This window comes from Elephas maximus, chromosome 24, assembly GCF_024166365.1.
Source record: "Elephas maximus indicus isolate mEleMax1 chromosome 24, mEleMax1 primary haplotype, whole genome shotgun sequence".
NCBI lineage: Eukaryota > Metazoa > Chordata > Mammalia > Proboscidea > Elephantidae > Elephas > Elephas maximus.
Window position 1 is genome coordinate 4,590,054 of NC_064842.1, and position 967,864 is coordinate 5,557,917.

The window sequence follows — 967,864 nt, forward strand, 5'->3', positions numbered from 1 at the left end:
TCGCTTCACATTTAAATACTTATTAAGCAAACCATCCTTAGATTATTTGACACGCTGTTTTGCACTGGAAATAAACTAAAATTCATATGTGACATAAGTTCCTTATTACTAACTTATTCCACCCAGCCTATGTTTTCTTAACAGGTTCTTCAGGTTGAATTACTTTTAGATTGATGCCCAACACAGTGTTTAGATCAGTATTAGATAGAAGAGATTCATGCTTAGGTTTTCCATGCAATGGAAATAACAAGTCATCTAGAGACACAGTTCTTAGTAGATCTTATAAAAACATCACTATGTACTGTTACCAGTTAATACTAGGAACAACAAAACATGGTAGTTCTTACAGTGAGTTGAGAGTATGGTCTGTACAAGTGATAAGACTCAGAGAAGCTTTAGAACAGATTTAAAGGGATTCATGAGAAGTGCTTTCGTTGACTTGACAGGGGAGAAGTGCTGGACCACTGTGTAGTCCTCCTTCCGGTTTGCTTTCCATCGCGGGGCCTTATCACAGGAGCACCTGGGACCTGCTGAAAGCACTGATGTGCCAGCCTGGCCCCAGGCCAGTTGAATCACTCTCTAGGGGTGGGTCTGTGGTCTGTGCGATGGAGGGTTGGCACACAAGATCACTTAAAGAAGCAAACCAAAATCTTAGTAGTCTTCTCTGAAATACCTACAAGTCAGGTTAGGCTGGGAAACCCTGGCGGCATAATGGTTAAGTGCTACGGCTGCTAACCAAGAGGTTGGCAGTTCGAATCCGCGAGGCGCTTCTTGGAAACTGTCAGGCAGTTCTATTCTGTCCTGTAGGGTCGCTGTGAGTTGGAATCAACTCGATGGCAGTGGGTTTGCTCTTGGTTAAGGTTAGGCAGGTTGGGGGAGGGCAGTGTTTGAGACAGAAGCCAGGGCTCCTGTCCATTCTGAGCTGTGAGATCAAAACGTAAAAGGTGAAACGAGTCCATGTAGTAACTAACTAACTGTCTAACTGGGTGATTAAGTGGGGAATGATTTCAGACAAAGTCCCCAGCAGTTCTCTATTTTGTTCTTTTTGTATTCTTTTAAAATTTTATAAGACCAAACCAAACCCGTTGCCGTTGAGTCCATTCTGACTCATAAACAGTGATAAAGGTTATCTAGTAATTTTCCAAAAATGAAAATGAGTGCAGTTGCCTAAGTCTTCCTGTGACTAACAGATAGATGTTTGCAGAAGAGTAGGCCGAGGATGAGGGGGCAAGTTCGAGACGTTGGAAAAGAGCACTGACTTCTTCCCTGTGCACCTTAAGTAGCTTGCTGGAGGCAAAGTTCGGCCTTAACCCTGTTTGTGCTTGCGCTAAACTTAAGGGGCCCAGGATCAGCAAGTGGGAATAAAACCCGGCAAGCTAAAGTAGCCAATCCCATTTTTTCCATTTCAGAAAGTATAAAACTTGGCGAGAAAGACATCTGTTTTTTCAGACTTGTAAGTCCACTGCCAGATGTACACAGTTACTTCAGATTTGTTGGCTTAGAATAATTCCAAAAAGGGGGAGGAACTTAGGCAGAGTACTGGCTTGTGCTTAGACACTGAGGACTGGCAAGATTTGTCCGGGAGCCAGTCCATCTAAGGAGCTGTCTTCCACGGATGTACAAGCAGTGTCACAGCCCCAGAACTTTACAGCCTTTGCCTGTTGGACTGTGGGGTAATTTGTAGTTTTCAAGCAGAGTAATTAAGGTTATCCCTAACTTCATAGGCTTTTGCCAACTCAGCTTTGGGAAGATCCACCTGGCTCTGCCTAGAAATCATAAAATAGTGTCATGTCATTGTGCATGATGCAGACCGATTCAAAATAACTCCCCAGGGTCACTGAGACCTTTAAGAATGAAGGAAGAAGAGGAGTTTTCTATGTTATTTTCCATGAACCAGTTTAAATATCTTTAATTTTACGGTGATGACTTGGGAAAAAAAAGTGTCTTGTGGTAGGACTTTGACGAATGACTTGGCAATCCAAATAGAGCAGATGACAGAAATGTTTGTACCATGGAAACTGGTCCTGTTGCATTATCATCTGCCCTTGGTGATTCTGGGGCAAAAATAAGGAGTGAGCAGTTGTTTGCAGTAGAGGGGTGTAGTGCAGAGCTGTGTCTCGGTCTCTATTTGTAGCTATATCTATATTTACACCAAACCGGTCTAGTCAGTGACCCTATAGGACAGGGTACAACTGTCCCATAGAGTTTCCAAGGCTACAGTCTACGGAAGCAGACTGACACATTTTTCTCTCCTAGAGTGGCTGGTAGGTTCAAACTGCCTTTCAGTTAGCAGCCAGCTGAGTGCATAACCACGGTGGCACTGGGGCTCCTCAGATAAAATTTAGAGATGAGGAACCCTGGTGGTACGGTCCAAATCAAAACCAAACCCAGTGCCATCGAGTCGATTCCGACTCATAGTGACTCTGGTAGTTGTTAAATTACCCCCTCATTTCATAACAGCCAGACGTGTGTGTTTATGTGTGTGTACCTACATGTATGATCTTGTAGCAAGCACAAATAAAATTTCTGTATTTAATTCCATGTGGACTAATGAAGTACCACAAAGAGAACAGTAGTTTCCATTTGAGATCAGCTAAGTTGAAGATGTCAGTGTTCCCTAGTATTCAGTTTATTGACAGAATTTTATGAAAATAAAACTCCAAATTAAAAATTTTGGAGTTTCAAACCATGTAAAATATGTGAAGTGGAAACACTGATGACTGTTAAGTGGAGATGTTTCTGTAAATGCTTTTATCCTTGAAAGGTATAAATTCGCTGTATAGTCCTCAGATTTTCAGGTGATTGGTAAATGCAAGAGTAGACACGCTTATCATAAGTATAGGTGCTCTGTCCAAAGGGTTGGTGAAGACTTAACCCTGGACATTGTAATTAAAGAGAACCTTCAGCCAAGTGTGTAACCTTGGTGCAGTTTTTGTGTTACTCGTTTTAGCCTGAAATTGGAATTTTACTTCGCAGCTGTGAGCACGAGAATCGCTGTGACAGGATTGTGTCAGCCGGACGGAAATAGGGGACTGTAAGGAGCAGCTAAGACAGCAGCAGAGACACCTCGAAGAAGGGTCGCTCAGTTTTCCAGCCACACACCTCTCTTTGCTGACTAGTAACAATCTTGGGCTAGCTTCTCATGGCCACTAACTATTCATTTAACCAACGACATCACTGCCAAACAGAGCCAAGTGAAAATTACATGCTTCTTTATCGTCCACAAGATAAATATTTTGGTATAAATATTATCCCCTCATTTTATACAACCTGAAAAATAACATATCTTAGGCCTCCATTAGGGAGGAACACTTTCAGAAACAATCCTCATGGCTTTAAAGGATGGCCCACCGAGTAACGATGGCTTCACAGCATTTATGTGTCAGTCAGTGATAACAGAGAGGAAACAGCGCGTAGCCTGTGTTCCAGCTTCCCTTGGTGCAGCTACAGATGGGTGTCGGCGAATGTGGTGTGTTCCTTGGTCACTGAACTGAAACCCTTGATGGCATTCATCAGGTCTTCTTCATCCATGTACTGAAAAATAAGCCAGTTGTCATTGCGCAGGGTGTTTACTATCAATTATTAGTTTTATCAGGTTAAGGTAAGAAGTAATCAGTAAGTACTTATTAAGGGCTAATACCACATGCCTAACACCGTAAGGTTTGGTTTAAGGTAGTCCGTGGCCTAAGTTTGTCTTATTGAAAGGATCGCTTCGCATGCACACATGACTTGTATGTGATTTGAGTGTTATATCATGCCATATCTCAGCCTTTGTCAGCCTCAGTTTTCTCAGAGGTAAAATGGGAAGATTATGTGTGTGTGTGTGTGTGTGTATATATATTCATGTATATTTTTTAAGATGTAGTTCAAAGAGTAAGCAGAAGAGAAAAAATGCAAGCTATTATGCTCTATTGATCCCCACTCTTACTGTATTTATTGATTAGGGCTAGTAATGTTGATTATGTTATAGTGAACACGTAACTTGGTAACTGTTGCCATCGTTGGAAGCCTTCATTGTAGTGAACAGGTAACTTGGTAACTGTTGCCATCTTTGGAAGCTTTCATTATACTGAACAGGTAACTTGATAACTGGTGCCATCTTTAGAAGCTTTCATTATAGTGAACAGGTAACTTGGTTACCGTTGCCATCTTTGGAAGCCTTCATTACAGTGAACAGGTAACTTGGTAACCGTTGTCATCTTTGGAAGCCTTCATTATACTGAACAGGTAACTTGGTAACTGGTGCCATCTTTAGAAGCTTTCATTATAGTGAACAGGTAACTTGGTTACCGTTGCCATCTTTGGAAGCCTTCATTACAGTGAACAGGCAACTTGGTAACCGTTGTCATCTTTGGAAGCCTTCATTATACTGAACAGGTAACTTGGTAACTGCTGCCATCTTTAGAAGCTTTCATTATAGTGAACAGGTAACTTGGTTACCGTTGCCATCTTTGGAAGCCTTCATTACAATGAACAGGTAACTTGGTAACCGTTGTCATCTTTGGAAGCCTTCATTATACTGAACAGGTAACTTGGTAACTGTTGTCATCTTTGGAAGCCTTCATTATAGTGAACAGGTAACTTGGTAACTGTTGTCACCTTTGGAAGCCTTCATTATAGTGAACAGGTAACTTGGTAACTGCTGCCATCTTTGGAAGCCTTCATTATAGTGAACAGGTAACTTGGTTACTGTTGCCATCTTTGGAAGCCTTCATTATAGTGAACAGGTAACTTGGTAACTGCTGCCATCTTTGGAAGCCTTCATTATAGTGAACAGGTAACTTGGTAACTGTTGCCATCTTTGGAAGCCTTCATTATAGTGAACAGGTAACTTGGTAACTGCTGCCATCTTTGGAAGCCTTCATTATAGTGAACAGGTAACTTGGTAACTGTTGCCATCTTTGGAAGCCTTCATTATAGTGAACAGGTAACTTGGTAACTGCTGCCATCTTTGGAAGCCTTCATTATAGTGAACAGGTAACTTGGTAACTGTTGCCATCTTTGGAAGCCTTCATTATAGTGAACAGGTAACTTGGTAACTGTTGTCATCTTTGGAAGCCTTCATTATAGTGAACAGGTAACTTGGTAACTGTTGCCATCGTTGGAAGCCTTCATTGTAGTGAACAGGTAACTTGGTAACTGTTGTCATCTTTGGAAGCCTTCATTATACTGAACAGGTAACTTGGTAACCGTTGCCATCTTTAGAAGCTTTCATTATAGTGAACAGGTAACTTGGTTACCGTTGCCATCTTTGGAAGCCTTCATTACAGTGAACAGGTAACTTGGTAACCGTTGCCATCTTTGGAAGCCTTCATTATAGTGAACAGGCAACTTGGTAACCGTTGTCATCTTTGGAAGCCTTCATTATACTGAACAGGTAACTTGGTAACTGTTGTCATCTTTGGAAGCCTTCATTATAGTGAACAGGTAACTTGGTAACTGTTGTCACCTTTGGAAGCCTTCATTATAGTGAACAGGTAACTTGGTAACTGCTGCCATCTTTGGAAGCCTTCATTATAGTGAACAGGTAACTTGGTTACTGTTGCCATCTTTGGAAGCCTTCATTATAGTGAACAGGTAACTTGGTAACTGCTGCCATCTTTGGAAGCCTTCATTATAGTGAACAGGTAACTTGGTAACTGTTGCCATCTTTGGAAGCCTTCATTATAGTGAACAGGTAACTTGGTAACTGTTGTCATCTTTGGAAGCCTTCATTATAGTGAACAGGTAACTTGGTAACTGTTGTCACCTTTGGAAGCCTTCATTATAGTGAACAGGTAACTTGGTAACTGCTGCCATCTTTGGAAGCCTTCATTATAGTGAACAGGTAACTTGGTTACTGTTGCCATCTTTGGAAGCCTTCATTATAGTGAACAGGTAACTTGGTAACTGCTGCCATCTTTGGAAGCCTTCATTATAGTGAACAGGTAACTTGGTAACTGTTGCCATCTTTGGAAGCCTTCATTATAGTGAACAGGTAACTTGGTAACTGTTGTCATCTTTGGAAGCCTTCATTATAGTGAACAGGTAACTTGGTAACTGTTGCCATCTTTGGAAGCCTTCATTATAGTGAACAGGTAACTTGGTAACTGTTGTCATCTTTGGAAGCCTTCATTATAGTGAACAGGTAACTTGGTAACTGTTCCCATTTTTAGAAGCTTTCATTATAGTGAACAGGTAACTTGGTTACCGTTGCCATCTTTGGAAGCCTTCAGTACAGTGAACAGGTAACTTGGTAACCGTTGCCATCGTTGGAAACCTTCATTACAGTGAACAGGTAACTTGGTAACCGTTGCCATCTTTGGAAGCCTTCATTGTAGTGAACAGGTAACTTGGTAACCGTTGTCATCTTTGGAAGCCTTCATTATAGTGAACAGGTAACTTGGTAACCGTTGTCATCTTTGGAAGCCTTCATTATACTGAACAGGTAACTTGGTAACTGTTGCCATCTTTGGAAGCCTTCATTATAGTGAACAGGTAACTTGGTTACTGTTGCCATCTTTGGAAGCCTTCATTATAGTGAACAGGTAACTTGGTAACTGTTGTCATCTTTGGAAGCTTTCATTATAGTGAACAGGTAACTTGGTAACTGTTGTCATCTTTGGAAGCTTTCATTACAGTGAACAGGTAACTTGATAACTGTTGCCATCTTTGGAAGCTTCCATTATAGTGAACAGGTAACCTGATAACTGGTGCCATCTTTGGAAACCTTCATTGTAGTGAACAGGTAACTTGGTAACTGTTCCCATTGTTGGAAGCCTTCGTTGAATCCCTTTGCACACTGTCCACTACGAGTACTGTGAAACAAACAGAAGTGGCTATATGGTGTAATAGCTGTGTACCAGATGATATTTTAAGATCCCAACTCCATGAAAAAGTGACTTAGTAGCAGTGTATCCTTAGGTAAGTTACTAACCTGAGCCGCATTTCCTGGTGTACTACTGCAGACGATAGTAGTACCTGCCCCCTAGAGTTTGCGAAGATTCAGGGAAATCGTGCATGTAAACCCCCAGTGCAGGGTGCTGAACCTTACGGCATTGCTGTTGTGCATGTCAGAAACGATCAACGAACAATTCCGTGTGTTTCAACCTAATACAATTATTCCTGCCATTTAGAAACGAAATCTGAAATGTAACGCATGGAACTCAACAGTCAGAAGCAGGCCCGTGATTTTCGAAATGCAGTAGAACATCAGTACATATTTTTTTATGTATAAATAACCATCGTCATCTGAACAAGCAAGAAGGACCGTGGACTTCAGTTTGTAATGGTGATACGGAACCTGGCGTCAGGAACTTGCTCATTGCTTTCCATGAGTCAAGACAGGCTTCGTGGAAGTCATCAAACTTCCAGCGAAGAAAAAGTGAGAGCTTGAAAGAGAGACGAGTGACAGAGCCCAAAGGCAGAAGCAGGATGGTGGAGCTAAATTCTTTTTTTGGTAATTTTTGTTGAGCATATACACAGCAAAACAGACAACAGCAGTTTCTCCGTGTACCATTTAGTGACACTGACTACATTCTTTATGTAACTGTTCTCACTCTCCTTTTCTGAGTTGTTTCTCTCACATGAACATAAATTCGCTGTCCCTGAAGGTTCTTATCTAGTGAGTTATTAAGCTAAGGTCTTAGCTGGCTATTGTTTATTATCTAACTATCCCAAAGGCATGTGTGTCAGCAGACATCTAGGTAGTTGGCATAACGGAGAAGTTTGGTGGTTGGGAAACCTCCACTTCGATCATCTCAGCCAGCTAGGGGCTCTGAACGAATACGAGGAACTGATGAGGTGAACTTACAGAGTCTGTGTTTGCACCCCCTAGACTGAAATCATGGCAGATGGAGTCCATAAACACTAACACCCTGATTTTTCATGAGTTCTTAAGAGTTCCTTGCCGGCTGAGAGAAAAAATAATAATAAACCAGGAAGAAAAAGGTGATGCCCCTCATTTTCTAGTAACACACGTGCTCATATTTTATGCTGACTTTTAGGCCAGTTCCAATGTTTCCACTCACCTTTTGCCCCAACTTAATGAGGTGTGGCCCATTAGCTTCTTCACTGATTGATGTATTTAAGTTTTGACCATCTATTGTGTTCCAGAAGAACAAGACCCAGTGCTGCCCTGCTCAATATCCAACCCTTCAAAATTTTTTTTTTTTTTTTTCTAGTACTGCACACTGGTAAACCAGTAGTCACAGAAGCTTCGGGTACCTGCCCAGAGATGGTCACCAAGTGCTGTGGGCTGCATTCAGTGAGCTACACGGAGCCTGTGCCCTCTCTTTACCGATACTCTTTTGGGGTGGTTAGCAACTGTTGGTGAGGGGGAAATCAACTCACCAGTCCACTGTCATGGCCCATGATGGTTTCCCACAGCGCATCATCAACCAAGGCTTTCTTGTCTTGGATGTCCATGAGCTGGCTGACGCTGTGGTGGAGGGCTCCTTGGGAATAGGCTTGGCTGATTCGGCTTTGACTTGGGATTTGCAGAACTGACATACTCCGGGTGCTCCGGATACTCACAGGTGTCCCAGACCGAGGAATTCTGGTGCCAGCTAACCCCTGAAAGGAAAGGTACTGTTGGTAATTAATGTGTCGTGAAAACAGATTGAAATAGGACAGAAAACTATCTCACACATTTTCAGTGAAAGGAAGAACTGTCTCTTGCCCTACTACAGAACTTAGCCACCTACCATGAGCTCTCTTGGAATGCTGTGGCCCCTGGTGTCTTGGGAAGGGTGAGAATACTCTGGAGGCCTTGTTAGATGGCCAGCGCAATTAGCACCCTAGAGAGGTCAGGAGCTGGTGCCATGGCTGCGTTTCCCTGTGGGCTAAGGGCTTGTTGCACTGCAGTGGTGGTACAGGGCCTTAAGGGGTCAACGAGGTCGTCCCTTCACGCTGCCTGTCAGCAGTCTGCAGAGCACTGCTTTCAGAGCAGTCCAGTTTAGCAGTGCTCGCTTATGCTGACCCACTAAGTGAGCACAGTGTGTATTTGGCTTTAAAATTCCTAGACCTGTGTAGAGAAATTGGTTCCTCCCTTTTTTTTTCATTCCATATTGTTCCCCTCATTATGGGATTCCCGCCTCCAAGATCAGTCAGGTCTGTTGCTAACATCAAAGAGAGAGCCACTCCACAGTTAGGACCTAGAATGTGGCTTCAGATAAAATCTAGCTTCTCTAAGCCTGCGAGGGCTCCGGTTTGGCTGGTTCACCCCAAGAAACGCTCCTGCTTTTCATCCGTGCAGCCAACAAGCCATGCAAAAGACCATGCATTCGTACAGCACACAGGTACCTCAAGGTGCATGGTGTAGCCTTTTAGGGTGACGTTGCTTGACACGTCAGATATATCAGCCACAGAATCAGACTGAGAAAAAATTGGGGTGTCAGTCAGTGTTTGGAATATTTTTAAATGAGTTCTTTGTGTTCCTCCAACTATACATCACAATCATGTTGTGTGCTGTCATGTCGATTCTGAATCCTAGTGACTCCGATAGAGTAGAACTGCCCCTGGGGTTTCCTAGGCTGTCATCTTTATGGGAGTAGACTGCCAGGTCTTTTCTTCCGAGGAGTCCCTGGTGGGTTTGGACCACCAACCTTTTGGTTAGCAGCCGAGCGCTTAGCCATTGTGCCACCAGGGCTCCTTATAATCATACCAATACCCTAATACTATCCTCATTGTATGTGTGTGTGTGTGTGTGTGTACACCTGAAATATTTATATTTGAAGGGGTTGCAATTAAAACTACATAGTGAGTGGAAACTAATTGCTTAGTGTCTTAGGTGAGTTTCGCTTGTATTGTTTGCTTAGTATCGCATAGAATAGGAGGACCTTCAAACCAGTAATTAAGATACAAGTAAGACCTGCACTTAAGCTGTATGCTGTGTGACCATGAAAATGTTGATAAAATACAAAAGACTCATTCCCGGGCACCTCTGCCTTGTTTTTCTCTGTTCAGAGTGGAGCCTAAAATTCTTTTGCTGGTTTGGGTCAGGCGTTCGAGGGCACCTTGTTGAGAGGGCTGGTCTGCCTGGGACAGGATGACAGCAGCACTGAATGACAGCAGCACTGAAACCAGGGTCGCTTAGATGACAGGCAGGAGCGGGGTGGGGTGTCAGTGCCAGCATGCTCCTGTCTGTCAGTCCCAGCACGCTCCTGTCTAGATGCCACCCTTGATGCCGAGTGGCCGTGGAGCTATGGACATCAGCAATGGGTCTTCAGTTTGCTCTGCTAATGCAAATTATAGAAAACCCCGATGGCGTGGTGGTTAAATGCTACAGCTGCTAACCAAAGGGCTGGCAGTTCCAATCTACCAGGTGCTCCTTGGGAACTCTATGGGGCAGTTCTACTCTGTCCTGTAGGGTCACTGTGATTTGGAATCGACCCCTACGGCAATGGTTTTTTTTTTTTTTTATATACTAATTATACTCTTGGTTTGAATGGGAGTCCCTGGGTGGTGCAAACAGTTAACATGCTCATCTGCCAACCAAAAGATTGGAGGTTCACATCCACCCAGAGGCACCTTGGAAGAATGGCCTGCAGATCTACTTCTGAAAAACCAGCCCCTGAGAATCCGATGGAACACAGTTCTATGACACACGTGGGGCCACCTTGAGTTAGGGTAACTCGGTGGCAGCTGGTTTGGCTTTGGATATACACAGTAGTATGTTCCCCCAAGTTATTTCAATATACAGCTCTCCACCATCCCTGACTTCCATGCCTGGGTGTGCACATTAGTATCATTGGTAAGTTAACAACAATGCTCAAACCCCACCCCAGACCAAGGAAACCAGCGTTTCTCACAAGAGGTCCAGGCAATGGCATTTTCAAAGCTTCCCAGTAGAAGCTTTGAAGTGTAGCCAACGTTGAGGACACTGTTGTAAGGCTTTGACGTGTAGCTGACGTTGAGGACACTGTGGTAGGGCTAACCTCCCTTGGTGCCCACAGTTGGTCAAACATAACTGCCAACTGACCCCTTATTACCAGGGCTAAAAAATGTGTCTCCCCTATATGAAATCAAGTATTGCAGCCCAGAGATAGGGAAATGGGCCACAGCCTTAGCGACGTACCACGTGGGATCCCCCTGGTGGGTAGACACTCAGCGGAGACATTCTCTTCTGAAGCGGAACTAAGGGTGGTCTCTCTCTGACATATGGCTCTTTGTGGATCTTTCTTTGTAGTATCAGGGACAGAAAAATGGCCAGTAGGATCAAGCCCAGGATGGCCATTAACACAATGAACCACAGCTCGCTGGAGAACGCCCTGCTTTTGCTCCCTGACCCCTTCTTTTCTCCAGGAGTTGTTAGCACCAGGCCTGCAAAACCCAGGGAAAGAAAAGGAAAATGTTATTTCAGAAGGCAGTTGTGTGATCCATTGCCCTGTTACTTTGCAGTAAACTGGAAAGAAGTCTACAGCAGTGTGTCGCATGGTGTTTGGACTTATGTTCTGGTAGGGGTCATAGTTCAGGATGTCAGTGGATTATAAAGAGAAGCTTACAGTCTTCCAGAAACCTCCTGCCATTGCTGCTCAGGTTGGAAATCACCGCTGCCTTTGCAAGCCCCTGGAATTGTTTAAAGGGGTTACCAATGTCACCTTGAGGATGGCCTATTTCACTGCTGTGTGCACCAGGAGCAAACGCCTCTCCCGAGCAGTGCTTTTCATGAGGGGCTGGGCCCTGCTGATCCTGCTGCAGAGTCTCCTTCACGGGTGCAGGCAATGCTGCGGAGATATGCGGGCTCCCCCACTTCATGCCACAGCCCTGTCCCTAACAAGTTGTGTGCAAACTGGGTCTTGAGGCTCCAGACCTGTTTTCCATTGTGATGTGGACTGCCCAAGCTTACTAAAGTCTTGTCTTGATATCCCTTGTCCTGTGGCCTCCCTGTTAAATAGCAAAAGCTCTGCAACATACTGCTCAAATGTGCTGGGTAAGCTTTCTACGGAAAGAAATCCTTTTGCAGTGGGGACACTTACCCTTGGTTCCCATTCATGTGTTGACAGTGCCGTCAACGTGACTCTCTGCACTTGAAGCTAACCACCTAATCAGCTGGGCTCAACAGGAATGAGCATTTTTTCAAGACTATGCTGAAGGAGCCCTGGTGGTGCAGTGGTTAAGTGCTTAGCTACTAACTGAAAGAACGGTCTGAATCCATGCAGGGGCTCTGTGAGAGAAAGATCTGGCCATCTGCTTCCGTAAAGAGTAAACCAAAAAACAAACTCATTGCTGTTGGTCGATTCCAATTCATAGGGACCCTATAGGACAGAGTAGAACTGCCTAATGGGTTTTCAAGGCTGTAATCTTTATGGAAACTGACGGCCACATCTTTCTCCTGTGGAGCGGCTGGTAGGTTCTCATTGCCAACCTTTCAGTTAGCAACCATCTCATTAACCACTGCACCACCAGGCTTATGGGGCGGTTCTACTCTCACACAGAATTGCTATGAGTAGGAATCCAAATGACAGCAAACCACCACCAGCAACCTATCCCCACTTCTGTTCCGCTCTTTGGTTAAAAAAAAAGTTCACTTTGTTCCCAATCTCTAAAAGGAGGGGCTGGAGTCAAAGCTCTGTGAACAGAATTCCCTAATTAGGACCAAGTATTTGTCAGCTGATTAAAAACAAACAAACCTTAGTTATACGTTAAAAGAATTATGTTTTCTGTGTGTGGCAAGGGCTGTAACTCCAGAAACCGATCTGACGTGCGTAGTAGACCCCTTGCTTGGGAGGACCCAGGGGAACGGAGAACAGTCTGCCTGAGGGAAGCCTCTAAAGGGAAATAGCTTTCAGAACCCCACCCATTGCTGCTGAATGGACTGTCACCGTGACCCTGAGGAACGGTCTGAGGAAAATCACGTCTGTGTGACTTTCCTGTTTGGAGGCTGCTTTCAGGCAAGAGAACAGGAACATTTTAAAAGTTGTATCATAAAAATTAGAACTGACTGAGGATATTAGCTGGGCAACACATCCTGGTATTTGCCCTTGCGCCGCACAGTCCCTGAGTTCCTTCTGCTCTAAGCCGAGAGTCCAGCCTCCAGATGTGCTTGGACCTCGGCACTGGAAACCTCAATTTGTATTCATGAACCAACTGGAGATTTCTCCTCTTTATGGAGAGCTTGAAATCGGGATGATGCCTCTTTATGGAGCCCTTTTTTCTTTTCAAAGCACCCTTTCACCTCAAGGGACTCCTCCTTGCAGCCAGCCAGAGGCTGATGCTCATGGCTGGAACTTTTGTGGCTAGAATTCAAGTCCAAAGAAAAACCCAATTCCAGACCCAGCGGCAGTGTAAATCCCTCCCTGTTAATGGCCTGCCTCACGGGAACACACACCTCCCACTGACCAAGGTGACTCAGCTGGCGGGGTTCAGTGGAACAGTCCACTTACATGGATGGCATTGCTCAAAGTGTGCACTAAACCGCATGCATCAGGGTAACTGTGCCAAAAGTGCAGATTCCCCGGTGGTGCAGTGGTTAAGAGCTTGGCTGCTGACCAAGACATCAGCTGTGCAAATCTACCAGTCGCTCCTTGGAAACCCTGCGGGGCAGCTTTATTCCGTCCGGAGGGTTGCTATGAGTCAGGATTGACTCCATGGCAACGAGTTTGGTTTTGTTTGGTTTACTGAGTCAGAATCTCCTGCTGGGGGCTTGGGACGCTGTATATCAAACAAACACATGCCGCGGTTCCTAAGCAGACTGAAATTTGAGAACCATAGCTAACGAAAAAGAAGTGGGACAGGAGTCAACAGAACCACTTTCAAGTTCTAGTTTTAGCAACAAGCCTGTAGAGTTTTCCTGGGTAAATTACTGTGTCACTCAGACTTCCATCTGTCCACCTGAGGAAGCCTTGGAGTTGCTGAAAGAATGTCAAATGAGGTCTGTTCTATGCCACAGCTGCTGTGAAACAACGCAAGGTAGACATGTGGCAGGAATCGTGTTAGGTAGTTTAATTACATGGCGTCCAGACAGGTGAACTCTGAAAATATAGATAATATTTCATTATTTTTACAGACTGAAGCTGTCATTGATGGCATCATGTTCATTCACCTGTGTTCTGGAATTTTTGGACATTCTTGCTTTTCTAAAAACATTCTGTGTGTGTGTGTGTGTGTGTAAATCTGAAATAACATTAATCACCAGACTTCGAACAAGGATGACAGTCCCAATTCTGTCCTAACGGAAAAGCCTGACATTTCTCCATCTTTCCCTTTGAAATTGTAGAGTATCACATTTGTTAGATTCAAATATTATGGTTACAACTCAATTTAAAAGATTCTCCTTAAAAATTTACAATTTTATCTCTTCAGCTAAATTTCTTGGTAGTAACAGTTGCTCATGACTTTTATGGAGGACACAGGACAGACATTTCCCAAATTCACCATTTTGGACTCTGAATCCACGATACATCATTACTGTCAACACAAACTGGAACGGGGTGTGTCCCCCCTCCCCGGTCTCTCCCCCCTCTGACTTTCCTACAAATCACCATTTTATGCACAAAGTCACTCAGCTCTTAATAGACAGGATGTGTGATTAGGGGAAAGGTTTAAGCAGATGTCTCTGGGCCTTTTCACATTTGTGATTCAATGATTTGGCATTTTAGGGATATGTTCTAATTATGTGCCTGATGTAAGCTCCATAAGGACTTTTTTTTTTTTTTACACCACCTAACACAATTTCTTTCACATAGTCTCTGCTAATAGATTAGTACACATCCGTACAATCAAACATATGCATGTTTTTGTAGGAAAATGAGTAGGTGCTACACGGAACATAATGTGAGTTAAATGTTTACCAAGCCCAATGGAGGTATCATATTGGATCAGAGGTGTCCTCACACTTCCTTCATCTGTAGTGCAGATGACCTGGAAAAAGAAGGCTAGACAAAGGAAGAGCTGGTAAGTGATCAGTCATTCAAGACTTACTAATAGTGGGCACATTTTTTTCTTAATATACTTTATTTTTTAGAGGAATTTTAGTTTTACAGAAAAATTGTACCAACAGTGCTGAGTGTTCCCTCTCCCCTGCACACTCTTCCTGCTATTGTTACCATCTTGTGTTGGAATGCTACATTTGTTACATTTGGTGAACTAATATTGATACAGTTTTAACTGAAGTCCATAGTTCACATTAGGGCTCTCTGTGTTGTACAGTCCTGTGGGCTTTGACAAATACATAATATCATGTGTCCACTATTACCGTACCAAAGAGAATAGTTTCACTGCCCTAAAAATGTCCTGTGCGTGACTTTTTCATCAGCTAGGCATATTAAAATATATATATATATATAATAGCGTAAAAAAGCCTGAAAACAGGATTCCCGAGGAAGTTGTGAGATTTTTACTTAACATGCAAATTTAATTCTAATTAAAAAATTGTCAAGACTAAAGCTATAATTAGTGTAACAATATCTGTAAGTAATGGAGCTGAAGAAGCTTAGAGCTTCTATAGCAAAGGAAGCTTGTATACAACCTTAAAGCTTGTCTAGCGAATTAACAGAGGAGTAATAGAAAGTCCCTAGGTGGAGAACAGTTTGTGTTCGACTACTAACCTAAAGGTTGGCAGTTCGAACCCACCCAGCAGCACCACAGATGAAAGTTTTGGCAATCTACTTTCATAAAGATTACGGCCAAGAAAACCCTGTGGAGCACACATGGGGTCACCATGAGTTAGAACTGCCGGGATGGCAATAGGTTTGCTTTTGTTTTAGAATGGATAATATGGCAGCATACCTTGTTCTGCATGTGGTCTAAACTCATTCTTTAAAAATTGCAGTTTTACCTCCTACTAAGAAACCCAGAGTTTCTTACTGAACAGAAGAGCTCAAAAGGGGTCTTTGAAACACATGGTCTAACTGCCTGTCTTGATAGCCAGGAACCTGGGGAAAACAAGGCCAAAAGGTCACACAGATGAAAGGTCTTCCTGTTGGCCGATCTTCCCATCACAACAAGCTGCCACAGGTGACCAGGCAATGCGACTGTGAAAACTTATAGCTGAATTGTTGTGAAAAGGTTATTATTAAATTTCAAGTAGTATAAATGCAGCGGATTCCCTGCAGGTGCAATGGCTGATGCACTGGGCTGCTAACCAAAAGTCGGGGTTAGAGTCCACCCAGAGGCATTTCAAAAGAAAGGCCTGGTGATCTACTTCCAAAAAGTCAGCCCGTGAAAACCCTGCGGAGCACAGTTCTCCTCTGACACACATGGGGCCGCCTTGAGCTGGAGTCCACTGGACTGCAACTGGCTCATTAACCAACAGGGAGAAGAGACTTCAGCTACAGAAGAAAAAGAGATGTGACTTGCAGGGACAGATACTGAGGGAGCCCCTTTCTCGGGGTCTTTAAGAGTTGGAGGTGGCCATTTTCTGATGGGGCTCTGCTTGGAGGCTGGGGGTGTGTCAAGAAATTCTCTGAAGGCCAGGAAAGTGTATTGTTTTAGAATACTGATCGACTACATCCGGGCGCTGCATTTTCTTTGCGAACACAAGCTGCCCGCCTTGCACCTTGTTCCTCCGTGGTGACACTCATGTCCCGTGGAGGCTGCACTCTGCCCAGGCCTGCATCTTCGCTGCAACGCACGAGGCAGCAGACGGGAGGGGAACCTTGTCTACTCGGCGCAGCGGTTTTCCCCAAGAACCCGCTGCCGACCAGTCGCTGCCCACTCTTTGCGACCCTGCAGGACCGAGTAGAACTGGCCCAGTGGGTTTCCAAAGCTGTACTCTTTAGGGAAGCAGGCTGCCACAGCTTCCTCCCATGGAGCAGCTGGTGGGTTCAAACCACCTACTCTTCGGTTAGCAGCCGAGAGCTTGACCACTGCGCCACCAGGCCTCCTTGCTTTTCCACAAGAAGCAGGCACTTAACCCGAGACCTTTTCCTGCTGGACCTCTGCTGGCCCCCTTTCAGGCTGAACCCCCGGTGCAGCGGGCAGCAGAGCGCCGCGCGCACGGAGAGCCGGGCCCCAGCGACTAACCTCGGTCCGCAGTCCTGGGCACGCAGAGGGCCGTGTCCAGGCCGCTGTACACGCGCCGCCCTGCGTCCAGCAGCGCGTACTCCTTCAGCGGGCCGTTCAGAAGGAAGGCGCTGGTCCAGTTGACACACACCACAGACACATTGCTGGCCACGGAAAATGGGGCTCGGTACTGAGGTGCTGTTGGGAGAAAGGTCTATGTTCTAAAAATGGTTACCTCTGTGTGTGTGGATGTATTTTGGTATGAGCCAAAATAAAACAAACAAACAAGGCATTGCTGGCACCCTTTACTTTTCCTCAGTGTTAAAAAACTGGCATTGGGGGAGGAAAGAAAACCAACGGCAACATGTGCGAAATGCTCTCTCAGCAGCTTCACAGCTGCTTTGCAAAAAAAAATCAATGGAGAGTGGTGTTTTATGAAATAAAACTATTAACATACAATGGTTCTGCTCCCCGACATAACCCTGCAGCTCATATTTTGTTGCATTTTCCCACTTTTAGCAGGTAAAGTGTCCTTAACACTATTAACTACAGTAGATAGCTATTTTTCATATCAAATCAATATTTATTGCTACGAAGCCCCAAGGACTAGATGAAGTTAATATATATTTTTTTTCTCCAAACCAAACTGCTTAGAAGGTAAATTATGTCCTTTTGGCACCCATTTATTTTTAAAGCTTTTCTCCTGGACTGTTAGCTTGTTTTCAAAGATAGTTAAAAAGCCTTGCAAACAGCAATTGGAGTATAATAATTCATTGCCCTGGCTAATCAGTCAATAGCATGGTACATTAGTATATAATCAAGCTCAGGTCTCCTAAATATTATATCAGATACAGAAGCAGCTCTGTGTGCATCTTGCAGGCATAATTCCATTTCATTTTTCAGCTCTTTATAAAACAAAGAATAAAAAATCACTAAATCAGGCTCATCTTTTAAATGACTAATTTTTGTAGAAATAAATGAAGGGATACCATATCATCCAGCCAAATCAGAAGAGATTTATTTCGTCAGATCTAGTTTCTCCAAAATAATCAATACATTTGTAAGAGCATTAAGATCCATCTATACACCGAATTGGCTTTTAAGAAAGGAGTGAGTGAGCTGTGGAAATAAATCGGTTATCTTTTTTTTTTTCTGTAAAAATATGTTTATCTGTTACTTAGGGAAATATAACAAAATAGAGAATAATTACGCTTTTGTGTTCTTAAAATTCAACTCTAAAGACAAATACGACTCTTACCTTTCAAAATAAAACATTTTCATAAAGCTATAAGAAAACTTTTCCCCAAATAGCAAAACAAGAGCTAGCAAGCCCTCTTTAAATCTTTATGCTTTTTCCAACTTTAATCTCGGCTAATATCACAATGGACCACACTATTCTATTTCTCTGTGGCTTCCCTCTGCCACCCTAATTCAAGAGATTGCCATTTCTCCGCTATTTCCTAACAGTGCAAATAAAAAGGAGACTTCTAAGTAGTGTGAAAATAGAAAGATAGGAGCCTTATTTTCTTGCAGGATTGGAGACCTTCTTGAGAAGTAAGAATAAGCAAACAACTAAAATAACCAGGAATAACAAGCTTGTGTAACCTCCTCAAATGAGACTGAGAAAATGATACGAGCTACTATGCCCCTAGCATTTGACATACTTGAAATCAACCACCGTGGGAGTATTTACACCATGGCAATGGGCAAACACTCCCAGTCAGGATCCTTTCCCTCTAGAGGATGGCTGTTGGACATTTACATGTCACCTCTCCTCTCCTGCTGAAGATGTAACTTAGGCAGAGGGAATGATCACCTTGCTAATGCTTCTCTAGGCCAGTTTTTGAGTGTATATGACATTGGGTTCAGAGAAAGATGAAAATACAATTTTGAAATTATCTTCTGGTTTGCGTTCTCTGATCCGCTTTTCTCTCTTCTAGTGCATACAAGGAGTTAACAGTAGCATAAATGGTATAAGAACTCCTGAGTCAGCTATTCATTGTACTTTCCCGGGTCTGTGGATCCAGTAAATGGACTAAGAGAAGCCTTTCCCCCTTTGTGCTAGCCTAGCTTTCAGCCACTTCTCCAATGTGAAAGGAGAACAGAAAGGAAGGAGATCTTAAATCTGTTTACTTCTTTCAGCACAATAAAATGGTAAAATCTGTCAGTAGCTACACTTCATGACTGAAGAGAGACTTGGCTATAACACTGCAAACCTCATGTTTCTGTTCTGGCCAGACCTCCTGGCCGATATGCACTAAAGACTGGAGTAATTATTAAAATCGGGAGAAATGCTCATGGCTGTATGTTGTTGCATGCCACTGAGTCAATTCCGACTCCTAGTGACCCCATAGGACAGAGAGTAGAGCTGCCCCATAGGGTTTCCTTTTTTCTAAATCTTTACGGAAGCAGACTGCCACATCTTTCTCCCTTGAGTGGCTGGTAGGTTCAAACTTCCAACCATTCGGTTAGCAGCCAAGCGCTTTAACAGCTGTTCCACAAGGCTCCATTTATGGGTGAATTTCCTCAGTAAAAGAGTGGAAGACCCTCAACGAGATGAATTGACACAGTGACTGCAACAATGGGCTCAAGCATAACGATTGTGAGGATGGCACAGGACCAGGCAGTGTTTTGTTCTGTTGTACACAGGGTTGTACGAGTTGGAACTGACTCCATGGCACCTAACAACAACAACAACAGTAATTGCTTGTTTTCTTAAGAAAGACGATGATTACGCTTTGCACCTATTCCTGTATATAGTGGCATTTTTTATTCTTATCAAGTCAAAATTTATTTTACTCTAATTCCATCTAAGGAGTAAATGTGTGTCTCACATTTCCCGTTGTGTTTGTGAAGCGGGGCGGGAGGGGGCATGGGAAAAGTAGTCAAAGAGGTAACGGAAGCTACACAATGAGACAGTGTGCATCGTGAAGGACCCTTACGCCCTGATTGGATTACAGCATGGGTCCCCAAACATGCAATAAGCGTGAGACGTTTTAGGTGCATTCACTCAGTCCTTCAACAACATTTTCGGGTGTTTGAGTCCTTGCGCCTGGTGCTAGGGATAAAGCTGAGAAAGCAAGGAGTACGGGAGGAGCAGATTTAAGGGGAAACATGTCATATTTAAGCTGGTTAAAAGAAGCTCAAAGAAAAGCTGATGGGCTCTGGACTTCAAAGCAGAGGATGTGGGTAGGAGGCGACTGTTTGGGAGCCAGTCTTTGTAACTGAGGCCTTGGATTCCAGGAACTCACCAGAAAGGGAAGAGGAGATGGTGGAAGAGGAAGAAGAGAGGGAGGGAAGAGGAGGGGAGAGAAAGTTTAGGATAGAAGCTTGAAGACTGGCTAGCGCAAGACCCACCAACAACGCTGACTGAGACGAAGACCCAAGAAGGTAGTAGGGTAACCAGAAGAGGCTTGTCAGGGAAACTAAAAGAATTGACTCTTTTTTTTTTTTTTTTTTTTAAATGGATTGAGGGTCCAGCTGCACTGAACATTGCTGAGAAAATAACTGCTGGAGAAAAATGCCTACTGGATTTATCAATACGAAGGTCAAGTGCAAACTTAGAGAATTTCATGCAGTGATAGAGTGAAAACTAGTTTTAAAAAAACAAACTATACCTGTTGCTGTCGAGTTGATTCCTACGCACAGCGAACCTACAGGACAGAGTAGAACTGCCCCATAGGGTTTCCAAGGAGCGCCTGGTGGATTTGAACCGCCAATCTACTGGTTGGCAGATGAACACTTAATCATTGCACCACAGGGCCCTGAAAACTAGCTGGGAGGGAGTTAAAGAGGAAGTGGGAAGAGCAAATGGGCAAAGCGCTCGTAGATCGCTTTTCAGAGTTTTGCTGTGAGAGGGAGGAGGGGGAATCATTGGAAGAGGAAGTGGAGTTGGTTTGTTCTAACGTTAGAGAGATATAAGTAAATTTGAATCCAAACAGGAAGAATCTCCTCGAAAAGATACATCGAAGGTTAAGGAGAGATTAAAGGATAATTGATGGCACGTAGGAGACCCGGGTTCAATTCCCAGCCAATGCACTTCACCTACAGCCACTACCTATCAGTGGTGGCTTCATGTTGCTATGATGCTGAACAGGTTTCAACAGGACTTCCAGACTAAGAGAGACTAGAAAGAAAGGCCTGGCGATCTACTGAAAATCAGTCAATAAAAGCCCTGCAGATCAAAACATCAGATCCTGCTGTGCATGGGGCTGCCAAGAGTCAGGGCAGCGAACCACAACAATAAGGGATGATTAGTTATAAAGGATTCCTGAGAAAACTGAGGGGACGGTACACATAGCACAGGAGGCAGGTTCACTTCCCGTGGGAGGACCACCTCTTCCCGTTGCTGATGGTGCAAATGCAGGCAGGTAGGTTTGCCTGCGGTGGGAAGAAGGGCACGTTGCTGACTGAGGACTCCTCCTTCCTTGGGGGACGACGATGCCAAGAGCATTGCAGGGAACAAGGCGGGCAGGCAGGGGGTGAGGACGCTTGTGAGCGCGCAGGGAGGAAAGGTGAGACGTCTGAGGAGGGTGGAGAAGGCTGAAAGCTTTATTACAGAGAAGTGGAAGCGACTTGACCAGGGAAACTAAGGGTGCAGCTGGCCTCGGTGACCATCAGCTTAGAGCCACGCTTTCACTTACTGGACGTGGAAACCTGGCCGAGCTACGTAAGCTCTGGTCACAGCTCAGAGTCACCTTGCTGTATAAATCCAGGGGCATGAACTCATGTCCTGGTCTGTGTGGGTGGTATCCTGGAATCGTAGTGCACAGTCCACAGTCCTGCCTCAGTTTACCCGTCTATAAATTGGGATAATAATAGTACCCCCTTCACAGGTTTGTTGTAAGGATTACTTGTAAAACGTTTAAACAATGCCAGGACCAAGTCCTCTATAAAGGTGGTGGTGGTGGTGGCGCTGGGTGCTGTCGAGTTGATTTTGACTCAAAATGACCCCACGTGACAGAGTACAACTGCCCCATAGGGTTTTTTGGTTGCAATTTTATTACGTTTTATTATTATTATTATACTTTAAATGAAGGTTTACAGAGTAAATTAGTTTCTCACTTAACAATTCATACACTTTCGTTTTGTGACTTTGACTGCCAACCCCATGGCATGTCAACCCTCTCCCCTTCTCTACCTTGAGTTCCCCATTACCAGCTTTCCTGTCCACTCCTGCCTTCTAGTCCTTGCCCCTGGGCTACTGTACCCCTTTAGTCTCGTTTTGTTTTATAGGCCTGTCTAATCTTTGGCTGATGGGTGAACCTCAGGAATGAATTCAGTACTGAGTTAAAAGGCTGTCTGGGGGTTTTATTGTAATTTTTATGGGAGCAGATTGCCAGGTCTTTCTCCCCAAGAGCCCATGGGTGGGTCTGAACTGCCAACCTTCCAGTTAGCAGCTGAGTGCTTAACTGTTGCACCACTAGGACTTGTGTATAAAGGTGACTTATTACTACTACCCTGCCATGTTGTTGCCTGGACACATTAAGATGCTTGCATGAGGCATCTGACTTTAATGAATGTGTAATTTTAACTTTTAAAATAGGTATACGGCTCATTGCTGAACACTGAAGGTGAGATTGTGATTTCGTGTGATCTTTCTGGAAAGCAGATTTGCAATAATCAACCAAAGATTTAAAATATTCAGATACTTGATGCGTTCCATGTGCTGAAATTTAAGAAGATAACTACATATTCAGACAAAGACCTGTTCAGAGAGATTTTTCTTATCCCCATTATCTGCAAAAGGGAAGTAGTAGAAACAACGGAATTCTTTAAAAAAAAAATCATGATGGAATGTTATATAGACTTTAAACTTGGTGGCTAAAGAGTTTTTAACTCCGGGGGAAATGCTAATGATATAAAGCCAAGTATAAGCAGCAGATTATGACGTTTTAACTCCAGTATTATATCAGCTATGTAATAAAAATGCTGCATCAGAGGGGATTAAAGGAAGGGATTATGCCAAAATATTAACTGTGGTTAGCTCCGGGTGGTGGGATTATAAACAGGACAGGCTTCCTGGGCACATGACCTGGGCAGACGCAGAGGGCCCTGCACTTTGAAGAGGCCCACACGTAATTGAATGCTCTGCTATTGCTGTCTTGAAATTTTTAATGATTTTTGAACAAGTAGCCCCGTATTTTCATTTTATACTGGGTCCTGCAAACATGGAGCCAGATCTGATTATAAGCACTTATTTTTAATACTTCTTGTATTTGCCATTATAATAATAAACATATATATCTTTTACAATTTTAAAAGAAGTAATTTTATAAAAATATAAGGAGGCACCAAATTAATTAGATAATTGGCCTTTTCTGCACTCAGTTAACCTTTTTTGTTTCCTGACAGTGCCATGTCTCGACACGTTCCGGAAGTGCTAGAGATTATGCCATGTAATTGGAAAAGAAAAGAAACGGCTAAACTTCTTTGAAGAATGGTCTTCAGGTGTTTGCCCATGGTCTTTCTTCCTGTTCAGTCAGGGATGGATGACCCAATAAGCACTACACATGGGCTTACTTGTGCTTACTAATCTGTAGGGCACAACATCACCTGTTTTCACCACATGTGAATAACATAACAGACATGCAGATGAAATCGTGCGCTACAGCAAGTAGTGAGTAGTAGTAAGTAAACACACGTGAGCCCTGCTTAGCTCGCTTAACGTGAGCCCATGTGTATCTTGGTTACTGGTCGACCCACCCTGTTCACTGTTTCCCAGTTGCCGTTGAGCCAATTCTGACTCAGGGTGTGTCAGAGTAGGACTGTGCTCCATAGGGTTTTCCACGATTGATTTTTTGGAAGTAGATTGCCAGGTCTTTCGTTCGAGATACCGCTGGATGCAGTCTAACCTCTAATCTTTTGGTTAGCAGCCAACCACATTAATCGTTTGTACTACCCAGGGACTGTTCACTGTTTAATGTCCTCTAAATTACTTTTAATCCCATCACTCGTGAAAAATCCTATGTAGTTCACCCTTGACCTTCACGTTGATAAATCCAGTAGTATTTTTCTTCAGTAGTCGTCTTCGTTGATGTCTGGGTTGCATTCACTGTAACGGGCACTCAATCTTTTGAAAACAGTGGTTCCCCTACTTCCGGTTCCCCTACTTCCGGTTCCCCTACTTCCGGGACAGCCTACCCTGAGGGCCCTCAGGCTTCTGCGGCCTAGGGAGGCAGCCCCCTCTACTCACGCTCTCTGTTGGTGGTGAAGCCGATCCATTCGGAAGCGGCACTGCCCACCTCGTTGTACGCCAGCACTCTCAGCCGGTATGGGGTATAAGGCTGGAGACCCCCAAGGCTGGCTTGCCGCCCCGGCCCCGTGTACTTGGTCTCTGTTGGGCCGGGAGTGCAGGGCGGGGCTGCGTCGAGAGGGCAAGCCACGTAGAGTTGGAGCTCGTAGCTAGAATGAGAATGGACATGTAAAGAAGAGATCATGGGATAGGTTTAACTTTCTCTTTTAGAAATGGTTATACTTTGTAGGAAGACATTTTCTTTTCACCAAACTACAAGCTCTTTGAGATCTCCGTTCGTAGGAAACTGCTCTCTGAACCATTTCCTGTAGTGCCGGTAGGTGTTACCAGGAAATGCTCAGACAGGTCACCACATGTACCCATGAGGCCGTCCACCCAGCAACTAGTAATTCTAGTCACCACATGTACACATGCGGCTGCCCACCCAGCAACTAGTAATTCTAGTCACCACATGTACACATGCGGCTGCCCACCCAGCAACTAGTAATTCTAGTCACCACGTGTACACATGCGGCTGCCCACCCAGCAACTAGTAATTCTAGTCACCACATGTACACATGCGCTGCCCACTCAGCTACTAGTAATTCTAGTCACCACATGTACACATGAGGCCATCCACCCAGCAACTAGTAATTCTAGTCACCACATGTACACATGCGGCTGCCCACCCAGCAACTAGTAATTCTAGTCACCACATGTACACATGCGGCTGCCCACCCAGCAACTAGTAATTCTAGTCACCACGTGTACACATGCGGCTGCCCACCCAGCAACTAGTAATTCTAGTCACCACATGTACACATGCGCTGCCCACTCAGCTACTAGTAATTCTAGTCACCACATGTACACATGAGGCCATCCACCCAGCAACTAGTAATTCTAGTCACCACATGTACACATGCGGCTGCCCACCCAGCAACTAGTAATTCTAGTCAACACAGGCACACATGCGGCTGCCCACCCAGCAACTAGTAATTCTAGTCACCATAGGCACACATGCGCTGCCCACCCAGCAACTAGTAATTCTAGTCACCACATGTACACATGTGCTGCCCACCCAGCTACTAGTAATTCTAGTCACCACATGTACACATGCGGCTGTCCACCCAGCAACTAGTAATTCTAGTCACCACATGTACACATGAGGCCGTCCACCCAGCAACTAGTAATTCTAGTCACCACATGTACACATGCGGCTGCCCACCCAGCAACTAGTAATTCTAGTCACCACATGTACACATGCGCTGCCCACCCAGCTACTAGTAATTCTAGTCACCACATGTACACATGCGCTGCCCACCCAGCAACTAGTAATGCTAGTCACCACATGTACACATGTGCTGCCCACCCAGCAACTAGTAATTCTAGTCACCACATGTACACATGCGGCTGCCCACCCAGCAACTAGTAATTCTAGTCACCACATGTACACATGCGGCTGCCCACCCAGCAACTAGTAATTCTAGTCACCACGTGTACACATGCGGCTGCCCACCCAGCAACTAGTAATTCTAGTCACCACATGTACACATGCGCTGCCCACTCAGCTACTAGTAATTCTAGTCACCACATGTACACATGAGGCCATCCACCCAGCAACTAGTAATTCTAGTCACCACATGTACACATGCGGCTGCCCACCCAGCAACTAGTAATTCTAGTCAACACAGGCACACATGCGGCTGCCCACCCAGCAACTAGTAATTCTAGTCACCATAGGCACACATGCGCTGCCCACCCAGCAACTAGTAATTCTAGTCACCACATGTACACATGTGCTGCCCACCCAGCTACTAGTAATTCTAGTCACCACATGTACACATGCGGCTGTCCACCCAGCAACTAGTAATTCTAGTCACCACATGTACACATGAGGCCGTCCACCCAGCAACTAGTAATTCTAGTCACCACATGTACACATGCGGCTGCCCACCCAGCAACTAGTAATTCTAGTCACCACATGTACACATGCGCTGCCCACCCAGCTACTAGTAATTCTAGTCACCACATGTACACATGCGCTGCCCACCCAGCAACTAGTAATGCTAGTCACCACATGTACACATGCGCTGCCCACCCAGCAACTAGTAATTCTAGTCACCACATGTACACATGCGGCTGCCCACCCAGCAAGTAGTAATTCTAGTCACCACATGTACACATGCGCTGCCCACCCAGCTACTAGTAATTCTAGTCACCACATGTACACATGAGGCCGTCCACCCAGCAACTAGTAATTCTAGTCACCACATGTACACATGAGGCCGTCCACCCAGCAACTAGTAATTCTAGTCACCACATGTACACATGAGGCCGTCCACCCAGCAACTAGTAATTCTAGTCACCACATGTACACATGCGGCTGCCCACCCAGCAACTAGTAATTCTTGGTGGTAGAGAGATTTTTCTCTTTTAAAAGGAGAGTGATATAATTGCTCTCTTTTTTTTTTTTCTGTTTAGTGTAAAGAAATGACTTCTTTGTTTTTCAGATAGTAGTTCATTTAAACATTTTAAATTGGATCAAGGCAATTCTGGCTTAACAACCAAAAAAAAAAAAAAAAGGCAGCTGCTGAGTTAATGGCTCCTGGCAACCCATGTGTTGAGAGTAGAACTGCGTGGTCTCCATGGCTGTGAACTTTCGAGAGCAGATCACCAAGACCTTGTCTTCTGATGCACCTCTGGGTGGACTCGAACCACCAACCTTTCTGTTAGTAGCCTAGCACTTACCCGTTTGCACCACTCAAGGAGACCTGACTTAACAACAGCAGTTTCTTATTTTCAACCAAGGCCTATAGCGTGAATGGTTCCATAGAGTCCTGAGGAGGAGAATATTCTTTCAAGGAACACAAATGCATTGCGTTTCTTACTTAAAGATGATTTTGTTGTTCACCTTTCTATCATTACTTGCTTTTATGACTTAAACGCTTTGCAGGCAACACTACACTCAGACCAAGTTGTCTGTTTTGCTGTGGGCAGCCACTCAGTAAGCAAACTCTCCTGTGTCCTGCTGTGTAACTCTGTCTGCATGTGTTGGTTTGGTTTCTTCTACCTCTGGCTGGTCCACTACCTTTGAATGACACCATTGGGGGACAAGGGGGGACTCCACTGGAAGGAGGCCGTGCTCGAGGCCAGCGTCTGGATTTGGGGAGAGGGCAGTCCCGAGGGGGGGGCAGGCTGAGTCTTCAGTTCAGCCGTTGGTCCTCTGCTGCAACAGTTGAAGCAGGTGCAGGCCTCGACGCCGACGGAGTAGGCGGTGAAGGGCCGCAGGCCATGCAGGGTCTGCTGGGTGGCCGTGCCTTCAGACAGCTGGAGGAGGAGGAAGGAGGCCAGATGAGGCACAGAATCTAGACAATGGGTGACTGCTTATCAGGCAGCCCACCCGCTATGACTAGAGTGCTATGCTAGGTACTCTGGGAGATGAAATAGCATTTAGCATGGTATTCGCCCTCAAGGAGTTACCAAGCCAGGTGGAAGGATACAACTTAAACACAAAAAAGTAATAATGTAACAGTTAGTAGAAGTCTGAGACAACAGAAGAGAAGGCACAAAGCACAACATAGTCCATTATCTATTACCATAGAAAGACACTAGAAAATGGCATGGGATAGCCAATAGTGATCAAATTCTATGACCCTCAGAATGTTGCCTTCTTAAGAGAGGTCTGTATTTGGGTTCTATTTCTACTCAACATTCACCAAGGTCCACATTCTGCCACTGGGTACTTGTACGTAATATGTGGGTCAAAAAAACTCCTCAGGTTCATGTTAGAGTTGGGTACAGATATTTAAGAGCTTGACGGTTCATCTATTTCTCTGAAGGTCTGGGTTTATACTAAATATTATAGTTTTCTCTCAGCCACCTTTTTGGATTATAAACTTTGTACTTTATTTGGAGCAAACTTTTGACCTTGTGGTTTTAGTAAGAACTCTCTAGAACAAAAACATTCTGAAATTGAAAATGAACTTTCACGTTGAAGTAACATACAATTAGGAAGAGCTGTCTGTAGCTAAATACATATATATACATGCACTTCAAATATAAATTATTTTAGTTTATATTATCACTTTGTAAGCATAGATAATCAAGAGTTGATTATATTTACATCATCTATATTTATTGAATACAAAGCCCTGTGGAATATATGCTAATATTCCTTTAACATTCAATACAAGACTTTTTGTGTGTGACTTATCTTTTGAAATTATGATTTAATACTTTGCACTCTAGTCTCAGAGGGTTTCTCTACACTCGCCCAAACTGTTTCCTAAATCGGCCTAAATAATTTGTAATGTAAAACCTGGATCTGCACAACCTCTCTGAGGTTGGTGTGAACAAAGTGTTATACTCTCCACTTCTTCATGAGAAACGTGAAGGTAACCTAGCTGTGCTACAGGGTCAAGCTACTTCATCCCACAGGGTCTTCGTCTCACTGAAATAATGCAAAAACTGGCCTGTTGTGAGGTGCCCTCAAATCGGCTCTGACTCGCAGTGACCATAGGAACAACAGAAGGGAACTGGCCTAGTGGAGCCTTAGTATCCTTTGCAGGAAGTGGCTTGGTTAAAACACAGTGTTAGAGCTGATTGCCCTGAAAACCTTGTCATCTGTCCCTGTTGTTCCCCAAACACGTTAATAAACCAACAGTGGAAGTAGAGCTGAATGAACCATGATGCTGTCTTTTACAAAGGACTAAACTTTCTAGAATTCACCAAAGACTGAGTTTTCGATGTGTCATCAGAGGTTTTTGCATGCCAAAATGGGGATTCCAAGGACAGTTGCTCTATTTTTCGTGTTTTGTTTTAACTTTTACACCATCACCAGTGATGACCTAGTGACTCCTTACCACATGCCTTAACTACGCTCAAGTGCTTGGCATACATTTTCCAATTAAATTAATTTAATTTGATGAGCTTACAACATTTGTGGAGTTTTTAATACTGTACTACTTTTAGCATTTCTCTCTGTGAGTGTTTACATATTTTCTGTACATTTTCCTAACAGCTCACTTTTTCTTCCCAGAGGCATCCTTGTGTTCAGGGACCGCTGACCCAGTAAGCAAGGTAAGCAGGTGCTTAGAGCTTCAACAAAACAGGGGCATCAGCTGTCCAAAGCAAAGACCCATAGCTGCCGTGCAGACAGGACACAAGGAAAAGCGAGTGCAAAATAATGATTCAAGAAAGACTCAATTCATTATCCTCGTTATGTGTGGAAGTAGATATTGTTTGGCAGCTTAATTGTGATGAAACCATGGAAGAATTTGTAAGAACAAAGAATGGAAAGAAATGTTGTTAATTATAACATGTTAGAGATGAAAGGTCATTTATAATTATAGCATTTATTATACAACAAGCATCAAAATAGAAGTATGAGCTGTTTTAAGCAAAATGGGTGAAAGTCCATTTTTCGTTGTGGAAGGTCAACAGAATTGTACATTGGTCGTTGAAATAACTAAGTTCACTGACTCATTTTCTTCATTGTAGAATATGTGGGATATTCTTTTTGTAGAAAATGTGGTCTATAGTCAAAATCTTGCATACACTAAAAATGTTCTGATCCAGTGCATCTCATTCTGCTAAATGGCACACACGGCTTTCTCATTCAATTGCTAATATTATTATTTAAAAAATTATAAAAATATTATTATAAAAAAGTTACATCATGGATAGCTAACTCACACACACACATATGTGTAACTCATGTATCTCATTTGAATGTGTGAGTAAGCAGAGGAAGGGGCACCACAGACTATCAGTGTTTAGGGCCCTCACATGCCTTCATCCACCCCTGTTTGTGTTCCTTAGTCCACCAGAGGGCATTTGAAAACAGAAGGATAAGATGGATCAAGCAGAAGAAAAAGCAATGGCACTGTGGTAATGATTTAAGACGACAAAACAAGCCTGGATGTTTAGTTCAGAGAAACCTGCAGCTCACCAGCATCTGGGCCCCACTGGTGGTGTTGGAGAACAGCCTGTAGAGACTGATGACCCCGTTGGGTTTCACAGGGGCGCTGATGTTGACCACTGCTTGGGTAGAAGAGACGGCGTGGAACCTGGGGGCTTGGAGACCTTCTGGGGGGGCAGGCCCAGTTTGACACCATGTCCAGCTACTGGGTGCTCTTCCTGCTGAATTCACTGCCCACACCTCCAAAGAGAAATCAACAAGACCCAAGTCAACACAAGACACCCTCGACACCCTCAGGATGAAAGAAAAAGTTGGCAATAAAAAGCAACTAAGCACAACAGAAGGAGACACACTGTGATCTTACAGCCTTGTAAGCACAAAGAAAGGAAGGCTCTTCCTCTTTTTTGCCTCTGGCTGCATGAGCACAAAGAAGGAGGTTTAGGAGCCCCGATTTCAGAACTCAGAAGGCTGATAGGACCTAATTAAAAACTGCTCCCCTCTGGGTGGGAAGTGGAGTGATCTTGTCAGCTTCTCCAAACTGGACGGATCTGCAGACTACATAAAACTCAGCAATTATTAAACACCATCCCAACCAAATCTGCATTAAAATTAAATTTTCCTTTCATCAAGGAGGGAATAAACATATGGAAGGATGTATAATCTTATTTATCAAGCACCATTTGTATAATTAAACACGAATATCCTAAAAGGTTGCCTCAGGTTGTCATTTGCATGAGTAAGTAATTTGTAGGATGTCAGGTACAATAGACAGAGTAGATGGATGTGTGAGTGGATAGGGTTAAATTAGGACCAATAACAGCCAACCACACAGTGATCAATCAGAATGATAGATCTAAATGGCAATACAAGAAGACTGTTTGCATATTTAGGGAGGCCTGGTGGTAGCCCAGTGGTTAAGCACTCGACTGCTAACCGAAAGGTCGGCAGTTCAAACCCACCAGCCACTCTGTGGGAGAAACATGTGGTAGTCTGCTCCCACAAAGACACAGTCTTGGAAACCCTAGGGGGGAGTTCCATCTGTCCTGTACGGTTGCTATGAGTCAGAATCGACTCTATGGCAATGGGGGTTGGGTCTGCGTCTTTAAAAAAAAAAAAATTTTTTTTTTTTTTTTTTTTTTTAGGAGCAGGACTATTCCTTAGGAAGCTTTCTCGTGGTCTAAGTCTAACCTCAGGAATTTTTTTTTTTTTCATTTAGTGTCTTCTACGATATCTTTCTTTCAAAATTGGCATTGAGCTTTTAAAGACAAGGCTGAAAATCTTGTTTGATCCTTTAGTACACATGTTTCAGGAATGCAGAGTGTCAAAGTCACGAAGAACATTCAAAAATAGGAGATACTTAGAAAAAAAAAAAAAAACCTGTCAGAGAGTACTTTGCAGGGAGAGTCTAGTCTTGGACTTGTTTGTTTTGCCTTTGCGTTAGCAATACCTTCACCAGAAGAGACAGGAGAGAGGGTCAGTAGTGAGGCCAGCTCCTATCCGTGTTTCCATATGTTTTTGGTGGATTCCTTTGTGAAAGTAAAATTTCAGTTGTTGAATTACTCTCAGATTGCTGTCAAATGCAAAGCTCCAGCCCCTTGCTGATAGGATTGCCAGAAGCCCCATTTTTAAAAGAGAAAACTAACCTACTTACACAGCAGAACCTGCTTTTTTAACAGGTTAGGTTCGTTTCTCAATCATTTGCATAATAATCGCTCACACTTGTATAAGCTCTACAGTTTACAAAGCTCCGTAACATACGTCCGCTTACTGAGTCCTCACAACACAACCTTGTGAGGTAGGGGGAGAATGGATTATAATCCTATAAGGTCACTCTGAGTTGGAATCGACTTGATGGCAATGAATTTGGTTTTTGCTTTTACATTTGAGGAAATTGAGGCTCCAAAAAATGACACTATCTCGTCCAAGGGGAGAGAAGTTACAACAGTGGAAATGAGGATTCTGCTTTCCAGTGCTCTTTCCAATAAACTGTGCTTTTGACACCGTCTGTCATCTCTACACATAAATGATATAGTCAGGATCATGAAAATAAAATACCTTGTCCATAGACAGAGACCTGCATATCTGGATTAGGTAGGGTGTCTTAGGTTGCGTGGTGGTGAAGAGCTACGGCTGTAAACCAAAAAGTTAGCAGTTCGAATCTACCAGCCACTCCTTAGAAACTCTATGGGGCAGTTCTACTCTTGTCCTATAGTGTCAATATGAGTTGGAATCGACTCAACAGAAACAGACTTGGTTTGTTTCTTATGCTGCGGTAATGGATAGACATGCTCAGATTGTCCCAGGTGATGGAGGCTTCTTTTAAGAATACCAGTACCAGTTGCCGTCAAGTCGATTCTGACTCATAGTGACCCCATGTGTGCAGAGTAAAACCGTGCTTGGCAAGGTTATCATGGTTGTGACCCTTCTGAAGCAGATCGCCAAGCCATTCTTCCAAGGCACCTCTGGGTGAGTTCAAACCACCACTTTTTCAGTTAGCAGCCAAGCACGTAAATATTTTACCCCTCAGGGACTCCATTTTAAGGATAGACAGAAGCAAGGAGCAGAAAACTGTCTTAGTGTTGGGGGTGCTAGGCTTCCTGGGACTAGAGCCCAGGTCTGACTGAAACCACGGATCATCTTGTAACCCCCTCTGAGATAACCACAGCTCGTCTCACAGAAGGGAGGGTAGGTGCAGGAGGTTGTTGATGGAGAGGCCAGGTTTCAGGGCTGATGAGGAGGGCCCCTGGCTTCTCAGTCTGCCCCAGACCATCCTTCTTTACTACAAGTATCTTTTGTGGGGGTGGGTGGGGGACTTTTTTTACACAGTGTGTGACAAGGCTTGGAGCCCTGGTGGCATAGTGGTTAAGAGCTTGGCTGCTAACCAAAAGGTGGGCAGTTCGAATCTCCCAGACACTCCTTGGAAACCCTGTGGGGCAGTTCTACTGTCACTATGAGTTGGAACTGACTTACAGCAACAGCTTTTTTTTTGACAAAGTGTGAAAAAAAAATATGAGGTGCAAACATTGACATCAAAGTATTTTGCAAAGAGCAGGGATTCAGTAGGTGGCTTGAGGGCATGTAGAATTATATATATATATTTTTTATTGTGTCTTAGGTAAAAATTTACACAGCAAATTTGATTCCAATTTAACAATTTTTATATGAATTGTTCCATGATATTGGTGACATTTTCTACAATATGTCAACATTCTCATTACTTCCATTCTGTTTGTTCTTTTTCCTTTAATTTAGCTTCCTTGCTCCTCCTTATCTTCTCATCTTTGTTTTAGGGTAAATGTTGATTGTTTGGTCTCATATAGTTGGTTATTTAAGGGAGCACAGTACTCGCGGGTGGTATTGTTTACTTTGTAAGCCAATCTGCTGTTTGGATGAAAGGTGGCCACCAGGAGTAGCTTCAGTTTCAAGTTCAAAGGGTATATCTTAGGGCGATAGTCTCAGGGGTCCTTCTAGTCTATATTGGTCCAGAAAGTCTGACCTTTTTAGAAATCTCAGTTTTCTTCCAAATTTTTCTCCCTTTCTGTGTGGGACCTTCTACTGTGTGCCTGGTCAGAACCGTAGGTAGTGGTAGCTGAGCACCATCCAGTTCTTCAGGTCTTAGGCTAGATAAGGCTGTGGTTCATGTGGGCTACTGGTTGTATGCATTAGTTTCTTCTTTGAGTCCTTGGTTTCCTTCATTCTCTTTTTCCCAGACTAGTAGAGACCAATAGTTATATCTTAAATGACTGTTTGCGAGCTTTTTTAAGATCCCAGATGCTACTCACCAAACTTCAATATTTTCTCTGTTTATTGTGGTGTTGCCTATTGATCCAGTTGTGAAGAATTTTGTATTCTTTATTTTGAGGTTTAATACATACTGAAGCTCTAGTCTTTGATCTTCATCAGTAAGTACTTTAAGTCTTCTTCATGTTCAGCAAGCAAGGTTGTGTCATCTGCATAACACAGGCTGTTAATGAGTCTTCCTCCAATCCTGATGCCATATTCTTCTTCATATAGTCCAGTTTCTTGGTTTATTTGCTCAGCATACAGATTGAATAAGTATGGTGAGATGATACAACCATGACACACACCTTTCCTGATTTTAAACCATGCAGTATCCCCTTGTTCTGTTTGAACAACTGCCTCTTGGTGTATGTACAGGTTCTGCATGAGCACAATTAAGTGTTCAAATACAGACTAGGTGTAATAAAAATTCAGCAAGTTGTCAATTAATTGCTGAACACCAGTAGGAGATAACAGTAGTGCAGGCATGGCTATTAACAAGAAAGTGAGACATAATTTATAGTAAGTGCCTAGCATAGATCTGGCTCAGGGTTATAAACATCAGCTTGTCTTTACTTCTTTACTTGGGTGTAGAATAATAAACACTATTAAAGCTTTTTGATGCTGGTGTTGGCAAACAGAACTAAACGTCCTACCTTCTTGCATTATGTGAGCTTTCTCTAGATGGAGTCCTGTTTCCAAAATGTGATTTAATACACGGTATTTTAAAGTCTGGAGCCCCAATAGCATAGTGCTTTGCTGTATTTCTTTATATATGCTCTGTTAAAGAAAACTGAGCGATTACAAGAGTGTCTATCACTTGGAAATGTCTTTGGTAGGAGACCTTCATGATGCATTACTATCTTTCTTTTTAGTCTTCAATCAATTCGAGATCAAAATAGCATTCAGATAAATCAACATGCTTATGCAAAGCAGGATCAGCCTATTTACATGAGCTACTCAGAAAATGAAAGCCGTTTCAATGAAGATGCAGCGGACTGAGATAATGAGGCATTATGGATTTCATAAAACTTGTACCTCAAGGCAGTGTCTCTGGTACACCAAAATGACCAGAAGAAAGGCAAAAAATATCCACCCATGATTCTCTCTCCGTGAAAAGTCTTCTATGCAAAAGTCACTACAGGTTTCTGTCTATTCCCAACTAAGCAAGCGATAAAGGACCTGAAGTGTAGTTCAGGGTTCAGAGTAAAAATATGAACAGGTTATGTTTATGATTTCTGCAGAAAAACCATGACTCCTAGATTTGAGTCTATCCTTGTAGGGGAGGAGGGAGAAGCAGCCGAGATCTTGGGTGGGAAATTTGGAGCAAGACGTCCAGATTTTTCGGTTTTAATGAACCAATATAAAAATCAAGAAATGAAATGTCTTGTGAACACACATGGAGTTGCCTACTTATTCTCTCTCTCTTTGTTCTATTGATGTAGCTCCTATCTACCCACCTACCTATCTACCCACCTAACTTACCTCCCGCCTAACTGAGAAGCCCATCCATCTGGTCCATATCCTAAGATTCTCTAACTTGATCCTTGACTACCTAAACAAAGTGTGTGGGCTGTGCAGAGAAAAGACAGGACAGTGTCGGGGGAGGGGGGGAGAAGCAAGGCTTATGAACTCCATGGGCAAGAGAAAAAAAAAACAGTAAGGACACCTTTCATCTTTGATGTACGGTTAGTCCCTGGGCGATGAACGTCCGGTTTATGGACACCTCTTACCATGCTCTCCTTGCAACAAATTCTCCGCCACAGTCGCCTTCACTTGTTGCGTGTGCAGCTTTTAAATCACTGGAAAGGCTCCCAGGCTTTTTGTGTGCTACACCCCCCCAAAAAACAAAAACAAAAAAACCAAACCCACTGCCACTGAGTCGGTTCCAACTCATAGCAAGCCCACAGGACAGAGCAGAACTGCCCATAGGGTTTCCAAGACTGTAAATCTTTACGGAAGCAGACTGCCACATCTTTCTCTTGTGGAGCTCATGGTAGGTTCTAACCGACCCTTTGGTTCACAACTGAGTGCTTTAACCACTGTGCCACCAGGGCTCCTTCTTGCACTAAAGTAAGTCTAAATAAGAACCGTGTGCACCTGTTCCGACTTACCTACAAATTCTTAAAGATACACTTAGGAATGGACCTGGTTCGTAACCTGCAGACTGCCTGTATTCGGAATACCCTTATACCTGCAGTGTCCAGAATGAGTATATTTAATCTTTACAGTAAAAAATAAGGACGATTAAAGTTTCCACTGAAACACTTATTTGGGTTGGTTGATCCATCGTGCATCCTCCCCACACACAACCACAACCACACCCACACCCCTCACACACCCACACACACTCACAGACTCATACACCCTCACACATACAAACTCACACACCCCTACACACACACACCCATGCCTACTCACACACCCACACACACCCCCCACACACCCACCCACCTACACACACACACTCACACACACGGCCTCCCGCCACACAAGGACTATAAGAGCTAGGAGCTCTCCCAAAGAAAGGGCTGTGAAAGTGGGGATAACTGAGGACTGGCTGAGGGAGAGGTTTTTTTTCCTCAAACATTTCTGTTTTAACCATGAAAACATGTAAGACGTCAGTGAAAACCCTAGATTAACTACTTGAATAAATATAAAACAACTAAAACATTTTCGCCACAAAGCCTATCATTGATTTGCCTATTAGAAAATTAATATGTATATTTACCTTTCTCTTGTCAATCTAATTTTTTACTTTAACTAGTGACTATTACCGTCTTTATACCTGTCAGATAAAAGTTATTTTACTAACTTCTTTCCCCCTAAAGGACCAATTACTATTGTTTTGCCTTAAAAAAGTTGAATTGCATAAAGTGTCAGCATCTGCCACCAAGCTGCCAAGTCCGGCTGCTGAGGAAACAAAGCGTCTAATCTCTCGTTGTCTTCCTTTGTCGAACACTAGCTCTTAGAAATCTCCTTTCCCCAGAGCCATCTTGGCCAAAATGTGTTTCTTGGCCACTGTCACAAAAATCATTTTGGGTATCTGTATTAGAGTTTCTGGTGAGAGGACCTGGGAATTTGCCTTTTCAACCCCTTTCCAGGCTACTCTTGTGCCCAATACTGTCTGAGAAACACAGAGAGCTATTCTCTGTAGAACAAGGTATAGAAATCTAGGCACTATACCGTAACACATACAACAACATGCTTAGCTCAACCACGTACATGAGACTAAATGGGCACACCAGCCCAGGGCGAGGACGAGAAGGCAGGACAGGACAGGACAGGAAGGCTGGACGAATGGAAGTGGGACCCGAAGTCGAGAAGGAGAAAGTGTTGACATGTCATGGGGTTAGCAACCAATGTCACAAAACAATACGTGTATTGTTTAAGGAGGAACAGATTTGCTCTGTAAACCATCTAAAGCACACACACACACAAAAATTACCAAAAAAAAAATCTAGGCACTATACATTTTCAATTTCTGTTCATGTTATGTCTATTTAGGGTAGTGATTTGGATTACCTCTGAAGTAAGCACAACGCATATTTCTCTTTAAATACGTTACAATCGCAATAATCGGCATGGAGTTTGTTACAGTGACCACCGTTCCAAACAACAAAGAAGATCATAACGTTAAGGATCAGCTGCTGCGGAGTCAGCTCTGACTCACGGCGACCCCACATGTGTCAGAGCAGGGGCGTGCTCCACAGGGTTTCCCATGGCTGATTTTTCAGAAGTAGCTCATCAGGACTTTCTTCCAAGAAGCCTCTGCGTGGACTTGAACCTCCAACCTTTCATTTAGCAGCCTAGTGTGTCAACCCTTTCCACCACCCAGGGACTCCCCTTAGTTCAGCTTTACAGAACCACCTTCGTAGAACTCATAGGGTGCCCGGTTTCTACCTCAGGAACTAATCCTTAAAACCCTGATATCTCTGGAATTTTCTGGGTCTGTTTTTTCCCTTGCAGCCCAGATGAACATTATTCTAAATGACTCCAATTACTCTAACTCAGCATTTGCCCTTTTAATTTCATTCTGGGAGGAAAACGAGAATCTGTGAATAGAAGCATTTGTAATAACTTTTGCAAAAGAGAAAGAGAAGGAACCACCACTTTGTAGAGGTGGGAGAACAGGAGAGGTATCACAGGTTCTCGTGAATGGTGGTCGTTTGGGTACCTATATAGTTATTCTTTAGCACAATGTCCACACAGAGCTGGAAAGTAGTTTTCACTTTAATGGTTTATCTCATTCGATGGTTCATAGCTTGCTGAAATAACAGTTCTGAGAACTGACATTTTGCAAATGTAGTTTTAGTGCTGACTCGACGGCACCTAACAACAAGTCTTAGAGCACAGAGAAATTCTTAACGTAAATTTCAGGAGAGGATTCCTGATGTGGTTTTTTTCTTCATCATATAATTGAAAAACAACTCTCCGTAAGTGTAAACAGTGTTTTATGACCCTTTTGACTGAGGAAATGCCATAGGTCTTGTTAGGACTGGTGGACGTGTCCTTAGTGACGCTTCGGATACTGTCAGCACCCAGCTGACGCTCATTTGGTTTTGTATCTGTTATCATCTCGCCCCCAAGAATGGGAAGAGGAATCGCCAAATTCAGCCAGTGATTTTTCACAGAAAGTGTCTATTCTGTTGACTCCTTGTCCTTGTCCTTGGAGCAATCTGAGATTTTGTTCTTTTTCTAGGCTGCTTATTCTAAGAGTTGTGTTATAATGTTACCCACAATGGACAAAAAGATGGCGGAATTTTTGAGCTCTCTGCAACTTCTGTGATATTCTATGAGGTTTCCTTGTGGAATAATGACAACCTTTTGACAAAAAAAAAAAAATTAAACAATTCTGAGGATATATTCCTATCGAGCAGCACTAAAGCAGGCAACATCATTGTTTATAAAATCTGGAGAATGTAAATATATTTGATGATAATTCACATCAGAAATAAACAAAAACCCGGTATGAACAGCCATGCCTGTAATTAATAAGTCAAGTAAACAGGTTGCGCGTTAACAGGCAAACAATTAAATTATTTGTTTCCTAGGGGCATGTAATGAGATTGTGATCACAGTCCCATGAGAGAGACAAATAGATATTAAAAAGGTCTTTCCAATACCTGTATTGGCTAAGGCCAACAGCTAATTCAATAGATTCGATCAAAATCACCCTTCTTTCACTGCTCCTGATTTATGGCTTTGGCGGTAGTTAGTCATCACTCATTGCAGTTTGCTGTCCAGTGCTCATAAATTATGCTTCATAAATAAAAAGATACAATCAAGGAAATCATATCAATTCATCTACATCCTTGGAGTATGTATTCCCATGACACGCTAAAGCCTTTTTTTGTGGTGGGTTTTGAATATGTTAGACTAGTAAGAGGCCAGCACGGACTCTGCCAGAATTGTGGTTAGAAAGACTCGTGGCTAAAAAGAGAAGGCAATAAGCCTCAAATTACAGGCTTACAAGATTATTTTATTTTATGAGCAGTCCTGCAGGTTGTACTCAGGAAGGACTAACTTGCTGGCAAGCTCAGGGTAGCTCTTTATTTAACTATCTACCTATCTGATTTTTTTCCATCCTCAAATGGACTTTCTTCAGCACTGGTGGTGTAGTGGTTAAGAGTTTGGCTGCTAACCAAAAGGTCGGCAGTTCGAATCAACTAGGTGCTCCTTGGAAACCCTATGGGGCAATTCCACTTTGTCCTATATAGGGTCGCTATGAGTTGGAATTGACTGGAAGGCAACAGGTTTGAGTTTGGTTTTTTTGGCTGTCTGCACGGTACTTTGCAGGGTGTATTATAGTTATACTTTTACAGGTATAGTCTCTGGATTCCAGGTTCCTTTCATCTGAAACACTTTGGATCAGGCAAGACGGAACATGATTTTAATTGAATTCTGGAACCCAGGGGAAGAAGGGGTAGAAGTGCATAGTTGTCCTTCCTGCTGGCACTTTTGAAATGCGGAGACGAGGAGCTACTAAGGGAATCTTGAGACCTACGGCCATTTCCTCACTATAGATTGGTGTCTCCTGTCCCCATCACTTAGCACACTGCCTTGCCCCGTGGAGTTACTTAGAAAATAGATTTTGAATATGATTCTTCCCTAAAGTATCAGGAAGGAGAATCCAGCTTGAATCAGTGTTAGTGTGAAATGCTGACTGAGTCTTAATTTGCTTTAGGTAGCTATATTGAAATTTTGGAATTTATCACGTACTAATTTTTATCGTTTGTATATGTTCTCCCCAAGGGGAAACAGAAACCAGACCCAGTCCTCAAAAGATGAATAAAAGTGGTTAGTAGGTGCATTGAGCACTTATATTTTATGTTGTTTTTGTGTGCCATCGAGTCGATTCTGACTCATAGAGTTGCTATGAGATGTGAATATATTTTTATAAGTTTATTAAAAGCATTAATTTATTTAAGCCACCCAGCAAATCTATGAAGTTGGTACTATTATTATCTACAATTTACACATGAGGAAGTTGAGGCACAGAAAAGTTGTGCAACTTAGCAAATGGTAGGGCCAGACTTCAAATGCAAATACTTGGTACAAATCCCAAACCGTGTACTTCTGCTCTTTGTGTGTTTCTATCTAAGGCCATTGAAGAAAGGTCTGGCATACCTTCTCAATGTTTGGCATCCTGCCCTGGGCCTGTTGTAGAGCCCTATATGGACTGGCTGCCTCCGCAGGGGACAGCCCTAAATTCAGATGGCGGGAATTGCCAGAACAAGCATGGCATCCACCCCTGAGATATTTATCACGATACAAATAATATTACGTAATTCACAGAGGCAAATACTACTAACCTGACTGTTCAAAACATGTGTACATGTACCGAAATTCCATTATGTTAACTAAGATAGTAACCATACCCTGAAGGATATAACATTGGAAATAGATATTTTCTCCACAATAAGTTGATAGGACAAACTAAGATCATGGTGACAAATTATGACTAATGTCTCTAGGAATGAGAGTCTAGTTAACTAGCGTCTTACTTATGCAGCACTGCTGTAACAGGAATACCACAAGTGGTTGGCTTTAACAAACAGAAATTTGTTTTCTCACAGCTTAGGAGCCTAGAAGTCTGAATTCAGGGTGCTGGCTCTAGGGGAAGGCTTTCCCTCACTGTCAGCTCTGGGGGAAGGTCGTTGTCTCTTCAGCTTGTTTTCTGGTTCCTGGGATATCTCCATGTGGTTTGGCATCTGTCTCCCCCCATCTCTGCTTCTCTCAGCTTGTTTAATCTCTTTTATATCTCAAAAGAGATTGATTTAAGACAGACTCTACCCTAGTCCTGTCTCATTAACATTACAAAGACAATTTTTTCCCAAATGGGGTGACCACAGGCATAGAGGTTAGGATTTACAACACACATTTTAGGGGGACAGAATTCAATCCCTAACAACTAGGTAAGATTATCATTTATTATTTCAGCAGATGTTGACTGAGCCCCTACTATGTGCCAGGCACTGTTCTATGAGCTGGGGCTACACCAGCGAAGGAGGCTGGAGTTAATATCCTCGTGAGGAGAGACAATCAATAAACCCAAACCAAAAACCAAGCCCATTGTGGTCCAGTAGATTCTGACTCATAGTGACCCTATAGGACAGAGTAGAACTGGCCATAGGGTTTTCAAGGTTGTAAATCTTTACAGAAGCTGACTGCCACATCTTTCTCCCATGGAGTGGCTGGTGGGTTTGAACCACTGACCTTTTGGTTAGCAGCAGAGCACTTAACCGTTGTGTCACCAGGGCTCCTTAATCAATAAACACAAGTGAAATAAACAGGTAACCATAAGTGCTAAACAGAAAACAACGTAGGTGACAGGGTAGAGAATGGCCAGGCTGCCCGGGAGGTGCTTTCAGGAGGCGATACTCAAGCTGGGGAGTAATTGGCAAGAAAGAGGCCACCTTATGAAGCCCTAGGAGAGAAGCCTTCTGGGCAAAAGGAAGAGCAAGAGTGAAGGCCTCAAGAATGGATTTTCAAGGAGGCTGGTGTGGTTGGGCTTGGTCAGTAAGGGTTGGAGGGGCATGAGATGAGACTGGAGGTGGACAGGAGCAGACCAAGTAGAACCTCATAGAACTGCGAGGAGTTTGCATTTTATTGTTGCCGTGGGAGAGTTTTCAGTAAAGGAGCAACTTTATCTGATTTTCAGTCTAAAAGGATAACTGGATATTGAACATTTTCTATGTATTTATATATTAAAATTTTAATTTTATATGTGAGTAAGTGACGATGTCTTGGCATTTAAATTCTCTCATTTAAACTTCACAGCAACCCTACTGAGGTAGACCTTTCTATCCCAAGTTTACAGAGAAGGAGCCTGAGGCTTCCAGAGGATACAGAGCAAGTTTTGCAGCCCAGCTTATATCTATAGCAGTTTGCCTTTACAGGGTCAGGAGTCCACGCTCCTGGGAGTGCTGGTGCTGGAGTGAAGAAGCTGTGTCACAGAGCGATCGCCAGACTTGGGGGTCAGAAAAATCGGACCCAAGTTCAGACTCGGCCACTTTTTAGCTGGGGAACTTGCTATGTCACTCAGATTTCTCCTTTATACAGAAGGAACAGCAGTGCCTACCTCTCTCACGGCTATTCTGAGGTTTAAATGCAATAATATTTCTATAAATTTCTGAGGAATGGGGTCAGGGTACATAAGTTTATAAATATTTTATCAAGATTTTGAAAGCTTCAGAGTGTATACAAATGCAATTTGGAGGAAGCCATGGGGGTGAATTTAAGAACACAGTCTTCAGAACCTGAATCTCCAGGTTCAATTTCAAGTTCTTCCAATTAGCAGCTCTATATCCTTGGGCGTGTTACCTCAGACTTTCCACCTCTAAAATGTTATTAGGAATAAAAAAAAAAAAAAAAAAAAGCTTATCTCAAATACAGGTAAAGTGCTCAGCAAAGCCCTTAGCACATAGCAAGCAAGAAATAAACAAACAACAACAACAAAAACCCATTACCGCTGTTGAGTAGATGCTGACTCCTGGCAATCCCATGTGTGTCAGAGTACAACTGTGCGCCACAGGATTTTCAAGGAGCCCTGGTGGTGCAGTGGTTAAGCACTCAGCTGCTAACCAAAAGGTCAATGGTTCAAACCCACCAGCCTCTCCAAGGATGAAAGATGTGGCAGTCTGCTTCGGTAAAGATTACAGCCTTGGAAACCCTGTGGGGCAGTTCTACTCTGTCCTGTATGGTCGCTATGAGTCAGGATTGACTGGATGGCAGTGAGTTTTGAAACTTTCTGAAGTAGAGCCCTTTCTTCTGAGGTATCTGTGGGAGGGTTCAAACAGTCCACTTTTCAGTTAGTAGTCAAGCGCTCAACCATTTCCGCCACCCATAACCCATTGCTGTCAAGTCCACTTTGACTCATAGTGACCCTATAGGACAGAGTAGAACTGCCCTGTAGGGTTTCCAAGGAAAGCCCAGTGGATTCGAACTGCCGACCTTCTGGTTAGCAGCCACAGCTCTTAACCACTACGCCACCAGAGTTTCCTTCTGCCACCCAGGGACTCCTAAATAAACGATACTGATTGTTACAGTATTATTTGTGTGAAAAGACAGGACATTTTGGATGAAAGAATGGGACTTGATAACAATTCAGTAAATCATTCCTGGGTTCCCTCCAGCAGCTGTGGAGCAATAACAGATTTGAAAATTCTTCACAGCACATTCTGAGCTTAGCCCACATCTCTATCTGTACCTTTCTTCCTGGTACTTCTCCACTCTAGACTTTTGAGGGTTAGAATAAATGTCTGTCTCTGCAGAAATATTGCTCCTGTAGCAAACTTCATTGATTGGATGGTATTCTCTACTTTGTCTTATTATTAATTGAAATTTCTTGGAAGAGTCCCAAAGGATGAGCTAAAGAAAACATTGGAGCAATTCAATGGATTTTTCAGAGAAAAGACTTTTCTTTCTGGTTTCCATTATTAAGATGTCTATAGGCATCAAGAAGAGAACTGTACAGTTTCTTAGATGCTTATAGACATCTTAGTAATGATCGGATCCATCAACCAATAGATAAATCAATTAGCAAGAGAAAGTCTCACCCGTCTTCTTAAGACTCCAATTGAAGGCAACTGCTTTAATTAAATGTGTTAACATTTCGTTTCTACCTGTAGAACGGACCAGCCATTTTGATTGCTTCCTATAGGCTAAGACATCTAGAATTTAATGAAAAGGTCCATTGGTTCAAGTACTTGAGTGCAATCTTCCCTTGTTGTTGTTGTGTGCTATCGTGTCAATTCCTACTCATAGCAACCCTATAGGACAGAGTAGAACTGCCCCATCGTGTTTCCTAGTCTATAGTCTTTACGGAGCCGATTGCCAAGTCTGTGTTCCTGCAGAGCTGCTGGTGGGTCTGAACTGCTGACCTTTTGGGTTAGCAGCCAAGCGCTTGACCACTGCACCACCAGGGCTCATTGCAATCTTCCTTAAGCCTTCATATTTACTTAGAGTTATCACTAACCATGGAGTGGCAAGCCAAAGGCTGCCAGGCAATCCTTTAACACAGACAGGATTCTACTCAAGGCGATGTGATATTGGGTGAGAAGCAGTGCCAGTCTGAGTATGGGGGATGGGCTGGTTATTCTCCATTTGCCCCTAGATTCATTCTTTGCCCTTCTCTCCCTACTCTGTGCCCAGGAGGCTGATTTCCAAAAACTGCCTCACCTGGAATCTTCCCCTCTGGCTTCCCATTGAGTTTGATCAAAGGGCTGGGAGAGAACTCAGGTTTTTATTTCTCATTCTTCCTCTCTTTGGCAGCACAGTTTGGCAAGCATGTGTTCCTTTTCTATGACCACAGCTTCCATGGGACAGTCCTCTCCACTGGACGTAGCACTCTCTGACTTCTGGGAATGGCTTCTTCCCTTTGACCCTGAGGTATTGAGGATAATAGCTTCCAGCCATTGCTAGTCCCTGAGTACTTAACATCCCTTTTTGATTCTCTCAATCCTGCCCACACCTCCATAAATAGTCTCTTCATTAAGTTCTGTTCATATATCCCCTTGAGTATGCCATCTGTTTCCTGCTGAGATCCTGATTGATACAGGGAAGAACATTTCAAACCATTACACAGGTACCATTAGTGGTGGGTGGGCTGACAGAGGCATTTGATCAGGAGGGGGAAATTTGGAAGAGCATTTTTTTTGTGAGACTGGAGAAATATCTCCTCATGTTTCCGTAGAATGATTTTTTTAGTCAAGTAGCTTTTTAAAACCAAGGTATCAGGTTTGCTACCCACAAGCCCATTTGGCCAGAGAGCGGACATGAGGTTTTGGTTTGGAAGCAGTGCTTTGATGTGCTGTTCCTTGAAATAAGGAGGCCTCTTCTTCTTCCCTGGGTCTGTTGTTCCATTACCCAGATCTCTCAAACATCTATGTTCATAGCTGATACTCTCATCCTTGTATCTATACGACTGCACTACTCATGGGTGTGTTTCTTTGTCTTATCAACTAAAATCTAAGTTCTCGAGGGGAAGAGTCCGTGGTTTTTAGCCTCCTGCCCAGTCTTAGGAGTCCCTGGGTGGTATGAACAGTTAATGCTCTTGGCTGCTAACTGAAAGGTTGGTGGGTTGAGGCCATTCAGAGATACCTCAGAAGAAAGGCCTGGTGGTCTACTTTCAAAAAACTAGCCATTTAAAGACCTATGGAGCATAGTTCTGCTCTGACACACATGGGGTCACCATGAGTCGGGATCAACTTGACGGCAACTGGTTTAGTGACTAGGTGTACACTTTGAACATAAACCCACTGCTGTCGAGTCGACTCCGACCCATAGCAGCCCCACAGGACAGAGTGGAACTGCCCCATAGGGTTTCCAAGGCGCAGGTGGTGGATTCACATTTCCGACATTTTGGTTATCGGCAAAGCTCTTCACCGCTGCGCCGCCAACACTTTGAACATAGTGGGTGTTTATTAATGACAAGTTATTAAACACTCAACTTATAAAAATACTTCTCACTCTTTCCTGGGTGTTTTTGCAGAACCTAAGTTTGAGGTGCCTTTGAAGCAGCCTTTATTTGCATGGCCCTGACTGCTTCATTGGAACGAGAACCGTTCATGGAGAACCATGAAGGCAGGTTGGAATTACACAGCGTTTGCATTCAATTGGAGAAAATCTGGTTGCATTTCACATTTCATGTCCAGCAAACAAGCTTCCAGCACAGAGACAGTAGGATCAATATCAGCTTAAGTGAAAGATAAATCTGGGTTTCATCAGCACGAGAGTGAGTGCCAACACGTCTTCAGATGAATAACTTGTCTGAAAGGCAACGTAAAGATCACCAACAAAAGCTTAAGAATGAAGTCCTAAGGAATGGTACGAGAGCCAGAAAAAGTACACAAGAACTGGAGCATGACCCTGAGTGTGCTCATGTACATGAACAGAAATGACCTCCTGGAGGAGGAACAAGATGCCCATGGCAAAAAATGATTCGGCACCTGCTCGGGTGTAGAATGAGTTTTCAGACATGGAAAAGTCCTGGTGGCCTTCAGTCTAAGCAGTAGCACTCAGGCCCTAAAGCTTCAGAACAAATGCACTACCTGAGTCAGACAATATCAATAAATCATTTAAAACCTTAATCTGGGGGGATGCGGAGCTTAGTTCTCACAGGAGAAACAACCAAACAAAAGCCTCCATGCTGGTCAGAAATACCTTAGTGAGATTAATACCTAATTAAATGCAAGTCCAAAGCCAAACATAAAACATGTTCAATACTTTTTCTCTAAATGTGATACAGAAAATGCTTGGGAAAGAGACAGGGGAAGGGTAGAGTCGACAGAAAGCCAGCAATCAGAAGCAAGTAGGTAATGAGAGAAATCCAGAATCAGGTTACTAGGGTTGGAAGGAATTTGAGTCCTAGGTCTACTTGTAAATTATTCTTTCCCTGAGCAGGGGTAGCAAGGAGAAGAAAGGGGTGAAAACCCTAGTAGAAAGGGCATTACTCTCTCAGAGCTTACTTGGCTCTCCATCAGAGATTTTTACATTTTGCTCTGGTGGTGCAACAGTTAAGTGCTCGGCTGCTAAATGAAAGGTTAGAGGTTTGAATTCATCCAGCAGCTCCACAGCAAAAGACCTGGTGGTCTGCTTCTGTAAATATTATAGCCTATAGCAGTTCTATTCTGTCTCATGGGGTTGCTATGAATTGAATCAATTTAACAACAAACAGCAGCAGCAGCAGCCAGCAATATTTTGTAAATGACTCATCAATACAGACAAAACAATTTTCCTAACCTGGCACTTTCCCCTCTCTATCAGATTGACTTGGCGTTTTGGAAGAGAGAACCTTCTTCTTTTAAGCTGGGGGATGGGGCTTAGGTGATGAGGAGCTACTATATAGCAGGCATCCTGCTAAATGTCTTAGTTGTCATGACATGCCCATTTAATGAATGAGAACAGTGAGGCTATGGAAAGTAATTTGCTCAGGTTGTGGGATCTTTGGGGCTCTGGTGGTGCAGTGATTAAGAGCTTCACTGCTAACCAAAAGTTCAGCTGTCAGATCCCCCAGCTGCTCCCTGGAAACCCTACTGGGCAGTTTAGTTCTGTTCTGTCTTGTAGGGTTGCTATGAGTTGGAATTGACTTGGCGGAAACAGGTTTGGTTTCCTGGTTTTGGTGGGATCTTTGTTTCCTTATCTGAAAAACAAGATGGCTATGATCTTCCCGTGTGAAAGAGCATAGGAATAGTTCATACTGTACAAGGGTAAAGTGTTTGATTATATGGTTGGTGTGTGTAGTGTACTGGGGCGCCCATTGTTTCAGGCTGAAGACATTTCCCACATGCCCCAAGGAGCCCTGCTATAGTCCTATGTCCAGGACCACCAAGTCCTGGTCCTCCATGCCTTGAACTCAGTGGTTGGTTCATGTGGAAGCATGTGGTTCACGAAGCTCAGTCAGAATACTGCTCTTGGTTGACCTATGGAAATTGGGAGAGAGAAGTCCTCTTTTCCGCCCTAAGGTGGAAAGGATAATAATACCTTGTATGAGGCACTTCCCTAAGCCTCTTTGATGTATTGACTTGTTTAACCTCAAAGCAAGCCTATCCATATTTTAAAGCCAAGGGAACAGAAGCACAGAGAGAAAAAGCATCTGGGAGCAGCAGTGGCTGTTTTCTCTGCTACCTGGAGAGTGCCTAGTGCAGAGAAAACCAAACAGAGACAAGTGAGATGAGAGAAGGAGGGAGAGAGAATGGATCGGACAGTCCTGGGTCCTGTATCCCAGCCTCTGCAGGCCTGATGTTCACAGCTTCTCCTTTGTTTGAAGGAATTATTTCAGTTCTCTTCCCAAACAGGTGAGTAGAAATAATTTCTTTTCTGTTTGAGTTAATTTAAGTTGAGTTTCTATGACTTGTAGTTAAGTAGTCATAATAATACCTTATTGATGGCATGGGATTTCTCAAGCCAGAGGACTTACATGAGGCTCTCATACATAGTATAGTAAATAAATAAATTAGATTTCAATAAGAGTCATGACTATTGATATTTTGATATGTCCATTTGGGTGATGGATAACCATGTAATCATTTATTGCCTCAAGCTAATCTTATACGCTCACTTGGATTGACACAACTTAAAGCTAAATACTATTAGAAAATCACATTTCTTTGGTCCAGCATTTGTTGTCAAGATTCAAAATTGCAGATCACAAAAGACAATCAAGAGAAAATAAAGCTTGATTACATTTTATTAAAGTAGTATGACTGTATCTTACTCCTACTTGGGACCATAGGCCTTAGGACTAGAGGAGCTTTTATTTACAGATAAGAAAAGGCCCAAAGAGGCTGATTGCTCAAGGATCTAGAAATAGTGACAGAATGACTGGAAGCTGCTGCCTTTCTCCTTCCTTCTTACAAGGTCATCACCCACAATTGGTAGCCTTCTTTGGGGGTGGATGTAGAGAAGTCCCCACAGTACCCTCCAGAAGTCTCTAGTCAACAACAGGCAGTATGGTTCCCCTTCTGTGCCTCCTTTACCATCCTTCTGTCCAACTTCTTCTGCGTAAATTCTCAGACAGAATTGTCTGGGGGCAGTGTAGGTCTCGTCAGAAGAACCAAACCTGTTGCCTTCAAGTCAATTCTGACTCATAGTGACCCTATAGAAATGAGTAGAACTGCCCCATAGGGTTTCCAAAGTGGTGGATTTGAACTGCAGACCTTTTGGTTAGCAGCCATAGCTCTTAACCACTATGCCACCAGGGCTCTCAGAAAGTTTAAAAAAAAAAAAGAAAAGTTAAAAAAAAAAACCACTTGCCATTGAGTTGACTCCAACTCTTAGTGACCTCACGTGTGTTAGAGCAGAACTGTGCTCCCTAAGGTTTTCAATGGCTGTTTTTTGGAAGTAGATTGCCAGACCTTTCTTCCAAGGTACCCCTAGGGGACTTGAACCTCCAGTCTTTAGGTTAGTAGCTAAGCACATTAACTGTGTTTGCACCATCCAGGGCATCCTGTCAGTGGTAGGTTGCCATTCCTCTGTGGACTGAAGCACTGGCCCTAAGATCAGGCCCACGCAGGAGTGAGACACAGGGATCCCTTCAAGGCTGGCCTGCCACTTCTCAGACACCCAGTTGGAGTCCCCAAGTGTGTGTGGGTGCTTATCTTGAAAATCTGTCAAAGTGGAGAAATTTCAGGGAAACTAATTAAGTTACTGACAGCGTGATTCAGTGCAAGTGGGAGCCTTGGCAGGTGGTGGCAAACCTGTGGTGAGTCATTGCCTTAAGCGAGAGTCTGAATAAGAAAGCACAGCTACTGGGGTTACTCTTCAGGCTTGGCTCACTCCCCCGACATGGAAACGAAAGGGCCTTTTGGAGTAGAGTGCCCCCAGATCCCCCTTCCGAGCCCTGCGGAGGGACTACTTATCTTAACTGCTTGCTGAACAATTCAGAACTTCCCCACATAGAGTTTGGAGGCTTGTATTGTATATATCAGTACAGCCCAAGTTTGAAAGTGTTGAAGATAGAAATGCGTATTGTTTATGAAAACTCTCATATCAGGTTTCTCAATATTCTGTAGCAGAGCAAGCCTGCCATGACTGCTGAAGGAGAAGGTCTGCATACCGGAAGAATTGTGTTTAGTATAGATGTCTCTCTTTCATGTATGAACCACAGATTTAGAGAGTTGTTGGAGAATTAGGTTTTGGTAAACGACATTGCATTTGAAATTCACTGAGAATGCTTGGTGGGACCCTGTTCTCTGTCAGGCCCTCCCCTGTGTCGTTCTGCAAAGCCACCATCCTTGTGAGGTAGAAAACCCACTTCCTCATTTCCCTGATTTTCATTTCAGGTCTGACATTTCTCAGCAACGTGGCTTGTATGTCATCTAAACTGCTTGTCACAAATACAGATTCCTGGGATTTTTGCACCCTCTAGCGCCGAGGAATCTGCACTTTTAGCAAGCTTTTTGGATAATCCTTTTGTATCCTATACACCGGGAACCACTACCTTCACCGAGTTCAGTATTGAGGGATTACTGAAAATTACAAGGTGCTGTAAAGTCACATGGCTTCTGTTCGTTACCAGATTGGTTATGTGAACTGTTGTGAGGTTACGTGTCATTTGCTGATCTGAATTCCACAGTCTTCTGCAGTGGTTCTCTCTGCTTTCAGTGAGTAGCCCTTTCTCCAGGTATTCCCGACTCCCTGCCTGTCAAAACTTTCCACATTCTATCCTGTTAGCCCAGACCTGTATTGCTTGGTCAACTGATCTGATGATTTAATCTAGACGAGAGAAGGCTGTCTTTTTCTTCCCACATAACAACTAAATTCTAGCAGCTGCCTTCAATGAAAACTCAAAAACAGAAGTGAAGTCAATGATGTCCGGCAGTGTAGGGGGTGGTGGGAAGTCATATCTGACACCCTCACGGCATTTGTGTAAATGGCCCTACCCATCTCAGGTCATCATGACCCTTCAGACTAATAGTTCCACAGCTCTGGGCAGTTTCTAAGATTATGCCCCCTCCTCTTTAGAAACACATGGATTTCTTCAAAAATACAGTCCTCTGCAGAAGAGTGAAATGATTGCCAGGTGCTGGGTGAACAAATGTGTTTAGGAGAAGACCGTGTGCTCTGAAAGACAGCTTGCAGATGAAGTAACCCTCAGATAGGCTTGTGAGCGATGCAAGTTCATCTTACAGAGAAAATCGTCTTTTGTTAAAGGGGAATCAACTCTTTTAGTACACTACTTCTCAAAGGACTTCTGTAGGATTACTCAGGTTCTATGTAGACACAAAGAAGCCCTGGAGGCACAGTGGTTAAATGCATGGCTGCTAACGAAAAGGTCAGTGGTTCGAACCCACCAGCTGCCCCACAGGAGAAAGATGACGGTCAGCTTCTGTGAAGATTATAACCTTGGAAACTGTATAGGATAGTTCTTCTCTGTCCTATTGATTTGCTATAACTTAGAATCAATTTGATGGCCACAGGTTTGGTTTTATACAGACTCAGTGTTGACACACCCTGGATAAATCCAATACTTTAGCATACTTACGGCAACATTTAACCTGTATTTTTCAAAATATCCTTTTCTGTAAGAACTGGGATTTGGGGCTGATAGGCTAGATTTTGTTTTTTCTCCTCTCTGTCCTTCTTATGTTGTAACAACATGGGATTAGCTAGTAAATACACACTTGAAATCAGTTTTTGTCATGAAAATGAAACCAAATGCTTTCCTTTGGGTGGAATGAGGACGGAAGAGGAGATCACAAAGCCATGAGTGAGAGTTACAAAAAGAGTCGGCACAACCTGAGGCCTTGATTCGCTTCCCCTCTGAAACATGGGCCCCTTGGTTGCTGGTAGGAGCCCTGGTTGTACGGTGATTAAGTGCTCAGCTGCTAACAGAAAGGTAGGTAGTTCAAATCTACCAGCCACTCGGGAAAAAGATGTATCAGTTTGCAGCTCTCCTCTGTCTTACAGGGTCGCTGTGAGTTGGAATCAACTCGATGGCAATGGGTTTGGGTGGTTGTTGATGGTCCTTAGTTCCTGGTGAGAAATCTGACTAGAGGCATGACACTTGCTTTGAGTTTAACATTTCTTAGAAAGCTGGAGAAAGGAGCCCTGGTGGTGCAAAAGTTAAGTGGTTAGCTGCTAACCAAAAGGTTGGTAATTTGACCCCACCCAGCAGTTCTGTGGGAGAAAGACCTGGTAATCTGCTTCGGTAGATATTACAGCCTAGAAAACCCTATGAGGCAGTTCCTCTCGGTCACATGGGGTCCCTATGAGTCAAAAATTGACTCGGCAGCACCTAACAACCACAGAAAACTGAGATGAAAATTCTACTGATCATGTGGTCAACCGTTTAACCCAATGACACAACACGGTGCCAAAGGAGCTATAATCGCTGGTTTGCTTCCAGTATTTATGAGTCATTTAGTTTTGTCTAATTAGAGGCCAAAGCTTTCATGTTGATTCCATCCAGCTATCTCAAAAGGTGTGATGTATTCATAAGGAAGACTCGATAATTGAGGCTAGAGGGGTCTTTGATAACTTGTCACATCTCAGTAAAGATAATGACAAAAGCTCAAAAGGAAAGCCATCGATGTTCTACCTGTTTTCTAACAGTATTTGGATTCCAGCAACGGCATCAATAGATATTTTTTTCCTTCATGACAGGGGCCACAATCCTTATCTGAAACCCTTGGGGCCTGATGTGTTTTTAAATTATTTTGTTTTTCAGATTTTAGAAAGGTAATGAAGTGCATGTACTGTTTACTTGATAACACCTGCAGTAGGATCTGGGTAGCCACTTTGTAATAAACTACAGTATATCTGGAGAAAAATGTATAAACAGTCATATAAAGTGGGATAAATAAATACTACAAGTAGTCCCAAGTCTGTTCAGATCAGGCGCTGCCAAATGAGTTGTGTCAAACTTAACACAAAAACAAAAAACATTTGGTTTTTAGAGATTTTTAGATTTGGAGTTGGAAATAGGAGATTGTGGATTGATATCTGGAAGTAGCTTGAAACCATTCAGAAATCTGCATTTTCAGTTCTTACTGACTTCAGTGGGTAATTTATCCCACACGTCATTGGCCTAAAACATCTTCTTTAACACTGAAAACGTTACATCTAATATGTATACTCGTTAGTTTGTCAGCATGCTCCTGGTGACTCAGTGACTATTATTTCTGGTTATGGGAAGCTTCTGAAGGCTCACTTTCCGATTTTAGACAATTGCACTCGACATTGTGCACGGCACTTAGAAAGTTCCTTTGATTGCAAGCAAGAGAAGCAGATTCTGACTTAAGCAGAAAGGGAATTTATTGGGAGGCTACGGAATCAAAGGAATTGCTGAGGAGCCATGCTTGGGACCAGCAGGTTCAGGGAAGCTTGTGGATTGAGGTTAGGAATATTTCTTCAGGACTTCGCACCTCCACTCCTTTTCATTCTGAGTCACTGTGCTGAAGATCAAGCCCCGGGCAAGTCTGAGAGGCTGAGAGACGCCTGTGCCCACCACTTGCCAGTGACAGCCTCACACTGAGACTAACACTCCCACCCAGCCTGAGAAAAAGGTGGGGGTGGGGAGAATCATTCCAAGACAGGAGATGAGGCTGCTGTTACTGCAAGAGCACAAAGGGACCTGATGACAAAACAAAACACACCTAACGAAAGGCCTCCTTAGATGTCAAAAAACATTTTCAGGGTGCCATTCTGAATCCTTGGCTTTTTGTTGTTAGTTGCCGCCAAATCGGCTCTGACTCATGACGACCCCACACGTGCGGAGTACAACTGCTCCGTGGGGTTTTCAAGGCTGTGACCTTTTGAAAGCAGATAGCCAGATCTTTCTTCTGAGGTTCTTCTGGGTGGGTTTGAACAGTCAACCTTTCAGTTAGTAGTCCAGCACGAAACCCTGTGCACCACCTAGAGCCTCCTTCCTTGGATTTTTAGGGGCGTGCAAAGTCCAATTTTTGAGGCCTTCCTCATACAAAGCTTACTTCATCCGTGCACAGGTGAGTTGCTTTCTTCTAGACTTTTGTCAACATGCTTGAGTGCAGGGGCTGGAGTTGTTTGCCCTTAGATTTTATTCTGTCTTGGTTCAGTTACTGAGTTATTTTCAGAGTGATCATTTAACGAGGAGTGTGTTTCCTACCAAGGCAACCCTGACGGGGGAAGCTTAGCAGCAGAAACCAAGTCCTCAATAAGAACATCCAAATAAATATTTAGATTCTCTGCTAAAATCAACGTAAAAATGACAACCATGTATCACATGGATCAAGAACCAAGAAATGAATATGGTCTTTGCTCCTTCATTTACTGCTTAAGCTTTTAAAAAAGAACATCACTAAACTCCTTAAGCCCCGTGTTTCTTTAAGTGGCTTTTCAAATGGCAAGCAGTTTTCCCAGGCAGGCTCCAATGTGTGTGCACACAATCTCCGTTTGAATGGCTCATGACACACATTCTTACCTGATACTCGTATTCTGTGAAAGGCAACAGTTCAGAGTCAATGAAAAAGCTCGAGCTCCCGTTATAGGTTAGCACTGGATTTGATTTTCCAGGCTGAGTCGCTATTTGCCTTCGGTACAGTTCATAATACAGAACTTTTCCATTTGGCTGAAGCGGTCCTGCCCACACGAGAGAAACAGTGGGCCGGAGTCCTCCTGGAGCCATCTGTACCTCTAGGTGGGGCGGTGGCTGCATCAGAGGTGGAATTTCAGGGGTCTCTATGGGTGCCCAGTCACTGGACGCACATCCCAGCATGGTGCACGCTCGGATGCGAACTTCATACCTTTAGGACACAAGGCAGAAATCACTGATTATCAGCAGAACAGATTTTCATGGGAAGAGTCTTTAAAAGCCCAAGTGTTTTCAGAAAAAAAAGAAATAATTTTAAATAAGTTTATTTGTTATTTATAACCTGTTGCTTTTGAGTAGCTTCCAACTCATGGCAACCCTGCGTGCGTGCGTCAGGTGGAACTGTGCTTCATAGGGCTTTCAGTGGCTGATGTTTTGGAAGTAGATCTCCAGGCCTTTCTCCCGAAGCCCCTCTGGGTAGACTCCAGCCTCCAAACTTTTGGTTAGGAGCTCAGCACCTTAACCTTTTGCACTACCCAGGGACTGACCCTTTTGAAGAATAACGAAGTCCTGTGCCCATCGAAGTCTTATATTTTAAATGTTCCTGATTTTCCAAACTAAAGGGAAGATTCTCATCTGTCTGGAATAGGTGGGCACAATTCTTTTCCTAAACAGGAATGTATGGGGTGAATAAACTCTCAGGATTCTTTCCAGTGTGAAAATTCTGGCACTCTGTGGAATTACTTAACATGGTGATGATGAAGGCATGGCTTGGGGAGGATGTGCTGGGTTTTGGCTGCCCTAGGCTCCTCCCACCACTGTAGTTGGGCTAAATGATTTCCCGCAAATATGTCCAGGTCATGAAGGACCATCATGGAGTGAAGGTCTCAGTGGTGATAAATCCCCTCACCTGATACCTGACATCTTAAAACGGGCCCTCTTCTACCACATTAAGACCTTTGGGGGCCAGAGTTAACTCAGCTACACTCTGGATTATCAATCATGGAGACACCTTATCACCACCCAGTTAAACTCAACCAATCAATTATGTTTGCCTCAGAGCTGGTCTGCCACGTGGAAAAGTCTATTTACATAGCAGGGACATTTACCTTCCAAAGATGGGGGCTTTCCTTACTAAGAAGTGCCTGTGGCTGAAAATGAGAGCTTCCTTCACTGTTCCCCATGCCCTAGAGATTTTATGACACCCCTAATTTTCCCTCAAACTCCTAGACTCTCTCCCTTTATCTCGTTTCTAGCCCCTTCCCCTTCATTTTCTACCTTCTCTCTTTGCTCCTCTGATCACTGTTTTCTGTTCTCTTGCTTTATTTCTATTTCACATTTCCCCCTCTCAATTACACTCCTGAATTCCTTTGCAAAAGGCGCCCTGGCGGCGCACCCGTTAAGTGCTCGACTGCTAACCCAAAGACCAGTGGTTGGAACCCATCAGCCACTCCGCAGGGGAAAGATGTGGCAGTCTGCTCTGGTAGAGATTACAGCCCTAGGAACCCGGTGGGACAGTTCTGCTCTGTTTTATAGGGTTGCTATGAGTTGGAGTCGATTTAACGGTACACGACATTCCTTTGTGAGGACTCCTGGTGGTGCAAGGGTTAAGTGCTCGGCTGCTAACTGAAAGGTTGGCCATTTGTACCCATCTAGTGTCTCCGCAGGAGAAAGACCTGGCGATTTGCTCCTGTAAATAAAACCAGGAAACCCTATGGGGCAGTTTTACTCTGTCACATGAGGGTCACTATGATCAAAATCGACTACCCGATACCTGAGAACGATGCTCCTTTGTGACGTCCCTCCCCACTTCTGCTCCTCCCTCCTTCCCTCTCCTCTTGTGCCCATCTCCTCTTGGTCGCCAACTCTTCATCTCACCAAGCTGAGGTCGGCAGCCTCCGGGGGGCTGAGCCCCACGATGTGCTACCAGTCCACTGGTGAACAAGCCGTTGGCTGCGCAGGGCACAGCTGACCACCAAGCAATCCCATGAAGTCAGAGTTGGTTATCCACGTGTGGATTATTGATTTCCTGGATTATTTGTGGTGGTTTAAAAATTCTGGATCAGCTTCCTTCTGCTATTGAGGTTATTCCCAAGCTACTCCTTCCTATGGACAAGTTGGGGGGCTCCAAGGAGAACAGAGCAACTTGCAATATTTGTTTGATATTAATCTGTTTTTAAAAAAAGACTACTAAAAAAAAAAAAAAACCAACTATGTGATCTATGTAATGGATTGAATTGTGTCCCCCAAAGATATGTTGAAATCCTGACCCAGAGTCCTGTGAATATGACCTTGTTTAAAAATAGGGTCTTTAAAGATGTTATCAGCAAACATGGTCCTAAGCTAATCTTTGTTGTGTCTTATGAAAGAGAAGAGACACAGAAAGACAGACAGAGGGAAAACAGCATGCTGCAGTCATATGCCAAGGAATGCCTGGGGCTACCAGAAACTGAGAGAGACAAAAAAAAGGCCTTTCCCTAGAGCCTTTGGAGAGAACAAGGTCCTGCCGCACTGAATTCAGACTCCTAGCCTCCAGGCCATGAGACAACAAATTTCTGTTCTTCCTAAGCTCCCCAGTTCATGATATTTGTTATGGCAGCTCAAATCCCAACTTCCGATAGACATAGTTCTGTTTGCCTCACCAGTCACGTACCTTTAATGAGAATGAATAATGAAGAGACATCACTCACAGCCTTACGTGTCATTGCTAGGTTTATCAGATAAAGCAAATATATATTTTTCAGCCTGAAAAAAGGTCCCTCTCACATCTGGAAGACCCTTGTATTCTCTAAAAATCTTTTTGAATAATGATTTCAAAGGGGAGCAAATTGATATGATTTTTAAAACTTGCAGGCAGAGTCAGGTAAAACGGAGGCAGCATAAAATGTACACCTCTGCAGCCAGGCTGGGCCTTTGGTACGCTCCAAATCAGGGCAAGATAAAAGCCGGTGTGTATACCTCGCATGGGGATTAGCTATGGAGGATACCTACGGAAGTTTTAATTACTGTTTAATATTTAATACGACCCTAAATAATTATCATGAGTAGATGCACAGAACCATGAATGTTTCATTTAAACAGCACTATATGTCAGAGATAATTAAAGGAGGGATCGAATCTGCACATCAGTAGATTACAGTAATAGCTGAATTTTGCCTGCCATGGTTGGAAATCAACATAGTTCTACCCTTTAATTCTATTAAGTGGTTCTGTTCATTTTACTAAATTTTAAGCATAAAGTGTCTTTTATTACTCTTCTCTCTGGGCATGTAAGTCACTTAAAAATGTGATGGGGAAAAATACCAAGCAATCCTTTGAATTATAGGAAGAGGAGGCAGTGGTAAGATTCCTTTGTATGGAGAGCAATACACTTTCATGCATGTTGGGAGGTCCAGAGGGGAGAGCCGAGAATACCTGAGTTAGCAGAGAGAAAGCCTGAGATCAGAGTGGGGGAATTTTGAGGGGGGTGAGTGTGTGTGTGAAGACACATAGTCCGAGTAGCCTCATTATCTCTAAAAGAAGAGCTGGATTCAATGAGAAGGGCTCTCTCCAAGACATATTTTGGTTCAGTCCAACTCTGGCTGGTAATAGCTGTCACCGACTGACACTCTTTTCATGCTTTAAAATAATGTTTCATTTTCTTCGCTGCCTGGGTCACAAGACCCCGTCGGGGCTCTTAGAACTGTTGAGGGACCTGCATGTTTCCAGAAGGGTCTAGACTGAGAGAGCTGGCCCCATCTCTACACTACTTGTTCCAGACATCATGGTGAATCATAAATATTTCTGAAAGGTTGACTCTCAAAATGTCACCAGCCAGAATCTTTCTCTCCAGAAACTATGCAAACCAGCTTTGCTGGGTTGGAGTGTGCTTCATCCACTGTTAATGGTTAAGTGGATGGGGTTGGGGACATGTTCCCTTCTTGCTTTTACAGTTATCACTAGAACTGCCTGAACACTCATGCAGTAGAAATGACAGTGACTCACAGTTGGTTACCTACCTCTGAAATGGCTGTAGCTGGCTTACGACGAACGACCGAGTACCAAAAGAATCATGAGTTGTGTTTATGTGTACGATTTTTGTTTCTCTTTCAAACAGCTCACGGATGAAGAGGGTGTAGTTGACAATCTCGCCATTCATCTTCACTGGAGGGTCCCAACTCACTAAGATCTCGTGAGAGTCCTTGGACTGCAGTTTTGGAGGCTCCATCCCTGAGGGAGCTGAGGGATTGGTTCGAACTTTGACGAGCGGACTCAAAATACCACCTTGGCTGTTGCTGGCAGTCACTGTGTAGCCGTACTCCACACCCGGGGTGAGGGTAAAATCATGGTAGTGAGTTTCCAGTCCAGTATACACAATGGCTCCATCCCTCCTAAGTTCGTAACTTCTGATTTGGCCATTTGGGGTTCTTGGAGCTTTCCAGATGATTTCTATTGATTCTGAGCCTGTGACTTGCAATCTGGGAGCATCCATGTTCTGTGGCGGGGCCTCCAATGTCCAAGTAGATATGGACGTGGTAGCTGTGCATCCACCGTTGGTGCAGGCTACCAGGGAGAAATTATATTGGGTGTAAGGCTGCAGATGAGAAACCAGCAAGGAGTGGCCCTGCCCAGCGTGGTGTTCCTTACCATCAAATATAAGCAGATATTTAGTGATCTTTCCATTTTGAATTGATGGTGGTGACCAAGATACATTTATTTGAGTGGCACTGATGGCCTGAAGAGCTGGAGGGCTGACCCCTTCTGGAGCAGCCTCGGGAGTTTTGATGTTGGTGGGTTTGCTGGTGGAGCAGCCTTCAATTGTGCAGGCTATGACTGCGTAACTGTATGTAGAAAAAGGAAGTAGGTCTTCATCTGTGTACTTGAAAGTCACAGCATCAAAGCTGAAAGGATATAGCATTCCATTCCTTTGAAGCCTATAGGACTGGATAATACCATTAGGCTGTTCTGGTGGGATCCAGGAAATCAGCAGTCTTGGGGGATGCGTAGACACATAGGATATCTCAGGTGGAGAGGTGCCTTCTGGAGGCGCTTGTTTAGTCTTTACCACATTCCAGGAGCTACAGGTATGGCCTGCTGAATTCCAAGTGTTGATTTTATATTCATACTGTGTCCATGGCTGCAAACTTGTGTCATTATACATAAATGTATTCCTTTCAGTATTATATTCTGTGAAAACAATTTTCTCATCGGCCAGGATTGTCTGGTTCCCCCAAGCTTTTCCCTCGAAGCATCTGCGAATCACTTCATAGCGAATTATCTTTCCATTTGGGTTAACAGGCTCAGACCAGCTCAGCTCAACACTGGTGGACCCCACAGACTGAACTGTGGGAGCCAACTGAGAGCCGGGAGGGGCCTCGCCTGTCCACAGAGGCTGGGATGCTGAGTGTGCACAGCCTGCCGTGGTGCAGGCCTCCAGCGTCAGTGTGTAGACAGTGAAAGGGTCCAGACGACGGAAGAAAAATTGACGGTTGAAGCCAGTGTACTCCAGGATACCGTCACTGAAGACGTTGTAAGTCTGAAGGAAGAAGAGAAGCAAAGGGTATAATTTACAGCATATGCCTTCATGGTGTTGCTAGTTTGTGCCTCTTAACCCTTTCTCCCCTTTCATTCCTTATCTTGATGACCCTAATCCAGAAGAAGCATTCTGAGATTAATTTTGGGAATGTGATTTTCTCCAGTTAATCTAAGATCTGCAGAAAGGGGAATATTGACTTTTTTCTCCCTTCCTCCTTCCCTTCCTTTCTCCTTCCCTTGTTCCTTCCCTCCCTCTCTTCCTTCCTTCCTTCTTCCTTCTCTCTCTCTCTCGCCTTCCCTTCCTGCCTCCCCTACCCCACTTTCTTTCTCATTTGGATAATACCTAAGCATTTTTCTAAAAGCTAAAGATTATTGAGCCTGATTCTTTGACTTCAACAGTTTTCATGGACTTTCTTCCTTTTTTTTTTTTAAAGCAGTGAATAGTACTCAAATCTCCCATTTTGTGCTTCTGATCTTATCCCAAGTAAGGGGAATAGGGCCTGTCTACAGTGTCCATCTCCCTCAGCATTAGCTGGGACCTGGGATTCTAATGCTTCATCTTTTGTAACAAGGTTCCAGGGCTGAAAACATGTCTGTATGTATAATATAGTATATAATATAAATAAATATATATTTATCCTTTACATAGTATTTACAAATTCATTTATAAAGTAAATAAATTTTATTAATAAATTTATAAAATAAATTTTTATTTATAAAAATTCATAAATATTATTATATGAATACATAATGTAAACTGATTACTAGAAGATGGGGGGGTGGAAAAAAAAACACCCTGTTTTCTCTTGCAAGTCATGGAAGAACCGATTGCTCCTTTGTGGCCAAGTATTCTTTTGTTCTGGTGAAAAGAATCTGAACAGTCATTATACAAATGTAGAGCAAGTTTTCATCCCTGTATTATTCTCTGTTCTTTGGGAAAAATGGGAAACACTGAACTTGAATGCAGGCGTTTGTGAAGAATGGTCTTCCTCTCTCTTCCTGCTTCACCGCTCCTGAGAGATATGGCACAGTCCTGATTACGTCAACGACTGCCTGTACATGATAGTGACTCTCAAGGCAGTACAGGGCACGTAACAGAGTCCCTTGGGAAGCGTGATTAGTTTGAAACATCCCCACAGGTGGTTTCTGGAGAAGCTTAACTTGGGCTGTGTTGTCAATAATACTCTAATGTTATTTAAGATTAAATAGCCTGGACTTTTGGAAATTTACTTATGTTTTGCTATTGCACTTGTGATTTTTCTTCATGGGGTCCCAGGGTAAGGCCATACCCTTGAGGAGGGCACCAGGTGTCTTTAAAAGGGAGCTTAGATTCCATAATCAAAACTCAAGCCTCTCTCTGCCCATCGTTTTCACCTGGAAAATCTCTTAACTTAGGTTAAATGTAGCTCTCTATCTGTACCCAGCTCTTAACTGGCTTCAAAAAAATTACCTAACCAGGCTGTCTAGTCTCACTTTAAACCTCTTACCATAAATTTTAAATACATGGTTATCAATTGTAATCCTACTCTATTTCCCCATATGTTTGCTGTCTCATTTTCCAAAATGGTTATTTCATATGTTTTATTTTTCCCACAGGAGCCCTGGTGGTACAGTGGTTAAGAGCTCAGGCTGCTAACCAAAAGGTCAGCAGTTGGAATCCACCAGTGGCTCCTTGGAAACCCTATGGGGCAGTTCTACTCTGTCTTATAGGGTTACAATGCGTCAGATTCGACTCAATGGCACAACAGTAACAACAACATTTTTCCCACTAGCCACTGATACCCTCTTCCCTTCTTCCCGGTTGGTTGTTGACATAACCACATATTTCATTCAGAAAATAGAAGCAATCAGAAGCAAATGTCTTCATATTATATATTATCATCCCCATAAATGTGTGGTAGTAAGAATTTGGCCTTCCCCAAAGAGAGGTCTAGTCTTTGTCTAGGTCCTGGAAGAAAACCTCTAACCCCCTGGAATTTGACAGGAATGCCTTTATTATCTATGGTTAGCCCCTTGGACCACACCTGATAGTTTACGCTAATGAGGTGATTCAGGGTGGGGATGGCCATTCCCCATAGTCATAGGATGGGAGCTGACCATGCCAGAAAGACCAACCATGTGATTCGAGGGTGGAGGCTTCCAGACTGACCTTGGGGGAGGGGAACTGTAGATTGAGTTCAGCTATGTGGGCAATGAATCAATCAATCACGCCTTCTAAATGAAGCCTGAATAAAATTAAAGCTTGGGTGAGCTTCCTGGGTTTGCAATACTGTGTCCTTAACCTCACAGTTTGGCTAACTTTGCGTGAATTTGGACTTACACTACTTGCCTTCCCTCCTTTTGCTATAGATGAATTATCTCTGTCCCTGTTAAAGGCCACTGAGTGCTGGATCTCATCCTCCTCCTTTCTAGGGACTTCACTCCTGCAATTATTCTCCTTGCCTTCTGCATCACCAATTTATCTCCCAGTGGTTAAGAGCTTGGCTGCTAACCAAAAGGTTGGCAGTTTGAATCCATCAGTTGCTCCTTGAAAACCCTATGGGGCAGTTCTACTCTGTCCTATAGGGTTGTTATGAGACAGAATTGCCTCAGTGGCAATGGGTTTGTTTTCTTTTGTTTTTTACTGGGTTATTGCCATTAGCTTATTTATACTCTAGTGTTTTCCACTGATTTTAAAATAAAACTTCTCTTGATACCACACTTTCCCAGCTAGTGCTCCATTTCTCTACGTTCTTTTCATCTCAACCAAATCCTTTGCAGTCAGGTTGATTCTAATGCATGGAGACCCTATAGAACTGCCCCATAGGGTATCCATGGAGTGGCTGGTGGATTCAGACTGCTGATCTTTTGATTAGCAGCTGAATTCTTAACCACTGTCCCACCAGGGCTCCATAGCAACTTCTCTAAAGAGTCCCCTAATTGCTCTCGTCACTTCCTCACTTGCCTCCCTTCTCTCCTCCATCTCCCTCAACCAGGCTTCCTGTGCCACCACTTGGATGAAACTGTTCTTGTCAAGATCACAATGACCTCCTCATCCCCAAATTCCAGCGTTACTTCACTGGCCTCATTTTACTTGATTGTTCAGCAGCATTTGACATATTTTCTCTTTACTTCTGGGACATCCCATTCACTACTTATCTATCTGCCTCACTGGCTCTTCTCAATTTCCTTTGCTGACTCGTCTTCCTCATCTTGATCTCCAGATTTTAGTGTGCCCAGGGTTTGACTTTAGGTTCTCATCATCTCTATTTACATTCTCTCCGTAGCTGATCTCCTGCAGCCCCATGGGCTTAAATAGCACCTATATGCTATTTCCGAATATACAACTCAGTGAATATACATCTTATGAATATACTTGTCAGTGAAGAACTGTCTCCAGAGTTCTAGACCTACACCTTCAGCTGGCTACTTGCCTGGTCAAACCTACTTATCTTCCAATTCTCCCCTTCCCAGATAATGGAGCAAGGCCAAAATTCAGAAGTCACCCTGAAGTGCTCTGTTTCCTTCATGGCTCACATCCAGTCCCTTAACAAGTCTTGTCAGCTCCACCTTCCAAATACATCTCCAATTCACCCGTATTTCTTTACCTTCATGACTCCCACCCTACTTCAAGCCACCACCGAGTCTGCCCTGAATTTTTTCAATAGCTTTCAAGCTCTATTGGTCCCTTATAATCTATTTTCCACATAACAGCCAGAGTGATCTTGAAAAACATAAATCTGATCCTACCATTTGCTTAAAGCCTTCAGTAATTTTTCATTGCACTTAGAAGAAATTCCAAACACCTTAACACAGCTGACAAGGTGGGGCAAAACCTGGCCCCGTCAATGTTCTCCAACCTTTCTAGTTGCATCTTTACCCCCCTCCCAGTGCTTCATCCACGCGGGCTTTCTTTCCTTTCCTTGAATACACCAAGTTCATTCTTGGCTTCAGGCCTTTCATTTGTTGTTCATTTTGTCTGGAACATTTTGCCCACATATCTCCACATGACTGACTCTGTCTTGTCGTTCAGGGCTCGCCTCAGATGTCAACTCAATTCAAATGTTCATCCATTCTAAATTAGCCTGAGCCAGGCATAATTACATTACCCTGTTTCCTTCTTTCTTTCTTTATTTTTGTAGCATTCATCACTCTGAAATTTCCTTGTTTGTTTATGCACTAGCTCACCATTTGCCTCTCTGTACTCCCAGCGTTCACATTCTTCCACACAGTCACTCATACGTGCATGCAGACACCTCAGGTCTACGGAGGCAGAGATGTTGCCTGTCTTGTTTACTCCAGAATCAGGACTTGACACTTAGTAGAAGCTCAACAATACTTGGTGAAATGTAAATGAAGGAAAAAGGAGTCTAGATTTCTGTTGTCAGTCATGCTGGTATGAGGCAGTCTCTGGGATAGGAAACAGACGGGGTAGGGGGGTGCGGTGCTTTGACGGATGTAAAAGGAGAAACTCTTTTTTCTGATGAAGGCCTCAGTGTTATGGCTTGAATCTCCAGCCCCAGGGTAGGGGATGTCTGGGTGTCACAGGGAGGCCGGCTGGTGGAGACAGACTGGCTTGTGCTACCGTCGCAGGCCTGGAGCAGGCAGAGAGGCAGCCGCTGCATAAGCAGTGAGGCGGCCTGCAGGAAGGCCCGCGGGGACAGACCTGGGCCTGCTAGAGTTCTAAGTCATTGTCATGATTTTCTTCTGTTGGCCCTCTCCTAGGTCTTTCAGGAAATCTTTATTAAAAGTTACACCTCAGTCTTAACTATTGTATTTGAGATTAATGGGGGAGACTGCCACTTCGAGGAGTAGTGAAGGAGATTCATAGAGTTTTCGTTGGCTGCAATCTTTATAGGAGTAGCTCTCCGGGTCTTTCTCCCACGGAGCTGCTGGGTAGGTTCAAACTGCCAGCTTTTCAGCTTCCTAATCTGTCTTAGTCTGGAAGGTCTGCTGAATCCTCTCGAGTATCATAGCAACATGCAAGCCACCACTGACAGATGTGTGCTGACTGCGCATGAGGTGTGTTGATCAGGAATGGAACCCAGGTTTCTCGCACGGATGGTGAAAACTCTACCACTGACCCACCAGTGTCTTATGGTTCCACTGGGCACGGAATCTTCTCGAGTCGGGAGCTGACTCGGTGGCAGCTAACAACAACCTCAGTGAGGGAGGGCAGCGTGTTGACAGCAGCTGCAGGCTGGGGGACCAGAGCAGTGCTCCAGGGCCAGAGGAGACTGTAGGCAGAGGCGGAAGTACAGGTTGACAGGTGAGTCACCACATCCTTGGGGAGGACCTTCAGGAAGGAGAGGAAGCCTTGCTTTCATGCAGGTGGGGCTCCAAGCACCAAGATGTGGACGATTAGTAGAAATGCGGCCTCGTTTGTACTCACAGCTGGTGAAGCCTGGGATATAGGTGAGACATTTACAAGGCTGTTTCTAGTGACTACTATAGAAGTTAGGGAGTTAGCAGAAGAGTGAGACTTCCTGCCTTTTGCTTAGCGAGCTCTGTTCAAAGCTCAGATTAGGCAAGACTTAATTAAACAAATAACTGGGTAGGGTAATTCAGGAGGCAGGAAGAACACAGTTACTTAGAGTTCAGCTCTGGCGTGACTTCCTAGCTTTAAATGTGAACTTGGGCAGTTATTTAACCTTTCTAGGCCAGGCCTGGTGGCACAAAGGTTAAGTGTTTGGCTGCAAACTGAAAAGCTGGCAGTTTGAACCTACCCAGCAGCTCCATGGTTGAAAGACCTGGCGATCTGCTCCTATAAAGACTGCAGCCAAGAAAACCATGTGGGGCAGTTCTACCCTGTCACACAGGGTCACTATGAGTTGAAAATAGACTGGATGGCACCTAATAACAACAACATGCCTGCTGAGGTTTAGTGGTACCCACATAGTAGGGTTGATGAGAAGATTACATGAGATATACCTAGAGAACACCTAGCCCAGTGCTGTATCGGGCTCACTGGAAGCATAGCACATGGGGGCTAGTTTTCTCTATGATTAAGTGCCTGGAGGAGCCATTAAGGAGAATGACACAGGCTGTGAAGGGTGGTTCCCCACAGTGACCTGACGCCATGTCAGAGCTCATCTATGCAACAGAACAACACCAAACACATGTTCCTATGTAAGGGAGACATTACCTTAATCACACCATTGGCTCTTGTAGGCTCTGACCACTGTAGTAACAGCGCTTGGCCATTCTCTTTCCGTTCTACTGTAAAGTTGCTCAGTCCACTTGGGGAAGATTCTAAGGTCTGAACCGGAGTCCAGGGGCTTGAAACTTCTCCCACCTGGTTTGCAGCCACAACACCAATGTGATACGTTGTGAATGGTTCTAACCCAAACAGGTGGGCTTGGTAGCAGGTTCCCTGTAAGAAAATTGACAGGTTAACTTTCTTTCGGAAGTTGCCAGTAATTGCTGGAAGGTCATTGTCTGAACTGCATGCCAAGGGGTATCAGCACAAATACTTACAGCAGCTTTTGAATCATCATTAAGAAAAACTGTTTTTTCTTGTTCTTGTTGGCCTTCTGAATATCTTACCCAACGGTGTGTGATATAAGACACCCAGAGAGTATGGATTGGATAGGATCCTTGCCTTTTCACAGCTTGCAACCCAAAGGATGTGGCGTATGAACACAAAAAGCCTCTGATGCCTCAGATCAGTGCTGCCTCCAGCTCAGACTGGCAGCCACTGGTGCCAGTGTGCATGGCAGAGAGTGCTGTAACTGCCCACCAGGTTGGTCTTAAGGTTGGGAAATTTATCCAGAATGACCACAATTCTCTTTTATTAATCCTTAATACTATTTGTTTACGTGTAAGACTCCATCCCCCCAATTCCCTCTCATTTTCTTGGTGCGTGTTTATGTCTTACAAATGCAAACACACAAACACAAGAAAACAATGACGTAACCCAACTGAAATATAAATATACAAACACCTTCAGGGAAACCTACTATTCGTATATATGTGAAAATATTCTCATGTGTTAAAAGCACCATAACTAAAACCATGACATTCACCAAAAGTTATTGTGACCTGGACTTTGAGAATTTGACCTTTGTCGATTATATTAAAACAAACAAAAAAAAAGTAACAGCCAATTTTTTTTTTTTTTTTCCCCTGCTTGGAGAGTGGCATTTAGCATATTTTGCCTCTCTAAACTGGGGCTGAGAATCCTTCTGTTTTGAAAGGCCCCAGGGTGCTCTTTCCACATCTGGGCTGGACGGATATGCCTGTTTACAGATAAGAATTATGTTTGCAAGTGGACTAGTAACCTGTATGTAGCTAGATACACATGCACCCGTGCACACACACACACACACACACGCACACTTTTTTGGGTACCATACCCATTGGGTGTGGACAGTCATGAGGACATTTTGACTGGTTTAATAAGATATTTACATTTAATGGTGTGTGAGATCAGCTTTGTTTTACTAGATGTTTAAACGTGATCCATGGCCTTTAATTGTCCTCTTTTCTTGGTGGGCAGGGGAGAAGGAATGCGAGGTGGGGAAGAAGTAGATACCTGACATCATCAAAGTTCTATGTAAGGAGTGGCTCCTTATTAGGGGACAACCAAATACCATTTTCAATAAACTCTAAAACAAGGTGACAGGATTGAACTTTCTTCCAAACAAACGGGTCAGACAAAACCAAAACCCACTGTAGAAGTGATTTTTGACACTGTCCTCACATTCTTGGTTATAGGTTTCAACCATGTTAATGTTTCTTATTATGTGTTAACCACGGGCAGAGGAAATACAATTTCCTTCACCTATCAAAAACTTGTGAAGTCAATTTTCCTCTTTCAATGAGTCCCATTATGATATTACATGCTAACCTCTTGAGGGCTTTTAATATTTAAACATTTGCTAAGCGACCAGACTCTGAAACAAATTTTACAGAAATACTAATTTCTCTTTTTTAAAATATTAAAAGTTAGATCATAAATATTTAAAACTTATTTCCTCACAACATTGGATTGGTCTTTTAGATAAATATAGCACAGAATCGGGATGATCTTAATGAATATTAAATCTGAAGATGCTACAAGTCTCGATTACAAACATTCTTTTCTGATAAATGATTTCTTTTCCGTGGAAATAGGGCAAACATGAGCAAGATTAATAATGCAAAAAAGAATAATTCTTTGTTCAGAATATTCAGTAATAGATGCCAAAAAAGCACAGCGCCAAGGCAAATAGTAATCACCTCTAACAGATTACATAATAAAAAAGGTAGGCTGTTGGGGGACATTTGGAGATAGCTTTTGTCACAAGAAACATGAAAAGCATGTGGGCTCTAAAGCAAAAACATATGTATATTGTCAATCGCAGCACCTGCTCAATTACAGTTTATTTCAGAGCCGAGAATCCCGCTCAGCCCCTAGATGGCAATACTACCAAACCCTTTTGGTAACTGAGCACTTAATGATTCACAATTGCCAGTCAGTCATCCAACACACTCCAGGCAACCATTAAAAAAATAACAAGACTGATTTCATTATAGATTCTTTTCATAAACATTTATGGCTCAGACCCTTGAAAGCAGAAGGATTCAAAATGCCCTGGTCCCTAAACCTCCGCCATCTATTGCAGAAATATGACCTGCAGGTCTCCAGTTGAAGTTCCTGCGTGCCTGGTACAGAAATTGTTGAAAGGTGTGCTCCTATGAAGAATAGTTACAACAGTTGTTTTGCTTAATCTGGTTTGTAGTAACCTTAAAAAAAAAAAAAAGAAACAACCACATATTGGGGTATAAAGGAGAAATTCTGCACCCTAAATTCACACTGAGGAAGTGTTTCCACATTAATTTGTTATTTCCAAAGAGCTACAAAATAATAATAATAATGTATGCATATACACACCCCTTCAATAAACTGCTTTTTTTTTTTCAATAAACTGCATTAGTAGCCATACTTTTTTTTTTTTAATTGTACTTTAGATGAAGTTTACAGAACAAACTAGTTTCTCATCAGTTAGTACACACATTGTTCTATGACATTGGTTAACAACCCCAAGACATGTCAACACTCTCTCAAACTTGGGTTCTCTATTACCAGCTTTCCTGCTCCCTCTTGCCTTCCAGTCCCTGCCCAGGGCTGGTACGCTTCTTTAGTCTTGTTTTGTTCCATGGGCTTGTTCAATCTTTGAGTAGCCATACTTTTCGTGAATCTTTAGTTAAGACCATACTTTAAAAAAAAATGAAGAAATTAAAAAATGGCAAAACAACCCTGACCAATGTATTCTTCCAACACCTTAGGAAAAATTTTAAATCATTGTGTCCTGAATGATCTTCAACACCAAAGTTCACAATTCATAAGTTTTAGGCTCCTGGTGTAAAATTTGGACACAGTTCCACTTTGTGGAGTTAATTTGGGTTTTGTCTTGTTTATTAAGTTACTTGCTTTGTTCCTTAAGTTCAGCATATTTTCTTGTGCACCGTGGTTGTAATTTTCGATGTTTTAGTTTTAATTCCTCCCTTTGGAGATGTACCATTCTGTTCCACTGATGGGAGAATCCATCATGAAAAGTCGTTTTCCTTCTTTTTTCCTCCTCTGTTCCTGCTTTCTTTCTTCTCCTCCTTCTCCTCTCTCTGCCTCTACTCCTTCCTCCTCCCCTCCTTACTCTCTTTCCTCTACAGAGACGATCCTAATTCACACTCTAACATCTTCCTCTTCTTTGTCCTCATTCTGCTGTTGTCCTTCATTCTTCCATCCACCCGTTTCTTTGGAGGTATTTTGTTGTTGTTTTTGTTATTCCCAGACTATAATTGTGGTTAAGAGCTTGGCTGCTAACCAGAAGGTTGGTGGCTTGAATCCACCAGCTGCTCCTTGGAAACCCCATGGGGCAGTTCTACTATCTCCTGTCGGGTGCCTATAGGGTTGCTATGAGTTGGAATTGACTCGACGGCAACGGGTTTGGTTTATTCTATATACATGCCCGTAATTTTTTTCTTTTTATAGCATTCAGATTTTTTATTCTAGAAGCCTATTAGCTATCATTGTTAGGCAGCAGATTTGAGGAAGCATTTAAAAGAGAAGGACTCAACAAAGGAAGCAATATTTCACTAGGAGATCATCCATTCTCTGAATCTAATACTTCCAATGAGATTTAGCCTCTCTGGATTTAAACATATATGCGTGAGTGTCCGAGCCTGGACACAAATTAGTGCATCGATATTTTTATGAGGTATAAAGACAAGACTGCCTGGAATGCCCTGCCAGTTGAGGGTCTGCTGGCAATTTGAACTACATTTTAACCTCTCAGCTCTGCTCCTGGGACACGTGAAACCACTTGGGGTCTTCAGCAGTCTGACAATTTTACACCATCTTCTCTGATTATTTTTGATGACTTCAAGTGCCCCAAAGGTGGCCATGAGGTCAATAGGTTTATGTAGGTTGAAAATGATCAGAAATTAGCATTGATCTGTAGCTGTCAATAAAAGGCTTCATGGGGAGGCTCCCGGCACAAATGTTTAAACTGCATAAAGCTTGCTAACTTAGTCATCTTTGAGTCTATTGATCTCATGATCCAGCACATTCCAGAGATTTCCCTCTGGTCTTTGTGATGCATTTTCATTGAGCCCAGTTACGTTGGCCCTTAGAAGCCTTTTCACTCTGCTCCAGGTAATGAACCAGCATAGTCATGCATCAGCACTTCTGTGCTTTTCAACAGAGCATTCTGTGTGCTTACTATATCTGAGAAAGGGTTAATCTCCCCAGTCACCATCAACTTCATTCCAGCTTCATTCACTGATGAGCATTTTTCTGTCGTTGCCTTTAACTTACTCTTTCCCCTTACCCTAGACCCCTCATTCTAAAATGGTGAATTCCGGCTTATAAATCCTGACTTGGTAGTGAGGTGAATGGCAAGACTCAGAGAGTAATTCACACAGAAACTTTGACTTTTTTTCTCAGACAGTGTTTCAGTGGGATCTAGATTTAAACATATCAACTTCTGTCTTCCATAGTTGAGCCAGTCAGCTGTTTCTTAGTTTCATTGTGTTATATTTTACTTTGTTATGTTCTTGTTGGGTGTCGTTGAGTCAGTTCCGACTCATAGCGACTGTATGTACAACAGAACGAAACACCGCCTGGTCCTGCGCCATCTTTACAATGATTGTTATGCTTAAGCCCATTGTTGCAGTCACTATGTCAATCCATCTCATTGAGGGTCTTCATCTTTTTTGATGACCCTTCATTTTACTAAGCATGATGTCCTTCTTCATGGACTGGATACAATAAAAGAGTGGCTATAGACAAGAGTCCAGGTTTCTGGTTTAGATTACAAATCAAACAGGAGAAGTAGGAAAAGCTCTCATTTACCATTACCTAAAAGCCATAGCACTGGCCTGAGTCCCTCCAGCCAACTGGATGACTTTTGGATAGATACATACATTGTGATGCTGGCAAATTAACACCAAAAAAAAAAAAAAAAAATTATTTTTATTTTTTTATTTTTGTAGATTTCTGAAAACCAGATAATTTGAGCCATGGATTCTGTAGAACTATTTTTCCTTTCCATCTATAAAGATAATTTTTGAGTTCACCAAATGTTGATCAGCACATTTATATCTAGTATCTACTTGTGCAAAAATCAAATCAGTCTTGGAATAGAGTGGGATAAGTCCTATAACTGAGTGTCAGAAAAATATTGAGGGGATACTTCAGATTGGGAAATGAGGAGGTGGGGCACTGGGAAAGACTTAATTGGAAGGTGGAATTTGATCCTGGCCAGAAAAGACAAGTACAATTTTAGTAGAGGATACTTAATGAGGGGTTGAAAGAAAGAAGGAAGAAAGTACAGGATATGCTTGGGAAAGAGCTGGAAGTTGGATGTAGTTGAAGCATGGTGGGTGTAGAATAACGAGAATTAAGGTTGGAAAGTGTTTACAGTTATATTGCAGAGGGCTTTGAATTGCTACCCTAAGTTTTCGGACTGCATTTAGTAGGAAATTTTAAGAACTAATTTTGTGTAAAAGGTTCTGCAATGCTATTTGAAGTAATAATGGAAGAACACTTATTTTGTCCTGTTGTGGTATCGGTCATGGTCAGTGATAAAAAAATCAGCCAAGAATTAATTCATTCACTTATTTAATTATTAATGAATCCAGTAAGTATGTATTGCATTATGTAAAATGTAATATGTTGTTGTTGTTAGGTGCCATTGAGTTGGTTCTGACTCGTAGCAACCCTATGTACAACAGAATGAAACACTGCCTGGTCGTACGCCATCCTTATAATCATTGCTATTTTTGATCTCATTGTTGCAACCACTGTGTTGATCCATCTCACTGAGGGTCTTCCTCTTTTTTGCTGACTCCCTACTTTACCAAGCATGATGTCCTTCTCCAGGGACTGGTCCCTTCTGATAACACGTCCAAAGTACATAAGATGAAGCCTCACAATCCTCGTTTTTAAGGAGCGTTCTGGCTGTACTTCTTTCAAAACAGATCTGTTCAGTCTTCTGGCAGTCCATGGTGTATTCAATAGTCTTCGCCAACACCTTAATTGAAAGGCAACAGTTCTTCTTCTTCAGACTTCCCTATTCATTGTCCAGCTTTTGCATGCATGTAAGGAAGTTGAAATTACCATGGCTTGGGTTAGGCACAGCTTAGTCCTCAAAGTAACATCATCGCACTTTAACGCTTTAAAGAGGTCTTTTGCACCAGATTTGCCCAGTGCAAAACGTTGTTTGATATCTTGACTGCTGCTTCCATGGACATTGGTTGTGCATCCAACTAAAATGAAATCCTTGACAACTTCAGTATTTTCTCCGTGTATCATAACATTGTGTATTGGTCCAGTTTTGAGGATTTTTTTTTCTTTATGTTGAGGTGTAATCCATACTTTGATCTTCATCTGTAAGTGCTTCAAGTCCTCTTCACTTTCAGCAAGCAAAGTTGTGTCATCTGCATATCCTAAGTCGTTAATGAGTCTTTCTCCAATCCTGATGCCCCATCCTTCTTCAGATAGTCCAATTCCTTGGATTATTTACTCAGCATACAGATTGAATAAGTATAGTGAAAAGATACAACCTTGACCCACACCTTTTCTTATTTTAATACATGCAGTATCCCCTTTTTCTGTTTGACTGAGTCTTGGTCTATGTACAGGTCCCACGTGAGCACAATTGTTCTGGAATTTCCATTCTTTGCAAAGTTACCCTTAACTCGTTATGATCCATATAGATGAATGCCTTTGCATAGTTGATGAAACACAAGTAAACATCCTTCTGGTATTCCCTGCTTTTGGCCAGGATCCATCTGACATCAGCAAGGATAACCCTTGTTCCACATCCTCTTCTGAATCTGGCTTTCATTTCTGGCAGTTCCCTGTTTATGTACTGCTGCAACCACTTTTCAATGATTTTCAGCAAAATTTTACTTGTGTGTGATATAAATGATATCATTTGATAATTTCCACATTTTGTTGGATCACCTTTCTTTGGAATAGGCTTGCATATAGATTTCTTCCAGTTAGTTGGCCAGGTAGCTGTCTTCCAAATTTCTTGGCATAGACAAGTGAATGCTTCCAGCATTGCATCCATTTGTTGAAATATCTCAATTGGTATTCTGTCAATTTCTGGAGCCATGTTTTTCCTCAATGCCTTCAGTGCATCTTGGATTTCTTCCATCAGTACCATCCATTCTTGATCATATGCTAACTCCTGAAGTGCCTGAAGGTCGACCAATTCTTTTCGGTACAGTGACTCTGTTTATTCCTTCCCACCTTTGTTCAAATTTTTGCCGATAGAATCCTTCAATATTACAACTCGGGGCTTGGATTTTTCCTTCAGTTCTTTCAACTTGAGAAATGCCAAGCGTGTTCTTCCTTTTTGGTTTTCCAACTCCAGCTCTTTTCCTATCTGATTACAATACTTTACTTTGTCTTCTAGAGCCGCCCTTTGAAATTCTCTGTTCAGCTCTTTTACTTCACCATTTCTTCCATTCACTTTAACTGCTCTATGTTCAGGAGCAAGTTTCAGAGTGTCTTCTGACATCCATTTTGGCCTTTTCTTTTTTTTCTATCTTTTAAATAACCTTTTGCTTTCTTCATATATGATGTCCTTGATGTCATCCCACAACTCATCTAGCCTTTGGTCATTAGCGTTCAGTGTTTCATGTCTATTCTTGAGATGGTCTCTAAATTTAGGTGGGATATACTCAAGGTTGTATTTTGGCTCTCATGGACTTCTTTTAATTTTCTTCAACTTCAGCTTGGACTTGCATATGAGCAATCGATGGTCTAGTCCCCATTTGGCCCCTGGCCTTGTTCTGACTGCTAACATTGAGCTTTTCCATCATCTCTTTCCACAGATGTAGTCAGTTTGATTCCAAAGTCCTCCATTTGGCAAGGTCCACATGTATAATCGTCATTTATGTTGTTGAAAAAGGTATTTCCAATGAACAGGATGTTGGTCTTGCAAAATTCTATCATATGATCTCCGGCATTTCTATCACCAAGGCCATATTTTCCAACTACTGATCCTCCTTGTTTCCAACTTTAGCATTTCAATCACCAGTAATTATCAATGCTTCTTGATTGCTTGTTTGATCAATTTTAGACTGTATAAGTTGGTAAAAATCTTCAATTTCTTCATCTTTGTCATTAGTGGTTGGTGTGTAAATTTGAATAATAATTGTATTAAATGGTCTTCCTTCTAGGTGTATGGATATTATCCTATCACTGGCAGAGTTGTACTTCAGGATAGATCTTGAATTGCTCTTTTTGACAATGAATGTGATGCCATTCCTCTTCAATTTGTCATTCCCGGCATAATAGACCATACGATTCTCTGATTCAAAATGGCCAATATCAGTTCATTTCAGCTCACTAATGCCTAGGATATTGATTTTCAAACATCCCATTTCACTTTTTACAACTTTCAGTTTTCCTAGGTTCATACTTCATACATTCCATATTCCAATTACTAATGGATGTTTGCAGTTTCTCATTTGGGTCATGCCATGCCAGCAAATGCAGGTCCCAAAAGCCATACTCCATTTACATCATTAAGGTCAACTTTACTTTGTGGGTGCAGCTCTTCCTCAGTCATATTTTGTGTGCTTCCAACCTGAGGTGCTCATCTTCCAGCACTGTATCAGACAATGTTCTGCTGCTATTCAAAAGGTTTTCACTGGCCAGTTTTTTAGAAATAGATCACCATGCCCTTCCTCCTAGTCTGTCTTAGTCTGGAAGTTCCACAGAAACATGTCTACCATGGGTGACCCTGCTAATGTTTGAAATATTAGTGGCATAGCTTCCAGGACACAGCAACAAACTGACAGATGAGTGGTGGACATTGTAATATAGGAGAGTATTTTCTTAGGAATAAGATTTTAAAAAAAGTTTCTTGAATATTTTTTCTATTTCAGAATTTGTAATTATTTTTAGACACAAATGTTTTTTTTTTCACAATAAAAGTGTGCATTATAACAAATGAACATGAATTTGACACTGTCTTCTGTCCTGACCCAACATGGAAACATGTTTATGTGGAGTCATCTACACCCCTGCCCCAGTCTCTTATACTTATCAAACAGCTATGAAGAGGCTGAAAAAGGGTAGGAATATCACTGGTGATTGGAAAACAGAGTGAAGGTAACCAAAAGTACACGTAAGTGTTAAAGCATTTTTAGATCTGGGTTCTAACTAATGTTATAGAATTTAATTTGAGAGATTTCAAGACCCTAAAATACATAATCTCCCTTCAAGTAATTTTGATATTACTAGCTACTTAGTAATTGATTATAATTGATTAACCAGGATTATAATTGACCAACTGGGACCTTCAAGAGGAAAACCCTCAAAGAGATGTACTGAAACAATAGATGCAACAATAGACTCAAACATACTAAAAACCACAAAGATGATGCAACATCGGACAACTCGTCAATCTGTTTTACGTAAGGTTGCCAGGAGTGGAAACCACGTGGATGGCAACCACCACCGACAAAACCAGGGGCCGTTTATTCTAACAACTGTACATTTAAGAGTCAAAGTGCTGAGGATGGAATAATCGCGTGCGTTTTAGCACCTTTACTCTAACAGATATGTATACTCTGAAAAGAACGACATGTAAAAAGGGGGTTTTAAGTTTTTTCTTCCCATTGACGTAAATCATTCATTTTGTAAGTACACTCAATTTATAGACATTTTCTTTGTATATAAACTGTTGTTATTTGTTGTCCAGTTGATTCCGATTCATGGCGACCCCATGTGAGCAGAGTAGAACTGCTCCATAGGGTTTTCAAGGCTGTGACCTTTTGGAAGCAGATCCCAAGACTGTCTTCTTCTTCTTCTTCTTTTTTTTTTTTTTTTATTGTACTTTAGATGAAGATTTACAGAACAAAATAGTTTCTCGTTAAACAATTAGTACACATATTGTTTGGTGACATTGTCTGCCAACCCCATGTCAACACTCCCCCCTTCTCAAACTTGAGTTCCCTATTACCAGCTTTCCTGTCCTCTCCTGCCTTCTTGTCCTTGCCCTTGGGCTGGTGTGCCCATTTAGTCTCATTTTGTTTTAGGGGCCGGTCTAATCTTTGCCTGAAGGGTGAACCTCAGGAATGACTTCATTACTGAGTTAAAAGCATGTCTGGGGGCCATACTCTCAGGATTTCTCCAGTCTCTGTTACAGCAGTAAATCTGGTCTTTTTTTTTTGTGTGTGTGTGTGAGTTAGAATTTTTTTCTACATTTTTCTCCAGCTCTGTTTGGGTCCGTCTATTGTGATCCCTGTCAGAGCAGTCAGTGGTGGTAGCCAGGCACCATCTAGTTGTGCCGGACTCAGTCTGGCAGAGGCTGTAGTATTTGTGGTCTATTAGTCATTTGGACTAAACCAGGACTGTCTTCTGAGGTGCCTTTGAGTGGCTTCGATCCACCAACCTTTCAGTTAGTAATCTAGTGCTTAACTTTTGTACAACCCAAGTACTATATAAATTGGCTGTGCTAGTTTAATCTATACAGCAAAAACTAAAGTTCCTGCAAAACGAGCAATGAAGCCTCATTTGCTGTAAAAAAAATTGGGGAAAAATGGTTTTGAAATGGCTCATCTTTCAAGAGAGAAGAGGAAAAAATTAAATTTGTGATAATTAAATTTTAAAGTGACAAATCAGCCACACTGAAATATTAAAAAGCGGTACTTCTGATCGATCAAAATTAAAAATGTGCACACTCTGTGATCCAGCAATTTCACTCTGGCAATGTTTTATGGAAATACTAGCAAAATAGTACTAAAATATATTTAAAAGAATAATAATTCCCACATAGTTTGTGTTTCTTCAAAGCTTGATTAAACACATATTTATTGAGGGCTTACTATGTGCTAGGCACATTCCTAATTTCTGAGGACACAGCAGAAATCAAAGGGGACAAGGGCACTATCCCTCTGAATTTTATATTAGAATGAGGAAAATGGACAGTATACAAGCAAAAAAGAAAGAAATTGTAGTAAGATGAAAAGAATAAATTAAGTGATGCACTAACTAGTGTTTGGGCTTAGGTGGGGAAAACAGTGGAATTCTTGGTTTAGAAAGGTAGTTAGGGAAGGTCTTTGAGGAAATTGTATTTAGGCAAGAATGCAGAAGAAACCATCCGTAAGGCAAACCAGGGGAGAAACTTTTAGACAAAAGAAAGAACAAGAATAGAGGCTCCAAGGTTGGGGAACAAACTTGATATTTTTGTTGACAGAAAGAAGCCAGTGTGATCAGGTCCCATGAGTAGAAGGAGAATGGCACTGAGAGAAGGTCAAATTAATGGGCAGGAGCCAGATGGTGTAAATCTTGTAGGTAAAGAATCAGAGTTTGATTTCAACTTCAATGGAAAAATACTGCAGGACTTTAAGCAGTGGAGTGACGACATTTAAGTTAGGTTTTAAAGGGATCATTTTGGCTGCTGTGTGGAGAATATCTATAGGGGGTCAAGACAGGGAGTGGAAGATGTTAACAGACATTTGCAGAAGTTCAGGGAGGGGTGACAGTGGTTTGGACAAGGGCAGTAAAGGTGAAGATAGAATCAATGAGATGGATTTATATTTTGGAAGTAGAGCCAATGGAATTTTGATGGATTGAATGTAGAAAATGAGGAGAAAAGAGGAATCCAGGAGAAATCTCGAGTTTTTGCCTTGAGAGAAAGGACGCATGGTGGTACCATTCAATGAGATACAGAAGCTTAAGGAGTTAACAGATTAGGGGAGGGAGGGAATAATTTTGAACATGCTAAGTTTGAGATGCCCAGTAGACAGATCTATGAATTCATAGTACTGGTAGAAGACTGGGTTAGAAATACACATTTGAGAATTGTTGAACATCTCTTGAAAAATCCAGACTCATACCCGACTTCTTTTCAATCTCTCCATTTGGAAGTCTAATAGACAGCTCAGACTTAACACAGCTCCATCTGATTTCTTGATTTTCCCTCTGTGGTAGTTGGGATTATGTGGAATTAGTTAGGGTGAAAGTATGTAAATCAGAATCCTCTTCTGTGGCAGATGTACTCTAAGAAGACTCTCTGACCTCCCCTCCCCCGTGTGTGCATGGGACCAGTAACTTGCTTCTAACCAAGAGAATATGACAAAGGTGACTGGATGTCACTCTCTTAATTACATGGCAAAGGTGATAGGAATCACATGAATATGGTCTGGTATATAAGACACCATCTTAGCAGACTGGAGGGTGAGATTTTCCTGCTGGTCCCAAAGAGTAAGTGTGAGAGGGTTTGTGAAAGAGCCACATGGCAGGGAACTGTGGGTGACTGGTAGGACCTGAGGGAAGCCTTCAGCCAAGAGCCAACAAGAAGCTGGAGTCCACTGTCCTACAACCACAAGGAAATGAATCTGTCAATAACCTGAATGAGCTTGAGGGTAGATTCCTCCCAATTCAAGCCTCGAGATGAGAATGCAGCCCAGTCAACACTCTGATGGCAGCCCTGTGACACCTTGGGCAGAGTACCCAGCTAAGATGTGCCTGGGCTTCTGACCCACAGAAACTGTGAGATAATAGAAGTGTGCTGTTTGAAGCTACTCAGTTTGTGGTAATTTGTTATGCATTAATAGAAAACTAATACCTCTTTCCTGTGTGATTCTGGGTTAAAGTTGACCCGAAGAAGAAATGTCATGAGCTTTGAAGGGTGAAAGCAAAGCAACAGCCGTTCCTCTCTGAAGGCCACTGAGGTTATGTGTGGAGATGAATAGACACAGAGGTTCAGGTGGCTCCTCTCTGAAGGCCACTGAGGTTATGTGTGGAGATGAATAGACACAGAGGTTCAGGTGGCTCCTCTCTGAAGGCCACTGAGGTTATGTGTGGAGATGAATAGACACAGAGGTTCAGGTGGCTCCTCTCTGAAGGCCACTGAGGTTATGTGTGGAGATGAATAGACACAGAGGTTCAGGTGGCTCCTCTCTGAAGGCCACTGAGGTTATGTGTGGAGATGAATAGACACAGAGGTTCAGGTGGCTCCTCTCTGAAGGCCACTGAGGTTATGTGTGGAGATGAATAGACACAGAGGTTCAGGTGGCTCCTTTCTGAAGGCCACTGAGGTTATGTGTGGAGATGAATAGACACAGAGGTTCAGGTGGCTCCTCTCTGAAGGCCACTGAGGTTATGTGTGGAGATGAATAGACACAGAGGTTCAGGTGGCTCCTCTCTGAAGGCCACTGAGGTTATGTGTGGAGATGAATAGACACAGAGGTTCAGGTGGCTCCTCTCTGAAGGCCACTGAGGTTATATGTGGAGATGAATAGACACAGAGGTTCAGGTGGCTCCTCTCTGAAGGCCACTGAGGTTATGTGTGGAGATGAATAGACACAGAGGTTCAGGTGGCTCCTCTCTGAAGGCCACTGAGGTTATGTGTGGAGATGAATAGACACAGAGGTTCAGGTGGTTCCTCTCTGAAGGCCACTGAGGTTATGTGTGGAGATGAATAGACACAGAGGTTCAGGTGGCTCCTCTCTGAAGGCCACTGAGGTTATGTGTGGAGATGAATAGACACAGGTTCAGGTGGCTCCTCTCTGAAGGCCACTGAGGTTATGTGTGGAGATGAATAGACACAGAGGTTCAGGTGGCTCCTCTCTGAAGGCCACTGAGGTTATGTGTGGAGATGAATAGACACAGAGGTTCAGGTGGCTCCTCTCTGAAGGCCACTGAGGTTATGTGTGGAGATGAATAGACACAGAGGTTCAGGTGGCTCCTCTCTGAAGGCCACTGAGGTTATGTGTGGAGATGAATAGACACAGAGGTTCAGGTGGCTCCTCTCTGAAGGCCACTGAGGTTATGTGTGGAGATGAATAGACACAGAGGTTCAGGTGGCTCCTTTCTGAAGGCCACTGAGGTTATGTGTGGAGATGAATAGACACAGAGGTTCACGTGGCTCCTCTCTGAAGGCCACTGAGGTTATGTGTGGAGATGAATAGACACAGAGGTTCAGGTGGCTCCTCTCTGAAGGCCACTGAGGTTATATGTGGAGATGAATAGACACAGAGGTTCAGGTGGCTCCTCTCTGAAGGCCACTGAGGTTATGTGTGGAGATGAATAGACACAGAGGTTCAGGTGGCTCCTCTCTGAAGGCCACTGAGGTTATGTGTGGAGATGAATAGACACAGAGGTTCAGGTGGCTCCTCTCTGAAGGCCACTGAGGTTATGTGTGGAGATGAATAGACACAGAGGTTCAGGTGGCTCCTCTCTGAAGGCCACTGAGGTTATATGTGGAGATGAATAGACACAGAGGTTCAGGTGGCTCCTCTCTGAAGGCCACTGAGGTTATGTGTGGAGATGAATAGACACAGAGGTTCAGGTGGCTCCTCTCTGAAGGCCACTGAGGTTATATGTGGAGATGAATAGACACAGAGGTTCAGGTGGCTCCTCTCTGAAGGCCACTGAGGTTATGTGTGGAGATGAATAGACACAGAGGTTCAGGTGGCTCCTCTCTGAAGGCCACTGAGGTTATGTGTGGAGATGAATAGACACAGAGGTTCAGGTGCTGCCAGCTTGTCCTCACTCCCCTCTGCTCCACATCTTACTCTTCTTTCCAACTGCTGACTCTTTGACCAACAGAGGTCCTACACCCACCACCTAATGCTTAGTGTTAGCCCCACAGAAGGGTTCATGGACTATACTTTGAATACTGCTCAACTACTCTATATCTTAGTCTCACATACTTTGGACGTGTTATTAGGAAGGACCTGTTCCTGGAAGGACATGATACTTGGTAAATTACGAAAAGGAGGAAGACCCTCAATGAGATGGATTGACACAGTGGTTGCAACAATGGGCTCAGGCATAACAACGACTATGCAGGATTGGACAGTGTTTCATTCTGTTGTACATAGAGTCGCTGAGTCGGAACTGACTCGAGGGCACCTAACAACAACAACAACAACAGCACTGTATCCCCCCTTAGTCAGCTCCAGTTAAAGATTAATCAAAGATTTGTTTTAACTTTTATGCAGTGAAGAAAGAAGTGTTATGCTTCCAGCTTTTGGTAGACACATTTGTAATAGTTGTGGCTAAATATGAAATATCATGCATAAATAAACTGTATTAGTAAAACTGTTAATCAGGGTTAAAAAGTAAAAAATATTCTAACTGGATCTTTACTCAAACCATCTCATTTTACTGTTAAACCTAAAGCTCAAAGGGCCCAAATAACCGGTACAAGATACAACAATCCATCAATGCCAGAATTGCAACTGGAATCTAGGTTTCCAACTCATGTATACACATTCTTTTCAATTAAAATTATTTGGTTAAAACAAGGTGTTCCAAATGTTTTGTCATAAGCATTGCTACCTGTGAGAGATAATGGGTTTGAATTTACTCATAGGTCCACTTTCATTTCTTGATGGATCTTATACTGTATTACATTTGTTTGTTCATTTGTTTGTCTCTACTACAAAGTAAAATTTTTACACCAGGACTGTATCTTAACTTCTCTTTATCTCAGTTGCCTCATCTTTAAAATGGGAATAGTAATAGTACCTACTTTATTGAGTTGTATAAACTTTAGCGAGGTAGCCTTTAGAATGGTGCCTGACACATTGTGAGGATTTAATAAAAACCAACCCAAACCAATTGCCACCAAGGCAATTCCAACTGATGGCAACCCCATGTGACTCAGAGTAGAACTGTGTTTCATGGAGTCTTCAATGGGTGTAATTCTACAAAAATAGACTGCCAGGCCTTTTTTCCACCATGCACTGGGTGGTTTTGAACTACCAATCTTCTGGTTAGTATCTGAACACATATTGTTTGCATCAGCCAGGGACCTAAGCATTTAATAAGTCCTAGATCTTGTTATCTATCATGCGATCTCCTGAGTCATTTATATCACCAAGGCCATATTCATTGGAAATACCTTTTTTCAACAACATAAATGGTGACTATACACGTGGCCCTCACCGGGTGGAATACACAGAAATCAAATCAAATATATCTGTGGAAAGAGATGATGGAAACACTCAATATCATCCGTCAGAACAAGGCCAGGGGTTGTCTGTGGAACAGATCATCAATTGCTCATATGCAAATTCAAGTTGAAGCTGAAAAAAATTAGCGCAAATCCTGGAGAGCCAGAATACAACTTTGAGTATATCCCACCTGAATTTACCGACTATCTCAAGAAGGCTAATAATCGAAGACCAGACAAGTTGTGGGATGACATGAACGACAGCATACATGAAGAAAGACCAAAATAGATGTCAGAAGAGACCCTGAAACTTGCTCTTGAACATAGAGTAGCTAAAGCAAAAGGAAGAAATGATGAAGTAAAAGAATTGAGCAGAGGATTTCAAAGGGTGCTTTGAAAAGACAAAGTAGAGTATTATAACGAAATGAATAAAGACATGGAGTTAGAAAACCAAAAGGGAAGAACACACTCAGCATTTCTCAAGCTGGAAGAGCTAAAGAAAAAATTCAAGCCTTGAGTTTCAACAGTGAAGGGTTCTATGGGCATAAAAAAAGAAAAAAAAGATGGACGGAATACACAGAGTTACTGTACCAAAAAGATTTTGTTAATATTCAACTATTTCAGGATGTAGCATATGAGCAAGAACTGATGGTACTGAAGGAAGACATCCAAGCTGCAGTGAAGGCATCGGCAAAAACAAGGCTTCAGGAATTGACAGAATACCAATCAAGATGTTTCAACAAATGGTTGCAAAGTTAGAAATGCTCACTCATCTAAACCAAGAAACTTGGGAGACAGCTACCTGGCCAAATCTATAAGAGATCCATATTTGTGCCTATTCCAAAGAAAGGAGATCCAAGGAAATGTGGAAACTATCAAACAATATCATTAATATCACACACAAGTAAAATTTTGCTGAAGATAATTAAAAAATGGTTGTAGCAGACATAGACAGGGAGTTGCCAGAAATTAAAGCCAGATTCAGAAGAGGACATGGAACTAGGGATATCATTGTTGATGTCAGATGGATCTTGGCTGAAAGCAAAGGATACCACAAAAATGTTTGCCTGTGCTTTACTGACTATGCAAAGGCATTCGACTGTGTGGATCATAACAAATTATTAGTAACATTGCAAAGAATGGGAAATTCCAGAACACTTAATTGTGCTCATGAGGAAACTGTATATAGACCAAGAGGCAATTCTTCAAACAAATCAAGGGAATACCACATGGTTTAAAGTCAGGAAAGGTGTGCATCAGGGTTGTACTCTTTCACCATACTTATTCAAACTGTATGCTGAGCAAAGAATCCAAGAAGCTGGACTATCTAAAGAAGAATTTGGCATCAGAATTGGAAGAAGACTCATTAATAACCTATGATATGCAGATGACACAACCTTGCTTGCTGAAAGTGAAGAGGATTTGAAGCACTTGCTGAAAAAAGACTACAACCTTTAGTATGGATTATACATCAACATAAAGAAAACAAAAATCTTCACAACTGGACCAATAAGCAACATCATGACAAACAGAAAACACTGAAGTTGCCAAGGATTTCATTTTACTTGGATCCACAATCAACACACATGGCAGCAGCAGTCAAGAAATCTAACGACATATCGCATAGGACAAATCCGCTGCAAAAGACCTCTCTAAAGTGTTGAAAAGCAAAGATGTCACTTTAAAGACCAAGGTATGCCTGACCCAAGCCATGGTGTTTTCAATCATTTCATATGCATGTAATAGCTGGACAATGAATAAGGAAGACCAAAGAAGAATTGATGCCTTTGAGTTATGGTGTTGGTGAAGAATATCGAATATGCCATGAACTGCCAGAAGAATGAACAAATCTGTCTTGGAAAAAAGTACAGCCAGAATGCTTCTTATAAGCAAGGATAGCGGGACTTCATCTCACGTACTTTGGGCATGCTATCAGGAGGAACCAGTCCCTGGAGAAGGACATCATGGTTGGTAAAGTAGAGGGTCAGCAAAAAAGAGAAAGACCCTCAGGGAGATGGATTGACACAGTGGCTGCAACAATGGCTCAAACATGGCAACAATTGTGAGGATGGTGCAGGACCGGGCAGTGTTTCATTCTATTGTTCATAGGGTTGCTATGAGTTGGAATTGACTCGACAGTACCTAACAACAACAACAACAGCTTTGGTTATTATTATTCTAAGCACCTAGGAATATCTTCCACACGTTAAGTAATCAATAAGTATTCTGGAATGTATGAAGTAATAGAGAATGTAAAACAATGGCTAATTTATGAAAGTTTCCAGTGCACAGAACCCTGCCCTCTATAGGGAATGTATGCAATGATATTTTGAAAGCAGCCGTAGAGTCTCGTGAAAGTAGCACATCTTTTATGTTAAATTTATAAACAATATCCTTGTAAACATTTGTTGTGAAGATATAGTAGATGTTCAATAAATAGGTATTGAATACTTGAGTAAATTTTCCCTTGTTAATGACTTTAGATGTTTGGTCATTAGAAATTTATTTACACACATACATAATCTTGATCATATAACAATATTCTGATTTGTGCTTTTACCTATTTAAAAAAAAAAAAAACCAGTTGCTGTCAAGTCAATTTCAACTTATAGCAACCAGCAACCCTCAAGGACAGAGTAGAATTGCCCCATATTGTTTCCAAGGAGTGGATGGTGGATCTGAACTGCCAACCTTTTGGTTAGCGGCCGAGCTCTTAACCACTGTGTCACCAAGTACAATTATGATAGAGTTATTGTATTCTTACATACTCTGATATTGGAAGTGGGCTGAAAAAAATTTATATATTTCTCAGCAGAGAGTAAAACTATTTGGTAGTATAGGAAATTTGTACAGAGTTTTTGTTATAGATCCCAAAATGGTATTTTTAAAGGGTCTGGGGTACTAGGACGGCAGATAATCGTTCAGTCTGGATTGTTCAAGTTATTATTGGAAATGAAGAAGGGTAAACAATTTTATGTCAATAAATATAAAAGTATAGATAGGATAGGTCATCTAGAATAAGAAAATATTGCCAAAATGGACACAATAATAGACTGAGGCACTTTAAAACACAACCTTGAAGCTCTGGTTACCAGTCCCCTACTGCCAAAAAGTTCAGGACTAGAGAGTTTAGCCAGTGATGTCTGTTGTTATTTTAATTAAATCCATGAGTAAGAGATTATTGATATTATATATAAGGTGTTCCAGATGTTAGTATAATCAACATTGCACAGTAACATAACTAGAAAAGTATATTATAGACTGAAATCTCTCATGAAGATAGATGAAAAAATCATAAATAAAATACTAGCAAACAGTATCCAAGAGTTTATTTAAAAAAAGATAGATGACCATACAGAGCTTAGCCCTTAGAGAAGTTGATTTACATGTGATCATCTTAATAGACTCAACAAAACTCAACATCCAGTCATGATGAAATACATTACCCAAGTGAAAATGGAAGATAATTTCCATAACCTGATAAACAGTGTATCCTAATATCATATGGCCAAATCATACTCAATAATAAAGCTTTAGAAGTCTTCTCATCAATATAACAAACAAGACAGGCTGCCCTCTATTCATTATTCTACTGGCAATTCTAGGCAATGCGAGACAAGGAGAACATGAGCGGCCTGTGTTGGAGATATATGAGTGCGCATCAAATATCTATATGCTTTTTCACATCTTCAGCTTCCAGGTATGTAAATGGGGTTTTATGACTAATTCTTGTCATTGGAATATGGGCAGAAGTGATACAAGCCACCCTCAGACCTGGTCTTAAAGACATCTTGCAGGACCTTCAGCGTGCCTTCCCCTGCCATTGTCTCACATTGATACAAGTTAGGGACAGAAGGCCAAATCCACTTTTGACTTTTCCTACGTTTATTGTGTTAAGCACTGAGATTTAGAGTTTCATCTGTTACCACAGCTTATCCTGTCCTGTCCTGTCCTCTTCTCTGCTGTCTTCTCCTATCCTGACTAATACAAGGTATGTGGGTTTGGAAGGATGAGAAATATGGTTACTGAGACTTAAAAACACCAAAGAATCTAAAACAAACAATTATAGAGTTCAGCAATGTTAGGATCAATACTCAGAAATCAGTTATATTTTGCCAATAAGAAATATGACAGCCAGATGTTAAAACTTACAATTTCCAGTGACAGCAAAGGTTGGAACTGGCTTAGTCCATGTTCTAGCTTTAGTTACAAGAAACAGAAGCTTGAATTTGGCACACCTCTCAGGAGCTGCATCTCTGTCTTCTCTGTCTCTGAACCTGCTCTCTCTTTACTTATTGCCCCCCAAAAAACCAATTCCAAGTTTAAGTAACCTTACAGCCTTATTATCCATGACCACCTGACCACTAAATCTGTGTATCTTTGGAAAGAGAGGATCTGACTGGTTAGTTGGGGGTGGGTTTGCTGGCCTTGGGTCAGCTGTTGTGGAGGAGGTGAAGGATCAAATGACAGAAGCCTGTGTACCTAGCTCTCCTTTAATGGCACAAATTCTAGGTGGTGGCAGATCTCAGCGAGAGGCTTCCATGGGCATCCTGAGACGCTTTCAATGCAGGCAACATCTTGGATATTAGAAGTCACCATGGCTCTCTACAAGTGACTCTAGAAAGACGCCTCTACTTGGCAAAGGCTAGTTATTGATCTGACTACTACCCTGTCTCTTAGTTTAGAGGTAGTCTGGAAGTCTTTACTTCAAATGAATGCTATTTATTTAAACAGAGAATCTATTTATTTAAATCCTAATGTTAATGAATCGCCACAACATTTTGGGCTACACTCTGTTTTCTGTAATCCCAGTTCTGCTGTTACATGGGAGGCCCACATGTTGCTTTCAGTCCGTTTTTTCCCAGCCACATTCACGAACCTTCTAAGAGAGGAAATCACAGCTGCTTTGACAACAGTAACGGTTGCCATCCAATTGACCCCTTCTCGTGGTGGCCCCATGTACGTCAGAGTAGAATGACGCTTCACAGGGTTTTTAACGGCTGACTCTTCAGAAGTACATCCCAGGCCTTTCTTCTGAGGGTGGATTCGCACCGCCAAACTTGGTCAGCAGCCTAGCATTTTAGCTGCTTTTACCACCAGAAATAGGCAACTTTCTGCTTCAGAACTTCCGAATGTTTTCCGATATTTCTTACCTGCTCTCCTATGCTCTACTTCATCGCCATAGTCAAGTGGAAGACTCCAGTTCCTGTTTTTCTAATTTGAATGCCAGAGGGATACCATAGCCTAGATCTGGTTGGAAAATATTCCTGGTTTGGACTGACTGTCCCTACTAGCTAGAACTCCTGCAGCCTGCCTGTCTAGGCTCATCCTCTGCTCCCCATTCTCTGCCCTGTTCATAGAGCCCCGCGCTCTAGCCACGTGACTCAGAGGGTCCTGGTTACAGCCCACTCTTCAAAGCAGGCTTGCTTTTGCTCAGGATTTCTCCTCTGCTCAGAACGCCCTTCCATGCCTGGCACCTCCTGACCATCCTTAAGAACACAAATGAAATGTTACCTCTACTTGGAAGAGTTTCCTCACCCCCCAGGCAAAGGTGCTTGCTCCTCTTCTCTGCTCTCATGTCGTCCCTGCCAGTTTTGCTTTGCATTGTAGTCATCTGGTTAGGGTACCTTTTCTCCCTTCTAGGCCTTCAGCTCTCAGAGGACAGGGACGGGGGATACAAAATGTGTTTGGCACCATATGGGGGTGTTCACTGGTTGTCTGCTAAGTGAATAAATTATCTCTTATTTAAATACATTATCTTATTGTTAACTTGCTGGCTGCTTTTAAAAAGTACTTATTGTGAAATATACCTCTTTTCTTTGAATCCAAGATTCCATGTATTGTAAGACACACTGTTATTTCCTGTATCGCTAAGAAAAAAAAAAAAAAGCTTCCAACTGAGTGATGATACAATGCTTTTTTACTACTTAGAATTCTTTATTTTATATTGTTGAGAGACTTCTTTAGACTTGTATAGGCAGAGATTTTTTTTAATCATATATTAAGCGGCTGCTTCTGTGCCTTTCTGTGTATACAATAACTTTTCATTTAAATGCCAAATCACAGTGCAATCTTTCTGCAGATGTTTTAAGTGGCAATGAAACCCCACATGTGAAGTGCCAATAGTGCACATAACCCAGCTTAAGTGACAACAGCATGAATGGCATTCACCTAGCTTGTACAGGCACAGGACATGACAAGCATGCGACGACTGCCGCCTACAGCCATGGAAAAATTGCAAGATGTACCTGGATTTCAGAGATGGCAAAAGTCAACGAAATTTCCATGCTCTGTTTTCCTAGTACTCTTTCCAAGTCAAAAAGAGTATTTTATGGTAAAAAGCTAAGGAACCCTGGTGGTGCAATTGTTAAGGTTGGCGGTTTGAACCCACCCAGCAGCTCTGCAGGAGAGAGACCTGGCGATCTGCTCCCATCAATATTACAGCCTAGGAAACCCTATGGGGCAGTTCTACTCTGTCACATGAGGTCGCTATGAGTTGACATTGACTCGATGGCACCTAACAACAATGTGGCATAAAGCTAGGGCTTACTTCCTAGTTCATCTACTCTAGCATAGTGAAATGACTTGTTCTTGGTGACAAAAATAAGGGGACCAAAAAGACAAAGTTGGCCTCGTTAAGGGGTGGCCACCAGGCTACAGTGGAACTTGCGATGACACAGTGAAGAAGGCCAGACCTAAGGACCCACAATGGTGTGTGAGGGTGGGAACAAAGGGGACACATTAGGACTCTGGCTGAGCACACCTATCTATTCTAAAGGATACATGTGGCTGCTACGTTTGGTCTCAGAATTATTCTTCCCGTAAAGTTTTCATGCTTCTTTTCTTAAGGGGTATCTATCTCAAAGGATTATAACAGTGAGTGCTTACTATATGCCAGGCACTTCCCAAGTTCTTTATATATATTAAACTGCTTAATCCTTAAAACCACCTCACCAGATAGACACGACAGTTACCGTCATTTTTCAGAGAAGGCAATTGATGAAAAGATGGTTGAAGCAAATTGCTCAAGGGCATATAATTATAAGGGGCAGAACCAGGATTTGACCAGAGAAAATCTGACTATAGAGTCTATGCTCATAAACTTGGACCTGTGCAACTCTGTCAGATTCAGCATTGAGGGCTTTGTTGTGGAATATCTATTGACTCATGCTTATTAACTTCTAAGTCCTCTAGTTTTAGACTGTTATTTATTGATTATCTGCTTTTATTTGCATTTGAAATGAATAAACAAAAAGAAATGATCACGGTTTATTCATTACTGCTTTTCACCACCTCACTATATGTCCAGGCTTTGGAAGGTAAGGCCAGCCCACATCATACCATTTCTTGATCTAGGTAGCTTCTCATTGTCTTCCTCTCATGGAACCAGGAAGGGTTCTCCTCTGCTCCTTGACTTGAGCCTGACTACTGTTCTGCGTACCAAGGAGTCACTGCTGATTGATAACCTCAGGGAAGTAGAGGGATGGCTTTTCAAATAAAAACTTCAATAGTTTGGCCATAAGCCAGGAAAAGTAGACACTACGTGACTAAAATATGATGACAGTTGAGGCTAAGAGAAAAGCTACTGGATATATAAACCACTGAGAAATTTGACTCTCACAAAGGGGTTAACTGGCCATCAGCAATCAGAAGCCAGGTCGGTTAGGTAGACGGTGCTGGCATACTTCAGCAGTTATGGCAGGGTATTGAGTTGTTGCTTTGAAAACATTCTGATAGAATAAGATTTTAATTTTCCCCTTTTCTTTGGATTTTTCAGTTAGTATTGGAATTAAAGCATTAAGTCAACCAGCTTAGCGCAAAGCAAATTATGTCAGGTTCAGCTTTGAGGGCTTTGTTATGGAATATCTATTGACTCAAGCTTATTAATTTCTAAGTCCTTTAGTTTTAGATTATTAGCTATCGATTATCTGCTTTTATTTGTGTTTTAAATGAATAAACAAAAAGAAATGATCATGGTTTAGTCATTACATCTTAAGAGAAAATGTCCTTAAACGTACTTAATTTGAAAAATGAAACAACTCTATTTGTTCCAAGAGCTGAAAGTTGTGTTCTTACTTCCATTTAGGTAAATCAAAGATTGTTTTTAATTTTGCACAATTGTTTTTATTAGGCAAACATTTAGACAAAACAGGAACAAAGTTCTCACTGAGAAAACTGTGCTCTGAGTTTGTCATTTTGAATGCATTATTAATTGTTCTGCAATCTATTATGTTGCTTGACTTGTCTTACCCTGGAGGCAAAAACGTTCATGAGTTGTTCTCATGTTCAGAAAGACAACTTCTATGGGAAACCATGGGACCAATGTCTGCAGAATGAGAAGCCCTATGGGAGTTCAGGTGCTTTAATGAAAACAGCAGTAGACTGGAATCAGGAGACCTGAGTTCAAATCTGGGCTCTGTCACTCATACTAGTGGGACTTTAGGAAAATGGCATACTTTTTCTGGGTCTCATTTTCTAACAGCTAATGCTATTCTCATGGGGTTTTTGTGAGGGTTAAAGGAGGCGACCACGGTGGAAATGCCTGGCACATAGTTGGCACTCAAGAAAAGTGCTGTGAATGTAATCCTTGCTAATAGGAGCAGCTAACGAAGCATATACTGGGGATTTGTTGATTCCAAAAGGTAATTGTTTGAGTTTAATCTTATGTTTTTCTTAGAGCTCTTGGGAGAGAAAAGTGATGAGATTGCCTAGTGGTATGATAGTCAAACCTGGAGTCAAGTATTTATTTAGCATCTACTCTTTCCCTATTGGTTAATGTGCTCAGCTGCTAGCCAAAAATTCAGAGATTCAAGTCCACACAGCAGCACCTCAGAAGAAAGGCCTAGTGATCTGCTTCTGAAGAATCAGCCATTGAAACCCTATGGAGGGCAGTTCTACTCTGACACACGGGGTCGCCATGAGCTGGAATGGGTTCAACAGCAACTTTTTTTTCTCTTTCCCTAGCATGGTGTTAGGCACTAAAAAGGGAGTGTAAAAGAAGTAGAAAGCATATAAATCCTGGATTTTAGGAACTACCACCTTTAGGAATATAGGACTCACATTCATGAAACTACTACAGTAACACATGGCAACTAGCTCTAGAAGTATAAATGTAAGAATTCCCACGGCCTTCAGTAGTCACGGAAGCCTCGACACAAAGAATGGCCTTTAAAGATCAGCATGTAAGAAACGCACTAGACATGTGATAGAAGAACGGCGTATCATTCATTGCAAGCGTTCATTAAAACAAATTAAAACTCACAGGCTCTTAGTGTCAGAAGGGAATTTATAGTTAGCATCTGACCTTCACGTGATACAGAAATCCCAGGAGACAATGGGTAGAAGGGTGGGGAGGGGAGGTGTACGTCCACACACAATAAAAGCTAAAGAGCAATTTGCAAACGCTTTATTTACTATAACTGAGTCTCTAGACTCTGCTGATTTACAGATTTTGGAGATTATGGTCCCACTGAATTGAAAGTAGAAAATTGTTGCCATGCCACTTGGGTTATCTTATACCACTAGGCAAAGTTGTCCATCCGTTGCTTCCAGCAGAAGAGTTGATGCCTCCATTGCACCTGTTTTATGCAGCTCTCACAGCCACGTCCACCTGTCTGTAAACATACCTGAGAAGACCAATGGGATGCGGAGTCCCTGAATCTGCCACAAGATAATGCAACACAAGTCATGTATCGTGCTCATGCCTCGACAAAGGAGAGGCTGGGGAGGCTTGAAGACTCATAGCCCCTTTCAACAATCTCAGGACAGAGCTGGAGTAGTATACTGATCTTATGTTATATATACATCTCCATTCTTATCCTTCTGGAAGCATTTACAATGAACACCTGCTGGGTTCACTGTCCTTGCTTATGATCAGAATGGTCACCATTTTTCTCTGAGAAGCCTTAGGTTTTCACAGTCTCCTGGACCAAGAAGTCACTGTACAATGTAATTGGTCTCTTCATATAGAATCTTTTTTCACCATTTTAAGATCAAAGGGAAATTCCCTTCCCCATGCCACCTCAAATTCAACTACTAGATCAAAGATCTTGTTAGAAAAAAAAAAAATTTAATGAAGCTGTTGTCTACGAAAATGAACTCAGCATTCTTCTTACCCCTTCGGCGTTGTGCCTGGTATAGACCTACCACAAATTAAACGTAGCGCTCTGTATTTCTTTGTTTTTATTACCTCATTTGAATTATATTGGATTTTTTAAAGCAGTTTCAGGAAACAGAGAACCATGACTTAGATTCCACAACTTCACTTATTTCATATACTTTTGATAGCTGTGTTTCCAACTGATAAGACTTATTGATTACATCTGTGATACTGAAACGTTGTTTCATAATACTGACAACAGAGTAGTGTACTGAGTGTGTGTATGTGTATGCGTGTGTGTGTGTGCGGGGACGGTATATTCTCCTTCTTTGCGGGTTTTATATTGACCTAAGACGGACACCAGGTGTACAGAGCAAGTAGACTCCTGCTTCCATTCAAGGAAGATGTCATTACCTGGTTTTACGAGAGGGTTATGGACCCAAAGAACAGATTTGGGAACTGGGAAATTGGTTCTACTACAGACCTCATCTGATGGCTGAGTCCTGTCTTCCCCATCCTGGCAGAGGTGTCAACTGGATGTCAGTAGCTGAATACATTTTCAGATGTCAGTGGGATGAAGGTCACTGCATATGTCGATGAGTCCTGGGGGTTAACTGAACCCCCAGGAACCAAATCCAGACATCTGAACTCCAAAGTTTAACTAACATCCGTAGTTTCTGAACTAAGATTCTTCTCCCAGATAATTGCATGATTTGTTCATTTTTTCCTTGAGCTCTTTGCTCCAATGCCACCTTCTTATGAGGCCTTCCCTGGCCTGCCTATATTAAAGAGCACCCCTCACTCAGAATGGCTAACAGCCCTCTCCCACTGGGCAATGCAGACCCCCTAGTTTCCATCCCAGCCTTTATATTACATACATGGTATTTTAACTTACTCATCTTGTTTGCTTCTTTATTGGCTTTCTCTCCCCACTAGAATAAAAGCTTCAAGAGGGAAGGATCTGTATCCGGTTTCAATACTGTATCCTCAGTTGGCATATATTGAGTGCTCAATAAATACTAGTTGGATGAGTGAGTGAATGAAATCCTGGCTCAGCTCTTGGAAAGACTCTTGATGCTTCCTGCTGAATGCCTATGACATACTTCCTTTATCTTCTCTTAACGCCGTCTCTTGGAAACCTCATATAATAGGCTTCAGCTATTATTTGTGGAAAGAGTGAATAAATGAGCTCCTGAAGGACAGGAATTATGGCTGTGTGAAATGAATTAATAAATACTTACATGGATGAATGAGACCTTGTGACCTGGTTTCTAGTTCTAAGCCTATGAGGCTCAGTCAATAAGCAGTGGAAATGATGGCTCTGAAATTGCTAATGTTTGGTCAAAACAACTGATGTAGCTTCTCTAACAGGTGGTATAACCACTGGGGATCTACCACGCCAGTTACGTGGCCTTAAGCAGAATTCGATTATGGAGATCAGCCCGTTACTGCTATTTGTATTAACACAGGCCATTTTTCTAGCCACATAACTTGATGTTATAAAAAGATAACTCATCTATACTATGTTTTGTCAAATATACAAATAAATCACTTAGTCTTGATATATCTCGTTATCCTAAACTGAGAAGTCAGTATCTGGACTTTACTTTTTTGAGAATTTGCATCATGAATTTGCGTTGTACATCCACACTGCCCTTCACGTAAAGATGTTGTTTTTCATTGTCTTATTTCAATGAGCTCTGAGTCAGGGTATACAAAATGATCTACTGGAACTTACATGGGTACTTTTTCTCCAAAAGGAAGAATTAAGCTCTATTACTATTTAACATAAAAGCGATGCACGCATCTTTGCATGGTGTATCAGATAGCCACATGTCATGTAAGGCACGGAAGTATACTGAGGGAAGAATGGGAGTTTATAACATGAAGTGGCTGGCTGTATTAATCTCATTTTTTTTGTTACTTTTAGCATATAGTGATTCATTGCAGTTCATGGTTTCATGTTAAGTGGGCTTATGGATTATATTAAAAAAATTTTTTTAATTTTTTTAATATAGATTATATTACCTGGTTTTAACTAAACTATCTCTTGCAATATGGGTGACTTTCGAGATTCCTGAAAGTCATGATTCAAATGTAATACTAGTAACACAAACATAAATAAAGAACAAGTAAATGGCTAGTTTGATACTTTTTACTTATGATGAGAGCTCTTTATTAGTCACAGTTTGAGCTATAAATAATGTTGGTCTGATCATCTTTGACCAGAAGCTGACACAAAATTTTGAAATTATTAAGAGAACCCCTTGGAAAATGAGTTGACATCGAGTATCATTAGCGATGAACCTTTCAGTAAGCCTTCACCGTGCCTTGAGCTAATGATAGTAAGATCTGATGATTAATAAACTACTTTATTGATATTATCTATATATACTCCTAAAATTTCTATTTTATAGTATAGATAACATTAGTTTTTATGTATTATTAGCTATAACACACTATGTAATTTATAAATAAGCAAATATACACAGAACGGGGACGAGTGCTCCAAATTTATTGCCTGTGGGAGTGCACACCCCAAAAAGGTCAGAGACCACTAGCCTATTTAACATTTGCACTCTCCCTTCAACAGTCATTGTTAAGAAGGAAAACAGAACAAAATATTTTTCCTCTCTGAAAAATAAAACAGAATCTGATCTTTCTTTTATTATGAATGTAGTTCTAAAATAAGAACGAGTAACTCATTAAGGTTGTTGCCTTGGCATGGACAACGTCCAGGAATTGTTTTTGGAAGATAAATGCTTGAAGATAATTACAAGAACAAAACCAAAAAACTCATCCCCTTGACTAATTTCTCAGTGGGAAGTACTGTCCATTATTGGTAAAAGGAGACCAATGGTCATTGCCCAGGTGGCATTTTGAAGAGTGTAGTTGGGGACAAAAAAAGCTCTATAAAACGTGCATGTCACAAAATCATACTAAACCTCTATTATGCATTGGGCTATTTCAACCAGTTACAGTATTGCATTTGTTAGTTCTTTTGACTATTTATCAGGTTGAACGATTTGATTTTAATTCTCTGTTAAGCTTAAAGACTAGCCTGAAGAAGACCAAGGCAAATAGAAGCGGTTTCAGCAAGGTATAAAACCTTTACACTTGCTCTCAGCCCGTGTTGCTTACAAGATGGCAAGTGATCAGTTACCCTGCAGAGGTACCGTGCTGGGTGGGAAGCAGGGCGCCACGGGAACACAGGGAAGTCCCCATCCCAGGGAGGTGATGCTCGATTATCACGGTGGCTGTCATCTTAACAATTGAGCAAGTGCATCGTTCACTGTGGGTGACTAGAACAGATGAAGAGGAGCTGAAAAATGGAAGAACTTTCCTTGTCTCGTGTCTCCCTGATAGCGAGGCAGACTACAGAGCATGAAAGATGACGGCTGCCCAATTCAAACCAGAGCACGTAGTCACCATCTGGGCATTTTAAAAGTAGGACATGTGAAATGCTCAGATGTACCTCCCAACGGGGGATTATACAGCAGTAAAAAGAAAACGACAGTGAACTGCCGCCACTTCTACATTTGCAACTGTTCTAGTGTAAGAATGGGCAAGAATTGTCCAAAAAACTTTGCTCAGGTGGGTCTTAACTGCTCCCAGGCTTGACGCTGAGAGGGTTTCAGGGTACTAGCAAAGGGAAGTGGTATATAGACATGTCCACTAGAGGGCACTCTCCTCATGGAGAGAAAGGAGCTCGGGACCTTCTGCTTGAGCGCTTAGCTTGAGGGCTCACAAATGAACGTACTCATTAGACCACAAACACTAAAATGGCCATTTCCTTTCAGAAGCTAAAGCAAACAATGACTTTTAAACGATATATTTGACTTTCAAGGGAGCACCCAACAGAGCCGATTCTTCTAGGTGCTGCCAGACACAGACACTAAGCTTTCTGAACAAGAATTACTAAGCTGTCCCGAACTTGGGAAACAAAGAGCAGCACCATCTTTTCGGATCTTTGAAGGTGAGAGTTCAGAACTTCTTATTTCTGGAAGCCTCTGTCAGCTTTTATACCTCCTCAAGGCATGTGATCTGAACACCCTGCACTGCTGCATGAGTTTAAACCGAAAAAAACCCACCGCCCTGGAGTGAGAAAAGCCTCAAACCCTCACTTTCTCCAGCTTCTTCTGATGAACATTTTGCAACAAGAGCCACAGCGCATCACTTGTAGGAATTGACGTCAGAAATGCAGAAGCACCCAGATCTTTGCACGGCCACAAAAATGAAAATGCATGAATTACTATGTATAATTCATACATTTTAATGGCATTTTAACTATATAGATAGATGGTTTTATAATTCCTTCTTAATTCTTTCATATCTGCAAAAGTGAGCATTCACAAGATCACGTAAATTCATAAGCTTTTTCTTGGCTGGGTAGTGGCTTGGGACGAATAGGCAAACTAGCAAACGGCAAACAAGGAAGGAAAACGCCTGCTAGTGGAACAGGCATCAAGGCCCCCGCCTGAGACTCATAACTGCTGGAGGTCGTTTAAGTCTTTCTACTTCTAGACAAAGACAAACTGTAAGAAAATACAATTGAGAGAACTCAAGAAAATACATCGGGAAGAAAATGCATACAATTGCCATTTAAACTTCCACTTAGGTTTCTTTGCTTCCAGTTTAAATTCCTGATATATTTAAGGGGAAAATTTCTTCATATTTTTGTGGAATTCTCCGAAGTTTATTTATTTATTTATTTTTGGTCTCTCCTCATGCATGCATCACTTTTTATTCTAGTCCTTGCTAAATTCTTTTTTTCATTTTGTTGTTGTTTTTGAGAGTATACACAGCAAAACATACACCAATTCAACAGTTTCTACATGTACAATTCAGTGACCCGGATTACATTCATGGAGTTGTATAACCATTCTCACCCTCCTTTTCTGAGTTGTCCCCCCTCATTAACATAAAGTCACTGCCCCCTAAGACTACCATCTAATCTTTCAAGTTGCTGTTGTCAATTTGATCCCATGTAGTTTTTTTTTTTTTTTTTTTAGATAGTTCTTAGAAGAGCATAATGCTCAAGGAAGACATTTTTTGCTAATTAAACTATTGTTTGGTTTTAAGAAGACTTCAGGGGATATTTTTGGTTGAAGGTTTAAACGTTATCTCAGGGCAATAGTTTCAGGAGTTCATTCAACCTTCAGGGCTCCAGAAAGTCTGGAGTCTATGAAAATTTGAAATTCTGTTCTGCATTTCCCCCTTTTGATCAGGATTCATCCATGGACTATTTAATCACAATGTTCAGTAATGGTAGCTGGGCACCGTCCAGTTCTTCTGGTCTCATGGCAAAGGAGGCAGTTGTTCATGGAGGCAATTAGCACATGTTCCGTACCCTCTTTCTATTCCTGACTCTCCTTTTTCCTCTGTTGTCCCAGGCAAGTAGAGACCAACTGTTGTGCCTTAGACAGCAGCCTGCAAGCTCTGAAGATCCCAGGCACTGTGCATCGAACTGGGAGGAAGGACAGAGGCACTAAACATGTTATTAGGCCAGTTAACTGGTTTGTACCATGAAGCCATGACCCTAAACCTTCAAAACAAGGAACCAAATCCCATGAGATTTTTGGTTGTGCATAAGCAGCCTCGGCAGCTACTCTTTTTTTTTTTTTTTTTGTAACTGTATCTATCACACAACTTTTGCCAACTTAACTTTTTACAGGTGTACAACTTATTGACAGCAGTTACAGAAATCAGCTGTGCAGCCCTACCCTTAATCAACGCCATATTTCCATCATTGTTAACCTCCCCATACCCCTCCTCCCACCCCTGGTAACCACTAATAAACTTTGTACTCAACACATTTGCCTTTTCTTGTCTTTTTATATAAGTAAGGTCAGACATATTTGTCCTTCTGTGATTGGTTATTTCATTCAGCATACTGTCTTCCAGCTCCATCCACACTATAACATGTATAAAGACTTCATTTCTCCTACTGGCTGAATAGTAGTCCATTGTATGTATGTACAACACTTTGTTTATCCATTCGTCTATTGATAGGCTGGGTCATATTGCTGGGTCATATGGTAGTTCTACTTCTAGTTTTCTGAGAAGCCTCCACACTACTTTCCACAACAGCTGTACCATTTTGCATTCCACCAGCAATGGATAAATGTTCCAATTTCCCCACATCTTCACCAACATTTATTATTTTAATTTTTTACCTTAGCCATCCTACTGGGAGTGAAATGGTATCTCATTGTGGTTTTGATTTGGATGTCTCTGATGGCTAATGAAGCTGAGTATATTTTCGTGTGTTTGGTGGCCATTTGAATGTCCTCTTTCGTGAAATGTCTATTCAAGTCCTTTGCCCATTTTATGATTGGGTTATTTGTCTTTTTGTTGTTAAGTTGTCAAAGTTTTATATGCATTTTGGTTATTTGGTTATATATATATATTTGGTTATATATTTTGGTTAGTAGATTCTTGTCGGATATATGATTTCCAAAGATATTCTCCCACAGGAGAGGTCAACACAACTGGACTAAACCAAAAGCAAAGAAGTTTCCTGAATAAACTGAATGCTTCAAAAGCCAGCGTAGCAGGATGGGGGTTTGAGGACCATGGTTTCAGGGGACATCTAATTCAATTGGCATAATAAAATCTATTAAGAAAACATTCTGCATCCCACTTTGGAGGGTCGCATCTGGGGTCTTAAACACTAGCAAGCGGCCATCTAAGATACATCAATGGGTCTCAACCCACCTGGAGCAAGGAAGAATGAAGAACACCAAAGACACAAGGTAATTATGAGCCTAAGAGACAGAAGGGACCACATAAACCAGACTACATCAGCCTGAGACCAGAAGAACTAGATGGTGCCTGGCTACAACCAATGACTGCCCTGACAGGGAACGCAACAGAGAACCCCCAAGTGAGCAGGAGAGCAGTGGGATGCAGACCCCAAATTCTTGTAAAAAGACCAGACTTAATGGTCAGACTGGGACTAGAAGGACCCTGGAGGCCATGGTCCCCAGACCTTCTGTTAGCCCAAGACAGGAACCATTCCCAAAGCCAACTCTTCAGACAGGGACTGGACTGGAATATGGGATGGAAAATGATATTGATGAAGAATGAGCTTCTTGGATCAAGTAGGCACATGAGATTATGTTGGCACCTCCTGTCTGGAGGGGAGATGAGAGGGAAGAGGGGGCCAGAAGCTACCTGAATGGACACGAGGAGAGAGAGTGGAGGGAAGAACTGTGCTATCTCATTACAGGGAGAGCAATTAGGAGTGTATAGCAAGGTGTTTGTAAATTTTTGTATGAGAGACTGACCACATTTGTAAACTTTCACTTAAAGCACGATAAAAATTAATAAAATAAATAAATAAATAATAAAGGCTAAAAAACAAAAAAAGGTATTCTCCCAGATGGTAGCTTGTCTTTTCACTTTTTTGATAAAGTCTTTTGATGAACAAAAGTTTTTAATTTTTATGAGGTCCCATTTATTTCGTCCTTTGCTGTCTGTGCTTTTGTTATAATAGATAATACATTGTTGAAAGCTAGGCCTGACAGCATTGCCTCTGCTTTTTCTTCTAAGAATTTTATGGTTTTAGCTTGCATGTTTAGGCATCCATTTTGAATTTGCTATTATGTGTGGTGTGATGCATGGACTCTCTTTCATTTCTCTGCATGTGGAAATTCAGTTTTCCCAGCACCAGACTCTTCTTTCCCCATCTAATGGATGTAATACCGTTGTCAAAAATCAGTTGACCACAGATGTTTGGGTTTATTTCTGGGCTCTCAATTCTCTTTCATTGGTCTATGTATCTATTGTTATAAGTATACCAGGCATTTTTTTTTTTTAATTACTGTAGCTGTATATAAAACCAAGCCAAATCCATTGCTATCAAGTCGATTCTGACTCATAGCCACCCTATAGGAGAGAGTAGAACTGCCTCATGGGGTTCCCAAGGAGCATCTGGTGGATTCAAACTGCCAACCTTTTGGTTAGTAGCTGAATGCTTAACCACTGTGACACCAGGGGTCCATCTGTAGCTGTACAGTATGTTTTAAAATCAGGAAATACAAGTCCTCCTACTTTGTTCTTCTCTTTCAACATTGCTTAAGCTATTTGGGGCCTCTTGCCATTCCTATAAAGTTGAGGATTGGTTTTTCTATTTCTGTAAAAAAGGCTGTTGGAATCTTGATTGGGATTGTATTAAATCTATAGATCACTTTGCATAGCATTGACATCTTAACAATATTAAGTCTTCCAATCCGTGGACATGGAACATCTTTCCATTTATTTAAGTCTTCTTTAATCTCTTTGGAGCCCTGGTGGCACAGCAGTTAAGAGCCTGGCTGCTAACCAGAAGGTTGGCAGTTCGCATCCACCAGCTGCTCCTTGGAAATCCTACGGAGCACTGCTACTCTGTCCTATAGGGTTGCTATGAGTCACAATCAACTTAATGGCAATGGGTTTTGTTTGTTTTTAATCCCTTTCAGCAGTGTTTTATAGTTTCATAGTATAAGTCCTTCACATCCATTGTTAGATCTATTCCTAGGTATTTTATTCTCTTAGATGCTACTGTGAATGAAATTGTTTCCCCAATTTTCCTTTCAGGTTTCTCATTGCTGGTGTATAGAAACCCAGTTGATTTTTGTTTGTTGACCTTGTACTCTGCAGCTTTGCTAAGTTATTAGCTCTAGAAGTTTTCTTGAAGAATTTTTGGGATTTCTTATATATAGGATCTTATTATCCATGAGTAGAGATAATTTTACATCTTTTCCAATCTGGATGTTTTATTTCTTTTTCTGTTTTATTGCTCTGGCTAGTCCTTTTAATACTATATTGAAGTGCTGAGAGCAGACACCCTTGCCTTGTTCTCAGTTTCAAGATGAAAGCTCTCAGTCTTTATAATGTTGGTTGCTGGCTTTTCATATATGACCTGAATCACATTGAGAAATTTCCCTTTTATTTCAATCTTCTTTAGGGTTTTCATCAAGACAAAGTGTTGAATTTTACTAAATGCCTTTTCTGCATCCACAGAGATGATCACCTGGTTCTCTTCCTTTGTTCTATTGATGTGGTGTATTATGTTGATTGATTTTCTAATGTTGAACCATCCCTGCATTTCTGGAATAAATCCCACTTGGTCTTGGTGTATGACTCTTTCAATATGCTGTTGGATTCTATTCACTAGTATTTTATTGAGGATTTTTGCATCTATGTCCATAAGAGACACTGACCTATAGTTTTCTGTGGTGTCTTTGTCTGGTTTTGGTATCAGGGTTACGTTTGCTTCAAAGAATGAATTAGGGAGTATTCCTTTCTTTTTTATCTTTTGTAAGAGTTTAAGGAGTTTTGGTGGCAATTCTTCTCCAAATGTGTGGTAGAATTTCCCAGTGAAGCCAACTGTTTCAGGACTTTCTTTTGTTGTTTTGGGGAGGTTTTTGATCACTGATTCAATCTTTTCACTTCTTATAGGTCTGTTGAGACTTTCTATTTTCTCTTGAGTCAGTTTGGGTAGGTCACGTGCTTCTAAGAATTTGTCCATTTCATTTAAATAATCCAGTTTATTGCAATACAATTGTTCATAATATTCTGTCATGATTATCTTTATTTCTATTTGGTGAGTTGTAATGTCCCCTCTTTCATTTTTATTTTGGTTATTTACATCTTTTCTTTGTCAATCTAGCTAAAGGTTTGTCAATTTTATTGATCTTTTCAAAGAGCCAACTTCTGGTTTTATTGATTCTCCCTATTGTTTTTCCATTTTCAATTTTATTTAATTCTGCTCCGATCTTTGTTATTTCCTTTCTTCTGGTAGGCTTAGGCTTAGTTTGCTTTTCTCTCTCTAGTTCCTAGAGTTGTTGAGTTATGCTGTTTATTTGAAATCTTTCTTTCTTTTTTTTTTTTTATGTAGGCAGTTATTGCTATGAGTTTCCCTCTGAGTGGTGTCTTTGCTGCATCTCTTAAGTTTGGTATGTTCTTCTTTCATTTTAATTTGACTATAAGAAATTTGTGATTTCTTTCTTGACTCATTGGTAATTAAATACTGTGTTGTTTAATTTCAATATGTTTGTTTATTTTCCATTTTTTAAGTTACTGATTTCTAGCTTTACTCCATTGCGTTCAGAGAAACTACTTTGTATGATTTCAATCTTTTAAAATTTATCAAGACTTGCTTTGTGACCTAAAATGTGGTCTATCCTGGCAAATGATCCATGTGCATTGAAGTAGAATGTACATAGTGCTATTTTTGGGTGGAGTGTGTTATATATATGTCTGTTAAGTCTAGTTGGTTTATAGTGTCATTTAGGGCTTCTGTTTCCTTGTTGACCTTCTTTCTAGATGTTTTGTCTGATATTGAAAGTGGTATATTGAAGTCTCCAACTATTATTGTAATACTGTTTCTCCCTTCAAATCTATCAGTGTTTGCTTTATTTATTTAAGTGCTGCAATGTTGGTTGCATGTATATATTTGATTGTTAAATCTTCTTGATTAATTGACCATTTTATCACTATATAATGTCCATCTTTATCTCTTCTGACAAATTTTACCTTAACCCTTTGATGGATATATATATTTTTTTTTTTGGAATTTTTTGGTGATGCCATGTTTTTCACTAATGGAATGGATACTAAATCATTGTTTGTTGGTAGTTTTTTATTATTTGAAAAAATGGGGTGCCAATTCCTAGCAGGACATATCAGTCCCATGTTCCATGAAGCACATCACACATGCGGGACTTATCAGTCCCATGGCACATCACACTTTCTGGTTATACTTGAGCTATAAAATATCTCACTCAACTTTCAAAAAATACACATGAAATACTAAATAAACATTGTACTTGCTGCACATAATTGTTATCAGTTTGATTCAGAGTTGGCTATATCGGTACCATGTTCCATGAAGCACACCACACATGTGGGACGTATCAGTCCCAGGGCCCAGGAAGTGCATCACAAACTGTTTTTCACCCCCAAAATAATTCATTTACTTGAATATTTCTGAACGTTGGAACTGTGCCTTCCCAATAATACTATAATACTTGCAAGCCTTATCTTGCTGTACAGAAGCCAAAAGACAAAGAAGTTTCACATAACCGCTCCTCTCAGAAGTATCCCCTCATATGAATGGCTTTCGGCACTCAAATGTGGCACAGACCAACTTCCCTGTTATATACACTTGTACCAGTACCCCCCACGATGCCAGAACATACTAAAGCAGCTCAAATGCCTGCCAATAAACCTCTAGAGGTGGAAAATGTAACATGGACATATATACCCCATGGTCCATGAAAGTCTACTTTGTCTGATATTAAGATTGCCACCCCGGCTCTCTTTTGGTTATTATTTGCGTGGAATATTTTTTCCATCCTTTCACTTTCAACCTATTTGTGTCCTTAGGTTTAAGGTGTGTCTCTTGTAAACAGCATACAGTTGGATCATGTTTTTTAAATCAATTCTACCACTCTCTGCCTTTTGATTGCAGCATTTAGTCCGTTTAGTCCAATTCATTGTAACTACTGGTAAGAAGCGACTTACTTCTGCCGTTTGTGTGTGTGTGTGTGTGTGTGTGTGTGTATCTTAAGCCTTCTTTGTCTTTGTCATTTACCACTGCTTGCTTTTGTGTTTTGTTGGTTTATTGTAGTAAGTATTTTTGATTCCCTTCGTCTTTCCTTTCGTGTATGTTTTTTAATATATTTTCTTAGTGGTTACCATGAATATTACATTTAACAGCTTGTATTTATAACATTCTAAGGTAGGTTGGTACCATCTTAACTTCAGTAACATAAGGAATTCTGTGTCTATACCATTCTCCTTCTCACTTTTTGTTGTCATCGTGAATTATGTTTTTATATTTCTTATGCCCTGCAACATAACTTTATCCTTGCTTTTAACATATTTGTTATTAAAATACATAAAGGACAAAACATTTAGAGTCATCAAGCACAAACACCTTATTACTAGCCCTTACGCTTGTACACACATTTCTCTTTATTAGAGATCTTTCTTTTTATGTATAGCTCTAAATTATTTCCTAGTGGTGCTGAGAATTCTTATTAGCCAATCTAACCATTCAATTTATCCAGCTTATTTTGTAATGAACAAATAGCACATACTGTTAATTGGCCACCTGGGGTTCAAAGAGGGGAAATATGGAGTTGATGTCTGAACTTTGTAATGTGCTGACAACATATTGACCACACTCTTTTTCACAAGATTTAAAGTCAAGCTTCCTTACCCTATTCATCTCCCCTTCCACTCATCCCATTCCTGACCGTCTGTGAGACTAATGTCATTTTTTAAAAGTGATTTATTTCTAACAGATGTGGTCATCCAACCACAGGGACCAATGTGCCCAATAACTTTAAAATCTGGATATAATAAGCATATATTCCACTAATAAATAACCCTTTCTCTGTTAAGGAAAAGATGCCAATGCTTGAGCTACTATGGCCAGGTACTTCTGGACAGAAGGGACAAGTAGAGGTACTATCTGGAGACTCTCAACTATGCTAACCTGAATGAACTGATGATTTTATTTCTAAAATATGGTATGTCAGGAAGGAAGGAGATCAGTCCTGGTTTAATGTATGCAGCAATATTCGTTTGTGGTACAGACCTCTCCCAAAAGCCAGCTTTGAACTTTTTAGCCAAAAGTGATCATTGTGATTTTTTAATCATTTATAAATTATTTTCTACATTTTTATTAGGCTACTAATCATAAGTTACTAATCATAGCCAGCTATCTGGCATCTTTTATTTTTGTTACCTTGAGCTGTAATTTGTGGTTTTCATTGATATTTAGCTTTTTTAAAATAGTATCTTGTTTCCTTTTGGCTGATAACTCAAGAAGCAGACTGGGTAGTAGAAAAACAGACTTTAGAGCCAGAAAAACCTGCCATTGAATCAGCTCTGCAACTAGCTGTGTTACCTTGAGCATGTTACTTACACTCTCTGAGTTTCTGTTTTCTCATTAATAAAGTGCAGATAGTAATATTCACCCCATGGAATGATGCAATGGCATTTGCAAGATGCACTCAATATGCTTCATTTAGAGAGTGTTCAACAAATAATTGCTTGCTTATAGATTGATCTTGGAACATATAAAGGTTCTATCACAATTTGGTTCAGCTGTGAGTACAAGAGCTCCTTTTAGACTAAATATAAAGAATTATCAAATTACTAAAAAAAAAAAAACCCAAACTAAGGTATGATTATAGTGTGGGTAAGAATCAGAAAAACAATGTAAGTCAACTCTTGCTCATTAGAGGTTTCATTCATTCACTCATTTCACAAATGACTGAAAGTGACATTGTTTTAGGTTCTGGGGATAAGGGAACATAGTAAATAAAAATCTCTGCTCTTATGGGACTTGTATTCTTACAGGAGAAACAGACAATAAACAAGCAAAATACATAAAGCTAGATAATATTTATGGATTGAATTGTGTCCCCAAAAATATGTGTTATAAACTTTAACCCTTATTCAAGCCTCAAGTTGCAATACTGAAGGATTCTATGGTGAAAATATTAAACGACACAGGAAGCATCAAAAGAAGATGGAGGGAATACACAGAGTCATTATACCAAAAATAACTGGTTGACGTTCAACCATTTTAGGAGGTAACATACGCGCAGGAACCAATGGTGCTGAAGGAAGAAGTCCAAGCTGCACTGAACGCATTGGCAAAAAACAAGCCTCTGGGAACTGATGGAATACCAACAGAGATATCTCAACAAATGGATGCAGCACTGGATGTGCCCACTTGTCTATGCCAAGAAATCTGGAAGACAGCTACCTGGCCAACCGACTGGAAGAGATCTATAGTTATGCCTATCCCCAAGAAAGGCGATCCCACTGAATGTGAAAATTATCCAACAATACCATTAATATCACACACATGTAAAATTTTGCTGAAGAACGTTCAAAACTAGCTGCAGCAGTATATCAAGAGGGAGCTGCCAGAAATTCAAGCCGAATTCAGAAGAGGACAGGGAACCAGGGATATCATTGCTGATGTCATGTAGACCCTGGCTGAAAGCAGAGAAGACCAGAAAGATGTTTACCTGTGTTGTATTGACTATGCTAATACATTTGACTATGGATCATAAGAAATTATGGATAACATTGAGAAGAATGGGAATTCCAGAAAACTTAATTGTGCTCACGAGGAATCTATATGTGGATCAAGAGGCAGTTGTTCGGACAGAACAAGGGTATATTACATGATTTAAAGTCAGGAAAGGTGTGCGTCAGGGTTGTATCGTTTTACCATACCTATTCAATCTGTATGCTGAGCAAATAATTTGAGAAGCTGAACTATATGAAGAACAGGACATCAGAATTGAAGGAAGACTTATTAACAACCTGTGTTATGCAGATGACACAAGCTTGCTTGCTCAAAGTGAAGAGGACTTGAAGCACTTACTGATGAAGATCAAAGACCACAGCCTTCAGTATGGATTACACCTCAACATACAGAAAACAAAAATCCTCAAAACTGGACCAATAAGCAACATCATGATAAACAGAGAAAAGATTGTCGAGGATTTCATTTTACTTAGATCCACAATCAACACCCATGGAAGCAGAAGTCAAGAAATCAAAGATGCATGGCATTGGGCAAATCTGCTGCAAAAGACCTCTTTAAAGTGTTGAAAAGCAAAGACGCCACCTTGAGGACTAAGGTGCGCCTGATCCAAGCCATGGTGTTTTCAGTCGCCTCACATATATGCGAAAGCTGGACAATGAATAAGGAAGAGCGAAGAAGAACTGACGCCTTTGGATTATGGTGTTGATGAATACTGAACATACCAAGGTCAGTTTCTATTGTATAGTTTAGAATTGGTTACGTCTCCCCTCACTCGGTTCTGTTTTGCCTTGTAGGTGGGAAGGGCTTGGTACACGATGTGTACATAGGTCCACTAGCAATTGCGAAGCTTGGCTTAGAGAACAACACAGTCAGTACAGAGTTAGGATCAAGCACTGGATGGGGCTGGAAAACTTCCAGAGGGGACACTGCTCTTGACATTACAGAGATGAAGAAGAGAGTTTTCAAGACACTTTTCATTTCCATACGAGTTCTTTTGTATGCTGGGTTGCCTGTCATTATGTTTATGTAATTCTGACGGTGTTCTTAATGACACACTAACAGATTGTAAAACACGCTGCTGGCATTTACTTGTTTTTTATATTTTTAAAACAATGTCCTTCATGTAACAGTAGTTAAGCGCGGCAGAAGGACATCATTAGGACCGTGGTTAAGCTGTAATTTACACCATTAGGAAGGCAGGAGCAATTTTTATTGCCTGGCAATTTTCTTGCTGAAATATTTGGACCATATGGCTCAATTTGTGTAATAACCTTAATTTCTGCACCCTTCAGGTCTGCCTTCATCTCCTACAGAATGGTAAAATGCGGTTTAGCAGGAAAGGCAACTGTCTATACTTACAGAGTTGAGATTAATAACATGTCACGTCCTGTTTTTGGTGAAGGAATTCGAACAGCAGCCAGATGGTATCTCTACAAATAACTGTCAGGGGTCTTGATCTAATCAATACAATGTATTAATACATCTCCCTTTGCCGTTTCTCCAGGGTCTGGTGTACAACATCTGGAAGGAAAAGGGGGGCCCGCCAAGTAGAAAGCCAATTCTTTTCAGAATCAAACTGAGCCCAATTAATTTTTCATGTATCCTTGATAACTGTTTCATAATGAGCTATGCGTCTTGACGGATTTGGGGTTGGCAGAGCAGGCAGCCCCTGCTTTCTATCCCCATTCAGTCCACTTATAGAAACCAACCCATTAATCAAGCTATCTGGCATAAAACCTGAATCCCAGCTCAGCAAGAGATCAATAACCATCCTAAAAAAACACAAAACCAGCCACTAATGGGCACAGGTATCCAACCATGACATTAGTAATTGCTTTAACGAAAATAAAACTCTGTATCGTAGTCACCCAATAGGAACTTATATGATAAAATTCATTACTTGTGTCTTGTCAAAAAGTAACATTTACATCCGTTGCAAATATACTGTCATTTTACTATCTAGACATGAGCATTATCTTTCAGAGTTAGGCAATGTACCTTTTGAAAGGATTAAAACTCTCTGGTTTTGTAATGTGAATATTTAATAATCCAAGTATCACATAAAATGCTTAAAAATGAGTTATTGCACTTATTTTAAATTCAGAGGACCTGAGGGGCTCCTTAATACAGTCTGTAGCCCAGCTGTATATGACACGGGGGAAGGTGCTGTGGGAAGAACTTTGATATCATGTCAGGTTGGTCAGATTTCTCTACTCTTCGTGGACTTAACGGCAAGATTTACAATTCAATTCAAAAATTCTTATCCCTTTCCCAACGGTCTCATTTCAGACTCTGGCTTTTTCATCACATTCAAGGCAATCATTTTATTTTTCAGCGAGCAAATCGCTTTTAGCTTGGTGGGGATTTCTGTATTTTGGTTTCTGAAAGAGGCTCAATGACTTTATATATGGAGAGGAATTTGGGACAGAGATGGGGAAATGGAGGAAACCCATTAACTGCTTGGTAAAACATTCCTTATTGGCTCCCTGACAACAGGTGGAAACCTGTTTCGCCCTTATGACAGTCTGAGATTTTGATTAGAAAAAAAGTCTTGGGAATTGCTGCTATAAAGATAGTCATTCATTGGCTGATCATCAGATCAAGCCCTGCCAAGATGATAGAAAGGTCTGTGGAATCATCCGGGAACTTTAAGGTGATGCTACATTTATCTTTTCTGACAGCAAGACTAAGAATCATCATGCCTATGTTTGTTCTGTCAGTGGTTTGTGGGTAGGTAGGGTGAGCGCCAGGCTTGGGTCAGGGGTGTGAGTTAGGGTCCCCCCAGGTTCGTTTAAGAATTCATAAATACAGTGGATGCCTATATGTGTTCAACTCGTTGCTTTTTTTACCGCATTGTAATTAGTCTCTTATTCTGCTGCAAACATGGCGTGAGTCCTAGAGAGAAGAGGCTATTTTTTTTCTTTGTAGCTCTTGTAGCTTCTGAACACAGCAGATTCTTGCTATGTATGGATTGAATTGTATGCCCCCAAGATATGTGTTGGAATCCTAACCCCTATACCTGTTGAGCCAGAAACCCTGGTGGCATAGCGGTTAAGTGCTACGGCTGTTAACCAAAGGGTTGGCAGTTCGAATCTGCCAGGTGCTCCCTGGAAACTCTATGAGGCAGTTCTACTCTGTCCTATAGGGTTACTACGAGTCGGAATCGACTCGAGGGCACTGGGTCTGGGTATACCTGTTGATGTAATCCTGTTTGGAAATAGGATTTTCTTTGTTATGTTAGTTAGATAATACAGAGTAGGGCGGGTTCTAAATATAATCAGTTCTGAGTTTCAAAAGAGCAGGTTAGGTGGGGGAGGGAGGGAGGGACACGCCATTAGATGATTGTCTATAAGCCCAAGAAACCAAGGAACTACCTAAAAGGAAGAAATCAAGAGGGCCGAGATCCTGATTTGGACTTTTAGCTTCCAAAACTGTGAGAAAATACATTTCTGTTCTTTAAAACTACCCATTTGTGGTAGTTATGTTGCAACAGCACCAGGTACTAAGACGATTTCCAAAAGAGAATCATAGAGAACAATTAAGTAATGAAGAGCCCCACGATATTTCTTGGTCTTGATCACCCAAATAAGACTGTTTATGTGTCTTGGTCCTCAATTACTATTAACTCAAAATTTTCATATTTACGTGGGTTTTCAGAGAAGCAGTTGCCAAGGTTTTTGACTTCCAGTTTGTTTGAGGATGTCCAGTGTGGATAAACAGAAAACATCCCAACAATGGCGTGTTTGTAGTGGAGATGCATAACACCGGACAAGAAAACTATTTAAACAGCTGAATGGCATAACTTAGTAGAATCTGAAATTTGGGATCTACAACACATAGCATCCAGAACTTTCTGTGACACTATTACCAAAGTATTTAACTTATATAAACTTAAACCCTCTGTGACAAAGACAGATGGCTGCCATTCTGGGGCCTCCAGTTCATAGACGTGCTCAACACTATCAGCAATTCCAGTTTAGTGACACCCACGCACAAGGACGAGCAAGCTGTTTTACCTGAACAGTTAGGCAGAGATAAAAAGATTCATTTGCAAAGCCATCACATATGTATTCGCAGGTGGTGGGTGTGGGTCATTGCGTTTGGATTAAAAAGCAAATGTCTCTCTCTACATGAGAGGTCACTAGCTTGTGTAAGGTAAAACCTTTTCACTGTTCGGCATAATTAAAATATTCCAACAGTGGTTTTAATAATTTGAAAATCACAGTATTGTTGTAATATTTTTCTAGGCTTCAGGAGCTCACAACTGTTTGGCCAAATCAAATCTGGGAACACTAGAGGAGTTATCACCCATCAAGGTAATTACTTTCAAGTTGAAATAATTACTCTATCAATGTTAATGGTCTTTCAACTTCAATAAAGCACTCACCTGCCGATAATCACAGCTAACCTCTTGCTCTAATGCAATTCCCTCTCTATTTAGTAGGTTATATTACAGCAGTTACAGTGGTCACTTGTCCTGAACAGCTGCTGAATTTCACTTTGATCGGCTGTGAACCATAAAAAAATTGGTCATCTGTGTATGATTTTCCTGTGACCCATAAGCCCTTGCAGAGCGAAGGATATGATCTCTTGGCTGTAATAGGGTACTTGAGGAGCAGCCATCTTGTCTCAGGTAGTGGCTGCTTTCTCCTGGTGACAAGAGCACAGTAGTTCAATTAGCTTCTGCCCTCCACTGCCATTTATAGTTTGCTGTCTCTGCTACACGGCATATATTCTAAATTTATGGCCTGGCCTTGTTATCATATGGACAAGTTCGTTTACATTTCATATGTTTCTAACAAGGCTGTGTGAGATTTTTGGATGACTAAATAGAGTTTCCTCACAGCTCAATTAAAGGCCAAAAATTAACAATACACTTGACTCAAAGGTCAAAGAGTGTCCTCTCCAACTGCCCTTCATACACTGATAATCTGCTCTTTGGTGTCAGTGAAGTAGGCAGATACCAATTAGGTAGAATCTGTGCTTTGGGAAGTCGTGTGTGTGTATGTATGCGTGTGATCTATGTGCTCTGCTGATCTATGATCCCAGACGTGGGCGTAGCAGGTTCATAGGGCTTCATGTAGAGCAGAGGAGGGTTCTTAGATGGCAGATATGAGGTTCTATGGTTGTGTGTGTGTTGGCAGGTGGAGATGGGTCAGTACTAAACCTCAGGGGTGCAAAAAGCATGATTTTACTCTAGGAGGGCAATAGAACATAATCCAATACTTGGGAGATCACCTGGGAATTGCCAGTATATTATCAGAAAATATTTAAATATGTAAGCTCAGAATTTTGTTGCAAGGTAAGGGACATTTTTGACCAAATTAGTACAGTTTCCTTATATAAACCAAAACTTTATCTACATTTGCTAATTTATTTAAGTCCCTGTTATTCCCAATGGTAGGACACCCAAGCTTTTACAGTCAATTCATATTGACGTTTACAGTTTCTAAAGTGATTTGCATCTGTATTAATTTACTTAGACATTGTAGAGTTCTGTGAGGTAAGTAACATTTAGATTCAGACTTGACTACTAAGAAGGAGGGTTGATCCATTTGCAGTTTAGGGGCACCATTACACCAGAACAACATGTGTGAAACCCTAATGTGGTCTTCAAATGGAAGGATTCAAGATATATTTTGGAAATAGAATCTATAGGATTTAGTGAAGGACTGGATATGGAAGTAAGGAAAAGGGAGCAATCAAGGGTGACCTGGCTTGAGTTACTAGAAAGAGGATGGGTCATTTAGTTATGTAACAAGATATGAAATGGGATTGCGTATAGGAATAATGAATCGAGCTTTGAAGCTTAGAAAAGTAGGCGATAAGTAACTCTACTGGAACTGCTAGATGTATCCTTGCAGAATTTAGAAGAAAAAAAGCAGAAGCAGTCTCACAAACTTCAAGCCCCATCCTCTTCCAAGAACCTGTAGAAGAAAAGATGTAAGTTCACAAAAAAGGAGTTAAAGAAGGGAATTCAGAAAAGTAGGAGTTTTAACTATCTCCTTCCCTCTTATGGGAAAAGATGGGGTTCTCCACACTCGCCTCTCAAGCCATGAGGGATATTCAAGAGAATGACTTGAAGAAATTGGGGATGTCTGCAAGAAATGCAAGGTGGACATTCCACCTGTTACAAGAGGCTTGCTGCTGAGTTGAAGAAATTCACAGGGCAATCTCGATGCTGGTACTAGGCTGGAGAGGGGTCTTATGAGATCCTGATAGGAGTACAGGAGTCTGGGATCATGATCTAACACAGAAGCTGATACCTGCTTCTTACTCAATGAATTCTGAAAGTCATAGTCTGTCTTGGTCTCACCCAGCATGGTAGATCACGTGGAGAAGATAGCACTGGGCAAGTTGTACTTTCATTGTTTGATGGAACAAGTTTTCCCCAGGCCTAGTGAATGCCAAAGCAATAAGAGTTTAGGCAGCGTGATAGGACCTGAAATTGGCTGCTTTCTTTGGAGAGGGAACCCCAGAAGTAAAAGAGGTTATGGGTTGGATCTTCAGGGCAGGAAAATTAGAGGTGCAAGAAATTAGCTACAGAATGTATTGCATCAGTGAACTGAGAAGCACAGGATTTTCTATGGGGGAACCTCTACATAACCCACAAAGAAAATCCCATAAGGCACCTGTCCAACAGAGGGTAATGGTAGATGGATTAGAACCATACAGATGGTTAAGACTCTTCTGCTCTTAATATAATCCTCTCTTTCCTGCCATGATCCTGGGGAACCATCAAGAGGCAAAGAAGAGGGAACTGAGAAAACCCAAACCCATTGCCATCGAGTCTATTCCAACTCTTAGTGACCCTATAGTGACTGAGAAGTGTGAAGAAAATGATCATAATCTTTTTTCTCCACTGCAGATCCCTAAACGGAGTCAGGCTTTGAGTGAGACTAAGACTTTTATTTTTATTACCTGAATTTATTTTTATTACCCAAATTGGAGTGGTTCTTGCCACTGAGAGTAGCTGGAAAACCACTGCATCCATCCTAGATCTTACCAATGGGTGAGTAAGGGAGTCCTGGATGGAGACTGTTGGAAAAGAGTGGTTAGAGAAAAATAAAGCTCTTTCAAAAGAAGTAGTTACCTGGAGTTCAAGATGACTTATATGGTTTTCATCCCCCCAAATCAAGTAAAAAGTAGATCGCCAACATATATTTGTGATCTGTAGGGTATTATTAGAAAGAATGGACAAAGATAACGTAAGGCTAGTGTCCTAGGCATTTAGTGCAGCTATAACAGAAACACCACAAGTGGATGGCTTTAACAAACAGAAATTTATTCTCTCACAGTCTAGGAGGCTAGAAGTCCAAATTCAGGGTGCCAGCTCTAGGGCGAGGCTTTCTTTCTTGGTCAGTTCTGGGGGAAGGTCCTTGTCATTAATCTTCCCCTGGTCTAGGACCTTCTCAGCACAGGGACCCCGGGTCTAAAGAACACATTCTGCTCCTAGAGCTTCTTTCTTGGTGGTATGAGGTCCCCCTCTCTCTGCTTGCTTCTCTCTCCTTTTATCTCTTGTAAGATAAAAGATGATGCAGGCCACACCCCAGGGAATTCCCCTTACTTTGGATTAAAGATGTGACTGAGTAAGGGTGTTGCATCCCACCCTAATTCTCTTTAACATAATCTTGCCTCATTAACCACAGGAGAGATTAGGATTTACAACACACAGGAAAATTACATCAGATCACAAAATAGAGGACAACCACACAATACTGGGAAATACAGCTTAGCCAAGCTGACACATATTTTTGGGGATCATGAATCAACCCATGACAGCTAGTAAATGAAAAGCTATTGTCAAGCCAAATACATCATTAAAATAAAAAATGAGTTACGCCAATGAGCATTCATTGATTTGTGTAACTTTTACCTAGACATATTTTTGACACAGTTACTGTATTTTCTTTGGTAATAAGTTAAATAAAGCTAAAAGATAGTCACCAAAGGGGCCACTTTAGATAGCTAGATCACCCAGAGCAAATGTGTGGTCTTATAAATGGGCCTGGGGAGGAGGGTCTAAGAAACATCAAATTTCTGGAGCTACAATTCATTTAAGGTAATATGTGAAGAGAAAGGATATTTTATATTGTACTAAACCGGTACTAAAATGAGATTAAAAATGAGTCACAAATTTACGCACAAATTCTTCATAATATGGGGATTATGAAATATATTTATAGATTTTTTTTTATGTATTTTACATGTATATCTACATTTTTTTTTTTTGGCACAAAGATTTGAAATGACCACAAGAGGACATTTTGAGTATCTCCTCCTTGACATTGGGAAAGGGAATTTGGCAACCAGAATCTAGAAACTAGAGTTTGTCATTCTGGATTTTATTCCCAGATTGGAAGCCAACTTTTAGTGACCCATGCAATTTGCTTACCCACTCGGTACCTTATGCTTGAGTCTGCACACAGAGTGAAGTACCATCTATCTTTCAGGGTACTGGGCAAATGTGTGATCTGGGCTTGAGGTTTTACAGCCCTGTGGGGTAAGCAGGGATGTACTTAGAGCACACACTAACAGGTAAACCACCTTTGCCTTTGAATCCCAAGTTATATCTGCCAGTGCTATAGCAGGTGCCAGTGGGAAAAAGCAAACAAACCCCGAACGGTGGCAGCAGTAACGCCAGCCTCGCCAGGAGTGTTCCCTGTAAGTACCACTATGGAACTCTTCCATGCCAAAGAAGGTTAAATACAGTTTCTCTTCTGACACTGCACGATTCATCATGGATCTAACTGGGAAGGGAGTTTAAGGACTTCCACTTAAAGCTTTTTTTAATAGAGAAGGGTGTTGGTCCAAAGAGACCCTAAGAATCTATATACCTCTTTTGTCCCCTTTGGAAGGGCCTAAGTAGCCCCAAAGGAAGATGAAACTTTTCATGCAGTTGGGAGAAAAGCTGGTGAGGCATTAAAACCCACACTCTTTCCGTTTCTCCTCTCCTGCTGCCTCTGCTGCTGCTGCTGCTCCTGCCAAGACATATGTTCCCCACCCCCATGGAGGGCCCCCACTGCCAGTCCTCCATCCACTGCCACCACCAGCAGGATTCATGCCTCCATTGCACCTGTTTTTGTGGCTCTCCCAGCAACATCCACCTGTCTGTAAACAACTCTGGGAGGACCTTACAACCCGCTAATGATGGCACTAAGACTACAGGCAAGTCACTGGTGCCCCCACTCGCTGAGATGGAATCTCAGTGAATAAGGGACTAAGTAGTGGGCATTAGCGATGCCTTCCGCAAGTCTGAGGATTGAGCTGCAATCCTGCAATTGTGGGGATGGACCTCATTAATGGAGAATGTGGTTCCTTTGTTCTGGAGGAATTTCAGCCAAAGCAGTAAATGAAACAAAAACTTGAAAAACTGCCTAGGGCAGACACAGAAAGGGGAAGGAGCCAGTGAAAATGTTCAGCTGGTTCAGGAATTAGAGAAACAATAAGCGAAGCCAGGAAGGCACTTGGAGAACGACTTAAAAGAGACTCTTCTAAATATGAGCAGCAGAAACAGAGATGCTCAGAAACCTGAAATGTCCATGATTAATAGCCTATGCTTCAGACTTAGTTACTCCCCTTCTTCCCAACAGTCTCTGCTGGCCCAAGGGCCCAGTCTCATGGCTGACTTCAACAATACAGCTGAATGTAGTATTGGGTATTGATGCATTGAATATAGCACTCATTGACTATTTGCCAAATTGGATTGACCCTGAAGGCCCATTGAACTAGTATATAGAAGTCATGCTGTTCAGAACAGAAAGTGATGGACTTAAATTATAGGAGGAGGGATTTGGCTAGGAGAAAAGGAGCATTCTTCTCTGGTGGTAGGGAGTACAAAGCATATTGGAAATAAGTGGTAGAACCTCCATCTTTACGTATCTTTATTAATAAACGGTCGATCACAGTCTCTTGGGAATGTAGCAATGGACAAAGCTCAAAGACGATGGTGTGTTTTCCTGATGACCTCTTTCAAAAGTGTTAGTCCACAAAGAGTCATAGTGACCTGCTGTCTTGGAAACTTGGTCTAGTGACCAGAATGTCTGACCACTGGTCCCAACTGCTTTGTGGCTGATGAACTTGATTGATTCTAAAGCTCAAACTGGACCTTTCCTGATGAACACAATGAAGCTTTCTTGTAAGACTCTCAGGGCCACAGATCCAGATTTTGGGGTGGAGGCACTTTGGGCACACGTGCACACACACACACAAGCACACAAAAGTAGGATACAGGAATATTATTGTTTCTTGATTATTCTGACTGTTTTCTTTAGCACAAGTATTAGCCTTGCAGTAGAAGAGTGCAGAATTCCTGGGCTGTCAAAACGGAAGATATGTCGGGGAGGGCCCAGTGTGAAAAGGGCCCTGTGAAACTTAAAGCTTGGGGCCGCAGACTTTCTTCTTTTTCAGGAACTTTTTAGTGTGATGAAAATAGTCTAGCAAATCAAATAAAGGGCAGAACTCAGGGGTTCATTGGATTCTTTAAGTCTCGTGTTGCAAAATGGAATCGGCTATTTTTTTTTTAATAGGATAGCTCACAAGGGAACTCCAATAGGACTGTTATGGATTGAATTATGTCCCCCCAAAATGTTTGTCTCAATTTGGAAACCCTGGTGACATAGTGGTTAAGTGCTACAGCTGCTAACCAAGAGGTCGGCAGTTCGAATCTGCCAGGCGCTCCTTGGAAACTCTATGGGGCAGTTCTACTCAGTCCTATAGGGTCGCAATGAGTTGGAATCCAGTGGAGAGCAGTGGGTTTGGTTTTTTCGGTTTGGCTGGGCCATGATTCCCAGTATTGTGGGACTTTCCTTTATGTTGTAAATCCTGCCTCTTTGGTGTTAATGAGGGAGGATGGGCGGCAGTTGTGTTAGTGAGGCAGGACTCACTCTACAAGATCGGATTGTGTTTTGAGGCAATCTCTTGAGATATAAAAGACAGAAGCAGGCAGAGAGATGGGGGACCTCATACCACTAAGAAAGCAGTGCTGGGAGCAGAGTTTGACCTTTGGACCCGAGGTCCATGTTCAGAGAAGCTCCTAGTCTGGGGGAAGATTGATGAGAAGGCCTACAGAGAGAGACAGACTTCTCCTGGAGCTGGCACCCTGAATTTGGACTTTTAGTCTATTTACTGTGAGAAAATAAACTTCTCTTTGTTAAAGGCATCCACTTCTGATATTTCTGTGATGACAGCAGTAGATAACTAAGACGAGAACTGATTGGGGAGATTATATAATTAGGCTCAGATCTCTGAAAGCCATATTTTAAAATATGAAAAGTTTAATCATTGTAATACTGGTACCTTCAAAAAAATGTATACATATTAATTAAGGTGCTTCACTCAGGGAGCTATCGTCAACAGTGTTTCAGTATTTTCACGGAAATTCTACTTTCAGTGTTGAAGCTTAGAATGTGAGTTCCAAGGGTATGGTGAGAAGTAACATGTCCCTCCGTGGATCTCATATCAACTGAAAAAGATCTTCTAATACTATTAATAAGAGATCTAGAAGATGTGTGATATGCAAGACCTAGTATATAAAGATAATTAAATATCAAAAAGTATAAATTCTGAAATAAATAAAAATGGAGATTTTCTTAATATTATCCCTTCGTTCACATGTCACTTATCTTTTAGCCATGTAAGAAAATTAACTGTAAGGATAGCAGGAAAACACTTTTTAATTAAACTGTTCATTTAAAGGATTCCTCTGGAGTTCCATTAGAAATACACTTATCCAGAATTACTTAGGTATTTTGATAAATGTTGTAACCTTCATGTATATTGGGCTAACTAAACATGAAACACAGAAATGTAGTTTAAACTTTGAAAATGATGCTCTATGTTGCCTGTTTGCTTTGTTCTTATTTAGGAGGGATTTTCATATTTAATAAGATCTTGGTACACCTTGAAATCTTATGTTTTTAACTCCTGTGGCCACAAAGCTTTACCTTCTCTGTGAAACACCTTCAGTATGAGGAATTCTTGCTGCCTCTCCAGAGTGCTTCTTGTCTAACACATTTTGGTATATGATATTATTCTCTCTCTTCTTGTGGTTTATAGCTAGGAAGTGGTGGTGGAGTTTGGCATCTGAATCCTAGTGTGTGGATATTATAAGCTAAAATATTCTATTTCTCTAATATTTTTATTATGTGCAGTTTTCATCTCTTCAATAGTATAAGAGAGAAAGCTTCTCAAAGCAGGGACTATTCTATTTAAATATCTCCCATAGAACATCAGGCTATGCCAAGCATAAAGAAAGTGCCCAGAAGATACTGGATGAACTGAAGTAAGTTGTGTTAATGGCCAGAGGCAGCCAGCCTAGAAAAATCACCACTAAGTCATAGTATATGTCACTTTTCCCTGATATGTATATGGTATCATTGGGTCATTGATAACTGAAAAATTGAACTACTCTGTCTAATTTTATCTAAGCTTCATCCCCGTGGGATATAAAACCAAAACCAAACCCACTGCCGTCAAGTCAATTCCAACTCATAGTGACCCTATAGTAACATACAGCAACCCATGAGGCATAAAAACCAAACTCATTGCCAGTGAGTTGACTCCAACTCATAGCAGCCCTACAGGATTGACTAGAACTGCCCCATACAGTTTCCAAGGAGCATCTGGTGGATTTGAACTGCCGACATTTTGGTTAGCAGCCATAGCACTTAACCACTATGCCACCAGGGCTTCCATGAAGTATAGAGGGACACATTTAGTGACGCCCATTTAACAGATATGGAACTCAAGTGAAAAATTCACTTATTGTCTTGAGGTAATACAAACTAGTTGTGGTTCCCAAAATGGTATCCAGTATTCTCTACACTCAGCGCAGTAACTTATCTACATGACCACAATGCTTCTATTCACTTATGAAAAAATTTCATGTATTTAAGCCTTAAGTGAAGACTCAGAGACTACAGTCTTCAGTGCAGATTACACCTCAACATAAAGGAAACAAAAATCCTCACAACTCGCCCAATAAGCAACATCATGATAAACAGAGAAAATACTGAAATTGTCAAGGATTTCATTTTACTTGGATTCAAAATCAACATCCATGGAAATAGCAGTCAAGAAATCAAGATTTTTTGGGCAAATCTGCAGCAAAAGATCTCTTTAAAGTGTTAAAAAGCAAAGATGTTACTTTGAGGACTAAGGTACATCTGACCCAAGCCATGGTATTTTCAATTGCCTCATATGCATTCAAAAGCTGGACAATGAATAAGGAAGACAGGAAGAATTGGTGCATTTGAATTATGGTGTTGGCGAAGAATACTGACTATACCATGGACTGCCAGAAGAACAAACAAGTCTGTTCTTGGAAGAACTACAGCCAGACTGCTCTTTGGAAGGGAGGACGATGAAACTTCATCTCACGTATTTGGACATGTTATCAGGAGGGACCAGTCCCTGAAGAGGGACATCATACTTGGTAAGGTAGTGGGTCAGCAAAAAAGAGGAAGGCCCTAAACAAGATGGACCGACACAGTGGCTCCAACAATGGGCTCAAACACAGCAACGATTGTGGGAATGGCTCTGGACGGGGCGGTGCTTCATTCTGCTGTACATAGATAGTGTTGCTATGAGTCAGAATCGACTCCGTGGCACCTAACAACAACAAGTGAAGAAAAATGACAAGAAAATGAATTTCAACATAGTAACCAAATAATATTGAAGATTTCTATGGGGGAAATATTAAACAGCTCAGGAAGCATCAAAAGAAGATGGAAGGAGTACACAGAGTTACTATACCAAAAAGAACTGGTCAACTTTCAACCATTTCAGGAGGTAACATACAAGCAGGAACCAATGGTAGTGAAGGAAGAAGTCCAAGCTGCACTGAAGGCATTGGTGAAAAACAAGGCTCCAGGAATTGATGAAATACAAATTGAGGTGTTTCAACAAAGGATGAAGCACTAGAAGTGCTCACTCATCTATGCCAAGAAATTTGAAAGACAGCTACCTGGCCAACCGACTGGAAGAGACCCCTATTTACACCTATTCCCAAGAAAGGTGATCCAACTGAATGCAGAAATTATCGAACAGTATCACTGATATCATGTGCAAGTAAAATTTTGTTGAAGGTTATTCAAAAGTGGCTGTCAGAAATTCAGGCTGTATTCAGAAGAGGACGAGGAACCAGGGATATCATTGCTGATGTCAGATGGATCCTGGCTGAAAGCAGAGAATACCAGAAGGATGTTTACCTGTGTTTTATCAACTATGCTAAGGCATTCCACTGTGTGGATCACAGCAAATTATGGACAACATTGAGAAGAATAGGAAATCCAGAACACTTAACTGTGCTCACTGAGGAACCTGTACATAGATCAAGAGGTGGTCATTTCAACAGAACAAGGGGATACTGTGTGGTTTAAACTCAGGAAAGGTGTGCTTCAGGGTTGTATCCTTTCACCATACTTATTCAATTTGTATGCTGAGCAAATAATCCGTGAAGCTGGACTATATGAAGAAGAACGGGGCATCAGGACTGGAGGAGGACAACTCATTAACAGCCTGTGTTATGCAGTTGACACAGCCCCGCTTGCTGAAAGTGAAAGAGGCCTTGAAGCACTTACTGATGAAGATCAAAGACCACAGCCTTCAGTATGGATTACGCCTCAACATAAAGAAAACAAAAATCTTCACAACTGGACCAATAAGCCACATCATGATGAATGGAGGAAAGACTGAAGTTGTCAAGGATTTCATTTTACTTGGATCCACAATCAACACCCATGGAAGCAGCAGTCAAGAAATCAAAAGGCTCATTACATTGGGCAAATCTGCTGCAAAAGACCTCTTTAAAGTGTTGAAAAGCAAACATGTCTCCTTGAAGACTAAGGTGTGCCCGACCCAAGCCATGGTGTTTTCAATTGCCTCATATGCATGAGAAAGCTGGACAATGAATAATGAAGACCGAAGAGGAAGTGATGCCTTTGAATTGTAGTGTTGGTGAAGAATACTGAATGTACCATGGACTGCCAAAAGAACAAACAAATCTGTTTTGGAAGAAGTACGACTAGGATGCTTCTTAGAAGCAAGGATGGCAAGACTATGTCTCACATACTTTGGACATGCTGTCAGGGGGGATCAGTCCCTGGAGAAGGACATCGTGCTTGGCAGGGTAGAGGGTCAGCAAAAAAGAGGAAGATGCTCGTAAGATGGACTGACGCAGTGGCTGCAACAATGGGCTTAAGCTTAACAAGGATTGTGAGGATGGTGCAGGACCGGGCAGTGTTTCGTTTCATTGTGCATAGAGTTGCTATGAGTCGGAACTGACTAGATGGCACCTAACAACAACTACAACCAAATAATATAAGAATCAGCTATTATTATTATTTTTTAAACTCTTACCAGTACTGTGAAAGCATGCACGGTAGAGATGTTAAATGTTGGACCATCTGGTCTCTCTTGGTAGACCACATGGTACTGGGTAATAATGCCATTGGGAGATTCTGGCTTCGTCCAATTCAGCAGAACTGAATGAGCACTGGTGGCTTGAGCCCAAGGAGCTGGCAAATCTTGAGGTGGGGCTTCTAGGGTCCGTGTTGATGACCACAGACTCTCCACTGAGCCCCTGGAGTTCTGGGCTCTGACGCGGTATTCATAGACTGTGAAAGGCCTCAGAGTATTTGAGGCATCGGTGAATTCAAGGGCTCCTTCTGACCAGACAAACAGAAGTGACTCCTCTTCGATGCCAGCAGGACGTCTGAAAGGAAACCAGAAAGGCAACCAGTGACAGCTGCAAGGTTTTAGATGGGGTAAGGAATTGCTTTTTAGAATAATTTTTTATCAGCTCAATTTCTCAACTGTCCCTTCCTGGTGTCATGATGAAGAAAGACCAGATGGCAGAGTACACCAGAGGCCTGACTCAATATCATTTTTTAATACAGTTTATCTATCTAAATATAGTCTGCTTATAAAAAATACTTCATAGAAATACAGAAGAAATAAAAAAATTAAAAAGTGGTACAAAATCACCAATAATCACTTTTTTTTTTGCATTACCTTCCAGACTTTTTTCTTTAAAAAAAAAAAAAAAATACACAAGCAATACATAGAAACAAACACAGTATTTAAAATTCTAGGAATAAAGAAGTATATGTGTAAACTCTATTAACAAATTATTGTGCATTTTTTAGATCTTTGTCTACAACTTTGTGTGAATGTGATCACAAGCATGCACATACAGTTAGTTATCCTGGAGTTTTATACTATAAACAACTATAAGAGACTGATATTACTGGGAGTCTTCACCCTTCGATGGTGCACGGATTCCAATAAGGGTTCCAATTTGCCCAAGTTTCCCTGTATACGTGCCTTTCCTAATGTGCTCCCAAACTCATTCGGGTCTTGGCCATATGACTTTGTTTTGGTCAATGGGACAGTAGCAAATATGGGAATGCAGAGACTTGAGAAGTGTTTGCACATTGAGGCTGCCTCACTTGCTGGTCTCAGAGCCTTTAGATCGCCACGTGACAAAGCCTAGACTAGTCTACCAGAGGTGAGAAACTCTGGAGAGAAGCCCGCAGTTCTCTTTTGTCCTCATGATGTTATAAAAGTATTTTAAATTCATTCCCATATTTCCATTTCTTTGAATTTTCCCTTTAAGTAAACCATAACCCTTCAAAAGTAAGGACTATTCTCTCTTGTGTTATCATCAAACCTTTATTGAGTGCTTATACATTAGGCCTTGTACCAGGAGCGGAGGTACAAAGATGAACATACTCCTTATCAGGAGCTCATGGCTGAGTAGAGAAGACAGACATCTATGCAAATTAGTGCAAATCACATGAGTCATATAATAGGAATTTGCATTAGAGATCTTAAAAAGTTCAAATTCCTTTTAGATATCTTCTCCAGAACCTAGGAAAATACAGAATATGCTCGAAAACATTCTTTCAACTGCCTTAGAATGGGATTATTTAGTCTTATTTTTAAATTTTATTGCTATCCAAACTAGGGCCTATACATACTCTTTTGGTATTGAATACATAAAGCATTAAAAAACCAAGTAAAATAAACAAAATCATCAGTTTGGATGGCTCCAAATATTTGGATATTTCATTTGGAACAGTTTTTTGCTCATCCAGTTGTAAAATCATGACCTGACCAGAGGGCAAGTCTTTGAGGAATTGTGGCTGGCTTATCTCTGCATCTTAGCCCAGCAAGTGTTCAATCATTTCTTTTTGCATGAATGGTTACAAGGCATATAATTCCATGGTTTTTCTGCGTCTTTGCCTCATTGTTATCAAAGCTTATTTGCGATTAGGGTAGTATTTTAGATTCGGGAAGAATGTAGCCAAGAGATAGACCCTCTCCTCCTTTGGCTAATTCTCTAGCTGAGGAGAGACTGATGAATAAATCGAGATTTTCCAGGCTGTTAGGAGTACTTATTTAACACACTCTTCAGATGCTGGGACAGTCACATGCTGTCATATCTGATTAGCCAGCTCCATCAACAAGTAAAGGGTTATTAAGATAAAGTCAATGACAGTATCTTTCTCAAAAAAGCAGAATATTAAAAACCCTTGCCTTTGGGAATTTGACAATTCCCAATTTGATAAATCACTATGACCTAAGTGTAAGCTATGATGAGCTTCCTGCTGGAGGCTATGGAGGCTTTATAGATACCACTCAGTGACCTGTAATTATGGTTCCACAACCCACCTCGTTATTACCCGCTGTCGTGTGTGGACCAGATTCTCCACTCAGTGTAGGTTTGCAGGGTTTGGCCTTTGTACTCGCTTGCAGATATCAGGTACCAGGTGTGTCACTGGGAGGGATCCATTCTAATGAGAACCTCAGGGCTCACAGCCAAGGACTTCTCTCAGTGATTTTTGCCAGAAACATAATACAACAAACAAACATGCAAACTTCCAGGAGGAGATAAATTTTCTATTTTGTCTGGCTTCAATCTTTTTGTGTTAATTCAATTAATTTTTATTACACTCTCAAGAAGTCCCCAATCCAGGTGAAGCCATGTTTTCATAAAATTGGCATTCTTAAAAAAAAAATTGCACGGAAGTATGAATTTTTATAATCTGTACTACATAAGAGATTAAGTATAATGATAGCCTCAAGTTTACCTGTCAAAACAACTAAAGGATGTAGCCTGGCTAATTATTTCTTATCACTATTGAATGTTTAATGAATTAAAATTATAGTGAGGTAAGCGTTCTATCGGTGGTGCTAAAAAATGGAATATCTTTTTGTGTGAACAAACTTTGAACAAAAGTGGTTGGGTAGACCACAATTATTTCTAATCTACTTAAGATGTAGGATGCAACTGCTCATTTAATTGAAATATTTCCTCCAGAACATTCAATGTTTAGGGAAATTATACTCTCAGTTCTTTTTGAATAGCCAAGTGGTTATTCTTAAGGTCCTTTGGGAGATGTTTCTTCAGTAATGCATTTTTCAACTAGAGCTAATTATATGTTGCCCAACACTAAAAGGGAAACAAAAATAAGAAGTATTAAAACTAGGAACTACATATTTTAACAGGATTCTTACTCTACACTGTCTCAGTGTAGTATAGTATTTTTAAGAGTTCCTAATCAACCCATCCCCTGAAATTTTCAGTCCTTATCTTCAAAAGCAATTAAAACAAAAATTCATAACACAATTGATTTCCCATGACAAATTTAGCATTATGAAAATGCCACGCCCACCTCATGAAGAATATTAAGAATTCCCTCTATAAATAAATAGCCAGAAATACCTGTAGTCAAAGGAAATAGTTTCCAGGTCCTGGCTCTGCCACTTACTGGTTGTATGACTTTCGGTAAAATCACCTATGTTCTCTAGTTTCCATTTCGTTTTGCAAACTGGAGCTCATAACCTCATAGAGTGTACTGACTTTGCAAGAATTTTTATAAGAATGAAAACAAACACTGCACAAGAAAAGCAGGGGTAAAGGGTCAGCATGTTGCAAATGAAGCTGTAGGGATGATCTCCAAAACTGTGCTGAGGAGGGTGAATCGGGCACCATGTAAAGGCTGCATTGAACAGGGAGTGACCAAGCTGTTCACAAAATGAGGGGGTCATCACAACAGTCCAAATGAGAATAAATGTGGATCCAGAAATAAGTTGACGGTACAGGAAATGAAAACACAGGTGTTATGGATTGAATTGTGTCCCCTTGCCCCCTAAAAAAATATGTCTTGTAAGTCCTAACCCCTATACCTGTGGATGTAATCCATTTGGGAATAGGGTTTTTTTTTTGTTCTTAATGGGCCATATCAGTATAAAAACCAAAACCTATCACCATCAAGTCAATTCCGAGTCATAGCAACCCTATAGGACAGAGTAGAACTGCTCCATAAGGTTTCTACTGTGCACCAGGGGTGTGTTTTATACCAGTCGTTCTGATATATAAAACGAGCACATCCGTCTCAGAAGAAAGCAGATACAGGGGAAGACTAACACCGTCTGAACACAAGGGAGGCAGACCAGCCTACAAGCCCAGGAACTCTAAGGACTGCCAGCTAGAGAGGCTGATACAAGGATTTTCCCCCAAAGAGGACAGAAAGAGCCTTTCCCTAGAGCTGGTGCCCTGAATTCAGAGTCTAGCCCCCTAAACTGTGAGAAAATAAATATCTGTTTGTTACTAAGTCACCCTCTTATGGTATTCCTGTTATAGCAGCACTAAGAAACTAAAGACAATGGGTGACCTGCAAAATGCTTTGTGAGGGTTGAGTCATCCAGCTTTGTGGGGTGATTGATGCTCTGGTGTTGTGCTAAGAGACTCCAAAGATTTTCCAAAAATTTCAAGACTTAATCCTGCTTGAAACTCTTGAGGGATCTATCCACGCAAGTGTCCTATGTTTACCACCCACATCCCCATTCTGTAATTTCTCTTCCCGTTTTATGTTCCAGTTACAAAGGAATGCTTGCCTACACCAAAACCAAAAACCGAACCCACTGCCGTGGAGTCGATTCCAACTCATAGCAACCCTATAGGACAGAGTAGAACTGCCCCATAGGGTTTCCAAGGAGTGGATGGTGGATTTAAACTGCCAACCTGTTGTTTAGCAGCCAAGCTCTTAACTAACCACTTTGCCACCAGGGCTACAGCTGCTTGCCTATAGTTCCCTAATATTCCATTAATATTTCCAATAAGTCCCTAATATTTCCAATATTTCATGCTTCCATGGCTTTGACATTGGTCTCTTCTTCAATGTCTTTTCCTGTCCTCTTTCCTTTGCTGCTTCTTTTTATAAGCTAAGCTTTCAAATCTCTATTCTCAAGGCACCTTCTCCAGAAAGTCTTTCTCTTGCATCTCTCTCAAACAGAGTTATCATATTCACCTGCGTGCTTTTTTTTTTTTTACTGATACGCTTATCACATTATGTTGTAATATACCTTCCATTTTACTCTCATGCCATGTATAATACTACAAGCTCCCTGAAGGCAAGGCCTCTGTCTTACTCACCTCTATATTCTCAGCCTCTGATGAAGCATGCTACACGGCATCGTACAATAAGTACTTTCTGAAGCAATGGCTGGGTGACCAACTGAAAAGAAGAATCCAAGATAACTCGAAACCTGCTTAACTAGAAAAATGTGCCTGTTATTAAGCTATTGTCTCTCAGGCCTAAACCTTCCCTTTTATATTTCACTTTGTTACAGAGCTGGACTCTGCAAACCGCATTTCTGCTTCCAGCTGACCCTGTGTTGGGCTTGGCCAATGGGGGGGTGGGGGGGTGGGGGGGGTGTGAGAGGGAAACCAGGAAGCTGGAGGGGGAAAGCAGGAACTTGCTCCTTCCTGTTTGTTTCCTGTTTGTTTGCTGTTTATGTGACCTTCTTCCCAGGCAGCAAGGATTCTTCACCTTGGAAGTAGTAGCTCATTCCCCCTTAGGAACAAATGATTCCAGTTTGCAATGTTTCCAACACTTGGAGAACCACGTTTATCTCATCACCTTACCAAGCCCTCTCCAGATGCCTGCATGCCAGCCCCACGTAGGTCCTCCTCTAAGCTTCTAAGATCTAACACCTCCAAACATTCTCATTTGTTCTTGCTGCCCTATGGGTGGTACCTGCTTCCTGAAGCTGTCATCTCTTCATATCCTCTCAGTCAACAGATTTATAACTAGTTAACAATTCTTTATATTAAGTTATCTCTGTTAAAATAACCGGTATGGTTTCTTTTTCCTGACTGGACATTGATTGCTACAGAAAAAGGGAAATAGGAAAATCATAAAGAGGTAGAGGGTGATGACAGGTTTACATTTGGATTCACTAATTTATTGTTTTTACTACACCATATCGTATAAATATATAAACAACATATTGTATGTATATACATATACACATACATACATCATATATGTATGTGTACAACCAAAAACCAGACCCATTGCCATCGAGTTGATTCCAACTGACAGCAACTCTATAGGACAGAGTAGAACTGCCCCACAGGGTTTCCAAGGAGTGGCTGGTGAATTTGAACTGCCAACCTTTTGGTTTTGTTTTAATTGCTTTTGAAGGTAAGGACTGAGAATTTCAGGGGAGGGGTTGATTAAAAAATACAAACAAACAAATTCTTTTCCATCGAGTTGATTCCGACTCATAGCCACCTTATAGGACAGAGTAGAACTGCCCCATAGGGTGTCCAAGGAGCGGCTGATCATTTTGAACTGCCAAGCTTTTGGTTAGCAGCTAAGTGCCTAACCACTGCATCACCAGGGCTCATATATATATATGTATGTATGTATGTATATATATATATATAATATTATTATTATTTATATATATATACACACACAACCAAAAGCCAAACCCATTGCTGTTGAGTTGATCCCGACTCATAGAGGACCTATAGGACAGGGTACAACGGCCCCATAGGGTTTCCAAGGCTGTCATCTTTACAGAAGCAGACTGCCACATCTTTCTCCTGTGGAGGGGCTGGTAGGTTGAACTACACACGTTTCAATTAGCAGCTGAGTGCTTTAACCACTGCGCTACCAGGGCTCTATGTTTATACGTACATATACACACATATAAAAATTTTTTTTATATGTATATATGTGTGTGTGTATATATATATTTAGAAAATACATATGAACAAAAACAGAAGTATTTAAAATATCTATAATCTATCATCACTTGGCCACAAGCACTGCTAACATTTTTTTGGTGTTTAACATTCCAGGCATTTTTCAGGTACATGTAAATGAAAAAATTATATTATATTTTAAAAGAAAACCGGAATCATAGTAGACATACTGCATAACCTGCTTCTTTTATTATCACGAACCTCTTTCCTTCTCTTTAAAGAGACATCTTCAGCTGCCAGATTTGTCTTCCTAAAGCCTGGATTTGAACAATGGGTCCAGGGTAACTACATTTGTATCAGGTTTTACATTTAACACAGTACCTTTCACATACAGTATTTCATTTAGTTCTCAAAAAACTCTGGGAGGCTAATTATCCTCCTGGGAGCCCTGGTGGCTCAACTGAAAGGTTGGCGGTTTGAACCCACCCAGCGGCTCTGCAGAAAAAAGACTTGGCCATCTGCTACAGCCAAGCAAATCCCATGAGGCAGTTTTACTCTGTCACATGGGGTTACTAGGAGTTGAAAATGAATGGGACAGGACCCAACAACAACAAGTATTCTCTAAGATGCCCAGGTGGCACAAACGGTTTGTGCTCAACTGCTAGCTGAAAGTAGTCATCAGATTTTTTATTTTTAAGACCTAGTTCAAACGCCATCAACTTCATAAAACCTTCCATGAATACTCCAGGCAGAAAGTACCTCTTTCCACTCTAAACCTTCTGGTAAATATTTCTATTTCTCACATTATATGGCAGGTTCTTGTTTTGTTTTGCCTTTTTTATATCTCCTGCTATAGTGAAGTTCGTTGGAATAGGGCTCAAGTCTCACACATCTTTGTATCACCATCAGTAGATACGTACTTATATGTATGTGTCTATATCCATATCCAGGAGCCCTGGTGGTACAACGGCTAAGTGCTTGGCTGCTAACCAAAAGTCTGGTGGTTTGAACCCCCCACACAGCAACTCAGAGGAGAAAGGCCTGGCGATTGGCTCGCATAAAAATCACACCTTAGAAAACCCTATGGGGCAGTTTGGCTCTGTCACATGGGGTCGCTATGAGTCGAAAACAACCCCATGGCATCTAACAGCAACCCAAATTGAATTCCATCAAAATTTCTTTGACTTGATTCAGTGACCCCTCTTTGTTTAGTTTCCTCAATCAGCTTAATTACCCATTCCAGAAAGTTATTTTTTGTAGTTCTCTGCTTGAAATAGTCTTCCATATCTTTCATCTTTGAAAACTATCTCAGATTCTATCCTCCAAAACATTACCCCATACTCAGAAGGAAGGCTCATCACTTTTTTCTGTTTCTAAGTGTTTAGAGGGTGTTTTGTGTATATTTTTGTCTTTTATTGCAAGTTGATCAAATCATTTTACTTATTTAAAGAGACGGTTTATGAGTATAATAAGCCCTATGCAATTTTGTTTCTATTTAAAATGGAAGCTCAAGAGACCACTTTATTGTTTTGTAAAATCCTAAGAAAAAGTGTTTGATGGATTTTGTAGATGGAAGTGATGAGATTCTGCCACTTACAAGGTTACAGACATAAAATAAAAGGAAAACGTGAAAGAATCTTTATTATACAAGGGAACTTATTATTAGGAGAAAGTAAAAGCCCCGTATGGCCTTCCTTGGGAATCCCTTCAATACATGATTACAAATCTGCTAACATAAATATTGCCCTTACTTGTCTTCAGGATACTCTGTAGGAAACCTCCTCTTTTGTGACTCCCATATACTCAACAAAGTAACCTAAACAAAATATCAGATTGATAGGTAAACTACATGGAAGCAATCATATTTATAGTCTTGTTCTTACTAGTTTTTTTTTTTTTTTTTTAAGTCATAAACATCTCATCTCTCTATTAGGGTGAACACTTTTTAATAAGATGATATCCAGAATCAATATTTCAACAATAAAAGAGAATTACCAAGGGAAAATGGTTTGGAGGGTTGGTGGGAGCAGGGTGGCAAGCATTTTCAAAATGAGATTTCTAGGCAGGCTTCCTGCAAGTTAAGGAAAAGATTTGCATAGGCCAATTCACCAAACCGGCTTTGCTTTGAGCTAAGTGTATTTCCTTTGGTGGTGATAGAAGAAAGAGGAGGCAAATGATGAAGCAGAAATTACATGCCATAACCTCCCCCAGAAATACTGCAGGCTGTGGCCATACCTATATAACGGGCTCTGTGTAGTCCCAGAATGAAAAAGAACTATGTGTCTACATTCTATTTCTGTCCTTAGAAATTTCTGATTTTTTTTGCAGCTATCTAAGAAAAATTTGATATTGTTGTTGTCTAAGCACATTTAAACTTCAGCTGGAATAACTGCCAAGTGATTCATGCCTATGTAGGTGAATATAACGATTGTATCTGGAGCCCCAGTGCGCCATTTTCATTTCACTTTAAATAAAAAACAAAATGTATCTGTGTCAGTCAGTGCCCTTCTGCTGTACTCAGAGGTATCAAACAGGCTACAATTATGATCGTGAAGTGATTGTGTCGCATTGGCGGAAGGTTTATTGCTTTCGAGTCTGCTCAGCAGTAACACATTCTACTTCATATTACTCTTTATATCATAGTTGGGCTGTGACTAGAATAATCAAATGCCATCAAGTGCTGTCAAATTCAATTTACAGTATTTTTCGTTGAAGCGGGCTTTCTGCATTATATTTCCTGTTTTCCTTCTCTATAGCTGCCACGAAGTCACTGTAATCACAGGCTTTATTTACAAAACCAACAGGGTGAAGCCATGTCCTGGTCTGTAACAGATACTTTATTTCCCTTTATTCAGAATAGGAATTTGATGAGTTTTCTCATACAATGAGCATTAAGTAGATGAAAGAAAACTATTTCAAGAGGATGGGCATTTTAGAGCCTGCACTAATGTGCTTAGCATAAAATGTAAATTCACATTAGCCATTTTTACGTGTTCATGTGTGTTTGAATCAGAAATATTATTCTTCAAACGAATGTTTGCTGAGTAGAAATTTGGCTTGCTCATTTTTGGTACTGTCATTTACATAACCAGAAATGCAATAATACATTCCCCTTTTGTAATTTTCCTACAGCTCCTCAGCTCATCACCAAAGACTGATCTGAACCAAAGGGTTTCAGTATTTAAAGTTAAAAGGAGCCTAAACTAAGTTCCAGTAGGCATCCGGGAAGTACCACCAAATAAGGGAAGGAAGGGAAGGAGCAAGGCTGCTCTGGACGGACTAACAAAGGGTGTTGAAGTGGAGGATGAAGATCTGAGAAAAACTGGGCTGTGCTGGAACAGGGTTTTCAATCTGCAAATGCTTTATGCCTGCTGGCATCTGGGTTTTCTGTCTTTGAAAGCAAACTCTCGGTTGACAGCTTCTTTCCTTTCTTGACTCTGTGCTTTATTTCCCTCCCCTCCCCTCCCCTCCCCTCCCCTCCCCTCCCCTCCCCTCCCCTCCCCTCCCCTCCCCTCCCCTCCCCTCCCCTCCCCTCCCCTCCCCTCCCCTCCCCTCCCCTCCCCTAGCTTCCCTCACTACTCTCTCCGCACTGTCTCCCTCCCTCCTCCATTCCTTCTCTCCTTCTTTCTTGTCTTCATTTGAGGTGGATTAAACATAATAAATTCAGTTCAGGATGGTGAAAACAAGCTGCATTAACACCACCTACCCGGCCCAGTGGAGACTCATTAAACCAGAAGAACTAGAGTAGAGCCACTCTTCTGCATATGAACAGCAACATCTTCTGAGGAAGAGAAGAGGCTGTTCCAACCTCCAAGGTAATACCAAAAAAACAAAAGCAAACAAACGAACAAAACCCAAACCCATTGCCATTGAGTGGATTCTGACTCACAGCAACTCTATAGGACAGAGTAAAACTGCCCTGGTGTAAACCCTGGTGGCGTAGTGGTTAAGTGCTACAGCTGCTAACCAAAAGGTCAGCAGTTCACCAGGCACTCCGTGGAAACTCTATGGGGCAGTTCTACTCTGACCTATAGGGTTCCTATGAGTTGGAATTGACTTGATGGCAATGGGTTTGGTTTTTGGTTTTTTGGTAGAGTTTCCAAGGGGCTCTTTGTGGCTTTGAACTGCCGACCTTTTGGTTAGCAGCCACAGCTCTTAGCCATTACACCACCAGGGTTTCCTCCACATAATAAGGGGATGGGAAATATTAGAATTCTCTTCCCAGACCTGGTTCCTCCTCCTCAAAGACTATGTTCTCTCGGCCATTGAGCCTCTGCAGGATTGCTCTATCACTTTATCAAATGTAAGGAAGGCTTCTAGGAGCTAAATTATGATGCCTGGTCTTTCAAACACGTCTCAGCCAAAAGTGTTATGTGGTAGCTATGGCTTTTTTTCCTTGCACAATATGTAAAAGTGCTCAGTGCCAGGCTTAGTCTCTAGTAGGTGCTCCAAAAAAACATGAATCCCCATACATTGTCTTATGGAAATGGAAAACATATTTAATTCTATAGTCCTGCAGTATTACACATTCTCAGCTAATTAAAAACAACAATAATAGTCTTACCTGTGAATGAAGTAGCTGAGGATGATGCCATTTGGTTTTTTAGGTGGTGTCCACGTGAGCTCTATGCAAGCTGGCCCCAGTGCCTTAAGAGCGGGAGAACTAAGATCCATTGGGGCTGCTTCAGATGTTTTACCAAACATCCTGCTGCTTACTCCACAACCTCCTTCAAAAAATTAGACCTTTTTAGTAGTTTATCAAACAGGGCAAAGAGTGGTATACGCGTGTAGAAGAGTAAGGATATAACACAGATCAATTTATCTGAGTACATATTCTTGGCCAGTACTATACATCTCTATAAGGTAAATGTTTACATAGGAGATCACTTTTGGAAAACCCATTAATTAAGCATCTATTCACACAGACCTTGGCAATAAAGCATGTGCTTGTCTTAAGTGAGGCCTCTCTCATTTAGTGCAGTCGCTCTAGCCAGAAAGTGAGAACGTGCTTAAAGTTCACAAGTCGCGTGATCTACACATCTTGAACACGCCTGGTATTTTATTTTGGCCAATATTTTAAAATAATACCCATTCTCCAAACACTTGGGAACTCAAACAAGTAGTTTGAAACATATTGTACCTCTACGGCACAGATTCCGGGCACAGTGACACAGAAGCTGACTTTACATTTAAAGCAAGGAAACAGTACTTGAAAGCTTTTTCCACGTTGATCAGGTGCTGGCTAACGCAGAAAAGCAATACCTTTCAAACCAAAATGCTGAAGGGCTCGTTTAGTTTATGGATAGAAATGGAAAAATTGACTTGGATGTGCTCCCAGCTCCTCCTAAATTCTGAGATGAACCATAGGAAAACTGGAAACCCCTGAAGTCTTAACCAACTCTATGGGAAGTAACATCCATTTGCAATTGGAAGTTCCTAAGGACATGGTAATATGGGAGCTTTAGCTAAATGTTAAATATCCAAAACCCATTGCTGTTGAGTTGATTCTGACTCATAGCAACCCTACAAGACAGAGCAGAACTGCCCCATAGGGTTCCAAGGCTGTAAATCTTTAAGGGGGGAGACTGCCACATCTTCTTCCCCAGAGCAGTGGTGGGTTCAAACCATCAACCTTTCAGTTAATAGCTGAGTGCCTAATTACCACGCCACCATGGCTCCTGCATGATAAATATATTAAAAACCAAACCAAACCCACTGCTGATGAGTCGAATGTGACTCATAGTGACCCTACAGGACAGAGTAGAATTGCCCCATAGGGTTTCTAAGGCTGTAAATCCTCATGGAAGCAGACTGCCACGTCTTTCTCCTGCAGAGCTGCTAGCAGGTTTGAACCAGCAACTTTGCAGTTAGCAGCCAAGCACTTTAACCACCGTCCACCAGGGCTCCTACATGTTAAGTATAAGATTGGTAAAATTTTTTAGTTTAAGACAAAGCAATTTGTACACCAATGAGAGTTACACATTATTTTCTCTTAATAATTGGGCTTATGTTTCATTTCATATATATATACATATATATTGGCGAAGAATATTAACTATACCATGGACTACCAAAAGAACAAACAAATCTGTCTTGGCAGAAATAGAGCCAGAAAGTTCCTTAGAAGCAAGGATGATGAGACTTTGTCTCACATATTTTGGACATGTTGTCAGGAGGCATCAGTCCCTGGTGAAGGACATCACGCTTGATAAAGTAGAGGGTCAGCAAAAAGGAGGAAGACCCTCAAGTAGATGAACCGACACAGCAGCTGTAACAACGGGCTCAAGCATGACAACGATTGTGAGGACGATGCAGGACTGGGCAGTGTTTCATTCTGTTGTCCACAGGGTCGCTATGAATTGAAACCGGCTTGACAGCACCTAACACAATAGGGAGCCCTTGGATTGAAAATGGTTAAGCGGTCAACTACTAGCCAAAAGGTTGGCTGCTCGAACCCACCCAGAGATGCCTTGGAAGGCAGGCCCAGCAATCTGTTTCCAAAAGGTCACAGCCTTGAAAACCCTATGGAGCAAGCAGTTCCATATAACAACATCTATTTAATGTGTAACGGTGATAACTAAGATAATTAATGTGCAGCTGTCTTGATTCTCTGCTCCACCCTCCTAAATCTTAGTTTACATTTGAACCATTGTCCGTTTGGAGGGATGAATGGAACGGACAGGCTCTTCTGTGTGTAAGATATTGCAGATAGAGGATGGTGATCTCACTGGCCACAAGCCTGTACCATGAAACTCAAAAAGAAGTTTATATCTGTGAGATAGCGTTCAGGCAAGCACTGTGAAAAATGTGAGGTTCATCCGGGTGTAGTTCACCTTCTAAATAACTACCGCCTGCCCCCTCCTGAATACAATTTAAATAAAACCAAGATGAAAACATTTTCTGTGGAATTTTTGTAACACCCATTTTGTTTTACACTACTGGTGACTCCTTTATGTGAGCTAGGTGTTTTTCTTTTAAAAACTAAACTAAAAAAGAAAGTGCCTTATAAAACAAGACTTTGGAAAACCAACATTTTCATATATTTAAATATTCATGATTTGATGTGCAGAATTGCATAATGCTTCACTCAGTGCTGGGTTCTGGTTTTTCTGGGTAAACAGTCCACTACAAATAAGAAATTGAATGTTAGTCTTTTTATTTGAATTGAGAATCTATTCCTCTTTGGTGGAATTTTTTTTTATGAAACACCTTTTCAGCCCAAGTCAGTGTATAAAAGACACTCACCATTTTGACAGGCTTGGAGCCGTATCTCGTACTGCGTGAAGGGGGCTAAATTTTCCAGCAGCGTGGAATGACGGTGACCCACGGGGGAGATGAGAGGTGCTTCACTTCCAGCATTGATTACGATGTTGTACTCCACAGGCATTTGGGGGATGAGAATCCCTTTACAGAGAGAGAGAGAGAGAGAAAGAGAAAAGAAAAAAATGTATGCTCCACAGAATGGCTGAGAAATGGTTGTCCTTTTACAACAACATATATTTGGAATTTTGTAATGGAGAGATTATTGCTTAAATGGTAATTAAAAGCTGTATGAAACTTAAGTTGGAAAATAATATAAAGCATATTCTAGCTCTTAGAAATCTGCATGGCCCATTTTCGATAAATACAAAGTATGATAAACCAAACCATTGCCATTGAGTCAATTCCGACTCATAACACTTCTATAGGACAGAGCAGAACTGCCCCATAGGGTTTCCAAGGGGCATCTCATGGGCTTGAGCTGCTGACCTTTTGGTTAGCAGCCATAGCTCTTAACCACTACACCACCAGGGCTTCCATGAAGCAGAATAGTTCCATTTAAAGGTATACCCTTTTGTCAAATATAAGTGAAGGCGTGATTTTTCATTTTTTAAAAGACACAAAGAAATTAGAAATGGGGCCACATACTTTTTCTAGGCTTACTTATTCTTAAAGTACATAAACAACAATGCCAATTTTGCTTGTGACAATAATTTTTCTGTAGAGCACTGTGTATGCATCCTGTCTGACATAGATCCTTGACATAATAACCCAATGCCAAAGAGGCAATTCCGACTCATAGCAGCCCTATAGGACAGAGTAGAATAGCCCATAAAATATCCAAATCATAGTTTACCTAGAGAATTCCCAGGGCATCAACATCAACTCAGGACAGTCCACTCTGTCAATGAGAATTATGGATCTAAATCCACATGAAATTTGAGTACAAAATTGTCATTTTTCACCACTGCTTTGTAAAAAGAGATGGTCTAGGCATTTTGGCTACTTTACAATTTATTTATGACATACTGCATTGGGCAAATCTGCTGCAAAAGACCTCTTTAAAGTGTTAAAAAGCAAAGATGTCACTTTGAGGACTAAGGTGTACCTGACCCAAGCCATGGTGTTTCAATTGCCTCATATGCATGTGAACGCTGGACAATGAATAAAGAAGACCGAAGGAGAATTGATGCCTTTGAATTATGGTGTTGGTGAAGAATATTGAATATACGATGGGCTGCCAGAAGAACAAACAAATCTATCTTGGAAGAAGTATAGCCAGAATACTCTTTAGAAGTGAGAATGGTGAGACTTTGTCTCCTGTACTTTGGACATATTATCAGAAGGGACCAGTCCCTGTAGGAGGGCAACGTTCTTAGAAAATAGAGGGTCAGGGAAAAAGAGGAAGGCCCTATATGAGTTGGATTGACACAGTGGCTGCAACAATGGTGTTAAATATAGTGAAGATTGTGAGGATGGTATAGGACCAGGCAGTGTTCATTCTGTTTTACATAGGGTTGCTATGAGTCGTAACCACCGCGTAGGCACCTAACAAAAACAATAACAAAAATCTATGTATTTAATTAAATACCTGTAAGTTTTATTTAAGGTCCCTGGGTAGTGCAAACAGTTTGAGCTTGGCTGCTAACTGAAAGATTGGAGTTTTGAACCTACTCAGCATCGCCACAGAAGAAAACCCTGGCAGTCTGCTTCTATACAGATTACAGTCAAGGAAACCCTACAGAGCTACTCAGTAACACTTGGGGTTGCCATGAGTTGGAATTGACTGGATGGCAATTTTTTTTTTTTTTTTTTTTACTTGGCCATGAACAACATTGACTTTTCAACTGGGGAGATGAGCATTGAATGAATAATGGAGTTTCCATTAAATTTTATCATCCAGCTGGTAGCTTTTAACACTTGTAGGCTTCAACACTTACTTTTGTAGTACATCAATAAATTTGTTTTTGCTATAAGAACAATGGAGTCCCTGCATGGTGCAAATCACTAACACACTTAGCCATTAACCCAAAGGTTGGAGGTTGGAGTCCAACCAGAGCCACCTCAAAAGAAAGGCCTGGCAATTTACTTCTGAAAAATCAGCCATTGAAAACCCTATGAAGCATACTTCTACTCTGAGACACATAGGTTTGCCATGAGTCAGAACTGACTTGATGGCAACTTTTTTTAAATAATGAAACATACATACAACATCATCACTGAGAAGACAGTTCAGGACTCAGTGACCCATTAGAGATAAGCCTAGAGAATGAGATGTGGTTCTTCTTTCTATAGATGTAGCTCCAATTTTTAAGGGCCAGAAGAGCTAGTCCAAACCAAAAATATTCAGGATTTTGTGTGGGATAGATGTCAGCAAGGCTTTTCTGAAAGAGAGATGTTGACTGTAGTCAGAGAAGCTAATCAATTATTTCTTTTCAGAGGTGACATACTGTGCTGAATTTAGAAATGCAGATTGAGAACCAGGAGACTGGTGCAAGATGGCACATGAGCCAACCCACAGAACAAGAGGCTTCCTGGAGGAGTGCAGTGCCCCCAGGTACTTATAGGTGGAGGTAGGCCTGCTGACCCATGGAGTGAGACAGCTGAGTATCTTCCAGCCAAGGCTTACCTTCGGAGAGAGGTGCCTTCTGGCAATTATCAGTAGAGCTAAAGAGCTTTGTAACACTTGCCCAGGTAGGACAGAGGCTGGGCTGGCCTAAGAGGCCTGAAGGGCTGAGGGACCGAGAAGCCGAGGAACCAGAAAGCAGAAGCTTAAGAGACAAGGAGCACAGGAAGCAGAGCTGCCTTGGTCTCAAAGGGTAGGGCTACAACCTCTGTGGTCTCAAAGGGTGGAACTATGGCCTGCTGGGTCTCAAAGGGCAGGGCCAAGGCCTCTTGGGTGTCAAAGGCCTTCACTAACTCAGTTCTGGAGAGTGGGGTTCCAGGGGGATGGGAATGGATCTGCTTCCCAAAGTTGAGGGGGTAGGACTGCCATGCCCAAGGGGCAGAAGAACAGGGCCTGCCAGGGCCCAAAAGGGCAGGGTTGCTACTCAGGTAGACTAGAAGAATGGGGCTGCCCAAAGCTGAGGGAGCAGAGTTGCCTTCCCAGTAGGCCTGGGAGGTGATGCTGAATCTGGAGAGTGTGGCCAGCACCCAGAGTGTGGAGGAGAGGACCATTGCGTAATGGTCTCAGAGAGCAGAGGATTAATTTCAAGCCTTGATAGCTAATGTAATGTGTTCTGCTGACTTGCTTGGTGCCTGTTATCCTTTATTTCTCTCCAAATTCTTCCACTGGTAACGGAAACGTCTAGCTTGTGCCTGTTCCACCATTGTACTTCGGAAGCAGACAACTTGTATTCTAGATTTCACAGACGAAGAGGAATTTTGCCCCAGGATGGAATCTGGATTTTGGGGATGATACGATCGGGTGAGTGTGTTTTACGTGTGGCAAGGACATAAATTTTGGGTGGCTGAAGGATGAAATATTGTGGATTGAATTGTGTTCTCCCAAAATATGTGTCAACTTGGCAAGGCCATATTTTTTCCATTAATTAAAAAAAAAAAAAAAATCACAACAAAGGGTCAATACCTTGATAAGTTAATTCATTTTTTGCTTTAACGGTGTAGCGAGCACACACAGTGGGCTTATTTAGAAGATATCCTTCAAGGCCTAAATCTCAACTGCTGAGAATGTTTTTACTGCTCCTAATAAGACCTTTACAATTAAAATGAAGTTTGAGAGTTGGAGGAAGAGAATTGATTCCGGGGATCATTTGAGACTCTCAGTTGATTTATGAGTGAGGAAAACCTAAATATTACAGGTAAAATAAAGAGCAATAAAAACAGTCATTTTTCCACCCCACTAACGACATTCTTAGGAGAGTATTGCTGGAGGTAGTAAAAGAGATTGAAGAATGAATCACACACCTTCTCTGTCATGGACTGAGTTGTGTCCGCCCAAAATACATATCAACTTGGTTAGGCCACGATTCCCAGTATCATGTGGTTGTCCTCCATTTTGTGATAGTAATTTTATGTTAAACAGGATTAGGATGGGATTGCAACACCCTTACTAAGGTCACATCCATGATTCAGTGTAAAAGGAGCTCCTCTGGAGTGTGGCCTGAACCACCTTTTATCTTACAAGAGATAAAAGGAAAGGGAAGCAAGCAGAGAGCTGGGGACCTCATACCACCAAGGAATAAGCACCAGGAGCAGAGCACATCCTTTGGACCTGGGGTTCCTGTGTGGACAAGCTCCTAGTCCAGGGGAAAACTGATGAGAAGGACCTTTCTCCAGAGTCGGCACAGAGAGAGAGCATTCCCCTGGATCTGACACCCTGAATCTGGACTTCTAGCCTACTCGACAATGAGAGAATAAATTTCTCTTTGTTAAAGCCATCCACTTGCGGTATTTCTGTTATAGCAGCACTAGATGACTAAGAAACTCTTAGTTTGCAATCCTGCCTTTCAGTAGGAAGATATGTTTACTGAAATTCCTGTCAAGAGTATCCTGCAATGGGCCAGCATTCTACCTCAATTTGGGCATTTCTCCTCATTAGTACCATGGCACCATCTGTAAAGCAGTGGGAAAAAGTTTGCTATTTGTACCCACATATTTATGATAAAATGCAGAGAGGCAAACATCTGGGCATTGAACCTGTTATTGGGCTCAGCTTTCTTCAGACTGATCCAATATCTGGAAATATAAGAGTGGATCATTCTTTAGCCAATTAAATTAGTAGAAAACGTTCCCTCTGAGTTTTGAGTTATTTATGACATTATTTTTGGGACGAAGGCAAACATATTGGAATAGAATGCCAAATTTTCAAGAATCTTTACGATAAAAAGCAAGACCTTAGAGAAATTGCAAGTTTATGGTGACTGCTTCAGGGATAGCATGGCTATTCAGTGTTCCTTGTTCTAAGGCAGATTTAGCAGCAAAGTTTGACAAACACGCATTTATGAACCGTATGCCATCATTCTTGTTGACCTAGACAAACCACAGATAGGGTCAGACAGATTGAATCCCTCCTTTGCCTTATTTTCCAAGTTGTTGTGATTTTGAGTTGAGAGTAGAACTGCCCCATAGGGTTTCCTAGGCTGTAATCTTTACAGAAGCAGGTTGCCACATCTGTTTTTCACAGAATGGCTGATAGGTTTGAGCTGCTGACCTTTTTTGCTGAGCAGCCTCGTACCTAACCATTGTACCACCAGATCTCCTTATTTCTGGAGTACCACTGGCAAATTATCCAAACTCTGTGAATGCCAGTCCCTTAATCTGTAAAATGGTGACAATAATAGTTATTCTTTATTATAATTCTTGATTTTTCCTTATTATTAATAAAACTCATAAAGAGTTGTAAGGATTAAATTAGAAAATGTATGCAAAACACTTAAGTACATTCTTGCAACACAGAAAGATTCCTCTACAAAACATAATGAAATAAAAACAACCATGACACTGTTTTCACCTGCCCTCAAACACTTCTGAACCCATCTCTCATATGAAGTTGTTATTTCAATTACAAAAACGTGCTATATTCATTTAAGTAAATGTCTCTGTGATGACATTTAGTTATCTAGTCTTATTTTCTGTGTACCCTTGGATATGATCTAGTTGTATTGTGCATTCTCAACAGCCATTGGAATGGTCTTCTCTTCAGTCAGTCTGACGTTGCAGGTTACTGTATATCTTCAGTTTGCACCTACTAGTCTGTTTCCAGGCTTTATATTCTTCAAGAGAAAACTTCTGTGCTGAAAAGGACAGGACTCCCAGGGGGTCAGGGAACACAACTGCACTTCCACCACATTTCAAATATAGATGTAATCTTCATCTAGGTTTAAACATGGCTGGCCAAAGCATGAACCTGGAAAACGTATTTTTCACATCTTGGTTAATAGGAAATAAATGCCCTTTACATATACCTGTGAGGTGTTGAAACAGAAAATGCTTCTCTAAGCTGTGAACATGTCAAACAATGACATGCACTTAGGAAGGAAAGCCCTTTCCACTATCATAACTTACAGGGCTGTGACATGGAAGCCTCTGGTGTCCCTGCAAACCCTCCACCATCTGCAATGAGTCTGAAACTGCTGAGCCCCCTGGTATTCTGATGACTAAATGGAATGAAATGGGCATATTTGTTAAAGTCAGCTGGGAGGCCACACGACTTGGTTAGTTCGCGAGTTCATAAATTTATGTCAAAGCAGGAGGAGCAGTGGAAGCTCAAGTGAACCAATTTACCCTAAGTACAAACGGCAGTTTTGTTATTTGGTGTCAAAGTTACCAGTCGCACAATGACAAGCTGCCATAACACATTTTCTTGTTCACTAAAGAACAAGGACTTCGTTGGTTAATATTCCTCGCAATGCGCCTTTTCATAATTTACAACAACTAGATGCTGATAGGTTATTTAACATTTATGAAGTTAAGATGTAATCAGAAAAACCCTGATTATCTTTACAAATAAAAAAGTTAAATTATTCAACTTTTTTTTTTCTCAGTGGCTTTATTTTGCGGCAGGTGCATACTTTACAGTGGGACAAGTCAATCAAATAATCCTTCTTAAAATCTTTTGTTTTCAGGAGCTAGAGCAGGAACAATTCTAAGAGGGAAACTATTAATTCAGTTTGATAGCCCCATTTGCTTCAAAAGACTGCTTGCACTTAACATAATGCTTTTAACAAGTCAGCCAAAATTCTTCTCTTTATAGACAGGGGTACCTTGGTTATGCCCTTTTGTGGGCGTGGAAATGAAATGGGCCCTTCTTGAATAACCATCTCCCTCACATCCTGCCTTTGATCAAGGTGGATGACTGCAGGTGAAAATAAATTGGAAACTCCGAGGAGCTTGTCAGCAAATCTACAGAAGGTCGGTGAGTCTCTGCTTTGATCTAGAACTTATAAGAGATACCAGCTGGAAGAGCCTTCAGCCAGGTTCTGGGGAACCCTAGAATCTTGAGTGGGAGTAGTGGGGAGTAGGAGCGGGAGGGCCTGGGTAGATTAGGAACAAAGAAAATTCCAGGAAAATAACTTCAGAATGAAATGTCAGTTTAGGAATAATATCAGCATTATTGAATATGTAGTCTCACCTCTGTTGAGATGCGTCAGAGTTGAGGAGAGGACTTTGTGTGTGTGCATGCAGGTATGGATAGATAATGAAGGTGCTACATGCAGATTTAAGGGAAGAATCACTGGGAGAGGATGGCTGATTAATAAAAACCTTTTAATCTATAATACCAGTGAAGAAGTGTTTATGTTGGGTTCAACCATGAGAAATTGCCATTTTTATTGGACAAAATGGTAGACTATCAGCAGTTTCATATGAGTCAAACTAATATATTCTCAGAAGGCCAAAAGAAGAGCTCAAAGCTTTCTTTATTTCAAAGTATTTAACTTATAGAGATTTAGTTCTTTTTTTTCTTTTCCTCTGTAGCTCCAAAGTCCAGAACAGTGCTTGACACACAGTTGCTCAATAAATATTTGATTTAATAGAAGGATGATCTCATTTAACATTCATACAACCTCATATGCATTCGAAAGGTGGGCAATGAATAAGGAAGCCTGAAGAAGAATTGATGCCTTTGAATTATGATGTTGGCATAGAATATTGAATTATATCACCGACTGCCAAAAGAACAAATGAATCTGTCTTGGAAGAAGTACAGCCACAAATCTCCTTAGAAGTGAGAATGGCGAGACTTTGTCTCACATACTTTAGACATGTTACAGGAGGAACTAGTCCCTGGAGAAGGACATCATGCTTGGTAAAGTAGAGGGTCAGTGAAAAAGAGAAGACCCTCAGCGAGATGGATTGACACACTGGCTGCAATAATGGGCTTAAGCATAACAATGATCATGAGGATGGTGCAGGACTGGGCAGTGTTTCATTCTGTTTTACATAGAGTGGCTATGAGTAGGAACCAATTCGATGGTACCTAACAACAGCACAACCCTGGGAGGTAGACTCTATGATCATCTCCATTTTACAGCTGATGAAATAGAAAGATTCAATAATTCACCCAATGTCCCATAGCTAATAAGAGGATTTGAACCCGGATCTTTCTGGCTTTTGCACCAATATTCTATCTGCTACTTCTCTGATCCCAACAAGTGAAGGGAAGCTATCAGGTATTTGGTGGATAACTGATCTTGATCAGCTGATAAGCTGGTTTTCTTAAACCTATTTGTGCCCTGGAAGTTAAGTAAAGTTGATCTGAATGGGGAAGAAAACCCCAACTGGAGGTCTGAATACATAAGGGTCAGCAAAGCTGCGATATTTGCCAAGACTTTTCTACCAGATGATCACTAAGGTTTACAACCAGCTTCCTGCAGGGCTAACAGGGTTGAGTGTCAAAGAACTTCAGTTTAGGACTGTCTGGCAGGCTGGCCAGAGTCATGATTTGTCAAGGGGAAGAAAACAAGCAAAAAAGGTCAGAGAGTGGAATGAAGTTAAGTATACGTTCCACATAACTTATTAGATAGAAAAGGCAGTCAGTGAAGAAGAATGAGCAGACCCCCCCTCCAACTGTCCCCCAAACCCCTGGTCCTACCCACCACCTCTGCCATTGCTGTCAGAACCTGTCATCACTGTAGTTTCCTGGGGTTTGTCCAAACAGATAAAGATTGAACAGAGTTCTTTAAAAAAAGTTCATATAAGCACTCTCAAAATTTCTGTCACCCTCACGTCACGGTGATTTCTGACCACTAAATCCTTCGGTATCTAAGTTTGCTGTCTATGTGTCTGTGAACAAGAATACAGCCTAAGTCCTGTGGGTGCAGGATGAAATGCAGACATCACTTCCTACCCTATGCTCTGTGTTACTTGTGTGTGCATCCATGGTTCCAGGCAAGCTGGTTGCTTTCCTGCTCTCACCCCTGCCATCCCGCATATCGGCTCCTCTCGCCTGAGGCCGAAATGGTCTTCATATCCTGAATAAACTCAAGCTCTCTTTCAAGATCCAGTTCAATGCTTGCTTCTTCCTTACAGCGTTTTCTGACAAGCTATCCCTCTCCCATTCCCTGACTTCTTTCTATTTACTACTTTTCTATCTACGTACGTAACATATATTGGTTTGTTTGATAGTTAATTTTTTATGTGTCTACGTTCCGGTGGTGCAGTGGTTAAGAGCGTGGCTGCTAACCAAAAGGTCAGCAGTTCGAATCCACCGGCCATTCCTTGGAAACCCTATAGGGCAGTTCTACTCCATCCCATAGGGTCGCTATGAGTCTGAAACCACTCGCAGGCATGGAGAGTTTACACTTTGTCTCCTCGACAAGCCTGAAGGGTCATCTAGTCAGTGGTGTTTGCTGTTGTTTTGTTTGCATTTCCATAGTGTTTACCTCATTATTCTGCACACAGTGACGGTAAATAAATTTATCTGAATCATAGCAACTTTAAAGAATACGTTTTAGAAAGGAGTGAGAGTTGTGTCGACCACTCGTAGTCATTAACGTGATTAGAAAACTTTTCCTAAGATACAAGGGGGATATAGAAAAAGGAAGGGATGTGGCAGATGAATCCCTGAGTGGTGCAAATGGTGGAAGCGCTTGGCTGCTAACTCAAAGGTTGGAAGTTCAAGTCCACCCAGAAGCATCTCAGAAGATAGGCATCGTGACCTATTTTCTGAAAAGTAAGCCACTGAAAACTCTATGGGGCACAGTCCTTTTCGGACACATATGGGGTCGCCGTGAGTCAAAGTTGACCCAACAGCAAATGATTTGGTATCACATAAACAGAAGAGAGGCTGCACCTTTAAACAGTTTAGGACATCATAAAATGAAGGGATGAACATGGAGGCACGGATGGAGTTTTGTGAGGTTAACACTGCATTTTCATCAATTCATTTAATTACATCTTCATTCCTTCACTCAAATTTCATTGAGTACTAGTTTGACAAGTTATGAGGTACCACATATCTTTACAGGCACTTAGAATACCAAAATATTATCTAGCCTTTGTCTTTGAGGTGCTTATAGCCTAAAGGTTGGGAGAAAAGGCAAGTAAAAAGCAAACAACCAAACAGAACAGTGGAAAGGGGACAAGTACAGGAGGAACAGTTGACCCAGAGCAGGAGATTCAGTGGAGGTTTTCTGGTGGAAGCAACATTTAAGCTGAGTAGGAGTTAGCCAGGCTTGGAAATGAATAGGAAGGAAAGGATCCAGGGTTGTTTCAGCAGAGGACACATGGTTGGTCAAGGCTTGAGGGAGGCAGAGAGCATGATCTGTTTAAAGCAACTAAACTTTATTTAGTCTCCTTAAATAGAAAGTGAAGAGCACTTGAAGCACTTACTGATGAAGATCAAAGACCACAGCCCTCAACATGAATTATACCTCAACATAAAGAAAGCAAAAATCCTTACAACTGTATAAATGGAGAAAAGGTCGAAGCTGTCAAGGATTTCATTTTACCTAGATTCACAATCAACAACCATGGAAGCAGTATTCAAGAAATTAAACAACACATTGCATTGAGCAAATCTGCTGCAACAGACCTCTTTAAAGTGCATATGAAGTGATTGAAAACACCATGGCTTGGGTCAGGTGCACCTAGTCTTCAAGGTGACATCTTTGTTTTTCAACACTTTAAAGCAGAAGATTAACACATACTAGCACTCTATAATGTAAGATAAATTTCTTACTAGGCAAAATAAAACAAAAATCATTGAAGGGACTTGTACGTTTTCTTCTGACACTCATCTTTGCTCGTCATTTAGTTATTGTACTTGTAAGGTTAGAAAATCCAAACAGTCTATGCGGAATCATCCCAATTAATGCAAGGTAAATCCTTAGAAAGCTTAATGCCAGTTTTTACTTCAAATGACTTGTTTCTGATCTAAATACACTGCAGCTGACAAACTTACTGAACACCAAGATGTCTAATGTCTGTCAACCCAAACCCGTTGCCGTCGAGTCAATTCAGACTCATAGTGACACCGCAGGACAGAATAGAGCTACTCCATAGGGTTTCCAAGGAGAGGCTGGTGGATTTGAACTGCCAAACTTTTGGTTAGATGCTGAGCTCTTAATCACTGGGCCACCAGGGCTCCCTAATGTCTACAGATGGGCCATATTGTGGCTAGCTACTCTCTTATCAAAACTTGACTAACAGAAAGCATTTATGTTCCTCAGCAATATTAATTAAAATGATTTTTCAGTGGAAGAATTGTTGTCGATTCTTTTCTTTAATGGAGTAAGAGACAGAGGTGAAAGAAAAAGCACCAGCATTCAATATTATGCATTAAACCTAACTAACTCACAATCCTTAGTGAGAAAATGTGTGTGCTGAATGCAGCGGCAATGTTAATTAGAACATGATTAAGGGCTATAAGATAGTTCAAAATATAGTCATCACCTTGATAAATTAGAAAGGCTCATTATTATCTTCAGAGTTTAGATAATTTTGAATGTTTGGATTCTCAAACAGCAGGGATATCTATCTCCACTCTTATTCTGAGTAAACTATTTACGTTCCTTAACTATTTGCTCCTTCATTTCCTGTGATTTTTCATTCATTAAGGTAACATATATCTTTTGCTCTCTTTAAAGTGAATGTGCAAGTGTTGACCCAAGGTTTCGAGCTGGAGCTCCAAACAAGCAAGGAGGAATGTCTAGGAATAAATGAACCTGGTTTATACTGCATGCAGATTGAATAATCATACCCAGCATCTATCTAGTTTCCACGAAATGTTTTACCATATTATCTCATTTACTTCACATAATAACAATGCAAGGTAAGCATTTAATATTCCCTTTTACAGATGAAAGGAGCACTGATGGCACAGTGGTTAAGTGCTCTGCAGTCTGAACTCACCAGCTCCTCTGTGGGAGAAATACATGGTAGTCTGCTTGTTACCAGGTAGAAACCCCGGTTCTTACTTGGCGTGAAATGAGAGACCGAGGTGGGAGAACAGGAAAGGCACCTTTATTTTGTTGTACAAGGCAATGGAGTCAGTCGGAGCTACTGCTGCCAATACTGCTTACCAAGGCCGGGCAGGTAAGTTACTTTTAAAGGGGTTTACAAGTAAGGAGTTCATTCAAGTTACATCAGCACCGTTCTTTTTTTTTTTTTTTTTTTATTGTGCTTTAACTGAAAGTTTACAAATCAAGTCAGTCTCTCACATAAAAACTTATATACACCTTGCTACACACTCCCAATTACTCTTCCCTCTAATGAGACAGCCCGCTCTCTCCCTCCACTCTCTCTTTTCATGTCCATTTCGCCAGCTTCTAACCCCCTCTACCCTCTCATCTCCCCTCCAGGCAGGAGATGCCAACATAGTCTCAAGTGTCCACCTGATCCAAGAAGCTCACTCCTCACCAGCATCCCTCTCCAACCCATTGTCCAGTCCAATCCATGTCTGAAGAGTTGGCTTCAGGAATGGTTCCTGTCCTGGGCCAACAGAAGGTCTGGGGGCCATGACCACTGGGGTCCTTCTAATCTCAGTCAGACCACTAAGTCTGGTCCCTCAGGGGTCCTCTGTTGTGTTCCCTGTCAGGGCAGTCATCGGTTGTAGCCAGGCACCATCTAGTTCTTCTGGTCTCAGGATGATGTAGTCTCTGGTTTATGTGGCCCTTTCTGTCTCTCGAGCTCGTAATTACCTTATGTCCTTGGTGTTCTTCATTCTCCTTTGATCCAGGTGGGTTGAGACCAATTGATGCCTCTTAGATGGCTGCTTGCTACCATTTAAGACCCCAGACACCACTCTTCAAGGTGGGATGCAGAATGTTTTCGTAATAGATTTTATTATGCCAATTGATTTAGATGTCCCCTGAAATCATGGTCCCCAGACCCCTGCCCTTGCTACACTGGCCTTGGAAGCATTCAGTTTATTCAGGAAACATCTTTGCTTTTGGTTTAGTCCAGTTGTGCTGACCTCCCCTGTATTGTGTGTTGTCTTTCTCTCCAACTAATTAGTGAATACCCCTCTCCCACTCTCCCACCCTCCCTCCTTTCGTAACCACAAAAGAATGTTTTCTTCTCAGTTTAAACTATTTCTCGAGTTCTTATAATAGAGGTCTTATACAATATTTGTCCTTTTGCAACTGACTAATTTCACTCCGCATAATGCCTTCCAGGTTCCTCCATGTTATGAAATGTTTCACAGATTCCTCACTGTTCTTTATCGATGTGTAGTATTCCATTGTGTGAATATACCATAATTTATTTATCCATTCATCTGTTGATGGGCACCTTGGTTGTTTCCATGTTTTTGCTATTGTAAGCAGTGCTACAATAAACATGGGTGTGCGTATATCTGTTCGTGTAAAGGCTCTTATTTCTCTAGGATATATTCCGAGGAGTGGGATTGCTGGATTGTATGGTAGTTCTATTTCTAGATTTTTAAGGAAGCACCAAATCGATCCCAAAGTGGTTGTACCATTTGACATTCCCACCAGCAGTGTAGAAGTGTTCCAGTCTCTCCACAGTCTCTCCAACATTTATTATTTTGTGTTTTTTGGATTAATGCCAGCCTTGTTGGAGTGAGTTTCATTGTAGTTTTGATCTGCATTTCTCTAATGGCTAATGATCGCGAACATTTCCTCATGTATCTGATAGCTACCTAAATGTCTTCTTTAGTGAAGTGTCCATTCATATCTTTTGCCCATTTTTTAATAGGGTTATTTGTCTTTTTGTAGTTGAGTTTTTGCAGTATCATGTAGATTTTAGACATCGGACACTGATCGGAAATGTCATAGCTAAAAACTTTTTCCCAGTCTGTAGGTAGTCTTTTTACTCAGTAGTTTTTCTTGAGGATTCTTTAGGGTTTTCAGTGTATAAGATCATGTCATCTGCAAACAGAGATACTTTTACTTACTCCTTCCTTGCCAGTCTGGATGCCCTTTATTTATCTAGTCTAATTGCTTTGGCTAGGACTTCCAGCACAATGTTGAATAAGAATGGTGATAAAGGGCATCCTTGTCTGGTTCCCGATCTCAATGGGAATGCTTCCAGACTCTCCATTTAGGGTCATGTTGGGTGTTGGCTTTGTATAAATGCCCTTTATTATGTTGAGGAATTTTCCTTCTATTCCTATTTTGCTGAGAGTTTTTGTCATGAATGGGTGTTGAACTTTGTCAAACGTCTTTTCTGCATCAATTGATAAAATCATGTGATTCTTATCTTTTGTTTCATTTATATGGCGGATTACATTAATCGTTTTTCCAATGTTGAACCATCCCTGCATATCTGGTATGAATCCCACTTGGTCATGGTGAATTACTTTTTTGATATGTTGTTGAATTCTGTTGGCTAGAATTTTGTTGAGGATTTTTGCATCTACATTCATGAGGGATATAGGTCTATAATTTTCTTTTCTTGTGGTGTCTTTACCTGGCTTTGGTATCAGGGATATGGTGGCTTCATAGAATGAGTTTGGCAGTATTCCATCCTCTTCTATGCTCTGAAATACCTTTAGTAGTAGTGGTGTTAACTCTTCTCTGAAAGTTTGGTAGAACTCTGCAGTGAAGCCGTCTGGGCCAGGGCTTTTTTTTTGTTGGGAGTTTTTTGATTACGTTTTCAATGTCTTCTTTTGTTATGGGTCTATTTAGCTGTGCTACCTCTGTTTGCATTAGTTTAGGTAGGTAGTGTGCTTCTAGGAATTCATCCACTTCTTCTAGGTTTTCAAATTTGTTAGAGTACAATTTTTCATAGTAATCTGATATGATTCTTTTAATTTCAATTGGGTCTGTTGTAATATCGCCCATCTCATTTCTTATTCGGGTTATTTGCTTCCTCTCCTGTTTTTCTTTTGTCAATTTGGCCAGTGGTTTATCAATTTTGTTGATTTTTTCCAAAAAAACAGCTGTTGGTCTTGTTAATTCTTTCAATTGTTTTTCTGTTTTCTATTTCACTTAGTTCAGCTCTAATTTTTATTATTTGCTTTCTTCTGGTGCCTGTGGGTTTCTTTTGTTGCTCTCTTTCTATTTGTTCAAGTTGTAGGGATAGTTCTTTGATTTTGGCCCTTTCTTCTTTTTGGGTGTGTGCATTTATTGATATAAATTGGCCTCTGAACACTGCTTTTGCTGTGTCCCAAAGGTTCTGATAGGAAGTGTTTTCATTCTCATTGGATTCTATGAATTTCTTTATTCCATCCTTAATGTCTTCTACAATCCAGTCTTTTTTGAGCAGGGTATTGTTCAGTTTCCAAGTGTTTGATTTCTTTTCCTGTTATTGATTTCCACTTTTATGGCCTTATGGTCGGGGAAGATACATCAGCACCATTCTTAATCATACTACGCAGGCTCAATGGGGTTTACACATAACCTCCAAGCAAAAGCAAGATTCAGTGCAAAGCTGGGGTGTGGGGGCAGCAAAGGAAATGATTTTTCAATACAACACCTCAGGGGAGGAAGCCAGGGAAAGAATACAGCACTGTGGGGGCTCTGCCTCACGCTTCCTTAAAGATTACAGCCTTGGAAACCCTATGGGGCAGTTCTGCTCTGTCCTATAGTGTTGCTATGAATTGGAATTGACTCGACAGTAGTGGGCTTGGTTTGGTTTGGTTTATAGATGAGAAACTTGAAGTTCAGAGACATTCTGCGACTTGTCTAAAACCACAGGGCAGTTAAGTGGTGGGGTCCATAACACATAGGAACGAATGCCTAATTTTCTGAAAGAAGTGAGAAAACATGCATCCGTAAGACAACATAGAGTCTTTGAGTGGTAAATTTTTTAAACACTCACTATCTTGTTTTTCCATTAATTCAGCAAACATTTCATAAGGATATCTTGTTTTTGTATCACTCGATTTGGAGGTATAAATGATACACAGAAGAGTAGAAATTCTGATTTTCTAGAGTTTGAAGAGTTTTGATAATATTACTACTAACACATATCAAGTAATAATGTAGTAAAGTCAACCAAGATTTACTTGGAAGGTATGTCTACCAATAATTTAAAATAGTCTTTGATAACCTCTTTTAGATATTTGAGAAATGACTATATTTCCCCCAGCTAATTAAAATCTTCCTGCACTGGGAATTTTGCTAACTCATGTCTTATTTCCTCAGGACTTTTGGATCAGTAAATAAAGCTATCTGGTTACTAGTTCTTTCATGCCCCAGGTGATAAATATTGCCAGGGGATATTTTCCCTTCAGGGGCTTGCCATTTTCCACAATGAATTCTTCTGGTCTTGACATGCCCACCGAGACATTATTCTCCCAGGATCATTTGGTTTTGCCAACCCCTACCTCTATTTTAGGAGCCCTGGTGGCACAGTGGTTAAGTGCTAGGCAGTTGGAACCCACCAGCTGCTCCGTGGGAGAAAGATGTGGCAGTCTTTTCCCAGAAAGATTACAGCCTTGGAAACCCTGTGGAGCAATTCTACTCTGTCATATAGGGCCACTGTGAGTCAGAATTGACTTGATGGCAAGGGGTTTGACCTCTGTTTTTGGACTTTTGGGCTACTATTTCAAAAAACCATAGTTGTTCCATCATAAATCTGAGACATCTTGAGCAATAAAAAGAAGTTTGATTTGGATTTAAGAGTTAGGCCAAATATAGGAAGGAATAACCCTTAAAAGGCAGTAGTCGAGGGCAGACCAGAGTTTGAACTCTGGCTTTGCTGCGTGACCTTGAGCATATTATATTATGTCTTCAATGTTCAAATTTCTTATCTTAATATGGGGGTGATAATATTACCTGTTTCCTAGGGTACATAGCAGGGAAAATGCTTATCAGTGTGCTTGGCACATACAACAAGTAATATGAATGTATGTACAGGCATACCTCATTTTGTGCCTCACAGATATAGTGTTTTTTACAAACGGAAGGTTTGTGTAACCCTGTGTCAAGCAAGTCCACTGGTGCCATTTTTCCAACAGCACGTGCTCACCTTGTGTCTCTCTCATGTTTTGGTAATTCTCACAATATTTCAAACTTTTTCATTATTACTATAGCTGTTATGATGATCAGTGATATGTGATCTTTCATGTTACTATTGTAATTGTTTTGGGGAGCCACATATAAGGCGGTGAACTTAATCCTCTTCTTATCCTCCTTCTCTCTCCTCGGGCCTCCCAGAGTCTCAACAATATTAAAATTGTTGTTATTGTCAGGTGCTGTCGAGTCAGCTCTGACTTATAGTGACCATATGCACAACAGAACGAAACACTGCCCGGTCCTGAGCTGTTCTTACAACCATTGTTATGCTTGAGCTCATTGTTGCAGCCACTGTGTCAATTCACCTCGTTGAGGGTCTTCCTCTTTTCTGCTGACCCCGTACTCTGCCAAGCAGGATGTCCTTTTCCGGAGACTGATCCCTCCTGACAACATGTCCAAAGTATGTAAGATGCAGTCTCTCCATCCTTGCCTCTAAGAAGCATTCTGGCTGTACTTCTTCCAAGACAGATTTCTTCGTTCTTTTGGCAGTCCAAGGTATATTCAATATTCTTCGCCAACACCACAATTCAAAGGCACCAATTCTTCTTCGGTCTTCCTTATTCATTGTCCAGCTTTCACATGCATATGATGCAATTGAAAATACCATGGCTTGGGTCAGGCGCACCTTAGTCTTCAAGGTGACACCTTTGCTCTTCAACACCTTAAAGAGGTACTTTGCAGCAGATTTGCCCAATGCAATGCGTCTTTTGATTTCTTGACTGCTGCTTCCATGGCTGTTGATTGTGGATCCGAGTAAAATGAAATCCTTGACAACTTCAATCTTTCCTCCGTTTATCATGATGCTGCTTATTGGTCCAGTTGTGAGGATTTTTGTTTTCTTTATGTTGAGGTGCAATCCATACTGAAGGTTGTGGTCTTTGATCTTCATTAGTAAGTGCTTCAAGTCCTCTTTACTTTCAGGAAGCAAGGTTGTGTCATCTGCATAATGCAGGTTATTAATGAGTCTTCCTCCAATCCTGATGCCCTGTTCTTCTTCATATAGTCCAGGTTCTCAGATTATTTGCTCAGCATACAGATTGAATAGGTATGGTGAAAGAATACAACCCTTGCGCACACCTTTCCTGACTTTAAACCAATCAGCATCCCCTCGTTCTGTCCAAACAACTGCCTCTTGATCTATGTAAAGATTCCTCATGAGCACAATTAAGTGTTCTGGAATTCCCATTCTTCGCAACGTTATCCATAATTTGTTTTGATGCACACAGTCGAATGCCTTTGCTTAGTCAATAAAACACAGGTAAACATCCTTCTGGTATTCTCTGCTTTTAGCCAGGATTCATCTGACATCAGCAGTGATATCCCTGGTTCCACGTCCTCTTCTGAAACCAGCCTGAATTTCTGGCAGTTCCCTGTCAATACACTGCTGCAGCTATTTTTGAATGATGCTTGTGTGTGATATTAATGATATTGTTCTATAATATTAAAATTATGCCAATTAATAACCCTATAATGGCCTCTAAGTGTTCAAGTGAAAGGAAGAGTTGCACGTCTCTCACCTTAAATCAAAAGCTAGAAGTGATTCTTAGCAAGGAAGTTATGTCCAAAGCCAAGACAAGCCAAAAGCAGGGCCTGTTGCGCCAAACATTTAGCCAAACTGCGAATGCAAAGGAAAAGTTCTGGAAGGAAATTAAAAGTGCTACTCCAGTGAACACCTGAATGATAAGAAAGCGAAACAGCCTTACTGCTGATATGGGGAAAGTTGTAGTGGTCTGGATAGACGATCAAACCAGTCCCAACATTCCCTTACACCAAAGCGTAACCCAGAGCCAGGCCCTCATTGTCTTCAATTCTATGAAGGCTGAAAGAGGTGAGGAAGCTGCAGAAGAAAAGTTGGAAGCTAGCAGAAGCTGGCTCCTGAAGCTTAAGGAAAGAAGCCCTCCCCATAACATAAAAGTGCAAGGTGACACAGCAAGCGCTGAAGCAGAAGCTGCAGCAAGTTACCCAGAAGGTCTAGCTGAGGTAATCGATGAAGGGCTGCACTACACAACAGATTTTTTTTTTTATTGTACTTCAGATGAAGGTGAACTGGATTCTCATTAAACAATTAACATACATATTGTTTTCTGACATTGGTTGCCAACACCACGGCACGCCAACACTCTCCCTTTCTTGACCTTGGGTTCCCCATTACCAGCTTTCCTGTCCCCTCCTGGCTTCTTGCCCTTGCCCCTGGGCTGGTGTGCCCATTTAGTCTCATATTGGTCTGTTGCCAGATATATATGCCTGAGTCTATTCACTATTCTTTTTTTTTTTTTTATTAACTTTTATTGAGCTTCAAGTGAACGTTTACAAATCAAGTCACTCTGTCACATATAAGTTAATATACATCTTACTCCTTACTCCCACTTGCTCTCCCCCTATTGAGTCAGCCCTTCCAGTCTCTCCTTTCGTGACGATTTTGCCAGCTTCCAACTCTCTCTATCCTCCCATCCCGCCTCCAGACAGGAGACGCCAACACAGTCTCAAGTGTCCACCTGATATAATTAGCTCACTCTTCATCAGCATCTCTCTCCCACCCACTGTCCATTCCCTTCCATGTCTGATGAGTTGTCTTCAGGGATGGTTCCTGTCCTGTGCCGACAGAAGGTTTGCGGACCATGACCGCCGGGATTCCTCTAGTCACATCCAGACCATTAAGTATGGTCTTTTTATGAGAATTTGGGGTCTGCATCCCACTGCTCTCCTGCTCCCTCTGGGGTTCTCTATTGTGCTCCCTGTGAGGGCAGTCATCGATTGTGGCCGGGCACCAACTAGTTCTTCTAGTCTCAGGATAATGTAGGTCTCTGGTTCATAAGGCCCTCTCTGTCTCTTGGGCTCTTAGTTGTCGTGTGGCCTTGGTGTTCTTCATTCTCCTTTGCTCCAGGTGGGTTGAGACCAATTGATGCATCTTAGATTTTTTTTTAGATGGCCGCTTGTTAGCTTTTAAGACCCCAGACGGCACATTTCAAAGTGGGATGCAGAATGTTTTCATAATAGAATTATTTTGCCAATTGACTTAGAAGTCCCCTTAAACCGTGGTTCCCAAACCCCCGCCCTTGCTCCGCTGACCTTTGAAGCATTCATTTTATCCCGGAAACTTCTTTGCTTTTGGTCCAGTCCAGTCCAGTTGAGCTGACCTTCCTTGTATTGAGTGTTGTCCTTCCCTTCACCTAAAGCAGTTCTTATCACCTAATTAATCAGTAAAAAACCCTCTCCTGCCCTCCCTCCCTCCCCCCCTCATAACCACAAAAGTATGTGTTCTTCTCAGTTTATACTATTTCTCAAGATCTTATAATAGTGGTCTTATACAATATTTGTCCTTTTGCCTCTGACTGATTTCGTTCAGCATAATGCCTTCCAGGTTCCTCCATGTTATGAAATGTTTCACAGATTCGTCACTGTTCTTTATCGATGCGTAGTATTCCATTGTATGAATATACCACAATTTATTTACCCATTCATCCGTTGATGGACACCTTGGTTGCTTCCAGCTTTTTGCTATTGTAAACACAGCTGCAATAAACATGGGTGTGCATATATCTGTTTGTGTGAAGGCTCTTGTTTCTCTAGGGTATATTCCAAGGAGTGGGATTTCTGGGTTGTATGGTGGTTCTATTTCTAACTGTTTAAGATAACGCAAGATAGATTTCCAAAGTGGTTGTACCATTTTACATTCCCACCAGCAGGGTATAAGAGTTCCAATCTCTCCGCAGCCTCTCCAACATTTATTTTGTGTTTTTTGGATTAATGCCAGCCTTGTTGGAGTGAGATGGAATCTCATCGTGGTTTTAATCTGCATTTCTCTAATGGCTAATGATCGAGAGCATTTTCTTGCTGCCTGAATATCTTCTTTAGTGAAGTGTGTGTTCATATCCTTTGCCCACTTCTTGATTGGGTTGTTTGTCTTTTTGTGGTTGAGTTTTGACAGAATCATGTAGATTTTAGAGATCAGGCGCTGGTCGGAGATGTCATAGCTGAAAATTCTTTCCCAGTCTGTAGGTGGTCTTTTTACTCTTTTGGTGAAGTCTTTAGATGAGCATAGGTGTTTGATTTTTAGGAGCTCCCAGTTATCGGGTTTCTCTTCATCATTTTTGGTAATGTTTTGTATTCTGTTTATGCCTTGTATTAGGGCTCCTAGGGTTGTCCCTATTTTTTCTTCCATGATCTTTATCATTTTAGTCTTTATGTTTAGGTCTTTGATCCACTTGGAGTTAGTTTTTGTGCATGGTGTGAGGTATGGGTCCTGTTTCATTCTTTTGCAAATGGATATCCAGTTATGCCAGCACCATTTGTTAAAAAGACTATCTTTTCCCCAATTAACTGACACTGGTCCTTTGTCAAATATCAGCTGCTCATACGTGGATGGATTTATATCTGGGTTCTCAATTCTGTTCCATTGGTCTATGTGCCTGTTGTTGTACCAGTACCAGGCTGTTTTGACTACTGTGGCTGTATAATAACTTCTGAAATCAGGTAGAGTGAGGCCTCCCACTTTCTTCTTCTTTTTCAGTAATGCTTTGCTTATCCGGGGCTTCTTTCCCTTCCATATGAAATTGGTGATTTGTTTCTCTATCCCCTTAAAATATGACATTGGAATTTGGATTGGAAGTGCATTATATGTATAGATGGCTTTTGGTAGAATAGACATTTTTACTATGTTAGATCTTCCTATCCATGAGCAAGGTATGTTTTTCCACTTGAGTATGTCCTTTTTAATTTCTTGTAGTAGAGCTTTGTAGTTTTCTTTGTATAGTTCTTTTACATCCTTGGTAAGATTTATTCCTAAGTATCTTATCTTTTTGGGAGCTACTGTGAATGGTATTGATTTGGTTATTTCCTCTTCGATGTTCTTTTTGTTGATGTAGAGGAATCCAAGTGATTTTTGCATGTTTGTTTTATAACCTGAGACTCTGCCAAACTCTTCTATTAGTTTCAGTAGTTTTCTTGAGGATTCCTTAGGGTTTTCTGTGTATAAGATCATGTCATCTGCAAACAGAGACAATTTTACTTCCTCCTTGCCAATCCGGATGCCCTTTATTTCTTTGTCTAGCCTAATTGCCCTGGCTAGGACTTCTAGCACGATGTTGAATAAGAGTGGTGATAAAGGGCATCCTTGTCTGGTTCCCGTTCTCAAGGGAAATGCTTTCAGGCTCTCTCCATTTAGAGTGATATTGGCTGTTGGCTTTGCATAGATGCCCTTTATTATGTTGAGGAATTTTCCTTCAATTCCTATTTTGGTGAGAGTTTTTATCATGAATGGGTGTTGGACTTTGTCAAATGCCTTTTCTGCATCAATTGATAAGATCATGTGGTTTTTATCTTTTGTTTTATTTATGTGGTGGATTACATTAATGGTATTTCTAACATTAAACCAGCCTTGCATACCTGGTATAAATCCCACTTGATCATGGTGAATTATTTTTTTGATGTGTTGTTGGATTCTATTGGCTAGAATTTTGTTGAGGATTTTTGCATCTATGTTCATGAGGGATATAGGTCTGTAATTTTCTTTTTTTGTAATGTCTTTACCTGGTTTTGGTATCAGGGAGATGGTGGCTTCATAGAATGAGTTGGGTAGTATTCCGTCATTTTCTATGCTTTGAAATACCTTTAGTAGTAGTGGTGTTAACTCTTCTCTCAAAGTTTGGTAGAACTCTGCAGTGAAGCTGTCCGGGCCAGGGCTTTTTTTTGTTGGAAGTTTTTTGATTACCGTTTCAATCTCTTTTTTTGTTATGGGCCTATTTAGTTGTTCTACTTCTGAATGTGTTAGTTTAGGTAGGTAGTGTTTTTCCAAGAATTCATCCATTTCTTCTAGGTTTACAAATTTGTTAGAGTACAATTTTTCATAGTAATCTGAAATGATTCTTTTAATTTCATTTGGTTCTGTTGTGATGTGGTCCTTCTCGTTTCTTATTCGGGTTATTTGTTTCCTTTCCTGTATTTCTTTAGTCAGTCTAGCCAATGGTTTATCAATTTTGTTAATTTTTTCAAAGAACCAGCTTTTGGCTTTGTTAATTCTTTCAATTGTTTTTCTGTTCTCTAATTCATTTAGTTCAGCTCTAATTTTTATTATTTGTTTTCTTCTGGTGCCTGATGGGTTCTTTTGTTGCTCACTTTCTATTTGTTCAAGTTGTAGGGACAGTTCTCTGCTTTTGGCTCGTTCTTCTTTTTGTATGTGTGCATTTATCGATATAAATTGGCCTCTGAGCACTGCTTTTGCTGTGTCCCAGAGGTTTTGATAGGAAGTATTTTCATTCTCGTTGCATTCTATGAATTTCCTTATTCCCTCCTTGATGTCTTCTATAACCCAGTCTTTTTTCAGGAGGGTATTGTTCAGTTTCCAAGTATTTGATTTCTTTTCCCTAGTTTTTCTGTTATTGATTTCTAGTTTTATTGCCTTGTGGTCTGAGAAGATGCTTTGTAATATTTCGATGTTTTGGACTCTGCAAAGGTTTGTTTTATGACCTAATATGTGGTCTATTCTAGAGAATGTTCCATGTGCACTAGAAAAAAAAGTATACTTTGCAGCAGTTGGGTGGAGAGTTCTGTATAAGTCAATGAGGTCAAGTTGGTTGATTGTTGTAAGTAGGTCTTCCGTGTCTCTATTGAGCTTCTTACTGGATGTCCTGTCCTTCTCCGAAAGTGGTGTGCTGAAGTCTCCTACTATAATCGTGGAGGTGTCTATCTCGCTTTTCAATTCTGTTAAAATTTGATTTATGTATCTTGCAGCCCTGTCATTGGGTGCATAAATATTTAATATGACTATGTCTTCCTGATCAATTGTCCCATTTATCATTATGTAGTGTCCTTCTTTATCCTTTGTGGTAGATTTAAGTCTAAAGTCTATTTTGTCAGAAATTAATATTGCTACTTCTCTTCTTTTTTGCTTATTGTTTGCTTGATATATTTTTTTTCCATCCTTTGAGTTTTAGTTTGTTTGTGTCTCTAAGTCTAAGGTGGGTCTCTTGTAGGCAGCATATAGACGGACCCTGTTTCTTTATCCAGTCCGAGACTCTCTGTCTCTTTATTGGTGCATTTAGTCCATTTACATTCAACGTAATTATAGATAAATAAGTTTTTAGTGTTGTCATTTTGATGCCTTTTTATGTGTGTTGTTGACAATTTCATTTTTCCACATACTTTTTTGTGCTGAGACGTTTTTCTTAGCAAATTGTGAGATCCTCATTTTCGTAGTGTTTGACTTTATGTTTGTTGAGTCGTTACGTTTTTCTTGGCTTTTATCTTGAGTTCTGGAGTTGTTATACCTCTTTGTGGTTACCTTATTATTTACCCCTATTTTTCTAAGTAAAAACCTAACTTGTATTGTTCTATATCGCCTTGTATCACTTTCCATATGGCAGTTCTATGCCACCTGTATTTAGTCCCTCTTTTTGATTATTGTGATCTTTTACATATTGACTTCCATGATTCCCTGTTATGAGCATTTTTTTTTTTAATTAATCTTAATTTGTTTTTGTGATTTCCCTATTTGAGTTGATATCCGGATGTTCTGTTTTGTGACCTTGTGTTGTGCTGGTATCTGATATCATTGGTTTTCTGACCCAACAATATCCTTTAGTATTTTTTGTAGCTTTGGTTTGGTTTTTGCAAATTCTCTAAACTTGTGTTTATCTGTAAATATCTTAATTTTGCCTTCGTATTTCAGAGAGAGTTTTGCTGGATATATGATCCTTGGCTGGCAGTTTTTCTCCTTCAGTGCTCTGTATATGTTATCCCATTGCCTTCTTGCCTGCATGGTGAGTAGTCTGAACTTATTCTTATTGATTCTCCCTTGAAGGAGACCTTTCTTTTCTCCCTGGCTGCTTTTAAAATTTTCTCTTTATCTTTGGTTTTGGTGAGTTTGATGCTAATATGTCTTGGTGTTTTTCTTTTTGGATCAGTCTTAAATGGGGTTCGATGAGCGTCTTGGATAGATATCCTTTCGTCTTTCATGATGTCAGGGAAGTTTTCTGTCAGGAGATCTTCAACTATTTTCCCTGTGTTTTCTGTCCTCCCTCCCTGTTCTGGGACTCCAATCACACGCAAGTTATCCTTCTTGATAGAGTCCCACATGATACTTAGGGTTTCTTCATTTTTTTTAATTCTTTTATCTGATTTTTTTTTCAGCTATGTTGGTGTTGATTCTCTGGTCCTCCAGATGTCCCAGTCTGCATTCTAATTGCTCGAGTCTGCTCCTCTGACTTCCTATTGTGTTGTCTAATTCTGTAATTTTATTGTTAATCTTTTGGATTTCTACATGTTGTCTCTCTATGGATTCTTGCAACTTATTAATTTTTCCACTATGTTCTTGAATAATCTTTTTGAGTTCTTCAACAGTTTTATCAGTGTGTTCCTTGGCTTTTTCTGCAGTTTGCCTTATTTCGTTTCTGATGTCTTGAAGCATTCTGTAAATTAGTTTTTTATATTCAGCAATTCAGTCACATCCAGGATTGTATCTTCATTTGGGAAAGATTTTGATTCTTTTGTTTGGGGGGTTGTAGACGCTGTCATGGTCTGCTTCTTTATGTGGTTTGATATCGACTGCTGTCTCCGAGCCATCTCTAAGATATAGTAGTGGTTTATTCTATAATTGCTCACTGAGTCGTATCTTGTTTTGTTTTCTTTCAATATACGTGGATGGGCTACTAGATTGTGCTGTCTTGTTTGTTGCAGCCCTTGACTTACTTATGACCCATTACCAGCTGGTTTGGGCTGTTGCCAGATATATATGCCTGAGTCTATTCACTATTATTGAGTAGAATCTGATTTTGTGTCATCAAGTGTGTGCTGCACCCTAACACCTATCCACCTCGAGAAGTAGTGGTGATAGTTGTGTGCACCAGATTCTATTAGCAGCTGGGGTTCACCCTCCGGGGGGCAGGATGCTGACAGGCTTCCCCCAAGTGTCAGTGAGGTAGGTGTGTCTCTATTCCTATAGCACCTTGGTGGGAGGGCACTGCAGCTGTACCTTAGGCCCTCAAGGCAAGTACCTCTACTGATTGGTAGGTGTCACCCTCCTGAGACCCCTAAGGCAAGAGGCTAGGTGGTCTGGGGGGAGCTTCAGCCCTTAGTTCCCTGTTGTGGGTCAGTTAGGGCTCTAACAACAGATTTTTAGTGTAGAAAAATAGCCTTATATTGAAAGATCTCATCTTGGACTTTCATAGCTAGAGAGGAGGAGTCAATGCCTAAATTCAAAACTGCAAAGGACAGGCTGACTGTTTTGTTAGGCGCTAATGCAGCTGGTAACTTTAAGTTGAAGCCAACGCTCATTTACCATTCAGAAAATCCTTGAGCCCTTATGAGTTATGCTAAATCTACTCTGCCTGTGCTCTATAAATGGAATAACAAAGCCTGGATGACAGCATGTCTGTTAACAATATGGTTTACTGAATATTTTAAGCCCACTGTTGAGACCTACTGCTCAGAAAAAAGATTCCTTTCCAAATATTACTGCTTATTGACAATGCACTTGGTTACCCAAGACCTCTGATGGAGACATTCAAGGAGATTGATGTTGTTTTCATGCCTGCTAACACAACATCCATTCTGCAGCCTCTGAATCAAGGAGTAATTTCAACTTTCAACATCTTATTATCTAAGAAATACATTTTGTAAGGCTAAAGCTGCTGTACATAGTGATTCCTCTGGTGGATCTGAGCAGAGTAAATTGAAAACCTTCTGGAAAGGATTCACCATTCCAGATGCCATTAAGAACATTTGCAATTCATGGGAGAAGGTCAAAACATCAACATTAATAGGAGTTTGGAAGAAGTTGATTCCAACCTCACTGATGACTGAGGGGTTCAAGATGTCAGTGGAGGAAGTAACTGCAGATGTGGTAGAAATGGCAAGAGAACTAGAATTAGAAGTGGAGCCTGAAGATGTGACTGAATTGCTGCAATCTAATGATAAAACTTTAACGGGTGAGGAGTTGCTTCTTACGGATGAACAAAGAAATTGGTTTCTTGAGATGGAGTCTACTCCTGGTGAAGATGCTGTGAACATTGTTGAAATGACTACACATTATTTAGAATATCACATAAACTTAGTTGATAAAGCAGTGCCAGGGCTTGAGAGAACTGACTTCAATATTGAAAAAAGTCCTACTGTGGGTAAAATGCTACCAAACAGCATTGTATGCTGCAGAGAGAGAAAGCTTTTGTGAAAGGAATGTCAATTGATGTGGCAGACTTCATTGTTGTCTTATTTTAAGAAATTGCCACAGCCACCCAAGCCTTCAGTAACCACCACCCTGATCAGTCAGCAGCCATCAACGCCCAGGCAAGACCCTCCACCAGCAAAAGATAATGACTTGCTGAAGGCTCAGATGATGGTTAGCATTTTTTAGCAACAAGGCATTTTTTAATTAAGGTATGTATATTAGTTTTTCTAAACATAATGCTATTGCACACTTAACAGACTACAGTACAGTGTAAGCACTGAGAAACCAAAAAATTTGTGTGACTTGTTTCGTTGTGATATTCATTTTATTGTGGTAGTCTGGAACTGAACCCGCAATATCTCTGAGATGTATGATATTACCTGTACATGATATATACATTATCATAGTTACTCTTACCCCTGGATATTGTCATATATTCTCTAGACCTCGCTCCTTTTAACTAGAAGTGTGTCTAAACATGTACTATGACAATCCAAAGGCGGCAATGAAACAATAATTTGAAAATTACAAACCCAGTTAATTACCTAGGTAATTTTTCTGTTTCCATACAGGGGTCAATGCTTACATAGACTTTTTTTTTTTCTCCCCGTAACTTCCCTGCCTAATGTCATGCTGACCACAAAACAAATTACAGTTAGTATATCAACTATACTGGCTTTAGACATTCAAGTGAAACTGGTTTGACTTATCTTTTCAGACAATTATTATAATTAACCACTTTTCTTGATCTGTGAGATCCAAGGTTACTAAACTTGGTAGTGCTTCAAAGTCATCTGGGGAGTTTTAAAAAAGATCTAGATTCCTTGACTACATCCCGTGAGACTCCGGATCGGTAAATTCAGGCTTGAGAATCTGTCTTGGCACAAGCTTACCAGTTGATTCTTAAAGCTTGCTCAGGTTTGGGAAGCATAAATATGGACTGTTCAGCACATTATTTGACTCTGCTCATGGTGTAATCATTCTGTAATATTAATGAAATATGGTGTATACCTAGAAAGCTCTTGGATGTAAGTAAATAAACCACCTCCGCTTATAACAAGTTTGCCTTCTTTCTGTTTAAAATATATACTTGTGACTATTCAGGAATAGAAAAATATTTTTACTATCCAAATCAAAACTCAGCATGAGGTATTTTCCAATAAAATCAACTGAAGATTATACACAACTCAAAATCACCTGCCTCTTTACTGAGTTCAAAATCCTTCTAGGCACGAGGAAAAAAGTTTAATTTAAGATTTTAATCTTTCCATATATTACAGGGTCTCTGTAATGGATTTTGTGCATCTGAAAGTAAAAGATTGACAGGCCTGGATATTATAGATTTATTAACCATTGGTTAAATGGTCAGAGTTAGTGTGTAAAGCATTTCCACAATATCCCCTAGGCTGGACTAGAATGACAAAGCTCTACAAAGCCTGAGGTAGGCAAGAGTTAAGGTTATATATAGCAAGCAAAAATTGTGTTTCACTCTACAATGGTCCTTTTCTACATGGAAACATTAAACATAAAATATGATGTTGAATTAAAAAAGAAAAAACAAAATATTGAAACATTTGAAAGAAGTCTTGAAAATTTGCTAACCCCATCCTACAGAGACCCTAGCAAATGTTGGCACAAATACATTTAAAAATGAATAAATAATGCAAGGCAAAATAGGCTCTCTAGAAATAATAATCTCTATCTATAGGATATTACACAGAATCAGGTAATGTATGCCAATTATTTAAATTACCTCCTTTAATCTTGAAAACTACTCTACTTGTAGGTACTATCATTATCTCCTCGTTACAGATGGAGAAAACTGAGGCCCAGAGAGAGAAGCTGACTTGTCTAAGGTCAGCTCATAAGTGACAATACTGGGATATCAATCTTGGTTTTCTCTTTTCATCTTACTTTGGTTGCCTTAAGAAAAAGATGTTTTCAAATCTGCACTGAGGGTAAAGTCTTTGGATTAGAAAATGCAATTTATGTGTATGTAAATATCAAAATAACAGATGATTTGATAAACCATTGGACTTCCTGGTTGCATGGTTAGGAAATCACCAACTTTGCTTATCATCCTGGACTTTTGCTCATTGTTCTTTGAGGGTGTGGATTGTAGAAGGTCCTGGTGTGAATCTGGGACATATTTGATCAGTAGACTGAGTCTCATCTCAGACTGGCTGTATCTAGCCTCATTTTACTTCCTTGAGCAAATCCACAGTAGTGTTAGAAAACTATCACGGAGAAATATGCTAAAAGGTTGCAAGACAGCAATATTATTTCATGGAAGTAGAAATCGACTGCAAGGAGGGACGTGAGTTTGTCTGTTTTCCAGGAAAACAAGTGTTGTGTTTTCCCCCATTGAAATTAAGAACAGAGTTCAAGAATACCTATGTACCTAAACCTTAGATAAGAATTATAGCACTTTATGATACATTCTAGAACTATTCATTATTCCTTTCTGCTTGTCTAATTTAATATGTTGTATTTTTTTAAATAAAGGTGAATAGAGTCATTTATATTTAACCTCTTAAAGCAACTTAAACTTTACTTACAAAATTCAAGCCTCAAGTTGCAATAGTGAAGGATTCCGTGTGGAAAATATTAAATGATGCAGGAAGCATCAAAAGAAGATGGAAGGAATACACAGAGTCATTATACCAAAAAGAATTAGTCGATATTCAACCATTTCAAGAGGTGGCATATGATCAGGAACTGATGGTACTGAAGGAGGAAGTCCAAGCTCCTCTGAAGGCATTGGTGAAAAACAAGGCTCCAGGAATTGATGGAGTATAAATTGAGATGTTTCAACAAACAGATGCAACGATGCAGGTGCTCACTCGTCTATGCCAAGAAATATGGAAGACAGCTTCCTGGCCAACTGACTGGAACAGATCCATATTTATGCCAATTCCCAAGAAAGGTGACCCAACCCAATGTGGAAATTATAGAACAATGTCATTAATATCACACGCAAGCAAAATTCTGCTGAAGATCATTCAAAAACAGCTGCAGCAGAACATCGAAAGGGAACTGCCAGAAATTCAGGCCGATTTCAGAAGAGGACATGGAGCCAGAGATATCATTGCTGATGTCAGATGGATCCTGGCTGAAAGCAGAGAATGCCAGAAGGATGTTTACCTGTGTTTTATTGATTATGCAAAGGCATTCGACTGTGTGGATCATAACAAAGTATGGATAACACTGTGAAGAATGGGAATTCCAGAACACTTAATTGTGCTCATGAGGAAACTTTACATAGATCAAGAGGCAGTTGTTTGGACAGAACAAGGGGATACTGATTGGTTTAAAGTCAGAAAAGGTGTGCGCCAGGGTTGTATTCTTTCACCATACCTATTTAATCTGTATGCAGAACAAATAATATGAGAAGCTGGACTATATGAAGAAGAACGGGGCATCAAGATTGAAGGAAGACTCATTAACAACCTGCATTATGTAGATGACACAACCTTGCTTGTGAAAGTGAAGAGGACTTGAAGCACTTACTAATGAAGATCAAAGACCACAGCCTTCAGTATGGACTGCACCTCAACATAAGGAAAATAAAAATCCTCACAACTAGACCAAGGAGCAACATCATGATAAACGGAGGAAAGATTGAAGTTGTCAAGGATTTCATTTTACTTGGATCCACAATCAACAGCCAGGGAAGCAGCAGTCAAGAAATCAAAAGACGCATTGCATTGGGTAAATCTGCTGCAAAGGACCTCTTCAAAGTGTTGAAGAGCAAAGATGTCAACTTGAAGACTAAGGTGCGCCTGACCCAAGCCATGGTATTTTCAATCGCATCATATGCATGTGAAAGCTGGACAATGAATAAGAAAGACCGAAGAAGAGTTGATGCCTTTGAATTGTGGTGTTGGCGAAGAAGATTGAATATACGATGGACTGCCAAAAGAACGAACAAATCTGTCTTAGAAGAAGTACACCCAGAATGCTCCTTAGAAGCAAGGATGGTGAGACTGCATCTTACATACATTGGACACGTTATCAGGCATCAATTCTTCTTCAGTCTTCCTTATTTATTGTCCAGCTTTTGAATGCACATGGCTTGGGTCAGGGGCACCTTAGTCTTCAAAGTGACATCTTTGCTTTTCAACACTTTAAAGAGGTCCTTTGCAGCCAATTTGCCCAATTCAATGCATCTTTTGATTTCTTGGCTGCTGCTTCCATGGGTGTTGATTGTGGATCCAAGTAAAACGAAATCCTTGACAACTTCAATCTTTTCTCTGCTTATCATGATGTTGCTCATTGGTCCAGTTGTGAGGATTTTTGTTTTCTTTATGTTGAGGTGTAATTCATACTGAAGGCTCTGGTCTTTGATCTTCACTAGTAAGTGCTTTAATTCCTCTTTACTTTCAGCAAGCAAAGTTGTGTCACCTACATAATGCAGGTTGTTAATGAGTCTTCTTCCAATCCTGATGCCCTGTTCTTCATGTAGTCCAGCTTTTCGGATTATCTGCTCAGCAGATAGATTGAATAGGTATGGTGAAAGGATACAACCCCGGTGCACACCTTTCCTGACTTTAAACCAATCAGTATCCCCTTGTTCTGTCCAAACAACTGCCTCTTGGTCTATGTAAAGTTTCCTCATGAGCAGAATTAAGTGTTCTGGAACTCCCATTCTTCCAAATGTTATCCATAATTTGTTATGATCCACACAGTGTGTCACTGTGATGCTGGAAGCTATGCCACCAATATTCAGATATCAGCATGGTCACCCATGGTGGAGAGGTTGCAGCCGAGCTTTCAGACTAAGATGGACTAGGGAGAAGGATCTGGCAGTCTACTTCTGAAAAGAATCAGCCAGTGAAACCCTTATGAATAGCTGCAAAACATTGTCTGATATAGTGCTGGAAGATGACCTCCCCAGTTTGGAAGGCACTCAAAAGACAGCTGGGGAAGAGCTGCCTCCTCAAAGGAGAGTTGACCTTAATGACATGGATGGAGTCAAGCTTTAGGGATCGTCATTTGCTGATGTGGCAGGACTCAAAATGAGAAGAAGCAGCTGTAAACCTCCATTAATAATCAGAACTTGGAGTGTTAAGATGTATGAATCTAGAAGAATTGGAAATAGTCAAAAATGAAATGGAACGCATAAAGATCAATATCCTAGGCATTACTCAGCTGAAATGGACTAGTATTGGCCATTGTTAATTGAACAATCATATGGTCTACTATCCCGGGAATGACAGCTTGAAACGGTGTGGCATTGCATTCGTCGTCAAAAAGAACATTTCAAGATCTCTCCCCTGAAGCACAGTGGTGTCAGTGATAGGATAATATCCACACACCTACAAGGAAGACCAGTTAATACGACTATTATTCAAATTTACGCACCAAACACTAAGGCCAAAGATGAAGAAACTGAAGATTTTTACCAGCTTCTGCAGTCCGAAATTGATTGAAAATGCAATCAGGATGCACAGAAAATTACTAGTAATTGGAATGCAAAAGTTGGAGACAAGAAAGATTGGTAGTTGGAAAATATGGCCTTGGTGATAGAACGATGCCAGAGATCACGTGATAGAATTTTGCAAGACCAATGACTTCTTCCCTGCAAATACCTTTTTTCACCAACATAAACAGTAACTATACATATGGACTTCACCAGATGGAATACACAGGAATGATATCGACTACACTAAGGCATTTGACTTATATTAAAAATAAAACTACATATTTTTGAAGTGCATTTAACACCTTAATCAGTTTTAAATTTTACTGAAACAAAATCTCCATTTGCCCCTATGTTAAAAGAAGAGCAAGCGTATCTTCACTCTAATGCTTACTCCACAGTGTTAAACAATCAGGATTTTATCTACTTACATCAAGATACACTAATGCACTAAATAACAAGAGCAACCGCCACTGACTAAATGGCTCATTGGAGGCTACACAGCTTAAAAAAAAAAATTTTTTTTTTTTTTTTACAGCTTAGAGAGGCAAAATCCAGCTATCATAACCAGTCTCAGCTCAAGGTTCACAGGCAGAGAGGGTTATAGTCTTTCCAAATTCCTCCTTTACAATATTCTGTAGAGGCAAGGATACAATGCCAATGATTCAATCTAGAGTCCTGTGCAAATGAACGTTCAAGGTAATTCCAACCTGTATGACTTGCCTTGGATATATATGCGTAAGAAGACAGATTTTTAGGAAACCCTGGTAGCACAGTGGTTAAGAGCTACAGCTACTAACCAAAAGGTTGGCCGTTTGAGTCTAGCAGGTGCTCCTCGGAAACTCTATGGGGCAGTTCTACTCCGTCCTATAGGGGCCCTATGAGTCAGAATTGACTCAACGCCAACAGGTTTAGTTTTTTTTTTTTTTTCATACTCGAAAGAAAGCATTGCTTTGATAGAAAAGGGTGTGTATATGTGTATTCATGCATTTATACACTCGTATTTATCCAGGAGACAGACAATATCCTTCTGATTTACTAAACTCACATTTCCATCTTTATCTCTAATTTCTTCTAAAATATTTCACGCACACACACGCACACACACACACACACACAGAGGGGGAGTGAGAGAGAGAGAAAGAGAGGTTTTCATTCTTTACCTGGTGGGGTCCAAGCTACAAATATGGAATAAGGTCCATGTACTGTTACATTATAGGGAGAATGGATTTCTTCTGGTGTCCATACAGGTGTTTGTACAACATAATCGTCACTAGTACTGCTGCCACCTTCTGTCTCGGCTTCTAAATTGTAAACATATCTATACATTAAAAAAAAAAAAGAGTTATGATAAGGCAATGTACAAGAGTCTTGAACAAAGATTGCTGGCTTTTCTATCTATTGCTTAGTCCTAAATTTCTGGCAAAACGTCAATCCTTTACTCCCTGTCCAGAAACCTCATGCTAGACTTCGTAGTTTTTCCAGCACAAGACAGTATTCTCTCTAGACCATCACTATTTCTGCCCCTCTCGACTTTATATTTAACCCTAACCCTGGTGGCACCATTGTTAAGCATGTGGCTGCTAACCCAGACATTGGTGGTTCGACCCTGCCAGCCACTTCTTGGGAGAAAAGACCTGGCGATCTGCTCCCATAAAGATTACAGGTTTGAAACCCAATGGGGCAGGTCTACTCTGTCATATAGGGTCGTTATGAGTCAGAATCAACTCATTGGCACATAGCAACAACATCAGTAATTCACAGCTTTTCTTGAAGGTTTCAGGAAAGTCTTGGAATGTGCAAGAATATTTGTGGAGGGAATTCAGGTTAACTTTCTGTTTTTAAATGGGTCGGAGTTCAGGGAATTCTATTTAGAAAAATGTGTTTCTAAATTGATCTGTACTCTCTACAATAAAACTAGATTGACCTCTACTCTCTACAATAAAACATGTGTTGATCTAAAATATATTTTGTTTCTGCTGAGAAATGAATGGGAATGAATTGCAAATATATGGAACTTTTTTGCCTAAAACTTCTCATGCGTATATTTAGTGCAGCAAGTACAGAAAATGTTATACTAGACAAAAAGATAGCAAATGTTAAACAAAACTCTGTCAATCTCTTACTGCTAGAGATAATCTGATAATTTTTCAAGTTTAATACTTTGTATATTTTACATAAAAATTCTCATGACCCAGTGTTTAATTCACATGTTTTAATGTGTAGTTACATTTTTAAGGAATTCGATATAATCTGAAGGTTACTTAACGGTTTAGCACCTAGTCTTTGACATCTGAAACTGATTCAAAGATCTCATCGGTTACAGAATGGCTAAAGAATGAGCAGACTGATTGACTGATCAATGGGTTTATTGATTTAATATTGTTTCACAGGGAGATGTGCTATTTTTCAACCTCCTCAAAGATCTAAAAATCTCAGTGGATGACTGGTAAAGTTTTCTTTTAGTTCACCTGCTGTTGGGCTCCAGGTTTTTGTCAGTGAAATTCTGCTCCTCGCTGCCACCCAGGAGAACCAAGGTCCCATTACGCCTCAAGTGATACCGAGAAATGAGGCCATTGGGCTTTTCGGGCTGACTCCAGTATAATTCCACTGTTGTAGGATTGATGATAATGTGTCGTGGTGTCAGCCAAACTCCTGGGAAAGACAATACAACAAAGTTTTATTGTTAGGATAAAAGTCACACAATTACCTCACAAAACTAAGATGTTTGTACCTGTTCATAGAAAACATCCCACTGAGCAGCCAAAATACATTTTATTTACTTTGGAAGTGAAATACATAATTGGAGATACACATATTTATTTACTTATTGCTTTAGTTTATTTTTGAATTATCTTTGCAAAGTGAATGTCAGGCAACTTGGAAATTTCTCCATGTCGGCTATCACTTGGAGGATAATTTAAATCAAGGCCTGGGAGACTATCCAGGGATATCAAACTCTAATGACTGGTTACCTGGAATTTGTGGAAGTAACTATAATCTAGTATTTGCCTGAATTATACAATTTAACAAGTAAGCTTTCTTTCACTTTTCTTCTGGAACACCTTGTGCTCTGCTTGTTTTTTTCCCTTTCTCTCTGACTACTCCTTCAGGGCTCATTTGGGGCTCCTCTTCCCCTCCTCGACCTCAGAATGTTACAGTGCCTCTGGGGCTTATGTTCTCTCCTCTCTCCTCTTCTCCCCTCCTCTCCTTTTCTTGCTTCTCCTCTACCATCCAACACTGTCTTCTTGGGAGAGTTCGATTTAGTGCCTTAGTTTTAAGTATCTTCTATACGTGTTGCTATGAGTTGGGATCAACTCAATGGCAATGGGTTCGTATGTGGAAGCCATCACCCATCTGTCAGTTTGGTGCACTGTGGAGGCTTGAGTGTTGCTATGATTCTGGAACTATGCCACCAGTATTTCGAATACCAACAAGGTCACCCATGGTAGACAGGTTTCAGCGGACCTTCCAGACTAAGACAGACTAGGAAGAAAGGCCTGGTGAGTTACTTCCAAAAATTAGCCAGTGAAAACCCTATGGATTACAACAGAATGCTGTGTGATATACAGCTGGAAGATGAGCCCCAATTTGGAAGGCACTCAAAATACAAAGTGGCTACAACAGTGGACCAGCAATCTTGAATATGGCGAAGGACTGAGCATCACTTTGTTCTGTTGTATGTAAGGTCACCATGAGTCAGAGCCAAATTGACAGCAACTAACAACAACATATGTTGAAGACTCCCAAATGCATCTCTAGACTAACACTCTCTCCTGAGCTGCAGGATCATGAATTCCACCAGCTACTTGACATTGCCATCTCTCCTGCTTCAATACAAGGTTAGCTCCAAGAGGGCAGGGGTCATCTCTGTCTTATTTGTCAATGCACCTTTATGGATAATGCAATGCCTATTAAGTGAATGAATGCGGTTATTGTAAGTATATCTCCTGCAAAATATTATGTTAAGCACTCTAACCTGTTCTATAGAGTACAAAGATGACTTAGATATGGCTCATTGACTCGAGGAGTTTACCCTTCTGTATAACAGATAAAATATACGCACATGTATCTGCAATTCAAGGTTGGGCATTCAAATACTCTTCTAGATATACAATCGTATTGTTGGAGAACCTAGAGATGTGAAAGCTGAACCCTACCACTTTATGATGTTACTTAGGTATGCTTTGAATAGACACTATAACTCAAGTCTGTTGCTTCTTAAAACTCATTTCAATACTGGGTTCCCTGTAACCAATAGTTTTTGGTTGATCGTATCTCAAGTGTAAGCTACCCTATAGGGGTAAGCTTTTGCCACTTTCCGAAGAAAAAAAGTTCATGGCGTTCAAATGTAATTTATTCAGTAGAATCCTAAAAGAATCAAGATAAGCTTCTAAATGGCCCCAACTTACAGACATTCTAAGGAGCAACTTATTCCTGAGGAGAAGGTGGTTCACTCTGTTCTAAGAGGTTGCTTGATGCTAGATGCTTGGAAAAACCCACAAATCACAGTATAAGTGTATATAGCTTCCTCTGCCAGCAGCTGCCAGATAACCAACTAATTAGAGCTCTGATTTAAATATGATATTAATTTGTGGATTCAAGAGATAAATATAAAGTTTAAGCTCATAATCTGCTTCCTGTAGTCATGTCTTTCTCACCTTGAAGGATGTATTTCAAATCACCAAGGCTCTAGAAAGGCTTTCATTTAGTTTCTAATTTGAACCAGTCAATGCAGCCTACAGACCCAGAGTCAAGTTGGGGAGTTAATGAAATAAAATGACGCAAATTTCGGGTTTGCTTCAAGTTTTAAATAAAAGTTGGGGTTCACATTTATACAGGGCGGCGAAAGCTCCGTTCATGGTGGTAATAACTCTGTGTCCACTGGTTTGATTGAGAAGATAAATTTCAAAATGTGTAAAATAACTGATAAGTGCTCTATTTTACTTGCGTAATGACATGGAGATGCTGTTTTCTTGGCAGTTGTGAGAAATCTTTGGTAGGGTGAGACCCACCTTTGGTGTGAGGCCTTAGTGTGTCTCCTACTGGGGAGTCTGCTCCAGCTCCACCAACCTGAGTCTCAGGTGGGCACCAGAAAACCTATTCTGCATGATAAAGAGGCAGAGTCCAGGCCGTTCAAGGGAAGGCTATGGATGGCAGTTAATGAAGTAATCTAGGAGGATGGTGGTAAACTAGCTGAGAGCCATGAAGGGGAAGGTCAGATGGAAAACCCTGGTGGGCCTCACAACACAATAAAAGAAAAACCAAACCAGTTTCCGTAGAGCGAATTTGGAATACTGGTGATCACAGGTGTTGCAGAGTAGAACTGTACTCCACAGGGTTTTCAAGGCTGCGATATTTCAGAAACAGACCACCAGGCCTTTCTTCCTGGGTACTTCTGGGTGGGTTCAAACCACCAAAGTTTTGGTTAGTAGTCTAGCACTTAACCATTTGCATCACCCAGAGACAATAGCTACTGGAAAAGAAACACGCCTACTGGAAATACCTTAAATTGATCTTGAGTGCCATGCAATATTACCCACTTTCTGTGCCCCTATAAATCTTCATTCCAATTGAAAAATCCCAACATTCCTTGTGGATTGGCTTTCTCCTGGAATCTGATGGAGGGACCAAGTTGTGCATCAGCTGATGTCAAGGATGCATTGGCTTTCAAACTAAATACTATGTGTTAATTCATTCATTTAACATTCACACCATTTTGTGGCATTTACTGTATTGGTCACTGTGGGCATGGGCATAAAGAACGTAGTCCTCACCCTTCAAGGCGTTCACAGTGTCATGATGAAGGAAGAAGAATAAAGAAAAACTTACAATCCTCTATGATAAATGCTATGAGAGAAGGAAGCAGAGTGTGCTATTAGAGCATTTAGGAAGTTCTGGGGGATGCAATGAGAAGAGGCAGGAAGTGGAAGTGGTGGTCACAGGAGAAGATTTTCACAAGAGGGGATGTTTGAAAAAGTGGGAGTTAGCTGGGTGAGTGCAGTGGGTTGAATAGTGTCCCCTAAAAATCCATATCCACCTGGAACCTCAGAATGTGACCTTTTCCGGTAAAGGAGTCCTTGTAAAAATAATCAAGTTAAGATGAGGTCATACTGTATTTGGGTGGTCCTAAGTCCAGTGACTGGTATCTTTATAAAAAGAGGACTGGCACATGAGAGAGACACAGAGAAGGAACCCATGTTTAGATGGAGGCAGAGATTGGAGTGGTGCAAGCCAAGGAACAAGGAGGATTGACGGGAGCCACCAGAAGCTAGAAAAGGCAAAGAAAGATTCTTGCCTAGAGCCTTCAGGGGGAGCATGGTCCTGCTGACAACTTGATTGCAGACTTCTAGCCTCCAGAACTGTAAGAGAATACTTTTCTGTTGGTTTAAGCTGCCTGTCTGTGGTACTTTTTTAAGACAGCCCCAGGGAACTCATACAGTGAGAATGTAGGGGAAAGGTACCTAGACTCAAGACAGCCCACCAAAGACCCAGATATAAGAGAGCGTGGTGGATCTGCAAGGACCTCGGCATGGCTGTGGCACTAGGTATCATGTGGGTGATATGGAAGACTTGACAGATAGGCAGAATTTAAAACTTGAAGGTGTGTCTTGCCTAACTGATTTTTTTGTTCCTTGAAGGAAATGGGGATTTTTCTATGGAGGTAATTACTGTCAGATATGCCTATTTTGGTAAAACAGGAAAAGGACTTAGGAAGAAGGATACGGGAAAGAGAAAAATAACTAGAGTCAGGAAAACCAGTTAGGAGGACCCAGAGGAATTATAGGAGCCTGGGGACTAAGGCAATGACAGATGGAATGGAGAGGAAAGGCAAAAAAAAAAAAAAAAAAAGAAATCCTCAAAAATTGTAAGATTATACTACCCGGCTTTCAGCAATCACTAGGCAAATTTTAATTTATTCTAGAGAATCAGCCTCTAGAATGAAATAAAATCTAAATAATTGTCAGGAATTTCCCTAAATGTCTACAGACAATAAGCATAAAAAAAGATTATATGATTATATGGCCCACTGCACACTGCAGTCTAAGGAAAAGTGAAGCATTAAGAATGTCAAATTTGGGAGGCAGGGCCAAGATGGTGGACTAGGTGGACGCTACCGCGGATCCCTCTTGCAACAAAGACTCGGAAAAACAAGTGAATCGATCACATACATAACAATCTACGAACCCTGAACAACAAACACAGATTTAGAGACGGAGAACGAACAAAAACGGGGAGGCAGCGATTGTTTTCAGAGCCTGGAGCCAGCGTACCAGTCAGGCGGCTTCATTAACATCCAAATAGCCTGAGCCAGAGGGAGAACTCTGATAGGGATCTGACTGCATTTTTTTTTTTTAGCGGATTTTCTGGAAAAACTAGTTTCCCAGTGATGGCTCGGAGACAGCAGTCCATATCAAACCACATAAAGAAGCAGACCATGACAGCTTCTACAACCCCCCAAACAAAAGAATCAAAATCTTTCCCAAATGAAGATACAATCTTGGAATTATCAGATACAGAATATAAAAAACTAATTTACAGAATGCTTAAAGACATCACAAACGAAATAAGGCAAACTGCAGAAAAAGCCAAGGAACACACTGATAAAACTGTTGAAGAACTCAAAAAGATTATTCAAGAACATAGTGGAAAAATTAATAAGTTGCAAGAATCCATAGAGAGACAACATGTAGAAATCCAAAAGATTAACAATAAAATTACAGAATTAGACAACGCAATAGGAAGTCAGAGGAGCAGACTCGAGCAATTAGAATGCAGACTGGGACATCTGGAGGACCAGAGAATCAACACCAACATAGCTGAAAAAAAAATCAGATAAAAGAATTAAAAAAAATGAAGAAACCCTAAGAATCATGTGGGACTCTATCAAGAAGGATAACTTGCAGGTGATTGGAGTCCCAGAACAGGGAGGGGGACAGAAGACACAGAGAAAATAGTTGAAGATCTCCTGACACAAAACTTCCCTGACATCATGAAAGACGAAAGGATATCTATCCAAGACGCTCATCGAACCCCATTTAAGATTGATCCAAAAAGAAAAACACCAAGACATAATATCATCAAACTTGCCAAAACCAAAGATAAAGAGAAAATTTTAAAAGCAGCCAGGGAGAAAAGAAAGGTCTCCTTCAAGGGAGAATCAATAAGAATAAGTTCAGACTACTCAGCAGAAACCGTGCAGGCAAGAAGGAAATGGGACGACGTATACAGAGCACTGAAGGAGAAACTGCCAGCCAAGGATCATATATCCAGCAAAACTGTCTCTGAAATATGAAGGCGAAATTAAGATATTTACAGATAAACACAAGTTTAGAGAATTTGCAAAAACCAAACCAAAGCTACAAAAAATGCTAAAGGATATTGTTGGGTCAGAAAACCAATAATATCAGATACCAGCACAATACAAGGTCACAAAACAGAATGTCCTGATATCAACTCAAATAGGGAAATCACAAAAACAAATTAAGATTAATTAAAAAAAATAACAATACATGTAACAGGGACTCATGGAAGTCAATATGTAAAAGATCACAATAATCAAAAAGAGGGACTAAATACAGGAGGCATTGAACTGCCAGATGGAGAGTGATACAAGGCGATATAGAATGATACAAGTTAGGTTTTTACTTAGAAAAATAGGGGTAAATAATAAGGTAACCACAAAGAGGTATAACAACTCCATAACTCAAGATAAAAGCCAAGAAAAATGTAACGACTCAACTAACATAAAGTCAAACACTATGAAAATGAGGATCTCACAATTTATTAAGAAAAACGTCTCAGCATAAAAAAGTATGTGGAAAAATGAAATTGCCAACACACATGAAAAGGCATCAAAATGACAGCACTAAAAACTTATTTATCTATAATTACGCTGAATGGAAATGGACTAGGTGCACCAATAAAGAGACAGAGAGTCTCGGACTGGATAAAGAAACACGATCCATGTATATGCTGCCTACAAGAGACCCACCTTAGACTTAGAGACACAAACAAACTAAAACTCAAAGGATGGAAAAAAATATATCAAGCAAACAATAAGCAAAAAAGAAGAGGAGTAGCAATATTAATTTCTGACAAAATAGACTTTAGACTTAAATCTACCACAAAGGATAAAGAAGGACACTATATAATGATAAATGGGACAATTGATCAGGAAGACATAACCATATTAAACATTTATGCACCCAATGACAGGGCTGCAAGATACATAAATCAAATTTTAACAGAATTGAAAAGCGAGATAGACACCTCCACGATTATAGTAGGAGACTTCAGCACACCACTTTCGGAGAAGGACAGGACATCCAGTAAGAAGCTCAATAGAGACACGGAAGACCTACTTACAACAATCAACCAACTTGACCTCATTGACTTATACAGAACTCTCCACCCAACTGCTGCAAAGTATACTTTTTTTTCTAGCGCACATGGAACATTCTCTAGAATAGACCACATATTAGGTCATAAAACAAACCTTTGCAGAGTCCAAAACATCGAAATATTACAAAGCATCTTCTCAGACCACAAGGCAATAAAACTAGAAATCAATAACAGAAAAACTAGGGAAAAGAAATCAAATACTTGGAAACTGAACAATACCCTCCTGAAAAAAGACTGGGTTATAGAAGACATCAAGGAGGGAATAAGGAAATTCATAGAATGCAACGAGAATGAAAATACTTCCTATCAAAACCTCTGGGACACAGCAAAAGCAGTGCTCAGAGGCCAATTTATATCGATAAATGCACACATACAAAAAGAAGAACGAGCCAAAAGCAGAGAACTGTCCCTACAACTTGAACAAATAGAAAGTGAGCAACAAAAGAATCCATCAGGCACCAGAAGAAAACAAATAATAAAAATTAGAGCTGAACTAAATGAATTAGAGAACAGAAAAACAATTGAAAGAATTAACAAAGCCAAAAGCTGGTTCTTTGAAAAAATTAACAAAATTGATAAACCATTGGCTAGACTGACTAAAGAAATACAGGAAAGGAAACAAATAACCCGAATAAGAAACGAGAAGGACCACATCACAACAGAACCAAATGAAATTAAAAGAATCATTTCAGATTACTATGAAAAATTGTACTCTAACAAATTTGTAAACCTAGAAGAAATGGATGAATTCTTGGAAAAACACTACCTACCTAAACTAACACATTCAGAAGTAGAACAACTAAATAGGCCCATAACAAAAAAAGAGATTGAAACGGTAATCAAAAAACTTCCAACAAAAAAAAGCCCTGGCCCGGACAGCTTCACTGCAGAGTTCTACCAAACTTTGAGAGAAGAGTTAACACCACTACTACTAAAGGTATTTCAAAGCATAGAAAATGACGGAATACTACCCAACTCATTCTATGAAGCCACCATCTCCCTGATACCAAAACCAGGTAAAGACATTACAAAAAAAGAAAATTACAGACCTATATCCCTCATGAACATAGATGCAAAAATCCTCAACAAAATTCTAGCCAATAGAATCCAACAACACATCAAAAAAATAATTCACCATGATCAAGTGGGATTTATACCAGGTATGCAAGGCTGGTTTAATATCAGAAAAACCATTAATGTAATCCATCACATAAATAAAACAAAAGATAAAAACCACATGATCTTATCAATTGATGCAGAAAAGGCATTTGACAAAGTCCAACACCCATTCATGATAAAAACTCTTACCAAAATAGGAATTGAAGGAAAATTCGTCAACATAAATAAAGGGCATCTATGCAAAGCCAACAGCCAATATCACTCTAACTGGAGAGAACCTGAAAGCATTTCCCTTGAGAACGGGAACCAGACAAGGATGCCCTTTATCACCACTCTTATTCAACATCGTACTTGAAGTCCTAGCCAGGGCAATTAGGCTAAACAAAGAAATAAAGGGTATCCAGATTGGTAAGGATGAAGTAAAGCTATCACTATTTGCAGATGACATGATCGTATACATGGAAAACCCTAAGGAATCCTCAAGAAAACTACTGAAACTAATAGAAGAGTTTGGCAGAGTCTCAGGTTATAAAATAAACAGACAAAAATCACTTGGATTCCTCTACATCAACAAAAAGAACATCGAAGAGGAAATAACCAAATCAATACCATTCACAGTAGCTCCCAAGAAGATAAAATACTTAGGAATAAATCTTACCAAGGATGTAAAAGACCTATACAAAGAAAACTACAAAGCTCTACTACAAGAAATTCAAAAGGACACACTTAAGTGGAAAAACATACCGTGCTCATGGATAGGAAGACTTAACATAGTAAAAATGTCTATTCTACCAAAAGCCATCTATACATACAACGCACTTCCGATCCAAATTCCAATGTCATATTTTAAGGGGATAGAGAAACAAATCACCAATTTCATATGGAAGGGAAAGAAGCCCCGGATAAGCAAAGCATTACTGAAAAAGAAGAAGAAAGTGGGAGGCCTCACTCTACTTGATTTCAGAAGTTATTATACAGCCACAGTAGTCAAAACAGGCTGGTACTGGTACAACAACAGGCACATAGACCAATGGAACAGAATTGAGAACCCAGATATAAATCCATCCACGTATGAGCAGCTGATATTTGACAAAGGACCAGTGTCAGTTAATTGGGGAAAAGATAGTCTTTTTAACAAATGGTGCTGGCATAACTGGATATCCATTTGCAAAAGAATGAAACAGGACCCATACCTCACACCATGCACAAAAACTAACTCCAAGGGGATCAAAGACCTAAACATAAAGACTAAAACGATAAAGATCATGGAAGAAAAAATAGGGACAACCCTAGGAGCCCTAATACAAGGCATAAACAGAATACAAAACATTACCAAAAATGATGAAGAGAAACCCGATAACTGGGAGGTCTTAAAAATCAAACACCTATGCTCATGTAAAGACTTCACCAAGAGAGTAAAAAGACCACCTACAGACTGGGAAAGAATTTTCAGCTATGACATCTCAGACCAGTGCCTGATCTCTAAAATTTACATGATTCTGTCAAAACTCAACCACAAAAAGGCAAACAATCCAATCAAGAAGTGGGCAAAGGATATGAACACACATTTCACTAAAGAAGATATTCAGGCAGCCAACAGATACATGAGAAAATGCTCTCGATCATCAGCCATTAGAGAAATGCAAATTAAAACTACGATGAGATTCCATCTCACACCAACAAGGCTGGCATTAATCCAAAAAACACAAAATAATAAATGTTGGAGAGGCTGCGGAGAGATTGGAACTCTTATACACTGCTGGTGGGAATGTAAAATGGTACAACCACTTTGGAAATCTATCTGGCATTATCTTAAACAGTTAGAAGAAATAGAACTACCATACAACCCATAAATCCCACTCCTCGGAATATACCCTAGAGATACAAGAGCCTTCACACAAACAGATATATGCACACCCATGTTTATTGCAGCTGTGTTTACAATAGCAAAAAGCTGGAAGCAACCAAGGTGTCCATCAACGGATGAATGGGTAAATAAATTGTGGTATATTCATACAATGGAATACTACGCATCGATAAAGAACAGTGACGAATCTGTGAAACATTTCATAACATGGAGGAACCTGGAAGGCATTATGCTGAGCGAAATTAGTCAGAGGCAAAAGGACAAATATTGTATAAGACCACTATTATAAGATCTTGAGAAATAGTAAAAACTGAGAAGAACACATACTTTTGTGGTTACGAAGCAGGGAGGGAGGGAAGGAGGGAGGGAGGGAGAGGGTTTTTTATTGATTAATCAGCAGATAAGAACTGCTTTGGGTGAAGGGAAAGACAACACTCAATACATGGAAGGTCAGCTCAATTGGACTGGACCAAAAGCAAAGAAGTTTCCGGGATAAAATGAATGCTTCAAAGGTCAGCGGAGCAGGGGCGGGGGTCTGGGGAACATGGTTTGAGGGGACTTCTAAGTCAATTGGCAAAATAATTCTATTATGAAAACATTCTGCATCCCACTTTGAAATGTGGCGTCTGGGGTCTTAAATGCTAACAAGCGAGCATCTAAGAGGCATCAATTGGTCTCAACCCACCTGGAGCAAAGGAGAATGAAGAACACCAAGGTCACACGACAACTAAGAGCCCAAGAGACAGAAAGGGCCACATGAACCAGAGACCTACATCATCCTGAGACCAGAAGAACTAGTTGATGCCCGGCCACAATCGATGACTGCCCTGACAGGGAGCACAACAGGGAACTCCTGAGGGAACAGGAGATCAGTGGGATGCAGACCCCAAATTCTCATAAAAAGACCATACTTAATGGTCTGATTGAGACTAGAGGAATCCTGGCGGCCATGCTCCCCAGACCTTCTGTTGGCACAGGACAGGAACTATCCCCGAAGACAACTCATCAGACATGAAAGGGACTGGTCAGCGAGTGGGAGAGAGATGCTGATGAAGAGTGAGCTAATTATATCAGGTGGACACCTGAGAGTGTGTTGGCAGCTCTTGTCTGGAGGGGGGATGGGAGGATAGAGAGAGAGGGAAGCCGGCAAAATTGTCATGAAAGGAGAGACTGAAAGGGCTGACTCAATAGGGGAAGAGCAAGTGGGAGTACGGAGTAAGATGTATGTGAACTTATATGTGACAGACTGATTGGATTTGTAAACGTTCACTTGAAGCTTAATAAAAGTTAAAAAAAAAAAAAGAATGTCAAATTTGGGGTTCAGGTGATTAGGTGGATGGTGGTACCTGAGGGAGGGAAAAGGCCAAGCTGAAGGTAGGGTGGGGGTGGAGATGAGATTATTTAAGTGTTGAAATATTAGCATAATATCTAAATATAAACATCCACTAGACCAGTGGATACGTAGGCCTGGCATTCGCGAATGTGGCCTTGGCTAGAGCCGTAGTGTTCCATGTAGCCACGAGCCTTTATGTAAGAGTTAAAGCCCTTATTTAAGAATTCCAACAGAGACTGGGTGAGTTGGTAGAGCAAAGAGTGCAGAAGAATCCAAGAAAATATCATCAATTATAAGAGGGGCAGAGGAAGAGCCCTCCAGAGTGAAACTGGGAAAGATTTGTCTTCTTTTCCACATCATCAATGTTAGGGGAAAGCATACCTATAGTTCTGCATAATTTACTTCTAAAATAGGTTAAGCCTCTCAGGGACAGCAGTGACTCTAAAGAGAGTGATAATTCAGCTGCACCTCTTCTTGCCGTTTGACTAAAGCCACCCAACTTGAGAATAAAATCGTAGAGAACTCTTTCCAACTCATCCAATGAGGTGGTGATGTGTATTAACTTTTTTTTTTTTTTTTTCCTTTTGTTTTTAGACAGAAAATGAGAAAACAAGCAGTGTTCAGAGTGGCTATCACGAATATTTCCTTTAATTCTCTCAGTATCCAATTAGGACACTCCAATGTTAGACCTTCAAACTATGTCTGATTCACTTCAAAGTTCCATTTTACAATTAGTTATATTGGGTTAGTAATTTGAAATGATACGTTTATTTTCACTTTACGGTAACACAACGGAAACCCTGGTGGCTTAGTGGCTAAGTGCTATGGCTGCTAACCAAGAGGTCAGCAGTTCGAATCCACCAGGTGCTCCTTGGAAACTCTATGGGGAAGTTCTACTCTGTCCTGTAGGGTCACTATGAGTCAGAATCAACTCGATGGCACTGGGTTTGGTTTTTTTGGTTTGGTAACACAACAGAACTTAATGTTACTGCTGTTTTATCCCCTTTCAAGGCCCAAGCTAAGTACTCAGACTATATTTATTTTTACATATCAGTTATTCACAAATGACACTTATACAGTCAGAAAATGGATTCTAAACCCATGTTTCCTCTGCAGAGGAAAGCCCAGTTAGTTTAATTTTCCTTTGCATAGTTATTTGTGTGAAAGGGAAGGTACATAAAGTTAAAAAAAAAGAACTCGAGACCATTTCTCATCTCAGACTCCCTTGCACTGTTGAAAACTATGATTTGTAGGTCATAAAATCTGAGCCCTTTCAAGAAATTTTGTTGGGGAAGTGGGAAAATAGACACATATTTTCAAAGAATTTAAATATCTGGATTGGTGGAGTAAACCAGAGAAAGAGATCCTGCTATTTTATCAGACTTGAGTTTCAGCCAAAACTGGTTGATAGATCCTTTAGAAATTATTCATTATGATCAAAGTATCCATTGGATAGTTTACGTTTCCAAAAAATCCACTGCTGGTTTCTTCCTTTCAAAGGAACACTAAGCTTTTTGACATGAAACATTCTTTATATAGAAAACATCATTAGTGAATTCCTGGTGAGGAGCCATATGCCCCATATGTGGAATTTTCCATTTTATTCCCCATTTACTGGTAGGAAATTCAGGTCTAATATTCTGAGGTACGTCAACTTCTTTCGTTAGAAGAGTAATGGACAGGGAGTTCAGGACCCTACTGTGGAAATTAGCATCATATTACTGTTTAGAAACTTCTATATGCCTCAGTTTCCCCACACGGAACACAGGCAGATGATGAGTTAACAAACTAATGAGCACATTTTTCTCTTAAATGTAAATGACAACATGCAAACCTAGCTCCCACCGTGAAGGTGGCCGTTGATATCAGCTGCTGTGTACACAGCGAGAATTTTTTCTGTGCACATGTCTGTATTCACCTAGAGAAATGAATAACATTTTCTGTGTGCTTTTTAATACATAAAAGGTAATTGTGAAAAACCCAGTTGCCGTTGGGCGACCTGCTCCGACTCGTGGTTCTGACCAGTTGCCGTCGGGCGACCTGCTCCGACCCGTGGCGGCCCGTGTGTGTGTCGGAGCAGAGCTGTGCTCCACGGGGTTTCCAGCGGCTGATTTGGGGGAAGGAGGTTGCTAGATCTTTCTTCTGAGGCGCCTCTGAGTGGACTTGAATCATCAACTTTTTGGTTAGCAGCCGAGCGTGTCAACCGTGTGCACCACTCCAGGACTCCACATAAAAGATGACATTCGTTAAATACATTTCCACAACACCCGCTTTATATTTGGGTTAGTTATCTCAGTTTTAAAAACTGATTTGTGAAATTCCATAACGCGAGTGTGTGTGAATTTATTTAGCAATTCCGCTACTCGCGGACATTTAGATTGCCTCCAACTTTTAGCCAAAGTGCTTCCAATGATGCCTCATTAAACATCCTGTTACACGCCTCCTTGTGAAGTTGTGGGAGTGTTTTTTTCTGGCATAGATAGTGCAAATGGAACTGCTCTGCCATGGGAAATTTGCGTTTTGAATTTAATAGACATTGCCAACTTGCCTTAGAAGATGCTGGTTCCTCTTCACATCCCCTCTCCATATTTCAGAGAACACCTATTCCGTCGTTCATCTGTCAAAACCCTTGTTCCTCACGCTCCATCTTGACAGTCATCTGCTACCTACAAACTTTCCCGATGTCCCCAGTGGGCTGAAATCTCTCCCTCCTCTGATTAACCTGAATATTCTGTTCGTTTGTTCTTCCTTAACACCACCTTTCAGATTTCGACTCTTCAGAAAGGTTTTGTATACTTGTCATATCACTTCTACTTGACTGTAAGTTCTTGAAAGCAGGAAATATTTTAGTCAACTACAGCACCTAGCCCAGTGGTTGCTATGTAGTAGGTGCTCTGTAGATATTTGTTTCAAGTCCTAGGAATTTCATTTACAAGTAGACAGTGAATTTTTCCCACAGAAAACAAAATTTAAAAGTTCTAAAGAATCGAAAGCTAACTTACCTTGGGAGGCTACATTTAGTTCAAGGAAGACTGAGGAGTAGGAACCTAGAATCCTTTTTTTTTTTTTTTTTGTACCGATCAACTTTATTCCTTCTTTCTCGTTTCTTATGAGAAAGCTTATAGCATTCACTTCAAGATGGTATACAAAAACTCTTCCCCCATCATGAATTTTTTTTTTCATTACCTTGAGGGGCTGCCTGCAGTGTCTGACCCAGAAAAGATTCACTTGAAGTACAGCCAGCAGATGTACAGGCTGTAATTGTGAAGCTGTAGTTGCTGTATGGCTGGAGACCTAGAAACGGCCAACAAGAAAGCACATCTTGAGAGGGTTATTTATCATCAACTAAGTACCAGAAGTAACACGCAGAGTTGAAGAAATGATATTAAAAAAATTTAACAGCAGAAAATATCCCTTAATAAACATTGGAGCATCATAAGCAGTTTAAGTATTAACGAAATTTCTTTTATCACTGATAAAATAATAAACTTTCAGTCTTGAAAGAGACCTTACAATTCCTGTAATCCATCCCTCCATCTTTGTCTTGATTCTCTGCCCAAGTTGTCATTGGAGAGGATGTCCCATCTATGTGACCTGGAGCACGCCTCCCAAAGAGTCCATTCCATCTTTGGAAAGCTCTAGAGTCTGCCTTACATTGTTTGAAAATCCTTCCTTAAAGTGTGGTGAAATCTTTCTACCACTGCTACCTCTGGGGACATACAGAACAAATCTATTATCTTTTCCATATGACAGTTCTTCAAATATTTGTAGACAATTATCAAATCCCCCCTGAGTCTTCTCTTCTCCAGGCTAACCCTTCCTATTACTGCAACTGCTTCTTATATGGATAGAGGCAGAAAAACAAAACGAAGTTTAGAGTCAACATTTTTGTTTAGCCTAGACACGTTCAACTCAAATTATCGTCAACCAACACTTTTTTTTTTTTTAAACTCTGCACTTATTCATTTTGTGTGCCCTTATGTGTACCATCTCACACTTCTCTAGTTTTGGTGGGTTGGCTGGTTTTGTCTTTATACATAGACCAGACTCAACTTGATGAGGGGATAGCACCTCTTTTGTGTTAGAAACATGATGCAGCACAACAGCAACTCAATAAGGTCTCAGGAAAAAAAGAAGGAATCATCTATTTACAAAAGAAGTTGTATACCGTTAGACGTGACCACTCTGGTCGGTGACCACGGGCAAGTTACTCAGCTTCTCTTCGTCTTGGACAAACCAGTTGCCGTAGAGTTGACTCTGACTCATGGTGACCCCATGCGTGTCAGAGTAGAACGGTGCTCCACGGGGTTTTCGTTGGGTGGCTCTGGGTGGACTTGAGCCTCCAATCTTTTGGTCGGAAGCCGAGCACATTAGCTGTTTGTACCACCTACGGACTCTGATTTGTTAAATGGGGAATCACTACAGCACCTAGCCTCGCAGGCTGCTGAGAAGATGGAACGGGTGATCTGGAGCAGTGCTTTGTTTAGCAGAAGCAAACTTAAGACTCAGAAGCATCCAACAAGGAATTTACGGAAGCTAACATGACATTTCTTCCCTTGATTCTTGGGAAACATTTTTTTAAAGAGTAGGATATAGTCTATGTTTGAGTTATGTCAGATAATCGAGTCAAGTCAAAACAGGGACCCACAAATTACTGTACTTTAATTTTCATGAATTTTGAACTACATTTCCACATATTTTGTTCTTTTGGTGCGGTGATTCTCCCACCAGATGTTCATGTCACTCTATGCATATTTCTCCTCAAATGCTACATTTTCAAAGATTTTTACCACTCTGTCTAAAACGCCACACCCATCGTTCTTCATCCCCTCACCCTACTTTCTTCTTTCATAGTCTTCCATACTAGCTGATGTTTTATTATGTATCTATTTATTTTTGTTTCCCCTTAATATGATGTAGGCGCTCTGGTGGTGTAGAGGTTAAGAGCTATGGCTGCTAACCAAAGGTTGGCAGTTTGAATCCACCAGTTGCTCCTTAGAAACTCTATGAGGCAGTTCTACTCTGTCCTATAGGGTCACTATGAGTTGGAATCAATTCAATGGCAATAGGGCTTATATGATTTAAGTTCCACAAAAAGCAAGGACTTTGTTTTGCTCACCACTTTATCCTTAGAATAGTGACTGTCCCAAAGTAGGTGCTTAATAAATTGTTGTAAAATGAATGAATATTTTAATGAATCGATTCATTTAGAATCGGGGCTGTGGTCTGGTTCCTTGCTAAAGCAATAATGTTCTGTGGCTGGAGCTACTCCAGGATTCTGCTTCAGAGCCCTTTGTGTTTTCTTATCAGTTTGGTGATGAGACGCAGGTACTTATTTGATTATAATCTTCCATGTGGTTGCTATGGAGGATTTACATAATTTTGATATTTATATGATTTATAGAGGAAGGCTATAAAGGAAAGATCTAAGCCATACCCAAGCCACATAGGTTTGATAACAGCTTATGGGAAAATGCTAAAGATTATAAAAATATGGAACTTAAAAGAAAATGGAAGGAAACATCCTAGAATCAAGATCAGAGGTTATAGTGACAAGCTGATTTAGCCTGCTGATGTTCCCCTTCACTTCCACTACTGAAAAAGGGGGTCTTGCCCCTGTAACATCTTTACACCTGGTCAATCTCTTACTTTCTCAATTAGAATATAAGACTTTTGAGAGTAGGGATGATATTGTTATTTTATTTTATTGCACTTTCTCTATAGTGGTTATTTCAGATGTCCAGTAATGTTTGTTAAATATTGTTTAAAGAAGAGAGAGCACATAAAAGTGCCCTTCAAGGATGGCAAGGCTGTGAAGCTATCATGTCCATCACAAGTGTGACCTGAACAAACAGGTCCTTCTTCATAATTCCATAAGCATCCTTGCCCACAGCATATATTACATTGAGCAGATTATTCTCTAGTTGCAAAATATTAATAACATAATAATAAAATTAATACAATTTGTGAGCAATAGATATTTTCTAGAATTTTCCAAATGGCCAACTTAATTATAGCTGGTAAAAGAGGAGAGATATTTATTTTTTCTTTGGAAAGTTCTTACAAATAATAGACTCCATTCTCTTCCTCATTTTGTGTTCTGTCTGGTCTATTTCAGACATGCATTGACTATTGAAACAAATTTTAGGATGGATGTTTGGGTGAAAGAAGAGAAAATTCATCATCACAGATGTGTAATAAGGCTAGTTGGATGGCTGAGGGTATTTGCAATGAGGATAGTGGCTAAAAGGCAATTTAATGTACATAAAAAATAAAAGAAATTGTCATTTCTTTACAGAATCTCTCTGGAAGCAAGTCAAGTGGCCTCCATTTTACACATAGCCCAGAACACTAGAAGACAGCTGTTTAGAGATAATACAACAGCAGACAGGTTGTCCCCTTAGGAATTGTTGATAGACTGAGGAAGGCATGTCAAAGGAATTTGTTACCGATGTTTAAATTGGATGGGCTGGGTTGCCTCAGCAAAGTATGGAACCAAGAGGAAATGTGTATCTCTTGAAGGTATTGGGGATACAAACATCAAAGCAGAATGCAGAATCCAGCATTGAATAGAAAACCTGGGCCAGGAAGTCACAGGAGTTTGTACACACCATCAAACCAACAGGACTGGTTATGGTGAACTGGGGAAGGGACGCAAGAATTAAAGAGCCAGAAAGACCAGAGTGAGAGGCATGCCGCCACCAGTGAAGGTGGGAAGGGAGATAGGTTCATTCTAATTCCTGACAATTTATCCTTAAAAGCTTTTGTCTTCTCCTGACATTGTGGCATGTGGATGTGCTGATCACAGTCAAAGGGCCACATATGGCAAAAGGTAGAAACGCTTTGGCTCATTTCAACCGTGGTTTGTTGAAGGATGTCACGTAACTCCACATCTGCTATATTTATCTTCAGGGTCCATTTGCTTTTCTTTTTATGACAAAATTCATTTTTTTCTTGGAGAACCCAGTCTTTGGCCACTATCAGGCTTTGCGCTTTATTTAGAAGTGTTTAGAGGTGACTCCCTACCCAGACTGAGAAGTGTACCTACGACCCGGGCCTGGGAAACCAGAGCTCCATAGTCTTTTTGCCATGTCAGCAGCTTTGGTCTTTGGCCGAATTCAGGCCCATGCAAGCTAGACCTAGAACAAGAATTTTTGTTTTAACAGCTGATAGTTTTTTTTTTTTTTTCTTTTTTCACCACATAGAGCTTGAGAATGGAGGAGAGCTGAGAGATAAAAAGGAATTGGGTCCTGAAAACAGCATTTGGTATCTTTGAGTGAACTGTGCCTAAAGTCTACACCTGACTTTTTAGTTTCATGAGCCAATAAATGCCCCTTTTTGTTAAGCTCATGACTTACAAGAAGAGCTCTAGATGATACCATCATTATAGTTATTGTTAGTCTCACATGTCTAAGCACAGGCTGAGAATCCTGTATGTTACATGTGGGAACCACAGCAGCTGGTGTTACCCTGTCCTAGGTGATCTCCTTTCAAAAAGCTAGAAAGGGTTACAAGATGGCGGGGAAGAGAGTAACAACAACGGGAATATTCCTTTGCACATGTGGACAACAAGCCCAACACTCGCCATTAGATAAGAACTACAGCCAAACACATTGAAAGTACTCAATGACTGCCTTCCCTCTGAAGATTACACAGCATCTGAAAGATTTAAAAAATGGTAGAAATCCTTGCAACTCCTTTTAAAGTGAAAGATACGTACTAAAAGGATTTAGTTCAAGCATCAAGTCAATACAAAAACTATAAAGTAGGAAAAAAACTCCGGCTTTTTGGTTGTTTTTGCTGTTTTATTTTAACTCCTTTTTCAGTTTTCTGGACTCTATCGACTAAATATACTTTATGAGAAATATGGTTATTTTTAGGGAAGTTGGTTACTAGATTTCATAGCTAACATGGTAGTTGAGGTTTGTTGTGTACCTACTGCTTGCTGGTCCTCTTCTGTGCACTTCACAAACGTGAACACAATCAATGCCCACACCTTTTGCTGAGGTATGTGTGACTGTCTGCTTGGTTTACACATAAGCAAGAAAAAGCGCAGAGAGTTGGAGGGATTTGTCTATGACCACAGAGCTAAGGAGTGAGGTCTGGATTCAAATCTGTGCGGTAGAGCTGAAAAATGTAGCCCAGAACAGATGGGTCAGGCTCCCAAGCCTGGTCAGGAAAACACACAGGAAGCCACAAAGGTAGCTCAAAGTCCTGTGAAACGTGCAATAATTAAAACAGAATGCCAGGGGAAATATATATTTAAATATCTTCATTTTGAACATTACAAGAAGCCATGTACTGAGACAGGAGAGTGTGGTAGTCAAGAGAGCGGAGTCTGAAGTTAGTCTATTTGAGTTCTAATACTTACCTACTTAACAACTACGACCATGAGAAACATTGTTGACCTCTGGGTGCCTCAGTTTCCGTGTCTATAAACTGTAGGCATGATACTGGAGACGGTGGGCTGATAGTGGGCTGCAGACTACCTTGAGGGTATTCAGGCAATATCCAAGTCTGTAATTTTTTATATTCTATTTCTTGTATTTTTCATATGGCTAGAGGACTGGATTACCGATAGGCTGGGCTGGAATAGTCTGCAAGGAGAGCACCGACTATGATTGGGCAAAGATGATTTACATGCCCTGGATGACCTTCCGTATACACGACTCTGTGAAACTCAATCAAGTCAACACGTTTCAATGGGGATTTGCTGTCATTTTAAGGAAGCCCCTATTGGTATTATTATTATTTTTTTTTATTGGTAGTCCTTAAAATGAGACATACATGAAATATTAGCAACAGGCAATGAAAAGGGCACACCAATTGAAAACTACTCCTGAATTGATCAGGACGAGAAGCGAGAAATAAAGAGATGTCTCAAAGGAACTGTTCTGACTGTAACTTAATCCTAAAGTCAAGAGTAAAAGGAGAAAAGAAAACATCATTCAAGCGCTCAGCACTGAAGAGTAGGAAATAACGGTTGTAGAGCAGAGAAAGGCGAATGCATGGAGAAAAGCCAAGTATTTAACATTTCGGTTTAGTGGAGATGACTGTGGCTGCAAATTACCTGAATTTCCCTATAGGGAATCGTGTTCTCTTTTAAGGGAAAGAGGCAGACTATAACCAAACTCATTACAATTACACTTTCAAGTAACAGCCCTTTCAAGAGTAAATGTGTGTTAAAAAGGGACTGCAAAAAGTCTGCCTATGGATCATAAAAATATGATTTGGAAAACAAAACTCAGGCTTATGCAAGTTACATTTGATGCACACTGTAACGAACAGCTTGCTTCTAATTCCTCATCTTTGGATAAGTAGCCGGGAGAAGGCACTTTGTCCATTATAATTTCAGATAGCAAGTGCTGCTTCAAAGGATTTAGCCAATTACCCTACAGCATCATCTGCAAACAGTCCTAAACAATATATAATTCCATAAGTCCTTCAGTCAGCATGGTTAGTGATTGACTCATGTGCTGAGAGGCTGGGTTGCTTTAAGAAGTTTTTGTTAGGCAGATATCCAGTATTATAAATCATCACCTTGTAGGTGAGCAACTTGTCCGGACACCACTTTATCCAAACTGGATGCTGGGCTGGGCAGACCCAACCCAAAACTGCTGCCGTGATAATGTCGTTTGTTGTCATTAGCTGCTGTCAAGTTAATTCCAACTCCTGGTGACCCCATGTGTGCACAGTAGGGCCGCTTCATAGGTTTTTCAAGGCTGTGATCTTTCAGAAGTGGATCACCAAGCCTGTCTTCCAAGGCACCCCGGGCGGGTTCAAAATGCCCACCTTTCAGCTAGTAGTCGAGTGCTTAGTCATTTGTACCACCCACTGGCCTGAGATCTCACTAAGTGATCCCCTTTAGAGCATCTCTGCCCATGGAGATGCCCAGGAAATTCCGGCATTCACTGGCAACCTTAGTTGTGACGTTAGAGTTAGCTGTGACGTTAGAGTTAGCTGTGACATCAGGCTTCCGCCACAGATGAATCGGATTCTATGTGGAAATATGGATGTTCCCGGCTGATACACTAAGGCACCACAGAGTTATTTCAGAGACAAGGTGCATTTAAATAACGATTTGCTTTATAAAATTTGAGTAGAAGTATATCAGGAGTGCTGATGTTAAAGGAGCCCCCTTTTTTTGATAATACCATCCATCAGATCTCAGCAGCTCCCTATCCCGCTTGGCCAAACCAACTTCTTGCTCCTCCATGAGCAGCCACTGTCCCTGCCTTTTTTCTGTATCCAGGTTCCCAAGCATGAATTCCCTCGGTGAATCTTAGCATTGCCACCTCCCGTGGCTCTGAAGTCAGAACATCAAAGTGAAGGGACCTCTGCATTGCACACGGCGGTACGGTAACATCACGACTTTCTCTGGTGACCACTTGCTGCAAACTTATTTGCATTCTGAATTCTCTATTTCATGTGAAATACTAGGTCCCGGCTTAGTCCCATAAACCCCGATATCTTGGTAATCAGTCTCAGCCCAAGAGGCACTTCCTAAATGAGTTACAGCCTTAGCGGATGCCCTTTCCAAATATGTCAATATCAAAGCTATTGTTAAGACAGCCATCAAGGAAAGTCACTTGCTTTTGATTTTAGTTACAACCTATTAAAAAATATCTTCCTTCTCTGGAGTCCAGCGGTATACTAGACCAAGGCCTCTTCTCTTCTAAATATTCAGGCAGAATTTTCTTCTTTAGAAACAAAATGTGGTATCAGGTGGAGGCAAAGTCTGATACTGCTCAAATACACGACCACAAGGCCACCTCAGAGAGAGCAGAGATTGGCGGAGACTGTGGAGACAAACCAGAACTAGCCTGGGAAAATGTGGGATTTCAGGGAAAATTATTTCTCTCTAAATATTAGTGTCTCAGCTGCATCTAGAAACGTTTAAAGAAAGGGAGAAATAGTGGTCGGTGTCTTTTTTTTTTTTAGGCAAGTAGTCAGGCACAAAGTTAGTTTTCCTCAGCACTGGAAAAATGAAAATAATCGCCTTACCTATTTTCATAGGTCTCATTCATGGTGGTCAGTGGTCGGGTAGTACCCAAAACCAAAAAAAAAGAAAAAAAAAAAAGCATTGCTGTCGAGTGGATTTTGACTCAAAGTGACCCAATAGGACAGAGTAGAACAGCCCCACAGGGTTTCCAAGGAGCAGCTAGTGGGTTCAAACTGCGGACCTTTTGGTTAGCAGCCGAGCTCTTAACCATTGTGCCGCCAGGGCTCCACTGGGCCGCCAGGGCTCCACTGGGCCGCCAGGGCTCCACTGAGCCGCCAGGGCTCCACTGTACCACCTGGGCTCTGATTAGGTAGTAGGTGGGGGAAATAAGGGCCGGAGCAGGTACACGAAACTACAGAAGTTCCAGGTCTGTTCTGAGAACGTGATCGCCATTCTAGTTTTCCTACTATCAGTTTCAATTGAAAAAATGCACCATCAATAAATCCAGATTGCCTGAGATCGAGGCTGGCTCCATGGGCATGTGTTCTGTGCAGTCACAGAGTCCTGAGCTGAGAAGGACCCCGTGCTTGGTGTAGTGCTCTGCTGTTGCCTTCTTGAATTTCTTAATGATTTTGTTTTTAAATTGTGCTTTAGATGAAGGTTTACAGAGCAAATTAGTTTCTCATTAAACAATTAATACATGTACTATTTTGTGACACTGGTTGCCAACCCCACGATTTGTCAACACTCTCCCCTTCTCGACCTTGGGTTTCCCATTATTAGCTTTCCTGTCCCCTCCTGCCTTCTTGTCCTTGCCCCTGGGTTGGTGTGCCCATTTGGTCTCATTTTATGGGCCTGTCTAATCTTTGGCTGAAGAGTGAACCTTAGGAGTGACTACAGTACTGAGTTAAAAGGGTGTCCGAGGGCCATATTCTTGGGGTTTCTCCAGTCTCTGACAGACCAGTAAGCCCGTCTTTTTTTGTGAGTTAGAGGAATTCTTAATGATTTTTGAACAAAGGTCCCCGCATTTTCATGTTGCATTGGTCTCCACAAATTACGTAGCCAGTCTGGCCTGAGATGTCGCTGCAGTTGACACTGGAGTTTTTATCTCCAGTGGAAACAGAATGTAGTCATTTAGAACCAAGTTTACTATTCAGTATTCACTCATTCAACAAATATTTTTTGAACATCTAATATACGTTAAGTACTGTGATAAGTACCAAGGATTCAATGGCAAACAAGGAGTTATTGTCTCTATCCTTAAAAAATTTTACCTACTAGTTGAGGATCAGAAACAAGAAAAATGATTTAACAATAAAATGTGAAAATATGATGAGAACAAAATGTGGGATGCTATGCGTACACATAGTTTTTGTTTAGTTTGTCCTATACCCTTAGGTGATTTCTACTCATGGGGACCCCATGTGTTGCAGAGTGGAACTGTGTTCCATAGAGGCCTTTCTTTCGAGACACCTCTGGGTAGACTCAAACCACCAGTCTTTCAGTTAATAGTCAAGAGCTTGACCATTTGCACTACCCAAGGACTCGGAAATGTAAAATCCCCTTATAAAGAATGTCTACATTTTGTTATAACGATGGACAGATTATGTTCTCTTTTTTTCCAGAAGCAAGGTGCTGGATATCCACTTCAGTATAACACTGGCATTATGTTTTCTGCTACAACCCCATCCTTAGAGTTTAGGCTACTTAGCACACAAGCTTTTCATGGGCTTCCAAGAGGACAGGAAAGGAATATTGTCCTCTCTGTTCATTGACTTAATGCTGGTGGGCATTTACTTTGAAGTGAAATACAATGATGAGAACTTTAATTATTTTGAAAACATTTTCCCCAGAGTTAAAAGACACATGGGCCCTTAATGTACCTGCTGCTAAAAAGGACATGCTTAATTCATTTTTCTCTCAGTGGCCCTAATTATTTAGTTAATCCTTTTACCCTCTCCTCCACCTTACTGCCCTTATTGGGAGGCCCATCTATAAGGTAGGGGTAACCTGAAGGGAAACGATGCCATAACCGACACCCAAATTGCTCTGTACAGGACGGTGAACATGTTCAGCAATAAATGATACGAAAGGGTGTCTTATTGACAAGCTGACACACACTGTTTGCATTAGTGAATTTGAGAAGATGATGGCTGCCGCTCCATCATCCCCACGGTATTCAGCTCAGTGAGATAGTAGAAAACGCTTCAGTTTACTTAAAGCATTGATAACACCTCTAAATAATTAACTGAGGACTTCCTGTCTTCAATTACTTAATGCTTTTTTTAACATCTTGAGAGGGTTATAAGCAATTTATGGATTTCACATGATGAGTGCATTCGCCCCAGCTCCCACAAGCATTTACAGGATCATGTTTCTAAAGCTCTGATGTAATTAAAAACACGCATGGAGACAATGGGGCTGAGGCGCGGTGCCCAGCTCCCTTTGTCACTTTGAGGAGCTAGGTTTGCAGGCTCCAGGAAGACTCACGCTACAGCTTCATTAGTGTGCTGCCATCACTTAGGGGAGGCCAGCCTTTTGGAATTGAGAAAATCAAAACAGTTACCCTAGGGGTTCAGGCAGGCTCTTTGATCAAACATCCAAGATGGAATGTGAAATAGATTTGATTATTTTAGTTCATTCCATAAACTCAGTAGAACCGTCATTCACATTATCAAACACTTCTGAGCTGAATTTGGTCAGTCAGCTAACCAGGGAACTGAGCTCGTCTGGCAGAGAAAATGCTCACCTGATATGGACCTCAGGTTTTAGATTCTCTGATGCCGAGCACCATTCCTGCCCCACTGAAACTGCCTCGAGGAAGCTGTGGGGGTTTCAGTCCTCATTCAACAAAGAAATCCCTGTTTAGGACTGTATTACCCAGCTGAAGTATCCTCTCATCTATTTAAGATGGAACAGAGTTTTATGATTTTGTAAGAATTAAAACTTTAACATACTTTTTCTAAGAAAAGAGGATTGCTGCCATCAAGCTATGTGTGTGAAATCCTCCTGACATGAAAAGATCCATTAAAAATGACAGTGAAAGGAAGAACTGGTGGAGTGAAAGTGTCTAAAGAAAACATCTTGTCACTATTTTATAATTATTGAGGCTATCAACCGTGTTCATGATAATCATGATAAAGGGAGAAAAGATTGAAGTTGTCAAGGATTTCATTTTACTTGGATCCACAATCAACAGCCACGGAGGCAGCAGTCAAGAAATCAAAAGATGCATTGCTTTGGGTAAATCTGCTGCAAAGAACCTCTTTAAAGTGCTAAAGAGCAAAGATGTCACCCTGAAGACTACGGGACACCTGACCCAAGCCATGGTATTTTCAATCGCGTCATATGCATATGAAAGCTGGACGATGAATAAGGAAGACAGAAGAAGAATTGACGACTTTGAATTGTGGTGTTGGCAAAGAATATTGAATATACCATGGACTGCCAAAAGAACGAACAAATCTGTCTTGGAGGAAGGGCAGCCAGAATGCTCCTTAGAGGCAAGGATGGCGAGCCTGCGTCTTACATACTTTGGACATGTTGTCAGAAGGGATCAGTCCCTGGAGAAGGACATCATGCTTGGCAGAGTACAGGGTCAGCAGAAAAGAGGAAGACCCTCAATGAGGTGGATTGACACAGTGGCTGAAACAATGAGCTCAAGCATAACAATTATTGTAAGGATGGCTCAGGACCGGGCAGTGTTTCATCCTGTTGTGCGTAGGGTCGCTATGGGTCGGAACCGACTTTACCGCACCTAAAAACAACAACAACAATAAATCAAACATGTTCGTTTGAACATTAGAGTTGAATGTGGGCTGTTGGCGTATAAATGCCAGTTTCTAAAAAAATGCAAATCAGTGTGTCAATGCCAGATAGATACTGTAAGGCAACAGACATTTCCTCAGCCTTGTGTCCCGGTTTATTGTGAAACCTTTACCAGTACAAAGTCCTAATGTGCATTAACTGGGCTTTGAAAACTCTGTAATTAACTTTCCTTTGTCCACTCCCAACCATTCTCTTGATTTACACCACTGCGTCTTGTCCAGAGCTTACGGATTACACTCTATTCACAGCTCTCGCTTTACTTGTCAATGCTCTATGTGACTGATCCAGAGCAGACCCATGGCTGTCGAGTCGATTCCAACTCACCGCAACCCTATGGGACAGAGCAGAACTGCCCCATAGGGTTTCCACGGAAGGCCTGGTGGATTCAAACTGCTGACCTTTTGGTTAGCAGCCGAACATTTAACTACTAGGCCACCAGGGCTTTCGCTGTCTGGTTAGGAACGTTCGAAGAGCAGGAATCTTACATTAGAGCACTTACTATAGTAGCTATGGAGTTCCTGGGTGGTGCAAACTGTGAAGTGCCTGGCTACCAACCAAAGGTTGGCAGTTCAAACCCAGCCAGAGGTGCTCGAGAAGAAAGGCCTGGCAATCTGCTTCCAAAAGGTCACAGCCATGAAAACTCTATGGAGTACAGTTCTACTCTGCAGTACATGGGGTCGCCGTAAGTCACATTCCACTCAACGGCAACGCTTGGTTTGTAAACTGGTGTCTAGAGCGGCAAGCAGGAAATACTTTTTTTTTTTTGAAGGAACCAGGATTCTGATTTTTTTACAGAAGGACACCCTGGAGTAGATGAGTTGTTTTCTCCATCTCTCTAATGTTGGCATTAGAGACAGCCCTCACTTGTCTTACAGGGATGTGATGAGAATCAAATGAGTAAAAATGCAGTTATTTACAATTATAAAGCACCATAAACCGAAAAGTAAAAAAAACCCACTGCTGCAAGTCAATGCTGATTCGTAGCGACCCTATAGGACAGAGTAGAACTGCCCCCATACAGTTTCCAAGGCTGTAATCTTTACAGAAGCAGACTGCCACATCTTTCTCCCTCGGAGTGGCTAGTGGGCTCCTACCACCATCCTTTGGGTTAGCAGCCGAGCCTCCAGACCTCCTATAAAAAAAAAAAAAGCACCATACAAAGGTAAAGTTTTATTATATAAAATATTGTTTCATTCACTTGTGATGATTTGCACTTTAACTGAAGCATGATATAAAGAACAAACGTAATCATCTGAACTGATTACGGCTCTCCCCATTCCCATTATCAGTGATTTTACTCCGAATCTAGAGAAAAGGGAGGCCACGTGCTAGTCCACAAATGTTCATTAAGCCCCTTCCACAGGCTTAGGGCACTTTTGGGAAAACACTGCAGATATTATCAATAAATGCTTGCTGTGTGCCAGGAAACTGTAGAGTTTCAGAACAAAACACAAATTTATTTTTCCACCTGAGTCGTATAGCCTAGGAGCTCTGGTGGTGCAGTAGTTGAGAACTTAGCTGCTAACCAAAAGGTCCACGGTTCCAGTCCACCAGCTGCTTCTTAGAAACACGATGGGGCAGTTCTACTCTGTCCTACAGGGTCACTATGAGTCGTAATCAACTCGAAGGCAACACTTAATTGATTAATTAGTTAATCAATGAATTAATTCATTAGTATAGCCTGTGCTTCCTTTTTGGAAAAAAAAACGGCACTCTTTTCTAGGCCTTTCTGCAGTTCTGTGTGACCTCCCTTATGTATGGTATTGATATCCTCTCTAAGGCGTGGGGTCCAATGGAAGGCTTCTCACTCAGGAGGCCTTGGAGGGAGGTGGTTGACAACAGCAAAAGAGTACAATTTCCTAATATCTGAAATGTGTCCTCAGAACCTAAATTGATACCACTGTTTGGGAAGATTTGATAGACCCCAAAAATGAACTAAGCTCCTTAATCTTTCCAAGCATTCTTTTCGGTAAAGCAGGAGTAATAATTCTGCCTACTCACTCCATAGTAGCATGCCTACTCCATAGGTTCATGACGAGAATTACAGCAAATTACACAGTGCGTGCAAAGTGCTTAGGAGAGTATTTGGCACATATTGAACTCATTTGGTCTATAAACAGTTATTAAGCACCTACTGATGTGACAAAGGAAACCCTGGTGGCATAGTGGTTAAGAACTATGAAAGGTCAGCAGTTCAAAACCACCAGGTGCTCCTTGGAAATCTTATAGGACGGTTCTACTGTACCCTGTCCTACAGGGTTGCTATGAGTCAGAATTGACTTGACAGCAATGGGTTTTTTTTTTTTTGGTTGTGACAAGGACTTTCTGAGATACAGTAGAGCTGTGATGGTGTGGTGGGTAAGAGCTCAGCTGTTAACCAAAAGGTCAACAGTTCAAATCCACCAACCGTTCCTTGGAAACCCTATGGGGCAGTTCTACCATCTCTTATAGGGTCACTATAAGTTGGAACTGACTTGACGGTAATGGGTTTGGTTTTTTGGTTTAGAGATACAGTATTGGGTGAGGTAGACAAGGTCCCTGGTCTTCTGGATCTCAGATTCTAGTGGGAGAAGCAATAAAAAGACAAATGAAAAATAAAAAGGAAAATATCAGGTCATGAAAAAAGTAAAACAAGATGAAGTGGCGGTGCCTTAGGGAATCTTCACAAGTCCGTGGCTTCAACGTTCCATGTAGAACTTTCTAGCAAACTCCAGTCACTTCTTAATCCAGTCTCACACTAGACATTTTCACTTAAAGTGCCAAATAACATCTGCTTCCCCCACCTTTTCGTGATCTATTTCACCTCTTTAATTTTTTTTGTTATTTTATTTTTAACTTTTTCCTCTTGTTTTTCACTTGCTTTCAGAAAGGCACTCTTATCCATAAAGTGCTCAAGCTTGGTATGTTGAAAATATCGTTGGCTCTTTCCTTTTATTCCTCTACTTAAAACTGAGTGTCCTGTAGCTTATGTCCCCCAATATCTTTTGCATCTTTCTGATTTTCTCCATTCCTACCCCTGATGCTTACGTCCGGGTCTTCGTCACTTCTTATCTAGTTTATGGAAGTAGCCTCTGAACTATTTTGTCAGAAAAGGCTTCTTCTCAGAAGTGACATTTAAGCTAGAACACATTAACTAATATTATAATCACTACTAGTAAATATCTAACATATTATTACTAAATTATGCTATTATACTGTACTATTATATTGCTAAAACCAATGATAATAAGTAATGTTATTGGTTAAAACAATACAATGACTATTAATTACTGTTAATCATAATAACAAACAGTCACATCCAGTCAATGTCAACTAGCTCTGTGTATTAATTACTGACTTAGCAGACAAACTTTAGCCCCTGGCTGGATTTTCCCCTGCCTTCTAGTATATTCTTGTCTATCCTAGTCCCGGTATCTATCAGTATATCCTTGGGGAATAAAAATGCATTTTACTGTTTGTCTAAAAAAAAAAAAAAAAAAAAATTCAGTTTGATGCAAAAACCCTACACTTAATGCATGTCAAAGCCAAATATGTACGATCTCTGAAGTTATCTGCTGTTGTGGCTTATTGCTGCCAGTGTGGGCTCTTCTGTTAGCATGGATAAGTGGGACCTGACCATATGTCAAGAGAACAATCCTTTCCAAGTGACCTCATATATCAAACACACACCCCTGGGATCCATTTCCCCACGAACCACAGTGACAGGCTCCTCCACTAGGTTTCTCTTTTTTTTTTCACCTGTGACCGTATGCTGCCTCCTGTCAGTGGCGTCAGTGTGGATGAGACCTTTCCCAGCCTGCCTGAGCTGGTACTCTTTAATGACACCATTTGGTTTCTCAGGGATGCTCCAGCTCAAATGCAAAGCCTCCGCACTTTGGGCTGTGATTCTTGGTGGCAGGACGCTCTCTGGAACTCCTTGGGTAGTGGCTGCAACTACCTGAGCACAGAGGGATTAAACAGCAATTTATTGTTATAGTACACCAGGTATCCTGATCAATGAGAATGTCACTTCTGTTTTAAAATGCTGTTGTCTAGCCTGGCGTATCATTAGCAGGGGCTTGGAGAAGCAGTCCTCTTTTTTTTATTCTTTCCCTCCCATCCTATTTAAACAATGAAATCTGACCTTGAATACATTACATAAGTCTCAGACTACCATTTATCACAACAGGTTCAACAACAATTCTGATGGCAGAGCGCAGCCTTCAGCTTTAAACAAGCAAAATCTGGCCGGCAGACTGTCTTACTGGAGAACTCTTGAGAACTCTCTTCCAGATGGTCCATCAGTGTCTTTGCATTTTAACAGCCTGATTTTGTACATTTTAAGCACCAGTAAATATGGAGCAAAACCTACATCTGAACTTGCTTGCATATAATATGCTTTGAACAGAATAAATGAGTGGACATTTCTGTACTCTTCCTGTGATGCCCAGGATGACTTTACAGTTTCTGAACCTATGTTCTAGGGAAAAAATCAAATGAGAAGAGAAAAGGATAAATCAGCCAACTACTTATTCAATATTGTCGAAATACAGTTTTGAACGAAAATTGCCTGGATTCCCCACCCCCCCCAACACACACACAATGAACTTTGATTTCACTTTGTAACCTATTGTTTTGGCCTCTGTAGGCATGAGCTGTGCCCGTGCAAAAGGCACGAAGTCGTTCCAGGACCATGTAGACCACGACTTTTAATAGGGCCAATCCACTGCTACCTGTCCAAACGGTGGCACATTCAGAGATGTTTCTGGGGCCTGTTGGATAAAAAGCTGCACCCATCCACTGTGGCTGATCATTTTGACTGAATGGTCCGGTCCGTTTGGAAGGTTCTGGAGCAGTGTGTGAAGACGCTGCCCTTCCACAGTCGTAGCTGCATGAAGAGAATCAGGGCTGTTGTGTGTGAGCTTGTCTCCTCCTGGGCTTCCCCTGACGAGGTTGGCGACTGTGAAATGGCTCTTTCCTTATCTCATTCCTAAGTTGTTGCAGGGTTTCTTCCCAGTCTCATTTGTAGGTTTTCTTTCTTCATCTAGTAGTGTCCCCCAACGTTCATTAGTCTATGATCTTGTGTTTTTGTCATCCTGTGTATTTTCCTTATTGTTGTTAGCTGCTGTTGAGGTGACCCCATATACAGTGAAAGGAAATAACTGCCTGGCCCTGTGCCATCCCACGATAGTTGCAGATTGGTATTGTGAGCCATAGGGTTTTCATTGGCTGATTTTTGCAAGTAAATCTCTAGGTCTTTCTTTCTTTCTAGTTCATCTTAACCTGGAAGCTCTGCTGAAACCTGTTCAGCATCAGCCTCCACCGACAGATGGGCAGTTGTAGCCCATGAGGTGCATTGGCCAGGAATCAAACCCAGATCTCCTGCATGGAAGTTGAGAATTCTACTACTGAGCCACCATTGCCTCTCACGTATTCTCCCTGATGACTGTTATGGGTTGAATTATATCCTCCCAAATATGTGTGTATCAACTTGGTTAGGCCATGATTCCCAGTATTCTGTGGCTGTCCTCCATTTTGTGATTGTAATTTTATGTCAAAGAGGACTAGGGTCACATTCTGGATCCAATGTAAAGGGAGTTTCCCTGGGGTGTGGCCTTGCACCACCTTTTGTCTCTTGATAAAAGGGAAGCCAGCAGAGGGGGGAGGCCTCATAGCACCAAGAAAGCAGTGCTGGGAGCAGAGCGTGTCCTTTAGACCTGGGGTCCCTGTGCCTGAGACACTCCTTAACCAGGGGAAGATTGATGACAAGGAATCGTCCTGCAGAGCCAAAAGAAGGAGAAAGCCTTCTCCTGGAGCAGACACTCTGAATCTGAACTTGTAACCTGCTAGACTGTGAGAGAATAAATTTCTCCTTGTTCAAGCCATCCACTTGTGGTATTTCTGTTATAGCAGCACTAGATGACTAAGACAAAGACCATTCTCAACTCCGTTGCTTTGACTTCCCATGTGGATCTTTCTAGCAAATTCTAGAAACTTCTTAATCCAGCTTCACACTAGACATTTTCACTTAAGCCAAATAATATCTGCTTCCCCCATCCTTCCTGTGATCTATTTCTCTTTAATTTTTTTATTCCTTTATTTTTAACTTTTTCCTCTCAGTTTTTACTTGTTTCAGAATGGCACTATTATCCATAAAGTGCTCAAGCTTGATATCTTGAAAATATCATTGGCTCTTTCTTTTTATTCCTCTACTTAAAGCTGAGTGTCCTGTAGATTCTGTCTCCCAATATCTTTTACATCTTTCTGATTTTCTCCATTCCTACCCTTGATGCTTACATCCAGTTTATGGCAGTAGCCTCTGAACTATTTTGTCTTGCCAGTCTTTTGTCATTTTCTCCATTGTCAAGGGCAGGCGGTTTTTGGTACAATATCTAAATAGGAACCCATATTCAATGGAGCAATGGCTTGGGAATTTTTATGGACTTAGAGGAACCAAAAAATAAAAACCAAACCCATTGCCATCAAGCCGATTCTGACTCATAGTGACCATGTAAGACAGAGTAGAACTGCCCCATAGGGTTTTCAAGGAGCAGTTGGTAGATTCAAACTGTTTATCTTTTGGTTAGCAACTGATCTTTTAATCACTGTGCCACAGAACTCCAGATTTACAGAAAGTCACCTAAAAATCATTGGTAGGGGAGAAGTGTGAAAGAGGATTATATTGGTTCAAGTTTTCTCCTGAGTTTACTAATAAAGGATAGATATTTGGATAAATCTTGCTTTCAGTGGTATCTGCATAATGATTGGCACCCAGAGGAGGCGACAGTTGAACACCCTACTTAACACCACTTTGAGGGGGATACTTTTTTTTTTCCACTGGAAAAATCACTCCCAGCCTTGACATTAGTACAGTCTTCACATTGTATCTGTCTTTCTAGGGTTTCAGGAGACTCCCATTACCTCGCTGCTGGCAGTACAGCCAGCAACTGTGCATGCTTTCAGCTGGTATGAATATTCCTGAAATGGCTGAATTCCCTTTGTATCCGAGAAGTTCAATGACAGTCCCCGAAAGCGTTCAAATCCATTTCGGAGAAGAATGTAGTAAATAATTGGACCTAAAAGAGCCGGAGAAACTGGTTATTTTTAGTATCATTTTTTTTTTTATCAGATCAAATATTTGCAATCAATTTGTATGCCTTAGTGGTCTGAAGAAATGGGATATTATAGTATTACTTAATCTTAATTTGCTATTATGTTGCTAATCTCAAGCAGCTCTTAATTATTCTCAGTATTTGGAGGAAATGGATTAGTGACATAGATAATCAAAGTCATTTACGTTTATTTCCCCTATCACCAAACAAATTTATTTCTAATATTAAAACTATGCTGCCTTCTCTGAATATCTTTTGCTTGGTTTAAAGTGGCTCAGATTTAAGCTGAAATTCAAGGAAGTTTTGTTTTGCGTTGGTTAAAATTCATGAGAGCTGTTCCACAAAGTGAATGAACAGTTGGCACAAAACTAAAGTTTCCTTTGATTGAAAATACTTTTTCATGGTTAGATGCATGCCAGTTAAACGTAGCTTACACTCATTTCAATTTCCTTGTAGGTTTTACAGGGAGGTTGGTGGTGGTGGTAGTGGGTGGGTTACATTATCTCTATTTTAAAAGTAGTTTTATACCATTTGGTTGTATAGGTTTCTTCCAGTTTAAGACTATTGCATCTTCGAGATTATCCATTTTGGCCCACCTAGGGGGACTCACTCCTTGGGGCACATCTTCTTTTGTGCTGGCCCTAACAGCTTTGCTGAATCCTTGCCCATAGCCATTCCATGCAGAAATCCTATACTCATACGTCATGTAGGGCTCCACGCTTACATCTGAAAAGAGAGAAATCAGACAATAAGTTTTTTTTAATCATCAGATAAAAAAATGAATACAAAAAGTCTAAGTATTTAAAGATAAATGCATAGAACTCTAGCCCTCTTGTATATAAATAAAACTCTAATGTCTTCATTTTCTACGCAATAAAAACCACTCTAAGTGTTTATTAGGTGTAGAGATAAAGAACTGCAGAGAACAGAATTTACCTTTTCTGAACAGAAAAATATGGATACATTAAAGAGTGAAAAATAAAAGCACCAGACTAATGTCCAGTTAGACGTTCATGGTACACAATCCATGTACCCTCTGCTTCTGCACACGGCAGGATTGCCAACATTCTTTTATAATTTTATTATGACAAACTTTACCAATTATTGCTTTATTTTTGTTAGTATCACTTTATTAAATTGTTATTATATGGATTATAATGTCAGGTGTTATGAGATGCAGGCCTTGAAAACTTATTTTATGGTTCCCTGTTAGTAAACTGAGCCCTGGTGGCAAAGTGGTTAAGAGTTCAGCTGCTAACCAAAAGGTCGGCAGTTCGAATGCACCGGGTGCTCCTTGGAAACCCTATGGGGCAGTTCTACTCTGTCCTACAGGGTCGCTATGAGTCGGAACTGACTCGATGGCGATGGGTTTTTGTTAGCGAATAAACAGGAATGCTCGTGCACTATGCACTTCCTTTCCTCTTGCACAAAAAGCGAAACTGAGCCCCAAACCAAACACAACCAACCTAAACAAAACAGCATAACCAGCCTGCTTAGCTTTGGGGCTGCCCAAATTATGTAAGGTGGTGGTCCCTGTGATTCCAGGGTGTCTTAAAAGTCTTAGAGAAGTTTTAAGTTTAATAACTTCAGAAGCATTAATGCTACAAACGTACAGAAAATGTTACCTGAGAGTTTAATCATTTACACTTATTTTCCACTTACTTCATTTTGTGGTATTTAAATAATATGTAGTATTTATTTATTCATTCTTTCATTCATTTTGAGGTGACCGTTTCCGATGACTTCCTCAGACTGAGCATCATTAAGAGAAAAAAAAAATCCTCCTGTTCGGTTATCTGGTCACCTGCTTTATTTCCATTGGACATGGGGCTAATTCTCAGCCCAGCCACTTAGATGACTACAGCTACATTCTCCTTACAAGCATCTCCTCATAATAAACCCTACCCTGCCTACTTTACAGAATTAATATGAAAATTAAATGCAATAATTTGTTTGACAGACTTCAAAAAGTGTAAATTGCTATACAGATACAAGGAGTTGTCACCCATCTCCATTTTCCCTGGAAAGGGGGTATGTGCCACATGGTATCTGGAAGACCACCAGTGGGTCCCCAGATCTCCCATTTTTCCTAGTCGGAGGACTCCTGGTTAGAGACTATGCTTTTCAACTTTTTCACAGCTTGGTACAGCACATGACTCAGTTCTCCACAATAGAATGAGTGTGAAAGTGATGCAGGCAACTTCTGCATCATCTTTTTTAACAGCAAATTGCTCGCCTTCCATTTCTGTTCTTATTCCCTTCAAATGAGCTAGAACTAGGATGTTGAGATAACCCAGGCTGTGGCACACAGATGGCAGTAGCAACCTAAGCATGGTGAGCTACAAAACGGTAAGAATCTGGATCCCTGAATGACCTTGTGGGGCTGAGGTGCACACCAGCCAAAAAGATGGTCACTATATTTTTGTTATCTTTGCTAAAGCATATTAAACTGTTCATAGCTAAAAACTGTTTTTCTCCATCCTTCAAGTGCAAGTCATCATTTCTAATTTCGGTTGCTGCTGTTCTCCTTGCTGCATTCCTTATTCTTTCTGTCACTGATTTTCTTCCTTCCTTCCTCCCTCCCTCCTTTCCTTTCCTTCTTTCTTTTTTCCTTTCCTTCCTTCCTCCCTTTCCTTCTTTCCTTTCTTTCTTTCTCTCTCTTCCTTCTTTCCTTTTTCATGCATTCATTCATTCATTCATTCATTTTCTTTTCATGCTTTCATCTCTTCTCCATGTTTCTTGGTTTTCCTGTGAGGTCTGGTCGTTCAAATATGCTCCCACCTATAAAAGCATTTCTTTTGCTTTACACATAAGAAAATGTTTGTTGAAATTTTGCTTTTCCCTTAACAATATTTCTCACTTCTCAGAACTCCTTTTTCTTTGCCAAAATTGCCAACTCCTCTTTATATTTTTTAGCTTCCTGGCTCAAAATCATTCTGTATGTCATGTGGGGTTAGTCTTCCAATAAATTTTATTTATTTATTTATTTTTTGGTATGTTTGTTCAACATTTACTTGTTAATTGCACCATGTCCCATATATATTTGTCTTCCTTCAATCATTTCTTCGAGAGCTGAAAGAGTAATCTGTTAAAAATGCATGTATGATTGTTCACTCCATTGCTGCATGAAGTCCGAACTCCTTGATGTGGTGTAAAAGTCCTTTGTAGTCAGATACCTACTCTTTGACCTCACTTGCTCATCACTTTCTCTCTCCTTTGCTGTGCTGCATTCATTCTGAGGTACGTGTTATTTTCAAAACTTGTTGGACTTTCTGTTGTTTCCTGGGCTTTGTACATGTTGCTCTCTCTGCCTGGTCTATCTTCCTCCAATCTGATAGGCTCCTACTTGTACTGCAGTTCAGCCATCCTCATATAACTTGCTCTACTTTTCTAGTAGGTATCTGTTGTCCTTCAGTGCTCAGATCAGGCATTATAACATTCTGGAAGTCTCCTAACCTCTCCAGTCTGAGTTAGGTGTTCCTGTAATACTCTCCAAATACATATGTATTTTTATCATAGTACTCACCTGCATACTATTGGTCACATTACAGTATAATCATGTATTTTCTTCGATGTCTTTTCATAGGAGCTCCAAATTCCTTGTGGAAAGGACTATTTCTTGTTTATCTATGTAAGTACAAGTCCTAGTATACTTCCTCTCTATTTGTAGGTAGTTAACACTTTTTGATAAATGAATGATGAATTTTGTTCAGCACTGGTATTGTTAGCCTCCAATTTTGAGTTTCTAAAAAAGGCTGAAATTTCAGTCTAAATTGGTCTCAGTGGAATTTGTCTTAGCACAATTTGAGCGCTTCATTTTTTTTTTTTTAATGAGAAAGAAAGATTTGTTATTTCCCACATTCAATTTATAGCATTTTTTGGCAGGGAAAGTAGTCTGAAATACAGATTTAAAAACCACTTATAACATTATATTAGTAGGTGGAAATACCCATTTACTTCTGGAAAGGACTAGTGTAAGTATATCTTAAAAGCCCTGCAAATCCTGACCTTATTTACGAGGGGCAGACAAAAGTAGTGAAGTCTTTTAGACGAAAACCCAATGAGTTTACGTCCACAACTTAAACCTGTGACTGGGAGTGGGAAGAAGTTGGAGGGCTAGACAGACTGCCTTCTATCCAGAGGCCTTGCCTAATTAACCTCATTCCAATGAATATGCTTTTTGTTTGCTTACAGTGTCCTCAATCCAAATAATGATATGAAGTTCAGTAAGGGTGTCCTAGTCATGAGGATATTTCCATTTAATAGGAGGGGTAGGAAAATGTCCAAATGCATATGGCACATGGGAGAAGTAGGGAATACTGTAAGCATGGGTCCCAGCAGTGGAGAGGTGAGGGGATGGCACCTGGGAGAAGTGGTAGACACTGTAAGCACATGTCCCAGCACCTGGGAGAAGTCGTGACCGCTGTGAACATGTGTCCTAGTACCAGCGAGAAATAGTGACCGCTGTGAGCACATGCCCTAGCCCAGGGGAGAAGTAGTGAACACTGTGAGCACGTGTCCTAGCACATGGGAGAAGTACTGAACGCTGTGAGCACATGCCCTAGCACAGGGTAGAAGTGGTGAATGCTGTGAGCACGTGTCCTAGCACATGGGAGAAGTAGTGAACGCTGTGAACACATGCCCTAGCACATGGGAGAAGTAGTGAACACTGTAAACACGTGTCCTAGCACATGGGAGAAGTACTGAACGCTGTGAGCACGTGTCCTAGCACATGGGTGAAGTAGTGAACACTGTGAGCACATGTCCTAGCACATGGGAGAAGTAGTGAACGCTGTGAGCACATGCCCTAGCACATGGGTGAAGTAGTGAACACTGTGAGCACATGTTCTAGCACCTGGGAGAAGTGAACACAGTGAGCACATGTCCTAGCACATGGGAGAAGTAGTGAATGCTGTGGACACATGTCCTGGCACATGGGTGAAGTAGTGAACACTGTGAGCACATGTCCTAGGACCTGGGAGAAATAGTGAACGCTGTGAGCACATGTCCCAGCACAGGGGAGAAGTAGTGAATGCTGTGAACACGTGTCCTAGCACATGGAAGAAGTAGTGACTGCTATGAGCATGTGTCCCAGCACATGCGAGAAGTAGTGAATGCTGTGAACATGTGTCCTAGCACAAGGGAGAAGTAGTGAACGTGTGAGCACATGTCCTAGCACAAGTGAGGAGTAGTGAACACTGTGAACATGTGTCCTAGCACATGGGAGAGGTAGTGAACACTGTGAGCACGCGTCCTAACACAGGGGAGAAGTAGTGAATGCCGTGAACATGTGTCCTAGCACAGGGGAGAAGTAGTGAACTCCGTGAGCATGTGTCCTAGCTCATGGGAGTAGTGAACACTGTGAACACGTGTCCTAGCACATGGGAGAAGTAGTGAAAGCTGTGAGCACATGTCCTAGCACAGGGGAGAAGTAGTGAACGTTGTGAACACGTGTCCCAGCACAGGGGAGAAGTAGTGAACACTGTGAGCACGTGTCCTAGCTCATGGGAGAAGTAGTGACTGCTAAGAGCAAGTGTCCTAGCAGATGGGAGAAGTAGTGAACACTGTGAGCACGTGTCCTAGCTCATGGGAGTAGTGACTGCTAAGAGCAAGTGTCCTAGCAGATGGGAGAAGTAGTGAACACTGTGAGCACGTGTCCCAGCAGCACAGAGGAGAGGGGGATAGGCTTGGGAAGCCTGCACTGAGGACAGGAATCTTGACCTGGGCCATGATGAGAATGGTAGAGAGAGACGTTGCAGGTGGGTGAGCAGTTGGAGGGTGTTCTGGGGCACTCTGAAAGGAGCTCCTGTACCACAAGGAATCTTCTACATCCACCCCTTTCTGAAGATGGCATGATTTGCATCTGCACACTTTAGCACAAGCTAACTTTCACAGTTCTGACCCTCAGTGTTCTCCTCTGTTAAATGATCATATGTCTATGATTGATTGGAGGGTAAATTTAAGTAAGGTTTTAAAGCACAGCACCTGGACTAAATAATGTTCGATAAACCTTACCTCCATTCCTTCCTTTCGTCCATAATCTTTCCCCTCTCACCCCAGTGTCCTGCCTCAGCCTTACCTTCTGCATCCTTGAGGTTTGCCTTATTAGCCAGCATTAGTTGGGAAAAGCAGAATGATCAGTTATGATAAAAAGTGTATTTTTGTTTGTTTAACCTTAGCTTACTTAGCTTCACTTAAGTGGATTCTATTTAACTCTGGATGATGTATGGCATATATACATACCTGTATCTGGAGCCCTGGTGGCACAGTGATTAAGAGCTCAGCTGCTAATCAGAAGGTCGGCAGTTCAAATCCACCATCCACCCCCCTCGGAAACCCTGTGGGGCCACTCTACTTCGTCTTACAGGGTCACTACAAGTTGGAATCAATTAGATGGCAACAGGTTTTGGGTATATCTATATAAATATGTGTAGATATCTATACATATAACTCTTTATTCTTTATATATTTGTTTATCTGATGTTTTTCAAAATATAGACACAAATTTTGTAGGGGCTTAAGTAAATGAATAAATAAGAACAATTTATAAAATGGCAGAACTATATTTTGGAGTTAATCCCAACCTTTACAGTGTTTCTCACACATGGCTTAGCCAGGACTAAGAACCACTATTTTGGACTAATTCAATAGGACCAAGATGGTGCTCAGATATTAATATTTTTAATAACTGTGATGATTATTTCAAAGAAGGTCGGCCATCTTGCAGAAACACCACCCTGGGCTTCCCTTCGTCTCAGAATAATGCTGCTAGGTTTTACCAGTAATCAGACAGGTTCATCCTCCTTTCTGCTTGCAAGTACAGCAACATTCATTCATTGCAGTCATTAAACGTCTGCACTTGAACTTGAGAAAGAAAGTTGGGTTCATTCTAAATTAACTGGATATACCGGAAAAGGGCCTAAAAGTCGTGTGTTTCTCTGTTCTTTATTCTCCACAGATTAACTTAAAAACAGAATTCATGCTTGTTTAAAGTTAGGCTTCAAACATATTTAAGTTACTAACTTTGAACAAATCCAAATTATGCCTTTAATTATCTTGTAACTAGCTGGTCCCAAAGTATAATGGAATCAATTGATAAGGAGAGGGATGATGTCCAGAGTGAAACGAATCTGCATTTATGGTACCTTCCCACTACCCCTACTAACCAGTAGGCAGACAGCTCACACGTTCTCCTACCTGTGAAGGAGTATATGTTTGCATTCCCTGTATGAACAGTCTCTTCAGCAGAGGAGCATATTTCTTCATGTGATACCTTCTCTGTGGAATTGCGAGATCCCTTTACCACAGTGCAGATGTGGCTGCTGAAGTTGAAGTCACACCTGCCACAATGTGCAGTGGCTTCCACAGATGCTGGGCACAGTGTCCTGCATTGATTGGTTTCCTAGGTCAAGCGGTAGGGTGAGGAGAGAGGAAGAAGGCTATTTTAAAGATTTATTAGACATATGTTATATACTGTACCCATTGCTGTCACATCAATTCTTACTCATAGCAACCCTACAGGACAGAGTAGAACTGCCCATAGGGTTTCCAAGGAGTGGCTGGTGGATTTCAGCTGCTGATCTATTAGTTAGCAGCCAAGGTCTGAACCACTGCACTACCAGGGCTCCATACTTACTTAGACATATGTTGGGTAGGTCTTTATAACTTTCAAATGAAATTTTCTTCCACATAGTTCATGAGTGACTATTTCAAAATTCATATAGAGAAATGAAGGTTGTTTGTATACTAGAAAGGGCAGTTACTTTGAAATGACAGAGATTTGGTTTCAAAATCCAGTTTTGCAACATCCTTGTTCTGTGACCTTGAAGAAGTCATTTCTGCTCTCAAAGCCTCAGTTTCTTTATTGGGAAAACAGAAATTAAATTTATCATGTAGTTTGTTGTGTGAATCATCTATAAAAGCCTTAACCTTAGTAGATAACATCATAAAAAAAAAAGTCACTGTTTTATTGTTGTTACGTTGACACTTTCCTAACAGAGTTTTAGAGAAAATAAAGAATGTGATATGTGAGAATCTGCACTTTCTGTGTTGCTGAGAAAGCTGCACTCATGGGGGATTTTGGACCATAAGGGATTCCTCAACCAAGCTTTAGAAAGTTGAAGTATTTCATGGGGTTTCATTATAATGATAACAATTTATATTTATAAACCTTTTCTCTGATGAATATTTGGGCTTTCTATAGTTATTGGTAAGTCCCAGTGTGCTCTAATCTGAAAAAGTTAAATACTTAAACATTCCAAATTATAGTAGATGTAACAAAGACAATATTTTTACAAAGCAGAGATCTACTTCTCCTTTCTTTTATATAGGTAGCATGGCACATTTTACACACATTTTGCTATTATACATTTATCTGCAGTCAACCTTTCTCACATAAAAGAAGTTAAACTATTCTCAAAAAGGTAGTTAAAATAAAGCTGCTTCAGGAAAATATGGTAGAACTGCCATTAAAAAATAAACAAACAGTTGCCTTTGGGTTGATTCTGACCCATGGTGACCCCGTGTGTGTCAGTGAGGAACTGTACTCCGTAGGGTTTTCAATGGCTGATTCTTTAGAAGTAGGTTAAACCAAACCAAACCCAGCACCATCAAGTAGATTCCAATTCATAGTGTTACCAGAGCGTTATTCCAAGATAGCCTCTGGGTGGATTAGAGCCTCCAATCTTTCAGTTTATAGCTGAATCTTAACCATTTGCACCACGCAAGGACTCTAAGACTTCCATTTAAATATGGTGAATTAAACACTTGCATTTATCTCCGCTTCCTCTTAAGGCCCAACCAATGACAGTGAAAAATGGTTTATATACTGAAAGACTAGGAAAAATGGTGTGCGTCGGGGGGATAACTGCACACAGGACAGCTCAGACATTTTTGACAATTGGAACGTAGGCAGACGTGGCAGACACAAAGCCATGTGTTCAGCAATGTCTATTTTTGCCTTTTGTCCCTGGAAGGACTTGATTTTCAGCTTAACCCAATAGGAGGAGCCTCATGACTAGATACCTAGCACGACCAGTGTGTGGAAAGGATGCACTCTGCATGCAAGTATGGTTCACAAATGTGAAATTATCAACTCTCTTCCTTTCACTGTGAACTGAAGACTGTGTGTGCAGTGTTACGTGATGGAAGGAGCCTGTGTTTCTGAGGCACTGCTAGAGGACAGCTTCCTGGCTCCCACTGGACTGTAATGTGGAAAATAATCCCTTTGGAAGAGCCAATACATATTTGGGTACATTTGTTACCTAGGATAGTCTAGTGAACCCTAGTTAAACACAAAAACATAATTTTGTACCGTGAAGTTGGAAGCTGCCATAACCAAAATAAAAACAACTCCAACATTTGGCATTGGCTTAGTGGTTAGGCAGGGAGTGAGTGGGAAAGACATAGATGTTGGAGGTTGGGACACTGGGGAGCTCTCAGTACCATGTAAACTCTCAAAATACATACTTCCACACACCTTTGGAAACCCTGGTGGTGTAGTGGTTGAGTGGTACAGCTGCTAACCAAAAAGTTGGTAGTTTGAATCCACCAGCTGCTCCTTGGAACCCCTATGGGGCAGTTCTACTCTGTCCTATAGGGTCGCTATGAGTTGGAATCGACTCCAAAACAATGAGTTTGGTTTGGCTTTTTATGCACCTTTTCCCAGAAAGACAATCCTCCAACAGGGGGGAGTAATCCAAGAAAGAGGAAAACTTGGAGTTCAGAACCCAGGGACACCAACACAGAAAAGGGGTGGAAGGGATTCCCGAGATGACAGCTGAGGGAAATTGCAGAAATCCTACAATAATACAGTCCAGTTTGGAGCAGATCTAAGTCCCCAGGAGAGAGGTCTTCAGAAAGCAAAATGGAACCGACAGCTTGAGCTTTACCTATGCCACATTGCTTGATTCAACATGGCGAACTATTCTCCTGGTCTTAACAATTCAAATATGAATTTTAAATACGACTCTTAACTGGACTTCACAAAGTCAATTCAAAAGATCATGGATATAACCTGAACACCCTCCTTAAATAATGGAAGCTCTCTATCACTGAAGCAGGTCCTTGGGTAGCGCTGATGGTTTCTGCTCAACAGCTAGCCTGTTGGTTTCAACCCACCCAGTGGCAGTGTGGAAACCCTGGTGGCATAGTGGTTAAGAGCTACGTCTGCTAATCAAAAGGTTGGCAGTTGGAATCCACCAGGCACTCCTTGGAAACTCTATGGGGAAATTCTACTCTGTCTTATAGGGTCGCTGTAAGTCATAATTGACTGGACAGAAACAAAGTTTTTTTTTAGTGGCACTGTGGAAGAAATGCCTGGTACTCCACTTCTGTAAAGATTACAGACAAGAAAATCCTATGGGGACAGTTCTACTCTCTAACACACGGGTTGCCGTAAGTCTCCATGGACTCAGTTGCAGCAGGTTTGTTTGTTTTTCTCATCTCACTGAAAACAAAATGAGATGCCTGACCCACTCTCTGGGTAACAAATGTGGGGAGAACGATAATGAAACCTACAGTTGGCGAGCAACAGGGTCGTTTCTGAAACTAACATGATACCTAGCTCCATTTTCAGATATACATGGATGCTTCCTGACTAGTCATCTTGAAGACCTGTTCTTGCAACATTGCCGGTTTCTGGGGCCAAACAACACTATGTATTAAGAAAAATGTCCAAGTCCAAGCTTCTCAGAGAACTGGCCTCAAATAAACTTAAACTTTGGAAGAAGAAATCACAGTCAGGTTTCTTTCATTAATTGGCTGGTTAAAGTTGTGAACAAGTTAGACAATTTTTAAAAAGGATTTTAAACAGATAAACAACTATTTTTGTGGATATTCTATACTACAATTCATTTCTGGAGTATTCTTATTAGCAACCTTATGAATTATCTTATTAATCCATTATTACAAGGTGCTCACTGGGGCTTTAACGATCTCATGGAGTTATTTTACATCCCAAAATGTATCCCCACATAGGGATTGTGTAGTTGCCTCGCTCTGTACCTAACATCCATTTTTAGCCAAATCCTGATGATAAATTACTACAGAACATGGTAGGGCCCTTTCTTTACAACGGTATGTTTCTGGAGGCCTGGGTCAAGTACAATGCTAACAAACACGGCATGGTTATAGGTGAAGCATCACAGCATGTAAACATGAATGATTACACCCACGGACCTATTCGATTTTGTGGTTGACAGAGACTTTCGCTTATCTTGTGCCGCCCCCAAGGAACGTGATATAAACACAACTAGGTGGATTTGCTGTAACTAAGGTCTCCATCAAAGGAAAATGGTTTATGGTTAGTGGGGTGAGAGGGAGGAAGGCGGAATTTCCCCCAGTCTCCATCCATAGCACCCCGTGACATGAAATGACATTCATGTAGAGGCCCTGGAGTATTTGTGCTAGATCTTCTGACACACAGATTTGCAGTTCCTGTACTAACCTGAAGTGCTGGGTGTAGCTTCCTGAGAACAGCTGATCATTACTAATTCCTTTAGAATCATTGCAATAACATCGATCACAGCGAGCTCATTCGGTATTAACATGGATGTAATGTGAAAATGAATAATGCACACAGGAGTTTTTATATTCCTATTTTAGAAAAATAGATAGGAACGATGTATTTCTCCTCCCATGGTCAAACCAGTGCCTCTGAGAGGCTTTCTGTCAATTACCTTCATCATCATTCCAGCTGAAATCTTGTCAGAGCAAACATATTTCAAAGGATTATAGCCAACTCCATTACAGCATTCCTGGCTTTCTGGAATAAGCTCAGTCTCACAGCATTTTACTGGCACTGGGTCCTTCTTTTTAACATGTGCTTTAGACTCTCCACTGGAAGCTGAGCAGCATATGGTATCTGACATATTCACATAATCCTGCCCACAACAGAACATCCCTGCAACAATAAAACATTATATATGAATATGAAATTTAAAAACAAAGAGGGAAGAAAACTGAGGCTGCTATGAAGTTTGGTGTAAAAATGTCAGACTCAGGCAGTTGCTGAAATGGCATAATACCTAAAGTAGAGCTTCCTGACAAACCTGATTTAAATGTGCAGTAAGGGGTCCATCTTACCAAAAGCACTAGACACTAATTAGGAAAAGAACGCACACGGGAAAGTGCTCTGAAATCAACTGCTGAGCCAAAATTCTCTCATGCACCATAAAGAAAAAATCTGATTTTTTTAATAAAAACTGCCTGTCCATTTTGTGATGATAACACACTGTTGCAAAAAAAGGTTAGTTTGACTACAGGGTCTCATAGAAGGTTCTAGAAATTCAAAAGGGTTGAGAGAGGGAGAAGGTCGCTTGAGCACTCTGGGGATAGCAGACCAGGCAAAATAGAGAGGTAACACCACCCTTGTAAGTCTTTGTCCACCTTTGCTGTTGTCGAGGAGCCCGGGTGGTGCAGCGGTTAAGGGTTTGACGTGAACAGAGTGGTCGGTGGTACAAACCTACCAGCCACTCCACAGGAGAAAGACACAGCAGTCCGACTCCATGCAGGTTTCAGCATTGGAAACCCGATGGTGCAGTTCTGCTCTGTCCTACAGGTTCAGTACAGTCATTATGGAATCCACTCAGTGGCAATGGGTCTGGTTTCTGGGGGGTCCGATCTGCTGTTCCTCGGTGCTGCAGGGTTGATTTAGACCCATAGCAACACTGTGTGACAGAGCAGAACTGGCCACAGGGTTTTCTAGGCTATCATCTTTTCCAAAACAGATCGCCAGGTCTTTCTACCATGGAGCCACTGGGTGGGTTGGACCTGCCAACCTTCCGGTTAGCAGCTGAGTACTTAACCATTGTACCACCAGGGCTCTTTGTCTAGGGTACAAATATTTGCTTCTTTTGAACCCAGTAGCAACGGTAACCATTCTTTCTCTGTGAGATACATTTGGTATCCGGAACTGGCTGAGCATGTTCGCTGATCAGGTTAACCAATCAGCCACTATTTTTGAGCCCCACTTTGTTCTAGAGCTCGGCTGCTCTCCCAAAGGTTGGCAGTTTGAATTCACCAACCACTCCTTGAAAACCCCATGGGCAGTTCTGCTCCGTCCTGTAGCGTCACTGTGAGTCGGAATCGACTTGATGACAATAGACTTGCTTCGGGTTTTGTGCTCTAGAACTATCGCCGGACATGGGAGAGGTTAGGGTAGAGGCAGAAAGACCATAGCGGGGATAACTGATCTCCACACCCGATGAAAGGTACATGCACCCCTGGAACCAGATAGACTCTTCAGTCCTGTCAAGTTGAGTTTAACTGCCTGTGTTTACATCACTGAGACATACTGTCACAGAACATACACAGCAGAAATTTAGACATAAAAGCATGAATCAATAAACAATACCCTGGGGTCAGTTAAGCTAGAAATTCAGGTGCCTATAGCCCCCATCACAGTGCTCTCGTGTTAGGATTTCTATTCAGCTATGTAGCAGCACAGCATGATGAATGATTTATTTTAATTAGAATTTTGTTTATTTATTGTTAGTTCCGGCTGGTACCATAATGAACCTCAAATTCAAAGTGCCCTGGGGTCCTGAATTGTTTAATCTGGTCCTGTCCAAACACCTACATTATGAAAAACACTCCTAATAATAGAGCAACGAGTTTTAAGCACTTTTCTCCTCACTGAAAGTAGGCATTGGCTGGACACATGTCTTGAGAATAATGTTTATCCACATACAACCCCAAAGAACCCTCTCATTGATTTGTCCACTTTGAAAAACATATTGTCTTCCAATATGTTTTAAATTTTCATTTGTGATTAATGAAATACACTGATTATAACTGAGCTTCGACATGCCACATTTATGTACGTGTGATCACTATTCAAAGGAACTAGCTTAACAGTATGCTGTTTGGGGGGGGGCTTTTATTAATAATTTACCTTGTTCTCACATTCCCAGGAAAAGTTCTCTCCAATAAATACACACAGCAGGGCTATCATTGTAGGCTGAGTCTTGGTTAGAGAGGGTATATATATGTTTATATGGAGCCCCGGTGGCACAGTGTTAAGAGCTGAGCTGCTAACCAAAAGGTCGGCAGTTCGAATCCACCAGCCACTCCTTGGAAACCCTATGGGGCAGTTCTGCTCTGTCCTATAGGGTTGCTATGAGTCATTATCAACTCGATGGCAGTGGGTTTTGTTTTGTTTTTTATTTATATAGATGAAAAACCCATAGCTTCGAGTTTCATTTTATCTCAAGATCAGACATTTAAATACAACCTTGAATGCTTTACCGTCATTTTTTTTTCCTCACGTAGCTTTCTTAAAACAATTCATGTTTCTATTTTAAAAAGCAATCAAAATCTGAAAACTGGCTCTTTAGGGAGCAGAATGTACTCTCCCCCCCCCCACCCCCAAATCACTTTCTGGTTTCACCCTGCTTTTAGGATAAAATCAAAATGCAGACATTGACCTAATTCGAAACTCCTAATCAGTCATCTGATCGCTCTGAGGGACTTTTGACAGGTCAACTAAAATTTTGATAATGAACTGTTTTTGCACGCGGAAAAAAGAAAAAGAGGATGCTTTCTTTCATGAAGAGCTTCATCTTTGTTTAACCAAATTACAATTTTCAGCCAAGATTTCCCTCACATAACAAGAAGTGACTCCCTTTCTAGTTTCTTTGGTAAACCATTACTTCTTTAATTATTATCAACCTTGTTCCAGTGTGATAAATTGCTAATTACTTAATACCCTAATCAGCGTTCATTCTTTGCACAGATAAACTGTGACAGTGCCATTAATTTAAATAGTAATTTCACTTAATGGCCAGAACGGCACACCAGATTTTTATGCAGCATTTTCTGAAGCCTGCATCCATCACTGCGCTATCCTGACATAAAGATGTCTGACGTGCACTAGCTCACTTAGCGAGAGCAGATGTTGCGGGGCAGCGTTTGGTAGTAATTCCCATAGTGCATCACTTCAGCATGAACGAGCTGCAAGTTCTCAGACAGACCACCCTCTGAAACTGCACGGCAATAACTTTTGACCTCTACCTAATTCATCGCATGTAGCGCCTGACTTTTGAACTTTGACACACAGAGTGCACCACTTTAAATATGCCCAAAGCAAAACAAAATAGGTCATGTATTATTAATGGATGGATCTGTTCTTCCAGAGGTTCTTCATTAAATCTGTACAAAAGTGGAGAGTCCCTTGGAACGAGACGCAGATGTTACACTGAAGCGGCCCAGTGCACGCGGAACTCTTAGATGCTGTTTTTCAGATCAGACGGAACACACTGTCTCTCCTTGGGTAGCTTCCGCTGCATCAAACACAACTGAGGGAGTAATAGAGGAAAGAGTTCTTTACTCATAATGTTAGGAATAGATCCAATATGTCACCAACACTTATTTAGTGTCCAGCACTGAAAAGGAAAGAATTTATAAACACAGCTGTCTGATGAATCTCTAAACTGTTAAATATACAAAACCGGTACTCTCTTTTTCTAAAAGAAGACCAAGAATCTGGAATAACTATTTTGAAATAAAAATAGTACAGTTGTAAAAAACAGAGTTGAGACTATGACAGATCACTGTGGAACTCTGGAATTGACCATTGGGACCACAATTTATGCCAAGGGATTATGCTTTAGGCCTTGAAGAATGGCAAAAAACAAAACAAACAAACAAAAAAACCCAAAATCCAAACAAAAAAACTTACAAAGATTTGTGATTCATCTCTCTTAGGACAAACTTATAAAATGGGTGGAAAAGCATGAGAGAAAAGAAACACATGCCTGTCTTTACCAGTAGATGTCTCTCCGGCTACCACCACAAAACGGAGAAAGAAGGGTAGAGTAAAAATGCCCCCAAATCACTGCAGTATATGTTATAGCAGCTATACACCACACTTTTCAAAAACTCATTATGTAACATGAAAATCTTCAAGGTTCAGTAGAACTCTAAAACCACGGATTCATGCAGCTATCTTTTTTTTCCCCCCCCACAAAGTTCCCAAATTCTTAGGTAAAAAACAACGGCAGTCGTTCATTCTACTGAAGGCAGAGTCTAGGATGTGGAACTCTCTTCTATTTCAAAGCAGTCTCAACCTGGAGTTTCACATCAATGCGAGCGTGGTGAGATTTAGAACAGAAACAAGGCACCCGTTCCAAATGTGTATCATGGTCAGTGTCTCGCGGCTAACAGAAGATCCTGTCCTCTTTCAGTGATAGAAAGGCTTTAATTTTCATCTTTTAATACCAAAGGATATAATCAAGTCCAATCCAAGATTAATGGCATCTATATAAGCAAACACAAAGAAAAAAGAAGAGTAATAAAGAAGTTTAAAATATATTCAAAGAAAATGGTTAAGAATACATAGCCACCGGAACACGGAGCCTGCCTTTCATCCCGAGGTACCTGTATAACACTCCTCCACAACTCATCTGCCCGGAGAGAGCACTAAAAGCATAAACGCTACTCCAGCACTTCTGTTCCAACAGCATCTGTTAATTCACTCCATTTATAAAATACATATTGACAAAGACAACTGAACTGGGACCGGGGAGATTTGATTTGGTGTGAGAAAGTCAATTCAATGTGATTTTGTTAAAGGGCTCCTGCAGGCAAATAAAAGAGTTTAAGTAATAAAGAACATAAAGAGATGCTTTACGAGCCAGCCCGGTCTCGTGGCAGGCACACAATGCCAGGCAGAGAGAGAGGCCAGGCTTAGGAACGACATTATCAGACACAAACCCTTGTGTAGCAGGTCTGGTGTTGCTCAGCTGAGGAGAAAAAGGGCCATATGGATATTCTGGAAGGTCACTAAGGTCACAGTCATTAGGGGCGACAGGAGGGAGAGGCAGCTGAGAGCGAAAAAGACATGTGGAACCTGTCTATTTTCAAGTGAAAGCTGCCGGAAGGTCAAGAGAATAAAAAGTTTTTTTTTCCCCTCCTTTTTAAAAATACCATTGCTTCAGTCCATCATGATTACAGGGTCAGGGGACTTGCGGAATGTCATGAAGAACTCGGGTGCTAACTCTGGTGTCCCGGAGTTGAGGAATGTCACAATTTGCTTAAAAAATGTTTGACTAACATGGAGCATCATACTGAAGTAGACAAAGACGTGGTTCTGAAACGTGGGTCCAAACATGGACTTCAAGAGTGCTTGAAACTGTAGGCAAATGTTTGTGCGTATTCTAAGCACTTTTTTTTGGGAGGAGGGTCTGTACTGAACACGTTCTAAAACGGGTCCAAAGCCCCAAATGATTAAGAAGTATCATTCTAGTGGACGGTAACCTCTGCTGCCTTTCTTAGGTCAGGTGTGTGCTATTTTTTTGACAAATGTGCTCTAACTAGTTTTACTGACTTCTCTTTTTTCTCCTTCACATTCGTTCTGCTGCCTGAACCTGACTAATGTCCTTAAGTAACAATTCCCATAATCACACTGACTCTTCCCCGCTCAGGCTTATCTCTCTATTTTCTTACACATAGTGTATACTGCCAATAAATCCAAGTGCTCACTACTACTTGGACATTCTTTGCAGAGTCCTAATTTCACATGTTAGCTAAAGTTAATCCCTTTATCTAGAATGTCCTCCTTCCAACCACACCTCCCAAAATTCTACCCATTGTTTGAGGTTCAAATCCAGCGGCCTCACTTCACTTAGCTTTCTTCATTGCCTTGACTGGAGTGATCTCTCACTCTTAAGAACTCGGCATGTATTCAACCCTCTCTGATGGCCTATGTATAACCTCATTGGTACTTTTCTCCTCCTCTAGATTGTAAGTTATTGAGGATAAAAACGGAATCTTAGCCATTTTTACACTCACACGCACCTAGAATGATATTTGGAATACAGTTACCACACAATACATATTTGTTGAATTGTGTGGTAACTATATTCCAAATATCATTATAGGTGCGTGTGAATGTAAAAATGGCTAAGGTTCCTCGAGTGAAGGAATATGGCAATTGACTATTTTTTTTTTTAAGCTACAAATAGAGACACTAAAATGAGACATTTTACTATCATCTTTTAGCTCTTTCTGACCCGTTACGGAATAAGGAAGGCAACAATTTTGCCTCCCTCCCCTCCTGCTTCTTTAACAGACTCATTTTTAGTCACTTCACCCAAAGGAGGAGGAGCTTATTCAGCAGGGTAACCATCTAACTGCTGTGATTTTCTGATAGATGTGGTTGCTATGTCCTAAGGCAGTGGTTCTCAAACTTTTTGGTTTCAGGACCCCTTGAAACTCTTGCAAATTAATAAGGACCCCAAAGAGCTTTTATTTATATATCTGCTGATATTTCTGCTGTTAGTAAAACTGAGACATTTTTGAACTGTGTATTAACGGTGGGTTTGGTTTTTTTTTTTATTATTTCATTTAGAAATAATAATTAATGACATGCTAACATAACTAATGTATTTATGAAGATAAATATATATTCCAAACAAAAAAAATAGGGAAAAAGCTGGAACTGTTTTACGTTTTTGCAAGCCTCTTTACTGTGTGGCTTAATTGAAGATTGCTGAATTCTCATATTGGTTTTTGTATTCAATCTGCTGTAATATCACATGTTCTGTAACTTCAGGAAAACTCCATTGCACACTCATGAGATAGAGAGTGAACAAAGGCAGATAACAGCTTAGTATTATTATGGAAATAGTGTTGATCTTGCAGACCACCTAAAAGGGTCTTCTTGGGGACCCCCAGGAGCCCTGAGCCATACTTTGAGAACCGCTGCCTCATAGCCTAACAATCATACACAGCACCTTCCTTCTAGCTTCTGAGTGCATATGGTGAGCAGTCCAAGGGCAGACTTTATAGTGTCTCTTGTTATTCTGGCCATCCAGAAAACGCTTGCAATTTGGTGGTTATATTATTCTCAGCCTGCTCATCAGGCTTGATAAACACTGATTTGGGTTGATTTGGGAAGCGTTTAACGTTTATCCAGGTATCAACCAATTTATAGAGGTTAAGAGCGTGGACTGTAGCCTTTTGGATGAGTTAGAATCCATTCTTGGCCACAGCAATCGTGACTCTGGGGCAAGCCTCTCAGTCTCCTTTTCATTTAGGTGTGGACAGAAAGCTGAGTCCTAACCAACAGAATGTTGATAAAAACACTTGCCATTTCCAGGCCTAGCCAATACAAAACTCCTACACATGTTCTCTCATGCTCTTTTCAACTTCTGGCTGCAGGAATGGACAAGGATCCTAGGTCACATTAAAAGCTGTTGAAAATGGCAGAGTTCCAACAGCCAGAATGGATGTGGGAAGGAGAGCTGACCTGCAGATATGCTCATTACCTGAGCTCTATTACATGAAAAAGGAATCGCCTTTATTATGTTTGAGCTTTTATAAATTTTGAGGTTCATTTATAAGAATAGTGTTACCTGAAGCAATACAACCACTTACTAGCTGTGGGATCTGGGACAAGTTATCTAACTTCTCTGTCTTCGTGTCTCTCTTTTCTCATTGGTAAAGCGGTAAACTGGTAAACCTACTTCATAGGGTGGTTGTGAGGAATAAACATGTTAACAAATATAAAGCACACAGAACTTAGCCTGGCAAATAGTGAACATGGAATGTTGTCTATCTGCTTTTGTAGCTTTTCTGAAACTTGAAATAACAGGTTTTTTTAGGGGGGTGGTCAAAGAAAGAGACGAGCCTTTCCCACATTGAAAAGATTGAAATTTAACTGCAAATAACTTAACCTAACATTCTGACTTCCTCATTGGGGGGTCTTCCTCTTTTTCGCTGACCCTCAACAAGATGGATTGACCCAGTGACTGCAACAATGGGCTCAAGTAGAGCAACGATTGTGAGTATGATGCAGGACTGGGCAGTGTTTCGTTCTGTTGTACATAGGGTCGCCATGGGTTGGAACTGACTCAACAGTACCTAACAACAACAACAACATTCTGCCTTATTTAAGAGATGTCACAATACTGACAGTCTAGTATTTTGGTTAAGAAACAAGACTCGGACACACCTAGTTTTGATATCTTGTCTTATTTGGACGGTTGGCTTTGTTACTGAAGTACTCTTCTTAATGGTTTTCACCAGACTTTGCACAGAAAAGGATGTGTTGAAATATACAAACACATGGTATTTATCAATAGTACTATAATACTAAATTTGAACAATTGTTACTTGTATTATAGGCAATTCTTTTTGGAAAGACAAAAAAATTATGGAAAGACAGTAGAGTTCATAGTTGATATCCATCAAGATATTATGGTGTCCTGAAGTAATACTCAGATTGGGACTGGGGCTTCCACACTAACTAGTTGCAGGGGTAGATTTATCATGAAACTAATGAAACTTAAACTTCAGAGCTCTTTGCTTGCATGTACCCCTTCAAACGCACACATGGTCATACGGTTTTATAAAATTTACGAAGTATGATATTTAACTACAATTTTTTAAGACCACTGTCACTTACTCCTTTAAATTGCCCTCTGTCATATTTGATCTCGCATTGATTGGGGTTAGAGTGGTCATGGACATTTTTGGAATCTAACTAATGGGAAGTCGAGTTGGGGAAACATTTAATTTGGGTTCAGTAGCTACATTTATGTTTTCAATCACTTCCATAAAAATGTGAAATCTTGAATATGTTACTTTAACCAATTCGGAAAGATAACGAATGTGAGAAATTACAGACCCCTAATTTGTGTATATATAAAGGGAAGTTTGAAAGAAAGAGAAAGATCAGGTAGAAAAACTAATGAAATATATAACAAAAGCTGTAAGTCTGAACAATAAAATCAGCTGAAATTATTCTGACACCAAGAATAAAATCAGAACAAAATGAATTTCCGCTAATACCAAAAGCAGAAACTATTAAAGAAAATTACGGATGTAAAATTGAAATAATGCTTGAGCAATTTGATTGTTTGATAATACAAGTGGTGAAGAACAACTCATGAGTACCTTGGAAGAATATATTTCTTGCTGACTTTACATAAAATACTGACATCTACGTTAACATACAAGTCAAATTCAGCTACACAAAAAGGAAATTCATGAAAACCTGTTAACGATGCTGCCAATGCACTGAATATTTAAGACAAGTTATTGAAATGCCCTGAAATCTTACAGAAAGAAACTTGGTAGAGATTATTCCAAATTTAATGATAATTCAAAACATTTATATTTATACAACAGTACAATAGTTAAGTTGTAAAACCTAAAGCTACTTTTCTAATGTCTAAATAATTAAACAATTTTGATTAACCATGTGAAAAGAAAGACTGAGTTTCCTGCTCTTTCTGTAGGTGATGGTGGTACAAAACCACTGTCACGAGAAGGGGTAATCAAGTGTATAAGCTGAAAATGTCGAGGGAAACACTACAGAGGTATGTCAGGACTTATACAGTACACATACGCTGCCTTTAGTGTTAGTGAGATTTCCTAGTTTTTTATATTCGTAACTTTTATAATTTTATTCTCCCATTCCAAATAAACATTCATTTTTATATTTTGTTTTCATAATTAGCACTCTTTTTTTAAAGAGGACCCCCAAATTGTATAAGCTTCAGGCTGCACAAAATCTAGATCCAACTAGGTGTGTGATCTTGGGCAAGTTTCTAATCTCTGTGCCTCAGTTTTCTTATTCATAAAATGTGGATAATAACAGAACCTATCATGTAAGACTGTTGTAAAGATTAATTGAAATAATACTTATGAAGTATTTAGCATAGTACCAATTAGAGATAGTAAGTGGTCAATCAATAATAATGATTGCTATTAATATTAATAGTTTGCACTCAACTACTAACCTAAATGTTTGCAGTTCAAATCCACCCAGTCTACAGAAGAAAGACCTGGTGATCTGCTTTCATAAAGATTATAGCCAAGAAAGCCCTATGAAGCAGTTCTACTCTGTAACACATGGGGTCACTCACCATGAGTTGGAATCAACATGAAGGCAATGGTTTTGACTTTTTTTTTTAATTTCATAGCTACTGCAGGGCAGGAGAGTGAAAGAATAATGACACAGTGTCATCATAATTTTGTCTGCTGTGAATATTCGCTGGGAAATAGCATCTTGATCAAGAAGCACTGCGTTCACGTGTGGGTGGTTATTTTTTTTGAAGGCCATAACACTTTCCAAGTTCCTCTTGGAACTTGACTTTAATTTTGATCTGTGTTTAGGAAATGAGTTAGTTGCACATCAAAAAAGTGAGATTAAATTTGTATTTGTTACACAACATGTACCTAATTGCTGCACTGGTATAATTAAAGTGAGTTTAATTACTTTTTTGTTTGATATCAAGGGCTAATTTCTCACCGTCTTCACTCTTCAGTCCCTCCACCTACCGAAAGGTTGACAAGGGCTCCTTACCTGGAAGGCGAATGTATACCACACCCTCTTCTTCTCCGCCACAGCATTCTAGATCTTTGTTCACAATCTGCCCACCACAGCACTGCTGGCCATGGCCATCATGGAGCCTCCCTGCACAGCAAATCTGGTGTCCTGCGGTGGAGTAGGGCATTCTGCCGCAGCAGGCGTCGCCACGGCCAACAGAAACCCGGTCGTGCCGTTCATCTGGACAGCATACTTCACCTGCCAATTCAGGACAGTAGTAATCATTGCCTGGGTTTAAAAACCTGCAGTGGCTCACAACCAAATTTTATCATAATCATCTTGCAGATCCCAACTGATTGATAGAATTACTAGGAAGGATATTGTCGTATTGGAGTTGCGAAATCTCAGTAAGATTTCATTTTGTGTGTGTGTTAAAGTTACATAAACACGTATGTACATACAAATACCAACTTAGAGTTAAGGGTATGTTGCCTATGTCCTCTCTTCTTCTCTAAAATCTAAACACATTACATCTGGTGACATGGATTAATGGACATCACAAAATAATTGGTCTAGGAATACTTTTCTACATTTAGTGTTTTTTTTTTTTTTTTTTTTTGAAAATGTGGATGGATTCTGAAACCAACCAGTGATACATTTATATTGGCTATGATTATAATTTCTTTAAACAAACTATATATTTTTTTAAGTGAGAAGAATTAAAAACACTATATAGTCTAGTCGGCACACTAGTTCTCTGCCGGACTGTGGTAGACGCTGAATTTCATGACTGTCGTTACTCCCACGTTCCTCTTCACATCATCTTTTGGCCTGAATTTGTTGTTGTTGTTACGTGCCGTCGAGTCAGTTCCAACTCATAGTGACCCCGTGCACAACAGAATGAAACACTGCCCGGTCCTGCGCCATCCTCGTAATCATTGCTGTGTTTGAGCCTATTGCTGCAGCTACTGTGTCAATCTATCTTGTTGAGGGTCTTTCTCTTTTTCACTGAGGAATCACGATGTCTACTTTACCAATCATGATGTCTTTCTCCAGGGACTGGGCCCTCCTGATAACATGTCCAAAGTATGTGAGACGTAGTCTCACCATCCTTGTTTCTAAGGAGCATTCTGGTCATACTTCTTCCAGGACAGATTTGTTTGATTTTAGCCATCTACAAAGGAGTACTTGCAGAAATCAAGTATAAGCCATAGCTCAAGCACAGACAGTGGGCCTCCAATTGGTAGAGAAAACTTAAAACCAGGCTTCTAGACCTTCCACCTCAAGGTTAAGAAAACAGAAACTGGGTCATCTTAATATTTTTAAGACAAATGGCTACTCAGTACTGGAGAAAATAGCAAAAGCTACTTGGAAACCTCAATTCAAAGTTGTTATGCCTTCGTAGAGTTTTCCCCAAGACCAAAGATAAATCCATTCTTTAAACCTTTGCTGCTAGAAGTACAGTCTGTGGAGTAGCACAAGGAGCTTTCTTCAGAATAAAAATCAACTACATCACTGTATACCTTGCTTTGCTCAATTGACCTTTTTCTTTTTTTATGGCAAAACTTTCTCAGTGAAGAAAGCCATGCGTTAACTTACATTCTGGTGCACGCTTCTCATCTTGTTGTGGACTGGGAAGCAGCTCTCAGACTGGCTAATATGAGAAGCACTGTTTTAAATTAACAAAAATACGTCTCATAGGTTAATAATTGTTAACATTTATTGCATGCGTACTACGTGATGGCAACAGGTTTGGTTTTTTGGTATATGTTGGTGTTCTGTATTGAATTGTGTTCCCCCAAAATATGTGCTGTAAATCCTAACCTCTATGCCTATGGTTATAATCCCATTTGGGAACCGGTTGTCTTTGCTATGTTAATGAAGCAGAATTAGTGTAGGGTGTGGTCTGAGTCAAGCTCTTAGGAGATATTAAAGGAGCAGATTAAGCAAGCAGAGATGGGGGAAGATAGATGCCAAACCACACGGAGATCTCTAAGGAACCAGGAAACAGAAGCTGAAGAGACAAGGATCTTCCCTCAGAGCCGACAGAGAGAGAGAGAGAGGGAGAGGGCCTTCCCCTAGAGCTGTTGTTGTTGTTAGGTGCTTTCGAGTCAGTTCAGACTCATAGCCGCCCTGGGTACAACAGAATGAAACACTGCCTTGTCCTGCGCCATGCTGACGATTGTTTTTATGCTTGAGCCCATTGTTGCAGCCACTGTGTCAATCCATCTTGTTGAGGGTCGTCCTCTTTTTTGTTGACTCTGTACTTTACCAAGCATGATATCCTTTTTCAGAGACTGATCTCTCCTGACAGCACGTCCAAAGTATGTAAGATGTAGTCTCACCACCCTTGGTTCTAAGGAGCATTCTGGTTGTACTTCTTCCAACACAGATTTGTTTGTTCTTTTGGCAGTCCGTGGTATATTCAATATTCTTCACCAACACCACAATTCAAAGGCATCAGTTTTTCTTCTGTCTTCCTTATTCATTGTTCAGCTTTCATATGCATATGATTCAATTGAAAATACCATGGCTTGGATCTGGTACACCTTAATCTTCAAGGTGATATCTTTGCTCTTCAACACTTTAAAGAGGTCTTTTGCAGCAGATTTGCTCAGTGTAATGCATCTTTTGATTTCTTGACTGCTGCTTCCATGGGTGTTGATTGTGGATCCAAGTAAAATGAGATTCTTGACAACTTCAGTCTTTTATCCGTTAATCACGATGTTGCTTATTGGTCCAGTTGTGAGGATGTTTGTTTTCTTTATGCTGAGGTGCAATCCATACTGTGGTCTTTGATCTTCATCAGTAAGTGCTTCAAGTTCTCTTCACTTTCAGCAAGCAATATTGTATCATCTGTATAATGCAGGTTTTTAATGAGTCTTTCCACCAATCCTAATGCCCTGTTCTTCTTCATATAGTCCAGCTTCTCAGATTATTTGGTCAGCATACAGATTGAATAGATATGGTGAAAGGATACAACCCTGACACACACCTTTCCTGATTTTAAACCAAGTAATATCCCCTCGTTCTGTCTGAACAACTGCCTCTTAATCTATGTACAGGTTCCTCATGAGCATAATTAAGTCTTCTGGAATTCCTATTCCTCACAATGTTACCCATAATTTGTTATGACCCACACAGTTGAATCCCTTTGCATAGTCAATAAAACACAAGTAAACATCTTTCTGGTATTCTCTGCTTTCAGTCAAGATCCATCTGACGTCAGCAATGATATCCATGGTTCCGTGTCCTCTTCTGAATCTGGCCTGAATTTCTGGCAGTTCCCTGTCAATATACTGCTGCAGCTGCTTTTGAATGTCCTTCAGCAAAATTTTACTTTTGTGTGATATTAATGATATCGTTGGATAATTTCCACATTCAGTTGTATCACCTTTGTTGGGAATAGGCATAAATATGGATCTCTCCCAGTTGGTTGGCCAGGTAGCTGTCTTCCAAATTTCTTGGCATAGACGAGTGAGCACTTCTAGCACTGCATCCGTTTGTTAAAACATCTCAATTGATATTCTGTCAATTCCTGGAGCCTTGTTTTTCGCCAATGCCTTCAGAGCAGCTTGGACGTCTTCCTTCAGTAGCATCGGTTCCTGATCATATGTTTCCTCTTGAAATGGTTGAACATCGACCTATTCTTTTTGATATAGCAACTCTGTATATTCCTTCCATCTTCTTTTGATGCTTCCTGCATCATTTAATATTTTCCCCATAGAATCCTTCACTATTACAATTTCAGGCTTGAATTTTTTTCTTCAATTCTTTCAGCTTGAGAAATGCAGAGCATGTTCTTCCCTTTTGGTTTTTTATCTCCAGCTCTTTGCACATGTCATTATAATACTTTACTTTGTCTTCTCGACCTGCCCTTTGAAATCTGTTCAGTTTCTTTTACTTCTAGAGCTTGTGCCCTTAATTCAGACTTCTAGTCCCCTAAACTGTGAGAAAATAAATTTGTTTGTTAAAGCCATCTACTTGTGCTATTTCTGTTACAGCAGCACTAGATAACTAAAACAGTCCGTCATACATACTCCTCACAAAAACCCTGTGAGGTAGGAAAAAATATCCCCATTTTATAGATGAGGAAATTGTGAGAGACACTAAAGGGTGGAGAATTTTCCCTGTGACCCTTGCATGTCCTTGTCCCCAGCAGCTCTTCCTCCCCACTCCATTTTGCACGTGGCTTTATTCCCTCACTGTTGCTTCCACAGCTCCTGATAAAACCCGAATTGCCCAAAGCAATGGTTGCTAATCTGCAAGAGCAGTACTTTTCTCTTGAGAATCACCCTCGACTGAAACTAGATGAGCTTCAGTGACTCACTCCTCTTAAAGCCCTTTGCAACAGTGCACCCTCCTTCCCTAAGTTAAAATGCTGCTTCATTCCTCTCAGGCCAGGCATTCTCACGCAAAGGCTTTTGCTATAAGTGCTCTGGCTGATTTTCTTTCACAGCTTTTGGTGCCATGACCTGGATCAAGTCTGGTCCTTGTGCTGCTCAGCCCGGAGCCACTTGGATGAGGACAGAGCAGAGGCCCTTCGTCATCTACCTTCCTTGGAGTTCCAGCAGTAGATAGTCGAGCAAGTCCTGTCCCTGGTGAGTGCTCTACTTCCTCATTGTTGAAGCACCTCCTAAGCCTTTATTCTTTCTCTTCATTGTCCTTAATATAAGACTTTTGATTTGATTTGTTCCTTAGAATTTTCACAGATGAAGTAGGGAAGCTAGTGCTGAAAACTGAGATATCTGGGGGTTGGTTATTTGTTTCTTGTTTGTTTTTGACATTTAAATATGGGCTTAAAGTTATGGTGCCAATAACATTACACCTTTGAAGCTGTGGCAGGATTTTACCAAGCAAAATTTAGAACTTCCATGGCCACTCCCAGGACCTTGGGATAAGAATAAGGCAACAAAAAACACCAAATGAATAGCTCTTTGGATCAAGTAACTAGATAAACCCAAGAACAAGGACAGCTCTATGCAGACATCTGTATTGTAAGGAAAATGGCACTGGAAGAACACTTGCTTTGGCTTATTTAGAAAGATAGAAACAAAACAGGAGAAGAACAAACTTTGACTGAATGACCTCTCTGTGGAATTAGCTGCTCCTGTCTGTCCACTCCTGTCTGTCCACAACTGCCCTTAACACAAAGTGGAGAAATTCCCACACAGCTGAAAGGGAGAAATTTACGTGCAACTGAAAACGGAGACATTTCCATGCAATTGTAAAAAACAGATCTAATTGACACTAGGGCTACACTCTCTAACACAAACTCTCCCACCTTTCCATCATTCCTTCCTTTTTTTTTTTTTTTAGGAATAACCAAAAATCTCTCAATGGCAAAAATTTCAAGTATCTCTCAGACACTTCATGTTTTTCTTTGCTGTTTTTCGAATCAGCACATTTTCCTGATTAGTAATCTACTCTACTGAATCTTTTGGGATGAGATCCACTTTGTAAATGGCTGCTACTATTCAATGTGGACTAGAAAACCTCTTTTTGGGATTTCCAGGACAGGGATCACAAGTCTATAATTTGATGATGGCACAGATTGATTACCGTCTACCTGATGCCTTTCAGATCTTGAATCTGGCTTCATGATCCTCTGTGCCAAAGACAGTTCAGATGTGGGACTCTTAGAACAGTCTAAACTCTTAAAGATCTCTATTTGGGTATTTCTTTCTTGAAATTAGTCCAAAGCCTGCTAAAGAAGGAAGTTATTAAATAACTGCAGTGCATCATATCCACACACCTCAAAGACTTGCTATCCCCTGTACTAGCCTTTGTAATACCCTACTCTTTCCATCAAAAAGATGAACGAGCTTGGATTCTACTTTGTACAAGATTTAAGGGCCATTCACAAGTTGTGCTTCCTCCTTCCCTGTGGTTCCCAACTCTAATACGCTTGTATCTCTAGCCCCTGAGACAGAAGCTTAATGTAGAGCTGTAGATCTATGCTCAGGAGTTTTTGTATAACCTTGCACTCAGGCTCACAGTCATCTTCTCACATTCACTTGGGACAGTCACATCCCACAGCTGACAGAAGTGCCCTCTTAGTTCTCACAACTACTTCACCATAACTTTAGTGTGGTAGGCAAATAATGACCTCCCAAAGATGTTCATGTCTTAATTCCTGAAATTCGTGATCCTGTTACGATGCCCAGCAAAGGAAGATTACGGTAGCTGATGGGATTAAGGTTGATAATACAGGGTAAGAAAGGCTCAACTGGCCATTGGTGACTCTGAAGATGGAAGGGGTTCTTGAGCCAAGGTATGTAGGTTACCTCTAGATGCTGGAAAAGACAAGAAAAGAGCTTCCCTCCTAGAGCCTCCAGAAGGGAATGCAGGCCTGCTGACTCCTTGATTTTAGCCCACACGGAATTCTGACCTTGAGCATTGAAGAAAAAAATAGGTGTTGTTTTAATCCACTAAGTTTGTGGTAAACTGTTGCAGCCACAATAGGAAATGAAGATACTTAGAGATACTTGGTTTCTGCTTAGAGACTACCCTCTTATGCAAAATGTATGTGCTCTTATGCTATGCTTCCCAGATAGAGTCCTGAAAAGCTGATTCTTCTACCTGTTGACAGTAGCATAAAAAACAAAACAAGGGAAAAAATGTCTCCAAACATCAATTTTGTCAAAACCAAATGCATCGATTCTAGATCCTAGACTATGATATAACGTAAACAGAAAACCTGTTGACCTCTCAAAGTTGGAAGTAATTTGTGACTTTCTCTGCCCAATTACCAAAAGTCAACTTAGGAGGTTTTTTGTTCTCATAGGATACAGTAGACATTGGATTCCTAACTTTTCTGAACTGGCTGTCCTTTTATATGCTCTGATGAACGTAGACACACCTGAGCCATTGCTATGGATAGGTTTATTAAGGGCTGTCTTCTGTCACTTAAAGGACTCCCATGAGTCCCCCTTTACCAATGTTCTCCTCCATTCCTATAAACCTTTCTATTTGTACACAGAGAGTCATACAAGCTTTGGGGATTCTAACTCAACAGCTCAGTGAACATCAGAGACATTAGGGGTTCTGGGTAATTTACTTAGTTAAGTAGCTTAATGAAGGTCAAAGAACTAATAAATGAAAAAAAGCGGGGGGGGGGGGGGGCTATGAGCCAGGCAATCTAACTCTGAAGTCCATGATCTTATCCACTAATTACTCAGCACCAAACCACCTAAATACTATGCACCAACTTTTTGTTTCATTAGAATGTAATCACAAAAACAGCATTTGAACTAGAGTCTAGTCTCCAACTACGACATTTTTGCTTCCTTTCTTTCTTTTTTTTTTTTTTTAAGTAGGAATTGTCTGTCATAGTAATTGTGATGGAGGTATATCTGCTTACTTTCTGTTCTACTTAAATACAAGTCATATAAGAAGTAAAGTTATCATGTTAGTGTGGGCTCAATCCGTTACTTAATCATGAAAATTTCCGATGATGACTGGTTGATTTGGCCATGTTCCTATGTCTTACCTTTCCTATTTGCAAAATGGAAACAGAAGCTAAGGCATGTTATTGCTGTTAGGTGCCATCGAGTCGGTTCCGACTTGGAGTGACCCTACTTACCACAGAACGAGACACTGCCTGGTCTTGCTCCATCCTTACAATCTTTGTTATGCTTGAAACCATTGTTGCAGCCACTGTGTCAATCCATCTCGTTGAGGGTCTTCCTCTTTTCCACTGACCCGGTACTTTACCAAGCACGGTGTCCTTCTCCAGGGACTGATCCCTCCTGACAACATGTCCAAAGTGTGTAAGACGCAGTCTTGACATCCTTGCTTCTAAGGAGCATTCTGGTTGTACTCCTTCCAAGACAAATTTGTTCATTCTTTTGGCAGTCCATGGTATAATTCAATACAACACCACAATTCAAAGGCGTCAATTTTTTTTTTCGGTCTTCCTTATTCATTGCCCAGCTTTCACATGCACATGATGTGATTGAAAATACCGTAGCTTGGGTTAGGTGCACCTTAGCCTTCAAGGTGACATCTTTGCTTTACAATACTTTAAAGAGGTCCTTTGCAGCAGATTTGCCCAATGCAATGGATCTTTTGATTTCTCGACTGCTGCTTCCATGGTCACTGATTGTGGACCCAAGTAAAATGAAATCCTTGACAACTTCAATCTTTTCTCCGTTTATCACGATACGTGTTATTGGCCCAGTTGTGAGGATATTTGTTTTCTTTATGTTGAGGTGTAATCCATACTGAAAGCTGTGGTCTTTGATCTTCATTAGTAAGTGCTCCAAGTCCTCTTCACTAGTGTCCAAGGCATAGCTTTTTAAAATTTTATCTTTAAAACATCTTTCAGTAAAATTGACTTTTTGTGGGTACAGTTCCATGGATCTTAATACATGAATACAATCAGGATACAAAATAGTTTCATCAGCCTCCAAAACTCCCACATGCTATTCCTTTATAGCCACACTCTCCTCTTGCCCACAGCCCTGGGAACCACTGGATCTGTTCTCCATTATTATAGCTTGTCTTTTTGAGTACATCATACAAATGCAATCTCACAGTTTGTAACTTTTTTTTTTGAATTGTACTTTAGATGAAGGTTTACAGAACAAACTAGTTTTTCACTAAACAGTTAACATTGGTTAACAGCCTCACAACATTTCAATACTCTACCTTCTCAACACTGGGTTTCCTATTAGTAGCTTTCCTGTCCCCTCCCGCCTTCTAGTCCTTGACCCTGGACTGTTGTGCCCCTTTAGTCTCATTTTGTTTTATGGACCAGTTCAACCTGTTCAATCTTTGGCTGAAGTGTGAACCTCAGGAATGACTTCATTACTGAACTGAAAGTTTGTCTGGGAGCCATACCCTCAGGGTTTCACCAGCCTCTGCCAAGCCAGCAAGTCTGGTCTTTATTTTCGAGTTAGAATTTTGTTCTACATTTTTCTTCACCTTTGTCTTTTTTTTTTTTGGTCTAGGACCCTCTATTGTGATCCCTGTCAGAGCAGTCAGTGGTGGTAGCCAAATACAATCTAGTTGTACTGTACTCAGTCTGGTGGAGGCTGTGGTAGATGTGGCCCATTAGTCTTTTGGACTTATCCTTCCCTTTTTTTTTTTTTTTCATCTTTAGTTTTCTTCATTCTTCCTTGCTCCCAAAGGAGTGAGACCAGTAGAGTATCTTAGATGGCCACTCACAGGCTTTTAAGACCCCAGATGCTATGACAGTTTGTAACTTTTTGAGACTGGCTTCTTCAACTGAACACAGGCCTTTTGGGCCTGTATCAAAAGTTTGCTCCTTTTCATCCCTGAGTAGTATCCCTTTGTATGGATGATGATAGTTTGTCCTTTTACCCAGTGAAGGACATTTAAGTTGTTCCCAGTTTTTTGGTATTTAAGAATAGAGCTGCCATAAACATCCATGTACAGATTTTAGTGTAAACACAAGTTTTTATTTCTCCAGGGTAAATGCCCAGGAGAAACACTCAATTTTCTTCTAAGATATGGATTCCTCGAATTGGAATTTCAGTGAACAAATGGCTTAGTCAATTGGTTTTGAGAGGATTCTGCAATGTGGTGTTTATAAATAGAAGGGAACTGTAAAAATGGCAGCGTGTAGCAGGTGCGTCTGACCTCCTTTTACTTCATGAGGGGGAAAGAAAATCAAGATCAAAGGCCCAAGGCTAATTGCTATGAGGTGGAGGTCAGACATACATCCTCTCTTCACCTTTTAAACAATTCTGACACCAGCCATCCCTCCCACGGCACTGTCTGCTTCTCTACTGGGTTCAGTGATTCATTGCAATGGCCACACAGAACTCACAGTTATGAGGCTTATTCAGGAAGTAACAAGATACAAATCAGAATCAGGAATGACTCAGGATACAGTTCTTCGATCAGGACAACCTCTCCTCAGCCGTGCCCAAAGACAGGCCTCTCTCTGGCCCTTGGCCCCTCAGCTCTTGGGCCTGGTCTCTGCCCTGCTTAGGCAAGTGTTATAAAGTTCTTTAGCTCTTTAGCCAGTGAGTGCCCAGAGGCACTCCACTGCACCAGTAATCCTCAGCCTGAAGGCTCTCAGCTTTCTTGCTCCTTGGGTCAGTAAGCCTAGCTCTGCCACATTCCTGGAGGTACCCCACTCCACCAACAAGCCTCCTGCCCAAAGGCACTCAACTTTCTTGCTCCGTGGGCCAGAAAGCCCGCCATGCTGTCTCCTGCCAGTCTCCTGGTTTTGCTGCTTCTGCTGCTGCCATTTCTTTGCCACTGCTTCTTGTTGCCTTGCCCTTTCCAGTGTTTCAACTCTCTCTCTGTCCCCTTGGTCTAGGAGAGTCTCAGCACGGGAATCCAGGGTTCAAAAATGCTCTCTGCCCTCATCTCTTCTTCTTAGTGGTAGTCAGGTCCCCCCTTTCTGCCTCTAGGATGGCTCATTTTAAGCCTAGCAGGATGGCAATACTAACCAATCCCCTTGTTAGGGTTCCATGCACCTAACTTGCATGGTCCCACCCCCACAAGGGTGCCATGCGCCTTATTTTCATTATTACCAAGCTAGCCAATCCTGTTGGTGGGCCACAAGCACCTTATCTGCATAGTCCCACCCAGTCATTTGGTGAGAGTTACAAGACCATGGTGAGAAAGGCCACAGGAAAGCAATCCCTCACGCTGTAGGAATTTGGTGAATTTTTCTTCATGATGGTACCAGAAGCCAATGAAAGAGGAATGAGCTTATCGTAAAGTAAAATTACTGTATTTGTTACATTTTGCTGGGTAAAAGGATCTTCCTGTTTAGCCTGAAATGTAGTTGCCGTATTCCTCAAATCGTCACAGCCGGAGAGGTTGGCAAACTATTCTTTGACATCATGTGCCACACCTACAGGGGCAACATCCAGTTTAAATTAAACACTACTCAAGACAAGGGTGGAGTCCCTGGGTGAGGTAAACGCTTGCTGTGCTTGGCTGATAACCAAAAGATTAGCCATTCGAGTTCACCCAGAGGTGCCTGGTTAGAAAGGCCTGGTGATCCACTTCTGAAAATCAGCCACTGAAAACCCTCCTCTAACACACGTGGGGTCGCCATGAGTGGGGGTCAACTTGACAGGTGGTAGGACAAGGGTGGGCTTAGAGAAAACAGTATTGGGGAAAGCCAACAATAGGGGGAAAAAAGGCTATTTTGAGTATAACAAATATTAATTGGTTTAGATATTTTAGCCGAATTCCCCTAAATGCCTCAGACTCTTATTCAGTTACTGACAGAAAAAAAAGAGCCTCACAAAAGGAGATGTGGATTATATCAATTAGAAATAAAACTGATTTTTCTCTGAAAAAAGACACTATTAGACATAAGATACAAGGATCAGTCACCTTCTCATTAACCTCTCAAAATGAATCTATTTCAGGCCAGGCTTGAAAATGTTTTCTCTCTAAAAGCTGTGGTTAATTGTTATTCTTATCAAAGAATGACCCACATTAACATTTAGCTTGGGGTCATTAGCATATTTATAAAAAGGGGGTGTGTGATGAGCATTCTTTGCTCTGTAGCTCTTTCTTATGGGGTGCTATGCAGGAAAGTAGTGAGGAAAATTGGAGGTAAATATAATTAACCAATATTTCCAGCTCACCTATAAATATCAGAATGCCTACGCTCATCTCAGCCTTGATTTGGCAGACTACTGACTGAACTTTAATTACATTCAGATACAAGATGGTTTGGGGGTCACTGTGCTTTCTTTCCTGAAGTAAACAGCTGATAAACCAGTTAGCAAAGACATTGGCTGAGGAGAGAAGTCACAGTACAAACTCTTCATTTAGGTACATTGAGATTAATGATCAGAGCAAAACACCGCCTCTGATTATTCCATGAGATTGTATTTTTTTTTCTCTGGACACCATGGTAAAATATGGTGAAAAATGAACTACTTGAAAGGAATTCAAATGTGGGGTTTGCTCAACAGTTTGGTAGAATTTAAAACACTTCAGGACTGAGTAAGCATGTGCCAATATACAGACAATCCATGTTTTTAAACTACTGTTTTTAAAAATTAGTTATTGAAAAGCTTGCATACTATTAATAAACCACCTCTGGACTTCCATGGCTTATTTCATGGATGTTCTTACTAACATTAGGAAAAAATATTGAATTTTATTTTGAAATAGAACAAAAGTAGTTTTTTTTTTTTCTTTTAGTCCAAAAGCTGCCACTTTGTGTTAGGATTGATTGAGGTGACAAGTTAATCTCCTAAGAATTAAAAGCTGTGATAGAGGCAACCAAATATTTTTCATGAATTTTAAGGGAGAGGAGGGTATTTTTCAGAGTTTGAGCAGTTAGTTGCAAATCACAAATTATCAAAAATTTTCATGTGACTTAGAAATGAAAGCACTAATGTTTAGTTATATGTTAGACGCAGAAAAGAGCTGCCTAATGCGGTCTGTTGGGTGTGCAGAACGGTCAGAATGCATTCACAGATTTCCATTTCACCTATGTAATTATAATTCTTAAAGTGACTTTTTGCAGGAGAGGAAAGAGATGAGCTATTGTTGGAGACTTCCCAAATATAAGTGCTTTTGAGAGAGTAAAAACATTTGACAATATTTGATTAGTTACTAACACTTGGTTATAGTATAAAGACATTAACACTTTTCTACAAAATTCTTATTTTTACCAACATTGTATTTTCTCATTTGGAAAATCTGGTTGATTAGAAGTTAGCCAATTATGAAAGTATTTTTGCCTTAGAATCAGAAATAAGGCCACTGCTATAAGTAAGAGAAAATTATGAAGAGTGAAGGTACTCTGCTTTGAATAGACTTACATCATATTTAAGCACTTCACGGTTCAGTTTTGTTCCAGTGTTTTGCAGAACAGACACTGGGTGAGATGATTTCTCAATTTACATGCCTTGGATGGATATATTTATAGCAAATACAAAGTACACTTGAACAGCTAATGCCTGAATTAACCAGATGTTTGGTGTAAATTCCAAGTTAAATTCGATATCTCTAAGTATTCAGCTTTCCTAAAGTTTTCAGAAATCTTAGCTTTCTTCTTATCCTCCCATTCATTTTCTGAATGTTAAAGAAGACATTAATATCAAATTTAGGTGGCAAAAAAAAAAATCTACATTCTCAATGACTTTTCCAGGATAAAGAGTCACTGACAATGGCACCAGTGAAGATGTTCAGAAATCCGCAACAGCCATTTAAAAGAAAAATGTCAGCACATGTTAACACACTTTGGTTATATAAATGGCAGTAGAGTGCTCAAGGAGTCCTTGTGTGGTACAAACGGTTAATACTCTCAGCTGCTCACTAAGAGTTTGGTGGTTTGAGTTCACCTAGAGGTGTCTTGGAGCCCTGGTGGTCTCAGAAGAAAGAATTGGAAATCTACCTCCAAAAAGTCAGCCACTGAAACCCTATGGAGCACAGTTCTACTCTGACACAAATGGGATCGCCATGAGTTGGAGCCAACTCAATAGCAACTGATACTGGTTAAGTACTCATAAGAGCACTGATTTTTGGAGAGACACACCCAGATCAGCACTATATGAATCTGGGTATGCCACCGATCCTCTCTAGACCTGTGTCCTTATTCATAAAATGGTGACACAATCCCAGGGTCTGAGAGTTGTGAAGAATATATGAGGCATCATATGTCCAGTCTTTTAATACAGAGCATGTCAGAGACTTTGAGTTTCATAGATGCTTTACCATCGTTATTATCAATTCTTGTTTGTTATTATCACTGTTCTCAAATGCATTCACTCAACATTGCGTGTGGACTGGACACTTGGAGAGAGATGGCACGTTCAGATGACTGACACATAGGACAAAAAGAGAAGGAAAATCCTGTTTGCTTCTTCTTCCTGTATCCCTCCTTCTCCTGGTCAACCTAGAACAATTAGAGGATACAGACCGTAGACTAGAATTCTCAGATAAGTGGAGCTTGTGGTTATAATCCGCCCAGAGACAACACATGCATGATTCAGAGCAGAAATCGAGGGCCTGGAGAAGAGCTTCATGGAGTGGAACATTAAGAACGTCACAGGTTCGATGGTGAAGATACTTAGCCTTGTGAATAAAAGAAAGCTACAACATACACGGAATGACCCAGCTATCAAGGAGCCCTGGTGCTGCAGCGTTTAAGCGCTTGGCTGTGAACCTACAGATCATCAGTTCGAACCCACCCAGTGGCTACGCTGGAGAAAGGTGTGGCAGTCTGGTTTGGGTTTATCCAGCTATCCAGCTATACTTCCTTATGCAGCAGATCCGTAAGTGTCCTGTGTCCCCCCTTTCTTTCACTTGTACCCACCAAACCAACCAAACCCATTGCTGTAGAGTGGATTCCGACTCATAGCAACCCTACAGGACAGAGTAGCACTGCCCCAATAGAGTTTCCAAGGTTGTAAATATTTACAAACCACGAAGCTTTTGGTTAGTGGCTGATTAGCATCTGAGCACTTAACCACTGTACCACCAAGTCTGCCTGTACCTAGCCCTACTTATGTTTCAACAAAGCAGAGAGAAGAAATGATATTTACAATGGCTATGTGGTAGCAAGTTCAGTTTTTGATGGTAGGTGTGAAATAGCTGACTGACATAAGCCATGCTCTCCTATTCAAGTTCCCACCATCGCTGAGCCACCTGGAAAAGGTCCTCACCTGGTAGAATTCTGGCGTAATACCCAGAGCAGCACTGATGTTTTGGTTGTGCCTCTCGTATTCGGCCACCACAACAAACTCCAGTTGAGTTCAGAGCAAATGGGAAATACTTCTCTTCACAACAGCCGTATCCAGGCTGGGGGTTATAGAGAACGCCATCACAACAAACCTGAAAGTCAGAAATTGGTTTTCAAAGACTGATCTGTTTAATTAAGAGTACTATACCAGCTTAATCACATGCGAGATAATTATTTACTCATAAGTCCTTGATATGAGACCAAATGCAGCATATCCATTGCCGTTGAGTCACTATCGACCCATAGCAACCCTACAGGACAGAGTAGAACTGCCTCACAGGGTTTCCAAGGAGCTGCTGGTGGATTTGAATTGCCAACCTTTTAGTTTGCAGCTGTAGCTCTTAACCACTGTGCCACCAGGGCTCCAAATGTAGCATATTACTGAAAAAAATAATAAAATTTCCAGCATCATTAGAATTCTATAAATGCCATCTGATATAATGCAACTTATTTTAGTCCTCAACTATGCCTTCCACTCCATTATAATACTCTGTAAATATGAATTATCTTTTGAATGTCAGTGCTTCCAGTGTAAAGAACATTTAGAATTGTAAATGAACAATTTCTTTCATACATATGTTTTTATTTTAGTGCTTATTTAATTTGAAAACACCACATCTGTGGAACCCTGTTTTCACGGATTCTTCTCCTTTTTTTTTTTTTAAATAAATTACATTTTCCTTATAATTTATATGATCATTTATTTATGAACCCAATCTTCAGACAATGCAAGCTCCACAGAGTCCAGTTTATATATACAGAGCATAGGCCACCACATTTCAAAAAAATGAAATTTATATGGAAATTAATTTTGAAAAGCTCTTGTTACTCTGTGTTTTCTCCAGGAGCTGTGGAAGAAATTATGTGCTTGAACAATCAAATAATTATTTGCATGCTCACTTGAGGTCTGAGAGAGTGACACTCTGTCTATACGACAAATCAAACACTGAATAGTTGCTGAAATGTAGTCTTAGAACCTGCACTCGGCGTAACTTACATTAATTAGAGAGACGCTTCCTGTGGCAGGCAAAAATCAACCGTGATTTACGAGATGTTTTCCTTTTGGTCACTGCTGCTTCCAGCATCGACACTTGAACCAAACTCCACGCGGGAGCAGTAGAATGTGGAATTCCTAAGTCTTCCAAAGGGACACCAGCTTAGTCTTCCATTCAGTTTTCAAGTTATCAAAAAGCAAAGAACTTAAGCTCTTCAATTCAAAGCCTACTTTTGGGTTCCTTGGGTAGCCCTGCTAAGCCTATTGTAATGAATTTCTTTTACTGTGTTTATTTATCAGCAATGAGGATTCAAAATTAGCCTAATTCCAAGTATAAATTGGGTGACTCTACTCTTCAATGTCATATTCTGGGTGAAAAGTAAATTTCTAAATTGTTTAAGTCAGCTTTTAAGAGTTAAGCAAAAAATCAGATTGATATTTTCTCTATAGGTTTATTTGGAATCTAAGAATGCTAGTCATTTTTGCTTTTATGGAAAAGTGGCAAGTGCCTCCCTCTTGTTTTATGACACTAACCGAAGTCTTGTCATTTGTCATGTGATTTTAAAGCACTGATTAAAGTCCCATCCGCATATACTGTGTTTCTGAACACAGTCCCTGGATGGTGCATATGGCTAATATGCTAGGCTGTTAACCGAAGGATTAGCAGTTCGAGTCTACCCAGAGATGCCTCAGAAGAAAGGCCTGGTGCTTTACTTCCGAAATCATCAGCCGTTGAAAACCCTACGGAGCACAGCTCTACTCTCACACACGTGGGTCGCCACGAGTTGGGTTTTTTGGTTATGGTGTTTCTGGGCACTTAAGCGCACTTGTTCTTTTCCTTCAGCAACTTTATTCGGTACTCGACTCTTGTCATGCTCTTCTGAAACTCCTCCAGATTTATCCCCCAAATATTCATTTAGTGATGGGCCATTAGAACTGGCTTACTCCCATTCTTTCATTATTGATGCCATTCTCAGGTGGCTTCAGCCACTCAAAACCTGGGCCTTTCTTTTAACCCATCCTGGTTTAGATCAGTGACAGGCCTCAAAGGGGATATTTCCAAGCAAATATTCTCTTGGGAATTCTCCATATAAACAGAATATTTACCGATCTTCTAATTTGGTGTTTATATATTAGTTTTCTCAGATAACATACGTGGAAATTTCAATAACTCCAGCTGATAAGTGTGTGGCTAATTTTTAAAAAGACAGTCTTTTGTTACCTATATATTTACCACAGTAAAATTTTTTTAAAAAGGGAAGGAAAGAAGACATGAAAAAACAAAACAAAACAAAAAATTTGCTCGAATGATTTTAAAAATTATTAACTTCCTAATAGATTGACCGGAGATAAACAAATACAACATGAAAAAATAAAATAAAATAAGGCAGCCTTTTCCTTATTTTACGGTTTCCAAAAGTGATTCTAGAATCCATTTTTCAAGTGCGGTCCCTGGACCAGCTGCAGAAGCATCACCTGGGAGTGGGTCAGAAACGCAAATTCTCGGGCTTTCCCCAGAACTTCTGGACTGAAGCTGTGGTGATGGAACTCTGCAACCTGGGCTTTAACAAACCCTCCAGATCGATGTCTTCTCCAGTTTGAGAACCAGGGCTGTGATCACACGGCCAACCTTCGGCAAACATTTTGGGACCCCCTGATGTTTATAGCGATTTAACCACAAGGTTCTAAGACTCACAATAAAAGTGTTTTTTATCTTCCCCTAGTCTCCCATTTTAGGAAATACATATTAACCCCAAATATAAATTTACAAATAATCTTTCCTCTTGAGATTTTAGATTGACTTCCTTTATTCTCTTTCATCTTAATACATGTGTTGTGCCCGTAATCCTTAAAATAAAAATAAGACTTTGGCGCATCATTGAAAATCATGTCACTTTTAACAATACATAACATCTGCATTGTAAGAATAGAGGAATATGATGGTTTCTTTTCAAGAACATTAGATGAGATTTGTGTGTGCCAGTTTCCTAAAGGTTAAATGTTTGCTTCATTTCCCTCATACTTCAGTGTTTTTTCAGTGTACATTTACCCATTGCTCTGTAAAAGACGACATGTATCTTTTTCTCTCTCTTCTTTGGTGGAGTAGTGGCTCACGCCTTTTTTTTTTTTTTTTTAATATTCTGTTCTGAACCAAGCTTTTATATCAATTAATAATTCATCTAAATGGCTGTTTGTTTTTCTTGGAAAATACTGAACTTAAGAATTTTGCACTAAATAATCATTTATTTGCGTGTAAAGATTTATTAAATTTCTTCAAAAGCTTACCCAAACCAGCCTCTGAAATCAAACTGGAAAGCAAGGCAGAAGAACTTCTATAAACAATTGAGCGCAGACACACAGGCATTTTTGACTAGTAAGCTCTGTGTAGATTGTGACTGTTTTTTCTTCATCCCATGACATGCACATTTTAATGTAATGTGGCCATATGAAGAGTAGTTCACTTTTGATGTTTTAAAATAAAGTTTAAACTGAGACATTAGCTTTGCTAGTTTTATTCCTCTTTGTTCTACTTTCACCACTGAAGTCTGGAGCTGAAAATGCTATCTACTGTTTTATATAAACCAAAACAACTGTGATAGTTTCTGGCCAAAAAAAAAATTTTTTTTTTTTATGTTGGGAAAACACATTTTCTCCCTTACTGGAAAAACTGTAAATCTTTGATTCATATGTCTAAACAATTATTCCCTACCTTCCAGCTCCTCACTGGGTAAAACTTATTAAAACCACAGAAGCAAACAAAAACAAAAGATGTGGACTTAATGTTATATTTTGCCTAACACTTTTCAAAGTTATATGTCTTTCTCCTGTAGAACATTTTTAATGGGCAAGTTTATTCCAGAAATTTTTCCTCTTGGAAATATAGGTTTAGTTTTATTTTATAAAAGTCTGTTCATCAGACAGTGTGCATTTAATGACCTAAAATGATGTAAAACTTAGGCATAATCACGATTTTGGAACCTAAGTGTGTGTGTGTGTGTATATATATATTTATATATATATACAAATACAAATGTTATTAGATGAAACCCCTGCTAAACTTGTGCCAGCCATAATAACTTGTATTTTGTTCCAAATTGTTTCAATAGCTCACTTTAACAGCTGTGTCTTTTCTCAGTGAATCTGACAAATTTAGTAGTAGCTTTAGTCATTGATTGTATGATGGTGCTGTTGACAAATAGGAGCATTATTTCATTAAATGAAATCTTACCTTCAAATAAGGATTTCCTGCATCATTTGTCAATAAAAACCATTTATAAACCCCTCTGTCTGGCTGTATTATTGATCTGATTCCTAAACTGCAACTAATATGAACATTACTCTGCAAATGACCATAATATAAAAATATTTTTGACTAACCACAAAAGGTCCTGTCCACAGTTACTCATCAGTGTCGTGTAAACAAACACACCAGTTCATAGCTGAATGGATTTGTTGTAGACAAAATTCAAGTCACTCAATCAGATAAGAATTTGGGAGGTTCCTTATTATCCCAATAAACTAATATTTCCTGTGAAGATGATGAAGTATAAGAGGGCTAAAATGCTCATGAGGCTGACAGGATTTTTATAACCATGCTTCTCCATGGGTTCTTCTTGACAGACCAGAGGAAATACTGATTATGATAAATGGTGGTTTAAGAAGCAAGTGATTTTACCTGGAGTGCTTAGTGAAAAAAGCATATTTCACTGGCTAGTTTTAAAAGATTTACCTTGGATTCAGGAGAATAGCACATATGTCCACAGATATCTTTAGGCTTGTGACATTCCACCGCCTTGCAGAACCCACCACCGTGGTCCTTCGTTAACTTCTGTGTTTTAGGGCATGACCGCCATGTTTTCCGTAGGAGATCATATCCAAGAATGATGCCATTTGGCTTCCCTGGAGACACCCAGTCAATTTGAAGGGATCTGCAGCAGAGAGAATAATCAATACTTCTGGAAAGACAACACTTAACATTGTTGCTATCAGCTTCATCTACTTTTCAATTAATCTTCTGGATTGGTCATAAGGTTTGTTTCATCAACAATTTCCTAATTAAAAAGTGGAAGCAACATGATAGTTTCTGGTCAGAACAATTTTTTACGTTAGTGAAACACATTTTCTTCCTTACTGGGAAAACTTCACACACACACACACACACATACACAAAATCAACGAGTAGCTTTAGCCAATAAAACACAGGTAAACATCTTTCAGGTATTCTCTGCTTTCAGCCAGATCCATCTGACATCAGCAATGATATCTCTGGTTCCAGCTCCTCCTCGAAATCTGGCTTGAATTTCTGGCAGTTCACTGTTGATATACTGCCACCTCTGCTTTTGAATGATCTTCAGCAAAATTTTGTTTGAATGTGATATAATGATATCGATTGATAATTTCTGCATTGGGTTGGATCACCTTTCTTGGGAATAGGAAAAAATACAGATCTCTTCCAGTTAGTTGGCCAGGTAGCTGTCTTCCAAATTTCTTGACATAGAAGAGTAAACATTTCCAGCGCTGCATCCAATTGCTGAAACATCTCAACTGGTATTCTGCCAATTCCTGGAGCCCTGGCTTTTCACCAATGCCTTCAGTGCAGCTTGGACTTCTTCCTCCAGTATCATTGGTCCCTGATCATATGTTACCTCCTTAAATGGTTGAACATCAACCAATTCTTTTTGATATAGTGACTCTGTGTATTCCTTCCGTCTTCTTTTGATGCTTCCTGTATCGTTTAATATTTTCTCCACAGAATCCTTCAGTAGTGCAACTTGATGCTGGAATTTTTTCTTCAGTTCTTTCAGCTTAAGAAATGCTAAGCATCTTCTTCTCTTTTGGTTTTCTATTTCCAGCTCTTTGCACATGTCATCATAATACTTTATATTGTTTTTTCGAGCTGCCCTTTGAAATCTTCTGTTCAGCTCTTTTACTTCGTAATTTTTTCCTTTAACTTTAGCTACTCGACATGCAAGAGCAAGTTTCAGAGTCTCTTCTGACATCCATTTTGGTCTTTTCTTTCTCTCCTGTCTTTTTAATGACCTCTTACTTTCTTCAAGTATGATGTTGGTGATATCCTTCCACAACTCATCTAGTCTTTGGTCATTAGTGTTCAATGTGTCAAATTTAGGCTGGAGATTGTCTCTAAACTCAGGTGGGATATGCTCAAGGTTGTACTTTGGTTCTTGTGGACTTGTATTAGTTTTCTTCAGCTTCAACTTGAACTCGCATATGAGTAATTGATGGTCTGACCCTCGGTCAGCCCCGGCCTTGTTCTGACTGATGATATCAAGCTTTTCCATTGTCTTTTTCCACAGATGTAGTCAATTTAATTCCTGCATATTCCATCCGGCAAGGTTCATGTGTGTCATTGCCATTTATGTTGGTGAAAAAAGGTATTTGCAGTGAAGAAATTTTTGGTCTTCCAAAATTCAATCATGCAATCTCCAGCATTGTTTCCATCACCAAGGCCAAATTTTCCAACTACTGATCCTTCTTCTTTGTTTTCAACTTTTGCATTCCAATCACCAGTAATTATCAGTGCAACCTGATTGCATATTCAATCTATTTCAGACTGCCAAAGTTGGTAAAAAATCTTCAGTTCCTTCATCTTTGGCCTTAGTGGTTGTGTGTAAATTTGAAGAACAGTCTTATTAATGGGTCTTCCTTGTAGGTGTGTGGATACTATCCTATCACTGACAGTGTTGTACTTCAGGATAGATCTTGAAATGTTCTTTCTGACAATGAATGCAACACTATTCCTCTTCAAGTTGTCATTTCCGGCATAGTAGACCACATGATTGTCTGATTCGAAATGACCAATACCAGTCCATTTCAGCTTACTAATGCCTAAAAATGCCTAGGAAGTAGATATTTATGCATTCCACTTCATTTTTGACAATCTCCAATCTTCCTAGGTTCATACTTCGTACTTCTTGGTTCTGATTATTAATGTATGTTTGCAGTTGTTTATTTTCATTTTGAGTCATGCCACATCAGTGAATGAAGGTCCTGAAAGCCTGACTCCATCCAGGTCATTAAGGTCTACTCTACTTTGAGGAGGCAGTTCAGCCCCAGTTGCATTTTGAGTGCCCTCCAACTAGAGGAGCTTACCTTTTGGCACTATATCAGACAATGTTCTGCTGCTATTCATAGAGTTTTCACTGGTTAATTATTTTCAGAAGTAGACTGCCAGGTTCTTCTTCCTAGACTGTCTTAGTCTGGAAGCTCAGCTGAAACCTGTCTGCCAGGGGTGACCCTGCTGGTATTTGAATACAGGTGGCATAGCTTCCAGCATCACAGCAACACACATGCCCCCACAGTACAACAAACTGACAGACATGTGGGGGCATCTATCTATAGAGCTATTTAGAATTATTATAAGACTCTGTGGTTGGGTGTTTTGTTACTTACAGCAAAAATAAATTCTCAGTTTGATAAAATGTTTAGTATCATTAACTTTCTCCAAATACATTTCACATTGATATATCTTAATTTTTTTTTAAAAATAATTGTGTGTGTGTGTGTGTTTAAGGAGAAAGTTTACACAGAAATTAGGCTCCCACATAATAATTTCCTAGACAAATTATTCAGTTATATTGGTTACATTTTTCACAACATGTCATCATTCTCATTTATTCCGTTCTGCTTGTACCGTTTCCTGTACTCTAGTTTTCCTTCTTTTCTTTGCTTTAGAGTAATTTTTGACCACTTAGTTTCATACAGGTGATTTTTAAAGGAAATCATTATTCTTGGGTGATAGTCTTTATTTTATGAGCCAATCTCTTATTTATGAAATGTGACCTTGAGGAATAATTTTGGTTTAAAGTTTATAAAGATTATCTCAGGGTGGTAGTTTTGGGGTCTTCTAGTCTCAACCAGTCCAGTAAATCTTGACTTTTTAAGAATTTGAGTTCTGTTCCACCTTTTTTCTCCTATTCTAACAGGATCCATCTATAGTGGCCCTGATCAGAACAGTTGGTAGTGGTAGCCAAGCACAAACTAGTTTTTCTGGTATCAGGGTAGATGCGGTTCGTGTAGACAGTTAGTCCTCTAGACTACTTTTTACTCTGAGTCTTTAGTTTCTTTCTTTCTTTCCTGTTCCAGATGAGTAGAGACCAATAGTTGTATCTTAGATGGCCACTAGCAAGCTTTTAAGACCCCAGACACTACTCACCACATTGAAATGCAGAAATACATTTTATGAAATATATTATGCCAATTAGCTGAATTGTCCCACAAAGCTGTGGTCCTAAGCCTTCAAATCCCAAAAACCAAACTTGTGAGGTATTTGGTTATATCTAAGTAGTGTCTGTAGCCATGTCCCCTATGTAGTTTATTATACGTATAGATATACATGCATGCACATACATATCTGCATGTACATACGTCTGTAGATACATCTAGCTGTGCACACATATGTACCCACATAGTCCTACCCTTACACATATATACCTATACACATATATGTGTAACCTCACATATTGTTTTTGGTTGTTTGTTGGTATTGTTGCAAAATTATATTTGTCATATCCTTTACCAAAAATATCCTTTTGTCCTGTGAACTTCTTAGTGACATCATTTACGTTGGTCAAACTATGTGCACGTCACTCATTTTTGATGCTACATTTCCCATCACCAAAAATAACAAATGTCTACTATCTCAGGTATTTAGGATGAAGGATCTGGCGGTCTACTTCTGAAAAGAATTAGCCAGTGAAAACCTTACGAATAGCAGTGAAACATTGTCTGAAATAGTGTCAGCAGATGAGCCTCTCAGATTGGAAGGCACTCAAAATACAACTGGGGAAGACCTGCCTCCTCAACGTAGAGCTGACCTTAATGATGTGGATGGAGTCAAGCTTTTGGGACCTTCATTTGCTGATGTGGCATGATTCAAAAGGAGAAGAAACAGCTGCAAACATCCATTAATAACTGGAGCACGGAATATATGAAGTATGAATCTAGGAAAATTGGAAATTGTCAAAAATGAAATTGACCACATAAACATCAATATCCCAGGCATTAGTGAGCTGAAATGGACTGGTATTGGTCATTTTAAATTCAACAATCATATGGTCTACTATGCTAGGAATGACAACTTGAAGAGGAATGGCATTGCATTTATCCTCAAAAAGAACATTTCAAGGACTATCCTGAAGTATAACACTGTCAGTGATAGGAAAATATCCATATGTCTACAAAGAAGACCCGTTAATACAACTATTATTCAAATATATGCACCAATCACTAAAGCCAAAGATTAAAAAATTGCAGATTTTTACCAACGTCTGCTATCTGACATTGATCGAACATGTAATCTGGTTCCATTGATAATTACTGGTGACTGGAATGTGTAGGAAACCCTTGTGGTGTAGTGTTTAAGTGCTACGGCTGCTGACCTAAAGGTTGTCAGTTCAAATCCACTAGGCGCTCCTTGGAAACTCTATGAGGCAGTTCTACTCTGTCCTATAGGGTCGCTATGAGTCAGAATTGACTCAACGGCACAGGTTTCGGGGAATGTGTAAGTTGGAAACGGATCGGTATTTGGAAAATATGGCCTTTGTGACAAAAGCAATGCCAGAGATCGCATGACACAATTTTGGAAGACCAACGACTTCCTCGTTGCAAATATTTTTCAACAACATTAACAGTGACTATATGTGAGGACCTCGCCTGATGGAATACATAGGAATCAAATCGACTACATCTGTGGAAAGAGATGATGGAAAAGCTCAATGTCATTAGTCAGCCCAAAGCCAGGGGCCAAGTGCAGAATAGATCATCAAATGCTCATATGCAAGTTTAAGTTGATACTGAAAAAATTAGGAGCAAGTCCATGAGAGCCAAAGTGCAATCTTGAGTATATCGCACATACATTTAGAGACTATCTCAAGAATAGATTTGACATGACAAATACTAAAGACTGAAGACCAGACGAGTTGTGCAGTGACATCAAGGACACCAAACATGAAGAAAGCAAGAAGTCATTAAAAAGGCAGGAAAAAAAGAAGACCAAATTGGATGTCAGAAGAGACTCTGAAACTTGCTCTTGAACGTTGACTAGCTAAAGTGAACGCAAGAAATGATGAAGTAAAAGAGCAGAAGAGAAGCTTTCAAAGGCCAGCTCTAGAAGTCATACCCAGCACCCAGTGCTGTCGAGTTGATTCCGACTCCTATAGTAATAGTAAAGTATTATAATGATATGTGTAGAGGCCTGGAATTAGAAAACCAAAAGGGAAGAACGTGCTCAGCATTTCTCAAGCTGAAAGAACTGAAAAAAAAAATTGAAGCATCAAGCTGCAATACCTAAGGATTCTGTGGGGGAAATATTAAATGACATAGGAAATATTAAAAGAAGATGGAAGGAATACACAGAGTCACCGTACCAAAAAGGACTGGTCGACAATCATCCATTTCAGGAGACAGCATATGATCAGGAACCGATGGTAGTGAAGAAAGAAGTCCAAGCTGCACTGAAAGCATTGGAGAAAAACAAGGCTCCGGGAACTGACAGAAAACCAGTTTAGATGTTTCAACGATCAGATGCAGTGCTGGAAGTGCCTATACCAAGAAATTTGGAAGACAGCTACCTGGCCAACCAACTGGAAAAGATCTATACGCGTGCCTGTTCCCAAGAAAGGTGATCTAACCCAATGCAGAAATTATTGATCAATGTCATTATATCACGTTCAAGCAAAATTTTGCTGAAGGTCATTCAAAAGCAGCTGTAGCAGTATATTGACAGGGAACTGCCAGGAATTCAAGCCAGATTTAGAAGAGGCCCTAGAACCAGGGATATCATTGCTGATGTCAGATTGATCCTGGCTGAAAGCAGAGAATACCAGAAAGATGTGTTTTATTGACTATGCTAAGGCTTTCAACTATATGGACCATAACAAATTATGAATTACATTGCAGATAATGGGAATTCCAGAACACTTAACTGTGCTCATGAGGAATCTGTGCATGGATCAAGAGGAAATCATTTGAACAGAACAAAGGGATATGGCATGTTTTAAACTCAGGAAAGGTGTGTGTCAGGGTTGTATCTTTTCGCTGCACCTAATTCAGTCTGTATGCTGAGCGAGTAATCTGAGAAACTGGGCTATATGAAGAATGGGGCATCAGAATTAGAGGAAAACTCACTAACAACCTGCATTATGCAGATAACACAACCTTGCTTGCTGAAAGTGAAGAGGACTTGAAACACTTATGGATGAAGATCAAAGACCACAGCCTTCAGTATGGATAAACTCAACATAAAGAAAACAAAAATCCTCACAAGTGAACCAATAAGCAACATCACGATGAACAGAGAAAAGATTGAGGTTGTCAAGGATTTCATTTTATTTGGGTCAACAATCAACATCCATGGAAGCAGCAGTCAAGAAATCAAAGCACACATTGCATTGGGCAAATCTGCTGCAAAAGACCTCTTTAAAATGTTGAAAAGAAAAGATGTTACCTTGAAGACTAAGATGTGCCTGACCCAAGCCATGGTGTTTTCAATTACTTCACATGCATGTGAAAGCTGGAGGATGAATAAGAAAGAACGAAGAAGAATTGATATCTTTGAACTATGGTATTGGAAGAGGATATTGAATAGACCATGGACTGCCAAAAGAATGAACAAAACTGTCTTAAAAGAAGTACAACCAAACTCTCCCTAGAAACAAGGATGGCGATACTATGTCTTTCATAATCTGGACACGTTATTAGAAACTATCAGTCCCTGGAGAAGGATATCATATTTGACAAAGTAGAGGGTCAGGGAAAAAGAAGAAGACCCTGAACAAAATTGATTGACATAGTGGCTACAACAATGGGCTCAAGCATAATGGCAATTGTGAGGATGGTGCAGGCCCAGGCAGTGTTTTGTGCTGTTGTACATAGGGTCACTATGAGTTGGAACTGACTTGATAGCACCTAACAAAAACAACTATATCAAAAGTGCTCCCCCTTCTCTCTTCTCAAGGTTGTAATCATCAATGAGTATCAGTCTCTGTATATATATGTTCTTTTCTTCTTACAATGTGTGATTGCACAATATTTGTTTTGTTTTGATTGACTTATTTTACTTAGCATAATGTCCTCTAGACTCATCCATGTTGTCTTCTGAGGACTCATCATTATTCTTCATGACTATGTAGTATTCCATTGTATGTACCATATTTTGTTTATCCATTCATCTGATAATAAGCACTTAGGTTGTTCCCATCTTTTATATTGTGAATAATGCTGTCTGTTCATGTTTCTTTTACTAGATCTCTAGGGTATATACCTAGGAGTGAGATTGCTGGATCATAATATACTTCTATTTCTAGCTTTTTGAGGAACCACCGTACCATTTTCTATAGTGTTTGTACCATTTTACAGTTCACCAGCAGTGGATAAGGGTTCCATTTTCCGCACAACCTCACCAGAATTTGTTTTCTGATTTTTCTTTTTTAACCGTGTCATTTTTGTAGGGGTGAGATGATATCTCATCGTTGCTTTTTAAAAATTTTATTTATACTGTTGTTGTTGGGAATATACACAGCAAAACATACACCAATTCAACAGTTTCTACATGTACAATTTAGGGATATCGATTACATTCTTTGAGTTGTGTGACCACTGTCATCCTCTTTTTCTGAGTTGCTCCTCCCCCATTAACATGAACTCACGGCTCCCTAAGATTCCTATCTAATCTTTTAGTTGTTGTTGCCAATTTTATCCCATATAGATAGTTCTTAAAAGAACATAATGCTAAAGGCAGACTTTCTTACTAGTTAAGCTAAACTATTATTTGGTCTTAAGAAGACTTCAGGGGATATTTTTGTTTTCAGGTTTAAAGATTATCTCAGGGCAATATTTTCGGGGTTCTTCTAGCCTCCATGGCTCCAGAAAATCTGGATTCCATGAAAATTTAAAATTCTCTTCTGCATTTTCTCCCCTTTGATCAGGATTCTTCTAAAAAATATTTGCTTAAAATGTTAAAATGTTCAGTAATGGTAGCCAGGCACCATTCAGTTCTGGTCTCATGGCAAAGGACACAGTTGTTCATGGAGGCAATTAGCCACACATTCAATTTTCTCCTCCCATTCCTGACTCTGCTTCTTTCCCTGTTGCTTCAGGTGAATCCAGACCAATTGCTGTGCCTTGAATGGCCACCTGCAATCTTTTAAGACCCCAGGAACTATGCATCAAACTAGGAGATAGAACAGAAGCACCAAACAAGTTTTTAGGCCAATTAACTGGCATGTCCCATGAAACCATGTAGTTTTGATTTGCATCTCTCTAATCGCTAAGGCCACCAGGCATCTTACATGGAAGTGTAAGTTGACGCTGAAGAAAATTAGAACGAATCCCTGAAAACCAAAATACGACCTTGAGTATATCCCACCTAAATGTGGTGATCATCTTGAGAATAAATTTGATGTATTGAACACTAATAACTGAAGACCAGAAGAGTTGAGGGGAGACATCAAGAACATCATACATGAAGAAAGAAAAAGGTCATTAAAAAGACAGGAAAGAAATAAAAGGCCAAAATGCATATTAGAAGAGACTCTGAAACTTGCTCTTGAGCATTGAGTAGCTAAAGTGAACAGAAAAAATGATGAAGTAAAAGAGCTAAACAGGAGATTTCAAAGGGTGGCTCAAGAAGACAAAGTAAAGTAGTATAATGAAATGGGCAAAGACCTGGAGTTAAAAAACCAAAAGGGAAGAACACACTTGGCATTTCTCAAGCTGAAAGAAGTGAAGGAAAAAAATTCAGTCCTCGAGTTGCAATACTAGAGGATTCTACAGGGAAAACATTGAATGACCCAGGAAGCATAAAAAAAGATGGAAGGAGTACACACAAAGAATTGGCTGACATCCAACCATTTCAGGAGGTAGCATATGATCAAGAACTGATAGTATTGAAGGAAGAAGTCCCAGCTACACTGAAGGCACTGATGAAAACAAGGCTTCAGAAATTGACGGAATACCAACTGAGATGTTTCAAAAAATGGGTGTAGTGCTGGAGGTGCTCACTTGTCTATGCTATGCTATGAAATTTGGAAAACAGCTATTTGTGCCAATTCCAAAGAAAGGTGATCCAGTAGAATTGGGAAATTATGAACAATATCATTAATGTCTTATGCAAGTAAAATTTTGCTGAAGAGAATTCAGTACTTCGACAGGGAATTGCCAGAAATTCAAGCTGGATTCAGAAGAGGACATGGAACAAAGGATATCATTGCTGATGTCAGATGGATCTTGGCTGAAAGCAGAGAATACCATAAAGATATTTACCTGTGTTTTACTGACTATGCAAAGGTATTCAACTGTGTCTATCATAACAATTTATGGGTAACATTTTGAAGTATGCAAGTTCCAGAACACTTAATTGTGCTCATGCTAAACCTGTACATAGACCAAGAAGCAGTCATTCGAACAGAACAGGGGGGTGCTGCATAGTATAATATCAGGAAAGATGTGCATCAGGGTTGTATCCTTTCACCATACTTATTCAATATGTATGCTGAAAAAATAATACAAGAAGCTGGAAGATGAACAGGGCATCAATATTGGTGGAAGGCTCATTAACAGTCTGTGATATGCAGATGATACAACCTTGCTTGTTGAAAGTGAAGAGGACTTGAAGCACTTACTGATGAAGATCGAAGACCACAGCCTTCAGTATGGATTACACCTCAAAATAAAGAAAACAAAAATCCTCACAATTGGACCAATAAGCAACATCATGATAAATGCAGAAAAGCTGGAAGTTGTCAAGGATTTCACTTTACTTGGATCCACAATCAACACCCATGGAAGCAAGAGTCAAAAATAAAACGCCATAATGCATTGGGCAAATCTGCTGCAAAAGACCTCTTTAAAATGTTAAAAGGTAAAGATGTCACTTTAAAGACTAGGGTGTGCCTGACTCAAGCCATGGTATTTTCAGTCACCTCATATGTATGCGAAAACTGGACAATGAATAAGGAAGACTGAACAAAAATTGCTTCATTTGAATTATGATGTTGGCGAAGAATATCATATATACCACAGACTGCCAGAAGAATGAACAAAGCTGTCTTGCAAGAAGTACGGCCAGGATGCTCCTTGGCGAGACTTTGTCTCATGTACTTTGGACATGTTATCAGGAGAGACCAGTCCCTGAAGAAGGACATTGTGCTTGGTAAAGTAGGTGGTCAGCGAAAAAGAGGAAGGCCCTCAACAAGATGTATTGACCCAGTGGCTGAAACAATGGGCTTTAATGTAGCAATGATTTGTGATGATGGCATAGGACCTGGCAGTGTTTCATTCTTTTGTACACAGGGTTGCTATGAGTTAGAGCCAACATGACGGCAGGTAACAACAATGGCTAATGATTGGGAGCATCTTTTCATGTGTTTGTTGGTGGCTTGAACGTCATCTTTAGTGTACTGTCCATGTCCTTTGCCCATTTTTTAATTGGGTTGGCACTGGGTTGCTTGTCTTTTTGCTGATGAGTTGTTGAAGCTTCCTATATATTTTAGAGATTAGACCCTTATCAGATATTTCATTCCCAAAGATTTTTTCACAGTCTGTAAATTCTGTTTTTACTCTTTTGATAAAGTCTTTTGATGAGCATAAGTATTTAATTTTAAGGAGGTTCACGTTACCTAATTTGTCTTCTGTTGTTCAGGCATTTGTAGTTGTGTTTGATAAATCTTTTTTTTTTTTTTAATTTCCATAGTTTTGTCCCTATGTTATCTACCAGGAATTTCATAGTATTAGTTTTAACACTTGGGTCTTTGATTCATTTTAATTTAGTTTTTGTGTATGGTGTGAAGTACTTACCCTGTTTTATTTTTCTGTGAATGGATGTCTAGAAGAGACTGTTTCTTCTCCACTGAATGGACTTTGACCCTTGCCAAATATCAAATTTTTTTTTTTTTTGTCTATAGATGGATTTATTTCTGGGTTCTCGGTTATATTCCATTGGTCTATGTGTTTATCGTTGAACCAGTACCAGGCCATTTTGATTACTGTGACTGCATAGTATGTTTTGAGATCAGGAAGTGTGAGAACTCCTACTTTGTTGTCAATATTGCTTTGACTATTTGGGGCCTCTTTCCTTTCCATGGAAACCCTGGTGGCGTAGTGATTAAGTGCTACATCTGCTAACCAAAGGGTCAGCAGTTCGAATCTGCCAGGCGCTCCTTGGAAACTCTATGGGGCTGTTCTACTCTGTTCTATCAGGTCGCTATGAGTCAGAATCGACTCGACGGCACTGGGTTTTGTTTTGTTTTCCTTTCCATTAAAATTGGTGATGAATTTTTCCATTTCTGAAAAGGATGTTGTTGGAATTTGGATCAAGATTGCATTATATCTATAGATAGCTTTGGGTAGTATTGCATTTTTACAATTAAATGTCCCAATCCATATGTGCTGATTTTCTTCCATTTATGTAGGTCTCATTTAGTTTCTTTCAGGAGTGTTTTATAGTTTTCATTGTTTATGTCATTTACATTCCTGATTAGGTTTATTACTAGGTATTTTAGCATTTTGGGGGCTATTGTAAGTGGTATTGCTTTCTTGATTTCCTTTTGGAGTTCTCCTTGTTAACAGAAAGGAATCCAACTGATTTTCATGTATTGATCTTGTGCCCTGCCACTCTGCTGAATTCTTCTATTGGATTCCATAGCTTTCTTATAGAAATGTATCTTAATTTTTAGCCTGTATAGATTTCTTTCTACAATAACTTTTTTAATAGTATGGCCAGATATGTTTTGTGGTTAGAACTATAGGAAATGATGATTTCTAAAACATCATCATGTTCTTAAAGAATGTATATGATTCTCTAAAACTGACTCACAATCTCATCCTAAATGTAACTATACTTTTTTGGGGGTTAATTATACAATGAGGACATAACATCTGACTAAAACATTACTGCATTTTCAATGATCTATTAGTATTTTATTTGCTATAATGAATGAGATCATAATATAAAGCTGTTCGGAGAGGAGACAACCCTGAATAAAGATTTACTCTCAGGTTAATGTCATAGAACTTTAATTCTGCACATGGGTCTACTTGCCAGAATGACACAGCCTAGATCTCACACTTGTACTATCTTTAATAATTTCTCAGTAAGCTCTATAAGCAGAAACTAGTTAAAGTTTTTAATATAGCTCGAGAGATTTGGACATGACATATTCTTGCAGTTTAGTATGGTAAGTAAAGCCCACTGTTTGCAAAACCTTAGGCAAATGTAAAATAATTATTATTCTTTTCTCATTGTTTTCCAGAAAGAAGGTAGAACTCTGACACTCATGATTAATTTCCGTTTTGTAATTCCAGAATTTCCAAGCATAACAATTAGCCAGTCACACATAGTTGTAGGGTACCTTTTACATATAAAACTTTCCAGTAGGTACTTTGGATGAAAACAAGTATATCTGAGCTTTGTTTCTATATTTCAAAGATCTTAGTATCAAATCCTCATACTACCTTGTGTTTACCACTTTTCTGCTATTGTGTAAAATAATATCTTTGCAACACCTTTCATTTTAAAGAGAATATATCTTTTCTGGCTGGCTGGACATTACCAGAATTTCAAGTGACAACACGTATTAGGAATTCAATTAAGCACAAACATTTCCATTAAAAAGCAGCAGTCAAGGTAAACCTTGACATTTTAATAGACTACTAAAAAAAAGGAAAATTATTATTTCATTTTATTGTGGGTACAAACATAACACATTCAGTAATAAAACTCAAGATAGGAAATTAATGTCACCTACAAGAGAAAAGTTTCATAGGTGACTTGTGTATTCATTGCTATTATTATAAGGTCTTTAGCCAACTCTCAAAATTAATTCCTCTTTTGTATTCATAGTATAATCAACTACAGAAAAGGCTACATTTAAGTGACATGAAAGGGTCTGAATTATCCACAAAGCTGGTGAACTAGTAAGGTCGAGAAAACACAATGTAGAGGACCATGCCGATATGACTTCTCTTTCTCGCAAAACAGTAACTGAAGTGAAACAAAGTGTTTTTAGTGATAATATGAACAGTTTTGCTCTTGAGTGTTGTAGTCAGGCATATGAAGGTAAATGATCAGAAATGAGTAGAAAGTTTAACACCAATACATCTTTTAATAAAAACATGGCTGCAACATTTGGTTACTGACTGTGCACCCTCGATTGAATCTTTTTTGTGGATTTTTTTCTGAAGTGACCAGTAGAGTTTATTTAGTTCCTTGAGCACTAGAGACTGAAAGTTAAGCTACCTTAATAAAGTTTCTGATAAAAGTCATCATGTCTTCACACATTTTGGTATGTGGACTCATTGAGTTCAAACTCATTGAGTGGTCACACATTCTAGTTGAAGCAATTTCTTTTTAACTCTGTTGCATTGTTACTACATACTACTGTGGCCACCACCATTATCATCATCACTTCTGACTGTCACTTCCAGGTGTACAATAAAATTGAAGACTGTAAGGAGTATGGGAAAATCACTTTTTATCACCTGCCTTTACACTGGCAGATATCAAAATGATATTCAGGTCAAACAGAATTTTTATGAAGAGTTAGGATTCCCACGGACGCTCTTTAACATTTCATCTTTTGTTAGCTGTATTTTCCTCCTGTCTGTGATTTGTATTTTCATTCACTGATTGTGCTTGTGAGATGGTAGAAGCTTTAAACTAGATGTGAGTTTTCTATTTTGTTGGATATGGGATAAACTTTTTAATACTTAATCCTGAATCTTAATTACCAAAATGAGGCTGAAAACTAAAAATAATTCCAAAGCCATAAGATATCCCTGAGATGGTGTCAAGAGTTGAAGAAGGAACAGCCAAAAAAGTATGCTTAAGATGGTAGTAGGAGGAAAGGAAGGAGTTCCTGGTTAGTGCAAACGGTTAACATGCTCAGCTACTAAGGAAAAGGTCCACTCAGTGTTGTCTCAGAAGAAAAGCCTGGTGATCTACTTGCAAAAAACCAGCCACTGAAAATCTTCTGGAGCTTAGCTTTATTTTGACACTCGTGAGGTCACCATGAGTCAGAACTGACTCAGCGGTAAGTAGTTACGAAAAAAATAAGCCCTATTCCTCTTCGTAGCTCACTGAATTAACAAACTTCCATAAACTGATTACATAAACTTTAAATGATGAGAGCATGAATTTGTAGGCAGTGGTGGAAACAGGGAAGAAGCAATACATATGAGAAGATGCTCCAAGAGAAATTATCCTAAAACCGATGCTTACTGAACTCAAGGGATGAAAAAAAATCAAAGATAAATGTTCTTGATGGTATGCAGAACGGTGGTACATCTGCAGAGTTTGATGTTGGAAAAGATAAATTAGATATGAATTAACTTTTGAGGCTCGAGGTTATGGAAAAGATGGGTGGATATGAGAGCAGACAAGCAATTGGCAACTGGAGAAATGGGACTAGAGAAAGTAGAGACATTAGCATGACAAAACTCGTGAGAACGAAATATCTGAGCAGGAGGGCGAGCCTTAAGGAGTGCGTTTGGAATGCAACCAATAGAAGAAACCAAGAGTGATCAGAGAGTAGAGATAAAGCGGCAATTAAAGGCCAAACTGAATTAGGAGAGGAACGGTATTTTGCTGAGAAGCATTCCAAGGCTACTTCAGCACCTGAGCTTCTCCTGTGGGAGCTATGGGAGGAGAGGCCTGGGAAGAGTTTGGGAAGGAGGTGGGGAAATGGAAGTAGTATGGCAGAGTCTCAACAATCAGATCAATATTTTCTAAAATCTCCTAAATCAAACAATGAGTTTGATAATCAAAACTCATTGGCCATGAAAACAGTATTTCTTGAAAGTAATTTCTTGAAAGCAGTTACGATCCTAATGCCATTGTTGGACCTGTACAACAGTACTGAATATGCTGCAAATTCTCTAATTCCATCTCCTTTAAAGATTCAAGCAGAAAATCCCACTCCAAAATAAGAGCCCGTAATTTTATTCAAATGCACATTAGGATGCTACCATTAACACCTCTGATTTTCTGTGTTGTTGAGTGAGGGAATTCAGAGTATGAGTGAAGAAAAGGTGACCTGACATTGTACAACCTGCGGTCCAACATCTCCCTGTTAAAAAAAAATGGCTTTTTAAAAAACATAATTGTAAAATGACTACTTCAAAGCACAAGCTATGAGCCACTGAAAAAATTAGGGAGGAAAAATCAAGGCTAGAAGTAAGTCCTGATGTCTACTTTTATGGTATAAAAAATAGGGCCTCACATTTTCACCTCAGATTTGGTGAGAAAAAGGGGAAAGCTTTTTTTTTTTCTCCCCAAGCTGTGTCCTCTTGTGCCATACTAAACCCCAAGCTAAGTCATTTTCAAATACAGGAGGATTTAAGAACAATGATAGTAGTTTAATCTTCATTTACAAAGGCTTGGCCTGGGCTGCCATCATGCATAAAGACTTCTGAAAAGTTGGTGTGAAAAATGCTGTTTAGGTTATTCCGTCCTTGAGGCAAATTTTAAAACAATTATTTGTGAATGCTATGAAGACACTATACCTTAGACTTCTCATCAATAATACAGCCCCAAACTCAGAAAGCTGCCAAGGCTCCAACTGAAGGCAATGAAAGACATGATCTGCGTTCTCTCTCTGCTTTCCCTTGAGCCTCATGCCTGGAAATCATGCATTTTGGAACACTAGCAGTAATGTCACAAAACCTCTTCCTTGTTTATGTTCTTTTTTAGCTTATCCATTTATGGAAAATAAATAAAATTCACAGGCAGGCCAGTACCCAGTGAAGCTGTCAGCTGTAGTGTTTGTCATATTTCAATCAAAGCCTGAGCCAGCCAGCCATCTTTATCCAGTGCAGTCTCTACGTTCTCGAGGACCAGAATTAATGAATTAGCTATTGATTAAATTCCACTCTAGCAAATCCACCAAGGCAAATAAATGAACTACCAGGGCACGTGTAGGCCATGGCCAGACATGTCTGGGCTATTGATCAGTAGTTAGTATTCTCTGGGGATATAAAAGTAGCGGATGATAATATGACAAGTATAAAAATGCAATGTAGAAACAGAGTTTGTTCCTGGATGAGCAGCCTATAAAACTAGAAGCATCCACCTGATCTTTCTGCATTTGTGTGCTATGGCATCTTTGGTTAAGGTACAAAGGAGAACTATGCATAATTGTCTGCACTTCACACAGTATCGTCACAAGCAAGGCATAGGTTAAGACCAAAGGTAAGTTGATGCACCCCATGGGTATAATCAGGCTTACATGCTACCTGATATGTTATTAAAATACATGCATGTAAATTTCACTGACTACTGGATTTCAACAAAAACAAACAAAAATCTAAAGAATACATGTCATAATAGAAACCAAATAACTTTAAATGCCTTAGAAGTAAAAGTAAACCCAGTCTATTGACATTTTTCTGGAAGGATTTCGCATGTTGCTAATATAAAAGAGATGTTTTAGACCAAAGTAGAAATATACCTAACAAGTATACATTGCCAGAAGTATGATGGGATTACACAAACAATAATGTGCACACAGGAGGCTAACTACTTTGGTGCTGGTGTAATTTTGATTAATGGCTTGGCAGCCCATACCGGCTCGTTAGAGTCTTGCCTTTGGAAAATGTTACTCTGCTACGATGGATCATTTTAATAAAGGAAAGATTTTATATGCCAATATTTGGCTGTGAATGATTTCTATCAAGTTTTTGTTAGGTCTTCGACCAAAAAAAGAAAAAATCACCAAAAGCGTTGGAATAACATAAAATATGGTGTAGGGGGACTTCCTGTTCTGGCCAAGATGGAGCGAGCCCATTACCGCCACTCTCTCCCACTGATTGCAACTAACATCTCTGGACAAAGTACAAAAGCAACTACCTGAGGACTCTGAAATGTTCACTGTGGCAGACCGATCAGGAGGGGAGCCAAAACTTGAAGAACAAACCTAATAGGATGTGTTTCCCATTTTTTCCCCCTCTTTTATGCCTCAGCTTTAACTCAAGAGCAGCCCCAGTGTGGAACTGTGTTCTGGGCAAGCAAAATCTGGCAGAAACCGTCTTTCTGGCCAGAGTACCTGGAACAAAAAGGCCTTGTAAGCCAGAGCATGTGGGGGAAACCCCCATTTTGTTTTGTTTTGTTTTCCCTTTTTCCTCTGGCTGCTGCTCTGAGGGTGTGCTCAGTCACAGGGCTGCACTAGGGCAGATGTGGCTGTGTGGACAACTAACACTCCCCTCCAAAAACAAGTCAAAGAACCAAAAAACCAATGTTCTATTCAGAAGAACCCAGACGAGGGGCTCCTGTGGCCCAAAGGATGTGGGGGCTCTCACCTCATTGCCCCAAGGATTGTTTCAGTTGTGCAAATTGTGATACAACCTAGAAGCCAAAATTCTGAGAGAAACCATGGGAAAGGAATCTGAGAAAGGATGTCCACGAAAGCTGGAAAGTATGAGAGGACTCTGAAATAGGAGAAAACTAAGAGAGCCCCCAATTCTGTGTATGAACCAATGCAACACAAGGCAAAACATATCTAAAATTAACAAAACAAAACAAAACAAAAAACCACTGTCATACAAGCTCCTGCAGAAAATAGAAGAGAGAGGAACACTTCCAAACTTATTTTATTGAGCCAAAATTACCACAGTACCAAAAGCACACAAAACCGTTATAGACCAATTATCCTTTATGAGCAGAGACACAAATGTCCTCAACAAGATAACAGTAGATTAGACCCAGCAATAGGTTAATAAAATAATACATAACAACCATTGGGTTTATCCAGAGAACAGAAAGCTCATTCAATGTTTGAAAGTCAATCACTGTAATTAGCCATAACAACAATTAAACATGTAGAAAAAGTATTTGACACATTCAATATTTATATATGATTAAGACTCTCAGAAAAATAGTAGTAGAAGGGGAATTCCTCAACCTGATAAAGGAAATCTCCAAAAAATTAATAAAAAATTAATAGTAACCATCATATTTGACATATTTTAATGGTAAAAAACGGAAAACTTTCAGAGATTGGAAACAAGTCAAGGATATCAGTTTTTATCACCTTATTGAAGTATCCAGTGCAACAAGACAAGAAAAAGAACTAAAAGATGCAGATTGGAAAGAGAGAAAACCGCTCTTTTCACAGATGATATGATTTTCAATGTAGATCATAGGAATCTGCAAAGAAGCTTCTAGAACTAACCATGAGTTTAGCAAGGTCTCATGATAAAAGGCCAGTATACTAAAACCAATTGTGTTTCTTTTCACTAGCAATGAGCAGTTGGATTTCATTTTTTTTTTTAAGAACCACGAACAATACCAAATCAAAAAAATAGACAGTAACACCTCCAAAAAGAAATAATTAGGTATAAATATGATGAAATATACGCCATATCTGTATACTGAATTTCACAAAACACTGATGAAATAAGAGAAAGAGGATCCAAATAAATGGAGTAATATGTCATGTTCAAGAAGCCCTGATAGTGCAACAGTTAAGCGCTCAGCTGCTAACTGAAAGGTTGGTAGTTTGAAAGCTGCTCAGTGGAAGACCTGGCAATCTGCTTCCATTCCCCAAGAGTATGGCCCCCACGTGCCCTTTTAACTCTGTGCTGAAGTCACTCCTGAGGTTCACCTTTCAGCCAAAGATTAGACAGGTCTCTAGGGTCAACAATAACACACGTGAGGGACGTGCTTCATAGTTCAATCATGTACACAAGACTAATGGGCACACCAGCCCCAAAGCAAAGATGAGAAGGCAGGAAGGGACAGGAAAATTGGACAGATGGAAAATGGAACCTGGAATGGAGAAGGGGAGAATGCTGACATAACGTGGGGTTGGCAGCCAATGTCACACACACACACACACACACACACACACACAAAGATTACAGCCTAGGAAACACTATGAGGCAGTTCTATTCTGTCACATGGGGTCACTATGAATTGGAATCGACTCTATGGCACTTAACAACAACATAACGTGTTCACGAACTGGAACACTTGATTCTGTTGTCGTTTCTTCCCCAACTGATCTACAGAGTCAACGCGGTCCTAATTAAAATCGTAGATTTTTTTTGTAACAAGCTGATTTCAAAGTTTATATTGAAAGGCAAAGTAATGAGAAGAGCCACAGTAATTTTTTTAAAAGGAAGGTCAGAGTTGAAGGTCTCACGTCATATTATCTCACAGCTTACTACCAAGCTATAGTAATCAAGGATGTGTGATATTGGTAAATAAACACACACACAGATCAAAGGAACTGAATAGAGTCCAGAAATGATTTACTCTATGTGTTTAACTGATTTTTGACAAAGATCCAAAAGCAATTCAATGAAGAAAAGATAGTCTTTCCAAAAGATTGTACTGGAAAAGTTGGACATCCATTTGCCAAAAAAATTAACCTTGACCCATTCCTCAGTTTATACAAAAATTAACAAAAAGGAATCACAGGCTTAAATGCAAATTGTAAAAGTGTAAAAAGGCCAGAAGAAATGACAGGAGAAGCTCTTTGTGCTCTTGGATCAGGCAAAGAGTTCTTAGACAACAACAAATGCACAATCCATAACATTTAAAAAAAAAACGATAAATTGAACTTTACTGAAATTTCAAATTTCTGTTCTGTAAGACACAACTAATGGAATGAAAAGAAAAGCCAGATTGAAGGAAAATATATACAAATCACATATCTAACGAAAGACTTGTATCTGAAATATTTTTAAAACTCTCAAAACCAAACAATGAGATAACACATAATCTAATTAACACATTGGTAAATTATTTGAATAGGCACATCACCAAAACAGATAAACAAATCTCAGATAAGCAATGCAAAGACGATTGATATCAACAGTCATGAAGGAAATGTAAATTAAAACCACAAGGAGACACCACTACACACCTATTAAAATGGCTGTGAAAAAAGTGGGAAAATCCTTCCAGCATCTCAAGTGCTGGCAAAAATGTGGGGTAGCTAGAACTCTCATATAATGCTAGCAGGAATGTAAGAAGTTTGTCAGTTTCATATAAAGTAAAACATAAAATTATGATATGATTCAGCGATCCCACTCCTATTTACCCAAATAAAATGAAAACTTACATTCACACAAAATCTGAATCTGAATGTGTATAGCAGCTTTATTCATAGTAACCAGGAACTGGAAACTACCCAAACTGTATACAAGTCGTGTAATTTTGGAGCCTTGGTGGTGTAGTGGTTAAGAGCTTGGCTGCTAACCGAAAGGTTGGCAGTTTGAATCCACTAGCTGCTCTTTGGAAACCCTAGCGGTCAGTTCTACTCAGTCCTATACATTTGCTATGAGTCAGAATTGACTCAATAGCAATTTGTGTGTGTGTGTGTGGCATATTGATAAAAATGGAATATTACTTGGCAATAAACAGTAACTACTGATATGTACAATAACATGGATGAATCTTAACTGAAAGAGGCCAGACTTAAATGGCTACATATATGACAATTATATGACAAGGCAAAACTACACAAGTGAGAACAGAGCAATGGATGCCATGATTTGGGGGGTAAGGAAAAGGGGTTGGCTAAAAAGGGAATATTTCAACATAATAGAACTGTTCTATATCTTGATCTGGTAATGTTTACACACCACAACTCTATGCATTTATCAAAACTCAGAACTGTAGCAAAGAATGAATTTTCCTGCATATAAATTAATAACAAATTTAAAAAGTTTAAGGGAATAATTGCAAAATAAACAAATTCATAAAACCCAGAATCCTTTCAGAAGTTTATTTACTTCATTATTAAAAGTAGGCTGTTCTCTTCACAGCCTTGTCAGTTTTTAGTAGGACCTGTATTTTTTCTCTTTGCATGTAATAAATTGCCTTTATAGTAATCTCAGATTTAATTAAAATTGCATATGGAGTTTCAAGACGAAAAGTTTTTTTTTGTCGTTGTTGTTTTGTTCAGTTCAGAATTTTGAAGGCATTGCTCCATTGTCTTTTAGCAGTGAATACTGCAGGCGCCATTCAGATTTCCAGTGCAGCATGTACAGGGTCTGTCTTTTATTCCTGGAACTTTTTTTTTTTTTAATTTTTATTGTGCTTTAAGTGAAAGTTTACAAATCAAGTCAGTTTCTCATACAACTTATATACACCTTGCTATATACTCCTAATTGTTCTACCCCTAATGAGACAGCCTGCTCCTTCCCTCCACTCTCTCTTTTCATGTCCATTCCACCAGCTTCTAACCCCTTCTGCCCTCTCATCTCCCCTCCAGATAGGAGATGCCAACATAGTCTCAAGTGTCTACTTGATCCAAGAAACTCATTCTTCACCAGCATCTTTTTCTATCCCATTGTCCAGTCCAAACCCTGTCTGGAGAGTTGGCTTTGGGAATGGTTCTTATCCTGGGCCAACAGAAGGTCTGAGGGCCATGACCACCAGGGTCTTTCTAGTCTCAGTCAGACCATTAAGTCTGGTCTTTGTACCAGAATTTGGGGTCTGCATCCCACTGGTGTCCTGCTCCCTCAGGGGTTCTCTGTTGTGTTCCCTGTCAGGGCAGTCATCAGTTCTGGCCAGGCACCATCTAGTTCTTCTGGTCTCAGGCTGATGCAGTCTCTGGTCTATGTAGCCCTTTCTGTCTCTTGGACTCATAATTACCTTGTGTCCTTGGTGTTCTTCCTTCTCCTTTGGTCCAGGTGAGTTGAGACTCATTGATGCATCTTAGATGGCCACTTGCTAGTGTTTAAGACCCCAGATGGAGAGGCTGGTTCTTTTTTTTTTTATTATTCTTTTTTTTAATAATTTTTATTTTGCTTTAAGGGAAAGTTTACAAATCAAGTCAGTCTCTCACACAAAAACCCATATACACCTTGCTACACACTCCCAATTACTCTCCCCCTAATGAGGCAGCCCCCTCTCTCCCTTCACTCTTTTCATGTCCTTTTCGCCAGCTTCTAACCCCCTCCACCCTCTCATCTCGCCTCCAGGCAGGAGATGCCAACATAGTCTTAAGTGTCCACCTGATCCAAGAAGCTCACTCCTCACCAGCATTCCTCTCCAACCCATTGTCCAGTCCAATCCATGTCTCAGGAGTTGGCTTCAGGGATGGTTCCTGTCCTGGGCCAACAGAAGGTCTGGGGGCCATGACCACCGGGGTCCTTCTAGTCTCAGTCAGGCCATTAAGTCTGGTCTTATGAGAATTTGGGGTCTGCATCCCACTGCTCTCCTGCTCCCTCAGGGGTTCTCTGTTGTTTTCCCTGTCAGGGGAGTCATCGGTTGTAGCCAGGCACCATCTAGTTCTTCTGGTCTCGGGATGATGTAGGCTCTGGTTCATGTGGCCCTTTCTGTCTCTTGGGCTTGTAATCACCTTACGTCCTTGGTGTTCTTCATTCTTCTTTGATCCAGGTGGGTTGAGACCAACTGATGCATCTTAGATGGCTGCTTGGTAGTGTTTAAGACCCCAGACTCCACTCTTCAAAGTGGGATGCAGAATGTTTTTGTAATAGATTTTATTATACCAATTGACTTAGATGTCCCCTGAAACCATGGTCCCCAGACCCCTGCCCCTGCTACGCTGGCCTTCGAAGCATTCAGTTTATTCAGAAAATTTCTTTGCTTTTGGTTTAGTCCAATTGTGCTGACCTCCCCTGTATTGTGTGCTGTCTTTCCCTTCACCTAAAGTAGTTCTTATCTACTATCTAATTAGTGGATACCCCTCTCCCACCCCGCTCCCTTCCCCCTCATAACCACAGAAAAAGTTTTCTTCTCAGTTTAAACTATCTCTCAAGTTCTTATAATAGTGGTCTTATACAATATTTGTCCTTTTGCAACTGACTAATTTCACTCAGTATAATGCCTTCCACAGCAGTGGGTGGGTTTTTATTATGCCTTCCAGGTTCCTCCATGTTATGAACTGTTTCACAGATTCCTCACTGTTCTTTATCAATGCGTAGTATGGAATAATTTTTAATGTACCTTTTTATCCTGATATTGTGAAATTTCCGATAACATACCTTTATATAGCTCTGTTTTCAGTCATTGTGTTGGTATCTATGGAATTTTTTAATCTACAGACCAGTGACTTTGGTTCTGGGATATTTTCTTGTCATCTTTCTTTGAAGATTTTCTTCTCCTTCCTTGAACTCTCATTATTCAAACATTTCACTTCCTGGATTTCTTTTTAATTTTTTCAATGCTTTTCTTTCTCTCTTCTTTTTTTGACACCTTTATCTTTTAATGTGTTTTCGGAGACATGCCCTCAAATTTTATTCCAAAGTTTCAATTCTGCTTTCACATTTTATTTTCCAGAATTTTTTTTTTTTGGAAAACACTTTGACTCTTTTTGAAGCATCCTGTTTTTGTTTTCTGGATAGAGGATCTACTTTTATCTCTTTGAGGTTATGATACTTTTTCCTCCCCCTTGCATTTTCTGTTCTATTGAATCATTTCATTCTTTTGTTGATTTTAGTCTCCTTTTTATCTTTAAAAGTGATGCACCAGAAATAGTTGACTATAAGTTTTATGTAGATAGTTAAGACTTGTTGATTTGTGTACTTCCCTACTGGTGACCAGGTGGAAAAATTTTTTCTCTTAGGTGGTCCTATGTGCTAGTGTCTGGAGGTACTTTATTTGGGGCCATTCAGGCTTTTCCAGAGAATAATGTCCAATTTCCTGTCTGTAGGCATTTATGACAGACTACTTGTTAATGAGAGAAGAACTGGGAAAGCAGCTGAGGCTTCCACCACTCAGGTTGTATTTGTCACTTTATCACCATTTTTACCTCTGTCTCTCATCCCACCTTTCCACTGTGCCTAGTCATTCAAATTTCTAAATGTCTCTGGTTCAGTTTTTCAAAAGAAGAAACTTTTGATGCCCTGGTGGGTGGAGTTTGCCTCATAGAAGAGGAACAATAAATACCGGATGCCTAGTGTAGCCACAGAAAACCTTGAGTTTCAGCCACTTATTTTTAGACTTTCAGGTAATCCCCTGATTTCAGTTTAGAAGCTTACACCATCTCCCTGCTCTTCCCAATCCTTAAAGGTTCTTAGTGCTCAGCCTCTCAGGGTCTCTGCAGGGCGATGAGCTTGATTCCTGTCATTATCACTCTCTGCCAACATACTGGTTATAAATCTTTCCACTGTACCAAGTCATTTGCCTCTTACTGTCAAATATGGCTTCCGAAATGGTGTTGACATCTCTTTTTCTGTTGTTGTCTTCTCTCTTCTTACTTCCTCTTGTTTTTTTAAATAGCTTTTAACATATTTTTGCCATCAACTTAAAATGTTTGGGGATAAGCAATCTTTAACCGGACTGAAAAAGACTTGTCCTATTACCATCTGCAAGGGTCTTCTAAAGGAAAAGATACCCGAGAGTCAAAGGCATTACAGACATTTGTTTAATTTCTTATAAAGCTTAAAGATTATTTTTAGTTACGTATATATGTAATCCAAGATATACTCCTCTATACCATCACCTGGGCTTGAGTCATGGGGCTGCTAACAGACAAGAAATCTGACAATATCCACCTACCCAAGTATAATTCTTCCTGAGTTCTTCAAGGCTGAACTCAAATGTCATATCCTCTATGAAGCTTTCACAGATAATCCTGGGTAGAGTTTGGTATTTTTCTCTTTATGCTTTTCCTGCACATTTCAAACCTCTAATGCAGTATTTTTCATATTGTTCTGTAATTATTTGTTTAGGGCAGTGTTTCCCACAGTAGACTGGAGTGACCCTATAGAACAGAGTAGAACTGCCCCACAGGGTTTCCAAGGAGAGGCTAGAACTTCCAGTCTTTTGGTTAGCAGCTGAACTCTCAACCGCTGCACCACCAGGGCTCCTTGCAAAGTTAGGAACCATGTTTTATACTTCTTTGTATCATTTCTGCCTTAATTATAGCCATAAATGTATTTGCCGAAAGAATAAACAAAGGTCTCTGGCGCCCATTTAACTTGACCACTTCCCTCTGCATAGCAAGTAATCTTGCTGACAGGTGATGATGAACCAGCTGAAAAAAAAGACTATCAATTACACAGAACATCAACAATTAGGTCAGCATCTATCCTGTGTGGAATAAAGGAGGTGCTCCAGAAGGTAAGGTTTTACCCTGAACAGCTAAGAACCTAGTTACTGGGGTTTTTCTAATTATTTTAATCACTAGGGTCTCTATAAGTCGGAATCAACTTGACGGCACTGGGTGGGTTTTTAGTCTCTAAGATCAGTACAGATATTTTTGTTATCAATTAAAATTTAAAAAAAAAATGAAATTTCATTATGCCACAGAGGAGTCTTTCAGAATTTATGTATTTTATTATTTTTAGTAAGTGTGTGTGTGTGTGTGTGTGTGTGTGTGTGTGAAAAGCGATTCCTTTGTCTAGAGCAAAAGTATGATGTGGGAGCACTCAGATTTCTTTCTCTAGCCTCAACTTGATGTAGAGGAATGAACAATTATCATCACATTTTTAGCTTCGGAAATTTGACGTTAAACATTCTTCTTATTGCTAATTTTGAATTGTAAAGGGACTCGCTTTCAAACTATGGTCATTTCTCAGTAACAAAAGAATACAGAAAAATAAACGGATTCTACCAAGACTCTGATAAAATTGATAATGTTGATTCAAAGATTACCTCCCCTGTTTATTTTACAGGTATTTCTAGCTTCAGGGCAATCTGATATATGTAAATCCAATTTTTTTTTCCAAAGAGATTAAGTTAGAAGGCAGTCATTCTAATTAAAATTGTGTTCTTTGCCTCATAGAAGGATTCACTGAAGGACACATTTAAATAAAAAGGCTCTTTAGTGCATTTAAGTATTTGCTCATAGATTACTAAGTAATGGGAAATGAAGCTGGGTAGTCAGGGAAATCCAAGCTTAAATGTTCAGGGAATCTGGCCAATGAAGATGAACACCTGTACAATAATATCAAAAATTTGATTTACAAGCATATTTAAAGCCACTTAAATAAGATTGTCATGGCTGGGAGAATACCGTTGGTTTCCATTTTCATTGCTTAGGATCAGCGTTCTGTACCTTGAGGTGATGCCATGAACTGTGGGTGTTGGTATATCATCCGGAGTATCTTCTACAGTGGTGATTTGGGTTCCGTTGCTTTTCACACAGGCGTACATTGTGCAGACCTCAACCTGCAAACATTAGTTTAGAAAAGAATAAATCCAGCCATTTTCAAATGCAGACTGATGATGGGCCGAATCCCACCCACGCTCACTTCATATGAATCTCTTCTAGTGCTCTACAGCCTCTTGGGGTTTAATAAATATTCAACTTTGATGTTAATTGACTCCAGTGGGACAGGCTCAGAGTAGAGTGCAGAATTGGGCTCAGAACAATTGATTTAGCGGCTAAAATGGCAAGGCTTGGTCTCTGGTTCCAACCATTCAGAAAAAGACAGACATATTAATCTACCCCGTGCACAGTCAAGGAATGGAAGGTGCCTAGGAGACAGTTTGCAAACAAAATAGGTTATCGCTGTATACGGCTCCCTAGATCTATACCCAAGCAGTGTAATGATGATATCTTCTGGAAGTTGTGACACCTTACAACAAATAGCCGAAATGCTAATGTGTAATAGAAGAAAAATGAGGGCTAGAGAAGGCTTCCAATATGGTGGAGCTATTTTATATCCATTTGTTCCAGCATCAATTGTGTTTTTACCTTAATCACAGCAGAAAATCATCATTCATTCCTTTAATTCTGTCACCTAATCTGAATAAAAAGTAAGTAGGGTGGAATAACTAGAGATTAGAAATGGAGATCATCAAACATGAGTAACACAAAAGGGTTATACTCAGCAAGAGGGAGGGGAGACAAATGAACGTACGAAAGATTGCTCATGGGACATCCTCGAAACTACATCATTCTGCTCTCAATTAAAGGAGAGACCAAAGAGGAGCTGTACTTTTTCCAGTGCTAATTTATTTCCAGCATCTAATACATAAATGCAGGAGGGAAACGGGATACTGTGAATCTTAAGTACTAATGCTGAGCTTTTAAGTGAAGCAGTTCTCTTGCTTCATTGGCATTTAGGAAAGACAAATGTGATTCTTACTGTATTTATTTATAGATGTGACATTTTATTCATAGGGCAGTTTGCACCTGAATGGGAGTTGAGGCATATTTTTATAATGCTGGTTAAGCATGTCATTTACTTAGGCCATAGGTTATTTTGCTGTAATACTTAGTAGATATTTAAACTCTTTCAAGACCCTCTGCTCTGAGTATGACCAACTAAACTCCAAATAACTTAAAGGCAGAAGAGCATAAAATAGACTTACTATAATACAATTAAGGAAAATAAAATATTACACATACTGGAAATAGTTGACTATCTGATGCATAATGGGATAGCTCACAATCAACTTAACTGAATGTATTGTGTAACTAATACGTGCCAAATACCATGGTAGGTGCTTGCACAAATTATTTTATTGAGTCCTTACAACTCTATCTGCACAAGTTTGTAAATTGGGGCTCAGAGAAATCAGGGCATATGATCAAGTTGGTAATATTTGAGATAATTAATTTGAGGGCTATAATACAGCCTGTTGCCTTATCATCTGAATGTTAAGCATTTCTAAGTGCTTAATATAAACTATTTAGCTGTATTCAAATATTTCTCCAGAAAGCTTTTTTTTTTTTTTTTTTTTGACATCAGAGAAATGTGTCAATATTTTTCTCAGTTTTACTAAAATAATATTCCAAGACTTCATCTTTGGAGCATATTTCTGGTACTAAAGTTGTTTTGCATAAAATGTGAATGAAACACAAATATGAAGGTTTACCATGTTCATATTAAAGAGAAATAAAATTGAACCAACATTAAAACTTGATCTTTTTAAAAATATATATGTAAAAGGATTTATTTAAAAAGTAGCTATTTGGGTACATTTATGTGTCCACTTTACAATTAGTAGTTCTTTTACAGAGGGGGTTAGAATGGAGAATCTTAATTCTAAAGTATTAGGCATTTCAAGTAAATGCATATTTTAAACGAAGTCAAATTATCTCTGATATCATACTGAAAATCCTTGAAATTTGATAGTCAATTTTCCAGAAATGCAACTGTTATTTCAGGTGTAGTACTCCTCAACTGGGAAACCCTGGTGGCATAGTGGTTAAGATCTATACCTGCTAACCAAAAGCTTGGCAGTTCAAATCCACCAGGGGCTCCCTGGAAACTGTATGGGGCAGTTTTAGTGTGTCCTTTAGGGTCTCTATGAGTCGGAATTGGCTCAATGGCAACAGATTTCATTTTTAATTTTTATTCTTGAACTGTGAAAAGTTCACAATAGCACAGTTTTGGGGAATAGGAATGTCTTAGTCACAAGTAACAAAATTCATATATTGAAATTAAATTCAGTCTCATAGCTCCTCGTCTGTTTCCATGTCTCAAATCTGATCAAAATCCTACCACTAACACAAACCAATACGAATGAACAGGTCTGAAACACTTGAATATCAAACCTTGCTCCACGTCAAAAAAGGAGTGGGTCATGCCCCCACAACCCCCAGGGAACTCAGCCCCAGGTTGTGTTGTGAGTCCTAAAAAAGCAATATGGGGTCTTCATGAGTCAGAACAGACTGGATGGCACCTGACAATGGATAACAACAACAAAGCAAACGCATCGGCAGCCTTTTGGGAGCTCAGCCTGATTTCTCCACGCCCATCGCCATCATCAGGTCCATTCCGACTCACAGCAAACCTACAGGACAGAGTAGAGCTGCCCCATATGGTTTCTAAGGAGTGGCTGCTGGATTCAAACTGCCGACCTTTTGGTAAGCCCTGAAAGAGGATAGATAATACGGCAAATCCTCTGTCAATTTCCTATGCTAACCTGTTCTCAAAACTGTATTTCTAATTATTTTGAGTATGATTGTTACTGTGTAATTTGATCTATGTTCCATGTACACACACAGACTCACTAAAAGAGCAATGGTCATAAACAGTCTACATACCCCAGGCTAACTCAGGTGGGTTAATGGGAATCATGGAGTGTGATGAAAAACAATAAACACACCTTTCTTCCCTATCACACATCTTCTTAGTTTTCTCAGAAAGCAAGCACTATGCGTGGTAGTAGAGGAGGCTAATACATTCACTGTAGTCAAATGGTTATGTATGCTTTACCTTCAAATGTGGCAAAAAGAAGATGATGGGGAGATGAAGGAGATGGCATTACTAAATAAACAGAGCCAGTGAAAAATTTCTGTGGTTAAATAAAATTTTTGTGCTTTAACATCTTCTTGAAAGTTATTTACAAAGCTTTTTGCAAAAAAATTATTTACAAAAACTTTAGGAGTTTAGTAAAAAAAAAAAAAATTACTAAACTGCAGCCTTTCTCTATAAACTTCAAGCATCTGAAGACTCTCCTTTTATCACTTATTTGCTCATTTGGCCTTGTTATCTTTTATGTCTTAGCAGGCTAACAAGATTTCTGACTCCGTAAGGATATGTTTCTTGTTTTATATGCCTTATTATTCTCTTCAGTTTTTCTGCTTTTAAGGTTAATAGACCCTGAAGAAGGTCCATGAGGTGGGCCTCGGATGGTCAGTACATTCTCTGAAGTTAAGTGTTAAATTTTGTCACGTATGTGCAGAAACATTTTTCTAGGGCAGGGTGCACTTACTCCATTAGATCCTCAAAGAGGTCCAAGGGGCAAAAAGTTTAAATACCTCAGCGCTCACATAGGTGGGGATCATTGAACATTCGCTGGAGGATGAGTGGATACATACTTTTATCCTTGGATAAAACCTTTTACTATTTGCTCGTCTGCTAGATACTCATTTATATTTTCTTGTTGCATTTAGAGGATCCTGGTGGCGCAGTAGTTAAGAGCTCAGCTGCTAATGAAAAGGTCAGCATTTCAAATCTACCAGGCATGCTCTACTCTGTCCTATAGGGTCGCCATGAGTTGGAATCGACTCGATGGCAATGGGTTTTTTGGTTTTGTTGCCTTTAGAATCCCAGAATACTAGAGGTGGTAGGATGTTTTAAGTCACCTAGTCCATTGTACTTACAAAAGAGAAAATTGGGGCCTGCTGAGGTTATATAACCTCCCTGAAGTTGTTAAATTAGTAAGTAGCAGACAGAGGAATAGAAAGAACGTTCCAATATTCCTAGGCTGATTCTGATTTTAATAACAGTGAAAAAAACAGGAAAAAGGCACACTGCTTGGCGAGGCTTATTCTGAATGTGTGATTTGCTTCATTTTGTGGGTTAGAATATCATTATCATCCTTATCACCGTCATTTTCCATATTATCATGGTCTTCTCTCCAGAGACCCACGTGTTTGCCCACAGCAAACGGATATAATCCTGATCAATTTCCCTGTTCCGTCTCCCCCTGCCACCAAATAAATAATCTCTAACCAAGTTTTTTTCTTTTTTTTTAACCAAGATGGAAGATTCCACTTAGAGAAGTCACCAAGCATGTTTTATTTAACATACCCATAAGCTTAACCATCAAAATAATAATAATAATTTTAAAAAATCCAACGTTCTAACCTGAATGTCATAGATAGTGAAGGGAGACAGGCCTCTCAGGACGAACGACCCAGGCACATCCATTCCAGTCTTGTAGAGCTTATTATTTACATAGATGGAACACTCAGTGACAACACCATTTGGGTTTGAAGGAGATGTCCAGATGACATGTACAGCTGTGCTGTTGATGACGACAACCTCTGGAGGAAGCAAGCCCTGAGGCTCTGGAATTAAAGGAAGAATCTGAATAAACTCCAGCTGTCTCTGAAAAAGCACTTGCTAAGCTAAACGCAGATCCATACTTAGGTTTAGCGAAGGGTTCACTGCTTATCTGCTGGTCTCTGATGAAGTCATCACAGTCCGTAGGCCTCTGGAAATTGGCTTATTACACTCTCAGTTAGAAACCATAGGAATTGGTGGCGAAATGTTTTATACCACCAGCATAGTGCTAATCTTCAACCCTATGTGACCAGTGGGATATGATGATAAATTATTCACTCATCTGCATCGCTAACACATATCTATTATTTGCCTCTTCTCCATCCTTTCACTCCACACCTCCCATAAAGAAAAAAAAGAAAGAAAAAAATTGCTCCTTAAGCAAAATATAAAACTTAAATGCACTGAGGCTGGTGGAACGTGAAAAATCATTTGATGTTACTAGCTTGTAACTCAAGCTATATGAAGCAATAATGCAATATTGTCATTATGTAAATGATTTTGAATGTTGATTACCATAGGTAATGATGAAATCTCACATTAGAAAAAAAATCTTGCTTAGCGTTAAATTACACAATTATTCAAGCTTGTCAGAAATAACTCTGCAGACATCTATTTTTATCATAAGAACCCATCTTAACTAGTTGAAGGATTGTCCTTGTAATCCGTTCTATTTTATAAACAAAAGGTGCTGACCTATTGCACCAGGAAGGGAGATGGGTTCCACACTTAAAGTGCGCTCCTAATGACCTGGAAGACTTGCTTGGGAGGTAATGACATTATAATGTTTATAATGAGATTTTATAAAGCCAAAAAGATTAGAAAGACCATTCCAAACACATTTCAGATTCACAAGTTGCTTCCCTTGCTTCCTCCCCCTTGCTAACGGGCTTAGAAATGAGTCATAGGCGATTTTTCTCAGTGGCTGAACTTCCACCTACAATTTCTGGTGACTCAGGGAGGGCCCTCACTGCTTGGCTGTCATTTTGAAAAGCATACTGCTTCAGAGAACAAATCTTAAAAAAAAAAAGTTTCTAAATGTCAACATTTATGGATGTGAACTTGGCTCCAAACTAAGCATACACTGAAAAGAATAGGAACAAACGGGGCTAATACCCCATTATTAGAGCCTTGTGCTGCTGTCTCACTGGGACCACTTACTGATCTGTCACTTGACAACAGCAAGCACTTAAGCATTTTAGCCCGCCTCCCTGTCCCCCAACCCGGAAGTTTCATAATGGAGGATGACCGCTCTCGCCCCGACAAGAATTAATCAATCTCATTCACATTTCTGAGGCTGAGCATTCCTTAAAATCTGGACTCACCCCCGTCACCAGTGGTCGCGTGCACGACTTCACTGTTGATGCTGTGGACGCCATTGAAGACCGAGATAAAAATCCGATACTCTGTGTTTGGGTTTAAGTGGCCAATGACATGGGAGTTTACATCTTGGAGGATTTTTAGAGATTCATTTGAGGTAGCAGAACTCCAAAAAAGTGTGTAGTATTCAACACCGCCCTGTAGGTCTTGAAGAGCTGTTAATGTTAAATGCAGCACAGTGTAAATATGACAGATTTGAGAAGTTTTTAGGGGAAAAGACAAACAAGACATTTTATCATGAGCTGGGTGGTGCAAACAGTTAACCCCTTAGGCTGCTAACTGAAAGGGTGGAGTCCACACGGAGGCACCTTGAAAGAAAGGCCTGGTGACCTACTTCCAAAAAATCAGCCACTGAAAACTCTACGGAATATATTTCTACTCTGAAACACCTGGGGTTGCCATGAGTCGGAATCAACTCGACGGCAACTGGCTTTTCTTTCTAGAATGAGAAATGAAGAAAGCTTATGGAATGTTCTTTATGGTGATTGCGGTTGGGATGGTTTTTATTTATAACAAAGTTCATTTTTTCCCCCAATCTCATAATTAGTTGGGTATCCTCCCTTACCTTATACAGGAAAGTGAGCTTTTTAACTCCCCCAAATGCTTTAATTATGCTATTTATAATGACTTAGCTAACCTTCAAAATTTTGATATAATATTTATGAAAGAAAGAGCATCATAAAAATATACAATACATGGAACCGCTTCTGTTCATCAGTTACATAATCCTAGAGAGAAGCCTATGCTAATATTCAAGAGGGCATCTCCTGACCCAGATCCCCGAATGTGAAGCGTGTTTTAATATGCTAACAACACTTTCTAAAGTTTCATCTTTAGAAGATGTTTATGTTACACATGGGTCATTGTATCATGTGCCCTTAAGGAGTGGCCAAGTAGGATTCTGAGATGATAGTCAAATTTATGTCAAGGCTTTCTTCCTTTCTCCTAGTTCAACATGCATATATGATATAATCAAGCTCTTGAAGAATGCCAAAATCAATCATTTACCATTTCACATGTGTTGTTGTTGTTGTGCACCGGGGAATTGATTCTGACTCATAGCGACCCCATGTGACACAGTAGAACTGCCCCATAGAATCTTCTAGGCTGTAATCTTTATGAGACAGATCTCCAGGTCTGTCTCCCTCCGAGCCACTGGGTGGGTGTGAACTGCCCACCTTTCTGCTAGTAGCCCATCGCTTAACCGTTTGCACCGTACATAACTCATCAATTTCTCAAACCTTTTCCTTTCAAAGGCCAGTCTATTGTTTTCTTTCTCCGCTTCCACCCAATTTCTCCACTTTTAGCCCTATGTTCTGCTTCTCATTAACTTCCCACAATGATGCTTTGAAAAGAAGTCATAAAAACAGCCATATTTTCTGAAGTAGGAAGTAGTATACTGCTCTACTTATGTCGGTATTTTTTAAGGGTTTTAAGCAGGAACTATTACTTTGATTTGTATTATTGGTGGACTGGCATGTTGGTTTACAAGCTTCCTGAAACTGTATGTAAAAAGATGCTTGAAGACCAGTTCAGCAGCACTAATCTAAGGATTGGGAGGAAAGAGTGGCGATTGTCTTCTCTTCTGGTCATTGAAGGGCAGTGCCTCTAATACAGGAGATCCCAGCACATTGCTAAGTAAGGAATTATGGCACTGGGAACGGTATGGTTTTCTTTTATGATCTCTTTTCATTAAGGTCTTAGGGGTCTTGTATAAAAACTGAATGCTAGTTCCCCTCTCCCCGCCCCACTTAAGAACACTACTGCTTTCACTTTATCTTTTACAATAATTAAAAAGTTGAGGCACACCAGTATAGCTGGAAGATTTTCTTAGCAACTAATTTGTAAAACTCTGGGCTTTGAAATGTTTCCTTTCTCTGATGCCACAAAATGTTAGCATGTTTAATAATGAGATAAGTATTAGCATTAGCAGGAACTGGCTGTTGATGTCCATTAACACTGTCCTAAATGATGAGAAAAGCCATTGGCTGTGTGAATGCAAAAGTTCCTTCTCTCACTGAAATATTTTCTACTGGCTTATGGTATTATTACTCATTCACTTATGGTAGCCAAGGTATAATGGCAAGTATACGAGATACCTCTGAAGTTCAGGTTGTGTTTCACAGTGAGTTGAGTAGGCTGCTTCGAAATTTAAGCCCTAGATATATAATACTAATAAAAGTGCCTTTAAACTCTACTTACAAACATAAACTCTACTTGCTTACTTAATTTATTAAATGTGCCTGATACCTCTTCTACCAAGTTCCAATTAGTATATCTATGTACATACATTAAAAATATTGGGACTAGCATCATAAGTTCAAGGAGAGGGAAGACCTTATGTTCAGTGGCTCAATGAAATCCTATTAAATGTCCATTTTTAGACACACACCATATGCTAGCCCCTCTGAACTAGAACAGAACCACGGTAGGAAAAGACAGCAATGCAATTCCATTATTTATGTCTAATTCCAGGATGTAGAGGCTCTGGCAGCAAGAAAACAGGCAGCATCTTTGGGCAACATGAGCCAGATTTCTGTACTGCTCTGTTGACACTTGTCTTTCTTCATCATGTAGATGTTACAGGTTAGAGCCCCAAACACAGAAAGATGGTAGGTATACATTATATCACACTATTCCTAGTCATCATGACAAGTTTTGGCTGCAGTCCATACATGGCAGTATGCTTTTATTGTTTAAATAAGGTCTTTAAACATCAAATCGGCTCTTCCTAAGCTGGTGAACTGTCTAAGAAAGACAAGATACATCCCCAGTTCAGTAGACCAGGACAAAATTGAAGGCTGCTGACCCTGAGTTTACCTCTGCGAGTGGAAAGCTATTAGAATTGAAATAGCAAGTATGAGGAGCCAAGTAAACTCCACCCGTCCTGTCTATTGTCAAAAGGTGGAATTGAATGTATTTCCCCCTGTTTAAAGAGGAAAACATAAATTAAAAGGCTTCTTTATAGCATAAGGTAAAGGAAATATTGTCTAGAACCTTCAAAACAATAATTTTTTTAGATATTACTTTTATGAGAACAAGCTAGAGGTTTTATAAGACATTTGCATGATGTCCTCAAAAAAAAAAAAAAAAAAAGGCAAGCCTTTATGAAAAAGAAGGCTGTGAAACAGATGCCTACATTAATGAAAAGACAGACACAAAGTCAGGGACGAAAGGGATCTGCTTTAAAGAAGAAAGGAAAACAAGGAAACTTAAAAAGCAATGTCGGAATTAAAATCTAAATGGAAAGCAGAAGTGAGCAAGTGAAAAATGCATAATATCAAAGAATGAAGAGGAAAATGACTAAGAAGAAATCTATGAAAGTCAAAATTATAGACATTGAGGGCAGAGAATAAAAAAAAAATCAAATTGAATGAAATAAATAATTGCAGATATAAAATACCCTATAAAACCTTGCCTGAAATGATGTATGTCTACAAATTAAATATACTAATACAGCTTTGGTCAACATAAAGACAATAGATTTAAGCATAGACATATAGAACATTAGGACATTTCAAGGGTGAACTGAAAATTAAAAGATCATCTACAAAGGAGGAAAAAAAATCAGACAAGTTTCAGACGTCTCATCTGCAAAGTTAAATGTCAAGACAAGGGAACAATTACAACAAGTTTTGAGGGAAAATATTTTGCTCTAAGAATTTCATGCATCTCCACATTACCGTGTGTGTGCAAAAATCAAGAAAGAATTTCTCAACAGGCAAACATTAAGAGCATATACAGCTAATCTATTTAATTTACTTATCTTTTCTGATAACATTATCCAATAATATCCTACAGGAGACCCAGAGATGAATCAAGATCAAGAACTCAAGAGTGGAAAAGTTTAAGGTTTAATGATAAGGATTCGGATCATTTAGAGAAAAATAATTGCAAAAAACAATTAAATATGCATAAAAAATTTTATAAACTAACGCTGAAAATAGTAAGAGAGAAGGGCAAAGAAAGTAATAATACACTGAATTCTTTATCATAAATAAAATAGGAAGATATGGAAAATTAGAGAAAGACATCACTAATAACTAATAGGATTGTAAATTTGTACCTTAAAATCCACTACAGAAGATAAAATTGTAATGAAGATTCCTACCACTCGCAGTTAATCATGGTTTTCCTTCCTTGTTAAATAGCTAGACTTCATACCCTAGGCACCTTGCACCTGGATGAGGTTATGTGAGCAGTTTGTATCGTTTTTGGACAGAGGCATTAAAGAGCAATTACTCATCTCTAATTTTTTTTTGATCGTTTGTCTAGAGTTTCTAGGCATTGCAAACAGTTAATGCATTTGGCCGCTAACCAAAGGGTTGGAGGTTTGAGTCCACCCAGAGGCACCTCAGAAGAAAGGCCTGGTGACCTACTTCTGAAAAACCAGCCTTTGAAAACTCTCTAGAGCACCGCGCTGCTCTGACCCACACGTGGTCACCGTGGCCTGGAGTTGACGCCACAGCAACGGTAAATTATTTGTCTCTGTTTTTTTCCGCCTAGAGGAGATCTCCGAGGCTTTAGGGACTAGAGGGGCCGCTGGGAGGGGTCTGGGTCTTAAATGACCCACGTGAATTTGGAACGTGATCAAGAAGAGTGATCTCTCAATCTCAGTTTTGGTTTCTGTGTGAAGCCCATTAAACAAGATAGAAAACATAAGAGGAATGATGGAATGTCGGCTTTGGAACTTGTTTCATTTGGGACTTCTTGAGTTCGCAGTATTCTGTGGCAGCCAGATGGACTTAGAAATTAAACTGTGAACATTTGAGTCATAGTTGTATTATCTGGAGTTTACATAGGAATAAAAAAAAAATACTAGCTCGTATTTACGGGGGCATTCTACTCTGTCCTACAGGGTCACTAAGAGTCAGCATCAACTCGACAGCAATGGGTTTGGTTTTCTTTGGTTTACGTGTAACCCATGCTTTGTAGACCATATAAACATCCGGGATTATTGCATAATCAAGTTCATTTCAATGAGCTGAAGAAAAAGGCTGCAGCCTCTGGAGATGATCTTTGCTGTAAGATCCCATTTTGCATGATGATCTTCAATTTTCGTTCAGAAATGTGATCTTAGGTGGAGCAAGTTCTCAAAAATAGAACAGGTCCCTCTCCTCCGTAACGGACTCCTATATAATTTAACACTGCTGTTAGATACCCATTGCCTTCGGGTCGATTCTGACTCAGTAATCCTATAGGACAGAGTAGAACTGCCCCATAGAGTTTCCAAGGAGCGCCTGGTGGATTCAAACTGCCAACCTTCTGGTTAGCAGCCGTAGCTCTTACCACTATGCCACCAGGGTTTGCTGCTGTTAGATGGACTAGTTGAAAGTCCATTCTGCAATAGCAACTAGATGATGCTCATGTTTAGAGGTCATTTCTTGGCTTACTTTTTAAAAGAACAGCTTAATATTAGATATGTCTTCTAGATCTTTAGCATTTAGATCAGGGGTTAGCAATACAGCCCATGGGCCAAACCAACCCAAGAAGTGTTTTTACATTTTTATATGTTAACAACAACAAAAATCAAAGAAGAATAGTATTTTGAGACATGTGAAAATTACTTGAAATTCAAGTTTCAGTGTCCATACTAAAGTTTTATTGGAACACGGTCACGCTCATTCACTTAAGTGTTATCTATGGCAGCTTTCAGAGGCAAGAACAATCACTGCCTTTGAATTGTGGGGTTGGCAAAGAATATTGAATATACTATAGATTGCCAGAGGAACAAACAAATCTGTCTTGGAAGAAGTATGGCCAGAATGCTCCTTAGAAGCGAGGATGACAAGACTTCGTCTCATACACTTTGGACATATTATCAGGAGGGATCAGTTCCTGGTGACCGGAATCACGCTTGGTAAAGTAAAGGGTCAGCGAGAGTGAGGAAGACCCTTAACGAGATGGACTGATACAGTGACTGCAACAATGGGCTCAAACATAGCAAGGACTGTGAGGACGGTGCAGAGCCTGGCAGTGTTTTGTTCTGATGTACATAAGGTCGCTATGAGTCAGAACTGACTCGATGGCCCCTAACAACAACACTAAGCATTAGTTTCTATCTTATAGCCCTTTTCTGAGGATTGCATGAATGATTTAAGTGAAGATGTTTTTGTATCTCTGCTTATAAAAATCTGATTTTCACCATCAATATAGTTTGCCTTCACTGCGTTTCATTTAGGTAGAAATGTTTTGTTTCATTACACAAAGCAAAGATAAGAACCTCAAATCTCCATAGGGGTCAGGAAGATGGGACTGGGTCAGATGGTGAACACGTCTAAAGTGGGAACCACTACTCCGTGTCACCTGATTAAATTTCTCTCCAGCAATGTGGGAATAGTTTTGTCCAATTATTTGATTTTTCAAATGAATAAAAAAAATTATCATCTTTATGTGAAATTTTCTGACTATTAAATGTTCATGAATTATTATTGTTTTCAAATAATTACTTTCTTATTATTAAACAAAGCATAGAAACCAGGGCAAAACAATGCATAGAAGCCGGGGAGGTAAATAGGGTCTATGTCCGCAGTTCAAATCCACCAAGCACTCCTTGGAAACTCTATGCGGCAGTTCTACTCTGTCCTGTAGGGCCACTATGAGTCGGAATCGACTTGACGGCACTGGGTTTGGTTTTGGTTTGGTCCTGCCAGTTTGCAGCATCTACTCTAAAAAAAATATTAAAGAAATGGAGTGATTGTTAGTGGGGACTGGAGGTTGGTACATGCTTTTATCTCACATTATATCACATATGTAAGGCTAATGTTAAAACTGGCCCTTCTAAATTTTTTAATAGCTTATCCTTGTTAATCTGTGGTTGGGAAAAATGTACCAGAAACATTTTGCTATCAAGATGATATACACATATAGAGGCTCATAATGAAGACAGAATATGTTTTAAAATAGATATACATATATAATTGTTTTTAAACTTAATTTAATTTTAATTTATTTTTGTTGTTGAAAATGTACACATCGAAACACACCAATTCAATGATTTCTACACGTATGACTCAGTGACATCGATTACATTCTTTGAGTTGTACAGCTATCATCACTTTCCTTTTCCAAACTCTTCTTCCTCCATTAACAGAAACTCACTGCCCCCTAAGTTTCTTATCTAGCCTTTCCAGTTGCTGCTGTCATTTGATCCCATATGGACAGCTCTTTAAAAGAGCACAATCCTCCAGGCCTCTAGACCTTCTTTAATAATTAAGCTAAATTATTATTTGGTATAAAGAAGTCTTCAGGGGATGTTTTTGGATAAAGTTCTTTTTAATAAGCAAATATTTACATATATATTCATGTGACTTTCAACCACAAGGCACTTTTCATCTATAACTTTGTGTCTCTTATCATATTAGATAGACTATGTACTGATTTTATCTTACCTATCTTTTTTTTTATCAAGAGATCAATTTGAAATTAAAATTGTAATAAAATAGGTGACTCACAGCGTAGTGACTAGTTAATTTACTTAGGGTAGCAGGGTGCACAGAGGAAGAAAATGATAATGCAGCAAGCTTTCGAAGAGATGACCCTGTTCTGAGAGTTAACCTTTGTGCTCACAAATAGTTGCCTGAAAATTTTCTAAGGTATGAATGGAAATAACAGCAGATTGCATTACCTACGTCCAGAAGGTCAGAGGTTCAGATAACCAAGGTAATGAAACTTCAGCGAGCTGCTTCAGATCTATTAGGTTTGTCAGTTTTTATAAGCAAGCTTACTTCAGGCATGCAATTTTAACATAAAGGACCTATATTGGTGAAAAGTCAGCAGCCGGATCTTAAGAGAAGTATTCAAATGTCGTAGGAATGGGGAGAGCATCCGCCTTCTTGAGTAGGTTGGCATTTCTGTAAAAACTGGCTGGTCTGATGGGAACGGCATTCCCAATCCCAGTGGAATGAAGGAAGAGAGAGAAGGTCCAGGAAGGTTATAGAAGTAGGAGAGAGATGTTGCTTCTCAAGAAGGAAGCTTGGCTCTTTATTGTTTGTTTGTTTGTTTTTTTTTATGTGTACAGTTGCCCATTCTTAATTTGAGTACCCATCAAAACGATACGTTCAAGTGCTAAGCTCTGGTACCAGTGACTATGACTTTACTTGGAAATAACATTTTTGTAGACCCAATTAGTTAAGTAAGCATGAGGACATTCTGGAGCAAGGTGGGTCCTAACCCAATATGACTGGTGCCCTTCTGACAGAAATAGACACAGGTACAGAGACACACAGGGAGCACCCATCCGATGACAGAGGCAGAGATTGGGGTGATACGTCTGCAAACCAAGGAACACCACGGGCTGCCGGCTGGCGCCACACGCTAGCAGAGAAGCATGGCACAGATTCTCCCGCAGACAGATTCTCCCTCAGAGTTCTCAGAAGGAACCAACTGTGCCAACATCTGGGTTTCGGACTCCTAATCTCCAGAAGAGGGAAGGTTTTTTTTTTCCCTCATTTTCAGCCACTCAGTTTGTGGTAACTTGTTACAGAGGCTCTAGGAAGCCAACACAGGTACTAATAATACATTCAGGGGAAACGAAGGCAGGAGCAGCTTACTTACTTGGCTTAGTCCATTCCACGTCTACAGCCGTGTGGTTAAGGACACGTGCAGTGAGATTGGCACCTCTCTGGGGAGGACCAGCTAATGTCGTCACAGCTGCCTCCTGGCTTGGTGTAAAACCCACGCTGTTGTGTACAAAGACCTTATACTCGTATGTTGTAAACCTAAAAGGTTGTTGTGAAACAGTCATAAATAATTTTCTATTTTACAGAAGCCAAAATGCATGATTTACTTTTTCCTCACGATATACAGGATTTCCTTAATGCACGCTTCCCTTTTTGTTTCCCACAGAATACATTATTTTCTTTTCTCTCCCTCCATAAAACATACCATCATTTTTGTATTTCTCCAGCTTTAACCAAAGCATCAGGAAAATATTTTATCAGGAATGCCAAGCAAATACCACTATTTAAAACAAGCGTGGTTTATCGTTTTCTCATTCTTACTGTTTTCAGAAGTGGTGGGGATTACAGCTCAATTCCAGATGCAATTACAAACCTGGCAACCTGCCAGCTTTCTATCTGAATGTGATCCAGAGAGTTCTATGCTCTTCTCTTGGGAAACTCGTCGGTTTTCAAATATCAGAATCCCACATCCTCATTTTCTCCTGTAGCTCTGCTTCTCTCCCGTAATCTCGTTGGCAGACAGATAACCCCGAAATTAAATCGTAACTGTGACCAAAGTGAACAGCATTCTCCCCATGAGAGTTTTGCTACAGTGAGCTGTATTTTGCTGTAGTATGAACACATTTACATGAGTCTATACAGAGGAAACTACTGCTTTGCAGAAGGAGAAGCCTGGACACGATGAGTTGATAGGATGGGGGCTTTCCAAGTCATGGATTACACTGTTGATAGAGTAAGGCTGCCCAGTCTTCATTCCTTGTGGCTTTCTCAGGTAGAAGGCTATCAGACTTTCTTTGGTTCAAATTGCCTGAATAGGAAAGTGCTATTTATAGACAGTTAGGCTTTGACTGGACAACAGCTCAGAGCAAGAAACTCGCTAAAGACATTGTGGTAACACATGATTGTGCCAAGGGCACCTAGGACTCAGACAAACAGCAGTCTCAGAACATCACTGACTAATTTGGGTTTAATAGATCATCAAGTGTACCTTTAAAAAAAAGAAAGGAAAGAAATGTATTTGTAGAAAGACATTACGTTTAAGGGTTTCTTTGCCCAGTAATCAGCCACAGTTACCCAGTCCTGGTCTCAGAGAATTGAAGCCCCCCCACCCTCAACCTCCAAATGCAGGGACCAGAGTATTTGTGTCAGTAAGTCACAACCTGAAAATGGTTTGCCTTTAGTCCTAGTAGCACAGGGCTCTGCTGGTCATGGTGCAAAGGGGAGGGTACCTTTCACAGGACTGTGCTAAATAATTTCACCAAAAAGCATGTCAGGATTCTCAGAGCAGTTTGCTACCACCTATGTGGAAATCTGCTTGCCTCACCCTGTTTCTTACTCATGGCCCAAAGATATGTGTTTATCAATGTGTTTTGCAAGACTCTGCCTCAGTCACACTTAAGAGTGGTGGTTCTGTTGTTGTAGCCAGAGGTGAAGACTCAGTGACTTTTTGAAGCTGTTTATCCATTTTCTCTACATGAGTACTACTATCTGATCTGAGGACCTTCTATATCTTTCTGCTTTACCATTTCTTCTCGTGTCTTTATATTCTTTCTTTCTCTTATTTCCTTCTTTCCTTTTCTTTATTTCTTCTTTATATGCTTCTTAGCAAGTGCTATATTGGTTAAGAACTATGGCTGTTAACCAAAAGGTCAGCAGTTCGAATCCACCAGGCACTTCTTGGAAACCATATGCAGCAGTTCTACTTTGTCCTATAGGTCGCTATGAGTTGGAATTGACACGATGGCAATGGGTTATATAGTCCTAAGACCAAGAACACGCAAAGATAATAATAATAAAAAAATAAATAAATAAAAATAATAATAGTTAGCATTTATTAAGTACTTAATATGGGTCACTACCACCAGTCTGTAAGTTTGTTGCATGGTGGGTACTTGCATGTTGCTATGATGCTGGAAGCTATGCCACCAGTATTTCAAATACCAGCAGGTTCATTCATGGTGGTCAGGTTTCAGTGGAGCTTCCAGACAGACAAGGAAGAAAGGTCTGGCAGTCTATTTCTGAAAATTAGCCAGTGAAAACCTTACGGATTGCAACAGAACATTGTCCGACTAGCTTGCTTTGGACATGTCATCAGGAGGGATCAATTGCTAGAGAAGGACATCACGCTTGGTGAAGTAGAGGGCCAGTGAGGGTGAGGGAGACCCACGGTCAGGGTGAGATTTCCATGGCACAATAGACAAAAGGGTGGACTGGAGCCTGCCTTCAGTCGTGAGGATGACGCAGGGCCAGCAAGTTTTGTTCTGTCGTATACAAGGTCACCATGAGTCAGAGTCAACTCGAAGACAGCTAACAACAACAATATGTGTCAGGCATTATTCTGCATGTATTAATTCATACATTACTTAGAACAACCCTATAAGGTGCTATTATAATTCCTGTTTTGAAAATAAGAAAAAAGCTAATAAGTGGGGGAATTAGGATTCAAACCTATGCAGTCTGATTCCAGAGCAGACTCTTTTAACTACTATGCTACCCTGCCGACATAATAACGATGATGATAATAACAGTATAACAGCGATGGTAATGACAGTCTGGTGTCTCCATTCTTGGATGATGTCACATCGCTAGGGCTTGACTTTTGAGTTGCTTTCTTCCAGTGGGGATAGATTTTCACTTATGCTTCCAAACAGTCTTGCCAAATTTCCTTTGTGACCACTAGTATGAATTTCAAGGATGGTGAGTCAGGGTGAAGAGGATAACAACCTTGTGACAGTGAAATGAATCGAAGCTAACGGCTTGCAAGGGAATTGAACCAGCAACCTTCGGTTCATTATCTCTCTCCCAGGGTAAACTACTTATAATTGTGTTTTACTTTGAAAATGGTTTAAAAGAAATTTAGCACCTGGAAGTCTTATCCCCCTCCTATAATATTTGAATTTTTCTTCAACATGTCAATAATATTATATATTTAATGGTATTTATGGCTTTAAAGTGACACCATTTTTATGGTTCTTCTCTACAAATGGAATTAACAACATCAGATGGCAATAAAATGGTTAATTGTAAATAATCTCTGCAAGGGCTTTGCTCTTATTATCCTTTAAGGGATTTTATTGTAATTTAGGTACGGTGGCGTGTACAATTTCTGTCCGCGTAGAAGAAACTTAGGCCACATAGATACAAAGGCAGTACTAGAATTTTAGGGTAAGGGATAGCCTTAGGGTTTATCTGCTTCAAATAATAAAATATCTGCTACATTTTACAGATAAGAAAACAAATTGAGACACTGAGAAGTTAGGTGACTTTGCTCAAGGTTGCTCAACTAGCTAACAGGGCTGGCTGGGTTTCTGATTTCTCATTTCCAATATTAAATTCTTTCCACTGTTCACTGTTTTATTTAACTGAGAAATCACCAGGTATTGATTTGGTGTCATGCATTTGAATTTTCATTTTCAAGTTAAATTTTTAAAGAAATAAAATCTTGAGTTCTCTTAAATTCTATGAAATACTAAAACATACTTTTTTCATTGCACCTATAAGCTACTCTCTATGTTAGTAAGTATATGTGCCTATGAGTTGCCTACGTATAAGAGTTTGTATTTCACCAATTCATGTCAAAAAGAATGTGTTAGGTAGCTTCAAGTGGATTTTATATGTCCTCTATGTACATTTTTTTTTTTTAGATTGACCTAAGCGTTGATTGAAGCCCTGGTAGCACAGTGGTTAAGAGCTCAGCTGATAACCAAAAGGTCAGCAGTTCAAATCCACCAGCCACTCCCTGGAAACAGTACGAGGCAGTTGTACTCTGTCCTATAGGGTTGCTATGAGTCAGAATCAGCTCAATGGCAATGGGTTTGATTTTTTTTTTTTTTTTGGTTTTAAGTATTGATTATCTTGATTATTGATATTGAATGAGACATTCCCTCTAACAATAAAAGAAAACTTTTGAAAGAAAAATGTTAGATCAATTGACATTCTATACTAATGGTCAAACTTACACATATCAATCAATTTCTTCCCTAAATACTAATTGTCTTCACTAGACATGCCCTAAAAAAAAAAAGGCACCATCTCAAATTCTGTAGGAAATAGCTTTTGAAATCTGCAAAGTAAACGAATACGCACATTGAATCTATACTGTGGCCACTAAAACCAACTGTCTGTAGGTCAGTTTTTCCCTGCATGATTAATTCTTTTGAGACCATATTCTCTCTACCCCTTGCAAATGGTCAACTTTGTTGTCTATAGACAAGACTATGATATTTTTCCTGTAAAAGGAAATATATATTAAAATCTTACCTATGGAATGATTTCAATTTTCAGTTTTTTTCACTTAAATGAATTAGAAAATTAGATTCTATTTGGATGATACAGTTTTTAATCTGTTTATTACCAAATAATTTTATAAATAAATGGAGAGCTGTTTCATAGTTACTAAAGAACTCAGTCTCATAACTTTCAGTGCACTTACGTGACTTTTCAGGTTACAAAAAACAAAACCAAGCCCATTGCCATTGAGTTGATTCCAACTCATAGTGACCCTACAGGACAGAGTACAACTGCCCCATAGGTTTCCAAGGAGCAGCTGGTGGATTGAACTTTCAACCTTTTGGTTAGCAACTGTAGCTCTTAACCACTATGCCACCAGGGCTTTGATTTTTAAGGTTAGCAACACACAAATTTACCTGATAATGATCCCCTCTGAAGCTGTGAAAGGTGTTTCTTTATTAATTATATTTAAAACAAATTAAATTGCTCTTTCATGTTTGATACACCCCCACTTTCCATTTATTCAAGAAATATTCATTTATCACTTACTATGTGCCGGGACCAGGCAGTGTTCCATTCTGTTGTGCATAGGGTCGCTATGAGTCTGAACTGACTCAATGGCACCTAACAACAACAACATCAACATGTGCCAGGTGCTATACATAATGCACATGAGAGCCGCTCTCCTGGAGCCATGTCATGTATAAGTTTTTACAGAAATATGTTGTGAAACAAGAACATTAAAATACTTATCCATTTATTCCTTTTTCTTTGAGCACACATCAGGCAGAGCATCTAACTTAACCTGACTTAGTCAGGGACATCTTCACAGAGGAGGTAACATGTGGGCTAGGTTTTGATAACAAGTGACATTTTATCCAGTGAAGGCACAGAAAGGCATACTCCAGGTCAAAGTGTATGCAGGCTCGTATATTGAAAGGGTCTGATGTATTTTAGGAACCAATAAAATTCTTCAGCATGCTAAAGAAGGCCTTGGATTATTTTCATCAGAATTAAAAATGTGTCAGCTTTATTGTTGTAGTAACAGAAACAGCACAGCGGAATTCAGTAAGGAGGCAAGTGGCTGTGCAATGGGGCCCAAATCCCCTGCTGGCCTAAGATGTCCATAAGAGCAAAGCACAAGTGTTTTTGTTTGAATTGAATTATCTGGGTAAGTGACCCAATATTCTGCTCTGTACATGCAGATATAAAGGAAAAGTGTAACTGCTGGAATTAACTGAATTTCAGAATATATTACTTTTTAGATAAATCTGGTATGGTTTTCTACATATTGTAAACATATATGTAACCAAAATAGCTCACTTGACTAGGGAAGTTGACTTTAATTTACATTTATTATGTCACAGATGGAGCCCTGGTGGTTAACCGTTCAGCTGCTAACCAAAAGGTTGGCCGTTCAAATCCACCAGCCACTCCTTGGAAACCCTGTGAGGAAGTTCTGCCCTTAGGGTCCATAATTACAGAAAATTATTTTTCCCTACTATTTTCCAAGGCAGAGTCGGTGACTCCATAGTTAACCTTGATGATAACACTTAATATGTATATAGCACTCTGCATGTGTGTATGCATGTGTGTGTGTGTGTTTGTGTGTGTGTGTGTGTATTTAGTGCCTCCTCCACTAGACTGTGAGCTCTTTGAGGCCAAGCCTTCTGCTATACTCATCATTTGTTCCTTTTCACAGCATATATTAAGCAAAAATGAGTTGTGGAAGAAGTAAAACTTATAGTCTTAGAAGGATACTGAATTAAGCAAATAATGAATCAAAAATAGCTGAGAATAGTGTATCAACTGTGACAATATAGATTGAATAATAAGGATCTGCTAATAATTGACCCCAACACCTGTCTATCAGTTTGTCGTACTGTGGGGGCTTGCATGTTCCTTCCATGCTGGAAGCTACGCCACCAATATTTCAAAAAGCAGCAGGGTCAACTATGGTGGACAGGTTTCAGCAGAGCTTCCAGACTAAGACAGACTAGGAAGAAAGGTCTAGCAGTCTACTTAGGAAATTATCCAATGAAAACCTTACGGATCATAACAGAATGTCATCCAATACAGTGCTAGAAGGTGAGCTCCTTAAACATGAAGGCACTCAAAATATACAGTGGATACAATGGACTTGAGCATACCAATGATCAGAAAGATGGTGCTGGACTGGGCAATGTTTGTTCTGTTGTACATGGGGTTGCCATGAGTCAGAGCCAACGTGAAGGCAACTAACAACAGAAAAAACAATAATTGACCATCTTTTACTTACAAAAGTGGCAATTTCATATGGTTCACTCTAATGCTTGGTTAGATTTACAAGTTACACCATAATTTTAAAGGTGTGAATTCTTCTTTGGTCTGCCTTATTCACTGTCCAGCATTTGCATGCATATGCGATGACTGAAAATACCATGCCTTGGGTCAGGCACACCCGACTCCTCAAACTGATGTCTTTGATTTCAACACTTTAAAGAAGCCTTTTGCAGCAGATTTGCCTAATGCAATACGTCGTTTGATTTCTTGACTGTTGATTCCATGGGTGTTGATTGTAGATCCAAGTAATATGAAATCCTTCACAACTTCAGTCTTCTTTCCATTTACCATGATGTTGCTCATTGGTCCAGTTGTGAGGATTTCTGTTTTCTTTATGTTGACGTGCAAGCCATACTGAAGGCTGTGGTCTTTGATCTTCATTAGTAAGTGCTTCAAGTCCTCTTCACTTTCAGCAAGCAAGGTTGTGTCATCTGCATAACGCAGGTTGTTAATGAGTCTTCCTCCAATCCTGATGCTGCATTCTTCATCATATAGTCCAGCTTCTCGGATTATTTGATCAGCATACAGATTGAATAATTATGGTGAAAGGATACAACCCTGATGCACACCTTTCCTGATCTTAAAACATGCAGTGTCCCCTTGTTCTGTTTGAATGACTGTCTACTGGTCTATATACAGGTTATAGTGGAAAAATTGGATATTTGAAAAGTTTTCATAAAAGAATATCCCTATTTAAAAAAATAGAATACATTGCTTGGGGTATAAAAAGTATTTAAGTCATGTAATCTCATCCAATCTCCTCATTTTATAGACAAAGTGAAGCCAGAGAAGTTAAGTGACTTGTCCAAGCTCACCACACTCGTCCTCTGGCATGGCATGAGCAGAACTGGGGTCCCCTATCTCCGTGTCTGCCCTGCAGTGCTCTGTCTGCTATTGCCCATTGGCCTGTCTCTTGATGTGTCTGGACTCTACATTAAAGTCTTCCAAATCCCAAGCTTGTTTACTGAATAATTTTGTAGACTGAATCAATGATTTATAATCAATTTCTTCCCAGAAATAACAAGCATTTTACTCTTATTCAGTAATATTCCCACTCTTGTACATGTTGACTTTTCCAAATTCCTCTACTAAGTTTTCATGTCTGGGTAGAGCTGTGACAAAGGCAATAGGTTGAAGCTTAAGCATGTAAAAGCTCGACTTCAAAGGGCTGATTGTAAGCACGTAGCTAAGATGGCAAACACTGAATGTGCTGACTGCTGCAGTTCCATGATTAATGCTGGAGATAATAACCAAACATGTTTTACTGCATAACTGATAACGTGCTCACACAATGAAGACAGTCAGAGACTTTGAACTATTCACCATAGCTAAAACTAAATGCTGGCATTTGTTTTCATAGTTTTTGTAATCTCACCTGCTAAGACTCTTATCTTCATAAAACCACTGAGTTCCTGAATAAATATTGTGCCACAGATTTAAATCTTCTGGGGGATTTGATGCAAGTGGTTGCAGGGTTTTACGTCTCAGAAGCTCATATCTAAAGTAAAAGACAAGCAGGAACGTCAGGATTATCTCAAGAGATGTTATTCCCAAAATTCAGGTGGTTTTGTGGTGTGTGTGTGGTGTATGCATGCAAACGTAAGGAAAACATCTTCTGTGTACAATTACACAGGTTTTTTTCCAGTAAAACATTTTTCTGATTCCAGTTTTCATTTATTCTACTATTTTGAAACAATCTGTTACATTCTCATTTTATTCTAACAGCAAGAATTATAACATTCTAGGCTTTTCTTCTATATGAGATTTGCCAAAACTTTATTGGCAGGTTCACAAAAGGTTGCGATATAAAATACTTATGAAGTTAATGATTCCCTCAGACTGCTACCATCTACACTTTATAAACAATGATAATATTATCAGCTCCGTAGTCTTGGCTAAGCTTTAAGTTCAGGCTTTCATAAAGCCATTTCAGAATCACAACTATTTTATCTTAACTCTAGCCCTGACCACATTCCTTAACATTTCCAAAGAGTAAAAATAACCTGCCAAATTAAAAAAAAAAAAACTGTTGGGTTAGTTTTGGAATTTTGAGACATAGTTATGTAAATGTATCATTTAGAACATGTATCAGGTTTGCCTAATATACAATAAAAACAAGCTTTGAAAATCAAGTGAAGGACTATGTACACAGACTCCTTAGAGAGTCTGTGAGTGTTGTTTTAAGGATTTTCAGTTCTTCGTAACATTTCTACCTTGGTGAACTTCTATGGTTCCATATGAGTCAAGATACACAATATGAAATTTAATGGACGTCATGAGTGGGGGGACATCCAAAAAGGAAGCAGTCCTACGTCCATGTTGTTGTTGTTGTTAATGCAAGAGCAATTCTCTCTCCATCCTTTTGGGAGAGATAAGGCCACAGCTCCCCATGTGTCTGTCAGTTTGTCATACTGTGGGGGCTTGCATGTTGCTGTGATGCTGAAAGCTATGCCACCGGTATTCAGATACCAGCAGGGTCACCCAGGGAGGACAGATTTCAGCTGAGCTTCCAGACTAAGACAGACTAGGAAGAAGGACCCAGCAGTCTACTTCTGAACAGCATGAGCCAGTGAAAACCTTATGAATAGCAGCGGAACATTGATATAGTGCTGGAAGATGAGCCCCCCCAGGTTGGAAGGCACTCAAAAAATGACTGGGGAAGAGCTGCCTCCTCAAAGTAGAGTCGACCTTAATGACGTGGGTGGAGTAGAGCTTTGGGGGCCTTCATTTGCTGATGTGGCACGACTCAAAATGAGAAGAAACAGCTGCAAACATCCATTAATAATCCCAACCTGGAAAGTATGAAGTATGAATCAAGGAAAATTGGACATAGTCAAAAATGAAATGAATGCATAAACATTGATATCCTAGGCATTAGTGAGCTGAAATGGACTGCTATTGGCCATTCTGAATCGGACAATCATATAGTCTACCATGCTGGGAATGACAATTCGAAGAGGAACGGTGTTGCATTCATCGTCAAAAAGAATGTTTCAAGATCTATCCTGAAGTACAGCACTGTCAGTGATAGGATAATATCCATATGCCTACAAGGAAGACCAGTTAATATGACTATTATTCAAATGTACACACCAACCACTAGGGCCAAAGATGAGGAAATAGAAGATTTTTATCAGCTGCTGCAGTCTGAAATTGATCGAACATGCAATCAAGATGCATTGATAATTACTGGCGATTGGAATGCGAAAGTTGGAAATGAAGAAGGACCAGTGGATGCAAAATATGGCCTTGGTGATAGAAATAATGCCAGAGATCGAATGATAGAATTTTGCAAGACCAACGACTTCTTCACTGTGAATACTTTCTTTCACCAACATAAACGGCGACTATACACATGGACCTCGCCAGATGGAACACACGGAAATCAAATTGACTACATGTGTGGAAAGAGACGATAGAAAAGCTCAATGTCATCAGTCAGAACAAGGCCAGGGGCCTACTGTGGAACAGACCATCAATTGCTCACATGCAAGTTCAAGCTGAAACTGAAGAAAATCAGAGCAAGTCCACGAGAGCCAAAATATGACCTTGAGTATATCCCACCTGAATTTAGAGACCAGTTGAAGAATAGATTTGATTCATTGAACACTAGCGACTGAAGATCAGACGAGTTGTGGAATGACATCAAGGACATCATACATGAAGAAAGCAACTTGCTCTTGAGCATCGAGCAGCTAAAAAAAAGGAAGAATTGAGGAAGTAAAAGAACAGAAGATTTCAAAGGGTATCTTGAGAAGACAAAGCAAAGTATTATAATGACATGTGCAAAGAGCTGGAGATGGAAAACCAAAAGGCAAGAACACGCTCAGCATTTCTCAAGCTGAAGGAGCTGAAGAAGAAATTCAAGCCTCGAGTTGCAATAGTGAAGGATTCCATGGGCAAAATATTAAAAGACGGAGGAAGCATCAAAAGAAGATGGAAGGAATACCCCACTACCCATTGCCATCGAGTCAATTTCGACTCACAGTGACCCTATAGGACAGAGTAGAACTGCCCCATAGAGGTTCCCAGGAGTGCCTGGCAGATTTGAAGTGCCGACCTCTTGGTTAGCAGCCATAGCACTTAACCACTACGCCACCAGGGTTTCTGATGGAAGGAATACACAGAGTCATTATACCAAAAAGAATTAGTCGATGTTCAACCATTTCAAGAGGTGGCATATGATCAGGAACCGATGGTACTGAAGGAAGAAGTCCTAGCTGCTCTGAAGGCATTGGCAAAAAACAAAGCTCCAGGAATTGATGGAATATCAGTTGAGATATTTCAACAAACAGATGCATCACTGGAGGGGCTCACTCGTCTATGCCAAGAAATATGGAAGAAAACTTCCTGGCCAACTGACTATAAGAGATCCATATTTATGCCTATTCCCAAGAAAGGTGACCCAACCGAATGTGGAAATTATAGGATGATATTTTTTATCATTACTATCGCAAGCAAGCAAAACTTTGCTGAAGATCATTCAAAAATGGCTGCAGCAGTGTATCGATAGGGAACTGCCAGAAATTCAGGCTGGTTTCAGAAGAGGACGTGGAACCAGGGATATCATTGCTGATGTCAGATGGATCCTGGCTGAAAGCAGAGAATACCAGAAGGATGTTTACCTGTGTTTTATTGACTATGCAAAGGCATTTGACTGTGTGGATCATAACAAACTATGGATAATATTGCTAAGAATAGGAATTCCAGAACACTTAATTGTGCTCATGAGGAACCTTCACATAGATCCAGGGGCAGTTGTTCAGACAGAACAAGGGGATACTGATTGGTTTAAAGTCAGGAAAGGTGTGCGCCAGGGTTGTATTCTTTTACCATACCCATTTAATCTGTATGCTGAGCAAATAATACGAGAAGCTGGACTGTAAGAAGAACGGGGCATCAAGATTGGAGGAAGATTCATTAACAGCCTGCGTTATGCAGATGACACAATCTTTCTTGCTGAAAGTGAAGAGGACTTGAAGCACTTACTAAAGAAGATCAAAGACCACAGCCTTCAGTATGGATTGCAGCTCAACATAAAAAGAAAACAAAAATCCTCACAACTGGACCAATGAGCAACATCATGATAAATGGAGAAAAGATTGAAGTTGTCACGGATTTCATTTTACTTGGATCCACAATCAACAGCCATGGAAGCAGCAGCCAAGAAATCAAAAGATGTATTGCATTGGGTAAATTTGCTGCAAAGGACCTCTTCAAAGTGTTGAAGAGCAAAGATGTCACCCTGAAGACTAAGGTGTTCCTGATCCAACCTATGGTATTTTCAATCGTGTCATATGCATGTGAAAGCTGGACAATGAATAAGGAAGACTGAAGAAGAGTTGACACCTTTGAATTGTGGTGTTGGCAAAGAATACTGAATATACCATGGACTGCCAAAATAATGAACAAATCTGTCTTGGAAGAAGGGCAGCCAGAATGCTCCTTAGAGGCAAGGATGGCGAGACTACGTCTTACATACCTTGGGCATGTTGTCAGGAGGGATCAGTCTCTGGAGAAGGACACCATGCTTGGCAGGGTACAGTGTCAGCGGAAAAGAGGAAGACCCTCAACATTGTGGATTGACACAGTGGCTGCAACAATGAGCTGAACATAACAACGACTGTAAGGATGTTGCAGCACCGGGCAAGGTTTCGTTCTGTTGTGCATAGGGTCGCTATGAGTCGGAACCGACTTGATGGCACCTAACAGCAACAACAGCAACAACAAGGCCACAGCAAGATCCAAAAGCATAGTCACTTTCTCTTACCTCAGGTTAGGTCCATTTGGCTTGGATGGTGGCTGCCAAGAAATCCCAACATATGATTCACTTAGTGGAACCACCGCCAATGGGCTGACACCCTGAGGGCAGGTGGGGTGGGTAGTGACATAGGTAGGCAAGCTCTCTGTGCATCCTCCTAAGTACCCACTGCCCCCTGAGCAAGCCACAATGGTGACAGAGTAGTTAGTGAAAGGAATCAGCTGAGTAATTGTTTCAGTTAACACCGAGGAAGTAATATTGGTTATTGTGATACGAGGGTCAGGCATGCGGACCTCATAGCTAAGTATGTCTCCATTCTGGATGAGAGGGGGTAACCAGGTGACCTGAAACAAAAACTTAGAGTCAGTATGACGGTATAAGAACAGAGCAACTCAAGCTCACACGCCCTAGAATTTTGCTCTGCCTAGTTTTCAGTTAAGTCAGTTTGTAAATGCCTACTTTCTACTTAGCCCTTTTGCACTAGACAGTAATGGAGGACTTGGGATCAATTAGCAGTACACCAGGAACTAAATGGAACAGTGTTCCCTGGGTTTGGCTTTGAGTCTTGATACTTTCTAGGACTGTCAGACTAATACACCTTAGTGACTCATCTCCACGGTGGGTGTTCTGAAGGACACAGAGCAAACACATGGAGAAAATTCACACACTCACATGCATCAATAGGGCAGCAGCAGGATCCGAGAGCTGTCTTGTTTATAACTCAATTAAACAAAGCATCAGAACTCCTTGCTCTGCATTGTCAGTGTACATTCTAAATATGTCATTGCTTTCTCTTTTTTCTTTTTTGCAGGAGAGCAAGAGGAATCCCTATTTGCATTTTCTGAGATGCAAAATATTTGGTTCTCGAACCCCTCTCCTGCTTGAATGTAGCAAGTAAAGCAGTAATAACACATTCCATTCTCGAGGACCAGAGCTGCATGGTGACCTTTCCCAAGAGCCAGCAAAGGATGGATTCGTTTAACCAACGCGTGGACGTGAGTGCCCGGAAGAGGGAAAAAATAGCAGTTTATAATGGAGTACCGCAAAGAATCCGGTTTCTTTTCTTTTCTGGCTGAATTTTGCAAGAGCATAGTGGTAACACACATATGTTCTTGTGGAGGAAAAAGGACCCTAGAAAAATGTGACTAGACCATTAAAAAAACACTAATTTCTATGCCATCCTGGTTCATCTTTTTTATTGTTGCTTTGCAATGTTCATTCAAGTTTAAGGTATGTATTTCATCTCCCAAATCGTTGTAAGGTTCTGGATAAACCAAGGAAAAAAAAAAGCATTTCCGTCGAGTCAATTCTGACTCATAGCGACCCAATAGGACAGAGTAGAAGAGCCCCATGTAGTTTCCAAGAGTGGCTGGTAGATTTGAACTGCGGACGTTTTGGTTAGCAGCCTGTGCTCTTATCCACTGAGCCACCAGAGCCCCAAGTTTCTGGATAGCAGCATCTAACCCGAATACTCATTTAATGCCATGTACACAGGTGGAGTTCAGTAAGCAATTGCAGACATGACCTTTTAGATTATAAATATTTTTCCCTTAACATATAGTTATACTGAATCTTTAAAAATTGGATTTCTACATGGTGATAGATTGGTATTTACATTTATAACTCTATACTCTAGTACTCAGAAAGGAGTACTAGAAAAATTAGAGAAGGGCTGACCAGAATCTTCTGTCTCAAAAAGTGTCCTCCTGAAGGCATATAGCCTGAGACTTGCCAAAGAATATTCTTACTATGGATGGCACAAGCAGTTAAGCACTGGGCTACTAACTGAAAGGCTGGCGGTTCCATCCCACCCGGAGGTACCTCAGAAGAAAGGCCCCGTGACCTACTTTCAAAAGATCACAGACATGAAAATTCTATGGAGCACAGTTCTACTCTACAACACATGAGGTCTCCATGAGTTGGATTCAACTTGAGGACAACTGGTATTCTCAAAATTGGTGACAGACAGGATCTCAACACCTGTCAGCAAGGCCATTGCTTGCTATCTACTGTGATGATTTGTAATTCACAATGGTCCAATATCTACCCAAATTTTACCACATATCTTGAAATCATTACTAACTTTAAAAAGTTCTTGGAGAATTCCTCGCTGTGTTGGGATGCAGAGATGTTTTAGGTGTGTCCCTTATGAGCACAGAGGATTTGCCCAGATGTAAAAAAAAGACTAGATAAACTTACAGCAAGCAAAGGTTTAGAACAGACACAGCTTTCTATTTGTTTTGGAGGGGCAATACTCTCTGCAGATTTGAAAAGAAGAGTCAAGGTCAACCTGGGGCTTTCTGGCACTTGTAATGTGAATGCAAAATTAAAGGGCTACCAGAGCTAAATTCCACATGACTGTCTATAGTGTGGAGCCCTGGAGGTGCAGTAGTTAAGAGCTCCGCTGCTAGCCAAAAGGTCAGCAGCTTGAATCCAGCAGCCTTTCCTTGGAAACCCTGTGGGGCAGTTCTGCTCTGTCCAATAGGGTCGCCTTGAGTCAGAATCAACTTGACGGCATCAGGTTTGGTTTGGTTTGGTCTATAGTATGGAGCCCTTGTGGTGCAGTAGTTAAGAGCTCGGCTGCTAGCCAAAACGTCAGCAGTTCAAATCCACCAGTCGCTCTTTGTAAACCCTATAGGGCAGTTCTACTCTGTCCTATAGGGTCACTATGAGTTTGAGTCGACTCGATGGCAGTGGGTTTTGTTTGGTTTTATCTACAGTATACCCACTGCAGAACTGTCCCATAGGGTTTCCAAGGCTGTAATCTTTATGGAAGCAGACTGTCACATCTTTCTCCTGTGGAGTTGAGTGCTTAACCATTGTGCCACCAGGCCTCCTTATCTGTAGTCTACCACCTCCTTACTTCCAGAAACAGGATATACTGAGGGTTCAGTCAGAGCTTGGCAGGGCTTGAGAGGAATGCAACCTGGGAGGGTCTATGTCAGTAGTGGAGCTAACAGTGAATTGATTTGGAACTTGGTATTGAGGGCGTGAAAAAGGATTCAGAAGATAAAACTTGAATGAGATATCTACCACAAGAGATTAAGAGGTTTGAGGTAATAATGCTTGAGACAATCATTTGGAGCTCTAAAAAACCCTTATTTTCTCTACTATAAATGTTTACATCCAGAAATGAGCTATTTTTCCCCATTTAAAATGTGACAGGCTTAGAAAATATATCTTCCTGATAGTAGCGAGTTGGAAGGCATGGATCTGCTTCTATGGAAAATTTTAGAAGGAATGTATAAAACACCCTTTTATAACAAGGTGGAGAAGACATTGTCATTAAAGTCGGTAGGCTAACAGAAATGGTATCTAATTTGATCACCCTCCTGAAAATATCCTGGAGCCATTATTAAAAATAAATGTGTCCAAGATTTGTAAAAAGCTAGTTAGCTAAATATTTTATTCTTTTCTTTCCTATGCTTAAGAGCACATTTGCTATAGTGTGGCCAAAACGTACGAGATTAAAACTTTCAGTCAGTGCAGTTTCCCACGACCTTTTCTGTATCCATTGTGCACGGAGGGGCTCTGAAATACTTGCATCCGGAAAATTCAGAACAAAGAGCATGTTCCTAGCCTGAAGAAACAAGAAATATGTCCTCTAAAGCATATTTTTACATTCAACCCTTTAAAATAGTATTGTAGTTTCTGGCTGGAAATAAAGTATTTATTTCAGAGATGCCTTGTCTATCATAATGATTTTTTTTTTAATTAAATGGTTCTTAATGGAATGATTTCCATTTTCCTGTTTGGTTATTATACATCTTTCTGAAAATAGGCTAGTTAGGTAGCTGGTTGGGTGCTTAAGGAGCCAGTAACTTTCACAACTCTTTCAGATCCTAGAAGAATAAAAAAAAAAGAATAGCCTTCAATAATCAAAGAATCAGGGCTCCTTTAAAGATTCCTGTTTTAAGCAAAAACTTAAGCATGCAGCTTAGTTGATTTGCTTCAAGCCTGAAAATAGTAGCATGCTTAACTAATCACTGTAATCCATTTACTTCTCTTTAATTCCATCAAACTGTACTTGAGAACTTTATTAATAAGGGTATTTATGAAGCTTGATATAATGGATTGAGAATGAACTAAGGATAAATGTCCCCAGTGTTTGATCCAGGCTATGCCACTTGAGCTGTGTGACTTTGAATAAAACACTTTACCTCTCTGGACCTCTGGTTCCTCATGCATAAAATGAAGAGATAACTGCTACCCTCATGTCTAGATACACAATTACGTAATTCTAAGACTCCTTGATCTATACAAAATATGAATGTATCACAAGGAAAGAGTATGTGGAAATATTTGACTCTTATATAGCAATTCCTTTCAATGGCAGACTCCCTGGTAAAGCTCCTTTTACATAATACGTGTGTAATAAATTTTTGTTAAAATAAAATTAAAGCTCTCCTTCTAAATTGCCTCTTTTCCCCTTAAAATTTGTTGATATTAATTTTTTAAATTACAAATATTGTATTTTCATTTTGCAATCAGGGAAACAGTACAAAGATCTGTAAAGTAAAATTAATTACAGAACCTTCCTTCTTCCTGTTGCTCTCCATTGTCACCTCTGAGGGTGAAAAAATAATAGGTTAGTATGCACTTTTCCACACTTTCTAGTATGATCATACAAGCAAAGCAAACATATCTACACACATGTAAAGTCTCTCTCAATTTTTTATACAAAAGAGATTACATTACACTCATTAAGCTGCAACTTGCTTTTCATACTAGCAACGTATCACGGCCATATCCCATCACTTCTCGCTGTTGTAAAATATCTCATTCACGGCTGAAAACAAATTATTCAGTTATCACCCTATTGAAAGACATTCAGTGATTATCCTATTCATATTACTTTATTGCAAAAACTATATTTGAAAAGGTATGCATACATACCAATGTATTCATTTTGTATTGAGTAGATTGCCAAGAATTGCTACACCAAAAGGTAAACGTATTTTTAATTTGAATCATTACTGATGTGTTTCTTTTTGAAAATGTAGGCTCACAAACAATGAAAGTGTCCACGATCTGTGTCTTCAAGAGCCCTTGAAATTACTACTCCTTTTAATTTTTGCCATTATTATTTACATTTCCTTAATTAAGGTCCCTGAGTGGTGCAAACGGTTTATGCTAAAGGTTGGCAGTTCAAACCCGCCCAGAGGCAACAGGGAAGAAGGGCCTGACACTTTGCTTCCAAAAAGATTAAAAAAAAAAAAAAAGTTTACAGCCTAGAAAATCCTACGGGGCTCAGCTCTACTCTGTAACATATGGGATCACCACGAGTCAGTAGCAGTTTGAGGGCAATGGGTTTGGGTTTTTTTTCCCCCTTAATTTGCATTAGCCTGGACTTTTTGTGAGGTAAAATCTTTTCAAATGTTATTGACTATTTGCATATCTTCTTATTTGAATTGTTTATCCATATTTTAGGCTTTATTTTCTATTGAGTGGTTTGTCCTTTTATTATCAGTTAGTAGAAGTTCTTTTTAGATTATGAGGAAATAACTTGTCTGTAATGTGTGTTACACCTCTGCTTTCCCAAGTTATCTGTAGAATTTTAACTTTTTGGGGGGGGTGGTTATTATGTCTTGCAAAAAAAAATCAAATTATTTTCTAACATGCTTTTTATTTTAAGGCTATTGAGATTCTTTTTTTTTTTTTACTTTAGAAAGAGCTCCCCATCTATAAAATTCTCCTTTATTTTCTTCTAACTTTTCTATTTTAACATTTAAATGTTTAATGTACTTGGAGTTTAGTTATAATATGATAGAGGGATCTATTTTATTTTATTTTTTCATTCATATGATTGCCATTTACACTAGTATCCTTTTTAAGCATAATCACCCTCTCCCAATGAAATAAAATGCCACTTCTACAATACGTCAAGTTCCAACATATACTTGTATCTCTATCTAAATTCTGTAGTCTGTTCCAGTCATCTTTTGTTTCTTTGTATGCCAATTTCATACTGTTGTAATTCAGAGGCTTTAGCATAAATTTAAGTATTAGGGAAGTTGTCATCTCACTCTTCTTTTCTTCCATAACTTACCAGAGAATTTAGAAATATTTAGTTTTCTCTTTATACTTTAAAATCATCTTATCCACTTTGAAATAAAACAAATGAATCAATATTGTGTTTATATGGTAAATTTGAAAGGATTGACATTGTTACGGGATTAAGTTATTGTTACAGAATTAAGAATTGTTGTGGAATTAAGTCTTTCCATCCAGAAACATGGTATATTATCCATTTATTTGGGTATAAAGAACTAGAGAGGAGCATGGGGTCTGGGACACACTGCCTAAGTGTGAATCCCAACCCTTAACTTCCTTATTCATTGTCTCCATCTTTTCATGCATGCTAAAGCTGGACAATGGATAAGGAAGACCAAAATAGAACTGACACCTTTGAATTGTGGTATTGGTGAAGAATATTGACTACACCAATGGACTGCCAAAAGAACGAACAAATCTGTCTTGGAAGAGGTACAGCCAGAATGCTCCTTAGAAGCAAGGATGGCAAGACTGTGTCGCACCCTGGACATGTTATCAAGAGGGATCAGTCCCTGGAGAAAGAAGTCATGCTTGGTAAAGTACAAAGTCATTGAAAAAGAAGACCTTAAATGAGATGGCTTGACACGGTGGCTGCAACAATGGGCTCAAGCGCAACAGCCATCATGAGGATGGCACAGGAGCAGGCAGTGTTTCGTTCTGTTGCACCCAGGGCCCCTGTGAGTCAGAACTGACCCGATGCCAGCTAACAACAACAACTCCTGCACAATCTTGGGCACTTTACTTGCTCTCTCAATTGTCAGCTTTCCTGTCTGTGAAATGGGAATAATAACAGCATCTATCTGATCGTTACTTGATGGTTGTAAGGATTAAACGAGAACCATGTCTGGAACATAACAAAACTCAATTAAATTAGTTGTCGTCATTATTCTACACCCTTTGGTAGGATTTTATAATTTTTCTTTCTTTGTGGTTTGAGTTAGGGTAGACAACAAAGACTTCAAAAATTGAAAAAAATCACAAAATATTGGTGAGAATGATGACTCAGACTTAACTCTGTTTAGGTAGGTTTATTGTCAAACCTGCAGATGAACAGTTTACCAGAGGTGCTATGTGTGGATGCCGTCCCAGGTCCCGCTGCTGAGCCTCGTGAAGCACACACTGAGGTCGGCGGTTCCAGCCTCCTGAGCAGTGAGGACTGTGCGGCCTAAGAGGCCTGTTCACTCTCTCTCTTTCTCTGTGTGTGTGTGTGGATGGGGGGCTGTGGGTGAGGGTCCTGGAGACCCGGTTATGCAAACAGTTAAGCACTGGGTGCTAACCAAAAGGCTGGCGGTTCAACCCATGCAGTAGCTCCGTGGGAGAAACACCTGGCGATCTGCTTCTGTAAAGATTAATCCATTGCTGTCGAGCCAATTCCAGCTCACGGCCACCCTACAGGACAGAGAGGGACAGCCCCATAGGGCTTCCAAGGCTGTAAATCTTTACAGAAGCAGACTGCCACATCTTTCTCCCGCAGAGAAGCCATGGGTTCAAATCACCGACCTTTTATTTAGCAGCCAAGCACTTAAACATTGTGCCACCAGGGCTCCTCCGTAAAGATTGAAAAAAACAAAAAACAAATCAAACCCATTGCCATCAAGTAGATTCCGACTTATAGAGACCCTACAGGACATAGTAGAACTGCCCCACAGGGTTTCCAAGGAGCGGGTGGTGGATTCTAACCGCTGACCTTTTGGTTAGCAGCTGAGCTCTCTTAATCACAGCCTAGAAAACACTGCTGGGCAGTTCTACTCTGTCACACGGGGTCACTATGAGTCAGAATTGACTTCAGGGAAACTAACGACAACAACAATGACAAGGTGAGCATGTGGGGCTGTGGGTCAGGGCATCAGGTGTCAGAGGCCAGTGTGATCACCAGAAAAGAACATGTTTGCTGCATCACAGTTACATAGAAATGTCTGCTTTATTTCTCACTAGTCCTCAATTTTACTCAGAGCTTCAGGGCAACAGTCTTAAAAGTAGACTTTATCAAATTTAAATTCTTTCTTTCTAATCTGATTTTAATTTGAATTTTTGTTGCCAACGGCTGAATTTTACAATTTTCTGCATTTATTGACAATTTTTCTGCATTTATTGATAGAACGTATGGGTTTTGTCTTTTAATTGGTTGATGTAAGAAGTATGTTGATAGATCTGATGTTAAGCCATTTTTACATTTCTGGAACAAAACCAAATTTGTCCTGGTATATCATGATTTTGGCTTATTGCTTAATTCGATGTGCTAATTTTATTTAGAAGTTTTGTATCTACATTTACATATGAAATGTTCCTATAGTTTTACTGCACTATCTTATTCCAGTTTTAGTACAGTGTTTTTTACCAACTTTTTAAAATGAAATGAATTATTTTAAGTGACTAAATATGACACAAAAGAGCATGGCTTTCAGTTTTTCGAATGACACAGCTTCTTTGGCATCATATATTATTTATTTTCCTGTAATCGAATAAGATTTTAAGGAATATGACTTTTATCCATGCTGCTGTGTTCTCCATTTCCTTTCTTAATGCTCATATCTATGCCACGTTGTATCACGTCTCTTTGTACTTATGATATATTACTTTGAAATTGTTCTCTAGTCGTCTTAAGTATGTGGAGTTCCCCTCACTTTCTCAATTAGACTGTAAATTCTTAAAAGTGGCGTAGTGTAGTGAAAAGAACATGTGGCAGAAAATGAGAAAACCTGGGTTAAACTCCCAACTCTACCCCTTTTTATCTCCCACCCCATGAGCTGGCATTCCTTCTTCCTCTCAGCCTGATTTAATTTCTCCCCAAGTCTTCGCCACTTTCTGGCATATCAAATATTTATCTGTAATCCCCAAGAGGGTAGGACCTTTGTTTTGATCTGTGCTCTATCCCCAGTGCCTGAAAGAGGCACTCATAAAGGTGTGCTCATGCTCAGTAAATTATTATGGTTGTTAATGTTACAGGGGTGCCCGGTGGCACAGTGGTTGAGAGCTCAGCTGCTAACCAAAAGGTTGGCAGTTCAAATCCACCAGCCATTCTTTGGAAACCCTACTGGGTAGGTCTACTCTGTCCTATAGAGTTGGAATCGACTCAACAGCAATGGATTAATATTATCGACACTTTCCTTCATCCTAACACTTGAAACAACTCCATGCAGTGAATGTGGAATAAATTTCTTAACCATTAATGACTGTCCTTTAGTTATTCCTCATAAATCTTTCACTTTTGCAATTCTGACACTTAAATCTTATATTTTACAAACAGAAATCAGTGTATTGCCATCCCATGCCTTGGTTTATCCGATAAGCTGTTTCACTAGAACGTGTATGTTGGCAAAGTCTTAAGGACTTTCTGAATGTAATTTGAGCCAATGATATTAAAGCACAAATAGGTCAGGTTATTTTAATGTTATTTAAATAGACATCATGAAGTCTTAGATTCAGTTAATATTCACGCAGGTACTCTTAGTTGGTAACTTTTGATTTCTTAGCTATAAAAAGAAAATTAACAAAAGTCGTGAATTTTTTGAAGTGTACTTCTAGTGTACACTGCGTATTTTGGGCACCTCCCTAGAGACTTTTATGTTCCTGACCTGGGTTAGGACCACAGGACTCGGGGGTGTCTATGAGCCCAGCTCTCCAGCCAAGTTACGAACCTTCAAAATCTACTCTGTAAGTAAGAAACCATGTTATTCCACTCGTGGGGTGAGGTTTAAAAAAAATCAAAAGAGGAAATAGTAAAGTACAGAAACAGGCAGCTTGTTGTGGACAATTCTGATCATGGTTTACACGCTGAATTAAGTGGAACTGTGCATGAAGCTATTATTCTACTGAAGATATTTGTTCTTTTTCAGCTCTGCCACAATCAGCAATGCCTAGTTATTAGACTTTGTTTGGAAGAATCCAGAAAAATGTCTATTATGTAGCTTTGCCTTTGTGAAGGGGCGATGTTTGTTACGTTGCATCGTATGGATTGGAACTGCTGCCAAAGTTTTGCAAAATTCTTCCAGGATTAAAAAACAGTCATTTCTGGAACTCTAGGTTCCCCCCCCCACCCCACCCCCCTTTACTTTGAATGAAAAGCAATTCTTAAGATTGCCTAAAATCATTAAAAAAAAAAAAAAAATCATTAGTGGGCTAAAATTCTATCCAGGTGGCTAAGCAGCTGATTCTGCCATACTCATATAATAAACTTTGTACATCAGGTACTTAAAATTCTTTTCCTTTCAGTGTTTAATCCACAGAGTTCTATACACTTTTGATATTTCTATAGTTCTGGAAGAAAGGTGCATTCCTTTGATCAGTTTCATATTAAAACTAATTACAAATCTTTTTTTTAAATAGCTTTTGGCTTAGTAGGTTAAATAAAATTTCCTCAATAATTTATACTAGTTAGCATCACCTAGTGTTTGTTTTGGAGGTGGGGAGAGAATACACAAAAGAGAGCCAAATAATAACGTCAACAGATGAACTCTGCAGTTATGCAAATGCTTTTTGTTCTGTGCTCTGGTGAGCAAGCTACGAAACCAATGCTTCTGGCATCAGTACAAGACTGAATCCATGGAAGCATGTGTGTATTTACACAAAAGAGGCTTCTAAGCTACAAAACTCCCTCCTGTTTGGTTACACTAATTTCCCTTGAATGAAGTTTGTATGCAAGCCAACACAATGGTAGTTATCCTGCCCTCCGGAGTTCCTTCCCAGTAGAGTGAGGAGAATAATTGAACACCTTCTAGATCATCCAGCAATATGCTATTTTTATTTCTTTCCCTATAATTTGGATCCTTTGATCATTAAAAGAAAATCAAGATACTGGTAATTGGAACTTTTTTAAATATGCTAATCCATCCCTCAGCATTTTCCCATCTCTTCTCATTTTCTGATCTATTTGAATCTGACGTGGTGGTTAAGCTAAGCATCCCATTGTGGCACTCAAAGTGTTTCAGGTGTGTGAGTCAAATGGAAGCATCTCAACAATATAATTAAGGGGATACAGAGAGAAATGAAAAACTGACACTGAATTCAAGGCAGTTTGGGCCAAAGGCCAAAACCCAGTTTCTCCAGTGAGTGCCTGAAACAGCAGATGTGAGAGTTTTGTCAGTAGATGGCTCTGTTCAACACAGAGTGGATCCAGGGTAAATTCCCTGGCCAGCAAAGGAGACAAAACACTCATTGTCTTACCTTGGCTGCGTCAGGTCCTAGCACGTGCACCATGGGTGGCTGTACCCCAGCAGGTCGTGAGGGTCTCGTGGTGACTTCTGCCCAAGAACTACTGTTCGTGCCACCACTGAAAGTACTCATCAGTACTCGGTATTCATATTTTGTCCACGGACTAAGAGCAGAACTGTTGTCGATAAACCTCATGGGATGATGACTTGGGAGAGTTACCAGGGTAGTAACTTCTTCCTTCCCTTTGGCTTTTCTCTCAACTGTGAAGTTCTCCACTATACCATTGGGATGAGTAGGGGGTTGCCAAGATATAATCACAGATGTTGGTGTATCAGAGAACAGCTCTGGACTTGGGATACCTTCCGGGGCATCTGGGAGAGTCCACACAGTCTGAGACTCTGGTGAAAGGGAACATCCTTTTGAAGTACAGGCTTCTACCTGAAACTGGTAGGCAGTATATGGGCGTAAACGGACCGCCGTGCAAGTAGAGATATTTCCAGGAGTTTCCAAGTAGAGACGACCATGCTGGTAAATGTTATAATGGCTAATAACCCCATTGCACGTCACAGGATGCTGCCAGGTGATCAACATCATTCTTGACTTCACGTCTCGAAGAACTGGAGGGTCTATAGGTCCAGGTTCTACAAGACAGAATAAATCCAAGGAGTGATACCTCTTGGAAACATCTAAGGAAACTTCCCACATCTCAAAATAAAGCTGAGTGGTAAGTCACCTACAAAAACCAAACCAAACCAGCTGCAGTGGAGTTGATTCTACTCACAGCAGCCCCATATGCGCTGAGTAGAATTGCTCCACAGGGTTTTCAAGTCTGTCACCCTTTGTAAGCAGATCGCCAGGAATTTCTCACCCAGAGGGGTAAGTTTGAACTGCCAACCTTTCGGTTAGTAGTCCAGCACTTAACTGTGTGTGCCACCCAGGGACAACTCTCCTCTAAGGGTATGAAAATGGACCCTTGGTAAAGGCCAATAAGTAAATAAATAAGTGATGTAAAGAACCACAACTCTACTGCTCATAGACTGGAAACACTTGTTGGATATTAATGAACTGGAATTGGCATTTTCCTTTCTGAGGTGGCTTATCAAAATCATGTTTTTAAATTGAAGTTAATGTTGAAAATATCTTGAGGACTATTTTTGAAATAAAGATATGAGAAGAGATATATATAAGAGGACAGTTATAACCAGGGCTTCGAACCGGTTTGTTCCAGTTCAAACCTCTACTGAGAATCTGCATGTCTAACAAGTTCCCTGCTGAGAATGTGCATACGCTAAGTCAGAATTGACCTTTTAACAAGATCCCCAGGTGATTCTTATGTATAACTTCCTGGGAACTTGTTAGAAATGCAAATTCTCCGCAGGGGTACAGAACTGAACCAAACCGGTTCGAAGCCCTGGTTGTAACCAAAGTTCTAGCTTCCGACATGTTTTTTCTAACGCCCCAGGAACAAATTACAATCAATAACACCATCATCACAAACCTGTATATTTTACAGCCCAGTAAAATCCTTCGGCATCTCTCATTATATATTCCATATTATGCTGGGTTCTGTTTATCATTCTAATCCATGTTTTGCAATTTATCTACTCCCTGTTAATATTATAGGTGATTTTTTACTGTGACTGTGACAGAAGCTGCCGTTTGAGCTCTTTCACCTACTGATAAATAAACAATGCACAGAGCTGACCTTTAGGTTAACAGGTTTTATGCTTGCTCCACTCAGCACTCTAACTGATTCAATTACCATAAAGGTTCAGGAGCCTCCATGAATACTGAAGAAGGCCCGCCATATGCCTGCGTGGGTGTTGTGAAACAGCAAACATTCTGCAGCCCTCCAGAGAAATTCCTTAATTGTAAATAATTTCAGCAGGCGACACAATCAAGTCACCTTGAATGCAAACCCCTCAGCCTGCGGAGGCAAAGTGTTATTTAAGCTTTACTGGGCTGCGTTAAATTCTGCAATTTGAAGGGCTGTTAAGTTTTTCAATTGAAATTTCATTTAAAATGCAGGTGCTTTTTATTATATTGAGGCTTTACTGCTCTCTAGGTACAAGCAAGAACATGGTGCAATAACACAAATCTGGCCCAATCACTGATCAGTAGTAGCTATAATTCCAGAACATTTAGCATTCTTATAAACCACGGCCTGAAATCTATAAATTGCTACAACAGATCAAGAAAATACTATATCCCCCTTTTCTGCCCCCAGCCATTTTGACATTTATGAGAGTTTTTTTTTTTTTTTCCTGTGAATGTTAGATTTTATTGAAAATCTTTTAAAAAGATATACTTGGATTTAGTAATTGTTTAAAACGGCGTTGGTTGTGTGAGCCTGTGTGGCTTTTGGTGTTAAACCAAAGGTTTAAACTTTAAATGCAGCCACTGCTTCACAAAGCCAGCAACAACACCACCGATAGCTGGTTATACCAGCACGCTTCCACACGATGGGATCCACTTACTCGACACCAGCTGGACTGAGGGTAGGAACCTAATGACCTTTGGAGGGGAAAGGTTTTACAGCACACTAACCTGACATCAGGCCATTTCTGACGGTTTGGTAACGGGGCCCATTTGAAGAGAAAAATCCTAAAAGTACAGGGATCTTGATATGGGTCACACTTCCCATCTCAATCCACTGTTAGCTTTCGTTTCAAAGCTTTCTTAAAACCACGGTGACATTTCTTATTTCTGCTCTCTGGTATATAGTAGCAATAGCAATTATTATATTAAAATGAGGATACAGAGACTTTCTTATTTACACTGGTCATCTAGATTCAAGTATTCCCCATAAAAAAGCAAGTGCAAGCCTTGTAAGATATCAATGTTGTTTTGGAAAACTAAATCCTCTGAGATTTGCGGTCCGAAAAATCAATAGTGGAGAGTCAAGTTTTGGATGTCTAAACTTAGCTCACCCTCTCCCCTCACCTCCTCCCCCGAAAAAGAATTAAATACATTTGGAAATCAGAATTTTTCTATTGAGGTTTTCACCAGGGTTTTGCATAGTTATTCCTCATACTTGAACTATCAAACTGTGAGCTTCTTCAGGGAAAAGAGGCAACAGTGATGCTGTTTGTTCTCTGTTAAGATGGGGATAAGCCTTTTTTTCTCTCTCGTGCCTGCAACAGTACTGTTACAGGTGAAACATCTGTGATAATGACATGAACTTGCCCTTCAAACTCCCACAGAACACAGCCTTTCCTTAAAGATGATCTCTTATCTTGAGAAAGAAGAGATGTTCAATGTCAATTTCATGATATTTTCCCCCGTAAAAGCCAGCTCACATTTTATTAGCTTCCCGCTCTAGCTTTCGCACCTGCTGCAGGAGGGCCCTTGCGCTTGTGTCATTCCGGAGAGGAGGCTGCTAGCAGCTTAATTAGCTCCTTTGGTCAGGGAAGTGTTAAAACCTGACTCCTGGCACTCTTTCAATTTAGCGCTTTCAGATGATAAGCGGAATCATCTAATTCTATTTACAAATCAACTGGCAGGCGACGGCATGGTTGAGAGGGTCACCACGATTATGTAAAACATGAGTAATAACTATAATTGGGGCAGTTTGCTAATACAATAAAAAGGTCTGAACATGAGAAAAGTTATGCTCACAGCAGTAGCTATCACTTTCTAAAGTAAGAATTCATGGATGAAATGACATGAAAAAGATGGTTATAAAATTTTAATGGAATGATAAAAGGCAAAAGTCAGCCTCTCAGCTGAATTCGTAAAATCCCCATATATCACAATCAGCTCCTTAACTGTAAAATCAATGTGGACTATAACATGTTGTCAATGCAGCTGTCACGGGAGGGGAGCCTGGGCAGATGACAGCCACACAGCTCAGCCGGCCAGTGAAGAAAATACACCCAAGCAGCCCCCTCCGTGGGTGGAATTGTTGAGAGAACTCCCTCCTGGAGCTGGGGACAGGAGCATCCTTTCTGTTCAGATCACAGATTCGTATTTCAAGCCATTTCATTACAGCACTAATAATGGAAAGCAGTTTCATTGTGGCAAATGAAATATTCTTTTATGGGAGACTGTTTTCCTCATCAGCTTCAAAAGTTCACCCTCAGCCTAAGAAGAGAGGAATAAAATTGTTAACGGAGGGTTTGCTTATTTACTTTTATACTCAGCTGTGTGTCTAGGGGCGGGGGAGTACATGTGTGAGTACGAATAAGCAGGCTGAATGGCTCACAACTTGAGAGTCCGTATAACTTCCAGTGGTTTTCCCAGGTCTTCTATTCTTGTTTGCCAGTAGAGTTATCTAGGATTGCTCCAATTTTGCCGTTGTTATCACTGTTGCCCTAAAGCAACTTTTGGCCATTCTAATTAAAAACTCACTCAGATTAAAAGCTCTTTCCAGTAATCTTAACTCCTTAAATGAATACCCCCTAAATTCACTAATGAATTAAAAATCAAGGTGACAAATATATGGCTATATAATTATATAGGCAATATATTACAGGCTAATTGTTAACGCAGTCCTTTGATATTCACTACTGATATGTTAGCAAAAGAGTAGAGTGATGGATTCTATCTTCTCTTTAATCATGAATTCTTTTTATCAATTTATTATTTATACCCGAACTACTTCCCAAAAGGATTTTTGACAGCTCGTAATAAAAGACCCAACTGTAATGGGGCCAATAAAATAAAGATAAAGAAATATCAATCTTGTGATGAAGCCAGTATATTGTTGCACCCAAAAACAAATATCAAGAGTGGGCACTGCACAAAAATGAATTTCCAGCTTTTTAACAACTGATAAAAGAGGAAAGGGGCTGTGTTACATAGGCACCGTCATTTAATAGAAGGAATATCTGAAGACTAGAGGCTACTGGGTTAAGAGAATACTATTTGACTGTCTGTAATTAGGAGGACTGATATTGGTGATCTGTTTTTCTCCACTTCTCCCAAGATCAGAAGAGTAGAATACAGGTTTGGGAGAATTTTTTACATCTAGAACTGTGCATATCGTGTGATGAGTGCCTGTGCAATCTTCCTTGAAAGTTTGGGCCAGAAAATATAACGTGTCTATGTGAGAGTTCAGAAGAAGTTGAGGTCAATTGATTCACCCCTTATCTTTAGGCAAAACTCCTCTTGGGTTATTCCAAATATACCCAGGGGACTGGCTGGCCTCCCGCAGGAGCTGAACAGCCTTCCTCTCCTTTGTGTTTATTTATTCAATCTTGGAAAACTGGGGTTTCAGAAATATTATCAAATGAGTAAGATAAAATGATTAAAAGTATCTATATTGTCTTTTTTTTATATTGTCTTAGGATTATAAAACATTCTTTTTTTATATGCAGGTGCTATATAAAATGCTACTTTATATAGAAAATAATTATGGTCAACACCCAACTTTTAATAACTAGTAGTTTTCAGGTAATTGGACTCCCCCATCAGTTTCAGATTTGATACACTTAAAACTAAACAAACTAGGGAGCCAAGATGGCGGACTAGGCAGACGCTACCTCGGATCCCTCTTACAACAAAGACACGGAAAAACAAGTGAATCGATCACATACATAACAATCTACGAACCCTGAACAACAAACACAGATTTAGAGACGGAGAACGAACTAATACGGGGAAGCAGCGATTGTTTCCAGAGCCTGGAGCCAGCATACCAGTCAGGTACGGCACAAGCACAGAGACCTGCTCCACCCCCCTGAACTAACCCCGGGAGGGGGACTAGCCGGTTCCACGGGCGGCGTGGGACGCAGCCGTTAGGAGAAGTCCCCGGGAGGCAGTGACTGATCTTGGAGCAGAAAGAGTAGCATCCGAGCCGGGGAACCGTCCCACAGGGATTTGGACTGCACGCAGGTACGCCATAAACACGGAGAGTTGCTCCACCCCCTGAACTAACCCCGGGAAGGTGACCATCCGGGTCGCGCGGGCGGCGTGGGACGCAGCCGGTAGGAGAAGTCCCCGGGAGGCAGCGACTGGTATTGGAGCGGGGAGAACAGCGTTCCAGCCGGGACACTCGGTCACGGCACAAGCACGGGGAGCTACTCCACCCATCTGAACTAACCCCGGGAGGGGGCCCACCTGGTTCACGGGGGCGGCACGGCCACGCGGCTGGAGGGATGAGAAGTCCCCGGGAGGCAGCGACTGATTTTGGAGTCAAGAGTGCACCGTCCCAGTAGGGGAGCCTTGACGCTGGGCGTGGGGCTGGAAGCGGAGGATCTGACCGTGACTCCAGCGGGCCAGACCCCCCGGGGGCAATCTCCACACAGACAGCACACATAGGCGACGCGCCCGCGGGAATCTCAGATATAAGAGTCATTCCAAGCAAGACAAGCAACTCTGGCTATATTCTGAGGTGCTACTCTCCTATCTCTCTGTTCCCTCCCCCACCCTCCCCAGGCGGCTTCATTAACATCTGAATAGCCTGAGCCAGAGGGAGAACTCTGATAGGGATCTGACTGCAGTTTTTTTTTTAGCGGATTTTCTGGAAAAACTAGTTTCCCAGTGATGGCTCGGAGACAACAATCCATATCAAACCACTTAAAGAAGCAGACCGTGACAGCTTCTCCAACCCCCCAAACAAAAGAATCAAAATCTTTCCCAAATGAAGATACAATTTTGGAATTATCAGATACAGAATATAAAAAACTAATTTACAGAATGCTTAATGATATCACAAATGAAATTAGGATATCTGCAGAAAAAGCCAAGGAACACACTGATAAAACTGTTGAAGAACTCAAAAAGATTATTCAAGAACATACTGGAAAAATTAATAAGTTGCAAGAATCCATAGAGAGACAACATGTAGAAATCCAAAAGATTAACAATAAAATAACAGAATTAGACAACGTAATAGGAAGTCAGAGGAGCAGACTCGAGCAATTAGAATGCAGACTGGGACATCTGGAGGACCAGGGAATCAACACCAACATAGCTGAAAAAAAATCAGATAAAAGAATTAAAAAAAATGAAGAAACCCTAAGAATTATGTGGGACTCTATCAAGAAGGATAACCTGCGGGTGATTGGAGTCCCAGAACAGGGAGGGGGGACAGAAAACACAGAGAAAATAGTTGAAGAACTTCTGACAGAAAACTTCCCTGACATCATGAAAGACGAAAGGATATCTATCCAAGATGCTCATCGAACCCCATTTAAGATTGATCCAAAAAGAAAAACACCAAGACATATTATCATCAAACTCACCAAAACCAAAGATAAACAGAAAATTTTAAAAGCAGCCAGGGAGAAAAGAAAGGTTTCCTTCAAGGGAGAATCAATAAGAATATGTTCTGACTACTCAGCAGAAACCATGCAGGCAAGAAGGGAATGGGACGACATATACAGAACACTGAAGGAGAAGAACTGCCAACCAAGGATCATATATCCAGCAAAACTCTCTCTGAAATATGAAGGCGAAATTAAGATATTTACAGACAAACACAAGTTTAGAGAATTTGCAAAAACCAAACCAAAGCTACAAGAAATACTAAAGGATATTGTTTGGTCAGAGAACCAATAATATCAGATATCAGCACAACACAAGGTCACAAAACAGAACGTCCTGATATCAACTCAAATAGGGAAATCACAAAAACAAACAAATTAAGATTAATTAAAAAAAAAAAAATACACATAACAGGGAATCATGGAAGTCAATAGGTAAAAGATCACAATAATCAAAAAGAGGGACTAAATACAGGAGGCATTGAACTGCCATATGGAGAGTGATACAAGGCGATATAGAACAATACAAGTTAGGTTTTTACTTAGAAAAATAGGGGTATATAATGAGGTAACCACAAAAAGGTATAACAACTCTATAACTCAAGACAAAAACCAAGAAAAACGTAACAACTCAACTAACATAAAGTCAAACACTATGAAAGTGAGGATCTCACAATTTACTAAGAAAAATGCCTCAGCACAAAAAAGTATGTGGAAAAATGAAATTGTCAACAACACCCATAAAAAGGCATCAAAATGACAGCACTAAAAACTTATTTATCTATAATTACCCTGAATGTAAATGGACTAAATGCACCAATAAAGAGACAGAGAGTCACGGACTGGATAAAGAAACACGATCCATCTATATGCTGCCTACAAGAGACACACCTTAGACTTAGAGACACAAACAAACTAAAACTCAAAGGATGGAAAAAAGTATATCAAGCAAACAATAAGCAAAAAAGAAGAGGAGTAGCAATATTAATTTCTGACAAAATAGACTTTAGACTTAAATCCACCACAAAGGATAAAGAAGGACACTATATAATGATAAAAGGGACAATTGATCAGGAAGACATAACCATATTAAATATTTACGCACCCAATGACAGGGCTGCAAGATTTATAAATCAAATTTTAACAGAACTGAAAAGCGAGATAGATACCTCCACAATTATAGTAGGAGACTTCAACACACCCCTTTCGGAGAAGGACAGGACATCCAGTAAGAAGCTCAACAGAGACACGGAAGATCTAATTACAACAATCAACCAACTTGACCTCATTGACTTATACAGAACTCTCCACCCAACTGCTGCAAAATATACTTTTTTTTCTAGCGCACATGGAACATTCTCTAGAATAGACCACATATTAGGTCATAAAACAAACCTTTGCAGAGTCCAAAACATCGAAATATTACAAAGCATCTTCTCAGACCACAAGGCAATAAAACTAGAGATCAATAACAGAAGAACGAGGGAAAAGAAATCAAATACTTGGAAAATGAACAATACCCTCCTGAAAAAAGACTGGGTTATAGAAGACATCAAGGAGGGAATAAGGAAATTCATAGAAAGCAACGAGAATGAAAATACTTCCTATCAAAACCTCTGGGACACAGCAAAAGCAGTGCTCAGAGGTCAATTTATATCAATAAATGCACACATACAAAAAGAAGAAAGAGCCAAAATCAGAGAACTGTCCCTACAACTTGAACAAATAGAAAGTGAGCAACAAAAGAATCCATCAGGCACCAGAAGAAAACAAATAATAAAAATTAGAGCTGAACTAAATGAATTAGAGAACAGAAAAACAATTGAAAGAATTAACAAAGCCAAAAGCTGGTTCTTTGAAAAAATTAACAAAATTGATAAACCATTGGCTAGACTGACTAAAGAAATACAGGAAAGGAAACAAATAACCCGAATAAGAAATGAGAAGGACCACATCACAACAGAACCAAATGAAATTAAAAGAATCATTTCAGATTATTATGAAAAATTGTACTCTAACAAATTTGAAAACCTAGAAGAAATGGATGAATTCCTTGAAAAACACTACCTACCTAAACTAACACATTCAGAAGCAGAACAACTAAATAGACCCATAACAAAAAAAGAGATTGAAACGGTAATCAAAAAACTCCCAACAAAAAAAAGTCCTGGCCCGGACGGCTTCACTGCAGAGTTCTACCAAATTTTCAGAGAAGAGTTAACACCACTACTACTAAAGGTATTCCAAAGCATAGAAAATGACGGAATACTACCCAACTCATTCTATGAAGCCACCATCTCCCTGATACCAAAACCAGGTAAAGACATTACAAAAAAAGAAAATTATAGACCTATATCCCTCATGAACATTGATGCAAAAATCCTCAACAAAATTCTAGCCAATAGAATCCAACAACACATCAAAAAAATAATTCACCCTGATCAAGTGGGATTTATACCAGGTATGCAAGGCTGGTTTAATATCAGAAAAACCATTAATGTAATCCATCACATAAATAAAACAAAAGACAAAAACCACATGATCTTATCAATTGATGCAGAAAAGGCATTTGACAAAGTCCAACACCCATTTATGATAAAAACTCTTACCAAAATAGGAATTGAAGGAAAATTCCTCAACATAATAAAGGGCATCTATGCAAAGCCAACAGCCAATATCACTCTAAATGGAGAGAACCTGAAAGCATTTCCCTTGAGAACGGGAACCAGACAAGGATGCCCTTTATCACCGCTCTTATTCAACATCGTGTTGGAAGTCTTAGCCAGGGCAATCAGGCTAGACAAAGAAATAAAAGGTATCCGGATTGGCAAGGAAGAAGTAAAGTTATCACTATTTGCAGATGACATGATTATATACACAGAAAACCCTAAGGAATCCTCCAGAAAACTACTGAAACTAATAGAAGAGTTTGGCAGAGTCTCAGGTTATAAAATAAACATACAAAAATCACTTGGATTCCTCTACATCAACAAAAAGAACACCGAAGAGGAAATAACCAAATCAATACCATTCACGGTAGCCCCCAAGAAGATAAGATACTTAGGAATAAATCTTACCAAGGATGTAAAAGACCTATACAAAGAAAACTACAAAGCTCTACTACAAGAAATTCAAAAGGACATACTTAAGTGGAAAAACATACCTTGCTCATGGATAGGAAGACTTAACATAGTAAAAATGTCTATTCTACCAAAAGCCATCTATACATTTAACGCACTTCCGATCCAAATTCCAATGTCATATTTTAAGGGGATAGAGAAACAAATCACCAATTTCATATGGAAGGGAAAGAAGCCCCGGATAAGCAAAGCACTACTGAAAAAGAAGACGAAAGTGGGAGGCCTCACCTTACCTGACTTCAGAACCTATTATACAGCCACAGTAGTCAAAACAGCCTGGTATTGGTACAACAACAGACACATAGACCAATGGAACAGAATTGAGAACCCAGACATAGATCCATCCACGTATGAGCAGCTGATATTTGACAAAGGACCAGTGTCAATTAACTGGGGAAAAGACAGCCTTTTTAACAAATGGTGCTGGCATAACTGGATATCCATTTGCAAAAAAATGAAACAGGACCCATACCTCACACCATGCACAAAAACTAACTCCAAGTGGATCAAAGACCTAAACATAAAGACTAAAACGATAAAGATCATGGAAGAAAAAATTGGGACAACCCTAGGAGCCCTAATACAAGGTATAAACAGAATACAAAACATTACCAAAAATGATGAAGAGAAACCCGATAACTGGGAGCTCCTAAAAATCAAACACCTATGCTCATCTAAAGACTTCACCAAAAGAGTAAAAAGACCACCTACAGATTGGGAAAGAATTTTCAGCTATGACATCTCCGACCAGCGCCTGATCTCTAAAATCTACATGATTCTGTCAAAACTCAACCACAAAAAGACAAACAACCCAATCAAGAAGTGGGCAAAGGATATGAACACACATTTCTCTAAAGAAGATATTCAGGCAGCCAACAGATACATGAGAAAATGCTCTCGATCATTAGCCATTAGAGAAATGCAAATTAAAACTACGATGAGATTCCATCTCACACCAGCAAGGCTGGCATTAATCCAAAAAACACAAAATAATAAATGTTGGAGAGGCTGCGGAGAGATTGGAACTCTCATACACTGCTGGTGGGAATGTAAAACGGTACAACCACTTTGGAAATCTATCTGGCGTTATCTTAAACAGTTAGAAATAGAACTACCATACAACCCAGAAATCCCACTCCTAGGAATATACCCTAGAGATACAAGAGCCTTCATACAAACAGATATATGCACACCCATGTTTATTGCAGCTCTGTTTACAATAGCAAAAAGTTGGAAGCAACCAAGGTGTCCATCAACGGATGAATGGGTAAATAAATTGTGGTATATTCACACAATGGAATACTACGCATCGATAAAGAACAGTGACGAATCTCTGAAACATTTCATAACATGGAGGAACCTGGAAGGCATTATGCTGAGCGAAATGAGTCAGAGGCAAAAGGACAAATACTGTATAAGACCACTATTATAAGATCTTGAGAAATAGTAAACCTGAGAAGAACACATACTTTTGTGGTTACGAGGGGGGGAGGGAGGGAGGGTGGGAGAGGGTTTTTTATTGATTAATCAGTAGATAAGAACTGCTTTAGGTGAAGGGAAAGACAACACTCAATACATGGAAGGTCAGCTCAATTGGACTGGACCAAAAGCAAAGAAGTTTCCGGGATAAAATGAATGCTTCAAAGCTCAGCGGAGCAAGCGCGGGGGTCTGGGGAACATGGTTTGCGGGGACTTCTAAGTCAATTGGCAAAATAATTCTATTATGAAATCATTCTGCATCCCACTTTGAAATGTGGCGTCTGGGGTCTTAAATGCTAACAAGCAGCCATCTAAGATGCAGCAATTGGTCTCAACCCACCTGGAGCAAAGGAAAATGAAGAACACCAAGCCCACATGACAACTAAGAGCCCAAGAGACAGAAAGGGCCACATGAACAAGAGACCTACATCATCCTGAGACCAGAAGAACTAGTTGGTGCCCGGCCACAATCGATGACTGCCCTGACAGGGAGCTCAGCAGAGGACCCCTGAGGGAGCAGGAGAGCAGTGGGATGCAGACCCCAAATTCTCATAAGAAGACCAAACTTAATGGTCTGACTGACACTGGAGGAATCCCGGCGGCCATGCTCTCCAGACCTTCTGTTGACACAGGACAGGAACCATCCCTGAAGACAACTCATCAGACATGAAAGGGACTGGTCAGCGGGTGGGAGAGAGACGCTGATGAAGAGTGAGCTAATTATATCAGGTGTACACTTGAGATTGTGTTGGCAACTCTTGTCTGGAGGGGGGATGGGAGGATAGAGAGAGAGGGAAGCCGGCAAAATTGTCAAGAAAGGAGAGACTGAAAGGGCTGACTCAAGACGGGGAGAGTAAGTGGGAGTAGGGAGTGAGATGTATGTAAACTTATATGTGACAGACTGATTGGATTTGTAAACGTTCACTTGAAGCTTAATAAAAGTTATTATAAAAAAAAAAAAAAACTAAACAAACTATTAAATACCGATGTGTGGCAATTAGTATTTGATCATCTTATGCAGTACACTGATAATTTTAAAATCTTGACTGTAATTATTTTAAAGCTAAAGAATGATATTGTTTGGTGAACGGTCCTCCACAGGCCTGTCAGTTTGTCATCTGTGGGGGCTTACACTTCTGGTTAAATGAGAGAAGGGATATAAAGTTCCCGTCAAACTGCCCTGCACATAATAAAACCAAACCAATACTGTTGCTGTCGAGTTGATTCTGATTCATAGCAACCCTATAGGATAGAGTAGAACTGCCCTATAGGGTTTCCAGTGAGTGGCTGGTGGATTCAAACAGCCACCCTTCTGGTTAGCAGCCAAGCTCTTAACCACTGTGCCACCAGGGCTCTCTTGCACATAACAGGCATTCAATAAAATTGAAAAAATAATAATTACATAGGGTAGCTATGGTAATATTATTCTTATTAATCTCCTGAACTAAAAACAGGCAAGGCTAGAAAAAAGCTTGATTTCTCGTTACTTTCACCTCCCACTGAATTACCAACAATTCAAATATGGAAGAGCAGTGTGCTTTCTGTGCCCAAAAGAGAATCAAGAACCTAAGAGGTGGATACAATTTTACATTAATCAATCCATCCTTTTGAAGGGTTTTCTGTTGCTTACTTTTAGCTTGGGGAAGTTCCTTTTAATCTTAGGATATAAAAATAAAATTTAAAATTAATCATAAATATAGTTTTTTTAAACAATGCTGAAAATGCAAGAATTTGGAGGAAAAAAACCAATGTAACACGAAACAAAATATATAGTGACATGTGTGGAGAGCTGTTTTGCCCTCACAATATATTGCTTTGATCATGGATCTTCTGTCATGTGTAAAATAGATACCTGCATCCCTGCTGGAAAGGACAAACATGTCGGCATCAGGGGTTAATATTTAAAACAGTGGGGAAAGGTATTTGGAATGGAGAAAGCAAAATAATCTCAAAGCACCACTGAAACTTGTAGTGTATGTTTATTCATTAAATAAAATAAACTCTATTGCTATAAATATGTTCCACCCTCATTTAAAAATGGTCCTCTTTTTCTCTTTGATAGAACACTCTTATCTTAAGGGTGCAGGCTGAGACTTTAAATTCTACAATACACTAATCATAAAAGGATGTTTTCAATTCAATGTTGTTCTTAAAAATTTAAATACTCTTAAGGGCACAGATGCACCTATTAAATGATTTGGAAAACCCTACTGCAGAATTATCGAACAATTTATCAGATTTCATAGCACATTTTTACTTCTTTTCCCTGTCACAATGGCTCAGAGTATTTTACAGTCATTACAGTTTTTGAGACAAAGAATGAGAAAGATTGTTTTCCTTTCAGAGTTTTCTTTCTCTATATCCCCACCTTCCTTTTGAAATAGCACACGGCTTTCAGCTAGCAGAGCCCCCTTTAATTCACTGTCCTAGCTAAGACATCTAAAGTTGAATCAAAGGGACAGCCGGTAGCTTGCCTCTCACCAAGGTAAAGAACAAGGGTTGCTTTGGGGATTTCGCTCCTCTCTGTTTGCCTTTCTCATCCTCCTTGTCTCATACTGAGAGGCTGGCATCACTGACAGAATACCCTGAAATTCCGCTACACCTAAGTCTTGTGTGTCTGTAGACAATTCCTATAGTAAGTGCTTTTCTCACGTTCTTCTAGATGACCAGTGATGAAGTGAATTTGAAATCTGATGTGAAATAAGGTCCACAGATCAATCATTGTTACTCCTTCTCCCAGTCTTCTCCTCCAGGAGAGCTTTCTTGACACCCATGTCAAGTGCTCTTCCTCTGGGCTTGCTCTCTATACCTCTTAGCTCTGTATACTCTAGCATGGTAGCTTAGGTGTCCCCCTTGCTAGACTGCATACACCTTAAGGAGAAAACAGTGTCTTATTCATCCTTGTAACTCTGTGTCTCTTCCAGTGCCTGGTACACAGTCGGTATCCAGTTGGTGTTTGCTTTGTTGAATTTTTGTGAATTTGCTAGATGAGATTCTCTTTTTAATCAGCCTTCAACTAACAGTTTTTGGGCACCTGCTCTATACCAAACTCTCTGTTAGGCTCAGGGCATACATATAGCCCTAGGTCTGGAGAAATTATGGTTCAGAAAGGAATACTGATGACGCACAATAAATATAAACCAAAGTTCTAAGGAAGCAATAAGAAGGAAAGGCTACACAAAGGAGGTGACATTTGAGATGGGGCTTGAAGAATGAGTGAAATTTTGCCATGCAACAAAGGAAGAAGAAGTGTGTTTTGTGAGATTTAGATTTCAATTAACATTGCAATGTGTCTGTCTTACTGTGGAAGAACCTCTGTTCCTTTGTAGACTCCTATGAGAATCTCAAAGATGAATGAAGGGAGAGATGGCCCAAGATGCCAGTTTAGTCAGGTATACCATGCCATCCTCCTACAGCAAAGATATGAGAAAACAAATTAAACAGATACAAGTGACAGTCTTGGAACTTCATCAAGTTCACTTCATCAAGGCAGGATAAAGAATTAGATAAAATGCTGAATGGAAGGAAAAGCTGAATGAAAAGAGTCAACAAGGGATTTTGGATTGTAGGCACCCTGCCAACCAGCCTGTCACAGTATGGCCATCTTGAGACAAAGCAAGCAATGTTCCTGGGTGAGGAGCACAGCAAGGCAAATTCACAAAATTCACAATAGGGCACAGAGATACCATGTAGACAAATCTGGAGTAAACAAGGTAAGCAGAAGATAAACTGGATCTAAGGAAGGAAAGTGCAAGAAGGCAGGCAACAGCTCCAGGGATCCAGGTGGCTACAGAGTGGGGAGGCAGCCAGAAAATATGGAAATAAATACTTACCAGCAATGGCCCCTCATCTTTGGCCTGAAGGCTCTTGTGGAGGGGAGGATCCACGGAGTCGTGGCTGGAGGTACCAAATTTTGGACAGCCCCCACCCCACCACCACATTTAGTCACAGCTGAGCTATGATCACCAGCTACGATCAACAGGTAGTGAAAAGAAGTGTCAACCCAAATCAAAAATCCAGCAAAATTGTCTTTTAAAAACAATGGTGACACTAGAACATTGACAATATGGAAAAATTAAGGGAATATGTAAAAACCAGACCAGTCTTATAAGAAATATTAAAGAGAGTCCTTTAGACAGAGAACCAATTACATCAGACAACAACCTGAGATAAAGACATACAACAGCATCACTCAGATATCAACCCAAACAAATACTTCACAAAAGTAAAGTAAAGCTATAAAACTGATAACAGGGAAAAAGAGATGTTGAGCTGTAAATGACAACAACTTAAAAACAAAAAAGGAGGAGTATATGGTATAGTTATAGAACTTTCATACAGAGAGGAAGTCAAGGCAATATCAAGACATACTAGACTGTTGATTTAGGAAGATAAAGGTAAATTTCAGAGTAACCACAATGAAAATTAATAAACTTAATCACCAAAATAAAGAAGAAAAGCCAAAAGACTCAGTAAAGGTAAAAACAACAGCAATGAAGAAAAAAAAAAAAAAAATCCATATCCAAAAAGAACTCAGCACAGAAAATTAAGTGAAACAAAGATACCGTTAACACCACACCAAAAAAAAAAAAAAAAAAAGCATAACAAAATGGCAGCAGTGAATTCATGCCTATCAATAATGTCACAGAATGTAAATGGATTAAATGTACCAGTCAAGGCAAAGAGAGTGGCAGAATGAAAACAACAACAAAAAATCACGACCCATCAATATGTGGCCTACAAGAGACAAACTTTAGACACAAAGACATAAATAGGTTAAAAATCAAAGGATGAAAACAATATATATATCAAGCAAACAGTAACCAAAAGAGAGCGGGAGTGGCAATAAAAATCTATGATAAAATAGACTTTAACCCAAAATCCATCATAAGAGACAAAGAAGGGTAGTATAAAATGATTAAAGGGTCAATCCACCAAGAGGACATAACAATAATAAGAATTTATGCATCCAATGACAGAGCTCCAAAATATATAAAACAAACTCTAAGAGAATTGAAAAGAGAAACAGACAATAATAGTAGGAGACTTTAACACACCACTTTCAATGATGGACAGAACAACTAGAAGGAAACTTAACAAAGATATAGAAGATCTAAATGTTACAATCAAGCAACTTGATCTCACAGACATATACAGAACACTGCACCCAACAAGGTCTACATTACACAATCTCCAACACACATGGATCATTCTCTAGAATAGGTCATATTTGAGGGCACAGAGCAAGAATCAATAAATTCAAAAGCATTAAGATAATACAAAGCATCTTTTCTGACCATAATGCTACAAAACTAGAAGTCAATAACAGAAAGAAGGGAAAAAATTAAATACATGGACACTGAATAACACTGGGTAATAGAAGGAATTAAAAAGAAAATTTAAAAATTCTTAGGATCAAATGAGAATGAAAACACAACATACCAAACCTTTGGGACACAGCAAAAGCAGTACTCAGAGGAGAATTTATAGCAATAAATGCACACATTAAAGAAAAGAAAGGGCCATAATCAATAGCTTAAACCGACAACTTGAACAAATAGAAAAGGAGCAGCAAAAGAAGACCACAGCTACCAGAAGAAAGAAAATAATAAATATCAGAGGAGACATAAATGAAATAGAAACAGAAAAACAATAGAATCAGCAAGATTCGAAGTTGGTACTTTGAAAGGATCAATAAAACTGACAAACCACTGACTGAATTGACAAAGGAAAAAAATGAGAAGATGCAAATAATGAAAATAAAAAATGAGATGGGTGACATTACAATAGAACCAACTGAGATTAAAAGGATCATAACAGATTATTACGAAAAACTGTACTCCAACAAATTTGAAAACCTGGAAGAAATGCACAAATTACTAGAAACACACTACCTACCTAAACTAACACAAATAGAGGTAGAAAATCTGAGTAGACTCATAACAAAAGAAGAAATTCAAGACGTCTTTAAAAAAAAGCAAAAAACCCAACAACGACAAAAAATCCTAGCCCAGAGGGCTTCACTGGAGCATCCTACCAAACATTCAGAGAACAGTTGACACCAATTCTACTCAAACTATTCCAGAACACAGAAAAGGAAGGACTACACCCACTCCTCATGTGTAAACACAGTTTGCCTCTAAAGACCAGATCATTATGCAAAAATTGGTGTTATGTGAAAATGGAGGTTGACCACATCAGATCACAAAATGTAGGATGACTACATCAGTATAAAAATGCCAAATTACATTAATGTGTAACTGCCTAATTACATCATTATATAACTGACAAATTACATCATTGCATAACTGCCAAACCACTGAGAATCACGGCTCAGCCAAGCTGGCACATAGCCTTAGCCATCACAGCCAGCGTTACTCTCGCCTCACACTCACCATTTATTACTGCCAGATGTAATGCGCAAAATAGTTGGTTAGTAGATTTTTTACTACAGTAAATGCAAAATATTGGATAACAAGATAGTTGGTACATAAGGAGTGAGTGTACTCCCTAATTCATTCTATGAAAGTAGCATAACTCTGATACCAAAACCCAGAAAAGACACCACTAAAAAAGAAAATTATAGACCAATACCCCTCATGAATATAGATGCAAAATGCTCAAAGAAATTCTAGCCAACAGAATTCAACAATATATCAGAAAAAGAATATATCATGATCAAGTAGTGTTCATGAAGAAGAATGGTGCGTCAGGATTGGAGGAAGACTCATTAACAACCTGTGATATGCAGATGACACAGCCTTGCTTGCTGAAAGTGAAGGGGACTTGAAGCACTTACTAACGAAGATCAAAGACCACAGCCTTAGTATTGGTTATACTTTAGTATAAAGAAAACAAAAAACCTCACAACTGGACCAATAAGCAACATCATCATAAACGGAGAAAAGACTGACATTGTCAAGGATTTCATTTTACTTGGATTCATAATCAACACCCATGGAAGCAGCAGTCAAGAAGCCAAATGAGGCATTGCATCGAGCAAATCTGCAAAAGACCTCTTACAAGCGCTGAAAAGCAAAGATATCACCTTAAAGACTAAGATGTGCCTGACCCAAGCTATGATATTTTCAATTGCCTCGTATGCATGCAATAGCTAGACAATGAATAAGGAAGACTGAAGAACTGATGCCTTTGAATTATGGTGTTGGTGAAGAACACTGGATATACCATGGACAGCCAAAAGAATGAACAAATCTGTCTTGCAAGTACAGCCAGAATTCTCCTTAGAAGCAAGGATGGTGAGATTACATCTCACATACTTTGGACATGTTATCAGGAGAGATCCGTCCCTGGAGAAGGAAATCATGCTTGGTAAAGTAGAAGGTCAGCAAAAAAGAAGACCCTTAGGGAGATGGATTAGCACAGTGGCTGCAACAACGGACTAAAGCATAACTTGATTGTCAGGATGGCACAGAACCGGGCAGGGTTTCATTTTGTTGTACATAGGGTCGCTATGTCAGAACTGACTCTACTGTACCTAACAACAACAACAAACAGTAGTCATACCAGAGCAAATCAATCAACATAATTCACTACATAAACAAAACAAAGGAAATGAATCACATGACCATATCAATCGATGCAGAAAAGGCATTTGATAATATTCTACACAATTTCCTGATAAAAACTCAACAAAATAGGAATAGAAAGGAAATTCCTCAACATAGTTAAGGGCATATGTGCAAAACCAGGAAACCCTGGTGGCGTAGTAGTTAAGAGCTACAGCTGCTAACCAAAAGGTCAGCAGTTCAAATCCACCAGCTGCTCCTTGAAAACTCTAAGGGGCAGTTCTACTTTATCCTATAAGGTCGCTTTGAGTCGGAATCGACTCAACGGCAATGGGTTTATGCAAAACCAACAGCCAGAATTATTCTCAGTGTGAGAGATTGAGAGTATTCTCCTTGAAACAGGAATGAGACAAGGATGCTCTTTATCACCACTTTTATTCAATATTGTACTGAAAGTCCTAGACAGAGCAATAAGACAAGAAAGGGAGATAAAGGGCACCCAGATTGGAAGGGAAGAAGTAAAACTGTCCTTATTCACACATGACATTTTCCTATACATAGAAAATCCAGGAGACTCTACAAGAAAGATACTGGAACTAGTAGACGGATTCAGCAAAGTACAGGGTACCAGGTCAATACACAAAAATTATTTGGGTTTCTCAACACTAAAAAGGAAAACTCCAAACAGAAAATCAAGAAAACAATACCATTTACAATAGCCCCCCAACGGATAAAATAACTAGAAATAAGCCTAACCAGAGACGTAAAAAACTTAACCCACCAAACAAAACCCAGTGCCGTTGAGTTGATTCTGACTCATAGCGACCCTATAGGACAGAGTAGAACTGCCCCATAGAGTTTTCAAGGAGTGCCTGGCAGATCTGAACTGCCAACCCTCTGGTTAGCAGCCATAGCACTTAACCACTACGCCACCAGGGTTTCCGTAAAAGACTTATACAAGGAAAATTATAAAACACTACAGCAAGAAACCAAAAGAGATTTACATAAATGGAAAAATATTCCATGCTCATGGATTAGATTTAACATTGTGAAAATGTTAAATCTACCCAAAGCTATCTATAGATATATTGCAATCCCAATCCAATTCCCAACAAGTTTCCTTAATGAAATGAAAAAACTATTCTCCAACTTTTAAGGAATGCAAAGAGGCCCCGAATAGCTAAAGCAATATTGAAGAAGAAGAACAAAGTAGGGGGACTCACACTTTCCAATCTTAAACCTTATTATACAGGCACAGTAACCAAAACAGCCTGGTACTGGTCCAACGACAGACACACAGATCAACGGACTACAACTGAGAACACAGAAGTAAATCCATTCATTTATGGGCAGCTGACCTTTGACAAAGTGCCAAGTCTATTAAATGGGGAAGAAGCAGTCTCTTTAACAAATGGTGCTGGCAAAAATGGTTATCCATTTGCAGAATAATGAAACAGGATCTGTACCTCACACCATGTGCAAAAATTAACTAAAAATAGATCAAAGACCTAAATGTTAAAGCTAAAACTATACAGTTCTTGGAAGATAACATAGGAACAAAACCGGGGGACTTAATTTTCAGCATAAATAGCCTATTAAACACAACTAAAAATGCATAAACAGCAGAAGATAATTTAGATAACTTGGACCTCCTGAAAATTAAGTATTCATATTCATCAAAAGACTTTAACAAAAAAAAGAGAATCTACAGACTGGGAAAAAATCTTTGGCAACGGCATATCTGGCAAGGTTCTAATCAATACAATATATAAAAAACTTCAACAACTTAACAACAAAAAGACAAATAATCCAATCAAAAAATAGGCAAAGGACGTGAACAGACACTGCACCAAAGAGGGCAGCCTGACAGCCAACAAATACATGAAAAGATGCTTGTGATCCTTAGCCATTAGTGAGATGCAAACCAAAACTATGAGGAGATACCATCTCACCCCTGTAAAAAGGGCGATGATCAAAAGCCAGAAAACAACAAATGCTGGTGAGGTTGTGGAGAGACTGGAACTCTTGTACACTGCTGTAGGAACTGTAAAATGATACAATCACTATGGAAAATGGTATGGCACTTCCTCAAAAAAGCTAGAAGTAAAGATACCTGTGATCCAGCAGTCCCACTCCTAGGTATGTATTGAAGAGATATAAAAGCAGTGACATGAAGTGACATATGCACACTTGTGTTCATCACAGCATTGTTCACAACAGAAAAAGATGGAAACTACCTAAGTGCCTATCAACGGATGAAAGGATAAACTGTGGCACATACATACAACGGGATACTATGCAGTTATAAAGGATAAATTGAGGAGGGCCACAAAACATCTTATAACATGGATCAATCTGGAGGACCTCATGCTGAGTGAAATGAGTCAATCACAGAAGAACAAATATTGTATGGTTTCACTATAATAAAAAGTCAGGAATAGATATATACACAGAGAAAGGTTCTTTGATGGTTATCAGGGATGGGGGGAGGACAGGGAAAAGGAATCACTTAATAGAAAGTAGACTCTTGTTATTTTGGTGATAGAAAAAGCTATACCCAATGTGGGTGAAATCTGCACAACTTCACCAAGGTAAATGAAGACACTAAGAAGTACACAAGTAAAAGAAACAACTTTGGTAAATGCTGTAACATAAAAAATTTTACAACAGTGTGGTTATATAGGGAGATGTGTACGTATGTGTAAAGACAGGCCTGTGTGAGTGCATTTGCAGGTATAGGTCTATTTGTAGGCCCATGTAAATACATGTTGGTGTGTGCTTCATACATAACCATATACATAATAAAGCAAATAGGGGGCACAATTACCGAGTTTTCCTAGACATACCCAGACAACTTGAGGGATTCGTTTAGACTTAGGCCCACAGTCTTGTGATATAACTATCCAATTGGCATAACATAGTTCATAAAGTCAATATTCTACATCCTAGTTTGGTGAATAGTATCTGGGATCTTGAAAGCTTGTGAGCTGCCAAGATAGAGCTATTGGTCTTTACTTGTCTGGAGCAAATGAGTATGAAAGAAACCAAAGATTCAATTAAGAAATCATGACCTCTTCTAGACTGAGACCAGAAGAAATAAATGGTGCCTAGCTACCACTACTGACCATTCTGACCAGGAACAAAATAAAAGGTCCCGGATAGAATGGGAGAAAAGTGTGGAGCAAAACTCAAATTCCTAAAAAAGTCCAGGCCTACTGGACCAATAGACTAGAGGAACCCCTGAGACTATTGCTCTAAGATACCCTTTGAACTTGGCACTGAAGCCAGTCTTGGAGGTCATCTTTCAGCCAGATAATAGATAGGCTTATAAAAAATAAACAATATCACCTGTGAGTAATGTGTCCTTAAAACAATCAACTATATGAGACCAAATGGTCAACATTTACCCATAAGCAAAGATAAGAAGGCAAGGAGCGGGGGGCAGGGAAGCTAAATCAATGGAAACAGAACAAACAAAATGGAAATTATGAGAGTGCTAACACCTTGTGAAAATAGTAACCAGTGTCACAGAACAATTTATATAAAAATTGTTAAATGGGAACCTAATTCATTGTGTAAACTTTTACCTGAAACACAATTAAAAAAAAAAAAAAGATGAGTGAAGGCTGCTGAGAAGAAAAGTACATTGGGGACCCAGATATGGGAATAATTCCCCTCATTGGCCCATCTTTTCTTCACAGTGCAATTCTAAAGGTGGAAAAAATAACAAGATCAAATGTAATGAGTAAACATCGTCGTACTTGAATTACAAGGGGGTGTAGGTAATAAGATAAAGGAGCTCTACAGGTGCAGTGGTTAAGTTTGGCTGCTAACTGAAATGTCAGCAGTTCGAACCCACCAGCTGGTCCATGGGAGAAAGACATGGCAGTCTGCTCCCTTAAAGATTACAGCCTTGGAAACTCTATGTGGCAATTCTACTCTATCCTATAGGTTCTCTGCAAGTTGGAATTGACTAGATGGCACCAGGTCTTTAGGTAATAAGATGTACTTCCTATGTCTTAGCATAGCCTAGTCAAAAATTATAAACAATCAGCCTGTTAGCAAAGTAACTAACACATTTAAAAAAACTATGTAATTCCACAGGGGGAAAACACAAAATCTACAAATTATATTTATTAATGCCTCTTTGATCAGTGCTTAAAACATAAATGTGGAATTTTTACCTACAAATTTGGGGAAATGATCAAAAATTTAAGGTCTTTTTAAATATACGTGACAACTAAACAGTCTTCTCTATAGCCAATTATTATTATTTGGAAGTAGGGGAGTCATCCTCAGAAAGCAAATTTCATTAGGTTGATCTAATTTCATGTTTATGCCATATATGTTTGTTATTAAAATGACTGAAATAATCAGTCATCTGTATTTCAATCTTGTTACCTGGAAAACCTTGAGAGAAGCAGATTAAATGACTCTTGTTGGTCTAGCAAATCCAGCTATCTAAGGAAAAGCAGATTATCTTATATCCGACACAGTAGACAAAATAGTAGGCCCATATTTAAACTGTGATCGAAAGAAACGTCCCTTCTTCACCAACTACAATTTCTACATGCATATACCGTATAGAAAATTCTTGGACAAAATACAGGAAACAATAGTCTAATCAGGAGCAATGGGTATTCCTGGTTTAAAGATATCAAAGATTTCAGCTGCTAGGTAAATGTCTTCATTTTATTAATCACATGTTCCCAAATCTAACACAATTTTAATGTAGTTTTGCAAGCTACAAACATGCCAGGTGCTTGGACTACTAGCATCCAAAAAAAAAAAAAAGTGCTGTTTGTATTTACCTGGTTGCCACAGTTGAAGACTACACTGACCAAGTCTGCTGGAACAACCACCTTTTATTAACATACATTTAACAGGATTTAAAATATTCAGAGGAAATGTGCATTGTTATTATTTGGCATCAACACATGAGATTTTTAAAAAGTACATAGAATTGGATATTGGTGGCCCACAGATGTAAATGACAAATTATTTGAAAAAAAAAAAAATCTATTAAGTTCCCTCACAGCCTTTATTTCCATCCTGGAGAACTTCTCTTTGCACCCAGACATTTGCATCTCTGGCTGTAGTTCATTTCCTGCCTAGGTTTCTCCTGATGTTTTCAGCTGTGTCACAGGCTGGACAAAAATCACTGTCTTGAAATATCAAAGTAAAAATATTGCCATGGATGACCCACTTGGGCACAGGGAAGTATCGAGGCTGTGGCTGATGCAGAAAGGTGCCTGCTGATGGTGTGGAATTCAAATGTGGGCATGAGGTGACGTCTCTGTTTCATTCTGTAAGATGATATGTGAACTTTCTACACTGGAAATTGCACTTTGGTGAGCTGGAGGTGCTGGTCAGGATCAAGCATAAAGTGCAATTCTGGCAAGAAGCTGTCAGCATGGGTGGTTTTATAAGCAATACTTTGAAGTCTTGACAGAAAAACTGCTTGTGCCCAATGCCAATCATTCAGTCTTTGTCAACTCGATTGCACATCCTCTCAGAGATGGCATCCATCTCCACTGACACCCAAAATATAGAGCACACTGTCACCTCGTCTCGGGGGTGAGCCTGCACTGGTAACTTAATCTGGGAGGTCAGGTGGCCACCATCTGGCTCTGCTAATGTGGATGACTGCAATGCATGCACACAAAGCAGGGGGAGGGCTAGCTCATCAGTTTGAGGGAAAGTATTTAAATAAAGGAGTCCCTGGGAGGTGCAAATGGCTAAAGAACTCAGCTTCTAACTGAAGGGTTGCAGGTTCAAGTCTACCCAGAGGCATCTCAGAAGAAAGGCCTGGAGATCTACTTCTGAAAAATCAGCCACTGAAAGCCCTACAGAGCACAGTTCTACTCTGACACAATGGGGTCACTATGAGTCAAAATTGACCGGATGGCAACTGGTTTATTTAAATAAAATGAAGGTTGGGTTTCCTGAGTTAATACATCCTAAGTAATCCAGGGTTACTAGCTCTTACTTGAGGAAGATAAAGGGTTAATACTGCTCACTTCAAACCCAGGATCCCCAAATCACAAGGATGGCAGTGTTCCTGGGCATGAAAATTCTAGCCACATAGTTTCTAGTTTGTAAATTTTCCCCTTTGGGTCCATGGGTGGCTCAGATAGTTAAGTGCTCAACTACTAGCCAAAAGGCTGGCAGTTTGAACCCATGAAGAGGCACCTCGGAAGATAGGCCTGGCTATCTGCTTCCAAAAGGTCACAGCCTTGAGAATCCTATGGAGCAGTTCTACTTTGCACGCATAGGGTCACCATGAGTCGGAATCAACCCTACAGCAACTAACAATGACAACAATGAGAAGAGTTCTTTTATGGTAGGTTGAGATGCGGGGTAAGTTGCTCATCAAAGGATGCTGTGCTAATTATTCTTTGCAGTGTTTTGGACTTTGTTTATTATGTGCTACCATCTTGCCTGTAGATAAGAGGTAATGGCCCCCATTCAAAGAAAATTGTGGCCAGATTACCACTGAGGAAATCCAAGTGTTGCCCATTCTCCGTAGGGATGGATATTGCAGGTGCCAAAAAAGGAGAGCCTTTCATGCTTTTTCAACCTGGCATTCTATGGAGCCATCACTTCTACAGTGGGCAGAATAATTATTTTTAGTTAGCCTTTATTGAGTACCACCAAACACGCTGGTATAGCTAAGAGGGAGATCAAAAATTTATCTTCATCTTGAACTGGTGAGCAATGGTGACTGTGCACGTGCCATCCTACCACCTACCCCTCACAAGTTGGTGAGCAGTGGCAACTGCGTGCAAGTGCCTCTATGTACCCACCACCCACCACTCACCCCCGACGCAGTGAGCAATGATGACTGTGTACCCCCTTGCCACACCTCCCCAACCCTGTGAGCGATAATGACCATGCCTTCTGCTTGGCCACCATACCCACCACATGCTACTCTATCCACTCAGTGAGTACCTTCACCTACTCCTGTGCCACTAGATCAATGACAAATAGCAGGCAACACCCACCCAGCCCACCCTCAGCTGCCCCACATGACCAGCAAATAGAGACCTGCACTCACACTCCCAGCCACTGCCCAACCCACCCAGAATCAGGGGCGAGCACTCCAGTGCTGCCAGACTAGTGACCAGAGTAGCACACCTGCTCCTCCCACCAGGACATAGCAAAACGGACAAAAAATAGGATGAAGCAGACAAACATACAATCCATAAACAAATATAATAACACCTTAATGCCTTGAAGACAGCTCACAATATCAAGTCACGTGAAGAAGCAAGACAAGATGGCTCAAGCAAGTAACCAAAATAAAGGGGCAGAAAACCTTCTCGAGGAAGAAATGGTAATGTAACGGTAAGATAAGGAATTCCAAAAACTTATATACAGGACCTTCCAAGAGATCAAGGAAAACAGACAAAAGAAGGAAAGCACAGACAAAACTCTAGAAGAATTCAAGACAACAATACAAGAACAAAATAACAAAATAAATGGAAAATTAGAAACCATACAAAAACAGTAACTAGAAATCCAGAAGATTAACAATAAAATTTTAGAAATAGATAACTCAGTATAATGATATAGGAGTAGAATTGAATCAATGGAATAGAGAATCAGTGAAAATAGAGGAAAAACACCTTGATACAGATTTGTTTGAGGAATATTCAGAAAAAAAGAATGAAGCAAAATGAAGAAAGGCCTAAGAGTTATGTGGGACAGTATCAAGAGGAATAATTTACACATGATAGGAATCCCAGAACAGGAGGAGACCAAAAAAAAAACAAAAGCACAGAAAAATTTTTTCATATTTGCTGGCAGGAAACATCCCTAATATCATGAAAAATGAGAAGAAATCCATCCAAGAAGCTCAATGAACCCTGTACAGGATAGACCTCAAAAGAAAGTCACAAAGACATATCATAATCAAACTTTCCAAACCTGAAGACAAAGATAGAATCCTGAGAGCTGCTCAGGATAAATGAACTATCACCTACAAAGGGGAACCAATAAGATTAAGCTCTGATTTCTCGGCAGAAACCATGTTGGCAAGAAGCAAATGGCATGACATACATAAATACCTTAAAGAAAAAAAAGTTGTCAATCAAGAATTATATATCCAGCAAAATTGTCTCTCAATTACAATGGCAAAACTAAGATATTTCCAGATAAACAGATCTTAAGGGAATGTGTAAAAATCAAATCAACCTTACAAGAACTATTAAAGGAAGTCCTTCAAACAGAGAGACAACAACCTGAGACTAAGACACATGATAACACCACCCAGATACCAACCAATCAAGACAAAGAATTCTCAAAAATAAAATAAAGTAGCAGACTGAAAACAGGGAAGAAAGGTGTCAATCTGTAAATGACGACTATTTCAAAATAAAAAGTAAAAAGAAAAAAAAAGGGGGGATAAATGGTGTAGCTACAAAACTTTTATATTAATAGGAAGTCAAGGCAATATTAAGATATAACACACTGTTTTAAACTTAGGAAGATAAAGGTAAACTTCAGGGTGACCACAAAGAAAATTAATAAACCTACTCATCAAAATGGAAAAGAAGAAAACCATAAAGACTCAGTAAACACAAAATCATCAACAACAAAGGAAACGAAAGGAAAATCCATAAACAACAAAACTTAGTTCAGAAAAATAAGTGAAGCAAATAAACTTAACACCACACACACACACAAAAAACGCACAACAAAATAACAGCAGTAAATTCATACCTATCTATAATCACACTGAATGTAAATAGGTTAAATGCATCAGTCAAGAGACAGAGAGTAACAGAATGGATTAAAAAAAAAAATGACTATCAATATATTGCCTACAAGAGACATACCTTACATACAAAGGTAAAAATAAGCTAAACATCAAAATTTGGAAAAAAAAAAAAAAAAAGTAGCCAAAAAAGAGCAGGAATGGCAACATTAAACTCTGATAAAATAGATTTTAAGGCAAAATCCAGCATAAAAGTCAAGAAATGGCACTATCTAATGACTAAAAGGCCAGTTCACCTAGAGGGCATAACCATAATAAATATTTATGCACCTATCATCAGAGTTCCAAAATACATAAGATGAACTCTAACAGTATTGAAAAGAGAAACAGACAGTTCACAATGATACCCAGAGACTTTAAAACACCACTTTTGATGAAGGACAGAACAACTAGAAAGAAACTCAACAAAGATGCAGAAGATCTAAACATCACAATCAAACAACTTGACCTCATAGACATATGCAAATATTCCATACAACAACAGCATCACACATATTCTTCTCCAATGCACATGGATCATTCTATGGGTAGACCATATTTTAGGCCAAAAAGTAAGCTTCAGTAAATTAAAAAATATTGAAATATTACAAAGCATCTTCTCTGATCACAACACTATCAAATTAGAAATAAATAACAGGAAGAACAAGGAAAAAATTAAATACATAGAAAATGAATAACATTGGGTAATAGAAAAAATTTAAAACAAAATTAAAAAATTCCTAGAATCAAACGAGAATGAAAACACAACATACCAAAACCTTTGGGACACAGAAAAAGCAGTGCTCAGAGGTCAATTTATAGCAATAAATGCACACACTGAAAAGAAGAGGGAGCAAAATCAATACCTTAACTCTACAACTCAAACAAATAGAAAAAGAGCAGCAAAAGAAGCTCACATTTTTATCTAATAAAAATTAGACAAAAGATAAATGAATCAGAAAAAGAATCGAAAGAACCAACAAGACTAGAAGTTCGTTCTTTGAAAAGATCAACAAAATTGTCAAACCACTGGTAAAACTGACAAAAGAAAAGAAGTCGATGCAAATAACCCAAATAAGAAATGAGATGGTGGCATTACAACAGAACCGGCTGAAATTAAAAGGATCATAACAGAATATTATGAAAAATTGTACTCCAACAAATTTGAAAACCCAGAAAAAATGGACAAATTCCTAGAAACACACTACTTACCCAAACTAACATAAACTGAGGTAGAAAATCTAAACAGACATAACAAAAGAAGAAATTGAAGAGGTAAAAAACAAAACAAAACAAAAAAGTCCTGGCTCAGACAGCTTCACTGGAAAATTCTACCAGACATTCAGAGGAGCTGACACTGCTATTATTCAATGTATTCCAGAACACAGAAAAGGAAGGAATACTCCCCAATTCATTCCAGGAAACCAGCATAACCCTGATACCAAAACCAGGCAAAAACACTACTAAAAAGAAAATATAGGTCAATATCCCTCATGAATATACACGCAAAAATTCTTGACAAAATTCTAGCCAATAGAATTTAATAGCATATAAAAAAAAAAATACATCATGACCAAATGGAATTGATACCAAAAAAAAAAATTTTTTTTTTTTTATGCAAGGATGGTTACACATTAGAAAATCAATCAATGGAATTCACCACATACGTAAAACAAAGAACAAGAATCACATGATCATCTCATTTGATGCAGGAAAGGCATTTGATAAAGCCCAACACCTGTTCATGACAAAAAACTCTCAGGAAAACAGGAATAGAAAGGAAATTCCTCAACATAATTAAGGGCATATATACAAAACCAACAGCCAACATTATTCTCAATGGAGAGAGACTTGAGAATGGGAAGCAGACAAGGATGCCCTTTACCACCACTCTTATTCAATGTTGTACTTCTGAAAGTCCCAGCTACAGCAACAAGGAAGAAAGAAATGAAAGGCATACGAATTGACAAGGAAGAATTAAAACTATCCCTATTTGCAGATGATATGATCACATACACAGAAAATCCCAGAGACTCCACAAGAAAGCTACTGGAACTAAGAGAAGAATTCAGTAAAGTGTCAGGGTACAAGATCAACACACAAAAATCAGCTGGATTCCTCTGCACCAATAAAGAGAATTCCAAAAATCAGGAAAACAATACCATTTACAGTAGCCTTCAAAAAGATTAAAAAAACAAAAAAAAAAAACAAAAATCTAACTAGAGATGTAAAAGACTTATACAAAGAAAACTACAAAACATTACTGCAAGAAACCAAAAGAGACATACATAAATGGAAAAAACATACCATGCTCATAAATAGGAAGACAACATTGTGAAAATGTCAATACTACCCAAAGAGATCTAGCAATATAATGCAATCCCAATCCAAATTCCAACAACATTCTTTAATGAGATAGAAAAACAATCACCAGCTTTATATAGGAAAGGAAAGAGGCCCTGGATAAGCAAAGCATTATTGAAGAAGGACAAAGTAGGAAGCCTCACAGTCCCCAATCTCAGAAATTACTATACAGCCACGGTAGTCAAAACGCATGCTACTGGTACAATGACAGGCACATAGACCAACGGAACAGAATTGAGAATGCAGAAATATACCTCTACCTATGGACAGCTGATCTTCCACAAAGGGTCAAAATAGGGAAGAGAAAGTCTCTTTAACAAATGATGCTGGCAAACTGGATATCAATTTGCAAAAAAATGAAATAATATCCATACCTCACACCACACGCAAAAAGCTAATTCAAAATGGATCAGAGACCTAAATGTAAAACTATAAAGATCATGGAAAAAAAAACATGGATAAGTTTAGGGACCCTATGGCATAAAATGAATATCAAACATAACTAAAAATTCAGAAACATCAGAAGATAAACTAGATAACTGGGATCTCCTAAAAATTAAACACTTATGCTCATCCAAAGAGTAAAAAAAGAACTTGTTATTGTTGTTGTTAGGTACTGTCAAGTCAGTCCCAACTCATAGCAACCGTACGCACAACAGAACGAAACACTGCCCGGTCCTGAGCCATCCTTACAATTGTTGTTACGCTTGAGTTCATTGTTGCAGCCACTGTGTCAATCCACCTTGTTGAGGGTCTTCCTCTTTTCCACTGACCCTGTAATCTGCCAAGCATGATGTCCTTCTCCAGGGACTGATCCCTCCTGACAACATGTCCAAAGTATGTAAGACACAGTCTCACCATCCTTGCCTCTAAGGAGCATTCTGGTTGTGCTTCTTCCAAGACAGATTTGTTCATTCTTTTGGCAGTCCATGGTACACTCAATATTCTTCGCCAACACCACAATTCAAAGGCGTCAACTCTTCTTCAGTCTTCTTTATTCATTGTCCAGCTTTGACATGCATATGATATGATTGAAAATACCATGGCTTGGGTCAGGCACACCTTAGTTCTCAAGGTGACATCTTTGCTCTTCAACATTATGAAGAGGTCCTTTACAGCAGATTTACCCAATGCAATGCGTCTTTTGATTTCTTGACTGCTGCTTCCATGGTTGTTGATTGTGGATCCAAGTAAAATGAAATCCTTGACAACTTCAATCTTTCCTCCATTTATCATGATGTTGCTCATTGGTCCAGTTGTGAGGATTTTTGTTTTCTTTTTATGTTGAGGTGCAATCCATACTGAAGGCTGTGGTCTTTGATCTTCATCAGTAAGTGCTTCAAGTCCTCTTCACTTTCAGCAAGCAAGACTGTGTCACCTGCATAACGCAGGCTGTTAATGAGTCTCCCTCCAATGCTGATGCCCCATTCTTCTTCATATAGTCCAGCTTCTTGGATTATTTGCTCAGCATACAGACTGAATAGGTATGGTGAAAGGATATAACCCTGACACACGCCTTTCCTGACTTTAAACCCCTTGTTCTGTCTGAACAACTGTCCCTTGATCTATGTACAGGTTCCTCATGAGCACAATTAAGTGTTCTGGAATTCCCATTCTTCACAATATTATCCATCTGACATCAGCAATGATATCCCTGGTTCCACGTCCTCTTCTGAAACCAGCCTGAATTTCTGGCAGTTCCCTGTCAATATACTGCTGCAGCCATTTTTGAATGATCTTCAACAAAATTTTGCTTGCGTGTGATATTAAGGCTATTGTTCTATAATTTCCACATTCGGTTGGCTCACTTTTCTTGGGGATAGGCATAAATACGGATCTCTTCCATCCAGTTGGCCAGGAAGCTGTCTTCCATATTTCTTGGCATAGACGAGTGAGCACCTCCAGCGTTGCATCCGTTTGTTGAAACATCTCAACTGAATTCCATCAATTCCTGGAGTCTTGTTTTTTGCCAATGCCTTCAGTGCACCTCTTCAGTACCATCAGTTCCTGGTCATATGCTACCTCTTGAAACAGTTGAAATTAACGACTCTGTGTATTTCTTCCATCTTCTTTTGATGCTTCCTGCGTCATTTAATATTTTCCCAGAATATCTGTCAAGATTGCAACTCGAGGCTTGAATTTTTTCTTCAGTTTTTTCAGCTGGAGAAACGCCTAGCATGTTCTTCCCTTTTGGTTTTCCATCTCCAGCTCTTTGCACATGTCATTATAATACTTTACTTTGTCTTCTCTAGATGCCCTTTGAAATCTTCAGTTCTTTTACCTGATCAATTCTTCCCTTTGATTTAGCTGCTTGACTTTCGAGAGCAAGTTTCAGAATCTCCTCTGATATCCATCCTGGTCTCTTCTTTCTTTCCTGTCTTTTCAGTGACTTCTTGCTTTCCTCATGTTTGATGTCTTTGATGTCATTCCACAACTCATCTGGTCTTCGGTCACTAGTGTTCAATGCATGTGGTACATACATACAATGAAATACTATGCAACAATAAAGAATAATAATGAATTTGAGAAATATCTCAGAACATGGATGAATCTGGAGGGCATTACGGTGAGTGAAATAAGTCAATCACAAAAGGACAAACATTGTATGAAACCACTATTATGAGTAGTCAAGAAAAGGTTTACACAGAGAAAGAAACATTTTTTGATGGTTATGAGGGGTGGCAGGGGGAAGGAGGGAAAATCACTAACTAGAGAGAAGGCACGCATTAATTTTTGAAGGGAAAGGCAGTACACAATACGGGGAAAGTCAGCAGAACGTGGCCAAGGCAAGGGAAGACACAGAGAGGCATGCAAGAAGAAGACATTGACAGTAAATACTGTAACATATAAAATCCTGCAACAGCAGGAATAAAAAAAACAATAATTTATGAGTGGACACATAGGTCAATATGTGCATTGAATAGGTGTGGAAGGGTGTATTGGAGTATACTCACGTGCATATATAGGTTTGTCTATGGATATTTCTACATATACACGCGTATGTGCAGCATGAATATTTGTATATATAATAGAGCACATGGGGCACAGTCGTAGAAACATCCTAAACATAACCAAAAACTCCAAGGGACTGAGTTACTGGGCTTGAAGGCTAAGGGCCATAGTCTTGGGAGACATCTAGGTCAATTGCCATTACGTAGTTGATAAAGACAATGTCCTACATTCTACTCTGGTGAGTGGAGTCTGGGATCTTAAAAGCTTGTGAGTGGCCACATAAGATACAACTACCTATCTCTTTATGTCTGGAGCAAAGGAGAGTGAAGAAAACCAAAGGCTCAAGGAAAAAATTAGTCCAAAGGACGAATGGACTACAAGAACCACAGCCTTCACTAGTCTGAGACCAAAAGAACTAGATGGTATCCAGTTATCACTACTGATCACTCTGACCAGGATCACAATAGAAGGTACTGGTTAGAGTGGGGAAAAGAAAGTAGAACAAAATTCAAATTCATAAAAACGATCAGATTTACTGGTCCAAGAGAGACTGGAGGAGCCCCCAAGACTAACTTGGAACTGAAGCCATTCCCGGAGATCACCTTTCAGACAAATAACAGACAGGCCTATAAATACACAATAAGACCCATGAGGAAAGTATTCCTTAGAACATCATCTCCATGACACCAAAAGGGCAACATACCTGCCCAAAAGCAAAGATGAGAAGGCAGGAGGGGGCAGGAAAAACAGATGAATGGAATGGGGAACTCAGGGTGGCAATAGGGAGAGTGTTGACACACTGTGGGGATTGCAACCAATGTCACAGAACAATTTGTGTATAAACTATTGAATGGGAAATTAATTTGTTCTGTAAATTTTCACCTAAAGCACAATAAAAAAAAAAAATTATCTTCAGTTGTTTAAAAAAAAGTTCCTTAAAAACTCTCTTTTGAATTTATGATCTTTAGTTCATTAATCTGAATTATGGTTGGTGAACACTGTATGAGATTCATCAGAGTGTAAGTAGCATTGCCCTTAAAACAAAGGTGGAGGCCTTGAGCCAGTTTCTTTCAAGTTGGTTCTGACTCATGGTGACCCCATGTGTGTCAGAGAAGAACTGTGTTGAATATGATTTTCAATGACAGTGATCTTTTGGAACTAGGTTGCTAGGCCTTTCTTCCAAGGCACCTCTGGGTGGACGTGAATCACCAACCTTTCAGTTATCAGCCAAGTGCTTCACCCATTTGCATAATGCATTAATGCTTGCTAGACCTCAAGTGCTGTTTATTATACAGTTTACCAAATGGTACCTTGAGATCAAAATGACTGGATGTGCCTTATAAAGTGCCCAACTTGCTCCCCAGAGTGTAAGTTGGGCACTTGGGAAGAAAGGGTTAAGAGTTACATATGATTTTTCTATATTAAAAAAAAATTTAGAAAAAGTAAAAAGTTCTATTATGTCTCACTTGATGTCTTATCTTCACTAAAATAATACAATTAAGGACACTGTAGAAATAAAACAATTTATTTAATATATAGTCCATATAGTTTCATATTCATAAGGTTTTCACTGGCTAATGCTTTTCAAAAGTAGACTGCTGGGTCCTTCTTCCTAGTTTGTCTTAGTCTGGAAGCTCAGCTGAAACCTGTCCTCCATGGGTGACCCTGCTGGTATCTGAACACTGGTGGCATAGCTTCCAGCATTACAGCAACACGCAAGCCCCCACAGTACGAAAAACTGACAGACACGTGGGGGAGAAAAGACTGAAGCTGTCAAGGATTTCATTTTACTTGATCCACAATCAACAGCCATGGAAGCAGCAGTCAAGAAATCAAAAGACGCATTGCATTGGGTAAATCTGCTGCAAAGGACCTCTTTAAAGTGTTGAAGAGCAAAGATGTCACCTTGAAGACTAAGGTGAGCCTGACTCAAGCCATGGTATTTTCATTCACATCATATGCATGTGAAAGCTGGACAATGAATAAGGAAGACCGAAGAAGAACTGCCGCCTTTGAATTGTGGCGTTGGCAAAGAATATCGAATATACCACGGACTGCCAAAAATAACGAACAAATCTGTCTTAGAAGAAGTACAACCAGAACGCTCCTTAGAAGCAAGGATGGTGAGACTGCGTCTTACATACTTTGGACATGTTGTCAGGAGGGATCAGTCCCTGGAGAAAGACATCATGCATGGCAGAGTACAGGGTCAGCAGAAAAGAAAAAGACCCTTAACGAGGCGGATTGACACAGTGGCTGCAACAATGAGCTCAAGCATAGCAACAATTGTAACGATGGCTCAGGACCGGGCAGTGTTTTGTTCTGTTGTGCATAGGGTCACTATGAGTCGGAACCAACTCAACGGCACCTAACAACAACAACATAGTTTCATATACCACGTCTTTTGATTAATATCCAACCTTTCAAAAGTTACCTAGGGCCTCATTGGATACAGAGCCAGCATGAAAACTGGGCAACAGAGCAAAATCTTTTAAGAAGCCCCTGACTAATAGACTTGACAAAATGAACCCTAAAAGCCTCATTGTTCAAAGACACAGGGTCCCCTTTTCTTTGTCTCTTGATTCAATTTCCAACTTTCAAAAAAAAATTATACTTCCATACATATGCTTTGATTTTATATTTGTATAAAATCAAATATTATGGTCATGTATTTACTTTACATATGTAACCTAGTAAAACATATATATGCAAACATAACTTTTCAGTGAAAATCTAGAAAATTATCTTTTTTAGTTGAATATAGCCATCATGATCTAGTTTTCGTAACACATGCAGAATCATTGCTGTCAGACTGTACTTCCTGCTCGAGGTTGGCTCTCAGGTTCACATAAAAGTACAGCAGAATCTGTCTCCAGGAAACCGTTTAATGTCACTTCAAGCATCTTCCCGAAACGAGGTCCACACCTCACTTTCTCCTACCTGCCAGACTTCCTCCAAAACAGAGAACACCGTGACGTTTGGTCACAGAGGAGAAGATGACAACCTTTCTCCTTCAGGGTACCTAGGTGCACCTTGACGGATAGATTGGGGCCGTATCATAATTTATTGTGAATTACTTCTTCCTGTCTATAGGCCTGATAACTCTCAACGCTCCAAGCCCATGTTTTTCTTCCATCTGGATATTTCCCCCATTTCCCCGAGAAGAGATTTTGTGCTAAAGATTAAGGAAGTAGAGAGGCTCATTTCTTTGCTTTGGAAAAACTGAAGACGTTTAAGACTCCCCAGTATAGAGGGCATTCGGCTGTATGTTATTCCAGGCACTTACTGTCCTCTGTGGTCATGAATGGAATCCAAAAACTATGCGTACTGCCAAATCCATTGGAGGCAACCAGCCGAAACTCATACTCTGTGTACGGCTGGAGATCTCTCACTTCATAGCTTAACGATGCAGAAGGGCCGGAAAATAACCTATATGGAGGAGAGATGGTAATTAGGAAGTCTTAGACGTTCAGAGATAAAAAGACAAACAAAATCTCATGTGAAAGAATTTTCAGAGAATGTTAACATACATTTAAGTGCTGGAATTTTGTGTCGTCGAATGGTATCTCTTTTTATTAAATAAGTGGCCATTTGGCTGAGGGTTTGTAATCTTGTGTTTATGTACGATACAAATTCTGCAGTATTGAGACACAGATTGCCATGTGGAATCTGTATAGGTATTACAGTATTCTAGACACAGCTCATGCAACATTCTCTTGGGTTCAAGTGCATCTCTGCTTTGTTCAATACATATGCTCGTGAAAACTATCAAGAAATCTTATTTTAGATGCTAAATAGATGGAAAAAAAAGTATATATTTCTGTAAAGCAAATGATTATCCACTAGGTTGTTTGCTTGTTTTCCTTTTGTTTGAACTCTTAAAAGGCAACCTATTTTTGTTGCAAAGGAGAACTGACCTATTCTTCAAAAATTAAGGTAATGCAAATTAGGTCTACGTTGTACACCCAGATAACAGCTAAGAGGATGGACACTAAAATGGAATGCTCACTCTAGAATTTCACGGGCGGAGTGGCCAGGCCTCATCTGGAGCTGGTATCTGGGAGAGCCGGGGGCGTTGTTATGAACTGGTGTAGACCAGACAACCTGAAGACTGGTTGGAGTGGCAGCTGAAAGCCTTGGAGGCAGCACGCCATCTGGAGCTGTCGACAACCACAGATGAATTAGAGCAGAGAGAACTGTGGAGAACATATGCTGCCTGGGATGGAAATGCTCCATATACTGGAAAAACTGTTCCTCGGGATCAACAACGATGTTAAACATGGTCCATTTAATTTAACATTTTCATTCCTGAACTACTGTACTTCCTCATTGTTCATTTCAACACAATTACATTATTATTCCAGTCTTCAAAGCCAGTCCCCAAACAGCAAGAAAAATGAATACGCAGCACATTTCACCTGTACTTCTGTTTACCGAATTGAAAACAGGTAGGGGGATTTAGCCAAGCAAGTACCTTTGAAAATTAACTCTTTGTTCAACAGACCAAGCAAGCTAATATTGAAATAGTTCATCCTATCTGTATCAGCCATTAGTCATCTTAATCACACCACCCCAATGTGGGAAACCCAGGTTCGATTCCCAGCCACTGCACCTCAAGCTCAGTCACCTCTTGTTTCTTAGTGGAGGCTTGCATGTTGCTGTGATGCTGAACAGGTTTCAGCAGAGTTTCCAGACTAAGAACAGGAAGAAAGGCCTGGCGATCTGTTTCCAAAAATCCACCTGGTGTGTGCGAGGTCCCTGTGAGCACGGGGTCCCATGAGTTGGGAGCTGACTCTGGCAGCTAACAACAACAACACATAAAGCAATTTGCTGCTGCTGCTTTTTTTTCTTGAGGAAGGGAAGTTTGCTGAAATCATGTTTTCTGAATGATGAATATACATGATTGGCTGAAAATAGCACATTCCAGCCTTAATCCTCACCCATGAATATATGACAAGTATACTCTTTTTCGAGAAGCCCTGGTGGAGCAGCGGTTAAGAGCTTGGCTGCTAACCGAAAGGTCGGTGCTTTGAATCGACCAGTCGACCCGTGGGAGAAAGATGTGGCAGTCTGCTTCCAAGAAGATTTGCAGCCTGGGACGCCCTGTGGGGCAGTTTTACTGTGTCCTACTCGGTTTCTATGAGTCGGAATTCAACTCAACGGCAATGGGTATGGGTACACTCTCTTCCTGTTGAGTTTTATATAGTCAGTTGTTTCTTCTCACTGTGCCCTCCCCTTATTCAAATAAGTTACAAATTGGGGCCTATATGTCACTTTTGGTAGTCTTGCTGAACCTCTTGCAAATCTCTCCTTAGTTCAGCATAGGTGCTTGATAAAATCTGTCAGGGTAATACATTCGAGTAGTTCTACAAAGCCTCACTGTAACAAGTGAATCTAAATCCTGTTCTAATTTTTAACAAAAATGACAAGATGACTTTGGCTATTGAATGAACTCTTCCAACAGGTATAACTTGAATGAATTTGTCATATGAGCACTTGTCCCAAAACTAATCAGAAACTCAAAAGCACAGGCTTTGGAGTTAAAGAAAGCCCTATGGTTTTAGAAAAATTACCTAGTGACTCTGCAGCTGCTTTCTCATCTTTAAAATGGGAATAATAATATTTCTCTTGTTATTGTTGTGAGACAATGTAAGCAAAATACCTTATTTTTGGTTGTAGTAATCATTAAGTAATTATTATCTATTATTTTTTTGAAGCCTTGGTGGTACAGTGGTTAAGAGCTTGGCTGCTATCCAAAAGGTCGGTAGTTCAAATCCACAAGCTGTTCCGTGGAAACCCTATGGGATAGTTCTACTCTGTCCTGTAGGGTCACTGGTTGGAATTGACTTGATGGCAATGGGTTTGGTTTTTTGGTATTATTGTTGTTAATAGCTAGCAATTACTTAACAGCTAACAATGTTAATTAAAATCAGTGATTAACATCATTAATAGCTAAGATGAAACTAAATACAGGGTTCATTTTCAGCTCTCTTCATACATAACCTCATGTATATGTGAATTTTATGTATTCTCCAATTCAGGTGAACCTGTCTGTGAACAGTGAGGCTGATGAATGACCAACAATGAGAATGGAAGACTAGAATACACTTTTCAGCTATCAGTTTTACGTGTTTCTAGTTAATAATTCACTCATTCTTTCAATAAACATTTATTGAGCGTCTATTCTTTGCCAAGGGGTGTTGTAGGTGTGCAGGAATAATGTCGCTGAAGAAAACAGACACAGTCCTTGTCCTCAAGGAGCTAACATTTAAGTGGTGGAAGCAGGCAATAAGAAAACAGATACATGAAACACTGCCAGGTGGTAATCAAAGCCTTGAGAAAAATACAGCAGCATAAGGGAAGAGAACATGACAAGGAAGCTTGCAATTTTAATTACTAGATAATAATTTTGGCTAGATAAGATCATTAGGTGACACCTGAGCAGAAAAAATTGAGGGAGGTGGCCACGAGAATGTTTGCAGGAAGAGCAATACAGTCAGTTCAAAGGTAGTGAAAAGGAGGAAGTAGTCATGTTTAAGGAGCAGTTAAAAAGCCAACATGACTGAAACGGACGGAGTAAGGGTGAGAGAGGAAGGAAAAGAAGTCAGAGGGATAGGCAGGGTCCAGATAATGAGAGTCTGTGAAAGTCATAGTAGGGGCTTTGGATTTTAATCTAAACAGGATGGGAACCATTGAAGGGTATACCAAAGAAATGGTACAATCTGACTCTAAACTTATAAAAACCATTCTGCTATAGGAGGGTAAGCGTGGAAAGAGAGACATCAACTATTGAAATACAGGCAACAGATGATGGGACCTTAATTTCAACTAATAGCAGTGAAAGTGCTGAAACATTTTGCTATTCAGTTGACTGTAGTGTGTATGGATAATAGAAAAGAAGATAGTCAAAGATGGCACCAATGTTTTTGGCCCAAACACCCAAGTAAATGGTGGTTCCATTACTGTGATAAGGAACAATGAGGGGAGAAACAGGTTATGGGGCAACCAAGAGTTCTGTTTTGGCTGTGTTACACTTACAAGTGTATTATGCATCTTAATGGAGATATCAAGGAAGCAGTTACAGATGTGAGTCTGGACGTGAATTGTGGTATTATATTTAAAGGCTGAGACTTGATGAGATAACCTAGGGAGTCAGAGTAGATGGAGCAGAGAAGAGGTCTAAGACTCAAGCCCTGGGATCCAACTAAATTCGAGGTCAGCAGGATGATGCTACAGCAGAGGAAACAGAAGGAGTGGTCAGCGAGGGAGGAGAAACACAAACAAAAGGTGACATCTTGGAAGCCAAGTAAAGAAGGCATACCCAAAGGGAAAGACTAATCAACTGTGTCTGATGAGTGCAAGTAAGAAGAAGACTGAGAGTTGAACTTTGTGTTTGTCCACGCGGAGGTGTTTGGTGACCTTGCCAAGAGCAGAAGCAGTGCAGTGGTGAGCAGGGCAGTCTGATTAGAGAAGGCTGAGAAGAGAATGAGATGGGAGTGAGTGGGTATACTGTCCACAGAAAACTCTTTTGAGGGGTCTTGTTCTAAGGGGGTGTTGAAAATGGGGGGGGGCAACTAGAGAAACTCGTGGTATCAAAGGAAGGGTTTCTGAAAATGGGAGATGTGGCAGCAGGTTTGCGTGATTACTGGAATGGTCCAACAGAGATTGGTTGAAATGACAGTTTAGAAGAGAGAACAATTCTCAGAGCAAAGTCTTGGGTGGCAGGGAGAGAAAGGAGAGCCTGTGTACATGCGGAGGGACTGTCCACCAGTGCCCAGAAGTCAATGCAGAAATTGACGGTTCCGATTCAGAAAGTTGGGGAGATTTAATGATGGGAATATAACAAAGATCTCTTACAAGGGTTTCCATTTTCTCCATGAACAAAATAAAAGCAAAGGCATCAGCTCGGTGCCCAAGTGTGAGGGTGAATTGGACGCATCAAAAGAGAGAAAACTGTACGAAATATTTCTCTCAGTTTGTAGAACGGTGACATGACAAAGTAATGCAATATGATTGTTGTCCAGAGCAACTATCACTCAGTAGTTCTAACTTTAAATCTTTGGATTATAGGACATTCATTGCTAAATACCAAGTATTGATATTTTATCTGTGAGCTCAAATAGTTTTAGTAATGGTAATTTCTTATTTGATACATATCTTTGATTGATTTATAACAAATGCACACACACAAGACCAACCAAAAAAAAAACCAGACCCAGTGCCACTGAGTGGATTGTGACTCATAGTGACCCTATAGGACAGAGTAGAACTGCCCCATAGAGTTTCCAAGGAGCACCTGACAGACTCGAACTGCCGACCCTTTGGTTAGCAGCCGTAGCACTTAACCACTACGCCACCAGGGTTTCCCACACAGAAGAAGAGTACTGCAAAACAAGGGCAAAAAGTCGAGAGCAGTGTGCATATAACGTAGAGAATATAAAACCATGTCCACTTGCTTGATCGCTTTTTGCCTGATCTATCTGCAACAAGGAGTATAACATCATCGATGAGTCGAATTCTGAGTGAAAATCAGTTTCAGTAAGTCATCACCAGGAACAAATTACAGTTCATAATACGTATACAAAATTCCCTTCTTCTGTTCAAAACTGCATTGCCATGCTATTAAGAAAAGAACAGAGGAGTACCCAAAAGTAGGCTCCACAACATGAATAAACCACCATGGATTATCTTCTGAACAACAATAAAACATCTATTTGCTCCATTAAATTGGACACACTGATTATTTAAAACTGCAAAATATTTCCAAACAGAGTCATCATCTTCTTCACATATAATTCCTCATTTTGTATGCTTTCAGCAACACAAAATTCTAGAAACCTTTCTTTCCCCTCCGTTTAACCCCTTTTATCCTAGACCTAGTCCTCAGAGGCTCTTTAGCACCAAAGCAATACCTGGGAGCCAGCCGTAATTCCACCCCTGGCTTCTTAACAGAAGAGCCATGTATCTCTCAGCTTGATATATTGTCTCCAAGATGCTATGTGGCTCAAAAAGCCTCTCTCAGATTTAATATGACCCTCGTGGGGCAGGCACTCCACAGACAACCTCCTGAATCAACAAATCTTGTCCAGTAAATACTAATTCTACAAGGCAACTGGATAAAACAGCTATCCCCGTCTATAAATTCAAAGGAAGGAATTTTTTTTTATGAAATTTCAAATTTAACCTTCTTTCTAAGGCAAAACTAATACAAAACATTAAGCAATTTTTGGACTGTATGTTTTTATTAAGCTTTTAAATGATGCATATTTCAGATGCTTCTCTACACACACACACACATACACACACACACACACGACAGAAAATGAGTTACAAATGACCCAAACCTTTGCTCCATAGAGGTTTATAGAACTCTAGGGGTGAGCTCTAAAAAGCAAAAATAGAGGCTTTTTTTCCATCTGACATAAAGTTGATGGCTACTAAGAGTGTAGGGGCCAGAAGAGAAAAGTTATGGGGAGAAAGTGTCTTAATTGTGATCCCCATAAGCCCCCGTTTCTGTCTCAAGCCACTTCACAGAATTGTTACTATTGCAGTGTGTTTTTTGCATGTGCCTGCGTGTTTCAAGATAGTAGAATAAAACGTTGCATTAAAATATAAAAGAAGCCTATGATTTTTGTAAGAAGCCCAATTCTGTGATTAAACCTACTGAGTACTACTATGCATGAAGCACTTTGCTGGGGCTGGGAAAGGAGAGGACAGGTAAAAAGGAAAGAACAGGTAAGAAGGGAGGATAAGGCCATGTGCTTGATATTTAACACAGAGAAAAAACATGACTCAAAGACCTGTAATGGGAAACAATGTGTGCACAGCATAAGAGAGGTATAAGTGCCTTGGGGGATTCAGAAGTTAGCAGCTCACATCCACGTGTGTGTTAAACCCAGCCTTTTTGAGGGCTGTGCCTTTAAGTGGCACTGTCACGGGGGACTGTCAGCTGAGCGCATCTGGGTTAATAATGCTCTCAGCCTAATTCCAGTGCCTAGTGTCCCGTCAACCTTCCTGTGCTCATTCCACTTAGATGTGATGCTTCCAGCTGGGTTCACTTGGAATCTGACTCTGGACCATTCCAAACTACCCTCTCACTTCAGAGATTAGATTTCTGGCATCCTTGTTTATCTTGTGATGAACATAAGCATTCTGACTGCAGCTCAGTGCCTGGCACACATTCAAAATTTTGAATTACATATTTACTTATCATATTTTGACATAGCGAGATATGGGCAAGGATTTCAAATTCTAGTTTCTAGAATGGAAAACTAAAGTTCAGATACATATATTGAGCCATTGAGTCATGAACAAATTGAAAACAGAAGGCAAGACTCAATTCCCAGCCACTAAACCATATGTCATTAAAACAGATATTAATTTTGAGGAAGACACAGATGTGCTAACAAATGGACGGTCAACCTTGAGCACAAGGATGCACACACAACAGAATTAAATAGGAACAAATAGGTTAAAGTATATTTAATGTTCTCAAAACAGTCCCTCTTAATAGTTCATTTTTCAAACCCACACTGGGTGCCAACTTTTTTAGCATAATTGTTTCCAATCCTCAGAATTACGTGACAAAATGATAGTTGGATATCTCTGTAGTATAGAGTCTGAGGCTCAGGGAACTTAAAAGTTTTATTCAAAGTCACAACACTGATAATTGGCAGAGGATTCAAACTAGAACTGTTTAAGTCCAAAGACAGTGTTTTTAATTCTACACCACAAAAAGTCCGTTATAGCAAGCCATTTATAATATTGAAAAAATATTACATATACTAAAAAGTTTAAAGGCACATAATTTACAATATTGAATAAATTACTCTTAGGAAAGCTTGTATTTATGTTCTTTCTAACTCGTATAGTATACACTATCCCACTGACAGCATTGTACTTCCAGGCAGATCTTGAAATGTGTTTGGGACAATGGATGCGATGCCATTCCTCTTCAATTTGTTATTCCCGGCATAGTAGGCCATATGATTGTCTGATTCAAAATGACCAATACCAGTCCATTTCAGCTCACTAATGCCTAGGATATCGATGTTTATGCATTCCATTTCATTTTTGATAGTTTCCAATTTTCCGAGATTCATAATTTGTATATTCCACATTCCAATTATTAATGGATGATTGCACCTGTTTCTTCTCATTTTGAGTTGTGCCACTTCAGCACATCAAGGTCCCGAAAGCTTGACTCCACCCATTTCATTAAGGTCGGCTCTACTTTGAGGAGGTAGCTCTTCCCCAGTCATATTTTGACTGCCTTCCAACCTGAGGGGTTCATCTTCCGGCACTATATCAGACAATGTTCTGCTGCTATTCATAAGGTTTTCACTGGCCAATTTTTTCAGAAGTAGACTGCCAGGTCCTTCTTCCTAGTCTGTCTTAGTCTGGAAGCTCTTCTGAAACCTGTCCACCAAGGGTGACCTTGCTGGTATTTGAAATATTAGTGGCAAAGCTTCCAGTATCACAGCAAACTGACAGATATTTTAAGGACTAAGTTGTGCCTGACCCAAACTGGTGTTTTCAATTGCCTCATATATATGCAAAAGCTGGACAATGAATAAGGAAGACTGAAGAAGAATTGATGCTTTTGAATTACGGTGTTGATGAAGAATATTGAATATACTGTGGACTGCCAGAAGAATGAACTTATCTGTCCTGGAAGAAGTACAGCCAGAATGCTCCTTAGAAGCAAGGATGTTAAGATTTTGTCTCACATGTTTTGGACATGGATTGGAGGGACCAGTCATCAGAGAATGACATCATGCTTGGTAAAGTAGAGGGTCAGTGAAAAAGAGGAAGACCTACAATGAGATAGACTGACACAGTGGCTGCAACAATGGACTCAGGCATAACAATGACTGTGAGGATGGCACAGGAGTGGGCAATGTTTCATTCTGTTGTACACAGGATCGCTATGAGTTGGAACTGACTTGACAGCACCTAACAACAACAACAACAACTCATATACTTAAATAGTACTTCCCCGGTCTTATTTCTTTATCACAGCAGCAAGGACTCTGTCTCCTTATCATTCCACAATGACCCTCACATAGAACAACTAGTGTGAATTAGTCATATCTAAGGAATTCACCAAAACCCACAGAAATTCAATAAAACTCAAGTCTATGGATTCCTAAGAGGAAAAATATTTTAAAACATTCAGTGCTATCTACGAGTATGTCATGGAATTGATCTTTGATCATATGATGTTTAAAAAAAATAGCATCTTAAATATGGAAGTCAGATAGCTTAAAAGTCGCCAACTTTAACTTCCCACCAAATAAAGCATTCTTTCTAAAACATACCAGACAGGTGATCCCTGAACGTCTGCTGTTCTTTATCAATGACAGGAAAAGAGCTGCATTGTAAATTGCCCCCGTACATTATTGGACAGTTCTTGTGGGTTGAACAGCTCTTTCTGATGTAGAAATAAAAACTGTATTACTTCTACAAATCTTAGGGTGAACATAATCTTTTTTCAACACTGAACCCCTCTGAGAGTGAAACACGGTACCTTAAATAAATGACAGGAGTTAACCGAGTTGCAGCAGGAATAGACTGGGATTTTCTTGGGCAATGGGTGCATATGGTTGGTCAGGTTAACAACACCGGCCTCTTTAAGACTGGCCTCCTTACCTGGGTCCTACTACTTCCCGAGAAAAAGCCTCCTCTATCATTATTGCCCAGAACTTCAGGAATTTTAAGTACACCCACCTCTCAGTTATTGGCATAGTTAAGTTCCAAAGGCCTTTCATTACTCGAAAATCACAATTATGCAAAAACGGGGGATGGCCACAACAGATCACAAAATGGAGGATAACTACATCATTACACAACTGCCAAGTTATATCATTACATAACTGCCAGGTAACATCATTATATAACTGCCAAATGACATCATTACGTAACTGTTGAACCACTGAGAATCATGGCCCAGCCGAGGACCCACAGCTTTGGCCACCACAGCCAGTGCTTCTCTCGCCTTACACCCTGACGTTTGCTACCAGCAGATGTACGCTGTTAACGCGCAAACTAGTTGGATAGCAGATTTTTTTTTACTACTGTTGTAAATGAGAAATGTCAGATAACAAGATAGTTGATAAGTGAGGAGTACTGTCCTCTGCTGTGTTTCCTGTTCCCTCCAACTATTTTTCATAAAATGTGATTTCTCAGCCATTAACTGGCTGTTTTTTTTTTTTTTTAATCTGATTTGGCTGTGTTCCCAGTTTGATAATGCCCATTTAAAAATATGATGCCCTATACCTAAACCAAACACTCTTTGTGCATTCAGACCAGAGCACCACAGGGAGACTCTGACTTTTTCTTATTGAGGTAAAATATGTATCATAAATATTTGCTGTTTCAACCAGTTTTAAGTGTACAAGTCAGTGACATTCATCATGCTATGCAACCATCACCCACTCTCCATTTTTAAAAATGTTTTGTTTTATCCCAAACAGAAATCCAGTTACCCTAAGGCAATAACTCTCCATTCCTCACTCCCCCTTCCCCAAATAACGACAGATAAAGATTTTTATCTATGCATTGCCAGTTCTAGATATTTTGTTAGTGGAGTCATACAGTATATGTCCTTTTGAGTCTGACTTACTTCACTCAGCAGAATGTTTTCAAGGTTCACCCATGTTGTAGCATGTATTAGAACTTCATCTCTCTTTAGCGCTGAAAAGTATTTAATTATACCTATGTACCACCTTTTCCCCCGTGTGTCTGTCAGTTTGTCGTACTGTGGGGGCTTGTGTGTTGCTGTGATGCTGGAAGCTATGCCACCGGTATTCAGATACCAGCAGGGTCACCCATGGAGGACAGGCTTCAGCTGAGCTTCCAGACTAAGACAGACTAGGAAGAAGGACCCAGCATTCTCCTTCTGAAAAGCATTAGCCAGTGAAAACCTTATGAACAGCAGCAAAACATTGTCTGATATAGTGCTGGAAGATGAGCCCCCCAGGTTGGAAGGCACTCAAAAGATGATTGGGGAAGGGCTGCCTCCTCAAAGTAGAGTCGATCTTAATGATGTGGACGGAGTAAAGCTTTCGGGACCTTCATTTGCTGATGTGGCACAACTCAAAATGAGAAGAAACAGCTGCAAACATCCATTAATAACCGGAACCTGGAATGTACGAAGTACGAATCTAGGAAAATTGGAAATCGTCAGAAATGAAATAGAATGCATAAACATCGATATCCTAGGCATTAGTGAGCTGAAATGGACTGGTATTGGCCATTTTGAATCAGACAATCATATAGTCTACTATGCTGGGAATGACAACTCGAAGAGGAATGGTGTTGCATTCATCATCAAAAAGAACGTTTCAAGATCTATCCTGAAGTACAACGTTGTCAGTGATAGGATAATATCCATATGCTTACAAGGAAGACCAGTTAATATGACGATCATTCAAATTTATGCACCAACCACCAGAGCCAAAGATGAAGAAATAGAAGATTTTTATCAGCTGCTGCAGTCTGAAATTGATCAAACATGCAATCAAGATGCATTGATAATTACTAGTGATTGGAATGCAAAAGTTGGAAACAAAGAAGAAGGATCAGTAGTTGGAAAATATGGCCTTGGTGATAGAAACAATGCTGGAGATCGAATGACAGAATTTTGCAAGACCAATGACTTCTTCATTGCAAATACCTTCTTTCACCAACATAAACGTCGACTATACACATGGACCTCGCCAGATGGAACACACAGAAATCAAATCGACTACATCTGTGGAAAGACACGATGGAAAAGCTCAGTATCATCAGTCAGAACAAGGCCAGGGCCCGACTGTGGAACAGACCATCAATTGCTCATATGCAAGTTCAAGCTGAAACTGAAGAAAATCAGAGCAAGTCCACGAGAGCCAAAATATGACCTTGAGTATATCCCACCTGAATTTAGAGACCATCTCAAGAATAGATTTGACACATTGAACACTAGTGACTGAAGACCAGACGAATTGTGGAATGACATCAAGGACACCATCCATGAAGAAAGCAAGAGGTCACTGAAAAGACAGGAAAGAAAGAAAAGACCAAGGTGGATGTCAGAGGAGACTCTGAAACTTGCTCTCGAGCGTCGAGCAGCTAAAGTGTAAGGAAGAATTGATGAAGTAAAAGAACTGAACAGATTTCAAAGGGCCTCTCGAGAAGACAAAGTAAAGTATTATAATGACATGTGCAAAGAGCTGGAAATGGAAAACCAAAAGGGAAGAACAAGCTCAGCGTTTCTCAAGCTGAAAGAACTGAAGAAAAAATTCAAGGCTCGAGTTGCAATAGTGAAGGATTTCATGGGGAAAATATTAAACGAGGCAGGAAGCATCAAAAGAAGATGGAAGGAATACACAGAGTCACTATACCAAAAAGAATTAGTCGATATTCAACCATTTCAAAAGGTGGCATATGATCAGGAACCGATGGTACTAAAGGAAGAAGTCCAAGCTGCTCTGAAGGCATTGGTGAAAAACAAGGCTCCAGGAATTGATGGAATATCAATTGAGATGTTTCAACAAACATCATACTGGAGGTGCTCACTTGTCTATCCCAAGAAATATGGAAGAAAGCTTCCTGGCCAACTGACTGGAAGAGATCCATATTTATGCCTATTCCCAAGAAAGGTGATCCAACCGAATGTGGAAATTATCCAACAATATCATTAATATCACACACAAGCAAAATTCTGCTGAAGATCATTCAAAAATGGCTGCAGCAGTATATCGACAGGGAACTGCCAGAAGTTCAGGCCGGTTTCAGAAGAGGACGTGGAAGCAGGGATGTCATTACTGATGTCAGATGGATCCTGGCTGAAAGCAGAGAATACCAGAAAGATGTTTACCCATGTTTTACTGACTATGCAAAGGCATTCAACTGTGTGGATCATAACAAACTATGGATAACACTGCAAAGAATGGGAATTCCAGAACACTTAATTGTGCTCATGAGGAACCTTTACATAGATCAAGAGGCAGTTCGGACAGAACAAGGGGATACGGATTGGTTTAAAGTCAGGAAAGGTGTGCGTCAGGGTTGTATTCTTTCACCATACCCATCTAATCTGTACGCTGAGCAAATAATACGAGAAGGTGGACTATATGAAGAAGAAGGGGGCATCAGGATTGGAGGAAGACTCATTAACAACCTGCATTATGCAGGTGACACAACCTTGCTTGCTGAAAGTGAAGAGGACCTGAAGCACTTACTAACGAAGATCGAAGATCACAGCCTTCAGTATGGATTACACCTCAACATAAAGAAAACAAAAATCCTCACAACTGGACCAATGAGCAACATCATGATAAACAGAGAAAAGATTGAAGTTGTCAAGGATTTCATTTTACTTGGATCCACAATCAACAGCCATGGAAGCAGCAGTCAAAAAATCAAAAGACGCATTGGACAAATCTGCTGCAAAGGACCTCTTCAAAGTGTTGAAGAGCAAAGATGTCACTCTGAAGACTAAGGTGCGCCTGACCCAAGCCATGGTATTTTCAATCACATCATATGCATGTGAAACCTGGACAATGAATAAGGAAGACTGAAGAAGAGTTGATGCCTTTGAATTGTGGTGTTGGCGAAGAATATTGAATATACCATGGACTGCCAAAAGAACGAACAACTCTGTCTTGGAGGAAGTGCAGCCAGAATGCTCCTTAGAGGCAAGGATGGTGAGACTGCGTCTTACATACTTTGGACATGTTGTCAGGAGGGATCAGTCCCTGGAGAAGGACATCATGCTTGGCAGAGTACAGGGTCAGCAGAAAAGAGGAAGACCCTCAATGAGGTGGATTGACACAGTGGCTGAAACAATGAGCTCAAGCATAAAGATTGTGAAGATGGCGCAGGACCAGGCAGTGTTTTGTTCTGTTGTGCATAGGGTCGCTATGCATTGGAACCAAGTGGACGGCACCTAACAACAACAACATGTACCACCTTTTATTCATTCATTCATTCATTCATCTGTTTAACATTTCAGATATTTCCACCTTTTGACTATTGTGAATAATGCTACAACTAACACTGATGTAGAGTTATCTGTGTCCCCACTTGTAATTATTTGGGGGTATTTACTGAGGATTGGTATTGCTAGGTCATATGGTAGTTCTACGTTTATTTTTTTGAGGAAATACAAACTGTTTTCCATAATGGCTGAACCATTTTACATTCCCACTAGCAATGGGTAAGTGTTCCAATTTCTCCACATCCTCTCTCACACTTGTCATTTTCCATTTTTTATGATAATAGTCATCCTAGTAGGAGACCTGGTGGCACAGTGGTTAAGAGATTGGCTGCTAACCCAAAGGTTGGCAGTTCAAATCCACCAGCTGCTCCTTGGGAACCCTATGGGCAATTCTACTCTGTCTTATAGGGTCGCTATGAGTTTTGGATTTTTTTTTTTTTTTTTTTTTGAGTAGGAGTGAAGTGGTATCTCATTGTGGTTTTGATTTGTATCTCCTTAATGACGAATGATGTTGAACATCTTTTCACGTGCTTGTTGTTTCTTGTGCTGCATCATCTTTGGTGAAACGACTATTTAAGTACTTTGCCTATTTTTTTTTTTTAATTGGGTTGTCTTTTTTATTGTTGAGCTGTATAAGTTCTTTATATATTCTGTATATTAACCTTTATCAGATGTATGGTTACCAAATATTTTCTCCCACTCTGTAGGTTCCCTCTCATTTTTTCCATAAAGTCCTCTGATGTAAAGAAGTTCTCAATTTTGATGAAGTCCATTTTATCTATTTTGTCTTTTGTTGCTTATGATGCTTTTGATTTCATATTTAAGCATCAATTGTCAAAACCTAGGCCCTGAAGCAATGTTGCTATGTTTTCTTCTAAGGCTTTCATGGTTTTAGTTCTTACACTTAGATCCTTGATCCAATCTGAGTTAATTTTCATATATGGCGTGAGGTATAGGTGCAATTTCATTATTTTGCATGTGGAAATCCAGTTGTCCCAGTACCGTTTATTGAAAAGACAATTTTTTTCTCCATTAAATGGACATAACACCCTTGTCAACAATCAATCGATCATAGATGTATGGGTTCATTTCTGTATTCTCAATTCTATTCCGTTGACCTATATATCTATTCTTGTGCCAGTACCACGATGGTTTGATTATACAGCTTTATAATATGTTTTGAAATCAAAAAGTGTAAGTTCTCTTACTTTCTTCTTTTTCAAGATTGTTTTGGATATTTGTGGCTCCTTGAATTTTCATATGAATTTGAAAATCAGCTTTTTCGTTTCTGCAAAAAGGGTGTTGGAATTTTGTTAGGGATTGCATTGATCTGTATTGCTTTAGGGAGTATTGACATTCAATGTTCTTAATGCAATGTCTTTCCATTTTATTAGGCCTTTTTAAATTTCTTTCAGCAATGTTTTATAGTTTTCAGTGTATGTCTTTCATATTCTTGATTAAATTTATTCCCAGGTATTTTATTCTTTTAGATGCTATTGCAAATGGGAGTGTTGATTTCCTTTCAGATTACTCATTGCTGGTGTATATGCATGTCACGCCTGACCCAAGCCATGGTATTTTCAATTGCATCATATGCATGTGAAAGCTGGACAATGAGTAAGAATTGTGCCTGGAAACTAGAAAAACTCAGTCAATACGATTTGGATGCGTAAGAGTTGAACAAAGCTTAAAGTTTTGGTTAAAAATTCAAGTTTTTTATGTTAAGGGTTATTAAATATACAACCTTAATAATTTTGATTAGCTGCCCCTTGAATATGCTAACATCTCTATATGCATTTGTAAAGATAAAAAACAAAACAAAAAGACTTACTGCTGTTGAATCAATTCCAACTCATAGCGACTGTATAGGACAGAGTAGAACTGCCCCATAGTGTTTCCAGAGTGGCTGGTGGATTCCAACTGCCAACCTTCTGGTAAGCAGCCAAACACTTAACCACTATGCCACCGGGATTCAAATACCTGCATTAACACTGAATGTATCCTATATTCCAGGCTCTGGACTAAATGCTGTGTGTTATTTCGTTTATTTCTTGTGATAGTCCTATGTAGAGAGTAGGATGGGTCCAGGAAACTGAGGCTGAGAGAAGTTACATGACGTGCATAAGATCACGCAGCTACCACGTGGTTGACCTGCTGTTTGAATCCAGCAACCTGGCTCCAGAACTCGAGCTCCTGTTTTTTTAAGCTATGCTGCTGAAATATGACCTGACAGGTGAGAACCTTGGCCCTAGTCATAGGCACAGAGGTTGGCTGGGCTCCTTTCCTTGCCTCGTCTGTATTCTCCCAACAGGAGACTATGGAACTGACTTGGGTTTAAATCCTACATTGAGGAGTGGAGGAATCTCACAACGAGGAGTTTGGGAAGAAAAAAAGGCATTTTCGAAGTTTTTTTTTTAAATTGTGTCACTGAAATCTTGAGTTTTGGGGTGGGGAGTAAATCGACTGCATAGGTTTGGTTTATTTTTTGGCAAGGTTGAAGAAATTGTCTTTCTGAGTCTGTCTGTTTCTGCCTCTCTCACTCTCTTTGTTTCCTGATTTTTCTCTCTCTTACTTGTAAAGACACATTTGATTCTGAGAGAGCCCAGAAAAGGCTCCAGAGAAAATAGAGAAAAAAGGCGCAAGGGCTGCGGGCTTTACAGATGTAGGTTAGAGAAACCACGACGTTTTCTTCAAGGCTGTCGCCAGTACAGGATAGAAATTTTTGGGACAAAAGTCCTGTCTAGGAAGAAAGAGTGTGCATAAAATAAAAAATTTTGTTAAAAAATCCATCATTTCCTTCTCATGTCGGGGCAAAATAAAATATTTTGGAGCATGTTACTGAAATAAAACCTGAAGTTGGCAAAACATTTGTCTTGGGTCTTTACCGAAACTTATCTGGGTCTACATTTCCGAGTAGAACCCGAAAGTTCAGCAATATTTCAATGGTGTGAGAATATTATCAGTCAAAATTGGTGCAAATATTTGTCAAAAGTTATACAAAGCCCGATTGGCAGATTTTACTACCTCCAGTAATTATTCTTCATAGGATGAAAAATTGTCCCTGTGTGCACTAAGAATGCTTTAATTGGAATGGAAAAGAAGGAAGGATATCCCCACTTACAGTATATAATAGGAGTGATACAGAGAGGGTGGGTAGAGGTGGGTCAAGGCCACCAGAATAAAAAGCCACGACTGAATACTAATTGCTATTGACCATTCTGAGAAATAGAAGATTCCACTTCACATTTGCATCCATAGGGCCCAGGCAACACACCCTACTCACACCTTTCTTTGTAGTTTAAGATTAAAGCATTGCTTAAAATTAGCCTGCAAGATCATCTCAGTGAATTTGTTAATCAGGAAATACTGGGTAGACTAAAGCTATCTGTTGTTAATTTTGAAATACCCCAAAGCTGTGAATTACGTAGCTCATTGTGCTCGGAGAAAAACAGGGATTTTGAATTTCATTAGTTACATTATTTGTTCAAGTAGAATGTGGAACTGTCACTTTGTTAGACTAATTAGAGGCCCTGAAGTTGGTGGTTGTAATGCCCAGAATTTTTTTTTTTTTTTTTTTTTTTATCTCAAACCACCAACCAAATTCCATCCTTTTCTCCTTATGGAGATTTCCTAGTTTCAGACACTCTGTGTAAGGCTTTGCTTTTGACATTTGAATTCCTCTTAGTATTCCCACGAATGTTCCTTAGTATTCCTAGTATTTTCAATACGATCACATTCATCCAAATTAGTTTCTAGGCTACAAGATCAAATTATTTTTCCTTCAGTATCTGGTTACTTGAATCTTTTGTTTAGTGTACCTTCAATTGGAAAAATAATTTTATAAATATACAATGAAAATATTAGTGGATTAAATCTACCCTATTTTTAGTTCAAGTATTGTTCGGTCACTTCATTTAAAATAATTCTCTGAAGAATTTCATCTTTGTGAAATTAATAAATATACTTAGCAAGGTTAATAAACAATTTTTAACAATGAGTCAATTCAAGCTAGGGGTCAAAGCCATGCTCTGTAGAAGAAGTGGACTAAACTTCCCCTTGTTGAATGTATCTAAAAAGAACAACACCAAAATAAGACTTAGGATTTGAGAATTAGACCTCTCCTTTTTTTGTATCATTGAATCCATTAAAATCTATAAAATCGAGAACCAAGAAATTGAGCAATCTTTGAATAACTGACAAGATATTAGTCTTCTAATCATCGAAGAATCAGAGAGGATTGGTTATAAAAGTCAATTTAGCAATGGGATTGGATCTAATATTCAAACTAATTAATTAATTATCCAACTAATAACTAGATCTAGCCTAAAGACACTCAGATTACACGGGGGTATCATTTTCCTCAGTAGGCTGTTAATTTCATATTCTCTATTAGGAGAATAAAATAATCACCATCAATAGGATAAAAATGCTGAAAGACTTCTATGGACTAATTTCAGCTCATGAGCAGTAGAGTTAGAATCAAAATTTGAGAATAAGAAAATAATGCTTATTTGACCACAACAGTGATTAATAACTATGTAATTACACTTATGGAAATAAAATCTGTAATCAGGAGATTAGCAATAGGTCTACGATTCAAAGGAGCCCTGGTGGTGCAGTGTTGAGAGCAGGTGGCTACTAATCTAAAGGTCTGTGGTTCTAAGCCACCAGGAGCTCCACAGGAGAAAGATGTGGCCGTCTGCTTCCAGGAAGATTACAGCCCTGGAAGCCCTATGGGGTAGTTCTACTCCGCCCTACAGGGTCGCTACGAATCGGAATCAACTTGACAGTAATGGGTTTGGTCCAGGTGTTTAGTGATTTAATCACACATTTGCTATCCAACACAGCATTGGGAGGAGAAAGTACATGGGATTCAGGCCAAGAAATTTCGTCGCTTTTAGGTTTATGAACCTGTGGGAATTCAGGAGCCTAAAACAAGTGTATTTACACTAACAAACAAAGAAATCAGTTGCTGATGAGTTGATTCTGACTCTGGCAACCCCGTGCATTACAGAGCAGAATTGTGCCCCACACGCTGGCTTTTCAGGAGATTTCCAGGTCTTTTTTCCCAGGTACCACTGGGTGGGTTCAAACCTCCAACCTTTCAGTCAGTAGTTGAGCGCCTAACCATTTGTACCACCCAGGCACTTTTATATTAATAGACCCTCTTCATTTGTAGCACAGACTGGAATCCTATTTTTGAGGAATAGCATGCTAACCTAAAATGTAGCTTTACTTAGAAAAAGAAAGCATGATCGCCCTCACTCACCAAGAATTTTCAACTGGTAATTTTATAAATTACATTTGTGGTATATTGCATAGACATGACAGGGCCTTTCCTCAGCTTAAAAGTTTAATTCCAATGCTTTGTATACTGCAGGCATCAGCAACTATTAAAAAGTGGAGTGCTAACTTACTGATGTCTATCTAGTCTTTTTGCGCCCAGGGAGAGAGGGTGGCCGTGCGGTACAACACCCACTTATTGTGTGTCTAGCACTGTGCTACGTGCTTTGCAAGCATTATCACACTTAAACTACACAGTGTCAACCCTATGAAGGAGCCACTCTTATTTCCCCCATTTTACAGGTGAAAAAACTGAGGCAAAGTAGATATGTCTAATTTGTTGAAGGTCATATTGTTAGTAGAGGGGAAATTAAGATCTGAACATAACCAGCTTTTAGAATCCACACTCTTCATCAGTAGGGTAATGTGCTCGTTCTGCATGTTAGCTGAAGAATCCGTGTACGGCAGTGCGTGTATGTGAGTAGGCGCTACACCACACTGAGCAGAGACGGTATCCGTATATCAGTTTTCATTCCCTATACCACTGTCCTCATCCCCCCCAAGAACCTCTACTCTCGTCTTTTCTCAGCAAGTAGAATTTGCGAAAAATTATTTTTTTCTCAGAAAGTAAGCACTGAGAAAAACAACAAGTTAACTTTAGATTATCAAGCATGTTTCAATGGCCGTGGTGCCTAGTTACATGAGAAAGAATTTAGGTTTAATCCTTTCTGAGAAAAGCTCTCTAATCTGCTTAAATTTTACAGATTTCAGAGTAGTCTGTTCCATTCACTAGTTCCACAATAAGACTGTCTGGTCATGTCACTGTCAGATAAAGCAACAGAAATTACTGTGTGTTTTATTACAAACCTATTTTTGTCTCTCTCTCTCTCTTTTATCCAGAACTCTAATTTAGTTGTTGTTCCCTTAGGTACAAAGTACACAGTTCATAATTCATTTGATATAAGATGTCAGTTTAGATTCTCACACTGCTTTGATAAATGAGAAAAAACATGTACATTTCCATTTCCTCAATGCCACAACTACCAGGAACAACGCCCTGTTGTGCTTCTCAAAGACCTTTGTGTTAAATTAAACATCAAATTTCTGGAACTGTGGGGAAGGATATTTCCAAGACAGACGGTACAAACACAGGAGACAGGGGAGAGAGCTAAAGCGCTTCCTACCAGCCAAGTGATAGCTCCCAAAGAGCAGCTTTGATCCTCAGATCGGTCCTCACTAGCCGTTAATACACCACAACCAGCCTGTTGTTTCCGGACATTTAGCTTTAATAGGAAGTTGTCGGACTCATCAAGGAAAATGAAAATATAGATATTTAGAGTTCCTTTAGCTTTCAACCTAAATAGTGAGAGCTTATGCGTATTTGGTGCTTATTATGTATCACATTTTATATACGTAAAACAAAATTCATCGAGCACCTACTTGTGTGCCAGATGGTCTCTCAGTGCACACACATCCTTTGTTGTTGTTCTTAGTTGCCATCAAGTTGACTCTGACTCACGGTGACCTTACGTGGAGCAGAACGAAACACTGCCAGGTCTGGCACCGTCTTCACGATCGCTGGCGTATCTGAGTCCATTGTCGTGCCTATTTTCCTATTTTGTCAGTCCAACTCACCGAGAGTGTCCTTTGTTTTCACTGACCTTCTACTTTGCCAAAAAAAAAAAAAAAAGCCAAAAATCAAACTAGTTGCCGTTGAGTGTTGAGTCGATTCTGACTCAGAGTGACTCTATGGGACAGATTAGAACTGCCCACAGGGTTCCAAGGAGTGGATGGTAGATCTGAACTGCTGACCTTTTGGTTAGCAGCCACAGCACACTGCAGTTCCTAACCACTGCACACCATGGCCCCACTATGCCAAAAAATGTCCTTTTTTAGTGACTAGTCTTTCCAGATGATGTGTCCAAAATTAAGTCCATTGAAGTCTCATCATCCTTTCTTCTAAAGAACATTCTGGTTGTATTTTTTCTAAGACTGATTTGTTCATTCTTCGGCAGTCCATAGTCTATTCGCTGTTACTCCCCAACACACGGTTCAAACAACACCAGTTCTTATACTGTCTTTCTTTTTCACTACCCAACTTTTGCATGCGTATGTGGTGATTGAAAAGACGATGGCTTGGGTCAGATGCACCTTAGTCATCAAAGGGACATCTTTGCTTTTAAAACTTTAAAGAGTTGTTATTGCAATGGTTTTGCCCAATGCAGTATGTTGTCTCCTTTCTTGACTGTTGCTTACATGGACATTGATTGCTGATCCAAGAAGTAAGAAATTGTCAACAACTTCTATTTTTTCTTCAGCACCTTTACCCTTTACTGAAACCTACTGAGTCAAGTACTGTGATTATTAAGCCCCTTTTCAGATGAATCAATTGAGGCTCAGAGAGGCAATGACTTTCCCGAGGTCACACAATCAATAAATGAAAATGCTGGGAATCAGAGGCAGCTGTTGTTGTTGTTGTTGTTAGGTGGTGTGGAGTCTGTTCCGACTCATAGCGACCCTGTGTATCACAGAAGGAAACACTGTCCAGTCCTGGACTGTCCTCACAATCGTTGTTATGCTTGAGCCCATTGTTGCAGCCACTGCGTCAATCCGTCTCATTGTGGGTCTTCCTCTTTTTCGCTGACCCTCTGCTTTACCTAGCATGATGTCCTTCTCCGGGGACTGGTCCCTCCTAACAATAAGTTCAAAGTATGTGAGATGTAGTGTTGCCATCCTTGCTTCTAAGGAGCATTCTGGCTGTACTTCTTTCAAGATAGATTTGCTCTTTTTTCTGGCAGTCCACAATATATTCAGTATTCTTCACCAACACCATAATTCAAAGGCATGAATTCTTCTTCAGTCTTCCTTATTTATTGTCCAGTTTTCACATGCATATGAGGTGATTGAAAATATCATGGTCTGGGTCGGGTACACCTTAGTCCTCAAAGTGATATCTTTGCTTTTCAACACTTGAAAGAAGTCTTTTGCAGCAGATGTGCCCAATGTCATGCATCCTTTTTATTTCTCGACTGCTGCTTCCATGGGCATTGATCATGGATCCAAGTAAAATGAAGGCTTTCACAACTTCAATATTTTCTCCATTTACATGATTTTGCTCATTGGTCCAGTTATGAGGGTTTTTGTTTTCTTTATGTTGAGGTGTAATCCACACTGAAGGCTGTAGTCCTTGATCTTCATCAGTAAGTGAAGTCCTCTTCACTTTCAGCAAGCAAGGCTGTGTCATCTGCATAATGCAGGTTGTTAATGAGTCTCCCTCCAATCCTGATGCCCAATTCCTCATATTATCAGAGGGTGGCGGATGAATTAAATCCCAATAGTTTGACAGGCACTGCAGTCAGCGTGTTTAACAAATGCACAATTTGCGAGATGTGTTTACTTCATTTTTTTATACTAAACCATATGAACTAGATTTAAGCCTTTTTCCTGTGATTGCATCTTCAACCACAGATTTTGATGAGGAAAGTGCTCCACCATTCTGATAGCCCAGATGACATAAGCGGTCATTCCTGTGACCATTTCAGGGAGTCATTTACCATAAAAGGCTGCTCACAGTGCTGGGTTCTGGAGGACTCCACTTGTAAGTGAGCATCCTTATCTGATTGTATGTTAAAATCTGTTCACAGGAAATTGTTCTACTAAGGGGAGGAGAGGATTTATCTACCTATATGTATCTATCTATTTATTTCTAAAAATAGATGTTTCCTTACTCTCCTAGTTTTAATTAAATTTTTTTAATTTTCCAAAAATTAACATTATTAGGTAAACTAATTCTCTCTTTACAATAGCACAAGTTATGTGGAATCAGAAGATACACATCCATTCATTTCCCTTGAGAAATGATATTAACACATTTAATTCAATTTTATTATTGGCTCAAAGAGAGGACAAGTTGGTTATTAATAATGAAACTGCTGCTACTCACTAATATTTTGTATAAATGTATTTGAACACGCTGTAATAAAATTCTCTGTCTCACACCTACACAAAAGTCTCTGTAATAAGAAATCCAGTCAGAAAACCTAAAATCTGTATTACAAGCCCCAGAAGGAAGTGTACAGTACAATTCATGTCTCACTCAAGAGATAAAAGTGCAGAAAAAGAAATATTTTCAGAAAAGTCACAATGAGCCTTTTCTCCTAAATAGATAAATACCAGGATTGTTTTAGTGTTCTCTTCTATGTTATTTTAGGTATAAGTTCCTGGGTGAATATGAAAGAAGCTAGTCGAACCACTTGGTGGACACATAAGTACTTATAACCATATGGAGAAAGGATAAGTCCAACAGCGGTTTTTGTTTTTTTGCCTCCTACACACACACAGTGGAATTCCTGGGTGGCACAAATCGTTCATTGCCTTAACTACTGACTAGAAGTTTGGATCGGTCCACCCAGAGGTGCCTTAGAAAAAAGGTCTGGTGACCTACTTCTGAAAAATCAGCCACCGAAAATCATACGGAGCACAATTCTAGTCTGACGCACATGGAGTTGCCATGAGTTAAAAACTATGGTGGCAACTGGATAACACATAGCGTGTATATTCCATAATACTGCATCATCCTTCTGCTTCTTCGTAAGCTGTAAAAATATCTTTTTCAATTGTATGTTCTTTTCTTTCATTTGAATGTACACTCAAGGGCATGGATAGTGTAGCTAGTTAAGGGCAGTTCTTTAGTCTATTTGCAACAGGTTTTGAACACCTGATATCTCAAGTGAACGATAACCTTAAAACTATATTTGACCTTGCTGTAATCAAGTTGCATCTTCAAACCCCTGATAAAAGTGCAGCCCAGAAACTGTGCTCCCTTAGCTAGCAGAGGATATGAACAGCTGTGGAAGGAGGTTCAGACAGCCCACAGAGTGTAATGCAAAGGAAAAGGACTCAGTCACCAGCTCTGGACTGGAATACGGTCTCTGCCATTTCCTACTCGTGTGACCTTAACTTACTAGCTTAGCTCTCTTTCCTCAGCATCTTCATTTGTATACAGGGATAATAGTAGCATTGCACTCAGAGATATTGTGAGGATTAAATGAGTTAATGCGTGCAAAACAGCACCTGCACAGAGTACGCTGTGAGTGATTACTACATCTGAGAAAACTGTTTTTATCAAATAAATTTGCATGATTTTAATTGTTCTCTAGGCAACCGGAAACTCTATCAGCCAACTCCAGGGAGTTGTATCTGTGAATGTCTACAAGGAAAATGTTAACTATGGGGTCTAATAGCCACCAAATCGTAGAGTCCAGGATAAAGATGTAACTGGCTTGAGGAAACATACTTCAAAACCCTACAGATGAGGTGCAGCCACAAGACTCTCTCATTAAAGAAAATTCCCCAGAGGGAAGAGACTGAGGTTTTAGTTACATGGAATTCTTTATAACAGATGTTCTGTGAAGGAACCCAAGAGCAGAGGAAATTTAGCCGACAGCAGCTTCACGGTAGGGCTGATTAGTGTTCCTCAGTGCATAAAACGTTGTGCCTGTTGCTTTCTGGTGCCACAGGCGGGACTCCACATCTGCGACTGGTTGTCCATGGTATCTGTTCCTGCCCCATCCCGAAGACTAGGAGTGAAGGTGTGCTGGCTCCTTTATGTTGAAAAGGCCTCTGACCCTAACAATCGAGTTTCTGTATTCAAAGACGGGAGTCCCTGGGTGGTGCGCTTTGGAAAAAAGGCCTGGAGATTCCCTTCCAAAAGTTTGCAGCCTTAAAGACCCCCGTGGAGTGCAGCTGTGCTCTGTAACACATGGGGTTGCCATGAGTGGGAATCTGCTCGATGGCAAGGGGCTGGTTTGGTTTTATTCAAAGTGAAGTTGCGTGACAGCTCTGCCCTACCTATTTTCCCCCAGGGACTTGGTGCCCCAGCTATGAGTGCACCATAGAGTCAAAGGCAAATCATGGGATTTTTGTTTGTTTTTGCTTTGAAGGTATTTTAAAAATTATCTTGCTCAGTGGTTTTCAAACTGGGGTGTGCAATAAAATAACCTAGAGGGTCTGTTAAAACATAGATTGCTTGGCCCCGCACTCAGCACTCAGAATTTCTGATTCAGTAGGTTTAGAGTGGAGCTTGAAAATTTGCATTTCAAACAAGATCCCAGGTGTTATGGATTGAGTTGTGTCCCCTGATGTCTGTGTTGTAAATCCTAACCTCCATGCCTGTGGTTATAATCCCATTTGGGAATGAGTTGTCTTTACTATGTTAATGAGGCAGGATTAGTGGAGGGTGTATCTTGAGTCAATCTCTTTTGAGATATAAAAAGAGATTTAAAAAGTGAGCAAAGACAGAGACAGAGATGGGGTAAGGTAGATGCCAAGACACATGGAGATCTCCAAGGAACCAGGAAGCAGAAGCTGAAGAGACAAGAACCTTCCTCCTGAGCTGACAGAGAGAGATGGCACTCTGCGTTTGGACTTCTAGCTTCCTAAACTGTGAGAGAATATATCTCTGTTAAAGCCACCCATCTGTGGTATTTCTGTCACAGCAGCTCTAGATAACTAAGACACAGGGTAATACTGACGTTCCTAATCCAGGACCACATGGTGAGAACCACTCATCTAGTTCAAGTCTGACATTTTAGAGATGAAAATCCTGCATCATATGGTCAAGTCAAGTTAGCTCAGACCAGATAGGTGATTAGTATAAGAGTTGTTGCTAGAGCTCAGGGCTCTGAGATTTGGAAACAGAAGAGAAGCACCTCAAAGGATTGCCACATGTAGGGACTCTGAGGAGCACCTCAGAATGAGGTCAATGATTTCATTCACATCAGGTTTGCTTCTTGAGGAGCCCACATTTGGGACCTCCAACAAAAACTGACATCTATGTTGGCCTGTCTCTGTTTGGTATGATTTTTAAGAAGTTCTGAGGTTTCTCTAAATGGCCTCTTCCCTTTTTCCTTTCTTCCAAGCTTCTTTGGTTTAAATGCTTTTGTTTTCACGTGGCACCTATGGACTTAATGATGAAAGGCGTTAATGGGTGAGGGGTTGGCTTCAGCACAGCTGGATTCAAAGGATAAGATGAAGCCATGAGAATTTGCTCTCCTTCCTTCTCTCAGCTCTCCTCAGCTTTCTTCCACGTTGGCTACATTCTCAGGCTTTTTGAGAGACAAGATGGCTGGCAGTAGCTCCAGGCGTACATCATCCCAGATTCAAACTCAGGGGACAGCATAAGCCTCTGTTGGCCATTCTGGTTTACTGAATTGTATTGACTCTGATAGGGATATATGCCATTCCTGAGAAGTCACTGAGGCAAAGGAATATGATGTTCTCATTGGTCAAGCTTTATGGCACAGTCAATTCCATACACAGCACATGTACTGAGAATGGAGAGCCAGGGTTGCCCGGGGGGCGTATATATATATGGAAACCCTGGTGGTGTAGTGGTTAAGTGCTATGGCTGCTAACCAAAGGGGTGGCAGTTCGAATCTGACAGGCGCTTCTTGGAAACTCTATGGGGCAGTTCTACTCTGTCCTATAGGGTCGCTATGAGTCAGAATTGACTCGACGACAATGGGTTTGTTTTATATATATATATATATATATATATATATATATATATATATATATATATATATATATATATATATATATATGAAGACTGCAATAAAAAAAATGTTTGTTACAAAAATAACATACGGCCATTATCACCCCTTGGGAACATGGTAATAAGCATTACTAAATTTTCACTGTGTCCAGAGCCAAGGTAAATGGTGAAAGGTACATGAGAGAAAGACAGACAGACAGACTGACAGAAAAAGAAAAGGAAGGAAGGGCAGAAGGAAGGAAAGAATTAAGGAAGGAAGAGGGGATGAAGGGAGGAAGGTCAGCTATGATTTCTCTATCTACCCCCATTCATGCATTCATTCTGTCCTCTCCATGGATTTATGTTCTAGGATATAAGACATGATACATACATATGAAACATTTAAATAAAATTTGAAGATGGTATAAATTTAAGTTCCAAAATGATCGTCATAGTGTGAGGGAAAAGACTGGCTCCTTAAACATATTAGACACCGAAGTATTTCTAGTTTCATTTTTCCCAGTTAATTAGTAATCAGGAATATCATGGTGGCTGTAGTCAATTTGTCTACTGTCATAATCTATTCTTCATTATGGTTCTCACAAGACTCTGGAACCTTTAGACTCTGGCGGTCTACACCCTTGAAAAGAGGTACAACAGGGATTTTCTCGAAGTTCCTAAACAGGATGGAAAGATGAGGTCTTTGAGTACCTGGGATACATTAACTGCATTTCTCTTGTGTGTGTGTGTGTGTAAGACTGTACGGGCAGATAATGCTCACAGAATTTTATGCAAGTCAGACAGAGTCTATTATAACAAAGGTAAGAAGAAAAGCATAAGATTATTTTTTATAAATAATAAAAAATTTCTTTAGGGCACTCTAAGAATTCACATAAAACTTCAAGTTGCTTTCAAACTGCAGAGCCAGTCAGGCAGACGTGCTTTTTTCCAACCTTAAAGCTTTAGACAAACCTTTCTTCCGAGATGAAAACAGAAGGGGAATTGCACTAATTCTTTTGTAAAATACGGTTTTTTTTTTTTATATCAGCAGAACTTAAAGGAACAATCTGTTCCACCGCTCTCCCCTGGTAAAATAGTAAAAAAAAGAGCGATTAAAAATTTTTTTTTTCTGTCTCGCCTCTGCCCCAGGATCTTCTAGAGCTAGCTTAATTGTGTGTGTGGGCATGTGTGTGTCTCTATAAACCTCACGGGATATATGTAAATTGGGAAGCTGGCAGCCTTTGCTGGAGGCTGGAATCCATGGTAAGTAAGCACACATCCAAGTTCCCTTCCTTCTTATCCATGGCTCAGAAGTTAGTCCCTTTTCTAGCAGGCTTTTATGGGAAGAAAGTTCATTGTCAAAATGCTGAATACGAAAAATGAAGAAAATTTTACAAACTGTGAAACAAAAGTTTATGCCCTCTCTTTGGCTCAGGATATGTAATTTTACACACACACACACACACACCCCACATTTATGCACACACATTCAGCAGGGTAAACTATAAATTAAAAAAAAAATAAAGGTAAGATTTTTCATAAAAGGGTTTAAGATCATGTTTAAGACAGTCATAAATATGTTGGGTCTATCCTCAGGGTAGACTTGGGAGAAAGCACGGGTTAATCTAGATGGCATGGTGTGTGTTTTCAAAAGCCTGCAATTTATTTTACAGAGAATTTAAATACTCATTGAATCAACCTACTTTATTGCTTTCACTAGGTTGATTTTTCCAGAGAAAAAACAGCAGCACATTTGGAAGACATACACAGAAGTAAAACATTATGCACAACTATTCTGAAGATTCATGTGAACTGGTTGTAATATAAATTGTGTAGTTTTTAAATACACTGGAGGTAAAGACAAACCATCTGTCTATGTGGGAGAACACTGGTGTTTTAAAGAGCGCTATCCCTCACAATCCTGTACCTTCACTGTGGCTTCTACATCACAAAAGGCAGTTAATCTCGCCTTCCTCTCTGCCCTCTGAGCACAGCCCTATACCATCTCAGCCTGCTGTTTACTGTATTCTCTAACCTGTGCTTATTTTCTATTTCCATCTTTTGCATCCTTTTCATTTTTAAAATATCCCAGGCCACCCAACATGTTGAAGTTCCCACTGACAACTCACAGATGAATCAAAGTGGATTCAGAGCAGGCAAAAAACGGAAAACATATGTAGATGGGCTCTAACCCTTGTACGCTGGAAGCAAACTTACATTTCCAAGAACTGTTAATCCAGTTAAAAAAAAAAAAAAATTAATAATTTAGCACCTTGACATAGTACTAAATACAGACTCTAAAAGGCACAGAAATATTTTATAAAGCTCAGGCTATAGTGCATGAAGACTGTGTGTGATAGAATGGGGTTTGCCTTTGTATTTCTTAGTTCTTTTTAGATCTTTTCCTGCTTTTTGAGCTTCACATTGCCTCCTAATTCTCTTAAACCCATTAAAAACAAACACTTTGCTTTTGAGTTGATTCTAACTCACAGCAGCCCCGTAGGACAGGGTAGAACTGCCCGTAGAGTTTCCAAGGAGCACCTGGTGGATTTGAACCACCCACCTTCTGGTAGGACAGGGTAGAACTGCCCGTAGAGTTTCCAAGGAGCACCTGGTGGATTTGAACCACCCACCTTCTGGTTAGCAGACGTAGCACTTAACCACTACGCCAGCAGGGTTTCCTGATTCTTTTCGGGATCCTGTAATAAAGCGTCGTCACTTTCCCCATGGTTGATCAATAGCACGCCACACCATCCACTCTTCTTACGCCTTAAAAAGAGACTTCAGCTGAGATTATATATAAGAAAGTAAAAAATGGTTAGTTTTTCCTTCCTTTTCTAAAAAACAAAGGAGGAAAATAAGCCAATTGAGCAAGTCATGTTACTAATCTCAGATTCAGTTTCTAATCAATTGAAAAAATATAATCAATGATTCCTTTTTTAAAATTTCTTTTAAGGCAGAGCTGTTGCAATGCACCCAGGAGAAGAGTTTGATGTTTCTGGGTCGTGCAAATGGTTAATGCACTTGGGTGCTATCAGAAAGTTTGGAAGTTCAAGTTGACCCAAAGGAGCCTTGGAAGAAAGGCCTGGCAATCTACTTTTGAAAAATCAGCCATTGAAAACCCTGTGGAGCACAGTTCTACACTGGCACACATGGGGTCGCCATGAGTCTGAGTTGACTGGATGGCAACTGGTTTTTACTGGTCCTTCCTTCCTTCCTCCTGGGGTAGACTGCCCTGCCCCTCCTCCTGGGGTAGGCTTCCCCAAAGGTGGATCATGAGGCCACCTTCAAAGAATTTCCATCTCATACATGGTAGATACTCTCACCAGATTCATAAAAAAGTCCACTTATTCTGTAATGCGCTCACATCGGTAGTCAACTTCTCTTTTGTTCAAGGGCCATATCCTGGGACACTAGTTGAACTGTATGCTTGCCAAGCATCAGCTGTGTTTTCCAAAGCCGTTTATGACAGTCGTGCTTCTCATTGCAATTACGTAATTTAATTAAATATCACTTAAACTGATGAATACTAGTAAAATAAAGGAAAAGTTGTTTCTACAACAATTAAATTAAATGTATTGTAAAACTTAAAAGACAACTTAATAAACACTGCCATCAACTTAGGTGTAGGAAAAATAGCTTAAAAACTGGGAAAATTATAAAAACCTAGAAACATCCTATACTTAGATTGTTTCTTAATTGTCTTTACATTTTTGCTCAACTTTTAAAGAAGCTTAACCGGAAATCATAAACTACTTGTTATGGATGTGGCTTTACAGGAAACGTGCCGGACCTATAAATAGAAAGTCAATGTACAAAGAAAACCTAGCCCTATATAAAAAGATTGGAGGGTCAATACATGTTCTGAATTGTGTGTTCTGAATTAAAATTAAGTGTTTAAAGTATATCTGGATCTTTAACACTTTTCTATCTTAATCAACATTTTCAATTAATTGACCAAGCACTGGTCATAACAGGTCAGTTAATTTTAAAAGTTGGTTATTTGTTCCTACACTGCTGTGGTAATCTTGGTGTAGGGTAATGCTATTCAGCTCTACACATCCACTCCTAATGGAATCAGCTTTGCTCTTCCCCAGAGCATGCTGGGGATGAATTCGGGATGGACTCAGGCTAAGGTGCAATGCCGGGAGTGGCATGACTGGGCCAGCAACCAAGGCTGAGGAATGCCTTAGTAACAGTAATGAAAACATCTGGGCCTGGATGTGAAAGACCTGGGAACACTGGCTGCCCAAGGACGTGGGAGGAAAACAATGAGCCTTGGTCCCAGCTGGAATGGTATATAAGCTTGTGTCCCTTGCTAGGTGGTTGCCGAGTGCTAAACTGGTCCAGCCACCACCCTGGGCCACGGTCCTGTAACTAAGCTTCCCAAATAAACCATATGTCACGATCGCTGGTTCCGGAGTCTTTCTTCGGTCTCTTGGAGATGCCACTGACCTTGGGTTCAGGTGCCGCTGGGTTGTTACCCAACACTTGGCAAGACTAAGATAATTTGATTTTAATTAGATTCAAAATGCCTTTAACACTAATCATCTGAAATATATTTACCCAAGTAAAGTTACAGCAATTACAAAAGTTGATGATTTTGAGGTTTATTTTCCAAGTTATTATGATAATCAAATGTTCAGGTAATTCATTTACTCATTCATTCATTCATTCATTCAACACCTTGTACTAGACAATAAAACCTCATTACCATCCAGTCAGTTCTGACTCATAGACACTAGGGAAGCAAACAAATCAAACACAGTTCTGCCTCTCATAGTTTACAGCTGTAAGCAGAAATCTGACTATCCAAACTCTAGGTTTAAGAAACAACTAAAATAATAAAAAACTTACCTACGTATAAGTAGAGCTCAGATTTTTTCCTCCAGTTTTGAGCTATGAACTTTTTCAACAAGATCATATAGATATAACTATCTTGATCTTTAAAATAAAATATAATGTGATAATTAATGCTAGGAAAGATGTTTTTTATATCTTCTCCAAGAAAAATTTTAGTAAACGGCCTTCTCCACCATTTGTGTATTTGTGTTTATGTGTATGTATGATAATACATTGTTCTTTCAAAAACAGGCCTAATTTCATAGAAAAATTATGTATTTATATATGTACATTTGTATACGTGTACGTGTATGTATATATACAGGCACACACATGCACATATATATATATATATAGAGAGAGAGAGAGTTGTTGTTGTTAGGTGCCATCAAGTTGATTCTGACTCATAGCGACCCTACGTGCAACAGAATGAAACACTGCTCCCGCGCCATCCTTACAATCATTGCTAGGCTTGAGCCCCTTGTTGCATCTACTGTGTCAATCCATCTCATTGAGGGTCTTCCTCTTTTTCGCTGACCCTCTACTTCACTAAGCATGAGGTCCTTCTCCGGGAACTGGTCCTCCTGAGAACATGTCCAAAGTAAGTGAGACAAAGTCTCTCCATCCTTGCTTCTAAGGAGCATTCTGGCTGTACTTCTTCCAAGACCAATTTGTTCTTTCTTTGGGCAGTCCATGGTATATTTAATATTCTCTACCAGCACGGTAATTCAAAGGCATCAATTCTTCAGTCTTCCTTATTCATAGTCCAGCTTTCACATACATACAAGGCGACTGAAAACTTCACGGCTTGGGTCAGGTCCACCTTAGTTCTCTAAGTGACATCTTTGCTTTTCAACACTTGAAAGAGGTCTTTTGCAGCAGATTGGCCCAATGCAGTACATCGTTTGATTTCTTGACTGTTGCTTCCAAGGGCTTTGATTGTGGATTCAAGTAAAATGAAATCCTTGACATATATAAATATATATATACACACACACACACACACACACATATGTATGTATATATATATATATTCAAAATATGTATACAATTTTTTTTTTTTTTTACTAAAACCAACCACATTTACCTAGGTTTTTACAGGACATTGTTACATTTGTGGGCCTTAGTACATCAGACCTTCTAGTATCCATGTTTCTCGTCTTGGCCAAGAAATTTGCTTTGGCCAGCTCAGGACAAGCAGTGGTTTGATAATGGCTTACACCTTGGGACTTGACTCCTGGAACCTAAGTCAACCATGGTCTGAAGTAGCTTAGATTAGTGTCCTTAAGCATGAAAGATCACATAGAGAGAGAGGCCCAGCTGTTCATCCAGCTGAACGCAGAAGTGTTATTAAGCCCAGGTGAGATGCAGAAGATCCACCTGGACAACTCATAGAATCATGAGAAATGGTAAAGAGTAGCTGTTCTTAGTTGCTAAGTTTGGGGGTAGTTTGATACATGGAAGTAGAAAACTCAAAGCACATTACAGTCTCCTAAAAATCTAAACAAAATTTAATTTTGCATTCAAGCAATAAAAATGGAATGATTAACGTATTATTTTACACTTGTTATTATTGGACAGAAAATACTACATTTAAAAAAAGTAAACATTTCATTTAGTTATTCAAAAGCATGCTCTCTGAGTTACTACTAAACTTTCCCTGTCAGTGAAAAATGAAATAAAGTTTCAATTTAAAGGTTTAACTTTTTAAAATAGATATTTTAGGAGAATTAGGAGAAGGCAAGAAATCGTGTTTAGTGTGGAATTTGAAATCTCTCTCTTTGGCTAAAGTCAACAAAGTTATGAAATCATGTCTTTATGATTTATGAAAATGTCTATGATTTATAAAAATACAGATAATAGAAATCAACAAAATAAAGATAAAAACCGTATTCAATTAGTGGCTTAGCGGGAATACAGAAGACAGATCTACTAAGGAGAAGTGTGCTGCTTTCCCGCCCGTTGGAATCCCAAGACCACCAATGAGAGTTTGGTGTAAAAACCATTTGCAAATCGTGATCTGGAAGCCACAGAGGGGGATGCTAAAGCTATTTCAAAAGGAAAATCACCTCCTATCCTTCCCGCAGACCTTATCACCCAATACGCAGCACAGCCACCTCAGAAGCGGGGTCACTAACATGCTAAGGGGTAGGTGTAGAAAGGGACAGAAATGTAGCAGGGTAAAACCATTCTCTTCTCTCCCGCCTGTGTGAAAGACTGCTTTTCACTCACCCTTTCTGTTAGGACATTTTCTAGCCTGCAGTGAAGAAAAAAAAGGGGGGTCTTAGTAGGAAAATAGAGCCCTGGTGGCACAGTGGTTAAGTGCTATGACTGCTTACCAAAAGGCTGGCAGTTCAAATCCACACCCACTCCTTGGAAATCCTGTAGGGCAGTTCTACTCTGTCCTATGGGGTCACTACGGGTTGGAATCAACTCTATGGCAACTGGCTTGGCTTGGCTAGTAGGTAAGCAGAACAAAGAAGTTAGGAAGCACCAAACGTTAATTGCTGTGCTAAGCATGTTACATGTATTTGGTTGGTTAGTCCTCCGAAAAATTCTATCAGGTGGGAATAAACCTCAAGACAGTTTTATGGATGAATAAACTGAGGCTCAGGTATATTTGTGGGTCTGCTCACAGTCACTCGGCTAGTGAGTGTAAGAGGTGGATTCAAACCCATGCTTGCAGAACTTCAAAGTCTATGCTTTTACAACACGCCTAAGTTTAAATTCCAAATTGATGTACCTCTTTTCTTTCATGTATGTTTTAAGGTAGAGAAAGGGTTAAGGGGAAGGAGAGACAGTCAAAGAGACCCTCGAAAAACCACTCACTGCCATTTTGCCTCTTTCGTTATTACTATTTTTTAATAACATACCTTTGGAAAAGGAAGAGTTTCCTCAAGCTGAGTATTTTCCTGAGGTTTGTAGATGATAATTTGAATTTATAAATGACAAAATATTTATTGTCGTAGGAAAACTGGATTAAGTTCATAAACTAAGGTGGCTCTGAGTCACTTTCACTACTATAACAAACCAATTCAGAAAAAGATAAACAATAAAATTATTCCTTTTGGAAAAATATGAAACTTTCATAAAAAAATCTGTTTCTAGCTCGTCAGTATGGAATTTGTCACTAATCATTTTAAACTATGCCCTTTTATGCTTCTTCTGTCTCTTTTAGCTTTCTGAGTAGTTCTTTGATGTAACAAAGACAGTTTCAGACAAGATTTCAGTTCGTCTGGAAAAAAGCTTTAAGTCTGGAGGCAAAACGCAGTGTATTTAAAATTTATACACTCTATAATGCCTTTGTTCTGAACGTGAAGATCCTGCAAAACTTCTAAGCTCCTTTGCCTTCCTCCTCTAAGCTCGCTCATTCTTCTCCCTTTGCTGATTGTCATGGAGCTGTGGCTTTAGTTGGTGGCTCCGTCATTTAACTACATGCACGGTCATGGCTGACCCTTTCTGATCAATTGCCAATCCATACAGGTTTGACTGATAAAAGAGCCAATTAGATTTAAGCAAATTAAGGGACATCACCAATGTCAACCACTTATTAAACTGAATGCTGAATTCCATGCATACAAAACACTAATGCACTGAGCCCCATTAAGAGTTGAAATCCTAACCCCATTAGTAACTCCAGACCTTGAAGGGGCAGAGGTCACAGGAAAGTTTCATATTTATGGATTAACATTTGGATTTCATTTTTATTTTTTTTACTGCTTTCCCTAGAACTCTTGAACCTGCAGTATAATACTAGTCAAGGCTCAGATTAAATACAATCTTCATTTCTAAAACTACCTTACTGCTAAATATGAGCAATACATTCTTACAAACAACCTAAAAACACAGTAATTGCAGAAATACAAAAACCTGAGTGCATGGGTGTAGGGTGTAAATGTGCTACATAATTTGAGCAAAAACCAAATCAAACCAAAAACAAACAAAAACCAAAGCTCCTCTAGTTGACCAAATACTATCTTTAAAATAAGTCTTTAAAATGTAAAATGTGTGCTATTTTAGAATTTGCCATGCATCATTTGGAGCCCTGGTGGCGCAGCAGTTAAGAGCTCAGGCTGCTAACCCTGAAGGTCAGCAGCTGGAATCTACTAGCCGCTCCTTGGAAGCCCTGTGGGGCAGTTCTCCATTCTATAAGGTCACTATGAGTTGGAATAGACTCAGCGGAATGGGCTTGGTTTTTTGTTTTTTGTTTTATTAATCATTAGTATATGGAGCAATTAGTATATATTCTTGCCTCCCTTAATTCCTATCTCCAAAATAACTTGGGTTTATCATATTTTTTAATCTTTTTTTTTTTTTCTCATCAGAAAAATAGAGTTAGCTACTTTGGAATCTACTGGGTGGCAACTAACCACAAGAACTAACAAATAAGATACTCCTTAGCTATCAGCTAAGATATGGTGTAACCAAAAAACCAAACCTGTTTCTGTGGAGTTGATTCCGACTCATAAGGACCCTATAGGACAGAGCAGAACTGCTCCATAGGGTTTCCAAGGAGTGGCTGGTGGATTCCAACTGCCAACCTTTTGGCTGGCAGCTGAACTCTTAACCACTACGCCACCAGGGCTCCAGGAAAATGAAGCAGCAGGTAAAATTCTTTATGTATGTCCTCTTCCCTCTCCTTTGCAAATTCTTATGTAAAGTAAGGTCTGCTCATCCAAGAAAAGTAACCAGGATGAGAGGAAGGAAGCCCTCATGGCACAATGGTTAAGAGCTCTGCTAACCAAAAGGTCAGTAGTTGCAATCTACTAGCTGCTCCTCGGAAAGGCTATGGGGTAGTTCTACTCTGTCCTATAGGGTCGCTACGAGTCAGAATCAACTGGAGGGCAATGGGTTTATGAGAAGAATCAGAGTAATCAGTTGGTGCAACTTGAGATGATTCCTGGCCTCCAATATTCCCTACCCTCCTTACAGCCTGGGCCCTAAATGCATCTACACAGCCCCAGTATTCCCACATTGGACCGTAGTGTACAGAGAAAGTACAGTTTTCCCTGGTTGGTTACAATACAAGGTTGTTCAGGTAGAGGATGGGGTGTGGGCAGGCGTGAGCAATGACAAGCTTACAATTTAAAACTCGTAACTAAATCATCTTGTCTGATTTATTTACTGATAATTCACCAAAGTTTTATTATGTATCTACCCTGTGTCAGAAGGAGCCCTGGTGGTGCAAATGATTAAGCGCTCAGCCGTTAACCAAAAAGGTCAGTGGTTCAAACTGACCCAGCAGCTCCTCAGGAGAAAGACCTGATGATCTCCTCACATAAAGCTTACAGCCTGGAAGACCCTATGGAGCGGTTCCACTCCATCACGTGGGGTTGCTATGAGTTGAAATCGGCTCGACAGTACCCAACACCAACAGCAAGCCTGTGTTAGGTTTTGTCTGAGCACCAAAAATAAAAACGTGAATGAGAAAGTCTCTGTTGTATAGGATCTTACAACCAGTGGTAGTGACAGTCAGATTAAACAATTTCCATATGACATGACTGCACTGTGGGATACAGAAGGCTTGTATCCCTGCCTTTGTAGGTAAGACATGACTTTCTGATGGAATGATTTCTAAGTTGAAACCTAAAATCTGAGTAAGAGTGGGGCAGATCAAAGGAGTTCCCAGACCACATTTGATAGCAAATATTGGATAAAGAAAAAAAAAGGAAAAGGTATTTCTGCTTTGCTCAAACCTTTTTATTATGTTCTCAAAATTTACTGAGAAGAAGACACAGCAAGGGTTATTATCATTATGATACTTGTATAATCCAACAGTGAAAGATATCACTAGGAATTCAACATCACTATAAAAGAGAGGTAACATTGAAATCAAGGAAATGGCAATAATGATAACAATCCAAATACAATGGAAAAGTAAATAGCATAGAGAACTTTGCCTGCCCATAAGCTGGGTTGCTTCTGTACACCGGTTCATTTATTATTCATTGCAGTATGGAACACAGTTCACTGGACAAAGGCATGCAAGATTTCTTTAATAACTCTCAGCACTAATTTAATTCTACTTAAACACACATATTCTAGTGAATGCCACATGCTTTTCAGCATGATTTTATGTGTAAATCAGGATAATATGTTTTCAGGTCATTAAGTAAAAGGAAGCATGAACTAAAACCTATTTAATCAATGAGGTATCACCTTTAAACTGCCACAAGGTCATAAAAAAGATAATTTCAAAGCTATAAGTTTCCTAATTGTAATCAACAACAATCTAATGATGAAAGAAAGTATGTCCTGATGGCTGTAATAAACTTGAGCAAATCACTGCCTGTCCTTAAAGGCGTTTTGTTCCCTCTTTTGGTAAAGTGCTGTCTCCCAAACCATGGATTTCTGAGTCCATAAAGTGAATGAGGGCATGGGGCCAAGACTGTGGGCCTGGATGGCGTTATGATAATGACATGGATAACCATCCACATAGCGCAGACGAAGAAAGCCTCAGTTAGCAGTTCATTTCAGTTCTGCTGTATCACTACGAAACAATATTTTAGCTTCTTTTTTGTATAATATTAATGCTTCTTCTAACAGACATATTCACTGTGTGTATCGAGTTAGCATAGGAGTTTGCTGCTTTTGAACTATGTCTGCCTATCCATCCATCCAACCATCCATTCACCCACCCACCCACCCGTCCATCCGTCCATCTGTCTGTCCATCCATCTGTCCATCATCTACCCAGCATCCATCCATCCATCATCCATCCATCCATCCATATCTAACCAATTGAAAATGAGTATATTCTGACTAATGGGAACCACACGTATGCCAGAGTAGAACTGTGCTCAACAGGGTTTTCAATGGCTGATTTTGACCTTTCTTCTGAGGTGCCTCTGGGTGGACTTGAACCACCAATCTTCTAATCTTTCAGTTAGCACTGAGCACTTTCACCATCTGCACCACTCAGGAACTAAGTAGTTAACTCTGTCTTTCTCACCATATACATATATACACTTAAGGCAAATAAACCAAACCCATAGTGACCCTATAAGACAGAGCAGAACTGCCCCATAGGGCTTCCAAGGAGCAGCTGGTGGACTTGAACTGTCAACCTTTTGGATAGCAGCCAAATGCTTAACCACTGCATTATATATATTATAAATAAATATACATACATATTATAAATTATTAGAACACACTTTGTTAAACACATGAACAATGATTAAATTGGCTCTGTTTTACGGATGCTGTGCAAACCACAAACTATCTAAATCAGTGTAAATTCCATGAAATGAATATATAACTCATTGAATTCCATATATCTGTTAAGAAAGTGAGCCTTAGTTGCACAGTAATTAAGAGCTTGGTGGCTAACCAAAAGTTCATTTCAAATCTACCAGTCAGTCCCTGGTAACCCTTGAGGCAGTTCTATTCTGTCCTATAGGATCGCTATGAATAGGAATCGACTCAATGGCAATGGGTTTCAGGGTTAAGAAAGTATCACTATGTAACTTAAAATCTCTATCTTCAACTTCTAAATGCGAGTAAAGGGTAATATGTATATATGAACGTTTAGAGTCATCAAAATTTTCTCTCCCTTTAAGCATTTACGCATTTGGATTAGAGTAAAAATGAAGATACAAATATTCAAGGTTTGTAGTGTTCTGTTTTATCTCACTTCTAAAACAAGCACTTACCTAAATTCAATTCCCTGCCTTTCTCTTGATTCATGGTTATGATACTACCTGAGTTAATCAGCCCCAAATGTTTCTTTCAAGCATTCTTTTCTTAGACAATGTGACTTCTGCCATTAGTGTTTCAAGTGTTTAATAAACACCCATTCATTAATCCTTACAATGACATAAAAGGTAGATAACAGTGAATGGTTTTTATAATACAACCAATAGTGAATATTTTCTTTGGGGTAGGAGGGAGTGTTCCATATAAACTGCGTATTAACCCATATTTTCCTCTAGTGATGAGGTACTTGGTGTTCTTATTCTCTTTGTGCCTGGAGGGGGTCTCTCCAGCCCTGCAGACTGCTGTGAAGAGCATGGTGACATTCTCCTTACTCCAGAACACTGGTTCCAGAAGCTGGGACACAGGGCAAACATTTCCTTCAGTATTTTTAGAAAATATACATTCCTAAACACTCAGTGGAGAATCAGGCTCTTCTTATTTTAAGTCATGCTTTCTGTTCAAGGGCCATCATGTAAACCTGAGAGGGAGTTTTCTCCTCAGTAATTACCAAACCACACCAAACGAACAAACTCACTGCTGTCGAGTGGATTCTGACTCATAGTGACCCTACAGGACAGAGTAAAACTGCCCTGTAGGGCTTCCAAGATAGTGAATCTTTATAGGAGCAGACTGCCACATCTTTCTTCCAGGGAACACTTGTGAGTTCCAACCATTGACCTTTTGGTTAGTAGCCAATTGCTTTAACCACTGGACCATCAAGGCTCCTCAGTAATTATTTCCCACAAATAATTAAAACAAGGGTGAAACTGATTTTATACCCAAATAGTGATAGTTCGAGTACATTGTCATTTTCTTCATAGACATATTTAAAATAAAAATATCCAGGCTGTATCACATTTCACATGGAACAGTGCACATATTGGTGTACTATAATCACAAGGGAATATAATTTAATGGGATTTTTTCTAGTGTGAATAGAGTTTTCCTATTTTTATATGATTTGCTCACTGTTCTTTTTTGCCAAGTGGGAAGGCTTAGATGTACATCTAAGATGGCTCTTCAACAAATTAGGAATGAGAATCATTGCAGTTGAAAATTAAAGCTAAAATTGAAAATATGAATTTATGAATCTAAGTAAAGTCCCAAAACAAAAACCACTTCCCTATATTTATAACATGCAAAAGGTGAAGATATTTATATAGGTGTATACATACATGTATATAAACACACATTAGTACAGGCACAGTGCCATACGAAAGCATTCTCAGTAAAACAATAAAAGATCATCAATATAAGGGTCTTGATAAAGGGTCTCAATAAAACAAATAACAACAAAACAATCAGAAATAAAATTGAGCCTCTAAGTTCTAAAATAAAAATATTCTAACAATAAACCAGGGTGTTCAATAGAGGCTTAGTTCTCGGGCATTTATATACCATGAGGTAGACAATATTTTTCATAGGCTTACCTCCTGGAGGCATTGCAATCATTATAGGATCACTTATCAAGCTGCCTTGGCTATTTGAAGCATTCACTTGCACGGTGTAGTTAGTAAAGGGAACCAACCCATCGACAAGAACCCACTGACTGCTCTTCTCACTGCTATGCATGGTCTGTGTGCCGTTCAGGAGGGTGTAGTTACCACCTGTTAAATAAAAAAAAGGGAGAGAAGGATATTAAGATTAAGTGTTTACGTTAGGATTCTTTCTTGCTATTGTTTGGCTCTTTTCTGGCCTTCTAAAATACAGCATACTAAAAAAAAAAAAAAGAGAGAGAACTGTAATATGGCCACACTGAGAGGCATTACATGATCTCTCATCAATGTGCATACTTTTATTTTATTATTTTGTGAGCAAAGTGTTAAGTGGGTTATGTTAACTGGGTTAACACTGTGTTCTCCAATTTGTTTGACTTTGTGGTCAATAAAACTGAACTGATATTCTTGCTGTTGTCGTTGTTGTTAGGTGCCATCGAGTCGATTCCAACTCATAGCGACCCTATGCACAACAGAATGAAACACTGCCCAGTCCTGTGCCATCCTTACAATCGTTGTTATGCTTGAGCTCATTGTTGCAGCCACTGTGTCAATCCACCTTGTTGAGGGTCTTCCTCTTTTCCACTGACCCTGTACTCTGCCAAGCATGATGTCCTTCTCCAGGGACTGATCCCTCCTGACAACATGTCCAAAGTACATAAGACGCAGTCTCACCATCCTTGCCTCTAAGGAGCATTCTGGCTGCACTTGTTCCGAGACAGATTTGTTCATTCTTTTGCCAGTCCATGGTGTATTCAATATTTTTCGCCAATACCAGAATTCAAACGTGTCAACTCTTCTTCGGTCTTCCTTATTCATTGTCCAGCTTTCATATGCATATGATGTGACTGAAAATACCATGGCTTGGGTCAGGCGCACCTTAGTCTTCAGGGTGACATCTTTGCTCTTCAACACTTTGAAGAGGTCCTTTGCAGCAGATTTGCCCAATGCAATGCGTCTTTTGACTTCTTGACTGTTGCTTCCATGGCTGTTGATTGTGGATCCAAGTAAAATGAAATCCTTGACAACTTCAATCTTTTCTCCGTTTATCATGATGTTGCTCATTGGTCCAGTTGTGAGGATTTTTGTTTTCTTTATGTTGAGGTGTAATCCATACTGATATTCTTAGATAGTATGAAACCATATTACAAGTATCATCCATATATCATAACTAAAAGTGCAAATGCAATACACAGGCATATGAATTGATCACTTGAAGAGTTGTTTTTAATTTTTTGATGGTGTTTTTATCCTGGGATTTTCTTTACTGTGCACTGCAGAAAATAACACTTTTCCTTCAGTAAATACTTCTAAATGTGAAGAGTACAATTAGATATATGTGTCAGATATCTCATGGATCATCAGTAGGGGTATTTTCTGCTCATGTTGCTTGGCAGGTGAGCTCTTTCTTTCTAAAGTCCCTGAAAAGTAAGTTGGGATGGGAGGTAATAGATGCCCACGTTGATCAAGAGGTCTATTCTTCAGCTCCATGGGAAAACACAAGAACTGCCTGCCTACAGAAAAGACCTATCTTCAATGCATCCTCACCCCAGTCCCACCACCACCTTTCCAAAGCTTTGGCAAACCCATACACAAGTTTCAGAATGGCTAGGGAGTGTGAAAATACTGCTGCCTGTTCACAGTGTTTTATCTCCCTGTCCGATAGCACACGGTTATGTTTAAGGTAAAGAAGAGCTAGAAATTAGGGTTAAATAAGAAAAGAGCTATGACTGAAAATGTTATAACACTTACATCACTTTATATGTTAGATGCTTTACAGAAAAGTTGACATCAGGCTTTTTTTTCCTAAATGGTGCTTAATTTTAGTAAAATTGGAGATATGTGTTATTATTACTTCTAAAATGTAGAATAAGAACCATTAAGAATACCAATATTTATATAAAATAGCCTTCTTCTTTTGCCAAAAAGAGTTTTATTATATGTACAATTCAACTTTCCTATCTTTGAATTCTGTAAAGATAGGAAAGCCAATAAAAAACACACATGATGTCAGACTTCAAGGAGAAAAATGAGCATATTTGCAAGATCTCCTGATACTGATATAATTGTTATTGATTAAATGTTTAAAAAACTAAAAGATGACCACATACTGAAAGTGATCTTGCATTGTGTAGTAAACAGTATTTAGTAGTTACAGTATTTACAAAAATATTCTATTTTAACACATTTTAGTAGCAGAGTATAGAACAAAGGGAAGTATATGAATTTGGTTGTCAGCGAGTCCTGCACTTGAACTCCTCCTTGTCATTTTTGAATGGCCAGCTCTTTGCTAAGTTCTTTAAATTTCTGAACCTTGGGTTCCTCTTCTGTGAACTTAGAATGATAATACTTACAATGCAATTTCATTGTGAAGGTTAAGTGAGATCATTTATTTATGATACTCAGCAAATAATAGCTGTTCAAAACCAGCAGCCAGGAATAGTGTTATTGTTTTTATCGGAATCCATACAACTGATGCATTTTTGACAAGCATCTAGAACTGGAAAGTGGCTAAGAATTACGCAACCTGTACTTTACCTTCTCAGGATCAATTACCTACCTCTTACAGTCTCCCTCCCCCCACAGAAAATGTATTATTCATCCAAATTCTGAGGTTTTTATCAGGAAAACAACACTAATCTTTTCCTTTACCACCATTCCATCGTCCCATCAGGTTATACCTGGAACTCTGAAATTAATAAAGATCAAATGATGCAAAAAAAGGTTGGATAGCTAGTTATGACATGATCATTTTAATGAAATGTGGGTAAGGCAGATAAAAACCTCAAATATAAAAACACATTTTTAAAAAAATGTAATAGTTTTGGAATGGAAGAAGTAGCTGAAAATTTTATTGCTGCAAAATACACTATTGTCATAAAAGAATACTCTGGACTTGAAATGAGCAGTATGAAATCTCACAAAGAAGTGGTTGTTTGTAGAGGAACTTATGGGAATAAATGGTACTTGTTGGCTAAAAATCAGGAAGGATAATTTCTATTCATTTTTTAGTAAAGGCAGATAAAGACATACACACAGCTTAATTAATGATTTCCAGGTCCTCAAGCAGAAGTAGAGCCATGGTAGTGCAGTGGTTAATAGCTCAAGCTGCTAACCAAAAGGTCGGCAGTTTGAATCCACCAGCCACTCCTCGGAAACCCTACAGAGCAGTTCTACCCTGTCCTATAGGATCGCTATGAGTAGGAACTGACTCGATAGCAACTTTTTTTTTTTTTTTAAGCAGAAATAGACCGTGCACTGTTGAATGTATCACACGCATTAACAAGATGTCTGCCACCAAAAAAAAAACAGCCTTTGACAAACTTCATTACGCACTGAAGAGATATTTCCAAATTACGGAAATGTTAGCTGTCATAGGAAACCCTGGTGGCAGAGTGGTGAAGTGCTATGGCTGCTAACCAAAGGGTCAGCAGCTCGAGTCCGCCAGGCGCTCCTTGGAAACTCTATGGGGCAGTTCTACTCTGTCCTATAGGGTTGCTATGAGTCAGAATCGACTTGACAGCACTGGGTTTGGTTTTGTTTTTGGTTTTAGCTCTCATATGCTCTTAATGGCTAAGTCAACTTGATTCAACCAGAGATAACTGTGTCAGTAAAGACACATGGCTAAGTGTTGATGACGATGCGTCCAAAATGAATACGACATAGTTCCTGCACCTGGAACTATGGATATGAAACCTGGATACAGTTAAATATGAGTACCTTCTAACCACTGTCTAACAACAATTGTCTTATCAGCATCTGAAGATCTCAGGCGCCCAGGACGTTGAGCTCCTTGGTGCGTTTTCAGTTCTGGCTGAAACAACTACTGCTATTGTTATGTGCTCAGGAGTAAAATCTCAAAAAGGTCAGCTTATCCTGTAGACACCGAGACAGATGCCCAATTGCCTTGGACATAGTATAAAGGGGCACATCTTACAAAAAAATTGAAAATTACAAAACAGAAAAAAAAACTAATGCAAATTCTAAAAATTTTATGAATTTCAATTTTACAAATTTCAAATCAGGTGCAAACGTAAGATCACCATGTAAACACCTATGATTATAATATTGGTGAGGTATCTGTCCTTGCCTTTTGTTTATTTGTTTTTGAAGCAAATTTCAGCTGTAAAACAAACACTATTGCCAGCTTTGAAAATGGCATAGCAGGCGGAAATATATTAAGTACCACTTTATTCTAAGTTTCCCAGATAACAGCATTAATACATGGTAATTATACAATTAGTTGTAACATTAAGTTCTAGTTATAGAACAATGATTACTCAGTAATTATAAGAAGTATGCAATTACTCAATAATTATGAGAAGTATGCAATTACATAACCATTTTGCTCAGTTCCAGAAAGAGTGTGTACATCTCCAGGAGCCATGCAGCCAAGTGAGTCTAATGTCCTCTCAGCCCACGAACACGCAGAGCCGAGCGAGGCTAATGTCCTCTCAGCCCACGAACACACAGAGCCGAGTGAGCCTAATGTTCTCTCAGCCCACGAACACGCAGAGCCGAGCGAGGCTAATATTCTCTCAGCCCACGAACACGCAGAGCCGAGTGAGCCTAATGTTCTCTCAGCCCACGGACAGGCAGAGCCGAGCGAGGCTAATGTCCTCTCAGCCCACGGACAGGCAGAGCCGAGCGAGGCTAATATTCTCTCAGCCCACGAACACGCAGAGCCGAGCGAGCCTAATGTTCTCTCAGCCCACGAACACGCAGAGCCGAGTGAGCCTAATGTTCTCTCAGCCCACGAACAGGCAGAGCCGAGCGAGGCTAATGTCCTCTCAGCCCACGGACACGCAGAGCCGAGCGAGGCTAATATTCTCTCAGCCCACGAACACGCAGAGCCGAGTGAGCCTAATGTTCTCTCAGCCCACGAACAGGCAGAGCCGAGCGAGGCTAATGTCCTCTCAGCCCACGGACACGCAGAGCCGAGCGAGGCTAATGTCCTCTCAGCCCACGAACACGCAGAGCCGAGTGAGCCTAATGTCCTCTCAGCCCACGAACACGCAGAGCCGAGTGAGCCTAATGTTCTCTCAGCCCACGAACAGGCAGAGCCGAGTGAGCCTAATATTCTCTCAGCCCACGGACACGCAGAGCTGAGTGAGCCTAATGTCCTCTCAGCCCACGAACACGCAGAGCCGAGTGAGCCTAATGTTCTCTCAGCCCACGGACACGCAGAGCCGAGCGAGGCTAATATTCTCTCAGCCCACGGACACGCAGAGCCGAGCGAGGCTAATATTCTCTCAGCCCACGGACACGCAGAGCCGAGCGAGGCTAATGTTCTCTCAGCCCACGAACACGCAGAGCCGAGTGAGCCTAATGTTCTCTCAGCCCACGAACAGGCAGAGCCGAGTGAGCCTAATGTTCTCTCAGCCCACGGACACGCAGAGCCGAGCGAGGCTAATATTCTCTCAGCCCACGAACACGCAGAGCCGAGTGAGCCTAATATTCTCTCAGCCCACGGACACGCAGAGCCGAGTGAGCCTAATGTCCTCTCAGCCCACGGACACGCAGAGCCGAGTGAGCCTAATGTCCTCTCAGCCCACGAACACGCAGAGCCGAGTGAGCCTAATATTCTCTCAGCCCACGGACACGCAGAGCCGAGTGAGCCTAATGTTCTCTCAGCCCACGGACACGCAGAGCCGAGCGAGGCTAATATTCTCTCAGGCCCACGAACGTGCAGTTCAGCCCCAGACCTAGAGCAACCGGCAAGATTTCAAGCCTTTGTGAAGCTCAATAATCTTCAGATTGAAAGCCAAAGCAGGGTCCCCAGATTTCTGCTCTTCCCCTCTGTTCTCCCTTTCTTCTTTTGAACTTTACCAATTTTGGCACCTGGAAATTCTGAATCGGTTCTTAACATGCAAGCCCCCCAGTTCTTGCCTCTTGGGAGGGTTGTGCTTTACCACTTTCACTGCATAAACTTTGTTTTCAGTGGGCTGGAAAATGCGGCCCCATTGGTTCAGCCTCAAAGATCAAGCTAGAAAACGCTCAACAGATAAGCATTCCCTATCTCAGGCAGCCATTCCTATCTGGTCAGCCTCAGCACTAACCCTATTTGTGAGTATAAGTGGATGGCGCAGGCCTGTCTGAGTGTCTACGTTCTGGAACCATGACCTCTTCTGCATGGGGACTCTGAGTTTTTAGCTGAGTCCCTCTCATCCACCGTCTGGCTATAGTCTCAGCCTTCGGGCTTTATCTGGGGACTGCCCTGGACTCTTTACAGAATGGAGTTGTCTCCACCCGTGTCCCATCAAAAATCACCTGGGGGTACTTCCTAAACATTTATATGCTGAGTTCCACCTCAGACCTACTGGATGAAGAATATCGGGGGCGGGGGGGCAGGGAGCCCAGGAATCACTAGGTGATACTCCTTAAAGTGCTGAAATTTGAGAACTATTGATATGAGGATTGTTTATCTCATCATGTTCAGGCTGGTCTTAAAGTAATTATCAGCATTCTTGTCCTCTGCTTCCAAAAATAATTAGATCACTTCTGGTGTCCTTATTAGACTCTCGATTTGGGCTATAAAATGCTGACTCTATTAGTAAACTACTTCGCCTGCAGAAAGTGTAGAGCTAACATTTAAGCCAGGTCTGTCTTCAAGGAGCACAAATCTAATACCGTTGCTCTATAAGAAAATGTAAAATATGCAATAAAACAATTTTTAAGATGAGTAATCATAATCATAATTTGTCCTATAGGTTCACTATCATAATTATTACAGACCTAAAGATAAAACTTAAATTCAGGATTTTCTGATTGGAGTATTAATTGCTGTCTCTGTTTCTCTGTTTCTGTCTCTCTCACCTTCCACTGAGGACTCAGGGGTAGGATTATTTGTCCACTAGCCAACATTACAAGGAAAACAAGTTTTGTAACAGATCAATGGATATTTGAAAATATAAAATTTTTCAATAAACTAATTGCTGTTTCAGGACATTCTACATTCTAAAGGGTCTTCAAAGAGGCTAATTTATTCAGCAATACTTTTTATTTTGAAGAAATAATTATTAAATGAAGACGCAAAATAGATCTCGCATTTTACATATAAAGATTATTTCCTTCAGCTTCGAAGTTGTACTAAAATGGCAACATGGATGTTCGGTTTTAAAGACAAGAATCTTATCTTCAATGTTCTTATTTGTTGAATAATAACATACTTTCTACATAATTTCTTAAAAAATAAAATACCATTGTAAATAAGTGTTTTCGCATGTGTGATTCCGGGATGTGTAAATGACCACTGTCCTGGGAATACCATCCTGTGGGGTTTTCTAGATTGAAATAACATAAACAGGTATCCTTTCCCATTCTGATTATAATCATTGTCACAAGAATTTTAATGCACCATATATTCCATAATTTTTTTCCTCTCTGTTGTACAGCTCTGACCTTTTCAATATTCTATAATTTGACTGGCTAGCCATTTCGGTTCTCTCCTTTTTACAGCCTTATTAACTTGTAGGAACGAGGTGAAATGAACAACCAATCAGAATACCTAATATTGCAAAGGTCAGCGTGGTCCTCTGCAGTATCTTCACACACAGCATGCTGTGTGCCAGGCATTAGCATCCTGCTAGCTCATTCATGTGACAAAGATTGTAACAAGAACAGAAAATGGCACAACATGAATCCATTCTCTTGACAGAGATTATAATGAGAAATGACAGAGAACAAACCAAACTGATTCTTGTTACTCTGTGAGGATTTTGTATGTCAGGCCTGGTCCTGCTTTAAGTTAGCCTTTTTCTGAATCCAATTACACCTTGAGGTAGAAAAGGTGTTAACTAATTCCCCACGTCTTACTGTAAAAGGAAAATGCTATATTTTTTCCTGCACTGAGGTCTCAATTTTAGTGTTGTACAGCTCTGCACCTTGCATTCACAGAATCCTGCAAACACAGAAATGAGAAACAGTACCGAATGGTACACCGCAGATCCAGGCAAAGTGGGAAATAGGTCCTATAACACGAGCTAAGAATTCTAGGTGGCTCTAGATAGCATGCATTAATATTTTACTTTCATTTTTATTTATTCTAATTAAGAATATGGTTTCAAATTCTCTTACCAAAAGTAAACGTGTCCTCCAAACTCCAATATTGCGGCAGAACTCACTTTGCAAGGGGCCCTGAAAGATGCTGGGTAATTTTTTTTGGTAGTTAATATCTGATTAAAAAGACTTATTTCTGGTTTAAGCTTTCGCCAAAGTAGAAAATATATATGGATATACACCTACATAGCTATCTTCTCCACAGTCCATTTTGAAAGAGATAGGAATACATAGCCTGTGATCCACTCAGGCCTCATAGAAGGACAGTGCTCTATTAAAGTATTCTGTTTCTTGCCGTTATTATAATTACTCTAATTACTCTAATAGTGATTTCTAATTAGTTGTCGTCTAGTAAAAGCTATACTTCTTTGAACCAGATCTAATGATCTGACTGGTGGTCATGGTCCCCAGACCTTCTGTAAGCCCAAGACAGGAACCATTCCCCAAACCAACTCTTCAGACAGGGATTGGACTGGACAATGGGATAGGAAATGATACTGGTGAACGATGAGCTTCTTGGATCAAGTAGACACATGAGACTATGTTGGCATCTCCTGTCTGGAGGGGAGATGAAAGGGCAGAGAGGGTCAGAAGCTGGCCAAATGGACACTAAAAGAGAGAGGAGAGGGAAGGAGTGTGCTGTCTCATTAGGGGGAGAACAATTAGGAGTATACAGCAAGGTGTATATAAATTTTTGTATGAAAGACTGACTTGATTTGTAAACTTTCACTTAAAGCACAATAAAAAAATTATTTTTAAAAAAGCTATACTTTGATACATCCTTAAATTGGTGATTTGGCTTGTATGGTAATTGTAGTTCATGGAATAAACACACAGAATATGCTATTCACTAACCAAAGCACGCTTTGGAACATTTGCCCTGGCAAGCGCGGTAGGAGCTCCATAGACGCTGAGGATCTTTGTGTTTTTTTCTGTTTTGTTTCATTTTAGTGAGTGAGCAAGAGAAAGCCTAAACATTGCATAACTACCCTTCTAAATATTTTAAGTTCAGTAAAACCTGCAAAAGCTAGAACCTTTGTAAGGCGAAAAACTGTTACATAAGGAAAACAAATATTTTCCACTAAAACAAGCAATAGAAAAATGGTAAGACTGCACCCTGTCAAAGGCAGAAATCTTTCGAGACCCAGAAAAACAAAGCCAAAAAACCAAACCCACTGCCATCCAGTCAATTCTGACTCATAGCGGCCCTACAGAACACAGTAGAACTGCCCCACAGGGTTTCCAAGGAGTGTCTGGCAGATTCGAACTGCTGACCTTCTGGTTAGCAGCCGTAGCACTTAACTACTATGCTACCAGGGTTTCCAGAAAAAACAAGGGAGTCTCATTGAGTTTTGGCTCTGACAAGTTTCACTTTATTATTTTTTTAAAGTTTTTGGGCCAGGTTTTTTTTTCATTAACTTTGTTCTATGTGTTATGGTCAGATTTTCCTAAATGGGTCTCTTTTTATTAACATTAGAAAAGAATCATATCTACAGATCTATATCCATAAGTCAAAAACTCAAAACCAGACCCACTGCCATCAAGTCGATTCTGACTCATAGCAACCCTATAGGACAGAGTAGAACTGCCCCAAAGGTTTCCAAGGAGCGCCTGGTGGATTCCACTGCCAAGCTCTTGGTTAGCAACCAAGCTCTTACCCACTGCACCACCAGGTCTCCGATATCTATATGTGGGTATGTACTACGAATAAATTCAGAGATTTACTGTGACTTGGAAAAATAGAGAAATAATGTCTGCTTTCATTACCTATGTTGAACCCTGAGAAGTCAGAATAGTTTCTTCTTTTTGACTTATTTTCTTCCCTTTGAGCAAAGTGTTGTTTTTCTAAATGGACAAACTGTTGTCATCACCTCAATTGGCTAAGAGCCGATTTGGGCAAATGTGGGTGCCTGGTTGGTGCAAAGGGTTAAGTGCTCAACTATTAACCAAAAAGTTGGTGGTTTGAACCCACCCAGAGGTGCCTCAGAGGAAAGGCCTGGCCATCTGCTTCTGAAAGGTCACAGCCTTAAAAACCCCAGGGAGCATTTCTAATCTGCACGCGTGGGGTCGCCACGAGTCAGAATCAACTCCGGGGCGACTAACACCAACAGTAACAACAAGCTCTCAGAGAAAGTGGTCCCAGTTTCCACACTAAGCAGTGGATGTGAACGTGACTATTTTACCAAAACAAACTGCTGCTTCCTTAGGAGTGCTAGAAGTGTGTTGCTGAACATTCAGTCTTTAGCGTCACTGTGACCAAATGGACAACTCAACAACAAGTCTTGATTCCAGAGGAGAGTATGCCACCAACTCTTAACTCAATGACTGGTGTATTATTTTCTTTTTAATCACTAGGATATATTATTGATATAGTTTCTCCACTAAAGGCAAGCAATCCTTTCAGATGAGAATTACATATGTGTTGCTGGTGAATTCTACCTACTTTACTTGCTTCAGTCATGTAGTCATGTGTTTCTGTATTAGTTATCTATTACTGTCTAACAACATTGCCACAAACTCAGCAGCTTAAGACAACACACATTCATTATCTCATATTTCCTATGGGGCAGGAGTCCAGGAAGGGTTTAGCTGGGTTCTCTGCTTCAGGGTTTTACGACTGCTATTGAAGTGTTCGTCAGGAATTTAGTCGCATCTCAAGGCTCTTTTTTGGGGGAGGATCCCTAAAACCAAAACCAAACCCGTTGCCGCTGAGTCAAGCCCAACTTACGGCAGCCATGTAGGATGGAGTAGAACTGCCTGCCCCATAGGATTTCCAAGGAGCAGCTGGTGGATGCAAACTGCTGACCTTTTGGTTAGCAACTGAGCTCTTAACCATTGTACCACGAGCAATGGGAAGAATTCCAAGTTCTCATGGTTGCTGGCAGCATTCAGTCCCTTGCAGGTTGTCAGACTAAGGGCTTTAGTTACTACCTGGTTGTTGGTCTGAGGCTGCCCTCATTTCTTTTCTACCTGAGATTTACCAACATGGCCCTTTGTGTTATCAAAGCCAGTTGAGTCGATTCTGACTCATAGCAACCCTACAGGACAGAGTAGAACAGCCCCATAGGGTTTCCAAGCAGCAGCTAGTGGATTCAAACTACCAACCTTTTTGGTTTGCAGCCTAGTACTTAATGTCTGGGCCACCGGGGCTCCAAAAAGACCTAACCAAATAGCAACCAACTAGGGGGAACGGCAATCATAACATCGACAAAAACATTTGAGGAGAGAATTCCAAGAATATGTATATAAGGGAAATGGAACAAATGAATGTCACTAATTTGGAAACCTAACAGTAGAAGAAAGACAGTAAATCCTTGTTTAGCACAGCACAGCTCTCAGAGGAAAGATCAGCCAGCACAGGTCCCAAGAACTCTCCCCAGTCCTCTCCATCTCAGATGAAATGGGCTGACTAGAGTCTGCTGAGACAGGGAGGGCAGTGGAGGCTGGACATCCGGACAGGCACTCTACTGAGTTGGAGGAAGAAGCTGATGTTCCCAGGAGTGGGAAATGTGTGCTTTTGGATGGAGTGGGTCCTCCACTGAAGGACATTGAATCGGATCTCAGAGGAGAGAAACTAGATTTCCAAGAATTCTACCCACGCAATTCTACCCATTGCATCCCCCTACACCCTCTATTCTAGTCCTGTCCACTCCGTTAATAGCAACACCCAGTCTTCAAAATTTAGGCCAGGAGAAGACTAAGTAGCACCAGACAGGAAGAGAAGTGGGCCAAGTAGAACTTGCCTTGATCAGAATAAATGCAAAATGTGAATAGAGATGCACACACAAGGCATAGCAAGAGAGAAAGAAATAACAAACCAAATATGCACACATCCAGCCATGTGCTGGTGACATCTGCAAAAGGAAATCCAGGTGATTTTCTTTTACAGACGTGATAGCTACTGTTCTAAAGACTTAATGGGAGTATCTGACAAGTCATTAACGAGTCCTTGAGGGAAAGGTTGGGTTTCTGTTTCAAGTGCTTTTGAAAAGACTTTCTAAAACTTTGGGAGTCGTGAGCCTTTCAGAGGAAAACTGATTTGCCAGAGTTTATCTCTGCACGCAGTACCAAAAAAAAAGAAAAAGTTGCCATCAAATTGATTCCAATTCATAGGACCTTATAGGACAGAGTACAACTGCCCCAGAGGGTTTCCAAGGCTGTAATCTCGATGGAAGCGGATTGTCACATCTTTCTCCTGTGGAGTGGCTGGTGGGTTTGAACTGCCAACCTTTTGGTTAGCAGCCGAACGCTTAACCACTGTGCCAACAGGGCTCCTGCACACAGTACAACCAAAGGTAATTTGCCAAAAACATAAAATATTCTATATCTCCAGATCCTGGGGAAAATATGTAAGTGGCTAAATAAGGCTAACATATCGTCTGAAAGAAGCACCCATAATGCTAACGTTACCTTGGAATTTAAGAAAATAATTAAATAACTGTGCCAAATAGTGCCTCATTCTGAATATACGAAAATTAATTACAGAATGATTTAATTGTGCCTTTGCTAAAAATTGGCTTAAAAACCAAGAACAGGTGGCTAGAGTCAGAGACAGGAGAACTGTAATGAGGTACCATGAGTCCCAAAATAAGCATTCAATATGTAAAGGATCATAAGATATAAATTTGTTTGTAAAGCAAAGAGTTTGATATATAAATGTTGGCCTCTTGAGCAACAACTTAATCAATTTTGCTCTTTAATTTAAAGTTGGACCGTTTTTCTCTTTCAAATCCCCCAGATGGTGGCTTTTCCAGTCTGGGTAATTATAGAAATGAAGCAGGCTGCATACCTTCAAAGGCATTTTATGCCCCTTAAGTACTTTCTTATTGTTAACCTAGGCCACTCAGTGTGGTGAGGTTCTAAATAAATGCGTAAAAATAGATGACCGTTAATCACTTTACCAAACAGGCTAAGGATGCAGTTTACAGCCACCAATCATATTAATTAGCCCGATTTTTTGTTAGTTTTTAGGAAAGAATGCACTTCGTTTGTAAACTTGACTTCAGCTTAAGAAAAATACTGAGCAATTTGAAAAGTTTATTAATGGCCTTATATTAACATATTTTAAGTATTTACCTTTATACTTGCACTGCCAGTATACAAATGAAGATTATGTGCTTTTAAAACACACTCGTAACTCACAGATGCCAAGAAGAATGTTCAGTTCTTCAGGAGATGATCAGGAAAAAACTGGCTAAAAGGCATAGAGCAAATGTAGGGCCTCCAATCCATAATCAAATATCTAGATTGATTGTGTCACTTGCGCTTGTATTGATTTCAATTGGAGTAGCTCACCAAGGGAATAATAAAAATGTGGAATAAAACTGATTTATGAGAACAAAATAAATCCTTTTGTGAGCGGTAATGAATTGGTACTATTTAACCCTTTCAATCACAGAGTGAAAAAACTATTTATTTTTTAAGAATGCTGAGCTAGCCAAAAGAAGTCATATCAAAAATGCCAATACTGCCAAACGCCATTACACTAAGTTGTACTGCTAGGAAGAAATGCTGCTGTAAACTTGATGGAAGACGCCATTTGACATAGACATACTTCTAGCTTTCCTGGGCAAAGGACAGACCTAGAGATCCAAAGTATTATGGAATCACTCCATAAATGCTTACTGTAAGTATTTACATGATTTATAAGACAGTTGAGAAGCAAGAACAAAATATGATGGTACAACTTTAACCAAATGAAGTAAAAATAATAAAGTAAATATTTTCCCCCTTAATATTTAATACAAACAATGGAGGGTTACCCCAAAGATAACAAGGAGATCTAGGGGAGACAGATTTCAGCAGAATTTGGCATCTAAATACACTAGGTTTAAGGAAAATTAGAAAATGGGCAATGTTGTGTACATAGAGTCATCAAATGAACCCACCTGTAACCAGCGGATTCAAGAAGGAAAAAAAAAAATCAGTTATTTCATATGCTTTGACAAAACTTTCCCAATAATCTGACATTGACTTAGTTTTAACTTTCCCAAGTGTGCCAACATGTTATAAACATGTTATAACCCTGGGCTGCCCCAGACAATGGCAGCTCTCCATGTGCTGGTCTTGTCATTGAGGAGCTGAAGTTTTTAAATTTTGTTTCATTTTAATAAATTAAACTTAGGTATTAAGTTTAGTTTAAATTCATGATTTGAGTCTAAGTATTAAGTCTGTGACTTGATTACTTAAAAATGTTTAACTATGTTTGGAAGAGCCTGGGTATGAGAATCTGGTCACGAAACTAAAATTTCAAGGAGTCTAAATACAGACGGGCCAAGTGTTTCTGATAAAAATTTAACACCTGAATTCAGGGGTAGTTGAAGGGTAAAATATACACTAGGTTTTGAAGACTTGGAGAAAAACTGTAAATATTTTCGCATTAATAATTTTTAAATTTGGTGACATGTTGAAATCATAATATTTTGGATATATTGGATTAAATGCAAAATACTATTAAAATTAATGAGTCAGAATAGACTCAACAGCAATGGGTTTTGGTTTTCTTTTTATTAAAATTGGAACTATTTCTTTTTGTAGAGAGTCAGGGAAAAAGAGGAAGCCCCTCAACGAGATGGATTGACACAGTGGCTGCAACAATGGGCTCAAGCACAGCAACGACCGTGAGATGGCACAGGACCAGGCAGTGTTTTGTTGTGTTGGTACAAAGGGTTGCTAGGAGTAGGAAGAGACTGGACAGCACCTAACAACAGCAGCAACAACTGTGAGATGGCGCAGGACCAGGCAGTGTTTTGTTGTGTTGGTACAAAGGGTCGCTAGGAGTAGGAAGAGACTCAACAGGACCTACAACAGCAATAACATTTCTTTTTACTTTTTTAAAAGTGCCCAGAAGAAAATTTCAATCACATACGTAGCTTGCATTGTATTTCTACTGGGCACATTGTTCTAGTACGCCAAAGGAAAAATTAGAATGCACATTTAAAATGCGGGTTCATTAACATCTTAAGCCAAAGGGAGCAAACCTCATTGTACCAAAGTCTGCCAGTACAAAATGGGGTGCAACTTTGTTCACAGAATGCACAGATTCTGCACACTCCGTTGTACTTAATTCATAGTCCTAAGAAGGCTGATTTCAGAGCTACCCGGAAGCGAAGAGCTATAAGAAGGGGGGAGTTGATTTGTTATCTGCCCTGTCAGTTTGGCTTGTACTGTCATGGTGTTTAATAAAAGCACATGAAGGTAACTTTATTTATTCACATTGGCATAAAAAGGCTTTTAAAAAATTAATACATTTTACTATTTACAATGAAACATAATTTAATTCAGTTTGATGGTACCATAATTATTACAGCATAATAATTTTTCTAGTATGATAACTTCTGCACATATGCCATAATAATAAATCATTAAACAGGAAATAGAGAGTACCCAAAGCAAAAAGATAATAAGAAACTCTATTATCATAAAGAAATAAATTATTAGGGAAAAATGAATATGAACCACTATAATTTTAAAGGATTCTGGTGAAAGCAAGATGGTAATAAATAGTAATTGCAGTTGGTTTGGACTTCCAAAAAAGAGAACTGAGTTCTGAGATTTTTAATATCTCATGGTACAATGAATGCAAGTCTTTTTTCCCAAGTTTTCATGAGAGTTTGGAATTTTAAGTTCTGTTGTTTTCTAAAATCTTTCAATAGTCTTGGCCTAAGATGACACATATGTAACAACACATACTACCCAAGTTTCCCCCTTTTTTTCTTCTTTCATTCTTTCTTTAGTTCTGGTTATAAAAGAAATACTTGTTTATTGTAAATTTTACGACAATGCCAGAAAATATGAAGAAAAAAGCTAAAACCATTTAAAAACTCAAGATGTTCAATGTTAATATTTTAGTATAAATTCTTTCATATTTTTTCACAGATATACATACATCTAAATCTATATGTCATATTTTGCAATTATATGATACTTGCAAAATATGTATGATACTGTTTTTTAACAGTGATAATGTCACAAATATATTTCTTGATCAATAAATATGCATATGCATACTCTTCTTAATGGGTTCACCACAGTGAATTTAACCCACAGAGTTGGACATTTAGGAATAAAGTCAACAAAACAAACTCGTTGCCACTGAGTCGATTCTGAATACCTTCCCCTAAATTTTTGCTATACAAATAAATTTTGCCAGGAGCATAATTTTGCAAATACTTTTGTGCACTTATCAGATTATTTCAGAATTTCTGTGCTAATGGATACAAATATTTTAAGCCTTTTGTATTTATTGCCTAAGTTTATTTTAATGATCTCAAATGAATGATTGGAAACACAGATGATTGGTCAAATAATTTGGTTATGGTTTATTGAAAAAATCATATTGTATGAGTTTTATTTGTGATAAAGAACTTAGAACTAGAGCTCTTTTTGTTTAAGGTAAAAGCATCTGTCCTGTCTGTCAATACGTTATATCCAGTTAAGTCCACGTAACAAAGTGCGCTGGGTCATGGGGATAATCTTTAAGTACCTCTGATTTTCTATTTCAAAAGAGCTGGAAGAATTGTTAACTTCAAAAAAAAATTTTTTTTTTAAATCCGCTGTTGTCGAGTCCATTCCGACTTAGAGCAACCCTACAGGACAGAGTAGAACTGCCCCACAGAGTTTCCAAGGAGCACCTGTTGGATTCAAACTGCCAACCTGTTGGTTAGCAGCCGCAGCACTCAAAAGCCACACCACCAGGGCTTCCACTGTTAACCTAAAACCTAGAGGTATATAAAGGTTTAAAGGAAGTGTTGGTGAAAATGGCATGTTTTTAAAACACAAATGTAATACCAATAATAATTATTTTAATACATAATAAATAAATGATCAAAATCACAGAATAAAAAAAACTACCTATAAGTCTAACAAGAAATATAAGGTCTTCATAACACAAATTACAAAACTTTACTGAGATCTGTAAAATGCCCAAATAAATGGAATCAGCACACTTCTGGGTCCGAAATTTTTGAAGATGTAAATTCCTCAAGCATTAACTTAAAAAATGAGCGTCCATTAGAAATACCAGCAGAAGTTTTCCAACTCCATTAAATGTTTAGTTGGAAGAATATACATATGAGAATAGCTAAGACCTTTAAACAAAAATGGCCAATAAACTGAAGGGGGAGTATAGAAACTTTACCTAAAAGTTATGAAAGTATTTTCTCAATATTTAAGACGTTGAAAACGCAAAGATAAAATCACCATAGGAAGGGTTCAAAGGGAAACAGGGATAGACTGAACCATTCAGAAACAGGCCACAGAATACACACGAATTTAAATCTCTGATCAATTTAGCAAAATAAAGCAACATTTATATCTTAACCCACGTGGAAGGTGAGGATTCTAACACTGAACCACCACTGGCCCACGTTGAAACTCCTAGTTCATAAATGTTCACAAAACCTATCGTGCAGCAATTTCGCGGCTGGCTTCCCCATGCGAGCCTCAGCACGCAAGTTACAGAAACCCCGAAGTCAGCCTTGGTGTGAGTTTGAAATGGCTTGAGCATTTTTAAATGTTTCCCCTCCTATAAAGGGGAATTTGTTTTTTGTTTCTTTCTTTGCTTGCTTTTTAAGCATGTCAAGCCTTTCAAAGTCAAAGGTAAGACTTTGGAGTTCCCCGCTGAGGAGACATAATTGTCCGAAACATGAACTTGGCCACCAGCACACTGCAGTTAAGAGCTCTCTCCCACCTCCGTAGGCAGAATCCCCTGCCTGCCTGCAGCCCACGGTTAGGATTTGCATTTCACCATCACACTGCCGCCTCAATAGACACAACAGCATAGAGTTTGCGCTTGTTCATTATGTCAAGAAAATAGCCAATTAGGTACCAGACACAAATTCAATAAGCTGCTGTGAGTGTTGTGAGCAGATGAGTGCTTAAATAAGTTTGATAAATTAATGCTTAACTCCATTCTTGTGGAAGAATATGTCCTAATTACATATTTCTATAGCTTTATTGCCCATAACGTGATATACAATCAGAATTGTCAATATTTTCAGTGGATATATATTCTATAGCCAAATGTTTGCGATGACATATATCTCATTATTGCCCGTTCATATTTGCAGCAATAACATAGCAATGATTTTTAATACTAGGTAAAAAAAAAAAAAAAGGTACTGTGTTTTCATATTTGTGTATATTTATACCTCCAGAAATGTGTTGGAACTTTATGCTAAAATGTATTAACTATAATTTATTTTTTGCAGAAGAGAAATTTGCTTCACAGATAGGGAGAGAGTGGTTTCCTCCATTCCCGCCCCCTCCCACCCCCCGGGATGCTTACTGTACTTGCTTTGAACCTAAGAATTGTTTCCACAGTTGTAATCCCTGATATATCTTGGGTTGATGTTTTAAAATATTTCAGCTCGTTGTTGTTGTTGAGAATATACACACCTAGGCTGGTATCTTTACAGGAGCAGGTCACCTGGTCTTTCTCCTCAGGAGCTGCTGGGTGATTCAAACTGCCAACCTTTCAGTGAGCAAGCCAGCTACTTAACCATGGCACCATCAGGGCTCCTTTTCTCTTGAGTTGATTTTAACACAATATCTGAAATGGTCAGGGAGAGAGATCCAGGGCTGCTGCTTTATAATCAAAGAACTTCCTAAAAATACACTCATTTAATTTCTGCTATGCCTTTAAAATAAATTGTTTGGTGAATAATTATATCATGTGAAAAAAACCTTACTTAGTACACACAATGTCTTTAAAATGTGGGTACTTGAAATACTATTGCCTGCTACTTGAGACTTTTACAAGGTTTCAATTTTCATATATTGGTCCTTTATTTAAAAAATGGGATAGAGCTATAATTCCTCTAACCTGTATTTCTGAAAATACGGGCCCTGAAATCAGGGTAGAACCAAAAAACAAAGCCATTGCACTCCGGCCAATTCTGACTCCTACTGACCCTACAGGGCTGAGTAGCACCGTCCCTAAAGGGTTTCCGAAGCTGTAATCTTTATGGAAACAGGCTGCACATCTTTCTCCAGCAGAGCGGCTGGGGGTTTCGAACTGCTGACGTTTTGGTCAGCAGCCCAACACTTTAACCACTGTGCCACCCATTCACCCATTGCTGCCCATTTGACTCTGACTCATAAAGACCCTATAGGACAAAGTAAAACACCCCTTAGGGTTTCCAAGGAACGGCTGATGGATTTGAACTGGTGACCTTTTGGTTAGCAGCCAAACACTGAACCACTCTGCCACGAGGGCTCCTAAAGTCAGAGTAAAAACAAACAAACAAACAAAAAAACCCGTTGCCATCAATCGATTCCTACTCCTAGTGACCCTACATGACAGAGTAGAACTGCCCCACAGGGTTTCCAAGGAGTGGCTGGTGGATTCAAACTGCCAACATTTTGGTGAGCAGCTGAGCTCTTAACCACTGGTCTACCAGGACAAGTGGCCCTAAAATGAAGTGAACCCCAACAGCAGAGCAGAGCAGAGCTGGCCAGGCTGACATCGGCACCCCCCTACCCACTGCTCTACCCTTCCACTCGCCACATTTGCTTTATAAGATCTGAGTGAGTTCACCTGCAGCCTGACCCTCTAACTCATTACAGGGAAATGAATTCAAATTGCTTGAAAAGAAGCTGCCTCTTTTATCTTCTCACTGACTGACGGGCAACTACAAAGTTCTCCGACGGGATTCCAAGTTACAAGCTGTACTGCATCACCGGAACAATCCCCGCAGCGGGTTTTCCCAGAGGGCGGCTGTCAGACACACCGCATTCCTTGCAAGCAGCACTCTGAAAGGGCACGTTTCCTTCCAGGCTAGAACACAGGCATCAAGGACCATAAAACAAAGCTGCCCCTTGCCTCGCACCATTAGCCGTCCTGCAGACACCTTGGAAGCTGAAGGGGTTTCCACAGATAATTATTTTCTTTGCCTTCCCAAGAAAACAAATGCTTCTGTTTTTTTCCCCTTGTAATTTTTACAAATTTTTACAAGAGGCAGTTTATTCTGTGAGGAAAGGCACCCAGACAATCAGGTTGTATGCAAAAGTTTCTGGATTTCTCTAGGTAACCTTGAAAGATGGGCTGCATTTTCCTGATTTTTAGACATAATACCATTTGAATATATTGACCCTCTAAAGCACCATTTCTGGTGACTGCAAACTCCTGGAGAAGGTGAGCCCATCCTGGATGTTGGTGTATTAAGGACATTAAAGATACGCATTCATCTAGGTTAAACCCAGCAGGGCTCTCTTCACCTGTGCAAGCTGCATTTTCCCTTTCTTTTGTCTCTAGATGCGATACTTGTTGAGGGGCAAACACCGTGATACTGATGTTGGGAGGAGATACTGGCTCCAATTGTAAAACGGGAAAAAGAAATTTTTGCAGAAAGGAGGGGTGGCAATCACTATCTTCTCTACTGAGGAGCCCTGGTGGCGCAACGGTTAAGTGCCCAGCTGCTAAACTAAAGGTTGGCAGGTGGTTCGAACCCATCCAGAGGGTCCATGGGAGAAACACCTAACGATCTGCTCCCGTAAAGTCACAGCCCAGGAAACCCTATGGGGCAGTTCTACTCTGTCACATGGGGTCGCTATGAGTTGAAATAGACTCAAAGGCATCTAGCCACAACAGCATCTCTACCTAGAAATGTCTTATTTGGTCTTTAAAGCACCCCCTCCCAGATGCCACGCGTGTAGTGAGAACTTCACGCCCTTGCTCTCTGTCTCCTAACCTAAAAAAAAAACTGAAATCTTCCACCCCTTGGTGCCTTCATAACACAATCTTTACGTCTCAGTTATAAACAAAAATAAAACCAGTTGCCACACAGTCAGTTCAGATCCCTGCAACCCCACAAGGGTCAGAGTAGAACTGTGCTCCACAGGGATTTCCATGGCTAATGTTTCGGAAGTAGATTGCCAGGCCTTTCTTCCAAGGTGCCTCTGGGTGGACTCAACCCTCTAACCTCTTGCTTAGCACTACCCAAGGACTCCTAATTTATCAATGGTTCCATTTATTTCTCCGGCCACTGCTATTTGGTTTCCTTGTTTATTTCGCAGTACCCTCTGTGTTTTTGTTTGATCACCTCTAGCAACTATTGGGAGCCCTGGTGGCACAGTGGTTAAGAGCTCCACTACTAACCAAAAGGTTGGCAGTTCGAATCCACCAGCCACTCCTTAGAGACCCTATGGGCAGTTCTACCCTGTCCTATAGGGTTGCTAGGAGTCGGAATCGACTTGACGGCAATGGGCTTTGTTTTGTTAGGTTTCTACCTTATAGCTTCTGACTCACCCTTGCCATCTCTTCCAGCCTGAAGCAGCTGTGACGGCTCCACATAACTCTGCTTTGGAACCCTGTGCTCCCACCAGCTCTTTTTTTTTTTTTAATGTATTGCAAAAATAATGCATACTTATTATATAAAATTTAAAAAATGCATGTGAAAAAAGAAAAAAAAATTCTTGATACAACCACCCAGAGATAAGCCTTATATATATATTTTTCCTCCAAATTTTTATTTCAGTCTTTTTAAAAACAGTCCTCAAGCTAATCAAGTTTTTTTTTTTTTTTTTTTTTTTAGGCACATCAGTTCTTGCCACAAGGACAGCATCTGAAGATGCTAATTCAAGACTTCCTTCTCCCCTTTCCTCGCTTTTCACTCTTCTTTTTAAAAGACTCCTTTCTGGTTGGAAGTATATACTCAGGAAAAAACTGCCTAGAGCCTCTGTCTTGTTCTCCTTCTCATATTTGGGAAAATTTTCAGAGATCAATAAAATGATTCAGTCTCACCACTACGAATTTATCGATCTGTTTTTTTAAAAAACGACGTTTTCCTCGCTGATGCCGAAGGATCATTGCCATCTACCCTCTTTCTTCTTTTCCTTTCCTTTTTTTTTAATTTAATTTTTATTTTTTTAATCCACATCCTCTCTTTCTCGAATGAACATCTTTATTCTGTACCACAGCATGAAGTAGGGGACCAGGAGAAAGAGGTGTTTGGAGTGAAAAGGAAACCGCAGTCCAGCTCCTCAGAGCACGTGAACGTTAACAGAGCTCGAAGGAGCCAGCTCTTGGCACACCTTAGCGCTCTGCTCAGAAACGCAAAGACGCAAAGCAAGCCGTCACTCCGAAGGAAGGTCAATGGAGAATTAAACTACTCACAGAGGATGTCTCCATAATTGTTAAGAAAAAAGCAGGATGCGCGACCTAAGACGTGGCGCTTTCTCCTAAGAATCGGATCTGTGGAGTGTCTACAGGAAATCTAATAATCAAGAGACTGGCATTTCTAAAAAGTATTCTATAGGATCTCTGAATATTCTCTTTTTCTCTTAATAAAATTGTTTCTGTTTTCCTTCTTGACAAGCAGGTGGCTTTATAGCATTTGTAGCTGCAAATGTTTTTAAAATTTTATAAACTGTTGAACGTACATCCTCATCACGCATTGTTTTCATCCTCCACTTAAATAAACAGAATCTGTGATTTTAAAACCAGGATCACCTAAGCCAGATTGCAACTGTTACGTTGTCAGTGATTTTTGGCTTTTATTCCTAAGTTTACACATTTCTTTCATTAAGAAAGAAGTCACACATTCAAACTGTTTCATAAGGAACTTTTACAAGCACATTAGCTATGATTTAAACTGTTAGTTAATTCAGATGCATGGGGAGAAGCAATCCTGACGATGCTGTAAACTGATCCCCGGAGTCAGCTGCTCACCTAGGCAAGGTGACTGAGGACCCTCGAGAGCCATCGAGCAAATCGCTTATTCCAGGTCAGTAAATGGCACCTGAATACCTGAGAAAAACTAATTTGCATCGTATGTTCTCCATAATTGAATGGATGTTTCAAATCAGGTAGAATCCCACAGAACTAAGCGCTAATTCTTTCTTTTATGGTGGACATTAGGCACAGGCAGGGGACACTGTAATGTATCCCAGTGTGGGCTGGGTAATCTGTTAGTTTTTGCCATTCCCAGTTGTTAGTGCTGGCTGTTATTCTCTAACTATGTTTTCCTGGTTATTCTGACCCATAATTAAAGCCAAGGATAAGGCCCCGTTTTTCCAAAATCTTCCTCCGATTAGCCCTGTTTCATGTGTCACATCAGTACCTGGTTTCTCCTTTCCTCACACACTTGAGAGCGACTTGGCTCAGTGTGTCTTCTTTATTCATTGCAACCTCTGTAAGGGCAGTGATGCTTCAGGTCCAACCTTTGGCGCCATTGTATACACCTCAGGTTTGGTTTATTAAAAACTAGTTGACAGTCTAATTAACCAGGCTATCATTTCCCACCTGGTAAGATTTCTCTGCTTTAGGAAACCTGACAACAAATCATAGTAACAAAAAGAACGCAGGTGCTTATAGCGATCAGAAGAAAGATCACCCAGTAGACAGATACAAACATTTGGAAGTACGGCTTTCTTAAGACAGGCATCTAATAGTGAAATCTAAGCATCGTTTTAAAAGGGGGCTCTTTTACATTATTTAATTATTAGTGTTAATATGTAAAATGGACATATAATTTAATTATAAAATTATACACAATCATAAAATATCAATGAATAAACAACAAATATAAATAAAACATTAAGCTCTCCTGAAAGGCACAGAAAAAAGAAATTATTATTATATTATTGATTAGAAAGACTCAACATCATAAAGATATTAATTCTACCTAAATTAGTCTATAAATTCAATACCATTCTTATGAAAATATCATCAAGATTCCTGGAGGGAATTGGCAACTTATAAATATTGTTTGAAAAAAAATAAAGAAGAGTAGGTAAGAAAATTCTATAAAATAAAAATGAGGGAGACTAAATCTACCAGGCATTAAAATATATTTTAGTGGTTTAATAATTAAAATACTATGATAATGTAAATAAACATACAGATCTGTCCAGACATATTAATAGAGAAAGGTGGAAATTTGTACCTTTTAAAGATGGCAACTCAAACCAGAGGGGGAAAATATAAATTATTTAATAAATGGTTTGGGGATGATGGGATATTACCTGGGAGAAAAATAAGGCTTGATCCGTACCTTACGTATTAGATCAGTATAAATTCTAAAAAAACTGAATATAACGTTTAAAAATGTGAAAGCACTGCAGGACTAAAAAAAGATGACAAAAGGGAAAAAGATCGCAACTCACTTAACAAATTTCCCTAATACAGAAAGAACTCCCAAAGTTCGATGGAAATATGAGCAAAAGACACAAATAGAGAATTTCTAGAATGGAAATACAAATGGTTTTTTTACCATATGAAAATACACTCAAACTAACTCATAATGAGAAATGCATATTCAAAATACTGCGAGATACACTGACTTTTCCCATATCAAAGTGGCGAAGATGAGAAGTTTGACTACTATGTTGACTAAGGCGTGGAGATAGGGCTTCCTTCGTACTTTTCCACGGACAGTGTACACTGTAAGGCCTCTAAGGAGGGGAATCTGACAACGTTTTACAGAGCCACAAATTCACATTTTCTTTGATCTGGCAATTCCATTTCAAGAAATTTCATTCTACTGATATAAAAACATGAAATGGCATACTTACAAATTTATTCACTAAGGCAGTCTTTGAAATAGCGGGAGAGTAGAAACAACTTAAATTTCCATTAATAGGGAGCTGGTTGAACTGATGATGATAATATCTACAATGGAATACTATGCAGTTGTATGAAGAACGAGGATATTCTTTAAAAATATCAGAAGATCTCTGAAATTATTAAACTAAAAAAAAAGGCATGGTAAAAAATAATGTGTACAAAATGGTGGCATTTGTGTAAAAAGGATGTGTATGTGGGAAGAGATTGCATATATCTGTGAGGATATATATATTTACTGACATAAACATAAAATATTTCTAGAAGGAAACAAGAAACCGAGCACATTGGTTTCCTCTGAGAATGGTTTAGAGTAGGAAACATTTGTATCTTTTAAATGTTGATTCATGAGGATATAATACCTGGTTAAAAGTGAATAATTTTTAAGAATCACACTTTGATACGTGCTTCCTCACATGATGTCAAAAAAAAAAGAAAAACCTAATGTTGACTTTGTAAAAACTTTAGTTCAGAATCTGAACTGATGTGTAAAATAGGATCTTCCAGAGACAGCCCAAACTCTTGCCCAGCAAAATAGTGTCCTGGCTGTGGGCACATTTACTGAGAAGCTAGCCTTGCTTCCTACCAGCCCAATTTTCCTATCTTATAAATTCCAACCCTACCTCTTCAGCAGCCATCCCAGAAAGGATGAAATACAGTCGTTCATCAGGTCAAGGAAATAACCAATTAGCCACCAGACAATTCAATAAGCTTTGTATAAATCTAGTGAACAGATAATACCTTAAATACTTTTGATGAATTAATGTTTAATTCGCTTCTCGTAGAGCTAAGCAGACCTTCCCATCTTCAGTGTCAATGTCATCCAACCACTGACGGGTGACAGGACAAGACAGCATTTAAGTCCTTCCATATATCGGTAGACATCAGAGTTCCAGCAACAATGAGCCAATGAAATGAATTTCCCGGGGCGCATCCCAAGCTGATCTTTCTGCCTCCAACTTCACCCCCTTCCATCCCCAGAGTAGAACACATGTCACAAAACTCTAAGTCAAATCTTGTAATTGATTCCGATTTGTCTGTTTTGCTTTTGGCAATTAACAAACTGAAATGTTATCATGAAGGAGTCCATCTCATTTATAAGACCGGGTTTTGCCTCCACTAAAATATGCAGGCACTCTCTTCTTTATTACCAGCAGGAGATAAATGGCTGGTTTTCGTTGCTGAAGAATATATAATGGTTAAAAAGTCACTTTTTTCCTCCAGCTCTACATAAATCACAGAACTAGTCAATATTTAATAATGCTTGCCTTGGTCTGGAGTCCCTTGATCACCCCTGTCATGTGTAATGGCTCCCTCTCCGATATCTTTGACATAAAAGCCCAGCTTTACTGCAATGCTAACATGTAGAGGGTCATTACGGATCGACATTTACCTTAATCTGTGACTGCCAACCATGAACCGATAAATTCCAGCAGATTCCACAGGGAGAAATCAGTAAACTTCTCAGTGGAAAGAACTGAAGGAAAATTCTGCCGAGAACAGAATACATTTGCTACAAGGGCTGCTCTACAAATGGATTCTGACTTTTGAAAGTTCTCTTGCTGCGCAGCTTTGCAACATTTAATACCGTTTTGATGGTTTGAGAGACGGGATGACAACCGAAGATGACATGACTTAGAAGGCAAGCAGAAATTTTCTCTGCAAAAACAATGCAAGATTAAACACAAGGGGGAACATGGCTCCTGCATTATTCACACGGCTGCCTTGGTGGAAATGGCTGGGCTGTCTTAGGTCCGGCCTAAATCTTGCTTCTTTTTTCCAAATCGATCATCACTCCTTCACCTCATAATCTTACAAGTGCTTCACAGCAGAATGCATCAAAGCCCTGATTGCATAAAAAAGGGACACACCGATCTTGGAGGGGATCAGCTTAGACTCTGACATGCACTGGAAGCGTACATTTGCTTACCAACCCAGCAGGCAAATAGGGACGTTCTTTTAGAGCTTAGGAAAGTCTGTTTTCTTCTGTCCTCCCGTTTTTGCACTTTAAGGGTGTGTTTAGGTCGTATAAAGAGTTGACGATAATTCAGGAAAAAAGAAATATTTTAAAGTCTAATGCAAATTACTTTGCTGTTAATGGCATGCATGACTACACCCATATTATTGTATATTTGCTAGTATTTTAAAAAAGCAATGCTGAAAACATCTTCTTTAAAAATAGTATGGCCACTTCTGGAAAAAATAAAAGGAAACTCAGCAAAAATAAAAAGACGTTGTTTTGCTACGTGCTATCGAGTTGGTTCCGACCCATAGTAACCCTATGGACAACAGAAGGAAACACTGCCCTCCTCATGACCACTGTTGTGCTTGAGCACTGACCCTTCACTTTACCAAGCATGATTTCCTTTTCCAGGGACTGGTCCCTCCTGATAACATGTCCAAAGTACGTGAGAAACTACATACCAATGTTTTTCTATGCTAGGGTTTGTTGAAAATAAGCACCATATTGTGAAACACACCTGACTTATCGAATCAGATAGTTCTTCATAGTGGTTTCAAGGAACTCTATAGGGTCAATGCTGTGTTTAGTTAATTTATTAGGACATACTCCCGTAATGCCAATTTAGCTTAAAAATATTAAAATGGTGAGAATAAATAGCTTAATTTAAGATAGTCTACAAAATTAAAGCTCATCTCTTTGTATGAATATTGTTTTATGTTTTAAACATCTTATTAAAAAACCAAACCATGCTGGCTGCCGTCAAGTTGATTCTGACTCATGGTGACCACATGTGTGTCAAAGTAGAATCGTAGTCCATAGAGTTCTCAATGGGTGATTTTTCGGAAGTAGATCACCAGGCCTTCTGAGGTGTCTCTAGGTGGACTTGAACCTCCAACCTTTCAGTTAGCAGCGGGCACATTAACCATCTGTGCCAACCAGGGACTCCAAGTCTCTTACAAAGCAAAGGAGAAAGAATATAGAATATGCACTAGGCCAGTAGTTCTCAAACTTTAGAGTGTATCAGAACCACCTGGAGGGGTTGTTAAAACACAGATTGCTGGGCCCCACCCCAGCGTTTCTGATTCTCTAGGTCTGGAGTTAGCCTGAGACTCCTTGATGGCCGACGATTTCTCAGGTGAGCCCTTTGCTGCTGGTCTGCAGACCCCATCTTGAGAAGGGCCACACTAGCTCTTCCATTGTTAGGGAAGATAAAAAAAAAGTAAAATCTGTGGCTGAAAGAACAGTTTCAAAGAAAATTAAACTGTTTTCTAATGTTATTTAACATTTAAAGATTGCAAACAAATTACCTTGATCTGTATAGAAAATTCCGGTAAAAAGGACTGAGTATGTTAAGCGTCCATTTGGGGAAAAAGGCTCTTCCCACTTCACATGGGCTTCTCGGGGTCCCCCTGCTTTGACAAACACATTTACTACCCCTTCAGGAGAGGCTTCTAGAGTTCGATTTTCCACCTATGAGTATAAAAAAGAGTTATTTTTATTTGCAAATAAAGTAAGTCCATGTTGCACCCTGAGCATATTTCTTCAAAGACTCTCTCTTCACTGTGAAGTAAACTATTTTGACAGTAGCATCTTGTATGAATACCTCATTTTGTCAGCAGGATCAAAGAGTACTTCATGTTTTTTTCCCTCCTGCTGGTAAGCTTAAAATTTGAGCTGGTGACCAAGGTGGTTGTTTATGATTTCCAGAAAATGTGGATCAGCTCACACTGTGATTGTCCTCATGGCTGGGCACACCCACAGACTACTTTTAGAATTGCCCAACAATGATTTTTATGTGATTGCCAAAGAGAAGGACTACATCAAGCCTGTTTTCATGAGTTCCTGCTTGAAGTGAGACTTCCGGGCTTTGTTAAAAGGCCACTTCAAGCATCTTGATACACACACTTTAAAACAGCTCTGCAAGCTGTTTTGCTCCAGGTATGTAAAGATGGCATCATGCCAGACATCAAGAAATAAACACACCTGAGTGATTTCATCCCAAAGTACAATCATCAAAAAAAAAAGTTTGAAAAGTTTCATTAATATAGTGTTAATGAACCTATGGAGAAAAGAGCGAAACATGAATTATTGAAAGAGAAGTGTTCTGAAATAAAATGCAATCCCTAATTGACAAGAGAGATTTCAACAGCTAAACTAATTGGCCAGAGAAGACGAAGTTGGCAAGAAAGCAGAAAGGGCTTCAGGATATTTGACTATCTTTTAATCACTGTCTTAAACTTGGTTAACCCATTATCACAGACTTCTAAGCATCATTCATAAATGTTTGACCTTTTACAATTTACTGAAGATGTTGATAATTTTGACCTTTTTCTTAAAGTAGGCTCATGCCTCAGATGAAGGTGATCAGATACGAAATCCTTGGGCAGGCAAATATTCTCAATTATTAAACCTTTATTTGTTATGGTGAATACACTTTCCCAATTATGAAAATAAATGTGAAAAAGACAGAGTGTTAATTTTTAATAAGTATGAGGTCATGACATGCTTTATTTTCATCTGAGAAAGGCTATAGGGTTCTTTAGATCTGTAACTCCTATTCTTTTTTTAGTGTAATAGCTGTGTACAAAAAATGATAAAAGAAATGACTGGAAAAACATTAATCCATCATTTTAATATTTCATAACAATGCAATTGGTTTCATTATGTCTATGTGTATAGTTCAGATTACTCTATGAAAAGTAGTTTTAAAGGATTCCAAACAAAATGAGACAGAAAAAGCTGAAGTAAGGAATAGAAGGCAATTCCAGATAATTCAATGCTCTTATATATTATTCTCAAATATCTGGTTAATTCAAAATAAATATATTTTTTAATTTCTTTAAGTTTCTGGGTAAACACTCCACTTTTTACTTTGGTTTATAGTTGTACAAATAGCCTTAATTAATACACAAAGTGTACTTACATTGTTTTAAACTTGAACATCCGGTAAAAGAGTTAGATTAATCATGATCTTTTGCTCACAAAACACTATGATCATGGGTTCACGTGTGTTCCTTTTTTATTTTATAAATAGCTTTAAAACTTTTTAATTATAAAAGTTAACTTTTCTCAATAAGAAACTTGAACACAAATTTCCAATCTTATTTTATCTGTGTTTGCATAAAGTGTGTATCTGACAATAGTACTTTTACTATGACCCAGTCTCCCCAACCCCCAACTTTTTTAAAAACTTGTATTTCCTAAAGAAGAATATTAAGGAAAAGGCCCTGGGCAGGAAAAGTTGACTTGTCTTACCTGGAAGTCTCCCTTGATACAGACAAAAAAAATTTGAGAACAAATGTGCAATTTGTTCATCTTCATAAAATTTTTATCCTTAATAAAACTCTTACTGTGTGCAAGAAACCCCTTTTTAAATAATATTTCATTTAATTTATCACTCCAACTTCTTAAGGTAGGCATTATTTTTCTTTCATAATAGTTGAGAAAATGGAGGCTTAGCAAAATAAATACATTTCCCAAAGAAGCATGGAAAATAATAGCAGGCTTAAGGCAGATTTTCCATATAGGGTTTTCTCTTCCATAACACATATTGCCATTAAGATTTAGGTGTCTTAAAATGACATATTTATCTGTCTCCCTGTAAAATATGAAGACCGTGGAAGGATGAGAGTGAGAGAGTCTGTATGTGTGCATGTGTATTTATCTGAATAAGCATGTCATCCCCAAGAAACTGAGACATCTTTTCAGCCATATCACACAGCAGTGGCCTGTAGTTTCCCACCTCACCCTTAAGTGGGCCCCGGAGAATTGGATCCAATGACTGTTCCAAGGCCAGACACAGTCATAAAATTCCCAATCTTAGACTGCACCAGTGCTATCTAACATTGGCTAAGTGGAAAAACAAAAAAACAAATAGTGATTTGTTTATGGAGAAATTCAATGTGTCATCAGAGAAATCACTTAAAAAGTTCTTTTCTGTTGCATTCTGTGATAATTTATTTCATTATTTCAAGCATTTAAAAACCCAATTACCAGGGAGGTGGGGCCAAGATGGCAGAGTAGTCAGATGCTTCTGGTGGTCCCTCTTACAACAAAAACCAAAAGAAACAAGTGAATTGATTATATGTATGACAAGATAGGAAACCCTGGTGGCGTAGTGGTTAAGTGCTACGGCTGCTAACCAAAGGGTTGGCAGTTCGAGTCCACCAGGCACTCCTTGGAAACTCTATGGGGCAGTTCTACTCTGTCCTATAAGGTCGCTATGAGTCAAAGTCGACTCAATGGCACTGGCTTTGGTTTTTGGTATGACAAGATAGGATCCCTGAACATCAAAGTTAAGAAATCTGACTGAGCAGCAGGGGAGGGAGAGGCAGTTCAGAAGCAGTGAGGAGTTGCCTGACCTGACTTGGCAAAAACCAGTGCCCCTCAACCCCAATCCCCTGGCGTGACTGCAGCAGGGCTGGCAGTAGTGTTTGGGACATGGCTTCCTTAGCCACAGAGCGGCAGCGACACAGAGTTTATTCTCACCTCCAGAATCAGTGAAAAACAGCACTCTTGGCATAAGATAAGTGCTTGTGTCTAATTTACTGTGTGGATCCAATAGGTCCCCTTTGCAAAGAACTCTCTTCTACTTGTCTAATCCCTCTTCCCTCTGCCCCAGGCCCTGAGCCTGCCTCAGTGACAATCAATTTCCCTGGGTCTGAGACAGGTTCTGCTGTGCATCCTGAGCCATTCTTCTGGCCTTGGAGAAGGAACATATTAACAAACCAGGAAAAAATAATCTGCTGGCTCCCCTAATCTGGAAACTTAGGGCAGAAGTGGCTCCTGTCCAGGCACAAGCAGTCCACAGACTTTGAATGCCTTTCACCTCTGCATAGACCTGCGTGGCCCCATTTCAGCAGCTGGGCCCTTGTTGTCACAGTAGAAGGGTGTATGTGCCTGATGTCTGACTTTAACTGTTTCAGTTGTGCAGTGGAGTGGTGGGTTTTTGACAGCTGACACTGCTCTGCCTATTAAGTAGGGTACTCACCTGCCCACATCAGGTGCCTGAGGACTGGTGGCTCCACCCATGCCACCTAGCCACTCATGACAGGGGTCTGAGGATAAGTGGTGCCTCCCAGCTCTTACAGTTAAAAGCACTGGGTGCCTATGGTACAGCTGTAGAGCCCCCCCAACTGTGTGCTCTAGAGAACGGGGATGCGCCTTCCTCACGGGCACTCAGGGGATGGTTGTTAGCCCCCCACCTTGCTCAGAATGTGACCCCTTGCTGCAACCAGAAACCTGTGGATACACCAATCACCACTGCTCCTCTAAGACCGTAGGTGAGAGCCTGTACCACATACTTGGTGACTGACTACCTAGACATCTGAGCAGAATCCATACAAGAAAAGTGAATGGACTCCTAGGCTCATATATCTGGTAACAGCTCTAGCTATCTGGTGACAGGACATTAGAGTTTCAAAGGCTCCAATAATCAAGCTAGCTCACTCGAGCAGACTATCTGGGTATATCAAAACAAAACAAAGCAAGAAGCTAGGACACAGTAAGCAAACATAAGATAAATTAATACAATAACTTATAGATGGCTCAAAGACAATAACTTATAGATGGCTCGAAGACAATAGTCAATATCAAATCACATAAAGAAGCAGACTGTGATCACTTCAACAAGCTCCCAAAACAGAGAATCAAGGAATCTTCCAGATGAAGAAGTATTCCTGGAATTACCAGAGGTAGAATACAAAAGATTAATAAACAGAACTCTTCAAGACATCAGGTAGGAGATCAGGCAAAATGCAAACAAGCCAAGGAACACACAGATAAAGCAGTCAAGGAAATTAAGGTTACTCAAGAGCATAATGAAAAATTTAATAGGCTGCAAGAATCCACAGAGACAGCAATCAGAAATTCAGAGATTAACAATAAAATTTCAGAATTAGACAACTCAATAGAAAATCAGAGGAGCAGAACTGAGGAACTGGAAGTCAGAATTAGTGACACTGAAGATAAAACACTTGGCACCAATATATTTGAAGGAAAATCAGATAAAAGAACTTAAAAAAATGAAGAAACCCTAAGAATCATGTGGGACCCTATCAAGAGAAATAACCTACGAGTGATTGAAGTATCAGAGCAGGGATGGAAAACAGAAAATACAGAGAGAATTGTTGAAGACTTTTTGGCAGAAAACTTCCCTGATATCATGAAAGACAAGATGATATCTAAAAGCCCAATTACTGGATTTAATTTGACAATCAATCCATATAAAAAGTATCTTAAAATTAGGATCATAGGGCATTTGTAATTTGTTTTTTATGTTGGAATGTCTTTAAAAGTCAAATACATATTTGTAACTGAACTACCAGGGAATCTTAAGACAGATAGAGCAATTCTTTCAGAAAAACAAATAACAACAGCTGCTTATTATTTTAGCCATGCTCAGAAAAAAAATTGGCTAAAATGACATTAAAATGTTAATATGAAGTTTGTGTATATATTTGTATTTTTTAAAATATTCTATTCTGCCAAAATTTTTCTTCTTTCCTATTTTTTCTTTTTATTGTGTGAGCAATTTGCTAATTTTGAGTGTAAGCCATATCATGTGCAAGACTACAGAGCATATTTTTTATAGAAAATACTGAATAGTATTTTTCTACATGCATGGATAACAGTGGTATTCAATATGCAAGAAATGTTAAAAACAAGAAATAACAGGTTTTCTTTCTAAAAACCAAGAATTATTATTGAACAATATTATGTGAACCAAAAAAAAAAATGACTCCAAAAATTTAGTATTTTATTTCTTCCAACAAAAGTTTAAAAAACTACACACATATATATATGGTTTCAATGAAATGAAAAAATCTGTTGTAACACTGGGCTTTGCAAAAAAATAGCTTTAAGAGATATGTATACAGCAGTGCTACATTTGGCTAAAATTTTTTGAATATCACATATAATTTAATGATAGAAAAGTCTGGCTTTTAAGCTTGATTCATAGATTTCTTAAATCAATAATGACATATTTTTTAAAATCACCAACAAAAAAGAGCTGTATCTGTAATCTCTCCCAGGGTTGTGACGGGTACCTATGGCTATTTAGAATACTCAGATCTTTTGGGGACATAATATTTAATTGGTACAAAATAATTTCAAAAACCAAATGAAGATCAGGAGTTTTAACTTCTTGGCAGCATATAATTATTGGTTCTAAATAATGACACTGTTGTTCAGTCCCCATGATTAGAGATGGACAGTTGGCTTGGGGAAAGCGTTTGCATATTGAGTGCAGGAGAAAGAAAAGTACCAAGGGGAGAAAATAACTGTACTTCAAGTCAGGGTGGAGTTGAGAATGTCTGAGGCTGGGGCAGTGTAGATTTTACAATTTAATTCTGTTTTTCCCGTTCCCATCAGGGCATCATGTCATTTGATTTCTTAAGGTTAAGGTTGCCTACCGCTGGGGGAGGACACAGACTGATAACAGTACCCCTTGTTTAAAGTTCTCAGAACATCAGGAGACACTGTGGAAGCCAATTTAGGAGCCAGAATCACAATTTGCAGTTTATATTCCTGAGAAAGTCTAAATTTCAAGCCCATGTGAGGTGTTCTTTTGTTTCTTTTCTTTTTTTTGACTGGGGAAGGAAAGCTGGCCTAAAGCCATTCCTGCTTTTAAGACTAAGTATCCATCAGAGGGATCCTGGCTATAAAATGCTTAATGGCAATAAAAACTACAGCTCAGCTCTACCGATAGATGATGTTAACAGCTTGGAAAGCAACCAATCTGTAAGATGAAATGGGAGGTGTGATCAAAAATAAGGAGGCCGAAATTAAAAATTACAGCTGTTTTTCAAGATAATATTTATATAATACACTCTTCAGGGAAGACGGAGTGCATTAAAACAGTGGAACATTAGGAAATATTGCCAAAAATATCTAAAAATAACGAGTATTTCCTTTAAAAGTAGTTACATCTATTTAATCAAGAAAAAAGTAAAATACAATGTTTGGAAATGATAGAACGTCATGCTAGTGTTGGACAGTTATGTACCACGAATTGGGTTTTAAAAGTTTTATTAAAAATTAAAAAAAATAATTAAAAAATTCTTTTTAGTGGTAATGAATTACAGGCATAAATCATAGCTTTCTGAAACTGGATATCAAAAACATAATTTTAAATACTGTTCTTATATCAGACAAATGAAGTAAAAATATTTCAGTCTAATGTTGTGTTGTTGTTAGGTGCCATCCAGTCAGTTTCAACTCATAGCAACCCTACACACAACAGAACAAAATACTGCCCAGTCCTGCCCCATCCTTACAACCATTGTTACGCGTGAGTCCACTGTTCCAGCCACTGCGTCAATTCATCTTGTTGAAGGTCGTCCTCTTTTTCCATGACCCTCTACTTTGCTAAGCACAGTGTCCTTCTTCATGGACTGGTCTCTCCTGATAACAAGCACTGAAGACAATTGCCATCCTCCTTTCTACAGAGCATGCTGGCTGTACTTCTTCCAAGGCAGATTTGTTCATTCTTCTGGTAGTCCATGGTATATTCAACATTCTTCGTCAACACCACAATTCAAGGGCATCAATTTTTCTTCATATACGTACGAGGTAATCGAAAACACCGTGGTTTTCGTCAGGTACACCTTAGTCTTCACAGTGACATCATTGCTTTTTAATATTTTAAACAGAGCTAATACGTGAAATAAACTCTACCTTTTAATCGATTAACTCACATTTTATGGATCAGTGTTGCCATACTATGACAGTCATGGACTTTCAATTATTTTTCACTGTTAATTATAGGTTTGCTTAGTTGTTGAATGTATTATTAGTGAGTGAAACATCTGCTTTAAATATTTCCCTAAACTGGCCTAAATTTTATCTGTGTCTACTAAGTCTGCCAACTTACTGCTCATTCCTTAAAATGCATTTTCTGTCCTTCACCAGACCTATGTGCAGTCTTGAAATTTATGTTGAGTATAAAATTGTAGTGACTCTTAAATGAAATTTTATAAAAAGAAAATCTTCCATCTTGCTTGAAAGGCTAGCTGCGCTCAGTGCGAGTCACCACCATTTACTCCTTCCTTGATATTCATTGTCATCTGACACTTAATACAGCCCCAGAATGTAAATTCACATACTCACCAGTGGGCCCATCGCACAACCTTTGGCAGTGCACGCCTGGAGTCGGAAGGAATGTAAGCTCCAAGGAGCAAATCCATGAGCGTGACAGCGGAGTTCTGAGGAATTGTGAATTAATACACCATCTAGATATAATCCATAGCTTGTTATAACACCTGGGAAGACAATAACTTGCTTTTAGTATAAATACTAGACAATAGCAAAGAATGTTTTAAAAAAGAAAGTACTTCTTAACATCATTTCTAGTTTCATGAAATCACTCAGACATAGTATCTGCTGTTTCACCTGGTCTAAAGCCTGCCTCTTTCCAAAGGGTAAAAGAGGTTTGAAGCCTTTGACTATAAAATTGTCATGCTCCTTAGTAACAGAGGCAGAAACAGAACCCAAGGATTGCAGCATGGGAGTCTTTCAGTCGCACCATGACAACTGTTCTAACTTGTGTTCCATATCAGAAATGTCAAAAATGAATAAGTTAAACACATTCACAATATTTATTGCTCTATAAGAGATAAAAGATATCGTCGATAGATGTGCTTCAAAAGTAAAATGACCTTATTTGTTAATGCATTATGTATTACTCGTAATGTATTGCTCTCTGTTCTAAGTACCCGACATTATTAACTCACTTAACCTGGAGGCAGTATTATTATCACCATTTTATAGGTGAGGAAAAGGAACCACAGAGAGACTGGGTAACTTGCTCAAGGCCACACAGCTAGCAAGAATTCGAGTCAGGGTTCGAATCTAGGTAGTCCGGCTTCAGAGCCGGAGCTCACAATCACAACATCAAACTGCCCCCACCTAGAGCCTTGAGCTGACCGTATGCACTACGTTCATGAGACACTCATGATGGGGTTAGAGACACTATGACCCACTTGTTTTGCTGATGAATTAAAATTGATTTCAGAAGGAACATTATGTTTATTTCCATAAAATCAACTAGCAGGGATACGAGACGTTTAAACGGTTATAGTGTGTGTGTATATATATATAAAAATAAATCCATTGCCGTCAAGTCCATTCTGACTCACAGTGATCCTATAGAACTGCCCCACAGAGTTTCTGAGGAGCACCTGGTGGATTCGAACTGCCAATCTTTTGGTTAACAGCCGTAGCACTTAACCACTACACCGCCAGGGTTTCCTACTGAATATAGTCATCTTTATTATTCAACCAAAACTTTTTATTCTGTTGTTGAGAATATATAGAGTAAGACATATACTAGTTCAACCATTTATACATGTAGAATTCAGTGACATTGATTACATTCTTTTAGTTGTACAACCATTCTCACCACCCTCCTTATGGGATTTGATTCCTTGGTCTGGAGGTTGTCATGGATAGAATTGTGTCCCCCCAAAATATGTGTCAACTTGGTTAGGCCATGATTCCCAGTGTTGTGTGGTTTTCTGCCATTTCATGATTGTAATTTTATGTTAAAGAGAATTAGGGTGAAATTGTAACACACTTACACAGGTCACATCCCTGATCCAATGTAAAGGGAGTTTCCCTGGGGTATGGTCTGCACCACCTTTCATCTCTCAAGAGATAAAAAGGAAAGGGAAGTGAACAGAGAGGGGGAACCTCATACCAACAAGAAAGCAGTGCCAGGAGCAGAGCATATCATTTGGACCTGGGGTCCCTGCTCAGAGAAGCTCCTAGTCTGGGGAAAGATTGATGAGAAGGCAAATAGAGAGAGAAAGCCTTGTCCTGGAGCTGATGCTCTGAATTTGGACTTTCAGCCTACTTTACTGTGAAGAAATAAATTTCTCATTGTTAAAGCCATCTATCTACCTGTGGTATTTCTGCTACAGCAGCACTAGATGACTAAGACAGAGGTTTAGGGTCATGGTTGCATAGAACATCCTTGTTAAGTGGCCTAATAGTGTGTTTGGTACTTCTGCTCTACCTCTTAGTTTGTTGTGTAGTGCCCGGGGTCTTAAAAGCTTGTAAGTGGCTGTCAAAGGCATGACAATTGGTTTCTACTCATCTGGAGCAACAGAGGAATAAGGAGAGTCAAAAACAGGAGCAGGATATACAATGTGTGGCTAATTGCCTTCATGAACAACTGCCTCCTTTGCCATGACACCAGAAAAACAGGGTAGTGCCCAGCGACCATTACTGAAGATTTTGATTAAGGATTCTATAGAAGAATTCTGATCAAAAGGGGGAAAATGCAGACCAGAATTTTAAATTCTCATAGACTCCAAACTTTTTGGAGCCATGGAGGCTGGATGAACAGCAGAAACTATTGTCCTGAGATAATCTTCAAAACTTAAACCAAAAATATCCCCTGAAGTCTTCTTAAAACCTAACAATAATTTAGTCTAACTAGTAAAAAATGTCTGACTTGAGTGGCTCGGGAAGACAAAGTAAACTGTTATAATGAAACGTGCGAAGACCTGGAGTTAGAAATCCAAAACGGAAGAACATACTCTGGATTTCTCAAGCTGAAAGAACTGAAGAAAAAATTCAAGCCTTGAGCTGCAATACTGAAGGATTCTATGGCCAAAATATTAAATGGCCAGGAAGCATCAAAGGAAGATGGAAGAAATACACAGATTCACTGTACAAAAAAGAATTGGTTGACATTCAACCATTTCAGCAGGTTGCATGTAATCAAGAATTGGTGGTACTGAAGGAAGAGGTCCAAGCCGCACCGGAGGGACTGCTGGAAAACAAGTCTCCAGGAATCGATGGAATGCCAGTTGAGATGTTTCAACAAATGGATGAAATGCTGGAACTGCTCACTCATCCATGCCAAGGAATTTGGAAGCCATCTACCTGGCCAACTGACTAGAAGAGATCTATATCTGGGCCAATTCCAAAGAAACGTGATCCAACAGAATGTAGAAATTTTCAACCAACATCATTAATATCACACAAATACAATCTTCCTGAAGACAATTCAAAACAGGCTGCAGCAGTACATCGACAGGGAACTGCCAGAAGTTCAAGCCAGATTCAGGAGAGAGCATGAAATGAGGATTATCACTGCTGATATCAGATGGATCTTGGCTGAAAGCAGAGAATACCAGAAAGATGTTTGCCTGTGTTTTATTGACCATACAAAGGTGTTGGGCTCTATGGATCAAAACAAATTATGAATAACATTGTGAAGAATGAGAATTCCTGCAAATTTAATTGCGCTCATGCAAAACTTGTACATAGACCAAGAAGCAGTCGTTTGAACAGGACAAGGGGATATCGCATGGTTTAAAATCAAGAAAGCTGTGTGTCACAGCTGTATCCTTTCGCCATTCTTATTCAATCTGTATACTGAGCAAATAATCTTAGAAGCTGGACAATATGAAGAAGAAGGGGGTATCAGGATTGAAAGAAGACTCATTAACAACCTGCTTTATGCAATCCTGATGTCCCGTTCTTTTTCATATAGTCCAGCTTCTCAGATTATTTGCTCATACTACAGATTGAATGGTGAAAGGATACAACCCTGATGCATACTTTTCCAGACTTTAACCCACGCTCCTGGTGGAAATAAATTACAAGCAGAAGGGTGTGCTGATGCTGAGTACAGCTAAGGGGCAGACTGCTGCTTACTGGCCTGATGTCTCACAGCCCCACATCTACACTTCTCTCCTGTCTTGTACTGCTGAGCCTATGAGCCTACAAACTGCGTATCCAACTCTTGCTATTTGCCTTCCTCTTAGGTTTTACCATTGAGAAGTACTGCTAGGAGGGCAGAAGCAAGAAGAAAGACAATACTTCCAGCTTCTAGATCCAGGAGTTAAGGCCTTTGCAGCTGGTTGCTACGTCAACAGAGAGCCAAAGCAAGTGTGGACTCAAGCAGGAAGCAGAAGCACCTCTTAGGTAGTTTCAGCACCTGGAGCAATGCATCTCATTGGTGCTTTACCTCCAGTTGGGGTAGCACCTCAGATGGTTCCAGCACAGGGGCAGCAGAGGCAGGCTCTTGGGTTCAGGCTAGGGAACTCAGCAGCCCCAGTAATCATTATTTATGTTCTCCTAGCACCCATGACTTTCACTGGTAACCCAGTGGTTAAAGCACTCGGCTGCTAACCAAAAGGTTGGGGGTTTGAACCCACCAGCCTCTCCTTGAGAGAAAAATCTGGCAGTCTGCTTCCATAAAGATTACAGCCTTGGAAACCCTATGGGGCAGTTCTACTCTGACCTGCAGGGTCACCAGGAGTCGAAATTTAACTTAATGGCAGTAGGTTTGGTTTTCTGAGTACTTATGCCTTTCTCTTTTTTTCTTTAGCCATTCCAACACCTTTATAACTAACTTCTTGTATCAAAAAGCCTCTGTTTTAAATAACTGGCACTTTTTCTGTTTTACCGACTAGATCTTGATTAAAACATCCTCTCATGATTAAAACTTTCCTTTATTTAAATAAGTTAATGCTTTTTGTAAAGTCACTGGTATGCTCCATTTTCTTTTTTGAAGATGACTTGGTCCAGTTTATCTTTCTGAAGCAGGCCCATTTCCCTTATTTCCACATTTTGGGGGAAGAGTCTTTGTTTTACCATGACAGACCACTGAAGGATCCACAACAAGTTGTGGTCACTGGCATCTGTTCTTTATCTCAAATGTGACCATCTATGGACACTCTAAGGATACGTAAAGAAAGTATTTAATTTAATGCCATTTAATACTTGACACACAAAAGTGCAAGTGAATTAAAACTTAGACAAGAAAGATATGTAGCGAAAAACCAATACATGGAAAACTTGAGAAGAAAAAAATGGATACAAGCACAGTAATGATAATGATAAAAGAAATACTATGTTCCAGGCACTCTGCTAAGCAATCGTCTAATCCTCACAAACAAATCTTATGTACACGCAACGTGCTGCAGAGGCTCTTGTACTGTGAGACCCTGAAATACCATCTTCTTGCCCTGCTTTTCAACTGAAACAGAAAGTTCTCAAATTAATATTTCCCTTTTCGTACATAACTGGGGAACAGAGCATTTCTTTTATGCTAGGATTATGTGCCTAAAGCTCATCCCTTAAGTACAAACTTTAAAAATCTTCACCATTTTTGAGGGAAATCTTTCTAGCAAGCACTACACACATACCCGTCTTCTCACACAGAATGTAATAAATACAATTGGACCATTGTGTGATGACTCGGGACGTGCACTATGGACATCAAAGTATTTTCTGTAATCCAGTAATACTCTCAGCGACTTTATACATTTTTGTGTCTACTTTTTGAGTTCTTCTCTATTCCCCTCAGTGACTTTCTCTCGAAAGTTAGTTGTTTTGTCTACCCGACTCTAGCAAGTCAACTCCAGCAGCCTATGTTGAGAAACTAGATAGCCATGATATCTATCTACAACTGTGGATAAAGACAAAGTAGAGAGTTACGGAAAGAAGAGCATGAAGTAAGATGTTGTTATTGTTGGCTGCCATTGACTCAGCTCCAACTCTGGAGGCCTTACCTGTAACAGAGCAAAGCGTTGCCTGGACCTTTGCCATCTTCGTGATCGTTGGTATGTTTGAGTCCATTTGTTGTGGCTATTGTATTGCCGACCAACCTAGAGGGCTTACCTTCCAGCACTATATCAGACAATATTCTGTTGTGATCCATTTCATTGGCTAATTTTCAGGGGTAGATTACCAGGCCTCCGTCCTAGTTTGTCTTAGTCCGGAAGCTCCACTGAAACCTGTCCACCATGGGTACCCTGCTAGTATTTAAAAGTTGGTGGCTTAGCTTCCCACAGCACAATGACACACAAGCCACCAGAGTACAACAAACTGACAAACGGGTAGTAGAGGGGAAGGTGAGCACACGACAAAAGAGTAGACAACTAAATTAAGTTATATTTGTGACAGTGGATTCAACTGCTCAGAAACTTTGTAATATCCCATATGTATCAGAATTGAGAGGTGGATGAGACTGAAGTCTAACTCCTGTGTGAGATCTCTTTCATACACACACACACAGAGCTGACCAGGATTTTGTGAGTTAATGTAATTTCACAGTATATGTAGGAGGGGCTAAAGAATCAATTGTAAGACTAATTTTAGGACCTTTGAGTCATTCTTGACAATCTCGTCTACTTCATAAAAAATACACCACTCTAAATCCATCACCAAACCCTGCATGGGCTTAAGCATAAAAATGATTGTGAAGATGGCTCAGGACCTGGTAGTGTTTCATTCTGTTGTACATAGGGTCACTATGAGTTGGAACTGACTTGATGGCACCTAACAACAAGAACAGTAACTAAATATTATAAAATTATTTTTGAAAAATAACCTGCTGGGTTTAGTGAATCTGGTTTTCTTTTAGTAGTAAGCTGTTCCATCAGTCAGCTTTTAATGAGGAGGCGCTATGTGGCAGGCATTGTGCTATCTGCGGGGATAGAGAAGTTATCAAGACAGCCTGGGCCCTGCCTTTCTAAAGCTTTCAATCCCCGTAGAAGACAGACTTTACATGAATAACTATCAATAATTATGTGTGTGTTTAGCTCAAAAGGAAAACCAGATGGAATAAAAGGAAAAATGGGAGAGGAGGTTGGTTTAGGGAAGTAAGGATGAGAAACGACTGTTAATCTGAACTTGGTACTTGGGGCTTCTTTATCCAGAGGAAAAATGCCAAAAACCATTATTTGATTAATTACAACAAATAAAGATTTCGCAGAAATTCACGGAAAGCTTTTCAGTGAGACACCAATAAGTTGATAACCTTAAAATTTTAGATATCAAAGACAAACAATCTATATCTAGAACCTTTGAACACAGCCCTCCTCTTCCTTACTGGTAAGATGTCTATTGTGACAAAACAAATTCAGACAAAATGGATTTTTTATTTGCTTGCTGAAGTGTTTTTGACATTCTTAGAACCTGAGAAAGCATTTTTAAATTATCTCTAACCACCACCTCCCCGCCCCAATTCTGTGTGTAAGTGTGAATTAAATGAGATTTAAGAGTCAGTCAGGGTCCTGGCAGGAACCTGGAGGAAGGGCTGAAACTGTAAGACAGGAGTCGTCATCTTTGGCAGAGGAATGCGGGCTCTGAACCCAGAGCCAGAGAGAAAGGGAACCAAGAAGAGTAAGTTCCCAGACTCCACTCTCCTCCGACCCTCTCATCTCTTGCTGCTGCTGCCCATGGACAAACCAACAGGAAGCCAGAGAGAGAGGAAGCCCACTTATGAACGCCGTAAAGGTCAGCCTTATAGCACACACAGCTCAGTGAGGAAGAGCAAGAGTGGATCTGAGGGGCAAAAGAAACACACCCAGCATAAACAATTATATTTTATTGTATTGTACTCTACTGTATTGTATTACATTGCATTTTTTCATGCTTTCTCTTGATTATTCTCTTCTAATAAATAGTAAGGGATCTATAATAAAATAAAGCAATATTGTGCTATGTGGTAAAGGGGCTCAGGTCATTTTAATCCAGTTCAAAAAATTCTGGTCTTCAATGGATAATCCACAAAACGAATGGTTAATTCCCATTGGCAATCTAAGTTAAGCAGTTTCAAGTTTATCACCTTTCTCTTTCTATAATGAAAGAATTGTTAAGGTGTTTAATTTTCAGAGGGAAGCTGGATCATAATTGTCCATAAAGCCCATCCACTGGGATCTCTATCTTTGTGCCTCTTCATCACGTTATGTCAAATTGTATTTCCTAAAGTGCTCAGTAGGTTGTCATATATAACCAAGGAAATTCAATACAAGTACAATACAATGTAAATTCAATACAAGGTATCTCTATTTACACTGAAGAATTCCGTTTACTGTAAGAATGAAACAACAATGCTTTAGTGTGTCATAAAAATCACGTGCCTAGTGAATATAGACGCTCCAAACATATTTGTTTGTTTTTTCCTGTGCAGTATGGTAATATGAATATCAACTGACGGTTTCCCCCCAAGGTTTGGATGATGATTGAATGTGGCAGATATCTCCCTATGTGAATACTTGATCCTTCAATTAAAAAGGAAAAGAGAGAACAGCTTTCACATGGTGGAATAATGCCTTATTACTGCTACGCTCTCCTAAAAACGGAATAGACGGAATCTGAAAAAGATTGTGCTTGGGAAATTCTACCTGACAAACTGACGGGAGGTGTTTCATAAAAGCTACACAAGGCTTGCTCAAAACTGTCAAGCAGTTTTCCTTTGTGATTCACTAAACTCTATAATCCATTTCTCCTCTTAAAACTGAGCAGTTCCAGAAATAGGACCACGTTTTGACTGTTTAAAAATAAACAACTATTTCAAAAAAAAAAAACCTTGTAAAAAAACCAATTATTTCTTCAAACCCAGAGAAACATCAGAGCAGTGATCGCAGGAATTTTGAATATCGGTACTGAGAACAAGACATTGAACAAGTACCTGCAACTTAAAAAAAAAAAAAACTTTTTTAACACACCTAGATGGAATTCTATCTAATGAGCATTTCTGCAAGAAGGAGGAGTCAGAATGGTGCAGTGAATAGAACGGTGAGTTTTTGAGTCATTCAAACATTGCTCTGTGCTCCGCTCTTACTTACCAGCTATCTGACCTTGAGTAAGTAAGTCGCTTAATACTTGTAAATCTAAATTTTCACGTCTGTAAAGTTCGAATAGCAATACCTATATCATGGGCTAGTTATGATAATTAAATTAAAACCCTTGTCTCAGGGCCTGGTACATAGCTATAAATTGTAATTGCTATTATGAGTAGTAGTAGTGGTAGTAACAGAAAATCACATACTATGCATGGTTGGAATACTTAGTTAGCATTTATACTTGTAGCTTCACATACATACATACATTATAAAAATTTATTTCTGTCCATCATCTGTTAATGTGAAGAACAACACACAGAGAGTGTGTACAAAAGATCAACAGTTAATAGGTTTCTCTACCACCCATTCTTAAAATAACACGTACTCAATAGTGAACTGAGATCTTTCAGCAGCGTTCTATTGTCTTCATAGTACTATCAACAAAACAAAACAAAAACACCAAACCATTTGTCACTGAGTCGATTCTGACTCATAGTGACCCTCTAGGACAGGGTAGAACTTTCCCTTAAGGTTTCTAAGACTGTAAATCTTTATGGCAGCAGTGGGAGAAGCTAGTGGGTTCAGACTGTTGACCATTTGGTTACCAGCTAAGCACTTAACCACTGTATCACCAGGGTTCCTATCGTCAGTTAACATTAACTCACCCAACAGTTGTTTAACGCCTATCTGCTCTGGGACAGTCACCCTGCTAGGTGCTGAGACAAGAGCAGGAAATGAGGCTCATACAATCCCTGCCCTCACACATCTCACAGTCTAGCAGGGAAACTCTTTGGGGTAAATTCACTTAGATAGAGTTAGAGGGTAGTGACAAGTAATTATGAGTGTTAAACAAGGTTGAGAATTCCATATTCTATATTTCAGCTAGTGTCTTTTAAAATACCAATTACCCTAGAGTAATAATAACTTTAGAAAAAAAAATAATAACTTTAGAGCAACGCTAAAAATATTACAATTGATAAGGAGGGCTAAATTTGGCATAGTCAGATAGCTGGGCTGATTTTAGCAGGTGTGAGGAGCAAAATGTATTTCAAGATTCTAAGACCTGAGCTTCTGAAAGGGAAAGGAAATACAGCCATGAGAGTTCAGAAGCTCCAAATGTGTAGTTCTAATTATGCAGTAGTAATCCACACAACACAGGTCACAGATTTATTATATGGTAATCCTTTGTGACGGCTAATGGCGTTTCAAGGGAGTCAAAGTTCTACACAACATGGGGTCCTCATCCACCCTGGACCAAAAAATAACTGTTTTCACATGAAGAGCTTTTAAAATCCAGCTCCAAACTGCAGCCTGCAAAGAACACCTTCTCCAGAGGGAACAGGGATCAAAGGGTCCCAATTAGAGAAACACAAAGCTGGAGTGTCACGCTAGTTTTGGGAGGTACATGAAGCAAAAGTCTAGAATTAAGCAGGAGATATTTGAAGGAAAGCAAAGCCTTAGGTGTAAATCAAATGATGATGACTCAGTGTTTAAAGACTGAACTTGGCAGAGACTAAGGCAATTCATAGCAAGGATTATTTGTTAAGAGCAAAATCATGGAAACTTAAATGTCCATCAATAAAAGACGGGTCAGACAAAGTGTGGCTTCACCCAGTGGGATTCTGTATCTCTATGAGACAGAACAAGCTTGTGCTACCTTTACTACCATCGGAAGGTGTCTCTGCCATGCTGCTCAGTGAAAAATGCAGGTTTCTATGGCAGTACGAGTAGTATGATCTCATTCTTGTTTAATAAATGTATATTTTAGATGCATCACTTCATATGATTATTGACCAGCACTTTTCTAACTGAGCGCTACTATATGTCAGGCACTATTCTAGAAGCTGCTGTTACAACACTGAACAAAAGAGACCAAAACAGGGAAAATTCCCTGTGCATACGAAGCAGGCCCTGAAGCAAGGAGTGAACATTCCAGCACAGACCCTGTGGAGCAGGACCAGGCTGGGAGGCAGAGAAGACAACCCAAACCAGGAGGCCTGCTGGTTCAGGAGCATCCGAAAGCCTGCTCCCTTAGCCATACTGGTTAAGGGTTAAACCCACCAGCCGCCCTAGAGCGCCTCCTACTCCTGGCAGCCCCGTGAGTGTCCGAGTGGAAACGTCGTCTCCACGGGGTTTTCAACGGCTGATGTTTCAGAAGCAGGTCACCAGGGCTTCCTTCTGCAGTGCCTCTGGGTGAACTTGAACCCCCAACCTTTCAGTTAACAGCGGAGAACTCCTGTTAAAGATCACCAATTGCTTAATGGGCAAGAACTGGAAATTTGTATCAGAACCTTTTTATACCTTTCTTATTTTATCACATATGGGCACGTATTAGAAAATACACACAATTATTACTACAGAAAGTAGGTTTAATTTTTCTCAACAGTGAAATAACCCATCTAGGAGCATAACTAACTAATGGAGCCACATTTTGGAGCCTAGAACGTGCAAAATCAGGCAAGCCGCACCTGCTGTGGAAGATTACAGTCTAAATGCTTGCACAGCCCCGACCAGCTGCATCTCAATGAAGGCGCATATAGAAAAAAAAAAAAGTTCCCAAATACTAGGAGCTTTCCTCAGGGAACCTGTCCTCCAGGCACTTGGCCCCCTGTGCACACCTCTGCTTTGTGATTATTTGTTTATATGGGTTTTCCCCGAAGGGACTCTGAGACCCTTAAATCAAGGATTGGACTTAATTCATCTTGGTTTCTCCAACATATATAAGAGTGGCTGACACTTAGTAATTGTTCAAAGATAAAGGTGCATGAATAAATTCAGCATTTTGGCAATAACAAAAGCAGTGACCGATTCTGATTCAGAAGATCTAGGGTGAAGCCCTAGAATCTACTTCTTCAATCAGTGCCCCCAGGATGGTCCTAGTGATCAAGTACGCTTGGGAAACATCATCTTAAGTCACTTGAAAGGGTTTCTTTAGTAACACAGGGATGAAACCCACTGTATTCTCTAAATCCACTGTTCTGCAGAATATTCAAAAAATAAAACAACATAGAGTGTAATCTGGAACTGGTTCCGTTAAATGGAACTGGGCATCGAACTGGGCCCATTATTCTGGGGAAGAATATTAAAGGTTCCCAAAACATTTGCAGGATCCACACTCTCAAGTGAAAACCCAAACCCAGCACCCCCACAGCCACAGGTGAACGCATGTCTTTCAGAAACGTACGTGTAACTACTGTTACCTTCTTGGCTGGTATCACCAGAGAGCCAATGCTCTTTGATATACATATCATGGATCAAATGCAATTTTCACAAGACACAACTAAATCTAGTAAATATTATGGGTACTAACCAAAAGTACAACATCGTGTTAGGGTCTGTGACAGAAAGGAAAAATAAATGATTCATGGTCCCTACCATATGGTAGGAATGTTAGATGTGTACCTAAAAAACTCTGAGCCCCAGCTGAATGAAGCAAGTAAAATTATGAAGCCATAGAGAAGGAAAGTTTGACTTAAACTAAGGAAGAGTGGAAAAACTTTATTGCATAAGAGGTCTACATTCAGCCTTGAGGGACAAGTTGGATTTCTACAAGTAAAGATGGAGAGAAGATAGGAGTTATTAACCCTGATTTCACAAACAAGGAAACTGGTATAAGTGGAGTTCAGTAAAGTTCCCAGAGAAATATAGTTATATATACATATGTCAAAGACGAGATATAACTCTAGGCCAATTTGACTCTACACCCATGTTTTTCACCTTACATTAATACCACAAATATGCTAGGGTGATTAGAAAGCACGGTGTGTTACAGGGCTGTGTAAATGGGGGGTCAAATAAGTTGGAATGACAGACTGAAGAATTTGGACTTTATTCTTTAAGTGTTTGTGGAGAGAGGCAGATGCTTTGAAAATGGACAGAGATACAAGACATTTCCAATATGTAGATTATCCTTTGCCAGACAGCAGACAATGGAAACCAAACAATGGAAAATTTCTGGGAAGTAAAGAGAGAAGTAGTGGAGGGAAGTTGCCCTTTTTTTTTTTTTTTTTTTAATTAAAGCTAGTACTTGTAAGGAAACCCTGGTGGCGCAGTGGTTAAGTGCTATGGCTGCTAACCAAAGGGTCAGTAGTTCGAATCTACCAGGCGCTCCTTGGAAACTCTATGGGGCAATTCTACTCTGTCTTACAGGGTCACTATGAGTCAGAATCGACTCGATGGCAGTGGGCTTTTTTTTTTTAGTACTTGTAAAATATCTCACCACTGTGCACGTGCACACACACACACACACACACACATACACGATTCTGCTTTGATTAAACACAGGTTTGGAATATAATGGAACCTTGTCATAAATCTCCCAAATCTCTCAGATGCTTCTTGCTCAATGAATATATTTTAAAACTGCTTTTAAGTGCATAAATCACAATTAGCAAAGATTCTTTGAAAGGTGGAAAGAATTTCTCTAGTCAGTCTTGGATTCAAAATCAGTTGTAATCCCAGTCGCAACTACCAGTTAGGATGAAGGGAAGAACTCTACTGTACGAATCACACGATGGCATTTAACAGCAATCCAACTGGGATAAATCATTTGTGTTTTCATTGTCCCATGTGGACTAGATTTCTTTGTGGGTTAGGAAGTGTGACAGGATTTTTGACTGCTTAATATCAAGTAGACATCCATTTATTTTTTATTAGGAAGTTTGTAATCGTACGCGGATAACTTCAGTAGCAGAGACAATCATTCACTCTAATTATCAGAGCTCCCTCCATTACCTCAAATATGTCTATTGCATTTGCCAAAAGTTTAATTAAAATGAGATGACTGGAATAATTATATCATAGTAAACATAAGACAAACTAATAAAACTGCAGTTTTGTTTTTTTTCATTCTTGTTGGCTATGCTCAAAGAGGCTATTTCAGTTCTCAGTAATGAGTTACTTTAAACGGTTTCTATGATACTAAAAGTCTTCTTGATGTTTGTCTCAAAGAGGAACAAAACAACATCACAAAATTCTCTATCAATGTGGAACAATGGCACTGTGTTGTGTGACTCTTAAAGATATTCCCAATAAATGAATAAATCCACTTCTCCCCAAAATCATTATAAATACAGTATAACAAACTTTTCTTTTTGAAAAGTTCAACTGCCTAGCTTAATTCTCTCAACTGTACAAAGATGCTCGGAAAGACACATAATCCATTTTAATTAAGTGTTGTTTAAAAACTGCAGGCTGAAATACTTACAGTGTATTAAAAAATAGAGTTCCAATGACCTTTTTAAAGATAAAAAAATAAATAAAATAAATTTATTAAATCAAAAGCTTGTGAGACACAGTGTTTACATGAACTTTCCACTTCTGTACGTCTTCAAGAATAACGGCTATTAAAAGCAGAAGTCATTGAAAACACGTGGATCTCACAGAGGCATTTGTTGGGAAACCGCATCTGTTCTCACCTTTCCTGAAGCACCTTCAACAGTGAGATGCAGTACACAAGAACTATCAAAAGGGAGCACTTTTGAGCCACCAAAATTGTGTGTTAGCCTAAAAACCACAATCTCCCAACTACAGACAATGATAGTATCTCAGGTATTTTATGTGCTAAAATGATCATTAAAAATGAAGCACCACATATAAGCTGCCATTTAGAATATTAATTTACCTTTACTAATCATCTTTTTAACTTGAGGCCGGAGGAGTTCACTTACCATTCGGGTACTCAGGCTCGGTCCAGGAGATGTTGAAGGAGTCAGGTGAGTAAGAGCGCGCCCGGGGGGCCGGCACCCCTTCCGGAGTGCTCTCGTCCGTGTAGGCTTCGCTGACGTCACTCACGGTGCACCCACCGCCCGTGCAAGCCTACACCGAGATGAAAAACCCGGTGTCACTCTGGTCCCAAAGTTTAGGGGAACACTGAAGAAAGGAAACTCACAGGGAGAATTCAAATAATGCTCTTTTTAACACTCCCTGCCGCCGCCCCCCACCAATCAATTTTATTTCAATGCTGGGTTTGACATTTAATTCACTCGCTTTTTAGGACATGAGACCGCCAACTCCAATCATTAGAAAATAACCCAGAATGTATGAATTATACATGTATCCTAAGTCGGATACTGACAGGGTGAATAAAAACCAAAAAACCAAACCCACTGTCCTGGGTCGCGGTTGGGACTCATAGTGACCCTACAGGAGGGTAGAAGAGCCCCACAGAGTTTCCAAGGAGCACCTGGTGGATTCACTGCCAACTTTTTGGTTAGCAGCCATACTTCCTAACCAATATGCCACCAGGGTTTCCCAAAGGTTCCTGTAGTCAAGAAACTCACACACACACACGCACAGAGTCACACACACACACACACACATATACACCTTCACACACACAGTCACCCTATGAGAAAAGTTCTGGGGACATGATGAAGACTACTTCAGGATTAAACAAATGATTTCTGGGAAAAAAAAAAGACATAGCAAAAATAATTGCCTTTTTATTCTATGATATGACCAATATATTAATAATATAACACAAGGTGAAATTGAATAAAACAATGTCTCATAAATCAATCAATACAAAGCAATTGTTAAGTGACTGCTTAATGGATAAAACAGTCAACTCATTTACTTAGCTGCCAGAGATGGGCTTCAGCACATGACTGAGAAACTGAGTATGATCACAGAAACCCCCTGCTTCCTAAACCCAGCAATGGCAGCATGAATCTTAAAGATACTCAGAAATCTCTGTAAGTCCACGCCCGGCATAAACTGAAAATACTCCAAAAGAAATGGCTAAGTGTATCAAGAAAGTATGTTGCTATGTAACCTATCGGATAAGCATTTCTCCAGGAAATTGAGACACACACAAGGGTTTTCCAGCCTAGATCTGCCAACAAATATTGCAATTATACCCTTCTATAACTTTTGTAACAATGGTATTTTAAAACCACACTTAAGCTTTGTTCAGCATTTCCTTAGGCTACAGCTTTAATTTAAACAATGAAATTTAAAAATCTTTCAAAGAGCACACAATTTTATCAAAATCAATAGGAAAATTAAGCAAAATCATAGGACAATGTAAAAAAGCAGACAGTTATTTAGTCCATTTTCATGGACAATAATTACTAACATAGCAATTAAAAACGATAAAGTATTTCTCAGGGCTCACCCCCTGCTTTTAAGTTTGATACTGTGAAAATGATACTTAAAGCAGGAGATATTTCTTTCTCCCAAAGATGGAAGGTTGAGTGGTTGTTTGATAGATTTTTTTTTTTTATTGAAGTACTGTACTATTTTGCAACATTATTGCAAATGATTGCAAATTCCTCATAGTACATATAAATAACCAAATACGTGGTCAATAACGGTGGAGATCAATCTCACTTTCTGTTTTAAGAATGCAGCATTGGCTTGTGTCTTTGGGATGACGTCTCATCAGCTTCAGTGAGTTTCAGATGGGTTAAACTGTGGCCTGGGCATTAAACTGCCTTAAGATTGGGGACCTAATTAACCCCTGTGGGTTTCCTCTAATTCTCGGCTGTGGCACGTGCATATATATATGTAGGAGATAAACCATGCTCCTCCTGAGAATGGAATCTTTGCAAATAAAGAAGAATCAATTGAGCGTGTGGCCCTGACTCAAAGCTCTAGGACGTGCCCTCTGGTAGCCTGGGAAATAACTACCTGATGATTAAAATAGAGAAATTAAAAAAAAAAAAAATTTCATATGTGCTGAAAGTTCATCAGAAAACCTGGCAGGAAAAAAGGTCACATGGGACAACTAAATTATCAAAGGAAAATGGTCAAAAGAGCATTTTTTCCAATTATCACAAAGAGATAAAATCTGTCCCCTTGCATTTTCAAGATTTTGTTTTGTCTTAGGGGAAGAACTTGATGTAGCGTCTTGTTGTTACATTCACAGCACACCAGAATTTAATTCTGAGAGTCTCTTTGCCATTTTTTTTTCCTCATTCACATGTAATTTCCCTTACTGTCTCTCCCCAAGGAAATACATAATCATATATTTTTGTAAACAAACTGAATTAAAATTTACTTTGTTTTGAGAATTTTCTGATGCCTTCTGGGATAAATGAAGACATCCTCTGGCTACTTCTTTGAGCAGTACCATCAGAGATAGCTAAACTAGTCACTTGACAAAGAGGTATCTTAAAAATCCAAGGAGTTTGTGAGACTTTATTTTTTTTTTTTTTAAATAACAAAATTTCCTGCAAAAATATTTCATTTTGATGTGTCCGCATTTTTCTGTGTACATTTCTAGTGGCTAAGTGAACAGCATAATGTCCTAGTTTCTTCAATGAAGAAATAAATGTTCTTCACATTGTTTCCGACTGGTCTGATCTCACTAATATCTAAATGGAATTGAACCAATCAGTATCTGGCTTGACCTCCCAGCACCAGAGGCCACTGCATGCAAGGCAGCTGAAAGCTGATTAAAATTCTGGTTTGGAAAAACTAAACAAAATAGTGGGATTGATTAAAGACGGCTTTTTGAAACTGCAAGGTCTTTGAAAGCCTCTGAGCCATTAAAATAAGATGTTTTAACCTAGCTCCTCTAACTTTCGTCAATTACAGCCTTTAAAAAAAAATTCACAGGCAAAGTCATAACACTGCCCTGAAATGATAACTTCTGACCAAATACGGGATTTGAGTTTGATACAATGAAAAGCATAACTAATAAAACTATATCTGCTGTTTTTGAAACCATCACTGTTAGGGAGCTCCCAAACTAGTATTCTCCTTTCCAGTAGTTGGTTTTCAGGTACATAGGGACTAAGGTTGTTGAGAATACAGCGTATTTGAAAGCATGAAGGAAAACAACCAAGCCACGTTATCCCTACATGATCTTTTGAAAAATTAAGCTCGTCATTTCCGAGAATATTTCCGGGAAATATACGTGATACCTAAAGTTCATCAAGTGGCAAATGTCCAGCAGTAATATAAAAACTGTAATACTGTGTCTATACTGATAGCTGTCTGTGCTAATAGCTCTTTATTTAATTGCTAATGTATTATTTTTATTGTGATTGCCATAGTTAGCTATGGTCAAGTCAGTTCCAACTCATGGCAACCTTACGTATAAAAGAACACAGCTCCACGCAGCCCTGCTCTCTTCACCATCATTGGTGTGTTTAACTCCCTTGTTGCAGATACTTGATTAGTAGCTACCAAATCCAGCCTATCTTTTGTTGAGTGTAGCAACACGCTATACCATACAAACAATGTTTACTTTGGAACCACACAAAGTCCCCAACTCAGACACTTCCCAGCAAATTATCTAATCCGTATCAGAAGTCGCAGATTCTTTATGAAATAAATGGACTTAAAAAAAAAAAAAAAATGAACCAAACCCGTTGCCGTCAAGTCGAATTTCGACTCATAGCAACCCTATAGGACAGGGTGGAACTGCCCTACACGGTTTCCAAAGAGCAGATGGTGGATTCTACTCTGTATTTGTTGATTCTTTCAACAATTGTGTGTGGAGCATCCCGTTTCTACCAGGGACTATGAGTGGCCTAGGAAATAGAATTTTGAAAGATGCAACCTCTGCAATTCAGGAGTTTATAATCCAGTTCATTTGGGAAAATTCAGTGAAGTCACATGAATAACAAACCTATTACAAGCCTGCGGTAGTGAATCTTAGTGGTTCAGCTCTCCAAGTATCTTCCTCTATTCAAAGGCTGCTTCAGCGGGTTGTTATCTGCAGGTTTTGTTTTTCTAGCACTTAGTCAACATGCTGAGACAATCTGTAAAGGCAACCCTGCCTGACTGAGAACCTGGTCTCCATCTACTAATCGAATGACCTTGAAAGCCAGTTATTATATTGAAACTGTGAAATACACAATAATTTCTCAATTAACCGGGAAGAACTTAAAATTTTCTGGTTCTTTAATTTACTGGTTAACAGAGTTAAGCAAAAAAAAACTTTTAGTTAAATACTCCCTGAAAACATGTGGGTATATTTTCTGCCCTCATAAATGCAGCGAAATTGAAGATAACAGTGTGCACGTTTCTTTCTCCAGCAAGAGGTAAGGCAAGGGCTCCCACGGCTTCACGACACCCAGCGGCAACATCAGTCAGTGGCTGACAGACCACGTTCGACTCCACAGAGTATTTAGCATCATAGAATTTTAGGGCTCAAAGAGACATTAAAAATTATTTAGTTCAGTGTGCTAATTTGAGGCTTGAAGAAAATAAAACTCAGTTTGGTTAAGTGAATTTGCCTCAGGACACACAGTTAGTGGCAAAAGCTAAAAGAAAGCCCAGGGGAGCAGACTCCCGGTCTAGAGGTATTTCTTTTTCAAGGTATTACAGATTTATAAAATATAGGAGATTGAGGTAAATTTTAATTGACTGCCCAGCATAACCTAAACTTTGCCTTGGGAGTAGAACTTTGTTCCTTCTCATTTGCCTCCTCCTGGTAAAAAACCGAGAATACAGTAATTTCTGTTTAATTTTGGCTGTTTCTCGGAGATTGAGGCTTTCCTTGACTTTGATATTACTCTTGTTTTGAAAATAATGAGGATTTCTGCATTGGCTTTTGAAAATCAAGTTAATACACTTCTTTACTTCTTGGGTAATAAAAATGTAGATAATCAAAAATACTGGTTATTAAACTTACATGCTGTGCCTCACACCTAGGCACATGGAGTCAGTTTTCAGTAGGAGTTTTCACGTGGCCTGATTGCCCTTGTTTGCAGTTTGAAGTCAGCCAGTTAGCGGTAGTTGAATGCCGCTTATTTTCTCGTGGTATAATATTTAGAGCATTCAAGAGCATGTTAAGTAAAATGAATGCATACAGAGTGTCTGCATAAATGTAAATTTATTCATAATCAAGAGCAGAATATTTTCTATGGCATTTATTAAAGTGAATATCCTTATATAGGCATCACTGTAAAATGAAGAGTATGTTTAAAACAAATAGGGACACAATCTTATGTTTATATTCAGTTATTCTCAGATGTGCTATTAAACTTAAAAAAAAATTATATTTCATCAAAAAACAAAAGAACCACTGAGTATAAATTCCACAGGAATATCAAGGTCTTTAAAAAGACCTTTGTGTAAGAGTGCTATTTTGCATTAAAAATGCTATTGTCTGTCTACAGAAACCCCTAAACTATGCTGATTCTGGGTTTTATTAAGTGACTTTTTTTTTGAGATAGAAATGTAACATAAGCCAGAATATAATAACAATCAAGAATATTTGGGCGTCATTGAAACCTTCACTTAGAAATGTCAGATCCAAATTTTCACACTGTGCATTCTTTTTCAATGAAACGCAAGGTCACAGGGAAATAACCTTATTAATCCCAACATTTTAGAAAAAGCTTTCAACAATTAGGGCATTCTACAAATAATAATAATAATAAAAAGATAATTCCTGATAAAACCAAACGAGATTTGGGAAAACCTACTGACTCAGATTGTTATTCTATCATTTTACATAATGTGTAATTAACACATAGGTAATGGATCAACATAATCTATATTTAGGATGCGAAGTGAGTTTTCAGTGTAAACATCATCATTTGAGTTTTTCTTTCCCTCTTTTCTTCTTTTTTAAGTAAGCGAGAGAGGAAAGATGGATAAAGCGCAGGGGAACAAGGAGGAATGACCGGGGACAAAGTGACAGAGAAGTAAAGTGAACCTACCTCCAGCTTGATGAGATATTTATTACCAGGGAAAAGGTGTGGTAGCATGTGATCCTGGAAAAGTTCTGTGCTGTTATAGATGACATTCCAAACTGTAAAATCATGCGTGCAATTTGAAATATACAATATATAGCGCTCCAGAATTCCATTTATTTTCCTTGGTTGTTGCCACCTAGGAATGGAGGAATATAGCATTATTATCATTATTCATTCAAGTCAAAACTGAAATGTGCAGAATTTTTTTAAGAACACATAGAAACTTGGATTTGTGCCACAGTAGAAAGCACTCTAAAAGCTCAATAGCGATTCATAAAGAAAAAACAAGCATTTACTAAATGCCTACTCTGAATAAAAAAAAAAAAAACCTGCTGCCATCGAGTCAATTCTGACTTATAGCAACCCTATAGGACAGAGTAGAACTGCCCCATAGGGTTTCCAAAGAGCAGCTGGTAGATTCAAACCGTCAGCCTTTTTGTTAGCAGTCTAGCTCTTAACCACTATGCCACCAGGGTTTCCTACTTTGAGTAGTATAAAGAAAATAGGACATACTCCCTGCCTCTTTTTACTTATAATTTTAATTATCTACAAATACAAAAAGGAGCCCTGCTGGCACAGTTGTTAAGCATTCGGCTGCTAACCATAAGTTGGCAGTTCGAACCCACCTAGCCGCTCTGTGGGGGAAAGGTCTGAGGATCTGTTTCTGTAAAGCCCAGTTATGGGGGCAGTTATACTTTGTCATATGGGGGGTTGCTATGAGTCAGGATAGACTCGACAGCACCCAAGAAAGTGCACATAAACGCACACGAGTGAGAGCTTGATTTTGAAGTTAACGTGTACGATAAAATGTGGCAGAAGTACAATTTCTAAGAACTTACATGAAATGGGAGAGAGTTATAACAATGCAATTGTCTTGAAATATTCAGTAATCTAACATACAGCTGATATGCGTAATTACAGAATCCAGTAAAGCTGTCTTAGAGGGACTGAGGTAGCCAGGTAACACTTCTTGAATGAGGTGACACGTTGACTAAATACAAAGATTTTATACTTAATATATGGATTGGATTTGGGTAGGAGAAAGACGAATGCAGAGTTTTGCAGATAACCAAAATGGATTAGAACGTGCAGGTGAGAATAAGTGGGACAGCCATGGAACAGACAGGGAACTGGTATATTAAGAAATACATACCAACACCAAACCCATTGCTCTCAAGTCGATTCCGACTCACAGTGACCCTACAGGGCAGGGTAGAACTGCCCCACAGGGTTTTCAAGGAGCGGCTGATGAATTTGAACTGCTGACCTTTTGGTTAGCAGCCACAGCACTTAACTACAGACTAGTGGGAAATCTTGTTGGATAAGTAATGTGGGCTTGGCTTTGGGGCACACTAAAAGCCAATAGGAGAGTTTAGACTTGGAAGAATGGGGTCATAAATCATAGTGTTTTCCAGCTTGAATTAATGACATAATCCACTCGGTCAAAACTCATTTTACAGATGAGAAAACTGAGACTGAGAGAAATGAATGAACAAGTATTAATTGTATCAAAAGTATTAATTGGTGATGAGGCCAAGGTTTAAAGAGAGGTCTTGTAAATTTTGGTTCGATGTTACAATACACCTTCTCCTTCATACATTAGGAAATGGGCAAGAATCAGTCATTTCAGAAATAATCTGACCATGCCTATATTTGAAAGTTCTTTTTTGAATTCAGCTGCAAGGGGAACAAGAAGGTCCTGGTTTATACTTAAAAACAAAGCTATATATACAGAGAGCATATATATATATACATATTCTTTAATTCCAAAATCTTACACTCAATGTGCCACATATTAGGAGCTCAAAGTACCCATGCTAGTGGTCAGTTTTTCCTTTATTGATGTTTGCACAGAATCTGTGCACATACGTAGCTCGGCCTGATTGCATAAAGACAAAATGGAAATTAAGTTGGCAAGTGATAATCAAAGGTTCCCAGAACCACTGAACTAATCATTTCTGTGCATTTAATCACAATAAAATTAATTTTATGTCACAGCCCTTCTCCTGATTGAACTCACTGGGATTCTCGCATGAACCAGCGTGTGAGAAAGAAGCATTTCTACTTACTGGATATATATAGTCGTAGAATCCAGGACAGTCAAAGTCGGTGATTCTACATGATCCGGCGGCAGCTGTGCCGTGTACAGGGTGACCCAGGAGCTGTTTGCGCATCCCACGTGGGTGCACGCACTCAGCAGAAACTGGTGGGGTGTAAATACTGCTAGATCTAGTGGTGGGGGAACAAGAATTTATTTATCATTATACTTTTTATTCAGTCAACCTCATTCCTCTATATTCCTACTTCTTAGAACTGTTAAAGTAAAATTTAAAATAAAAATAAATCAAGGGCAGTGAAAATAGTAATAAAATATAGGTTGTTTTCTCCCTTAAATATACTCTAAAAAACCAAACCCATTGCCATCGAGCCAATTCCGACTCATAGTGACCCTCTAGGACAGAGAACCACCCCATATTGTTGGTCCTGCAACCTTTTGGTTAGTAGCCAAGCTATGAGTCGGAATCTAGTCTTCGGAATCGACTTGACAGCGATGAGTTTAAATATACTGTGGTCACGTCTAAATAAGCAAGTGTCAGTCAAACTCTTCTTCATTTTAACAATTTGGCTGTTCTCTTGATGTCTGTATGGTTAAGAGCTCAGCTCCTGACCAAAAGATCAACAGTTCGAATCCACCCGTTGCCCTTTGGAAACCCTACGGGGCGGTTCTACTTTGTCCTACAGGGTCACTATGAGTTGGAATTGACTTGAAGACAACAGGTTTGCTTTTTTTTGTGTGACCAGGTAAACTGTTTTCTGAGTTTCATCTTAGTTCAATGGCTCTGTTAAAAAATAAATGAGACATTCAAATTATTTTTAAAGCACATTTGAAGACAACAGGAGTTGCTTTTGAAATGCAAACTCATGACACCTAACAGTGACTTTGCACTTGTAATTCCCTTTATCAGAGTTTGAGTTTTCTCCTTGTCCACCTGACCAATTATTATTGGACCTTCAAGTTGTCCAGGCTCAGGACAAACATCAGTTTCTTTTAAAGATGTCCCTGACACTCCCTGCTCAGGATCCCTGGCACAAGCTGGAGCTATCATCCTCTCCTCTGTCCACCACTATACTTTGCACACACCTTTAGCTTAGCATTTACAACGGTGTGCCATAATTATCTGTATACAAGACTATCTCAACCATTAGACTGAACGCCTTGAAAGAAGGAATCGTGCGATATTCTCTTCGCATTCTTAGCATCTAGCACAGAGGCTGGCACGTTGAAGGTTTTTAATATATGCGTTAAAAATGAATAATTAATGAAGGAGATGATCTAGATACATTTGAGCTAGGTATGAAAGATGACCAAGGGTGTACCCTAGGCAGAAATAATCTCTTCCTCTGCTGAATTCCCCTTAGCACTTTGTACCTATTTAGCATCCTAATGGATACCATATTCCCTTGGATTAGAACAAATTAATTTGTAATTTATCAATTCAATTCTGAAATTCTCTGAACACTTAATTTATAAAGGTACTCAATAATTATTTTATTGAGTGACTCTAACTAAAGTTAAGTAAACTTGATCAAGATTTAAACGTTGCTCATGCTTTTACAGTATCAGAAATAATTATTTTCTATAATGTTTTTAAAAGAAATTAGTCACAACCTAAGTAACACACATTCTTAAATCTCATTAACCTTGAATCATTGCAATTTCATGTTTAAAAGATTAATGAAATGCAACCTAATTCAGGCAAATAGATTTGGCATTGCACTGATAGCAGAGGTAAACCAAGAAAAGAACATTTTGATTTTCATGTGAAGTAAAGTCAATTGGTAAAACATGTAGGTAAGCAAAAGATACTTTTACAGTAAAATTAGTCACTCTAGAACAAAAAATCAAGGAAAGATTCGACCTTTTTGAATAAAGCTCATGTTTTTATAGATTTCATGCCACAAATATACACTACTGCCAAATTGAGGTTGGGTACCCCCAAACAGTGTGGTCAGAAGATATATTGCAGAATACGTACGTATTATCCCTAGAATACTTAAGGCATTGTGAAGTTTACAGGTTAGAAAGATGTTTCCTTTTAGAAGATAGAATGGTTTTAAATTGAATATCTGGCATCATGTTATATATTAAATGGTGTTTCCCAAACACGTGTTAAAATGTAATCTTGTTTGGAAATATGAGTTTCTTTGTTATGTTAATTAGATCATACTTGAGTAAAGTGGGCTCTAAATCTAATCACTTCTGAGCTACAAAAAAAGCAAATTAGACACACAGATATGCACACACAGGGGGAGGCAGACACCATGTAAGGATCGTCTATAAGCCAAGGAACCAAGGAATGGCCAACAATGTCTTACAATGAAAGCATGGACATGGCCAAGACCCTGATTTGGACTTCTAGTCTCCACAACCATGAGAAAATAGATCTCTGATCTTTAAATCCGCCCATCTGTATTTGTGTTACAGCAGTACTGGGAAATTAAGACATAGGGTATAAAGACTCTAGAACAAAAAACCATCACCACCAAGTCGATACTGACTCATAGCGACCCTACGGGACAGTGTAGAACTGCCCCATAGGGTTTCCAAATGATGGATTCGAACTGTCGACATTTTTTTTAGCAGCCAAATGCTGAACCACTGCACCACCAGTGCTCCATAAATTTGCTAATGCTATATAATATATAATATGAAATCTGCTATGGAAACCATAGAGTACAATAAGAAAATTCAGGGGTGCTGGGTAATTTTAAAAGTCAAGAGTCAGGGAAGGCTTCGCTGATAAGGTGACATTTTGTGCAATGACTTAAAGGGGGTGAGGGTAAAAGGAGTGAGGCTCTGGGCGGCTGGAGGATCATTTCAGGAGAGGGAATAGGCAGAGCAGAGTCTTGGCAAGAGAAACATGCCTGGCATGTTTGAGAAACAGCAAGGAGGCCAAAGTGGCTGAAGCAGGGCAAAGAAGGTAGAAAGATGTAAAAGATTAACATTGGATGTTTAATGAAAGGCTAGATCATGTGGGCCTGGCGATCATTGTAAGAATTTTCATTTTTGCTCTGAAGGATCCTATTTAAGAAGTCACTGAAGGATTTTGAACAGAGCTGTGGCATGACCTGACACAGATTGTAGGACTATCATCCTGGATGTTGGGTGGAGTACAGACTTGTGGCAAGAACACAAGTATGGAGTCCACTTAAGAGGCTATTGTAATAAACAAGTGACCAGAGGCAGTAAGAAGTGGGTGAATTCTGGACATATCTTAAAGGAAAAGCTAATAGTATTTTCCAGCACCTTGTAGGTCTGCCAAAGTTGACCTCAAGGTTATTGAGCTGAACAAAGGAAAAGATGAAGTAACCACTAATTTGACTAAGGAAGACCACAAGCAAAACAGATTTTGAAGGGGAAGATAAAGAAGCCACGTGTTAAACACGGTAAGTTTGAGATGTTAATTAGACATCCAAGGGCAGATGTCAGTTAGGTCATTTAAGTACAAGTCTGGAATTCTGGGAAAAGATCCTGGCTTGAGATACAATTTTAGAAACCATCATCATATAGATGGTATTTAAAGCAGAAGAAAACACAAGTGGAGTATGTGTAAACAGAAAAGAGATAAAAAGACTAAAAAAACTCTGAGGTACCCAACATTAAGATGGCAGGGAGAAAAGCAGGAAGCAACCAAGGAGACAGAGAAAGAATGACCAGTAAGTTATGAGGAAAGCAAAGTGAACGTGGTGTCTAGAAAGTCAAATGAATGAAGTGTTTAAGTGTCAATAAGATAAGGACTAAAAATCGACCATTGGGTTTAGTAATGTGGCAGTCACTGATAATTTTGCAAAGGAAGTTTCAGTGAAGTTGTGAGCATCAAATCCTGATTGAAGTGGACTTACGGGGGAACGGGAGAAGAGGAATTAGAGAAGGTGAATATAAACAACTTTTTCAAGAAGTTTTGTAATGGAGAAAAGCAGAGACATGAAGTAAGAGCTAGAAGGAAAGTGGAGTCAAGAGAAGAATTTTTTTTTTTTTAAATAATTTAAATGGAGAGAAAAAATAAGTTGTATGCTGATGGGAATGATCCAATAGAGAAAGGAAAGTTGATAATGGATGAAAGAGAGGAAAGGTTTGCAGGTACTTTGTCCTTGAATATGTGAGAGAATGGAATCATAGTACAAACGTGGAGAGGTTGGACTTAGCAGGAGTCAGGGCAGATAATCCGCAGTAACAGGACAGAAGGAAGTCTAAATGGTTAAGCACGCAACTACCAAACAAAAGGTTGGCACATCAAACCCACCCAGAAGTGCCTTAGAAGAGAGGCCTGGCAATCTGCTTCCAAAAGGTCACAGTCTTGTAAACTCTGTGGAGCAGTTCTACTCTGTACACCTGAGATTGCCAGGAGTCAGAATCAACTCGACAGCAATCAACAACCGCAACAGGAGGGAAGGTAGGCTAAATGGGTGTCAGTGCTGGTAGGTGGATCGATGTGATGATGGGAGTTTATGGAGGTTCTCTTCTACCTGCTTCAATTTTCTCAGTGAAGAAAGACGCAAGATGACCAACTCACAGGGAGTTTTTGACTCCCCACAGTGACACCTGCAGTGGAGTCCCACTTTCATCCTTTTAGAATGAAATGTACTGAGGTAATGTGATCCTCCACCACCAGCCTGTCAGTTTGCTGTACTGTGGTGGCTTGTATACTGCTATGATGCTGGAAGATACGCCTCTGATATTTCAAATACCAGCAAGGTCACCCATGATGGACAGGTTTCAATAGTATTTCAGGACTTAGAAAGACTAGGAAGGGCTGGCAATCTACTTGCAAAAATTAGCCAATAAAAATCCCGTGGATCACAACAGAATATTATCCTATATAGTGCTGGAAGATGGGCTCCCTAGGTTAGAAGGCACTACACAATAGCCGCAACAGCAGACTCAAACATACCAATGATCATAAAGATATGGCCCAGAACTGGGCAACGTTTCGTTCTCCAAGAGTCAGAGCCGACGTGAATGAAACTAACAACGAGATCCTACTTGACCCAATACCTGCCTCCATCTCCTCATTCCTTCCGTACACTAGACATATTTCTGTCCCTTTAACAGTACATCTTGCACTTCTGGGCCTTTGCAAATGCTGTTCCTTCTAACTAAAATGTATTTTCTCTTTCTTCATACTTGGCTGGCTTTTTCTCATCCTTTGGGCTGATCTGTCTCTTCTGAGTGGTCTTCCCTGATCGTAAACTAAGGTGGTTATTGCTGTTATATCACCTTGATTGTTTCCTTATCATAATTACCAAAATAAATTCCCTTGTCATTTATTTCTTGACTTCATATCCCTCCAGAAGAATGTATACTCCTTGAGTGCAAAGATACTTTCTATCGTGTTCAAAGTGGTATCTCCAGGATTAGCGTAATGTCTAATTGCATACTTTATTCATTGAATACATGAGTGGGAAAGACTAGGTGGAGACCTCTGTGCCCCTCACCAGATTGCCAACTGTTTCTCAGAAATAGAACAATGCCTAAGAATCTCTAAGATTTACTAAGAAACTATGAGTACAATTTTCATAACAATGGTGGAGGCTGTAATTGTGAGATAAAGGGAATTCATCATTAAAAAAAGAAAAAGGTAAAGTTGTACTTATCTTAAAGCCATAATTCTCAAACACAATTTTTCATAAAAGAGGAACACCAAAATGCTAAGTGTTCATCTCAGAGCGGGAGCATACAGACTTTTTTTTGTTTGGTTACATACATTTTTCAAAATTTCTCTGACATACATTTACATTGTGGATGGAGAAAAAGTCATCAAAGAATAATATCAGTGCATTGTCTAAGAGAATGTATGTCCAAGACTTAATTAACACATGCCTTGTTAGACCTTCTGTGTCCCATTTCTCCTTTCCTCAATGACTTCAGCATTCGTTCAGTTTTCTTTTCAATCATAACCTCATTGTTGGCAACTTCAACATCCTCAATAATGACTCATCTCTGAATTTGGCTTCACCTTAGCTTCCTCAAATGCAATGTCCTTGAGAGTTACTTCATGTCGCCAACATTCAGCATAGTTACACTCAACATTTGATCATCTTTGGAACTACTCCCAAGATTCTTAGTCTAAAATCTGCCTTCCCTGACCACAAGCTGGATAGCTGGTTCAGCTCCCTCTGTCTTCTTCCATCTTTCACATCTTTGCAATCACTCTTTTGCCACCACACCATCCAGAATATCAGAAACATTTGTATTTCCCATGCTATGATCTTTGACCATCCATTTCACAGCCACATTTTCCAGGTCTCTGGAGTTCTTCATCTCCTCTACAGTGTCTGCTATCCCAATTCCCAGCTCTGGGTAAATCTCATCATATTTTTCTAATACTTCTCCTATCTTGAAGATGGTTCTGAGAAACATCACTGAACATACTGAAAGAGTTTACCATAGTCTTAGGTTTTCTGTTCTGAACTGGACACTAGGAGCTACTCAGCAATAACTGACTTGTTCTCTTGCTTCACCCTTCACTGTACTGAACTTTTGTTTCACCTCTCCTGGTTTTTCCAAGTCTCTGGAGGAGCTGATTGGGATTCAGAATTGGAGCTCTCAGTTATAGCTCCCTCTTCTAAATTCCTATGACACTTCTTAGTGTCTGTGCCACAGGGGCAGAAATTAATATGGTTGTCATGTTAACCTTCTTTTTTTTGTAATTTCCTTGTAGTGTCTGACCTCTCTCTCTCCCCTGACTTCATATCTTTCGGTCATTTAAATTCTGATTTCATTATCTAAAAAACGAATGTGACTGGTCAGGAAGCAGAAAGAGCAAGAGAAGCCTCCCGGGCAGAACCACTGGGGGAACTGGACTCAGTGATCGATAAGGACGGATGAAAGGAGGAAGAAATGCGGAAGCTCTCAGAGAGAGAAGCCCTGACCTTGGTTTCCAAGGCAGAGTCAAGGAAGGGGGCAAAATCCCAGCAAAATAAAATCCTTTGTGTATAGGTAACTAGAGTCACAGAAAACTTTGGAAGATTTCAGTGCCCAAGCGTGACACCGAAGCAATGACGAGAGCCATCGCATCTGAAGAAACTGTCTCCAATGTGATCCCTTTGACCAGAGAAGGAGTATGTCTTGGACACACTCCAAACGCTGTGATACAATGTAAGATGCTTGAAGCTTTCACATCATTGGGGGTAACACGGGGATCCCTCAAAGTGACTGTAATTCATTTACTACTAAGATGTACGGTAGTGAAGTCAGAAATTGTGTTATAGAAAAAAACCCATCACTCTTCTGTCAGTTTGTTGTGCTGTGGTGGCTTGCGTGTTGATGTGATGCTGGAAGCTATGCCATTGGTATCTCAAATACCAGCAGGGTCACCCACGGTGGACAGGTTTCAGCAGAATTTCCAGACTAAGAGATGCTTGGAAGAAAGGCCTACTACGACTTCCAAAAATAGCCAATGAAAACATTATGAATCACAAGAGAATACTGTTCAACTTGCTTGCTTTGGACTTGCCATCAGGATGGATCAGTCGCTGGGGGAAATATAATGTTTGGTAAAGTTGAGGAGCAGCACGAGGGAGGAGACCCTTAGTGAGGTGGACTAGCACAAGAGCTTCAAAGATGAACTCGAACATGCGTGTGATTGTGAGGATAATGCAGGACCAGGAGACATTTTATTCAGTTGTTCATCAGGTCATCATGAGTCAGAATGACTCTTGGGCAGCTATCTATCTACCTATCTATCTTTGTGTCTATCTATTTATCTTTCTCTCTATCTATCCATCTATCATCTATCAAAAATAAAGACATAGATGTACATAGAGCTAGAGATGTGTCTTTTAGACCAAGATTTACAAATTGCTACATGGTCATTTGGCACCTCATCTATGCTTATGATGATCTCACAGCCAATATTTTCAAGACTTGTCCAGAATTCAGTTTTGTTCCCATTGTTTTTTGTTTTATTTTGTTTTTTTTTAGATAAGCTAATTCACAAGAGAAAATGAATTATTTGTTAGGACAGATTTCTGGCTCAGGAAATCTGATTGCTATCTATGACAGAAATTGAGAATTTTCTGAAAACTATAAACTCAAGAGTACAAAGAAAGTCAGTCTGATTAAAAAAGCTTTTTAGACTACCAAGTCATTTTTACACCTGTACTGTCCACCCCAAAGTGGAATATTCTAAATGTATTACCATAAGAAGATGAAGTGTCACTAGTGTTCACTAAATAATGAGGCATAAAAAAAAAAGAGGATGGAACTTAACATGACACATGGCAGAGGAAGCTGCACAGGGGGCCTGATGGGGGAAATCCTTGGTGAAATGGAAGGATATGAGTGTGAAAGACAAAAAAGAAAATTGGAAGAGAAAAGAGGAGGCGGTATCAGGTATGTGTGGGGTGGGGGGAAGGAGCAGTGGCTACGGTGAAAAAGGAAAGAATGGAATGCAAGATTACAAAGAAAAATGTAAATAACAAAAATAAATGACAGCAAGTGTTACAGGTGAAAAAAAGGCTAAGGTATTCTGTGGCAATGAAGCCAAAAACAAAGCCACCAAGTTAAAATTTCAAACAGAGAAATATAACGGAAACTCTCCCCGCCCGGCATAACGTAGCCAATTTGGTACTACGCTTCCACAGATGTGATTAATCCCTTCAAGGGCAACGTAATGGATCAGTGGATTCAAACAATTGCAGGTATGTACACAAATCTGAGCTGAGTAAATGGAGGGTGGGAGAACCCTGAAAACAGAAGGCCACAGTTTGTCAGAGCCCCTTGGCAACAACATCTTGTTTTCCATTTGCTTGATTACATCATTTGCATAAGATCAAACACAGGGAGTTGCGGACAGGGAAAAACAGATCACTGTAATATGCATTAGAAATGGGTCCACCGGCATTACTCTAAGACATGTTACAAGGAAATGCATCCCAGTGCATGGAAACCTCACCGATTACTGTCAAGCAAACTATAATTTACAATACTGGCCATGAATTATACACTATTTTACGATTGATTTCATGCTGTTGTTCAGAGAATTTCATTGATCTCAATTTACAAAATGAACCAATAAGTAGGCAACGATTTTCTTTGAACTCCTGGTGTAAACTGAGGAATTTATATCTTCTTATATATATATATATATTTTTTTTTATATTGTTCCTCCCATTAAAAATATTAAAAAGCAGTTCTTGCTTCTTTCTTATATAATGTTTGCCATCTGGTTCTTTTTCAGTTTTTTTGGTGGTGTTCCCTAATACCATTTCCTAAATGAAAAATTCCGTACTTTTCTGACTTTCCTCTCTCCTCTCCATCTTTCCCACAAATCACCACTTGGATGTTTAAGAATTTTAGAACAATTTAGGCAGCTGCTGACGGCATCTCCTGTCATTTGGTATTCTAACCTGGGAAGCACTGCTAGGTTATGGTTCAGTGAGAACCCACCTTATATGGCAGACCTAAGCAGTGGTGTGGTTTTCAGAAGCCTGGAAAGCAGTAGCTATGCCAGAGCGCACGTGGAATGTCAGGTTGCATTCATCTCTGCCATTGTATAGTCCTTGCCCCACAATTGCTTGCTCAGCCTTTTGATTCCAGAAAAAATCAGATTCTGACCTTATAATTAATAAAAATAGAGGCTTTATTTAACCTGATCAGCATTACTCTTCTCATCATAGAAACCTTAACTTCTAACATGCTTCTGTTGAGCCATGTGAGCAATTAACCACCACCAATATCCAATCCTGTATTTTCAAACCAGTTGGCAGAGCTGGAGTCACCATGACCTGGTAAGGACCCATATATAAAACTGCACCCGCGAAATGTTTCATTGTGGAGCGCTGGTGGTGCAGTGGATAAGAGCTCAGCTGCTAATCAAAGTGGGTGGCCCGCCTACTAAGAGCACATTTGGATGAGAACTGGAGAGCAAACTTCTTGGCACTGGGGGTAGAGGTTGGCAGTCTTAGAAGAAGGGAACAAATCTGGGGGCCCTGATGATTCAGATATATCTGAGTACTTGGGGAAACTCGGAAAATGGCCCAGCAGAAGCCCGTCTGTTGAGGACTAAGAAGCATTTTGAAGAATTCACCCTAAGAAGGACCACGGCCTGATGTCTTGGTTCACAGAAGAGATCTAAGCTTCACGTTTCTTTACTCAGATTTGTCTTCTAGTTAAGAGTAAAAACAAAATAAACTGCTGTGTTAATTTCTTTAAGGTACTGGAATGCACTTAGTACTCCTCTAGGACTCACCTAAGAAAGAGTTACACAAAAAAGATGGCCATTCTCCCACTACTTTTACTACAGCCACATTTGGCCTTGGTATCAGAAGGAAGATAATCATGGTCAATGCATAATGAAAGAGGATCTAATTGAACAGCCTTGGTGCCCACCTGGCCTGGTAGAGCTAAGGTGGCACAGATGGAGCGTTAGTTGCAGAGTAGCAGTCCCCCAATGCCCAGGGAGAATGGCATTTAACTAGAACAGGGCCGTGGAGATGCCCAGTAGAGTCCCTATGTCACTTGGCCAATGGGTATCAGGCTTGATCCTAAGTGCACATGAGAAAACCATATGGATTTCTCAGAAATGCATGAGGATTACATTGCAGGAGGAAGCAATCATCCAGCAGCAGGTGAGAGCAATGAGTCAGTTAAATATAAGCATTAGAACTAATGAAATGCACGTGTATTTTCAGATTAGTGGGATCTGAGAAAACCTGAGATAAATCAGTCTATCTACCTATCTATCTATCTAATCAATTTCAGAGTATAGCCAATGGGCACATACTACCTCAAACCTTGTGCTTCAGAACTCTGTGTGTTTCACAGGAGAATGTCTTCATAGCATGGATTCAGAAGGAAAGGAAAGTGAAAATTGGTACAGTTTATAGGTGATAAAAGGGGCAAAAGAACTGGGTTTCTTTCTCCCTTTTGCATAACTCCAAACCATCTTTCTCCCTTTTCCCTCAAAACCTGTTCAAAACAAACAAAAGACCAAGTCAAAAAAATCAAAATGATAAAAGAGTAAGATATGGTCATTGACCTTGAGGACAGAAAAAAACACTTCATTTGGATAATAAGGCATAAATATACATACTAACTATGTTTTCCAAGCTGCACTGAAGGCGTTGGCAAAAAACAAGGCTCCAGAAATTGGCAGAATACCAATTGAGATGTTTAAACAAATGGATGCAATGCTGCAACTGCTCACTCATCGATGCCAAGAAATTTGAAAGACAGCTTCCTGTCCAACCAACAGGAAGAGATCTATATGTATGCCTATTCCCAAGAAAGCTGATCCAACCGAATGCAGAAATTATCAAACAATATCATTAATATCACATGGGAGCAAAATTTTCCTGAAGATCTTTCAAAAGAGGCTGCAGCAGTATATCAACAGGGAACTTCCAGAAATTCAAGCCAGATTTAGAAGAGGACGTGGAGCCAGGGATATCATTGCTGATGTCAAATGGATCCTGGCTGAAAGGAGATATTCCAGAAAGATGTTTACCTGTGTTTTATTGACTATGCTAAGGCATTCGACTGTGTGAATCATAACAAATTATGGATAACATTGTGGAGAATGGGAATTCCAGATCACTTAATTGTGCTCATGAGGACTCTGTACACAGATCAAGAGGCAATTGTTCGAACAGAATGAGGGGATACTGCATGGTTTAAAGTCGGAAAGGTGTGCATCAGGGTTGTATCCTTTCACCATACTTACTCAATCTGTATGCTGAGCAAATAATCCAAGAAGCTGGACTACATGAAGAAGAACAGGGCATCAGGATTGGAGGAAGGCTTATTAACAACCTGCAATACGCAGATGACACAGCCTTGCTTGCTGAAAGTGAAGAGGACTTGAAGCACTTACTGATGAAGATCAAATACCATAGCCTTCAGTATGGATGACACTTCAACCAAAGAAAACAAAAATCTTCACAACTGGGCCAATAAGCAACATCAGGATAAACGGAGAAAAGATTGAAGTTGTCAAGGATTTCATTTTACTTGGATCCACAATCAACAACCATGGAAGCAGCAGTCAAGAAATCAAAAGATGCATTACATTGGGCAAATCTGCTACAAAAGAACTCTTTAAAAGTGTTGAAAAGCAAAAATGTCCCCTTGAAGACTAAGTTATGCCTGACTGAAGCCATGGTATTTTCATTTGCATCACATACATGTGAAAGCTGGACAATGAAAAAAGAAGCAGAAGAAGACGTTTTTGAATTGTGGTGCTGGCAAAGAATATTGAATATACCATGGACTGCCAAAAGAATGAACAAATCTGTCTTGAAAGAAGTACAACCAGAATGCTCCTTGGAAGCAAGGATGGCGAGACTGTGTCTCACATACTTTGGACATGTTGTCAGGAGGGATCAGTCCCTGGAGAAGGGCATCATGCTTAGTAAAGTAGAAGGTCAGCGAAAAAGAGGAAGACCTACAATGAGATGGATTGACAAAGTGGCTGCAACAATGGGCTCAAGCATAGCAATGATGACACCTAACAACAACAACAACAATTTTATGCAATTTTATGAGAAGTCTATGGATGGTATAAACAGTTAAGTGCTCAGCTTCTAACAGAGGTTGGCAGTTCAAAATCACCCAGAGGCACCTCGAAATGAAGAGCTAGTAATCTACTTCGGAAAGATCACAGCCATTGAAAACCTTATGGAACACAGTTCAACTCTGAAACACATGGGATTGCCATGAGTCAACATCAACTCAACAGCAACTGGTATATTTAACAAAAGTTAGGAAATATGGTATCACAATACAAATGCAAAATAATTTATATGAATTGAGGATTGTGGCTATACCCAAGGAGCCCTGGTGTGGAGCGGTTAAAGCTGTTGGCAGCTAACTCAGAGGTCAGTGGTTCAAACCAGCAGCCACCCTGAGGAAGAAATATGCAGCAGTCAGCTTCAGTAAGGATTTACAGCCTTGGAAACCCTATCGTGTCACTGTGAGCTGGAATAGACTCAACAGCAATGAGTTTGGTTTGATTTGGCTCCATCCAAATGCCTCTGAAGTTTATATTAACTTTGCACTTAGATTTAAATAATTTAAAATAATACCTGACATTAAGTCATATTATTTAAATCTTTTTTAATTAAAAATAACATTAATAAAAGTGATCCTGCCTTTATTTATACATGACTTTATATTTTCCTACTTATGTCAGTAGATCCTTAGGTGGTACAAATGATTTGCGCTCGACTGCTAACCTAAAAGTTGGCAGTTCAAACTCACCCACTGTACTCTGCCTGACGATCTACTTCCATTAAAATTGCAGCCAAGAAAACCCTATGGAGCAGTTCTACTCTGTAACTCGTGGAGTCACCATAAACTGGAATCAACTTGAGGGCAACCGTCTTAGGCAGGGTTCTCTAGAGAAGCAAAACCAGTAAAGTGTATAAATATATACAGAGAGAGATTTATATCAAAGACATGGCTCACACAATTGTAGAGCCTGAAACATCCCAAATCCGTGGATTAGGACAGAGGCTTCTCCTCATTCACAGAAGAACCCAAGATCAGCAGGTCAGAAAGAAGGGCTCTGCTCACAGTCTGTGAAGGACGATGAATCCCAAAATTGGCAGATATGCTGATAGCTCAAGCCTCAAGAACCAGAGGTCAGACAAACAGGAGGCAGCCACAGGATCCAGAATGAGCAAAAAAGCCAGAACATCTGCTTATATTCAGATGCAGGCCACACCCCCAAGGAAACTCCCTTTCATCTGATTGGCTAGTTGCAGCAGACTCCATCACAGGAGTGATCACATATAAACACTGAGAAACATGGCCTAGCCAAGTTGATACACAGTCTTAGCCATCTCAGCAACTAGCAACAGTTATGGCATTAAACTAGTTCTTTAGATCTGGAGTCCATATGCAGGTACATAGCAAACTAATTAAACTAGAAAATTCTGTACAGTAGAAACAAGTAAAAAATAAAGAGCAAAATCTCCCTCATATCTCCAAGTCACAGTTCTCCTTAAGGTATTAAACACTGGGAAAAGAGACGCTGATGCAAATTGAAAATTATTATGATGGATTTCACTGATAAAGGTGGTGCTAGATGTATCTGAATTTTTCCTTTCATTTTTTTAAAAGTGGTTGCTATTGTGGAAAGTGAAGACCAATTACAAACCCTTCTACAGGCAGCACAGCTTTAAACACCGCTGAATGGCATTATGGTGTGGGGGAAAACAAATAAAAGATAAGATAATAAATCAGCAAACCTGGATGTTAGGGTCACTAGAAGCCGGAATAGACTCAACGGCGAGGGGTTTGGTTTTTTGGTTTGGATGTTACAATCCTGACTCGTATAACCAAAAAAAAAAGACAAACTCATTGCCATGAGTCGAATCTGACTCATAGTGATCCTAAGGACAGACTAGAACTGCCCAATAGGGTTTCTAAGGAGTGGCTGGTGGATTCAAACTGCTGGCCTTTTTGGTGGCAGCTGAGCTCTTAACCATTGCGCCATCAGGGCTCCCTGATTTGCATGAACATTGGTACACTGCTAAAAAGTTTTAGGCCCCAGTTTCCTCATTTGTTAAAAATAAATAAATAAAAGAAGAAAAGAAAAAGTACGTCATTTGTCACATCCATACCTATAGATACTGTGAAGTTAATATAAGACAAATAGCTATAAAAGTGCTTTATGCATTACACGGTTGTACTGGCTTGAAGAGAAAGTTCCCCCAAAATTCAAGTTCTTCCGAGAAACTCTGGATGTGACCTCATTTGGAAATAGGGTTGTCGTAGATGTAATTAGTTAAATTAAGATAAAGTCTTATTGGTAACATCCCAATGACATCTGGAGTTCAGGTAATAATAAAAACAGACAAACAAATAAACTAACTAATCCCTAGGATTAAAAAAAAAAAAATGTCTTACTGGATTAAGGAAGGGGTGGTACCTTAATCCAGTATGACTGGTGTCCTTATAAAAAGATGAGAGGTACAGAGATAGAGACACCGGGAGAACGACATGCGATAACAGAAGCAGACGTTGGAGTAATGGCGCCTACAAACTAAGAAACGCCCAAGGATTCCCAGAAGCACCAGAAGCTAAGAGAAAATCATGGCACAGGTTCTCCTGCAGAGCATTCAGAGAGAGCAAGACCCTGCTGACACCCTGGTTTTGAACTCTTAGCCTCTAAAACTGAGAGAATAAGTTTGTGTTCTTTTAAGCGATGCAGTTTGTGGTAATTTGTTTTGGAAGCCCTAGAAACTAGTCCAACAGAAAAGAGATAACAAGTTAAACCATTATCAAAAACCATGATCAAAAAGCTAGTTGATTCTTGTTATTTAAATGTCACTCCATTAATTAATGTTCATAAATAATGGGAATAATATACTTTTAAAATGTTGACTCTGGAATTATGCCAAGCTCAGGCTACATTATTTTCAGCTAAATTCAAAACATATAGTCGATGTCTTGTGAAAGAATTCATATTTATTTGGCTTAACACACACATTCAGAAATAGCTTTTTTTAAAAAAATCACTGTTGTATTTGTTCACTCCATAAATATTTATTGGTCATCTGTTATATGCATCTATTATGCGTTTTATGTGCTGAGATATAGCTGATAACAAGACATGTACAAGATATTCTCAGACATTTCTCTTGAATTACATATCATTCTGGTTTATGTTTTCCAAAATTCACAGATGCCATGTTATATCTACTAGAGCTACTTATTATATACCAATGATTCCAATCCGATTTAATTTATACAGCTTCAGTAAATTACAATATAAAATGGTAAATGATTTGAGAAGAACATTTGTGCAAAATTACAAATTATGGTGTATCACCTTTGATGGTGACTGAGCTACTTACAATAAAAACTAATTTAGGGAAGAATTGAAATTTCACTGATTAATAACAAATTAGAATGAGGATGTTAGCAACAAAATACTTAGAGGCACAAAATCCAAGATAATGTATTAGCATTAATATTTTACTATTGGCCAAAAAAAGAGTCATCATTATATTCTACAGTAAATCACACACAAAAAACAAATTGAGAGTATTGATAAAATATGACTCATGCTACTCTACCCATCAAAAAGAAAAAATAATATGAAACTGTTTAACTTGTTTTAGACCTGACATTTCTCTGTCTCTTTATATTTGATGTATAGCCCCATCATCACTGAAATTATAATGAATTCTTCTTCTTAAACTTTTTATGATAGTAATTCTAAAAGATGTTTATTTTCTACATTACAATCTGAATGTTTCCTTAAAAGCTTTGATTCATGTTTGATTAATGTTAGCATATATGAGCTAATTTTATTTACAGCATATCTTTTTAAATAGTGTATTTATCTACAGTGATCAAGTGGAATACAGCTGTCATTAAAGCAAAATAATATTAAAAAAAAAAAAATGAAAGCCAAGCTTCAATTTGTAAAAAACGTTTTCCAGAGAAAGACCCTGATAGATGCTGTGTTTGAGAGATGTTTATTCAAAAGTTTGTTTGAGCTCAGTTTATGCTAAAGGTATGTAGCTTTATGTAAACCATTCATTTGATTTATATTTTAAAAACTGACCTTAGCTTTATAGCAATGATTCAGCTGAGGGGGAAATCTTTTAAAATTATCTATACAGTTTTTTCCACACCCAGAGTTCCTATCTAATAGAATTTATGACCTGTATCCTCTTGAATTTTGCATAATAGAGCTACACAAGTGGCAGAAAGCGACTTTCTAATCTTCCCACAAGAAATAGATATTCCAATATTTGCATATTTGGTAGTAGATCCCTAGGAGATGCTGGCTTTGTATACACTTCCACAATAGGGAAAAGAAAACATAGCGAGGGTAATACAAGAATACCGTCATTGCAAAATAGCCTTTAAAAGTTGGAATAGATGTGACAAATTTCTCTAAATTCTATTGAAATTTTTTTTCGAAACTTTTTTCCTGCTGCTCAAGGTTTGTTGAGACTGGAAAGAATCATAAACATGGAGATGGGACAAAGAAAGCAGGGTGTCTTTTTCTAGGTCTTGAGACGTTCACTAACACTCATTAGAAGCTTCCCATTTCATTTTTAAAATATGCACCAACCATGTGGTTGTGATTACATGAAATTTATTCACATAACCACTTTGAATGTTAAAAATACAAGACCAATTTTTTACTTACTTTAGTATAAATAAATAAGTCATATCTGTAGCCATGGGATGGTGCCTCTCAGAGGTTTTGCACAAGTTGTGTGCACATAAGCTTTATTATAGTCTTTTAAGTAAGCATGCAAAGCAGAAAAATAAGAAGCAGATGTCTACCCGATGAATGTCAAGCATTGGGAAACATGTCACTCTTCTGATACTGATTGGCTTAGGTCTGGCTGTCAGTTTCAAATAAATTACCCTGTCTCTGAGCCTCTCTACCAGCCTGATATTCTGGGCAATTCTCCACATGATAACGTCTAGTTCTCACGTGAATGGGAAAATTGATTCCTTCTTTCCTTCATCTTGAGAACATTATTTATTGTTCTAGTCTCTGCCATTTCCTTGCCCATGTCCGCAGGAAGAAAGATGAAAGATGACATTCCTGCCCTCAATGTGCTCAGAATCTAGAAAGTGAGAAAGACAACCAGTAAACCACTAATGCTAGTGGAGTATGGTAAACCATATGAGAGAGGGGTACATAGACAAGAAAAGTATACATCACACATGTCAGTATGCACCAATCAGTCTGTCATGGATTGAATTGTGTCCCCCCAAAATACACATTAACTTGGCTAGGCCATGATTCCCAGTATTATTGTTTTCCACCATGTTGTCATCTGATGTGATTTTCCTATGTGTTGTAAATCCTACCTCTATGATGTTCAGGAAGCAGGATTAGAGGTAGTTATGTTAATGAGGCAGGACTCAATCTACAAGATTAGGTTGTGTCTTAAACCAATCTCTTTTGAGATATAATAGAGAAGCACACAGAGACATGGGGAACTCATACCACCAAAAAACCAGAGCCAGGAGAATAATATGTCCTTTGGATTCAGGTCCCTGTGCTGAGAAACTCCTCAACCAGGGAAAACTGATAACAAGGACCTTCTCCAGAGCTGACAGAAAGAGAAAGCCTTCCCCTGGAGCTAGCAGGCACCTTGCATTCAGACTTCTAGCCTCCTAGAGTGTGGGAGAATAAATTTCTCTTTGTTAAAGTCAGCCACTTATGATATTTCTGTTTTAGTAGCACTAGATAACCAAGACACAGTCCTTGATCAAACATTGCCATATGGGAATAAACAGCCCTGCCTGATTATAATATCCCCCAAAAAGATGCATGGATGAATGGAATACATGAATGAATGAGCAAACTACAAATCAGAATTCTTGAAAGTATTTTCTTCTAGTGTCCTTAGGCTTTACTCCCATGTACTCTTCGAAAGGCCATATATATAATATAAATATGTCTTTAATTTTCACTACCTCCATGCACAACTGTGTGCAACCATTACAAAGTGTATCTACCATTTCTCTGAGGGCATTAGAAGGATGTGTTATTCTTTAATGTCCACAGTTAATTGGAGCAGGATGGTGCCAGGTCATGTAGCAGGAGAGTCATAAGAATTCCAGTTTATGTTGCATGACTTTTCTTTACTGATTTTGAAGAAATGGTCTTTCTCTTATCAATACTACACTCTGTAGACCTATAATTTGTACATTTATCTCCTCGATTTATGAGTGCATAATATTAGACAGTCCCCATTTAAAATCAGTAGACTTGCTTTAAATTTTAAAAACTAAAGCTAAATTTTGACTAAGAGACACTACTTGACATGTTGTCTTTAAGAATACATTGATAATGTGATGAAGATGTCATTGTTATATTAATATTTAGACACCACGGAATATTATTAGTAGTTTAATGGAATTTCCCATCTTATTTTACTTTAAACATCTAGTTGAGATTTGAGAGTTAGAACATTAGACTGGAAATCAAAATATCAAAATTCTGGCTCTGGCTAGCTTTAAAATTCCCAGCAAATCACTTAAGCTTTCAGAGTCTCTATTTTCTCATCTGCCAAATGGGAACAAAGTTGTTTAACATTTATACAGAATTGGGTAACTTAAAGACTCAAAAGAGATAGTGTGTCATGGACTGAATTGTGCCCCTTCAAAATATCTGTCAGCTTGGCTAGGTCATGATTCCCAGTATTGGATGATTTTCTACCATTTTGTCATCTGATGTGATTTCTCTAAGTGTCGTAAATCCTATGACTATGATGTAATGCAATGGTTTAGGTGCAGTTATATTGATGAAATCTACAAGATTAGATAGTGTCTTAAGCTAATCTCTTTTGAGATATGAAAGAGAGAAGAGAGCAGAGAGACATGAGAACTTCATACCACCAAGAAAGCAGTGCCGGGAGCAGTGCACGTCCTTTGGACGTGGAGTGTCGTCTGTGCTGAGATGCTCCAAGACCAAGAGAAGACTGATGACAAAGACCTTCCCCCAGAGCTGACAGAGAAAGAAAGCCTTCCCCTGGAGCCGGAACCCTGAATTCGGACTTCTAGCCTACTGAACTGTGAAAGAATAAATTTCTCTTTGTTAAAGCCATCCACTTGTGGTATTTCTGTTACAGCAGCGCTAGATAACTAAGACATGGTGTATGTGAAAACAGTTTCAAATAGAAACTATCAATGAAAACATCAGGAAATATTTACCTGCTCTTTAGGGTGAGAAGAAGTTTCTAATTTTTTCTAAGGAAGAAACGATGAAGGAAAATACTTCTAGGTTTGACTACAATTTTAAGCAAAAGTATCTTCATGCTAAAAACCACCATAAACAGGGTAAAAAAATACATATGACAAAAATAGAAAAATAGCTGAAATATAGGTTTCATGCAGAGGGTAAACATCCTTAGTGTATGCTGCAAAATAGGAGGAAAAGGAATACATCATTTTAAATAATACATAGAAACATTTGGAGAATTAATTTTAAGGAATTATAAATGCACACAAAGATCTACATGCAAAGATTATTGAGAATACAGTGTTATTTATAATAGATAAAATATGGAAATAAGGATTTGGTAAAATACATTATTAAATATTACTTGAAAAAAATATGCGGCCACTTAACCATGATTTAGAAAATAATTTACGGATCTGGTAATATGCTCACTATGTGTTCATAAGTGATAAAAGGCTGTAAAACTGTAAGTTTCCAATGATTTGTGTATATCTGTGCATTACCAAAAAAAGATCAGAAGATTGTAAATGTATAAGCCAAAATTTAATCAGTGATTATCTCTCGTAGGTGAGATTGTCAGCCTTTTTTCCTTCATCTTTCACAAATTTTCTTAAATATTCACAATATGCCATTTATAGTAATTTTGTTTTTACAGTACACTTATATTTCAATGGGTAATACCTATGGCTGGTACAAAATTCAAAAGATATAAAAGAGTTTACATGAAAATTAAGTCTTTCTCCACCCTTGTTTCCCAATCACCCAGTTCCCTTCCAGGAGCTGGTCAATCATTAAATTCTTATGTGTACTTCCAGAGACAGCTTACATAATATACAAATATACAAATGTTAGCATAGGATGGAACACACAACTCTGCACCTTGTTTTTTTGTTGTTGTTGTTGTTTCACTTTGAAGATATTACCCTATTGGTAAAGATCTATATATATAAACCCATTGCCATCGGGTCAATTCCAACTCATAGTGACCCTGTAGGTCAGAGTAGAACTGCCCCATAGAGTTTCCACGGAGCACCTGGTGGATTTGAACTGCTGACCTTTTGGTTAGCAGCTGTAGCACTTAACCATTATGCCACCAGGGTATGTATATAAAAATATATAGATTATGGTATGTATCCAAACCAAACCCACGTCCATCAAGTTGATTTTGACTCAAAGGGGCCCTATAGGACAGAGTAGAACTGCCTCATAGGGGTTCCAAGGCTGTAAATCTTTACGGAAACAGACTGTCACATCTTTCTCTTGCAGAGCAGCTGGTGGGTTCGAACCACTGACCTTTCGATTAGCAGCCAAGTACTTCAACCATTGCACCACTAGGGCATTGTGTGTGTATATACATTATATGTATATATATATATATATATAAACACACACACATATATATAATGTGTGTGTGTTAATGATCAGAAAAAAACAATAACTTTAGAATAATCTCAAGCACAATAAAACATAAAATTCTGCAAGATGGTTGGGATCCTACACTGTACTATAGAATAAACTATTTTGAGGTTACTTTTATTAGTGCTATACAGGCACTAGATTTAAACTAGCTGACTGAAGCAAAAGATAAGACAATTGACAAGTCAGAACTTGCAGGTTCCGTGAAGTTTATCACCACCTTCGGCAATCAGCTTAGTGCTCAGAAAATAGAAGATGATATTTTTAAATATGTGTATTGAATATATAAGAATGAATGGAGACCCAGCATTTAAACTGTTCAGACTTGAGTACAAAGCTGACACCATAGGTGTACCGCATTGTTAGTGGTGTTAGAAGGCCTGGGAGGATGTCCTAGTGCAGATAATAAAAGCCAAAAGGAATGAATGACGTTCCTTCAATACAAAAAAGGTGTAGACAGATTCTAAAAATTGATTTATTATTTTAGAAATGAAGCCATACACTGACAGATTTGTGGATTTCAAACAAGGGAGAAAAATAAACCCAGAAAAGAAGAGATTCAATTTTAAGAAAACAGATAAATTTTCAGGGAAACTCTCAAAAGGGAAAACAGAGGTAGACAGCAGAGATTAATGATGCCCAAAAATACAGTTCATCAAACTCGTTCACAAAAAAATGATATAAAAATGCAACTGAGGCATTATTGACAGTAAGATTCTGATATTTGCACGTTTAACACATGAGCCAAATTTTAGAATTACAAGGGTCAATATTTGGGTGGTGCCCTAGCGCATGATGGTTTCTCCAGGGGTCGTATCTTTCTTTCCCCTCTTTTAGTAACCGAATCCTGCCCCTGCGGGCCAAAAGTTGGGCTTAGGATTCAGGGTGGGCCAATCAGGATCCTCCCTCAGTATTCTTCCATCTGAAGCTAGTGGAGCGGTTTCACCACTGTGAGCCTATGAGTTCAGCTTGCCGATGACCGTGGCCTCCAGCCCAAGGAGCAAGCCCACATGCTGCAGCGGAGAATGGAATCATTGTACAGAAAAGCAACATTGAAGTAGTTGAATTTCTACCACTTGCAACTTAAAGAGCCAAAACTCAGGACTACTGTATTTTTACACAAATAATGCTCCCCTTTTGCGTTTACCACCCCTGCCCTCCCCTTACAAGGCACCCTCACAAATGCTGCCATGACAATCCTCTTTCACGTATTTTTTTTTAATCGTGCTTTAAGTGAAAGTTTACAAATCAAGTCAGTCTCTCATACAAAACCTTATATACACCTTGCTATATACTCCTAGTTGCTCTCCCCATAATGAGACAGTACACTCCTTCTTTCCACCCTGTACTTCCCACGTTTCTGTAAAATGAAAAAATTTAACACAGCACGCTTACGAAAATATTTCACAGGGTGAGGGCATGGCTAGCAAACAAATGCAGAAGGCATGTGTTGTTTTCGTTAAAAATATGGTAATGGCTATATTTACTTGGCTAAATCAAGAAGGAATCATAATCATTGCTTTTGAAGCATGCAAACTTTTGCCAAGAACAAAATCAAATATATTCTAAAAGACATTTCGAAGTTTAGATAGTTGTTAAGTACTTAGGTGAACCACAAAAAAAAACTTCCTTTCTAGTTTCATCTTTAAGTCACTCCTTGACTTAAAGAAGTAACCTAAACTTTCCTGTGTGTGTGTGTGTGTGTGTGTGTGTGTGTGTGTGTTTTAAATCTGTGATACAGGACATCATTTTGAAAATATGGAAATATGAAGGGAATTTACTCCTTTAGAGAACTGAAGGATTCCTAGACTGTCTAAGAATGACATATATTGACAAGAGAAAGATGCAGGAGAAAAAGTCATTTGAATTTAATTTCTATCTCTTTTTCTTATTGTATACTGAATACAAGTAAATTCCTCTAATTTTTCTGATATCTGTGTACTGTGTACTTCCTCATATCGTTTGCAGCTTTAGAGGTTTTATTCTTTTTCTGTCTTTATTTTGAGATAAAGGGAAGCCAAATAACCTGAGAATCCAGGATCTGTCAATTGTGGCATTCTCCTTTAGTTTGCTGAATTTCTAAATAGAATAGAAAGACAAAGATTCTAAAGGTTATCCAGATGTGGTTTTATAATGATGTCACTAGGCTTTAGTCCATAATCAAGGCCCCTAAAAATATACAGTTTTAGGCTTAGTATCTGCAACAAGGATAATGGAAATATCCACCAAGGGTAAGTACTTGAGCAGATTGTGTCATCAGGAAATATTTAAACACTATTTAAAAGGATTTAAAATAAGCAGATTTTACTTAACACTGACTAATGCACAGAAATATAATACAATAGAGCTGTTAACAAATAAACATAATGCTTTCCATCCTCTCCCCCTCACTCTTTCGCCATCTGTGTCGTTAAGTCCAATTAACTGCTTGCTTGCATAAAGTTCTAACTCATGTACGTGTGTGTCCTTTGATTTAATGTCTATTATGACAGCATGGCTCTACAGATGCAGCCTTGTCTCTTTCAAGTAATTTTATTTTTCAATCATTTGTTTTCTCAAACACTGATTGGTTCATGCTATACCTTACTGAAAATCCTTCAGTGGTTCTCCTCTGCATTACAACAAGTTCAAAAGTCTCAACATACCATTAGCGTCTTTCATAGTTTGACTCCTACTTTGCCTCTAAGGAGCCCTTGTGGTGCAATGGTCAAGGGCTTGGCTGCTAACTGAAGAGTTGGTGGTTCGAATCATCTACCACCGGCTCCTCAGAAGAAAGACCTGATGGTCTGATTCCATAGGCTACAGCCTAGAAAGCCCTACGGGGGTCACTGAATCTGAACTGACTCGCTTGCCTCTAACTAGTCCTGATTACTTACCAGGTACCCGGCCCTATTAAAGTGTGCCTGATTTCATTTTCTTGAAAAGTGCATCCATTCAAGGCTCTGTGTCTTTGAATATTCTTCTCTTGTCCTTACACTTGCTTTTCCTTCAGTTTTGAAATTCTAAAGTCCAGCTCAAATTCCCTTCCTCTGCAAGGCTTTATTTTCCGGATTGAACTGACCATGTCTTTCTTTGTTCTCACGCCTGTTACAAAACTTACCACAAACTGGCCAGCAATTTATTTAGCTGCATATATTTCTATTTAAGCAACTGAACTGGGAATGATTTGAGTGAAAATGACAATATCTCAGTAAAAAATGTAACTTCAGCCTCCCATGTAGTAACTTGTACAGAGCAGATGCTGAACAAACACTTGCTGGATTAAATTGAATACATAGTTTAAAGGCATGCTTGAAGAGAATTTTTACAACAAGAGTCTTTATCATAATTATTGTAACAATTTCATTGTTATTTCTACTTCTAATATCATGCGCTTGTTGATTATTTACTATTTTCACAGAAGACGTGTGAGCTCCATACTAATCATTTTTGCATGCATTATCTCATTTAATTCTCACACTAAGTATCTCAAGTAGATAGCTGTTTTCACTTTACCAGGAAATCAAGGTTTAGCAAGGTCACACAGCAGGTAAGATGCACACCTGAGTGATTCTATTCTACCTCTGATCCCTGTGGTAGGCAGAATTCCAGGAATGGCTTCCAATGACCCTCACTCTTGTCCATCTTCTCCCCTTTGAGTGTAGATGGAACCTGGGAATATGATGAGATACCTCTACTGTCATTATCTTACCTTATACAGAATAAGAGCTGATCCTGGTAGGCACAACCTAATCACACAAGTGTTTTATAATCAGAGATTTTTCTCTGGCTACTGGCAGAAGTAGTCAAGGAGATCTGTAGCATGAGAGGGATTCAAAGCAAGAGAGGTTCTCTGTTGCTGAGATGGACATGACCATGGGGTGGACCTGGCAGTGGCCTCCAGAGGCTGACACTAGCCCTCAGCTGACAGCCAGCAAGAAAAGGGGACCTCAGCCCAATCACGGCAAGGCACTGAATTCTGCCAACAAGCTGATGAGTTAAGAAGCAGATTCTTTCCCAGAGCCTCCGGATGAGGGGCCAAACCATTTGACACCTTGATTTTAGCCTTGTGAGACTCTAACTAGAGAACCTAGGAGAGTCCATTCAAACTTTTGGCCTACAGAAACGTAAGCTAATAAATGGCTCTTGTTTTAAGTTTTGAAGTTTGCGGTAATATGTTTCATGACAACAAAATGAATACAAAACCAACCTCTTAATTTTTTCATATACTGTAATTGTTCATTCTTTTATTATATTATTCCTTGGTTATTCAACTAATATTTTTTAAGTGTCAATTTTGGGCTAGCGTTCTAGTGTTTCCAAGAAGTCAAAAACATATCAACAGAATCTATGATTCAATTTTTGTAAAGAATTGAACATTCTAATAATAGTATTTGAGGCAAAGATAACTTTTATACCTACTTCTTTTGATGGCACAGGTATTAAGCGCTTGACTGCTAACCAAAAAAGTTGACTGTTTGAACCCACCAGCTACTACATGGAAGAAAGATATAGCTTTCAAGAAGATTACAGCCTTGGAAACCATATGAAGTCAGTTCTATCTGTCTTACAGGGTTTCTATGAGTTGGAATTGACTGGAAGGCAATGGGTTTGGGTTTTTTCCCCCTGGTTTTTGTGATAAACTTATGAAAGTTAGAATCAAGTAAATGGAGTCATTCCGTTATTGTCTCCATATTGCTTGGCCCTGTAGTTTTTCATTCCTTCTGTTTTTGAGATTTTTTGTTTGCTTGCTTGTATTTTTGTTTGTTTTGGTGAACACATGGCCATATAAAATCACTTTCAGTCATACTTCAAGCATATGCTAATCTCTACCATATCATGTTTGACCCTGATATTGAAAGAAACAAATGCAGATGTTGACAAAAAGTATTTGTTTTGATAAGCTCTGAATGTTAATGTTTAAGGGCAAAATGTGAACCATGCATTTAAGCCTGCCTAGAAAATCTGCAGTTAAAAAGGCTGGTCACAGTAGTGAATAAAGCACTCCAGAACAAATCCCCAGACAGCTCCTTTCCTTATTTGTTTCCCTATTCTCATTGCTCTGCATAGATGGAGTCACTTTCAATTAACTAGAGAGCTAGTCCTGTACCCAGTGAGTCTATGGCAGTAAGGAGGCAAAGGAAGTGAATAAATAGCAGTCTGTGAAGGTGAAGGTGAAGGTGAGGAAGGCAAGACTGAGAGGGTATGTGGGGTGTGGGATTCAGAAAAGATATGTTTTTACTGCTTGTTGCTTTTTCCCACATTTAAGAGACTTGAGCCTACACAAATGCTGAGAGAAAGAGTTAGTACAGGAAGAGAGATAAACACACAGGAAGAGTGAGGCTAACTGATCCAGAAGCCCTCACCAAGACAGGAGCAGATGGGAGCCAGAGGAGGACTACCCCTACGCAGGGAAAGAACACCTCTTCTTGGTTCCTACAGGAAGCAGGGAAGTGTGGATTCTGATACAGGAAGTGGTTCAACGGCAACAAGCTGATGAATCCCATCTGAGTGCTTCAAATTGAAGTGGGAAGCAAAGTCATCTGCTGAGATTCAGCACTTGCTGAATTGCTGACAATGACTGCAGAGCCTACAATGGTGAAGGGGAGACAAAGTAGACTAGGAACATATAGGAAGATGGCAGAAGAGCATTTAGAAGCCTATCGGAGATTAGAGAACATCTAACAACAGAATGCGCAATCTGTGTGCTTATCAAATTTCCTACAGCAGAGCTCAGGTTTAAGCACGAGAAACACAGATGGTTGGATTGATCTAGATTTGATAGGTTTCCTCTTCAATATTTTGGAATAATAACATTCCAAGTTGTTGTTGTTAGGTGCTGTAGAAGTCGGTTCCGACTCACAGCGACCCTACAGGACAGAGTAGAAGTGTTTTCCAAGGAGTGGTTGGTGGATTTGAACTGCTTACCTTTTAGTTAGCAGCTGAGCTCTTAACCACTATACCACCAGGGCTCCGACATTCCAAGAGAGTTGAGAAAGCTAAAAAGAAAGGATTTCAAGTTCTATACTATGGAACTAGGCTAGGAGGGATGGAAAAACAGGGTCTAAAAAGGAAGAAGTACTATGGGGTAAGGAACTGGGAGTTTCAGAAAAGAACAGAAATATTTTTAGTATGAGTAAATGAATGAAAAAGGTGGACAAATCAGTGTTTGATGTTGGGTAGTAGGATATTTGTACTTAGTATGTTAGATATGGAACATTTGCAGGTGGTGGCAAGGACCACCTACAGTGAGCCGGAATCAACTCAACAGCAACAGGTTTTCTTTTTTGGCAAGGACCAGGATATTGAAATGAGGGCAAATGACTCAAGAGGGAGTAGAGTTCTCTATAGAGGAGAAGGTAAAGGATCTGAAATGCCGAGGTGTAGATTCGATTACTTACACAAATATTGGAACTACCCAGGATGTTTCAAGACAGGAGGATAAGGAAGGGAGCGGATCTTGGTGCTTAAGTCTTCAGCGAATCAGGGAGCAGGGTCCGACATTAGTAAAAATGAGCAAAATTGAAAAAAGAACTTCCTATATCAAAGAGCATGGCTCTTAAAGGATCAGTGGGCATTAAAAGAGGGTAGAAAACCCATGATCCATAACGGGGTGTGTATGGTAAAAGAGCAGTGGTAAGAAGGATGCGATCCTATCCCCTTGATTTTTGAGATGGATGTGAAGTCAAAGAATGATTTTCATCCACTTACAATTCAAAGAACTGATGGATAAAATTGGGAAGAATGGGAATTCCAGAACACTTCATTGTGCTCAGGAGGAACCTTTATGTAGATCAAGAGGCAGTTGTTCGGACAGAACAAGGGGATATTGATTGGTTTAAAGTCAGGAAAACTGTGTGTCAGGGTTGTACCATTTCACCGTACCTATTCAATCTGTATGCTGAGCAAATAATAGGAGAAGCTGGACTATATGGAGAAGAACGGGGCATCAGGATTGGAGGAAGACTCATTAACAACCTGCCTTATGCAGATGATACAACCTTGCTTGCTGAAAGTGAAGAGGACTTGAAGCACTTACTAATGAAGATCAAAGACCACAGCCTTCCGTATGGATTGCACCTCAACATAAAGAAAACAAAATCCTCACAACTGGACCAATGAGCAACATCATAATAAACAGAGAAAAGATTGAAGTTGTCCAGGATTTCGTTTTACTTGGATCCACAATCAACAGCCATGGAAGCAGTAGTCATGAAATCAAAAGATGCATTGCATTGGATAAATCTGCTGCAAAGGACCTCTTTCAAGTGTTGAAGAGCAAAGATGTGATCTTGAAGACTAAGGTGCGCCTGACCCAAGCCATGGTATTTTCAACCACATCATATGCATGTGAAAGCTGGACAATGAATAAGGAAGACCAAAGAAGAATTGATGCCTTTGAATTGTGGTGCTGGCGACGAATATTGAATACACCATGGACTGCCAAAAGAACTAACAAATCCGTCTCGGAAGAAGTACAACCAGAATGCTCCTTAGAAGCAAAGATGGCGAGACTGCATCTTATATACTTTGGACATGTTGTCAGGACAGATGAGTCCCTGGAGAAGGACATCATGCTTGGCAGAGTACAGGGTCAACGGAAAAGAGGAAGATCCTCAACAAGGTAGATTGAAACAGAGAGTACAACCATGAGCTCAAGCATAATAACGATTGTAAGGATGGCTCAGGACTGGGCAGTGTTTCGTTCTGTTGTGCGTAGGGTCACTATGAGTCAGAACCGACTCGACGGCACCTAACAACAACAACAACAACTACCACCACATCTTTTTCTTGCAGAGTGGCTGGTGGGTTCGAAGAACTGCCCTTTCAGGTAGAAGCCAAGTGTTTAACCTCTGTGCCACCAGGGCTCCTGGAGTACATGATCCAAACCAAAACCAAACCCAGTGCAGTCGAGTCAATTCCGACTCATAGCGACTGTATAGGACAGAGTAGAACTGCCCAATAGACTTTCCAAGGAGCACCTGGTGGATTTGAACTGCCGACCCTTTGGTTAGCAGCCGTTAATATTCAATAAGTGAATGAATGATTCCAGAAAGAACTGTTTTATCTCTTCTATAAGTAATTTTTGTTACTATCATAAGGTGAATCAGTTTTTAAACTGATGTTGGGTAGATGTGTTATCCCATCTAATTTTTTTTTTAATAGATATTTGAGGGAAGTTTGAGCATGTTATTATTTATTGCATCAAATTCTCAACCACACATAGTTTAGCCAAAAAGAAATATCTGATGCATATGGGATAATTAAATGAAAAATTCTAAGAAGCTACAGGAACAGCCTACCTCATTAAAATTGTTTATGAAGTGCAGCATATTAATTACAGTCTGAATCATGCATTGGGATTTGTTATTTACTCTAATACATTAGGAAACCCTGGTAGTGATCATTTACTGATTCTCAGTGGTTTTCTTTTTCAATACAATTCAATTTATTTCAACACCATTCCATACAATTTTATTAAATGCCAATCAGATTCTTATTCCTATGGTAGGTATAGTTGGGATTATGAAAATAAGTAATGACATAATGTCTGCATTCAATGTACTTATATTCTCGTTCTGAATCAAGATTTAATCCTTTAAAATAATTTAATATTGCAAGACAGAGTATATTCAAGTGGCAATTGTGTAGAGAGTGATAAGGAAGACGGTGTGAATCAAAAGAAGATAAAGGAATTGATCCAGGTCATTAAACATGTATAAGATTTTGATGGTGGTAGATAGGGCTAGAGGTATGGAGAATAACATAAATGATATTTGACAGAAGGAAATGAACAAAGTGATCAACCTGATCAATTGCAAAGTAAACACTAGGGAGAACTATAATGTTGTTGTTGTTAGGTGCCATCGAGTCAATTCCGACTCATAGCAACCCAATGCAACAGAAGGAAACACTGCCCCATCCTGTCCCATCCTTAAAATTGTTGCTATGCTTGAGCCCATTGTTGCAGCCACTGTGTCAATCCATCTCATTGAGGGTCTTCCTCCTTTTCCCGACCCTGTACTTTACCAAGGATGATCCTTGTCCAGGGACTCCTCCTGACAAACATGTCCAAAGTATGTAAGATGCAGTCTCGCCATCCTTGCTTCTAAGGAGCATTCTGGCTGTACTTCTTCTAAGACAGATTTGTTCACTCTTTTGGAAGTCCATTGTATATTCAATACTCTTCGTCAACACCACAATTCAAAGGTGTTAATTCTTCTTCAATTTTTCTTATTCATTGTCCAGCTTTCACATGCATATGAGGCGATTGAAAACACCATGCCTTGGGTCATGCACACCTTAGTCTTCTAGGTGACATCTTTGCTTCTTAACACTTTAAAGTGATCTCTTGCGGCTGGCCGATTTGCCCAATGCAATGTGTCTTTTGAGTTCTCAACTGCTGCTTCCATGAGTGTTGATTGTGAATCCAAGTAAAATGAAATCCTTGACAACCTCAATCTTTTCCGTGTTTATTATGATGAGGCTTATTGGTCCAGTTGTGAGGATTTTTGTTTTCTTTATGTTGAGGTGTAATCCATAATGAAAGCTATGGTCTTTGATCTTCATCTGTAAGTGCTTCAAGTCCTCCTCACTTTCAGCAAGCAAGGTTGTGTCATCTGCATATTGCACGTTGTTAATGAGTCTTCCTCCAATCCTGATGCCCCGTTCTTCTTCATGTAGTCCAGCTTCTTGGGTTATTGCTCAGCATACAGATTGAATAAGTATGGTGAAAGGATACAACCCTGACCCACACCTTTCCTGACTTTCAACCATGCAGTATCCTCTTTTGTTCGAACGACTGCTTCTTGACCCATGTGCAGATTCCTCATGAGCACAATTAAGTGTTCCGGAATTATCATTCTCCATAATGTTATCCATAATTTGTTATGATCCACACAGTCGAATGCCTTAGCACAGTCAATAGAACACACGTAAACATCTTTCGGGAATTTTCTGCTTTCAGCCAGGATCCATCTGACATCAGCAATGGTATCCCTGGTTCCATGTCCTCTTCAAAATCTGGCTTGAATTTCCCTGTCAATATACTGCTCCATCTGCTTTTGAATGATCTACAGCAAAATTTTGCTTGCATGTAATATTAATGATATTGTTCAATAATTTCTGCACTCTGTTATATCACCTTTCTTGGGAATGGGCATAAATATGGATCTCTTCCAGTTGGTTGGCCAGGTAGGTGTCTTCCAAATTTCTTGGCATTTAAGACTGAACACTTCCAGTGTACCTCCTTTTGTTGAAACATCTCAATTGGTATTTGGTCAATTCACGGAGCCTTGTTTTTCCCCAATGCCTTCAGTGCAGCTTGGACTTCTTCCTTCGGTACCATTGGTTCCTGATCATATGCTACCTCCTGAAGTGGCTGAACATTGACCAACTCTTTTTGGTATAGCGACTCTGTGTATTCCTTCCATCTTCTTTTGGTGCTTCCTGCATTGTATAATATTTTCCCGGTAGAATCCTTCAGTATTACATCAGGAGGCTTGAATTTTTTCTTTAGCTCTTTCAGCTTGAGAAATGCTGAGCGTGTTCTTCCCTTTTGGTTTTCCATCTCTAGGTCTTTGCACATGTCATCATAATACTTTACTTTGTCTTCTCGAGCCACCCTTTGAAATCAGTTCTTTTACTTCATCAGTTTTCCCTTTTGCTTTAGCTACTCGAATTTCAAGGGCAAGTTTCAGAGTGGGTCTTTTCTTTCTGTCCTGTGTTTTTAATGACCTCTTATTTTCCTCATGTAAGATGTCCTTGATGTCATTTCACAACTCTTCTGGTCTGCACTCAGTAGTGTCCAAAATGTCAAATCTATTCTTGCAATGTTCTCTAAATTCAGGTGGGATATACTCAAGATCATAATTTGGCTCTCGTGGGCCTGTTCTAACTTTCTTCAGTTTCAACCTGAACTTGCATATAAGCATTTGACAGTCTGATCTGCTGTTGGCCCCTGGCCTTGTTCTAACTGATGATATTGAGCTTTTACATGGTCTCTTTCCACAGACGTTGTCAATTTGTTTCCTGTGTAGTCCATCTGGCAAGGTCCACGTGTAGAGTCACTGTTTATGTTGGTGAAAAAGGGTATTTGCAATGAATAAGTCATTGGTATTGCAAAATTCTATCATGCAATCTCCAGCATTGTTTCTATTACCAAGGCCATATTTTCCAACTACTGATCCTTCTTCGTTTCCAACTTTCCCATTCCAATCACCAGTATCACGACCACACGTTTGATCAATTTCAGACTGCAGAAGCTGATAAAAATCTTCAATTTTTTTATCTTTGACCTTAGTGGTTGGTGAGTAAATTTGAATAATAGTTATATTAACTGGTCCTCCTTGTAGGCATGTGGAAATTATCCTATCACCGACAGCACTGTACTTCAGGATAGATCTTGAAATGCTCTTTTTGACGATGAATGTAACACCATTCCTCTTCAAGTTATCATTCCCAGCATAGTAGACCATTTGATTGTCTGATTCAAAATGGCCAATACCAGTCGATTTCAGCTCACTAATGCCTAGGATATTGATCTTTATGCATTCCATTTCATTTTTGACAATTTCCAATTTTCCTAGATTCATACTTCATACATTCCAGGTTCTGATAATTAATGGGTGTTTGCAGTTTTTTCTTCTCAGTTTGAGTCATGCCACATCAGCAGATGAAAATCCCAAAAGCTTGACTCCATCCACGTCGTTCAGGTCAACTCTATGTTGAGGAGACAGCCCTTCGCCAGTCATCTTTTGAGTGCCTTCCAACCCGGGCGGCTTATCTTCTGGCACTGTATCAGACAGTGTTCCGCTGCTTTTCATAAGGTTTTCACTGCCTAACTCTTTTCAGAAGTAGAACACCAGGTCCCTCTTCCTAGTGTGTCTTATTCTGGAAGCTCAGCTGAAACATACATACCTATACTTCACTAAAATAGGCTAATGTACTACATACTGTTAGTTAATATGTTTTGTTTGTAACACCTTTCCACATTATTAAATATTATTTCCACTTTTAAATTATTAAGCTCTTCCACATTATTAAATACTTTTCTACAACATCACAAACAGTGGTCATGAAATATTCTGTTGTTGAATATTAAGGATCTTTTTAACACTTTTTTGTTGATGTACACATGCCAGTGAATTTCATGTGTTAAATTCTAATTGCACGGATATAGCATTTCAAAAATAATTCGTCAGATTTGGACTCAGAGGAAGAAGAAGACATTTCACATTACAAATCCTCCACCGGCTTTCTGGGAGCCAGGACTTCAGCTTTTGACATTGTCTTAGCAAATTCCTGGGTAGTGTGCTCAGGATACAGGCATGGGAATACAGATGACTGTTTCACTGATTCACTCTCCCTCCTACATGCTCTGAAAGAAGCCAATCAGTAAAGTGTACATACTGTTTGGTTCCATTTATATGAAGCACAAAAATAGCAAAACAAACACATGCTGTTACCAGTAGGATAGTGGTCACCCTGGTCGGGAAATAGGACTTGAGGACACAAATTGGGGGACTGTTCAGTCTCTTGACTGGGATTCTGGTTCCATGGATGTGTTCAGTTTATAAAAATTCATCAAGCTGTGCACTTATGACATGTTCACTTTCCTGTATGAACTTATAATCTGTTAAAAAGGTTAAAAAGTAAATTAAAAATAATGACAGCTCCCAAAATACTCAAAACAGTAGACAGCCTCTATTTATAAAGCTCTAAAAGGCAAAAAAAAAAAATTTTTTTTTTAAAGGAGACATTACTTTTTTCAGAATTTAACTCCACTCCTTTTCTAACTGGATGTTATTCCCACTATTCCACTGAAATCCTTTTCGAGTACATTAAAAAAACAAAAAAAACCACCCATTGCCGTCAAGTTGATTCCGACTCACAGCAACTCTATAAAATAGAGTAGAACTGCCCCATATGGTTTCCAAGGAGTACCTGGTGGATACGAACTGCCAGCCATTTTGGTTAGCAGTTGTAGCTTTTAACCGCTACACAACCAGGGTTTCCTTTGAGTACATAGCACTTTCTAACCATTTAAAAGCATAATTTGTATCAATTAGGTTAACAGGTCACAAGTAATATTTGAACACAAGTCTTAAAATATAAATTTAAATATATTTTATTTCTTCATGTACTGGTACACTGTGTTGTATGGTTGAGTCAATTCCGACTCATGGCAACCCTACAGGACAGAGTAGAACTGCCCCCACAGGGTTTCCAAGGCTGTGGTCTTTAGGAAAGCAGACCGCCTCATCTTTCTCCCAAAGAGTGTGGCTGGTAGGTTCAAACCACCAACCTTTCAGTTAGCAGCCAAATGCTTAACCACTGTGCCACCAGGGCTCCTTTTTGGTACACTGTAGAAGAGTCCAAAAGTGAGAATGTCAGTTTGGTTGTGTGCTGAGAGTGAACTACAACTGATATTTTAATGTTCTGGGAAGGTCACTTCATCGCATCTCACCTTTTGTTAGTAAGAAAACATGGCTCTTTACGGTAAAGCACCCATTCTGCATTAACTCAAGACTGGCATCTAGCTAAGTTTTGAGCAACTATTTTGGAGTTTTTGGTTATAGAGTTAGTAGCGCAGTAGCTTGGTCTCTGAAGGTTCTAGCTTCATTCCTAGCTTAGACTTATTTCTTATTCTCTTTAAGGATTCTTAGACTTGGTATAATTCAATGCTCTATGTCTATGACATTCAAAGGAAACAAGGTAAGACTTAGTTTGTTATAGAGGAGCGTGGTGACTCATCGATGAGTTCACTGACTTCCCTGAAAAACCCACACACCCTCTGCCTTATGAATACTCAGCCTTATGGATTAGAATGCAAGCATATTAACAGAAGCCCCCTCGCTGAAACTGCTTTATGTAAAGGAGTGATTTGATGCACTGCCTTGTAGTACTCAAAAATGCAAAATTAAAGAAAATATCTAGGATAAAGTAACATTTTATTTTGCTGAGAAAGAATCGATTGGAAACCATCAGTAGGAACAAATATAATTTAGTTCAAATTTGTAGAGTTGATAGGGTTCCTTATAACACTTGGTTAGAAGTACTTGACCTCTAAATGCCCTTTATTGTGCCATAAGCAGTACAGCTTCTTCTATAATAAATTTCTCATTGTAAGACTTAAGTGTTCGGAAGGTTCAAGGTGACTATTTCTATTTTGTTATTTATACATAATTCTTTTTGACCTTGACAGATACGATAATAAGGCAGAAGTTTTAGCACTTTTAGTTGGTTAAAGATATAAATACTTATTGTCCATCTGATTTTACAGAAATCCATCCTCTTTTCTTCCCTCTTTTATGTCCCTGCCCCTCTCCCTCCCTCCTTCCCTTTCCTTGTTCCTCTCCTTTCTGTTTCTTCTTCCACCCCCTCTCTCACTCACTCATATGATTCTTGCATCACTATTACCCACATCTACTGCCTTGGTCTTCACATCAGAAGCCCAGGTCCTGATGCCGAGTGGTGGGAAGATGCTACCTAGGGTGCCAGGGGTCAGCCATGCTTATTCGACCATAAGAATATAAAGATTTATTAGATAATACACTTCAAAATATTCGTGTGCTATGGTTTGATGTCTTTTTTTTTTCTGTAGAGGCCCTATTGGTTTTCCCTTCTTTTGAGTCCTAGTAGTTATAAGAAGTAATGTTTAACCAAGGACAGTTTATATACTAACAAATACTGTTCTGAGGTATCACCATTCTGTCCTTACCAGGTAACACAACTCACACAAACCTCCTTGTCAAGTTTGTACCATATTTCTCCCGATTACTACCGTTTTGGGATCCTTGTTTCTAAAAACTTTGTAGGTTTGCTGAAACATTTCACACACTTCTTTGTGATTGCTGGTTTCTGGTAGGGTGCTCATTTAAAATAAGAATGATCTGGTTGGCTACAGCTTGGATAGTTCTCATCAATCAGGATGCTATCTGGCCTGAACTTTCCAACGATCCCAGTATACTGAACAATTCCACAAAGGTTTCTTCTTCTACCTGTTCATGAACATACGGCATACACACATCTTAAATGGCCCTCGGTAGCCCTGCTAGTGATAGCAACATAGCTCCTTCAATCTTCCCATAATGTTTTTAATCATAAGCTTTAAAGCACAATTGTTTTTACCTTGAAATTCTTAAAAATCTGTTATAGGACAGAAATAAGAGATTAATGGAGATCTTGCAAAAAAGATAAATGATACCACCAGAATACCACAAAACTGGGGGAAAAATTAATTGAACCTATGCTTTTGATAAATATTTATTTTTTGCAGAAGAAAAATGCATACTAGTTTAAGCTGTCATTATACTAACCTACATCCTATTTTTCATATTATTAGTAATACATAATGTGGTAGTTTATATTCAAAAATAAAACTAGAATGTATATACCTCATGTGTTTATCCAGAAATACACCAAGGTTACTATGGTTACGAAAAATCCATTACCTTTGAATACAAAATGAAAAAGTTTGACTTAAAGTGTGTGCTATTTATTATAGCACACATCAACAGCCTTTGGGAGGTTCTCTAACTGGATTCATTTTTCAGTGTCAGAACTGACCCACCACGCTACTGGCTTATGGCCTATGCGAGGCAAAAAATTTGAACTGTATGCATTTTTAAATATATTTTGCACTAACTCAAGGTGCAGCAATGCCTTTGACTTTTAATGTTTCATATTTAAGAGAAAGAAGAAAAAAACTGAAACCACCTAGATGCTAAGTGGCATCTGAATTGAAATGCATTTGCTTGTACCTGTATCCACCATGGCAGCAAGATCCATCAGCTAAACAAAAAGGAAAAATGTAGGTTCTATTAGAAACTTAAAAGGAAAGTACAAATAGAGTATGAATGAGAAAAAAAATGTTGACACCTTGAACGCTGAGGAAGGGTCATTAAGTCAAGTTGCTAAGAAAGTTTTTGATAGTAAAGAAGGCAAAGAAGTTTAAACAGTTCAAGAGACTGTAACCAGGAGAAACAAGACATGAAACACAGCTCTTGAAGAAGTTTAAAAATTATTCTTTACCCCAATTAAATATCTGCTCATTAAGACTGTGACCAGATAAATCCGAGAAAAAACGACAAACCATTAATGATCATATAGAAAAGTATTCAGTATAACGAGCAGTTAAAGAAATACAAATCAAAACAAGATAGTATCGTCACTTATAAAATTATCATAGATTTAACAATATAATATCCACTGCTGATGAACCTTTCTGGAAAACAATAATATACATCAAATATTCTGTAAAAGTTTATCGTCTCTGACTTAACTGCCCTCCTAGGAATCTAACAAAGATTTATGCATTTTGAAATTTGACACAGCATTATTTAAAATAAAGATAAGTTAGAAATTATTGGATTGTTGCAATGGTTAAATGCAGGAAAGTGCCTCCATATGATGGAATACGATGCTTTTATCAAAAACATTTCACAGTATTTTTAAAACGTTTGATGATACAGGGATATATTCATAATATAATAAGGGGATATAGAAAAATTCAATATTATACATAGGTTGTTGCTCAGTTATGTTAAAGTGAACAAAATACTAGAAGGGACAGCATCAAATGTTAAGAGTTTCTATCTGGATGGTGAGACTACGGGGTAGTAGATGTTGATATAATTTAAATTATCTTCAATAAGCATGTTATTTTTAAAATTAAAATATTATTTCCTTAACCTATCAGACCGCATCTTCCACTTCTCAGTCTTCGAATGAAGAGACATTTTGGTACTGCAGAGATCCATCTTAGCAGGCCTAATCTCCCACTATGACTGAAAGCACCAGCCCTCACAAACGGAAATTCCACGCACAAACCACACAGCATGGAAAGGATATTAGGTCACAAGTACCCCAACGCAGGGACAAGCCTTGTGAACGAATAGCATCATGGATGATATTATGATGAAGCACGGTGTGGACTCAACCTGCCTGTAAATGCCAAAACTCCTCCCACTGGTACAGCTGTTCCCTCCACCTGCCTTCTCCCAGCAGACGTCAGACAGACAGAGCTGCCTTCCTATCAGTCTTTCTGTGAGTCTTAGTGGACAGGCTAATTTCGAAGACGTAAATGAAACGCATTTGATATACATCACAAGAATAAAATCTTAAAGCCAAAAGGGATCATAGAAGTCATTTTCTTCAACCTCTGGCAGTGAGAGACTCTCTGGAGAGCCGGCTTTCACTGAAGCGAGAAAAATAGAAAGAGCACTTGCTTTAGGGGCTCTGTGGTTTGCACCCAGGCTCCCAAGTGAAACCCCTTGGAGCCATTTTTTGGGGAGTAAGGGGAGTTCATAAAGTGAACAAAAAATTTCCTCACCTGTCTCCTTTCAGAGTTGTGGTGAGAAAAAAAAGAAAAGAAAAGCATGGATCTTGGTGCTAGTCAGGTTTGGATTTGAATAGGTTCCACCAATCACTAACTAGAATTTTTTGGCTTCTTTGGGCCTCAGTTTTGCTAGCTGTGAATTTAGAACAATTATATATACATATACACGTTGTTGTTAGGTGCCATCTAGTTGATTCTGACTCATAGTGACCTCATGTAACAGAATAGAATTATCCCATAGGATTTCCTAGGCTTTAATGTTTATGTGAACTGATCTCTAGGCCTTTCTCCCATAGAGCCACTGGGTGGGCTAAAACCTCCAACGTTTCCATTACCAGCCGAGTGCTTAACCGTTGCAGCACCACCACATATATATATATGTATGTTATATACGTAGTATGTATATATGTACATATATACATATACACTGAATGTTATCCATAATGTTAGCACTACAAAATGCTCATTTATCACTATTCTATATCACGATAATTTATATACATATATTTTAAAATGCAACACATTTGTGCTTGACTTGTTTTGCAAACATTCTCAAAAGTGTGGCTACCTGACATATTATCAGTGTTGAGCAGAGCAGGGTGATAATATACTTAATTAATTATATGAAACCCACTTTGATTAGAGAAAAAGATGTATCTGATTAGTAGATAGGGTTCACTAACTTTGTTCAGTGTAATCGATATTACTGTCATGGAATGCTAAGAAACTGGAAAAAAACTTTATGGATTTTATTTGGTGAATGAAGAAAATATACTCTCCTCTAATCTCTTTGGGGGTAAAATGAAGAGATCCTAATACTCAGTAATTCTCAAAATTTGGAGTACACAGAAGTCACCCAGGGTTCTAATGTGGAAATGCATTCTCCTGGGCCCATTCCTGCAGATTCTCATCTGCAGTTTTTCACAAAGACTTCTCGTCGTCTGGGTGGAGACGAACCACAGACCACACCTGAAGAAGCTCTGCCATAGGCCTGAAAACCCTCAAGATCTGCGGCTTCCCAATCTGGTTCATCTCCAGAATCACTTGGGAAAGTATTTTCCAAAACGTAAATTTCGAGGTTTCTGCCCAGAGAAACTGAATCAAATTTTCAAATGTGTGTTCAGGAATCTACATGTTTAAAAATGTATTCCTGATGATTCTGAGGGTTCCCTGGACCGTGGTGTTGTGCGCTGCACATGCACCCCACTGAGGGAGCATCTTACTGCTAGGGAATAGTGGTGGGCTTTTTTTTTTTTTAACAAGATATTATATAGAATTTATTTTCAGTCTTTATTAAAATGGCTTTAGTGTTTGCTTATCCATTTTCACCAAAATACAATAGTGCTGAACGCTTTTAACCCACTGTTGCAGCTTTGCTCAATTTCTCATCTGAGCATTGTCCAAACGATCGTTGAAGTAAAGCCTTCCTCCCTACAGCCTGAATGTTTCTGCATCCCTTTTGATTAGATGTTGCCCGATTTCCTCTGTGTAACCCAACATGTCAGCAAGGATTGACACCTTCCTCTGAACCCCACCTTAACGTTCTCAGCTCAGCTTCTCTCCTAACTGACCAGTATTGCTGTCCCAACACACTTCATGTCTCCAGCCATTTGAGAATGAGAGCAACCAGGGATATAGTTCCTTCTGAGAAGCCAAGAAAGCCACATAGGAAGATGGTTATGGGTGATATCAGAGATATGTTCCTTAAAAATCCACATAAAAGATTGGAAACCTTTCAAGAACCTACTACTACCACTTTAGCTAGAGAAGATGGTTGTGAGCACTTTTTAAATATTACACTTTTTTTTTCCATATTATATCTGGGACACCTAGCGTATTAATCCATTATGGTAACATCTGCCACAATCTTTCACTGCAGATTATATATTCATACAAAACACAGAATTTAGTATTTTTTTGTAGCTAGCATTAGAAATTGATGTCACTTTCCCTCCTGCCCTCCTTACACGGCTCTTGTTCTGTCTCTGTACAGTGTCACCTCATAAAGCATTCTGCACATTTGGAATTACTCAGGGCCCGAGGTTCGGAACCCGCCGTCAGCAGCACCACTTCCCTGTGGACCACGTAAGCATCCATTTCTACAATGGAAGGGAGAGTAGTTTCTTTTTCCTGCTTGCTGTCATTTCTTCTCTCTCTCTCTCTTTTCTTTATTGCTACTTCTTTCCCTTTTACTTCTCCCTCCATCGGTTACCCTTAGCTACTTTCTTTTGTTGTTCCCGGAAGTCTTCTGACTTCATTCATTCATGTATCCAACACTGTGTGTTCTGTGCCAACTCAGTGATAATGAACAAGCAGAAATGACCATGCCTTTACGAAGCTTACGGCCTAGAAAGGCAAACCCGCCAATAAGCATGTAGCTTCACTCAACACAATGCAAAAAAGATGGGAGAGGCAACAAGGTATTCCATGACAATACAGGGGACAAATAAAATTCAGACTCATAGAGTCAGAGAAGGCTTCTTAGAGGAAATGTCTGTTGGGCCAAAAAAAACCAGTTGCTATCAAGTTGATTCCGACTCATGGTGACCCCATGTGTGTCAGAGTAGAACAGTGCTCCACAGGGTTTGCGATGGCTGATTTTTTGAGATCATCACTCTTCACAGCACTTTTTGGTGGACTGGGACCTTCAGCCCTTTGATTAGTAGCTAAGTGTGTTAATCTTTTGCACCACCCAGGGACTCCATGTTGGACCTAACGGGTGTGACTTCCCATCATGCACTATGATGTATTTTGGTCCTTCAGAAATCCTTCATGTATTAACTATCAATACTAATACATTGTGTAAAGTTCATACCATGGAGTATTTTCATTTTTTTCTGATATAATACTTCTGTGGTCTATAAAAGTTTTAGTTAAAATAATTGCTTCAGATTATTGTTAGGGAGAGATTAATATCCTTTTCAATTTATCACAAATTCTATATTCTACAGGAAATAATAATTAGAGATTCTGTTTACTGTTGTCGTTGTCGTTAGGTGCCGTCGAGTTGGTTGTGATTCATAGTGGCCCTATGCACAACAGAACGAAACACTGCCCGGTCCTGAGCCATCCTTATAATCGTTGTTATGCTTGAGTCCATTGTTGCAGACACTGTGTTAATCCACCTTGTTGAGGGTCTTCCTTTTTTGCGCTGACACTGTACTCTGACAAGCATGATGTCCTTCTCCAGGGACTGATCCCTCCTGACAACATGTCCAAAGTATGTAAGATGCAGTCTCGCCATCCTTGCCTCTAAGGAGCATTCTGGCTGCACTTCTTCCAAGACAGATTTGTTCGTTCTTTTGGCAGTCCGTGGTATATTCAATATTCTTTGCCAACACCACAATTCAAAGGCATCAACTCTTCTTCGGTTTTCCTTATTCATTGTCCGGCTTTCACATGCATATGATGTGATTGAAAATACCATGGCTTGGGTCAGGTGCACCTTAGTCTTCAGGGTGACATCTTTGCTCCTCAACACTTTGAAGAGGTCCTTTGCAGCAGATTTGCCCAGTGCTATGCGTCTTTTGATTTCTTGACTACTGCTTCCATGGCTGTTGATTGTGGATCCAAGGAGAATGAAATCCTTGACAACTTCAATCTTTTCTCTGTTTATCACGATGTTGCTCATTGGGCCAGTTGTGAGGATTTTCAGTTTACTAAGTGCTAATAATGTTTCATATATGGCTCTAATTCTCTGTGAAATTCTGAAAATCATAGTTATTCCTATTTTATAGTTGTAGAAACTAAGTCTCAGAGAAGTCAAGTAACTTATTTAGGCCACACTCTCTTCAAAATAGCCAGAATGTTTGGTTTGGTATCAAAGCCTACCACTCACAGGCTCTGCAACCTTGAGGAAGTTACTTAACTGTCTATGCCTCCATTTCTTCATTTGTAAAACGGGAGTAACAATGATATCTATTTTGTAGGATACGTGCTACAGGATTCTTCCCAAACATGATGAATAAAATGTAAAAGTAATAGTTCCTGTCCTTTTTAGGTTCTTAGACTAGAGAGGAGACAAAAAAATAAAAGCCCTGAAAATGCAATTGGATGAATGCCACACAACTGTCCTCAAACGGCTCAGACATTATCTGTATGTGTCCCCATGAACTGTGAGCACCAGGAGAGGAGGAACAGTGTCTGGCTGGTTCCCTGTCATAACCTTATACCTGGCATTAATGTGAATGAGTGAATGCATGAATAATTAATCCTGTCTCTGGCTCTAGCTTGTTGTGACCTTTCATAAGGAAGTTAATATCTCTATGCCTCCACTTTGTCATCAATCAATTTTTGATTAATAATGCCTAACCTAATAGCCAAACATAGTATACAAAAGCAATGCAAACCACATAAATGCTCCAAGTACTTTACAAATAAAAACACTGCACAGACACCAGACAACATACATACCGTAAGCCTCTGTGTTTAGAAAGTTTTTCAACAATTTACTTGATTTCATTTTAGTATCTAGTTACACCTTATAACTTGATCTGGACACACATAATATGTTTTATCTCGAAGGGTCTAAAACTCAGATTACACAGAGTCATACTTCTGAGTCTTAAGACTAGTCCACATTGGTGAGGTTTTTGAAAGCACGTAGCCCACGCCTGGGACAGTGGGATTTATTTGACATGACATGACTGAGTCAATCAGGAGCTATGAGAATGACTGGGTACTACACTGGGTCCCAGTTTTGATCCTGTGGTCATCTGGAGGCAGAGTTATGTGTTGAACTCTCTCTGCTTCAAGTATTTTCAAGATCAACTCCGGACATGGGTAACAGTGTATTAGTGGAAGGACTTGGGTAAGATGTGGTGGGCTCGGCAGTAGAGAAAACGAGTAAGACAGCCTGGGTAGAGGGAGCTGGGAGACAACATGATCCCTCAGCTATTTTTTAAGCTTTGGGCTGCACCATAAATCTAATGTGACCATAAAGATCATAGAACTGAACTGAAGGAGATGAAAATAAGTAACCCACTCTCAGAAATCAAGTTCTCAGATACTCTGGTAAGTGTAGAAGTCTTACCTGTGACTGCGTAGTTCTCCGCGCTGCCTGAATAGATTACCATCCCATCCATGTATAAAGAGTACTGAGTTATAATGCCGTTGGCTTGTTTGGGTGGTTTCCAGGAGACTAACAAAGAATTGGGAAAAGATTTGGCTACTGGTGGCTGAACCTCTTGTGGGGCTGCGGAAAAAAAGATTTATGAAGTCTAGTTTTAGTTTACTTTTCTAATTCAAACTTTTCAGGCCCAAACCAATAAATCATGGAATAAGCCTGAAATCCCATGAATGAAAATGTTCCTGATTCGTGGGCAGCTTGTCAGTAATTGCTTCAGGAACAGTGCTAAATAACTGTCCTGAATTTATGAGAATTTGCATCAGTGATGGATGGGGAGTACTTAAAATAGTTCGGTTGATTGATGTTTGCGTTACCTCATCGGAAGTATTATTAACCCATACTGTCTACATGGAGCTGTGCCTATTAAAGCAAATTAAGCAGATAGAGATCCTGCCCTCTAGAAGCTTTTGATCTAAGATGGGAAACTTTGGTGAGTTTGGTTCATAAAACCCACTGCCATCGAGTCGATTCCAACTCATAGAAACCCTATAGGACAGGTTAGAACCGCCCCATAGGGGTTCCAAGGCTATAAGTCTTTATGAAAGCAGACTGCCACATCTTTCTTCTGCAGTGTGGCTGGTGGGTTCGAACCACCGACATTTTTGGTTAGTAGCCCAGTGCTTAACCACTGCACCACCAGAGCTCCTGTGGTTCATAATAGGTACAAAAAAAATCCCATACATAAGTATAGAAATAGCTAGGAAATATAAAAAGAATTTAATAAATTATATGTGAAAGCTAAATTGTGTGTAAGTTAAAAAAAAAAAAAACCTATTTTCTATAGTGTTCAGTGAATTGGAGTCACAGAAACTAATAGTTTTTTTAAAAAATTGACCCTAAAATTCTTGTCATTTGGTAAATCAGGGATTTGCCGCTAGTTGCTGTCAAGTCTATTCAAACTCATGGCGACCCCATGGGTGCAGAGTAGAACTGGTCCATAGGGTTTTCAATGGCTGTGACCTTTCAGAAGTAGATTGCCCCGCCTGTCTTCTGACATACCTCTGGGTGGGTTCGAACCACTAACCTTTAGGTTAATAGTCAGGTGCTTTACTGTTTGTGCCACCCGGGGACTCCAAATTAGGTGTAACTTCCTGGAAAGGCTAGAAGTTTGCGGATGAGTGGAGATCCCTCTGGGGCACAGCTGTCAGAAGCACCAGGCAAAGCCTGGACAGGGAAGGTAGTGGATGTTGGGAAAATAATGACAGACATGGGACAATCTGGTCAATTTTGAGACTGGCTGAAAGTACTTGTATAAAGAGATGTTGACCACGGCAGTTAGTGATGACACATTAAGAAAGACGGTGCTTTTGTCAGTAACCTAAACACCAAAACCAAACCCGCTGCCGTCGAGTCGATTCCAACTCATGGTGGCCCTATATGACAGAGTAGAACTGCCCCATAGAGTTTCCAAAGAGTGCCTGGTGAATTCAAACTGCTGACCTTTATGGTTAGCAGCCGTAGCACTTAACCACTACGCCATCAGGGTTTCCATCAGTAACTTAGGCGGGGAGAATGTTGAGAAAATCCTGAGGCAGATCACTGATGGCACAGTCCAGGCGAGGGGAGTTTACTTAGGTCTGTGCAAAGCACTGAGCAGACAGGCTCCCAGGAAGGATTTTAGGAAATCCCCTCTCCTGTCACAGGCTCCTCATATGGCCTGTGCCTCACTTTCTCCTCTATATCTTCTGTGCATGTGGTGCTTGCTAACGGATTTAAAAAAGGGAGAAAGAGAAGGGAATAGACAGACACTGGAAAAAGAGAAAGGCTAGCTAACTCCTTTCTCCTGAAAACCAAGCTTTTAAATCTCCTCAGTAACTTTAAAACTAGATAGCATAAGAAATATGTAATTCCTTTCCTCCAGGAGAGAGAAACATTAAACAACAACGCTTCAAATGTCTTGAAAGCTGTTATTTCTTGAAGTGATGCGAGCTGATGCTTGAGTAAAGCTTTCACTTTGGAGTGCTAAAATGTTTTCTCTTTCTCACTGCCTTCCGAACATACGCTTTCTGAAACATTAATTTATGCCAACAGTTTGTAAGCTCCAAGTACGATAAAAGTGAGACTGAAGTCGGAAGGAACCGAGCAGTGATTAATAAACGCCTCAACTGGCATTTGGAGGTTCCATCATACAGAAATAATTGTTGCCTACTCTGGTGTTTAGCAGTTAAAAGACACCATGGAAATCAACCGTTTGATTCTCAATTTCATACTGTGCCATACAATCAATTCTTTTTAGTCAGACTGTCTCTAGATTTACTTCTGAGCCGTAGTAAAATGAGGAAGCTTTCATTAATCTTTCAGATGCTTCATATTAATGACAAGACTCTTGCATGAACAATGTAACAGCAATTAAAAAGCCCATTAATCTGCATTACAGCTATTAAAGATGCATGTCATTAAAGGGTATGGAGTTTGATTCATTTTCGCACCCCCCAAAAAATGGAGCAATTATGGCCTGGCAATGCACTTTGTCATCAAATTAGGTTGGGGTTTTCCAGCAAATGGCCTTGCAGCATTTAGCTCTTCTCCTATTTTATTATTCATGACTGAAATGTGGAAGTCAAGACCTTTGAAATTACTTTACCTTCTTGTGGAGTAGAGATGTTCAAAGCATGTGAGCTCTCAGTGCAGCCCGCCAAAGTGCAGGCACTTAGGGTCACCATGTAGTTTTTGAAGGGTAGCAAGCCTGTCAATATGCCTGTAAGAAAAGAAGTTTACGTGTTTACAGTAAGCAGCTATGGAGAACATCATGTGTGAGGGAGAGAGAGAGACAGGGAGAGAGAGACCAAGAGATAGAACATGAAAACATACACCTCCCTCATTCATTTCCTGCCAGTGTGCTGTGTGAAGGATGGGGAGAACAGAGGGAAGAAGCTGTGAGACCCACATATTTGTTAAGACAGCTCTAAAAGAGCATTTTCCCCAACGCATTGCTCAGTGCCTTGCCGGATTTCCCCTCCCTGAAATGGGGGTCTGTGGACACACTGTGTGTGAAGCGCGGCACGATGTATCTCCCCGGTAGACAGGATGCACGTTAGCCCATTTCTGTACCCCAGAACTCCTGCAGAAACAAAGCTATTTAATTTTCTCCAACTTCACATTTTTTCAACCTGATTTGACTAGAGAGCCCTTTTCATGAGGCGTCTATTACCTCACGTCAGGAGACGGTACTCCAAAGAGTGGCTTCATTATATTAACTCTAGGATTCACATATACAAACTATTTGTTTATGTCACAGCTAACAAATATGCAAATTCACAGGGTTGAACAATTAGCAAATTAGATAATTATGCTTTTGTACTTCTACTTGCAAAATTATTAGTTTATTTAATTAAGACACCTGTCTTGAAGGGAAGCATTGCGCATGGAAGTGTGGAATTAACCTGGCTCAGTGCTAATATACGAGATTTGCTTAGCAATTAAATGTACCTGTAGAAATGAAAAGACCTTTTGTTTACTGGCTTTCATAATCAAGGCAAAAAGCTCTTTATTTAGATAATCTTGTGAATTAAAGAAATAGCAAAAATATAATTTGTACATTTGCTTACCATTGTTTTCCACTGCAGACACTATTCAGGACTGTCTTTAATCCTAACCACACAGATTATCATCATTTTATGAAAAGATGGCCCCATTCATGACATCCTTTTATTGATTAAACCTTCAATAGCCTCCCAAAACCCAAAACCATTGCTATCAAGTCAATTCCGACTCATAGCGACCGTACAAGACAGAGTAGAACTGCCCTATAAGGTTTCCAAGGAGCACCTGGTGGATTTGAACTGCTGGCCTTTTGGTTAGCAGCCTTAGTTCTTAACCACTATGCTGCCAGCGTTTCCTAGAGAATGTATTATTGTTTTAAGGTACCAATATTGGTGACCAATTGCATAATTCATACACAAATTTTAATACACATGGTTCCCTCCCCAAAAGAAAATTTTAAAGTTTAGAAGAGCAAAGAGCCAGGAAACAAAGACCATGGGCCATTGTTTGCTTTGGCACCACATTCCCTCCATCCCTAGTGCTGCCTGAAAGTCCATTCCAGCAGCCCCCCAGGGCCACCCTGTGCAACCAAACCCTCTCTGCCACACTTCTGCAGGAAAATATCCACCCCCTTGGCAACACTGTCTCAGCTCACGGCCAAAGAAGACACCAAGCCAGTGAACTAATTTGCATACATGTGTGACCTTCTTATGCCAAATTCAGATAGCTCTAATTTCAAACCCCCCTCGTGTCATCATCTTCTGCTTCTCTTGTTCTTGCTACTGTGATCGCCCTTTCCTTTCGGATCTTTCAGATCAGGACCCACAGTCTGAGTTCACGTTTTCTTAAGAGGCTGTTTCTCCTTCCGCTAAACATCATAAAAGAAAGCTTACATTACCACATCCACGTCCTCATCACATAATAACCTTTTCAATTTCTTTTTCAAGAAGCAGGTGAGGATAGTGGGAAAGAACACTAATGTGTGACCTAGAATGCTTGGGTTCAAATAATTCTGCTGCTGACTGGCTGTATGGACTTGGGCAAGTTGTTCAGAGTTCTCCGACTTAATTTTCGCATCTGTAAGTGGATGATACTAGTGTCTATCTTTAAGGAGTAGAGTGATCAACGACATCAGGATAAACAGAAAAAATTGGAGTTGTCCACCATTTCATTCCACTTGGTTCAACACTAATGTCCATGCAAGCAGCAGTCACGAAATCAAATGATGCATTGTATTGGGCAAATCTGCTGCAAAAGACCACTTTAAAGTTCTGAAAAGCAAAGATGTCACTAGATGACTAATGTGCACCTGACCCAAGCCATGGTCTTTCTAATCGCCTCATATGTAGGAGAAAGCTGGACAATGAAAAAGGGAGACAGAAGAAAAATTAATGCATTTGAACTGCGATGTTGATGAAGGATACTAAATATACTCTGGACTGCCAGAAGAACAAACAAATCAGACCTAGAAGAAATACAATCAGAATGCTCCTTAGAAGTGCGGATGGCAAGATTTCAACTTGCTTACTTCGGACACGTCATCAGGAAAGACCAATCACTAGAAAAGGACATCATGTTTGGAAAAGTAGAGGGTCAGTGAGAACAAGGGAGATCCACAATAGCCACAAGGGACTCAAACACACCAGTGATCATGAAGATGGCACAGCACCTGGCAACATTTTGTTCTGTTATATGTAAGATCACCATGAGTCACAGCTGACTCAACGACAACGAACAACAACATTTTAAGGAGAGGTTTCACAGTCCTCATCTGTAATATCTTAACCACTGGTGGTGCAGTGGTTAAGAGCTCAGCTGCTAACCAAAAGGTTGACAGTTCAAATCCACCACCCACTCCTTGGAAACCCTATGGGGCAGTTCTACTCTGTTCCATACGGTCACTATGAGTCGGAATCAACTCGATAGCAATGGGCAATGGATTTGTTTCATTTTTTTGGTTTTAACTCAGTGGGTTATTATCAATAAAAATAAGTTTAGGTACGTCGAGTGCTTACTCAGCACAGAGCTATATAAGTAAAGCTCTTGAACACAGAGCTAAGTTCTAGCTACATTATTATCGCAGCCCAGCTTCTGCCTCACTATGATACTAAATTATTTTTCTGTCTTAAAGATCACTGTGATCCCTTAAATACCATATCCAGGAACCCTCCCTTGGTCCTTATTCCTTTGTATTTTTTAGAACTTGACCTCCCTCAGCTTCCTTCTATGTCATTGAACGATCCTGAGTTCTGCTCCTCAACTGCCGGGAGCTCCTTTCTTTTTTGGCCACCTTATCTTCCTCTCACAGTTCCTTAAATAGTTTTTGCTTCACAAGGTTGTGTCCTCAGGATTCTTTCTTTTTCTAAACACTTGCCTTTGGTAAGCTCATCGAGCCTCATCTCTCAATGATCACTTTTATATCTACAGACTTCACAGCTCTCTCCAGCTCCAGTTCTGATTTTCTACCTGCAAGCCATGTACCCCCATCTGGATGTCCCACTGGCATTTCACAGCCAACAGGTTCCAAGGCAGACTCAGTGTCCTAAACTAGTCCCTAAATTCCTTCTTCACATTTCAGTTAATGCCACCACCATGATCCCACAATTGCAGGCTCTAAACAGATGTCATCTTAAAATACATGCTAGCCATAATATCCTTAGAAAAATCTTTGGCATTTGACATATATTTCCTATTGTCAAGTTGGAATCTATATTGCAAGAGTCTAAATAAGACATCTTGTATGTCTGAATCAGTACAATGCTAGACAAACAAGAAATGTATCAACCCTGAGGGAATGAAACTTTTAACCTTACAGAGAGCAAGAAAATCATCTTGGGATAGGAGCTGAGCTCTCTTTGTTCGTTCGCTAAACCTACGTGACATATGCGAAAGCATTGCCTGTTACAGATGGGCATGACTTATCTGTGGCACAGGAATATTGTGTCCAAAAAGATACAGAGGTTGTATAGAGCTTGATGGTCTGCAATCTTAAGTAAGAAGATTCTTTATACATCCAGGTGGTATTACCATTAAGAAACAACGTAAAGGCAGTGCTATTGTTTTGCCGGCTGGCCACAAAATGCCCTATCCTAAGACATTATTTTTTTGCAAATCATAACTGAAGTTCAACGTTGGGATTGGGACTGTTACATTAACTTCTCAGGGAAGATAATAATATGTACACTTTAAGAAGGCTCACTCAAATACAGAGCTCACTAAATGAGCTTTGGTGTTTTATTCAACCTTTCTTGCCTTCGCTAAAGGAGTTATTTTGTGTGTATATGTGTATCATGAAACTCCTTTGCTGTTTTTCCCCTTAAACCTCAAGTACCTTAAAAACAGGTAATACTCCTCTCAGTAAGCTTGCTTTCTTTAGCTTTGTGCTGTGGTGAAGAGGTTTACCAAATTGTATTTCATAGAAAAATTCTGAGATTCTTAAAGAAAGATGTTGCAGAGAAACTAGATCAACTTTCAGGCCATTTATCAAAGTGCTCACATATCCCGTTTCAAGGCAGGTGAAACAATAATAAATACTGAGAAATGAGAACTGCAAAACAGAGAACAGAAAAGAAGAAAGTCCATATTTTGGCTCTTGCCAACTTTGAATTCAGATGAAAGTTTTGGGTAGTTTATAAATCATATTTTCAAAAACAAAAAACATGCTGTACTTTCTGAGACTGGGATGGCTTTTCTTGTCTATTTTCCCAAGAGATCTTGCTCAAATTGTTGTGTCTCAGAGACAAAGTTTGTCTAACCATCTGAATAATTTTCCCTCAACACTGGTCAGTCAAGGTATTATCTAATTCAACAAAAAGAACACTGCAATGATTCAGCGTTTTCTCTCCTTTGGTCAGGTAATAATAAAGGTTCAGGTAGGGGAAGAGGCTGGTCAGCCAAATGGATGTCACTAAGTTGGAAAAACTTCCACAGCATCCTATTTTCTCCTGGAGCGTGTGATTTGTGTTCTCTGATTTTCAGGATGGAGAGTTTACCTGGATGGATTCAAGTTGATGGTTATAACAAGTAGAGACCACTGAGTGACTGTCCTGAAGTCTCGCTTTAAGTGCCAGAGTCCTACTAAGATTAATATTCCCCAGAGGAAAAAAAAAAAGAAATAGTACTACTATGATGATGAGTCATCATGAAAAGCATTTATCAATTTTTCTTCTACACATCTGTGAGAAAAGTGTTATGGAATACAGCTGGTCTTTAGAACACTTCTAATCTAAGAAGATAACAGTGCCATAAGGACTGTAATGATAAGGGAAATACAGAGAGACACGCGTAAAGCAGAAGACTGCATACTTGCCAAGCAGACAAGGGCATTTATAGAACACAGAATTCCTAGTCTAAGATAATAACCAAAAAACCAAGCTGTTGCCATCAAGTTGATTCTGACTCATAGTAACTCTGTAGGACAGAGTAGAACTGCCCCATGGGGTTTCTAAGGCGGTAGTCTTTACGGAAACAGATTTCCATATATTTCTCCCATGGAGCTAGTGGGGGGGGGGGTTCAAACTGCTGACCTTTCAGTTAGCAGCCAAGCACTTAATCACTGGGCCACAGGGCTCCTAGTCTAAGGTAATAAACCAAAACCCATTGCTGTCGAGTCAATTCCGGCTCATAGCGACCCTATAGGACAGAGTGGAACTGCCTCACAGAGTTTCCAAGGAGAACCTGGTGGATTTGAACTGCCGACCTTTTTGGTTAGCAAACGTAGCTCTTAGCCACTACGCCCCCAGGGTTTCCAGTCTCAGGTAATAGAAGGCCTATATTTAATTATGGAGCCCTGGTGGCACGATGGTTAAGCACTTGGCTGCTAAATAAAACGGTGATGGTTTCAATCCACCATGGACTCTGTGGGAGAAAAGACCTGATTATCTGCTAACATGAAGATGACAGCCTAGGAAGCCCTATGGAGCAGTTCCACTCTGTCATATAGGGTCACTATGAGTCAGAGTCGACTCAATGGCATACAACAACAGCATACGTAATTAAAGACAAAAAAAAAAATGATAGTCATTGAAAGTGTACTTCAGTATTAAATTTTAAAAAAAATTACTGGGAAAAATACAGTATTATATGTTTATAAAGGAATCTTAGGCAGAAAATGTCATATGGATTCTGTCTCCATAAAAAATCTTAATAAGAGAAAATGGGATTTTTATTGTTGTTGGTTGTTGCTGAGTCCATTCCAACTCACGGTGACCCATGCGTGCAGCGTAGAACTGCTCCATAGGGCTTTCAGGGCTGTGACTTTTCAGAAGCAGATTGCTAGACCTGTCTTTCACGTGCTTCTGGCTGGATTTGAACCACCAACCTCTTGGCTAGTAGTTGAGTGCTTAACCATTTGTGCTTCTCCCCTTTAAGAAAGTTGAGGTGTTCATAAAAAAGCAGTGTATCTGACAGTAAGAACTTCAAAAGGTTGGCGTGGGTGTGCGTCTCCTTCTTTGGGAGACTGCACAGAGAAGTCTTTTCTCCTTTGAATTATTAAGGGAGTGTCCCCGCCACAGGCAGGCCAGATGACCTCCGTTTCCACCACAAAGCTCTGTGAAATCAGAAAATGGTCACCAACTATGTCAGGAAGCTTGCGGATCCCTTTTGATAATGGAAGAGGGCGAACTGAGAAAACATTCAATAAGCATAAAGTAAGCATTATTGATGTCTTAAAAGTGTTAGTGTCCCATGAAACACAGGCGTGCTGGTATCTCTATTAAAATCATTGGCATCAGCAGGTCCAGAACCCTCACTGCTAAGCGATAATGCATTTTGCATTAATGCTTAACATTGAGAAACCCTGACATGCCCCACCAAGGGAGTTGGAAGTAAAGTAAGTATATTCCCTTTGAATTGCAGCCCTGTGAGCCTCAGTGGGTACAGAAAGCCTGGATTGGAAGAGCAGGGTTGGGGACTTGATTTAAGGGAAGAAAGCACACCTCGGTACAAAATTCAGAAGCCCCAGTGCACATGGCATCAGGCTGTGTGCTCTGGGGATTTCTACCCTGTAGAGGGCAAGGTCCTTATCTTAGAGAATCTTGCAATTTAAATCCCTTACAATGATTTGGGCAACTCCCTCTTTATTTGCGCTATTTTCCAGCAACTAAAACTATGGTTTACCCAAAACTAGGCACTTAATGGTTGATGGACTTTTCATGCGGACTTTTTATTCTCTTAGCTTCACTTAGTGCCTCCCTCACTGGAAGAGAGCCCCACTCCCACTCTGCCCCTTCCAGGGAGCAATCGAAGGAACAAATATTGTTTCTTTTGACTGATAGGTTATTATCTCCAACACTTTCTTTCCTTTGCTGTATTCTCAAGTTTCAAAGGAGCCAAAAAGAAATATTCATAATTGGAGGCAGCCAGACCACCTAAGAGAAAATCACTGTGGAGCTGACACCAGCTGTGTAAGCTTTTGTGTCTCTAATAGGACTCAGTATGCTGAGAAGCAGTAAAACCACCCAGAATGAGCCTGCTTTGTCGTGGAAATGTTTTGATTAACTCCTCTGACTAGATGCAGACAAGTATAAATGCTCTGCCTGGGGACGGAGCCTGAGACACAAACCAAAATGGCATCCTTTTTAAACCCAAACACATTTTGGAGAAGCACAAAAGGACACAGTTCATATTTACCTACCTCAGCAGACTCCTCCTCCCACCCCCACCCCCCAGCTGCCAGCCTAGGTGTTTGGCCAGCATCCACCGTAATCTGTTCTCCTTCATTATGTTAATCTGTGGGCGGAAAGATTTCTGTCATCTTCGAATCGCTTGTACAGCAATGGTAAACACCTTGGCCTGTCTGTAATTGGACAGGTGTCTGTATTGATGTCACCCAGCTTTTAATTCAATTAAAGAGCTGGCTGCTCTGTTCTCATTACCCACTCATTTCCGTTGCACTTTTCATCTGGCGGTGAAATCTGCACACAGCAATTGCCTACCCAGAGTCCGAAGTCAGCAGTCCCATCATAAAGATCATGCAGGCTATTTTAAATGGATCTGAAAATCCAACAGTATTTTTATGTCAGCAAAGGCATTTGGAATAATATGGAGAATTTGTTATCTCTCACACTTTTTTCTTTGCCTTTAAATTCTATGTTGTCTAAATGGTGTCCTCTACCTATTGGTCAGTAATTAGGGGCAGTCACAGCAAACTGAAAAGGCTGTTTCTAGCTTCTTCTCCCCTGGGCTTTCCTCCATCTCAGGAGAGCTCATCAGAGCACAATGCTGTCATTTATTTGCTGGCATTTCACATTTGGATCAAGAGAGCGAGGATGGGCAAGAGAAGGCACTTCTTAAGAGGACCATCTGGTGAGGGATACCGCACAGGCTGTGCTGCTACTACTACCTGGACCCAGGATAGAAGAGCCCACATTTACAAGAAAACCAGGCAGGGGAAGGAGAGCAAAAAAGAAAGGAGAACTTTTGGGCCCAGAGCTCAGCTGCGGTGCTGATGAATTCTAATTTTTTTTTTAATTCTAATTTAATTTTTAAGTACACATTCTAGAGTAAGTTTTGAGCTGCAAGCCAACCCAGTGGATGGATGAAAGAGAGTAAACCAATCCAATGTGCTATGCTCTCTGCCCATAGAGGAAGCTCTGAAAGTAAATTAAATTTCTAACACAGACATTTTGACACAGCGACCCCATGAAACTGAATGATGCCATGTATTAGATATAGATGAAAATTTAACGGTCTAACAGGGATCTGGAAACACACCCGGAATGCACCTCTTCTTGTCTGCCATTGTCCGGAGGGGCGGGATATGTTGTTGCTTTGGGGCTTTTTGGGTAACTTTTTTTTCCCAAAAATAAGGATTCCTCATATTTATAAAACGCAAGTCAATTTTCATTTTAACCAAAAGGTGGAACGGTAAACACACTTGCCTCAAACCTACGGTAATTCTATGGAAACTTTCCAGCTAATTCTATCCCTTTAATTATCTTCAGATGGATTTTCTGACCTCGTTCGTAACTTCTAGCAGGAGTGCAGAAAATCATGTGCCTTGGATCAAAGGCCCCACAGATTTAGATGCTTACGAATAGGAAAAATAACAATAATTTTTATTCTTTTATTTTCTTTATAAAATACAGGTCTAATTCTGGTCTTAAAGAATGTGTCAAAGAGTGATTTAAACGGAACCTAAAGCATTATCCGGTTAAGATTCTCTCAGCAGGTTTATGTCTAACCTCACATGTTTTAAACGATGCTTGAGTGGTAGAATTACCAGGGTCTTTATCCTTTTCATTCTGCTTCTGCAAAAGGCTTGAAGCCCCATACTCTTGTTAACTCTTTATCTAATATGAAGAGCTGACATCAAAATCCTTGGAACACTCCAAGAAAATATCAGATCTAACTAAGCAGAGAGGCAGGCGGGGAGATGGGAGGGAAAGAAAAGAAAGAGAAACCAAAATCATGCCTTGTTGTTCAGTGTCCCAGGCCCTCTGCTAAGACCTCCGATAGACAGAGTTATCCCATTACCAGAGCAGGCGGCTGTTGCACAATGTGAAATATGGTGCTTACGGCCATACATTGGGGAACCAGGAGATCTGAGATCAGAACCTATGTCTTCTGACTCCAGGATTATTGTTCTCATTTAACCTAAACTCCTGTTCCACGAGAGGAAAAAAGACATGTTGGAGAAATGTTATTAAGAATAATAATAGCTTACTTTTTAGAGCAAATAACTCCCTTAAAGTGTGCCTTAAAATGTGGTAAGAAGTCCCTACTTATTACTAAAACCTAGTGTGTACAAACAGGAAGTAGCATGCTTATCCCCCCCACCAAATGAGCAAGTATCTATGCCTGTAATACTGCTTTCCCCAAAAAACTGCTTCCTGAGAAAGCCTGTGTGTGGCTGGTGTGTGTGTGTGTATTGCTGAGTACAACACTGAACTTTTATTTATTTCTATATAAATATGTAGATTGCAGATATATTAAATATGGCACATATATATCAATACAAATATAAAATGATCATAAAAACCAAAAAACTTGAAAATTTGGGGTGATTATTCCTTTTCTTTATAAACTGATAACCTTGCAGTATTCATACTGGATACGATAGCATTATGGACATGCCTGGTTAATAATCACTCTACAGCAAAAGTTAGATACTGCCATCATTTCTAATCGCGTACAACACGTTCCCAAAAGGAAATCCAAGTTCTGCAATGCAAATTCTTACTGCACAAAAACAAGATGGCTAACTTGTAGACGAGTCTATCTGACGACTCCACAATGCACGAGTAGTTCAGGGCATATTATGTATTCAGGAGAGTTAGAGCTATTAACACACCCACACTGCATTGCCTGATGAAATCCGTCTACATTAGCTAAGCAGGAACAGTACGTCATTTCTATTTTTACTATTTATGTCATAGGCCATATTTTTGTCCTGTGGTTTTTTTTTTTTTCAGACCAAATTCTTTATAGATTTACATTTAAAGAAATAGTTTGTAATAAACTACAAATATGAGATATCAATTTATGGAGTACTATAAAAACTGACGAAGGTTTCCTCAACATTCATCTTTTAATAATACCATCAAAGTGAACGTTTTTCATTTACTTCTGATGTTTGCCTCTTGTGGCAGAGATTACTAATTGCCCCCTCATTATATATTCTCTTCCTCCTCAGCAAAAGAAAATAATTTTTAGCTAGGCAAATGGACACTTTGAATAAGGACACTTCCCAGCATTCTGTAGGATATAAGCAGAGGTGGAGGAAAAACTTCAGAAAAATGTCTTTAAAGAGAATGGGCATATCCTTCATCAACCTTCCTCCTTCTTGCTGGATGGAAACCAGATTGATGGCTGCAACTCAAGCATCCCTCTTGGACCAGAGGCAGAGTCCTTATCCCTAAGGATGGCATAGCAAAAACATGATGCTCCTGGGTCCCTGACACTATGAAGCCCAGCATTGATTAACTGTGAGTATCTCTTACCAGAGAGAGAAAACCTTCATCGTGTTAAAGTCCATGTTATTTCGTCTTTTCTCACAGTACAACGAATTAAAAAGTGACAAACCCATCACTACTTTTTTCCCCCTGTAAAACTCAATTTTTGAAATAACATAAGTTAGAGATAGTGCTTGGGCTCTATTTTGCTGGTATAAAAGCAGATTACAAAGGCAGGGTCTAGTACTAACCTGGGATACAGCAGATAATGGTTTCTTGAATAAAAGAATATTTTCTGCTCTGTATAATTATCAGCATTGCAGCAGTATCAGATTCCATTATTTTTAATTGCAAATATATAGTGCTTGGGTTACATTATGAGGTACAAGTTTTTGGAACCAATCTTTGGATTCTATTCACAACATCAGCATTTTTTTTTTCCATTGGGAAAATATGGATTGAGTTCCAAATTTGCATTCAAGTTGAGATAGTTCTATGCATTATTTCACAAAATTACAAAGCCATGGCACTGAAGAGATTTTAGTAAGAACAAGTAGTTCAATACTCCATCCAGCTCAGCAGGAGAGAACAACATTAACATCCCATTAGCCACAAGGTTATTAGGAAAAAGCTGAAGTCATTCCTTTATCCATTCTTTCCTCCATTACCTTAAGAAAACCGCATCGTTCGACTACTTTGAGCAAGGTACTGAACAACACTTAAATATAAAACATGATCTTGTCCTCCAGGAGCTTACTGTTTCATGAAGAAGTGACATGGGCACACAAAGAGCACCCACAGGCAGTTTAACAATTGTGGAGTGAGAATTCTCAGTTGAATTAAAAAAAAAAAATACATGGCATTTTTATCATAGTCATCTGTAACAGATTTCTCAAGTATAATTATAATACATTATTTATAATTTATATATAAGTATATATGTGACTGTATACCTGGCATGGAGCTCTGGTGCCACAGTGGTTAAGAGCTACAGCTGCCAACCACAAGGTTGGCAGTTTGAATCTACCAGCTGCTTCTTCGAAAATGGGACAGTTCTACTCTGCCCTATAGAGTCGCTGAGTCAGAATCAACTTAATGGTAACAGGGCTATACCTGGCACAGTAAAGGCAGTCCATTGTCCCAGACCCCAGCCCCACCCAGATCCTCTCATATGGGTTTCTAGGGCAGGATACAACAGATCAGTGTCTTACTTTCTTACTGATGGACAGATGGCAAGGGGTGAGTTCCAAAGTCAGGCAGAAGGCAAAGATCACTTATGATTTAAATTCCCCCTGACAACTCCTGTATGGCCCATAAAGGACCGTACGTGTGGTTTAGCAGGTGCCTCTAACTCTTCATTAATCAGTGATTCCCTGGGGCTCTTGGTTCTTCATTCTCCCACCCAACACTCAACAGCAAGTTTCACTTTTTTGTCAGTGGTTGGGAAATTCTAAGGTTATTCACACATTTTTCCAGCTGAAAGGCATTGACAGTTTCAGGACTGGACATCATCCTTTCTCTGTGACATTCCTGTAAAAACTTTTTTTTTTCCTCTTTTCTCCATGCCTTCCTCATTTCCAGGAGGTATTAACCAGCTGCTGTCTAGGTGACTGCGACTCAGGGTGACCACATGTGTGTCAGAGTAGAACTGTGCTCCACAGGGTTTTCAATAGCTGGTTTTTCAGAAGTAGACCATCAGGCCTTCCTTCTGAGGTGCCTCTGGGTGGACTCGAACCTCCAACCTTTCAGTTAGCAGCCAAGTGCCTTCACTGTTTCTACCACCCAGGGAGGTCACCATGGTGTATAATTAAAATAATTATAATTTAAATACATGTGGATGAGACTTCACTAAGAGATTACAACTACATCACACGCGTTGAGGTATACTGATCTTGCTTTCTCCGACCCTAATACACACACTGCGATTTAGAAGGCTGTTTGTTTTGTTTCTCATCTAGACAGTGTGTCTTTCTGCTCTGTGTTCTGTGGACCAGCAGCATGGGCATTCCTCTGGGGGCTTGTTAGAAATGCAGAGTCTCAGGCTACCTCCCCAGAACTACTGACTCAAAATCTGCCGCTTAACAACATGCCCAGGTAATTTTCATCTCTTTTCTACCAGAAACTTTCAGAAGTATTGCCCTAAAGGATTAGAGACCCCACTTAACCTCTATATTCTTCACCCTCCCCTAGCACTTTTCTGGCCACAAAATCAATGCAGTGGAAACAGGGAGCAAGAAAAGGAAAAAATTAGGGATAAATTCAAGCCCACAGGTGAGCCTGGTCCCTTCTCACCTGGTCATTCCTCCTACACCAGTGTTTCTCAGCATGTGATCCATGGACCTTCTGCGAGAGAATCCACTGGAGTTTTGGTAAAATGCAGAATCCTAAATCCTAGCCCAAGTATACAGAATCTTGAGTGTGGGGCCCAAGAATCTGCATTTTATAAGCAACTTAGGTGACTCTTATGACCAATGGAGTTGAGAATCACCAATTATGACTACCAGCTGTAGAAGAGGGGAAAAAAACAGATTTTCATTGTGTGACTCACTTTCTTCAGGTAGAAGATTAAAATCCATTGTATATGAGGACTGAGTTACTATCAATTTCATTATAAATTAAAATGTCTTATTTCTACATAAATTTAGATTTATTTGGGTCATTTGAAAGATTATTACTATTGGCTCACCTGCTAAACTACAGTGAATAATAAATATCATCATCTGAGGAAGGAATGTAATTCTTAGACTTCAACTCAATATAATGCAACAAAATAAAATTATTTTCTGGGTACCAACTATAGTACTAGCATTATACCAGGTACTATAACTACATTGATAATTAAGTCTACATGTTTAAGCATCTTAAGGGAAAAAAAAAAAACATATAGATACAAATTCTTGAATCCATGCATTCTTGACATAATTTCAAATCAACTGTAAAGCCACTTTCTGAGCAGCTCTCAGACTGAGGGAAATGCCAGCACTGTCTCCCTGGGTAGTAGCTTTGCATGTTAACCGGCTGGAGGGGAAATCAGCAAGAGCTGGGCAGAGTTAATTGGAGCCCTTTGCAACAAGACTAAAGATACACTGGATGGTAACGGCAGGGCCTTCTACCCTGAGGCTCCAGATGAGGGAAGGGACTTTCAAGAACTCCCTGCTCTGACCCTTGGCCTTGGGAGGGCACAGAACCCAGACCCTGCGGCCCAAGGGGGCCCATTTGCTCCTGAGTGAGGCTGTTAACCCTTGGACTCTCCACCACTGCTGGGATTTACCTCATTTAATCCTCTTGAAACCAGATTTGAGAATGGTAAATATTCCATTTCACTATTCTTCTAGTTCTCTTTGTTATTATTCACTTTTAATCATTTTCCTTTTTTTTTCTTCCCTTTTTGGTTTCCTGAATCTGACCGGAATTTCCCACTCCTTTCCAGTAATCATCTCACTTAGTTGCCATGTGATGTTCTTTTGCTATTTTCATCTACTTACTTTCAATATTCTATTATTTTTATGTATATATTTATCTCTTTTTGACTGAAATTTTTAAGTTTCCGTTGAAGGGTGGAAGTTGTCCGAAGAATTTCTGCGTCAAGTTGAGACTTAATCACTGGCATCAAACTCCTCACTTTAGCGGGGCCTGCCCGTCTGGACGGCACACCAGGACTAACTGGGGAGTTTTTGAAAACACCCAGGCCCAGCTGGGCTGCATTCTAGGCCCGCTAAATCCGATCTTGTGGGCGGGGCCCAGCATCCGCTTTTTTTTTTTTTCCCAAAGCTCCTCAGGTGTGCACCCATGGTTGATAACTGGACCTTATCCGAATCCCAATGAAAAACCAAAGGCTTAAAAAATACCTGGAAGGAAATCAGGCAAAGACACACCGACTGCTTAAAGGACAGTCCAGGACCAACCTAACCCCCAGCTGGGTGCAAAATGTGGGGAGCTCTCTCTCACCCCTTCTGCTTCCCCAGCACTGGGGGTACAGGAGCGGAGGCTGCTGAATGGCTGCGAGGTAACGCAAATGTACCCCAACTGATCTCTTCAGACTCCCAGGGGATGTTTTATTAACGGCAACCAGGTGTCCAGTAAAATGGTTAGAAAATAATGGAACTTTCCTGAGCAAACAGCATTTTGAAGATAAGTTTAGGGATAGGAGGAACTTTGGAGGCCCGGGTTGGCATTTAGTAGATGGAAAAAAAAAAAAAATCTGTCCTTCAAAGGAGGGAAAGAACATAGCCTTCAAATTAGGGAAGACTAGGGAGGGTTTACTTCAGAAAACCTGTAAAATTTAAAAATCATCCATTTCATGCTAGTCATAAGATATAAAATACCCTGGAATTCATTAAACAAGAGTTGGAAGATAAGTGTAAACAACAGCAGAAGAAAAATCAGAGTATGGAGAGGTAGACAGACATCACAGTGAGCTGGGCGTGATGAGGAACAAATGCTGATCAAACAAAAGCCAGAAATTGCAGAATTCTAAAAAATCCCCCAGAAAGCTCAAAGAGCAGAATTATCAGTACCAAAAAAAAAAAAAAAAAAAAAAAAAGCCCAGAAAATAAAAATAATTATGAGACAATAACCTAAATTTCAGAGACTGAATAGTATAAAGATAACTATCAATTCATTGATCATTTACTCTGTGCCTGCTCCTGAGCAAATGCACAGGCAATTCTCTTCAACCCTCACAATTCTATAACATAAATACTGTTTTATGCCCAATCTATATATGAGGAAACTTTGATAAAGGAATATGTTTTTAAATTTGTCTGAGGTTCTGTAGATAAAAAGTGGCATAGCTGGGATTTGAACCTAGATTGACCTGACTCTAGAAGCTGTCTTCTGGACTAAAATAAGGTCAAACTAGCAAATAATATGCAATGTTGAAGGCACCGTTTCTCATCAGAAGTAACATTTAAATACACAATAGCAAACTTCCCAAGCTGAAAATAGACCCGTATCTGAAGAATAAAAGAGTATATATATATATATATATACAAAAACCCAGTGCCGTCAATATATAGTATATAACAGACAAAATTAATAAAAAGAAACCAACACATTTTTAATAAGATTTTTGAGCTGAATTGGTAACGAACTACGTCAGCAAAGCGAAATTCCTTGGGCATCTGGTGTCAACATTGTTTCATTAAAAGAAATAACACTCTAACAACCAACATTAATTTAAACATTAAAATCTCAACACAAGGTACCTCACAAATGCTAATGTAGGCGGCCTTTGTAATCAACAGCAAAGCTACTCATGATTTTCTTTATCCATTATTCTCTCTTGGTACCTTGTTGCCTCAACCAAGTGGGAAAGCAATTGTCACCAACCAACTTCCACACCCCTAACATCTCCACCAAATCGGCCTCCTGGCTCCCTACTTTCTCATACCTCCCATCTCACCTTCTGGGATTCTTTTTTCTTTATTGTGGAATTCTGACTTTGGAAATTTTCTAAGTTGGCCATGATGCCTCTCAGTTCACCGCCCCCCAACACCCATTATCCTGACTCAGCACACTAAGAGTCCACCTGGCAGCACCTTTAAGATTATCTTCTTGCCTGCTGATTTCAGAATTATGGGCAGCAGATATACTTTTAAAATCCCTTGGGGTGGGGGCGGGGAGTTAAAGAATTTATAGTCCACACTGAAAATAACAGAACATAAATGAAAAAGCAAAAAAGCACTGAAAAACAAACACACAAAAAGAGGAACAAACAAAATTGCAATGCATAAAATATAGATGCAGAAATGAGAGCAATTACATCAATTATAAAAATAAATTTGAATGAGTTAAAATACAAGGAATCTTGAAGTGGAATATAAAACTAAATCAAACTAGATTCTATCCACGGAGATATACCTAAAATATTGTGACTCCGAGGGTTACAATTTTACAATGTAATTGTAAAGGTAATAAGAAAAAGAAAAATGCAAACAAAAAGTGAACGTCTCAGAGAGAAACTGTCAAAATCACATTAAGAGTTGAAATTTTTTCCTTAGTTTTTGACGGATTAGTATATAAAATATATCCAGATTGGGTATATAAAAATAAATAACAGTGGCTCTCTAATTTTCTTCTTTGTATACATAATTCATAGGCTCGACATGCCCTACAGTAACATCTAACAATATGCTGTACTGATTCTCAATTTGGGGGTGCACTCCTCTGGGGAGGTGTCCTTCAGAGTCTTGGGAGAGGCTGGAATAATTTAAAAAGCCTCCATACCCCCAGTTTATTGTCACTATATATTATCTATAAGGCATATGTAATATAAACAAATATTACTCTACCCTGAATGGAAAGTTTTTTTTTTTTTTTCAAATCACCCTTAGAAAATTAGCAAATTAAGAAAAGATATGTTATATATAAACTATTTTTTAAATTTATACATTAAAATAAAACAAGTCAAAATTTAAAAAAATGACAAGCTTGGATAGGTTGCAGCATATAAGGCAAACATGGCTATAATATTCTTCATACGTAAAGAGATACTTTAAATCAATAAGAAAATTGTGAATCCCCCAGTGGAAAAAGTGATAATGAACCTAGCTAGATATTTCACAAAAGAAGGGCAAATGGCCAATAAACACTGAAAATACTTAATCTTTCTAATAATCAAATAAATTCAAATTAAAACAATATTCTGAGATATTTTGCCATTCAAATTTCCAAAGTTTTTTTCTTTTTTATTGTAAAACTTGGTGTTGGCTAGGATGAAATGAAATATGCAATCTTGCATTCTGCTTGCCACTGAGTGTATAATTTGTACAACCTTCTGTCAAGTATTTGGCAATATAAACATGACAATCCTTTGTGGAGAGGTTACCATATGATAAGCACTGCACTACACACTTTACAGACATCTGAGAGCTAACATTTATAAAGCACATTCCATGTGTCAGGCATTGTCCTGTGTGCCTTATGTATGCATTAATTCATTTATTCCTCACAGCTACCCTATGTGGTAGGTATATTTCATTCTCATTTTTCACCTATTGTGAAACTGAAGCACAGAGGTTAATTGACTTGTCCAAGGTTACACAGCTAAAAAGAGGCAGAGCTACAACATCGTATCAGTTAATATTTTAATATCCTTCTAATGTAAATAATATTCTCCAATTTAACATGTTAGCACATAAAAGGAAGACCCATGAGGATAAGTAACTTCTCCAAAGTCACAGAGAAGATGCGTGGCAGAGGTTCATATTGATGTCTGTTTGATTTCAAAATCTAAGACTATATAGTGTGTTTTAAGAGCCTTTGACCCAGTTGTTCTATTTCTAGGGGTTTGTCCAACAATCATAGTCAAGAATTCCTCCAAAATGTACATGCTGACATTTTTATCATATTTTACCAGCAAAGGTTGGAAACCCAGGAAATGATGGGAGACTGATAAGAGGAGATTGGGAGAGAAGCAATCGTAAGATTTTGAGGAGAGGGACGTAGTCTCTGCTTGCTCTGTGGGATAGACTGGTGGCAGAAGGGGAGCTAAAAAAAGCTAAGAGAGAAAAGAGTATTAGAGCATTCCAAGAAAGAGATGGCAGTGGCTTGGCCTGCACGGTGGACGAGGGATAATGTGGATGAACTCAACATATACTTTGGAAAGTGAATTGAGCAATGTGGAGGTGAGGTACGAAGACGTTGAAAAGTCTAGGATAACACTCTGGTTTTAATGACTTGGTGGCCGGAGTTATCATTTACTGATACTGGAAATACAGGAGAAACAGAAGTTAAGGTTTGAGTATGGTAACTTTAGAGCCTGTGAGACATCCAACTGGAAATGTCGGTGTATCTGAAGGTCTGCTGAAAGATGAGACATGCATTTAGGAGTCAATGGGGAAGGCACAGGACCAGGCAGTGCTTCATTCTGTTGTACCTAGGGTCACTGTGAGTCGGAACCAACTCAATGGCACCTAACAACAACCACAACAGTATACACACAGAGCGCAGTAGTAGTTCAGTGGTAGAATTCTCACATTCCGTGTGGGAGACCCGGGTTAGATTCCTGGCCAAAGCACCTCAGCACAACCACCACCTGTCTGTCAGTGGAGGCTTGTGTGTTGCTATGATGCTAAGCAGGTTTCAGTACAGCTTTCAGACTAAGATAGACTAGGAAGAAAGGCCTAGTCAGTGACCTATTTCCGAAAAATCAGCCAGTGAAAACCGTTAGGATCACAGTGGTCCAATCCCATTGTACATGGAATTGCCATAAATCAGGGGCCGACTGGGAGGCAGCTGACAACAACAGCAGCACTTATATGGTATTTAATGCTATTGGTATTCACGACGTATCCTGGAGGAAGACTATTTTAAAAAAAAGTGAAAGAGAGAGAGAAGAGGGCCCAGGCCTAAACTCTGAGGCTCTTCAAAATGTAATGTAAAGCTTCAGAAGAAGGAGTCAGCAAAAGAAACTAAAAAAAGGGTTCCGAATGCCAGGAGGCAAATAGGAAAGTCATGGAAGTGAAGAAATGTTTCAAGAGATGATAAGAATTATTTTGTGTAGACTGCTGTTGAGCAGGGACGGTGAAGCCTGTAAAGCATTCTTTGGATACGTCAACATGGATGCTGTTGACACCCTTCTCAAGAGAAGTGAGCAGCCGCCAGACCAGGTGAAGAAATGGGACAATATGCCTACACGTCTCTCGAGAAACAAGGCTGGGAAGAAGACAGAGGGAGAAATAGCTGGAGAAGAATAGAATTTAGATAAAAGGAAGATTTGTTAATTGGTTTGGGGTGTGTGTGTGTATGTGTGTGTGTGTGCGTGCATGTGCGTGTTTTAAAACAGGAGATTGTAGAGAGAGTTTAAATGGCCACGGGGAAGAATCCAGTAGGGCAGTGGTCCTCGAACTTCAGTGAACGTCAGAATCAACTGACGGCTTGTTCAAATACTGATTGCTAAACTCCACCCTCTGAGTTTCTAATTCTTGGGCCCAGCAACTTCTCAGATTAAGCTGTTGCTGCTGGGCCTGGGGCCTCCCTTTGTGAACCATGGCAGGAGAAAGGGAGAGAGGTTAAACACGCAATTGAGGGGAAGATAAGCTGGAGTCAAGAGCATTTGTGAAGAGTTTAGTTTAGATAGAACGAGGAAAGTTCTTTAATAACAGGAAGGGAAAAGAGAGAAAAGTAAAAACTAATAATGAAAATGATAATGATAGCAATTGGCTACTATATGCCAGAAGTGGTTCTAAGGGTTTTTATTAACACATTTAATTTTAATAATAATGCTATCAGGCAGGAAAATGCAATTAAAGCGTGTATATTTGGTAGTAGGAAGGTGACAGAATCCCTATATGACAGGTTCTGTTTTCTCTATGGTGTCTACAACGATCTGATATATAAGACCATCAGTGGAGTGTGGGATGAGGAAGAGAGAGGTTAGCATTTGGGTAGTTCAGGGAAATACAAAATATTTAACATGGAGAATGGGAGAAGGAGCTTGTTATAGAAATATGGTTAAGATTGGTGTCATTACTGAGTTCCTTTTGAAGCTGAGAATTGCAATATTTTAGTGAGAATTGCGATATTTTGGAAACTCTCTGGGGCAGTTCTACTCTGCCCTATAGGGTCGCTATGAGTCGGAATTGACTTGATGGCAGCGGGGGAGCGGGGGAGTGATCAACTGCTTGAATTTTTCCAGCCTGCTTAGCTCCTGTGTACGCCTAGAACAAAGGCAAACCATGGACGTAATCTAGGTTGAGTTTTTATCAGGTGAGTAAAACAGAAAAGCAAAGGAAGAGGGTGAATTTTATTTTTGATTGATTGTATAGTTGGATTGTAGATTTTAAAGAATCTATCAACAGAAGTAAAGGCTTGAGGGGTTGATTGAAGAAAGATGTTGGAAAGACTGTAAAAGCCATGTGATTTTTTAATTTATAAAAAAATTTTTTGATAGAGAAAAAATTTTTTCTATCAAATTTTGTTGATGTCATTTACCTTTTTTTGGCCAAAGGCTTAAATTTGACGTTCCATTTCAATGTGCTTCTATGTGCCGTGACACTGAAACATGCTGCCTTACAAGTGTATGTCTCTGTGTGGAACACGTCAGTGTGTGTGAGTGTGCGCCCCTCTAACCGTTCTGCATGGCACGCCACGCCGTGCAAAACCGATTCACTGACTTGCGTGTCAAACTGCTGGTGCCCTGATACTCCTCCACCTTGAAATAATTAGGTTTAATCGGCAATTTTACAATAATAAACAGTGGTGTGAACTTGGACTAGTCCCAAAGAGTAAATTTCCATGGTGAAATAGGTAAGCTGGTCCTGTATGTACACATACAAAACCAAACCAAACCCACTGCTGTCGAGTTGATTCTGACTCATAGCGACCCTACATAAAAAAAGGTGCTTGTGGAGTGTTAACTGGCTATAGCCACATATGACCTAAACTTTTGTGATGGAAAGAATGTCAACCTTGTAGCTGTCCATGAAAGTCCATGAATACTGCAGACTTACCATTCTTATCCTAGGGAGATACAGGCTTTCACCACCTTTAAATGATCAAACGGTCATTGTTGCTGTTGTTGTTGATATATATATACATACAGAGCCCTGGTGGTGCAGTGGTTAAGAGCTATGGCTGCTAACCAAAAGGTCAGCAGTTCAAATCCACCAGCAGCTCCTTGGAAACCCTATGGGGCAGTTCTACTCTGTCCTATAGTGTCACCATGAGTCAGAATCAACTGGATGACAACAGGTATGTATATGTACACACATATGCAAATGTATGTGTATGTGTATATGTATGTACGTGTACATATAAATGTATATGTATGTGTTTTTTTATTAGAAGCCCCTGTGGCATAGTGGTTAAGAGCTCAGCTGCTAACCAAGAGGTGGGCAGTTCAAATTCACCAGCCACTCCTTGGAAACCCTATGGGGCACATTATGGATTGAATTATGTCCCCCCGAAAAATATCTGTATCAATATGGCTGGGCCATGATTCCCAGTATTGTGTGATTTCCCTGTATGTTGTAAACTCTGCCTGTATGATGTTATAATGAAGGAGGATGGGCGGCAGTTGTGTTAGTGAGGTAGGACTCAATCTACAAGATTGGATTGTGTCTTGAGGCAATCTCTTGAGATATAAAAGAAAGAAGCAAGCAGAGAGACAAGGGACCTCATACCACCAAGAAAGCAACACCAGGAGCATAGTGCTCCTGGACCCCAGGTTCTGGCAGAAGATTGATGAGCAGGCCGACAGAGAGAGAAAGCCTTCCGCTGGAGCTGACACCCTGAATTTGGACTTTTAGGCTACTTTACTGTGAAGAAACAAATTTCTCTTAGTTAAAGTCATCCACTTGTGATATTTCTGTTCCAGCAGCACTAGATGACTAAGACAGGGCAGTTCCACTCATAGGGTCACTCTGAGTCAGAACCAACTCGACGGTACCTAACAACAATGACAACACATGTGTAGTATATATTGTATATATATATTAATATATTTGGGAGGGAAGCTGGAAGAAAAATTTTATCTAAAAAATAAAAAAGAAATTTGATAGAGTTTTCGGCATTAAGGAATCTGCTTTACCTGTGAGGGTGCTGGTGTTGAGCAACTCCGTACTGGCTGAGGGCACAAGGGATGTTTTGCGATCGTCCTCACTGTATGCTTTCAGGATGTACTTCTCAATTATACCTCTAACCACAACAGGTTTATCCCAGGTCACCTCAATGCTATATCCGTTTATGCTGCGGCCTCTTGAGGGAGTTGGCACGTTTTGTGGAGCTGTGAAAGAATGAAATAGAAAATAGAGAAAATGGCAGCTCAGAGAAGGCAACTGCCCCTATTCTTCAGTTTTAATGGCCGCAGTAAATCAGACTCAACCATTAGCATAAATACAATTTATTAGAGTTGTAACTTTTCGGCATTGATTTAATATGACTGCACATCTTGAGCCATTCAGCTTAAGCTATATTTCAAAACCATCAAAACTCCATCGACATAACATTCTTTCAAGTCTACTCCAGGTTTTCCAAAAACATTTAATGTATCCGACATGTTTAAACATCACTCATAAAGAAGGAGGTGGATGGTAGGCAGATAACAAGTTCAAGCAATATAATGATGTACCCCTTTGAAGCAAGATAATTAGACTGTTATTATACATGGTGGTTTGACACTTTTATATCTTCAATGTATTAGCCAAAAAATACCACAAACGTGATTGTGTTGTACTTGAATTTCTGGTTCCATATTCCAAATTCAATTGTTTTTCAAATGAATTTTTAAAAAGCAAAGTTCTACCAGATCTGATCTATGGGATACGTTCCTCGCTGCATTTTGGGGGCTGGAGGAGGTGGTGCTCCTGAGGTTGTACAAAATCTTTTTCCAAGACATTTTCTTCAGAGTATCTCAAAAAAAAAAATAAAAATAATTTTTTTTTTTTTTTTTTTTATCTCAAAACAATAACCCAGAACAAGATGGCCGACAGGAACTGCAAAGCCTCACACACAAGCCGGGCTCCCTCATTTAAAAAAATCCATAACCTTTAACTATTTATTAGATGTTTCCCCAGTTCTGATCAGTAACAACTTCATCATAGCTGACTGCACTGGGGACACCAAGAAGAAGCCCAAGGAACTCTGTGGCAGAATGAAGAACGAGCGACCTGCCCCCACTCGTCGTGTGCTTCTGAGGCTCCTCGATGGAGCTTGCTCTGGCTTTCCCACATCAAATATCCTCCTTCTCTGACTCTACTGTTTGGACCCACAACACAGGACAGCTTGGGGGATAACAAAGTGAGCACAAAGGATGAGGGGAATCAACGAAGTGGAGAACCACTGTCTGTGCACATAACACACCACAGGCGCCTACAAGACACTGCTGCAGCCACACAATGGAGTGGCGAAAAAATGGACAACAGGAGCGATGTTGATGTTATTAGCCCTGAAATGTGGTGCGAGGCAAAGTGCAGTACTAACAGATGGTCTTCTCATAAGGGACAAAGCAAAACTGACTCAAAAATAATGAAATAGTGCAATTATTCTCTACCCCATGGGAGCATGTAACTGCTCAGTGTTGTGGTCAGATTGTAAATACGAATTTATGGCGTAAGACTTTGTTGTCAGATCATTGCTATAAATTCAGACCTCTATCTGCATACTTTTTCAGTGCTACTCGAAATGGAGACTCTTAAGCTATGCAAGAAATGAAATTTCAAGCCACGTTGCTGAATCATCCTCAAAGCAGATTTCATAGTGTACTTGTTAAAAAAGTAAAGGAGTGTGACATAGGGGCAGAGAACACGCCAGTACCAAACGAACGTTTTATATTAGAGCTTTGTCCTAGCTTTGAAGTTAAAAAACATTTTAAGATATCATTCAGCTTCTACTTGTCTATGAATAGATGATAATTTAAAACATTCCGGAAAAGTGCCACAATGTTCCTCTTCTGGAAAATCTCTAGAGAGCCCTGAAAATAATTCTTAATTCCCTAACTCAAAGCCCTAGTGGCCCCGTGGTTAAGCACTTGGCCACTAAGCAAAAGGTCAGTGGTTTGAAACTACCAGTGTCCCTGCCCGAGAAAAGACCTAGTGATCTGCTGCCTTAAAGATCACTGCCTAGGAAACCCTATGGAGCAGTTCTACTCTATCATATAGGGTTGCTATGAGTGGGAATCAACTAGATGGCACACAACAACAGCATCTCAGTATTTAATTAAGAAGTTTTTAGATTAAGAACATTCCTTAAAGTTTTCCTGGGCTGGTAACCCACTGTTGATAATAAATATGAGAAAGGATTTTGATGAAAAGCACATCTTTAGACCAATTGTGACTTGCTAAGGGTTAGCTTTCTTCAAGAAGCATAACTGGCAACCACTTGGAAATATGTTTGCCTTTCTGACAAATATTTGACCGAAAATAGTAGAGGGCTACTAACTCTCAAAGATCTTCATGATGAACACCTTCCTGTGATAGCATTATGTTAAAAGATTTTATGGTCAGAGCGAGAAGTATAAAACGTAAGTCAGTTGCCTGAGGTTAGATCTAATGTATTCTATATCCCAGTTCTCTCTTGTCCAACTCAAAAAAAAAAAATTAGACAAATCAGCAGTTCCCTCCCAGCTCTATCCTGGGAGAGTCATTTAAGATCCTAATAGTCAATACCACGGCAAACATCTGCCATGATGTGATAAAAGACACAGCTGCTTCCGACGAGGGTACAGGTTTCAAATGTAACTTTCTGCAAGAAAGGACCACCTTCATCTAGTGGTAATCTGGCCTCAGCTTCTTGGGGTCTACACAGTCTGTAAGGTTGCCCTGTCTTTAGAAGTATAGCCATAGGCATGCCCCTATTAAATCCTAGGGAAAACTTGACCCTCCTTTTGCATTCTACGAGGAAAGAATCGAGCTTAAGCAAATCCCAGATTAAAAAAAAAAAGCACTGATCTACCAAGCATTTTAGCCATTTTCAGATGCATTTGCAAACCAAGGCATGTTCTGTCACAAGATTATAGAACTACGACGACCTCAGGGTGATAGCCTCGGCTTTTTTATGCATGCACAGACATGGATGCACGAACACACGCATGTGTGTGCACATATACATTGTAAGATAAAGAGCATTTACCTGCTCCTGTGGTACGCCCCCGACTCCAGTCACTGTATACTGAACCTCCTTCGTGTGAGGCTTTCACTCGATACAGGTATTCTTTAATGGAAATAATAAGTAGAGATATTAAAACATTGCTCCTATAGACCCAGTAGTGGGCTGGTGGGGAGGGCAAAGGGGATGTGTAGGAGGCATGTAACGTTGGATTTGGAGGACGTCCACATTACCTGTAAAAGGCTGGAGACCACTCTCATAGACACTCTGCTCCATTCCCTTGTAAACCAGGATGGAGTCATCTCCCCTGCAGTTAACAGCACTGTCAGTTGATAGGCACCCATCCAGATTGACTCTGACAGCACTGCTGGACACAGACGCCAAGCTAACGACAGCACCACGTGTAAATTTAACATCCTTCATGCAGCCACCGAAACCTAGCAAACAGTAAGGGATTAGTAACACATAAAGGGCTTGAGTCATTAATTACCGATCATTTTTGTCCTCTGCAGTACTACGTTTTGATGGGGTGGGGGTGGGGTTTACATACAATTGTTAAACTTTCAAGTCTTGTTTGGGAAATTCTTTACACTTTTTTTTTATTGGGTTGAAATATTGCAATGAGATATCCATTTCTGTTACTTTGAGAAAAAAAAACACGTTGATAATTATAATTCAACTTTTGGTACGGAGAAGCATTTATTTTACCTCTTCGGGTCTACCTTCCCAGTCTGTTTCTTCTCATAAAATAAAATGTAGACAATTATAAATTATGTATATAATGCAAATGTCAATTCTGGGAAGTGAAATAACCTATAAAAGTCAGTGTTTCTCAAGTGCCAAAAAAGGATATTTGAATTAACATGATTATTCAACAAGCTCATTGAGGAAAAACACACTTTGAGCGTTTTATGCAGGATACCAGGTATGACAATAGTCTCAAAATATACTAGGCTTCTGAGACAGTGGCATGAAAGGCAGAGTAATTATTTCAGAGGGATAGAATTTACGTCCAGTTAAATAAGTGTGCAGAAGAGCTATCGCTGTGTTCTACCATTTTCACCAAGCTCCATAGTCTTGAATACACAAAATGGTCACCAGTTTCCCATTCACGTCAGTGTGAAGGGGACCAGCATTCAGCCTGGGCAACAGTGGCTCCCTGGGGCTCTGAAAGAAGGTACATTCTACACAGTTGACTCGACAACGGCCGCAGTGTAGTGCAGTTCTGTTACGTTTAACAGAGAGTGTGAATGACGTGGATTTGGAGCGTTCCCTACTTCTTCGTAAGAGAACCACAGGGCATCCAGCGGGCCAGGGAAGAGCAGAGATCAGCTCAATGAGGCCTGACAGTACTCCGCTCGGGAAACCGCACAGAAGTGTGATAGATAGAAGGGACAAATAGGGCTGAGTTTGGGGTTGCTGCAGCACACACATACTCCTTCTGAACAAAACACTGTCATGTTTGAAAAGGCCCCAAACACCTGATTAGCTCTTTTCATCATCAAAGCACATCAGCAGGAAATGAAAATATAAGACAACGCAACGTTTAACGGTAAAGTCAGCTCATTGTAACAGTGACCGTTTTGTTCTATTCAGCATTTACATGATGTCTTATAGCACGTTAGGTTGCAGCCAATTTCCTTCTCAATGTCTTTTGCTGTTATTCACATTCAGTTAGGTCCACCTGAACAATACCACTGGTCTATATTTGACACACAGTAGACACCCAATAAGTTTGGTGAATTGAATGGAAAGCAATGAAGCTCAATATAAAACATATGCTTGAAAAGTCAGAAGCTAAGAATTCTAACTTCTTTACCAGCAGTCATTTTCTGATGGCACACAGCTGAGTTACCAGACTTCCCTGTACCCTAACTTCTCTACCAACAAAATGAGAACATTGCAAGTGGATCTTTGAAAGAACAGGGCATGTCAGTACTGTTATATGTCAAAAGTAAAATTCACGAGGTGGCTTTTTAAATTTGGGACAGGCCATGGAGACAGTCTTCCTTTACTTCAGAGATAAATAAAAAGGTCCACAGAGCTCTAGGTGACGTTCGTAAGTACTAATCCTCCTTAGGAAGGGGTACTCTGGCCTGGGTCTTGGGGGAGAAGGTGCCTGAGCCCTGTGTTGCTTCCTCACTGTGCTGTCCTCAGCACCAGGAAGCCAGAGAGGGAGATCAGATGAGGCTTGTACCATTCTTCCAACTTCCCACCCAGAAACATCCCCCCCAAAATAATAATTGGAAATGGATAGTGGTGATGGCTGTACAACGTGGCCAACGTAATCAATGTCACTGAAATGTACACATGAAAATGGTTCAGACAACACATATTTGTTATATATACATATATATTACCACAATAAAAAAAATTGTTTTGAACAGAATGTGAGAAGGAAAAGAGAAGAAAATGTATGTCTGTGGGAGGGAGCGCCAAGGCTGTTCCCTTTCTAGCTCCTCTGCCTTTGTGAAGAGCAACAAAAGACACACCTTGCTCCTGGCCTTCGATTTATTAAAAGGTGGCCCAGGCAACTCCTGTCTGCAGGTGAGATGAGAAGGAAGAGGGGGACAGGAGCTAGTTGAAGAGACACGGGGAATACAGGGTAGAGAGGAGGAATGTGCTGTCTCATTAGGGGGAGAGCAGCTAGGAGTACATTGCAAGGTGTGTGTAACTTTTGCACAAGAGACTGACTTGATTTGAAAACTTTCACTTAAAGCACAATAAATAAAAAAAAAAAAGTGGCCCCGAGCTCTCAGTTGACTGATCAGAAACTCAGTAGTCGTTCCTCTGGAAGAGGCTGTCCTGTACCAGGCACCAGGCTTGGCTTCAGCCCCACGGGAACCCTCTCAGCTGGCTGCTTTGGGTAGAACATAACCTGTGGGCCCACATGCCTGACCCAGCCCTTCCCAACCTAGACCCAAGTGACAGTCCTAAGATGGACTCTGATGAGCTGAGGTGATACATTTCCAGCAAATTGTGTTGCCCAGTGTTTCCAAGACAAAGAGGAAAATCCATTTTGCATTTGAGTCAAAGGAAGATTGTAATATTAAAGGACAAGAAAAAATAGTGTTAATATCACAGTATAGAGCCTCGGGGTGGGGGCGGACCCGGCTAATTAAGAGTCATACAAAAGGAAGCAGAAAGATTTTTAAGACCATTGATAACCAATTGGAAAAATACATCCTGTGCACGTGATTCATCTTAATTGCAATTTACCACATGTACACAGTGCCTCTGCACTGCAGTCTTCTTAGTATCCATCCGTGTTTCTCGAAGCGTCTGAGTCAGAGTCCTAGGTGACGGCGTCGGAAAAGCTGCGTTTCTAACACCTTCTCCAGGTGATTAGTACGCATCTTGAACAGTAATAATAACAGTAATTTTATTGAGTTCTTGCTATATTCCAGCTGCTACACGTCAATACTTTGTCAGTGTTTTGAGAAGCAGTGATTCGGAAGACAGTGACGTGATAAAAATTTAGTATTACCCATAAATAAAATCTCTCAGTGTCATAGATTTAGCATTTTGTAGGCTAAATTATCCTCCGTGGGTCTTTGGTGATGTTTAAACTTCTCTAATCCTCATCTTACAACTCCAGTTTTAGGCAGGTCCCTATAGCTGGAATGATCATATTAACGGATTTGGGTGTCCTTTGAAAAGCACAAAGCTTGATACGCAGAGTTTTGTTTTTTATTTTTGTTCTTTTTTTCCTCCCTCCCTGATGTAAACAAGATCAAGTAGTCTCCTGCATACAAAGGGTTTGCAAGCTCTTTCTAATTTCAGAAACCTGAAATCCTGGAGAAGCCCTTATAAGAATGTAATATTTTTAGCTGCTGTTACATCTTAAGTGCCTTGAAAATGTCATTACTGTCCTACACCCCAGTTATTCATTAACTCCATGCTAGTACCCTTCTGAAAGTCTCAGAGTTTCCCATATATTTTCTATTCAAAGGCATTTAAATCTTTATGTACTTACCAAATAGGCAATGACTTTCCTGGAAATTTTAACCATTCAAGGTACAGAATTTTTTAAATATGTAGAGAACATTTTCTACATGGGAGCATGCTTGGTCACGTGCTGGAATTTTCTGTACTTGTTATCACTTTATAAAGAAATGATTGGCCAATGCCCATAAAAGAGAATACTGGATTGTAATAAAGAAAGTGCTTCTACACCAGCCTGACTGAGACCAAGTCCTAGGCTTGCTGGCTGCTTACTTGCCGTGTGACCTTGGGCACGTTACTTTCCCCTCTATTCTTACACATCTGTCCAATGGGGATGAAAATAATAACACCAAACGCACGGGCTCCTTCCGAAGAGTTGACTCTCTTACTCTCAACTAAAGCTTTCAGAACCATGCCTTTTTTATATTAATAATTTACCTGATTATATTCAAACTTATATGAGTTTAAATGCCTGCTTTAGTTATAAGTAAAGCATTTTTCCTTTGTCTGATGGTTATTAATAAGCAACAATGCATGGATTGTCCACAGGTATATTTGGAACTCAACTAAACCAATTCTTACGTCCTTTACCCCATGAGAACTCAATTGAAAAAAACGTAGAGACACGTAGTATTTGTGTCAGACAAAAGAAAACAGTGAATTTACTTGCCATGCTCCCTAGTTGTATACACCAGCTTATTCTTATGTGAACTCCAGATAATGATCACTATCCAAAAGAACTAGTACCACATACATTTGCAAAGAAAACATGAAAAATGTATTATTTACATATTTATATATATTAATTACAATTATATTTGATGAAGACATGTTAGAGTAAATATATTGATTATAAAATAGGCATAGTAGTATACTTTTAAGGGTGAGAGACAAAACTATTTGAAAAAGTGCCCTGCAGTTTTTTTCTATTTTAAGGACTTAAAAATAATTCTCTCTCTCAAAAAAAAAGGAAGGGCTGGGTACTGCCTTCAGCCTGACTCTATTGCTGTACTGACGCACAGAACCACCAAAATCTAGAAGGGCCAGATATGTATTAATTTGTGAATTCCTCCAGGTGGAGTTTACCTTGTTCATAACTCAGGTATCTGTAAGTGTCCTGCAGCTCCTGTGGGATCCCTCCAACATAGACTGGGGAGTTCACCATGAGAGGCTGAGCCCTGGACTGTAACACACGCTCTGTCAGTTCATTCATGCTTGCCAAGATGACTGAGCCTTCCTTTTTCATAATCACTTTCTTCCACTTGCCATCACAATAGGACAGCCCCAGCTGAAGATCCACTTGTGTCAAGGTAAAACTGGTATTTAACAGGAAACTCAATATTCCACTCCTCAGCTCCACCTGTATTTCAAATTAAAAAAGAAAACGGGTGTATGAAGACTGCAGAATCAGAGTTTGGAAGAGAGCAAAAGGTCAATTTCTTGAAGGAAAGCAAGAAATTTTGCTGAAAGCACTCTATAAAAAAATGTTCCACTTCATTCTAAATGGAACTGCAGTAACATGTAATAGAGTACTTCACAAGCTTGTAACTGACACAGAGAAGGTTGTATTGAGTCAAACAAATTTTTGCCCAGTATTGATTACATTATGTGATGCAATATTGTGTTACCCTAAACACTGTTTTGGGGGCAACATAGTTAAAAAATTAAACTCTACTCTAGGTGGCTGAATAATTGAAGAGAAAAGAACAGCTTGAACTATGACTATTTTTTTTCTAGTTTTAGAAAATGAGAAAATACTACTTCATGTATCAATTTAATTTGGGGGGGAAATATGACAAAACAATAAAAAAATGAAATGCCAAGCTTGATTAAGCTTATTTTAACTGGTTGGTGAACACAATTTCAAGTCTGTAAGATGTATTTCAATTCGATATTTCAGCTTTTTATTGTTTTAAATCTCTGAATAACATAATTGCTTTTATGAGTATTCTTTTAGATTAATGTGCCATTTTCTAATGTGAACATATTTTATTCAAATTCTCATGGTAAAGGAAATGCCTCCATATGTTTTCCTTCAAAATGTTACACAATAATCTTTTTTCTTACCATGTTCTTATTTTGTTAGAAGTCAAATAAACATGTAAAAATTTTGATATACATCATGTCAAATGGGAAACCCTTGTGGCATAGTGGTTAGGTGCTACAATTGCTAACCAAAAGGTTGGCAGTTTGAATCCACCAGGCATTCCTTGGAAGCTCGATGGGGCAGCTCTACTCTGTCCTATAGGGTTGCTATGAGTCAAATGAGGTAATGCCAGAGAAAAATTACTTTTTATGTAAACATTATTGTAAAGTATATGAGGTAAGCAGTTGTTCATTCGTTTATCCATTCATTCAATTAATACTGAGCCCCTGCTATGTTCTATTCATCTGCTGCTCTAAAATACACATTGCTCTCAAATACCCCACTCTCCAATAGCAGAGGCAAACATGGGGGAATACCGCAACCAAGACAGGGATGGGGTACAATGGGAGCAGAGAAACGGTATGTCCTTTGTTCCCTGGGAATTGGGAAAGGTGTGAAGCAAGGTTTTGGAAGTATGTGAGATCCATGGAGGACCCTCTGAGCGGGGGGATTAACATGTATGAGGGCATGGGGACATGTAAGAGCTCATTGGGTTTGTGAAAAAGTACTAAGTTAGGTAAGACAAAGGGTACATATGGAAAGGGGGTGAATCAGAAAGTGTCTTGCAGGTATATAAAGGCCCGATTTTGGAAGACTTTGAGCGATACGGGGAAAAAGTTCATTTTTCTCTTGTAAGCAATAAAAATTTGAAATAGAGGAATGAAATAATCAACTTTCATTGTAACAATAGTGGTGATTAGTATACAGTGAGCATTTGCTATATTTCAGACCCTGAACCAACTACTTTACATTAATCATCTCTAACCTTCACAACAATTCTACAAGTAGGTATTCTTTCTTTTTCATGTGTGAAGAAACTAAGGTTCTAAGTAGTTAAGTGTATTTATTTCCAGAGAGTGTGTAGGCAATAGTAGAACCAATTTTTTTTTTTTCAATTGTGCTTTAGGTGACAGTTTACAGAGCAAATTAGTTTCTCATTAAACAATTAATACAGAAATTGTTTTGCGACTTTGGTTGCCAACCCCGTGATGTGTCAACACTCTCTCCCTCTCCACCCCAGGTTCCCTGTATGCATTTGTCTAGTTTTCCTGTTCCTTCCTGCCTTCTGTCTTTGCTTTAGGCTGGCGTGCCCATGAGTTTCGTATACATGATTGAACTACGACGCACAGCAGAACTAAATTTTAAATCTATATCTGTCTGATACCAAAGCCCATATTCTTTGCACAATTATCTTGCTCTAAAAGTTCACTCTCACATTCATAAGTAGTACATACTGGAAATAAAATTTGGACTGAAATCGAAGGAACCTACTAGAAAATAAGGACAATTGTGAAAAAATAATGAAAGCCTAAAATAATGATAACAATGGAGATGACAGAGAAAACTCAATTTAAGAGATATTTTACAAAGCAACTCATCAGGAAAGTCACTGGAAAGTTGAATGTTTGAGATGAATTAAAAAGAAATCAAAGACATCCATAAAATCTTCCTTGGGCAATTAAAGGGGCATTTCACCATCATCATAGTACAAAAAGCATTAGAAGAAATATTGGATATTGTTGTTATTGTCTATATATAAACATTGTTTATAAGAAAAAAATAAAATACCTGTAAACTATCCAGGAGGAACTGAGGTTTTTTAACATAAAAATACCTATACTTGGGATGTGTCAGTAAAATGGAGAAAGCTGATGATGAGATAAGCAAGATTATATGATTGGTGTAAAAAAGAGTGGAAAGAATATAGAATCTTTGGCAAGACCAATTGTTTTAAGGTGAAGGTAGAGTAGAAGTAGTTCTTTAAGTTGGAAAAGAAAATAGAGAAGCCAGAAGGATTTAATAAGCATCAAGGGAAACCAGTATTTTAGGAAGTCAGTAGGGAAGAATATTTTAAGAAAAAAAGGAGACTGACACAAGAAGATCAAATAAGATAAGAGCTGAAAATTACCCACTAGATTGGGAAGCATGACTATAAAATTGGTTTGCAGCGGAGCTGTAGGGGCAGGAACTGCATCTACAGTTTTGAGGACTGAAGTGGGACGAGAAAATGAAATAACAAGAGTAATCACTTTCAGTGCACATGGCTGTAAGGGAAGGAAAATACAGCAGAGAGGGTTTTTTCTAAGTAAAATAAACAAACAAATAAGATGAATGAAGCTCAACCATTTCACATGCTGAGGGGAAGAGTCAAGGGAGAAAGAACAGTTGAACTACAAAGAGGGGGTAATTTGTAGAACAAGGTCTTGCAGGAGGAGGAATAGAATCTAAAATAAAAGAGAATGATTGACTTTGGCTGTCAGCATGGAAACTGTACTTTTTTCCCTCTGAGTCAGGACAGAATGAAGCCAGGCTTGATTCAGATATGGTAAAGTTTGCAGGTAGAAAGGTTAGAAGCTGAGGAGATACATTTGTTTCTACTGTGAGAGTGAAGGACGATCTAAAGACTTTAAAGTTGTGGAGTTTGCCAGATCCTGAGAGTCCACATTCTCTTTTGTTCACTTTCCACATCTATTCTGTCCACAAATCCTATAAACAATACATATTATTGAATGAAAACCTGGTGACACCAAAATTCAGAGCCTCACTAATCATCTTGCCTGTGTATGTTCTCCTATAGTGCTCAACTATCTAGCTATTGCAACTGAAGAGTAGATGACTGGAGTGATCCAGGATTGCGGAGTTGAAGAAATAAGTTCAGGGCATTGGTATAAATATGGTTGAAGAGCTGTATTCTTACCTATATAAGGTAGTAAGCAAGTAAGTTAAAGAGAAAGTGAGCTAATATCCAATGGTTTCAATAGAGAGAGAAATGAGAGGGCGAGAGAGCTGAAAGGGTATAAAGTTAGGTTTTAAGGTTTGAGATGGTAGCTGTGTAACATTCTGAGTGATAACAAGCTCAGGGGATGGTCATACATATTGAAGTTACTCAGAATAACCAGAAGAGATGATGTTGAGAGGTAATCTGTGAGAAGCCTGAGTCCTCAGATATGGAAGACTAGAATGTCAGCTTTATGAAGGTCTACTTCCTGTGCCCTGATGGTGCAGTGGTTAAGAGCTTGGATGCTAACCAAAATGTTGGCAGTTCAAATCCACCAGCAGCCCCTTGGAAACTGTATGCAGCAGTTCTACTCTGTTCTATAGGGCCACTAGGAGTTGGAATCCACTCTATGGCAATGGGTTACTTCCTCCACAGCTGTATGGGAAGTGCCTAAAGAGACAGCCTGTCTTAGAGGAGGTACAACCAGGATGCTCCTTAGAGGCAAGGATGGCGAGCCTGCATCTTACATACTTTGGACACGTTGTCAGGAGGGATCAGTCCCTGGAGAATGACATCGTGTTTGATAAAGTAGAGGGTCAGCGAAAAAGAGAAAGACCATCAAGGAGACGGACTGACACGGTGGCTGCAACAATGGGCTCAAGCATAACAACAATTGAAAGCATGGCACAGGACTGGGCAGTGTTTCATTCTGTGGTACATAGGGTCACTATGAGCTGGAACTGGCTGAACAGCACTTAACAACAACAAAGAGAAAGCCTAGCACATAGTAGGCACTCAATATATATTTGTCTAAAAGTAATGATTTTTAAATAGCTATTAGAGCTACCTAAATCAACATTGTTATTTATTACAATGGAACTTTATCACATTTCAAAAGGCAATGAATAGAGAAACACAGAAGTCTGAAGGGTGGTACAGCAGGACCTGAGAGCTTTCAACGGAGACGTATGTTTCTCAAGAAGAGGAGCCAATTGATGACTACCTTTACATCCTCCACAGGGTTCATGCACAGGTAGATGATGACAGAATGTTTGACGAGGGTGGCCGTGACATACATTCATTCACACGTGCATTCATTCACTCACTCAACAGTATTTATTGGGTACTTAATTAGTGTCAAGTATTGAGTCAGGTGCTGAGGATACAACTGTAAAGAAGACAGCCATGGTCCCTGAACTCACAGAAATTATACTGAGTGGGGAGGACAGCAACAAACAAGGGGAGATATAAATACATTAAATAAGTAGAAATTTTAATAAGCCTTATAAAGGGATAAATTGCCATTTATCTTATCAGCAAAATTGACTTTATATAATCTAAAAATGTACAAAATCGATGAAATGAAAACATCTTGGAATCCTAAAACACCATCAAAACGAAGTTGGGTTGGCTTAATTCCTTACTTTGTAGTCTGTTTTGGTAGAATTAAAATTTTAACAGTAATAATTGTCATTTTGAAAAATCATCATGATCCTAAAACATAAACTGACAGAATTCCAAAACTCCACAATTAATTGAGGGGAAAAAATGAACATAAAAATAAATCTGCAAAGAAACCTCAACTGAGTATAATCTTAGCACATGCTTTATATATATTTAAGTTGGGTCTGACATTTTAGTGTAAATTTACTTTAATTAACATACAGCAAGAAAATCAGGTCCATCTTTGTTGTAAACAAAAAGAAGTAATCCATTCAGTTGGTCGGTTCTGAACTTAAAGGAAATCTCAAAGTCCATTCCGCCATGAAATATATATGAATGAAGCTCCAGGAACCCTTTAAAGAAGAGAGTGTACATGTTAGTATGTCTAATGTAATATCAAGGAGCCCTAGTGGCACGGTGGTTAAGCACTCTGCTGCTAACTGAAAGGTTGGTGGTTCAAACTCACCAAGCCATTACTCAGGAGAAAAGACCTGGTGACCTGCTCCTGTAAAGGTTAAGCCCTAGGAAACACCACAGGCAGTTCTACCCTGTTACATTAAAATCATCTCAGCTGCACCTGAGAACAATGTAATATCACCACCATCCTAAGAGTGTTATACGACTCTAAAACGTATAGTCTTATTGAGTAAATCTCACAATGGAAGATGCAAATCAGTGTTAAGATATCCTCTTGTAATTGCACAGAAGTGGCAGAATGAGTTGATACACCTGTTACATTGGCTAAGAGGAACTTAGCCAAGAAGGAGAAAAGAGCGGTGAAAAAGTGCACAGATTATGATACTGTTCAGATTTGTGTTCCAAAGGCAGTTTAAGCAACATAATAACTAAACAACTTACTTATAAATGTAGGAGGCAGAGGTGGGCTTTTATTTGAAGAACAAGGCCTGCCTACCAACCCATCATATTCCTTTCCATGGCCTCATCTTGGGTGGCTGCCAAGGCAGAGACTTTGAGTGGGGAGATGTGCCATGGACACCACACCACACCTTTTTGCTGAAGCCTTTGAAACAATGGCAGGGACGGTGATTATATTCTCAGATCTCTCTCAACGGCCTATTTAACCGTTACAGAGCTAAAATTTCACTTTTCGGAATATTGTTCAGCTATGGAATGGAGCCCCGTTAGCACAGTGGTTAAGAATCACAGCAAGCTATGGATGCGAACCGAAAGGTCTGCAATTCAAATCCACCGGCTGCTCTTTGGAAATCCTACGGCACAGTTCTACTCTATCCTAAGGGTCGCTATGAGATAGAATCAACTTGATGGCAACAGGATTTTGGTTTTTAAAATGGCATAAGTAGGTCTTTGTGGATTAAGCTGGTAAACAAAACTTTAAATCATCTTTCTAAGCAAGATGGCATTCTGATATCCAAACAACATACTTACAGACAGACCTTTGTGACACCAACTCAAGCAAACCGAGAACTGTCATGGGTCACCAGAGATCTCACCCATGAGCATATATTTATGAGTTTTACAATTTATATTATATATGCAGACTTTGAGAATATACTTATTTGCATCAAGCCATAACTAGGTATTTCTGTGTATACCAGGTCCATAGGAGGTCCAAGTAACTGGACTAGGGAAATTGAACTTCGCCAAGTGTGAACATACATGCTAAGCAACCACTGATGTCTATTTTAGGAACTCACCCGATCCTAGGAACTGGGCTCCCTCTTTTAATGTAGTAGGGCATCCCTCCCAGCTGTTATACACATTAACTTGCTCTTCAGAACTCTGCCACTCCAGGGGTTCCCAGATGACCGAGGGATTGTAATTCTTCATAAAAAGCACATCCTTGAGACAGCCCACAAAACCCTTTTGAATTATCTCTGCAAGAGTTGATAGATACCAAGAAATATGTATTTTTAAAGATTCTTTTCCAGTAATCTTACATGCCCTTAGAATCAATGAACTAGAGAACAGTTCTCACCGCCCGTATACTATAATAAACACCACCTCATTTTTTTTTTTCATCAGCTAAGGTAACTGGTGACCATTTACAAGGTGCAGCCCTGGTTCACACATCATATCTGCAGAAACAGAGGTTTATGAGAAAATCCTGATTTTGCAGTATAACCAAGAATATTGCCTTATGCAGCTAACCAGGAAACTGTTATCTGCCACTAATTTTAAAAATAAAAGTGTTATAACAACTTTTAAAAAGGAAAAGATTTGAAGGAAATTTTTCTGTTAAATTGTACTTTATAGTTAACTCATCATCATGAATCATTCTGTTGCTTGAGTGATTAATAATTTCATATTTAGGATTCAATATTTAGTATAATATTGAACTGAATTTCAGAACTCTCCAGAACAGAGAGATTTAGGGCTTATTCATATAGCAAATAGGGTTATATTAAGGGTAAGGGAGGAAGAAACTGAGCTAATAAGACAGTGAGAGAGGGCAAAAAAAAAAAAAAAAAATAGAAAGGGAGAGAGGGCCCCCTGAGGAGCAAGCACCCGACTGGCTGTTCAGGTAATATTTCATAAGGGTAATATCTTTATGTATAGGCCCAAAGCTTGGTTCTCAGCTTTTGTGTTGATGACTTGATTCTAGGGAAGTTATTCAGCAGCAATCTAGCTGTTACAAGGCCAACACACATGGCAAATTGTTTACTTATAACGGAGACACGCCCACTCTAGGAAGTGTACTTGTATCAGGGTATTCTCTCCTTCTGTTACCTGGACCCGCCATAGCCCACAAGTCTGCTTAATGGGCAAAGAAGTAGGACAAAGGCTGTGAATGTGAGTGAGCGTACATGTGAGGCTGCGTGTGCATCTGTGTGAATGGTTTAGAGAGGGTTCTCTACCAGTCTAAGGTAAAAGAATGAAAACCCTCTCTACTCTAGAGGCATTTCTAACCAGTCTTTAGGATTTGGAAGTATCCCTCGCCAAGGTGCGATGAAAATTTTTTCTTCTTTTGATCTGCATCTTGATTCCCTGAAGACCACAATCCTTGAACAAATTATAATTAACTAGGTCCATTAAGTTAGTTACATTTTAACATCCTGGAAGAAACCTGGGGCATCATATTATTCTTGATGAAGACGCCCTAGCTAGAATCATTGGCAAGACATTGGAAGGGTGAACTTTTTCTGAATGAGGTTAATTTTATTCATATTTGTTTTTATTAGTGTAGAGTGCATTTTTGTTCTCTTGTCCTAAAATTATGGGAAATACTTTGTCCATACCTCAATTATAGCATTTATGGCATTGGGCTGGAGGTATTTGCTTATATTTTTGTATCTTCCATTACGCAAAGACCATGTTTTATTCATTTATGAGTATGCAGGGACTGGTTTCCGGAAACCCTGGTGGTGTAGTGGTTAAGTGCTACGGCTGCTAACCAAAAGGTCGGCAGTTCGAATCCGCCAGGTGCTCCTTGGAAACTCTATGGGGCAGTTCTACTCTGTCCTGTAGGGTTGCTATGAGTCAGAATCGACTCAACGGCATGGGGTTTGGTTTTTTTGGAGGGCCTGGTTTAGTACCCCACACAGTCAGCGCTCAGGGGACCTTGCTCACTCCATTTGAAGTGTAAATCAAGCTCACAGTTTTTCATTTCTGGGTTGTTTATATTTAAAATTCTTAGAAAAGTCTGTGTAAAAGACAAGGTCCTGAATAGGACACCTTTGACTGAAATTAGTATAATTCAATGCAGCAAAAGTTCAATGAACTCCTCTTATACATGAAATACCGGGCACTGACAGTAAATACAAGTAACACATGGTCCCTTTAGCAAAGAAGAAACCTAAAGGAAAAATTTAAACATAATTATATAGGAGATATAGCTTGAGAGCGAAAACAATAGTATTATTCATATTCTAAAATAATATAAATTGATTATTTTCTAAATTTTAGTGACAATACACAATTCTATACCTTTACCAAACTCACCAAGATCCTTCCTGAGGATGGTGTAGCCTTGTGGCAGCCCTCCAACAAAAACTCCTGTGTTATCTCCAATAACAGTACTGCCATTCAGGGTGCCCGAGGAACCTGTGCAAAGGAGGTGAGATCCAATTTCAGGAGGATAATCTATTTCCACAAATTTAGCAAAGGATAAAACCCATCCCTGGGCCTTTGGGACACTGTTCTCCCTTAGTTATCCTCTTATCTCAATGGCTGTTCCTGCTTACTTTTCTTCCTCATTGCTATATGTCTTGATGCTGGAATGGCCTAGACCTCCTCCCTTCTCAGAGCTCTTCTCTTCTCTAGTTACATTGAATCCCCAGGTGCTCCTGAGTGATAAATAGCAGGCTAGGTGCTAGTGCAAACAACCAGGAGTTAAGATCCAGAAGGTGCCTTGGACCTGGCTGTGTTAAGATTTCTAAGCCTGACATGACATATATGGTAAACTTCCAGCTTCGGGCCTGGCACCTGTTGTTTCCTTGACCTAAATAATTTTTCCCTTGATATTTGCGTGGTTTTCTCTTTCACACCTTCAGATCTCTGCTCAAATGTCGTCTTATCATAGAAGCCTTCTGTAACAATCACCCACATTCACACATGCACACGCACACACATTCACACACAGATACACACAGATGCACACACATACACACACACCTTTCCCTCTATCCTGCTTTACTGTTCTCTTCTCAGAATTTACTTCCACCTGATACTTGTCTGATATTTCTTCATTCTATCTCTTCCCTTCTCCCCTAAAAGTAAGTTTTGCAAAAGCTGTTTGCTCTTTGCACCCAGAGGGCCTAGAAGAATATCTGGCACATAATAGGTGGTCATTTAAATTATATATTTCATGAATGAATTAATGAAACATGCATCATCATACAGATACTGTAACTAATTTATAATTACATGAAGATGGCAGATAGGGTGGACTGGAAAGAATACTAAGAATTGCAAAAGCAGAGTATGTGTCTTAAGAATGCTGCTACCAGCTGCATAAATTGGGAATATTCTATTTACCTTTTCTGAGCTTTGTTGTCCTCATCTCTACAAGGCAGATAACCACTGCTTTACTTTACTGCATTTGCCTTCCGAAGGTCAAAAGTAACATGAGAGAAGAGAAGTAAAAATCCCTTGCAAATTGCAGAACACTATCAAAGACACAAGATTGCTACTGGTACGTTTGCTCTTATGTTTGCTTTCCTAGAGCCCGGCATGGATGAGAAACTGCCTGTCAGGCATCATTGTAGAAGCACCCAGAAGGCAAATTCAACAGCAATTTAGATGAAATTGAGTGGAGATGAAGGGGAAAGAAGAGACATGGAAATATAAACGACAGAAAAGTATGGCAACACCAACGTATCAATAGAACCATTTATACATCAAGTAAGTTCTTACCTGTGTACTGCCCATCAAGAGTGATTTGGCCGACAGCCTGATGCCGAATAGCAATTATTTCATGCCATTTGCCATCACTATATTGTTTATCATTATCATTGGTTGTTGTAACTTCCACTGAAGATCCCTTAAGGGGAAAAGTAAAGAAATAAGTATAAATAAAACTGTGCACGTGTTTATTATAAACAATTTTCCAATTTTCACATTATGATCCTGTTGCAAACATGTATAAGTTTCAAATAGAACTCAAAGTTAAAGTTGATCTTTAGCATCATTCTGGCTTTTCTGCAATGTGCTTCTATGAACACCGCAGTGGCCAAATCTAAAAAGAACTTCTCTTTGGAATCAGATCTCTTCCAAAGACACTTGCATTTTGAGTACCTATATTCATCAGAAAGGTAATGGGTTTCCTACTGCAGAATTTTTCATTTTAATTTTCATGGCAGAAATAGAAAAATTTTAAACTAATAAAATATCCAAAATTTATCCCAAAAGATAGGAAATTGTCAGGCTAGTAAGTTTCTCTGACTTTCACTGAGTTACTAATAACAAGGAGGAATGAGATCCATGACAAATATTAGCCAGTTACTAGTAAATTGAACATAAGTATGGGGTTCAACTTAGTACACAGTGCTCTATAGTCTAAAACCTAACAGTTACAGCTTGAGCTGAGGTAACAGCATTATAGTTTAAAATGAGTTCCTTAGTGTAATAATTGTCTCCCTAAACTACTGTCTCCTTTGCCATGAGGCCAGAAGAAATGGAGGAGTGCTTGGCTACCATCGCTGATTTTTTATCAAGGACTTAATAGATAGATCCTCATCAAAAGGAGAAAAATGTGGAACAGAATTTCTAATTCTCACGGAAACCAGACTTATTGGATCCATGGAGACCAGCTGAACCCCCAAATCTATTGCCCAGAAAACAATTTTAATCGTTGAACCAAAACTATCCCATAAAGTCATTTTTAAACTAAACAACAGTTTAGCTCAATAAATAATAATAAAGAAAAGCTCTCCTTGAGTATTGCACTCTTAAAGAATTATGTATATGAAATCAAAATGACAACAGTAATCCTAAACAACTTAAACAACAATCCTAAATGACCTGCCATATGCAGATGACACAACCTTGCTTGCTGAAAGTGAAGAGAACTTAAAGTACTTACTGATAAAGATCAAAGACTACTGCCTTCAGTATGGATTCTACCTCAACATAAAGAAAACAAAAATCCCCACAACTGGATTAAATAAGCAACATAATGATAAACGGAGAAAAATTGCCAAGGATTTCATTTTACTTGGATCTACAATTAGCACCCATGGAAGCAGCAGTCGAGAAATTAAACAATGTACTGCACTGGGCAAATCTGCTGCAAAGACCTCTTCAAAAAGCAAAGATATGGCCTTGAGAACTAAGGTGCGCCTGACCCAAGCCATGGTATTTTCAGTCACCTCATATGCATATGAAAGCTGAGCAATGAGTAAGGGAGACCAAAGAAAAATTGATGCCTTAAATTATGGTGTTGGGGAAGAATATTGAATATACCATGGTCTGCCAGAAAAACAATCAATCTGTCTTAGATGAAGTATAGCCCAAATGCTCCTTAGAAGCAAGGACGGCAAGACTTTGTCTCACGTACTTTGGACATGTTATCAGGAGGGATCAGTCCCTGGACAAGGACATCATGCTTAGTGAAGTGGTCAGCGAAAAAGTGGGAGACCCTCAAGGAGATGGATTGACACAGTGCCTGCCACAATGGGCTCAAACATAGCAATCATTGTGAGGATGGCACAGGACCAGGCAGTGTTTCGTTCTGTTATACATGGAGTCGCTATAAGTTGGAACTGACTCAACAGCACCTAACAATAACAATTCTAAAGCACAGATGAGAACTTTAAGGTGGAAAGAATCTGTGTAAAGAGTGATGAAGCAATATGGGCAGAGACAGCGAGAATGATGACACAATGTGAAGGATATGACTTTTGTCATTGAACTGCACATGTAAAAACAGTTAAATGGCTGTATGTTTTTTGTATATATTTTCACCAAAAAAAAAAAAAAAAAAGAGTTCCTTAGTGGATAAGACCTAGGAAATGGCAGACACCAAGAAAAGAGATTAACGAAAAGGAGGTGAGTGTAAAGAAGCAGAGAAAAAGAAATAGAAGAGAAACCTCCCATCTTAATATGTATATTCAAGTGACCACTTTTCAGTCCAATATGATTAGACAGGGAATTGCTAGAAAGTCAAGCTGGATTCAGAAGAGGACGTGGAACCAGGAATATCATTGTGATGTCAGACAGATCCTGGCTAAAAGCAGAGAATACCAGAAAGATGTTTACCTGTGTTTTATTGACTATGCAAAGGCATTGGACTGTGTGGATCATAATAAATTATGGATAACATTACGAAGAATGGGAATTCCAGAACACTTCATTGTGGTCATGATGAACCTGTACATAGATCAAGAGGCAGTAGTCCGAACTGAACAAGGGGATACTGTGTAGTTTAAAGTCAGGAAATGTGTGTGTCAGGGTTGTATCCTTTCACCATACCTATTCAATCTGTATGTGGAGCAAATAATCCAAGAAGGTGGACTACATGAAGAAGACCATGGCATCAGGATTGGAGGAAGGCTCATTAACAACCTGCATAATGGAGATGACACAACCTTGCTTGCTGAAAGAGAAGAGGATTGAGCACTTACTGATGAAGATCAAATACTACAGCATTCAATATGGATTACACCTCAACATAAAGAAAACAAAAGTCCTCACAACTGGACCAAAAAGACACATCATGATAAATGGAGAAAAGACTGAAGTTGTCAAGGATATCTTTTTACTTGAATTCTCAATCAATACTCATGGAAGTAGCAGTCAAGAAATCAAAAGATGCATTGCATTGGACAAGTTGGCTGCAAAAGACCTCTTTGAAGTATGGAAGAGCAAAGATGTCACCTTGAAGACTAAGGTGCGCCTGACCCAAGCCATGGTGTTTTCAATCGCCTCATATGCATGCGAAACCTGGATGATGAATAAGGAAGACCAAAGAATTGATGTCTTTGAATTCTGGTGATGGCAAAGAATATTGAGTATACCATGGACTGTCAGAAAAATGAACAAATCTGTCTTGAAAGAAGTACAACCAGAATGCTCCTTAGAAGCAAGGATGGCGAGATTACATCTCACATATATTGGACATGTTATCAGAAGAAATCAGTCCCTGGGGAAGGACATCATGCTTGGTAAAGTAGAGGGTCAGCGAAAAAGAGGAAGATCCTCAAAGAGATGGACTGACACAGTGACTGCAACAATGGGCTCAAACATAGCAATGATTGTGAGGATGGTGCAGGACCGGACAGTGCTTCAGTCTGTTGTACAAAGGGTCGCTAAGAGTCAGAACCAACTAGGCAGCACCTAACAGCAACAACAACAAACTTTTTCAATGTTAATAAACAAGAAGACTACACAAAAGATAGTTCAGTTTTGCCACATCATCACTTAATACTACTACTGATAAAGAAGAAACAATCAGAAAATATCTCTGCACCTTCTAGATGAAAATCTAGACTTTTAGAAAATAAGTTTAGTTCTAAATAAAGTTGATTTCTTTAGCAATAATGAACATTATTGCAACAAAAAATATTAAAAACTAAAAATAAGGTTAGGTAAAATATATTTTTAAATTACCTGGAATACTTCACCAAACTCTTCAAAATTTTTCTATACCGTTTTTGTTTATAAGCCGGTATCTATTAAGCAGACATAAAGAGATTTGCAAAAATATAAAACAATGCCCCTTTTCTCCCTAATTTTTTTTGTTTGGGAAAATATAGTTATTTTCTTATAAAGTACAGTTGGTCCTCTGTATCTTTGTGTCCTGTATCTGTGGATTCAACCGACCACAGATTGAAAATTTCAGGAAGAAAAAATGTTATGTTGTTCTTGACATGTACTATATAGTTAGGCCTAGGATAACTGCCTCTGTACTGGACAGGCACAGACTTTCTTCTTGTCATTATTCCCTAAACAATGCAGTATAACAACTATTTATATAGCATTTACATTGTATTAGGTATTATAAGTAATTCAGAAATGATTTAAAGTATATGGGAGAATGAGCGCAGGTTATACACAAATATGACACCATTTTATATAAGGGACTTGAGCATCCAAGGATTTTGGGATCTGTGGGGTTTGTGGAACCAATCCCCCCAGATACCAAGGAATGACTGTATTATGTTAAAATACAAAAGGCTTATGTTTTTTATCATTGTTAGTTTTTAATATTGATGTTATTTTTGGTGAAAATATACACAGCAGATCATACATCCATTCAACAGTTTCTACAGTACAGTTCAGTGACATTGGTTACATTCTTCATGTTATGTCACCATAATTGTTATACAGTTTTTTAAAAAGAGAAAACTATAACTATCTGATGTATTACAGCTAAAGTTTTACATAACAAAAAATGCAGTGTTAATCATACCATTTTAAGTTAAACATTTCTGTTTATATTTCCCTAAAATTGCTTCAGTGACATAACATGTCCATTCTATGTAACTAATTGGCTCCCATGGGGCCTCACACAGGGCATGACAACAAGTGTGACATACAGAATTTTATGTCACCAAAAGACAGTTTGTAATTTTCTGTGAGTATGAGTGGTCTGCTTCTCACACGGACAATATCACGACTTTTACAGAGAACTCATTTAGCTAGAAAGTCCATTTTCTAGTCCTTGAATTTTTGTAAGTTGACTTTCTTTGTATCTCTTTCTTTTATGTGCTCTATTTTATTTTCTTCAACCCTATTTCAACATTTTAATATTTTACAAACACACACTTCATTATCGTAGTTTAATAATTAAAACCAGAACTGGTGTCGTGCCCAATTAATGTGCCCTGGTAGCTTGCCCATTAGTTTTTCCATTAGTGAATTCAACAATACTAATGGGATTACTAGCATGGGATGCTAATTGGGCGTGACATAAGAAACTGGCTTACTTCTTAGCATACCCTTGCTAATGATGAAATTAATGAGCATTTTATTAAATGCTGTCTCATCAAAGTGTACTTAGTTAGCGTTAAAATTGTTACAAATGATGCTGCATTGAAAAGATCAGGTGCCTGAGTAAGTGGTTCTTCATATTATGTTTGGCAACAATCTGAAGCGTTAATAGTTCTCTACATCAGAAATCACATTTATTGGAGACAAATTCAAGTACATAATGTACAGGCTCGGTGTGCCAAACTAGGTTTATATTTAGAGAAACTTGGAATATTATTTGATGATTATGTTATGGCTATTTATCCCACCAATGTTGAAAGAATAATTCTGTGATCAATTCTGTTGTCATCTTTGCAGATTTGTTTTGTTTATTTCCAATTTGGAAACTATCAGACATGATAAATAGATGTTATTCAGAATGGAACCAGAAATTTATATGAATTTCCTATTAATGTTACTGAGCAGAAAATATATAAATGGTAACATGGGTCATTACTGGTCAGTAAAATATAATCTGACCAACTGTATTCAAAATTGAAATTAACCAAATAAATAATGGGCAGATTATAGCCAAGTGTTAGATTTAACAAAAAACACAGCAACTAAATATTGGAGTAACTTCCATATTGTGTTTCTTAACAATGGTTCCAAGTGAATAGTCCGTAAAGTAGAAACACATTTTTAATTTGAAATATTATTAAGAATATTTTCCCTTCCCCTAAATATGTATTCAGTGGAATGTATTGGCTGGAAACCAACATGTTTCTACATCTATGGCCTCTACTTAGGGTTACATTGTTATCTAAGAAATTCATGACTCAAGGATTTAAAAAAACGAAGTGCACAAAGACTTCAAATTACTGTTAAACTATGTAGCCTGTATCTTTTAAAATTCCTTGATAATGATGTTTTCACAATTCAAAATTTGATTACTTTTAATGGATTTGGGAACAGTAATTCAAAAACAATCATTTTATTTTTTTCTGATGTGTCAAAGTACTGAACAAACAAAACAAATAAGAACTAAACTGGTTAATAACCATGAAAGAGCTGTAACTTTTATTCCAGAAAATGGGTAATTTTCTTCAACTATGAGTAGTGGTATTTTACCAATAGTTGTTAAGTCTGTCAGTATGTCAACAGAAATTTATTTCTTGAGCATCTATTGTATTCCAAGAACTGTGCTAAAGCCAGTCAGACTGCCCTCACTGGATTGTATAGCCTAATAAGAAAGACACATTATAAGAAAATAATTACTTCCTTGAAAAGTACAATAGGGTTTCACTAGATAATTTTCTCCTCATTTGAAGGCAAAAACAGAAGAATCTAGCTTAAAATTGCCAGATGGGACCTGAAGTATTGGAATTATAAATAATTGTAATGCCAGTGGGAGGTTTATAAAACAAATGTCCATATTTCCTTAAACCTGGGGTAGCACTATCATTGTTTAAGAAGTTTCATTCTTACCCCTACCCAGAAGGAAGAAAATCAATGGAAGAATACTAAAAATTCTCCCCATTCCTCAGTTTCAACTAATTCTTTGTGTGGAAATGCATGGGGTCTTCATTATAAAGTTAGCAAACACAACCAGTTAAGTTTAATTGGAGCATAAATTCCTTGGAAGTAAAAAAGGACACGGTCTTTGCTAGCTTGAGCTCATTGTTTCATACCTAGATAGCGTCAAGACCATTACACATGAGCATTTAGTATAATATATCTGATCAAGTTTTCTCAAATACATCCTAAGGCAATCTGCTCAACCAATACCTTACTATCTTTCAAATAAGTTACTCTCATTTCCCTGAAAACACAGTCTACTTTGGCTTTATGGAGAGACATTATTATCCCAGACACAAACTCAACTGCCAGGCATCATTAAACCCTCCCCATACCCCATCCCCAGCTTTTTAATGTAAAAATATTTTTAGCACTTGGTTGGGACCTACCAAGTATATACAGAGGTTAGGATTTTGGTATAGAGGGCAGGGACAGAGCAGCTGTGAAAGCTAATGTCAGTGATGTAGAAGGGTAAGGGGCAAAAATGATTGGCAATGACCTATGAATGCTTCCCTGAACTCTGTTATCATAGCTTATGCCAGTTGCCTATCCGATATCTGTAAAGCTGATGACAAAGATGACATTGAAAGGCTTTTCAGACAACCATTCTCTGGACCACAATGATAATACTGTGGCTGACTAAAGTATTGTTTGACCCTTTTACCCTCCCATTCTTCAGAGTGTTAAGGGATCATCACATCCTTTAAAAAGCAAAACAATACCCACACCAGAAGAGAACTGGTGCTTCAGAACTGACAAAATCAATTTTGGATTAATTCTCTAAAATATTTGCCACATATGCTTGGATTGTGTATGACTGTGTGTATATGAAAGACAGAGACTGTTAAATATTCAAAATCTTCGATGACCAGTTTTCTAATTACAAATGTAGCTGTGTAGCTCTGGGGTGAAAGGAAACCCAGAGAGACACTTGCAGAAACTGCGATGGACATTCGTGTTGGGGTGGCCAGTTGCAAGTGTGAAGGGGCAGGTAGCCACCATGGTACATAATCTTGGATCATGCTTGTGTCTGCTCTGTCCAAGTCCAGCAGAGACTGTGTGCTCCAAAATCATCAGAAAGGCTGGCCCAGATGGGGGAATGACAGGGATGGCATGATGTTTGTTTCTAATTTCTGCATTCCTTGTGCATCTCTGCCTAGCACGGTATCTGGAATACGACACATTCTTAGCAAAAATTTCGTGCAGTGAAATAAACTAAATTCTGCACCAGTTCTACCACTAAATCACTGTGTGACCTCGTTGATCCACTTATCTCTCCAGCCTTAGTGTCTTCTGTAAGGCCAGGATGAGAACAAAAGTGGCTACGTCAGGAATGATGATTAACATGAGCCCACTTTGTATACTTTAAAAGCTCCATAAATAAGGCTAAAGATTAAAGGTTTTTCTCCATATGGCTTCTTCTCAAATATCTCCAGATATTAACAGGTTGAAGGGGAAAAACAGAGCCAGAGTCTTCTTTCTCATTGATATTCATCTATTTTATAGTTCTGGTTCCTTTTTTTTTTTTTTTTATAATTTAGTATTATTTATTCTCTTTTCACCTCATTAAACTGGGTGTTCTGCAGAACTTTTTCATTCTACTAGTAGCTAACTTCTTTTTTTTCCAAAATTTAAAATCAAACATTTGTTGTCTATTTTATGAAAACAAGATAGCAACCGGTCCTATTTCCCTACTGCTGTCCTCCTCACTTCACTAAGTTGATACTTCAGAAACTTTCCCTTCACTCATTTTTCTTTCTCCTTCAGCTTTTAGTAATTTTACTGCCAAACAATTATTACTCTTTTCCCTTGTGGAATGTCTCTTCTATGCCAAAGATTCTTATTTGGAACTTGTAAAACACATTTATAGTTATTCTGTCATTAAATATTTAAGTTTACCTTAATATTGCTAAGTTTATTATTCACCATCGCTGCTCGTCTTTATATTTCTAATTCATGTTTCCTTTGGTTAGAAGCCTTGCTAAAATATTTTCCTCTAATATGGTGCATGGATGGTATTTTCTCTAAATAACTGGATATCACTAAAGTATCTTTCTGTCATGTTGAAAATCACTGTAGCATTGTAGCTAAAATCATGATCTTTAGAGCTTGATTATCTGGGTTTAATTCATGGCTTGGTCACTTATTAACTGTGTGATCTTGGAAAATTAATTCTTCCATGACTCAGGTTCCTCACCTGTAAAATAAGAATAATAAGAGCACCTATTTCACAGAGCTATTGTGAAGGTTAAATGAGTGTATATGTGTGTGTGTCTTTATGTATAGAAAGAGCAATCAGTATAATGCCTGGCACATAGAGGTCTTATAGAAGTATTAAAAAAAAAAAAATCTGTTGCCATCGAGTCAATTCCGACTCATAGCAACCCTGTAGAAGTGTTAGTTTTGCTTAATTTTGATTGGCACTTAATGAATCCTTTCAATCACTTTACAGTAAAATCTTCCTAAAATCAGACATTTCTCCTATTTTATATTTAATATTTTCTCTAAATATTTTTATTGTGCATGTGATTTGTTTTCCTCCTGAAAATCTTCTTAATATCTGTGGTATCCTTCATCTTATTTTTATCTTTTTCTATGTTTTCCATACTTTGAGAGATTTCTTCCTCTTGATGTTCCGGCCTACGCATCTGGGGCTCAACAGTGTCTCTCCTCTACTTCACCTACTGAATTTTTTCAAAGGAAAAATTTTATTTCCAATTCTGTAATTGTGTGCTGATTTTCTGCCCAGTCCCTGTCTTCCTTGCCTTGTGATACGGCTTCTGATTCCCCTTTCTCTCTGGCTACCAGATCACGGTAGGTGGGATGCTATTGCCAACTCACTACTCACCTGTTAGCATCCCTTAAGAAGCTGCAATCCCAGGGGACACTCACAAGTCCCTGTGCCTGAGGGCCTGCAGTTTACTGGCCAGGGAGTTAACAGGCTCTTGTCAAGATAGCAGGCAAGAACATTCCACCCCTGTTCTCTCCAGCTGCCATCATTGGCTCTCCCAGCTTCACAAGCAGCAAGTACTCAGCCAGCCTCTTGAATTCCCCTGAGGGAAGCATGAAAGGATATTGGGAGACACTTGGTCTATTAGGCCAAGGTGAGTGGGTCTCCAGGATGCATGAAGTTGAGATCCTCACCCAAAATCAAAATCCACTGCCATCAAGTAGGTCCCGACCCATAGCAACTCACAGTTCAACAGAGTAGAAATACTGCATAGAGTTTCCAATGCTGAACTCTTTATGGAAGAAAACTGCCACACCTTTTCCACGATTCTCACCCAGGGCTCTTAAACTGTGATCCCATACAGTGCTTGGATATAGATGGCAAAGTTGTGCCAGCTTTACCAATATAATGGAAGACATTTATTTGGCAAGCATAACTGATGATGTAGATCAGTAATTTTAAGTCAAAGAATTTAATCTCTTTGAGAAGATAAATAAGCCTTATTTACCTCTCAACTCCTCACAGACCCAACACAGGACCCAATATTGAAATGCTTACTATATATGTTTAACTAAAGTGAAGACACCTGTTCAATGGTTTCTCATTTCCCTTAAGAATCCTTATATTCGTTCATTGTTTTTATTATTAACTGCTGTTGACTTGGTCCCTGGCTCACGGTGACTCCACACACAACAGAACAAAATGCTGCCCATCTCCATGATTGGCTGGGGATTGGACAGTTGTGATCCACAGCGTTTTTATTGACTGATTTTTGCAAGTAGATTGCCAGGCCTTACTTCATAGACCACCTTAGTCTGGGAGATCTGCTGAAACCTGCTCAGCATCAGAGCAATACACAAGGCCTCCACTGACAGATGGGTGGTGGCGGTATAAGAGGTACATTGGTTGGAAGTCAAACCTGGGTCTCCCTCATGGAAGGTGAGAGTTCTACCACTGAACCACCAATGTAGTTGCTTAAAAGGCCCTAAATGGCTTGGTCTCTACCCAGCTTTTCAATCTACCACTTTCCTCCTTATTCCCTAGTCTCCTGCCTTGGTAGGTTTATCTAAACATATTAAACATGCCATGCTCTTATCTACATTCAGAACTTAACACTGTTTGCTCTACCTGGAAACTTTATTCCCAGCACCTTCTCTCATACCCCATCAACATTACCATTGTCCTGCCTCCACCCCAAACACATGTCCTCATATGTAGACACATGCTATGGCCAACCCAACTTTTATTCATTGTTCTGAATCTCAGTTAAACATTACACTTTCAGAGAGTTTGGCAATTCAGACAAGAAAGAGCCTTTATTTTATGCTCCCATAACACATAATATCCTATATTTCTCTTTTGTGACATTCACAAATATCTAAATTCTTTTCTGTATCCTTTCCAGGTTGTTATTTTCATAAAGACATAGTCATATTTGACTTTAAAACTATTGTAGTCTGCATCACCCAAAACAATAGTGCCTGATAGGCACTTCTCTATTTGCGTAAATAAATAATGAATAAAGATATAATATTTGCCCTCAAGGAAAAAAAATACACCTACTAAAATTTACTGAAAAGTTTTGATCTTCATTGTAAGGTAAGGAATGAATTGTTAGGCATGTAAACCATAGAGTCAGACCATGTGGGTCTGCAAGTTAGCTTTGCTGCTTTAGCTGTAGGCAAGTCGCGTTACTTTTGTACGTTTCTTTTCTTCCCTGGTATAAGAGGGATAATTACAGCACTTACTTCATAATTTGTGGTACCATTCAATGTGAAAACATAAGCACTTACCTCCATACTTGGCACCTAATAAACTCTCAAAAATAACAACTCCTAAGATTATTTATTTACCTGAGGATCGAAAAGAAAATACGGACGCCCGTTCTTCAGCTGCAGTGCGACATACTCCGCCTGATTGTCAGGAGATGCTGCAAAGACAATCAAACCTTCGGGCACCCTCGCTCGGAAGCTGGCCTTAATGCCTGGTGAGACAAATGTCATCAGCAAATCAGCGCTGGCATCTTGATGGTTCTTCCTGATAAAGGTACATTTGCTTTCATTATTATTTATGATGTAGTGAGTACGGTCAGAAAATTACACACAGCAATGTGCTGCGGTGAGCCCAGCCATTTGGCTTTAAATACATCCCATGAGGAAAGCCAACCTGTACTTAGAACTCAAGCCTGCGCTGTTGTGGAGTTTAAACTTTTGCAAACTCATGACCATATGTTTGGCAACCAATGTCACAAAACAATGTGTGAATTAATTGTTCAATGAGAAACTAATTTGCTCTGTAAAATTTCACGTAATGCACAATTAAAAAAAAAAACTCATGAAATTAAAAAGCCTGTTGTCAACCCAAAATTGGGCATTGATATGAAAATATTATCAGAGTCACAAAAATAAATACTTTATTGTTAAACGAGGGGGCCTCGTTTAACAATTTATGAGACTTCAAGACTCAGTTCAGTAATAAGTGCTGAAAACTGGAAAGATCCACCATGAAATGGCCCATAGAACTACTTTCCTGGAACGGCATCCTATAATTGACTGGCTTACAGCCTTCAGAATCTCAGTCTCCAATGACCTTTGCAACTACCTACCACCGCCTCCCTAAACATACAATACAATGCATCAAACTCTTCCCAGCTCAGGAAGGAGGCACAACTTGGGAGAGTCCTATAAATGCCTTATCGTCCCACCACGTGGCTCCACCTCCATTCTACCTGGAACCTCACTTCCTCATCACATACTATGCAGCTCTTCCTGTGTGTAATGCATGTTACTTGGATTGAAATGGACAAAGAAATATAAGAGACTGTTCTGTATATGCCTGAACAGACAAGTCATGTTGTGAGATTCATATAACAGCTAAAGAACATACATGATAATAACAGCTTAAAACACAATATTATATAATTAACAAATAATGATTTGAGTAGTAATACAGTCACTAAGAGTTATGAAAATTTGGAGGCGGAGCCAAGATGGCGGACTAGGCAGACGCTACCTCGGATCCCTCTTACAACAAAGACACGGAAAAACAAGTGAATCGATCACATACATAACAATCTACGAACCCTGAACAACAAACACAGATTTAGAGACGGAGAACGAACTAATACGGGGAAGCAGCGATTGTTTCCAGAGCCTGGAGCCAGCATACCAGTCAGCGGATTTTCTGGAAAAACTAGTTTCCCAGTGATGGCTCGGAGACAACAATCCATATCAAACCACTTAAAGAAGCAGACCGTGACAGCTTCTCCAACTCCCCAAACAAAAGAATCAAAATCTTTCCCAAATGAAGATACAATTTTGGAATTATCAGATACAGAATATAAAAAACTAATTTACAGAATGCTTAATGATATCACAAATGAAATTAGGATATCTGCAGAAAAAGCCAAGGAACACACTGATAAAACTGTTGAAGAACTCAAAAAGATTATTCAAGAACATACTGGAAAAATTAATAAGTTGCAAGAATCCATAGAGAGACAACATGTAGAAATCCAAAAGATTAACAATAAAATAACAGAATTAGACAACACACTAGGAAGTCAGAGGAGCAGACTCGAGCAATTAGAATGCAGACTGGGACATCTGGAGGACCAGGGAATCAACACCAACATAGCTGAAAAAAAATCAGATAAAAGAATTAAAAAAAATGAAGAAACCCTAAGAATTATGTGGGACTCTATCAAGAAGGATAACCTGCGGGTGATTGGAGTCCCAGAACAGGGAGGGGGGACAGAAAACACAGAGAAAATAGTTGAAGAACTTCTGACAGAAAACTTCCCTGACATCATGAAAAACGAAAGGATATCTATCCAAGATGCTCATCGAACCCCATTTAAGATTGATCCAAAAAGAAAAACACCAAGACATATTATCATCAAACTCACCAAAACCAAAGATAAACAGAAAATTTTAAAAGCAGCCAGGGAGAAAAGAAAGGTTTCCTTCAAGGGAGAATCAATAAGAATATGTTCTGACTACTCAGCAGAAACCATGCAGGCAAGAAGGGAATGGGACGACATATACAGAACACTGAAGGAGAAGAACTGCCAACCAAGGATCATATATCCAGCAAAACTCTCTCTGAAATATGAAGGCGAAATTAAGATATTTACAGACAAACACAAGTTTAGAGAATTTGCAAAAACCAAACCAAAGCTACAAGAAATACTAAAGGATATTGTTTGGTCAGAGAACCAATAATATCAGATATCAGCACAACACAAGGTCACAAAACAGAACGTCCTGATATCAACTCAAATAGGGAAATCACAAAAACAAACAAATTAAGATTAATTAAAAAAAAATACACATAACAGGGAATCATGGAAGTCAATAGGTAAAAGATCACAATAATCAAAAAGAGGGACTAAATACAGGAGGCATTGAACTGCCATATGGAGAGTGATACAAGGCGATATAGAACAATACAAGTTAGGTTTTTACTTAGAAAAATAGGGGTATATAATGAGGTAACCACAAAAAGGTATAACAACTCTATAACTCAAGACAAAAACCAAGAAAAACGTAACGACTCAACTAACATAAAGTCAAACACTATGAAAGTGAGGATCTCACAATTTACTAAGAAAAACGCCTCAGCACAAAAAAGTATGTGGAAAAATGAAATTGTCAACAACACACATAAAAAGGCATCAAAATGACAGCACTAAAAACTTATTTATCTATAATTACCCTGAATGTAAATGGACTAAATGCACCAATAAAGAGACAGAGAGTCACAGACTGGATAAAGAAACACGATCCATCTATATGCTGCCTACAAGAGACACACCTTAGACTTAGAGACACAAACAAACTAAAACTCAAAGGATGGAAAAAAGTATATCAAGCAAACAATAAGCAAAAAAGAAGAGGAGTAGCAATATTAATTTCTGACAAAATAGACTTTAGACTTAAATCCACCACAAAGGATAAAGAAGGACACTATATAATGATAAAAGGGACAATTGATCAGGAAGACATAACCATATTAAATATTTACGCACCCAATGACAGGGCTGCAAGATATATAAATCAAATTTTAACAGAACTGAAAAGCGAGTTAGATACCTCCACAATTATAGTAGGAGACTTCAACACACCCCTTTCGGAGAAGGACAGGACATCCAGTAAGAAGCTCAACAGAGACACGGAAGATCTAATTACAACAATCAACCAACTTGACCTCATTGACTTATACAGAACTCTCCACCCAACTGCTGCAAAATATACTTTTTTTTCTAGCGCACATGGAACATTCTCTAGAATAGACCACATATTAGGTCATAAAACAAACCTTTGCAGAGTCCAAAACATCGAAATATTACAAAGCATCTTCTCAGACCACAAGGCAATAAAACTAGAGATCAATAACAGAAGAACGAGGGAAAAGAAATCAAATACTTGGAAAATGAACAATACCCTCCTGAAAAAAGACTGGGTTATAGAAGACATCAAGGAGGGAATAAGGAAATTCATAGACAGCAACGAGAATGAAAATACTTCCTATCAAAACCTCTGGGACACAGCAAAAGCAGTGCTCAGAGGTCAATTTATATCAATAAATGCACACATACAAAAAGAAGAAAGAGCCAAAATCAGAGAACTGTCCCTACAACTTGAACAAATAGAAAGTGAGCAACAAAAGAATCCATCAGGCACCAGAAGAAAACAAATAATAAAAATTAGAGCTGAACTAAATGAATTAGAGAACAGAAAAACAATTGAAAGAATTAACAAAGCCAAAAGCTGGTTCTTTGAAAAAATTAACAAAATTGATAAACCATTGGCTAGACTGACTAAAGAAATACAGGAAAGGAAACAAATAACCCGAATAAGAAATGAGAAGGACCACATCACAACAGAACCAAATGAAATTAAAAGAATCATTTCAGATTATTATGAAAAATTGTACTCTAACAAATTTGAAAACCTAGAAGAAATGGATGAATTCCTTGAAAAACACTACCTACCTAAACTAACACATTCAGAAGCAGAACAAGTAAATAGACCCATAACAAAAAAAGAGATTGAAACGGTAATCAAAAAACTCCCAACAAAAAAAAGTCCTGGCCCGGACGGCTTCACTGCAGAGTTCTACCAAATTTTCAGAGAAGAGTTAACACCACTACTACTAAAGGTATTCCAAAGCATAGAAAATGACGGAATACTACCCAACTCATTCTATGAAGCCACCATCTCCCTGATACCAAAACCAGGTAAAGACATTACAAAAAAAGAAAATTATAGACCTATATCCCTCATGAACATTGATGCAAAAATCCTCAACAAAATTCTAGCCAATAGAATCCAACAACACATCAAAAAAATAATTCACCCTGATCAAGTGGGATTTATACCAGGTATGCAAGGCTGGTTTAATATCAGAAAAACCATTAATGTAATCCATCACATAAATAAAACAAAAGACAAAAACCACATGATCTTATCAATTGATGCAGAAAAGGCATTTGACAAAGTCCAACACCCATTTATGATAAAAACTCTTACCAAAATAGGAATTGAAGGAAAATTCCTCAACATAATAAAGGGCATCTATGCAAAGCCAACAGCCAATATCACTCTAAATGGAGAGAACCTGAAAGCATTTCCCTTGAGAACGGGAACCAGACAAGGATGCCCTTTATCACCGCTCTTATTCAACATCGTGTTGGAAGTCTTAGCCAGGGCAATCAGGCTAGACAAAGAAATAAAAGGTATCCGGATTGGCAAGGAAGAAGTAAAGTTATCACTATTTGCAGATGACATGATTATATACACAGAAAACCCTAAGGAATCCTCCAGAAAACTACTGAAACTAATAGAAGAGTTTGGCAGAGTCTCAGGTTATAAAATAAACATACAAAAATCACTTGGATTCCTCTACATCAACAAAAAGAACACCGAAGAGGAAATAACCAAATCAATACCATTCACGGTAGCCCCCAAGAAGATAAGATACTTAGGAATAAATCTTACCAAGGATGTAAAAGACCTATACAAAGAAAACTACAAAGCTCTACTACAAGAAATTCAAAAGGACATACTTAAGTGGAAAAACATACCTTGCTCATGGATAGGAAGACTTAACATAGTAAAAATGTCTATTCTACCAAAAGCCATCTATACATTTAACGCACTTCCGATCCAAATTCCAATGTCATATTTTAAGGGGATAGAGAAACAAATCACCAATTTCATATGGAAGGGAAAAAAGCCCCGGATAAGCAAAGCACTACTGAAAAAGAAGAAGAAAGTGGGAGGCCTCACCTTACCTGACTTCAGAACCTATTATACAGCCACAGTAGTCAAAACAGCCTGGTATTGGTACAACAACAGACACATAGACCAATGGAACAGAATTGAGAACCCAGACATAGATCCATCCACGTATGAGCAGCTGATATTTGACAAAGGACCAGTGTCAATTAACTGGGGAAAAGACAGCCTTTTTAACAAATGGTGCTGGCATAACTGGATATCCATTTGCAAAAAAATGAAACAGGACCCATACCTCACACCATGCACAAAAACTAACTCCAAGTGGATCAAAGACCTAAACATAAAGACTAAAACGATAAAGATCATGGAAGAAAAAATTGGGACAACCCTAGGAGCCCTAATACAAGGTATAAACAGAATACAAAACATTACCAAAAATGATGAAGAGAAACCCGATAATTGGGAGCTCCTAAAAATCAAACACCTATGCTCATCTAAAGACTTCACCAAAAGAGTAAAAAGACCACCTACAGATTGGGAAAGAATTTTCAGCTATGACATCTCCGACCAGCGCCTGATCTCTAAAATCTACATGATTCTGTCAAAACTCAACCACAAAAAGACAAACAACCCAATCAAGAAGTGGGCAAAGGATATGAACACACATTTCTCTAAAGAAGATATTCAGGCAGCCAACAGATACATGAGAAAATGCTCTCGATCATTAGCCATTAGAGAAATGCAAATTAAAACTACGATGAGATTCCATCTCACACCAGCAAGGCTGGCATTAATCCAAAAAACACAAAATAATAAATGTTGGAGAGGCTGCGGAGAGATTGGAACTCTCATACACTGCTGGTGGGAATGTAAAATGGTACAACCACTTTGGAAATCTATCTGGCGTTATCTTAAACAGTTAGAAATAGAACTACCATACAACCCAGAAATCCCACTCCTCGGAATATACCCTAGAGATACAAGAGCCTTCATACAAACAGATATATGCACACCCATGTTTATTGCAGCTCTGTTTACAATAGCAAAAAGTTGGAAGCAACCAAGGTGTCCATCAACGGATGAATGGGTAAATAAATTGTGGTATATTCACACAATGGAATACTACGCATCGATAAAGAACAGTGACGAATCTCTGAAACATTTCATAACATGGAGGAACCTGGAAGGCATTATGCTGAGCGAAATGAGTCAGAGGCAAAAGGACAAATACTGTATAAGACCACTATTATAAGATCTTGAGAAATAGTAAACCTGAGAAGAACACATACTTTTGTGGTTACGAGGGGGGGAGGGAGGGAGGGTGGGAGAGGGTTTTTTTATTGATTAATCAGTAGATAAGAACTGCTTTAGGTGAAGGGAAAGACAACACTCAATACATGGAAGGTCAGCTCAATTGGACTGGACCAAAAGCAAAGAAGTTTCCGGGATAAAATGAATGCTTCAAAGCTCAGCGGAGCAAGCGCGGGGGTCTGGGGAACATGGTTTGCGGGGACTTATAAGTCAATTGGCAAAATAATTCTATTATGAAATCATTCTGCATCCCACTTTGAAATGTGGCGTCTGGGGTCTTAAATGCTAACAAGCAGCCATCTAAGATGCAGCAATTGGTCTCAACCCACCTGGAGCAAAGGAAAATGAAGAACACCAAGCCCACATGACAACTAAGAGCCCAAGAGACAGAAAGGGCCACATGAACCAGAGACCTACATCATCCTGAGACCAGAAGAACTAGTTGGTGCCCGGCCACAATCGATGACTGCCCTGACAGGGAGCTCAGCAGAGGACCCCTGAGGGAGCAGGAGAGCAGTGGGATGCAGACCCCAAATTCTCATAAGAAGACCAAACTTAATGGTCTGACTGAGACTGGAGGAATCCCGGCGGTCATGCTCTCCAGACCTTCTGTTGACACAGGACAGGAACCATCCCTGAAGACAACTCATCAGACATGAAAGGGACTGGTCAGCGGGTGGGAGAGAGACGCTGATGAAGAGTGAGCTAATTATATCAGGTGTACACTTGAGATTGTGTTGGCAACTCTTGTCTGGAGGGGGGATGGGAGGATAGAGAGAGAGGGAAGCCGGCAAAATTGTCAAGAAAGGAGAGACTGAAAGGGCTGACTCAAGACGGGGAGAGTAAGTGGGAGTAGGGAGTGAGATGTATGTAAACTTATATGTGACAGACTGATTGGATTTGTAAACGTTCACTTGAAGCTTAATAAAAGTTATTATAAAAAAAAAAAAAAAAAAAAAAAAAAAAAAAAGAGTTATGAAAATTTGAAGGAAAGAAAATTCCCTTGAGACTGTGTTGGTTACCAAAGGTCCTATATTGCTGTTTTCAGCTGCCATTCAGTCAGCCCTCAACTCGTGGTGACCCCATGCAGAATGGCTCCCTTGTGATAATGAGGTTTTCATTGGCTAATTTTCAGAAGTAGTTTACCAGGCCTTTCTTCCTAGACATTCATTGGCTGGGAATCAAACTCGGGTCTCCAGCATGGAAGGTGAGAATTCTAACACTGGACCACCATTTCCCCCAGGTTCTATACAGATGGGAGAATTTAAGCTGGGTTGAATAGACTGCAACCCTTTTATCTTTCCATCTCTAGTCCTTAGCACAATGTCTAGGTGTACTTAGTAAATATTTTGAGAGCCTGGATGAGGAGAAAGCAGGTGACAGGTGTATTAAAGGTAAGGGAGAAGTTTTAGCAAAGGCTTGGAGATGAGAAAACAAGATATTTTGTCATTTATTCAATACACATTATGGACATTAACATTTGTTGAGTGTCCTGCTAAACAATTCAGAAGAAAAACTAACAAGCCAGTCCCTGACATTAAGTTCTAGTTGAGTGAAAAGACAACTAAAAAAGAAAAAAAAAAAACTAATTGGGTGTGATAAGTGGTATAAAAAATATAGAGATACATAAAAGATATAATTTGGCCCAAACAGATGAAAGAAGGCTTTACAGAGAACATGATGCATGAGCTTGTTTTCAGAGAACGGGGCCTGCAGGGGAAATTTTACAAAAGTCTGCAGGTATGGAAAGTACCGAGGAAAGCTGCGTGGGAAGGAGGGAGGTAAGAGTCTAGAAATAGGCAAGACCACATTTCAGCCGGTATGCCAGAGAAAAAAAATGGCTTGAGAAGTTTGTGTTAGAAGTATCTTTAGAGTGTTGTTTCTTCAATACCAGCAAAAGCTAGCCTAGGACACGGGCTTCAAGCTTTCCAAAGGTGGAGCTCAAATTTGTCCCGGCCTTCATAGCTTCTGCATCTTCATCTTCTATGTTTTATGCTCTTGGCCCTACTTTGAACACAATTTTTCTACTCATTTTGATATCTCAGTGCTGCACACTCTCTGATTCTCTTACTCCTGCCCCACTTGGATGTATGTTCTTGCTGTTAGACTCAGCCTGCTCCCTCCTGGCACCTCTCTTATGCCACAGAATAGGATTGTTAGCCTCTGCAAGACACTCTTTGGTATTCAAGCTAATCTGAACCCTTGATACTAGTTTTATTGCTTTCATATTCCCCTATAAGTGAACAGAAAAGGTTGGGCCACCAATCTGGAATTTATCTCATTGGTAAACGAAAGACATTAAAATTTGAGTGAGAGGAGGATGGACTGCGTACATTTTAGAAGACTCATTAACACATGTAGGTAATAAGGCGACAGCGTGAGGCAAGCAAGAGAAAAAGAGTTCAAGAAGGTCAATTTTTTCCACCAATTGCTGAGAGAAAGGTGGCATTATTAACAAACAGAAGTGTCAGATGAGGGAGGAAATTTGGGGTTGGGGGATATAAGTTCAGTTTTTGGCACAACTGAGTTTCTGTTTAATGATGTAGAAAAGTCTGTCCATCATCTGGAAAGAGAGAATTAAGTCTCAGGAGAGAAGATGGTGAAAAAAAAACAATTTGGAAATCCCCTGTTACAAATCTATGCCACTGAGAGACAAAATGCAGAAAAAGAAAATCAAAGAACTTTTGGGAGAAATGCCCACATTTGAGAAAAGGAAAACATAGCAGCAATAGTAAAATAAGAACAATCAGGTTAATGTCTAAAAGGGAAGCCTAGATTGGAGAGAGCTTTAAGACGACCAGGTTAGTTAACAGTATAAACAATTTCTATAGGTCAAGAATAATCAGAACTGAATAAGAGCTCATGGAGCTGGTAAGTAGGAATCATTAGACAAAATCTTTTGCCATCGAGTAGAATGGCCAGAGTCCAAACTGTCGGGTGAGAAGGATTGAAGAGATAGATAACTAGGAACTGAGTGTATAATATACATTTGAAAAATCTGATAGCGAAGGAGATGGGAGACATAGAAAAAAATTATTAGGGTAAGACCAGTCAGGTGAAAGACGAAGACATCTGCCAGTAAAAGCTGAGCCAAAAGATACAGCCAAACCTTGGTCTATAATCTGACCAGAGAAGAATTCTATCTCTACCAACTTGTTTCTTCTCTTAAACTTTTCTTCTACTGGTTCAGTATAGCTCTCTCCTTTCTGTCTTATCTTTTTGTCACCATTTCTTGACCTACAATTAAAACTATTATTTTAAAAGTAAATAGTTCTGGGCTATTTAATAAAGCAGCTATAACTCTGGACATGAAGCAGCAAGTCTCTCCTGCCCATGTGGTGGAGGTATCAATGCGGCAGCAAAAGAGGAGAGATAAAGCAAGGATTTGAGGGAGGGAATAAATCAATAATTGTTTCTCCAGGAACATAATTCTTTGTCCTTAACTCAAGAGAAATTTGGTGAATCAAATAAAATAAGAGCAATAATTACAAGTATATTTAGCCAAGTTATAGTTGGAAATGAATAAAAAAATATTATATGCCATTGAATGAATATGTAAGTACATGTGTTTTTCAACAAAGCATATAATTTACAAGTTTCTAACACTTATTCATCAAAGAAATGCAATTTCAGCCCAATTAAAATATAATACTTTACACAGATCAAGAGAAATTCCTTGTGAGAAGAAAGGTTTTGGTAAAAGACAATTGTATTTGATGATGTATGGTAGATTTCCCCCAGCTTTTTCAAATGATTCAGTCTTGTCGTTTTTCTCTTTACATCACCAAGTAGTCAATGATTGTCTTTTGTACGGACTCTATGAGGAAATTAGAAACGCACACCCTATGGAAACCTCATGTTTTTGACGATTAGTTCATTATTACTGTGCCCATTGCCATTGAGTCAATTCCTACTCACAGCAACCCTATGGGACAGAGGGTTTCCAAGGATCAGCTGGAGGATTTGAAATGTCGATCTTTTGGTTGGCAGCCATAGCTCTTAACCACTGTGCCACCAGGGCTCTTATTATTGCTATATATTAAAAAAAAAAAAAAAAAACGCTGCCATCAAGTCAATTCCAACTCATAGCAACCCTATAGGACAGAGTAGAACTGCCCTATAGGGTTTCCAAGGAGCACCTGGTGGCTTCAAATTGCCAACTTTTTGATTAGCAGGCATAGCTCTTAACCACTATGCCACCAAGTTTTCCATTATTATTGCTATAAAGAAAAAAAAGTTAAATCTTATCTATTGAACCATATTCCTTAAATCGTGTAATTAATTATTTAAATGTTCAAATGAATATATTTAAATGTAGACATATCAATCTTTTTAATGAATATTTAAAGCTTTTAAAAGAAAACATTAATGAATTCACCATGAGGCACAGCAGTAAAATGTGTTATTGTTCAAAATTATTGACACTCCCTTTTCCTGTAAGAACGTTATGTTTTTATATATCCTTACCCATTGCCTTTAGGGTCAGCCATGTGACTTGTGTTAGCCAAAGGAATGTACGCAGACATGAGGTACCACGTGGGGGCAGAAGTTTTAAATACAGCTGTATGATTGAACTTGACCTCCTGCTCTTCCTCTCTGCCTCACTCATGCACCTTACTCCTGAGTCCAAGAATAAAAAGACATATGGGGCAAAGCCAAATAATTCCAAAATATTTTTTGCATTGAATGTTTGCCTTAAGCTACAGTGCTGACTAAACTGAATAGAAGTGAAAAAATATATATATTTCTCATCTGGTAAAATTTAAATTTTGCTAAAAATATCCAGACAGAGGAAACATCCTAAACCTCAATCATTTCTCTCAACTGTTTGGAAAAATCATAGAAAATTTCTTCTAACTCAATGTTTATTTATTCTTTCAACAAATATTTAAGAAGAGCATGCTTCATGTGACCATTATTCTAGGCTTTTGCTATAGATCGGAGTATGAAATAGATGTCCACCCGTGGGCTAAAACTTCCAGAATCAGAAATCAAAGAGATGGATGAGAACATTCAACTTTCCTGTAGGTATGACTTCAATTTAAAAAAAGTTTTAGTGGTAAAAGTAATACAGCTACAGGGCCTTGGGATAAGCAAAAAGTTGTTAAACAGTAGCTAAAACTATAACACAAAGGGAAAAGTTGATAAATTAGATGGTATCAGAAGTAAGAACTTTTGTGTAACAAAGGCACCCATAAGGAATGAAAAGACAACCAACAGAATAGGAGAATCTATTTGCAAAAATGGATGCATACCCAGAATATATAAAGAATGACCACTAATCGATAAGGAAAAGACAATGCGATAGGAAAATGACCAAAAGCCTCCTCAAAAAGACAATGTTCAAATTACCAATGATCAAATATATGAAAAAGATGCTCAACATCAATAGTCATGAGAAATGCAATACCACGGAACACCCCCAGATGGCTAAAATGAAACAGAAAATACAGAGTGTAATCAAAGATGTAGAGCAACTGGAACGCTCATAAGGAGCTTACCTAAAAACCAAAAACCAAACCTAGTGCCGTCGAGTCGATTCTGACTCATAGTGACCCTATAGGAGAGAGTAGAACTGCCCCATAGAGTTTCCAAGGAGAGCCTGGCGGATTTGAACTGCCAACCCTTTGGTTAGCAGCCATAGCACTTAACCACTACGCCACCAGGGTTTCACCCCCATAAGGAGCTTATAGGAGTGTAAATGGGTACAACCACTTTGTTTTATCAAGTTATGCAGATACTTCTAAATATATGTACACCTTTTGATCCTGCTATTCCACTCCTAGGTGTATTAAAAAAAAAAAGGTATATACACACCAAAAATACATAGGTTCAAAAGATATACATTTGTGTTTACAGCAGTTCTTTTCAGTATAATATCAACTACAATTATTATCAACTGAAGTCCATATGTTTACATCTAGGCTCACTCTGTTATACAGTTGTATGGAAATGCATGTCATGTATCTGCCATTACAACATCATGCAGAATCATTTCATGGCCCTAAAAATCCCCTGTGATTCACTATTCATCCCTCCCAAACTTCTCCAGGGCCCTAGCACACGATGATCGTCTTACTGTTATACCTTTTCCAGAATACTGTACAATTGAAAGGCTGCAGCATGTAAGCTATTCAGGCTGCCTTCTTTCACCTAGCATTACACATTTAAGGTTCTTCCATATTTTTTCGTGGCTTGATGGTTCAGTTCTTTCTATCACTGAATAACATTCCATCATATGTACGTACCACAGATTGTTTATCCATTTACCTTTAGAAGGATGTCTTGGCTGCTTCTGGCTTTTGATATTTGTGAGTAAAGCTGCTATAAAAATCCATGTGCAGGTATTTTTGTAGACATACATTTACAGCACAACTACAGTATCTAGGGTCACAATTGTTGGATGGTATGGTTAAGTCTATGTTTAGCTTTGTAAGAAACTGTCAAACTGTCTTACGAAATGGCTGCACCATTTTGCACTCCCACTAGCAACGAATGTTTCAGTTACCTCACATTTTCTCCAGCATTTGAAATTTTAAGTTTTTTAATTTTAGCCATTTTAATAGTTGTGCAGTAGTTTCACATTATTGTTTTAATGTGCAATTCTCTAACGACATATGATGTTGAGCATCTTTTCATTTATTTTCTTTTTTAAATATAATTTATTTACATAATTATTTATATACACAGCAGAAAATACACCCATTCAACAGCATCTACATGTACAATTCAGTGACAGTTATTACATTCTTCAAGCTGTGCAACCATTCTGGGTTGTTCCTCCCCCTTAAAGATAAATTCACTGCCCTTAAGTTTCCTATCTAATCTTTCAAGTCACTATTGTCATTTGATCCTATATAGATAGATCTTAAAAGAGCACAGTGCTCAAGGCAGACATTCTTTACTAGTTAAGCTAACCTATTGCTTGATTTTAAGAAGACTTCAGGGGGATATTTTTGGTTTAAGGTTTAAAGATTATCTCAGGACAGTAGTTTCATTGGCCATTTGTTCATTTTCCATCCGCATATCTTCTTTAGTGAGGGTCTGTTCAGATCTTTTGTCCATCTTTTAATTGTTGTTTTTGTTGTTTTCTGATGCCATCAAGTCAGGTTCAACTCATGGCAGCCCTACGTACAATAGAAAGAAACACTGCCTGGTCCTGCACCATCCTCACAATTGTCCTTATGCTTGAGCCCATTGTTGCAACCACTGCGTCACTCCATCTCATTGAGGGTCTTCCTCTTTTTTGCTGACCCTCTACTTTACCAAGCATGGTATCCTTCCCCAAGGATTGATCCGTCCAAATAACATATTTAAAGTATGTGAGAAGAAGTCTTACCATCCTTGCTTCTAAAGAGCATTCTGGGTGTACTTCTAAGATAGATTCATTTGTTCTTTTGGCAGTTCATGGTATATTCAATATTCTTTGCCAACACCACAATTCAAAGGGGTCAATTCTTCTTCGGTCTTCCTTGTTCATTGTCCAGCCTTCACATGCATATGAGACGATTGAAAACACCATGGCTTGGGTCAGACCCACCTTAGTCTCCCAGGTGACATCTTTGCTTTTGAGCACTTTAAAGAGGTCTTTTGCAGCAGATTTGCCCAGTGCAATGCATCTTTTGATTTCTTGACTGCTGCTTCTGTGAGTGTTGATTGTGGATCCAAGTAAAATGATATCCTCGACAACTTCAATGTTTTCTTTATCATGACATTGCTTATTGGTCCAGTTGTGAGAATTTTTGTTTCCTTTATGTTGAGGTGTAATCCATACTGAAGGCTGTAGTGTTTGATCTCCATCAGTAAGTGCTTCAAGTCCTCTTCGCTTTCAGCAAGAAAGGTTGTGTATCTGCATAATGCAGCTTGTTTCTCTAACTGGAGGGCTCCCTTTAGTATTTCTTGTGATTTTGATTTGGTTTTTGCAATTCCCTAAACTTCTTTATCTGGAAATGTCCTAATTTTGCCTTCATATTTGAGAGAGAGTTTTGCTGGATGTATAACTCTTTGCTGGCAATTTTTTCTCCTTCAAGCCTTTATATATGTCATCCCCTTGCCTGCATGGTTTCTGCTGAGTAGTCAGAGTTTATTCTTATTGGCTCTCTTTTGTAGGTGACTCTTTGTTTATCCCTAGCTGCTCTTAAAATTCTCTCTCCAACTTTGGTTTTGGTAAGTTTGATTATAATATGTCTTGGTGACTTTCTTTTGGGATCTACCTTGTATGGGGTTCGATGAGCATCTTGGATAGCTATCTTCTCATCTTTCATGGTATCAGAGAAGTTTTCTGTCAACAAATCTTCAGCAACTCTCTCTGTATTTTCTGTTATGCCCCGTGTTCTGGTAATCCAATCACTTGTAGGTTATTTCTCCTGATAGAGTCCCATATAATTCTTAGGGTTTCTTCATTTTTTTAATTCTTTTATCTGATTTTTGCTCAAATATCTTGGTGTCAAGTTCTTTATCTTCAATCTCACTAATTCTGACTTCCACTGCTTCAATTCTGCTCCTATAACTTTCTATTTAGTTGTCTAATTCTGAAATTTTATTGTTAATCTTCTGACTTTGTTGACTGTCTCTCTATGGATTTTTATAGCCTATTAGATTTGTCATTGTGTTCTTCTCTAATCTTCTTAAGTTCCTTGAATGCTATGTCTGTGCATTCCTTGGCTTGTTCTGTATTTCGCCTGATCTCCTTCCTGACCTCTTGAAGAGTTCTGTATATTAATCTTTTGTATTCTACCTCTGTTGGTTCCAGGAAGTTCTCTTCATCTGGAAGACTTCTTGATTCTTTTTGAGGGGAGCTTGCTGAAGCCATCATGGTCTGCCTGTTTATGTGATTTTATATCGACTGTTGTCTCTGAGCCATCAATAAGTTATCATACTTATTTATTTTATGTTTGGTTACTGTGTCCTAGCTTCTTGTTTTGATACGCCCAAATAGGTTTCTACAGTAAGGTAGTTTGATTCTTGGCACCTCTGAAGCTCTAACGTTCTGTCACCAGCTGGCTAGAGCTGTTACTAGGTATATGAGCCCAAGAGTCCATTTATTTTTCTTGTATGGATTCAGCTCAGGTGTCCAGGTAGTTGGTCACCAAGTATGTGGTGCAGGTTCTCACCTACAGTCTTAGACAAGCAGGCGTGATTGGCGTAGGCACAAGTATCTGGCTGCAGTAGGGGGTCATGCCCTGAGCAAGGCAGGGGACTGACAACTGCCCCTGAGTGTCTGTGAAGAAAGCCTGTCCCTGTTCCCTAGGGCACCTAGGTGGGTGGGTTTTGCAGTGAGACTATGGACACACAATGTTCTTAGCTAAAAGGACTGGGGGACACCACTTATCCTTGGACCCCTGTTAAGAGTGGCTAGGCTGTGTGGGTGAAGCTACCAGTCCTCAGGCCCCTGATGTGGGTAGGTGAGGACCCTGCTTAATATGTGGAGTGATGTCAAACATCATGAACCTGCCTTCCCGCCATATGGCTGAAACTGTTGAATTCAGACTTCAGGTATATACCTATGCTGTTGAAATGGGCCCACACAGGTCTGTGCAGGGGTGAACAGCATTCAAAGTCCATGGATTGCTTATGCCTGTGCTTAGGCAAAAGAGCTGTTTCTGCCCTGAGTTCCCATTTTAGGGGAGCCGGCAGATTATTTTTTTCCGTTTGTTAATTTTTTGCTTCTCCAAAGCCAGGAGGATGGCTCAGGGTGCACAACAGGTCTTACTCCCAGCCCAGGGACAGTGACTATCACTGAAGCTGGCTTGGGACCCAGAGCAGAGTGGGAAGGGGTCATTTAAAAGGGAAAGAGTTTTTTCCGGAGGGGTGTTTTACAGTCTGTGCAGTAGATTAGACACAAGTGCTTATGCCAAGAGCACCACTTTCTGCTGACCCTGGAGGTGTGAGTGAACTCCCCACCGCTCGGTCTCTCTCGATGCGGAAAATGCATCCTGAACGCCACCGCTTGTCTCACTGTGCTTGCGCTATGCCAGTGCACCAAGCCTGTAGGGTGCCATTTCCCACCAGGTCAGATCCGGCAACTCCTTGCTGCTTCTGAACCATCTCTCCCTCCCCCTGCCACTCAGTCCGATTCCTCAACTTCGCCTTTGATATTCAGGGCACCTAGATTATCAAATATAATCAATTTACTTGTTCTTTTGGGACTTTGTTGTAAGAGGGACCACCGGAAGCATCTGACTACTCTGCCATCATGGCCCTGCCCCCTGCATAAAGCAGGTTATTAATGAGTCTTCCTCCAATCCTGATGCCATGTTCTACTTCATATAGTCCAGCATAAGGAATTGTTTAATTAAGTTGTTAGTTTTCTTATCGTTGAGTTTTAACAATTCTTTGTATAGTTTGGATGTACATCCTTTATCAGAAAGGTATTTTGCAAGTGGAGCCCTGGTGGCACAGTGGTTAAGCGCTGGGCTGCTAACTGAAAGGTCAGAGGTTCAAACCCACTGGCCACTCCGTGGGAGAAAGATGTGGCAGTCAGCTTCCATAAAGATTCGAAGCCCTTGGAAACCCTATGGGGTGGTTCTACTCTGTCCTGTAGGGATGCTATGAGTCAGGATCGACTCAACGGCAATGAATTTTTTGTTTGGTTTTTATTTTGCAAATATTTTCTCCCAGTCTGTGGTTAGTCTTTTCATTCTCTTAGCAGTATTTCTTATAGAGCAGCTATTTTTAATTTTTAAAAAGTCCAACTTATCCATGTTCTTCTTCCATGAATTACGCTTTTGGCATTGCATCTAAGAACTCATTGCCAAACTGAAGGCTACCTAAAGCCAAAAACCAAACCCAGTGCTTTAGAGTCGATTCTGACTCATAGCGACCCTATAGGACAGAGTAGAGCTGCCCCATAGAGTTTCCAAAGAGTGCCTGGAGGATTCAAACTGCCGACCCTTTAGTTAGCAGCCATAGCACTTAACCACTATGCCACCAGGGTTTCCAGGTTTTTTTTTTCCCCCTATGTTATCTTCTAGAAATGCTATAGTTTTGCATTTTACATTTAGGTCTACGGACCATTATGAGTTAGTTTTTGTTGAAGGTGGAAGGTCTGGGTCTAAATACATAGTTTTGCATATGCGTGTCCAATTGTTTCAGCAACATTTGTTATAATAACTGCCTTTTCTCCACTGAACACCTCTTGCCAATGATCAGTTGACTATATTTGTGTAGATTTATTTCTGGGCTCTCTATTCTGTTCCATTGATCTATTTTTTTATCCTTTCACTGATATCATGCTGTCTGGATTATTGTAGCTTTATAGTATGCCTTGAAGTCAGGAAGTGTCAGTCCTCTGACTTTGTTCTTCAGGGTTATGTCTGCTATTCTGAGCCTTTTCTCCTTTCAGTATAAAATTTAGAATCAGCTTGGCAATATTCACAAATAACTCGCTTGGATTTTTACTTGGATTGTGCTAAATAGATAGATCAAGTTTGGAAGAATTACATTTTAACGATATTGAATCTCCAAGGCATGAACACAGAGTATTTCTCCATTTATTTAGATTTTTTATTTCTTTCTCCAGTTTTGTAGCTTTTTTCACGTAGAATCTGCACATATTTTGTTAGATTTATACCAAAGTATTTAATTTTCTCATGCTAATGGAAATTGTGTTACATTTTTAACTTCAAATTTCAACAGTTCATTGATGGCATATAAAAAAGCAATTGACTTTTATAAATTATACTGTGTCTTGTAACCTTGCTATAATTGCTTATTAATCCCTTGAGTATTTTTGTCAATTCTTTAGAATTTTCTACACAGACAGTTTTCTATATGACATCTGCAAACAAAAGTGATTTTCTTCCTTCCCAATCTGTATACCATTTTTTTCTTGTCTTAATGCATTAGCTATAAATTCCAGTATGATGTTTAATAGGAGTGATGAAAGACACATTATAGGAGTGATGAAAGACACATTCTTTCCTTGTCACCAAATTTTTTTTTTAATCATAAACAGATATTGGATTTTGTCAAGTGCTTTTCCCACATCTATTGATATGATCACATAATTTTTCTTTGTTAGTCTGTTGACATGATGGATTATATTATGATATTTGAATGGCGAACCATCCTTGCATACCTGAAATAATTCCCACTTGGTCGTGATGTATAATTCCTTTTATATATTGTAAGATTCAGTTTGCTAAATTTTTGTGGAGATTTTTGGCATATATATTCACAAGAGATTTTGTTCTGTAGTATTCTTTTTTTGTGATGTCTTTTTTTTTGGTTTTGATATTAGGTAGTAGATTAATGCTGTGCTCATAGAATGAGTTAAGAAGTGTTCCTTCTACTTCTATTTTGAGGACGCAATTATAGGGAATTGGTGTCATTTCTTCCTTAAAAGTTTGGTAGATTTCATCAGTGACATCATCTGTGCCTGGTACTTTCTTTTTCAGAAGGTTATTGATTCAATCTCTTTAATAGATATGCCTATTCAAATTATCTGTTTATCCTTGTGTGAGTTTCGATAGCTTGTGTCTTTAAAGGAATTGGTCCATTTCATCTAGGTTATCAAATTTGCGGGCATAGAGTTAGTTGTTCATAATATTTCTTAACATCTTTTTAAAGTCCCTGGGATTAGTAGTGATGATGCTTCTTTCATTTCTGATACTGGTAATTTGTGTCGTCTCTCTTTTTTTCTCGATTAATCTGACTAGAATTTTCTCATTTTTGTCAAAGTTTTCAAGGAAACAACTTTGGCTATATTGATTTTCTCTATTGATTTTGTTTTCAGTTTCACTGATTTCTATGCCAATTTTTAATATTTCTTTTCTTCTGTTTGTCATTGTTTAAATTCACAAAGGTGTAAATTGCTCTTCTTTATTTTCCTGAGATGGAAGCTCAGATGACTGATTTTAGTTCTTTCTCTTCTAAAATATACACTTGATGCTATAAATTTCCCCCTAAGCACTGCTTTTGCTGCATTCCACAACTTTTGATAAGTTGTATTTTCATTTTAATTTGGTTCAATCTCTTTTTTTTTTTTAATTTCTCTAAGACGTTTTCTTTGATCTATGTGTTATCTTAGAATGTTAGAATGTGTGGTATTTAATCTCCAAATATTTTGGGATAATTTTTAGATATCTTTCTGTTATTAATTTCTAGTTTAATTATTTTATGGGCTGAGGAGATGCTTTATACAATTACTATTCTTTTAAGTTTGTTAAGGTGCATTTTCCTGCCCAGAATGTGGTCTATCTTTGTGAATGTTCCATGTGAGTTTGAGAAGAATGTATATTTCGCTGTTGTTGGATGAAACAGTCTATAAATGTCAATTAGATCCAGTTGATTGATGACACTGTTCAGTTTAATTATATCCTCACTGATTTTCTGGCTGCTGAATGTGTGAATTACTGATATAGGCAAACTGAAGTCTCCAATTATAATGGATTTGTGTTTCTCTTTGCAGTCTCACTGGTTTTTGTCTCACATATTTTGATGCTCTGTTTTTTCCACACATACACATTAAGGACTGTTAGGCCTTCTTGGAAATTTGACTCCTTAATCATTATGAAATGCCCCTCTTTATCCCTGATAATTTTCCTTGTTCTGAAGTTCTTCTCTGTCTGAAATTAACACAGCTACCTCAGCTCTCTTTTGATTAGTGTTGGTATGGAATATTTTTCTTCATCCCTTTACTTTCAATCTATGTGTGTTTTTATATTTAAAGTGGGTTTCTTTTTAAAAAATAATATTTTATTGAGTTTTCAGTGAAAGTTTACACAGTAAGTTAGGTTCCCATTTGACAAGTTCCACACAAATTGCTCAGCAACATTAGTTACATTTATCACAATGCGTCAACATGCTCTTTCACTGTATTGTGTTTGTTCCATTTCCAGTACTCTTGTTTCCCTGCCCACTTATCTTCTCATCTTTGCTTTTGAGTAATTGTTGACCTTTTGGTCTCATACTGGTGGTTTTTAAGTAGGGCTTCAATCTTACGGGTAATATCCTTTATTTTGCGTGCACTCTGCTGTTTAGCTAAAAGGTTATTTCAGGGGATAGGCTGAATTCTATGTTTAAAGAGTGCCTCAGGGCAATAGTCTCAAGGAGTCCTCTGTTCTCTACTGTCCTGGTTTGTCTGGCTATTTTTTTTTTTAATTAAGAATTTGAGTTCTGTTCCATATTTTTCTCCCATCTATTCAGGACCAACTATTATGACCCCAATCAGAACGGTCAGTGGTGGTAGCTGCACACCATCTAATTTTTCTGGTATCAGGGTAGATGAGGTCATGGCTTGTGTAGACGTGTTTCTTCTCTGAGATTTTGGTTACCTTCTTACAGTTTTGCCCCTGATGAGTAGACACTTGTATTTGTGTCTTAGATGGCAGCTCACAAGCTTTTAAGACCCCAGGCACTACTCACTTCACTGGGATGCAGATTATGGTTTTTGTGAACTATGTAATGCCAACTGACTGAGTTGTCCCATAACATTGTGGTCCTAAGCCTTCAAACTCAGAAAATCAATCTTGGAAGGTGTTTGGTTATGTCTGAGAAGTATCTGTATTTGTGTCTTCAATTAACATATGAGCCTGCACCCAAATATTTGTATTTCCACATACTTTTTTTTTATGGATACTTTTATCTGTGCTCATGTATATACACACCTGTACCTACCCATACAACAATTTGCCTATACTCATTCATAGAAACCCTAGAGGATACAGTAGAATTACCCCGTAGGGTTTCCAAGGAGTGGTGGGTGGATTTGAACTCCCAGCCTTTTGGTTAGCAGTTGTAGTTCTTAACTACTGTGCCACCAGGGCTCTATCCATATGTGCTCAAACACTCGCTTTTACTTTGGTTGTGCTGGGTTCGCTCCACTCACATTCAGTGCCACTTTTCCCACCATCAAAAATAACAACTCTCTAATGTATTATTTTTTTTATCATATAATTCCCCACCCCCCACTTTCTCTTCCCGATCCCACCAATGAACAATGGTCTCTCTATATTTATCTATTCCGGTATTCTTAGAGGGATCATACAATATTTGTCCTTATATGCTTGACTTATTTCACTTAGCATTATGCCCTCCAAGTCCAACCATGTTACAATATGTTTCGTGGACTCATCATCTTCTTTAAGATTGTGTAGTATTCCATTGTATGTAAGTACCACAATTTGCTTACCATTCATCCATTGATGGCACTTTGACTGTTTCCACTTATTTGCTATGGTGAAAAAAACAGTAATGAACATAGTGTGCACATGTCTGTTCATGTCATTATTTTTAGGTTTCTAGGAATGGGATTGCTGGATCATAGGGTCTATTTCTAGTTTTTTGAGAAAGTGCCATATCATTTTCCATAGTGACCGTACTGTTTTACAGTCCCACAAGAAATGGACAAGTGTTCCAAACTCCTTACATCCCTGCAACATTTGTCATTATCCTGTTTTTGCTTTTTTTTTTTTTAAAATTTAAATCAGTGCCATTTTAGCTGGAGTAAGATAGTATCTCATTGCAGTTTTGATTTACATCTCTCTAATGGCTATTGGGAAACCCCGGTGGCATAATGGTTAAGTGCTACAGCTGCTAACCAAAAGGTCAGCAGTTTGAATCTACCAGGCGCTCCTTGGAAACTCTATGGGGCAGTTCTACTCTGTCCTATAGGGTCGCTATGAGTCGGAATCAACTCGATGGAACAGGTTTAATGGCTATTGATTGTGAACATCTTTTCATATGTGTTCTTGACTGCTTGGATGTCCTCTTTGGCGATGATTCTGTTCATGTCCTTTGCCCGTTTCGTGATTGGGTTGTTTGTCTTTCTGTTGTTGAGTTTTTGCTGTTTTCTATAGATTTTAGAGATTAGACCCTTATCGAATAAGTCATTTCCAAAGATTTTTCCCAGTCTGTAGTTTGTCTATTTACTCTTTTAATAGTCTTTTGTTTTGATGAGCATAAGTTTTTAAGTTTTTAATTTTTATGAGGTCCCATTTATCTATTCATGCATTTGTTGTAATATTTGTTATCCTATTTTCACAAAAGATTAAGGCTCATAATTATCTCCCTAAGTTTTCTTACAGGAATTTTATGGTTTTAGATTTTAGGTCTTTGATCTATGTTAAGTTAGTTTTTTTGTATGGTGTGAGGTATGGGTCCTGTTTCATTTTTCTGCAGGTGGATATCCCATTTTGCCAGGAGCATTTATTAAAGAGACTGTTTCTGCCCCACTGAATGGACTTTGACCCCTCGTGGAAAATCAGTTGTCCACAGATGTCTAAGTTTAATTCTGAGTTCTCAATTCTATCCCACTAGTCTATGTGTCTATTGTTGAACAAATACCAGGCTGTTTTGATTACAATGGCTGTACAGTATATTTTGATATTGGGGAGTGTGAGGTTGCCTGCTTTTTTCTTTCTCTTCAATATTGCTTTGGCTTTTCAGGGTTTCTTTTCCTTTCCACATGAAATTGGTCATTAGTTTTTCCATTTCAGCAAAGAATGTTGTTGGGGTTTGTATCAGGATTGCAATGTATCTGTAGACCACTTTAGGTAAAATTGACATTTTCACTATATTAAGTCTTCCAATCCATGAGCAAGGGATATTGTCATAGGTTGAATTGTGTCCTCCAAAAATATCTGTCAACTTAGCTGAGACATGAGTCCCAGAGTTGTGTGATTGTCCACCATTTTATGTGTTTTCCCTATGTGTTGTAAATCCTATCACTATGATGAAATGAGATGAATTAGTGGCAGTTATACTGATGAGATATACAAGATTAGATAGTGTCTTAAGTCAATCTCTTTGAGATACAAAAGAGAGAGGCGAGCAGAGAGACGGGGACCTCATACTAGCAAGAAAGCAACGCCAGGAGCAGAGTGTGTCCTTTGGACCTGAGGTTCCTGTGCTGAGATGCTCCCAGACCAAGGGAGATGGGTGCATCACAAGGACCTTCCTCCAGAGCCGACAGAGAGAGAAAGCCTTCCCCTGGAGCTGATGTCCTGAACTTGGACTTGTAGCCTATTAGACTAAAAAAAAAAAAAAGACTACTAGAGAATAAATTTCTCTTTGTTAAAGCCATCCACTTGAGGTATTTCTGTTCCAGCAGCACTAGATAACTAAGACAGATGTCTTTCCATTTTTGTAGGTCTCTCTTAGTCTCTTGTAGTAATGTTTTTATAATTTTCATTGTATAAGTCTTTTATGTCCCTGGTTAGGTTAATTCCTATTAATTTTATCGATTTGGAGCTATTGTAAACAATATCGTTTTCTTGATTTCTTTTTCAGAGTAGTTTTTGATAATGTAGAGGAACCCAACTAATTTTTGTGTGCTGATCCTGTACTCTGAAACATTGCTAAGTTCTTCTATTCCAGCGGTTTTGTGGAATAGTTAGGGTCTTCTATGTATAGGATCTGAAACCCTGGTGGCATACTGGTTAAGTGCTATAGCTGCTAACCAAAAGGTTGGCAGTTCGAATCCACCATGCTCTCCTTGAAAACTCTATGGGGCAGTTCTACTCTGTTATATAGGGTCGCTATGAGTTGGTGTCGACTCGATGGCAACAGGTTTTTTTTTTTTTTTTAATGTATAGGATCATGTCATCTGCTAATGTAGTTTTACTTCCTCTTTCAAATTTGGATAAGTTTATTTCTCTTTTTTTATCTTATTACCCTGGCTAGTTCTTCCAATACAATGTTGAATAAGAGTGCAATAATGGACATCCTTGTCTCACTCTCATCCTCAAAGGAAAGGCTTTCAGTCTTTCTCTGTTGAGTATACTGTTGGCTGTTGATTCTGTAGGTATGCTTTTAATTATGTTGAGAAATTTCCCTTCTATTCCTATTTTGCTGAGGGTTTTTTATCAGGAAAGTGTGTTGAATTTTATTGAACGTCTTTTCTGCATCAGTTAATATGATCATATCATTCTTTTCTTCTGTTTTATTTATGTGCTGGATTATGTTGATTGATTTTTTAATGTTGAACCACCCATGTAATACTGCTATGAAGCCCAATTGATCATGGTGTACAGTTTTTTCAATATATCACTGAAGTCTGTTGGCTAGAATTTTGTTGAAAAATTTTGCATCTATTTCCTAAGTGACATTGGTCTGCAATTTACTTTTTTGTGATGCCGTTGCCTGGCTTAGGTATCAGGGTTATGCCGGCTTCATAGAAAGAGTTCAGTAGTGTTCCTTCCTTTTCTATGCTTTTTAAGAGACTGAGTAGATTTTCTGTAATGGGTATGTTCAAATTTTCTACCTCAGTGTTAGTTTGGGTAGGTAGTGTGTTTCTAGGAATCACCCATTTCATCTAGATTTTCAAATTTGTTTCATAGTAATCAGTTATGATCTTTAACTCTATTGGATTGGTTATAATGTCACCAATTTCATTTTTTATTTAGTTGCTTTCTTCTGCTTTTTTTTTTGTATATCCAGCAGGTAGTTTGTGTATTTTATTGATCCTTTCAAAGAATCATCTGGTTTTGTTGATTCTTACTGTTGTTTTTCTATTTCATTTATTTCTGCTCTGATCTTTATTATTTCCTTTTTCTGGTAGCTTTTGGCCTCTTTTGCTCTTCCTTTCTTCTTTTTCTATTTGTTGAAGTCAGTTTAAGTTAATGATTTTGGATCTTTCTCCTTTTATAATGTAGGCATTTATTGCTACAAACTTGCCTCTGAGTACAGCTTTTGCTGTGTCCCAAAGGTTTTGATATGTTGTTTTCATTTTTGTTTAATTCTAGGAATTTTTTTAACTTCACTTTTTTATTTTTTCTACAACCCAGTAGGTTTTTAGTAGTGTACTTCTTACTTTTCATGTATTTAATTTTTTTCCCTTATTTTTCCTGTTGTTGATTTGTAGCTTCATATCATTGTGGTCAGAGAAGATGCTTTTTATGATTTTAATCTTCTAAAATTTGCTGAGAATTGTTTTGTGTCCTAGCATATGGCCTCTTCTGGAAAATGATCCACGTGTGCTGGTGAAGAATGAGTATGGTTCTGATGCTGGTTGGGGTGTTCTATATATGGTCATTAGGTCCAATTGCCTTGTGATTTTATTTAAGTTCTCAGTGTTCTTAGTGATCTTCTTTTTAGATGTTCTGTCTAAAATGGAAAGTGGTGGTGTTCAACTCCCCTCCTATTATTGTGGAGTTGTCTATTTCTCCTTTCATATTAGTCAGTATTTGTTTCATGTATTTGGGTGCATTCCTGTTAGACGCACACATGTTTATAATTGTTATGTCTTCTTGCTGTAGTGACCCTTTTATTATTATGTAATGTCCTTCTTTATTCCTTGTACTAGATTTTGATTTAAAGCCTATTTTATCTGATATGAGTATGCCCCCCACTTCTCTTTTTTGTTTACAGGTTGCATGGAATATTTTTTCTTAGTAGTTTTATTTTTAGTCTGTTTGTGTCTTGACGTCTAAGGTGTGTTTCTTGAAGACAGAGAAAGGATGAATCACTTTTTTTTTTTTTTTAATACCCATCCTACCACTCTCTGCCTTTTGCATGGGATGTTTAGACCATTTAGATTTGGGATTATTGCTGAAAATGAATTGTCTACCACACTCATTTTGCTATTTCATTTTTGAGTGTTTCACATCTTTGTTTTTTTATTCTGATTTTTCTGTTTTTGTTTGAATTTGGCTGCTTTCTTGTGATAAGCCTTTTTACTATGATCCTTCTTTTCTTATGAGTGTTTCTTCTGGGTGCTTTATTAGTGGTTACCATATAAGTTACACTACACAACTTACAACTGCAACAACATTTAACACATGGACAACAGTTAACATACAACCTTAACTTAATTCCTGATATGCTCCTCCTTCCCCCATTTCTCTTGGTGTGTCTCCATTAACACTAATATACAACCAATATTTGATAAGTTTACTTTGTATATATTTCTTAAAAACTTGATGTTGTATCATTTGCAGGATTTAATTATTGAGTTTATTCCTGAAAATACAAAGTACTTGGTACTTACGATTGTCTGTGTTGTGCCTTTTTGGAGATCTCCCTTGCTCTCTTATTTTTTTTCCGTGTATAGGTATGAATATATATTTAATGCTTTTGCCTTTTCATTTGGAGTACTCCCTTGAGTAATTCTTGCAGAGCTGGTCTGGTAGTGGCAAATACCCAGACCTTCTGTATGTTTGGGAATGTCTTGATTTCCCCCTAGTGTCTGAATGACAACTTTGATAGGTAAAGAATTCTAGAGTGGTAGGCTTCGGGCCAACATGGCACAATAGACAGAAACACTGTGCTGTCCTTCTACAGCAAAGACCCAAAAAACTAAGTAAAACAGAAACAAAAGCCATTCCTGGAACCTGAAGTGCCAAATGAAGTGATAAAGAACGCAGCCAAGCACCGAATACAATAAGAAACTGACAGAGGACAGAGTGAGGAGACATATGTGCAGAAGGCCCCATCACTAAGGCAGCACGGATCTGCCATCTTTGACTCCTGTTGGGGATTAGCAAACAGGGAGCACAGGAAAGCAGCTTCACAGAACTCCCAGCATGAGACAGTGCATCCAGTAACCAGCATACACACTTTCATACCCCCCATTCTCTCCCCACTGCTCTACCTTTGAGCTTGCTGGCTGGCTGCAGTGGCTTGGCCAGCCAGGAAGTGCAGCATCCATGCCTCTTGTATTCACCCCATTCATGTCAGGGATCGGAGGACAGAGAGTACAGGAAAGCAGGTTTACAAAGTCCCCAGCAGGACATGGAGCACCCACTGGACCTGCCCTGCTGAACCATATCTGATTGACTGGCCCTACCCATTGGAAAAGGAGGTGAATGCACAAAGAATGCACAGCCTGCCTGCTCAGAAATAAAAAAAATAAAATAAAACAAAAAAGCAGGATGAAACAAACAAATCTACAATCAAGAAACAAAGAAAATAACAACTCAATATCCCAAAGACAGCAGACAATATCAAAACATATTAAAAAACAGGACACAATGGCTTCAGTAGGCATCCAAAATAAGACACCAGATGACTTTCCAGTAGAAGGAAAGGCACTAGAACTACCTAACATGGAATTCAAATCTCTAATATTCAGGGCAATCCAAGTTTGAAGCAAAAAGCAGACAAAAATGAAAAACAATGGACAAATTTATGGAAAAGGCAGACAAATTCATGGAAAATACAGACAAAAATGGAACAATTCAGGAACAAAATGTCAAAATAAACTCATAACTAGAATCATTCAAAAACAGTTAGAAATCCAAAAGATAAAAAAGATTTCAGAAATGGATAGCATCATAGAAGGGCTGAGGAGCTGGTTTGAAATGATGAAAGGCAGGATCAGCAAAATTGAAGACAAACACTTGGATATAACTCTGTTTGAGGAAAAATCGGAAAAAAGAACAAAGAAAAAGAAAAAAACTCTGAGAATTATGTGGGATACAGTCAAAAGCAAAAATTTGCCAGTGATCAGAGTTCCAGAATAGGGAGAGAAAAAGGAAAACACAGAGAAGACTATTGAAGAATTGCTGAGAAAAAACCTCCCTAATATCATGAATGATGAAAAGCTGACCATCCAAGAAGCTCAACGAACCCCACATAGGATAGACCCCAAAAGAAAAACACCAAAGCATATCATAATCACACTCACTAAAACCAAAGACAAAGAAAAAATCCTGCAAGCAGCTCAAGAAAAACAAAAAGCTCTCATTATTCAGCAGAAACCATGCAGGCAAGAAGGCAATGGGATGACATACATAAAACCTTAAAAGAAAAAAAAATTGCCAACCAAAAATAATATATCCTCCAAAACTTTTGCTCAAATATGATGATGAAATTAGGACATTTCCAGATAAACAGAAATTAAGGGAATATGTAAAAACCAAACCAAACTTACAAGAATTATTGAAGGGAGTCCTTCAGTCTGAAGTCTGATAACAAACAACATCAGACCACAGACTGAATCTAGGAGGCAAGATTGTACAAGCAAGATACCAACGCAGGAAATGAACTCTCAAGGAGTATCCAAAACCAAAACAACTGTAACAGGGAACTAGACAGGTTAATCTGTAATTGACATCAACGTCAGAACAATAAAAGAGAGAATAAATGATACAGACATAGAACTTTCTAGTGGAGAGGAAGGCAAGACAATACCAAGCAAAAACAGACTGGTTCAAACCTAGGAAGATAAGGGTAAATTTCAAGGTAACCACAAAGAAAGTTAACAAACCTACTCATCAAAACAAAGAAGAAAACATAAAGTCTCAGTAAAAACAAAATCTATAAAAACAAAAGAAACGAAAAAGTAATCCACAAACAAAAGGAGCTCAGCACAGGAGACTAAGAGTAACAAGAAAATGTTAGCACCACAAAAAAAAAGGCACTACAAAATGGCAGCAATAAATTCACACCAATCAATAATTACACTGAATGTAAATGGCCTAAACACACCCATAAAAAGATGCAGAGTGACAGAATGGATTTAAAAAACAGGATCCACCAATATGCTGTCTACAAGAGACACACCTTAGAAACAAAGACATAATTTTATTAAAAATCAAAGGATGGAAAAATATATCAAGCAAATAGCTACCAAAAAAGAGCAGGAGTAGCAATACTAATCTCAGACAAGATACACTTTAAAGCAAAATACACCATAAAAAGACAAAAAGGAACATTATGTAATGACTAAAGGGACAATCCATCATGAAGACTTAACCATAACAAACATATACATACCCAATGACAGGGCTCCAAAATACATAAAACAAACTCTAACAGCACTGAAAACAGAAATCGACAGTTCCACAATAACAGTAGGAGACATCAACACACAACTCTCAGTAAAGGACAGAACATCTAGAAAGAAACTCAGCAAAGGTACAGAAGAGCTAAAGAACATAATCAGCTAAATTGATCTCATAGACACATATATAGAACACTCCACCCAACAGCTGCAAAGTGCACATTCTTTTCCAATGTACATGGAATGTTCTCCAGAATAGACTACATCCTAGGCCACAGGGCAACCCTCAACAAAATCCAAAACACTGAGATAATACAAAGTATCTTCTCTGACCACAATGCCATCAAAGTAGAAATTAACAATAAGGAGAGCAAGGGAAAAAAAATCAATTACATGGAAACTGAATAACGCCCTGCTTAAAAACCACTGGGTAAGGGAAGAAATCAAAGATGGAATCAAAAGTTTCCTAGAATCGAATGAGAATGAACACACTTCATACCAAAACCCTTGGGACACAGCAAGGGCAGTCCTCAGAGGTCAATTTATAGCACTAGATGAACATATCAAAAAATAAGGGACAAAATCAAAACATTAGTTACACAACTGGAACAAACAGAAAGAGAACAGAAAAAGAAGCCTGCAGCCACCAGAAGAAAGGAAATAATAAAGATCAGAGCAGAAATAAAGGAGAGAATAGAAAAACAATAGAAAGGATCAACAAAATCAGAAGTTTGTTCTTTGAAAGGATCAACAAAATTGACAAACTTCTGACCAAATTGACAAAAGAAAAACAGGAGAGAACACAAATAACTCAAATAAGAAATGAAATGGGGGGGCATTACAACAGACCCAACTGAAATAAAAAGGATCATAACAGAGGATTATGAAAAACTGCAACAAATTTGAAAACCTAGAGGAAATGGACAAATTTCTAGAGACACACTACCTACTCAAACTAACACAAAATGGTGTTGAAAATCTGAACAGACCCATAACAAGAGAAGAGATTGAGAAGGTAATAGTAATAATTTTTAAAAAATTCCCAACCAAAAAAAGCCCTGGCCTAGATGGCTTCACTGGAGAATGCTACCAAACACTCAGAGAAGAGATTACACAAGTACTACTCAAACTATTTCAGAACACAGAAAAGGAAGAGATACTTCCAAATTCATTCTATAAAGCCAGCATAACCCTGATACCAAAACCAGGCAAAGACACCAGAAAAAAAGAAAATTACAGACCAATAACCAAAACCAAACCCACTGCTGTCAAGTCGATTCCAACTCATAGCGACTGTATAGGACAGAGTAGAACTGCCCCATAGAGTTTCCGAGGAGTGCCTGGCAGATTCAAACTGCTGACCTCTTGGTTAGCAGCCATAGCACTTGACCACTACACCACCAGGGTTTTCTACAGACCAATATCTCTCATGAATATAGATGTAAAAACCCTCAACAAAATTCTAGCCAATAGATTTCAGCATCATATCGAAAAAATAATACAACATGACCAAGTAGGATTCATACCAGGTATGCAAGAATGGTTCAACATTAGAAAATCAATCAACATAATCCACCACATAAATAAAAGGAAAGAAAAGAATCATATGATCATCTCAATCGACGCAGAAAAGGCATTTGACAAAGTCCAACACCCATTCCTGATAAAAACTCTCAATAAAATAGGTATAGAAGAGAATTTTCTCAACATAATAAAGGGCATCTATGCAAAACCAATGGCCAACATCATTCTCAATGGAGAGAGCTGAAAACATTCCCCTTGAGAACAGGAACAAGACAAAGATTCCCTTTATCACCACTCCTATTTAACATTGCATTGGAAGTCTTAGCTAGAGCAATAACGGAAGAAACAGATATAAAGGGCATCCAAATTGGTAATGAAAAAGTTAAACTCTCCCTATTGTGGATGATATGAATACTATACTTAGAAAATCCAAAAGACTCCATGAGAAAACTATTGGAACTAATAGATTCACCAGAGTAGCAGGATACAAGATCAACATACAAGAATCAGTTCAATTCCTATACACCAATAGAGAGAACAATGAAAAGGAAATCAGGAAATCAATAACTTTTATAACAGCAACTAAAAAAATAAAATAAGTGGGAATAAATCTAACCAGGGATGTAAAAGACCTATACAAAGTAAACTACAAAGCATTACTGCAAGAAACCAAAAGAGATCTACATAAATGGAAATAATACCATGCTCATGGATAGGTAGACTCAGCATTGTGAAAATGACAATTCTACCCAAAGCAATTTACAAATACAATGCAATACTGATAGAAATACCAATAACATTCTTTAAAGTGATAGAAAAACTTATCATTAACTTTATATGGAAAGGGAAGAGGCCTCAGATAAGTAAAGCACTACTGAAGATGAAGAATAAAGTAGGAGGACTTGCACTACCTGACCTCAGAACCTACTCTACAGCTACTGTAGTCAAAACTGCCTGGTACTGGTACAACAGATACATTGAGCAATGGAACAGAATTGAGAACCCGGATGTAAATCCGTCCATCTATGGTCATCTGATCTTTAACAAAGGCCCAACCAAAGTCCATCAAATGGGGAAAAGACAGTCTTTTTAACAAATTGTGCTTGCAAAACTGGATGTCCATCTGCAAAAAAATAAAAAAGGACCCATGCCTCACACCATATACAAAAACTAACTCAAAATGGATCAAAGATGTAAATATAAAGCCAAAAACTATGAAGTTCATAGAAGAAAAAATAGGATCGACACTAGAGGCCCTAATACATGGCATTAACAGGATACAAATCACAACCACCAACACACAGGCTTCAGAGGATAAGCTAGATAACTGGGATCTTCTAAAAATTAAACACTTACGCTCATCAAAAGATTTCACCAAAAGAGTAAAAAGAGAACCTATAAACTGGGAAAGAACTTTTGGCTATTACAAATCAGACAAAGGTCTAATCTTTAAAATCGACAAGAAAATCTAATACCTGTACAACAAAAAGACAAATCATCCAATTAAAAAATGGACAAAGGATATGAACAGACACTTCACGAAAGAAGACATTCAAGTGGCCAACAGACACATGAGGAAATGGTCAGGATCTCTAGCCATTAGAGAAATACAAATCAAAACCACAATGAGATACCACCCCACCCTGGCATTGCTGGAACGAATCAATAAAACAGAAAACAAATGTTGGAAGAGGCTGCGGGGAGATCAGAACTCTTACGCACTGCTGGTGGGAATGCAAAATGAAACAACCGTTTTGGAAAACAATTTGATGTTTCCTCAGAAAGTTAGAAATAGAGATACCACGTGATCAAGCAATCCCACTTCTAGGAATATATCCTAGAGAAATAAGAGTTGTCACATGAGTAGATATATATACACCCACGTTCATTGCAGCATTGTTCACAATAGGAAAAGATGGAAACAACCTAGATGTCCATCAACAGATGAATGGATAAACAAACTGTGATACATATACACCACAAAGTATTAAGCAACGCTAAAGAACAACAATGAATCTGTGAAGCATCACATAACATGGATGTATCTGGACAATATTATGCTGAGTGAAATAAGTCAATCACAAAAGGACAAGTATTGTATGAGACCACTACTGTAAAAATTCATGAAAAGGTTTACATACAAAAAGAAACAATCTTTGATGGTTACGACAGTGGGGAGGGTGGGGATGGAAAAACACTTAATAGACAATAGAAAAGAAAAAAAAAAGAATTCTTGCTTGGCAGTTGTTTTTGTTCAGTATTTTATATATGTCGCTCTTGAGTTTCTGGGAAGAAATTCACACTGATTCTTAGGAAAACCCCTCTTATATTGTGTTTTCCTCTTGCTGCTTTCAGAATTCTCTTCTCGTCTTGGTTTTCAAGAATTTTATTAGGATATGGAACACAGTTGATCTTTTTGTGTTTCTTCTAATTGGAGTTTGTGTAGTTCATGTATTTACAGGCTTGATTGTTCAGATCTGGGAAATTCTCATTATTCTCTCAGAAAATTGTTTCTGTGCCTTTATTGTTGTCATGGTGCTCTGGGATTCCAATAATTCTAGTGTTAGATTTCTTAATCGAATCCCACATTTCCTTTTAGGTTTGTTTGCTTTTCTTTGTTCTTTTGTTTCTCTTGGGACTTGATAAGTTCAATTATTTTGTCTTCTAGTTCATTTATTCTATCTTCTCTCTGTTTGACTCTATTGTTGAGTGTGTCTCTTGCTTTTTTCTATTTAATTGCTTTATTCTTCAGTTCCAGTAGTTCTCTTTTCTTCTTTTTTTGTTTGTTTTATGTTTTCAATTTCCTTGTTGTCTCTCATTTTGTTCCTTCATTTATTTCTTAATCTCCACTACTTTGTTTTCTGCTTTCTTGAAACATAAAGATTGTGTTAGATCTTAGAGGAGACAATTATATTGACAATAATAATTATTTCTTCAAATTCTAAGTTTCCTGATTCCTATGTATTATCTTCCCCCACGTTCTTGTTAGTTTGTTGTACTGCAGAGTCTTGCATGTTGCTATGATGCTGGAAGCTATGCCACTGGTATTCAGATGCCAGCAGGGTCACCCATGGCAGATAGATTTCAGCTGAGATTTCAAGACTAAGACAAACTAGGAAGAAGGACCTGGAAATCTACTTCTGAAAAGAATTAGCCAGAGAAAACCTCATAAATAGCAGTGGAACATTGTCTGATGTACTGCCAGAAGATGAGCCCCCCAGGTTGGAAGGCACTCAAAAATAGAGTCAGCTTTAATGATGCGGATGAAGTCCAGCTTTCAGGACCTTCATTTGCTGATGTGGCATAACTCAAAATGAGAAGGAACAGCTGTAAAATTCCATTAATAATCAGAACATGGAAAGTACGAAGTATGAATCTAGGAAAATTGGAAATCACCAAAAATGAAATGGAATGCATAAACATAGATCTCCTAGGCATTAGTGAGCTGAAATGGACTGGTATTGGCCACTTTGAATTGGGCAATCACATGGTCTACTATGCCGGGAATGACAACGTGAAGAGGAATGGTGTTGTATTCATTGCCAAAAGAAGAACATTTCAAGATCTCTCCTGAAGTACAATGCTGTCAGTAATAGGATAATATCCACACACCTACAAGGAAGGCCAGTTAAATGACTACTATTCAAATTTACCCACCAACCACTAAGGCCAAAGATGAAGAAATTAAAGATTTTTACCAGCTTCTGCAGTCTGAAATTAATCTAACGGGAAAGCTGGAAACAAAGAAGGATCAGTATTTGGAAAATATGGGCTTGGTGATAGAAACAATCCCAGAGATCCTATGATAGAATTTTGCAAGACTAACAACTTCATTATAAATACCCTTTTTCACCAAAATAAATGGCAACTATACAAATGGACCTCACCAGAAGGAATATACAGGAATCAAATTGACTACATCTGTGGAAAGAGACGATAGAAAAGCTCAATGTCATCAGTCAGAAAAAGGTCAGGGGTCAATTGTGGGACAGACTATCAACTGCTCATATGCAAGTTCAGGTTGAAAAAGTTCAGGTTGAAGATGGAGAAAATTAGAACAAGTCAATGAGAGCCAAAGTACAACCTTCAGTATACCCCACCTGAATTTAGAGACCATCTCAAGAGTAGATTTGATACGTTGAACACTAATGACTGACTAATAACCGAAGACCAGATGAGTCGTGGAATGACATCAAGGACATCATACATGAAGAAGGCAAGAGGTCATTAAAAAGACAGGAAAGAAAGAAAAGACCAAAATGGGTGTCAGAAGAGCCTCTGAAACTTGCTGTTGAACATCGAGCAGCTAAAGCAAAAGGAAGAAATGATGAAGTAAATGAGCTAAACAGAAGATTTCAAAGCGTGGCTTGAGAAGACAGTATTATAATGACATGTGCAAAGAGCAAGAGATGGAAAACCAAAAGGGAAGAACATGTTCAGTATTTCTCAAGCTGAAAGAACTGAAGAAAAAATTCAAGCCGTGAGTTGTAATACTAAAGGATTCTATGGGGAAAAATATTAAATGAAGTAGGAGGCATCAAAAGAAGAAGGAAGGAGTACACAGAATCATTATACCAAAAAGAATTGGTTTACTTTCAACTGTTTCAAAAGGTAGCATATGATCAGGAACCAGAGGTACTGAAGGAAGAAGTCTAAGCTGCACTGAAGGCATTGGTGAAAAACAAGGCTCCAGGAACTGACGGAACGTCAGTTGAGATGCTTCAACAAAGAGATGCAGCACTGGAAGTGCTCACTCATCTATATCAAGAAATTTGGAAAACAGCTACCTGGACGGCTGCCTGGAAGAGATCCATATTTATGCCCATTCCCAAAACAGGTGGTCCAACTGAATGTGGAAATTATTGAAGAATATCATTAGTATCACACAAACAAAACTTTTCTGAAGATCATTCAAAAGTGGTTGTAGCAGTACATCAACAGGGAACTTCCAGAAGTTCAGGCCGGATTCAGAAGAGGACATGGAACCAGGGATATCATTGCTGATGTCAGATGGATCCTGGCTGAAAGCAGAGAATACCAGAAAAATGCTTACATGTGTTTTGTTGATTATGCAAAGGCATTCGACTGTGTGGATCATAACAAATTATGGATAACACTGTGGAGAATGGGAATTCCAGAACACTTAATTGTGCTCATGAAGAATCTGTATGTAGATCAAGAGGTAGTTGTTCAGATAGAACAAGGGAATACTGCGTGGTTTAAAGTCAGGAAAGGTGTGTTTCAGGGTTATGTCCTCTCACTGTAACTATTCAGTCTGTATGCTGAGCAAATAATCTGGGAGCTAGATTATATGAAGAAGAAAAGGGTATCAGGATTGGAGGAAGACTCATTAACAACCTGCGTTATGCAGATGACACAACCTTCCTTGCTGAAAGTGAAGAGGACTTGAAGCCCTCACAGATAAAGATCAAAGACCACAGCCTTCACCATGGATTACACCTCAAAATAAAGAAAACAAAATTCTCACAACTGGACCAATAAGCAACATTATGATAAATGAAGAAAAGTTGAAGTTGTCAAGGATTTCATTTTACTTGGATCCACAATCAACACTGATGGAAGCAGCAGTCAAGAATCAAATGACATATTGCATTGGGCAAATCTACTGCAAAGGAACTCTTTAAAGTGTTGAAAAGCAAGGATGACACCTTGAAGGCTAAGGTGTGCCTGACCCAAGCCATGGTGTTTTCAATCGCCTCATGTACATTTGAAAGTTGGACAATGAATAAGGAAGACTGAAGAACTGACAGCTTTGGATTGTGGTGTTGACAAAGAATATTGAATATACCATGGACTGCCAAAAGAACAAACAAATCTCTTTTGGAAGAAGTACAACCAGAATGCTCCTTAGAAGGAAGGATGGCGAGAGTGCATCTTATATACTTTGGACATGTTGTCAGGAGGCATCAGTCCCTGGAGAAGGATCTCACGCTTGGTAAAGTACAGGGTCAGTGGAAAAGACGAAGGCCTCAACGAGATGGACTGACCCAGTGGCTGAAACAATGGGCTCAAGCTTAAAAAGGATTGTGGGCATGGCGCAGGACTGGGCAGTGTTTTGTTCTGTTGTGCACAGGGTCGCTCTGAGTTGGAACCAACTGGATGGCACCTAAAAACATTTACTATCTTATTGCATTGATAGGACCTCAGTGATAGATTTTTATATTATTTTTAAAACTATCATATTTTTCTTGGGTATCATATTTTTCTCAGTACTGATACTGCATTTCTTCCTCTGCTTATTTGTTTAATTGTCTAGCTATCTTTATGCTCAATATTTTTGTAAAGAAAGTTCTGAAAATCTCTTGGTAGTAGTATGTCAGTGTTTTCTAAATCTGTCTTTTATACAGATGACTATGATCTCCTCATAGTAATCCTTCAAAAATTTCTAACAGTTTTGAAGTCGGAGATTCACTCTTACACTTAAATGATAAGGGTAGACCTTTTCTCTCTTTAGGAATAGATGTTAATTCACAGGTTGAGAAAAGTCAATCAGATATTACATGAAGTAAAAAACAACTAATACTAGTTAACTTTTAGCCAGAATAAAAAAATAATTATGAAAACAACTTACTTTAAAAAATAGAAATTAAGAAGTGCACAATAACAATATTATCTCACAGCCTTGGAAAACCTACGGAGCAGTCCTACTCTGCACACATGGAGTCACAGTGAGTCAGAATCAACTCTACGGCAGCCAATGACAACCTGGCCATTGCTTTCACCAAAACATGTCTTTTCAGAAAAGTAAAGGTAAACAAGAACGGCATTGCACTAACTCTCAGACAGCCCGCCCCGTAGCAGAAGGGGCAGACATACACACATGAGTAAAAACAACAGAAAAGCAGTAAAAGCGGGATATATAATTTAGGAATTAAATATGGCAAAATAATCATTTCTGTTTAAATGAAGGCAGAGTAAAAAACAATCGCAGAACCTATAATGACTGAGCTGGATTTTGGAGGATGAAGTATATTTAGCAGACGGACAATGAAGTGAAGTGCATTAGAGAAGGTTCAACAGCGCTGACAGAAGTTCTGTGTCCTTTATTTTATAAAAGGGCTGATATTTTTGTCCACTTCCCAATTTGCTTCCTGAGTCTCTTAGCTTCCTCAACATAGTATAACACCTCCTTCTTTCCTTGTAACTCTTAGAAATACGGGGAGGTATAGAAAGAAATAAAGCTATTGTCTTAGTCATCTAGTGCTGCTATAACCGAAATACCACAAGTGGATGGCTTTAGCAAAGAGAAATTTATTCTCTCACAGTCTAGCAGCCTACAAGTCCAAATTCAGGGCATCACTTTCCAGGGGAAGGTTTCCCTCTCTGTCGGCTCTGGAGGAAGGTCCTTGTCATAAGTCTTTCCTTAGTCTGGGAGCATCTCGGGTGCAGGAGCCTCAGGTCTAAAGGAGGCGCTCTGCTCCTGGCCCTGCTTTCTTGGTAGTATGAGGTCCTGACTCTCTGCTTGCTTCTCTTTCCTTTTATCTCTTGTAAGATAAAAGGTAGTGCAGGCATAGACCAATGGAACAGAATTGAGAACCCAGGTATAAATCCATCCACATATGAACAGCTGATATGTGACAAAGGCCCAGTGTCAGTTAATTGGGGAAAAGATAGTCTTTTTAACAAATGGTGCTGGCATAACTGGATATCCATTTGCAAAAAAAATGAAACAGGACCCATACCTCACACCATGCACAAAAACTAACTCCAAGTGGATCAAAGACCTAAACATAAAGACTAAAATGATAAAGATCATGGAAGAAAAAATAGGGACAACGTTAGGAGCCCTAATGCAAGGCATAAACAGAATACAAAACATTACCAAAAATGATGAACAGAAACCAGATACCTGGGAGCTCCTAAAAATCAAACACCTATGCTCATCTAAAGACTTCACCAAAAGAGTAAAAAGACCACCTATAGATTGGGAAAGAATTTTCAGTTATGACATCTCCGACCAGCACCTGATCTCTAAAATCTATATGATTCTGTTAAAACTCAACCACAAAAAGACAAACAACCCAATCAAGAAGTGGGCAAAGGATATGAACACACACTTCACTAAAGAAGACATTGAGGCAGCTAACAGATACATGAGAAAATGCTCTCGATCATTAGCCATTAGAGAAATGCAAATTAAAACTACGATGAGATTCTATCGCACTCCAACAAGGTTGGCATTAATCCAAAAAACACAAAATAATAGATGTTGGAGAGGCTGTGGAGAGATTGGAACTCTTATACACTGCTGGTGGGAATGTAAAATGGTACAACCACTTTGGAAATCTATCTGGCATTTTCTTAAAAAGTTAGAAATAGAACTACCATACAACCCAGAAATCCCACTCCTCGGAATATACCCTAGAGAAATAAGAGCCTTCACACAAACAGATATATGCGCACCCATGTTTACTGCAGCTCTGTTTACAATAGCAAAAAGCTGGAAGCAACCAAGGTGTCCATCAACGGATGAATGGTTAAATAAATTGTGGTATATTCACACAATGGAATACTACGCATCGATAAAGAGCAGTGTCGAATCTGTCAAACATTTCATAACATGGAGGAACCTGAAAGGCATTATGCTGAGCGAAATTAGTCAGAGGCAAAAGGACAAATATTGTATAAGACCTCTAGTATAAGATCTTGAGAAATAGTATAAACTGAGAAGAACACATACTTTTGTGGTTACAAGGCGGGGAGGGAGGGAGGGAGGGAGAGGGTTATTTACTGATTAGTTAGTAGATAAGAACTATTTTAGGTGAAGGGAAGGACAATACTCAATACATGGAAGGTCAGCTCAAATGGACTGGACCAAAAGCAAAGAAGTTTCCCGGATAAACTGAATGCTTCAAAGGCCAGTGGAGCAAAGGCGGGGGTTTGGGGACTATGGCTTAAGGGAACTTCTAAGTCAATTGGCAAAATAATACTATTATGAAATCATTCTGCATCCCACTTTGAAATGTGGCGTCTGGGGTCTTAAATGCTAACAAGCGGCCATCTAGATGCATCAATGGGTCTCAACCCACCTGGATCAAAGGAGAATGAAGAACAAGAACACCAAGGTCACACGACAACTATGAGCCCAAGAGACAGAAAGGGCCACATGAACCAGAGTCTTACATCATCCTGAGACCAGAAGAACTAGATGCTGCCTGGCCACAACCGATGACTGCCCTGACAGGGAGCACAACAGAGAACCCCTGAGGGAGCAGGACATCAGTGGGATGCAGATCCCAAATTCTCATAAAAAGACCAGACTTAATGGTCTGACTGAGACTAGAGGAATCCCGGCAGTCATGGTCCTTAAACCTTCTGTTGGCCCAGAACAGGAACCATTCCCAAAGACAACTCATCAGACATGGAAGGGACTGGACAATGGGTTGGAGAGAGATGCTGGTGAAGAGTGAGCTACTTGTATCAGGTGGACGCTTGAGACTGTGTTGGCATCTCCTGTCTGGAGGGGAGATAAGAGGGTAGAGAGGGTTAGAAACTGGCAAAATTGTCATGAAAGGAGAGACTGGAAGGGCTGACTAGGGGGAGAGTAAGTGGGAGTATGGAGTAAGGTGTATATAAGCTCATATGTGACAGACTGACTTGTAAACATTCACTTAAAGCTCAATAAAAATTATTAAAAAAAAAAAAAAAGGTAGTGCAGGCCACACCCCAGGGAAACTCCCTTTACATTGGATCAGGGATGTGACCTTAATAAGGGTGTTACAATCTCACCCTAATCTTCTTTAACATAAAATTACAATCACAAAATGGAGGACAACCACTCAATACTGGGAATCATGGCCCAGTGAAATTGATACACACATTTTGGGGGGGGACAAAATTCAATCCATGACAGCTATCTAAGGCCAAGTGACAGATGCAGAGAAACGTTCATGGAAAAGAAGAAACTGTAATATACAAGAGGGCGTTCTCTACAAGTTTTCCATAGTAGTACTACCATCAATCTTTCATTTTCTTTTAACTTTAAAAACTACCTGATAGAATTTAGCTTTTGCATGCTGCCTAATGCTCCTCTTTGCATCTTAGAGGGAAGTATCAAAACCAAATGTTGAGGTAAGTCTTAAAGGTATCAGAATCTGGAGTTATCACTAAACTCTCCTTCAGGTACATAACACAATAAAATCTACTGACCCCAATGATAAGGAAATGACAGACAGTACATTTTCAAACACTGCTAGGAACCAAATGAAATATACTGGTATCATCTGAAGCAAAGTGTTCATTATCCTGGATCTAAGAACCATGTTGTTTAATTCATATTTAACAGAAAATTCCAAAAGTCCAATCAGAAAGATGTGACCTTTTTTAATTAAAAAATAATCTATCGTAGACAAGAGATGGTTTACTGGACTAAAGGTTAAATTGGTCAAAGATACAAATAGCTGTGAAGAAACAACACAAATAAAACAAGTCAATACAATAGCCAAGATACATTTTTTTTCAGGAAATGAAATGTGATATGCAGGATGGATTCCCAATGCATTAGCTCCCAAAATTAAAAAAAAATAAAAATCTTCACATAAAATTACTGTTACGTAGATATGTTCTTATTCTTGCTCTCATAAAGATAGCAGAAACCCGTCAGTTTCATTATCTAATATCCCTTCTATTTCATTCCCACTCAACCCAATTGCTTGGAGATGAATTTCTAGCTGCCTCTATAGTACATCAGGGAATGTAAAGTTCAGCTTCTTACAGAGGCAACTCTGGCTACATCGTTCAACTTGAATTATGCAGATTAGTTTCTAGATTGGAAAAGCTTTTTAATTTTACTCACTGCCATTAGGTGGTGCTAGAAATGTCTCCATTCATAAAATATTTATGGCTAACCAGCTCTATAAATACATAAATAACAAAAGCTTCATTGAGTATACTTGACAAAAGAACAACTGAAAATTGTCCTGAAAATATTATAAATGGTCTGGAATTAATCCCCAAATGGCTCACTCTTGATTAGAATACCAATGTTTCATAAATCTTACTTATTTAAATATACATTATTTCTTAAAATTTTTTATTAAATTTTTTTCAGCTACTGACCACGAAAGTGCTTTGGGAACACTAGATCTGTGTGCTAAAAAATTACATTGGAAGAATAGATTAGGAGAAAAAATAGGGAAATATAAGAGAAAGAACGGAAAATAAAATACTCTTTAAAAGAATGGAATTCTTAGGGAGTTTTAGTGTATAGAAAATCTTACGAAACTGTAATTAATCCTAATCTTTATAAAACGAAGAATGTTCTCTTTAATCTTTTAAAATAAGGCTCCTTTGCCTCCGAGGAACAATAAAAACAGACTGTGACCATTCTTTGTTGTTGGCTGCGTCTGACTCAGGGTGACCCCACACCCAAGAGAAGGAAACACTGTCCAGTTGTACACCATCCCCACAATCATCAGTCAGGGAGCAGACTGTTGTGATCCTTAGGGTTTTCCCTTGCTGGTTTTTGGAAGCAGATTGGCAGGCTTTTTTTCCTGGAAAAATTCCACTGACACTTATCTATCATCACAGCCACACTCAAGCCTCTACTGACAGATGGGTGGTGGCTGTGTTTGAGGTGCCTTGGCCTGGAATGGAACCAGGGCCTTCCGCCTAAAAGACGAGAATTCCATCACTGAACACCACTGCCCCTTGCCCTTTCTTTGCAATCTCCAAACAGGAAAGAACTACAGCAGCAACACCCACCAGGTTCTAGTTGGGTGTTGCTCCTTTCGGAACAAGCCTATGCAGGGCTCTCATTGCCTGAGCAGAAGAGGCCTCCAGTCGCTCGTCTGTAAACGGAGGTATTGGACGGGACAACCTCTAGAATCATTAGTTACGAATCCACAAATTAATCAAGCGGGATTTTTATCTGACTGCTTTTTTATTTGTGAGTCCATTGCAAGAGACTTCTGAAGTTGCTTAAACTTTCTTTCCATATCTTATGCATAACTTTACAACCATTTTCAGGCAAAATATTTCTAGCATTTGGAGATTTGTGAGATGCTATTTACATAGATTAAAACTGGAATCTTATTCTAGTTTCAATTCGCATTTTGAGTTGAACTTTTTCCTTATAATTCTTCGTTTGGGTATTACCAGAATTCTTTGCCATTTTTTTAAAGTTGGGTTGTTTGTTTTTATTATTGATTTGTGTGTTTTCTTTATATATTAAGGTACTATTTCATTGTCATATATGTAGCAATTTTTTTAATAGATTATCTTTTCAATGTCATTTAAAAAATGATTTTAGTTTTCACGTTTTCAAATCTAATTTTTTTTTTCAATAATGGTGTCTTCCTTTGCTTTTTTACTTAGGTTTCCCCACCTCAAAAGTTATTATTTATTTATATTTTTGCATTCATTTCCTGTTTGTTTTTTTTTTTTAGTTAAAATATATTCCATTTGTCATTTATTTTGGCATGTAGTATGGGAAAATAATATACCCTGATTTGCCTCCAGATATTTAAACCTTTACTGAATAATGCATCCCATGACGTGCAGACTTTGCTCTGATTCTGTATCTGTGGCATCATGAACAATGGCTGCCACGTAACAGGTGCTCAAAAATATTTGCTGAATGAATCTTTAATGATGGAATCCCACCTTCACCATATTAGAATGTATGCTCTAAAGTCAATTTCTGTGCTTTCTATTTTATTTCAATGGTATCTTTTTTGTAATGGTAGAATACCATATTATTATTAGATCATAATATTTCCAGGGTCTGACAACATAGTCCTCCTCTTAACAGTCTTCTTTCCTGTTTCGTAACTACTCCTTAACTCATTCATTTTTAAAAATATTAACATTAAAATAATTTTTACACGTTTTTGTTTTCCTTAAATAAATTCTGAACATGTCTTATTAAGTTTATACTAACCCAAACCCAAACCCACTGCTGTTGAGCTGATTCCAGCTTATAGAGACCCTACAGAACAGAGTGGAACTGCCTCATAGGGTTTCCAAGACTGTAATCTTTACAGAAGCAGACTGCCACATCTTTCTCCCACAGAGCAGCTGGTGGGTTCAAACTGTCAGCGTTTCAGTTAGCAGCCAAGCACTTAACCTAGTTTATACTAAACCCAGCCCAGTGCCGTCGAGTTGATTCTGACTCATAGCAAACCTATAGGACAGAATAGAACTGCCCCAAGGAGTTTCCAAGGAGCGCCTGGTGGATTTGAACTGCCAACCCTTTGGTTGTTTACACTAGGTATTATATATTTTGTTGTCATTATGAATGAAATCATTTTCAGATTGGTTATTGGTAAGTCATAGAAGAAATATTCATTTTTGTGTATTTATTTTTAACTAATCATCTTATTGTCATTTTCCTCTTTTTATGGGACATACACTTATATTTTCTGAAAAGAATTATAATTTTTGTCTACTTCTTTCCAGTAGTCATATCTCTTATTTCTGTCTTAACACATAGGCTATGTTTTACAGAATGATGTTAAAAAATAGTAGCGATGGTAAGCATTTATTAAGGGTCCTGACTTAGTAGTTTTTTAATCATTAAGAAAAATGTTAAGTGTTGGTTTGTCTATCATCTTAGGTAACCAGGCCTCTAGTCCATTCTTCACATGTTTTCATTCCTTTTCACAGCATATATTGCTTGAGTTGCTATTCTGTAGAAAGTAGACAATGCTAACCATAACTAAGGGGCATTCCAAATTTTTAGTAAACTTTATGATAACCGAGGGAGAAGGGGTAGCCAGAGAATGTTTCCTGGAAGAAGAAACCCTTTAGGTGAGTGGTAAACCATAGAGAAATGGAATTCCCCACAGGGGGAAACACCTATGCAAACATTCCATTATCAAGAGCCAAACCACAAGTCATAGGTTGTAAAATGCACAGAGAAGACGTCAGAGGATCCCCTCTTCTAAATGTCTTTGGCTTTAACCACAAACATATAAGCCTGTATTTGCATGAAATTTTAGGTTAGAGAAATAGATCGGTAACCTGCAAAAGCCGGAAACTGTGTAAGGCAGAAACCTGTCAAAGAAGGAAAACACAAGTATTTTTTGCTAAAACGAGTGATAAAAAAGTGGTAAGACTGCACCCTGTCAAAGGCAGAAAACTTGTGAGACCTGGAAAAACAAGGCACCCGTGTCAAGTTCCAGCTCTCACCGGTTCCACTGTGCGCACACACACACACACACACACGCACACACACACACGAAGAAACATTGACACCAGGTTAATTCTGACATAGGGACCCTACAGGACAGAGGAGAACTGCCCCATAGGGTTTGGTTTCCAAGACTGTAATCTGTACGAAAGCAGACTGCCACATCTTCCTCCTGCAGAGCAGCTTGAGGGGGTTGGAACTACTGACCTTTTTCGGTTACCTGCTGAGTATTTAACCACTGAGAAAGCAGGACACCTCGTCTCTCTCTCTCTCTCTCTCAATATATATATATATATACACACATATGAGATATAAATAAGATACTTCTGTATATATATACAAATACATATACATATATATTTTTTCAGATTAATCTCCCAACTCGTCCTTGCACATCAAGATAGTTCTATAATCATTAACTCAAATCAAGATTTCTCAAGAAAGACATAAGTATATTATGAGAAAAGTACTATTCTTAATTAAAATGATGTCACCAACATTCAATAGCTGTAAATTTTCCTCCCTCCTTTTTTATATATATATTTATTTATATATACATACTTTCAATTATAATCACAGCCCTGGCGGCACAGTGGTTAAGAGCTCAGCTGATAACCAAAAGGTTGGCAGTTTGAATCCACCAGCTGCTCTTTGGAAATGCTATGGCACAGTTCTATGAGTCATAACCAACTTGACAGCAATGGGTTTATATACTTTAATTTATAATTACCCTCATGGCTACAATATTTCATCTATTATATAAATACACTCCACTTTGAGTTCACTGTAAAACTATTGTGTCTTGGATCAAAGGCATGATAGGCTAAAACACGAACTCATTGCCATAATGACAACTGGATTGTGAATTTTAATCTATTTAAAATACTTGCTTATCTGAAAAAGCAAAATATAGAGAATTCAGCATACATTTTGATTTTCTGAAATAAACAATTTCTGTTTTATGTGGAAATCTTATAAAACATCTACCAATTTTACAAGTTACTCTAGCGAATGAAGTGTTTTAAGTTAAACAAAGGTAAAATGTTTAAACGAAGGTAAAATGTTAGGAAAATAGCCTTTAATAAAGTGGAACTCTTCTTATTTAACATATCAGTTCTACTTTCATGTTTTATAACTCAAAGAGGATCTAAGAGCATGTATATGAAATCCATACACACAGTTGCACATTTACATACATATACATATGTGTATATATTTTATGGAATTGCGTTTATATTGACTCGTGTCAAATAAAAGGAATTTCAAAATTTATTTTAAAATACTAAGTATTTTTTTTAAGTATACTAGAACATACTGTTTTATTTTATAAAACAGCATTGTAAAATAACAATCATTAGTATAACTTCTGAGTTACCTTAACCTTGAAATTATTACAGCAGTTTTCATGTAAAGTCTGATGGCTGGAGTTGTATTCAGTGACTGAAAGCCGCATTACAGAAACCTGTTTTGGGGGATTCCACGTCAAAGCCCTCTCTACTAGCAACCTAAGTGGATCCCAAGCAGTTAGAATCCACTCCTTTGGAACAAACCAGATTACCGGCAATGGAATAAAAGAAAGACTTTTGTCGTCACACTTTTAAATAATATACTGGTAGCTCAAAATGAACTCAAACATGTACTCCTAATTCACACTGTACAATCTGATGATAACGTTATTGTTATTTCAGGGTTCTTGTATGGGTGAACACATTAAGAGTAAGGAAATCCAAAATGAAGGAGCTGACTAAACTTTCAACACTGTGATAAAAGAAAAATCCCAAGGGATTAGGGGCCTCCTACAGACCAATACATGATCACACATCTAATGTTGAGTGTGCTGGAAAAATTGTATCATACTGCCTTTAATGTACACAATTGGAAGAATGGGAATGGTCTTGAAGGTCCATGGAAGCCAACTTAGCACGACCATGAAAGCGACCAAGCCCGTGGCCGTTTCACCCACATCCACCCCATTTTATCTTGCTTGTCAGAAGTAGCGCTAGGAGAATGCTATTGGTTGTCCAGAGTCTTTGGTATTCTTCTGCAGACTGGGTAACTATAGTTTGATAAAGATCAAGTGTATTACTAAAATGGCATTTTGGGAAATCTCCAGAGAGAAAGGATATTTTACCAAGAAGGACCAGTCTCCACTTTCCACTTCAAGAAATATCTAAGCCATAAATGTGGCCAGTTTGCAGTATTTATTCTTTATTATTTCCAAAGATGTGTTTTGAAAATACTAGGCTTCCAATAAATGCTTGTTGGAAGAAAAAAAGAATAAATCCCGTAATCATTTCAGTAGCGCAGGTCATTGTGTAATCATTTATGGTAGCAAAACAAATCTTTACATGTAACTCTGCACATTTTTTTGCTGTAACTTAATTCCATTTTCTTTAATTCACATGATTATGGGAATTGAGAGAAACAGACCTGTGTGATAAGAACGCATATATTTGAATTCAGTTTTTAATTTACTTCTAATACTTTGCTTTCATGACACTAAAATATTAAGTAAGTTTAATTCAGTAAAAAATAAGCCAAATGTGTTTAAAAAATAAGAAAAATGTTTACCTTTGTGCTGAGTCGGAATCGACTCGACAGCAGTGGGTTTGTGTAGATAAACTTATTTATGAACTAACTTTTTATGTTTTAGTCGGTTACTTGTATCCTCTCTTAATTAAACCACTAAAATATACTAACCACTTTTGGAGGAAGTGTCAGGAAGGGAGATAAGGGTGTAAAAAGTAATTGACAGATCCCTGGCTTTCGCTCCCTCCCTCCCTTCCCTTCTTTCTTTATTTCGCTCTCTCTCTCTCAAAAGTCTTATGCCATCTTGTTAGGACATATCTTTAGTGAAAGTTCAAAGAAAGAGGAATTTGTTTTTTGGCTTGGTAGTTAAAAAATCGATGTTAGAGCTAGACTACCTAAAAAACCTAGGCACCACTTAATTTATGTGTGACCTTGGACAGGTCAGTTAACCTTTCTCTGCTTTATTTCCTCATTTATAAAATGGGGACAGTGAAAGTTTCTTCCCTCACATGGTTGTTAGGAGAATGAAACGAGTTAATGCAAAAACTACGTTGAATCATCTGATCCTATATAAACACTAAACCAAAACCAAACTCGTTGCTATCAAATGGATTCTGACTCATACCAACCCTAAAGGATATAGTAGAACTGCCCCATAGAGTTTCCAAGGCTGTAAAGATGTCACCTTGAAGACTAAGGTGCGCCTGACCCAAGCCATGGTATTTTCAATCACATCATATGCATGTCAAAGCTGGACAATGAATAAGGAAGACCAAAGAAGAACTGACCCATTTGAACTGTGGCGTTGGCGAAGAATATTGAATATACCATGGACTGCCAAAAGAAGGAACAAATGTGTCTTAGAATAAGTATAGCCAGAATGCTCCTTGGAGGCAAGGATGGCGAGACTGCGTCTTACATATTTTGGACATGTTGTCAGGAGGGATCAGTCCCCGGAAAAGGACATCATGCTTGGCAGAGTACAGGGTCATTGGAAAAGAGGAAGACCCTCAACCAGGTGGATTGACACAGTAGCTGCAGCAATGAGCTCAAGCATAACAACGATTGTAAGCATGGCGCAGGACTTGGCAGTGTTTCGTTCTGTTGTGCATAGGGTCGCTATGAGTCTGAACCGACTCGATGGCATGAACAACTTAACAACAACAATCTTTTATAGAAGCAGACTGCCATACCTTCCACAGAGCAGCTGGTGGATTTGAACTGCCTACTTTTAGGTTAGCAGCCAAGCATTTAATCGCTGTGCCACCAGGGCTTTTTATATAAATACTAGATATTATGTTTATTATTAAGGCCTACTGATGATGCCTGCTTTCAGAGGTCCTCAGTTTGGTGTAACTAACAAAGGACCTGATGACATCTTTGCTTTTACCCATTACAGGACATGAAGCTTGCATTTTGTCTCTGTTTCTGGATCCTCTTTTTGAAATAAGTCAAAAACTGGTATGTTCCAATAGAATTTAGTTGTTTAGATTTGTAGGTTTCAGTTGGCTAGCATAATATAATATTATATGGATTATATACAAAGACCAGATTTCCAAAGCAGTATGTTCGCTATATATGTTGCTTCAAATTTCGACTACAATTTAATTTCTAATATGTGAACTTCGGTGAAAGAAGACATATTTGAATTAAGTGAAATATTCTGCTTGCAAGATTTTAAAAGAATTTTACAGAAATTTTGACAAGGTTTCTAGTTAAACAAAATGAACGTTATTTTCTCACATTTACAGAGGCTCTTCTCATTGCAAACAGAATATATTCTGAGAGTTTGTTGCAAATCCATTAGTTCCCAAAATAGCATATTTTACGCAAATAACATGCACCTTCTACATTTGTTTTTGCCAATTGCACCTTCCCCCTGTCAGGTATTTTCATAAGCGTCACCGCTATGCCACTTTTTTTTACGTGTTGCTGAAAAAAAATTAGCATAGTGTGCTTGCGATCGCTGGGGGAGGGCACAGTTGGCAAACAAACGTAGAAGGTGAGTGTTATTTGCATAAAAATACGGTAGTCTTGATAGAAACCATTAACAGCGCCAACTGTTGGTAGCAGGTAATGTTGATTGCTTTTGTTCCATGGTGCAGAGTTTTGTTGGTATCTGTTGAAGTGCTTAACTTGAGATGAGTTTTTCTCCTACAAAACGGCTCTTTCCAAGTGCAGGCACAATTATGGACTTACTTTGCCAGCTCAAGGCCTAGCCAAGAGCCAGGTACATAGTATCTATTCAAATAATTGTTTTAATTGAAAAAAAAATCACAGACATTTTTCTACTATACATTTAGAATAAAACAAGTATGAGAGAGCTTATACATTAATTTTTTGGTATTTCAAGATTTCCGGACCTAAAAATGCAAGTTTTGTTTCAGATATTATAAATAACTCTTGACATTTGATTACAAGATTGAGAAACAAGTCATTGTAAAGCTGATGACAGCCAATAAAACATAATTCTGTTGATAGGGGTGTTTCCCCAATTACTGATCTGTCAAAGTACTTCAGTATGACTACATGAGAGAGCAAGAACAACAAGCAAAACCTTTACAGTTTTACCTTCCAAACCACTATTGAATATTCCATTATTTAGCATGTAATATTTAATAAATCGTTTTGTTAACGTATATGTTAAATGACAGGATCTTATAAATTATTTAAACATTTATTTAAGATAGGAATACAATGAGAAGAAGAGATAACTTGCAACTTTCACATAATTAGGAAAAAATGCTTTAATTATTTGGCATAGTCAATAACGCACACTAGCTTCAGAACAGGAATGTGTAAGGTACTGGTCAAAGATTGGTATAATTTAAAAATGTTTTCAATGAAAGACTAATAATTTTTCGTAAAAGCTTTGCCAAAAAGTTAACCAGGTTAAACTAAAAGGTTGAATGAACTTAGTTTTAGTAAGGATAAATATATGAATAAATTAATAAATAGGAAAGTGGAGAATATACTATTTTATGCTCTAAATTTTAGAAGTAAAGGAAATCACCTTGATTTAAATTTTGCTGGGTTTTTTTGTTCTCTTTCAAACAAGTAATTTGATACTTGTTTTTATTTTATTTTTTTATTTTTTTGCCACCCCATTATACTCACCACTGGTAAAACAAACAGGACATTTTAGCTTTAATCTTCTTACTACATAACCCAAATAACTTCAGTCATGTTTGCATTAATGCTGCATTAATCATGTTGTTGCGTATTAATGAGTTTTCAGGCTATGCTAATTACTGTCATAGATTCTGCAGCAGCCCATTAAATATACAAATTACAGAATTAAAGAGCCAGAGCTCTTCGTGATTAATCTCTAAATGGAGAAAAACTAATGATGTCTGTACAAAGTTTCTCTCTACTTTTGGCTGAGTGAGCCCAGTGAACAATCAATTAGACTATTTGAGGAATAAGAAACTCATGTATTCCACAATTTTGTAAAGGTACTTCAATGAAACAATGGAGATTGCTTTATATTTCATAAAAATTCTGCAACCTTGACCTGTCTGTTGCCCTAAATGTTGGTTATCTTGTTCTTCAATATGGAACATAATTTGAAATAGGCCAAGTTCATACTAAACCTATCCCAGTGAGGATCTGAAGCACTAAAGGACTCAATGAAAAGTTATTTTCACCTAAAAGAAATAATCCCTGAAAGGACCCAAGCACAAAAATCATAATGAAAATGTAGGGTTGCCACAAGACCAAAACCATTATACCTTGTTAACCTAGAAGATGTCTGCATCATATCTTGGAGCAAAGCTGCCCAGTATAGCAGATCAAATCTGGAATGGAAGGCAGATTCGGAACTAAACATTTTTACATGGGTGGGCAGGTCTTCCCAATACCCAGCTGCAAACCCATAGAGAAACTGTAGTTCCTAATGGTATGGGCAGGACATTGCAATGACCTGTCACTCAAAAGGTGCATAGATACAACAGAGGGGCATAGGCTAAAGAAAGAGAGTAGAGTAGGGCCAGAATGGAGGGTTTGGGCAGACAGACAAGCACAACAATGATCATACAAGCACAGGTGAAACTTGGAAGGCAAAACAACCTAGCATACTTTGGCACAAGGAATATGTGAGTAGCAGATATCTAGAGTCCAAGGATGAATGCCAAGGTAGACTTTAGTCTGGGGACACAGCCTGGTAACAGCGAGTCAGCAAAAGAGGTTCTAGATCCTGGGCAGGTTTCTAGGAGCATAGAGTCCCCCCTCCCTGCAAAAAAAATTAGAGTAGTTGGTATGGTCTTGGGAAGGTGCTAGGAAGCCCTTAGCCAAAAGTGTGACACAAAGTCAAGGCCAGATTCTGGGAGTCTGAAAGCAGGAGTCTGACTCTCCCCAACAAAGGCAGCAACGGCCCCAGGGAACAGGATCCGCTGAGTGTCAGGTGGGGCTTAAGTGACTCCAGCCCCGTGAGGAAGAGGACTATAGAGTACAGGAATCCGAGTCTGATAATCTGTTGCTTTGCACCTAAACTACAGAACATCGACATTTATCAAGGTCAAATGTGCTAATGTAGAAAAAAAATGTAGTAAGATGTCATAATCTTAGATGTGAAAAAAAAACAGAAGTTTAGACTCATTTGATAGAGTGAAGTCACTGAAAACTCACAAGAGGGAGGTGGCAGCACTGAGCTGAGTACTTTATAAATGATGTTTTATTTCTCACATTTTATTTACCCTCATTTTACAGATGAGAAAACTGAGGCACTCCTACCAAAAAGAAGGAACATTTTTTTTAATCTTTCCTTCTTTCTTTCCATAAGTAAGCACAAGAGCTCCACAACTTTGCTGAAGTGAATACAGTACAATATCAATAAAGAAATAGAGAAGGTAAAGAGTGAACTCTTGTGTACATGCATGAAACCAGTTGCCATCAAGTTGATTCTGACTCAGGGCAACCCCATTTGTGTCAGAGTAGAAGTGTGCCCCATAGGCTGGTTTTTTAGAAGGAGATGGCCACGACTTTCCTTCCAGGTACCTCTGGGTGAACTCGAATCTTCAACCTTTTGGTTAGCAGTGAGCGTGTTAACAGTTTGCTCCACCCAGGGACTTCTTGCACGTAGTCAGTCCTGTTAAACTGAACTAAACAATTACTGACCATATTCATTAGCCAATTGATGAACTTTATCTTCAGTGTATGTTCAAGTAAACCTACAGACTTCTGACTCTAGAGCATTTCCAAGGCCTGTAGGAGGTGCGCTATTTTAAACCCTATAAACAACCAATTACAGGTTTATTGAGTTGTTTTCATTGTTTCTATTTTCAAAGATTTTTGGTCACACGTTTTTCCTTTTTCTTTCATTATTGGAAGTCTTTGAAAAACAGAAACAGTTACCATGTTTCTGTGCTACTTGTTTCCAGACCAGTTGCTACAGTGCTATATAAAACAATATACACAGTAGAAATTCAATCAATGTTGCTGATTTATAAACCCAAGTGCAAAATTATTAAAGACCAAGATTCAAACCCAGGAACGCTCATCTTACCCCCCGCCCCTGCCCCAACACACACACACAATAAGAGCTGGCGTGTGGCAGCCCGGCTAAATACGAGTCCAATGCCTATGAAAGATATTTTCCCCTGCTGTAAGGGCATGTCTTGTACAGAACAGAAATTGGTCATATATTTTTTTTCTTACAGAGAAGCAGTACAGTGACCCCATAGTCCTACACTCATCTCCTACATTAATGACTCCACAGCTATAAGCCAGACTTGACTAAGTTCTATAAAGAAAACCTTCACAATATTCCAGATTTCCTTACCCGCACAAAGGTAAGACATCAATCCGAGGTGTTCCAAGTGTCTTTTAGACTGAATTGCTGATGTTCTGTGTAGTAATTTCAATAGAAACCTTTTGTTGCTTTAGCAGCAATTGTATAAACACAATGTTGCCCAGGCAGAAAGTAATTAAATTGATAGAGGAAAGAAACATGACTTGAACTGGATAAAATACAAATACATCAAAATTAAAGTCAGTGTAATGAGCTGAAACACTGCAAATTTAGAAAACATCACATTAGCCGACGTAGCACACCCCTCTCTGGCAGCCTCCAAGCCGAAAGAAAACACAAGAAGTGGGAAATCCTGCAGCAAGCAAGGAAGCGTATTGATTAGATACTGCATCTACTGGACAGGAGAATAACTTTAAAAAGACAAACAAAAAGGCTAATGAATGGGCCACAGGAATACAACAGGCCAAAGTAGAAATATAGCAAGAAAAAGATGAAGAGGGGGAAAAAAAAAAACAAAAAAACTCCAGATAGAAATACAACAAGACAAAGCAAAATCTCAGCAAAAAAAAAATAGAGTAATAAAGTCAGAAGCTCGGCAAGAAATGCAAGTCATGGCAGAAATATAAGATCAAGATAAGAACATATTCAACCTTACACAAAGTTTTAAATCAGAACAACAAACTCAGCAACAAATCTGCCAAATGTTAATGATTCAAACAAGGAGGAAATAATTGAAAGTAAGAAATATACCGCATCTCACTGCGTCATGGTCCCAGTGCCGCACCCCTAATTATTGTTGACATGGTGACCTTCTCCTGAAGAGACACACAAAAACTCAGTTTAATTAAGGGCTACCAGTGTAGAGAAGGGTTTTTCCTGTCTCTACTGAGAGGTTGTGGAGAGTAGCGTCTCACTTATCTGGCCTCCTCAGAGAATAAGGCTTCTCACATATGGAAGTCTCCAGTTAACAGAGGTTTATTCCTTCGAAAACAAAATTTATAAAATGTATTGCACATATCCTTGCTTTCTAGAGTAAAGCAAATATTCTTTAATCTTTCTGCTTTTAAAATGGTTGCAGATGGCCAACTGTTTTTAGACTGTCTTGAATGAGAATGGTATCTTCAGGAGATCTTGTGTCTCAGTATCAAAATGGGTTGAGGTATGTAAGAACTAAAGATATCTATGGTTTCTGAGGGTTTCTTTCTCTTCCTTTGCTATCATGCCATCTGCTTATCTTTAAAACAAAAATAAAATCATAGATTCTGTTGGCCATAAAGATCATTAAACATCATCTAGTCCTCAAGCCATGTTTCCAACCCATCTTCTTAGTATCAGCAAAGCCCATACTGGCTCCCTTTTCTCTATGCTTGGTGCTGTTAGCATCGTTCTGGAAAAACAAAAGTTAGAATGATCTCTAAAGTAAGAGTAAAGAGGGTGAGAGCATTCAGAAACTTATAAGAGCTCTGAAGAGTAAAATGAATAAAGAATAACATCCTTAGCAGTGTATAAATTTTGGTACAGGAGCTCTTAATACGCATTTTGAATTTGCAGTGGCCTTTTGCCCCTTGCTACCCTTTCCAACCATATTCCAAAGAGTTAAAGTTGCTGGAAAAGTAGCTTCTAGATAAACACACTGTTCTCTTACTAGTTATTTTTAGTAGTGGCTCCACCTCTTTAATCCTGTTGCTGTGAGAAACACATTTCAGGACAAAGAGACAAAGAGACATGGTGGAAGATCTGACTACCAATGGAGACTGCCCAAGGCCCTGACATCTCAATACATCACTGTGAATGTTTTGGCCTCTGTATTACCATTTGGAGAATGAGGCGTGGGTCTAGTTGATCTCTTCCACAAAAGGCCTTCCAGCTCTATGCACTCTGTGGTTGGGCGATGCTTGGGGCATAATTCACTTAGGTGTTTGGCACTATGGAGACATCATCTCTAAGGACAGCCTACGTCCTTCATCATCACAAGACAGCTGCCTACTTAACTAAAGCACATGATGGGCTAGGTTAATTTTAGCAGCTTTAGAAATTCACAGTTTAAAAATTTTGTTTTGATACCTTTTCTTCCTGGCAAATTAGAAATGCAATATAAAGGCAGAACATATATATCCACATCATTTCAGAAGAGTTCGTTTGACTGTCCTGCTGACTGCTTGAAGGCTCATCCATTTATGGAACCAAAGCCATGTATGCACACTGAGCACTTAACAGAGAGTGTCCTCCCCACCCCCGCCCCAGTTAACAGCTGTTGAGCCTTTGCTATGCATCAGATATTATTCCAAGAGCGTGGATTCCATCACTAATCCCCACAATAACTATTTTATCCCCACACTATGCAAAAGGAAACAGAGGCCGAGAGAGTTTACGTCTAACTGAAATAGAAGTTATTTTTAAATAAGTCTACAAGAAAGGGTTCCTATATCTGAAAATGGAGCCCTGGTGGTGCAACGGTTAAGAGCTTGGCTGCTAACCAAAAGGTCGGCAGTTCAAATCCACCAGCTGCTCCTTGGAAATCCATGGGGCAGTTCTATTCTGTCTTTTAGGGTCTCTATGAGTCAAGAACAACTTGACGGCAATGGATTTTTGTTTTTACTTTTAATATCTAGAAACAAAAATAATGCCATGTAACAATAATATGTTTGAATTTGATTAAACAAATTTTCTTAAAGTTGAGTCTTCATTCCAGGCAGTATTTCAGTTGTCCAATTTATGGGGATTGTTCTTGTTTATGAAACTGTCGTTTCTACTATAATAACTCAAAGGCATATACCCCACTGCCGTCCAGTCAAATTCCAACTCACAGCGACCCTATAGGACGCAGTAGAACTGTCCCATAGGGTTTCCAAGGCTGTAAATCTTTACGGAAACAGGCCGCCACATCTTTTTCCCCTGGAGCAGCTGGTGAGTTCGAACCGCCAGCCCTTTGGCTAGCAGCCGAGTGCCACCAGGTCCCCTGCACAAAGGCATATAGGAGATGCAATTCATGACTGGTTGGCTGGAATAACCTCCAGTTGTGTAACGTATGTTTGGTAAAGGTGATTCCGTAATAGTTAATAGCTTTTGCGAGAGCAATGGTTGTAAATAGCACTGCACAGGAGTAAGTGCAGCCTTTCTCAGGTGTAACTATCCTAGCTACAGGGGGTATGTCTCCCTAAAGGCTTTTGGCACTAAGAAATATTTAAAATGGCTTAGGCCTCTCAACAGTCCGAATTGTTACTGTGGACTTCTTCTCTGAAACGGGAAGTCACAGCAAACTACTGACAGTGTATATAAAAGCAACAAACGAGCGGGGTCAACAGAGAAAAAAATACAGACAAGACTTGATTTCTCCTTAATGGTATCAGAACGGCAATTCCCTTTTTGCAGTATTGGCCAAGCCCTTTTCATAAAGGATCTATTGGATAACTGCGATGTAGACGAAGAGGGTTTACTTGCAGGAAAGGACTGCAAGTGTCCTGGGCACCCCACTAGAATACATTTTCTCAGAGTGAGTTTGAAAGGAAAGGTCACATAATGTCAAATTATATATATGTATCCATTGAGATGTCTATTATTGGATCCACTTCGCTGTCTTGGCCAGCTTTGGCAGTTATTTCTCTTCTTTATCCGATTTGTTTCATGGGAAAACTCTCAGCACAATGTTACCACCTCTATTGCTGGCATTTATACAGAGGCCTTGCTAATATCCATCTGTGCTGCAAGCCACTTACAAAACAATAAAGGCGATTCTGGAAAATTACCCAAATGATATATATATCATTTCACAATCTAGAACTAAAAGAATCCAAGCAAAGAATCATTGAGCCTAAAAATCAATGAGCAAAGAGTAAGCATCAAGTAATTCAAATTAAATGCTTTTGTAGCAAAACTGTCAATTACCCTGCATTCCTTTATTAATTTTCCTTTTATTCATTGGCTGATCTCTGCTTCTTTCCTTGGAGCCATTATAGAGTACCAGCATGGCAGAAGAACAATTGGAAAATAACTGCCAACTATATTTGCTATCTATATTCTAAGAAAAAAATGCTGATTCAGAAGTGAGTGTATTTTTAAACCTTCTGTAGTTGTCAACTCAGAAGATCCAACTCAGGACGAATAACCTCAGGGACTCTGGAAATTTTTGAGAGCTTCACTGTAACCTGAAAATGAAATATTTAATGCTGATAACTTTGGGGCCAAGAACTTGAACAGCACACTGAACAGAATCTGATGAACTGACTGTTAGAAGGAGAATGCTGATAGGTTTTACTGGAGTGCATACAGGTGCCTTATAATTAAAAGATCTTTTTCCAGTTTTAGTCTTGATTTTTCTTGATGAGATATTGCCTAGTTAAAAGCTAACTAAATACCTACATGTGCTCAGAACTACATTATGTCCTTTTTCACCTGATTTATTTGATCCTAAAAACCATTCTGTGACTTAGATGTTGTTCTCCTTACTTTAAAAATTAATACCCTGAAGCTCAAAGTGTTTGAATCTAAAGGTATTAAGGGTAGACGTGAATTCACGTCTTCTGACCCAAGTCTGACTATAAGACGTTCTATAAAATAATTGGGTATTACGAAATCAGTGGACAAGTGCAATTTTGAGATTGAAGTATGAACTTTGTAAAAATTACCTCCTACTCTTTCCCTCCAAAATGACGCATATTTTAGCCAAACTGATCTGTTTGTTATTTCTCAAACTTGCCCTGTGATTTCTTACCTCAACATCTTTATCCATGTTGGTCTCTCTACCTGAATACCATGCTGAATCCATTTCAATCTTTTAAAATTTTATTTGCTTTTCAAGTGCTACTTTCTTTCTAAAGCCTCTTTTGGCCATTCTAATTGGGTATAATTTACTGTTAACAGTAATAAACATGTTTGCTTGTTATACGTGAGTTACGCTTCAGATGCCTTACACATATTTATTTAATCCTCACAGTAGCTCTCTCAGACAGGCATGGTTATGACCATCATCATCACCATTTTACACCTGACAGAACTGAAGCCCAGGAGGTTAAGTGAGTTATAAAATGTCACAGATCTAGTAAGGTGGTATAATTGGGATTGGAGTTCAAACCAGGGATATGAATCCAGGTGCTCTATGATCTAGGCCCATAACCACTATACATGCTGTGTCTCATTTCTTTGACTGTGATATGATACTTATCTTATTCTTCTTTTACCACTTCTTCTCCTCAACTCTTTGCGAGAGGAAGCATTGTCTGGCTTCCCTTTCTAGGCCCTTGACCAGGGAACACCATCTTCTCAAAGAAAAGAAGAAATAAATTTTACTTTTCACTCTCTCTCATACTTAGGATATTTTCCTTTATTACAATTATTCATTCAATTGCTTTTTCATACTGCAAACACCGTGAAGGCCAGAAATACGTCTTAGCAATATTTGAAGCCTTTAAACGGTTAACGTACTCGGCTGCTAACCGAAAGGTTGGAGGTTTAAGTCCACATAGAGGTGTCTCGGAAAAAAGCCTGGCTATCTACTTCCAAAAAAATCGACCATAGCCTGTGGAACACTGTTCTCTGACACACTGGGATTGCTATGTGTTGGAATCTACTGGAGAGCACCTGGTTTGTTATGGGTTTTTTGTTTGTTTATTTGTTTTAACACACAGAGTATCAGCAACTGGTTTGTTTGGGGGGGTTGTTTGTTTTAATACACAAAGTACCTAACAATTTCTCTGTAGCTTTTAATGAAATTGGATTACTTTGGGAAATAAGGGTCAAGCACTCCAGCAGAGCCAGCCCTAGGGCAACCATCACTGTGGCAACATCTGTTTCTCACTTGCTTTTTTTGACCCTTGCTCACCACCTTTCTACCACTCTCAGTTCCTAGCCTTGGCTATCAAGGATAACCAGATTCACAGCATGGTTAGAGCCAAAAGGGAAGACAGCCACTATCTAGTTCAACATCTGATTGAAGAAGCAAACATAACTTCCCATAATATTCCTAGTCCAGTGGTAAGCACTCAACTGCTAACTGAAGGGTTGGCGGTTCAAAGCCACCCAGTGGTTCCACATGAAAAAGACCTGGTGATCTGCTCCTGAAAATATTAAAAAAAAAAAAAAAGAAAAGAAAATCCTTTGCCATTGAGTGAATTCCAACTCATAGCGACCCTGTAGGGAAGAGTAGAACTGCCCCATAGAGTTTCCAGGAAGCACCTGGTGGATTCAAACTGCTGACCTTTTGGTTAGCAGATGAACTCTTAACCACTATGCCACCAGAGTTTCCTGTAAAGATTACAGCCTAGCAAACCCTATGGGGCAGTTCTACTCTGTCACACGGAGTCGCTATGAGTCAAAATCAACTCAAAGGTGCCCAACAACAACAACAGTGGTCTTGTTACAACACCACACTGTACGAAGTTGACCTTGCTGGTCTGGAAACTCTCATTATGGTCTTCCACTTGGAAATTCTCTCCCTAGGGATGCACGGCACTTCAAATCATCTTTCCATCTCCCCATAATGAAAGCTAGCTCCCGACTGCTTATAAACCCAGAAAGAGCAGAATGTTTAATCCCTGTTAAGAGGTTAAAGACAAAAGCTTAACATGTTTTCTCTCTCAGTGGGATAAGAATACATTTTTAATAGGAAAAAAAAATCTTCATCCTCAAATACCCAAAAAGTTGACATGTGGAACCTTGCTGAGTGCAGTGCTAAAAGGAGTGCAATGGCAGGGAGGGAAGATATGGAAAAAGAGCTCTAATCCAAGAAGTTCAGAAAATACCTGTTCTTAGATAGTCACAAATAACCCGGGAAATCTAAACCACCACCATGAACAACAACAGAAACCTGGCTAAATTGGTTCAGCCCCGTGTTTTCTAAATTTATTTGCACACATTAAACATATTTTGCATTCAGACTACTGTTCCATGGAACAGTAGTTATGGAAAGACCAAATACTCTTTAGGCTAGATATTTGGTGTTAAGGAGATCTCCTCCGTCGTCCATTAAAATCACACTCAACGGAGAATTCTCAAATTCTGTCTACCCACAAGGCTGGCTAAACTTGGTGAACTCAGACAAAAGAGACATAGGTGGATGTCTTCAGAGATGGGGTTTGTGACAGGACTCAAAATTGAGAATCTGTATTAAGCACAACCGTGCAAGGCTCAGAAAACCAGAGTTTTAGATGTATGGCTCCTTCTTTGGGATGGATGACTGCTGATCACTTTCTCCAGCTGAAGAATTAGAAGTTGAGGGAGGAGAGAGCATACAGTTTAGGGCCACATACCTTCGCTGGAGATCAGACACGGAAATATAAGGCATTGTTTCTTTCCTATTTGATGCGCAGAAACCCAGTATGTCATTAACTTAAAATAGAATTAAATTAGCACATAGGTCTTTTTCTTTTCTTTTCTCTTCACCTCTTTGGTAAAATAAAAATAAAAGCCTGTTCTTTTAAAACTTTATGTTGATTTTCAAATTATTGCTTAAAATATGAGTGATTACCATGTATATGTCTGACTAATTCTGAATGATGATAATCACGAAATCTCTTCTCCTCTTTTAGTGAATTCACTGATAGCTTAATTTCCTTTTTCTTTTCCCTTTCACAGAATTGTGGATATATGGAACGGTGAATATTATGATTGATTACAATATTTGTATTATAATGAATCAGGTGATTGGATCTATCATGCTGCCTATAGGAAAGCTGCCCTGTGTTGTGTCCTGCCTTGCCAGTAAACCCTAATACAGAGTTATTTTAACTCCTGGAAATACTGAGAGCTATAAAAGATTAAAAACAACACCTGTTTTCTATTCTTTATAAACACAACTCTTTTGATTCTCTATTTATAAGACTTAAATGTAAATATAAATTCAGGGATTCATTGCAAACCAAAGAAAACTGTATGGAACATAAAATACCTCCCATAATTTTTTCTATCTTTAATAAAAATGAAGAGAAATAATACATAAAATTTAATACAAGAGCAAATTCACAAATAAACACACACACACAAACAAAAAATATATTCCAATGGACATAGTCAAAAGAAATGTGGAAATTAGGAAGACAAATTTAAGAAACAATATCAATTAATTAATACAGAAATGACAGAAACATTCTAGGTAGAAGAACAAGGCAGGCAATGCTCATTTTAAAGAAATAAAACAGAAACCCCTGAAATTCCAGTTGAGCTAACTATTATTCAGTTTAATAAAGGTATTTAAAGATGATAAACATAGTACATTTGGGTTCATATAAAACCAATTTTGTCAAACCAGCTTAAAGTCTCTCTTTGAAGGAGAAATAATAACTAGATAAAAATGATCTACCAGGAAGACAAGCTGTTCATACTACATTTCTTTCATTATTATTGTTGCCGTTGTGTGTCACCAATTCAGTTCCGACTTAGAGCTACTTTAAAGGACAGAGTAGAACGGCCCAATAGGGTTTCCGAGGAGTGGCTGGTGGATTCAAACCGCCAACTTTTTGGTTAGCTGCTGAACTTTTAACCACTGCACCACCAGGGCTCCTCTTTAGTTTAATGCAATTCAGTGTCAGCATTTACCACTGAAAAAAGGCATTTTATCCTTAAAATGGATTCTATTGCCTTCAGAAATAGCCAAACATGTCCAAAACTACTACCAGACTTTATGTAATTAAAAATATGATGTATTTATATGAACTCTAAAATAGGGGTGTCCATAATGGGAAGTCTTATACAGAGCTATATTAAAGTGAGCTGAAGGGTGATAGTCACATGCCAGTAGCACAAAGGCACATGGCTTTAAGATCATCTAGTGTAACTATAGTTTTTTGGCCAGCAAATGTTGAATTCTCAAACTGGTGGGTCACAATCTAGCCATCAAGATACCTGTAGCTGAATCAAAGAAAGTATTGAGAAGATAGAAATAATACTAGTATACCACTGGTACTGTTACGTAACAAAAGCAGTCAACCACCAGTATATACTTTTAACCTGAGACATATAGGTTCAAAGCCCACCTCTACAATTTATTACCTGTATGACTTTGAGCAAGTTACTTATCTCCTCTAAAACATTTGATGTGGGTGTTAAATGGAAAAAGTACAAGTATATTGTCCAGAGGGAATAAAGGAAGCTAGTATATTTAGCAGATTTCAAGGATTAAGAAAGCTGTAGTCTATGTCCAATGCCTGGCTGCCATATTACCTCAGCTCCTTCTCTATACCAATTCAATTTCACACTTGCTATGATTTCCAACCTCAATCGCAATAAACTCATGCTAAATAAATGATCACCTATTATCACCATCATCAACAACAAAAACATTACAGAAAAATAGAGCTAGAGGGTGAACTTTATGACCATTTACTATAAGTCCCACATTGTACAGTTAGGGAAACTGCTCCAAATGGAAAAATGACTACTGTTAACGACTGGCTCCTTTCTGCTGGGCTTGTACACGTAAGAATATAATCCCAGCACATGATTGGCACATATTCAATAGCTTATTCATCGATTGTTTAGTAAGATTAAATGATACATGCATCTCAATACGTTAAGCCTTATCAATGTAAGCAACCATGAATAGTAAAAAAATAAAATAAAGGGTTAGAAATTTTGCTTATTAAGATTCTGCATTTATACTCTAAAATTAATCTTTTTGTATATTGAACAGTGAGATTCTATCAAAACTATAACTAATGATTATGCCGTAGTATATTCATGAAAAATATCAAGTTATACATGAACTCCACCACTTTTTATAGTTCATATGATTACTTTGTCATATTGTAATACCTGTGAAGATGATTTTGTATTTTTAATTGGTATCAAACAACTCAGTTGTACATTACTCTTGTCAGAAAGTCACATTGAGGAATGTTGAATGATGGCTCAACTTGGTGAATTGTAGTTGTTGTTAGTTGCTATTGAGTTGAGTTTGACTCATGGTGGCCCCAAGTGTTTAACCTTTTCAAGACCTTGTTATTTCCTGCTTTGAATTTTTTTTTTTTTTTTTTTTTTTTGGATACCACCTGTTTTCATTAATAGAAGCATGCCAAGCCATGGAGTGTGTTTAAATTTTTGGTTGGTAATAGAGATTTTAAGAAATATTATTTGAGAATACATGGATCCCTCAAACCTCAGAGAGTTCTTGGGCACCAGGATTGGTGGGTACACATCTGTCCTACTGGTGGCAGAATTTTTGCAGCACACATACAAACCCAAACCCACCAAAAGCCAAACCTGTTGCCGAGGAGTCAATTCCAACTCATACCAACCCAATGTGACAGAGTAGAACTGCCCCATAGGGTTTCCAAGGGGTGCCTAGTGGATTTGAACTACTGACCTTTTTGTTAGCAGCAGTAGCTCTTAACTGCTAAGCCAGCAGGGTTTCCAAACCCACCAGGGCTCCCTAACTATCACAAAGAAACCTTAAATATGCTTACAAGTCTTACCTAGTCAAAAGAGATAAAATTTTTACCCAATCACACTTCCTGGATGCACTTCCTGGATGCACTACCTCACATTTAAGGCTGACACCCCAGCTATTTTGCTTCAGTGAACATTTCTTTCACCTTTCACCATTACACAAGTCTCCACTGGAGGGCAGGAAGGACTTTCAGCAGGAAAGGAGAGTTCCAAGAAACTCCAGAGCCGGAAAAAGTAGATAAGATTCCATGTGTCTCAGGGTTCATGAAAGTGATGAAGTAGAACCGCTCTATAGAGTTTTCGAGGCTGCAACCTTTTGGAAGCAGACTGCCAGGCTTGTCTTCCAAGGCCTCTGGGAGGGTTCAAGCCAGCTAGTAGTCCAGCACTTAACTGCTTATACTACCCAGGGACTAAAATCAGCGGGAGTTGATAATAAAGATATTGGCTACACGCTCGTAATATATGAACCCAAACATTCAGAGAGAAACATAAAAATTTAAAACTATGTCTTATTTTAAGAATATAAGAAACCTCTTAAAATAAACTGTACAACTAATTATATTGCATTTTCCAGGATGAATTTCAGGAAAACAGCACACAATCTAGGATTAATGCTAGTTATTACAGTTCTTGACAAGTCATCCCAGTGTTTCAGCTACCAATACTGTTCCATGCTGTGTTTACAAATACAAGAAAATGTTTAATTTACAATTTTGTATTAAATAAATTGAATATAAGGAACTATTTAGGGTTGTTTTATTCCTCTTATTGATTAGATTATCTTTTTCTGTATCAAACCAATCTTTTACTTCCTCTTCATTTCTACATGATTATAAGAATAAAAAGTAAGTTGTGTCAAGTGCTGCCATAAGTACCAAAAGATATAAGAACAATGTTTTGTACAACCAGTTATTTTTTACTTTGGAATGTTAAAAACCTCATGTTGTTGTTGTTAGGTGCCGTCGAGTCGGTTCCGACTCATAGCAACCCTACGCACAACAGAACGAAATACTGCCCAGTCCTGCGCCATCCTTACAATCGTTGTTATGCTTGAGCTCATTGTTGCAGCCACTGTGTCAATGCACCTCTTTGAGGGTCTTCCTCTTTTCCGCTGACCCTGTACTCTGCCAAGCAGATGTCCTTCTCCAGGGACTCATCCCTCCTGAAAACATGTTCAAAGTATGTAAGACGCAGTCTCACCATCCTTGTCTCTAAGGAGCATTCTGGCCGCACTTCCTCCAAGACAGATTTGTTCCTTCTTTTGGCAGTCCATCGTATATTCAATATTCTTCGCCAACACCACAATTCAAAGGCATCAACTCTTCTTCGGTCTTTCTTATTCATTGTCCAGCTTTCACATGCATATGATGTGAATGAAAATAACATGGCGTGGGTCAGGTGCACCTTAGTCTTCAGGGTGACATCTTTGCTCTTCAACACTTTGAAGAGGTCCTTTGCAGCAGATTTACCCAATGCAATGCGTCTTTTGATTTCTTGACTGCTGCTTCCATGGCTATTGATTGTGGATCCAAGTAAAATGAAATCCTTGACAACTTCAATCTTTCCTCCATTTATCATGATGTTGCTCATTGGTCCAGTAGTGAGGATTTTTCTTTTCTTTATGTTGAGGTGTAATCCATACTGAAGGCTGTGGTCTTTAATCTTCATTAGTAAGTGCTTCAAGTCCTCTTCACTTTCAGCAAGAAAGGCTGTGTCATCTGCATCATGCAGGTTGTTGATGAGTCTTCCTCCAATCCTGATGCCCCGTTCTTCTTCATATAGTCCAGCTTCTCGGATTATTTGCTCAGCATACAGATTGAATATATATGGCAAAAGGATACAATCCTGAAGTACACCTACCCTGACTTTAAACCACTCAATATCCCCTTGTTCTGTCCAAACAACTGCCTCTTGATCTGTGTAAAGGTTCCTCATGAGCACAATTAAGTGTTCTAGAATTCCCATTCTTTGCAGTGTTATCCATAGTTTGTTATGATCCACACAGTTGAATGCCTTTGCCTAGTCAATAAAACACAGGTAAACATCCTTCCGGTATTCTCTGCTTTCAGCCAGGACCCATCTGACATCAGCAATGATATCCCTGGTTCCACATCCTCTCCTGAAACCAGCCTGAATTTCTGGCAGTTCCCTGTGGATATACTGCTGCAGCCATTTTTGAATGATCTTCAACAAAATTTTGCTTGTTTGTGATATTAATGATATTGTTCTATAATTTCCACATTCAGTTGGATCACCTTTCTTGGGAATAGGCATAAATATGGATCTCTTCCAATCAGTTGGCCAGGAAGCTGTCTTCCATATTTCTTGGCATAAACGAGTGAGCACCTCCAGGGCTGCATCTGTTTGTTGAAACATCTCAGTTGATATTCCATCAATTCCTGGAGCCTTGTTTTTCACCAATGCCTTCAGAGCAGCTTGGACTTCTTCCTTCAGTACCATTGGTTCCTGATCCTACGCCATCTCTTGAAATGGTTGAATATTGCCTAATTCTTTTTGGTATAATGACTCTGTGTATTCATTCTATCTTCTTTTGATGCTTCCTGTGTCATTTAATATTTTCCCCATGGAATCCTTCACTATTGCAACTCGAGCCTTGAATTTTTTCTTCAGTTCCTTCAGCTTGAGAAACACTGAGTGTGTTTTCCCTTTTGGTTTTCCATCTCCAGCTCTTTGCACATGTCATTATAATACTTTATTTTGTCTTCTCAAGAGGCCCTTTGAATTCTTCTGTTCAGTTCTTTTACTTCATCAATTCTTCCTTTTGCTTTAGCTGCTCGATGCTCAGGAGCAAGTTTCAGAGTCTCCTCTGACATCCATCTTGGCCTTTTGTTTCTTTCCTGTCTTTTCAGTGACCTCTTGCTTTCTTCATAGATGATGTTCTTGAAGTCATTCCACAAGTCATCTGGTCTGTGGTCACTAGTGTTCAATGTGTCAAATCTGTTCTTCAGATGGTCTCTAAATTCAGGTGGGATATACTCAAGGTCATATTTTGGCTCTCATGTACTTGATCTGATTTTCTTCAGTTTCAGCTTGAACTTGCATATGAGCAATTGATGGTCTGTTCCACAGTCAGCCCCTGGCTTTGGTCTGACTGATGATATTGAGTTTTTCCATCGTCTCTTTCCACAGATGTAGTCAATTTGATTTCTGTGTGTTCCATCTGGCAAGGTCCATGTGTACAGTTGCTGTTTATGTTGGTGAAAGAAGGTATTTGCAATGAAGTCTTTGGTCTTGCAAAATTCTATCATTCGATCTCCGGCATTGTTTCTATCACCAAGGCCATATTTTGCAACTACTGATCCTTCTTCTTTGTTTCCAAGCATTCCAATCACCAATAATTATGAATGCATCTTGATTGCACATTCGATCAATTTCAGGCTGCAGCAGCTGATAAAAATCTATTTCTTCATCTTTGGCCCTAGTGGTTGGTGCATAAATTTGAATCATAGTCATATTAACTGGTCTTCCTTGTAGGCGTATGGATATTATCCTGTCACTGACAGCGTTGTACTTCAGGATAAATCTTGAAACATTCTTTTTGACCATGAATGCAACACCATTCCTCTTCAAGTTGTCATTCCCAGCATAGTAGACTATATGATTGTCTGATTCAAAATGGCCAATACTAGTCCATTTCAGCTCACTAATGCCTAGGATATCGATGTTTATACGTTCCATTTCATTTTTGACAATTTCCAATTTTCCTAGATTCATACTTCATGCATTCCAGGTTCTGATTAATGTTTGCAGCTGTTTCTCTCATTTTGAGTGGTGCCACATCAGCAAATGAAAGTCCCAAAAGCTGTACTCCATCCACGTCATTAAGGTCAACTCTACTTTGAGGAGGCAGCTCTTCCCCAGTCATCTTTTGAGTGCCTTCCAACCTGGGGGGCTCATCTTCCAGCAATATCAGACAATGTTCCGGTGCTATTCACAAGGTTTTCACTGGCTAGTGCTTTTCATAAGTAGGCTGCCAGGTCCTTCTTCCTAATCTGTCTTAGTCTGGAAGCTCAGCTGAAACCTGTCCTCCATGGGTGACCCTGCTAGTATCTGAATACCGGTGGCCTAACTTCCATCATCACAGCAACACACAAGCCCCCACAGTACGACAAACTGACAGACAGGTGGGGGAAAACCTCATGTGTATATATACACATACACACATCTATGTACATATATTTTATCACATATGTTTGAAAAACAAAGTATTATTTGATACAGAGTGTGCCAGTAGAAATTAACACAACTTATTTTTATTAGACTGTGTGTGTATAGGATAAATGACTCAAAGGGAGCGTAAAGAAACTAGACTTAAGAACTATAATGCATAAAAAATGAATAAAAAGTGCTCCTCACAACCCACAACCTCAACTTCTTAGAATTGTTAACCCAATGCTTACAAAACCCTTTGTGCATATAAAATACGTTTCTTTGAACTGGTAAATTATGAACACTGGGAGATATGAGAAGGGCAGACTGCTGGAAGAAGTTTAAATAATATCTATTTTGTCCTATTCATTTTGCTTATGGTGTTTCATTCAAGATAAGAAATTATATGTTTATACAATCCAATGGCCATCAGTTTACTATAACAATCTTTCTAACTCAAGCTAAGTTTTCACATGTGGGCAACTTTTATATGGTTGGTTTATATCAATTAAATATAACATTTAAGATTAAAAAAAAAAAAACCCACGAACTGCTTTAATATAATCGGAAGTCAAATCCACAAATAAAATTTATGTGAAATCTTTGTAGGTTTATTCTAGTTTCTTTTAAATAATTTCCAAAAGCAAGACAAAATGTGATTGTATCTGAATACAAACCGTATGTAAAAATTAATCTCATGGTGTTGCCAGATTTTAAGTGTTTTGAAAACAGAATACATCACTCATCTTTTTTTCCTGTTGTTTACGATAATGGCTATTATACAGTGGTGGTGTAGTTAGCTGACATGGGGTTGGCCCCTCAACTCATGGCAACCCCACGCACAACTGAACAAGCAAAGAGCTGCCTAATCCTCCACCATGATCAGTTCAGATTGGACCAGTATGATTCATGTGGTTCTTAAAAAATAATTGTTCAATCACCAAGGACACAAGGTGATTACAAGCCCAAGAGACAGAAAGGGCCACATGAGCCAGAGACTACATCATCCTGAGACCAGAAGAACTAGATGGTGCCCGGCTACAACCGATGACTGCCCTGACAGGGAACACAACAAAGAACCCCTGAGGGAGCAGGAGAGCTGTAGGACGCAGACCCCAAATTCTCATAAGACCAGACTTAATGATCTGACTGAGACTAGAAGAACCCCAGTGGTCATGGCCCCCAGACCTTCTTTTGGCCCAGGACAGGAACCATTCCCAAAGCCAACTCTTCAGACATGGATTAGACTGGACAATGGGTTGGAGAGAGATGTTGCTGAGGAATGAGCTTCTTGGATCAGGTGGACACTTGAGGCTATGTTGGCATCTCCTGCCTGGAGGGGAGATGAGAGGGTGGAGGGGGTTAGAAGCTGATGAAATGGACACGAAAAGAGAGAGTGGAGGGAGAGGGCGGGCTGTCTCATTAGCGGAGAGTAATTGGGAGTATGTAGCAAGGTGTATATGGGTTTTTGTGTGAGAGACTGACTTTATTTGTAAACTCTCACTTAAAGCACAATAAAAATTATTTAAAAAAATTGTTCAAGTGAGCCAATCAACACTTTGTATTGCTTAAAAATGCAGCATTCAGTCAAATAAGACAAAACACACGCACACACACACACACGCAGCATGTTAGGAAGCTTGCAAAAGTAAAACAGAATCAGTTATCATTGTCTTAGGTTGAAGAACCACTACTGCTCCGTAGCCAGTGCAGATATTGCTCCAGCTGTAGCCCTTTTTCATGGATGATGAGCTTCAATTAATTTTATCATGCACTTCCCTGAGGCCACAGGGAGAAGATCCTGCCACAGTGTTTTTTCTGCCTTTTATTTTTCCTGGCATTTTCCAGCATACTGAGTCCTCTCTTTTGGCTCATCTTTGCTTTTTATTGACCTTTTTATTGACTTCTAGCTGATCACTTGATGGACTTTTAATTTTTATTCGACTCTGCTCTAGCAATAACATCTAGTAGATGTTATATAACCTATTTTCTTCCTGCCTCTAACTCAGGGTGGAACACCCTTCTCTGATGAAATGAGTAAGTCCAGCGTCAGAACAATCATGGGCCCAGAAAGATTTCAGGAAGGCAATATGAGGTCTGAATGGCAGAAGGAAAAAACAGAAAGGAAACCAAAACAGCTGATGAATTCTCTTGGTTAAAATTCATTATGAATTAACTTTTAAAAATATACATGGTTTTCTCTTGCTAAATTGAGCCTACAGTTTTCATGGTCCCCACCCCCACACCGCAGTCTATTTTTGACCCATCTTATTGCCTATTTACGTTCATCCAATTATTCTCAACCACTTTATTCCTTCTTCATCTTCTCAGCTTCAGTATTTCCCCTAATTACCAACTCCTGAGGAATATCAGCCAAGGTCAGAAGGCAAGTGTAGGAATCCCACCACATTCTGTCCATTTTACTGAGAATGAACTCTCAACTTGCCTGGAATTGCTCTCATGGGCTTACATTTGCCCATGTCACCACTTTGGAACAAAATTCATCTCCCATACCCCAGGCACAGGCTGTTAAAAATCTTGCAGCTATAATGGACCCTTGAGTCACAGCTGACCCAAGGTGTTGAAATCTTTTCTCTCCAACTTAAAAAGATAAAAATTCATTTTCTTTCCTTCTAGTACCAAGACTACATTGTATTTACTATTAACTTACAGATGGTCCAATATGTTTGATGATAATACTATTAAAAATCAGAGTTTTATCACCTGAAAAACAGACAAAGCAAGACCCTGACTTAGAATAGACCATCATGTTGGTGTTTACTTAGTCTCCCTAAAATGTACTTCTAAATAGATTCAGTTCAGTGAATTCAAACCTATCAGCCAGATTTTTTATAATATGATCCTGCTGTTCAGTAGTTCTCCCGAGTTCTAATTTACATGAACACTGATTTTCTGATCTCATGCCTTACCTAAAAAAGCTCTGCAGAGTCATGCCAATCTGTACTTTGCCCAGCTTCTGCAGTTTCTCTGTGTCCCCTGACCACACCATTGCACTGGCTCCACCTGGGTTCTAACCTAGGATTCTTCAGAGCATGAATGGGAACTGCTTTTCTTTGGGGGGAAACTATGCCAGCATTAAAACCTAGCGTTAAGTAAACACAGCACACACGCACAGATACAGTTAAGGGTAATTAACTTACTTTATGAAAAATTCAACCTAAAATTCCTTCAAAGAAAGGACTGTTCTAAGTGTATTTGAAATAACACGGTAATACCTCTAATCCTTATCAAAAGTGGTCAAAGACAATTTGACTTTCTCAATATGAGGTTTCAAATTTAATGAATTTACAACACTTTTCAGAAATATAGTATTTTCTTTTTGGTGAAAGAAGAAAGAACCTGCACAGAGTTTTGCTCACCTTAGGGAGCCTCAGTGGATTGCAGTTCCCAGGAAGGCAGGACTTTGTCTGTGCTGCCCCTAGTGGTATTCACAGTGCCGGCACAGAGAAAAAAAAAAACCAAACCTGTTGCCATGGAGTCGATTCCGACTCAGAGCGACCCTATAGGACAGAGCACTGCCCCATAGTTTCCAAGGAGTGCCTGGTGGATTTGAACTGCTGGCCTTTTGGTTAGCAGCCCTAGAACTTAACTGCTATGCCTCCAGGGTTTCCAAAGAGTAGATGCTCAATAATTCTATCTGAGTGGATAGATGAGTTACTTACATGGAATACTGCACTACCTAGACTTCTCCAGATCCTGGGTTGTGCCTTATTTGCCTAACATAGTTAGGTTTCAAAACAGTACTTGATACTTGGTCATTCAATAAATATGTGTTAAAAAAAATGAAGCTTTCATCTATGGCTGGACCTATGCATGTGGCCATCATAAGGCTTGTTGCCCTTAACCCCCCTCACACAGAATTGCAACTTGCTCTCACTCTTTCAGTTCTGAGATTAGGTCTAGAGGGCCTCTGAGAACGCAGACTCACTTTCCTAGTGAGAGCAAGAAAAGCCCAGGAACATGTTGCAACCATGACATTCTATCAGAGTGACATCTGTCAGATTAGCCTACTGGCCAGATCAGAGGCTGGAAGGGATGGAGCACAAGACAGGTACATTTTAGCTTAAGACAGGGAGGCAACTGCCCTGAGGTACCAAGGCAATCAGATGGAAGAGCAGGCCCTGGGGAAGAGCTTCAAGAAGAGGTACAAGCAGCCTGGGTGGACATAACAACCTCAGACTCTTGAGACAGGGGTCCAGAACTGGACTTGGAGATGCTGAGGGCATATTGCCTACTTCAGGTTTTCCTGCTTCCACTTAGAGGTTTCATCGGTATCAACGAAGGTCTTTTCTCCACAGATGAAATAGAACTGTTCCCTTAGGAGATTCATCTCTTTGCATTTTAAACTTGGTGACTAACTTAAAAACTTAGGGGGCGGGGAGGGAGAAGCAGCTGAGATCCCATGTACTCAAACTACCATTTTCGTTTTCCGTCCACCTTCAAAATTTGGTGACTAGATTTTACTTGGTGTGCTGAAAAAGTAAGACATGGAGTATATTATGCAACTTCCTGCAAGTCTAATTAAGATTCTTACCATTCTGAACCTTCAATACACGCCCGTTAATCTAAGAGGAAAACAAAAATTAGATTCTTTCAACATTATGCACAGGGGGGCCATTAAGCTTTTCTGTCTCCTCTCAGTTGGCCTCCGTGCTGCAGTCTTCCTGCTGGAATGCTGGGGAGTATTGCAAACTCTGTGGGGGAGGCTGGCACCCTACTGAGCTTCACAGGAATCGAAAGAGGCTGAAATTTTCCCTAAAAATCCTCCATTCTCCAGCAAGCTTAGCATACTAAGAGCCTCTCAATACAGTCTGCCTCCTGGTTTATGTCTCTACAATTTGTGTGCATGGTTCAGGAAACAATACAACCTGTCTTCTTAAACTCCATGACTTTCTTGGCAGCCAAGCAAATGGTCTTCCCTCGGTAACATTTTGGCCTCGGCTACCTCCCGTCCTTTAGAAAACAGTTCTTTTTATACAAAGTATCCTACTTGTCTGCAAATCTGTCTTTGAGTTCCTTCAGGGCAAGGACCATGACTTTTTAGCTTTGTAACAGGATCTCTCTGCCATACAATAAATAATATATATAAATGTGTGCACGTGTGTCTATACTTTTAAGAAATTAATAATTACATTAAGGAACAGCCAGTTACTGCCAAGCTGATTCTGACTCATGGCAACCCATGGAACTGTGCTCCATAGGGTTTTCAGTGGGTTTTCATAGGGTTTTCACAGCAGATCACCAGCCCTTTCCTCTGAGTTGCGTCTGGATGGACTCACCACCAACCTGAAACGTTTTCAGGATTATTATATACCATACTCTTAACCTCTTGCTCACCTCCCAGCCATAGTATACAATTATAAGTCTTTATTCATCCATCCATTCATCACTCACTCCACAAACCATGACCAAATACCTACATTACCAAAAATAACACAAAACCCAACACTGCCAAGTCTATTCCAACTCACAGTGATCCTACAGGACAGAATATCTACATTAGACTCGGTAAGTTTTAAATGCTAACAGTAAGGCATTGGCCTTGATCTCAGGAATCTGAAATTAGGAAAAAAAAGGGGGGGGGCGGTGGCAGGCTGAAAATGAAACAAAAAGAATTATTAAAATAAAACTGCAGCATGCCAAAACAACACTCACTTCCCCTTACTCAAAATTAAGATAGAGTTGACATTTGAATGGACCAAGATGCTTTCACATTTGTTTTCTTATTTTCCCAGAGGTTACTGCGAATTTCTTTCTATAGACGAAAAATATGAATATCACAAAAGGTGAAACGGAAATATCCCCACTACTAGGTAATGGCAGAAGGCAGAATCTCGCCACGTCAAGCTAACTCTAGGGGCTGTTTTGGGTTTGGCATTGATCTGTCAAATCTTAATCTAAGGTGTTGAATCTACTTCACAATAGTAAAGAGCAGAAGACAAAAGATATAGATAAAACTAATAAAGTTCACTCCTATTTATTGTTCCTTTACTTAAAAATGAAATTACTAGTTGGTTTTCAGTTTCTGTACCTCCCAGTTCTCTCCTGAGGTAACGAATATGAAAAAAGAAAACCCAGGAGGCATACCTGGCACCTTAACCCAGACACAGTACCCAGTGCCTTAGACACCGTGAAAGAAACTCACCGAACAACAGTTCCCCACAATGAAAATCCTGTCACAAATGAAAAGGCATCAAGGTACCATGGGAAATACACGACAAATAACGTGCATATCTGAGTTCTGCCCTGGTGGCGCAGTGGTTAAGAGCTAAGGCTGCTAACCAAAAGGTCCGCAGTTGGAATCCACCAGCCACCCCTTGAGCCCCTTGAGAATCCTATAAAGCAGTTCTACTCTGTCCTGTGGGGTTACTATATGAGTCAGATTCAACTTGACGGCAAAGAGGTTGGTTGGGTCGGTAGTATGGTTGCCTGGTCCTAGAACTTGGCTAGTTTTACCTAACCTGAAAAACAAACAAACAAAACAACAGTAACAACGTTAAACATCTCTGAAATTCCATTTCTTCAGCTGTAAAACTAGTTGATACTCTCCCTAACTATTTCCTAAGCTTGTTGGGAGATCAGTAAAACCATATATGTGAAGGTATTTTAAAATATGCTAACGTTTTATGCAAATGAAAGCATTTAATTATTAACCCCCTGCTTTCAGACCTGATTTGTTTTCAGTCTTACAATCTTATGCCAATTCTAACTTGATTTAGTCTCTACAGTTTAATTATACTTGGAATCATAAAATTTTAAATATTTAAATGTAACCTAATTTAGTCTAATATTTAACCTGAATTTCCCCCTCTGTGTTTTAAACCCATTACTTCTTGACGCGTCTTTGTTGACTGATGAGAAAAATGGGTCCCGCTCCTCTTCATAACGCCTGTTTATGCCTCTGTAAACAGTTTCCATGTGCCCCCTCTATCTTCTCTCCTCAAGATTAAACATCCTCAGGTCTCTCAACCTTTTCTTACAGGCCTCATTTTCAAGGCCCTTCATCATTTTTTGTTGCTCTCTTTTGAAATCTCTGCCAAATTTGTCTGTGTTTCAAAAAGTGTGCCACCCCAAGTGGACCATGGTGCCCCTATCAAGGACTGAGGATCGTCAATTGGAGTCCAATAATCTCCTTATTTATTTTATCCTTGACAATTCTGCTAATACAACACAAGGTAGCAGTTGCTTTTTTCTTCTTCCTTCCCCCTCCCCCTGCCCCCAACAGCAGCACACTACTGACTTTTTCTCAGATGTTAACCAGCAAAAATTATGGTTCTTGGGGACAAGAATTAGTAAAACTAATTTACTCATCTTTCTTTTAGCCACATTACCTAGGGCAGCATTTCATAAATATTAAAAGTGCTTAATAATGTGGAGTGGGTCAATGAATTTAACTTGTACCTACCATTTTTTTTTTTTTTTTTTTTTCAGTTTATGACTGAAAAACTCTGGAGTGGAAAATCCAAGGCATACCCAATAAAATTAGTCCTTTTTAAAAATTTTTTATTGTGCCTTGGTGGAAGTTTGCAGCTCAAGTTAAAATGTACACACATATTGTTTTGTGACATTAGTTGCAATCCCCACAATGTGACAGACACTCTCCCTTCCCCCTCAGGTTCCCTGTATCCATTCAACTAGTTTCTGTCCCTTCCTACCTTCTCATCCTGCCTCTGGACGGAAGCCACCTATTTGATCTCCTGTATCTGACTGAACTAAGAAGCACACTATTCACATGTATTATTTTTTTGTTTTATAGTCCAGTCCAATCTTTGTCTGAAGAGTGGGCTTCGGGAATGGTTTTAGTTCTGGGTTAACAGAGCGTCCAGGGGCCATAGCTTCAGGGTTTCTCCAGTCTCTGCCAGGCCATTAAGTTTCATCTTTTTACATGAATCTGAGTTCTGCTCCACACTTTTCTCCTGCTCTATCCGGGACTCTCTGTAGTGTTCCCTGCCAGGGTGGCCATTGGTGGTAGCCAGGCACCATTTAGTTCTTCTGGTCTCGTGCTGGTGGAGTCTCTGGTTTACGTGGTCCTTTAATCTCTTGGGCTAATATTTTTCTTGTGTCTTTGGTTTTCTTCATTCTCCTTTGCTCCAAGTGGGATGGGACCAATTGACTCATTTTAGATGGCCACTTGCAAGCTTTTAAGACCCCAGATGCCACTCACCAAAGTGGGATCCAGAACATTTGCTTAACAAACTTTGTTATGCCAATTGACTTAGAAGTCCCCCAAAACCATGGTCCCCAGGCCCTAGCCCCAGCTACTCTGTCCCTAAAAGTGTTTGAATGTGTCCAGGAAACTTCTTAGCTTTTGCTTTGGTCCAGCTGTCCTGACTTCCCCTGTGTTGTGTGTCCTTCTTTCCTTCACCGAAGTTGATCCTTGTCTAATATCTAGTTAGTGAATTCCCCTCCCCCTCCCCATCCACACTCATAACCATCAAAGAACACTTTCTTCTGTGTATAAACTTTTTCTTGAGTTCTTAATATAGTAGTCTCATACAGTATTTGTCCTTTCGTGACTAATTTCACTCAGCAAAATGCCTTCCAGACTCATCCATGTTGTGAGATGTTTTGTGGATTCATCATTGTTCTTTATCGTCGCATAGTATTCCACTGTGTGTATGTACCATGATTTGTTTATTCATTCGTCAGTTGATGGGCACCTAGGTTGTTTCCACCTTTTTGCTATTGTGAACAATGCTGCAATGAACATGGGTGTGCATATGTCTATTCATGTGACGACTCTTATTTCTCTAGGATATATTTCTAGGAGTGGGATTGCTGGATTGTATGGTATTTCTATTTCTAGCTTTTTAAGGAAGTACCAAATTGTTTTCCAAAGTGGTTATACCATTTTACATTCCCACCAACAGTGCATAGGTGTTCCAATCTCTCCGCAGCCTCTCCAACGTTTATTATTTTGTGTTTTTTGGATTAGTACCAGCCTTGTTAGGGTGAGATGGTATCTCACTGTAGCTTTAATTTGCATTTCTCTCATGGCTAATGATCGTGAGCATTTCCTCATGTATCTGTTAGCCACCTAAATGTCTTCTTTAGTGAAGTACCTGTTCATATCCTTTGCCCTTTTTAAAATTGGATTTTTTGTCTTTTTGTTGTGGAGGTGTGGCAGTATCTTGTAGATTTTAGAGACCAGGCCCTTATCAGATATGTCGTAGCCAAAATTTTTTTCCCAGTCTGTAGGTTGTCTTTTTACTCTTTTAGTGAAGTCTTCTGATGAGCATAAGTATTTGATTTTTAGGAGCTCCCAGTTATCTGGTTTCTCTTCTGATGTTCGTGCACTGTTAGTCACGGTTTGCATACTATTCATGCCATGCATCACAGCTCCTTAAAATCAGTCCTCCAAAAGTAATTAATTATAATGGTTTGGGTAGAAGAAGGTTTTACTGAATTTATATTTGCATAATATTATATCTGTTTGTTTAGCATGATATTGACTCTGGAAGCTTCATCAGAATACCAGAAACATGAACCATGAAACTAATGACCAATTAACTTAAAATCAATTACTGGATGTATGTGATAGATGACCTTATGGAAGTTAGCTGGACTGTCAAATTTGCTTAATATTTGATTTTCCAGGACCAAATCTAGAGAAAATATGAAATGATTTGGCAAGGTCAATGAATACAACACAGGAAGCCTTGATCTCTTGTATCTGCTGAGCAGAAAACAAACTCTACTTGCTGTTTTCACTGTCAAAATACAAGCCAGGAACCCAGTAGTTACATCAGGATTTCATTTTGAGGGAACTACTAAATGAAAAATGGGTGGGTAGTAAATGAAAGCAAATACCACAATATTGTGCAGATCAAGAGATTGGATTTGAAGGTATCTGAGGTAGTGATGATACTCTTTTATCCTCCGAGTATTATGAACATTTTATCTTATCAGACTGGCTAAGAATCTGTTGCCTCAATGCTACACAGTGAGAAAATATCAAGTGTATCAGTAATCTCCCTCAGCTTTCAGATGAGAAACAACCAATAGTTTAAATACAGCCCTTTGGAGGTGAGAAAGAAAGAGCAAGGGATTCTCCTAGAAGAAATTATGCATCCCACTATATATTTATTTTTAAATACTTGGAAAACATGTCTTTAGCATGGCTTTTCATTGCAAACATAAATATCCAAACTAACTGAAACACATTTCAGCAAAACTTTAAGAATATCATTGGCTAACATAATTAAATCTCTAAAAATGAAACCCTAGAAATTATGATTGTTTAGTTATCAACTATGCATTGAAATTTATATTATATTAGGAATTTGGGGAAGGGCCTAAAATTATGAAATACAATTTTAAAATAATTCAGTCAAGTAGCAGGACATAGAAATATACAAATGATAAAATCCAACTACCTGTTTTCAGTTGTTAGCGTACCTGACTGCTGGGCAACATTTTATACTGGTGACTATTGCCTAACTCATGAAATTTGTTCTTTGACTTTCGGGCGGGTGCTTTACCTACATACCTGGCTGTTCCCTCTTGGTTGTTTTTACTATTTATTCCTGAACTCCTTGTGACCCACACACCCACCCCACCAGGGTCTATCATTGACCCCGAGTCATTTAACTGGCCCTCATTGCTTCAAATCCCAACCAAATGCTGGTAGCTTCTTTTTAAGAGTCTTAATCTATGGTTGCATTTTCAGACTCAAGTTACCTTAGGCAAAGGGAGGAATTTATTGTCTAAAAGTAATAGTGTATTTTGGAACTCAAGACCAGGAACACAGCCCAGGCTGTCTGTCTGTCTGTCTCTTTTCCAGCAGTACACTTTCTCTCTGCTTCTCATTTCAACTAGTATATACACTATATTCAAGAGACATAACAGAGACCGGCTGGTTAGTTATGAATGCCAATTCCAAATTCCTGGGAGCCCCTGATCAGTCCAGTCTAGATCAGCGCTTCATACTTGTCCTAACTATGATCAGTGGGGCAAGGGCACATGGTCAAAGCAGGTGACCAAGGCTGTGGGAGGGGCAATGTGGAGAGAGGGGGCATTACATGCTACAACAATCCCCTAAAGGAGGTCTGAAACACCTGACAAATCTATGTCTACAGCCCAGGTCATTTTCTTTATGCTTCAGTTTTATCCAGTATTTGAGGATTTTTGTTGTTGCTGTCGGTTTCTTGGTTTTGACTATAGCTCGCTATTGGGCAGAAACACAGCATTACAGCACTAGAGTGGATAAGAGCAGTCAAACAGCCATGGATTCCGTCCTGTTGGACCAGTGAGAGAAGGAAACACGTTTACCTGACTCCAGCTATATCCTCATGGTCCAACGGAGTATTCAGTGCATAATAGGCACTAACAACAACAACAAAGCACACAGATAAATTAATCTCTTTGGAAAACAACCAACAGATACTGCTGGGGTCTTTCCTGAGATGTGGTTTTTAAAAAGCTTTCATTTTATAGATGCAGCTGAGGTTACTCCTCCTAAAGGTGTTACTTTGCACAAGCCCACATAACGGAGATAACGTTGCATATTAGATACAAAGGGGGCAGGGGGAGAAAACTCAAAATAGGATGCTTGCTGAAAGTTTTTAATGAGGCATTAACAGCTCTGTAAATTAAGGTTCTAATTTGCAAGGTTTTATGAAGTAAACAAGGAGAGAACAACATCAGACATAGGCTGCTGTTCCATGCCTCCACTCAACACGTTTTAAGTGAGTGTCAAATCGATTTTGCAATCCTTAATTATATTTCTCTAATTTTTTTCCATTGAATTTATATGCAGAAGAAATCAGTTTCCAGCAAACTCTTTTCCTCAGTTAAACTTAATAACATAGCATATTAACACCAATTATGTGAGCTATGAAAAATACATTGCAAAGGTACAACATCAGAGAAAGAGCTGGTCAAAAATGTATATTTCACATTTTTACTGATAAAATGCCTTCTTATTGTGAAATAACTGAAAAACACACAAAGACTTTTCTGTTTATACAAATTCCAGTCTTGATATGAATGAGATCATACAGCCCCAGAAAAATGTTACTTTATTAAAATCATACAAGATGTTTGCTGTCAGCATAGTTTTGTGAAATTTATTTTCCTATGATTTATAATATATATAATGTATTATATATATTATAATATATATTATATATAATATAATACTTATTATATATTATAATAAATCTGTCTTCAAAGAAGTACAACCAGAATGCTCCTTAGAAGCAGAGATAACGTTGCACATTAGATACAAAGCACCTAACGACAACAATAACATACATATCTTTGTCTATATCTATGTCTATGTCTATATCTATAATTGCCATCAAATTGATTCTGACTCACAGTGACCCTGCAGGACAGTGTAAAGCTACTCCATGGAGTTTCCAAGGCTATAATCTTTACAGAAGCAGACTGCAACATCTCCCTCCCTCAGAGCAGCTGGTGGATTCCAACTGCTGACCTTTCAGCTAGCAATCCCATGCTTAATCACTGCACCACCAGGGCTACTGTGTAACATATTAAACCAAAACCAAACCTGTTGCCGTCGAGTTGAGTCCAGCTCATAGCGACCCTATAGGACAGAGTAGAATTGTCCCATAGGGTTTCCAAGGAGTGGCTGGAAGATTTGAACTGCCAACATTTTGGTTAGCAATTGAGCTCTTAGCCACTGCGCCACCAGGGCTCCTTATAATTTATGTTGTCTGTTGCTGTTAGGTGCTGTCATGCCTGTTCTGACTCATAGCGACCCTGTGTACAACAGAATGAAACACTGCCAGGTCCTGCAACATCCTCACAATCGTTGCTATGCTTGAGCCCACTGATGCAGCCACTGTGTCCATCTATCTCTTTGCGGGTCTTTTCTTTTTCACTGACTGTCTACTTTACCAAGCATGATCTCCTTCTCCAGGGACTGATCTCTCCTGATGAATATGTCCAAAGTATGTGAGATGAAGTCTCACCATCCTTGTTTCTAAGAAGCATTCTGGCTGGACTTCTTCGAAGACAGATATAATGTATAATGAGTATCAATTCCTTTCAGGTGAAAGCTGGGGTATGGAGCCTAAAGTACACACCAATGCTTAAGGCTCTTATTATATTCAGAGGAGTTCAGGACCAGTGAATTAAATAATATAAAAATTGGTTGATTCTTCTCTCCAAACAGACTTAAAGCAATTTGTTCCTCATGGTGTATGTTAGTGGTTCTCATACTTGAGCTTTGCAAGAGCTACCTGGAAAAGGTTTTTATAAAATCAACCTTATTGAGGTACAATTTATATGCAATAGGCTGCATTCATTTAACCCTTTCAAAACTCAATTATTTTCTACTTTGAATTTTTTGTTGACATTATGTGTTTTCGGTAGCGGAGTAAATGCTGTGTCATTGTTTAAATTTTTGGTGGTAATATAAATTTTGGAAACCCTGGTGGTGTAGTGGTTAAGTGCTATGGCTGCTAACCAAAGGGTTGGCAGTTTGAATCCGCCAGGCACTCTTTGGAAACTCTATGGGGCAGTTCTATTCTGTCCTATAGGGTCGCTATGAGTTGGAATTGACTCGACGGCACCGGGTTTTTGGTTTTAATATAAATTTTGAGAAATATTATGTGAAAATACACTAAAATACATGATTTCTGGAAGCCCAACTGGTCCACTGATCTTGGGTAGCAGGCTTTATTGTGGGACACCTTCCATTTGGGTATAGGGAGCACCTCTGATTTTGCCTAAAACCCCAGGTATTTTGCTTCAATGAACAAATCTAGTGACAGGTATGTAAAACCACTACACTGAAAACTGCAAAATGTTACTGTGAGCAATTAAGGAAGGCCTAAGTAAATGCAGAGATATACCATGTTTACGGATTTGAATACTTAATATTGTTAGCAAAAACTTGTTAGCAAGTTTTCTTACTTTGCTCTGTAGAGTCAATGTAGTCCCAGTCAAAATTCCACAAATTTTTTTATTGTGTGTGTGAAAATTGGGAAGCCTAAAATATATACGGAAAAGGAAAGGACAGTAGCGCAGTTGTGGTTATACTGAAGAAGTACAAAGCTGGAAGATTTATGTTTCCACCTGTGAAGACTACAAGGCTACAGTAGGTAAGCCAGTATAGTATTGGCATGTCGTTGTTAGGTGCTGTCACGTTGGACTCACAGGGACCCCATTCACAACAGAGTAAAACCCGCCCAGTCCTGCACCTTCCACACAATTGTTGCTATGTTCGATTGAGATAGGGTTTACTCTTTCAATTTTTGGAAATGTATGTGCAACTTCGGTATTATTTCTACTATAAATGTTTGACAGAATACACCAACGAAGTCACCTGGGCCTGGAGTTTTCTTTTTGTAAAGAACCTAGTTATGGATTCAGTTACTTACCAGGACCATATAGATTTTTTTCTGGCCAGTTTTAGTAATTTCTTCCCAAAGGACTTCTCTAATTTATCTAAGTTGTCAATGTTGGCATTACATTGTTCACAATATATATTTTTTATATATCTGTTGGACTTTGAGTAGATATCCCTTTTTCATTCCCGACAGTAGTAATTTGTGTTTCTCCGCTATTGCTAGCAATTGTTTTTTCACCTTTTCTAAGAATCAGTTACTGGCTTTGTTTATTTTCTCTATGACATTTCTGTTTTCTATCCCACTGATTTTTTTTTAATTTATTTTGTGCAGTTGTTGAGAATATACACAGAAAAACATACACCAATTCAACCATTTCTGTGTGTACAATTCAGTAACACTGATTACATACTTCAAGTTGTACAACCATTCTTGCCTTCCTTTTCTGAATTTTCCTCCCCCATTAACATAAACTCACTGACCCCTAAAGTTTGTCCCTTTGATCCCATATGGATAGTTCTTAAACAAGTATAATGCTCAAGGCAGACATTTCTTACTAGTTAAGCTAAACTACTTTTTGGTTTTAAGAAGGCTTCAGGGGATATTTTTGGTTTAAGGTTTAAGGATTATCTCAGGCAATCTTCAGGCAATAGTTTCAGGGGTTCTGGAGCCTCCATGGCTCCAGAAAGTCTGAAGTCCATTATAATTGGAAACTCTGTTCTGCATTTTCTCCATTTTGATCAAGTTTCTTCTATATACTCTTTGATCAAAATGTTCAGTAATTGTAGCCAGGCACCATCCAGTTCTTCTGGTCTCACAAAAGGACAAATATAAGCTCATTGATTTTTGCTTTTATTTTTATCATTTCCTTCTCTCAAATTTTATGGTTTGATTTGTTGTTTTTATTTTTCTGGTTTCTTGCTGAGTTGGAAACTTAGATCACTGATTTTTAACTATTCTCTTTCTCTAGTACATACATTCAAATCTTCAAAAGTTTCTCTAAGCACAGATTTTACTGCAAAATGCAAGTTTTTATATACAGAATTTTACTTAACATTACGCTCAAAACATTTTCTAATTTCCATTATGATTTCTTTTTGACCCACAGATATTTTCCAATCTAGTTATCTTTCCATTATTAAGTTATAGTTTAATTCAATAGTTGTCAGAGAGAATATAGTGCATTAAACCAATTCTAGAAAATTTATGAGACCTGATTCATGGCCCAGATTATTATCTAATTTGGAAAATTTCCCACGTGAACTTCTAAACCGTGTATTATGCAGTTGCTGGCATGTCCTATGCTCTACTACAAATAAAACTGGTTATTCATGTTACAATATTCTACATGTACGCTAATGTTCGCCTACTTTTTTCTATCAATTATTTGGTGGGGATTTATATCCACAACAATGAATGGGGATTTGCCTATTTTTCTGTTTATTCTGTCAATTTTGTTTCATATATTTTGAAGATACAAGCTGCACAAAAACTTAGGATTGCTTTCCTAACTATTAAATTGGATCCTTTTGTCATTATGAAATGTTGTTCGTTGTCCCTAATGATACTTAAGTGTCTTAAAGTCTACTTTGTCTCATATTCGTGTATCTTATTCCATTCTTTTACTTTCAAAATTTCTGTCTTTAATTAAAGTATGTCTCTTTAAAAAAAAACTCTAATTTTTTAAATTCAGTTGGACAATCTTTGGCCTTATTTGGATACATCATTTATATCTCACCTAATTATTGATAGAGCTGGGTTTATGTATTAAATAGTGCTATTTGTTTTTATACATCACACTAGCTCTTTGTTCCTCTCTTTCTTTTCCCCAATCATATGCTTATTTATTATTCATTGTTTCTTTACTATTAGTTTTTCTTTTGCTTGTAACTTCTTTTATTACTCTTTTAGTATTTACCTTAGATAGTACAATATGAATCCTTGACTTATTACGGCCTACTTTAAATTAAAAGCTCTTCAACTTCCCCAACTTTGCAAGAATTGTATTATAGCTCAACTCTTCATAATGCTCTCCCATCATTTGTGACAAGGCAAATGTTGTATATTTTTCTCTCACATGTGTTATAAATTTCACAATACACTGTTATTTTTATTGCTTTTATCATAATGTTAATATCTCTTGACCCACAATTATTTCTTTCTGAAGGCCTTCATTGTTTCCTGAAGTTCTGTGCTTCCACATGGGATCTTTTCTAAGGCCTGATGAACTTCTTTTAGTATTTCTTATAGTGTTGGTCTATAGACAGCAACTTTTGTTTTAATGGAAACATTTTATTTTATTTTTGACAGGTATTTTCCCAGGATATAGAAATCTCAAGTGGTGATTTTTGTTAACTTTAACATTTTAAAGGCATCATTCCATTATATTCTGACCTTCGTACTTTTTGTGGAAAAATCAGGCATCAGTCTTATTTTTGCTCCTTTTAAGGTGCTGAGTCTTCTGGCCCTACCCAGCCACTTTTGAGATTTTTTTTTCTTGTCTTTTATGTTAAATAAGTTGACTATGATATATCTAGATGTGGTTTTGCCTCTATTTATCCTGATTAAGGTTTTCTAAGCTTTGTGAAACTGTGTGTTAACATTACCCACTGCTGTTGAGTCAATTCTGACTCAGCGACCCTGTAGGACAGGGTAGAACTGCCCCACAGGATTTCCAACGCTGTAAATATTTACAGAAGCAGACTGCCACATCTTTCTTCCACAGAGCAGCTGGTGGGCTTGAGCTGCCAACTTTGGGTCAGCCACTGAGTGCTTTAACCACTGTACCACCAGGGCTATATATTATATATATACACACATATGTTTGATGAGTTCTTAGCTATTATTTATACCAATACGCCTCTGTCCCATTCTCTCTTCTTTTTTTCTGGAACTTCAAATATGTGTATTTCTCTTATAATCTGTTCTTTTTTGTCCTTGTTCATTTTTTTCCCCTCTCTGTGCTTGATTGTATATAGTCCGTTGATGGGCTCTTAATTTCATATATATATATTTAATTTGCAATACTACTGCATTGTCTTTTTCATTCTTTTATGGATTTCATTTTTGTGTTGACCTTCCTCTACCTTTTCATCTTTTCTGTCCATCTAGTCCTTTATTTTAATTAGAACACTAATTGAAATTATTTTGAAGTCCTGTTGGCTAACTCTAGTATCTGGGTCATCTCTGTTTGTGCCTCTACTGACTCCTTACACTTTATTATTGCTCACTTTGTGGGTGATACACCAAAACCAAGAACCAAGCCCCACGCTGTCGAGTCGATTCCGACTCATAGTGACCCTATACGACAGAGTAGAATTGCCCCACAGAGTTTCCAAGGAGCGCCAGGTGGATTTGAACTGCCGTCCTTTGGTTAGCAGATGTAGCACTGAACTACTAGGCCACCAGGGTTTCCGGATGATACATGGATACACATAAAGGCTGTGGATTATTTTATTATCTACTAACTAGACTAAAGTTTTGTTTACTTAGTGACTTTACCCGATCACTTTGACATTACACAGGCTTGGCTCAGGCTTTCTTAGGGCAGATCGGCCTTAGTTTCGTCAATATTCCGGAAAGCTGTAGCCCTTACTCCTAGAGCAGGACGCTCGCCCATTGTGTGTGGACTTTCTGGAGACTCAGTGAAAACTCAGGATGTTCCCTAAGGACTCTCTACTTGAGTCCAAACTCCCAGCATCTTTCTCCCTAACTCTCTGCTGCCTCTATTACTTGAGTATTACTTGAGGATCTTCCTTTTTTTTTTTTGCTTCGTTTATCTTAGCATCTATAGGGTCGCTATGAGTCGGAATCGACTCAAGGGCACTGGGTTTTTTGGGTTTTTTTTTTTGTTTTGGTTATTCAGTCCTATTTTATGCCATCTCTAGTAATTTTGAATTGTGCCACCAGGGAATTAGTAACAAAACAGAAAGAAAATCAAAGATAAATAAAAGCCTCAACTAAATGGTTTTCTTTATTTCTGGGACCTTGATTCTTTAAGTCTTGGTAGCCCTAGTTACTTACTAAGGCCTTTAAAAAACTATATTTTTAAAAAATTATATTCAACTTCTATTGTTTTTCTCTACAGGAGGCTTTTTTGATGTAAGTTTCATAGCTGAAGTCAGAAGTCACAACCTTATTTAATTATGTTCTTGATATATGCAATAATAATTATGTGTTTGACATATGCAATTATTTTTTTTGACATATACAACTATTGTAATTATTTAATTATGTGTTTGATATATGTAATTATTGTAAATTATTTTAAATTGTATGTTTGATGCATATCTTCACTGCAAAACTCAAAGCTCCCTGAGGTCAGGGACTGTGCCTGTTTTGTTCAATATCCTTTCTCCTACATCAACCACAGCTAATGGCAAATGGGATAAAATTGAGAAATATCTGTATATTAACTGAACGAATGCTTAAGGTCCTTCATTTAAGGAGAGAAGTACCTCCCCCCTAAAAATAGAACCAAAAATCTTGGAAATATTTTGCAGACAATCAAGGGGGAAACCTAGTGAGAAATATTTAGTTTCTTCATTTTTTTTTTCCTCTAACGACATAATTGTATCAGTATTGTTTAGAGACACATAGGGTAGGAATTAAGAAAAGTCCATTGTTTTGAAAATCACTGGCGATCATGAAGAATGCCCTTGCAATAAGGAAGTGGGAGAAGAACAATCCAGGTGAGAACAGATGGAGGAGAGATCGGTAGATAGGAGGCGCCGAAAGAGTCTTCTTTTTCAAGAGAAGAAAAGGAGTTTGGTTTACAGGTGTGTATTAAATTTAGAGATGGCCACTAGAAGTGCAGAAATGAGATGCAGAACTTCCAAGCCTCTAGAGAAAGAAGAAAGGCAAGTAAGAAAACAAAGGTCAGGAGTTCATAGATTGAGTGAAATGAACAATGAGAAAGATGTGTAGTAGAGAAAAAAAGAGAGGTCATAAAAGAGTATCCTTTTTTTTTTTTTTTACAAGATATCTGTGGTTTGGGCACATAAAGTCCATGTCTGAAACGGGAAGGCACATAATTCAAACTCCTGAATTAACGAATGTCAGCCATAAGTGGGTACATAATAATGGTGGTTATGATCTTGCAGCTAATTCTTCAGTGATTCCTGCCCTGAAACCTCCCAACGATCCATTTTACAGATGAAGAAATCGTGCCACAGACCCAGGAATACACTTGTGCAAAGTCGCACACCAGCAACTTGTGGGATAAGGATTTTAAACTCGGGGAGTATGACTCCAGAACCCACACTCCTTAACAAACACCCACGCAGCCTCCCGAGCTAGAAAGCCAACGTCAATACCTTCATTGCCCTTGAAGTAGAATTCAATCAGTCTGATGCTGTTAATCCACCCATAGCATTGATCACCGTTGTTTATAAAGCACTTTCCAGATTAAAAGTGCTTTTTATTGTGCTGTATATGTTTGTTATGACTGTCATCTTAAACCTATTGCAATAAGCCCTAATGATATGTATAGGTAAAAGTGTCAAAATGTTCATTAGCCTCAAAATTTAATAAGCCTACGGAGATCCTCTATCTAAGGAATGTGTAAGAACGTAATTTCCGACAACCAGTTATTTGACAGCTACGGCTATGCAGAAAATTCTGGATATAGACGGCAGTCTAGCTATGAAAACTGACATCAAACTAACTTCACCAGCAACCAAAGACCATTAATAAAAATTACTTTTTGTCTCTAGTACTCTATAGCTCATAAAGTACTTTCTTACGCATTTAAATCTTAGGCTAATAAAAACTACATACATAGAGTTACCGCTTTAAGCTATCAATACCTTTAAAAAAGGTAGCTTTCACTATTGTGTAATATATTCTAATGAATAAGGTGATCACCACTCTGACAGATAAACTTCCTTATCGATTTTCCTTTTTCTATCACTCATTTAGTCAATTTTTCATTCCACAAACATTTACTGAACATGTGGTATGTGTCCTATGCTGTGAAGGCATAAATGATAAAATTGTGAAGGAGACAATCACAGTTTCAGTCTAGTTGGGAAAATGGATAAGTAAACAAGCAATTCCAATAAAGTGTTGTAAAGGGTATAATGGGGGAAATTATTGGTTTCTGTGCTGGGACATAGGAGGAAGCTCCATCCCGGACTTTTTGCGGAGTGGGCCAGGGAGGGGCCCAAAGGCTCTTTGGAGGAACAGGTAAGCTCACACCTTAACAATGAGTAGGGATTAGCCAAGTGAAGTGGCAGAGGACGACTTGGAGGTAGAAAGGGGATTCTAGGCCAAGGCATGAAACCGTTCAAAGATATGGGCATTTTTCTCTTCAGAAGAAGGAGACTATTGGCAGAGCTAACAATGAAGGGGGAGGCTGCAGTGGATAGTTTCAAGAGAGTTATCAGAGGAGGAAGGGCCACCGGAGGAATAATTGATGGGTGTGAGGAAGAGAGCAAGAAGTGGTATTTAAGGACAATTTCCAGATTTCTGTCTCAGGCAATTGGTAATATTCAATGTGGATGATAAACAGAATAAGAAAGAGTTTTCAAGGGAAGAAAGTCAGGAAAAGAAGGGGCTGAGGAGTGGTGCATGGGTTGTTTGTTTTAAAATTTCTGCCTGTATTGGATTTCATTAAATCATTCATTCCTATAACTGTCCCACAAATCCTTACCGTTCCCTTTTGAAGTTCCCCTTGAACCTCCTTGTTTGTCTTCAATCCACATCATTAGAAATTTCTCCATACCTGACATAGGCCCCTCTCGCATTTCTGTTAGCCTTGGAGCTTTCAGCGGAGCCGATCCTTTAGCACCTAGCAGAATTTTTTCGGTGTTTTTGAGGTTGCATTTGCTATGTCTCATACTCCGATCTAGATTTCTGATCTCTATTATAACCTGGTGGGACCATGGACATATATGCAGATGTTATGTGGTGCTTGACTGTGAATATAACTGTACATCTTTAAAAACAAGTCCTGGTAGTGAAATGGTTAAGTGCTCAGCTGATAACCAAAAGGTTGGTAGTTCAAACCCACCCAGCTACTCTGAGGCAGAAACACCTGGCAACCTACTCCTATGAAGATTACAGCCTAGGAGACCCTATAGGGGCAGTTCTACACTGTCTCATGGGGTCACTACAGCCTAGGAAACCCTATGGGGCAGTTCTACACTGTCTCATGGGGTCGCTACAGCCTAGGAAACCCTATGGGGCAGTTCTACACTGTCTCATGGGGTCGCTACAGCCTAGGAAACCCTATAGGGGCAGCTCTAAACTGTCTCATGGGGTCACTATGAGTTGAGATCAACTCAACAGCACCTAACGACAACATCCATCTTCCAATGTTCTTAATTTTTTTTTCTGAGTAATATATACAAAATATTTCATTAAATTAAAAAAGCAATCAATTTCATAGGTGCTAATTTCATTAATGATGTTGACTGTTATGATTCTTTCCTGCTCCGAGTTCCTCTTTGTACCCAGACAAGTTGTATGAAAAAAAGAACTAAAATTAATCTGTTATAATGATGCGGAATGTTCCTAATAGATGGCAGAATTATTTTTGGCAATGAAGTCTTTACGAAAATTCCAGATGACTGATATATTGGAAGAAAAAGGCAGTAGACAATTTGAGTAGGGTAAATTTAAAACTTTAGAGAAAACTCAAGAACATAGTGGAAAGCACGATTACACCTCAACATAAAGAAAACAAAAACCCTCACAACTGAACCAATAAAAAAACGTCATGATAAATGGAGAAAAGATTGTCAAAGATTTCATTTTACTTGGCTCCATAATCAATACCAATGGAAGCAGCGGTCAAGAAATCAAACAATGCATTGCACTGATCATTGAAACAACAACACTAAGTGCGGTAAAAACTAAGCAATCTTAATTTTTATTCCTTAATATAAAAAAAAAAATTTTTTTTTTTTTTTTTTTTAATATCCTAGTTTACCATGGGTTAGCATGACTTCTGGCATTTTAGGAAGATAGACATTTGGATTCTTTTCCCTCTGTGTTCACACAGATGAGTTCAACTAGACCTTCTCGTATCTTCTGACTCTGTCACAAATGGACACACGCCAGGGCCTGGGCACTGACCCTGAAAGCCATTTCTCCTTTCTTTGCTCCCAAGTTCTGTGTTCTTACTCTTTTATTTTTCTTTATCATCACAGCCTATTCATTAAACTGCTAGGCCACATAGCAGATTCAGATACAGTATTTGTTTTTCAGCAACCAGGGGTAAAATCTAGCACCAGAGTTAAAATAAAATTTGTGTTTTAAATCTGTCTTGAAACGACTTGTGGTTTTCTTACCATATTTAAAAAAAAAAAAATAGCACTTTCTGGCAAAATTATTTGCTCCTACTCAGAGGAAAACAAACACTAGGACACAAGGGTATTGAAGGTCAGAACTAACATGCTTTTACTAATTAGTCTGTATAAAGAAGTTTGCCCTACTCGCACCTTCACGCAACTACTTACGATCAGTTTCCTTTTAATGAAGTGTTGAAATGTCCCAATTCACTAAAGATAATAAAATAGTAATAAAGCTTTAAGGTCACAGATCAAAAAATATAAAAGATATGCTTTTAAAGAATATCGATCTTGGGGGGTTACACTTTTGTTTCCATACATTGGTAATTAAGTGCATTTCTGTGTCCTGAAGTCTTTTAGTTCAGCCATTTTGGGGAAGGTAAGAGAACGAGGCACAAATGTAAGATGACCGTTTAGTGTCCTTGAACAACATTGTTACGAAGGAACTGTGCAGAGTTCTCATCTGAAAGACATGCGACACCAGTAATCACATTCTCATGAAGACAAATAAAAGGGAATTGCATCCAGGTGCTCACGGAAGCTCCTCTCCCGGGTGGTTTGCCACAAAGATCTCCCCAGAGGCGCTTCCTGGTTTCTGGGCAGGGTCGCCAGTAAGGTAGTTTAAAAGGCTGGTGTGATTGGCATCTGGATACCACAATAGTCAAACCTTCCCCCAAATGCCCACGGACCTGTTTTCACTAAAAGGAAAAAAAAGGTGACAAGGAGAGAGGGTCACCTTTGGAATGCCAGTCTGAGCAGTTTTGTAGCTGCTGTTTTTACCAGGCTCCCTTTGGACTAGTAGTATTATATGGAAAGAAAGAAATTCTTTCTGTAAATCATGTGGCTTTACCCTACATTCCCGAAAAAAAAAAAAAAATGAGTATTATTTCCTTCTGTAATGACGCAATTATGTTCCCTTACTGATGCATTGGAGCCCTAGTGGTGTAGTGGTTAAGCATGCGGCTGCTAACCAAAGGGTCGGTGGCTCAAACCCACCAGCTGCTCCACGGGAGAAAGATGCGGCAGTCTGTTTCTGTAACGATTTACACCCTTGGAAACCCTATGGGCAGTTCTACCCTCTCCTATAGGGTCGCTATGAGTTGGAGTCGACTCGACGGCACCCTCGTGTAAGGAAAAGAATGCTGCATTTGCCACTCCTGTTTTGGAATAAGTAAGTCCAGTGACCCCTGTGTAACCAGGGGAATATTTCAATACAGGAGTTTGCATGATGGTCCAGTTAGAAGATTATAAAATTATGTTGAATTGGTTGCTTCGTTGCATCCTTTGATAGAACCCAAGATCCCTTTTGTACTGATAATTCTTCTCATGTACCTGAGCTCTTCAGTTCAGTAAAGGACAAGAGTAAATTTGTGTTAATCTTAAACTGTAAACGTAATATTACATGAAATAATCGTAAGCAAACAATTATTTAAAAATCTAGGTGTTTTTAAACTCACAGTCTCTGATGTGGATTTGGCAAATTCAGAATTGTAGAGGGTAGACGCAATGGCCATCTAATACAACCCTCAATTTTATAGATGAGCGAGATTAGACACATGGACAAGCAGTTTGTCCAATATCTCAATTCTGGGTAGATTAATTTCCCCATTTTCCATAACAAAACTAAGTATCATATTTTAATACAAAATATTGCATATTACTCACACCCCAGGAATTACATTCGTACAAACATAGCCTTTGTAACAACAAATGAATTAATAAAATGTAGATTTTATAAATTGTAGAAGACTCTTATTTAGAAACGCTCCTATCACATAGTAGATGCTCAATAAATACTTGTGGAATGAATAAAAGCTAATAAAAAAATAGCTAAGGTTTAATGAAGGCACTCTGGTGAAACAGCAATTAAGCACTTGGCTGCTGAACAAAACACTGGCCGTTCAAACCTACCCAGCAGCTCTGTGGAAAAAGACGTGGCAATCTGCTCCTGTAAAGATCACAGCCTAGGAAACCCCAGTCCTACTCAGTCACATGGGGCTGCTGTGAGTCAGGGTCAACTGGACAGCACCCAACAATCACAATGTTTAATGGGTGCTAAGTAATCTGTGTGGCAGGCACTGTGTAAAGTTCATTAGGTGGGCTGCCTCCTTTAATCCTCACCTGCCTGCTGGATCCCAATACTATACCAATTTTAAAAAAGAAAACAAAGGTACCGAAAGAATAAGTGGTTTGTCTGATTGCATTCCTCTAATGAACACTGGAAGTCCCTGGATGATACAAATGGTTAATGTAATTGACTGCTAACTGAAAGGCTGGAGGTTCGAGTCTTCTCAGACATGGCTTAGAAGAAAGCCCTGGAGAGCTACTTCCAAAAAACCAGCCATTAAAAATCCTATTGAGTGCAGTTCTACTCTCAAACATGTTGGGTCACTGTAAGTCAGAACTGACTCGATAGCAACAGTTTTTTGTTTTTTTTTTAGATAAATACTGAGACCTGAGTTTAAAGCTTACAGTTAGCCTGCTTTCAAAGCTCTTGTTCTTAGTCAAATGGGGGAGTTAATACATGGTAGTAAACTTATACTATGATGTAAATGATTGATAATACACCCTTCCTAGAGATTTATTTTTTGAAGAACACTTGTATCATATAGGCAAAGAGAGCAGAAACAGGTCCTAAAATAACCTTCATCTGGCTCTTTATTCTGCCCTAAAGTCGATCTTGACAGAGTTCACTTAGAAAACTAAGCTTCATAATTTACAACATTAAACGGCATGTTAAAGTATATATTCTTACGTTTGTATTGTTTTCATTATATTGTGTAAAGTAAAAAGAATTAAAGCAAATATGGGAAGGGGGTGAGTTATATAAGCGATTCATTTCTCTTCCTGCAATACTATGCTATATTGAGACTTTCAGCATGTTGCCCATGACCATGGAGCATGTAATCAATTCATCTCCAAATCCCGTCATTGGTGGCAGAAATCTGACTTACTGCGCACACACAAAGCATGTGCACAATATTTATCATTGTGGGTTAACTGATAGCTCCACATTTTGTTATAGTTTAGGAACAATCAGGAACACTATAGTTTTTATGTAATTATTAACTTGCTCACTTTTTAAACATAATTAGCCATGTCAGAACTTTCTAGGACTTGTTCATTGTATTTGCCTGAGAATATAAACACTGTTTAAAGTATAAAGAAACACGAATTGGAAGCACTGTTTGGCAGGTATCACTTCAGCCCACTTAACATAATTTCATTTAGATCTTACACACCTAGCTTATAATAACACTTTGAATTAACTGTTAGGGAAAGAAACTGATTCTCCTTGATCTACTGAAAAGCTCCCAGATGCCTTTGGGATATAAATAACTAAGTAATGCCAACGCTGCTTACTGTTTGCTACCTGGAAAGCTAGCAACTGCGAGACAAACCAAAAAGGTGAGCAGTGTTGGGTAAAGAATATTTAGTTATCATTATTTCACCTCCCATCCCCATTTACAGGTTTTATATGCTTCTTACGCCATAACTTCTAAAACACTGTCTGCTCCTTTCTCCTCTGTGGAAGAAAACAAGCCTTCGAATCAGTTGCCTACAGTTCGCATTCCAACCTGAAATTCAGTAGCTGTGGCACCTTGGGGCCACTTACTGGAGCCTCATTGCCTCCCATGCATTGAGGGTAAGTAAAATACCTATCTCACGAGGTTGTAGAAGGATTGAATGAGATCATTTATGACTAAACCAAATGTAAGATGTTAGTTACACTCTTAACCTCTCTACATAGAAAAGATGCAAGTTTAATGAAAGTTCTTTACTTGGTTTTATAAATCTATCTTAGCTGATTAATTAGGTAAAGTTAGTTAAACTATGATTCAATAAAATCATGGACTCAACCAAACCTGGCAATTGAGCCAAAGAACCGAACCAAGAACTTGATGTTGACCTGGCTACCTTACAAATTGAAGGGAACCTTAAGTGTAAGACGAAACTGCTAATAAAAAGGCACCAATACCCGGGGGCGTGTCAGCTCAGGAAGAAATCTTCTTCTCTGGGAATCACCAAAGCTCCAGGGAGTAGTTGAAGCCAAAATCATGATCTCTCTGCCTTGTCCTTCAAATGATGTGTGCTCTGAGCACATTTTCTGTGCATCTGGAGGCTTCGTTACAGACAGAAGGATCCTGCTTCGTGAGGCCGCTGTTAACAGCCTAACTTTTTTAAAGAGGAATTTGGAAAACTTCCCAGACGCTACATCTGCCCCTAGCCTTTGCACCTCAGAGTATAATGCCGGCCAGGGAGGGAGCGAGGACGACTAAATTTATTAACGGTGGACGGGCCACTCTATCTTTCACTGCAACAACAGTAGGTGATCCCATCAAAAATCTGTCTGCTGGCTAGCCAGCAAATCCAAGCTGCCATCCTTTACAGCAGCTACACCCAGCTGAATGGAAACAAATGCTGTTTCCTCGAAGAATCGTATCACAAGCCAAATGCTGGACCAGGGAGGTAGTTGCTATTTGCACGTGGGAAAATGTATGTATATATATATATTTTTTTTAATCCACATATTCTTTTTTTATATCTCTCCTTTTTTTTTTTATTTAAGAATATTAAATAGACATCAAACGTTTTAGGGGAGTTCAATGGTTGAATTAGCCACTATTCACTGATGGTCTTGATCTGCTGGGCAAGTAACGACGTATGCGTTAATCTTAACATAGCTCAGCTAGAACCGAATCACAGTTCATCCCAGATATACATCAACAGCCAGCCTCACCCGAAAGCAAACTATTCACTATTTTAGGTAAAAATAAGACAATGATATTTGAGCTACACTTTGTAGCTCAAATTCCATTTTATTGCCCTCAATATACTCAATATGTTAAAGAATAGCCATTTTTTACAAAATGACTTTCTCACTGATTATATTAATATTTTTAGGAGAATAATATATATCTTCTATGATATAATAATATATATCTCACATATATGTTAATATGTATCATACATTTAAAAGTTAACAAAGATTAGAAATAGCCAGTTTTCTGTATCTATGCTGAAACAGTGCTTTTCAGGCCTTGTAACCTGTAGAGGTAAATGCATCCCAGAGTATCGCAGTGCCAGCACCTGAGAGGGCCAGGAGTCAGGTGATGGCTGAGACACGGGGCGCGCGAATGCAGGGTTGGATCCTGTCTTTATTTCAAACTTTGACACTTTCTTCATCGTGGATTGTTTTTGCATTGATTTTTTTTTTTTTAAATATTGCATTAACAATATCATTTACCTGGATTTTACTGAGTTTTCCGGTACCTCTAAATTTTGCACACAAGGCAATTGCCTCCCACACCCCACCCTAGTCCTGGCCCATATGCTTTCCATGATATTAGTTCCTCCCATATGCTTTCAACAAAACATGGGGTATTAATAATTATTACACTAAAAAAAATTACACCAAGTAAGTGTTAGAAATGCTTAGCTAAAACGCGTTAGTTTTTTTGTTCCAATTCTCCTTGGAGGCTTTAATAACCTCATGTGCACTGAGAATCTCCAGTATTATCCAATATTTCTCAAACTCATTTCCCCAAGGAACCCTTTTTTCCAAATAGCAGTGATTAACATTCTGGGGACGTTTTGGTAAATAGTGTCCTAGAGTCATCTTAAACCCATCCTTTGATCCAATAAGGCTGCCTTTTCACGTCTTTATATTTCTTTCCTCCGCTTACCCCACATTTTTCCCAGAAAACAGAAAAGATGAATATATTGATACAATCAGACTAAATTTATGAAAAGGCTTAGTATAAACAGGCATAGTAAAATTTCAGTGTAAAGGGATACCAAAAAGATAGGAAACACAGTGGGGCTCAGCGTCTCTTAAATGAAGCAACATCAAACACACTTACCAGTAAAGTCTGTGTTGACTGGCAGAGTGGAGCTGGGAAATTTATAATACCCATTCCCTACGAAACGAATTCCTTTCATCATCGTGGCCGTAGGAGCTGCTAGAGACGACTCTCTCCGTTCCAGCTGGTATACAGGAGAGGGCCCATTTAGTTCTTCAGGTGGAAGCCACCTAAGATGAATGGTTGTGCTGTTGATTCCTTCCACAAGAGGAGGCCTCAGTCGGGCTGGTGCTAAATATCAGAAAACACTTGTTACATTCAAAAATGTGGTTTCTATGAGAGACAGATATTCACATAGATGTACACATTTAAAAACAAAAACAGTTGCTGTTCAGTTGATTCTGACTCATGGGAACCCCAGGTGTGTCAGAGGAGAACCGTGCTCTGTTGATTCTGACTCATGGGGACCCCAGGTGTGTCAGAGGAGTACTGTGCTCTGTTGATTCTGACTCATGGGAACCCCAGGTGTGTCAGAGGAGAACTGTGCTCCGTAAGGTTTTCAGAGGCTGACTTTTCCGATTACTAGGGCTTTCCTCAGGTGCCTCTGAGTGGCCCAAACCTCCAACCTTTTGGTTAGCAGCTGAGCATGTTAGCCATTTGCACTATCCAGGGAGGCCAATGTACACATAAAATCGTGCTTATCACACTCAATACCAAATCAGTATGGTCTCAAGTATTTTTATGGTTCTAGGAATTGAAAGGAGGCCTGGTAGCATAGTGGTTAAGAGCTCGGCTGCTATCCAAAAGGTCGGCAGTTTGAATCTATCAGCCACTCCTTGGAAACTCTATGGGACAGTTCTACTCTGTCCTATAGGGTCTGCATGAGTTTGAATAAACTTGATGGCAAAAGAGTTTAGCAATTGAAACTATGATACAGACTTTCTTTTGTGACCAAACTGAATTTACACTGACAGTTCTACTCTGACACACGCAGTTGCTAGGAGTCAGAATCTAGTCACCAGCACCCAAAACAACAAATTCTTCACATAAAACTTTTGCAATTAAGTGATTTTTTAAAATCTCAAATAATTTGTCTCTACTTTCTTGCTAAATAACAGATTTCATATATTACGTATACCAGATGCTGTTGGAGCCCCACACGGGTTTTTACCAAGCAGGTGCCCCACACCCAGCTGTTGGGCCTGTTGGTCTCTCTGGCTCCTAGCTGCCCCCCTCTCTGGTGAATTCCCCTTGGCTGAGTGGGAGCTGCCTCACCCAGGAGCTGTAGGATGCCCAGGGGAATCTGCAGCCAGAGACTAACACTGACCACAGAGGCAGAGTCCCTTTCTTAATGTGGCATCAACTCTGAGGTGCAGTTCCCAGAGGCCGAGCAGGGAATAGAATGATTGAAATGGGGTAGCTGGGGAGACAAGAGGGAGCGTGGAGTCTGAGAAGAACTGGGTGGGATGAAGTGTTGGTTATGTCTTCCAGCCAATGGGTGATGCAAGCATGATGACCCAAGATTGCCAAATGTTATAGTTTACTTAAAAAAAAAAGTCATTTTCAGTGAAATTTTCTGATTTTTAGAGCTCAATAGGTGATTAAAACAAAACAGACCAAGATTCTGATTCTGAAGGTCAAGCAAAGCACCTGCACGATGGAATAAGCCCGTGAGCTCATCACTGTGCAAGCTCTGGTGCGGGAAGAATGGCCTCCGTTCAGCCTCTCGGCCTTGCAGCAGCAGAGAGCATGCCTGCCCCTGAGGGGACCACACCACCCATGGTGATCTGAGTCTTGGGGCAGTAAGTGCCCCGTGCCCTTGCCACACACTGGGGCTTTGGTATGTGCTGAGGTCTGGGGATACTGGTAATTCTTTGGAAGTGGGAAAGCCCAGGAATGACAGGGATTAAGTTTTCCCTACAACTCGTTGGAAAGGGGGATCAGAGTGACAACTGAGTTATTAAAAGTGAAGTTTTGTTTTCTTTTGATTTTTTTTCTTGCAGAATGGACTTTGTGAGTCTCTTAAATAAAGCAGTGTCAAACACACTTACCGGTAAAGCCTGAGCTTCATACCCACACTAAGTGTGGGTAGGGAAAAAGGAAGGCAGGAGAAGAATTGATGCATTTAAGCTGGGGTGTTGGCAAAGGATACTGAATATATGTGGACTGCCAAAAAAATTAAAAAACCTAATAAATCAATCTTGGAAGAAGTATAGCCAGGAGGGTGCTTCCTGCGTACTTTGGACACGTGATCAGGAAAGACCAATTGCTAGAAAAGGATGTCATGTTTGGGGAAGCAGAGGGCCAAGGAAAACCCTCAATGAGATGGACTGACACAATAGTCATAACAATGGACTCGAAGATACCAACTATCGGGCATATAACGCAGGACCAGGCAACATTTGGTTCTGTTATACACAAGGTAACCATGAGTTGGAACCAAGAGCAACCAGCCACAACTGCGTGTGTCAGCTGGCTATGAGATTGAAAAGTGAAGAAAGGAAAAAAATGTCATAATCACCAAGTCTATTTATTAAGGGCCCAGACAAAGGCTTTGGGGTTTTAATCTACATTTTGTCAACAGAGACTCACACGAACACAGTGTCATTGCCTGTTCCAATAAACGTAAATTAAAATGATATGAATACAAGGAGTGATAGCCTTAAACTATGGAAGGAAATTCACTTTAAAACAGCATAGAACAATTGCAATTTATTACTTCCTAGAAATTCTGGCCAATTTTCCAAAGAGAAACAATTACTTGTGATTCTCTTTTAACTTTTAGTAAAGAAGAGAAGGCATTCAGCAAAAAGTTCATCAACTTAGTAAGATAATTAACAATTTTCTTCTTCTGCCACTGCAATCCATGTGGTATTTTTACATATGTATATATATATATATATATATATATGAGTCTTTAAATTATAGGCATGATTTCCCTTAGTATTTCTTGCCAAAAATTTGTTAAATGGTGGGTTCACAAAGATTTCACTTTACAAACTATGATCCCTCTACAAAGTAACCCAAAACAAAATAAAAGGCTAAGCCATCCAGAAATTTCTTCTCCTGCTAAGTTTTTCTTCAGAGTTTGAAATTTTAGGCTTTTTTAAAATAAAATATTCAGCAGGCCATTTTCGGCGAGGAGCTGAACTGTGGAAGGGTTATTATCAAAGATTATTTAACCCCAGGCTCGGAGAACAATGGAAGACCAATTACGTAATTTTTTATTGTCTAAAAGTTGCTACTTAGAAACACAAAAGAGAAATTTTGAGCTTATCTGGTTTGGCTTCTATATTCTATTTAAGATTACCTTTTTTTAGTCTTTTTCTTTTTTTTTTTTTTTTTTAGTCTTCTGGAAAACAGGGACCTGGACTTCAGTTTGAAAAATACCATTTAGCCCAGAGATATCCAACAGAATTTTCTGTAAGGACAGTTCTAGATCCTCACTGTCTAATACAGTAGCCACTAGCCTCATATGGCTATTGAGCACTTGAAATGTATCTTGTGAGACTAAGGAAGGAAATATTCAATTTAATTTACTTTGATTTAAATCCAAACAGCCATGCACAGCTCATGGCCACCTCATTCGCCAGCACAGGCATGGATAAATACAAAATCACAAATTATACATATGTGGTGTGTTGAAAATAGGATTACCATGCTAACTAAATATTTAGAAACAGTATACATCAGCCACCTGTACTTCTTAGTAACTGAAGAATTTCATTATTTTTTAAAAACAACCTCTTCCTTGAGGTCCAGTTTGTTTGGAGTTTGGCACACCTCTGCTTTCTTCCAATTACCAGCCAAATAGGAACAATGATAAAGTTTTGTACCACCCCGGAATTCAGTTCTCTCCCCAATGACAGCATAACCCAAGAACACTTCTTAATCAGAGATAAAATTCAGTCAAACAAATAAAACAAAAGGAATAGTAACAGCTCATTTTTTTTCAAATACCTCCTAAAAATGGGCACAGGAGTCCCTGGGTGGCAAACCGTTAAACACTTGACTAATGACCAAAAGGTTGTCAGTTCGAACCCACTCAGAGGAACTTGGAAGAAAGGCCTGGTGGTTTGCTTCTGAAAGTTCACAGCTTTGAAAACCCTATGGGGTGCATTTTTACTCTATACACATGGGATCACCATTAGTTGGATCTACTTGATGACAACTGATTAAAAGTGGGTGCACACAATTATTTATCTATTTTGACAAAATGATCATAATAAATAAGGGCACTTTAGACTGAGAGTCCACTCAAATCGGTAGTGGCTGTCTGAATTCTAATGGGCAGTAGAGCACTTCATTTAAATTCACAGGGGAACTATTCCACCAAATGATTAAGACTATTCTTAGAAAGTCAGCTCCAGAGAATGAGTGGAAATAGAGTATATTATTAATATTCTTGCTTAAAAAAAAAGGAAGGAAAGAAGGAAGAGAAGAAGGGAGGGAGGGAAGGAAAGAGAGATGAAGGAAGGGAGGGAGGGAGGGAGGGAGGGAGGGAGGGAGGGAGGGAGGGAGGGAGGGAGGGAGGGAGGGAGGGAGGAAGGAAGGAAGGAAGGAAGGAAGGAAGGAAGGAAGGAAGGAAGGAAGGAAGGAAGGAAGGAAGGAAGGAAGGAAGGAAGGAAGGAAGGAAGGAAGGAAGGAAGGAAGGAAGGAAGGAAGGAAGGAAGGAAGGAAGGAAGGAAGGAGAGAGAAAAAAGGCAAATTCTAGCTGGTGTGTGGTAGAGTTTCATGTTAAGGAATCAACCCAGCCTCTTTCAAACAGTGAGCACCCTATGGGCTCATTCTCTCCAGCATTCATTCCTCTAAAACCAGAAGGGGGAATTAAGTGAGGTTGTCAATCGATTAAACTAGACTGGTCACCACTAGAACGATGAGAAGAAAAATCATAGACACTCCTGAAGTGTTAGACACACACAATCACTGAGAGAGAGAATAAGGAATTATATGTCAGGTTACTGAAGTGAGGGATTATTGGTACAAATAAATACGATGTATAAAATTGTATTAATTACAAAAGGGAAAATTAAGAGACAACATAAAATAACAGAAAGTACTATACACTTTTGGAGATATTTCACTGTTTAATTTCTAACTCCACACAATTTTAGAAAATCACTTAACTTATATTTGCCTCAGTTTTCCCAACTACAAAATGAGTATAAAGTGTCAGTGAAAAGCTTGACAACAGCTTTTTCAAGCCATGTACGTAATTGCTTTAGGTTTTGTTGTTGTTGTTAGTTGCAATCGAGTTGGCTCTGACTCGTGACGACTTTACATACAACAGAACAAAACTTTGCCTGGTCCTGCACCATCTTTCTGAGCTTTGATATGTGAGAGTGCCTTCTGACCTGAAAGGCTCATCTTCCAGCACTGTATGGGACTACATTCTGCTGTGATCCATAGGTTTTCATTGGCTACTTTTTGGAAGGAGATCACCGAGCCTTTCTCCCAACTATGTCTTAGTCTGGAAGCGCCACTGAAATCTGTCTGCCATGGGCAACCCTGCTGTTATTTGAAATACTAGTGGCAAAGCTTCCAGTATTATTATAACACACACGCTACCACACTGCAATAAACTCACATACAGGTGGTGGCTTTAGGTTTTACAAAATAAATTTCTACAATAATAGGAGGCCCTATTATTATTGGCCAATAATTCATCTTTCAAATTGCATACTATCAAAAGACACAATTCATCTACTTTGAAAATCTACCCATATTTACTTTAAAAATCCTCCCGTAAATATAAAACATGACGTGGGTCTTCAACATCCATCACTTCAAAGAGTTACAACGTAAAAAGTCTGTTTTCACTCAGAATAAGATTACAATGTTCTTGTATTCTTTGCAATTTTACTGTAATCCAACTTTTAGCCTGTATTTTCCATTTATAAGAATTACATTAAAAAACTCTCTGATAACATACATTCTTTATTCATAATTTATGACTTTATAATCTGATTAATAGCATATCATAATGCATACATTTACTCTTGGAAAATTTATGTAGTGTAATGTTTTGAGCATCATAGAGCAAGAACTGGATACTAAATGAGCAGAAGCTCTTGCTGATGCACAGCGCTTTAAAACCGCAGCCTCTTCATTTGTTTTCAAAGAGGTGTTTACTGTCTGTGAAGACTACACGGCTGTGTTAGAGTCTTCAACATCATCACCTTTCTAACTGAAAAAAGAAACCCAGGAATGAACAGTGTTTTCATGTTTCACGGGTATGTGGAGAAGGGACTAAAAAAGACATGCTTGTCAGTAGAAAATTATTTTGACTTTTTCTCAGCAAGGTAAACTGTCAAAGGAAATGCAAAGTACCGAATACTGCTAGGATGAAAGTCCTGCAAAGGGCACTGTGAATGGGACACAAGAAAGAAGTGTGCCCCATTTTGCAACTGCACTGATGAAGCTGCTCACCAATCAGTCCCCAGTGGAGAAAGGATTCTCCACACAAGCCCTCAGAGACCACTCGACATTGTTGTGATGGTTAATGGTATGTGTCAACTTGCCCAGGCGACGATTCTCAGTGGCTTGGCAGGTGCTGAATTGGTTGCTCTTCCATAATGAAATATAATATAATCACTTTCCATGATGTGGTACGATGCAATCAGCCAAACTTCTCAGCCAATCTTTCTCTCTCTCTCTCTGTTGTCTTCTTTTTCCAGTTACAGAATCGATAGTGGTTTAAAATCAGGAAAGGCATGGTTCAGGGTGGTATCGTTTCACTATGCTTATTCAGTTTCTATGCTCAGAAACAATCCGAGAAAGCTGGACTATATGAAGAAGAACGGGACATCAGGATTGGAGGAAGACTCACTAACAACCTGCATTATGCAGATGACACAACCTTGCTTGCTGAAAGTGAAGAGGACTTGAAGCACTTACTGATGAAGATCAAAGACCGTAGCCTTCAGTATGGATTGCACCTCAACATAAAGAAAACAAAAATCCTCACAACTAAATCAATAAGCAACATCATGAAAAATGGAGAAAAGATGGAAGTTATCGAGGATTTCATTTTTTTGAAATCACAATCAACACCCATGCAAGCAGCAGTCAAGAAATCAAACAACGTATTGCATTGGGCAAATCTGCTGCAAAAGAACTCTTTAAAGTGCTAAAAAGCAAAACGATGTCACTTTAAGGACTAAGGTGTGCCTGACCCAAAGCATAGTATTTTTGAAGGCCTCAAACAAATGCAAAAGCTGGACAATGACTAGGGAAGACTGAAGAAGAATTGATGCCTTTGAATTACGGTGTTGATGAAGAATATTGAATATACCATGGACTGCCAGAAAAATGAACAAATCTGTCTTGGAAGAAGTACAACCAGAATGCTCCTTGGAAGCAAGGATGGTGAGACTGTGTCTCACATACTTTGGACATGTTGTCAGGAGGGACCAGTCCCTGGAGCAGGGCATCATGCTTGGTAAAGTAGAGGGTCAGTGAAAAAGAGGAAGACCCTCAATGAGATGGAGTGACACAATGGGCTCAAACATAGCAATTGTGAGGATGGCACAGGATTGGGCAGTGTTTCGTTCTATTGTACATTGGGTTGCTATGACCCGAGAGCACCTAGCAAGCAAAGAGAATAGATTGTTAAAAAGCAACTGTCTTAGTCTGGGTTCTCTAAAGCAGCAAAGACAGTGATATATTTCGCTCCTTTAGAGTACCCAGATCAAGATGGTTGCCTTTTAACCATCTAATTCTCTAGCTGGGGGGAAACAACACAAAAGATTTTCTCACTTTGTTCTGTGTTTACTAATCCTCTTCAGAAGAGGTCAGGTCTAGTGGAAAGTGATCTGGAAAGGACAGAATTTAGGTTCTAGACTGGCTTTTTAAGTCCCTCGTTACAGAATATTAGTCTATCCATTATCGGGTCTCTGTTTCTCACTTTCCTCTTTTGTTAAAGGCATGACAGACAGAAGTATGTCTAAGACCCCTTCCAGTTCTAAAATTTTTGAACATTTTAAAGCAGTGCTTCTCAATTAGTGAATCACGATGAGGTAGGTACTGGACATAATGAGCCCCTCAGCCCTCCAGGAAGCCAGCCTGAGCCCCTCTGGCTGATCCCCTTCAGCTTTGAGTCACCTTGTTTCTTTACCCAGTATGGCATTTAAATATTATGATTTTCCCACGTGTCCTGTGACATAACAAAAGCTAGAAAGCACCGCTTTTAGAGAACTTAGAGGAATCACCTCCTTGGTGAACAAGCACTAACTGAACCAGCTATCATTCTGGCGGTCATCAATAACGTGCACATAACCAGTATCCTGCACAAGAAGGAAGAGGATCCATTATTTCTGAGCTGCACATCTAGAAGCAATGATGGCAGCAACCACTGTTCCCTAAAATCCCCCATTAATAAAAGGTAGTTGGTTGGACTGTAATTATGGCATTCCTGCTACCCAAACTTGAAGCTTTTATGTGGCTTATGCAATTAACTACTTAAATGCATCGTAACACTTGCTTCTCTGACAGCAAAGTATTGATTTTTTAATCATTTTCAAGTCTCCTCCAGCACAAATAAATGTACTACAGTTACAGTTAATGCACTGTGTACATGCATTAAACGCCGCGTGACACAATGTATTATTTTGTGATATATAGAATTGAAGTCTGGCTTCTCAGAAAGCAGCATCGCTGATCTCACACTCGTATTAAAACTACCATTGTCCTTGATACTCCCAAATCTCTAACTTTCTTTTTCATAGAACACTTAGGCTTCAAAAAAAGGGGAGGGGAGCTGAATATAAATCTTTTTTATATGTCAACGGGGGAGGGATTAAAAGTTATCTAACATGGAAGATACAGTTGTATTCTCTCACAGGTGTCACTGTGGGACACACAGCAACCTTGTTGGGATGGATTTTTGCCTGTTTAACTTCTTTCCTTGCACATCTGTCAAAATGTATTGCATACTGTAGGCTCTCTGATTCAGGCACTTTTTAGACATTTGAATTGTTTCATTTTAATACCTTAATATATGATACATATTTAATACATTGCAAAGCTGTAACAGTGTTTTCTAAAGTGTGGTTTCCACATGCCATTTCTGCACAGCAAAAAAGCCAATCACATTCCAATCGTGTTCCTGCTGAAGTCCCAGCTAAGGACAGATCTGGAGACAGAGGTCATTACGTTCTTCACGACTGAGCCTTTTTTTCCTTGGGCGCATCCATGCACTCAGCATTCAAGTTGGTGAGTAAAAAGCAGTTAATTTTGTTTTGTTAGAAATAATATCATTTTAGTTTTAGAATCTAAGACAGATGCCAGCATTTCACTCTGAACAGATGGTAATTCCATCTAATAGTGCATCTCTGTATTAGTAAGGTCTGTTGTGTATACAAACAGTAATAAACACTAGGTAAGGATCAAAATAAATTTTAATTGTTGACATTAAATTCTGGCAGCCACAGTTCTGAGGCTGCAACATTCCTTTTTCAAGCCTGTCAGGTTTAGTAATGCAGCAAAAGCTTTTCCAAAAGCTGCCAGATCCCAGTTCCAATAAAAACAGGTTTGCATACTGTCAATTGCCGGCCTTCACCAGGATACCTGTCTTCACACACGGAAATTCTTCTTCAGAAGTTACATGGAATTTTCGCTCCCAACTGGGTGATGGTCTATCATAGTTTTCTTTGGAATGCTTGGGAAGGATTGAACATTTAATTAAGAGGTTAGAATAAAATGTTATAACTGATCGTTAGTTACATTAGGGGTCTTGGTATTATAGTTACTCTTTCACTCTGCTAAGTAAGGGTTTTCTGTTGAATTCATTTTCTTCTATTTGTAAATCTGGATATTCCTGAGCTTCTCTTGAAATTGACATCATCCCTTTCATTTTGTTTGCTTTGCCCGAGTCTGAAGGATTTCCCTGACAACCACAGCTACCATCAGCTATGTTTTCTATTGGATTTGCTGTGGCATCAAATGAGCGAACACGCACTGAGTTAGTTCCTATACTGCCTCCAGGATCTAGTGTTACAAATAGTGGCCGCTATTTATTTTGGGATGCTGCCATGTAAAAAAAAAAAAAATTCATAGAAAAAAAAAAACACTTTGGCATTCAGGTGACTTCAATAACAAACATGCTTTGCAATCATATTTCTTTAAAAAATGGATGTTTTTTTTTTTTAATCATGAAAAATATATTGCTTCCACCATATGGGACAACCAACGACTCACCAACCGATTTAAGACGCGGCATATTGAGCTGACCATATGTTACAGAGCTGTTGAATGGCTGAGTGATTCATGCCCGTCACATTCTAGTATATCAATTAAAGCTCCTTGAAGTCTGCATGATTTGTGTCTCTGTTATTAAACCCTGCTAATTCATCCCACTTACACATCTGTTGTAAATCTCTAGGAGTGCTGCATGATTCATGGCAATCTGTGAGCATGCTACAGCAAATTCTTCTCCTTGTAATTAACAGTAAATTGTTTTACTGCCATGCAATGAATTCTTCAGTTATATTGCAAATGAACTCCTAAATGTGCGGTTCTTTCCTAAGAGCTGACTTATATCATTAGGCAATTAAAAAGTATTGCTAGGAACCAAAAGCTTTTAATCAAGAGAAATACAACTTAAACACTGCTTAAGAGCCACGGAAATTTGACATGTTGGTTGAAAGTGTAAAATAATTTCTGCCGAGAGAGCAAAACAAACAAACAAACAGAAAAAACTTCATGCATCCAGGATTTCACTGACGCTGAGACCCAGGAACCAACCGTTGCCTGAAAAGATTTGGTAACACAACTTTGCACAGATACTGTTTATCTTCGAAGTTACTATCTGTCATTACCAAATTTCTCAGATGGCTTTACATTGCTTCAATTCAAACAGTGCCTTTATTCTTGAAATAAATAATTGGATAATTAGCCAAGTTGAATCATCAGAGGATTCCAGGGCTGTTCAAGTGTTCTTGTCAAAGGTGAGGCTAAGCCATTTCAGCTCGCCTCGGCAGTTCTTCCAAGAGGCTTTGATTTTTTTCCCCCACTTTCTTGGCAGCAGCCTCAGATTCATGAGTCCATACATCAAGTCAGTAGTTTAACAACAAATGGAATTAAATTCAAAGAAGGGAAAGTAATTGAAGGACGGCAACAAAAGTGTTTGGTAATGTGCTTTTTAATATGGCGTGCCACATTTGCATGATAATTTTTCCTTTTTAGCATGGAGCAGAAAGTGACTGGCTTAATGAGGGATTATTCAAGACAGGAAGGAACAAAATGCATTCATAACTAAGAACAAAGATTGTATTATGAAACAAAACCAGGCAACCTCAGAGAAGTAACTAGATGATTGGTTTATGCATTATGAATAAAAAGGTAGAAAAATATTTATATTAGTATTCACTAACAACTATATATACAAGATTGTTGTAATTAAAATTATAAATTAACATATTAAGAGTGCTTGTTTAATCACTGGGTCCTATTCTCAACGAAAAGACTTATGTACATGCATGCAAAACAACGTGTGTTTTCAACCCAGCAGCAAACAGCCTATACATTTTACTTGGGATCCACAAAGAAAACTTAATGCATCACCAATTACTTGTTTAATGGAGGACCGGCAGCTCTAAGCTTGGAGTGTGGAGGTCAGTTTATGTATGACCAGCAGAGAAAATGATCACACTGTTGCTCCAGGGATGGATTTCCAAATGGAATTTCTCTCAAGAAAGGTTTAATTAAACAGGTCTTCATTCGCAAATGGAGGAAATGTACAAATTTCCTAGATTAAAAGGGTAATCTTAAAGGAAAGTATGTCAAGGTTGCTAAAGAGGCTTAGTCTATCAGCTCATGACTCTCATACACCTAGAAGCTGCTCCAAAGCTACTAATGACACTGCCTGAGGACTTGGCAGTGGAGAGAGTCACAGCTTCTCCTGGGAGGGAAAATAACCCCCCTCGGTGAAGTTCTCAGACTTAGTCATGGGCACCCAAACTGAAGGAGTGGTAATGCAATATTCTAGATGAAATGTCACCAATTATCATCATATATTTAATTTAAGAACATTTAATCAAAAGACATTATTATTATTTTTTTAAATCAAAAGACAGACAATTATAATTCTCAAACATTTAAATGAAATCTAGCCAGATAAATCTTTACAAGCACCATTTTAATTTTTGCTACTGAGGTTTAAGTAGGAAACATATGTTTTCATGATTCAATGCTCCTAAAAGGCTAAATACAACTTTCAATTTCTGATGCTCTTTTTCAGAAATGTTGAACGGTCACTGGCCTGTTTTTGATCTCTGATCATGAACTCAAATCACTATATTAGACATAAGAGTTAAATTTCCCACAAATCCACTGGAACTCGTTGGAGTAATGTACACCTTCCAAATGCAATTTTATTACTGGAAGAAACAGCAGGAAGACTCATAAAGCTGCAGATCCACTTTTATCTCTTTCCTTTACCATAGCTTTTGACCATTCAAACGCAGTACCCTTCTCATTGCTTATTTCTATGACTTAATGTCTGTGAGTTCCCTAAGAACCTTAGGGAAGACCTTTTTTTCTGGGGCGGGGGGAGGAAACTTATTCATCTACTGAGATTAAAGGAGGCAAGAGGGATATTGGATCTATAGCTGGTGGACTTTTCTGTGTATTCACGAGAGAACAAGTTCATTCTCACTGATCGGAAAATCTCTGAAAACTGGATTTTATGATAAACCAAACACCAAGCAAAATTTATTTTTCTCTTACTTTTGTCTTGTAAGCGACTTTATTTTCTGCTTGGTAGATGAAGAATCAGATAGTCCTGGCAAAATATATTAATGGATTAAGAAATAAATATTTTTTTCCCCAGAAAAACACCTAAAAATTTTATACCTTCAGAAAAGAAAAGGTTGACATCAAAGCAAAGCTTAATGTGTTTTTTTTTGTTTGTTTTTTGATGGAAATTAGGTAAAAGAAAAATTTTGGCAAGGAAAAAACAATCGCTTGTTAGAAACTTAACATTACATCTTCTCCTGCAGTCTCTTCTCTTCTAGCTTCTTCCCTGAACATGCTAACTAAAGTGAGCCCCAGAGGGTCCCCACAGTGACTCCATATTCCATTCGCTTCACATCTCTGTCTCTTTCCTTACAGCATATAACACTACAAACAACATTCTAGAATATTCTAGAAATTCTCTGTTCCTTTGACTTTCTGATACTGTTCTCTCCAAGTTCACTTCCTAACTGACCATTTCGTTTCCTTTATTCCTCCTTTCTGTCCTCTGAAAATGTAAACATTCTCTCCTATGTTCTCATTAAACTCTTTGTATATTCTCAGCCTTCACCAATTCATCATCGCCCATAGTTTCACCCCCATTTATATGAAGAAAAAAAAAAATATGAAGATGACTCCAAAACCTAAAACATTCTTAAGCTCCAGATGTATAATTTCAGCTGCTGGCTGGGTGTAAGCACCATGGATGTGTTTCTATAAAATGGTCAAAGCTGAACTTGTGGGTTTATTTCTCCCATATGTTCTTCCTTCATCTTTCCCATTTTATTTAATTTTAGCACTCCTAAAATTTATTTTCACAATAAAATCTCAGTTTCAGTAATCTCCACTATTACATTTATGTTATAACAATGTTACAAGGTTACAAAACCGAAGTTACAGGGTAAACTTCCTAAATTCCAAATCCTGGTCGTCTAGCTTATATTTTCCCCTAAATATGCAAATGAACCCTTATTTTAAAGAATCAATTAATTTGTACATATCATGGCTTTAGATAACACGAGAAGTTTCCAGGTTTTATTTTTCAATGATAAAAAGATAGAGCTACAACTCAGAGGGCACAGTTTAGTTTTTCTTCACAGCCTTTCTTGTGGGTAAAAACCAAAACACCCATTGTGTACTGCACAGGATAGAACTGCCTCATAGGGTTTCCAAGGAGTTGCTGGTGGATTCAAACTGCCAACGTTTTGGTTAGTAGCTGAGCTCTTAACCACTTTACCAGTGGCCTTAAATCCTCTTCTGCATAACTAAGATGAGAGCAGCAAAGAGCACACCCATTCGGTGTCTTCTACGAAACAGGAGCGCTTTACCGCAACCAGTGAAGATAATACTAGCGCAGATGTTGTCACGGGTGCACACAGCAGGGAGGACTCTGTTCTGTAGACATTTCTCCTACTTTTCTCTTTCTTTCTGTAGGATCCATCTAGACTCCTAAGGACAGGCAGGCCTCCTTTCAGTTGCTTTCATCTGCTTGTGTCTATGAAAAGGCAGGCTGGATCTCATTGAAAGAGTACCTTTGCTGCTAAGCGTGCTAGAAGGCACAGCAGAGGAGGGGCAGATGGATGGACTGTAGTGTGCAGACTAAAGTATAGAAGACTTGGGTGGAAGTGATGTCGCGGGAAACCTAAGTTAGACAGACCCAAGGAAGTAAACTACGAATGTTGAGTAAAAGCCAGAGGGAGACAGATTTTGGATCAACAGGAGAAATCACTTTTTAAAATAAATCACTTTTTAAAAGATGGTACGGAGCCCCTGGGTGGTGCAAACAGTTAACGAGCTTGGCTGTTAGCCAAAAACTTGGAAGTTCAAGGCCATACAGAGGCTCCTTGGAAGAAAGGCCTAATGATCTATTCCCCCAAAGCCAGCCATTGAAAACCCTATGGAGTACAGTCCTTCTGACAATATGGGGCTGCCATGAGTTGGAATCATGTCGATGACAACTGGTACTAGTAAAGGTGGCGTGGATTCACCTGGGAACTATCATTTCCCCGACCACAGAAAGTATCAAGCATAGGTTGGACAAATAACTGCTGGGAATGTTACAAAGAATATTTGATGACTTTTCAGTGTTTTTTCAACCCTGAAAAGCCATGATTCTAGTTCTGCTCAGTCATGTGGCTGGGGTTCCCCGATCCTCTGCTGTGCCTCTGTCCAATTTTCACCTGTGTCAATTCTTTGTTTTCACTTTCTCCAGATTGCAAGTCTGATTACTCTTTTAATTTTTGTTCACTAGTCCCAAATCCTGTCATTTTCCTTAAAAGAAACACTGAGTCTTTCTCTGTTATCCATATTCAGTGACCGTTTAATAATAAATGAGTAAGTAGATAGTCTTATAGGAAAACAGTGTTTTACACAAGACATTCCATAATAGATACATACATCTGATATATATATTAGATAGACAATGAAGTGTGATTTTTTTGCAATTTGGAGCCCTCATTAATGGAAAGTTGAAGAAATAAAATTAGCTGGACAAGATAATTTGAGCTAAACAAGTTTTCAAGAACTTAAAAAAAAAGTCCCTATAGAACTGGACCAGTGAAGACATTCAGGAAGAGGTCTAGAGAATATTTTTAAGGCTGATCAATACCTGTAATCTATCTAGGAGTCTTTTAACCTCCTTAACGTCTGACACGTCCTTAAGGAGCACCAGGACATTCAGCCTTGTTGGACTGCCAACACAAAAACTTTCATTTGAAAATATACTAAATGCTAAGTAGTCGGGTTATGCAAACACTAATAGTACATGTGATCAGGTTTTTATATAACTAGTAGTTATCTAAGTGAAGTAAGAGACAACTTAACAACCTATTTCATAAGACCATACTTGGTAACAAGTCTTTTATTTAAATTTTATAAACCTACTAGCTTCTTATTCATACTAGATAAACTAATAAGTAAGTAACTATCTATTAAAGGCAAAATAGACTACCAAGGAAACCCAGTAATTCCTGGATGTCTGCCTTTAACCCCTGGGGCAGGAATGGGTGGACGTAATCCCACAGAAAATGTCAGGACCGAGGAAAGAGGTATCCCAATTGCCTCATAGGGAGCCTCGTAAACACGTGGCCAGGACTAGGATGGTGGCTGAGCCCTACAACCCACTTTGCATCTAATTAAAGCTCTTATTATATCACAGCTGTGACTCACAGTTCCTTGGCTCCTCTTAGACTTAGTTCTTTTTATTTAAAATTTCAAGGTAGGTAGTAATCAGGGTTAGTGGAGGAGCAGGAAAAAGCAAAAAAGACAAACGTTAAGCCTAAAGCAGTGCGGGTGGTGAGCTTTATTGGTGTGTGTTTATAGATACCCAACACATTTGTCATGTCCATTAGAACTTGCTTACCTGCTGCTGAAGTCCGCCCTGCTCCAGGAGCACTAGTCACACAGCCCACTGAATTGCAGAGAGAAATGGTGAAATCATACATCCTATAAGGTTTCAGTCCTTTTACAACATAAGACAGTTCTTGGGATTTAGCAGTGTACAATACCTTCAAGGCGAAAGAAAAAAAAAATCAGATAATACACAATATGCATAAAAAATAAATCTTGGCGGTCAAAGTTCCATGAATACAGACAGTGGCAATTATTGCCAACTACTATTAGGAAAAGGAATTTTTTTTTTCCAGAAGACTCAACAAGCCAGTATTTAATTGATAATTGTACAATCACACTGTTTTATGAGGTAATAATCCAGTTCCTGAGTGGATAAATGAGGAAACCAAGTTATTGCCTCATAAAGCAGCGTGGTGGTATGGTTATTGTCACCAATGGTAGAGAAAAAGGATGGTGACATTGTCATTGCTATTGTGAAAAATCTGAACAAAACCATAGGGCTCGGCCAAAAGGATGACGGGGCAGTAATGCCCACACGCTAGTTGATGGAGCTAGTACAGAAAGATGTCACCATGTTAAATAGATACTATCCTTCTCTTAAAAAAAAAAAAAAAGCCATGGTGGGGGGAAGAAGCACATTACTGAGCATCCGCATGAGGTCAACTCTTAATTATCTTTCTTATAAAATGAGCCTAAACAAATTAGATCAAACAGTTGTATTTTCTGAAATACTGTCTTTATTGTACAATGTCAAGTGAAAATAACAGATCTGAGCAAAGGAGAATGAGAGGAACTCCAGAGTTCATAAACAAGTAATTAACAAACCAACACTAGGAGTTGGTCCTGTCATTATAACCAGAATTGATCAAAAGTAAATTTTGCTTAGGCTGCGGATGCAAAGGCCAGTGCAGGTATGAAGAAAAAGAAAAAAAAAATTGTCATGAAAATGGGAAGTATGCCACAAAGCACACGTACGAAAACTGTATTTTTTCAAAATACTTATATACATTTACGTCAAATAATCCTCCATAAATATAAACACAGGTAACTGTAAAGGTTGCAACATTTAGAGTAATTTTCTAGATCGCTTCCCTTTAGGAGTACCATAAAATTCATTTGGAATGATTGCCTGGATATCGACTTTAAAATTTCATAAGCTAAATGAGTACTTCTATGAAGCACTGTGATTGGAATACAGAATATATTGTTTACACAAAACATTTTTCCAAAATAAAGGTGGTTTCAAACATTCTAAAAACCCAGAAATAATTAAGACTTTTGTATCAGTTTCTAACAATTGCATTTAGAACTCAAACATCAAAGACCTAATTATTAATTCTGTATCTCTCTAATTCTAAAATGATTATTGAACTACTGAGGATATAAATGTTTTTCTTCTGTGCAAGATGATTCAAAAATTTCTAAGAAAAATAAAACCTTGAAATGAGTTAAATTTACTGAGTAAAACCCAAACCAAACCCGTCGAAGTTGCTGTTGAGTCGATTCCGACTCGTAGCGACCCTATAGTAGTCCTATAAAACGTATCATGTAGAATAAGTCTGATGGTACTTATATAATTTTTTAGAAACTGAAATTGGTTTAAGGATAAAATATAACATTAAAATGCTTTAGTTTTAATGCTGTATTTATTTTAGGAAGTTGAATCATTTTTAAAGCAAGTCATACTTTATAGCAAGAACATATAATAAAATATAATTAGAAATAGAAAGTACAGACTGTTACTAATTTTGATGGATTTTTGCTTCTCTACATATGGTTATTTTTTACATATGGTTGTTATGTTACATGATTAAAAAAAAATCATAATTTGCCCCAGAACTCTTGGCATATAAAATTATCACTTAGATAAACTTTTCTTTCTCGTGTACATACAGTCATTTTACATGTCTTAAAGGATTTATCTAATTTAAAATTTCCATGGGATAAATCTTTAAAGGGGTGGGAAGAACTCTACAGAAGCTTGAAATCCTATGCTGATATTATCACCACTTCTGTATATTTTCCCTGCCACATTCTTAGGCAAAGATTCCTTAAGAGTTATTTTTGCAGTAGGCATTATTCAGAAATTTTGGCTATTTTATTTACCAAGATTATAACAAGATACACTCAGTTCAGTCCAGATACAAATTTAACTACTGAGACGGTGAAAATTTTTACCATTTCCTGCCACTTTTGATTTAACTTCTTTGAATATATGATTAGGTGAATAGATACTTGGGTGGGTGAGAGAATGAGCAAGAGCAAGCAGGCGAGAGAGAAACAATGAAGTATATATCCTCTAATTCAGCTGCAAGGAAAGGACTTTTCAACAAACAAACAAACGTTATTTCCCTGCCCCATTAAATGATAGCTACTTTATAAAGTGCAAGATCATCCATTCCCCAAAATAATAAGAGTTAATAATGAAATGCTAAAAAATGTTTATCAGCTCTTTCAGCTCCACACCAACCATATAGGAAAGTAGAAATGGTTTTCCCATTTTACAGATGAGGAAAGTCTGAGGTACAGAGATGTGTGATATGGCAAGGAATGGGACGTGAGATACAAACTCGAACAAGTTGATTTTCAAGGCTGTTCTTATAAGCTCTGAGGTTTTTTTGTTTGTTTGTATATATGTGTGTGTGTGTTTTAGGATAGAATAACTACTATATTGCAAGTAATAGCTGTTTCAAAATTGTGTTTTACAAAAAAAGAATAGCTTACAAAGCAAAAGAATAGCCAAACAACAACAAAACAGAATTTCAAGGATAAACATGGCATAAAACAAGACAACTAAAGACCAAAGGCAGAAGTTCTAACCGTAAATTTACTTTAAGGCCCTTAGCATGCTGAATTAGTAGACTTAGTTGGTTAAAAGATATGTACTATACTAGCTTTTTTTTTTTTTTTTTGTAGCTAGCTATGTTTTCATTACATGAGATATTTGCAAATTAATCAGCATTTATATCCATACTAATAGAAAAGTATACCAAGAAATCATAAATTATTCATGGAATCTTTTGCTTCTTCTAATATAAAAAATAAAATTATGCATTTTATATATATGATATACATTCTCTGTTCACTGAAATGGCTTAGAAACAATGGCAAACCCATTGCCAACATTATTCCTAGTGCACAGATTATGATCATTCCCTCTTTCTCACTAAAAGAAATCAGGGATTCTTAAAGAAATGGCTAGTTCCAAGTCTGGGCAGGATGTATACAAAATGGGTTTGGACATCTTATCGTTATCAGATAGCAAGGAAGCTGTCAAAGATGACTGAAGTTAATATATCTAAGGACTCCCACTTTCAAACATGAGACAATTGACCCTTCAAAATTGATAAAAGTTACAATTGATTGAAGTTCATCAAATTTTGTTAAAATTCATGGGTTATCAATGATATTTTAAAAAAGGTCACCTTTGTAGGATAATAGAGAACCAATTCCTTATCTTGAAAACTGGTATGTAAAAAGGAAAGAATGAAATATTTTCCCTATGAACAAAACCATGGGTAATCAAAGAGAAAAGCAAATATCTATTTTTAACTGTTCTAACATCTGGATCTTTGCAACCTCAATGAATGGATATAGACATTAAGCATCAAGGACTAAAATCACAAAAAGAGAGACAATCAGATTTCATTTGTTTTCTGAGTCTTGCCAAACACCAATGACACCCTTACAAAAGGAATTGATCTGCAGTTTGACCCAGCTGTCAGTTTGAAGGAAATACAGATGCCAGAGGAATATGTTGAATTGCACCATAAGTGTGTAATCAGCAAAATCCAGAATATGGAAAGCTCTACAAGTCAACCAACCTGGGTTCTTCTACAAGGATACTGTAAGAAAGGACTAGAAAGGATGGTACAGACTGAAAAAGACTTAGAGAGTATATCAAATTTTAAGCAATGCACAAGAATAAATTACAATAACTACAGATGCACTATAGATGTAAAAGTTAAGAAAACACAAGAAATTTGTTATTATTTAAAAGTCAGGATAAGGATTACTTATGGGGCAGGGAGAGGGTTGTGACTGGGATGAGGCACATGGGAGGGTTTCTGGGTGGCTGGCAAAATTTTATCTCTTGACCTAGATGGTCTTTCTTTATAATAATTCATTAAACTCTACATTTGAGTTATGTGGTTACTTTTTACTTGTATTTATTAATAAAAAAAGGTTTTTTAAAACTCAGAGAAGAGACAGGAAGACAATAGGAGCAGATAAAATTGGATGAAGGGATGGTCTAAGATGGAATTAAAAATTTAGAAGGGGTGAAAAAAGAACTATTGCATAAAAAAAGACAAAATTAGAGCACTAGAGTTAATAGTGTAGAAAACACTGCAAAGGAGGTAGGAGCTAGAAATAAGAAAAATAAAGAAAATAAAAAATAAATGAATAAAGATTTAAAAAGAAAAATGATAGCTACAGGAGACAAAAAAAAATCCAACATATACATAATTGGCATCCCATAAAAAGAATAAAGATTTAAAAAGAATTAAAGGAAAAAAAAAAGGATAGCTTTAGAAGCTATAAACCAAAAACCAAACCCATTGCCGTCAAGTCAATTCCAACTCATAGCGACCCTATACAACAGAGTAGAATTACCCTACAGGGTTTCCAAGGAGTGGCTAATGGATTCAAACTGCCATCCTTTTGATTAGCAGCCAAATGCTTAATCTGTGTGCCAGGAAAAAGAAATAATGTATATCCATAGTTGATGTTTCTGAGGACGAAATTAAACCAAAGGAAATAAGACAATCACTTAAGTTATAGCTCAAGAAAACTTCCTGAAATAACGGATGATTTGAATCTACATATTAAGTGGGAGCCTTTTGTGCCACGGAAAATTAACCCAGCACAGTCAAGTTATGTTCTAATAGTTTAACTGAGTTTCAAAGATTAAAAACAAACAAAAAAACTAATGAGGCAGTCAGGCTTGATAGTCAAGTGTATTTTGAAGAGAAAAATCAAGATGGCCTCACGCTTCTTCACAGCAATGTTCCACACCAGGGGCTGTGAAGCAACATTTATAACATCACCAAAAGGCCCCAGGGGGAGGGAGGAGATGTGTGTGAACCATGTGGCTCCACACTAACAATCACGAAAATAGAAGTCATCAGAGACTATTACCCTTATGAGCACTTATTTAGAAAATCCTGAGAGAAAAATTTCATCCAAGAGGCAATTTAGAGAAACTATGTCAAAAGGACTCATGTGAACATTGAATATAATAACCATAAAGCTTAAACTATAATAAACATAGGGATTAGCAAAAAAGAACATAAATGTTGTTATAAATGTTATATATCTTGATAAATAAAAATTATTTAAAATTTAACAGGAAGGGTAAGGTAGAAACAAAAGATGAAAGCTACAGTATGTATGATTCTTTCAGTTGAAATACCTAGGAGCTAAAGATGTTATCTGAATCAAATAAATCAACTTATAAGTAAATACATGTAACAGTGTAAAGGTGAATATCCAAAAATATAAGTATTATTGACTAAGGTCAACTAGTGAAGGATATGGAGCAGAAATGAGAGGAAGAGAGGAATTTTATTGTTTCTCATAATAAATAATAAATACTTTTTAAATAAAAATTAGAAAACTAATACTTTCAAAATAAAGAAGTAGAGGGACAGTGGTATTATATAAAGCGGTAGTTTTAAAGGTAATAATTGAAGAGATGCTGTAATGCACTGCCCACATACCCATAAGGACGCAGGCATTCATTCCCCCAACTGCCATGAGTATTGGCTTTTGATAACTCACATCACTGTCCTACTCCATGAATTGCCTGTGGCTAAAAGGAGTTGTCTTGCCCAGTATCATAGCCCCTCCCTAGGGGCAGCCCACATTCCATGGGAGTAATATGGGAGTAAACTGGTCTGGTCCTTTGCCCCAACTTGAGCAACGTTATAGGGTCATTTCAGTTCCAGAGCTATGCACGGGATTAGCTGAGGCTGTTTTCACTATTGCATCACAATTCAGCTTCTTACTTTGCACAATCCTGCCTTTCTTGCTATTTTACAGTTGTTTTTTCTGAGAGCAACTCCCCGGTAAACCTCCTGCATTCAATACTCTACCAAAGAATCTGTTTCTTGGGAAAACTGACTAAAGACCAGAGGCACCAGGAGTGGCCCTAGGAAAAAAAAAAAAAAAAAAGGCAGGGCTAAATGGTACTTTGGAGTTGGGTCACATAGGAGCTGTCTGGTAATGAGGGCCTCATCACCGGTATGAGGTAGAGTACTGATGTCCTAGTGATGCAATTGTTCAACTTTCACTAGTGCTGAACTGGGATGGATTACCAGTGGGTTACCACTGGTTTGGGGGAACTAGTAATTATAAAGACTACTTTGAGGAAACTAGTAATTATAAGAATTATGGAATCAGATGGCTCTTGCTGGGTTCTGCCAGACATATTAAGTTACAATGTCAGGTGGGCCCAACAGAAATTCATCACAAAATGGAGCTGGGTATTTGAGGTTGGGCATAAGAAAGCCAGGAGGCACAGTATGTTGTACAAGCAGATGGTCCCAGCCCCACCTCCAAGTTATCAACGACTATTGTACTAGTGGCTCAATCTCAGCTCATACCTGTGGCCCATAGGAGGTCCCCCACGGGCTGACAGGGTAAAAGAAAGCAGACCTGGTTCACAGACCAGCTGTCTTGGGATGTGGGTGCAAGCCAGACTTGGATGGCCATTGCTCTACAGTCCCGCTCAGGGACAGACCTGAAAAGACCGGTGAGACGAAGTCCTCTTAGTGTGCAGAGCTTCAGGCAGCACATCTGGTCATCCATTTTCTGTGAAATTAGAAGTATGCCAACAGATATATACCTGGACCATATGGCAAAGGCTTGGCTGTACTGGTCAAGGTGAAAGAATAAATATTGGATGATCAGGAACAAGGAAGTCTGCGGAAGAAGGATGTGGCCAGATTCACGGGAGTAAGCGTGAGCTGGGGAGACCTTTGAATCTCATGTTAGTGCTCACAGAAGAGCACCTCCTTAGAGGGGTTGCTAAATAGCCAAGAAGACAGAATGACTCACCCAGTTGACATCAACTAGCCTCTGTCATTGGCCAACTCTGTGATAGTAAAATGGGCTATTGGATTCATCAGTCACAAGCATAAACTGGAGGGGCAAGAGTCTCTTATCCTCCATAATTGTTAGGTGTGTCCAATGAGTTAGTCCATGTACACAGTAATGCCTCAGTAATGGTTAACTATGATTATTATTCTCATCAATGCTACTCAAAGTATAAATTACTAACAGGCAATATGTAACCGTGAATACAAAACCTTAAACATGTTCATAACTTTTCTTATCGGCTGTGATAAATTCCATACTTCAGAACTTTTTCTAAGGAAATAGAAATATGCAAAATGTACTATAAGATGCTCTTATCAATGTTGCTTACATTCCCAAAAGATTAAACAGAATATAAATATCAACTGATTGTTGATTGGCTAAATGCATTATTTCACATCCAAAAAATATGAAAGTGTGCAGCTACTGGAAGTCAGCTTCTTGTAAGATATTTAAGAATATATGTTAAATGGAAAAGGCAGGCCTTATGAAACAAAATTATACCAGCTTTGTTTCAACACATGTTTATATTTGAAAAAAATATAAAATCATGTAGAATATACAGTGAAACCTGTGAGAGCTGGAACTCAGTGGGACTGCCTTGTTTTTCCGAGTCTCACAAGTTTTCTGCTTTTGATAGGGTGCAGTCACCACGTTTCTATCACTCTCTATTTGGTGGAAAATACTGGAGTTTTCCTTCTCTGACAGGTTTCCACCCTACATAGGTTCTGGCTTTCACAGGTTTTACTGTCTTATGTTAAGTAACAAAATGCACCATCTAAATGAATATAGAGAGAAAATTCTGTCACAGAGTTCTGTAAACTCAAAAAAATGACAAAATGAGGCCATAACTGAATTCTGGAAAGACATTGGTTGAAAATAACAATACCTGTGAAGATGCCACTGGACTAGATTGCTGAGGTGACTGTTTGGAAATCATATTGACGTTATACCCCACAACTTCTCCCCTTGTGACGTTATCTGTGGGCTTCTCCCAGGAGACGTTGAGAGCATGTGGTGAAAGAGGGAAGACTGAAGGCGGGATCATGAATACAGGCACTATCAACGACAAAGACAAAATAATGAACGCTGTACTAAAAGTTCTAAGACTGAATTCACAAATGTATTCTTTTTTCTGAAATACCCTTTACCTTATAAAATATTCTGAGTTTTAAAAATCAAAGAATATAGTGGTGTATATAAGAGGTATTCACTTTTTTTATATTATTTGCAAGGATGTTCTCCATCTTCATATTACCAGCAAGGATTCTTTCCATTTAAAAAATAAAAACCCTACAGGAACTTGCTGATGTTCATAAAGATAGTTATGAACATTTATGTGGATAATTGAGCAGGAAACTGTAGGTCTTACGAAGTATTTGAAAGGAGAACTCACAAAAACAGAGTATGTCTCAGTCTACAAAATTCAGGACAAGGCATAGTGATGTGGGTTTCTTGTGTAAAGAAATACTTCAATAGGGTAAAAACAGTACCGTTCAGAAACTGGCAAATCCGACATGATCTAAATAACCCCAAAGAAAATTTTTGAAGCTTTCAATAAGTCTTGATTGAAATGTTCAGGGTACATACACACATATATTTCCCCCTGCCACCCTTGAGATCTTAACATGGAATTTAAATGTGCTAACTAAAGGTGTATTATCAAAGGACCTCATCACACTTCCATTAGCCAGTGACCCATAAGATTATGAGGGTCCAGTATCACAATTTCACCCATTACTTTTCATTCTTGACCTTGATTTTCCCCTTCCGGAATGCCATGCCTCATCACTTGTGCTATCGTGGCACTATCATTTGACCAAGATGGCTGGAAGTCGTTAATAGCTGCTCCAGCACAATGCACATTTTATTCATGAAATGGTTCCCTTGGACATCAACTAAAACTACCTTCATCCTCCACATCCTAACAAATTTAGATCAGGACTTCGGTTTCTTTGGATAGCCATACGTTCAAAGTATAAAAGAACATATTTTTTTTTTCTTAAAGGCTCATCAAATTTGAAATATTTTTGACTTAAAGATTAAGGTGGAGGATTAAAAAATCTTGTCTGCCTTAGTGATGATATCTGAAGAAAATTTTAAAAATCTGCCCTCCTTCCTTACCATATTGCCAACTGCTCATAAATACCCTTGTGTTTTACAGGTTTTGATGTCTAGAATTCCGTCATTATGTACCATTGAGTACATAACTATGCATTTTGAATGAGAAATAAAAACAAAAGCATATATATGAAATTAGTAAATACTGTCTCTTTCACTGAACGCAAACTGTGCTAAATCTGAGTAAGATGATGCGTGCGGCTCACCCAATTCTGCTCTTTACCAGTAACAAGTCTCTAGTTTTGGCAAACATTCCCCAAAAGACTATAACTATAGTTAAGTCATCCCTCCCTCCAACCCTTCAAGTAATAGCTAAATCGTTTGCTTTTGTTGCCCCTAAAACTTACTTTGAGTACTTTATGACTTTGAGTTATTTATGTAATCAACTCATATATTAAAAATTTCCACAGCTTATGGAAGCACTTGTAATTTTTGTTTTTCAAAATGTCCTTTAGCACTGTTGAATTTAGTTTGAGGCAATATTTGCCTTCAGGAGTTTTAAGAGTTCAAAGCATTGCTCTTTACCTGATTCTCCTGTTCTTTCTGACGTCCAAGCAGAAGACACACTACCGGCCATATTCACAGCTAAGACTCTAAACCCATAGTTGGTGTATGGCTCCAAGCCAGTGATATCTGTGGTTGTTTGAGGAGGCTGTAATGCATTTCCGTTGGCCGATTCTGTAAATGGGTGAGGACTGAGCCAGCCACTGTTTGTAAACACTCTACTTTCTGCAGACCTGCTTTCTCCATTAGAACTCAATCTTTTCATGTACAGCTCATATCTTATAATTATTCCTGGAAAAGTGAAACAGTGAACCAAGTGAACAAAGGGCTATTTTGGGGAGAGGTGGGAATAGGTATAGGCCAGTCAAAGAGTGCTGGCTTTTCATTCTTCTTCTGACTGGATCACCTGCCCATTTCCTTAGTAACCTAGCGAGGTACTTTTGAAAGACAACAAACTGAAGCATATGTGAATTATGAAATACTACTAAGAGGCACATTTGTGGGAAAACAAGTCAAAAGCAGAACTGTACAAACAGAAAATAACTATATGGATTGGTAAATTCAGTATTTTTCAGGATGGATGGTCATAGTTCCTACTAAGAATAGCTAGTCATTTGGGGGAATTTGATCATCATAACTCCAATTTAAAAAATATTTTAAAATTTGGGGATTAAAATTTGACTATCTCTGTGAGTTGGAATCGATTCGACGGCAGCGGTTTTGGGTTTGGTTTGATTTAGCCTAAGTTCTGTTAACATAAATATTGGATAAATTAGATATTGAATTTCTATCTAGTTTTACCAAGTAGCTTAAAAAGCCTCAGTAGGTTTTTCTCTTAATATTTGTGTGATATTAAATTACTAAAAATCTGTGAATGTGTGTTGGGCCCATATAACCAAGGGTTCAATCGTATGAACACAAAAATTAACTTAATGGAGTCAGCTAACCTACATACATTTTTAAAAATTATTTTACATCCTATTCTTGCTTAAAAGAGAAAATTTACTCTTTATGGGTGCCCTAACTTGTGACACAGTCAAATATAATGCATTTCATAAGTAAGTGTCAAATTATAAACATCACTTGTGTGGTGGCAGATGTCATTAAGAGCAAAGATAATACTAGCCTTTTAAGGGGCAATTTAATTGAATGGAATTTTTTATTAGATTAAAAGAAATATACTTGTTCCACAAACCAGGATAAATAGTGTATCTTTAGAAAGTCTCAATTATCATATCCTGCAGCTATTACCATGACTACAATTGCCAGACTCTCAGGGTGCAATTTCAAATTCCTAGTTTCCCATTCACATTTTTTGCCCAAGAAGTGGAAATCTGGGCCTTGAATGCCTACCATTTGGTTCCGACGGTGGCGCCCATTCTACGTGAAGTTCCGTGGAACTGGTCTTCTGTAGCAGAGGGGGGCTCAGCCCTTGGGGAGGAGCCTGGGCTGTGGTCACTGTAATGGGCAAGCTATGCAGACAGCCCCCACTAGTACATGCCTGCAGAGAGAAGCGGTAGGTGGTGAATGGAGCCAGATTCCGGATGGTAGCTGAGGTTTCACGACCTTCGTAGGGAGAACACTGCTGGCTGCCTTCTAAAGGAGAACAGGATAAAATATATTTTTCTATAGGACCAGATTCATTTGAGGGTGCAGTCCACGTGAGTTTCACAGAATCTGAGCTAATAGGGATGATGCAGCTTAAGTTCAAGCTTCCCTGTGGGACCCCCGATTTTGTCCTATAAGTGACAGCTGCACTCCTTGTTGAACCATGCACATTGGTGGTCTCGATGTAATAGGAATATGAGGTATAAGGAGACAGGGCGGTGTCTAAGAAGTACTGAATATCTGAAATAAAAAAAAGAAGAAAATAGTTACAGTCTACAAATTGAGATCGTTTCTAATTGCTTTCCTACTATATAATTTAACTACATAAACTATACCAACCCATTGTTTTGAATAACAGTATGGTTTATCTATTTTTTTTTAAATAATGTATATACTGGTTACTTTTATTATGCAGTATAAAGTAAAAAAGAAGCGCCATTTGTGATAAAGAATGTTTAGAAGTTGCTTAAGCTTTGGTTTCCTCCTTCTACAATGGAGTGCCTTTAATAGGAGGGTTAGGAGAACTTTCCTGTAGTTCTTTGATATAGAAATGACCATTTTTCTTCCATGTTCATCTTTTTTTTGTCAAACACAAATACACCAGACCGGGGTTCAGCAAACTACAGTTCACAGGTCAAATCTGTCCCCGGCCAGTGTTTTCACTGGAACTTTCCCTGAATTTCTGACCTATGGAAGCTGTGTTGAGATTGTTTGTTATTGTTTTCAGCCACTCATTTTTTGAGACATTCATTATCAGCAATGGAGAATTCAGAAAAGAGAAGTCATGGGTTAGTGGGACTCCCTTCCATGAAGGATTGTGAGGACAGAGAGGAAAATAGAAGAGGTTTAAAAAAATGGTAGGAAATGGAAATGATCAAGCGTGTGCCTGAATCTCTCCATCCTCTAAAGAGGCCATACGCACAAATGCCAGAGCGGCTGTTATCCTTCCTCCTTTCTAATAGGACTCTGGGTAGGTACCAGTTATGAAGGGGAGCCCAATAGCAATATGAAGAACCCAGGATGTTTAAGGGACCTTCATAGTGGAATAATGGAATAGTGAAGCAACGAGTGAATTCTCAAATGGTGAGGTTGTTGCCTTGAGAGCCAGTGGGCATACTGTGGAGCCTCTGTAGCTGTGGCAAGGTAACTCTGCATCTTCGTGTGGGCCAAAATTGGATGAAGGACATGAGAACAATTATCTCAGAAAGTTCTCAGTAGAATTCATGAAGCCCTAACCAAGCTTAGAGTTACTATATGTTCAGCAACTTCACATATTCTCACGGCATAAACTTTGGACACAAGAAGATGGTGAACACGTGTTCATTCTTGGCTTGGTTGGGTCTTCATGAACATCATTTTAGCCTCACTTAGGCTCTTGCTATTGCTGAGAACTTTCTGAGATACTCAATTATCATCATGAAAACTAAACTGGAGTACACACTAGTAGACAGGTTCCAAATGTCATTGTACTAGAATGCTAGACTCATTATGCTTTCAATTTTCTTTTCTTTTAAACTTTTTAAATTTTTTATCACTGTATTTTTTAAAAATAATTTTTATTGTGCTTTAAGTAAAAGTTTACAAATCAAGTCAGATTGAATATAATGCTTTTATACGAAAAGACACACAAGCCAAAAACAAAATTACTGTTTGAACAAAACATTTTACAACCAAAAAAAAAAAAACAGCAACATAAAATTCCTCTCTACAGACGCTAATAACGATAACCACGTACACGGGTTAATCTCTTTCCAAACATATGTTTATTATAAATAACTAAAAAATATTTCTTACTGATATCTAATTCTTATCTCCTGTATTAATGAGTTGCTTTTTTATTGTGAAAACAAACCAGGGGACTGTTATCTTCTGAGAACACAAGAAATCTGGGAAAGCCCAGATTCATTCTCTCCTAATTCCCTACCTTTCCTGTACCACAAAATTGGAATGGCTTGAGGGGCAGGATAGAGTTAATATTCAGTTTTCAAAGAAATGTACAGAGCAGGCTTCATAAATGGGGTAGAAGTGAAAGAATATTACGGGATCTTAGATTTACCTGGAAGTAGAAGAAAGTCAGCTAGCCACGAGTCTCCATGGCTACCCATACATACCTCAACACAACCCTCATCACAACTTATCTTAGCAGCTTGAGGAATTGTCTTTCTTCCCCACTAGGGTCAACGTTCTGACAAGGCAGGGGTCATGCCCTCCTTACTCCCCCCTGTATTTAGAGTGCAAAGCAGATCATAGGATTGCAATAAATATTTGTTGAATCAGTCAGTGAAAACCATGAATGAAATGCACTCTGCCTGTTTGGGAAGAGTGATAGACTGCACTAGCAAGACCGATCTATTGGTAGTAGTTGGCAAATCATTTCATTCTATCATTCAAATGGCGACTGCATTGGTTTGAAACACGTGCATTGAACATCACAGTTGGTGCTCGTCATACAGTATTGGTGTCATAACTGGGAAATGAGGGAAAGTCCTCTGTCCGTAACAGGCAGGGAATAGTTGCAATTGCATGTATTCCTGGCACATGATAGCAATTTCAATGGATATTTATTAGAATAAATTAAACTTACTCTCTGTATTCCATATAAGACTGTTCAAAACATTCCACAAAATTGAAAAAAAAAATTGAATAAACTTTGAAGCCTAAAAAATGATAGAAAACATACTACTTAACATGTCAAAAGTCAAAACCTAACAGGCAAAAACAAATATCAATGCTAACTATTCCAAGAGGCTGCCTGGCATTAGTTTAACTAGAAACGGGAAGAAATACAAGGTGTTGAAAATTAAAAGACGCTCCACACTTACTGGAGGCTTGTAGCTTTTGAGAAATGTAATACAATCCCGATAGATCAGACTCTACAAGAGGAATCTACTTGGTAAGAAATTAGAATGGTAATATAATCAGGATGGGAATATATATTATTTGGTAGAAATATTGTATGAAGTAATTTATAGTATGAACAGAGTAAAAGCATTTGAAATGATATAAATTGGATGCCCATTAATGCTGTCATAAAGAAAAATGATGGTGGGTGAGGGTTTAAAAGACTACTTATCTCAAGCTGCTTTCTTTCTTTGCTTAGGATAATAATTATCTCCCTTAATTCTGAGTTTCAAAATAAGCTCTATAACCACAAACTTTCGTAATTTTAGGGCAACATTCACAACTCTTTGGCTCAGCACAAATTTGTGATCTTGACTGATACCCACACTGGTCTGTGGCATGCCCCATCATGTACCATGCAGCAAACGTACACAGAATTGCTTGAGTTGCCTGAATGTACTTTATTTTCAGACACAGCTCCACGCCTTTTCACACACGGTTTCTGTCATGAGGACCACTCTTCCTCCACAACATTATCTGGCTAGTTCAGCTTACACGTCACCTCCTTATTGTGAAACTTTGGGTGGTTCTCAATCATTAACACTACCACCACACAGATGTGATTGCCTGTTCTCACAGCCCCTACCAGTGCTTTCTTAAGGAGCCCTGGTGGTGCAGTGGTTAAGGGCTCAGCTGCTAACTGAGAGATTGGAGGTTTGAACCCACCAGCTGCTCCATGGGAAGAAAATGTGGCAACCCGCTTCTATAAAGATTACAGCCTTGGAAACTATATGGGCCTGTTCTACCCTGTCCTATAGGGTAGCCATGAGTCAGAATTGACTCAATGGGACACAGCAACAAAAACAACAACCTCCGGGTCAACATGTAATATACTATATTGTAATTTTTTGTTTGCTTATGTATATCTCCTCTCAAGTATGAGATTGAGTTTACTTAGCTATCTCCCCTCTCAATATCTATACTTTCCCTCTTTATATATCTAGTAGATGGTACAGTTCTTAGTCGGTAATAAGCACTGAATAAAATATTATTGAATGAATGGATCAATGAATTTATTTTCTACTCATATCTGGTCAGTTTTTCTAGGAGATAATATTAAGAATATTAAGAAGACTTATAGAAACAATTGCTTATCACCTTCTCTTTTGCTTTCTTTCTCATCCTCTCCCTACCTTTTTTCTCTTTTTTTTTTTTCCCTCTCAGAAGTACTGCTGCATTGATCCCTTGATATATTGTGGGATGATAAAATGATAATGAAAACAAAAGTAGAAGTGAATAATAAAGGTAGAAATGAAACTTAGGGTTCATGAAAGTATAGTGTTGTCTAATACTCTAAACTTAAGCTATGTTAATGTCTCTAAGTGATGTAAGCAATGGTCATATGTAGAAATGATCATCCTCTAGTTTTCCCAGTTGGACAATATTCCATGATCCATAGGGTTTTCATTGGCTAATTTTCAGAAGCAGATTGCCAGTCCCTTCTTCCTAGGTTGCCTTAGTCTAGAAGCTCTGCTGAAACCTGTCCACCATGGGTGACTTTGCTGGTATTTGAAATGCTGGTGGTATCCAGCTTGAAAGCAACAACACACAAGCCACCACAGTATGACAAACTGTCAAAGGGGTGGAAGATGAGTCCCCTAGGTTAAAAGGCTCTCAAAGAACACAGCGGCAACAACAATGGACTTGGACATACCAATGATCATAAAGATGGTGCGGGATTAGGTAACATTTCATTCTGTTGTACATAGAGTCACCATGAGTTGGAACCAACTTGTTGGCAACTAACAGCAAGTTTCTTTGTGGAAGGATTTCCCTAGAATAACATTTAAAGGCTGTCTCCCCACTCATGACATTCTAAAAGAAGAGTGACTTATCTGGTAGAGAATTTAAAAAAAGATGCAAAGGACGCTCAGATCAGCCTATTGCTTCTTCTGTCTCCTCATCTGCTTACCTGCAGGAGAGGAGGTATATTCTCCAACACTCATGACAGGCTTTTATCAGTAGTCAAGATGATTTTTATTTTTAATTTCCATCTGCCTGACCCCAATGCCTAGTTCATCTTTTGTTCCAAAGTCAAATAGGAAAAGAACAATATAATTTACTGATAATAAAACCCTAAACCCTAAAACCCAACACTAACAAAAGAGCACTATTTCTATGAGAGCCATTCTCTCACACCTATGACACATAAAATGATTTCCCATAGACAAATGAGATTGAGATTACAGCAGAGATATGTGATTTCCAATATGCTAACTTGACTTCTACAACTTTTTCTTCTTCTGAAAGCAAATGAAAATACAAGTGAAATTTTATTTAGGAATATCATTGTATACACCTTGTTTTGAAAAGGCTAATTGCTCACAGACTTCAAAATTATTCCACCATTTTTAATGTGATATATGTAAATAACAAGCAACTGGCAAGCTTTATAAGTGATGTTATATTGTGCTCCTAAGTTGGAAATCACCGTCCTAGAGAATCCCATAGTGCACCAGAGAGCTAGTAAAAGTTCTTGTTCTAACAAGGAATTCTATAATGGTCTCGACCAAATGATCAAGCTTGCTTGGAAGACAACACTATTAATTTTCTTTGAAAAGTTCAATGATTCTCCATCTGTAATTCCAAATGCCTTTATTTAACCCAAAGATTTGTGTTCATCCAGCTGGAATATAAGTAGTGTTTCCTTTTCATAATACACATGCTATCCACAGACTGGAAACAGAGTAATAAACATGAGAGTATTATTAGAATGATACGAAGTTCTGATGGCATTAACCAATTGCTCTTACCGCTCAAATGCCATCATGCAGATAATTTTCACATCATTAATTACAGAGATTGTCAAGAAATGCCAGAAGTGGCATTTTTTATGAAAAATAAGGTTTCAGGAAATAATACCTTGTGTAATAGGATTATATAAATGTCTGATTAATGAATGAACACACATTTATTGTGTAAGAAACTGTTATTTGGATTCGGTATTGGCTTAATCATGAAAAAGGGCAAGAGCATTGTATTCACATGGAATATTGTGTAAAATAAATCACAATAGCTTATGATGGAAAACATGTTTCTGGATTTAAGGACAGCATTGAGGTTTCAAGTTTAATTTTGCTATTGAACTAAGCTGTATCGAAAATAGGGTGACCACAATTCATAGCATCAGAGATAATTCAACCAGTAGTACTATCGTTTTAAAAATCACTTTTAATATTTTTATAACTCTCTCTCTTCCTCTACCGCAAAAGTTTAAGTTTCAGGACACCTGGATCATGCTGATATTTGGAAGAAAATAAACATTCTAGTAGCAGGTTTCTAGGATACTTTGCCAACATGGCAGATGTAGACAGATGTTCATTTCCCTCTGCAATCTGCAACATGAAGTTCAGAATTTTCATTAACTTTATGAAGACTTGGACTATTAAGTAGACATTTAGAGTTAAGAGAAAATGATGGACATAATAAGCTAGGTGTAAGTCCTGTGGAATTAGGTGCAAAATATAACCTACTTTAACATAGACATAATAAAACTCTATGCTGTGCAGAAGTTTGAAAGCCAACCAATATTTTAAAACAAGGTATCCTCCTAACGATTTGTTTTGAGGATGTTTATAGGATTGCAGTATTTTGACATAGTTTTACACACTGTTCTAACTAATTATGGATGGAAAACTAGAATTTTGGAAAACTAGGCTGCCAACCAAAAGGTTGGCAGCTCAAATCTACCAGCGCTCTTTGGAAACCCTATTGGGCAGTTCTACTCTGTCCTATAGGGTCACTACGAGTCGGAATTGATTTGACAGCAACAGGTTTGGTTTTTTGGTTTTGGGTATTAAACAAATAGCAAAAAAATGGAAACTTGATTAAAAATCACTGTTCCAACGTTTCTTAAACCAGCTTGTAGCTAAACAAGACAAGGGGCAAAACTCAGAGGAAGGCAGGACTGGAAGGGTATAAAAACATCATTTTGTCTTCAGGGAAACTGTATGTAAAACATATGAGTAAATATTTTTAAAGACAATGGGCCTCATCAGTTTGATTTCTACGAGCTCCTTTAAAATTTTCACAAAAGTTACAGGCGCAAAGACAGGCTTCATGCTTTGTTCACGTTCTTCTCTTAAATTAAGCTTATGTTGTTGTGTTCTATCTTTGTGAAAACAGTAATATGTGAAAACATAAAATTACATTATTTGTTTAAATGTTACTGTGATTCAAACTGAAAAAAAAATTAACCTTTTTAACCTGGGAATTTTAAAATTTTAACCCATTATAATAGAAATATTTGATAAATTTCCTATAATCGCTATACCCAGAGAAAACTACAGATAATTGTTTGTTGTCTTTCAGTATTTTTATACATTTTAAATTAAAATATTAATTCTTCACTGATTATTTTAATACATTTTGATTGCCTTAAACAATGTCATTCACATTTCCATGTTTTTAAAATATAAACTATGATATAATTTTACAATCATACCCCACGGTTTATTTAACAACATGTTGTTACGAGATACTGTTGAGTCGCTTTCGAGTCATTGCAACCCCATGTGACAGAGTAGAGCTGACCCACATGGTTTTCTAGGCTGCAGTCTTTATGGGAGCAGATCAGCAGGTCTTTTCTCCCACGAAGCCACTGTGTGGGCTCAAACCTCTGACCTTTGGGTTAGCAGCCGAGTGCTTAAGTGTTGCAGCACCAGGGTTCCTTCTTTAACAACATATCAGGATTCTATTCTGCCATACACCATAACTTACTGAAATTTTTTCCCATTGCTCAATATCCACATGGTTTCCAATATTTCACTATGAAAAATGACATAGGCACAGGCATTTTTTTGTGATTTTTTGTCTATTTATGAGTATTTACTTGAAAAAAATTCCTTAGTGTAGATTTATTGAGTCAAGTGGTAAAGCAAAATGGTGAGGTTTTTCATATACTTTAACAATTTAACCCCCCCAAAAAGTTTTATCAGTGAACCCACAGAAACACCCCAATACTTTATGAAAATGCAACTTTCCCATGTCTTTATCAACACTGGATAGGATCATTTTTTCCTAACCTTTGAGAATTTGGTATTACCTGGTATCTTATTTTTATTGCATTTCTTTGATTACTAGTGAGATCTGTAATTCTCTCTCTGCTTAGAACATTCCTTGTTGACAGAGAAACCATGACAATATTTATCCTCAGTGTGAAAGAAATTATCCAATGTATCAATTGCCAGAATACTATATCTTTCCATTCCCCAAGCCCGTAAACTCACTGTATGGGTATTGATCTTCAGTTGTGTAGATTTCAAAATCATCCCTGAATAAACTGTAAGAAAGCCAGGGAGCATTTGGAGAGTCAGGTGGACTCCAGGAAAGATTGATAGCTGAAGAGCTTTGAACTTGTCCTCTGGGTGGAGGTTGCTGGGATGGAGCTAGATTACAATGGAGAGAGCATTCATTAGCCAAGGCAATCAATAAACACACAAGTAAACTGAAGCAAGATATCTAGCAAAGAGGTCTTTCTGATTCAGAATTACTTTACCAAGAAGACATGCGGTTTACCAAGACATTAATAAACAAAAAGAATGCAGCAAGAGTTCTCTAAAACAGAGCTTTTAACTATGAACGTAAAACAAATTCGTAGCTCAAAACAGTTGACAGAAATATAGTTGAGGGGAAAAACACAGAAGTTTGCATTAAGCAATTCTTTCTTTTTCTCCTTTTGAGAAATTATCCAAGGATGTATAACATTTACTTTCAACTTAGTTAACTTGAACAGTTGACATGAATACATTCCTTTGAAACTCGAAATTTTTAGATTTTTTAAGAGGATGTTTTCCATTCCACTAAGCACAATGGCTCTTCTTGCCTCACAAAGCACATTGTACAAGAAAGTAAAATATTTGGTGGTATGAGTAGTCTAAATATTAGCAAGAAAGAATTTTAATATACTATGTGAATACACAGGCCCCTGTTAAAAGTGTTTTTAAGATGTGATATAATTGCCTCCATCAAGCATGTAAGAACATGTAGGTCACTACTTAAAGATATTTTGTGAGTATATATACATAACATGAAAATATTGTCTCTTATTACTATAAATTTCTCCTTGGTCTCCCTTTCCTTGAGAGCAAGCTTTCTTTTTTCTTTTTCTTTTTCAGAATACGCTAAGGTGAAGGGGAAAAACAATGTCTAGCTGTTTTGTAAGGGCAATCAACCACCAGCTTATTTACCCTCTTCTTGCTCAATACTGCATTCATTTGAAGAAGTATATCCTCATCAGATTTTCTCTTTTTCTCATAAGCTAGGAACAGTATAGGTTATTATGTTACATTATTTTTTTAATCAATGATCCTTTTGCAAAGAAAATTTAAATCATGTACAGAAACGAACCAATTGATGAGGTAATCATCAATATTTTTATGTGAAGTATCTGCAGTTATGGGTGACTCCATCAGAGACTTGGAAGAAAAGAGATAAAGCACTCAAATTGGGTAATTTAGAGGAGCTTAATAAAGGGGCAGACCAAGTATAAGGAAACCAAAAATAATGACGCAGCACTCTGGGGTATGATAACAGTAAAGCTCTTTTACTGTTTATGTGGGGGTTCCTCAAGACCACCCCTAAGTTCAATGATTATCTAGGAGGAATTCACAAGAGTCAGCATATAGTTATATTCATGGCTAAGCATTATTACAGCAAAAAGTTTCAGAGCTCAACCAAGAAAGACAAAAGGTGAATGGGGCAAAGTGCTGGGGAAACCAGGCACAAGCTTCCAAAGATCCACTTCCAGTGAGGTCCCAAGGATGTGCAAAATTCCCCAGCGATGAGTTGTAACAACATGTGTGAAATGTTGCCACCCAGGGAAACTCATTACAAGTCAGCATTCATGGCTTTTATTGGGGCCTGTTCACATAGGCAGCCCCTGCCTGGCACATGCCAAAATCCCAGACTCCCAGAATGGAATGGAGCCATGCACTCAGCATGAACCAAATAGTTTTTATAAAAGTTTAGGCACATCAAGCCACTCTTCTCCAAGTTCCCAGGTGCCAGCCAAGGTTCAGCCTTGTAAACCAGCCTTTCTAAAGAGAAGCAGTCAGGCCTGCTGTGTTAACTCTTTTCTGCACACTTCCCTGAGCCTGAAGGAACGTACATAGGAACATCTGCCAGAACCCAAGGACATAGAGGGCTGTATGAAGAGCATCACCTGACAAGAGCTGTGGCCCCTTGTTGGAAGATGCAGCTAGCTCAAGGCCTAGAGGGAACGGAACATAGATTAAATATCCTGACTTCGCCTTCCTCTGGTGTCCCAGATGGCTGGAGGGTCCCTCCTAGTAGATGAACCCAACTGAAAGGCAGAGGGCCAGGGAGCCTGATGCTGCAGACTCTATAGAATCTTGGGGGACAGAGCTGAGTAGAGAAGGATGGATATTGTGTATACTTGGCAAAGACCATTAACTAAATGCTATTGCTAGTTCATCCATATTCATGCGTCATACACTTTATTTTAAAGACCATAATATAGCACAATAATCACATTTTAAGAAAACTTTAATAAGAAAATATTTCAAGAGTACTGACTTTGAAATATATAAAATCGCATATCCTGTATTATGTATAGGTCTCCTAAAGACAATGGTTCTGATCCTATGGCACACCATATTTACATCACATTTCTAAAGAAAAATATTCAAGCTAGGTACTCTCACTGTTCACCTTTCATCTGTTTCTTTCTTCTTTGAGTTCGCATTGTTATATTAAAGTTCTAACTGTCCAAATGCCTATTTAAACATAAGGCAAGGGGTAAGAATCAAGGTAACACATGCAAATACAATGACTTACAAGAAGTACCTTATATTTTTGAAATCAGGGATTTGCCATATTGGATATGGTGGCTTTGAAAGATTGCACACTGGCTACATTTGATCCTTTCAGTGGGTTTTAATTCAAGCTTCTAAACATTGTTGTTGGAGCCATGAGGATTCATAAGCTGCCCCATTTACAGGCTTCTCAAAGAGCCTGCAATCCATGTCAATTTAGTATTTTTTTCTGAGTTTTAATGATTAGATCTAAAACTCTGCATGTTATCAGGATTATAAAAGATTTCAGAGTTAGTGAAATCATAACTGATCCTTGGACTACTTTCTAAGAAAGTGAAATAGTTTTTGGATGACTAAAAGAGAAAAATGTTTCAGTTCCATTCAAAAAGTGCAGCCAATGATTTGCATTACTTGAACATTTCCTAGGCAACACAGTTCTTCACACACAGGCTCTTTTAAAATGTTTGAAGCTGATTGCTTGTTATGACTGTCTCTAACCACAATCTTGTCTGACTTCACGATATAAATGAATAGTACCTGTTTGGCATTTAAATGAGAATTTTCATAGACCTGAAGTGTTAGACGGTTCAGCACCAGTATGTGCAGAGTTCAAGGGAATTTGGGGGATCAAGAAAAGAAATATGACTGTGATATAGCTTGGCACAAACAAACCATTTACAGGAGCTGATATATTGGAAGCCATGCAAAGGGGCGGTCCCTCATAGCAGGGGCTCTTCCAGAGGCAAGCAGCACAGGAAGTCACCAGAAAGGGAAGAGTGTATGAAAAACCCAGGAGAAGAGGAGAAGCTGGCGGGGGGGGGCGGGGGTGGTGGTGGTGGTGGTTGTGTACACCTTATGTGATGCCCTCCTGCAGCAAGGCAGAGAGTCTGGGTCAGAGAGCTCTAAAGAACAGCAGCATCCTAGGGTCCTTATAACTATGGGGTTTTTATCTTATCTAGGGCTACTAGATGTTGGGCACAGTTTCATGGGGTACGTGAAGCAGACACGCTATAAGTGGCTAAAAAATCTGCCTATCTGGGCTATTTTTCAAACACTTTGATATATTCAAGTTCGGGTTTGGTATCAGGGGACTTTTTTAGATTAACATGACTCAGCTTTCTATGAAAAAGTAAGTTGAGGTCAATACACAGAGGCCATTTTTGACTTATATATATAACGCAATCTAAGAACAAATATGAAATCCTGGGCATGAGATATCTTGAACCCAGTCATTAGGTGCTCAAATTAGAATTTTGAGAAATTATTCACACATTCATTCATCAAAATTTCCAGAGAGGCCTATATAATGTATTTAGTCCCTTCTGTTCTACCTTCTAGTTTGTCCTATACTGCCTGGGATCTTAAAAGCTTGCAGGTGGCCCTCCAAGGCACAAAAATTCATCTCTAGTCCCCTGCAGCAATGGAGGAAGAATGAGAGTTAGGGATAAGAGAAGGATATAGAACGTGTGGCTAATTGCCTTTATGAAGAGCTGCTTGGTTTCTAAAGAAGAATCCTGATCAAAAGGGGGGAAATGCAGAATAAAGTTTCAAATTATAATGGACTCCAGACTTTCTGGAACCATGCAAACTAGATGAACCCATGAAACTTTTGCTCTGAGATAATCTTTAAACTTTAAACCAAAAATATCCCCTGAAGTTTTCTTAAAACCAAACAATAGTTTAGCTTAACTAGTAAAAATGTGATTACGATGAATATAAAAAAGCAATTTCAATAGGGAAATAGAGGCTATAGATAGACTAGCTGCCAGAATTGAACAGTACAATAACAGAAATGGAAACTTCACTAAATGGACTCAGTGGTAGATTTGAGATGGCAGAATAAAAAAGCAGCAAACTCAAAAACAGAACAATAGAAAGAACTTAAAAATACAGCAATAGAGTTTTTCCAATGCAAAGCACAGAGAGAAAAAAAGAAAGAAAATGAACAGAGCCTCACAGACCTGTAAGAAATGTCAAATGTATGAAAATATGTGTAATGGGAGTCCCAGAGAATAGAGAACACAGAGAAAGGGGCATAAAAAAGATTTAAAGATATATTGGTCCAAACATCCCACATTTTATATAAAACATTAATCTACAATTCTAAGAAGCACAACCCCCATGCATCTGTCAGTTTGTTGTACTGTGGGGGCTTGTGTGCTGCTGTGATTCTGGAAGCTACGCCACAGGTATTCAAATACCAGCAGGGACACTCATGGCAGACAGGTTTCAGCTGTGCTTCCAGACTAAGACAGAGTAGAAAGAAAGAAAGTGATCAAACATGCAATTAGGATGCTCTGATAATTACCAGTGATTAGAATGCAAAAGTTGGACACAAAGAATAAGGACAGGTAGTTGGAAAATATGGCCTTGGTGACAGAAACGATGCTGCAGATCATATGAGAGAATTTTGCAAGTCCAACAACCTCTCCATTGCAAATACCATTTTTCATCAACATAAATGGCAACTATAAACATGGGCCTCACCAGATGGAATACACAGGAATTAAATCGACTACATCTGTGGAAAGAGACAATGGAAAAACTCAATATCATCAGGTAGAACAAGGCCAGGGGCCGACTACAGATCAGACCATCAATTACTTTTATGCAAGTTCAAGTTGAAACTGAAGAAAATTGGGATAAATCCATGAGACCCAAAGTACAACCTTGAGTTTATCCCACCTGAATTTAGAGGCCACCTCATGAATAGATTTGATGCACTGAACACTAACGACCAAAGACCAGAAGAGTTGTGGAATGACATCAAGGACATCATACATGAAGAAAGCAAGAGGTCATTAAAAAGACAGAAGAGAAAGAAAAGACCTAACTGGATGCCAGAAAAGACTCTGAAACTTGCTCTTGAACGTCAAGTAGCTAAAGCAAAAGGAAAAAATGATGAAGTAAAAGAGCAGAACAAAAAATGTCAAAGAGCTGCTTGAGAAGAGAAAGTAAAGTATTATGATGTCATGTGCAGAGACCTGGAGATAGAATATCAAAAGGGAAGATCACACTCAGCATTTCTCCAGCTGAAAGAACTAAAGAAAAATTCAAGCCTCGAGTTGCAATTTGAAGGAATCTATGGAAAAATACTAAACAATGCAGGAAGCATCAAAAGAAGATGGAAGGAATACAGAGCCAATATACTAAAAAGAATTGGTGGACATTCAATCATTTCAGGAGGTAACATATGATCAGGAACCGACGGTATTGAAAGAAGTCCAAGCTGCACTGAAGTCATTGACGAAAAACAAGGCTCCAGGAATTGATGGAATATCAACTGAGATGTTTCATTGAATGGATGCAGCACTGGAAGTACTCACTCATTCATGCCAAGAAATTTGGAAGACAGCTACCTGGCCAACTGACTGGAAGAGATCCATATTTATGCCTATTCCCAAGAAAGGTGATACAACCAAATGCAGAAATTATTAAACAATATCATTAAAATCACATGCAAGTAAAGTTTTGCTATAGATCATTCCAAAGTGGCTGCACCAGTATATCGACAGGGACTTGCCAGAAATTCCAGCAGGATTTAGAAAAGGACATGGAACCAGGGATATCATTGCTGATGTCAGATGGATCCTGGCTGAAAGGAGAGAATATCAGAAAGATGTTTATCTGTGTTCTATTGACTATGCAAAGGCATCCAACTGTGTCGATCGTAACAAATTATGGATAGCATTGCAGAGAATGGGAATTCCAGAACATTCAATTTTGCTCCTGAGGAATCTGTACATGGATCAAGAGGCAGTTGTTCGAACAGAACAAGGGAATATTGCATGGTTTAAAGTCAGGAAAAGTGCGTTTCAGGGTTGTATCCTTTCACCATACCTATTCAGTCTGTATGCTGGGCAAATAATCCAAAAAGCGGGACTATATGAAGCATGGAGCATCAGGATTGGAGGAAGACTCAGTAACAACCTGTGATATGCAGATGACACAACCTTGCTGACTAAAACTGAAAAGGACTCGAAGGGCTTACCGATGAAGATCAAAGATCACAGCCTTCAGTATGGATTATGCCTCAACATAAAGAAAACAAAAATCTTCACAACTGGACCAATGAACAGCATCATGATAAATGGAGAAGAGACTGAGGTTGTCAAAGATTCATTTTACTGGGACCCACAATCAACACCCATGGAAGCAGCAGTCAAGAAATCAAAAGATGCATTGCATTGAGCAAATCAGCTGCAAGAGATCTCTTTAAAGTGTTAAAAAGCAAAGATGTCACCTTGAGGACTAAGGTGTGCCTGATCCAAGCCATGGTGTTTTCAATCACCTCATATGCATGCAAAAGCTGGACAATGGATAAGGAAGGCCGAACAAGAATTGATGCTTTTGAACTGTGGTGTTGGCGAAGAATATTGAATATACCATGGACTGCCAAAAGAACAAACAAATCTGTCTTAGAAGAAGTACAACCCGAATGCTCCCTAGAAGGAAGGATTGCAAAACTATGTTATCAGGAGGAGAAGGACATCATGCTTGGTAAAGTAGAGGGTCAGAGAAAAAGAGGAAGACCCTCAACAAGATAGACTGACATAGTGGCTTCAACAATGGGCTCAAGCATAGCAACAATTGTGAGGATGGCACAGTAGCAGACAGTGTGTCATTTTGCTGTGCATAGGGTCACTATGAGTCGGAACTGACTGGATGGCACCTAACAACAACAGTAACAACGACAAAAACAAAGAAGCACAAAGAGCCCAAGCAGGAAAATCACAAAAAGATCCATACCGAAACACATCATTACAAAGCAGATGAAAAGACAAAGAGAAAATCTTGAAAACAGTAAGAGAAAAACAACATATATGTATGGAGGAATAAAAATAAAATTAAAGGCTGACTTCACATTAAAAACAAAGCCGGCCAGAATGCAAACAAGAATTGTATATCCAGAAAAACTACAATCAGAAATTAAGATGTTCTCAGGTAATTAAAAAAAAAAAAACCTGACAGAATTTATTGCTAGTAGACCAGCCCTACAAGGAATACTAAATGAAATCCTTTAGGCTGAAAGAAAATGATGCCAAGAGTAAATGCAATCCATGGGAAGGAAATAGAAGCACCTGATAAGGTAAACATGTGGTTAAATACTAAAGACTGTTGGTGTGATTTCTTATTCTGTTTTCTTGTCTCAAATTATTTAAAAAATATAATGTTGTATCAAGAAGTAATTATAAATATAAGAGAATTATATTGAGTTTAGAATACACACACACACACAAAATAATAACACACAGACAAGGGAGAAGAAGGAGCTATACTAAAGTATAGCTTTCATACATTACTGGAATTAAATAAGCGTAAACATGAAGTAGAAAGGACAAGCAGAGACACATATTCAACTCTTAGAGTAACCACTAATAAAATAAAATGCATAAAAAGTCAACAGAGTATGGTCAACTCATTTCAGGAGGGTGCCAAGACCATCCATCAGGGAATGAATTGTATTTTCAACAAATGGTGTTAAAACAAGTGGATAGACTCATGTGCAAGAATGAAATTGGACCCTCACCTCACACCATGTATAAAAATTAATTCAAAATGAAATCACAGGAGAACTTTGAGGAAGAGGGTCACATGAGCAGGTCTAAGGTCCTGGTCCTCTCCACACAAACACCAAGAAAAGCAACTAGAAATCTGTACTCACCCCTGTAAGAACCCTGAAAAAGTAGGCAAAAATGGCAACAAGGAGCCACAAACTGAAATCAAGTAGGACAAAATTTATACTTGATATTAGCCAAAAAAACAAAGAAATGATATAAAGATAAACAAGGGCAAAATTTAAATTGTAGAAAATCCAATGTATCCACTTTCCCTACTTCTTCCCCTCTAGTGCTCACTCTTCTAAACTGGCAGAAAGAACAAAACTTTGGTATGCCTGAATCTGAGCTCTCAAAAAGTAAGAGAGACAGCAGTGAGCAAAGACTGAAAGCTGGGTCCCTATAAGACTTTCTTGCATAAATTAGCACTTTTAAAGCACCATGTCTGTGGGGAGTTGAAAAAGCTAACACATTGTAATAGTCAAATAGCCTGGATTCAACAAAAAATCACAAAACACAAAAAGAAACTGAAAATGATTGATGATTCAAAAGAACAGGAAAAAGGGAGAGAAATTAACACTATAGAAGTCCTGATAATGAACAATTGAGAACTCAAACCAATAACATTAAATAAATTCAAAGAACCAAAGAAAAACACAGACAAAGGGCTAAAGGAAATCCAAAAAATGATGCATAAACAAAATAAGAATATAAATAAAAAGATAAATAAATAAAATATAAAGCCAATGAATAAATAGAAACCAAACAGAAATACTAGAACTAAAAAATGCAAAGACTAAACGAAAAACACATTGGAAGGGATCAACAGCAGATTTGAGCTGTCAGATGAAAGAATCAGTGAACTATAAAAAAAAAAGTAATTGAAATCATGAATTTTGATGAGCAACAAGAAAGGAGGATTAAGAAAGCTGAGTATAGCCTAAAGGAAATATGGGTAACCATCAATGAAATCACATACGCATAACAGGAATCCCTGAAAGAGAAATAGTCAGAAAGAATATTCAAAAAATAATGGCAGAAAGCTTTCCAAATGTGACAAAGGACAGATTCAAGAAGACCAACAAAATCCAAATTGGATAAATCCAAAAAGATCTACATTGAGACATATATAATACAGCTCTCAAAAACTAAAGATAAAGAGAGAACCCTGAAAGCAGTAAGGGAGAGGTGAATTGTTACATAAAAAGGATTCCAAATAAGGTTAAATGCCAGGTTATCCTCAGAAAGCGTGGAGGCTAGAAGGCAGTGGAAAGACATACTTAAAGTGCTGAAAGAAAAGAACTGTCGAGAATTCTCTACCCAACAAAACTGTCCTTCAAGAATGAGGGCAAAATTAAAACATTTCCAGATAAACAAAAGCTAGGGTGGCTGTTACCACTAGATATGTCTTACAGAAATGGTAAAGGGAGTCCTTTAGACGGAAAAGAAAGGACACTACATAAAAACTTTAAAATACATACAGGAAAAAGAAAAGTTCTCCATTATAGGTAATTTCATGAGCAAATATAAAGGCCAGATTTCAAGTATTTAATTCTAGTTATGTCCATCATGTTTTAAAGTGGCAAATGCATAAAAAATAAGTATAAATTATGTTACGGTACTCATGATGTATAAAGATATAATAGGTGACAACAATAACATAAATGGGGGAAAGGGACCATATAGGAATATAATTTTGTATGTTATTGTTTATTTTTTATTGTGCTTTAGGTAGAAGTTTACAGCTCATGTTAGTTTCTCATACATTTATACACACATTATTATGTGACCCTAATAGCTATCCCTATAATGTGACAACACATTCCTCCTTTCCACCCTGGATTTCCCATGTCCATTCAACCAGTGCCCCACTTTTTGCCTTCTCATCCCACCTCTGGACAGGAGCTGCCCAGTTAGACCTAACTTTAAGAGTTAAACTATAAAGTTCTTAGAAGCAAGCATATACTTAAATATGCATGACCTTGGATTTGTCAGTGGATTGGTAGACATGACACCAAAAGCATGAATAACAATAGAAAAAATAGATAATTTGGACTTTACCAGCATTAAAAACATTTATGCTTTAAAGGTCACTGTCAAAAAAGTAAAGAAACAGCCCACTGAATGGGATAAAATATTTGCAGAAAATATTTGTCATATATTTAATAAGGTACTTGTATCTAGAATATATAAAGAACTCTTACAACTCAACCTTTTTTAGAGAGCAGGAAAATGATATAAGTCAGGTACTCAGATCTACACAAAGAAGGAAGACTATCAGCAAAGGAATAAATGAAGGTAAAATAAACCTTTATCTTTCTTATTCTTAATTGATCTAATAGATAACAGTTTGTTCAAAATAACAACAATGCATTGCGTTATCATAGCATACAAAATCCATTACTGTCAAGTCAATTCTGACTCATAGCAACCCTACAGGACAGAGTAGAACTGCCTCAGTGGGGTTTCCAAGGGGCACCTGGTAGATTTGAACTACCGACCTTCTGGTTAGCAGCCGTAGCACTTAACCACTACGCCACCAGGGTTTCCACATCATAGCATATAGATAAGTGAAATGAAGGTCAGCACAGCTATAAAGGATGGGAGGAAGGAATGGGAATATGCTGTTATATGGTACCTGTACTACCTGTGAAGCAGGATAGTTTTACTTGAAGGTGGACTTACATTAGTTGTAAATGTATATTGCAAGCCCTAAGGCTACCACCAAAACAAATTTAAAAAGAAATACAATTAATGGGCTAAGAGAGGAGAGTGGGTGGGCCCACGTAAAGCGCAAGCAAAATCTGAAAACCTAGAAACAGAGGGTCAGATTGAAAAAACAAAAAGATGAAGAAATACAGAGCAAGTGCAACAGATAGAAAATAGTTGCTGACATGGCAGAGATTCATCAAATTATATCAGTAATCACTTTAAATGTGAATGGTCTATATACAACACTTAAAAGACAGAGATTGGGGGGGCGGAGCCAAGATGGCAGACTAGGCAGACGCTACCTCGGATCCCTCTTACGACAAAGACACGGAAAAACAAGTGAATCGATCACATACATAACAATCTACGAACCCTGAACAACAAACACAGATTTAGAGACGGAGAACGAACTAATACGGGGAAGCAGCGATTGTTTCCAGAGCCTGGAGCCCGCGTACCAGTCAGGTACAGCACAAGCACAGAGAGCTGCTCCACCCCCCTGAACTAACCCTGGGAGGGAGACCAGCCGGTTCCGCAGGCGGCGTGGGACGCAGCCGGTAGGAGAAGTCCCCGGGAGGCAGTGACTGGTCTTGGAGCAGGAAGAGCAGCGTCCCAGCCGGGGAACCGTCTCACCGGGATTTGGACAGGACGCAGGTACAGCATAAACACGGAGAGCTGCTCCACCCCCCTGAACTAACCCCGGGAAGGGGCCCAGCAGGGTGGCGCGGGCGGCGTGGGACGCAGACGATAGGAGAAGTCCCCGGGAGGCAGCGACTGGTATTGGAGCGGGGAGAACTGCGTCCCAGCCGGGACACTCGGTCATGGCACAAGCAGGGGGAGCTGCTCTACCCATCTGAACTAACCCCGGGAGGGGGCCCACCTGGTTCGCGGGGGCGGCACGGCCACGTGGCTGGAGGGACGAGAAGCCCCCGGGAGGCAGCGACTGATTTTGGAGTCGAGAGTGCACCGTCCCAGTAGGGGAGCCTTGACGCTGGGCATGGGGCTGGAAGCGGAGGATCTGACCGTGACTTCAGCGGGCCAGACCCCCCGGGGGCAATCTCCACACAGCCAGCACACATAGGCGATGCGCCCCACGGGAATCTCAGATATAATAGTCATTCCAAGCAAGACAAGCAACTCTGGCTATATTCTGAGGTACTACTCTCCTATCTCTCTGTTCCCTCCCCCACCCTCCCCAGGCGGCTTCATTAACATCCGAATAGCCTGAGCCAGAGTGAGAACTCTGTTAGGGGTCTGACTGCATTTTTTTTTTAGCGGATTTTCTGGAAAAACTAGTTTCCCAGTGATGGCTCGGAGACAACAATCCATATCAAACCACTTAAAGAAGCAGACCATGACAGCTTCTCCAACCCCCCAAACAAAAGAATCAAAATCTTTCCCAAATGAAGATACAATCCTGGAATTATCAGATACAGAATATAAAAAACTAATTTACAGAATGCTTAAAGATATCACAAATGAAATTAGGATAACTGCAGAAAAAGCCAAGGAACACACCGATAAAACTGTTGAAGAACTCAAAAAGATTATTCAAGAACATAGTGGAAAAATTAATAAGTTGCAAGAATCCATAGAGAGACAACATTTAGAAATCCAAAAGATTAACAATAAAATTACAGAATTAGACAACGCAATAGGAAGTCAGAGGAGCAGACTCGAGGAATTAGAATGCAGACTGGGACATCTGGAGGACCAGGGAATCAACACCAACATAGCTGAAAAAAAATCAGATAAAAGAATTAAAAAAAATGAAGAAACCCTAAGAATTATGTGGGACTCTATCAAGAAGGATAACCTGCGGATGATTGGAGTCCCAGAACAGGGAGGGGGGACAGAAAACACAGAGAAAATAGTTGAAGATCTCCTGACAGAAAACTTCCCTGACATCATGAAAGACGAAAGGATATCTATCCAAGATGCTCATCGAACCCCATTTAAGATTGATCCAAAAAGAAAAACACCAAGACACATTATCATCAAACTCACCAAAACCAAAGATAAACAGAAAATTTTAAAAGCAGCCAGGGAGAAAAGAAAGGTTTCCTTCAAGGGAGAATCAATAAGAATATGTTCTGACTACTCAGCAGAAACCATGCAGGCAAGAAGGGAATGGGACGACATATACAGAGCACTGAAGGAGAAAAACTGCCAGCCAAGGATCATATATCCAGCAAAACTCTCTCTGAAATATGAAGGCGAAATTAAGATATTTACAGACAAACACAAGTTTAGAGAATTTGCAAAAACCAAACCAAAGCTACAAGAAATACTAAAGGATATTGTTTGGTCAGAGAACCAATGATATCAGATACCAGCACAACACAAGGTCACAAAACAGAACGTCCTGATATCAACTCAAATAGGGAAATCACAAAAACAAACAAATTAAGATTAATTAAAAAAAAAAAATACACATAACAGGGAATCATGGAAGTCAATAGGTAAAAGATCACAATAATCAAAAAGAGGGACTAAATACAGGAGGCATTGAACTGCCAGATGGAGAGTGATACAAGGCAATATAGAACAATACAAGTTAGGTTTTTACTTAGAAAAATAGGGGTAAATAATAAGGTAACCACAAAAAGGTATAACAACTCTATAACTGAAGATAAAAGCCAAGAAAAACGTTAACGACTCAACTAACATAAAGTCAAACACTATGAAAATGAGGATCTCACAATTTACTAAGAAAAACGCCTCAGCACAAAAAAGTATGTGGAAAAATGAAATTGTCAACAACACACATAAAAAGGCATCAAAATGACAGCACTAAAAACTTATTTATCTATAATTACCCTGAATGTAAATGGACTAAATGCACCAATAAAGAGACACAGAGTCACAGACTGGATAAAGAAACAAGATCCATCAATATGCTGCCTACAAGAGACACACCTTAGACTTAGAGACACAAACAAACTAAAACTCAAAGGATGGAAAAAAGTATATCAAGCAAACAATAAGCAAAAAAGAAGAGGAGTAGCAATATTAATTTCTGACAAAATAGACTTTAGACTTAAATCCACCACAAAGGATAAAGAAGGACACTATATAATGATAAAAGGGACAATTGAGCAGGAAGACATAACCATATTAAATATTTATGCACCCAATGACAGGGCTGCAAGATATATAAATCAAATTTTAACAGAATTGAAAAGTGAGATAGATACCTCCACAATTATAGTAGGAGACTTCAACACACCACTTTCGGAGAAGGACAGGACATCCAGTAAGAAACTCAATAGAGACACGGAAGATCTAATTACAACAATCAACCAACTTGACCTCATTGACTTATACAGAACTCTCCACCCAACTGCTGCAAAATATACTTTTTTTTCTAGCGCACATGGAACATTCTCTAGAATAGACCACATATTAGGTCATAAAACAAACCTTTGCAGAGTCCAAAATATCGAAATATTACAAAGCACCTTCTCAGACCACAAGGCGATAAAACTAGAGATCAATAACAGAAAAACTAGGGAAAAGAAATCAAATACTTGGAAAATGAACAATACCCTCCTGAAAAAAGACTGGGTTATAGAAGACATCAAGGAGGGAATAAGGAAATTCATAGAAAGCAACGAGAATGAAAATACTTCCTATCAAAACCTCTGGGACACAGCAAAAGCAGTGCTCAGAGGCCAATTTGTATCGATAAATGCACACATACAAAAAGAAGAAAGAGCCAAAAGCAGAGAACTGTCCCTACAACTTGAACAAATAGAAACTGAGCAACAAAAGAATCCATCAGGCACCAGAAGAAAACAAATAATAAAAATTAGAGCTGAACTAAATGAATTAGAGAACAGAAAAACAATTGAAAGAATTAACAAAGCCAAAAGCTGGTTCTTGGAAAAAATTAACAAAATTGATAAACCATTGGCTAGACTGACTAAAGAAATACAGGAAAGGAAACAAATAACCCGAATAAGAAATGAGAAGGACCACATCACAACAGAACCAAATGAAATTAAAAGAATCATTTCAGATTATTATGAAAAATTGTACTCTAACAAATTTGAAAAACTAGAAGAAATGGATGAATTCCTGGAAAAACACTACCTACCTAAACTAACACATTCAGAAGTAGAACGACTAAATAGACCCATAACAAAAAAAGATTGAAACGGTAATCAAAAAACTCCCAACAAAAAAAAGCCCTGGCCCCGACGGCTTCACTGCAGAGTTCTACCAAACTTTCAGAGAAGAGTTAACACCACTACTACTGAAGGTATTCCAAAGCATAGAAAATGACGGAATACTACCCAACTCATTCTATGAAGCCACCATCTCCCTGATACCAAAACCTGGTAAAGACATTACAAAAAAAGAAAATTATAGACCTATATCCCTCATGAACATTGATGCAAAAATCCTCAACAAAATTCTAGCCAATAGAATCCAACAACACATCAAAAAAATAATTCACCCTGATCAAGTGGGATTTATACCAGGTATGCAAGGCTGGTTTAATATCAGAAAAACCATTAATGTAATCCATCACATAAATAAGACAAAAACCACATGATCTTATCAATTGATGCAGAAAAGGCATTTGACAAAGTCCAACACCCATTTATGATAAAAACTCTTACCAAAATAGGAATTGAAGGAAAATTCCTCAACATAATAAAGGGCATCTATGCAAAGCCAACAGCCAATATCACTCTAAATGGAGAGAACCTGAAAGCATTTCCCTTGAGAAAGGGAACCAGACAAGGATGCCCTTTATCACCGCTCTTATTCAACATCGTGCTAGAAGTCCTAGCCAGGGCAATTAGGCTAGAAAAAGAAATAAAAGGTATCCGGATTGGCAAGGAAGAAGTAAAGTTATCACTATTTGCAGATGACATGATTATATACACAGAAAACCCTAAGGAATCCTCCAGAAAACTACTGAAACTAATAGAAGAGTTTGGCAGAGTCTCAGGTTATAAAATAAACATACAAAAATCACTTGGATTCCTCTACATCAACAAAAAGAACACCGAAGAGGAAATAACCAAATCAATACCATTCACAGTAGCCCCCAAGAAGATAAGATACTTAGGAATAAATCTTACCAAGGATGTAAAAGACCTATACAAAGAAAACTACAAAGCTCTAATACAAGAAATTAAAAAGGACATACTTAAGTGGAAAAACATACCTTGCTCATGGATAGGAAGACTTAACATAGTAAAAATGTCTATTCTACCAAAAGCCATCTATACATTTAACGCACTTCCGATCCAAATTCCAATGTCATATTTTAAGGGGATAGAGAAACAAATCACCAATTTCATATGGAAGGGAAAGAAGCCCCGGATAAGCAAAGCACTACTGAAAAAGAAGAAGAAAGTGGGAGGCCTCACTTTACCTGACTTCAGAACCTATTACACAGCCACAGTAGTCAAAACAACCTGGTACTGGTACAACAACAGGCACATAGACCAATGGAACAGAATTGAGAACCCAGACATAGATCCATCCACGTATGAGCAGCTGATATTTGACAAAGGACCAGTGTCAAATAATTGGGGAAAAGAAAGCCTTTTTAACAAATGGTGCTGGCATAACTGGATATCCATTTGCGAAAAAATGAAACAGGACCCATACCTCACACCATGCACAAAAACTAACTCCAAGTGGATCAAAGACCTAAACATAAAGACTAAAACGATAAAGATCGTGGAAGGAAAAATAGGGACAACCCTAGGAGCCCTAATACAAGGCATAAACAGAATACAAAACATTACCAAAAATGATGAAGAGAAACCCGATAACTGGGAGCTCCTAAAAATCAAACACCTATGCTCATCTAAAGACTTCTCCAAAAGAGTAAAAAGACCACCTACAGATTGGGAAAGAATTTTCAGCTATGACATCTCCGACCAGCGCCTGATCTCTAAAATCTACATGATTCTGTCAAAACTCAACCACAAAAAGACAAACAACCCAATCAAGAAGTGGGCAAAGGATATGAACACACATTTCACTAAAGAAGATATTCAGGCAGCCAACAGATACATGAGAAAATGCTCTCGATCATTAGCCATTAGAGAAATGCAAATTAAAACTACGATGAGATTCCATCTCACTCCAGCAAGGCTGGCATTAATCCAAAAAACACAAAATAATAAATGTTGGAGAGGCTGCGGAGAGATTGGAACTCTCAAACACTGCTGGTGGGATTGTAAAATGGTACAACCACTTTGGAAATCTATCTGGCGTTATCTTAAACAGTTAGAAATAGAACTACCATACAACCCTGAAATCCCACTCCTGGGAATATACCCTAGAGATACAAGAGCCTTCATACAAACAGATATATGCACACCCATGTTTATTGCAGCTCTGTTTACAATAGCAAAAAGTTGGAAGCAACCAAGGTGTCCATCAATGGATGAATGGGTAAATAAATTGTGGTATATTCACACAATGGAATACTACGCTTTGATAAAGAACAGTGACGAATCTCTGAAACATTTCATAACATGGAGGAACCTGGAAGGCATTATGCTGAGCGAAATTAGTCGGAGGCAAAAGGACAAATATTGTATAAGACCACTATTATAAGATCTTGAGAAATAGTAAACCTGAGAAGAACACATACTTTTCTGGTTACGAGGGGGGGAGGGAGGGAGGGTGGGAGAGGGTTCTTTTATTGATTAATTAGTAGATAAGAACTGCTTTAGGTGAAGGGAAAGACAACACTCAATACATGGAAGGTCAGCTCAATTGGACTGGACCAAAAGCAAAGAAGTTTCCGGGATAAAATGAATGCTTCAAAGGTCAGCGGAGCAAGGGCGGGGGTCTGGGGAACATGGTTTGCGGGGACTTCTAAGTCAATTGGCAAAATAATTCTATTATGAAATCATTCTGCATCTCACTTTGAAATGTGGCGTCTGGGGTCTTAAATGCTAACAAGCGGCCATCTAAGATGCATCAATTGGTCTCAACCCACCTGGAGCAAAGGAAAATGAAGAACACCAAGGCCACACGACAACTAAGAGCCCAAGAGACAGAAAGGGCCACATGAACCAGAGACCTACATCATCCTGAGACCAGAAGAACTAGTTGGTGCCCGGCCACAATCGATGACTGCCCTGACAGGGAGCACAGCAGAGGACCCCTGAGGGAGCAGGAGATCAGTGGGATACAGACCCCAAATTCTCACAAAAAGACCAACTTAATGGTCTGACTGAGACTAGAGGAATCCCGGCGGCCATGCTCCCCAGACCTTCTGTTGGCACAGGACAGGAACCATCCCCGAAGACAACTCATCAGACATGAAAGGGACTGGTCAGCGGGTGGGAGAGTGACGCTGATGAAGAGTGAGCTAATTATATCAGGTGGACACTTGAGATTGTGTTGGCAACTCTTGTCTGGAGAGGGGATGGGAGGATAGAGAGAGAGGGAAGCCGGCAAAATTGTCAAGAAAGGAGAGACTGAAAGGGCTGACTCAAGAGGGGGAGAGCAAGTGGGAGTAGGGAGTGAGATGTATGTAAACTTATATGTGACAGACTGATTGGATTTGTAAACGTTCACTTGAAGCTTAATAAAAGTTACTAAAAAAAAAAAGACAGAGATTGCCACTACACGCCCACTAGATGGCTATAAGGAAACACAGCCAATGCCAAGTGTTGCTGAAGATACAGAGAAACCGGATCTCTCAGATATTGCTGGTCAGAATGTAAAATGGTATAGCCGTGTTGGAAAATAGTTTGGTACATCAAGGAGACATAAAAACATTTCTCCACCCAAAGATTTGTGCCCATATGTTCATGGAAGAATTATTCATAACAGCCAAACACCAGACACAAGCTACAGAGCCCTGGTGGCATAACGATTAAGCCCTTGGCTACTAATTGAAAAGGGTGGTGGTTTGAACCATCCTTCATCTTCTCTGTGGGAGAAAGACCTGGCGATCTGCTCCTGTAAAGGTTAAAAAAAAAAAAAAGGTTACAGCCTAGAAAACCCTATGCGGTAATTCTATTTTGTCACATGGGGTTCCTATGAGTTGAAATTGACTGGACTGTACCAAACAAGAAGAAATTATCTATATGTCTATCAACCAATCAATAAAGGAACAAATTGCAATACATCAAGAAAATGGAATACTACCCAGCAATTAAAAGGAACAAACTACTGAGACACGCTAAATGAAAGAAACCAGACACAAAGTGCTAATTATTGTATGATCTTATTTATATGAAATTTCTAGATAAGGTAAAATTGCAGCACCAAAAAAACAACTGGTTGTTTGGGGTTAGAAGCGGGGTGGGAATTGACTAAAAATGGGCACAAGGAGACCTTTTTTTGAAGGATAGAAGTATTCCATAACTGGATTATATGATGTTCACACAACTAGAAGTTTACTAAAATTCATCAAACTGTATACTTAAAATGGATGCACTTATGTAAAGTCTATCTCAATAAAGCGGTTTTTTAAAAAGAGCTGTAAGAGGCTCTGATAACAGAGATAACGGAAAATATGAACGATGAAAAGATGGATAAATAACCAAAGATAAACAAAAGTGAGAATAGTGCCAAGAACACTTAAACACACATGAGCTACGGCTGCTTAAAAGCAGATTTTACACGCGCATATATCTGTGTCTATATATGAATCTCTGTATGTGTGTGCATTTTTTTTTTTCAAGTTTTTACCTGAAATTTACGGCAAACTGGCATGTCATTCAGTAGAAGAGCATAAAGACACCAGAGCTATTTAATTTCTATTTTGTTTTGTCTCTCCTATCAAGGAAAAAGCTGCCATTTTTGAAAATGTGAAACAAATATTGATAGGAAAGAAATAAATCACATGAATTAGTGAGCCTATTATAAGAAACTGTCTAACTACTTCATTTGAATTCAAGTTTCCTGGACTCTGGCAATTATATCCTAGAATTCCCAACCCACTCCTGCCCTTACTGCCCCCTCCCAAAAAAAATCACAGATGATATTGCTAAACTATAGTCAATGGCCTCTGTGGAAGGAGAAATAATAATAATGGTTATAATTCCATGGTTCCAAAATTGTGTGGAGGGGCCCCATGAGATATTTTAAATTTTCAAGGAAAATATAGATCCCTGACTTCTGCTGGAAAAAAAAGTAAAATACTCGCCGAGGTAGTTCACAGTTTCAGCAATAGATAGCAGAACTTTCCTTCCAATGGCATATCTTTGTGAAGCTGGGTTCTCAACTGTTACCAGGATAAAAAGCAAGTACAATGTGAAAACCAAGGTGGATAAGGAAATAAAGCCAGCTCATTTCAGGGGCAGCCCAAAGGTTAACACTTACTGCTCCCCTCATTCACTCTCTTATATTATCAGTAGGTCCATCACTCATGCAGACTATGGGTTGAGTGCCTTTGAAGTCAGAAATTCTGTTTAATTTTTTTGTAATGAACTACTTCTGCTAATGCTGAACTTTTAGCTTTTCACATTAAAAAAAAAAAGCCTAATTGCCATCAAGTTGATTCCAACTCACAGCGACCCAACAGGACAGAACAGAACTGCCCCATAGAGTTTCCAAGGAACACCGGGTGGATTTGAACTGCCAACCTTTTGGTTAGCAGCCATAGCTCTTAACCACTACGCCACCAGGGTTTCCAAAACTTTTCACATGATGTGTTATAAATGGTTGCTAAACACAAACCTAAAACAGCAGCAGCAACAACTACAAAAATCAGCTGAAACAATGTGTTCAATACTAAGCATCACCATTTTTAAGGGATAAAAAATGAAAAAGAACATTTCCAGGAAAGATTAGTTAGAAATGCAGAAGTTTTTGAAATTACGACAAATCAGAAGCATTTGGAAAGACCACAAATGATTATCCCAGAGAAGGAAAGACAAATATAATAGTAAACATCGCCTACTACTAAGAAATATAGGTGAAGTTCCAAGTGACCAGACTATTCAGCTTTGCCTGGGGCATAATTCCTAGACTGTGTCTCATGTGCAAAAATTAGAGCAGATGCCAATATTTCCACACAAAATTAGTGGTAGAACCAACCAGGAGTAGCTAAAATTTGGTATGTGGTATATAATGCTGCCACAATTCTATTGTAAATCATTTTCTCCAACTCACATTCAAAAGGAATATGCTAGATTTTACGTTGCACACTGATCAATCAATTATATAGCTAATCAATGAATGACAAACATTAATTACACACCTAACCAAATATAAATTTGTGTTTAGGTTGTGTTTATACTCAAAGGCAATTATCATATTCCTTTTCCCAAGAGAAGCATACATCTTAGACTTTTCATTCAGAGATGGCATATACTGAAATCCAGAATGAAACACAATACTGAAGAAAGACTACACTGGTACAAAATCTGAAGACATCACGTTAACCACTAACTACACCCTGCCTTCCATTACTCAAAATCTAGTACAATTGCTGTGGAGACAATATTCTGTTTCTTAGTTCTCTCTCTCCCCTAAATGTACAAAGCACAGTTCCAGGCATGCTGCTTTTGATGACCTGTCTTGACTTGTGGTATTTCCTAGCGTTGTGACTCATGACAGTCTCAGGGCACCCCAAGGAGAATGTGCATTGTACAATATGCTGTAGAGGGCTCCTTACCACATGTTCCCCAGCAGGCATTTCTTAGGAATTCTAAAAAAGGTAAGGATATACTATCTTAATGTAAATATAACAATTCTTCAATATGTAATGAAATGGTAGGACTGCAGGTGATCTCTTTTTTTTTTTAATTGTGCTTTAAGTGAAAGTTTATGGTTCACATTAGTTTCTCATACAAAAATTTATACACACATTGTTATGTGACCCTAGTTGCCATCCCTATAATGTGAGAGCACACTCCTCCTTTCCATCCCAGATTTCTCACGTCCATTCAACCAGCTCCTGTCCCCTTCTGCCTTCTCATCTCGTCTCCAGACAGGAGCTGCTCATTTAGTCTCATGTATCTACTTGTAAGAAGCACACTCTTCATGAGTATCATTTTATGTCTTATAGTCCAATCTAATCTTTGTCTGAAGAGTCGGCTTCAGGAATGGTTGTAGTTTTGGGCTAACAAAGAGTCTGGGGGCCACGTCTTCTGGGGTCCCTCCAATCTCAGTCAGACCATTAAGTTTGCTCTTTTTACTGGAATTTGAGTTCTACACCCCACTTTTCTCCTGCTCCATCAGGGACACTCTGTTGTGTTCCCTCTCAGGGCAGTCATTAGTGGTAGCTGGGCACCATCTAGTTCTTCTGGTCTCAGGCTGATGGAGTCTCTGGTTTATGTGGCCCTTTCTGTCCCTTGGGCTAATATTTTCTTTGTGTCTTTGGGGTTCTTTGTTCTCCTTCGCTCCAGGGGGGTTGGGACCAATTGATACATCTTAGATGGCTGCTTACTAGCTTTTAAGACCCCAGGTACAACTCACCAAAATGGGACGCAGCACATTTTCTTAATAAATTTTGTTATGTCAATTGACCTAGATGTCCCCTGAAACCATGGTCCCCACACCCCTGCAGATGATCTTGAGTGGACCATTCGAAGCACTGGAGAATGGTTTTGAGATGAGACAGTGAAAAGAAACTAATACATAATTTTTTGCTTCAAGAAACTAAAAATATCAATGTGAAACATGTTTAAACAACCAATACGACTTAAGGTAGAAGGAAATGAATATCAAATATTGGAACAAGTAATATTCTGAGATAAATAAAGGTAATAATACTAGCTATAAAAACAATAAACAACAAATAGTAGCAGAGTGCCCACATGATTTGGGGGATGGTAAGGATACACAAACTCACAATAAATAAGAATAAATCTTTCATTTGTCACAGAAAATTGACTGAAAATATCCTTGTGTGGTAGAGTTACCAACCATCTCAGTTGGCCAGAGATTTTTCTTTTTTTTTTTTTTGCACTCTAAATCCCATGTCCTAGGGAAGCCAGGAGTTTGGTCACTCTATTGGTGATTTCATTCCAAGAAACCTTTGTAAATTTCCCACTATTAAAATAATCATGTTTTCAATGATTTAATCAAGGAAATAACACAAATTTCATTTAGTATAATTTTTTTTTTTGTAATTTCTCACCTAAATTTCCTGCATTGTGCCTAAGCCTTTCTGATGTGTTCTAGGTGGAGAAAGAAAACAAGATAGTCTTTTCTGTACGATGCTCCTCATCTGCCAACACTGGGCCAGAGTTCACTTACTTTTGCTGCAACCCAATAGATTGTTGACATCCAAATGGCTTGCACTGGGAACACACGTGTCACACTTTGAGCCAGTGACAAATCGTTTACAGAAACAGTGGCCCGTGACCGAGTGACAGGTTTCATTCAATGCTCCTGAGAGATGACAATTGCAAGGCTGACATCTGAAAACAAGACAAATACGCCATCAAAGGGAAGACCATTTTGATTAACAATTCATAGTATAAGTTATACCTGTCAATAGCATCGAGGAGTAAGATGGCCCCTGTTTTACCCAATATATTGAGAAGGGTGCTCAAGCTGAACAAATAAACACAAAATAAAATAAAGCAAAACAGGAAAAACTCTGCTCGGGGTAAAACCCGTATGATGTCTTCTGTTTGTAAGCTAAGTAATGGTGAAAAGTAATCATATTTACTATTTTGAATACCTGTTATTCCATTAAAAATATTGTAAATTTTGTTTTCTCGAAAAAGCAGTCCTCCTATCAACTAAAAATTTAGATTAAATACCCATAAAATGACCTTTTGAAGAAACTATCCCGTTGTGAAATCGAAAACTGGGGATGGTAACCATTGTTTTCACTAAGAAATCTTGAAATTCTGTATTTTCATTTTGTAAAGACTAAATTGCAGTGGGGTTTTTTTAAGTTGCACTAAGAAGATAATATAAAGTTTGAAGAAGACACGTTCAAAAGCTATCAATGCCTTAATGTAGATTGTATTTTCATTTTCTATTTCATGCACTAACCCCATTTATTCAGAATGGTTGGGGAAGACAGTATTATTCTGATTTATGAAGAATGTTAATGATACAAATATAATGAGATAACTTCATTCTGACTTAGATTTATTGGACCCAAAGTTGCCTATAAAAATCACCGTCCGGGCATTTTGCCGTGATAGAAACTGAAGCCTGTTTCCTCAGAGTGAATTAGTCACACACTTGGCCTACGCCAGTGGCCTCGATTAGGACGAGCAGTTCTGGCACAGTAATGCATTAGAGAAGCAAAAGCAGCACCTGTGAGAAGACCACTCACCTTTAAATGGGTGCGTGGCACATTTTAAGCAGCATTAAGTGGACTCACCTAGATTTTCTCATAAAGATGCTGGATGGAGAGAGTTACTTTACCCCACTGCCACTTCTACTGTGCGATCTCTTGGGTAATCATTCAACACCCTTAAAAAGGCCGATAAAAGCTAAGGCTGCCAAATCAGCTGCAAATTTGTTTTATGGACTAATATCCCCTTGGGAATAAATAAAGTACAGTTTCTCTTGAAAACCACTGTGCTGTAGTTTGCCCTTTTTATGGTCACGATAAAAGGATGTTTTCCCCCACAGACAACTATATTCAATCTTCCATCTATAGACATTGCATCAGAACTCCACTTCAAATAGACATTTTGTTTGGGCTACTTAATGCATAAGGCCTGAAGAATATTATACGTTGAAATTAAAATGGAATTATAGAAGCAACAAAATATTTGATTTACTCTTAATTTCATTATATCCTATTACTTAGAGCATATTGTTTATAGGTGTTTAATGTAATATTGGTGAACATAAATACTAAGAGACAAGCATCTTTCAATGCATATATATGTATATATTTCTAACTGCACCACTCATGAATAAGTGTCTGTCAAGCATTTCAGTTTTTATTACTGTTCACTCATGAGATAATCACATTTATTTTATATACAGTACATTTACAGTAAAAGTTTCCAGTGTATAACAAAATTCTTTTCTTGATGTAGTTCTAGGACCCTACAGGACAGAGTAAACTGCCCCATAGAGGTTCCAAGGAGCAGCTGGCGAATTCGAACTGCTGACCTTTTGGTTAGCAGCCAAGCTCTTAACCACTGTGTCACCAGGGCTCCAACAGTTTCCAGTGTATAACGCAATTCCTTTCTTGATGTAGTTCTATTTTCTTCCAGCCAGCTGCTACACACAAAACTCTAAGTCAGCTCTGTCAATATCCATAGGATCTTAAATTCTGAATCCAAATGGAATATGTAAGTAATTTCTTAGGGTAAGTATACCATGTTCTTAGTAATTAAATGTGACTATTTCTGATTTGAGGAAACCCATCGAAACGCCGTCCTATAGGGTCACTACAAGTCAAAATCAACTCAACGGCAATGGCTTCCTGAGTTTATGTTCTTTATTCTAGGCTTTGTTATATCCAACTTATCTGACTTGTTATAATTGCTTGACCTTAGTAAGAGAGAATTTTGCCTAAATGAAGTTCATAGGAGGAGACTTTTCAGAATAATGTAGTTTGTTTCTAGCCCAAAGGACACTGGGGATAATTTTGCAATTAAAGTTTAAGTCAAATTATTCCTGTAAATTTCTCAGCCACTCAAATATAATTTAAAACACTTCCTAGACTCTTTAGCAAATAAGCTACAAGTTTGATATCATTTTCTAAGTGATCGCTCCTCAAGAGCACCTCCTAAATGAAATACATTTTGCATTTATTAAAACAAAATTATACATAATAAAGGGAAAGGCATTTCAAGCATAGAAAGAGAAATACCAGACTAAGATGAATTGTGATATTGATTGTGCCAGGATAAGTGGTTTTTGTAATATTAATATAAAGAAACCTTTATTACACTGACTCTCCAGGTACAGACATAGCGTCTTCTACAATCTGTTTAAAATCTTCATTTTTCATCCTTATGGGAAAAGCTCACTTGCTAAATGGATTTCATAAAGAGTAATCTGTCAAGATGTATATAGATAAACAATTTGTGATGTTTATTGACCAGTTCATTATGGTAAACAAAAGAGAGGCAGAGCATTGCTAATCTCCACCAGTGCTCTGGCCTTCGAGCTCTGCTGGGCCCCTTATGTAATTCAGTGTTTACTGGATACAATCGGAAAGAAGTTAATTGGCCTCTGTCTTTTAAATCGCAAATCTCATATATTTTTCTTCCCAGGGAGTTTATTCCAGTTGTACAAACAGTAAGAGAAAGAGTTACCTTATTTACTATTATTGTAGAAACACCACTGTTAGGGAAGGAAATATGTTTCGGTAACGTTATTTCATTGTCAGAAACCTCAGCATCTGAAAGAGTGATGCTGTAGGAGGTTCAGGGATACGTTCCACGATGTAGATCACATTATTGGCATTGCTCTTTGGACCCCTCTTCTGTCTGGGGCCTCAAATCATGGGTATCATCAAATTGACTTAACTACTGATTAAAATAAATAACATTAATTAAGGACCAAGTATGTGCCAAGACTGGAATAAGCATCAAGGAAATAAGAGGAATATTACTGAGATGTTCCTGTCCTCAAGTAGCTCATCCTCTAGTGAGAAAGAAAAACATAAAAACCAATCATTATAACACAGTATGAGAGGAGCACTTATGAAGATGCAGCAGAGTCTACGGGGGCAGAGAAAAGGGCAAAGACATAGTCTTGTGGCAGGAGAGGCGATGGAAAAAGGAGCATTGAAAAAGAATTCTTGGAGGAGATGCTTGAGCTGAATATTGAAAGATGAGTAGGAAGAAGGCAGGCCAGTCAAGGAGGAGACAGAACAAACAACACGACAGTGTAAGAAACCATAAGGAGTTCTGAATTTCTGGATGCAAATTTCAGAATGGGGAGTGGTGCTAAGTCAAGCTGGAGAGGTAAGTGAAGGTAAGACATTTTAAGACCTGATGTGCATTGTCAAGAGCTTGAACTTTACATGGTACGCACAGTGAAGAGGCACATACAGAGTTTCGCACCGGCAAATAGCTCTGGCTTAGTATTTATATGGATGGAGATAAGGTAGACATGGCTCAAGACAGTGAGGACAAGTAGCTCTTGTGATAGCAGTCCTTCTAAGGAGATGATAAGGCACCAAATCAGGGCAGTGGTAAGAAGTGATGAAAAGACTTATGAAATGTTTAGTAAATAGAATTGGTAGGATGTGGTGAAATACTGAAAAGAGAAGAGAAGGAGGGCATAGAGTTTCTCCCAGGTTTCTAATGAAGTGACTGGTGGATGATGGTGACAACATGAAGAACAGTGGAGGAAGAGATCTCAAATTGTTGAGGGGTTTGGGACAAATATTATTAATGATTATTGATGAACAAAAGAGCAAAGTGGCTTCAAGGCAAATTGAAGAAATTTGACAAAGCGATTTCTTCCATGTGCACACAGAAAGGGTTTTCTAAATGTTACTGAATAAACAAGTGAGCAAAGCACTGGGAAGGCTCGATTAGAATAGGACACCATATACTAATCGAAGTGTGACAACATACTTCTACTGACGACTTAGCTCCTTTGAACCCTTTTGGATTGGTGTAACAGTGCCCCCTGGCCAACCTTGACCCCAAGGAATGAATGGCTCTCTCCTTAAGGGCTGGCCTGCTCTGACTCCCTGTGGCCAGAGGAGTTTTAAGTCCAACTCTCTGGTGCAAGATTCAGTGAGAGCTAGAGTGTCCTCTGGAGGAGTTTGGCTTTCCCCTGACTAAGATCACATTTCATCTGTGCCCTCCATTGGAGGGCTGTCTCATCGTGGGTCTTAGTTTTTCATTCCTCATAGCCTATTAAAATCACCTGGATTCTTTTGGAACTGGTATCAAAATTACAGGAGAGACGAGATTCGGGGTTTGGGCATTGTTAATTCCTTCCTTCCAGGTGAGACAATGCCAGTCTTACTTCCTCTCCCATAAGTCATAAGAGCTATGTCTTTTGGCTGCACAATAAGGAGGCTCCATCTTCTGGATGAAGCGTTCCAGCACACCAATATGGAGACTCATAAAAGCTGGACCTGGGGAGTCACTCACCTGCATCCAGGCAATAGTGACATCCGAGGCCAGGGAGGGACATTCCTGTCATCTAGGGAAGAGCTTGCTTAACATGGTCCTGTATGTGAGAGCCCTACCTCTTCTTCCTTTATGGACATCCCATCTAATCACAGAAAGTATAGAACATGTGCCACATTTTATTCACCAAGACCAAATACTTGAAAGAAATAATTCCAGAAGAGTCACTATATTAACAATATCACACATATTTAGATCTAGAAGAAGTCCTTTCCTTAACCCCCACATTATATTAACATAATACTTTGAGATATGATAGAAGATTCAAACTTTTTAAAGTTCCCTTGGGTATAAGAGAGATTACACTTACCCCTATGATTCCAGAGGAAGAAATAAGCTAGACAAGCAAGTTATAGGAATGTGACTTTTTGCTAAATATGAAGAACAATTTACTATCTTCATCAGAATTAGAGTTATTTGAAGTAAGCATGAGCTGCTTCATGAGTTCTTTTTAGTTCCAGGTTTTTGAGCAGAAGCTGAATGACCATTTGCCAGTTATTCTGAAAAGGTCATTTATGCAAAGGAATGTATAGGGTCAAATTTAAATAAATTACCTTTAAGGTTCCTACAAAGTTTAAAACGGTATGATTGTATGATGCTTAATGAGAGTAAGTAACTTGCCCAAGGTAACAGTATAATCTTGTACAGGGGTGAACAAACTTTATCTATAAAAGGCCAGATAGTAAATATTGTAGGCTTTTGGGGCCTTATGGACTATGCTGCAATTCAACTCTGCCATTATAGTATAAATACAGCTGTAGACATATGTAAAAGAAGGAACATTGTTGTGTTTCAATAAAACTTTATTTACAAAAACAAGTATCAGGCGAGGTGTGGCACACGGATTAAGTTGAAGATCTTGAAACAGGAAGATTATCCTGGATTACCTGGGTGGGCACAATGTAATCACAAAGGGCTTTATGAGAGGAAGGCCAAACCAAAAACCAAACCCAGTGCCATCAAGTCAATACCGACTCAGAGGAAGGCAGGATGGTCCAAGTCAGAGAGAGAAGATGCAAGGATGGAAGCAGACATCAGAGGAGATGCTATGCTTCTGGCCATGGAGATGAAGGAAGGAGCTATGAGCCAAGGGATATGTGTGGCTCTGAAAACTGGAAAAGGCAAGACATGGATTCTCTCTTAGAGTCTATAGAAGAAACACTAGCCTGCCAACACACTCATTTTAATTTCAGCCCAGTGAAATGAATTTCAGACTTTCGATCTCCAGAACTGTAGGATAATAAATTCACATTGCTTTAAGCCATTACATTTGCAGCAATTTGTGGCATTAGGAAACTAACATACCTGGTCTGGTGGAAAAACCAGAATTGGAACCTACATATCCTGAAGCCTAACATTGTGTTATTTTTATGACAACACAGTGAATAAACGCTACTAATATACAAAAACTGGCATTTCTTACAGGACCATATATAATCAATATTAAGAAAGAACATATGGTCTTGTGGCCATGGTAGATTGTAAAAATGACCACAGTTCTTCACCTCTTCCTCCATGCAGATCCTTGGTAACATGACTATATCATTCATTCCATCCAAAGGGTATCATTCATTACATCCAAAGGTGGAATCTACTTCCCCATTCCTTGACTCATAACTTGCTTTGGCCAATAGAATAAGACTGAAGTAACACTGTGCTGGAACCCTGCTGGTGCCCAAAAGGCTGGTGGCTTAAGTCCATCCTGAAGCACCTTGGAAGAAGGGCTTCATGATCTACTTCCCAAAAATCAGCCACTGAAAACCCTATGGACAGAGTTCTACTGATAGACATGGAGTCACCACGAGTAGGAATTGATTCTGTGGCAACTGCCAGTTCCATGCACAGGCCTCAAGTGTCCTTACACGCTTCTTCTCTCTTTTGTGGCACTCTGCCACCACCCTGTGAACAAGCCCCAGCTAGACTGCCAGATGATGAGACATGTGACCCATTCCCTGCCACCCTAGATGACAGCCGGCTGCCTAACAAAGGATTGCTGTGGAGCGGGAATCCTGAGACACACTTGAACATGCAACATTCCCCAACTTTTCCATTATCACACCCTGAAACAAAACGTGTAGACAAGAAAGTTGTAAGTTTTCTTTGAGGGCACCGATCTGGTTCTCAGAGAAAAGGCCAGTTGAGATCAATGGGAACGTGCACATAAAGAGATTCCAGGATCAAGTCTGTAACGTGGTGTTCAAATGCAGGTTTGCGGCAAAACTAAAAGTCACTCTGGTCACAGAGGAATTTTCCTTTATGACATGTTTTAGAAGTCTGAGACTGTAAATTTCCTAGCCAATCTAGATCCTGGTTCCCTACCACCCAAGGGAAGTGACTGTTCATTGTGTGTCAGCTGGTATATAAGGAGGTAAGTAGGGATATTCCTCACATCTCAAAGCTTAAAACAAAGTAAAACATAGCTAATGTAGGTAGAGAGGACAGGTCGTTAGGAAGACACCTCCAAGGGGTTGTGACACGTGTTATGTAAGAAAAGCGGCAGGGGCACCGGGAGAGCAGAGGGAGTCCTGGGGGCCGTGGAAAGGAGGAATCACAGCAGTTACAGGTCAACTTGAGGGCAGCGCCAGTGAGTGCAGTGTGTCAAATATAGGTCTCAACTACCAAATGAGGCGAACTGAATGTGGCCCGTTTTTGTCTCATTGTTTTTGGGTTAGACAAATACAATATGCTTTTTTGCTTTATCGATTTTTCAGTGGGCATACTGTTTTTGCTTCATTGTTTTCAATACTGATTAACTCCTGTTTGCTTTATGTGTCAGAGGTAAGTAAAATGACTTTTGCTCTTGGATGAGTTTTTTGTTTGTTCTTTTTTTTAAAATACATGCCCCCTTTTATGACAGGTGACTTTTGAGGAGTGAACTACTTGGATGGACATAAGCAATGATTTTCCAGCTTCTTAAGACAAAGTTACTGTTGTGTTTTGGTGAACTTTTCTTGTTATTGTTGTTCCTTAGAGTCAGGGGCAATTATATTTTATTTATTTTGCCCTTGGGAGTACAAAATAAGTGTAGAAAATAAGCCAAAAGAAAAATATAGCAAACATAGGCGTACATTACAAAGAGAGCACGGAGAAGGGTAAGGGATGTGGGTGAATTTCCTGAAGGGACTGAATAAGTTTCAGTGACTCCATAAATAGAAAAGGCAGATAAGGAACTCAATTTATTTTTCAAATCAATGAAGAAATGCAATGATACTTGTATCTTTTCCTTGCTTAACAATAAAAGACATAATCTATTGCAGAATTGTGGGAATTAAGGAAATAATTTTATATTTCTAAGCACCTACCACAGTGCCTGGGGCAGCATAGTTTCAATTGATTTTTTTTTTTCTTATTTTAAAATTTTTATTATCAGGGCATAAATAGTTATTTTCTGATAAAACATGTCTGTATAAATTCAGATGATGGGTGAACTTTTTTCTTTAAGAAACAAAAAAAACTCCTTTACCAAACGGAATCCCATATGTTTTAGTCATCTTTCTACACATTTCCAAAATAGCAGATGTTAGTATATATACCATAATAACCACAAGTCGACAAAGAGATTTCAATATCATTCAAGAAAGGAATGGAACACATAAAAAAGAGAAAATCCGCTTTTATCATTTCCCAATGATGAGCAAAAGTATGAACTCAAGCAATTCTCATTGTCACATTTTGAAATATCTCTCTCTCTCTGGCCTTCCGTGCTATGAAATTTCCTCTCTAATGATTATTGATGTTAAAGTGAAAAGAGACGGCAGTGGAATAGAACGATCAACTCAAAACACAAGCAGTCCCTGTGACTAAGTCTGCCAGAGACAAATTCTGCTGATTTCCTTGGGTCCCCTATGGTCACGGGAGGTTTTATTCCTTCTGTTCATTTCTGAGAAGTTACATTTAATGGTGGGTCTTGCCTTCAGTAGATCTTTCCAGCAGCAGTCTATGAACCAGAGGCAATCCTACCCAAGACCGAGAGGATCCTCAGCCTCGCTCACGCGTGAGTGGTACAGACTTGGATACTGTAGTCAGGTAGTCCCTGACATAGGACGTATGCAAGTTATGAGGAACCGCACTTATGACCACCTGTTTTTTGGAAACCCTGGTGGTGTAGTGGTTAAGAACTATGGCTGCTATCCTAAAGGTCAGTAGTTCAAATCCACCAGGCATTCCTTAGAAACCCTATGGGGTAGTTCTACTCTGTCCTATAGGGTTGCTATGAGTCAGAATCAACTCGATGGCAATGGGTTTGATTTTTTTTTGAGGGGAGGGGTACATCTTCCTGGGAGAAAGTTAAGGGAAAAAGCATGCAGAAGGTTTGGAAAAAAATTGGTGAGTTATGTGAACACATCCCAAGCATCTGATCAGGATAATTTGATGATAGAGACTGCTGGAAAAATTGTTCATATGGCAAGAGTGCTGAATTTAGAACTTGATATCACTGATATGAACAGCTCATAGATCACGAATGTGATGGCCGATGTTATGTGCCAACTTGATTAGGCTATGATTCTCAGTGGTTTGGTAGACATTGGACTGATTGTTCTTCCATAAGTAATATAATGTAATTGTCATGATATGATCTGATATGATCAGCCGATCAGCTATAAGGGGAGTTTCCTTGAAGGAGTGGCCTGCATCCAATACATATGGATGTTCTGGCAAAGCTCATTAGCTTGCTATCAATCCTGTACCCAATTCCTCAGCATCTGACCTCCAGTTCTTGTTCTTGGGACTTAAGCCAGCAGCCGCCACCTGACCTGCAGGTTTTGAGATTTGCCAGCTCCTGCAGCCATGGGAGTCAGGATAAGCCTCCAGCCTGATGCCCGATCCATGGATTTGGGACTTCCCAGCCTTCACAACTGCATGAGCCATTTCCTTGAGATAAATCCCTCTCTCTCTCTCTAATAAATATGCTTCACTGGTTTTGCTTCTCTAGAGAAAGAACCCATCCTAAGGCAACAATGAAGGGGAACTGACAGATCAGGACTTAATGGATTTTGAAGAGCAAACAAATTTGAAGAAAGAAATAATGGGGAAGAGGGAGAAGTTGTCAAAAAATTTTGCAGTGAAAAAATTAACTGAAATTTTTTCTAAACTAAATCAGGGGCTTCAGTTGTTTGAAAACATGGACCCAAATACTGATCGCTTTGCTGAAGCCCATAGGCAGATTCAGGAAGCAGTGAGGTGTTACCTCAAAATATATGAAGTGAAAAAGACAAGGACTGTACTGACAACTCTCCCTAATTTTCTGACTAGAAATCCTATCCCATTCCCAGGGATAATCCAGATGATCCAGAACCTTCCACAAGTGTAGTAATTACCACAAATGATAAAATGCCAATGTTGTCCAACTCTTCATTGTCAGAGTACGTTTTTATGATTTTTTATGTAAGTACGTATTAAAATATATCTATAATTTTATATGCAATGTTTCCAACATCTAAAGACAAATAAAGATCAGATTTATAAAAATACTGATTAAAAAAAAAGGCAATAATATTGAAAATTAAAACAAAAAAAGAGGTATTGGACTTCTGTCAGAACTGACTTATGACAGAGCTACCAGAATAGAACCGCGTGGTAAGTTGGGGACTACCTGTATTTTCCTTCTGCATCACAAATATCCCATTAATATAGCCGACAGAACGAATTCTCTTTTACGTGACTTTCCTCATAGGCCCCAAAATAAAAACTTCTTGCCATCTTATGCTGTCATTACTTATCTTGGTGAAAGGGGTGTAAACTTTCAAATAACTCTTCAAGCTACTGGTCAGTTAAATACAGGCTCGTAGCCCATGGTAAGGATCTGAATAGACAATGTTATATCTGAGCATGATTAACATGGACGTGGTGACTGAAGTCATGGACGCAGCTGTATAAATTGAATGGGCAGATTAAAGAGGACTAACCATCAAAAGAGAGAGAGAGAAAAATTCAGCAAAGTAGAATGTTGAAGGTCAAAGAAAGAGAGAATTTTAAAAAATAAGGAAGAGGGTAAAATAATTGGCAAGCTGAAAAACTCATGAGATGCAGTCATAAACCAATTTTACCTTCGTCTTTCACCGACCCTTTAAATGTATTGGAAAAAATAAATCCAGTTGCCATCAAGTTGATTCCAACTCATGGCAAACTCATACGTGTTAGGGAAGAATTGCACTTCATAGAATTTTCAATGGCTGATTTTTTTGAAATTAGATCACTAGATCTGTCTTCTGAGGCACCTCTGGGTGAACTCAAACTTTCAAATTTTAGTTAGCTGCTGAGTGCTGTAACTATTTGCACAACCCAGAGACTCCTAAATGTGTTAAGTGGAGCTAATCCCATCTTCCACCTGGATACAAACTGAGTCAGTCAATTGGCTTTTCTAGTCTTTCTCATGCAATAAAAAGCCCTGTAGTTACTTTAGTCTCAAAACATAGTCTCAACTGAGACAAATAACGTCTAGTCCAGCATATTACTCAACATTCCAATCTTTATTTAAAAGACAGACATTTTAATTAACAGACTTCTCCTCCTTTTTTTTTTTTTTAGCAAGCATGTGATGAAGGCATCGAGTCTACACTCAGAGAAAGTCTTTTTTGCACTTAGCTCCTTCTTATGTACAGGCTGGAGGAAAAGTAAAAACTCACTGGATTAGCACTACCCAAAGGTGGCTCTGCTCTCTCTGGCCTCGCATACCTATAAACTACCCAAAGGTGGCTCTGCTCTTTCTGGCCTCACATATCTATAAAGCTGATTTTTTTTTTTTTTACTATAAATGATACTTCCGTGATTTATTCATTGATCTTAGGTATCTCTCACCTATAATTTTAGTGTGTCCAAATAGCTCTCTATTCCTGTCGGTTGTCTACTAATTCTGTAGCCTATAGCAGACTCATCTTTTTTCTCTACTTAGGCATCTTTAGCCTTCCAGGTGACCCTATTGTGCAGGCACTAGGACAACCCCAAGTTGTCTCTCTTCGTTGTGTTCCTCATCTGTTCCCTGAAAAATAACTCTTTTTCTTGCCTTTTAGCTAGCCGATTCAAACCCAGGCAGACTATCTCTCCTCACTTAGATTTGTTGGGTAAAAGATAGATTTCAGTCCACTGGCTCCCCCAATTGCAAGAGACATATGTGACTCCTCAGGGGATCTAATAAGACCCTCTCATTATATGTAATTGGTAAGCACTACTCGTCCCTTTTTCTCCCTCCAGGGAAGCCCTCATCTCTAAATCTGTCTTTTCCTTAACCCATTTCTATTGGCTGTGAACCCATTGCTATCAAATCGATTCCAAGTCATAGTGGCCCTATAAGACAGGGTAGAACTGCCCCATAGACTTTCCAAGGTTGTAAATACTTACAAGAGCAGACTGCCACATCTTTCTCCCACAGAGCAGCTGGTGGCTTTGAACCGCCAACCTGTCAGTTAGTAGTTGAACGCTGAAACAACTTCACCACCAGGGCTCCTTCTATTGGTTATACCTGGTTATATATTTTACCTGATTATATATCTCATCCTTAATTTGGATGAGAGTATTAAGAATCATCAGTGCAGTTCTTAACTATCTTCCTTTTACAAGTTCTACAAAATAGTCCATCTCACAACTCATTTTGGTATCTGATAAGTATTGCCTTTGGTAAAAACTCCCATTTTCATGTTCTTTTACGGTTGTTTGTGCAGGATGTACATTTAAGAGGGAATTGTGCTTTTAGTAAGTTCATCAAAAACATTTGATAAAGCAGTTTAATAAGCTAGAAAGTACAGAAACTGAGTTGTCATGGCTGAGTTACGGTGGCTGAGGAATGAATTGGAAGTAAAGAAAGAGAAGCAGCAGAAAAAAATACTCTGTGTAAAAGTCATTGTTGTAGTTAGGTACCATCAAGTCGGTTTTGACTCATAGCAACCCTAAGTTCAACAGAATGAAACACTGCCCAGTCCTTCGCCATTCTCACAATCGTTGTTATGCTCGAGCCCATTGTTGCAGCCACTGTGTCAGTCCATCTCATTGATGGTCTTCCTCTTTTTCATTGACCCTCTACTTTACCAAGCAAGTGTGTTAGTAAGTGAATAAACAGTGAGAGATTAGGCAGCCACTTTTAGAGCTCATGACGCAGAGCACGGTCAAGGTAGGGGCGTTTAGGATGGTGATGAAGTGCATATGTAGACAGGTATAAAATACAGTGAAGAGAGATTTAAGTTAAAATAAAGGGGAGATTTGATGCAGTACAGTTTAGAGGGAGGAAGAGGAGAAGGAAGGGAAGGAGCAAGAGGAGAAAAGGAAGGGATAACATCAAGAACACACAGAGGTTACTTTTAGAAAAAATATGTATATATTCTTCTAAGACTAGATAAAAATTTAAGAATGTGTGACAATGTAGATAAATTAGAGGTGGAAAGAAGGTAATCCAGAGAGCTCTATTTTGTCTGTGGAGCAGGGGGCTAGATTATCTGTAGAGATCAAGGGCAGGGAATTGAAGAAAGAGATTGGCAACAATTTAAAAGAGTAAGAGAAAGTAAAGTAAGGAGTAGACACATGACAATGCTTCTAATCAGCACAGGCAACTGGTCTTCCTCCAAGCCCTTGCAGGTTTAGGGTAGGGCAGGGAGATCCTCACTGAAGATGACTTACAGTGCACTGGAAAAGAAAGATCTTGATAGCAAGTAGATTACTGGAAAGAGTCAGAATTAAAATGGTTTTCCACCAGAATATGTGTAGAAGGCAATAAAGTTAAGAGTGGGGCTAATCAAAAGGGGACAAAGTAGGGATAATGTACTAGAGATTTAAGAGACATCCAAGAGTGGGTTATGTGGTTGTTTGGAGAAGACAGTATTGGAAAGATGAGATATGTTCACAGATTGCATTTCTGGGAATAGGAAGATTTAAATGGTAGAGAAGTCCCATGTGATAATAAGACCCAGAGAGTGGTCATGGAAATGGACTGGGAATTAAATGAGTGAGGAGGCCAAAAAACTGTATCGGCAGGTGTGAAAGTCATTCAAGATAACAGCAAGTGTTGACGAAGAGAGGGGAAATACCATCTGCTTATGTTCTCAGTGAGTGCAGACCTGGAAATCTGAAGATAAGAACAATGAAGATGGAAGAAAAACAGTTCAGTTTCAAAGGACAATCTGTAATTTTTAAAAGGTAGTTCCCTACCTGACTCAGTGTAATGATGAGTCAACTAATATATAAAGGTAACCACCTTTATTTATGTAAAACTTATCATGGATCTTTTTACTCTGAACCCACACTTACTCTGGACCTTTCACCCTGGTTTAGCATCTACCCAGCCTCTCTCGTTTTGGCGTATCTCCTAGATTCACACCTGCTCCCATCCCTTTATTTGCCTGAATTTTACTTCTTGAGTTTAACCTCATCACTCTATAATAATGCATCTTGCACCTATTCCTTCGGTTCTTCCCATTCTCCATCAGTTTAGATTAACATCCAACCCATCCTTTACCCTAGAGGGTACAATTCCAGTGCTAGCCAGGCCGACAGCAAAGTGAAAGGCCATAAAACATGATTCCGTAAAAGCAATTCTTGGTCCTGAATTAAGTTGGGGTGAGGAGTATGGGAAGCCCCGGTGGTGCCTTGGTTAAAGCATTTGGCTGCTAACCAAAAGGTTGGCAGTTCAAACCCACCAGCCCTGCCATGGGAGAAAGATATGTCAGTTTGCTTCCATAAAGATTTATAGCGTTGGAAACCCTGTGGGGCAGTTCTACTCTGCCCTATGGGGTCATTATGAATCGGAATCGACTCCATGGCAGTGGGTTTGGTTTTGGGGGGAGTAGAGTATGGAGGCAAGGGGAGAGGAACAATCATGAGCAAAGAAAGAGTACGGTAAAGATTAGCCTTGAATTTAATCACGCAGAAGGCTAGAGGACGTGGCGTGATGGAAGGAATCAGGTTAAGTGAAAGTTAAGTGAAAAAGCTGACACTATTAAACATCTCTTGGTCACTGAACAGGCGTTTTGGCAGTTACCCTAGGAAGAATAACAAGGGGTATCGGTAGAGGGCAAACAGGAAAGAAACGTACAAAATGCCAGAGGGGGCATGGGCATTCCAAGGAAGACAGGAGGTTGGAGACAATGACTTTTTCTTGGACTGTAAGTGTGGCCAGAACTATGGAAAATAGGAAATTTAAAGAGAGAGGTGGCCAGGAGTGAAACAAACCAACCCTGAGTCCCAGTTGGTCAATTTATGGGAAGTTCTTTCAATAAAAAGTATATACAGGAGAAAGTACATGTGATAATTGGTACAATTTTACTATCAAAATCCTAACAATGATTTTTATTTAACATTTACTGTGCCATTTTTTTTTTTCTGTATTCATTCGGATTTAGATCTCTGTAAAAAAGACTATCAATGCTCTCAGACTACCAGGGCAATTTTTGTGTGGTAACTAGGAAAGAGAACAGCATGAATAAGAAAAAATAGATATATGTAAAAAGTACAAAAATTGTTTTAATAAATATTACTTTCTAAAGTTTTTTTTTTTATCAAATTGAATTTTAAAAGGAAGCCAAAATGAACTATCTTGTGTTCTTTTTCAATAATTTACTCTGTCATTCTGTCCACACTCTAATGGAAGTGCTAATGAGGGGTGGAACGGCCAAAAGGTGGACAGCAGGGGAAAAATGAGTTAAAAAGAGCCCAGATAATCCCAAACTTTTGAATAATTAGCAATTATATTTATAAACACACATATATATTTTGAGCATCAAATTTGATGGACTTTATTACGTATGTTCTGAGCTTAGCACACAGTTCTAATTGCTTGAGGATGGGAACACCAAAGAATTCATAGATATTGTTTTGTTTAATCTCCCCTAACCCTGGAAACCCTGGTGGTATAGCAGTTAAGAGCTAGAGCTGCTAACCAATAGGTTAGCAGTTCAAATTCACCAGGAACTCCTTGGAAACGCTGTGAGGCAGTTCTACCCTGTCCTATAGAGTTGCTATGAGTCAGAATTGACTCAACGGATATGGGTTTGGTTTTGGGTGGGTCACCTTAGACAAGTTTATAATTAGATCCAAGGGAAAAAACAAAGCACATGGAATTGCCATAATAGCACATCTTTAGATATATGGCACTAAACACAAGTTCATAAAGGTAAATGCCCACAGAAATGCAGGAAATGAGTAGAAAATTTTAAAAACGTGCAACTTTGGAAAGTGGTTAGTTTACTTTCAGAATGTACTTTATACACTGAAAAAAACTTCATATCACTGAATACAAAGATGTGTTTTTCATCTGCCAGTCTTCAAATTGAAATTAAAAAGGTAAGGAAAATATAAATGGGTGAAATAAATAAGCAAACAACCAAGGCAGCAATAAATTCAGGGGCCATGTAGAATAAAACATACAGATACAAATGCTAGTTATCCTCTCCCTTATACGGTGTGTGTGTGTGTGTTTCTACAGGTATTTCTTCACCTGTCCTTCTTCCCATCCAGATTGTAAGCTCTTTGAGGGAAAATGATTTTATCCTGAGTTTGTATTTCTGCTCATCATTGAGAAAAGATAAAATTGGGTTTTCTCTTTTCTGTGTGTGCCATTCCTTTCTTGAACAATACCAAAATCTCCCTGTTGACTTCTGGCTGTTAATGGATGTCCTATATCCTTAGACCCCAGTATATGTACATGTTTCTTTTATAGCAACTTACTTAGTAGGCAATAACCAAGGGAAATATTCAAAGATTACCATTACGTTTTACAGATTAAAATATATTTTAATCTAGATTAAAATATTTTTATCAAAGAACAAAAAATATATCAACAAACTAAAGAGGACACTTTTTATAGAAGACATTGTTGCTTCAAGTGCTGACAAAAATCATTGTTATCAAAGATAATTGCAGATATAAATAATATTTAACAGTTTTTATAAGTCTTTACCTTCCAGTCTGAGGATCAAATCCAAAGTAATGGTCCTTGCAATGGTCACAACCTTGCCCAGCAATGGAAGCATCTTGGCAGACACACTGACCAGTTAGGCTATTACAGATTTGACTAACTGCACCAGTCACATGGCATGAGCATGGTAGGCAATCAGTGACATTGCCTGGGGAAATATAAAAACCTGGAAATAAAGAAATGAAAAGTTATACATATATATTTTTTTAATCCAATTTTTTTTTTCTCTAAAAGATAGTATTTTGCTTATATAGAAAAACAGGACACTACATTGCAGGACTACCAACTCCTAACACAAATGTGGTCATAGCTGTCCTTCACTAATACGTCAGTTGTGACCACAGAAAGAGGGAGCCAATAATTTAGGTTGCGCTTGGGTGTCACACAGATCCCTAAAATTCGGTGTAATTAACACTTACTTTATGACCTTTCCACTAAAAACCGATCCTCCTCGAATCATGTCCTTTTCAGCAAAAGTCACCACCAGCCATTCAGTTGCTCAGGCTGGAACCTTGAAACATCTTTTGTAGAGTTGTCAGTTAAAACACAGGGTAAAATACAGAAATTTGAATTTCTGATACAGAATGATTTTTTAATTATAAGTATGTCCCATGCAATATTTGCTCATACTAAAAAAATATTGTTATATGAAATTCAAATTTAACTGATATTCTGTATTTTGCTAGATCTGGCAACCCCTGGGTCCTCCACTTCTCTCCACTCCCTACTTCTAACTAGAAACCAAGATTTATGGATACTGCCACTTCAGAACATTAAACCCTTCACGCCTTCATCCCTTCTGCTACCTCCCTGGTTAAAGCCACCATCGACTTTTTATAGCTAACACTATGTACCAGAGACAATGGTTAGGGTTTTCCATTTATTATCTCATTACTTCTTGCAGCAACACTGATAGTGTAGGTATTATTACTATATCCATTATACAGATAAGAAAACAGAGGGTTAGAAAGGTTAACTAACTTTTCTAAGTTGATAGAGTTAACGAATAGCATAAGCCAAGTTCAAACCCAGGCAACCCAACCCCAGAAACTGTCTCATCTGTTGGTGCCCCCAACTGTCTACTTCCAACCTATTCTTCATAGAGTAGCTAGGACAAATTTTTTCAAGTTAAATTCTGAACATCTCTTTCCTCTATTTACAATGATTTGATGTTTTCCTGCTTCCTTTAGGAAAAAAAAAAAATCCAAATCCGTAGCATGGCATCCAGTCTTACAGCTGGGTTCTACATACGTCTGTAGCTCCATCTCACTGCTCATCCCCAACTCAGTTCAATCCACTCATACGTCTTCCTATTCTTGAGGCCTAAGGCCCTTTGCACAGGCTGTTCTATCCACTCGAATGGTTTTGACCCTACCTCTTTGTTCTACTTAGATGATTCCTACTTGTCTCAGGTCTTAGCTTAAGTATGACTTCCTCGAGTCACCTGCCTCAGGTATGCCTGTTATGGCACATAGCATTCTGTTTATTTTCTTTGGAGTCCTCATGAAAACTATAATCAATCTCACTTCTACCAGGCTGTAACCTCCATGAGGGCAGGCACTTCACCTGCCTAATCCACCATCATTAGCACGATGCTTAGCACACAGTAAGTACTCCATAAATATTTGATGACTTAATCAAAAATGGGCCAAATTATCAAACAGGCATTGAGCCCCACAAGTACTATATAAAACTAAAACAGAATTGAGGTTTTAGATTAATTATAGAACTCATTTTTTTTCTTATGGAAAAAGGAAACAAAATATGATTAAAAATATATATACATGTTAGTTAAAATCTCTTGGATCCAGAAGACGAAAGTCAAGCTATAAAATTAGAAAGGCATTAGACATTTGAATGAAGCAGCAAGCGTAAGAGGAAGAAAAGTTTACTGGTGTTGTGTAATCTGTATGTTTGTGCATATGTTTAGGTACACACACATGCACACACATATATATGGGTACATACAGGCACATACTTCAAGCTGTAAGGAATTCTACTGAAACAAATTTGGGAGTGAGATCTCATAAGATTTCTAATGAATAAAATTATGACAAATGAAAATGAATTGTTCGATTATTAAGATCACTAATTTAAAGTGTATAAAATATCAGTGCTATTGGAAGAGAGAACTAGAGCACAGAGTGAATCATTCTGTGTTATCTCTTCTCTGGGGGGAAGGCAACTGGGTACTCTAAAACACATTTGAGGCTCTAGTTGAAAACAAGTCACTCTTTCACGGCTACCAGTTAGTTTGGGTTTTTTCTTCTCCCAAAAAAAAAACACGCATTACCGAGTTGATTCTGACTCATTGCGACCCTACAGGACAGAAGAGAACTGCCCCATAGATTCGAACTGCCGACCTTTTGGTTAGCAACCCAACTCTTAACCACCATGCCACCAGGGCTCCTTTTCTTCTCCTAGGATCTGCTTACTTGCTCTTAGAAAGTTTAAAGAGCAATAAATTTTTTTTTTAAAGTATTCAGTGAAAAGAAAAGGAAGAGACTCAAAATCCTTGCCATTCACCTGGAACACCTTGACTAACACGGTCAGTTTTTGTATAGTAATTTACAACTAGATCGTGTTATTTGCTTTTTTGCATCCCCTGACACCAATATGTCTTATGTGTGCTTCCAGGAGGAGAGTGTGGCCAAAGTTATATGATCAAAGTCACAGATTTAGAAGGTTTCTATTTTGGGTTCAAGACCACTGTGGCTGTGATGCTATGTATTTTTCTTCCTGTGAAGATACCTGGGTCCTTTAATTCACAGTGATGGCATCATGAGCATCCTAAGAGCTCTCCAATTTGGATAAATTACCTATTAGCACAGACACTTAGAAGCCGAATTAGTTTAGACTTACTGTGATAATTTTGAGCCACAGAGAATTCTGGCACAATTAGGGTTGATTTTTGTAGGAGATTATTGATTAGATAAGTCTGTAAAGAATGAAAGAAAGTATGTTTTGGTGCAGAAGGTTGGCTAGTCCAAGTTTGGGACAGCAAAGTATGTCAGGGAAAACAGAGGGATGTAAAGGATGGTGGGGAAAAAACGGTGTTAAACAAAGCACTTAGGGAGGCTGAAACCTGGAGGTAGGGCTTCAGGGAAAAGACTACACTGGCATTTGCCTTGGGGTTAAGTCCCCTCTTCCTCTCAAGAGCATGACTGTAAAGGTCAATCCCACCAGTGTTTCCGTTGTCCTCTTTTTAAGCAGGTCTAATTAGGATGACTCAGGTAACTTCCTCCTCAGTGATTACTACTTGCCTTACCTGAATGTGCTTAATTCTAGACCATTACGTCTCCTTTTATGAGTCCCAACTATAGAAAACAACATTTCCCCTTCCCTCCTGCCTTAACTTCAACTCCTGAGTGTAGCTTAAAGAGCACCGACCTTAATTTATTTTCTTTCACTCAATACTTTCCTGATCTTCCTCCATTAGCTTCACTTCACGTTCCACATCTTAGCATCTGTATCGTTGTAGCTGGTCTTTTTGAGATTTCTTTCCGAAAACAACTCTGTGCCACATTCTTAAGCATGGTCATTACAGCGACATTATTACCTTGCAATCTGTGGTGCTGTGAGTTCACACACAGATAGCACAAATCAGCCCACTAAAGTTTATTATTTCCCCCAGTTTTATGTCACCTAACCCTGGTCCCAATTGAGACAAGTCTCAAGTGGAAAACAACGTGCTATATGGCTAAAGCAGGGTTACCATATCATTAAACAACGTTGCTTTATGTGGGAGGAGGCTTACAAAATCCTTAGAGTTCAGAGCTATTAGCAAGGCGGCTGGTACTATTTCCTGTAGTGGCTATTTGCACAGCACAGTACCTGTCCTGGCATAAAAGAAGAGACCATTTCCTAGCAATGTCCCTCCTGAGGGCCATGAACCACGAGGCTATACCAAGGTCTTGAAATGGGAGAGAGAAAACAAGTTTAACCTCTAGGCTTTATTCAGAAAAGGAGGGCAGAGGGAAGCTAAGCACTAATTATAAGCCATTTAGAAGAAACTACTCGCACCCTAAGGTAGAGAATGGACACGCTATTAGGGGAAGGTTTCGGGAGGCATTTCCAGCTCACTATACCTGCAGCAAAGGGCTATTTTAGTAAAGGTTTTACAAATAAATGTTTTCAGAATGAAACGCAGTAGACAAAGTTAAACTTTTCTAATTAGAAAAATAATCATTTTCCTCCATTGTTTGTTTTCCTATAAAAATAATGCTAAAATTATTAATGATAGAGTTGACCAGATTTCAATCAAATTAATATTATTCAACCCAAGATAAAATTCCTCTTATTTGAAAAAAATTAAAAACTGTTTTTCAGTGAACTTAGATATGCTTTATGTGGTATAGCAGCTCTGCTCCAATTCCTTCTTCCTGAATTGCTAGACCCTCTGAGGAGCTTTCCAACTCCTATTTAATTTTAAAACCCAGCTCAGAAATCCCTTTCTCCATGGTGTTCTCCATGCCCCCTGTCCTTCAAGAGTTAATCAATCCCTTCATAGTACTGCTTCTATACATTGTACATTTCCAGTTTGCATTTATCACACTGTGTTACATTTACATTCGAATCAACTTCCTTTCCTAGACCATAATGCCTTAATGTATTTGTGACTGTATAACCCATACACAACTGGACCAATAAGCAACATCATGATGAACAGAAAAGATTGATGTTGTCAAGGATTTCATTTTACTTGGATCTGCAATCAATGCCCGTGGAAGCGGCAGTCAAGAAATCAAAAGATGCATTGCATTGGGCAAATCTGCTGCAAAAGACCTCCTTAAAGTGTTAAAAACCAAAGATGCCACCTTGAAGATTGAGGTGTGCCTGACCCAAGCCATGGTGTTTTCAATTGTCTCATATGCGTGCAAAAGCTGGACAATGAATAAGGAAAACTGAAGAAGAACTGACACCTTTGAATTATGGTGTTGGCAAAGAATATTGAATATACCACAGACTGCCAAGTGAATGAACAAATCTGTCTTGGAAGAAGTACAGCCAAAGTGCTCCTTAGAAGCAAGCACGGCGAGACTCCATCTCACATACTTTGGACATGTTATCAGGAGGGACCAGTCCCTGGAGAAGGACATTATGCTTGGTAAAGTAGAGGGCCAATGAAAAAGAGTAAGACCCTCAATGAGATGAACTGACACAGTGGCTGCAACCATGGGTTCAAGCATAACAACAACTGTGAAGATGGACCGGGCAGTGTTTCCTTCTCTTGTACATGGGGTCGCTATGAGTCGGAACTAATTCAACGGCACCTAACAGCAACAACATCATATCCCATACCAACACAGTCCCTGGTGCACAGTATTCAACAGATGTTCACTGAAAAAACCTACAGATGAACGATACTGACTGATGGCTGAGTGAACAGGTGAGTGGATGGATGGATGAATACCTGTTACTTCTTTAAAAACGTGGTCATTTCTTTAACACTGGAAAGGAAAATGGTACTCATCAATCTGTGAGTCATGACAGTGACTGGTCAGAATGCTCTGGCCTGTCAAGGAGCATGGCAGGGAGTGTAAATGAATCAGGCACAATAAATTTAATAAGTAACACTTGGCATATCAACAGATGGAACAAATCTACAAAAAAGTAAATGTCACCCCAAAACCATGCCTCCTGTTCTTGGAACAAAGTGTATAATAACATGCTCATATAAGGGAAAGCATTCTATTGGTCACCTTCATTTTAAAGAAAACCAAATTCTCCTACTTAAGTGACAGACTATCCACGTGTGGTGATTAACATTATGTGTCAATTTGGCTGTGCTATGATTCTCAGTTTGGCAGACATTGGACTGATTTTTTTTTGCATAATATAATTCAATGTAATCACCTCCATGATGAGATCTGATATGGTGTAATTACCTCCATGATGAAATCTGATGGGATCAGACAATTAGTTAAGAGTTTCCTTGGGGGGTGTGGCCTGCCTCCAATACATAAATGGATGTTCCAGCAAGGCTCACTGTGGCTCTGCATCCTGCATCCAACTTGTCATCAACTGACCTCCAGTTCTCGGGATGTCAGTCAGCAGCCTGCTGCCTGACCTGCAGATTTTGGGATTCGCCAGCTCCCGCAGCACTGTGAGCAAGAAGTCAGCTGTCTGATCTGCCAATTTTGGCTTCATCAGCCCCTGCAATCACGTGAGTCAGGAGATGCCTCCAGCCTGACCCATGGATTTGAGACTTGCCAGCCTCCACAATTGTGTGAGTCATTTCCCTGAATTAAATCTCTCTGTATTTATGCATATATGTTTCACTGGGTTTGCTTCTCTAGAGGACCTAGCCTAATATGCCATGGAAAGCTCCTATAAGTATATTCTCTAAGAATTAAATCCAGGAGCAACAACAAATATAAATAAAAACAACTCTGTAATTACATCAGTGAGATCATAAAGCATACATACATATGTGTATTCACACTCCACAGGAAAATTCTTATATGCCCTGTTCCCATATTTCTCCATCTTGGTATTTTTCATATGTATGCTCCAAAGTCTTACTCCTATGCCATTCCAAGCATCTTTAAAATTTCTTCAACTTAGTCCCTGGAAAAAATCACATTTCTAGATCCCCCATTTCAGCTTTTCATTATCTGATCACTGTAGTCTCCCAGGAGCCCTGGTGGCACAGTGGTTAAGAGCTGGGCTGCTAGCGTCACTCTGAGTTGGGAATTGACTCAGTAGCAATGGGTTTGGTTTGCGGATAGCCTCCCAAGACTCTGTCAATTTTCATGTTATGCCTATTACTTAGATTCTGCACAACAAACAGGATATCTCAGGAGCTGAAGCCGTACGACAGTGTCGTGGTTGAGATAGGCTTGAGGGGAGGGGAAGAGCTATAAACACTGAGAACAGTGTCAGTTTTAACCCTCCTTCAAATATTTAGTAAGTGAATATTTATGAAAATTTATTGAGATATTCAGAAAAGTTCCACTCTTTCAGAGTGCAAGTTACAGGGGTCAGATGAAGCTGGATTTCTCCCACTGTAAATGGGAATAATACTGGAACCTCCACCATAGAAATATTGTGTACAGTAAGTCCCTCGGTTACAAACACCTGACTTACAAACAACTCATACTTGCTCTTTAATGTTATATAAAGTTGGCCTTACTTTGAAAAGATTGAACCAATCTACTCACAACAAATTCTTTTTTTTCTTTTTTACTCGCAACAAATTGTTTACCACAATCACCTTCCTTGCTGCATGTGCATTTTTTAAATCACTGAAAAGGCTTCGAGCCTTTTCTTGCACTATAGTAAGGCTAAAATAAGAACCTTATGCCTCTGTTCCAACTTACCTACAAATTTGACTTATACGCACAGTCAGGAACGGATGGTTAGTAACCTGGGGACTACTTGCATATTAAACTGGACAAGGCTAACCAAAATGTCAGCGGTTCAAATCCACCAGCTGCTCTGTGAGAGAAAAGACCTGGCAGTGTCCTCCCATAAAGATTACAGCCTAGAAAACCCTATGGGGCAGCTCTACTCTGTCCTATAGGGTTGCTATGAACTGAAATCAACTTGACCGCACACAATAACAACAACATGCAGGTAAATTCATATTACGGTGCCTGGCTCAGAGAAGACTCAGCGTATATTATCTATTATCATCACTGTAATTGTTACTAGGAATTTTCCATGAAAGTGGTATTTTCCGAAAGTTAAAAAAAAAATGACTTGTCAGTGGCTTTTTTTTTTTTTTTTTCCAGATGCGCCTAGGACTGTGGTTTTAATTTCCTGTGAAGGGACTCCTTTCTGCTGGGTTTATGAAGGAAGAGATGCCTATTCTGAGATTCAGGTCTTTCTGTGAAAAAACAAGACAAGACGTGTCAATCTAGAAAATTGTTTCACCAAACACTTAGACGTGTGGCATAATCGGATTTCAACTCCGATGTGCTGATTTTTAATGGAATATCAGCCCCTAACTCCAATTCCTTTGGCAGGGTCTTACATGCAATTCAGGTTTAGGAGCTCATTACTTAACGGATATGATATGCTTCTTATTGAAAAAAAAATGCTTTATTTTCTAACAGTCTGTATGAATTATTAAACAAAATTCAAAGTAAAAACCAAAGGGAAGTAGAAGGAATTGTTCCATTAGTACAAAAAGTGTCACGCAAAGCTGTTTTCATTTTAAATTAGCCTTGATTTTATTCCATAGTTGCAGAGTCCTTAGGAAACCCCCTCTGCCTCTAGTCCTCAAGGACAGGGGTGGGTCGCTGGCTCGGGATGCCCTGACAACCTTCCCTGCCTTTCTCGGCCTGGCCTCTGATTGACTGCCTGCTGCTGAACATCCCGAGGTCATCCAGCGTGGAAACAGGACCCGCAAAACATATTTAGTGCTCTATTTATTAGTGTGGCTATGTGTACATTCATATATGGACACACACTCCAAATAATTTTAAATTAAGGCATTTTAAAAATACTTAATGGAGGTTAAGCGGCATTTTTAACCTCTGTTCAAGTTATTGAATGGCATATTAAAACCAATGTGGCTCTAACGTACCTTCTAATGTGCACTGCTGCTTTAACAAATTGCCTATAAATTTTAGTTGAATTAAGCCTATTCCTTGTACATTCATAGTAAGGTTAGGTTAATAATACATGAGGCTTCATTACATGCACCTTCCTTAATAATGGTTTTTAAGAAAGTGGGACAAGGATCTGCGTGGGGTAGTGTAGGATGGTCCAAGAATATTTACAATCACGGATGAAATAAGAAGGCAGAACTCCTTAGGCTTGCTAGTCCACCCCCTGAGGCCCCATACTTCTGCCTCTGTGCCCCACAGGTCACATGCACCAGCACAGTGTTTCCCCTGTACATGTGAACCAGGTCTCTCAGATGTGCTTAAACAAGGAGAACGAAGGCTTCAGATGGCAGCAACGCATTGTAACATGCACGTGCAGAGCTGGTCACTGTGAAGCATGTGCTTATGATAAAGATACTTTAGGATAAGGGTTCTTTTTCAACCTGAGTTTCATTGGAAGAGATAACAAAGCCAGAAAACAAAAATTCAAAGTATAGTTTCTGACGCTAGAAGAATGCAGCTACCACTCACCCAGTAAAAGGGAGGGAAGATCGCAAGCACACTTAGACACTTACATACATGAGTATAACATATCTTGTTTTGTTAAAAATTTATATTTGGTACTTTCCTCCTCTGCAGGGTAGAACATCACACCTTCCCTATGTGTGGTTAAAGGAACACTCACAGACCTTCACCAGAAAGAAGAGAAGCCATTCAGGTTGTTTTTGTTTAATTATTAAGTAATCCACTAAATACATACAGAGCGCTTACTATGTAGGTACTGCTGTGCATTCCTGAGGTAGAGCACTGAGCAAATCTGAGGAACTGCAACGAGACTTGTTGCCTGGAGAGGAATAAATGATCCAAAGACTCAAAGGCTACGAGAGCACAAGGTCATGGAGATGATGGCCCCTGTGGGCCTTTAGAGTCCATTCTATGACGGGTAGCCAGTGGAGGGCGGGGTCACTGTGGGCCTTTAGAGTCCATTCTATGACGGGTAGCCAGTGGAGGGCGGGGTCACTGTGGGCCTTTAGAGTCCATTCTATGACGGGTAGCCAGTGGAGGGCGGGGTCATGACCTGGCTGAACCTTCAGCAGTATCACCTTGGCTGCATGTTGAAAATGACTGCAGAAGGGAGAGGAAAGGAAGGGGAAGTTGAGGAGGCTATGCTGATGGTCCAGGAGAAAGGCACAAAAGGCTTGAACCAGGATGGTGTAAGTCAGGGTGGTGAAAAGTGGTCAGATTCTGGATATATTTAAAAGTCAAACCAAGAGGATTCCTTTTGATAGAAGAAACAAAGGTTGTAGGAATGGTTCCAAAGATTAGGTCTGAGAAACTTACAACATAGAAAATGGTGGAACAGCATTTTCAGCTAAGTGTGAACAACGTTTCCCTCCTGAAATCTCCAAAAATTAAATGGAAAAGAAAAAAAAACAGAAGAGGAGATGACATCTGATGACAATTGTCTACAAGCAAAAGCTAAGCATTTGCAGTGGAGAACACGACCATCAGCTACTTGATCCAGGTTGTATAAAGGGTACAAACTGAAGACTGCAGAGACTTCTGGAGTCAGGTGTTGGGTGTAGTTGACCCCTTCTCCAACCAGGAGATCGTCCCTCTCCCATCTTTGGGGAAAACAGGAAGTTTTCCTTTAAAAGTTAAACCAGAGAGGATTTGGATTCAGGAACGCCAGGCATAACCGGGTACAGCAGTGAAGTGCCACAATGAACCCAGGGATTATCTGTGTGTTTGTCAGCACCCTGTGCTAATTTTGTACAGCAACATGTTAAAAAAAAAAATGGCATAGTGCTGCTTGCGAAATACCTGGGGGTGGGGGGGAGGTGCGGTTGACTAAGAAACATAGAAGGCAGGAGATATTTGCAAAAAATAGTGTGTGTGTGTGTATCAGAGAACAAAAAAGATCTCTTAAAAATTAAAAACACGACAGCCCAAGTAAAAAATTGAATAGAAGGACCATAGGTCAAAGTCTGGTAAAGCTCCCTCCCTGCTCCTCATGTAGAAAATGTAAAAAGAAAACATGTGAAAGAAAGTGATAGGATGGATCAAGGAGACCCTGAGAAAGCAGAGGGAAGGAAATTGTCAGACATGATTCAAGAGAATTCTCCTGGAATATAAGGACAGTAGTCCATAGACTGAAAAGCCCGCTGAGGGCCCAGAACAAATAATAAACAGCACATCTTCATCAAATGTCCTCAAACCAAGGATGTAGAGATGGTAGAAGCTTCCATAAATTTAAAGGGAAAAAAAAAAACCACCCCATAGTTTATACAAAAAAATTTAAAAAATAATAAATAAGAACCAGATTGGTACTGCCAGAGGATAATGATGTAATAATTTAAAATTTTATGAGTGAAAATGATTCCATACAGAGGTAAAATTTCAAATGGCTATGAGGGTGGAATAAAGACAATTTGAGATATTCAGAATTTAAACTGTATATGCATACTTCCCTCCTTGTACCCTTTTTCAGAAGCTGCTAAAGGGTGCGCTCCATCAAATCAGCAAACAAACTGAGAAAAAAGACCACATGGGAGTCAGGAAACAAGGGCTTCAGCACAGAAGCAGATGAAGGAAATCCTCTAGCCTAGGATACAGCTGTACAACAGAACCACAGGGCAACCATCCCCCATCAGACCAGGAGGGTCACAGGCTATGATCCCCCTGGAGAGTGATACACCCCTCTCCCCAGGGGTGTGGCAGGGACTGACAGATTTCTCTTGGAGAACTTTGGGTACTAGAAATTTCTCACGAGTTCCTAAAAAACTTAGCAAGGGCAAATTTTTCAAGAAAGGAAATAGAATCAAAGCATATTATATGGTATAGCTGGGAAACAGATTTATATAGTCATATAAGGTATTCTTTGAATATTTGTTTAACCCCAAAATAAAAAAATATTAAAAGTGATTGCTGAGCAGGGGGTGTAAGGGGCTGAATGCTCATCTTTTGTGGTGGAAAGACAAGAAACAACAGCTGAATTTTAAAAATCAAGATAGAACACTAATGTACATTATTCAGAAACACAGAAGTAAAAGCCAGAAGAAACATCTAAAGGAGCTGAGAAAGGCTGCCCTGGGCATGGAGACCTCTGGGAGGAGGGCAAGGCAGGGACTGCTGTTTTACATTATTGTGTTGTTGTTGTTGGATGCCCTCAATTCACTTTCAACTCATAGGGCCCCCATATGATGGAGTAGTAGGGTTTCCTACTCTGTAAACTTGACAGGAAAGGGCTCTGGTGGCACGATGGTTAAGCATTGGTGCTAATTGAAACCCAGCACTTGAAACCCACCAGCTGCTCCAAGGAAGAAAAGACCTGGTGATCTGCTCCCACAAAGACTGTTGTTGTTGTTTTGTGGTGTCCAGTCCATTCCAGCTCACGCAACACTGTAGGACAGAGTGGAACTGTCCCATAGGCTTTTCTAGTCTGTAATCTTTATAGAAGTAGATTGCCACACCTTTCTCCCTTGGAGACGCTGGTGGGTTTGAACAGCAGGCCTCTTAGTTAGCAGCCAAGCACTTAACCATTGCACCACCAGGGCACCCTCCATAAGGATTATGGGATATGAAACCATACAGGGCAGTTCAGCTCCATCCCACAGGGTCACTACGAGTCAGAATCAACTCAACCCCACACAACAACAACCTTTATGGGAGCAGACTGCCAGGTCTTTCCTCCACAGGAGCAGCTGGTGGGTGTGAACCACGGACCTGTCCACTAGCAGCTGAGCACTTCAACACTAAACCACCAGGGAGGGCACCTTACAAGCCCTGAAATACTAATTGATTTTTTAAATGATGTGTTTGTAGATTTTAATGAAAATACATACTAAATACAAAAGAAAATTACTGGAAAGTCCCAGTCTTTCTTCACATACCCTCCCTCTGGTCTCCCCTCTCACCTTTTGGGTCCCTCTCTTTTGGGGATCCATCTGATATAGTTTTGATTTGTTTTACTTTCAGGAAAATAATCTCTCAGTGGCTATGTGCTTAAGGGCTGATGTCACAAACTCCTTTCCAAAAGTTTATGTCAAAATGTTCTCTCTCTAATGGAGGATATAGAATGAGGCTCACCACACAGGGGACATTTAGGTCAAATGGCATAATAAAATCTATTAAGAAAACATTCTGCATCCCATTTTGGAGAGTGACATCTGGGGTCTTAAAGTGGCCATCTAAGATGCAACAATTGGTTCAACCCAGATGGAGCAAAGGAGAATGAAGAACACCAAAGACACAAGGTAAGTACAAGCCCAAGAGTCAGAATGGGCCACATAAATTGGAGGCTACATCAGCCTGAGACCAGAAGAACTAGATGGTGCCCAGCTACCAACCGATGACTGCAATGACAGGGAGCACAACAAAGGATCCCTGAAGAAGCAGGAGAGCAGTGGGATGCAGACCTCAAATTTTCATAAAAAGACCAGACTTAATGGTCTGACTGAGACTGGAGGGACCCCGGAGGCCATAGTCCCCAGACCTTCTGTTAGCCCAAGACAGGAACCATCCCCAAAGCCAATTCTTCAGGCAGTGATTGGATTGGACTATAAGACAGAAAATGGTACTGGTGAGGAGTGGGCTTCTTATATCAAGTAGACACATGAGACTATGTGTGCAGCTCCTGTCTGGAGGACAGATGTGATGGCTGATGGGGACAGAAGATAGCTGAATGGACACGGAAACAGGGTGGAGAGAAGGAATGTGCTGTCTCGTTAGGGGGAGAGCAACTAGGAGTATACAGCAAGGTGTATATAAGGTTTTGTACGAGAAACTGACTTGATTTATAAACTTTCACTTAAAGCACAATAAAAATAAAGAATGAAGCTCACCACAAATGATGAAAATAATTATCGTATTTATCATACTTAAAGCATTACTGCATTTTATTTATTTGTATGTTTGTCTTATTTCCCTTATTAGATTTTCAATATCTTGAGGGCTAGAATTACTTTATTCAACTTGCATAGATTCAGTAATAATATAATTCCTTACACATTGCAGGCATTTAGCAACTGGTTTGTTCAATTGAAGACACTGGGAAATAGTCAGGAGTTTTAACTATAGCAGCTCATTGGGCTTCTTTTTCCTTAATCAGGTACTCAGAATTTTAAATGACAAAAACAAAAATAACAGAAAAGTAAGTCCTTATGTATTTTTTAAAATAACACAAAGAAGAAGTTGAAGTTTCCTCCATTTTGAGCCTCTTTACTTTTCGATTCCAATCAATAGTCAATGTGCCTGCACTGTGTAGAGTACAAAGTTGGCTATCCAGCTCACCATTCTGGAATTTTTAAGCTTTCAGAAGCATTGTAGGCATTGATGTGGAATGGGAGAATAGATAAAGTCTATTTGGAAACCACAATTATATCTTGGGCTCTCAGCAACAGAAAAACCCAACCAAGTAGAGGCAAGGATCCAAAGGTTATCACTACCTAAATTTATATTATGTATTTGTAAATTGATTTATTGTCAGTCTCTCCATCAGGATATAGACTCAAGTATTGTTCACTGCTGCAAATAAAATGTTCTTTATTAGATTGTGAAATCAACAGTACCCACATGGAAAAGATTTCTCAATAATAGAAATGTTGATCTACATAAATATAACTGCACCGTCCAACAAAAGATAACACTCCTGATCTATTCCCTTGCGCAGCCACCACCCTTCAGCCAGTAGAAGCTTGGGTGTTTCTACGATGCTGAACAGGTTTCAAGGGAGCTTCCATACTAAGACTAGGAAGAAAGGTCTGATAATCTACTTCCAAAAATCAGCCATTGAAAACCGTACAGGTCACAACTGTCTGACCCACAGCTGATCATGGGGCTGATGAAGGACCAGGCAGCATTTCCTTCGGTTGTACTTGGGGTCGCCATGATGGGGAGCCTACTTTACGACAGCTAACAACAACAACATACTTAGATCCTTCTAGGTTTCTTAACTCTAATCTTAGGGCGATATCTCAAGAGGAACACTGACAAACTATAGCTTATCCTAGAAAAGGAGAGTGACTCAAAGAGCAGAGGGTCTGTAAGTCAGGGGTGTAAGAAACAGCTGAAGAAATGGAGAAGGTTTCCTCATGGAGCTAGCTCCTCAGGGCTCAAGAGGACTTGATGATCCTTGTCTAATTTTTAATAGCTCTTTTTTTTTTTCCAGTTGTTAAAAGAAGATTTTATGTTAAGTTAAGCACTTTAATAATCCTTTTACCATCGAGTCAATTCTAACTCATAGAGACCCTACTAGATGGAGTAAAACCACCCCATCATGTTTCCAAGGGTGTAATCTTTATGGAAGCAGACTGTCACATCTTTCTCCCCTGGAGGTAGGTTCAAACTGCCGACCTTTCAGTCAGCCACTAAGCACTTCAACCACTGTGTCACCAAAAACCAAAAAAAAAAAAAAAACAAGTCCGTTGCCATTGAGTTGGTTCCAATTCATAGCAACCCTATAGGACAGAGTAGAACTGCCCCATAGGGTTTCCAAGGAGCAGCTGGTGGATCTGAACTGCCAACCCTTTGGTTAGCAGCAGAGCTCTTAACCACTGTGCAACCAGGGCTCCACTGCATCACCAAGGCTTCTTAATTTAATATTGGCAAGCCTCAGTTATGAAATAAGTCTGAATGGCTGGGGTTCATTTCAACTATCCCCACAAAAATAGCAATACAAACATGCTGGATAATCTTGACTAATAAATCATTATATCTATTTTTTATGTTGGATAGTGATACATAAGCAATCATATTGCGGATAAATTTTTTAGAAGCCTGAAAGCAGGAACAAAGAGGAATCACCTAATACGCTATAATGAAAGGAAAGCCACTCTGCACTGAAAACACAGCACATTCTCTCTTACCTGGTTGACACTGATTGCACCTTCTTCCTTGACGATTAGGCAGACACAGGCACTGGCCACTGATTGGGTCACAAATGGTCCCAGGCAGTGTCCCCAAGGAGTCACACTTACACATCTGGCAGCCTTGGAAACTGCCAATGGTCAAATTGTACCTGTGAGGCTTACACTGATTACAGTGAAGACCCGTCACCCCGAGTTTGCAAGGACATTGTCCTGTCGATTTCTCACACAGCACAGAGCCGTTTACGGTCCCTGTCTGATCGCAGTTGCAAGGCAGGCAGAGGAAAGAATTATTTTGCTGCCGTAGGTGGAAGTATCCCTCCAAACACTCACTGCACTGTCTTCCTCCAAAGTTGGGCTTACAGGTGCACTGCCCTGTTTTAGCATTGCAGACCGTCCCAGAGAGGGTTCCAGCCATATCACAGTCACAGCTCTTACAAGTGGTGACGTCCAGTCTGTAGAAGTTTTCTCTGCAGGTGTCACACTGAAGTCCTTTGGCTTCTTTTTTGCACTTGCACTGCCCAGAAAGGGGATGGCAGAACCTGTTCACAGAGCCATGGGGGTTACACTGGCATGGCTCACATCCGGCATCGTTCCAACTTGTGAGAAACTTAAATCCAAAATCGCAGTGATCACACCTAAGCCCTAAAGATCAAATGTGTTTAAGAACAAGTGAGGATGGGAAAATGATTGAATTCAACACCTCAAAAGAGCTGAACCACAAACAATGCTAGTGGAGACATTTCATGCAAACACAAAACGCTGCTTTCTGACAAGCAACACCACAGAAGCCTACCCGGTCACCCAGAGTACAACGGCAATACTTAATTTAGCATTCATATAAAACTTTGTTTGCAGTGTGCTTTATAAAAATTTAATTAGTTATTTATTACTTAATGCAAAAATGCTAGCCCAATTGTTCCTTCTGTTACATACACTGGAGCTCTTTTCCTCTTTAGCAAATATTAAAACTATCTTAAAAAAATAGTCATTTAAAAATAGAGAATGAAATGTATTTTCAGAGCCATACAGAAGAAATGCACATATTACCCCAGTAGTTATTCTCCCCAATCAGAATTCACTGTAATTGTTTAATAAAACATTAAGCTGATAACTACTTTTTGTGACAACAGTGTGTCTACTTACTTCTGAATATCACACATTTAACTAATTAACATAAATAAAACTTATCCAGAGTAATTTTTATTTTAATGCTTTTATGTGCTCCTATCTTTTATCATTTTCAATTAGTATAAATTATGCTCTCCTTGGCTTATAAGGCAATCATGCTGCTTGTCATACTGTGTGATTCAGAACGTACCCCTTCAACCACTAAGTAAATTACGCTGTTTATATTACTTCCGTGCAAAGGCATACATGGGCACATTTTACCAACAGAGAAAAATGTTTTATCACCTAAACTTAAATCTCTGGCACCTGAGGTTAGTCTCAAAAAGGGTATTACATGGCAAAGAAGTCCAAAAAATGGGGTAGTAAAAGTTCAGATGCAAGATGTTTCTCATAGGTGGTCTTCACACGTCTGCGAATTTAAATAACTCACTGCGTGGGTTTCAATCAATTGCAACATTCCTTTTAAGCCATAATAACTATTTTAAAAAATGAAGCCTAAAATAACAGTCAAAAACCACAATCAGGAACGCATATGTAGGAAAGCTTTTCTTAAGCTGGAAGGAAATGCATAGTATCTATGTAGATATATGGATAAAAATTCAAGAACTCCAATGGAAGGCAAGCTACTTGAACAGTGATGGATGACTCACCTAAGGCATATCATTTAATTTCAATAAGGAAAATAAAAAAGGACCACTATTGCTGCAAATTTTAAAAATAAATGTATTGTTAACAAGAATTATGACTCATTTTAAACTATTAAAATTGGTCTACATGGATTCATATCATATCAGTTTTAAAAATATGCGCAGTGCTTATTTGAATATGCCATACATATTCCTGACAGGTAATCTATTCCTGACGATGCCGAGAAGGCCTACGGGGCATCACACTCGGTGTTAACAAGTCTAGGCAAGTTAGCACACTTGGCATTTAATTCACATTCTTTTCCCTTTTTATTCTAGATGAATGACCTACTTTAATAAAATTATTGGTGCTAATGTATTTTTACTGGTGATAGAATCATTAGTAAGATTTCACGGTTTTGTTAACTCTAACAGTTTGCTTTGTGAAGCATATACAATATATGTGTATTTTCTGTTTGTTTTATCTCACATTAACAAGGTAAAATTGAATACGTTTACTTGATAATTGCATTAGGAAAAGAGATACACATATCAAGTTATATTTTTTTTATAAAAATACTGCATTTGCAGAAATAACCCTAAAAATAATACTAAATGGTGATTTGTTGTTACTGTTGTTATTATAGGGTCGCTATGAGTCAGAATCGACTCGACAGCACTGGGTTACTAGCTCAGGTTGTTGTTAGATGCCGTTGAGTCGGTTCCAACTCGTAGCAACCCTATAGGACAGGGTATAGCTGAACCACAGGGTTTCTAAGGAGCGGCTCGTGGATTTCAACTACCAAGCTTTTGGTTAGCTGCCAAGCTCTTAACCATTAGGCCACCAAGGCTCCTAATGGTGATTTAGTTGTCATAAAATATATAGCTATATTTTCCCACAAACATTACCTAGATCAACCAAAAAAATTAGGTAAATGGAAGGAAGGAAAGTCATAACAAATTCCAAATAAGCAGTAAATTTTTATTTTCTGCTTCCTGTCTGAAACCTAACCAACAAAGGAACACTCCCATTGATACCCAAAAGTAACAGTGTCACTGTCTTTAAGTTTTGTGCTCACATCTTGAATTTAAAATATATCAAACATTAAAGAACAAAAGATGCCACAGAAATAGAATTCCAAGGTCTTAGAATTCAGTCAGCATCCCAGTAACACACAAAGGTGGGAATCTCTTCATAAGTTAGTGATCCTTTGTCTCTGAAAAAGTTAGTTTTTGTAAACTTGAAAAGAACAAGGGACAGTTTTATCCGAGATTTTGGTGTGATCTTTCTTTACACCAGAGAACTCTTGGGTAATACCATTAAGTGCACCCATTTTCTTTCTTTTCAATTAATTAAGTTGAAATGCTTGATTAGCTAGAATTGCATAAAAAGAAGTATCTACATGTACATACATGTGTATATGAAACATAAGGAATAAACCTCAGAGTATAGCACACAAAGAAAAAGGTATTCACAATGATAGGTGTCTAGCTACCTACCTATCGTTCTGAATACCTTTTTCTTTGTGTGCTGTACTCTGAGGTTTATTCCTTATGTTTCTATGTGTATCTATGTCTATGCGTTTGTGTGTGTGTGCAAGCCATGCACACACTTATCACTGCCAGGCATGTTTTTATTATTGTGAAGCTTGGGTCAGTATTAGAAAAACCATGGAGGACTTGGTGTCTCGAATGACAACAGAAAGGCAAAGGTCTTTTTTAAACTTCCTCTGTGAGCCAAGACTTGTTCAGTTACAATACAGGGCTCACTTCATCAGGAAACTTGCCTCTTATAATATTCTCATACATCAAAATTTCAAAGTGCATTATGTACAGAGTGCGTTTTGGGCACTTGATAAATTTTGTCCTTATGTGGCTGTGGTTCCCCTCAAAAATGTTGGATGTAATAAATTGCTATAATCAAATCTAATTTCTGAAAAATACCTGTGGGAGTAACAAACAAAAAAGCGCGTCTTATATAAAAAAATGATAAATAACACCAAAGGTAGCTGTTTATTATAATCAGCCTGGCACTGAATTATAAAATTAAAATTATGTAGCCCTTTATAACTAACCCTAGCAATATATATGATCTGTGGAATTATGTTGACTTATTTTGCATTTCATAAGAACAGTTCAAAGAAATATAATAGAAAAAAAAATGAAAAGATTTATCACAAAGGACCCTTTAGCAAAAAAGTTTTTTTTTAAAAAATCCATTTATTTTCATCTGTTAAGAGAACTAACATGAAAATGATCTGGTTAGAACTCATTAAGTGTAAAACATTTTGAAAAAGTGCTAATTTTCTAAAAGAAACATCTATGCAGTAGGCAAATTATATTTTTCTATGACTTATGGGACCATGTGAACTAATGCATCTACAGAATAAAGAAACTTCTAAAGGGTTGATTAAGCTCAGCTTCAAGGTGTAGTTTGATAGAATTATTAATTTAATCTTTTTTAGACAGTTAATTTCATTCAAATTGTTTTTCCCCCCCCACAGGCTGCCTTGAGCAAGGAAATTTACTTTACTCTTGATTTATGAAATCAAATACAGAATTTTATTCCAGTTGGTAATAGAGATATGAATGTAAACTTCTGCATTGCACATACCTATAACATTTGCTTTGCACTTGCACTGGCCTGAATTTTGGTGACAGGTAATATCTCCATCCACTGTCCCAGAGGTATTACAGTTGCAGGGGCTACAGCCCTCAGGATCCAACTCCTGAAGATTGTAGAATCCATCCTGGCAGTGACTGCACCGTCTGCCAGACACGTGTCTCTTACAATTACACTGGCCTCCAATCTAGAGGAGATACAACATTTTGTAGAATGATGAACGTATCTATTTTTAGATGATTTGCTCATTAGGTACAAGGCAGAGAAGGAAGGAGAAAAAAAAAATCTTTAAATGTTAAACAGACAAGAAGATAATAAGGTATTTTTCCTACTGATACAAACACAGGAGGCTTAAGCAAGGTGAATATATAGAACCGAAAGAAAATAAACCCCATAGAAGTCAGTCATATATAACTAAAAGAGAAACGTGCGATTAAGCATTAAGTTCTGTACAAAGAAGTCAAAATACAAATATGGAGAGCCCGAAAATGGCAAAGAGGCAGCAGTTAATTGAGTCTTTACAACTCCACCTCTCAGTTTGTTCCTCTCACTTACTCTCTCATTCATTCAAACTTGTTTTAAACATGCCAGGTGTTTAAATTAAGGACAAATCTTTCTATAATAATGTGGTCCTATTAGTGGGAGAAAGACATGGCAGTCTGCTTCTGGAAAGATTTACAGCCTTGGAAACCCTCTGGGACAGTTCTACTCTGTCCTAAAGGGTTGCTGTGACTCAGAATCGACTCCCCAGCAGTGGGTTTTTGGTATGAAGATATCATGATGTTTCCAAGGTTTAAAATACAGTTCTTGATTAATGACATTACTTACGCCTCCTGATACAGACCAAAAGATGCTGTTTTAACACTCCTTTTTAAAAATTTTTGATTTTATTTATAGATCTTTTATGTTATTATTTAAAACCTGAAGTACATTTAGCTGATTCACATTGTGATAAGAATGCAAAACCTCGACGTGTTTTACAGCACTGTCAAAAATCACGGCTGAAAAGTGTTTCCTCTTCAACCTACTGTTTTTAGAAGAATAAAACAAAATACGTAAAATACATATAAAAATACATAATATATACAATGCACACCTCCCATAAACATAGATAATACCATGTTAAGTAAAGATAACTAAGAGCTAAAACCCTTCACGGAGGGACACAGGCATGTCAAATGTGAAATAAACATGAAAAATTCCCTGATAACTCAGGTCTCTTCACACAAGGCAAGTGGATACAGACATGAAATCTCTTACAGGCTGTCCTCACCCTCATCTCATGTACTTGGACTGACCAGCTCCTGTAGAGGCAGGGTAATCAGACTGGGAACTAGCCTATTGGTGGAAAGGCACTGTTTGATTTAAGTTTGATCTCAAGGATACTAAAAAAAATCACACGGCTGGGATTCAGTTACAAAGATGGAGAGAAGAGATCAGGATTTCTAAGACAAAGAAATCTATCACTGCTTCATTCTTCCTCATCTGAGAAACAGGGACTTTCTGGAATCATTCAAGGCAAAATATGATGATTGATATGGAAACACCTAAGACTCTGAAGAATAAAGGGTTAGTCATGAACCCAATGTAGTGGGGATGGTAATAAGCCTCAATATCACAGATATGTGTAAGTCTGGAAGGACACACCTAGGCCTCTGTGAATCATCTCCTTGGGCCTGGCTTTGTTCCTCACCCCACTCTTTCCCAGCCCCATTGGAAACTAGGTCATTATTCAAAATCAGGATTTGATTTGGGCTGAAAAAATAAATGGTATGAGAGTGAAAAAAAAAAATTTTTTTTATATTAAGTACAACACCTCAAATTCATCACCAGATCATTTAGTAACTTATTTTTTGGCTTTTGGTTCACTTGTATTAGCCTTGTTCTCTAAACAGATGGCAAGCCCCTTCAGGGATATGACATAATATTAAATTTCTGTCAAAGAATAACCTCATGCTTTCCCCACATGGGAAGTATATTTATACAAATGGCAAGAGCAAGAAAGAGTGGAAAAGGTAAAGAGAAATAAAGTATATTCTCTGCCCAAACTTTATCCTTCATGTACTTCATAATATTCTCATTTAAATATCACGCTTGTATTAACTAGAGCCTTCTTGCCTCTTGGAATCTAGATTGACTGCCCTGATTGCATTCCTGTGGAAGGACAAAAGTGGCCTTTAAGTTCATGAGAATGCCATGTGTACTGATATCCTCGCAGTCATACTGACCCTACACTTCTGCCTTTTCCATTTTGAAATCTTGTACCCTGACAGCGCTGTCCTATATCACCCCAGAGGTGACACCTGACCAGTGCCTCGATTTCAAAACACGGACTCTTGTTTGTTTGTTTGTTTTAATGAATTCATTATACTTTACTAAAGATTTGCGGTGAAAAGGGGTAGGAGCTTTATTCTACAATTCCCAGTACCTCTTTTGTGTCCCTATAACTAGAAATTCTCCTAGGCTTCCACACTCAAATTAGCCACCATTGCTGTGGCTTCTCTCTCCCGTCTCCTTAAAAAAAAAAAAAAAAAATTTTTTTTTACTCTGCCCTAATTCATGTCTGGGCATCCTTAGGTAGCACAAAAGGATAACATGCTTGGGGGCTAGCCGAAAGGCTGGCAGTTCAATGCCACCCAGAGGCACCTCAGAAAAAAGGCCTAGCTATTTCTGAAAAATCAGCCACTGAAAATCCTGTGCAGCACAGTTCTGCTCTGACATACACGGGGTCGCTCCGAGTCAGCATGAACTCGGCAGCAACTGGTTTTAATGCAAGCCTACGTCTTCTGTTTAGCCTGACTTTAAGGGACTTTCTCACACAGAATATCTTAAAAATGGCCATTATTGCCTTGATTCCTGCTGACACCTGTTTTATCATTTTTTTTTTTTTCAGTAAAAATAAATCTCTCCATATGAGAAACTCTGCTGCAAAATAAGGTAATACTATTTTCCTTCATTCCGTTAAACTAAAATTTTCTGTTACATATACGGATTATAACTTCTCTATATCACCCATATCTTAAAATATGATTTAAAAACAATTGATATGAGGTCTTATAATTTTATAAAGTGGGTTTACTTTATTCAGTTCCTCAAAATTCACCTGAAAACACAAAGTTTACTTCTGCACGCTCGGGTGTAGATTCTCTTTTTTTTTTAATGTGAGAAAATATAGATCATACTCTAGGACCAATTCCTGAGAAAGAGAGGTCCACCTCCCTTTAAAAACGTGCTTCCAGGAGTCGGACACAGTGCTTCTCTGGCTCTGTGACATTTGGTAGAATCCTTTCAAAATAACTCTAAGTTGACTTATTGAGCATGAAACATAATTTTTATGCCAGGAAAGAAGGACCTTTATTCATCACCCTGACTCCTTCATACCAGAGGAAGGAAGTACCCTCCCCATGAGCTCCAGTTAGAAACTAGGAAATAACTTTGATTAGCCTGGCTTGGGTCCTATGCCAATCTCTTCTTTTTCTTGTTTCTTACGGTGGAAGGAAGCTGAGATCACTGATTTGGGACATTTCTTCTTTTCTAACAGAGGTATTTAGTGCTATTAATTTCGTACTAAGTAAGTATTGCTATAATGGCATCCCACAAGATTTGAGATGCTGTGTTTTCTCTTTCATTCAGTTCAAAATGCTAATTTCCATTTTCATTTCTTGTTGGACCCTTGGGTTATTTAGAAGTGTGTTCTTTAGTTTCCAAATATTTGGGGATATTCCAAGAGTATTATCTTCTTGATTTCTAATTCAATTATGGTCAGATAACATACTTCGTGTGATTTGAATTCTTTTAAATATATTGACGCTTGTTTTACAGCCCAGAATGTGGTCTATTTTGGTAGATGTTTCCTGTGGCCTCAAAAAATATGTGTATTCTTTTGTTGCTGTGTGAATGTTTTATAAATGTCAAGTAGGTCAAATTCGTTGATAGTGTTGAGCAAATCTATATACTTACTGATTTTTTGTCAGTTTGTTCTATTAATTATCGAGAAGGAGAATTGAAATACGTGACTGTAATTGTGGATTTTTCTATTTCTCCTTTCAGTTCTCTCAGTTTTTTCTTTGAATACTTTGAAGTTCTGCTATTAAGCGCAAAATGTTAAGGATTTTTATGTCCTCTTGATTAATTGACCCACTTTTCAATATGAAATAACTTTCTTTATCCCAGATAATATTTTCACCATAAAATCTATATTTTCTGGTATTAATAAAATTCCTCCAGGTTTCTTATGATTAGCGTTTGCTTGGTATGTCTTTTTCCACCCCTTTATGCTTAACCTATAAGTATCTTATATTTGAAATATGTTTTTTAAAGGCAGCATGTAGTCTTGCTTCAGAATCTAATTTGCCAATCTCTGACATTTAATTGGGGTATTTAGACCATTAAATTTAACATGATTATTGATATACCCATTGCTGTCAAGTCGATTCCAACTCATAGCAACCCTACAGGACAGAGTAGAGCTGCCCCATAGGGTTTCCAAGGAGCAGCTGGTGGATTTGAATTGATGACTTTTTGGTTAGCAGCCAAGCTCTTAACCACTGTACCACGAGGGCTCCAATTATTGATATAAAATGATATAAAAAAATTTTTTTGTTGTTAGGTTTAAATCTGTCACCCTCTTGTTGTCTGTTTTCCCCATATGTTTTTTGTTCCTGTTTCCTGCCTGATTTTGTATTATTTTATATTTTTATGATTCCATTTAATCTCCATTGTTGGCTTTTAGCTATAATTCTTTGTTTTATTATTTTTGCCATTGCTTTGATGTCTATAGTGTACATCTCTAACTTACTTAAGTCTGCATTTAAATGATAAAATAGTTCACATATAGTATAAGAACCTTACAATAATATGCTTCTTTTTCTCACCTCCTGACCATTGTACTATTGCTGTAAAGATACTACTTGTACATATGCTATAATTCCTTTACTAAAGTCTCATTTTTTAAAAATCAGTCCATTATCTTTTAAAAAGAATTCAATCATTAGAAAAACATATATTTGTCCACGAAGTTACAGTTTTTTGAGTTCTTCATTTCTTTACGTAGATTGATTTTTTCATCAGGTATATTTTACTTCTGGTTGGAGGACTTTACGCTTTTTTATGGTGCAAGTCTGCCTATGGTAAACTTCTATTTTTAGCATTGTTAAAATGAATTTATTTCACCCTCACTTCAGAAAGATATTTTTGCTAGGGATAGAATTCCAGGTTCATTTTTTAATTTATTTATCTCCTGTATTTTAAACATGTTCCTCTGACATCTTGCTTGCATTGTTTCTGACAGAAAATGTGCTGTAATTCTTGCATTTCCTCTATGATGCTGTTTGTCTCCAGCTGCTTTTAATATTTTTTATATCATTAAAGAGAAAACTATCTAGTTTTGAGCAACTCAGTTTGATGTGTCTTTTTGCAATTTTCTTCATGTTTTTTCAAGCTTCTTGAGTCTGTGGTTTTCTAGTTTTTATTATACAGTATTTAGAATTTTTTTGCTATTTTTTCTTCAAATAATTTTTCTCCCCCCAATCCTCCTCACCTCTCTTTTGAGGACTGCAATGAAACACATATCAAGACTTTTTAAGTTGTCCCACAGTTCACTAATGCTATCTTAATTTTTTCTAATTTCTCTTTTCTCTTTGTGTTTCATTTGTATAGGTTATATTGCTATGTCTTCAACAGTAATCAACTGATTAATTTTTTTCTACAATGTGTAATCTATTATTGACTTTATCCAGTGTATTTTTTCATTTCAAACATTGTGTTTTCAATCTGTGTAATTTGATATGTATCTTTTTTGTAACTTCAAAGTCTCTATTTAACCTTTTGAACACCTGAAATACAGTTATAATATCTGTTTTAAAGCAAGTGCTGGACATTGTGAATTCTATCTTGTTGGGTGCCAGATATATTATTTGTTCCTATAAATATTCTTGAGCTTTGTCCAGGATGCAGTTCAGTTACTTGGAAATAGATATTTTTAAGTCTTGCTTTTAAGATTTATTAGGTAGTACTGGAGCCCTGGTGGCACAGTGGATACGAGCTTGGCTGCAAACCAAAAGGTCAACAGTTCAAATCCACCAATTACTCCTTGGAAACTGTGGGGCAGTACTACTCTGTCCTATAGGGTCGCTACGGGTTGGAACTGACTCGATGGCAACGGGTTTGGTTTTGGGGTTGGAGCAGTGATCAGTCTAGGCATAGTCCTCCCTATGGAGGCAAGATGCTTTTGTGTTCTCTATTTAATATCCCATGAATCATGAGGTATTTCCAGTCTGGTGAGCTGAAACAGGCACTATTCTTTGCATGAGTGCCAAGCACTGTTACTTTTAATCCCTTGGGTTGTTCTTTCCCCAGCCTCACACACACGTAATTGATACTTGAGGAGGACACTCTGCAGATATCTGGAATTATCTTTCTGTGCTTCTTTCTCCTCTCTGCCCCAAACTCTCATCTCCATATCCTCAACTCAGAGAATCCATTGGACCCACCTGAGTTCTCTCTTTCTGCACCCTAGCCTGGAAATTCTCTTCAAGCAGGAAGCTGGGGCAATTGTAGGATTGTTTCATTTTTTTCCTGCTTCTCAGGGATCACTATTCTTCATTGCTGGTCTTCAATGTTTCATATATATTGTCCACATTTTGGTTGTTTAGATGGGAGGATAAATTCAGGTTCGATTATTCCATTTCTTTGGAAGTCTAAGTCTCAAAAAGGTGTTTTTTCTAGACCTGATAAAACAGCTATAAGTTGACTTTAAGGGAAAACCATATGATGAAATCCAGAGAGAATTTTAATTACCTTCATCATAGATGGAGTTGCACTGAGAAATGTTTATTAGGGTGTTTAACTTAAGCTCCATGATCTGAACACAAACCAGACTGAGTGTCAGACAAGCTCTACAGAGACATCTCTGCTTATTATATTGGAAAAAGGGACCACATGGGTTAAAAACAACACTATCTTCTTAAGCTGGGTAGAGATCAGGAATAATTCTGAATACCCCACAGTGCAATGACAGCCCCCCACAACAAAAATTTATCCAGCCCAATATGTCAGTGCTGAGGTTGAGAAAGCATAAGAAAAATGGGCTAAGAGTCTATATAGAAAGTCATCAGACATTCAGATGTCCTTTGGAACCTCACACAACCAGGTGAACCACTACTCCGTTGTGACACCAGAGTTTTTTATTTTTAAGAAAGATTAAAACTAACACTCCCCATCCTGTGCATAACCAATAGTCAGTGAATGAGTGAGATGCAGAATAGAAATAGGAGGATGGGAAGATTAAGTGAATAGTGTATATACCAAGATCGGAACCTGCCCCCATTCTCTTTCCCCTATACCCCCATCTGGAAAGCCAGCAGCCAGACTTACTTCCCTTAAATAATAAACAGATGGATTCTCCTACAGAAAAACTAAAAAGCTACAGAGATAACCTCTGGGACTTATATCTGAGCTCCCCATGGCTACAAAGAAAATCTCTCTTTCTGCTCATACTCACAAAAGTAAAGCACATTTTGGAAATGTTTTACCATCTCAGTATTGAATAGAATAGGCAGCAAGGATTTGTCAGGCATCTATGCAAAATTTCCAACATGAAAGACAGAGAACAATAATTAATACAAAGAAGAAGAAATTCAGAGGGGGGGAAAACACATTGCAAGGAATAGAAAAAATACCAACCAAATACAAGTAAATAAATAAATAACCCTATTATTGTCTCCAGAAAGGTAAGGTAAAAGTTGATTCCATTAAAAAAAAAAAAATTGTAATAAATTCCTTGAGAAAAAAAAATCTGTGAAGGAAAGAGCTCTTGAAAATTAAAAATGCAATAGCCAAAACAACCTCAATAAGAGGGTTGGAAGAGAAAGTTGAGCAAATTCCTCAAAATGAATAATGAGGGAGGGAGGGAGGAAGGAAGGAAGGAGCCCACTGGATTTCCAGAAGGGGAAAAAACAAGCAAACAACAACCAAAAAAACGCTTTCTTTATGGCTTCCTCTGTCATCTTCTGGGCATGACCCCAACATTTCAAAAAAAAAACACAAATGGCCAAAACACGTAAGAACAAATATGCCCAACAACATACTGGAAAAATGGTTACGTGTCCATCTGTAACATCCATAAAAGTTGAAAATAATATTCAACACTTTACAAGGTTAATTATGAGAAGAATGTACTCATATGTTACCACTGGAAGTGTGACTAGGTTACAAATAAAATATATCTTCCGAAAAAAGTTTGGAACCCTTCATTCACATTTCCTATTTCTAAAAGTTTTTCCCAAAGCAAAGATCTATACTTTATCCAGGGATACGGTCTAGAAACCATGAGCAAAAGCACTCTGTCCCCTGCCCTGAGAGCTGTCACATTCCGGGTGTCTCCTCAACTTAAAAAAAAAAAAAATTTTTTTTTTTCAACTAAGTTGTGTAAATTCCTTAGTTGTGTAAATTCCTTATTATGGATTATGTACCGTCTTTATTAGTCACAGTGTACCGTGAAGTACTTCAAACAAGCTAAATCTAAGGAGGCCTTTGTCTACTATTGATAAAATGAGCATAATATCTACCTCCTAGACCTGTCATCAGTATTAACTAAGGCTATTATGTACAAGGGTTTACCATATCTCTGGAACACAGTAAGTGCTTGTTAAAGATGAAGTATAATCACTACTCTGCATATTCCACACTGTTATTGGATAAATGGTGGATAGTAAAACGGGTCAGATTGATAGTCAAACTTTTTTCAATCTTTCTCAGGTCCCTGAGTGATGTGAATGATTTGCACTTGGCTGTTAACCTAAAGGTCGGCAGTTTGAACCCACCCAACGGCACTGTTGAAGAAAAGCCTGGAGGTATGCTTCCCAAAAGATTACAGCTGAGAAAACCCTATTGGTCAGTTTTAGTCAGTAGCACATGCAATCACCGTAAGTGACTTGATGAAACAGGTTTGGTTTGCTTTTGGTTTAAAGTACTTGAGAGGCACCTGCGAAGCAAAGAGACCAGTCATTTGCACCCTGGACAGGATTCTGAAATCTTTGAGTGTTCCTTCTCCCCTCTCATTCCCCATCAGCTACATGGCCTCTGTTCTGTTCTCAGAGCACACCAGGAATGCTCCCACGTTGGGGTGTTTGCAAAGGCTTCTCCCTCTGCCTTGCCCCTTCCTCCGGATTTCCACATAACTAACTCTCTCACCTCCTTCAGGTCTCAAATCAAATGTTACCTTCTCCATGAGACCAATGATGAACGCATATCTAAAATTGCAATTCTCTTTCTTCAAAAGGCACTCCTGAGAGTTTTTGCATTTATTATTACCCTTCCCTCCACTCCCCAGCCCATATTACAATGTAAGCTCCACAGTGGTAGGGGTTTTATCCTGTTTAATACTTTGTTAAATAAATGCACGCATTCTCATTTTACAGAAGAAGAAACTGTTCCTTAGGAAGATCAAGTTACTTTTTCAAAAGTCATACAGCTGGTATGTGGCCTAATTCTCAAATCCATGCTCATAAGCAGTTTGCTAAATTCACTCCCTTTGTGATAAGCTACAAATCTAATAGCATATTAGGAAGATTGTTAGACTCAAGAAAGGTTAGCGATGGAGTGTAACTGTAAATATTCAAAGCACTTTGAAAGAGTCAGGAAAGCGGTCCGGGTGTTGTTGGTGAATTGCTTTGAAGCACACTGACGTTCACTATTGGTTGCTAGATATAGCCTTGGGACCACACCCAGAACCTCTCCATTTTGGACAATAATGTGGAAGTCTTCTCTCCCAGGCTGTGGAGCAGTGATGGATATGCACAGCCATTGTGTGAAAGCTGACACAATGGATTTGGTGGGGACATTAGTGGCAACAGAGAAGAGTAAGTCCCTGCAACAATTACCCTGGTCATCATTCTCACCTTTCCTCTGCACTGAGACATGGGATTCTATCAGGGTACAATAATCCATATGTGATTTTTCATGTGTATGGAAATGGTACTGTTGTGCTTAAAGAAAATATGAAGCATGATTTCAATATTAACAAGCTGGGTGAGCACAGTATTGATCAGAGGTGCTCTATACACCAGGCACTACATTTTAAGTAATTTGAAGCCACACTTTCAAAACAGCAGAAATAGAAATATATGTCTTCCTAAGCACTCACTTGGCTGGTGGTAGAGAAAATCTAATGCTCTATAGATGACATCTTCTCACTGAACTCACTAAAAGCCAATGAGGTAATGGTGATATTGTCAAAGTAAGATTTTTGAAAGTAGACTCAAGAATTTAAGAACAGGAAATCTGCCCTGGAAATTAAATTGGATTTGGAGGGTTTTATTTGAACAGAAAAGAAATATGAGAGCCAAAAAGAAATCTTTTAATCAATGAGAATATTCGTCACAATATTCTTTTTTTTTTTTTGAAGAGAGAACATTATAGACTTTTATAGAGATTCTTTAACTCCTACTCATCCCTGTTGGGGACTTCATCATTCATGTTGTTATTCAATAAAAGTTTGATCATCTACTACCATGAGGCATGCACCCTGTGAATTTTATAAGGTTATATTATACTTCAATACCTTTCAGCTTCTATCACTTCTGCCCTCAGAATATCATTATCCAGAAATTATATACAGAATGATTTCCATGAGTCTGCTCCTCTCTCCTAGCCCATTTAATAAATGCTATCAACTTGATTTCTTCCACTCCAATTCTGATAATGATATTCTGGCATTACAAATATGCAGTGTTGATAGTGAAATGCTCTAGGTGCAAGAAATAAGGGGGTGCATTTTCTGTTAAAAAAAATTGAAATCAATAGTAAAACTATTTTACTTGAAATACAACCAGGATGCTCCTTAAAAGTAATGATGGCAAGACTTTGGGCCTCTTAATTTGGATACATCACCAGAAAAGACCAATCTCTAGATAGAGACTCAATGGTTGGTAAAGTAGAAGGTCAGCAAAAATGAGAAGAAACCCTCAGTGAGGTGGATGGACATAACAGGCACAATAATAGACTCAAATATACCAATGATCATTAAGATGGCACAGATGGGGTAGTGCTTCATTCAGTTATACTTAAGGTCACCATGAGTCTGAGCTGCCTCAACGCCAACTGACAACAACAGGAAACAGCTCTCAAGACTGTTGGTGATACCCCTCCCTAACGTGCTAGAACACTGCCACCACTCCCTCCTGAACTGGTACAGCACAGCGTCTCTCCCATTCTCAGAGAGAGAGAGATTCAATAGCTCCTAACTAATGAAGTCCAATTCCACGATGTAGCTTCAACATTCCTCTCCAGTCTCACCTAACGTTGCTACTATACCTAAGTGACGGCTCTGGAACTTCTATAACAAAGACTAGGTGGCAGCAATCTGGCTGGAAGGGCTGCTCAAGGATTTGCCTTATAGCTGCATTTGCATATCAGTATACTGTTCTTACATCACAAGATGATAAGCCTGTTTTGAATGTCTTAGAGGAAGATGATGATGGAAAAAGGAGAGTGATTATGGGGGAATGGGAGACTTGATGCCCACCAAGAAACTTTTTATTTTCCTCCACCCATACACTAAAATGTTTTCTGCAAATGATTATAGCTTTACTTCTTTTTTCTTGATTTTCATGTTGCCCTATATTGGACCTTTGTTACAATTTTTTACAGAAGTAGTAAGAACAACGATGCTTGTCTTGTTCCTGATCTTAGGGGAAAAAACACAATGCTTATTGTTAAGTATGTTAGTTGTAGATTATTTGCCCTTTATCAATTGAGGGAGTCTTCTTCTATTTTTAGTATGCAGACAGCTTTTATTATAAAAGTGTTTTGAATTTTTTTCAACAGCTTTACAGCATCTATCCAGAATATTACATGAAATTTATCTTTTATTCTGTTTATGTGGTTATTACAGTCATTGATTTTCAAATGTTAAACCAACCTTGCATTCCTGGTATAAACCGAAATCAGTCATGACATATAATAACCCTTATTATATATACTACTGGATTCAATTTGCTGATATGTCATTAAGGAATTTTATACCTATATTCATATGGAATATTGGTATGTGCTTTTCTAGGTTTGGAGATTAAGGTTATATAGCACTCACAAAGTTAGTTGGGAAGTATTTGCTTCTCCTCAGTTTTCTGAAAGAGCTTATGTAGGACTGATATGATTTATTCCTTTATGTTTTCATAGAAGTCTGAAGCTTTCTTTGTTGAAATCTTTTTGATCATGAATTTAATGTCTTTAATCAACATGGAGCTATTTAGTTTTCTATTTCTTCTATGTTAGTTTTGTACTCATTTGCCCATTTCATGTAAAATGTCAAATTTATTAGCAGAGAGTTGTACATTATGTTGCATTATTATTCTTTAGATGTTCACAAAATATGCAGTGATGTCTCCCTTTTTTTCCTAATATTATCATATATATTTTCTCTCCTTTTTATTGGTCAGTCTCACTAGGGGTTCATCAATTTTTTTTAATTTTTTCAAAGAACCAACTTTTGAGTTTATTTTCACTATTGTTTGTCCAATGTCCATTATACTAATTTTCATGTTATTTTTATTATTTTCCTTCTCCTATTTACTTTGAGTTTGGTTTGATTTTTTTTCCCCCCTTTCCTATCACTTTTTTTTTTTTTTTCCTATCACTAGTCTGGCTCAGACAACAATTAGCTTCATTCTAATGCTTGGCTGCAAATTTTTGATAGAGTCATTTTGCCACTCATCCCCACTTATCTCTACTGCCTGTCTTTCCAGATCTATAAAAGTCTTAAACTCCCACAAAAGATCTGTGATTGGTGGGAATAGAAAATACTGTGTTAGTATGGGGGCCTAGTGGCACAGTAGTTAAGCATTTGCCTGCTAACCAAGAGATCAGCAGTTCGAACCCCCCAGCCACTTCTTGGAAGCCCTACAGGGCAGTTCTACTCTGTCCTATAGAGTCTCTATGAGTAGGAATCGACTTGACGGCAACAGGTTTTTAGTTTTGTGTTAGTGTAGTAGAAGACTGTGCTCATTAGGTGAAGGGTGGAGAAAAAGAAAGGCATCAATGAGTGAAATAAGTTGGAGAAAAGGGAGAAATGGAAGCCATAATGTAGAAGAACAAGCAACAAAAGAGATTGGGTTTATAGTGTTCCGTGTATTCTATGTGTTCAAGGCAAGTTAGATAGTAAAAGTCAAAAAAAAAAAAAAAAATGCAGAGGATTCAAGGACAATGGTTACATGGCCACAGAGTTCTTGAATCTCTGAATTCCAACATCAAAATAGAACTAAATAGCAAAGCCAAAAAGTCTAGGAATAATAACAATAATAAAAAAAAAAATCTAGGTGTCTAGGTATCTCCAGAAATGTTCAGAGAGAAGTAGGAACACACCACCAGCAGTCACAAGGCCTGCATGGTCTCAGCATCTGTGTGGAAGAAAGCAGAGAGAAATAATAGGGCATCTGACTTTTCAAAGACCTGAAAACTGGAGAGCCTAAAGTACAGCAGGCCAATTTGAGAACAGGGAGTTGAAACTGGGGTTTTGCTGATAAATTACTGATTGATTGCAAGAGTTCTGCAGTGGACAAAAAGTGAACATGAAACTACCATATGACCCAGCAATTCTGCTCCCAAGTATATACCCAAAGGGCTTAAAAGCAGTGACTCAAACAGACACATACCGATGTCCATTGCAGCAATCCACAATAGTCAAAAGGTGGAAAAATCCTAAACGTCCATCAACGGATGGATGAATAAGCAAAATGTGGTGCATACACAGAAAAAAAAAAAAAAAGGAGAATATTATTCCATCATAAAAAGAATGAAGACCAGGTGGATGCCACAACATGAATGACCCTTGAGAGCATTATGCTGAGTCAAATCAGTAAATAGCAAAAGGACAACTATTACATGATCTCATTTATATGACATATCTGCAACAGATAAATTTACAAAGACCAAAGCTTTATCAGTAGTTACTAGGGGTGGGTGGGAGGGGAGAGAGGGAGTCATTGTTTAGGAAGCAGTGAATTTCTGTTTACGGTGATGGAAAATACAGCAGTGGTCACAGTGACGGTTGCAGAATTGATTGTCTAAATTGTACGTGTGAAAAACGCTGAATTGGAAAATATTGTGTTTATATATATATTTATGACAATAAAAAAAAAAGAAAGAAATTTACAGTGAAAACTAAAGGGATTGGAGTAGTTCAGCCTCTATGAACTCTGAAAACTGACCCACTAGGGCATACTTCCAGGGCAAAACCCCAGAGTTAGAAGAAACTATTGAGAATAGATGGACAGAATAAATTGTTACGATAAACAATAAGATATGCTAAAAAGTAGAAGTCCTGACGTTAGCATGGATTTGTCAATGGCAATGAAAAAAATTAAATCTTTACATAGTTCATTTAAAAATAGTGGATAGTAAACAATATATTTCAGGAAGGTTAAATTTAATTTTTCAGCTCCCAAATGTTTATTTTATTCACCATTATATATGCTTTTGCCTAGCCCAGTGTAGCATCCACATATTTTTTAATTAATTGATTTAATAAATTATTTAAAATTAATCAAAATATGTTTAGGGTAAATTGTTAAAATGTTATGAGAGTTACAAAAATCACTATATTCTACTTACTTTTCTTAGGGAGTTATTTATGACTCCTTGAATAGCTTTTTAGAGAATAATAACTGCCCCAAATTGGTCTCCATTTAAGTAAAAGAAAAACATAAAATATTCATAGTTTTAAAATATTTGTTTCAAAAGACTATAAATGCCATTTTTAAACACTGAAACAAATTTAAATATGCAAATCTATATTCAACATACGTTCAGTGCATTCTCAGGTTGAACCCTCCAATTGCCCAAATCAAATAACTTATCACCCAGACCTACAGAATTAAGTCCTGAAAGGTTGAGCCAAGGAATCTTCATTTTTCAAAAAAGTCCTGTTAACAATCCGTACAAACACTAAAGTCTGAGAACTACTGCTTTAAGTACTTGCTACCTGTTCTTTCACCACTAAGTCAAGTGATTTCCTAGAAAACTCCATCTTACTCTTTTTTCTTCTAGCTTACCATGCATCTCATCAAGTTATTTGTAGATATAACACTGAATATCAGAGAAACATAACCTCTATGAACTGGACCAATACTGGAGTATTTTCCTACTCAGCACCTGAACATAAATCTGGAAATAGTCTGGTTTCAGCAATGCTTTTTGTTTGTTTGTTTATGAACTATCTAATCACTTGCAGCAATGCTGGTGCATAAAAGTAACAACAACATACGTGGAGAGAGAGACACAGTGCGGAGACTGCTTAGCGCTAATATGTGGAGCTTGAGAATTACTACACTTTTCTAGCATAGATACAACAACTTCTTTTCCTAAGCTTCTCCCTCTCTGGAGAAGAAAAGTCCACGTTAATGTAACAGGCTACCTTTGTAAGGTACTCATTCCACTTCAAAAATAAATTAATGAATCTGCAGTGGTTTCTGCCACATGTAAATATCAGGAGCAGGAGAATGCCGGGTGAATAATGTACACTGTAATGTTTGTTTCCATTTAAGTGTTTTCTGATACTGCTCTTTATCATCTCACTCAGCTGTCGAAAATACTCATTTGAGAAGAAAAGCTTCTACATTGGTGTAAAACCCAGCTGTCTTTTCTTTTCCATTCCATAACGCCTGTCATTTGTCAGACTGGGATATTTTTACAGCTCCCCTTCACCCCCTGCCAAAGGCATTTCTGAGAAACCACTTTCCAAACTTACCGACCATAATCTCTAAGGAGTAGGTAACAAGGTAAGGTTCTGAAGCTTGCTCAGATGAAGCAGTAGTAGGAACCGAATACATTTTTTCTCAATCTTTTGAGTGTTAAAGACGGAAAGAATGTAAAGAGTTTCCCCACATACTGCTCTTCCCAGCAATAGTTACAAACTTGAATGGTTTGAAGAGGAAGAAACACAATTATAGGTCTTCTCGTTCTTAAAAGGGTATAATTGCATACAGCAGCATTTTTTTTTTCTTTTCTTACTCCCTTTTTTTTTTGGCTGTCTTAGGTCTCTTTTGCTCAGAAATTACAAGCTGTTTAACTTGTAAAAGATGTATGTAATATATGTCACCACGTTAAATTAGAGCATTTCATAAATGTCATCTGAATGGCACAACTATGCAGTATGGTCTTATAATTGGCTGCAAAATTAATATAACGGTTATTAACAAAATGGTGCTTTGATTTTATCCAAATCAAAGATCTCTCTGTAGCATTAAAAAAAATCTCCAACATGACTAAATGTTTTATGTTAATGTCTCATAGAAATGCAGTTTTAGAAAAGTTAACTTCTTTGGTTTGATGATCTTTTTTTGTTTTCAATCACCTCATATGTATGTGAAAGCTGGACAATGAATAAGGAACACCAAAGAACAGATGCCTTTGAATTACGGTGTTGGCCAAGAATATTGAATATACTATGGACTGTCAGAAAAACAAACAGATTTGTCTTAGAAGAAGTATAGCTGGAATGCTCATTAGAGTCAAGGATGGTGACACTTTGTCTCACATACTTTGAACATGTTATCAGGAGGGATCAGTCCCTGGAGAAGGACATCATGCTTGTTAAAGTGAGGGTCAATGAAAAAGAGGAAGGCTCCCAATGAGATGGATTAAACAGTGGCTGCAACAATAGCATAGCAACGACTGTGAGGGATGGCACAGGACAGAGCAGTGTTTCGTTCTGTTGTACATAGGGTTGTTATGAGTTAGAACAGACTAGAAGGCACCTAACAACAACAACAGCCCTTGGTATGGGAAGCCCTGGTAGTTCTTGCCTTTCATATGGAAGACCTGGGTTCAATTCCTGGTCGATGTGCTCCCTTTCCAATCATCACATATCTGTCAGTGGAGACTTGAATGTTGAATGTTGCTATAATGCTGAGTAAGTTTTAGCGGAGCTTCTAGACTAAGTCAAACTAGGAAGAAAGGCCTGGAGATCTACTTAGCATTTGGGTCACACAAAATATAAGGTAATATTTTTTCTAGAAAATTCATAAGGTGACTTTTGGACATGTAGTGATAATTAATGACAGATATTTAATTCTGAGCATATGAGAAAGCATCGATGAACTGAAGAACAACTATATTCTGCTCCATTTTTTAAAGTAATTCCCTTAAATTATCACCAGACAGAGCAATTAATTGTCATGAATAGGGTTCTTATTCCTTATGATTCCATCTTCCATAGGTTGGACCTGGAAATACTTCCTTCACTGATGTCTTTCCATTTCACCTACTTCATTTCAATCCCTAGTCTCCTGCCTTATTCATAAGTTTGTTAATGCCTCTTTATCATTCCTCTCTGTTCTAGCTCTATGCAGCAGTCTACGGATGGCTTACTGAGCATTGCAGTCAACCATTCTCTTTGTTTATGTAATTACAACTATATTTTCAGTTTTCAGCCAACTTTTAGACTTTCTTTTTAATTTTTTTTTTTTTTCAATTTTTAAAAAGTGGCTCAGGTTATGTCCTCTAATTTCAAAGACAGGGTTTAAGGAACCATTCAACCCTAATTTAACAGAAGTGCAGTGGCGTGGAAAACTTAGAAAACCATTTGATTTTAAGATGAGACTAAGAGGACGGAAAAGAGTAAGCCCATGCCTGGCCAGGGGTATACATGTGTGTATACCCATACCGCCCAGCACACACACATCCACATCCAGCTTCCTTAGTCTGTCATGTATCTTTGATAGACAAAGGTCTAGCTCCTTAGTTGTTACAGAGTGGTCCACAGACCAGCAGTAATGTCATCATCTGGGAGCTTGGAGATATGTAGAATCAGGCCCTACCACAGATCTCCTGAATCAGAATCTGCATTTTTAAAAGACACCTGGAATATTCACATACACTTTAAAAGTCTGTGAAGCACTTCTCCGGCGGACCTACACATTGACTGTTGTGGCTGGACCCTCATGGTTTCCTCAGAGCTAGTTCCAAGAACCCAGCCAAGTAAGAGGGAGAGAAAGTAAGAGGCACGGGAGAAAACTGCAAGCAAGTAAGCACTCAACTAATATTTATTGAATGCCTTCAATGCTAATCAGCTGTATGCTAAGGACTCTCACTTCAGTCTCCTCACTTCATCACCGTAGAATCTTCTGTGGAGGTGGCTACAGCAACACCAGAACACCAGAAGACCTATGAAAGGGCAGGGCCAGCAGAGGGGCAGGTTGGAGCCAGAGAGTTTGCTCCCACTTTGAGTCAGAAGTAGACTGGGATCTCCAGATATGCATTTTAAATGTGGGTTCTAGGCCCTTCTCTGTATACCTCAGGGTACAGCCAAGTGTTAATCAGCCTGGGACTTCAGGTGGTTCATTTGGACCTAAACCTCACTAGATGAAAAAAAGGGGAAGTGTGGCCAAGCTCCAAACTCAGGACACATGACAAACAACTCCTGCACTGAGTTCAAAGGAAACAAGAAGGAAGCACATTAGCATGCTGGGAAACTCTCATGACAGGTACTTGGAGTAACAGCTACTCCTATTCATAAGACGGTAGACAGTCAGAATCCACCAGCCACTCCGTGGAAACCCTAGGGGGCAGTTCTACTCTGTACCAGAGGGTCACTATGAGTCAGAATTGACTCAACAGAAATGTTTTTTTCCTTTTTTTCTTAATTCATAAGATAAATGGACTTCTCCATAAACCCAGAACCAAAACCCATTGCCGTCAAGTTGATCCCAACTCATAGCAACCCAGTAGTTCTTCTCCATAGTGCAATGGTTTTTTTTTTTTTTTGGTTTGTAATCCACCAGGCGCTCCTTGGAAACTCCGTGGGGCAGTTCTACTCTGTCCTATAGGGTCGCTATGAGTCAGAATCAACTCGACGGCCCTGGGTTTGGTTGGGTTTTTTTTTTTTAGATACCTTTTGGATCTGATGAAAATACTGAAAGCTCTCCCCTCAAAAAGATACAGACACTCCTCCAAAAATTTTAGAGAGGTACACTGATGCTCTAAAACTCATCCATGTAACGCTAGGGGTCCAGAGACTCTATATTAAGAACCCCTCAATAATAACTCCTCTTCATTTTCCTCTCTATCATTGATGTTAATATTATTATTGTGCTTTAAATGTTCTTGGTGTCTTGCCTTTGGCGTTAGCGTTTTTAGGTTCAGTGACTCAGAGCATGACTTCATGCCATTCTCAAGATCTTGGCATTCATATAAGAAAGAATTACAGCTTTCTTATAGAAGACTAAGGCAAAAATGCCATATCTTATGAGATTGGATTGAGCTTCAAATGACAACTGCCAAAGGGAAAGTTCCCTTCCAGAACACAGAGCACACAGCACAGGCAGTCAGGCCATTTGGGGCTGGCTTGATTCCTGAGATATAACAAAATGAATCTTGAACTACTGCCTAATTTCCTTGTATGCTCCCTAATATTATTAAGGATTACAACTGCATAAATCTATAAAATGTCCTTGAAATCAATTTTAAAGTTTATAATTCGGACATTATTAACAACTTTTTTAGCATGTATTCTGTTATCCTATTGAAAATGACAGTAAGCATTTTTAGAAATCTTTTAATACATTATTTAGGCAAGGTATACTTGAGACAGAATTTCAACATGTAACAATAATATATACACTTTGTCTCTGTGCTTAAAGCACAAGAAAATGAGAAGAATTAAGACCATTTGTATATATAAAACCAAAAATTTTAAGGAGCCCTGGTGGCACAGTGGTTAAGAGCTCAGCTGCTGACCAAAATGTTGACAATTCAAATTCATCAGCCACTCCTTGGAATCCCTATGCGGCAGTTCTACGCTGTCCTAGAGGGTTGCTCTGAGTTGGAATCAACTCAACAGCAACGGATTTGGGTGCATATACTTAAAGGAAATTATCATTTGACACCATCAGAGACCAACAGATTCCTTATTTTGACTTCAATTATTTCTTTGCTTCATAATTATCTGTCATTTCTTATATTTAGTATTGTCTACTGTCTTGAACTTCTTTTTATTTTACATATTAAATATTATATTACGGGTGATTCCCTCACATGTCTGTCAGTTTGTCATACTGTGTGGGCTTGCGTGTTCCTGTGATGCTGGAAGCTATGCCACCGGTATTCAGATACCAGCAGGGTCACCCATGGAGGACAGGTTTCAGCTGAGCTTCCAGACTGACACAAACTAGGAAGAAGAACCCAGCAGTCTACTTCTGAAAATCATCAGCCAGTGAAAACCTTATGAATAGCAACAAAACATTGTCTGAGATAGTGCCCCCAGGTTGGAAGGCACTCAAAAGATGACTGGGGAAGAGTTACCTCCTCAAAGTGAGTTGACCTTAATGATATGGATGGAGTCAAGTTTTCAAGACCTTCATTTGCTGATGTTGCATGACTCAAAATAAGAAGAAAGAGCTGCAAACATCCATTAATTATCAGAACCTGGAATGTATGAAGTACGAATCTAGGAAAGTTAGAAATCATCAAAAATGAAATAGAATGCATAAACATCGATCTCCTAGGCATTAGTGAGCTGAAATGGACTGGTATTAGCCATTTAGAATCAAACAATCAGATGATCTACTATGCTGGGAATAACAACTTTAAGAAGAATGGTGTTGCATTTATTGTCAAAAAGAACACTTGAAGATCTATCCTGAAGTACAATGCTGTCAGTAATAGGATAATATCCACATGCCTACAAAGAAGACCAGTTAGTACAACTATAATTCAAATTTACACATCAACCACTAAGGCCACAAAAAAAAAAAAATAAAAAAGGCCACAGATGAAGAAATTGAAGATTTTTACCAATTTCTTCAGTCTGAAATTGATCAAACATGCAATCAGGATGCATTGATAATTACTGGTGATTGGAATGAAAAAGTTGAAAACAAAGAAGAAGGATTGGTAGTTGGAAAATACGACCTTGGTGATAGAAACGGTGCCTGAGATCACATGATAGAATTTTGCAAGATCAACAACTTCTTTATTGAAAATACCTTTTTTCACCAACATAAATGGCAACTATACACATGGACCTTGCCAGATGGCATACACTGGAATCAAATCAACTATGTCTGTGGAAAGAGACAATGGAAAAGCTCAATATCATCAGTCAGAACAAGGCCAGGGGCTGATTTCAGAACAGACAATCAGTTGCTCATACTCAAGTTCAAGTTGAAACTAAAGAAAATTAGAACAAGTCAACGAGAGCCGAGTACAACCTTGAGTATATCCCACCTGAATTTAGAGGCCATCTCGAGAATAGATTTGATGCATTGAACAGTAATCACAAAAGACTAGACAAGTTGTGGAATGACATCAAGGACATCACACATGAAGAAAGCAAAAGATCACTAAAATGACAAGAAAAAAAGACCAAAAGGGACATCAGAAGAGACTCTGAAACTTTCTTTTGAATGCTGAGTAGCTAAAGCAAAAGGAAGAAATGATAAAGTAAAAGAACTGAATAGAAGATTTCCAAGGGTAGCTTGAGAAGACAAAGTATTATAATGACATGCCCAAAGAGCTGGAGATAGAAAACCAAAATGGAAGAATAAACTCAGCATTTCTCAAACTGAGAGAATTGAAGAAAAAATGCAACCCTCGAGTTGCAATAGTAAAGAATTCCACAGAAAAAATATTAAATGACGCACAAAGCATCAAAAGATGATCGACAGAATACACAGTCATTATGCCAAATAGAATTGGTCGACGTTCAACCATTTCAAGAGGTGCCATATGATCAGGAACCAATGGTACTGAAGGAAGAGAAGGCACTGGCAAAAAACAAGTCTCCAGGAACTAACAGAATACCAATGAGATGTTTCAACAAATGGATGCAGCACTGGAAGTGCTCACTCATCTATGCCAGGAGGTTTGGAAGACAGTTACCTGTCCAACTCAATGTAAAAGATCCATATTTATGCCTATTCCCAAGAAAGGTGGTCCAATTGAATGCAGAAATTATAGAACAATATCATTAATATCACATGCAAGCAAAATTTTGCTGAAGATCATTCAAAAACAGCTGCAGCAGTATATCGACAGGGAACTGCCAGCAATTCAGGCCAGTTTCAGAAGAGGACATGGAACCAGGGTTATCATTGCTGATGTCAGATGGATCCTGGCTGAAAGCAGAGAATACCAGGAGGATGTTTACCTATGTTTTATTGACTATGCAAAGGCATTCAACTGTGTGGATCATAACAAATTATGGATAACATTGCGAAGAATGGGAATTCCATAACACTTAATTGTGCTCTTGAGGAGCCTTTACATAGATCCAAGAGGCAGTTGTTCATACACAGCGAGGGGATACTGATTGGTTTAAAGTCAGGAAAGGCGTGTGTCAGGGTTGTATTCTTTCACCATACCTATTTAATCTGTATGCTGAGCAAATAATATGAGAACCTGGACTACATGAAGAAGAATGGGCCACAGGATTGGAGGAAGACTCACTAACGACCTGCATTATGCAGATGACACAACCTTGCTTGCTGAAAGTGAAAAGGACCTGAAACACTTACTAATGAAGATCAAAGACCACAGCCTTCAGTATGGACTGCACCTCAACATAAAGAAAACAAAAATCTTCACAACTGGACCAATGAGCAACATCATGATAAGTGGAGAAAAGATTGGAGTTGTCAAGGATTTCATTTTACCTGGATCCACAATCAACAGCCATGGAAGCAGCGGTCAAGAAATCAAAAGATGCATTGCATTGGGTAAATCTGCTGCAAAGGACCTCTTTAAAGTGCTGAAGAGCAAAGATGTCACCTTAAAGACTAAGGTGCGCCTGACCTAAGCCATGGTATTTTCAATCACATCATATGCATGTGAAAGCTGGACAATGAATAAGGAAGACTGAAGAATTGACGCCTTTGAATCGTGGTGTTGGCGAAGAATGTTGACTATACATACCATGGACTGCCAAAAGAACGAACAAATCTTTCTTGGAAGAAGTACAGCCAGAATGCGCCTCAGAAGCAAGGATGGCAAGACTGCGTCTTACATACCTTGGACATGTCAGGAGGGATCAGTCCCTGGAGAAGGACATCATGCTTGGCAGAGTACAGGGTCAATGGAAAAGAGGAAGACCCTCAAGCAGGTGGATTGACACAGTGGCTGCAGCAATGAGCTCAAGCACATCAACGATTTTAAGGATGGCTCAGGACCAGGCAGTGTTTCGTTCTGTTGTGCATAGGGTCACTATCAGTCAGAACCAACTCAATGGCACCTAACAACAACAACAACAACATATCTGGGTTCTCTTTTCTGTTCCATTTATCTGTGGGTCTACCCCTTGTCCATGCCACACAATATAATAAGCCTTGAAATCAGGTAGAGTAATTCCTCCCACTTTAGTCTTTGTTTTCAAAACTGCCTTAACAACTCTAAACTTTAGCTATTCCAAAATTTCCATATACAGTTTAGAATAATATTTTCTGCATATCCAAAAAAAGCTTTCTAGGATTTACATAGGAATTTCCTACTAAAACATGTGTATCAATTGGTGGGAGAATTACATTTTTACTGTTTTCTTCCATTTACGTTGATTTTCTTTGCTTTCTTTCATCAGCGTTTTGTCCTTTCCAGTCTACAAATTTTGCACGTTTTGTTAGATTTACACCTATCTCATTATTTGAGCAATAGTAAATGGTATCGTATTTTTAATTTTGGTGTCCATGCATTCATTGCCAGCATAGAAATACAATTGGTTTTTGTATGTTCATCTTCTGTCTCAAAACCTTGCTGAACTCACTTACTTGTTCTAGGAGTTTCTTTGTTCATTTGTTTTTATTTTTTGTTTTGTTTTGTTTTTGTATATTCCTTGGGATTTTCTAAATAGACCATCATGTAATCTGAAGATAGGGACAGTTTTATTTCTTCCTTTCCAATCAGTGTGCCTTTTATTCCTTTTTCTTGCCTTACTATTTTGGCCAGAACTTGCTGTACGTGTTGAATACCAGTGATGAAGTGGACATTCTTGGCTCCTTCCAATTTTAGGAGAAAGTAATATCTTCCATGGAATCCACTGAATGGCAACAGGTTTGTTTGTTTGTTTTTAGCTGTAGATATTTTTTATAGTTGCTTTTTTTCAAGTTAAGGAACTCCTTCTCTATACCTAGTTTTCTTTGAAGGTTTACCATGAATGGGTGTTGAATTTTGTCAAATACTATTTCTACACCAATTATTATGATCATGTGATATTTTTCCTTTATGTTGCTAATATAATGGATCATATTGATTTTCAAATACTAAACAAGCATTGCATCCCTGGAATAAAACCAAGTTGGCGTTTGTGTATAAAAACCCGTTGCCGTCAAATCAATTCCAACTCATAGTGATCCTACAGGACTGAGTAGAACTGCCCCACAGGGTTCCCAAGTAGGTGGATTTGAGTTGCTTACCTTTTAGTTAGCAGCTGAGCTCTTAACCACCGTGCCACCAGGGCTCCTGCCTTTGCGTATAATTCTTTGAATATATTTCTGAATTCTATTTGCTAAAATTTTAAGAATTCGTGTATCTATATTTATGCAGGATATTGGTTTACGGTTTTGTTTTTGTGTGCTGTCTTTGGTTTTGATATCTGGGTAATACTAACTTCATAAAATAAGCTGAGAAGCATTCCTTACTCTTCTGTTTTCTGAAAGAGAGTGTACGGAACTGGTGTCTATTCTTCTTTAAAGGTTTGGTAGAATTCTACAATGAAGACATTTGTGCCTGGAGATTTCTTTTTCAGGGGGTTTTTAATTACAGTTCAGTTTCCTTGAATAGTTGTAGGAGTATTCATATTATCTACACTATGTTGGGTTGTTTGTGGCAATTTGTACTTTTTGAGGAAGTGTGCAAATGTAAGTTTTAAATGTATGTGTGTAAAGTTATTAGAAGTCTTCTCTTATTATCTTTTTGATATCTGCAAGATCTTTGAGCTATTTACTGTTTCATGTCTACCATTAGTAATTTATGATTTCTCTCTTTTTTTTTTGTTTTTGTTTTTGGTCATTCTTGCTAGAGGCTTGTGAATTTTATTGATCTTTGCAATGATCCAGAAAGACATTACATAATGTCTTTCTCTGTGGCAGGAAATTTTCTTTGCTCTGCAGTACACATTATCTGATACCAATACACCCAGTTTTGCTTTCTTTTGATTATTTTTTACACAGTATAAATTTTTTCCCATCCTTTTATGTTCAATTTATATATATCATTATATTTGAAGTGAGTGTCTTGAAGAGAGCAAATAGTGGGTCATTTTTTTTTTTTTTCTTCCATTCGGCCAATTTGTCTTTTAATTGGTTTAGGTCATTTGCATTTACTGTTATTATTGATGTATTAAGGCTTAAGTCTGCCATTTTATTTTTTATTATTTGTTTGTTCTCTGTTTTTCATTTCTGCATTTCCTTTTGCCATCCTTTCTATGGTTTACTTGAACATTTTTTAGAATTTCATTTTGATTTCTCTGTAGTGCTTTTAAGTGTATCTCTCTTTGTATAGATTTTTTATAGTTGCTGCAGGTCTCATATATATACATCAAAGTCTGCTGATTTTAGTATTTTTCCATTTTTGAGTAAAATACAAAAACTTTACCTCCCTTTACATCTGTTTACTCTCTGTCATTTTTAATATAATTGTCTTAAATATTATCTCTAATATTTACAAACTGCATTAGGCAGTGATAATTTTTGCTTATACCATTAAACATAATAAGAAAAATCAAGAGGTATTGTATTTACTAATAATTTAACTTATTGTAATGTTTCTTCTTCCCAGATATTTTAAGATTTCTCATTTATCATTTCCTCTCTGTTGGGAGAAGTTCCTTTAGCCAATCTCTCAGGTAGTTTTGCTGGAGACAAATCTTACTTTTTCTTCATCTGAGAATGTTATGATGTCCTCTTCATTTCCAAAAGACATTTTCACTGAATATAGAATTTAGTGTTGCAAATTCTCTTTCAGCCCTTCACAAATGTCATGCCACTTCCTTCTGACCCCCATGATTATTGATGAGAAATCTGCTGTCATTGGAAATGTTTTCTCCCATAGGTAATGTATTCTTTCTCTCTGGTTGCTTTTAAGATTTTTCTTTGTCTTTAGTTTTCAGAAGTTTGACGATGCTGTGTTTGAACTGAATTTCTTTGGGTTCACACTGTTAAGGGTTCACTTAGCTTTTTAATCTGTAGGTTTAGAGTCCCCTCCCCCTCCCCGGTAAAAAAAAAAAAATTTGGAAATTTTCAGCCATTATTTCTTCAAATTCTTTTTTCACCTTTACCCTCTTCCTCCTTTTTCTGGGACTCTGGTGACATAAAACTTAGGTTTTTTTGCTCATTTTCTATGTCTTTGTCTTTTTGTCTTGTGTTCTATAAAATTTCCTCAGCTTTATATTTCAAGGTTCAAACTTGGTTTTAAACAATGCAAATTTTTTTTTTAATTATCATTATATTTAAAATTTCCAATTTTCTCTGGCTGCTTTTAGGTAGAATCCTTATGATTTAATGGTTTTTATATCCCTTTGAACCTCAATTTATACTAAGTGGAATCGTTTTTAAGTTTTCTTTTGTTCTCTAAATTATTTCTTCCAAGATCAGTTGCTCTCTTCATTCATCTTAATTTCTCTATTTTGTACTGTTGACTTCATAAACAGATAGTAATAATAGGTTATATTATATTTAAGAATTAAGATCTAAGTTACATTTTTGCATTAGTAATTCAATTAATTGGTATAGGTAAAATTTCCTTTCAATTCTTTAGTTTTATTTCTCCAATAGATTTCTCTCTGCATTGAGTGGGCTGACCATAGACTGTAAATGGGTAGGTATTTTCAGTTACCAGTTTTCATTTAGGGGTTATAAGTATGGAGCCCTGGTGGCTCAAAGTTTAAGTGCTCAGCTGCTGAGAGGTTGGCAGTTTGAACCCACCAGCAGCTCCAGAGGAGAAAAGTCCTGGTGATCTGCTCCCATAAAGATTACAGCCTAGGAAACCCTATGGGGCAGTTCTATTTTTCATATAGGATTACTATGAGTTGGAATCCACTCGACAGCATGCAACAATTCAAGTATGGAGCAGGTGGACATACTGCAGACACTTTCAATTGTCAAAAAAAGAAGGGATTTTTTTCTCTGGCTATAGAGGATTTTTGTGCAGGTTCCTCCTGGGCAGAGCTTCTAGATTTCAGAGGATGTCTATGTGGGTTGATGACATTAAGGGCAAAAGAGGCTCCAACCTTCTCAGATGCCTTTGTCCTGGGTATAATCATCCATAATCCCACCCAAGAATTAGATGTTTCTCATGGGAGGCAGGGAAAGATATCCTGAACCAGTATTGTGCTGGAGCAGCTTTTCCTGGCTCATGAGAAATTACGCATACCTCTTCCCAACTCCACGATCAGTGCCATCTGATTGGTAACTTGAAATTGGCCGTGGTCAGGCTTTTTTTTTTTCTCCCTCACATACCCAGCTGTTAAACCTATACATCTTTCCAATTTTCAGCACTATCCAAAATTGTCTCCTACTCTAATGAAATGGACTTGAAAAAAAAATCTAATTGAGTTCAGACATATAAAGTTTTACCTCCTACACATCTGAGTTTTGGGTTTGAGAGACATACACTTTAGTTCATATGGGTTATGACATGTAAATGAGACTTTGGGAGGTAGAACTTTAGTTCACAATCTCTCAGTACAATAACCAAAGTTATCTGACCTTAGATCTTCAGGGACAAAAATGGTTCTTTAGATGAAAATTTTGCATACTGTTCAAATTATTATAGTTACCATTTTAAATGAGCATCTGACTATGAGATCAGTGCTCAGACAGAATCTCTCTTCATTCATTCAACATTTATTCACAAATAGGTATTGGGTGTTTATGTGACTGTTCATGGTGGACAAGGAGACAGAAGGCAAGTAAACAGATAAAGATAATGTCAGACAACGATATAAAGACTAACAAAAATAACATGGTGCGACGTGAAAGACAGTGACCTGGGAATGTTCTGTAACTGTGTGGCCAGTGAGATACCTTTGAATTGAGACTTGAATGACAAGCAAAAGACAGCCATGCTGAAAATTCAGGGGAGATGTGTAGAGATGAGATGTGCAAGGACGCAGTCAGATTTTACTAATCGATATGCATAAATTGTAATATGATTTTCTGGGAAAATAGGCCTCAATATTGTAAAATAAAAACAGTAGAAACTGTCTTTGTTAAGTATTCTCCTACTTTTCAGCTCTCCAATGAAGCATATAATGTTCTCCTATTAACATACTGGAGCCCTGGTGGTGCAGTGGTTAAGAGCTTGGCTGCTAACCAAAAGGTACACAGTTCAAATCCACCAGCCACACCTTGGAAACGCTATGGGGCAGTTCTACTCTGTCTTCTAGGGTCGCTATTGACTCAGTGGCAGTGGGTTTGGTTTTTTTTGGTTTATTAACATACTACGATTACTTTGAAGGTTTAAAATGAGTATTTTGGCCTAGTTATTGTTGGGATTTTTTTATTAAAGCAGTTTTTATTAATGCATGCTAAAAGTTATATGACAAATATATCTTGCCTTGAATTGGTTATCTTCAAATGATAGCTTTAATAATTTTTTTTTTTTTTTCCTTAACTGAGTTGTGGTTTATGCTCCTGGCCTCTGTATTCTCAATTGTTTACCAGAAATTACATAATTATTAAAGATTACTATAATCATTGGATTCATTTTTTTTACAATAAATTTGCTCATCTATTTTCACAGTTTTCACTTACTAGAGTAGGTAAAAAGCTCCAGCTGAAGATATGTTTAAATACAAAGCTGCTTTTCTGACCCAGGTTACTTAGAATTTGTGTTCATGTTGGTCAGATATCTACCTTTGTGATGTTGCCAAAAAATATGTATTATAATCATAAAAATCCATTGCACTTCTGAGCTACAGAAAATATTAGAATAACAAATTTAGAAGCAGAGCTATCAATGTCCATTTGGATCAATGGGTCAGAAACCTTTGCTATACTATCTTCTATGAAATTTAGAAAAAAAGACTGTTCTTGTTTAATTAATATCACCTGTTAATATTAATTCACCAATAACTCCAAGACATGTACTTAATTGACCTCCTAATTTACCTGGAACCCTTTGCCCCTCATTTTTTTTTCACCTTTGTGAAATTAAAAAGAAAATGAACCTTTATTAAAAAGAACCACCTAAGTAGCCTAAAGCAGCCATCTCTTTGAAATGCACACATAGAGTAACCCTCCCCACAAAAAATTAGCTGCCATCAAGTTGACCCTGACGCGTGGTGACCCCATGAGTGTCAGAGTAGAACCATGCTCCGCAGAGTTTTCAATGGCTGGATTTTCAGAAGTAGATCACCAGGCCTTTCTTCCAAGGCAAGTCTGTGTGAACTCAAACCTCTTTCAGTCAGTAGCCAAGAGCATTAACTGCACCACCTAGGGACTCCAGACACAGTACCTCCCTATAAACACAGTCGTCAATTCCACGGGTAGAGCATGTCCTAAATTAGCCTCTGACAGAGGGGACAATTTCTTACCTTGAATGCAGAGAAGAGCTCACCTGATCACAAACGAGGCTGCTGTTTCTAGTGCCCACTGTATCACAATCGCAGGGTTTGCAAACATCGATGGCTGAAGGATCAGCGTCAACTTGTCGGAAGAAGTAATCCTTACACAGCTCACAGTTCCTTCCTGCATCAGGGAAAGGCGATGCGTTATGACTCCCAATTCATTCAAATCAGCTGCATCATTCAAAATTAAAGCCTGTATTCCTCTGAGAGAATTCCGTAATTTTCGGGACGTCCATTTTAATGCACCTTTCATCTCTACCTGCCAATTCAGTGACCCAGGGCATATGAAACAATGAACCTGTTACAAACTGTGCTTTACTTCATTAAACTCCCATCTGTTATTTAACAGCACACTTCTAAAAAGCTGTGCTTTGTAAGGACCGGTACATTTTAAAAGTTTGTTTCTAAACTTAGAAGTTTTCTCGATTTCAAGGACCAGGCACTTAATCTAAACTAAATATGAGAAATTTCTATATATATGGAAGATGATAGTTATGTAGTTAGAAGCAAGAAGGTATGTAGCCCTAATAATTTTTTTTTTCCAGAATGGAGGCTGCCCTTAATACAATTTATTATTCTAATAATAAAATGATTAAAACAAACACATGTGTTAGTGCTTATGGCCATTATTCTTTTATTTCAAATATGAAAATAGAAATGGATATTTAAATATATCAAGTAAATTTCATGTTGATTATTGGAATAGCCTGGCATATTTGGTATATTGGGTAATCCCTACAGTTTACAATTTCTAAATTAGAAATTGTCCCATACCATTTTACATAAGAGAAAAACTAAGCTATGGGGAGTTTCTAAAGTGAGTCTGGGTAGTATGTAAGGCCACTGAAATAAAACTCAAGGCTTTCAGTTACACATTAAACATCACGCTCTCTGCTCATAGAGTGCTGAAATTGGCCCAATATTAGAAGACTACTAAAACAACTTAATCAAGCAAAAACTCACATCCTGATGAATATTGGCTGTGGCCTAATTAAAAATTAAATGGATTTATAATATTTCTAGAAAATTTCCTATTTACATATGCTGATGGCTCCCAAATCTATATCTCCAATCTAGATTTGCCTCCTTTATTTATTATTTAATGAATATTTATTGAATGATTACTACGTTCCAAACACCATGCTAAGTGCTGGGGAACACAGTAGTGAGCAAAATACACATTATGCCTTTCTCATGGAGCTTTCTCACAATCTAGCTGGTAAAATGAATCTCAATTTAATAGTAACAGGAATAAATACACATTCACAAACTGTGACAAACATAAGGTGCCAGGAGAGGATACGGATGGTCCTGACCTTTTCTGAAGCATCACTAAAGGCTTTCCTTGAAGAAGGGGCTTCATATCTGTGTAACCCACTGCCCACAAGAGAGTTCTCCTATGTATCATGGAAACACAGAGAACATGTTCAAAACAGAACCTGTCATCTGCTCCTCTAAGTCTTATCTTCTTCCTGTGTTTCCTATCTTCGCAACTTGACCTTCTTATTCAAGCTGAATGTTACAGGCATCAGTCTTGACTGCTCCACCTTCCTTTCTTATATCCTACAACCAGTTGCTCACAATATGCTGCTACTTTTCCATCCTAAGTATCTCTTGAATCCTCATCCTTCTAGCCTCCCTTTTCTTAAATGTAGTTGAGCATCATTTCTCAGTAGACTATTGCAGTATCCTCCTATCTGGTCTTCCCAAACCACTGCTGGCATTCTCCAATCCATTCTCCACTCTACAGCCAGAATGATATTTTAAAAGAACAAAACTGATTGTGTCCATTTCCTGTATAAACCACTTTAGTAGCATCTCATCAACCTTAGGATAAAAGCCAAACTCTTTATCACGCGTTTCATGGCTTCTAAACCCGTGTGGTCTGGCCCCAGCTTTCTTCCCTGTCATCTTTTCCTACCACCAGCCATTTGCTCTTCTTTCAGTTTTTCAAGGGTACCATGTTTCTCTCTCCTCCAGGCCGTTGAAAAACCTGCTCCTCTTGCTGGAAACCTTTGTCCATGCCCCCAATTCCCTCCCCCCTCACTCTGTCACCTGGCTAACTCCTGCTGTACTTGCCAGGACTCAGCACTTCTTGTGCAACTTTGTAATTGTTTCTGTAATCATGTGCCTTTCCCACTATGCAGTCATCCTTACAAAGACGGGAAAATTCATTATCTTGTTCATCTTTATATCTCCAGCACTTAGCCAAGTTCTGGTGACATATTGGGTTATCAGTAATTATCTAATAAATTCATTCATTCAGGATACAGAGTAGCACATTTTTAAACCCTTCAGCATGGGGCCATTATATTTTTCAGATGTAGATGTTATCAATTTCTGCTCTTAAAATACTGGCCTTTCCTAAAATATCAATTTTCAGTGACTAGATAAAATGCTTATAGTTTTAGAAGAAGACTATGATTATCATCTTCTCCATTTAATTGTTTTTTTTTAATAAGAAAAATGCTAGATTCCCAGCGTCCATGCAAATTTGAATGGATATAAACATCTCCATATGAGAATAAGAATGTAATAAAAGACAAGGGTAACACCTAAGGAAAATTATTTTAAGGATATGTGTGTTCAAACTAAACAGTCCTGAGTTATCCAAAATATATTCATGGTTTATTCAAGTGATGTGAATCCTTAAAAATAAATTTCCTGAAATCATACAGTCTAAGACTATTTTTTTTTTTTTAAGACTAGGCTTCTAGTTCTGAAAACTACTTAATGCTTTGAGATAATGAAGATTTGGGGAACTAACTTTGATTTTCACACTTAACAACTTGAAAGGGCTTTCCTAAATAAGATAGCAATGATTTAAAATAGAACGTATTGTATATATATAAAAGCACTTGGCCTCAAAGGCCAAGTCAGCAACTTATGTTATTTACTATTTACCTGTAGTGTTATGCTCACAATCATCACAAACCCCTCCACCCCCTCTGCGGTGCTCAGCCGGGAAAGGGTCCACTGAAATGTCATAATGGCAGCTCCTGGAGTGGCTGTTGCATTGACAGGGTTTACAATTGAAGGCGTGAACTTGATCACCTTGGCGGAAAGGCTTGTCATTATACAGAGGCAAACAGCGATCACACTAGAACAATAAAAAAAATAAAGCTGTAAATTTATTTTCTATTTATTTGTACGTCAGATGCTTGCACTAGATTTAAAGATTATATCAAAGAGTTAAAAGCCAGCAACCTTTTTTTAAAAATCTTTTATAAATCAGAAATCAACATATTACAAGCAGTCCTTACTTTGCATGGTGGTGTGGGCTCAAAAAAGTGACCATGCAAGCTGAAATTGTACAAAGCTATTGGAATAATTCATTGGAAAAATTATGATTATTCCACAATCTTTAAAAAAAAATTGTCAAAACAATGAAAACTCCCTGTCAGTTATAAGTGTAAAGGGAAATAGAAAGACGAAAACTCACATTTATTTAGTAGCCTGTTATTTACAGCATTAGAAATTTTGAAAACCAAAGTACTGTATTTCTTTATAAAAACTCATCAAGAGTAATATGAATGGTGCTTGCTTTCTTCTCATCCTAGAGCTATGATACCAAATGAGCATCTTTGTCTACCTTGCCAAATAGCCATACTCGTTTTTGAGTTTAGATTAGATGCTGATATTTCAACCTGTGTGCTTTCAATAGGAAGCCCTGGTGGCGTAGTGGTTAGGTGCTATGGCTGCTAACCAAAGGATCGGCAGTTCAAATCTGCCAGGCCCTCCTTGGAAAGTCTATGGGACAGTTCTACTCCATGCTAGAGGGTCACTATGAGTCAGAACCAACTCGACGCCAACTGGTTTGGGGTTTTTTTGGTGCTTTCAATGTGAAATATCTCCGAGTTGTTGTTCTCATCAGGTACTGTCAAGTAGGTTCTGACTCATAGCAACCCTATGTACAAGAGGATGAAACACTGCCCAGTCCTGCACCATCCTCACAATCGTTGTTATGCTTCAGCCTATTATTGCAGCCACTGTGTCAATACGTCTTGTTGAGGGTCTTCCTCTTTTTTGCTAACTCTCCACTTTCCTCTAGTTAAAGTGTTTTGTTCTGTTTTCCTTTTTCATTAAAGTTACACACAAATTGTTTTGTGACATTGGTTGCAAACCCTGCGATGTGTCAGCACCCTCTCCCTTTCCTTTTCCACCCTAGGTGCTTCATGTCCATACCCCCAGTTTTCCTGTCCCTTCCTACCTTCTCATCTTTGCTGTTGGGCAGGTGGTGTCCATTTGGTCTCGTATACTTGATTGAACTAAGAAACATATTCCTCACGTTTAATTGAAGTTTTTGATGTCATCACTTCCTCTGGGATACTTTCACCTTGTTCATCACACCCACTTCCCTCATTTAGCATAAGTTTTTCTTCAACAAGTTACTATGGCTGCATATGTAGAGTCTCTCCAACAGCAATGCTGTGATCAATTATTTCTTCTATAATTCCATTTACATTCAATTTGTTTCACTTTCAGTACTTACTTTCTTTGTAGCACTTTCATCTTCAGTGGCTAATTTCCTTTTTTCAAATACTAATTTTTTTTTAATGTCATATCACTTTATCACTGAGAGACATGAAGCCAGCACAACTACACGCTTTTCTGTCTGTGAATGAACTGAATACCAGATGTACAGTGAACAGTCACCAACAGACTTTAAACATGTAACCTGTTTGGTCGCTGATCATGATGTTCATCTGTCGTTTACACAGCGATTTGTAGGCTGACGAGAAAGCAGCCAAGTTTGTATTTCATGCAATTACTCCCAGTTAATACAATGTGGTAACTGAAATTTGAACCATGTTGTTGGGAAACTGGTGTTATTTAATGAAACTATGATAAACTACTTTAATTACGAATTAAAGGAATGCAAAATAAAGTTTCAAAAAGTATCCTATATATTCACAATAATGGCCTTTTGCTCTTTGCTTTTTATTAACATTGTTAAAAACTATTTTGATATTGGGACAACAAAGAACATTCCCTTGTTCTATCTTCTGTAACAAGTATTTAGTATTTTAGACCAGTTTATTTGACATATTTCATATTCATTATTTGATCAAACTGTAGTCAAAAGAATAATTTGATCATTTTTGTCAGTGTTTATCCTTCTTGTTCATGGTTGAACAAATTCTTCCCTTAATATTTTAAAGGCAGAAGGAAGGAATAACTCAATTGTCAAGAGTGTTATTATTTAGTGGTATTCTGAAACTTATAGTTTGGAAAAAAAGTGAGTTTTTCTACTTAGTTGAACAGAAAAAGAAAAGGAAAAAAAAGAGAAGGATGAGAACATAAACATTGGGTCACAATTTTCACATCAGATAATGCTACATCCTAATAATTAGTAAAGAATGCACATTTACATTTTGGTCAATTTAAGAAAGCTAATACATTCTGAGGATTCTAACCCCCTGCAATCATTTCTAAGCTCTTACTTAGGCATGGAAAATTGTACCTCTCCTTTTCTCCTATGGCACCCCATTAATACGTTGACCTTGGTCCTAATACTTTGAAATGAAATGATTGGTTAATTTATGTGTATCTTCTAGGAAATGCAAGCTATTGACTTTTATACTCCCTGTGTCATTAGCACATAGGAGCTTAATGTGCAATTGCTAAACTGTTAGCTGAAAATTCACATCTAAAGGTAACATTAATGTCTAAAAAAAGTCATTCTTTAGAGAATTTAGGGAGAGAGGACAGATGGAAACAATTCATAAATAGGTAATGTCTTCAGAATTGCCTATTACAAAATGATTTACAACAAACCACTTACAAATATAAAATTAAACCCCTTTTGGTAAAATCAAGACATGCAGCAATCATACTGTCAACTATAGGTCTTTGGAGAAAACATTTTAAAATTGGGAAAATAGACTTCTCTGAGTTTCCTATCACCAGCAATAACCATGTGCAAATCAAATTTATTTCACAGAATCAAGAGTTAGAGATAATACATAGGCTCGAAGTCAGATCTTAGACCAACTTTTGGTGCTACCACTTACTAACTGAAATGACAACGGTGAAAATTTATATGAAATGTGTACTTTCTATGTGCTAGCCACTGTACTGTTGTTGCTAGGTGCCCTCATGTCAGTTCTAATTCATAGTGATCCTATGTACAACAGAAGGAAATACTGCCTGGTCCTGTGCCATCCTCACAATTGTTGCTATGTTTTGAGCCTATTATTGCAGCCACTGTGTCAGTCCATTTCATTGAAGTTCTTCCTCTTCTTCACTGCTACTGTACTTCAAATTATGGTGTTGGTGAAGAATATTGACTATACCATGGACTGTCAGAAGAACGAACAAATCTGTCTTGGAAGAAGTACAGCCAAAATAATCCTTAGAAGCAAGGATGGCGAGACTTTGTCTCATATACTTTGGACATGTTATGTGGAGGGACCAGTCCCTGGAGAAGGACATCATGCTTGGTAAAGTTAGAGAGCCCTGTATTAGGCACAGAAAATAGATTATTTCACTGGATACTCTAGCTCTTAGGGTCATATAGTATTCCACATTTGATTTCTGTTCCTTGATTTGCTAGTCCTGTGTCTGTAATTAATTTTACCTCTTTAAGCCTTATTTTTCTTATCTGTAACATGGGGTTAATAACACTTGCCTCATAGGGTTATTGCAAGGATCAAGCCCTTGGCAGAGTGCCTGTCATGTAGTAGAACCAGTTGCTATCAAGTAGACTCCAACTTATGGTGGCCCCGTGTGTGTCAGAGTAGAACCATGCTCCAGACGGTTTTCAATGGCAGATTTTTTAGAAGTAGCTCACGAGGCCTTTATTCTGAGGAGCCTCTGAATAAACTCAAATCACCAACCTTTTGGTTAGCAGCCCAGAAAGTTAACCATCTGTGCCATCCCAAGGCTCCAACACATAGTAAGTCATCAGCAAACATTGCCTGCTACTTTTATTATTAGATTAGAAACTGTGGACTAAAGAGGTTAGGTACATGAACAATATAATTGGACAGTTAGTCTTTGAGTCCACTTTATGAATTTCATTTCTTCATCTCTAAAAGGAAGATAAAAATGTAACTCAGTATCTAATACATTATCTCTCAATATAATGTGAGAATAAGCAATAATATTTAAATAACGCCAGCACAGGGCCTGGCATACATTGCGCATTTGAAATATGGTAATTACAAGACGGGGAGGAAGATGAAAGGAGGAGGGGTAAAAGTGCAACGGGGGTGTTGATCGCAAGTTTCAGTGGCACCAGCAGTGTGTAAGACTGTCCCTATGCAAAATATCGCCAATAGCCCTTAGTGGAGGACTCTCTGACGATAAAAGTATGGGTCCGTGTTCTGCTTTAGAGGTGGTGTCCTACAGAGTAAAACAAGGAGCAACTTATAACCAAAATTTATAGTCAAAATTCATTTCTTGTGAGTTTTATCATCTGCAGCTATAACTGTCTTCTCCAGCCAGCCTTTGTTGGCATAGATTAGTGAGCACCTCCAGTGCTGCATCCATTTGTTGAAACATGTCAACTGGTATTCCATCAATTCCTGGAGCCTTGTTTTTCACCAATGCCTTCACTGCAGCTTGGACTTTTTCCTTCAGTACCATTGGCTCTTCATCATACGCACCTCCTGAAATGGCTGAACATTGACACATCCTTTTTAGCACAGTGCTTCTATAGATTCCTTCAATCTTCCTTTGATGCTTCATGCTTCATTCAATATTTTCCCCTTAGAATCCTTCAATATTGCAACTCAAAGCTTGAATTTTTTCTTCAGTTTTTTCAGCTTGAGAAATGCCAAGTGTGTTCTTCCCTTTTGGTTTTCTAACTTCAGGTCTTTGCATATTTCATTATAATATTTTACTTTGTCTTCTCTAGCTGCCCTTTGAAATCTTCTGTTCAGCTCGTTGACTTCATCTTTTCTTCTGTTCACTTTAGCTGCTCTGTGTTCAAGAAAAAGTTTCAGAGTCTCTTCTAACAACCATTTTAGTGTTTTCTTTCCTGTCCTTTTAATGACCTTTTGCTTTCTTCATGTATGATGTCCTTGATGTCATCCTACAACCCATCTGGTCTTCAGACATTAGAGTTCAATGTGCCAAATCTTTTATTGAGATGTTCTCTAAACTTAACAGGGATATACTGAAAGTTGTACTTGGGCTCTTGTGGACTTGTTTTAATTTTCTTCAGCTTCAACTTGAACTTGCATATGAGTAATTGATGGTCTGTTCCACAGTCAGCCTCTGGCCTTGTTCTGACTGATGATATAGAGCTTCTCTATCATCTCTTTCCACAGATGTAGTGGATTTAATTCCTGTGTATTCTATCCAGCAAGGTCCGCGTGGATAGTTGCCATTTGTGTTGCTGAAAAAACATACTTCCAATGCGTAAGTCATTGGTCTTGCAAAGTTCTATCATGTGATCTCCCACATCATTTCTATCACCAAGGCCATATTTTTTGACTCCCAATTCTTCTTCTTTGTTTCCAACTTTCACATTCCAATCACCAATAATTATCAGTGCATCTTGATTGCATGTTTGGTTAATTTCAGACTTCAGAAGTTGGTAAAAATCTTTAATTTCTTCATCTTTGGCATTACTGATTGGTACATAAATGTGACTAATAGTCATATTAACTGGTCTTCCTTGTAGGCATATGGATATTATCCCATCAAGGATAGCACTGAATTTCAGGATAGATCTTAAATTTTTTTTTTTTTAATAATGAATGCAATGCCATTCCTCTTCAGTTCGTAATTTCCAGAATAATAGATCATGATTGTCTGATTCAAAATAGCCAATACCAGTCCATTTCAGGTCACTAATGCCTAGGATATTGATCTTCAAGCATTCCATTTCATTTTTGACAACCTTCAATTTTCCTTGATTAATACTTTGCACATTCCATCTTCCAATTATTAATGGATGTTTGTAGCTGTTTTTCTCATTTTGAGTCATGTCACATCAGCAAATAATGAACAACCTGTGATATGCAGATGATACAACTTTGCTTGCTGAAAGTGAAGAGAACTTGAAGCACTTACTGATGAAGATCAAAGACTACAGCCTTCAGTATGGATTACACCTTAACAACGAAAACAAGCCTCACAGGTGGACCAATAAGTAACATCATGATAAATGCAGAAAATATTTAAGTTGTCAATGATTTCATTTTACTTGAATACACAATCAACACCCATGGAAGCAGCAGTCAAGAAATCAAACGACATATTGCATTTGGCAAATCTGCTGCAAAAGACCTCTTTAAAGTGTTAAAAATCAAAGAGGTCACTTTGAGGACTAAAGTACATCTAATCCAAGCCATGGTATTTTCGGTCACCTCATGTACATTGAGAAAACTGGACAATGAATAAGGAAGACCAAAGAAGAATTGATGCAGTTGAATTATGATGTTGGTGAAGAATATTGAATGTACTATGGACTGCTAGAAAAGCAAACAAATATGTCTTGGAAAAAGTACAGCCAGAATGCTCCTTGGAAGGGAGGATGGTGAGACTTCATCTCATGTACTTTGGACACACTATCAGGAAGGGACAGTCTCTGGAGAAGATCATACCTGGTAAAGTAGAGGGTCAGTGAAAAAGAGGAAAACTCTCAGTGATAGGGATTAACACAGTGGCTGCAATAATGGGTTCAAATATAGCAATGATTGTGAGGATGCTGTGGGACCGGGCAGTGCTTCATTCTGTCGTACGAAGGGTCACTATGATCAAAACCCTACTCGATGGCACCTAACAACAACAACAACTGTAACTGCAGAGGAGCCTTACGTACACTTACTCTGACTTTTTAGAGGCCATCGGAACTCATTAAGTTAAAACTATTCCCTCTTCTAGTAACCCTAAGTATGGGGAGATATAGTCTAATTGGATAAATGGTAGAAAAGAAGAAAACTCACTTTCCAACTTCCTGGATTTCAAGTAGAGAAATGAGCTCATTAATTCTCTTCCCCAGGTCAATTAGTAGTAAAATTAACCTCATTCTCAATTTTTAAAACACTCCATCCCACTGCAAAACTTTATTCAAATGTAAAATTTTGCTACAATGCCCTAAACCTATTTTTCATTGCATTTCCAAGTACTCTTACTGAAGGTTTTCCTCGTCTGATAGTGGTGTTTTTATTATTCGGGTTGTGCTTTCTTGAATAAAAGCTTGGTGGAAATGATGATGTGGAACCTGTGGTCCTGTCACACTGATTACATTCGCACTTTGTCTTCCGCGAAGCAACTGCTGGCTGTTTGAGTTTGGGATCTTGCCTCCATGTGTGAGTGGAACACATCCAGCAAAAATATTCCTTTTGATATTTCTATAAAAACAACTTTGTTGCTTTTTTATTATCCAAAAGAAAAAAATCTCATCTGAGAAGTAACAATAGGCCTACCTGAATTCATCTTTTTATCCTGCATCAGCCTAAAAGCCATTAACAAAAAGCCTCATTGTAAACAAGACTGGACCAAATACTGTACGAAAGCGCCAAAGACATCATCCTGGCTTCTTTCAAGTTTAACATCAAAGAGACATTTGCCACTGACTTAACGGGAGTGCTTTGAGACCACCAACTATTTGTTTCTGAAAATGACTGGACTTACAGAAATACTTATAATATTTTATCTTTTTCAGAAGAAAACAATTATAGCTATCATTTTTCAAGTCTCAAATTGGAATTTTTCTATTAAAAAAAAAGTATAATACCATTCTGCAAGTGTTAGAGAAAGGCCCAGTACAGACACTACTCCTAGGAGGGCAGGTTATCCAGGAGTCCCCTGGTGGCTCAGACAGTTAAGTGCTCAACGGCTAGCCAAAAGACTGGCAGTTCGTACCCACCTAGAGGTGCCTTGGAATACAGGCCTGGTAATCTGCACCTAATAACCACAGTGACAACAATCAGGAGCGACACGTGTGCATTCCAACGGATCCAGCAATCTTCCTGAGGTTTCAGCTAAGTACACTTTTAAAGCTATTTGAGGATATTTTATAATAGGATACTTGTAACAGTGAAGAAAGTAAATGCCCAAAAGTAAGGAATTGGTTAAATATATTTTCAATGGGACATGATGCAAGTATTTATAAATATGAGTATATAAAAGCATTTATAATACAGTTTGTATTTAAATGCAAGCAAAAATAATATGCAGAATATAATCCTATTTTCTAGATAAAGCCAGATATATCTATGTATACAGACGTAGGGATACGATTTATTGATAACAATAATAAAACATCTGAAAGGATACAAACTGAGAGTATTTGCTGAGGTTACCTACGGTGGTGGTTTACAGACGACTTATATTTTTTGTAAGAATTTTTTTCCACAGTATGCATTTATTACCAGTGTAAACAATTGAGGGCAAACGCTCCTTGGAAACTCTATGGGGCAGTTCTACTCTGTCCTATAGGGTCGCTATGAGTTGGAATCGACTCAACGGCACCGGGTTTTTTTTAAAGTGCAACTGCACGGATGGTTACAAGAAAATCATACATCAATTGCATCCTGCACATGTAACACTTCATTTAGAAAATCTAACAAAATTAAAATGCTCGAGTGTAAATTACACACAGATCAGTAAGACACCACAGAGACAATGATTCCCTCAGTACAGTGTAGGCTGGAAGAGTTCATGAATCATCAGTAAACAGAGTACGATTTTTAAAAGATACAAATATTTTAAAACAATTAGGTTAATATATAGAAGCAAGGATTATGAGAGATGACAGCTTAACTTTCTGTATTAAAATTTTATTTATACCATACAAAATTAAATCACACCCTGTCCTATATTTTGGCCTTTGATCTTAAGGACAGTGCTGGTCATTATCATTTTGCGTGGTTTCCAAAGGCAAATAAGAGAGAAGGAATATTTTGTAGCTATCCTTAGATTATAAAGTGTCATCAAACTATTAAATTTTTGATCTCATAATTGTGTTTCTTCACAATCCCTTTCAGACAATCCAAGGAGAACCATGACAAAATGGAAGAAATATCCGTAATTGGTAAATACATTATGAGCAAATTTTTTAATTCTCACAATTTCCTTCTATCTTTTCTATCAGTGACTTTCAGAGTCACATTTAAGATCTAAAAATATTTTTAAATCTTTCATTTGATGCAGCTCTGGAACCAGATGGATTTCTACTTAATGTTTTCCCAGTTTCCAGCCGATCATTTGTCACTTTCAATGATGCTTCACTCTCTTCTGCAACAACTGGATACCCCCTGATATGTCCCTGGACGCTCAAATTATAAGATTCGACAACAGCTCTATCAGGGCTGAGGACCCTCTTCACTGGTTCATTTAACTGCTTCCATTTTGATAGCTTCTTATCAAGTCCACTAAGATACAGCCAAACACTCTGACATGTTCAGGTAGGAAAATCATAGAACAATCATTGAATCTAGAAGACACTGATGATTTTTTTTTTATTACATTATATTCTAATCATACAATGACATTCCTCTCCTTTGGAGCATTAAACAGGAATACATTGTTCTTTTGTTACTATTAAAGACCAGCAAAGACAGTGTTTCAAAGATAATCACAAGCCTGAAGTATTGTTCTCAGCCCTACCCCCACCAGTATCCATTTTCATCCATTACTTCTTAATACCCTCCAATCAGCAGAGAAAGTACAAAATTATATTAAGGAAAATTTAAGGTAATTTAACTACAGCAGCAACTCATTTATCCAGTCACTTACCCAACAATCTTAAATGCCCAGTATTCTGACTCGAGGGCACTGGTTTTTTTTTTTTTTTTTTAATATATCTTTGAATAAAGGAAGAAGAATGTCTTCTTAGCCAAAGATAAGCAAAGTCCGTGAGAAGGTTGGTTGGGGTGAGTAGAATCTTCCTACAAGTTACCCAGAGGGGAGCCTTTAGCATCCAACAAACTCAGTGTCTATTGAAACTTACGTTTATAATCATGACCACAAGTCATCAAAAACGACTCAACTTGTCTTCAAAATTCATAGGCTAAGAAAACTGAAAGGTGAACAATTGGTTTTTGAGCAATTTCAAAACTTTGATTAATATTTTCTAAAAATGTTTATTTTAAAAAGTTTTACCTGGAAAATTTATAAGACATGTTTAATAAATTAAATAATGTTATTTTGTCTTAAGTCTAGTACACACTAACCCAAAAATCAAACCCACTGCCATTGAGTAGATTCCGACTCATAGAGACCCTATATAGGGTTGCCAAGGCTGTAAATCTTTACGGAAACAGACCGTCACATCTTTCTCCTGAGGAGCAGCTTGTGGGTTCAAACCACTGACATTTTAGTTAACACCAAGTGCTTAACCACTGTACCACCAGGGCTCCTTACTAAGTACTAAAAAAAAAAAGTACTAGACAGGCTAAGATTCTAGAGGTCCAAAGGACAATTCTGAGTGCTGCCTTATTTTATTGTTTACAGAGAAAACAGCATTTTTTCTATACTTTTGAAATCATTGCAATTGCCATAGAATTTTATAACAATTCGTTTCCTTATCTGTTTACAGACTCCGAGTTTCTTCATGCAGGAACCAGACTTTATTGACCTTATAAATCATTAACACTGTATATAATATATAAAACTTTATAATTGCTCAATAAATGTTTATTGAATGGGCGATGAATGAACAAATGAATGCATGAGTGAACGAATGATGTAACAAGAGCTCATTTCTGTTCAATTTCTTCATTAAAGGACAGTTCTAGCAAAAAAAAAAAAAAAGAGAGACAGAGAGAGGAAATTATTTCCCTTTATACGCTCAACAGTTAAATTTCTTCCTGGGAAGTGTATTTCCACGCAGTAAGAATAGCTAATACATGTCATGTCAGGCGTGTCTTATAGTAAGTATTAGCTGCCTGAATCTTTACAACAAACTGTCAACTAGGAGTTGCTGTTGCCTCCATTTTAGAAACCTGAGGACTAGGGAGATTTAGTAACTTTTCCAAGTTACTAAATCTAGAATGTAAAACTAAAAAAAAAAAAAAACTAGCATGGAAAAATTTCTAAGGATAGAAATTTTTGTTATTTTTTATTCATTACTATATCCTCAGTGCCTAGAATAAGCTGTAGCACATAGTAGGCATTTAATTTATATATTATCTAAGTGTTCTCCACAGCCCTCCCTCCTAATCATTGCCCTATACTGGCTCCAGAAATAGAAAAATGATCGCTGAGGGAGGGAGAAGCTGAGTGGATTCACTGTGGCTAAGTGTCCAGCTTTACCTTCTGCTCAGAGTGCAAATTGGATAGTTGTAGTTGTCGTGTGCTTTGTAGTCGATTCCAACTCAAAGCAGCCCTACAGAGCCCTAGAAACCCGGCGATGAGGTCTCTCTACCTCCCAGGTGAACAGTTCAGAGACATGTAGGGATTATGTGGAAAGAGGAGAAAGACAATCTGCTTCAGTGAGAGACTATAACGTGCTCACTTTTCAGAGGTGAGTATATAGCACTTCTTACTGAACTAAATAAAAGTGGTAATTTGTTCACCTGACCCCAAACAGTCTCAACAAACTGGAGAACCTCTGACTGAAATCTGCAAATTGCTCCTTTCCCATCAATAGAAGCCAGCCAGGAGTGTTACACATTTTGAGAGCCTAAATCTCTAATAATAATCTAATAATAATAACTGTCCTTGGGCTCAAGGCTTCCTCTTTCTTTTAGATTGCAGCAGCTCAATTGTAATTCAAATGATCCAGTCTTGGTGTAATGCCTTTTATCTACTGGATAGCTAAGTTGTCATTGCCAACCTCAAAACTTCAGTGTGCTCATGTATTGGCTTTCCAGTAGAAGCATCCCAGGTAGCTCTGCCGTTCAAATCCCAAAGGCGGTGTCAGACAAGCTTGTTCATTTATAATCAATGATAGGTCTTGGGGGTGAAATTTATAGGAAAGTATATATTAAAAAAAAAAATCCCACCTGCAAAGAGAACCTAAACAGCAAAGAGCTCATTGCTTTGCATATGGCCCCATAAAAACCCATTGCCTTCCAGTCGATGCCAACCCACAGTGAACCTATAGGACAGAGTAGAACTGCCCCATAGGGTTTCCAAGGCTTCAATCTTTACAGGAGCAGACTGTCACGTTTTTCTCCCACAGAGTGGCTGGTGGGGTCGAACCGTCCACCTCTCAGTTAGCATCCAAGCACTTAACCACTGTGCCACCAGGGCTCCTTTTGCATATGACAGGTGATCAAAATGTGTTTGATGAATGGATGAGTGCATGAATGAATGACCTAAAAGGCCCTTTACAGTTGTGATGCTACAGGACTGTGCCTTCCTGTGACTAGCATTAAATTGAAGAGGAACATCAAAGGTTTAAAGGTAAATGCAGTAACATCTTCCCTACGGATTTTACCTATAGGTTATTATGTAATTTCAATTAGCACACCCAAAAACAATTACTAGGCTTCCCCATTGAGAAGACAGGAATGACCACGTATTTATCCTTCAATGACGTATTCCTTTCTCAGTAATTATCTCCCCCCAGTCGGAAATTCTCACATAAAGTGTCCACAGATACAATGTTACCTGTTCTGTAGGTATTAAAATTTATAGCAAAAATTAAATAGCTACCAACACCATTGAACAATACCGATCTGACACAGGTGACAGTACAATGACCATGAACACTTAACATGCATAACTTATTTGACATTTCAACTATTGACATGTGGTAGCTACTTGTAGAAATTTTCTAAGTCGTACAATGCCTAATCTGTACCTTAAAAGGCAAAATGAAGTGGAGGATTAGAAACTAATCAGATACAAATTTTTAATAACACGTGAAACACAACCTACATTTGCAAAAAATAGGAGACAGTAGCCAGAATTATCTGAATAAGTGGTTCCGTTCTATACGTTGTTTCTATATAAATATAGCCAACGATCTAGGTATTTTTAAGCCTGGGAGTTTCTGACTGTGAATACAGACCTACCCATGTCCAGTAGCTCAAGGAGACAGAATCATCTCCTTGCATGGGGAGCCCTGAAGCCTTATTCATTAATTTTGAATACTGCCTCTTGTTTGGTATTTGATTTCTCCTTTGACCTGCCTGCCCTTCTTATCCCCTCTTCCTCTTTAATTATGGGACTTGTTTCAGGTACTAAATAGAAAAATCACACATGGGACACACCAGGTTCCCTCGAGGGCCCAGAAACTTGTTCAAGTTTGTAGGTAGTGACTGAGCTAAATCAATTTTATTTTATTGCAACCACAATAATTTAACCCTATGGATATAATCCAGGAAAATATATATTACATCTGCATAGGAAAACCTGCACTGTTTCATCAAGAAACAACAGAGTAATGGAGAAAAAAATAGATTTGTTATATTAAAATGTTCTTGACACGCAACTTATCAAGTAAGTCTGGATAATATATTACGAAGCACAACGCATGATCTCTGTCTTTTAGTTGTAAAGGATCCTCGAAACTTAATCAGCTGACGTAAAAGGGAAATTGTAATTATATTCGGATATGAAGCCATGCTAGATTGGAAATGTTATATAGTATTAGACATGAGTACTATATTATATTAGTAAAGAAAAAATCATTTCATTAGTACTGCTCCATGTAAATTTTTCTTTTAAGACTTAAAATGCCTATGATATTTATATTATTTGTTAATTACTAATTGTCAGCTGAGTCATTTGTGTGCACTAAAGTCATCTCCGTTTATTACAGTAATTAGTGCCTGCCAGGGAATCTTTTCTGAATTTCACAAATGAAGGCCCTTCAATATTTTCAAATACTTGCATCTGTAATCAAGACGTAATGGCTATACTCTAGCGTAATGCTCTGTGCGTACAGGACATTTGATAAATATTTGCTGAAGGAATAAAGCTAGCGAATGATCGATCTTCACAACTAACTACAATCATACACTAATCATGAATTTAGCAATGGCTACGCCAGGCTGAAAGGAGTCCCCTCCACTCAGATTTAGCCCCAGCATGAATGCTTAACATAGACGACAGGTTCCTGATAGATGTATAAATCATGTTTTTAGGGAAACGAAATTGAAATATTTAAGACATACACAAATTATAAAAAATAAAACAGCAAAGGCCACCAAACTTAAAAAATAAAACATGCCACACAATATAACTACACCAAGAATAGCTGAATTTAGGAGTATTAATTCACAAACATTCTTGATATTTTCACTTTATATTTATGTATTACTTAAAAAAAACAAAAGCAAACCCATTGCTGTCGAGTCCGTTCTGACTCATAGCGACTCATAGGACAGAGTAGAACTGCTTCATAGGGTTTCCAAGGAGCGGCTGGTGGATCTGAGCTGCCAACCTTTTGGTTAGCAGTCAAGCTCTTAACTACCATGCCACCAGGGCTCCATGTATGACTTAGTATCATAGTATTGTTTCTGTATGTTTTTAAAATGTACATAAATGGCATACTATATGTATTATTCTGCAACTTTCTTTTTGCACTCATAACTGAAAGGTTCAGTCATGTCGATGCCATAGCTGTATTCATTCCTATCAACTGCTGTATTCTAGTTAGATATTTACGAATTGTTTTGCACAGTGGTGGCACCTCATACCAGTCATATGAATCTCTATTAATTCACAATTTGCCAGCACCTGAAAATTTCAGACTTCTAAACTTTAGCCAGCCTGATGGGTATCAAATGCTACTTCATAGTCTTTATGAGTTTACTGATACCCGCTGAAGTTGCCACTGTTTTCGTATGCACATTGGCTGTTTGGGCTGCCTTTTCTTACTATCCTCTATGAGTTGTCCAATTCTTTTGTCCATTTTTCAATTGGGTTGTTTGACTTAAAGGGTACCCTGTCAGTTAAACGTGTTATGTTTTAGATATTTTCTCCCAGTCTTTAGTTTTTTTCTTTCTGTAAAATTATATCTTTTGATGGTCATACGTTCTCACTGTAGCAGCATTTATCAGTTTCTGCCTTTATAATTTGTGCTTCTTGTATCCAGAAGTCATAAACAAATATTATATTTTCCCTGCAAAAAAATTAGGCTTTTATTTTACATTTAGATGTATATTTTGCCGAGAAGTGATGTTTATGGTATAAGTTACTAATTCAGCCTTTCATATGAAAAATACTATTTATTAAATAGCCCACTGTTTCCCGCATTGATATGAAATGCCCCCTTTTCACTAAGATTCCACCAATGTGTGTTTCTCTGTCTGGGGACTCTATGGTTCTATTGATCTATTCCTGAACACTTGAACCAATATCTTACTGTCTTAACTATTATATACTCAAGAATAATAACACTTGCTATCTGGTAGTGTAAGACTCTGCCATGCCTTACCTTTTTCACATTTCTTTGTTATTTTTGCCTCCCTAATCATCACTTTGTTAGAATCAACTTGTTAAGTTACATTAAAAAATTATTTTGAAATTTGATTGGAATGGAATTGAATTTATATTATGACTGGGGAGAAATGACATTTTTATGATATTAAATCTTCTTCTCCATGAACATGATGTCTCTGTCCAGTTATCTATCTTTTAATGTAATTTTTAATAGTTTTTTCTCCATGTACATTTTTGGTAGATTTATTTTTAGACATGATTATAATTGGTATTCCTTTTAAATTAAATTTTTTGTTCATTATACTGGTATATAAGAGGCAATTCATTTCCTTATATCAATCCTGTATCCACGGGCAGTGGTGATTCACTGGTAGAATTCTCGCCTTCCACGCAGGAGATCCCGGTTCAATACCCAGCCAGTGCATCTTGAGCGCTGTCACCACTCGTCTGTCAGTGGAGGCTTGGGGGTTGCTATGATGCTGAACAGATGTCAGTGGAGCCTCCAGACTAAGATAGACTAGGAAGAAAGGCCTGGAGATCCTCTTCTGAAAATAAGCCAATGAACACCCTATGGAGCTCAAACGTCTGCTCACATTTTTCATGGGGCCACCATAAATGGGGGGCTGATTCGGCAGAGCTCACTCCAACAATGTTCTATATCCACCACCTTACTGAAATCTCCTACTAATATTTGATGATTTGCCCAAATATTTTCGTGTATTTTCTATGAATTAACCATCTTGTCTTCAGATACTGACAGTATGGTTTTTTTCTTTTTAATTCTTTAACTTTTCACTTTTTGTTATCACATTGAGCTGGCTAGAACCTCATGTTCGATGTTGAATAATAGACTTGTTACCTTATTCCTAATTTTAATGGGAATGCTTCAATCGATCCACCAGTAAGTTCACTGTTGTTTCTAGAAGTTTGCAGAGGCTCTTTACCAGGTTAAGAAAAGTTTTCTTCAATTCAGAATGTGCTGAGACTATTCACCCAGATGAGTGTTAAGTTTTATCAACTGCTGTTTTCTAAATCTGTTGAAATGATCATGGGTTTTTCCTCCTTTCATTTATTAGTTTGGTGAATTACATTAATGAATTTATTAAATCACACTTGCGTTCCTGATATAAGTCCAATTTGGTAACAATGTACTGTTGTCTTTGTATGTGGCTAGACTTGGTTTGCTATTCTTTTATTCAAGATTTTTTATGATTATGTTTACATGTGAGACTGGCCTATAAATTTCAGTTTTTGTACTGTCCTTGTTTGGTTCTGTTTCCTTGGCTCAGTTCAAAATAAAATCATGAGTCCTCAGGGAAAACCTTTTTTCATTCCTTGACCCCAAGCCTCTGTTGACAGGAAGCAAGAGAGTGCTCTGGAATCTTACACCACAGGAGTAAGACCACCCTCTTTCATGACTTCATTTGCAGAGACCAGGAAAGAGTCCCATAATTGTGCTTGCCCTAGGCAAGGTTCCCTTCCCTCCTCATCCTCACAGGTACTCACCAGTGTTTTACTGGAGACTTTCAGAACCTGCCTTATTATGCCTTTTATTACTGTTGTATATCTGATACCACACGGAGTCCAGGATTCCTGTCCTTCCTAATCACCATACTCCAATTCCCAGACTGCTTTTTCACTTCACATTTCTAATCTGACTTGACCCTATCTCTTGAAGCTCTTCCACTTTGCTTTCTAGAATTCAGGATCAGTCATCAGCAAAATCAAATTTTTCTCTGAATGTGTCCTTGCCCCTCTTGCCCTTCTTGCCCTGTGATACCAGCCTCCCAGCTGCTTCCCCCGCAGCTCTCTAGCTATGCATACCTTCTGTGCATACCACTAGCATAAGCGTCCTCTTTGTTCCTCACTGATGCTTCTGGAGAGTTTTCTCTTCCTCTTCCCTTTCAACTCCAGCTCGTACCTCATATCATCCGGCTGCATCACCTCTTCTTGCTGAGGTTAACTAATGACCCCAGGGTTCTTCCCTTCAGGATTTTATAGCCCCACTCATTGTCGGGGCTTCTAGCACAACTCTTGTGGTTATAATTTTTGTGGCTTTCTACTACCCATATACATGTTCCTTTAACACCTTGTTCCTTTAAGATCTTTCATTTCAGGCCCTTGACCACTTCTCCTCCAAACTCTTTTCTCTACCTATAACATGGACGTCTTCAATAACTTATTATACTCAATAACTCCAAACCTTCATGATCTCAATTACAAACATCCTTCTATCCTACCACTTCTGCTGTGTTTTCAGTTCCACCCTCAGGATTTCCGGTTCATCAATCCCTCCACCCCACAGGGACCTACATTCTATTGATTCTATCATCTCTGTTCTTCAGCACACCCTCCCAAATCCCTCTCCCCTCTTCCACAGTCCTCACTTCTCTCGTTACTCAGTGTCAATTCTACGATCATTATGATAATCAATACTTTGCATACAAACTCAATTCCCTTCCCTATTTATTGCATCCCAACCATGGTTCAACCAACCTCAACATTTCTTTAAATACTACAGCCACACAACTGAATTTTGTTTAAAAAAAAATGCAAACCAATCTCACTTCAGTTTAATGACTTCAAACCTCAAGTGAGCTCGTAATGTTACCCAACTACCATAGTTCTCTTCCTTAAAGCCATTTGCTTTACAGGTAGTCCTCAACCTACGACAGGGTCCTGTTCAGGTGACTCTGTCATGAATCAGTTCTGATGTAAGTCGAATACCTCTTCTTTTTTTTTTTAAGTTTTCATAGCCTGATATACAGCAGTGTTTTGACAGTAAGTCATAACATTGAACATCCACAAGTGAACATCTGAGAATGATAACTTCAGCAAATTATGCACTGCAATATTGTATGTACTGTATTTTGACGCAAATAATGCATGCCTTCTACGGTTGTCTGCCAAGTGTGCCCTTGTCCCATGATGTATTTTCATAAGTGCTGCTATGCCAATTTTTTACATGCTGCCGTAAAAAAATTAGTATAACACATTTACAAATATGCGTCAAGAAGAGAGGGTGCAGCTGGCAAACAAAGGTAGAAGGTGTGCATTATTGGCATAAAAATATGGTAGTACATAGCACTGATGATAAGATGTGCAAAACCACCACCACAACAAAAGCCAGCTGGCAGTGAGTGTGTTTCATTGTAATTTGAATATTGTAAGTTGGGGACTACCTGGGTATTCTATACCTTCTCCTCCCTTGCGGGCTTCAAAGACCTCCTTCCCTATTTTCACCTTCCATCTTGTTCCCTATGTTCCTAAGAAAATAGAAGAAATCAGCAGGTTCCTTCCACAATCTTACACCACCACGTCTATTCACTATGCAAGCACAGTGCCCATATACTCTGTTTTCTCTCTTGTTGCAATGATGCGTCCATCATCCTTTCTAAACCCAAACCCTCACCTTGTATAACAGATCCAATCCTTTCCAGCTTACTCAAGGAAAGTACAGCAGCACTTTCTCCTCTCTTTCTCTTAACATCATAAAGTTCCCCCTGTACAGAATTATTTCCACCAGCTAAGAGCCTGGTGTATTCCATTTCAAACAAACAAGTCTTTCTTCAGCCCACTTTGGTTCTTTGACTACTACAGTGGTCCCTTTTACAGAAAAGCTGTCTATATTAACTCTCTTTAATGCTTCTCTTCCTTTCTCTCTTAAATCCATCACTCCATTGAAACTGTCCTTAACAAGGTCACTAATGATCTTCACATTCTTAAATCCAATGATCACTTCACGGTCCCAATCTTACTCTATTATCCACATTACCTGACAGAGTTGTTCACTTCCTCCTCCTTGAAATGCTTTCTTCACTTGACTTCCTGGTTACCAAGTCTCCTGGTTTTCTTTCTACCTCACTGGGCACTCTCAATCTCCTACATTGTTTTTTCTTCATTTCCTCAATTTTTTATATTGAGACAGCCCCAGGATTCAGTATTGGACCACTTATTTTCTCTATCTTTTCTGTGTCTGCAATCCCTTCCTTGGTGATCTCATATAGTCTCAAGGTTTTAAATATCATCATAGCCATTACTTCCAAATTGTTACCTCCAGCAAAATCTCTCATGTGACCTCACATATAAAAAGACAAGAACAGGCAAACGTATAGAGACCAAAGTTTACCAGGTTACCAGGCCTGAGAGGGAGTGGGAAGGGGAGAGTTACTGTTTATGGAGCACTGAATTTTGATTTATGATGAGGGAGAAATCACATTGATTAAAAATAAGGCTGCATAGCTGAATAACAGACGTGCTGTCAGTAAGTTGTACATCTGAAAAAGGTGAAATGGCAAAAGCTGTGTGATAGATATATTTACAACAACAAAAAGAGCAGCTGCTGTTTTCGTACAACCAAACATCTAATGGGATTTGATTTCTTGGTTTGGAAGTATAGGGTAATGGTTTTATGGGACATTCCAGTTAATTGGCCTAATATTGCGTTTACTGCTTCTGTTTTACCTCCTGGTTCATTGCGAAGTACCTGGGGTCTTAACACTTGCAAGCGGCTCCTCAAGGTACAATAATTGCTCTCTATTCATCTGGAGCAACAGAGAAGGAAGGAGAATCAGGAATAGAAAGAGGGAATAAAATATATGGCTAATTGCCTTGTGGGCAAAAGGCTCCTTTGCCATGAGATCAGAAGAACTGGATGGTGACCAACTACCATTAGTGAACATTTGGATCAAAGAGTCTATAGAAAAATCCTGATCAAAAGGGAGAACATGCAGAACAGAATTCCAAATCCTCATGGAATCCCCAGGCTTTCTGGGGGCATGGGAGGCTGAATGAACCCCCAGAACTACTGCCCTGAGATAATCTTTAAACCTTAAGCCAAAAATATTCCCTGAAGTCTTCTTACAACTAAACAATATTGGAGCTGAATACGTAAAGAATGTCTACTGTCTATGTGGAATCAAATTGACGATAGCAACTGGAAAGATGAGCTAGGAAGCTTAGGAGCAGTGAGTTTATGTTACTGGGGGACAAACAATTTGGAAAAAGAGAATGAGAATGGATGTACAACTTGAAGAATGTAATCAATGTCACTGAATCGTACAAATAGAAATTGTTGAACTGGTGTATATTCTGCTGTGTATAGGCTCAATGACAATAACAATGAAAATTATTTACAAAAACCTCTCCCTTGAATCCAAACATGCATGTAACTCTATTTTGATTTCTAATTGCTCGTCTAAAACTACTCCTGGTCTTTCTCACCCTCCCCAAACTTGTTTCATGTCCAGCCTTTCCCATCTCAGAAAATGTCAGCTGCATCCTTCCAGTTGGTTAGGCCAAAATCCTTGGAGTCATCCTTTTATGGCCTACAACTCACATTTAATCCATCAATAAATCCTATTCAGAGTCCTCTATATTCAGAGTTCATCAATACCACTAATAGCCTAAATCAGAATATCCTCATGCCTGGATTACTACGGAAGCTTCTTTACTTTAAATGCTCAAAAGAGCAGCTAGAATATTTTTCTTAAAATAACAATCTTGTGAAAATATAAGTGAAATCATGTCACTTTTATGCATAACACCGTCAGATGAATTCCTGTCTCATTAAGAGTAAAAGCCAGTGTTCTTAAAATGGTCCAGAAAGCCCTATTTGTTCTGAGGGGTCCCTCCTCTGTTTGGTATCAATTTAGGTATTTTTCAATATTGCATTTAATACTATTTACTTGAATATTTTTGTGGTACCCCCTTAAATTTTGTGCTGGAGTTACTCTCTTAACCTAATCCAGGCCCTGTTCTAACAAATGCTAAACACTGTTTTTATTTCAGTTTGAGAAGTTCTTACTTCCGACAAGTTTAGCACATTTACATTTGTTTACGGTTACTGATATATTTGGAATTTACCCTTTCTATTTTATTTACTCTATTTTTTCTTTTCCACCTCCTTTTTTGTCTTATGTTAGAATTAGAAAGTTGTTTTTAATTTCGTTTTACCCTCTATAGTTTGGGAAGCACATAACATTTCCTCCCTTTTGATGTGTTATCCCTTAAAATAAAAATACTTGCTTAAAGTCTGAAATTATTCCACTATTTTCCTGAATAACCTTCAGTCTTTTTAAATACAATCATCCCTGTCTGTCTTAGATGCTATTTTTAATGACCATTTTATTGTTACCTTATTTTTTCACACTCCCATATATAAAATAATTATTACTGTTTAAAACAGTCTATGTTTATCTATATTTGTCTACATATTTACTGGTTTATTTCTCACTATTCCTTCTTGCATATCAGGCCCTTTTTTACTGGGATCATTTTATTTCTTCCTGGAATATATCCTTTAAAATTTTTCTTAGTGATAATCTACTGGTGTTAAACTTTTGTTGGACTAAAATGTATCTTTTTCCCCTTGTTTTAAATTGATAGTCTAGTGTCTTAGTCTTATAGTGCTGCTGTAAAAGAAATACCACAAGTGGATGGCTTTAACCAAGAGAAATGTATTCTCTCACAATCTAGCAGGTTACAAGTCCAAATTCAGGGTGTCAGCTCCAGGGGAAGGCTTTCTTTGTCTCTCTGTCAGCTCTGGAGGAAGATTCCTTGTCATCAATCTTCCCCTGGCTGAGGAGCTTCTCAGGCACGGGGACCCCAGGTCCAAAGGACACGGTCTGCTCCCGGTGCTGCTTCCTTGGTGGTATGAGATCCCCAACTCTCTGCCCGCTTCCCTTTCCTTTTATCTCTTGCATTTCAAAGGCATTATTGTACTGCCTTCTGCTTCCATTGTGGCTGTTGAGAAATCTACTATCAGTTACTTCTTGTAAATAATTTGCCTTTTCTCTCTGGCTTCATTTAGGATCTACTTTTGGTCTTTGGTGATTAGCAGATTTATTATCATGTACTTAGCCATGTATTTTTTTTCTTTTCTTTTTTAGCCTACTTGACATTCTGAGGAATCATGTTTTTTCTCAACTCTGAAAAGTTCTTTACCCCTGTGTCTTCAATTATTGCCTTATTTTCATTATCTTTATTTGCTTCTTCTGTAAGGCTGTCTCAACTTATCCTCCATGCTTTTACCCTCTTTTTCATATTTTCGATTTATTTATGTGCATACCTACCTCAGGGAAAAATCTGTGCAAATAATTTAAAAAAATTAACATCATCATCAAGTGTCAGAGAGGAAATGAAAGTCTTGACCTTGACCCACTAAATGTACATCTAATATGGATTCTATAAGGTGAACTACCTGACTGCTAGGTACACGAATATGAATTAATTCACTAGAGTTACAAAAATTATAATATAACATGAAATACTTTTAGAGTGAAATATGCCTTTGACAAAACAGAAAAAAATAAGTAGTGGTAAAGCTTGATGTGTAATATAAACACGACGCAAACCAGTGTTGATGACTCATACTTTTGGACTTCAGTATTCTAAAGAAATACACTCTCTGAAATAACAGGAAGTGTTCATTTTCATAATAAGCACTGCAGAGTGTGCTGTTGGCACCATTCAAGTTACTGAATGGTAAGAAGGTTTATTCTATAAAATGTGTTTAAGCTGGCTCTTCTATTTGTAATACTAACAAAAATGCATACTGATAGTTTGATGTAGTTAATTCATAAGAGCCATGATTAATGTTATAAAAGGGTCACAGATCAGAGCCAAAGAATAAGAGCACCGCTTATGGTTACTAATAAATTGCTCTGTGAAGGCTTGGCCACCCATGCAGGTAGTGATGTCACAAAATGATGAAAGAATAGCTAAGTGGCCAAAAAAGTGCCAGTGCTTGGCTGAGGCACCAAAGATTTCATCACTCTTGGCATACAGCCCCTGAGAGGTGAGTGTAGCCACTAAAGGGAAATGAAAAATCATAAGGATGCAAGTTTTAAACGGACACCACTTTTCTTAACACTAGACACTACGGACACTTGAACTTTTAGAACAAGTAAAGAAAGCACATCATTTCTTAGATAAGACGTGAAGAAGAGTAATAGGTACAGTATAGGGCTATGCACTCATGTTTGTTGACATTCACTGTGGACACCCAAGCTTATAATTCCTGGGTACTATTCTGTACCTAAAACTTAACACATTTTTTTATAGTTATAATAGACTACCTGATCAGGTGGACCAGAGGTACTTTACTGCAACAAAGCTAGTAATACCAGTAGCTAGAAAACGTTTTTTCTTAATGAGGATTTAAAAGCCTGTGTACTAAAGATTTACCCATTGCCACTGAGTCAAGTCTGACTGATAGAGACCATATTGAATATTTCCATGTGATGCCCAAAAGCAGATTGGTGGTTTCCCAGAATGGGGGTTGGGCTGCAAAAGGGTGCAAGAGAATTTGGGGGAAAGGGAAACATTCTAGATTTTGAATGGGGCGGTGAGTACACAGGGGTATACGCTTGTCAAAACTCATCAAACTATACATTTTAAAATTAGTACATTTTATCGTATACAAATCACGCTTCAAGGAAGTCACTTTAAGTACGAAAAGGCTAGTTTTGTAAAACGTTACCATTAGGAGAAACTGGGTGAAGACAGCACGTGATCCCTTCGTGTTATTTCTTATAACTGCAATGTGAATCTACAATTATCTCAAAATAAAAACGTTCATTAAAAAGAAAACAAGAAAAACTTTATACAAGTAACAGTGATTATCTGTTAGTCGAATAAAACGCATCATTTAAGAGAACAGCTGTGTTTCTAATTCGTGGGATAGCTAATGATACGTGCATGTTCGGTGCTGTGTAATCCTGAATTCTACTTGGAAACATTCAACTATGCGTGAAAACTGCTGAATAATATCAAGGCTTTTGCCCTAAATCAATCCCAAAATGGGCTCAGAAGATTAATCATTCACTGTTTCAGTCTTTCCTGGGGAAGAAATGTACAAAGTATTCTAAAATTATGCTCTATTGATGAAATATGCTATGATTGTCTATGTTATGCATCATACATTAAAAGAACTCAAAATTGTCAATAAAAATTCCAAAATGTGTCAGAGTTCCTAGTCCAATAGTACTGAGGAGAATCACCGAATTGCTCTATGGAAAATGGTTTAGGTTATCAAAAAAGGTAATGGGACTCTTAAGAAAAAAGTAGTGAGGCTTTCGATTTATCTCAGCATCAACAACGTCTTTGATAATAGATTATCTTGAGTCCTTTTCGTTATTTGCTAGTTTTAATTTTTTCTCAAGCTGCTCTCAGGATTCTTTGTCTTTGGCTTTATCAAATGTAATTATAATATGCCTTGGTGATTTTCTTTTGAGGTCTATTCTATATAGGGTTCATCGAGCTTCTTGGATGGTCAGCTTTTCATCTTTTATGATATTAGGGAGTTCCTGTCAGCAATTCTTCAATGATCCTCTCTGTGTTTTCCATTTTCTCCCCCTGTTCTGGAACTCTAATCGCTCGTAATTTTTTGCTTTTGATTGTATCCCACATTATTCTCAGGGTTTCTTCATTTTTTCTTCGTTCTTTTTTCTTATTTTTCCTCAAAAAAAGTGATAGCCAAGTATTTGTCTTCAATTTCACTGATCCTGTCTTCCATTGTTTCAGACTTGCTCCTCACACCTTCTGTGACACTGTCCATTTCTGAAATCTTGTTATCTTTTGGATTTCTAATTATTGTTTTTGTAAGACTTCTAGTTGTAAATGTATTTAGACATTTTGTTCCTGTATTATTTTTCTGAATTGTTCCATTGTTTTTTCTGTATTTCCAGGATTTTGTCTGCCTTTTCCATGAATTTGTCTATTTTTTCCTCATTTTTACCTGTTTTTTGCTTCACCTCTTGGATAGCTCTGAATATTTGAGATTTGAATTCCCTATCAGGTAGTTTTAGTGCCTTTTCTTCTACTGGAAAGTCATCCGGTGTTTTATTTTGATGTCTACTGGAACCATCCTGTCCTGTTTTTTTGTTGTTGTTGTTTGTTTTGGTATTGTCTGTGATCTTCAGGACATTCAGTAATTATTTTCTTTGTTTACTGATTATAGATTTGTTTGTTTTATCCTTTTTTGTTTTGTTTTATTTCGTAATGTCTAAGCAGGTGGGCTGTGTGTTCTTTGTTGTTTGCTCATCTATGGGCATGATACCTTTCACCTCCTTGTCCAATGGGCAGGGCCCGTTACTCAGCTATGGTGCAGCAGGGTAGGTCCGGGAAGGCAAGGGACTGGGATGGGCTGTTTATGGCACATACTGGGGCCGACGGGGTGGGCTGAGTGTCAGTGCAGGGCAGGTTCTGGAAGGCTGTGCCTGTGCTGCTCAGGGGTGTGATGTTCAGCACATGGTGCAGATAGGCAGGAGGAAGGGAGGAAGTCGTGATGTGTGGCACTAAGTGGGTATGAAAAAGGATAGAAAGAAGAGGGAGAAACAGGAGCCAAAATAAAAAGTGCAGGGGAAAGAAAGGCGGGGGGTGGAAAGCGTGCACTGCCATTTACTGGGTGCTCTATCTCCTGCTGGGAGCTCTGTGAAGCTGCTTTCCCATACCCTCTGTCTGTTGATCTCTGACAGGAGTCCAATATGGCGAATCTGTGCTGCATTAGCTGATGAGGGACCTCTGTTCCGTATTTCTCCTCACTCTTTGTTCTCTGTCAGTTTCTTATTCCATTCGGTGCTTGGATGAGTTCTTTATCTCTTCATTTGATGCTTAGGGTTCCAGGATTGACGTTTGTCTCTGTTTTACTTAGTTTTTCAGGTCTTTGCTGTGGAGGGATGGCATGATGTTTCTGTCTATAGGCCTCACTAGTTTTTTATTTTTTTATAGAAAGACAAAAGAAACAGGAGTAGCAGTGGTTGGAGCTATGGCAAAAGCCAGCTGGTCTTTCTATACCCAGAATAACTTACATATTCTAGCTACTAGTACAAATTTCCATCTATTAACAATCTTTGATTTATAAGGTTCACAAGCTCATATGCCTTTGAAGACTAGTTAGGTGACATACATAAATGAGGACACCCAGATGTAAGGCTATAAACCCCCATAAAACCAAACCCATTGCCACTGAGTCGACTCCTGCTCAGAACGGCATATAAAAAACAGAGTAAAATTGTCCCATAGGGTTTCCAAAGCTACAAATCTTTGCAGAAGCAGACTGCCACTTCCTTCTCCCACAGAGTGGCTGGTGGGATGGAACTGCCGACCTTTCAGTTAGCTGCCAGAAGCTATAGATAGTGGCATATATGGTGGCAAACTGAAGAGGGACACTGCCCTAAAGAGGTAACTGCTGTCCTGAGTTAGCTGTTGCCATAAAAGAAAAGGGGCACACTGTTGGATTTCCTTCTGGTTATTCAAGAGAAGCCAGACATTAAAGCAAAACAAAAAATAAACCCCCGGTTGAAAATTACATTATAATTTGTTTAGATCCCATTCCCACCTGTGAACCACCATTTTGTGACACCAACTTTTTAAACTACTGAGGAAAATTCCCTAGAATGGCTACCCGTATGAACAGACTTCTGAATTTATCATTCTATTCCTCTCTTCTCACTTTATTCATTCTCACTTCTGCTAAAAACACGTTCTCAGAGAAATGACAATTGCCAAGAACTGGCATATTCTCAAGGCTGACGTTTTCTACTGTTTGCCAAATGGGTGTAATATAATTCACAAAAGCTCTGTTTATTGAGTAATATTATTAATGGTTAGCATAATACTGTGAAATTGAAGACATTCTTTTTGGATTATGTCCAGGTCTTTAAAAAGAACCATTGGTTCCAATAGGAAATGAATGGCTTATATTAAGACTTATTATTTTAAAAGTGCAACAATGTGAAAAGCATTTGAATAGGTGCATTTTAAAATCAGCTTACAACAAATTTTCTCAGACACATAAGTCCCCACATATATTATAGTTTGAGCTACAGCAAAAAGAGAAAGTAATGTTTATGAATGCTTTTATAAAATCATTTTTCATTTTCATTGTTGAAAATATCATAGGACTGAAAAATCATTCAACTTAACACAGTCTATTGACTTTTCCCCTTCAGCTGAATTTGCCAAACTTTGCTAAGTGAATATTTGTTGCTTTTTTTATTTATGGATAAATTAATGAATTATCAAAATATGTCAAGGAGGAAAATAACACAAAAGTCTACTTTTTCATTTGTGTTTTCAAAAGGCACTTACTGTCTAAATCAGAAGCATTAAAATGTATTCCAAACTGAAATTAGAGTCAATTATTTCTCTACTTCATAAGCCAACAGTCACCACCTGAGACCAAGTCTGAAAATCCCAACTTGACTTTTGAAACCAATCACGAGCCTTGATTCATTTAATGGCTCTATTTTTAAGGGGAAGCATAAAATCATCCAAGAATCATAAAATATCAAACACTTAGCCGTGAGCAATTAAAGAGAGAGAGAAAGAAAAAAAAATAGGACATCGAGGGAGAGAGAGAAACAGAGAGACAGAGAGAACAGTCACCATAAAGCAAGAGAAGCTCAGAAAATAAGACATGATGTGAAAGTATTAGCCAGACCTTAGTTCACGTATACTAGGTACATTCGGAATAAGTTGTCCTGTTCATCCTAGAGCATTTTTTAATTAGGTGCTTAGTGGGTTTTTATATTTTTAGGAGGGAGAGGTAGTTTAATGAAAAGATCTGCAGGTGGTACAAATGGTTTGTGCTTCACTACTAACCTAAGGGTTAGTGGTTCAAACCTACCCAGAGGTACCATGGGGCCCTGGTGGTGCAGTGGTTAAGAGCTCAGCTGCTAACCAAAAGGTCGGCAGTTTGAATCCAACTCCTTAGAAACCCTATGGGCAGTTCTAGTCTTTCCTATAGGGTTGCTATGAGTCAGAATCGACTCAGCAGCAATGGGTAGAGTCATACGATGGAAGGAAAGCCGTAGGAGAACAACCCACTAAGATTGCAGCCAAGAAAGCCCTGTGAAGCTGTTCTATTCTGTAGAAGTGTCCACCTTAAAGGATTAAACAGAAGACACTAGGAAAAAAAAACTACAGTTAGACATCATCTTAATTTTAAAATCTAGAACAAAGCTAATTGGCAAAAACTAAATCCAAAAAAAAAAAAAATCTAAAAATGCATATACATCCAATAAAGGCTCCATAAAGAATGAATCAAATTAATCCAATTAATTTCTTTTATGTGACAATATGATAGGCCATACAAACACATTAAAGTCAATACTTTTAAAAATATTTTTCCTCATGACGTATTCATCGGACCAAATTCAAGACTTTAGACGGAATTAAAAAAAAAAAAAGTAAAAAGACAAGGATCTTTCCTTCAAAAGAATTATTAGCTAGGATGAAGACTAAACATATAAATAAAAAGATCAGTGATACAAAGCAGTGATGTGGGGAATATACTCAAAGGGATGTCTGAACGAGGACATACAAGTTCCAGCTGAGGCACATACAAAGAAAGATGGTTGGAACCAAGTCAGACTCTGCTGAAACCGAGCAGCAGGGCGACATCAGGCAGTGCACCGGAGCAGACCTGCATTTTAGAAAATGTCCTTGTCATTGAACTATGCACACTAATGTCACAATTAGACCAGATGAAGAATCTCAGAAGACAAACATGGAATTCACAAAAACCTTAACAGATAATTTCTAAAATAAAGATGTCCCGTAATATCCTAAAACAAACCGCGCAGAGAAGTGAAGTGACTAACTAAATCCAGGTACAACAGGGCAAGGTCTAGGAGGCAGGGAAGTTCACAAGTTATACAGGAGTCTAAGAAACAGTGTGCTATTTTAAAAGTTAAGATAGAGTAACATATGAACCCATGTTTATGTAACAAAAGATACAAATATACCTTTGGATAACTGCTTTTTAGAATGACAGTAATTCTATGATAGAGTTCACTGCATTTGCAATTTTTAATTTTAATAGATAGGGTCCAATTATCCACTAAAAATACCGTACCAATGTGCAATCCCATTAATGATGTGTAAAACATTTGTATTCTCAGAAGCCGTAAATGTTATCAATTTTTAAATTTTTTGCTAACAGAATAGATAAAAAACAATATTTTATTGGAATTTGCCTTTTCCTGATTAAAAGTGAAATTGGGGATTCTTTTCATGTGTTTATTGATTCCAATTATTTCTTTCTTTGCAAATTGTTTATATTTTTTGCTCTTTTTGATTAGGTTGTTTTTATTATTATCTTGTAAGTATTCTTTGTTTATTAAGGATTTAACTTTTCACCTGCTAATACAATGTAAATGTTTTCTATCAGTCCATAGCTTATCATTATGCTTTAGTTATCTTAGGAAACTCTGGTGGCGTAGTGGTTAAGTGCTACAGCTGCTAACCAAATGGTCGGCAGTTCAAATCCACCAGGTGCTCCTGGGAAACTCTAACAGGCAGTTCTACTCTGTCCTATAGGGTTTTTGTGAGTCAGAATTGACTTGACGGCACTGAGTTTGGTTTTTGGTTTGGTTAGTTATCTTAGTCCTTATACTGTACAGAATTCTAAATATTTACATGACACAATAGATCCATAATTTCCGTCATGGGTCTTAATCTGTTTGTTTTCATTTGTTCTGCTTCTTCGAATCTTTATTTTAATAGATTTACCATTATTTTCATATTTAACATCTGTAAGCCACTAGGATTTTTGTACATGCCATGAGGTGGGATTCTAACTTCATTTTTCTTTTGCCCCAAACACCATTTACTGGATGCTCCATACAACATACTTTTATTATCGGTACCACTGTTACTACTGTTGTACCCTCTTTCATATCAGCTACTGCTAATTTTGATGCTGGACATGAATGTCAACAAATATCCCTCAATATTTTTTCCACTTGCCTCTTATTCCTGAAGATACAGCTAAATTTCAACCTCAACTATGAAGCTTCATCTGACCACTATAGACAAGCTAAAGTAACACAATTTCGAAGTCATTTTACTACAGATTTCCAAAATGAATTACTGATATTATCATTAAGATAAACCTGGTGGGGGAAAATCCTTAATGATTTCCCTGCGTCTTTCTTAACAAACAAACAATGCTTATATATTGTCTAGACAACTTTATACAGACACCCTTTAGATATAGGAATCAGGCCATTTTTTATTTAGTATCATGCTATCCAAACACCTTAAACATTATCTTTTATAAAATATGATAGTGCTGACGAAAGAAAAACAAATAAAACCTCAGGGTTTAATTTCAGTCACAATTGCTCTGATCGAACTTATTTTAAAAATAAACTTTTCAGCTTTATCAATGGCTGTTATTTTTCTTGAGAAAAAAAGTTCTCTGAAATAGCTGACATTTTAGGTTTATATTAATTTATGTTTATGCCTAGAAGCTATGCTAAAATTAAGTTTACAGAATTTATTGTTGCTACCTTTTATTTTAGATTTCCATGCATAAAACAGAGAACTCACATGAAATCCTTCCGTGAAGCTTTCCTGAGAGCAGAGGCATCTGTATGGCTGGCTCGTTGTATCACAGGTATCAGCATGTCCATAGCACTGACATCTGTGAACACAAGCACCAGACAAGTTCTGAGAAACACCAACTCAACTGTGAATGTATTTAAGGTGGTGCAGTGGTTAAGAGCTCAGTTGCTAACCAAAAGCTCAGCAGTTCGAATCCACCAGCTCCTCCTTGGAAACCCTATGGGGCAGTTCTACTCTGTCCTATAGGGTTACTATGATTTGGAATCGACTCAATGGCAATGAGTATTGTTTTTTTCTTTTTTAAATGAATATGTACACTATGTGAATCCACAAAGGGGGAAATTATATTTGAACAAAATAAAAATCAGTTTCTCTTTAATCATGTGGATATTCAGAAAGATTTTTTATGAATGCTGAAGTACTGGAATCAGGGCCATCAACATCTAAACCACACTGGAAATTATTCGATATAATATTTGATAATATGGGATATTATTAATTTTAAAACACAAAATTCTTAATGACTTCTGAAGTATTAGAATGAGTGTCATCAATATCCAAATCACACCGTATTGTGAAGGTCATTTTCAAGCCTACAAGGAAAGAAGGAAAACAGGGCAGTTTGTTTACACCTATTTCAGCCATGTGGCAATGGTTGAAGTACCACAAGGTGAGGCATTTACTGGAACTATTCAAAGATAAGAATATAAAGTTCAGAATAAACTTTAGAAAGAATTTAACAGATTTCAAGTTTTTTGGCTCTTTTTTCCAAAATTAGATGGTGAATATTTGTTAGTATTACTTTCTCCACTTACTCTGTTCTTAAATAATGCATACGTATTGCTATTGTACATCGAGTTGTAAGAAGTTGGAACCGACTCAGTGATACCTAACGATAATAACAACATTACAGTTGTGATCGGCTATTAAATATGTGGAAACCCTGGTGGTGTAGTGGTTAAGTGCTATGGCTGCTAACCAAAAGGTCAGCAGTTCGAATCCGCCAGGCGCTCCTTGGAAACTCTATGGGGCAGTTCTACTCTGTCCTATAGGGTCACTATGAGTCAGAATCGACTTGATGGCAGTGGGGGTTTTTGGGGTATTAAATATGTAATTTATTCACAAGGCATATCAGTCTTCTATTACTACCCCATTCTAAATATAGGCCATACATGGGCTGTTACTATATTAGATAGTATACAGCCTACTAGTTTTCCGGATATCCTTTTTCTTTTTTTAAATATCGTGAGCCTTGTTTCCAGTTATGGTCATATAATTATAAGTTACTTAGAGTACATCAGATTTTTCCTCTAAAGTAAAACAAATATGCCCCATAGAACGGTGAACTCAGGGAGACCAAGCGCCATATTTACAAAATATCCTGCTGTATCTGGTACAATAGTTGCAACTCCAAATCTTGCTTCTTTGCTTGGCTTTCAAGAATATTTGAAAATATAGCTCCAGAACAATCCACGCAAAATATCTGGTAAATTATTTTAGATTCAGGATATCATAATTTCTAAACTCAAAAGCTTTTAAAAATTGATTCCACAGCAAGGCGATATTATATACATGAAAGACTCATATATAAGTTCCAAAAACAAAATCCTAGAGTAGGAAATCATTTGAAAACATGAAGCTGGGCAGATCTTCCCTTAGGGATATACCCAAGACAATGTAAAGCAAGGACTCAAAAAGATACTTGTACACCAATGTGTACAAGTACATTATTCACAATAGCCAAAGTGTAGAAACCATCAAAACGTCTATTAACAGTTGAATGGATAAACAAAATGTGGCATTATTTCTTATAAAATTATAATATGTGCTACAACATGGATGAATCCTGAAAACAGCATACTAAGCAATATAAGCCAGAAAGAAAAGCACAAATATTATATAATTCCATTTATATGAAATATTTTATCTAGAATAGACAAATACACAGAGACGTAAAGTAGATTAGAGAGGGGAGGGAACAGAGAGAAATGAGGAATTATTGCTAAAAGAATACAGAGTGTCCATTTGGGGTGATGAAAAAGTTTTGGAAATAGTGGTAATGGTTGCACAACACTGTGAATGTAAGTAATGCCACTGAAATGTACGGTTAAAAATGGTTAATGTGGTAGAATTTATGCTTTGTGAACTCGATCACAATAAAATTAAAAAAAAAACTTGAAGACAGAAATCTGACTTGTTCTAAAACAATGTATTTCTAAATATGGCAAAAACTTTGCCGTAAACAAAATTCATAGTGAAACTCACACGCCAGTCGAAATCTTAGTAACGAGCCCTACCTCCCACTGATGGTGATTTCATCCACCGCATAGTATCTGTGTCGGAGGTTGACGGCAGTCTCAGTGGTATAGTACTGTCCATAGAAATCGAACCTTATTTGTGTGGCTTTTACAAACTCTTGAAGAGATGGGGTGTTGTAGAAGTCATTGTATCCAGGACGATGATTTGGTCCTGGTGTCAGGATGCTAAATGTAACATTCCCACGGGAATATGGAGTGAAACTGTTGATGACAGAAATTTGAAATAATGAAAATCTATTCACATTTCTGGCAAAACAGAAGACACAACTTTTGAGACATTCCAACACAATATCAGAAAGAGCTTAAACTCTTCATTCTGGAAAGCAAACATATTTCCTGTATCTCATAAACTATACAATAATAAGAGAAAGACATTTTAAGACATTTCCTTGAAGGCATAATGAAAAGTCTATTAATATAGATAATAACTTGCTAAACAATCTGAAAATCAGATTTCAAAGCCCCAGTGAGATTTGTAAATAAGAGACACTTCCAAGTCTTATACAAGAACTTTAAACAAAGCTTAGAACTCAACATAGAGAGAAGACTCAGAAGAATACACTTCAGGAAAGCTGATGGTGGAGGGAGGCCTCTCCTAGCCTCGTGAGCTGGCTTACATATAGATTACTACTAACTCATTCATCTACTAAAATTCACTCCTGAATGCCTTAAAAGATAATTGTTCTTAAAACATTCATACTTGGGAAGCTGAAGACAGTTGACAGAATCAGGATTTTCCAAACCTCCATTGTTTCTCATTCCAAAAACACTGCAATTTCTAGCAAAATATTGCCAGTCTTCCCAATCTAGGCTGTCTTCTTTCTTCCTTTGAATTCTTATTGCTGCTGGTTGTGGACTAAAAAACTGAATGATAATATAAAACACCTGAAAATGGATAAGTGAATTATTGCAATTGAAATTTTAAGTTTGACCCATCCGTATAAAGCAAACTATGGAATTTTTAAATTCAAATATAAGGGCTCATTTTATCATAATTATAATTACCAAATATTTATTGGACATCCAAAAACTTCAGAGCCCTCCAGTAAAAGCAACACATTCTATCATTGCATATCGGTCCCTTATTTCAAGAGTTTTGTAAATCAAGGTTCAAATTAATATTCAGCTTGATATAAACACATGAACAAAGAGTTCCATGAAACAATTGCCACATACATTCTTTTCAAGTAATTATTGAGAACAAGCACCTCAGCTTTTACTGCTTTGTGTTATTTAACAACAGAAAGTAATAGTTTTAACATTCATAAGTATGATTTTGATACAAAACTCTTAAAATTTAGGCCACGTATATCTTCTTTCCGATATTTTTATTCCAGCATTATAACGGTGTGGTTCTACTTTGCTGTTGGTGTGTGCCATGGAGTTGATTCCAACTCATAGTGACCCTACAGGACAGAGTAGAACTGCCCTATAGGGCTTCCTAGGCTGTAATCTTTACGGGAGCAGGTTGCCAGGTCTTTCCTCCCACGGATAACCACTGGTGGGTTCAAACCACTGACCTTTTGGTTAGCAGAGAAGAGCTTAACTATTGTGCCACCAGGGATTCTTAGTCAGGTAACATTCAATTGCCTAATTCAGTTTTCTCCTCAGTGTTTCTAATTACCTGATACTGTCCATTTTCCAAATCTATAGAAATAGTTACTCCTTGATCAAGCTGAGTAATGTTTGTAAACACACGTGAAACCCAGGAAGTACCAATATCGTTATCATTGACAAAAGAGAGAGGACGGGCTTGGGGGTTCAGCCTTGACACTCGGTTCTCAGTTGTGTCTTCTGCACCATTAGGAATGCAGTACCGCTGCTGCAAAGGATGGATCCGAGGGTGGCTGCCAGGACAGCGGCACTCTGACTGGATGTGCACTCTGAGCAGATCTCCAGAAAACACTTCCAGAATCTCTCTGTGGGGGCCAAAAGGAAGACTGTAAGGACAAGTAGTTCAACAATGACAGAACTTCCAAGAGTTGTTGTTATAATAAGTATCACTGTTTTAATATTTTGATGAGTATCCATTCAGCTTTAATAATTTTCTAAACAGAACGTAAAATCAAACTTGTTCCTAGCCAAATATGTGTATTCATTTTCCTAAAAGAAATATCAAAAGCAGCAAATTCTTAACGGTTAATTTAAGCATCACAAGCGCTTTCTGGTTCCTAAGAATTTATTTAAATATCACAATATTTTAATGTGCTTATCTGTGATAACACAGAAAGATAACATTCACTTAGGTTAACTTAATTTACCATTAAGAGTGAATGAAAATATATTGGAAATAGTGACAGTTTATTATTATTATCCTATTTTTTTTTTATATATAGAATTTCTAGTCCATCCATGGGAAAGAAGGATGGGAAAGAAGGAAGCAAGCATTATTTTATCTGCTTCCCTTTTGGGTGAAGGAACTGAGGCCAAGGCCATTTGTCAATGGTTTCCTGTGACTCATCAGTACAAATTTTGGCATCCTAAAATGCTTCAATGGCTTCAGATCATGTGGCAGCTGCCAAAAGTCAAAGAAGAATGCCAAGTCCAAGCAGATATATTTAATTTTTCCATTAAGGGCAATGAAACTGTTCTAGATCAGAATTAGTCATTCTATTTATAGGCATTCTTTCACATAACACCTTTCCAGACGTTTCATGTAGGTCAACACCAGTAACTCAAGTCTGCCTGGAGAAACCAGGCTTCTTCTTTCACGCTCCAGTGAAGGAATGGAAGGGTTGGGCAGCTTTCCTATTCATGAAGTCTCATGAAGTCCCATCTTCTCTTTTCAAATATCATCAATATTTTTCAATTGGTACAAAGTTTTGAAAGGGATCAAAAGTGACTAAACCAAACCAAACCTGCAACCAAACCTGTTGCCATCAATTTGATTTCAATTCATAGTGACCCTGTAAGACAGAGTAGAATTGCCCCATAGGGTTTCCAAGGACAGCTAGTGAATTCGAACTGCCAATCTTTTGGTTAGCAGCTGAGCCCTTAACCACTGTGCAACCAAGGCTCCAAAAGTGACTAGTATGAAATCATCACCCCCAGGAAAACTTCCCAAAGAATTACTGCAACATTGTCCTCCAAAATATTAGAGAAAGATGATCCAAAAAGCAGTAAGGCTAATGGCAATAAATATCCCCAATATGTGTTCCAGTGTTAAAACACCTTTTTACCCAGGTGTCTCTTGATTATGGAGGCTAAAGAGAGAGAATGTTTATGGAGCTAACGGACATGCTGCTGACCATAGCAACACCTCAGGAGTAATGCTTCTTAAATTAACAAGAGCTAATTCTGTTATTTGGAAATCCACTACAATAACCTCCCTTGAAAAAATATGAATAAATGTCTTTTTGGTCTTCAACAGGAGTAAATAAGATCAGCTCATCTATGCAAGTTATCCACACCCTGAAATCATCAGTCAAGGAAGGAACTTCAGAGGACATCGCAAGCAGCATTCCACTTGAACCATTCTGAACAGAATGGAAATCTATGTACCTCTGAGAATCCTAGGAGGAATTTCCCACCTACTCTCAGGATGAGGAAATACTTCATTAAACCTAGTCCCAGTCTCTATAATTATTTGTTCACTGGAAATAGAAAAATACATATATAACAATAATTCAAGTTATTCATTCTTCTTGTCTCCAAGTCTAATAGCCCAGTCCCCTGAGACTTTTCTCATATGTCAAAATAATTAATCATTTTCATTTGTCTACATTCTCTAGTAGTTATAAATCCAACAAAGCAATTTTAAAAAGCAAATATAGCAGTTTCTTAAGTATTAGACATTACTTCACATAGAACATTTAAACCACTGCATACCAAATTCTATAATACAACTTCTTCAGATATCATGTTTTTCTTGGAGAAAATCTTTTGTAAATAATGTTTCATACTACAAGGAGTTACCTGATAGAGTAGCACTAGTGAATAACAGCCATAGACTAAGCCAAAGCAAACACTGTAAGCATTAATTAGGTGATGTTTGCCAAATGCTGTAAAGATGAAAAATGCTGTAATCGCCAAACTACTCTTCTTTAAGTGAAATCAGCATTTATCTTTACGCTATCCTTACACATCTGCTTACCTGTTTGTAAGTGCCACTTGGTATAATCGAAAATCTTGCATTCGCCCAACAAACTGCTGTAAACCTGCAAAATACATTTATGTATATAACACAAGAAGTCTCCATTTACCAAGCAACGGCTGACAAAGACTCAAATGCTTAAAAGCTATAAAACATTAAAAGGCATTCATATTACAGCCCTTTCAAGGTCTCACATACCCACATGTATTTTTCTAATTCCACATCAGTGACAATAACAATCATAGCCATCTCTGTAGTCATTGAAAGATTTATGTTCCAGTAGATATTTTGGCCGGCCTATTTACTGACCTAACCTGTGGCCTTTCTCCAGAAGATCCTTGCCAAAATCCAATTTCTCTCTAGTTTATAAACGCATAAATCTGTCATCTCATCAGCCATAAATTTGATTGTCGGAAGGGAAAGAAGCCCCGGATAAGCAAAGCACTACTGAAAAAGAAGAAGAAAGTGGGAGGCCTCACTTTACCTGACTTCAGAACCTATTATACAGCCACAGTAGTCAAAACAGCCTGGTACTGGTACAACAACAGGCACATAGACCAATGGAACAGAATTGAGAACCCAGACATAGATCCATCCACGTATGAGCAGCTGATATTTGACAAAGGACCAGTGTCAATTAATTGGGGAAAAGGTAGCCTTTTTAACAAATGGTGCTGGCATAACTGGATATCCATTTGCAAAAAAATGAAACAGGACCCATACCTCACACCATGCACAAAAACTAACTCCAAGTGGATCAAAGACCTAAACATAAAGACTAAAACGATAAAGATCATGGAAGAAAAAATTGGGACAACCCTAGGAGCCCTAATACAAGGTATAAACAGAATACAAAACATTACCAAAAATGATGAAGAGAAACCCGATAACTGGGAGCTCCTAAAAATCAAACACCTATGCTCATCTAAAGACTTCTCCAAAAGAGTAAAAAGACCACCTACAGACTGGGAAAGAATTTTCAGCTATGACATCTCAGACCAGTGCCTGATCTCTAAAATCTACATGATTCTGTCAAAACTCAACCACAAAAAGACAAACAACCCAATCAAGAAGTGGGCAAAGGATATGAACACACATTTCACTAAAGAAGATATTCAGGCAGCCAATAGATACATGAGAAAATGCTCTCGATCATTAGCCATTAGAGAAATGCAAATTAAAACTACGATGAGATTCCATCTCATACCAGCAAGGCTGGCATTAATCCAAAAAACACAAAATAATAAATGTTGGAGAGGCTGCGGAGAGATTGGAACTCTCATACACTGCTGGTGGGAATGTAAAATGGTACAACCACTTTGGAAATCTATCTGGCGTTATCTTAAACAGTTAGAAATAGAACTACCATACAACCCAGAAATCCCACTCCTAGGAATATACCCTAGAGATACAAGAGCCTTCATACAAACAGATATATGCACACCCATGTTTACTGCAGCTCTGTTTACAATAGCAAAAAGTTGGAAGCAACCAAGGTGTCCATCAACGGAAGAATGGGTAAATAAATTGTGGTATATTCACACAATGGAATACTACGCATCGATAAAGAACAGTGACGAATCTCTGAAACATTTCATAACATGGAGGAACCTGGAAGGCATTATGCTGAGCGAAATTAGTCAGAGGCAAAAGGACAAATATTGTATAAGACCACTATTATAAGATCTTGAGAAATAGTAAACCTGAGAAGAACACATACTTTTGTGGTTACGAGGGGGGGAGGGAGGGAGGGTGGGAAAGGGTTTTTTTATTGATTAATCAGTAGATAAGAACTGCTTTAGGTGAAGGGAAAGACAACACTCAATACATGGAAGGTCAGCTCAATTGGACTGGACCAAAAGCAAAGAAGTTTCCGGGATAAAATGAATGCTTCAAAGGTCAGCGGAGCAAGGGCGGGGGTCTGGGGAACATGGTTTAAGGGGACTTCTAAGTCAGTTGGCAAAATAATTCTATTATGAAAACATTCTGCATCCCACTTTGAAATGTGGCGTCTGGGGTCTTAAATGCTAACAAGCGGCCATCTAAGATGCATCAATTGGTCTCAACCACCTGGAGCAAAGGAAAATGACGAACACCAAGGCCACACGACAACTAAGAGCCCAAGAGACAGAAAGGGCCACATGAACCAGAGACCTACATCATCCTGAGACCAGAAGAACTAGTTGGTGCCCGGCCACAATCGATGACTGCCCTGACAGGGAGCACAGCAGAGGACCCCTGAAGGAGCAGGAGATCAGTGGGATACAGACCCCAAATTCTCATAAAAAGACCAAACTTAATGGTCTGACTGAGACTAGAGGAATCCCGGCGGCCATGCTCCCCAGACCTTCTGTTGGCACAGGACAGGAACCATCCCCGAAGACAACTCATCAGACATGAAAGGGACTGGTCAGCGGGTAGGAGAGTGACGCTGATGAAGAGCGAGCTAATTATATCAGGTGGACACTTGAGATTGTGTTGGCAACTCTTGCCTGGAGAGGGGATGGGAGGATAGAGAGAGAGGGAAGCTGGCAAAATTGTCAAGAAAGGAGAGACTGAAAGGGCTGACTCAAGAGGGGGAGGGCAAGTGGGAGTAGGGAGTGAGATGTATGTAAACTTATATGTGACAGACTGATTGGATTTGTAAACGTTCACTTGAAGCTTAATAAAAGTTATTAAAAAAAAAAATTTGATTGTCATCCACTTTCAATTACAATTTTCAGGGCATTTGTACTGCCAAGAAGAAGGCTCTTCACCCTCACATTCCACCTGTCTTATCTCCAAGCTCCAGAGTATCTGTCCTCTCTAAACTTACAGAGTCTTTTCTGTCTGGTCTAGGAAATCTCCAAAACATGAGGATAAATTGAAAACCTACTTTGTGTGGGTTCTTAGTTATTCACATATTTTAATGACACCCCAGATCAGTCTCAAAATATCATCAACTCATGAGATTCTTCAAAAACAAGCTAGGGCCAAAGACCAACTTGCATTTAAAAAAAAAGTGAGATTTCTAGGCCTAGGTAGACAGCAACCTTAATCCGGAAAACACTCATTCATTTAGAAAATATTTATTTAGAATTTACTAAGACAGATAAACCCAAGAGTTTGGAACAGAAAAAAAGAATACAGCTACTACCTCTAAGCCTTTTATTACGTTTTTAATAAAGAGAAAAAACTTGATAAAAAGGCAAATTTCTAGATAAAGAAAGTTTGGACCATGATACATAAAAGAGGATGGAGTCTAAGGTATGAGCCCAATCAATAATTAAAGAAAAAGCAAATTTGGAGCAATGTTCAATTCACCAATGACCATCTCCCCAAATGTGTGTGTGTGTTCTTTGTTTAACTATTTAGTTTTCATTTTGCTACATAACAAGGTCTTAAAGAATACTTGATCCATCATTACTGTAGTTCCTTGATGCTGATACGAAGGAAACTGGGGTAGAGGGAGACTATGTCTGATAAATAAAAGATGGAGGGGAGAATTAGCACAAGGAATAGCCTAGGCGATTCAGAAGCAGGAAGAGACTAAGGACCAGAGGAGAGTGAAACCGAGTGGCATAAAAGTATGTGTGCATATGAAAATTTGGTATTAAAGGATACATTAAATAAAATAACAAAGAATATTTCATACATGACTATTTCTTCATGAGAATGAATATTTTCAAATGACATATTCTAAGAAAAAATATCTAGGACTTCCCTCTCTGCCCCTTGGTTGTGATCTTCAGCACACCATCAGCCCCTGGGTCACAGGAAGACAGCATTCTGTGCAGCCCCCTGCTTGCTGGTCCTCTAAGGAGAGTTCCTGTACTCTACCTGTCCAAAAACAGGAAACTAGGAGAAATGCAAACTAATTATCCCTTGAAGTGCTATTATGAAGACAAAGAAAATAAAAGAACCTACTAAAACTTTGTAGAACTCTTGAGATTTATGGCACAAATTGCTTCAAACTTTACAATAAGTTAAGAGAAACAAGAAAAAGTAGAAAATTGTTCATTCAGTAAGCTGGCAACCAAGGCAACTTGGCTTGTAGTAAATTAACCTAGAACCAGAATCTAAAGCTAAACAAAGCAGGTATTGGTATGAGGTAGCCATACCATTCTTGGAGATATAAAGGATGAAGGGCCATTGCTGGCCCCTCTCCCTCTAGTTCTCCTTCACACCCCATACTTCAGTTCAACTGAGTGAAATGTGTAGTGCCTTCCATCTGCCAAGCTCTCTTAGTCCTAGGGTTTTGCACATGATTTTATCTCTTCAAATACTCCTGACTCACCCTAGCCCCTTAAAGTTAATTTTTCTACTTTAAAATATTTCCTGTGGGAAATTTTCCATGACTCAACATAACCCTATGAGCTCCTGTAACATTTTGTACTTATCATTCTGTACTACAAATATCTATTTATTTCTCTTGCTTATTAAAGATTAAAGTGTATTAGCCAAAATTCCCTGGCAAGACACAGAAAACAGTAATGCGCGTCCTGTTCACTGTTCTATCCCAAATGCACAGTCAAGTCTCTTGCACATTGTAAATGGTTCAATAAATATTTAAGAAGGAAAAAAAGGAGGGAGGGGGAGTTGTACAGTAGATTTAGGGAAGTAATAAAGATCTGTAACGCCTGTTACAGAAAATGAGTGAGGAAGTTGACCCAGTAAAAATTCAGTGATCCTCAAGAAGTGTTTCCAGGGTTATCAGAAATCAGATATTTTAACTTTGCATTGACACAAGTCTGCAAGCTAACTGATTTCCCCAAATATGACGGCAACTCCAGAGATGCCAAGTGATTAAAGGGATCCAGGGTTGAGGATTTTGGGGCAGGGTATATCAAAACAAGGTGAATAGGGTGGCAACTATAGAGTAGTTGAACTGATGTACCAAAGTGGACAAGAATGTGGAACAGATAGGAGGTGACAGACCAGGAGAAAAGAGAGGAATCCATAATATTGAAATAGCAATTTGTTACATATATATATTTATCACAATTTAAAAAAAGAAAGAGGGAGAGAGAGAAGACAGGTTATTGATTATCTCAATGATGTCAAAGAAGAGTGTGGTAGAAATGAATTAGCCAGATATTTGAAACAAGTTTTGCGTTTGCCTAAGCATTGACTGGGGACACATGGAAGCTGGGCAACACTAACCCCGCTTCTGGCAGCACTGACTAAAGGAATAATGTAGACGTTCCGGCCACAATCAAAACATGCTCTACCATCAACGGATCCCTAAAAAATGGAAAGGCTTCATCTCTTAGTTTTGCTAATATAATGCGTTATCAAAGTGAAAAAACAAATTTTTGCATCATGTATTACAAGTTGCCTAACTTTTCTTTTTCAGTACAAACATATTCCTAAAATGTTTTAAATAAGATATTTAGGGAAATGTTTTAACTTAAAGAACACAGAAAACACAGATCATAATAAATGGGATAATCACAAATAATTTTAAAAGAACTAATATGACTGTTTTTTGGAGGGGAAGGGGTTAATATTACTGGACTACACAAAAAATGATGAGCACTGTTATTAGATTAAAGCCTGGATATAGTTTTAGTTTTAAATTGTCAGGGTAGTGTCGTTCTTCTATGCATTCATTCATTGAACAAACATTTATTGGGTGCCTATTATGCCCAGTGGTTAAGAGCTACAATGAGTTACAGCTGCCAACCAAAAGGTCGGCAGTTCAAATCCACCAGCCACTCCTTGACTCTGTCCCATAGGGTTGCTATGAGTTGGAATCAACTTGACAGCAATGGTAACAGATTATTATATGCCAGGGGTGCCAAGAATACATCAGTTAACAAAGAAGGCAAAAATCTTTGCCTTTATGGAGCATGCATTTAAGCATAAATATGAACATAATAAATGAGTAAATTATACAGTATTCTAGAACATGAAAAACAGAAAGAAAAATTTGAGCAGATTGGAGGGCCCGACTGGAATTAATTTGGAATGGTATGTTCAAGAGAGGCCTCGCTGAGGAGTGGTATTCAGAGGGGAAAGGGAGTGAACCGTGTATCTGCCTAGAAGCAGAGTAGTCCAGGCAGAAGTCAATGAGAGCACACACTAGCAAGCTAGAGTATGCCAGCGTGTTACAGGAACTACAAGGAACCAGCACACCGAAGCAAAATAGGAGAGTGGGGGGCTACTGAAGGATTAAGTCAGACGAGGAGCTGGTTGAGGTGTGTGCAAATCGTAAAAAGCCTTATAGTCTACTGAAAACACTTTGTGTTTTAAAGACTTTAGTTTTCATTCTGAGTGACACGAGGAGTCATTGGAAGGTTTTGAATAGAGTAGTGACAGGACCTCGGGTTTACTCACAAGTGTTGAGAACAGAATGTGGGAGGACAAAGGCTGAAGCAGGGAGATCAGTTAGGAGGTTATTACACTGGTCCAGTAAAACCTGATGTGGTCAGACCAGGGCGGCAGAAGTAGAGGTATACAGTTAAATGCTGATAAATCAGAATGCATGTCCTATAGTTTAATAAAGGAAGGCTCTGCTGCAGAGGGATAATGAAATCTATTTTATCATCTATAAAATAAAAGGGCTAGCTTTTATGGCCTTTAAAAACCATTTTAGTTTTAAATTTCAGAGTCTGAACATAGAACAATCACAGCCACAGAATTCATATGTGAAGGAAGGTCAATTAAAAAAAAAGAGAGAGAGAAAGTGAGAAATTTCTCTAAACACATATAGTTATTGTGAACCACCCATTCCAAACAAGAGAATTACGATTTTTCAGTGGGAATGCCATAAAATATTTCAAGGACACAGTCATAGGGATATATTTTACTCATTTCTTTGATAGTTGCCAAATTTTTAACAATGTATGTTCGTTGGACTAAAAATTCCATAAAGATATTCTTCTTTAAAAATATTCACATGGCAAATGGGTCTAAATTATATAAACTGATTGAGGAAGTAGACATGACTCATACCAGAAAGACCTCATAGTTGTCTGGTCATAAAATAGACAGGTAATGACTGGGAAGAAGCTGTACTGCGTTACAACTGAGTGGTACATCAAAATTAGTTACGTGAGAAAACTCAGTAAATAAGCAAACCTATAAATCAGGGTAAAAATAGGTTTGCAATAAGGCTGATAAACTAAAATTTTCATACAAAATGTAAGTAAGAAATAAAATTATCTCTATTCAAAAATAAAATGATTGTCTATATAGAAAATGCCAGTGAATCTACAGAAAGTTACTACAACTAATAAGGGAGTTTAGTGATTTCAGTATACAAGTTCAATAAACAAAAGTCAATTGAATTTCTATTTACTAGCAATGAACCATTGGAAGTTAAATTTTTTTAAATAATAGCATTTACATTAACACTAAAACCATGAAATATTAGTTTAAATCTTACAAAACAAGCCAGAGCCTGTAGGTGAAAACTGCAAAATACTGATGAAAGAAATCACAGGATTTCATTAGGAATGACAGAGTTAGGACAACTGAAAACCCTCTCTATCATAAAAACAAAAAGAACATTGGTAAAAGTTATCAAAATAAACTTTTTTCAGAACTCTGGAAATTAACCAAAGACTTTCAACAATCTAAGGAGTGTTTACTTAGAAAATGGCTGAATATTTATAAGAAGAGCAAGCTATGTGGCATTTCAATTTGCACTATTTCCATTCCCCTTTCCACCTCTCCATGGTAGCACTGAAAACAATCTGAAATCACAGTGAAAAAAAGTAGGTTAGCAGCCACTGGAGAGGTCAGAATGGGATTGGTGCTATTTCAAAGCCCCATTCTTAGAGAGTTGTCATTATTTGACCTGTTTAGGGATATGCTGAAAAACCTCACTTGCAAGACTTGTTTTTATTTAACTTGAATAAAAGCTCCCCTAGTGCAAACAGACTTTTACCAGCAGTGTTTGTTGAAAATGATCAATGGCAACTGCTTAACATTGCAGTTGCTGGTGGTGGCAATAACAGGAAAAACAACAAACTAACCTTAAAAACTTAAAGGAAAAGCCAAGTAATGATATATCCATAAATATCCATAGGATGTTTTAAAAAGCTCTAACATATTCCTGAAAATCTAGAAGGCCATGCAAATTCAGAGCATTACACACATGCCCCGGGGATATGTCAGCCTCAAGAAAGATCTCTGAAGTTTGTAACCTCTTATCTCTGGTTGATCTTGGGCTCTTCACAAGCAGAAAGTGTAGGCTAAGATAGAACTGCTTGGCTGGGTGTTAAAGACATGCCACAACATGTATACAATTTATTACTTAAAATACCCAGTTTTCAACAAAAAAATTATGAAACACGCTAAGAAACAAGAAAGTCTGGCCCATACACAAGAAGAAAAAGCAGTCAATAAGAAAGGTGCCTGAGGAAGTCCAGACATTGAACTTACTAGACAGACTTTAAATCAGCTATTTAAAATATGTTCAAAAAACTAAAGAAAGCCATGTCTAAAGAGCGTAAGGAAAGTATGAGTACGATATCTCACCTAATAGAGACTAAGAAGAAAGAAAGAGAAATTATTAAAAAGGACCAAAAACGAAAATGGATAATGGTGATGGCTGAACAACATGATAAACATAATTATGTCACTGAACTATACATGTAAAGATGGCCAAAATCTCAAAATTATTGTTACATATATATTCACCACAATAAAAAAAAAAAATATATATATAAATTCTGGACATGAAAAGTATAGTAATTATAATGAAAAAATCCTTACAGCAGTCTGACAGAATATTTTAGTGGACAGAATAAAGAATCAGCAAACTTAAAGACAGGTCAATTGAGATTATGCAATCTGAGTAGTAGAAAGAAAAAAGGATACAGAAAAATAAACATTCTCAGAGACCTGTGGGCCACTATCAAGCAAGTATATCAACATAAGGATAATGGAAGTCCCAGAAGCAGAACAAAGAGCAAGAAGGACATAAATAATATTTAAAGAAATAATGGCTAAAAATTTCCCAAATTTGATGAAAAACATTAATGGATATATTAATGGATAAACTCATAGAGACATATGATAGTCAAACTAGTGACAGACAAAAAGAAAATCTTAAAAACTGCAAGAGAGAAATACCTATAACATACAAAGTATCATCAGTAAGATTAAAAGCAGATTTTTCATCAGACACCATGGAAGCCGGAAGGCACTGGGATAGCATATTCACAGCACTAAAAGAAAAAGACTTTCAATTAAAATTTATTTTCCAGGAAACTATCCTTTAAAACTTAAGAACAAATCAAGACATTCACAGAGAGACAAAAACTGACAGAAATCATCACGAGTGGACATGCTCCACAAGAAATACTAAAGGAAATTCTTGAGGCTGAAATGAAAGGACACTAGACAGTAAATCAAGTCCACATGAAGAAATAAAGTGCAGCAGTAAAGACAACTACCTAGGTAAAAATAAAAAAGAACACAAATTTATTTTTTAATAATTCTTTTTTCCTATATCTGATTTAAATAACAACTGCTTATAGCAATAATTATAAACATATGTTGATATGCAGATAATGTATACAGATGGAATTTGTATGACAATAATAGCACAAAGGAAGGAGGAGGGAACAAAGCTACATGGGGCAAAACTTTTGTATACTATTGATATTAAAAAAAAACTAAAAAAAAAGTTGGTATTAATTCAAACTAGATTATTATGAATCAGCACATTAATTGTAATCCCCACAGATTATTTATTTACAATCTCTTGATGATATTTATACACATAAATGCATCTAACACTAAAAACTGCAAAAACTGACAAAAGTGAAGGAAGAAATAGACAATTCAACAGTAACAGTGGACATGTCCATATAGCACTTCCAATAATGGAACAAACACCTAGACGGATAATAAGCAAGAAAATAGAAGACTTGAACATTACAAATCAACTAGACCTAACAGACATGTGTAGAACCCTTCACCAAATAACAGCAGAAAATACACTCTTCTCAAGTACACATGGAACATTCTTCAGGATAAGCCATATAATAGACCATAAAACAAGTCTCCATAAATTCAAAAGGACTGAAATGATACAAAGTATGTTCTCAAACTACAATAGAATAAAATCAAAAATAAATAAGAAAAGGAAATTTGAGAGATTAACAAACATGTGAAAACCAACCAAGACATTCCTAATAACCAATAGGCCAAAGAAGAAATTACAAGAAAAATCAGAAAATATTTTAAGATGAATAAAAATGAATACACAAGATATTGAACCTTATGAGATACAGGGAAAGCAGTGCTCAGAGAGGAATTTATAACTCTAAACACCTGCATTAAAAAAGAAAGTTATCAAATCAATAACTTATTCTTCCATCTTAAGAAACCAAAAAAAAAAAAAAAAGTAAACTAAACTAAGCTTAAATCAAGCACAAAGAAGGAAATGACAATGGTTAGAGCAAGCATAAATGAAATAGAGAATAGAAAAAACTAATAGGGAAACTCAATAAGATCAAAAGCTGGTTGTGTGAATTGATCAATATTGAAAAACTTTTGGCTAAACTGACCAAGAAAAGAGATGGCTCAAATTACTAAAATCATGAAAAAAAGAGGGGACACTACGACTGACATTACAAACACAAAAATGATTATAAGTTAATCCTATGAACAATCCATGGCGACAATTACATAACATATAAAATGGAAAAATTCCTAGAAAGACACAAATTGCCAAAAGTGACTCAAGAAGAAATGGAAAATCTGAATAGACCTACAACAAGAGATATATTAGTAACATTAAACTGCTCCCCCCACGCACACCAAAAAAAAAATCCAGGACCAAATAGCTTCACTGGTGAATTCTACCAAACATTTAAAGAAGAGTGAACACCAATCCTTCTGAAGCACACTGAAAAAAATAGAAGACCAAGAGTCACTTCCCAACTCATTCTATGAGTCAGTATTACCCTGATAAACAAACCAACAGGGAGGACAGAGACATTACAACAGAATACTACAGACCAATATACTTTATTAATATTGATGCAAAAATCTTCAACAAAATACTAGTGAACCAAATCCAGCAACCATAAAAAGGATTACACACCAAGCTCAAGAATGTAAGGTTGGTTCAACATATGAAAATCAATCAAATAATATACAATAATAATAGAATAAAGGGCAAAAAAAGTGGTCATGTTCTTAGGCTGAGTTCTCTAGAGAGGCAAAACCAGTAAAGCATATAAATACATATATAGAGAGATTTATGTCCAGGAAATGGCTCACATGGTTGTAGAGGCTGGAACATCCCAAGTCCATGGATCAGTATAGAGGCTTCTCCTGAATCACAAAGCTGCAGAGGCTGGTGAATCCAAGATTGGCAGATCAGAGAAAAGGGCTCTTGTTCACAGGCTGTGAATATATACTAATCACAAGATTGATAGGCAAGATCAGAAGTCTTCTCCTGATTCACATAGCTGCAGGGGCTGGTGAACGCAAGGATCAGCAGGTTGGAGAGCAAGACTTTTGCTCATAGGCTGTGAAGATCGACGAATCCCAAGATTGGCAAGCCAGATGAACAGGAGCCAGCCACAGGATCCAGAACAAGCAAAAGCCAGAATGCCCACTTATATTCAGTGCAGGCCACACACCCAAGGAAACTCCCTTTCAACTGATTGGCTACTCACAGAAGATTCCATCATGGGGGTGATCACATATCAAATCACACAAGGCAGTGGTCATAATATTATATGACTACCAAAACACTGAGAATCATGGCCCAGCCAAGTTGACACACAATCTCGACCGTCTCAATAGAAAAAGAATTTGACAAAACCCAACACTCTTTCATGATAAAAACATTCAACGAACTATGGACAAAGGAAAATTCATCTAATAAAGGGAATCACTGAAAAACCAACGGTTAACTTCATATTGAATGGTGAAAGACTGAATGCTTTCCCCCTAAGATCAGGAACAAAACAACAATGTTCCATTTTACCACTTCTTTCAACATTGTTCTTGAGGTACTAGCCAGGTTAATAAGGCAAGAAAAAGAAAGGGTTTCCATATTGGAAAGGAAGTAAAACTATCTCTTGTATACAAAAATACTGTATACAGAAAATCCTAAGAGATTTCCAAAAAACTATTCAAACTAATGAACGAGTTCAGCGAGGTTGCAAGGTTCAAGATCAAAATACAAAAATTAACTGCACATATCTATACATTAGCTATGAACAATCCAAAATTGAAAGTTAAAAAAAAAAATTCATTTACAATTACATTGAAAAGAATAAAATACTTCAGAATAGAATTAACCTCCCAAAAAGTACAAGACAGTTATAGTGAAAACTACAAAACATCACTGAAATTAAAAAAGGCCTAAATAAATGGGAACATATCTCATGATCATGGATAGAAAGACTTAATATCGTTAAGATGGCAACACTCCCCCAGACTGATCTATAGATTTAACTCAATCCCCATCAAAATTTCAGCTGCGATTTTGTGTATAAAATGGCAAACTGATGTTAAAATTCATGTGAAAATGCAAGGGACCCAGATTAGCCAAAATAACCTTGAAAAAAGAAGAAATAGGTAGGTAGGGGAATTCAAATTTTCTGATCTCAAACTTACTTCAAAATTGTACTAATTAAGACAGTGTGGTACTGGCATAAGGACAGACATACAGATCAACAGAATAGGACTAAGAGTCCAGAAATAAACTCTTATATTTATAATCAGTTGATCTTTGGTAAATGTGAAAAAATTATTCAATGAGTAAAGAATATAGTCTTTTCAATAAATTGTGCTGAGGAAAATGGACATCCACATGAAAAAGAATGAAGTTAGACCGCCTATTTCACACCACATACAAAATTAACAAAATGGAACAAAAACCTAAATTTAAGATATTTTTATATTTTTTTAAAGATCTTAGAAGAAAACATAGGCATACATCTTCATGTACTTGGATTAGGCAATGATTTCTTAGCTGCAACACCAAAAGCAGAAGCAACGAAAGAGAAGAATAGGTAAATTGGACTTGATCAAAATAAAAAACTGTATACTTAAAATGACACCATCAACAGAGTGAAAAATAATCCACAGAATGGGTGAAATTATTTTGAATCATAAGGAACTTGTATCCAAAATACATAAAGGATCCTTACACCTTAACAATAAAAAGACAAATAACTCAATGTAAAAATGAGAAAATATTTGAACAGACATTTCTCCAAAGAAGATACAAAAATGACCAGTAGCACATGAAAAGATACTCAACATCATTACTCACTAGGGAAATGAAATAAAAACCACAATGAGATACCACTTAACACCCATTAAGCCAAAAAAAATCCATAACCAGCACGCTGCACTGCCTCTCACTGTAAGTTGCAACCACCATTTATTGTTTCCCACATAAGCAGTAAGGTGCTTTTGATATCTCATTACCTTTCTGTGGAATGCTTTTTCCCTTTCTCTCTGCAGGGCAAAAGTCTCCTAAAACCTTTCATTAAAAAACAAAACAAATTTGTTGCCATCAAGTCAATTCCAACTCATAGCGACCCTATAGGACAGAGCAGAACTGCCCCATAGGGTTTCCAAGGAGCAGCTGGTTGGTTTGATAGCAAAACTATAATATTTCTAGAACAAATCATAGGAAAATTCTTTGTGACCTTGACTTAGGGAAAGATTTGTTAGATACAACAACAAAAGCACAATCCATACAAGAAGAAGTAAAATTGTGGCATCGAATTGGATAACCTTGACAGATTTCCCTAGGAAAACCCCTGATAAATTGACCCAGGTTTCCTTATGAATAAAGTGGAAGTTGAAAGCTCTGAGCAGCCCTATGGACATCAGATACCCATCATCCATAGCCCCAGACAGTAGGAATGAGAAATATCAGAATAAAGCAGTGCCCAGCAATAGCAGCCAGAGAACCAATACGGATCTTAGGGTATACATCAAAGTATTCTTCACCTTTATACACTTGAGGAAGAAAGTATGGCTTTTAAATCATGGCACAGTGCTTGAAGTGCCGGACTGCTAACTGCAAGGTTGGCAGTTCGAAACCAGCAGCAGCTCCACAGGAGAAAGATGGGGCAGGCTGCTTCCATAGAGAAGCCCTGGAAACCCTATGGGGTTGCCATGAGTTAGAATCCGTCCGATGGCAGTGGATTTGGTCTCGTTTTTTATAATAATGACAACAAAGATAGCTAATAATTACGGCTTATTAAGTAGCAGGCCCTGTCTTAAGCACTTCACTTGATCTTCCCCCTAAAAAACTATGAGAGAGATATTCTCTTTATCCTAATTTCACAAATGAGGAAACTGAATCATAGCGATAGTAAGAAACTTGGCCAAGGAAACACAGGTCATAAATGGTAGAATCAGGACATGTTTTCAAACACTGTCAGAGAAAGGAAAATAAGCCCACCCTCACTCACAGCCATAGATGCAAAAATTAGGTATTAAACCAAATCTGCTATATTTTGAAAAATACATCATAATCAAATAGAAAACCCTAAACAATCAGTAATAAATGGGAAAATCCTTAAGGCGGTACAGCAAATATCTTATTTAAAGGTAACAAAACTCAGAAGCAGTTCCATTAAAGTAATGACAAGTCAAGGATAGCTGCTCTCACTGTTTCTATTCACTGCTGTTACAGGAAGAGCTAGCTACCACCATAAAACAAGGAAAAGAAGTAAAATATGTAAGGATTGGAGAGAAAGAAAGAAAACTACTATTTGTAAATTACTTAGTTTTCTACATAGACATTGCAAATATTTCCATAGGTAAAATATTAGAATTAGTAAGAGTTCCAAAAAGGTGCTGGAGATAAGAATAATACAAAAATGCATAACATTCTTTATACCAGCAACAAACATAAAGTGCAATTTAATAACAGATACTAGTTAGTCCCTGTGTTACAAACGAGATCCGCCCCTAAGTGTGTCTTTAAGGTGACTTTGTAGGTAAGCCCAAACAGGTGCATTCAGCTCTTATTTAGCTTTAGTGCAAGAAAAGGCTCAGAGTCTTTTCAATGATTTGAAAACTTTACATGCAACAAGCAAAGGTGATTGTGATGAAGAATTTGTTGCGAGTAGGGGTTCGCTTAATGGTTTCAAAGTGAGGGTGAATTTATATAACATTAAAGGGTAAGTTCGAATCTACCAGCCCTCCTTGGAAACCCTATGAGGCAGTTCTACTCTGTCCTATAGGGTCACCATGAGTTGGAATTGACTCAACAGCAACAGGTTCGGTTTTTCAGGTTTACGAGCTGTCTGGAAGTCAGACGTTCCTAACCTGGGGACTTACTCTGTTTACAAAAGTACCAAAACTTGAAATACCTAGGAATAAATAAATATAATAAAAAAATAAAGGGTATAATTATTGCTTATTAAGTAGCAAACCCTGTTCTTTTATACATAAAATTGTGCATTTATTGAAAGACATAAGAGAAGACCTAAATAAATAGAACAACATACCATGATCATGTACGTATGGGAAAACTCAGGATAATAACAACATTAATTCTCCCTGAAATGTTACATAAATTTAATTCAACTCCAATAAAAAATATCAATAGGAATTTCATGAAAGCTGATCCTAAAATTCATTTGGAAGAGCAAGGCCTAAAAATAATTATTTTGAAGGAGAATAGCAAGAAAGAACTCACCTTGCAAGTTATCAAAACTTAACCAAATGCTGAAGTTTTTGGCAAGAGGTTTGTCAAGCTGGTTTCTGAAACAGATGTTACCCGTACTGTCATACGAATGGGCTTTGGGACATGATAGAGGAAGTTTTAAAAATCAGTGAGGAAGTGATGGGGCATCAGTAAAAATGGCTGGGACAAGTATGCATCAATAAAGAAAAAGCTAAAATTAGATCTCTACCTCACATTTTACACAAATATTAATGTAATAAAAAATAGTAGACTATATTTATTACATCAGCATAAGGAAGAGCCTCTAGAACAAGAAGTTCTCTTAAGAGGGGCAGTAAAATTTGGAAGTGGGCAGTGGTGACAGTGGCACACGTTGAGCACGATTTCTGTCACTGAATTACACACGCAAAACTGTTGCAATGGCAAAAGCTTTGGTAGATACAGATACCACAATAAAAACAGTCATAAAATAGCTGCTATTATTTTACTTACCAGTATTAGAATTTAAAAAGTTTGTGTAGCCGATAAAAAGCTAAAAAGTCAACCCACTAAAGGAAATATTTTCGTAATCAATGTAACTGATAAGAGTCTTAGAATGCAAATGATATCTGCTATAAATCAATAACAAAAGTAAATAATGCAATAGAAAATCTACGTAAGTATATATTCAAGCAATCTACAGAAGAGAAAATTTGAATGCCAAATAAACATAAATATTTTGTTTTTTTATTGTACTAGTTATTACAGAAGCTAAAATAAAAATAAGAAACTACTTCACATCCACGGTATTGGCAAAATTAATAAGACTGTAAACCCAAAATGTTGATGACAACACAGGCAAATGAGATTTCTTATATGTTGTTGGTGGGAATGCAAATGGTTTAACCATTTTACATAACACTGGCAATGTGTCAAAGTGGAAGATGAACGTACAGAAATTCTCACCAATGTGCACAAAAAGAGACAGTATTTAATTGTAGAATTTTATATATTATACAAAGAGAAAACAACATTAACTCTTGACATGGAACCAAATTAATAATCGATGCAGGTCCTGGGTGGTACAGATGGTTTGCACTTGACTGCTAACCTCTAAGTTGGTAGTTGAAATCCACCCTGTTGCACTGCAGAAGATAGTGGCCTGGTGATCTGTTTCCATAAAAGATTATAGCCAGGAAAACCCTCTGCAGCAGTTCTACTCTGTAATGCGTGGGGTCGCCATGAGCTGGAATCAATTCAACAACACGCTTGGGGTTTTGTTTTTATGCTTTTTTCTTAAATAAATAAAATGAATGTTAATATAGCAGCTAAAATGAATAAACTAGAATTAAAAATGGATAATTCTCAAAAATAATTTTTAATGAAATAAGCTAGTTGAAAATATACTGTGGTATATTTTAACCACATAAAGATAATAAGACATATTATCTACAGATAACAACGTATTCGTTGAACCATTTGACATAACGAACGTTTGATCATTTTTTACCTACAAAAAAAAAGGCAATTTTATATGCATCAACATAATAATAAAAAGTTTTAAAAAACACACATGAAAATGATAAATGTAAATACAGAATGGGGGAAGGGGATCTTTAACGTCCACAATCTTTTAAGTTTATTTAAATACATTTTGAAATTTCCAAGCCATAAATCCGCATTACCTGAAAATAATCACTGATGTCAGAAAACAGAACACTTCTAAGTTCTTTTGGAAAGTTCAATGCTACTGTAAATGCTAAATTAAAATAAATGGAAATAGCAACAGATTAAGGTATTAAGACAAGCTCTGTCCCTGTTAACCAAAAAATTTTGGAATTAAAACTAGAAGTAAAGTAATGGGTTACACAGATAGCTTCAAGAAGAGAAATCCACACACAGGTTACGAAGAATTGAAAATAATTTCTGGTTACGTTTTCAGAAAAAAAATCTGGTATGATATCAAGCTATCTGAGAATCCTCACTGTTGAAAATAACAAAGCTTAAAAGATGGAGCATTTTGACAATCTGTTAATAGGCTCACATTTGTAAGAAACAAACTCACAATGTGGTACAATAAACAACACATTTGTCTCCGTTCAACCAAGGCTTAGGTAATGGTTTTTCATCATTTCTATCAAGAATTCAAATTGAAATTAAAATTATGCACGATGGGGTCGGGTTAATTACCTGGTCTATTTACTTCAGTATGACACTAAAGAGAACATTTTATTCTGAAAGAAATTAATAAAACAAATGATGAAAACCCAGAACTTCAAAATATGATGGCTGTAGAATGGACAGCTAAAGCACTTTGCTTATTTATGTTTTAATTTAATGCTCACTCTAACAGGGCTTCATTCCAAAAATACTGGAGTACGTTCCCTGTTTTTGTTATTGTTCAGGTTAATGCCACTTTTAAGCATCAATAGAAAAGAATGAGTACAGACTCTGGTTGTCACTGCACCACAGAAGGAACAAGATACAAAGGAAATTATTGCAGATGACAAGAACACAAAGCACAACCATTCAATACACAGTCGTATATAATTAATATATACATTACTACACAGTACATATACAACTATAAAATTCCTTGAGTTGACATAAATTTTAAAATCTGCCTTCAAAAACCAATAGTATCAGTGAAAAGTGTTACCTTGAAGAATTGACAGATGGGTACAAAGTATTCAAAAGCAATCAAAAACCAGTAGAGAGCAGAAACTTACTCTATCCTAACTTCATCCAACTCTTTCCTTCTTCTTTTCAGGGGCAGCTGCTGCACTCAAAGCACCTTTTGCCTCACCATTTAATTTCATTTTAAATTATATGCAGTCTCTTTTTTACCACCATCACTATATGAAACTGTACTCTTGATGGTCATTGTCATGGATTGAATTGTGCCCCCCAAAAATGTGTGACATCTTAGCTAGGCCATAATTCCCAGTATTGTGTGATTGTCCACTATTTTGTCATTTGATGTGATTTTCCTATGTGTTGTAAATCCTACCTCTATGATGTTAATGAGGCAGGATTACAGACAGTTATGTTAATGAGGTAGGGCTCAGTCTACAAGATTAGGTTGTATTTTGAGTCAATCTCTTTTGAGATATAAAAGAGAGAAGCAAGCAGAGAGGAGAGGAACCTCATACCACCAAGAATGAAGAACCAGGAGAGAAGCTTGTCCTTTGGACCTGGGGTCCCTGTGCTGAAAAGCTCCTAGACCAGGGAAAGATTGATGATAAGGACCTTCCCCTAGAGATGACAGAAAGAGAAAGCCTTCCCCTGGAGCTGGCACCCTGAATTCAGACTTCTAGCCTCCTAGGCTGTAAGAGAATAAATACTACATGTGGTATTTCTGTTATAGCAGCACTAGATAACTAAGAGAGTCGTACTGTGTGTGATTTTCAGTTTTACAACTTCTCATTTTCCTTGATACTCTGATGCTTGTTCTTACTGAAAAACTTCTTGAAATTTCTCTTGTTTGGCTTCCACTGTCTTGACCTTTCTTGACCGGTGTCTCCTCCAGTGCCTCTCTTTCTTATCCTCATTCCCCAGCCTGCTATCTGCAGCTCTGCACCCTTCTTTCCCCTTTCTCTCCTTCAAGAATTTCATCTGCTTTTAGAACTTCAAAAATAACCCCTATGAAGAATACTCTCATCTCTATGTCATTGTTGTTTTTCTTAGTTGCTGTTGAGTGAATTCCAACTCATGGCAACCCCGTGTGTAGAACTGCTCCACAGGGTTTTCAAGGCTGTGACCTTTGGGAAGTAGATCACCAGGCCTGTCTTCCATTGTGCCTCTGGGTGGGTTTGAACCTCCAACTTTTCTGCTAGTAGTTTCTACCGCCCAGAGACTCCTCTATATCATTAGCCCTTAAATCAATCTTCAAAGCTAGTCTCCTATCCCAAAAGACATTTTTGCCATTTTTACTTGGATATTCCTTTACTATCTAAAATAATGAAACAACTAATTGGCGCTCACTCCTTTCTCCCTGTCTCTTTTTCCCCTTCCCCTCACCTCTCCCTCCTCCCCATTTCCTTTCCTTCACTTTCCCTCTCACATTCCTGCACCATCTCTCTTTCTCTCTCTCTGTCTCACAGATGCACACAAAACCCTAACTCCTCTATTTCTCTTCATGCTGTATCTAGGAATAATCTTTGAGTCCTTCCACTTCTTCAATCACAACGCCTGCTAGAGATGAAGCTGAAAAACTGATTCAAGCTGAAAAGACTTGTACCCACTGAACTCTCCCCTCCACATCCACCCATCCATTTATTTATCCAGTAAATATTTACTGAAAAGATGCCATGTGACACGCACTCTTCTAGGCTCTTGGGATCTTGGGATACCTTAGTGAACAATGCAAACAAACAAACAAAAATCTATGCCTTCATATGTCTTATATTCTAGATGGAAAAACAGACACACACAGTAACAATAATAAGTAAATAATATAATATGTTAAACCAAACCCAATGCTGTTGAGTCTATTCCTACTCATAGCGACCCTATAGGACAGAGCAGAACTGCCCCACAGAGTTTCCGAGGAGCACTTGGCTGATTCGAACTGCCGACTCTGGTTAGCAGTTAGAAGATGATAAATACTATGGAAAAAATAGAGTAGCAAATGAGGTCCAGAAGTGCAGAGTTGGTGTTTGAAATTTTAAACAGGTAGTAGGGAGGACTTTCCCCCATTCGTCTGTCATTTTGTTGTCCTGGGGGGCTTGTGTGTTGCTGTAATGCTGGAAGCTATGCCACCGATATTCAAATACCAGCAGGGTCACCCATAGTGGACAGATTTCAGCTGAGCTTCCACACTAAGACAGACTAGGAAGAAGGACCTGGTAGTCTACTTTTGAAAAGATTTAGCCAGTGAAAGCCTTATGAATAGCAGCATAACATTGATATAGTGCTGGAAGATGAGCTCCCCAGGTTGGAAGGCACTCAAAAGACGACTGGGGAAGAGCTGCCTCCTCAAAGTATAGTCGACCTTAATAACATGGATGGAGACAAACTTTTGGGACCTTCATTTGCTGATGTGGCACGACTCAAAAGGAGAAGAAAGAGCTGCAAATACCCACTAATAATCAGAACCTGGAAAGTACAAAATATGAATCCAGGAAAATTGGAAATCATCAAATATGAAATGGAACACATAAAGATCAATATCCTAGGCATTAGTGAACTGAAATGGACTGACACTGGTCATTTTGAATCAGACAATCATATGGTCTGCTACTTTTCAATCACATCAGAATGCATGTGAAAGCTGGACAATGAATAAGGAAGACCAAATAAGAATTGACACCTTTGACACCTGGGTTAGTAAAAGCTAGCAAGCGGCTATCTAAGATGCATTAATTGGTCTCAACCCACCTGGAGCAAAGGAGAATGAAGAACACCAAGGACACAAGGAAAATATGAGCCCAAGAGAAGGAAAGGGCCACATAAACCAGAGAGACTCGATCAGCCTTAGACCAGAAGAACTAGATGGTGCCCAGCTACCACCAATGACTGACTGCCCTACAGGAAACACAACTCCTGATGGAGCAGGAGAAAAGTGGGATGCAAACCTCAAATTCTAGTATAAAGACCAGACTTAATGGTCTGACTGAGACTGGAAGGTTATGGCCCCCAGACTCTCTGTTAGCCCAAAACTAAAACCATTCCTGAATCCAACACTTCAGACAAAGATTAGACTGGACTATATGATATAAAATGATACTGGGGAGGGGTGTGACTCTTAGCTCAAGTAGACACATGAGACTATGTGGGCAGTTCCTGTCTGGAGATGAGATGAGAAGGCAGAGGGTGACAGGAGCTCGTTGAATGGACACAGGAAATACAGAGTCAAGAGAAGGAGTGTGCTATCACATTGTAGGAAGAGCAACTTGGGTCATATAACAATGTGTATATAAGTTTTTGTATGATAAACGGACAAATTGTAAACTTTCACTTAAAGCACAATTTAAAAAATAAAAGAATTGATGCCTTTAAATTGCAGTGTTGGCAAGGAATGCTGAAGATACCTTGGAGTGCCAAAAGAACTAACAAATCTGTCTTGGAAAAAGTACAGCCAAAACGCTGGTTAGAAGCAAAGATGGTGAGACTGTGTCTGACATACTTTGGACATGTTGTCAGGAGGGATCAGTCCCTGGAGAAGGACATCATGCTTGGTAAAGAACAGGGTCAGCAGAAAAGAGGAAAACCCTCAATGAGATGGATTGACACAGTGGCTGCAACAAGGGGCTCAAGCATAACGATTGTGAGTATGGCGAAGGACCAGGCAGTGTTTTATCTGTGGTACGTCGGGTTGCTATGAGTAGGAACCGACTCGATGGCACCTAACAATAACAACATAGATGTGTAGGTTTATCTCTGGACTCTCAATTCTGTTCCATTGGTTATATGTCTATTGTTGTACCAGTACCAGGTTGTTTTGATTACTGCAGATGTATAGTGTATTTTAAAATCAGGAAGTGTGAATCCTTCTACTTTGTTCTTCTCTTCAAACATTGCTTTAACTGTTCAGGACCTCTTGCCATTCCATATAAAGTTGAAAATTGGTTTTTCTATTTCCATAAAGAAGGCTGTTGGAATTTTGATCAAGATTGCACTGAATCTATAGCTCACTTTGGGTAGTATTAACATCTTAACAATCTCCAAACCATGAACATAGAACATCTTTCCATTTATTTAAGTCTTCTTTAATCTCTTTCAGCAGTGTTTTATAGTTTTAATAGAAAAAGTCCTTCATGACTGGTTAGATTTATTCCTAGGCGTTTTATCCTCTTAGATGTTATTGTAAATGGAATTGTTTCCTAATTTCCCTTTCAGATTTCTCATTGCTGGTGTATGGAAACTCAACTGATTTTTGTTTGTTGATCTTGTATCCTGCAACTTCACTAAATTACTCAATTAGCTCTAGAAGTTTTCTTGTGGACTCTTTGGGATTTCCTACATACAGGATCTTAAAAAAAAAAAATCTGGAAATAGAGATAATTTTACTTCTTTTTTTGTCTTATTGCTCTAGCTAGGTCTCCTAAAACAATATTGAATAGAAATAGTAAGAGTGGGCATTCTTGTCTTGTTCTCAATTTCAAGTGGAAAATTCTCAGTTTTTCTCCATTAAGCATAATGTTGAAAAATATATGCCCTGAATCATATTGAAGAGTTTCCCTTCTATTCCAGTCTTCTTAGGGTTTTCGTCAATAAAGGATGTTGGATTTTATCAAACACTTTTTCTACATCCACACAGATGATCATGTGGCTCTCTTCCTTTGTTCTATTGATGTGGTATATTATGACTACATTTTAGGTTATAATGCAAGTCTTGATAAATTTAAAAGATTGAAATTATACAAAGCATTTTCTCTGACCACAACTGAGTAAAGATAGAAATCAGAGCAGAAAAAAAAAAAAAAAAACCTGGGAAATACACTAAAAAAACATAGGGAAATTCAACAGCACATTATTAAATGGTGTCAAGGAAGAAATCAAAAGAGAAATAAAAAACTTCTTAAAGTCCAGTGAAAGCACAACATAGCACAACGTATGCTTGTGGGATGCAGCGAAGACAGTACTGAGAGAGAAACTGACAGCATTAGAAAAGAAGAAAGATCTCAGAACAGCAGCCTAACTCGGCCACACCACGAACCGGAAGGAGAAGCGGAAACTAAGCCTCAGCCCAACCACACCACGAACCGGAAAGAGAAGCGGAAACTAAGCCTCAACCCAACCACACCACGAACCGGAAAGAGAAGCGGAAACTAAGCCTCAACCCAACCACACCACGAACCGGAAGGAGAAGCGGAAACTAAGCCTCAACCCAACCACACCACGAACCGGAAGGAGAAGCGGAAACTAAGCCTCAACCCAACCACACCACGAACCGGAAGGAGAAGCGGAAACTAAGCCTCAACCCAACCACACCACGAACCGGAAGGAGAAGCGGAAACTAAGCCTCAACCCAACCACACCACGAACCGGAAGGAGAAGCGGAAACTAAGCCTCAACCCAACCACACCACGAACCGGAAGGAGAAGCGGAAACTAAGCCTCAACCCAACCACACCACGAACCGGAAGGAGAAGCGGAAACTAAGCCTCAGCCTCTCAGGAGGAAGAAATAACAAAGGTCAGAGCAGAAATAAATAAAATCAAAAACAGAGAAACAATAAAGAGAATCGATGAAACCAGAAATTGGTTCTTTGTAAAGACCAATAAAATTGACAAAACTTCAGCTAGACTGACAAAGGAAAAAAAGAGAAAAGATGCAAAAAGCCAAAATAAGAAATGAAAAAGGGACATTAAAACTGACCTATCAGAAATAGAGTTATGAGAGAATATTGTGAACAACTGCATGGCAACAAACTGGATAACCTAGATGACATCAACATATTCTTAGAAGCACACAAGCTGTCCAAACTGACTGAAGAGGGAACAGACAGTCTCAACAGATCTATAACAAGTAAAGAGATCGAATCAGTAATCAGAAAACTCCCAACCAAAAAAAAAAGTCCTGGACCAGATGGTTTCACTGGGAAACTCTACCAAAGTAGAAAGAACTGATACCAATACCATTTAAGATCTTCCAAAAGATGGAGAAGGAAAGACTATTCCCTAATTCACTCTATGAAGCAAACATAACTCTGATGCCCAAACCAGAGAAAGACACCACAAGAAAAGGAAACTGCAGGCCAATATCTGTTATGAACATAGATACAAAAATCTTCAACTCAATATTAGTGAACAGAATTCAAAAGCATATTAAACGAGTCATATACCATGACCAAGTGGGATTTATTCCAGGAATGCAGGGACAGTTCAACTTCAGAAAATCAAAATTAAAATATTTTTCATTTCTATTATAAAATAACATAACCAATTGCCATCGAGTCAAACTGCACACAATATCCAAAACAAATTTGAAAGTCAAACTTACTTGTAATCCCACTCATAGAGAGTAACACTATTAACATTCTGAATAATGTTTTGCCGTATATCCTTCTAGACTATAAAATAATGGCCCTTTTCTTCCCTGTGTATTCACTTTCATAGGTATTTGACAAAAGTTTATTGATTCATTAACAACCAATGACCTTCTTAAGAAAGTGGTACATATATTTGAATGCATAATGTAGAAATCTCAGCCCTTGATAGGAAATTAGAACTCTGTTGATAAGTGAGTTCAGAAATAGCCCTCATTTAAAAAAAAAAAAGTCTTGATTTACAGGATTCTTTATTTTTAAATCTGAAATTTGGAGGTATATTGTAGTATATCACCACAAATACATCAGGGACACCCCATTCCTACATTTCTGCTATCACAACTCCCTTAGGGTATATGCCCAATTTGAAACATTAACATAAATCTACAGCTGGAGAAGAATGTTCTCAAAGGAACTGATTCATATTGTTTGAGATGAATGCAATTACAACAGCAACAAGAAGGTGTTTCTACCAGTATATTTAAAAATCAGCCTGAACACATCAGGGTATCTCATTAATGTATATACACAAAGGTTCAGTAAGAGGTATTCATTTGGTCCATTGTTTAATTACCTAGAGGCAGCAAAGACAAAGCTTGCAGCAGCAGAATTGGAAAAATATTTTCCTAGGAAGTTATGGTTAGTGATAAAACCCAAAGAAGCAGCTCTATTGTAGCCAACACTCATGTTGTTGCTTCCTGGGTGTAGAAACAGGGAACCAAGTTAAGGTTAACCAGAGAAAGGAAGAGAAGCCACGTCTTGAATTGCTATAGAGCCTCGTTTCTCCGTTTGCTATGCCAGTACTTGAGCCAGTGTCTGTTCCAAAGTAGAGACAGCCGGTCCAGCACTGCGCGAGAGCACCTTTAACTCTGCTCACGGTGATCTCTCGCACAATTACCTCTTGAGAATGAAATCTTCATGGAGATAGACAAAAATATGGAGGACAGTGACTTAATTTTTTGATTAAAAAAAAAGGAAGTGAGAGAAAGAAAATGATTTATAATAAGTCCGAAGGAACATTCTGTACCTATCTCTTTTCTGATTAGAGAGGTGGCGTGGAGCCTGGCTCATTAGGCAGAAGTAATGAGCCAGTCTACATGCCATCTCTAATTAGAGAAAAGATACAGTAGGTACAACTGTACCTATAAATTGATAGAATAAAGATAGAAATTATTTTAAAATATCTTTTTCCTCCTATAGCTCTCAGATGCCCTGGACTTAAAGGAGAAAATTATAATAAAAACTAAATAACATTTAAAATAAATCCCTTTTAAAGTATGTGTTTTCCAATCATGGGTCAAATTTATTTTTACACAGTTTAAAAACAAATACCATCTTCAGTACTTATAAAGTATGAATCCAACATTTAGCATACTAAAGTAGAAAAGAAGCAAGTCATTTCAACCAGAGTGCTTAGCAGACAAATTTATGACATTACTGAATACTTTGAGCAACATTTGGTGCAATAAAACACTTTTAGAAGTACTAATGGGGATTAAATATTGAAATAAGGCTTACAAGATTTAATGTCTTATTAAAAAATTCTGCATGTAGAGTACATTATAAAATTTTTCAATAAACTAATTACCTCAAACCAAGTTTCTAAATGTATAGATTCTTTAAAATATTGCCTCTTCATATAATTTTAGCTTTTTATCTAAGAGTATATACAAATTAAAGTAATATAGCCTTTTATAGACATGTCCTCTTTTTATCCCTACAACAGTCCAATGAAAGATAGTCTTATCCCTCTTTCATAATAAAAAAAAAAATATGTTCAAAGAGGTTAATAATAGCTGCCACTTACTGCATACTTACTATATGAAAAGTAATATGTTCTAAATATACATTATGTCATATACTCCCTATAAAGCCCATTGCCACTGGGCTGATTCCAGCTCATAGTGGCCCTATATGACAGAGTAAAGCTGCCCCATAGGGTTTCCAAGGCTGTAATCTTTATGGAAGCAGACTGTCACATCTTTCTTCTGTGAGCTGCTGGTGGGTTCAAACCACTGACCTTCTGGTTAGCAGCTGAGCACTTAACCAGCACTACCAAATAAACCTCAAAGTAGAACAGATTAATAAGTATAAAAGTACAAAGTATTTATAGTCCCCCAAAATGTAGAATTTCTAATAAAACCAAGAGCTCTAATTAAAAGGCAGAGATTCTTAAACTAGATTTAAAAAAACCCAGCCAACTATATACTGCCTCAAAGTGAGGCACCTTAAATATAAAGAAATAAATATGTTGAAAATAAAAGGATGCAAAAATATGCAAACACTGAGCATGAGAAAGTCTGTGTGGCTACTCAGGATCAGACAGAGCCAACTTCAAAACAGTAAGCGTTACTAGAGATAAGGAGTGATGTTTCATTTTGATAAATGTCAGTTCGTCAGGAGGACATAAGAATCCTAAATGTGTATGCACCAAATAACAGAGCTGCAAAACACATGAAGAAAAATGGATAAAACTGAAGGAAGACTTGATAGATTCTAAACTGTAGTGGAAGTAGCTGGGAGACAACTAGGAAAAAAAACAAAACTGTGAAGATAAGGATGATTTGAAAAGTGCAATCAAATTTACAGAACACCACACTAAACAACTACAGAACATATATGATTTTTAAGTACACATGGACCATTTGCTAAAATAGACCATAGATAAACCAGGGATTAACAAATGTTTTCTGTAAAGGGCCAGATAGCATATATTTTAGGCTTCTTAGGCCATATATAGTCTCTGTTTGAACTACTCAACTCGGCTGTTGTGGCATAAAAGCAGCCATATACGATACATAATAAACAGGCACAGCTGGGTTCCAATAAAACTTTATTTATAAAAACAGAACACAGGCCAGATTGGCCTTCAGGGTTGTTATGGATTGAATTGTGTCCCCAAAACATGTGTGTTAACTTGGCTAGTATTGTGCAGTTGTCCACCATTTCGTGATCTGATGTGATTATCCTATGTGTTGCAAATCTAACCTCTACAATGTTAATGAGGCAGAATTAGAGGCAGCTATTTTTTTTTTTATGTTAATGAGGCAGGACTCAATCCTCAGGGTTAGGTTATATCTTGAGTCAATCTCTTTTGAGATATAAAATAGAGAATAAAGCAGAGGGGAGAGGGACCTCACACCACCAAGAAAGAAGCACAGGGAGCAGAGGGCATCCTTTGAACCTGGGGTCCCTTCACTGAGAAGCTCCTAGACCAGGGGAAAATTGATGACAAGGACCTTCCCCTAGAATCAATAGAGGCAGGAAGCTTTCCCTGGGAATTAGCACTCTGAATTTGAGCTTCTAGCCTCCTAAACTGTGAGAGAAAAATTTCTGTTTGGTAAAGCCACTCACTTGAGGTATTTCTGTTATAGCAGCACTAGGGGACTAAGACAAAGCTGTAGTATGCTGACCTTATTCTACAGCATTAAAAATTATTAAAACCAAAAAACCCAATGCCGCCAAGTTGATTCCAACTCATAGTGACACTATAGGACAGGGTAGAACCACCTCATAAGGTTTCCAGAGCTGTGATCTTTACGACAGCAGACTGCCACATCTTTCTGGTGGGTTCGAACTGCTGGCCTTTCAGTTAGCAGCCAGGCACTTAACCACTGTGCCATCAGGGCTCCATCCAAAATTATTAAATTCATAATTAAAAACTTTTCCACAAAATGGCTTCACAGGTGAATTCTTTCAGTCATTTAATAAAATAATAATACCAATTTTATACAAACTTTGTCAGAAAATAGAAAAAAAGAAAATATTTTCCTACTTGTCTTAACCCAGTGCCATCAAGTCGATTCCGACTCATAGCGACCCTATAGGACAGGGTAGAACTGCCCCATAGAGCTTCCAAGGAGCGCCTGGCAGATTTGAACTGCTGACCCTTTGGTTAGCAGCTGTAGCACTTACTACTTGTCTTAAAAAAATATATAACTTTAATTACTTTTATACCAAACTCTGACAAGAAAATTGTAGACTAATCTCTCTGATGAACAGCTACAAGAATAATAAAATATTAGCAAATCAAATCTAGAAATAAATAAAGAATAATATATTGTGACCATGTCAGATTTATTCCAGAAATTCATGTAGGTTTACCATTCAGAAAATCAATCAAAATAATTCATGATTTTAATGGAGATAAATCACATGATAATCTCAATAGACAGAAATAAAGTATCTAAAAAAAAATTAAACCTCCATTCATGACAAGAGCTTTCTACAAAATAAGAATAGAAAGGAGTTTATTAATCTGACAAAGTTTTTTTTAAAAAACCACCTGGAGCAAACATCATTCCTAACAGTAAACAGTTGAACACTTATAACCTGACTATGGGACCAAGATAAGGTGGTCCACTATCACCTTTCATAATTTTGTTCTGGAGATTTCTGCCATTGCAATAAGAGCTCCTCCCATCCCATCTTAGTTATCTAGTGCTGCTAGAAAGAAATACCACAAGTGGATGGCTTTAGCAAACAGAAATTTATTTCCTCACAGTCTCATAGGCTAGAAGTCCAAATTCAAGGTGTCAGCTCCAGGGGAAGGCTTTCCCTCCCTGCCGGCTCTGGAGGAAGGTCCTTGTCATAAATCTTTCCCTGGACTCGGAGCTTCTCTGTGAGGGAATCAGGGGTCCAAAGGACACGCTCTGCTCCCAGCACTACTTTCTTGGTGGTATGAGATCCCCAACTCTCAGCTTGCTTCCTTTTCCTCTTATCTCTTGTAAGATAAAAGATGATGCAGGCCACACCCAGGGAAACTCCTGTTACACTGGATCAGGCATGTAACCTTAGTAAGGGTATTACAATTCCACCCTAATCCTCTTTGCATAAAATTACAATCACAAAATGGAGGACAACCATACAATATTGGGAATCATGGCCTAACCAAGTTGACACATATTTTGGGGGGACACAATTCAATCCATGACACATTCTCAAATAAAAAAGGAAATAAAAGTTATAAGGACTTGGATGGTTTTAAAACATGTCATTAAATCTTTGTTACTCCTTTCATGTAATTCCCCTCTCCTTGAATATGGACCATCACAGTGACATGTTTGTAATCAACAGAATGTGGCATAAGTGGTGTTGTGTGATATCTGAGACTGGATAGGGAAATGGTAATAACAGCTTCCATGGGCTCTCCTTCAAGACACACACCTGGAGAGCCAGGAGCTGATATGTAAGCAATCTGGCTGCCCCAATCCACCATGGTGGAGAGAACCAGAAAGACCACACAGAACTAGAGAAAGAAGGCTGAAGAGCCTCCAGGTGCTCAAGCCCCATCTGTCCAAGCCTCCCACTGAGTTTTCCCCACTGAGGTGCCAGCTTGTGAGCCTTCAGCTGATTCCAGCCTTCAGCCTTTAAATCACACCCAATGGCCCTACACAGAAGAGTCAACCCAAATGCAGGTATGTGAGCATAATAAATGTTGTTCTTTTATACCATTAAGTTTAGGAATGGTTCGTGAAACAGTAACAGGTCACCCAAACCAAAAGTAACAGATAACCAGAACAAAGATGTGAGAAAATAAAACTGTTAATGTTCACAAATGATAGGATTGTGTAACTATTAGAAATACTAAGTGAATTTAGCAAGGTCACGGCATAAAAAAATTACCAACAAAGATGTCAGAATAATTCTAACCAATGTGAGTGAGACTGCTTTATAGAACACTGCTGGGAGAAATTAAGGAAGATCTAAATAAATAAAGGGACATGCTATGTTCACGGATGGAGAACTCAATGTAGTTTAGGTGCCTCTTCTCCCAAAATTGACTTTATGATTTAAATCCCAGCAGAATGGTTGTGAAAATTGAAAAACTGCTTTTAAAATTCATAGAGAGCCAAGATAATCTTAAAAAAATTTGAAGAACATAGACTGCCAGATATCAAGACTATTATGACACTACAGTAATTAAAACTACGCTTTGAACCAAGTACAGAAAAATACATCGTTAGAGCAAAACAAAGTCCATCAACAGGCCCATCTTCACATTCACATGTATGTGATTTATGACCAAGGTATCACTGCATAGTAGTGGAGAAATGATAATCTGGTTAAAAAAAAATTCTGGGTCATTTATATATTTAGGAGGAAAAAAAATGAATTTTTCCTCTACCTCGTACCATAACCAAAAACCAATGCTACATAAAACGTAGACCTAAACCTGAGAGGTAAAATAATAAAGCCAGAATAAAATGCAGACAAGCATCTTCATAACATGAGGGTCGGCAAAATCTCCTAAACAGGACACAAAAGCACTCACTACAGAATAATTAATAAATGGTACTTCATTAAAAATAAAAATTTCTGTTCATCAAATGATACCATTAAGGAAATGAAGATACAAGCCATAGACCAGGAGACAACTTGCAGTCCAGGTATCTGACAAATAACTTGTAGTTAAAATATTGAAGAGCTTCTATGAATCAGGAAAAAAAAAAAAAGACAAACTACCCAAACAAAAAATTTACAAGACACATGTATAGTACTTTGCAAAAGAACATATTCACTTGATCGATAAGCACATGAAAAGAATTTCAATACCAGTCATCATCAGAAGACTGCACCACACAGCCACAAGAATGGCAACTAGCAACAGCAGCAATAACAAATGGAAATATTAAGTGTTGCTTAAAAAAAAAGTTGTTATTGAGTTGAATATGACTCATAGTGACACTATAGGACAGAGTAGGGCTGCCTCATTGGGTTTCCAAGGAGCAGCTGGTGGGTTCACACTGCTGACCTTTTGGTTAGCAGCTGAGCTCTTAACCACTGCACCACCTGGGCTCCAAGTGTTGACAAGAATGTGGAATAACTGGAATTCTCAAATATTGCGGGTTGGAACACTTGGAAAGCTGCTCAGAATTACTTCCTACAGGTAAAGATATAGCTACACACAATGTGGATAAATCTCACAGCCGTAACACTGAGCCAAAGGATCCAGACACAAAACAGCATCTACTGTACAATTTAATTTACACGAGAGGTAAGAGTTTTAATCTACAGCCACAGAGGTCAGAACAGTGATGACCTTTAGAGTGGGTATTCACTAGGAAAGAGTCTTTGGGGTTTTGGAAATGTCCTATAACTTTTTCTGGATAATAATTACACAGGTGAATACATATATAAAAATTCATCAAGCTGTACCCTTAATATGCACTATGCTGTGTTCATGTTGTGCCACAATTAAAAGATTTTAAATAATATTTTTAAATTTCAATGACACAAATTAACAGGTCATTAAAAACAAGAAAATATGTGCAAATATATGATTTAAATTATTAGTATTCTTAAAATTGTTGAGATTTTATAAATAAATAAGAAGAAATAGAGTATGAATACTGACACACAATATGAACAGGGAATTAAAACATGAAATACCAATGACCGAGATATGTCCAAAGCTACTCAAGATGGTTAATTTTATTTGTCAACTGGGCTAGGCTATAGTACGAGTTTTTTTTTTTTTTTTGTCAAATGCTAATTGAAATGTTGCTGTGAAATATTTACATGTGATTAGAATTTAAATCTGTTGGTCTTAAGTAGATTACTCTCCATGATTTGGGTGGGTTTTTTTTTTTTTTTCATCCAACTAGTTGAAGGCCTTAAGAGAAAAACTAAAGGTTTCCCAAAGGATAATTCTGCCTCCGTATTATAAACAGATATCCTGCTAGAATTCCTCTGTCTCCCCCCACCTAACTTACCAGTTTGGGACACAAGACACAAGACTGTTGGAATTTCTAGACTGTACCTGACCTATGAGTTTTGGACTTTCCAGCCGCCACAATCACGTAAGTCACTTCCTTAAAATCAATCAAGCTCTCTCTCGATATATATACATATCTACACACCCTTATACATATATAATACACACACACATATAGACATTATCAGAAGGGATCAGTCCCTGGAGACGGACATCATGCTTGGTAAACTGGAGGGTCACGGAAGAAGAGGAAGGCCCTCGATGAGATGGATTGACACAGTGGCTGCAACAATGGGCTCAAGAGTAACAACGACAGTAAGGATGGCTCAGGACCAGGCAGTGTCTCATTCTGTTATACAGAGGGTCGCTGTGAGTCGGAGTTGACTCCACGACCCTGACGACAACCACAACAACATATATATATGTTTATCCCTGAGTGCCAACAGTTTGCACCCCATTACTAACCGAAAGTTAGCAGATACATAGATATATGCACATGTGTATATATAACGTCTTACTGGCTCCGTTTCTCCAGAGAATCCTGATGTGAAGACACTTTCACTAATATTCAAATCTAAGAGAGCACACAACAATGTTTCACTCAGCAAAGAGGAGTGCGGGAAAAAGAGCAGATAATTTTTAAGGTTAGCGAGTGTTTAAGTAAACAAATCCTTGCTTATATTTTTTATAAGGTTATAAATTTTTACAACCTTCCTGGAGTTAACCTATTGGTATGCTTTAGGATAATCTTTCTAATGCATATTAAAATATAAAATAACTATACACTTCCACCCAGCTATTCAATTTCTATGGATTTATATTAGGAAAATAACTATAATATCAATAATAAAATATCATATGTAAAAAAGGAGCCCTAGTGGTGCAGTCTATGAGTCGGAATCAACTCGACGGCACTGGGTGGTGGGTTAGTGGTGCAGTGATTAAACGCTCAGCTGCTAACCAAAAGGTTGGTGGTTCAAAGCCACCAGCTGCTCTGTGGGAGAAAGATGTGGCAGTCTGCTTCTGTAAAGATTTACAGCTGGAAAACTCTATAGGGCAATTCTACTCTGTCCTGTAGGGTCACTATGGGTTGGAATTGACTTAACAACAATGGGTTACATGTATAAAAAATAAGATGAAATCCTTGACAACTTCAATCTTTTCTCCATTTATCATGATGTTGCTTATTGGCCCAGTTGCAAAGATTTTTGTTTTCTTTATGCTGAGGTGTAATCCATCCTGAAGGCTGTGGTCTTTAATCTTCGTCATTAAGTGCTTCAAGTCCTCTTCACTTTCAGCAAAGAAGGTTGTGTCATCTGCATATTGTACGTTGTTAATGAGTCTTCCTCCAATCCTGATGCCCCATTCATTCTTCTTCGTATAGTCCAGCTTCTCAGATTATTTGTTCAGCATACAGATTGAATAGGTATGGTGAAAGGACAAAATGGCACTATAAGATATTGTAAAAATGGCATAGGGGCAATGTCTGACCTCCTTCAACCCCACAAGGGGGAAGGAGAACCAAGATCAACAGCACAAGGCTTACTCCCACGAGGGGAGCCCAGACAAGCTGCCTCTCTCTGCTATCTTTACTAATTCTGACACCAGCTGTCCCTTCACAGCACTCTCTACTTCTCTGCTGGGTTTGATAATTCATTGCAATGGCCACGAAGAACTCACAGACCATACTCATGATTGCGGGATTTATGAGTGGAGTAACAGTTAGAAGTAAAGCCTCAGGAACACTCAGGATACAGCTCTTCCATCAGCACAGCCTCTTCCCAACTGTACTCACAGGCACGCCTCTCCCTAGCCGTAGGCCTCTCCCCAAGGGCACTCAGTTTTCCCTCTCCAAGGGTCAGGTCAGGAAGATCACCACGCAGTCTCCTGCTGCCGAGTCTCTCCTGCTGGTCTCTACTTCCTTGGTAGTGGTGGGCTCTTCTTTCTGCTCCGGAATTGGCTCCCTCTTAAGGCAAAACTGACCAATCCCCTTTGTGGGCCACGATTATCTTATTTGCATAGCCCCTCTCAACCACCTGGGTGAGAGTTACAAGACCACGGTGAGAAAGGCCATTCTAAGTAATTCAACACACCGCAGATACTACTATCACTGTCATTATCATCATTCTTATTTTAGAGCTGGAATAACTTCAGTTTACAGGCATTAAAAAGTTACCTCAGGTCACATGGATAGGAAGTAGGGAGTTGGAATTTGAACTCAATTTGAACCCTAGGGTCTTAGGAGCTATGGAATCAGATAATTGCTCAGACTCGTATGTATGTGCATACCAGAAGGATAGATGATAGATAGGCAGATGGACAGACAGATAGATAGAAGGAATTACAGATATGGACATTCAATTATATGTAGGTATATAGCTTTTTTCTATTAAATTATTGCTAATGATGCTGAGACATTAGAAATAACCTAACCATTCTTTAGCAGGAGCTTGTTTGTAGCTGAGTGACGAAACTATATACAATTGTACACAGTGCAGCCATTTTAAATGGGAAAAGTATATTTACATGAGAAGTTATATTGACATGGAATGCTGTCCGTAATATCTGGAGGGCAAGTGTTTATTTTCAGAAGGCTCAGAGAAAGCGTACGTATTATAATTTCATTTTTGGAAAATACTATTTTTATATTCACATCTCTAGTTATAACTTATTGCCATTGAGTCAATCCTGACTGATAGTGACCCTATAGGACAGAGCAGAATTGCCCCGTAGGGTTTCCAAGGCTGTAAATCTTTACGGAAGCAGACTGCCACGTCTTTTTATCTGCGGAGTGGCTGGTGGCTTCAAGCTGCTGACCTTGTGGTTAGCAGCTGAGCAGTTAACCACTGCACTGCTAGGGCTCTTTATCTCTGGAAGGGTGTAAAAAGTGCACTTTGTCTATCTCTGAAGATAGAAATACAGAAAATACTTCCTAGTTTACACAGTTCTGTATTGTTTGGATTTTTTTAATAATGAGCTCATAGTATTTAATAATTTAAAATAACTTTTCCATCTTAAAATGTAGGTATCTTACAGATCATGGTGCTAGACTTTGCAAGATAATTCTAATTTCAACCTCTGATCTTTTCAGGATATACAAAAAAAAACCTGTTGCCATCGAGTTGATTCCAACTCACAGCAACCCTATAGGACAGAGTAGAACTGCCCCATAGGATTTTCAAGGAGCACCTGGTGGATTTGAACAGCTGACCTCTTGGTCAGCAGCCAAACTCTTAACCACTACACCACCATGGTTTCTTTTTAGGATACAGTGTATATTATCTTCTTAAACAATATGCCCTATTTTTAGGGTGGGAAAACATGAACACCATAGATACAGTTAATTATATGTTTGAACATTATTTCTCAGTTTCTATCTAACACTTTTAAGTACGACTTAACTATAGCTCTTACATTAAAACACAAATAAATGAAAGAAAATACAGTGTATTACATATTGTCCTTGCTTAAAAAATTTATTGTGATAGAGAAGTCTTAGTTTTAAAGCTCTCCTGAATATTTTTTAAATATTGTTTGATAGTATTTTTACTAACAATGTAATTGGATGAAATAAATAATATTGCGAAGTTAGAGCCTTACCATTTAAATTCTGTCCTATTCGAATGGTACCAGAGGCAGGATTGGTAATGGAACCGCTCAGAGTTCTTGCCTCAAAAGCTTTGCTGCCCTCCTCCAAACCGTTGGTGAAGAAGCTGATTTTTGTCTGATCCACCTGTAAGAAATTATCACCATTACTATTTTAATTGCACAAACTTTCATTTTAGGATGACCGCATCTGAGCTGTCTTTCTTAATCCCCTACTTGTCTACTTTCTTCAGCTGGGAAGAGTGGAAACAAATTTTACTTTAATGGATCAATGATGTATCTGTGTTTTTCTAAATCCAAATATTCTGGTTTTGTGCTTTGACGGTGTTGTAGATTCAATTGTGTGCCCCCAAAATATGTGTCGGAATCCTAATCCCTATGCCTGTTGATGTAATCCCACTTGGGAACAGGATTTTCTTTGTTATGTTAATGAGTCCATGTTATTTTTTAGGTAGAAAAAGATTAGGAACAGAGGAATAAAAAAATCTGTTGTTACCGAGTTGATTCTGACTCATAACGACCCTGAAGGACAGAGTAGACCTGCCCCACAGGGTCTCCAAGGAGCAGCTGGTGGATTTGAACTGCCAACCTTTTGACCAGCAGCCATAGCTCTTAACTACTACACCACCAGGGCTCTGGGTAGTCACAGACATACAGAATTATTTGTCCCGTATACTTCACAGCTTAGCCTGCTATGAGTTCATAAATTTTTTCAGGTTATACTATTTTTAGGTATTCATTAAATTTGTTATAGTCAGATTGGGAAATAAATCAGAAACAAATAAAACAGAAAGAAATATGCAAAACCAGATACACTAAAAAAGTATTAAAAAAAATTGCCATCAAGTCAATTTGACTCATAGCAACCCTATACATGTGGATATAATTCAATTTAAGTTTCTGGTACGAGATACTTTTTGTAATATTTACTTTTTGAGGTGTTGGTATCCAGTTAGTGAATTTTCAGCTGTAGTTCCACACTTTAGAATAACTAAGAAACTTGCCAAGTCTATTTCAGGATAATTAAATCATGCAACCTAACAACAATCTACACAAGGGGTCAGCAAACTTTTTCTGTAAACAGCCAGAGAATAAATATCTTTTCTTTATGGGCCAAACAGTTTGACTTTGCCAGCCAAATGGTCTCTGTCACAGCTATTGGACTTATGCCACTGTTGTGCAGTCATAGGCAATACTGAAACAAATGGGCACACCTAGGTTCCAATAAAACTTTATTTTAAAAACAAGCAGCCAACCAGATCTGGCCTGTGGGTCTTATTTTGAAGACCCATGGATTGCACCATAAAAAGCTACCAAATTTTTGTTTGCATGATAAAAAAAAAAAAACCTGTTGCCATTGAGTGGATTCCAACTCATAGCGATCCTATAGGACAGAGTAGAACTGCCCCATAGGGTTTCCAAGGAGCACCTGGTTAGCAGCCGTAGCTCTTAACCAGTAGGCCACCAGGGTTTCCATTTGCAGGATATGATCCCTAAAGTACCCAATTTAATTCAATCAAACTTCTACGTAGAGTACCTCACTCCCGGTATTTATACAAAATCTTCAGTGACCGCATATATTTCTGAATAAACTGATCAGCTACTTGGACATCACCTTAATCTATATAAAAAGTTCTCCTGCTCAAGGGTTTTTAAATGAAATGTGAAAGCAATGCCTGCCCCCCTGATCAATAAATGTGCTGGCACGGCAAACAAAAGGCTAAGTGGAAAAAGAGTGATGTAGTATCTTACTACTGGAAGGTTTAATGCTCAACATTTTATTTTAAAAATATATCAAATCATAGCCTTCAAAATGCTATTCCTATTTAAGTCCTTTCAATAATTGGTAAAGATAAATACCTGTTCTCAGGTATGCAAACGATTGTCTTAGGAATATCTTTCAATAAGCTCCCTCCCCCGCCCAAAAGAAAAACAACTCTGGAAGTTAACATCACATTGTTTGGTAATATTCATTCTACAGAAAGTTACCAATGTGGCTTTTCTCCATTCTGATCAACCTGTTTTCATTTTAACCTTGTTCTTTCTTAAATCCACTGGCCCAGAGTTGCATTTTCTTTAATTTTCAAACAAAGCTTTAAAACATAAAATCACACACCCACTCCTCATAGACTTGGATACATACCTCTCTGCTGGGTGGCAGGGCTGCAGTTTTTTCTTTTTCTTTTTTTTTTTTGCATCCCATTTTTTACAGCCTGTTACTGTCATTTGCTGGTTGACTGTTATCATTATAAAAGATACAGGCTTTTCTACTTTGTTATTTGTAGCATTATCTCATGTTTTACAACATCTTTGCGCAACATGCAGGCACATGAAATATAACTAGGGAAAAGTTCGCGGTGGTATTAACGCATAAAAAAGAATGTGGTTCCATCTCCACTGTCTTTACCCAGCCCAAACCTGATGAACAGCCAATTTTCCTTTATCACATTAGCACAGCCATGAGGGAAACACGTTTGTTCTAGTCAGCTACACTAAAGATACTATTACCAATCTAACATATACATGTTTTATATCAGCAGTATTCTCAGAGCAGGAGAGAACCAACAATATATTAACACTAGCATGACAGTTTATTTAAGAAAAGAAAATTGTCTCTGTAAAGGGACAGAAGTTAGAAATGTATGGCTGAAGCTCAGTGTCACTGGTCTAATAAAGGTAATAATTCTTAGGCTTTCTTTATAGCAGGTAACACTCCCCTGACAGTTGTGTCATATCATTCAAATAAAAATGTTGTCTTTTACAAGTTTAAGTGCACCTTTATTTTGAGTCAGATAGAAAGCATGCTTTTGATTTTCTGTATTCACTGTATTATATCTGTAGTCAAGAGTTCAAGACCTCTTTTTTTTTTTTATCAACTCATCACATATTTGCTTAGTAGAAGGATTCTGTGTCACTTGAAGTGAATTCCAGAAGGATGTTTTCACTTTGTTGGTACTTAAAACATGATGAACGATGACCCCAAGCCACTCTTCCACTGTCCCCACCCCTACCAAGCACCTTTCTAGAAATAAGATTAAATCTTCTTTGGTTTCCTGTACCATATATTCCAAGATTCTCTGAACTATTTTACAATTCTGATCCGGGGCCCCATCACACTGAAACGGTGAAGACTCAGGTGGCTTTCTGCAATAGCTCATTCTGATGGTCCCCTTGCCAGTTATTCAGGGGGATAGGAATATATATGATGGAATTTCTGATTTGTGAAAAGAATGCCTTCTGCTAAAGTAAACTTCCCACCCACTCATTCTCAACCCCTATGAGAATTACAGGCACTTGAACGTGTTTATTGGTGTAGCTTGAATGAATGAATTAGCAGTAGCAACTGTAGAAAAGGCTAGAAATCCCTTCATCCAAAGACATATTGGAAAGAAGATATGGGGGAGAAGGTCACCCTCAAGCCTTCATTCTCATAGAGTTTCATATTGCATTCTAATTGTTTTTATTGTTATTATTATTGGTTAATTTCTTTTGTCTCTGTGATAGGTTGTACTGATCCTTTGAACTGAAAGAGAGTATAAGATTGAAAACGAAGAACTCCAGACATGCCTGATTTAAAAACCAGCTGCCATCAAGTAGATTCCAACTCATGGTGATCCCATGAGTGTCAGAGGAGAACTGTGTTCCACAGGGTTTTCAACGGCTGATTTTTTTGGAAGTAGATCGCTAGGTCCACTTTCTGAGGTGTTTCTGGGTGGACTTGAACCTCCAAATTTTCCATTAGCAACAGAGCACAATAACAAATTGCACCACCCAGGGTCTCTATGCCTGATTAGTGGGGGGTATATTCAAAAGTCCAGAATGTCACACATTAGCTGAACAGCTGCCAAGGAAAAAATAAAATCAAGTCCACCTAGATAGAGGGAAGCTCAGGATCACCTCTTCCATCGAAATGTCAAATCTTTTGTTATTCTGCTCTTGCCGGCTACCAACAACCAAAAGAAAATGCTGACTCAGGCTAGAAAACAAACAGGCAGAGTAAACTGTGCTGGCTTCCTCACTGGAGAAATGGTTTTTCCATTCCTATGTCTTTCTAGTTTAAATTTAATTTAATAAAGCATCAACCTAGTACTCACAGTGATCCTATGCATTACACCAAGAAAAGAAAGTCCTGATCCTTTCTCTCAAAGAACTTGTATTATGAAAACTATGGAATAGTAGTGTTAGGATAACTATAAATGATAACAGGTGTTTTTAACTTAAGTACTGGATCTTAATGAAGTTAATGAAGTCATATCTTTCTCAGGGGGTTTCTCTAAGGTGTTATGTGTATATACATATATATATGATATCCATATTCACTGTTATGTGTGTTATATGACGTATTTTCAGACGTTCTTTGTGGGAATTTCTTCCCCATAACCAATTTAGAAGTCTCACAAGAACAGCAGTTTCAGTTAAAAATGGGCCTCATTTTTAAGCAAAGGCATTTTTAACTGTTTTGAATAACAAGTTTTTAAATAAATTTAACATAAGTGATCTGGGAATATTTCTTAAATTCAAATTTAGCCTGGAAAAATGGTGGTGGACAATACAAATATAGAGGACAGCATCTTCAATGCTAAGGAACTCAAACAATAAAATCACCATGACATGAATCAGAAGGTAACACTTTGTGGAGGAAAAAATCTTGGACTATTTGAATCAGAAATTGTTCTGAAATAGAAATTCCTATTACTAGATTAAAGAAGGATTTGCATATTCTACTATTCTATGGATAACTTTTAATTTTTAAGCATAAGTGAGGCCATTCATTCTTTAGACATCATAAGACTATGTTAAAATCTCACATGTGTGTTGTAATGCCCCTGCCTGAGAACATGTGGGATGTCCCCCTACCGCTTACTATTCCGAACCGAAGGTAGTCTGAAGCTTTTCCTCAATCACCCCATCCAATTTTATTTCTAACCATTCATCAACAGCCAACCTCCAGTCTAACTGGTGAGCTCTCCTCACTGTCTGCTGATGACAGAATGCTCAATCGCTTCTCCATTTTTTGTTCAAGCTATTTTCCACATGGTAATAATCTTGCTACTAACTTTCATTGATCTAGACTTTAGCATTGATTTCATAAATTCTTTGTCAACTACTTCAGCATCGTGTGAGTAGTTTGCATTTATTGAGATATCAGCATATCAAGCACTATTCTAAAATTTTATGCTTATTCATTCTTTTTATCCTTACAACATCCCAAGGCAAGATTTGCTATTATCTCATTTTAAAGAGAATCACAGAGAATCAAAAATAAATAAATAAATAAGTCAAGGTCACATAGAAGGCACACTGGTTCTAGAACCTGTTTTAGCCACTCAGTTTTAATTAGTTGTTTACATCCAGTTAGCATTTAGAAATAGTCTCATTGACCATCTAGTTTATCAAACCTATCCAATGATTCTCTTCCATCACTCTATCTAGTGATGACTCAGCCTTTGTGTGAACACCTCCCTCAGTGAGAAGGGCAACAACTCCTGCCTCCATGCGTTAATCACTTGGTGTACGTTCAGCGCTGTGTAGAACACTTATATTATCTCACTGGCTTCTCAGACTGTCCCTGTGCAGCTTTGTTATCCACACGCTACAGACGAGGGCCTGGAGCCTTAGCTGCTCCAGTATTCTGCCTCCACAGACCTGTAAATCTTTTCATCTTTCAACAGATTTTACTATGACAGGCAACTGAGCTGAAGGTATCTCATTATAACTTCTGTTCATAGGCCCCTGCTCTAACTCTTGGGCTCACACAGCACATAATTAATCTTGCTTCTATGTAAGAGTTTACACAAATGTAAAGAAAGCTATCATTCCACTGCTAAGTCTCCTTCAGTATAGATATGGTGAGTTTTTGCAATGATCTATACATGACATAGTTTTGAGTTTCTCTGCTTAAAATGTGGCTCCAGAAACACTACCATCTCTGAATGTGGTTTGACCTGTCACGTTGGAGCAGAAATGTCGTCTTAACACAACCCAAAATTACATGCTAGATTTTTAGCAATGACATCATGCAGCTAAAACTAATAAATCATGTTCAGGTGACTCTGCACTAAAATACTAAGGCTCTTTTTAAACCCACATAACGGCGAAGTCGCGTCTCCCCCGTCCTGCACACGTGCAGTTAGTTTTGTGGACCCAAGGGCGAGAATTTATATTTATCCATGTTATATTTCATCCTGTTAGATTCAGCCCATTGCTCCAGGCTGTCAAAATCTTTTTGGATCCTATGTCTGTCATCCAACATATTTACCATCCCTCCAAGATTTGTGTCATTTGCAAATTTGATGAGCACGCCCTAGTGCTGGGCACAAGCTCAATAAATACCAACTGATTGATTGACTAATTGACATCCCCAAAATAAAACCAGCAACACAAGCTACACTGTACTGCAACTCTAAGCAATAAAGAAAAGGCACCATTTTGTAACAGATTAAATGTGTCATACCGGTACTCTTTTATGTACTTTGCAATGGCCTTGTTTACTAACATTGGGTCTGATATGACTACAAATAAACTCTCCAGCCTATCAAATAGTCTCTACCTATTGGCTAGAAACCCTGGTGGCATAGTGGTTAAGTGCTTCGGCTACTAACCAAAGGGTCAGTAATTCGAATCTGCCAGGCGCTCCCTGGAAACTCTGTGGGGCAGTTCTACTCTGTCCTATGGGGTCACTATGAGTTGGAATCGACTCCACGGCACTGAGTTTGATTTTTGAGTTTTTATCTATTGTCTATTATACAAACACAACAAAACAAGGAATTGAGACAATTATTCAGGCAAGATTTCTTTGGCAGAAATTAATCACAGGGGCTACACAGAACAATTTGGAATGGGTATGGCCACTCTACCAGTTTCATTCACTGAATAATTGCTTAAATCTTCATTTTCTTGGTCTATATAAAAGATGTCATGGGCATATAACTTCATACACAAATATGCTACTCAAAGATTTTACTTTCTTTTTGTTTGTTTTTATTTTGCATTTGCCATGAGCTCACATATTCTATTTTGACACCAGCCCCTCCTCCTGTACCCCTCCTTGCTCTCACACTTTTGTTTTTTCCTCTCGGGGCACCTCAGACAGGCCAGGCCCTTGAAGTGATCCACGAAAAAAGCCTAAGTGCATTACATTGCCACCCCAGGCATAATCCTCTGGATTTGCCGTTCTCCCCTTGATATCTATTAACCCCCTCCATATCCTGCAGCCTCCCACAGACAAGCCCCCAACTGAATCAATCTCTAAAAACTTGACATAGGCATGATAGCAGCTTTCTCTCTCCTATCTTGACTGGGTATGAAATTCTCCTGGCTATTTCTTCCCAAACTATTAAATTACTCTCTCTACTTCAAAGAAAGCTATGAATTTACACATATATGGGATGAAAAATCTGCCAATGGTCTAATTTATTGTTGATTTCTTAGGTAACAGGAATAGAGTCAGCCCTCTTCTGTAGAAACTGCCTAGGAACATGTCATGCAAAATTGCACACCTAAGACTGCTTTGGGTGCAAGAATGATCACGGTCATCTACACTCTTAGTTATCTCAATAAATCTTTGCTGCCTTTTTCTAATTTTATCTGTAGAGAGGAGATAATTTCCAAAAGATGACCAGAATTAGCCGTAAAACACCTTTCATATTTTATACTCCAATGATCAAGAGGTCATTTATTTGTTACAGCTGCATTTTCCTCTGCTTAGAAGTCAGTCAACTTCTTGTTTGGTCTCCCCTGTTTAGGGAGAAAATTGTTCGTCATACCCTTCACTAAAAACCAACACGTTATCTGAAAATGGTCCCATTGTTTGAATGTTTAATGAGCACATAGGATGTAAAAATGAATAAAACAGTCTTTTTCTTCAAGGAATTTGAAAACTGTAATGAAAATAGGCATTAGAAAGTAATTTCAAGGCAAGGTGATATATGCAATAAAATAACTGTGAATAAGGTGCTTCGGGAAAAGGAGAAACAGAAAAATTTTCCTAACATCTGCTCTTCCAAAGACTTCCCCATTCTCTCCTCCCCACTATTGCAGTATTCCTCAAACAAGATGCCTCTACTTGCTTTGTCCATTTTCTTTTTCTGCTTCCTCTGTAATGCATTCCAAGTAGTCAGTTTTAGTTTTTATTACTTTTATATTAAAATATTACTCTTCATAAATATATATTCATATATATTACTCTTTATATATAAAGAGTTGCAGATGGAAAACCAAATGGGTAGAACACGCTCAGCATTTCTCAAGCTGAAAGAACTGAAGAAAAAATTCAAGCCTCGAGTTGCAATAGTGAAGGATTCTACAGGGAAAATATTAAACGATACAGGAAGCATCAAAAGAAGATGGAAGGAATACACAGAGTCATTATATCAAAAAGAATTAGTCGATGCTCAACCATTTCAAGAGGTGGCATATGATCAGGAACCAATGGTACTGAAGGAAGAAGTCCAAGCTGCTCTGAAGGCATTGGAGAAAAACATGGCTCCAGGAATCAATGGAGTATCAATTGAGATGTTTCAACAAACAGATGCAGCACTGGAGGTGCTCACTAGTCTATGCTAAGAAATATGGAAGATAGCTTCCTGGCCAACTGACTGGAAGAGATCCATACTTATGCCTATTTCCAAGAATGGTGATCCAACCAAATGTGGAAATTATAGAACAATATCATTAATATCACATGCAAGCAAAATTTTGCTGAAGATCATTCAAAACCAGCTGCAGCAGTATATCAACAGGGAACTGTCAGAAATTCAGGCTGGTTTCAGAAGAGGACGTGGAACCAGAGATAATCATTGCTGACGTCAGATGGATCCTGGCTGAAAGCAGAGAATACCAGAAGGATGTTTACCTGTTTTTTATTGACTGTGCAAAGGCATTCAACTGTGTGGATCATAACAAATTATGGATAACATTGCAAAGAATGGGAATTCCAGAACACTTAATCGTGCTCATGAGGAACCTTTACACAGAACAAGAGGCAGTTGTTCAGACAGAACAAGGGGATACTGATTGGTTTAAAGTCAGGAAAGGTGTGCATCACGGTTGTGTTCTTTCATCATACCTATTCAATCTGTATGCTGAGCAAATAATACAAGAAGCTGGACTATATGAAGAAGAACAGGGCATCAGGATTGGAGGAAGACTCTTTAACAACCTGTGTTATGCAGATGACACAACCTTGTTTGATGAAAGTGAAGAGGACCTGAAGCACTTACTAATGAAGATCAAAGACCACAGACTTCAGTATGGAATATACCTCAACATAAAGAAAACAAAAATCCTCACAACTGGACCAATGAGCAATATCATGATAAATGGAGAAAAGATTGAAGTTGTCAAGGATTTGATTTTACTTGGATCCACAATCAACAGCCATGGAAGCAGCAGTCAAGAAATCAAAAGACACATTGCGTTGGGTAAATGTCCTGCAAAGGACCTCTTCAAAGAGTTGAAGAGCAAAGATGTCACCTTGAAGGCTAAGGTGCGCCTGACCCAAGCCATGGTATTTTCATTCACATTATATGCATGTGAAAGCTGGTCAATGAATAAGGAAGACCGAAGAAGAGTTGACGCCTTTGAATTGTGGTGTTGTGAAGAATATTGAATATACCATGGACTGCCAAAAGAACGAACAAATCTGTTTTAGAAGAAGTACAACCAGAATGCTCCTTAGAAGCAAGGATGGCCAGGCTGCATCTTACATACTTTGGAGATGTTGTCAGGAGGGATCAGTCCCTGGAGAAGGACATCATGCTTTGCAGAGTACAGGGTCAGTGGAAAAGAGGAAAACCCTCAAAGTGGTCGATTCACACAGTGGCTGTAGCAATGAGCTCAAGCAAAACAACGACTGTAAGGATGGCTCAGGACAGGGCGGTGTTTCATTCTGTTGTGCACGGGGTCGCTATGAGTCGGAACCAGCTCAATGGCACCTAACGACAACATATATAAAACAGAAAAGTTGCAAGAATAGTACAAAGAATTTTTTTCAGAATCATTTGAGATTAAGTTGCTGATGCTGTTGTTGTTGTCAGGTGCCATCCAGTCGGTTCCAACCCATAACAACCCTATGTACAACAGAATGAAACACTGCTCAGTTCTGTGCCATCCACACAATCACTGCTATGTTTAAGCCCATTGTTGCAGCCACTGTATCAATCTATCTCATAGAGGGTCTTCCTCTTTTTCACTGACCCTCTACTTTACCAAGCATGATGTCATTCTCCAGGGACTGGTCCTTCCTAATAACATGTCCAAAGTATGTGAGACGAAGTCTCACCATCTTTGTTTGTAAGGAGCATTTTGGCTGTACTTCTCCCAGACAGATTTGTTCATTCTTCTGGCAGTCCATGGTATACTCAGTATACTTTGCCAACACCATAATTCACAGGCATCAATTCTTCACTCTTCCTTATTCACGGTCCAGCTTTCATATGCAGGTGAGGCAATTGAAAATACCATTGCTTGGGTTGGAGCACCTTATTCCTCAAAGTGACGTCTTTGCTTTTCAATACTTTAAAGTGGTCTTTTGCAGCAGATTAACCCATTGCGATATGTTGTTTGATTTCTTGACATAAAGATTCATTATTCGCAAATACTTTAGTGTGTATTTAATACAAATAAAAAGCATTATCCTACATAACCACAATACAACCATGAAAATTAAGAAATTAACACTGATACACAACTACTATCTAATCCCCAGGTGCCATTCATGTTTGTCCACTTGTCCCGATAATTTCGTTCAGAGAAAACAAATTGAGTCCAGAATCACAAGTTGCATTTTGTTGTCCTGACTTAGATCTCCTTTGATCTGGAACAGTTCTTCAGTCTTTCTTTGGCTTTCATGATCTTGACACTATTGACAATGACTACAGGCTAGATATTTTGTAGATTGCTTCTCAACTTCGGTTTATCTAAATTGTCCTCACGATTAGATTCAGATTTTGCTATTTTTCTGCTGCATCCTATCACATTTAACATACTTTCTATTTGTCCCATTATTGATGACATTAACAGTAATCATTTAGATTAAATTGGCATCTGCCGGGCTTCTCCCCTCTAAAAATACAATTTTTCCCTTTTCAATTAATAAGCATCTTGTAAGCAGACACTTTGAGACTGTGTAAGTATCCTGTTCCTTATTAAACTTTCAATGTATGCATTTATTTATTTATTTATGGACTCAAGAATGCCTATTTTATCAGTGGAATATAATCTATTACTATCAGTATGTATTTTGATGTTTAAATTATTCTACATTTGAATCGTGGAAGTCCCATAAAGGTGGATTCTCCATCACTTTGATATATCCTCATAGTTCTTTGATTATTTTCCTGCTTTTTGACACAATATGTTTCAGGCTCATTTTATACATTCTCTGCCCTAACCCTGGAATCAGCCATTTCTCCAAGGAACCCTGGTTCCTTCTACAGATGAATGGTATTTAGAAACAAAGATTTGGTGCTAAGTATACTCATGCTATTTGGATGTTACTGCTCCCAGGCCTTCCCTCCCAATGGACAGAGCTAGAGAATAGATAGATACATACTATATATATATATACACATATATATACACTTACATGCATTATTTGGATATGTGGATACTTACACAGTTTCATTATATAGTTCTCTAAGTACACACATTTAAATTTATATTCACACACATTTATATATATATATATATATATATATATATATATATGTTTTGTTGTTGAGGTGCCACCATATATATACGTTGTTGTTATTAGGTGCTGTTGAGTCGGTTCTGACTATGCACAACAGAACAAAACCCTGCCTGGTCCTGCACCGTCCTCACAATCGTTGTTATGCTTGAGCCCATTGTTGCAGTCATCTCTTTGAGGGTCTTCCTCTTTTTTCACTGACCCTGTACTTTACCAAACATGATGTCCTTCTCCAGGGACTGATCCCTCCTGACAACATGTCCAAAGTATGTAAGATGTAGTCTGGCCATCCCTGCTTCTAAGGAGCATCCTGGCTTGTACTTCTTCCAAGGTGAATTTGTTCATTCTTCTGGCAGTCCATGGCATATTCAATATGCTTCACCAACACCACAATTCACAGGTATCAATTTTTCTTCTGTCTTCCTTATTCATTGACCAGTTTTCACATATATACGAGGCAATTGAAAACACCATGGTTTGTGTCAGGCGCACCTTAGTCTTCAAGGTGACATCTTTGTTTTTCAACACTTTCAAGAGATCTTTCACAGCAGATTTGCCCAGTGCAATACATCTTTTGATTTCTTGACTGTTGCTTCCATGGATGTTGATTGTGGATCCAAGTAAAATTAAATCCTTGACAACTTCAACCTTTTCTCCCTTTGCCATGATGTTGCTTATCAGTCCAGTTGTGAGGATTTTTGTTTTCTTTATGCTGAGGTGTATTCCATACTGAAGACTGTGGTCTTTGATCTTCATCGGTAAGTGCCTCGAGTCTTCTTCACTTTCAGCAAGCAAGGTTGTATCATCTGCATAATGCAGGTTGTCAGTGAGCCTTCTTCCAACCCAGATGCCCAGTTCATCTTCATATAGTCCAGCTTCTTGGATTATTTGGTCAGCATACAGATTGAATAGGTACTGTGAAAGGATACAACTCTCACGCACACCTTTCCTGACTTTAAACCATGCAGTGTCTCCTTGTTCTGTTCAAATGACTGCCTCTTGACTCATGTACAAATTCCTCATAAGCACACTTAAGTGTTCCAGAACTCCCATGCTCCACAATGTTATCCATAATTTGTTATGATCCACACAGTAGAATGCCTTAGCATAGTCAATAAAAACACAAGTAAACATCTTTCTGGTATTTTCTGCTTTTAGCCAGGACCCATCTGACATCTGCAATGATATCCCTCATTCCACATCCTCTTCTAAATCCAACTTGAATTTCTGGCAGTTCCCTGTTGATATACTGCTGCAGCCACTTTTTAATTATCCTCCCCCAAATTTTGCTTGCATGTGGTATTAATGATATTGTTCGATAATTTCCACATTTGGTTGGATCACCTTTCTTGGGAATAGGCATAAATGTGGATCTCTTCCAGTCAGTTGGCCAGGTAGCTGTCTTCCAAATTTCTTGGCATAGATAAGTGAGCACTTCCAGTGCTGCACCTGTTTGTTGAAACATCTCAATTGGTATTCTGTCAATTCCCGGAGCCTTGTTTTTCACCAATGCCTTCAGTGCAGTTTAGATTTCTTCTTTCAGTACCATCATTTCCTTGTCATATGTTACCTCCTGAAATAGTTGAATGTAAACCAATTCTTTTTGGTATAGTGACTCTCTGTATTCCTTCCATCTTCTTTTGATGCTTCCTAGGTCATTTAATATTTTCCCTGTAAAATCCTTTCGGATTGCAACTTGAGGCTTGAATTTTTTCTTCATTCTTTCAGCTTGAGAAATGTGGAGTGTGTTCTTCATTTCTGGTTTTCTATCTCCAGGTCTTTGCACATGTCATCATAATACTTTACTTTGTCTTCAGGAGCCACCATTTGAAATCTTCTGTTCAGCTCTTTTACTTCATCATTTCTTCATTTTGCTTGAGCTACTTGACGTTCAAGGGCAAGTTTCAGAGTCTCTTCTTACATTCTTTTAGGTCTTTTCTTTCTCTCTTTTCTTTTTAAAGACCTCTTGCTTTCCTCATGTCTGATCTTTGGTCATTAGTGTTCGACGTGTCACATCTATTCTTGAGATAGTTTCTAAATTCAGTTGGCATGTGCTCAAGGTCCTACTTTAGCTCTCTTGGGCTTGTTCTAATATTCTTCAGTTTCAACTTGAACTTGTATAGGAGTAATTGATGGTTTAAACTGCAGTCGGCCCCTGGCCTTGTTCTGACTGATGATATTGAGCTTTTCCATCATCTCTTTCCACAGATATAGTCGATTTGATTCCTGTGTGTTCCATCTGGTGAGGTCCCTGTGTATAGTCACTGTTTATGTTGGTGGAAAAAGGTATTTGCAGTGAAGAAGTTGTTGGTCTCACAAAATTCAATCGTGTTATCTTCAGCATCATTTCTATGACCAAGGCTGTATTTTCCAACTACTGATTCTTCTTTGTTTCCAACTTTCACATTCCAATCACCAGTAATTATCAATACATCCTTATTGCATGTTAGATCAATTTCAGACTGCAGAAATTGGTAAAAACCTTGAATTTCACCTTTGGCTTTAGTGGTTGATGTGTAAATTTGAATAATAGTTGTATTAATAATTGGTCTTCCTTGTACGTGTATGGATATTAATCTATCACTGGCAGCGTTGTACTTCAGGATAGACTTGAAATGTTCTTTCTGACGATAAATGCAACGTCATTCCTCTTCCAGTTCTCATTTCTGGCATAGTAGACCATATGATTGTCTGATTCAAAAATGACCAATACCAGTCCATTTCAGCTCACTAATGCCTAGGATATCTGTCTTTATGGGTTCCATTTCATTTTTGACGATTTCCAATTTCCCTAGATTCATACTTCATACATTCCATGTTCTGACTATTAATGGATGTTTGCAGCTATTTCTTCTCGTTTTGAGTCATGACACATCAGCAAATGAAGGTGCCAAAAACTTGACTCCATCCACTTCATTAAGGTCGACTCTATCTTGAGGAGGTAGCTCTTCCCCAGTCGTATTTTGAGTGTCTTCCAATCTGAGGGGCTTATCTTCATGCACTATATCAGACAATGTTCCTCTGCTATTCAAAAGGTTTTCACAGACTAATTCTTTTCAAAAGTAAACCACGGAGTCCTTCTTCCTAGTCTGTCTTAGTCTGGAAGCTCAGCTGCAACCTGTCTGCCATGGGTGACCCTGCTGGTATTTGAATACAGGTGGCATAGCTTCCAGCGTCACAGCTACACACAAGCCCCCACAGTATGACAGTGTGTATATGTGTGTGTATGTATATACATAAATATATATGAGATTACACCAATAACTTCAATCCTAATCCAACACCACAGAGTTTCATTTAGTTTTCTCTCTTTCCATATTTGGATTCCCTTCTGTGAAAAGGAGAAATCTGGCTCCTACTACCTTCAATATATTATTTATTTGATTAATTTTTCTGTACTTAACCAATCTCCAGTCAACACAGCCTCTCTCCTCCCAAAGATGCCTCTTCATTACACTCAGATCCCAACCCATGTATCAGGCTACTCTCCCACATAAAGGCTATCCTCACACTGCTCAAGCCACAGTACCCCAATAGTTAAGATCCTATGCCCCACACCACCAACACTGTTTTTATCAAGATCACCAATGATTGCACGATGCTAAATGCAGGTAATAAATTCTGAGCTTTCATCCCATTCAAATCAGTGGCACTATTTCACACAGCTGATTATTCCCTCCTCAGGAAATATATTTTAATCTGATTTTCAGTATACTAAACTCTCCCAATTTTCCTTTTACCCCTCAGACTACTCCTTCTCAGTCTCCTTTGCCAGTTCCTCTTCCTTTCTTGGGTTGATAAATATTGATCTTGTGTGTATAAATATTGAAGTACTCCAGAGTTCTGTTCTTGGGCCTTTTCTCTTTTCTACCTATGAATACTCCCTTCATAATATCATGTTATCTCATGGTTTTAAATACCATCCTTATGCTGGTCACTTCCAAATTACTATGTCCAACTCAGACTTCTAATCTATATCCCTATGTCAGTGTTCCCATTCCACATCTCTTCTTCTAAGTCTAACAGGTGTTTCAAACACAAATGTTCTAAAATAGAGTATTGATATTACCCCCCAAATCTGCTTCTTCCACAGCCTTCCGTACCTTGGAACATTGCAGATCTGTTCTTCCAGGGTGCAGAATTTCAATCAGAAATCCTTGGGATCCTCCTTGATTTCTCTCTATTTCTCTCATCCATTCCATGAGAAAATCCTGAGGCCCTACTTTCAAAATACATCCAGATTCCAGTCACTGCTCACAACTTTCCCTGCTACTACCCTGGTCCAAGCCACCATCACCTCTCCCATAGATTTTTGCAATGGTTTCTCAGCTGCTCCCTGCTCAACTCAATCCATGTTCTCAATACAACAGCCCAAAGAATCATGCTAACACATAAGGAGATCATTTTACTCCTTTGCTCAAAGTCCTCCAACGAATTCCTACCCTGGATAAAAGTCAAAGTTCTACAAAGTCTGACACAATCTGGCCCCTTGTTACCTATTATGGACTGAATTGTGTCCTCCAAAATATGTGTTATATTCCCAGCCCTTGTACCAGTGGAGCTGACCTGTTTCGAAATATAGGTAGTAGCCAATTTACAATGGTGTTCCATTCCAATGACTGTGTTGTAAGTTAATTCTGACCAACGTCAAATACCTCAATTTTTTTTCTCATTGCCTTTTATTATCAGTATCTTTAAATCTTTGTCTTTGTGGTTGGAAACATTACATACAAACAACTGGAAGTGAACATCTGAGAATGATAACATCAGCAAATTAGGCACTGCGACACTGTATGTAGTACCTATTACTAACTATAAGATGCACACACAAAAAAAAAAATCACTCAAACACATTGTAAGTCAAGGACTACCCAGAGTGTTCTTCTTCTTTTATGTTAGTGGAAGTGTAGGATAGATCTTAAGCTTAATCACTTCTGAGTTATAAAAAATACCAGAATAGACAGAGATACATACACAGGGGAAGACAGATGTCATATGAGAATGGTTTACAAGCCAAAGAACACCATGAAATCCTGTCATGGATTGAATTGTATCTCCCAAAAATATGTGTATCAATTTGGCTAGGCCATGATTCCCGGTATTGTGTGACTGTCCACCATTTTGTCATCTGATGTGATTTTCCTACGTGTTGTAAATCCTACCTCTATGATGTTAACGTGCATGTGAAAGCTCAATGATAAAGAAGGAAGACCAAAGAATTGACGCCTTTGAATTGTGGTGTTGGGGAAGAATATTGAATATACCATGAACTGACAAAAGAATGAACAAATCTGTCTTAGAAGAAGTACAGCCAGAATGCTCTTTAGAAACAAGGATGGTGAGACTACATCTCACCTACTTTGGTCATGTTGTCAGAGGGATAAGTCCCTGGAGAAGGACATCATGTTTGGTAAAGTAGAGGGTCAGTGAAAAAGAGGAAGACCCTCAATGAGATGGACTGACACAGTGGCTGCAACAATGGGCTTAAGCATAACAACGATTCTGAGGATGGCACAGGACTGGGTAGTGTTTCATTCTGTTGTACATAGGGTCACGTCACTGTGAAACAAATGGCCTGATGGCTCCTAAGAACAACAACAACAATGATGTGAATGAGGTGGGATTAGTGGCAGTTACGTTAAAGGGCAGGACTCAGTCTAAAAAACTGGATTGTGTCTTGAGCCAATCTCTTCTGAGATATAAAAAAGAGAAGCCAGTAGAGAGAGAGGAGGAGGACCTCACACCAGCAAGAAAGCAGTGCTGGGGGCAGAGTGCATCTTTTGGACCTGGGGTTCCCGCGTGGCAGAGCTCCTAGTCCAGGGGAAGACTAATGGCAAGGATCTTCCTCCAGAGCAGACAGAGAAAGGCTTCCCCTGGAGCTGGTGCCCTGAATTTGAACTTCTGGCCTACTAGACTGTGAGAGAATAAACTTCTGTTTGTATTTCTGTTACAGCAGCACTAGATGACTGAAACAAATCCCAAGGAAGTAAGGGGATCCCCAGGGCTACCAACAAGGAAGGAATCAGCATGACAGAAACCCTGATTTGGACTTTTAGCCTCCAGAACTGTGAGAAAATAAATGGTTGTCATTTAAAGTCACCAACCTGTGGTATTTGTGTTGCAGTAGCACTAGGAGCCCAAGTGGCGCAGTGGTTAAGTTCTTGGCTGCTAACAAAAGGTCAGCAGTTGGAATTCACCAAACACTCCTTGGAAACCCTGTGGGGCAGATTTACTCTGTCCTATTTGGAATCAACTGGACAGCAACAGGTTTGGTTTTTAGGTAACTAAGACGTCATATCTGTGACATCCCCTGGTGCTTTCTCTTCTAGTTACACCGCCCTCCTTGTTGTTCCTCAAACATTGCAGGCCCTTAGATGTCCCAAGGTCTCTGCAGCTTTTATCCGCTTTCTTTGATATTCCTACAGACATCCACTAGCTTATTCCCTCATCGATGTTCTTAGGTATTTCCTCGAATGTCATCTCAGTAAAACCTCTCTTATCTCTTGTCTACCCCATGTAAAATTGTGACCCCCAAATCTTTGCTAACCTCTTTCCCTATCAAATGTGCTCTCTTTATCCACAACTACTGCTTTGTATATCTCATTTATTAGGTTTCTTCATTGTTAGTCTCCTTTCCCTGCCTGCAATGCAAACTCTGTGAGAGGTCCATTTGTTTTTGTTTTCAGCTTTTGCTGTTGTGTTCACTGTTGTATCTCTAATCCCTGGAACAATCACTAGCAATTACTAGGCTGTCATTTAATCTTCATTGAATGAATGAAGCTCCATCTAAACTAACTCTGAAGGTTAATGGGAGTTATCAAGGTATGGAATTAGTAAGGTACGGAAGTGGCAGAGGGTAGGAAAAAAGTGAGTTGTAGGGAAGGAGAAAAATGCAAGAATCAAGCAAATGTGAAAACAGTTATGAAGTTACCACAAGTCTATTTATGCTGCTCAATCCCTATTCTTTTAAGATTCCTTCATTTTAACGTGTTGAATTAAGCTCACTTTTCCCCAAATCTTCTCCAGTTTTTTTTTAAATCTCTTTTAATCATAGTGATAAAATTGCATATCACTAATTCATATTATGCCTGAAGGCGGAGAATAAAAATGAACATTGGATTTCTATTTCTACTTTCAGGATGTAAGTCAAAGCCCTGCCAAGAGATGCGAACTCCCTGCCAGCCCATCAATCAGGTCCTCATCACGTAGATAGAGACCAGAAAATCATTCTGTGTATAGCCCAAAAACTTAACCTGTTGCCAGTACTCAATTGACATCTCAACAGTCCTGAGCAGTAATTTGGAAGTGGAAATGGAGTCCCACCATGTAAAGAAAGCAGAGTTCAAATGCCTACTAACACTATGCATGAGTTACTTTGGCTAAAATCTTAAACAGGGACCGGAGGTGTACCAGCTAGATTTATATTCATAAAATCAGACATGGATTATTTACAGATTTTATATTCTTCGAGGAAATGTATGCTTTCCCATAAGTACATATCATTTGGCCATTGTGTGTCCTCTTAGATTTTTTTCACCTTTAGTAGACAGCACTGAGCAAAATTTAATAAAAATACATCTAAGAAGCTAAATGAAGAAGAGTTGTTTTTGGCCAAAGGAAAAAGGTAAATCCTTTTAGCTTCCTTCAGAGAGCTGTATCTTGAAATCTAATGGGAATTGCTTTATTTTTTTTTTAAAGACACTGTAGAATTGTGAATAAAGTTCTCACGGCGACTTCTGCTTAAAGGTGGTGCTCTCTGCTCTAACTCTATAAGATATTAATCATCAGAGGAGTTTTTTGTTTTTTCTCAATTGGTAATAGAGAAGCAAACACATTCAATTTGGTTTGCACACACACACACACAAAAAAAACCAACAGTTGCAAATAGTCATTTTTTTAGGGTTGGGAATATATCAGTCTTAAAAACAAAAGTAGCTATTTATGGGTCAAATGTAGAACATTCAGCAAATATCCTCCTTTCTTTTATCCCCTCATAACAAATAACTGACCTTGTGTCATCGATTTGGACAAAATAAATTATTGCTTTCACTGTCACCTGAGGAACTTCATGCTGGCAACTGGATTACCTGATTTGAGTGGTGCTCTTAAAAATAATATTCATTTTTGTCTTTTTATAATTCATATTTACTCAGTCCAAATCTTACATATTTTTTCCCAAGCCATTTCCCCCCAGGTAAGCAACAGTTGTCAAAAAAATCTCTAAATTTGGTGGACTTGTGTATTCTGAATACTTCTTTGCAAAGCCTCGACTAGCCTTCCCCAAAGGTTTACAGGCCTCAGAAGTGTGAGATCAGGGATAACAATACCTGGTGGGGGAAATGTTTTCCACACTGGTTTCACTTAATAATGAGTTTATCAGTGCATTCAGTATACATTTTTAATGAGAGCAAATCAAGAATAAAGGTTGACTTTAAAGGGTGAAACAAAAGTCACGAGTGAAAATAAGTAGGGTTGGAATATCTAACATAAAAAATAAGCGTATTATCCACTGTCCCTCACATAAGATACTGATAAAGAAGGCAAAATCCTCACAACTGGACCAAATAAGCAGAAACCCTGGTGGCACAGTTGTTAAGAGCCATAGCTGTTAACCAAAAGGTTGGCAGTTCGAATCCACCAGGATCTCCTTAGAAACTCTATGGGGGCAGTTCTACCCTGTCCTATAGCGTCGCTATGAGTCAAAATCAACTCAATGGCAACAGGTTTGTTTTTGTTTTGGTTTGTTTTTGTTTTGGTTTGTTTTTGTTTTGTTTTGTTTTTGACCAATAAGCAACAACATGATAAATGGAGAAAAGATTGAAGTTGTCAAGGATTTCATTTTACTTGGATCCACAATCAATGCCCATGGAAGCAGCAGTCAAAAAATCAAAGATGCATCGCACTGGGCAAATCTGCCGCAAAAGACCTCTTTAAGGTGTTGAAAAGCAAAGATGTCACCTTGAAAACTAAGATATGCCTGGCCCAAGCCATGGTATTTTCAATCACCTCATATGCATGTGAAAAGTGGACAACGAATAAAGGAGCCCAAAGAAGAATTGATGCTGGTGAATTATGGTGTTAGCAAAGAATATTGAACACACCACGGACTGCCAGAAGAAAAAACAGGTATGTCTTGGAAGGTATACACCCGGAGTGCTCCTTGGAAGTGAGGACGGCGAGCCTTCGTCTCACGTACTTTGGACATGTTATCAGGAAGGACCAGTCCCTGGAGAAGGACATCATGCATGGTAAAGTAGAGGGTCAGTGAAAAAGAGGAAGACCCTCAGTGAGACAGACTGATACAGTGGCTGCAACAACGAGCGCAACATAACAATTGTGAGGATTGGTGCAGGATGGGGTAGTGTTTTGTTCTGTTGCATACAGGGTCACTATGTGTCGGAACCAACTCAAGGGCACCTAATAACTCACATAGACTGTTCGAGGTATTTCACTGATACATTGTATCTCATAATACTTTTAACAATGGACATTTGTGAAAAATTCTAACTTTCTCCTATATAAATATAAATAGATGCAGTTTACCTCTAAAAAAAAAAACCCAAACCCACTGTCATCAACCCGATTCTGACACTCATAGACACCCCATAGGGTTTCCCAGGCTGTAAATCTATACAGAAGCAGACTAGCACACCTTTCTCTCACAGAGCCCCTGGTTGTTTCAAACTAAGGACCTTTTGGTTAGCAGTCAAGCGCTTTAACCACTGTGCCATGAGGTTAGTTTACTCCTACCTTCCACAAATTCACCTTTGAGTTATAATATTTGAGTACTCAACAAAAACTGAGATCTCAGGACTTAGAAGCCTTTCTCTAATACAGGTTATAGGGATGAAGGAATATAGGGTTAGCTGAGTCTTCACCGTCACTCAGATGTTAGCTTATATACTGCCAGTTCAGAGCGCTCTTTAATGCCCACAAAAACTTAGTCATCTACTAACTTTCTATCATTTACCTTATTTTAATTCTTTAGATGCTACTTCACTCTCAATATATTTCTTGCTCATTTAGTTTTCTCTCCCCACCCATTCCTCAGCATATACACTGTTAAGGATTGAATTGTAGCCCCCCAGAAAGATATGTTAAAGTCCTAATCCCTGTACCTGTGAAGATTACCTTGTTTAGAAATCGGGTCTTTGAAGATGTTATCAGTTAGGTTAACATGAGGTCATATTGGAGTAGGGTGGGTCCTAATTCTATATGTGGATTTCCTTGTCAAAGAGAAGGGAATACTCAGAGAGAGAGAGAGGTAGGACTGCCATGTGGCAATGGAGACAGATGAAGCTGCAAGCCAAGGAATGCCAAGGTTTGGCCAGAGCCGCAAGAAGCTGAGAGAGGCATGGGACAGCTTCCAGAACCTTCAGAATGAACCAATAACGCCAATACCCTGGTTTGGATCTCTAGCTCCAAAGAATGTGAGACAGTAAATTTCTGTTCTTTAAAGCCATAGAATTTATGGTATTTTGTTATGACAACTCTAGGAAGCTGATAACACACACACACTCACTCTCACACACTCTCACTCTCACACACTCACTCATACACTCATACACTCACTGTCACACTCACACACACTTTCACATGCCCTCGCACACACATATACTCACTCTCAAACACACAGTCACACTCACTCACATACACATTCACTCTTACACACTCACATCACACACTCTCACATTCACGCACACATTCACATTCACACACACACTCACATATGCACTCACACATGTACTCACACATACACTCACACACTGAACACTCACACACATACACTCACTCTCACACTCACATTCACTCTCATACACTCACACACACACACACAAATTCACATAAACTCACACACAATCACATACACTCACTCTCACACTTACACATATACTCTCACATACACACACTCACAGTCTCACACTCACACAATAGTCACACACATTCACTCTCACACACTCACACACACACTCATTCTCTCACACTCTTACATTCACTCTCACACACACACACACTCACACATACCCACACATTCAGTCACATACACTCACACACACACACATTCATTCTCACAAACTCTTACATACTCACACACATTCACTCATACACACACTCACATAGACTTATTCACTCACACACACACATACACACTCACACACTCACTCTCACACACTCACACACATGTTATCATCATTATCTCTAAGTAAGCTTGTTCACTACATTCGTACTAGCACCTAGAACAAGGCCCTTTGGATTAAAAGACACATGTCTTTTTGCAACTCTAACATAACTCTATTATTTCTGTGATCATTTTTCCCATGCATTCTCTGTGCTCATATCTTGTGAAAGCCCTATTAAATAAATGTTGGGTGTATGAATATGTTTCCATGTACCCTGGACTGGATCAGATAACTGTGGGTCAGCCATAAGCTATGCAGTCCAACTCATTTCCTGAGCATGGGGACTCTCTCATCCTGGCTACCTCACCCTGCCTTCTCATGGCCCAAAGCCTACACCCTGTGCTCCATCCAGCCTGAGGTCAAATGCCTCTGCTGCCTGGTGCCTGATACAGGGAAGACAGAGAAGCCCACCTCGACTGTCACCCAGATGCTGTCTGCTAAGCCACGCCCTGCAGCCCCACAGTCTTTCAGCTGTGTGCTTGCAGCACCCACAACTCCGTGTTCCCCTGGTGTAACATTTCTCTCCTGTGTGCACTTTGGGCTGTAGTTTCCATCACTTATGTGATTCCATCTGCTTTCTGGTTTCATGGATCCCTAAGAAAATTTCATAATAATCATATTCTTTTCTGTATCTTACAGGAGTATCATTTTTGGTCAGCTGCTGGTGTGTTTCAGCAGACTGAACTCTGTAGACCCCTTTCTCCAGCAAAAATCAACAAAGAGGTCTTATAAACTAACTGTAAAAAATGAATATACAGGTACTGCCTACGTACCTTATTCACAACGCACTTGAAGTCTTCTCTAAACTTCTCTTCACCATTACGCGTTCACACTACCAGGAATCAGTGTCTAAGTCATTTATACCATTTGACCAGCGAGATGACAGCACCTTGTCAACAGATTTCCCAAAGATTTTTCTGAGGAGCTAGAGACTCGCAAGGGGGAGAAAGAGTCATTCCATCTGAATCCAACCATTACACCAATTGACCTGCAGGCTAGAAAGGATCCATTTCTCCAAGGAAAATAAAACAATTGAAAAGCTTGAGTATCCAATCAAACAAATTACATTCATGTCCCCAGAGGGCTCACCACTTGTACACTAACCAGAGTTTAGGGGGATTACATATTTTAATGGACAAGCTCAGCACAGACACTGCAAAAGAGCAGAAAACAAAACAAAACTGAAATATAATTGAACAAAAGATCCATGTGGCATAAAAACTCATCAGATCCTATATGAAGTTATATTTTATATGAGCTTGAATTCAAGTATTATCATCCATATTTAAAACTTAGATATTTATTGAATTAAAGGGAGGAATTAATCAGGAATTCCAGTTTTATTTCAGGTTTTCATTAATGTTCTGCAAGAGGGGTTAATCGTCTGTTAATAAACTCTGCAGGTGATACTAAATTGATAGGCATTGCGAAAGCAACTGAGAAACAAGACAAAAGAAAATGCCAGAGGTTAGATATTGGGCAGGAACTGAGAGAGATGGAAGGTCATTCAGAACACACATTTTAAATGGCATCTCTCTCCAAATAGCTCCAATTGTTTATGAGTGTTACTATCACTACCTTGTACTGGGAAGCAACACTGCTCAGGGCACCATGAAGAATACACAGCTAGAATCATGAAAAATCAGAGATGAGAAACACCAAATACAGAAGAAAAAAAAAGTTCTAGGGGATGAGACAGGAGGCAAGTGTTTGTGTGTGCTTTTCCTTGATATGAAAAGTTAAGGAGGTGTGTATTATGTGGAAAGAAATTCCACTTATCTTCTGGGTTGTAACAGAGTTACGACAGATGGGAAAAAAAGCAGAATTACTAGTTTAGCTACAGTGTTTTGTTGTTGTTGTTGTTTTAACTGCTTAGAGAAAAGAGATGCTCTTCCAGCATCATTGGAAGAGATACCCATTATGGGCAAGAGAATTTTATTCAGGATAAAGAACGAGAGGACTTAGAAAGAATTCGGAAAAATTGTAAATGTTTACCTATCATTAAAAATATATCTTGAGTTTTTTATTCCATCACCTTTTACACTTCTTTTCAATATCAACATCATTTGCCAAAGTCACTCAAAACGTCCGTTTACATACATACATACATACATATATATATATATAGTATTAAACACACACTATGCAACAGACACTTTGTTATGTTCTGGGTATATATAAATGAATTAAGTATTTCCCTTCGATAAATTCAAAATCTACCTAATGCAATGTGAGAAATGTCCTATACCCAACATGGAAAAACAAAATGCTATAGGAGCAGAGAGGAGAAAAGGGGAGAGGGAGTAGGAGTTAGCGTGCTATTACAAAAGAAGCTGTATTGTGTGGTCACTGAACTATGTATACAGAAGAAACGGAGGTTAAGGGAGAGAGGAAGACAGGTGCCAGGTAGAAGACACAGCGCAAATGAAGGCGAGGAGAAGAGCATGGATGAAGCCCATGATGGACAGTGTTTGGAGAGCCATGAAAGCACAGGGTACATAGGACGATAAGGCTACTAATGTACATCCTACAGGCTTTCGAAGGGTGTTGAAAGCCATGCTAAGGAAAGGAGACCACATAAATATATTATGGTGAGAATACAGTTTACTTAAGCAGAGGAAGGATATAAACACATTAGTATTTCAGAAAGGAAACAGTTTTCACTGCGGAGGTTGCATTGGAGACAGAAGTAACTAGAGATACTGGAAAAAAAAAACAGTTAAAAATGCATTACAGTATACAAAAGTTAATGAAGGCTCCTCCTCCTAGCTATTACTTATAAGCCACGTTCTAAAGAACTTTGTTCAAAACTCTAGGGTCATCTCTACTGCTCCTCTAATTTCCAAATTAGTAAGGAAGTTCTCTCCGTTTCCCCACGAATTTACCTCATAAATATGCTTTTCCCCTTAGTTTTCTCTTGCGAGATATTCAATCTATTATACTTCTTATCTGGATTCTTTCAGCAGTTTCCAAACTTATTTTTCTGTTTTCCAGCTCACATTATTCCAACATTGGATGATGTCATCATACACTCATTCAACAATATTAACTGGGATTTGACCACACTTAGGCAGTACACTAAGCCCTGAAAGGAACAACAGTAAATAATTCAAAGTCCTTGACTAAAGAGTCTAGTGTAGGATACCAGTAAACAATATTGTGTAAATTGCTGAGATTTCACAGAAGGGCAGAGTGCATCTCATTCAGATTTGAGGTAGGAAAAAGCTTCCTGAGGAATCTGATGCCCACATAAAAAGACCAGGCTTAATGGTGTGACAGAGACTGGAGGAATCCCAAAACTACAGCCCCCATATGCACTGTTAACACAGAACTGAAACCATTCCCAAAGCCCATTCTTCAGAGAAAGATTTGACAGGGCTATAAAAAAAAAAAAAAAAAAATTTTTTTTTTATAAATTAAAAAAGTAATACATGCGAGGAACGTGCTTCTTAGTTCAACCAGATATAAGAGACCAAATGGGCAGCTCCTGTCCAAAAGCTGGATGAGAGGGCAGGAAGGGACAGGAACTGGTCGAATGGACACAGTGAACCCGGGATGGAAATGGGGAGTGTGCTGTCATATTGTGGGGATTGCAACTGATGTCAGAAAACAACACGTGTAAAAATTTTTGTATGAGAAATTAACTTGAGCTGTAAATTTTCTCCTGAAGCACAACAATAATAATAAAAAGAATTAGATGCCAAATGAGTTAAAGAAGAACCAGGACTAAGCTGAATAGATAGTAGGGAAGAGTATTCCTGGCAGAAGAAAGAACATGTGCAGTTACACAGATGTGAGAAAGCCCGATGCAACTGGAGAATAGGTAGTTAACCACTACTAGAATGAAAAGTACCACAGGGAAGCTTTAGAGGACACGAAACTGTGCTATTGTCAGAACTAAGTCATTCAGGTCTTTGCTCTAAGCTAACAAATCTTAAACACTTCAAAAGAATAATACTCAAATTTTAAAAGATCATGGGCAACGGTGTGGCCATATAAATTTAGGAATTATAGATTTTGTAACTGTGAGTACAAAAATGGTGGTAGGAGTCATGGCTGTGAGTGAGGTCTCCCAGGGAAAATGTGTAGACTGTCAAAAGCGTAGTGTTAGTCTCGGAGCCATGAAAATACCAAAATACAGAGCATGAGTAGAAGAAGGACAGCCCTTGAAAAAGAAGCTTGAGGTTACTGGAATAAATCAATAAAGTATGTTATTAGTCACTAGCGTTAATGCCTTATCTCTTCCACTAAATGCCTTTGGACTAAGTTCTATTTAACTCATTCCGCCACTTCCAAAACCTCTACACATTGCCTCACACGTAGTAAGTGTTCAATTTGATAAATAAATTAAATGTTACAGCAGTTACAAATAGCTCAGAGACAATGAATAGAAGTTATCAAAAAGAAAAATAACTCCTGACTGTGTTTATGCTCTTCAGCTTTCTGAGGAGAGCTTAAACCCTGGCTCCACTATATCGGACTCTGGGAAGGGTATCGTACAGCTACTTCAAAATCCCGAGAGGTTATGAAGGTGTTATGAAGTAAGATAAGAGCAATTACTTTTAAGAATATGATTTAATTAGCTTGTACAAAAAGAAAAACAATACGAGCTATGAAGAATCTAGAGTATGTAAAGTTTATATTTCTATTAAAGCAGTATAATTTTAAAAAGGCAAAAAAAAAATTAAGCTAAATACCAGAAACACTTATAAAACTAGTATCAATTTGATAAAGAAATTGATTATAAGGAAAATGGTCAAAGGCTTATTACTTACAATACCTAAATTTGGTTTTCCTAAACCATAGAATATTCTATTTCAATGACAATGACATTGAGGCTATCAAAAGGAACAAGGAAATCCATTTTCACAATTTAGTATGATGTAGCTGATGAAAAAAGTCTTCACTTGAGATAAAAATTTCCCTGCTTGAAATACCCCGTGCAAGTTAAGCGATCTAATACCAATATTGTGGCATTTAGACGTAATTTCTTCAGAGACTGAACATTTGTAATTATTACACAAGAAAAATCTGAGTGTAGACGTTGTTTTAATAGAGTCCATAGTCTGCAGTGATCCAAAATGCTTTACAAATTAATGAGGTGGATGTTGGCAGTGCAGTGACTTCAGGAGGCAAACACGGGATTTATTAAGCACTCAGTAATACCTTTTATAGATCCTCAAATGCTAAAATCTATTTTATAGCAACATTTCCAAAATGTGCCACAGGGTCTTTAATGCCCTGTGCCACCAGAGACAGAAATAAAGGACCTTATTTTAACATTTAACCTGAGAAAACATCCCCATCACCCTCTGCTCCCTGGTCCCTTCTCCCATTATCACGTTTCTGAATTAAGTATGAGGCAAAAGTATGAGTATGTGGGAATTCTACTGAAATATCTGGTTGGATAGCATCAGGCTTTCCCCACCCTCTAACCTTCTCTTCTGTCCATACCTCCTGAGAATCGAGTGTGTCTCACACAGTAACAGCATTATTGAAGAGAAGGGTGGGTGGAGTCCCTGCCCAGCCCCAAATCCACTGCCTTCAGTCAATTCCTACTCAGAGCAACCCCACAGGGTTTCCAAGGCTCTGCAGAAGCAGACCACCACATCTTTCTCCCATGGAGCAGCTGGTGGTTTCCAACCACTGACCTTTCCATTAGCAGTCAATCCCTTTAACCACTGCAGCACCAGGGCGCTTTTGACCTAGCCCAGAACTGACTATATTCCGCCACAACCCAGTTACCTGGATACTGAAATTTAAAAGCAACAGGCTCCATAAGCTTAAGTCAGTGAGTTTAATTACAACCATCATTTTGTGGGAAAAAAAAAAAAACACTGCCGAAGAGTCAATTCCGACTCATAGCAACCCTATAGGGGAGAGTACAACTGCCCCATATGGTTTCCAAAGAGTGGCTGGTGGACTCGAACTGCTGACCTTTTGATTAGCAGCCCAGCTCTTAACCACCATGCCACCAGGGCTTCAAAAGGTGTCTCCAAATTGAGAAAGCAATGGAAGGAGGACATGGCAAGGAAAAATAAGTGCATGGCAATTGAGAGGGCAGTAAAACAGACACGGCAACCACTCACACAGCATTTCTTCAAGGGGCAAATTTACCAGACAGAATGTTTCTAATTATAATAACAGAACTTCACATTTTTAATCTTGAATCTTTTACTTACGTAGGAGTACATTCTTAACCTGAGATTCATTACCTTCTTAACCTGCTTTCCCCATTTACGTAATTTCCGTTAATTTCTAAAAGGGATTTACATAGGTGTACTTCTTCTGTAGCTGGGCGTGTTTTAATGTCCTGCCTTCCTGGATACCCATTTAGAAGCAATGCTGAAGAATCCCATCTTCAAGGATCTTGTCTTTCACGGAAACCAACTAATCGTGTTTGTTTTGTGGACACCGCTTTTTTTGTTATTGCTAAAAAAAAATAGGAACCAATTAATTTTGCTGTTTTTGTAGTATAGTACTTCAGTTTGTTTTAATTTTCTACTCTTTGTATTTTTTTTAACTTAGAATGAAAATTGCAAAGACACAAAAAAATTCCAAAATGATGTAAGACTCAGAAGATGAATTTTTATTGTGAACACAGTGAACAAGAAAACATCACTTTTAACATAAAAGCAGCTTTCTACACATGTCATGAGGCATTTGCACAGGGCCTTGTTCTCAGTCAGAGCAAAAGATGCAAATGCCGTGTTAACAGAGAGAAAAATCAAAGAGCGACACGGGAGGACCAGCCAGAGCTGCAATTTATCTGCATAACGCTTGACAGTCCAGTGGGAACTTCTAAGCTGCTGACCCGCTTGCTGCAGCTTCTGCCAAGGAAGCTCCTGCTGCTTTTTCTGTAGGGAAATTTCTGCCGTTTGTAGCTTATTATGCAGGCCCTTCCTTGCATCCCAATAGGTAGTCTTCAAACAATTAAAGGGAGATTGAAACAATCATATTTAAAGGCAAATCCATTTTAATTTTATGTGACAAATTTTCACAAAGCTACATAGAATTGCAGTACATGGAAAAGAATATAAAAAGTACTGGCAGAAGCAGGAAAAAAAAAAAAGGATCTAAGAGCTCAATTCCTGAACATTTAGCGTAAGTGAAAGGAGGGAGAGGTTCTCCTATTAAGTTGACCAATTTACAATTGTATCCTTCAATAAAAAAAAAAAAACTCCATTGCTGTCGAGTCGATTCCAACTTATCGTGACCCTATAGGACAGAGCAGAACTGCCCCATAGAGTTTCCAAGGAGAGCCTGGTGGATCTGAACTGCTGACCTGTTGGTTAGCACCAGTAGCACTTACCCACTATGCCACCAAGCTTTCCATCCATCAATATAAAAACTTTAAGTCCTAAGACCTTTCTCTCTCCTAATTTCCATACACATAAGAATAATGTTGGAAGAAAGAGGGGGAAAAAGGATAAAATAAAACCCTGTGAACATCCTCTAAGCAGTAAATAAATAAACGCCATTGCTTATCTCTTGCACTTTGAAACTCAACAGTTATTTACCGTGGAGTGAGCTATTTACCAAGGAGAGGAATGACAAACTGCTTTTTAAAGGAAGTAAGGACTAACTTTTTTTTAAGGACTAAAGTAGTCATTCTACGAAAAAGACGTTTGCCCCCACCTACTTCTATCCACAGTATATGATCCTCTACGTCCAACCACTTGCACAGCATTTCTTCAAGGGATAAATTTACTGCACAGAATTTTTCTAATTATAATAACACAATTTAAAATTTTTAATCTTGAATCTTACTTATACTTAAGTAGGAACACATTCTTAACCTGATATTCTTTGCCTTCTTAACCTACTTTCTTCTCCGTTTATATAATTTCCATTAATTTCTAAAGGAGATTTACATGCAAAAACATTTACAGCTAATAGAACAGAAAGTAGATACACATCTTAAATAATTAGCCTATTTTCTTGAATACAAATACTAGCTACTTTCTACTGAAGAAAGTAGGATATTTCTAAAGGTACCATAATCTTGCCTCAAACACATTTTTCTTTCCAGAGAACAGAATTTCCATATATCTTCCCTTCAGAATCATTGGAGATGATTTAGTTTTTATTTTAAAATATAGCCAAGCATTTCCACTAATGCTCAGGTATCAGGTAGACAAAATAATAGGGGCTTACATTTACATCTTGCTTCTCAACTGTCAGTACATTTACTAGCTGTCAGTAAGAGAGAAAAAAAAAAAAGACTGTCAGCTTTAAGAAAGAGAAAGTATGCCAGCAAATGCAGAGAAAATTATTTTGAAAAACATTTTACCAACTTTAGCATGAGTTTCTTTCCTGTGTGAAATGTATAACTACATAATTTGAATTGTCTGATGTCTTAAAATGGTAGATTCTAGAAAAGATGGAAATGCATGAGTAAAATGAATTTGCTTTGAAATCACTATTTCCAAACCATGTTTAGGCTGATGCAAACACACCTGCCATTCACCTAGTCAAATAAGGGGATTGCAAAGCTTTGCAGTGTTATTTGTATAGAATAGGAGACTTAGGCTCAGGTTATTAGGTCTATATAGCTCTTGAGTTCGCCAACCAAAATCTTAATGACTTTAGCAGAAAATAATACCATAATGATGAATGAATTCGCACTATAATTGTACCTCTTCCTGAACATAAATTTCCAGCCTTGATTGTTTTCCCAATTTTGATAGCAGAAATGGCAGCAAATATTTTATTTTATAATGCATTTGGTTATATGCATTTTGTAGTTAATGAACACATTTCAGAATATGCTATTTAAATTATATTCATCTTAAAAGGTTAAATGTTCTTGAAATGAAGAATTCTATACCTAGATTTTGAAAAGTTCTAATAGGACCTAAATAATTCACAAAAGATAAAATAAATGATATGGCAAGTGAATGTGGACATGTTTCCTTGGTGCTCGTACTCACACACCGAATGTCGAAGATGTGAAGTTTATCAGAGCTGTAAGAATTCTCCCATAACTTGGGCATTTTCCTGCATTACAGGCTTCAATTGCTCATCAAGGGGACCCTTTAATATTAATCACTACATATCTGACTTAATGAAATTAAAGCCGGATGGCTGCAAGTTATTTTCATTAAAATAATGAAATCGAATCATTACAGCATTCTGTCCAGTGATAACAAGTGGACTCATGAGCACATCAGCTGTGAATATATTTAAATATAGATTTACAGGTGCAGTATAAGGAAAGGTAAAAACAGGCTATGAAATAAACATTAGGCATCAACTCCAAGCTCACTGTCAAGAGTACGCCGAGCTTCTAACCACAGAGTTCAGCTGAAGGTAACTATCTGTCAAACGTAATCTGTGCAGGTGAATATGCTCAAGCCGGTGCTATGAATCAACCAGAATTGCTTTGGTCTTATTGACATTCGATTGCAAGAAGTTGCAGCTCATGCAGCCCAGTAGACAGCCTGACAACACCAAGAGTGCTTCCAGTGACAGAAAGCTTTAAATACAGATGCAACTATCATCAAAATACTCATGGAACTAGACTTTATGATCCTTCACAGCAGTTTTTGAAATCGGTCAGTCAGTCATCAACCGGTCATAGATGCCCCAGGACCTCATCGCATTGCTCTGGCGTCTGCCAGCTTTCTCGGTTAACCAACCATTATTAATCCTTAAAAATAGAATGAATATAGATTTGATTGACAGGGAAAGTCTGTCTGGACTAGTATAAGAGTTTCTTTTTCATTCTGCTTAACCCCCCTCTTCACTCCACGTATCTGCCTTTCATCTCTTCTTCCATTGGAGACTTGCCCCCAATGCATCTTAATCAGTAATAACCAGGCACGCACGAAGAAATCCAGAGGGTCAATTTTAAACAATGCCTCACAGATATTTTTTGACATGTATCGAGTTTGCATAAGCACAGCATTAAACCAAGAGAACTAAGGTGAGCGAGGTTAAGTGACTTGCCGAGAGCTGTCTCCCCTTGGGCACTGTGACCTCACAAACAGATCCTGCTCATGCCTATATGCTTTTTAAAATGCTTTTTACCTGGTCTTAATCCTACATTGAACAAACTTTCCCTCCAAATATCTTCTATCTGAGCATACATTTAACCTAGAAAAATGTGTTGAGTTCCAAGCTGTTTGTGGCGTTCTCCTCAGCTCTGTTAAATATACTCAACTGCTCTGTGCCTGAATAGCTTCATCTGTTCCTTCTTTAAAACACAGGTAATGAAATCATATGACTAAGACCCCTGAGTCCTTAAGAAACCAATAGACATAGATGGATAGATTGATACTTTAATCTTTTAAGTTTTATGTAAATATGGTCCTTTCCCTCTAAGAGCTTACAGTCAAAGACAATTTGCACTATTAGGACAAACCTGTACACAACCTAAGGTCAAGTACATAGATTTCTGCATTCGAATGCATCCAGAGTGTGACAGTTTCCTGGACTTTCACATAAGCCCTTTCTTTAGCAACATCCTTTATCTTCTCTTGGGGAATCTCTATCACTTCCCTCAAGACTTACCTTGAACTTTGAAGGTACATGGAAATAAACTGTGATGCAATGTTTAAAAAAAAGAGGGGACACAAAATTATATACGTAGTGAGGATACAGTATGGTTATATGGTTATAACTACAAAATTAATATTGTTGCAAAAAATATTTGAAGGAGCTCGTTGGGTTTATATTTATTTCTCCCAAATTTCAATTTTTTTGTAACTTTAAAGATTGTTTTCGATCTTGTTTTACGCAAAAATTAATCTCAAAAATCTCTATCCAGCCTTACATTGATATTTATTTCTTCTCTCTTATGTATAGCTTCTTGAGGACAGAGGTCATGGATTCACTATCTTCAGTAACTCGAGACATCTTAAAAAGTATTGTGTATATAAAAAAAAATTGCCATCTAATTGTGACTTAGAATGACCCTATAGGACAGAGTAGAACTGCCCCGTAGGGTTTCCAAGGATGTAACCTTTACGGAAGTAGATTGCTACATCTTTCTCTCACGGAGAGGCTGCTGGATTCGAACTGCCGACCTTTCGGTTAGCAGCCGAGCACTAAAGCACTGTGCCACTGGGGCTCCTTTTCATGTACATAGTAGATGTCTATTGTCTTTTACATTAATAAAGGTAAAATACTTCTTTAAAGCAAGGAGGCTTGACCTCTTTTCTAGAAAAAAATGGCCATACAGATTCTTTGATTATATGCAACATCAGAAGGAACAATTGGCCAATTCTGGCTTTAGCACAAGATCTTCCATTAAGCAAATTACACTCTGGATTTGATCAAGTCTGTTATTACCATATTGCCAAAGAATAGTGAATAAAAAATACCGTCCTCTATGCGGTAAAAATAAAGTTCTTTTCAATAAAACGCAAATCAAAATCCCAGGAAATTATTTAGTGGATATCAACAAACTAATTCTAAAGTTCACATGGAAAGGCAATAAGACACAGAGGAGCCAACACAGTAGTGAAGAAGAATGAGTTGGAGGACTGACGCTACCCAACTTTAAGACTTTCAGGAAGATAACACTGGAAAAAACTGTAGGTGACCATGGGCTAGGTGATGATTTTTTGATATAACACCAAAGCACGATCCATAAAAAAAAAAAATGTGTAAACTGGACTTCATTAAATTTAATAACTTCTGCTCTGTGAAAGACTCTGTTAAGAGAATGAAAAGGCAAGCCATAGATTGGGAGAAAGTGTCTTCAAAACACATATCTGGTAAAAGATTTGTAGCTGAAATACACAAATAACTCCAAAACTCAACAAAAAGAAAACAAACAACCCAATTAAAAACAAGGCAAAAATTCTGAACAAATATCTCACCAGAGAGGATATACAGATAGCAAATAAACATATAGAAAGATGTTTAACATCATGTGTCATTAGACAATTTCAAATTAAAGCACTAAACACCTATTAAAATAACTAAAATCCAAAGCAGTGACAGCATCAAATGCTGGCAACTATGTTGAGAAACAGCAACTCCCATTCATTGCTGATTGGAAACCAAATGGTAGAGTTCAAGAAATATGAATAAGAATATGCAAAACAAAGTAAAAATTAAATAAAGTATAAGTAAAATAACTTGGACTCTAGGGGCCTACCGTCAGAAGACATAAACAGGATTGTATATCTAAGGTCATAGTTGTTTTAAGTTGTTTCAGATGTTTATTTATGAAGCTAAAAAATCTTTTGGCTTTCGATTTTTTTTCATTTGCTTATATAGAAATAGCAGTTACAAATATTAATGGATCAAAAACTTGTGGTTGTAAAACACTGAAAATTAAACAGTATCTCACAGGTCTTGTGGTTCTAGTAAGTTCACTTCAGCCGCTCCCTGCCAATTACAGCTGAAAATACTTAACAAAATACAAAAAGCAACTACCCGAGAACTCTAAAAAGCAAACCAAAGCAAAGAGATTGTGGAGGGGAGTCAAAATCAGGTGAATTAAAACCTTTGGTTTTGTACAAGACACTGTTCAAAGAGTAAGAAGACAAGCCACAGACTGGGAGAATATTTGCAAAGAGGTATCTGATAAAGAACTTGTATCCGGAATATATAAAGTCACTAAAATTCTGTAATAACAAAACAAAAACCCCAATTTTTTAAAATGGGCAAAAAATTTGAATAGACACTTCACCAAAGAAGATATATGGAGGAAAAACAAGCATATTTTAATATCGATATCATCAATTATCAGGAAAATGCAAAAAAAAAAAAAATCCCCCACAGTGAAAAACCACTGTACATCTATCAGAAGAATGGCTTTAGGGAAAAAAAAAATCATACCAAGTGCTGGCAGGGATGCGAAGCAACTGTAATCTTAGATTTTGCTTTCGAAACTTCGAAATGGAACAGTCGCTTTGGCAAACAGTTTGGCAGTTTCTTGTCAATTTAAACATACACCTACATATGACCCAGGAATCCTACTCTGACATTCGTGCAGAAAACATGTCAGTGTTTCAGAGGGGCTGGGGCTGAGGACAAGGGGAGTGACTATAAAAAGGGAAGCACAAGAGATATTTGGAGGTCACAGAACTGTTCCATATACTGAGCGGTGGTTACACAATTGATACGTGTTCATCAAAACTAACAGAACTACACACCTAAAAGAGTAAATTTTACTTCATGTAAGTAAAATTCTTAAGTGAATAAAAATTTTAGAAAGGCCAAAAGCATCATATAAGTACTATGGTTTTATTTTGCCCTTCCAAAATCTGACTGGAATGGATAACTTAGAAATGTCACGTCATCAGCAAATGTCTCTCAATTTTCAATTTGTAGACAGTTTATGTAACCAATTTAAGGCCCTAATAATTGTCAAGACAGTTTGAAGTGTAATCATCTGATCTCAAAGCAAAACACCAGATCACCCCAAAATTCATCTGCGGTTTCTGCAACATTCTTTCCCTTTTCAAATCACAAACTATTTACTGAACTCATTGTCTTTTCATAAAAGTGAGATTTTTTTTTTCTCTCAAGCATAATATTCCTGATGATAAAAATTCTATGCATTTTCTTTGAATAGAATTTTTAACAATCAACTAAGTTTTACTTTCTTTAATTTGGATTCTATTTTAAATCAAAATATACATTTTGAGTAATTCAGCATTATTGATCCTCACAAATCATAGTGCTGAAACACAGAAAAATGCATTTGTCTTTTAAATTCTTTTTGATGTTGTTAGGTGCCATCGAGTCAGTTCCAACTCATAGCAACCCTACGTACAACAGGACGAAACTATGCCCACCCAGTCCTGCACCATCCTCACAATCCTTGCTGTTTGAGCCCACTGTTGTAGCCACTGTGTCCACCCATCTCGTTGAGTGTCTTTCTTTTTCACTGACCTTCCACTGTACCAAGCATAATGTCCTTCTCCAGGGACTGGTCTCTCCTGATAACATGTCCAACGTACATAAGATAAAGTGTCTCACCATTCTCCCTTCTGAGGAGCATCCTGGCTGTACTTCTTCCAAGAAAGATTTGTTCATTCTTCTGGCAGTCCATGTTATATTCAATATTCTTCATTAACAACATAATTCAAAGGCATTAATTCTTCCTCAGTCTTCCTTATTCATTGTTCAGCTTTCACACGGATATGAGGTGACTGAAAATATTATGGCTTGGGTCAGGCACACCTTAGTCCTCAAGGTGACATCTTCGCTTTTTAACATTTTAAAGACATCTTTTGCAACAGATTTGCCCAATGCAATACGTCATTTGATTTCTTGACACCTGCTTCCATGGGCATTCATTGTGGATCCAAATAAAATGAAATCCTTGACAACTTCAATCTTTTCTGCATTTATCATGATGTTGTTTATCAGTCCAGTTGTGAGAATTTTTGTTTTCTTATGTTTAGGGGTAACATATATTGACAGCTGTGGTCTTTGATCTTCATCAGTAAGCGCTTCAAGTCCTCTCTCACTTTCAGCAAGCAAGGCTGTGTCATCTGCATATTGCAGGTTGTTAATGAGTCTTCCTCCAACACTGATGCTGCACTCTTCTTCATATAGTCTGGCGTCTCAGATTATTCGCTCAACATACAGATGGAATAAGTATGATGAAAGTGTACAACCCTGATAAACATCTTTTTAATTCTTTACTGTTCTTAAAGTCATGTCATTAATTCAGAATTCTCATTAACTACTTTCAGAAATTACATATGGCCTTGTAGAACTTCCTTTTTGCCTATTTTATGCTTTGATCAGCTTTTCTCAATTAAATATGGACAACCTTAAATCCAAGCCTTTTCTGTACAGGTGTCATGCCACAACTTACAAATCTCAAAAAAAAAAAAAAAACTGGGAAAATTATAAGGAAATCAAAAATCTGAGATTGAGACTCTAACACAATTGCTCTTAACCAGGACATTTAGTCCCTAAGGAGCTATTTGGCAATGTTTGGAGATATTTTTGATCACCAGACAGAGATGCAGGTGGGTGAGGATGAGGGGTTTGCTACTGGCATCTAGTGAACAGAGGCCTGGGGTGCTGCTGAACCTCCTGCAAAGGAAAGCCCCCACAACAAAGAATCATCCAGTCCAAAACATCACAAGAGCTAAGACTTAGAAATTCTGCTCCCAAGCAAGTAACTTATACTAATAAAAATGTAAGTACAAACAAAATCAAAACTTGGGGCAATTTCCCAGGATTTCACGTATTCTGTTTCAACTACTCCATGGTTCTACGTGCACACATGAGTAGATCTGTCACCTTTTTCAATACCAAGACGCAGTAATGGTGCTTTTTCCTATCACTTCTTACACAGAGAAATATGGCTGGACAAGCATAAGAGATACACCAAAAGTTGGTAATAGAAAGAAATGTAATATGACTTAAGAAAACAGAAGGCCACAAAAGGGATCCCAAAATGAGTCAAAGTCCAGAGAAATCTTGAATCAAAGACATCCTGTATGGGAGCACAGTTCTGGTTTTTAACGTCTAAAGCTTGGTAAAGCAAACCTAATGTATTCTCATTTGCACTAAATCTAAAATTCTCAGTGGATTTTTTTATGATTTTGTTTGAAATATTGTCTAAATGAGTATTTATTTATTCACAAACATCTTCCATGGGAGTGTCCATTGTACATTTAAAACTGAATAACCTATAGTTGATGCTCCGTTACACACGTGTGAATGATTTGGATAGTATATCTAGTAGGTCACAACAAAAATTAACTCAGTTCATAATTATGGATGCTAATTTGGATAAACTCTCACTAATTAATAGAAAAATTTATCCTTGATACTTATTTTAACGATGATCAAGCATTGCTTATTATTTTAATTGCTACATGCCCCAGTTACACATGGTACAAGTGAATGTCAAACTGCATACATTAACACTAGAAATTCCTAGTCATGAGACCTGCAAATAAATGGACGACAATGGGTTTCACATCATAATGACTCTACTTTCCCCTAGTCACAAGCCAAATCAGACATAAACCATGGTGACGGTAACTGTAACATGAAAGGAGACACATCTTGAGAGTTCACCCACAGCTTTTTCAACACCTAAAGTTGCTTCAAAAAGACACACCTGCCAAAATTAATTGCAACAAAATGTAATAATGCACAAATCATATTATCTCCCCTAAATCTATCTCCATGTTTGATACAAAACATGACCAATTCCTCTTTCCCTGAAATGTTCATGGCCATGTAAATTAGCTAAAATGTTGACAGGTTGATGCCAAGTTCAATGTTGCCCTTGCATCAAAACTATATTCCTAATTGAAAATTAATCTTCTACTTTCCTACATGAAAGGAATGGTCCTCTGCCAGCAATAGGATATGCAATAATGACAGGCACTAAAAGACACAGCTTGTTAACCTATCTAGCTATTATACATATATACCGTGTGGTGTTTGATTCAGGAACAGTTTCAATCTGGCTTTTAGCTTTAATTTTGACAAAATATTTGCTGGAAAATGTTTAGGGAATCCACAAATATTCATTTATAAATCTCTCATAAGCATATTTACAATGAACCAGGACACCTGAATGTCAGTGCAATGTATGTCAATTTTTTTTCTCTGTAAGGTCCGGCTGCTAACCAAGAGGTTGGAAGTTCAAATCCGCCAGGCATTCCTTGGAAACTCTATGGGGCAGTTCTACTCTGTCTTATAGGGTCACTATGAGTTGGAATCGACTCGACAGCAGTGGGTGGGTGGGTTAAGGTCATGTCTAGGTTTGTCAGAATTAAATTTGCAATATTTGATCAGCGTATATTCTCCCTCTTTTTTTCTCCTTTATCTAATTCATCTGGCAAAGAATTTTTTCTATTGCCTCTTTTAACCAGTGTGCTTCAGATGTAATAAAGACGTTATAATCAGCAGCCATTTAAAAAATGCTAGAGAAGGTCCTTTTTAAACACATGTGATTTCTGGTTCCAGTAAAGATGGAGTAGCCCTATTCCTCTTAGGTCCCCTCTCTTACAACTAAAAAACCCTGAGCATAACACAACAAACAGCTACAGGACAGCTCTGAGAAGTGGAAAGAAGGCAACGAACAACTCAGAGATTTCAGGACTTGGGGAACAACATGGTGATAAATAACCTTAGGTTTCCTTATTGCCTCCCACGTATCTAGGACAGGGCATTTCAGAAACCCCCAACTTAGAACTGCCAACAGGCACAGGCAAAATAAGAACCAAGAAAAACCTCTTTCCCCTAGACAAAGGACCAGGAAAACGGTGGCTTAACACCACAAAGTAAAGAACAAGCTTGGCATTTCTCAAGCTGAAAGAACTATGGGAAAAATTCAAGCAATACTGAAGAATTCTACAGGGAAAACATTAAACAACGCGGGAAGCATCAAAAGAAGATGGAAGGAATACACGGAGTCACTGTAACAAAAATAATTGGTCAATGTTCAATCATTTCAGGAAGCAGCATATGATCAAGGACCAACGGTACTAAAGGAAGAAGTCCAAAATGCAGTAAAGGCATTCCTGAAAAACAAGGCTCCAGGAAATGACAGAATACAAACTGAGATGTTTGAGCAAATGGAAGCGACGCTGGTAGCACTATCTATGCCAAGAAATTTGGAAGACATCTACCTGGCCAAACAACTGGAAGCGATCCGTATTTGCACCCACTCCAAAGAAAAGTGATCCAACAGAATATGGAAATTATCAAATAATATTACTAATATCATAAAAAAACATAAAATTTTGCTGAAGATCATCCAAAAGTGGCTGCAGCAGTATATCCACAAGGAATTGCCAGAAATTCAAGCTGGATTCAGGAGAGGATGTGGAATCTGTGATATCATTGCTGATGTAAGAAAGTCGTGGCTGAAAGCAGAAAATACCAGAAAGATGTTTACCTGTGTTTTATTGACTATGCAAAGGCATTCAACTGTGTGGATCATAACAAATTACGGATAACATGGCAAAGAATGGGAATTCCAGAACACTAAATCGTGCTCCTGTAGAACCTGTACATAGACCAAGAGGCAGTCATTTGAACAAAGCAAGGGGATACCACATGGTTGATATTTAGAAAAGGTGTGCATTAAGGTTGTATCCTTTTACCATATTTATTCAATCTGTATGCTGAACATCAGGAATGGAGGAAAACTTATTAACAACCTGTGATGTGCAGATGATACAATCTTGCTTGCTGAAAACAAAGAGGATTTGAAGCACTTACTGATGAAAATCAACGACTACAGTCTTCAGTATGGACTACAACTTAACGTAAAGAAAACAAAAATCCTCACAGCTGGGCCAATAAGCAACATCATGATAAATGCAGAAAAGATTTAAGTTGTCAAGGATTTCATTTTATTTGGATCTGCAATCAATGCCCATGGAAACAGTCGTCAAGAAATCAAACAACATATTGCATTGGGCAAATCTGCTGCAAAAGACCTCTTTAAGGTGTTAAAAAATGAAGATGTCGCTTTGAGGACTAGGGTGCACCTGACCCAAGCCATGGCATTTTCAATCAGCTCATATGCATGCAAAAGCGGGACAATGAATACGGAAGACCAAAGAAGAAAGGATGCCTTTGAACACGGGGTTGGAGAAGAACAATGACTACACCACAGACCACCAGAAGAATGAAGAAATCTGTCTTAGAAGAAGTACAACCAGAATGCTCCTTAGAAGCAAAGGGATGGCAGGACATTATCTCACATACTTTGCGCATGTTATCAGGAGGGACTTATCCCTGGAGAAGGACATCATGTCTGGTAAAGCAGAGGGTTAGTGAAGGAGAGGAAGACCCTGAAGGAGATGGATTGACACAATGGCTGCAACAATGGGCTGAAACATAACAATGATTGTGAGGATGGCACAGGACTGGGCAATGTTTCATTCTGCTGGACACAGGGTTGCTATGAGTTGGAACTAATTCAATGGCACCTAACAGCAACAACTGTGCTACTATAAAATCTTTTTGACAATTCTGCCCTACTCTAACCAAACACCCATGGAAAAACCATACACACACTCTCTCTCTCTCTCTCTCTTATGGTTCCAGCAGGGCCAATCAGGGACCTGATCTTCTACCCCATTCTCCTTCACTGCAGAAATAAGCTACAATGCTCCAATCTCCCCACCCAGTGGTACTGAGAGGCCCAAGCTGGGAGCTAATCTTCCACTACCCCTAGAAAGAAAACAGGCAGTATTCCAATTCCTCTGTTGGATTGTGCTGACAGGACAAACAGCTGGTCTTCCATCCCACACTCAGTGGAAACAGGCCACTGTAGAAGTAGTTTCAGCAGAGTAAAGTAGGGAGCTTATTTTCCATTCCTTGCTCAATGGAAGCAGGTGGTGCTTAAGTTTCCCTGTCAAGGTAGTGTCCATGAGGCAAGTGGTGATCTGATCCTCCAACCCCCATTGGCAGAAGTAGGCAGTGCTCCATTACTCCACCAAGGTAGCATCATCCAGGCCCATCAGGGAGCTGAACCTCCACCACCACCCACCCAAAAGTGGCAGCAGTAAGACTTAAAGAGGTGGTTCAAAGCAGGGCTAGTTTGTAGTTTACTTTCCTCCCACCTCTGAAGTCAGCAGGGCTCAGTTGGGAGCTGAAACTCCATGCTCACCTAGTAGCAACAGGACTGAATAAGGTGGTGTGCTGCAGGGTTAATTTAACTCTGGTTCTCAACTAAGGAACCAGAATCTAGTGCAGAGCTGGGCTCCCCACCCCATCGGTATTGATGAGACTAAAGGAGATGGTATGAGATAAGGCTAGCCAATATTCCACTTTCCCCTCCCCTTCCTTGTGAATGAGATCCAGTGGGGAGGTGTCTTAGGCCGGGTTCTCTAGAGAAGCAAAACCAGTCAATTGTATACATATATGTATAAAAAGAGATATTTATATCAAGGAAATGCCTCATGCAGTTGTAAAGGCTGGAACATCCCAAGTCCGTGGGTCAGGCTAGAGGCTTCTGCTGATTCATGTAGCCACAACAGCTGATGAACTCAAGATCATCAGGTCAGATAGCAGGGCTGTGGCTCACAGGCTGTGAAGATCGATGAATCCCAAGATCAGCAGGTAAGACAACAGGTAAGCTGCTAGCTCAAGTCCCAAGAACTGGAGATCAGACAAACAGGAGCAAGCTGTAGGATACAGAGTGAACAAAAGCCCACAAGCCTTGCCAGAAAGTCCACCTATGTAGGCCCTATCTCCAAGGAAACTCTCTTTGAACTAATTAGCTACTCACAACAGATCTCATCATGGAGGTGATCACATTATATCAAATCTCATTATAGATGTGATCACATCATCATACGACTGCCAAACTACATCCCAACTGCCAAACCACTGGGAATCATGGCCCAGCCAATTTGACACACGACCTTAACAATCACAGGAGGTGAGCCTCCATTTCCACCTGGCATAAATGAGACAGAACGAGGGGGTGGGAGGGAGGGTTAGTTGACACTGCAATCCCCCGAGTCTCTGGTGTCAACACGGACCATCAGGAATCTGAGCTTCTATTTCACCCTGTGGCAACAAGTGAATCTGCACTCTGCTTTCCCATACCTCATGGCAGTGGAGCTTAGTGGGGAATTAAGAATACATCACAAACTTGGAGAAACAAGGTGGTGCCAACTGGTGGCCCCATGTTCATCGGGAAAGTGGCAACAGAGACACAGATGGAGCTAAACTTCTATTCTACCCATCTATGATAAGGCAGTGTGAGTCAGTGCTCCACTTTTTCTGGACTGGTGTTGGTGGGGCAACTGGGAAGAGGAACAAACACATCCACCAGCCATTGTGGTACACCTCACAATAAGACAGCTTGCTAAAAAGACAACTAAATTGAATTCAGAGTCTCATAATTTCTAAAATCTCCAGGTTACTTTCAAAAATCACTTGTCACAACAAGAACTAGAAAAATCACAACTTGAATGAGAAAAGACAATCAACAGATGCCATCACAGGGAAGAACAGATGTTGGAATAAAAAAAAAAAGTACACGTTGGAAAGGAAGAAATAAAACACAATTGTCTATGTAGAAAATTCCGACAAATCTACAAAAGAACTTCCAGAACTAATAAGAAAGTGCACAAAGGTTGCAGGATACAGAAGCAACTCACAAAAAGTGCATTTTTACATATTAACAATGAACATTTGGAAACCAAAACTTAAAATGCAAAACCAATTACAACTGTTCCAAGGAAAATAAAACACTTGTATAAAAACAACAAAACATGTACAGAATCTGTATGTTGAAAATTACAAAATGCCCATGAAAGAAATCAAAGATCTAAATAAATGAAGAGACCAACCATGCTCAGGTATTGGAATACTTGACAGTAAAGATGGCAATTCTCCCATACTCATCTCTAAATGTAATTCCCACCCAAACCCCGATAAGCGATTTTGGAGAAACAGACAAGCTTATTCTAAACTTTACATGGAAAGGCACTGGTTTTGACACAGGTAAAACAGTTTTGAAGAAGAAGAATGTATGAGGAGTTACTCTAGCAGATACTAAGACTCATAGTAATTGAAACACCGTATAGACATGTATGTCAAAACAGAACAGAAAACCTAGAAATAAACCCACACAGATCGGCCCAAATGATTTTGAAAAAACTGTGCCAAAGTATTCAAAGGAGAAAGGATAGCCTTTTCCACAAATGTTGCAAGAGCAATTAGACTTCCACTGGTAAAAAAAAAAAAGAAAGAAAATAAACCTCAATCTAAACCTCATTCCTTACACAAAAATTAGCTCAAAAGGGAACACACACTTCTGGCCTCTGGTCCTACATTAAAGTTATCACTCCAATCCTTACAAAAAAAAAGCTAAAAAACTGAAAATTGACAATTCACGTTAGAGGCCATTATGCTAATACCAAAATCAGCCAAAGAAATTGCTGGGAAGGAAAATCATAGACCATTAATATACATGGTCATTAATTGTTAATACACATGCAAAAATGCTCAATAAGATATCGGCAACTCAAATCCTACAACATATAAAAGGAATTCTTCACCACAACCAATTGAGATTTACTCCAGGTATTCGAGGCTGGTTCAACATGTAAAATTCAATTAATGTAATTCCTCATATCAATAGGCTAAAGAAGAAAAATCCTATGGTGATATCAATATATACAGGGGAAAAAAAAAACCCTTTAACAAAATCAAAAACCCATTCATGGCAAAAACTCTCAGCAAACTAGAAAAAAACTAGGGAGAGGGGAAATTCCTCAACTCGATAAAGAACATCTACAAAAAACCTGCAGCTATAGTCACACTTAATGGTGAAAAATCAGATGCTTTAGCTCTAAAACTGGGAAAAAAACAGGAATGTTCCTTCTTATTACCCCTATTCAACATTATACTAGAAGTCCTAACTAATGCAGTAAGACAAGAAAAGGAAATAGAAGGCATAGAGATTGAGAAAAAATAAAACTTTGTTTTTAGATGTCATGATTGTTTATGTAAAAAAAATCCCGAAGAATCAACAAAAACAAAAAACCTCATGGAACTACTAAGCAGTTACAATAAGGATAAAGGTTAATATATAAAAGCCTATTGCTTTCCTGTATAGCATCAACAAAAAATTGGAATTTGAAATAAAAAATACAATACCATATACATTAGCGAAATATTTACATGCAAATCTAACATATTGGAAAAAATTAATTCAAAATGGACCACAGACCTAAATATTAAATGTAAAATTATACATCTTCCAAAAAATAACATAGGAGAAAAATCTAGGTGACCTCGGTTTTGGCAATGAGTTTTAAAACACGATATCTAAAGTACAACACAAAAAAGAAAACATTGATAAATTGTACTTCATTAAAATTAAAAACTTCTGCTCTGCGAACCATGCTGCTAAGGGAATGTAAAGTCAAGCCACAGACTGGTAGAAAACATTTGCATAACATACATCTGATTAAGGGCTTGCATCCAAGTTATACAAAGAATTCTAGGTACAGAAAATAAGCAATGCAATTAAAAATAGGGAAAATATTTGAACAGACGCTTTGCCAAAAAAGAAATACAAATAGAAAATAGGTAAATGAAAAGATGGTAAACATCATATGCCATTACAGAATTAAAAATTAAAACGACAAAGAGATACCACTAAAAACCTACTGTTGTTGTTGTTAGGTGCCATCAAGTCGGTTATGATTCACAGCGGCTGTGAGTACTATAGAACAAAACACTGCCCAGACCTGTGCCATCTCACAATCGTTGTTACGCTTGAGCCCATTGTTGCAGCCACTGTGTCAGTTCATCTTATTGAGGGTCCTCCTCTTTTCCCCTGACGCTTTACTTTACCAAGCATAATGTCCTTCTCTAGGGACTGATTCCTCCTGATGACATGTCCAAAGTATGTAAGATGTAGTCTGGCCATCCTTCCTTCTAAGAAGCATTCTGGTTGTACTTCCTCCAGGACAGATTTGTTCATTCTTTTAGCAGTCCCTGGTATAGGGACTGGCAACACAATTCAAAGGTGTCAATTCTTCTATGGTTTTCTTTATTCATTGTCCAGCTTTTACATGCATGTGAACGACTGAAAATACCATGGCTTGGGTCAGGCGCACCTTAGTCTTCAAGGTGACATCTTTGCTCTTCAACACTTTAAAGAGGTCTTTTGTAGCAGATTTGCCATGTGTCTTTTGATTTCTTGACTGCTGCTTCCGTGAGTGTTGATTGTAGATACAAGTAAAATGAAATCCTTGACAACTCCAATCTTTTCCCCTTTTATCATGATGTTGCTTATTGGTCCAGTCGTGAGGATTTTTGTTTTACGTTCAGGTGTAATCCATACTGAAGGCTGTGGTCTTTGATCTTCATCAGAAAGTCCTTCAAGTCCTCTTCACTTTCAGCAAGCAAGGTTGTGTCATCTGCATATCACAGGTTGTCAATGAGTCTTCCTCCAATCCTGATGCCCTGTTCTCCATATACTCCAGCTTCTCAAATTATTTGCTCAGCATACAGATCGAATAGGTATGGTGAAAGGATACAACCCTGACACACACCTTTCCTAACTTTAAACCACGCAGTATCCCCTTGTGTTCAAACAACTGCCTCTTCATCTATGTACAGGTTCCTCATGAGCACAATTAAGTCTTCTGGAATTCCCATTCTCCGAAATGTTATTCATAATTTGTTATGATCCACACGGTCAAATGCTTTTCCGTAGTCAATAAAACACAGGTAAACAGCTTTCTCGTCTTCTCTGCTTTCAGCCAGAATCCATCTTACATCAGCAATGATATCCCTGGTTCCAAGTCCTATTCTGAATCCAGCCTGAATTTCTGGCAGATCGATCCCTGTTGTTACACTGCTGCAGTGGCTTTTGAATGATCTTCAGCAAAATTACTACGACCCTACTAAAAAAAAAAAAAATGACCCTACTAGAATGGCTAAAATCTAAAACACTGACAACATCACTTGCTGGTGAGGATGTGGAGTGACAGGAGCCCACCTTCACTGATGACTGAAATTCAAAATGGCAGTCGCTTCGCATGACAGTCTTGCAAGTTTCTTTCAAAGCTAAACACTGGCCTACCATATGATCTAGCAGTTATGTTCCTAGCTATTTACTCAAATGAACTGAAATCATAAATCAACCCAAAAATCTCCACACAAATGTTTATAGAAGTTTTATTTATATTTGTCAAAAAATGGAAGCAACCAAAATGCTCTTTAACAGGTGAATGGATAAACAAACTGTTACGTATGGTGCATATGGAATATTATTCAGTAATAAAAAGAAATGAGCTATCAAGACAAAAAAGGCATGGAAGAATCTTAAATGCATACTACTAAGTGTAAGAAGACGGTCAAAATAGCTACATACTAGATCATTCTAACTGCATGACATTGTGGAAAAGGCAAAACTGTAGCGACCGTAAAAAGATCAGTGAATTCCTGGGTATCAGGGGAGGGGGACGAGAGAGGAATATGATACTGCGCAGACAATGAGATTAAGCATTCTTCAAAAACCGTAGAACACAAAGAGTGAACCCTACTATAAATTATGGGCTTTAGTTAATAACAATGCCTCAGTATTGGTTAATCAATTATGAGGAATGTAGCACAGGAAAGTGAGATGTGCTTACAAGGAGAATTAGCACACCGGGGAAAGGGGATATACGGGGCTCTGACTTTCTGCTCTAAAAAATAAAGTGTACTTTAAGAATGGAATACAGATTTAAATATAAAACATGAAACTATAAAACTTCTAGAAAAAAATAGGAGAAATCAGGATTTAGGACTGGCAATGTGTGTGTAGGCTTGAAGAGTGTCCAAAAAGATAAAATGACCAGAATTCAAGACAGTAAACCATCAACCCCAGTTCAGATGAGTCAGGGGCGACTGCATAAAGACAGTGGGTTGTGAATTAACTCTTGAAAGTCTGATACATTTGATAGGTGGAGAAGAGGAGGCAGGAAGGAATTCTATGCAGGAGGAATAGGTGAGCAATGCCTGGGAGATGAAAACAGCCAAGGGGGTCATGAAGGGCAGGTGTCTGAGTGTTTTGGAAAGAAATGTATCATGCGTTAGTTGAAAGCAGTCAGATAAAAAAGGCTGAAAAAAGTAGCTTAGAGGTTTACAAATGGCTACACAATTAGTTATTTTTTCCCACAGACAATCCATGTTTTTTCACCTACTCTTAGTCCAGTTTATCTAGTAACTGTTACCAAACATTAGTGTATACCCGATATAAATGTATACACCAAAAAAAAAGTTTTATTTCACTAATGCGTGTGAAATGATCATACGACATTATTCACCCACATCCCACATTTCAATGTTTAACTTTCACATTCTGGATGTCATCAATCTACTGGTGGTTCAGGAGCAGAATTTTCACATTCCACGTGGAAGACCCGGGTTCGATTCCCAGCCAATGCTTCTCATAAGCAGCCGCTTGTCTTCCAATACAGGCTTGTGTGTTAAACAAACTTAAATGAAGCTCCTACATGAAGACAGCCTAGGAAGAAAATCTGGTGATCTACTTCCAAAAGCCACCCAACCAAAAACCTATGGATCACTATGGTCCAATCCACAACCGATTAGGGGGTGGCTCAGGACAAGTCAGCTTTTAGTCCCATGTGCATGGGGCCACCATGAGTGAGGGCTGACGAGGTGGCAGCTAATACCTTTCTTATGGAAATGCCTCCAATCAAAACTAAGGCAAGCCTTGACTAAATTAACATTTACACTTGGAAATTGATATCTGAACAAGAATTTAGAAATTATCTTTGCTAGAAAATGGCTGATTACCAACCAATAGCTAAAAAGTACAATATATACAAATATCACAGTACACATTTATCAACTATGCTGCTAAACTAGAGAACTGCTGTAAAAGGAAGAGTATTTTCCAGTGCCCACTTACTCCTTTCAACAATCTCTAGGCCTAAAAAATGCCACTATGGTAATTCTGTCAGATTTGTAACGGTTACAGTTTGACAGCAGTGCTTTTTAAAACATATATTATCTAATGAAATTGCCATTTATATTATATTATTTTCACCTAAAAGCCAAGTATAACAAGACTTAGTTTTTTGTTTTTTGTTTTTTTTGTGGTTAGCCATTTTTGTGCCCAAAGGGCTAACTGATGACTTCAGTTATATACGAACAATTTCCACTGAAGTCGGAAAGAACAGCGTCTATATAGCCCAGGGCAGAATTTGGCCTATGGTATGTATCCCTCGGTAATTGAATGGAGAATATGGCTTTATTTAAACATGAACTTGGATAGTTTTATTTTCCCACACTGCTTCCCTGGGTATCTCTCTCTCTAAATGCAACACTTAAAAGTATTCCAAGCAGTTATAGTGTCCTGAATGCATAATGAGGGTGTATGTTCAAGACACCACGTTAGATGTCTACAAGTCAAAGGAAGAATTTTTTTTTTTTTAGAAAAAAAAAAACCCAAGAATGAAAAGATTTTAAGAGGTTAGCTAGTCTTCCCATTATCTAACTACAAGTGGCGAAAAATTATTAAACTTTTAAAAATTGTATATATAATATGTGCATATATGCAATAACCCCTTATTTCAGATATAGCAATTTCATTCTGCTTTCTAGAGATTACATGAAATAACCCCTGAAAATTTTAACTGAATATTCTAAAAGTACAAAAAAAAAATTGGATCTTTTTTGTTTATACTTAGTGTTCAATCATTCTCAACCTGCAGAGGGACAGAAAGAGAGGAAGGGAGGGAGAGAGAGAGGGAGAAAATGGGATTGAAAGAAGGAAAGAGTGAGTAAATCAGTCAATCATGGGCCCTGCCCCAGCCCAAAAGAGCCACAATGGGTTCTGGTCATATTTCTTAAATTTTCTCAGTGGCTCTAATGATTTCTGTAGTTGAAAATCATTGTCCTGAGCTGAAGTTCAGTTCATGTGTGCTGAGTATCAAAAATCAGATTTTCCTCCAGCTTTCTATGGGGGTAAACGAAATCACTATTCATGCAGTTATGCGAGCTGGAAAGCTGTGGTTCACTGACATCTTTCTTTCCCTTAACCTCCACATTCCTTCTGTCAACTAAGCCTTTGGTTTGAATTCCTAAGCAGTGCCAAAGCTGACCACTTCTTTTCAAATCTGCTCTTGCCATCACAGTCCAAGTTACACTTACTTCCCGCTTGGACCACCAGTTACACTTACTTCCCGCTTGGACCACCAGTGCCAGCTGAGTCAATTCCGGCTCACGGTGACTCACAGGTCAGAGCAGAACTGTGATCCACGAGGTTTCAGTTGGCTGGTTTTCAGAAGTAAATCACTAGAACTTTTTCTGAGGCACCTCTCGGTAGGCTTTAACCACCCACCTTTCAGTAGGCAGACAAGCATGTTAACTGTTTGTACAACCCAGAGACTACTTGGACCACATGAATACCCTAAAGCCCCCTTATATCCATTCTTGTCCTCATATAAACTGGTCTCCTTCACTACAACCAAAGTGATCTTTATGAAAAGATAATCTAATCTGCCCATGTCACGCATTTTCTCTCCTTTCCCTGCTCCCTACTTAAAACACTTTGATAGAGTTCCATTAAAAAATTCTTAACGTGGACAATCATGTTCTTTAGACACAGCCTCTCACCATAGTTCTGGTATCATTTCACACTGCACTCCTCCTTGCTTGCCGCACTCCAGCGACACTTACCACACTATCTGCAATACATTGTTTTCATTGAAAGCCACTGGCAGGTGGTGTTTGCTGTGCATGCCTGGATGTTCTTCCCTGCTCTCTTTGCCTACTGACTCCTACTTACTCTTCAGAACACATATCTAATATAATTCCTTCAAGAAAGCCTTCCTTGACCACAGTGACTTGATCAAATGGTTGTTTATCTCATGCACTTATCACAATTATAATTTGGATTTTACTAGGGTGATTATTTGATAGTCTTTTCCTCCCAGCAGACTGTAAGTGCCATCACGGCAGGAACTCACAGATTATAAACTGCCGTATCAGCCATTATTTTCTTTACACAGTCACATTTATGGTATAAACTAAATGTCAGGTTTACACGTGTTTCCAATTTTTAAAGGGGATGGTAACATTTGGAGAAGTTATGCAATCTTCCCAGAGTTGCACAAGTACTGAGTAAAAGGGCAAAAGTTAAAGCCTTAACTTCTGACTAAATATTGTTCTTAAAGTCACATTTAACAATGCACAGAGAACAACTATTGGTCTCTACTCAACTGGAGCAAAAGAGAATGAAGGAAACCAAAGACTCAAAGAACAAACTAGTCCACACAACTAATAGACCACAAAAATAACAGCTTTTTCAAGCCTGAGACCATAAGAACTAGATAGCGCCCAACTACCACTACCAACCATTCTGAACAGGGATACAACAGAAGGCCTTGGATAAAATAGAAGAAAAATGTAGAACAAAACTCAAATTCCTTCCTGAGGTTCACCCTTCAGCCAAAGACTAGACCAGCCTATAAAACAATAATACTCGTAGTTCAACCAGATATACAAAACTAAACGGGCACCAGCCCAGGGGTAAGGACAAGAAGGCAGAAGGGAACAGAAAAGCTGGAAGAATGGAAATGAGGAACCCAAGGTCAACAAAGGGAAAGTGTTGACACATCGCAGGGTTGGCAATCAATGTCACAAAACAATATGTGTATTAACTGTTCAGTGAAAAACTAATTTGCTCTGTAAACCTTCACTTAAAGCACAATAAAAAGTCAAAGAAAAAAATGATAAAAAACTGAAAATAGGATTACCATATGACCTAGCAATTTCACTCCTAGGTATATACCCAAAAGACTTGGAAGCAGAGAGAGACTCAGAGACTTTCACATCAATGATCATTGCAGTACTATTCACAACAGCCAAAAGGTGGAAACAACCTAAATGCCCATCAGCAGATGAATGGATAAACAAAATGTGGTGCATACATACAGTGGAATAGTACTCGGCCAGTAGGAGAAATGAAGTCTTGACACTTGCTACAATATGGACGGAGCTTGAGGATACTATGCTGAGTGAAATAAGTCAAACACAAAAGGACAGATATTGTATGACCTCACTTACATAAAAAGACATGAAAAGGCAAATATATACAGACCAAAGTTTATTAGTGGTTATCAGGGGTGGGACGAAGGGGTAAAGGGGGTTAACAATGATGGAGAAATCACATTGATTAAGGGTACAGTTGCAGAGCTGATCAACATAACTGCTGTCGATAAGTTGTACACCTGTAAAAAGTTGAACTGGCAAAAGCTGTGTGATAGATATATTTACAACAATGACAATAAAAAAAAAAAAAAGTAACTGCTGAGGCTGTTTATGTACAAGCAAACATCTCATGGGATTTGATCCCTTGGTTTTTTGAAGGTTTAGGGTCATGGTTTCATGGGACATTGCAGTTATTGGCCTAATAACGTGCTTAGTGCTTTTTTCTGTTCTGTCTCCTAGTTCACTGCATAGTGTTAGAGGTCTTAAAAGCTTGCAGTTGGCCATCCAAGGCACAATTGGTCTCCCTCCGCCTGGAGCAACAGAGGAAGAAAGAGAGTCAAGAATAGAAGGATAAGGAATGTGCGGTTAATTGCCTCCATGAATAACTGCCTCCTTTGCCATGAGGCTGGAGAACCGGATGGTGCACAGCTGTTATTGAATATTTTGATTTAGGATTCTATAGAAGAACCCTGATCAAAAGGGAAAAATTCAGGATGGATTTCAAATTCTCATGGACTGTAGACTTTCTGGAGCCACGGGGGCTAGATGAGTCCCTGAAACTATTGCTCTGAGATAATCTTTAAAATTTAAACCAAAAATATCCCGATGCCTTCTTAAAATCAAACAATAAACAATAGTTTAGTTTAAATAGTAAAAAATGCCAGCTGTGAGCATTATTCTCTTTTAAGAACTACTATATGGGATCAATGAGACAAAAGCAACCTGAATGATTAGATAGGAACCTCAGAGGGCAGTGAGTTTATGTTAACAGGGAAGGAACAACTCAGAAAAGGACGGTAAGAATGTTTGTACAACTCAGAGAATGTTATCAATGCCACCGAATTGCACATGTAGAAACAGTTAAGTCAATGTATGTTTTGCTGTGTATATTCTCAACAATGACAAAATCTAAAAATTAAAAAAAAAAAAATCAAATTCTTAAAAAAAAGGTCAGACTTACTGGACCAATAGAGATTAGAGGAACCTCCAAGATTATCACCCTAAGATATCCTTTGGAATTTGAACTGAAGCCTCTCCCAGAGGTCATCTTTCAGCCAAATAATAGATTGCCTTATAAAATAAACGATATTGCCTGTGAGTACTGTGCACCCTTCAACAACTATATCTCAATTATATGAGACTACATGGTCAACATTTACCCTAAAGCAAAGGTGAGAAGGCAAGAGGGGCAGGGAAACTAGATTAATGGGAACAGAGCAAGCAGAATGGAAAGAATGAGAATGCTGACACATTACGAAAAATGTAACCAACGTCACACAACAATTTGTATAAAAATTGTTAAATGGGAACCTAATTTGCTGGGTACCTTGCTTGCGGAAAGTGAAGAGCACTTGAAGCACTTCCTGATGAAGGTCAAAGATTACAGCCTTCAGTATGGATTACACTTCAACATAAAAAAACAAAAGTCCTCACAACTGCAACAAAAGTAACATCATGATAAACGGCGAAAAGATAGGAGTTGTCGAGAATTTCATCTTACTTGAATCCACCCTCAATGCCCATGGAAGTAGCAGTCAAGAAATCAAATGATTTACTGCATTGGGCAAATCTGCTACAAAAGACCTCTTTAAAGTGCCAAACAGCAAAAATGTCACTTTGAGGACTAAGGTGCACCTGACCCAAGCCATAGTATTTTCCTGTCGATTTTTTTTTTTTTTAATTTTTATTGTGCTCTATAGGGTTGCTATGAGTCGGAATTGACTCGACGGCAGTGGGTTTTGGTTTTGAGTGAAAGTTTACAGTTCGAGTTAGTCTCTCACACAAAAATTTATACACACCTTGCTTTTTTTTGCTATATACTCCTAAGTAGAGACAGCACACTCCTTCCTTCCACTCACTGTTTTCATGTTCATTCCGCCAGCTTCTGACCCCCTCCACCCTCCCACCTCCCCTCCAGACATGAGATGCCAACATAGTCTCATATGTCTACTTGATCCAAGAAGCTCAGTCTTCACCAGTATCATTTTCTATCCCATTGTCCAGTCCAATCCATGTCTGAAGAGTTGGCATTGGGAATGGTTCCTGTCTTGGGTTAATAGAAGGTTTGGGGACCATGACCACCGGGGTCCTTCTAGTTTCAGTCAGAACATTAAGTCTGGTCTTTTTACGAGAATTTGGGGTCTGCATCTTTTTTTTATCCCACTGCTTTCCTGTTCCCTCAGGGGTTCTCTGTTGTGTTCCCTGTCAAGGCAGTCATCGGTTGTAGCCAGGCACCATCTAGTTCTTCTGGTCTCAGGGTGATGTAGTCTCTGGTTACGTGGCCCTTTCTGACTCTTGGGCTGGTAATCACCTTGTGTCTTTGGTGTTCTTCATTCTCCTTTGCTCCAGGTGGTCTGAGGCCAATTGATGCATCTTAGATGGCCGCTTGCTAGCGTTTAAGGCCCCAGATGCCACTCTCCAAAGTGGGATGCAGAATGTTTTCTTAATAGATTTTATTATGCCAATTGACTTAGGTATCTCCTGAAACCACAGTCCCCAAACCCCAACCCCTGCTACGGTGGGCTTCGAAGCATTCAGTTTATTCAGGAAACTTCTTTGCTTTTGGTTTAGTTGCCCTAGTATTTTCAATCAGCTCATATGCCTGCAAAAGCTGGACAACAAATAAGCAAGACCAGAGAGGAAGTGATGCCTTTGAGGCACGGTATCAGTGAAGAATATTTAATGTATCATAGACTGCCAGAAGAATGAACAAATCTATCTGGGAAGAAGTACAGCCAGAATGCTCCTTAGAAACAAAGATGGTGAGACTTCCTATCACATACTTTGAACATGTTATGAGGAGGGACCAGTCCCTGGAGAAGAACATCATGCTCAGTAAAGTAGAAGGTCAGCAAAAAAGAGGAAGACCCTCAACGAGATGGACTGACACAGTGACTGCAACAATGGGCTCAAGTATAACGATTGTGAAGATGGCTCAGGACCAGGCAGAGTTTCGTTCTGTTGTACATAGATAGGGTTGCTCACAGCACCTAACAACAAATTTGTTGTGTAAACTTTTACCTAAAACACAATAAAATATTATTTAACAAACGTACAAAGAATAATTTTTACTTGCATAGTTTTATCTGTCTCTAAAAAATTTTTTTTAGTTTTTATAATCAAGTAGAATCTCTTCTTGTCCACATTTTATAACAAAGCTTGGCTTTATATGGCTTGGATCAGGTGATCAGGAGAGCTTAAAAAGAATATTCTTTAAGTCACTGTAGTCTTATATGGGGCAAAACTTCATTTAAAAAATATATTTTATTCTCCATTTAAACCACTTGTGCCAATACAAAATATAGTTGCAAAGTATATTGATTTTAATTATTTGTACAAATCCTGTAAATACATGAAGGATTATAATTATTTTCCACTACGTCATTTCAGTTCTTGTTGCTTCTTTTTTTTTTTTTTTGGTCCAGAAAACTCTGCAAACTAATCACTCCTTAGATCTTCACACTAAACTAGGTTCATGGTATTGTATTATTTGTAGTTTAAGGTCAAAGTTGAGATTCTGTGTATTTAGACAGGCAGTTTAACCTTCCTAAGCCTCATTTTTCTCATCTATCAGTAACAATATAAGCCAATGTCATACAAATATCTGAACAGTAAGCATATACAATGTTTAATACATAATCAGTGTGCAGTCCTGGCAGCTATTATCATCGTTTTTAACTGATTGTCCTGAAAAGCTTCAATTAAATTCTCTTGCCCTTTAGTTAGTTTTGAACAACCCAGAACTACCCTGCTAACTCAGCAGAGACTCAGTTGGCTACAGGGCTTCTAACCAGTTTGTTCCAGTTTAAACCCCTGCTGAGAATTTGCATTTCTTCTCTTTTTATTGTAGTTTAGGTGCAAGTTTACAGAGCCAGTTAGTTTCCCATTCAACAATTTATACAGCTTATTTTGTGACATTGGTTGCGAATACTTGAATGTGTCAGCACTCTCCCCTCTTCCTCCCTGGGTTCCCTGTGTCCCTTTGCCCAGCTTTCCTGCCCCTATTGTCCTTCTAAATGTTGCTTTTGGACGAATGCTGTCCTTTAGGTCTCGTATAGTTGATTGTTCTGAGGTGTACATTCCTTACTGGTGTTACTGTTCATTTTATAGACCTGGCCACTGTATGGCTATAATGGGATCTCTGGGAGTGATTTCTGCTCCAAGTTTGAAGAGTGTTGAAGGGCCATAGTCTCAGGGGCTCCACCAGTCTCTATCAGGCCAGTAAATCTGGTCTTATTTATGAGTTTGACTTTTGTTCTACATTTCTTTCCCACTCTGCCCATGACCTACTATTGTGGTCCCAGTCACACTGGTCGGTAGTGGTAAGTGGGCATCATCTAGTTCTTCTGGTCTCAGGAGAGTGGAGGCCGTGGTTCATGTGGTCCATTAGCCCTTTGGACTAATTGTTTCCTTGAGTCTTTGGTTTTCCTCACTCTTCTTTACTGAAGACAGGAGGAGACCAGTTGTTTTATCTTAGACGGCCACTCGCAAGCTTTTAAGACCTCAATTGCTACTCACCAAGGTAGGGTGTAGAACATTGTCTATATGGATTATGATATGCCATTTGACCTAGATGTCCCCAAAGACTATGGTCCCTGGCCCTCAATACCAGTCTCTCAGTCCCAGGAGGTATATGATGATGGCTAAGAAGTTCTCATGACTGCATCCCCTGTGCACACTATTGCATGCATGGGTATATTTGCAGCATGTACACATATATATATGCATGTGGGTATACTGCCATATGCGCTCCCACCCCTGCTCGGTGTACATATATACCTATGTATCCACTCGTACGTTATTGTATGTTATTACTGTTGTTGCAAGATTATATATGTATTAGTATTTACTGTCCTTGCCTTTTACTCATGCATACCACCTGGGGAATCTTGCTAAAACGTAGATTCTGATTCTGTGTATCTGAGATGAAAATGCAAATTCTCAGCAGGGGTTCGAATCAAAACAAACCAGTTGGAAGCCTCGGTTAGCTGTACACAAACAGAAGCCTTTGCACAAATAAACAATGTTTAACACACTCACCACACACAAATAATTACAATCGCAAACTGCAACAGCATAGTCAAGCAATGAAGATGATTAAAAGAACAACATGGATTGAGATTCTCTTGGAATGGGAGTTGGAGGTGGTCTTTCCATAGGAATTCCAGGACATGGAACATACTAAACTGAGCTGGGAAGCTTCCTTAAGACTGCATAGACGTATTATGTTCCCTCAATCAACAGGGACATGGAAATACCTTTACAAAGTGTGTACATGGGCATACATTCCAGAGATTAATTGAGAAACTCGGTTTATCCATTCTAACAAATGGTTGTCAAATTGCATTTTCTTTTTCTCCAGAACTATCAATAGTTTTCCTTTCTCAGATTGAATATATAAATCCAAAGACCATATTTCATGAACTAACTATGGTTATGAAGCTCCTTCATCTATCGATTTCGAACCTTTATTTACCCATGTATTTCTTCTTTCATTGTATCAGATTTGAACAACCACTCTTTTTCACCCTATGTGTAGCCAGAACCATCTGTGGCTCTTGTATTGTCAATGTATCAAGGAGCCCTGGAAATAGTATTAAAAAATGTTATCAACCCCTACTGCTAAATCATTTCTTTGTTCCACAGTTGCAATATTTTATCAGCTTCAAATTGTAGTAATTGTTTTACTGCATTTCAGAATAATTTCTAGGAGGGTGATTGTACTGATAATTCTTTGGCGATCTTTTCCTATTAAAGGTGCAGAACTGCTTCAGGGAAAAACTATTTTAACAGGGAGTTGCGAGGTTTTATTATTAAATTATATGCAACTAAATGGTAACAGGGAGGTCTAGTGGCTCAGTGTTTAAAGGCTCAGCTACTAACCAAAAGGTCAGCTGTTCGAACCCACCAGCTGCTCCACAGCACTAAAGATGTGGCAGTCTACTTCCATAAAGATTACAGCCTTGGGAACCCTATGCAGCAGTTCTCCTCTGTCCTATAGGGTCTCTAGGAGTCGCAATCAACTCCACAGCAGTGGGATTGGTCTTGGTTTAAATGCTAACATACTTCTAGCTTGTTTTACCTACCAATCTGTAAAAAAATGCTAAAGTAAAATCCTTTTATGTACTTAAAAAAAAAAAACTTTTTTTGCAAAGAAAACAGAAGATCTCTTGCAGGAACTACAGAGTGTGCTGATTCAATATGAAAACTAAGCTTGAAAAATCAGTTAATGTTATCAGTGTTCCCTATTTGATAATAAAAAGTCTGAATTGATTTTTTCCAGTTTTAGTACAAAAAAAGACATAACGAATTTCAGCTTGATATAATTTGAAATAGCCAATATATTAAATCCCAAACTGAAATTTAAATTGGCAATTGTGTCAGATCCAAGTCCCCAAATGAATATTAATTTAAGAACTAATCATCTTCCAACAGGTTGAAGCTTCAAAAAGCTAGTTATGGAATAAAAGCTATTAGATCCATTACCATAACAATATTGGGTATTCTTTGTTTAGGAGACTAGAGCACTAACGTTCAGTATTTCTGGCTATTCTTGGCATCGTTTTGCCCAGGGATTTATTTATTTAAAAAGAATTTTTTTCTGCATATTAAATATTAGAATCCCTATTTTACAGATGGGAAACTTGATACTGAGTGACCTATCTGTGTTAAAGTATAAGGTCAAATCTGTTCATTAATGTTGTATCACCAGGCTATACTAAGTTAAACTCTGATTTTTGAGCAGGTTCATTGCATAGAAGTGAATACATATTTTAGTTTTATACATACATTAAAAAACAAAGAAAGAAACAAAAAAACCCACATTCACTGCTGTCAAGTCAGTGCCAGCTGATAACGACCTATAGGGCAGAGAGCTGCCCCATAGGGTTTCCAAGGCTATAATCTTTACAGAAGCAGGCTGCCACATCTTTCTTCCCCGGAGCCACCGGTGGGTTCGAACCACCAACCTTTCAGTTAGCAGCTGAATGCTTAACCACTGCACCACCAGGGATTCTGTACACAGACCTTAAATGCACTCTTTGATATGTGGCTGTGTCGGTGGGTAGGTGAGAACATGCAAACACATTAGGTACAGATTTACAGTTTAAAACTTGACTAAACCAGACGAAAGGCTACGTGTTCCATCCTATGCCTCGTATGATTTGTGTTGTTGTTGCTGTGTGCCATCCAGTTCATTCTGACTCATAGCAACCCTATATGACAGAGTAGAACTACCCCATAGGGTTTCCTAGGCTGAAATCTTTATGGCAGCAGATCGCCTGGTCTTTTCTCCTGAGGAGAGGCTGGGTGTGTTCAAAACATCAACCTTTAAGCCGAGCGCTTAAGCATTGAGCCACCAGGGCTCCTTAGTTCTCCTGTAGTGCTCAGCAATCTGGCTACTGCAACTGAAAAGTTACATGATAGAAGTCCCTGATCTGCAAAAGCAAACAGAGCTTGGAGGCACTTCAGAACAGTGCAACGATGAGTAAGTAACGTTTCATATGAAAATAAGTTATTTGCAGTTAACAGAAAGTAACAAGCTGCACTTTTCCCTGGACTGGCTGTAAAATCTACCCAAAAAATGCTTCTCAGCAAGTACCGGACACCATGCTGACACATAAAAAAATAAATAAAAATAAGCCTGGTTCTGCCAGTACCTATCTAGATACCTCATCAGCTTTCTACACTTCAGTAAACTGCGCCTCACTCCAGTCCACTTAGCTTTTCATGTAGAATTCAAAGGGGCCTCATTTTGTTCATCTTGTCCAATCCTCCTGTTACAGAAATGGGGAAACTGAGTCAAGTGACTTTCTCAAGCCTACAGAATGGCCTTACCTGCCTGACTCAGAATTCCTAACTCCTAATCTCTTGCTCGGAGTCCTGGTTGCACAGTGGTTAAGAGCTCGGCTGCTAACCACAAGGTCAGCAGTTCGATTCCACCAGCCACTCCTTGGAAACTCTATAGGGCAGTTCTGCTCTGTCCTGTAGGGTCACTGTGAGTCAGAATCAACTCAGTGGCAAAAGGTTTGGTCTGGTTTTTAATCTCTTTCTTTTCTCAATACGTTTTACAACTCTTGAGGAATCAGTACACGCCTTATAAAACATCTATAATATAAATTTCTATAAATTTCATAACATTCGAAATGTATTCAGACTGGTATCCAACGTAAAGGAACCTTATGTAGATCCTCATCTTAGGGTAAATAATTGCTCTTTAATTTTCACTTGAATGAACAGAGACTCTCACATCGAGCATTTACGTGTTGCTGTCCAGTCAATTCCAACTCACAGCGACCCTATAGGACGGAGTAGGGTGGCCTCCTAGAGTTTCCAAGGAGTGTCTGGTGGATTTAAACTGCCGACCTTTTGGTTAGCAGCCATAGCACTTAACCACTTAAACCAAAAAAACCAAACCCAGTGCTGTCGAGTCGATTCCAACTCATAGCAACCCTATAGGATAGAGTAGAACTGCCCCATAGAGTTTCCAAGGAGCGCCTGGTGGATTCAAACTGCTGACCCTTTGGTTAGCAGCCGTAGCACTTAACCACTATGCCACCAGGGTTTCCTTAACCACTTAGGTACCCTTAAAACATTCAATAAGTGTTAGTTGAATAAATGACTCATCTGAATGATTTTTCCAATGTTTTACAGTTAGAGTTTTAGTATAAAGTGTAGAATACTAAAAAAAAAGTTATTCAAAAAAATAAAGGAATTGCACAACTTTGAAAGGACAAGTTTTCTCTCGATAGTCAAACAGTTACGATGTAAAGCAGCCTCATTAAATCATAAGTACTTTAACCTTTTCTTGAAAGAAGAGGAAGATTTAAAGATTTATAAAAAAATTTTGCCTAAACTGGGAAATGACTCATATTTGACATGTATTGAAATGATAATGCTGATTTCAATAGGTGCTCCAAAAGCATCTTACTCCCAGGAGAGTAATTCAGGAACAGTTACCTCTCTGCATTTAGATTTTAAACTTTGTTTGTGAGGATTTTAATGTACTACTGCCTGCTACAACACAGCACAGTCTCACAGGTAAGGCAAAATAAAAAGGCAACTGAAAAAGGAAATGTTTTTTTTTAAATAATTGTTGACCGCAAAATGTGCAGCAAACATATCTATTTGACATCTTCTGCAGATTCCCGTTCTTGGCAGTTCCTATTTCCCCATCTTTAGCATTATAGCTCAATTCTTCTGTGGCAAAATGGACAAGTTTGCGATCTAGAACAAGTAGGTCCCACAGCCACTAGCTACTGAGAAAATGGGAGGTAAGCACTGGATTGAAACCACCTGTGCCCCAGTCAGGGCCTTGTACGAGGCTGAGCTACACCTTTGGACATCCCCTGAGGCCTGGTGGCAAGGAAACCCTGCTCTCTGCCAGCTGCACTCGCTAAACTCAGGCGCTAACTGAAATCCCTCAGTCGATACTGCATTGCACACCAACTGAATATTCCTTTGTCAGTGGTTTTCTCTCTGCATTTGTATCTATATTTAAATTTTCTTCCCTTCCTCCTTTGGTGCACTGCTTTGCCAAAACATGGCAGAATTGCACAGTTACAATCAGGCAAAACAGAGATAGTTGCAAAGGGTATTTACATTACCAACAACAATACCTATGCTGAAAATGACTTTAAAGCCAAATAACAACTCTCAAGGCTCTCTGAGGATGTCTGCTCACCAACCGCCTCAGGGAAAAAACAATGTGAGAAATCAAAGGTAAGTTTCATAAAATGAATGGGGGTGCAAATCTCCTCTAGTGGAAACAGGGTTTGCATGGACCACTGTTTGGACACTCAAGAGACAGCATGCACCGGGAACTACCAAACCCTGCACGTCTGGTATGAGAGGAAGGGGAGGCTTTTGGCTGCCTTGGGCCATTCCAGTGCCCTGAAGAAACAAAGAGACAAACTCTGCCTCTGTTCCGGGACTATAAATACCACACATCTCACAGCTCTCTCAAACTGCGGTTGACAAGTCAAGTAATAAGGTAAGACCTCTGAGTGCCTGAAGTGTAAAGTTCATTAGTTCTAAGGTCAGCATTTTAAGGCAACAGCCAAATTTCATTCACGTCATCAGATGCTATGTGAGAAAGACAGTTGTAAAAAACCAAGCAGCGGATTTAATACTGCCATGACAGCAAGAGAGGCCTCACACATTTTTGAACAAAATGTACTAGCCAAGTAAAACAGAAATTTCCCCAGGATATTGTTATTCCAAATACCTTTATATTTAAGCTTCTATGGGAGTTTTTACAGCTATTTTGAGGAGAAAATGCTAGTATATCAACAGAAGCATCATTAGATTATTTAAATATTTTTCTTCTTTGGTTGTCGCTTACACGTACGTGAAATCCAAGAGACACTGCTTCCAATCTGTGGGTAGCTGCCATTTAAAGGAGAGAAAGGGAGACAGACCCTTGTGTTTAACCAAATGTTAAATACTTTTCATTTTACTCACCTGCACACTCAGATGAATCCATTTCTTCACAAGAATTCTCCCCAGTGTCATTACTTTTATTGGAGGCTGCAAACCGTTTACTGTGCGGTAATAAAACATGGTCTCTTTCTCAGATATTGTGAGTTTGAACACAATCTGCCCATCCACTGCCTTTTCTATAACACACCTTAGGAAGCAACCAGAAAAGAGAGAAAAGGTCAGCATCCAACCAAAAGACATACTAGGGCACCGCATATAGTGGCGGTCAAATGACCCAAATTCCACTCAAAATGGAGCACAATGAATAAGGGCCTGAATCCCATCATATTCAAAGAAAGCTTTCTGGCAATGAAGAAGCCCTTTTATTTAAATTAAAAGAAAAAAAATAGGATTCTTACTTACAATACATTCCCCAGAGCCTCAGCACCCTTCATTAGGGATTCATGACAGAAACTAAAGCGGCAAATCATTCTGCAAAACTAACATTTAGCCCATTGGCTCATTAGTTCCTTTGCTATTTCTTTCACAGGAAATGGTACAACACACGACATCCCGCTTGGGTACTGGGTCGTCAGTGCACATCCTTCCTTTTCTTCTCATATGAAGAGAATGTAGCGCCCATGGAAAGCTCAAAACTGCTAGCCCCGTGGTCTGACTCACTCTCTTTAGTTCCCACGATGAAATGGAGAATGGACAGTTACAGCCTCTACTTGCCCCTTCCTCAGCCGGCCAGAAGCCACAGCTGTGTCCGTAAGATGACTGGCTACCTATCCATGACCACAAAGCCCAACTGAGGCACTGACAGAATGCTAATGATCTCGCAGGAAAGGTCATTCTATCTACTAAGAACATGGTGAAAGTATATTTTGATAAAACAGAGGATTTTTTTTTTTTTTAAAGTTGTAGGTCTAGATTTAGGTCAGTTTTCAAATTATTAAAAAATCACTTTTGACCTTGTCACAATGGCACACCCTTAAGACTCCTTCAAATAGGCATATAACATCATTTTTTATGTTTTAATCTATGTTATGGATGGAACTGTGAATCCCCAAGATATTTGAAGTCCTAACCTCTGGTACCTGAATGTGACCTTCTTTGGAAATAGGGTCTTTGAAGATGTTATCAGTTAACTTGAGGTCATACCGGAGTGGGTTGGACCTTAATGCAGTATGAGTGATGTCCTTACAAAAGAGAAGAGACACAGACACACAGGGAAGGCGCCACAGGAAGGCGGAGGCAGAGACTGGAGTGACCTACAAGCCAAGCAACGCCATCACCAGAAGCTGGGAAAGACGCAGGAGCAGATTCTACCCCAGAGACCTCAGAAAGAACTAACATGGTCAATAACCTGACTCCTAGTCTCCAGAACTGCGAGAAAATAAATTTCTGTTTTTATAAACCACCCAATTTCTGTGACTCTGTCAGAGCTGCTCCAGGAAACCAATACAACTTATATTCACTTGAATTTATTTTTTACTAATTACAACATCATCCATTTCTGGCTACTATGTGCCCTCTAAGCAGAAACAGATGTGAACCCAAATTACACTCCTCTCTATCACATTTCAACTTCACAAGTCGTCTTTTGAGCAGGAGAGAGAATCTTATGAATGGATCCCGAGTGGATGGTTCCCAAAGATCCGCTGTTTAAAGACAAATATCGCCGACAACAGCCATAAACACCTCCCCAAATCACTAGCTATAAACACGCACAGCAGTCTGGCTCTCACAGACAAGAACCCACGAAGGTGATGCGTCCCAGGAGGAGAATTTCATTAGTACTCGGGTAGCCTGGACCTCCCTCCTCCTGTTGGCCTCCCACTCAGCTCAGGCGTCAACTCCTCCCATGATGATGCCTGATCCTGGCACCTTCTCCCACTCAAGGCTTTAAAGGGGCCTTGTGCTCACTTAACACGCTGTGCTCCCTCTCTATAACATCAGCCCATCTGTCTTCCCTGTTAGAATGGGGAGTCATTGCTTACAGGGGCACTGCTTCTGTGTGGGGTGATGTAAATTAAAGCTCTTGAGGATGGATAGCAGTGATGCTTACACAACATGGCAAATGCCATTACTGCCACTGAACTATTCACTTAAAAATAGTGAAAATGGCAAAATTTTTTGTTATTTATATTTTAACACAATAATTTTTCTTTTTTTCTTTAATGATGAGTTACTGATTGAATTGAGGAAGTAACATCAAAGAGCAAAGACCGGCTCAGCCAAAATTATTGCTAAAGATATTTTAAAGTATTTTCTAAAGGGAGCACTCTTGACAAGTCTCCTCACTTGCATCTACTATTTCCCTGATTGGAGAACACTCAATAGTTTCTATTCTTCTATATTTTCTGATAAAGTTATCAGAGTAAGTATCCTGTTTTAACTTAGGTGGATAGGTTTAATTGATATGAAGTTTTTACATAAAGTGGAAATAAAGGTTTTATATAAATTCTGCTGTGCATTCTTTTTTTAACCCTTCTGTAGCTGGATATGTCTAAGTCCCTGCAATGAAAGAGTTCTCTTTATCCCCTGACTTCAGAGCTTAATCAATCTAAGAAGAGTCTACTTCTCTTCATTTTTCTTGAGTTTAAATCTACAAGTGAGAATCTGACCATTATTCAAGAACATATTTACCAACTGCAGACTTATTTCCCCTAGCTTACTGAAAATGCATTTCTTAATATGTTATTGATTCTCCTCCTTGCTATTTTGTTTGCTTGTAAACATACTAGCTTTGGTAGATAATGAATGTGAGGGGAAGGCAGGTAGCAAAATATTTAGGAACTGGATTTATTCTGCTCCTGAATAAACAATAATTGGATAATCCATGTTTTATTTGTTTTACTTATCTAGTGCAAACACCCTGAAATTCCCCCAATTCCCATGGGTATTTTAGTTTTGAGAATGGAAACGACCTTGATACATGGAAATCTCAAAAACATAAACCAGGCGCTACCACCTCTATAAATACCCTCTCTCTTATTTATACAAAATGATGCCAATAGAAGATGAATTTGGTACGGAGGTGTCCCTGTGAGCTTCGGGAAAAACAAAAAAAAATTATCCTACCCATATATTTGTCAAGAGACAAATTCTTAAGACTCTTTGGATCCTAGTTACATAAACTAAGTAAGCTAAATTTACTGGAATTTCAAACAGGGTTTTCTTTTAGGGGAGATACAGAAATAGGGATAATGGCTCGTGATTATTCTCACTCCAAATTTAAAACAAAATGAAAATATGCCAACTTTCACTTGTCAAATTGAAACTAAACACCAAAGACATTGAAGTCATATTTGCTTACAAGATTATAAGATTTTTCTGGTTTGTTTCACAAGCTTATAGACATTCAGCCAAGATTTTCAAACAGAAGAAAACATCACAAGCACAAGGGCCAAAGCCCTACGGGAAGATAAAAGATAAGCAAAAAAATGCCCCCAAACTGTCTTATTATAATTTCTTGGATTAGCTCTACACATTTAAAGGAAACATTGTACTAGATATAAGCTTGAGAAAAGACTACAGAAAGAAAAAACGATTAAAGAAACAAAAAACAATGATGATAAGGTAGTTAAGCCTTACACAGAGGCACTCCCTGTAAGGTAGGGCCACCTGTATCACCTGTACCTGATTTAGGGTAACTTGTTGGCTGCAAACTGTAACTGGAAACAAATGGCTTAGCCATGTGTTCCAGGCTAAAACCTCGAGATAAAAGAAGGAACACTCAAAAAGCATAAGAGCAAAGTATAGAGTCAATGAAAATTACTTTTCCAAATCAACATACGTGTTTTACAGCCTCAAAGGAAGATCCCCAGGTAGGCTGAATTTTTAAAAAATGGTAAGAAACCAGAGGGTAACTAAGGTAACACAGGGGGCGCTGAGGAGCAGTCTCTGCTGGCCATTGCATTCCCATCTCCAGCTAGGAGAGGTCATTCAGCAATTTAAAGCTAATCGCTGTACGTAGGCCCCTGAAAGAACCCCGATCCACACTCACTGAGGGCATTTCTACCGTGTCAACAGCATGGAAACTTTTTTGGATCTCTCATGCTTCCCCACACATTTCCTGACTAATTGGAAAATGAAAACACCCCAAGGGAAAGAGACGAAAGCTGTTTTTCCAGAGATTGAGTGTTACTCATTTACCCCTTTATTAAACTCGTATTACTGAACATGTTCCCTGTGTCAAACATTTTTTCTTGGGAAAATAATGATGAATAAAACACAGTTGTAGCCCTCAGAGAACTATCTACCTAATAAAGATTTTATACTCTTGTGGGCAGAGGTTGTTTATATAAACCATGATGAGGACTTTGAAAATACCAGTTATTTATATTACTAGTGCCCGTGCTTATGCTAAGCCTGGTCGTGTCTCTGAAGGCTAAAACCCAAGTTTAGCTAAGTATTAAGAAAGAAATGAGTCAGCCTGCAATGAAACTATTCCCACACAATGTTTTTTGATGGTTCATTTCATCTATAGAAATAAAATAAAAATTTAAAAAGCCAAGACCATTGCCATGGAGTCGATTCCGACTCATTGCAACCCTAGAAGACAGAGAAGAACTGCCCCATGGGGTTTCCAAGAAGCAGCTGGTGGATTCGAACTGCTGGCCGTTTGTTTAGCAGCCAAGCTCTTAACCACTGTGCCACCAGGGCTCCATAGAAATAAACAAAAATAATTTTTAGAGAAAAAAAAAAAAATGGGGGGTTCCAAACCCAGATAGGAAAGACTAAGGTAGGAGTAGGAGCCTGGTGGAGCAGTGGTTAAAGTGCTCTACTGCTAACTGCAGGGTCAGTGGTTCGAACCCACCAGCTGCCCCACACGAGAAAGATGTGGCAGTCTGCTTCCACAACGATTATAGCCTTGGAAACCCTGTGAGGCAGTTCTGCTCTGTCCCACAGGGTCACAGTGAGTCGGAATTGACTAGCCGGCAACAGGTTAATGTAGGCAGGGACCTTGAGTCACATGCATCCTGAAGTGTTAGCCTTCATTTCTGTTTGGAATGCAAGTTGCACGAATCTTCATGACTACTTGATTTTCCAGGGCCCTTTTTTTTTTTAGGTCTTCTTAGTGAAGCTTGCACCCCCGCTACTACTTACATTACGCCTTCTTCCTCAGGTTTCAACCACACGGCTAAAGTAAACGATGCCGCCAGCCTTGGAGGAGGAGGAGAAGAGAAGCAATTCTTGTGATTTCCGAAAATAAAACTCGGAGACTTGCTCGGGGAGCTGGGAGGCAGGCCGTGCTGGTCTGCCGTGATGCAGCCCCGGAGGCCTGCTGAGAGCAGGGCCGTGTAGGTGGGGGACGAAGACCTGAACGGGCAGTCCTGAACGCACAACCTCTGGCTACAGAACCGAACGCTCTCAGCCTCCACCGAGCTGTGACAGAAGGTGCTTCGGTCTGGTAGTCCACACGTTGCTTGGCTTGGCACAACTGAAACGTTCTTGAAAGCCCCGACATTCTCCAGCCTTGGGAAAAGACCCCGTGAGGCAGCCAATGGTAAGGACGCAAAACAGGCAAAGATCAATGTTTCAATGACCTGAAACCAGAAGCCGAAGCCCAGGGAAAGAGCCAGGCAATTCATGTTTACAAAAAAACCCTCTCCTCCTGATAAAGTATTCCTAAATAAATAATAAGGCCCGAGCAGCTGGCCAGCAACACTCTAAGGCAGGGCGCTTCAAGCAACGTTCAGAGACTCCATCTTCGGGCAACTGCAGACACGTTTTCACAGGGAGGTAACACCAAGGGCACTCTGAGCAGCGGCCAAGACATGAGCAGCAGCTGGTAACTGTGAATCGAAACACAGGAGTGTCACAGAAGAGCTGGGCCGTCTTTAAAACTTAAGTTGATCCCCTGACAAAGAGACATTATTGAGCCTCTCAAAAAGACATTTCCAACTGCATTGTTTAAAGAGCAGAACCGTCATTCTTTGGGCAAATGTCTTGATTGCCTTGGGTAAGCCAAGCACTGTAAAAGCCCACAGGACACCCACTTGTGCAGTGTGTCTCACTCGCCACACGGTCACCCCCCAGGGGATTAGCACCACCTACTCTACTTAACAAGGTAAAGGACTGAACAGACTTTCCTTACACACGCACCCTATGCTGTAACACAGAGCTAACTTGCAGATGCCCGAAGTAAAGCTGGCAAAGCGCTCCGGGCCTTTCCCCCTCACCCCAGCATGTACGGCAACTTTAAGCTCACGGTAAAGCTGATTAGGAGCTCAGTGCCATCTGTCTGCCCTCTGCTTCCTATTTTGCAAAGGTTTGTATCGGTGCTTCCTCAGATGACTGCGTATCTGTAGGTTAAATATGGACCCCTAATACTGTGCCAGTAATCGTATGGGTAGGTAAGCTGAGTTACCATTTTTTTATTGCATGTCAGTCAGTCCCCCCAGTGTGACAAATGGGTCGTCAACAGGACTGTGGTCCCTCGTTGCCTGGCAACACGGCAGGAACCCAGGTTACTCTTAGCAGATAGGCCTCAGCAGAGGGATGCTGAGAGGAGGACTTGGACAAGCAGGTAAAACAGTCCGCACAGCAAACCCCTGGTTACCTGAAACTCAGAGCGAAGTCCGCTTGTTGGCCCGCGTGGAACTGGGAGCCCCAAGCTTCCAGGCGGGGACCTCGGCCAGTGGGAGGGGCCTGGATGGGGTCACGCATGCGTAATTTTAAAGCAGCAGTACACCTCACCCTCTAATCCCGGGCTGCCCCCCTCTTCCTGTCTACTCCCGTGCGCCTAAATCCATGTCATTCCCTAATCAAGATGACCTGCCACTAGCAGACAGGAATGCAATGAGTAATTGCCAAAGCTCTTTCTTTTTTCTGAGGTATAATTGGGATTATGCCCCCTTAATACGTTGACAGGCAAGCTGGGTGGCACAAACGGTTAGGTGCTAGATGACCCGACAAAAGTTCGGCAGTTTGAACACACCCAGAGAAGCCCTGGAAGAAAGGTCGGTCGCAGCCATTGGAAACCATATGTAGCAGTTCTGCACTACACAGGACGTTGCCATGAGTTGAGATCAACTCCACACCGACTAACAGTAGCAGCACTATATCGAGGTCCTACTAGCTTGGTAAGGCGCAGCAGTTAAGCACTCAGGTGCTAACCGAAAGGTCAGGGGTTCAAACCCACCAGCTGCTCAGCGGGAGAAAGAGGTGGCAGTCCACTTCCCAAAAAATTACAGCCTTGGAAACCTTATGGGGCAGTTCTACACTGTCCTATGGGTTCGATGGCAATGGGTTTGGTTTTTGTTTGGGTTTACTAGCTTGGTGCACGGATGGAAGCTTCTGCTGACCCTTCAGTTGTTACTGACGGCTCACCCTTGGATACTCTCCTAAACACATACACCTCTTTAGATTATGAGAAACATCTGATGATACCTCTAAACGTTGGGTTTGGAAGATCAGGGATATTAATTACGCTACAGAAAAAAATGATATTGCTAAATCGAATCGAAGGCAGTTTTTTTTTTTTAAAATATGAATATGGGAGCGGTGACATGGGCGTGTTTGTAGTCAATTCGATGCCCTCTCTATTACATCCAAACCCCTCTTTTTCCCTCCTCTCTGTGATATCTCATCCTAAACCAAAACCAAACCAAACCTACTGCCATCGAGCCAATTCTGACTCATAGCGATCTCATCCTAGATGAGGCATATTCTAAACCAATGTACTTTTAGCCTTGCATTTTTATCTTAAAAATGGAAAACTTGTTTGGGAAGCAAAGATTGTGGCTTTGTTTTGTATAAATTAACCTATTTATAGAAATGAGAGAGAGTGGTTTCATGGTGGTTCTGGTTAGTAAAGCAGTCAGAAACAACCCAAAATATCTTCTGATTTCCTTTCATTTCTTTTCCCTGAGAGACCCAGAAACTGCAGCCCTTTTATACATCAACTTTATCAGTTGTAACCAGGCGCTTCCAGAGGAAACTCTTTTTTTTTTTAACCTTTTGTCAAATTATCCCATTCTGTACATATTGAGTATTACATTCTTGCAAGGACAGTTTTTGCTATTTCATTTGTTTTTAGTTAAAAAGAAATTTTAATGTAAAATGGGCTAGTGTGTAAGGGAAAACATGTTTGGAAATAGTTACATATATGACAGAAGGAATTTAACAAATGGATTATTTAAACCAGCTACAGAACATGCATCCGACCTGTTTTCAAAGAAGCGATTCAGGGACTGTGTGTCTTTATGCCCGGGACATATTAGCACTAACTTTAACATTCAGTTGTGGTGTTTAGTGTACCTGTTTTCTCAACACCCTGGACATAAGAAATCTTCTACCACACTGCAACTCTGCTTTGTAGGAGGGAGTCATGACTCAAAACAGACAGTCTGAGATTAGGGACTCTGCTCCACATTTAGAAACTCTTCCTCTAATTTTCAGACAATGGATTAACATGCCCCTCAACTTTTGCAATTCATTCCTATCAATCTTGAGGGCACATCTGGTAAACAAATTGGGCACCGACAGTTCCACCATCCCTGTAAGCACCTGCAAAATAAATCTAGGGGCAAAAAAAGAAGAAAGTTAAAGTGTACAAGGAGAAAGTTTGTAGCAGTGAGCTTTTTTTTTAAGGCACGTATCAGTTAACTGTTGCTGCACAACAAGCCACCCCAAGACATAGTGGTCTAAAACAACAAACATTGCATTATGTCCTCTACATCTGCAGATTCACCGGGCAGTCTTTTCTGGGGCTGGATGGTCTGATTTGGCCTCACTCTGTCATCTAGGAGCCCTGGTGGCTCCGTGGTTAAGTGTTAGGCTGCTCACCAAAAGGTCAGCGGTCCAAATACACCAGCAGCTCCTTGGTAACCCTACGGGGCAGTTCTACTCTGACCTATAGGGTCACTATGAGTCAGAATCATCTCAATGGCAATGGCTTGTTTTTTTTCTTTTGTTTGTTTTGGTTTGGTTTGTTTTGGTTTTGGTTTTCTCTCATCTAGCAGTTGGCTTGATATCAACTGGATGAGTCATGGATGGGTGGTCACCCTGGGCTTATTTTGATGGTACCAGAAAAACTCCTGTGAACCAAAGATAAGAGGTCTCGGTGTGCAAGGTCTTTCAAGCCTCTGCTTGCATCACATTTGCTCATGCGCATAGCGCACAGTAAGTCACGCGACCAATTCAAGGGCCCAGATTCAAGGGCTGTGAAATTGTCTCCACTTCTCAAAGAAGGAATGGTAAAGTCCCAACGCAAAGTGCCCCATATGCAGGGATGGAAGGAATGGGCAGCTCTCTTTCAATTTTTTTTTAGTGGTATAGATATCACGTCACTTCGAATCAGAATTTCCTTGTTCCAAAGATGTGAAGGAAATGCCCTGTTAGTTAGGTAACTGTAAATAAGTTCCTTCTGCTTATTCTGGAGAAGCTTACTGGAAGTTAAGGTTTGTTTCTCGAGAGGTATCCTCTATCCTTGGTCCTTTTGATATTCATGGATTTACTATTAAAACTGACTAATCTCTACATAACAGTGCAGGTACAACAAACATTAAATACAAAAATTAGTGCATAAACTACAGGTTCAAAGGATTGCATATACAAGAAAATATTATGGGTGATTCATGAGGAGTTGAATTCTTAGACAAATTGGACAAATTCCTAAAAGAATATCTGTAATCTAAACAGATTCAAGAAGAAATGCAGGTCAGAATAACCCAAATATCCGTCAACAGTAGAATGCGTAGGTAAATTGTGGTACGTTCATGTACTGAAATGTTCCAACACAATGAAAACGATGAGCTACTGTTACATGCAACAACATGGATAAATCTCATAGACATGACAGTGCATGAAAGCCAGACACACGAAGAGCATACAGTCACCTTACACGAAGTTCAGACACAGACAAAGCTAACCTATGGTAACGGAAGTCAGAACAACGGTTACCTCCAAGGCAGAGGATCTAATGGCAGTGGGTTCAAAGAAGCCTACCAGAGTGCTGGCAATACTTTGTATTGTGATTTGGGTGGTGGTTACACTGGTAGATACATGTGTAAAAAATTCGTCAGGCTGTATGGGTGCGCTTATGTAAGTTACACTCACTAAAAAAGGAAAGGAAAACAAGTAATTTTTTAAAAAGAAATAGAAAACTTTAAGAATTCTATTGATTAAACAAATTATCGACAATTACATTTTTTCCCACAAGGAAAACAATGAGCCCAGAGAGTTGTGCAAATTAGTTATACCTTACATTCTGGGAAAACTGTAATTCCAATTTTTACACACACTTCTTGCAAATGGAGTATAAGAGAGATTATTCCCCAACTTATGTTATGAGACTACTATAACCTTGGTAATAAAAATAGACAGGAGAATCTGAGAAAGAAAAATTGCAGGTCCTTCTCACTCACGAATATAAATACAAAAAGTGTTGTAAACAAAACATAAGCAACTGAACCCAGAGAAGTATAAAGATGGTAAATCTCCTGACAAGCTGGGTTTATTCCATAAATGCAAAATTGGTTTAATTGGAAAATATATTAATGTAATGCACTATAAAAATGGGTTAAGGGACAAAATCCATATGGTTATCTCAGATGCATATAATTTTCTGAAATATTCACTGTTTATCTAGGACCAAAATACTTAACAAAATAGAAATAGAAGGAAACTTCCTTAACTTGATATAAGCCATTTACAAAAATTACTTACATCATAAATAATAACAATAAACATAATATAATAATCAGCATTTTTTTAAACCAAGAGTAGGGCAAGGACACCCACTATCACTGCTTTTATTCAATATTCTACTAGCCAGGACATTAAAATAAGGAAAATATCACCCTTCAGCCAAAAATTAGATAGGCCCATAAAACAAACAATAGTAACAGGAAGCCAAAGTCGCAAAACAATATGTGTATTAATTTTTCAGTGAGAAATTCATTTGCTCTGTAAACCTTCATCTAAAGCTCAATTTAAAAAAATTAATAAGGAAAATAAATTCTAAAGTATAAGTATTGGAAAATAATTGTTCAAAACTGATACAGTGCTCTAGATAAAACAATCTAAAGACAAATGATTCAAACTAGGTATCTGGAGAGGAGGCACACATGATTAGTGCAGTTCACCTGTTTTACTTGGCTCTCTTTTTTTCCAGTCACGTATTCCTTGACCCCTTGTCAGGTTAGAGGTGCCCATGTGACTTTCTTTAGCTAATGAATGGCAAGAAGTGACATGCACCGATGCCGGGGTAACGCTACAACCACCATGTGCAATATTCTGTGCTCTTCCTTTCATTCTGCCATGACCAGATGGCAGCTGCTCTGCCAGCCTCTTTTGGAGATCGACAGCATGTGGATCATGGTCTCCCCTGCTGACCCCTGTGGACACATAGAATTTGGGAGAAATAAACTTTCATTGTACTAGGGAATTGAAATTTTGGGTTTCTTTGTGACTGCAGAATAACCTAATGTGACCTGCATGATACCAAGATAATAGGCAAAGCCCAACTGCAAATCTCTATTTCAGTTAGAGGATGGAGAAAATAAATTAGAAAATGTAATTAACCCAAAAATACTATTTACATTATAAGATGCCTAGGGAGAAGTCTTAGAAATGTATTGCCTCTATGAAAAAAAAAAAAAAAGTTTATTGAATAGCTTTCAAAGATGTAAAATTAAAAAAAGGAGAGCTGTACCATGTTCTTGGATTGGATCAGGTTTTCACAAAGTAATCTATTAATCAATGTTCTCAGATTGGATCAAGTTTTCACATAGTAATCTATTAATCAAAGGAGCTCTGGTGGCACAGTGGTTAACACACTTGATTGCTCCCTGAAAATTCAAGGTTCGAACCACCAACCGCTCAACTGGAGAAAGATGCAGTCTGCTTCGTAAAGATTCCAGCCTTGGAAATACCATGGGGCAGTTCTACTCTGTCCTGTAGGGTTGCTATGAGTTGGAATCAATTTGACAGAAAGAGGTTTCGTTTTTGGTTTGATAATCTATTAATCCAATGCAATTCTGTAAAATCACAACAGAGCTAATCGTGGAAATAGACAGATTTATTCTAAAATGTATAAGGAAAAGCAATCAGCCAAAAGTAGTAACCAAAGCATTCCTGCGTTAGAAGAAGGTGAGGAACACCTGTTAATAGCTATCAAAACGCATATTAAAGCCATGTTAATTAAGACAGTGTAGTATTAATGAAGAGACAAAGAATTCAACAGAAAAAAAATGAGCGATAAGAAAAGACTCACACTCAAATACAGGACTTAACATTTGTCCTTGCATATTATTAGGAAAAGGAAGGGCAAGTCAACAAATCTTGTAAGCAAAATTAATTACCTTTATTGCAAAAGAAAATGAAACTGGATCCCTACCTCTTACCGGACACAAAACTAATTCCAGATAGATTGAGGTCTTATCTGTAAGAAGCAAAATTTTAAAATGTCTAGAAATTATGCAAGATAGTTCAATGATTTTGAAGTAGGACCAGATTTCTCAAATAGACACAAGGAGCACAAAATATAAAAGAGAAATAAATGCCATTACATTAAAATTAAGAACTTCTGTTCATCAAAAAACTCTATAAGAAACAAATCACTGATTTCATATGGAAAGGAAAGAACCCCCGGATAAGCAAAACATTACTGAAAAAGAAGAAAGTGGGAGGCCTCACCCTACCTGATTTCAGAACCTATTATATAGCTACAGTAGTCAAAACAGCCTGGTACTGGTACAACAACAGGCACATAGACCAATGGAACAGAGTTGAGAACCCAGATATAAATCCATCCACGTATGAGCAGCTGATATTTGACAAAGGACCAGTGTCAGTCAATTGGGGAAATAATAGTCTTTTTAACAAATGGTGCTGGCATACCTGGATATCCATTTGCAAAAGAATGAAACAGGACCCATACCTCACACCATGCACAAAAACTAACTCCAAGTGGATCAAAGACCTAAACATAAAGACTAAAACGATAAAGATCATGGAAGAAAAAATAGGATCTACCCTAGGAGCCCTAATACAGGGCATAAACAGAATACAAAACATTACCAAAAATGATGAAGAGAAACCAGATAACTGGGAGCTCCTAAAAATCAAACACCTATGCTCATCTAAAGACTTCACCAAAAGAGTAAAAAGACCACCTACAGACTGGGAAAGAATATTCATCTATGACATCTCAGACCAGCGCCTGACCTCTAAAATCTACATGATTCTGTCAAAACTCAACCACAAAAAGACAAACAACCCAATCAAGAAGTGGGCAAAGGATATGAACACACATTTCACTAAGGAAGATATTCAGGCAGCCAACAGATACATGAGAAAATGTTCTCGATCTTTAGCCATTAGAGAAATGCAAATTAAAACTATGATGAGATTCCATCTCACACCAACTAGACTGGCATTAATCCAAAAAACACAAAATAATAAATGTTGGAGAGGCTGCGGAGAGATTGGAACTCTCATACACTGCTGGTGGGATTGTAAAACGGTACAACCACTTTGGAAATCCATCTGGCGTTATCTTAAACAGTTAGAAATAGAACTACCATACAACCCAGAAATCCCACTCCTCGGAATATACCCTAAAGATACAAGAGCCTTCACACAAACAGATATATGCACACCCATGTTTATTGCAGCTCTGTTTACAATAGCAAAAAGCTGGAAGCAACCAAGATGTCCGTCAACGGACGAATGGGTAAATAAATTGTGGTATATTCACACAATGGAATACTACGCATCGATAAAGAACAGTGACGAATCTCTGAAACATTTCATAACGTGGAGGAATCTGGAAGGCATTATGCTGAGCGAAATGAGTCAGTTGCAAAAGGACAAATATTGTATAAGACCACTATTATAAGATCTTGAGAAATAGAAAAAACGGAGAAGAACACATACTTATGTGGTTACAAAGGGGGGAGGGAGGGAGGGAGGGAGAGGGCTTTTTATTGATCAATCTGTAGATAAGAACTGCTTTGGGTGAAGGGAAAGACAACACTCAATACAAGGAAGGTCAGCCTAATTGGACTGGATTAAAAGCAAAGAGGTTTCCAGGATAAAATGAAAGCTTCAAAGGTCAGCGGAGCAGGGGCTGGGGTCTGGGGAACTTGGTTTGAGGGGACTTCTAAGTCAATGGGCAAAATAATTCTATTATGAAAACACTCTGCATCCCACTTTGAATTGTGGCGCCTGGGGTCCTAAATGCCAACAAGCGGCCATCTAAGATACATCAATTGGTCTCAACCCACCTGGAGCAAAGGCAAAGGAAGAACACCAAGGTCACACAACAACTAAGAACCCAAGAGACAGAAAGGACCACTTGAACCAGAGACCTACATTATCCTGAGACCAGAAGAACTAGTTGGTGCCCGGCCACAATCGATGTCTGCCCTGTCAGGGAGCACAACAGACAACTCCTGAGGGAGCAGGAGACCAATGGGATACAGACCCCAAATTCTTATTAAAAGACCACACCTAATGGTATGATTGCGACGAGAGGAATCCCGGAGACAATGCTCCCCAGAACTTCTGATGGCACAGGACAGGAACCATCCCCGAAGACAAATCATCAGGCGTGAAAAGGACTGGTCAGTGGCGGGGAGAGAGATGCTGATGAAGAGTGAGCTAATTAAATCAGCTGGACACGGGAGAGTGTGTTGGCAACTCTTGACTGGAGGGGGGATGGGAAGATAGAGAGAGAGGGAAGATGGCAAAATTGGCACAAAACGAGAGACTGTGGCGGCTGACTCAATAGGGGGAGAGCAAGTGGGAGAAGGGAGTAAGATGTATGTAAACCTACATGTGACAGACTGATTGGAATGGTAAATGTTCACTTGAAGCTTAATAAAAATTAAAAAAACTCTATAAGGTAAAAATAAAAACCACAACACGAGAAAATATATTTGCTATACAGGTAACAAAAGAATGCATAAAGAACTTCTACACATTAAAAGACAAATACTTTCATTTAAAAAAATATGAATGATATGAACAAGTATTTCATAGAAGAGGAAACATAAGGATGAATAATCTTAGAGAAAACACCCTTATCAGCAAGCAGGGAAAGGCAAATTAAAACCACACTGAGATCATACACACACTTACTGTTGTAGTTGGATGCGCTCAGTCAATTCTCACTCATAGTGACCCCATGTGGCAGAGTAGTCCTGTTTCTAGGGTTTTCTAGGGTGTAACCTTTATAGAAGCAGATTGCCACGTCTTTCTCCCACGGAGCCGTTGGGTGAGTTCAGCCACCAACCTTTTGATTAGCAGCCAAGCACTCAGCCCTTTGCTACCAGAGGTCCTTTTTATTTTAAATTAGGACAATAGAAACTGTTGCGGAGGGTAAGTAGCAACAGAAACTCTTAATATTTCTGATGGGAGGGTAAGTTGATCCAAACACTTTAAATAACGACTTGGCATATCTAGAAAGGTTGAAGCTCCATCTATCCCAAGAAACAGCAGGTTGACTCTCATGCATATTCATCAGAAAACCAGGATGTATGTTCAGCATGTTAGAAGCAGCTGTTTTTGGTAATGCCAGAAAACTGGAAACTATTCCATATCTGTGACCGCCATCTACCGATAAATTATTGACATCTTTCTTGCACAACCAGTTCTGCTGTTTGTTGCTCTCTTTCCCATATATATATATTTTTTATTCCTTCTGTGGTTTCTCATTTCTCTTGTGATTTGTGGCTTTCTGTGTTACAGGCTGGCTATTTAGACAGTGATCCAACCAATTATAGCATGCTTCTCCTGCCACAAGTTAAAATGGGCATCACCATGCATTCAGCATAATATTCTTTTGTAGGGTTTTTTGTTTTGTTTACCTTTTCAGCAGAGCTCATGGAATCTGAGAACTCCTAGCATGTATCATCATTTTGTGCTTTTGTGTTTTTTTTTTTCCTATTACATCCTTATTTACTCTTCTTCATGTTTGAAAACTCCAAATGGCTAGTTCTGAGAGGACAAGACTGACTTCAAGTTACCACAGACATCCCAGTGCCGTACACTGAGCATTTAGTGTGTAGCAGGCACAGTATACATGCTCTATCCATGTGTGTGTATACGTACGGAGCCCCGGTGGCCCAGTGGGTAGGTGCTCTGCTGCTAACTAAAAGGTCAGTGGTTCCAACGCACCAGCCACTCTGCGTGAGACAGATGTGGCAGTCTGCTTCTGTAAAGATCTGCAGCCTTGGAAACTCTATGGGCAGTTCTACTCTGTCCTTTATGGTCACTATGAGTCAGAATTGACTCGATGGCAGTGGGTTTGGCTTTTTTTTTTTTTTTTTTTAACGTATGTATACACATATAACTTCATATCTTCACTGTAACTCTAGGGGGAAAACAATTGTCATCCAGTAGATTCTGACTCCACGGCAACCCCGTGTGTGTCAGAATAGAACTGTGTCCCGTGGGGTTTCCAGTAGTTGACTTTTCAGTAGATCGCCAGGCCTTTTTTCTGAGGTGCCTCTGGGTGGACAGAAATCTCCAAGCTTCCAGTTAGCAGCAGAGGATGTGAACTGTTTGCACCACTCAGGAGCTCCGCAACTCTGGAAAGTGAGGATTATTGTCCTCGTTTCACAAATTTGGAAATTGAGGCTTGAAAGCATTTCATTCATCTCTGCATCTCTAGACTTGCACGGTCTCTGCCACGTGGGAGATGCTCCAACAATGCCTTTGAAACGGCAAGTCCTACTCAGAGTGTAACCACAGCACCAACGCCAAGTGTGACTGGGACACAGAGCTATCGAGCTCAGGCTGCGACCTGGGGCTGGGCGGCTGTCAACCTGCAGGCTGGGACCAGGTTTATAAACAAAATAGGAGCTCTAGGTCAGGCTGGGGCGTCATTAGCAAAAGTTAAAATTCGGGAAATGAATAGCCAGTAAGGAAGGCAGGAGAGAGAGTACTAGAAGCAAATTTACTGAGCTGCTTCAGATAACAGAACAACAAGGAGTTTAACCACCAGGATCTGCAGGTTTCTCCTGAAACTGCAGAGAAAGGTGAGATAAGGCCCAGCCCAGAATTACAGATAACTAGGCTCCTGGGATTTAAATGTGTGTCAAGGTGTATTTAATGATGTGAGAAAAAAAATTGCTTTCTTCCCTCCCCTGCCCTATACATTTTCTCTCTCTTTGAAAATCACAGAGGTAATGTGTGATTGCTATTAAAAAAAAAAAAAAAAGTTTTAAGCCATGTGGAGAGACAAAATTGAAGACACCATCCGTCTCCCACCGCGAGCTATTCATTATACCTCTACTGTTAGAACTTTGATCTTTTTGTAAAAAAAAAAATAAATAAAATATGTATATTCTAAACAAAACAGATTCCACATTCTGAAAATTTTTAACAAAATGCTTCCTTTTTGGAAATTATCGTCCATTTTCTTTTGCAATATTCTGAACCAATACAGTTCCTTCAATGCTTAAGATTCAGATGCTAAATTATTTTTTTTCTCGGTGAACTGCAATAATTCACACATGATTTGATGTCAGAATTCTTGCTGACTAAGGCTGCTAATACCACAAGGTACTAAAAAATAAACCAAAGAAATGAGATGCCAGAACCTACTATAGAGCTACGGTAGTCAAAAAGCCTGGTACCGGTACAACAGATACCTTGACCAGTGGAACAGAATTGAGAACCCAGATGTAAATCAATCCACCTACGGTCACCTGATCATCAACAAGGTCCTAAATCCCATCAAATCGGGAAAAGACAGTCTTTTTAAAAAATGGTGCTTGCAGAACTGGATGTTCACCTGCAAAAAAATGAAACATGACCTGTACCTCACACCATACACAAAAACTAATTCGAAGTGGATCAGAAACCTAAACATAAAACCCAAAACTATAAAGGTCATAGAAGAAAAAATAGGATCAACGCTAGAGGCCCTGATACACAGCATTTACAGGACACAAACCATAACTAACAACACACAAGCTCCAGAAGATAAGCTAGATAACTGGGATCTTCTGAAAATTTGACGGCACCGGGTTTGTTTTCTGAAAATTAAACACTTAAGCTCATCAAAGAGTTCACCAAAAGAGTAAAAAGAGAACCTACAGGCTGGCTGGGCGGGGGGGCCTTCTGGCTATTACAAAGCCAACAAAAGTGTAATCTCTAAAATCTACAAGAAAATCCAACACCTCTACAACAAATAGACAAATAATCCAGTTAAAAAATGGACCAAGGAAATGCACAGGTGCTTCACCAAAGAAGGCATTCGAGCAGCTAACAGACACACGAGGAAATGCTCAGGATCACTGGCCATGGGAGAAACGCCAATCAAACTCACAGTGAGATCCGACTCAGTCTGGCCTCGCTGGCCTGAATCGAAAAAGCAGAAAGTAGCAAATGTTGGAGAGGCTGCATGGAGATCGGAACTCTAACACGTTGCTGGTGGGAATGCAAAATGGTACAACCATTTTGGAAAATAATATGGTGCTTCCTCAGAAAGCTAGAAATAGAAATACAATATGATCCAGCAATCCCACTCCTAGGAATATATCCTAAAGAAATAAGAGCTGTCACATGAATAGACTTATGCACACTTATTGCAGCATCGTTTACAATAACAAAAAGATGAAAGCAACCTAGATGCCCATCAACAGGAGAACGGATAAACAAACTATGATACGTACACACAATGGAGTATTATGCAACAACATATATGCATACCAATCTTTGATGGTTATGAGGGAGGGGAGTGGTGGAGATGGAAAAACACTAAATAGACAATAAATAAGCGGTAACTTTGGTGAAGGGTAAGACAGCACACAATACTGGGGAAGCCAGCACAACTTGTCCAAGCAGGGTCATGGAAGCTCCACAGACACATCCAAACTCCTCGAGAGACCAAATTACTGGGCTGAGGGTTGTGGGGACCATGGTCTCGGGGAACATCTAGCTCAATTGGCATAACATAGCTTACAAAGAAAATGTTCTATATTCTACTTTGGTGGCTAGCGTCTGGGGTCTTAAAAGCCTGAGTGGCCATCTCAGATACTCCACTGGTCTCACTCCTTCAGGAGCAAGGGAGAATGAGGAAAACTAAAGACACAAGAGAAAGATTAGTCCAAAGGACTAATGGACCACAACTACCACAGCTTCCACCAGACTGAGTCCAATACAACAAGAGGGTACCTGGATACCACCACTGACTGCTCTGACAGGGATCACAATAGAGGGTCCCAGACAGAGCTGGAGAGAAATGTAGAATAAAATTCTAACTCACAAAAAAGACCAGACTTACTGGCCTGCCAGAGATTGGAGAAACCCTGAGAGTATGGCCCTGGACACCCTTTTTAGCTCAGTAATGAAGTCACTCCTGAGGTTCACCCTTCAGCCAAAGATTAGACAGGCCCATAAAGCAAAATGAGAGTAAAGGGGCACACCAGCCCAGGGGCAAGGACTAGAAGGCAGGAGGAGACAGGAAAGCTGGGAATAGGGAACCCAAGGTCGTGAAGGGAGAGTGTGGACATGTCATGGGGTTGTTAACCAATGTCATAAAACAATATGTGTCCTAACTGTTTAATGAGAAGCTAGTTTGTTCTGTAAACCTTCATCTAAAGTACAATAAAAGAATAAAGTACAAAAAAGAAAAACGAGATGCAAGTAAAAGTGAGACATCACTCACAGGTGAAAGTTTCAAGAGCCAGTGCTCAGGTCACCACCTGCCTTGCTGTGGCCATCGTACTGAGATGGGGCATCCATCATCCAGGTCCCTGAATGACTGCAACACCCGGGACGGCCAGCTGACTTACAATGACAAACAGATAGCATGAGCGACATGTAGCATGAGCAAGAAATAAGCCCGTTTTGTTTTAAAGATTTAGGGTTTTTTGTTATGAGAATATAGACTATGCTTTTGATACACAGTGCCACATTGGTGGTTCAGTGCCACATTGGTGGTTCAGTGTAGAACAGAATTCTCTCCTTGCATGAGGGAGACCCAGGTTCAACTCCTTGCCAATGCACCTTACGCAAAGCCACCAATCACCTGTCCGTGGAGGTTTGCATGTTGCTGTGATGCTGAACAGGTTTCAGTGGAGCTTCCAGGCTAAGACAGACTAGTTAGAATGACCTGCAAATCTACTTCAGAAAAGCAGCCAATGAAAACCCTATGGAGCACAATGGTCTGATCCACAACTCATCATAAGAATAGTAAAGAACTTGGCAGTGTTTAGATCAATAATGGGTGGGGTCACCATGAGACAGGTGCCTACTGGATGGGCAGCTAAGAACAACAACAATTGATACACAGAGTCTGCAATCCAACTAGAAAGTCCGCTTCATGTCCTTATACACCTCCATCTGCACTAGAAAAAGTGCTCACAATCCTCTCAAATATACTTGGGAATGAGGTTGGAGCACTCAAGGGACAACTAAAAGTCGAGGGTATTTCTAGATAGGGGAGAAAGCAGACAGCATTTAAAGTGACAGGACCAACATAAGTGAAGACACTGAATTTGGAATAAGATTGTGTTACACTGAAGATCAAAGACCAGAGCCCCAGTATAGATTCCACCTCAGCATAAAGAAAACAAAAATCCTCACCACTGGACCAATAAGCAAAATAAATGGAGAAAAGATTGAAGTTGTCAAGGATTTTATTTTACTTGGATCCGCAAACAACATTCAAGGAAGTAGCAGTCAAGAAGTCCAACGGCGCATTGAACTGGGCAAATCTGCTGTAAAAGATTTCCTTATAGTGTTAAAAAGCAAGGGTGTCACTTTAAGGACTAAGGAGCGCTTGACCCAAACCATGGTATTTTCAGCCTCCTCATATACATGCAAAAGCTGGACAGTGAATAAGGAAGACCAGAGAAGAATTGATACCTTTGAATTATGATACTGGAGAAGAATATTGGATATACCATGGTCTGCCAAAAGAATGAACAGATCTGTCTGGGAAGAAGTACAGCCAGAATGCTCCCTGGAAGCAAGGATGGTGAGACTTTGTCTCACATAATTTGGGCATGTTATCAGGTGGGACCAGTCCCTGGAGAAGTATATTACAGTTGGTAAAGAAGAGGGTCAGCGAGAAAGAGGAAGACCCTCGATGAGATGAACTGACACAGTGGTTGCAACAATGGGCTCAAGCGTAACAACAATTGTGAGGATGGCGCAGGACCAGGCAGTGTTTCATTCTGTTGTACATAAGGTCGCTACGAGTCGAACCGACTCGACGGCACCTAACGACAGCAACGTTCATGAGTCACACATATGTCCTTTAGAGAAATGCAATTCAGCCATCTAATCTGGAATTTATCGGATTTCCAGAGCTTTCTGAAAATTTTCAAGGCACTAGAAAATATATTATATGTAACTTTTGAGAGCTTCAGAAGTCTTTTTAATTCAATACCTAGGTCCTAACTGTTCTCATTCTATTGCTTTGAGCAAAATTGTTGACCACAAAAAAAAAAAACTGAGCACACACTCTTACATTTTGTAAATTGATGACCCAAGAATTGTATCTGTTTGGGGCATAAAAGCTTTGCCTTGATAATGTCAGGTTAGGCTGGGATAGGAGGAGAACTTGATACCATTGATGGTGTGTGGCAGGCCATCTAATGCCTGCCCTTTCTTTCTCCTCAGCCTGGGCAGGGGCCCAGACTGAGCCTGGCAGGTGAATTCAAGAGCAGCTTTCTAGGTCTGAGCCTGGCAGTGAAATAATAGCTGCGAAGCGGGATGGGACAGGTAGAGGCTGGCAACTGAATGGCTGGTGAGCAGGATAAAGAGGTGGGTGTGGGGCTGAAAATGGAAATGACACTAAGGGAGAAGGACCACAGGCAGGCAGGCAGAGCTGAGCTTGGGCCAGGAAGTCGGCAATAATTAAAGGTGAAGTTTCCACAAGGAGCTACACTGCTAGGCAAGCCTTGGCCCTTCTTTCACAAAGTGTGGAAACACTGCATTGTCTGAAAACCCATGGCTGTGTGATTTAGAAGTGTTTTGGAGACCAAAAAACCAAAAACCCAGTGCTGTCAAGTCGAGTCCGACTCATAGCGACCTTATAGGATAGGGTAGAACTGCCCCACAGAGTTTCCAAGGAGCGCCTGGTGGATTCAAACTGCTGACCCTTTGGTTAGCAGCCATAGCACTTAACCACTAGGCCACCAGGGCTTCCAGAAAGTGCCATTATATTGGGTAAGGAAGCGTGAAGAATCCTCTCTCCAGTATTCAGGGGACAGAGAAGTAAGCAGGGAAGTGGTAAATTTAGTCTTAGAAACTCCATCTATAATATACTTATGTAGTTTATTAATATGATCTTTAGGTTCAGAAGTCTGAAGAGAAACACTATAATAAGACAAAAGATTAAGAGGATAAAATTCCAATAAAATGCATCTGCACTACAGTTTCTAAAACATATGTAAACACAACTATCTTTCTCAGTAAAACTAAGAGAAATGTTCGAAAAAGAAGACATCAAACGGAAAAGAAAGTTACATGTGAGAGATGTGACATGACGCCCAGTGCTAATGGAACTGATTATGGAGAGCACGGTCCGGGTTTCCTGAGGATCAAGGGTTCTGTACCTCGTGCCCTAAACTGGGAACACACCAGATTACTATAGAAAACAAAATGTTCACAAACATGAATAAACATTGATAGGGCACGCACACAGGATCGCCTGAGAAGAAACCCTGGGAATGGCAAATGTAAGGAGTAAAGAACAGTTTTGAATGAGTTCTTGATAAGATTGAAGTTACTGGTAATAAGGGAATCACTTCATGTAGGAGCAAATGAATCCCCTGAAGTTTTAACCTAAAGCACCACTGTAGGGGGTTATAAAATTCTTTCTACTTGGATTAATGCTCTCTATTCCAGTTGCAGCTTGCAATGAGAATGTAATAAAGTGTAACCTCCCTTGACAACCCCTGGTGGTGCAGTGGTTAAGAGCTCAGCTGTTAACCAAAACTGGTTAGGAGCTCAGCTGTTAACCAAAAGTTTGGCAGTTTGAATCCACCAGCTGCTCCTTGAAAACCTTATGGCACAGTTCTACTCTGTCCTACAGGGTCTCTATGAGTTGGAATCAACTCGAAGGCAATGGGTTTCGTTTTTGGTTTTGGTCACTTGGCAAGACACTATGACCACATACATCCAAGAGTACAGAAAAGCTGCAGAAGCAGGAACTGGGATGTCCCCAGGTCTTGGCAGAAGTGCGGGCTGACACTCCTGTCTTAAACAACTCACTGATTTCAGTTTCCTCATTCTTCTCTCTCTCTCCTTCTGTTATAAACACAAAGTTTTCCAACATGTTTTAACAAGCCACAAGGAGATGAAAAATTAGAATTATAATGTCTAATGTATTCTTTTTGGTTTAATAACACTTTTCCTATATTATGAAACTAACACATGATCAGTACTATGACATCACACAAGTTTCAATGGAGCTTCCAGACTAAGATGGAGTAGGAAAAAAGGCCTGGAAACCTACTTCTGAAAGTCAGTCTATGGAAACCCTATGGATCACAAGGGAACATTGTTTCATTGCAACCAGTCGTGGGGGTGGCCTAGGACCTAGTCACAACTCGTTGGGGGTCACCATGAGTCAGGGGACCATTAATGGCAGAAAGCAAAAACAACGTAGAACATTTTTAAGCATAAAATTATTGGAAGAAAAAGCACCACCAAGATTGTCACAATTAACACACTGCTACATCTTCTTCCAGTCTTTTTTTTTTTTTCTGTGTCTTTGCAATAAAACTGGGTAAATTTTTTTCAGGGTTTTTTTTTTTTTTTAATTTAACTGTGTTTTAAACTATTATAGCAATGCCATAAGAAACATTTTTGTCCCCATTTCTGCTAATTGTTCAAGATTAAATTTCTAAGAGGGGTGACATGGTCAAAAACTATGGACATTTTAAAGGTCATATTGTTCAATTGCTTTTATTTGTTAGTGAAATTGAATAGAGGGAATAAAGTGAGAGGGTGGGGTGGAGATGCTTTTGAAGGCCTAAAAAAGTTCTGTTTCTTGATTTTGATGCTGGTTACATGGAATGTTCAATTTGCATAAAATACACTTCTGATGAGTACACTTTATATACATGTGTCATAATTCAACGAAACGAACTCTGTTGCCATCAAGGTGATTTCGACTCATGGTGACCCCATGTGTCATAGAGGACAGCTGCTCGGTAGGGTTTTCTTGGCTTTATGGGAGAAGATTGCCAGGTCTTCCTTTTGTGGCACCACTGGGCGGGCTTGAACAGCCAAACATTAGTGGCCCAGCACAATCTATTTGCCCCACCCACCAAAAAAAAAAACAAAAAAACCCACTGCCACTGAGTCCCTGTGTCTCATAGTAACCATATAGGACAGAGTAGAACTGCCCCAAAGGGCTTCCAAGGCTGTGGTCTTTATGGAAGCCGACTGCCACGTCTTTCTCCTGCAGAGCCACTGGTGGGTTTGAACCACCGATCTTTTGGTTAGCAGCCGAGTGCTTAACCACTGCACCACCAAAGCTCCTCCTATTCCCAAATGGGGTAATTTAGAAGTGCAAGTGTTAAGATTTCAACATAACTTTTTGGGAGGACACAATTCAATCCACAACAATTATTTCAGGCTTGATTTTTAAGACGATTTATATCCACTACATTCTATCAGGTTCTTTTTGTTTTGTTTTGTATTTAATAAGGAGCATCTACTGTAAGGCAAACTGATGAAGAACGTTAAGATTCAGGGATGAGCAGGCCTACTTGGCGTGCCTACCTCATACAGATGCCGCCCCCAGCGTTAGATGGTCTTTCCAAGAGTGAGCTTATCCACTGTTCCGTAAGATGGGGAAGCCTTGCATTGTATGCAGAAACCAAGCTAAACAGGCTGCTGCTTCCTCAAGCTGCTCCAATTCCAGAGTTTCTCTCTCATTCCTCCTTGGGCGTCCCAGTCTCTCAGTTGCTGCAGACCTACAAAATGGCACACCTAGCTGGTCTAGAATTTTCCTCACTAATTATCAACTCAACGGCATACAACAACAACAATTATGTCTCTGGCCTGGCCTAGATAAGAGATTTCAGAGTACACCAACTTCAGAAAGATAATTTACAGGAGAAAAATAATATATACTAGTGGTGCAACCCTTCTGAAATACTAACTGGTTATTTTTCCACAAAATTTGCTTCCCTCACATCCCCTCCTTCCCAAGTATCCAAGTTGTTAGTTCATTGTATCAGGAGTGCTAAAGCGCCTCAGGAATAAAGAGCTCCCTCAAATCAAACCAAACCCACTGCTCTCGATTCCGACTCATGGCCGCCTCATGTGTGTCAAAGTAGAACTGTACTCCATAGGGCTTCCAACGGCTGAATTTTCAAGAGTAGATTGCCCAGCCTTTCTTCTGAGTCAACTCTGGGTGGATTCGAACCACCAGTCTTTCAGCTGGTAGCCAAGCGCATTAACTGTTTGCACTACGTAGGTCCTCCAAAGCGCTGCCTAGACAGACATAAAATGTTGGTGAGCAGGGGGATGAGATTGTAAAGGATAGAGCTCTTTGCGATTCCTTCCCAAATCCTCCTACCTATGCTAGCTTGGGCACAGGCTGTGAAGTGGTTGGGGGAGAGATGGGAGGAAGTCACTGACAGCTTGTAACTCAGAGGGCTAGGAAGGGGATGTATCCTACACTCTGACTTACTGAGATTGTTTCGTGGAATCCAAGAGCATAAATCTGTGACCTGTTCCTGAAGAAGGCCCTTCAAGAAGGTGGTAAGCTCTCAGGCAGGAAGGGGTACAGAGTGAGTTTAGGCAGAGCACGGTCAAAGACAGCCTGGCCCTGAAGCAGTGGGCTATTTCCCACAGCCCAAAGTATGGCACAGAAAGGGGCAAACAGGGAGGTCTCTCAGCAACACTCTTGAATCAAGAGCCAAGGAAGTGACTGAATGATGACCGTCTCAGTACACCAGATGCTTCCCTAGCCATTGTCTCATTACAGGGCAAATTTCCCTAAACTTGGTTTTAATCTTGAGCTAAAATTAAATTAAGACAAACTAAAGTATGTTTCTTGAGTACCTGAATTGCAGATTGTGACAGTATAGTATACATTTTGTTCATAAATATATCAAGCCTCTCAGGCTCCCACTAGCATAAGAATAACAGGTGAGAGAAATTTAGAAAATTAATGTTTCATGAGCATTTTGTAAGTGCCAAGACTTGTGCTAAATGTTTTATGTGCATTATTTTATTGATTTATTTTACATCCATTATTTTATTGATTCTAGAAACAAAAAAATAAACAGTCTACTAGAGATAACTACATTATCCCTGTTTCTACAAGTGAAAAAGCTGAGGCTCACAGAAATAACCTTCCGAAGGTATCTAGCTGGTAAATGATAGAGTTAGAATTCCAACCTAGGGACTCTCTTCTGAGGCTCACAGACCTGGGCTACAACATTTCTGGTCAAATTCACCACTCCCATCTAAGAACAGCATCTGGTTAAGCTCTTTCTTCGAGAGCTCTCATTTCATCATTACTCTGATACAATAAGCAACTCACTCTCTTAACTACATCAAGAATACTGTGACCATTAATATCTTCACACCTTCTAAAGTCTTACACGAAATAAAATCTCGCTTACTGTTAACAACCTCCGTTCTTCCTATCTCTTTCTCACTCCCCTCCTTCTATTGATCTGACCTCAGGAGCCCAAGAAGACTGTCAATCTTTGCATCCTTCTTTATCATCCCAGGCTAGCCTTCCTCACTCCCCGCCCTCAAATTTAGTATCAATCACTTGAACAGTGTCCTAAAGACATTGTTGCTCCTATGTCTGTCCTGCTCGCCCTGCCCAGACCCCAACTCAGAAGCAGCCTTCTCTTTGCCCATACGAACTAAGGGTTGCTAGAGAAAGTCACCTTGGCTCTATGGTTTACTGTCACTATAACTCTACATCCCAGAGGGACCTTGACTACTGCCCCACAACGTTTATACTGGGCATTAGCCAGCTTCCTCTCGCATTTCCCATGCAACAATTCACCACTGAGGTCTTCAAGTACTCTCAATCCTCTCTCATGTAGGATTTCACCTCATGCAGCACTGAGAAAATGGTGCCATGAATGGCAGTCTCCCATCCTTCCAGGCTCCCTCTTCTTTCATTAAAAAGAAAAAAAAAAACATGGAATAGATTCCTACTTTTAGCAATCCTATAGAGCATAGAACTGCTCCATAGGGTTCCCAAGGAGCAGCTGGTGGATCCAAACTGCCAGCCTTTTGGTTAGCAGCCGTAGCTCGCCAGAGCTGTTAACCACTGCTCCACCTTCCTTCATGCCTACCCTTATTCTCAGAGAAGAGAACTGTCTCACTTTGCTCTTTATTTTTAAAATCTGAATTTCTTCTTTTCTAGACTTTGTTCGTTGAGATGTGTACTTTTAAAAATGTTATCTTCAGCATCATCTCCTCTGGAGAACATGGTCTCCTATTGATCAAATCTGCCAACGTATTTTCATTCTCTCTTCTGACTTGCAACATCTGTAGAATTTAGCAGTTACCTTTTGCTCCTTTTTGAAAAACTTTTCTCCTTTGACTTCCAGATGTCTTCATTTCTGTCTTATGTGAACCCTTTTCTGTCTCTTCCAGGTTTTTCACTTATCCTCTCCCTAAGAATTATTCCATATTTCTTTATTGGTCCTTGCTGCAAAATTAGAACTATCTGGGGTGCATTTTTAAAACACGAGGCTGAGGCCCTATCCCAGGCCAGTTAAATGGGGATGTCTTGGCATCAGGGTTTGTTAAACATTCCCAAGGCGATTCTACTGAACAGCCAGGAGTGGAGACCCAACTGATTTCCAAAAGTCAGTGATGCCTACCTGTATGCGCATCACCCAGGGCAGGGTGAGTCCTGAAGTGCAACTTCTCAAGGTCTTCCTTCCAGGCATTTTGATGCAATAGCATTTGAATGGGGCCTGTCAATTTACAATTCTAATAAGTGCGGCTGTCTTTAAGGGCCCCAGATGGTTCTCACAAAGCTCTGCTCAAGAGGCACCCTGTGAGAATTTCATCCATTTTCTTTCTTTTAGAATAGATTCTAAAAGCCTTCTAAGCACCTCTACCTGGATGTCGCAAGGAAAAGAAAGGTTGCTATTGAGTCATTCCGCCTCATAGTGACACTATAGGACAGAGTGGAACTGCGCCATAGGGTTTCCGAGATCGGAATCTGCGGAACCGACTGCCAAGTCTTTCTCCCACGAGGCAGCTGGTGGGTTTTAACCAACAACCTTTCGATTAGCAGCTGAGCACTTTAACCACTGTGCCATCAGGGCTCTGTCCTAGATGTCACCAAAACCAGAAAACCAAACCCATTGCTGTGGAGTCGATTCCAACTCACAGGGACCCTGTAGGATAGAGTAGAACCGCCCCATAGTGTTTCCAAGGAGAGGCTGGTGGGTTTGAACCACTGACCTTTCAGTTAGCAGCTGAGCTCTTAGCCACTGCGCCACCAGGTCACCTTCCTGAATGTCATAGTCACCTTAAATTTTCATGCATAAAATAATTCCCTTCTCCCTGCCACCAAAAACAGCAACCAAAATAAAAACCCAACACCCTTCCATTGATTCTGACTCACGTGTTACAGGATAGAACTGCGCTCCGTAGGCGTTTTTGGCCATATTCTTTACTGAAGCAGCTGCCAGGCCTTTCTCCTGTGACATCACTGAGTGGATTCGAACCACCAAGCTTTTGGTTAGCAGACAAGTACAAACTATGCCCCCAAAAGACCCTCTTCTGGTCACCCCTCTCCCAAATTCCATGGCTTGTCTTATATTTCTGCTCTCTGATAATGGCATCAGTATCTCTCTGTGTCTCAAGGAAGAAATCTTCAAGCCAACATCTTTCCTTCTTTCCCAATTCTTCAATGGTATTGATCAATACATCCCTTTGAACTCACATAAGAAATAATCTTCCAAAACATCTTCTTCCTCCTATTTGTTCAAAATTTAATTAATTATCTTTTGCCGAAACTGTCTCTACTACCTCATAACTCTTTTCTCTGCCTCAAGTTTCTCTTCGTTGTTGCCAGAATGAGTTTCTATTAATCAAATCCATACTAGGTAATAATGACTAACACCCAGTTAACTGCCTGTACATACCGGATACTGATCTAAGAACTGTGGCTGTTGAATTCATTCACTCCTTACACCAGGGCTTTGCCCTAAGTACTATTATTATCTCCATTTACAGATGAGAGAAAGATGTTAAAAAACTTCTCCAGGTGACACACCTGGTCAGTGGCAGAGCTGGGGAATTCAGGTTCTGGCACACGTGCTCTTAATCACTTCATTATACTGATGTCTGATCACATTGTTCTCCATCTTTAAGATCTTGGCTTGTTCTTCATTACCTACAGAATAAAACAGAGATGCTTCAGGATGCCATTCTAGGCTGTTGAGATCCTCTCCATCTCGTGACTTCTCCAACTTTACCTCTTGCCCTGCTCCCTCTGTGCTCTGGCCACAGTGAGACTCACAACGTTCCCTTACCCCCACCAACCCCTCTCAGGGCTCTGCCACGTCATGGCCACATCCGCTCTGCCTACAGTTACCCGTGCATTCCTTCGTCCCACCCTCCCTCTGACCAAGCAATGCCTACTCATCCTTAAAAAGACAGTCCATCTATTACTAATCCCTTAAAAATGTTGCAGTTTTCAGTCAACAGCTACAAGTTTATTTTGTTTCATTAGCTTTGAACTGCTCAACAAGAAGCACTACATATTATTCATATTAAAGCCTTGACCTTGGAATAGTGCCTTATAAGAAATCATCAATAAATATTTATTGATTATTTGGTAAGTAGGCAGGTAGATTGCATGCATAACAGAACGAATGAAACTATTTACATCCAGGATATGTAAAGAACTCTTACACTCAATAAGACCAAAAAAAAAAAAAAACTATTTTAAAAATGGAGAAAAATTTGAACAAGCACTTCAACAAAAAATCTATACGTACAGCAAATAAGGACATAAAAAGATGCTCGACTTCATTAGCCATTAGGAAATGCAAAATCGAAGCGCAGTGAGATACAACTACACATCTGTAAGAATGGATAAAATGTAAAAGAGAGAACGCCAAGTGCTGACAATGATAAGAAACAACTGAACAACCTCCTACAAAATGGTAGTGCCACTTCTGAAACTCAGTTTGCAGCTTCTGATACAGTTAGGCACTCTCCAAATAACTCAGAGATGCCACTCCTTGAGAATTTAAAAACCTATTTCCACACAAAGGCTTTTGTTAGTAGCAGCTTTACTCATAATAGCCCCAACGTGGCAACAACCCAAATGTCCATAAAGTGGTGAGTGGATAAACAAATTGTAGCACCTCCATACAATGGGATACAACTCAGCAGTGGAAAAGACCCAACCGTTAACACCTGCCATGTGGATGAATCTCAAAAACGTTGTACTAAGTGGCGGAATCCAGAAGCAAAAGTTAAAACTATACAGACGGAAATTAATTTGGTGACCACGGTCTACGCTTGAGGGAAAAGGAATAACTACACAGGGTAAGAGGGAAACTCGGGGGCAATGGAAATACTCTAGTCTTCATCCTGATGGGAGCCCTGCTGGCACAGTGGTTAAGAGCTACAGCTGCTAACCCAAAGGCTGGCAGTTCGATTGAGATGGTGGTTATAGCATTGTCTGTATTTGTCAAAATTCATTGAACTGTACATTTATAAAGAATGAATTTTACTATATGTGGATAAACCTGACTCAAAACAATCAATACATAAATGAGAGGATAATTCATGTGTCAGAGCTGGATTCAGATTCTAGCTCTTGCAGTTTTTACCAGTTTTGCCAGTTGCCATCAACTTGACTCCAATTCATGGAGGTGCCTTGGAAGAAAGTCCTGGCAACCTACTTCTGTAAAATCAGCCACAGAAGATCCTATGGAACACAGCTCTACTCTGACATACATGGGGTCACCACTCCTCTTACACTTAATAGCTGCATAACCTTGAGCAAGGTCATGGAATAATGATAATAATATCTACTTCACAGGGTTGTTGGGAAGGCTAAATGAGATAATGTATGTAAAAGTGTTTAGTTGGTGCCTGGCACATAGTAGGTTCTCCTTAGAATTAGCTGCTATTCTTCCTTTTCATATGTAAGTGTAAGTAAATGGAGTATCGAATCATGGAGGAAAGATGGAAATAAAGATGATTTAAAAGAACAAGAGTTTTGGCTCTGAGCTGCACTGATCATCAGGGTTCTGGCAAAATAGGGGCATCCCTGGGTGTTACGAACAGTTAAGCGCTCAAATACTAGCCAAAAGGTTGGCAGTTCTAACCTACTGGAGTCACCCCAGGAGACAAGCCTGGTGATCTGCTTTTGAAAGGTCAGAGCTTTGAAAACACTATGGAGCAGTTCTACTCTGCACTCATGGGGTCTCCACAAGTCGGAATTAACTCAAAAAAAAACTGGCAACAACAACAACAAAGCACAATAGATGTCTCTCCTGGTTTCACTCTTTCTCATTCTGCATAAAAGCAAAACTCTTCTCAGCAAATCACTAACTATCCCAAATGGATCTCGCACCGACTCAGGGACAGAAATATTGCTTCCTCCGAGGCTGTTCATGACCTTGCAGCCATCTTGACTGGCCATCTCACCTCTTCCAGCTGAAGCCCCTGCTGTTATTCAATTAAGCCCGGATGCCAGACCTGAGGCTCCCAAATGAGAGTCCCAGCCCACATCTCCTGTAGGCACGGCATGAAGCTCACGCAGGCAGAGCAGAGCGACTAACAGTTGGGTTTCGACTTTTCTGGTTCACCCTGCACCGCAGGCAAAAAGCAACATTCCTTTGGGTTTGCACAGTATGCTGGATGGAGTAAGTCATTTAGTCCCATAAGGTAAATAAGATCACATTTTAAATGGAACTCATTAAATACATTCATAAAAACAATTTAGATGTTTCAGTCACACCACAAAGCCTTTATGAACTCACAAAGCAGTACCGTTTTACTGATTGCCAGTTTTAAGTAATAACTAACATTACATCTTCCTAAATATTTCAGAGATTTAAGGAGAAACAAAAAGGATGATATGTATGGTTGGTGTAGATCCCATGTCTAAAGGAAAAAAACCAGCAAAGGAATCTGTAGTTGTAAAAAAGAGTTTTTTAAACACATACAGGTTATTTCATCTATAAGCACATATAGGCCAATGTTTCCATAAATCTCTTGCCTTCTTTCATACATAGGCAGAAATATTTCCTCATCAAGGGTTCCATGGCATTTTGGAAATACCTCTAGGATGCCACCACACAGCGACTTGATGGCACAGTTTCTCCCAAGGGTCTTGAGAGATAATGAGCATTAGAAGAGGGGTCAGAATGGCACTCTGGGTAAGGGTCTGGCTCTGAAGTCCAACAAGCTTGGTCTCTGATCTCAGTTCTGCTACTTTCTAGATGTGGCGAATTACTTCACTTTTTCCGTCCTTCATTTTTCGGCATCGTTGGGAAGATCAACTGAGAAATGTAAGTGCCCAGTAAATGGTAACCACAGACACCACTGAAATCGTGCTTTTGTCTTTGGAGCATTCGATCTTGTAAATGACTCTGTTTTCCTCTTTGCTTTGCTCTGGGAAGCTTACAGACCAATTTTCTCATTTTTTCTGATCACCGCAACTGTGTGGACCCAAACGGTACACATCTCCGGCTGCTAATTTTATCCTTGGCCTCCTTGATTATCACTTCGCTGCCCATGTTTTTCTTTCTCTTGAAGTCTCCCAGTTATCTATGTTTACTTTTGTAAAAGCGTGTGAGTGTGTGTGTGTGTGCACGTGTGTCACTTCAAATCTTTCGTGGAATACACGGACTATTAGTGAGTTAGTAAATGAATGAATGAATAAATAAATTTAAAAAATTAAACCTAGTGTAAATAAATAATCATGCTTATCTAATTATATTATCATTACTTTGTGTTGTCTCCACAGTGAGCTGTGAACTCTTCAAGGGAAAGCGACAGGTTTTATTCACTATTGTATTCTTAGCCCTTAGTATAGTTCCTAAGGAATAAACCAACCAAATTCACCGCCACTGAGTCAGTTTCTACTCAGAGCGAGCCCATAGGGTTTCCAAGGCTGTAAATCTCTATGGAAGCAGACTGCCACATCTTTCTCCCACAAAGCAGCTAAAGAATAGATGGTATTTTTATCTTGACCACTAAGGAATCTGGTTAATTTTTATAAAAAGAGAAGAAAATCTCATGAATTTTATAGAAAATATTAATACATGTAGTCTGTTCACATTAAGAATACCTCAGGGTGAAATAAAACAGATGATCCCAGGGTCACACAGGAAATGAAGAGAGGATATGAGTCCATAGCTTGACCATCTGTTATGGTTTGGGTTGTGTCCCCCAGAATGATATGTTTAAGCCCTAACCCCCAGTACCTGTGATGTGACCTTCTTTGGAAACAGGATGTTTAAGGATACCATCAAGATAGGATTAGGTCATTAGGGTCGACTCATTCAACATGACTGGTGTTCTTATAAAAAGAGAAGAAGAGAAACAGAGAAGTTCACACAGGGAGAACACAGTTCGCAATGGAGGCAGAGATGGGAGAGATACATCTGTAAGACAAGGGACACCAAGCGTTACGGCAACACTGAAAGCCAAGAGAGGAGCATGGAGCAGGCTCTCCCCTGGATCCTTCAGACAGAGTGTGACCCTGCAGACACCTTGTATTGGGACTTGTGGCCTCCTGAACTGTGAGATAATAAACTTCTGTTGTCTAAAGCCACCCAGTTTGTGATAATTTATTATAGTAGCCATGTTCTTGTTGTTACAACTAATATAGGCCCATGTGACAGAGTAGAACTGACCCACAGGGTTATCTAAGCTGTAATCGTTATGGGAGCAGATTGCCAGGTTTTTCTCCTGTGAAGGCACTGGTTGGGTTCAAACCCCGAACCCTTCTTTTAGTACCCGGACACTTAACCATTGCTCTACCATGGGCTGTTTATGGTAGCCATAGGAAACTAATAAACCGCCCAAAGTTCTTTCCTTCCGTACTTTAGTATATTAACTCTACATTTATAGACACCAAAAAACCAATCCCTTGCTGTCAAGTTGATTTCGACTCCTAGCGATCCTATAGGACAGAGTAGAACTGCCCCATAGGGTTTCCAAGGAGCAGCAGGTGGATTCAAACTGCCAGCCTTCTGGTTAGCAGCCAAGCTCTTAACCACTGCGCCACCAGGGCTCCATATTTATGGACAGGGCAACATATATTCTGATGTTAAAGAAAACCATAAAACCACCTATTTAATCAGCCTTAGAAAGTCAGTGGGTGCTTACGCTGGAGGAACTTAGACATTTAGTCCTCATTTCACAAACAAGCTCAAAATTCAACTAATGCTTTTAATAGAATCTAAATAGCTATCATTTGTCTTGGGGAGGGATAATAAATTAATGGTGTAAGCAGCAACCAGATTTATATATACATTAATGTCCTAATTTATAAAAACAAATTTGTGTGGTAAGGGAAAAAAAAAAAGTGCAATGCATTTCTTAATTTGTTCCCATGATCTCATTTACCTTATTAGTATTTGTTATTATTTGTAAAATTAATTGATTTCCCTTTCGCGCCACACTTTCCCTGATTTTCTAGAAGGGGCAGCAGCTGCTTTCTGGGTCCTGACAGACACAGTGGGCTGAAGCTGACTGAAATGCTGACTAATGACCTAGTGCTGGGAAGTGCTGTGAGTTCCCCTCAACACTCTGTCAAATGGCCTGGAGAACCTCGGCCAGACAGATCCTGCTATGCTCAGCGTGAACCGACAATTTGTGCTCAGTTGTGTCGGAATTGGTGATCTGGTCAAGTGCCCACTTGGGGATTAAGTTTGACTCATCTGGTTTCTATGAGTAGTAGATCCATCCCAGTAGAGAAAGAGTCTCCAAAAGAAAGAAAAAGAAACTTGAAAAGTTCTGATCTCTCAGGATTTGGGTGGATGCTGTCACCTCCTCCTCTTTCCTCTTCATTTTGGAAAATAATCTTGTTCAATATTTTTCAAGGTTTCTGCCCGATTTGAGAAGAATACCTGCATCATTGCTATTACTTTGAAAGTTAGTGTACAGCGCAAAGTGTTCACTGGGCATTAGCAAATAAAAGTGAAGATAATTTTAACGTAAAAAAATAATAGGCCATCTTTCTCAAAATTATCACAAAGCACCATTGCACCCTAAATATTCATTAAGCCAAGTTCAACAGCACAAATCACATTCAGTCAACAGCCAATAAAGCATAATAATTGAAAATTCCAAACTGACTGAAAAAAAACAAACTACTTTTAGTGTTTCCCATACTTAACATTCCTCTAAGCGTCTCAGTGATAGACTAGGAAAGAGCCAGTCCGCTTCTTCGTGGGCTGTTGTTTTGTACTCTCCCTTTTAGTCTGTTTCTATTTCCTCTGACCCTTCTGTGTACTCAATGATTCAGAACGTCACGCTCACATCTTTTCCTCTTTTCAAATGTCATGTATAATCTAATGACTCCTAAAGCCACATCCCAAGCCCCTACCTTTCCTGTGAATTCCAGGCCTGTGGACCTAACAACTTCCAAGACATCTCTATCTGAAACCTATGCAGGTTCCTTACGGGCCACTTGTCTGAATCAATTACTCAGCCAATCATCTTCAGCCCCCCACCCCCAATATTCAGTGAGTCAACACTATCTATGGACTCTGCTTTACATCTTGCTCTTTCTCTCACTTAGCACTATGTTTGCCTTAGAGGAAAATTTCCCTCAATAGCTTTTTGCCAAACAATTGCAACTGCTGCTTAAATAATCTTCCTGGCCCTAGTCCCTCCATCATCTAGTCAACAAACTCTTCCATCCCATCTATGTATCTGATGTCACTAACCTGTTTAAAAGTTCTTCAGTGACCTCTCCCTCTCTGTAAGAAAAGACTTATGACCTCACCCTAATAGTCATTCCATCCATCTTTCCATGCATTCGTCCTTCCATTCATATACTCAACAAATATTCATTAACCCCTACTGCAAAGCAGGTACTATTTGTATCCAACATGCAATCGTGTGTAAAGTACAAGTCCACGCCTCCGCCGAGCCCTAGACGTTAACCTGCTAAGCGTCATCTCCACCCTTTCCCCTCACTCCATGCAGCCTATGCTTCATTTGCCCCAAACATCTCAGAGTTCCCTAATGTTATATAAAGGAGCCAAAGATGGCCCTGAGTGTTGGTTCCAAGTTGTTTACTTCTTCGTATCAAGCTGAAGCCCCATAGCTCAAAAAATACCTGCTGGTAACAAACTCAAATTTGTGCATATCCAATCATTAATAAAATAGCCCAAATACACAGATTTTTAGTCACTTACAGCCTGTCTAAAGACCACTGGTGGTGCAGTGGTTAAAGCACTCAGTTGCTAACAGAAATGTTGACAGTTTGAACCCACCACCCAGTCTGCTTCCATAAAGATTTACAGCCTTGGAAATCCTATGGGGCAGTTCTACTCTGTCCTATAGGGTCTCTATAAGTCGGAATCCACTCATGGCAATGGGTTGGGTTTTAAAGCCTATCTGTCTTACACAGCACTCCAAACTGCACTCAACATCTGCTAGCCCTAGATAAGATAAAACCCTGTGGTTATAAGGACCTTAGGATGCTGCTGTCCTTCGGAGTTCTCTGGCCCAGGGTTTGTACGCTCTCTTACGCTTTTGGTGGCTTCCTGCACCACTACCTCTTACAGACCTCCTGCTTTGGAGACCACCCTTTCCTTGTGGCTGTCAATACATAGGCTTCGATGAACGTCTCCAGCAAAGCTATCTTGTGGTCTAATTTTTTTCCTTGGTCAGTCCCAAATTCCCTCAAACTCATTTTGTACCTTTAAATATTTGTACTTGTAAATATTTCACACATGATGGCTTCTCTATTTTAAAACAACCTTCTCTTTTCTTTGCTGCATTGTAATTTCCTAAACATACTTACAGACCAAATTCAGGTGTTGCCTCTTCTGAGACACATTCTCTGGCTCTCCCAGAAAGGTAGACTGCTCCTTCAGAGGTGCCACTGGCATTTTGTTCTTGTGATAGACATCTTCAGTTAGCAAATCTTAATTCAACATGGAAAACATAGCTGATGATTGACTGTAGTTTCTCTTTGTTTGTTCTTTTTGTGCTAGATGATTGACTGTAGTTTCTCTGTTTGTTCTTTTTCTTCTTTTCCTTTTTTTCTTATTCTCAGAAACTCACACAATGTCCACCAAACATTAAATGCATGCCAGTTAAAAAAAAATAAAAATTTCTAGTCCCACTTTATAAATGTAAAACAGTTTGGTGAAATGAATTGTCTACTTCAAGACAAGAACAAACGACAAATTAAAACGAATCTTACTCGCATCTCTTCTGGACCGTTTCAAGTAGTGTTACTATCGCCATGACCAATTAAAAGGTGGATAAATAACCTAAACAGAAAATCTGTGATGGGTGAATGTATTCATTGGTTTCAGAGCAAAAAGGCAGCATGTTTTTCTCATGTGCACAATTTTGATATGTTCTAGGAAAATTGTGTCCCCTCCAAAATATGTTGCCCCTGTACCAGTATGTGAACTTGTCTGTATAGAGGGCCTTTCTTTGAATATGTTATCAATTCATTTAATGAGATCATACAGGAGGGAGCAGGGTGGGCCCAAATCCCTCTGAGTGGTGTTTTTTTCTAAAAGGAGAGAACAGACAGGGAGACGGACACACGGGAGAAGACAGACGCCATGTGAAGAAGCATCTGAAAGCCAAGGAATGTCAGGAAACGCCCAGGGCCACCAAAGGCTAGAAGAGACGAGGAATGGTTTTTTCCACGAGTGGATGGAGAAGGCATGGTCCTGCCAAGACCTTGAATTTGTACTTCTAGCCTCCAGAATGGTCATACAATAAATGTCTATCTTTAAAGCCACCCACTTTGTGGTATTTTGTTATGGCAGCCCCAGCCATCTAAGACAGTGAACTTCCACGTAATTGGTTCTCATCAGTTAAGGACTTTGTAAGCACCTCTCTAATTACACTTTAAGATGTAAGTGTGAAAAATGACCTCTTTTGACCTTATCGACAGTAGCTGTCTTATTCTCAACCTGCCACTTCTTGAAAGAACACTGATTTTTACCGATGACCACTATTCATGTAGTTTAGAATAGATGTCTTCTGAGCCTCCCATTGTAACTCAGGAGACTGAGAAGGTATAGCAGCTTCTTCTACTCAACCTCTCCTCTGCTCCTCCCCACCATCATCCCTTTCCAAGGTGTGCGTGGAAAAGCTGACTGATAACATTCTGTGTTCTTTGCCAGTAGCTGGTCTATTATGATCTAAACCTGGGATTCTTCTCTCTGAGGGGTGGAAGTCCCATGAGCACCTATTGCTACATCGCTCAAATATCAGCAGCCAGGGATTCTGAAGCAGCACGAGTGAAGGAGCAGGAACAGTCTCTTGTGGGGCATTTGTTTCATGCTAAGCCGTGAAGCCAAAGTCTTCCTGGCTGCTTTTCATACACGGATTCATTCTTTGCTAAAAAGAGATGGCATAAGGCTTAGTGGGTATACAAGGACTCAAGCTGTTGGATTGTATAGACAGCAGGAAGGTATTTTGTCAGCATTTGAGATTTCCTTTTAGAATGTGATCAGACGTTCATATCCACATGCAGACTTCCATTTTCATCAGGAACATGCATATTGCGTATTCAACTGTCTAGACACAGGGCAGGCACTGTTCATAGAGATAGAGCTATACACTGTAGGTGCAAGTCGGGTGAAAAGAAATCCCCCTGTCCAAAAAAAAAAAAAAAATGTACCAGAAGGGAAAGCAAACAAGTGCTACAAAAAGCAAATACAATTTGAAACCAGCACTGCTGAGGTGTGAATCTTATTTCTGGCTGCATGGTATAAAGCCAACAAAATTTCTGGTACTATGGACCTGGGTGATTGTTTTAAAAAAGGTGGGTACAAATTCTATCATAAAACACTACTATTTGGTTCCTGAATGTTCCTGTTTGCTGCCTTCGTTCAGTTACCCTAACAAAAACCTTTTGGTTGATTATGAGTGAGTCAGATTTCTATACCGGCTTATTTTTAACATCTAATCCCAATGTAGTCAAGGCTGCTTTTGTGGAGAAATGTGCTTGAATGTCATGTCACAACCTTTGCTCAGAATTAACTCATCAGTATCATGTTATATACCTATAATATTTAATGTCGAAATTACATATATTTCTTTGTGTACTTTTTATACCTTCCTGTGGAATAAAAGAAGGAGGTTTGGTGGTGAAGTGGTGAAGCGCTTGGCTGTTAACTGAAAGGTCAGCAGTTAGAACCCACCAGCTAGCTGTTCCGAGGGAGAAAGATATGGCAGCCTGCTTCTGTAAAGATTTACATCCTTGGAAACCCTATGGGGGCAGCATTACCTGTCCTAGACAGTCACCATGAGTCAGAACCGACTGGACAGCAATGAGCTTGGGTTTTGGAGGTATGTAATAGAAGAATATTTTCATCGAATACCTTTCTAAGTCAGTGACTATCTCTTTAACACCTTGGGAAACATGGAATTTAAACTTGATCATCTGAAAACCCTGGTGGTGTAGTGGTTAAGTGCTACGGCTGCTAACCAAAAGGTCGGCAGTTTGAATCCACCAGGCGCTCCATGGAAACTCTATCGGGCAGTTCTACTCTGCCCTATAGGGTCACTATGAGTCGGAATCGACTCAATGGCAGTGGGTTTTTTTTGGTTTTCATTTGTGTAATGGTGACTCCCCCTTAGCATTCCCACCCCTGCACGTGCTACTGAGTGGGAGGAGAGAACGGCGATGGCATGGTTCAAACTTAGCTGGACCCCAGGTGCATAAGGTGACTCTCTCCTCTTCTATTTTTACACCACATGGAAAATTACTGCTATAGGATAGTATTCAGGCTTTTATTCCACCTTCATAACTCTCGCTATGCACAACGTATCTCTTAGCTCTCACTAAAACAACACATCTTTTATCATTGTTGTTGTTAGATGCTGTTGAGTGAGCCTCGACTCATGATGACCCCATGCACAACAGAACGAAATCCTGCCTGGTCTTACTTCATCCCCATGATCGGTTTTGGATAGGACCTTTTTTTTTTTTTTTCTTGTCATCTACAGGATTTTCATTGGCTGATTTTCAGAATTAGATCACTAGGCCTTTATTCCTAGTCCATCTTAGTCTGAAAGCTTTCCTGAAACCTGTTCAGCATCCTAGCAACAGGCAAGCCTCCACCGGTAGGCAAGTGACGGCTGCACATGAAGTACTTTGGCTGGGACTCAAACCTGATCTCCCACATGGAAGGCGAGAATTCTACCACGGAAACACCGGTGTCCTCCTTTCATTGTTAGTACCTAATAATCATCTTCTAAGTAAGCTACTAACTGTATAAAAGTAGGACTGCTAGTTGCTTTCTTCACTGCTATACCTCCAGTATCTAGAACCATGATGGAACAAAGAATTATACAAGCACATCAAAAAATATTTGAAAAATGTATAAGTTGAAAATAAACAAGAGTAAATTGTTTAGCTATTTGAGCCTCCATTTACACGTTATTATTTATTAAACTGTTAATAATTACAGCACTGGGTGTACTGGGGTGGGTTAATAATTTTAGGAAATTTTGGAACCAGATGCTACGTCACCAACAAATTAAATTTAAATAATTGAATGAACTTTAAATGGGCTAGCAGAATACAGTCCAGAACTTACAAAGAGAGAGAGAAACAATCCTGCAGCTTGTGGTCAAACAATACAGCCGGAGCAGGACCTTTATTGGAGACCTGTGCAAAACATGATGAATGTAATTAATGTCACTGAATTGTACACGTAAAAAAATGGTGAGATGGTAAATGCTGTTAGATATATATTTACCACAATTTTTTTAATGGAAATTAAAGAAGAGACAGCTAACGAGGGGCTCACTATCAATGGCACTGGCTGAGATTTGGGAAGGCAAAAATTAAAACATGGGGAGTGAGATGACTCTTGGAAGTGTTAACTGACGGGACACACCAGCCTCCTTCCCAGCTCCAGACTCTGTTTAACTTAACCCTCTCCTATTTCAGGACCACCCAAAGTTCTAGGGAAATCCTCTCACTGGAATCATAGGACAAAACTGCCATAATCTTTGCTGGAATTTCAAAGTGCTTAGTCCAGGTGTACATACCTTTCCTATAAGAAAAGATTTGTAACAATATGCAATCATACAGAACAAATTTTGTATTGTTCTACCCCATCTCCAAACCCCACTCTCACCCCAAGCTAGGAAAAAGTATATGATCTTCCTCCCAGGAGGGACAGGGAGAAAAGTTAAGGGAGGAAAGGACCCCGGAGAAGTTGACCACCTAAAAGTAGGCAGGCCTTGAGGTCATGTAGGTGGAATCCAGTAAAGTAAATGAGATCTTATTCTGGAATCCAGTAGCAACAGTAGATGCCGGGGTACTAACCAGGGGCAGCTTTAGGCAGAGAAGATAGGAAACAATAACCCCCCCAACTCTCCTACACCGTACCCCGCCCCTGCAAATCTCCAGAGCCCCAGAGTACACAAGATGATTTTCCCAACTTTCCCATGCCCCCTGAGGTGTTACAGAAGAGCTGAGATGCAGTCAATGTTAAAAACAGAGCCTTGAGTTTAGGACAGGCAAGCTACTGAGCATACGGTAGAAGACTGGAGGCCAGGCAGAACTGTGGACATCTCAGCCAATGGCAGTGTGGACAGACACTTCTGCATGATCCACGATGCTATGGTGGTCCTGAGAACTGCAGACTGTTCATGGGGTTAGAATAAACAGGATCTTGAATTGATGGAGTTAAAATCTAAAATGACTGAAAAACCCAGAACTGGTCATATTCTGCCATCAGGAGTGATGGGGACTCAAGATAGAGATCTGCGGCTTTAGGGATAAAGTTTCGTGCTACGGCTAGGAAGCATTCATCTCTATCAGCCTATTTTTTAACTCAGTTTGGCAAACTACACACTGGTCATGACAAGCAGAAGTGTAACTCAGCAATCTTTAAATTGTCATGAATACCTGAGACGAGATAAATACAGGTTTAATGCATTCTGTCTAACTTGAAGCCAGCTAAAATAAAGGAAGTGGCAGAATACATTGTAGACACAGATGCGACCAATAATTTCCTTGAAAATACAGTTAAAATCATTATTAATGTTTTATGTTGGATGAAAATATTGCATTACTATCTATACTTACCTGCTCCTCACTACACTGTTACCAGGAAGGAAGGGGAGATTGCTGTCCCACCATGTTAGGACAGGTATTTTAAATTTGTGCACACTGAGTCATTCCCTTACTTTAACAGAAATATTTTTTCACAAGCTGGGGCAATGATTAAGGAATGCAGGATAAGGGGCAGGGGTTTGGGGACCATGGTTTCAGGGGACATCTAGGTCAACTGGCATAATAAAATCTATTAAGAAAACATTCTGCATCCCACTTTGGTGAGTGGCATCTGGGGTCTTAAATACTAGCAAGTGGCCATCGAAGATGCATCAGTTGGTCTCATCTCACCTGGAGCAAAGGAGAATGAAGAACACCAAAGATACAAGGTAATTATGAGCCCAAAAGACATAAAGAGCCACATAATCAGAGACTACATTAGCCTGAGACCAGAAAAACTAGATGGTGACCGGCTACAACCAATGACTGCCCTGACAGGGAACACAACAGAGAATCCTGAAGGAGCAGAACAGTGGGATGCAGACCTCAAATTCTGGTAAAAAGGCCAGACTTAATGGTCTGACTGAGACTAGAAGGACCCAGGAAGTCATGGTCCCCAGACCTTCTGTTAGCCCAAGACATGGACCATTCCCAAAGCCAACTCTTCAGACAGGGTTTGGACTGGACTAGGGGATAGAAAATGATACCGGTGAGGAGTGAGCTTCTTGCCTCAAGTAGACATATGAGACTATGTGGGCAGCTCCTGTCTGGAGGGGAGATGAGAAGGCAGAGGGGGTCAGAAGCTGGCTGAATAGACACAGAAATAGAGGGTGGAGAGAAGGAGTGTGCTGTCTTACTAGGGGGAGAGCAACTAGGAGTACATAGCAAGGTGTATATAAATTTTTGCATGAGAAATTGACTTGATTTGTAAATTTTCACTTAAAGCACACACAGACACACAAAAATAAGGAATTCAGGATAATCAGGGAAAAAAAAGGCAAATTTACCAATCCATAAAGGAGACATATACTTGGTTTTGATGTACGTATTACTATCACTCTATTTATTTTTATCATTATCATTATTATTCAAGAGGGCAAGAGCGTAGACACTGGAGTGAAATCCAAGCTCATCCATTTACTAGCTGTGTGGCTCTACAGCAAGTTGCTCAACCTCTGTTTCAGCTTTCCCACCGCTAAAATGGGGATTTTCCTCCCTTTTCAGGGGTGGTAGGATGATCAAATGAGGAAGAACGTAACCAAACACTGAGAACCTAGTCTGGCACATATCATACTGTCTTCCTTTACATTTATTGTTACTGGTAGTAATTTTGGTGCCATTTAAACGTAATATGGGAGTCCCTAGGTGGCACAAATAGTTAGGCGCTGGATTACTTGCCAAAAGGTTAGCAGTTCAAACCCACTCAGAGGCGCCTTGGAAGTCAGAGCACAGCCTTGAAAACCCTATGGAGCAGTTCTCCTCTACGCAGGGGGTCACCCTGAGTCAGAACCGACTGTGTGGCAACTAAAAGCAACAAATTTAATCCGATATTTTACAATTCAAAAGATACACACACACACGCTTATCTAGTTTAATCTTCATAACAGTCATGAGCAGCAAGTGCTGTGGGTGAGGATTTTTAGGAAAGAAGACTGAGGTCAGGAGAGGTCAAGGGAACTCTCTAGGGAGCGAGGGCTCCTGAGGTCAGGGGAGGTCAAGGGAACTCTCTAGGGAGCGAGGGCTCCTGAGGTCAGGGGAGGTCAAGGGAACTCTCTAGGGAGCGAGGGCTCCTGAGGTCAGGGGAGGTCAAGGGAACTCTCTAGGGAGCGAGGGCTCCTGAGGTCAGGGGAGGTCAAGGGAACTCTCTAGGGAGGGAGGGCTCCTGAGGTCAGGGGAGGTCAAGGGAACTCTCTAGGGAGCGAGGGCTCCTGAGGTCAGGGGAGGTCAAGGGAACTCTCTAGGGAGCGAGGGCTCCTGAACGCAAGCCAGGGCTCTTGCGACAATATTTGCCTGTCTCAGCTACACTTGACATGGATCGTTCTCCTTCTAGGAAGACACTGGTGACCCTAAAGAGCGTTAGCACCACTTTAGCCAGAGACACATCACATGTGCAGTGTCGGAAACAGCAACAATGTCAGAGTCAGAAGCAGGCGAAACAGGGTGCACAGGAAGACGTGGTGGGGGCCCAGGTCCCTGAAGGAAGAGGCCAGCCCCCAGGACTGACATCTATCCAAGCTGGCTGTCTCTAAGGGGCCACCTGTGGGGAGGTCCAGTGTACACAAAGCAACTCCCATTTGGAGGACTAAAAGGCTGAACAAAGAGACACCTTGGTAGTCTTGGCAAGGAAAGATCTCTCCAATCATTGTAAGTGGTAGTGGGTAACATTTACAGTGACCTTATTTTTCAACAAATGACTGGAAGTCATGAGGCACCTGAGTATATTTATATCAACAATGGAAGAGAACATGTGAAATAGGAACTTTCCAGAGATTTAATATGTGTGGCCATGGAATGGACTTGGGGTACCATGGTGTGCATAACACAGAACACTTACATCAGCTGATCACTGTCCTCTTTTGAGACAGTGCAGCCTTAGCAATGGCAAATCAAAGGAATGGCTGTTTCAAAAGCGCACATCCTAATTTCTTCATCACTCTTTTGTTCTCTCTCAGTCTGTCTTTCTGTCTGTCTCTTTGTCTCTGTCTTATTCCAGGAAAATTTGACCGAAAGATTCACTGGATCTTTTATGTTATTAATGCCCAGGTAATAACTGTACAAAACAACAATAAGCTAAACATTTGAGATTAGGTACTTGTTACGCTTGAAAGACAAAATATGAAATTTAAAACAGCTATACAAGTAAGAGCAAATCACAGCGCTTTGAAATGCCCGAGGTTAAAAATCTGTCGGCTCAAAGAAATATGGAGGCCAATAGTTGCAGAGATGGTGCTGGAAGGCAATGGAAATAATCCTCACAATGAGCTAATAGAGCCTTTCCATATTAACATAAGTGATATTTAAAAACTGAAACATTAATCCACAGTAAGCAGAAGCTCCGGTATTAATGGAGCACAAAAACAGAAAAAAAAAATGGTATTGTGCTATTTAATCTCAAAAATGGTTTAATGACCCTTATCTGATGATAAAAACAGCACAAGCCACTGTATTAGATAAATAGGACATTAAAAATACTGCTAACTGGTAAGCAGCTTGAAAATATCCAAATTGATGTATTTTTAAATCATATTTAATAGTCACTGAAGGAATATTAAAGAGATGTCCTGCATGTGGCTATGACATTGGCAAACATCAACATGTAAAAAGAAAGTTAAAAAGAAACATGGAATAACAGCTAGGAAAACAATTCACAGAGTGAAAGTTAAGAATTTGGTTAATTTAGTTAAATTTTAGTAGTTGCTGCTCCAAATGCATCCATCCTCAGGCCAACAGAAATGTTATGCACTACAGTACATTCTTACTGGATAATCACCCTGCCTACTGCTACACACACAGTTAAGGGCTTTTCTCTAGAATTTGGTTATTTTTATCTTGAAAGTCAAGTCTTCCGTTGGACTGGAGAGAGCTTAAGAAACCTTCTACAACACGCCATACTTGAAGCCACCAACAGCTCTTTTCCCTGCCTCTTGTCTTGTTGGTAAGAATCCTGTTTGCTGATAAATAATCACCTTTAGACCTTCAGTATTTGAGTATGTGGAGGTGGATTTTGGAGATGATTCTACCTGCCTCTCCTAAGTGCCCCTTCTTAAAGTACTCATACAATGGAGAACACTTCAGCCTGGAGTCAACTTATGAGATGTGGGATCCCTCAGGGTCGCCTTCTCTAACTTGTAAACTGGAGCTAGCTGTGATGCCTCCCAAGGTGGCTCCATGATAAGAGAGACAGTCTTGGGCCTCACAGGCAACATGCTCAGTAAATATTATTTGTGTACTTCTCACACTGTATCAATAGTTCATAAGCTTTACCAACCGACTCCAGCCCCACAGTTTAGCCTCCCACTGATGACCATCTGGGAACACCCCAATTTGGGCCGTGGTTCATCAAACTGATCCCCTGGTATTGCAGTAGTGCATTTAAATACGCATGTTAAATCAATAGTGTTTGGAAATACAAGAGAACTTTTTCAGAGATAGTCTCAAAGAGCCAAGTTATTACCCCAAAAGAGTTGTCTCCATCCCAATAGCAAAATTAGGATTGCTAGACAACCTCAGTGCCATAGCAATGATAAGCTGTGGCCCAAAAGGGAGGGATGAACAATGTTAGTTGGTTGAGGCCTGAGCCAACCCCAATGGCCACACTTCGTTATGTTTTGACCTTTCGGTTGGGCTCTGAAGATAGATCCCACTGGCTGATAGTTGTTGCGGATTGAAAAGGGATCTGGGGGAAAAAAAGGGGAAGAATTCCCTCAATGGCATTCAAAGACAGAACAATTAGATACAAATTTCCCCTGTTGCTTACCTTATACAACACACAGTGGTCTTTTCTCTCTCTGTTTATCATGTTCTAACCTTTTGAACTGTAATTTGGAGAAACTGACAGAATATAACCTTTGTTAATAAAAATGTGTTGTTCTGTTTTGTTTTCTCCAGGAAGCTGAATGTTTCCTTATATGCTCTCACATGAGGTAGCCATCTTTATGAATTCATTTTCCAGTTGGGGAATGGAAATGAAACCTGGAAGAAAGGTAATCTCGGCTCCTGACTCCTAAGTCTGCCATCACTTCTCTGAGCTCTGGCCCTTCTTCTCCGTTCTCTTCTATAAGGGCTGCCAGTGCACTGTGTGGACGCCACCCCCGAGGAAGCCGCACGTGGCATTTATGAAAGCCAGCACTGGTATATGGGATTGCTCATCCTTTTCCTTAGGAGCTCCTCAATACCTCATCGTCATCAACACAATGTTACTGAGCATTTACCATACTGCAGGTACAGCTCTGAAATCAGTATGTGTGAAGGTACTGAAAGAATATAGGACCATACAGAACACCAGCCAGTCAACAAATTTGACTACCTACACATTCCTACAACTACACCCTGAAATTATATACTACAATAAATGCAGCCACCATGATATCCAACTGCAAGTTTTGTGAACCCAGTTTTTAATTTTGTAATCAGTCTCATAATCTGCTCCATCATGTGAGTTTATCTGTTTCCTCCATTCTTGTTCAAATCCTTTTTGGAATACAGTAGGTTATAAAGAAATAATTTTACTTTATTTTGCAAATCAACATTATCCCATATAATACCCTCAGCAAAAGAGGGAAGGTATTGGGTTGTCCGGCAAATAATAACTGGGTGCGACTCTCAGCAAGGTGGGTAACAGTGATGGTGGGGCAACATGATGAATATAATTAATGCCACGGATTGTACATGTGAAGGATGCGAAAACGGCAAATGTTTTCCACTTGTATTTACCACAATTAAAAAGAAAAGAAAGGAAAGGAATGACTGTTCTACTCTATGGACAGGACGGTTGGACGCTTTCTTTCTTAACTGACAATTACAGATACGACACATCAAGAGAGTACGTCATAAAGGTCAGGACTTATCTGACCCACCAAATATATTTGTTTGGGAAAATATAAATGACAAATCGACCTTCCGATTAATAGCCACCATACTGGTAAAGTACAAATCACTTTTAACAGCCACATTACTTAGTAAAGAGGAGCTTGCTAACTGCTCTTTAATTAAGTACACTTAATGACCTTAAGGGGATTAGTAGTCTTGTCTGATAATCAATAAGCATGGCGAGATTGCTGCCTCATAAACTGGGGTGGGAGAACCAAATTAATCTGCAAAGATTAGTTCCCCCTAATTTGTTGTTTCTTACTGTTTGATTCCATCCAATAGTTAAGAAACTCATAATCACAGGCAAGAAGATACCAGTAATTCTTTTGTTCTGAAGATGTACATTTATTATAGCAAACATCATTAAAAAAAATAGTGCCAAAGCCTCAAGTGACACACTATAGGCTTTCACCCACCCGTCATTCCTTGAATAAGGCTCAGATAAAGTTTTCCCCGCCCTATGGGATAAGGGATGCTGAATGGGTTATAACTAGCTATGCCACTGTAAGTCTCCGTTTCTTTGTTTGCAAAATGAGTGCTTACACTGGCCTCTAAAGACCTTTCCAGTTCCTACATTTTATATTTTAAATAGATAACAATTAGAGATTTATTTTGATATTTATCTTTTTTTTTTTTTTTTTAGTGGCAGAGCAGCCTAGTGCAATCAGAATCTAAATTTCTGGGCTGTCTCCCTTCTTCCTTTGCCCCTGCACACTCAGCAAAAGTAAATCGAGTGGGCAAGAAAAATATTGGAAAGGAATTCTCAAGGAAAAACAAGGCAAGAAAAACAAATAAATAAAAAATGTGCACAGTGTCTGATGCAGAGGGAATCCCTGGGTGGTTCAGATGGTTAACATGCTCACTGTGCACCAAAAGGTTGGAGGTTTGAGTCTACCCAGAGGTGCATTGGAAGAAAACCCTGGCAATCTACTACGAAAAATTAGTCACTGAAAACTCCATGGAGCACAAGTCTACTCGACACAGATAGGGCATCCACGAGTCAGAATCCGCTCCATAGCAACGGGTTCACCTGACGCAGCCTGGACCAACGAGGAGGAGAAAGCTCTTGGTGGAGTTTGGGAACAACACATTTGAAGCCACGGTTGCTTTGTTCAATACTCAGTTCTTCTATTTACAAGCTACATGACCTCAGGCAAATTGTTCTTCCCTCCTCAACCAAAATGGATGTCCGAAGAGGCTTTGAAGCTTGCCCTCGAATATAGCATAGTTAAAGCCAATGGGAGAAACAATAAAGTAAAAGAGGTAAACAGAAAATTTGAAACGGCAGCTTGAGAAGACAAGTAAAGTGTTATAACGAAATGTGCAAAGACCTAGAGTTAGAAAATCAAAAGGGAAGAACATGCTCAGCATTTTTCAAGCTGAAACAACTGAAGAAAAAAATTCAAGCCTTGAGTTGCAATACTGAAGGATTCTACAGGGAAAATATTAAACCGTGCAGGAAGCTCAAAAGAAGATGGAAGGAATATACAGAGTCACTGTACCAAAGAGACTTGGTTGACTTTCAACCATTTCAGGAGGTAGCATATGATCAAGAATCCATAGTATTGGAGGAAGAAATACAAGCAGCACTGAAGGCAATGGTGTAAAAACAAGGCTCTAGGAACTGGCAGAAAGCAAATTGAGATGTTTCAACAAACCGGCGCAATGCTGGAAGCACTCACTTGTCTATGGCAAGAAATTTGGAAGACAGCTACCTGGCCAATCAACAGGAAGAGATCCGTTTGTGCCCATTTCAAAGAAAGGCGATTCAACAGATTGTGGAAACTATTGAACAATATCATTAATATCGCATGCAAGTAAAACTTTGCTGAAGATCATTCAAAAATGGTTGCAGCTATATGTCTACAGATAAGGGCCTGAAATTCAAGCCAGGTTCAGAAGAGGGCATGGAACGAGGGATATCACTGCTGATGTCAGATGCATCTTGACCAAAAGCAAAGAATACCACAAAGATGTTTGTTGTTGTTGTAAGGTGCCATCAAGTCAGTTCAGACTCATAGCAACCCTATGCACAACAAAGTGAAACACTGCCCGGTCCTGTGCCATCCTTACAATCATTGTCATGCTTGAGCTCATTGTTGCAGCCACTGTGTCAATCCACCTTGTTGGGGGTTTTCCTCTTTTCCGCTGACCCTGTACTTTGGCAAGCATGATGTCCTCCTCCAGAGACTGATCCCTCCTGACAACGTGTCCAAAGTATGTAAGATGCAGTCTCGCCATCCTTGCTTTTAAGGAGTATTCTGGTTGTACTTCTTCCAAGACAGGTTTATTTGTTCTTTTGGCAGTCCATGGTATATTCAATATTTTTTGCCAGTGCCACAATTCAAAGGCGTCAATTCTTCTTCCGTCTTCCTTATTCCCTATTCATTTTCCAGCTTTCACATGCATATGATGCGATTGAAAACACCAGACACATGGGGGACAAAGATGTTTACCTGTATTTTATTGACTATGCAAAGGCAATCGACTGCGTGGATCATAACAATTTATGGATAACATTGCGAAGAATGGGAATTCTGGAACACTTAATTGCCATCGTGAGGAACAATCTGCAATACGCAGATGACACGACTTTGCTTGCTGAAAGTGAGGAGTCTTCCTCCAATCCTGATGTCGCATTCTTCTTCATATAGTCCATCTTCTCATATTATTTGCTCAGCATACAGATTGAATAAGTATGTTGAAAGGATACAACCCTGACCCACACTTTTCCTAAATTTAAACCACTCAGTATCCCATTGTTCTGTTCCAACGACTGCCTCTTTATCTATGTACAGGCTCCACTCGATTAAGTGTTCTAGAATTCCCATTAATCTGGATTAGTTTATTAGTAGCAAGTTAGGCCCAACAAGACACAAATGGAAAATAGAGAAGGTTCAGAGGACAAGGCTTCCTCTGGGGAAGAAACTTGGAATAAGCTGGTGGTTACCGTGAGGCAAGCAGTGAGGATGGCTCAAAATGGAGTTTTCCAGAAGAGTTGATGCCTTTGAATTATGGTGTTGGCGAAGAATATTGAACATACCATGGACTGCCAGAAGAAGGGACAAATCTGTCTTGCAAGAAGTACAGCCAGAATGTTCCTTAGAAGCAGGGATGGGGAGACTTCATCTCACTACTTCGGACATGTTCTCAGGGTGGACCAGTCCCTGGAGAAGGACAACATGCTTGGTAAAGTAGGGGGTCAGTGAAAAAGAGGAAGATCCTCAGTGAGATGGAGGGACACAGTGGCTGCAACAGCAATGGACTGTAAGGATGGTGCAGGACCAGGCAGTGTTTCCTTCTGTTGTACATAGGGTCACTGTGAGTTGGAACCGACTCAGTGTCACCCAACAACAAACAGGCATCAAACACAGGATATTTCGTAGCCCTGCTCTGGACTAGTTCTGTGCCTGAACAAGGATATGTAATCAGAGAACAATTATGATGATGTTATTAATTTACTAGTCAATTTGCTAATTTTTACTCACAATATTCACATTTTCATTTCTGCTTCTTACTCACAGAAAAATTTTTCCTGAGCATTTCTCAAGTTGGTGTGGATCATGTTTTCTCACGATGGCCTTGGAGGAGACAATGATGGAAGTGCTGACCTGAGGCATGTGAGGAGGATGGCTCGGGTCCCATCTCTCTGTTGAATGTGTCGCTAAACCTCTTTGGAATCACTTTGCAGATGCCTTCTGCCATGGGTTATGAGCTGGGGGCCAGGCTTGTGAAACTCTCTGCAAAGAGCATTCTTTTTACGTTTTTATTGCCTACAAAACGCCAGGAAAGTTTCCAAGTAAGAGCAATCACTGTTAAAGAAAATAGGACCTAAAATAAACTGTTATTACCTGCAAAACAGCTGTATTTCCTTTTCATTCCAGAGACGCACATAAACCCTCTGTATTCTCTGACATGAGGAAACGTAATAGAACTTTTATTTCTGTAAACACTAGATATTTGTTCTTTGATAGGTAGTATCAGGTGCTGTGCAAAGTGAGACAGACTGAGGTCCAATCCTAGCTCTGCCTCTTAGTACGTACGTGACTTTAGGTAAGTTATTTCATCTCTACAAGCTACGGTTTCCTAGTTGGCAAAGTGGGAACAAAAATAGCATCTATCTCGTAGGGTCTTAAGTATTAAAAAAAAAAAGTATTAAATGAAATAAAATCAGGAAAATGTTAAATATAGCATGTCAGAAGCACCAAGTAAAATAGTAACTAAATGATAGCTATTATGTCAAAGTGTTCCCTGGGTGGCGTAAATGGTTCGCACTCAACTACTAACCTAAAGGTTGGTGGTTCAAGCCCACCCAGCAGTGCTGTGGAAGATAGGCTCAGTGATCTGCTTCCATAAAGACTGCAGTCAAGAAAACCCAACGGAGCAGACCTACTCTGTAACACTTAGGGGAGCCACGAGTTGGAATTGTGTGTGTGGGGGTTTTTTTAATGTCAAAACTTCCCTGGTGAATGGCTGTCTCGCATATTCTTTATAATATCTAAGGAGATCTAATGAGTTATCTAAAAAGATAACAATATTTTTAATCGTATACTCTTTTTTTCCCCTCTATTTTAACCCATTGCTTTCCCTAAATGCTTCTTTGAATACCATGAATCATTTCTCAGCACCTATTCTATAAACAAGACACCCCTGGTGGAGCAGTGGTGAAAGCTCTCAGCTGCCAACCAGAAAAGGTCGGAGGTTCAAACCCACCAGCTGCTCCGCAGGAGAGTGATGTGGCAGTCTGCTTCTGTAAAGATCACAGCCCTGGAAACCCTATAGGGTCACTATGTGTCGGAATCAACTAGATGGCAATGGATCTGATTTTTGGGGGGATTATTCTATAAATGTATTCCTCACATATTCCGAATCATGATTTCACAGCTGGGAGAAAACTCATGTATAATTTAACACAACTCCCTTTTTTTGTAAATGATGGAACTAAGCATAAAAAGTGACAAGACTTGTGCAAAATCACAGGTATGACCGTCAACAAAACTCCAGATATTCTGGGCCCCCATCTAGTGCTCTTAGTCAGTAAAACTCGTTGAATTTGAAGGTAACTCTCATCCTCTCCAGGCACTGTCCTCTGACACAAGTTCTCTCAATTGTTTCTTATTTGTCACTATAGTCTTTTTTATGATACTTGCTTAGCACTTTCCAGATTCTCTGGTCTTTTTTATATCCAGAAATTGGAAAGTAGTTGAATTAAAGATGTATATGAAAGAAACAAAACTTTCCCCTTCATTTTTGTAATTTCCTTTATTTTCATTTTGAGTGACTCATTCATCTATTCATCCATTCATTCATTCTTGGAGGCAACTCGTCATGATGGAAAAAACACAGACTTTAGAGTCATGTAGACCTAGAGACCAGTCGCAGTCTCTTGTACTTGCTTTCTGAGTGACAATCCTTCTTCCTCTGTTTCCTAACCTACCCAGTGGCGGTAACACCAGAGACCCTGCCACACAGGTCCTGGGCAGATTCGTGGAGATCTCGGATATAAAGGAACTGACACTTGATAACTGTTAATTTCCTTTCTCTTTTCTTAATTTTCTGTTTATAGACACAAACTCCCCTTTTTTGTGATTAAATTTTTGCCTCACCCCATTTTGATAAAGGCCCAAGAGTATGGGTTTGATGTAGGAATTTTTATACATTCGTTACATCATTACAAAAATAAAGAGACCAAATTTTGAAAACCATTTCCAAAGGAAGTTTATAGCCTGAAATAACCAATTAAATTCCTCTCCAGTCCCACAGGGGAGTTTGCAGAGTGTACCCAGATGAATAGATGATGATAGAATTATTTTCAGGAAAAATATCTCTACTTTTTAACCAGAGTTAAATGAATATAAAACTTAAACTAAAGAGAAGAGAATGGGCAAAAGGATGAGAAAAAATTCCCCAACCATAAACAGCATCTGGCAGAAGGAAAAGAGTAACAAGTCCAGATGGTACCCAGCTCTGACACAGACCAGAGAATGCTCTGTGGACAGAAATGTCACATAGTTTTTGTGTGAGAAGCATTTGTATTGGGCAAATCTGCTGCAAAAGACCTCCTTAAAGTGTTGAAAAGCAGGGATGTTGTCTTGAGTACTAAGGTGCACCTGACCCAAGCCATGATATTTTCAACCACCTTTTATGGATGTGAACACTGGACAATGAGTAAGGGAGACTGAAGAAGAATTGATGCCTTTGAATTACAGCGTTGGCAAAGAATATTAACTATACCATGGACTGCCAGAATAACGAAAGAGTCTGTCTTGGAAAAAATACAGTCAGAGTGCTCCTTGGAAGTGAAGATGGCGTGGGGGGGGGGGGGGGAGAACTAGAATTTAGTCAATATTCTAATAATGAAGATTGCTTTAGAGAACGGTTAAAGGGTTTGCCTGCCAAACAAAAGGTTGGAGGTTTGAGTTCACCCAGAGGCACTTTGGAAGAAAGACCTGGCCATCTAATCCTGAAAAATCAGATATTGAAAACCTTACAGGGCACAGTTCTACTCTGACACATGTGAGTAGCAGTTGACTTGATGACAACTGGTAGTAGTAATAGTAGTATTCACTACTTTATGTCTGTTCTTTCCCATAAAACATGTTGTAAGGCAGTTTTAGGGTGGGCAATTTACATTGGGAGTATCTCAGTGTTATTGGGGGCTGAAAGAACCAATCAGAAAGACAGGTATCCATGGCACCCAGCTGGTTTGCATGCTATCAAATGTGGTTTAAAGTACAACTGGGAGATCAGCAATTTGCCTCTAAGACTGTATTTGGTACTTGGCTCTAAGATCGCCTGTATCAATTTATTCCTCCTCCCATCCACTCTCTTCTCAGGGAAGCTAACAGCTAGTTGCTCTCAGTCCAAATATGTCTTATTCAGGGAAGTTGGATTTGGCTCTCACTTTTCTCTCCTTAGCAGCCAGTTCTGCCTCTCTGGAAGGACTAGTCAGAGTTTGAATCATTCCCTCAAAGCCAGTCCTCCCTCTAAGCCAGAACTGCACAAATGTAGGGAATATGCCTGTTTTTTTACATTCTACCCCAGGGATTACCCCAGTGCCCACAACATCATGGACTCAAAGTACACTTCTTCAGCCTGCGAAAGGCATTGCTCTAGGCACTGGTCGTATAGTGTTACAGGTTGAATTGTGTCCCTGGAAAAGGTATCTCAAAATCCTAATCCCTGTACCTCTGAATGTGACCTTGTTTGGGAAAAAAGAGTGTCTTTGAAGATATTATCAGTTTAGTTGACAAGGTCATACCAGAGTACAGTCAGTCCCGATCCCATATGACTGGGGTCTTACAAAAGAGACAGACATAGACACACACACACACACAGCGGGGAGGCATCATAGGAAGATACGTCCACAAAGGGCAAAGGGACACCAAGGATTGCCAGCAGCTAGAAGAGAGGAGAGAGGTACAGAACTGTTTCTCTCTCAGAACCCTCAGAAGGAATCAAAGCAGCTGATACCCTGCTTTGGGCTTCTAGCCTCCAGAACTGTATGACAATAAATATCTGTTCTTTAAAACCACCCACTTGGTGACACTTTGTTATGGCAACTCTAGGAAGCTAAGACATACAGTGATAAGCAAAACAGATAACAACCTGCTTCCTGGAACCTACCTTCTGTGTGCGGAGGCAGGCAATAAACGAAATAAGTAAGTAAGGTATTCTACGTAAAAATGTTTGATAGTAATGACTGCGGTTCAAATCCACCATCTACTCCATGGGAGAAAGATGTGGCAATCTGCTTCCGTAAAGATTACAGCCTTGGAAACCCTATGGGGCAATTCTACTCTGTCCTATAGGGTCACTATCAGTTGGAATTTACTCGAAAGTAATGGATTTGGTTTTGATTTTGGACAAGGAACTTTCATTAAACTTGATGGTGAATGCCAAAAGCTTTTCTTTGAGATAGGAAATAAGGAAAGGATGCCAGCATCACCAGTTTTATTCAGTATAGCATGGAGGTATTCCAAAGCCAAAAACCTCTTGCCATCAAGTGGATTCAAACTCATAGCAACCCTATAGGACAGAGTAGAACTGCCCCATAGGGTTTCCAAGGAGCAGCTGGTAGATTCAAACTGTCGACCTTTTGGTTAGCAGCCGAGCTGGAGGTATTAGGCAATATAATAAGACAAATGCAAGAAGTAAAAGTTATAAGGGTTGAAAGGAGAGACACACGAAGTTGTTATTTGTGGATTATGTATTTGAGTATATAGAAAGTCCAAAAAAATCCAAAGATAAAATGTTTGCATTAATAGATGAGTTTATTCAGGTGGGTGGATGTAAAATGAATACACAAAATCAATTATAACTCTATATATCAGCCACAAAGAGAACATGAAATAAAAAAATACTAACTAAATACATATACTCTTTTCACTAGCAGAAGACTTTAAATATGTACAATATGTATGCCATAAGATTCTTTTAAAGGTGATATTTTATAAAAGCATCAAAAATTTCAAGAAACCTAAATAGAATAAAAATAAAATGGAGGGGTATAACATGCTCATGAATTGGAAGACTTATAGTATAGATGTCAATCTCCACAAATTGATGCACAGACTCAGAGCCATCCCAACGAAAATTCAACGTGTATGTGTGTAAATTAACAAGATTATTATAAAATATATATATATATTATGTAGAAATGGTAAAAGCCAAGATACACAGGAAGAAGAGAACAGTGAAGAGAAATTGCTCTATCAGATATCAAACGTTCTTATAAGTATTTTCGGAAGCAATTCAGAGTGTATGGGATTGGAACATACAGGTTGAAAATTGGGTAAACAGGAGAGCCCAGAAACATACCTGTGTGTGTCTGAGGTGACACTGAAGAGCGGTAGAGAAAGGTCGGTCTTGTCAAGAAAGCAGGTTTAGATACTTGGGTGGCCGTACAGAAAAACGAAAAGAGAATAAACTTGACCTCTACTTCATGTCATACACAAAATTCAATTACAGGTAGTTTGAAGACCTAAAAGAGAAAGGCAAAATAATGCAACTTTTAGAAGATAGTACTTGAAAGTAATTTTCATAATTTAAAAGGAGTTATTTTTTTTTTAAAACAGGGCATTAAAAGTACTAACTACAAAGAAAACTGTAAAGAACTCCTTCTTCAAAAGTTATCATTAAGAGAGTGAAAATACAAGCCACAGAGTTAAAGTTATTTGATATACATATAACTGACAAAAGAGTCATACCCAGAATATATTAAAAAAAAAAAAAAAAAGCCCATGAATGAAAAATTACAGAGCCCCAGAAATGTGAGAGGACCATCGATATAAACAGAATCTTCATAAAAGAAGACCTCCAAATGGCTCATAAAAGTATGAAAAAGTGATTAATACCATTAGTCACCAGGGAAATGAAAATAAAAACCATAATAAAAATGCCACCACCCAGTCATCAGAATGACTAAAACGTTGAAGTATGTAACACCATGTGGATTTATGGAAACGCTCCCAAGCTTCTTGTGGGCAAATACATTGGTACGACTAGTTTGGAAAATAGTTTATGACTGTCTTAGTTACCTAGTGATGCCATAACAAAAACACCAGACAGAGGTGGATTTAAAGAACAAAAATTGTATTTTCTCACAGTTTTGGAGGCTAGAAGTTCAAATTCAGGGCATTGACATGGTTAGGCGCTCTCTCTCTCTCTCTCTCTCTGTTGTTTCTAGGGGAAGATCCTTGTCTCTTTCAGCTTCTGTAGTCCCAGTCATTTTTGGCTTTCCTTGGCTGCTTGTAACTATATTGTCAGATAGCCTCTATTTTCCCCCGGTGTGTCTCTCCCCATCTGTCTTCCCTTTTTTTAAGGCACAGCTCTGCAAGGATTAGGTTTAGGACCACACCACTCGGGTATGACTCCATTAACATAACAAAAGAAAACCTCTATTTCTAAACAGGGTCACAATCACAGGTACAGGGGTGAGGACTTCGACATATCTTTTGGGGGGATACAATTCATAAAAAGAATTATCTACTAAAACTGAGCCTACAGAGACCCGATGACACTGCACTGCTACTCTTTGAAATATATTAACAGAAATGTATGTATGTACAGGTCAGGTGATATACAAACAAATAAATTAACAGTAGCATTAATTTTACTAATGAAAAGACTGTATATTACTTAGATGCCCATCATTTGGAAAATTAATAGTACTATAAATCCCGAAGATAAACAAACTACTGCTAAACAACACACAGACGAATCTCTCAAAGATAATGTTGGTTGAAAGAAGCCAGACACAAAATACCATGCACTGTATAATTCAGCATGTATACATATCAAAAGCAAGCAAAAACTGAAAATATGTGGAAGCGGCTTTGAGACAAGAACAGTGGGGAAACTGCTATAGAAGGCTGAAAAAAACATGTTATAGAGGCTAGAAAAATGACAAACCATGTTATACACACGCAACACATGTGGTGTAAGATTTGCCTCAAGTAACTTGGAAACAAGAAAATAAAACTAGTAAATGTATGTATGGACTTGGAGAAATTGGTTTGCAGTATGAATGCTAGCAACATGAGTTAATTGTTCTTAAAGTTGAATCTTACACATATTGAAAAATATTCACAATGATCTAAAGAATACCTATATATGAAATTTAAAATATTAAAATAATTGCGAGAATATATTTTTTTTTAACTTTGAAACCATATGGGGGAAATAGATAAATTTGATTCTATCAAAATTAATAATTTTTAGTCAACAGAGACAAAGGTTAAATAGATGGGTAATGGACGAGGAGAAGATATTTACAAAAACTGAAACTGACACAGGATCAATATCTAGACTACATAGGAACTGCTAAAAATGAACAATAAAATTATAGGAACCCCCCCCCCAAAAAAAGGAGCAAAGGATATGAAGTCAATTCACAGAAAGGGAAGCTGATTAGGTTTAAGGATAAGATGTTCAGCCCTACTAGCAATCAGAGGTGTGTAAATCAAAACTGTAAGTACTGTTTTTAAATAATTGAGCTGGTAAAAATGTAAGAGCAAGATAAAACTATGTGCTGCTGAAGATGTAGACAAAATAAAATCCAAGCACACAGCCAGCTGGCGGGAGTTCCAACTGATCTAATTCTGTAGATGATTTCTGCAGTGAAAATGAACATATAAATGGCCTCTGACCCAGCAACCCTACTCCTGGGCATATGTCCCAAAAAAATAATCACATGGGTTCATAAGAGAAAACCTCCAAAGATGTTCATGGTAGCATTATTGATTGTATTAAGGAGTTGAAAATAACGTTATCGTTCATCATAAGGGGAACCGATAAAATGTAACATGTGCCTTCGATGCATAATATAGAGAAAATCTCATGCAGCACGGGTCTTAAAATTCTAGCATAAGGTAATAAAAAATAATAAAAAAAAAAACAGAATAAGATAGTCAACATGGTCTTTTTCTGTATATTAAATTTCTTACACACACAAGCTGACATATTTTTTTCAAAGATGTAAAAAAAGATTTATGGTGAAGGAAGGCAACGGAAGTGAGAGGAGGGGACAAAGATGGCATGCCTTGATCTAAACAGTAGAATTCATCAACCCTGTGTTCCTCAGGTCCATTGTAAGGAAAAAGGATGGATTATCTATTATTCAATTTCAAGAAACTCTTATCCACACGGCTAGTCTTCAAGATAATAGGTTCAGGAGTCAGCCAAACTAGATCCACACTTAGCTGAGTTATGTACTGACTCTACCAGTACATAACTTTAACAAGTCTAAGCCTCCTTTTCCTCACCTGTAAAATGGGGATATTAACAACATTCATCTCCTAACATTGTTGGGGATAAGAAAGTTTATAATGCAAGTAAAGACTTAGTCCAGTGCCCAGCACACGGTAGGTCTGTAACTGGCTCCTGGGCAGACCTGCATCGCTCTACCCACAGACTCCCTGATCTTGAGCTATGTCAGGGCTGTTCACTCCCAAGATGCTCCTCAAAGCAGCTGCTACACATCTGGATCCAAAAATACCTACAGCTTTCCCTGCTGTGACGACTTCTCCCAGTCTCAGATTCTCCTGTAGCTAGTCTCTAATGGAGGAACAAAAAAAAGAACAAGCATTTATGTATTTTTGCCATATTTAATTTTATTAGGTACAAGATGTTTCTAAACTATCCAGTTTAATCCACGTAACAAACCCTTTCACAGGTTTTACTTAGACTTATGTACAGCAAAGCTTAGTGGCAGAGCTAGGACTTGAACCCATGTATGACTGACTTGCAGTCCTGCGTGTAGCTAGTATGAAAGTGCTATTTCTCTGTATCTATTTCCCCAGTCTATTTCAGCACCCCCACATCTTATTAAGTCCAAACAAGTAAGCAATGCACCATAGAATTCTCTGTATGTAAAAATATCCCAATCACCAAACATCCATTTACTTTTTACCCCGCCCAGAAACTACTATCAAGTCCATACTTATTTCTGTGGAGGAAGGGATTTTTTCTGTATGCACATACACTTAAAAATATAGGCTGTGTATGTTTTGATTTATAAATAAAAGTAATATTTTAGGGCTATTCAGTTCCCTTTGTTCACCTAAGGAAGACAAGGGCAAAAGAAACGTCTAGCAGAGGAAAAGGATTATAGAGAGATCATTACAAAAGTATCTGTGGGGTATTTATGAACATTGTTGCTGCCGTTTCGTGCCCTCAACTCGATTCTGACTCACAGCGTCCCTACGTGACAGAGTGCAACTGCCCCATAGGGTTTCCCAGGCTGTAATCTTTATGGGAGCAGATCGCCAGGTCTTTTTCCCCTGCGGAGCTGCTGGATGGGTTTGAACTGCCGACCTTTGGTTAGCAGCTAAGCACTTAACCACTGTGCCACCAGGACTTCTTTTTAACATTAAAAAAAAACCCAGTGCCATCGATCAGTATTTTTCATCTGTAAGGACATGAAATCACGTTTTTAAGGGGAAAAGCCAACACTTGCATAGCTATAAAACTCATTTTGGAAATTGCTTTTAGGAGTTTAGTTTTCTATGGAGTTTTTTTTTTTTTTTAAATAGCAGAGAGTCCTTCACTTCCCAACCAAACTGTGAAATTGGACTGAGCATGGCAGATTGAATTGGAGTGTGAATAGAGCGATTTTCAATGCTTCCGCTAGTCTGCAATGTTTTCCTGGGAGCCTTTTCAGCACCCCTTCCCAACAGTTTGTTTGCATTTCCTAAAACCAGCTCTCGGAAGTTCAGCCCCACTTAGGAAACGCACAGACCACTATTATTTTCATAAAGGTAACAGGCTTTTTTTTTTTTTCTCTAACAGAACCAAGTCCAGTTTTAATTTGACTTCATGCAACAAAATTTTAGAAACTGCACTATGGGCCAAGGCAAAATTACCTAAACCATTCCACCTACTCCAGAATACTGTTTGCAGTTCTTTTGGAAGAAAACACTTGAAAAGGTGTATTAGGAGCATTTCCATTCAGCCTTGGGCTTTGGGGCAATGTTGTTTATTTATCATTTTGTGCTATGTCTTTTACATTGGTGTTTTTAAAAAAAAATTATACATGCACACACACACACACAGAGACCCATTTTGCTTACGATCTTAAATTTAAAAGCAGTTCTTATTGGGAGCAAAGTTTCTCATGCCCCAAATGTTGTGGTATGTTGTGGCAATGCATTAGTATATTGGGACATCTTTTTTGAAGGTCGTACAATTGATGGAATAGTTCATTATCAATCTGGCCGGCATCTGCAATGAAATGGAGTCCTCTGGCTTTTAGGCCGGGGACTCAGTATGTAAATCTCTTGTGTGGGTGCATCACATTCCTGCCGCTATGGTGTCACCTACAGCAATTTTTCTGCTAATAAACAAATTTGAACTAGCCAGGAATCCTAAATTTTCAGACTAGTTATTTATCTGAAACATACTCCAGAGAAATCATAATGCAGCTCTGCTCTGAATTTAATTTAAACAGGAACAGGCAAAACCAATCTCTATGGAGGACATTTGACAAAAATAAAATATTTCTCCCAGCGGGTGAGCTGGTAGCGATTGTATTGTTGCAACCCAAGCTCACGTTTCAGTAGGTCATTACCATCATAACAAGCCCTTGGACCAACTGGCATGGACATGCAACATTGAACTCCTGATGGGCACATTATTTCAGACCTTTAACTTCATGGAGAACAAGACAAATACTCCTGGGAAAGGAGGATTATATTTTGAAATTCCTTTCTTTTCTATTTTGTTTCATAATAAGGTGCCGGGTGCAATCAATCTGCTGCTACTTGTTTCATCTTGTTTTTTCCATACTACCAATGAGAGCCAGAAGCCAGGGTTAGATTTGTAAGGGTTGTTAACAGCTTGGGTGTTAACCAGAAGGTCAGCAGTTCAAAACCATAACCCTCTCCTTGGAAACCCTAAGGGGCAGTTCTACTTTGTCCTATAGGGTCGCTATGAGTTGGAATCCACTCCATGGCAACTGATTTTTGTTCTTTTTTTTTGGTTAGAAACACTGACGTAAACACTTCGAAATCCATTGGACTATGGAAGCATCCATTCTGTGTGTCAGCCATAGGGGATGGAAAAAAAAACCTTAAGCATTTCACTCTTGCCTTATAGAGTTTAAACATGAATTAATTTTTGTAACAAGCAAAATGTTCCTCAGGTTTTTTCATAGGTCCAAGAGTGAAATAGCCCATCAATCTGATCTCATTTCTACCTCTTACCTAAATCAACAGTTGAGGCTATACAGGAAAGAGAAGTCATCCCAAGAGTTCAAATTTTTCTAATTTTTTTGTCCTTTTCTATTCGTGGGTATTTTGAACCACACCTAAATTAGTTTTAAAGCACGTTAAAGGCCAAATAAATATTGGATAATAAGGGGGGAAAGAATTGTAAGGGATTCAACAAACAGGTGTGTGAGCAGTCATCTCCATTTTTTATGGGGCATAACCAGGAGATTCATTTTTATAGGGTTGCTATGAGGCACTGGCACACACACACACAACCAGGAGATGTGGCTTGGGAGTCATCAAACACAGAAAGTCTCCCAAGTGCACTGAGGACAGGATGGGAAGGGGGAGACCGGCAGTAGCATCAGGAGAATTGGAGCTCAGGCAATCCAGGGGCTTGGTGATTAAAATAAAAGGTAAGTTCTTTTGCCTTGATACTTAAAAAAAAAAAAGAAAAAAAGTGCTTGAAGCTCACAAAAATTCAGAGTCAAGGCATGAAAAGGTTTTTTTCATTTTTCTTCCTATAAGGATATCTCTGGTTTATTTGAGCAAAGTATATAAATTTAAAACAGTGTTTTCCCTAACTTGTCTTCCCAGGAGAATCACCTGGGATCTTTTCAAACATCCCAAAGCACGGGCCACATCTCAGGTCAACGAACGCACAGCCTCTGTGAAGGTCCGCAGGCCTTAGCAATTTGTGGCACCCCCTAGGTGGTTCCAATGTGCAGACAAGCTGGGAACAAGTGATTTTTTTTTTTTTTCATCACTTATGAACGTGGTAGAAACAAAAGTGATCCCCTTAAAACAAACACTGAATCCACTTTTGTCAGAGCTACATGTTGTTTACATATTGAGAAACACGACAGACTAAAATGTCAAAAACCTGTTTGGATATTCGATTTTACACCCAAGGTGTCCGTGGTATTTTAGCACTAGAAGAAAGTAGCTCTGTAATGGTTCTTACTTTTAAGGATCAGCAACCGAATTCCGGCATTTAAGTTCTTTAAATTATTAAAAGCATGTGTGTACTGTATATGTGTATATATGCCTCTCTTTGGGAAATTACACGCACGATTTTCCTTTTTTAGGTTTTGTATCTTGCATTGGGTTCTGCAATTTTAAAATACCAGAAGTAAAACATGTTGGATTCTGCATTGAGCCGGTGCACGTGGAGGATAGTAAAATAGGAAGAGACCACCCTGAGCTATCTTGTCAGCTCAAGCATCCTAGTGATTTAGGTAATCTCATGCCCCTAAAACCGATTCCGTTTAGTAGCCTTCTTGTCATCGGCTTGCTTCTCTGGAGAACCAGCCACTTCTGAAAGGTGAGAAATATGGTGGGCAAACACAATGACAAAACACTCTCCAGATAGCCAGAGAAGCCAAGAAAGCACGTATTAACACTTCGGTGATGGGTCCATGAGGGCCCCACGGAAGCTCAGCTTGACCCTGAGCAGCGAGGGCTGTAACCTTTCCAAGTGCAGAAGGCAAGGGGAGGCCGTCTGCTGTCAGCGGCGCTGTTTAACCCTCTTGAATTTGCAGACAGCTCCCCCTTTTTTCCCCTTCGTCTTAAAAGGCACACCAATCTACAAGCTGCTCCGCTGTGGACTTCCCATTCAGGAAATCTGGCCAGCAACTCCACAGCGGCTTCACCGAGCCTGCAGCCTGCAGACAAGCTCAGTGCAAGCACGTGGTTTAATTGTTGACGGAGGGCAATAATAGGTATCACCAGCAGGTTTTAATACGATCTTAAAATAGAGGGAAAGTTTGCTGTTGTGACATTGACAGAGAGACGCGATGATTTTGAGTAACGCACGATGATGGGGAGATGCTTTGAGATTAAATAAGAGCTATATAAAGGCTTGTCAGAAGGAATTCTAATGTGCCATCAGACACTTTGCATACTCTTAAATATGCAAAATGTCTCTTGGCACCCTAGAATTCCTTCTGACAAGCCTTTATATAGCTCTTATTTAG

The 967,864-nt window shown here is 39.1% G+C and overlaps 1 protein-coding gene across 4 annotated transcripts; it reads right to left on the minus strand.

The window, feature by feature from the left end:
- Positions 1-2,754: 2,754 nt before the first annotated feature.
- Positions 2,755-909,185, minus strand: USH2A (usherin). Of its 4 annotated transcripts, none has more exons than XM_049868232.1 (71): positions 908,529-909,185; positions 903,456-903,621; positions 840,468-840,600; positions 804,568-804,631; positions 802,099-802,393; positions 801,175-801,359; positions 800,454-800,675; positions 798,142-798,235; positions 767,410-767,605; positions 764,496-764,626; positions 734,946-735,141; positions 730,575-731,219; positions 715,136-715,319; positions 698,429-698,592; positions 675,411-675,569; positions 667,027-667,521; positions 665,695-665,964; positions 663,938-664,107; positions 655,961-656,105; positions 639,928-640,158; positions 543,562-543,692; positions 532,186-532,312; positions 530,773-530,874; positions 528,528-528,707; positions 527,074-527,204; positions 521,630-521,903; positions 516,832-517,035; positions 516,623-516,703; positions 513,585-513,779; positions 491,260-491,373; positions 488,580-488,741; positions 445,150-445,309; positions 443,045-443,216; positions 437,093-437,240; positions 422,944-423,095; positions 415,140-415,302; positions 387,182-387,358; positions 347,423-347,573; positions 346,700-346,842; positions 309,996-310,624; positions 298,788-299,122; positions 294,393-294,515; positions 286,341-286,504; positions 277,730-277,939; positions 276,207-276,409; positions 271,715-271,827; positions 245,458-245,656; positions 240,657-240,825; positions 226,072-226,293; positions 215,438-215,661; positions 210,957-211,161; positions 204,288-204,485; positions 203,569-203,723; positions 200,407-200,605; positions 185,085-185,192; positions 170,646-170,829; positions 169,338-169,495; positions 135,690-135,848; positions 133,009-133,168; positions 121,799-122,153; positions 66,008-66,235; positions 58,368-59,884; positions 54,262-54,583; positions 30,108-30,317; positions 27,246-27,484; positions 24,119-24,327; positions 16,945-17,121; positions 14,772-14,855; positions 11,057-11,301; positions 8,332-8,553; positions 2,756-3,534 (listed from the first exon to the last, which is right to left on the minus strand). In XM_049868232.1, exons 1-71 carry the CDS (start codon positions 909,011-909,013, stop codon positions 3,445-3,447), a joined length of 15,612 nt encoding a protein of 5,203 aa, XP_049724189.1. In that variant the 5' UTR covers positions 909,014-909,185; the 3' UTR covers positions 2,756-3,444. The 4 variants fall into 4 exon arrangements, with proteins under 4 accessions (XP_049724191.1, XP_049724189.1, XP_049724188.1 ...); XM_049868231.1 differs by having other exon boundaries at positions 133,009-133,171; XM_049868233.1 differs by lacking the exons at positions 903,456-903,621; positions 908,529-909,185 and adding an exon at positions 890,963-891,884 and having other exon boundaries at positions 133,009-133,171.
- Between the last annotated feature and the right edge of the window lie 58,679 nt (positions 909,186-967,864).

What these genes read in the sequence shown, in the direction of transcription:
- USH2A (XM_049868231.1), bottom strand. Translation starts at nt 909,013, where the DNA reads ATGAATTGCCTGGCTCTTTCCCTGGGCTTCGGCTTCTGGTTTCAGGTC. An exon ending in AACCTGGAGCCCAACAGCAG is followed by an intron (nt 169,496 to 170,645) that starts GTGAACTAAAAG and finishes TTTAATGTATAG; the next exon opens with ATATGTTTACAATTTAGAAG. An exon ending in GAGCCAATGGTGTGATTAAG is followed by an intron (nt 59,885 to 66,007) that starts GTAATGTCTCCC and finishes TTCTTCCTTCAG; the next exon opens with ACTTACAACGTCTTCAGTGA.